Source organism: Rhineura floridana, chromosome 9 (genome assembly GCF_030035675.1).
Source record: "Rhineura floridana isolate rRhiFlo1 chromosome 9, rRhiFlo1.hap2, whole genome shotgun sequence".
NCBI classification, from domain to species: Eukaryota; Metazoa; Chordata; class Lepidosauria; order Squamata; family Rhineuridae; genus Rhineura; species Rhineura floridana.
Window position 1 is genome coordinate 55,995,192 of NC_084488.1, and position 1,153,433 is coordinate 57,148,624.

A 1,153,433-nucleotide genomic window follows, 5' to 3' on the forward strand; every position below is an offset into this window, starting at 1 on the left:
TTACATGGTAGTGTGATGCCCCCAATAGACCTTTAAGAGCTGAAATAGCTTCAGGCATAGGATTCCTGAGCCAGAGCCTGGGTCTCAGTTTCATTGCCGGCCCACACAGTTGCAGTTTCGCTCTAGCCAGAGCCAGAATAGCTAAAATTTTGCAATCTATTGCTATCCTCTTGGGAGTATAAACCATTGCTATGTTCCACCACTTTATTTACCCTGTATAGAGTAGGAACTCTTGTTCCTCTAGACTAGGCATTTGAATGTGTCAGGATATTCATTTAAATGCACCCATGATTAAATTAGTGCACCACACTAATCAATGTATTGTTAAAATACCTTTTATTTCTTTGTAAAAAATTATTTGAGGAATAGTTTGGTATGAGAGCACATTTCTGGGTATAGGATAATTTAGAGCAGCACATGGTTGACTCCAGCAAAAAATCCCACCTCTCAGGAAAATGTGTTTTAGGAGTAATGTGAGTGTTGGGAACACATGGAGATACTGATCGACATGTGTAGCAAGCCAAGCTTGTGCCTTTAACAGAGGGCATTTAAAAGATCAATGTATGGAGGAGGGTTTACTTTGGTCATCTAATCAGGGTTCTAATTTGCTTGTTAGCAAACCAGTGAGGCAGGGAGTAAGTATGAGCAGAGATAAAGACTGCAGACTCAAGACTGTAACTGAAACAAATAACTCTGTTGATAGGTGGACAAAGTTTCATTTAAGGCATCTTATTCATATGAAAGATAGTTATATAATGATCTTTAAAGAAAAACAGAGCAGTATAAAGCAATATAATACTTAGGAAATCATGTGAACTAAGGATGGCATGAGATTATCACTGTAATTGCGTTGACAAAGCCTCTGTCTAACATCTAACTGCTGAACAGAATTTCTAAATTCCCTAGCATGATTCTAACATGAGACTTGGAAGAGAGTTCATAGCTACCCAACCCAGAGCATGTGCAAAAGAGCTGAATAGGCAGCAGCACCAAGAAAGGGAGACAGAGATGAGGGATAGATAGATAAATTATTCTGTGAACACCTTTTATATTAATAGGGTCACCATAAGTCGTAATCGACTTGAAGGCACATAACAACAACAACAACAAGATCAGGGGGATAGGATTTTCCACTTTTTACATCTATTTCATTACCTATGTGAATTGTAGACTATGGGTATTCATCAGCTATTTGGTGAGAAAGTATAACTGGGACCTCTGCTTTTCCAGCATTTCTAAAATCATAGTCACTTCCAGCACATTCCATTTTCAATACGGCTATGCAGTAGAAGCTAGTGCTGATCAGGACTGATGGGGCAGAAGGCAGAGAGGCCAACAGTAGGTAATGAGGCAATGGCAGGCAGAGTCAGCTAATTCTAGTTTTGCCCTCATCTTCTTCCTTGTTGAGTTCTACAGAGGCAACACTCAGACTAAGGAGGAGGAAGCTGAGAGCCAGGGCCATCAGATGGACTGAATAAAAAGAAGGCAGGGAGGTGGGAGCTGGCTGAGGTTGGTAGGGCAGTGCCCCCTTTGTCCTAATGGACCAGCCTTCACTGCTGCTATAATTCTACATTTGCTGAGGCAACATTATTGTTTTCTATGTGTTCTTTAGCATCTTATTGTGTTGATGTTACAATGTCTTCCAAGATGCGAGAGTCTCACACTACTGAGAGTCAGCAGAGAAGTCCAAGCAGCCTACACGAAGTGCCACAGAGTTGAACTTGTCATCCATTTTAGTCCATCATGGCTGCTCTGCTGTTTGCTGAAGCTTGTTGAAGATGATGGTGCCTTGGGCCTAGCAGGACTCAGATTAACACAGATGAACACAATCTGCTTTCATATATATGGGTGATGCTGTTCTCCGCTTGCTCTTATCATGACTGGCAATTCAAATTTGGAGACAGAGAGAGAGATGTTCATATGTGATTGATGCATTCCTAGTCTCAGATGATTTACACAGAAGAATTTATGGGACAAGATAACCACACTCAAAGTTAATATTAACCTCTGGCATATATTTTAAGAGTTCCAATCCTGGAAAAACTTTTTCTTTAAAATATTTCTTGGAAACAATGATCTAATCATAGGATATTAAAAATGCAGTTTCCCCTAGATAATGTAGGCCTGCTTTGAGAATATTTCATATCACTTGCTTACTACCAAGCGTGGAGCACTGAAGTGTATATATTCCCCCCCCTTTCTTCTGCATGGTCAAATCAGGAATTAGGCTGCACTCCTAACCACGTCTATTCAGAACTAAGTCCTATCAAATTCAGTTGGGCTTATTACTAGATAAGTGGGCTAGGAATGCAGTATTAGTACAGTTACTTCCTTTTTATGGTTGAACAGCACTAGGCTCATACTGCCTAACTTAGGAACATAGGTAGTTGCCCTTATACTGAGCCAGACCATTAGTCCAACCACTTCAGGATTGTGTCTATAGGCTGTGGCTCTCACGGCTTCAGATATGAGTATTTTCTTACACCACCTGGAAATGCCAGTGATTGAACCTGGGACTTTCTGCATGCAAAGCATGTGAGCTATCACTGTGATATCCCTGGTAGATATAATTCTACCACAATATATGCAAATTAGCTTCATTTTGATCCATTGTTGCATGCAGATCCAAACTTATGTGTGTGGGGGGGTGACTTTTGCATCACCTGAAGATATATCGGAGGGGAAATAGACTGATATGTGATATTTTAAGTTTGCCTCAGTTATCCCTAATGAGGAGTTCTGCTCATTCATTGATTTACAGTGGGTCTAAGTATTACCAGAAATGGACAAAATTTAGTATAATCAGATGCAGTTGTATTATTTCACACATTTAGCCTTGATCTGTTCGCAGCTTTGGAACCTCCAGAATACATAATCTCTTTAAAGTCTCACCCTTTCTCCTGAGCTTGGCAGTAACGTTATGTAAATTCTTTCATTTCCAATGACCTCAAACCTGACATGGATTATATGAGAGTGAAATGGATTCAAAATTGAAGGGAAAACCACAATAGAGAGTTGCACTTCATCGTGTCGAACTACAAGTATGCCTAAATCTATACCATGCTCACTGGTACCTTAAAGAACTTTTTTGTATGCATTTCTTAAAATGCTACCCACAAGAAAACTACACTACAACATGGAACTTGCAATATTTGAATATGCAACGTGCAATTTAGAAGAATCTTAATCTCCCTATGCTCCAAATTGTGCAGAGAGACACAGTCCATGGGTATGACTACAAAAATGGTGATGGGGACATGCAGGAGGAAGTTGGGCCAACTGATTTGTCCCTGCTCTTCCCCTCACGCAATGCAAATTACATGGGAGTTGGGAATGAGTGTATAGGTCTTATTTTTACAGTTAAAGTCTTGGTTTCTACATGTAACTTGATTTCTTGTTAGCTCAACTCAGGCATTTGGTACCTGGGGGGAAGGGAGAAGAAAGAGAAATAGCCTGGTGGGCTGCTACCATCCAGCTCCCCCATCTTGCTTTGAGGGGAGTGGACAAAAAATAGTTATGGGGGAGGGAACCTCAGGCTGTGGGGAGGATCTGCTCCTACAGGCCTCTTTATCTGGTCCTCAGAGCTCTCCCCAGGCTACTTCTCTCTCATGTTTTGGCCTGGTTGTAATGTTTTGAACTTTGATAATGACTTTTGTTTGCTGGATGGAGGATGGAATGTGTGTGTGTGTGTGTGTGTGTAGAAACTAGGCTGTGTACAAAGGTGACATTTACATTTCTTGCTCTGGCCACTTTCTCCTCTGGCTCCACCCATCATTGGCATGTGGGCCCCAGAACGTTATCTATAAGGGAATGTGGCCCTTTGTCTGAAAAAAGGTTTCCCACCCTTGTTTTCAACCCGTCTTTCAAATTTATTCTTTTATTTTATCAATGCTTGTTCAATCTTTTGGAAACCACTTTGTACAGTCCATCTGAAAAGTGGTACGTATATATCCTAAATAAATAAATAACTAGACTGAAGCACTTCTAGATCTGTCCATTAATTGTTTACCTCAGGAGGGATAAATAAGAGAAATTCAATGCAAGTTTTGCTGTCTTTTCTATAAATATTCTGCAATTAAGCATAAGTTTAATTCCCACCCAGGCACAAAAAGGCTTTCTTGTTTTATATTATTTCCACTGTTTCTTTTTTTAAAAAATCAGTTGAGTTCAGGGATGTTTATTGGGTTAGGATTTTTTAAAGGGGGATCTGTGCTAACTCAGGAGATGTCAAAACTGTTTTATTATTCTTTTCTGACTATACTGTGAAAAGTGAGTTAATCACAATAGAACATTAATAACAAGAAGAAGCAGAATGAGTCAGAAAGCAGCACTGAATAAGCTTCAGGAAAGAATAACAACATATAATCTGCATGTAAGTTCTAAGATGATACATTAGGAAAATGGTCCCATTTCCTGCCAGAGAAAATTAAAAACAGGTCCTTTTAAAGTACTCATTTTAAAAATTGTGAAAGCGATCACACACTGGCAGAATGGAGATTAAGCGGTATCTGCACTGCAGTCCTGAAATCTATTATTTTCTTTTGTGGAGAGGCAGAGATAACCTTTTGCATACATAGACCTGAAAGAATAAAATGTGATTTCTGTGTTAGTTTTAGCAATGGATTTCATTAATCCATAAGCGCTGCTAGAGATCCAAATCCTAATAATTACATTAAAATAAATGAAATATTTTTGATAATTAGCCATAGATAATTGAGAACTGTACACACTTGACCTCCATACGATTTTACAGAATAAAAATATCTCTGGGTGTTGGTATAGTGTAAGGTTTTGTTCCTCAGTGGATGACTAGCAGAGAACTGATTTGTTCATTCAGCAAGCAATCTGTGGGGGCCCATTCATGTAACATATAAATCAGTGCTGGCTACGTAGTGATTTTGGTGTGCCTTGCAATATGGAATTGGGGAAAATATGAACCCTCTAAAACTGAGAAGCTTCACCCAAGTATGACCCATTCAGATGCCTCTAAATTCCAAGTGGGGTTTGCCCACACTGCTAGGCAATCCTCCCTGAAAGTTCCTGACAAACCATTCTCAAGTAAAAAACAAAACAAAACAAAACACCCTTACCTCTGAGAGGAAGGGTGTAACTCAGGGGGAGGGTCACTATAGGAGAGGCCTTACTGACTTCTTCTCAACCAGAAATTATACTCTGGATCACGGCCAGAAATATCATTTCCTGCCAGTGAATATGGGATTTGTTTTACCATCTGCTCCCTGAATTGAACTGGGACCCAGAGCAAACGGCACATTCCATGCTGCCCAGACATCATTTCTTAATAGCAATTATAGTTTGAAGGTGGGGGGAAGGGGAATTCCCTGACAAGAAATGTTTTATTTATATTATCTTACAAATTTATAAACCACTTCCCAGCCTGAAGCCATTGAAGTTACAAAACAAAAATGGAATTAAGAAAATGAAAAATACAAAAAGTGCAAGTTCTTTTTAAAAAATACACATCATAAAACCATTTCTACAAACTCTAAAACAATAAACGTATTCCTACAAAGTCTAAAAAGAATAAAACCATTTCTAGAATATATAATTAATGTTCTAGAAACGACTGAGTCACACATCAGGGAAATCCTTCTTAAACAAAAAAATTCTTCTTAACCAAAAAAATGAGTCATGACACTATGCACTTGTCTAATTTCAGCTAATAATCCCTCTGGGCATTACCAGGGCTGTCTTTTCCAATTAAGGAGAGGCTGGCAAGGTCTCTCTGTCTCCGGCAAGCCCTCCTCCCAACTGCTGTTTCCTTGCTTCCTTCTTCCTAGATTCTTCATCCACTGTCTCTCTCCAAGCTTCGTTTGAAGTCAAATGGACTTCGAGGAGTGTTAAGAGAAGTTTGCTTATCACTTATTATAATTGGCTTGGTGATTGCATTGCTATTTTACTGCTCTGACATGTGAAGCCAGTTTTCCACCAGTAAGGTTCATAGCATAAGTAAATACATTAACTGTAGACCAACCAGGATGACCACATAGCTGCATGTTGAACTTCTTACAGTCTAACAAGATCTGAGCACTAGTTACCTGAGCTAAATGCCATTGCCAAGAGCACGACTGCTGGATCTCACAATGGGAATGCCCTTTGACACTCCCATTGTATTTAATTATTGAAGACATCACTGCAGACTGATTCTAAATGAGCACCTCTCCAAGGAATGGGGGCAGGAGAGGGCAGATAAGGTCTTCCTGGAAGCCCAAGGGGATGCCATCCTGTGCATGCAACTCTGAATATCGGAAGGATATTTTTTTACATCTTGCCTAGTGCTTTTTATTTCAGCCATCATGAAACTGACCACAGCTAGAACTGTGTTCATAGAGGTAAAGCAGACAATTACTGACCGCTAAACTAATTTGAGGATTTTAACATTGTCTTTCTTCAGATACCCTTCCCACATCAACTTGGCTTTTGTGTGACTCCTGTGTATTTGCCATGGAACCCAATATGTTGCAGAGGATTATGGATGGCATTCTATCATCCACTCTCAGCTGATACTGGGTGCCATGGAAACAAATTATTAAACCTCATCATTCCTGGAAAATGCCCCCAAAGAGTTCCCTCTTTTAAAAATAATTGCAAACTGAAACCACTCAAATGTATCATTATCAGTGATCCTGGACAATGACATCTATATTACACAGGTAGCTCAGGATAATACTTCATATGCAATAATAATTGTGTTAGTCTTAATGTGCCACAAGACCTCTTGCTCTTTTTTTAAACTGTTCTGTCCCCATGCCTGAATAGCAGTCTCAAATGCAAACATAAAGCCTGAGTAACAACTTTTAGACCTCCTCAGTGTTCCCTCTCCTTCCCCTTCCTGGTTTTACATACTTCAGGTTTTTTTCTTTTGCCTCTTGTGTGTTTGTTTGTTGTTGGGGAAAAGTATGTATGTGTGTCTGAACAATGCCAGCCTTTCCCAATCAGGTGCCCTCCAGATGTTCTGGACAACAATTCCTGTCGGCATCAGTCATCGCAGGTTGGGGCTGATGGGAGTTGTTATCCAAAACATCAGAGGGTACCAGGCTGGGGAAGGCTGAGCTACATGCTGTAACTGCTAGTTGCTGATAAATAGGTAGAGTTATCTGTCAAGGGTGAGGGAGGACTAATTTTAGGGAGCTATGGGTGCGCTGGCAAGCTTGATTTGATGCTATTTCTCTGTATTACAAAATTTAATACACTTTAAAGAAAATGAGCCCTACTGGAGATCTTCTGGCAAGGAAGTGAAGTCATGTGATAAATTTCATCTCCTTAATTTCTTATCAGGGAGGGATGAAATAGGGCAATCACAAACACACACACGCAAGCAACCAGCTTCCTCCCTTCCCTTGTTTGGACCCCTATGGTTACTTAAGGAAAGGCTTTCTTCACAGACACTGAATCATAAACTGGACATTAAAATAAACATGCTCCGTTGAAAGTGAGCACCATCACTACAGGTTTACCATTAATGTGAAATATGCCATGATACCTTTTTCTGAAATACAACATGTGGGACAAAGCACACATGCCACCACCTCAAAAATGCACTTTGCATCTTTTGAATCCAGTGCTTGGGCCTCATTCGTACCCAAAGAATAATCCAGAAGTGTAGCTGTTTGCTACACCATTAAGCTTACACTGTGTTGTAGCATAATTGCCAGCTGAAACCACTCCAATGTATCATCATCAGTGATCCTGGACAATGACATATATATTACAAAAGTAGCTCAGGATAATACTTCATATCCAATAATAATTGTGTTAGTCTTAATGTGCCACAAGACCTCTTGCTCTTTTTTTAAACTGGCGGAATTCTTTCAGAATTAAAGCACACATTCCAGCCAAGGAGGGTGCAAAGCCAGGCCAGTTGTGACCTGAGGGGGAGGAATGTGACTGAGGAGAGTCCCAAGGGCCACACAGAAAGACCTGAAGGACCACATTTGATCCCCTGGCCTGAGATTCCCCACCCATGGGATAAATCTTAAAAACAAACATGTAAATATGGTTGATAAAGAGCTTTCTGCAGTTTGAATCTACATATTATTATTATTATTATTATTATTATTATCTAAAATTTATTCGACGCCTATCTGGCAGGACAACCTGTCACTCTAGGCGACATACAAAGGAATAAAAATACAAAAACAACATCAAAATAAAAATCAACAGGTACATAATAAAAATACTGTTCACATAAGACCCCAAAAATCAGACCACCCCCTTAGCCACCTAACTGTGGCATGTTCATTCATCTGACTGTACAAAAAGCCATGTCTTCAACTGCCTCCGAAAACCCAAAAGTGAAGGGGCTAAGCGAGTATCAACTGGTAAGGTGTTCCATAGCGTGGGAGCTACAATGGAGAAGGCTTTAGATCTAGTACCACTTAATCTGGCTGCTCTGATAGATGGAACCACAAAAAGTCTAGCGGCTGAGGACCTCGTACGCCCATCTGCTCCAAGAAGAGAGAGTTTGTTCTTGGACCAGCATCAAAAAAGGACTTATAAGTTAAAGCTAGTATTTTAAACTTCACCCGCAACACTATCAGGAGCCAATGAAGTTCTCGAAGGATTGGGGTGATGTGTTCTCTCCTGTGGCAGCCCTTAATGAGTCGTGCCGCTGCATTCTGGACAAGCTGAAGCCTATGCAAAGTTCCCAAAGGGAGACCAGCATATAAAACATTACAGTAGTCCAGACGGGAGAGAACCAAGGCACTGACTACAGTTGGTAAAAGATGCTTTGGGAGGTAGGGGCAGATTTTGCGAATGAGGGACAGGTGGTAGAGTGCAGTCCAACAAACTGCCGCTATCTGAGCCTCCATCGTCAGTTGGGAGTCCAAGATGACACCCAAACTATGGACTTGGTCACTCAAGGGAACAGAAACTTGGTTGAAAGTCACTTGAGTTATTCCTAGTTTGGACCGATCCCCTACCAAGAGGATCTCAGTTTTATCAGAATTTAGCTGCAGTTTATTCTTACATAAAAGTTCTATGAAGAAATTTGTTCATTTGAGAGGGGAGGCTTATAATCACGATGGCAGAACCTGCCTTCTCCATGCACAGTGCTCAGTTTTTGATTGGTGTACAATCAAAAGATTTTGACTGGTGGCCTCTGAGCACAGGGTACACAGTGCATATTTTCCAACCAATATGGATGCTGGACATGCAGAGGAGGCAGTATGAGCTTCTCCCGTTGTAATATTTCCTTTTTCCCACCCCCCAGCATACAAGATGAACTCAAATACATTGATTTGTCTCTTATTATAACACTTTTTCCATGAAATTGGAGGAATTGCCCATAAAATGCCCAAATAGTCTTATAATGCATAGTTTGTCATGCATTTTCTTGAAGGACCTTGTACTTCACTTGCACCTGGGTTCTAATTGTCCCTTGTTGTGGCACGCTAATTGATTCTTTTAATATCAGCTTTGGAGGAAGTGGCTGTTTTATCTTCATGGTAATTAATAGAAAGTCTAGAGCTTTATCTTCCAGGAGAACAGAGGGGGGGGACCACCAATATTGACTTAGAATTCTAAATGCTCTCTTTACATTTGGGGGTGGGAAGTGGGCTGGTTGCAACCTGTAACTCTTTCCTTCCTGGTGGATGAAAAGAGCACATTCTCATTGCCATGCACATTTTGGATGATAGTCCTTGTTTGTACAGAGTCCTGAAGTGATGCTGAGGTAAGAGGTTTCTGTGATGCAATCCCATGGACCTGTAGTACATGTATGAGCACTTGGGTGGATCCTATCCTGGGATCTGAGAATCCACGTGATTATCAGCCCCACCTACCTCACAGCAGGGTTTATTCTAAGCTTTCCCCCCCTACTGCACATCAGCCAGCACACTGCCCAACCCTGAACTAGTCAAGTAATTAGTTCCATAATATACTATTATCATAAGGTTATGAAGTTTTGGAAGGAACTTATCTTCATTTTCTGTTTCCTTTTATCTATTCTCATCTATTTCATTTTTGGAAACTATCTAGCTCCTTATTAAATCCTATATGCCCAACTGCACAAAAATTTATTTCGAACTGCAGATTTTTTTTTTACAGTAAACTAAATGTGTCTGGCTGCACATTAGAATAAAACCTGCCCCACAAGATTGTTGTGAGGATAAAATGGGGGAGGGATGGGAGCCATGCATGCTTCCCAGAGTTCCTTGCAAGAAAGATGGGATATAAATTTAATAAGAAAGTGGAAAAGAACAGTTCTGCCAGTAACATGGTTGTTGATAAGCCAAACTATTCATTAAATGATTGTCTAGGCTCACAAGATGACTCCCAATTTTATGCTAATCTTCAGATTGTCTCTTGGAACATCACAGTCCTTTGATATTATTCCTACCCAAGAAATATGGTTAATTCTATCTTTGTTGAGGGTTACAAATATTAGAAGCACCAGCAACTAAAACCTTGAAATTTGGTCAGGGCAGTGGTGGTGGTGGTTGCATTATTTTTTCAATTGAATTAAATATTGATGAATTATAAGGGAATTGTTTCATTTTATTGTATATTTCTTGAGGTGCACTCGTTAACTAATTGACTATTTAATTTTGTTTTGTAACTTAGGGCTGGTTCACACAGAGATTTAATGTGAGATGCGTGCCACCTGCACCCCCGTTTAATTTGCACAGTTTACATGACATTGCAGACAAAGGGAAGGCGTGTTGCTGCTTTTCCCTTTAAATCCGAATCGAAGCAACCCGCTGAAAATGTAGTAAGTGAGGGAAAAATCATCTCCACTTCACTGCACTCCTCCCACGTAGACTGTTTCCTTCGATTTTTTTTACTGGGGGGTGGATTGTCACTTCAGATACTCCCCTTTCTCCACCCACTAAACTCTCCATGAATTCCATTTTACTTCCTGTGGCTCAAGAAGCAACTTCTGACTGGCTGCTCCCAAACTGCTGCAGCCCTCCTTTCTTTTGCCCCTTAATCATCCAGTAAACTGCCTTCCTTCACTCCTGTTCTTTCAGTCTTTCCACCCAAACTCCCTCAGGTTTTGCAAAAGCGAAGATGAACTACTTCAGCAACTTTCCCACACAGTGGGGGCAATGGTGATGGTGGCGGCTACATTGCAGCAGCATCTCTCTCTCTCTCTCTCTCTCTCTCTCTCTCTCTCTCTCTCTCACACACACACACACACACACACACACACACTAAAAAAAACCCTGTCTCTGACTACCTAATTTTAAAAAAGAAAAAGGAAGAAAGGGTTTACTAGGAATAGAAGGGGAGGTCTAGTCAGTGTCATGTCAATTTCAACTGAAGAGCTCTCCTGGCTTCAGCCTTTAAGCCTGAACAGTCATGGGAATTGCACCCCCCTCTCCATTCTGAGTTCCATACGCCCAATTACCAATGTGACAGAAGGCGCATGCGCACGTGCACACACACACACTTCCACTAAAAATTGCATTTCATAAGTACTTAATAAAAAAGTGGTTTTGCTATAAATATGTCAGGAGGAAATGAAACTGACAAAATAAAGTTTTTTGTGTAAATTGCACCCCCATGATCTCTCGGCTTCAGCAAACCCCCTCCCCTTCTCCATTAGTAATACTCCGGAGGGAGCAAAGATGTAAATTTGGGGGCAGGGCCACAAGATAACAGCAATACTTAAATGTGAATGGAAAACAGTGGATTGGAAGGTAGTGGAAAACAGCTGATTTGAAGAGTGTGTGAACAACCAGTTGAGAAAAAACCCAACATAAATGGTCTCACCCAAGTAGTTCTAGTCAGTGGTGGCTGGTGCCCATTGGGACTGGTGGGGCAGAAGGCAGAGAACCCAAACAGTAGGTGGAACCAGAGTCAATGAAAAGTAGAGCCAACTAATTCTAGTTTTGTCCCTATTCTCCTCCCTGCTAAGTTCTACAAAGGCAAAACTGAGACAGAGGAGGAAAAGAAATCTGACAGCCAGAGCCACACCCCTGAACTGGTTGTAAGTAGGCAGGCAGGCAGATAGAGGCTGCCTGAGGGCAGTGTCCTATTAGCTCCAATGAACCAACCTCCACTTGTTCCAGTATTCACTTGCATATCACAGCTTTGTGGCATTTTGCTGTGGGAAGATATTTCCATGTGGTGGTAGAGTGTGGAGTTTATGGGAAAGGGATTCTGATAGTGACAGACATTTCCTGATTTGGCCTTCAAGCTAAATTTCCACGAGCATTTGTGACACTTAAGCCAATCTACAAAATGCATTTGCTGCAATGTCAAATGATGAAATCATTATAGTAAGAGTATTTGCTTGTGTGAACCGATGAATATCCTCTTATGCAGACAAGCAATCGTTTAGAGTGTTGGTTGGGTTTTGTGCATTACTAAATCTAAGACTGTACTGTCTTACATATCTCATGCAGGAACCATTGAGATCTTTTCTCATTTATTATTTATTTGTTCATGTTTATTCAATTTGTTAGTTACTCTTCATTGGATATGACACCAAGGTGCTGTATAAAAATATAGTTAAAACAATACATTTGATAATTCCATTTAAAAGCTTAATCAGTACTTTAAAGAATAATTGAACCATCACCTGAATGCAATCAGGAACAGCACCAATCCATCTGACCTAGAACAGTTTAAACTCTCTTGAAGGCCTGAGTAAATAGAGACATCTTAAGACTCTTATCAGAAATTCAGGGAAGATGACAATTGAATCTCCTGGGGGAAGGTATTCCACAAGTGTCACCACTAGGAAGGCCCTGGCTCTACACAATAAGCTTCTCTTATTCATGGGGCTGTGACCAGGACACCCCAACAGATCCAGTAGTGTAGTGGCAAATTCAGCTGTGCAAGGTCCCTTCATGATAGTCACCATGCCCCGTTACAGCCACACCCCATGTTCAATTTTCCCTTGCTCTCCCTGTCCTCTTGCAAGTCCATAATCCACTGCAACAGACATCCTGGGAAGTCAATCAGCATGAAAGGGGGGCTGTGGGTTAGCTACTGAGAAGGGTCTTCTCAGTGACTGACTCACCTCCTTTCACTATGGTTGGTTCCAATCAGCACAAAAGTACAAGGACTCTTCTCTGTGGCTAACACACTCCTTTTCATGCTGAAACATACCTAGGGACCTGGCTGGGACCCTGCTGCCCCTAAAAAATGGGTCTATGATCACCTATGACCCTGGACGACTACACCACTGAATAGATTTCAAAACCCAGGCCAGCAGGAACTAGAAGAGGTGGTCCTTCACACATTTGGGACCTGAGTTATATAGGGTTTTATATATTAACATCAAAGTTTTGCATGGGGCCTGGTAGTCGGTAGCCAGCACAGCTCCCAGAGAATTGGTATTATATGATTCCAGTTGGATACTCATTTATCAACTCACCCTAAAGAATCCTTTTTGGGAGACCATAATTAAAAATGCAAATGAAATTTCTGCTATCAGAACTAAGTTTTCCCCTAACCTAGGCTCTATCGCTTTCCAACTTGGCTTCAAAATGTCAGTACGGGAAATTTTCTGCTTCCATGCCATTTTCATCAATTTTATCAAACTGCTTAGGTGAAAATGGTCCAGTTTCTTACTATGCTAGTTATATGTTGTCCAGGTTTCACAATCATAAAGAAGGGAAGTCAATACCATGCTTACCCCTGTCTTCTCCCAAAAGCACTCATAAAGTCTGTCTACACTTCTTTTGGCCATTTGATTTGCGATTTCATCATCAATATTTGATTCACGAGACAAGGTACTTTCCAAGTATGTGAATATATCCCCCAGCTGGTCTCCAATGGTAATTTCTGGTGGAACATAAATCTTAACTTGAGTTGTTTGATATAAAACCTCTTTTTCAGGCTAATGATTAGCTCAAAAGAAAAGTGTACATGCTGCTGAAAAATGATCCATCACTACTTGTATATTCTCTTGAGAATTATTTACTAAGGCCCAATCATCTACAAACAACACTTCGTCAACCATTTCTTCAAGCACCTAAGGTCTCCTCTATGTATATGTTTAGCCAAATTGTGTTTCCATGTCACTCCAAGGAAAATATCAAATTTCTATCAATATAGTTGGACTTCTTTGTGTCTGTGAAATGCCAGCTATCTGGCATCTTTGTAAACATGAGGTGTGTCCAGGCATTTGCCTGAACACAAGAATGCGCAAAGTGTGGATGGAAACAGAAGAGTGCGCTAAGCTTTGTCTTCAACATAATTGTACTAATTTTGCTCCCCCTCATCCCTGACCTTTGTCTTGTTGCACAGGGAAGGTCTGCAGAGAAATTCTATTTATGTTCATTTGAATGTGAGTAGAACACTCTGTATGATCAGGAATCTTGATAAAGCAGAGTCCCTGATCACACAAAAGAGTCTACTCATGTTCAAGCAAACATGAGTGGACATAGCCTGCAGTCCTTCCTCATTATGTTATATTTTATTTCTATGCTGCCTTTTGGCCAAAAAGGCCCCCAAGGAGGCTCGCAAAGAATACACGCAAATATAAAATACAAGTAAGAAAAGAACAATACAATTTACAAAAATTTAAGACAATAAAATCATAACATTTTAAAAAAGCAACAACTAAAAGTCAAATACATTCATCTTCCTGGTAAAGGCCAGTAAGATGTCAACAAGAGGAAGGTGAAGGGGAAAGGCAGTGAGAAACACTTGCCCCTTGATGGTCCCAGCACAGTCTCACTCCTGCAGCAGTAACGTGTTCAACATGGGAGGGTTGTAGACTGAAGGGTGTGTAGTATGCACAGTGATATTGGGGGCAGGGCTTGCATGCTTGCCTCTAGTCCCATCCACACTGTGAGCATTCCCAAGGAAGGTGTGCATGAAAAAACATATACTGGTGAAAATAATAATAATAATAATAATAATAATAATAATAATAATAATAATAATAATATAAATTTTATTTCTGAGTCGCCTATCTGGCCGAGTCAACAGCCACTCTAGGCGACGTACATAAATAGAATGAATACAACATATAACCAACTTTAGTCAATAAATAATCTAAAAAACCATCCAACTATAACAAGATAAAACTAGTCCCCGGAAATCCTGTAGGCCTGCCTGAATAGCCAGGTCTTTAAGGCTCAGCGGAAACCTACCAGGGAGGGGGCATGGCGAAGATCATATGGCAGGGAATTCCAGAGGGTGGGAGCCACAATCGAAAAAGCCCTCTCTCTGGTCCGCACCTCTCTAGCTGTTTTAACTGGTGGGACCGAGAGGAGGTCTTGTGTGGCTGATCTTGTCAGGCGGAGTACTTGGTGATGCTGTAGGCGCTCCTTCAGATAAACTGGGCCGAAACCATATAGGGCTTTAAAGGTTAACACCAACACCTTGAATTGGGCCCGGTAAACAACTGGTAGCCAGTGTAGTTCTCCTAACACAAGAGTGATATGATCATAGCAACGGCTGTTCTTGATCAAACGTGCCGCCGCATTCTGTACCAGTTGTAATTTCCGGACCGTTTTCAAGGGTAGCCCAACGTAGAGCGCATTACAGTAGTCTAAGCGAGAGGAGACCAGGGCATGTACCACCCGTGGGAGCAGATGGACAGGAAGGTAGGGTCGCAACCTCTGTATTAGATGCAATTGATACCAAGCTGCCTGGCTCACTGCCAAAACCTGAGCCTCCATGGACAGCTGGGAGTCAAGAATGACCCCGAGGCTGCAGACCTGGTCCTTCAGGGGCAATCTTACCCCATTAAACACCAGGTCTATATCTCCTAACCTTCTCTTATCGCCCACGAGCAGCACCTCGGTCTTGTCGGGGTTCAGTTTCAGCCTATTTCCTCCCATCCATTCACTTACAGACCTCAGGCACTTGGAAATGGTATCCACAGCCAACTCTGGTGAGGACTTAAACGAGAGATAGAGCTGAGTGTCATCCGCATATTGGTGGCACTGCAACCCAAATCTCCTGATGATGGCCCCCAGCGGCTTTACATAGATGTTAAATAGCATGGGGGAGAGGATAGAACCCTGTGGCACTCCACAATTGAGAGGCCGAGGGTCTGAAACCTCATCCCCCAATGCTACCCGTTGATGCCTGTCTGAGAGATAGAAACGGAACTACCGTAAAACAGTGCCCCCTCTTCCCATTCCCCCCAGGCGATCCAAAAGGATACCGTGGTCGACGGTATCAAAAGCCGCTGAGAGATCCAGGAGGACGAGGAATTTATTTATTTATTTATTTATTTATTCAGCTTGTATACCGCCCGACTAGCAATAGCCCTCTGGGCGGTGAACAAAGTACAATGTATATTCTCCCCTCTCCAACACCCTCCTCATATCATCCACCAGGGCGACCAAGGCTGTTTCAGTTCCATGTCCAGTCCTGAAGCCTGATTGGAATGGATCGAGATAATCTGCTTCATCCAAGTGCGTCTGTAACTGTTTGGCCACCACTCGCTCAATCACCTTGCCCAAGAATGGTAAATTAGAGACTGGGCGGAAGTTATTCAACTCTTGGGGATCCAAGGAGGACTTCTTCAAGATGGGATTTATTACTGCCTCCTTGAGGGCTAATGGCATTGCACCCTCTTCCAAGGAAGCATTCACCACTGCCTTGATCCCTTCGCTCAGTCTCTCTTTGCAGCCCAAAATGAGCCACGAAGGGCAAGGATCAAACAGACAGGTGGTTGGCTTCACAGTAGAGAGCACCTTGTCCACTTCCTCAGAGGGAAGAGGCTAAAACCAATCCCACTGGACTGGAATGCAACTGGCCGACTCTGGCCCACTTCCTGTATCCACGGCGTACGGAATCGTGCTCTTCAGGCGCTCAATTTTATCGGCAAAGTGTTTGGCAAATGTGTCACAGGAGGCTTTAGAATGTTCCATGGGTTCCTGCGCAACTGCACCAACCAGGCTCCGGACCACTTGGAACAACCTCCTGGGACAACACTCTGCGGATGCAATAGAGGCAGCAAAAAAATCCCTCTTTGTTGCCTTTGTTGCCACCTGGTAGGCGGCTATTGCTGCTCTAACCAGTGTCCGATCGTCTTTGGAGTGAGATTTCCGCCACCGGCGCTCTAGTCATCTCACCTCCTGTCTCAGACCGCACAACCGTGGTGTGTACCAGGGTGCAATCTGAGTTCTATTCAGGGGGAGAGGCGCATCGTATCGTGCCGATGGTAGCGCGGTCTCTCCCCTCCCCTCCCCTCCCCGCGGACAAGCTGCCGAGGGATAAGACAGGCCGTGCGGCAACGTCCAGGCCCGCCACTCCATACTCTCAGCTGCTCCACGACCCCAGTCAGCCAGCTCCTGCACTCGGGCAAAATGCGCCCCGAGCCACCAGGGAAACGCCGCAGCAGGATGCGGGGGATGCCACTGGAAGGCACGGGTCAGGGCACGCTGGAAGGCACGGGTCAGGGCGGGACGCTCACCCGATCCACGCGAGCCCCTCATCGCCGCAGGCCGCGCTCGATCTCCAGACTCAGCCTCCGCAGTGCTCTCCCAGCGACCGCTGCCCTCGTCGCAATCGCCGCTCTCGCTGCAACGCCGCGTCAAGGCACAGGGAAAGGTAGGCCGCATCAATCCGGGAAGGAGTCTACACAGAGTCAAAACCAAAAATCTGGCGGCGAACAGGATCAGCCTGAAGACCTGGAAAGGGATGCCAAGTTTGCTCATGGTCGCGGCGCGGGAGGGGGCAGCAGAACTTGTCAGAAGTCCTCCCGCAGAGGAGCCGCCAGCTTCTGAAGCTTCGTGCACTGCAGGGCTGCTAGGGGCTCTAGCATTTTTTATAACATACAAAATGCATTATATTAAGTAGAATTGCTTACAAAAAGTGCATATTGGGAGAAATGTGTACTTAAAAAACTAATGAATTTTCATGAGGACTTTTCACCTTTTTTTTTTTTTTTGCAAACCCATGCAGAAATGTAATGAACTGAAAACTGGAAAAATGAGCTCAGAAAAAAATGAAATTGACAGATCTGTTCATTGCTTTGCAGATAATTTCAAAGACAAAGCATATCCTTTGTGCACAATATGTGGCACAGCAAAAGAACTGGTTGCTTCTATGCATCCCTTCCAAAGAATACAAGCTTTCATTCAAATGAAAATAAGTTTCTATCTGCCCTTTATAGTTACAGAGACATTTTGAAAATATGCAGGCTTCAATCCAAGAAAAAAAAAATGCAACCACAACCAAAGTCTTCACACAAGTGATGGCTCCTTGTTTTTGGCCAGCCTGCCTAAAGGCCAAACTAACTCCTTTGTGTCTGGATGTTTTATTTTCTGAGGCTAAAAACAGCTTTGAGGTGGTGGTGTTAACTTGGATCAAGATCATGGGGCAGGGAGGAAGGTTTAACCCTTCCTTCCTCCAGCACCAAGTCTGGACTCCACAGGACTGTAACACTGCAGATGACCTATAAGTAGACATGAAGCGATGAACAGAATGAAGCCTTACTGCCTCTTTCCCTTCTCTGCTTCCTACACTCAGCTGGTGAAATCTTTGACACTGCTGAAAATCCATTAGCAGCATGCATGATCATACGCCTCTGCTGGAAAGTAAAACGTTTAGGACAAGACTAAACATAACAATTACCATGTGATTGGCTATTGCACATTAATTTTTGTTTACTAATTAGCAGTCCTGGGGGAGGGGAATGACCCAGGTCAAGACTTGGCATGAGAGAAAAGGGGATTTAAACCTCTGCTGTGGTCCCAATGGTAATAGCTGCCATTGTCACTAGCTTCCCACCAGGGTCAAATAGCAGCCACAATGTAGGGCAGGTGGTTAAGTCCCCTTGCCCCTACACCACAGTCTTGGGTTAGGTTGGGGCCTCTGTGGCTGCTATTTAAAAAAACAAGCATGCAGTGGCTAATCACAGTCTTAACGTGTTTTTAGATGTTCTTCATGGTTTGAAATGTTTTAAATATGTTTTTATTTCATTTTTAATAGTATTGTTTTCTCACTTTGGTGTTTGCCACGCAGGGGTCCTTTGGAAGGAAGGGTGGCACAGAAATTTAATAAATCATCATCAACAGCTTTGGCCCTTTGGAAGTTTCAGAATTATTGTTCGCACCAGTGGAATGACCATATCTTCTTTGGTAGTCACACGTGGTGGATTACTGTAACATCCCTACCCTGAACACTGGCTCACTGCTTTAAGAGAACTGAATAGTGTTTATAATAAATAATAATAATAAAATTTTATTTTTAGGCCGCCTATCTGGCCGAATAAACGGCCACTCTAGGCGGCATACATAATTAAATTAAAATACAACATATATGAATTTATTTAGCTAGAATTTGACCATAAAAATATTAAGCACACAGTATAGAACAGTCTGTTTTGGCTGAAAATCTATCATTTTAATATGCTTTTATTACTTGTTCCAGAAGAATTCTTATGATGATTTGAGTATATTGTGTGTTTTCATTTAAATTTTGGTATTAAAAAAATAAACTAAAAAGCTATCCTACATCTCCAAACCTGGTGAGATATCATGTCAGTTCAAACCTGAAAAGGTTTGTGCTGATGCTGCAATGGTAACTAAAAGTCACCATAAAAACACATCTTAAAAGGGGATAACAGGAAAAATACAGGAATATGGCCATTTAGGGGTAACTTTGGATTAAAATGTGTATCACTGGAAATCCTTGCAGAAAATGTCCATTATTCCATTGTAACCTGCATCATTAGCATAATGTTTGTTGCAGGATTTAAGCACACAATTTTTATTGTTAGAGTAAAAGCATACCTGTCCTATTAAGTTATAGGGGGAGAGCTGGAAACTTCATAGTGTAGATTGCAATTCTGGTTCCTTGCCTCCTTTCTCCCTGTAGGAAGTTACTCGCTCAGCATGAGTGATGGGGTAGAGAATGATGAATTAGAAGGTGAGACTAATATTTCATTCAGCACAACACTCCATCTCAGTATAGTCCCATGGGAAAGGTAAAGGACATCCGGCAAACAAACATGATCCAAAGCAATTATCTGCATATAAGGAATGGAGTAGTAGAGCAGTTTCTATGGGAGTAACCTATTTGGCCTGATGAATCCCTTGTTTGTCATCCTGGCTAAACTCTAGCATTGAACTATAGCCAAGGACAAACATCTGCAGCATCTTTAGAATGATTGCCTTTCTGACTGACATTTTACCTCAAATCTTTTAATAGATCTGATAGGAAGATCTACTACTGTCTGCTGACCTTTCAAAATTTTAATTTTACTTAGATTCTTCCATTCCTATGAACACCTAGACTTCAGAACAGTGTGAGAACAAAGCATTAGTAGCTTGAAGTCAGTGCATCTGTCATGAACCACCCTGTTCAGATCTTGTAAGTTCAGGTCTATGGCTTCCTTTATGGAATCAATCCATCTCTTGTTTGGTCTTCCTCTTTTTCTACTCCCTTCTGGTTTTCCCAGCATTATTCTCTTTTCTAGTGAATCATGTTTTCTCATCCTGTGTCCAAAGTATGATCACCTCAGTTTCATCATTTTAGCTTTTAGTGATAGTTCTGGTTTAATTTGTTCTGACACCCAATCATTTGTCTTTTCCACAGTCCATGGTATCCACAAAGGTCTCCTCCAATGCCACATTTCAAAGGAGTTGATTTTATCCGCTTATTTCACTGTCCAACTTTCACATCCATACATAGAAATCAGGATTACCATGATCTAAATAATCCTGACTTTAGTGTTCAGTGATACATCTTTGCATTTGAGGACCTTTTCTAGTTATCTCATAGCTGCCCTCCCCAGTCCTAGCGGTCTTCTGATTTCTTGACTATTGTCTCCATTTTGGTTAATGACTGTGCCGAGGTATTGATAATCCTTGACAAGTTCAATGTCCTCATTGTCAACTTTAAAGATACATAAATCTTCTGTTGTCATTACTTTAGTCTTCTTGACATTCTGCTGTTGTCCTGCTTTTCTGCTTTCCTCTTTAACTTTCATCAGCATTCGTTTCAAATCATTACTGGTTTCTGCTAGTAGTATGGTATTGTCTGCATATCTTAAATTATTGATATTCCTCCAATTTTCACAATTCATTCATCTTGGTCCAACATTGGCATCTATGATAGCACCTCAGCCACACCCTGGGTCTTGTGCTGTCTTGAGGGGGTAGGAGTTCCCAGCTAAAACAAGAGTGTACCCCTCTGTTCACCCACCCTACCCTTCTGGATCCTCACTGCTGCCACCAGATGAAACTGTTGATTTTTAATCAGGTTGCCTTCTACCAAACTGCCCCCAAACATTTCCCCTTGAGTCTCCCAAAGATCAGCTCAAGTAGTGCAGACTTGGCTGTAAGTGTAAGGGGAGATCATAAGATTATTCATAACACAGGGATAGAAGTTTATTTAAAATGAGTAGTTCTTAGAAAAATAGTATTGCATAGGAATATTCACAGAAATCCAGCATATGTCACCATGGAGCAAAGGAACAAATAAACAGGAGGTAAAAACTCTCCTCTTCCCTGATCTATACAGTCCTTCATGATACAAACTTATGTGAGGGTTCAGTCATTTGTAAGATCTCCAGGTGTGCGTGCGTGCATGCATGCATGCATGCGTGCGTGCTCACCTTCTTGAATTTCTGCCTTAAATCTGACTTGGGGAAAAAAACTGACTTGATCTAGTTTCTGCCTAGGTGCTGTGCTTGATCACAGGCTCCACGAGGTTTGGGTAATTTTAATTCCCAGATCCAGACAATCTATGTGCCAACCTTCATATCCTCAATGATTTTTCTGCTTCCCATTTGAGCCTCAGGGAAGGTGTAACAAGTTAACCCTATAATCCCCAAACAGACAAGCAAGTGTGTACATGTTTATATAATACAAAACAGTCAATAAAAAGCAAGGTCCACTCCGTATAAACAGCCCATATCAGCAGTCCATATCCTTCACAGCATCAGCTAGTCAGACTCAACTAGCCCTCTAATTAATGAGGTGGAATAGTCCACCATTAATCCAGGGGTTCTTAAACTTTGGTCCTTGAACCCCCTTAGGGCTTCAGGGGGGTCCATTAGCCAGACAAAAAAGAAATCAATTTCTAATGCAATAAAATAAATTTTATTTGTTTGTTCATTCATTTATGGAGTCCATAGCTTTCATCAGAATCTTAAAGGGGTCTATGGCCCAAACCAGGTTAAGAGCCACTGCATTAATCTAAGATATGAGGATACCATGTGTGTTCCTGTGTGTGTGAGACAGAGGAGGGATAGGAATCATGGAATATTAGCAAAATGGCTTATAATCTGCAGTCCTTCTTGCCATTTGTTTAAAGATGGTTGCATTGATGTTTTAATTAATTTGGTTTTGATTAGTTGTACATCACTTTCAACGTGAGATCTATAAATAACTTTTTTTTAAAAAAAGAAATTAATATTGGTATCAATGGGTGTTTACATCCATGTAATGCAATTGCAGCAATGTAAAGTGCCAGTAGTTTGTACCACTATGTAGTGAATTTTACTTCACCTTTGCAATTGATAAAAACGGTGTGGGATTCCTGCTAGGTGGTGTTCGCCTGTCTACATGGCTGAATGCTACAGAAGACCAATACCACAGGATTTAACATGCTGTGGATTTCTGAGCACCACAATGTAAAACAATAATCAAATTAACTGAATAAGAAAAGAGAATATGTTTAGTAGAAGAGAGGAAAGATTTTAAAAAAACTGGCAGAAAGGCAAGATGAAGGAAGTCCCACTGCAGATTTAGGAAAAATAAGGGGGAGGGGAGGAGAGAGAGAAGGAATGAGGACCCATAAAAATGAAGAGAAGTGGAAGTATCTCTGAATGTAATCCAGGTGTCTGGTAGTTAAGATGCAACATTGCCTCCTAGGCAAATTTCTTTTCAAGAAATGAAAGCAATTTCTAAGCAGGTTTACATGGATGTTAGTTCCACTGGTTTCAGTACAACTTGCCCCTAGTAAAATGCTCAAGATTACAGTCTTAGGCTGCAATCCAATACATACTTAACTGGGAGTAAGTCCCATTGAACCCAATGGAGCTTACTTCTGAGTAAACATGTATTGGTTTGCAGCCTTAGTCTGCAACCTGAATTACAGTTACCTGGGAGTGAACCACATGAACTCAATGGGGCTTACTTTGGAGTAGGCATGCACAGGATTTATTTATTTATTTATAATCTATTGATTAAAGTATTTATATACCACACGGGATTTATTTATTTATTTATAATTTCTTGATAAAAAGTATTTGTATACCATTCTCACAAAACATCAGGACAGTGTACAGCAACATAAAAAAGAAACTTTGAAAGCAGTACAGAACAATCATTAAAATGATTGGCTACTCAAGAACATTTTAAACTGCATCGTGCAATTATTTAATTATCTCACTTGGCAGAAGAACCATATCTCAGTAGCTCAGGGCATACAGGAAGATCCAAGGTTCAACTCCTGGGATCTTCAACTGGAAAGATTAGATATTAGCTGATGATAAAAACTTCTGCCTGAGAGACCAGAGAACCACTCCAGAGGACTGGAGTCAGAATAGACAACACTGAGCTGAATGAACAGATAGTCTGATGTAGTATGAGACAGTTTACTAGGTATTAAATTTAATTTTGAGTTAAAATAAAACTAGAGGGAGTTCTTCCTTATGGTGTATAGAATGTGGAGTACCATATCTGATGAACGTTTGATGCTAGGATTGAAGGTGGGATATATGAAAATGAGAAGTAAGGATAGTGATGGAGTGAATGACTGCTGTTATCAGAAGCAGCAACAGAGTATCTGCTGTTGTATTTTATTATAAAAGTAAAGGGTAAAATCCTACATTAGTATTCTGATGTAAGAACATTAATAGAGAAGTCAGAATATATTATATATATTATTAGTTTATGAAGCATGAAATAGGAGCTTAAATTAATTAGTTGATTCATTCTACAGACATTTTTCTTTCCTGTGCAATACTAAGATTTGCCAATAGATGCCCTAAGAGATCTCTCTTGAATCGAACTAGCTGGTATTGAAATAATATCAAAAGGGTAACCTCAGCTTTTTGTTTATAAACCTATTAAGTGTATTTCTATACATACTTAAAGTCATATAATCCTTTGTATTTCATAGCTATATTAACCCTCAAGTCGGATCCATATTATTAGTTTACATATTTAGCAATATTTTTCCAAGTCTCATTTTCAATAACAATTTAAAGATTTTAAGCATGTGATCTCATTGCTACTTAATCAGTTTAGTTTTACTTGTTCAAATACTTAATAGATGCAACTGTATATAGTAATTTATCCATATCACTTCTAAGTTTACTTCAGGCTCCAAGAAAACCAGACAGCTTTAACTAGAAAGAATAGAGAAGATTGCTGCCAGTATAAAATTATATTAAGTTCTCCTTACTGAATTTAACATGACTACATTTTTGTGACTTTTTTATGTGCATGTTAGATGCATAACTATGCATTACATACTCCCAATACTATTATGGTTGTTTCTTGCATTAAGTCTTGCTTTGATCTCTTTCTCTTTGGATGCAAGCTAGTCCCTTTGACAAGAGGCACTGTTTGTGTGAATTCATTTTATTTTATTTTTCATCCTGCAACCCTTTCTCCAAGAAGCTCATGGTAGCATACATGGTTCTTTGCCCTGCCCCCTTTTCTCCTCTCAACATTCCTAAGCAATAGGTGAAGCTGAGACATACTGACACGCAATGACCTTTGTGGCTAAGTATGATTTGAACTTAGGTCTTGCCAGTCCCAGAGTAAGGTCACATCCACGTCCACACTCTTGTGCCAATTTAACAGTCATGGCTTTCCCCAAAGAATCCTGGGAACTGTAGCTTGCTGAGGGTGCTGAGGGTTGTTAGGAGACCCCTCACAGAGCTATAATTCCCAGTACCCTTAAGAAACTAGGATTCTATGGGGAGGAAGCCATGACTGTTAGTATAAAAGTGATTTAAATATATGCCTGGCCATGATGTTAGCAGGAGCCTGGTGAGTTCTTGAAGTGTTCATCTGAAGGCATTCAACTAAAACTGGTTTGGGGAATCTGCAGTGCTTGGCATAGTTTCATGAAGGTGAGGGGGGTCCAGAAGGAGAAGAGAGCAGCAGCGTGGGTGTGTTGTATCTCCCCTTGCCGAAACCCACTTTTCAGGAGGAAAGAGTTATTTTTTCTTTAGCTTTTCTTATTCCACACACTACCAGAATCCCCATATCCATGCTCTGCCTGGTGCAAGTAGAGATCTTAATTCCACAAACTGAATTAAACAAAGCTGTTGCTAGGGTCCTTGCTTTCTCCCCCCCTCCAGTCTTTGCTTACAAACAGCCTAGGGCAGCCTTTCCCAACTAGTGGGCCACCAGATGTTGTTGGACCACAACACCCATCAGCCTCAGCCAGCATTGCCAATGGTCAGGAAAGATGGGAATTGTGGTCCAACAACATCTGGTGGCCCACTAGTTGGGAAAGGCTGGCCTAGGCAAAGAAAGCCAAAACCCCTCTGGATACTTTATAGCCTCTAAAGATCCCTCTAAAGCTATGGGTTGTTCTTCTGCTACCTGTAACTGCTTCTCTCTACTAGGAATCTCCACAAATAACCATTTCTGCTATTATTTTCCTTATGTTAGTCTACTGTGTAGCTTTGTCACTAGTCACAGTTAAACTTGTTCTATTTGGTAACTAGGCCAAGAATCAGGTGTGTGTTACAAATAAATGAATTTTATTTAACAGATGTAAGAAATATAAACAAATTTATTCTATATTCAGGTTCCGGAAGCATGTGGTTACAAGGTAAAGATTACTGGTTTCATTTATCTTGCTCTTTGCAAAATTTCCTCAGAGAATAAAAATACAAGCCTGCCTTTCCTATCCATCTAACCACCACCCTCCTCAATCTTCCTCCCAGATATATTCATCATTCCCCATTAATTCTGCCAATCAGCACATAACATTCCTCAACATTCTAACTCACTTGCTCACCCTCCTCTCTCCCCATATTACTCTAATATAGACCCCTTCCAAACTTTACCTATTTAACTGATTGTAACTAACCGTGAAAAGTGAAATATCACAAAATGGAAGGAGCAATGGAAGAAGGCAAGAGAAGTCCTGGGGAAGTGATCAGTTAGACCTCTGGCAATAGGATTTATCCCTACCCTGGTCACTTGCTAGATGTAGAGGAATAGAGACTGGCAGAAATAGAGAATAGAGGAGTGGAAAAATAAGAGCTAGAAAAACTGTGGCAGACAGAAAAAGATGGTTTACCCACTTTGGGCTCTGGTCCCACCCATTACTGGCTTCAGCCTTACCCATTATAGGTATGTGGTCCTGCAAACTGCAAGGGAATTTGACAGAAAAAAAGCTCCCCATCTCTAATCTAATGTAAACTGTCACCATCCAACTTAGGCCAATATAGCTATGCTATAGAACTGATTCATGTGATCCTTTTTTGTTTGGCAAGATGTAGGGTATAGGGCAAGTGTTGGTGTTTGACTTCATATTCACTCAATTGTTTTATTACAAGCACGGGCTGCCTACTAGACCACAAATACCATGGGTTGGTTGACAATCTTTGTTCATGATGCAGCAATCAAACGTACACTTGTAAAGTGATTAAAAGATGAACATAACTTGAAGAACCCATATTCTGCCATGTTATAAAAAGTGATGTGAATTATACTGTCATCTTAATGTTTTTAGTCTTTAGCTGATACAAAACGTTTCCCGACCAGATGACTAACATGCCTTCAACGTTTTCAGATATAAAAACTTTGTAGCATTCTTCACTTCTTAATCAAATCAGAAAACTTGCATTATTTCAGTTGTAGTGGATGACAAAAAGAAATAACCTGGAAAATATAAGCTCTTCAAAAAATAAGCCTAGAAGGGAAAGTAGTATGCACCTGATCCTTCATTTGCCAGAGCACACTGTGGTTAACTCATTCAATCACATTTCCTGTGTGAAAACTACAGCTATTATATATGAAAACTTGATTATGTGAAATCACAGCCACAGGGACTATCACAGACACAGCCTTCATATCAATCAAGTAGGCATGCTTACCATGATAATTATTACCTCAAAGGTAGAGATGGATCTGTCAATTTCAGTTCTCTCAGTTTCTCATTTTTCCATTTTTAAATTCAGTCCTCCACATTTCTGCAGTAATTTGCAATTCTTCAGCATTTTAGTGTGATATTCTCCCAATAAATACATTTTTGTATGCAATTTTGACTGATGTACACATTTTTGCAAGCAATTTTCCTAATATAATGCATGTTTGTATATGCATTTTTATGCACAATTTCCCCTAGTATATGCATTTTTGTAAACATTGGTTGGTTGGAGAACTACATCACAAAATTCAGATAAATACAAAATTTGAAGGATTGCTGTGTTATACTGTTGTTCTCATATTATTTCAGTAAGTGCAAATTTGATTGATTTGGCTTCAAATGCAAACTGAATCAAATTTCTCCTGCATCTGTAGCCAGAGGTGAGCTATACATTCAACAAAATTATGAGGTAAACATCTTCCTGGAGGTGCTATGCCAACCCTAAGGAAGGGGGTTGCAGTTTTGAATTGTCAGCCCTTTGGTCTAACTGCAAACATAACCTTTACTGTGCCAGGATGTGGGTTTCCAAAGGTTCAAATGAACTGCAATAGCCAGAGTCAACAAGTACATCCTCCATCTCTTAAGGCATGAGGAATGTAACATGTTTAAGTAAGACATCACACGTGGAGGGATTAGCTGTTTTGGAAGCAAATTTATTTTGAAGCTAAGCAAGAGGAGGAAAACCAGTGATATCTCTATAGGTACTATCTGCTTCTCTATGCATTGGAAGGCCAGGCGTGTTTTCTTTCAAATTAAGAAAGGGTTAGATGATTACTCCATGTTTGCTCACTGAATTCAGTAGGGAGAATCAGGCTGTATGGTGATTAAGCAATACAAATAAGTTATCTTGGGAAAAGGCCTATGGAAGGTAACATTTTTAGAATCATAGGATACTGCCTTGTACAAGGTTAGATTATTTGTCCATCAAGCCAAGTAACTGACTGGCGGAGGCTCGAAACAAGAGGTCTTTCCCAGTCCTGTAACCTAAAATCCTCTTAACTGAACTTCTGCAATGAAGTTAGTGCTTTACCATTAAGCTATGGCCCATACCCCTATGTGACAGAGCTAGGTTCTATTCTGTCATTCTCATTCATGTCAAGTTTCAGTTTACCAGCAATTCCTCCATGGAATTTTTATCTTAAATATTTGTAAAAGCAGTGACTGAGGACCAGTGTCTTACTGTCAGCACAGTCGAGAATCCTAGGCTGAACTTTTCTCCCTGGTATGCTACTTTTTTACATACTGGAATGTTGGGGAGGGGGCAGGGAGAGAGACAGAATGAAAGAGACTGAAAGTGTTTAAACTGGTCATCATCAGAAGCACATTGTGAAACTTCTTGTGACTCCAGATAAAATGGCATCAGGGAATTGTTAGAGCTCTTGAGAAGTCTTTCATTCAGTGCTAAGAAGTATTTCTTGTCAGAGTTGTTTCCCTGGAGCTCAGTTGATATTCAGAGGACTATTAAGCAAAGCAGAATACCTTTACATCTTACTGCTTCCTATATCTTCACAATAGACAAGTGGGGCAGAGGGAGTAGATGGTAGACAGGATAGCTACAATTCCCTTTGCCAGCTTGCCTAGAGCAAAGGCCTCCCTTGAGCAGAGGAAACTATCTGCTCGCAGTCCTCTGCTTTCCATCTATTTTGTGCAATTTGAGCAATGCACTGAAAATGCAATGGAGCAAGGAATATTGCTGCTTGAGTAAGGATGGCAGAGCCTGCTCTGAACAGTAGGTCAATGTGGAATACTTTTATTATAAATTATGGTGATTAAGGAAAAGGATTAGGTATGAAGGCTGTCACTCTAACGCAGCCATTTATACTCACCATGAACAGGAGTGGGAGGATCAGGCAATCAATGTTTCCTCATGTTCTTTTCCCCTGCTGATTGATCACAGCATCAGAGAGCCAAGAAAGGAGCCCAGATGTTAGGTTCATACAGATGCAGAGGAAAAGGAAAGGAGACTTTGATCAAGAGATCTGCTGATATGAACATACACACTTGGGTCTCTTGCACACAGTATTTCTCAGTTCATTTCAGTGGAGAGAATATGTTTTCCCTGTGCAAAGGGATGCACACACCTATCTGGTTCTTCCTTTGAGATGAATGGGGAAAACTTTATAGATGGGGAACACTGTGGCCCTCCAGATGTTTTTGGACTACAGCTCTGGTCAGCCTTAGCCAGAATGGCCAATGGGCAGGGATGATGGGAGTTATAGTCCAAGAACATCTGGAAAGCAACAAGTTCCCCATCCAGGCCTCGTGCAATACAAAGATCCCATAACTCAGACTTCTAGCATGGAACATTTGTTTTTTTCCCCTTCCTTTGGTATGATTTCCAAGAGCACAAAATAGATTCCTCCACTGCCATGACTGAAATAGCAGCAGACCTCCCAAACAGAAAAATACTTTAAATATTTGCCAAACGAGAGAAGGAGGGAGAGCAAATATTTCACTTTAACGTTCTTTGCACTTTTCAGCCAAATTAATTTTCAGTGATTTTATATCACCAGTGACTTACTGCTTCTTAAATCCTTCAAATGACAAATCTTTTTAAATATAATGTTAAGAATGTCATCTTTTTGTGCAAGCAGAGTGGAGCAGTAAAATCCCTCTAAAATTCATTATAATGTATCACAAAACCCTTTAATGAAAAAGACAGGATGCATCCATCCAGCTATTGCACAGCACCAGTAAGTGCTTTGAATACAACTATTAAGGCTACAGAATGAAAACAAAGCAAACATGAACAGCCAGGCAGCATGCATTAGGGACTGTTAAATAAAACAAATGGTAAAGAATATTGCAAAATTACACTGCATCTGGCAAGATACTGTCAAATGCTATCCAAATTAAAGAGCCCTGGAAAGCAAAAACATGAAACTAAGCACTAGGAATTCCTTCTTCCTAGCAGCTAATTATGAAATACTGTGTATGTTCACCATAAAGAAGATTGTACATGGCTACATTAGAACAAGGTACAAATAAATAATCAAGAGAAAGTTAGTGTTGTAATGCAGCTGGGCCCTGTTGGACCTCCAGATACAGCTAGTAGCAGTAATAATGGTACAAGCTAGTCCTTAATTTACAAAATAACCAAAGCACCAAGTAATTAATTTGCATAAAGATTTTCTTCCCAGTCTCACTTTTGTGGAATGTGCCACAAGAAAAAAAATGGTACATTAGGGCTGCCCAGAGTATCATTCAGAGTCATTTTCTCCCAAATAAGCCTGTTTTGCCCCTACCAGCAGTAAATGTTGTTATAATAACCAATGCATAGAGAGGAAAGAATTAACAAAGTTTTTGTACAACAAATGAACAGAAATAATTATAATTAAATGAGAGCTTGTAAAATTAGATGTCACAGTAGGAGTCCAAAAACAGAAAAGAAACAACAGGAACATGATTAGTAGATAAATATAATTCATTATACATACAGGGGAAATGGAGAATGAGATTTTCTAATTCATGCGTATTGCATTCTCTTGTGTATATATTTAGTGTCTAAATGATAAAATTGCTGCGGACATGCAATTTAAGAACTAGAATATTTTCATACAGTTCTATTGCTGTCTTTAAAACCAGCATTCTATTGACATGACATACTATCAATGGCTACTGGTAAAGCTGGTCAAAGGATATAGAATACATGAAAGAGGCAGTGAAACCCTGGACTAATGGAAACTGGAAATGCTCAGAGGCAGTATTTTAAACCAGCTGCAATCTGAGATAGGATGTTTGCCACCCTGGGATCCTGCTGGGAGGAAGGGCGGGATATAAATCAAACAATAAATAAATAAATAAATCCAAGCAGACTATTAAACTATAAGCAATTCTTATAAACACTGCTGTATATCCAATGATGGCTTTGCCTTTGCAGAGTTGGGGCACTCATTTTTTGCTGATCCTGTCCCACCCCCACCCCCACCCCACAAAGCTACTCCTGAGGGTTGGAGGACCCTCCAGAACAGAATGGCATGCAATGTAGAGAACTGCAGAAGGTAAATAGGTCTGGCAAAAATAAGATGCCTTGATTTGTGCTAGCAGAAGCCTTTTCTTCTAAGGCAAAGTCACAATTGGATGCAATCAGTTGTGAGAAAAGTCCTGACACTTATTCAAGACAATATGAGTCTTTCCAATGCAACTTAAAGGACACATAATTGTCCCTGTCTCCCTCTTTCTCTCTCACATGCAAACACAACTTACCAATACCAGGATGTTTGTGTGGTCCTCAAAACTGCTTTGTGAATGGCCCACTGTGCTTACTACATACATTATGCTTTAACATATCTATCTATCTATCTATCTATCTATCTATCTATCTATCTATCTATCTATCTATCTATCTATCTATCTATCTATCTATCTATCTATCTATCTGTCTGTCTGTCTGTCTGTCTGTCTGTCTGTCTGTCTGTCTGTCTGTCTGTCTGTCTGTGCCATCTATCTATCTATCTATCTATCTATCTATCTATCTATCTATCTATCTATCTATCTATCTATCTATCTATCTATCTATCTATCTATCTATCTATCTATCTATGGTTCATTTTCCCTCCAATCTCATAGTTTGTTTTTCTCTCTACAACCACATATATCCTGCCAAATTAGGATAACATCTCATGTATTTGATGAAGTGGACTCTAGTCCAAATTTAAGTCACAATAAATGTATGACAGACAAACAGACAGACAGACACACACACACACATTCTATCTATCTGTATACACACAGTTTCATGTAAGATAATATATGCTGCTGATAGCTTCACCATGCAACGTATCCAGAAAATTCTGGTTCATTAAAGATTCATGCTGGTTTTTAACATTAAGCCCATGAGATCTCCAGGGAAGTCAAAGGGACACCTTAAACATTTGGAGTTAAATACATCATTTGATTTTACAGGGTGATGCTGAACTGGGATACCCAACATGATAGAGATAATAAGTATTAGCGCTATAGACTGCTAAAATGCTTTCCGGTGTATTTGATCATTCAGTTTGCCAATTGATGTTTTAGAGCTAATTAAAATTTCATAATTACTGTTTCACTTTGAAAATGGAAGCACAATATAATCTGAGTTCAAGATGGGAACTATTTGCTATTTTGTGATAATTGCACTTTTAAAAAGTGGGGAATTTGTCCAAAGGCTGAATCTTGCAGAAAAATCTATGGTGGGTTTGTTGTCCATTTATTTAAGAACTCCAAATATATCAGGTTACTTCATCACGGAAACAAAGTTAATGGCTCAAACACTAAGGTAAGAATAACATCTTACTCCTTTCAATAAAAGCATGTTACATTGTACACATATAATCTGAGCTTAGTAGATCAATTCTGAGCATCTTAGATGATTTCTGGGTACAAGGTTGGATCCAAACTTATTCTTCCATGAAGGATTCTTTCCATTTGTGGAAGGGCTTGAGATCCACTGGAAACTTCCATGGAGAAAGGGGGGATAAGATTTTCACCCATTCTCCCTTCCCCTTCAGCTCCCAGTGCGACTTGCCCTGCTGTTCTGGAGGGGCCCCATACTCTCCAGAGCAGATTTTCTTGTGGCAATGGGAGAAGGAAGAATTGGCCCCTAAAAAACAAAACACCACCATTCCCATCCCCCAGCAGGAGTATCCTGTGAGCAGAAAGTCTTTCACTCGTGGAAAGTCTATATCCTACCCCTTGGAGATAACATATTTTTATTTTTTTAAAGCATATTCTGCAGTAATAACTTGTGTATCAAAATCTGTACTACTCTGGTCATCACTCATATATTTTGCTATTACTGTGCAATCATTTGAACTCAGAAAGCTTTGCAGCACTTACTGATATTTCTGCCACTATCTGGGACAGCAATTTGCCGCAGAGTACTGGCAGAAGCACTAAAGGGCAGAGGATACCAATCAGAGCAAAAAGTGTAGATAGTAATAATATATAAGACAAAGTGAAGCTTAGTACAATTTTATTCTGCTATTCCTTGTGAGTTCAAGTCTAGCAAGTGAGACCACCTAAAACGTAATTTTTAGGTATGGTCCAGAAGCTGCAGTTGGTCTGGAAGCTGGAGCTGGTACAAAATGCATTGGCGCGACTGCACTGGGGCAGTGTATCACCAACATGTCACCTGCTGCTGAAAGAATTGAACTGGCTGCCCATTAGCTCCTGGGCCAAGTTCAATGTTCTACTTTTGGTGTTTTGTTGTTCTTGTTGTTATGTGCCTTCAAGTCGATTACAACTTATGGCGACTCTATCAATCAGTGACCTCCAAGAGCATCTGTCTTGAACCACCCTGTTCAGATCTTGTAAGTTCAGGTCTGTGGCTTCCTTTATGGAATCAATCCATCTCTTGTTTGGCCTTCCTCTTTTTCTACTCCCTGCTGTTTTTCCTAGCATTATTGTCTTTTCTAATAAATAATAATAATAAAATAATAATAATAAAATAATAATATAATATAATAATAATAATAATAATAATAATAATAATAATAATAATTTAATTTTTGTGTTGCCTATCTGGCCGAAGCCACTCTAGGCGACGTACACGTTAAAATACAATAAATACAATATAAATACAATATAAAATACAATGCAGTCAACAATAACCATTTTAAATAGCAGCAGTATAAACAATGTAGGGCAATCAATAGACAATTTTAAACAATTTTAGCCCATCCTGGAGATCCCAAAGGCCTGTCCAAAGAGCCAAGTTTTTAAGGCTCGGCAAAATATATCCAGGGAAGGGGCATGGCGAAGATCGAACGGGAGGGAGTTCCACAGAGTGGGGGCTGCCACTGAAAATGCCCTCTCTCTAGTCCCTACCAACCTAGCTGTTTTCGTCGGTGGGACTGAGAGAAGGCCCTGCGTGGCTGATCTAGTCTAGTGAATCGTGTCTTCTCATTATGTGCCCAAAGTATGATAACCTCAGTTTCATCATTTTAGCTTCTAGTGACAGTTCTGGTTTAATTTGTTCTAACACCCAACTATTTGTCTTTTTCGCAGTCCATGGTATGCACAAAGCTTTCCTGCAACACCACATTTCAAAGGAGTTGATTTTTTCTCTTACCCACTTTTTTCACTGGCCAACTTTCACATCCATACATAGATATCGGAAATACCATGGTCTGAATGATCCTGACTTTGGTGTTCAGTGATATATCTTTGCATTTGAGGACCTTTTCTAGTTATCTCATAGCTGCCCTCCCCAGTCCTAGCCTTCTTCTGATTTCTTGACTAGTGTCTCCAGTTTGGTTAATGACTGTGCCAAAGTATTGATAATCCTTGACAAGTTCAATGTCCACATTGTCAGCTTTAAAGTTACATAAATCTTCTGTTGTCATTACTTTAGTCTTCTTGACATTCAGCTGTAGTCCTGCTTTTGTGCTTTCCTCTTTAACTTTCATCAGTATTCTTTTCAAATCATTACTGGTTTCTGCTAATAGTATGGTATCATCTGCATATCTTAAATTATTGATATTTCTCCCTCCAATTTTCACACCTCCTTCATCTTGGTCCAATCCCGCTTTCCGTATCATATGTTCTGCGTACAGATTAAACAAATAGGGTGATAAAATACACCCCTGTCTCACACGCTTTTCTATTGGGAACCAATCGGTTTCTCCATATTCTGTCATTACAGTAGCCTCTTGTCCAGAGTATAGGGTGTCTTCTTCTATTTCTATACAGTAACTATTGTAATAGTTTTCTTTGTCTCTACATATTAGTCGCTGTATTGTTACATTTAGGGTTCTGACCGTGTTTCTATCACCTTTTGCTTTTGCTTTCCTTCTCTCTTTAACCATTTTAAGAGTTTCTTCAGTCATCCATTGAGGTCTTTCTCTCTTTTTAACTAGAGGTATTGTCTTTTTGCATTCTTCCCTGATCATGTCTCTGACTTCAGTCCATAATTCTTCTGGTTTCCTGTCAACTAAGTTTAAAGCCTCAAATCTGTTCCTTATTTGATCTTTATATTCTTCTGGGATGTTATTTAAATTGTATTTTTGCACTATGATTGCTTTGTTGTTCTTCTTTAGCTTTACTCTGATTTTCGATACGATCAGTTCATGATCTGTACCGCAGTCTGCTCCTGGTCTTGTTTTTTGCAGAAAGTATGGAACTTCTCCATCTTCTGTTTCCAATTATATAGTCAATTTGATTCCTATATTGACCATTTGGTGATATCCACGTGTACAGTCATCTTTTCGGTTGCTCAAAAAATGTTTTTGCAAGAAACAAATTACTGGCTTCACAGAATTCAATAAGTCTTTCTCCTGCTTCATTTCTGTCTCCTAAGCCCCATTTTCCCACAATTCCTAGTTCTTCTCTGTTCCCTACTTTTGCATTCCAGTCCCCCATAATTATCATCACATATTGTTTTGGTGTGTAATCAATTTCCTCCTGTACTTCTGTGTAAAATCTCTCCAATTCTTCTTCTGAGTTTGCCATTGGAGCATAGACTTGGATGATGGTTATGTTAATAGGTTTTCCATTAAATCTCATTGATATCACTCGCTCAGACCTTGCGTTGTAGCTCCTAATTGCTTTTGCTACATCACTTCTCACTATTAAAGTAACCCAGTTCCTTCTTAATTTCTCATCTCCTGCATAAAATATTATGTACTTGCTTGATTGAAAATGTGCCATTCCTGTCCATTTTAATTCACTTACACCAAGTATTGTAATGTTCATACATTCCATTTCTTGCTTGACACTTTTTAACTTTTCCTGGTTTATGCTTCTCACATTCCATGTTCCTACTGTGTGCATCGTATGACTCTCCTTTCGCATCTGTGCACATCTGCATCTGGGCTTCCTTTCGGCTTTGACCCAGCTGCGTCATTAGTCACCGCACTACTCGTACTTGTCCTTTGTTCTTCCCCAGTAGCTCAGTGAGTGCCTTCTGACCTGGGGGTCTCATCTTCCAGCACTATCTTGTGTTGCATTTTGGATACTCTGTTCATAGAGTTTTCATGGTAAGAGGTATTCAGAGGTGGTTTACCATTGCCTTCCTCTGAGCTTGGATGCATCTTAGTCTGGTGTCTCAGCTTTGACCATTCCACCTTGGGTGTCCCTGCTAGGAGTCTAGCCTCTTGGTCTAGACTCGTGACAGCATTGCTCTCAGCTTCTTCAACACTCTCAAACCCCCTCACCACAGTAACGTGTGCATCCTAAAGCCCAAAACAGCTGGGGACGTAAATAAATGTAAATGTACTGCCTTCAAGTTGATTCCAACGTATAGCGACCCTGTGAATAGGGTTTTCATGAGGCTGAGAGGCAGTGACTCACCCAAGGTCACCCAGTGAGCTTCATGGCTATGTGGGGATTTGAACCCTGGTCTTCCAGGTTGTAGTCCAACACCTTAACCACTACATCACATACCTGAAAAATCGTCTTACCCTTTATATACATGGTCAATCACTACGTTCTGCAGATGAGGGCATCTTGCAGATACCATCTGATCAGGAGGTCAGTTCTGCACAACATAGTAAGTGGACCTTTAGTGTAGTAGCACCTACCCTTTGGAATTCCCTCCCCTTAAATATTAGGTGCCAACTCTGTTACCTTTTGGGCGCCTACCGAAGACCTTCCTCTTTCAACAAACCTTTTAAGTCTGCATCTGTGTTGGAATTGTTTTTAAAGATTTACTTACTTATTAAATTTACTGTATACCCTGCCGTTCCTCCTGGTAGAAGCCCAGGGCAGCAAACAAAAACTATAAAACACTCTAAAACTTGGCTGAGTAGCTAATGGGCTGCAGTGCAATTCTTTCAGCAGTGGTGGGACATGCTGGCAATGCCCTACCCCAGTGCGCAGTTGCGCTGCTGCATTTTGCTCCAGCTGCACCTTCCGGAACAATCTGAAGGCAGCCCCACATAGAGCACATTACAGTAGTCCAGTCTAGACATTACCTGTGCATGAACAACAGTGGTCAGGCTATCCTGGTACAGAAACAGCCGCAGCTGTCTTAGCAGCCAAAGCTGGTAAAAGACACTCCTAGCCACTGAGATCACCTGGGCCTCTAGTGGCAAAGATGGCTCCAGGAGCACCCCCAGACTACAGACCTGCTCTTTCAGAGGGAGTATGACCACATCCAAAACAGCCAACTGACAAATTATCCGAACTCGGGAACCACCAACCCACAGCATCTCCATCTTGTGAGGATTCAGACTGAGTTTACTGGACCTCGTCCAGGCATCGTTCCAGGGCTTGCATGGCCTCTTCCGATTCAGATGTTACAGAGAAATAAAATTAGGTATATCAGCATACTGCTGACTCCTCGCCCAAATCTCCGTTTGATGACCGCTTCCAAGGACTTCATATAGATGTTGAACAGCATCAGGGACAAGATGGTACTCTGCAGCACTCCAAAGCACAACTGCCAGGGGGCCAAAAGACTATCCCCCAATTCCATTCTCTGAAAATGACCCTGGAGAGAGGATCAGAACCACTGTAAAACACTAGTACCCATGATACAACATCAGCCCAGAAGGATACCATGGTCAATAATATCAAAAGCCACCAAGAGATCAAGTAAGACTAACAGGGTCGCACTCCCCCATCCTTCTCCCAATAAAGATCATCCCTCAGGGTGATGAAGGCTGATTCAGTCCCAGAACCAGGCCTGAACTCAGATTGGAATGGGTCAAGATAATTTGTTTCATCCAAGAGTACTTGCAATTTTTGGGCTATAACCTCTTGATCACCTTCCCTAAAAAGAGGGCATTTGCAACCAGGCAGTAGTTTTCACAAAACAATGGGTCTGGGGTGGGCTTTTTCATGAGCAGTCAAATCACTGTGTCTTTCAGGGTGGCTGGGACCACTCCCTCTCACATCTATGCATCGACCACACCCTGGATCCACTTGGTCATGCCCCCTCAGCAAGCCATAATAAGCCAAGAAGGGCAAGGGTCGAGAAGACACATCAACTGAAACCGTTCCCAAGAAGTTGCAGCAGATGTTGCACTGGACACCACACTGGGGACTACAGTAGATGTGGATGGGGCATCACCCCAAAACATCAAGATATTTTGTTTTAATGTTTTTAAAAATGTTTTGTTTTAATATATTTTAAAGTCTGTTTTTAAGATGTTTTAGTGTTTTTGTTTGCCACCCTGTGCTCTTACTGGGAGGAAGGTTGGGATATAAATTTAATCAATTGATCAGTTAATCATCATCATCATCATCATCATCAAGATGTTTTTAAAGATGCTTTGTTTTAATATGTTTTTGTTTTGTTTTAATATATTCAGCCTCTTACTCAGAACTACATGTATTTACCATCCTTGATTCTCTGTTGGAATCACTTGATGACTTTCAGCTATCTGAATATTGTCCATTATAAAATATTGTATTTGATCTGAAATTGTATGGTATGAAAGCTCTGTCTTTAATCTTTAATCTGTGATACCTGATCCATGCAATTAAAAAATAATACACTAGCTATCAGATACTTTTGTACTAAGTCTATTACCTTACGCTCCAATTCTATATCCAGTTACCAAAGAGTAAGCCCCACTGAACTCAATAGGTTTTACTTTTGAGTAGACAAGTTGAAGGCTATGATGTAAATATCTAAGTTTTGTACCTAAACTTAGAACTAAGTTCCTGAATATTTTGTAAAAGTTCTTAATAATTCTTACTAGTGAAAAACTGAGTTCATGTCATTTATTGGTGGAAAATAATGAACTGTATTAGTACAATAATACATTTTTAAAAGTTGACATATATTCCATGTTTGTTGATTGCGGGGGGAGGTCATTTGCTTCTGAGCCTAATGGTATAGTATAGATTTTATTTATTTATTGTATTTATATACCGCCCCATAGCTGAAGCTCTCTGGGCGGTTTACAATAACTAAAATAATTAAAAACAAATATACAAATTTAAAAACTCATCTTTTAAAAACAATTTAAAACACAATTTAAAACACATGCTAAAATGCCTGGGAGAAGAGGAAAGTCTTGACCTGGCACCGAAAAGATAACAGTGTTGGCGTCAGGTGCACCTCGTCAAGAAGTTCATTCCATAATTTGGGGGCCACCACTGAGAAGGCCCTCTCCCTTGTTGCCACACTCCCAGCTTCCCTCGGAGGAGGCACCCAGAGGAGGACCTTGGATGTTGAGCATAGTGTACAGGTGGGTTCGTATTGCGAGAGGTGTTCCATCAGGTACTGTGGTCCCAAGCCATGTAAGGCTTTATAGGTTAAAACCAGCACCTTGAATTGAGCTCGGAAACATATAGGCAGTCAATGCAAGCGGGCCAGAATCGGTTTTATATGTTTGGACTGTCTGGTCCCTGTTACCAATCTGGCCACTGCATTTTGCACAAGCTGCAGTTTCTGAACCGTCTTCAAAGGCAGCCCCACATAGAGTGCATTGCAGTAATCTAATTTGGAGGTTACCAGAGCATGGACAACTGAAGCCAGGTTATCCCTGTCCAGATATGGGTGTAGCTAGGCCACCAACCAAAGTTGGTAGAAGGCACTCCATGCCACTGAGGCTACCTGAGTCTCAAGTGACAGAGATGGTTGTAGAAGAACCCCCAAGCTACAAACCTCCTCCTTCAGGGGGAGTGCAACCCCATCCAGGACAGGTTGGACATCCACCATCCGGTCAGAAGAACCACCCACTAGCAGCATCTCAGTCTTGTCTGGATTGAGCCTGCTTATTAGCCCTCATCCAGTCCATTGTCGCAGCCAGGCACCGGTTCAGTACATTGGCAGCCTCACCTAAAGAAGATGAAAAGGAGAAATAGAGCTGCATGTCATCAGCATACTGATGGCAACGCACTCCAAAGCTCCAGATGACCGCACCCAACAGTTTCATGTAAATGTTGAACAGCATGGGGGACAGAACTGACCCCTGCGGAACCCCATACTGAAGAGTCCAGGGTGCCGAGCAATGTTCCCCAAGCACCACCTTCTGGAGCCAACCCACCAAGTAGGAGCAGAACCACCACCATGCAGTCCCTCCCACTCCCAACTCAGCCAGTCTTCCCAGGATTCCATGGTTGATGGTATCAAAAGCCGCTGAGAGATCAAGGAGAATCAACAGAGTCACACTCCCTCTGTCTCTCTCCTGACAGAGGTCATCATACAGGGCGACCAAGGCTGTTTCTGTGCCAAAACCAGGCCTGAAACCTGACTGAAATGGATCCAGATAATCGGTCTCATCCAAGATTGTCTGGTGCTGGCCCGCAACCACTCATTCAAGGACCTTGGCTAGGAATGGAACATTTGCCACCGGCCTATAGTTATTAAGATTTTCTGGGTCCAGGGAGGGTCTCTTCAGGAGTGGTCTCACTACCGCCTCTTTCAGGCAGCCAGGGACCACCTCCTCTTGCAGAGAGGCATTAATCACTCCCCTGGCCCAGCCAGCTGTTCCATCCCTGCTAGCTTTCATTAGCCAAGAAGGGCAAGGATCCAGCACAGAAGTGGTTGCACGAACCTGTCTAAGCACCTTGTCAACATCCTCAAGCTGTACCAACTGAAACTCATTCAAGAAATTGGGACAAGGCTGTGCTCTGGATACCTCGCTTGATTCACCTGCTATAACACTGGTAAGTCCTGGCAGATGCTAGAGATTTTATCCTGGAAGTGCCTAGCAAATTCATTACAGAGGGCTTCAGATGGTTCTACCATGTCCCTGGGGCCAGACTGTAATAGCCCCCAGACAATTCTGAAGAGCTCCACTGGGAGGCAGATTGACGATTTGATAGTGGCAGCAAGATATTGTTTTTTTGTTGCCCTCACTGCCCCTAAATACAGCTTACCATAGGCACTTACCAGTGTATAATTGCACCCACTAGGAGTTCGTCTCCATCTGCATTCAAGCTGTCTCCTATATTGTTTCATTGCTCTCAGCTCTGGGGTACACCATGGAGCCATATGAGCTCTACACAGGAGAGAGAGCTCAGGAGCAATCATGTCAACCACCTAGGTCATTTCTGTATTCCACAGTTCAACCAGGGTTTTGACAGGAGCGCCAGCCCTAACAGCCGGAAAAATCCTGAGAGCCCTTTGGAAACCATCTGGATCCATTAGTTTCTGGGGGTGGACCAACTTAATAGGTCCCTCACCCTTGCAGAGGGGAAAAGCCACTATAAGTCTAAACTTCAGCAAGCAGTGATCTGTCCATGACAGAGGGACTGATGTAAGGCCCCCCACATTCAGATCACCAACTCCATGTCCAGATGCAAAAACCAAATCTAGAGTATGCCCTGCTACATGTGTTGGGCCAATGGCATATTGGGACAGTCCCATGGTCATCATGGAGACCATGAAATCCTGAGCCGCATCCCCCAGAACCAACAGTCTGGGGGATCTCAACAGTACACCCGAGACCACCTCCATCAGCTCAGCTAGGGAGTCTGTTGCGCAGCGAGGTGGGTGGTATGCCAGCAGAATCCCCAGTCTGTCCTGCTGACCCAGCATAAGGTGCAAACACTCCAGACCAGTAGTCACATGGACAGGGTGCTTGTAGAGGGAGATCAAGCTCTTATAGACCACAGCAAACCCCCTCCCTGACCTTCAGGTCTACCCTGATGCTGAACCAGGTAAACAGAGGTAGTTGGGATTCTAAGTGCCTAAATGATCCTGTCAGCAACCTCTGAATTTGGTAATGCATCTCAGTCCAGAAACCTCCAAATAGGGATCAAAGATGGTAGGAGACTCTGACCTCATCCAGCCAAATGTACTAACTTGATTGTCCTATAAAGGATGAAGGAACAGTGGGGATAAAATGTTGTCATGACAATTTCCTTGTGTTGGAATCTATTCTAGGAAGAGGAAATAAGAAAGATTCATAATCAATTGATTAATTTTGATAATGATTCATGCAGCAAAATGTTCTACTTCCCTTTTGTGGATAACAGGAAAGGTGACAATGTGAGCTAATTCTGATTTGGGTGCCTTTTAGCATTTTTTATGTCTTGTGTAGAACATGAGGTTTGGTGAATTGTTTCACTGTCATTGTAGACATCTAAAAAGAAAGGCCAGTTCTGGTGCATGGAAATTGCACATTTCACATTGATCGATGCTGTGAGTTGCATGCTACATATGCCTTATGTAACATTACATAAGAATTCTGCACTGCACTACCTTATACTAAAGCTGTCCTATACAAACTTACCTGGGACTTGGGAGTAAGTTCCATCGAAGTCAATGGGTCTTACTTCTAAGATGGCGTGTATATGATTGCAATGCACATACCTGTATATGCCCAAAAACTTTCAGCACACAAGTGCTATCAGGGAGGCTAACGGAATATAAAAACAATACAACAAATAAATAACAATTTGTAAAACAACAAAGAGAGCCAATTAAAAATTATAGTGGCTTACACATTTTGAAAAGGTGTAAAAACATTGGTGAACACATAGATCTTTGGATAGCACCAAAACATGCCAGGCCAGCCTCCTTGGGGTCCTGTTTGTGATGGCAGGTGGGGTGGGTCATATCTGAAGTGCTTCAGGTAAACAGCTATCTATATGAAAAAAAAACTTACCACATTGAGAAAAGTCTACACTACTTTCTCCCTAATGTGCTAGTTTATTCCATGCAGGCTAGTTTTTGTTATTGTTTTGTTTGTTTCTAATGTAGGAAACCATTTGTTTAATAGAATAGGGCAAGCCCCCTACCTGCAGTTTGAAGTGGTACAGTCCAAAATTCTGCTACATCAGTATCTACCATTTTATAATGTACACTGTGACCCCCTTTCTCACATTATCTTTGTGGCCCAGGATCCACAACAGTGTGACTCCTTTCTGCATTGCAAAAGTACTGCCAGGAGCCCCAGAAGTGAGGAACTGGCATGCATAGGGGCTATATCATGGCTTCCTTCCACCATGTTTTTTTTTAAAGTCTTCCAATGTTACCTTTGTGGGTTGGGAAGGAGCCACACTCTAGTAGCACCACCTCATGACACAAAGATAGCAAGAGAAGACATCCTGTGTAGAATGGATTGCATGAGTAGCAGCAACCACATGGCAGGCCAGTTTAAAAGCAGCTGCAGTGTCAGATCTTTGATGCCTGGAAATGTCATGTTCCAGAATTTCGGGTTCTGAATGGAGCCCTGCCACAGTGATTAGTCCCACAACTGCTTCCTTGACTCCCTTTTCACTAACAAGTCTCCTCTTGACAGTAGGCAGCTAAAAAGCTAAATGTTAGAGCAGGCTACATCCCTCAGGCCGAAAAAGACCCCCGATCTCCTGCTATCGCCAGTTTCAAAAGGAGCAGGTGATGATGGGAAACAAACGGCTGCGCCAGTCAGACTAGACGAAACTGAGTGAGACAGCCAAATAGTCTGACTCAGTAGACCGTTCTGTGGAATTTTTTTGCATAAACTTCTGTAGGCAAGTCTACGTGTCGTCCTCGCCGGCGCGCAACGTCATCTTGCACGCTTCTTGCCAAAGTCTCCTTGGCTTCCCTTTTCTTGTTTTGTCCCTTCTGCGGGGTGAGGAGCGGGAGGGAGGAGGAAAAGGACCGCTCGGATTCTGACAGAGCCTCCTTCCCTACTCGCATTGTGCCGGCTTCCCTTTCGCCCTCCCTTTCCCGCGAGCCTAAGCGCCGACGACCCGCTTGCTGGCAAAGGCGCGCTTTTTGGTCACGCTCTGAGCTCTCGCGGCGGCGGCTGCTACCAGTTGCAGAACCTGACGGCGGCAATTCGCCGTCATTACAACGCCGTCTGCTCCCGGGGCCGTCTGCGGCTGCCCCCTTTTTCTCGGCTTCCATGCAAATGAGGGAAGCGCTTGGGCTGACGTGAAGCTGGGGCGGGCGAAGAGAGGCGGGACCCGCTGGGGCTGAGCGGCGGTGCCGGGGAGGGAGGGGAGAGCCGAGGAGAGTTGCCGGCTGCAGTGCCTGAGACGAGCGAGGAGGGGAAGGAGCTGGCGCTGTCCGCGGAGTCGCTGGTGCTGAACCTGGAAATCCCGCCTGCTCGTCAGCCCTCTTGGCTCCGCCCGACCGGGAAGGCGTCCCCTCCCCCTTTCCCTCCACTCCGCCCCCAGAAGCAACTTGGCCAAGGAGCTTATCGGACGTAAAGGAGATTCTCTCTCTGCTGTGCTCCTTGATACCCTACTAAACGTGGGAATTTCTTCGGAGTTTTAGCCCAGATTATCGGGATCCTCCCCTCGCCTTCCCCCTCCTGTTCAACATTTTACATTTTGGTATTTTCTTCTTCTGAAAGCAAAACATAAAAAAAGAAGGTATATATACTCGATCCTTGCAGCACACCGACCAAAAGGACGTAACCTTCCTCCAGCCACCCACCCTTCGGGGTCTTCAGTGACTCTTGGAGCAGGTAAGAAAGAAGACGACTCGGGCTTGAAAAAGACAAGCGCGGATTTTCATTGTTATTTCTGAAGAAGCGGGTAGAGTTTGGGGACGTTACAAAGGGACGGGGGAAAGTTGCGAGCTGGTTAGCTCTCCGATTAATGTAGGGGACAACCCTCCCGGGAAAGATTTCAGCACCAGGATCATCGTGGGCTTTGTAAACAAGAGATGAATGCAGAATGAAGCGAGGGAGTCAGATGAGGTGGGTTGAGGGTGTTGTTTGTTGCAAAGTTTGCCACACACGCGCCTTCTGCTCCTGGTCTCGGGGCTTTAAAAAATGTTATTTCACCTTGTCAAAGAAGGTTGAGAAGTGTAAACAAGAAGATTGATTTTTCTTATGGATTTTAATTAAAATGCATTAAAGGAGCTCCTCCAAATAAAGGACAGCGTGTGAGGGCGAAGAAATCTCTAATTGATTCCGGCGGGAGGGGGGCAGAGGGGGAGGGAGTATGTAAGGTCAGTCTGGAAAACAGCGAGCAAAGCAGGACTTAGAGAGGATTTGTGAAAGAAATGCCTGATGTGTGCCGTGCTGTTTGTATGCGTGTGTGCATCAGAGAGAGAGACTGAGAGATCAGGAGTGATACTTAGAGGTTCTGGAGGATGAGGGAGCCAACAAAAGTCTGCCTGATATGAAACTTATGAAAATCAGTTTTATTAAGGGGTTGCCCCCTCCGTTCCCAAGGTCAGCCCCCAGGACTGAAAGTTCCCTGTGGTTTCATAATATTGTTTGGGTCAATGTCAGGCCTTGGCTTCAGGCTAGAAGTGGATCTAAATGGGGAGCTCCAGTTTAATAACATAGTACAGTATTAGTTCTCATGTTATAGAGCCACTCCTGTTTGGTAAAGAACTGGGAAACATAGGCAGATGAAAATGTCTCACTTTGCCACCCAAATTGGACCTTTCACAAGCTGTACTCCATTCAAGGGGTTTGCTACCGAAGAGGAAGGTTGGTTGCCAGTCTCTGTCCTATACATAGATGAGAAGAAGCTGGGATATTTTCTATGTGAGTTGAACATTAATTCCAGAGTGCAAATTTTATAGCCAGTTGGCAGAGAGATGACTGAACTCAACAGGGAAGCAAATTAGGTTTCAGTTGGTATTGCATCATGTTGCGGATCACTCAATTATCTGATAAGAGTTTTTTTCCCTTATATTCTAGACCACATGATACCAAAACAGTTTGTATAATTTCTGTGGTCCAGCATTTCCTCTATAAATATCTGTCTCATTTTTTTAAAAAAAACCCCACACATTTGGGCTAGAAAGATTGAAACATCAATGGCAGCTATATGCCAAAGCAACATGATAACTTTTTTGCTTTAATATTCTTTATTTTAAGTTGAACTGTGGTGCTATAGTGAACATCTGCTAAAATAATAATGCAAAGTTTGTCAGTGATTCAGAAACATTAGGAAGTAAGACTGACAACTACTTACTTCAGTGGGAAAAGTTTTGAATGCTAAATTCTAGGGTTATGTTCACTTGATATTGAAATTTCAGCTTAGAAGAAAATGAATTTCGTTTCTCCCCACACAACAAACAAAGTATTAAGGTTTACAGTCTAATGTCTGCAAATAGGTCTATTTCCTGGTTTTTATATATTTTCAGATTAATTTAAAAATTAAATTAGCAATAACGAAGTATCCTTTCCGTTTAGAGATAAAGGAGCAGGATATAAAATGTCAGGATGCTTGTTTTCAAAATTGGTAAAAAAATCTATTATTAGTTACTATGGAAATGAAGAAAAGAATATGAGCCAGTTACCTTGCAATGCCATCATAGGCATGCAGAGGGCCAGAGCCTGTAAACATGATTTAAATTATGATTGCTCTCATGCAGATATCCTAGTTAAATGTTTTCTGTGAATATACACAACTGTGGGTGAATATATCTTTTACTGTTTATATAGTGCAGAAAATGCTTTATATAATAGAAAGTTGCAGATATCCAGCTCCGAAAGAGAACTTAATCTACTGAATTCTAGAAGGAACTAACTTACTTTTCTGGCCTTTGTTCCAAGTTCATCCCAATGAGAAAATGGTTTTACAGATGGGAGTACTTAACTCAAACAGTTAAGTAGTTGGGATAGAAATGCATACCTAGATTGTCCTTCCAGTCTCAGACAGAAATGCATAGCAAAGTGGTTGGGGGACAAAATGAATTGGAGAAAAGGCATATTCGTCTTTCTGCTGACAAGCCAGACTCAAGGGATCATATTTGATCTAGCCAGCTTCCTAGTTGCAGTTCTATCTACCTAATTGAAGTTCTGTTTATGAAAAAGGAATGGGTCAACTCTCATATGGATGACTGCAAGCGTTACTCAGAACAATGAAAGTGGGCAGGGAGGGAGGAGCCAGATAACAGGTAGTTTCTAATTTTGGGTTAAAGTCCCAAGTTAAGTTATGAATATTATAAATATATAGTATGTAGTAGTTCATGTTTTGGTAACATGCTATTGTTTATTAGTACTGTCATAGCGTAGAATGTCAGATGTGATGTTTTATTTTTATCATGCTCTGCGTTATTTATGTTTTGTACAACTGTTGCCCTTTGCCTAACTTAGACTTTACTCTTCTTTCTAAAGGGCTTGTTGGCAAGTTTACTAACATTCAACAGGCATAAGAAAGGAAGAAGAAAAAGTTCCAGGGCAGATTTTGAAAGGAACTTGCACAGATACAAACAAAACATGCACAAAACTGAAGACCTTCTACCAGTCTAGATTAAGTACTGTTGAACCCAGAATTAGAGTCCTGTGAACATACCCTATACATCTTCCTCTTTGTTTCCAGCTGTAAAGATGACCCAAGACATTTTGGTGCCTGAGGCAAAATATCCACAAGGTGTAATAAACATGTAATAACAATTCACTATAATTTGCTACCCATTAATAGTGTCTCCTCAGCTTGCCTAATTGCAGAGCCAGCCCTGACCAGCTGTGATTTTATTTTAAATGAAATTTATGCAGCCAATTATTAGAAGCTGTGACAAAGTACAATGGCTCTGCTAACTTCAGTTATTTATATTTCTCTACATTCTGAAATAATACCACCATTAGTTCTCAAATTGATGTAGCACTTAGGGCCAATTCACACCAAATTCCCTAAAGATGCCTCTGGCGTGTGTATCCCCACAATCATTTGGTGTTAAACCTGTGCAAAATGGAAGCACATCATCTATTGTATTGCAGTCATTTCTGCAATTTCAAAAGAGTGTTTTGGATGCACTCAGAAGTTGGGAATTAGTGAAAACTTGTGTCAGTGTGTTCTTTAGATTCATATAGACCATCTACAGATGGATGTGGGCACTAATATATCAGAAAGTGATTGTGTAGAGAGAGTCATAACTGCTACTCCATGTGTGAACTTGGTCTTAGTGCAGAAGGCTGTTTTTTTTTACTTTTATGTATTTTATTTATTCCACTCATATCACACTTTTCCTCCAATGAGCTCATTGCAGCACACATCTCTCCCTGCCTCCCATTTTGTGCTTGGTTGGTTAGGCTGAGAGAGATTTGCTGGTCTGAGATCACACAAAGAATTGACTGAGTGGGGATTTGAACACTGGCTCTTTTTAGACATACATTCTTGTCTACATAGCTATTTTAGACTTAGCACTGAATAAAACTATTTTTGGGCTGCAGCCTGGTATGACTAGGAAATGTTTACATTCAATATAACTGATTTTTCTTCCAATAGACCTACAATAGTCCTGCATAGTTGTCAATTATCTGATTAAAATTATGTTTACCCATTCCAATGTCTGATTAATTAATATCAAATTAATACAGGGCTGTTGTTAATTCATGTTGCCCTTCTTAAGAAGTCACAACAAACCTATTGTTCTTGTGCACTACCAAATTATAAAAGGCCACATTGTTCATCCCTCTCCCCAGATATGCTTGAAATAAGCAATTATACGCCACACTACAAAACAGACATTAGTAATGATGCCAGGGTTGAGACTGTGTTTGTCCGTCTTGGGATTCTGGAAAATGGTGATACAAAAGAGCCGGCAAAGTAAATTATTCAGTGCAAGAATAAGAGGGATTCAGGAATTGTTCCTCAAAGCTAGTTGTTTATTCTGTCATTGAAAAGCCTTAGGGCTGGTTCTCACATGCATTTGATAGTTGCAACATCAGGTTATGAGTTGCATGTGTAAACAGGCCAGATATAATACAATAATGTAACTTGAATTTTGTATCACATCATCTCAAACATGATGCTTTTCAATAGTCAGTTCACATCTGCCAATCATCATGTACAGCAATCAAGTGATGGGTAATCCAGGCCCCAGTGCTAAACTAATTTAACTGGAATTTAATCCTTGTGATTAATATGGCATTTGTGTGTTTAGGACTGCAGGCCTTGTTAAGATGGCAGTTTTAGGATCCTAGCTGGATCTAAGATCATATGCATCTCATGAATGATTGACTACATGTGATGCTAAATGCAGTATTTAATCCCATGATTGGGATTCTTCTTCAGTAATTAATTACAATGTGAGTACCAAAAGGCAATGCAAATACAAAGGGGCTGTGTGTGTTTGAGTGCCTTTAGCCTCATTGTTGCATGTCTCTTTCCTGATTCCCACCTATTCAGGGCAAACATATAATCTTCCAGAATTCTTATTGTGTGGAAAGCCCATGTTAGTAGAGGAGGATCTCTGCTACAGAAGTTCTCTTCCCAACACATGAAAAGTGATAGAGCCAGTGATGGGGATATGATGGAGATGTCAGGGCCACCAGGGTTGTCCCTCCTCTCCCCCTCATTCTATGAGGCTTGAATGCCTAAAGATAGCTTGATGCACATTGGATCCATGCCATAGGGAGACTGGGGAGAGGGTGTAAAATCACCACTTCCAAACCTTTCTATTTGCTGCTAAAGCTGCTAACAGTAGCAAATAAAAGTTTGGGAGGAAACTGTTGTGGGGAAAGGGGTTTAACTTCTTTCCAACTGGGCTGCTGTTACAATCTGGATCCCTCACCAGCAGCTGCTTTTTGTAAAAACAAAAAAACAAAAAACTGGAAGGACAATCCTAATCATATGATTCAAAGATGCATTTAGCATCACATTAGTTTGATCCTACTGCATATTTGTTGTCACTGATGGTTCAGCTCTGGCACTCTTGAATGAGAATATCTAGACCCATTTCAATCCAGATTCATGCCAGCCAGGGTTTAGCACTAAAACAGCCTTGGTTGCCTGGATGGATGGCCTCTGTTAGGAGGGACAGAAGAGGAGTGTGACTGTGTTCTCCTTGACATCTCAGTAGCTTTTGCTACCATTGATCATGGCTTCCTATTGGACCATCTCTGGTAATATAGGGTAATAATGATAGAGTAGTTCACTTGTACTCCCAGGATGGCATGGACCAAGACCAAGTTTTCTCAGAAGAAGGGTCCTATGGCAATTGCAGCCTTGAAGAGGAGATGGATCCACTCCCTGGACTATCCCACATGGATCCACAGACACCAGCGCTTCCTCTGAGGCCTGAGGAGACACCTCTGCCATTGAATTCTGTTGGCAAATTCACAGACCATTCAGGGGATCAAGAGAGCCCTGAGGAGGGATCCCCACACTTGGAAAACACATTACTGCAAAGGAGCCAATAGCTGCAGCAGAAGGCACTGTCCCTTTAACTAGCCAGGAGGCAGCTTGTAGTGGGTAGGGCCTCCAGTCAATGACTATATAGCCCTGTTATAAAGCTCAACCAGTTGCTTTAAGTCTGGTATGAGGAATCTTTAGCCTTCCAGATGTTGCTGAATTACAACTCCCATCATCCCTGGCTATTGGCCAAGCTTCTTCTCTTCTTCTTCATCATCCTTTTTATTTGTATGCTGCCTTTCCCCCCAAAAATGTGCTGAAAGTGGCTTACAACAAAGTAAACAATTACAAAACAATTTCATAACAAAATAATAAAGCAGAAATAAAACAGTAACATAACAAATATCACAGCAAACACAAACACCTTTTCAACACTATGAATATAACAATACATCAATTAGCAGACAACATTACACTAAACAATATAGCAGAAATAAAAGGAAATTAGTTTCAGCTTTGCTCCTAGAGGCACCCCACCCATAATGTTAATCACAGTTCCACTCCTAACACCCATTTTTACAAGCCCTCCAAAGGCAGGGAGTGGTGGGGTAGCTGGAAACATACCACCCATGATGGTATTTAGAGTCCCACTCATGCTTGATAGGGTTGATGGGAGTTGTAATTTAGCAACATATGAAGAACCAAATGTTTCTCCACTCCTGGTCTAAGACCTTGCTGAGACAACTTGAATGTTTGGCTTCAGCTGCAGGAGCACTATCTGTTGTCTTGAAACCATACTTTGGACTCCCTCCAAGATGCCTCTGCTACCAGAAACCTCTGACTCCCCCTTCCCTAGGCCATCACCCATCCTTGGTGGTTGGCATCTCTTTGGATCACAATACCAAACTGGTTGCAGATGGCAGTATCTGAGGGTTTCCACTTGACCCAAGGCACTTGTGCTGTGTGGTCACACAAAGTTCCATTTTATTCCCCATAATCTTTATTATTATTATTATTATTACTACTACTACTATTACCTGCCCTTCTCCAGCAGGTCCCAAGACAGGTTACAACGATTTAAAATTCTGTATTAAAAACAGTTAAGACAAAGCACAGTCACAGGAATAGGGTGGGAATATGAAGCCAATGGGTAAAGTCATTATGCTGTTGACACTCAACTTTGCTTCTCTCTGTCATAAGAATCAGGTGAGGCTGTGCACTAAATCAGTGTCTGTACTTGGTACTGAGCTGGATGAGGGCCAATCAATTAAACCTGAATCTTAACAAGATGGAGGCAATAAGTGGAGTGGTTTGGGGGGGCTGGGGACTGTTTGTTCTGGAGAGCATTGCATTCTCTCTGAAAGTGCAGATTCACAGATTGGGGGTATTAATTGATCCAGCATTAGCACTTGCCATGTGGCCTCAGTGACTTGGAGTATATTTTACCAGCTTTGGCCTTATCACTAGCTGACCTGTTCCTGAGCATGGTAACCTCTCTGCTGGTTTACTGTAATGCAGTATACACAGAGCTGCCCTTGAAGATGAACTGGAAACTTCAGTTAGTGTAGAACTTAACTGTAAGAATTTAAATGCGTACAGCTAGAATATTACTCCTATTTTGAAAAATCTACATTGGCTACCTATTTGCTTCTGAATCCAACTCAAGGTTGCTGGTGCTTACCTTTACAGTCCTAACGTGCTTTGGATCCAAATACCTGAAGGAATTTATCTTGCCACACCAGCCTGCCTATGGCCTAACATCTTCAGAAGAGACCCTGCTTCAGTTAGACCTATCCAAGTGTTTGGGATCTGCAGATGATACCCTAGTGCAGTTCCCCCACCCTCTGAAGTCTGTATGGGTGCAGGAGAGTGCCTTCTCTGAGGTGGTCCCCAGGTTGTGGCGTGCTCTCTGCTCTGAGATGCACCTGGTCTCATCACTGTATACATTTCATCATTAAGTCAAGATGTACCTTTTTGCACAGGCCTTTGGGAGTGGAAGGTGACATCAGAATAACTCTCCCATTGCAGTGTTGTTGTAGTTTCTCATTGCTGTTGATTTGATTTAATTTATGGTCTAGCAATGTTTATGTGCTACATGGTTTACTTGTATTGAGCTGTATGTAACCTGCCCTGTACTGTGCTTTCTTTATTATAAGTATATTACATTGCTGCAAAGGAGAGGCCCTTTTCTTTGGTGATACCAAGGTGAAGACCTTCCTATTTGCTCAGGCATTTTAGATTGTAGATGAATTTTGGAATTGTGTTCTATTCTGGTTTTTTAGCTTTTGTTTTGTCTTGCCATATTTTATGCTTAGTTGTTGGTATTGAACGGTATTTATATTTTGTGTGAATTAATTTTATTCATGCTTTAGTTCATCACCCTGGAATCTTTTTATGAAGGTGGTTAAGAAATATTTTGAATGAATGAGTGCTAAAGATCATAGGTATCTGCATTGTCAGAGTAACACCAAGGCTTTTGATACTATACTATTGCAGTGATAAACTCCCACCTGGCACAGCAAGCTACAGGACTGGGATATTCATACAAGTTGTGATGAGAATATTTTTTATTGCTATAGAAAGTCAGCCATTAAGAACATTTCATTTTGTTCTCTTGACCATGTTTAATCATATCTAATTAGAAGTGTGGTGCCTTGTTCTTATAATTCATGGAAGTACTACGTTTAAAGAGTTACACATGAAGCTCAGCTGGCAATAGTGATTGCTTGAAGTGAGTTAAAGTTTAGTTTATTTGCATTTGAATTAATAGAGTGTGGTGTCCAGCAGGGTTTTATAGAAGGAGCATTGAAAGTGTTTGGCATGTGGTGAAGGACTTGAGAAGTACTTGAACATATTAAATTGAATATCATTCAAAGTTGTTTGTTATAACAACTGAAAATTCCTTTTTATAATGTGGTTGTTTCATTGGACAGGGTGTATCAAAATGAATTGTATGGGTATGTATGTGATAATTGTGTGTGTGTGTTTGGATATATACAGGAAACTGTCATGTTTTCATTGTTGCTGAACTCTCATGATCTCTGTAATGAATAAAGAATATAAGTATTGACAATTTACCTAGGAAACCACATTAAAAATGAAAGATGTTGGAATATTTTGATGCGGAAATCAACGCCACCATAATTTCCAGCAAAACCCGTAAAGTGCCCTGTTTTTCTACATGGTAGCTGATTTGAATAATCAAGGCTAATTGCAAAGGTTTCATTATATTATATCTAAAATTCTTTGCTCTGTGTCATTTGGGGTGGTTCCACAGTTTGTGGCAGATAGAATTGGTGCAGATTTGCCAGTGTTTCGTTCCCTAGCTTGCCAGTGGGTGAACTGGAATACTGTGTACATTTCTGGTAATCTCACATCAAAAAGGATATTGCAGCGTTGGCAAAGGTTCAGAAAAGGACAACCAAATGATCAAGGGGATGGAGCTGGCTAGTAGGCCAAGCCAAAATTTGTAGACCCCCAGTTACCCAGTGTTTCTTCCAGCCAACACATAAAGTGTGGCTTGACATCCTTGTGCATATGACTAGTTACTCTGATTGGTTTGGAGCTCCCTGATGCATGCATGCAAATAATAGATTAATAAATTATTTATTTATTAAGAACATTTTAGCCTGACCTTTATCAAATGATCCCCAGGCATGGTTACATTTTTTCAAAACAACAACAAGCCACCCCAAATAAGAGCAAGTGAAATATACATTTTTAGAAAACAACATAACAGTGCAACCAACACAGATGCAAATTGGTATCCTGTAAATAACCAGGTAAACAGACATGTTTTAACCTGGTATTGGAATGTCAACAATGTTGCCATTTATCATACTTCCGAGGAGGGCATTCCACAATTGGGTCATCTCTAAGATCCTATCCGTTACTGTCACATGATGTACTTCCCCTGGTGGTGGGACAATGAGAAGGGACTCTCCTCCAGATTTAAGGGCACTGGCAGGCTGATACATGATTATGTTTTTCCTGTGTAATGCCACTGTACCTGCAGCAATAATGCCTGCTGTATGAAGTTTAGGTCCTCCCATACTTATAGTCAGGCTAATCCAGGGACCACATGTAATACATGTGTATGATGCATGCACAGAATCCATGTACATTCCCACTGTCCTATTGTTCTGGGACTCAATGGCACCTCTTCAGGCAAGACAAAACAAATCAGGAATCTGGACAGCTACCAGTAGGCCATGCTGGCAGAGCTTTGTAAGGTGCTGTCTTAGCAAAGGACCAGGATCACTGGATGGCCTAAGAAGGCTGACAAGGCCTTCCCTTCCAGTGGTTCTTCTCCACAAAGGAGAGCTTTCAGCAATCCTTAAAGGGCCTATAACTTATTCCACAGCTGCATGGTTCTGTATCTGTGGAGCAAGAGAAATTATCTGAAGCTGGAGGAAGAGCCACAGGCTAAGATGTTGTAGAAGGGATGCTAAGGGCTCCCCCAAAGTAAGGATGGGCGAGAATTTGATTCAGTTCACATTTCAAGATGAATCTAACAAGTTCACACTTTCTAAAACCATATGAGAACCAAAACACAACCATCCTCTGAAATTCGCAGTCAAATTTTGTGATGTAGTTTGCCAGTCAATGTTTACAAATGCTTATATTAGGGGAAAGTGTGCATAAAAATGAATATATGAGTGAAAATCGCAGGCAAAAATGCATTATATGATCAGAAATGGCTTGCAGAAGTGTGTACATTAGTCAAAAACTGCCTACAAAATGTATTTATTAGGAGAATAAATTATTTCGTATTGAAATGCTGGAGAATTTTCATGAGGATTTTTTTTAAAAAAAATAGCAAATTGGTGCAGAAATGTGGAGAACTGAATATAAAACTGGAAAAATGAGATGCTGAGAGAACCAGAACTGATAGATACTTCCATCCCTACCCCAGAGTGAAGTGATGTGCGAGTCATCTGAATGAGTCCTCCTCAGGTCAACAATGAGACCCAGATGTAGGGGGCATGACACCAGCGTTCATTCATTTTATTGGAATGAGCACTTCCAGGCACACATTCCTTGTAACAATAAGCTGTCCTTTTCACCGTATTGAACGGGTAAGATCCAGGTACTTATTGGAGCCCCTGGACCTACAAAGGACCTTTGGATCAGTATATTTATTTTTATTTATGAATTTATGTGAAGCCATATTTCTCCACATTAGTTTTTTAAAAGATAGTTTGCCTTCAGGAGAAGCCATCTGAGTGGAAAACAACATGCTTACCATGGCAGTTGTCAGTGATATATACATATACAGAATTGACATCAATTGTCAGTGATGTATAAATGTGAAGAATTGACATCACTGTAAGAAAGTCTGTGTATAAAACAGCCATTAAGCTGATGACAGTCCATCCCCGGGGTCATGAATGGACCAATACGCATTCACCAGAATCCACTGAACACTATCTAATTTATACTAAGAAATCATTGTCTTGTTAGTTATTTTTTTCTTATCAAGGCCTTACTGTCAGTCCAGTTGTTGAAGAGCTGAAAGCATAACCATAAAAACCAAAATATGCCAAAATATGAATATTAAAAACAAAGTTTAAAAGAACAGTGTTTAGCTCAGTAGAAGTATGCATATGAAGTTGCGGATTCAAGCTGAGTTGCATTTTCATTGGACATATGGTGGCAACTTGAAAATTTGCTTGGAATCTCTGCCCCTTTACACAAAGGTAAGTAAGTAAGAAAGAAAGACATCTCTATGCCCAGGTTTTCACATTAAGCATTCTACTATGCAGTTTAAGCACTGACAACCTTTAGATTGTTTACATAAAATATGCAGAAAATAAATCTTCTGCATGGTAGCACCTTCATATGTTTCACATAGCAATTACTGACAGGCTTCCAGTACATAAGGCATAAATTTGATAGTCTTGTGATTTAATCCTCTGTCTCCGGTAGTATCTCCAGTGAAAAGATCAAATTCCTGGGCAGGGAAATGTCTTTGACTGAGATCTGGGAAAAGTGTGGTTGAATGCCTTCTTTCTACTGTCAGTAAAGGACAGCTGTACTGGCTATGGGCAAAATAGTCCATTGGTCTGACTACGCATAAGAGCACTGTTCCTACTTCAAGGAAGGGATAAATAAGATAGTAAAGTATTGCCAAATGTATGAGCACCATAAAATGTGCCATTCATTTCTTTCCATTTGCCCTTCTCACATTACATTCAACTCAATTTAAAAGCAATGCATTTTAAAACCGAGCATGTACTTTTTATGCAACCTATAATTAACTGTGAGCCTTTATTGCCATTTGATTCTATTGAAAATAATTACTTAGCAGGACTGAATCATGAACAAAGCAAAGGTGGGGTTTAAAATTTTTAAACACATTTATGCAAAAATAGAAACAGTCCTGGGCTGAGAAATAATAATTCATTACTGAGGATGTTTGTGGACACCTACTCTTCCCTCTCCCCTGCCTTGGCACAGTTACTTTTACAATCACTGAGTAGAGCAGGGGTAACCAATTTTGTATCTTTCAGATGTTGCTGAACTACAGTTCCTATCATCCCAGACCACTAGTCAGGATTGGGACTGATGGGAGTTGGAGTCCAACAGCATCTGGAGGGCACCACATTGGCTCTCCCTAGCTGAGAAGGACAGTCCAAAGGACAATACACTTTTCTACAAAGTGAGAAAAATAAGTTTATGAATGGGTAGTGATGGTGGAGTCTTTCCTGTATTGTTCTACTTCAGGGAACCCCGTTTCATGGGCACTGTAAATACTCTTGCATAATGGGGAGAAATATCTGATCACCTGAAACTACCCTAGAGTTGGGGGGGGGACTTCATTTTTAGATTAGTTATTCCACTTTTTTTTTGCACTACACATATCCATCCCTATTTTTTAAATCATTCTGTAATGTAATGTAAAAGTCAGTGTAATGTATTGCTTGCATACTGGGTTTGACAGGCCAAGCTAGCATGAAGTTCTTGTGAATCAGAATGTATGCCTAGTATATGTTATGGTTATTCAACACATGTGTATGTTTTGTGCAGATATTTGAGTTCAGCCATTTTGTGAATTGTTCTTCAAGAGGGTGAGCTCACTATTTAAATCATGTATGCAGAAAGTGCAAAAAATGCAAGTAAGGTATCAGTACAGTTTTTTTAAGGGCATGATCCCTGAAAGCTGTGCATACCTGAGGCTCCTTAGAACAGTGGCATACAGGTGAGAGGTGAGCAATGTAGAAGATGCTGACTCGCTGCCATAGAAATGGGAGGAAAATTTTCTCTGCAAGCTGCTGCAGCTTCTCAAGAGTGTGTTTTTATGGAGAGGAGCACTTGGTAGTGATACATGTGGAAATTAGAGATTTTACCATGGTTGTCTAACAAGGACTACTGCCCTTTCTTTTTGGGTGTTGCAATTTTTATTTTTGCATCCCACTATTTGTTTTTGTTTTTCAGTTATTTTTACTGGCTTGTTATTTATTTTTAATTTTTGAGGCACTTACTTAAGAGACAGACTCTCATAGATCCCTACAGAATATGTCCCAGGCGATTCCCTTGTTTTCATGAATGATGATGTAATTTTAACCCCAGAGATCAAAGTCAGACAAAACAGAGATATTTTGGGGAGGAAAAGCTGTATCTTCTCTTATGGGAGGATACGGGGGGGTGCAAATTACAATTTCTAGGCTCTATAGACTTCTGCAGGCCTTTGCTTGAGGGGCTTCCTACCTCAGTATCTTCACCTGTCCGGAATGAATGCAAAGAGGGCTCAGGATGTTCCAAAAGAGGCATCAGAAATTAGAGGTCTTTCCCACCTTTCCTGTCTTCATTACTCAGAATGGATTTCTGGAACCCTATATTCTTCTCAGGGGCAGCTCAGGCAAGATCAATCTGTGGTTCCCCTTAACTAGAAAAGGATAGGAGAGCAGGGGATGTTCAAGGAAGAGGCCTAATGCACATACTCTTTCTCTATATTTGCCTAGTGCTCTGCAATACACTGAGGAATTTTGTTATCTCACACTGAGTCTGACTTTCCAAGGGGATTAGCATGGCATGAAAACTGTGAGGCAGTCAGCATGGTGGGCCCTTTCTTGACTTCGTAGCTTTATCACTTGCCCAACCTAGCAGATCTCTGGTGCCAGCCATGCTTTTCCTTGGCCTCAAAAGCCATAGTGTCTTGAATTGACCTCGATCTTCATTCTACCACTTCCTTATCCACTATTGCAGGTCCATTTGCACCCCTTGCATAATTTTCTCAAAAAGGTATTCAGTCTTTGAAGTCCATCCAGGTAGGCAGTGTTATAATCATATACTTTGTTTGTCCCCTTGTGTCCTCCACCTTCTCTGAACACTGGAATGTGAACATACCCATGCATCTATTTGCTTACTGCTTTGTATTTTGTAAAGCAGGACAGAAGGTCTCTGCTGGGCCCTTCTAAAGGGTATTTAGGAGTGGCATGATCTTTCTTATCTTATCTTATCTTCCACTCACCCTTGTGCAAGAATGATCTCGGGGCCCTCAGATTTTGCCACTGCTATTGTGGGTGGCATACTGATTTGCAGAAACCAGTTTTAGATTAGGTTGTAACAAATAACCTAAAAGTGAAAAATTCTTTATTCCTGCACTAATCTCCCAACTCATTACGTCCCAACCAATTGTTTTTTTAAAAACAATAACACTTAAAACAATCCGCAGTATATTTGCAAATAGGTCATACAGACTAACATTGTATCCTTTTAAGGACTTCATCAACTACAATGGAATTTTGAAATATTAATCCTTAGACTTTTGGCCTTCCACTGTTCCCGTAACCCATTAGAATTAAAATTCTTGATAAATTTGATGACTCTGCAAGTGGTAATCTGGTGGTTACTATCAAAGGAAAGTTTTGTCATGTCTGGTTTTCTTATTGCTAGTTTTCATAGACAATTTGTGCATGTTTTATTATTGCTAGTTTTGATAGCCAATCTGTTTCAGTAAATGGTATATTTAATGTTAATGGGTTAGGTGATTTATTTATTTACCTGGGACATTAGGAGCTGAATATTATAAATTATGTGTAATCTTTGTATTACGCTTTGCAGCGCCTGGACTGGTGACATTGTCTCCAGTGATTTTGTTGTTTGCTGTGTTAGGTCTTCCCTAGCTCCCTACTAGGATGTAATTCAGAGAATTATTACCAGGGAGAAATAATTGAGTGTCTTGTATTTTCATGATCCTTTTGCCTTCAGCAGGGAGAGGTGGTGGTATTATCGGCACCTTACAGCTTACATATAAAACTTTAGCTGAGTTCTTTATGCTTCTGAAATTAAAAAGTGGCCATGAAGCCCATGCGTTAATATATTTGTGCCCTTTTACATATTTTTATTTCTTGCTCTTTATTACCCACTGCTCAGGGCTTTTAGCTAGCAACTTTCATTGTGCATAAGGACACTTTTTTAAAAAAGAAGGAAGACTATATACTTACATCTACTTGGTTCATATGATGTATTTAAACAACAGCAACATTTTTTTACTGTGTTGTGATCTCTCTCTTTCCCTGTACTAATATTCTTGGATTTTGAAAACTTATAGCACCATGGAGAAGTGGCTCACCAAGTGGGATGAAGCCGCTATGCTAGCTTCCTGGCAGCTGGGTTGCCATTGCTTATCAGGAGGGATAGGGGAGGAGCAAAGTGGTGGGACAGCTGGCACTGTGCAAATGAACTGGCGGAGCCAATGCGGCACTCCTGCCAGTGTATTTGTTGTGTGCCAACCTCCCACCTGAGAAAGTAGCATAGCAGCTGCACTCCACCTGACAAGCTCCTTCTGGCACCATATATTGTGGAGTTATAGGCATTTATGCAGTAATGTGACATGTGCAATGCACACATGGCAGTAGTGTGTGAGCATCTGCATTGCCCATTCAGTTTCTTGTGCACTAGTTTATATGCTGGTGAAGGGCAGGCAATGATGATGAAGATGCTGTGCTCCCAGTCCAGAGTACTTTGTGTACTCAGATGGAACTCCTCAGCCAGTGACTTTCCTTTCAGTTCAGTGAAGGAGACAGCTCCACATCTGCACCCTTCAAACTCGTATGCCAAATTTCTAGAAACCCAAAATGACTGTGCCCTAGAACAATTGGTCATGAAACTGACCAGAGGGATGCGACCTTGGATGTAATCTTAAGTGGTGCCCAGGACCTGGTGCAAGATGCAAGTGTCAAACTGATTGGGAGCAATGACCATGGTGCTATTAAATTAAATATACATGTAAACGGACAATTGCCAAGAAAATCCAATACAGACACATTTGATTTCAAAACAGGAAACTTCCCCAAAATGAGGGGATTGGTAAAAAGGAAGTTGAAGGCAAAGTCAAGAGGGTCAAATCACTCCAAAATGCTTGGGAACTGTTCAAAAACACAACTGGAGTGAATACCACAGATCAGGAAAGATACCCAGGATCAAGAGTATGCCAGTGTGGTTAATGAGGAGAGTCAAAGATGTTATTAGAGGTAAGAAGGCTTCTGTCAAAACGTGGAAATCTTGTCCAAATGAGGAGAATGAAAAAGAACATGAACTCTGGCAAAAGAAATGTAAGAAGACAAAAAGGGATGCTAAAAATTTTTTTGAGGAGCATATTGCTAAAATGGTAAAGACCAACAACAAAAATTCTTGAAATAAATTAAAAGCAGCGGACCTTTTAGGGAGGTGATTGGATCTTTAGTTGACAAGGGAGGCAAAGGTGTGCTAAAGCAGGTTAAGGAGATTGCAGAGAAACTAAATGAATTCTTTGCAACTGTCTTCACAATGGAGGATATAGGGTAGATCCCTGTGTGTGAACTAACTTTTGCAGGAAGAGAGTCTGAGGAACTGAGGCAAATAGTGGTGATGAGAGATTAAGTTCTAGGTGTAATAGACAAAATAAAAACTGACAAATTGCTGGATCCAGATGGATCCACCTGAGAGTTCTCAAAGAGCTCAAATGTGAAATTGCTGATCTTCTAACAAAAATATGTAACTTGTCCCTTAGATCTGCCTCCATACCTGGGGATTGGAAAGTGGTTCATGTAATACCAATCTTTAAAAAGGGATCCACAGGGAATCCCTTAGTGCTCGTTAGTGTAATGTCTGTCCCAATAAAACTGGTGGCAAGTATTGTTAAAGATAAAATAATCAGCATACAGAATAAGTAGCCTTGCTGAAACAGAAGCAGCATGGCATGTGCAAGCGTAAGTCCTGTCTCACTAGTTCTTTGAGAGTGTCAACTAGCATATAGATGTGAGCCAATTGCAGAGCTTGGAAAAGTTACTTTTTTCAACTACAACTCCCATCAGCCCCAGCCAGCATGGCCACTGGATTGGGCTGATGGGAGTTGTAGTTCAAAAAAGTAACTTTTCCAAGCTCTGGCCAATTGATATAGTGTTTTTGGACTTTCAAAAAGCTTTCAACAAGGAACCTCACCAAAGACTCCTGAGTAAGCTTAGCAGTCATGGAATAAGAGGAAAGGTCCTCTTGTGGATCAGGAATTGGCTAGGAAATAGAAAGCAGAGAGTAGGAATAGATGGACAGTTCTCCCAATGGAGGCATATAGAAAGTGGAGTTCCCCAAGGATCGGTACTGGGACCTGTGCTTTTTAACTTGTTCATAAATGATCTAGAGTTAGGGGAGAGTAGTGAGGTGGCCAAGTTTGCTGATGATACTAAATTGTTCAAGGTTGTTAAAACAAAACAGGATTGCAGAGAGCTCCAAAAGGTCTTCTCCAAACTGAGTAAATGGGTGATAAAATGGCAAATGCAATTCAGTGTAAACAAGTGTAAAGTGATGCATGTCAGGGCAAAAAAACTTAATTTCATGTATATGTGATCTGAACTGGTGATGACTGATTAGGGATGAGACCATGGTATCATAGTGGATAGCTCAATGAAGATGTCAACCAAGTGTGCTACAGCTGTGAAAAAGACAAACTCCTTGCTAAGAAAATTCCATGTAAATTCTATCATTAGGAAAAGTATTAAAAATAAAACTGCCAATATCATCATGCCATTACAGAAATCTGTGGTGCTGCTGCATTTGGAATGCTGTGTGCAGTTTTGGTTGCCTTGTCTCAAAAAGAATATTGTAGAGTTGGAAAAGGTTCAGAAAGGAGCAACCAGAATGATCAAGGGGATGGTGAGACTCCCCTATGAGGAAATCTTGCAGCATTTGAAGCTTTTTACTTTTGAGAAAAGGCAAGTAAGATATGAAATGATAGAAGGATATAAAATTATGCATGGCATGGAGAAAGTGGATAGAGAAAGGTTATTCTTCTTTTCTCCTAATACTGGAACTCTTGGATATCCAATGAAGCTGAATTTTGGAAGATTCAGGACAAACAAAGGAAAACACTTTACATAGCGCATTATTAAAGTATGGGTTTCACTCCCACAAGAAGCAGTGATGGCCACCAACTTGGATGGCTTTAGAAGAGAATTAGACAAATTTGTGGTGGTTAAGGCTATCAGTGGCTACTAGCCATGATGGCTACGCTCTATCTCTGCAGTTAGAGGCAGGTCCTTGTTGTGGGCTTCCCATGAGCATCTGATTGGCCACTATGAGAGCCCACAGGCCCTTCTTATGGTCTTATGTGGGAATTCCGTGCTCACTGGATTTTCCATGCTCACAAGAAATTACTGGATTGGGGCAAATAATTTTTCAAAATATTTCAAACTGCTATTCGGTAAACAATGTAAAATTCAGATCTAAATTTGATCATCCTTGGCATTTAAAGTGGATGGCAGTGATGTGATTAAAACTATTTTGGTATGGGCATCGTGGTCATGTAGCATCTAAAAATCAGTAATGTAGCATCTAAAAATCAGTAATGAGTTAAGACGAAATACTATCTCACTTAGTAGAATCTCATATAGGCAGATGCACTAGGTCCACTAACACTATACAGTATCAGCACAATCACTCTGCTGTGCTTTGCCATTCATAATTGCTCTTCTCCTAAAGATACAAGATCAGTCTCAGGCCCTGAACCTGGCAACCCTAGTGGGGTAGGATGTCAACAAGGTCTACTCTGAGGACAACTTAGTTGGATATCACCCAAAGAGGATCAGGGTCAGCTGTCACCACCTGTACCTGGCCCACGGCCATACCACCCTGACCACCATGGGCGTGGAGGCATGCGGGCCCAGCCCTCGGGTGCTGACTTTCTGAGACGCGGAGGAGGCCGAGCTGCTGGGCGCTGACACCCAGGGCTCTGAGTCTGAGTTTGAATTTACTGACTTCACCCTGCCCAGCTATACTCGGATGCTGCCCGAAGCGGGGGGCGACATGGGCAGCAACAGCGGAGGAGGAGGAGGAAGTTCCGTGCAAGGCACCCCTGGAGTCCCCGGAGGGGCAGTGGGGTTGCCCTCTGTCGCCTCACCTGGGCAGCTGGATGCCCAAGAAAATCAGGACATTCCCCTCCCAACAACAAACATAAGAAACTATAGACCTAGTTGCAAATGCAGTTCAGCTGGCTTTGAGGAGACTGGAATTTAACAAAGAAAATGCAGTTACTTGTACCACGGATAAAGCCACCATTAAGAGCTACTATGTGTATTGTTATTTAACTTTTGCTGATTGTATTTTGTATTTGGTATTGTTTTATTGATGCATTTTTATATTGTATTTTATATTTGTGCTTTTTGTAAGCTGCCTTGAGGGCCTTTGGCCAAAAGGCGGGGTATAAATAAACTAATAATAAACTAATAACAATAATTTAACAGTTGTTCAATGTAATTAGAATTCAAAACTGGATAGCATTAAGGTCAACACTTGTTATATAAGAGAAATAGAGTATGCTTATTCATTATTAATTCATTATGAATTTTTAACAAATTAGTTTATTAATCCAACCAGTGGAACTCAAATTTGCCAAGAGCAATACTCCAGCCTCCCAACTCTGTGTTTATATGGCTTAAAAGTGATGTTAATATTATGGAGAAATTTTGAGCATTGAAAAGTTGGGCTTATATTGTGAGTTTAAATCTGGAATTGTTTTAATAAATTTCTTTCTTCAAAGCAAGTAAGAATTATGGCTGAGATCCAAAGTGCTGCTTTATGCATGCCATGAAATTCTTGCATTTTTTCTTTCTTTTAACAGGAAGCCCACATGTTATATCACAGCTTGCTTTTCAAATATCCCTCAATTTGAAAAGCCTGCCATGTCACTGTGGGAGGTCACTCTTCAAAAAGCCCAAGCCCACCCTTTGTTGATGCAGGATTAGCCGCTCCGTTGTGTGGTTTCTATTTTAAAATACAAACAAAATACAAATTAAGTTTCTTTCCTTTTTTAATGTCTATTATGAAGACTTTTAAAAATACCAGTTTTTGCTTCAAATCTGTTTTCACATTATGTTTATTTTTAATCCCCAGGAGAGTCCTTCTTGTGTACCTGCCTAGAACATTTTATGCTCATCAATAGACTAGTATGTGTTTCCCTTACAGTATTAACTTTAACAGGCCCACACTTTGGTTGCCCTGTTTATTCATAGGAAGAAAGTATGCAAAGTCAAACCATTTTTCATCCTCTTCAAAGAGATGACACAATCTACAAAGCACTGTTGCAGTGCTACCTGTGTTCAGATCAGTGTAGCTTGCACTTGGTGGAATCCCGCTTGGTGGATAGGTCCAGTAGAATTTCCATGTAGGAAAACATTAGATAGCTCCTGCTATGAAGTCCATATAATCTTCATGGATGCAGGATTTCATTAACTTTATTTAGTTATTACATTTATTTGTCACTTACTACATAAATTGTCTTGAAGTGACTAACAGTGGTAAAACACACACACCATACAAATACAAAAGTTCAAAACATCAAAAGAATAAAACTACATTGTTTACTACAAGTGCTCATTCTGCAATATGATAAAAAGGATGAATGTCCCCCCTGCTAAAGATGAACACCACAACAGGCTCCCAATTAAAAACCAAATGGTAAACAGGTAAACAGGAAGGCCTTTGCCTGGCACCTAAATGTTGATAATGATGGTGCCAGGTATATCTCCTTGGGGAGAGCATTTTATTATATCAGGCTGTGTGTATTTAGTAACAATTAAGTCCTCAGAATATTTATCTGCCTTGAATACTATGCCTGTTGGTTAACAATCTTCATGAATTTTTCATTGCTTTTGACAAGCATCTAAGATGTTGCATGAGATTTGCAGTTTTACTATATCTCAAGTATCTTGATAGCACCTTGATATTAAAGGACTTGGCTTTCTTTACTCCTGGCATAGCCCCTGCCAATCAACTAATCAGATGTTAGTTTTTCCACTAGTTTTCTAGCCTTTTTATATTATTCATACAATTTGCTTAAATTGATATATTTGGAAATTGGTTTATTCTTGAGCTTATGGGTTGCAGCTGATGCACATAAGTTTACATAAATTATTCCATCTTTCCATGCAGCTCTATCTCTCATTTAAATCCTCACCAGAGTTGGCTGTGGATACCTTGTCCAATTGCCTGGAGTCCGTAAGTGGATGGATGGGAGAGAACAGGCGGAAGCTGAATCCTGACAAGACCGAGGTGTTGCTAGTGGGGGATAAGAGAAGGTTGGGAAATTTAGACTTGGTGCTTAATGGGGTGAGATTACCCCTGAAGGACCAAGTCCGCAGCCTAGGGGTCATATTGGACTCCCAGCTGTCTATGGAGGCTCAGGTTTCGGCAGTGAGCCGGGCAGCTTGGTACCAACTTCATCTGGTACAGAGGCTGCTACCCTACCTTCCTATACATCGGCTCCCATGAGTAATACATGCCCTGGTCTCCTCTCGATTAGACTATTGTAATGCGCTCTATGTGGGGTTACCCTTGAAGATGGTCCGGAAACTGCAGCTGGTACAGAATGCGGCGGCACGCTTAATAAAGCAGAGCCGTCGCCGGGACCATGTCACCCCAGTGTTGATCGAACTACACTGGTTGCCAGTTGTGTACCGGGCCCAATTCAAGGTGTTGGTACTCACCTTTAAAACCCTATACGGTTTTGGCCCAGTTTATCTTAAGGAACGCCTCCAGTATCACCAAATATGCCGCCTAACAAGATCAGCCTCACAAGACCTTCTCTCGGTCCCACTGATGAAAACAGCTAGGTTGGTGCGGACCAGAGAGAGGGCTTTCTCGATCGTGGCCCCCACCCTCTGGAACTTGCTTCCATTTGACCTGCCTCCTCCCTGATGGTTTTTCGCCGAGCTTTAAAGACCTGGCTATTCAGGCAGGCCTATGGGATTTCTGGGGTGGGTTAAGTTTTTATACTGTATTATTGAGGGGATGGTCTTAGATAATGTGATGTTAATATTGTGACTGTTGATTGTATGTGTTTTTATTGTATTTTGTATTTTATATTGTTGTACGTCGCCCAGAGTGTCCGTTAATTTGGACAGATGGGTGACTAACAAATAAAATTTATTATTATTATTATTATTGTTTGTTTATTTATTTATTTATTTATTTATTTATTTATTATTTGATTTATATCCCACCCTTCCTCCCAGCAGGAGCCCAGGGCGGCAATTATATCTCTTTGACACTCCTAGTCAACATTTTTTATTTTTATATATTATTTATTATAAATATTTCTACCCTATCTTTCAATCTATTTCCAGCTTACAACATATTAAAACCATAGACATAAATAATATTCATAGTAACAGAGGAGGGAAAGAGTGCATGTTGCCAGCAGACCACCATTCAACTCAGGAATTTTGGAAAACTACAATGCCCACTGGTGCTGTTGCAGTCTTGTAGGTGCCCCAATGGTTAGAGAGATCCTTTCGCCATTGCTGCTGCCCCTGCCTCCTGGTGAGTTGTGGAGAAGGGAAGGCAGTGAGCAGTGGGCAGGAGTGGCTCACTGAGTGGACTGAGCCATAGCAGTAGCCTTACAGCAGGGGTGTCACATAGTGGCAAAGTTGGTGCTGCATGTGCATGCTAAATTGTGGCAATGCCTGGTGATGATGAAGATGATGAGTATTTCTAGTTCACCCTTTCTTCCAAAGGAAACCAGGGCAGTTAAAAGTTAAAACATTACAATTTAAAATTAAATAAAAACATATTTAAAACATTTAAAAACAATTTCAAAACCAACTAAAAACATTTCAGAACACTTTAAAAGCCATCTAAAGCAATTTAAAAAACAACTAAGATATTTCTAAACGTTTTGAGCATCTGAAAACATTTAAAAACAATTATACTTCCTTCACCAGTTGGCTCCACTGGTGCATCTGCACAACACTGACTTTACTGCCAACTGATCACTCCCAGTAAGTGGCAGTGATGCTGCTATCAGGAGGCTATTGCTGCAACTCTGCCCCACTGGGCAAGCCGCTCCATGCATTGGGGGCTTTAGAGGTTCAGGGCAGCGGAGGGGAAATACAACAGAGTTTCAAAATCTGGAATTTGAAAATGAACTGCCACACCCAATTCTGAAAACACCAGGGAAGTTCACCCACCACTACAGATCACGAGAAATGAAAAACAAAACATTTATGGTAAGTTATGGAAACAAAAAGATTGCCCTAACAACATTCTGTGAACATAAATAAAAGTGTTCAGTATCAAATTAGGGGTGTCCAAATGTTTTGGCTTCTCTATTGAGTATGGGAAATGGGTCCTGGCAACAGGTCTTTTGTTTCAGGAAGTATCAGCTGTATCCATAAGGGTTGAGGAACCTCTGGCTGAGGGTGATCTGGAGCCCCCAGAAAATGATAGCACTCAGGAACAGCCCAACACAATGGTCGAGGAGCATCTGTGACCTTGGAGGAGATTGACCAGGGTCCCTTATCACAGAAAGGGAGCTTGGCTTCTGAAGCAAAGGCAGAACAATCCCTGAGCCCCCAAGAACTATGGTGCCTCAAAAGGCAGACCAAGATTTTCAGTCAGAAGTGCTTGATTGCAAAGGGGGACTTTTTGTGAGTAAAGGACTGTTGGCTTGGGAAGAATTTGTTGACAAACAACATCCTTTACATGTGCAGCTATTCATACAGCTAGAGAAGTGCTTGCAGAAGACTGCTTCCGTGTCCATAATGTTCATAGAAGGCTTGGTGTACTCAGTCTGCCATGCCTAAGCCATTTGTAAGCATAATCACTCATAAGCCCAGATAATGCTGTGAGGAAACCTTGAAATTTGGCATTGGATATACATTTGCTGGAAAACCATATGCTAAGGATGAAAGAAAAAAAATTAAAAGTACAACAATATGAAAATAGGCTGGGGCAGAGATGGACATGGATGTTCCATAGCACCCTGAGATAAGACTTGCAAAAGACTTATAAAACATATAAAACTGAGAGGGGTTAAGGATAACCTGAGGGAATTCTCATGATAACCATAATGGATTCCAGCCAATGGCTGTGCAAGGGGGAAGGTGCTTTGCTGACACAAGATCCCTCCATCTGTTTTCCACCCACCCACCCAAGCACACAAAGTAGACCCATAGGCCCCACTGATTGGGGGTCTGCCCTCTGGCAAAAGGATTTAGGGGATACAAGGGACTATGGGGAGGAGGAGGGGTAGAGAAAAATTGGTTGTTTGAAATGCTTCCCACTCATGCAACTGTAACTCTATTTGTTTCACTTGATGTCCAACCATTTAATAGCATCCACATTGTGACAGATGTTAAAGTATTTCATTAAGGAGAACAATTAAGGAACACTTGATTACTCAAGAGTGTGTTTGTCCACATCCAGGGTTGATTCACATGACTGTATTTTTCATAGAGTGGCTTGAACTAAAGAACTATGACTTCATTTGCAATCCAAGGATACGTTTTCAGGCAAGTTAATCAGTAAATGTTGAAACTAGACAACGTTGAAATAGTTCACATTAGGAAGCTTATTATACTCATTTTCAGATAATAAGCCAAATGAACTAATATACTTGAGAACAAACAGTGGTATTGCTTGCTTGTTCCCAGGCTACATTTATTGTGCCAAGCTATTTATTTTCAAATTCAAGGGAAATGTTTCAATCTACCTCAATCCATCATTTTGAAGTAGATGGCAAACATAATTGGGAAGAATATAAATTATATCTGAGTTAATATTAAGAATAGCTACCCAAGCTAGCTGAAAACATTAAAAGGTTAGTGCTATTCATCCAGTCCGTTACAACATCCTAACCATCAATAAGATGCTGTGGTACATGACTAAGATGAAAGGGCTTAGCTTGAAATTAGCCAAAATAGAAAATAATAATTTCACCATGGGCAATCAGAATATGTACTTTGGCTGCACTGCTACCTACTCTTTCATGTGTAGGTTGCATTAACTTCCAGCACTTTACATTTCAGTGACTCAGGGATGGGGAATCAGTGGCCCTCTAGATGTTGGTGGATCCCAACTCTCATTAGCCCCAGACAGCATAGCAATGATCAGGGATGGTGGGAGTTGGAGTCCAGCAACATCTGGAGGGCCACAGATGAATACATTACACATATAATTGTAAATTTAGGGAACATGTATTTCATCATGCATTCATTTTCTAAGGTTATTTAAGGCACCAGTATTATTTATTTTTCAAAAAGCTCTGCGTACAAAAAATATTCCTTTCAATCCCAATATGATTACAGTTTATATTCCAGTAAAATGAAGTCCATGTTTCTTAACATTCGACTCAGGTACTGAATACATTCCCTCTTTAAAAATTTTCAGTTTGTTTGTCCATTTTGTTGATCTCTAGGACTTTGTTTAACAATTCCATAATTGTTGCCATTATAGGCTTTTTATAGTATCAAAAGGTACAATCATAGTTGGTAACATAATCATAAGAAGCCTTAGAGCAGATAGATCATTGTCATCCAATGCAGTTATCAGATCAAAATGCAGAACCTGGTTATTTGAACAATGGCCTTAATAATTGTTGGAACCAGTGAGTCCACATACACCCCAAGTGTAAAAAGTGCCATCAAAGTTTATTAAGATATTGGGGGGCTCTACCCCCCTGCTCACACACCAGGCATTCCCAAATACACACACACCACAGGCACCCCCTAACACACACACACACACACAAATGTGCCCCCAGGCACTCACAAACACCCTCCTAGATACCCCGCTCCCCTTACCAACCCGCATCACAATTCCCCCTAGTGCCTCCAGGTGTTGGTGTACGTTGCCCATGATGGGCCTGCTAATACTCCTTACCTGTTCCTGCACTGAATCATTGCCCCACCACTGCCTTGCACTTCCCCCTTGACCAATGGCACTGCCATGCAGCACATTTGGCTGCCTCCCCACCTAGGGCATTTAACTGTGTCCCACCCAGGCTGCTGCTGCTGCCACCACTTGTTCCCTGGCCACTAACCTGCTTGCTCCATGCCCGCCCACTCACCTCACATCACTCATCTGCCCACCTGCAGTTGCCTGCTGGCCCTACACCTGACCACCCCACTCGCTCAATCTCCTGCCGTCCTGCCAGTCATCCTTGATTCACTTATGCCCTCACCTCACTTGCTGCCCTGCTGCTGCACCACGCACCACCTCCACGTGATGCTGTGTGATGACTTAGGAAAATATTATATGGTTAGAAAAGTGCATTGTAATTCTATGCAATATAAGTAAGTCTTATTATATTTATTGGAGCTTACTCCCTAGGAATTGTGTTTGAAATTTCATCCTAAGAAAAGCAAACCATAACTTACATGGAAGTCAATAGCACTAAGGGCTGGTTCACATTCAAATATGCAATCCACATCTGCAGACCAGATTACTAAGGTTGTGTCTACTGATTTATAAATTTACTCTCCCTCTTTTAAGTTTAAAGCAGCAGTTTTCAGGGGCAAAATGAGCTTAAATTTCTACATTGAGTAATTAAAAAAAACCACAATTGATGTGGGGCACTTTTGGTGGTTCTCCATGCCCCTGGGTTTCGGTTGGCCTCCACTAGAGACTGAGCCTTTAGTGTGGCAGGCCCTGCCCTGTGGAACTCCCAACCAATAGAGGTTTAGCAGGGACCATCTCTTCTTTCTTTCAGGTGTCTCTTGAAAACTGAACTTTTTAGACAGGCCTTTTAACATTATTTTCCCCCAGCCACTGCAGTATTTGTTGAGGCTTTTATTAATTGTCTTTAATGAGGTTTTTATTGGTTTTTAATTTTATCATGTCTTTGTATGTTGTAAGCTGCCTTGATGTACTTTTATGAAAAGTGTGGTTTGTATATACTTAAATAAATAAATGTTCTTACGAATTGCTTTAGTAAATTACCAACAAAGAGAAAACTGTCCTTTATATACAAAGAGTCTGCTGATTTGGACAGGATTTCTGCTTATGTACTGCATAATCTGATTTAACTGACATTCCCTCATATCAGGATCACAGAGAAGAACTCAAAATATGTCATTGTTGCTATGACAATCTAATTGAATGTTTATGTTTTTCTCTAATACTACTTTCCAATAAATCAGAGAAATCTAGTTTTTCATTTGAATCTTTCCAAATTCATGTTCCATTTTCCTCCTAATAGGTTTTAAAATTAAAGGAACAGTCTTACTGACACTCTGCATATTTATTATCTAGTCACTATCAAATAGATATTGGAAAAGAATTAGTTTCATCTTTGTACTGGAGATAAATAGTTCCCTCCTTATTGATAGCTAATCTCAGGACCTTTTTAAAGGAATTGTTACTGGGTGTCCATTTTTGCATCCAAATGCCTTGCATGTGGAAGCCTCTCTACCATGTACAAACCCTGACATTTGGACTGAGGTGAGGAAAAAGAAAACAAGGAGTAAATACAGCCTTGCAAATGCATTTACTCATGTTACTAGCATAGCAAAAGTCTTACTAGCCTGCCTACCCACCAGTAAATACATGGATTGAAATGAAATCAAAGTTTAAAACTGCTGTTTATGATCCATGCCCTGCTGTCGCAGAATTCTTCCACAAAAAACAAAAACTAGAACGAAGATACAGAGTACCAGACACCATGGTGTACAGGGAGAGAGATTTTGTTAAGAGGTTTTTCAGATAGACTGGTGGTTTGTAAGAACCTAAGAATTATTGTGTAATGTGCCCCTAGGTTCTACTGTTTCTGTTCAATATCACTAAAATGTTATACCTCTAGGCAGTGTTTGAGTGCCTTTGAAGCAGAATTTGTGCCCTTGGTTCATTGATTATACATTTCAGGTGTCTGCTAGGACTGGATGTCCATTTGGACACACACCTATTACTTTAAAAACACCGTCAGCCTGATCCATAAGCTCTATATTGACAGAATAGTTTGAAAATTGGTGTGCTGCTGCGAGGTAATGAATAGCTCAGTTCTGGGAGTATTTGCAAATACATCTTGTTGTTTTCAATTTATTTATTTATTGTATTTATATACTGCCCCATAGCCAAAGCTCTCTGGGCACTTTACAGTATCTAAAAACATTAAAAACAAATATACAAATTTAAAACACATCTTTTAAAAACAATTTAAAACACAATTAAAAATATTAAACAATTTAAAAACACATGCTAAAATGTGCTTCCAAATATGCTTAGTAGCACAGACTGATTTTGAATCCTAAAACTGTCAGATTCATTGAGTTGGAATGGTACTAGCAGACAATGTAATCTGAACCCTTTTCACCCTGTGAAAGGGTAAACTTGTGACCCTCCAGATGTTATTGGACTTTAGCTCCCATCATCTCTTATCATTGGCTATGACTGATGAGAATTGGAGAGTTGGAGACAACATAGAGAGAGCCACAGGTTCCCCATTCCTGACTTAAATTATTCCTAATATAAGGAATCATGTTATATTTGTGGTTTTTGGAGGTAACATCTATATATTTGTATTTATTTTGAAATATATTTGAGTTTTGCAATGAAGTCTAATCAGAGCAAAGTTAACAATTAAAAATAAGAATATTGTAAAAATATGCAGCCTGTTAATTGGTTGCCACTTGGCACCTGTGCCCATGCACATAATCTAATTTCATATCATATGCCATTACAAGATATCACTTAGCATTAACCTCCAGCTCATAGTGTGTTTTCATATTTCTTTAGTATTGAAATATTTGCCCATGTCCGCAATGTAAAGTTATTGGCAAAGTTAACCTTATCATATGTAAGAAGCTTGACAACATATTCTTTGTTTTATGACTAGACTTTGATACATAACCCTTAAAACTTGCTGGGAATATATTGGTTAGCTATGAAGTTTCTGATTACAGTGATTCAGAGCAGACAATTATAAGAATAAATTCTTCCATGGCATCCCCAACATTCTTGCACAAGAAAAATAAAAGTGAATTTATTTATTTATTTGTTTGTTTATTAGGTTTATATCCTGCCCTCCCAGTAGGAACCCAGGGCAGCATTGTATTAATTTACATTGTTCTAAATTACAATAGTACAATTAAATGCAAGCACAGGCTGTACAATTGCATTCAATTTATAATGGTGGACTGACAAAATGCTAAAAGAGTTCTAGCATGATTATACCCTAATCCTAAAACCTTTACCTGGAAACCAATCAAACGGACAATAATTCATGCTAATATATAGAAATATGCTTAGGATTTGCAATCTTCGAACTTGTTCCTAACATAACAGCAAAGCAGCATCTGACATGAATAAAATAATCACAGTTACAATTCTTATGGGACTACCCCCATATTTTAAGATGTCCCAGGACACAAAACTACCATCAAGGAAATAGTTGGCCACTGTGTGAGAAGGATATTGGACTAGATGGGCCACCGACCTTATTCAGCAAGCTCTTCTTATGCTCTTATGTTCTTATGTAGTCCACAGAAACAACGAATGTCATCTGGTTGAGCACATCAGTAATTTTTCTTTTTTCTTTTTCTTTTTGGAATGAAGCAGCTAATCATCATAGGAAGAGGCGGAGTTTGGGATGTGGCAGGGAAGGGAGCAGAACAGAGGTGACTCAACTATCTGCATTCTGAAACCATTTTTGCTTACCACGGCATCATTTGTACTGCATGGATTTACCAATTTACTTTGCATAGGGTGTCCCTGTATTTGCTGCATCGATGCAAGCCGTTCTGTGCTTTGTTGCAACACAGTGACATTTAAGATTGGCTTTTCTACATCCGTGTTAGGAATTAAAAATAGAAACATTCTGTCAAAGGTTCCACTGCTTTGCCTGAGTGGGTAGGAAGCTATCACTTGTAGCCAAAGCAAACCCCCAAAATAGGTTGTTTTGGGGGCATTATGATGCAGGGTGCTAGAGACTATGAATCTGTAGGAACCAAAACTTTGCAGATCATCTGAGACCCCTGGAGGTGGTGCAGCAAAAATGTACAATACCCCACCCTTCACCTTCCAATCTGATCTGCAGGAGTCGGCAGGATTCTGAATGTATCATTTGTTCCACTGCTCCAATCTTACCCAACCTCACTTAGGATTCCTGTAATAAGTAGTTGTTTTTCATATTATCTTCACCTTCCATGAGAAGAAACCAGAAAAAGCATGCAGATTCATTTGTACCTGAAGGTTGCTTTCCTCCAAATGCCTTCCCATTCCTTTCCCCAAAAACTGAAATGCTGGTAGAGAGCTGTGCTCTTCTTCAGCTGACAGATCTAAGGGACCAACTGAATATATTACATTAATGTAGTAGCTCAAGCCTCTTTCAAGACTTGACAGAACAAGTGAAATTTCCTGCAGTTATTTCATACTATCAGGGCCAGTGCCAGGCATGCCGGGGCCCTTGGGCACCAGCCTGCCCTGGGCTCCGGCACCTGTACACATGCTCCACCTACCTTTCCCTTGAAGTGAATGCTGCCCGCATTGTGTGCACATGCCTGCCATCAACCAAGAAGGTGGCAGGGCCATCAGCCCCTTAAGGAAGCTTCAGCCACCATCTTGGTTGATGGCAGGCATGTGCCCGCAGTGTGGCCAACATTTACTTCAAGGTAAAGGTAGATGGAGCATGCAGACGGGCATTGTGGGCCTGCGAGGTAGTGAGGGAGCTCCCTGTCTGCGATCCATGGCAAGGTCAGGAGCCGAAACTGTCATGGATCACAGAAGGGAGTGCTACCCACCCACCCTAAGGAGGGGCCCTTCAGTGGTTCCTCAGGCCCCAGGGGCCCTCAGCCAGGGCCCAACCTGGCTGCCCTCTAGCGCTGGCCCTGCGTACTATGTTACATTATGGCTTATCAAAAAGTTGACTTTTATGGCTTCAAAGTAAATCTCTTTCTTCAAAGCAGGAATGTTTTGGGAAAAAATATTCAAGTAATTAAAATATAAAACTCAGCACAAATGTCAATATTTATCCTTTTTTGAAGTGAGCTCCTTAATTTTTGTGAAAGAGGGTTATCACTTTTTTAGAGGTACAACAATGTTTTATTTCTTGTCTGAATCCCCCACTTGTGTGGAAATAGAAAGGGACCTTCATAATATATGAAAGTTCTAGTCCTGCTGGATCAGGCCAAAGGCCCATCTAATCCAGGATCCTGTTTTCACATTGGCCAACAAGATGCCTCTGGGAAACACACAAGGAGGACATGAAAGCAACAGCACTCTCCCCACTTGTGATTCCCAGCAATTGGTACTCAGCAACATATCATCTCCAACATTAGAGGTAGAGCAAAGCCATCATGACTACTAGCCACTGATAGCCTTTATCCTCCATGATTTTGTCTAATCGTTTTTTCAATCCATCCAGCACCACAAGGTAGCAAATTCCATAGTTTAACTATGCACCATGTAAAGCCATTAGCTGATCCTTTCTTTCCTTTGTCCCTTTGTCCTTTTCCTGTTGCAGTAGCCCACTTAGGAATGTGTTCCCATCTACTCTTTTTAAGTAACTTTCTTTAACTAGTTCCCTGGTTTCTGTTTGGTGAAGTATCCTGTTTTCCATCCCAAGTTCGATACACACTAGGGATGGGTGAGAATTTCAATTCAGTTTGCATTTCATGCAGAATTTATCAAATTCTCACTTTCCGAAACAATATGAGAATTGAAACTCAGCCATCCTTTGAAATTCGCATTTATTAGAATTTTGAGATGCAGTTCACCAACTAAACAATATTTGTAAAAATGCATATATTAGGGGAAAGTGTGCATAAACATGAATATATGAGGGAAAATAACATGCAAAAATGCATTAGATAACAATAAATGGCTTGCAAAAATATGTGCCTTGTCAAATCTGCCTACAAAAATGTGTTGATTTGGAGAAATTCGTACTAAAATGATGGAGAATTTTCATGAGGATTTTTTTTAAAAAAATTGCAGATTGCTGCAGAAATGTAGAGAACGGAATTTAACATTAGAAAAGTGAGAAACTGAGAGAACCAAAATTGACAGATCTTTCCATCCCTAATATACACTAATTAACCATTTCTCTGATTGGTTACTCACTTCTGACATTTCACTTTAGTATCTCCTGCTAGCCATTTCCTTGTTCATCCCAAGTGACAGCATAGAAAGCTGATCTGTCATAGTTCTAGATTCCTGCCTCCATCCTTCCTGTCCCTACTGATTTCTTCCTGTCCAGCTCCCACGTGTCATGCATGCTCCAGAATATGACCTTAAATGCTTAAAATTGGAGACATTATGTTTCTAGAGTGCTTTCTTTCCCCCCAGAAATATGATTTTCTCCAGGCCTTACATTTTTTTGGTCTGTTTGTATTACTAGCTTTGTTGCTCACCACCAAGAAGTTGTGTTGGGTGAACTCTCCTAGGCTTAAGTTGGAAATGGTTCAGTATAAATATTCTGACTGAGGGCAAACCTAGCTATGGGTGTAAGTGTGTGTATATGTGTGCATGCGCAAACATACACCTGTGCATGTGCAAACATACACCTGCGCACACACACAACCTGTGTCGGAGGGAGCTGGATTAGGACCATGGCATGGGGAGAGGGGTTTCAATGCTTTGCCCAGTTGGAGTCCCAAATGGAATTGGAGACCACTACCTGGTTTTGGCAATAAGAGGAAATCTCTCATTGGTAATGTACTACATCAGCCAAGGGCCATGTAGCCCGGCTCACATTCTTCTTTCAATAGTTGTCAGCCAGATGCCTTTGGAAGCCCATGAATAGGGTATGAAGGTTCTGCCCTTCTCCTCTTTGTGTTCCTTGAACTGGCATTTAGAGGTATATATGAAAGCTAAGGGTAACCATAATTCAAAATATGAAGATTAGACAAATTCATGGAGGACAGGGCTATCAATGGCTGCTAGCTGTGATGGCTGTGCTCTGCCACCCTAGTCAGAGGCAGCATGCTTCTGAAAACCAGTTGCCGGAAGCCTCAGGAGGGGACAGTGTTCTTGCACTCGGGTCCTGCTTGCGGGCTTCCCCCAGGCACCTGGTTGGCCACTGTGAGAACAGGATGCTGGACTAGATGGGCCACTGGCCTGATCCAGCAGGCTCTTCTTATGTTCTTATGTTCTTACATATGCACACACAAAGCATCATAGATGCTAAAAATACAATTCCTTCCACCAAAACTGCCCAAATACTTTTGAAACACAAGAATGACAGAATTCTTATCGAATATGATATCTCTCATAATATTTGTGTTACAGGCTCATAGTGTACAGTTGTGGATAATTTCCCCCAGTATGCCATCAAGATGTCCACAAATTCCATAGGCAATTGAGGAAGTAGCAAATAAGAAGAATCCCGGTTTAGAAGAGAACAAAGGAGTCTCATGGGCTGTGACTATATAGGTTCTACCCAGTAGACCTGATAACAAATATCAATGCTGGTAAATACTACAGTTTCATGAGATTGAGCTGTAGAGCTTTATGGGGAAACGAGATCAACAGACACAAGTCAATTCTATTAAAAAGACTCCTCTGAGGCCTCTGAAGGATAATACCTTTATCGTGTTTCTTTCCCTACAGCATTGCAAAATGACTGTGAGATTACCATCTCAACAGTGTAATGAGAAGGGGTTAAGTCTGTAGTGTTTCCCATTTCATTACACTCCATTTAAATCTGTGTCATAGGAACTAAAGAAGCTGGGGTGAAATCATTGTGCCATTTAAGCCAATTCATGTTTTAAGATAGAAATCAATGCAATCGGGTTGTAGCCTTGACATCATTTGGTGTTTTGTTTTTTTAATTTTCTTGCATGAAAATAGATGCACAGCTTAGTTCAGCTTTCATTGGATTTATATTAAATCCGAGTATTTAGCAGCTAAATTTTAGCTCCTAGCAAATCATTTCGCTCAGAGCAACAATGGACAAAAAGGTATCACATATGCTGGACTATCCCCTGGATGTTTGGGGTAAAACAACAACAACCCATAGCTATATCCAGTATGATGGCATCTGAATCTCTGATTCACTGAGTAAATGGTGGCTGGTTGTAATTCTGGTCCTTTCTTACTGTCAATCAAAAGAGCTGATGTGTCACAATTGCTGGATGTTTCCAAACACATTTTCATTTTTGATCTAATTTATTTCACATATTAGGGCCATTACACATACTTTTTTTCAGTTATGGTAGATGTAGGACTGATGAATATCTGTTCATATGTAATAAACACAACCTGCTATCTCACCTACCATCTTATTCATGTTCTAGAATGGATTGTGGGCGAGACCCATATCATAGTAAAATCTGTATCCATCATGCCAAAAAACAGAAATAAGTCATGTTAGTCAAGTATGCTGTGGTCCCAGAAACTGCTTAGCCACAGGGGTATTTTGTCTGAGGTCATTGGTGTGTCTTGCTCCCCTTTAATTCCTCTATGAAGGCAAAATTTCCCAGAATGCATTTCTCTGGATTTTGGTGTTGTGCATTGTCTGGTTTGGATTGAGGGAAAGTTCTGGTGCAGCATGTGCATCCAAATTATGAACCTGTGTAGTACTTTCAAGGACACAATGGAAATCACATAAACTGAATTTTGGGTGAAGTTATTTTAGTAGCTCACTGTAACAAATCTAATCAGCTTGACTCTCTTATTTAGAAACATTGTCCTTAAGGAGAAGCAGCATTAATATTCTACCCATGTTGTGCACAATAAAGCTATAATAAAAGTCAGATATTGTTTCAGGAAGAGCTGAATTCCCTTCCAATGACTTTTTAAGGAACAAATAATCACCCAGGCAATCAAATTATGCAATACATTTAAGAAACATTTTGTATGACTTTGACAAAATATTAAATAATTTTTCCTAGAGCAACAAACAGGAGCTGCAGAAACCATACGTCTGGGATTTTAGGCAGCCTTGGTCCTAACAAGAAAGATCTTTAATTTACATTTTAAGTGCTCATCAAGGTAACAGGCAATGAAGTTAGAAGACTGAGTGTAATAATTTTATTTTCTCTTGGACCAACATAGATGGAGAAACCCTTCAAGGTCAGATAATTTAAAAAGTTCTAATGGCTTTATGCTTGAATATGCAACTAAAATATATGCCATGTACAAAAGAGAGTTGAATTCTATGACTGTCCTGGCTCTTTACGTAATGTTACTGTTCTTCAGTTTCTATTCTTAGCACAACTGTGACATTTCTCTATTGTATGTGAAAGTATCATTTTGGCTAGTGGGTGAGTGGTGGTGTTAACCTCCAAGGCTAAGATCCAAAGCACCTCTTAACTCAAGCACAAATGCTTCCACTAGAGGTTCACCCCCACCCCCACCAACACTTGCAGTTCCTTGAGCTGCACTACCTCTTCTCCCAAAGAACGTTTCTTTATCTTATCCTGTCTCCTAAAAAAAGGCTACTTTGTACAATTTTCTCTGAATATTCTCCACCGTGTATTCCCTCTCCCTTCATGATGCCCTACAACAACACTAGGTCTAGGTTATTGTGAAAGATGCAAAATTGGTAAAGAACCCTTTTGGATCAGGCCAAGGGCCAATCTAGTCCAGCATTCTGTTCTCAGTAGCTAACATGAGTAGATGTGCATGGGAAGTCTGCAAGCAGACCCTGAGCACAACAGCATTCTCCTCACTTGCATTTCCTAGTAACTGGTATTCAGAGGCTGTATGCAGAGGCAGTGGGGTAGACCATAGCCATTGTGGGTAGTATTCATTGATAGCTTATCCTCTATGAATTTGTCTTCCTCTTTTAAAGGTGGTGCCCATCACTGTGAAGGGAATTCCAGTTTAACTATGTTCTGTCCTGAATCTTCCGACATTCTGCTTTGTTGGACGTCCCCAAGTTCTAGTATTAAAGAGAGAAAAAGGCTTGTCCCTATCCACTTTCTCCACACAATGCATAATCTTATAACCTCTATTATATTTAAATTCATACTTCTGGGCTAGAGTCACATTCAAGACCCAATTCAAGGTACTGTTTCTCACAACTAAAGGCCTCCATGGGCCAACAGCACAATCCTATAAATGTTCCATTGGAATTAAGTCCCACTATGTTCAGTGTTGCCAGAGCCGGCTCCAGGAATGCCGGGGCCCTTGGGCATCAGCTTGCCCTGGGCCCCGGCATGTGTGCGCATTCGCGTTTGTGTTCACGCGTGCGTGCAGCCCCCCCACCTGTCTGCTGTCTTTTACCGTTGCCCTTAACGAAGATGGCAGCTGCGGTTTCCCTAAGGGGATGAAGCCTCCGCCACCATCTTTGTTGATGGCACGCATCAACATGCTCATCATCAACAGCTACATGCTCGCATCTCTGCCATCAACTAAGATGGTGGCAGGGGCTTCAGTACCTTAGGGAAACCGCGGCCGCCATCTTCATTAAGGGCAACATTAAAAGACAGCAGACAAGTAAGTGGGGAGACGTGGGGGGATGTGGGGGGCACAGATCACAGAAGGGGAGTGGAGGGGCAGCTGAGGGCCCCCCTGTAGCTCCAGGGGCCGTCGGGCCAGTGCCCAACCTTGCCGCCCTTTAGAACCGGCCCTGAATGTTGCTTATAATAAATTTATTTAGGATTGCAGCATAAGATTTGCATACTGCATAAGCTCCTTTTCTCTACAAGTTTTCATTTGCCCCCATGCTCTACTGTGGGTGGTTTATTTTTTTAATGTATTTGTTACCACACTTGCTTGGGGCATGCACCTGTATACATGGCTGCAGATGTCTGCATGTTCAAAGAATTAACCACTGTAGAACATAAAGGACTAGGAAATTTAGCTCAGATATGCTAGTGTAAACATTGCTCACTGTGGTCCTGCTTTCATTCTGCCAGAGTTTAGGGATGCAGAGGTTCAAGAGTGGGCATCCAGCCAGCAGGTCCAGAGCTTGGGTAGGCAGTGTGGCTACCTGAATAACTAACAGAGGAGGTTTGGGAGGCTTGTGGGGAACTCAGTGGACTCCCTGAGCTCAGGATTCTAAAAACATTCACAGGTTTTAGTGACTGAAAAAATCACAGAAGAATAGGGTATCCTGGAAGCGTGATTTCCAGGTAAACAAAAGAGGAATATATGTCTTGTTTCTGCTTAACCAAGGAAGGGGTGGTTCTAGGCTTAAGGTGGAATTTAAAATACTTCTTGTAAAGGACACTTGAAATCTCTAGGTTCTCTGTAACCAATTGGTAGGTGATACTATGTTTCAGGGTCAGCCCTATTATTAGTCAGAATAAGGCAGTTACCTCAACTAGCAAATGGTACACTCAGGGAGTGGCAGTGAGGTGTTGGAGGATCAGGTAGGAAGCTGTGAAACTGAGGAGGAGTGCTGGTCTTCAGGCCAGAGGTTTGGCTCTTTAAGAATCCTATAGTTATCCACAAGGGAGTGGAGCCTAGGAGAGGTTGTCTGGAGGCAGAGGCTTAAGCCACATTCTGATCTCAAACTCTGTCAGAGCCAGTTGCTCTCTTGGAACTATATGTGGTCCTGCAACTTCTGACTTGCGGGTTCCAGCGTCAGACCTGAACATGACAGAAAGTGACTTTGAGGCATTCTAGTCTGTTTCTTTTCTCTGTCTATGAATGCCTCCTCTTTAGGGTCTGTTCAACTTCCAAGTGCCCAAAATCAAGCTAGTGGTCAATACATGCTTCACTTTTCCTTTGCTTGCGCTTTCTCTATGTGCAAGTTTCGTTTGCTGTTTATTGTGTGAAAAAGCAGATCAGTTTCTTTACCTCTGCTTAAGCTAGCTGACTCCAAAGTCTGGTCTCCTGCTGTTTCTCCATGCCATTACATGCATACTACAGAATGGATATTTTGGCATTATAAGCTTGATTGACAAGCCCAAGTGTGGCTTGGTGGATTCAACATAGTACTTTCACTGGTGTTTTGTTACATCTGCCATTTCTACTTGCCAAAGGCAAATAAGAGTCTATACCTTTGACTGCAGTGTGATATAATTCCGAGAGTGGTGGACTTTGAATGGGAAGACTTGCTTGTTTATTTCTCCAGATGGTCATGAAGCTCACTGGGTAACTATAAGCAAAGCATTATCTCAGCCTAACCTGTTTCATAGATGGTAAGGATAAAATGGAATGGCTGTATATTATTGAAGAACACAAGTGCCCTGCTGGATCATGTCAGTGGCCCATGTAATCCAGCACCCTGTTCTCACAGTGGTCAACCAGATGTCTATGGGAAGCCTGAAAGCAGGACCTGAGTGCAATAGCACTTCCTCCAGTTGGTTCCTAGCAGTATAGTATTCAGCAGTATAGTGCTTCTGTCAGTGGAGGTAGAATACAACCATCAGGGTTAGTAGCCATTGATAACCATTTATTTCTTCATTTGTTTTTTATATTATCACCCACTTTTCTACTTAAAAATATTCAAAGCTGATAACATAAACAAACATGACAGTCTAAACTCCATTTTTCAACATTTGAAAATGTATACCCTTAATTTTCAACTGAATGCGTCTCAAAGTGCCTCTGAAAAACATTGACATATAAATTATTTTTTATTTAATTAATTTGTTAGTGGCCTCATATCCATTGGTCTCTAAGCAACTTAACAATACATTTTAAAAGCATAAAATGAATTTAAATACATATAATAGACAAAATATAAAACCCAAACAAAAAGGACTAAGATAACAAACCAAATGGGATAGACATTCTTGTTTGTTTCCTACAGGATACCATAAATTAGACCATAAAACTGGAATACATATATTTAACTGTACCAGAAAGTAGAATGAAACTGGAATACATAGTAGAAAACATTTTAAAATACAGAAGGGTTTGTAGCTAAGAGAGAGGCATTTCTCAAACGAAAGACTTTGTGTCCTCTGTATGGGATACAGACGTTTTAATGTCATTCCTAGTACTGTCACAGATCTCTGATTCTTCTAAACATTACTGAAAGATGCTTTTTTTTACTACTTTTTCCTGTTGAATGCATTTAATGATACTTTCCTTTCTTGTGGGAGTGTGGCAAAGATGCATTATCTGAGATGAACAGATAGGAGAATGAGCTGAGCCTAAATAGAATTTTCTAGAAATCTTATGCAAATTGCTTTCGTGGATGTATATCTATTTCTGTGTTATCCTTAAGTAGCAAGAAACAAGGCAGTTATTGATTATTGTAGCTCCAACTGTCTGAATCCACATTTCATGGCATCTGCCTTAATTGTGCAATATGTCAAATATGATTTAGAAACAGGGCAAATTCACAAAAATCGCATTCTCCGAAACATGGGATATCCATGCTTCTAATCATCAGTAAATCACAACTACAAGAGATTATGAGAACTTTCTTGAATAGAGCTCTTCAGTTTGCCTAAATATCAGTGCTTTTGTCACTACCTCACAAGCTCCCTCTTTCTAGGAACCAGTTGGATTTTAAAATGCCAACATTTCACAGCTGAAAAAATATAAGGTTCAGGAGAAAAATTCTGACTGTGTCTCAGGACAAGATCTGGAATATTCTAAGCTTGCAATCCCTGGGAGAATGGCATGTCAGTGGGAAGGTATCACCAGAACTCTAGGAAGCACTGAATCTCCCTCTCTGAGGGTGCAGAGAGGTCTAACCTTAGAGATAAAAATGTAATATCTGATGCCTCCCTGCTGCAACAGAAACCTCCATAGTCCTTGCCTTACTGACATCAGAGCTCTGGCATCCCGAGGGCCAAATAAGAGGCATGACAGGGAAAGGATCACGGTCCTCTGCCCCCCATACCAGGAAGGAAATTACTTCACATCTGGAGAAGGCATAGTGAATTTCCCTCCCATTGGGAGATAAATCACTTAAGCAAAATTTCAAAAATCCAGAAAAGAACAGAGGAGTGCAAGTCTGCTGCTCTGCCCTCATTTCTGCCTGCTGGTGAGATCCCTGCAAGGCTTTGGATATTGCTGTTCAACTATCTTTGGTCCTCCCTTCCTGCTGCCCTTTAGTATTGCAGCCTCAGAGTAATAAGAGACCAATCCTGAGGATGAATCATTCTGTCATTTTCCTTAGAACTCTCTTCATTATAACGATCAAATCCATATTTGATGAGTGTCGGCTTTCTGCATCAAATATGGGAAGGCAAAATACTATATTTAATCCAAAGGGGCATTGGTGGATACTATTCTCTGCATGCTTTCTGATAATGTTCAAAGCTAAGCAAGAAGCTCCCTCAAGCCAACAGGGCCATACGTGGGCAAAATGCAGATGAGTGAGAAAACAACGAGGAAACCTTGTTTCATATTCCAAGGAAATCTCTGGTCAACACCTGTATGGGTCATTGATTCCATAATTGGATGGTTAATAGATGAAATGCAGCTGAAAGTGGGTTTGCTTCCGGGGGCTGTGCTTCTTCCACTCCTTCTTTGCTAGGCATCTGGAAGTTGGGGTGCAGGAAATTGATTTGTACATCAGCCCTACTCAAGCCAGCTCGAGCTATTTTGCTGCTCTAGGCAAAATTATTATTTTTTCCTGCTGTTTGCTCTTTGTTGCATGCAACCAGGGAAGATAACAATTGCATCTTGACTTGAAGGGTCTTCCCAATTGTAGCCCATTTCCCCTACATCATGCAGGGGGAAACTCTGGAAAGTTGTTTCCCCAATCATGGTTTTACCAATTCTGCTGCTTGAGGGAGTCACTAGTACTTTCTAGTGGGCTGGCCTGGTCCTGAACTGCATTACAATAGGGTAGATTAACATATCCCCATGTGTACCTTATGTGTATCTCTTAATGGTTTCCCATTCTATAATGGTTTCTCTCTCCCTACAATCATCACCTTCCTTTCAACTAGAAATCCTATGTATCAATGAGATCTTTTATGGAAATGAGATAATTGATTCCAATTCAACCATGGTTTGGCAGTCTACCACTTCCAGTGCTTTGTAATGCCAAGGTAGAGAGGAGCCTAGACCAAAACACTTGAAGACAAAAATAATTAGCTTCCTCCCACAACTGAACTTTTAAAATACAAGAGTTACAAACTAAAGCAAACTTATTTCCAGTTTAAACAGGTATGCATTTCCAGCTATGCCAGTCTGACTAGCTGTGCAGACCAAAGATTATTTGGAGCTTGATTTATATGGCTAAACTGGTGCCCTCTGGCTGTTATTCATCTTAATGAATCGGGATGGGGAGGGAATTCAATTCAGTTTGCATTAAAGGCACATTTACCTAAATTCACACTTTCTGAAACAATGCACAAACTGAAACACAGCCATCTTTAGAAATGCACTCTTCTCTGTATTCTACAATGCAAGCAAGTCCATAAAGTGTACATATTAGTGAAAATAACATTAAAAATGCATCATGATAGGGGAAGTTGCTTTGCAGAAAATGTGTATATTAGGCAAAATTGCAGACAAGCATGTGTATTTTGAGAAATTCACTGACAAATTTGGACTTTAAAAAATAATAATTTGCAAACTGGTGTGGAAATGTGGAGAACTGAACATAAGATCAGAAAAATGAGAACGTGAAATAAACTGAAATGGACAGATTCACCCATCCCTACCTTCCATAGAAGATGAGAACAGAGTTTCTGCCTTCCCCATTTAGTCCTCTCTCCATTAGTACAGTTAGCTGGATTTTTTTTTAAATAATCAGGGTGCAAACCATTTCTGCCTTCCCACTCAAAAAAGGAAAATGTAATAACCCTAATCATTGCTCTGGATCAGAGGGGATACTGTGATCTCTGCATGAGTGATGAGAAGGTACAGTATGTCAAGGGAAAACAGAAACGGGAGTGGAAATTGCTGATGTTCACTTATTTGTACCATGTCCAAAATGGAAATCAGTCCAGTGAATATAATCTATATTTGCTGTTGTTTTCAATCCACAAACAATATGTCAGTGATTATGATTCCCCTCCCCTTTTGGCACTTTGTTTCCTTTGCATTGAAATGAATAGGATAGAATAATGTAATGACAACATAATTTGCATAATTAATTCTGTAAATTATTTAAGCTATGTATTTTTGCCACAGCAGACCATAGTTTCTGCACTGAAACAGAAATAGTGCTGCCTGCTATGATTACAGGGCAGTATGGACAATGTTGTCTTCTTACAGTGCTAGTTAAGAGCAGTGCCTAATTACAGTTTACTTTGACAGAGGAGGAGTTGGCTATAATCTAAATGGTATCAATGACATCTCAATATATTGGAAACAATCTCTGGTAGACATGTTTTGTTTGACTTGCATGGTTGCCCGTGTTGTGTTGTTAACAAGCTTCCAATTATCTATGTGAACAGCTGTCTCTCTATGCAGAGTTGTAAACGCTCATTATGACACCTTTTAATGAAAAGATGCTACAACAAACTTTTGGCCAATGAAATTATTCTCAGGTTATAATAGTTTGCTGGCTTGCTATATTATAGGAAGAAAAAGCTTTAGGTGAACTTTAGGTTCAAAGGGAACTGTTTTGCCTTGCTTTTTTCCCAATTATTCCTCCAGATGAAGCATGCTAGCTAAATATCATTAGCTGAAATGAAATTTTATTTTTGCAATCAAGAAAACAGGCTATCTAGTGGCCTGTGAAATCCATTTTACACCTTGATCCTAAAGTTATGCATAGAGAGACTTGCACAATAGAACTGCATTAGAATCCCGAATGCTAGGCAAATCTGTTCTGCTGTGTTTTCCTGTTCATTTCTATTGAAGTTCTGTATATGAAAAGCCATCACACAGTAATGATATCATCTGTCTTGAGAACAACTTGGAATCATTAAGGCTCCCATTTTACAGATGGAGAACTGGGGCTAAGAGAGGGTAGCTTGTCTACTTCCTATCTGTGAATAGGAAGGCAAGCCTACATCTCCCTAAATCTTAATCCAACACTTTTCACATGGTATTACAGAGACTATTCTGCTATTGCTAATCAGGCAAAGCTCCATGGTTTGTTGCTTGCATACACCATGGTAGTCATGCATTGCCAAAAAAAAGGGAGACAGACTCTGTTTGTCATCGAGGAGGGCTATTTCCACCTGCCTTGCCCCACCCTCCAGCCCTGGAAGCCTTCAAACACAGCTTCTTTCAGAAGACTTTCTGGTCCTTTGGGTTGAGCCATAAGGGTCAAGAGGATAGAAGAGATTTTTAAATATTTTTCCTTTAGCTTTATTGTTGAACTTTATGCTCAATTATACTTTGATATATATATTTAATGTTGTAGTGATTATACTTTTTATTATGTATTGTTTTGTTACAGCATTTGGACTGTTTGTGTGGACCGCTTTGAGCACATATGTATTTGTGGGAAATGTGGTGTATAAATAAATATGTATTTGTGGAAAATGTGGTATATAAAACAACAACAACAACAACAACAACAACAATAATAATAATAACAACACATTGGCATAAAATTGGCACATGATAATTTAGATATATAGACATAAATTTAGAAATAATTTTACTAGCATTGCACCATGTTTTTATGAGATTTAATTTTTAACATGAAAAATCAGCTTTCGAGAGGTTCAAAAGGAAACCCACAAGCTTGTCTGCATTAGTGCTCTTTCACATTTTGACCCAGCTGTTCACAGCCCCAATATGCTGCTGCTATTTTTTATTTTTATTTTTAGGGCTTCCTTGCTACAAGATCCAGCCAGTCAGACATCACTGAGTGAACACGGTGATATTACTATGCGGACAAGCAAATAGCAAGATTATGCAAATGACACCCTCCCTCTAACTAAGGAGGGGAGTAAATACACCTCCATTGCTCAGACAACTCTCTGATGTCCCCTGGTTTGCCTCACTGGGTGGCAGCAGTTTCATTGCCCATCAGCATTGTGAAGCACTGTGAATCAAACTCACAAGGGGGTGCAAACAACAACAACAACAATGATAATAAATAGGAAACCATGCTTATGTTTTGTATTTGTGTGTGTGTTTGAGAGGGGGGATGTGTCCTGTTTTGGCTCGGAACCCATTCCTGTTACCTGTTAAGGAGAGCATATCTTTGCCAGGAGGACTTGTATTGGCAAGCTTGCTGTACTCCGTGAGTGCTCTCCCTTGCCACAGTCTCATAGCAGCAGCTTGCTTTGAAACGTGCCATATCTTCTATTCCTTGTTGAGCATACACTAATGTACTCATTTTCTTTATTGGTTTCCTCATTAGTAATGTAGGCAGATTTTCAAAAAGGAATGTGTTTGTAAGCAAAAAAGGTTAGATGCTCTTATCTACAGTATTTTCTTTGTCTCTTAGTGTTTTTAAAGGAGCCTTTTCCTTTGCAGTGCATTCCTCTTATGTTTCTTTCCTTTCATGATTTTATTGGTTTATTTTTTTTGCTGATCATGATAGGCTATGGATTCTGAATGTTGATTAGAAAGTATTTAGTTACGTCCAAAACATCCATATTAGCTCCTGATTCCATCTTATACTTAGTGGCTATAAGGGATGGTGTTAATTTTCCATTGCTTGTTCAAGTCCACATATTAAATTCAAACACCTGGCATATTTATGGAACTTTAACAAATCAATTATATTTCTGATTCTGGCAATAACACTTTCCTCTCTTTTTCTCTGGTTTAGGCAGAAGTTCTTGGAAAGATGTTTATGTGGTGGACAATTGTTTCTTTCCTTGGATGCATTTTCCTGGGTGCAGAAGGATGGCCACCAAAAGAAGGATATGATTTCAAACCCTACCAGCCTCTTGTACGATTACGCCACAAGGTACTGTTCTGATCTGCCAATACTGTCTGCTTTTATATTCTAAGTTTTATTCCCAGGAATAAATTATTATTCCCAGGAATTGCTTTCATTAACATACTCTTTGGAAACAAAGCTTTTTCATTCATTGTATTTTTAAAGATTGTTGAGATTGGTAGAGAGGGCCCTCTTGGTAGTTCCAGTGTCCACGGAAGTGCAGTGGTAGTGGTCTGGGACATTCTTTGTGGCAGCCCCCAGATTGTGGGATTCCTACTCTAGTGTCCTCATTGTACAGCATATGCTGAAGACACACCTCTTTGCCACCACACCCACAAAGAAGACTCAGACATGATATTGGTGAAATGTTACATTTATTCAAATATAACAATCCTCCTTTGGAGGAACTGCAGCCACATTGTCCTAATGAAGGCAATTAAACCAAATCAAACCAATTCAAAGCCCCTACCTTATTTAACCTCTTTCTTAATGACTTGAAACATTGCTGTTCTTCTCCAAATTTCCACTCCCCTAAACTGGCTGGATCTGATTGTCCCCTCCTTCTATATGCGGACGACGCTGTTTTAATGTCCCTATCAAATGTGGGGTTAAAACACCTTTTAAGTGCCTTTATGAACTATTGTTCTGAGAACTTGTTAACTATTAATTTTAACAAGTCTAAGATTCTAGTTTTTTCTCGTCGACGGTCTGTCCATCCATGGAAGATTAAGGGTCAGACAATCGAACAAGTCAAGCAGTTTAGATATCTGGGGGTGTTATTCCAGTCAACCCTTTCTTGGGCCTCTCATATTTGCTCTGCGATCCAATCTGCTCTCAATTCAGTTAAGGCAATAATCCGTTTTTTCTTTACTAAGGGCGGGCAATACGTACCTGCCGCGATCCAAGTGTTTAAACTTAAAACTCCCAACTTCTCTATGGGGTCCCGTTATGGGCCCCGAGCTTTAATGCCAAGGTTGAATCTGTTCTTTCTTCTTTCCTCAGAACAATCTTTGGCATGCCTCGCTGCGCATCCGCTGCAGGCCTCCGTTTGGAGACTGGGCTTTGCTCAATTGAATGCACTGCTTGGCTACTGGCCTTTAGATTCTGGCTTAAAGTGGCCTATGCCAATCCTGACATGGGCTACTTACATCTACTATGGAAAGACTCATATATTAGCTCATGGTCAAAGAGTTTCCAGGACAAACTAAAGCTGCTTGGCCTTTCAATAGCCTTAGTGTCATCACTAGACGCCAGTTCAGCAAATCACATTATTGAGCAACGTATTAATGATATTGATGCTCAATATTCCAGATCTAGGGCTCGCAATACTTGCTCCCCTATGTTTTTTTATCTCCAATTCTCATTTCCTGCCCGTGCATCCTATTTAATAAATCTATCTATTCCAAAATATCGTATACTCTTTTCAAGAACGAGATTCAACTGTTTCCCCCCCCCCGCGATTTTAGTTGGCCATTTTAAAGGCATTCCCTATGCAAACCGCATCTGCCCATGCTCAAACTCTGAAGTCGAATTATTGGTTCACACTTTTCTTTTTTGCAACCTTTATTATGCTGAACGGCTTAGATTTATTTCTCCCATAATTAATCGCTTTCCTGGAAGATCAAATAACTGGTATGTCCAACTCCTCTTATCCGATGCTGATAAGCTATGGACAGAAATGGTTGCCAAATTCTTAAACTTAATCCAGTTAAGACGAAATAATTATTGCTTTTAAACTGTGTTTTTATAGGATTATACTGTTATATTAATATATTATGTTTTTATTTTTTATGTATTTTGTTGTATTTTTTGTACGACAGGTCTGTGACTGTATAATAAAATTCATTCATTCATTCACCAATTCAAACCAAGTTCAAACCGCTTGGGCAGGTGAGGGCTAAACTCCATCTGGTAGGGCAGAATCCCTCCAGTTCCCTGGGCATGTCAGCAGCCATCGGTTGTGGCTCCCCATCCAAGGATGGGGAAGCAATTCTGTCCCTCCACCCCACCTCCACATTGTGGCCCCACCATCCTGACGTTCACCCCAATGCGCAAGTGAGTTCAGAAGGGCACCCCCAGGTCCCCCCATGCAACAAGCAGTGGATGTCCCCTATAAGGTGCCCTTCGCCCAATAATATCTCAGTATATCTGTTGTTTACTCCCAGGTCTTCCTCACCTGCCTGAACTCCATGCCAATAAGGCAAGCTGACCTCACCACTCCTAAAGCCAAATGAAATAAATCCCCGCAGTATGAAGTAGGCAAAATGGAAGGGAGCTGAAATCAGAATCCCACCAAAAAGTCCTACTCAGCCCCAATATGGTGACTGGCAAAGCCCATACAGCAGGGAGGGAGGGTGGCTGCAACAAAGCAAAGAGGATGGGTTAGGGGTGGAACTGACTTATAAGCCTCTCTCATCTCCCATCCTGATTGGCCCGGAGGCCTCACATCATGATCCCTGCTAATCCCTCTTTCTTAGGAGATTCTTCCTAAAACGTCTTCTTCAGACAACAGGGGGTGGAGGCAAATTTGCCCCCGCCAAATGGCAGGAACGCCATTGCCCTAAGCTTTAACAGCTGAAATACACTTTTAGGACCTGCCTTTATTATCTGGTTAAATTGTATTTTTAGTGTTGTATTAAAATTTAAAATTATATCATTTAAGTTGTTTTGTTGTAACCTGCACTGGACCTTATGGTAAAGGGTGGGTAAGAAAGGAAGAATACATAATTATACAGCCACGAGAGTAGCTGTATACTACACCCAGCGTGGATTTGTCACATTCCGCAATGATAAATTGAAAACACCCCATGCCATTCTGATGCTTCCCATGAGCTCATTTCAAAACAAAACCTTGCAAACCTTATATTTTTATTTATTTATTTAATTAAGCTTATATACCGCCCGACTAGCAACAGCTCTCTGGGCGGTGAACATTAAAAATACAATAAAAATAACACAATACAGTATATCACAATACAAAACTGTACAAAAACTGTACAGTCTAAAATCAAAATATAATAATTTAGAATTAACAGGAATTAAAATGCCTCAGAGAAGAGAAAGGTTTTAACCTGGCGCCGAAAAGATGATAGTGTCGGCGCCAGGCGCACCTCCTTGTGGAGACCATTCCATAGTTCGGGGGCCACCACTGAGAAGGCCCTAGATCTTGTCACCACTCTCCGGGCTTCCCTATGAGTCGGAACCCGGAGGAGGGCCTTCGTAGTAGACCGTAGCGTACGGGCCGGTTCATATCGGGAGAGGCGTTCCGACAGATATCGTGGTCCCGCGCCGTATAAGGCTTTATAGGTAAGTACCAACACTTTGAATCTGGCCCGGAAGCATATTGGAAGCCAGTGCAAACGGGCTAGCACAGGTGTTATATGCTCAGACCGCTTAGTTCTTGTTAGCAGTCTGGCTGCCGCATTTTGCACTAGCTGTAGCTTCTGAATCATCTTCAAAGGTAGCCCTACGTAAAGTGCATTGCAGTAGTCCAGACGCGAGGTTACCATAGCATGTACCACTGATGTGAGGTCCTCACATCACATTATAGTCCTGAACTCAGAAATACTTGCTTAAGAAACCTTTAAATTACACAAAACAGTCAAAGAGAATTGACAGTTCAAAGTGAAAAAAGAGAGAAAAACCAGACCCCTTTTGGTCTTTTTTCTGTCAGAGTTCTCATAATTTGTTGAAATTAATTAAAAATCAGCCATGTTCACAGATTACCTGTAATCCTATTACTGACCTTGCCCCATACTCTGACCTTCATCTTCGGCAGTTTAAAAGCTTAAAAATGCCTGGCTGATTTTTAATTAATTTAAGAAATTTAGCATTGAACTCAATGGGGCCGGGCATGCTCAGTAAGAACCAACTAATAAGGGGGCCAAACCCACACTAGGCCTTTATTTCACTTTAGACAGCCATGGCTTCCCCTAAAGAATCCTGGGAATTGTGGTTTGTGAAGGGTGCTGAGAGGAGACTCCTCTTCCCCTGACAGAGCTCCAGTGGCCAGACTGGTTTAACAGTCAGCTGCTCTTATTGAAGCTCTGTGAGGGGAACAGGGCATCTCCAAGCAACTTTTTGTACACCGCTTAGATATATTTTTATATATTAAGCGGTATAGAAATAGTCTAAATAAATAAAATAAATAAATAAATTCTTCCTCCTCCCCTGCCCACTCCATGCCTCTCTCTCCATGGTCAGTTTTACCTATCCTAAACATGATAATCCCACTGAACTGAATAAACATGCAAATGATCAAACCTGCCCTCCTCCTCCCACTCCTGCCTGCTCCCATCCCCCTCCTCACCTCCCCATCCCCTGTGTTCAGTTTCACCTATCCTAAACATGATTGCAGGGGAGTAAATCCCATTGGACTCAATAAGCATGCCAATGATAAATCCATTCTCAGCAAACCTGTACAGGATCCTATTTCTTACCTCCCAGATTAAAAAGCAGAGGCACATGTTACCAAATTCTTCCAAGCTACACAGGAAGTGGATTGGACTGTGAAAGACCAACCCAAATTGTATTGGCATTTTCACAAATTTATAGGGCAGTACACTATCTCAGAGAAGAGGTCAGGTCTTCTGCTACCCTGCTGCATTCACTATAGCTGCCCAATTTCCCTGCTTTTAAAAGTTTGATAGAAATATCTGTTGGCTATAGGTACGTCCTTAACAGCAAGGTTTTTTGCCTATTAGTGAATATAATATAGTATTGACCTGATTGGTTGATGATGAAAGGAAAATGGACTGCCTTCAAGTTGATTCCGACTTATGGCAACCCTATGAATAGGGTTTTCATGGTAAGCGGTATTCAGAGGTGGTTTACCATTGCCTTCCTCTGAGGCTGAAAGGGAGTGACTGGCCCAAGGTCACCCAGTGAGTTTCATGGCTGTGTGGGGATTCAAACCCTGGTTTCCCAGGTCCTAGTCCAATTTTCTAACCACTACACCACACTGGCTCTCCAGTTGATGATACTGCTTACAAAATACTAGCCTACCCATTTGTTAAGATATTTCACTGAGGTCCTACTCCAAGTCCCTGCTTTATCAGATGTGTATAATGTAATCACAGAAGAAAGGGCTTTCTTAGTGGTGGTGTCCTGGTGTTGGAATGCCCTCTTTAAAGAAGTATACCTGGCATCTACTTTATAGTCTTTTGGCGAGTAGATTAAAGACATTTTACATATCCAGCTATTTTAATCTGTTGCAAACCTTAGTTGGCTTTCAAGGATTTTATTTGCTGCCCTTATTATGCCCTAGTTATGTTAGTGTTTTATTGTAACGGTTTAGATTTTAATTAATTTATTATCTATATTGTTATACATTTCCCTGGGATCTATTTTGATGAAGAGCAGTATAGGAATGTTTTAAGTAAACCTTTGACATTGCAAAAACTGTTTGCTGCTTAGAAGACCAAGACTGGAGTGTGTTGTGTCTCAGGTCACATACGTACATATTATATACAGCCCAAACCTATGGTACGAGCACTGGAATTAGTTATGTAAGAGCTGGCAGGAAGGGGGGGACTGTTTCTTAAAAATAGTAAATTGACCAGATGGAGTTGTAAAGATGCATTACCTTTCTGGCTAAAGACCCTTTTCTTTTGTACTGTGAGCAGTAAATATCAAGCACTGAAGCCTGTAGTTCATTACAACTGAAAAATGGTGAGCCCAGAATATAACTTCTACTGTCCTCCACTTGTTGCCAGAGTGATGGTTGATTTGCCCCATCCTTTATGAGTGAAGGCACAAGGCTGGGGTATTCAGATTCAAGAAGCTGGAACCTGATCCATCGTACATCTCTGGTTCACCAGTGAAATACTGATGAGAAGACTGGAATGCCATGTTTAAATATATTTATTTTTTTCCTTTAAATATACACAGCTCTAACTTTTTTAAAAAGAAGGAAGGATCTTTAAGCTCTGCACGTAACCATAATTAAAAACAGAGGACATACAAGAAAATATGACTGAGAGGAAAATACATCTTTGCAACCAGCTAACAGAACTGGATGTTTGTTATTTCTAAAAGTTGCTACATCTTGACAAACCCATGAAAGATAATTATAATTTTCATGAATAGAAACTAGCATTAATGTACAAGAAATAAAGATAAGGTAAACCTCTAAAACTTGTGGATTTAAAAATCAATTCCTATATGGATTCACATAGAGTATTCCTATAATAATTTTGTGCATTGTTTGATATGCGCTGTGATAATCTTTGTAATTTAATCTACAGCCATCAATAATTCCATATTTTCCTGTGTTTCATGAGATAAAATTTTGCAGTATCACTTATAAGAAGAAAAGATCCTGCACATAAATCAAGCACTGAGACTTATTACTATTTTGTGCTTTGCTTCCTGATGCAAAGAAAGGACACAGTTATGGGCTGGCTACTTGTAGCTCAGTGGGCCATATGATTTGAACAGAATTAAAGTAACAAATTGTTTATCATTTATCCCTCACTTCTGATTTACAGGCAATCAAGCTGAGTGATAAAGGTGCCAATGCACTCCACTTGTATGATTTATTTTTTATTCTTATTTAAACATATGTGATCTTAAAAATAAATTTCAAAAGTGTACCTTTCTGTTTGTATGGACTTTGAATATCAGGGTTACTTTTGTGTCATTCTACACATTCCTCATGTTTACTGGTGTGTGTATGTGCTAATTTCCAATCATGTGGATGTGCTGTGTGGTTTAAGAAATAGAGTTCTGAGATTGTCACATATGAGCAATCTGTATTACCACTTAGGGTCAGAATGATGGTTAATTCCACAGCAGACAACCTAATTGACTGAGGCTTCAGTTCAGTATGACCCCTTGAATTCAATGGAGATTACTTTTGAGCAGACATGTATAGGATTACACTGTAAAACTACGATCCCATGAAGATTTAGGGAGCAATCCAACTACCAGGCAGCCAGCGTAGGGGGGCCGGTGACAGAGGAGCCAGCGGAAAGCTCCATGGGATCCTCATCCCATTTGGGAGCCACCACCCCGGCTGAACACCAGCTCCATTGCAAGCCACATGCATGAGCCAGCCAGAAAGCACCGGCTCTGGCCAACACGCCTCCCGGGGAGTAAGCACTCTCTGTAGGCCTGAATGGGATTTAATTTTTAAAAAAAAAATCAAAGAGGGATTGGGACCCAGGGGACGGGTCTGAACGTGAGAAAAATCTTGTGTACATCCCCCTGCAGCTCCTCCCTGCCACACCTAGAACACCCCATTTTCAGGCCTTCCATCAGCTTCTGCAGGGCATCCACCTGCCAGGCTGGTTGTTCCTGGCGGACCCTCCCAACAGCATCGGGAGGATCCTAGTGGAGACACATCTCCACTGAAACAGAGGCTGCTGATGGAGGCTGGTGGAGCCCGGCACAGCCAGGAGACTCCTGGCACTGCTGGGGGTCTATGGCATCCAACTTATTTAGAAATACACTCCATCGAACAAAGTGTATAAATGTGCTTAAGATCTGGCTGCAAAAGATGTAAAATTCCTTTAGCAAGGATTTAAAAAAATGAATACGAAGTACAGAATGGCACATATAGCCAATTTTGGTATGAAACTGCTGCATTTTTATGGTAGACAGAGGTATACTGATAAATCTGTGTGCCTCTTGCTCTTTCTGTTTAAATGTAATTTTTTAAACATACTTCCCATTGTTAAAAAGGCATTTTTTCACCAGTTGGCAAATTTAACATTGTGAGTGAGGAAGAATATGTATTGTTCTGGAATGTGACACAATTTACACCAATGGTGAGCAGAAGGTAGATTGGGATCTATTGGAACGTCTTGAGCTGATTAATTAGAAGATCAGAAATGGTTTCGGATTCCCAACTCTTTAACAATAACTTTCCCCACCTTAATTAGGTTACTGAAATAAAAAAAAAAAGCTATCCAGTAGTAAACCTTTATGTCAAAGGATTTTGAGTTCACTTCAGTTGTGGCACTGAAAACAAATCCATAGGTCCAGAATGTGCTCAGATACACCCTGTTCTTTAATTTTAAGTCTGGTTGTTTGGTAGTTCTTGGGGTTCTACTTTTTAAAAAAATCAACTTGAGCTTCTCCCCCCCACAGATTGCCAGAGGCAACCCTATACACACACCAGTATTGAGCATTATTTATTAGAATATGTGAATGGTATTTGCAAAGAAAGAGAACTAAACTTTGTAGAGTACTTTAGATTTGACTCAACTTTAAATGTGTCTTCCTTTTAAATACCTTTTGAAAAATTCAATAAAAATCTTTTCTCTATGATAAACAAGTTTTTATCGATAGATTGCTTTTCTTTTAATATCAGGATATCAGATAGGTCTCCCATTTTCAGGCTAGATGATTTTGCCTCTATTCTCACCAGAAAGGAGAAACCAGACTTTTAGAAGTTTGTTTTCATTTGCATGTAAGTGTTTATGAGAGAGGAAAGAGGGGTCTCATGAGAGTCTCTCATGCCAATGGTATTATAGTTGCACAAAGCTATCCTAGGAAAAGATAACTTTAGTAAGCTTTGAAATGGAATGAATTTGTTTCATTCTTTTTTTAATGTCCAGTTTACTTCTTGTTGAATTAGGATGTAGATTTAATCCTATGCACGCCCACACAGACGTAAGCCCCATTTAATTTAATGGGATTTACTTCAAGGTAAGTGTGTATAGGATTGCAGCTAAGGCTCGGGGTAGAGTTACACATCTTGCCTTCTCAATCTAGGTTAAGAAATGTGGAGCGCCCCATGGGCTGCCTTCATTTTTCAGCCACAACAATAGCTCTACTCAGACATTTCTCTTCACATGATTCCAAAGAAGTGAAGAGGGAGAGCAGAGATAAAAAGTCCTTATCCCATCTGTTGCATCACTATTGTTGACCCAGCAGCTCTCCATGTATTGGGGATGAATTTTTCAGACTCCCCACACAATTTAAAAATCTAAAAGATCAAGGCTCTTGGTGAGTAGAAAAGCCTCCCTGCTGCAGAAATTCAGCCCTCGACACATGGTGGACTTCAGAGGCAGCAGTGGTGGGTACAGAAGGACCTGTCTCAGCCAAAACATCCTCACCTGGTGGCTGAATGTCCTCACCATAAATTTATTTATTTGTTAAACTTATCTTCCACCCTTGCTCCCAGAAGAAGCCCAGGGTGGCATATATGGATGGGTGGGGTGAATCTTGGAAGACAAGTGAAGTGATGAGTCCCATAATCTGGGTGCTGCCATAGAAGAGGCCTCTTTGGAGGGAATTGCACTGCATATTGCCAGCCATTTCTCTGCCAGGTGCAGAAGCCCGAGAAATTCTTGAAAGTGATCTAGTAACTTTTTAGTCACCCCTATTTAAAAGTGCAAAATTAATGAACTTTTACAATAGCTTGTATAATTGATTGAATTGTCTGAATACCTTCCTTTTTGGCATTGTTCTCCTAATCAGTCAATGGTAATGCTTCTAAAAAGATCTATTTAATATTTATGTAGGCAACATTATAAACTGTGATGGCACATCAGTTAAAATTATTTGTGCAGAACATAGAAACCTTCATTTCTTGTGCACTGCAGCAATATTAAACTTTATTGACTATTTGCCCATTTTCTTTGTAGTGCAAAATACTATGTCAGAGAACTTTCTGATAACCTTGAATCAAGTCCTTCAAGTTTCTTTTAAAACTTTGGCACACATTTGCACTGGTTTATTCAAGTTGAAGAAAAAGGGAAGAATACTGCATACTTTGGCAGTGGTCCATACACTTCTGCAGAACATCGGATTGGCCTGTCAGCTTCTGGCTGGTTGCATTTGTGTGCCATATTTTGTATATTTAGCAGAATACTGTCCCAAGGTGTATCCATGACAATATGTGGATTTTGCTGTGCTCAGACTACTTCATGGTATTTGTTGATTATAGGTGCTGCATGTGCTGTTTGCTAAGTAATCAGATTTTTGAAAGCAATTGTCAGTAGGCTGGATTCAGAGGGCCCATCTGTGAAGAGAAGGGTTCCTTCTATTCATGAAAGGTACCAAGATCCAATGGAAGCTACTGTTGGAGGAAGTGGGCAAGGAGCAGGTTTCTATCAATTCTATTTTCCCTGCAGCTCTGCATGCTTCCTCTCAAGCCACTCCAAGGATCCCACAACCCTTTTCAGGGTGCTTTAGGATGGGGTAATTGGTAAAAATTGCCTGCATGTCCCCTTTCTCCAAGATGAGCAGAACTTTGCTTAGTACAAATCTGGATTCAACTCATTGATTTCTTGCTCAGGGACCTATTGAAACAAAGAACAAAAGGAGACCAATTTCTTGCTGTTTGTTTTCACAGTGTAGGTCAGAAGGATCTAATATAGACACATAGGTGATGTCCAAATTGTTGCTATTTTGGGGTGGGATTAAATCACATACCAGCAAATTCAGATTGCACAATTATTGTTTATTTGCCACTCTTATGCAACAAACTGCTCCCTCCCCACCTGGTCTTTTTTCCAATAAGAAAAGTGACAGAAAATGCACTGGGAAGTGTGAGATAGCAATTGCTTGACACAAAATCGGAAAGTGTGGAGTAATCAACAATTGTTTGATGCATTGGAAAGTGTGTGGGGTAACAATTGCCTCCCCACAAACAAATCAGAATGAATGCTCAATAAAGAGGTGATGTCATCTAACAGTCCCCTGAAACTTTGTGCAAACAAATTAGGATGAATACTCAATAAACAGGCTATTTGGAAGCAACTATATACACAAAAAATTGACATCTAAAAGATTATACCAACTGCAATTTATATTGGCAATTACAACAAAAGGAAGCTAATGATACTTACAGATTAGACTCTTCTCTAACTGTGGAATCTAAGTTGGATTGAATCGGAATGATTTTATCTGAAAAACGCATTGTAGAATGTCACCATGGGCATTAACCCCAGGTTGACTGGGCCTGAATATAGTAACCAATTTGACCAGCTAAGCTGAATGAGACTCTGCAAATGCAAGGATGGTGAAGGAAAATTCCTTGATTGCAGCCATCACCATCCTAGAATAGATCTTGAAATGGGCTCTGTATCTTGGTAATCAACATTAGGCTACAATCCTATACATTAAACTCTCTGGGACTGACTTCCAAGTAAAGATGCATAGGAATGGGCTTCATATCTTGCAATTTTTGAGATGTTAGGAAAAAAGCAGAACTCTTTAAGATCTACGTTACGTTGTATGTTAGAGCTAATGTGCCTAAACCTGTTAACTCAGATATAAAAGTCTTGCATACAGACTGTTGACTGAAGCTGTTACTCAAAAGGGAGCTCTTTACAGTATTTTCTTCCCTACTGGTCCTCCTAAGCCTAAAGTGTAGGTAGATAGGTAGGGATTCTGTGCAGTGGGAAACAAACATCTATTCTGCACCCCAAAGAAATGCCATAATTTGCTATGTTATATAGGTGGCATGCCCTTTCTAGCACAGGGAATAGCATTTGGCCCAGAGTTTCTCTCTCATTTCTGGGAGAAGAGTAAAAACATGCCAAATAACAGCATTGTTTTTGGAGGACTTGCTGAAAAGACATGGTGCATAATGACATCATTTTCAGGTGAGTTACCAGTGGAGGCATCATCATCATCATCATTATTAATAATTAGATTAATAATAATGCAGCAGCCAGATTGGTATCAGGGACCAGACGGTTCAAACATATAAAACCAATTCTGGCCCGCTTGCATTGGCTGCCTGTATGTTTCCGAGCTTGATTCAGGGTGCTGGTTTTAACCTATAAAGCCTTACATGGCTTGGGACCACAATACCTGATGGAACGCCTCTCCCGACACAAACCTGCAGGTACAATATGCTCAACTTCCAAGGCCCTCCTCCGGGTGTCTCCGAGGGAAGCTGGGAGTGTGGCAACAAGGGAGAGGGCCTTCTCAGTGGTGGCCCCCCAAATTATGGAATGATCTCCTTGATGAGGTGCACCTGGCGCAAACACTTATCTTTTTGGCACCAGGTCAAGACTTTCCTCTTCTCCCAGGCATTTTAGCATATGTTTTTAAATTGCTTTTTTTTAAAAAAAGTATTTTAAAATTGGTATATTTGTTCTTAATGTTTTTAATTGTTGTAAACTGCCCAGAGAGCTTCGGCTATGGGCCAGTATACAAATGCAATAAATAAATAAATAAATAAATAGAGGGAAAATGTTCTCTTTTGAAAATGGGCTTTTTCCAGCCCTCCCATCTGAACAAAGCAATGTTTTCTTATGAAGCAGAGTACGGTATAAGATAAGACATCTAGGCAACCAGCCAACATTCTGGCTGTTTAAGAGGAAGTTCCTTATATGATAACATTAAGCCAACTAGTTGTTGACACTGGTCATTCTTGCCGTCTCTAGGAGAAGTCACAGAGAGGCAGCTAGTGCTGCTTCTAGCAGGTAGCCTAATTGATAAAGCCATGGGGACAAGCCTTCTCTTTGATAAGAAAGTGTATAAAAGGCCAGGTTTTATAGCATTCATTACCCCTCAGCTCTGCTGGAGGGGAGTGTTGAAGAAAACAAGAACCCTTGACCCTGTGCGTTCACTGGCAAGGGGCCCATTTTGCCGGTATCAGCTGGAAACTTTACAATTATACCTCAAAAGTAATAAAATTATTCTTCATTCTGTTACAATCAAAATGTAAAGAAATTATCCATTTGTTCTTCAAAAAAGTAATACATTGCAAGTAATTCATTTTTCCTAATGGATTACTTCCAAGCTCTAAGCAAAATAATAGCCCCCATACAGCCACAAAAAGCTTTGGCAGCACACTAATCCAAACACCATAATCTTAAATGTCTAGGGGAAAAAAAAGATAAATCTTTACCTGACACCTGTTGTTCTGTTGCCATATGAATCTTGTTTTAGTTAACCCCCCCTAAAAGATAGATTCCTCTGCCACCTCTCTGCCCTGATCAAAATGTTTAGAATTCACCACTGCTCAACCCCCACGGAAGTGATAAAAATCCCCCTCCCCCTTTGCAGGGGTACAAATGGTCACATTCATCCCAGCTTTTCTAAATAGCACATGTTTGGGTTTGGCTTTTATCCATCATTTTGCCTAGCCCTTAAGTCAGATGTGGGAAACCTTTGGCCATCCAGATGTTGCTGAAGTACAACTCCCATCATCCTTGGTCATATGGCCATGCTTGATGGGACCAATGGGAGCTGTAGTTTAACAACATCTGGAGAGCCAAAGACTCCACAGCTGCCTTAAATTAAACACATTTCATGTTTACATTTGTATTATAAAATTCTTTATTGTTTATCTCTATAAAATAGAACCATCCCCAGCCCACTCTTCTCTTCCTTTCAGTTGCTTTAAAGTCCCATTGCAAAGATTCGTCTTCATACTTCATTTATTTCCTTTTGTGATGAAAGTGGCTGCATAGGAATCTAGTTCTTTGCAGATGTCAGGTAGTGATGTTGATAACTTCTTTTATCTCCCATTGTCAATTTGAGACCTCTGTGGGGGTTAGTATTATCCCTCAATATATACTAGATTATTGAGCCTCAAGTATTAATTGATGCAGAAATTCAAATTAAACCCTATCTGGACCACTTGGATCCCCAAACAAATGTATATCTGCATAGCATGGATTTCCAAAAAAATAAAATTAATGGTTTGCTTTATTTGGTTGCTCTTAACATTCTGCTGTAAGTTTAGCTATTTTTATTCTCAGCTCCACAAACTCTCTCCCAACCAGAACTAGCAGCTGGTCACTTTGATTCATGTGGGGTTTTAGTATGAAAAGTAAACCCTGCTGACTAGCTTGTATCTCTTGACATCTTGCTGGGGAATCAAATTTAACACCAAATGCCTTTCCGTAAGAATTAGGTATTGTTCTTGCTGGCACTCATAAAAATAGTATATTAAAAGGAACTCTTTCCTTTGACGGAGCAAACCCATTTACTGTGTCTTTTTGTGCTTGAAGAATATTGTAGTGTGTAGGTGCAACAATATAGCAGTTTTCAGAAAGCAATCCAGAAATAAGGTTCTTGTCTTAATCAGTCTTTTTTTTCTTGTTTCACTTTCTTCTTGTCAACTAGGTTTTATTGAATGAAGAAAATAGTTTTATATTGGACAATGACTCCAACGTAGAATTTATATTATTCTTCAATACTGTTGGGTTTTATAGATTGTTATGACTGAAAACTGGACAACTCTGGGTGCAATTCTAATTGTCCTGGCCAAACAAGAGCAGGCAGGATTTTGGATGTCATGGTGGTCCCACCACTCTGATCCTTCTGGGCCATTCATTAGGATTGCTTTGCTGTCAAGTTCCTTTCCTATATTTAGGCCGCTAACTGAAACTGTTTTTGGCTTATTCATATTTTATAATAAGTAGAAAACTTCCTAAAAACCAAGTTTTTTACCACATTTTGGAAGTCTGAATGTTCATCTCAAACTTCAATCCCTTCTGCCCTTACTTTCAAAAATATTTGTTGTGAGGAAAAAGGACTTCTGGAGACATCAAAGAACATCATAAAGCACACTTTCAAAAACAAATGAAAAGCGAGACTGTGCTGTTTTAAGACCCTATTAGTGGTTTAATTTTGTCATTCCTACAAAATTGAAATTGCTGTTGAGAACAACCAATGGGTTATAATGAGCATTAGTAATCAGTGACCTATTTTCATAATTAACACTGAGCCAGATCTTTTGGGGTAAAATTGAAAATGGCTATCACTTGACAATGCTTATGTCTTATTTGTGTTTTATTATAAGTGGAAAATGTACTTATGAACTAAGTCTGACCATATTTTTGAAGTTAAAATTGTGCATCTCAAACACACTTCAATCACTTCCACCTTTGGTTTCAAAAATATTTGTTTTGGTGTGGGGAAAGGACTTCTGGAGACATCAAAGAACATCATAAAGTACACTTTAAAAAAGGAAGGAAAAATAAGCATTCATGAAGGCTTTTTTTGTTTTGAAAAACAGGCTATAATTTCCTAAATAAAATTATGAACCAGTGCATGTTTCACTGTAGAATGTACACAAAAGTAGACTGACAATATAGTCCTTCTAGCCACTTACATTTACAGCTTTCTTTCTGTACACAAAAAGCACATGGGAGAAAAGATGTCCCAAGAAAACCAACTGAATGTGGGAGACTTTTTTTATGTTTGTCCCAGTCCATATAATGTGCTGGGGTAAAATGTTTCCAACAAAAACTGATACAGTGAGGCAGGTTTTAATGACCAGACAGAAATTTCTTTTGGAAAACCAAAAAGAGGCTGGGATTGCTAAGAAATTGATTTTTGCTATTGGGGTGCTTTTACGTCCCAGCCATAATGGATTTTTTTAAAGAAAGTCCCAGTATGATCCAGAGAAGCAGACTACTTCTGACACCACAGCCTTGGTTTAATTTTTGGACATTTTTGACAGTAATATTAAAACATGATGAAAATTTGGGGATATTTTACTACTCCAAGATACACTGGGATGTAGCTTGAGGTAGAAAAACTATCCCAAAGAACAGACAAAATGTTCCTTTTTTTATAGATACCCATGATTACACTGTAGTCACAATAAGCTCTTTCATACCTTACTGTTTTGCTCCACAGCAAAAAGTGGTGACTCTGGTTGCATGGCTGCCTGCATAACATCCAATATCACACAATGACTGTCTCTTGGATTTGGCAGCAGCTTCCCCTCCCCCTCAATATAGCAGGTGTATAGAGGCAGGTTAGAGAGAGTCCTTTAGACAAGAGTATTTTTCCATACTGTAACACAGCACATTAAAAAGCACAGGCTGCTGCTGAATCCACTGTGGGTAGGATAACCTAGAGGCAACCAGCAACTTTTATAATGGGATGGATTATAAAATTAGGGTTGGATTAAAACCCTTATATAAATGGATTCTTTGCACTCAAAGTGTCTCAGTTTAACAACCCAGGGACAACAACCTTTGAAACTTGATTATATAAAAGGGCTTCATGTTGTTCACTCTAACCATTGCTTCCAAATGGCTTTAGACTGAAAGGAACTAAACTCATTCTTGCTGCTGCTTAGTTTTAATCATTACAGCTATGGACTTTGTAGATTTAGTTAATCAAATATAATGGAAATAAATTATTGATATAATTGTTAAGGTGATATCAAAACAAGCATACTGATGTGTTAGCTGTTATTTTGAGCTGATAATTACAGTTTTTATACCTGAATTCATGTTCCCAATTCATTAAAACAAAATAATAACAAAAGGTATAGGAATAAAATCTGTATGCAGTCAAGATAAGAAGAATTAATGTCATACCAGTAGATATACTATGGAGAAATGACCCATAATGAAAGTGGTAATTTTTATAAATAAATTTTGGCATTTTATCAATGCTTTAACTGTCTCAAATAAATCTTTCTGTCACAATGCTTCATTACTGCTACAGTACAAAACATTTTCAGTTCCTAAAACTGAGTTCTATAAGCTGGAATTATAGAACTCTGGAATTCATGCATTTTTAAAAATAACTTCTTTTGAGATCAATATTGTGGAGTCATCTTAAGAGTGATTTGATATTTGGAGTCACATGTTCATTAAAAATTATCATTTAAAAATAAATAAACCCTGTACTTGTCTTGAACTGAGTTTTTGCTAAACAGTAACTAACAATTGGGGGGGGGGAACCCCTAATAAGGTTTTAGGTTTATATCCACTTACCTGGGAGCAAGCTCCATTGAACTCAATGGTACTTACATATGATTGTGTATATATAAGGTTGCACTGTTTACTTTTTAAAGCCTTAAATCAACCACTACAGCAATCTCATTGAAATTTAAATGACAACTCCAGAGTAAATGGTTTGCTAGCCAATGTTATCCAATATATCTAGTACTGGTCATGGTGGATATTGCGCTTTCCTATTGGTGCAATGTATTACAGGATAATGTTGTGTTCAAGAGAAGCAAAAAGGTATTGGAATAGTCAGAACATAGATCTCACCAGCGGGTGCAGATTTCTTCTATAAATTTTAGTTTTGTAATATGGGAGACTTGGGACAGCTAGTGAAAGCAGACTGAAGCATGCAAAATGTCAATAGAGCAGGTGCCAACTGTTTTGATAGTCTCCTATAAATTTCTAAATATCTTTCATTTTTATCATGCTGTGTGCTTGCTCTCTGATATGAGTGTTGCTGGAGCTGTTCAAAACAGGAGGGAAATATACCACAACTATACTCAAGGGCTCAATTTGGAAGGGTTAAAAACTGCAAGATGAGTTTCCAAGGCATCAGAAAATTCCCAGTGCACAAATTAAACAGAGAATGGAAAAAAAATACATGACAGAGGATCAACAAAACAAAGACACCATTGGTAACAATGTGGATGCGTTGGGAATCTAAAATCAATACAGTAGTAATCACTACAGGAAATGCAGCAGGTGTGACAGATATTCTGATATTTTCTGGAAAAGACATGAACATGATTATTAAATAGATAAGAAATACACAAGTGGTTATGATTTACTTATCATGTATGTATCCTGCTCATTCTGAAGAAGCTTAGGATAATTGATGTAGGCTTGCTTCATTTTATGCACAACATTCTTGGTAGGTTAGGCTGAGGGCCAGTCAGTCAAAGCAGCTGGGTTCTTACAAGACTATCATCACTGCAAATAGATAAAATGAAATTTAACTAGAATTGCTTCCATTATGAAAAAAGCAAAATGCATGTGAGCAGCTACATGTTTAAGAACATCTAGACACTATGTACATTTTTACAGCTTGTGACATTCCTTTCAATAAAATTTGTTCTGAGGTTTCCGTGCAGCAATAGCAAATCTTTCAACTCTTAATGGCATCTGTTTTCCTCAGTTAGATAGAAGGTGAATAGTTTTAGCTAAGTTGTCAAAATCGGCCAAACTTTTGAACAGTAATTTAGTGAATTTCCTCCTGGGTTCAATATTATGCAGCCACGAGAGTGGCGGTATACTATAGCCATCATTGATTTTTTACATTCCACCATGTTAAATTGAAAATACCCCCTGCCATTCTGCTGCTTCCTATAAGTTCATTTCAAAACAAAATAGACAAAATTTATAGTCCTGAACTCAGAAACGCTTGCTTAACCCTCTAAGTTTTCATGATGATACACAAAACACTCGGAGAATTCAAAGTCTTAAACAAGAGGAAAAAATCCAGACCCCTGTTGGACTTTTTTTTCTGTCAGTGGTCTCATAATCTGTTGAAATTTATTAAAAATCAGCCATGTTCACAGAGTAACTGTAATCCTATTACTGACCTTGCCCTATACTCTGACCTTCATCTTCTGCAGTTTAAATGTTTTTTTAAAAATGCATGGCTGATTTTTAATTGATTTAAGAAACTTAACATTGGAGTCTGTGATAGTGCAGGCATGCTAAGTAAGAACCAACTGTCAGTGTTCTAAAAGTCAGGAGAACAGCTGTTTGGCTTGGCTAATCAGGTGGCCACACTTATGCCAGACATTGATTTAATTTTGAACCATAACGACTTTCCCCAAAGAATCCTGGGAAGTGTAGTTTGTGAAGGGCACTGAGAGTTATTAGGAGACTATTCCCCTTACAGAGCTTGAGTGGCCAGAGTGGCTTAACAGACAGCCCCTCTTCCCAGAGAATTCTGAGGATTGTAGCTCTGTGAGGGGAATGGGGGTCTTTAACAACTTCTAGCACTCTTCACAAACTACACTGCCCAGGAGTGAAATAATTTTTTCTAAGTTAGATTCTCTGTAGAAACAGCAGTAACACAGGAAAGAAGCAAAATAAGAATACTAACCAACATACAAAAATGTAATTCTCTATCTTTGGAGATGCAGTGCTGATTGCAGGTCTTGCCACCACTCACCATATGCTCAGTGGCATATGTTATCAAATTATTCCAAGCTACACAGGAAGTGGATTGGACTGTGAAAGACCAAACAAAATTGTGTTTGCATTTTTACAAATATGTAGGGAAGTATAATATCTCAGAGAGCAGGTCAGGTCTCTTGTTCCCCTGGTACATTCGCTATAGCTGCCCAATTTCCCTGTTGTTTAAAGTTTGATAGAAATGTTTGTTGGTTATAGATATGTTCTTAAAGAGCAAGGGGTTTTTTTGCCTATTAGTGAATAAATATAAAAATTGCTGCGTAGTGGAAGCATTCTCAATCACCCAAACACCACATATTGGTCCAAATGCATATTTCAACAGTGTCCCTCAAGATATTGCATGGTATCCAGTGGTAGCATCTACTTGCGCATGTCAGGATACATTATTTTTACCAGTCCTCCTTGGATTAGGCAGGATACCTAATTTTACCTTCCCTCCTTCCTACTGCCGACCTCTGTGCCATATCTCATCCTGTTCCCTAGAGACCCCAGCTGTTAAAAACACTTTTTCAGGGCTGCAGCATCAATAACAACAACAAAAATGGGTATGTAGCCTTGCATGAGGTGCTTTCTGCCAGCTGCATGCCGCTACTGGATACATCCCAGTGAGGGTGCATAGTTTAGAGTCTGGGTGTGAAAAGGGCCTCACACAACAAGGCAATGGATATTAAGTCACAAAAGTAGATTTCAGGAGTATTGCATGAAATGGAGGAAAGAAACACTATATGAAGAATGTATATTCTTGAAATATTGGGAATAAATATTAAATCTGGACATTTTCATTGAGATATCCAGTCATTTCTGATTTGAATTCTGTAATGTTTCCTAGTAGTATATTGACATCCATTTTTGGAAGCTTAAAGTAATAGGTTAGGGCACTGTTCTTCAACCTTGGGTCCCCAGATGTTGTTGAATTACAACTCCCATCATCCTTGGCCATTGGTTAAGCTTGCTGGGGTTGATGGGAGTTGTAGTCCAACAACAGCTGGGGATCAAAGGTTGAAGAACAGTGGGTTAGGGTGAGAGGGAATGTCATACACGAAGCTAGCTACTACTCTTTATATATGAGCATCAATTGAAATTAAATTCCCAAGAACCAAATCCAGCACTTTATCTGCTGCACAACCACACTGACATGGATGCTTACCACACTGACAAACCAATCTTGCAGTGCTACTACTTTGAGTTGGCCTACTACTGCAGTTGACGTTGAAGTGGCTTTATTAGGCAAATAGGACAGAATTCTCCAACTCATTCCATTTGCCTTTTAAAAGACCAAATTCTCCCATTGCTGATGTAAATTGCAGACATTTTATATATCAGGGTTTGGAAGTCAGTACTTTTCAGCAGTCCTTAAGGTGTGCTGCAAAAGGTTATTAACAATGCCCAGCACAGGGACATCTCTGCAGTTCTAATACCAGAGAACTGTATGTCCATTGCTATAGTAGTTCAGTGAGTGGGGCAGAATAACAGGAATAAGGTGCCCATTTGCACTGAGACCCTAGTATATCCAGCACAGGCAGAAAGTTTCACTTGCAGTTTGCAGTGAATGGATTCGGAGACTTAAAGGCTGATTAGCTGAACATATGATCAGGCTGTTAGCATGGCATAAATATCAGGTACATTTTGATTCATGATGGTGGCGAACCTAAAAAGAACTGATTAGAGGGAAAAGGGGAGAAGAGATAATGCAGATGATGCAGAGTAGAGTTGTTAACCTATGTCTGTTGGAACCCACGGCCAGGTTTATAACCCTTTACTAATTAATTAAAAGTTTAAAAATAAACCTGAGGGTCTTATGATTCTGAAAAAAACTGTATTTCATGCTGGGTTGTGCAATTTTGATCATGTAGGTACAGAGTTTTATTTTTGATGAGTTAGTATGCAGCCTTCACACATGAAATAAATCTGAAAGGCTTCAACTTCATAAAATGATACCACCTTAATTTTGTATTCTAGTTTCTGAAATGTCACACAGTGGGCAGTATAATACTGTAATATAATCTCTCATCAAATCTCATATTTGAATGTGCCTTTGTCCTGTTGAGATTTTATTCAGTGCTTTACCAAAGGACAGAGACAAATGATTAACATTTATAACATTTCCATCTGTTTTTCTCACAAGTACACTACTACCTTATCTGCCCTTTTAAAATGAATGATGTAAACAACAATTTGTCCCTAGAAAATGTTGAAGCCCCTTCTTTGTTAATCATTGTAGGTGGGTAGACATATGATTACATCATTCCATTATTTTAGGAAGCCGCTCCAACTTACGTAACTAATTTGTGGGACCAACATTGCTAATGAAGCTTCGATATCGTTGGAATTTATTTTTCTGATTGTTCTCCTTCTCTTAGATTTATTCTGTCAAGCATTTTTATATACAATTTTTGCAGTGAGCTAAGAACAATTTACTTCATTTGACTTGATAAGATCTGGTAGGTCCTTGTAGAAGCAGATAAAAGAAAGGCAGCACAAATTATGTGACTTAAAAGGGAAAAAATGCCACAAAATGCTGTCTCTCAAAGCAGGATTTTAGGCAAATAACTCACATTTATAACTTGGTAGCTACTAGTTACCCAGTAGGAATTGTGTGGATGCCAGCTTCTGCCTGTGTGAGTAGGGGGATGGGAGAATAAACAGTATGTGAACCAGGAAATGATGTCCCCTTTTGAGACTTTGGAATTTCCCCCCCTAGTCTTCTTTGGGCAAGGGGGCAGGAGCGGCTTGCCCAGTGTGGTGGAGTTTTAGCAATGGTCTCCTGGCAAGGCCATTACTCGCTGCCACCCTGTCCCTCCTGGTAAGTGCTAGCGATGTAACTTCTATTACTATGGCTCTGCCTCACCAGGTGAGACTTTCCTGGGTGTATGCGTGTGTAAACTTCAGCCTAATTATGTTTACACAGAAATCGGCCTCACTGAGTTAAATGGATACAATCCTATGCATACTTACCTGGGAGTAAGCTGATGACAGATTGATTTTTACTAAGACGTGGTCTTTTAGGACCACGTCCTCTCAAGGTGGCTTCCAATAAAACACAATGCATCACTGAAGTCAAGACCTATTAAAATATTGTAAAATGTCATTTAATTATAACACACACCATAAAACAAAGCAAAACAAATGCTCAATAACAATAGCGACCCAGCATCAGGCAGAGCTTGGAAGATTCCTTTTAAAAAGTAATAAATTACAGTTACATGGCCCTCAAAAAGTAGTAAGTACCGTTACAATTACAATTGCTCTGAAAGTAACTGATTACTTTTTCTCAAAAGTAATCACTACAGTTACATTTCAGTTACTTTTTTAAAAAAATGCCTACAAGGTGCTGGCCTTGACTGCTGCACATCTAAGTAGCCTAAAACAACATTAAAAATAAACACACACACACACACACACAAGGCAGTAGAATATTTTTTTTAACCATATGATTAACAGAATGGCATAACACAATCTCACCTCCCCCCCCTGGCAATGATGATACCCCAACACTTGAAATCAAAATTTAAACTTGAAATGCTGCTTTTACAATACATTTCTGTTATGTCTCAAAAGAACAAGATGCTCAAACAGCACGTCAGACAAGGAATCCAGACATGTGTCCACTGCTGACTTCTTGCCCTGGGAATGAATGTTAAAGAAGTCATTTTCCAAATCATCTCCTTCCTGGTCTTTGTCTGAAGACTGATCACTGTCCTCATTAAGTGCACCCATCTTTATTTCAGTTTTCAACAAGGCTTCCATTATGTTTCTAAGAAAGAGAGGATATGTTAACACATATATGTTAGGAAACCCCCATCTGCTCTTGATTACCTGATGCTTGTCATGTCCCCTGGTTCAGGGTCCAACTGTCAGCCTGAGCCTGTGGATGATGATATGGAAGGCAGGAAGGTGACCAAGTCACCACACACATGGGGCAGCACAGCAGTCCCTTAAGGATTACCTGCAGCACCCAAGGTTGTGATGAGGAGCCCCAGGAAGAAAAGGCCCAGCCCCTGCCTACCACCTTAATCCCCTTGAGACAACATTTCCTTTGGAGTAATCCACCCAAAGGGCTTCCCTAATGTTCTTACTTGTTGGTATGGGTTGTTGCCTGGCATGATTCCAGCCATTCTAGTTTGAAGCAAGGGTGTAGGGAGGCTACCAGAAGAAGCCTTGTCCTCCCAGATAGCTGCTTTCCTAGGGCTTTGCGCACACCTCTCAACAGCTGCAAACAGTATGTGTACCTCACAGGTTTGTTTTCCAGCCCTTCTAACTTGTGGTCCAGATTGTAGAGCGTTGGTAGCAAATACCCCATGAACATGCCATTCTCCCGTTGCAGGATGTCTAGGGACTGGGTTAGTGGCCCCATAATCTCTGTGTATTCCTGTACCACTGCAGTCTCAGGAACTGCGATCCTGGACAAGGAGCAGTGGTCCATTATGGCATGCATTTTTAGCAGCACAGTTGACAGGGACATGTAGTTGCGTCAATGCATCAAAGGTGGAATTCCACCTGTTCTTATTCAGTACCTTCAGATACACACCAAGTTGCACATGGATGTACTCAGCCATCTGTACTGACTGGTTCTGTTTGTCCAACAACTTGCTACACTTTCCCATCAAGGAACGAAAGTGTTACTTGAAAGAACCAAGAAGACTACTTTTGGAAGAGTCAAAAAGCATGGCCTCTATGTCTTGTGTTGCCACGATGTTGAGGGTGTGGCTAGCACATCTCTGGTGTGGTGGTAAAACAAAATCTCTTGAGTCTGCAGCTTCTTTCTCTGCCTCAGGTCCTGTATCCAAGATCTCACAGATGGGCACAAACTCCACCTCAGCCTCCTCCTCCTGGTTATCACCGTCATCGTCATTTGCACTGGTGTCTGCAGCTTCTGCTGGTTCTTTGGCAATGAAAACTTGGAATGCTTTCACAAAGTTGGAGCCATTGTCTGTAGTAGTGCACATAACTTTGTTGTGGATCCTGTACTGCACTTACACATCTTGCAGTGCTTTTGCAAGGACATCATATGTATGGCGTCCCTTCAGATGCTTGCAAACCAAGGCCCCAACCTCACGTTTCAGGGTAGTTAGGTTGATCTAGTGGGCTGTTACCCCAAAGTAACTCTTCTTGCCATTGGTCCAACAATCTGCAATGGTTGCTATATATGCCACAGCACCCATTCAGTTTGCAAGAATTTCTCTCTTCTCAATTCTGTCTCTCAGAGTCTTGGCACATATGATGGTGAGATCTTTTGGGAGTCCAATGCAAACCAGACTAATGAATGATGGTTTGTCCACAGTCTGAAGTGGTAATGCCTCCTCTTCAATTAAATTAATTATTTTCCTGTCGAGATTGCTCTGGGTGACAGACTCCCTGCCAGATCCCCACCTCTCAAGGGTTGTCTGCTGCTGCTTCAGCATTTTGGAAGGAGGGGCGTCATGCATTGGTTCAGGATGGCCAGGTCTCCTTGCCTTTGTTGCTTCCTCAATTGCTCTCAGCTTCTCAGGGTGTATCCTCTGAGGAAGAAGAACAAAGCATGAATCCAAGAAAAAAAGAGGCACTTCACAATTTAAACATAAATAGACAATGGACACGCTTTGAGGACCAGCATGACAAAGGCTCGCCTCGAAATGTTTCTTCACATTGGATGAGGAGAAAATAGCTGATCTCGAGTTTTGATCCTTGGAAGGCAGTAATTGCATCTTACAACGACATTTCTCCCACTCTGGCTCACAAATGTACAAACTTTCTCAAACCCAAACCTTGGTACTTGCTATTCTGCAGATGTGGCTGTTGGCAGCTGGCACTGCATGCTGTCCTCCTCCTCATGCACAGGGCCTCCTTTCTGAACTTCACTTTCTAGTTTTGCCTCCTCAAGCTGTGACAAATGCCCTTTATCCTATATGTCTATATCTATAATTAGTAATGAAGCTGAATTATATATGTAAAGCATTTTTTCTCTTTCCCTTTTCTGTTTTATTATTATTTTAGTACTACTGCTAAAGTTCTGATGAAAGAATAAAGCATTCATTAGCCAAATTCACTGTCTAGATCATGAAAAACTATGGAATGCTTTAAAAGCAATGGGGGTGCCACAGCATCTGATTGTCCTGATGTGCAACCTATACTCTGGACAAGAGGCTACGGTAAGGACAGAATATGGAGAATATGGAGAGGGAAAGACATCTATATCAGTCACTGCCATGCTCACTCACAAAGAGAAGCTATTTGCACCTCTCCTTGGTTCAGAATGGATGGGAGGGTTGGTGTCCAACCCTGGCATTCAATGATATGTGAGGCTATTTAAGGGGAGAGGCTAAACCAGTGCCAACAGGAACTGAGTAGCAGCAGCAAACAGTCCCTTGAGGGGGTATATACTGAGACCTTTCATGGGTGCCAAAGAGAGAACGGAGGGACTATGGTCTTGGTTCCCATGCAAATGGAACAGGAAGTTTAAAAGCTAAACAAAAGGAGCAGGAAACGCTTTGCTCAGCTACCTCAAATGGTCAAAGTTCAGCAGGTAATGTCTACTGGCATTCTGACCTAACAACTGAGGTTGTATAGTTTGGCAGTACTGTTATTCCCATTACCTCTCATCTTCAACCTCTTACCCAGGAATTGTGGACTTGTGGTCTGTAAATCAGAGTTGGCCCCCAACGCAAGTTATTCAGCCCATGGTGACCCTACCTCATTTTCATCCATCAAGGCATGATAACAGGTTTGCCCAGAGTTTCATTCTTAAGGGAAAGAAAGACAATGTCTGGAGATGTTTTACACTTCATCTTACATCTCTCTCTTGGATTTTCTATTTAGCAACCTGCCTATGCCTGAGCATAACTGTGAAGCTTTTTGACTTCCCAAATATCCATTTTTTCAGAAATTTCTTTTTCTCTCTCTCTCCACGACCGTCTGGCTTTCCTCCCTCGTGGCCTCCTAACACAGAGCATGAGGGAAGATCAATCCTGCGCAGAAGCCCAGTGTGAGGCACATGTCTTTCGTCCACTAATCACAGGAGCAGAAGACTTCCTCTGCTTCCCACACCTAGTAACGTCCATAAGTAACACCAGAAATGTTACAGTTGCAGCTGAAAAGTAATGAAATTACCACTCATCTGTTAAAAGCAAAATGTAACAAAGGTACCCACTCTTTACTCAAAAAAGTAATAAATTACAAGTAACTCATTATTTGTAATGAGTTACTTCCAAGCTCTAGTATTAGGATAGTTAAAAATGGTTAGATATTACAGACAAAGTATAACCAATTTAGAACAAACCCAGGAATCCAGCCCCCAACCTGCCTCTCATTAATTTCAGATAGCCTGCCACCATTCCTTAATATTCTGATTCCCCAACCAGGAAAAAAAACCCTGTGAGGGCAGAATTCAATTGGCAAGCTTGCTAGTCTACTCAGTCCTCACTGGGCACTGCCTGCCTCTTTGCCTCCCCCTTTATGGTGCTCAGTGGAATGGGCAAGCACATGAGGGAAATGAAGCTAGAATTGGATGTGTTCTAAAAAAGAAAGACCCAGGAAGCCCCCAGTCTACCTCATAAGTTATTCACAAATGCATTTACAATGTGTGTTTCAGGCAGATATTTATTTGATTCCATTTATGAATCACTTCCCATAAAAAATCTCAAAGCAATTTCACAGCAAAAACAGCAAAAATAAAAACAATTAAAAACAATTCTGTTTGTAAAAAAAACACTTTCAAATACAATACAGATACAAACTGGGATGAAGTAGGTTCTAGTTTTGGTCTATACAGCTCAGGACCAGGATACCTGAAGGACCGTATTACCCCTTATATACCCAGTCGATCACTGCGCTCTGCAGGTGAGGGCCTCCTGCAGATACCATCTTATCAGGAGGTTCGTTCTGCACAATATAGGAAACAGACCTTTAGTGTGGCAGCACCTACCCTGTGGAATTCCCTCCCCCTTGAATATTAGTCAGGCGCCATCTCTGCTATCTTTTCGGCGCCTTTTGAAGATTTTCCTCTTTCAACAAGCCTTTTAAGTTGAGACCTATCCCAGTCTGCGTCTGTGTTAGAATTGCTTGTTAATATGTTTTTTAATAATGTTTTTAACCCTTTTTAAAAAAGATGTTTTTAAAGCTTTTAAAAAAATGTTTTTAACATTGTTTTGTTTTTAATGTATTTTAAGGCAGAGCTTGGAAAAGTTACTTTTTTGAACTACAACTCCCATCAGCCCCAGCCAGCATGGCCACTGGATTGGGCTGATGGAAGTTGTAGTTCAAAAAAGTAACTTTTCCAAGCTCTGTTTTAAGGTCTGTTTTAAAGTGTTTTTAGCGCTTCTGTTTGCTGCCCTGGGCTCCTGCTGGGAGGAAGGGCGGGATATAAACCAAATAAAATAATAAATAAATAAAGATCACCTCTTAAAAGGCTTGTTGAAAAAGGAAGATCTTCAATAGGTGCCAAAAAGACAGTAAAGATGTTGCCTCTCTGATATCAGAGCTTGGAAGATTACTTTTAAAAAGTAATAAATTACAGTTACAATTACATGGCCCAAAAGTAGTAAATACTGTTACGATTGCAATTGCTCTGAAAGTAACTGATTACTTTTTCTCAAAAGTAATCACTGCAATTACGTTTCAGTTACTTTTTAAAAAAAACACCTACAAGGTGCTGGCCTTGGCTGCTGCACATCTAAGTAGCCTAAAACAACATTAAAAATAAACACACATAAAGAGGTAGTAGAATAAATCTTTTTATCCATAAGATAGCAATGGTGGTCTCTCCACTGGTAAGGGAGATGGGGAGGGAGGCAGAGGCCACTGCTCAGATCTTTGTACATCAAACCAAGTGCCACCCCCCCAGTCAGTAAGCATAATCTCTCTCACTTAACCACCTTCCAGACCCTGCCCTGCCACCAACTAAGGGACACTCACCCAAGCAAACATTTCCCATGAGATGCAAAAAAGTTAAAATACTGCAAATGCAGCACAGTAGCCAGAGAGGGTGGTAGAGGCCACTTTGTGTGCCAAGTGCAAGTGTCTTTCACCTCCACAGTTCTTTATCTCCATTCTGCTACTGCCTCCTTCTCCTCCTTCATCCGTGTTCTTGCCCTCCGGCTCCTTTTTCCCTCCACTCAATTCTTCACCACCACCATCCATTTTTTTAAACAATTGTTTTCTCCACTCCACCCTGTCTCACTCTCCACCTCCTCCCTCGTCATCTCCTACCCACCCACAGAGCCCGAGGGAAGAGCAATGCTGCACAGAATCCCAGTTTGAGGCACATGATTTTCATCCACGAATCAGAGGAACAGAAGACTTCCCCTGCTCCCCCCCCATGCCCAAAAGTAAGGTCGGAAACATTACAATTACTCCTCAAAAGTAATACAATTATTCCTAGTTCTATTACAATCCAAATGTAAAGGAATTATCCACTTGTTCCTCAAAGAAGTAATGAATTACAAGTCATTCTTGTAACAAACTACTTCCAAGCTCTGTCTGATATGTAATGGGAGGGTGTCCTCAGCCCCAGGGTAGATACAACCACACTAAAGCTCTGCTTCCTACATGGGCCTCCTGATGAGATAATATCTGCCAATTATGTATTTTCCCTTAAAAATACACCAGAAAAAAGGGATGGAATTAGTCCTAACCCCTCTGAGAACTGAGATGGGCCAGACTTCACTGGGTCCATCTGTTCCTAGTACAGAGTAGAGATGATGGGGAGCTGGACAGGGGTAAAAGAGAGATGTGAGGCATGAAGCTGATGAGGAAACAGGGGACAGAGTGTTGCTGGGATCCTGTAGAATGAATCTATTGAAGCAGGTGGCAGAGGTTGGAGACTGAGTAATAAAGCTTGAGCTACAAGGGACAGATCATTTGTTAGGAGCAGGGGATATGGCAGCCTCCAATGGAGAGGATCAGTGTAAAAATATCTCATTGTAACTTCTTGGCAACACCAGGGCAAGAAACAGGATGTAGCTAATACAGAGAACCAAAGAGGCAACATATTGCATACATAATTAGCAAAGTATCAAATATTGAAGGGGAGCTCTTTCTTTATTGTAGAAAGCTATTTACATCTTTTTGGTTCAAATTCTCATCCCAGATTACATAATAAGACTGTGACTTTGCACTTGTCACAATACTGAATCACTTTCCATGGCTCCTATGGAAAATTAGAATTTGTGATTCATTACAAGGTCAGCGGCTCCTTTCTGTATTTAACTAAGCCATTCAGAACAGTGAGCTAGTTAAGTGTGTAACAAAGCCACTTATGAAGCTGCTTTAGATAAAGGGCTTGCTGAGGTCAGACTGTTAGCCAAATGAGTTTTTTTTTACTTCTGCACTAAATCAGAGGCAACTGTGTGACAATGAAATCAATGCACACATTCCAAAGGACACTGTAAGTTTGGACAAGTATATTCTCATGGTGAAATTATATCAGAGTATTAGCATGGGGTGTTTGTGTGTGTCACTTGTGTGTATCATGTTATTGTTTGCTGCTGCAGTAAAATATAGTGAATGCCAATAGTATTCCTAGATTTTTTAAAATAAACAATATGTTCCATTATTATTGAAATGAAATATTTGCATTAAATATAATATATACCATTTGAGTGTTAGGCACGGACCTTGGGGCCAAGGTTTAGAATCCCATAGCCCCTGTTTTTTGTGGGGGACAAAGATCCTAGGCTTTATTTAGTTATTAAATTTATATTCTGCTCTTCCTCCCAGAAAGAGCCCAGTGCTGCAAACAAAAACACTAAAAACACTTTAAAACATCTTAAAAACAAATGACTTTAAAAAATATTAAAACAAAATATCTCAAGAAATCTTTAAAAACAACTTTAAAAACATCTTAAAAAGCAATTCCAACACCAATGTAGACTGGGATAAGGTCTCTACTTAAAAGGCTTGTTGAAAGAGAAAGGTCTTTAGTAGGCGCTGAGAAGATAACAGAGATGGCCTGTCTAGTATTTAAGGGGAAGGAATTTCAAAGGGTAGGTACCACAACCTTAAAGGCCTACTTCCTATATTTGTGGAAGTGAGATGGTATCTGCAGGAGGCCCTCACCTGCAGGGCGCAGAGATTGAGTGGGTATGTACGGGGTAAGACAATCTTTCAGGTATCCTGGTCCCAAGCTGTATAGGGCTTTGTACATCAAAACCAGAACCTTGAACATGGCCCAGTAGGTAATGGGCAGCCATTATCTACTTCCTTCCCAGCCCAGGGGTTTGATGTACAATATAAATATTATACATAGTTTTACAGTAATAAGAGTAATTGTAATACTTGCTCCAGGTTATTAAAACCCAGTGGCTGCCTGCTGTGATTGTTGGCCCACCAGAGGGCACTTTGCCATGAACTAGAGCTGCTCTGGATTAATATAAATATAATATAAATATAACAATACCTAAGCCTTTCAAGAATTCATCATGGTGTCCATCCTTTTGAGGTACCCGATACAATATACAGAGGTACGTGCTCAGGAATCAGAATGAGAAATGTGTGTATCATCAAGTGAAATGATTTCTTAGATTTTAAAAGACAGGATAAAAATAGAAAATTCTGGCAGCTGCTTTTAACCATGGTGCTAATCAGAGCAAATTATTCTAACTGCAGCTGGAATATGTAATTCCTGCAGGAGTGACTTGAAACCTGCTGCTCATTAGGTCTCTTCACCTTAGGCAGCAATTTTAGAGGAAATGCTTTTTCAAGTATCATCAACTAGGTGTGTGTCTGCATGAATGTGTAAGCTTAGTGGTAGTAAGTAGTTGTTTTTAAAGCATATTTGTCTTCCTTATTATTTTCTCTTAAATTGTTCCTGTTGTGCACTGCTATCAGTGGAGTTTGAATTTTGATAGAAAAAAAGCAAGGCTGCTTTTACCAGATTCCTTTTACCAGGATGCAGAAACTCTAGCTAAAATGAAAAGGGGGGGGGGGGAGAAGGACAGTGTCCAGTAAAAGCAAATGAGTTCCTCCTATGGTAAAGTAAAGGGGTATTGCATTCTCCTAACCATTGTCTCTTATCAGGAGGAAAGCAGGATATGTTCAATTTCTCACTCTTACTAGCCAGCTTATTCTATTATAGTACCATCCCAGTCCAAGGCTAATTTTAGATGGGTATCTGTAGCTCTTTTCTGCTGTGCACTTTCTGGCTGTCATTGCACATGGCAGGTATGTTCAGCTTAAATTGTTGGAAGAGCTAACCATGATGTTTGATTAACCACTTTAGTCTCACGGAAATGTCCTTTCACGTTATGCTCTAACTTCCTCAGGATCTGGAGGCTTAAGGCCATTTTCACATCTGAGGCTTCCCCTTACACCAGTCCGTAGTGCAAATGTAAAATCCCACATTGGCTGCAGTGTACATCTGATGTCTCTTCTGCATTCTGTCTGACATTAACAGCATTACCAAGTGTGGCATGAAGTAGGTTCAAAAGGACTTTTAAACTTCACCAGTGAAAATGCTCTAAAAGAAGAGGTATGTATTGGGAACATATGCATTCACGTCTGCATTGCAAGTCTGTTTCCTAACTGAGCAGAGCAGAGGGAGCTGTGTCAGCTGGTCCAGAGGAGATACAGGTGAGCCAGCTCTCAGGGAGTGAGTGAACAGGGAGAGCAAACAGGAGTTTGGCAGAGGTGTAGGGAGGAAGAGACTGACAAAGACAAAGAGGGCTCAACTTCTGACCGTGTGCTCTGAAGGGCTCCATAGCAACTTGATTGGAAGGGGCATGGAGTCATAACTGCTGGCTGAAGGGGTGAGACCTGATAGCTGCTGAGTGCAACTAGTAGCAGCTGTGTGTGCTGGGAGTTTTCATTTTGTTTCCTGACTACTAAATGATCAGAGCAGAGGGAGCTGTGTCAGCTGGTCCAGAGGAGATGCAAGCTCTCAGAGAACAAGCAAACAGGGAGAAACAACAGGAGTTTGGTGGTGGAGGTCCCTAATTTTTTCCCCTTTGTACAGAGCACCACATATCAGTGGGGCTCTCCTATTTAACCTGAAGGAGGACAGGACAACCCACAGGCCATTCCAATACAAAAGGCAGTAGAGACTATGGATGGGAAGGACACTCTAGTGGTGGTGACCTGCAAGGTGTGTGCAATGTTTGTTTTCTTGCCTGAGGATAACATGGCATACATGTGCAACAAGTGCAAGCTGGTGGCATTGTTGGAAGTAAAAGTGAAGGGTCTGGAATGGCAGAGGCTCTGGAATACAAAATTCTCCAACAGGTGGCCACACTGGAGAGTATAAGAGAAGATGAAGGGTTTTTAGATAGAATACTGGAACAGCAGCAGCAAAGAGAAGTACAGTAGGTAGAAGAACATCAGTATGTTGAAACAGAAGAGGAGACTGTTGTGGAGCACAACAACAAAGTGGAGGAAGCTCCATGGAGAAGTGTGACAGGAGCAGAAGAGCGAGGAGACACCCATCACCAGTGGAACTATGGAACTGCTTCCAGGCACTTGAGGATGAGACTAGAGGACAGTCTGCAGGGAAAGCATTACAGGATGCCCCACATGACAGTGAGCAAGAGGCTGAAGCTCAGTCAGGCAGAGGCAATCCACACCCCACGACAAGAAGAGAAGAGTAGTAGTGGTGGGAGACTCCCTGCTGTGTGGGATTGAAACCCAAGTACGCCCAGAAGATCCATGGACTTGCCAGGTATGCTGCCTCTCTGGAGGATGAATTACAGATGTGACAAAAGGGTTGCTATCACTCATAAAGCCCACTGACAGTTATCCCTTTCTTCTCATCCATGTGAGAAGAAATGATACCGCCAAGGAGAGCTACAAAGAAATCATGTCAGGGTTTGAAGCTCTGGGAAGGAAATTCAAGAACTTTGGGGCCAAGATAGTTTCCTTGTCCATCCTTTTGGTACTTAGAAGATGAGTGGAAAGGGAAGGAAAAATACTTCAGATGAATGACTGGCTGCAAATGTGTTGCTGAACAAGAGATTTGGATTCTGGGACCACGGGCTATGTTTCCTGGAAGATGGACTGCTGGAAAGTGATGGGTTGCACCTCACAAGGACTGGGAAGAATGTGTTTGGCCATAGCATGGAGAAATTCATCTGGAGAACTTTAAACTGAATCCTAAGGGGAAGGGAGATGTAAACTTGGCAGTAACGACTAACAAAGGCTTGTGCACAGTAAGAGGAACTGAGGGAATGGCTGTAATGGGGCCCAGTAATAGTTTTCATAAAAATATAGGAAGGAAGTTAGGCTGTAAATCACATGGTCTTTGATGTCTGAATACTAATGCCCACAGTATGGGAAAAAGCCAGGATGAACTTGAACTTTTTAATATAGGAGAATAAATATGACTTTGGTGGGATGACTCCCATGACTGGAATACAGTGATTGAAGGATATAACTTGTTCAGAAATAAGAGAAGGAAAAGAAAGGGAGGCAGGGTCATGCTATATGTTAAAAAAATATATATATCCCTGCACAGAAATACAGGAGGATGGGCTTGGTAGCTCCACCAAGAATATCTGGATTAAAATTAATGGGGCAAGGAATAAAAGGAATATGGTAGATGAAGTCTACTACTGACCACCTAATCAAAGAGAAGACGAAGATGAAACTTTTGCAAAGCAAATTGTCAATGTTTCAAGGATGCATCATGTAGTAGTAATGGGGGACTTCAGTTACCGCAATATCTGTTGGGAGACAAATTCTGCCAAACACGGCCCCTCCAAGAAATTCCTGATTTGTGTTGGAGATAACTGTCTCCTACAGAAAGTGGAGGAAGCACCTAGAGGATCAGCTATCCTTGACTTGATTCTAACCAACAAAGGTGACTTGGTGGATGAAGTGGCAGTTATGGGAACTCTGGGAAAGTGACCATGCTATACTAGAGTTCTTGATTTTAAAGGAAGCAAAAGCTGAGAGTAGCCATACACATACCCTGGACTTCAGGAAAGCTGATTTTAATAAACTCAGAACAATGGTAAGTAAGGGTCCATGGTAAGTGACCCTAATGAGAAAAGGAGTCCAAGATGGGTGGGAGTTTCTAAAACAGGAAATTCTAAAGGCACAATGGCACACAATTCTGTCAAGGAAAAAGGGGGGAAGACAGCTGAAGAAGCCAATGTGGCTTCACAGAAGGCTTAAGAGATTACCTGAAAACAAAAAAGACACATACAAGAAGTGGAAGGAAGACCAGACCACCAAGGAAGAATATAGAGAGGTAGCACGGAATTGCAGGGATGGGGTCAGGAAGGCTAAATATGAGAATGAACTGAGGTTAGTGAGAGATGCCATAAGCAACAAAAAAGCTTTCTTCGAGTATACCCATAGTAAAATACAGAGAAAAGAAATGGTGGTACAGCTACTCCATAAGGATGGCAAAATGATAACAGATGTCAAAATAAAGGCAGAAGTGCTGAGTTCCTACTTTGGCTCAGTCTTCTCCCAAAAGAAGGTCTATGAACCTTCTGGGAAATGTGAAATTGAAGGGGCAGGATTGCAGTTTGAAACTGATAGACAAATGGTCAAGCAATACCTAATCACTTTGAATGAATTCAAATCTCCAGGGCCCGATGAACTGCATCTTAGAGTATTGAAGGAACTGGCTGAAGAACTCTTGGAACCACTGTCTATTTTCTTTGCAAAATCGTGGAGAATGGGCGAAGTGCTGGATGATTGGAGGAGGGCTAATGTTGTCTCTATCTTCAATAAGTGCACACCACACTTTAAGAAGGATTCAGACAAACTGGAATGGGTTCAGAGGAGAGCAACAAGGATAATCAGGGGACTAGAAACAAAACTCTGTGAGGAGAGACTAAAAAAACTTGGCATGTTTAGCCTGGAGAAGGGAGGACTGAGGTGAGATATGATAGCACTCTTCAAGTACTTGAAAGGTTGCCACACAGATGTGGGCCAGGATATCTTCTCAGTCATCCCAGAGTGCAGGACACGGAATAATGGGCTCAGGTTACAGGAAGTCAGATTTCAACTGAACATAAGGAAAAACGTCCGAACTGTCAGAGCAGTAGGACAATGGAATCAATTACTTAGGGAGCTTGTGGGATCTCCAACACTGGAGACATTCAACAGGCAGCTGGACAGCCACCTGTCAGGTATGCTTTAATTTGAATTCCGGCACTGAGCAGGGGGTTGGACTCAATGGGCTTATAGGCCCCGTCCAACTCTATGATTCTATGTACATCTATACCCTGCAGCATCAGTAAGGATTACATTAAATGTATCTCCTACAGCAGAGGTGGAGAACCTCAAGCCCAGGGGCTGAATGTAGCCCTCTGGGCCTTTCTATCTGGCCATCAGAACTCTCCCCAGCCTACACCCCACTGGCCTTGCTTCACACCCCAAGTGCTTTTACCTGGCTGGAATATGTTCTTGAATTCTGATAACCCTTCTTCCCTGTCTGGATGGAGGATAGGGAGGGGTAGGCGAGTGTGTATAGAAGCTACCCTACTGTACAAAGATCAAATTTACATGCATTGCTGCATCCATTGTTGCTTCTGGGCCCACTTGTCTCTGGCAGTGTGGGTATTGGAATGTTGCCCAGAAGCCTTCAGGCTGTAAAGGGTCCCTACCCCTGTCCTAGAACATTCAGTAAAAGTTCAGTACTTCAGATTCCAGTGTGAATGTGCTACTTGAATTCTTAATGTATATAGATTTTACATTATGAGACTTGGGTTGGAAGTGACTGCAGAAGTAATCATCCATCTTTAGGAGTTTATGTTCATGATTCATTACCAGTTGGAAGTTGTGAACACACTAGTCACCTGCAACAAAGAGTTCCATTAGCCACATCTGGAGGGGGAAGAGGTTGATCTGCCGGTTAGTTGTGAAATATCTTTAATGCTGAATTAAAACACAACACTCAAGCTGATCCCACCAGGATTTACAGTAAAAAAGGAGTGGTGTTTGACTAGCATTTTCAGAAGAGAGAGAGGTGGAGATGCATTGGAACTGGCAGAACAATGAGAGTATTTCTACTCTAAATCTCACCCAGATTACTCTGCTGACTGAATCTAATTTGCTTTTGTGTTCTGTGTGCTAGAGATCCCTTTCTCTCATACACTACTGAGTCTTCTGGCATCACTTTGTAATTACAACACCCTCTCCCTTCTTCTCTCATAACTGTGTGTTATCACACACACACACACACACACACACACACACACACAAAATACAAAGAGGAGGGGTTAATAAAAAAAAACATGAAAACTAGTCCTGGGTAAATGTTGCAAAATGGAATTATGAGACTGATAGAGGTGTAAAGACAGCCAAGAGTGACAGAAAGGAGGATCTGAGTATTCAAAAACAGTTCCCTCTGCACTATACTCGTCCATCATATGGTTCTTCTTTCTTAAATTTAACTAAAAACATTCAAATCATGACAGACAGTGGTGGTGGTGAAGGACCTCCAGACAGTAGCACAGTAAAAAAGAGAAGGTGTTTGTGTAGTTTTAATGATGAATGGTGCAAGAAAGATGCATTCAAAAATTAGCATCACAAAGTCAACACAGTTACAGCAGAATGCATTTTATGCCATCTAGGGTTTTCAGCTAAGTACGAGGGAAGAAAAGCAGAGAGAAGCCATGCTGAAAGCATAAAATAAGGAATTAGAGAAGCAACAGAAAAGAATGCCACAAATTTCATCAAATTTTTTACCAAAAGAGACCCCACCCCCAGAAAATCAGGTTGGTAGTTGAATTAGGACAGGTTTACCACAGTATTTAGCACCATTTCAGTCACACAAGCCAAAATACTTCCAACAATATTGCCTAATTCTGAAATTGAAAAAAAAAAGCTTGTAGATGGACAAAGGCAACCAGCATAGCATACAATATTTTTGCACCAAAATTACTACAACTTTTGCCTAAAGACTTTGATAATGCACAGGTTTTTTTTTTTCAGTTGGGTCACACACCAACAAGGGAAACAGAAAATTCTTCCCATTAACTGTATATTATTTTTCTGTGACAGAGGGAATTAAGCATGGCTTGCTTGGTTTTTACAATGACAATGATGAAACAACTGAGGTAGTTGTGACATGGATCTCCAGTATTCTACAGAAGAATAGTCTCAGTATTAACAATGTGTCTTCTTATGTGGCTGACAGTGCCTCTGTAAATTTTGGAAAACTCATCAGCGTATCAGAAATTAAAACAGTTTAATGACCACTTGATACAAATGGGGTGAAAATATCATATAATCCACAGTTGCCTCCAACATGGGATGAAGTCTTTGAATTTTTATATAGAAACACTTATTTTCAAGTATACGTGAGGTATACTGAGTTTAGCTCAGAGTCTCTTTTGTCCTTTTTTTGAGTTTGTAGAAACGGAACATTTTTGCTTCAGCATATACCAACAAGTTGGCTACCACTTCTGTCTGCTTTTGAACACATGCTACAATGTTGGCCTGCGTTGAGGGCATCCTTTTTTTCAGAGGGGGAAGAATGTGTGAAGATACTCTGGGCAGCTTTCAGTGAGGAAGATCACAAAACTCTCCCTCTTCGTTATGTTTACTTTTTCCACAATCTGACTGTAATCTTATAAAATGTTGGGAAGAATCTAGAATGTTACAATGTCAGCTCTAAAGAACTCCATGGTGTCATGGAAGGCTTCCATTCAAAACTGAACAGAAGAAGAGAGGACAAATTTTATGAAAGATTAGCCCACATCATTTTACACAATGTCTTTCCAGCTGACAGCAAAAAATTCAGAGAGGAAGCCTAAAAGACACTGACACCGTGCATTGAATACCTGGAAAAATTGTATGATGTTGAAACAATCAGTTTTTTAAAAAACAAATGCCAGTGCTCTCATTTCACGATGATATGAAATGAGAGCAGTCCACACTGAGATTGGCATTGGCAAGCTGTATGACAACTACTGTGTTTTATAGCAAATAAGGGAAGTTATTGTCTCCAAGGAGCAGAACATAAATGAGAGATGAGTGGAGGTTTTCAAATACCAGAGAGTAGTGGCAGCCAAATGAAGAAACTGGTCTCTTTTGCACTTTCCATCACTGTGTCTAATACATACTGTGAGAGAGTTTTCAGTTTAATGAGACAACTGTGGACCAAGGTCAGAAACAGACTGAGTAACAGTGTTGTGAAGGCTGAGCTGCAGGTGAAACTGAACATTAGCATGACTTGTGCAGAGTTTCTAGACTTCTTAAAAAAGAACTTGGATCAACTAAAAAGAGCAAGAGGCCAGCTCAAATATAAATGTAAAAAGCAGGAAGCTGAGATCAAGCCAGCCCAGCTTTAAGGAAAAAAAACACCACATTACATTTCAAGTATTTTAGTATAAAGGTGTCATGCTGGCTACCTAGCTGTAGAAAGAGAAGATAGAACAAGCTTAAGGGGGTGACAGAAATGGCCTCCACTAGTGGTTGTTTTTGGAGACTCTCCCCAAGGTTTACTGGGTCTTTTAAAATACACTATTTTAAACGGGTTTTTGTATTTTGTACAGAATGACAAGATGACATCCAGAAAGAAAACAGTACACTGAGAGAAGAAAACCCCAAAATGATATAAAATAAATAAAAGGGGGGTGTACTTTGACCTCTAAAGGTCTGGTTTTCCAAATATGTGTTTAAACAATAAAGATGAATTAAAGAAGTGAAATTCGGTCCTTGAATTTAGGCAAGTAAAGCAACATGTAGAAATTCGATAGTTTGGGGAAAAAAATCTCCATGAATTTGCTCAGCCAATGTTGGCAATCCTGTGTGGATCTTTACAAAAGTATATATGTATATGGTAATGTAAATTCTGTTTATAGGATAAGCATAAAATGTATTGAGCATAAAAAATCATTTTCTGCATCTTAACTACATCATACAGTATAGCTCATGACTACCTTTCATTATCAAAAGTATGTTAAACAAATGGGTTTGTATACCCTTTTCTTCCCAACTTTCTTTAATTAGTAATTTATGTTCGTAACAGGCTAATAATTCATCTGCATGTGAAAAAAAAGATGAGTGGGTGCTAGACTTACTCATACTGTTCCTGTTGTAAGGTGCATAGATCACACTATTTTATTTTAGTAAAAAAGATGTAGTCAGGGTTAGATTTTGTGGGAGGAACTGGAAACAGTTTCTTCTTTTTAACTAGAGTGAAGAAGGCTACAGTGTTTACTACTAATGTAGAAAACTAATAAATTTATTCAGTGTGTGTGTGTGTGTGTGTGTGTTTAGTGCAGTTTTTATTTTCACAGCCTTTGCTAAAATAATACAGCCTTAGATTCCAATCATTATTTCAATGAAATTTTTCCATTGCATCACTCCACCCCTCCTCCCTTCATGTACTGGCCTTCGGTACTAAAATCCTCGTGTGTACCTTATCCTGCACATTGGTGTTCTCTGTTATATCCCAAATGGGGGACTCTGTTTCATGTTAGGTCAAACAACAACCCATGCATTTTTCCTAGTTTAGGCTCCTGGTAAATAAACTGACATTAAAGGAGCAGGGTTCACCATATTGGACTTAATGGGAAACTGCTCATCTGCTCACCTTGCCCTCTTCCTCTGGATGGCTGGACAGACTGAGCCCAAAGGGAGAGGACAAGCAAGCAATCGGAGACAGCATTGAAGAAAAGGTGAGTTCATTCAGGGAGGGGGCCCACTGAGGGCCTCTTGTCCAACAGTACCCCCCAAATTTGGACTCAGCTCTTTAGGAAGTAACCATTCTTACAGGGACAGGGTCACTTCTGCATTCTGGGCCAACAGATCTCCTGAATACCCTACTCCCCCAGTATAGCTACTGATATGCTCCTGAACTTTCCATCTTATATGGAGGCTAGGTTTGAACCAAAGTCTTCTCCATTTTAGCCTCAAATGCTTTGGAATGCTCTCTTGTAGAAGAGGCATTTGGCTCCCACTTCCTGACTTTTTGGAGGCAACGTAAGACCTTTTGTTTTCTGGACTGTTTCATTTGTGCTTGTTTCATTGTTTTCTTTTAGTTGATTTTGAATGGTTTGCAGTTTTTTGTACACTGCTTTGAAATGCTATTGCACAAGCACTCTATGATGTGTTAATAAATAAATAAACAGGATAGCCAAACAATTTCTTCAGTGTGGTTTACTGTGAAAATATAGTCAGCAACCATGTAACCAAAGCCCAGGATTCACTGAGTGGTGCACTGTTTGCTTAGTTTCTAAGTATGTTGCTGTATCGAATGCTATAGGTTGCCCTGTTGCCAGAATAGGAAGATGGGAAGCTGACATGTACTGAGTAATACCATTGATCCATGTCCATCTAGTTCAGTATTGTGTGCTTCAGCCTTTCCTAACATTGTGCCCTTCAGATGCTGTTGGACACCAACTCCCATCAGTCCCAGCCAAGCATGGCCAGTGGTCAAGAATGGTGGGAGCTGTAGTCAAAATATCTGGAGGGCAACAGATTGGGGAAGCTTGGCCTGCGCTGCCTGGCAGTGGCTTTCCAGGGTTTCAGCTAGAAGTCTCTCCCAGTACTAGTTGAAGATGCCAGACACCAAACCTGGAGCCTGCTACATGCAAAGCAAATGCTTTACCACCAAATACGTTTGTTTTCATAATGGTTCTTCCTGGAAGGATGTATAGAAAAAGCATCCTTTGAACTGGTAACAGAATAACTGCAGTATTCAATCTGTATACTTTTTAATCTGTGGACATGTTGTTATAGTGTGCACTATAGACTAGAGAAACTGGTATGCTTCAACCTATCTATACCCTCAATGGGCCTAGGGTTGCCCACCATCAGAAATTTAGCAGCTGAATCTAAGGAAAAATGTTTTGAATGAGCTGCAATGTGATCATGATTTCACTTCAGATCAGGTTCTTGTGGATTCATTATGGAACTATGTCTTCTAACATTTGTCACTCTCATTGTGATTTCCTTTGCTATGCAAGATGTTACAGCCAGCAGACCATCCTTACCAAATAGCAATTTCAAGCCATGCCTGTGGTTGATAATGTCAGTATATCTAACTCATCCTAAAAAAGGATTGAGCTTATCTTTATATGGAGACTGTCACCCTGATCCTAATCCTGGAAAGTGAATCCCCTTGATTTTTATGTAACTTATTTTCAAGTAGGTGTGCTCTGGATTGCTTCTTATAGCAACTGGAATAAGGAAAGATTATATTTTTTACTCATGCTAAAACATTTCAATGCACTTAAATCAGTTTTTAAAAAAACAAAAAACAATGCCAGGTAAGATATACTGCAAGTAGCTTTAAACTCATAATAGGCAGAATAGCAATTTGTGTGGTCAGCCATCCAGAATCTCTTCTCGTCACAAACCCAGTGGAAAATTTTCTCCCCTTTTCATCTGCTGTATATTGAAAAGACTGGATTGAATGCAGCCTGCCTGACACAAAAGAGAGGCTTTTCAGTTCTGGTGTGCTGTGCATTGATACACCTCACTGGTTTGGGCTGACATAAGATGATGAAACATAACATGATGCAACACAGTGCAACTCCTCTGGAATTAGTTTGGCTGTTTCATTCTGAGTTCCAATGTGTTTTATACATTTAAGCAAACAGGAATTCTGGATAGCAGAATCATTTGTACTTTTTATAAAGTATCTGCTGCAGTCTGTGATGCATTATTAAAAATAATAATTAATGACAGCTTGTTATGTATATTACACCTCTAGAGAGTTTAATAATTGGTAGAATGACTGTTACTATTCAGTGAGCTATTCAGAGAACATATGGACAGCCAGATAAATTCAGTAATAATTACAATACTTCTGTTTAATTACCCTTCAACACTGACAGTGTGCTAGGCAATGTAGAGCTGAACACTGCAGTTCTGAATCCTGGTCTGAGAATTCTGATAGCAATTCCTGTATCTCTGGCACCACATGTTTAAATCACTCTCATACCACTTTAACAGTCATGGCTTCCCCCAAAGAATCCTGTAATTGTAGTTTATTAGGGGTGCTAAGAGTTCTTAGGAGACCCTTCTTCCCCTCATAGAGTTCCAATTCCCAGAGTTCCTTAGGAAGGAGGGGTTGATTGTTAAACTACTCTGGGAATTGGAGCTCTGTGAGGAAAATAGGGGTCTCTTAATTCTCAGCACCCTTAAAAATCTACAGTTCCCAGAATTCTTTGGGAGAAGTGCTTAAAATGTACAGTGCAGATGGACTTCTGTGCATTTGACAAATCTGTTTATACGGCACATTATATGGTTAATCAGTGCAGAAAAAAATCAGATTTTTTTAGACTTCATCTGAAACAGCACAATAATACAAATAGCTTACAGCTATTGCCTTGCATATGTTTACTATGTGCATAGTAACTTGTCCCAGCTGGTTCTGATCTGGCATCAGGGACCTTTCAAACACACAGCTTTGTGATGGTATAAACAGTACCACTTTAGGCTGCAGATATGGGACAGCACTTTTCATCATCTCATCATCATTTTATTTGTATGCTGCCTTTCCACATAAAATTGTGCTCAAGGCGGCTTACAACAAGGTGAACAAAAATACATCTCGAAAACAATTGCAAAAACAATTTCCTAATAACAAAAAATAATAAAACAGTGACATAACAAATATAATAAGGAAAAACAACTTTTCAACATTATGAGCATAATAAAACAATATTTAAAAACAAAGAAGTAACCATTAACACTCCAAGCCCCTAAAGAAAACCATTTACTATATATCCTACAAGACTTCATTATTCAGAGTGGAGGCTTGTTTTGTATCAGCACAGTCTCTTTGTAAGCAGAGGTGTGGACTCCTCCCCTTCAACACAGGTGTAGGCTCCCAAAGTCACAGAAGAGGCAGGGCAGGTGGTCTCCCAGGCTGGCAGAGCTTCTGCAGAGAACTCCTTACTCCTTACTTCTGAATGTCCCCTCCCTCCCCCCACCAGAAAAAGTCCTTGTAAGTAAACAAGTAGCACATTGGGAAGAAAGGTCTAGACTAGCCCTTTAGCTGTTATACTAGTTTTCTATATGCAGCAAGGTGGAGGTTCTATAGAAGGATGCATTCAGAAATGTAATATTTCTTCCTGTAGTCTGAAGTAATAAGGCCCATTCCACCACCTCAGGACACTGCTATCTCATATAGTAGTACTTTTATTGTTCATAGCCATTGCCCGCCACAATATACATAAAAAAATTACGTATAAATGAAATTCAATATCAAAAATAGTGATGTACTTAATATATAACATTAGACTGGACAACAGAGTTAAAACAAACTAAAAATTAGAACCATAGATATTAAATCATTTAAACACTACGTAGATAAAATTTAAGATGGATTTTTATGCAATCTAGCTCTGATTTTGCCTGCCACCAGGGCAAATTTTGCTACTTGAGTGGTTAGATAAATATCAACCCCAGCAAGAAGTATACAAATTTGCTCCAGGGTAGATCTGTTTGACAATGATATAAGAATAGAAGAGAGAAAATTGAGTCTTGTTTTGTGGTTAATGGATTTTAACTGGATTTATTTCTTGTTGTGAGCTGCATTGGTTTTCAACCCTACCTCACAGTGTTGTTGGAAAGATTCCACATACACACACACTGGAGATATAAAAATACATACACCCCATATAATAGTTTATTGTCAAAATAATTGATCATCGCAGAACATTTTTAAAAAATCAATATTAGTTTCCTACCAAATAAAAGCAGTTATGCCTAAGTAAGCTCTGCCTAATTGCTTAAAAAGAGGATTGGAGGGTAGAGAAAGATTTAGAACACAATCTTTTGCTATGTTCATTCAAAGGTCCAATTTTTTTATGGCACAGTCCTAACCTTGTCTACTCAAAAATAAGTGCTTCTGAATTCAATGGAGTTTACTCCCAGGTATGTGGTATCAGCACTGCAGCTTTACTCCCAGAGAAGTGAGCATATAATTAAAGCTTTACATTGGGAAGGTTTTCAAAACAGTTTATGAAGAAGACAAATTGCCCTCTTCAACAGCCCAAGAAAATTTAAACATGTTTGTTTATTTATTTATTTAGTTATTACATTTATATACCGCCCCATAGCCGAAGCTCTCTGGGTGGTTTACAGCAATTAAAAACGTTAAAAACAAATATACAAATTTTAAAACACAAAAAGCAATTTAAAAACACAATTTATTTTTTTAAAGAACACATGCTAAATGCCTGGGAGAAGAGGAAAGTCTTGACCTGGCGCTGAAAAGATAACTGTTGGTGCCAGGCACACCTTGTCAAGGAGATCATTCCATAATTTGGAGGCCACCTCTGAGAAGGTTTCCGTCTCTTCCTTTTTGATTCTTTCTTAATGGGGTTTTACGAAAGTAGGCTTTCTAGTTCTGCCTTTTGTTTTCTTTTTCCTCTCCAGATTCTGGTTGTTTTTCCTTTTGTGAATTCATTTGGCTTCTATAAGACCGTTTGATGGTCTATTGAATGCAGGGAGGGGACTCCTTATAGTTGCAGCATGTACACTTTGTAAATTTTCTGTTCAAAAATTATTTGAAAGATAAAATATATAATATGCTTTTTTTCAGTAATTAAAAAACCTGCATTTACACTTTTATTATAATCATAACTGAAATTGTTTACTGTGCATGCCTACTAAGATCCTGCTGTGATCTTCTGTTTTAGTGCAATCCTATGTATGTTTATTCAGAATCATGTCCCAATGTATTCAGATTTCCTGCACAGAGAAAGTACTTTTGATGTTGATGAAAGCTATAATTTTTCTCATTTCTTGATGTGCAGACAAGCAGCAAAAGGAAACTATTTTCAGAACTTGCAATGGGTTTTAGCTATTGCCTGAAGGTCAACAAATCCCTTTTCAATCACAACCCTAACTTCACTTACTGGCTAAAAACCTGAAAGGGTGGGGATTAGAGCAGCCAGTACTAACAGAAGTTGCGGGGCTGGGGGTGTTGGCTGACATTTTGTCGTATATCTTTTGAACCAGACCACCTAGACTCTGGAGAGGACTCCCAAAAAAACAGAGTGTCTGGGCAAAAACTGGAGACCTGGCAACCCTACTCATGTTAGCTCAGTGTGATGCTGTTAAATTTAGGAATTTCCATTCATTAGGCAGAGCTTGATTGGCAGTGGACTGTAATTTGTTCTCCTTCTTCCACTAATTTAAATCTCAAGCAGAATTTAACTAAAGAGATACAAATGTGAAACAGAGCAAAGTGTGTTCTCCAGACCTAGGTAGGAATGTGGGAAACTGCAATATGAAGTTAATCTGGGGCTTTGATGGACCATTTCTGATTTCATTAACACTGGGTTGAACCTTCAATTAACTCTGATGATGCAAGACGACCTGCACCTTTATTCCGGAAAGTAGCTCAGTGTCTAATAACTGCACAACAGGCGGGGGGCGGGGAAAACCTACCTTCTGTGCAGCTGTTAAAAGCAATGAGCCTGTGACAAAAATAAAAATAAAATTACAAGTCAGTCCCACTCCAAAACTCTTGTAATATGTTTTCACTCCTCTTTCTCATCTCCGGTGAGGCTTGATACATACATGCAGACATTCCTTAGAGTGTATTGGCTAAGAGACCTATAATCAGAAAACTTATTTTGTAATAATGGAAATAGACAAACTTGGCACAAAAACGTATATATGCAAGATATAATTGAAGGGCCTTTGCTTGTTAATTCAGATACATAAGAAGCTGCCTTCTACCATATTAGAACACTTTCCCATTTAGCTTGTTATTGTTTATACTAGCCTTTCCCAACTAGTGGGCCACTCCCATCAGCCTCAGCCAGCATTGCCAATGGTCAGGAAAGATGGGAATTGTGGTCCAACAACATCTGGTGGCCCACTAGTTGGGAAAGGCTGGTTTACACTGATTGGCAGCAGCTCTCTAGGGTTTCAGGCAGGGGATATTCCTAATGGAGATGAAGTTGGATTGAACCTGGGACCTTCTGCATGCAAATCAGAACCTCCACCAATGAGTTATGGCTCTTTCCTGTAGTAACCCCCCACACACAATGAAATAAAAAGAAAAAATGATGAAACATAAAGCTGTCTGTGGAAAGAACTGTATGGCTGAGGCTGCCCTGAGTTCCTGACCCAGATACTGTTATTTACTTTCATCCCAGATTTGAGTAGTAGAGACATTTCCAGGGAAGAGTTCCTCTTTATTTCATTGCCAAAGCCAGAACTGCCACTGACATCTAACTCTATCAGGCCTCCTCCCATGATGAGAGTTGTAAGTATCATTGACCCAGCTCCTGTAAAAGAACTGCTTATTGTATAAACGGTAGCAGGGTGTGAAGGTGGGCTGTCATTGCATATCTGGCTTCTGGATGCCAAGGGTCACTGCCACTGACCTTTAGCATGCCACTACTGCCTTTAATACACTCTATCCAGTCACTCAGATGGGATGACCGATGGGAGTTGTTGTCACCACCACTGTTCCTTCCAGGTGTTTTTGGTGGTGGTGGGGATGGCTGGTGGGGTGAAGTATCAGAGGGGTGTATTTACTGAGCTATTCAGATAGCCTTGTAAGTATTCCCAAGGTTTTCCTGATTTTCTTGGGTGATTTCCATGGGGGATAAATCTCAATTTCTGAGGAAAGCCCATCCATAGTTGGAAACATAATGAACATTAGGTGCAACTTATGTTTCTACTGCACGTGGAAAGATCTGTCAATTTTGGTTCTCTCATTTTCTCATTTTTCCAATCTTAAATTCAGTTCTCCAATTTGCTATTTTTTTGGGGGGGGGAATCCTCATGAAAATTTTCTAGCATTTTAGTGCAAATTTCTCCTAATAAATACATTTTTGTAGGCAGTTTTGACTAACGCATATTTTTTGCAAGCCACTTCTCACCACAGAATTCATTTTTGCATGTTATTTTCACTCATATATTCATTTTTATGCACACTTTCCCCTAATATATGCATTTTTGTAAACACTGGTTAGTGGTGAAGTCAAATAAAAAAAAACTGAGTAAGTGTGTATTTCAAAGGATGGCTGTGTTTTGGTTCTCATATTGTTTCATATTGTTGAAAGTGTGGGGATGGAGAATTTCATTTAATTAAATAAGTAATTGACAAGTGTGGCTTTTGGGTAAGATGCTTGAACTAGGCTGAAGAACACACTGTTTTGATATACCTGTATTAGTATGTAAAAACACTAAAATTGTCTTTTGTAGTGGTGTTATACTCCACAGGAAGAAGCTGGTTAGCAAATGCCAAAATAAAATCGAATTATCATTAGCTTTGTATACAGCTGAAATTCAGGTAGATACCAGCAGGATAATCTGCTTCTAATTTATTTTCTCCTCTTCCCTGCTGTTGCAACTGCAGTGACTATAATGATCAGTGCAACTGCAAATGGCTAAAATACTTTTGATATTAATATTATAATGGTGTACAGAGCTTATTCACATACTCACTTAGGCTGCAATCCTATACTATATGCACTTACCTGTCATTGAACTTAGTGGGGTGAAAAGTATTATGAAGAAAAAGGCCACACAGAGGATCTACAACAACAAAAACTTTACTAACTAATGATATGAAGAGAACGAGGCCACAACATGGTGCTGCTTGTAAGGCAGGAGTGGAAATTGAAACTGCCACAGTCTGGGGCTGACTCAGCAGTTCCTGGTATGACAAGCCTGGAGGTCCAATGCACTACATGGGGTACTTCTGAGTAGACATGTGTGGGCTTGCAATGTTAATAGATTAGTGTATCCTGAACAAAGGCTGTTGATTGCCCTGCTCCTGTACCACACACATTGGTAAGCAGAAATTTAGCAGGACAACCCTTTCCCAGAATTCAGCTGAAATTATGCAAAACACCTCATCTGCTAAAATTGTGCCTGTTAAGTGGCTCTTAAAAATCACAGGAACAAAGTCAGTGGCCCTGTCGTGAACACATTTTATTTATTACTTGTTGAAACAAAAAAGTTAAAATCTGGGATAAAAAAAATGGACAGTATTCACTTTCCCAAGAGTATTTTGTCAAGTATTACAATCCAGGCCCGACAACAGCCTTGCATGACTTTTGGTGCTTTCTTGGAACTACAAAAGCAAGGGGAATTGTCAAGAACCTAGTAGGCCACAGTCCATTGCTACATTTTCCCTGGTGCATTATAAATTGTGCAGTCTATTTTAACTTGTACCAATACTTGTGAAGAAGGTAATAACGGGTGGCATAGCTGTTCGGAAAGAACAGTCCTAGCATCCCAAATGTTTGCACATTCTTTAAAAGGGTTCAATTTCAAAATCTTGCTGCAAAAATTCATATTTCTCTTGTGATAACAGAAAAATAGTTCTTGTTTTTGTTTGGAAACTTGAATATATGCTTCAGTAATAATATAAGACGTTTGGTGTTGTTTATTTTATTGCCGCCACACACTTGCAACACAACAAAATATGATAAAGAATGTCTTTCAAGAAAGGTTTGCTGTGAACAAAAATAATAAGTTGTTGCAATAGGTGCTGAACCAAAAGAGAGGATTTGAAAGATTGGGCCCCATTTTCCAAAAATCTCAAACCAACTTTGCAACTATTCTTCATTGCTTTATTTAAAACATTTAGATTCTGATTTTCCAATATGTTCAAATCAGCTTACAATATAATAGAAGGAAATTTATTTATAACCAGTCAATTGCTTATCAAAAAGCAGTAATTGTGCACCATCTTATGTGTGTTTAAGCCAACTGAGCTCAGTATGAATTCAACTGGATACAGAGTTATAATGCAATCCTCTGTGTGTTTGCTCAGAAGAAGAACTTAGTCTTAGGTAAGTGTGAATAGGACTGCAGGCATAGTTCTTAACTGGGGGGGGAACAAGGGGCAGTAAAATATGGAGGTGGAAGTTGGTGCATCTAACAGTTGCTCAGAACTTTGAATGAATTACATATGTACTTCCATATTCTTACGTTATAACGACATCACTATTTTTATAGAATTGACTTGTCAATCAAAATGAAATATGCATAGAAATTAAACTAGAAGAATGCAATATGATGTCAGTTAATGCTTGAATGAGAAATAATACTCTCATGGTTGCCTGGAGACAAATAAGATGTGTGTCGTAGAGGAAGGCAAATGTAAATGGATGAACAAATGAGTTGTCATCTTTAGTTTTCTACTCTGATAAAGGCAAGGGGAACTGCTTGTAAGATGGATGGCTTGTAAGATTCACCAGTGTATGTCTTTGGACAGTCAGTCATACTTTTCTGATTGATTTTGAATCATATAGGGTTTTTTATTTTCTAGTCCTTCATTATTAAGGCTCAGGGTGGTTTACAACATAAACTTTCACAATAAAACACCAAGTTAAATGAAGCCTAGTGAATGCTAATTTCTATTTAAGAAGTCAGTGCAAATTGATTTTTTTTATTGCTTCTACAGGGGATCAGAGCTTAGCCTTTGGCAAGTCTAGTTAAAAGGAGTTCCTTGGGGCAATGACTGTGAACATTTGCTACAGTTCTTTGTTTTTAAAGTCTTTTTACCTTTCTGTCAATGACCCTTAATGACTAACTCACAATAACAAACATTAAAACAAACAATCAACAACGACAACAAACTTTATTGCATATAGCCAAAGGCCTTTGCAAAGTACAGAAAGTATAAAAACAGATAAATACAAATAAACGTTGAGGAGACTAAAGGTAGTTCCAGTTTAGATAATCATAAAACATTATAAATCTTAATATGGCTCGCCCGTAGCTTCCTAGCGGCCAAGGTGAAGTTGGCCACTGCAACTGTTGTTTGTTTACAGTTGTCGGCTAAAAGTTCGCCTACCAGGTCCTGGGAATTTTTCCCAGCGTGGATATACATACAGATGTAATGGGCTAGAAATTTCTTTCTAGGGTCCTCATACAAGGGGCAGTGTAACAAATAATGGGCGATGTCCTCAATCTGGTTACACCCATAGACACATCTCCAGTCCTTGGTCAGGATTCCCAGGTATCTCCCATCCAGATGAGCTGAAGGCATCATTTGGAACCTGAGTTCCGTGAACGCCCGGCGCAGGGGAACAAACAATCAATAAAAAGAGAATATTGTTTTAAAAATGAGCAGCCGCAAAACCCAGAGATAAAATAGCCAAAAATGTATAAGATGGCAGACAAATTTTGAGGCCAAAATTTGAGCCAAAAAAGTGTAATTTTGAGGTTGCCTAAAAGTCAAGGGAGCACATACCTGGTGTTTTAATTGAGAAATGTTTACCCAGGGCCGGCTCCAGGCATGCGGGTCCCTTGGGCATCAGCTTGCCCTGGCCCCCCGGTTGGTGTGTGTGTGTGTGTGCGCCTCCGACGGCCCGCCTACCTGTCTAGTCTTTACCATTGCCCTTAATGAAGATGGCGACCGTGGTTTCCTAAGGGGAATGAAGCCTCCGCCACCATCTTTGTTGACGGCATACGTGCGTGCTACGTGCGCACATCTCTGCCATCAACTAAGATAGCGGCAGCGGCTTCAGTACCTTAGGGAAGCTGCGGCTGCCATCTTCATTAAGGGCAATGCTAAAAAGCCGGCCAACAGGTAAGTTGGGGCGTGGGGGGGCGCGGATCGCAGAAGGGGAGCGGAGGGCCCCTCAGGGGCCCCTTGGGCTCCTGTAGCTCTGGGGCCTTCGGGCCAGTGCCCAACGTGGCCGCCTTTTAGAAGCGGCCCTGTGTCTACCCTGCATCCTCACCTGCTGTATTTCAGATGACACAGGGTCAATCAGCAGATGTTGAGTGAAGTTCCTGAGCAGGCAGCCCTTGAGATTTCCTGGTCCCAGATAATTGTAACATAGAGATCTTATTCTTGGAAGTCAATGTGAGATTCTGAAGTACTGGTGTTAAGAGTGTAGTCAATAATTTACTATTCCAAGAGGTAGGCTACAGCCCTTAGCAAAAGTTGAAGCTTCTGGAGACCTCAGTCAGTCAAGCTACTACTATAGTTCTGTCTTTTCTCAAAGTGATGCTGATGAAAAGCACAGAGCACCTCAAGCCCTAATTCTTACTGTGCAAATGATTTATAGTATATTTTATATATAAAAATAATTTATATTATCCTTTCTCAAATGGGGCAAACTATATGTCACCTCAGCAAATGCATGATTCCAATCCTACAGATGTTGAGATAATGGGGAATGAGGAGAGATTCTTGTACTTGGTGATGTTCTTCTGCAAGTGATCCCTAAGACTGGTTATATTCCAGTCATGCTCAAGTTTGATTCAGAGCCCAGCTGGGGGGAAAGAACTTGAAAAACCTTACAGCACAATCCTGTGCATGATGACTCAGAAGTGAGGTTGACTGTCTTCAGTGGTGCTTATTCCCTAGCAGGTGTGGAAAGATCTGTCAATTTAGGTTTCCTCCATTTCTCATTTTTCCATTCTCAAATTTAGTTCTCCAGGTTTCTACAGCAATTAGTCATTAAAAAAAAATCCTTATGAAAATTCTTCATCATTTTAATGCAAATCTCTCCAGATAAATACATTTTCACCTGCAATTTTGATTAGTATACACATTTTTGCAAGCAATTTCTCACAGTGCATTTTTGTGTGTTATTTTCACTAATATATTCATTTTATACACATTTTCCCTTAATATATGCATTGGCTGGAGAATTACATCATAAAATTATAGTGCAAATTTTAAAGGATGGCTATTTCTTGGTTCTCATATTTCAGAAAATGTGAATTTGACGAACTTGGCTTTAAATGAGAACTGAACTGAATTTCTCCCCCATTCCTGCTTCCTAGTGTGTTTAGAATTGCAGCTTAAGAAGGTTATTTGGATATGCATTATGTTCTGCTTGTCTGAATTAATCCTGGTAAATTCAGTGGAACTTTCCTTATGATAAAGGAACAATTGTTCCACATATATTTATCAGTGCTGTATAAAAAGGCTCCCTGCCATTGACCTGTATGCAATAAACTTTTTATTGTCCTCTAAACAATATAGATGAAGTAATTATTGCTTTTCTTTTTGTTTAAATTACAGCAGGAAAAGAATCCTGAGAATTCAAGAAACAAAGGTACGTTGCTTCTGTGGTATATATTTATTTACAGTATTTATAAATAATGCAATTATAAGCCACTATTCTAGACAACGTTTACCCAAGGTGCTGAACAAAATATAGGCTTTAAAAAATACAGGCTTTATTGTTTATAACTGGAACCTAATTATTATGCTTCCTAATATAATGATCCCACCACATTTTATCTGCTTTTCAACTCAGGGCCTGTCTGCACTGTACATTTAAAACAGTATCATACCACTTTAACCAGTCATGGCTTCCCCCAAACAATACTGGGAACTATAGCTTGTTAAGGGTACTGAGAGGAGTAAGCAGAGCTTGGAACAGTTACTTTTTTGAACTACAACTCCCATCAGCCCCAGCCAGCATGGCTACTGGATTGGGCTGATGGGAGTTGTAGTTAAAAAAAATAACTTTTCCAAGCTCTGGGAATAAGGCCAAACAACCCTGGGAATGGAGAGCTGTTAGGAGCAGGGCTGGCATCAGATTGCAGTGGACCCTCAAAGGCAGTGGCATGGCAGCATTACCACTGCTGCCGTTGGGGCTTAAATAGGCCCAGCCACATCAGTGCATTAGTGTGCTGTGTGTACATACCTGCCATTACCCATCTTGGGTAATGACAAGCATGTGTACACAGTGCACTGACACAGTGACATGGGAAGCAGGGGGTGTTGCCTGGGAGGGTGGCTCCCACTCTGCGATCTGCACCAGGATTGGGTCATGGGGTGCATGCTCCATGATCCAATGCTAGTGTGGATTGCGGAGTGGGAGCTACACCCACCCAGCCCCAGTCACAAGCCCCCCTGTCAGCTGCAGGGGCCGTCAGCCAGTGCCTAACTTGTCTGCTTGCTGATGCTAGGCTTGGTTAGGTGACCCCTATTCCCATCATAAAGCTATGATTCCCAGAGTGGTTTAACAATCTGGGAATTGTAGCATTATAAGGGGAATAGGGGTCTTCCTAATAAATGTATAGTGCAGATGGCATCTTAAAATGGAATGAACATCAAAATATGGGATATCAAGTTCTGTCAAAGTTTTCTAGCACTGCCTTTCTACTCACGGTCTAGAGCTAATGCTAGTTTTACTTATAAGCAAGGCTTTTTTGGTGACAGTCCTCCGTGGCGCAGAGAGGTAAGCGGCGGTAACGCAGCCGAAGTTCTGCTCACGGCCAGAGTTTGATTCCAACGAAAGAAGGAAGTCGAATCTCCGGTAACAGGGGTCGAGGTCCCCTCAGCCTTCCATCCATCTGTGGTCAGTAAAATGAGTACCCGGCATATGCTGGGGGGTAAAGAAAGGCCGGGGAAGGAACGGGCAATCCCACCCCATATAAACGGTCTGCCTAGTAAACGTCGCAAGACGTCACCCTAAGAGTCGGAAACAACTCGCACTATAAGTGCGGGGACACCTTTACCTTTACTCAGTGGTATGGAGTACTGACACTTTTTTGTTTTGTTTTTTGCTGATCATGGCAGCCATTATGCGTTGGCACCCACAGCAGTTTTATCAATATTTGAGTACCGGCACCTTATTTTTATAACAACAACAAAAAAAGCACTGCCTATAAGTGTATGGAGATAGCGATAGAATTTCCTTTAGGAGATAAGGACACATTGCACTTCTGTATTTCAGTAATTCCTACACATTTTGTTCTTAAAACATGCTTTGATTGGCTTATGCTGTGTAAGGAACACCAAGAAATTATACAGCCGTATATTTTATGGAAATGCATGAGTCTTATTAGCAGCAAATCCTAAAATGCTAGTAAGCATCATAATGGGCATTTAGTATGAGGTGTGCTTGGGTGGCAGTACTCACCTGACCTCTTGTCAGCCAAACCGCTGCTGTTACCGGGAGGGGCAAGTCCGTGCATATGGAATTAAAGCAGTACTCATGGTTGGACAAGGAATATTGCCAGAGCAAATGAGCTTTGCCCAGAAATCTGTGATGCAAAATAAGTAAGATGAAATAATTTATTGAGTAAGCTTTTCTTGGTGTACTGTATGCAAAGTGTTTGAGTTTCACAGATCTTGTCACGCTCATTAAGACTTCTTTATTTGAAGTTATACAGATTTCTGTAATGTTTACACGTAGTTTGGTGTTTTGTAACAAAGTTAAGTAAAAGTTGCATTATCCAGAACAGATAGTGTGTGTGTAGCCCATAGGGGGTGGGAGGAGCCAGGAAATGCGCTGTTTACATCTAGCGTGTTTCAAGAGCTGAGCTGAATTTGGGTTGAAGAATATTTTATTTTTAGCAATTCAGAGCAAATTCTGCTCTTCTGTATATTGATCATGATATGACCTATGTTGATGCTGTGATGAGAGCTCTCAAACATGCTTAGCTTAAACTAGTATCTTGTTATTTGTTTGTTTGTTTTATATCCCACCCTTCCTTCCAGCAGGAGCCCAGGGTGGCAAACAATAGCACTAAAAACACTCTAAACCATCATAAAAACAGACTTTAAAATGTATTACAAGAAAACATCCTTAAAAACATATTCAAACAAAACATCTTTAAAAACATTTTTTTTAAAAAAGCTTTAAAAAGAAACTTTACTAGCCTGCTCCAGGCACTCAGTATGAAGTGTGTTTTAGGTGGCAGCACTCAACGGATCTCCCAACAGCCTCAATGCTGCTGTTTACCAGGAGAGACAAGGCAGTGGCAAGGTTGGCACAGCACAAACACATCAGCAGAGCCAATCTGCTGCTCCTGCTAATGTGCTTGCACCACACTGGCCTTGCCACTTCCTTGCCACTCTACTTCCTGGTTAGCAGCAGTGATGTGGCTGACTAGGGGTCAGGTGAGTTCCCCCACCACATGCCATCCACTACTGAGGTTGAATGAACATTCAAGGTGGGGCCATGGGAGTGAGCATGCTAGTTCTGCCCTTCCTGTGCTCATTCCGATCACTGTCCATGAGTTGGAGACTCATAGAATTGTAGACTCTGAAGTGAGTAGCCTACTGTAATTGGAAATAATTGAGAAAGTCCTGAAAAATCAGAGTTCCAAAATGCATGGAGAGCCTCCATACAGACAGAAGTATCCCCACTTTAAACAGTTGCCCTCCAACCTATGGAGAGTGGCAAGAACATGAATGACAGGTGGTGCTGGAGTTAGAGTGCTTATTGCAACAGTTCCCTTCATGTGTTTACTTAAAGCTCATATTGAACAACTGAAGAGGACTGTTGTCTAGCTTGCATCTTTCCCTTCTCTTCCTGTATAGGAACATTTGAACTTATTGTGACCCAGGTTGGGAGGGGAGGCATCGATGAGGGCGACACCAACTTTGAGGACTGGGGCAATGAGCTGAGGGAGGGGTCAAGCAGCGAGGAGAGCTCACAGCGCATCCAGACCCCTGTCACTGTCAGTTCAACTCCCCGCGATCCTGCACCCCCCCGCTGGAGCGCAACTTGAACTGTCAGAGACTGCTCCATTAGACATGCCCCCCTCACCCGTGCTGGAGGAGCCACCTTGTCAAGTTGGAGGGGGAAGCTGAGATCCGGACCCCATTGCTCCGTGCTCAGAGGCTTCAGAGGCAGAGAGTTCAATGGATGGAGGAGCTGTCATTTATACGCGAAAGCCAAGCCTACTTAAGTTGACTCAGGAGAGGGGTTAGTTGCTCAGTCAATGTCTGGGAGCCACAAAGACATGCTTAGTCATAGTTCAGGGCAAAAGTTCCTAGAAAGCATAGAGAGATTAATGAGCCGCAAAGCTTTTGATGTATCTATAACTTTAATAAAAAGAGAGAAAATTACAGGCACGACTGCGACTGGGTCTTTCGACTTCAGGCAGGATACTTATATAGATTCTCTATAGGAACTTATACCAAGACTAGAGGGGCTCTGCCCCCCACCTACCCTGCTCAATATCCCCATGCCCACCCTGCTCACCAGCCTTTTGCCCAACCCCACCCCATGCCACCCGCAGGCAACCCCACTCCTCTCACCTTTATACTTGCCTTGTCTGTTCCTCCACTGCTGCTGCCCCGCGCCGCCACTGCCCACTGCTGCCACACAGTCACCACACAGCGCACCTACGCTGCACACCAGATTCCCACCCATCCACCCAGGCGGCCACCACCACTACCCCCTGCTACCACCTCCACTCAAGAAACTCCACCATCATCAGCGATGCCGCCCAACAAGATCAGCCTCAAAATACTTTCTCTCCATCGCACCAGTTAAAACAGCTAGACTGGTGAGGACTAGGGAGAAGGCTTTTTCAATTCTGGCCCCCACCCTGTGGAACTCCCTCCCAAATGATCTCCGCCATGCCCCTTCTATGATGAGTTTCCGCCGAGCCTTGAAGACCTGGCTCTTTAGGCAGGCTTTTGGGGTGGGCTAGGTTTTACTATTATTGCTTCAGATTTTTAATGTTTAATGTATTTGTACCTTTTATTTTGTACGTCGCCCAGAGTGGTTGGATAACCAGCCAGATGGGTAACTAATAAATTTAATAATAATAATAATTGTATAGACCACTAGCAACCAGCTTCCTGCCGGCCACGGCTATCCAACCAGGCTGCAGCCATGGCCACTGTGTAGCTGCCTGTTTGCTCACCAAGGCTGCCACCACCTCTGCCTTGCCTGCTTGCTGAGGCGGGTGGTGACAGGCAGTGTGAGCAGCAAGCAGGTGGGGCAACCATTCATGCTGCAATTTGCAGTGCAGCAAACTGTGTGTGGTGCTGTGAACTGCAATGTTGGGCACTTATATTTTTATGTATATAGAAAAGCAAAGCAATGAGCCATGTGTCAGGATAGCAGCAATTATACATCCATGAATATGTATATGAGGTACATTGCAAAAAAAAAAAAATCCTAATCAAGAGTTCCCATCTAGAGCTGTGGGAGCTCTGATATATCTGTCATTTGAAAGCAAGAACTTCCCCATTAATTTCAATACAGGGCTGCTTAATCTGTTCACCTCTTTGCACATGCAAAGCCTTTCCCTTCATTGAAGTTAATGGAAGCTGTTGCCAGTACATATGCTCACCAGAGCACTGATGCCTACAAGGAATTAATGGATGAGAGTTCAAAAGAAAATTGAGAATTTGTGTGCATCATCTTGTCCCTCCCCCACCGAAATCAAATCCTGTCCTTCAGAACTCATTGTGAAGCTTGCTCCAAACAATTTCACTTGCTTTGTGGGTTTAAGGAGGTGTTAGAAGTAAAATGTTCATAGATCTGTAAATGCTTAAGTTCATGCCTATTGTATCACTCTGTGAGCTACCTTACACATGTTGTCTTCCTCTTTTACAGCATCAAATTATGTAGAACGATTTTTTTTTTGCACAGCAGCAGCTGCTAAGCAAGCTCTTAAGAATGATTTCTGAGTTTGCTGCTTCTATGCAGTGCAGAATATGTTAAGGGAGGTCACCAACACTCTCCATGTTGGCAGGACCCAGGATGCTCAGAGGTTCATTAGGTCTTCAATTTAAGAGACTAACCAAGTATACAGTTGTCGAAGACCTGTAAAATATTTCCAACAATATCCATTAAAGTCTGCCAATTCTAGTTTGAGGATGAATCTATAATCCTCAAGCAGCCATATAAAGCACTGTTTTGCTGCAATGGAGTGTTCATGCTGTGATACCTAGAATCACATCTGATTTTTCGCATGAATTTTTCCCACATGCTCTCTGCATGTCTTTACTTGAAACATGAAGATTTACTTGAGTAGGTGAGACACTGAAAGATAAAGATACTTGTAAAAAAAGGATCCACTTTTCCACACATTGTTTGTAATCTATGTTTAGAAAAAGATATTGCTTGTGGTTTTGTATCACTGTTTTTCTGTTAGTTACTTTAGGGAACAATGTAGGCATAATGCTTCTATTCTATTATCAAACTTCAAATCCTGGTTTCAAATAGTGCTGTGCCAAAACTGACCTCCAGTTTCTTGGAAGCTTTGTTCCCCTGCTAAAGAGGTTTCAATTTTTCTGCTTCATTTGCAGGGCACTTCAGATTTATTTATTTTTAGAATTTCAGCAGAGCTTACGATATCAGTACAAGGTGGTGAGTGTGTATTTCTTCCCCCTGCCCCTCCCATGAAACTTTCTTCTAGCACTCTGCTGCCTCCCTGTGCTTCCTGTTTTGAAAAAGACCCATAGAGAAGATGCTTCAGGACATCTTTCCTTGGGCTTTAATTGAAGAGTGGAAAGCTGGGGAGACTAGCTACCAAGTGCATGAGATCAGTTTGCTTGCTGTTTTTCTTTTTTGAGAAAAGACCTCTTGGGTCTTCTGTATCTTTAAAAGTTGTACAGGGGGAAGGGAGAATTCCACCTTGTGGTTTTTCCCATTACAATGTTGCAAGAACACCTGCACTTGGCTGACTTTCTCTTCTCCTAAAGATATAGGATCAGTCTCAGGCCCTGTGCCCGGCAACCATAATCAGAACAGTACAGAGGGCTGCAGTTCAGTGGCAGAGCACCTGCCTTGCATGAAAGGTTCCAGGTTCAATCCTCAGCTTTAGGCAGGGCTGGGGAAAATGCCTTGTCTGAAACCCTGGAGAGCCACTGTGTCATTTTAGACAATACTAAGCTAGACAAACTCAGTATAAGGCAGTTTCCTATGTTCCTAGAGTAGGTGGGGGGAAATTCTAAACCCCTGAAGGCAACTGGCTAATCCTGCACTGCTCAAAGGGGGTGGGCAGGTTATTGTCTGATCTTAAATGGAAAAGGGAGAGGAGGGCAGAGCCTCCTTTTATAGGAGACAGCCACCTGCCTCCCATAGGCCACCTAAGGTCGTGTGGTGAGTGGCCTAGCCCCCCTCTTACCCAAGGGAAGCCCCACAAGTCTTCCTCTTTCCCAGTGGTAAAGCTGTCAATAAGTGCTCTCAATAAGTGCTGGAGGAGCCAAATGCTTACAGGTAAGAGTATTTCCATGATTGGACTCATTGGTGGGGCCAATTTTGTCGCAATGCAAACTGGCATTCCTACTCTTCAGTTTGCAATCCTATAGCCACTTACCAGGAGTAAGTCATTTAAATCAATTTGAATTATAGGTAGTCATATATAGGATAGTGCTTTCAATACCTATCATATTACTGTGAGTTGTCTTCTATATAATTCTATTCAATTTGCAAAGCTGTACCAAAAAATTTGATTCACATATTGTAATAATGTATACTGCTAAGCGTAATTTGATGTTGGACTGTTGCTACTTGCAGGGCTCCTTCATATGCTTACAGCTTGGTCATTTCAATTTAATTATTTTGGGTAGAGCTTTATTTATGGCAGTGCTGGAAGAAATGTTTGTTTGTTTATCCCACCCTTCCTCCCAGAAAGATCCCAGGACAGCAAACAAAAACACTAAAAACACTCTAAAACATCTTAAAAACCGACTTTAAAATAAATTAAAACAAAACATCTTTTTAAAAAAGCTTTAAAAACATATAAAAAAAATTCCAACACAGATACAGACTGGGGTAAGGTCTCAACTTAAAAGGTGTTGAAAGAGGAAGGTCTTCAGTAGGCACCTAAAAGATAACAGAGATGGTGCCTGTCTAATATTTAAGGGGAGGGAATTCCAAGGGTAGGTGCCACAACACTAAAGGTCTGCTTCCTGTGTTGTGTGGAACACACCTCCTGATAAGATGGTATCTGTAGAGTGCCATGATCAACTGGGTATATAAGGGGTAAGATGAACTTTCAGGTATCCTCATCCCAAGCTGTAATGGGCTTTGTACACCAAAACCAGAACCTTAAACTTGGCTCGGTGGCACACACATAGCAAACATGCACACCACACTCAGATAGATTTTCTTCATGGCTACATAGCTGTTTACGAATCAGCTGAATAGTGGTGGTGGCGACATTGCAGGGATGGTATGTTTTAAAACTCTCTTACCTGTGATCCCACCAATGGAGGTGAGCAACAGCAACCGGGGGGGGGTGCCCCTTTGGAACTGCCAATTCAAGGTGCTCCAGGTGCCTTGTGGTGGTGGCTTCCAGCATATAGGCTTTCCTTGCCTTTCATGAATAAATGAAAAAGATTACATTGTATATATATTTCCCCATTAAGTGATTATATAACTATATAAAAAGGATCACTTTAAAATAGTCCAATAATGGATTAGATAAGGAACCCCCATCTATTATTTTATGTATTTCCGCCCCCAGAAGAAAAAGTTTAATGTTATAACCATGTTCTGTCTACTGGGATTCAGCAACAAGCGCAGTGGCAGATGGATGCCCAAGGGATGTTAACATAAGATGTTGTACCCAGATATATTTAGGAATAGAGCTTGAAATGTAATTAATCTTAAAGTAGTAAGATTATAGTCTTCTATACTATACTGGCAGAGGCCATCTCAGCCGTGGTATTGGAGGAGCCCAGAACGATAGTCCTGGGTGATCTCAGTGTCCATGCTGAGGCTGCCTCTAGGTTTCCATCGCGGGACTTCATGGCCTCCATGACGACCACGGGGCTGTCTCAAGTTGTCACTGGCCCAATGCATAGGGCAGGGCACACCCTCGACTTGGTTTTTGCTTCAGATGGAGGAAGGGGTGGTCTGGAGATAGGGGGGTGAATGTCACCCCACTGTCATGGTCAGACCACCTCCTGGTGAAGTTTAGACTTATGGCTCCAATCCTTCCTTTTAGGGGTGGTGGACAGATTAAGATGGTCCACCCCTGGAGATTAATGGAATCCACTGGATTCCTGAATGCCCCGGAGGAGTTCCCAGTAGATAGAGCAGGTGACCCTGTTGAAGCCTTTGTCACACTGTGGAACAGTGAGGCGCATCGGGCTCTTGACACAGTTGCCCCCGGGGGCCCTCTTCAGCATTGTGGAGCCTGGTTTGCACCTTGGTACACCAGGGAGCTAAGGGCAATGAAACAGGCTGGACGATGGCTAGAGTGAAAGTGGCGAAAGTTGTGCTGTGAGTCTGATCGGGCATGAGTAAAACCTCATAACTGTGCCTACTGTATGGCAGTGAGGGTGGTGAAGAAGGCCTACTTCTCTGCCCCCATCGCATCTTCAAGTAGCTGTCCAGTGGAGCGTTTCTGTATTGTCGGGTCTGTTGACATCAACTCCAGGAAATGGAGTCTTAGACCCTTCGGAGGCCCACTGTGAATTGTTTGCAAGGCACTTTGAGGGTAAAGTTGCTCACCTCCGTAGCAGTGTTGATGCTTCCTCCACATCTGCAGCAGTCCCCAATGAGGTATCCAGTGCAGCATCTGCTGCAACTCCTTGGGAACCATTTCAGTTGATGCGGCCTGCTGATGTAGACAAGGTGATTGCGATGATGAATCCAAGGTGTGGTCAATGCATCATTGCAGGAGGGAGTGGTTCCAGCCGCCCTGAAAGAGGTGGTGATTCAACTGCTCCTGAAAAAGCCCACCCTGGACCCATTGGTCTGTGACAATTACCGACCAGTCACAAATACCCCCTTCTTAGGGAAGGTGATTGAGAGGGTTGTTGTGCAGCAATTGCAAGTACTCTTGGATGAAACAGACTAACTTGACCCATTCCAGTCTGCGTTCAGACCTGGTTACAAAAGACAATTTAAAAAATTTAAAAACAATTAAAAAACATGCTAAAGTGCCTGGGAGGAGTCTTGATCTGGTGCTGAAAAGATAACAGTGTTGGCACCAGTCACACCTCATCAGGAAAATCATTCCATAATTTGGGGGCCACCACTAGAGGTCCTGGTGATCTCAGTGGCTAGGAGTGCCTTTTCCCAGCTTCGGCTGGTAAAACAGCTGTGGCCATTTACCTGACCACTGCGGTCCATGCACTGGTAACCTCCAGGCTGGATTACTGTAATGTGTTCTATGTGGGGGTGCCCTTGGGGTTGGTCTGGAAGCTGCAGTTGGTGTAAAATGTGGCAGCAAGACTGTTCACTGGTGCAGGGTATCACCAGCATGTCACCCCGCTGCTGAAAGAACTGCACTGGCTGCCCATTTGCTACTTGGACAAGTTCAAGGTTTGGTTTACAAAGCTCTATACAGCTTGGGACCAGGATACCTGAAAGACTGTCTTATCCCTTATATAACCAGTCGATCACTACACTCTGCAGGTGAGGGCCTCCTGCGGATACCATCTTATCAGGAGGTCCATTCTGCACAACATAGAAAACAGACCTTAAGTGTGGCAGCACCTACCCCGTGGAATTCCCTCTCCTTAAATATTAGACAGGCGCCATCTGTGTTATCTTTTCGGTGCCTGTTGAAGACCTTACTCTTTCAATAAGCCTTTTAAGTTGAGACCTTGTCCCAGTCTGTGTCTGTGTTGGAATTGCTTTTTAATATGCTTGTAAACCTTTTTTAAAACAACATTTTTAACCTTTTTCCCCTTTTTTCTTCATTCTGATGTCTTCAAAGCTTTTTAAGAAAATGTTTTTAAAGATGTTTTGTTATAATGTAATTTAAAGTCTGTTTTTATGATGTTCTAAAGTGTTTTTAGTGCTTTTGTTTGCTGCTCTTGGGCTCTTGCTGTGAGAAAGTGTGGGATATAAATTAAATAATAAATAAATGTACTGTTAGCTTTCCTTTGTTATACAGTAGGTGCCACTACACTAAAGGTCCGCTTCCTAAGTTGTGCAGAACAGACCTTCCGATAAGATGGTACCTGCAGGAGGCCTGTCATGGTCTTGACTCCCACGGGTGCCAGACTCATGCTTCAGACCCAATTCTCTACCCTGAGCAATTGATCCGGAACCCAATTCCCCTTGCCAAGGCTGTGCAAACCAACACCAACCCTGCAAGGTAGAAGATAGGCTGCCACCACCCCTTCTACTGGTTCACACTCTGAGTCAGGGGAAACCCAGAGCCCAGATATAGGTACACTAAGGATTTCTAAGGACAAGAGCCAAAAAGGCACTCCTCATCCAGAAGCCCTCTGGTAAAGCCAAAACACACTCTTGGTAGTTTGTGGTCAGTGGTCAAGGTGCCAGATCCAGGACCAAAGGTATTCTCACTCAATGAACACACATGGGTAATAAGAAGTAGCTTTATTAATAAAAAATATAAGTGCACAATTCATAGCAGCAAAACAATTCCTAAACCAACATCCAACCAGGGATTCAGGTAGACATATAAGAGAGTTCAGACACAAGCAAAAATAACAAAACTAACTAACCTATTCTACTTACTTGAAGAGGTAGTTGTAAATCTCACCCCTCCTAAGAGAGGCATCAGTAGGGTAGTGGAGGCAGTGGAACCCCACGCAGGTAACCACCCGTCCAGATGGAACCCAGGGGAACCAAGACTATAGGTGTCACCCCCTATACTTAAAGAAAAAACCCTAGCAACAATTCACAGTGATTCAGCCAATCAGGGGGCTTTCTAATGAAGTAATTTTCCCGAAGCTTCTTCACTTTTCGTGCCCTAGCCAGTCCCCGTCCCTTCCTGATCTCAACTCTTCTCAGGCCCGCTTGGCCTTGAGTACCAGGCTCTCAGCAGATAACAGAGATAACCAGGTGCTGCTTCTCTAACTCTTAATTAGTGGCAGCTGAGAAACGAAACTTAAAAGTTTTCCACTCACACATAGGCCCATCTCCTCCCAAGATGAAATCCCCACAATTCTCTGCATCTGAGCCATGTTGCAAAAACCATTTTAAACCGTGTTACAATTTCATGACAAGGCCCTCACCTGCAGGGTCCAGTGATCAAGTGAGTATATAAGGGGAATGATCTTTCAGGTATCCTTGTCCCAAGCTGCATAGGGCTTTGTACACCAAAACCAGAACCTTGCTTGGTCTGGAATAGACTGAACTAAACTATGTCTGCATGGTTTTAGCTGCTCTCTGCCCTCCATGCATACATTGGCAGAAATGTGGCATATAGGTGTAATATAAATAAGTTATAGTGGGTCATTTTGGGAAAGGCCATAGCTCAGTGATAGAGCATCTGCCTTACATGTAGAAAGTCCCAAATTCAGTCCCTGGCATCTCCAGGAAGGGTTGGGAGAGACTCCTGCCTGAAACTTTGGACAGCCACTGCCGGTCAATGTAGACAAACTGAGGTACATGAACTAATGTTTTGACTCAGTATAAGGCAAATTCATATATTCCTAGATCCAGATGACATAGCAATCCTAACCCACAGATCTGCTGTCTGAAGGGGGTTTGGATGGGGTGGAATTTGAGACTCCACTAGTGAAGAAGAGATGTGCTGGTGCAGCGCCATGTCTTCCATGAAGGCCCCTGCCATGCCCACAATTAGCTCCACAGGTGTAGATCTACCACTAGCAGTTCTTACGCCAGCAGTAGCTGACTTTAGGCCCCAAAATGGGGCATGGCGAGTGAGGCTGGGTAAGACAGAGGTTGGCTTAACTATTCCCCCCTCCAGGAATAATGGGAGTAATATAAATCAATAGGGAGAACAAAACAAAAAAAAGATTTGCACAGGGGAAAGGTAAGTCTACCTCTGAGACAGCACAGGCTGTAACAGGCTGACAAGCAATCCAGCTGACATCCCCTTCTTGTTAATTTCTTCTTTTTAGTTTCACCACCACCAGATAGGTGTCTCCCCCCCCCGCCTTGGCTGCTTCCACTAAACATCCTTTGAACCTTTTGGACTCTGATTGGCCCAACATATTCCCAGTTTGGCACTTAGGGTGTTAAGGATGGGGTGAATTACAAGGCCTCTGACTATTTTTTCCCAAAACAAACTATGCTTTTCTCAAAGTTTTTGTAAGGCAAATAGTTAAACAGTTTCTGAGAAAATGATGGAGGGAGGGGGACCTAATGTTACAGTTAGTTACCCATAAGAACAAATAAAAATAAGCAGAAATTGTGCTAGACTTACTCTAAACTGTTTCCCTAACCAGGCCAATAAGTATCAATTTGCATCACTCAGTCCAGCTTTTGAGATCCATTGTGGACTTCTTCTGACTTCTTCCTGCTGTGATGTCTCCACCATGCTCTCTGTAGCATGTCCAGTAGTGTTTCAGCTTCCTCTCTGTCTTGCACCTCTGAAATGTTTCCACCAACTAGCTATCCTATTTTCTAGCTTGACTTGTATACAGTATTTTCACTCCCCCTTCCATTCAGGAGAAGAGTGCACTGGGTAAGGTTCTAGTTCTCCTTAATTGCCAGGTTCCTAGGCGAATTCTTTGACTCTCCTGTGCAAGGCTTACTTTATTGAACTTTTGATCATCCTGTGAACTTTTCACCCTTCTACTCAGAACAGCCCCCAAAACAAAAAGCAACCAGTTTATAAGAACAAAACAGAACAAAAAATGGTGGCACTTTCATGGCATCATAGCCTCCCATATCTCTTGCTCTGGTCTATGCAAGCTGCCAGAATTTTAGAAATAGTGGTTGATCTGCCAGTTCAACCCCCCCTCCAAATCCCATTTTGAATTGCACTATGACTTAGATCCATTTAACCCCTATTGAAATCAATGCTGTGTAAGTTATGACTAACTTGTCCAGTTGATTTCAATGGAATTTAATGCAATTTAGTCTGGATTAAACCCAGTGTATGTTAGCTTTTATCCTAAGTAAACTCTCAATCTATCAGTAAAGTATAAAAAAGACATACAATTTTAGTCATTCTGTAGTCAATACTTAAGTATCTTATGAATCAAATTTTACCATATATACGGAACTTTTTTAAAAAAAATCCTAGCTAAGGAATCTTGCTGTATATATTCTGGAAGGTGCTTCTGAGATAATACTATTCTAATCTGCCTGCCTCCAACAAGCCCTAATAGATGCCATTAATATTACCTTTAAGGCTATAATTGCTAAAGGTACTAATGCGAATTGAATTACTGTTGGTATCATTTAGAAAGAGAATAGATGGGCGAGTGGAATGAATACAGAAAACTCAAAACATTTATGAGTTTATCTGATATCTTGATGGTAAGTTTCCTTTAGTATATTTGAAAAGTTCTTTTATTTCAGCTTTAATAGCTTGGAACAGTACAAGATCCACCGTTGCAAATAGTAATTAAAGATATCTTTGATTCCTTTAACATATTTGTAGAGAGTTTTTTTTAATGGGGGCTTTGCACAGTTTGTGTTTCTATTTATATTCAGACCTCTGCTATTTGTATTTTGTTTTGAATTTCCAAATGGTTATTCATGTTTGGTTATCCAAATGAAATATAGGCAATATCATTTATTTATTAGTATTAATATTACATTTATGACCCATCCTTCCTCACAAAAGGAACCTAGGGCACCAAACAGTGTCTTAAAAACATCTTAAAAACAATTCTGGTACAGATGCAGACTGGAATAAATGTCTCTACTTAAAAGGCTTGTTGGAAGAGGAAGATCTTCAGTAGGTGCCAAAAAGATATCAGAGATGGCATCTGTCTGATATTAAAGGGGAGGAAATGCCAAAAGGTGTGTTCCGCAACACTAAAGGCCTGATTCCTATATTGTGCAGAATGGACTTGCAGATAAGATGGTATCTTCAGAAGGTCCCCATCTGTAGAGCACAGTGGGTATATAAAACGTAAGATGATATTTCAGGTAGGCTGGTCCCAAACTGCATAGAACTTCATACACCAAAACAGCACCCTGAACTTAACCTGGCAGCTAAATGGCAACTAGTGCAGTTCTTTCAGCAGCAGTGTAGCATGTTGACAAAATTCTTCCCTAGTGAGCAGTCCAGCTGCCGCATTTTGCACCAACTGCAGCTTTCACCCTCAAGGGCAGCCCCACATAGAGCCCCACAATAGGGCCAGGAACCTGTCCCTATGAACCATTGCAATCTCTTGCCCCTGTACATTTGTCCCCAATAACTGCAACACCTGCTACCAATGTATGTTATGTATTCAGAATGCTTAGTGAACCACTCAAAAGTTGGACAATTCCAGATTTATGGTTTAACTTTATGGGCTTTTTTCTGTTAAATATGAACTGCTTCAATAATTTCCGTATTATGAACTGGTAGCAATGTCAGCAATGTAGTTGAGACAAAAATGCGGGGGGGAGAGGACACTGCTTTTTTGCAAACACTTTTTAAAGAAAAACATTAATAAAACATTTGTTTGTGAAAAATGTCACCCTTTCATGGATTAGGGTGTGTGTATGAAATGTTTTTCTCTCACTTTGAATTGTGACTGAGGGTTGAAATAAGACACGGACACAGCAAGCTGGGTTGAACAAAGAGTCACTTTATTAAACTATAACAAACCCCTTAAATTAACCTGCAGAGGGGAAACATAGATGCAGGAACTGTCTATAAGCAAGCAGCTGCAATACAGCTTTCGGGCGACCCACACCTGCTGGGGCAAGGGGAAGCCATTCTGCTCACCCCTTACCCCCGCCACACAATGTAGGTGAGCAGGGAGGCCTTCCCATGTCAACCCCCCAGGGTCCTACAGCTCCGGGTAGATGAGGTAAGTTGGCCCCCAAAGCAGCCCATATCCTGCTCTGACAGACAGGCCTCTGGAGCCACCAGTCACCTCCAAAGGTGCCTAAGGGGGGCATCTAGCTGTCCTTACCTACTTCCCTTCCTCCACTTTGCTGCCACAAATGGGGGACAAATCTCTATTTAGTCCCCCTTCACCCCACTGCTGAGAACCACGTCTTGCATACACGTCTGCAGGTCATCTACAAAGATGTCGTTCCCTGCATCTGTCAGGTGAACTTCATCAGCCCTATAAAGCTCAACCCCAGAGAGCTGTATATGGGGGTAATGTATAACCAATCCACCCTGTGCAAGAAGAGCCAACCTAATCTGCTGGTTGACTTTCTTATGCACCCTATCCAAACCCTTTGGGTCTCCCAAACAATGCCAGACTCTGCAAGGGAATATGTCTGACCATATCAGACAAACCATAGGCCAATGTTGCCTCACAAACTGCATGTCCTCATATGCCAGCAAACTGAGAGCCTTGCCCATAAGTAAGCCACGGTCATTCCCCCTCAGGTGAATAACCACAACCTGCAGAACAGTCCACACCAAACCTTGCTGGAATGACATGGGTAGGAGCCCATCCCAGCGCATCCCTCGCCAGCCAAGCCACTGGACCCTGGCCCACTGACTGAGGCCCAGGTGAGAAGTAAAATGTGACTTCGTGGCCCTATGGCCCACTCAGAAGACCATGCTATGGCCACAGATTAGGATGTGCATTCACTCTGTCCCCATCCAGCAACCTACCAAAAACAAAATAATTGCAAATGGTTAGGCTTCCGGACCTCCAGGATCGCCAAAGGGGAAAATATAACTCTTATACGCACCAGATTTCCACCTTTCAATAACCTGCAGCCTTGCCTGTGAAAACCTAAGACCCGTGGAGGCAGCTCCAATCCTAAAAGAGTGGGTCCTAATCCCTAAGGGGTCCACTTCAAGGCCCCAAAGTGCTTATTAAGTGCCCAAACCTGAAACTTCGTGCGGGGAGACCTCCCTCTTGAATAAACAAATATATTGGCCCTACGTCCTTGGTCTCCAAAAAAACATCATAATGCCCTCACAGGGCAGATGTCTGGTGCTGGGGAAGGGGACAAAACCACGGTCCGACCCTTGCACCTTTGGTTCATCTTGGACCATCATAACTTGTTATTAGCACAACCCCCCTCAAAACTAACATCGGACCACAGGAAGGCACGTAGAGGAGAGTCCATCTTGGACTTGGCAACCACCTCCCTTATCAGGAAAGCTCCAAAAAACAGTGTGAGGGCCACTGCGTGAAACAGCTGGACCTTGTAATGTGATAAGCACATGGCCACCTATTGGCCCAACAGACTCATCAAGAGGTTAGATGAAAAAGGGCGCAGGGATCAGGGGTAGCAGGGTGCTCTCAAGCCCACTCAACCAGCATACGGTGGACCCTAAAGTCCTCTGAATGGTCCTGAAAGCCCTCAGCCTTGGCCATGAAGGAAAGCCCCACCAACTTACCTCGCAGCCTCCTGACCGATAGGCGCTTCCTCCTGCCTTCCACCAGGAATTCCAGCAGGTGACTCACCAGAATAGGCTACCCTGGCATGTAGCCCCTGCTGGCCCTGAACTCCTGGAGCTCCCTACCTGCTCTCTGATAGCTGGTGAGCATGCTAGGGCAATGGATAGGCTTATGGCCCTCTCCGACTCTGCTCTCCAATCTCCCAAAGCGCAGGTGGCATGGAATCTGGCTGATCCCTGGCCAGCAGTGCCAGCTGTCGAAACCTCTCCATCTGATTCTGTGATGGAGCATCAGCAACACAATTGTCAATGCCCAGAACGTGCTGTGTCCGAAAGAGAACATTAAAATGTAGGCACTGGAGAACAAAGGCCCGGACAAGGCCCATAACCCTAGGGTTCCTGGATGTCAAGGAGTTGATAATCTGGAGAGCGGCCACGTTATCACACCAAAAATGGATGGTAGAGTTCTGCAGCCTCTCTGCCCATTAATAGACTGCCACCACAATAGGAAAGAATTCCAGAAAGGTTAGATCCCCGGTTAACCCCTCTTTAACGCAGGTCTGCGGCCAGCACCCATTACACCAGGAAGACCCCAAAACCACACCAAATCCAAAAGCTTCTGATGCATCAGATTGAACTTGCAGTTCTGCCTCCAGGAGCCAGTCCTGCCTCCAAAAGGATACCCCATTGAAATCCTGTAGGAAAGAGGACTACACAGACAGGTCTGGATGGGGGGCTCGAGACTGCCATCGCTGCTTGAAGAGGATTAACTAATTTTTAATGTTGTTTGTTGGGGTGTGTGTGTGGGTTAAATGTGGGGTGAATGTTTTGTATGTTTGCTTGTCTGTGTGGATTTGTGTATTTTTAACATGTGCCTGGGAGAAAAGATTCCATCCTTCGTGGGGGGGCTTTCGGGGGCCCCAATTAACGTAGTGACGGGTAATGGGAGGTATGGTGTTAGGAGGAGAACAGGCCAGGTAAGGGGAACTCGTCCCAGACAAATTGTGTCTGTGCCTTGTTCCGGTTCTCCTCATATCCACAGGATTGCTGGTTGTCCTATCAGCCAGCTCTCGGATCTCCAAGTGCTGCTTTTGAATGCCAGGTCGGTACATAATAAATCCTCACTTGTCCATGATTTAATCCTGGAGGAGGGTGCCGACCTGGCATGTATAACCGAGACCTGGGTGGCTGATCAGGGAGGAGTTGCTCTTTCCCAGCTTTGTCCACCCGGGTATTTGGTTCAGCACTGTGGTAGATCTGAGGGCCGGGGAGGGGGGGTCGCCGTGGTCTATAGGAGTTCTTTTCCTCTCACCAAGCACCCTGTCCAGACGGCAACTGGTCTGGAATGTCTCCACCTTGTATTGGGCCAGGGAGACAGACTAGGAATACTGTTGGTGTACCGTCCACCTTGCTGCCCAACAGCTTCCTTAGCTGAGCTGACAGAGATAGTCTCGGAGGTGCTGTTGAGATCCCCTAGACTTTTGGTACTGGGGGATTTCAACGTCCATGCCGAGGCTGTCTTATCTGGCGCAGCTCAGGACTTCATTGCCTCCATGACAACAATGGGGCTGTCTCAATTTTCTACTGGCCCAACGCATGTGTCGGGACATACTCTTGATCTGATCTTCGCCACTGGACATGGAGATGGTGATCTGGTGGTGGGGTGTTTTTCATCTACCCCATTGTCATGGACAGATCACCGCTTGTTGAGATTTAGACTCACAGCGGCTCTTTCCCTCTGCAAAGGTGGAGGATCTATTAAGTTGATCCGCTCCCGGAGCCGGATGGATCCTGTAGGTTTTCAGAGGGCTCTGGGAGATTTTCCGGCTGATAGGACCGGTGCTCCTGTCGAGGCCCTGGTCGCACTGTGGAATACGGAAATGACCCGGGCTATTGACATGATCGCTCCCGCGCGCCCCCTCCGGTGTAGAGCTCATACCGCTCCGTGGTATACTCCGGAGCTGAGAGCGATGAAACAAGAGAGGAGGAGGCTGGAGTGCAGATGGAGGAAAACTCCCAGTGGATACAACTATGCTTTGGTAAGTGCCACCAATAAGTTGTATACAAAAGCGGTAAGGACAGCAAAGAAGCTCTATTTTGCTGCCTCTATTAGATCATCTTTATGCCGCCCAGCGGAGCTTTTTAAAGTCGTGCGAGGGCTCTTACACTCTGGCCCCCACGATACTATGGAAACATCTGAGACCCGCTGCAACGAAATTGCTGGACACTTTCAAGATAAGATCGCATGTATCCGCAGGGACCTTGACTCTGATGTTGTGACAGATGAATCCATTGAAGTGTCCGGAGCACGGCCTTGTCCTTCTTTATTGGATGAGTTTCAGTTGGTGCAGCTCGAGGAAGTGGACAAGGTGCTTGGAATGGTTCGGGCAACCACGTCTGTTCTGGATCCTTGCCCATCTTGGCTAGTGAAAGCTAGCAGGGCTGGGACCACCGGTTGGGCCAAGGAAGTGGTTAACGCCTCCTTGAGGGAGGGAGTAGTCCCTGGTAGCCTCAAGGAGGCAGTAGTGAGACCTCTTTTAGAGAAACCCTCCTTGGACCCAGATAATCTGAATAACTATAGACCAGTGGCGAATGTCCCTTTTTTGGGCAAGGCTTTGGAGCGGGTGGTTGCCAGCCAACTCCAGGCGCTCTTGGATGAAACCGATTATCTAGATCCATTTCAATCCGGTTTCAGGCCCGGTTTTGGCACCAAAACAGCCTTGGTCGCCCTGTATGATGACCTTTGTCGGGAGAGGGACAGGGGGAGTGTGACTCTGTTGATTCTCCTTGATCTCTCAGCGGCGTTTGATACCATCGACCATGGTATCCTTCTGGGGAGACTCGCGGAGTTGGGTGTCGGGGGCACTGCTTGGCAGTGGTTCCGCTCCTACTTCGCGGATCGTCACCAGAAGGTAGTGCTTGGGGAACATCACTCGACACCATGGACTCTCCATTGTGGAGTCCCCCAGGGATCAGTCTTGTCCCCCATGCTTTTCAACATCTACATGCAGCCGCTGGGTGCGGTCATCAGGAGTTTTGGAGTGCGTTGCCATCAGTACGCTGATGACACGCAGCTCTATTTCTCCTTTTCATCTTCCTCAGGTGAGTCTGTTGATGTGCTGAACTGTTGCCTGACTGCGATAATGGACTGGATGAGAGCTAATAAACTGAGACTCAATCCAGACAAGACCGAGACATTGTTGGTGAACGCCTTCCCTGCTCAGATGGTGGATGCTTACCCTGTTCTGGATGGGGTTACACTCCCCCTGAAAGAACAGGTACGTAGTTTGGGGGTTCTTCTCGACTCTTCCTTGTCTCTCGAGGCCCAAGTGGCCTCGGTGGCACGGAATGCGTTTTACCATCTTCGTCTGGTAGCCCAACTACGCCCCTATCTGGACAGGGACGACCTCGCCTCCGTTGTCCACGCTCTGGTAACTTCAAGATTGGATTACTGTAATGCGCTCTACGTAGGGCTGCCCTTGAAGACAGTTCAGAAGCTTCAGCTGGTGCAGAACGCAGCTGCCAGATTAGTGACGAGGACCAGTCTGTCTTCGCATATAACACCTGTCCTGGCGCGTCTGCACTGGCTTCCTATTTGCTTCCGGGCGAGATTCAAGGTGCTGGTTTTGACCTATAAAGCCTTACACGGCGTGGGACCTCAATACCTTGTGGAACGCCTCTCTCGGTATGAACCTACCCGTTCACTTCGTTCAGAATCTAAGGCCCTCCTCCGGGTACCAACCCATCGGGAAGCCCGGAGGGTGGTTACGAGATCTAGGGCCTTTTCTGTGGTGGCCCCTGAGTTGTGGAACAGCCTCCCTGAAGAGGTACGCCTGGCGCCTACACTTCCATCTTTTCGGCGCCAGGTAAAGACCTTTTTATGCTCCCAGGCATTTTAATCTTCTTAACTTTTTTAATCTTTTAATCTGTATTTTAATTTTTGTAGTATTTATTTTGTTTTTGCTGTGCTTTTCGTTGTTTGTTTGTATATGTTTTGTATTTTTATTATGATATATTGTATTTTATTTTGTTTGTTCACTGCCCTGAGAGCCATTTCGCTAAGGGCGGCATATAAATTGAAATAATAAATAAATAAATCCCACCGTAACCCTAAACCTGTGGTATGGCTGTGAAAGCCCCACCATGGCATCATAAACCCACCTTAAAAACTCCCTGTCTGTTGCAATAACCCTGCAGGCGAAGTTCAAATGCCCTGCCAGCTTCTGGAGGGCAGAAAGGGAAACCTTCCTGGTCCCTGAAACCTCCCTAATCTTGATCTGCAAAAGGTTGAGCTTTACCCTGGGCAGCCTGCAGTACTGAGCCCCAGAGCCAGTCTCGATACCCAGGAAGGTTTAAACAGGCTGGAGCCTCCATCTTTTCCATAGCCAAGGGAACTCCTAGTTCCCTAGCCAGCCCATAAAACTGTGACATCAGGTGCTGGCATTCACCTGAACCCACCCTACCTACCCGCAAACAGGAAGTCATCCAGATAGTGCACCACGGCATCCAAGCCTGCTAGTCTCCTGACTGCCCACTCCCAAAAGGAGCTGAAGTGCTCAAATACCACACAAGAAATAGAGCAGCCCATAGGTAATGCTCTATCCACATAGAATTGGCCTAAAAAGGCAAAACCTAGCAGCTCAAAATCCGCCGGATGCACATGCAGAAGACAAAAAGCAGACTTATTGTCACACTTGCCCATAAGGGCACCTCCGCCACAGGCATGCACCATGCACACCGCAGCATCAAATGAGGTGTAGCATACTGTGCACAGACTATCTGGAATGAAGTCATTCACTGACTGACCTCGTGGGTATGACAGGTGGTGAATCAGGTGAAATTCCCCAGCTGCCTTTTTGGGAACTATGTCAAGGGGAGACACAATGAGTGTTGATGTAGGGGGTGAGGGGAAGGGGCCAAGAACCCTTCCTGCCTGCACCTCCTTATCAATCTCCCCTTGAACAATTTCCTCCATGCCCAGGACAGATTTAAGGTTGTGGGCCATGAAGGCAGACCGTGGTCCAGTATACGGGATCCAAAAGCCAGAAGAAAAACCCTGCAACAAAAAACGTGCCTTCCTAGCTGCTGGGTAACCAGCAAGCAGGGTCTGCAAAACCTCCAACTTAACTGGGGAGGGTCCCTTTTCCTTCAGCAGCTCCTGGTGAGGGCTGCTTCTTACCACCTTGGTGGTCCCTGGTTCCACCCCTAAATGGCCTGCCCCGAGGGCAGTTAGTGCACAAGTGTGTGGCGCCACATATCAAGCACTCATGCCTGAAACGGCAGGGATTGCAGGCACAGAAGCCCCAGGAGCTAAATTCCCAGCATAGCAGCTGGTGTTGAACCCCCTGCCCCATGCTTGAGCAGGAAAGGTAGCAGTCAACTGCCTGCTCAATAAATGCCCACTGTTGCTCCTGTCCCCAGTTCTGGCCCGGGCAGAGCTTGGAAGACTACTTTTAAAAAGTAATAAATTACAGTTACAGTTACATGGCCCAAACAAGTAGTAATTACCGTTACTTGCAATTGCTCTGAAAGTAACTGATTACTTTATTTTTCCTCCAAACTAATCACTACAATTACATTTCAGTTACTTTAAAAAAAATGCCTACAAGGTGCTGGCCTTGGCTGCTGCACATCTTAAGTAGCCTAAAACAACATTAAAAATAAAAACACACATCCAGAGGTAGTAGAATAATTCTTTTTATTCATAAGATAGCAATGGTGGTTTCTCCGCTGGTAAGGGTGGTGGGGAGGGAGGCTGAGGCCACTACTCAGATCTTTGCACATCAAACAAAGTGCAACACCCCCCCGACTCAGCCAGCTAGCATAATCTCTCTCACTTAACCACCTCCCAGACCCTGCCCTGCCACCAACTAAGGGACACTCACTCAGGCAAACTGAGATGCAAAAAAGTTAAAATACTGCAAATGCAGCAAAGTAGCCTGGGAGGGTGGTGGAGGCCACTTTGTGTGCCAAGTGCAAACACATCATACACACACACACACACACACACACACACACACACATTGTCATCTTTCACCTCCATAGTTCTTTATCTCCATTCTGCTGCTGCCTGCTTCTCCTCCTTTATCCATGTTCTTGACCTCTGGATCCTTTTCCCCTTCACTCCATTCTTCACCACCACTATCTGTTTTTTTAAATAATTGTTTTCTCCACTTCACCCCGTCTCACTCACTGCCTCCTCCCTCGTCGCCTCCTGCCCATCCACAGACCATGAGGAAAAAGCGACACTGCACAGAAGCCCAGTTTGAGGCACATGGTTTTCATCCACAAACTAGAGGAGCAGAAGACTTCCCCTGCTCCCCCCCAAGTAATGCCCAAAAGTAATTCTGGAAATGTTCCAATTACTCCACAAAAGTAGTAAAATTACTCCTAGTTCTATTACAATCAAAATGTAAAGGAATTACCCATTCATTACTCAAAAAAGTAATGAATTACAAGTAATTCGTTACTTGTAACTAGTTACTTCCAAGCTCTGGGCCCGGGCAGCTGCCATAAACTGCAGCCACAACTCTGGCTCTTTTTTGTCCCATGACAGGGCTTTATCAAATGCCACCAGCTTATGGAAGGCCTTATCTTATGATAGCCATGCCAGGCCCACAAACTCAGTATAACTCCTGTATGTTATATCTAAGTATTTCAGGAGCAGCTGCCCCCTCTGTGGTTGTTTTTCCAGTATGATAAATCAGGAAGGTTGGCAACCAGCTGGCCCATGCCTGCTCAACTTTCTTGCACCTAGGCCTATGCTGACCCTTCTCTTCTCCTTTCTCCTTATCCCTTTTAGGTGGTTCCCAATAAAGGAGGGGAAACAGGTCCATGTACTCCCTGCACTGAATCTTCTCCTTTGTTTCAGGGAGCAGATGAGAGCCTAGAGTGACCGATGTTTCCCCAAAGGGGATGACACCAGCAGCAATTGACCCCAGTGGATCTTCCGCTGCTGCCAGAACCGCTGCTGAGGAGGGCTGCTCAGCCGCCCCTTCAGCCACTGCAGATGCCTGGTGCCTCAGCTGCCAAAGGCCTTGACCCTCGCAGACATGGCACCAGAAAATGGTACCCAACCCTTCACAAAATGGCAGTGCTGCCACTGCTCCTAGTCACCACGCTCTGCTTCATCTCGTCACACACCAAGAGGAGGACTAATGGGGCAGTGCAGGCTTAAATAAGCCCCAACGCTCTGCTCCCCATGCAGTATGCTGTATGCGCACTTTGGGAGCGACCACTGCCCTCACTTAACATAGTGGCCAGTGCTTCAACTCCTGGCCGCAACTGTGCCTCCCCACCCAGGCTGTGCTCGGGCAAGCGAAGTAGGACTTGGCTTTATGATGCTACAACATAATCAAATTTTTATTTGTATGTATAAGGATTTATATTCTGGTCTTCTAATTCATGGACATCACTCAGGACAACAATTGAAACCATAATTTAATAATACATAAAAGATAAAACAGAGATAGGGTTAGCAGATAAAGCAAAAACTTCAAATAGAAATCTTATCAGCCAGTGAAGTGAAATCCTGCAGAACAGAAAAGTTGTTCCTATCCGGTGAAAAACAAGCAAAATTGGGGCCACCAAAGTCTAAGGGTAAAAAATTCCATAGTTTGGGTATAAACAATGAAAAGTGCCTTATTCTTGTCCCAGCCAATCAAACTCACTATTGGTGGAAAGGTTTCACAACCAATTCTTAGGAAGTAGGTAGACTGATATGAGAGATTGATATGCTCAACTTCATGGTTTTGTGATGGCATTCCATTCACTACATGATCCCTGATTGGGTGGGATCACTTCTGTGAGGAGGGTAGCCAGAGAAAAATGACAATGAAGTAGCAGCAGAAAGAGAAAAAATGACTGCAGAATAAAGAAAGAAGAAAAGGAGAGGGGAAGGGGACAGTGAAAATACATTGGAAGGTTCTCTCAAGCCCTCTTTTTTGCCCCCAAATATTCTGAGGTGAATTTTCATCATAGCCCTGACCTTTTATTCTTTACACTTTTCCCAAGATTAGGATTGTGACTCTGGCATCATATTATGAATTTATTGAAAGACATTTATTAGAGGAAGAGTAGTAGTAGTTGTTATTATTTATTTATTTTGCTCCTCTGGCTGAGGCTATATGTCAAGGATGGGGAACCTGTGGTCTTGCAAATGTTGTCGGATTTCAACATCAGTCATCCCTGACCACTGGTCATGCTGGCTGGGGTTGATGAGCAGCATCTGCAGGGCCAGAACATCCTACTCCTGCCATAGTTGAAATCAGAGTTTTTTGTCTACCATCTCATTTTCTCTGATGTCTATCAAATTCACAGTGCCCTGTTGTGGAATATACCTGAAAACTCTGTGATATTTTAAAATAGAATCAGATGTCATGACAATGCAATCCTTGTTAGTAGAGCTTATTTATTTTACATAGAACATCTATGCAGGTTTACTTAGAGGTCCCAGTACACTAAATAGGATTGACTCCCTTATTGTGTGTTTAGCATTGCAGCCTTAATGATCCGAATTCCAATACTGACAAATAACTATTATGACTACACTGCCTCCATAGTATTTTACTAGCATCATAGTATCCATTCCATTCACAGGTTCCTGAGTATCTGAGTCACTGCATACAGTACCGAAAAGATGTGTCCTCTGAATAGATGTGATCTTTTCCTTTGGTAAATCTGCATTAAATTCATTTCAAGGAATTGTGATTTGCCATGGCCCCTGATGAAACAAAACATATGCATGTGTGCATTACATATTTTCTGATTCAGAAATGTCCTTTAAACATTAAAGAAAGGATACAGTCAACCATGAGGGAAATGTGAGGCCCATATTGCACCTTAATGCAAGGGTAGAGAACTTGTGGTCCTCCAGAGGTAGCTGGGCTTCAACTCCCATGAAATATAAAATTCAGTTTACATTTACAGTTATATAATCTGCACTACCCCACCACCTTATTTTCTAATCATTTTAACTGCTTTGTGGACAATGTCTCTAAAAGTATATAAATTTAGGTTCTGCAGTTCCTCACTAGACTGCTTTGCCATTCATAGGCAAAACTCAACAGAGCAGTAGAATATTGACAGGCAGCTCTTTAATTACGCTATGAGTTTCTTGACTATTCGATCCCCTTTCATTTTATGCTTACCTCTAACATTCACAATACAAAGTGATTGTTGGCTTGCAGATCTGTTTAACAAATGCAGTTCTCTATTATAAAGAACATATTGCCTACCTTTTCTGATTTCATTAACAAACATCTGTTCCTTTACTGATCTTTATCTACCAGGAGTAAAGAGGAGGCCATATGGGAATAACTTGCTGCATATCTATCATTCATTTAAATTTCTGAAAACAATGTAAGGCACCTGCACAGTGTTCAAAGCTCTAAAGCCATACCTCCTTGGAAAGTCAGATTGACACTGTAGTTGGTTTCATAGAGTTGTCAGAGGTTGAGCTTTTTTAATTATTATTTTTACACATACAAAACAAAAGTATAGCAATAAGAGTAGGAAATAACAGAAGGATTTATATGTCTTTAAACAAATCATGGTACAGAGTTGAAATGAACCTTCACCTGATTCTCTGATTCATTGTTAAAAATTGCCAGAGTGGACTTGGATGACTTTAAATGCTGATGAATGAGTTGTAATTGTAAAAATATTATAATGGTGAGTAGCACAGCATTCTCTGATGTTTTGTTTGGTATTGGACAAAAGTTTCTGCATTGTAATGTAAAATATGTTTTTTAGCTGCTTTTAAATTGTTTGTAAGTGTTTTATTTTTATGTACACCGCCCAGAGAGCTTGCTATGGGCGGTATAAAAGTTCAATCAAATCAAATAAATAAATAAATAAATCTTTGTACAATAAAAACATAGTTCATATTATCATATAGAATAACTTGTTTATTGTTTGGTATATTCTAAATGGAGTGTCATCAGCACTGTGGAGCCTGAGGAGTCCTGTGGTTACCTGGGGAGCTCCAACCAGTGAAACAGGTCCAGAATCAGTTGAAACACAAGTAGAAGTCTCTTACGCAACAGAACATGCATAAGAGCACAATGCAGTAGCCATCCTGCAGAGCTTTTCCAAGTGGTACTTTCATCTACCTCTGTTAACCTAGTTTTGGAGCCCTTTGACACCTGCTGTGATAACTGTGGAAGGCATTTTGAAGACAAAATCACTCTCTTCCACACAGACTTTAGAGTCACCATTGTTACAATGTCTGTTGGGATGTCCAATGGACAATCTTTTCTGATTTTATGGGATCTGTTTCAGTTATTGATACCTGAGGATGTAAACAGAACACTTATAGCTGTGTGCCCTGATACCTGCTCTCTTGAATCAGGCCCATCCTAGCTGATTCATGTGAGCTGTGGAGGGTGTGGTTAATGCTTTGCTGCCTTGAAGGAGATGGTGGTGAAGCCACTCCTGAAAAAACCAATCCTGGGTGCAGAGGTTTATGCCAACTATTGCCTGGTCACCAATATACCTTTTTTTGGAAGGGTGATCAAGAGGGAGTGTAGCTGCATGTACTCCTGGATGAAAGTTATGACCTTGACTCATTCTAGTCCAAGTTCAGGCCCAGTTTTGGAGCAAAATTGCCTTTTGTTGTCCTGTTGGATCACCTTCTTTGGGAGATGGAAAGGGGGAATGTGATCCTGTTGATTCTTCTGGATCTCTCAGCAAATGTTGATACTATTGACCATGGTATCCTACAAGAGTATATCTGTGAGTTGGGGGCACCATTTTATGGTGTTGGCACTCCTACTTATGGGATCAGTTCCATAGAGTAGTAGTAGGTGACTGTGCCCTGCCCCCCTGACATTTGATTTGTGGGGTGCCACAGGGCACTTTTCATTCCTAACACTATTGAATAGCTATATGAAGCCACTGAGGACATTCATTAGGAGATTTGTGGCAAAGTGTCAACAGTGTGTTAATGACACCCAGCTCTATTTCTCTGTGGCTTGTGAATCAGGAGTGGCCATGCATGTCCTAAACCAGTGTCTGTATGCAGTCAAGGGCTGGACAAGGGCTAGTAAAGTACGAGTGATTTCTTTTGGTTTTGTACTGAATTTTGATAAGATAGAGTACCTATGGATGGACTTTTCCCAGGTCTAGGAACTGGGGTTATACTTCCTCTGGAGAAGCAGATACATAGTTTGGTCCTCCAGTTGCTGCTGAACTACAACTCCCATCAGCCCTAGCAAGCATGGCAAATGACCAAGAATGATGAGATATGTAGTTCAGGAACATTGGGAGGACCAAAGGTTCCTCACACCTGCCCTAGATCCATTGCTGTCACTAGAACACAGTCATTGCCATTGCCAACTTTAGTTGGTGCACCAACTACAACCATTCCTTTACAGGGATAACCATGCTATGGTGGCCCATACACGGTAGCCTCACAATTAGACTACTATAATACACTGTACATGGGGCTACACCTGCACTTGGTTTGGAAGGTGCAGCTAGTACAAACTGCGGTTGCTAGGGTGCTCAATGGGACACCCAGCTTTATGCATTTTACAACCAGGTTGAAAGATCTGCACTGGCTGCCTGTTAGCTACAGAGCCAAGTTCAAGGTTTTGTTGTTGACATTTAAAGCCCTAAACAATTTGGAACCCAGATACCTAGAAGGCTGCCACCCCCAGTACAAATCAAGCTGATTTTTAATATCTTCTCAGGAGAGCCTGCTGCCTTCTTGGTGATACATCCACCCTTCGGAATGCCCTCCCTCAGGTGATTCATGAGACAGAGGAAGGAATGACCTTTATGTGCCTCTTTAAAACCTATAGGTTTTCCTGGAGTTTGGCTCTTTAATTTGTTTTCTTTTGTATACTGCTTAGTTTTATCTGCAATATATTGTTGCATTTCATATTTATCTGGCTTTTAATTTTTTTTTATTGAATGTGGTATTTTTATTGTTTTTATGGGAGCCACTTAGGTATTTTTCTTGAAAATTGCTGAGGGTCTTGGACTACAATGATTTTTTTTGTGTGTGTGCTGTGCTTGGTGCTGTATTATTTTTAATTATTTTTTCACAGACCCATCACAGACCACCTGAATGAAGCTTGCAGACCACTGTGGACCACAGCTGGGGAACCAGTTATATTTTATATTTTTTAATAAAATAAATATTTTGAGGTAGCTTCATATATAACACTGGAGCCTTTGAATAGTTTTAACATATTAGGTTTTGATAATGGTGTTGAGTTTTCTAATGAACTTTGTGGGAAATATATGAACAACAATAGTGTTTTTGAAGTTTGATTAACAGCAACCATTCATTTGAAAAGGGAATGTTCTTTTAATGATACCTTCAAATTTAGGTCAGCTGGCAAAGCACTCTTGGGGTTAGCTGGAATGCATAAAACATAGTCCAATTACATCTTGCCCTGGTAAATTTAAAAGTGTCCCCTGCATACAGAGACAATGTGAAGGCAACAAGCATGCCAATTCTATCTCTGTATGACAATCTGCCTTCCACATTTTAACACAGAAATGAATGATATTCAAATGCAACTGTTTGGATATAATTATCTCCCTAAGATTCTTGGGAGGCGGCTTTGGCTTGTATGATTCCTCCCCTTCCTATCCTTTACTCACTCCCCTCATGGTGAGGAGCGGTGAATGTCTGAACTGAGAAATCCCATTGTTTTCCACATGGAAATAACGGATCACTCTCTGAGTACAGGAAGTTAGCTCTTCCCACAGAGAGGAGAGTATAGGAACTTCACTTTTCTTTGGAAATATTGTAGCTGCTTTTCTCTTGTGCCAAGCTCATATTTCAGTTTCATTTCACATCCTTTATTTTGGCTTGATCAGATGGCATGGTCCTGCCATCTGCCTACTGAGAGCTACAATCTCATTTGTTAACAAAAACATCATTGTGAAGTCAGTGGTATTGTAACATCCAGAGTTTTATTCATTTCATTCATTGGAATATTTTATTCAGCAGCCACTAGAGCTCTGCAGATATTGTCCAAACTATTTTTAAGTGGGTTTAGGATAAAATCTAGAGCAGTGATTCCTAAACATTTTCCCCACAGATCACTTGAAAATTGCTGACCTCTGAATGATTTTATCTGGCTGTTGTAGCAATTGCAATACACTGTGCTAGATGTTGTATGATTTTGAGCTTTGCTTTATTGCTTCTTATATTGTGTTGCAATTTGAAATCCATAGAATTTAAATTATATGTTCTCTTCAAAGGCACACTGTGGACCACCTGAATCAAACTTGTGGATCACTGGTGGTCCATAAGAATACAGCTTGGAAACTCCTGATCTAGAGTTTCTCCAAAAGTGTGCCACATTGTAGACAAATGGGCCTAAGCACATTTAAAGTTAATTTTTGGGGAAGAGTATCTTCATCTGTGAGAGCTCAATCCCTGCAGTGTCCAACCAACAGCCTGTATCAGGAATCGCAGATGAGAATCTGCAGTAGAAATCCAAAGCACCCAGAGCTACCTACAGGACCTTGGAAAGCTCTTCGGGTCCTGCTGTTGTCTCTGCAAGCACCTAGATCCAACTGAAGTGTTATATATGTTGAGTGGCCTGTAGTGTAGTATGCCTCACTGCTCCAAAGTTACTGGCTGTTAAAGGACCTTCACCTTTTTTGGGGGGGGCAGTCTTTGGCACCTGCAGTGCTGGGGAGACAGGAGTACTGTGGGAGACCTCTCCTCTGAATCAGAGGGTTTGCCAAATTTTGATCCTTGGTCAGACACAAATCAAATTAGTTCAAAATTTCAAAAGGCAATGAACACGCTGGTGGTGAAGAAGTTAACTGATTTATTAAGCAAAGCTTAAGCAAAGCTATGTACATTGAGCTGTTTGTTTGCTTGAAATGCTACTTTCTTGACCTCTTGAGGCTTACTTTGAGGCTTTCTTTGATATCAGTCTGGATGGTGCTTTGAGGCTTGTTGAGAATCCTTGAGGTTCCTTGAGGCTTAATCTCCCTGATCTAGGGATCATTTATTTATACCCAAAAGACCCTCTGGGGGGCACTTTATACCTATGAAATCATTATCTTCCCATCACCTAGATGCTGGATTCTCACACAAGTGGCTTTTGTTTACCCTGAATCTGCTACAATCTGGCCTTGGAAATACAGCTGTGTCGTTTATTCCCAGGTTTTGTTCATGCCCTCCCTTAATGAGCTCATGGGCATAACTGCTTCATTTTGACTACCAAGAGTCTTCCTCTGACTCTTGTTTACATAAGCAGGGTGAGAACATTTACAAACCAATTAAGCTCACTGTCCCTTCAGAGCTTGGGAAAGCCATACACAAGCCTACCTGGCTGAGCAGGGGTGTGAAACAAGGTGATTGTTTTGGTTAACTGAACAACTTTCCCAAGTGTTGCTTTTGAAGCCAGACAGAATGAAACATTTATTAGTTTATTATCAGAAAGACTGTATTTTAAGCTCTTTAGACACTAATGTTATGACAGTATACAAAAAGCAATAAGCACCCCAATAAATCCGGGGTATGAGACATGAATTATGGAACAGAGGGGGAATGGGGCATGCCATACTAAACCTCCTCGATTTACGTCTAGATTCTTCCAGAAATATGTGGCACTATAGATGGCAGGGTGATGCCCTTTGACCTGGAGGGTCCTGAAGAAAGTCCTGGCAGTTCTTCCTCTAAGAATAGAGCTATATTATTTATTTATTTAATTTAATTTATATACCGCCCTAAGCCCAAGGGCTCTCTGGGCGGTGTACATAACAATAAAACAATCAGAAAATATATAAATACAATAATACAATGGAATCAAACCAAACAGACGTAAACAAAAATCAAAACAGCAGCAAAATACATCAATAAATATTAATAGTACACATTAAAATGCCTGGGAATATAAAAAGGTTTTCACCTGGCGCCGAAAAGATAGCAGTGTTGGCGCCAGGCGCACCTCATCAGGGAGACCATTCCACAGTTCGGGGGCCACAACCGAAAAGGCCCTATTTCTAGTCACCACCCTCCGAGCTTCTCGATGGGATGGTACTCGGAGGAGGGCCTTAGATGTTGAGCGCAGTGTACAGGTAGTTAGTGGGTTGTTTTGGTGGGTTTAAGAGAGGAGATTGTGTGGAGAGTTGGTGGATGTGAGGAGAGGGTGGAGTTCGGATTAATACTAAGACCAGTACCTCAGGAATAAATGTAACCATATGCTTAAGTGCCTTTTAAAGTAATCTTGTTATCTTTGTTATTTAATAAATACTTTTGGTTTACCAAAGGCCTGATCCTTGGCTGGGGTTTCACAGACCAGAAGGGAGGGTAAGGTAATGACCAAGGCTGAAGGGAAACAGTAACAATTGGTGGCAGCAGTGAAGGGAAGAATATAACACCACAAGTATCCAGAGCAACCCAGAATTCTCATCAGCCTCCCTCCTCAATCTCTCAGTTTCCAACTCATGCTCCCATCTTAACTTCTCTCTCAAATACTCTATATAAGCGGGATTGCTTAAGTATCCTTCTGGGGTCTCTTCCCTGACAGGTTGTTTTTGCTGGGCAGTTGCAAATCCTATAAGTGCTACCCTCAGTTCATCTACTCCTTTACCCTCGTGAGGTAAATTGAATGTTATGCATTTCTCCACCAGCTCCTCTCTTTTCATCTTTATATATTCAGCCATGGTGTTTGAGTTCACTCACTCTTTGCCACACACTCTTTGCCAGTCACTCTCACAAGTAATCTTGTTTTGTTATTTCTGTTTGCCACACCACTGTTAGGGATTCTCTAGTATTCGTACCACTGCTACAGCCAACACCTGTGACGTAGTCTCCTTTGTTCGTATCCCACCGCTACTGCCACCATGTGTGACGCCCTTCCCTGGCTCTCCCTGTCAGGTTCCTACCTGCTCGTGGTTACTGCCTGTCACTAGGCACCACCAGGGACTCCACCAGTCCGGACTGTCCTTTTTTATGGTTTCTCTCCCCGCTCTAGCACAGATCTCAACAGATCCCCCTGCTAGGCAGCACCACCAGTCACGTCCTATAACCAGTATTCCCAGAGACTCTGCCTGAGTCTCTCTATCAGGTTACCTCTGTGACTGCGTGCTTAAGCTGTCCCAATCCCTTTGTATCAATGCTGATAATTCTGGTTTGCTCTGAATACTTGTGGTGTTATATTTCCCTTCACCGCTGCCACCAATTGTTACAGTTCAGCCTTGGTATTTACCTTACCCTCCCTTCTGGTCTGTGAAACCCCAGCCAAGGATCAGGCCTTTGGTAAACCAAAAGTATTTATTAAATAACAAAGATAACAAGATTTCTTTATAAGGCACTTAAGCATATGGTTACATCTATTCCTGAGGTACTGGTCTTAGTATTAATCTGAACTCCACCCTCTCCTCACATCCACCAACTCTCCACACAATCTCCTCTCAAAACCCACCAAAACAACCCTCTCAAGTCCACCAACGTCCACCCCACATCCACCAACTCTCCACACAATCTCCTCTCAAAACCCACCAAAACAACCCACTAACATCCACGCAGATTTACCTGATATCCTTCCATTTATACTGTTAGCCATTTTAAACATTCAGCCAATCATCCAGCATTCTACTGCCCATTCACTTCCCCTTCCTCTTTCATTCCACTTACCATGTATCTCCTATACAAACAGCACTTACCATATATACACTAATAGAGTCTCATCCTCTGTGCCCTCCATTTTACAGTGTACAGATTCTGGGTCAAGGCCTATGACAGGGAGAATTAAAATGTATTTGCTTCCCTTCCCTGTGGTATTGTGGGCAGCTAAGAAAAAAAGTGTCATAATATCAGAAACATGGGTACTATGGCTAGGGAGTTACAATGAATGAAAAAATCAATTATTTTGGATATTTTGGTCCAACTGTTGTTGTCAATGCAAGCATACATCAAGACTTCTAGTCATCTAAAAATAAATGAATTTAGAAAAAAAAGCAGCTTCAGGCTTGGGTTCTGCTTAATTAGCACCACAAGACACAGGAGCTAAGTGTAAAGCTGATTTGACAGGAGTGAGTTTGTGTGCATGTGGCACAGAGGCAGAAAGACTTGAATGTCCTTCATGTTCCAAGCTAGTACCACTAGAAGAATCAGCAAATAGTACAGAACAAACAAGAACAAGGTGATACATTACTTCAACATCCCTTCCCCAAAGCACTGTGATTGAAGAGCCCTGGTAAAATCATTCTCTCTTAGTAGAATATAGACCTGTTGTCTATCTGTTAGGGCTTAAAGTTCTCACACAGCTAGAGCTCAAATACCTACAAGATTAAAGCAGAGTAGAAGTTTTACACCCCTGGAGGTGGGACCTCTTATCAGGATTGTGAAGAGAAGACTCCCATTATGCCCCCTGCACCTTATTAAATATCCTTTCCAATTGCCTATGCCAAACCCACTGTAGCATCACCAATGAGGTAAATTTCAAGCTATCTTACTGGTCCAGCAAAAATACAAAGTGTTCTAGACAGCAACCATCTTGTAATTAAGTGGTTCCCCTTTTCCTCAGGTCCTAGTATGACAACTCATTTTCCACTCATCCCTGTGCCAGCTTTAGTCCGTGTCTTTCCACTCTAAGAGGCTCTCAGGCCAAGAGGCTGCTAGATGTCTAATTTATTCTGAGTGCTTCGTCCCTTTTCACTTCTCCTTTTTAAGCCTAGAAGCAATACTTTAGCAAAAACTCTGACTTTTGCAAACAAACATTTCTACCCATAATCCTTTGGTTAATTAAACAATTTGATCAGACATATATTTATATTCCCTATACCTTTATCAAAACATAAAATCCACGATCCCAAAAACCCCAAATTCCAAAAAATCCTAACACTGTCAGTCACAAAAGAGTTCTCCTTTCCCCCTCTCCCTACCCTAGCATTTTCCTTGTATGGTGTTTGGTGAGATATGTTTCATATTTTGCAGACACACTGTCTGTAGCTTTTTAAAAAACTGAACTCTCTGAATACTCCAAAGTGCTTTGGAGATTCCCATTAATTTGGGGGCATTTGGGGGAGATACTGCTTTCATTTAGACAAGCCCTGAATCTGTCTGAAGTGGCCCTTCTTTGGTTCTTGATCTGAGATTTGTCTAAATCTTTTGCATACCTTTAATATGGCGTAACACTATCCTGTAATTAAGAGCATAAGATCAGTTTGTCATTTAGAACACTTTTGCTGGACCACAAAAGGCAGAATACCAAAGATTAGCCTTTGAACAGATTGACAGAGAAAGTTTAGTTGTCAGAAAAGAGAAAAGAGGTAGGTAATGAAATACATTGTAGATTATGCCCAAATGCTATAAGGGCATCAGAGTAATCATCAAGTTAGATGCGTAGTCATGTAAGAGACAGTCTGCCCACAGAGTAGAGAAATATAGAAATTCTTTATAACTATCATCTTACTAATTCTTTGAAAGAAGGAAGAGCCCAGCAGTTCCAGGAGATTTGAACACCTTGTCTCTGCTCAGTAGATTATGTTCTAATTTGCACATGTTGGTTGAAACCTACAGACCAAAAATGTCTTCTCATCACTTCTTACAGCATTTACAGTACAGCTGGAATTGGTGACTGCAGAATTATAGATGTAGTTTCACCTGTATGCTTACAAAGATATAAAGTTATCTTTGAGATACAACATTACCTGTAACTTTATGTCAATCAGTAACTTGTCCCTGTTCAGATTGTTCATTTGTTCCCAGCCCAATAACTGCTGCATGAAAGATGCTTAACTTTCTGATGGTGAATGACCTGCAAGACCTTGACGTTTTAAAACTAGACCAGCCCTCCATTAATAATGAAAGGAAGGCTTTTGGTCTGTTAGCAGAATCATAGATTTTACTATGTATAACAGCTGAACTGCTGTGAATGTTCCCAGTAGATGGCAGTGCTGTACTCGGTACATTAGCCAGTCGATTACATAATCAAAAGCCCTTCTTTAATTGCAATTTTTCCTTGAACCCCCCCATCTAATGTGTGCCTTTTTAATACAAAAGATTTAGTCTTAGCCTCTTTTGACAAGCTTCCCTTCCTCGTGTACATACCCTGAACAACAGTGCAGTGGAATTCAAGACACTAACTGAAGAGTTAATCGCTGACAGCTTTGTGGACTTTTGAAGAGTGAGGTGTTACATCACCCTTTGCAGTTAGGTGCACCATCCAATCATCAATATGCAACACAAGGATGGAATTTGTTTCCTGCCTGCCTTTAATATACTACAGGAAGATTTCTCCCAGGGAAAACAGAATACTCAGAGTAAGAGGCTAGCTCACGGGAAAATTTCACTATAACAATATACAACTGTGTTTATGCACCTACATACATAGATAGTGTAAACGTTTATTAGCCACTTTCAAAATTCAGTAGAACTTTTTAGATTCCTTCCTTCTTTCAAAGAATCACTAAGTGCCTTAATAAGCTAAATATATAAGACTTTGATGCCATTTTTAAAAACAAGATTATGTGATTGACCTCAAGGGTATTAAGAGGTCTGTAGAGGATAGTGCAGATGCAAAACAGTCTCTCTCTTTTCTGCTGTAGTGCAATTGACCTTTAATTTTATAGCTCCTTGAACTCAAAGTCAAAATAAGGTAATCTACAGCAAAGTCACATAACAAAGAAGGAAATATGCAGCACCAAAGCCTTCTGAAGCCCCTCAGAGCTTTCCAAAGCACCACAAAATAAAAATGGAAAAGCTGTCTTATAAAGTCATTATTTATGGTGCTATCGTGCACATATCTATGCAATGGGTTCAGTGGCACTTATTTCCCGTAAGTCGACATAGCCTTAGTATAAGAGAAACTTAATACATTTTCTTGACATTAGTTATAGCTGGAAGTCATGATTTGATCTATCAACCTTTACAATTGTATTCCATTCTGAGTTTTATATTGGGCCAAACTAGATGTGATGATGGAACCTGGGATCAGATATCCTATCTGTTATTTAAAGAAGCTGCAGGGGATCTGATTGGATTGAGTCCATAGTGCTGGGGGAAGGGATAAAGCCTTGCCCACTGTGCCATTTTCCAATGGAAATCATCCCCATCAGCTACTATTGGTTCCACTAAAGAAAGATAGGAGAGAGTAATTTTAACTGTGAAACAGCTCTTAGGCTCAGGTGGGCTTCCCATAGGCATCCGGTTGGCTGCTGTGAGAACAGGATGCTAGACTCCATGGGCCTTTGGCCTGTTTGAGAAGGCTTTTCTTATGTTCTTAGATACAAGCTGGGATAAAGATCTCTATGTTCTTTGTTTCCAACCCAAATCTCTGCCCTTAGCAGCTGCTTCTGCAAAAAAAATAAAAATCTTTATTATTATTTGATTTATATCCCACTCTTCTTCCCAGCAGGAGCCCAGGGAGGCAAACAAAAGCACCAAAACCAATTCAAAATATCATAAAAACAGACATTAAAATACATTAAAACATCTTTTAAAATCTTTTTTTAAAAAAAGCTTTCAAGACATCTTTTAAAAGGTTGAAAACATATTGTGTTTTTTTTAATAAAAAAAAGTTTAAAAACATATTAAAAAGCAATTCCAGCAGACTGGGATAAGGTCTCAACTTAAAAGGCTTGTTGAAAGGGGAAGGTCTTCAATAGGTGCCCAAAAGATAACACAGATGGCGTCTGTCTAATATTTAAGAGGAGGGAATTCCACAGGGCAGGTGCTGCCACACTAAAGGTACATTCCTTATGTTGTGAGGAACGGACCTCCTGATAAGATGGTATCTGCAGGAAGCCCTCACCTGCAGAGCACAGTAATTGACTAGGTATATAAGAGATAAGACGGTCTTTCAGGAATCCTGGTCCCAAGCTGTATAGGGCTTTGTACACCAAAACTAGAACCTTGAACTTATTTATTTATTTAAAATATTTCTATCCTGCCCTTCTACCCTAGGGAGTGATACTAAAGGGGACTACAAGGGTAAAATTTAAGGTAGAAGGCATAAAATAATAAAATCACTGTCAGGCTCTACCTTCAGTAGTCACTTGACCCGGTAGCAAATGGGCAGCCACTGCAATTCTTTCAGCAGCCAGGTGCCACGTTGGCGATACCCTGCTCCAGTGAGCAGTCTTGCCACTGCATTTTGCACCAGCTGCAGCTTCCGGACCAACCTCAAGGGCAGCCCCACATAGAGCACATTACAGTAATCCAGCCTGGAGGTTACCAGTGCGTGGACAACAGTGGTCAGGCTATCCCGGTCCAGAAATGGCTACAGCTGTCTTACCAGCCAAAGCTGATAAAAGGCACTCCTAGCCACTGAGGTCACCTGGGCCTCTAGTGACAAAGATGGATCCAGGAGCACCTCAGGAGGGAGGGGTGTAAGCAGGCAACTGACCAATTATCTGAACTCAGGAACCACCAACTCACAGCTCCTCTGACTAGCTAGGATTCAGATTCAGTTTATTGGCCCTCATCCAGCCCACCACCGAGTCCAGGCAGTGGTCCAGGGCTTGCACGGCCTCTCTCGATTCACATGTTACAGAGAAATAGAGCTGGTTATCATCAGTGTACTGCTGACACCTCATCTCAAAACTCATGATGACTGCTCCCAAGGGCTTCATATAGATGCTAAACATCATGGGGGACAAGATGGTACCCTGGGGCACCTCAGAGCACAACTGCCAGAGGGTCGAAAGATAATCACCCAATGTTGTTCTCTGAAAACAACCTTAGAGATAGAATCAGAACTACTGTAAAACAATGCCTCCAATATCCATCTCACCAAGTCGGCCCAAAAGGATATCATAGTCAATGATATCAAAAGCTGCTGAGAGATTAAGTAAGAGTAACAGGGTCACACTCCCCCTGTCCTTCTCCTGATAAAGGTCATCCATCAGGGCGACCAAGGCCAATTCAGTCCATAACCAGGCCTGAACCCAGTCTAGAAAGGATCAAGATAATCTGTTCCATCCAAGACTACTTGCAATTGCTGTGCCACAACCCTCTCAATCATCTTCCCTAAGTATGTGCGACCTGTCGGTAATTGTCGCAGACCAATGGGTCCAGGCTGGGCTTTTTCAGCAGCAGTCGAATCACCACCTCTTTCAGGGTGGCTGGAACCACTCCCTTCCACAATGATGTGTTGACCACACCCTGGATCCACTTGGTCCAAGCCCCTTGGCAAGCTTTAAAAAGCCAAGAAGGGCAACGGTCAAGAGGACACTTGCTGGCCGCATCATTGCAAGCACCTTGTGTATGTCATCAGGACAACTGGAGATAGCCCCATGGTTGTCATGGAGGCCATGAAGTCCCAAGCCAGAACACTAGAGGCAGCCCCAGAATGGACATTGAAATCACCCAGGACTATTGTTCTGGGCTCCTCCAATACTACAGCCAAGATGGCCTCCGCCAGCTCAGTCAGAGAAGCTGCCGGGCAGCAGGGTGGACTGTACACCAGCAGCAACCCTAATTTACTCTCTCCTTGGCCTGACACCAGGCGCAGGCCCTCACAGCCAGCTCCAAGACAGAGTGGTTTCCTGGTGAGAGAGAGATAAGTTTTGTAGAACACAGCAACTCCTTCCCCCCGTCCCTGCAGCCTGTGCTGGTGTTGCACTGAGTATCCAGGTGGGAAAAGCTGGGTCAGATCAACTCCTCCCAGCTCACACCAAATCGGCACCTTCATCCATGATCAAATCATGGATGAGTGTGGTCTTATTGTGTATCGATCTGGCGTTAAACAATAATACACACAGGCCAGTGGGCACAGCAGATGAGCAATGAGGAACCCATCCATGAGAGGAGTGGCAGCAAGGAACAAGGCCTAGATAGCCCTGCCCTCATCTTCTATGTTAATTCACCACCTCCCCATGACTATACTTCCCTCTACACATGTTCACTGAAATTAGGGTGGCATCACCCATGCCCCACCTTACTAACACTCCTCCTAAACACCTGATATGGATCCAACAAGAGCCCACCAACAAAACCTACCTGAGCCAATTATCCCAGTAGGCCTCTGCGAGAATTAGGAACAGTCAGATCCACTCAATATTTTTCACACAGGGCACATCTACTCCTCCTCTGTCTCACACCCAGGGAGGGCCAGCCTTCTGCCAGTTACAGACTCTCATTCTGAAGGCATCTGATGACTTTCTCTGATCATTCAGTTTACTGCACAGGCTCTCACTCTGCATAGGAACTACACATGAGTCACACGGGCCCTCCCCACTACCAATCTTCTTCCGATTGGTTAGAAAAAAGAAATAGAAGAGGGTAGCACCCTCACCCTCGGGACTCCCTAAGGGGCTCACCAAGGTGCTACCCCAATGTAAAATGTAGAGGTCCAATCATGGATCCCAATAATCCCATCTAGGTTGGAGTAAACACTGTATTTTGGGTAATTACCAATCAGAAAGTAAGTAGAAAGAAGTTATTAGTGTGGACATTTTATATACAGTAGGGCCCCACTGTATGTTATGTTCCAGACCCCTGCCGAAAAGTGAAACCCGCCCAAAAGCGGAACTCCATCAATAAAATGGTGCCCAACGCCCAAAAAACGCAGTAAAAGCGGAACAAGCGTCATATGAATGGGGCCTTACTCTAATTGAAAGCCGCCATATTACCAGAACGCCGAAAAGCAGGCCACCGAAAAGCGGGGCCCTACTGAATTCTCAATTGTTCTTATACACGTATATCTAGAGATGGCTAACAATGCAAACCTATACATGTCACCTGAGAAATAAGCCCCACTGAGTTCACTGAGCTTGCTCTCAGGTAAAGGTGTCAGTCTATGTGTATTCTATCTTTGTTACTAACTGCATTGTCATTTTGTGTGGTGAACATCAAGAAGTTCATAGCCACAACATTCCTGGTTCTATGAATAGTTATGTTTATGTGGAACTTTGCAATTTATAATGTATTTATTAGATGTGGGACTTTTGTGATTTAATTATTTGCTAAGAGTAATTTTCACTTAGGCATGTTTTATGTTCTTCATTGAAGGTATATGATTGGTTTGGCTATAATTTGTAGTTAGAATGACATTTCAGGTATTCCTGGCAGGTCATGTTTGCCCCCGTCAGATAAAAGAACAAAGAAATACAAAGCCAACCTCCTAAGATGAACAACAATACAAAAATGGGTTTGTATGTCTATCTATGAAATATTTATTTATTTATTATTTGATTTATATCCTGCTCTTTCACCCAGCAGGAGCCCAGAAATATGATATCTAAAGTAATTAATTGAACAATAATTTCCAACTTTAATTTCCTCAGACAAATGGTATATATATAAAAAGATACAAAAACAAAACATATCAATGAATAAAATATCTAAAAGCCCATTATATCAACATATATATATAATTGTATTCAAATACTAGATGATATAGCCAGCTCTAGTGTGACAAACCAAGACTTCTATAACAAGCAATTATATTGTTGACATTGTAGCTGTAGATGTTTGCCCCCATCCCTGCTTAGAAGGAAGAGCAAGTCCTGCCTCTGAGATTCGCATGGGCAGAAGGACCTAGCAGCCAACCAGAGGGCATTCTGTGTTGCCCTATTTAAGACACCACCACCTCTTTTGGCTAGCGCAGCAGCGCTCCCATCCTTCCCTTAAGTAGTAGGGGATTAACAAGTTGGTGTTGAGTAGGATTTTTTTGGGTGTCACTTAATTGACCTTTTGGGGCACCTTTTTGCCTATTCCATACTTCTTTTTATCTTGGGATGTTGTGTTATTAATTTAACTAATTGGCTTTTTGTCATACCTGTTTGGCAAATAGTGTGGACTGGAATGGTAATAGCATTCATCCTTGGTCAGCACTTTTGGGTGAAAGGCATTCTGTCAGTCTTCCACTCATTGCCAGCCAGTCTAAGGAGTAGGTGTTGGTGGAATTCTCCTCAGGCACCAGAGGGTCCAGCCATCCTATTGTCAGCCAGCAGGGGTGGGATCGTCACTTCTCATCTCACCTTCCATGTGAGTTGGCAATGAGGCTCACACCTACCATTCATGGGTGCTGAGCCTTGAGCCAGAGTGGAGTCATCCAGATGAGGAAGCTGAGGGTATTTTCCTCATTCCTCCACATTAGGTTTAGGGGCTGCTTTGTTTCTTCATGGCTGCAGATCTTCTAAAAGTTTCATTGAATAAAGTTGTGGCCCTTGTTTACACAGCATGCTTCTTGTGTGGGGTCAATTGTTTTTATTTGTGCTTTTATTTTTGTGAGTGTAGATACTCTATATGTCTTGAACTGATGAATATTTTCTATAGAGTATTTTGAAATATGGTTGATTATTTCTTTCAGTGCCCACAAGGAAGGTGTAAACTGAAACATATTGGCCAATTTATATATCTGATCAATTTCCTGTATATCTTAGCTCTACTTTCAAGCTTTCCCTCTTTTTGTTTCTTACTTTGATAAAACTCACAACAGTCATCTAGATCAAGCTGAGAATCTGAGAAAAATAGTATGAATAGTTAAACTTTGAAATTCAGAGCATGGGGCACAGAGGGTGCCTGTGAGGAAAGCAGTTTCAGGTGACTCAAGTAAGCAAGTCAAGTCACACTTTCTAAGAAAAGGCAAAATGTCTTCTGGTCACTAGTCAATTTGACAATTTGGCAAAGGTTGACATTTTAGTGCCATAATGAACGAAACAGTGATTTTTAAGATGATAGCTAAATGTATGATGAATTCTAAATTTTTGCACAGAATTATGATCTTTGTTTTTTCCTGTTCTTTTCTCTTTGAGAACTAAGATAAGTTAGGTCTTTCTGATCTTCTTGTTCTGATTTCATGTTTTAATATAAGATGGATCTTTTGATGATAGCCAAGTCTGCTCTTTGTATATAAGGCACTAACTACATATTACATGCAAATACATGTATCAGAATACCAATATGATTAAAAGAAAGAAAGAAAGAAAGACAGACAGAAAGACAGAAAGACAGACAGACAACTTGCATGGGGGGGAAATAAAAGCAACAAAGGAAAAGGCTCTTTAACTCTTTCCCTACCACACTGTTGTTCTGTTCAAATGCACCCCCCTGCTTACATTGGAGTGATATAATATGTTCGTACATAATATTAAAACATAGTTCACTGTTTCATGCACAAGCCTTGGACTCACGTATCCCCTCTTCTCTCTTCCTTTGGTACATTCACAGGGAGGAGACGGAAGACTGTTTCTATTTTAAACTAACAGTATTTTATTCAAACCTGGACAAACTATTGTTCGTGTAAATGACAGATTGTCCAAATATGCTGGCTTTTTCATGTCAACTATTGTTAAACTCGCCAAAGTTCCCATTCAGGCAAAATGATAAACTCTAGTTAGTTTTTTAAAAAATAGAGGATGCTGCTAATCTCTTTGCAGCTGTGCCAAGGGCCAAAGGAGAGATGGGAGGAGGGAACATCCTCATGCACACAACACTAAACTATGGTTTAGTGTTACATTAAGAAGCTCCTCCTCCCTGCTACTTCTCCACTCCCAGTTAACTTTCACCTCTGACTGTCATTCATAAAATATGTTGCAAATTGGTTTAAATTTTAATAATTATTATTTTAAGAGATGGAATGAGATATAGCTGGAGTCTTAATGCTTACATCATAACTTGGAGCAGATATTAAAGTGAAATGCAGATTAAAGACTGCTAAAGTGCTGCTGCTAACAATTACGGTGGGGCACCATTATATTTCTCATTTCTTTCCAAAGGTCAGATTAATAAAGCTTCATGGCACATTAGCATAAAAAGTGGACCTGGATGTCTGTTTTTATTATGCTTAAAGCCTGGTGTTTCTAAAGAGACTTTTTAAGGACTGGGTGCATCCTTTATCAATGTAGCAATTTAAGCAAGTCTTATTGAGATCCCTTTTCAGAAAGGACACTAATCGGACAACTGCTGTCAGTCAAATCCTTCTTGGCTTTTTCAATATATCAGTACTAAAGAAGCCCATCTCTTTTCTGTTAGTGGAAAGAAAATAAAAAATGTGTTTAATTTTTATTTAAACTGCTCATACAGCTATTACTCTCCTTAAAGTGTTACTTTTGTACCTGAACATACATAAGAAGTTCCCTACCAACTCCTTATCACAGCAATTAAAAAGTGGCCTTTCAAATATGGAGCTCAATATGCAAATGACATTAGCCCAGTTCATGTGGTACGCTTGAACGGGGAATTCCAGTTACAAGCAGGAGTTGTGCATGCCCCTAATGTCCCTTCACATGTTAGTCCTGTCCATTCTGTTCTGAGCTTCCTGCAATGAGTGGGAAGGTCTGAAGGGATACTGTAAGCACATGCAGCTGATGACCCAACCCTGTGTGGGGATGCTGGGCATGGGGTTGGGATTTGCATGCCCAATGCCCTCTTCAGTTGTATGTAGCAAACATTAAAGAGGGCTACTGTCACTGTTGTTAAAATTCTGTGAGGATTGCTATTGTAGCTGCGATAGCCATCACCCAGGCACCCTGGGTCCTGAGCCACCTGGGGAAACTGGCCACAACAGAGTGTATCCCAATCTTGCAGCTCTCTTTCCCTGCTGAGGTACTTGCCACCACCAGATAATGGCTCAAATACGTTCAGAGAGCTGCTCATTCAAATTTCCCTGGGGTCTCTCTGTTTTATGGCTTGGGGTGTAAGGGTGTTTAAAATAAGCAGAGGCCACACTAGTCTTATGGAACAAGTTCTAAAGTTAATGAACTGAAAGGAAAATATTGAGGAAAGATATGGATTACAGAAACAATGACAGAAAATCATTGCCACCCTGGGTTCCTTCTGGCAGGAAGGACAGGATATAAATTTTATAAATATTTTTTTCCCTTTGGAGCAAATTGGCAAAATGAACCCGAGTAAATATGCAACAGTCCATAAAAAGCATACTGCATAGTTACAGTCCAGGATAGCAAAGTCCAATTTCTTCATAGTGACGAAATTGGAAAACTTCAAAACTATTAGATATATCTCAGTGGTATAATAAAATCTGGGAAATAGTTTTCTTAACTAAACTTACTACAAAAGACAAAGAGAAGGATGATCACATAACAAGTGCATAGAAAGATGGAGTCTTTGGAACACACTATAAAGGAAGCCACAGACTGAACTTACAAGATCTGAACAGGGTGGTTCATGACAGATGCTCTTGGAGGTCACTGATTCATAGGGTCGCCATAAATCGTAATCAACTTGAAGGCACAAAACAACAACAATTCTAAGGTAATATCCAAATAATATATTAATGTTTCTTCTATAAGTCTAAAAGACTAGTTTTTATGAATTCTTCGTAAAATTAAGATATAAGAAATAGATAACATATTTCCTTTAAGCAATCTAGATTTATATCTATGTGAAATGTTACCAGTATTTTGCTTCTATATGATTTTTTATTACTCAGGACAGTATCCAACTGAGTGCTTCCGCTAGCGCAAATACTTTTTGGCTGCACAATGGAACTCCCTCTCCCTCCCCTAAATCCGTTCCCTAAATCTCTAGAGCACATTTGAGGAAGGTGAGGAGCCATATGGGGAGAGAAGAGGGAGGCGCTTCATTGGATACCGCCCTCAGTTTTCACTTCTTTCTCCTTTCTTACCAACAGTTTTCATTAGTTTAGCTAAAGAAAATAAGATTTGAAACAAAAAGTTATTTAATTTTCTGTGTAATTTTCATATTACCTGTATAATCTGTTCAGTCTATTCAAGGTCAGTCTGATCACAGGAACATGGCAGTACAAGGCTTTGTAAAAGTGTACATAATTAAAGTACAAGGCTTTGTAAAAGTGTACATTTTTAAGCTTACACTTTATAGCACTGTTGAATCACAGTGGTTATAAGAGCTGAGCTATGAGTTAGAAGTCTCCCAGTTCAAATCTCATTGTGGCCATGAACTAACTTCTCAGAACTACCCCGCCGTCTGCAATATATATTGGGATAATAACACAGGCTTCCCATATGCTCTTGTGATAAGGATTACTGAGATGTGAAGTGCTCACAGGAGGAAAAGCACTATGTAAGTATTATATATTATTATTTATTACTAGGAGAAATATTAAAATAATATTTTTGAACTGCCTTTGTGCCATCTCTAGTGCCCGTGGTGATGCATTTAGTAAAATAAGTACAGGTAAAATTCTCTTTTTGTCTTTTTTGTCTAGTAAGTTCTGCACTGCTTCAATAAAAATAGTGCACAATAGCATTCAAGTTGAAGTACTTTGAGTTTGAACATTTTTATTTTATAAATAATGCCATCAGTTTATTTAGTTCAAGTGTTTTAAAGTACACTTTCCCCTAATATGTCATTATGGTACACAGATTTGGTTTTAAGAACTATCACTAAATTTGAAGATGTGCAAATTTCAAAGGATAGTTGTATTTCAGTTTGTGTATTGCTCCGGGAAGTACAAATTAGATAAATTCACATTAAAGTTCAAACTGGTTTTCTCCCCCATCGTTAATTGTGCTGTCTCATTTGTTTCCATTGAGAAATGAATGAGTTTTAAAAGTCCTTCCCTCTGGCTCAGTTGTGAACAACTGATTTTATTCTTCTTACTATGCAGCATCAGTTCTAGACTAGACCCTAAATTTGGCTGTCTAATCATAACCAATAACTTCTTGTCCTGTATAAGGAAGGTTTTGCAAAAAGGTTGTAATAACCTGATTATATGCATGTTTAGCTGAAAGTCCACCTGAATTCAATGGTCGTTATTCCCAAGAATGTGTGCCGAGTGGGATTACAAAGCCTGCTGACTTTGGGTTCAATCAAAGTTGTGTCAATGGAATGTCCGGTAAAGTTTAAAGGTTACTTGAGAAATATTGTTTATACAGAACATCATAGTAACATAATCTGACAGTAAGCTGTATTTGGAGTGTAAAAAAGAAGGTAATCCAGAAAGAAGGTATACATCCTGCTGGCCTCTCGTCTGCCCACTACCACCATATTTTGGATCCTACTGCTGCCCAGCTGGTAGCAAGGCAGTCAGTGGCTGCAATACTTGCACCAATAAAGGTAGTGTCTGGTAGCCAGCTGAAGCAAAGGGTCACAGGAGAGGCAGTTATCTTTTCCCTGACAGCCAGCCAAGGCAAAATAGCTTGTATGTATTTCAGGGCTAGTCTATACAGAAATGGTCTAATTAAAAAATTAGTGAAATGGACTGGAATGGTGAGACTCATAGAGCCAGTGATATGTTCGCTCCTGAGGTCCCTCTCTGGTGCCATGGAGCCTGCTTTGCTCCTTGGTATACTGAGGAGCTGTGGTTGAAGAAATGAACCGGACGAAGGCTAGATCACAAGTGGCATAGATCTCACTCCAGAGCAGACTAAACATGTCTTCAGGCTCACAATTGGGCCTACCATATGGGGGGGCAGCAAAGAGATCCTACTTTGCACTGCCTCCATTGCGTCCTTGAGGAACCACCCATCTGAGTTGTTCCGTGGGTCTGGAGGTTGGTCACTCCTGAGCAGGGGGTGGACCACCGGAGCACAAGGTGTCCAGCTGTAACCATCTGGCTAAATATTTTGAGGACAAAGTTTCTCATCTCTGCAGTGATTTAGATGCTACTATTGTGGCAGTGCTAGCCGAGGTGTTCAATGCAACGTCGAACCCAGTGTTGTAGGATCAGTTCCAGTTAATGCAGCCTGATTATGCAGACAAGATGCTTGCAGTGATGCACCCGACTGCCTGTCAGATCCTCATCCATCCTGGCTTATTAAAACTAGCTGGAGTGGGGTGACTTGATGGGTCACAGGTGTAGTAAACACATCTTTGCATGATGTTGTGATGCCCACTGCCCCTAAAGGGGCAGTGGCATGTCCTTAAAAAACCTACACTGGACCCAACTATAACAACTATAGACCAATGACCAGCACCCCTTTCATAGCAAAGGTGGTAGAGAAGGTGGATGCAGAGCAATTGCAGGTATTCCTGGACGAAACTGATTACCTAGATCCATCACAATCTGGATTTAGAACTGGTTTTGGAACAGAATCAGCCTTGGTCACCCTGATGGATGACTTTTATTGTGAGAAAGATAGAAGGAGTGTGACCCTGTTACTTCTACTTGAACTCTCAGTAGCATTTGATGCCTTTGAGCATGGTATCCTCCTGGACTGACCCAGTGGGATGGGTATTGGAGGCACTGCATTACAAGGGTTCTGCTCTTACCGCCAGGGTCGCATCCAGAGAGTAACACTTGGTGAGTGTTCCTCGGCCCCCTGGCACAAGTGCCTGGGGGTTCTGCAGGGTACTATTCTCTCCCCTGTGCTATTCAACATCTATATGAAGCCGTTGGGAGCAGTCATTAGGAGTTCTGGAGCAAAGTGTCAGCAATATGCTGATGACACGCATCTCCATAACATCTGAATCAGGAGAGGCCGTGAACACTCTGGATCAGTGTCTGAATGCTGTAGTGGATTGGATGAGTCCTCTTTGGGTAGGTGATTCCCATGTCTGGGAGATAGGGACTTTACCTGTTCTGGATGGGGTCATGCTTCCTTTGAAGGAGCAGGTCTGTAGCTTAGGGATACTCCTAGATTCATCTTTGTCACTAGAAGCCCAAATATCCTCTGTGGTTAGGAGTGCCTTTTACCAGCTTTGTCTAGTTCATCAGCTATGGCCGTTCCTGGACAGCGATAGCCTGACCTCTGTAGTCTATGCGTTGATAACCACGAGGCTGGATTACTGCAATGCACTCTATGTAGGGCTGCCCTTGGTCCTGGTTCGGAAGCTCTAGCTGGTGCAAAATGCAGTGGCCAGAATGCTGATGGAAGCACATGGCCGACAACATGTGACACCACTTTTAAAACTGGCTGCCCATCTGCTACCGAGCCAGGTTCAAGGTCCTTGTGTTAATTTACAATGCTGTAAACAACTTAGGTCCAGGGTATTTTATATCCCAGCTTGATCACTGAGATCTTCTGCAACAGCGGCTCTGGTTGTCCCCCGAGTTGGTGAGGCTCATTTAACATCAACACAAAATTGAGCCTTCATTCTCATCAGCCCAGTTCTCTGGAATGCTCTGCCAACAGAGATTCAGAAGGCGCCTTCTGTTTTAACTTTAAAGTGCCTGCTGAAAACCTTTCTGTTTCACCAGGCTTATGCAGGTAATTAAGAAGATGCTTTTCCCCCCCAAACAATTGACCTGTGTTTTTATTGCATTTTAATGTTTTTTAAATTCTATAGTTGTTGTTTTAAACATGTTGTAAACCACTTTTATGTTTTTAATGAAATAGCAGTATACAAATATTTTTATGAATAAATAAATAAAAGAGACTATTTCACCAATCCCTACATTGCCAGCATAGGTTCTGACCAGATTTTCACAGACCATTTCAAGAATGTCAAGGTTTTCTAAACAGTCAAACTGTTAGGTGTCCTACCATTGCAGCTGTATTTATAAATTCTGGAAATGCAAGGTGCTAAAGGAAATGCAAAAGCTTTGCTCTGTGAGCATGGTAGGATGGATTGGAACTGCTGAATTTGAGGAAGGATGCTTGTAGAGATGCATTAATTTCTCTAGGTAGTCAGCACAAGGCTAAATATTATCAGTATGAAACTGGAATCTTAGCTGTGTCCTCTCTCCTTAGACATTCACCCTTGGAAAAAGGATCAGAGTCCTCCTTTTTGGGGTCTCTGCAAAGTAATTAACCTCCCAACTTCCCTGCCATGAAGTGAAAAGTGCACTGTGTGGTGCAGGCTGGTGAAGTAAAGAGGGTGATTATTGTACAAGTCCAAATGGCTCGTCTCATTGGCTTGCAGCACCAAGCAGCTGGATAAGGGCTGACAAAGTGCAATTCTTAGGGCCTGTGCAGCTGGTTTTCTTTATTCTGCTTTTCAGTTGCATGCACTACAGGGAGCGCACTGCCCAACTTGATAGGTTGGGGTGAGTCCAGCCACTCGCCCTGCATTGCTGTCTCCAGGACAGCTCACCAGCAATCTTCACTACATGCAAACTTCCTTTGACCCTTGCTGAAGAAACAAAACCTATCTCTATGGATGCCATCAAAACTTTGATGCATATTGAGCTTTCTTGAATTAACCAACACCTTATATTTCACTGGCGTCCTCTCAGAGGGATTCCCCAGGGTGGTCCCATCCCCTTCAGGCAATTGCCGAGTGGTGGAGCACATGCTTTGCCTGAATTCCTGGCATCTCCAGATAGAGCTAGGAAAGAGCCCTGTCTGAAATCCTGGAGAGCCACTGCCGGTGCAGTAGACAATATTGAGGTATATGGATTATTGGTTTGACTCTGAATGAGACAGTTCCCCATGTTCCACTTCTGTACAATATCTTCCAGCTCAGACAACAACCCAGCAATCTCTCTCACTCTTTAAACACTGTACAGAAGACTTTGACTAACTACCTGCAGATGAGATGGCCTAATTGAGCTTCCCTGAGAGGAAGTTCAAAAGAGAAGGCACTGTGAGGAGCTAGCTGTTTAAAGAGCCAGCTGTTTAATAAGGAATTCACTATCTTGACCTTAGGCAATTTGGCTGAGTGATAATCTCTCTGGTTTACAGACCTAAGCAGTAGCAGCTCTTATGCTATGTAACACATCAGTAGTAATGTAATAAGACTTTCTGTACTCTCTGTATTGTACTGAACATTACAGGCACTGATGATGAAAAATATCCTGATTCTGGAATATGGGAGGATAACGGTAAAAGGAATCCACATAAAGAGGGCATTTATTTATTGCCTAATATGATACTGTGAATGTTTTAGATGGCTCCCATATGTGGCATACGGTAGTGATGAAACTGAGTTTCATAGGATATACAAAGGAAGAGGCTTACATCTTTTAAGAAAACAAATGGCACACAAACAAAAAATCCCTTCCCTACAACATATGTTAAGGAGGATCTAATTAGTATACACATTGATTTTCTCCCCATTAAATGTGTGGCTGTGGTTTCATAGCTTTAAGGATAATTGGCCACTAAAATGCGCTACAAATGGGGAAAACCTATAAAAACAATATTCTGCTATCGTAATTTTGATCCCTAGAGGTTCATTTTTGCAACTTGCAGTATGATCTAATTAGCAATTTGTTGACCTTCTCCCCTCACAAACAGTGAAGATTGCCTGCTACTGCTTAAAAATAAGCCATCAAACACCTTAAAGTAAAAGAGGTATCCATAGCTAAAATTACAAGAATGTAAATAAAATTGACAGAACTGGTATAGAACCATAAAATCTGAAGGGAATATGGTTAAGTGTTTCTAATGAAATCTCCCTTAAACATATTCACTAGAGCTTTTTTAGCACACTTTAATTCCACTACAGAAATGAGACTTCTAATAGTTTTCAGTAGATGGAAAGGATAGTAAATTGAATGTGGTATTAACTTAGTCTCCCTTTATAAATGATAAGCAGTATTATATTTAGTTTGCTTTATAGTGTTGTTCTAGTACAAATGAACTTCATTGCTTTAACTGGGAAAATATTAATAAACATTCTTAAAATTTTCCCATGTTTTAGTGGATTTATTGTCTTGTATTCTCTCCTTGCAAGCTCCAATTATTTTCGTAGATTGATAATATAACAACCCATAATTTGTGTGGATAGTGAGCCATAAGGAAATATAATGAAAGATATTTCATTTTTATAATAGAAACTCCTGCAATATTTCATGGGAGAAGATGCTTAAATAATTGAATTTAAAACTGCTGCTGGGTGTTTGTTATACAGCCTTTAAAAAAAGAGAAAATGTATTGTGTTCAAGGCCTTTGCAGTTATGATACTTTATAGCAATACAGCACCTCAGTTACAAACATATTTTTCCTGATTCAGAGCCATGACATTCAGAGCCATGACATTCAGAGCCATGACATTTGCCCATATAGTGGGGAAATGCCAGTGCCAGGCATGACTGGGACCTTGGGCGCCAGCCTGCCCCAGGCACATGGCTCCTGCCTATTCCACCTATCTCTCTCCTGTCTTCTGCTACTGCGCGCGCTGTGTGTGCAGAGCTGCCGTCAACCAAGATGGTGGCAGAAGCGTGTCTAAGGGGCTGATGCCCCCATCACCATCTTGGTTGATTTCAGGCATGCACAGTATGCTATGTGTGCACACATGCTTGCCATCAACCAAGATGGTGGTAGAGGCATCAGCTCCCTAAAGAAGTCTCCACTGCCATCTTGGTTGATGGCAGCCCTGTGTGCGCAGTGCTTACAAATAGCAGGAAGTAGGTGGAGTAAGCAATGGGCAGCCTGGAAGCTCCCTCCCTCCGATCTGTGGCAGGGAAATGCTACTCTCCCACCCTAATGAGGGCCCCTTCGGGGGCCCCTCTGGGCTGCAGGGACCCTTGACTAGGGCCTGACCTGGCCACCCTTTGATGCCAGCCCTGTAGTGGGGTCATCCATTTCAGAGGAGGCAAAGACACATGTGGACAGTTAGTGATGGATGAACTCTTGACTTGATCGCCCCCCCAAAAAACCCCTTTGGCATAGAATGTAAAAACAACAAAAAGGGAATGAGAGAAGACTATACTCTCTCTCTCCCAGTCTACCTACACTGTCCAAGGTTTGGGGGGAGAGGCTTAACTGAGAGAAGAAGAGGCAATTCATCCTTAATTATCAATGAAGTGCTTCAGTGTCATTTCTTGCCAGATACTGTGGGACTGTAGTTTCATCTATGCCTGAATTGAATTGGGAGGCAGAGGAAATCACAGATCTCAAGCTCCCCATTCATTATTTTCTTCTGTATTTTTCTCCGACTCCAAAATTGAACCTGTTATGAGCGAGACCCAAAATTTGGAAGGATCTGGGTTTGGCTCTTACTTTGGTGAGGCTTCCAAACTCAGATAAGTCTTATCTGAACTCCCCTGTTCTGAATTCACCCCCTCTTCCTAGTGCAAATGTAGATCTTATTCTTCTGTTAAAAAATAATATGGGAACAAGGGAGTTCATTGGAATGGGGAGAGAATCCCATTTATTTCAATCAAAATTATTTATAGGTCAGGATGTTAAGCTGGTCATTGTCACTAACTTTAATTCCTTACCAGAGCTTGGAAAATTACTTTTTTGAACTACAAATCCCATCAGCCAAATCCAGTGGCCATGCTGGCTGGGGCTGATGAGAGTTGTAGTTTTAAAAAGTAACTTTTCCAAGCTCCGTTCCCTACAATGTCCATTTGAAGCAAAGTTCTAGGTCACCACAGCTTCGTAGCCATGTGTGAAGTTTCAAGGCAAAATATCAAGGCAGCTGTTAAAAGGAGCAGAACCCCAATTCTTCTAGGAAGCTGCTTCTTTAGTACCCCTACTGGCACAGATGCAAATATGGTTTGCCCCAATCTAAAATCACATATATTTATAAGATAGTGTCGACACATACAACTCTTCCAAGCCCAAGCACTGCCATTACATTATTTTGGCGTCCACTTTGCAGCTCAAGCTGATCTAGGAGTTAATCTGGCCCTGTCACCAAGAGTATTCCAGTATCATATTTTCCCTAATCCGCTGCAAAAGATGAAGAAAGCTTTCCAGTGTTGCTACTGAGATATCAGTGCTATAAATCTTATGCTTTGTCAGCATGTCATAGAAAGCATTCCACCTCTCCTACTGCCAGGATTTTTCAGTGTTCAGTGATCATAAGTATCCAGAAGTGTCCCATAAATTTTGCTGAAAACAATTTATTGTGGTACAGTTTCTTGGGAAGATGCTCCAGTATTTATAGTTCAGATCTCAGAAAAGGATCTAAGAGCTGAGGAAATTGCTTATGTCATATTTGTAGCTTACAAATTTAGAATGGGTATTAGGGAGATATTATATGGCTAGACCAAGTCTTGAAACAGTCCTAAAATGTGTTTTGCCTATATGTTCAAGTTGTGCTTGCAGTGGCAAGTGGTGGGGGGCGGGAATAGATGATGGGAATTACACACTGAACGTGCCTGAAAACAGGACACATTTTATAGCTGATAGCCTTGCTGTTGACAGGGGAAGATGAACCAGCCCACCTGGTAATAAACCGGAGGAAGAGTAGGCTAGGACAGCAATAGTGTAACATAGACATGCTGCTTTTCATGGCTAAACCTCCATCACCCACCAATTAACTGGAATAGACAGCAAAGGCAAGTCAATCCATAATAGTGGATTATGGAAAGCAAACTGCCTACTGCCCTTCTCCCTTAGATGCAGCCTGCAGCAGATGAGTCTCCATTCTGTTCAGCCCCAGTAGTCCTTCCCCTCATCTAACTGGCACAAAGCATCCTTAGGAGGCAGTGTGGCCAGCAACAAGCCTTTGGTTGAGCCACTTCAGACTCATTCACCACCCTTTCTATCTTGTCACTCCGGAACTGGGCACAAATGGGTGCCCCTGCCAGGAATAGGAAACTGTGGATAGTCAGACTTGGCAAAATCACAGCCAGTTTTGATACCCACAGAACTTTCAACCATCCTACTCTGCACAACTATGTGTGTTGTGACATTTGTTTTCTTCCATTTATATCCAACTTTTCTTCCATCATGTGTGACCCAAGTTGGCACATGTGGTTCCCAGAGGGTCACCCATCTAGCCCTGCTTAGCTTCAGCTTTGGTAGGGTAGTGTCCTCATTTGCTTTCATATCATATCATGGGTATTTATTTGTCCAATTTCCATACCGACCATCAGTTAAGTATTCCGGGCAGTTCCTTTGGACAATAGCCCTCCCAAAGAACATTTCCCTTTCTCACAAATATTAAATTTTGTGCACCACCCCAGTCTCCCAGTGGTGAGAGATCTCCAGGGGTCCCTGAGCTTGCCAAGGGTTTGGATTACCCTGGAAAGAAGGTCAGCGGAATCTATGGTGTCTTTATGAAATATGGTTTATTTACACACATCCACAGCCTGAGCATAAGATGGAGGAGTTCAAAGCATTAGCAGTCCAATAGATCTTGCTTTTCCATCAGGCTTACAGGGAGCATCCTGAAGCCATCCTGCAGGGAGCAGGCCTCTCTATGTCTCTCCAGCCCCCAGCCTTTCCTCAGAGAATCTAAAAACACAAGCCTCTGTTTGTCCCCAGAAGGAGTGGGGGCTCTCCTGAAGCGTTTCAGTAACAATAGGATCTCCCTGGCTCATTCGCCAGTTAATGGGCACCTGAGACACCCATTAGCCCATCTGTCAGATCAACAAAGCAGACTCATCTGACCAGCTGAGCAGGTTTCTCAGCTGCAGAGCCTATCTCGAGGTGTAGGTTTCCAAATCGGAGGCTGGAAGGGGCCTCACAGAAATCATCTATCTCAGCCCCCCAAACCCACAACATAAACGTGAAAGCAGGATCATATTAATTTCTCATTTTGATCAACAAAACAGCTGTACTTTGAATAGTCTAATATAGTAGAATCCCAAACATCTTTTAGATTCAAAATACTAATTTAGGCGGCTACCTAAATTACTGCTTACCCGGAGTAAGTCCTGCTGAACTCAGTGGGACTTACTTATGAGTATATTGCATAACTAATAAGAACAATTATATGCTTAGAGGGATAAAAAATGGAAACACTGTGATTAAATTTCAAGTCCTAATGTAGTGTTCAAGATCTGGCACTAAAACCTGGGTATTGGGTACAGGTGTTCTCAGACATAGAAAAAATTCTGTCCATCCCATTCACTTCATTGATGAAGTTGTCCCTTCTGTTGGACTGAACGGGTAAGCCTGCATGTTCAGAAACTCATTGTACTCTTTGCAGTATTATATGGATTTGGACTGGGCTAACGATCTTGCATTTATCAGGGAAGTATTAGAAATTCAAGGAATAAAAATTCTTACCCACATTTCAGACTAGTATGCAAAAATGTCAGCATTCCTTTGAAACACATATTTTCCTCTAACCACTGTAAGGTTATAAATAATGGAAAATCTCTACCTGCATCCTTTTGTTTGTGAATATTGGATAAGGCAGGCTTTGGAAAAATACAGTAAATGCACTTCTGAGCTGACTCAGATTTCTCTAGATAGGCCATTGATAGCTTTAAAATCTTTTCCTTCATAACAGCTGCAATACTGTAGTTCCATCTTTGTGAAACACGCTGTAAGAGAGGAAATGGCATACAGATTTCGTTAGTCACTATTTAGAATGTTAAATGATTGAATATATTTCCGTGAACCACTATATTTGCTCTCTATATCAGATCAATGAGTATATACTTTGGTGACCTTTGAATCATCATCATCTTTATTTACTCTGAAAGAAGAAAGTTCTCTGGTGTTGGCTTCCTGTTCTGAGCAGCCAGTTGCAACCTGCCGTTCTCCCTAGCTTTGCATCTCTGGAGAGACATTATGAGACATGAAGTCTGTTTACTTTCTTTCAAGCCTTTTCTTGTACTGACAGAGTCTGCCCTTTTCCAGATGTCTACTTCATTCTTCCCATTGCGGCAACTGCTTAAAGGTTAGGAGAATCATAAATGCAAGCAGACTACATGCTAGCCACACAGGGCATGAAGGTCAGTACTTTTCCCCACAAGGGATCACATTCTCCCATCAGACAAGTTTACAGTCTGATTGGATTCCTACAAGAAAAGTCAATATTTGCATTCTGCTGAATATGCATGCACCTATCAGTAGTATTTGGGGGGAAATTGGCTACTTGATATCTGCACTTGATGATTATCTTGTTTGCATTCATGAGATACTGTCTGCAAATCCTCTAATGACCCAAAGACAACAGTGTATGAGGTTATTTTATTATAAGAATTAACTGAATTAAAAAGGCTCAGGTGTTTCTGTTTCTGAATTTTTGCTAGCATAGCTGTTAGAGCAATGCAAAGGGAAAGTGTTTTATTCAAAGGGGAAGGAACCACGCAGATGCTATTCATTTTCTTCAAAGGAGGCTCATTTGTAGAACTTGTAGACGGGTGACCCTGGTACTCAGCAGCAGCAGGTGGGTAGGTGGAAATACTGGTACCTTTATACCTGATGAAATTCTCTATAAAAGTTCATTCCACATCCACATCAAGCTCATTTAAAGGAAGGCACAGCAGTGTTTGGACTCTCAAAAGACTTGTCTAGTCTAGCCTCTGCCCCTTCTATCAGCTAATGCCATAGAAACAGCCTACCAAATACATTCCTCAAAGTTACTAACACACACAGGGCTGGCTCCAAAGGGCGGCCAGGTGGGGCCCTGGCTGAGGGCCCCTAGGGCTACAGGGGCCCCTCCACTCTCCTTCTGCAATTCGCGGCAGGATTGCTGCCATGGATCGCTGAGCGTGCTACAGTTTCAGCCCCTTAGGGAAACCTTGGCCACCATCTTGGTTAAGGGTAGCCCTGTGTATGCTGTGCGCACAGCCACAAAATACAGCCAAGAAAGGTAGGTTGAACGAGGGAATGGCAGGGGCTCCAAAGCTCCCACTCTGCAATCTGCAGCAGCAATCCTGCTGTGAATCACAGAAGGGGAGCAGAGGGGCACGGGGCAGAGTGGTGCCCAAGGGCCCTGGCATGCCTGGGGCTGGCCCTGCATGCACACACACACATGCACACAAAAATACTACCCCACCTATCCACACATTAAGAACATAACAAAAGACTTGATAGACCAAAGCAAAAGTTGCATTTAGTCTAGTCTTGATTCTCACTGTGCCCAGGCACAGACACAAGTAAGGTGCAAAGACAATGGTTCTCCCCTACTGTTACTTTCCAGCAACTGGCAATCAGTGGCATACTGCTTTTGACATGGATATGTCATATAGCTATCAGGGCTAATAGCCAGGTGGACCTATCATCCATGAAATTTGTATAATCTTTTACAGCCGTCTGAGCTGCTGGTGGTTATCATTGCATCTTTTGGCAGTGAATTCCTACGTTATTTTTCTGTACTATTAAGAAGTTTTGACTGTTGTGAATCTAGTTATACATAAAGGAAGGTGCTGTAATTTGAGTCATCCCATTGGTCCATCTAGCTCAATACTGTTGACTCTAGTTGGCAGTCATTTTCATTGGATAACCTAGTTCACTAAGTGACCGTCTCCTAAATTTCTTTAGGAAAAAACCATGCCTCTCTATCCCATTTCTCCACATCTTGCTTAATTTTATAAATTTCTATCATCCCCCTTCTTTTTTCTAACATTACTATGTTGGCAGCTTAGGGTGCACCTATGCCTGGAAAAAGATCCAATTCAATTAATAAAACACATCTTTTTTATACTTGGCCCTGAGAACTGAATATTTACGTGACGTGATGCAACACAATACAGGTTACACATGAGTTTTGGGCACTTTATTAACAGGAACAGTTTCCTCACATGACCAGTATAATTTCTGAGTGAAGAGCTCATTGATCACAGCTGTGCAGCTTCTCATAATTTGGGAAATAATTGTGCTCCTACAGAAATCTTGATGCAAGATGCTCAGAAAATCTTGGTTATGGAGAAGTTTTGAAAAAACATAGACAAATACCTAAAATTACAGGAGGTAGGGTGAATGATGGGTGGGCTTCACCCATACATTTTGCTCCTTCAGAAATCTTGATGCAAGATGCTCAGAGAACTTTGGTTATGGGGTGGCATTGAAAAATGACAGAAGTTACGGTGAATGATGGGTGGGCTTCATACATCACACAATCAATCATTCAATCTTGTAACAGTGAAGAGAGTGGCAATATTTAATATAGGAGTTGGCTGACTCAGCTAATTAAAAATCCCCCCTCTCAATGAGTGATTCTTTTGTCTGTGTCTTCTTCATACACCCTTTTTAAAAAACCCAACAAACTTTATTCAAGAAAATCAATGTGAGTAGGCAGGTATTTTAAAATTATATAACTAATAATAGTTTAGGGACCATAAATTATTTAATTTTAGGTGAACCTTCCTGTCCACACAGAAGCCCTTTAAATGAAGTGTTGTCATGCATAGATAGGTTCAATCTAGGGCAGGCTTTCTCAACCTCTGGATCCCCAGAAATTGTTGGACTAAAATTCCCATAATTCCTGACCATTGGCTATGCTGGCTGCGGCTGATGGGAGTTGTAAGCCAACAACATTTGGGTACCCAAAAGTAGGAAAAGGCTGCTCTAGGGCATACCCAGGCACTTCATTTTTTATTTTTTATTTTTTTGTCCACAAGCCAAACCCTCCTTGTAGTAAAAAGCCTTCATTACTCAACTTTCATTTGGATAGCTTTTGACAAGGCCCACTTAAGAAAAATCCACACATATTACAATTATCAAAAATAAATCATGGAAATTCAGAAGAAATAGATCCCACACATTTGCAAGACTGATCATGTATAATTTGGACACTAATAAATGAAAACCAGACATTTCAAAACATGCAGCTTTTTTCCCCACTGCTTCACTTAACAAACATATCCTTGCTTTCCAAATTACATTGTGTAGCATGACATGGTGGAGCTAGACAACACCCACTGAGCTGTTTGTGTTTAATGGTTTCAAGATCTGAAGCAGAGAATATTCTTGAAGTAAATAATGCTATTATTCATAAAGCAGATGTGTATTTTCAGGATTATGTTGAATTTCTTGCTATCAAAGGAGGAGTTTAACTGTTCACCTTGGTATTTGTACCTCTTTCCAGAATAACTGTCAAAATTCTATTTTGTTTTGTTTGGGGCTAAGCTGGCATGATCCCTATATCCAGCGGTGATTTGGAGATAGAGTTGGAGGCTACATGGGCACCAGATGGGAAACCGAGTCACATTCAGGGCTTAGAGCTAACTGCTGAACACAGGGAGACCATTCTACTTGAGGCTGTTGGACAGGAGCCCCCAAAGCCTATGGGCCCAGAGCCCAGACCCTCATGGGCATTTTCCCCTGATCCTGAAGAACCAGATGTGTTCCACTGCACATCACCAGACTGGCACTGCAGGGAGAACATCAAGAGGGAGGCTATAGAACGGAGGAGGAGTGCCTGTCCTCAGGCCAGCGGGTTGGCCCTTTAAGGCTCTGAAGTTAATATACATGACTAATTTAGGTTCTTGAATTTCAGTGAGTGTACTCTGCGTAGGACTTAGTTGACCGAATACAACCATATCAGTGCAGCAAACAAACTAACTGGGCGGGATCTAGTGATAATAGGAGACCCAAGCTCATAGAGTAAGGCTCCCAAGCTCATAGAATAAAGGCTCATCAGCCCTTGATACCCTGGGTTCTGAAAATCATTGGGACATAAATGTGTGTGTGTGAGAGTAGATCAACTCTGACATCATGGTTTGCCTTGGTGTTACATGCAAACCGGGACTGGATGTTAAAGAAAACATCTTATGCTCTACACCAAAATACAATTATAGATAATTGACACCCACCTATAAAACATTTGTGATTATTTTAGTTACCATTTTAAATGTGCAATCATGACACATTGCTAATTTAAATAATTGTTCAGATTTAATATTATCACAAGATGTGATGCAAAATAGCTCTGCCCTAAGGCCTGCAATATTCCTTTCATAAGGCAGTTACAATACCTTTATGGGTGATGGGGGGGTAGAGCAGCAAGATCAGGAGTTGCAGGGTTGTATCTGAAGCAGAGTTCAAAAGTATATATTCATTTATCCCTACTAGCATAGCTGGTCTAGTGAATAATCTGAGCTGTTTCAGATTCTGTCTTGCTAGACTACACTGGCACTTTGGCACTAGCGTCTTTTCTAGGAGTCAAAACCGCCATCATGCATTTACATTATTTTGTTGTTATGTGCCTTCAAGTCGACTTTGACTTATGGCGACCCTATGAATCAGCGATTTCCAATAGCATCTGTCATGAACCACCCTGTTCAGATCTTGTAAGTTCAGGTCTGTGGCTTCCTTTATGGAATCAATCCATCTCTTGTTTGGCCTTCCTCTTTTTCTACTGCCTTCTGTTTTCCCCAGCATTATTGTCTTTTCTAGTGAATCATGTCTTCTCATGATGTGTCCAAAGTATGATAACCTCCGTTTCATCGTTTTAGCTTCTAGTGATAGTTCTGGTTTAATCTGTTCTAACACCCAATTATTTGTCTTTTTTGCAGTCCATGGTATCCACAATGCTCTCCTCCAACACCACATTTCAAATGAGTTGATTTTTCTCTTATCTGCTTTTTTCACTGTCCAATTTTCACATCCATACATAGAAATCGGGAATACCATGGTTTGAATGATCCTGACTTTAGTGTTCAGTAATACATCTTTGCATTTCAGAACCTTTTCTAGTTCTGTCATAGCTGCCCTCCCCAGTCCTAGCCTTTTTCTGATTTCTTGACTATTATCTCCATTTTGGTTAATGACTGAACGTCAAGGATTATCAATAACTTGGCACAATGTCCTCATTGTCAACTTTAAAGTTACAGAAATCTTCTGTTATTATTACTTTAGTCTTCTTGACGTTCAGCTGTAGTGCTGCTTTTGTGCTTTCCTTTTTAACTTTCAACAGCATTCATTTCAAATCATTACTGGTTTCTGCTAGTAGTATGGTATCGTCTGCATATCTTAAATTATTGATATTTCTCCCTCCAGTTTTCACACCTCCTTCATGGTCCAATCCTGCTTTCCTTATGATATGTTCTGCGTATAGATTAAACAGACAGAGTGATAAAATACATCCCTGTCTCACACCCTTTCTGATGAGGAACCAGTCAGTTTCTCAATATTCTGTCCTTAGAGTAGCCTCTTGTCCAGAGTATAAGTTGCACATCTGGACAATCAGATGCTGTGGCACCCCCATTTCTTTTAAAGCATTCCATAGTTTTTCATGATTTACACAATCACATTATTTACCAAATGTTAATTTAACATACCACCAGAGGAGATGTAGTTATTGTTATCTTCTGCCTTCTTGGTGAGGAAATCTATTTTTCCTGTTTTCTGATTGAGTGTAGATGGGTAGTAATATATTCTATACCAGCTGGCAATATACCTTAGATTACCAAGTCTACCGCATTTGCTGTATTCCCATTTTAGTCAGTTGTCACTTAGTACATAGTTGTCTGTATTCACACATTGTAAAACAGTTTTATCAATGAAACATGTTTCACTTACATGCCCAATGTTTATCATGAATACTGATTACATTTGTAGATCTAAATAGGAATCAGAAAAATATCAGCAGCTGCCAGTCTAGAACCTTAATCTCTTTGGGCTGCTGTCTCATCTAGTGTGCCACCAGGGCTCTGAAGTGACTTCTGCAGTGGAACGCTCCATTCTATTGGTGGCTCTTGATGTGGAAGGACTATAAACAGTTACATCAAGAAGAGCCCTGCTGGGTCAGACCAATGTTCCATCTAGTCTAGCATTCTGTTATCACAGTGGTGAACCAGATGCCTGGTTGCCTTGACAGTTCCACATCAAGCTGTAATTTTCCTGAGAAACAAAATATCTCATCCCAGGCTTCCTCACATGTTTGAATGCCTAAAGAAGAGAGAAGAGTCAGTTTCAGAAATGTTGTTGGGGGGAGGAGGGGCTGGGAGTTACCTCTTGACACATGTATTGTGGGGTTTTACGAGGTGCCATATTATCCCCTCCTACTTTTTAACAACTATATGAAGTGGCTGGGTGAAGTCATCAGATAGGCTGGAGTGAAGTGTCACCAATATGCTGCTGTTACCCAGCTTTATTTCTCTCTGCTATCAGAGTCAGGTGAGACTGTACAGGTGCTAAATCAGTGATGAGGGCCAAAAAAGCCCCAATCTGAATTCTGAGAAGACAGAGACATTGTGGGTAGGTGGGTCTCATGTCTGGAAAGTGGATGTGCAACCTGTTCTAGACTGTGCTGCATGCCCCTGGGAATACAGTTTGGAGGTACACCTTAGTTACTGGGTGACAAATAAATATGGTAAGTGAATAAATAATTCTTCTTGATCCTTTATTGTCACTTGAGACCCAGTTGGCATCAATGGTGTGGAGTGTCTTTTAACAGCTTAGACTGGTTCACCAGTTACAATAATTCCTGGACAAGGCTAGTCTGCCCCAAGGAGAACTTTTGGCAAGACTGAAAGGATGAAGAGTGGGTTACATATGTCACAGAGCGGACTGGAGATAACATGAGAGAAACGTTTCCAGAAATCTCTATTAGCTCTGAATCTTGATGAATCAAATGGTGCACATCCATAACCCCCTTGTGCCTAAGACACAAAGAAAGGAAGATAAAACTTAATGAACAGCCTAGAGTCTTCCAGAAGGAGCAAAGGGAAAGTATTACATCAGAGTTAGAGATTACGCTTCCACCAAGGTCAAGTAGATTAGATAAGAGACATCAACAGTTAAAGAAAATGTTCTCTGCTTCTAGGAAAAGCTCTTGCTGCTGGAAGAATTGCACTGGCTGTCCAATAGCTACTGGGCCAAGTTCAAGGCTCTAGTTTTGGTGTACAAAGCTTCATGCAGCTTGTGACCAGGACACCTGAAATATTGTCTTACCCCTTATATACCCAGTCAATTACTGCACTCTGCAGGAGAGGGCCTCCTACAGATACCATCTTATCAGGAGGTCCATTCCGCACAACTTAGGAAGTGGACCTTTAGTGTAGTGGTACCTACTCTTTGGAATTCTCTCCACTTAAATATTAGGCATAATCTCTCTTATCTTTTTATCACCTATTGAAGACCTTCCTCTTTCAACAAGCCTTTTAAGTAGAGACTTTATACCAGTCTGGGTCTGTGTTGGAATTGCTTTTTAAGATGCTTTTAAAGTTTTTTAAAATATGTTTTTAAGATGTTTGGTTTCAATGTTTTAAAGTCTTTTGTTTTTAAGATGTTTTAAAGGGCTTTTAGTGTTTTTGTTTGCCATCCTGGGAGGAAGGGCAGGATATAAATTAAATAAACGAATGAATAAGTAAATAAATAAAGGGAAAGTTCTGGAGAATGCTTAGATAAGTGATATGCCTGCCGATCTCTCTTATATTTAGGATAGCTGGACAAGATTAGGTTGTTGCACGAACAGTCTGCTGATGCCTCCATGTATCTAGTTAAATATCCTGAGATATACAGTCTGCCATTACCTCCACATGCTTAGTTTGTATCCTGAGATACGCATTCTACTGTTGCATCAAGAGAGATGTGTAGCCTGTTTCAGACATATGCCTAGTTGGTTGGTGTTCTGCATCCTTAATTATGCCTAGTATGCCTGATGCTACATTCCTGTATTGACTTCTGAAATAGAGCTTTGTGTCCTTGGTGACTGAAACCTAGTCACCAAGTGATGAGTCTGCTTCTCTGGTTGGGAGCCAGGACATAGTCTGGCCACAGTGATCCATGCTTTAGCAGCCTCCCAATTGTGTAACAGTAATGTGTTATACATGGGGGTGGCCTTGAAGATAATACAGAAATTACACAAAATTGGTAGAGACATATTGCAGCCATTCCGAAAGAGCTGTACTTGCAGGAGCACCTTTTTCTCTACCTGCCTGCCTACATCTTAAGATCTTCAGGTGAGGCTCTTGTATGCCCAGCGTACAGGAAGTAAGTAAATGACAACAAGAGAGAGTGTTTTTTTTCCTGTGGTGACACTTTAATGGTGGAATACCCGCTTTGTAGTGGTATGACTGGCACTGACATTACAACCTTTTTGCCTCCAGGTCAAAACGTTTTTATATAACCAGGCATTTAAAGATGTTTATATTGGTTTGCTCTATTGTTTTAGCAGCCTTATATTGTTTTTAGGAAGGTTCTTTCTTATTGTTTTGTGATGTTATGTTTTTGGTGTGATTAATTTTAATCTTGCTTGTTGTATAGCACCCTGGGATTTGTGGTCTAAAACTATTTTCATAATAAATATCTAAGTAATGGCCTCGATGTTGTTGCTTTTTAAAAATCTATTTAAAGCCTATCAAACTTCAGGTAGTACTTTTTGAATTATTGTTATTTTTTGCATTGGTATCATAATGGTAAATCATAGGAGGCATCAGAGCAGAGTATGTCGTGCTCAAACTCTAGCACATTTGGGTTTATCCCTCTCCAACACTTTTCATGTAGTTTCAACTCAAAGTTTTTCAGTTGCAAGACTTATGTTATTTTGGCTGCCCCCCTCTTCTCCCAGTTCAATCATAGGTCTGAAGTAGGAATGGACAAATCTGTCAATTTTGGTTTCTCTCAGTTTCTCATTTTTCCATTGGTAAGGTCAATTTGCTGTATTTCCAGATCACTTTGCCATTTTTTCCCTAAAAAAGACCCCACACAAATTCATCAGCATTTTAGTGCACATTTCTCCTAATATATACATTTTATAAGGAATTTTGCTAAAAATTAACTAATATGCATTTTAAAGCACACTTTCCCCTCAGATGCACATTTTTTGGGTGAGAACAACATTGCAAAATTTGGAAATGTGTGAATTTTGAAGGATAGCTTTGTTTTCGGTTTGTCTATTATGTTTGGGTCTATGACCGTAATAAAGTTGTATTGTATTGTATTGGTTTGTCTATTATTTGGGGAAGTGCAAATTAGATAGATTTGCCTTAAACTGTGATCCAACCTGAATTTCTCCCTTGTCCCTAGTCCGGAGGGGATATCTTTGAATCAGTGTTATAACTCCACTGACTTGCTCCCATGAATGCTGCTATACATTCAGTGTGTCACTGGTGATTTTTATTAACCAAAGTTTGGAAGAATATGTCTTGTATGAAAATGTGAAATACTAATATATTGGAAAAAATGAAAGAAGAACTGAAAACCATACTCCTAAAGCCCTTAGTGCAAAGTCTGTAGTTTGCATAGACTTCCATGAGATCAACAGCCTGGCTGTAGGGCAATTTTCCAAGCATCAGAAGAAGATATTCAGAAATAGATAATTATGCTTCATTTCTGGAAGAAGGCTGACAAGCTTGTCTGCATTTTGTATGTACTGGTTTTGTTAAAAGATGTGCAGTACTATTTCCAATGTAAAGATACAGTTATCCCTTGTATACCTCCCATTATATACCCCCTATACCTAAATAGCTTGGGGGTACAGATCAAGCTCTTGCCAAGTCTTAGGGCAATGCCTAAGGCACAACAGTCACAAGGAGCAACACAGTTTTGTTGCATTTATAGCAATTAGGGCTTACCACATGGCCATTGGTAACCTCTTCCAGGTCTGGCTTGTTACTTTTTTCAGCTGGAGCTTTCTTGGTAGTGCTTAGGGTAAATCCATGAGTGGAATTCTTAGGTTACAGGTTCAAGGACAGGAAAAGTGAGAAATAAATGATCAGTGGTAGGAATAAAGAGACAATGGAGCAGAAGCTACAGTGGAGCAGAAGCTACGGTGAAGCTAGGTTTTATTAAAGAAGCAGATTTCAGGAAGTCACTGCATGTGAGGAGAAGGAAACAATGTAAAGCAGTGGTGGGGAACCTTTTTGGCTCCATGGGCCAGATCCTTATCAGGATTGACATGGCGGGTCAAACTTGGCATGTGGGTGGGACCGTCCACCTGTCAATCATGTGATATCCTTATGATATCATATGGTTGGTAGGTGGATTGCCCTGCTCACCTGTCAAAATCCCTTGGTGGTTCCAAAACTCCCACAGCAATAGAGGGGGAGGGGAATGAAGAGTAGACTTCCTCCTTTTCATTGTCCCTGCCTTTCACCTCGTCTGCCTGCCACCTCCCCCTGGCAGCGGATCCAACCCCCTGCCAGCTTGCTAAAGGCAGAAGTGCAAAGGGCTTTAATTCCCGCTCATCATCCTTTGGGTGATTTCTGTTGCTCCAGAAGCACAAGTCCAAAGTAGTTTTGGGTGTGGAATGAGGTAGTTTGTTAGACTCCACCTCCAAATAATGTTCGCTACTAAAATAATTTCAATATTGATTCAGGACATACATTTTTGACCATAAATTTAAATGAAGAAAGTAGAAACGAAGGGATTTGTAATTGCAATATGTTTTCAAATTTTAAGAGCAGAACCATTGAAATTGTACACAATTTCCTGTTGAAATGTCTCAGCATGTAAGATTAAAGGAGTGCTGTTTGATATGTTTATTTTTGCAACAAACACTTTAAAAAACAAACAAACATTTGACTAGAAGACTTTAAAAACATTTGAACAGCAGGGCACACATCTTCCAAGAAGCAATTCTTAACAAAACAACAAACATAGACATGATCTCAGTCCACTGACTTGATTGTGGATTTGGCTTTTGTTAAAATGTCCACATTACAATGCCAAGTGGATAATTTAAATAATCTGATACTGTTTGGAAATTTGAATCCAATTCTCTTTATAGGTGAATATCCCTTCAAGGGGAATGGTTGCAAAAAATGGCTTTGGTGTTGGAAAGACACTGACTGACAATGTAGGACCTTTAAAATGTTATTATTTTAATTTAGTTAGTTGGATTTTATGCAGAGATGAGTCCTCCAGCAGACTAAGAACATGCCATATGAAAAACGGTATTAGATTCCCACATCCCCTGTGTGGAGATTAGTTACACACCTCATGAAATTTTGATTTCAAAGGTTTTGCAATTTAATGTCAAACTAGCATGCTGAAGCCAGAATCTTTTATTCATGAGGTCAGCTTTGTCTTTAGCCTATAGGTTTCCCTATATTTTTATGTTGGTGAGTTTAGGCAGTGGGGTGTCCTGTATGATGGGTGCTCTTGAGTTGCATGATTGTGGCAATATTGTTATTTATTAGATTTCTTACCTACAGTTTACTGTGAGATCCCATGGCAGGTAAGAACACTTTTAAAATACAAGATTAAAACATTTAAAATAGATGACAATCATGAGAAGAGGATGGGTCCTAAAATGCCAGGGTAAAGAGATGCATCTTTAGCATCTGACAAGAACTACATAATGAAGGTGCCAGGGAGGGAGTTACACAACTTAGGGCCTGCCACAGAAGGCCCTCTCTCAGGTCACTACGCCCCAACTTCTGAGGGTGGCAGAACTACCAAGCGGGCACCTTCTGCTGATCTTAACACCCAAGAGTGTCTGTAGATAAGGAGGAGGCCTTTCAGATATTAGCGGTTGGGCAGAGCAATTCAAACTATAGGAAGCCAGCATACTTTATGCCAGGGTATAATTAATGTCAGTGTAACTGACCCCTGTTCCAAGCTCCATTTGAGAGTGGGGCTACTGTTGGCTGAGCTGGCCTGAGCTTGCCAGAGGGAATCCCTTTAAAATAGAGTTTGACTTACACCACCCTTTTTGCCAGTGTAACTTCTGCTGGTTTGCTAGCTCACATGACCAAGCTGAACAGATTTTGGAATAGGGGTAAGGCTTCCCCTGTCCTGCCACATCAAGAACCTCCCCTTTCTGGGACTTATCCCAGCCTCAGCAAAGCCCTGCTTGAGCCAGGATGGAGGATTTATGCTTGTCTCTGGCTGAGTCAGGATGAAGGACTTCAGATGGCATAGCTCTGGCTGAGCTCGGGCTCAGCTGGAGATAACAGCTATTCTGAACTCTGATCATCCCAGTGGATCTTGGGTTTGGATTCTTTCTAAGTCATCTAGGGCTTTAAATACTAATGTGAGCACCTTGAATGGGGCCTAGAAGTGAACTAAGAACCAAAGAAACTCTTTTACTGCTCATCCCATACTTCTGGATGTGGAACTCTGGCTCACGGCAAAGCTAATATTCCTGGGAAGACGGTACAGTACATGTGCCACATCTGTTGAACAAGACGTAAAACATTCTCAGTATGGCAATAAGATTCTTTCATTAAAATGTTGTTGTAGAAACTCTGGCACAAAGTACTTCTGGTGTTCTAGGAAGGAAATTTATTTTTGTATTTTGAATATATTTGTACAGCTTTTCTATCATTTATATTTTAAGTATTTAGCAAATTGGTCTGAAACTCCCATCAAAATTAATAAAACCACACAATTAAAACACACACTGAGTGTTATTGTGTACATTTTATATCAGTTTGAAAGTTCAAATGCAGCAGCCATTAAAAATCAAAGAGCTGTTGAAACTAATGAAAACATAAGATTTCCCCAAGAAATTCATTCCATAATTTAGGTATAAAGACAGAAGAGGCCCTAGACCCCTTCAGAACTACCCGTGACACACTGTATCAACACTTGAATGGAAGCGGGGCACTACCGCTAAGTAGTCCCACCCCACAGTCACACCATTTCATTTGCCCCACTCCCTGGCATCCATGTGTACAGTGTGGGGCTAATTGGCATGTTGACACTTTTGTGAGTTCGACCTCGAAAGAGGGTTTGCCTCTCATGTTCCTGCCTGTTGTTTCTTTAGTGGTTACAGCACACAGATTAGGACCTCTGAAGCCAATCTTAACGATCAAGCAGATTCATATGAGAGAAGGTATTTCTTAAATTATTCTGTGTCAGCGCAGATGTTAACACAAACAGTGTGATTTGAGCTGGGAATCAAATAAGTAACCAATGAAAAAGATGTAAAAGTTGTATGAGCTCCTCTCTGAGACCAAGTAATGATCCTCGTGACTGCATTTTGAACCAATTTAAGTTTTTAGACAGCCTTTACAAGAATCATGAGCTGGCACATCATAAAGGAATAGGGTGAGAGACAGCAGTTCATTCAAGGCCCTGATGTTTAGCTTCACATTGTGGGATTAATTTATTACCTTTGACAACAATTGCCACAAAACAGTTAAACGTCTTACTTGTTTTATTTTGTCTTATAAACAGATCCCACAAATGTCTTCAACTTTATTTTAGAACTGAACAGAGTTTATAAGCTTCTTCTGACCATCATATACTATTTCTTTCAATCTTCAGAATTCAGTTATTAACAGTTCAAATCTCTGAGTTACTTGATAGTGGAAATGCTGCTTCCTACATATTCAGAAGAAGATGAATAACTATATATGACCTTCATTGTGTATTGTATAAATTATATTATTCCTTTTTTATATTATGGTAGGGGGCTACTTTGAAATATGACTGGCTTACACAGGATAAACAGATTGCTTGGATTTCTCAGGTGCTGGGATAAATGCAGTAGTGGTTACTAGTGATTAGTGGGGTGACACTGTTGCCCTGACCTCTTGCCATCAGCATTGCTGCAGCTTACCAAGAGTGAGAGTGAGAGGGTCAGGTGCAAACCCACTGGAGGACCCAAACCAAAGCTCCCAAAAGTGCATTTGCACTGCACCAACCTTGCCATCACGTCGCCCGTCCCCCTCTTGGTAAGCCTCAGTGACAACAGAGATGGGAAGTCAGGTAACCATTGCTGCCCGTTACTGTAAAAGCATGCTGTCATGTCATTGAGATATATAGTGCTTAAAATGTAGCACAAGAAACATGAAGGGCAAACCAGCCTTCTTCTTAAGTTATGTTATCCAAATCTACGTTGAATGTACATTTTTGCTTTTTAAGAACAATTCCAAGTCAAAAGGGGGTTGAGAAGTAAAAGAGTTACTGTTCTCATATGTGTAAATTTCAATGCTCTTGAGCAAGATGGTGAGATTTGTACTGACTAAAGGCCACATTATGTATTAGATGTCATTGATAGATTTGGAATATTTGTTTTGTTCAAGAATAAGACATTGGCTACTTATATATATGTTAACTGTTGACCAGAGCCCATTTTCATAAACATCGCAATGCAGTACAGCTTCATGTGCTTATTTCACTTTATTTCATTGTGGGTTAAGCACATATAACTGCTAATTGAATTGCGGTCTAACTCGTTATTAGAGCAAGAACCAAGCAGAAGCACAATAGAATCCTAAATACAAACTGAATTTGTGTTCAGACTTGCCACCTGCTCATACTGTGAAAAGAATGTGAAAGGTGGCTGTTGAGAACAGTTCTATTTTACACACTCCTTTGTGTCTCATAGTCCACATCTTTTATAAATCTATGTAGTATTTTTCTGGATGGATACATTAAATGTTTTTGAGCAGGTTGTTTTTTTTAAAGTACTTATATAGTGAAGTAATGGTGTGGTAGGAACATTATTTCCCAGTCAGCTTCAGTCAAATTTCTGGCCATTTGCTTGATTCTATGCATCAACATGTATTTACTGTGTGTTCTAAACAACTTTGGTGACCCTGAAAATTGTTTAATAATATATAAAGCATTTGAAATTGAACTGTCTTTTATTGTACTCTGGCAAGGGTCCCTAGGATTCTATTTCAGTCTATCAATCATGTAATCTAAGCAGACTCTGAGTCAGAGTTCTCCAGAAGGAAATGTTGTCTGTATTCATTAGTCCACTGATATGCTTTATCCTTTAAATTAATACATAATTCACTGTGCTCTTTGCTGGATTTCAAATTGCAAGGTTTGCATAAGCTTGGTAACAAGAGGGTCTTAATAAAATAACATCATTATGTTGATTTGTGGCATTTTGATATCTAGGCTTCCTGATTCGTGAAAAGGAATCTGGTTGGGGGTTTTCCTTATGACAATTTAGCTTGTCAGCACAGACACAGATGCATGTTGGAATGTTCATCCAAGTGCAGATCTTATCAATCCATGCTATATTGCGCTCAGTGTGATATGTGGGGGATGTGCATTCAAGGGCACATCCCTATCATCATTCTGACACTAGTTAAGTGCTAATGCTGGATTTATTTTTGCATGCAGTTAGAACTGGATTGGGACACCTGGGTTTTTCATATTTATGGATTTTAATATTGCCAGTATAGTCTTATTCAAAGGGGAAAATAATATCTGAAGAAGGAACTATCAGAATACACTGAATACATAGATAATTAAGTGTAGCTTCCCTTGTGTGTGATCTAAACATCTGCAAACTGAATGCTTCACAGAGTTTGTGTCAGGTAATTTCTTATAGGTATGAGCCTCTAAACTCTTGTAAAAGTACTATGGAATAAATTTCCAGTATGAAAGGATGTAGCGTTTGTTTGTGTCTACAGTCTATATGTAACTGTGGGAACCTAAGAATAGCTTACTGGATCAGGCCAGTGGCCCATCTAGTTCCTGTTCACACAGTGGCCAACCAGATGCCTGTGGGAAGTCTGCAAGTAGGACCTGAGTGCAAGAGCACACTCCCCTCCTGCAGTTTCCAGTAACTGGTACTGCCTCTGACTATGGAGGCAGAGCTTAGCTATCATGTATAGAAGCCATCGATAGCCTTATCTTCCCTGAATTTGTCTAATCCTCTTTTAAAGCCATCCAGTGGAACATTGGTATATATTGTTACATAGTACTCATAGCTATCCTATCGAACTGTTTCCAAAAAATAGATTATTGTGTATTCTAATGTAAAACTTTGCAACAACATTCACTACCGTTTAGGAATATAGGAAGATGCCTTATACCAAGTCAGACTATTCGTCTAGTCTAGTATTGTGGACTTTGTGACAGGTCTCAGGCAGAGGTCTTTCACATCACCTGCTATTCATTAAAAAAAAAAACACTAGAGATAACAGGGATTGGACCTGGAAAATTGGGCATGCAACTTATGTGCTCTACCATAGAACTATGGTCCATTCCCTAACAATCTTGCATTTGTCTATTCACGTTCAAGATTGTTTCTCTATGTTAAAAACAAGTCTATATAATCATCAGCATAGCTGTATAATTAGGATCAAAAACAAGTGCTGAAGATACGTCAATCTTAGCAACCTCTGTACTAGCCCTGCTGGGTTCTAGCAATCACACTAATGCATAGCTAACAGCAAAACAGGGTTTAATAGGGTAGGTAAACAGAGAAGCTTGACGACACCCAGAGAATGGTACAAAAGAACTGGATCCAAAATGCAACAGCTTTGGCTTCTGTGTTTGCCAGTTTGATGGTAGGCCTACACAGCTTCAGTACTCATTTAGGCCTTCCTTTTGCAGGGCTTTCCCCACACATTGGTGTAGCAACAATCCCAGAGTTACTTTAGTATGCAGACTGCTAACCAGGAGGTTTACTCTGCCACTGAATTCCCCACTGGTGTTTCACTACCCCTCACAGAGCTGATGTTACGCTGCAGTCCTTTCTCAGACTCTACTTTTTCTTTTCTTCCAGAAGCCAATACTCCTCTCTAAGCCGGAGACATTAGTCACAGCAGGGGCAGTTGGGAAAAGTAGTCCAAAGTCACCCCATCTTTCTACAATAGGAAAAGAAATCAAACATAGGAATAAAAGAAATCAAAGGCAGGAGTTGGGAACCTCCGTCCTCAACAAATTCTGCATTCTTTTGGGGGTAAACTGGGGGAGGGAGAATGCATGCTAGTGGTAGGTGGGACCAGAGCTAAAAGGGGTGTGGCCAAACAAAGCCACTCCCCGCCTAACAACCCATTCACACACACTGGCATGTATCCCATTCATCCATTACTTCTCTTTTCCTCCAATCACTTATTTATTTAAAATGTTCACAACAGCCCTTCATCAAAAGATTTCAGAGTGGTATACAATAGTGGAAATAAAATTAATTCATGCAGTGTTAAGCATCCCATGTTATCTGCCTTCAGTCAGTCTGTTTCCCTTTCAAATGAAACATCCCACCCAAATCAAATATCCCCTTTAATCTATGAGACAGGGATCTACAAATAGGGTGATGTTTTTATCATCTGCAGTAAATAAATAAGGTAGTTTGTGGTCTTTTTGTGCTGTATTTTATTTATTTATTTAAATTTATATCCCACCTTTCCTCCCAGAAGGAGCCCAGAGCAGCAAACAAAAACACTAAAAGCATTCTAAAACATCTTAAAACAAAAAAACCAACCCTTTAAAACATCTTTAAAAACATATTAAAACAACACATGTTAAAAATATCCTTTAAAAAAAAAAGAACAGCTTTAAAAACATTTTAATAAGCATGTGGGATAAGGTCTGTACTTAAAAGGCTTGTTGAAAGAGGAAGGTATTTAGTAGGCGCAGAAAAAATAACAGAGATGACGCCCGTCTAATATTTAAGGGTAGGGAATTCCAGAGTGTTGGTGCCCCAATACTAAAGGTCGCTTCCTATTTTGTGCAGAACAGACGTCCTAATAAGATGGTATGTGCAGGAGGCCCTCACCTGCAGAGTGCAGTGATCAACTGGGTATATAAGCAATAAGACAATCTTTCAGGTATCCTGGTCCCAAGCTGCATAGGGCTTTGAACACCAAAACAAGAACCTTGAACTTGGCCTAGTAGCTAATGGGCAGCCAGTGCAGTTCTTTCAGCAGCAGGGTAACATTTAAGTGATATCCTGCCCCAGTGAGCAGTTGCGCTGCCGCATTTTGCTCCAGCAACCTCAAGAATTTGCCTCCCTGGGCTCCTCCTGGGAAGAAGGGTGGGATATAAATCAAATAATAAACAAACAAGGGTAGTCCCAAATAGAGCACATTACAGTAATCCAGCCTGGAGCCAGTGCATGGATAACAGTGGTCAGGCTATCTTGGTCCAGAAACGTCTGCAGCTGTCTTATCAGCCCAAAATGGCCTCAGACCCAGCATCCCCAGACAATGAATGTGCTCTTTCAAAGGGAGTACAATGCCATCCAAAGCAGGCAGTTGACCAATTATCCGAACTCAGGACCCACCAACCCACAGCACCCCCATCTTGCTAGGAGTCAGATTCAGTTTATTGGCCCTCATCCAGATCACCACCCGAGTCCACGCACTGGTCCACGGCTTGCACAGCCTCTCCTGATTCAGATGTTGCAGAGAATTAAAGCTGGGTGTCATCAGCGTACTGCTGACACCTTGCCCCAATTCTCCTGATGACCACTCCCAAGGGCTTCATATAGATGCTTAACAGCACTGGGGACAAGATGCTGCCCTGCAGCACCCCACAGCTCAACTGTCAGGGGGCCAAAAGACAATCATCCAACGCTGTTATCTGAAAATGACCCTGGAGCTAGGATTGAAACCTTTGTAAAACAGTGCTGCCCATCTCACCAAGTTGACTCAGAAGGATAGTATTGTCAATTGAATCCATTTTAACCTTTAATCACCTGCTGAAAACCTTTCTGTTCTGCCAGGTTTATGCAGGCAATTGAAAAAATGCTCTTTGTTTTTCTTCTATTTTTGGTGGTTTTTATTCTCTGTGTTTTTTAAACCTGTTGTAAACCTCTTTGATGTTTTTTAATGAAATAGCAGTACATAAATATTTGTATAAATAAATAGACAAATATGTTTTGACTGATTTTGATTGTTTTATTATCATTTTAAATGTTACAATGTAATATGTAACATATAGTATATAATATAAACAGTATAAAAAGCCGCTGAGAGAACAGGTAAGAATAAAAGGGTCACACTCCTCCTGTCCTTCTCCCGATAAAGGTCATCCATTAGGAAGACCAAGGCCAATTCAGTCCCATAACCAGGCGGCCCTGTAGACAGCCTTCTTTGTTACGTGGGGCAGCCACATTTCTAGATGGGGCATTGGGGGGGAGGTGCATAGCGCCAGCCAATCCCACCCCCCTCACTGGTGGAGAGGATGTGAGGGCCAGGCCAGAGGAAGGGAAAAGCAGTGACCTTCCACCTCACTCCTTTTCCATCCAGAGTGTGTGTTAATTTACATGAATCAACTTTAATCTGTTGAATTGGCTCACCCTTTTTTGAGAGATCCCCAGGATTACCAGATAAAAACCTTCTTTGCCTATAGCAACAGTCCCCTTTCACCTGTGGTCTATCCCTCTGTTCTGATTCTCCATGAACTGAACTACTTGGGTAAAGACAGTGAGCTCCTGAGCTTGACTTTGATGCTGTTCTAGGTATCTCAGCTTTAGATTCCACCTGAAAAACAAACTTGTCCATACTGCAGGTTTAGAGAAAGGCAGAGAGAAAGCAAATACTATAGGGTGTGTTTGTTAACTCCACCTTGAGAGACCCTCCTTCTTGTCTTGCTCCTGGCCTTTAGATTCTCCTTCCTGTTGGGCAATCAAGGGAAAACATTTTAACGGTATGCTATATATATATTGATCTAAGCAATTGAAAACTAATTGTGGAAAGCAATTGGATTTTTTTTTTACTGGTTGCCGGGCTGAGCTACACATATTAGGAAAATCAGAAATTAGGCCTGAGTTACAGCCTAGGTGTCCAGCCAGCTAGCTAGCTAACTGTAGTGCACACAACAATATTTTTATGCCTCTAGGACTATTTTCATCCTTTGCATCAATTAATAAAGAGAAACAAAAAATAGCTAGTATGATTATGAGTATAGTGAGTGCTTTAAAAGAGTAAAGGGTAGCCATTTTTTCAGATCACAGTAAGTTGTTTCACCCTTTAGCAATAAGCACCCAATCCTGCTCTCCTCATGACTGCAAAATAAACAAACTCTTTCTTCTTATTGCAAATAAACAAACATACTACTTTATTGATGGCTGGATAGAGGACACAACTGAAACTGAAAAGCAAGGCAAAGTCCTAGGGGTGGAGTCTAACTCTAACCCATAACACAATGTCTTAATTTTTAACTGTTCAAGAGTCATGTTCCTGTACAGGCTGTTTTTTCAGGATACTTAAGTACTTACAGGGTGATTGTGATCATGAATAGTTAACCGTCAGTCAAGGAAAGTCTTGAGTGAGCAGATTTTGGGGGGCTCTTCCAGATGAGACTTTTGTTGTGCACTAGCCCGGCCTTATTCACTTAAGTTTTCACAGAGTCCTGTTTTTAAATTGTTTCTGTAGTTAAAACAAGCTGTCATTCTTTAAATGAAGGTTGTCATTGTCTCATGTCACAAATTAAAAAGAACACTATTTCCCCAAAAAATCATGGGGAAGGGGTGAAGCACAGCTCTGGGGGGCCAACCCCATCCCCCCATTACAGGCCTGTAACCAGGTCTGAACCCAGATTGGGATGCGTCAAGATAGAGAGCTACAGATGAAAAGAGTTCCCTGGGAAGAGGGAATGGTTGTTAAACCACCCTGAAAGCTCTGTGAGAGGAAGAGGAGTCTCCTCACAACTCTCAACTCCCTTAACTAACTACAGTTCCCAGGATTCTTTGGGGGAAGTAATGAAGTTTAAAGTGGTATGATACGGCTTTAAATGTATAATTCAGATTGGGCCAAGGGATTAGCTGTGACTAGGGCCGGTGCCAAAGGGCGGCCAGCTCAGGCCCTGGCCAAGGGCCCCGAGACCCACAGGGCCCCTGAAGGGGCCCTCAATAGGGTGGGGGAGTAGTGCTCCTCTTCCATGATTCATGGCAAGCTGCCTGCCACAGATCGCAGGGAGGGAGCTTCCAGGCTGCCTGTCCGTTCGCTCACTCCACCTACCTCTCTTGCCTTTTGCTGCTGTTTGCGCTGTGCGCACAGGGTTGCCATCAATCAAGATGATGGTGGAGGCTTCTTTAAGGGGCTGATGCCCCTACTGCCATCTTGGTTGATGGCAGGCATGTGTGTGTGCATAGTGTACTGCGCATGCGTGCCATCAACCAAGATGGCAGCGGGGACACCAGTCCCGTAGAGAAGCCTCTGCTGCACGCCCAGCATCAAGAGACGAGAGAGGCAGGTGGAACAAGCAGGAGCCACGTGCCTGGGGCACGATGGTGCCCAAGGGCCCAGTCATGCCTGGCACCAGCCCTGACTGGGACAATGGTAGGTAATTAGTAGCTTTCACAGAAACATCTTAGTTGTGTAAAAAAATTGCTGAAAATATGTAATACCAAAATGTGAGCAGCAAAATGACAAAACAACTTGACAAATGCAACATATTCTATGTGAAATAAATGTCAGAGAGGTAAACATGAAAGATAACTTGATTCCATGGCAATGCTTATTATGCCAGGGTGTTGCTACCCTAACTTATTTCACAAACCCACAAAAACGGCAAAGTTGAAACAATTTTTTGTGTAATGTTTTAACAAATCATAAAAGTCATTGTCACAATAATCATTGACTCTTTCAAGACAGATTCAAAGTCATGTTCATCTTGTTACAAATGGGGTATGTGGCATATTGCAAACCATTCTTCATAGAGGTATGTGTGAGTTCTGCACAACACTGCTTACACCTGCAGGATAATGGTTCCAACACTGACTCTGGTGCTGGTTTTCCAGAGATCTACTATATATCCCTCAAACAGACTTGCATACAAAAAAATCATTACTGATGGCAAGTTCGAATTATAGTTTGGAATGAAAAAAAGGGTAAATTAATATGCATAAGTCTGCAGAAGCCATTTTCCAAAATGGCTACTGTCCATCCTCCTGTAACACTTATCTCATGAATCAGGAGACCAGCAGTTCTCCATTTCTAATCTAGATGGTTGGGGAGTATTTGATGATGGGGAACCTTCTTCCATGACAATTCTTGCCATATATTAGAACATCACTTTGCTGATGAAATGGGAGCTCATGATCATTTGTACATGATGCTGTTGTGAGGCTGCATGACCAGAATGGACAGCTGTCCCTGATTTTAAATCCTCAGCTGATAATACATCACCCTGTGACAAGTGTGGTGTTTTGTCTTAGACAGCAAGGTTGGAAACTGGTCTGGATTTTTCCCAAGAATTTGCTGGAGTCCAGCTGCTCTTGCAGCTGTACTACTGCGACCTTTTCAATTACATTTTCTAAAAACTGTCTGAGGCCATGTCATAATTGGCAAGCATTCCCTGATCAAAAAATGCTTTCTTGAAAGAGCCAGACTTTAGCATATTTGACAGGCATCCTTCCCACTTAGATTCTCTTGGCCTTGCCTCCACTCCCTGTGTTCTCACTTTGCAAAAAACAAAAAAAGCATAGAATTTAATTTACTATTTTAGGTACAAAAAGCTAGATATATGGGTTGATTTCAGGTTCACAGGATCTACCAACTGGTAACAGGTGCAAAATAGTGGCTAGGGTAAGGAGACATTGTGATGTTCCTGCTTATATTGTAAATATGGTAAGTGCTGTTTATATAGAAGACATATGGTAAGTGTTGTGAAAGAGGAGGGAGGAGTACATGAGCAGTAGAATGCTGGATGATTGGCTGAGCGTTTGAATGGCTGGGAGTATAAATGGAAGAATGACAGTTGAATCTGGAGGGTGTTTAGGAGGTGGTGTTTGAGAGGTTGAGAGAGAGGTTGGAGGTTTGGAGGTTTGGTGGTGTGGAGAGCGAGTCGGAGTTCTGAGGAAATTAGTAAGAAGTTAAGTACCTAACAGAATATAGATGAAACCATACACTTGTGAAACATTCCTTAAGTAATCTTGTTATTTCTGATATTTAATAAATTCTTATTTGGTTTACCAAAGGCCTGATCCTTGGCTGGGGGAATATACAGACCAGAAGGGAGGGCAAGGTAATTACCAATGCTGAACAGAAACTGTATCTAATGGTGGCAGCGGTGAAGGGAGAGATTGTAACAAGTCAAGTATCCAGAGCAACCCAGAGTTGTATGCTTTAAATATAAAGATACAAGGGGGTTGGGAACAGCATAGGCACACAGTCACAAAGTAACAAGCTATAGAGAGACTTCGGCAAAGTCTCTGGGAGTTTGGGTTACAGAAAGTGACTGGTGGTGCTGCCTAGCAGTGGGATCTAGGGAGATCTGTGCTAGAGCTGTAAAGGGTAAGAATAAACCTGACGTTCCTGTCTGCTGGTAGCCCCAAGTGAGAGCTTCACAGGTGGTGCTGGGGAAGGACGTCACAGACATACACTAAAAATTAAGGAAAATAGGGTGCCTTTGATCAAATGCTCAGCCCAGGAAATTGTGATCACTACAAGAACCAAGCATCATTCTTACAGCATCCTTTTTTTGGGTGGGGGAGGATAATTTCCTCCATGGGCCTAATGCCACTAGTTTTGTTTTCTTCTGGGGATAGCATATTCAGAAGTCAGACCTACTATAATAATAATAATGGACTGCCTTCAAGTCGATCCTGACTTAAGACGACCCTATGAATAGGGTTTTCATGGTAAGCAGTATTCAGAGGGGGTTTACTATTGCCTTCCTCTGAGGCTGAGAAGCAGTGACTAGCCCAAGGTCACCCAGCAAGCTTCATGGCTGTGTGGGGATTTGAACCCTGGTCTCCCAAGTCATAGTCTGACACCTTAACCACTTTGCCACACTGGCTCTATAGGACCAAATTATTGTTGCACACCTCCCCAATCTCCGAACGGTGAGATCTCAGGGGTCCCTGTGCTCATCCAGGGTTTGGTTTCCTTTGGGAAGAAGGTCAGCGGAGACTGCGGTGTCTTTATGAAATATAGTCTATTTATTTACACACATTCCAACCTGAGCTTAGGATGGAGGGATTCAAGGCCGCAGCAGTCCAAAATCCAGCTTTTCCATCTGGGTTGCAGGAGGCATCCTAAAGCCATGGTGCAGATGGATAGCCTCTCCGCCTGTCTCCAGTCACCAGCCTTTGTCTAGATACTTCTCAAAACACTCAAAGCACAAACCTCTGCTAGCGGCCAGGAAGGGAGGGGGAAGGTCTCCTGAAGAGTTTCAATGACAAAAGGATCTCCCTGGCCCATTTCATCAGTTGCTGGGCAACTGATAGACCCATTATCCTACCTGGCCACTCTATTTGTTTAACAAAAGAAATTCATCTGGCCTGCAGAGCCAGCTCCAAGGCACAGGATTCCAAATCAGAGGCTGGAAAGGGGACCCACAGGAATCATCCATTCCAACCCCCATGCTCATAACACTATGCTTGAGACTATGAGCTGGATATTTATTTTTACCTTTTAAAGGTAATAGCCAGGGGGGAGTTGTGATCACTTTAATGAAGTCCATGGGAGACGGGAGTTTAATCCGTGCATCCCTGCATCCCCCCCCATTTCATAATCACTATTCCTCCAATATTACTATTTGCCCCATAAGGGAAAACATACAGGGTAAATATCAACAATGGAGGCTCAATTTTTATATCAGGGAAAAGCCCAGGGAGAATGGATGAACTCTCCAGTGTCACAGTCTGAATCTGACAGACAATCTCTATAAATTGAGATCTCTTCCATTTGGTTCTTATTCTGTACTAGATGTGGTTAGGGTGCAGCCACACACTCCATTTCCTTGCCTTATGCCATACAGCTAACATTACTATTGTTATGAGCATGGGGGGGAGCTGGAATGGATGATTTCTGTGGGTCACCTTTCCAGCCTCTGATTTGGAATCCTATGCCTGGGAGGCTGGCTCTGCTAGCCAGATGAATCTCCTTTGTTAATCAAATAGAGTGGCCAGGTAGTTAATGGGCCTGTTTAATTGCCCTGGCAACTGGTGAAAGGGCTAGGAAGATCCTTTTGTCATTTTAAACTCTACTGGAGGAGAGTCTCTCCCCCCCACTCCTGGGCGGGCAGAAGTGTGTTTGTAGTTGGTAGTGTGTGTTCGGGACAGAACTAGGGCTGCAGGCATGCGGAGAGGCTGGCTCCCTGCATCGTGGCGATAGGATGCCCCTGCACCTAGATGGAAAAGCTGGATATTAGACTGCTGATGCCTTGAACCCCTCCATCCTAAGCTCAGGTTGGAATGTGTGTAAATAAACAAACCATATTTCATAAAGACACCGCAGTCTCCACTGACCTTCTTCCCAAAGGAAACCAAACCCTGGATGGGCGCAGGGACCCCCTGAAATCTCACCGCTCGGAGATTGGGGGAGGCGCGCAACACTATTCATATTCATTGCTGCTTTGCCTTAAAAAAAACCCAAATGAAGGACTCAACAGTTGCCTTAAATTGAATCTTCTACTCATAAGGTCATTTGATACTGTCAGTGAATGGCCTTCCTCTCTTATAAACAGTTTTATAAAAAGAGAGCATAGGACTAAAGATTAAAATGTTTAAGGTGGTAGACAATGATGGTTCTAGTCAGAGTGGACCCAATGAAATTAAATGACATTATTAACTTAGATTCATTAATTTCAGTGGGTCTACTCAACACAATCACTCCTGAGTGCTCTCACCATCGCTATGGAACACATAGGTCATCTTGGTACTCCAGTGATCTGTGTGCAGTGAAACAGGAAGGACATGGCTGGAGCAGAGGTGGTGTAAATCTTGGTACGAACCTGACTGAACATGGGTAAGGTTGCACCATCGTGCCTGCTACATGGCAGTGGTGGCTGTGAAAAAAGCTTACTTCTCCATCACCATTGCATCTGTTAAGTAGCCATTCTGCAGAGCTTTTCCATGTGGTGAATGGGCTTTGTCATGTGGCTAAGAGAGCATTGCTCTGACCCCCTCAGACACCTGCTGTAACAACTTTGAGAGGCACTTGAGGGGCAAAATAATTCAGATTTGGACAGAGTTGGATGCCACAGGTAGAGCAAGTCCAATGGAGGTGTCCAGAGTACTGCCTGTTCCAGCTATACTGGATCAGTTTTGATTATTGCGGCCTGAGGATGCGGACAATTTACTTGTGGCTGACCACCTGTTCCCTGGACCTTTGCCCATCTTGGCTTCTGAAGGAGTGAGCAAAGAGCTGTTTCTGTGAAAGGGCGGAGAACTAACAGCTAAGCTATCCCTTCTAAGACAGTGATAAGCTGACTTCAGTTTGTCACAGATGACCTTCAGTGCCATGACACAGAATTGACTGCCTAAATTCTCCCATGCATGCAAAACAATAAAAAAGCAGGAGAAGTTTATATTCACCTATTACTGAAACTATTTCTCAACAGAGAATAAAGAATCAAGGGGAGGAATCTCGTTGGTTATATACGGACGTATAACCCTTACTCCCTTCTAAAAGTAACTATGTGTAACTGAATGATAATATGTCTTTTCTGTTTATCCTCGCCTCTTCCTCCCCTTTATTACCTCCCCTGTGTTGATAAGTTCTGCAGGCAGCAGCCTTTCTTTCTCATATCACTCTGTAAAAGTGCTGGGGGGAAAATATGATTGTGTTATATGAGTACATTACATAATTAATTACTATTGCAAACAGATGACACAACTAGTTGCATACGATCGGTGACTGCACACAGCCTTAACAGCTTGTTCAGATGGCAATAAGCAGAACTATACCAAAGTACAATACACAAATATATGGGTAAGAGTATGAGGAAGGTCCAGCCTAGGGCCCTGAGAGGCACGGATTGTGGAAACATCATTTTGCCAATCTTGGAGTGATTGCTGTTAATGTATTGGTGATGTATTCTCCCATTGCCTTAAAAAAAAAAGCCTTCTATGCCATTATTGTTGAAATATGGCCTTTTCTTCTATGGACTTTTATCCTGCTTGCGCAGCTCTAAGTTTCACACTAAAACCCCTCATCTTATTGTCTGCTGGCTATTCCTAATTCAGACTGGGCCGTACACTGATGTCTTAGTTCTATTTAGCCAGCAAAGTGGACTGTGGCAGCTTTGGAAAAGAAGCAGGAGGTTTTCTGATTGACTATGAAGCTTGGTAGAAATGGAGCACATTTCTTGTGGATGACTGAAGAAGGCTCCAACAAGGTCATAGTGAGTTTCCTTTAAGTAAGGTGGGAAAAACCTGCTAAATTGAGCTAGTGTGAAACAAGCTAGTTTGGTGGAATTTTTGTTTTATGTTTTATTGCTTCATATGATCGCAGGTGTGCTTTTGGGATCCAGAAGAAAGACAGAAGGAGAGTAAAAGCCTTGAAAAATAAGTTTGCACCCTGTAATCCCCACAGAACTGCCAATGAAGCAGTGTGATGGTACATAACACAAAAACTAAGCTTTTTGATAGAGTTTGCCTCTCTCATTACTACGTGTGCTTGAAGATGATTTGATCTGCAGCACATGGACTAATGTGCAGATCAGAATGTAGTTTTCTTTTGGATTTCATACTTCTCCAAACTTTGCAATACTATTCTGAGTTCAGAAAAATCTACCAAATGTGCTGAGTTGCATATTTTAGGATAACAGTTATTTGGAAATGCATATATTGAGTGGTATTCAGTGCTAGCCCTACTCAGAATAGACCCATGTAAGTTAATAGACATTAGTAACAAGTTCATTAATTTCAGTATGTCTACTCTGAGTAAGACTTAGTTGAATGCAACCCATTGACAGAACATATATATATATATTTAAAACATGTATTTAGATATGTATATATCATTATGTGAAGTTTTTAAATATATGTAGATAGATGAATGCAGAAATAGTATGAAGAATTGACAGGCTGGAAAGAGGCTTATCCATCCATCCCTACTCATAACACATTTCCTTTTCTCACTTTTGTAACAATGAGGTCTGGGAATTGATATACTTTTACAGTAAATCCCATTTCATCTGAATGCTCCCATGGGTAGTATATGAATATATTTTAGGAGCAGACAGAATGTAGATTGGGATTTTTGCAGGTGATCACCAAAGGTTTCTCTCTACCAATACTTTAATAACAATAATCCTTGAACTAGGCTGCTTAAATGAAGAAAGCATGGGGGGAAAGCATGGGCAATATCTCAGTGTTCCCCAGTGTAAAATGAGGCTTTAAGAGTGTTAACACAGCTATTTTCTTTAATAATTGATCAAAGAAATGTAACTTCTTGTCCTTAAAAGTCAGAATTTAAAAACAATTATTGGCATTGCTGATCTTGTGCTCATGGCTTATCTCTCAGCCTCAAAGCTCCTTGCCTGCAAAACAGGAATATTAATTGTCTTTGACTAGGTCTTTGTGAAGCTCTGCTGGCTAGTACGGATTCCAGAGAATTCTGATGAAAACAAAAACAGGAGTGTAAATTATTGATGTTTGCTGCTTTGTCTCATGTCCATAATGTAAATCAATCCAATGAATGCTATGATTGGTATTCATGTTGTTGTTGCTTTCAGTTCATAAATGATATGCAACAGATTACTCTCCCCCCATTGTGTTGCATTTCCTTTACACTGAAATGAAGGGGGTGGAATAATAATCAGTGGCAATGTAAGTTACGCAATTTCACCACAGTGAGCGGCATTTTTTGTAATTTTTTGGTGGTGGACAAACTGCAGCAAGATGGAAACAGAACTACATGTGACAAATACAGGGTGGAATGGAAAATGATGCCTTCTTACATCCCTGCTGGCTAGATTTAGAGTTTTGTATTTCATGTAGATTTGAAGTTGTATAGGTAGGCTATCCCAGTGTACAGCTGATTTGGTGCAGCAGATTATTAATTTCACCTCCTATTCTGTGTCTGGTTCCACCCCGCAGCCACACTTTACACCTGGCTGAGGGTGATGAAACTCAGACTTCTTGTAATAAAAACAAAAATAGTTCTTGCAAGCCTGAGATCCTCTTAGCCTTGGTTTATTTGACAGCATAGCATTTAATCCACTGCCTGGGCTCCTGCTGGGAGGAAGGGTGAGATATAAATCAAATAATAAATAAATAAATAAAAAATATCCCAGCAGATGACCAATAGAGATGATTTAACGGATGAAGTGGCAATTACGGGAACTCTGGGGGAAGTGACCATGTTACACTTGAGTTCTTGATTTTTAAGAAAACAAAAGCTGAGGGTAGCCATATGCATACCCTGGACTTCAGGAAAGCCGATTTCAATGAACTCAGAACAATAAGTCCCATGGCAAGTGACCCTAATGAAAAAAGAAGCCCATGGTGGGTAAGAGTTTGTAAAAGAAGAAACTCTAAAGGCACAGTTGTAAGTGATTCTGTTAAGCAAAAAAGGGGGAAGATAGCAGAAGAAGCCAATGTGGCTTCACAAAAAGCTTAGTGATTACTTGAAAACAAAAAAGGGACACATATTGGAAATGGAAGGAAGGCCAGGCTACAAAGAAGAAGTACAGACAGGTAGCACAGAATTGCAGGGATGGCATCAGGAAGGCTAAAGCTGAGAATGAGCTGAGGTTGGCAAGGGATGCTAAAACGAAGAAAAAAACTTTATTCAGGTGCATCCATATAAAAGACAGAGAAAATAGATGGTGGTTCAGCTACTCAATGAGGATGGCAAACGAAGAGATGACAAAGAAAAGGCAGAAGTGCTCAATTCCTAGATTGGCTCAGTCTTCTTCCAAAAGAGGCCCTATGATCCTAATGGCAAATGTGAAGTTGAAGTGACGGAATTGCAGCTTGAGACTGATAGACAAAAGCATCTTGACAACAATGCAGTAATTACTAGAAGCTGTTATGGTAAAATAGCCAACATGGATTTTTCAAGAAGAAATCCTGCCAGACTAATCTTATCTCATTTTTTGATCGAGTAACTTCCCTGGTAGACTGTGAAAATGCTGTGGACATAATATATGTTGACTAGCAAAGCTTTAGGAAGCTAGCTAAATGAGAGCTGGATGGAACAACCATCAGGTAGATCCACAGTTAGCTAGGAAATCATACTCAAATAGTGATTATCAATGCTTCTCAAACTGGGGGGAGGTAATGAGTGGGGTACCACAGGGCTCAGTCCTGGGCCCAGTTCTCTTCAATATTTTTATTCTTGATTTGGATAAGGAGGTGCAGTGAATGCTTAGCAAATTTTGCAGATGATACAAAACTGGGTGGGATTAGGGTTGCCAGGTCAGAAGCATCCCAAACCCTGAGATTTTGGGGTCAGGCCTGAGTGATGTCATGGGGTGGGTCCAAGTGATGTTATGGGCCAGATTCAAGTGATGTCATTAAGCATGATACATTAAGCATCAACCACAGTTGCTTGGCTCATAAAATTCATACAAAAACATTTATCTGATTGGAAATTAAGATAGAAATCTTAGCTAAAAGATGGAGCCTGGGTAGGGAACATTTAATCTAACCAATTTGCTTCTGGCAAAAAGGGTTCAAGAGCCCTCAGGCCATGCCAGGCCAGTCACCAGAAGGCCATTGTAGGAAGAAAGGAGCCTAGTGTTATGGAGATGTTAGATGGGAGCACTCAGGAGTAAAGATGGATGTCCCCAAGAGCTGCAATTCTAAACACACTTACTAAGGGACTAAGCCTCATAGAACTCAATAGGACTTACTTCTCAGTAGATATGGTTTGGATTGTGTTGTTGGTAAAGCTTGACTAGGGATCCTCTGCAAATATATCCATATCCAAGTAGGGTTGGCAACCCCCTGCCTGGAATGCCCTGCCCCTATCTTTTAACATCCAAATTTCTTCACAGATTTGACCGTTCACTTCAGAAAGAGGCCTGAGTAATGATTAAGAAGATTCTTCACCCTTTTCTGTCTCACCTGTGAGCTGCTATAAACACACTTTATCAGCCAACCTAATTCCAGTGAATATAATTGACAGAGAGAAAACACAAATGATTTGGTCTACCTTCATAGGCAGCAACTTGGGAACAACAACAATTGCAGCCACGCTGCCAAGTATGTGAATTCTCTTTAACCACTATTGGACAAGAAACAAACAACAATGTGCATCATCAGTGGGTTTAAGAAGGTTGAACGTAGCTCATGGAACCACTGTTGTTGCTTCTATGGGTGAAATGGAGTGAGGGATAAAGGTAAATGAAATGCAAATAGAAAAAGAAGAAGAAAAGACAATGATGATTTCTTAAATGCAATACTATACCAACCACAACAAGATTTCTACGAGTAAGGCAGAAAACTAAGCATCTCACATCCAGTCAGGATTCCTAACCAAAAACATGAAAAACGAAGAATTATTTGTATAAGCATGACTATCAAATATATTTATTATTTACACAACTTGTAAAAATGTTTATAGTGCAATCCTACGTTTATTTATTCAGAAGCAGGTCCCAATGTATTCAGTGGGGCTTACTCAAACAGAGACAGAACTGGAACCTCAAGTGATAATCAAATTCATTCACACAAAATTCCAAATCATGCCACTTTACGCTGTTTTGCAACTGTTTATACTTGTTTTTATGGTTATTGGATTTTAAAGGGATTTATTTCTTATTGTGAGCTGCCTTGGTTTCCAGACTGCAACCCTACCTCACAGGGTTGTTGGAAAGATTCCCATACACACACTGGAGATGTAAAAATACATACACCTCATATAAAAGTTTATTGTCAAAACCAGTTGATTGCAGAACATTAAAAAAATAAAATAAAATCACTATTAGTTTCCATCATAATAAAAACAGTGATAACTAAGTAAGGCCTGCCTAATTGCTTTAAAAATAGGATTGGAAGGGGAGAGAAAGATATACAACACAAACACAATTCTTTCCTATGTTCACTCAAAAGTCCAATCAATTTACATCACAATCCTAACCATGTCTACTCAAAAGGAAGTCCTATTGAATTCAATGGGATTTACTCTGGGTATGTTTATTCTGGAAAAGCAAGTACTCAATGAATTTGGGGTTTGCAAAACACTGCCCTCTTCAAAATTTAAACCTGTCTGACTCCTACACACAAGAGAGAAAAAGACTGAAAGCTTACTTATTCAATCTGTGAGCAGAAAAGCAGGAAAAAGCACGTTTCTGAGCCTTCGGCCAGTCACTACCTCTCAGCCTCAGAGGGAGGCAATGGTAAACCCCCTCTGAATACCGCCTACCATGAAAACGCTTTTCATAGGGTCACCATAAGTCGGAATCGACTTGAAGGCAGACAGTTCAATTTGACTCTACATTTTGGCTCTATAATTCCTTGTCAGTTACAACCCTGATTTCTTATTGGCTAAAAATCTGAAAGGGCAGGGATTAGAGCAGAATTTAGAGCAACTAAAAAGTTGTGGGGGGTGGCTGACATTTTGGTGTATATCTCGGGAACCAGACCACCTAGAAACTTAATTTTGTTTAAAATGAAAGCTGAAAGTCTGGAGGTTAAGGTGAGGCACCCGGAGACCCGGAGGAGACACCCCCAAAAACAGAGTCTCCGGCTGAAAAACGGAGATCTGTAACCCTAGGTGGGATAGGTAATACCCGGGTAGACACAAACAAAAGTGATCTTGATAGCAGTGGACTGAAAACAAAAGAATGAAACTTAACAGGAATAAGTGCAACATTCCACACCAAAGAAAAAGAAACCAAATTCAGTTATAAAGTGGGAGATACTTAGTTTAGCAATACTAAATGTGAGAAGAATCTTGGGATTGTTGTTGATCAGAAGCTGAATATGAGCTAACAGTGTGATGTGGTTGCAAAAAAGGCAAATGCTATTTTAGGCTGCATTAACAGAAGCATAGTTTCCAAATTGCATTGAGAATTAGTTCCCCTCTATTCAGCACTGGCTAGGCCTCATCTTGAGCACTGCATCCAGTTCTGGACACCACACTTTAAGAAGGATGTAGACAAATTGCAACGAGTTCAGAGGAGGGCAACAAGGATGGTCAGGGGACTAGAAACAAATCCCTATGAGCAGGGACTGAAAGAACTGGGCATGTTTAGCCTGGAGAAGAGAAGACTGAGGGGGAAATATGATAGCACTGTGTAAGTACTTGAAACGTTTCCACACAGAGGAGGACCAGGATCTCTTCTCAATCATCACAAGAGTGCAGGACCAGGGGTGTAGTCATCCAGGGTCTTGGGATCTTAAGGGTCTTAGACCCTTTACTTTTTTGGGAGCAGGGCTCCTATGACTCCAGCATCCTGTGAGGCAATCATCATGAAAGGGGAGTGTGTTAGCCTCTGAGAAGGGTCTTCTAACATGCTTCCTTGTCCTCTCCTGCTTATTGGAGCCAGAGTCAAAGCAGGTGAGTCAGCCACTTAGAAGACTCTTCTCAGTAGCTATCACTCTCCCTTTTGATGCTTACTGGCTTCTAGAGATGTCTGTTGCTGTGGGAGAAGGCATTAACAAGGATCTCCTCAACTCAGCAGCAAAAAAGGGAGAGAGGGCATGGCTGTGACTAACATGAAGGGATCCTGCACTACTGAAGCAGCCACTACACTACTGTGCATGACACGGAACTGGAACGGGTTCACAGAAGGGCAACAAGGATGATCAGGGGACTGGAAACAAAGTTATACGAGGAGAGACTGAAAGAACTGGGCACATTTAGCCTTGAGAAGGGACTGAGCACTCTATGATAGCACTCTTCAAGTACTTGAAAGATTGTCACACAGAGGGCCAGGATCTCATCTTGATTATTCCAGAGTACAGGACATGGAAAAATGGGCTCAAGTTACAGGAAGCCAGATTTTGGATGGACATCAGGAAAAACTTCCTAACTACAGTAGGGCCCCGCTCATATGGCAGGTTCTGTTCCGGACCCCCGCTGTAAAGCGAAACCCATTGACGATAATGGGATGTGTCGCACGAAAATGACGTCAAAATGGTGCGCGACGGGAAAAAACCGCCATAAAAACAGAACAAGTGCCTTAATGTGGGGACTTTCCCTAATTGAAAGCCGCCGCGTTAGCGAATCGCTGTAAAGCGAAGCGCCGTAAAGCAGGGCCCTACTGTATTAGAGCAGTATGACATTGGAACCAAATACCTAGGGAGATGGTGGGCTCTCCAACCCTGGAGGCATTCAAGAGGCAGCTGGGCAACCACTTGTCGGGTCTTCTTTAGCATGGATTCCAGCATTGATCAGGGGGTTGGACTCGATGGCCTTATAGGCCCCTTCCAACTCTGTTATTATTTTATCCAGGCAATGAAGCTGCATTATTAGCATATTTATTTATTTTTTATTTATTTTATTAAATTTCTATACCACCTCATAGCCGAAGCTCTCTGGGCGGTGTACAGACTAAAACTCCCATCTACAATTAAAACACATATTTAAACAATTTTAAAACTACATCCAAATTTCAAAATTGTAAACATTTAAGACAGACAAAAACACATATTAAAATACTAAATACTAAAATACTAAGATGCTAAAAATGCCTGGGAGAAGAGGAAAGTTTTAACCTGGCGCCGAAAGGATAGCAGTGTTGGCGCCAGGCGTGCCTCGTCAGGAAGATCATTCCACAATTCGGAATGTACCAGATGTCAGCAGTAGAATATTTCTGCATATCTTCATGAAATTGCAGGATGTAAATATGATTTAATGCAAAAAAGAAAAAAACACACAAGAAGAAGAAAAACATTTTTTTAAAAAACAAAGTACTACTAGTCTTGGCTTGGTTAGTATTCACTTTGATCCCTTAAACTGTGGTGGGCTGAAATCATTGGCCAATGCTTTACAAACATGATACACACCCAGTGCTGCTTGCAATAGCTTCAGAGTCTAAAGGGGCTTTGAATTTTTACTATCAGTTTGGTGGTAGGAGTATGATTCCAGAAACTGCAAAGCCGTATCTCTTTCCACAGGTTATTGTGCCTTGAAATGCACACATTGATTATCTTCCAAGCAATGGAGAGTTAGGGACTCTAGCCCAGAGTCTGATGTCTATTGCATTAAGAGTGCACTCAATAGTGTGGACATAGCTCATACTCTGAGTCATTATATCTAGATCCAGTTGGGTTCCCTTCTGATTCTAGTTGTTCTGCACAGTTGTAGTAATTGGTTGCATGGTGTAAAAGAGTCTGCAGGTGGCCCTGTGTTCATTTTACTTGGGGAGGGGCTTGCTCTTTCCTTGAGTGTTCCTTGACAGAACACACTATTAGCATGGAATATTGTAACACAAAAGGTGACGATGGTCATTCTTAAGTGCACTTATAAAAGGATTTCTTCAGTGAAGCAAGACAGTGCTGTGCTATTTTGGTACCTCTGGATCCAATGAAATGTCTTGGGTTGCTTTTCTCTATTTCGCGTTCCAGCGCTATCCGTTTTGTTTTGTTTTTTATATGAAGGATGTTCTGATCATATATTACACAGTTCATACTGAATAAAACTGGAGTACCAGTGATAGCCATAATTTGGAAAAAGAATTGTTGCCAATTTATCTTAATATATATATATATTTTGCTAACAGTTACTACTGAGCCATCATATAACGACAGTTAACATGCTGCTCACAAAAGCCTTGATAACTGGCACATCTCCTCCTCCTCCGTTTAGTATTTTTGGGGATTCTGGTCAGACCCAGTGTATTTTCCCCCCGTATGCTTTATGGATATTTTGTGTAAAAGCCAATGGGGCGGGGGGCGGGGGAAGGAACTGAGTTTACTTCCAAGAACTTAATATGTCAAACAAATGTTTTCGATGGTAGTTTTCTAGATGAGTATTCACCTGTATGAGTGTCAATGCTGAATTTACATTGTCTCATTAACAAAATGTACAGCAATTCATAATATTTGCTCAGGTTTTGTTTCAACTCATCAACTGAGGCCAGTGTGATTTTCCAGCAAGTCTTGATTGATTTTTAAATTTTCCATAACCACAAGCACTACCTTGGGACTCTTCATGAGTTGAGAGATAGGGTAGAAATGGAACATTAAAAGTATATTTTAGATTTGTCATGAAAAGCACTACCTTTTTGTAAAAACCCCAAAGTGGCAATCTGTAAATTATGTGTGATTGTCTTTAATAATTAGAAAATGAGGAGAGAACAATGTTTTTTCCAGTTATTCTTCTTTGTGGTCTGTAGCATAATATCCTTATAATTAAGAGTTTTTCCAATTATAATATTTTATTTTATTTTATTGGCAGAGGGACAGGAGGGTAGAGAAACAAATTGACTGTTGCCTTAAAGGCTCTAGATTTTTTTCCTTTCAGGGAGGATGCCTGCTTTGTCAAGAGTTCCAGTAATATGATTGTTAGCAATGGTAAATATATGTGTTAAATAATAATCTTCATTAAATCTTTTCAGTCATTACCTTTACGCAGCACCCTTGCATGTTAACATGCCAACCATTAATTCACATGAATGTGTTACGTTTCTTATAGGGAAGCATATAGATCAGGAATTTCAGGCCTGGGGGCCAAAAGTGGCCCTCCAGTCTCCTCAAGTTGGCCCCTGGAGCTCTCCCTAGGCCACAACTCCTCCCCAGCCACATCCTTTCCCCCCCAGGCCACTTGCCTTACCAACATGGCTTCATATCTTCCTTTAGTGTTTTTGCTAGGATAGACGGTGTCCTTGAACTCTTTTCCTTGCATGGATATAGGATAGTGTTGTGTGTTTGTGTGTTTAGTAACTAGCCTACTGTACAAACATAAAATTTATATTCATTGCTCCATCTATCTTTGCCCCCTCACCACCTATCACTGGCATGTGGCCCCCTGGAGGCTGCCCAGAAGAGAATGTGGCCCTTGGACTCAAAAAGGTTCCCCACCCCTGCCATACAGTGATCAGCTTGTTCACTATGCCTTTTAGGGTCAAATTATACATCCTTATGGCACCCTAATTATTACCTTGGGTGTATATGAGACAACTGACAAGGCTCAACGCTAGGGTGATTTTGGCTAGAGGTGCAAATCAGTGCCTCCATCTGGATGCTGTACATTGAGATTGTCAAGTTGGTGGTAGCTCCACAAGCTGTTCTGTCATTGAAGGGACTGTGTCAGTCAGTATTCATGTATATAAAAAAATCAAGTGAGAACTGGCTCTCAGTTATCAGTTGTACCTAATGCTCCAGGCACTGTGACAAAAAAAGACAACAGAGGCCTGCCTGCAGATTTAAAAATGCAAATAAATCAACATTCAGTGAAAAGACAGGTATAATGGAAGACAAAGGAGGAAAAGATCTTACAGTCATCTCAACATTTTTCATTGCCCCAATGTTGATTTATTTTTTTGCTTGGATTTATAAACAGGACAAATTTCTATATACCCTAAATGACTGTGACCTAGAACAGTTGGTCAACCAGAGGGGCAGTAATTCTGGATTTAATCTTGAGTGGCACCCAGGATCTGGTGGGAGATGTTAGTGTTGTTGAACAAAGTGGGAACAGTGACCATAGTGCTATTAAATTAAATGTACATATAAATAAACAATTGCCAAGACTTCAAAAGAGGAAACCTCCCCAAAATGTGGTGATTGGTAAAAAAGAAGTTGAAAGATAAGATCAAGAGTTCCAAATCTCTCTAAAATGCTTGGGAGTTGTTTAAAACCACAATATTAGAAGCTTAGCTTGTATACCACAGGTCAAGAAAGGTACTAGCCAGGGCAAGAGGATTCCTGCGTAGTTAACAAACAGAGTCAACAAAGCAATTAGAGACAAGAAGGCTTCTTTTAGGAAAATGGAAGTTTTATCCAAATGAGGATACCAAAAAGAAAACAAAATTTGGCAAATTAAATGCAAGCAGATAATAAGGGATGCTTAAAAGTTTGAGGAGCACATTCCTAAAAACATAAAAACCATCACCAACAAAAAATATTCAAATACATTAGTAGCGGGTGACCAGCTAGGGAGGTGGTTGGACCTTTGGATGATAAGGGAGTCAAAGTTGTCCTAAAGGGAGATAAGGAGATTTGGGAGAAGCTGAATTAATTATTTGCATCTGTCATCACAGCTGAAGATATAGGACAGATCTCTGTGCCTGAACTAACTTAACACAGGAAGGAAGTCTGAGGAACTGCTGCAAACAGTGGTGACAAAAGACAAAGTTCTTATTGACAAGGTCTTGTTGACAAAATAAAAAACTGACAAATTGCCAGATCCAGATGGCATCCACCCAAGAATTAGAGAATACATGTGAAATTGCTGATCTTTTACAAAAATATGTAACTTTTCCCTAAAAGCAGACCCCATACTGGATTACTGGAAAGTGGCTAAAGTTACACCATTTTTAAATATAGATTCAGGGGGAACCTATAAGTCAGTATGCTTAACGTCTGTACAGAGAAAAGTAGTGGAAAGCATTGACAAGGATAAAATTACCAAGCATATAGAAGAACAAGTCTTGCTGAAGCAGAATCAGTATGGCTTCTGTAAGAGTAAGTCCTGTCTTACTAACCTATCAAAATTCTTAGAGGTTGTCAACAAGTATATAGATAGAGGTGATCCAGTTGACATTGTGTACTTGGACTTTGAACAAGTTTTTGACAAAGCACTTCATCAAAGATTTCTGAGTAAGCTTATCAGTCACAGAATAAGAGATTTTTGTGAATTGGTAACTGGTTAAGAAACAGGAGAGTACAAATAAATGGACAATTTTCCCAATGGAGGGATGGAGAAAGTGGAGTCCCCCAGGGATTGATATTGGGACCTATGTGTTTTAACTTGCTCATAAATGATTTTGACTTGGAGTGAGCAGTGGGTAGCCAAGTTTGCTAATGAGACCAAATTGTTTGGGGAGGTTAAAACAAAAAGGGACTGTTAAGAACTCTGAAATGATCTCTCCAAACTGAGTGAGTGGGCAGTAAAATGCAAAATACAGTTCAGTGTAAATAAATGTAAAGTGATGCACATTGGGAAGGGGATCTTAATTTCACATATGTGCTCATAGGGTCTGAACTGGCAGTGACAGACCAGGAATAAGATCTTGGGCTCATAGTGGTTAGCTTATGAAGATGTTGACCCAGTGTGCAGCAGCTGTGAAAAGGGGAAGTATGTGTCTGAATGCCAGTTGCGGGGAATCACAAATGGGGACAGTGCTGTTGCACTCAGGTTCTGCTTTTTGGGCTTCCCATATGCATCGGGTTGGCTGCTGTGAGAACAAAATCCTGAACTAGATAGGCCATTGACCTGATCCCGCAGATTCTTTTTATGTTCTTATGATTTAAAGGGAGGAGGTGATTGGGGCCTAGTTGGGAGAGAGCGGTGTGAGTAAATTCTGAATTTGGACTGACTCAGAAAACAAGTCAAATTATTCATGATTTTTAGAGATGTAGTTTGGCTCATCTCAGAGGAATCTGATGTAAGATGGGGGAATAGCTTGCCCATCTTGACCACCTTTGCAGCTCATGTTTATACTACTGTAAAGAATTCAGGATCAATACAGAGAGTGCACCTATTGCAGGTCACTGATTGATAGGGTCGCCATAAGTCGTAATCGACTTGAAGGCATATAGCAACAAAACAAAGAGTGAACATATGTATATATTCAGACTTAAATTCTAAATGCACATTTGTTGTGTGATTATTTACCCTTAAAAATACTGCCTCATATCTATTGCATTTTAACAAATTTTGTGTTGAAAGCACATTTTTGTGTTTTCGACATCCACACCAAATGCATCAGTAGTGCAAATGTTAGTTGCCCAGAGTGCTGGAAGCTGAATTTGTATACAGATGTTTCTCAAGAAGTATTGCACATTGCCTGAAATATGGTTAGAATGGGTCCCCCACTTCTCTCCATAACTGATGTCTCCTATTCACTGTTCAAATATTGTGTAAAAAGATTGGAATGCTAGTAATGCCCAGATTTCTAGACAATATTGTAGCCTAGTTCTCTATATAACCCATTACTGCATTGGGAGGTTAGAGGATTTGGGATCTCAATAAGAGAAAGGCCTCTTTCCTGAGCCAAAAGGTAGTTTGGACTGAAGTGACTTGAGAATTTATGTGCATCCTTTTCCTTGGGTTCAAGCTCGACCCCTGATGTGAAAGGGTCATATCTGAGACAGGAGGGTGAATTTGGTATGGAAAGCTTGATACTGACATCTGTCTAGGTGTCAGTGACTCATCTAGTTCTGGTCTTGTTTAGGGGTTGGTGCTGGGAGTAACAGTTACTTTTGGGGGAAATATGCTATTTTTATTTTTTGTATTTTTATTGGTAGACCTTAGTGTGAGTGGATTGTTTAAATCTTAGTACAACCTTGGATTTATTAATATGAGATGTTTTGAAATGTATGTTGTTGAAATGATTCTATGTTTATTTAAATGTTGCTGGTATGGCTTATGATTTCTAATGAATGATTATTCTATTCTGACATTGTGAGCCAGTGATAATTCAGACAAACCATGATAATCATGTAGATAATACTTTATCTAATGTAGAAGTCCTAAAAGTTGGGATGTTAAAAGTATTCAACATTATAGTTCAATAATATAAGTCATGATACAAAGAGTGTAGATGGAAAAAGGAAGAGCTTTGGTAAATGTTACATTAAGATTATACCCTCAGGCATCTCATGTGTAAAGTAGCCTAAAGCTAATTCTTTAATAAAACCTTTTTATTTGGCATTTAGTTTTCTAAATGTTAAACCACATTGCAGCACCCTATTTTTCAGGATATGTGCAAAAGAAAAAAAGAAAGAAAGAAAGAAAGAAAGAAAGACTGGAACTGAGGTTCAAACACTGTACATTTAGGCTCTGTAATACTTGTGAAAGCCAAATGTATGTTATTACAGTGTGGAATAATCCTGCAAATATTTTAAACTAATTAAAAATGGAATGAATGTTCTGAGTCAGAACTTTAATGCAACCAGTGGTCTTTTGTTAAAATACCCATGACACCTCCAATAGTATTCCACGGGCCTTATGTTGTTCATCCTTGGCCAATGGCCTATAATCGCTACTACTTTAAAAAGCCAGGTTCTGGAAACTGGCTTTTCCCTAAAAAAAATGTCCTCTGTGTAAACTTTAGAAATAATAACTGGGTTCAGAAGGTCTCTTTTCCAAAATGTCAAGACACACAAATGCACTAATGCTGCCAAGTTTTGTTCTTAGGTGTCTTCTGGGAATAGATTGCCTTCTTTTAAAAATACAAAGTAGGTCAGTTGTCATGAGTACTTCTAAATTTGAACTTGTTTCTTCCAAAAGTTTGAGTCTAGGATGAAGAGGACCTGTTTTGATCAATAAACAACAAGAAAAAATTGATTCTTTTTAATTGCCTCTGGGAAAGTGCTGGATAGCATTCACATTTGCTAGCAGATTAAATAGAGCACATCTGTGTGTCTTTCTCAGCAAGATAATGTGTTGTAGATATATTTCTAATTTATTAGATCTATGAACATAATATATCACACAGGTTGTCCTTCCAGCATATTATTGTTTAAATTCATACACTAATGTTAAATTACATTTTAAAGCAGTTCAAATCAACCTGCTATGGACCTGTAATGGGCTGAAATTAAATTATGGAAGGGAAGGGGACGGAATTTTCTACAGTGTCAAATTAGAAAACAAAGCTTTTTCCAATATAACATAGTATCAATATAGTGCTTGCTGAAGCATGAGAAAATTAGGGGGTCTAAAGATTCCTTTTCTCCACTAGAAAGTATCATTCTCTGATTGGAGGAAAGAAACCTTTGGATGCAACTCAGAGTAATCAAAACTTGCTGTGTAAACTTTCCATTTAATATTTCTAGTCAACATAATGAAAATGTCTGGATAGTTGTGTACTTTCCTAACAAAGATGACTCAGAGCACAATCCTAAACCTTCTGCTGGCCTCCAGTGGTGAAAAGGAGTGCCACTGGTGTGGGTGTGAGTTTGGCTCTGCCACAGCAAAGGCCTCAAGTTTTGTCCTGGCACTCAGATTCCTTCTGTCCTGGCTGGCACAAGCAGGAGGGCTTTGGATGCAGCAATGAATTTGCTGCTCCATTATTCCTGGGGGTTTGGATTGTTCTTCCCAGCTGCAATCCTACAGCCACTTCCCAAGGAGTACACCAACTGAACTCAATAGGAATTCTTGGTAGATGTGTAGGATTGCACTGTAAATATGTTTGATTTTTCTCCTTGGGATCTTTTGCTGGGGATCCTTGAATAAATTGGAAGACACAGGCTTGGAGCAAAAAGTAGGTCTTTATTTTCTACAAGCATATGCAGGGTCAGCCCCCCAGAAATATCCAGGACAGACTGTACTGAGACACTGTGTGCAAGTTCTTTTGTAGAGTACAGTTACAGCGTGTAACAGTGATTCACCAATCTCATGTGTTCCTGCCCACCCAACATCACAGTTCCTCCTCTCTACAACCATTTCCAAACCAATCAGAAAACATTAGGCAACTCCATGCTGATTCCAAAATTCTGTCCATCTCATTAATGTTACCATTGTTCTACTGTCCACCTTGACTAATGAATCTTTAGGCCAGTACCATTGTGAAGGTGCCTTCAAGCATACTCAGTACATTCCATATGCCATTGTTCCTGATCAGTCAGGCTGACCCAGGTACACCTGGAGATATTTGGACAAGTTCCTTGAGTTAAGTTTGCCTCAACTTAGGGTATTTGGAAATGTATGAGCACCCCCAGTTCTATTCCTTTGCCATAGGAGTTCTTATGCCCTTATACTTTCTCAGAAATCCCATTTTCTTACTTATAAAATACATAGCTCAAGAGAGGGGATTATATTTAAATACACCGAGCTTCATTTTAAAACCACACAGACTCAGGAAAAGATTGGGTGACTCTGGCTAACTAGCATCTTTCAGCCTCAGAGATATAGAGGAGGCAGGCCACCCTGAAGTATATTTTTCTTAATGAAAACACACTTATAAAGTTATAAATATAATACAACACGCTGGGTTATTTTAAAATCATTATTAAATCTCACTATTTCTCTTCATTAAACATTTAATACTTATTACAGATTTTTCCTCTAGAGGGCATTATTGCTTTACTCAAGAATCAAATATTAGCAATTTCTACTTATTACATCAATCACAACTTTTCTCACAGATTAAACGCTCCTTGATTCCAAACAATAGGGTAATCAATATCTGTTAGTGATGCATCGGCCGAGTCTTGGCAAAGAAACAGAAGGTCCCTGTGACTGCTGCCGTTGCAACAGGTTTTGCTTACAGATCTGGTAGAGGCCTATGGAAATTTAGGGTTCTCTGTGAGCCTGAATTTCAGGTCTTCATAGGCCTACAAGCCTATGCTTAACTCCTTATGATTATAAAACATATACCTTCTTAATAGCTATGATCATATATGTATGGATATATAAAATTCCCCATTATGTTAAAGGGGTACTTAACAACAGGGAAATATCTTTTGGTGTTTAGAATGATAGGAATATCAAAGCCTTACCTAGAGAGATCAGACATGGCCTCAGTCATATACACCTTTTTAAACATCCAGATTATATTACTGTTATGTGTCCTCTTTTCAGGATTGGCTGGAAATTTTAATTGGTTCAAAATGCAGACCATATAACAATTGCTACCAGATTGTTTCTGCACTCCATTGAAAATGCTAGTTTTGACCTTTAAAGCTCTATTTCATCTGGGACTTGGATCCCTTGAGAAGCACCTTAAGACAGACATCTGTGTCCCAGTTGTATGGTGGACAGGCACCAGACAGAGGGCATTGTCTGTATTAGAATCTAAGCTATAGAAATCTCTCCTTGGGAACATCCACCTGACTCCCTTTCTTCTGTAGGGCAATTAAGAAGACTCATATATTATGTTTTTGCTTATTTTTATATATGTTTGAATATGCTTTTTTGGCTATGTGTCCTCCTCCTCATAATCTTGTACACCACTTTCAGTACTCTGTAGAAAAACAGGGGGAAAAGTATCAACATAAACAGAATGTATTTGCTGCTGTATTTTGAATCTTTCTCTAATGATAAGACTATAAATCATTGTTCCTCCATAGCTTCAAACTTTCATGACACTCTCTAGCTATCAGTGTTGTATTCATCCAGTTGCTTTGGAGCATCTGTGCATGACTAGATACATCCACTGAGTTCAATGGTTCCCAGATAACCATCCTGTGCATTTAGTCATCGGTACATCTGCATGAGTTGCATAGCCCTTTTGAGGAAGAGTTGTAGCACAGGGAATACAGCACATACTTTGCATGCAGGAGGTCCCATCCCTGGAAATCCCTGACATTTCCAAGTAGGGCTGGGAAAGGCTCCTACCTGAAAACTTTGAAGAGCTTTTGCCGGTCAGTGTTGAAGATACAACGCTAGATGTACTAATGGTTTGACTTGGTAAGACAGCTTCCAATGATTACCATGCTGAATCAGGATGTTTGTGTTTTGGTTTCCAGCAGATGGAGAACAGGACATTTTATGTTTCTTCCCATAGGGCTGAGATCCTACTATATGACAGTTTTATTTGGGATTGTATTGCCACATTTGAGTGTCCTAGGTTTACTCTTGCTGTTTTCTAAAATCAATTTTCTTTCATAATTCCACTGGCTCTAAAGAAAAAAAAACAGTTTAAATGCTCTACATTTCTTACTATCCATCTGTCTCCATTAAAGTTTCACTTGGATTCTCTTTCTACTCTACTTTTTTCTAGAAAGTTGCATTAATATTTAAAACTTGTGGGTGATGGACTGATACCTTTCTAGCTTTTTTAATGATTAATGGAAATAATTGGGTGCATTAACTCAGCAGCAACTAAAACCTTTGGGCTGCAATCCCACCCACATTACATGTAAGTCCCATTGATTGCAGTGGGAGTTATACTTGTTTATCTGTGTGCCAGATTACAGACTTTAGTAATTCGATAATAGATTCAGAGATCTCAGCAAATGACTCAATAGGAAATGCAATATCTACTGTGACTACAAATATTTGTCTTCGTAACCATGCTATTATTTGAATAGCTGTGAATTGTCTGCTATTTATTTCTGTCTGAAGTGTTTTGTCTAACTCAAAACCTTGCATCCTTCCTATGCCAACTGTAGTTGGCCCAATAAAAGATGACCAGATTTATGTTAAAAATAATTGCACTGTGAGACCCGTTATTTATTTATTTTATTTATTATTTTATTTATATCCTGCCCTTCCTCCCAGCAGGAGCCCAGGGTGGCAAACAGAAATGCTAAAAACACTTTAAAAAATCATAAAAACAGACCTTAAAGTACATTAAAACAAAACATTAAAAACATTTTTAAACACACTTTAAAAACATATTTTAAAAAAGGGTTAAAACATATTATTAAAAAAACATTAGGTATTATTACCTTTATAAAATTATTTGCAGTTAGACCACCAGCAGTGTACACAGTGCTCTGCTGGGTTTCATCAGCATAAAATGACAGGTCCCTGCTCTCAAGGAGCTTACAATCTAAAACTGATAGCAAGAAGAGAACTTGTGCTGCTAGATTGAAGCCTGGGTTAAACAGTTTAAAACTCAGGTGCTCTTTGTAGAGATTAGTGTTAATGTAGATGTTACAAATACCAATCCATGAATCTTTAAGAAAGGCTATACCAAGGGTAGCCAACATTATATTCTGCAGATGTTGTTGAGACATGCTGACTGGGGCTGAGGGGAGTAGGAATTTAGCAACATCTGCAGCATTGGCTAACCTTGGTCTATACTGTGCGCTGAAACGAAAGATTAAAATGCAAAGATGCCGAGTCATTTGTTTGGGATTTATTGCACTGCATCAGTGAAAGACTGTTGCAACTACACAATTTTCTCATATGTTTATCTTCAGCCCAGATGCTCCATGTGCATGATAAGGTTAATGTTGGAGTGCAGTGTTTGGCTTAGAAAAGTCAGCATTTGTCAGTATTTATACACAGATATGCCAATATTTTTCAAGTCAGTTCTTAGTCTGTATCTCACCTGTCCTCAATGCATGAAAGAGGATATGAAAATTGCAATGCAGTTACCTGGGTCCTTTTGGAACTTTGATTCTTCTTAGTGCTCTTTGTGCAGTCACATAAATGGGCTCTATAGAGCCTGTGCAGAGCAGCAATTTGGAAAGATCTAGAGCATGGATGGGCCACAGACTAAGTTTGAAAGGTCAGTGGGGCTGCTCAGGGGTTAGTCACCTGACATCACAGTGGTGAGCTAATTTTGCCCGCGGGGTTTGAAACTGTACACCCTCATATGAAAGCCTCGTGCACCATATTTTGCAAGCCCTGAGGAGCAGCTGGTTGTCACACAGCACTATCCACAGGGCTTTATAAGTGCTTGCAAACCCCCTTTTGGCTCAGCTATGTCTTTATCTGTCCTATACCTAATGCCATATATGACATTCTGTGTATTACAGATGGGAGTGGCTTGGATGAAATGGCCTTGCAGGCCAAAAGAGAAGGCCTGGAACACCTGTTTAGGTCCATGGGCCAGAGGTTGTCCACCATTTATCTAACCTTTAGGTAGTTCTAGCATTTGACCTCAAGCTAGGAAATCCAATACTAAATAGTAATGGGGAATTTTATATATCCATACATATATGATCATCGCTATTAAGAAGGTATTTGTTTTATCAACATAAGGAGTTAAGCATAGGCTTGTAGGCCTGTTAAGACCTGAAATTCAGACTCAGAGAGCACCCTAAATTTCCATAGGCCTCTATCAGATCTGTAAGCAAAATCTGTTGCAACGGCAGCAGTCACAGGGACATTCTGTTTCTTTGCCAAGATCCGGCCGATGCTTGACTAACAAATATTGATTACCCTATTGTTTGGAATCAAGGAGCGTTTAATCTATGAGAAAAGTTGTGATTGATGTAATAAGTAGAAATTGCTGATAATTGATTACTCTATTGTTTGGAATCAAGGAGTGTTTAAATTGTGAGAGAAGCTGTGATTGATGTAATAAGTAGGAATTGCCAATATTTGATTCTTGAATATAGCAATAATGCCATCTAGAGAAAAAAAAAGCTTTACAGCATAATCAAAGGGTTTAATGAAGAGAAATAGTGAGATTTTATAATGATTTTATATCATATTTATAACTTTATAAGCGTGTTTTCATTTAGGAAAAATGTGGTATTTTCATTAAGAAAAAGGGGTGGCCTGCCTCCTCTATATATTTCTGAGGCTGAAAGATACTACTTAGCCAGAGTCACCCAGTTTTCCTTTGTCTATGTGGTTTCACAATGTAGCTCAGGGATTTAAACAAAATCCTCTATGAGTTGTGTATTTTATAAGTAAGGAAATGGGATTTCTGAGAAAGTGTAAGGACATAAGAACCCCTATGGCAAAGGGATAGAACTGGGGATGCTCATACATTTCCAAATACCCTAAGTTGAGGCAAACTTAACTCAGGGAACTTGTCCAAATATTTCCAGGTGTACCTGGGTCAGCCTGACTGATCAGAAACAATGCAACAATGGATGTACCAGGTATGCTTGAAAGCATACTTACAATAGTAACTGTTCCAACTAGTCCCAAAATTCATTAGTCTTGAAAAGACAGTAGGACAATGGAGACATTAATGATATTGATAGAATATTGGAATCACCACTGGAGTTAGCTAATACTTTCTGATTGGTTTGGAACGATTGTAAAGAGGAGGAACTGTGATGTTGGGTGGGCAGGAACTCATGAGATTGGTGAATCACTGTCACATGCTGTAACTGTACTCTATAAAAGAACTTGCACACAGTGTCTCAGTGCAATCTGTCCTGGATATTTCTGGGGGGCTGACCCTTCATATGCTTGTAGAAAATAAAGGCCTACCTTTTGCTCCAAGCCTGTGTCTTCCAATTTATTCAAGGACCCCCAGCAAAACATTCCAAGGAGAAGAATGCTCCAACTATAGAAAGTAATTTTTATGCACTACAGAGTTAGAACGGGGAATGAGAGAAAAGAAAGGTTCAGGTCAATCATAAAGAGTTCAACAATTTAATTGCTGTAAACTGCCCAGAGAGCTTCGGCATGGGGCGGTATATAAATGTAATAAATAAATAAATAAATTCATTAATTTTGAATGGTATGCTAAAAATAACAAAATTATTTATGTGTCTGTATTTTCAGTATATGTATATACTAAAAATCTGTGGAGTATTAATTTCCAATTTGTTAGAAAGTTCACAGGAAAAAATAGTAATATAACTCAATTAAAAGTCCAAAGTTGTCTAATTCAAATAGAGAATATATAAGAAAAGTCTTCAAATTATTAATTATTAGCCCTTCTTGATAGCATATTGCCCTGCCCAGAGCCCGACACAGGAAACTGAGGTGAGATTGGCAATAATTCTTGCTTTATTGGAGTCATGGTTACATCAAAAGCAGTCCGCATCATAGACCTATCTAGGCTGGCTCACTATTGATGCTAACTATGCTATCTAAGCATTCTCTGTAGCATGTGGAGTAAGTTGACTCAGCACCTCAATCAGGGGGGCGCCGCCTTAGGTATGGAAGGTCTTCTCCCGTAATCTCTGACTCCTGCGTGGTGCCACCCTCTGACTGCCCCGCTTCTTGCGTCGTCTCATGTGTGGTGAGGGGGGGCGAGCCTCCATCTGCTCATCAGACAGTAAAGGCTTGCTTGGTGCCGGCTTGACTGCAGGAGGCAGGGAGCAAGTTGGCGGGGAAACATTTGAAAGTCCAGGTGGGGAGTCCTAGGGGGGTGGAGTTGGCGCACGTGCGAGATCGCTCCCCAACAGCTCTGGCAGAGCGCTTGCAGGTGGTGAGGCACCTTCAGGTGGAGCGGGGTCTAACTCACCTGGGGGATTGTCCAGAGAAACTGGAGGGCTGCTAGCGCTCCCCCCTCCCTCAAGGCTCTCAAAAGTCTCTTCCTTCTCTGCCTACTCTCCCTGATGAGCTTGAGATAGCTGGGGCTCAACACAGATCATCAGGATAAATAAAAGCACAGATTTTTTTCCAGGTTATAAATATTAGGCATGTGTATCAGCCACAAGATTTGCCTTTTATCTGTCACTTTGGGAAGCAGTCCAATATGTTTAGGAGCCACTCTGTGTCTTTCAAAATCAACTTGTTATTCAGGACTGAATTAGAACTGTTAAAACACTCTGTCTCTCCCCCCCCCCATAATGGCGAATCTAAAAAATGACTATATATATATTTCACAGAAATTGATGAAATTTAGAGGCATAGCAGCTCTTTAAGAGTGCATTAAGCCTGCCAAATTGTAGGCAGAAATATCCAGAGTTTTTGTGCAGGGAACCTTTTTTTTAAAAAAGAAAGAAAAATCTATAACTTTTATTTTTCTGCCAGAATTGGATGCAGACATGATCATTCTGAGAAGATCAAGCTTGCTAAATTTCAGAATTACAGCCACAGTAGTTCTCCTACAACGGCAAGATTTACTATTTTGGTAATCATAAGAATCATGACAGGGTGAAGCTGGTGTAAAAAAGAGCATGGATCCTCAAGGACAGTGGAGGAAATGTCAAACCCCCCCCCCCAAACAAAGACCCTGTTATCCCTCAGCATTCTTGCTGAGTTATAGGCTTCTGCTCCTATCACCACCTTTTGGGGATACAGCTTCTCTTCTCTGGGAGAGAATCCTCTCCATTGACTTGCATAGAGAAATGGGTGGTGGGAAAATACCATTAATCCCTAGAAAAGACTAGGATATGAGAAAACCCTGGAAAAGGCCCTGTTTACCCCAAGTGTAAGCACGAGTGGTAAGTTTGTGTCCCTCATCACAACTTCTTGAGGATGTAGCTTCTTCTCTCTGAGAGAGAAGTCTTTCACTAGGTTTGCATAGGGGAAGGAAGTGGTGGAAACAGTAGCATAAATCCTCAGGAAACACTGGGGTGGGGAAAATGTCACTCTCCCAGATAGAACCCGGTTACCCCAAGTGTCATTAGTGGGGGAAGGAACATCTGCCCTTCCATTGATTTTTGGGGATACAATGGAGGTTTCTCCAGTGACTTGCATAGGGAAAGTCATAGATCCATGTGTAAAACATTGTTTTGTGATGAGAGTGGGAAAACAATTAATTAAAAGCTGGATTTGTTCATCAAAATAAAAGATCTCCTCCCTCCCCCTCTTGAGCTCTAGATGTCTCGCCAGTCAGCTTGGTTTTGGTTCTCAGAAAGAAAGAAAAAAATAATGGTGAATTTTTTGGACAGCCAAGGCCACAGAGTGACCCAGAAGGTTAGGGAATCCCTGATCCATCCTGAGATACCTTGCTAGTGGGACAATTTGATTAAGAAACATGAGAACCCTCTTGAATCATAATTAACCGTATGATGTGGGTGAACAGAGCCGATACACTCTGCTAATAAATAGTAACCAAATATTGTTGATAGGGAGCTAATTAAAATGTTTGTTGACTAGTAAGTGGTAGCTTACATCAAATTATTTGCAATTTATTTATTTATTTAATTTTTATCCCACTCTACAGCTGAAAGGCTCCCAGAGCGGCTCACAACGATCAATAAGATGGTCCTTGATCTCAGTTTTACATTCTAAAAGGAGTGAGATGCAAAATTAAGGGATTGGGAGGGACGAGCAAAAAAAGCCAACTCAGGTGCTACTTCTTAGCTATACCTTATGTGTTCTTTCTAGCAGGGAGAGGTGAAGTGAGTCCCCTGCAGCTCCTTCTCCTTTGGTTGTCCTGTTTAATTTAATTTAATCTGTTATTCAGTTCTATGTCCGTTCATGTCTCCCTGCCATTTCTTCTCTGAAGACTGTAGGTGCAGTTTGCGTCAACATTCTTCAGTAAGAATATTTTGTCTGAAAAATAAATGCATAACCTTTCAGTATAATGAGAATGACATGTGTTGGTCCCCCTAGACGATCTGGGCTTCTGATGTTCATCTTAAAGTAATACCCCAATATATGGGTGCCCTTTAAAAAATTGGCAGGTGCTTCATGTTAGAAATGTATAACAATTAGGAGCAAACACTCCCATGTCATTGACAGAATGCCCGCTTTTCACCTTAGAGGAAGAAGGAAGCTACACCCTGAAAGCTAGCTAAAATTAGACAATGCACTAATAGAGCTTTAGCTGTGCTGTTTGACATTATTTTACAAAGCCCAAGAATATCCAAGGGATAGAAGGACAACAGCTGATTTGCAAAGGAAATGCATTTTGAAACAGGAGAAAAGAAATGGAACAAATACTGGCAAGCTTTAGGAAGTGCTATACAACCACTAGCAAGGAACTGAAACGGAGACTTCCCTTTTAAGGTTTTAAGGATATTTATACAATATGTCTGTTTATCTTATTGTATTTTAATGATTTTGATTGCATTATTTATAAAACATGAGTTTTTCAACATAAGACATTTAAATGGGACTATGCCCTTTTAATTTTCAATCCTGCTGAAAATGTCAATTACATGGCCATTTTTATAGCTTTGTTTTTGTAATATCAAGCCCTTCTTTGGACAGCTCAATTACTTAATAGTGTTCAGGCTTATGGAAAGCAGCATAATACTTGTATTACAGGCCTTTCTTTGTTCGTCCTGCAAAATTATTTCTTTGTAAGAAGCTTTCCTTGACAGTAATCCCCAAATGTTTATGTATTTGGCTATCAGGATAATCCAAACTGCTGTTTAGATATCTAAGATTTAGGAGTCTGTTGTTTCTAGAGCAGTGCTCTCAAACACGCTGCAGTGATTTGTCAAGGTAGCAATTAAATATCCATCACTTAGTATAGGTAGGCAGTAGGGAACAGTCAATTTATTCAACAACATTTGCTCGAGACTCTTTGCAGACTCTTGCCTATACATTTTTTAAAAATAGTTGCTTAGTTTGAGTTGGCCATTTCAAAATTATGTTAAAATTAGGGCTGCATGCATTACTTAGTGTAATTAATCATTTAAGTTTTGTCTTTTGCAGCTACCATCTCTCTCTCTCCCCACCCTTTCTACACACACATCTTGTTCTTACCACTGCTGTGATGATCAAGGCACCAAGGTTCTTGAACTGGACTTTTGGCAGTACTACCTGGGTGCTTTACTGTCTGTCGCATGGGTAGCTTTCCAGAGTATAGCATTCCAAGAATAGTAGCCTGCTGTCTGCTGTGCTCCATCAGTATCACTACAGCTGGACAGTTGGTGATATAGCAGCGACAACCTCAGCAATGGCACAAGGGGTCAGTAGGGTTTCACCTAGTCTGAAAGAGGTGGGCCCTAGTGATGTCATGGGGTGGGCTCTAGTGATGTCACAGGGTGGGCCCTAGTGACATCATAAAGCATGATACATTAAGTATCAACCACAGTTGCTTGGAGCATACCATTAAAAAAAAATGCTTTTCCTGTCCAAAACACCTTCTCTCGACTTCTGTGCAAGAACTCAGTGAATTCTTTGCAAACTTCAAGAGATGGACACCTAGGGATATTGGGAGGGGTGTGTGGAGAGAGAGAGAGAGGTTCTCTCAAGGACAGATCTGTCCTGTTTACTTGCCACCCTGTGCTCCTGCTGGGAGGAAGGTTGGGATATAACAACAACAACAACAGCAGCAGCAGCAGCAGCAATAATATAATAATAATAAATGAACATTAACACTAGCTCCACCAAATAATATAAATTAATGAATTATTTAAATCACTCATTGCATCTTAGAGGAATTCAGGAGCATGAAATATGGTCTATCCAGATAATAAATCCAATCTCTTGCACAAATACCTAGAAGTTCAGATTTGATGAAGATCAAAGTACTGCAGGAATTATTTTAGGTAACTGTGATAATCCTTAGGAGAAATAGTTCTTCCACTATACACACCATGTTGTACATTCCCATTACCCTCTGCTTAAGCCAATAACATTTTTCTAAATCCTGTGATGTTAAAATCTAAAGCTCTCCTCCTTCTAGTCTAGCACCGGAAGCACACCAGGGCAGTTGTTCCACAGAGTCTACAAACCTATTATAATTATAGATATGCCATGCATTAATTAGTGCATGGTGTATGCACGTCACTGTGATGTTCCTATATTAATGTATATATGGTAAGTGTTGTTGTTTAGAAGATACATGGTAAGTGGAGTGAAAGAGGAGGGGGAGTGAATGGGCTGTAGAATGCTAGATGATTGGCTGAGTGTTTAAAATGGCTGAACGTATAAAAGGAAGAGTGAGAGTGGGGGTGGATGAGGTGAAACTGAGTGGGTTGCTTGGTGGGGTTTAGAGAGTTGTTTGCCAGGAGAGAGTGGAGAAGAAGGGGGGTGGAGTTCGGATTAGTATTGAGTAAAACCATATGCTTATGTGCCTTAAGAAGAAATCTTGTTAATCTTGTTAGCTTTGTTATCTTTAATAAATACTTAATTTGGTTTACCAAAGGCCTGATCCTTGGCTGGGGTTTCACAGACCAGAAGGGAGGGTAAGGTAATGACCAAGGCTGAAGGGAAACTGTAACAAATGGTGGCATTAGTGGAGAGAATAACAATACCAGTATTCAGAGTCTCTGGGAATACTAGTATTAGGACGTGACTGGTGGTTGCCTAGCAGGGGGATCTGTTGAGGTCTGTGCTAGAGCGGGGAGAGAAACAATAAAAAAGGACAGTCCGGACTGGTGGAGTGCCTAGTGACAGGCAGTAGCCACGCGCAGGTAGGAACCTGACAGGGAGAGCCAGGGAAGGGCGTCACAGTCACCAGCGGCATCTTAAGGCAAAAGGAGGGGCCATGTACCTGAGCCTCAATGTATGAGATGCAGTCAATGAAGGGGGGGCATAGGGAGCTGCCTGCCACCAAGTCAAACCAGTGGGTACATCTATCTCTGTACTGCCTACACTGACTGGCAGCAGCTCTCCTGCGTTTCAGGCAGGGAGTCTTCCTAAGCCCCACCTGGAGATGAACCTGGGACCTTCTACATGCGAAGCAGGTGCTCTGCCCACTCAGCCACAGTCCTTCTCTAGGGAGTGTGCGGAGTTCCAGAGGGGGGAGAGGATGCCGGGGGTTGCTCAAGGCATGTTTGAGGGAGAAGGGAAACTGGGGGAAGGGGGGCTCTTTTGGCAGGAGCCCAAACTGAAGTCAACCTGCAAGAAGGTGTGGCATGAGGGGGTGCCCACCTGCATTTACCCAAGTGTGCGAGGAGGGTTTAGTTTAGTTTTGTTTTTTGGGATGGGGGCGGCGGGAGACTATCAGAGGGTGGTTAATCCAGGCAGCGCCCTATCAGTCCTGGGGAGGGAGCAGCACCAGGGATCAAGGGTGGCTCTCTAGTCCTCATGGAGGATGGTGGGTTAAGAACCTAAGAAGAGCCCTGCAGTGCTGGATCAGGCCAACATGGGCTCATCCAGTCCAGCACATCCTCTTCTCACAGTGGCTGACCAGCTGCGGAGCCCCTGCGCTCCCCTTCCGCAATCTGTGGCAGGATAGCAGGGCAGAAGCTTCAGAGCTGCCCACCATTCTCCCACTTCACCTACCTTTCTCTCTGCTTTTTGCAGCGCGCACAGGTTTGCCATCAATTAAGATGGCGGCCGAGGTTTCCCTAAGGGGCTGAAGCCTCTGCTGCCATCTTGGTTGATGGCAGCAATACGAGCGTGTAGCACACATGCATGCCATCAACCAAGATGGTAGCAGAGGCTTCAGCCCCTTAGGGAAACCTTGGCCGCCATCTTGATTGACGGCAAACCTGTGTGTGCTGCAAAAAACACCAAAGAGAAAGGTAAGTAGAGTGGGGGAATGGCGGGGGGCTTGGGATCTCCTGCCCTGTGGCCAGCCCTGCTGGGTGCCCATGCCACACCATGCCAAAAACCGGAGATCCAGGGACAGGGGGTGTGGTCTGGCCGGGGAGCCAGAAAACACCCCCGAAGCCGGAGACTCCGGCCAAAAAGCAGAGATCTGGTAACTCTAGTTGAGTTCTGTGGTGATGTCTTTGTCAAGAAGTCTGTATGTTGTTTCATCCTTTAGTTGTCTTTGACCTTCTGCTATGTAGTCAGTAGTGTTAAGTACCACGACAGCACCACCCTTATCTGCAGGCTTGATGACAACATCCCTTCTCAACTGAAGGTTCCTTAGGGCTATTCTTTCTTCTTTTGAAAGGTTGTTGTGAGTAGGAGTTGGTGTGTGGTTGTTAATGACTCTGTTTATTGATAAGAGAAAGGTTTCTAGGACTGGATTCCTATTAATGTTTGGTGTCCAAGTTTTAGGTTGCAGAAACTGTAGCAAACAATCTCTGTTGTAGAGGTCTATGTTGTTCTTAGAGTCTTCACAAAAAATCCAGCCAATCTGCATCTCCTTTCAAATGCTTTGATGTCACATTTCATTTGTGCTATATTGCGAAGTATTGCATCAGAGACAATATGACATTTGTTATTGTATTGTTATTGAAATATGTTGCTGTTGCTTTTTTAACAATATTAATATTTTTATTTAAATTTTTGTAAACTGTATTGTTCTTTTCTGATGTGTATTTTTTATTTGTGTTTATTTTTTGTTAGCCGCCTTGAGGGCCTTTTTGGCCAAAAGACGGCATAGAAATAAACTATAACATAACATAACATAACATAACATAACATAACATAACATAACATAACATAACATAACATAACATAACATAACATAACATAACATATGACATTGTGCTCTCTAGGTGTCACTTGAGGCCTTTGGATAGAAGCCTAATTTAATTAGGTGACATTTTGCCTGCAGTGAGATCTATTATTGGTGTGGAGTCATTTCTGTAAGTTATGTCTTGTTATACATGTGGAAGTTTTTGGAGTAAATGTTTTGAATTTCCTATTTTTCTTTTTCTTGTTGTTAGCTTTTATTCTTGTAGCAGAGGAAAATATTTCTTTATAAATAGAACCCTGTGTTGTTAAATTGGATGGAATAAGGGGTAGACGATATCTTAGAATATCCCTTTTGAGATTTCTCTTTTTGGTGGCATGGACATAGGTAAAAGTTGTCTGTTCTGTTTTGTGGAGCAGATACAGGAGGTTCATAGTCTTATGGTGTTGGATTTCCTTGAAACATTAATTCCTGCTGTAGTGCTTGTTTCAAGGTCTTGATTTTCAGAAGATTCTGCTTAATAATCGTAGAAATAAGGAATATGCTCAGCTGATGTTTCTCTATGTGACAATTTAGACATAAAGGGATACTTTCCGAAATAGAAATTGATCCAAAGATCTCAAGGCTTTGTGGGACAATGTTTAATGTCTTATATACTTTAAGATGATCTATAGTAAGTTGGCATTTTGTAATTTCCTCTTGTAAAAACATTGCATACCTTGGGTTGTTGTTGCACATGATGGAATACTTGAATGAAGAAGACTGGATCCTCGTAGGATGCGAGTTGCTTTAGTATACAGACAGTTTTGAAAGCAACAAGCAGAACTTCACCCAAGCTTGCCCTGGATCCCTATAAGAATTCTGTTCATCACCTAAAAATATATGAATGTAATTGTGATTAACAAAACAGAGGTTTTTATTGTTCTACCAAAATGTTTCAGCTTCTGCCTTCATCAGCTGCTAACATACAAATGCTGTTACCAAGGTGGCAGTTATAGAGCTTTGAGGATGGAATGCTCAGAGGGGCTTCATTGGCAGAAGCTAAGTAATGCTGGTACTGTTCTCCAGGTTCAGGCCATGTGGTGACATTGTGTCCAGAGAATATATCCAAAAGTTCTCCCTCTCAGTCAGTGCTGCTGGATCTGTTGGCATCTCTATAGCTGTTATAGAAAAGTCCCACAGACTGTGGCCCTCAGTGTTGAAATGTTTTGCAACCAGTTGCTCCACTTTTTTTGTCAAGACTGCTGATTTGTGGTTTCTGAAGCATGTGCATAGGTCAGTTGTAGTTTTTCCTACGTATTGGATATGACATCCTGGTCTTTTGCAATCGATGACATAAATTATATTGCAATACCTGCAGGTAATGTTAAGATTACACAATATTCTGAGGTCCAATTACTGTCTTTCCTGGATTAGCCTTTTCCTCTTCAGATTCTATGAGATGCAATAATTCTGAACACATGCCAGCCTATGGTCTACTGTGTGCCTTCCAGTCCAGACATAGTAATGATCTGTAAAGTTTGGACTCAGACTTTAACAATTCCATGCCAAAGAGGGAATTTAATAATTTGTGCTGTATATACAATCATCTGTATCCAGTGATGTCTCTCAGCTCAAGGTAAGACTTCTGTCAGTGGAACGAGAAGGAAATTTTTTTTTGGCAATTTCCCCTTCTCTCCCAAAATGTGCTCCAGAGGGTTAGGGGAATCTCCAGACCAGATTAGGAGGGCATGGGGGACTTCAGGTAGAGGGGGAATCATTGAAAATTACTTCCCATTTCACTGATGGAATCCTTAGGGTCAGCTGAGCAACACCACTAGATACAACCCATACAGCTCTTTCATAAAACACACTTTTTTGGAAAAAAATCAGGAAAAAAAGATGCATATTTCATGGTGTATTTCCTGGATGAAGAATGTCAGGCTTTGGAGTCAAATGTGGCCCCCCAGGCCACTCTATCTGGCTCTCAGAACTCTCCCAAGATCACACCTTCTCTCCCCCAGTCACCCACCACCAGGGTCGGCACTAAAGGGTGACCAAGTTGGGGCCCTGGTTGAGGGCCCCTGGGGCTCCAAGAAGCCCCTCGATAGGGTGGGGGAGGAGTAGTGCTCCCCTTCCACAATCTGTGGCAGATCACAGGGAGAGAGCTTCCCAGCTGCCTGCCCGTTCACTGGCTCCACCCACCTGTCTCTCCTGTCTTTTGTGGCTATGCGGGCTGCGTGCTCAGGGCTGCCATTAACCTAGATGGCGGCCAAGGTTTCTGTAAGGTGCTGATGCCCCTGCTGCCATCTTGGTTGATGGCAGGGATGCACACACGTAGCACACATGTGTGCTGTCAACCAAGATGGTGGTGGAGGCTTCAGCCCCTTAGGGAAACCTCAGTCACCATCTTGGTTAATGGCAGCCCAGTGCGCATAGCCGCAAAAGACAGGAGAGACAGGTAGGTGGGGTGCATGCACGCGTGTGCATATGGGCACCAGGGCCTGGGGCAAGCTGGTGCCCAAGGGACCCGACATACCTGGTGCCGGCCTTGCCCACCACACTGGCCCTGCTTCACACACACCAAGTATTTCTGTTTCGCAGATATGTGTCATTGAACTCTGATAATGCCTCTTCTTGTCTGAAGGAGGAGAGAGGGATGTATGTGTGTGCATATATAGAAACCAGTTTACTATACAAATGTAAAATTTACTTTTGTTGCTCATATGAATGGCCTCGCACACCATTCATATGTGTCCCTTCGAACATTGCCCATAAGAGAATGCAGCTGTTCATTGTTAGACTGCTAAATCTATGCCAGATAAAATATTGCTGTCATGTACTTTAAATGCCAATAAATTTGGCACTTGGATAATAGAAAACCTTCTATTACTACTCCCCACAAAAAAAGGTTAATTGATTATTATAATTGATTAACTGATTACAGCTTGTTGTCATGTGCATATTTATTGTACATGACCTATTTCACTGCTGTTTGTATCATCCTCACCTGTTGGCGTGTCACCTAATTTTATCCGTTTGGAAGTATCCTTAAAATGGACGTGATGTTCCTGCTTTTTCCTTTCTTGTTCTCATGCAAGGGACCATCTGGTGAAGCAACTAGGAAAATGCAGAACAAATACATACATCTGACCTCAGGATCAAAAGAATGTATTTGCAAAATTAATATTGGAATGAAGTGGGGGAGGGCATACTATTGAAAATACCATTTTAAGATAGACTCATGCTCATTGGTTACAATAAAGCCCCATATCATAAGGACATTTGGAAGAAAGAATAGGATCAAGAAAGTCCTAAGCACATCAAGAGGGCAGTTCAGAGCCCAGATTGGGCCCAGTTCATAATGGATTTTTTCTCTCGCACACATGGGTGTTCTTCCCCACTACTGTGTTTATTGAAGCAGTGTAACTCACATGGTAGCCCCCTTCACATGTTTCTCATGAGAAGGGGCTCCATGTTATTAAAGGGGTGACTCTCCTCATGAGTAACGTGCAAAGGGTTGGCCATTCAAGTCCCATTGCTCCAATAAACACAGGTATGGGAAAGTCTTCATGACTTCTGTCTTCTTGAAAACTAATTTCTTGAACTGCATTATACTTTACAACAGCTTAGTGATATGTGTAATAAAAATAACCTGGCATCAGTCACATGTCCCAAAATATGTGTCCCAGTGTGTCAGTGAATTTGATACCAGGTGTAGCGAGGAGATAGTCATTTGCAGGACATGGCTTTGCAGGCTGGCTATAGATTACTTACTGTCATGATGTCAGTAGACATTTTTAGTAAGAGTATCCTCAAGCAGTAAAACAGAATTCAAACCACGTGTGCCCTCCATAATGTTAAGTCAGAATGCTTTGGAGTAAAAACAATTTTTCCCAAATTTTTTTAAATTTTGTAAGCTGCTGATTGTGAATTATCTAGTGTATAGTATAAGTGAATGTATATGCAGCCATGATTACTAGACAAAATTGATTTAATCTGCCTGTACATTGCTTACTGTTCGTTGTTTACCATTAGTTAACCATGTGGTCCTTCTGTTTGTTTGCACGATACCATAATTTTTCTGGTCCTTGTACAAATGAATTATACTTGGTTTAATTGCACCAAAGGTACTTTAGAAGGTGTATTTGCATGTGTTATGAACTACACTATTAACTACTGATTAATAGCTGGTTTCTGGTTTTAATTGCTGGCTGTCTGCACTGGATATTGTATTGCAAGTGTTTCATGCATATCATGCTATGTCACTGCTCAGCTCTGTGGTAGCTACCTGAAAGCATCAGTGTTTCTTTGTTTTGTTTTTCAAGAGAATGGCTTTCCCGCCATTTGGCAGGGGCGAATTTGCCTCCACCCCCTCTTTCTGAAGAAGTCATTCTGGGAGGAGTCTCCTGGGAAGGAGTGATTGGCAGGGTGGTCATGCAGCGAGGCCATCTGGCCAATCAGGAGGAGGGTTGAGAGAGGCATATAAGCCAGCTCTACCCATAAATCAGCCTCTTTGCTTCTCTGCTCCCATCCTCCCTTCTTGCCATATGGGCTTTGCCAGTTGCCATATTGGGGCTGAGTAGGAATTTTTTGGTGGGATTCTAATCTCAGCTCCCTCCCGTTTTGCCTACTTCATACTGCAGGGATTTGTTTCATTTGGCTTTAGGAGTGGTGAGGTCAGCTTGCCTTATTGGCGTGCAGTTTGGGCAGGTGAGGAAGATGGAGGGGTAAACAAAATGTATACTGAGGCATTATTGGGCGAAGGGCACCTTTTAGGAAACCACCACTGCTTGTTGCATGGGAGGGACCTGGGGGTGCCCTTGTGAACTCACTTGAGCATTGGGGTGAACGCCAGGATGGCGGGGCCACAGTGCGGAGGTGGGTTGCCCACCCAAGGCTCAGCCAGCAAGGAGGGACGGAATTGCTTCCCCATCCTTGGCTGGGGAGCCACAGCCGAAAGCTGCTGACATGCCCAGGGGACTGGAGGGATTTCGCCCTACCAGATGGAGTTTAGCCCTCGCCTGCCCAAGCAGTTTGAATTTATTATTATTATTATTATTTATTAAACTTATATACCGCCCGACTAGCAATAGCTCTCTGGCTGGTTAACATAAAATACAATAAAATTACAGAATCTAATACAACAAGCATATAAAAACTACACAATCTAAAATCAAATTACAAACATTTAACTAAAATTAAAATGCCTCAGAGAAGAGAAAGGTTTTAACTTGGCGCCAAAAAGATGATAGTGTTGGCGCCAAGCGCACCTCCTCGGGGAGACTGTTCCACAATTCGGGGGCCGCCACTGAGAAGGCCCTAGATCTCGTCACCACCCTCCGGGCCTCCCTATGCGTCGGGACCTGGAGGAGGGCCTTCGTAGTAGACCGTAGTGTACGAGCCGGTTCGTATCGGGAGAGGCGTTCCGACAGATATCGCTGCCTCTGTCGTCGGGTCCCGCTCTCTGTCTCGTGTGGCTTGGATCGCCTTGTTGCTTGCCGGGGCTGTGGCTGAGCATTGCTGGGCGGCGGGTTTCCTCCCATTGTCGTTGCCATGGCTGTTGTCTTTCCATCGTGGGCGTGGCTGTGCTCTTTGCTGCTGCTGCTGCTGCGCTTCTTTCTGTGGTGGCTTGTACTCTGTCGCCGCCGTGGCTGCCGTTCTTCCTGCCGTTGCGTGTTTCCAGCTCTGCTGCTGCGGTTTGCGTTCTGCCTTGGCGGCCCACGCCTCCTCATCATCATTGTCATCTGGATTTTTCGAGGATGGTGTTCTTCGTGGAAGAAGAGAGGTCCAGAGTTGGCGTTCGTCCGTACAGAGTGCGGGACTATGTTTGCTGTGCGGACTTGAATTGGATGTGTGGGTGTTTCTATGAATGTATGTTATGAGTGAGTGTGTATTTTTAAGTATATGAGTTTTTGCATTTATAGTTTACAATGTGCCTGGGGAAGAGGTTTTTCCATCAAGCGGGGAGACTTGAGGGGGCCCCAATTGCTGTAGTGACAGGCAGAGGGAGGTATGGTGTTATGAGAAGGACGTGCCAGGTAAGGGGAACACGGCCCAGACATATAGTGGCTGTATCTTGTTCCGGTCCTTCTCATATCTGCAGGGTTGTTGGTTGTCCTCTCAGCCAACTCTCAGATCTCCAGTTGCTGCTATTGAATGCCAGATTGGTACATAATAAAACCTACCTCGTCCATCATTTGATTATGGACGAGGCAGCCGATCTGGCATGCGTAACTGAGACCTGGGTGGGCGAACAGGGAGGAGTTAGTCTCTCCCAGCTCTGCCCACCGGGGTACTTGGTTCAGCATCATGGTAGATCTGAGGGTCGGGGAGGCGGGGTTGCTGTGGTCTATAAGAGTTCCATCTCACTCACCAAGCACAATGTCCATGCAGTTACTGGTCTGGAGTGTTTGCACCTTGTGTTGGGCCAGAGGGACAGACTGGGAATCCTTTTGGTGTACCGCCCACCTTGCTGCCCAATGGCTTCCCTAACTGAGCTGACGGAAGTGGTCTCGGAGGTATTGTTGAGATCCCCCAGACTATTAGTATTGGGGGATGTCAACATTCATGCCGAGGCTACTTTGTCCGGGGTGGCTCAGGACTTCATGGACGCCATGACAACCATGGGGCTGTCTCAATATGTTAGTGGCCCAACACATACATGGGGGCATACTCTCAACCTTATCTTTGCTACTGGACATGGGGATAGTAATCTGGATGTGGGGAGTTTTACATCTCTCCCTTTGTCATGGACAAAGTGCTTGCTGAAGTTTAGACTTTCAGTGGCCTTTTCCCTCTGCAAGGGTGGGGGACCTATTAAATTGGTCCGCCCCCGGAGACTAATGAATCCTGAAGGTTTTCAAAGGGCTCTGGGGGATTTTCTGGCTGATAGGACTGGCGCTCCTGTCGAAGCCCTGGCTAATCTGTGGAATACGGAGATGACCCGGGCTGTGGACACGATCGCTCCTGTGCGCCCTCTCCTCTGTAGAGCTCATTCAGCTACTTGGTATACTCCAGAGCTGAGAGCGATGAAACAAGACAGGAGGCGGCTTGAGCGGAGATGGAGACGAACTCCTGACGAATGCAACTATGCGCTGGTTCGTACGTCCACTAAGCTGTATGTAGGAGTGGTGAGGGCGGCGAAAAAACAACATTTCGCCGCCACTGTTAAGTCATCTCTCTCCCGCCCAGCGGAGCTTTTTAGAGTTGTCCGAGGGCTACTCCATCTAGGCCTACAGGACACGGTAGATACATTTGGTTTGAATTGGTTTGATTTGGCTTAATCTCCTTCATTTGGACAATCTGACTGCAGTTCCTGCAAAGAAGGATTGTTATATTTGAATAAATATAACAGTTCACCAATATCATGTATCTGAGTCTTCTTTGCAGGTGTGGTAGCAATGTCTGCTGCCACTTGTTGACATGTTTCAGCATGCTCTTCAGCAGCACAGAGCTGATAGGCCTTCTGTTAATGGGCACGAAGGAGAACGGTCTTGATCTGATAGCTTGTGCAAATCATTGTATGGATTTCATGGAGAAGCTTAGAATCTATAGTGAAGAAAAACAGTTCCCAGAAAATGAGAGCAGGCATCCCCTAATTTTCTTTTCCATGCCCAGTTATGCCTCTTCCTGGAGTATGAAAAGTCATTCTTTCTCTGTACAGCATGTCTATGTAGGCCCTGTATGTTGTCATTGAATGCAATGTAGTGTTACCCCCACAGAATGGGAAAACTGGGCATTAACTGGACCAAATAGTTATTTGTTTTGGATTCATACAAGTCTTCCGAAAGCTGAGATGGCACAGCAAGAGCAAATATGAACATAAGAACATAAGAAGAGCCTGCTGGATCAGGCCAGTGGCCCATATAGTCCAGCATCCTGTTCTCACAGTGGCCAACCAGGTGCCTGGGGGAAGCCCACAAGCAGGACCCGAGTTCAAGAACTCTCTCCCCTCCTGGGGCTTCCGGCAGCTGGTTTTCAGAAGCATGCTGCCTCTGACTAGGGTGGCAGAGCACAGCCATCATAGCTAGTAGCCATTGATAACCCTGTCCTCCATGAATTTGTCTAATCTTCTTTTAAAGCCATCCAAGCTGGTGGCCATTACTGCATCTTGTGGGAGCAAATTCCATAGTTTGACTATGCGCTGAGTAAAGAAGTACTTCCTTTTGTCTGTCCTGAATCTTCCAACATTCAGCTTCTTTGAATGTCCACGAGTTCTAGTATTACGAGAGAGGGAGAAGAACTTTTCTCTATCCACTTTCTCGATGCCATGCATAATTTTATACACTTCTATCATGTCTCCTCTGACCCGCCTTTTCTCTAAACTAAAAAGCCCCAAATGCTGCAACCTTTCCTCGTAAGGGAGTCGCTCCGTCCCCTTGATCATTCTGGTTGCCCTCTTCTGAACCTTTTTCAACTCTATAATATCCTTTTTGAGATGAGGCGACCAAAACTGTACACAGTATTCCAAATGCGGCCGCACCATAGATTTATACAACGGCATTATGATATCGGCTGTTTTATTTTCAATACCTTTCCTAATTATCCCTAGCATGGAATTTGCCTTTTTCACAGCTGCTGCACACTGGGTTGACATTTTCATCGTGCTGTCCACTACAACCCCAAGGTCTCTCTCCTGGTTGGTCACCGCCAGTTCAGACCCCATGAGCGTATATGTGAAATTCAGATTTTTTGCTCCAATATGCATAATTTTACACTTATTTATATTGAATTGCATTTGCCATTTTCCCGCCCATTCACTCAGTTTGGAGAGGTCTTTTTGGAGCTCTTCGCAATCCCTTTTTGTTTTAACAACCCTGAACAATTTAGTGTCATCAGCAAACTTGGCCACTTAATTTTGGTAATAATGGTAAAGGATTTGTACCAGGAAGTCTGTCCCTTGCCATCAAGTTGGTCTATAAAATAAAACAGCTTGCCATTCTTTGTCCTTCATGTGATCCTATGATTTGCAGGGACACTCTTTCTATGTGCATAGGAGATTCCCAGCCAAAGGCATCTGTTGAGGCAGTCTGCCATGCTGCTTGGCAAGACTGCTGGGAGCAATAGCAGTCTGATGAAGCGGGGAGGGACCTTCAGGCTCTTACTCTTCAGTACTGGAAGGTGGTGCTGCGACAGGCATGGTGGACGTGCATGGTTACTGAGTGGATGGTTGCCCCTGCTAAAATCAGCAGCCTACCGAACCTTCTACTCAGCAAACATGCACTTGTACAGTGCTGGCTGTTGCACTCCACCTGCATTGCTGCTTCCCAGAGCCAACTGGTAAGAGTGTGAAGGACCCTCCTTTTTGTTGCCATGCTGTGGCTGCTTCACCTAGCCAAGCAGTTCAACAGATGACACTGAAAGCAGCTAAAGGCTTGGGGCTCTTTATACCCATAGGTGAGAGGAAGAAGACAGAGGGATCTCCTACAAGTATAAGAAGTATGTTGTCAGCACTATATCAATAACTTCAGAGCAGGTGGGAACAAGAATGTAGGGCAAGGTAGTAGGGCAGTCCAGTAGCCAGCCTTCCTAGTTAGGTGGGGCAGCCACATTTCTAGGTGGCGCATTTATGGGGAAGGTGCAAAACACTAGCTAATACCCTCCCTTCACATATACATACTGATGGAGAGGTTGTGAGGGCCAAGCCAGGGAAATGGGAAAGGCAGTGACCTTCCCCCTCGCTCCTTTTCCATGCAGAGTATGTTAACTTACATAATGAGCTATGGAAAGGTGAAATTAACAGAAAATTAAGTATGTACACCAGGAATTAAATGACTGGCATGTTTTTTTTGTTTCATAAGAAAAAAAGGACGTTAAGGATTCAGTGAACAAGAGGATACCAAAAGGCGTAAAACAAACAAAATAGTGTATGCTATAAGAAGTTAAAAACCAATATAGAGCTTAGCATTCTCTAACCATTCATATTTCTGGAACCATTCATATCAGAAATTATGGCTCTCACTGTTCTTTGGGTATGATTGAAATTTATTGTGTTGAATTGTCTCACCTTTTTTTTGAGAGAGAGAGATCCCCAGGAATACCAGACTTTGCTTATAACTACAGTCCTCTTTCACCTATGGTCTGTCCCTGTGTTCTGATTCTTCATGAATTGAACTACTTTGATAATGACAGTGAGCTCCTGAGCTTGCCTTTGATGCTGCATTAGGTATCTCAGTTTTAGATTCCACCCGAAAAACAAACATGTCCATACTACAAGCTTAGGGAAAGGCAGAGATAAATTAAATACTTTAGGGTGTGTTTGTTAACTCCTCCTTGATGGTCCTTCTTTCTAGATTTTAATTTCTGTTGGACAATCAAGAGAAAACTCTTTAACTGATTGATATATAAAGGACTAACTAAGCAATTGGAACTTAACTGTAGAAAGCAGTTTGATTTTTTTTTTTACTGATTGCTGGGTTGATTTTTCTGCCTGTCCAGAAACCCTGAAAAGGCCTTATGTGGAGCTGCACATAGGCCTAAGTTACAGCCTAAGTGGCTCACCAGCTAGCTAACTGTAGTGTGCACAGCAGTGTTTCTTTTCCTCTGAGGCTGTTTTCATCCTTTGCCATCAAGTACTCAAGAAAAAGAAGACACAATAGCCACTGTGATTGTGAGCATAGCGAGTGCTTTACCAAGAGTAAAAGGTAACAGGATAGATATTTTTTCTGATCACTTTAAGTTACCTCTTTATTCCACCCTTTATCAATAAGTGCCTGATTGTGCTCTACTCATCATCATAATAAAGCTCTTACTTCTTATTATAGGCAAACAAACATACTTCTTTGTTACTGGCTCAGTAGACAGCACAACTGAAACTGAAACTGAAAAGCAGATCAGAGGAAAGTCCAAGGGGTGGAGCCTAACTCTAGCCCATAATACAGGCTTTTTTTCCCGGGATCACTTAAATAATTATAGGGTGACAGTGATCATAAAAAATCCACCCCCAGTCAGGGAAATTCTTGAGACAGCAGACTTTGGGGGGCTCTTCCAGATGAGGCTTTTGTTGTGCACTCACTCTGCCTTATTCACTGAAATTTTCAGAGGGTTCTGTTCTTAAATTGCCCCTGTTCTTAAAACAAACTGTCATTCTTTAATTTGTCTGTCATGTCACAAGTTAAAAAGACAATTTCCAATCAATCAATCAATCAATAAATCCATCTATCCATCCTGGGGGGCTGAAGCACAGCTCTGGGGGAGGGGTGATGCACCCATTTGCTCCACCCTAGCTACAGAGCTGTAGTAGAGGGGCCTTAATAGTCAGCTGTTCACTGGATGTTCAGAACTGGTGCTTTGGAGGAATAATTCAGGCAATATAGAAAGCTGAGAGTGTTGGTGGAATCAAGATAAGTATGACAGTGTCAAATTTCTGTTGGCCATTAATGGTTCAGTGCAGGGCCTTGCAAAGTAAATCTAAGATCTCTATTAGGCCATTTAAATGTCATATATATGAGGTAATTGAAATCAGATACATACTACTAATTTGTATTAGGAATTTATAAGGGCAGGTTTGTTTATTATTTATTTATTTGTTGACCTGGGCTCCTGCTGGAAGGAAGGGTGAGAAATAAATAAATAAATAAATAAATAAATTGTTTATTTATTTGATTTATATCCCACCCTTTCTCCCAGTAGGAATTTAGTGGAGGGTTTATCTGGAGCACAAAACTATTACAACAAAACTTCACATTTAGACATAATTTCATCTGGAAAATAACAACTCCAGCACAATTAATCTGGATGTACTATTGAAAGTATGTAACAGAAAAACTATTAAAGTTAGCAGTTAAAAAAACCTCACAACCTCCTCTCTGTCTCTTAGTTTTAGTTGTTACAGTGGTCAGGGCCCACCCCTGGTATGCCGGGAACCTTGGGCACCAGCTTGCCCCGGGTCCCAGCATGTGCGCACCCCCCACCTACCTGTCTCATGTCTTTTGCAGCTATGTGGGCTGCATGTGCAGCACTACCATTAACCAAGATGGCGGCCAAGGATTCCCTAAGGTGTTGAAGCCTCTGCCACCATCTTGGTTTATGGCACTCGTGTGCTACGTGCACACATCTCTGCCATCAACCAAGATGGCAGAAGGGGAATCAGCACCTTAGGGAAACCTCGGCCACCATCTTGGTTAATGGCAGCCGCAAAACAAGTCAGCAGAAAAAGGTAGGTGGAGCGAGGGAATGGCGGGTGGCTCAGGAGCTCCATGGATCGTGGAAGGGGAGTGGAGGAGCCCCTCAGGGGCATTGTAGCCCCAGGGCCCCTCAGCCAGGGCCCCACCTAGCCACCCTTTTGAACTGGCCCTGACAGTGGTCAGTGGAGCATGGGATGTTAATGTTTTCTTTTAAATTTTGAATTAATGTATTAGTGTCTGCTATCTCCATGTTTATGGTAGCAATTTAATAATTCTGGGGATCCTTTACACATGGTGGAGAAGTGAGTGTTCAAACATGCACTACACATGCAGAGTAAAGTGTCATAAACCAATATACATACACATTCATATTCACAGTTTCCTAATTTGTGTGATCTTTCCCCTGGAGATCAGATCATGCAGTATGGACATATATGTCCAAACTGTTCACTTCTCATCTTACCTAATACATGCATATAGGATCCCTGGCCAATGGCTGTGAAATGTGTCCTAGAGTTCAGTTGTTCAGGGAAATCAAACAGAAACACAGCCATAGAACAAAATATTGCCAGGGAATTTGAAGATATGCTTTTGCCTTTGTCATGGCTCTTGAAATAATTGATAGTGCTGTACTGTTTTCTTAAATGACTACAAATAGAATTTATAGTTATAGTACACTGAACAGAATAACTGCATCTGCAGTATATCATCATCTTTCCTTGTGCCATACCATGCAATTTACAGTGTATAATTCCACTAGGCCTTTCTTAGCTCTCTGCTAGATGGTGTATTGAGGGTTCATTAATTCATACTGATCTATTCGGTAGATAGTCTTTCACACACAGCTTCCAGTAATGTAGTCTCTCCATCCCCAACACTTAAAAAAAAAATCTGGCAAACAAGAGACTTTCAAAACTCCCTGGGTTCTAGGATGAATTTAAACTGTTTATCAGCTTGCACAAATGAGCCGCACAGAGAGCTACAGTAAGGGAGAATAAACAGAAAATGCAGTGTGTTGCACATGCAAATTCAGACTCTCTGGATCACAGCTGATATTCGACTAGTGTCTTTCAGACCTAAGAATAACTTTCTGGGAATGAGGGCTGAACTGAGCTCGACAGAAGGCTTTTAATCTCCTATAAGTATGCTTATTGACTGCTTTGCCTTAACTAATCTGAGCTAATTAACCTTGAATAAAATAGCATGTAGGCTAGCATTCAAAAGTCTCAAAGATTGTAATTGGTTGCATGATATGTCTCCCCTAGCTTTCCTCAGCAGAATGAGAACCCCTCCAGATGGTTATTATTCTTTCTTTTTTTTGCAAATGTATTCTACAACATGTCATTGATGCAAAAATAGTGCATTACAAGTAGATTTATACTGGGATGTCCACACATCATTCCACTTTTATGAGTTGTTCCGTAACAACTATTTTATTAGTTGTTCTGTAATGCTTCCCCAATGTTACCACATTATTGCCATCTGGAGGGACACTCTTGCACTGCAGCACAATAAAAACAAGACAAAAAAAAAGTTACATGATTTCAGCAGGAAGCTAAGGGACAAGCGGTATGTTTGCCCCACAACATTTGCAGGTGGAAACAGTAGTGAAAGCAGGATCAGGTATAACTGCCCCAATACTCTGAAATGCATTCACAATGAGCATAAATCATAATGAATGCACAATAAAAAGAGGTCTTCTGGAGGGGTCCCAAGTTACAAGGCCTATTAATACTTAAATAAGGTGTGCACATTACTTGTACAGGTGCTGTTGTGTTGTTTCCAATGGTTGAATTAAAAAAAAAATCAAATACATGGGGAAGAGCCTGGAATGAAGCTCAAGGTGAGGCCAACGGAAAATGCTCTCCTTGAAGGTATCCACAGCTAGGTACTGCCTGTGTTTACATGTCCCAGTTCTTTTATCTCAATGCCAGGGCCCCCTATTAGGGGTGGGTGAGAATTTCGATACAGTTCACATTTTAAGCAGAATTTATCAAATTCAAACTTTTCAAATCAGTATGAGAACAAAAACACAGCCTTAGAAATTCGCATTTATTAGAATTTTGTGATGCAGTTTGCCAACTAAACAATATTTAGAAAAATACATATATGAGGGCAAAGTGTGCATAAAAATGAATCTATGAGTGAAACTAACATGCAAAAGTGCAGTAGATAATGAGAAGTGGCTTGCAAAAAATGTGTACCTTTGTTAAAACTGCTTACAAAAATGTGTGTGTTAGGAGAAATTCACACTAAAATGTTAGAGAATTTTCATGAGGATTTTTTTAAAATGTAAATTGCTGCAGAAATGGGAGAACTGAATTTAAGATTGGAAAAATGAGAAACTGAGAGAACCGAAATTGAAAGATCTTTCAGTCCCTATGCTCTATTTCTGTCAGTCACAAGAAAAACTAGTCTGCAGCCAGCCTGGTCAGTCACACAAAAGAAAGAGGCTTGGTAGCATCACGTTACTTAGGGTGACTGGGCAGAGTGGAACATGTGCATTGTGTGTGTGTGTGTGTGTGTGTGTGTGTGTGTGTGAGAGAGAGAGAGAGAGAGAGAGAGAGAGAAAGAGAGAGAAAGAGAGAGATGATGAAAATCAGTTCTCCCATCTACCCAGTTTGAACAGCCTGGCAGTAAGGAGGAGGGTTTAATCCTTCAGCTGTGCTATGTCCCTAAAGAAAATATTTTTCTCACACACAACAGCTATTTGGTCCATTTAGCAGCTTGAAGAGGAGAGAGATTTAGACCAGGGAAACTGTGTGGGCTGAACAGTTAACTTTCGTCCCCCAATACCATAGTCACCTTAAATAAATAAATACATTTCAGCTGCTGTATGTGGACCCCAGCCTCAGCCAACCTGCTCAACTTTTTAATAATAATAATAATAATAATCCCCCTCGAGGATGCACACCTTAACATGGTGAGGGGGTTTGAGAGAGTTTATGTAACTTTAAAGTTGACAATGAGGACATTGGACTTGTTAAAGACTATCAGTACCTTGGCACACTCATTAACCAAAATGGAGACAATCGAAGATAGAGCCCTGCAGTGCTGGATCAGGCCAATGTGGGCTTATCCACTCCAGCACATCTTCTTCTCACAGTGGCTGACCAGCTAATGGGGCCCTGCACTCCCCTTCTGCAATCTGTGGCAGGATAGCAGGGCAGAAGCTTCAGAGCAGCCCACCATTCTCCCGCTTCACCTACCTTTCTCTCTGTTGTTTTTTGCAGCGCGCGCAGGTTTGCTATCAATTAAGATGGTGGCTGAGGTTTCCCTAAGGGGCGTGTAGCACACGTGCATGCCATCAACCAAGATGGTAGCAGAGGCTTCAGCCCCTTAGGGAAACCTTGGCCGCCATCTTGATTGAAGGCAAACCTGTGCATGCTGCAAAAAACAGCAGAGAAAGGTAAGTAGAGCGGGGGAATGGTGGGGGGGCTTGGGATCTCCTGCCCTGTGGCCAGCCCTGCTGGGTGCCCATGCCACACCATGGCAAAAACCGGAGATCCAGGGACAGGCGGTGTGGTCTGGCCAGGGAGCCAGAAAACACCCCCGAAGCCAGAGACTCCGGCCGAAAACTGGAGACTTGTAACTCTAATGGGAGTGCAAGGAAACAGGAGTCGACAAAAGTAATCCCCTCTTCTTCCTGGTAGCTCCACTCTCAGCCTCCTTTGGCATCTGCCACATGTTTTATAGGCAGATGCCTGCCCTCGGCATGCCTGAAAGACGCTCTGCCACTTCAGCAAAAGTCCTCCTCTCTCATTTGGAGCAAGGGGGAGGTGTTGTTTGCAGTGGCAGTGAGGAGCAGACAGCATCCAGGGAATGAAGACTTTTTAAAAATAAAGAAAGAAATAATTCATTTCTTTACTGCTTGCAGCCCCCCTGAATTACTTCACGGTTCCCCTAGGGGTCCTGGCCCCCCAGGTTGAGAACCACTGCTCTATCACATGGGATACAGGTCCTTATGATACAAATCTGGCTTCTGTTGGTTGCTCCCTTGCTGGTAGGCTTGGGTAGCAGAATGAGTGGTCTCATGCCAACCCTCTGCTAAATCTACCACAACCACCATCTCAGTCACAGAATGAGAAAGCATAGGCAGGAATAGTCACCAAGACTAGGCAGAAGCCCATAACTCTGTCAGTTGCTACCATCAACATCACCATAGCCTCCTTCTCCATCCCAGGCTGGGCTGAGCTGACCTGATACAATATTATTTCCTTATATTTATATGTTCCATAATACTTAAGACTGCATCCAGTTATATATCCTACTCAAATGAAGTGAATGGCCTTTCGTATTAAATCAGGTGTTTGGTGTTTGGTATTTCATGCCAGTGACAACTCACATAAATTACTGGGTCGTTATACTGCCTTGGTGGACATTTTGTGTCTAAGACTATATTGTTTTCCAGTGTGAACCACAGGAATGCACTTTTAATCTGCTAGTAAGTTTGTAGGAGACAAATTAGTACAACGGAAACTGCAGGGTTAACTTCTGGGACCAAATATGGCTTCCTAGGTGACTTCACACACAACACTTTGTGGCCACTGCAGTCGGAAAATGAAAGAGTATAAAATATGGAGGAACTCATTATTAATAGCACTATCAAATTACAAGTGAATCTTTAAACGGATCCTTTAAACATGGTTGAGTCCTTTTTCATTCTGTTATTTTAGGACATATACTTCAGTCATGTTTTCGAAATTTCCCCTACTTCCAGAGTATTGGAATTTTGTGCAAAAATTTATATCAAGAGATTTCTATGCAAGAAAAATTATGTTAAGTGTCACATGTTGAGTAAGTCTGCCTTCTGACACAATGTATTACAAACTCCAGGTGTACAGCATGCTATTCTATTTTTTTTAAAAAAAAATCCCATGGAGCAGTGCATGATCCTTCAAAAGAATATATCCGTTTAGAGAAGATTATTTGTTTTCATTTTTCATTTTTTATTTCTGAGGCACTCTGTGTATGACAGTAATCATAAGGTGATGGCATACAATGTGACAGTATTTTCTTATTTTTCTCTTCAGGATATGTGAATCATGATGCTCCCCTTGGATCGTGTGAAAATAAGTACTGTGGTTTGGGTAGGCACTGTGTTGTTAACAGAGGAACAGGGCAAGCTGAGTGTGTCTGCATGGAACACTGCAAACCTCACTACAAGCCTGTGTGCGGTTCTGATGGCGAATTCTATGAAAATCATTGTGAAGTGCACCGAGCTGCCTGCCTGAAAAAGCAAAAGATTACCATTGTTCACAATGAAGACTGCTTCTTCAAAGGTAAGTGCATTTGGACAATACTTTGAAGACTCTAATCAGCTACATATGTTGATATGTTCATTCAATTAAAGTGTCAGGAAAAGTGGCATGGTGTATAGTGAAGAAATGGTGGTGGAACTTAATTTGACAAAACTTTCTTCCCTAGAGATTGTTGGCTTGTGTGCGTTGTTGTGTGAAACAGCATACATTATGTTGGAGTTAAGTTGAGCAAGAAGCTTCTTCAGAGCATGTTAAGAGGCTTTATTGAAAGACATTAAGGCCAGAGGCTTAAGAGTAAATACATGTAGAGATTCTTCAGTCACCCCCCTTCTGGTACATCTCTCTCCATAGATAAACACAAAAGACAGCCTCTCAGCTCAGAGACATAATTCAGAAGACCGACAACACATAGACTCTGTTAGAACTTTCCCAGTCGCTATCAGATGGCTACCATAGCAACGGCCCTGGCAGTCCGTTCCCAGACAGGGCATAGACATAACTCCCCCTTAACCACAGTTACGTCTTCAAACTTGCAGGCTTCATGGAAAACAACTAGAGACAGTAATGCCTACTGGTCACCAGCCCAACAGTTTCCCCTTTTTCCATTAAGACTGTAAAATACACATGACATACATCTCCATAATACATAGTCATACAGTAATACATTTCTACAATACCTCTTGCAATACATTTCAGTACATTACATCATACATTTTCAGTATGCAGGTCTGATTGTCTTCATATACAGTAATTGGAAATTGCATATCAATGCCTATCTCCTGCATGAGCATTGCGAACCACTGTAGCTCATTACAGGCCTGTGACAGGGCCACATACTCGGCTTCTGCACTTGATGTTGCAACCACATTTTGTTTCTTGCTGCTCCAGTCAATGCATGACCCGTGCCACATCACAACTATGCCAGAGGTTGACTTACGACTGCTCAGCTCCCCTGCATGATCTGCATCCACAAAACATTCAAGACCTCCTGTCTTTGCTCCTGACAAAACCAGACCCTTTGTCTTCGTGCCTTTCAGATAACGCACTATCCTTTTAATCCCTTGCCAGTCAGCCTCTGAAGGATGCTCTACCTTCTGGCTTAAAATACTGACTGCATTACATATGTCTGGGCGAGACACCTTCACCAAATATTGCAATTTCCCTATTATGCGCCTGTACTTCTCAGGATCTGTACAAGGCGTCTCCTGCACATTCTGTTGGAAAGCCACAACCATTGGAGTCTTCACAACATTGCATTCTGTCATGTTGCATTCTTCTATGATCTGATTTATTTTACTTTCCTGACTCAATGTTATGCTTCCGTCTTCTGCACGCACAATATCCGTGCCTAAATAGTGTGTGACAGGCCCCAAATTCTTTGTGTCCACCTGCCTGCCCAGTTGCTCATTAAATTCTTGTTCCTCTTGCTGCTCATGCTAAAAATACATTATGTCATCAACGTAAACTGCACAGAACGTGGTTTTCATCCCCTGTCTCTTTATATACACACATGGATCTGCCTTGCATCTTTGGAATCCCATTCCATGCAACACTCTGTCCAATTTCTCATTCCAGCAGCGTGCACTTTGCCGCAGTCCATATGTTGATTTATGCAGTTTACACACGAACCCTTCCTTTGACACAGAACCCGGAGGCAGTTCCATATATATCTCCTCTCTTAAATCACCATGTAGGAATGCCGTCCCTATATCGTAGTGATTTACACTCATGTTCTGCATCGCTGCCAGCTTCAGCAGCACACGAATGGACTCATGTTTCACGACCGGGGCGAAAACAGCATCATAATCTGTCCCATGCTGCTGGGTGAATCCCTTGGCAACCAAACGTGCCCTGTACCTCTGTACTTCCCCGGAACTTGCTTTCTTCTTCTTAAACACCCATCTGCAACCTATGGCCTTTTTACCCATGGGTAACTTTACTAATGTCCACGTGCCATTCTTTTGCATGGCTTGTAATTCTTCCTGCATGGCCTGCTGCCATTTGTGCTGCTCTGCCTCAGGCATCAGCCTGATTGCTTGAAATGATGCTGGCTCTTCTAGTTCTCTGTGAACGTCCTCCATCTGGGCAGTGAATACTGACGGCATGCCTTTTATGGCTGTCTGTTTACAGCCCTGACCGTCATTCCCTTTCCGCCCCATTGAACTCAAGGCATCAGCACACTTCACACCCATGGACATTTTAAACTGTGAATCATTAAGGCTTCCCTGCAAACACACTTGATCTCCCCTCATTACAAAACATTGGTATTTGTGAAACAAAATTGAATAATTACAACTCACCAGTTTTCTAACTGATAAAATATTATGAGCCAATTCCGGAACAAACAAACAGTCTGTCATTATTCCAAGCTTGTCAAATTTCACCAGACCTTTAGCTTTTACGGATTTCCGTGATCCATCAGCAAGTAAAACAAAGTCCTGCTCATCTGTAGACGTGTAAAACAGACTCCTGTCTTTGATTAATATATGGCTTGCTCCGCTGTCAAGAATAAAGTTAATTTGTTCCAAGTCTTTAGACTTCTGTTTACAAACAAAGTTCACACTTCCCTGCTTCAAGCCTCCGTCCCTGGAGTTGCGCTTGATTGCACAATCTTTACGGAGATGCCCACGGGCCCCACAGGCAAAACAAGACTTCAGCCGCTGCTGCTCCCGCTTGTTTTCCTGTCTGCTTTCGAGAGCCTGCTCCGGTTCGGCACATTTCTCCTCCTTGCTTCTGACAGCCTCCACCGGCTGGGCTCTCTGTGCCTCCTGGCTCCACTGCCATTCCTGGGACAAATCCTGCAACGCGTCCCACGTCTGTTTAGCCGACGGCTCATCTCTCACACACATCAGTTGAGAATCCGATAGAGCCAAGATTATAAACGCCTGCGCCCTCTGGTCTCAACGCTTCCAGGCCGCAGTCGGTACCGCCGGGGTTTTTTCCTTAATCACGTCCCATAAATCTTCTGTTATCAGCAAAGCCCGCATCCTCGGCTTCCAGCTGCCATAATTCTTTTCATTAAGCCGTTCCATCGGCAAGCCTCCCCCAGACAGGTTTACAGCCATGTTGCTCACCTCCATCTGGTTCAATCAATCAAGCTGCCCTCTCTGGAACTCCGTCTGCCGTTCAGACCAGCAACTTACTCCCGTGTAATGTGCTGTGGAGCGCAACCATCCTCTGCTACCACTGTTGGCTTGTGTGCGTTGTTGTGTGAAACAGCATACATTACGTTGGAGTTAAGTTGAGCAAGAAACTTCTTCAGAGCATGTTAAGAGTCTTTACTGAAAGACATTAAGGCCAGAGGCTTAAGAGTAAATACATGTAGAGATTCTTCAGTCACCCCCCTTCTGGTACATCTCTCTCCATAGATAAACACAAAAGACAGCCTCTCAGCTCAGAGACATAATTCAGAAGACCGACAACACATAGACTCTGTTAGAACTTTCCCAGTCGCTATCAGATGGCTACCATAGCAACGGCCCTGGCAGTCCGTTCCCAGACAGGGCATAGACATAACTCCCCCTTAACCACAGTTACGTCTTCAAACTTGCAGGCTTCATGGAAAACAACTAGAGACAGTAATGCCTACTGGTCACCAGCCCAACAGAGATATGTCCCAGCTATGTTCAGCTTTCTCAATATTTCTTCTGAAAAGTCTTGAGTATAGATCAGGTGCGGCTTTTGACATCATTGTAACCAAGATACCTATTACATTGGTCTGAAAAGGTGACCACAGTGAATAATATGGTGTCATAGTAACACAGTTCCAAATGTTAATGGACAAGTATGTAAACACTGGAGAGGTCGCCTGTATGTGGCTTACTACTAAAGGCCTAACTTTTAAGTTGCGGTTGTATCTTATCCTGTCGTCTCAAGGTTTTCCATTATTTTAAGAACCTTATCTAGTTTTTAATCAGCTGGTATCTTGTTGCTGCTGTTTGATTCTGCTTTTCACGCTTTTATCTGTTGGGGCATTTACTAATGTTTATTTTGATATTTTTACATTTTTGTTTTATGTGGATTGTGGGAAGGCTTGAGGACTTTTAAAGTAAGCTGGTGAAACAGAGATGACTTAACAAAATTAATGGGGGGCTGAAAATTCAAAAGGTGAGACCCTCTGACAGTTTTACAATGGCATGACATAATTTTGGACATTGCTCTCACAGAAAATTTGGAACATACATAACGTTTACTACATTTTGGTTGATTTGGAGCTTGCCTAATGTTGACTACATCTTGCTGTAAAGTCCTAATTTACATGCAACTTTTACAACATGGTTGCTGTTCTTCTGTAGTTGGCTCTCATATGGCACCAGTATTTCAACTCCAATACTGCATCTGTTCCACTGATGCTGATTTGAGAAGTACTTATGAAATCCAAGCAAGCATGTGATGCAGAAATTTCTGACTTCCACAGGGAGCCTATTTCAAATAACTCATAAAACTAACCTCTCTATGCATACAAACTTTACCTAAAATAAAATATTGCCTGTTAAAATGTTTTCAAGAATTATAATAAATTGATTTCCCTTTGATCAAATGCATATGGAGTTACTGGTTAGATTTTGCATGCGTCTTAAAAGGTCCATTGATCTATGACTTTCTAGTTCATTTTTTGCCATCCTCAGTCTGGAAGTGGTCTATCTATCTCAACAGCTCTGTTAAGAGATGTGTTCTCTATAGGCCATCAAGTTTAATTTTAGACAGGATCCTGCACTTTAATTGCATTTTAAGCCAGTGGACATTTCAGTGCATATCCACTGGGGTGAGAGAGAGAGAGACGTTGTGATTGTCAAGTTCCTCCAAACTGAGCACAGAGAAGTGATTTATCTAACAATAGCTGAATGTGGGGCTGAATGACCTACAAAAGATATTCTCTTTTTGAAAAGAGAGAGAGATAAGGTAAGGCACTGTTTTTACAAGCAGACACAAGGGCAGGAGCATTTCATACTGTACGTGAGGCAGTGCATTATATTCATTTTATTTCTGGCAAGCTTATCACCAAGGAAGAAGTTAAAGTTATGGATACAATTTCAGTTCTGTTAGTACATAATAGAACCTTTTAAATTTGAAGGCTTCCAGAAATTTTATAAATAGCATAAAACAGCCTGTTTGCCTAGAAATAACATCCAGCTTACAATTTTAATATGAATGCAACACAAATATAGACTTGTCTTGTCTTGTTGTCTCCTCTCTGCAGTGTAGGAGAAATACAGTGACCACTACACTGCATTTTTTCCATACCATAACTGCTACCCTGCTAATAACTCTTTACATTGTGGAATTTATAGTAATTCAGTTTAAAAGTTTAGCATAACGGTTGACTGTCAACTTGTGGAAGTGAGTGAACATAAAATGTGAAGGCAATGCTAGTAGGATGGCCTTTTAGGAATGTCCAAGTATTGGAAGGATGGAAGGTGTGGAAGCTGGAATTCCACTAGCATTTCTGCACTATCATGAGAGGCGTTCTCATATATGACACATGGAACACGTTAAACTCAAGAACACTTGTATATGTTATTAATGTGAATTTACAATCGGCTCTATGTAGGCTTTAATTTAATTCCTTTGCTGTAAGTTGCTAAGATTCACATACCTGATTCATCTTATTTTCTGTAGGAACCTAAGAGGAGCCCTACTGTATCAGACCAAAACCCTGTCTAGTTTAGCATCTTGTTTCCACAATGGCCAACCAGATGTCCACAAGCAAGATGTTGCCTATGATACTGGAGGAAGGATACAACCATCATGACTAGGAGCCACTTTATCCTCTAAGGAATGTGCCCCCCCCGCCATTGACCTATCAGGATTTATGCCAGTAGTTTGGTTTGTTTGCTATGAGCTGTGGCTACTAATGGACACTTGTCAGAAAACTAATTATACCAATGGAATTTTGCATCCTTGAGATCTTAATTGAACATTCATCCTGATTTGCTTGTGGAGTGCTTATATGTCTTCCTGTTAATCATTCACACATTCCACATTTTTCAGTGCATTTCCCCATCACGTTCCTAACTGCAAAAAGTCCATTTTTGAAAAAGTGGATTTCTTGTGCTAGGACAACAGAGCATTTTACTCCACTTTAATTGCACAAACCTACATTTTTGGTTTGCACTGGAATCCCTTCAGAAAAATAGTGACACACTGGGGGCACCGTAAGGGAAAACAGCCTCTCCTTTTGTTGTTTGGTGGCATTCACCCAAGTTATTTGTACATCTCAGGTGGAATCTCAAAAATAACAGGTTATCAGCTTAGTTATTCAAAGAATGTTTATTATGCCTGTAATAATAAACAAAATGTTTATTATTAAAGCACTGCATTTGCTTTAAGGGCGCTTGAGGGGAAATCTGATGTGGATTGTGATATTTTGCAGCACTGTTGTGTGTGACTGGGTTATAATATCTGAAGTATAAAAAGACACATAACTTAAATGTTATGGCAGTATCCAACAAAGAAGCTCTGTTAGTTGAAGGACTTCTGGCTGTGTAACAGAACTTCCCCGACCCCATGTCTTCTGGTGCACCCCCTATGCACCCCTTAAATCTGTTCTGGAGTTTTCTTCTAACCCCTTGGAATTGATTTGGGAAGGGTTTGGGGGCAAATAGGGAGAAGAGAGGGACGGGAAGTTTTGTTGTACAAACAAACAGAAAACCTTGTGCTAATGTAATGTAATCACATCATTGTGACACACTACCAAAAAGCAAATGATTTGTCAGGAGTCATACTGTATCTTATGAAACTGTGTAAAGACTAGTTTTCAGAGACTTCCATATTTCTAGTTATTTGACAGAGAACTTTAGCCAAACCTTTCTCCCTGACAGGAAAGCACTTTTTCATTGGCCCCATGGCAGGACATCAGTCAGGCTTAATGAAGTAAATAAAAGAGAAGCAAAAATTGTCTGGCATCTGTTCCTGTGTTTGTTAAAGAATGCACAGACATGACCATAGGGAAACTTGTCTGGAATCTTGCTTCCTCCACAATCTTCCACTCCCCCATCCAGAAATAAAGGAAGTCTTGTGGCTCTTCCCCCCACTAGGTAAAGCACACAAATTATAAGTCTGAGGCAGGAAAAAAAGATCAATTACTTCCCCGTCTTTCCTTGGTGTCAGACTTAGAATCATAGAATAGTAGAGTTGGAAGGGGCCTATAAGGCCATCAAGTCCAACCCCCTGCTCAATGCAGGAATCCAAATCAAAGGATTCCCAACAGATGGCTGTCCAGCTGCCTCTTGAATGCCTCCAGAGCTCACTACCTCTCTAGGTAATTGGTTCCATTGTCGTATAACAGTTAGGAAGTTTTTCCTGATGTCCAGTCGAAATCTGGCTTCCTGCAATTTGAGCCCATTATTCCATGCCCTGCACTCTGGGATGATTGAGAAGACACCCTTTCATGTACTTGAAGAGTGCTATCATATCTCCCCTCAGTCTTCTCTTCTCCAGGCTAAACATGCCCAGTTCTTTCAGTCTCTCCTCATAGGGCTTGGTTTCTAGTCCCCTGATCATCCTTGTTGCCCTCCTCTGAACCTGTTCCAGTTTGTCTGCATCCTTCTTGAAGTGTGGAGACCAGAACTGGACACAGTATTCAAGATGAGGCCTAACCAGTGCTGAATAGAGGGGGACTAATACTTCACACGATTTGGAGACTATACTTCTGTTAATGCAGCCTAATATAGCGTTTGCCTTTTTTGCAGCCACATCACACTGTTGACTCATATTCAGCTTGTGATCAACGACAATTCCAAGATCCTTCTCACATGTCGTGTGGCTGAGCCAAGTATCCCCCATCTTATAACTGTGCATTTGGTTTCTTTTTCCTAAGTGTAGAACTTTGCATTTATCCCTGGGTCCCTTTGAATTTTGTTTCTGTCTTCCAAGGTATTAGCTATGCCCCCCAATTTTGTATCATCTGCAAATTTGATAAGCATGCTCTGTACCTCCTCATTCAAGTCATTAATAAAAATGTTGAAGAGCACTGGGCCCAGGACTGAGCCCTGTGGTACCCCACTCGTTACTTCCACCCAGTTTGAGAAGGAACCACTGATAAGCACTCTTTGAGTACAATTCTGGAGCCAGCTGTGGATCCACCTGATAGATGTTCCATCCAGCCCAAATTTAGCTAGCTTGCTAATCAGAATATCATGGGGCACTTTGTCAAAAGCTTTGCTGAAGTCGAGATATATTATGTCCACAGCATTCCCACAGTCTACAAGGTTACCCGATCAAAAAATGAGATAAGATTAGTTTGGCAGGATTTGTTCTTCATAAATCCTTGTTGGCTCCTAGTAATCACTGCATTGTTTCAAGGTGCTTACAGACTGACTACTTTATAATCTGCTCCAGAGTTTTTCCAGGGATTGATGTTAGGCTGACTGGTCTGTAGTTCCCCGGTTCCTCCTTTCTGCCCCTTTTGAAGATAGGGACAACATTAGCTCTCCTCCAGTCATCCGGCACTTCATCAGTCCTCCACAATTTTGCAAAGATAATAGACAGAGGTTCTGAGAGTTCTTCAGCCAGTTTCTTCAATGCTCTAGGATGCAGTTTATCGGGCCCTGCCGATTTGAACTCATTCAAAGTGATTAGATATTCCTTGACCGTTTGTCTGTCAAGCTCCAAGCTCTAATCCTGCCCCTTCTAGTTCATGTTTCCCGGGAGGGTCATAGACCCTTTTTTGGGAGAAGACTGAGCCAAAGTAGGAATTGAGCACTACTGCCTTTTCTTTGTCATCTGTTGTCATTTTGCCTTCCCCATTGAGTAGCTGTGCCACCATTTCTTTTCTCTGTCTTTTACTATGGATGTACCTGAAGAAAGCTTTTTTGTTGCTTTTAGCATCCCTCGCTAACCTCATCTCATTCTCAGCTTTAGCCTTCCTGACATCATCCCTGAAATTCCGTGATACCTGCCTGTACTCTTCCTTTGTGGCCTGGCATTCTTTCCACTTCCTGTATGTGTCTTTTTTTGTTTTCAGGTCATCTCTAAGCTTTTGTGAAGCCACATTGGTTTCTTCTGCTGTTTCCCCCCTTTTTTCCTTGTTGGAATTGCTTGCCATTGCGCTTTTAGAATTTCCTTTTTTAGAAACTTTAATTCTTCCTCTGCAAATTCAACTCAGTGAGGAACACAGACTGCATTCATCAAGATGAGGGAGATTCTGAACCAACTAGATCTTTGCTGTTGTACAGCAGAATTTTTAATCAACCTTTTTTCTGGCTTGTAGAACAATTGGACATGAACCATGAGCCAATCTAATTATTATTTTGTTAGAAGCTGTCAACCAAATGTGTATATTTGAATATATTGTCCTGTTTCATTCCATGGTGGAAAGCTGTTCCTGAAAAAATAAATTACACAAAATACATAAAAACACAATCTTCATATCTCAGATAAGAGAGTTGAAGAGTTTCAACCCACTTAGTGCTCTCTCATTCTACCCATCCACTTGATACTGCAGGTACATTTATCTGTATGGTTTTTGTTTTGTGATAGCTTACTTACTGTCAGCATTTTAATTGCTGTTATCAAATGACGTGTGAACTAAATTCAGGAAAATGGGCTGTGTGTGTGTGAGCATTTAGTAACTGAAGAGCAGAAACAGGTGTCTGCGCTTTCCTCATATTCAAGTAAGAACATAAGAACATAAAAGAGTCTGCTCACTCAGGCCAATGGCCCATCTAGGCCAGCATCCTGTTCTCACAGTGGCCAACCAGATGCCTATGGGAAGCCCAACAGTAGGACCTGAACACAATGGCACTTGATCCACTGGCATTCTGACGCATACTGCCTCCGACAATGGAGGTAGAACAAAGCCATTGTGGCTAGTAGCCATTGATAGCCTTATCCTCCATGAATTTGTCTAATTCTCTCTTAAAGCCATCCAAATTGGTGTAAGCCATCCAAGCTAACCAAGAGAACAGAAGTTCAGGGGATCCTGCCTTGATATTTTTGTACCTGCTTGTCACTGCTTCAGTATGGTAGGCATATTGTATTTCCCTGGTGTCTTCCAATGGAGAAATGAAAGGGGATGCTGTTCTCATTGACCCTTGGGGGTTAGCTCATTGTGCCTAAAATGGATCTCCATACGATTTTATTTATTTATTGCATGTATGTCCCACATTTCCCGTAAGGAACTCAGGGTGGTGTACATGGTTCACGTCCCAATTTTTTTCCTCGCAACAACCTTGTGAGGTAGCTTCAGCTCAGAGATAGTGGCTGGCCAAAGTTCACCCAGTGAGGCTCCTGGCCAGATGACGATTTGAGCCCTGTTGTCTCATTTCAAGTCCAACAATCTAACCACTACACCACGCCGGTAGATTGTAGAGAAGATGGATGGATGGATGGATGGATGGATGGATGGATGGATGGATGGATGGATGGATGGATCACAAAACTTCTGCATTTCTGTTATACATAGTTAACTGACAAGACAGATCCTGAGTGTGTTTAGAAGCGACCCTGGCCATTGCCTCAGATGGTTTTCATCCATGTACTTGTGCCCAGTTCTATTGCTGGCTGGTCAAGAGAGAGAACACACAAGTGTTTGATGACAAAATATGACAAATGCTGTTGATTGGTGCCAATGGGCCATTAACAACCCACTGTGTGTGCCAATTTCAAATGATTTAAAAAATGTTCCACTCTGATTTTGACAATGTCCTTAAGTGTATGTTCTGTCAGCATGAACTGATGGCTGGCTTCCATATTCAGAAGTTCAGAATCACTTTTTTTCTTGGGAGCTGAACTTCCTTTTGTGTGACAATAAACCGTGAAAGGGGGCAGTGATGTCATCAAGCGTTGCACTCCATAAACATTGTGCAGTACCTATGAGGAAATTCATGGTTGGCAGTTAAAGAGACTTCAGCATGTTGTCACTCAAGGTATGTGTGCTGCACAGTCTATAGCCTTGCTGATTCACATCTTTATTGTGGACATTTTTTTGCCAGCTGTCTGGGGCTTGTACCTCTGAAGTAGTGTTAGAGACACAAATGATCAATGGGCTTCATATGCTGTTCTTTGCTGCAGATGCTACGCTATGCTATGACAAAGATTTTCTAATAAATAGCCTTATATGATTTGCTTTTCCCTTGCAGAGTTTACATATGAAGATAGATAGGAAGAACTGAAAGAGTAATTAAAGTATTTCACAGAAAATAGAAATAGGGATGGATTAGGATTGCCAGGTCTGAAGCATCCCAAACCCTAGTGATGTCACGGGGTGGGCCCTAGTGATGTTACTAAGCATCACCCACAGTTGCTTGGAGCATACAATTTAAATAAAAAAAAATCTGATTGGAAGTTAAGATAGAAACCTTAGCTAAAAGAGGAGGTTTCCAGGTCCTTCTGAAGTGATGGGATCATTCCTTCTCATCTGTTTAGGGAGCCTGGGTAGGGAACATTTAATCTAGCCTACTACCTTCTGGCAAGAAGGGTTTAAGAGCTCTCAGGCCAGTCCAGTCACCAGAAGGCCACTGTAGGAAGAAGGGAGCCTAGTGTTGTGGAGAGGTTAGATGGGAGCACTCAGGAGTAAAGATGGATGCCCCTGAAGGCTGCACCTCTAAATACAGTTGCTAAGAGACTAAGCCCCATAGAACTCAAAGCACATGCCCTACCATTGAGCTAAAACCCTTCCCCTGTTTAAAAAATATCTTTTAAAGTTCTTTTCAATTCATTAATGAATGCATAGCATACCAAGAACAGATCTGCACCATTCATTTAAAGAACATTCAACACACATTTGAAGCACATGAATCACACTACAGAATCCTGGGAACTAAAGTTTGTTAAGGGTGGTGGGAACTATAATTGTGAGGGGGAAACTACACTTCCTAGGATCATTTGGGGGAAGTCATGTGCTTTAAATGCGAGTTGGATGTGCTTTAAATGTATTGTGTGGATCTGCATTACTTCATAAGCTTTGCCTGCGTATAAATCATTTTAAACAATTAGGATGCACATTTTAACATGGTAAAGGGGTTTGAGAGTGTCAAAGAAGCTGAAAACAATGCTGTCAGGACTCTAGACCAAGCGGATAGACTCCTAGCAGGGTCACCCAAGGCGGAATGGTCAAAGGTGAGACACCAGACTAAGATACATCCAGGCTCAGAGGATGGGAATGGTAAACCACCTCTGAATACCTCTTACCATGAAAACCCTATAAACAGCGTATCCAAAATGCAACATGAGATAGTGCTTGAATATGAGACCCCCAGGCCAGATAGCACTTAGCAAGCTACTGGGGAAGAACAATTGAGAACTACGAGTGGCGCTGTGACTAATGATGCCACTGGATCAAAGCCGAATGGAAGTCCAGAGGCTGATGTGAACAGATGCGAAAGGAGAGTCCGGCATTGTATGACGTACATAATAGGAATGTGAGAATCATGAACGAGGGAAAGTTAGAAGTTGTAAAGCAAGAAATGGAACACATCAACATTGGAATACTTGGCATGAGTGAATTAAAACGGACAGGAATGGGACATTTTCAATAGGGCAACTACAAAGTATTTTATGCAGGAAATGAGAAATTAAGAAGGAACGGGGTTGCTTTAATAGTGAGAACTGATGTAGCAAAAGCAATTAGGAGCTATAACGCAAGGTCTGAGCGAGTGATATCTATAAGATTTAATGGGAAACCTATTAACCATCATCCAAACCTAAGGTACAACGGCAAACACAGAAGAAGAGGAATTGAAGAGATTTTATGCAGAAGTGCAGGAACAAATAGATCACACACCAAAAGAAGATATTCTGATGATCATGGGAGACAGGAATGCAAAAGTAGGGAACAGAGAAGAACTAGAAATTGTGGGAAAATGGGGTTTAGGAGATAGATAATACAATACAATACAGTTTATTATGGTCATGGACCAGCAAATAGTAAAACATTTATACAGACAGCAATTGGCATTAAAAGTTAACTTTAAAATGAAAGTTAGAATTTCTTTAAAATACATCATGAACAGTATTACTAATAAAACTTTGAAATCATTATCTCGCCCAGAACTATTTGTATAACAAGAGGAGATGTTTTATTATGTCTTTGGGGTTGGTTTTAGAACAAAGTTCTTCAGCGGCTTAGGCGGACTATACCCTGAATATGAATGGGTCTTATGTAGGTTAGGGTAGGAGATATATATGAAGCAGGAGAAAGACTTATTGAATTCTGTGAAGCCAATAATTTGTTTCTTCAAAAATACATTTTTTGAGCAACCGAAAAGACAACTGTACATGCGGACATCACCAAATGGTCAATATAGGAATCAAATTGATTAAATAATTGGTAGCAGAAGATGGAGAAGTTCCATAATTTCTGGGCAAACCAGACCAGGAGCAGACTGCACTACAGATCCTGAACTGGTCATATCGAAAATCAGAGTAAAGTTAAAGAAGAACAACAAAGCAATCATTATGCCATAATACAATTTAAATAATGTCCCAGAAGTATATAAAGATCAAATAAGGAACAGATTTGAGGCTTTAAACTTAGTTGATACAGAACCAGAAGAACTCTGGAGTGAAGTTAGAGACTATCAGGGATGAATGCAAAAAGACAATACCTCTAGCTAAAAAGAAAGAAAGACCTCAGTGGATGACTGATGAAACTCTTAAAATGGTTAAAGAGAGAAGGAAAGCAAAAGGAGACAAAAACACTGCCAGAACCCTAAATGTATTAATACAGTGACTAGTATGTAGGGACCAAGAGAGCTATTACAATAGTTATTGTATAGAAATAGAAGAGAACAACAAAAAAGGTAGAAAAAGAGCCCTATTCCAAATGATTAGAGAAATTAAAGGGAAATTTAAACCAAGAGTAGGGATATTGAATAATCAATAGGGGAACACATTGACTGACTGAGATGAAATAAAAGAAAGATGGAAGCAATATACTTAAGAACTCTATAAAAGAGATACAAGGATGACAGATTTATTCACGGAGGAACTGTATGATGAAGAACCAGAAATTTTAGAATGTGAGGTGAAAGCTGCTCTTAAAATACTTGGAAGAAACAAATCACCAGGAATAGATGGCATACCAGTAGAGTTGCTACAAGTTACTGAGACTGAATCTGTCCAAATTTTGACAAAGATTTGTCAAGAAATATAGAAAAGAAACAATGGCCCACAGACTGGAAGCGTTCAATATACATCCCAATTCCAAAGAAAGGAGATCCCAGGGAATGCAGTAATTATTGAACTATTCCCATGCAAGTAAAGTAATGCTCAAGTGTTCCTTTCTTGGGCAAAATGATTAAAGGTGTTTATTGTACATGCATGTTCCTCATGTGTGCATGATTTGTGCAGTGTCTGCATGACATCATTGACATACAAATGCCAGCCCACATCTCCCCCCCCCATTTCTCCCTGTTTAATCTGGATTTACCCTTTCCAGGGGAAATTTGTCTTGGAATTTCAACTGAGGTGTCATCAGTATGCTGATGATACCCAGCTCCATCTCTCCATTTCGTCTGAATCAGGAGAAGCTGTTCAGGTGCTGGACTAGTGTCTGGAGGCAGTGATGGACTGGATGAGGGCCAATAAGCTGAATCCTGATAAGATGGAGATATTGTGGATAGGTGATTCTTGAGACCAGGAATTAGGGGATGGACTTTTGTGGACAGGGCTGCATTTTCTCTGAAGCATCAGGTAGGTAACTTGGAGGTGATCCCATCCTGTCGCTAAAAGCCATTGCTTTCATCAGTAGCAAGGAGTGCTTACTTTCAGTTACAGCTGCTTTGCCAGCTATGGCCATTCCTGCACCAGTACAGCCTACTTTCAGTAATCCTTCCCCTAATAACCTTTTGATGTCTATGTGGGATTGTCCTTGAAAACAGTCCAGAAGCTGCAGCTAATGCAGAATATGTCTGAGTGGCTTTTAAACATGGCAACAAAATGGGATCACTTGACAAAGATCCTGAAAGCACCACACTGGATGGCTGTGAGCTAAGAGGCCCAGTTTAAGGTGTTGAAAACCAAATACTTGCAAGAGTGCCTCCTCTCATACTTGCCAATTTAAGAATCCTTAAAATCTGCTGGGGAGGCCCTGCTCACCATCCCACTAGTGGGCATCTCCTGTTTGGCAGTGATACAAGATAGGGCCTTCTCCATGAACAACAATGAAACTCCCTTCCCATAGTCTTGCATCTGTTCACCATTGGCATAATTTTGCTGAAACTTACAGACCTGCTTGTTTGCCTGGGCCTTTGGGGAAAGGGGACTGGGCCCGTGACCTGTTATTCCTTGCATGCTGCAGGTTTACTGGGGGTATTTCTATATGGCCGTTTAAAATGTTTTAATTCAGTGATTCTGAGCTTGTCATTGTTTGGAAGGAAATCACATTCAGACATTGCTATCTCTAATTCCATCCCACCCATAAAACAAACAAATATTAGGTCATCAGAATCTAACAACTGAATTACAAAACAATGCTTGTGTCTTGAGTCACTAGGATTAGAACAAATCCAAGCAGCAAAATGAAAGGAGATCAGACATGTTGGAAATAAGTATTTTTCTCTTGTTTTCTTCAGCTATATCCTGTCACATATAGCAAATGAGAACTTACAATGTAGTGAAAGTAATTTTCATGCCTCATTTCATTGCCTTCAAGATTCTGTAATGATTTAAAGAGGATGCCTGAGTAGGAAAAGTACAAACATGGCAGTGGAAATCTTCAGGGCTGATAAGTGACAGGGAGCGTGGAAACAGTCAGCTGTACAATGTAGCAGGTGCCAGGGAAGTGGACAGGGAACAGGATGGATGGCAATACTTAGGCCCCATCTGCACTATATGTTTAAAGCAGTATCTTCCCACTTTAAACAATCATGGCTTCCCCCAGAGCATCCTGGGAACTATAGTTTGTTAAGAGTGCTGAGAGTTGTAAGGAGACCCCTATTGCTCTTCCAGAACTACAATTCCCAGAGTTCCATGGGAAGAGGGCTTGATTGTTAAACCATTCTGGGTTTAAAGTGGTATGACACTGCTTTAAATGTATAGTGCAGATAGGTTCTTATAGGGTGGCAAAATGTCTGGCTATATTAATACTCACCTCTGTGTAATCATGTTGCATAGTGAAGCAAAAGTAACTAATCATAGGGTGAATGTTCATATGTGCAGTCCCACTTTTTTGTTAAATGCAGCTGTCATCAGTTTCTTAACAACAGAAATCTGGGTCACATAATTATAGTGATATGTGGTTATGTAAGTATATGTATACATTGTACCTAATTTATGCACTAACGTTCTCTTTTTTCCTTTTAAATTTATATCCCTCCCTTAAATGCAGTAGGAGCCCAAGGCAGCAAAGAAAAACATTCTAAAACATTTATTTATTTTATTATTTGATTTATATCCTGCCCTTCCTCCAAGCAGGAGCCCATCGTAAAAATAGACATTAAAATATATTAAAACAAAGCATCTTTATCTTTTTTTAAAAGCTTTAAAAAAACCTTAAAAAGCAATTCCAACACAGATGCAGACTGGGATAAGCTCTCTACTTAAAAGGCTTGTTGAAAGAGGAAGGTCTTTAGTAGGTACTGAAAAGATGACAGAGATGGTGCCTGCCTAATATTTAAGGGGAGGGAATTCCAAAGGTAGGTGCCACTACGCTAAAAGTCCGCTTCCTATGTTGTGTGGAATGGACCTCCTAATAAGATGGTATCTGCAGGAGGCCCTCGCCTGCAGAGTGTAGTGATAGACTGGGTATATAAGGGGAAAGACGATCTTTCAGGTATCCTGGACCCAAGCTGTGTAGGGCTTTGTACACCAAAACTAGAACCTTGAACTTGGCCCAGTAGCTAATGGGCAGCCAGTGCAATTTTTTCAGCAGTGGGGTGACATGTTGGCAATACCCTGCTCCAGAGAGCAGTCATGCCACCACATTTTGCACAAATTGCAACTTTCAGACCATCTTAAAGGACAGCCCCACATAGAGCACATTACAGTAATCCAGCCTGGAGGTTACCAGTGCATGGACAACAGTGGTCAGGCTATTCCAGTCCAGACACGGCCTCAGCTGTCTTACCAGCCAAAGCTTGTAAAAGTCACTCCTAGACACTGAGATCACCTCGGTCTCTAGTGACAAAGATGGATCCAGGAGCACCCCCAGACTACAAACCTGCTCTTTCAGAGGGAGTACAACCCCATTCAAAGCAGGCAACTGACCAATTATCCAAACTTGGGAATCACCAACCTAGTACCTCCATCTTGATAGGATTCAGACTCAGTTTACTGGCCCTCATCCAGCCCACCACCAAGTCCAGGCAGAGGTCCAGGTCTTGCATGGCGTCTCCCAATTCAGATGTTACAGAGAAATAGAGCTGGGTATCATGAGCGTACTGCTGAAACCTCACCCCAAATCTTCTGATGACCCCTTCCAACAGCATTGGGGACAAAATGGTACCCTGCAGCACCCCAAAGCTCAACTGCCGAGGGCTGAAAGACAATAATCCAGTGCTATTCTCTGAAAACCACCCTGTAGGTAGGTTTAGGACCACTATACAACAGTGCCTCCAATACGCATCTCAGCAAGTCGGCTTAGAAGGATAACATGGTCAATAGTATCAAAACTCGCTGAGGGATGAAGTAAGAATAACAGGTCACACTCCCCCTGTCCTTCTCCCAATAAAGGTCACCCATGAGGGCGATCAAGACTGATTCATTCCCATAACCAGGCCTGACCTCAGATTGGAATGGCTCTAGATAATCTGTTTCATCCAAGAATACTTGCAATTTCTGCACCACAACCCTCTCAGTCACTTTCTCTTAAAAGGGGGTATTTGTGACCGGGTGGTAGTTGCCACAAACCAATGGGTCCAGAGTGGGTTTTTTCAGGAGTGGTTGGATCACTGCCTCTTTCAGAGCGGCTGGAACCACTCCCTCCCACAACAACACATTGACCACAGCCTGGATCCACTTGGACAAATCCCCTCAGCATGCTTTATAATAAAGCAAGGGTTAAGAGGACACATTGCTGGCCGCATCATCACAAGCACCTTGTCCACATCATCAGGCTGCATCAACTGAAACCGTTCCCAAGAAGTTGCAGCAGATGTTGCACTGGAGACGTCATTGGAGACTACAGTAGATGTGGGTAGGGCATCAAGATTGCGAGCAACTTTATTCTCAGAGTGTCTTGCAAACAATTCACAGTGGGCCTCTGAAGGGTCTATAACTCCATTTCCTGGAGTTGATGTCAACAGACCTCTGAAAATACAGAAAAGCTCCACTGGATGGCTACTTGAGGATGCAATGGTGGCAGAGAAGTGGCCCTTCTTCGCTGCCCTCACCACCACACAGTAAGCATGGTTATGATGTTTTACTCATGCCCAATCAGCCTCACAGCATTTATTTTGCCACTTGTGCTCTAGCCGTCACCCAGCCTGTTTCATTGCCCTTAGCTCACTGGTGTACCAAAGTGCAAACCACACTCCACAATGATGGAGAGGGCGGTCAGGAGCAATCATGTTAAGAGCCCAACACACCTCATTGTTCTACAGCGTGACAAGGTCTTCAACAGGATCACCTGCTTTATCTACTATGAACTTCCCCAGGGCATTCAGGAATCCAGTGGATTCCATTGGTCTCCGGGGATGGACCATCTTAATCCATCCACCACCCTCAGGCAAGGATCCCAGCCATAAGTCTAAACTTCACCAGGAAGTGGTCTGACCATGACAATGGGGTGACATCCATCCCCCCATCTCCAGACCATCCCTTCCTCCATCTGGAGCAAAAAGCAAGTCAAGGATTTGCCCTGTCCTATGCATTGTGCCTGTGACAACTTGAGACAGTCCCGAGCCGGCACACTAAAGGCAGCCTTAGCATGGACATTTAAATCACCCAGGACTATCATTCTGGGCTCCTCGAACACCATAGGTGATATGGCCTCTGCCAGTTCAGACAGAGAAGCTGCTGAGCAGCAGGGGGAATGGTACATTCTCAGCAACCCTAGCTGGCCTGATACCAGGTGCAGGCTCTCACAGCCAGCTCCAAGACAGAGTGGTTTCCTGGTGACAGATGGAAGGCCTGTAGACCACAGCAACACCTCCCCCTGCCCCTGTAGCCTGTGCTGGTGTTCCACCAATATCCAGGTGGACAAACTGGGTCAGATGAACTCCTAGCTCACCTGCCCAGGTCTCGGTAATGCACATCAAATCAGCACCCTCATCCATGATCAAATCATGGATGAGTGTGGTCTTATTGTGTACTGATTTGGCTTTGAACAACAGCACACACAGGCCAGTGGGCACAGCAGATGAGCAACGAGGAACCTGTCCATGGGAGGAGTGGAAATTAGGAACAAGGCATAGATAGCCTTGCCTTCAACATCTATGGTAGCTCACCACCTGCCCATGACTATAGGTCCCTCTACCCATGATCACTGAAATTGGTGTGGCATCATCCATGTCCCTTCTTACTAAGAGTCCTTCTAAACACCTGAAATGGACCCAACAAAAGCCCACCAACAAAGTCTACCTGAATCAGTTATCCAAGTAGACCTCTGAGAGAATTGGGAACAGTCATACCTGTTCAATATCTTTCACACCAGGCACAACTACTCCCTCCCAGCTCATACCCAGGGAGGGCCAGCCTTCTGCCAGTTACAGACTTTCACTCTGAAGGCATCTGACAACTTTCTCATATCATTTAGTTCACAGTAGAGGCTGTCACCCTTCTTCAGATGGTGCTTTAAAATAGTTTGAAATACGGGAATATTCATGTTGCTCTCCTAGTAGACATACAACCTAAAATATCAGAAAGCAGCAAGTAGGGGCTGTATTTCTTTTATTATTATTATTTGTTTATGCCATCAGGTCTTTGGCAAGGATTCTTATCTCTTTTACATACCAGAAAAGAGGCCCACAAGTAGTTGTTGCTGAGGGTATAAACTCTAGATTAGTATGCAGACAATATATGAAGCTACAAAACAGATCACACAATGCAAGATTGTCTCAAATATAATGAATAGGAAAGGAACAACATCCTTACAGAAATCTGAGTATTTCCAAAAGTAATCTTAACAGTGGCTGGTAAGAAATATTTGTACAATAATAAATAGCAAAGATGCTCAGTTCTTTGTACTAAGATGTTACTTCTGTAGCTAAGAAAGGATAATGTTGTGTTGTGACCTTTAATGTCTCAGAATTTTAAAGAGACCAAAATGAATTTAGTTTGTGATTGAACATTGATTTCCATGTAGAATCTAGATTTCCATGGGTGGAGTTCCACACAAAACAAAGAACTCTTGGATTTTAGACCCTGGTCCCCTCTGCAACACCAAAATCTTCTCTAGAACATTGACAGCCCTCTGAAACACAATCTCCAGAGACTGCAGAACAAGGGGAATTGTAAAATATCACCTCCCCCACTTTAATTCATAGAAGCCTCTGCAGGATCCAAGCTTAATATTAATAGAACAGGGCCTTCCATATGCAAATGGGCACCTTTGAATTCATATTATAGGTGTCAAGAAAGACTCCAAACTAGGGACTTATCCACACGGGAGCATTACTTTGTAATAATAATAAATAATAATAAAATTTTATTTATGAGTCGCCTATCTGGCCAAGTTAACGACCACTCTAGGCGACGTACATTGCACAATAAAATACAATATAAAAGAACCACAATCAATGAATAGTCTAAAACCCCCCTCAATGCTAGCTACAAACACAATGTTTTCTATTCACACTGAGGGGAAGGATCAATCATTCCATTTTCTAATGACCACACCTTATTTAACATTTCTGCTCCCTCTGGTTGCTTGGTGACTGAGCATGCTCAGTTTGTTCTATCAGTTGCAGTAGGTTCCATTTTTAAAAATAAAACCCCAGAAGTGTGATTATTTGTATTTTCACTGGTATGATACAGCTGAAATACCAATCTTTCTTTGAGCAGTACTATGCTTTTGTACACAAATTAGAGGGAAAAGAAAAATAATGGCACAGTTTGCAGCAACATAAAAAAGGCCAGCAGAACAGAGGAGAACAACTGGAAGTTGCTTCTCAGTCCACAGGAAACAAAATGAAAGAAGGGAGGAGGAGATAGTGGGCATGGAGAGGGGAACGATTGACACACTCATCTAAAAGCATTGGATCAAAGCATCTGCAAGCACGAGAGAAATGAAGTAAAGAGGGTTTTTCCTTCCCTTTTCATATTATCAGTGGATTGAGTTAGTATGGATTTATAGGGTGGAAACTGTGTGATAGATTCTGTTTACCGGTAAAATCATGTGAACCATGCAAATTAAAACAAATTAATCCGTGGATTACTGGAGTCAGGGAATGAGAGTCCCAACCCAGTCAACACTCTTAATGTTATAGCAAAACGGGATGGGGACCACTAGGTGAAAATATTGGGTAACTTAAGCTTGTTACGCATACTGCACTCCACATAAATAAAGATGCTTTCAGCCAGTGTGGTGTAGTGGTTAAGATGTTGGACTATGACCTGGGAGACCAGGGTTCGAATCCCCACACAGCCATGAAGCTCACTGGCTGACCATGGGCCAGTCACTGCCTCTCAGCCTCAGAAGGAGGCAATGGTAAATCACCTCTGAATACCGCTTACCATGAAAACCCTGTTCATAGGATCTCCATAAGTCAGAATCGACTTGAAGGCAGTACATTGCTTTGATCTCACTCAGCAAGGGTGTCAAAATTGTTAAACTAAAGACCGAAAACAGAAAGATGGTACTCAGTTGACCCAAACAGATATGTTGCTTATTGGAAAACCTGAAAGCCGGTAATTATTGTGCTTAAAGTCTAGGATATGAAGTCTAGCACAAAATAGCAACTTAGAAGCCAAGTCAAGTTATGCATATAATAAAATGGATGAGTGTGGGAGTTTTATCTCTGTCTTCAAACTCTTAGCAGAGAAAATTATTATCACTATAATGATCAGTTGTAAATTATTTTGAAGTGGCACTCAGAAAGTAAGCCTAAAAATTGGGCAAAAACCATGAGAAACAAAAGAGTGGTGGGTAAAATTCTTCACACAGCTTCCACATCCTCTCATTGGGGTTTGGGGGGAGAGATGCAGTAGCAGCTGGGACTTGTCTCAAGTATTGTAGAGTTAATGCTTTATTTATTAGTAGTGTAATAATTCCACAAACACCTGGTAAAATAGAAATTGGCTTCTTTTGGTTCCTGCTTGAACATAACCAATTTCTTGTATAAAAGCCCCCGAGGAAGGCCTGTTCTGGCTGAAACATGTTGGGCATTAATTAAAAGTGCATTACTCTTCAGCCTCTTCAGATTTATTCTCACTTTTTGTCTTTGAGCAGACAGAACATTAAACTAAACTAAATGCATCCTTTGCTTCTCAGTTGTTGGTCCCTGAAGTTTGGAATAGGGACAGAAAAGATTGGGCATGCATTTCTTTGTTAAGTCCAATCCTATTTGGGCCCCAGTGAAGAAGTATTAGTCCTATTTATAATTTAATCCATTTTTGTTTGTACTTCTCAAGAAAACTTCAACGGTGTTTCACAACAACAAGCAGGAGAAGACCTTGTGAGGAGGGAGGGGGGAAAGGTGCCCTTTATGCCTTCTCCTCTCTGGATACCCGCCACCCCGAGAGGCCTCAACAACATTATGCAGCTCCTGTTTCATGAATACTTGAACTGTGAACAGGAACACTCTTCTTACAATATAATATTTTGTGGCAAGCTCCATCTCTAAACTGTGTAGTAATAAAAGATACTAAAAGTAAATCACTCCTCCTCCTCCTCCTCTAATTTCAGTGCTTCTAGTCAGTGATGGGCAAACTGACCCCATTGTAAGGCATAGTTTGTTCACCGAGTTACAGATCTAATGGTATAAACTCAAATGAATGTTCATGGCTTTTACAAAATTTTAAAGTATCTTCAGTTTTTGTGTACATGCTTATCACCAGGATGCATCTTGGCAATGTCACATGAGTAACATGGTGGGTTTTTTCCCTGCTCCATATGTCACAGCATAAAGCATCCTTCTGCATATTCTATGATTAACTGTTATCACATGCACTTTGTTTACAATAGTAGATTGGTATGGAGTGGGAGCTATGAGCAGAGACAGTGGCTGCAGGAGCAAGCCAAGCACCAAAAATACCTCCTGCCATCAGCACTACATCGAGTCTTCACAGGACTTCAGTGTTGCTGATGGCAAGAGACTAAAGAGTTAAACTGAAATTATTCTAAGTGTTAATGGTACATTTTAAAGGGTTACAGTAACAGGCAATTGAGCATCACTATCTATACCATATTCATTTCATTGCTTCTAGCGTCACAATATCTTAAATCATTTATTTAAGATTTGGAGATGCTAAAAGCATTGAGATGGATATCATGAGCTTCCTGTAAACCACTTGATATTCCCTTCCTTATCTTCTGTCTCCCCCCATCCCACTCTTCATTCCATTGTACAATGGGACTTACTATACAGCATGGCATGTTTCAGTCCCGTGAGGGTGCTGTGCCCCGTCTGGAGGAATCCCATAGGCTAATAGTGACCTGTTTTCTACTTGTTCACTCCACTTGAGCTTCAGAGACTTGCATTGGAATTGGGGGGGGAGAGCTGAAGATAATGATATGGGCATTGCACCATCTGTGGACTGGATTGTGCCCCATCAATTTATTATATTATGTGTGGGTTCCAAGAAACTCTTAGTGGAAGAAAAATAACTATTAGCAGTCTTCTGCACATTCTTCAAGAGTTTCCACTGTGCTGGAATGGGTAGGTCCTATAGCCTCATTATTCAGCTTGTGCAAGTGACACAAGTTCTTGTGCAAACAGAACATAGTTCAATTTTCCTGCACAATGCTATAGCACATGATGTGCCATAGACCTTTTGCAAGCGGAAGACTTTCTGCCTGCTCAAGTACACATTTGGATCTTAGAACTATATAAGCTTGTAACAAAGGTCTCCAAAACACTTGTACAGTAGGGCCCCGCTTTACAGCGTTCCACTAATACAGCAGTTGTGAATTGTAGAAAGGCCCCACCTTACAGCACTTGTTCCGCTTTTACGGCGGTTTTTTGCCGTCGGGTGCCATTTTGGTCAATGTAAGTCAATGGGATCCGCTTTACAGCGGTTTTTGCTTTACAGTGGGGGTCCGGAACGTAATCCGCTGTATGAGTGGGGCCCTACTGTACATTTTTCCATGGTTCTATTAGAATTCTACACATACTTTCAAGCCTATTGCTCACTGTATATTTGAAAGCATAGGAATGCTCCTGTTGTTTAATTGCATTGAAGGTAACAGGATTGAACCAGTTTAAATAACTCTGATTTAACTGGAGTTTGAATGCTAAGATCATAAAGGGCAAGAATCTGATATCTCTTTGGATTTATGGCCCTTTGTCTTATATGACGAATAAAAATGAGATGCCATCTCACTGCAAATCAGTCATGCTTCTCTTTTATTAATCTTCATTTCAATTTCATCTGTTGTTGAAGACGAGGAAAACATTTCTCCAGATAATGTTCCTTGCAAATATGCCCCAGACTTTTCTCTTGAAGTTTGTATTTAATGAAATTGATAACAAATTGGGCCAATAAGGAGAACTAATTAGATCTACAGGCTTTCTTTTCTTCTATAATGATAGCATTGATTTAATTTGAAGCTGTTGAAAGCACATAAGAGAAACAGATAAAAAAAGAAATATTGCACTGTAACCTGATTTTTCAAAAATGCCCCAGGAAATAAAATTGATTCAGGCAGGACTTTGCAAAACCTTTATTCACTACGTATAGTGTGGGACTGGAAATATTTTTCTATTCATCTTTATTAACTTGCTTGCAATTAAGTTTCAAACTGTATATTTGCTAAAAAGTTTGTTTCCCTGAAGGATAGAGCAGGTGGCAGAAATATTTAGAGACTAGAATTTTGATTGTCTAGAGGGTGAAAACGCACACACATTTAGTGTGTGAAAATCTGCTGATGTCAGCCTAAAGCAGCAGGATACTTGTTTCCGATCTGTTAAGAGCTTATGGTGTGTCTGCATTTGTTCTTGAATGTGAATGTTGTTGAAAATGTTAATGGGTGGGGGGAAATAATGAATAACGGTGCACAGAATGCTTATATTTCTACACATGTAATAGGTTTAATACCTTCTCCCCACCACCACCACTGTGCTTGCTGGTGTGAATCTAAATTGTACCTAATAGAGTTGTATTATACAGCCACGAGAGTGGCTGTATACTATAGCCAGCGTGGATTTTTCACATTCCGCAATGTTAAATTGAAAATACTCCCCATGCCATTCTGATGCTTCCCGTAAGCTCATTTCAAAACAAAACCTTACAAAACATATAGTCCTGAATTCAGAAACGCTTGCTTAACAACCCTCTCAATGTTCATGGCAATACACAAAACAGTCAGAGAGAACAGAGAGTTCAAAGTCTAAAAAGAGAGAAAAAAAACCTTTTGGACTTTTTCCCCTGAGAGTTCTCATAATCTGTTGAAATTCATTAAAAATCAGCAATGTTCACAGAGTACCTGTAATCCTAATACTGACCTTGCCCCATACTCTGACCTTCATCTTCTGCAGTTTAAAAGTTAAAAAAATGCCTGGCTGATTTTTAATTAATTTAAGACTTTTTGGCTGGAAGCCAATGATAAGGGTGGACATGCTCAATAAGAACCAACTGTCAGTGTTCTAAAAGCCTCACAGCTGCTTGGCTTGGCTAATCAGGGGGCCACACCCACACCAGACTTTGATTTCACTTGAGACAGTCATGGCTTCCCTCAGAGAATCCTGGGAAGTGTAGTTTGTGAAGGGTGCTGAGAGGAGACTCCTGTTCCACTGAGAGAGCTCCAGTGGCCAGACTGGTTTAACAGTCAGCAACTCTGATTGAAGGTCTGTGAGAGGAACAGGGCGTCTCCTAGCAACTCTCAGCACCCTTCACTAACTACACTTCCCAGGATTCTTTGAGACAAGCCATGACTGTCCAAAGTGAAATAAAGGCCTGCTGTGGATGTGGCCAGGGAAAGCTTTGGTTTAAATTTGGGTGGGAGGCTACATGTGGTTACCGTAGAATAAAAAGTTGGGGGAAACGCTGAAAAGCAATGATACTGTTCATAGTGTTTTCCTTTTGGAAAGGAAAGGGGCTTCCCTTCTGCCCAGTGCCCACCCACCCAATCTCCTCCCCTGCTCCTCCCCTCCCTGCCCCTCCCCCAGGTCAGTGTTGGACTACGACCTGGGAGACCAGGGTTTGAATCCCCGCACAGCCATGAAGCTTGCTGGGTGACCTTGGGCCAGTCACTGCCCCTCAGCCTCAGAGGAAGGCAATGGTGAAACCACCTCTGAATACCGTTTACTATGAAAACCCTATTCAAAGGGTTGCCATAGGTGGGGATTGACTTGAAGGCAGTCCATTTCCATTTTTGAACATGATTGCATAGAAATAAATCCCATTGAACTCAAAAAGTATGCAAATGATCAAACCCTCCCTTCCTTCTCCTTCCTCCTATCCCCTCCCTCTTGCCCCTTCCCTCCCCCTTCCTTTGTCCCTCGCCCCCATCCCCATCCCCTTCCAATCTCCTCCTTCCACTTCCCCCTCCTCTTCCTCTTCCCCTTCCCCATGGTCAGATTTACCTATCTTAAGCATGATTGCACGGACGTAAATACCATTGAACTTTATAAGCATGCAACCTGCCCTGCCCTCCCCCTTCTTTTGCCCCCCTCCAATAAGCTTCTTCTCCTTCCCACTCCCACTCCTCCTCCCCAAGGTTAGTTTTTCCTATCCTAACCAGGATTGCATAGGAGTAAGTCCCACTGAACTCAATAAGCATGCAAATGATCAGACCTGCTTTCCCCCTCCTTCCTTTCTTCTCTCCCTTCCTCCTCCCATTCCCTCTTCCTCCTCCCCTGCCCACTCCAGCCCTCCCTCCTTCCCCCCAGTCATTTTTACCTATCCTAAGCATGATTGCATGGGAGTAAATCACACTGAATTCAATAAACATGCAAATGATCAAACCTGTCTTTCACCTCTCCCACTCCTGCCTGCTCCCCTCCCAGTTCTCCACTCGTGCGTTTCCTCCCCTCCCTCCTCCTCCCCATCCTCTGTGGTCAGTTTCACCAATCCTAAGCATGATTGCAAGGGAGTAAATCCCATTGAACTCAATAAGCATGCAAATGATCAATGCATTCTCAGCAAACTTGATGAGGATCCCATTTCTTACCTCCCGGATTAAAAAGCAGGGAAATTCACTAATAGGCAAAAAAACCCTTGCAGTTTAAGAACGTAGCTATAGCCCACAGCTATATCTATCAAACTTTAAAAAGCAGGGAAATTGGGCAGCTCTATCTCTCGTTTAAGTCCTCACCAGAGTTGGCTGTGGATACCATCTCCAAGTGCCTGGAATCCGTAAGTGGATGGATGGGAAGGAATAGGCTGAAACTAAATCCCGACAAGACCGAGGTGTTGCTTGTGGGAGACAGGGACAGGCTGGGGGATATAGACCTGGTGTTCAATGGGGTAAGATTGCCCCTAAAAGACCAGCAGCCTCGGGGTCATTCTTGACTCCCAGCTGTCCATGGAGGCTCAGATCTCGGCAGTGAGCCGGGCAGCTTGGTATCAATTACATCTGATTAGGAGGTTGCAACCCTACCTGCCTGCCCATCTGCTCCCAGGGGTAATACAGGCCCTGGTCTTCTCTCGCCTAGACTACTGTAATGCGCTCTATGTGGGGTTACCCTTGAAAACGGTCCGGAAATTGCAACTGATACAGAATGCGGCGGCACATTTGATTAAGAACAGCCGCCGCCGTGATCATATCACTTTGGTGTTGATAGATCTACACTGGCTACCAGTTGTTTACCGGGCCCAATTCAAGGTGTTGGTATTGACCTTTAAAGCCCTATACGGTTTCGGCCCAGTTTATCTGAAGGAGCGCCTCCAGCATCACCAATTATGCCGCCTGACGAGATCAGCCGCGCAAGACCTTCTCTTGGTCCCACCAGTTAGGACAGTGAGGCTGGTGTGGACCAGAGAGAGGGCATTTTCGACTGTGGCCCCCACCCTCTGGAATTCCCTTCCTTTCGATCTTCGCCATGCCCCTTCCCTGATAGGTTTCCGCCGGGCCTTGAAAACCTGGCTGTTCAGGCAGGCCTACGGGACCTCTGGGGTGGTTTAGTTTTAAGACTGATATTATTAATTATTATTATGATTTTTATGGTTTTATTGTATTTATTGATGGAATTGTATGTCGCCTAGAGTGGCCGTTGATTCGGCCAGATAGGCGACTCAGAAATAAAATTTATTATTATTATTTATTATATAGTGAATGCACCAAGGGAGCAGGAGACCTCACCTCCTCTCTGAGATATTGGACTGCCCTACAAATTGCTCAAAATGCAAACACCATTTGGGTTGGTCTTTCACAGTCCAATCTACTTCCTGTGTAGCTTGGAAGAATTTGGTAACATGTACCTCTGAGCATATAGTAAGTGGTGGCAACACCTGCAATCAGCCCAAATAATAGAAAGAAGACATGTGCTGTGCTGATCTTGTTTTAGCAGGGAGGAAGCAACATTATTAAGACAGTTGATATAGTTCAGATGGTCACTTTGAATATGTCTGATTTCCTTTGCAATTTTAGTGAAGTTTCCTATAGGAAATCATTTTCTTTTATTCTATTTCTGTGAATATGTGAAGTACAGCAACACTTTGCAAAATGTATACTAAAAAAACTCCAAACATAATTGTGGAATAATGGCACTGACTTCTGCAGAATAGTCTCCAGTGGACCTCAGGAGTGTCTCAATTTGCACAAGATAAAACAGTGGGAGGTGAAATATACTCTAGCAAAATGCTAGGTGTGCTCTATGTTTTTAATTGACTGTGCCCACCTTGCCTTAAATGAAGTGGTTTAAACATAGCAGGCTGAAAACATGCATCCTCTTTTTTCCAACAGCTGGAGTCATTGCTGAAGTAGCAACATATTGGAATCAGTCTGATTTTACATCAAACTGCAGTTTCAGATTCCACTGTTAATGCACCCAAAAAAGAAACAGAACATAACCTCCAATTTGAAACACAAAAGGCTGTCTTCACCATCATATGACACTGACGGATAAAAAGGCTTTGAAATTAAAAATAAAATTGACACAGATTTCTAGGGTGAATAATGAGGGAAATAAACTTTTCTAGTTTAGATTCTCTGTAGAAACATTAGTAACACAGGAAGTAAGAAGAACACCAACAAACTTACAAAAATATCATTCTCTATCTTTGGAGATGGCAGGTGTTGCCACCACTCACCATATGCTCAGAGGCACATGTTACCAAATTCTTCCAAGCTACACAGGAAGTGGATTGGACTGTGAAAGACCAACCCAAATGGTGTTTGCATTTTGACCAATTTGTAGGGCAGTCCAATATCTCAGAGAGGAGTTCAGGTCTCCTGCTCCCCTGGTGCATTCACTATAGCTGCCCAATTTCCCTGCTCTTTAAAGTTTGATAGATATAGTGTGGGCTATAGGTACGTTCTTCAACCGTAAGGTTTTTTGCCTATTAGTGAATACCATCAAAACATAGTTATACCTATTAAGTTTGCAGAGCACCAGCATTCTTGGTTGTAAAGCCTTAATATAGAATTTGGTAAATATGAAAATTACATTATTTGGTAGCACTTTGTGTGATGCACAGAAAACTAGACATATAAAATACTATGAGAATCTTTCTCTCTCTCTCTGTGTATATATACAGTGTATATGTATATGTAATAGGATAACATATGATGGTTTCCAAAAAAAGATTAGGAGCCCATATCAGCCAGCATCACTTCATTCATTTTCATTTATTGGCGATCACTACTATGCCCATGGGTGGGGGATTTTTTTTTTCAAGCTGTGGGCCACATTACTCCAGTGACAAACTGTTAGGGCCTGCACTACAATCCTGTAGTTGACAATGCCAGATCTAACAGTGGGTAGAGCCAGGTCCACACACATTATTTTCACACATTATTTTCATGGAAATAGCAGCATACTGTATATTTAATTCTAAGCAACTCTGCTGAATTTTCTCCATTTTCATTTTCCCCTTAGATTTTTACCAAGTTTTAAAAATGCTTATCCAACATTTGTCCATGTGTCTTGACAGTGCAAAAGGAAAAAAAGAGCTCAGTAATCTCAGAAGAATGCAAATAATTTCAGTGCACAGCTTATCTGCAAGCCCTGCCTTACAACTATGCAAAGCCTCAAACTTGAGAATGCAGTTCCTTCCCAAAGATGGCATGGATGCAATTTCAAAATGCATGAACACTTTTTGCATATTTGTAAGGAACACAAGTCTACCTCTTTGCTAAAATATTGTCCCCTCTGCTTTGATGTTCTTGCATATTTTGCACAACATCAAAGCCCTTTCCCCTCTCAGTTATACCCTAATGAAGAGCTGATGGATGGGAGGAAACCCAGAGGACCAGATGAAATCCAATTGGAATGGTACTTTCCTATACCTGCACTATATACTATATGCTATGCACTCAACGTGGGACTGCCTTTGAAGTGTCAGGAAACTTCACTTCATGCAAATTGTAGCAGCCAGAGCTGGTGTTTGCTTTTCGGAGCATTTTACTCCAATGTATTTGTTTCTAATATGTACTGGTGGCCAGTTCATTTCTGGACCCAGTTTAAAGTTGTTATTATTACCTATAAGCAGGCCCAGCGCTAGCACATGGCCAGGTAGGGCACTGGCCTGAGGGCCCAGGATCTCACACAGGGAGCCCTCCTGGGATAAGTGCAGGCCAGCAGCAGAGAAGGGAATCAGCGGGTGGTGGCACAGGCAAGCCCCACCAGCTCTACAGCAACAGAGATTGCCCTGCTCACCAGTGCTGCTGCAGGGGAAGAGAAATACCAGGACAGTTGGTAAGGAGCTACCCAGCCTGTCATGAGTTTCAGCCATGGGAGGAGAGGCGGAGCTTACTGGCCTGTAGCAGCAGAAGCGAGGCAATGCTGAGGGGAGGAAGGGGCTGAAAAAGACCCTAACTGTGTCTATTCCGATGTCTGCTGAGAAGTAAGCCCTGCTGAATTCAGAAGAGCTTCCTCCCAGGTAAATATAGCTAATTGCAAGGATGTGGAGCTCGGAAGGAAGGTAAGTCGGCTTTCCTGGTTTTCTTAGGCTGCAATCCAATAATGTCTACTCAGAAGTAAGCTCTATTGGGTTCAATGGGACTTACTCCCAGGTAAATGCATTGGATTGCAGCTAATTACATCGCAGTCATTGCCTCCCCACCCTCTCATTCCCTTTGCCCCTGATCTAATAGTGTGTGTGTGAGAGCTTCCCTCTCCTTTTACAGGGAATCTCCCATTGTTCAGGTGTAGTCTGGCTTTTGTATATGGATTCCCTCTTTCCCCCCCCTTGCCCTGCCCCCCCATTGTAGCTGGGAAGTTCCTATTGTTATTTTCATTTATATTTTGCTTTTCCTATAAGGAACTCAAAGATGGTACTTCCCCTCCCCATTTTATCCTCTCAACACCCTTGTAAGGTAGGTTAGACTGAGAGACAGTTACTGGCCCAAGGTCACCCAGGGAGCTTCACAGCTGAGCAGGGATTTGAAACCAGGTCTGGCAGGAGGTCCTAGTTATCATGTGTCTCTTTAACTTGGAAACTTGTACATTTATGCTGCCTGGTGGTAACACGGCATGTTCAGAGACTAATGGTTTGTCCCTAGAAAGGCCCTTTTTTCAATCCTTCATACAAAGTGCTATATTAGTAATACTAATAGCATTAAATCTTCACCAGTGCTGTGTGCTTAATCTGCACTAGACTTTTGTTAAGATTCTTCTTATTAGACATTTTTATGAGGGTTTCTGATGGACTGAGGCACTTTGGAGTATTGTGTTGTATCTGTATTTATATGGGTCTACAATATCTGAAGGTTCCTCTGCATGTAAGCCCTGTGATGTGGAGGTATCCCTTAGTGTCATTTTTGTACACTATACACACTTCTTATCAAATAGGTGAATTAAGGTGGATTGTTGCTGAATTATTATGAATGCCTTTTTTTTCTTGAGAAATGACATTTTAACTTTTAAAAAATACTATTTGCTTAAAAGGGCAGCCTTTCATGTAAGTGTTCTGTCCTTGGCTTGCCCTGGTGCTCTGGCAATAAGGGGTTCTAAGATTAATTCTAGAATGCCTCCTAATATCTCAGCACAGTTGAGTAAGTTGTGAGTGTAGGGAAAGGGTCATTGCAGCATCTGCCATGTATGCAGAAGGTCCCTTGGGTTCAGTCCCCAAGCGCATCTCCAGGTAGGAGAGGTGCCATCAGGGACTGAACCTGAGAGACCTTCTGGGAGAGACTCCTGCATGAAGCTCTGGAGAGCTGCTGCCAGTCAGTGTAGACAGTACTGGGCTAGATGGACCAATGATCCAACTCAGTATAAGGCAGCTTCCTATGTGAGTAGAAAATCCCGGTGGTGAACTGAAATGTTTACTTGAAGTGTTTTTTTCAAAGATCTTTGCAAATGACAGGAAAGGATGGATTCAACCCCCCGCCACATATTTTTTTGTCTGTGAAAACATTAGAGAAGCCAACAGAAACAGTGAAATATGAGAATTATTTCTTAGTACATTTTGTGGAAGATCCCAGACTCTGATACTATTCATATAATCTGTCTATCATTTACATGGTAAACCAGAATAAATTCTTAGTAGCTGTGGACTACAAAATAGGAACATTTACCCCAACAAATTAAAATAAATCAAAATTTTGTATTTTTATTTTATAAGAGGGGGTTGCAATATTGGTGAAGATTTGTTTTCTTTGAAAGGAGTGGAGCCGCAAGGGAGGAGGAATGTGGTTTAAGGGGGGAAAGGGGAGACAAGGACCCTCTGATACCCTTTGCCCAAGGGCCCCCAGAAACCTAGAGCCAGCCTTGCCTACAAGGTCCCAAATAACTTGTGGTGAGGTTACTTGAAGGACTGCCTTCTTCCCCATGAACCTATCAACATGTAAAATGTATCACCTCAGGCCTTGCTCTGTGTTCGAAACACTTTTAGAGGTTTGTTTGGCAGAGACAGATGATAGGACCTTTTCAAATGTGGCATTTAAATTGCAGAACTCCATTCCCAGAGATGCCTTCTTTGTTCTTTCCTTAATGATCTTCTGACAGATTGCAAAAATATGTTTATTTCACAAAGCCTGACTTGTGTTATTTGTTCCTCCCACTATGACTATATTTCAATACTGGTTGTAAGAATTTTTTAACTCTGTTTTTATTGTTAAAATGTATTTTGTATTTGACTTTTTTAATATTGTGCTTGGAGGCTTATGTGGACTGGAATGAATAATAACAAATATTTAGAAAGAATAAATAAATATTTTTAATCTAACTTTTAAATCTCTTGATTATGTCTCCGCCCCCCTTTTTAAAAATAAATCAGTTTTCTGTATACCTTCCATTCTTTTTGGTATAATAATACTGTAACCCTCTTGATGAAAGGGCTTTTCAGTCATTATATGTGCAAATAATGAATGTGTGTAAGAAGGCAGCATCACATTAATTTGAATTAGGTGTATCAGATTGTTAGCCTGTGGGTAGGGAACGTTAGCTACAGTGTTATCTGTAGCACTTAGATAATATGAGGCACTTAATATTTCTATTAACAATAACAACAAGAACATTTAGTTGTTGTTTTTGTCCTGTTCCAAGTTGTTGTGCTGCAGTATCATAATCATTATTATATTCATTCTGGTGGACCTCCTTTTGAGGATCAGGGCATTCTAACTATATAATCATCTGTGTAGGCTATACTAGATATGACTCTAGTAGAAATGTAGTAAAATAGTGAAAAATCACTAAACTCCCTTTTGTAGTGACTATAGCATGTGATCTTATTTAATTAACCTTTCTAAATTTGCATCAACTGCTAAATGGATCGTTTCTTTATTTGCCCATTCCACTGTATCTTCAACAAAGGTCCTTGCCATCCAAATGGAACATAAAATTTTACAGCTCCCTAATGATGTAGGCTACAGCTGTAGAATCATCATTTTGAAATCTGAGTACTCTTTGCTCTTAGATCTGCCACTTAATTGCACTCATGGAAGCATCTTTAAGTGTATTTGCTTAAGCAGATGGTGAATGACTCCATCCATCGTCTTTACCGTATGATGGAGTTTTAAAGCAGATGTTTCCATGATGATAGAAGGAAAACACAGATTTGTATGATCAATTTTGGTGCGTTTTCCCCCTCCCTGCTAGGCTAGTCTTCTGGGGTTTCTCTTCCCAGTGGGGATGGGAGATGCTTTCTCCCTGCATGGGTGAGTTTGTCTCTACGCATTGGTGCCCCTCAGTGGGGGAAAATCGAGACACAATATAAGACTGCTCTTTAGGCTGTGAGGTCTGTAGCCCTTCTGCAGACCATGTTCTTGGAGCAGGCTGTCCAATCTGCACAGAGCTTCCTGACCTCTCCATATGCTGTGGCCTCTACCTTTGACCGGGTACCCATCTCCACTTATACCAACTTCTCCCAGAACTTCAGATTTGGGGAGTGGACTTTCAATCGGCAGTGTGCCCACATCTATGCCACACGCCTCATTCAGATGAGACCATTATTGGTGGAGAGATCCAGGCGCAAATGGGGGAACAACATTACAGTGAAAAAGCTGTGTGAACTGCAGATAGCAGAGAAATGCTGTGCGGTGGAGACATTCTTCAAGTCTATGCAGCTTCAGCTCTCTATCCTGCGAGAAATCAACGAAGAGCACAAACTGCTGCCACTGCCTCCCCGAGCCAAATACATCCACCAAGCTGATGAGCTGATCGTGGAAGACAAGCTGCAGCGAATCAAACTGGAGGGAGCCATACAAATCAACAAGCTGGTGACGGGAACCATACTTGCTGTCTACGGTTCAGAGAGGGATGAGGGCAAGTTCCTTGTTGAGGACCACTGCTTTGCAGATATGCCCACCCAGCTGCCCATGATGGGGCCTAGCATAGACAGGTTTGTCTTGCTGGTGTCTGGCCTTGGACTTGGAGGCAAGAGCGGAGAGTCTTCTGGGCATGCAGCTGCTGGTGGACATGGTGACTGGGCAGCTGGGCGCTGAGGGAGAGCAGTGCAGTGCAGCCCTCATCTCCAGAGACATTCTGGTGGGCAGTTTGCTCAGCCAGAATACTCAGAGCAGATACACCATTAACAAGGCAAAGTACCTAACCAAGAAGACTCAGGCTGCCAGTGTGGAGGCTGTGAAAATGCTGGATGAAATCCTGCTGCAATTGAGCATGTCTGTGCATGAAGATGTGATGCCTGGTGAGTTTGATCCCACCAACTACACTTTGCCCCAGCAGCTGCTACATCGCTGCATGTTTCCCCTGTTGAGCTCCTACTCCACACTGCAGCTGGTTACCAACCCTTACCAGGCTAACATTGATGGTGTCAGGTAACGGCAGCTTTTCTAGCTTCTTAAGATGCAGCAGTAGCGCTGCCCTGTCATTTCCAGAGTGCTTTCAGTGGTTCAAAGCAGACCATGGAACGGATGTTTCCAGCTTCTCCACCACCCCCTGCCTTTGAAAGCCTTATAAGAAGTTGCTACCAGACTGGGACTCTGAGCAACATCATGGGATTTCTAGTGGGTTACTTGGAGCCAAGTGAAACTGTCAAAATTCTCTTCTTATTTTTGCTATTGCCAGAAAGTGTAACGTTGCCTGCCAAGAGATATAATGTCGCTGTGTTCATGATATTGAAAAGTTGTTTTTGTTTGCTGTTATATTTACTGTTACATTACTGTTTTATTATTTTTTGTTATTAGGAAATTGTTTTTGCAATTGTTTTTGAGATGTACTTCTGTTCACCTCATTGTAAGCCACTTTGAGCACAATGTTTTTGTGGGAAGGTGGCATAGAAATAAAATGAATGAATGAATGAATTTTATACAAAGAACCAGCATTAAATCTAGCACCTCTAATGTCACAAGATCAATATCTATCTATCTAGGATTTGTCACATACAGCTTTATCTATTTAATATATGGATGCTTAATCTAATGTTATTTTCCTTAATAGTTTTTTTCAGGGGGACAAACAAGCCTCTGTTAACAACACACATACAAACTCCATTTAATAAAACCAAGCTAGCAATTAGGTTTTGTCGAAATGGCTTAAGGCAGCTCATGCTTGAGAGTCCTTTTTATTTCTTCATCTTTCTTCACAGTAGCTCACTTTACATTTCTACTTAGTAGGAAGTCATCCAAAGGAAATTTTTGCAAAGTTTACACAAGCACCCTAATGCCCAAATACACATAGAACATTTAAAAGGAAAACCGGGAGCACATTGGTTTGTACAAATATATGTGCAGATCTGCTGCTTCTGTTTGAATGAATGAGGAGGCCACTGCTGGCTCCCAGTGTCATAGGTCTCACCTTCATTCAGATGTCCATTTCATTTTTTAAAAAAAGTTGTCTCACTGCATTTTTCCTCAGTAAGCTTTACTATACACTGCTCTATGCCAGCACTAATGAGTTCAAGCAGTTTTGCAGCACTGGGATTTAGTTACTGTTTTCAAGCAGTAGTTGCTGTTGCATGATCATATCAAACAGGCGGTGAGCTAGGCCCAAAGACAAGCTGAGATAAATATTTGGTAATTTCATCATTCTAATATGTATAACAGTACTGTTTCAAGAGCTCATTACATGTCCCCTCAAAAAACCCCTCTGCCTCACCAGCAAAAACTCTGATTCATACGTTGGGCATCTATCACCTAGACGCCTGCAGTCTTTTCCTGTCATTTGTTTTCTCATCTTGGTCCCCTCTATCCAGCACTCTGTCACTAAAATCAATCACTTCTCTTATTACTCTGAGCATGTGACACCCTTACTTAACACTCTGGCTTCCTGTCCATTTATGGATCCAGCACAAAATCCTTGTCCTTCAAAGGTCTCAATGGCCTTGCTCTCTCTCTCTCTCTCTCTCTCTCTCTCTCTCTCAGTTCTTATATTCTGCTGCATCTCTGCCTGTGATCTTCGCTCCTCCAGTTCCACCACTCTCAGCTGTTGAAAGGTCTCCTACTCCCTCAAAAGACTCTGCCCTTTGCAGATGATAAGGAAGATGTAGGCACTAGTACTGAGAGGAACTTGTCACAATTGTCAGTTAGGCTAAGAGCAGTTCCCATCACCAGTAGCTGCTCAGATCAACTGTCCATTCATCGTTTATTGCCCTGCACAATTGCCCAGGAGAGACATCTCCCTGGCCCCAGGGAAGCCTCTCCTGTTCCTGTGTTCAAGCATTAGGACAAGATCATAACTTCCCACCCCTGGGCCTTATCCCTTCCTCTTACTGTTCTATCTGTCACAGTAACAGGTCAGTTTTGTCTGGCTCCCTTCCAACCTTCCTCGGTTAGAGGCCATGTCATTTGCAATAACGGTAAAATCTTCATGAAAATTCATCAGTATTTTAGTGTGAATTTATCTTAATAAATACATTTTTGCATGCAGTTTTGACTAATTCACACATTTTTGCAAGCAATTTCCCCTATTATAATGTATTTGTATAAGTTATTTTCACTAATGTATCATTTTATGCACATCCCCCCTAATTTGTTTTGCATTTTTTTTTACATATTTAGTTGGAGAACTGCATTGCAACATTTGGAAAAGTGAATTCTTACAATAACTATGTTTTGCTTTGAGATGTGCAAACTAGGTAGTTTCTCATTAAAATGCAAACCAAATTTCTCCTCCATCCCTGGTCACTACTGGCCCTCCTATTTAGCATTCAGTTCCCAATATACTTCGGTGTTGGATTCTTTGCCCTGCACATTTATCCTCTCAGGCTCTCCCACCATCAGCATATAATGACTGTGGACCTTCCAACCAGCATTACCTATCTGTAGAGCATATCTGTGTTGATGGCAGAGTGGGGGAACTTGTTTAGCCCCATCATTACACTTTCTTTCTGCGCATGATTGTCTCTAGGGAAATTCAAATGCTTGAGTCTGTTCTTGCATGTAGCGGCTGTGTACAAATGGGACACCCACAACATGTGAGTAGATGCTTGTGCGTTTTGATTTATCAGCAGATAACTGTGTGCAACATGTGGCTGTCGCAGAGAAAAGACTAAATGGTAGGGAAAGGGTAAAAACATGGCTGTGCTTTGCTTTCAACATGTACAGTACCCTACAAATAAGTAACACTATTGCATCCTACCAAGTTTAGAGTGCAACTTTCTCAAGGCCCTCACTACTGGCCCTCCTATTTAGCATTCAGTTCCCAATATACTTCGGTGTTGGATTCTTTGCCCTGCACATTTATCCTCTCAGGCTCTCCCACCATCAGCATATAATGACTGTGGACCTTCCAACCAGCATTACCTATCTGTAGAGCATATCTGTGTTGATGGCAGAGTGGGGGAACTTGTTTAGCCCCATCATTACACTTTCTTTCTGCGCATGATTGTCTCTAGGGAAATTCAAATGCTTGAGTCTGTTCTTGCATGTAGCGGCTGTGTACAAATGGGACACCCACAACATGTGAGTAGATGCTTGTGCGTTTTGATTTATCAGCAGATAACTGTGTGCAACATGTGGCTGTCGCAGAGAAAAGACTAAATGGTAGGGAAAGGGTAAAAACATGGCTGTGCTTTGCTGTCAACATGTACAGTACCCTACAAATAAGTAACACTATTGCATCCTACCAAGTTTAGAGTGCAACTTTCTCAAGGCAAGGACAAGGTCTTGCCCTCTTGCATTCTGTAAAGTGCCATGTGTGTGTGTGTGTGCGCGCACACACACTCATGCACACACACACAGAGTTTACACAGAAGTAAATATATGCAATAAAAGTGCTGTCACAGTAAAACTGAATTTTCCAGAAAACATACAACTTTGTGATGTTGCGGCACACTTTTTACTTAAGAAACAGGTTCAAATCTTTTAGGTGCAGGCACAAGATAACAAGGCCTGAAACTTTCTTACAGTTGTTTTGTAGCAAATAAATACTTTCTAGCTAAGCACTGATTATTACAATGGTATAAAAATTAATTACGTGTACAGAGAAATCAAAGAAATAAAATGCATACTCAGAGAGTTCATTTTTTAAAAAAATGGCAGGATTGTGTGCAACTTACAAATTAGATGGCACAGCCCAGTAATGAATATTTTATTTACTACTTAGAAGTATTGAAATGTAAAACATATGGATTGGCATCCAAATCACAGGATCTACCACACATGGACATGGAATTTCCAGCTTCTGCCATCACATAGCAGCCTTCAATGTGCATGAAGAAGTGCTTTAGGGAGCTTCACAAGCTTTCCGGATCTTAGCTGCTTTCAGGCAGGCTTTGGGAAAAAAGAATCTAATTCTTTCTCTGCTTATAAAACCTCAGGAAGTAGAACAAACTGATTATCTAATAATAGTTAAAACCTTCAGATTATTTAACAATTTAGGTTTTGCACTAGTTCGGAAAGCTAAACTCGACCACTTACATATGCCTCTACAATTGTGAGGTTTTTATGCTGAGTCTTCTTGTATAGCAAAAATATTTTCCCTTGGGTATGAAAACAATTTTAGTGGCTGTTGAATTATCTTAGATGTTTCGATCTTAAATATCATTGCTTTTATACACGCATAGTCTTTATCTTAATTCAGCTCAGATTTGTAAGTGCAAATTATTACTCCGCTTAACTTGCATAGACATCCCATTTTTATGCCTTGAATTAGTCTTCAGATCAATTCAGTTCAAAAGTTACTTCCTGTGTGTGCAGTAACAAGGAGTTAGCAAGGAGCCTTTAAAGAATTTGCTTGCTCTCACTCTAGGTAATTCTTAGGAATATATATGTATGTATTATGTATTGTTGTTGTTGTTATTGTTATTATTACTATTTAAATTTGTATGCAGCTTTTCCATATAAATATGTTCAAAGTGCCTAACAATTGAACAAAAATGCAAATCACTACATCAATAACAATAAAATGTTAAAGGTTTCAATTGCAGCCATAGTCGGGTAATGAAGAGGCGAGACAAGATTAAGTGTGGGTAAATCAAGGGTCATGTTTATTTAAATAAAGCAAATCAAATGTGTGATTGCATGCAAAAATGACCTGCAGAGGAAAGTGCAGGACCTAAATCTTACCCAATTGGGCGAGGACACCCTGCCATGGAAAAGGGGGTGGTCCAAGCCCAAGCCCATTCTCCGGGCCCCATCCCCACAGGGTGGTTAGGGAGGCCTTCCTGCTCCACCCCCACTCAGGGGCGCAAAATTCTGAGTGGGTATTACAGGTTAGCCCCAAAGGTGAGCCTTATCCTACCAACAGGCCTCACAACCCAGAAGGCAAGCCTCAGATCCCACCTGTCACCTTAAAGGGTGCCTAAGGGTGCTCACCCAACCATACCCTGTGAAATTCCCACACATGCCTGCCACAAAAGAGGACATGCCTCGGCTTAGTCCCTCTTTCCCCACCTGCGGCTGATAATTACATACAGGGCACACTGCAGATCAGTCAGAAACAGATCATTACCCAAGTCAGACATATGAAGACCATCTGGCTGGTAAAGATCAGCCCTGCCACACTTCACCTCCAGATGATGTATTACCTCGCCCTGCATATCAGCAACAGCAAGTCAGACTTCTCTATTTACTTTCTTACGACCCTTGTCCAGGCTCCTGGGGTCAATTCCCCTCCTCCAAATCCTCCTGGGGAGGATATTGAACCAAACAATCATGGTCCCAGGACACCTTCTATGTAGGGTCTCAAAGTCCAGGCAAGCCTGAATGATAAGGGCTTTCCCCTTCAACATTCCCAGGTTGTTGCCTCCCAAATGGATAACCAAAACCTGTGGAGGGTGCTGCACCAATGAATCACCAAAAAGTGTTGATAGGAGGCGTTCCCACAGCATGCCACGCCTACCCAGCCACTGGACCGAAGCGCAATGGCTGAGCCCCAACTGGGTTCCGTGCCTGGTCTGCGATGCCCTCCTCTTGGCCACAAATGAGTCCCTTGACTCTCTCCAGCACCCTCCAACCTGTTAAAACAGAAAGAACAATTAACACACGCTCCCTAGTGTAACAGTCTGTGTGGGCCCTTGATTGGCCTGACATATGCACAGAAAGCATCTGATTGCCAGTGCTGTGCTCCCAAATCTCAAAGTAGCTGCCGTGGAAGCCGCGCCACTCCTGAAAGAGTGCTCACCAAACAGCCCAGGGTCCAGACCTAAAATGACAAGGCCTGTCTGGTGATGAACCAAAACTGGAACTTAGCCAAAGACTGACTATTCTTGTGCCAAATAGGAGACCCTCATAATACCCCTAAGTCCCAGAAACGAATCCAAGGTCTGGACTGGATGCAGCCCATCAACAAGGTAAGGGGCCAAGGTGACAATGGTTCCTTGCCCTCTCTGGTTGGTCTTCAACTTGCGCAGTCGAATCCGCACTGTCAAACTCCCTACCTGCTCTTTAATGGGAGTTTCTCGTGCCGGTGGCAAGGGACATTATTATGGCTTTCTCAGCTTCAAACTGCCAAGTTCCCACAGTGCCACCAGCATTGGCTCTGGTTGAGGCCTGGCCAAAGAGTCCAACTGAAAATGTGAATCTGATGTCAAGAGAGGGCATCAGCCACACTGTTGTCCAGACCAGGAACATGGTGAGCAAGAAAGAATATTAAATTTAAGGCACTGAGTTACAAAAGCACATACCAAAACCATCACTCTAGAATTCTTAGAAATAAGAGAGTTGATAACACGCACCATGGCCTGGTTGTTACACCAAAAATACACCACAGAGTTAGCCAAATCTGCTGCCCACAGATGTTCAGCAACGACTATAGAAAAAACTCCAAAAAGCTCAGATCCCTGGTGATGCCAGCCTCAGCCCATGCCACTGGCCATGCCTCTGCATACCAGCCATCCCAAAAAATAACCCCAAAACCTAAAGCCCCAGAGGCATCAGAGTGAATTTGCAACTCAGCCACCAATAATAAATCCCTACTCCAGAAAGAAACCTCATTAAACTGATCCAAAAATTGGGACCAAACTAGCAAATCATCCCTCATATCCCTGGTTATTCTAAACCTACAGTGGGGCCTGCTGAGGCCCTTCATCAGGTTAGAAATCCTGCATAAAGACACCCTACAAATTCCTGAAGTTTCCTGAGGGTCACCTTCTTGGCAGCCCTCATGCTATCCACCCTGTGTTTCAAGTCTCTTGACTTAACTGCCAGTAAATGGCAAGCCTGTGCTACTGAGTCAAGCTCAATACCCAAAACGGTGAGCAGAAGCAAAGGGCCCTCAGTTTTCTCCCTGGCCAAAAGCACCCCTAAGTCCTCCGCCACCTGTCCAAATGCTGACATCAGCTGACTACATTGCTGCGGCAAAAAAGGAAATCATTGAGATAATGCACTACAGCATTAGAGCTGGCTCGCCTCCTGAGAGCCCACTCAAGGAGTGTACTAAAGCACTCAAAAGCTGAACACGAAATAGAACATCCCATGGGCAGAGCTCAATTCATGTAAAAGAAACCCTGAAATGAAAACCCCAGAAGATCAAAGCCCAAAGGGTGGACTGGCAGGAGGCGGAAAGCTGACTTGATATCACATTTACCCATGAAAGCACCTGAGCCAATTGCGCTATCAAAGGAAGCATAATGCACAATTGCGCTATCAAAGGAAGCATAATGCACCGAACACAAATGCTCAGGAATAGCATCATTCACTGCCCCCTAGGGTGATGAATGAGGCAATATTGTCCAGGATCTTTTTTAAGAACAATGCCCAGAGGGGATACCCTTAAAGTGGGCAAAGGAGGGTAACGAAATGGACCCAGTACCCTTCCTTCAGCTACTTCCTTATCTATTTTCTCCTGCACCACTAGCTCCATTCCAACTACCGACTTCAGATTCCCTGACATGTAGGGCCTATGCTCCCCACAACTGGAATCCTAAAACCAAAACAACAACCTTCCTCCAAGTAAACTGCATCCTCCTGCTTAGGATATAGATGGAGCAAAGGCAAAGGTCACCGGATATTAATCGGGGTGGGACCCCTTACTTGAAGGCTGTCCTCCAGATCCAGGCTTTTTTTTTCTTTTTTCCCCCCTTCTGAAAACCCCTAAATCCCCAAGCTCTAAAACAACTGGTAAAGGGCTAGGAGCCAGCACAGATGGGGCACTCTTGTCTAATTTTACATGGGCTCATGTTGTAGAAGCCCTTAGCACTGAACTCCCAACAGTGCAGGTTGGGTTGAACCTGTGAACCCATGGGAAGGCACCACAGTGGCAGACTTACCTGGTAAATGCCCCCTATCTGCCCTATCACCCTGCACAGGTCGAGGTGCAGCAATGAACACCAGGATTACAGGAGGCACCCTAAAGACATGGTGCAGAGAGCCAGTCTCTCTGCCTGCCTCCAGTTCCCAGCCTTTCTCAGACACACTGACTACACAAGCCTCTCCTCGGCCCCAGGAGGAGGGGGGGAGGCTCTCCTGAAGAGTTTCAATGACAAAAGGATCTCCCTGGCCCATTCACCAGTTGATGGGCACTTGATATTAACCCACTTGGCCACTCTATTAGATTAACAAAAGAAACTCATCTGACCAGCAGAGTGGGTTTCTCACCCCCAGGCACAGGATCCCACAGGACTCAGAGAAATTATCCATCTCAACTCCAAACCCATAACACTACCCCCTTCCCTGACAAAGGTCTGTCCCAGACCTGCAAACAAACAACAGAATAACAGCTTTTCCTACAAAGAAAAAACAGATACAGGTTAGTAAGACCTTGAAATATACATAAGTAAAAGCATAGTCATAGAAATGTGGTCACATTTCCACACAAGTACAAAAACAGTCCATCCCTTTACAGCAAATTGTCAATCAATTACTCTCTCTTTAGGCTTCCTCTTCTTTCTTGGAGCTCCCAGTCACAGTTCTGCATCCAAACCGCTTACCCAGTCCTCATACTTGGCAGTGGCCAAGACAGTGAGTTCCCGACATGTTTAAGCCATATTACAGCCTCAGTACTGGAGCTCCTTTGTCCTGCCTTGTGCCACTGGAGCACAGCAGCCCCCAACCACATGCACATTTTCCTTGCTCCCCCAAACAGTTGTACACACCACCACAATCTAACAGACATAGAATAGTAAATCTTAAACATTAAAATCTTACTGCAAAAACCTATCAGTGTAATGACTAAAAATCATTAAACAGCTCATATCCCTGCAAGAGTGCAAAAAGCAACATTTCAAAAGGCAATACCATCAGAAGAATTCCTACAGCAAATCAGTACACAGTCCCACAAGCACAACCCCCACTCCCAAACCATGCAGTTGCCCACTTGGCCCTTTGTCTTGGGGCTTCATGGAGTTCCCGGTCCAAGTTGATCCCTGCTGCTGCCTGCAGGGTCTTGGGACTCCTCTCCAGGAACAGATTTGTTTCCTTGTCAGCACACGGCAGACTGTAGCCATTTTCCTTCCACTCTCCACTCTGGGAAAAGTCTTTAAGCCAGTCCACTTCATCTCCTGCCCCAAACTCCAAATCAAAGTCCTGCCACAAACCTTTATCTGGGGGCATTTTCTTAATGACTAGCTGCCCTAGCCCGCCCAGATTAGCAGAAAGAAATCTCTGTTCTCCCTCACCATCTCCAATGTAAATCATGGGCCCAAACAGAGGCAGGTAACCCTCCTAGTCAGTGGTGTCACTAGGGTTGGTGTCACCCGGTGCGGTAACTCATGGTGTCACCCCCATGGACCTCCTCCCGTACCAGACCATACAGAATCCTTACTAATGTTTTTTGTACTAATGTTACTCGTAAATCGTAATTCCCGTATATCACTGAATAGTAGTGACATAAACAACTAGCAAAATTAAAATTACACCTTTAAATTACAATATCATACGCACAGCCTAAATGTATTTACATTTATACATAGTCTCATGTGGTTAAAGTGAAAATTCGGTAAGAAAACAATAGAATTCAAAGTAAAAATGTTTAAGAACTACATCAAAATTATGTTCATTTTAACATTAAACTTTACTGTTACATGAGATACATTAATGGATTAGGTTTGCATAATCAATAACTGCCCAAATACTGTAGAAGTTGTAGACAAATGCATATGGAAATATACTCATAAATGAAATAATACCAAAAAAATAAACAGGAACAAATACACAAACATTTCAGCACTTAGTGAACATCTCGACTAAATCAGAACTTTCCTTTCCTGGCCTTCAAAGCTGCGAACTTGTGAATCACTTCATCAAAATCAATGCCTTTCGCCAACTCACTTTGAATGGATAATATTGCAAGATCGAAAAGCCTTGACTGTTCCATGGTAGATTGCAAATAGTTCTTTATAAGTTTCAGCTTTGAAAAGCTCCTCTCACATGAAGCCACAGACACACAAATTGTCAGAAGTAATTGAAAGGCTTGTTGAAAGATGGTCTTCAGTAGGTGCTGAAAAGATAACAGATGGCGCCTGTCTAATATTTAAGGTAAGGGGAGGGAATTCCAAAGGGGAGGTGCCACTACACTGAAGGTCCATTATACTGCATCCTGCCCAGAGGAGCCAATGGCCAGCCTAGGTGGAGCTGGTCTGTAAGGTTCTTCCTTGAGAAGCTGCGGTGACACAGATCACCGCATAGGGCAATGGTCAGCACAGTTCCTCCCAGAAGGTCACAGTCCATAGTTTGAGAATCTCTGGATTAAATTTGTTAAAAACATTTTGATTGACTGAAAAAGTGCCCCGATTAATCAATTGATTAATTGATTGATTTAGAACATTTATATACCGCTTAATTATTAAGTAGACCACAGCATGCAAATGGAAACCTGAAGTAGAGTGCTGTTTTCCTTGGGCAAAAGATGGAGAGAGCAAAGAGTTAAAAGCGGTGTTGTGGGGCAGGGAAGGAAAATCTCCTTTTCAGCATCTGAGGGCTTCTTCATGCAGCCCAATGCAAAGAGGGCACCCAGACTCCGCAGTCCCCGTTGCAGGAATCTCCGCGAACCTCCTAGTGAGGGAATTTGGGAGGAGGGGAGAAGTCGATCAGAACTCGTCTCTCACCTTTGCATGGATGGCCAGGTTCATTTGGGAACCTGAAGTGTCAGAAGTCTTAGCAAGAGGCCAAATCTCCCATCTAGGTGTGCAATGGAGGTTTCTTCTTTGGATCCTGCATTGAGAGCGACATGGGAGAGATGAGGGTTCCTGCAGCTCCCAGCACCCTTAACAAATTGCAGTCCCTGGGATTTCCCCCCCCGAGGATGGGGGGGATGCACTTTAAAGGCATGCTGTGTACGAACCAGAGACCAAAGGAGTGTTGAGCCAGAGCTGCCCCACTCCCCAAATTGGACATAGTAGAGTCTACTATGGCTTTTAAAAAAAATCAAGTGGGATGGAGTAAATGGTGGATGTGGCCTTGCCAGCAGCAGGGGGCCAAACGAGCGCAACGTACCTTTTCCATCTCGCAGAAGTGGCTGCGCTTCAACTTACCCAGGCTCAGCGGAGTCGGCAGCAGCAGCTCGTGCAGGCTTCCTTCTCCGAGTCCTTTGATGATCCCTCCGGTGACCCAAATTGCGAGAGCGCCGCTGGCTTCCAGCCGCAATTACTGGAGTCTCTCTCAAGAAAGAAAGGAAAGGAAGGCTTGGCGGGCATCACAGGACTCTGCAGCGCGTGGGACTGAGAGCCAACAGTGAGGTGAGCGAGCCGCCGTGCCACGCCTTCCACGTCTTAGTGCGGGGTGGGAGCAGGGCAGCTCTCTGCCTGTTAGCTTCCTGCTCTTCCCTGGCCCGCCCCACGCCTTCCACGGCTGCGCGGGCTTCCTGCTCTTCTCCCGTGTGCCACCACCGCCACCGCTGCCGCCTTCCACATGTTAGCACGGGCAGGGCAGCTCTCTGCCTGCCTGCCTGCCTGCCCGCTTCCCGGCGGTGCCTGGGGGGGCGGCTCTGGGTGTCACCCCCATCTCGTGGTGTTGCCTGGTGCGGCCTGCACCTGCCACACTGCCCTAGTGACACCCCTGCTCCCAGTTTCTCTTGCCCTTAAAACTCACAGGGTGCTGGGTGCCTCTCACTGCTGGAATTTGCTCAGGGACTGCACCCATCATAGGAGCTGCATCCCACCCTATAAGACCATTATGGGGCATCCAAGGGGCAAAGTCACTTGGGGATTTTATTGTTGGCTTGTGTGCATTGTTGTGTGAAACAGCATACATTACGTTGGAGTTAAGTTGAGCAAGAAACTTCTTCAGAGCATGTTAAGAGTCTTTATTGAAAGACATTAAGGCCAGAGGCTTAAGAGTAAATACATGTAGAGATTCCTCAGTCACCCCCCTTCTGGTACATCTCTCTCCATAGTTAAACACAAAAGACAGCCTCTCAGCTCAGAGGCATAATTCAGAAGACGATAACACATAGACTCTGTTAGAACTTTTCCAGTCGCTATCAGATGGCTACCATAGCAACGGCCCTGGCAGTCCGTTCCCAGACAGGGCAAAGACATAACTCTCCCTTAACCACAGTTACGTCTTCAAACTTGCAGGCTTCATGGAAAACAACTAGAGACAGTAATGCCTACTGGTCACCAGCCCAACAGTTTCCCCTTTTCCCATTAAGACTGCAAAATACACATGACATACATCTCCATAATACATAGTCATACAGTAATACATTTCTACAATACCTCTTGCAATACATTTCAGTACATTGCATCATTCATTTTCAGTTCAGTTCAGTACAGTTCAGAATTACATCTCAGTACAGTTCAGAAACTTTATTCACTCACATTTTGGTTCATTCCAAGCCTTGTCACCAGTTTGCCAAATTTCTCCTCACACAAAGGCTTGGTCATTATGTCAGCCACCATGTTGTTAGTGTCACAAAATGTTAGGTTAACAAACCCCTGCTGCACACAATCCCTTACGTGAAAGTATCTGACACTAATATGTTTTGTTCTCTTGGTAGGAGCTTCTGATGTGGCTATCTTAATGCAGGTCTGATTGTCTTCATATACAGTAATCGGAAATTGCATATCAATGCCTATCTCCTGCATGAGCATTGCGAACCACTGTAGCTCATTACAGGCCTGTGACAGGGCCACATACTCGGCTTCTGCACTTGATGTTGCAACCACATTTTGTTTCTTGCTGCTCCAGTCAATGCATGACCCGTGCCACATCACAACTATGCCAGAGGTTGACTTACGACTGCTCAGCTCCCCTGCATGATCTGCATCCACAAAACATTCAAGACCTCCTGTCTTTGCTCCTGACAAAACCAGACCCTTTGTCTTCGTGCCTTTCAGATAACGCACTATCCTTTTAATCCCTTGCCAGTCAGCCTCTGAAGGATGCTCTACCTTCCGGCTTAAAATACTGACTGCATTACATATGTCTGGGCGAGACACCTTCACCAAATATTGCAATTTCCCTATTATGCGCCTGTACTTCTCAGGATCTGTACAAGGCGTCTCCTGCACATTCTGTTGGAAAGCCACAACCATTGGAGTCTTCACAACATTGCATTCTGTCATGTTGCATTCTTCTATGATCTGATTTATTTTACTTTCCTGACTCAATGTTATGCTTCCGTCTTCTGCACGCACAATATCCGTGCCTAAATAGTGTGTGACAGGCCCCAAATTCTTTGTGTCTACCTGCCTGCCTTGTTGCTCATTAAATTCTTGTTCCTCTTGCTGCTCATGCTAAAAATACATGATGTCATCAACGTAAACTTCACAGAACGTGGTTTTCATCCCCTGTCTCTTTATATACACACATGGATCTGCCTTGCATCTTTGGAATCCCATTCCATGCAATACTCTGTCCAATTTCTCATTCCAGCAGCGTGCACTTTGCCGCAGTCCATATATTGATTTATGCAGTTTACACACGAACCCTTCCTTTGACACAGAACCTGGAGGCAGTTCCATATATATCTCCTCTCTTAAATCACCATGTAGGAATGCCGTCCCTATATCGTAGTGATTTACACTCATGTTCTGCATCGCTGCCAGCTTCAGCAGCACACGAATGGACTCATGTTTCACGACCGGGGCGAAAACAGCATCATAATCTGTCCCATGCTGCTGGGTGAATCCCTTGGCAACCAAACGTGCCCTGTACCTCTGTACTTCCCCGGAACTTGCTTTCTTCTTCTTAAACACCCATCTGCAACCTATGGCCTTTTTACCCATGGGTAACTTTACTAATGTCCACGTGCCATTCTTTTGCATGGCTTGTAATTCTTCCTGCATGGCCTGCTGCCATTTGTGCTGCTCTGCCTCAGGCATCAGCCTGATTGCTTGAAATGATGCTGGCTCTTCTAGTTCTCTGTGAACTTCCTCCATCTGGGCAGTGAATACCGATGGCATGCCTTCTACGGCTGTCTGTTTACAGCCCTGACCGTCATTCCCTTTCCGCCCCATTGAACTCAAGGCATCAGCACACTTCACACTCATGGACATTTTAAACTGTGAATCATTAAGGCTTCGCTGCAAACACACTTGATCTCCCCTCATTACAAAATATTGATCTTTGTGGAACAAAATTGAATAATTACAACTCACCAGTTTTCTAACTGATAAAATATTATGAGCCAATTCCGGAACAAACAAACAGTCTGACATTATTCCAAGCTTGTCAAATTTCACTAGACCTTTAGCTTTTACGGATTTCCGTGATCCATCAGCAAGTAAAACAAAGTCCTGCTCATCTGTAGACGTGTAAAACAGACTCCTGTCTTTGATTAATATATGGCTTGCTCCGCTGTCAAGAATAAAGTTAATTTGTTCCAAGTCTTTAGACTTCCGTTTACAAACAAAGTTCACACTTCCTTGCTTCAAGCCTCTGTCCCTGGAGTTTTGCTTGATTGCACAATCTTTACGGAGATGCCCACGGGCCCCACAGGCAAAACAAGACTTCAGCCGCTGCTGCTCCCGCTTGTTTTCCTGTCTGCTTTCGAGAGCCTGCTCCGGTTCGGCACATTTCTCCTCCTTGCTTCTGACAGCTTCCACCGGCTGGGCTCTCTGTGCCTCCTGGCTCTGCTGCCATTCCTGGGACAAATCCTGCAACCCGTCCCACATCTGTTTAGCCGACGGCTCATCTCTCACACACATCAGTTGAGAATCCGATAGAGCCAAGATTATAAACGCCTGCGCCCTCTGGTCTCAACGCTTCCAGGCCGGGAAGTACCGCCGGGGTTTTTTCCTTAATCACGTCCCATAAATCTTCTGTTATCAGCAAAGCCCGCATCCTCGGCTTCCAGCTGCCATAATTCTTGTCATTAAGTCGTTCCATCGGCAAGCCTCCCCCAGACAGGTTTACAGCCATGTTGCTCACCTCCATCTGGTTCAATCAATCAAGCTGCCCTCTCTGGAACTCCGTCTGCCGTTCAGACCAGCAACTTACTCCCGTGTAATGCGCTGTGGAGCGCAACCATTCTCTGCTACCACTGTTGGCTTGTGTGCGTTGTTGTGTGAAACAGCATACATTACGTTGGAGTTAAGTTGAGCAACAAACTTCTTCAGAGCATGTTAAGAGTCTTTATTGAAAGACATTAAGGCCAGAGGCTTAAGAGTAAATACATGTAGAGATTCCTCAGTCACCCCCGTTCTGGTACATCTCTCTCCATAGTTAAACACAAAAGACAGCCTCTCAGCTCAGAGGCATAATTCAGAAGACGACAACACATAGACTCTGTTAGAACTTTCCCAGTCGCTATCAGATGGCTACCATAGCAACGGCCCTGGCAGTCCGTTCCCAGACAGGGCAAAGACATAACTCCCCCTTAACCACAGTTACGTCTTCAAACTTGCAGGCTTCATGGAAAACAACTAGAGACAGTAATGCCTACTGGTCACCAGCCCAACATTTATCTCACCCATCTCTCCAGGCGCTGGGAGCTCCTCTTGGGCTTGCACTCCCACCTCAGGCTTCTCCTCCTGCACTTTTTCTTGCACAGCCATTTCTCCAGGCTCTGGCAGCTCCTCTCGCACACAAGCCTCCAACTTTTCCTCCTGCACTTTCTCTTCTACAGCTGGCACACATGGGGTGAAGAAATTTATCAACAGCTGCTCTTCTCCAGCCTGTAGTCCAGCTTCCTCTAAGGCCTTTTCTTCCTCCTACATTACTTCTTTAACAGCAGGCACACATGGAACGGAGAAATCTATCAGCAGCATCTCTTGTCCAGCTTCTACCCCACTTTCCCCTGAGGCATCTTCCTCTTCATTTTCCAGCCTGTCCTCCTTCAAATCTTGGGGCTTTACTTCCTGCTTCCTGGCGTCTTCCCTCCTGGCAGGCTCCTGGACAATCAAAACCTCTTCTTCTTCCTCCGCTACTGACTGCAACTCCTTACAGTCCAATTCCTCCAGCTGCCCATCCACTTTCTGGATCTCTTTAGCCACCCCAGTCTGGGTGCTCTGCAGCTGGACTCCCGGGTCACTCTCAACCCCTTGTAGCGGCTGATGGGGCAGGGCTCTCACCTCCTCACATGGGGTCTCCTTTTTCTCTCCAAAGATGCTTTCAAAAATCTCCCCCATTCATTGCCAGTGCTCCTGGCGCTCTCATTGCCTTTGCTGCTGGTCCTCTTGGTGCTCTCATTGCCTTTGTTGCCAGTCCTCCTGCCTATGCTGCTGGATCATCAATTTCATCTTTTCCAGGAGGGTTGCTGTTTCTCTTTCCATTGTAACTCAGGCACACCTTGCTCCCAATGCTTCTTACAGGAAACTCAATCCCACTTCTAATGCCAGAGTTGCATGCCACCCCAACCTCCAAGCAGTGAGATTTTCAGGGGTCCCTGCACTTGCCCAGGATTTGGTTTCCTTAGGAAGAAGGTCAGCGGAGACTGTGGTGTCTTTATGAAATATGGTTTATTTATTTACACACATTCCAACCTGATCTTGAGAGCCAGTGTGGTATAGTGGTTAAGGTGTTGGACTACGACCTGGGAGACCAGGGTTCGAATCCCCACAAGCCATGAAGCTCACTGGGTGACCTTGGGCCAGTCACTGCTTCTCAGCCTCAGAGGAAGGCAATGGTAAACCCCTCCTGATTACTGCTTACTATGAAAACCCTGTTCATAGGGTTGTCATAAGGTGGAATCGACTTGAAGGCAGTCCATTCAATTTCATTTCATTTTTCAACCTGAGCTTAGGATGGAGGGGTTCAAGGCATCAGTAGTCCAATATCCAGCTTTTCTGTCAGGATTACAGGAGGCAACCCAAAGCCATGGTGCAGAGAGCCAGTCTCTCTGCCTGCCTCCAGTTCCCAGCCTTTCTTGAACACACTGATTACACAAGCCTCTCCTAGGCCCCAGGAGGAGGGGAGGCTCTCCTGAAGAGTTTCAGTAACAGAAGGATCTCCCTGGCCCATTCACCAGTTGATGGGCACCTGATAGACCCATTAACCCACCTGGCCACTCTATTAGATTAACAAAAGAAACTCATCTGACCAGCAAAGTGGGTTTCTTACCCCCAGGCACAGGATCCCAAATCAGAGACTGGAAGGAGACTCAGAGAAATTATCCATCTCAACTCCAAACCCATAACAATACAAAAGATCCGGAAAGTATATCACTCCAGAGTGTAGGTTGCAGGTGATGGTAGTGGTGGTGGTCACATGTATAGGCTGATGAATCTGTCCATTTTGCTTTCTCTTGGTTTCTCATTTTTTCAGTTGTAGATTCAGTTCCCCACATTTCACAAAAAAAATTGCCAGCATTTTAGTGTTGATTTCTCCTGATATACAGATTTTTGCAAGCAATTTCCCTAATATAATGCATTTTCATGTTATTTTCACTATATGTATTTTAAAGCCCACATTCACCTAATAAACACATTTTGGTAAATGATTTTTTGTTTAAGAACTGCATTACAAAATTCAGATTTGTGAATATTGAAGGATAGCTGTGTTTTGGTTTGCATATTATTTTGGGAAGTGCAAATTAAGGGGAAAGTGAACCAAACTAAAGTTCTCCCCCATCCCTCGTCACATTTTCAAATTTTGCTTCATGTTAACATCTCCCAGCACATGGAAAGCTACAATGGTGGGGAAAGTTGGGGCCCCTTTGTTTTCACTTATCTAAAATAAATAAATTAATTAATTAGTGTGAGTATTCAAACATGTAGTCTCCAGCCTATATTCTGGAGTGGTGCAGTCCTAGGCTGTGGACACATGAGTCGCTTGGAAAGCAGCTAGAATGTTTTTTTTCTGACTGTGTTTTGAAGAGACTCTGCCCTCTGCTGGCAACACCTCCCTTCCCCACTGCTGACTTCAGGCCTTTCAGGACCACCCACAGCAAAGTGTTGGGCCAATCATTGTCTTTGCCTGAGCCTGCAGCAAATCATTTCCATTGGCCATACTTGGAAAATAAACGGATTGATCTACCAATCAGTTGAAAAACGTTCCTGAAGCTGAATTTTAAAATAAAATGTACTTAAGCTGATCCGACCAGGGTTTTAGAGTAAAAAGGGGTTGAGTTTGACTAGTGTCATGTGCCCTGTTTTCAGAAAAAAGAGATGGAGATGCACTGGAACTGGCACAACAGTAAGTGTGTCTCTACCTCTAGATAGTCTGTGCCTTGTGCTGTTTTTGAGCATGTGTATTTGAATCGTGAGATGAAAAGAATATTACAAATTCTTAATAATGTGGTGGACTGGTGATAGTAGTGGTTTAGTAATTGTCGTTTAGGTTGGAATCAATGATTTCAGAAAGAAAATATAGCGTATTTAGTGACAAAATAGAGAGCTCAAAATGTGAAATTATGGCTTGCATAGATGTGGTATTGGGAAGAAATATTCCCTTGGATAGAAATAGTTCTTGAATTCTTACGTTTCTGTTGGTTTCGAGAGGGATTTCACTTATACTTTGCAGTTTGCACTGACAGCTCAATATTCTACACTTTGAAATGCATAGGTTGATCTGTTGAGGACTAGTGGATGGGTGGTCTGTCTTTTGGTTAGGTCCGTGGTTCTCTAAATGTTTTCCAGTGGAAGAACCTTCACATTCAACAAAACTTTTGTGGAATCCTTGCAGTATTTTTTAAAAAGTGATTTTCTTTTAAAAGGGGGGAGGAGAGTTGATTATTGGGGGAGGAAGCAAAGAAGAAGTAGCCAGAGTGGCAACTTATAAAAGCAGCACCTTTGAGACTTTGAAAAACTTTGTTGTCAGTCTCCTTTAATGGGAGAAGCCTTTGTTTTGTTTGTCATCTTTAAGGCTTTGGCTGTTATCAGAGAATTCTTATCTTTCCATCAACATTAAAGGAGCAGCATCTTTAACCCTTGCTGCCAGGTTGTGGCTCAATGGAGGGTGCCAAAATGGGGATGAGGGATTCCATGAGAAATGTTTGAACAGAACATTTAACCCAGTAGTGGGATGGGATCGCAGGGGAGCACTGCTTACTTGGTGTCCCAACACCGCATGCCATTGCCAGTTACCGAGAGGGGTTAGGCAGCAGGAAGTGGCAGAAGCAGTGGATTGGCTCCGGTGCTGCACATGCACCATGCTGCGCTCCCCTCAGCCTTGCAGGAAATGGCAGTGATGTGCAGTATTGGGAAAGCCCATTAAGCCACACCACCAGCACCACCCCAGCAGCCACTACTGAAATGTATCCCTTGGAAAGCACAGCAAGGAAAGAAACAAAGGGGCAGGGATTCCCAGGACAATTGCATGAGTAGTCCATTTAACCCCCATGGCTACAGCTCAACACAAATCGCATGTTGTGCATGCTTGTTCACCACTGCAACTTTTTTCTTTGCGGAACTCCTTGGAGTGCTTCATGGAACCCCAGGGTTCCATGGAACACAGTTTAAGAAATGCTGGGGGAGGTGATTGGGCTGTGTGGCTGTGGGCAACACAGTGCCACTTGGAAAAGCTTTTTTGTTAAAGAACAAACCAAGAAAAGACAAGGAAAAAAACTGAAACAATGCTAGCTAAGAATAGTTTTAGAATTGCTCATTAAAATGCTCTCACTACTGTTAGTTTTTTTTATATAGTAATGGATTAACATGGTACTGTGAACTATTACAGTTGACAGTAAATACCAGATTATTTGTTGATGTTGTGCTATAAATTGTTGCCATATCTCAACCGTACTCCAAGGCAGACTTTTATCATAATCTGTCTAATTTCCAATGCAGATTTTTTAAAATCTTGATCTAGCTAATTCAAATTTGTTCATGTTTCTTGATCTAGTGTTGATCTCAATGAGCTGTGAATATGGGCAGAAGGGGAGTGTATCTATTTATATATTTGGAATAATTTCATTTCTTGACATGTACTTTTAAAAAGGTGTTGTATAGGTTTTGCAATCTAATATATCAGGACATAATTTCATTTCTTGACATGTAGGTTTTAAAAGGTGTATAGCTTTTGCAATCTAATATATATAAGAATTGAACCAATAAGGTGTGTGTATACACAACTTATCAGTTCAATTCCGTTTATAATTCTAGCTATACACTTCTCTTCTTAGCTTATTGGAGCAATGGTAACGTGTGCCTCTTTTTCACTCTTGTAAAATTGCTTCCTATATCAAATTTTATTTCATGTAGTGGGATACCATGTGGCACTCTGAAGATAAGATTGCACAGAATTATGATCTTTCAAGTGAGCCTTGCTGAATATGATTTTAAAATTTAATATGTGTATTAAAGAACTCTTGGTGAAATTTTCCTGCTTGATTTGTCCACAAAGCATGAGGTTTTTCTGCTATGTTCAGCAAGGCAGACTCCCAGTGTGCATGGAAGTACAGCCCTAAATATTTGGATGCACAATGAAGGTCTTTTACAACAGTATTTATTTTGTTTAATAATGTAAATTACAACATCAATAAGTGCAGGGACATTCACCTTCCAGTCTTATGCATGCCTATTTGGAAGCACATTTTCCATTGTAATGGTGCTGACTGCCAAAAATGTCTACATAAGATTGCAGCATTAAAAGGGGAGCATTGTTGTACAACCAAATTAACTTGTGAAAAATGTTTATAAAAACCAATACAAAAATGCTAGATTATATAACATTTATTTACTTATTTATTTGACAAAATTTATATGCCACTTAACTGACAAAACCTCTAAGTAGTTTACAATGCCTTAATTCGTGCTGGGGGACATGCTGAAAGTGGTAATCCAAAATGCTGAACTAAACTGTTCTGTTCCAGTGTTTGTTAGACATCTGGGAAAATAAATCTTTTCTGTAAGAACCACTGCTAAGTCTGCTTAAAATGTAAAAAGGATTTTTTTTAAAAAAAGTTAATTATATATTATCGAAACTGACACACAGGGTTAACAGGGAGGGACTACAAACTTCTGTAAAATTTGCAGGTTGAGTAGCTACGCATTTACAATCTGCTGGACATATGTTCAGACTACAGTGACTGGAGAAGCTAAGCAGATGTGGTAGTGATTGGTGGGAAGATAATACAGCTAAATCTGTGGTCTGGCTTGTTAAAAATGTGATATCCTAGATGGGAATTTTAGACAGCCATATGAACTGGCAGTGGAGAAGCATGCTTTTTCATTTAGAGCCAGCTTGCCTGTTCAGCTGTGTACTGTCCCTTGTCCTTTCTGAGGGTTTCCATGTGTTAGCTTGTTTTAATCATAGTAAAATAACACCTTCAGAAAATAATAAACCATAAATTCCATTTAATCTCCTGGATAGATCAAAAGGTTGTTGTCTTCAGAGTTGCTAATTGTCATCTTTTCTCCCTCCTACCAACTGATATAAATAATTTTGTTTTATTTTATTTGGAGAGACACATTTCTGTAGTGCTGTACTGAAACCTTTCCTCTAGTTTCTTGAAAGTTTTCTTTCCTCTGTGATAGAGGCTTTCATTTTTCTGCCTCATTCTCAGAGCACTTGAGAATTTCTTTAAAAGTTTTGTCACTGCTAGGTTTTTATTTATTTATTTATTTGTTTGTTTCATTTTTAAACCGCCCATAGCGAGTAGCTCTCTGGGCGGTGAACAAAACAGGATTAAAATACAATATACAATAAAATCAGTGATGAACAACAGCAAATTAAACAAGAACATTAGATGGAACATATTGACATTAAAATTGAACATTATAATAACATTAAAATGCCTGGGAGTATAGCCAGGTCTTAACCTGGCACCTAAAAGAAAGTACCGTAGGTGCCAGGCGTATCTCCTCAGGTAGGCTGTTCCATAGTTCGGGGGCCACCACAGAAAAGGCCCTAGATCTAATAACAATCCTCCGGGCATCCTGGTAAGGTTTTGACCTTACCTTATCATTGTGAGGTGGCCAGTGATGATGGGTGTGCTTTTCTTTCCAGTAAACATTGCTCCAGCACTCTGCAGCCTCCCTCACTCCCTACACTTCCTGATCTGAAAAAGCCCCATGGGAAGAATTATCCTGGGCTTAATTGAAGTGTGGGCAGCTGGGAAAGTTGCAGAGTGCAGACCAATGGTAAGATTATTTATAGACAGAATGAAATAGCACTCACAACCTCCCTCAGCCATCTCTAAGATAAGTGCCTCAAAGCCTTGCACCCCACCCATGAGAATTTCACTGAAAGTTTCTCTCCCCTTTGATTGTTTTTGATCCCATTTCTTTTTTCATTAATTGATGCAGAACAGTAAAACCAAAAAGGTGCGAAACAACCAACTGCCTCAGCTTTACTCTCCCATTGCACTGTTCCAGAAGAACAGCAAAACCAGCAAAGAGTTCTATCCTATGGCACTGTAAAGATTAACATATTCATTGTGATGGGCCAGAATCCACTTAGTCCAATTGTTTGTCAGATAAATGATCATTTTCATCAGTCGGCATATAAAAAGTTGATGTATGCTGACAAAAGCATATGCCATAGTAAATATGTTACTTTTAAAGATATTGCAGGACTCATTTTTTGTTTCAGCTGCTTTATGGAATAATAACACAAAGTAGTACTCAACTTAGTTTAAAGAACACTGAGACAATGGATTAGATCTAGTGGTGCCTTCTGAGTATAGAAGTAATTGCAGTTAATGGATGAAATAAAACACAGAGACATCAGCTTGGGTTGAACAAGGGCCACTTTATTAAATTACAGCAAGAAAAAACCCAATTTAAAGTGACCTGCAGAGGGAAGCCTAGGTGCGGGAACTGTCTATGAGCAAGTAGCTTGCCAAACAGCTCTCAGGCGACCAGTCCCTGTTGGGGTAAGGGCAAGCCCATCTGCTTACCCCTTACCCTGACCACACCTTGTAGGTGAGTAGGGGGGCCTTCCCACGTCATCCCCACCTGGGGCCGAATAACCCCTGGGTAGATGAGATGAGTTGGCCCCAAAGGCAGTCCATATCCTGTCCTCGAGCCGCATAGCCGTGACAGACAGGCCTCCAGAACCGCCAATCACCTCCAAAGGTGCCTAAGGGGGCCACCTAGCTGTCCTTAACTATTCCCTTCCCGCACCTTCCCGCTACCAGTGCTATAACGAACTGTCCTGAGAGGGCATTAACCTTTCTTAATGTCAAGTAGCCAATTAGCCAAAACCACCTATTAATAACAATGCCCCATAACCTGATTCCCTCCTCCTCCCATAGTGTGGAGCAGGCAAAAAACCTGCCCGCCAACAAGGGTGGGCAGGATAAAAATTCCTACTCGGCCCCGAAGCGACCCCTAGGCACACCATAAAAGAGGGAGGGCAGGGTGGGCGTCGCAGCTGCAAGAGGAAGGTAGGAGGGGTGGCTTGGCTTAAATAAGCACAGCAGCTCCATCCCTAAGCTGCGTCGTGCTCGCATCATAGACACGACGTGCGACTTTGCCTTCATTCAAGATGGAGGCAGCAGCTTCGTCCCAACCTGCAATTGTGCCGAGCCTGCCAGCTGCGCGGCAAGCAGGGCGTTATTTCTTCAATGAGTGCAAGGGCGTTCAATTCAGTAGAGGCTCCTATGAATAGAAGGGGGAAGCAGATCCTCCTGCAGCCTCTGCATTATACACCAACTGTTCCTGAGGATCCCCAATTTCCTGAAACAGATTTTTTTTGGGGGGGGAGGAGAGGCTGTAGGTGGAAGAGACAACTGGTGAAAAATCACTTCTCTCCTTCCAGAGCTTCCACTAGATCAAAAGCCATTTTGTGAACCCCTAGTGTGTAAAACACTTTGAGAAGTAATATTCTTCTGTCCCAAGGGAGGTGTAGATGATGAATTGCTGAAGTCTGCTACATAAACCCTATACCATACAGCCTTGTATATATGTTATGTAAGTAATTAAAATGCTATTTAGCAGCATTTCCCCCTTTCTATGATAATTATACAAAACCTGTGCTCTGATATATATTTTTCTTTCAGTACTGGTATCTTATTAGACTACATTCTTTCCATTTTCTGCCTCATGAATGGCTTATGTTTATTAACTGTAATGAATTACTTCATAGTGCCTCATAAGGCAGATGTTATTTGCAGGCTGGAAACTGAGGTATGATGTGGTAAAGCACAATTTGAAACAGCTATAGTTTCACAATTAAAATTCAACTTTTTGGGGATACCTTTGCTGTGTTTTACCGAGGAACATGTTTATCCTTTGTGTGTCTTAAGCTAACTCAATAATGAAGATTTCTGGAATTCTCAGAGCAGAAGTATATTGGGAATCTAGTAGAGATTATTTTTGTGTCAACCGCTGTCTTGTTTGTGACCATGATTGATCTGGAAACCTTTAGGGCTAAAACATTAGATTTTCCAGTTGGAAGCATTAGATTTTCTAGTTGGAAGTAAATTACTTTATTCCCAGAGTTGAGTCCTGCTAGAGGCTCCAGTATTGTGAAATGGGCACAAAAGGCACATGTTAACTCATAGAACATCAGATCACATTCACTTCCCTCAAGAAGTGAGGGATAGCAAAGAATTTCATCTCAAGATGCCAGTCACCATTAATTATCTCATCCACCCACAATGTATAATCACTGTTTTTTCCTTCTCAGGTTGCTGTCAACTGTAAGCAAGTTTAATTGCTGAATCCACATCTGGCTTAATGTCTATCTGTTTTTAATTGCTATCCTGTTTTCCCCCGTTTCCCACTTTTTGTGCAGCTTTACAATCATTCATGTGCACATGCACAAACACACACAAGTATGCACACATTTCTGTTGCAGCACAATATGAAATAATTTGTAAGGAAGAAAATCCTGTAATATATATCTTCATTTAATTAGTGCACCATTTTGACCAAAATGACCAAACGTTTGTACACTGAGGATCCTAGGCAACCCCAGAGAATATGGGTGTCAATGCTAGATCATATGCAGACTACACAATATTCAAGAATAATCAGGAAGACTTATGAAAAAGGATCACATGCAGGAACATCAATTAGGGCATGATGCCAACTAGTGTTACTTAAAATAATAATTTATTGTAAAAAGCAGGTCATCCTAAAAGGCATAACCACATGATATATTCAGATATTTTATAAATAGAAATGTGTGAAACTTCTCTGACAAATGTCTGTCGTATTATGGAAACAATTCTTCTTCAAAATTCCTCAGACGTTTTGCCTGAGGAGGAAGCCCCATATTTGCTTCAAATATTGATTTAGGCAAAATCCAGTAACAGTTAGGGTGTGAGTAATTTTTGTTCAGATACAAATAATTGGGTGTTAGAACAAATTAAACCAGAACTGTCACTAGCATCTAAAATGATGAAACTGAGATTATCATACTTTGGACACATAATGAGAAGACCTGATTCACTAGAAAAGACAATAATGCTGGGAAAAATAGAAGGGAGTAGAAAAAGAGGAAGGCTAAACAAGAGATGGATGGATTCCATAAAGGAAGCCACAGACCTGAACTTCCAAGATCTAACAGGGTGGTTCACGACAGATGCTCTTGGAGGTCACTTATTCATAGGATCACCATAAGTCGTAATCGACTTGAAGGCACATAACAACAACAACCCTTCATAATGAACCTCATTTGTCTTCCCTTGAGGTTCCTCAAATGTCGTGCCTGAGGAGAACCCCTACTCCTCACACCAATTAACTTTGAATTTCACTTATTTTTTCTTTACAGACACAAACACATACAGCACACACTCTTCTTCATATGCATATACAATATCACAGATATCAAACCTTTGTTTTATTTTTGTTACACAACCTACACCCCCATGTAAGCTCAAAGAAGGTAACTCTTTTAAAACAGTTCCCTCCCCTGTGAAGTCACTCTGAGACCGAGTAAATAAGCCCAGTCTTTAGCAAGTCTTCAGAATGAAGACAGTGTGGCAGTCGCTGAAATATTATTCTTACATATGTTTTTTTTTTCCCCTGAATGTGCTACACAGATGGTTTTGTTAAGAGGGCACCCTTGGTTAATCTGAGATGTTACTATGTAACATAAGAGCAGCTTTTTAATTGGATCTAAGCCTTTCAGTACTTCGGAGTGTTTGAAGCTTTATCTATAAAATGTATAAATTACATGCTGCAACTATAACTGTTTATTTGATTTTGATTTCTAAACCCACCCTCTCCAGAATGGAAATAGAATATACTTTATCTCAGGCTCTATCATTTGAAAGATTATAAATGCTAATTCTTTAATATTCATAACATTTCCCTGGAGAAGTTTGTATGTGCAGAGGAAACTGATATAGAGGCTTGGGAAGGTACCCATTAAGACTGCTGTTTTGTAAAGTAGGATATATAACACCCAACAGACATTAAACATGCCATACATATCCCAGTTCCCTTTGCAACTAGATATTAACAAAACGTTTACTGATTCATGCACAAAGAACATTTGTGTTCTTCTGTGTATTTTACGCTGACAAATAATAAAGTAACAACAACCTCATTATATGGATTGTCAATGGAACCTAATTAAAATGGGCATCCCAACATCCCTGGCACATAAGAACAATTTGAATGTTCTGTGATATAGCACTAATATTTTCCCCCCAAAAAGCTATGTTTAAAAGTAGTCAATATCATTCTCTGTTGAGCTCTAATGTATTGTGGAAACTATTTTTCAGTATAAGGTTGGATTCCCCCAGAACTGTTATATTAGACAGCGTTGGTAATAAAGAGGCTTGTGGAATCTTAAACCAAGTCGACAGACACAATCGAGTCAAAGGCCCTGTTCACACCTTACGTTCAACAAGTGTACAGTTAAACAATTTTGCACAGTAAGCCTTTTACGTAATCATGGCTGCTGAGAAAATCGCACCACAGTTAAGAGGTTAGCTGCCATATCAGATTGTAGACCCTACTTCATATTCACATCACTTCATGCTAGCATTCAGGGAAAGGCTGTAGAGTTCAGTGACTTTTTTTTAAAAAAAAAGTCAGGTAGCAAGTGATGGGGAAGTCCTCTGCTTGAGACCCTGAGGGAACCACTACCAATCAGAGTAGACAATACTAGTCTGACCTGGTATGAGATAGCTCCCCTGTTATCAAATAATAGTTCCAGCAGGCATTTTTATTAGAGTTTTTGGTAGATATATATTGCAGCAAAGTGCAAAAATAACTGGCCTGGTAGTTGAAAGGATAAATAAATTTAATAGAAATTTAATAGAATAACTACAAAAAAGTAAAGCCATACATACAGGAGCAGCCATGCAACTTCCACTTAGGGAGCCATTACTAACAAACTGAGAACAAGGACAGGAAGAGAAGGGAAGAAGGGGAGGAGCAATGCCTGCAAAAACAACCAACACTTTAGAGGAGAAATCAGCAGAGGGAAGAATAGTTTGCCTTTCTGTCTATAGCTACCCTCCCACCCCCAGTTCAGGATGCTTGTTACGTGCATTAGTGCTTTACTCCCAACAATTTAAAGGCAGTGTTTGGTTTTATTATGATTTTATTGTGTTACTTTTTATTTTATGTATGGCTTGTTTTATGTATACCACTTAGAAATGCAAATGATTAAGCCAGGTATAAATACTTTAAATAAGTAAATAATAAATGCCACACAGGGAGTTCAGTCATCACAAACTTTGCATGCAGAAAGTTCCAGGTTCAGGCTCTGGCATCTCTAGATAGGGCTGGAAAAGACTCCTGGTTGAAACCTTGAGGAGCCGTGTAGACAGTACTGTAGATGGACCAATGGTCTGATTCAGTGGTAAGGAAGCTTCCTATCTCACACATAGTTGCACATGGGAAACGTTTATTATCATTATCATTTATTTATTTATTACATTTATACCCCACCTTCCTTTTCATGATAGAAACCCAAGGGGGCTTACATATGGTTCCCAGGCAGTCTCCCATCCAGGCACTGACCAGACCTGACCCTGCTTAACTTCAGCAGGGTGCTGGCCTCATGTGGTTTCAGACCATAGCCTGGGAGTGTGTGTGAGTTGTGTGAACCAAACCTGTGGTGTAATGTAATTTATTCTAGAATTTGTTTTCCTTTTTTCTGAATATTTTAAGCTGATTTTTATTGTTTTGCAATGAACAATAATATAAAACACTATATAATAATATAAAACACTAAGAAGCAATGTACTCCCACATGATGCTATATATCCCACAAAATACAATATCCATCATATAATGCAACCATGACAATATTCCACCCTCCCCATCAATATGTTCTCCCCTTCTAATTATGGAAGCAAGTATTTATGAGTCAGCTTGACCCGCCTGAATGACAAACTTTAAATGCAAACCTTAGACATCATACATCTGTAGTCCTACTACTCTCCTCATCACTATAATTCCATACTGAAGGGAACTGAAAGTTAATTTGTCAAAGTGATGAATTCACTGGGATCTAAAAACTTTTAGTCCAAGTAGCTGACAGTTAGGAACCCTTCAAAGTCAAATGAACATGCGGTCAAAGAGTGAATATTCACCAACCTTGAGTAAGTGCTCTTGCTAGCTGAACCTGTCATGTAATTCTGGGAAGTCCTTTCAAAGCTGTGATTGTCCAGTTTTAGGGTTTTAAGAGTAGTCATCTCTTTGAAGTGGTGCAATGGTAATATCTAGCTTTCAAGAAGTTCTTTATATTTCAGAGAAAAAGCGTAGTGTACAAAAAATTAATGTAACTTGTCTAATGGACTCTTTTCTCCCTACGTGACATTGGACAATTATTATGCACATTTTGCTGAAGAGTGAGGAAAGAATTCATCACTAGGGTATAAAGCTAATAGATAAGTGAATTATGCAATTTCTGGTCTCCTGGAGATGAAGTTGAGAAAAATGACTAATCTTTTTGCATGGATTATTAATACAAACAAGAAAGGGTTGAACGTGAAAGATGTTAGTATTGTGTGAAGCTTTTAAGTTATAGCCATCTCCTACCACTATTTCTCTTTAACCTTGAATAGAGCTATGCTGTACTAAAGAGATATGAAAGTCTGTGCAAGCCTAATGTTAATTTGCATCCCATTTCAAAAGGGCAATTCATATCACAGATAATTTAACTTCATCCTCTCTTTTTTTCATTGTCGTCTAAGCTATTTAGATATCTAAAGAACTAACAGTGAGAACATCATGGCCAGCTTTCTTTTCATCTACTCAAAATATCTGATTGCAGTGCTAGTATGGTTAATCTTTGACTGTTGCTTAACAGTAGGCTTCTAACCTGCTTTTCTCTAAATTGATCAGAGCTTTTCTGGTACACTTAGGTTACAACAGCAACTGAAAATACAATTGCAAGAAATGTGGATAGATTATGAATTCACATTTTGTTTACTTTTTAAAATGTAGTATGAATACACCGACCATCCAACTTCTTGCTACAAAATAAAAGAAGGATGGTGCAAATAGGTGCATGTACCATATCTGATTTCTTTTTAGTACCTACTGAACACCTTCCTCTTCCAACAAACCTTTTAAGTAAAGATCTTTTCCAGTCTACATTGGAATTGTTTTTAGATATTTTTAGATGTTTTATCGTTTGTGTGTTTGCTGCTTTGAGCTCCTTTGGAAGGAAAGGTGGGATATAAATTTAAAATCATCATCATCCAGAGCATGGGAAGCACAGGAGCACCTCTGGTACAGATACCTAGGGCATAGACACTCCAAGACAATGATGGAGCTTGTAAACAAGCACCTCACAATAGGTTTGGTAATACCAGCAAGCCCCACACAGGGTAAAGGATGGTCAGTTTCTTTAATTATATAGCACAAGAGTGGCTGTATACTATAGCCAGCAAGGATTTTTCACATTCCAGCATGTTAAATTGAATATCCCCATTTCATGCAGGGTCACCCAAGGCGGAATGGGTCAAAGCTGAGACACCAGACTAAGATGCATCCAGATTCAGAGGAAGGCAATGGTAAACCACCTCTGAATACCTTTGACCATGAAAACCCTATGAATAGACTATCCAAAATGCAACTATGCATAATGCTGGAAGATGAGACCCCAGGTCAGATGGCACTCATCGAGTTCCTGAGGAAGAACAACGGACACGTACGAGTAGCGCTGTGATTAATGACACAACTGGGTGAAAGCTGAAAGGAAGCCCAGAGGCTGAAATGCACAGATGTGAAAGGAGAGTCCAGAGTTGTACGACGTAGACAATAGGAACATGGAATGAAGCTTACTGGGTGGCATTGAGCTGGTCACAGTCTCTTAGCCTAACCATGCAAATGTAATAATAAAAAAATAAATAAATAATAATAAAGATTTTTTTTAAAAAAAGTTAGAGGATTTGATATACCTAAGTGGTATAGAAGTACACACTGTTGATGTGTGAGCGTTGTTGCGTGACAGCACACATTACTTTGGAGTTAAGTTGAGCAAGAAACTTCACAGAGGCTTGAGAAAGTTTTAAGAGTCTTTACTAAGACATTACGGCCAAAGGCTTAAGAGAATAGATACAAGTAGAATTCTCCCCCCCCCTTCAAGGAGAAGCTCTCAGTTCAGAGACAAGACACAGACAGACAAAAAAAAAAAACCAACAGCAGGCTGTTACAACTTTCCCAGCTGTTATCTCCCATTACCATGACAACCTGTCTGGCCTTGGATGTCTGCTCTCTCAGGCCAGGCATAGCTGATAACACAGCTCCTCTCCCATACATCTTGAAACATTTCAGACTTGATGAAAAAACACATTGGTAGTACGGCCTAGTAAGCCAACATTTCCCCCTTTCATCATGTCTGTAAATCCATTACAACAATAACAATAACAGTAATACATTTCTACAATACATAATAATGCATTTCAATACAGTGCATCATACATTTCCAGTTCAGTACATTACAGGACATCTCAGTACATTTTCAAAACTTTATCAATCAAATTTCGGTTGCACACAAGTCAGATACAGTGTCTCAGGGTCCATCTCAACCTCTTTGTGCATCCCTGGACTGGTTATTAATCCCACCGTAAATCTTTCTGGCGGTTTTCCAATGTTAGATCTCTCAGAACGTCTCAAAGGCACTAGAGCTTCTGCTCTCTCAGCCCCCCCATTTGAGCTGGTGCTTAGTACAGCCTGCGCAGGACATTCCATTTCCTCAGCCTTGCGTTTCTTTGATCTCCGTTTCCCACAAATGAGTTCATTTAATGCATCCCTAAGTGGAATTTGTGTGCCTTCCACTTTTATGTCAAGGTTTGGTTTAAATGCCAATGCCGCCTTGTGTGTCATCTGACCCTGTGAGAATGACTGTTTGCCTTTGATCCCAAGGCTTTTCTGCAACTTTAATGCTTCTGCTCAGAATTAATTGCTGTGTTTCTGGTATCCAAACTCTGCAATATGCATTCTGAAACCCCAGAACAAATCCCTGTTGTGCTCTGGGTGCAAGTTTGCCCCTTCTTTTTCCCTGTGGAATGTGGACCCAGCATCTAGCTCCAAATTTCTGAATGTGTTGCACTTTCGGCTTTCTCCCAGTGAGTTTCTCATAAGGTGACATTCCAAGTGCACTGTGTAACACCCTGTTGTGAATGTAATTCGCATACATGATTGCCTCTCCCCAGAAAGAATTCCCTAAACTGGAATCCATTAGCATGGCTCTCATTGCTTCCTGTTTTTTCTCTCAGCAGTCCCGTTAGAAAACGGGCTAAACGGAGCTGTGAAATTCTGGTTTATTCTCTTACTCTCAAGGAAGTCACTCAATGCTTTGCTCGTGAATTCCCCTCCCTGGTCTGAGCGTATAGCCCCCACCGTGGTGCCATGTTGAGTTTCGATTCTCTTAATGAACAGTTTCAGCTTCTGCTCAGCTTCACTTTTATGCTTGAGCAAATAAAGATGAGTGTATCTCGAAAAATCATCTACTATGACCAGAAAATACTTAGCACCTCCTCATGAAGTGTTTATTGGCCCTGATAAATCAACATGAATGAGTTCATAGGGAGCTGATGTGGTCCTTTCAGCCTCCTGGTTTATGGGTGGAATTGTCATTTTCGCTTTATGGCAAGCATCACAATCCATCATTAACTGCCCACAGTCTTTCAAACGCATGTTTTCACTATGCATTGGGGTTTTCTTTATCGTGTCAAAGTTTGCATGCCCCAGCCTCTGATGCCATTCATGGACGCAGCCTTGATGTGTCTGTGCCTCAGCGTTTAACACAGCACACCCTGCTTGACTGCTCTTTATTACAAACTGGGAATCATTCAGGCTTCCCTGCAAGCACACTTGATCACCCCTCATTACATAACATTTGTCTCTGTCAAACAACACTGAAAACCCACAACTGGTCAGATTTCTCACAGACAGCATGTTATGAGATAGTTCTGTTACAAACAACCAATCTCACAGTATTCCAAGCTTATCAAATCTCACCAGTCCTTGAACCTCCACATTTTTCTGCGATCCATCCGCTAGTTGAACAAAGTCCTGCTCATCTGTAGACGTATAAAACAAACTCCTGTCTGTAATTAATATATGGCTCGCACCACTGTCAAGAATCCAGTCAACAGGTCCTAAATCTTGAGACTTCTGTTTACAAACAAAGTTCACACTTCCCTGCTTCCAGCCTCCGTCTCTGGAGTTGCGCCTGACTGCACAGTTTCTCTGGAGATGTCCACGAGCTCCGCAGACATAACAAGCCTTTAGCCGCTGCTGCTCCTCCTTGTAATCCTGCTTGCTTCCGACTGCCTCCTTCGGCACGGCACTTCGCCTCTTGTCTCCGCTGCCATTCCTGGCTCAATTTTTCCTCAATAAATGCAACATTGAGCCCCCCCATCGGGCATGGCTTCAATTCCCATAACAAAATTATTCCAACTCCCATCGAGTGAAGCCAGGATCAAGTAGGTCTTCTGAAGTTCACTGTGTTCGACGCCTCGGTCCGTCAGCTCTGCAAACAAGCGTCTGAATTCCGTGAGATGCTCACTCATTTTGCACTCACCCGTGAAGCGTATCTGGTACAGCTTCCGTGCCAAACACAATCTAGATCCCGCGGTCTGTTGCACATGAAGGGCCTCCAACACGTCCCACATCTGTTTGGCGTTTGTAACATCTCTCACGTGTAGCAGTTGAGAGTCTGATAGAGCCAGAGTAATAAAAGCCTGCGCCCTCTCATCATTCCGTACCCAGGCCGCTGTAAGGGGTGCAGGGGGTGTTCCTTCAATAGCTTCCCATAAATCCTCTTTTATTAGGAAAGCACGCATCCTTGGCTTCCAACTGCCATAATTCTTTTCATTAAGTCGTTCCATCGGCAAGCCTCCAGACAAGTTTACAGCCATGTTCGCTCACCTCTGTCTGGCACAATCAATCAAGCTTCCCTCTGGATCTCCGTCTGCCATTCAGACCAGCCACTTACTCCTGTGTAACGCGCTGTGGATCTGGGCCCATAACCCTGTTGATGTGTGAGCGTTGTTGCATGACAGCGCACGTTACTTTGGAGTTAAGTTGAGCAAGAAACTTCACAGAAGCTTGAGAAAGTTTTAAGAGTCTTTACTAAGACATTACGGCCAAAGGCTTAAAAGAATAGATACAAGTAGAATTCTCCCCCCCCTTCAAGGAGAAGCTCTCAGTTCAGAGACAAGACACAGACAGACAAAAAAAAACCAACAGCAGGCTGTTACAACTTTCCCAGCTGTTATCTCCCGTTACCATGACAACCTGTCTGGCCTTGGATGTCTGCTCTCTCAGGCCAGGCATAGCTGATAACACAGCTCCTCTCCCATACATCTTGAAACATCTCAGACTTGATGAAAAAACACATTGGTAGTATGGCCTAGTAAGCCAACACACACAAGTTAACAAATATTGACCTGAAATTCTATATGTAGGTGGTTGGATCTGCCCATGTATTGTATTTCAGTTTGATGGTGAACGTTCAGCAAAATGTACAAAAAGAGAGCTTCAGCTTGATCCCCTCCTCTACTTATTTTTGTGTGTGCTGTAAGCTACTATTGCGTACCAGACTTGTCCTATTTGTCTATGCCTTGTTCTGTGATGCATGGATATTGTGGGTTAATTATGGTGTTTCACATTTTTTCTCCTATGGTTGTTACATTTTCTCATTAACTCTTAAAAACATTTGTAAGACTAGAAATAATATAAGTAAAAAACAGCCCAGTCCATTGCAGTTTAGATTTCCATAGGGTGAAACCTTAACTTTTCACACCCCAAAGCTCAATGACACCCACCCCCAACCTCAGCTCAGCAATCTTGTGTATCATGTAATGCTCAGTCAAAATAGCATCTATTTTCTCTGGACAATTGTCCTAACCCTCTAGAAATAATGACATGCAAAATACAAGCTCCAATTTTTAAAAGAGGCAGTCCGTTTTAGGACTTCCTGTGTAGCTTGGAAGAATTTGGCAACATCTACCTCTGAGCATATAGTGAGTGGTGGCAACACCTGCCATCTCCAAAGATGGAGAATTATGTTTTTGTATGTTTGTTGGTGTTCTTCTTACTTTGCTTCTTTCCTGTGTTACTAATGTTTCTACAGAGAATCTAAACTAGAAAAGTTTATTTCCCTCATTATTCATCCCAGAAATCTGTGTCAAATTTATTTTTATTAATTTCAAAGCCTTTTTATTGGTCAGTGTCATATGATGGTGAAGACAGCCTTTTGTGTTTCAAATTGGAGGCTATGTTCTATTTCTATTTTAGGTGCATTAACAGTAGAATCTGAAACTGCAGTTTGATGTAGAATCAGACTGATTACACTATGTTGCTACTTCAGCAATGACTCCAGCTGTTGGAAAAAAGAGGATGCATGTTTTCAGCCTGCTATGTTTAAACCACTTCATTTCAGGCAAGGTGGGCACAGTCAATTAAAAACATAGAGCACACCTAGAATTTTGCTAGAATATATTTTGCCTCCCACTGTTTTATCTTGTGCAAATTGAGACACTCCTGAGGTCAACTGGAGACTATTCTGCAGAATAGTCAGTGCCATTATTCCACAATTATTTTTGGAGGTTTTTTTAGTGTAAATTTTGCAAAGTGATGCTGTAAGAACATAAGAACATAAGAAGAGCCTGCTGGATCAGGCCAGTGGCCCATCTAGTCCAGCATCCTGTTCTCACAGTGGCCAACCAGGTGCCTGGGGGAAGCCCACAAGCAGGACCCGAGTGCAAAAACACTCTCCCCTCTTGAGGCTTCCGGCAACTAGTTTTCAGAAGCCTGCTGCCTCTGACTATGGCGGCAGAGCACAGCCATCATGGCTAGTAGCCATTGATAGCCCTGTTCTCCATGAATTTGTCTAATCTTCTTTTAAAGCCATCCAAGCTGGTGGCCATTACTGCATCTTGTGGGAGCAAATTCCATAGTTTAACTATGTGCTGAGTAAAGAAGTACTTCCTTTTGTCTGTCCTGAATCTTCCAACATTCAGCTTCTTTGAATGTCCACGAGTTCTAGTATTATGAGAGAGGGAGAAGACTTTTCTCTATCCACTTTCTCAATGCCATGCATAATTTTATACACTTTTATCATGTCTCCTCTGACCCGCCTTTTCTCTAAACTAAAAAGCCCCAAATGCTGCAACCTTTCCTCGTAAGGGAGTCGCTCCATCCCCTTGATCATTCTGGTTGCCCTCTTCTGAACCTTTTCCAACTCTATAAAATCCTTTTTGAGATATTTCACATATTCAGAGAAATAGCAACAAAAGAAAATGATTTCCTATAGGAAACCTCACTAAAATAGAAAAGTAAATCAGACATATTTAAAGTGACGATCTGAACTATATCAACTGTCTTAATAATGTTGCTTCCTCCCTGCTAAAACAAGATCAGCACAGCACATGTCTTCTTTCTATTATTTGGGCTGATTACAGGTGTTGCCACCACTCACCATATGCTCAGAGGCACATGTTACCAAATTCTGCCAAGCTACATAGCAAGTGGATTGGACTGTGAAAGACCAACCCAAATGGTGTTTGCATTTTGACCAATTTGTAGGGCAGTCCAATATCTCAGAGAGGAGGTGAGGTCTCCTGCTCCCCTGGTCCGTTCAATACAGGAATACCTCGCATTAACGTACTCAATGGGACCAGAGCGAGTACGTAAACCGAAAATGTCCTTAAAGTGAAGCACTACTTTTTTGAACTTTTTTTACCTCTCCTTCATGCGGAGCCTCAAAGCCCCGTGCTGAAGCCTCTGCTGCTGCGCTGCTGCACTGCCGCACCTCTCAGCTGATCGGGATCGCGCCTCCCAGCTGATTTGCGGTGACGTTATTGCGTCTATTTCCACCCCCACGCACGGTTAAGTGTCCGTAAGTGTGAAGCAAGCGTACGTAAACGGGCATGGTGGAGTATGGATTATGTCCGTAAAAGCGAGTGTACGTTAAGTGAAGGTCCGTATAGCGGGGTATTCCTGTATAGCAGTCCAATGCCCCTGCTTTTTAAAGTTTGATAGAAATATCTGTGGGCTATAGGTACGTTCTTAAACCACAAGGTTTTTTTTGCCTATTAGTGAATTTCTCTGTTTTTTAATCCTGGAGGTAAGAAATGGGATCCTGTGCAAGCTTGCTGAAAATGGATTGATCATTTGTATGCTTATTGAGTTCAGTGGGATTTACTTCCCTGCAATTATGGTTAGGATAGGTGAAACTGACCACAGGGGAAAGGGAGAGGAGGGGGGCGGGAAGGAAGGGCAGAGGGGAGGAGGGGGATGGGAGCAGGCAGGAGGGGGAGGGTAGGAGAAAGACAGGTTTGATCATTTGCATGTTTATTGAGTTCAGTGGGATTTACTCATGTGCAATCATGTCTAGGATAGGTAAAACTGACCGGGGGGGAGGGAGGGAGGGCTGGAGTGGGCAGGGAAGGAAGAAGGAAGGAGAGGGGAGGAGGATTGGCAAGGAGAGGGAAAGGAGGGGAAGGCAGGTCATCATTTGCATGCTTATTGAGTTCAGTGGGATTTACTCCTATGTGATCATGGGTAGGATAGGAAAAACTGACCATGGGGGAGGAGGAGGGGGAAGGGGAAGGAGCGTATTGGAAGGGGTCAAAGGAGGAGGAGGGGAGGGCAGATTTGATCATTTGCATGCTTATAGAGTTCAATGGTATTTACTCCTGTTCAATCATGCTTAGGATAGGTGAAATTGACCTGGGGGAGGGAGGGAGGGGAGGGGGAGGGGTGGAGACTGGATGGGTTAACACTGGGCAGAGTAGAAGCCCCTTTCCTTTCCAAAAGAAAAACATTAGGAGCCTTATCGTTGCTTTTCAGCATTTCCCCCACCTTTTTATTCTACAGCAGGCACAGGTAGCCTCCACCCAAATTTAAACCAAAGCTGTCATGGGCCACATCCACACCAGGCCTTTATTTCACTTTGGACAGTCATGCTTCTCCCAAAGAATCCTGGGAAGTGTAGTTAGTGAAGGGTGCTGAGAGTTGCTAGGAGACGCCCTGTTCCTCTCACAGATCTTCAGTCAGAGGGGCTGACTGTTAAACCAGTCTGGCCACTGGAGCTCTGTAAGTGGAATAGGAGTCTTATCTCAGCACCCTTCACAAACTACACTTCCAAGGATTCTGTGAGGGAAGCCATGACTGTCTCAAGTGAAATCAAAGTCTGGTGTGGGTGTGACCCCCTGATTAGCCAAGCCCAGCAGCTGTGAGTCTGGCTTTTAGAACACTGACAGTTGGTTCTAACTGAGCATGCCTGACACTATCATTCAGTTCAATGCAAAATTTCTTAAATTGATTAAAAATCAGCCAGGCATTTTTTAAACTTTTAAACTGCAGAAGATGAAGGTCAGAGTATGGGGCAAGGTCAGTAATAGAATTCCAGGTATTCTGTGAACATTGCTGATTTTTAATGAATTTCAACAGAGGAGAACTCTGACAGAAAAAAGGCCAAAAGGGCTCTGGGGTATTTTTCTCTGTGTTTAGGCTTTGAACTCTCTATTCTCTCTGACTGTTTTGTGTATCACCATGAACATTTAGAGGGTTGTTAAGCAAGCGTTTCTGAGTTCAGGACTATAAGTTTTGTAAGGTTTTGTTTTGAAACGTGCTTATGGAAAGCATCAGAATGGCATGGGGGTTATTTTTTGCAATTTAACATTGCGGAATGTGAAAAATCCACGCTGGCTATATAATTAAGTTTCTCAAATCATACAGCTTTAAAACAAAACCACTACTTGTCTGTTTAAAACTATAGCACTGTGTTGTTTGTGGTTATATGTAAGTCTCAGATAATTTTATATGACTGAAGATCTCTGTGAATGTTCTTGCCAGGGTTCAGGGGAAACCTTTTCAGTCAAAAGCTTTTATTTCCCTATGGAAGTTCTAGGCCTCCATTGACATGCATTGTTTTAAAATACAACTGTACAGAATGTTATTGTGCCCTCTTTGAATGGAATGACCAAGTCAGTGGGGATCTAAATCTATTTGGCAAATAAATCTGAATTGCTGTGGCCAGTCCTTGGTCAAGCTGCCTGGCAATGTACTTGTTCTTGGCCTTGTTTTAATGCAACATATCATGCTGTATTGAAGGTGCAGTTCCCCCCTATCCCTCCTGATCTATCTTGATACTGTTTATATTTATTATGAATGGATGATCAAAAGAAGTAGAAAGACTGCAATTGTGAGTTTATTTTTGGCGTTGTCATTAGGTTTTGCAAAAACAGGTGGCAGAATCGCAGTCCAGGGTGGTAACCATTATGTTAGTTTGTTTTTGCTATACAGTAAGGACAGTTGTTAAGTATATGGCAACATGTATGTTTATGTTCCAGTAGCCTGCTTTTAGGAACCACTCCCCTAGCCAGGGCCGGATTATCCATTAGGCTTAGTAGGCTGAAGCCTAGGGCCCTGGAGCTCTTGGGGGGCCGTGCATAAGCTAAAAAAATTAGCGCAGGACAAGAGCTTCTGAACCACCCGCCATCCCCCCGCTTCACTTACCTTTTACACGCGCGCATTGCTGCCATCAACCAAGATGGCGGCAGAGGCTTCAGCCCCTTAGGGAAACCTCAGCCGCCATCTTGATTGATGGCAAACCTGTGCAAAAAAAGGAGAAAGGTAGGGAGAAGGCCCCCCCAAACACCAATCAGCCTAGGGGCCCTCCTCAGCTTAGTCCGGCCCTGCCCCTAGCCAAATATGTTCTGTTCTGACATGTGCAACCCATTCTTGATTTCATGATGCAGAACCAAATAACATGGTTTGTATTTTACTATTCTTTAAAAAATGCAAAATTTGTGTTTTTCACCAAATGTTTCTATTAAGATTTCATTTTACTGTGCTTGTGCTCAGCAACACCTGTCTTGGTCTGTATGAATAGCTCAGTGCAACATATGGCTGAAGAGGGAAAATGTGCTCATGTTTGCCAACAATGATGGCTGTATTTTGAATAGTGGGTAATTACCATGATGTCCCAGTATGTACCTTGTAGTAGGGCTTGTTGTAAGCCAACTGAGAAAAGGTTACCTAGAGCTTGAGTACACTGTCACATGACTGAAAATTGCTTAGTTATCATCCATAACAGTCATCTGTAACAACACAGTTCTCAATTCTACTTGAAGAGAAGTAGATTATTCTCCTCAGTGTGGTGTTCTGCGCTTTTCTTCCTTTTTTTTTTTAAAAAAATACTCCCATGGAGAGAGGAAGGGCACTTTAAGCAGGAGCTGTTTTTGTTTTCAGATGAAATTAGCTTTCAAATCATCTCTCAGATGTGGCTGAATTGGGAATATGAAAAGAAATAATTTCTGCTTGCATCACCCAGAGACAAAGAACCCCCAACATGAGTTCTGATTTCCAGAGGATTCTAAGAGTTGCTTCTGGAACCTCACCAAACCACTGGTAATTTTTATTAGTTTTCCTCCATAATGCCTTGAGGAAAGGGCAGGAAACTTACCACAAAAATGATATTTATGTGTCTTGCAGAATTAGACTATATGGACAGTGCAATGGGTTATAAACATTCTTAAGTGCATGGCCGTGGACTGTATGATACACAGCCACAGCATTTTCCAAAGCATAATGTTTATCCTTTTTTCCAAGGATAATGTGATTGCCAGTTTTTGTAAAGGCTGGTCAAAGTGGAATATATCACCTCTGAATTTATAGCATCACATCAGCTGCTTGGACTGTAGCACTCCCACTGAACAAGTAGAACAGTCCACTGTAATGCTTTGAAAGGAAATTAAAGTCTTTCTGATTTTACAAACACTGAAAAAATATCAGTGTGTGTATCAAAATGCAAATAATATTTTTGCTAAAAGTATAATATCTTTGAAATGTCTTGATGAAGTGAAAAACAAATACAGGAAGCTTCGAATTACTTCTATAAATCTGTAACAAAAACCCTGCACTCGGTCCAAGATTGTTAGCAATACAAAAAGTAAAAATTCCAGAGATTTTGAGGACTACTACCTAAAAATAGGAAAGGTGACCTTGGTACTTGGTAAGTTTCCTGTTGTCTGCTGTATAAGTTATTTGGCATGATGAAATAAGGTTTGTTGTCAGAAATACTTTGCTTTCTAGTCAGTCTGTGCAGTACATTGAATCACTTGCTTTAAAGAGGACAAGATTGGCACCTGCAACCTAGTTTTGTATTGTATTCATCTGTAATGTTGGTGTAATTGGTGATGATGACATACCTGTATCCAGCCTGCCTTCACATTTAAAGATCAATAATGTGAAATCTAATTGGCACTAGATTCAACTGACCTTGCTGTTCTTAGGATATAACCTCTTTTGGTTGCTTCCTTGGAAAGAGAGTCAGTAGAAAATCCATCATCTGGAAGCTACAGTCAGAATCAATAAGGAATCTAATCACTTAACGTTATTCCTTGAAGACTTACCAAAATCAGTTTCCTTATGTGTTTTTTGATGTGGCTTTTACATAACTTTGCAGCCATTCACAACTTCATGCTAAGTTTAATGACTTCCTACAAGAGAAAACATTGTGTTAACAGAAAAACAAGGAAGAATTCAGAGAAATCATTTCTTAGACTTGTATTCAGTCTTTTTAAAAAATATTATTTTCCAAGCTATTATCTGTCGAATTATTTAGAGGCCCTAATATCCTTATTGTACACTGCTGCTCATTGAAATGCATAAGCCAGTTATCAGCCCGCAACTCTAATATGTCCCAGACATAAAAGCCAATGATCAGCCCATAACTCTAATATGTATTTGGTTTAATTTTTAAATTGTCCCATCAACATTTTAGCAGGAAGGAAGGAACCACATAAGTTCCCCTTCTTTCTCTGTTATGTGGAACACACCTTGTCTCATAGACTATGTGTCCCCTGTACTTGGTTGGCAGTGTGGACAAAATTCTCAGTGTCAGGTGGTAATAAGACAAGTTGAATGACACATTCTGCAACTGAGGGGGAACATATCATGGGGCTGCTATTTTTGGTGGCACACACACACACAGCCTTTTTAGAACTTGAGTTCTGCCTTTACACTGATACTGAAATCACATCAGTCTTGAAGTTGCTTTCATAGAAGTAAACAAAATTAATTATGGGCAACAACTCCTCAGCACATTTTGGAATTATACAATTAGAGGGACCTTGAACATCATCTAGTTTCTCAAAGCTGGATCTACAATGCAGATCTGTACAACTACAGAATCCCATACAGATGGCCATCCAGGTTACCTAAAGTATTTCCAGTGAGGATGTACAATGGAGTCCAAAACCTTTGCTCCTTATAAGATCACCAAACCTCCTAGCAAACCTCTGAACCCTTTCCTTTACCATGTATGAAATTACCATTTCCTTTGCCATGTATGAAATTATACAGATAAACAATATTGTTGCTCTCCTCCCCAATCACGAGGGGTGAGATTTCTGGGGTCCCTGTGCTCCTCCAGGGTTTGGTTTCCTTTGGGAAGAAGGTCAGTGGAGACTGCGGTGTCTTTATGAAATATGGTTTATTTATTTACACACATTCCAACCTGAGCTTAAGATGGAGGGGGTTCAAGGCATCAGCAGTCCAATATCCAGCTTTTCCATCAGTGTTACAGGAGGCATCCTTTAGTCATGATGCAGAGAACCAGCCTCTCTGCCTGCCTCCAGTCCCCAGCATTCTCCAGACCCAACTAAAACTACAAGCCTCTGCTGGGCTCCAGGAAGGGGGGGGATGCTCTCCTGAAGAGTTTCAATGACAAAAGAGTCTTCCTGGCCCATTCAACAGCTGCTGGGCAACCAATAATCCCATTCAGTGCCATAACTAGCTTTTCGTGTGCCCTGTGCAAGGTTTTATTTTGGGGCCCCTTAATTTTTTTGGGGGGGGGAAATAATAATAAAACAAATACGATATAAAAATTGTTTATAAATAATTTTTGTGTACACAAGAAATATACAAGATCATTCACATGTATTTATAAATGAAAATAATTATTTAATTATTTTAATCTCAATGTATTTTTGCGATTTTTATTATTTAAAAAAGCTTACCTACCTGTTTTCACAATAACACATAAACGCAAAAACAAAGTAATTCGTTCGTTATCGAATCACAAGTCGAAGTCAGACTAGTTAACAAACAGCGTCAACAATATTTTCAGCTGTGGTTGTTGGGTAAAAAGTGGCATAAACCACAACATAAACTTAAACATTCGCTCCTGTTGCGCGAGTGATACGTCGATCAGTCCTGCGATTCAGTCATTCAGATGTTGGTGAGCAGAGTGAGTCGAGGGCGTCCAGGGAGTGAGCGACGCAATGACCAATCGCTAAACCGCTAAATAACGCAATGGGCTGCCTGGGCCCACTCAACGCACTTGGTTCACCGACATCTGAACCACACAGCAGAGCATGGCGGCGAAATTTAAAATTTGAAAATATTATTATATTTGACCTTTTTTTTTGTCAGTTCCATTTCAGGGCCCCCTTTGTCCTAGGCCCTGTGCCTGTGCACTTGCTGCACCTGCCTAGTTACGGCACTGATCCCATTATCCTACCTGGCCACTCTATTTGTTTAACAAAGGAAATTCATCTGGCCAGCAGAGCCAGCCCCAAGGCATGGGATTCCAAATCAGAGGCTGGAAAGGGGACCCACAGGAATCATCCATCCCAACCCCCATGCTCATAACAATATGGAATGTATTTATGACAACTAAAAGAACACAGCTTCAGTTAACACCTATATTCCATTTTATTAAATATATGGCCAAGATGATATTTTCATTAAGATATTTTTATTTCCAGCTGTGAAGGAACAACTGTTTCAGCTACTTTGTATTTTGTTTTCTGGTTGTAAAATAGTTGCTTTCTTTTTGTAGAGGCTGTTCTGATCAGAAGCTTTAAAAGATCATGGTCAAAAGTTCAGCCAAGGAGCCTAAGGGGAAAATGAAAAGGAACAACTTAAGGTGGAAAAGAGAAACAAATTATGGAAAATGGAAATCTAAGCAGAACTCTATTGCCCTATGACTAGCCAAAAGTAGGGGGAAAATATAGGCAAATAGTGTGAGTTAAGAGTCAGAGTAAGAGATGAAGAAGAAGAATGAAAAAGCTGAAACCAGAAGGAGCCAGAGGGCTACAGTGAATCCGGACTCCAGAAGTTGAACTGTGAGGTTTGGAAACTGCTTTGTTGCAAAGTATTCTGCTCCCTCCGGCTATGTGACATGGCTGACTGTGGGGAAAGGAGATGCTGGTGGCACCAGGATATGTATGCATGTTAGCTTTGAGGAATATGGTGGTGGGGCTTATTATCCCCAATAACTGTTTAAATTGCTTCCTAAAAACAAAACAAAACAAATCCCTTCAATAAAAACTAAGTTTGCTTTAGTTTAACTTTCTCTGAGGCCTTGTCATTCCCCATTACCAATGTCACTGTCACCACACTACCAGTACATTGTTTTATTTTTAAGTGCATATTTTGTATTTAATACAATAAACGGTAATAATATATATATAGGGTTGCCAGGTCAGAAGCATCCCAAAACCTGAGATTTTAGGGGCGGGCCCAAGTGATGTCACGGGGCAGGCCTGAGTGATGTCATGGGGCAGGCCTGAGTGATGTCACAGGGTGGGCCCAAGTGATGTCATTAAGCATGATACATTAAGCATCAATCACAGTTGCTTGGAGTGTACAATTAAAAAAAATCTGACTGGAAATTAAGCTAGACATTTTAGCTAAAAGATGGAGCCTGGGTAAGGACCATTTAATCTAGCCTACTTGCTTTCGGCAAGAAGGGTTTAAGTGCCTTCAGGCCAGTCCAGTCACCAGAAGGTCACTGTAGGAAGAAAGGAGCCTAGTGTTGTGGAGATGTTAGATGGGAGCATTTGGGAGTAAAGATGGATGCCCCTGAAGGCTGCAATTGTAAACACGCATACTAAGGGACTAAGCCCCCATAGAACTCAACAGGACTTACTTCTGAGTAGATATAGTTTGGATTGTGCTGTTGGTAAAGCTTGACTAGGGATCCTCTGCAAAGACATCCATATCCAAGCAGGGTTGGCAACCCCCTGCCTGGAATGCCCTGCCCTTATCTTTTAATGTGGCTGCTCCAAACTTCTTTACAAATTTGACCCTTCACTTCAGAAAGAGGTCTGAGAAATGAGTAAGTAGATTCTCTACCCTTTCTGTCTGCATAGATGCCCTCATCCTTCCCCTGCGCCCAATTACTTACTTTTCCTGTATGTGTTTTTCTGCTTTGATTTTGCATAGATGCCCTTTTCCGTGCCCTGTGCCCAGCAGAAGCTCTGGGCCAGGAGGGACGCAGTGGCATCTCGTAGAGGACACCCTCCCCTTTCATGGGGTGTATGATTTGTCCTGGTCCAGAGGAGAGTTTGGGGTGGGCACCCCCAGTTACTTATTTTTTTCTACGTGTTTTTGTCCATTTTGATTTTGCATAGATGCCCTCCGTGCCCTGCGCCCAGCAGAAGCTCTGGGCCAGGTGGGATGCAGTGGCATCTCATAGAGGACACCCTCTCCTTTCCTGGGGTATATGATTTGTCCTGTCCCAGAGCAGATTTTGGGGTGGGCACCCCCAGTTACTTATTTTTTTATGATTTTATGACATCATTATGTATTTATGATAATATCAGAAGCCTGATGATTTTGATTGCATAAATGTATTGTTATTCTTGATGGGGAGAGTCCCCCGATTACAGTGATATATCATACAGAGTACCCCAACATGTAGGGATCCAGAGCAAGCTTGAGTGAAGTTTCGTTTGTTGCTTTCAAAACTGTCCTATATAAAGGAGCTCTTATATGTAATTGACATGTTCACATTTCTGGCAATTCTTACCTTTCCCCCCCAAAAATGTTAAATTTCTTCTTACATTTTTTAAATAAATGCCATTAATGTATCATAAATCAGGATAGTTAATCTCTCCATAAAGATGCATGGATTAGCGATGGATTGCCAGTACAGAGAGTTGGCTGAGCCAATAAATAAGGTCCAAGTGATAAATGGCTATTAAGTGGAGGCAAAACATATCATTGGTGGCAGGACCTCAAAAGGAGTGGAGTTACCTAGTTTAAATTTTCCACACTTCCTCAGCTTCTTACAGTGCACACTACAGCTCATGCCATTCTACTTGTACAAAAAGAAACATATAAATCTGTTTCTTCTTTCTATATATTGCAAGAGAACTAGACAAAATGAGTCATGCACAGTTTATGGTACCACTACAGAAGTAACCACAGATCCACACGTACACAACAGCTCAGGTTTCATATCTGAGGCCATAAATAACTCTGACTGGGGGATGCAGCTTTCAGAAGTCCTATTTGGAAGGACTTCCTCCTTGGAAGTTTACAAGACATTTTAATGTTCATTAAAAGTTTAATAAACATTTTGTCTTTTTCCTTGCTGTGTTATTTAAGAGGGTAGTTATTAATAGAGCCTAAACAATGTAGATTCATTTGAGCAGGAAATGAATTGTGGAAATACTATCTAGAACCATTTAGCAAAGCCACTTATTTAACCATGTGTTACAAAACAGAGGAGAAGTTCATTTATTCAATTTCCAGTCCCTGGGTTGGGAAATAACTGTCTTCCATCATGTTGGAAGGAATCACAATTAAATATTCTCTAGCTACAGTTTAAATAAACACATTCAACAAATTGCTTCTCAATATGGCAGTTATATATTTATGTGGGAACAAGCATAGGACGTAAAATGTCTTTTATTTGAGTACTAAAAGTGGAAATTACAATTACTAGTGCACAATCAATTATCAATTGTATTTACTGATTTTCAAGGGCAATGAATCTATTGTAGTCTTCATGTAGTTCTGTAAGTTTCATGTGTTTGGCTTTGTTTGGGAGATTTTGTAAAAGCATTGAAAACACATAGAAGTACCTGTGGAATACTGATCAAGACACAGTGAGTTGGAATAAAACAGACTATGATGTTTACTCAATAGGCAAACAAAAAAGTTATCAGTTGTTGTATCAGTTCTACACAGAATGACTTTTAATGTTCTAAAGTGTCAAACTTGTTATGTTTTAAAGTGTTGGGTCTCAGAAGCTCATTGTATATTATGTAGCCATGAGAGTGGCCGTATACTATAGCCAGCATGGATTTTTGGCATTCTGCCATGTTAAATTGAAAAGAACCCCATGCAATTCTGCTGCTTCCCATAAGCTCATTTCAAAACAAAATCTTACAAAACATACAGTCCTGAACTCAAAAATGCTTGCTTAACAACCCTCTACATTTTCATGATGATACGCAAAACACTCAGAGAAAGTGTAAAACAAGAGGGGAAAAAATCCAGACCCCTTTTTTTCTGTCAATGGTCTCATAATTTGTTGAAATTAATTAAACATCAGCCATGTTCACATAGTACCTGCAATCCTGTTACTGACTTGCCCCAACCCCTTACTTTATCCTCTGCAGTTTAATAGTTAAAAAATCCCTGGCTGATTTTTAATTAATTTAAGAAATTTAACATTGGAGTCTATGATAGCACAGCATGCTCAGTAAGAACCAACACTCAGTGTTCTAAAAGCCAGGCTCACAGCTGTTTTGATTGGTTAATCAGGAGGCCACAACCATGCCAAACATTTATTCCACTTTAAAATTGTAGGGCAGTACAATATCTCAGAGAGGAGTTCAGGTCTCCTGCTCCCCTGGTGCATTCACTATAGCTGCCCAATTTCTCTGCTTTTTAAAGTTTGATAGAAATATCTGTTGGCTATAGGTACATTCTTAAACCGCAAGTGGTTGGTTTTTTTGCCCATTAATGAATTAATATGAATATGAATACATTGGTATAATAATACTAATACTAACAAAATAATAAAACATTTGTATACCACTTTAAAGGATTTAGAGTGTTTCAGATGCATTATTTTGTGATAGTGTAAGGCAGGAGTAGGGAGTTTGTTCACCCGATACGCGTTACATAAGGTAAGCATGTATTACAGATGTGCTGCAGATGGGAGGCTGAGAGAGGCAGTTGCTTGCCTAAGACTACCTAATGAGATTTAAACATCTTGATTCAGAGTTTAGTCTCTATGTTTCACCAACTTTCTGTTTTATATCCAGACAGTGGCATGGATAGTAAGCTTTTTGTTGTTGTTGTTTTGCTCCTTTTGCATTGTTTACTGTACAGGTTTTTCTAGAACCATAAATCTCTGTTGTTAAAGGACTGACATATGTGACCTGTATTTTGCAGGAGGTTAGTTGACATCAACTGAATTCAAACTTCCTCTAAGAAACCTTCAATACTCCTATTTTTCTTCGTTTTTCAACTTAATCACCCTGTCTATGTGCATCTCTAGAAATTATACAACAATGCGTACTGGACTTAAGGATGGTAGCCAAAATAAATAAGAGATCAACTTAGTTCCTGGATGCTGTCTAGACAGCTAGAAACAGTTAAGTGCAAATTTTAAAAGACATTTGTAAGAATAAAATGTTCAGTTACAATAATTCAAATTTAATTTTCCTGTCTAGTTTCCAAAGAATTATATTGAAATGGCCAGCTGGTAAAGAACTCATCCATGAAATTACAAGACAACTTAAAACTTTTCTTTAAGAATGCAAGAGATGCCATATTGGGTCAAGTAATAGCCTTATCTGGTCCACTGTCCTAGTCATGCATCCATAGACATATTTCGTGTGCAAGAGCCAAAAGATTTGGTTCAGTTCCTGATACAGCACTTAGGAAAATAGCCTGGCTTGGTCGAAGGTGCTTCATAGGATTCAGCCCAGGGTCTATCAAATGTGCTTCATTCTCACCTCCCACCATTTACTGTGGGGAGATTAAAACCCAAACCCTAACTATAATATTTTGCCATTTTAAAAGAAATGGGTTACATTTGCAGGCATACTAGCTCCTCTAGAGTGGAGGACAAATTACAAACAAATAGGTCCAGGGGCTTTTGAGCTGAACACCTTTAAAAATTGGTTTTTGTTGTTTTTAAAAGGAAACAACTTTACGGTTTTCATTTGCAGGTGGAACCGGGTTGAATGCCAGAAGGATGCTTTACTGGTTTTCCTGTAAGGACAGCCCTTACAGTTTTAGGGTGGGTACAAATGGAATCACTCCCTTTGTGTGTTAAGGGCAATTGGTCTGAAAACCACAGTTATGAGAGAAGTGTCCTCGGGTAAGGAATCTATGAAACTGCAGAGGAACCAATCCAGGGCTTTGGTTCTAGGCACTTTTATAGTTGATTTTGGGTTTGGAAAAGCTAAAATAAATTTGTTTTCTGGTTAAAATAATTACTTCTGATTACAAGCTTGACCTGTCAATCACAACATAATTCCCACTCTGGTGTTTGCTCTCCCTTCCTCCATCAGCCCAGCCTGGTGGTGTGTCATGATAGTAAGCATAGAGACATTATGTTTGCTTGCAGCAGACACTTGTATACAACATTCTTTTGTTCTCTGGATTGCTGGGGCACCACAAAACACTCAAGGGGTCCCTGCGTCAACTCGTGTCAGCTCATACAGATTCTGTTTTGTCTATGACAAACAAACAAAAATCCACCCAAGAGACCCCACTTTGGTTGGCATTTGGGGTTTGTCCAGATCCAGTAAATATTTAGGGTGATAGCTCTATTTTCATTCCAGTGACTCCCATTCCCAAACATTTAAATCATGTTTATACTTTGGTGATTTTCCAAATCAATAGGAGGCTAATAGATAGTGTAGAAAAAGAGAGGTATAAATGGCAGGTCTGCACCACCTTAGTTATCAAAGATGGAAAGGCAGGATATATATATTTTTATAAGTGAACAAATAGTGTCATTGCTATCTCTTTCATATATACTATTGGCTTCTAGAATATGCTTTTTTTGTTTGTTTAACAATGGCTTTTTAAATGTGCGGAAATCCACATTGCAAGAAACTACGTCTCTGTAGTGCAGTGGGCAGTCAATGTAGTGCCCTCCAAGTGTTTGCCGAAACAACCTATTAAACAAGGACACCCTCTAACTCCATTCCATCCCGTTACCACAGTGTGGAGTAGGCAAAAAAACTGCCCACCGACATGGGTGAGCAGGGCAAAAATTAGTACTAAGGTATGCCTAAGCAAGTATTTTCTGAGCTGCCACTTAATTGCACAATGTCATGTGGATATATTTGTTCAATTTATAATTTGGTGCTTTATACTTTGAATTTGGTCAAACAATTTTTCATTTGCTATGGCTTGTTTTGTTAATTTACAACATTATGCTATGTGTATGCGTTACATTTCAAACTGGGGTAGTCTCCCATCTAACACACCCACCCCTTGAAGTTCCTCAGAATGCCAGGCCACTCTTGCTTCAGAGTAGACTTGTCGACTCCTTTGTTCTCAGAACTCAGGAGCCTCGTCACAAGACCCTCCTATAGGCTTCTTCTACCTTTTTATTCCCAGGTTCCTCTCCCTTTCTTCACCTAGGCTGGCCCCTGTTCACAATTAAAACAGTTAATGCTGCTACTGCTTTCCTCACCATAGTAACCTTCCCTTTAACTCCCTAGAGATTGAGATTGCCATCCTCCTGCTAGACTGTCAGCATTGGGGCAAAGAAAGCCATCCTCTTCCTTGCCTCTCCATGTGTGACTGTGTTCCTATAGGGAGCACCAAGTGCCTGGGCCTTTTCTTGCAGCCACATCTTCAGCTGTTCTCTTCCCCTCAAGCCCACACCTCCATCCCAGCATTTCTGTTTTTATCTCTCTACACTGAGAGAGTGGGTGTTGTCCTCCAGGCTGACCTTGGTTGCCATGACAACTTCCTGCAAATATTCACAACAGCATGAGCCAGTGGCAGGTGTCTCCTCCCAATATGTTTTTCAGCAGTTTGCATTTGTGTGTGTGTATGTATGATGAAGTGTTATCTTAATGAATTATTGTTAGTTGCCCAAAGAACCTTGTTGAAGCAAAAGTTGACTAGCAAACTTTCTAAGAAAGTAAATAAATGCACAATTTGTTTGAGGATATCCAGTGTCTAGCTGAAAACTTACCAACTCCACTCTAATTAATATAATGGTGTGTGAGTTTTTTTTCCTATAGTACAGTCTGTCTAGTAGATAGTTCTAGTACATAGTGCAAGTCTATTATATAGTTCAGTGGAGGGAGGCAGCTAGAGGGTGGATTCATTCTCATGTGAACTGTCATGACCCCAGAATCTAGCAGTACTCCAGATACAGAGTTGGAGGCTGCAGTGACACCAGCTAAGGAGTCAGATCAAGTTCAGGGCTCTGAACCAGCGGCTAGAGATCAGGAGACCACTGCAGCTGAGGCTCTCAGAGAAGAGCTCCCAGAAGAACCTGCTGTACTACCAGGGCTTGTAAGTCCAGAGCCAAGATTCTCACAGATGCCTTCCCCTGAGCCTGAGGAACCCATTGCCTTTCACAGAACTTCACTGGTGCAGCAGTGCAGGGCATATACCACATTGAAGGCTATGGAACATAGCAGGAGTTTCCACCTTAAGGCCAGAGGATTGTGAATCTTACGTTCTCCACAAGGGGGTGGAGCCTAAAAGGCAGTCTGGAGTCTGAGGCTTAAAAGGCCTTAATCTCAGTCACTGTTGAACTGAGTTGCTTACTAGGAACTATCTGTGGTCCACAACTCCTGGCTTGTCTTGCTGCCTTCTCCATGGGAACCCACACCAGACCTTTGTGCAAGCTCCAGGGAAGACAGTGCTGGCATGGGAAGGAATCATGCAATTCACACTAGTAGTATTCAATAAGTAGAAAAATAGGGAAGTGTCTTATGCTAAGTCAGATCATTGACTCATCTAGCTCATTATTGTTTACCCTGATTAGCAGTAGTTTTCCAAGCTTTCAGATGGGAACTTTCCCCAGCCCTCTGTGGAGATGCCAGGAATTGAATCTGTTATTTATTTATTTTGTATGTAAAGCATATGGACTACCAGTGATCTACAGTCCCTCCTGTCCATGCATAACATTACTGGAATAGTGTAAGATGACATCAAAAGGAAGTAGCTCCTTTTCTGTTCTGGTGATAGAACCATCTTTTTAAGCTATTCGCACCCATATTTTCTGTAGAATAATTATGCTTCATTTTTTTTTGTTCACCTGCCCCTTAGTGAAGGCATTGTAGGATCCATCTCTGGCACTGCTAGTGCTGAGGTTATGAGGCCGGGTAAATTTTATTTCATTTATTAACTCCATAGTAAAGGGGTGTGTGTGTTGCTCCACGGCTACATAGTTTCTGTTGCATCTTATTGTGTCTCTCCACTCGCAGAAAGCTCTTCAATCCAGCAAAGGCTTCTGTGAAGGAAAGTAGGAAAGACAACACCACCTTCCTTCTGCAACTCCTTGTACCTCCCTATAATCTGTTTCAGAGGGTTGCCAGATTGTTTGGAACAGCTTGGGAGCTGAAGGAGAAAGAGAAATTTTCAAAAAACAAATATCTCCTTTTACTTTCTATTCACGGAAGCTTCTGCTACAGCAAAGAGTTGAGGGACAACATTGGATTATAGCCCACTATTCATTACCTGACATAAGTGGGAGGGATCATACCTTCAATCCTACTTTGGTTACAATAGTTAACACAATACTCAATGGATACTCAAGAAGTGAAATGAAATGAACTGCCTTCAAGTCGATCCCGACTTATGGCTACCCTATGAATAGGGTTTTCATGGTAAGCGGTATTCAGAGGGGGTTTACCATTGCCTCCCTCTGAGGCTAGTCCTCCCCAGCTGGCTAGGGCCTGCTCAGCTTGCCACAGCTGCACAAGCCAGTCACTTCCTTGTCTGCAACTGGCAGCTGGAGGGCAACTGGGCTTCTTGGGACTGTGCAGCTTGCCCACGGCTGCACAGGTGGCAGGACACATAACCCCTGAGCCACTCACTGTGGGGGTGATCTTTAGCTGGCCCTTTACACCCAGGAGACACGAGTGGGGATTTGAACTCACAGACTCTGGATTCCCAGCACGGCTCTCCTCCCCACTGTGCTACCCCAGCTCTGCTCACGAAGTAAAAGCTAATAAATATAAAAGAAATGAAAGAAGTACAGAATGGCGAAGTTGCATCAGGTAAGTTGTAAATTCAGTTACGTGTGTATAATACCGAGCAGAAGCGTGATGCTGCATCAGGTTTAATAATGTTCTTCAAATGAATTATACAGCCACTCTTGTGGCTGTATACTATAGCCAGCGTAGATTTTTCATATTCCACAATGTTAAATTGAAAATACCCCTCCATGCCATTCTTATGCTTCCCATAAGCTCATTTCAAAACAAAACCTTACAAAAACTTATAGTTCTGAACGCAGAAACACTTGCTTAACAACCCTGTAAATTTTCATGGTGATACACAAAACAGTCAGAGAGAATAGAGAGTTCAAAGTCTAAAAAGAGAGAGAAAACCGAGAGCCCTTTTGGACTTTTTTCTCTCAGAGTTCGCATAATCTGTTGAAATTCATTAAAAATCAACCATGTTCACAGAGTACCTGTAATCCTATTACTGACCTTGCCCCAAACTCTGACCTTCATCTTCTGCAGCTTAAAAGTTAAAAAAATGTCTGGCTGATTTTTAATTAATTTAAGAAATTTTGGCTGGCACCCTATGATAACTCGGGGCATGCTCAGTAAGAACCAACTGTCAGAGTTCTAAAAGCCAGACTCACAGCTGCTTGGCTTGGCTAATCAGGGGGCCACACCCACATCAGACTTTCATTTCATGTGATACAGTCATGGCTTCCCTCAGAGAATGATGGGAAGTGTCAGGGCCGGATTAAGCTGAAGAGGGCCCCTAGGCTGATTGGTGTTTAGGACCCCCCTTCTCCTCTTAGGCAGATCCACGGAAACAGCCGCAGGAGGGATCGCAGGCCAGTAGCTTCTGAGCCGCCCGCCATCCTGTCCCATCCCATCCCATCCTCCCGCTTCATCTACCTTTCTGCTTTTTTTTGTGGCTGCGCACACTGCGTGCACAGGCTTGCCATCAATCAGGATGGTGGCCAAGGTTTCCCTAAGGGGCTGAAGCCTCTGCCGCCATCTTGGTTGATGGCAGCAATGCACGCATGTAGCACGCATGCGTTGCCATCAACCAAGATGGTGGCAGAGGCTTCAGCCCCTTAGGGAAACCTCGGCCGCCATGTTGATTGATGGCAAACCACAAAAAACAGCGGAGAAAAAGGTAAGTGAAGGGGGGGATGGCGAGCGGTTCGGAAGCTCTTGCATGGGCCCCCAAGAGCTCCGGACCCCTAGGCTTCAGCCTACTAAGCTAATCAGGGGGTCACACCCATATCAGATTTTGATTTCACTTGAGACAGTCATAGCTTCCCCCAAAGAATCCTCGGAAGTGTAGTTTGTGAAGGGTGCTGAGAGGAGACTCCTACTCCTTTTAAAGAGCTCCAGTGGCCAGAGTGGTTTAACAGTCAGCCACTCTGATTGAAGGTCTATGAGGGGACCAGGATGTCTCCTAGCAACTCTCAGCACCCTTCACTAACTACACTTCCCAGGATTCTATGAGAGAAGCCATTACTGTCCAAAGTGAAATAAAGGGCTGGTGTGGATGTGGCCAGGGACAGCTTTGGTTTAAATGAGGATGGGAGGCTACATGTGCCTGCTGTAGAATAAAAAAGTGGGGGATATACTGAAAAGCAGTGATACTCTTCACAATGTTTTCCTTTTGAAAAAGAAAGGGACTTCTCCTCTGCCCAGTGGCAACCCACCCAATCTCATACCCTGTCTCCTTCCTCCAACTGTCCCTGCCCCTCCCCCAGGTCAGTGTTGGACTACGACCTGGGAGACCAGGGTTCAAATTCCCACACAGCCATGAAGCTCACTGGGTGACCTTGGGCCAGTCAGCCTCAGAGGAAGGCAATGGTAAACCACCTCTGAATACTGCTTACTATGGCCTTGTTCACACATTAGTCGAGTGTACAGTCCGTGTACCCGGGTACACAAGTAGTTGGGCTGTACACTCGTACAGTTATTCACATGTAGCGTTCAACGAGTGTAGTCTCCATTATATACACATTTGCTGCCAGGGAAAGAAAATGGTTTCAGTGACACTTATTAAATGCACCATTGAAGCAATTCCCGTTTACTGGCAAGAAGGCAAGGCATGCTGGGTCTGTTATACTTCCTGAAACTGTTTCGCATCATGGGGTACATTCAATAGAAAGAGTTTTGGCAGAAATGGGAATGTAGTTTTACTCTTTTCATTTTTCCTGCAGATTCTTACATTTTTAAAATCAAAACACCAACTATTTAAAAGAAAATACCGGCCTGTAACTATCATAATTATAGCTATTAAAATATTGCATTTTTCATTGCCTGTTCTTAGAGTATGTATGATTTTTGATGTAGGCTTTCATGGAACAATCCTATACATGTCTATAGAGTCCTATAGAGATCAACAGGACTTACTCATAGATAAATCTGTGAAAGTGCAGACTTAAATATATTGAATATTTATATATGAAAATATTTTGAGATCGGGGCTGCAACAAAAACAAGCTGCTTAAAAGAGTATGAACTAAAAAGATTCTTCCAACATAGTACACCTGATTCTTTCTTGAGGACATCATGCGTTTTAATACACAAAAGTACATTCAAAATATAAATGTGGGGGAAATTATTTATCAGTTGGGCTTTCCAGCCTGCTGCTCCCACTGTAGCATACTCTGTCCCCTGGAAAGCCTTTCCTGGTATTTGGAAAGCTCTGTGCTGTGGTTGTTACGGCTTTTCAGTGGAACATTTTGTAGCTTAGGAAGAAGCAGCATTATTAAGACAGTTAACATAGTTGAGATAGTCACGTTAAATATGTCTGATTTACTTTGCAATTTCAGTGAAGTTTCCTATAGGAAATCATTTTCTTTTGCTTCTATTTCTGTGAATATGTGAAGTACAGTAACACTTTGCAAAATTTACACTAAAAAAACTCCAAAAATAATTGTGGAATAATTGTGGGCGTCGCTCGTTGAAAGAGGAGGTAGGAGGGGCGGCCTGGGCTTAAATAGGCCCATGGCCCCTCCCCTCCCTGCCGCACATCATGCACACATAACGCTGCGACACACGACATTGACCTTAATGAAGATGGCCGCGGCAGCATCGCTCCCTCCTCGCAACTATGCCCCGCTTATCCATGCTGCACAGGTAAGTGGGGCTTCATTTGCGAGTGAAGGGGCAAAATAAGACAAGGACACATCAGCTTGGGTTGAACAAGGGCCACTTTATTAAACTATACAAAAACACCTTTCAAAGTGACCTGCAGAGGGAAACCTAGGTGCGGAACGATCTATAAGCAAGCATCTTGCTATACAGCTCACGGGCAACTAGCCCCTGCTTGGGACAAGGGCAAGCCCCATCTGCTTACCCCTTCCACCAGCCACACCCAGTAGGTGAGTAGGGGGGCCTTCTCAGGTCACCACCCCCCAGGGCCGCACAACCCTCGGGTGGATTAGTTAAGTTGGCCCCAAAAGCAGCCCATATCCTGCCCTCAAGCCGCAAAGCTCTGACAGACAGGCCTCTGGAACCGCCAATCACCTCCAAAGGTGCCTAAGGGGGCCACCGAGCTGTCCTTACCTATTTCCCTTTCCGCACCTTCCTGCCACAAAAAGGGGACAAATCTCTATTTAGTCCCCTTTTACCCACTGTCGAGAAGCACCTCTCACAGACACCCCTGCAGGTCTGCCAAAAAGACGTTACCTGCGTCAGACAGGTGAATGCCATCGGCCCTGTACAGTTCACCCATCCAATGCTGAATGCAGGGTGTGAAATAGCCAAACCCCCCTGCCCCAGAATAGCCAACCGAATTTGCCGGTTGACCTTCTTTCGCGCTTGGTCCATCCCTATCGGGCTCCAGACACCACGCCAAACCCTTCGCGGGAGTATGTCTGACCAAAGCAGACGTACCCAAGGCCAACATTGCCTTATTAACTGCATGCCATGCATGCCTGCCAAACTGAGGGCCATACCCTTTTGTTGCAACTGAGGGCCATGCCCTTAAGTAACCAAGGCCATCATTGCCTCCTGAACTGCATGTCCACACATGCCTGCCAAACTGAGGGCCATGCCCTTCCGTTGCCTCCTGAACTGCATGTCCGCACATGCCTGCCAAACTGAGGGCCATGCCCTTCCGTTGCCTCGCCAACTGCATGTCCGCACATGCCTGCCAAACTGAGGGCCATGCCCTTAAGTAACCGAGGCCATCGTTGCCTCCTGAACTGCATGTCCGCACATGCCTGCCAAACTGAGGGCCATGCCCTTAAGTAACCGAGGCCATCGTTGCCTCCTGAACTGCATATCTGCACATGCCTGCCAAACTGAGGGCCATGCCCTTCTGTTGCCTCCTGAACTGCATGTCCGCACATGCCTGCCAAACTGAGGGCCATGCCCTTCCATTGCCTCCTGAACTGCATGTCCGCACATGCCTGCCAAACTGAGGGCCATGCCCTTCCGTTGCCTCCTGAACTGCATGTCTGCACATGCCTGCCAAACTGAGGGCCATGCCCTTCCGTTGCCTCCTGAACTGCATGTCCGCACATGCCTGCCAAACTGAGGACCATGCCCTTCCGTTGCCTCCTGAACTGCATGTCCGCACATGCCTGCCAAACTGAGGGTCATGCCCTTCCGTTGCCTCGCCAACTGCATGTCCACACATGCCTGCCAAACTGAGGACCATGCCCTTAGGTAACCGAGGCCATCGTTGCGTCCCGAACTGCATGTCTGCACATGCCCGCAACCTGAGGGCCTTGCCTCAAATACTGAGTTGGGAACGACCACCACATGCGGAGATGTCTGCACTGAACCAAGCTGGGACAAAGTGGGTAGGAGCCCATCCCAAAGTATTCCTCGCCAGCCAAGCCACCACACTGCAGCCCATTGACTGAGGCCTAACTGTAAGCCCAGAATAGGGTGCGCAGCTGCTCCATCCCTGTCCAGCATAGAATTGACTGAAAAGGCAAAAACCCAGCAGCTATAAATCCCCTTGTATCCCCACAGTAGATGAAAAAACAGATTAGATGTCATACTTTCCCATAGGCAGTGCATTAACTAACTGGTAGGAAGCCATTACTGATTGCCATTGCGTCTATGCCCAAGACAAATTTAAGAGTGCAGTCCCTTAAGGCAAGCCCTGAGACTACAATATGGGATCCAGAAACTGAAAGAAAACCCCGTAACAAAACAAACCTCCCAGGAACTGGGCAGTCTGCAAGCAAGGTCCCAGTACCTCGAGCTTAACAGGGGAGGAACGCTTTCCTTGAGCAGCTACTGCTGGGTGCTTCTCCTCATCACTGTGAGGGTCGCTGGCCTCATATTTCCCTGTTTCACATAAAGAAAGGAAATAATTTATGAGTAAGCACACTTTCCCAGCCACCATTTTAGTGCAGCTAACCCAGTTCCCCAAAGCACAGATACTGGAGATATGGCGCTGCCACCCATATTTGGCCGACTGCAGCGGCCTCCCCATTGTAGGCTTCCAAACACCTATCATAATAGATGTCCAAAATGCAAAATTAGCATCCTATATCCCTTTCTAGTAAATGATATCATAAATCCAAGAGCAGCAGATGCTGAGGATGTGTTGCTGTCACCAATATGTGGCTGCACTATAGCAGGTTTTCCATCACATATCTAAATAGATGAGCCAATGCAACAGTTGCACGCTATATGTAATTCCAGGTAATGATATCAGAAGTCCTAACTAAAATGTAATTTCAGGTAATGATGTTTCGTTGTTGGTGCCACAATCCTCAGTAAAGGGGGGAAGAGTCTGCTTGGACCTTAAAAGGCAGCCCTATGTCAATAAGAGTCTAAGATCCTGTAATATGAGGGATCTCTATTAGGCAAATCGGGCTTTCCTCTTTATTCCCATTCCCCAATCAATATGATTACCATCTGCTAAACTTTCCATTCCTAACTAAATTCAGGTAAATGCCTCTTCTGTCTCAGAGTGAACAAATAGCCTGAAATTAACACTTGGAATGCAAAAGGACCGCTCACTTAAGATACAGCGATTTAGACATTTTCTAGCAAACTGTTATCTCCACCCTTATTATCATATAACTATGAAAGGCCCAAAGGCTAAAAAGGCTCACTAGGCCCCACCAATATACTAGTATGTAGTATAATAATCATATAATTAAGTACTTCAAACCTCATACATGCCCGGGCCTAGCAAGAAGTTGTACCTATGCCTGGGCCTAGCAAGAAGTCATAAGCCTCATGAAAGGGCTCTGCCATCACATCACGCATCCACCCTATAATAATATAATAAAGAACCAACCTGCGTATATCATCGGGGGGGCTAAGCTGGATAACCTGTGGGGGTGGGCAATCCTCCCCCTATGTCTGGGCCTAGCAAGAAGTCATAAGCCTCACAAAAGGGCTCTGCCATCACATCATGCATCCACCCTGTAATAATATAATAAAGAACCAACCTGTGTATATCATCAGGGGGGGCTAAGCTGAACCTGTTGGGGGGAGAGTGCTCAGAGGGAACTTAAACTAGAAGGATTAGACACAATTTCTTTTGTTCGTCCCTTTTATTCTGATTTATTTTTAATTTCCCTTTATGTGCATGAGTCTGTCTTTAACCAGTGTATTAGCATGACTATATTTAATTTTGTTTGTATATCCTGTATAGTCTCATTTATTTTTAAACTTCCTGTGTCTTTCTTTTAAACAGCAGCAGCACTAACATTGCACTGCTTAATAAAAGGCCTCAATCAACCTCTCCACAACTGCTAGGTGGGGGGGTATCGGACGTGCCGCTGCTAGGCCCCACTACGAGGCCCACTGGTCAGGTCCCTTTACGAGGCCTGCCCCAGTCGCAGCCACGCCGCAACGCTACCACCCACAGCTGTTGGGGCTCCCAAAACCCCCTCTGGGGGTAACCAATTAGGCCTAATAGGCCCAACCAACGCCAACTGTCCTGCAGCTTTCTCTGCTATGTCCCTGATCGTCCTCTCGTCGCTCGTTGAAAGAGGAGGTAGGAGGGGCGGCCTGGCCTTAAATTTTATTTATTTTTATTTATTTTATTAAATTTATATACCGCCCTATAGCCAAAGCTCTCTGGGCGGTTCACAACAGTCATACATCAATACAATAAACCACATATTTAGACAATTTAAAACAACTTTAAAAAAATTTCTTTAAAAAGTTAAAAAACAATTTTAACACATACTAAAATGCTAAAATGCCTGGGAGAAGAGGAGAGTTTTAACCTGGCGCCGAAAAGATAATGTTGGTGCCAGGCGTACCTCATCAGGAAGATTGTTCCATAATTCGGGGGCCACCACTGAAAAGCCCCTTTTTCTTGTTGATACCCTCCGAGCTTCCCTATGAGTAGGCACCCGGAGGAGGGTCTTGGATGTTGAGCGTAGTATACGGGTAGGTTCATATCGGGAGAGGCGTTCCATCAGGTATTGTGGTCCCGAACCGTATAAGGCTTTATAGGTTAACACCAGGACTTTGAACCGGGCCCGGAAACATATAGGCAGCCAATGCAAGCGGGCCCATGGCCCCTCCCCTCCCTGCCGCACGTCACGCACACATAACGCTGCGACACACGATGTTGCCCTTAACGAAGATGGCCGCGGCAGCATCGCTCCCTCCTCGCAACTATGCCCCGCTTATCCATGCTGCGCAGGTAAGTGGGGCTTCATTTTCTTTTGCTTCTATTTCTGTGAATATGTGAAGTACAGTAACACTTTGCAAAATTTACACTAAAAAAACTCCAAAAATAATTGTGGAATAATGGCACTGGCTATTCTGCAGAATAGTCTCCAGTGGACATCAGGAGTGTCTCAGTTTGCACAAGATAAAACAGTGGGAGGTGAAATATATTCTAGGTGTGCTCTATGTTTTTAATTGACTGTGCCCACCTTGACTTAAATGAAGTGGTTTAAACATAGCAGCCTGAAAACATGCATCTTGAGCAGGCTAAGTTTGTTTTTTCCAACAGCTATAGTCATTCCTGAAGTAGCAACATATTGTAATCAGTCTGATTTTACATCAAACTGCAGTTTCAGATTCAACTGTTAATGCACCCAAAATAGAAATAGAACATAAGCTCCAGTTTGAAACCCAAAAGTCTGTCTTCACCATCATATGACACTGACCAATAAAAAGGCTTTGAAATTAACAAAAATAGATTTGATACAGATTTCTAGGATGAATAATGAGAGAAATAACATTTTCTAGATTAGATTCTCTGTGGAAACAATAGTAACACAAGAATGAAGCAAAGTAAGAACACCAACAAACATACGAAAATGTAATTCTCCACCTTTGGAGATGGCAGGTATTGCCACCACTCACCATATGCTCAGAGGCACACGTTACCAAATTCTTCCAAGCTGCACAGCAAGTGGATTGAACTGTGAAAGACCAACCCAAATTGTGTTTGCATTTTGACCAATTTGTAGGGCAGTCCAATATCTCAGAGAGGAGGTCAGGTATCTTGCTCCCCTGGTGCATTAAGTATAGTTGCCCAATTTCCCTGCTTTTTAAAGTTTGATAGAAATATCTGTTGGCTATTGGTACGTTCTTAAACTGCAAGGTTTTTTGCCTGTTAGTGAATTGAACATAACAGCAATTATGTACAAAACAACACTGAGTATCAGGTTGCATACTGAAGTCTGCCTTATCTTTTTGACAGTGATATCAGACTGAATATGTGAAACTAATGTTTTTTGGGGTCTCTGTTGGTGCAAGACCAGCCAAAATTATTAAGTTTGCTCATGTACTGTGAGTTGGCCATTTGTGATTTATTTGTTTTTTAAAAAATGTCTGAAATGATCATTGATTGCCAATCTATATAAAAACCAAGGCCTCATATTCACATGATTTCATTATATTTCATTATCTGAGAAATGAATGTCAGTCAAGCAGCAGATCATTTAATTTTATTTAACTGCCTTCTGGAATTATTTTATAATAATTTGTACATAAGAACTCTGTCTTACCTTTCTATGCCATCCTTCTATTAATGGGAGGGTTCTGGTTTTCAGTTACAGCAACTGTTATCTTAACTATCCATAGTGATAGCTATCCTGATAAGTGTATAATGTTTCTCCCCCCCACACACACATTTATTATGCCTTTTGTTTTTCCTGGCTAAGGGAGTCCAGAAGTAATGATCTATTTCCTGAGAGATTTTCAAACATCACCCCCCCAAAACCTTTACTTTTTCTAAAGGTCCACCAAAAGTGTTTGATCCATCTTTATTACTTCTCCAGCAAGTATTCTTCATTGCTCCATATAACCTTTGTATTTTACAGTAGTATAATACCAGTGATACTTCATTTTACATATGTGATTTTAAAAAAACTAGATTCTGTGTGAGGAAATCATGTTCCATACTATGCCTTTGTCTGTTTCTTTGCTCTCCATTTAATTGATTTTTAGACAATATATTGAAGTTGATGATGATTAAAGGTAGTTTCTTTAACTACACCAGGTGTAAGGAACTTGGTGCCCTCCAGGTGTTGTAGAATTACAACTCCTGTCATCCCTGATGATTGAACATGCTGGCTGAGGTTAATGGGAGTTGCAGTCCAACAGCTTCTGCAGGATACCCTGTTGGCTATCCCTGAACTGCTCTTTATTTTGGAGCAATTTGGCTGGGGCTTTTCAACCTCATAGAATCACTCTTTCTTCCTTGAACTACGTCTTGCATTTCTTTCTTTTTTGTGAGATACAAGAGTACAGAAATGGAGGCATTCCTGAGAAAAGAAAATATTTTCTAATATGTGACTGTGACAAAATAGCTGACTTCCAAAAGTGCTGCCCTAAACAGCCACTCACCCAAGTTTGCTTACTGGAAATGAGAATAAAAGAACTCATTTTGTGACAGTTGCCCGCCGTGGTCTATGGGCTCATCCAAACGGAGCAGGATAATCCATGTTTTTCATATCTGGTTTGCCATCTGACAGTCCTCACTGTCTTTCCCCCCCGCTTTTTTTCGATTTAAAAAATACGCGTTTTTTGCGCCTGCACATGCTGCGGGAAGACCCGTACATCCTTTTCGCTTTTTCCAAGCCCCACCTGTAAAACCACCCCCATCAGCCAATTGGTTCACAAAAAAATGATGTGTGCTCCCCTCCTTTGCAACGCACAATATCGCACATGCGCTTGAACGTTAGAGCGCAAAAGTTTGAATTTTCCTGTGGCTGTAAAGGAGTTCCTTGCTGCTTGCTACTTACAGGTCTCTCTGTGGCGCAATCAGTTAGCGCTTTCGGCTGTTAACCGAAAGGTTGGTGGTTCGAGCCCACACAAGGACAATTCATGTTTTCTTCTCTTATTACCCATCACAATTATAACTCATTTTATCTGGGTTAGAACCAATCAGGGAGCAGGAGAGGGGATGTGAAGGGACAAAACTGCTGTCTCCCTTCTTTTGGTTGCCTTCCAAAAGCAGCTCCTCAAGGAGGGGCCCCCAAAGGGGGTTTCTTGCTCCCTGCTTTTCTACCTTTATACATATTAAGAGCATCTGCCTGGCATGCATACGGTCCCAAATTCAGTCTACAGCATCTCCAGGATGGGCTTCAGTGCAGCGGGGCTGTTTGCCAGCATTCCCTGCTCGATGCAAGAGCTGCTCCCTGCACCAACCAGCCACACTTCAGTGAGACCAACCAGGAAAAGGGGGGCTTTACACACAACCACAATTGCAGATCTTACCCAGAGCAGCCACCCAGTTTGCAGGCTGGCTAAAAATAAACTTGGAATTTTGCATCTGCGAAGTAGTTGCAGAGCCCCCCCAACACCCCACCATTGTGATGATTGGTTCAATTTTCCCAGGCTTCTCCCCCCCAATATTCACACACATGCGCAAAAGTGCAGATATGTGATTGGCTGGAATGAGGAGAAGGGGCACGGGGAAACGCCCAAGAACCGCCCATCAGCTGTAAAGTCCACCGTATTGTGTCCTAGCTCCTGAAGGCACAGCGGATGATTCCTGATTTTAAAAGGCAAATATTTTTTGCGGTATTGCCAGGAGCAGATTTAACCCGTGAAAAAGTGCAACAGCGCACAATGTCATATGGATGACCGAAAAATAATGAAAACACAAAGCAATCGTGTATCACTTTTTGCAGTCGTCTGGATGAGCCCTCTAACTCAGTTGCTTCTTTACGGGATTACTGTAAGAACTGCATTGCTGGACCACAGCAAAAGTCCAGTCTGCCACTCTGTTGTATCAGCTTATAAACAAAGCCCTATTCCACCTTCAAACTCTGTTCATTGAATGTTTTGAGGAAGTGAGATCTTGCTATTGGCCCTACCCTCTGTGTGTTGGGTAGAGCTTTCTCCATATATCACACTATGCATGAAGCTCTCCACTTATAGCTTGTGATCCTGGTTGTACAAGGATCCTAAGTGTGCAGAGGACTCTACATATGCATGCACACAGCGGCATCACTAGCGGGAGTGTGGGGGGGTGCGGACCAGGTGCATGGATGGGGTGGCTGGCCTTGCATGTGTGCACATGTGCACGTGCACACTCACCACGTGCTCCAGGCTGATGGTGGAAGGCCCATCCCGGCTTCACCGCCAGTGAGCGGGCGCCTGCTTTTGGTCTCGCCCATCCGCCTCTGAGGAGGAGTTGGCTGCACCGACCCAGAGTGCTTCTCGGCTCCTTTGCCGGGCAACGGTGCAGGGTGGGGCGGCTCTGGGTGTCACCCCCCTCATGGTGTCACCGGGGTGCAGTCCGCACCCTCTGCACCCCGCTAGTGACACCCCTGCATGCACACAGAGTCCTGTTGACACACCTGCCACTGACTATGTAGAGATTTGGGGTAGAGGCAGTGGACATAATCTCATTCACCTTCTCCACTCTGTGAAAGTAGTTTGAAGGTGGCAGTAGCGCTCAAGTCACTACAGAGATAAGCCCTGTTGTTTGTGCCCATCATCTGTAGGCTACCTCTGAACAAGAGTTCCCAGTTTTAGCACTAGACTGCAGGCAATTTCGGTCTTTTTATTCTTGCATAGAAGCTAGTTTTCTTTTCAGGTTATGGTTGTTCCTGGAATTTATGTTTTGAGTAAGTGTTTTACAGTGACCCAGTGATCTTTCCTGGGCAGTTTCAGCCAATTTAGATCCAATTAATGAATATGTGCAAATACTTTTTTTGTCCCATATCAATATAACTTTGCATTTACCTACATTGCTTTATATCTGCTGTGTTGTTGCCTGTTTATCCAGTTTGGAATTGCATGGATTTCATTTTGGAATTGTTTATTTCTGTTTAGCATTTTATCAGCCTAAAAATGCTGGAGGCCATCTGCAAACTTGGCTGCCTCATTAGTCACCCTTAACACCAAAACATATAAAAAAGTAAAACAATATTAGACCCAATACAGCTCTGCATATCCAGCCATTGTTCACATCTTTCCATAGTAGCAAAAAGTAGTTAAATGGATGCAAGAAATAGTCTTTATTGATACATATTTTGACTACTAATGGCTCATCATCAAAGCAACATTACCTCATATTTAAGTTTCCCTGGGAGGAGAAAGAGCATATTTTTGTCCTTCAAAAACACATATATAATAGTACTTTTTAGTAATTTTCATGAGAATAAAAGTTCTATCCTGTTATCCTTTTTTTTTTTTGCCAGGGTGCGGTGTGATTCTGAAAGTTATCCATGTGTTCCCACCCTCTGCTTATTGTGCTTTAGACAGTGGTTGGCAGATAAGAGGATCTGAGGTCATACGCTTATTTTCCCCTGAGGAACTGTTCATGAGGAATTTTGCTATTTTTCTATAATTCCATAGAACAGAATGTGTGTCCTATGTTTGGAGCTATCCAACCTTTATATTTATCCAAAGAAGAGACACTGTGCCAATTTAACTCACAGCTCTTGTATGAGAGTTTATATAGAACAAAACTTTAATATTGTAGAAAATAGCCACAAATAAGTTTGTGTTTTCAAAATAGCCCAGTACTATATAAATGTGTGACTTGTAAATGCATATGGCATCACAGTGGTCAATTTACAGGCATATGTTGTACCTGTGAAGAATACCCTAGGGCACTCTTCTTCAACCTTGGGTCCTCAGATGTTGTTGGACTGCAACTCCCATCATCCTTGGCCATTGGCTAAGTGGGCTGGGGTTGGTGGGAGTTGTAGTCTAATAACATCTGGGGATGCATGGTTGAAAAACAGTGCCCTTGGAATTAATTTGAGCTAACCACTAACCAGGTGCCACTTGTGATTTTAAAATTGGCAAAAACATGACATATGGTATTACAGTCAATGTCATATTAACTATAGTTTTGTGATTGCTCCTGTCCTGCCCAAGCCAGCTGAAGTCAGATGAAGACACGAAGGTGTGCTTTTCTTTAATAGATTTAATGGAAAATTTCATTTCAGAGCACTCCATGAATCAGCTTACACATCACATAGGATTCAGCATCTCTTCACAGCATAACTAGGCACGACTACACAGAGCTAAGACTTGGCACAGCAATTAGACACACCCTTGTACAACCCTTAAGTAAGTATGGGTGGGCTCATTGTAGTTGTGTGAGGAAGGTGTCACGGAACAGGACCACACATGCACTCCTCCTTAGTGGGAAAGTGGGAACCCTTTGAGCCTGCCAGCGCAGTTGCCTACATGTCTGCAGCGAGGGCGGGTGGGACACTTCTGTAAGGTCCTCCTCCTTGGAAGTAGGGGTGTGTGACGCTGGCAGCATGAGCAAATAAGGAGAGTGTAGGGAAGGTGAAAGGGCATTCTGCTGACTGAGCAGCATCTTGTCAGTTGTAACTGTAACTATGGGGGCAGAGCTATCACTGTCAATGGCCCTGAAGCCTTCAGTCTCAACATCCTCTGACTGCAAGTCACTAGGACCCTCCCCCAAGTCCCATTCCATCTCCTCCTCTACTTCTGCATCACTCCAAGCCCATTCCACGAGGCTCATGACACCTATAGAAATCACAAAAAATAGGAGTGTTTCAAAATCATTCATATTTGACATGTGTTAGTAGGCATAAGACTGTTTATTAGTGGTTTGGTCTAGACTCTAGATTCCTTAAAATGGGGTCCATTGCTTTAATATAAACAGTCGGTACAATATTAAGGACTGTGAGTCTGACGTTAATTTGAACACTACAGCTGATCTAAAACCAGACCAGCATGCCTAGATGCAAGTTCTGAGTAATGTTACATCTGGATTAGCCCTCAGGAACTTTATGAAGCAATTGTCATTGCTCCAAGGGGTATGCACTGGGAGTTATCCCAGGACCTGACTGTTCCTAGAACCTGGGTATTTGTTAACTCTGCTCTGCTTGTGCCACAGGTGAGGCTCCTTTATGCCTTGTTCAGCACTTTGCAAGTTCACCGTTTTACAAGAACAGGGCAGTACAGATGCTTACTCATTTATCCCTAGGTACGTGCGTGCGTGCGTGCGTGCATGCGTGTGTGTGTGTGTGTGAGAGAGAGAGAGAGAGAGAGAGAGACCTAGATGGTGTGCAGTTTCGGGGGCTGATGGAAGTTATGAGTCCAACAACATCTGGAAGACCACAGGTTCCCCATCTCTGGTGTACATGGAATAGCTTTTCATGAGTGCATTATATTATACTGGAAAGGTTTAAGAATAATAAAACACTAATGTTTAAGAAGCAAGACTGTGCTGTGTTTCTGTCATATGTTATATAACAGCAAAGCACTGACTATATCTGGTATGTTGATACAAGAAGTTAAGATAAAATAGTGTGTTCTCTTCTGACATTTAATCAAGCAAAAAGTTCCTAATGTAATGCAGAACTAACCTTTTGTCCACAGCAAGAGGGTGTGCTCACTTTTGCTGTAAATTAGACCGGTCGCACTTCTACAAAATCCTCCAGCCATCTGCCATTGCTCGGTAAATCCTATTTTATATTTCCATTAATTTTTATTTGAAAGATTGAAGTAATCCACCCAGCTGCTTGACTTGGCTGCTGGTCTAAGAGGAGAGCTAGAGGAGATGCTGAGGTGATGCTGAATAATTTTAATTAAGTGTGAAAATATATATTTACAGGTGTCTATTTTTAATGATTGAGTCAGAAAGCAGTTTGAAGGACTGCAATTCAAACAAACCAGGAAAAGGAAATATCTGCATTTAATTATGGGGCTTATCTACCAGAAATACAGAAGAGTTCTTTGTAGCCAGCAGTGTCAAACATGGACTGGAACTAACCCATGTGAAACTGTATCTTGCTACCTGCAGTTTCTTGGTGAGAAGACCTGATGAAAGCCTGTTAGATACAGCTGGGATCAGACCATATATAACCTTAATGGTGTCTGCAGCCGCTCAAAAAGGGCCACAGGATTTTGCACTGTCACTGGCTGTATGTATGGATCCTGTGTGGCAGATGTAGCCAACCGGGTGCCCTTCAGATATTGTTGAATCAAACGCTCACTAGCCCCAGCCACCATAGACAATGGTCAAAGATGATGGAAGATGTGATCCAACAACATCTGGAGGGTGCCTCATTGGTTACCTTTGCTGTATGGAGTTACTGGTTCATCAAACCAAGATTTATAACCTCCTGGGATGTGACAAAAATGTTGCTCCCATGTGCTCTTGTGCCTGATCACTTAGGGCCCCACTGAGTGAGCACATTGCCAGCCCTATAAATTAGTGATTATTTGAGATGATACCTGTAAGGTGAGAGCTGACCTAGAGAAGGGTCACACAAATGAATCTTTTAGAGCGAGATAAATCTGAGATACAACCAAAGCAATCTCTCCATTTTTGAAAAGATTGGTATATAGGATATCTTACCACTTGCATGTTTCTTCTGAAAGACATTACAGTTACTAAAAGTGGTGGAAAGCTGAGAAGCCACCATTGAACAGGAAAAGAAAATACTGAAAAGCAAACAATTTGTCAGCCTTCTCCTAATCTTGTGACTAGGTATAGATTAAAATCTTTTTTATCAAATCCTTTTGGATTAAACCACAAATGAAGAATAAATTTAAGAGACTGGAGAGGCAACCTGTAGAATTCCAGGTTTAGCTACTAGCTCAACAGCCTACTTTGTAGATTTTACTGATAAATCTTTGGCTGAGAGATTTGTTCCATCATAACAAAGGCAGAATAAAATGGTTAAGCTACCCTCTAAAGATAATGTTTTTATCACATTCTGTTTTAAGGAAAGTGTGATCTAGATCTTGTTGCTCCTGTAAACATTCTCATGTGTATCTTGCCATAAGGCATGAAATCAAAAGTGTTGGATGCTGAAATTCTATACATGTCTCCTCATAAATAAATCCATGTTAGTTCAATGGGCTTACTCACAGGTAAGTAAGCAAAGTGTTGCAGTCTAAGGCTGCAATCCAGTACATGTCTATTTAGAAGTAAGTGTGTATTGGATTGCAGCCTAAGTTTACTTTTCTAAAGACACTTATTAGGAAGGAAGCCCCATTAATTATAGTGGATCATTTTACTGAGTAAACATGCATAACTAAGAACTATACTCCTTTCACTTTTTTTCACCATTATTGATACTAATAAGGCCCCAATTTGGTGGCATTGGGAAAGAGTTTGGATCATTTCTTTGCTGGGGTGGAGTTGCCACTGGTGGACACTGGTGCCACTGCAACTAATTTGGATGAGACTTGCATGTGTTGTTGTTGTTGTTTATTTCTAACCTGCTTTTCAGCCAAAAGGGCCTCAAGGCGGCTATCCAAAAAACACAAATATAAAAATACATCAATACATCAATAAAATACATCAATACATCAAAATACTTCAAAATACATCAATAAAACAATACAATTTACAGTAGCCAAAACATAAATAAATAAATGTGGGTGAGAAGAAGGATGGGCACAGGAGAAGTCCAAAGAAATGGATCTTGAGGGAAAGACCTGGAGGAGAGATCCTTTCTCCATGGCGACTGAGATGATGGGTTAGCGACGCCATGCTACTCAGAGTGGATTTTAGTCCAGCCACCACCGACTACCCCAACCCAGATGATCAAATGGCACCAGTCTCTTCACTCTGGGCTCACTCCTCAGTGGCTGCGGCTGCTGCTGCTGCGGCTTCCCCTCTGGCTCCTGTGCCTCCTCCTGCCCCTGGCTTGGGCGGGCCTGGTGTGGGCCTCGAGGGCCTCGCAGAACTGCTCGAGGCTGATGGCATGCTCCCAGTGGTGCAGGCTGGCCTCCAGCCAGCACACCAGGGCAGTGTGATGCCGAGAGAAGAGCGGCTCAGCCAGGGGAGCCTTGCGCAGGTAGGCCGCCTCCTCCTCCTCCTGCAGCCAGGCTTGGTGACATCTGCGAGGAAAGTGAGGAGGAGGAAGGCAAGGTCGAAGATGCCTCCATGGCCTCCATGGTGCCTGGCGGAAAAGCCTTGGTGGTGGTGGTGCTACTTTGGGCTGCTCCTTTTCCCCTCTCACTCCAGATATCAGAGGCCCTACAGATGTTGCTGGACTTCATGGCGCAGCCGGTGGAACCTCTTTCCCTCCTCCTTCATTTGAATATACGTGCTTGTGGAGCCAGTCTTCTTTCATTATTGCAACTTCATTCATAGTGACACAGGGGCCCTTGAGCTAGCAATGGAAGTCAGACATTTGCTTGCAACACTGCACAGAAAGTAGTTCTCCCCGTGTTCCATTGCTGTGTATAATTCATTCTTTCATGTGTCAGGGCAGTGGCAAGGTCGGGACTGTGCAGTGCACCAGTGGAGCTACACCAGCACTCCTACTGGTGCATCCACCCAGCCCCAACGTCACCACCTTCCTTCCCCATTTCACCCCTATTTAGGTAAGCTGCAGTGACACTGGCAAGAGAAAGAGGACCCTCCCAAAGAAAAAAAGTTTAAGGAGGCAGAAATCATTGTTACGAAGTAGCACTAAGGATGGGATCCATGGGCTGGTGCCACTTTGAAAGCATTCTCCCGACCTAACAGGGAGTATCAATTCCACCTTGTTCTTTGTCTGCTAGCTGCTGCTTTTACTGATCTGTTTTTCACCCTTGAAAAAATACTGATATTAATATCAATATTTTCTTTCAAAATATTGAGAAATGAAATAAAATATCAATATTTTGAAAGAAAATAGTGATATTTTATTTCATTTATTGGTTTTTGAAATAACATTAATATCAATATTTTTGAAGGGGGGAAACAAATTGGGTGGGGGGCACCAACATAAAAAAATGACCAGCCTCAGTCACAACGGAGGAGGAGGTAGCAGAGCTGCTTTCCTTTTCTGTATCAATACTGTCTTTCAGATTTTGAAAGAAAATATTGATAATTTGAAAGAAAAAAGTGATAAGATAGACTGGACTCTAGCAAGGAGCTCCTGAGTTGAGAGTGAGGGAGGTGTGAGGAGGATTGATGCAGAAGCCCAGTTCAGTAAGGATGCTTGAGGGGTGAAGTGGGCTGAGGAAATTGAAAAGGGGGAGGGTCCAGGTATGAGGGCAAGGAGAGGGGAAGAAACCCCATTCTTTTATCCTCCCTCCTCCCTATACCCCCAGCACACACACACACACACACACACCATTGATCAATAGTTAGTGGTCCTGCTGACTGACCAGCCTCCCTTCTTTGCTTTACTGTGTGAAACTGACAAGCCTGCTGTGATGTTCCTGCTTATATAGTAAATATGGTAAGTGCTGGTTATATAGAAGACATATGGTAAGTGGAGTGAAAGAGGAGGGGGGAGTACATGAGCAGCAGAATGCTGGATGATTGGCTGAGTGTTTGAATGGCTGGGAGTATAAATGGAAGAATGACAGTTGATCTGGGAGGTGGTGTTAGGTGGTGTCTGGAGGTGAATTGTGAGGTGCAGGTTGGAGAGGTGGATGTTGGAGGGTCGGTGTTGTTGTTTAGAGTGAGTCGGAGTTCTGAGGCAATTAGTAAGAAGTCAAGTACATGTCAGAACATATATGAAACTATACGCTTGTGAAACATTCCTTAAGTAATCTTGTTATTTCTAGTTCTTAATAAATATTTCTTGGTTAAACATAAGCCTGATTCCTTCAGCTGGGAAACATACCAGGGGGAATAGCAAAGTAACCAAGGCTGAACAGTTGTATCGAATGGTGGCAGTGGCGGATCGGAGGAAAGAGTATCCAGTCCCACAGAGAAACCCAGGGCTGTATGCTTCAGAGCCAAGAGGCTGCAGGGGGGTTTGGGAATTACCTATACCCATAGACACAAGGTATCGAGATAGCCTGGCAGGGACTAAGGCACAGTCTAAAGGTTATAAGAGATGCAGAGTGTGGGGTAGTAAGGCCTAGCAGGGGGATTTGGTGAAATCTGTGCTAGAGCTGTAAAGGGTAAGAAGAAAACCTGCCGTTCCTGTCTGCTGGTAGCCACAAGTGAGAGCTTCACAGGTGGTGCCGGGGGAGGACGTCACACCTGCTATTTGCTTTGGGTTGGAGGGGGAGAATAAGATAGAAGGAGGATGCTGTTTGGCAGAGGGAAAAGAGTAAAATGTTTTGCTGGGTGTAGCCTGGCCTCGCAGCTGCTGGAAGAAAAGAAAAGAAAAAGCAAGTCTCCACAGGACAGGATTGGGGCTTCATTGTACTGGGCTGCCGGTTTGGTTAAAAATACAGCAGCCCCTCCTTCTTTCAGATGGGCAGAAGGTATTAGATCAGGATGCTGCTGCAGTTTTAACTACTGGTATTTGATTCTCCCCCCACCCCAGGAAAGCAGGCTTGTCAGTTTTGCAAAGAAGAGAGGCTGGTCAGTCAGTTTTTTCTGTCCTTTGCAGTTTAACATCTAGTGTCGGGAAAAGCTGCAGAAGCTCATAGCATTCTGTACCATTCCACAGAGATTTCGAATATGTGAATTGTTGTGGAGTCTGGTTTTATTTTCAATTCCAGTGAAATCCTTGCCCATCCCTAAGTAGTACCCATCACACTGGTTGCTACTGGCAGAGGGTTGGCAGGGCCAAATAATACATCCATATACACCACCTTCTCACACATCTACATGCCACATTCAGATACACAAATGCCCATATGATACTATATGAATGTACAAAGAGAGAGCACTCACTCTGTTTCCATACTGCACACTCTCAGCATGCAGCAGGGAAGTAAAACAAAATGTCCATGGAAGAAGACATCACTCTTTTGCTCCATGGTCAGCTTTCTTCCTGCACTTTGAAAAAGGGGCTTCCTTTCTGAACACAAAGCAGTGAAACAAAACCTGTCTATCTGCCTCTCAGTCAGCATCTCATTTCCTTGAGAGAGTAAAAAATGCTGATCTGGAGTCAGGAAAGCATCAGGATGCTGCACTGCATGGTTGGTTCTCCCACAGTTTCCTTCCTGCCTGCCTCCCAGTCAGTGTCTCTGTTTCCCTTACTGGAACAGGAGAGACCGAAACAGTGTCTGGGAGGCAGGCAAAGATTAGAAAGCCAGCCATGGAGTGGTGTCAGGCAGAGGTGTGGCCTGGGGATACAAGGATATATCTGCTGTCTGGATTCTGAGGCTACAGTGTCCAGATCTGGACTACAGTCTGTGGGTTCCCACCCCTTCCTTAAAGGATTGTTTTTCTTTTCCCTGCTTTGAAGAATTCCCTCCAAAATAATAGGGTTCCACTTAAATATAAATCTTTACCGGAATGAAACCAATCAACATCAGATTCTGTGGTCCTTCCAGATTCCCAGAAGTGTATCTGGAATATTCTATAAGTAATTAAAATTAATATATATGTATCTGACCCATTTCCCAAAATAATATGTGTATATGTTATAAAAAGGTCCCAGAAGCAGCTTTCTAGATGCTTCTTTTTAAAAATACAGAACATAATTTGAAGAAAAAAAGACATTGAAAGAATAAAAAGGTGATCTCGTATCAGGACATAAACTGGTGCCTGCCATTTTGGAAAGGAATAATTCTGTAATTATGGTCCTTTACTGATTGGTATTCACACCCTGCTTTGTGTGAACAATTTATGTCTGAGAGGGAGATGGCCCCAAACCCTATAAACCTCAGAGATCTAAGCAAACCTATATGGCAGTCTTCAGTATGATTTTATTTAACCGTTCAGTATTTTGGAACATACAACTCTTTTTTCCCCCTTCCATGTTGTCTGTCTGAATAAATAGTGACAGGTAAAAATCGTCTCTGTCCCATGGGAGAAGAACTGACAGCAATAGCTTGGCTGACTCCACTGCAAAGGAAAATGCAGAACTGATCTGAACTCTTGTCTTGACCTTCACTTTCAACAATAATGTGCTTGGGGATGGGCTGCCTTTTATATTTCTCATTTTATCCCATCTTAATAAACGCCTTGAGTGGAAGGTATGGAGAATGCTAGGTTAAGTTATTCCATTTAAACTTGCTTGAAATTGTTAAAATATGGGAAACAAAGTGAATACAGCTTCATTAGTGAATAATGGAATTCATTAGTAATTAATGGAGCTAATTTAATCTTCATCAGGCCAAAAGGACTGGCTGTTTGTGTGCATATGTGGCCTGAACAGTGGTCTAAATGCAATTACACATGATAGGCCTTGCTGCCTTACATGCTCATTAACACTCCTTACATTCTGCGGCAGCTTGAAATAATACATTCATGTGGCTCACTCACTATCTGTAACATACTTGTATATGTTGTTCTATATGAACAGTTTAAATTCTAGAAGGCAGTTTCTGGATTTGATTTTGGATGGAGATTTTGGTTTTTGTTTTTTAAAAAAAATATTCCCAAAAGTGAAATTGAAGAGTTCTTCCAGTCATACCCAGTAGTGCAAACAACAACATGATCTGCAGGTCTGTGTAATGATGTCTTCTTTTTTTGTGAAAAAAAATCGAGATAGTGCAATAATGCTTATGACTGTTATACAGAAGATGCCTTTCCTATCTTTTGCTAGAAAAAAGGGGTCTACTGAAAATTGTGATTATTGGCTAAACCTGATCAAGAAGCAATGCGAAACAAATTAGCAAATACCCAGCTGCCCATTATCACACCAAAAAGATGCATTTGACACTCTTTACACACACATTCACACACTTTTTTGCATTCATCACACACTGTGGGAAAACCAAATCATGCTAGCAATGTACATTCCTTCTCCTTTGTTTTAGTAAAGACTTTATGAAGAATCTCCAGCTAGACTGAATATTTTTCCTTAATCTTTCTGCATTTTTCCTTTGGCTTTTTCTTTCCCACATTTTAGTCTGTTTTTGTACCTGTTTCAGATAGGCTCCTGAAGAGCCTGTGGCTTGTCAGTGCTTATGTTCTACCATCATAGACTTCATCCTGAAGAGTTTTTCATCATATGGGGCTCAAGAAGAACCAAAGAGCTTACCTATGCCCTTGCTTCTCCATCACAATATTTTCTCTGGATGTTTGTCAAAAACGTAGTGTTGAAAGTCAATATATGGCCATCATATTCAGTTGTCTAGCCTTAAGGTAGACTATTGAGAAATTACATACCCCACTTCTGCTCACTGGTGACGATGGCAGCCTGTCCTAACAGTGCACCTTTGCACCTTTTTAGGTGGGAAAGCCTACCTACACGCAATCACCTTAATTATCCATGCCTTCTCTCCCTTCTTTCTGACTTTTCACTTCCCACCTGCCTAACCTGCCAGGAAACTATCCATGCCACCAACAAGGTATTATTTAGATTTTGGATCATTCACTTAACCTAACTCAATCTCTTGTCTATCTCACTTCTTTTTATTCCTTATTTGGCATACTTGGAACTTCTTTTCAGGTCTTTCTTTCTTTTTTACTCTCCACTTGACCTTTCCCTGCCCTCCTGCCCATTCTTCCCAAATGCTTGTTTTCTCTGTAGCCTTAACTCAGGGGTAGTCAACATAGTATCATTCAGATCTTGTTGGACTACAGTTGCCATCATCCGCTGAACATTGACCATACTGGCTAAGCATGATGGGAGTTAGAATCCAGCAATATCTGAAGGGTGCCATGTTGGTGACCCTTGCTTTAACCCAATCACTACCAGTTAAGTTTTGTATGCGATACAACTGTTTTACCTTCTCTTTGGTTCCCTGTGACTTTAAAGATTCTACCACGTCTTTTGAGTACATGTTTAGCTGTATTCACATGTAGACAAAAGGCATGTGGTAACACACTTTACATTTTACTGTGGGAAACACTAGTGCAACGTTGATTGGTCTTACCTCTTTCAGGACCATGCTATTGATCAAGTGCCTCTGTCGGAATGTATCTGTTCTGTCTTACATTGGCTATATATTGATGCAGTCTTCATTTCAATACAGTAATTGCTTATGTCTCTCTGTGTTCTAAAAAAAAGGGGGGAACTTTCAATTAAAACACATGCCCATATTGAGATATTTACCAAAGCCAAAGAGTTGATCCTACTTATAGTAGATCCATTAAAATTAATGAACCTAAGTTGTTACACCTATTAACTTTAATGGGGCTACTTGGAGTAGGACTCCTATTGAATACTACCCAGTGATCATAAGTGGGGGGAAAGTTCTTGAGTGCTTGCAAAAGTAATATTCCACATTTTGCTTTTAATCTACAAAGTCTTTGAGTCTTAGAGTAACTGTTATGCTTACCAAAGGATGTATAATCTTGTAGCTATTAGTTTCTCAAGACAGCCTTCCTATTCATTTTGTGTATACTTCCTTGACAATGTGCCAACTTCTGAGTTGTATTTGGATTGTATTGTTCAAAAAGGAATAATGTAGTAGCTTCCATCAGGAGTATGAATGAGATAAATGTTTTGAAATTCTAATGTCAATCTTTTAATGTCAGTTTAATTCAGCCCTGGTAAGTGTTTATCTTCATGGGCACACTATATTATTTAAGTGAGAATAAATATTTTTTTAAGGCATTAAAGATTTGACTATAAGCAGACAGTGGAAGCCATAGCAGTGTGTGTCATACTGATTCTTAACTGAAGAAAATAGCATTGGACTCGAGGTGGTGGTGATGGAAGAGAGCTTATGTAAATCAAATTCAGATTGGAGTTGGTGGTTTGAAGTTATAAGCCTAAAATCCTTTCATGTTAAATTTCAAAAGCATGACATGTCATTTTTTAGTTAGATATCTCATATATTTCAAAGTAACATAGTCCAGAAACCAGTTTAGGTATGTGTAGATTGGACCTGGACACAATACCCCAGTATGAATATTCACTATTACCCACTTTCCCCGCTTACCTTGATGTCGCAGAAAAGTGGGTCATGGTAGGTCCCACAGTGGGGTTGGTTTTGGGGCCATGTGCTCTGTAGGTATGTGTGGCAACATAATGAATCAGAACCAGGAAATACTGCTGCAAGCATGTATAGCAGCATGTAGAGGTGCCAAGAATGCAAGGAAACATAGTTCCCACATTTACTAATATCCCTGAACACTTCTGTCTACATGGCAGCTTCTGGGGATCTTCAGAACTGTGGAAACTGCATTGTCATGTGTCCTGATGGTCCTAATTGCCATCACACATGCTTGCCTCAGCTTCAGGACCTAAAAGAGACCCTATTGCTAATGGAGCCCTCCTTGCCACTCCTCATCATCACCTGGAAAATAAAAAGGGCAGCAGTGTGTGTGTGGGGGGGAGGGGTAGGTGGCACGGATCAGTGTTTGTTCAACATGGATGGTAGAGAGTCTGTGCCTGAATCTCAGTGGGTCTGAGTCTGGTCCCACTCTGATTTTCAGTTCCTGCTCCCTTACCAGCCTGTTCTTGTAGTAAGTGGTGTGGCCTGTCTCTTTAAGATACACACCTGGTCTGTAACAGAAACTCCCCTCTCCTCTCTGGATGTGGTTCCTTCCATAGTTAAGTAGGAATTAGTTGGTACTTTGGTCTTGCCTGTGTGCGAGTCATAGCTGCTATGCTGAGTTGTTGATCTGTTGTTCACAAATAAACACATCTATTGAAGTTTTCCTGGCTCCTGCTGTTTCCTGGTATTAGGGCAAACCTATTGTAAGGTTTCCTCTCCACAGTAAGTTCTCTTCCCGAATCCATGTAATACTAATCAGTCATAAGTAAACCAGTAGTTGTGGAAATTCACTGTGTGTAAATAGATTTTTGTACTGGGAGTTTTTTCTTAGTATATGGACATGATTACAAAACTCCTGGGAAAATGTTCCTGATCTGATAATACTTATTTACTATTTGTATGCTGCTTTCAATTGTAATTTCTAAGCAGTTTATACGAAACAAAGAAACAAATAAACAAAATATACAAGATGCTTAGATTTACTCAAAGGGCCATTCTGTATTTTTCAACTTGTGGGGTAAAGTATAAACATGAGCGTATCCATGCTTCTTTTTGCTGCATTGTGTACTGTGCATAAGTTGTACATCATGGTAGAAATTACAATGTCCACATATACATGTGGAATGTCCCAAGAGTTTATTTTACGTTTTATTTATTGGCAGTCCATCGGTAATGATCCAAGGGCATCATACAATAGTTACGTAACCAATACTATAATTATATACAAAGTGCAATCTGACTATAATCATAAATATCAAAACATTAAAATCCCCCAATAGTATTTAAACCATATTATCAGAGTCTTCTGCTTATCTTCCTGGCTACCTCTGAGTTTAATAACTCCTCATCTTGATTCAGAATCAGCTTGGTAACTGCAAAGTTTCTTAGTGGGATTTTTATTTTGTTGTTGTTGGTGGTGGTTACCTGTATTCCAAGAGTTCTCTTCTGGGTGATAAATTTGGTTGATGCAAACTGTTGATGCTACATTCATGTATTCTAATCATATATTGTCCCTAAGGAATTGTACTTCCAGCAACCAGACATGGCAAAGAGACATTTGAAAACTGTCAGGACAAACACTCTCAAAGTAAGAGAGGATTTTAGGTTGGGGTGGAGAACAATCATATTTACAAGTAATAAATGACAACATTGGCTCAAATAGTCGACCAACAAAATGCTGCTTGGTCATGTTGTTCATAGTAGTCAATGAGAATTTCATCAAAGGCAAAGGGGTTAACAAACGTCTACAAAGCTAACGTTGGGATGAATTCCCTTGCTCCTATTTTCCTGAAAATATTACAACCCTGCAAAACTCTCTCTCTCTGTGTGTGTGTGTGTGTGTGTGTGTGTGTGTGTGTGTGTGTGTGTGTGACTTTCTGCTGATTTTATGGTGGTGGAGAACTGGTTTAGTTTTATCTCTTGTTTAATTCATCCTATTTGTGGGTGGGTTTTTAAAGGAAAAATCTTTTTTAAAATCTGCCTACTTCAAGAAAAAAATATGAAGTGGCCCAACAGCTGCCTGTTTCTTCTTTTAACCTTTTAAACACTTGAAGCTGGCCATGTGATAAGAAGTCCCTTTTAAAATGTTTCCAGGAAGTGACTACATCAGAATGAGCAGTTCCTTCCCAGGTAACTGAAGGGAGAAAGTATGGCTGCCCCCTTAGGTACAGTACAGGCCACTGTGCAGTTTGGTCTGATGATTATGCAGCTTATAATGTTTGATCCATGCATGGGTCCAAGGCATGTGAAGTGGGAAGGTTTGCTCCAAAATACAGAGTGAAATTGCAAAGCAAACCAGAATCCTCCCTAACCCTACCTGTTGACCACACTTTCTGGAGTGCCTTGGGAATAATGTGACGTCCCACAGACACCTTTATAAGTTTAAGTAATTAAAACAAACAGAAATCCCCCACCCTGATCTGTCAGGAGAGTTTCATTTTGCTCCCAGTCACCCAAGGAAAGGTTAAAAAAATGTTTTTGAAATGTTTAGCACAGCACTATACAAAGTTGCCTGGTTTGTCAACCAGTGACCACACATGTTCAAAAATCTTTTTTCGTTCCAAGTTGGAGATGAACTTCTTAAAGTAAGAAAATTCTATATTCAAAATATGTTTAATTACAAACTGAGTTGCTTCATAATCCAAACTAGTTAATTATGAATTTCAGCAACATAGCTGTATTTCTTGCCCATTCTGTTCCAGTCTGTATACTTGTCTTCCCCCATTTCTCATCTCTTTTATTTTTCAACTCAGTGGTGGCTCCATGTCAGTGGGGTAGTGGAATTCACTCTGTGCCTTGGACAGTTCCTTGAAGTTCAGACTAAAACCCAGAGCCACCAGCTGCTACTGTTTCAACTGTAGTAGTATATGCTGGTATAAAATAGAAGATAATATAGAAATATTTTCCAGGGCTGGCATCAGAGGGTACCCAGGTCGGGCCCTGGCTGAGGGTCCCTGAAGGGCCCCTCCTTAGGGTGGGTGGGTAGTGCTCCCTTCTGTGATCGGCTTCTGACTCTGCTGTGGATCACAGAGAGGCAGCTCCCAGGCACCCCCCTACTACTTTGCAGGCCCACAATGCCCATCTGCATGCCCTACCTACCTTTTCCTTGAAGTAAATGCTGGCTGCACTGCGGGCGCATGCTTGCCATCAGTCAAGATGGTGGCCGAGGTTTCCCTAAGGGGCTAATGCCCCGCTGCCATCCGCGCACATAGCACACATGCGTGCCATCAACCAATATGGCGGCGGAGGCATCAGCCCCTTAAGGAAGCCTCAGCCGCTATCTTGGTTGATGGCACGCATTCGTGCACAGTGCAGGCAGCATTCACTTCAAGGGAAAGGTAGGTGGGGCGTGCGTGCGGGTGCCGGGGCCTGGGGCAGGCTGGTGCCCAAGGGCCCCGGCATGCCTGGAGCCAGCCCTAGCAAGATACTCCAAAATGCACACAAGGGAATTCTAGTATCCAGATTTCAAACAGTGCCACTTCTCAGGTACTCCTTTCTTTTTATTATTATTGTTATTGTTGTTGTTGTTATTATTATTATTAATTACATTTGTATACCGCCCCATAGCCGAAGCTCTCTGATTAATCTATGTAATATATTTATTCACAATAATGAAAATGTTAGTATATTATTCAGTTCATACTTTTTTCATAATTAATGCCTAATGTATTTAACCTTAATAACAGAGTATATTGTTTAACATTTGCTTGTGTATAACTAATTAGTTTGAAGTCCACGTATGAAACAAAAAAACACTTTGAATATTTACCCTACAGGTATTTCCATAGTATCTGTCACCACAAAGAAGCAGTGGCTTATGGAACATAAGGGAACAATTATACTCCATCATGTTTGTATTATGATAAAAGAGCACCAGGTTTGAATAATCACTTCATATATGGAATAAGGGTAAAATGACACTCTTGTTGGTTCAGTGTCATAACTTTGTTTTTGCATATGTATGAGGGGGAAAAGTGGATTTATTATTTCAACCCCTTATTTGAAGCCAATAAAAAAAGTATGACATAAATCACAAGTATTGGAAAAAAAATGATGGCATAGATGGAAAAAAATAAAACACAAATTGCCTGAAGCCATGAATCATTTGAAGGATCCTCTGAAAATTATTCAAAAAAGAATACACAATAGAAAGGTAGCAGTAGTGTTATCTTCCTTTAGGAGTTTCACTTAACTACCCAGTCATTTATTCATTTATTCATTATAGTTTAGTTTTCAGTAGAAAATGGAACTATTTTTAAATAACTTGGTGGGGGGGTTTTCAACAGCAATGTAGGATGATGTTCAAATGATGACACTGAAATATACTGAGTAGAGATAACAACAGCTTTAAATCCTAGAGAAGCCATATTGTTCACTATCAAGATCACTTTCACCTGCACTGACATATGTCCCATCACCTGCTAAGGGTAGTTTTTTCTTGGTAATGGATGCTGAACAGAATAGTCTCTATGTAAGTGAGGCTGAATGGGCAACAACTGACTATTAAAAGTGGCAACACAGGGTAGTGAGGAAGCATTTTGTTCCCTCTCAGTATGCTATATCTAGCTGTAAAATCGCTATATTTGAACAGTTGCCTCAGCGTCAGGAATATTTTCAAGGCAAAGGGAGTGGGATTCAAAATTACCACTACTTTATTAATGAACAGTGCAGAGTGGAGATCCTTCAACTAAGCACATAATTGGCTTCTTCAAAGGAGGACTTGCAAAAGCATGATCTCTGAACGGGATTTTTTTTTTTAAAAAAACCTTCTGTATGTCATTTTACATTATGACTAACCTGGAGCTACCCAGTACTGCGCTGCTATCCCCACTTGCAGCCACAGTTTGTTTTCCTTAACACATAGCACTGTGTGCTGCAAAGATGCTGGCTAGCCCTGAGGAATGTGGTGCTTCATAACCTTGCCTTACATTCTTATCTTGATTTAAACTGTAGTTATGCTTTGTACCTCTCTGTCGTCTGTCTCTGCACAAATCCTTTGCAACTGAATGCAGTGATGGCACAGACATTTAAGAAAGAATCCACTGAGTAAATATATAGATTATATTTATACTTCATAATCTCTTACTGTGTAATCATTTTCTTGTAGTTTCCAAAATGCGTGAAGTACTAGTTCCCCTCTATTCAGCACTGGTTAGGCCTCATCTTGAAGAAGGATGCAGACAAACTGGAACGGGTTCAGAGGAGGGCAACAAAGATGATCAGGGGACTGGAAACAAAGCCCTATGAGGAGAGACTGAAAGAACTAGGCATGTTTAGCCTGGAGAAGGGAAGACTGAGGGGAGATATGATAGCACTCTTCAAGTACATGAAAGGTTGTCACATAGAGGAGGGCCAGGATCTCTTCTCAATCGTCCCAGAGTGCAGGACACGGAATAATGGGCTCAAGTTACAGGAAGCCAGATTTCGACTGGACATCAGGAAAAATTTCCTAACTGTTAGAGCCATACAACAATGGAACCAATTACCTAGAGAGGTAGTGGGCTCTCCGTCACTGGAGGCGTTCAAGAAGGAGCTGGACAGCCATCTGTTGGGAATGCTTTGATTTGGATTCCTGCATTGAGCAGGGGGTTGGACTCAATGGCCTTGTAGGCCCCTTCCAACTTTACTATTCTATGATTCTATGATTAGTGTTGTAATTTTTGTTCTAGTATTGTAGTTACATAATTTACCCTGTGCTTTAATGACTGCGGCCCTTTCAGGTGCTCTGTAGACAGTCTCTTGGTCATCTGGGAGCTGCTTGTCCATGAGCATCTCTCATGCAACTGGCAGAGAATTTAAACAGCCCAGTCAAGTTAGAAGGGTGATGATTCTATGGGAAATACCCACACGATTGGCACCATCCGTGTGGGTAAGTTATTTAAACATTTTCCAACCTCTGTGGGAGCTCCTCTTGGATAAGTGGTACCCATGGAACTGGAAGATTTTTGAAAGGGCACCTCATATTCAGTCAACAAAAACTTTATATTTTACTGTAATCTCCCTTGTTTCTTTCTATAGTGCTATAAAATGCAGGGGACTATGAGAGACTTGAAAGAGGAAAATTAAGATTACAGTTCTAAATGAAATTCCAAGGGCGTTAGAGGTGAATTAGGCACACGTGTAATAAACAGAACTGCCACCATCACAGAAGAGACAACAGTAGCAGAAGGGGCACATCAAGTACATTCTAATTATATGGTAATTCTACAGATTAAAAACAGGCACATACTAAGTCCAAATTGCATTCCATCATTATTTAATGTAGTTCATTTGTGCTGTTATTATTTTACTAACTATGCATAGCTTAGATAGCACAGTGAAGTTATGATGATTTGAAATGTGCATGTTAGAACTCTCTCCTAAGCCATTCCTGTTCCTGTATAACAGAGATAGGAAACTGCAGGCCCAGGGGCCAAATGTGAGTGACTGTAGAAACTAGTCTACTGTACAAAGTAACATTTACATTCATTGCTTGACCACTTCTGCCCCTGGCTCTGCCAACCACTGGCATGTGGCCCCTGCTGTGTAGCCCAGAAGGGAATGTGGCTCTGAGACTGAAAAAAAAAATCCCATACCTGCTGTATAACTCAGGTGTTAGTGGATAACCTCACCAAGTGAAATGAGATTAGTAGTGAAAAGGAAAAGTCCTCTTTGGTGATGACACCTCAGCTTCAGAAAAGCCTCCCCTAATGTCTTAAATCTAGGATATACATATTTTTAATCCATCTCTTTTGTAAGTCAGGTTTTTCTTGTCTATTATTGTGTGTCTGTATATATAAATAATAGTTTAATTATTATATATTGTGTTTTAATTATTATTATTATTTTTAAAGCCTTTATGAATCACTTAATAAATGATTATTTGATTATTAAAAATAGTCTAGGGCAGGGAGGGGAACCTGTGGCCTTCAGATGTTGTTGGACTACAGCTCCCAGCCAACAAAGCAATGGTCAGGGATAATGGATTGGACTCCAACAGCTTCTGGATGGCCACAGGTTCTCTGTCCCTTTTCTAGGGCAAAGTTCTGCCTGTCAGATTTAACAAAAACAGAAATTAGAAGAACTTTGTATAATATAACCATACTTTGGAGGTAAGCATATTACTGTATTTGTAGTTTCCAATGATTCATTCGTATTAAAGAATAACTGTAGTATTTCTGTTCCGTAGTATTAAATTATATTACTTTAAGCCTGGATATGATATAAAATATTCAGTAACATAGATTTATTAGTATCTATCTATATATTAAAGTATATTTGCATATACTTACAAAATATATTTTTAAGTATATTTTGGAATACTAATAATTGAATCTCAGCCCTCATGCAATGATTTCTCAATAATGGGTTATGCACATGAGAGGAGTATTTCTGGATCAAATCACAGATATTTTGAGTCTAGAATTTGCTACCAGCATTGTCCAACTAGATGTTTCTGGGAAGCTTGAAAGGAAAGTATGAAAGTGACTTCCTTGTTCCATTGCTGCCCACGGGCAATTGATATTATTCACAGGCATAATACCTCTGAATATGATGGTACTATATACTGTACTTGCTAACAGTAATTGACAGATTTATCTTTCATGAAGTTGTCCGATTCCCATTTAAAGCCACCTAAGCCAGTGACCATCAAAACATTTTCTGGCTGTGGATTCCATTAATTAGTTTTATGCATTGTGTGGAGGAGGAGTTCCTTCTATCTGTCATGGATCTACTGCCAATTAACCATTCTCTGCTGTCTGCATACTATTCATGATCCTCCTAGTTTTGTTTTTGTTTTGTCTAAAATACAGAAGATGCTCTAACCTCTTGATCATTTTGGTTTCCCCTTTTTGGAACTTTCTCAGCTCGATATCCTATTTTAGAGGCAACCAGAACTGTTAATATCCAGTAGTATCCAATGCTGGAAACAATATGCTAATAACATTGTGTTAAGAATAAATTAGAGGTTTAGTGTACTTTCCTACAATCTTATCTATTGAGCCAGGTCAAACTATAAATTGACCTGCTTGCCTCTCAGGTCCAGATTAAACATGATAAGAGGCAGACATGTTTGTTTATATGTCTGCTTTGATCACATACAAAAATGAGAGCAGGCGGTCTAAAGAGTGTGTGGGTGAGGTGAGGTGAATCATCCCCATCATACCTCCTCACCTGTTTGTCCCTCTTAATATTAAAGTGTTCTCTCTCTCAATACAGTTTTTATCTCCTTTTCCTCCAAGAATCTCTGTGAGGCACACTGTTTTTACCCCACAACAATCCTCTGAGGTAGATAAGACTGAAAGAGAGTGACTGACCCAAGATCACACAGCAGCCTTTACAGCTGAATGTTAATTTGAACCCACATGTCCTTTGTCATAGCCCAACACTCTGATAACTGCACAACACTGGCTCTTTAATCCTGCTTTATATGTGAACTGATTAGGCACATGTGTAATAAACATTACTGCCACAGTCACAGCTAGGCCACATTCACACTATGCATTCATTCCACTATTATTATACTTTAAACAGCCGGGGTTCCCCCAAGGAATCCTGGGAAGTGTAGTTTGTGAAGGGTGGTGAGAGTTGTTAGGAGACCACTATCCCCAGAGTTCTATGGGCAGAGGAACCGACTGTTAAACCAGTCAGGCAATTGTAGTTCTCTGGGGAGAATCCATGTCTACTAACAACTTCCAGACCCTTCACAAACTACCCTTCTTTGGGGGAAGCCATGACTGTTTCTCAAGTGGCATAATAGTGAAATAAGTGTATGGTGTGAATATGGCCTATTCCAATAATATTTAAGCAAAGAAGTTTATGGATTGCATTCATTCTCTTTTCTACAAATAAAGGTGTGTGGGTGTGTACTGTTGCGCACCACCCCAACCTCCAAGTGGTGAGAGATCTCCAGGGGTCCCTGCACTTACCCAAGGTTTGCTTCCCTTGGAAAGAACGTCAGCAGAGACTGTGGGGTCTTTTAGGAAATATGGTTTTTATTTACACACATTCCAACCTGAGCTTAAGATGGAATGGTTCAAAGCCTCAGCAATTCAATAGATCTTGCTTTTCCATCAGGCTTACAGGAGGCATCCTAAAGCCGTGGTGCAGGGAGCCAACCTCTCTGTGTGTCCCTAGTTTCCAGCCTTTCCTCAGACTCAACTAAAAACACAAGCCTCTGTTAGGCCCCAGGAGGGGGAGGACAATCCTGAAGAGTTTCAATAACAAAAGGATCTCCCTGGCCCATTCACCAGTTAATGGGCACTTGGCAGACCCATGCTCCCACCTGGCCATTCTGTTAGATTAACAAAAGAGACTCATCTGACCAGCTGAGCATGTTTCACACCTGCAGAGCCTACCTCCAGGTGCAGGTTTCCAAATCAGAGGCTGGAAAGGGGACTCATAGAAATATCTATCTCAACCCTCAAACTCATAAGAATGTATAAACCAGAAAATTCAGTCCATCCCTCTCCCTGAATTATGCTTCTAAACCTATATTCATTAATTTTGGTTAGTTTGTCATCTGGGCACAGACCAAAATAATACAGCTTTTATGGAGACTTCTTTTCAAACCTCTGTGAAACTGTACAATTGTTGTCTCCCAAATGGGTTCGTTGCCCGGTGCGCAGTACAGCCAAAAGACCACACCCAGGTTGAAGGGTCCAACAAGCTTTATTTCATTCTGGCCAGAAGAGGTGCAAGGCGATAATTCGCAAAACAAGCACACCCCTTATGGGGGGGTGCTACACTTTTATACAAGGTGTTGGTTTTAACCTATAAAGCCTTACATGGCATGGGACCACAATACCTGTTGGAACGCCTCTCCCGATATGAACCTACCCGTACACTTTGGTCAACATCGAAGGCCCTCCTTCGGGCGCCTACTCAGAGAGAAGCTCGGAGAGTAGCGACAAGAAAAAGGGCCTTCTCAGTGGTGTCCCCCGAGTTATGGAACGATCTCCCCCTTGAAATACGCCTGGCGCCAACGTTAATATCTTTTCGGCGCCAGGTTAAAACGTACCTCTTCTCCCAGTCATTTTAAGCACGTTTTAATTACGTTAATCTTTTTAATCAGTTAATCTTTTTTACATCATAACATCTTGTATTTACACGTCATACTTATAGTATTTTAGTATATTAACAGTTCACCGTTGTATTTTTTTGAGTCTTTTTAATTTTATATGTGGTTTTAAATTGTATATTGGTTGTTTTATTCTGTTGTGAACCGCCCAGAGAGCTTCGGCTATGGGGCGGTATAGAAATTCAATAAATAAATAAATAAATAAATAAATACAATGCAAGCAAAAATTCATGACACGTTTTAATTGGCCCCCTAATGCCATCCTGCCACCTTTCCATTGGTTCATCTTCTAACTTATGCATGCCCATCATTTCTTATGCACCCAGCACATTAATTTCTCCACCCATATCTGCATTCCAAGCTAGCCATCACACAACAGCTTCCCAGCATGTATTCTTACTGATAAGCTTCAGCAGGGCATGTAACTTCTCTAGGCCTTGTAACATTTAGTTTCTCTTCTGTGCGTTTTTCTTAAAAACGCTGGCTCTTGAGTCATCACAATTACTATGAGTGGGTATGTAAGCTCTTTCCCTGGTGAACCTGTGAATGTCATTTCCACGCTATACAAGTGAGGTGCAGAAAGAAAGAGAAAAAAGTAACATCACTTGGGGTCAAAGGAGTAGAGACATATCTGTGGGAAATAGCTGAAAATGAGAGCATCTTAATTAGGATTGCTACCTGACTTTTGAAAATGGAAAATGAAATTGTATGTGTATAGGTTGCAGATGATCTAGCTCAAAACTTCTCCCCTTATACTAAACTATCACCATTATTGTGCATTATGAGAGGAATGACAGACTTTCAGGCAAGCTGTTTAAATATTGACTTGATTTGTATAGGTTTCTGACTGAAACCTATAGAAATGGGAAACATTTTGGATGGCTTCTTTACTAACATGACTAGAATGGTAATTCCAAAGCAGGGTGTTGTGCAGAGTGAACAGGTACTCGCTGAAGGAAATTACTGCTATTATCATGTTGGAGCGCTCCATCAAAATAGTATGCTTAAATGTTGCTAGCATGTCTAATATATTTCCTAAAAGATGCCATCTAGATATATAATGAATTGCATCCAGAGAAGCTGGATAGAGTAACATCAGAATGTTAAAAGGCCTAAAAAAACAACAAAACAAAACAGCACCTGAAATATAGGTGTGTCAGCCCCAAGTGCGCCATTCTGTGGTGACAATTCCACCAATGAGGAGCCACAGCTGGGAAAACACTCTCTCCTCTTCCTTACCTTACAATGTAGTTGGTTTTTTGGGCAACAGCCTTTTTTGATCAATGGTATACATTGCGCCCGTAACCAGGAAATAAAGAGGCATGACAGTTGAAGTTGGGTGAAAACTTGGGCCACATTGATTAAACTTATTAAAATTAATAAACTTTAATAAACTTTGATAAACTTTATTCAAACTAACCAACCATTTGCTGTGTGACCATGCAGGAATCTAAATCCTTGGGCGAGACCCACCCTGTTGCATGAAAAGGGGGTGGCCTTAACTCCATCCCTTTCCCTCAGCACCACCCAAGAGGGTGATTAGGGAGACCTTCCTGACTCCCCCCTCCTAGTGCCCCACAACTTCGAGTGGGTAGCCCAGGTTAGCCCCAAAGGTGAACCCTATGTATCCCACAAGTCCCCACAAACTCGCAGGCCATTTTCAGCTGGAGATCTGATGCAAGGCATGACTGGGCCCATGGGCACCAGTCTGCCCCAGGTGCGTGGCTCGTGCCTGTTCCACATACCTGTCTCCTGTCTTTACTGCTGTGCAGCCTGCGCACACAGGGCTGCCATCAACCAAGATGGCAGCAGAGGCTTCTTTAAGGGGCTAATGCCCCTACTTCCATCTTGGTTGAAGGCAGGCATGTGCACACATGTAGCATACCGGGCATGTGTGCCATACACCAATATGGTGGTAGGGGCATGAGCCACTTAAAGAAGCCTCCGCAGCCATCTTCGTTGATGGCAGACCTGGGCACGCAGCACATGCAGCAGCGAGGACAGGAGAGAGGTAGGTGGAGTGAGCGAACGGACTAGCGGCCTGGAAGCTCCCTTCCTGCGATGGATCGCAGAATGGGAGCGCTACTCTCCCAACTTAACGAGGGCCCCCTCTGGGCTGCAGGAGCCCACAGTCAGGGCCCAACCTGGCTGCCTTTTGGTGCCAGCCCTGGTCAGGTGTCACCTTTTACCTTAAAGGTGCCTATGGGTTCTCACCAATACCCTTACCTGTGCCAGTTCCCACACAAACCCACCTAAACGTGACCAACTGAAGCTATTTACAAAAAAAGAATATCCAAACTGAATCAGAGCCAGATTAAACAAGGCAAAATAGAGGGCCAAATGAGCCAGATTGGAAAGACACAATGCAGAGTAGGCGAAACGAACCAGTCACCAAGGTGACCAACCGGCAAAAAACTTCTACTCGGCCTCTTACAGGCAACCAGTTAAACTTCCACTGCTCATAGGGAGGGAGGGAGGGAGGGTGGGTGCCAAGAGACGAAAGAGGCCGGAAATGGGGCGGAGCGGACTTAAAAGGCCAGCAACCCATTCCCGCCCCCCCAAGTGATGCAGTGTTTGTGCTAAGCATGCTATGTGGCTAAAGCCATGCCAGCTTTTATCCTGAACCAACTGCAAAGCCCCCTGCTCCCTGGAGCTCTTTCAGACCCTGGGGGCTGAATGGGGATTCTGTAGGCTAATACATTTTAAATATATTTTCTTTCATTGCAAAATAGAGCAACCTTCAGGGAGGGCTCAACCAGTAGTCAGAATGAGGCAGTCACCTCAGGTGGCAAAGCTAAGGAGGCAAGGAATGGCAGTCAGATACTGGCGTATGGAGCTGTACATGCTTCACAGCCTGCCATGCATGGGCCCCAGCTGCCCTTTATATTTATCCCAGTCCACATCGGTGTTGGAATTGTTTTTAAGATGTTTGTAAAGATTTTTTTAAAAGAAGATGTATTTTAAAGATGTTTTGTTTTTAAGATTTTTAAAAGATATTTTATTATTTTAAAGATGTTTTGTTTTTATGATGTTTTATAAATACTTTTAGTGTTTTGTCATTTGTTTGCCATCCTGGAACCTTATGGGAGGAAGAATGGGATATAAATTTAATAAATAAAAAAAATAAAAAAAATTAAAGCAATATTATACCACTTTAAACAGTTATGGCTTCTTCTAAAGAATTCTAGGAACTGTAGCTTGTTAAGAATGCTGTTAAGTTATTTTATTATTTTTTTGGTTGTTGTTATTTGCCTTCAAGTCGATTGCAACCTATGGCAACCCTATGAATCAGTGACCTCCAATAGCATCTGTTGTAAACCACCCTGTTTAGATCTTGTAAGTTCAGGTCTGTGGCTTCCTTTATGGAATCAATCCATCTCTTGTTTGGTCTTCCTCTTTTTCTACTCCTACTGTTTTTCCCAGCATTATAGCCTTTTCTAGTGACTCATGTCTTCTCATGATGTGTCCAAAGTATGATAACCTCAGTTTCATCATTTTAGCTCCTAGTGATAGTTCTGGTTTAATTTGTTCTAACACCCAATTATTGGTCTTTTTCGCGGTCCATGGTATCTGCAAAGCTCTCCTCCAACACCACATTTCAAAGGAGTTGATTTTTCTCTTACCCACTTTTTTCACTGTCCAACTTTCACATCTGCCCATAGGAATCGGGAATACCATGGTCTGAATGGTCTTTAGTGTTGAGTGATACATCTTTGCATTTGAAGACATAAGAACATAAGAAGAGCCTGCTGGATCAGGCCAGTGGCCCATCTAGTCCAGCATCCTGTTCTCACAGTGGCCAACCAGGTGCCTGGGGGAAGCCCGCAAGCAGGACCCAAGTGCAAGAACACTCTCCCCTCCTGAGGCTTCCGGCAACTGGTTTTCAGAAGCATGCTGCCTCTGACTAGGGTGGCAGAGCACAGCCATCACGGCTAGTAGCCATTGATAGCCCTGTCCTCCATGAATTTGTCTAATCTTCTTTTAAAGCCGTCCAAGCTGGTGGCCATTACTGCATCTTGTGGGAGCAAATTCCATAGTTTAACTGTGCGCTGAGTAAAGAAGTACTTCCTTTTGTCTGTCCTGAATCTTCCAACATTCAGCTTCTTTGAATGTGCACGAGTTCTAGTATTATGAGAGAGGGAGAAGAACTTTTCTCTATCCACTTTCTCAATGCCATGCATAATTTTATACACTTCTATCATGTCTCCTCTGACCCGCCTTTTCTCTAAACTAAAAAGCCCCAAATGCTGCAACCTTTCCTCATAAGGGAGTCGCTCCATCCCCTTGATCATTCTGGTTGCCCTCTTCTGAACCTTTTCCAACTCTAGAATATCCTTTTTGAGATGAGGCGACCAGAACTGTACACAGTATTCCAAATGCAGCCGCACCATAGATTTATACAACGGCATTATGATATCGGCTGTTTTATTTTCAATACCTTTCCTAATTATCGCTAGCATGGAATTTGCCTTTTTCACAGCTGCCGCACACTGGGTCGACATTTTCATCGTGCTGTCCACTACAACCCCGAGGTCTCTCTCCTGGTCGGTCACCGCCAGTTCAGACCCCATGAGCGTATATGTGAAATTAAGATTTTTTGCTCCAATATGCATAATTTTACACTTGTTTATATTGAATTGCATTTGCCATTTTTCTGCCCATTCACTCAGTTTGGAGACGTCTTTTTGGAGCTCTTCGCAATCCCTTTTTGTTTTAACAACCCTGAACAATTTAGTGTCCTCAGCAAACTTGGCCACTTCACTGCTCACTCCTAATTCTAGGTCATTAATGAACAAGTTGAAAAGTACAGGTCCCAATACCGATCCTTGAGGGACTCCACTTTCTACAGCCCTCCATTGGGAGAACTGTCCGTTTATTCCTACTCTCTGCTTTCTGCTTCTTAACCAATTTCTTATCCACAAGAGGACCTCTCCTCTTATTCCATGACTGCTAAGCTTCCTCAGAAGCCTTTGGTGAGGTACCTTGTCAAACGCTTTTTGAAAGTCTAAGTACACTATGTCCACTGGATCACCTCTATCTATATGCTTGTTGACACTCTCAAAGAATTCTAATAGGTTACTGAGACAGGACTTTCCCTTGCAGAAGCCATGCTGGCTCTGCTTCAGCAAGGCTTGTTCTTCTATGTGCTTAGTTAATCTAGCTTTAATCATACTTTCTACCAGTTTTCCAGGGACAGAAGTTAAGCTAACTGGCCTGTAATTTCCGGGATCCCCTCTGGATCCCTTTTTGAAGATTGGCGTTACATTGGCCACTTTCCAGTCCTCAGGCACGGAGGAGGACCCAAGGGACAAGTTACATATTTTAGTTAGCAGATCAGCAATTTCACATTTGAGTTCTTTGAGAACTCTCGGGTGGATGCCATCCGGGCCCGGTGATTTGTCAGTTTTTATATTGTCCATTAAGCTTAGAACTTCCTCTCTCGTTACCACTATTTGTCTCAGTTCCTCAGAATCCCTTCCTGCAAATGTTAGTTCAGGTTCAGGGATCTGCCCTATATCTTCCACTGTGAAGACAGATGCAAAGAATTCATTTAGCTTCTCTGCAATCTCCTTATCGTTCTTTAGTACACCTTTGACTCCCTTATCATCCAAGGGTCCAATTGTCTCCCTAGATGGTCTCCTGCTTTGAATGTATTTATAGAATTTTTTGTTGTTGGTTTTTATGTTCTTAGCAATGTGCTCCTCAAATTCTTTTTTAGCATCCCTTATTGTCTTCTTGCATTTCTTTTGCCAGAGTTTGTGTTCTTTTTTATTTTCTTCATTTGGACAAGACTTCCATTTTCTGAAGGAAGACTTTTTGCCTCTAAGAGCTTCCTTGACTTTGCTCGTTAACCATGCTGGCATCTTCTTGGCCCTGGCGGTACCTTTTCTGGTCTGCGGTATGCACTCCAGTGGAGCTTCTAATATAGTGTTTTTAAACAACTTCCAAGCATTTTCGAGTGATGTGACCCTCTGGACTTTGTTTTTCAGCTTTCTTTTTACCAATCCCCTCATTTTTGTGAAGTTTCCTCTTTTGAAGTCAAATGTGACCGTGTTGGATTTTCTTGGCAATTGGCCAGTTACATGTATGTTTAATTTAATAGCACTGTGGTCACTGCTCCCAATCGGTTCAACAACACTTACGTCTCGCACCAGGTCCCGGTCCCCACTGAGGATTAAGTCCAGGGTTGCTGTCCCTCTGGTCGGTTCCATGACCAACTGGTCTAGGGAATAGTCATTTAGAATATCTAGAAACTTTGCTTCTTTGTCATGACTGGAACACATATGCAGCCAGTCTATGTCCGGGTAGTTGAAGTCACCCATTACTACCACATTTCCTAGTTTGGATGCTTCCTCAATTTCATATCTCATCTCCAGGTCTCCCTGAGCATTTTGATCAGGGGGACGATAGATCGTTCCCAGTATTAAGTCCCTCCTGGGGCATGGTATCACCACCCACAACGATTCTGTGGAGGAGTCTGCCTCTTTGGGGGTTTTGAGCTTGCTGGATTCAATGCCTTCTTTCACGTATAGAGCGACTCCGCCACCAATACGTCCTTCCCTGTCCTTCCGATATAGTTTATATCCAGGGATAACCATATCCCACTGGTTTTCTCCATTCCACCAGGTCTCCGTTATGCTCACTATATCAATGCTCTCCTCTAAGACCAAGCATTCCAGTTCTCCCATCTTGGTTCGCAGGCTCCTAGCATTAGCGTACAGGCACTTGTAAGCAGTGTCTCTCTTCAAGTGTCTTTGGCACTTGTGGTTAGGCCTGTGGTAATTTTGCTCTTCTGAATTTATATCCTGTGCCCCTGCTCTCACAATGCCTACTTCTAGGCCTACCCCTTTTAAAATTTCATCATTTCTTTGGTTTTTATCCCAGGGGGGAGGTTTATTCCGAACCGGACCTTTCTCAGCTCCTGTCGGGTTTCCCCCCTCAGTCAGTTTAAAAGCTGCTCTGCCACCTTTTTAATTTTAAGTGCCAGCAGTCTGGTTCCATTCTGGTTCAAGTGGAGCCCGTCCCTTTTGTACAGGCCCGGCTTGTCCCAAAAAGTTCCGCAGTGCCTAACAAATTCAAACCCTTCCACCCGACACCATCGTCTCATCCACGCATTGAGACTGCGAAGCTGGGCCTGTCTGGCTGGTCCTGCGCGTGGAACTGGTAGCATTTCAGAGAAAGCCACCTTGGAGGTCCTGGCTTTCAGCATCCTACCTAGCAACCTAAATTTTGCTTCCAGGACCTCACGGCTGCATTTCCCCATGTCGTTGGTGCCAACGTGCACCACGACCACTGACTCCTTCCCAGCACTGTCTACCAAACTATCTAAACGACGGGCGATATCCGCAACCTTCGCACCAGGCAGGCAAAACACCTTGCGGTCTACACGCCCATCACACACCTCACTGTCTATGTTCCTAATGATCAAATCACCCACTACAAGGATCCCTCCAGCCCCTGGAGATATATCCTCGGCACGAGAGGATAGCTGCTTATCCCCCAAGGAATGGGTCCCTTCTAAGGGATCGTTTCCCTCTTCCTCAGCTGGATGCTCTCCTTCCCCGAGACCATCATTGTCCATGATAGCAGGAGAGCTATCATCGTTGGAGTGGGACACAGCTATAACGTCCCTGAAGGCCTCCTCCACACACCTCTCTGCCTCTCTCAGCTTTTCCAGGTCCGCCACCTTGGCCTCAAGGAAATGAAGTCATTCCCGGAGAGCCAGGAGCTCATTGCACCGAGAGCACACCCACGACTTCTGTCCAACAGGCAGATAGTCGTACATGCTGCAGGCAGTGCAAAACACTGGAAAGCCCCCACACCCCTGCTGGCTTCTTACCTGCATAGTTTTGTTTAAGGTTTATTACGTCAATGGGTTGGAGACTGCGGTTTAGTTGAGGTCAGGGAACAGACGGGCAGAGTGGGGGACCCTGGCCTCCTCGCCCTGCTGCCGAACTCGCTCTGCTGCTTAACTCGCCTTGACGCTTTGTCAGCTGGGGCTCCCTCTAGCTCGTGGAGCAGGCTCCCTCGCTAGGGTGCTCTGACTTTATATGTGTGGCTGGTTCCTCCCAGCTACTGCTGCCAGCCAATGATGTGTTACTTGAGGCTGATGGCTATCAGCTGGGGCTTAACTCTTTAGTATTCTCTCAGGCTTCCTTCCTGAGCGAGGGGCAGGGCTGTTTAAGCTTTTGGCTGCTTTTAATCTCAGCAAGGGGCTGTGCCTTCCAGGCAAGTCTTTTGTGTTTGTTGTTTTCCCACCTAGAACAGCCTGACCTTTCTTTAACCTAGGGAAACAGAGCTTGTGGTTGTGTTTCAGGAAGGCTGAAGCTGCCCTTTTTAGCAAGGACTGAGCTGACTCTCTCCCTGTATGTATCGGTGGAGTTTCCTTTTCCCCCTTCTCTCCGACTGGAATTTAGCCTTGTTTACAGTGTCCCCTGAAGCTTTCCTGCTAGGGCGGTGTTGAAAACTAGCTTTCTATACACTTCCTTCTCCTAGGATCTGTCTCCTAAGATATAGGTTCTTTCAGGATTTGGCTCCTAGCTCAGGGTGACTTTGGGCTGCCTTTATTAGTTATTTCTCTGAGCTGTTTTACTTCAATTTAAATAATGGAATAAATGGGAGCTACTTACCCTCTTTTCGCTCTGCTGCTTAACTCGCCTTGACGCTTTGTCAGCTGGGGCCTTGACGCTTCGTCAGCTGGGACTCCCTCTAGCTCGTGGAGCAGGCTTTTCTAGTTCTCTCATAGCTGCCCTCCCCAGTCCTAGCCTTCTTCTGATTTCTTGATTATTGTCTCCATTTTGGTTAATGAGTGTGCCAAGGTATTGATAATCCTTGACAGAGTTTTTAGGAGACACCTATTCTCCTCACAGAGCTACAGTTCCCAGAGTGATTTAACAGTCAATCCCACTTCCCAGGTAATTCAGGAAATTGCAGCTCTGTGAGGGGAATAAGGATTTCCAACTAACTCTCAGCATCCTTATCAAACTACAGTTCCCAAGCCACAGCTGTTTAAAGTGTCATAATGTTGCTTTAAATGTATAGTGAAGATGCAACCTTAGCCTATTGCCCTTGAGTAGAGGACATAGTCCCATTGCCAGTCTTGAAGTAAGACCAGAACAGTGGGCTTCTGTGTGTGGAAGGAGGGAGGGCACCATTATCCTCTCTCCTTACACATACGGCAGCCTCAGGCAGCAAAATGTTGTGGGCCAGTCCTGGTGACCTAATGCTCACCATTTTACCAAAAGCCCTCAGAGTTGCTGGCTTTGTTTAGCAAGCTCATTTTTTAATAATAATTAGAGATGGGGAAGAATCTTGGTGCAGTTCATATTTTTAATGTAGACCTACTTAATTTGCTCTTCCCAAAACAATACGTTTAGAGCCAGTGTGGTGTAGTGGTTAAGGTGTTGGATTACGACCTGAGTTTGAATTCTCACACAGCCATGAAGCTCACTGGGTGACCTTGGGCCACTCACTGCCTCTCAGCCTCAGAGGAAGGCAATGGTAAACGCCCTCTGAATACCGCTTACCATGAAAACCCTACTCATAGGGTCACCATAAGTCGGAATCGACTTGAAGGCAGTCCATTTCCATTTTCAAAACAATACGCAAACCTAAACACACATGTCCTTTGGAATTCTCACTGAAATCTGAAGATTTTCAAAAATTTCTCTGAATTTTGTGATACAAGTTCTCCAGCAATAAATTGTGTACAAAAACGTATATATTAGAGGAAAGTGCATACAATTCTTTGTTTGTTTATAAAAATATTTGTATACTACCCTCACATAAAACATCAGGACAGTGTACAGCAACATAAATACATCTAAAAGCAATACAAAACAATCAGTATAATAACTGGCTACTCAAAAGACTTTTTAATCAGCTGCATAAGCCTGTTGACACACACACAAATATTACATATATTAGTGAAAATAATATTAAAATGCATTAAGGTAAATTGCTATAAAATGAGTATGTTGGGAGAAATATATACTAAAATGCTGACAAACTTTCACAAGAGCTTTTTTTCTACAAAAAATGCAGAGATGTGGCAAACTGAATTTAGGATTTGAAAAATTAAAATTTAAGAGAAACTAATATTGGTAGATATGTTTGTCCCAATGATAATAATACTTAAGATGTATATACACACTTTCAAATGTTCCAAGAGCCTCACAGGTGCTACCTAGTTATAACCCTTATAACAACCTTGTAAAGTTATTACTACTATCCCCCATAATGCAGATGTGGGGTGGGCTGACTGGGCCTGAGGGACCATAGCTCACCTAAGGCCAACTAATGAGTTCATGTCAGAGAGGCATTTATAGCTCAATCTCTTTGGCCAGTATGCCACACCAGATCTCTTTTGTTGCTGCTCATGCCTCATTCAATGCAAACATGAATTAGTACGAGCATTCCATTGGAAATAATGGAAGGCTTTAAATATTGATACTGCTGTGTGATATAATTTGATTACACTTGGTCACCCTGTGCTTGCCTTTCATTTTGGCATGAGAGGAGCAAAGAAGAGGCATGAAACAACAAGAGTTCTATATCCTTGATAAAGAGGTCAGCACCTATTTCCTGTCACACAACCTTAAAGGCACAGGACTGGAACGCCAACCCTCTAAATCAGCCTTTCCCAACCAGTGTGCCTCCAGATGTTGTTGGACCACAATTCCCATCTTTCCTGACCATTGACAATGCTTGCTGAGGCTGATGGGAGTTGTGGTCCAACAACATCTGGAGGCACACTGGCTGGGAAAGGCTGCTCTAAATTATTTATTTATTTATTTATTTAATTTGTATCCCACCCTTCCTCCCAGCAGGAGCCCAGGGCAGCAAACAAAGCACTAAAACACTTTAAAACATCATAAAAACAGATCTTAAAATACATTAAAACAAAACAGCATTAAAAACATTTTAAAAACAACCCTTAAAAAGGGTTAAAAACATTATTAAAAAACATACTAAACAATTCTGACACAGATGCAGACTGGGATAAGTCTCAACTTAAAAGGCTTGTTGAAAGAGGAAAGTCTTCAAAAGGTGCCGAAAAGATAGCAGAGATGGTTTCTTTTTTAAATTACGTGATGTTTTATACAAGAGAAACTAAATTACACCCTTACGTCTTTAAACATTCAACAGGTAGTGCATCTCTCATCTCTGCATTTTTGTCTATTAAATTTCTGCTTGTCACAAGGCATTTACAAGCCTAGACAACAAACCTGTTAATCCTTCTCTAGCTGCTACTGCTGTTTCTTCTTCTTTTGGCATGATTATCTCAAAACTCTGCAACAAATGGCAGTTTTTCACCCAGCCTTCTTTTATTGAACTTTACATCATTTCTCATGTATTTCCATAACTCTTGGCAAGCTAGAAATCCTAGGAAGCTATTGCAATTTTAGCCCTTGTGCATAAATCTGTTGGGACGAGCAGGGGAAAGACGATTCTAAAGAGAGTTCCTTCATCTTTTATCTTAGAAATAAAAGGCAGGTGCAAGAAAGATAAGGATGTTTGTCTTTGGAATGCCATATGTTTTATTATGCTTCCAAAAAAGAAGTGTAGCAACATGAAATTGCAGAAGAGTTTTCCATCAGTTGCTACACTGAGCTCATCTTGATAGAAGAGGGCGTGGCATGGTAATATCTGTCATGCACACTCTTTCTAAATCACTGGGCATTCCTAAAGCCATACCCCTTGGATGTGCCATGGGTTGGTTTGGCGTTTTTTTTGGGGGGGGGGGTTAGGATGTTGTTGTTTTTTGCAGACTGGGCCTGGAATTGCTCAAGGGATCAGATGTATTGGCTGCTTATAATCCATTTAGGGGAATCAAGTGTGTAAGGTTGCTCCTTCTCTGAATTCACTAATCACTCTGAGTCATTTACTCTAAAGCATGATGCTTTCTCTGTACCAGAATTAATTTGCCATACATTTATCTGTATGAACTTAATTGCTATTTTTAAATAAATAATGGATGTAACAGATGGCTTTTGATTATGATTTTTTCTTCCATATAACATAATTTATGTGAAAGAAGCTTGACATGTCAATGGCGACAGTTTTCTGAATCACCCTTTTACCTCTGTTTAGTGAGCCTTATTAGCTCCTGTAATTGACCCATTCTTCACACTTTAGAGCTGAAATTAATTTCAAAGACATATGAAAAATGTCATCATTAGGAAGTGATTGAATTCTGTGAGTAAAACTCACATGCATAACGATTACCTAGGCAATTGTATTGACATTTTAAAGTAGAAATTGACCTCTTGTTGAACAAGTTAAATGGATCTTTCACTTTCCTCTCAAACTGATTTTCAAGTTATTTTATTTTTTTTATGAATATGCTTTTCATCAACTGAGTTTAAATCCCGCTCCGCTCGCCCACGCGAAGCCTGGGCAGGCAGAGCGTAATTGCGGCTAGAGGGTGAAGCCACAGCCACCATTTGTGGTAAGGGCAGCATTGCGTGTCGCACATAATTGGCACGCACAACATGCTGCTTGGAGGGGCGGAGTGCCAGGGGGCTTATTTAAGCCCATGCTGCACCCTCCTTCCTCCTCTTCGGCTCGTGACGCCCACCCCGCCCTCCCTCTTTTATGGTGTGTTCTTGGTCGCTTCAGGGCTGAGTAGGAATTTTTATCCTGCCCACCCTGGTTGGCAGGCAGGTTTTTTGCCTACTTCACACTATGAGGGTGGGAGGGAATCAGGTTAGGGGGTGTCATGATTAATAGGTGGTTTTGGCTAATTCGGCTAATTTGGTTAGCTAAAATTGATGCCCTGAGTGGGGCAGGATTGGGGTTACTGATGTGGTAAGGTGCGGGAAGGGAAGTAGGTAAGGACAGCTAGGTGGCCCCCTTAGGCACCTTTGGAGGTGACTGGTGGTTCCGGAGGCCTGTCTCTCAGGGTTTTACGGCACAAGGGCAGGATATGGGCTGCTTTTGGGGCCAACTTACCTCATCCACCTGGGGTTGTACGGCCCCGGGGGGTGGTGACATGGGAAGGCCCCCCTACTCACCTACAAAGTGTGGCTGGGGCAAGGGGTAAGCAAAAGGGGGTTGCCCTTTGCCCCAGCAGGGGCTGGTCACCCCTTTAGTTAGTTCCCGCACCTAGGTTTCCCCTCTGCAGGTCACTTTAATGGGTTTGTTATAGGTTAATAAAGTGGTCCTTTGTTCAACCCATAACTGCTATTGTCTGTGTTTTATTTCGCCCATTGGCCGCAAATAGTTTTAATTCCTTATGCTGTTTTATTGTTCTACTAGCTGACATTGTTTATGTCAATTATTGATATTTATGCTATGGACTAATTCCTAAACTGTTCTAGAAAATAACTATTGTCCAGTCAGCACTCAGAGATATCTCATGGCCACATCCACTTTGCATTGTGCATTTCTAAAAGCTTCAGTTAAATTTAGCCATATACTCTTTTCCATTTGCTTGGACTTTTAAAAATATCTGTATTGGTTTTGGCATATTTAGATATGCTTAAGGGTCAGAATTCAATTGTAACAACTGTGCTAACAAAAACTCTAAGCCTCCCTTTCTTAAATACATATAAAAAAACCAATTCTAATAACCTGAAATATGTCCTTATCTTGGCAGGAGATAACTGTAAGTCCATTGACTACAATAAGATGAAAAACTTTCTGCTGGATCTCCAAAACAGAAGATACATTCTACAAACAAGAGAAAGAAGTGTTGAAGATAAAATGGCTTTGAAGAAATTGTTGGTGGACCAGATGTTTAAATATTATGATTCAGACAACAATGGTCTTGTGGACAGCAATGAACTAACACAGGTAAAAGGCTTTCATTACATTTTCATTGGTTCAGATGACAGGTTCTCACCAGGCCTTTTTATATTTGGATAGTACATAAAAGCATAAGAAAAGCCCTGCTAGATCAGGCTCAAGTCCCATCTATTCCAGCATCCTCACAGTGGCCAACCAGATGCCTGTGGGAAGCTTGCAAGCAGGCCCTGAGTACAACAGCAGCACTGCCCCTTCTTGTGATTCCCAGCAACTGGCATTCAAAGGCATACTGCCTCTGACAGCAGAGATAGAACATAGCCACCATGCCTAGTAGTGGCGGATAGCCTTATCCTCCATGAATTTGTCTGATCCTCTTTTGAAGCCGTCCATGTTGTTGTCCATCACTGTATCTTATGGAAGCAAATCCTTATATACTTCCAATTGCCTGTCCTGAATCTTCCAACATTCAGCTTCATTGGAAGACCCTGGTTCTAGTATTATGAGGAAGGGAGAAAAACGTCTCCCAATTTGCTTTCTCCAAACCATACATTTCTACCATGTTCTCTTTTACACTTTCCTGGGAGATGCCCAAGTGATTCCTTCAAAGAGGAAAAAATAGACGGCAAAAGCCAAGATGCTAGAAAAACAGGAATTTATTGTGTGTTTAAACCCGGCACATTTCAGCCTATAGATTTTTAGGCTTTCATCAGGGGCTATAAACAAATAAAACAGCAGGGACAAATTTACTTATATAAACATGTAAAATCATACATATAACATCTCTAAATCAGTCTATGACTTACATTGCAGGCTATCAAGAAATTCAAATTAGCAGACCTCTTACAACAATATAAACACCTCAAAGAACAGAATATTAAGCATGTGTATATATCACAGCAACCAGAAATAAGGTGCAGGTGGAACCACTTGATTATATTTCTCCTGCAATGTAAGTCATAGACTGATTTAGAGATGTTATATGTATGATTTTACATGCTTATATAAGTAAATTTGTCCCTGCTGTTTTATTTGTTTATAGCCCCTGATGAAGGCCTAAATAAGTGGTTTGGATGTTAGCCACTTTCTGTTGTAACTGATTCCTTCCTCAATTAGCCTCTCTTTCACAAAATATTGTGAAAATATTTGATTTCACCCACTACATGAATGAAATTGCAGAAGCCTCAGACTTGTGGGCTTCCCTGTCCCTGTTCCTTTTTGTGCACCAGAGGACAATATTGAAAGCTTCTACTTTGGTTGTAAACTAAACACAGTTCCCCATGATTTCCCAACTCTGGAACTCTGTTTAAAACAAACAAACAAACAAAAAACTTGAGTCTGAAAACGAGCCAGAATCTGAAACGATGGTTTGATCCTGGTTAGTTCACATTAACATGAAATGTGCTACCTTTTGTTACTCTGTTTTAGTTGTTTTTAGCATTCTTGAAGAAAACAGCATGAAATTGGTTTGTTCCTCACCACATATTATTCCAGTTTCTAAAAGATTCAGTTAAAGCTTTGTGGAAATTTAATCAGGGCTCATGTGTCTTTGATCGGAACAAATACCACCTTCACAAATATTCTCTTAACATTAGGAATAAGAAGTCCTGTAGATAGTTAATTCACTCTATTTGTACATCACAGGGACTGGAGAATAAATCCATCTTTATTTCTCAAACAAATGATAGCTAGTCATTTCATCCTAGGTCATGTGTGTACACTACAAATCCAACATACCATTTTCTATGATTGACAGCCTTTATGCAAGCAGACTAGAATAACAGCACTGGAAGTCAAGTGTAAGAAGTATTTGCTGAATGTTGTAGATAAACTTGATTATAGCTGGGTCAAAGCTTTTCGCATCTGTTCAACCTTCTTTATTATGAACACTCATATTATTGATAAACCTTAGTACTGAGATCATATTGCTATATGGGACTATAGTTTGAAATTTGAAAATGTCACTGTTTTATGTTTCATAGCCCCCCTCCTCCTCCTTAGAATAAGTTCAGCACAGATTCCATGGAAAGACACCCTAAGGTTGCCATCCACATGGCTCAATCAAGACAGGGAAAAAGCTGCTGGACCTACAATGGTGCAGCAAAAACACGGACAGAATGGTTTCCTGGTTCTAGATCATCCCATTCAGCACCTGGAGCTGAATGCATAGTTCCTAGTGCTGATTTGGAGACTATTCATGCAGCTTAGATAAGATGGTTGGTGCTACCAGTGATTGAAGGATGCATAATTCTGAAATTCTTATGAGTGTGAAATTGGCATTGATACCATGGCCACTTGATCAGTTGCTGGGTCAGGAAAAACAGCCGTTCACAACTGCATTGTGCATAAAGTCTATATAGCAGAAGTATTCTGTTAGCAATTTGTTTGTGTCATCCCTAGCCTTTCACTCAAAAAGTGTTTTGCTTAACCCTTTATGTCAGGAATGGACAACCTTTTGGGGCCTAAGGACCAACTGCAATAGCGTGTGTGCATGTGGTAAGTCAGGGACCATACACATACACACATATACACACACATACACACAAAATCCCTGTTCCCCCATCCACTCCCATTGGAGGTCAGTAGTGTAGCGGCCAATTCAGAAGTGCAAGGTCCCTTCATGATAGTCATACTGCAACCCTTTTACAGCCATACCCCTTTCCCACTTTCCCTCATGTCCCTTGCTCTCCATGTGGTCTCCAAGTCAGCACTCCGCTTCCAACAGACATCCCTCTGAGCTAATCAGCATGAAAAGGGAGGCTGTGTGTTAGCTACTGAGAAGAGTCTTCTCAGTGGCCGATTCACCTCCTTTTCCTCTAATTGGCTCCAATCAGCATGAAAGGACAAGGACTCTTCTCAGTGGCCAAGGTGCTTCCCTTTCATGATAATTGGCTTGTACATAGGAACCTGGCCAGGACCCTGGTCCCAAAACAGCAAGGGGTCTGCACTGTCCTGCAACCTCCAAAGACTACACTCCTGATGGAGGCTGAAGCCTCTCTCTCTCTCTCTCTCTCTCTCTCTCTCTCTCTCTCTCTCTCTCTCTCTCTCTCATCTCCCTCCTGTCAGCACTCGTTAGCAGCCAAGTTTATGCTGAGGGGAAAAGTTAAACACTCCCAGTGAACAAAAAAATCAATGTTTTTATGCTGTTGTTTTTGGTGCGAGACAGCCATCTTGACTCTTTGGGAACACTGTGGTGCAGCTTAAAGCCTTTCCCTTGCCCCAGCACTCCCAATGCAGCACAGGGACAAAATCTTATATGCACTGCCCAGACGAAAGCTGATTGGCTTTCCAGCAGAGGAAACGGGGTTTGGCTACCTGGGGTTTCTGGCTTTTGATGTGATGTGTGTGCATGAATGTTTATCTACCTTCTCCTCTGAATTTTGGCTACTAATTCCTCTCCAACTCTAAAAATAAAGAAGGTCATACTGCTTCTTATTTCATTTGTAAATTGTTCAGAAACTTGCAGCTGGTAGAGAATGCTGCAGCTTGGCTGATGTGGTACACTGAGGAGGAAACATGCTATTCCAGGCCTCAGATTGCTGCAATGGCTGCTGGTGTGCTGCTGGACTGAAGTCATCGTGTTAGTGCTAATGTACCCACTCACTATTTGAAGGAATGTCTTTCTTAACACCTTGTGTCTTGAACTTTGCAATAAGCGGGAGAGGCTGTGCTCATGGTCCTATCATTTGGAGTAGCGAGACAGATGCCAACAAGAGACAGGGTGTTTTCAGTGCACCCCCCCCCCGGCATTTATAGAACTCCTTCCTGAATACCATCAGGTGCCCCACTTCAGCCATGCTCACAGGAAATGTAAAAACTCCTTTATTTGTCCAGACCTTTTTTTGGGGGGGGGGGATAAGATGTGTTAAGTTTTATCTGCTGTTATCTTTATGATGTTTTATGATGGCTCGTTGATTGTTGTTTTAAAATATTGTTAGCTTGCTGTGTTATTTTATGATGTTAGCTTCCATAGGCTCTCATTTGAGAGGAAGGGCAGGATAAAAGAACAATGAATAAAAGGATAAGTATTTCCAAAAAATTAACTCTGTGATTCATGTATTACATAAACCAGAATATTTGCACAGAGGGATGAGTCATTATACGCAATATGTTGTTATATATAGACTGAGAAGCACAACCAAATCAGCAAACTTGGTCAATAGTTCATTATGTTCCCTGAGCACTCTGGGTTGTAGGTTCTAGCTAATATGATTCATTTTGTCTCCTTTCTGATCTATTGGTGAAATAAAATCCACAAAGCATCTGGTAAAATGAGTGCTTAGTAGGCACTGAGGGCATTTTACAATCCCTGAGAATCTGACGTTAAATATAATAGTCAATCAAGTGATATCTTGCTAAAAGTCCCCCTCATTGTGAGCTGTGAATCTGTAGTGAAGTTAATTTACTTGTGTGTTTTGTATGCCATGAAAGCAATTACAATTTCCTGTATAGTTGTAAATTCATTTTCAATTATTGCAGGTGTCAATGTGACTGCTTAATGCTGAGAGGTGAATATTTGAAGTACCAGTTGTTTTATGGGAAGACACAGTAGTAAAATGTGCTTTACCAGTGATTAATGCATTTGTTTTCTTATAGAGGAAATATATTTTAAGGAAAAGTAAAGCTTATTCACGCATACACAACAGCATGCAGAATGTACATACAGATGCATGATCCCTCTATTCATAGACAGCGACATACACAGGCATGTTGGCTAATAGCAAACGGACACATTTTTATGGACTTGATTATATGGATTCAAAGTGTCAGAACATCTGGACTTTTCAATGTCACCATTCTGGCAGCATCACCTCTGCTCTCCTGAAAAGCTGCCAGCAACACCTAGGAAAAGGGGGGGGAATCAGCCACACTGCATCTTCAGGCAGAAGTGCTTGGAATGTGTGCATGGGCTCCCTAGTTCACATGTGTGTGATGGGGCAGGGTGTGTGTGTGCTATTTTCAGACATAATAGCAAAGCATGGTTTAATGCTACAAGAATGAAGTGCAGCAAGCCACAGGTTTGCACACTCTTTCCTCTTCTCCAGCACAGCCAAGGGAAGGAGACCCAAGTGTCTGCTTCTTTTTTTAGATTATCCATAATTTAACATGCTGTCCAAACTTCAAATTGTGGTTCATTTTAACATCAGTTAAACAGGCAACTTCATAAACTGTGGTCTAAACTAACCATGGTTAGTTGTTTCGACTTGTTCAAGCTAACCATTGTTAAAATTAAACACAGTTTTACCAGGTTCAGCCAACACAGCAAACTGCACTTAATGTAAAAGAAGCAAAAGCTTCCAAATTTTCACAGTTACACCAGAGGAGAAAGGGTAGAAGGAGTGCATGAGCCCAGTATTCACTAAGGATAATTCCTGTAATAATAAAAATACTAAGTACATCCAAAGCAGCCAAGAGAGAGTGAGAGTAGTTTTTAATTATGAAGAGTTGACAGAGAGCTGTATATAGGTCTGAGCTTTCACAAAACACATTTGCTGATGCATGAGTCATAAGGATTGTTGAGTTCACTCACTCCATGTAAAATGATTTTCAATAGGGTTCTTCCACTTCTAGCTATACATGGAAAAGTTGCAGGGCTATCAGAATCTGTAAAGCAGAATAGTTTGGTGTGGAGTGAAAATATTTATAAGTAGATATAGGATTGAGATTAACAAGTTACATAACAAAAGCTTTCATTGGCCAAGAAGCCTCTAGATAGAGGCAAAGAAACAAATAAAAGATATAGGGTTCAAAATTTCCTTTAACCATTAATGTTATTTTTCTTTTTCTTTATGCACATGTATGTATGTTCACTGTGGGGAAATTCTCATGCTATACCTCATGTGGGAGCTTGATGGAAGCATTTCTGTATGGCAGTTCCACCCAGAATGTTGAAATATTTGCAAGCTTCTCTAAGACAGAGAATCTTTATGTCAGCATTGCCCATTTGTGGCCTATTGCCGAAATAAAACACAAACACCATTCATTGGGTTAAATCATGGGCCACTTTATTAAATCAATTAGAATAATGAACCTGCAGAGGGGAAATCAAGTGCGGGAGCATTCTGATGATCCAGGCAAAGCCTGCTTGCAGCCATAGGGCGACTAAACCTTGCCTGAGCCCGGGGCTGCCCTATGCCAGACCCCAGCTCAAGCCACACCCTGAAGATGTGTAGGGGGTCCAACCCGCATCACCGCCCCCCGGAGCCGTGAAACTCCGAGCGGATGAGGCACGTTGGCCCCAAAGGCGGCCCATGTTCTGCCCCCTGGGCCGTATAGCCCTGAGCTGCAGGCCCCCGGACCGCCAATCACCCCCAAAGGTGCCTAAAGGTGTCACCTAGCTGCTCTTTCCCTTTAAACCTTTTCCCGCACTTCTTTGCCACAAGAAGCCTCTGCTTAGTCTCCCTTTACCCCAATTCAAAGGAGGGCGGGAGGCTGGCAGAGCGGCTTTAAATGGCCTTCAGCCGCCCCGCCTCCTTCCTGTGTGTCACGATGGCGCGCCGGCGCGCCGTGTGCACGCCCGATGGCGGCCTGAGCTTCGGCTGTGGCCACAAACTCGCCCCTTTGCCCGGAAGTACCGGGCACGGAACGGGATTCTGGTAGCAATTCTGGCATTTTGTGGATACTTCCATGTGGATTTTTTTCCTGGAAGCTCCCTATGTGCGAGAAGTATAGTATGTGAATATGTATTCGGCTACTTGGCTGAAACAAAAGCTCTCTAAAGAAAAATATCAGCTCACATTTCAGGGATAGGGTAGGCAAAAACAGGGCTTAAATCTCATAGAAAATTTTAAGGGGAGGATTCTAAATAATTTTTGGAGTCAATTTTCCTTTTCCTTTTTTTTAAAGAAATGATGGTTTGCAGCAACAAATGATGACAGAGGAGCTTGCTTGCTGCTTGGGTTGAAAAATGTTCCCCATCCTTGGATTAAACTAGTGTTTCCCAACTTGGTGCTGTCTAAATGTTGTACAAGATCTGAACAGGGTGGTTCACAACAGATGTTATTGGAGGTTGCTGATTCATAGGGTTGCCATAAATTGTGATTGACTTGAAGGCACATAGCAACAACAACAAATGTTGTAGGATTCCAACTCCCATTAGCTGCAGCCAGCATGTCCAATGGTCAGGGTGAGGGAAGTTGTTCAAAACATCCAGAGGGCACAGGCTGGGGAAGCTGGTTTAAGGAAGAAAAATAATACGTCACCACACCAAAAATAATATGACCACCACTGTCTCAAAACGTACATAAAATATTTTCCTGGAGGAAAAAATGGCAAAATATTTCCTCCAAACTCACAGCTTCTTAAGCAGGTGGCAAATGGGGAGTGGGGGGGGAACCTACTGTAATTCTCTCTCTCTCTCTCTCTCTCTCTCTCTCTCTCTCTCTCTCGGCTTTGATAAAACCAGCACCATTTTTGCATGTGCTGAAAATGTTATGGAAATTATTTCCAGAATAACATGGATCCTACAGCTGAAGACTGGTTTTACCCATCTGAACAAAACTAATTTACATAGGAAGTAGTGAATACTAGGAGTTTCATACTCTGCTTTTATCAGGAAACATTTTATATGTAAGACATTTAGAGTCAAAGGGCATAAAATTACCTTCCAAGTGGTCTTTCTGAGCTCCACAAATAAACATTCATTTGCAGAACCAGAACCAGAACAAGCAACTTCTGCCTTCTCATTCCATGCTGGATCATTAAACAAACAAGTCAGTCTCTCAATAGGGTAAATTTATTGAGATGAATAAAAAAACACCTGAAAAGCTGCAATGGAAGCATAATCTTTAAAAAAGGGTGGGGTATTGGCATTCTTTATCACATTGTTTTGACGGACAGCATTTTTAAAACAACAAATGTAAATATGTAATAATTGCTTATTGTGTAAGCAGCTGGCTTTGTTTGAGAGAGACAGACACTGGTAGCACAGATCTGAATGTTCTCCAGCAAACATTTAAGGAAGGGCATGTTCCTATCAGAGCAGGCATTTTCCTTGAAATATAGTTGAAAGGGGAGCTCACCATTAGCATCCTGACTATAGTGAGCAGTGACAGTAATCACTTTCATTCAGTCTTTTTTCTTAGTTTAAGCAATCATCAAGGCACCTACTGTCACAAGGGCTGTAGCTTAGCTTTACATGCCAAAAGTCTCAGGTTCAATCCTCGGCATCTCCAGGTAGCATTAGGAAAGACCCCGTCTGAAATCCTGGAAAACCACTTACCAGCTGGGTTGACAATGCTGAACTAGATCTAAATTCATAATGTGAAAGTACCCCCAGAAATTCTTTCCCCCTCTGACATCTAGAAATATCTTTGTTACTAAATGTCCTATATAGAAAATTCTCAAATTGCCTAATTGTTCCCTGATCCCCATTCTCACATCAGACCACACTGCACATGTTAGGCCTTTCCATAGAGTCTACCAATCTTAGCATAAGCGTGGGGGGGGGGGAAGGGGCTCTCACTTTGGAGGAAGAGGTGGGCAATTTCCCTTACGTTACTCAAGCAGTGTTGGGTGCTACCCATTGATTTTGCATTGGATAGGGACAGAAAGGAAGAGCTTGCTTTCTTCTTCCATTCTTTGTGAGGATGTATTAGACTCTCTCAGTTTTCTGGAACAGCATCTATTAATAAACACAAAACTGATGGTATTGACAAAAAATTGTCTTTCAACAATTCAGAATGCAGTTACCGTTCCATCGTTAACTCTTATTGTATGTCCATGGAATTCCAAACCTAAATGTGCATAGCCAATGGAAATGTATTAACCTCTTTATGAATGACACCATATAATTACAAAGCAACTGGAAATTTCTGGCTTTACATAGTTCTAGTTCATTGCCCTACAGTATCCTTAAAATGATCTAGCAAAGGATATTAGGAATACTTAATTATTCCATTCAACTCTTAGAGCTCTAATGTAATTTCATGGTTATAATTTTCTTGTCAGGTAATAAAACAGGATGAGCTTGGCAAGGATCTGTCTGACTGCTCTCTTTTCGATCTCTTGAAATATGATGATTATAACAGTGACAAACACCTAGGCCTGGAAGAATTCTATAGAGCATTTCGTGAGTACAATTCCTAGCTTTATTCCCAGTTTCTATGTTTTTCTGCCCATATGAATGTATGATATGTTTTTTTAAATGATCATATAACATTTAAATAGAACATAGAATTTATAACTTATGTTGAATTGAAGCCCATTGCAATAAACATCCACCCTTATTTAAAGATAATGGGAATTTTTTAGACTATCTGCTTTCTTTTAAATGATGATGCCAAACCAAGAACAAACAGCATACATGAAGCACGTTTCTGCACCCATTGATCTCACTGTTCATGCAAAGGATGGTTGGTGTAGAGACTGGAGGAGAAGGTTTCTTGTAGCCCAAGTTATAATTTACTACAAGTCCAAAACATCTGGAGGGTGCAAGCTGAACTTCCACTACCACTGACCATTGGCCATACTGGTTAGGGCTGAGAGAAAATTGTAGTCCAAAACATCTGGAGGAGATCAGTTTGGGAAAGACTCGTATCCTGGGTTGGTAGACTGTAGTAAGTAGCTCCTTAACACAATCTCCTTCCTCTGTTCTCTTTTTTGTTCTCTCATAATTCCTAACTTTGGAGAACATGTAAATAACAGATACTCTTCTCTCCTCCCCACTTGCTTGTTCCTTCTCAATACGCTGTGTGACATCTTCCTGTTCTTCTATCTTTCTTCAAGTATATCACTTAGTGTTAATTAATTTGGAGAAGGTAGCTTTATTTGCTTCCAATCAGTACTACTGGATTAGAACTTCCAGTTTATATATAAAAATACAAGGAAAGGAGAGAGAGAGAAAAACATTTTCATCCCTCTGATTGAGGGTACAAAGGGAACTGGATAATCTGTATAAAATTATCTTGATTTACCAAGCCTGTTTAGTTTTGATTCTCCCTTGCCTTAGGGAGGCTTAGTAACAGTGTCTGAAAACTTCTGCCATATGATAATGAACCATAAAAAATAATAGCATGACAAATGTTTGGATATGGGGTCTGTGAAAAAAGTGGGAAGTCTACAACTGAAAACATATGTTTCAATGCAAGAGTTTGGAATTCAGGGTCTTTGGGAATTCAGATCCCTTTTAAGTTTCCTTTCCAAAGTCAGGTAGGCAATTAAATTCTGTTTAAATATGCAGACAGGACAGAAATGTGAAACTGGCATGATTAATTATCACTATTGCTTCATTAGCATATCCTAGAAGGAGATTTTTTTTAGCAGTATAGTTAATTAGAGTCTTGACAGTCATCTAGAGATGGTAAGTTCAGAAACAAACATGACTGGAAATTACTTGATGAGCTTTATGATTTGGCATCTCTAGACCAATATAATAGATTCGGCACTTGAAAAAATAGTTTTATCTAGTTTTTAATGGGACTATGCTGAATGTTGTCTATAGTCAGTGCAAAAGCAAGAGAGGCCCACACGTATGTCCTAAAGTTTACCTTTTTCACGCTGGTTCGCTGTTGTTCTTAGCCCTGATCAGCTTTCTGCTTCTATGCCCTTGTTAATGCCTTCTCCCACAACAGCAGAGGTCCCTAGGAGCCAATGAGCATGAAAGGGGAGTGTGTTAGCTGCTGAGAGGAGTCTTCCCAGCAGCTGGCTCACCTCCTTTCACTCAGGGAGGCCCCAAACAGCAGAAGAGGATGCAGGTGAGAAGACTCTCCTCAGTGGCTAACATACTCCCCTTTCACTCCAAGTGGCCCCAAACAGCAGGAAAGGATGCCTGTGAAAAGACTCTTCTCAGTGGCTAACACACTCCCCTTTCATGCCAATTGGCTTGTGGGATGCTGGAGACGTAGGGGACCCTGTTGGGACCCTGCTCCCCAAAAAGGTAAGGGGGTCTAAGACCCACCAAGACCCGGGAGGACTACACCCCAGTCCCTCCTTCTCTCAACAGCCCCCACTTCACTCCTCCCTCAATCCAGATCTCTTGGCTGATTTCCCTTCCTATGCTGTTAATCTTTCTAGTCCCCATCAGCCTATGTATATATTTCATTGCACCCTTTTTCCATCCCTCCCTCCTATGAATATAAGAGGCAAGGTTGGGGGCCAGTTTTCATTACATGAGCATTGCTCCCTTTTCCCCCAACCACCCCTCTCCAGGCATGGATGTTGTTGCTGAATAGGTCAAAATCAGCTGCTCTGGCTGACCTCTCCCCCCCATCAATCCCCCCTCCTCTCCCGATCTCCCTTCCAGGCAGATCAATAAGATAGCTCCTTCATTTTACAAATGGCCGCACAGATCAATTATCTATAACCAAGGCAAAGCTGAGCATAGGGGAGGGTGAAGAGAGAGCCGCCTCGGATCCGGCGTGGATCCGCTTTCGTGGGTGGAGAGGCCCTTCCGCCTTGATCTGAACTCTAGTTAAAAAGAGAGAAAGACCTCAGTGGATGACTGAAGAAACTCTTGAAATGGTTAAAGAGAAAAGGAAAGCAAAAGCAAAAGGAGATAGAAACACAGTCAGAACCCTAAATGCAACAATACAGCGACTAGTACATAGGGACAAAGAGAACTATTACAATAGGTACTGTATGGAAATAGAAGAGGACAACAAAAAGGGAAGAACAAGAGCCCTATTCCAAATGATTAGAGAAATTAAAGGGAAATTTAAACCAAGAGTAGTGATGTTGAATAATCAACTGGGGAACACACTGACTGACCAAGATGAAATAAAAGGAAGATGGAAGCAATACACTGAAGAACTCTATAAAAGAGATGCCAGGATGACAGATTCATTCATGGAGGAACCGTATGATGAAGAACCAGAAATTTTAGAATGTGAGGTGAAAGCTGCTCTTATAATACTTGGAAGAAGCAAATCACCAGGAACATATCGCATACCAATAGAGTTGCTACAAGCTACTGAAACTGAATCTGCTCAAATTTTGACTAACATTTGTCAAGAAATATGGAAAACTAAACAGTGGCCCACAGACTGGAAGCTTTCCATATACATCCCAATTCCAAAGAAAGGGGATCCCAGGGAATGCAGTAATTATCAAACTATTGCCTTAATATCTCATGCAAGTAAAGTAATGCTCAAGATTCTACAACAAAGGCTCTTACCATATTTGGAGTGAGAAATGCCAGACATCCAAGCTGGATTTAGAAAGGGAAGAGGCAGCAGAGGTCATATCGCAAACATATGTTGGATAATGGAACGGAGCAAGGCATTTCAGAAGAAAATCACCCTGTGCTTTATAGACTGCAGTAAAGCCTTTGACTGTGTATGGACAACTATGGAGTGCTTTAAAAGAAATGGGAGTGCCACAGCATCTGATTGCATCTGATAGCAACCTATACTGTGGACAAGAGGCTACTCTAAGGACAGAATATGGAGAAACCGATTGGTTCCCCATCAGAAAGGGTGTGAGACAGGGGTGTATTTTATTACCCTATTTATTTAATCTATACGCAGATTTGTTGTGTGTGTTCTTTTTAAAGTTGAAATAAAAATATTTTTATCTCCTCAGTAGCATATCTTTATGAAGTAATTAAACATTAAGGCAACGATCTTAGGTATCCCTTCACAGCAGTGTACAAACGTCCTGTGCTTGCAACAATAAATAAGTAGCATTAACTTTTTCTTTTGATCATTTAAACAGATGGAAATACATGTGAAGTCCTTTCACTTTATGGAAGCAGTGGAGAACAGAAAGCCAATAAGTACAGAACTGATTGAATATAGTGAATGCAAATAACAAGGCTTTATCATAAATACTGGAAGTAACTTTCCACATACATCTTTGTAAAGTGGAGAAAAATCACTAGCATGACTTGAACTGTGAGGCATCCATTGGATAAAAGACAGAAGTGCTTTTGAGGCACCTTGTGAAATAAAACCATATTTATTTGGAACAAATAGCCAGTAGTGACTTGGTTCTTAAATGCTGCAGAATATTCAAGGAACAAGGCTTATAATTCACTACACACAAATACTTATAAAGTCATAACGTTTTTTTTTATTTTGTAAGCTGTTTTGGGACCAAGATGGTGAAAAGCAGCGTTTAATTTTTTAAATAAATAAATATCATAAATAATGGTGTGTCCTTTTTCACTAGCATGAGTGTCCAAGCTGGAAGGAAAGTTCTAGTTCTAGTGTCCTGCCCTAGTGCATGCTACCAGCTATTTAACTTGACTTCATCCTTAGTACTATTATGTAGTATGGGGAGAATGTTAGAATGAACAAGGGGCCACACATCAGAAATGTCTGCCTGATTCAGTGAATAAATTAATAAAACAATCCAGATTGGGGTGGGGAGTGGGAAATGGCGGTGGCACTGTGCTTTCCAGGACAGGGACTGAGATGTAAGATTGGATCTAAATTCTCAGTCCGCTGGTGTTGCCAGATGATTATGTTGTGCTCTTATTGTTGATAAATATATAATTTTATTGATAGCTGAGCCACCTCCAAGTGTCTGGAGGGCAGATAAAATGTATTAATTTAAAATGTCCAGTCATAATAGGTGCAGTAAATAAGAATTAACCTAAATTTTGCTGGAAATGTAAAAGAGTCCGGATTTTATTTCCTGTGTGGTGGTCTTGTTTGTATGCTCAAAAACATTGGAAAATGATTCTTAAATAATTTCAAGAGCATTACAACATCATACACCATTAGATCCCTTATTGTTATTTTTAAAGTATAAAATACAGTCAATAAACAAAGAACATATAGAACTTCTCCTTTATATGATCACAGCAGCAAGGATGATGTTTGCTACAAAGTGGAAAGGTTTAATATTACCACATGGTAGGGATGGAGAAGAAATTCAATCCAGATCACATTTAAAGCTGAATTTATCAAATGGAGTTCCTACCTTAATGTTGAGGCGGGTTTGCCTTCACCCCAAATGGGTAGAGAAGGCTCGGGAGGTCTACTCCTGATTGGGTGAGGGAGTAGGGTGAGGCCACGTCATGCCTCAGGGGAGGGAAGAGGGGAGCGATAGTATTTAATACCGCTCCGCCTCCCTAACTCTTGTCATCATGTTTGTTCATGCCCTCCCTCCTTCCCTATGGCAGTATGGGCTTTGCCGGTTGCCAATGGGGCCAAGTAGGAATTTTTTGGTTGGGCCCCGCTTTTAGGAGCCCTTCACGTTTTGCCTACTTTGTACTGTGGGGACAATTTGTTTGGCTTTTAGGGGAGTGATGTGGTGACGGCCAGTTTTGGCATTGGGTTTGGGCAGGTGAGGAATTTGGTGGAGGGAGAGGTAGGTATTCTTAGGCATTTTGGGTAAGGACGCTCCCTCAGGAATCTTGCAGGACTCTGGTCTGCAGATAACTGGCGGGTGCCTGTGTGGATTGTCATGTGCATTGGGGTGAACGTGTGTACAACAGGGACAGAATGTGTATGCCAAACTGTTCCCAAGGTTTACTGGGCAAGGAGGGAGTCTTGGCCCATATCCTTGCATCAGAAACCACAGCTATCAGCTGTGATACATGCCCAGGAGACTGGGGGGATTCCATCCCCACCAGAATAGTGCAATTCCTCACCTGCCCGTGGGTTATAAGCAGTTATTAATTACGATTGGATATGTTTGAATTCTGATTCGGATTATGTTATATTTATTAAATATAACATTTAAACCAATGGCACATCTCACGAGTCTTCTTTGGCGGGTGTGGGGGCAATTAGCTCTTTCCAAAAAATATGAGAACCAAAACACAACCAACTTTTGCCAAAGAAATTATTGCCTTCCAAAAGTGCAAGATAGTCTTCACCTGTTTAAGCAAAACTGTTTACACTTGATGTGTATTCTCAGAATGTAACTATTTTAAAATTTTGTTAATTTAATTGTTTAATTTAAGCATAACTACAGAATCATATAGATGTATAAGTTAATTGCATATTGAAAGGGCAATCCTAAACATAGAAAGCTGTCAGAACTTGCACCACAATTGTACATTCAAAGCATAATTCTAAACAGAACTTATGCCACCTTAATTTAAGCTGACATCAGTTACCCCTATTCCAAATTCCATCAAGCAGTGGGGCTACTGCCAGCTGACTTGTGCCAAAAAGGAAAGAAACCCAACCTAAACAAACCTGGAAGAAGTCAATTGGGCTAGTACTAGCCCAACTGACTTTTTCCAGGCTGCTGCCAGCTGAGCCCCAGCCCAAGCACAGCAAGGGGAAAACAAACCTTTAAAATAGTGTTTGACTTACACCACCCTTCTTGTGGCATAAGTTCATTTGGGTTGCCAGGTCATGTGACTGAACTGAAATAGGTTTGGAATAGATGTGTCTCCTTGCCCCACCCTCGCCACATCCCCAGAATGTCCCTTTTGGAGACTCAGTCTGTGTTAGAATTGTTTTTAATATGTTTTCTTTATGTTTTTAACCTTTTTTTTAAAGATGTTTTTAAAGCTTTTAAAAATGTTTATAATGTTGTTTTGTTTTAATGTATTTTGGGGTCTTTTTATGATGTTTTAAAGTGTTTTTATCATTTCTGTTTGCCGCCCTGGGCTCCTGCTGGGAGGAAGGGCAGGGTATAAATCAAATAATAAATAAATAAATAATAAATTGTGGCTTAGCCAACACAGCCCCAGCCCAACTGGGTTGAGGGATTTCCACTGGCATATCCCTGGCTGAGCTAGGATGAGGGCTTAGCCCAAGATCCTCCTATTCCAAACTCACTCATGCCAGTGGATCTTGTGTTTGGATAGCACTGTTAGTTGATGTACTTTCTATGTATTGTTATGCACTCTATTTTTATTTATTTATTTTAAAATATTTCTGTCCCACCCTTCTACCCTATAATAGGGCACTCAAGGCGGCTTACAAAAATAAAATCAAACATGTACATAATAAAATTGTATACAGTAAAATCACAAAAACATTAAAATAAATTAAAATACATAAAATACAATTAAAATACATTATACACACATATACATATATATATATATAGGGAGTGGTACTAAAGGGACTACAAAGGTAAAATTTAATGTAAAAGGCATAAAATCAGTGTCAGGCTCTACTATTTTAATGTTAATCTGAAATTTGTTTAACATTTAAATTACAACAATAAAAAATGCTTGCTACATTAAGACTGCCCAGTGACAATTGTAAAAAAAAAAAAAGTTATTTGCTAATCAAGCATGTTGAGTTGTGGCAGAGATTACTACCATTTGGGAAGTTATATGCATTTTTAATCTGATGATTTGGCTGAGAGTACAAGGTCATGAGGTCAATAAAAAAAATCCTGCTTGGCACTATGTGTCAGTCACTGTGCATTTCAGATCAAAATAAGTCTTAAATGAACACTGTCTTAAATAACTTTCCCACAATGGGTAGTGACACACTTGAAGTTGTGCCAGCTTCAGTGCTTCTCCACCTTCATTTTCTGAACGCAGGAACGTATGATACAAGTCAAACTATGCCCTCTTTAACTATCTTTTCGGCACCAGGTCAAGACTTTCCACTTCTCCCAGTCATTTTAACAGCAGTTGACTAACATGTGTTTTTACCTTGCTTATCAGTTTTTATGGGCTTTCATGGTTTAAATTTGTATACTTGTTTTTAATGTTCTTAATTGTTGTAAACCGCCCAGAGAGCTTTGGCTATGGGGCAGTATATAAATGCAATAAATATATAAATAAATAAATAAAACCTCAGAAGTTGCAGCTCAGGCATGTTTTACCTTGAAGTCAGCTTCACACAGACTTCAGATCTGATTGGCCATCAACCCCAGTTGAGCTGGGGCTATGTTGGCTAAACCAGTGTTCTTCAATGTTTGTGTCCAATAAAATGTGTGTGTCCAGGTGTGTCTAATGAAAACTCTTTGTTGTAGGCTCAGGCAGACACAGTGACTGGCCCAGCCAATTAGAGGGAAACATTTTGAGCATACATCTGAACACTGAAAGCTCCCTCTATGCTGATGCCTGTGCTGTACATGTGGATGGAAAGGCTTGCTGCAAACCACAGAGCATCATGATGGGAGCAGGTGACACAGAGCAGTCTTGCTTACATGTTAGATTCAGTGCATGAGTAGTATTAGTTACGACTAGGGCTATAGACATAAAAAAGAGAGACTAGCAGTGCAGTCTAAACTATAGTAAGCTGGTGTAATTTCTACCAGCCTAAATTAAGCTAGAGTAGCTTAATTAGCCCTGTCTAAACTTTGTTCAGGAGCCAGGCTACAGTCCCCAAGCAAGGCAGAAGAAAAACAAGCCTTTAAAGCAGAGTTTGATTTACACCATGGTTTTTGCTAGAGTAACATCCGCTGGGTTGCTAGGACATGGGGCCATCAAGGGGCAAGCTTTTCCACTCCACCCCTCTGCCTGGACCCTTATAAGAAAGAGCCATTGTTTAAGAGGTACTGTTGCAGGGGTAAGACTGTGCTGGGACCATCAAGGGGCAAGCTTTTCCACCCACCTTTTACCCTTCACTCAGCCTCTTTTTGACATCTTTGTGGCCTTTACCAGGAAGATGAATATAGTTGGCTTTTACTTCTTGTTGTTGTTGCTTTTTAAAAATGTTATGATTTTGTTGTCTTAAGTTTTTGTTAATTGTATTCTGTTCTTACTTGTATTTTGTATTTCTGTGTATCCTTTATAAGCTGCCTTTGGGGCCTTTATGGCCAAAAAGGTGGCATAGAAATAAACTGAAAGGAAAAAAAGACATTTAGGATAGGAGTAAGCCTCCCTTGCCCTGTCCTACCCCACGTATCCCCAGAAGGACCTTTGTTCACAACTTATCCCACCTTTGGCTGAGCCGGCTTCAGCTAAACTGGATGAGCCCCAGATGAGCTGGGATGGAAGACTTCAGCTGGTGTAGCCCCATTCAGCTGGCTCAGCTACAGATCCGCCTATTCCAAAAACCCCTTATTCCAGCAGATATTGGGCTTGGATTGTTCCTAAACTTTTAGTATCAGAATAAGGAATCAGGATTTTTGAAGATCCTTTTTTAAAAAAACCTACTTAATAATCACATTTTGATGCATTTGGAATGCATCATAGGAAAGGAATCATTTGAACATCTGTTTTTGAAATAGTAAAATACTTTGGACACTAAAATCAATTTCATTGAATGACCTTTATGTGAAAATATAATGCAAATGAATGCAGTATGCTGATTGCCATAATGTAAATGCCTTCTCTGGAGGAATTCTAGTTGGTTTCCTTCTGTAGTTGAAAGAATACTATTATAAAGGGGGAAAAGTACAATTTTAGGTGATTCCACTATAAAGTTCATTTCCAAAAGTAATAAGCACATTTAAGTATTACTATAGTATTCCTGTGTAACTCTTGACCTGTCTCTTTATTCTGTCTCTCATGTTGAGCTTCTATAATGTGCTTTCTATTGTGTGTCATTTTTGTCTTGTTCGCTTTCCATCTACTTCAAAGACCTCAAAAGATACTGTTGGTGACCAGGTGAAATAAAAATGTAATGCAGGCATTTAGAAAGATCTTGAGGAAAATAATGTGGATGAAAAGCTATAGCCATGATAGTGCTCAAGAGTTAGAAGCAAGTATCATTAAAAGAAAAGAGAACATCAACTTTCAATAAACTTTTAGCTTTATTTTATTTTCATGTATATCACACTTTTCTTCCATGGAAGTTAAAGTAGCATACATTTATTTGTTTGTTACATTTATACCCCACCTTTCTTTCATCATGGAACCCAAGGCGGCATATATGTGGTTCCCAGGAGGTCTGATCTATGAATAAGGTTTTCATGGGAAGAGGTATTCAGAGGGGGTTTACCATTGCCTCCCTCTGAGGCTGAGAGGCAGTGACTGGCCCAAGGTCACCCAGTGAGCTTCATGGCTGTGTGGAGATTTGAACCCTGGTGTCCCAGGTCATAGTCCAGCACCTTAACCTCTACACCACACTGGCTCTTTTAATAGAGATAACGTATCTCAGTTTACTGAGATAATGTACATGTTCTTTGAACACTTGAGGAGGCTGATATTAGAAACTCTTATTGGACCAAATACTGTGCCAAGTCACACATAGTAGCCATGCCTTAGCATTTCAAAGCACAAGATCAAATTATCATTTTTTGTTCAAAAGAAAATTCTCTGTCTTGAAAATCATCAAGGAGTCCCAGTAAAGCAGTGTATAGTAAAGCTAGTTGTCAAGAGCTTTATTTGAGTGTGTTGATAACTTCAATCAGGCAAGGTGCCTGACTAAAAAGCTTCCATTGCTTTTTAGCAAATGGCTGATTACTTTGGAGTTCTTGATAGATTTTGGAAAGTCTACACTAAACATGAAAAATCATGTCTCACAATCCTGTTTGTTATAGATGTAGAATATATCTTTCATTGACTATACCTTGAGAGTACTACAAAAAAGTACAAACATGTCTCTAGGAATCGAATTCTTTCAGTATGTGTTAATACTGAAACACTCAAGATAAGTTTCTTTTCCCTCTTTTTTAAAGTAAGATCTTTTGCCGACCATATTTACATGCTAGTATATTTTAGGTTGTTGTAGTAGACCTTTAAAGGCACAATATATTTACAGTGACTGTAAACTTGGACATGTTCAACCATTGTGCTGGGCAGTGTGAACTGTCAACCTATTCACTATAATTAGAACAGAATGTCTTTTTCTAAGGGCTCATCCAGACGACCGCAAAATGTGTGACATGTGCGCTATGTGTGTTTATTATTTTTCGGTCGTCCAAATGACGTCGCGCTGTGTCACGCATTTTCGTGGGTTAAATCCGCTCCTTCCAATACCGGCAAAAATGCGATTTGCTATTTGAAATCGGGAATCTCGCTGGCAAATGAAAAAAGCGTTTTTTCCATTGGGAAACAGCGGGGAGAAAAGGCAAAGTGAGGACTATCAGCTGACAACCCGAATAGGAAACAGTGGATTATCCCGCTCCATTTGGATAAGCCCTAAGAGTAGTTTGTGATACAATTTAGAGTCTTTTAGGCAAACTAAAGGAACAAGGGGAAAGGGGGCAAATATAAAAATGTCAGTACCTAAGATCACTGGTTCCAGGGAAACAAATGGTTCAAAAATCCTGCAAAATGTAATCTTGCAAGCAAATTTGAGTTGGTTTAAAGACACAATTCTGATTTGAAATTGGTTATATTTGTAACCAGTATAAACCAAGTAAGAATTGTGATATACTCAGATGGACAAGTGTGTGGAATTCATGCCAATCCCTCTGAAGCTCACCATTTCAATTGTCCTGATTTTTGTCAAAGTTTCCTACAAAGCCTCCAAACTGAGAGTTCTATGCTATCTGATAACAAAATGCTGTTGTGGACTATAGCTGGGTTAGCAACAGATGCAGACAGCTTCACAAGAGGCTAACAGCCTAAAACAGTGGTTCCCAAACTTTTTCCCCCATGGACCACTTGAAAATTACTGAAGGTCTTGACAGACCACTAAATGATTTGTCTGCCTGTTGTAGCAATTGTAATGCACTGTGCTAGAGGCTGTATGATTTTAATTGCATTTTTAAAAATGCACCGTGGACCTTCTGAATGAAGCTCATGGACTACCAGTGGTCCATGGACCACAATTTGGGAACCTCTGGCCTATAGCATGGTCTGATGCTACCTTGGTGAAGCTAAGCAGGTTTAGGTGTGGTCAATGTCTGGATGGGAGACCAGGTGGGAACCCTTTCATACCATCTTGAGTTCTATGCTATAACAATTGCAGATTGTAAAAGTTTTAAAATAAAAATAAATAACTCCAGTGAGGGGTGCTAAATTTAAATAGCTTGTTGGTTAGCCCTTTCAGAAGCATTGATGGTGAATGCTGAAATAGTAAGTAGTTGTGGTAATGTAGCTTTGATGTTCAAAGGGAAGCAAGAGATGCTAAATGATTAATATATGCAGTGTTTTCCCCTCCATTGTATAATTAAACATCCCTGTTTTAAAACCATGGGGTATTAGGAGTGTTGGCTGTTCTCCTAAACTTCCTATTTCATTATTGATTGGGTTTAGAGACACCTTGTAGGCTCAATGCTTCCTTTTAAATGTTTCATGTTAGTTAAGTGCAACTATGCCATATTGATGTTTGGTTTTGATATTCTTTATAAACATAAGCATTAACTTGGGATCTATACGGTTGTAAAAGGAACTAGGAAAAGGTGCCTATGGTAAACTTCTGACATTTAAATGAAATGATTTTGCCAGAGCTACCCATGTGCAAACACAACAAACATATACTGAAATTGATTTTTGCATAAATTCACTTTCCCAGTTGGATAAATGCATGAAAAATATACAATACATTCAGTTGTAGATTGTTAGCCTTTAAAACCAATTATTGCTATTTATTATTTGAGCTGACATTTAAATGTGGCATAAATACAGGACTATGGCCTCTGTAAAGTCTGTAAAATCAATTTTCAAATGGAAATTAATCAGGAGCTTTAACATTCTGTCAGAATACTGATGTGTGTTTGCATCTTCCAAAGTCTAATAATATTTCATGCTGCCTCAATAACTGAGGATGATCTCACACCTTATGCTTGGATCCTAAAATAAGTTAACTTAAGCAAGTTCTTAAAGGAAAGTCTTAAGCTGCTTAACTAAAATATTGTAAGTGTACACCTAAAAATGTTAAGTAACAAATGCACAATTGAAAACACATGTACTGTAGGTACATTTGTCAGGAACTCAGGATTGACTGACTCAGTGGCATACCATGCCTACATAACAAGTAAAATGACTCTTAAGGTAAAACTGTACTTATGTGTGTGTGTGTTGGGTGTTATAATGATAAAATACAATGGGCTTCATCCAGTCCACCATGGATGGCTGTTCACATAAGAATCCACATTTCCTGCTTGTCGCCGGGAGAAATGTGCTTCTGTGGCAGCAGGCCTTTGCAGCCGTGCCTTAAAGGGAGGCATCACTGGAGCCGCGCTGTGTGCAAGTGCATGCCAAGCTGGAACCGGGGGATGGAGCTTGCCAGGTGCCATTTAAGTGTGGCATGCCCCTCTCTCCAGCCCCTTCAGTGTTGAGTGCAGGTTTATCTGGTTGCCTTTAGGGGGGCCAAGTAGGATGTTTTTTTCCTGATCTACATTTTAGCTGATTGGTTGTTTTGCCTACTCTGTACTGCTTTCTCCCAGTTTGGATTTATTTGGCTTATCTGGCTATTAAATAGGTTGTCACATTTTGGTGGGTATATCTGGAATTTGGTCTGGTTAGGGTTTTGGTGAGCACCCTTTGGCACCTTTAAGATGATTGGTGAGACCTGCCTTCCAGGTGTGTTTGGCCTGTTGGTAGGGTACAGCTCACCTTATGGAACTAACCTGTGACACCCATCCAGAGTTGTGGGGGCCTGGGAGGGGGGTGGAGCTGGAAAGCCTCCCAAATTACTCTTTAGGGGTCGGCTGAGGAGAGGGGATAGGGTTTTATCCCCCCTCCTTTTACTAGGCAGGGTGGTCCTCGCCCATGTTGTTAGGATCCATTTTCCCGCATATCCACACTGCAGATAATTGGCTTTAGTCCAAAATAAATGTGGCTCATGCTTCACCCAAACCTCACCTGTGTCATGCCTTGGTATTTCATGGTTGTGATCACAAAGGGCATTGCAGAGCCCTGCCACTCCCTCTGAAAAGCAGGCAGGCACACATTAGATTGTTACAGAGAATGGGAGGCCTGTGCATGCTTCCAATATCTCCATCAGGCTGCTTTCTTAGTTTTGTCTAGGAATGTGAGATTAGAAAATAAGTGTATTATTCAGTTGTGATGTTAAAACACCCTACTTCTCCAAGTGCTGAGAAGCTCAAGGGGCACAGTGTTTGCTTGGTTGTCTTTTGAAGAAAGTCACTGGAGGCTTATTGCCATTTTGTAATATTTGCACTTATTAAAATATACAGGTTGAGCATAGGTGGAATGATAGCTTAAGCACTGCAGCAGACACACACTGTCCAATGCTCCCACATCAGGTCAGACCCTAAGAAGCGTCCAGAGCCCCAAATGCAGCCTCTGTGTCTCTCCAACACTCAAACTGCAGTTTCTCTTTACACAGGGACAATTAGATTACAATATGCTTAGCTGGGAGTGGGGAGGTCTACTTTCTTGTCTGATAGTTCTTCCTATTCAGAACATTCCCCCACACACATTCCTGTATCAAAAAAGCAACTATTTTGAATTTTATTTAACTATGTCCTACTCAGAGGAGACACTGAAATTAATGACGCAATGTTTATCATGTCTGTTAATTTCAATGAGTAGGACCAGCACTGACTACTGTACTATAGTTCCAATGGCAACATATGAGCTGCATTAGCCTAAAAGAAAGATGTCCCAGGCCACACCTGTCTATCAGATTTGCTCAATTTTAAACAGTCCTTCTGCTTCATTAACATTTTTCTCTTCAAGCCCCCAAGCTTAGCAACAATATGTTAGAAGTGTCATGATAATTCTCCATGATCATATAATACAACTATGGCTATCATCTTATCTTGGGACACTGCCATGGATATCAAGAATATGGTTCCTGTATATTCCAAAAGACTGCAAAATGTGATGCCAGTTCAGAGAGTGTTAAGTGTGAATAAATCTCGCTGAAATTCCTTGCATATCTATCATAAATAACAAATCAATAACATATCTATAATTCTTTATGTGTGTGCTTAAATTCCATTGGTTCCAATGTGCTTTAAGCACACATAACTTACTCTGTGCATGTACATAATTCTCATCCATCTGAAAAAGGCTTCAATCACAGAAGCGTCAAATAAATTATGTAAATCTTATTTGTTATCATTGAGGTTGCCTGCTGTGTCCTAAATCTTTATTGACTGGGAATTAAATCTCAGCTTTTAAGATTGCTTGGCATAGGAATATTATTAGAATTTTACATTCGGTCAGAATGTAATGGGAAATGATCTAACTTCTAAACTTAGGAAGTGTCAAAACATTTTCTTCTGTAATGAAGTCAGTGTTCAGTTAGAAAGTGAGGACAACTGTGTATAAGTGTCAAAAAACTAAACTTCGGGGTCAAAGAACACTCTTTTTGCATTGCACTGGTATAATAATACAGCAGTAATGCAGCAGGGTAGGATGACCCCACTACAGTGGGAACTCTGAGTGACATTTTAAGGGAACTTGATTAGTTGGACATGCCTCACTTTCAAAAACAGTTGTGATTTTGAGCTTTCCTAGAAAATGATTGAAATCATTTGTGGTAGTTTTGCTCCTTGAATACTCTCAAGAAAAGCTAAAAAAAAAAAAATCAAGCAAGTCAAGCCTACCTTTTCTCCTTCCATCTTCCCCCAAACTACTTTCCAAGAAAAAAAGTGTCCCCCTCCATCTTCTTGCTCAGAGGCACATGTTACCAAATTCTTCCAAGCTACACAGCAAGTGGATTGGACTGTGAAAGACCAACCCAAATGGTGTTTGCATTTTGACCAATTTGTAGGGCAGTACAATATCTGCGAGAGAGGAGTTCAGGTCTTCTGCTCCCCTGGTGCATTCACTATGCTGCCCAATTTCCCTGCTTTTTAAAGTTTGATAGAAATATCTGTGGGCTATAGGTACATTCTTAAACCTCAAGGTTTTTTGCCTATTAGTGAGTATATATTGATACATAGAGAAAGCTAAGTTACTGGACTGCTTCCTATTTTGTCTCCTTCATTCAAAGAGAAAGTTAAACATGGTGAGGGAGAGTGACACAGCCCTGCAACATTAGTAGGTGTGACATAGTACTTGTACACAAGTATGCAACAATGCATGAGAAGTACATCCTCTGCACAAAATGAATTATAACTGTTCCAGCAGAATGCGTTTTAGATTGACAAATAGTGTGGGATAGGGATAAAATGGGGATGACATCATGTGTACAGTACCCTGAAAAGGTACTTGCATCAAGCACTGAATGCATATTACCATGCAGTGTGTGCATGCCCCTAGTGCTTAACTGGAATTGATGGTCCACAGTATGTTGTAGAACTTCATTTCTTAGTGGAGAGAATTAGAACTGTAATTTTTCTGCTAAGATTGAGAAGCACAGCTTGAAAACAATGCTTTGGCTTAACTATTTTATCTTTCAGTTCTTCTGGATTCACCCTCTTGTTGTTTTCAGAATGAAGGGAAAACTACCAGCCCATGTTCTCAGAGCATGCGCAGGAGCATCCATTCCAGCTAGGGAAGGAAATAATTTCCATGGTGCTGAACCTATTTTGGGAACAGGCTTCAGCACCTTGGACAGCTCCTTGAAAGTTTTAAACCCAGTGCAGATTCACTGTCCCACTGACATCGGAGCCACCAATCTCCACTGGTTAAGGGTGTTATTTTTTACCTTTTGTAATATGGAGAGTGGCAGGGTAACTGGGTTGTATTGCAGGCAGAGCCCCATTTTGAGCTGAATCCAGATTTGAAGACCTCTGATCCTGACTTGAAATGGGATGAGGGTTTTGGTACTTGAAGGTTTCATACTTTGAATTTCCCCAGTTTTTCATTTCCCCCCTTTCTGGACCTCATAATATAGATATACAAGTTGTGATTGTATTTTGAGTGGAGAGGGAGCTGCTCTTTCCCCCACCCCCAGTTGCTGTGGCTTGCTCATAGAACCATGGTTGGCTATTACAATGGTCGAAGGGTTATGAGCATCTGTCCCACCCACTGGTTCATGTCCAAATAAACCAAGACATGGACAAAGTTGGCCTTTAAGCTCTTCTTCTCAGAGTTAATAGCCACAGTAGTTTTGCCAGAGTTGTTCTTTTATACCCCACAGCTGCTCATTACCATTTGTTGTCACCCAGGTCACACCTGAATGCATAGCTGAGCAGAACTCTGTAGAATCTCTATTGCTCTTCACATTGGGTGGCCATGAGCATTAATGTGCCTTTTGTACTAATATGCTCAGGAGAAAGAGGTTATCTTGTTTCATTGTGGATAGTTTTTGTGGAAACCTTTTCAATGTAAAATATACTTAAAGCAGTTTACACATTGTTCTTATAAGAATAGCCATTCTGTCCTCTAGCTCTGCACACTGCTGTGATTACCTACAAGTCCAATTTGGTAAAAAAAACAAAACTGTGGGATTTCTTATTTTCCCTGTATTTTCCATGTTTAAATTATTAGTAAAAAAGAAAAAAGAAACTGATGTGCAAACCAGACAGGGTATTTATGAAGAGTCTTCTCTACATAAAGAAGATTTTAAACCAAAATGTCTGTAGCATTAGTCATTCTCAGAGTAGAGTAGACCCTCTGAAATCAATAGACTAATGTTGGATATCACCGTAAGAATTTTTGTATTGGATTATTTTACTTATGTATTTATGTGTTTATCTTTTGTGCCTTTATATATAAAAATATGATTTTGAACTATTTCAGTAGTAATTTATACTGAAACCTCCCTTTCTCCAACTGGAGGTGTGTCAAGGACTATTACAGATTCCATGGGGATGGTCTCTTTCCATAGCATCACTTCTATTTGCCCAAGGGAACATGAGCCCATAGAGTTGAATTTGATTGCCTGGATCTGTTTGTGATTTTGTGATCACATTACATACACACAAAAATTGGTATAGAGGAAGCAGAAGTCAACATCCTAATTACTTCATCTTTCATTTAAAAGAAATGGAGACTTGGACAACATGTATGGACAATGCCTAGTGTCATTTCAGGAGGTGGAAGAAATGTTAAATATTGCAGTATAAAAGAGTCCGCCAAAGTTGCTGTAGGGAGGCTCATCTCATGGGCAACTAATGATAAAGACAGTAGTACAGAATGTTTCTTGAGCATATCTTTCAAACGTATTGCAGTCTGTAAAGTATTGCAGCTCAGGGTTCGACTCTCCAACAAAGGCCCTATTTTACTATCAATATTTTATGTGTATGTTGTTTTTGAAAATTGCTTGTATGGCCCATATAAGTCATTTTACATTGCAAAAAGTACTGAACATCCATAAAGCAGAGAATAATCACATTAAGCAAGAATTAATTAGATAGAAGTAAAGCTTGAGGCATGATTAGGAGAAGGAAGCGCAAAAGCTGCTACATCTAAAAATCATTAAATAAGGTGAAGTATAAAAAATGCATGTGAAACAATGCTAATTGGACTGTAAAAATTATTCTGTTCTACCGAAATCATATTTGGGCATGGCAATATTCATGTTAAAACTGAGATGTGAGGCGCTGACAATTTCTCTTTATCTTAGAAGCTGACAAAGTCACTCTGGTGCTGCATTCAGACAGAAATTTATTCCATATGCCCAATGTTTCCTTATATGATAATTTCTGCATTTTATTTGATCTTTCACATGACGTAAAGCCATTTCTGGAAATCTAGCAGAATATAGGGTAAGGTTATCATTCATTAATTGCTTCCAGAAAAAAAATCCATTTGCAACCCCATTAACCCAGAAAATGGTGAGAATAAAATGTCAAAATTTGGGACAATATGCAGGCATACAGTTCTTTCCCACCGTTTTCATGGGAGAACAGAAGTTTGTATGTGCAGAAATCATGAGAGACTAGTGTCATGCCCAGTGACATTCATTGTTGGGTCACACCATACCCACTGGTGTGAATGAAATTTAATGTGGCATGGTGGTATATCGGTCAAAAAGCCACAGTTCCATAATGCAACAGATACTGCAATGTGACAGGAATATTAGAACTCATGACAGAAGCACTACTATTGTAATCAGTAAAACTAACACAATAAGCCCCATGTTTGAAAGGAGCATGGATCAGACCAAAGATCCATCTAGTCCAGCATCTTGTTTCCCCTACAGCCAAGATGCCCCCAGGAAGAGCACAAGCAGGACATAAAGAGAATAGCCCCCCCCGTTGCTTCCCATCAGCATCCCATCTTGTGACACACTATCTCTGAATACAGACATTCTATATAACCATCACTATAATTATTCTATAGAACCAGAAGTCAGGCATGCTGTGGAACACTCTTCCAGCTGAGATTCAGCAGGCATCCTCGCTTCTGACTTTCAGGCATCTCTTGAAAACGTATTATTTATTATTTGATTTATATCCCACCCCTCCTCCCAGCAGGAGCCCAGGGCAGTAAACAAAAGCACTAAAAACACTTTAAAACATCATAACATCATACATTAAAACAAAAAATCTTTAAAAACATTTTTTTAAAAAACCTTTGAAGACATCTTTTAAAAAAAGGTTAAAAACATATTGTGTTTTTTAAAAAAAGATTTTAAAAACATATTAAAAAGCAATTCCAGCACAGATGAAGACTGGGATAAGGTCTCAACTTAAAAGGCTTGTTGAAAGAGGAAGGTCTTCAATAGGCGCCAAAAAGATAACAGAGATGGTGCCTGCCTGTCTAATATGTAAGGGGAGGGAATTCCACAGGGTAGGTGCCACCACACTAAAGGTCCGTTTCCTATGTTGTGCAGAATGGATCTCCTGATAAGATGGTATCTCCAGGAGGCCCTCACCTGCAGAGCTCAGTGATCGACTGGGTATATAAGGGATAAGACGGTCTTTCAGGTATCCTGGTCCAAGCTGTATAGGACTTTGTACACCAAAACTAGAACCTTGAACTTGGCTTGGTAGCAAATGGGCAGCCAGTGCAGTTATTTCAGCAGTGGGGTGACATGTTGGCGATACCCTGTTCCAGTGAGCAGTCTCGCTGCCACATTTTGCACCAGCTGCAGCTTCCGGAGCAACCACAAGGGCAGTCCCACATAGAGGGCATTACAGTAATCCAGCCTGAAGGTTACCAGTGCATGGACAACAGTGGTCAGGCTATCCCGGTCCAGAAACAGCTGCAGCTGTCTTACCAGCCAAAGCTGGTAAAAGGCAGTCCTAGAGGTCACTTGGGCCTCTAGCAACAAGATGGATCCAGGAGCACCCCCAGACTACAGACCTGCTCTTTCAGAGGGAGTACAACCCCATCCAAAGCAAGAAACTAGCCAATTATCTGTACTTGGGAACCACCAACACACAGCACCTCCATCTTGCTAGGATTCAGGCGCAGGTTATTGGCCCTCATCCAGCCCACCACCTAGTCCAGAAAGCGGTCCAGAGCTTGCATGGCCTCTTACGATTCAGATGTTACAGAGAAATAGAACTGGGTATCATCAGCGTACTGCTGACACCTCACCCCAAATCTCCTGATGACTGCTCCCAAGGGCTTCATATAGATGTTAAATAGCATGGAGACAAGATGGTACCCTGTGGCACCCCACAGCACAACTGCCAGGGGGGTGTAAGACAATCACCCAATGCTATTTCCTGAAAAGAACCTTGGAGGTAGGATCAGAACCTCTCTAAAACTGTGCCTCCAATACCCATCTCACCAAGTCGGTCCAGAAGGATACCATGGTCCATGGTATCAAAAGCCGCTGAGAGATCAAGTAAGAGTAATAGGATCGCACTCCCCCTGTTGTTCTCTTGATAAAGGTCATCCATCAGGACGACCAAGGCCGATTCAGTCCCATAACCAAGCCTGAACCCAGACTGGAATGGGTCAGGATAATCTCTTTCATCCAAGAGTACTTGTAGTTGCTGCGCCACAACCCTCTCAATCACCTTTCCTAAGAAGAGGGTATTTGTGACTAGTTGGTAATTGTCGCAGACCAGTGGGTCCAGATTGGGCTTTTTCAGGAATGGTCAGATCACTGCCTCTTTCAGGGCAGCCGGAACCACTCCCTCCTGCAATGATGCATTGACCACACCCTGGATTCTCTTGGTCAAACCCCCTCGGCAAGCTTTAATAAGCCAAGAACTTGTTTTATGCCAACAGGCCTATGCAGCTATCTTAACATTTTCTTGAACAGCCAGTCATTTTAATGATTGTTTTGTATTGCTTCTAAAGGTTTTTTATGTTGCTATGTACCACCCTAATTTTTGTGAGAGGGCAGTATATACGTACTTTTATAAGTAAAATAAAATAAAGTAGTGCAGGTATTGGGAACCTGTGGCCCTCCATCAAGAGTGCATTTAACCTGTCATCTTCCAATGTGATGTATGCTATCATTTACCAGCAAAATTTACCCTCTGCATTCAACATAGGATAAGTAAGCCAGTTTCTGTGCAAAATAATAAATTAAGAACGGGTGACCTGTGGCACTCTAGACGTTGTTGGACTCAACTGCCATTAGTCAAGCCAGCATGACCAATGATGAGGGATAATGGGAACTGTAGTCCAGAAACATATGGAAGTCCACAACCTGCCCATCTCTGCAGTAGTAGTAGGGGTGTCACAAGTATTCTATCAAAAATAATTTCCCCATAGGCCTGGGAGTGTCTGAAGTTTGCACTACAACCTTTCCCCTATCCCAGAATAAGAGTCTGGGGGATCATGGGAAGATGGTGGGTGCACAGTAGACTATTTGTGAGCATTCAGACCTTTTTTCAGAGTTTGCTTGGAATGATTACAAAGGTTTAGGCACTGTAGGAGATGAGCAGAGGGATGCTTCTGCACTCCTAACATGAATGGAAAGGTGAGGAAAGCAATTTTAACAAATCCATCATTTTCTCCTGTGACCCCCCATGCCCCCCATGCTGCTGGATCAAAATGCCTTCTGTGAATGAAGGTACACAATTGGATGTGGCTACCTGAATTTGTCCAATCTCCTTTAAAACTATCAATGCTAATAAGAACATACATTCAGGTTATATTCATGTACATAAATTCTGAGCCACATTTGTTCTAACTTCTATTGGATTTTAAAATTTCCAGACAGATTTCTGCTTCCAAGTTTGGTATCTCTAAAGCATGCTAGTCATGTTTTTGGGAGTTTTTTTTTTTTTTTAAGTGGGGCATCCTTTGTAGAAACTTTGAGAGAAAACATTTTGCTTTTTGAAGTGCAACAGATTACATCAAATTATGAGTAGTTTCAAAACATTTCCCAGGGAAGAATGCTTCTGGCCTTCTTCAAGAGCCTCCTCCCCCAACTCTCCTGGCAAATCACTGCTTTGATGGACAATTCAAACGGTATTGCTTGTGGCTGAAACACCTGGTAGTTTCTACTGTAGAAGTTGCACCTTAACCTAATTGTAACCAGTCTCTCTTTTTCTCTTTAGTATCTCACTTAAATAGCCCATGAACCATTTCCTATTGCCCTGTCAGCAATATTTCCAGTCACAGACAAGTGATAGGATGCAGCACCACTTTTGATGCACTATACAACTTTTTCTATAAACAATTGTTTCTCCCTCTTTTCATTTAGCTCTCCTCTTTTTGGTCTCCCAGTTCCCTCAGTTTCTCTTTACATTTTTTTCTATTTCTTCATACCATTAGTCCCAATTCTGTTTATAAATTGACTAGAGTTATCACATGATTAAAATTTGCCTTTTCAGTTCTAATGCTAAGTATTAATATGGTAGTAAAACACTTCCTGTTGTTACACACAAACGGTTTAAAATTGAGTTTGTTTTGTTTAATTAATACTGACACAGAGATTAATATGGTGCCACCTTCCCCCCTCCAATCCTCTTGGTGTTTGTCACACTACAATAATGCATGCATATTTTGCATTAAAATTCTAAATGTCACATAATTGTGCCAACATAATTATCTCTTTAGGTTTTCCATCGCATATGCTAATTTGGTTGGTTCTCCCCTTTGTTTCATTTTGTTTAAGCTTAATTCAATTAATTATGTGAAAGTCAGTACACAGGTTTTTTTCTACAAGTTTTTAATGTATCTGTTGACTGGTGGATGATCTGCCTTCATCTTTTTATAGCCCAAGTTATTTGCATGATTTCTGCAGCTATCACCTGGTAGTCTGAATGTGGTAATCAGTCTTCACATCATGTCTTATTGCCTCATTCAAACATCTGAAAATGGGAAGCAAATTCAGGATATATAATTTGCTCATACATAATGCAAAGATATAATGGCTCAGCATTGACAGACATATTACTTTGACTCCATTGGGTCAAACTAAGTACTGTTTGGTGTTAATATTTTGCACTCTGTGGGTGGTATTCAATGTTAATCCTACTCAGAGTAGACACATTAAATATAATAGACCTGACTTACTTGGATCCATTAATTTCAATAGGTCTATCACACTACCCTACCACAAAGTGTTCTTCAAAAAAAAATGAATATCATGATTTATTTAACAAATAAAAATGTAAACATGATTTTATAGAAGACAATTATATAAGCCCTTGCATAATTAATTTAGTCTTTCTCTATCAAGTTTTCATTACAGAATCAGCATGACTTTCCGTTCCAAACTTCAAATAACCCTGAATTAAACCAGCACTTTGTCTGTAGCTTAAAACTGCCCAGTAATAAAAGCTTTGGGTTGTATTCAATGAATTTGCTCTGCTTGCACAAACACTTCCACTTGTGCGGCAGAACTTCTCCTCTCTCTCCTCTTCCAATATGTTCCCCAATATGCTCCAGATGCTGGGGAAAAACCCCAGAACAGATTTGGTGGAGGGCATGGGGGGGGAAGAGAAGGAGATGAAGTTCCATTGTGCAAGTGGAAGTCCTTGTACAAACGGAACTACTTTGTTAGATGAAACCCATGCAGTCCATCAATGACTAACCACAAGCATTGTATGTGAAGCCTAGTCCATCTTCAGAAAGAAGTGGCAGAGGCAGCAGAAAGATCCCAGCAGGGATGTTGAAGAGCTGCTCCATATCATAAGAGGTGTTCTTAGGCAAAGAATAGGTGACCTGTTGAATATCTGGCAGTGGTACAATTAAAATGGAAGGCATGTTCAACATAGCCAAAACTGGCACCCCCTGAATGAGCACAGAGCATTCCACTTAGAAGGTGAAGCTGGAGTTCATTTAGGATAGCTGTTGTTATGTGCCTTCAAGTCAGTTGCTACTTATGGCGACCCTATGAATCAGCAACCTCCAACATCATCTGTTATAAACCACCCTGTTCAGATCTTGTAAGTTCAGGTCTGTGGCTTCCTTTATGGAATCAATCAATCTCTTGTTTGGTCTTCCTCTTTTTCTACTCCCTGTTGTTTTTCCCAGCATTGTTAACTTATCTAGTGAACCATGTCTTCTCATTATTTGTCCTAAGTATGATAATCTCAGTTTCATCATTTTAGCTTCTAATGATAGTTCTGGTTTAATTTGTTCTTTGTCTTTTTCGCAGTCCATGGTATCTGCAAAGCTCTCCCCCAAAACCACATTTCAAATGAGTTGATTTTTTCTCTTACTCACTTTTTTCACTGTCCAACCTTCACATCCATACACAGAGATCGGGAATACCATGGTCTGAATGATCCTGACTCTAGTGTTCAGTGATACATCTTTGCATTTGAGACCTTTTCTAGTTCTCTCATAGCTGCCCTCCCCAGTCCTAGCCTTCTTCTGATTTCTTGACTATTGTCTCCATTTTGGTTAATGATTGTGCCAAGATATTGATAATCCTTGACAAGTTCAATGTTCTTATTGTCAACTATAAAGTTGCATAAATCTTCTGTTGTCATTACTTTAGTCTTTTTGACGTTCAGCTATAGTTCTGCTTTTGTGCTTTCCTCTTTAACTTTCATCAGCATTCGTTTCACATAATTACTGGTTTCTGCTAGTAGTATGGTATCGTCTGCATATCTTAAATTATTGATATTTCTCTCTCCAATTTTCACACCTCCTTCATCTTGATCCAATCCCGCTTTCTGTATGATATGTTCTGCATATAGATTAAACAAATAGGGTGATAAAATGCACCCCTGTCTCACACCCTTTCTGATATGGTTTCTCCATATTCTGGCCTTCTAGTAGCCTCTTGTCCAGAATATAGATTGTGTATCAGGACAATCAGATGCTGTGGCACCCCCATTTCTTTGAAAGCGTTCCATAGTTTTTCATCATCATCATCATCATCATCATTATTGTTGTTTTTCGTTGTTGTTATTGTTGTTGTTGTTGTTGTTATTATTATTATTATTATTGTTGTCTTTATTTATACCATGCCATCCTTCCAAAACTGGAACTCGCAGCGGCTTCCAGATAAAAAACACATATGATTAAAACATACAGAGTCTAGATTAAAATAAAATTAAACTAATTCCAATATTAAAACAATTCATACTTATAGCTAAAAGAGAATAAAAAAAACAGTTTAAAAATGGAGGAATTGGGCATTAGCAATGCAGTTCCCATCAAGCCCTATCTTTAGCAGCCGTCAATACCAAAGGCTTGTTGGAATAGAAAGGTCTTTGCTTGACGCCAGAAGGACTGCAAGGAGGGGGTCATTCTTACATCCCTAGGAAGGGAATTCCAAAGCCTAGGAGCAGCCACCTTTGATTTACACAATCAAAGGCTTTGCTGTAATCTATAAATAGGGTTGCTATATTGCCCGGTTAGCTGGATTTTACCCAGATTCTTTGCATGCCACCTGGCGTCCGTTTAGCTCCTTAGGTGGCCCGGATTCTCAGCTTTAATTTAAAAAAACAATTAAGTTTCTAGGTGGTCCGGTTCTCGAGATATACATAAAAACATCAGCTGCCCCCGACTGTTAAATCTTTCTTTAAACAGTACTGTATAGCACTTCATAGCTTTAACCCTGCCCATTCAGGATTGCAGCCAATCAGTGAAGCCAGGGTTGTGCTTCAGTTTGGTTGACCTCAGGCAGTGTCTAGAAAACCTCATTGCAAGGCCAGAAAATGGTGGTTTCTCCCCTCCCCCATTTATCTGAAAATCTCATAAATTGGGTAAGTATATACATTTCCATTTTTTTTCTTCTTGTGTGCAGGAGTCAGATCCTGGGCAGTGTTTTGAAAACCTTCCCAATACTTGCTTTTGTAAAACCAGTGCTAATCCCATATGCCCAGAGTAAATCCCACTGAATTCAATAGGACTTACTTTTGAGTAGACATGGTTATGAATGTGCTGAAAATCAATGGGACTTTGGAGTAAATGTAAAAAAGAATTGTGTTTGTGTTCTAACTCTTTCTGTCCCCTCCCCTCCAGTCCTATTTTAAAGCAAGTAGGCAGGGTTTACTTAGGTATTACAGTTTTTATTCTGTAGGAAACTAATACTGATTTTGTAAAAACTAATACAGATTTTTCTGCAACGACCAACTGGTTTGACAATAAACTATTATATGGGCTGTATGTATTTATACATCTGCAGTGTGTGCGTGCGTGTATGGAGTGTTTCCAACAACCCTGTGAGTTAGGGTTGGAAACCAAGGCAGCTCACAACAAGAAATAAAGCCATTTAAAATCCAATAACCATAAAAACAAGTATAAACAGTTGCAAAACAGCGTAAAGTGGCATGATTCGGAATTTTGGGTTGTGTGAATGAAGTTGCTTATCACTTGAGGTTGCATTTCTGTCCCTGTTTGAGTAAGCCCCACTGAATACACTGGGACTTGCTTCTGAATAAATAAACCTAGGATTGCACTATAAATATCTTTACAGTTTCTGTAAATAATAAATATATTTGATAGTCATGCTTATATAAATATTTTTGGTTTTTGGTTAGGAATCCTGACTGGTTGTAAGATGCTTAGTTTTCTGCCTTATTCATAGGAATCTTGTTGTGGTTGGTATGGTATTACATTTAGGAAAGTGTTACTGCCTTTTGTGTTGTTTTTTTCCTACTTGCATTTCACTTATCTTTAACCTCACTCCGTTACAGCCATAGAAGCAACAGCAGTATATGCAAGATAATTAACTCCCATTAGTGATAAGAACAAGAATTTATAATTATTATTTTAATTAAAACAAGAGGCTTATCAGTACTTTGAAGAGGACCAGATATTTATTTTCTTTCTGAGCCCAGGACTGGGTTGTTCATGATGCCCGGGGGGGGGGGGACAGGAGAGTAGTTGATAAGACAGACATCCTGGCATTGGTAATCTAATTAGCAAGGCATGTGTGGGGTTGTTGCACACTTCCAGGCCCAGTTTCATTTTGAGTATGGAGGTGGAACTAGTGTAGATGTGGTTGATCAAAGGGAGAAGAAATTTTGAGTTAAGCAAAGCTCTGCTTTCATAAAACCTGAGAAACATCCAGATACTTTGAATGTCTGAGTGCCTGCACCAGTGGAATACTGGAGGAACTTGTAAAACTTGCTGCAACAGTATTTAGAACTGAACATGTGGTGTGAAAGACTCCTTTTCCTAACATTTTGGCTTCTTGTTTTTCTCCACCCACCACATCTGAAATATATCGTATATGTAATGGTTAACCGTACTGCTGCCCTGACTTACTTTGTTTGTTGCTGTTTTGTGTTTTTATTATGTTTTTATATTGATTGTGTATTTTTATTGTTTTTATTATATTTGTAAGCTGTCCTGAGCTCTGTTTTTAACAGCAGAAGGGCAGGATATAAATCCTCTTAATCAATCAATAAATATTCCATAGTGTTGGAAACTAGAGTCTAGGCATTTAAGGCTGAAAATGTTGCTTTTAAAAAAAAGATTTCTCACATCTTTCCCCAATTTTTGGTGGTAATTCCTAGGCACAAAAACAAAACAACTGGACAATCAAAATATTAATATGCAAATAATTAGCATAATATGCAAATAATATGCAAATTAGCCTGCCCGGATTTGTAGAACTGGAATATGGCAACCCTATCTATAAAGCACAGGGTGCTTTTCTTCTGAATTCCTTGGTCCGTTCCATTATCCAACATATGTTTGCAATAAGTTCTCTGATACCTCTTCCTTTTCTAAATTCAGCTTGGACATCTGGCATTTCTCGCTCCAAATATGGTAAGAGCCGTTGTTGTAGAATCTTGAGCATTACTTTACTTGCATAGGATATTAAGGCAATAGTTTGATAATTACTAAAATAAAATATTATCATAAAATAATAATTACAGAACAGCTGTCTTCATATAATACATCAAATGTGCTTTGGGCAATGTGGAAGATGGAGTTACTTGATCTTGTGTTTGATCTTGATCTTGTATTTGTGATCAGATAAAGAGAATTGGCACTTCAGAAGTGCTTCATTCCTGTATATTGAACTACAAAATGATGTGGGAGCTAGAAGGAAGTGTTGGGCTGGTGACCAGTAGGCATTACTGTCTCTAGTAGTTTTCCATGAAGCCTGCAAGTTTGAAGACATAACTGTGGTTAAGGGGTGAGTTATGGCTATGCCAGTCTGGGAACGGACAGTGAAGGTCGTTGCTATGGTAGCCATCTGATAACAGCTGGGAAAGTTGTAACAGAGTCTATGTGAGTTGTTGTTCTTCTGAATTATGCCTCTGAGCTGAGAGGCTGTGTTTTTGTGTTTATCAATGGAGAGAGATGTACCAGAAGGGGGGTGACTGAAGAATCTCTACATGTATTTACTCTTAAGCCTCTGGCCTTAATGTCTTTCAATAAAGACTCTTACATGATTTAAATGCTCTGAAGACGTCTTCTTGCTCAACTTAACTCCAACGTAATGTATGCTGTTTCACACAACAACGCACACAAGCCAACAGTGGTAGCAGAGGATGGTTACGCTCCACAGCGCATTACACGGGAGTAAGTTGCTGGTCTGAAAGGCAGACGGAGTTCCAGAGAGGGCAGCTTGATTGATTGAACCAGACGGAGGTGAGCAACATGGCTGTAAACCTGTCTGGGGGAGGCTTGCCGATGGAATGACTTAATGAGAAGAATTTTGCCAGCTGGAAGCCGAGGATGCGGGCTTTGCTGATAACAGAGGATTTATGGGACGTGATTGAGGAAAAAACCCCGGCGGTACCGACCGAGGCCTGGAACCGTCGAGACCAGAGGGCGCAGGCGTTTATAATCTTGGCTCTATCGGATTCTCAACTGATGTGTGTGAGAGATGAGCCGTCGGCTACAAAGATGTGGGACGCGTTGCAGGAATTGTCCCAGGAATGGCAGCGGAGGCAGGAGGTGCTGAGAGCCCAGCCGGTGGGAGCTGTCAGAAGCAAGGAGGAGAAATGTGCCCAGCCGGAGCAGGCTGCTGAAAGCAGACAGGAAAACAAGCGGGAGCAGCAGCGGCTGAAGTCTTGTTTTGCCTGTGGGGCCCGTGGGCATCTCCGTAAAGGTTGTCCAGTCAAGCGAAACTCCAGGGACGGAGGCTTGAAGCAGGGCAGTGTGAACTTTGTTTGTAAACAGAAGTCTAAAGACTTGGAACAAATTAACTTTATTGTCGACAGCGGAGCAAGCCATATACTAATTAAAGACAGGAGTCTGTTTTACATGTCTACAGATGAGCAGGACTTTGTTTTACTTGCTGATGGATCACGGAAATCTGTGCAAGCTAAAGGTCTGATTAAATTTGACAAGCTTGGAATTATGTCAAACTGTTTGTTCGTTCCGGATTTGGCTCATAATATTTTATCAGTGGGCAAACTGGTGAGTTGTCAATTTTCAGTCTGGTTTGATAAAGGAAAATGTTGGGTGCAAAGAGGAGAAAATGTTGTCTGTCAGGGTTTCATGACACAAGGGCAGTTTAAAATGACAGTGGGTGTGAAGTGTGCTGATGCCTTGAGTTTAATGGGGCGGAAAGGGAATGACCGCCAGAGCTGTAAGAAGACAGCTGTTAAAAGCACACAGCCACAGTATTCATGTAATGCAGTCAGGCTGATGCCTGAAAGAGTGCATCGCAGCCGAGTTTACAAGCCACAGGGTAAGAGACGTGGCAATCGTGCACCTAGAGCACAAGAGGATGCATATTTCAGAGTTTGGTGTCCAGAAACACAGCAGTTAATTCTGAGCAGAAGCATTAAAGTCTCAGAGGAGCCTTAGGCTCAGGGGGAGACGGTCCTTCTTACAGGAACAAATGACACACAAACACGAACACAGTTTGGGCCAGATGTTGACATTACAGTGGAGGGTGCGCAAATGCCTCTCAGAGATGCTTTGCATGAGCTCATTTGTGGAAAATGCAGATCGAAGAAATGAAAAGCTGAGGAAATGGAAGCTCCTGTGCAGGTTGTGCCAAGCACAGGCACAAATGGGGGGGCAGAGAGAGCCGAGGCTCTGGTTCCTTTAAGACGCCCCACGAGAGCGAATTTAGGCAAACCGCCTGAGAGATTTACTGTGGGATTAATAACAAGTCCTGGAATGAATAAAGTTGTGAACGTGGATCCTGAGACACTTTATTTGACATGTGTTGAACCAAAGTTTGATTGAACAACATTTTAGCTACATGTACAGAGAGTTTCTGAAATGTACTGCTATGTACTGAGATGTAAGTTTGAACTGTACTGAACTGAAAATGCAATGTACTGAAATGTATTGCAAGAGGTATTGTAGAAATGTATGACTGTATGACTATGTATTATGGAGATGTATTTCATGTGTATTTTGCAGTCTTAATGGAAAAAAGGGAAGCTGTTGGGCTGGTGACCAGTAGGCATTACTGTCTCTAGTAGTTTTCCATGAAGCCTGCAAGTTTGAAGACGTAACTGTGGTTAAGGGGTGAGTTATGGCTATGCCAGTCTGGGAACGGACAGTGAAGGTCGTTGCTATGGTAGCCATCTGATAACAGCTGGGAAAGTTGTAACAGGGTCTATGTGAGTTGTTGTTCTTCTGAATTATGCCTCTGAGCTGAGAGGCTGTGTTTTTGTGTTTATCAATGGAGAGAGATGTACCAGAAGGGGGGTGACTGAAGAATCTCTACATGTATTTACTCTTAAGCCTCTGGCCTTAATGTCTTTCAATAAAGACTCTTACATGATTTAAATGCTCTGAAGACGTCTTCTTGCTCAACTTAACTCCAACGTAATGTATGCTGTTTCACACAACAACGCACACAAGCCAACAGGAAGATCTGTACTTTATGCTGCCCTCCTGATCAATTAATAAAGGATTGAGCCTACGTACCCAGAATACATTGAGTTCCTTTACACTCCATTTCATGTCCATTTGGCTATAGAAAACTCTCTGTGTTGACTTAATGGGTTGCTTTCTCTGTACAGACTGCCCAACTTTGTCTTTTCCTTTAAAAAACACCCTGATGTTGGAACAGTTTCTGCTTGCTGTGAGATAAATGCATTGAACATTTTGCAAGTTGAGATGTTTAGATTGTTGCAAAACTACATGTGACTACTGCTAAAATGAAACTTGTTCTGCTATAGTTTTACTTGTGTGCCCACAGCAAGTGACACAAAGCTCATGACTGCGGCTATATGTTCCTGTATGCTTCTGTTGTCCCTTGGGGTGGGGGTTCCTGTCCCTGCTTAGTCCTATTTTGCCTTTTGGAGAGAGATTGGGGATGCCTTTTAAAAAGTATTACTGTTTGTACACATGCACTACAGTAGTTCTTTAAGTAGTTTAAGTACTCTTTCCCAAGTGTCTAAAAGCAATCCTATGCATGTGTACTCAGAAATAAGCACCATTAAGTTCAATAGGACATGCTGCTGGTGCTCGGTAAGATTGCAGCCTAAATCCCTGAATGATAAATGGATTCTGGTGTGAATGCATGTAAGTGTATTTGGGTGTATAAGATGTGTAAGTCTCTTAAGTCTCAGTAAGAGAGATGCTGTATAATACAAGCTGGTTTTCCACTGGCACCTAACTCCTGTTTGATTAAACTGGATGTTTTCAACAACTAGATTTAAATACTGGAAATGCAACACCCCTTACTTCATGTGCGATGGAAATGAAAACATATTGAAACTTATTGGAGACAAATTTTGGTTATAGCATCGCAAATCGTTTGTGCTTTGCTTTTCCTACCCAATATTCCTAAACCAATTTCCCAATATTTCCCCTAAATCTAATCAAGTCTTGTCCTAAAATCTTTATCATTTGCAAAAATCCAGTTGTAGTTTTATTTGTTCAACTAAGTCCTACTCAGAAGAGAACCATTGAAATTAATGAACTGAAGTTAGTCGTGTCTGTTAGCTTCAGTAGATCTATTCTGAGTAGAATTGGCATGGAATATCATCCAGTACTTTTAATTTATTCTTGCTGAGATTTTGTTGTTGTGAGTAGTAATAGCTGTATATGCAATGTAACTTCTCTTTAATCCTACCACCAAACACACACTCAGACACACACACACACACACACACAGTTTGATCTTTGAGTAACTGAATATCTTAATACTTTATTTTCTTCTTGTGTTATCTTCCTTTTTGTCTCTCTCTGTAGGATACCAACTGTATAATGTAGAGAAGCACTTTATTAATTACATATTACTGTGAATAAACTGTTACACAACATTACTAAGGCAGCTTCCTATTTTCCTGTGGCTTTGGTGTCATTTAAGCAGAACACATTAAAGCCTGAAGATTCCTACCCCAGTCTGTATGTCTGTCCTTATGAAATTTTGCACATTATTTCAGTAAGGGCTCCTCTACAGTATATGTTATTGTACTGTTGTGCAAGTTAAAAAGTGTTTAGTACAAAAACCCCTGCACCCACCTTTCTGAAATTTGGCAGGTTCTTACCAAAGGGCATCTCTATAAAGTGTGCTATTTTCATTCAAATTGTCCACAATACAATAGGACAGATGAACAATCCAGCCCCCCCACACCACCCCCACTCCATGTTAAGGATGCCCTTGCAGGAATCTATCTACATTTATCCTTCTGACAGTATTTGGCAATATTATTCCCTTTAGAAGGGGATTCCACTCAGAAATCAATGAAATTTTGCATTTGTAGTGTTTTTTGTTTTGTTTTGTCCCAGCGGGAATTTCCAAGAAAAAAACTGTTCCAGGAAAGCATACTTAAGTACCCATACAGAATTTTCTTTTGTATGAAATATCTCAAGAAATCAACTGATTTTTGCTTTTGGACCAATTTTTTTTGTCCCAACTAGTGGAACATGTTGGGTAAAAACTACCCTGTGGTGATTTTTTTTTTAACTGATGCAGAGAAGCAGACGTAACTGCCCTTCTTCTGGTGCCACACACATGGATTTGTTTTAGGACATTCTACTACACTGTGATACATTGGAATTTGCCTGGGATAGTAAAATGTCCAAACATACACACACAAACCTCCCATGCATGCAAGTTTCTTTACCCCTACTTAAGAGGATATTAAAATAAAGACTATTAGAGGATTACATACACACACTTGGAATAGGAGTTTGAACAATGTGGTTGTCCTGACTGAAATGGGATATTTTGCAGGGGGGGGGGATTTATATTTCCAGCTTCTTGGATGGAGGAGGAAGACAGTTGGCTCAGTAGGATATTCAAACAAGGAAGAATGCTATTTGAAAAAGTCTTTCCAGGGATATTAGCTTTGGATAATGACCATGTTAATATTTTCTGGAATACAGCCAAAATGTTCAAAGTTTTGATTGGAATTGTTTTGTTGTCTTTATGTATGGTTGATCTTTTTGTTTTGTTTTTAAAACACAGTTATTGCCTGCAATAATCAAGTGGATTTGCACTTGAATTCTGAATCCCTTATAAAACAACGTTACCAATTTTTCTGATTTGAAATAATTGTTTGCTGGCTGTTTGTGATTCCGAGAATTGCATTGGCCTCTAGCAATGGTAGCAATTTGAATTCTCTGTAGTCAGTCTCTATAATAATTTATTTAGCTTTAATGCATTCAAACGAAAGAGTTTCTCTCTTGCTTGCTTTTTTAAAACATATTTGCAGAAGTATGTGGCGTTGTTCTTTCCAGTATTATACGTTAGAAGCATTTTGTTCCACCAATTCTTACAATTTCATTCCAAAGTAAAATATATGGAAATCAGTCATGAATTACTGCTAATCTTATGCTGATCATGATCATTTGTGACAAGAAGAAATCTGGGAGTGGGGTGAGGGAAATCATAGGGGATGTTTTAAAGTTGTGGGGAAGGAGGTTAGAGCTTCTAGTCAATAGGCTGCTGCACTCCTTGTTAAATTTGCTGGAATCTGTCCATCCCTTTCTTACAGTTTTTGGGAAGAAGTGCATAAATCTTCCAGGCACCATCTGAGATCCTCATATTACTGTTAAGTCAATTTAAATATATAGTAAACATATTTAAACATAGCCTTTCCTTCCTGTTGTCCAAATGGTTACAATCATACTTCTCTCTCAACTTAGAACTCCTAGCTTTTCTTCAGCTGAGTATGCTCAACATTCATATATTTCCCCCAATAAACTGATAGCAGAGTCATGTAAATTATTTGTCCTTAAAGAGGAACCTTTTGGAGATTGTGGGGGACAAGTCTATAGGCTGGCATATTCATCATTAGGGAAATGATTTGTGGTACAGTATGTGGTAAAGAAGCTCTTAATTTTTTAGAAACAGATTTAACTATCTCTACAGATTTTGAGAGATGTCATGCCCACAGGTTACAGATCTTGATATTATGACTAAGTTCAGAGCATAAGAACATAAGAAGAGCCTGCTGGATAAGGCCAGTGGCCCATCTAGTCCAGCATCCTGTTCTCACAGTGGCCAACCAGGTGCCTGGGGGAAGCCCGCAAGCAGGACCTGAGTGCAAGAACATTCTCCCCTCCTGAGGCTTCCGGCAACTGATTTTCAGAAACATACTGCCTCTGACTAGGGTGGCAGAGCACAGCCATCATGGCTAGTAGCTATTGATAGCCCTGTCCTCCATGAATTTGTCTAATCTTCTTTTAAAGCCATCCAATCTGGTGGCCATCACTGCGTCTTGTGGGAGCAAATTCCATAGTTTAACTGTGCGCTGAGTAAAGAAGTACTTCCTTTTGTCTGTCCTGAATCTTCCAACATTCAGCTTCTTTGAATGTCCACGAGTTCTAGTATTATAAGAGAGGGAGAAAAACTTTTCTCTATCCACTTTCTCAATGCCATGCATAATTTTATACACTTCTATCATGTCTCCTCTGACCCGCTTTTTCTCTAAACTAAAAAGCCCCAAATGCTGCAACCTTTCCTCATAAGGGAGTCACTCCATCCCCTTGATCATTCTGGTTGCCCTCTTCTGAACCTTTTCCAACTCTATAATATCCTTTTTGAGATGAGGTGACCAGAACTGTACACAGTATTCCAAATGCAGCCGCACCATAGATTTATACAATGGCATTATGATATCGGCTGTTTTATTTTCAATACCTTTCCTAATTATCGCTAGCATGGAATTTACCTTTTTCACAGCTGCCGCACACTGGGTTGACATTTTCATCATGCTGTCCACTACAACCCCGAGGTCTCTCTCCTGGTCGGTCACCGCCAGTTCAGACCCCATGAGCGTATATGTAAAATTAAGATTTTTTTGCTCCAACATGCATAATTTTACACTTGTTTATATTGAATTGCATTTGCCATTTTTCTGCCCATTCACTCAGTTTGGAGACGTCTTTTTGGAGCTCTTCGCAATCCCTTTTTGTTTTAACAACCCTGAACAATTTAGTATCATCAGCAAACTTGGCCACTTCACTGCTCACTCCTGATTCTAGGTCATTAATGAACAAGTTGAAAAGTACAGGTCCCAATACCGATCCTTGAGGGACTCCACTTTCTACAGCCCTCCATTGGGAGAACTGTCCATTTATTCCTACCCTCTGCTTTCTGCTTTTTAACCAATTCCTTATCCACGAGAGGACCTCTCCTCTTATTCCATGACTGCTAAGCTTCCTCAGAAGTCTTTGGTGAGGTACGTTGTCAAAAGCTTTTTGAAAGTCTAAGTACACTATAAGTTCTTCTTATACTGACAGAAAACTTTTATTCCCATTTTAAATATGTCATAGTTCCATTGGGAAAGTCAACGACAGTTGGACATTTGCACTATCAACGTAATATCCTCATGTCCTAGGTAAGCCTTCCCCAGCCTGGTGCTCTCCAGATATTTTGGTCTCCAGCTCCCATCAGCCTCAGCTAGCATGGGCAGTGGCCAGGGATGATGGAAGCTGTAGTCCAAAATATCTGGAAGGCAGTAGGTGGGGGAAGGCTTCCATAGGGCATGACATTCCTCATCTATACTAGGCTATGTAACATTTAAAGGTATTGGAAGACAGTGCTGAATGGATTGTAATTTGCACCTGAAATTTGTTATGAATCCCATAATACTAAAATTTATATTTCCAATGTAAATTGAGTCTCGGTTTTATTATTTCAGTTAAAAGTGCTCATGTTAGAGGAAGGAATTTGTTGTCATGAGCTTTGTGATTGACAAGCTACATAAGCTTGTCCCAAATGAGAATCTTGGCACATGCTATGCACATCTATTTCTGTCTAGCTGTGTCCACTGCCTCTCTTGACAGGAACCTGAGACTTCCATCTTCTCCCTATTGACATTTCACTGAAAGAACTACTGCTTTACCATCAGCCTTTTGTCTGGAGACTGCTGTCTGGACAAGTCTCTCTTAAGAGCCCATCTTTGAAGTTTTGTAGTAAGTCAGGAGGTCAATATTGATTGATGGAAAGTAGTTGTTCAGGTCCCATCAGTGACTGAAATATATTGCCTCTGCAGATGTTCCTATCTTTTAACATGCCAAAAAAAAAGGAAAAAAAGAAACTGTAGAGCAGTACTAGCTAAGCCTGTGTTGCTGATTAAACAATACTATATAACTGGGGCCTGGCCATTGTTTATGCATGATTCTTGGTTCAATTCAAATACGAAGCTTAACAAGAAATCCTGTTAACATTGTGAAGTATTTAGCCAACCATTGTTTGTTTCATAAAAAAGCTATCATTCTATGCAGGGATTTAGCATAGCTCATGGTCTAGAATGAACAGATTAAAAGTAGCTTTATTTGTATATCCTTTTGTTGTAAGATTACAGTGCTGGGAGGGAGAAAGAGAAAAGGAGTCCCTTCTTCCATAAAACTTATTTCTGTCATTTGTTGTTTCTCCTAATACAACAATGGTAAGGAAGCATTTTGCCTTGGATCTTAAAATGAGCTAACTTAAGGATATTCACGGGAAGAAAGTCTCCCATCCCTTTCTTCCTCCTGCAACTACCCACAACCCCTAGGGAGCAAGAGGCTGCTGGAGGCAGGTACAGGTCTCTGCCCTTCTGTCCTTATTTTAAGATGAAAGCCTGATTTTCAGTGATTACCTTCTCCTCCTGAAACCCCCTGCACCTCTTCCCTGAACCACTTAAGAACATTCACTGCTGTCTGAAACATCATCAAAATGACCTTGCAATTGGATAATATTGGGGGGGGGGGAGAACTTCTCAGCATCTTTAGACAAGTCTGATCTCTTCAGATACTGTTCACACTTCCCTTTTACTATGGTCGAACCCAGGAATGGGGAACCTGAGGACCTCCAGATGTTCTTGGATTCCAACTCCCACCTGGCATGGCCAGTAGTCAGGGATGAAGTGAGATGAAGTCCATCAACATCTGGAGGGCCACAGGTTCCTCATCCTGGTCTAACCTGTTCAAACAATTTTGCATGTATCCAGTGTCTCCATGAACTTACTACTCTCGTTCTTCAATTTGGGTTTAGTACAGATTAGGGATGGATTGGATGTGTCAATTTTGGTTCTTGCAGTTTCTCATATTTCCTTTCTTCTCAGTTCTCCACATTTCTGCAGTGATTTGTGATTTGTGATTTTTTAAAAAAATCATTAAAATTCTTCATTTTAGGACAAATTTCTCCTAATGAACACATTTTTGTAGGCAGTTTTGACTAACGTATACGTTTTTGCAAGCAATTTTTCTTAATGTAACACATTTTGTATGTTATTTTTACTCATCTGTTCATTTTAATGCACATTCCCCTAATATATGCATTTTTGTAAACATTGGTTGGAGAACTGTATTGGAAAATTCAGATAAATGCAACTTTTGAAGAATGGCTGTGTTTCATTTGTTATCTTGTTTCAGAAAGTGCAAATTAGATAGATTCCGCTTTAAACGTTAACTGAATAGAATGCATTGGATTGCAATGGGGTGCAATCCCCAAACTTGCTGGTGCTGGGGGATTTCAACGTACATGCTGAGGCCATCCTCACAAGGGCACCTTGGGATTTCATGGAAACCATGGCTTCCTGGGAGCTGCACCTTTTTCCCATGGGGCCCACCCATGTAGCTGGTCATGCACTTGACCTTGTATTTGTCTCGGGAGAGGAGGGGAGTGATCTGAAAATGGGGGCTACATCTCTTACCCCCTTGTCATGGTCAGATCACTACTTGGTGAGAGTAGACCTTTCGATGCCACACACCCTCCGCAGGGGTAAAGGACCCATTAGGATGGTCTGCCCCAGGCTCTTGATGGAACCTGATGGATTCCTGAATGTGCTTGGGGACTTCATGGAGCCTGCAAACAGGCAGTCGTTCGAGACCTGGTGGAGGAGTGGAATAAGGCGATCACCGGGGCATTAGACCGGGTGGCTCCGAAATGCCCTCTCCCCCTGAATAGAGCTCAGACAGCACCGTGGTATACTCAGTGGTTGTGAACTCTGAGGCAGGAGGTGAGGCGGCTAGAGCACCGGTGGCGGAAATCTCACTCTGATGACGATCGGACACGGGTTAGAGTGGCTGCAGCCGCCTACCATGTGGCGATAAGGGCAGCAAAAAAGGATTTTTATGCTGCCTCTATTGCGTCCGCAGAGTGCTGTCCCAGAAGGCTGTTCCAAGTGGTCCGAAGCCTGGTCAGTCCAGTTGCTTCGGAACCTATGGAACATTCTAAGACCTCCTGTGATGAGTTTGCAAAGCACTTTGCAGATAAAATCGATCGTCTAAAGAGTGCAATTCCGCACGCTATGGATACAGTGAGCAAGCCAGAGTCAGCCAATGGTTCTCCGGTGGTGTGGGATCGGTTCCAGCTTCTTCCTTCTGATGAAGTGGACAAGGTGCTTTCAACTTTAAGGCCAACCACCTGCTTACTCGACCCTTGCCCGTCGTGGCTCATTATGAGCTGCAAGGACAGTCTGGGTGAGGGGATCAAGGTGGTGGTAAATGCGTCCTTGAAAGAGGGAGGCGGTAATAAAACCAATTTTAAAGAAGCCCTCCTTGGATCCCCAAGATTTGAACAACTTTCGCCCAATCTCAAACTTACCATTCTTGGGCAAGGCTGTTGAGCTGGTGGTGGCGAAGCATTTGCAAGCGCAATTGGAGGAAACGGATTATCTGGATCCATTTCAGTCGGGTTTCAGGCCTGGACACGGGACTGAAACAGCCTTGGTCGCCTTGGTGGATGATATGAGGAGAGTGTTGGATAGGGGTGAGTGCACCTTCCTTGTCCTCCTGGACCTTTCAGCAGCTTTTGATACCATTGACCACGGTATCCTTCTGGATCACCTGGAGGGGTTAGGCATAGGGGGCACTGTATTGCAGTGGTTCCATTCCTTCCTCTCTGATAGGCACCAAAGAGTAGCATTGGGGGATGAGGTTTCAGACCCTTGGCCTCTCACTTGTGGGGTGCCACAGGGCTTCATCCTCTCCCCGATGCTATTTAACATCTATATAAAGCCACTGGGGACTATCATCAGATTTGGGCTGCAGTGTCACCAATATGCGGATGACACGCAGCTCTATCTCTCATTTAAATCTTCACCGAGGTTGGCTGTAGAAACCCTATCCAAGTGCCTGGAACTGGTGAGTGGCTGGATGGGAAGGAATAAGCTGAAGCTGAACCCTGACAAAACCGAGGTACTGTTCGTGGGAGACAAGGGAAGGTTAGGGGATTTGGACCTGGTGCTCAATGGGGTACAATTGCCCCTGAAAGACCAGGTCCATAGCTTTGGGGTCATTCTTGACTCCCAACTGTCCATGGAAGCTCAGGTTTGGGCTGTGAGCCGGGCAGCGCTGTATCAACTTGATCTGATACGGAGGCTACGCCCCTACCTTCCCAATCATCTGCTCCCATCGGTGGTACATGCCCTGGTCTCCTCTCGCCTAGACTACTGTAATGCACTCTACGTGGGGCTACCCTTGAAAACAGTCCAGAAGCTGCAACTGGTACAGAACGTGGCGGCACACCTGATAAAAGGCAGCTGCCAGCAAGATCATATCACTCCAGTGCTAAAAGAGTTGCACTGGTTACCAGTTGCTTACCAGGCCCAATTCAAGGTGTTGGTTTTGACCTTTAAATCCCTATACGGTTTCGGTCCAGTCTGTCTAAAGGAGCACCTCCACCATCATCAGCTATGCCGCCCAACAAGGTCAGCCTCAAAAGACCTTCTCTCCATCCCATCAGTCAAAATAGCCAAACTGGTGAGGACTAGAGAGAGGGCTTCTTCAGTTGTGGCCCCCACCCTGTGGAATTCCCTCCCAAGTGATCTCCACCATGCCCCTTCCATGATGACTTTCCTCCAGGCCTTGAGGACCTGGCTCTTCAGGCAGGCTTTTGGGGTTGGCTAGATTTTATCTTTGTTGTTTTTAGATTTTTAATGTCTAGGTATTGTATAATAATAATAAAATAAAATAATAAAATTTTATTTGTTAGTCGCCTATCTGTCCGAATTAACGGACACTCTAGGCGACTTACAGCACCAAGATAAAATACAATAACAATCCAAAACACAATTATCAATTAAAACTAACATCAAAAACATCAAGTAATACAACAAGCTAAGCTACCCCAAAATTCCTATAGGCCTGCCTGAATAGCCGGGTCTTAAGAGCTCGGCGAAAATCCATCAGGGAGGAGGCATGTCGAAGATCATAAGGGAGAGAATTCCAGAGGGTGGGGGCCATAACCGAGAACGCCCTCTCCCTGGTCCGCACCAGCCTAGCTGTTTTGACCGGTGGGACCAACAGGAGGTCCTGTGTGGCTGATCTTGTAATGCGGCCTGATTGGTGATACTGGAGGCGGTCCTTCAGATAAACTGGGCTGAAACCATATAGGGTTTTAAAGGTCAATACCAACACCTTGAATTGGGCCCGGTAAACCACTGGTAACCAGTGCAGATCTACTAACACTGGGGTGATGTGATCCCGGCGACGGCTATGCTTAATCAAGCGTGCCGCCGTATTCTGTACCAGCTGCAATTTCCGGACCGTTTTCAAGGGTAACCCCACGTAGAGCGCATTACAGTAGTCTAAGCAAGAGGAGACCAGGGCATGTATCACTCGTGGAAGCAGATGCAAAGGAAGGTAGGGCCGCAGCCTCTGTATCAGGTGTAGTTGATACCAAGCTGCCCGGCTCACCGCTGAAACCTGAGCCTCCATGGACAGCTGGGAGTCAAGAATGACCCCAAGGCTGCGGACCTGGTCCTTGAGGGGTAATCTCACCCCATTAAGCACCAAGTTGATGTCTCCCAACCTTCTCTTGTCACCCACGAGCAACACCTCAGTCTTGTCGAGGTTTAGCTTCAGCCTGTTCTCGCCCATCCATCCACTTACGGACTCCAGGCACTTGGACATGGTCTGAACAGCCAACTCTGGTGAGGACTTAAATGAGAGATAGAGCTGAGTGTCATCCGCATATTGGTGACACTGCAGCCCAAAACTCCTGATGATGGCTCCCAGCGGCTTCACATAGATGTTAAATAGCATGGGGGAGAGGATAGAACCCTGTGGTACTCCACAATTGAGAGGCCAAGGGTCTGAAACCTCATCCCCCAATGCCACCCGTTGGTACCTGCCTGAGAGATAGGAATGGAACCACCGTAAAACAGTGCCTATTTTGTATGCCTATTTTGTACATTGCCCAGAGTGGCTGGACAGCCAGCCAGATGGGCGACTAATAAATTCAATAAATAAATAAAATAAAATAAAAATTTCTCCCCTATTCCTAGTACAAAAACATCTGGTAGTTGGAAAGGCAGTATATTCTATCCTCACTAAGGACACAGACAAACGGTCTGAATCACTCTCTTGTTTTTATTGGGCTTAGAAAGTAGCAGTAACAACTTCATAGGGGTTTTCAAGAAAAAAGCTGGACAAACATCTGACAGGGATGTATAAGGTGTCCTACCATAAGGTGAGAAGGTTAGAACAGGTAAACTTTAAGAGAGTTTTTTGAAGCTCAATTTCTGTTTATTCCAGGAAGGAGTTCCCAACTTTTGACTCCCAGTACTGTTTCTGACAGACTGTATAACAGCAGGAAGCATGCTTATGTCTTCTCTGCTACACAAACACTGATAAAAATGCCTGTCTCTGTCCCATGAGACTGGTGTGTATGTGGTGGGATTACGAATCACTTCACTGTAGGTTGAGTCTGGAAATGTGCTACATTACACTATCATATCCTTTTCTGTATTGGCCCAGGTTTTTTTATCACACTTACTGGGAAGAGGAGCTACAGGAGCTACCTGCAATCAGTGTTGTTCATTTTTTCCTCCAGACAGCTGGCTCAGAGATGTCTACCTTTCTGACAAAAACAGCTTAATTTTCAAAAAAGTAGCTGTTTAGGTCTGACACCTAGAAAACAACAATCCTTCTCAAAGGCAAGTCTGCCACTTCTCCTGTTTCCATTGAGCATGAGGGTAATTTACACAAACAACCAAAGTTATACAGCTACAAGAGCAGAGCTTGGAAAAGTTACTTTTTTGAACTACAACTCCCATCAGCCCCAGCCAGCATGGCCACTAGATTGGGCTGATGGGAGCTGTAGTTCAAAAAAGTAACTTTTCCAAGCTCTGCACAAGAGTGACTGTATACTATAGCCAGCATGGATTTTTTGCATTCTGCCATGTTAAATTGAAAATACCCCCATGCCATTCTGCTGTTTCTCATAAGCTTATTTCAAACAAAACATTATAAAACTTATAGTCCTGAACTCAGTAATTCTTGCTTAGCAATCCTTTAAATTTTCATGTCAATACACAAAACACTGCGTTCAAAGTATAAACTAAAAGAAAAAAATCCAGACCCCTGTTGGACTTTTTTTTCTGTCAGTGTCTCATAACGTGTTGAAATTAATTAAAAATCACCTATGTTCACAGAGTACCTATAATTTTAGTGGTGACCTTGCCCCATACTCTGACCTTCATTTTCTGCAGTTGAAAAGTTGAAAAGTGTATGGCTGATTTTTAACATGTAAGAAATTTAACATTGCAGGCATGATGAGTAAGAACCAATTGTCAGTGTTCTAAAAGCCAGACTCACAGTAGTTTGGCTTGGCTAATCAGATGGCCACAGCCATACCAGACATTTATTCCATTTTAAAAAGTCATAATTTATCCCAAATAATTCTGGGAAGTATAGTTTATGAAGGGTGCTTAGAGTTGTTAGGAGATTCCTATTCCCCTGACAGAGCTCCAGTGGCCAGAGGGATTTAACAGTCAGCCCCTCTTCTGGGGATTGTATCTTTGTGAGGGGTATAGGTGTCTCCTTGCAATTCTCAGCACCTTTCACAAACTACACTTCTCAGGACTCTTTGGGGGACTGTTTAAAGTGGAATAAAGGTCTGGTGTGGATGCAGCCAGTGATAGCTTTGGTTTAAATTTGGGTGGGAGACTACATGTGCCTGTTGTAGAATAAAAAGGTGGGGGAAACCCCCCAAAATAATGATACTTTCCTTTTGGAAAGGAAAGGGGTTTTCCCTCTGCCCAGTGCCCACCTACTCAATCTCCTCTCCTCCCTCCCTGTCTTTGTCCCCTCCCTCTCCCCTCCCCTTTCTTCCCTATCCCTTTCCTTCCTATCCCTTTCCTCCCTCCCCTTAACTTCCCTTTCCTCCCCCTCCCACAGGTCAGTTTCACTTATCCTAAGCATGATTGCACAGGAGTAAATCCCATTGAACTTAAAAAGCATGCAAATGATCAAACCTGCCCTCCCCTTCTTCTCCCTCCTATCCCCTCCCTCTTGCCCATTCCCTTCCCTGTCTTTCACCCCTCCTGTCCCCTCCCCTTTTAATCCCTTCTCCCTTCTCCTCCTACCCCATGGTCAGTTTTACCTATCCTAAGCCTGATTGCACAGGAGTAAATCCCATTGAAATCAATAAGATCAAACCTGTTAGCAACACTTTGCATAATTTACACTAAAAAAAAAAACTCCAGAAACAATTGTGGAATAATGGCACTGACTATTCTGCAAAGTAGTTTCCAATGGACATGAGGAGTGCCTCAGTTTGCACAAGATAAAACAGTAGGAGGGAAAATATATTCTAGGAAATTTCTAGGTGTGCTATATATTTTTAATTGACCATGTCAACTTTTCCTTAAGTGGAGTGGTTTAAGGATAGCAGGCTAAACATATGCATCTTGGGCAGGCCAAGTTTGTTTTTTACCCAACAGCTCAATTCATTGCTTAAGTAGCAACATATTGTAATCAGTTCAATTTTACATTGAACTGCAGTTTCAAATTCAACTGTTAATGCACCCAAAATAGTAATAGAACAGAACCTCCAGCTTGAAACACAAAAGGCTATCTTCACCATCATATCACATTGACCAATAAAAAGGCTTTGAAATCAATACAAATAAATTTGATACAGATTTCTAGGATGCATAATGAGAGAAATAAAATTCTCTGTAATGGTAGAAACAGTAGTAACAAACGAAAGAAGCAAAGTAAGAAGAACACCAACAAGCATGCAAAAGCTGTAATTCTCCATCTCTGGAGATGCAGTCCTGATTACAGGTGTTGCCACCATTCACTATATGCTCAGAGGCACATGTTACCAAATTCTTCCAAGCTATACAGAAAGTGGATTTGACTGTGAAAGACCAACCCAAATTGTGTCGGCATTTTGACAAATTTGTAGGGCAGTACAATATCTCAGAGAGGAGGTCAGATCTCCTGCCCCTCTGGTGCATTCACTATAGCTGCCCAATTTCCCTGCTTTTTATATCTGTTGGATATAAGTACGTTCTTTAACTGCAAGGGCTTTTTTGCCTATTAGTGAATATTTTTTCTAATTTGTAAATAACATCAAAGCTATGTTCATATGTACAAAGCTCCCTGTGCAAACAAAAGGGTACATTCAGAACAAAGACTCTTGTATAAGAAATGCAAACTAAACCTCTTCAAAAATGAGGCAAACAGTGCTCAGTAATATTTTGTATATCTAGTATGAATGTCTGGTGGGGAACCTGTGGCCCTTCTGATATTGCTGGACTACATCTCCCATCATCCCTGACCATTCACCATGCTGCCTAAGGCTGATGGGAGTTGCGAGTCCAATAACTTCTGGGGGGCCACATGTTCCCCACCAACATACAGATGTAAAAAAAGGTTTGTTGCCCTGTATTACACATGGATGTGGTTTCTGTCTCCAAAAACAAACTAGATAAAATTTTCATAGTGCAGATAAACAATATTTTCCAGCCTATTTATGTCCTTTAGGCTTTGTTCCAGGTTTTGACAAGTTTTTTTTTTAATTGACACTGTAGAAATATATATATCTAAAATTCATTTTAACAATGCAATTCTATACATGACTACTTGGAAGTAAGCCCCATTGTGCTGAGTGGGGCTTATTCTGTGGTAAGTGGATATATATAATTGCAGCCTAAAACAGGTTTACTAAAGCTGTATTCCCTAAATATTTTGATTTATATTTGAGTTCAACTCATGGCAGAATATTAAATTTCATCTGTTCTTTTCTACGTATGTTAAAAAGATGTTAAGTTTCTCCTTAGCTGAATCTGAACAAAATGATAGTGGAAAGTGAAACTGACATTATACCCTAAAGAAGGAGCAATAAAAGGAAATAAAAATCATATGCAATAACACTGTACCTTTCTCACAAATATATAAAATGATACTAAAACCACATAAGAGCAAAAGGTAAAAATTATCCCATCACGGTACTCTTTTTTTAAAAAGAGTTTTATGGTCTTCTCGTTAAGAGATTGAAATTTGCTGTAGATTATATTCAAAGGATGGTTCTATGTGAGGAGGTGATTGCTTTTAAATTACATTCTAAATAGGCAAACAAAATGAATACAGCCTTAATGTAGTCTTAATTCTATCTAGCGAGCTCCAGTCTGGATAACGTTCGTTAGTTTAGGCTCAAAGGGGTGTTTTGTGGCTGCAAGTGAATAAATAAGTAACTGAATGTGGAGGCTCAAAATGTACAGTTAATTAAAAAAGCATATTTGCCATTATGCATTCTGTGGAATATGTTTCTGTTTAAATATTTTATCATTTGAAATGTAGTATATACAAATGTTCATATATTCACTTTTTTCTTTCTCATATTTTTTCCAAAATGTTTATTCCGCTTTTTCTTTTCTCTACTTGTTGGGTAAGTAATGAAGTCTTGAAGAACTGGAATTATATCATGCTATTTTCCCTGCCATATCCACTTTTGTGCAATTGAACCTTTAGAAAATACTGAGTATGGATTCAAACATCTGTTGTTGTCACTTCTTCTCTTTCTCCTTCTCCTTCTCCTTCTCCTCCTCTAGTCCTGGAGGAAACCTTAGCCTTAGCGAGGTCTAAAGGGGGAAGGGTGGGGTGAAATGGATAAAGCCCTAGACAGGTCTAAAGGGGGTGGGGGTGGGGAAATGGAGGAAGCCTTCACCAGGTCTAAAAGAGGTTTGGTGGGTGGGGAAATGGAGGGAGACTTAGCCAGGTCTATGGGGTTTGGTGGGAGGGTGGCTTAGCCAGGTCTACCTGCCCCAACTATTTTTTGCTCTCACCCTATGTGCCAACTTTGACAGGTAGGTGGGGCAACCCTCCTGTCAAATCCTGTGACATCATGTGACACCACATCAAAAGTGAAGATGTGAAAGTGGATCCCATGTTACAGATTGGGAGTCAGAGTTGGGTCTTGAGCGTGGACCAGTTGAAGATCACTGATATAATGGTTTTGTGAATAGTATGATTCATTTTATTTATTTATTTTTTAAATTTATATGCCATCCTTCCTCCCAGTGGGAGCTCAGGGCAGCACATTTTGAGATCACAGCCACTCATGACTTTAGCAAGTTTCCCTAAGCAGACATTTAGCTACGCATGGAAAGCAAACATGGAGCTGCTGACAATATTTCAGAAAGTAATTTAAATATTTGAGCTAGGTATCTTCCTTCCACCTTTTCTCTGTTGCAGTAGTTGATGTCTTCATATCTACCACATAGGGACTGACCCACTCATCTTGGGAAAGTTTTTCTCAAATGTAACATAGACTCCAAACTGATATCTCACTGAAATTAGAGGCTCAGTGAAGTCCCAAGGCAACTTAATGATCTGATGGATTGTGCCCTCAGAAATGTCATAAACCCAGCCTTGGTAATAAAAAGTACAATGCACACTTCTTCCTGCTACATCTTGGGCTCACATGAACAATGGCTCAGTGCTGATGTCTGGCTCAATGTCCTTGTCAAAGACAGATCTGGTCTACTATAATCTTTAAAAGTTCCCCAGCTCACTCAGGGCCACCATAGACAGTTGTTATGTCCTACTTTTGACAAAGGGAATTAGTCAGTGCTGAAATTGCAGGGCTGCCAGAGGACACCTCCTTAGTGACTGTTTTTTGGGAGTATGGTTTGGTAAAAACTGCAGAGATAAACTTATTTATTTTATTTATTTATTATCATTATTTTTACCCCACTCTTTTTCCAAAACTGGAACTCACGGCAGCTTCCAGATAAAAGAACACATATAATTAAAAACATGCAAAGGTCTAGATTAAAATACAACTTACATCTCCCCTCCCCCCTAACTTCAGCACTAGAGTTAGTTGCTGATTTGGGACACACATCTTTTGCTTTGTTTTTGTACTTAAAAAAAATACTTCACAAGAGAGGCACATGGGAGTTTCATGCTGATATATAACTAAAATCTTGTCCTTTTCCTTGCCAAAAAAGTGCTTTTAAAATATTCAATTATTTAGCTTTCACTGATGCAACAAAGCTTCCCACCCCCAGAGCTAGTGAAATGTTTGTTTGATGCTTTCTTCTGGAAACACATTAGATAAATGTGCTATCTCTTTAATTGTACTAATTACAAAGTGCTCTCTTAATTTGGCTAAAAAGAGCCAGTTAAGGATCTTTGCATGTTCATAGATGGATGTTCTACCCCCAATTGAAAGATTAATGCCTGTCTTACTTGAGACTAATTTATTATTTGAGCAATAATGAAGTAACTCAAAGCTCTTTGTGGCTCCTTTAGGCCACTTGTCACACAACATTTATTGCAGAACATTTCCCTTAAGTATAGTAGGGCTACTCTAATATGGATCACTATCTTTGTTATTTGGGTGGCTCAGTCTACTGAATGTTCAGCACTTTTGAATTCAGTCCCACTGATTTCAGTGGGAAGGGACACCCTGTGTTGATCTATTGAGGCAACTTGCAAACTATGCTTTGCAAAGTTATAGGTTCTCATGCATCTTATCCCTCCCTGTCATGTATGAATCCCACTTTCCTTCTATGGTTTTCTTTAACCATGCTTTAGTGTTATAGTGACATTGGTATGGTCATGGTTAAAGCTAGCTAGGATTCCTTTGTAACCATGGTTTGAAATTGATTACTATTACCAAAGAAGAATTATGAAGGGCCTCTGGTTAGTTTTATCCATATTTGCAATAATATCAAAGTAACATTAAAACATGATTAAATCACACAGTGGAAGAGAAGGGAAATTCCCATGCAAGAAGGAAGTGGGGAGCAAGCACAAGTCTGTGGCTCTTATGTCTGAATTGGGTCAAAGTGTTAAGCATATGATTACATCTATTAAAAATAAGTGGAAATCAAATTATATACCATTGATTTAGGGCTCTTGTAGAATACCTTCGTCTCAAAATAACCACCCAATTAGAAGGGGTTAAATTGGGGAGGGCATTTTGCCAATTTTCATTTGGTCAATATTCAGAGTGGTTGAGAAGGGAGGCAAGGTTGCGCGTGTTCCATAGAGGTATGATTTGAGCCAGCTTCCTATTTCCCCTCTTCTATTTCCTATTTCCCTTGCTTGTGGAAGGGAGCACACTGTAGCTTGTCTAACCAGCCAACAAGAGTTCTTCCAGCTGTTGGCTGCTAGGCACCCAGCAGCTAAGCAGCCACCATTTCCAATTGCCAGGAAAATGCTTGACATACGGGTTAGAGGATGGGATGAGGGTAAGGCAATATTTGGCTTCTAGTTGTTGATCTGAGTTATTTTTAAATATAATATACCTCTCTCAAATAAACAGTAAAAAAGCAAACTAAAACCAGCACAAATTATTCTTAACACTGTTTGTCTTTGCTGTTGTGAACAGTCCATCTCTCATCATATTTGGTTATAGTTACTGTCAGTTTTACAAATCTTTTACATACTGCCCAGAAGATTAGACGTATCAGCTATTGACTGGTAGGAGCATAGCCCTATCGTCTGTTGGTTTTCACAATCAAGCTACAACTCATTTGCAGCAGATCAGTCCATAAATGATGGCCAAACTCTGAGCCAGTTCAAATGTTTGCAGAAGCACATTGTACAACCATACATTCCGCAGTGTCATATTAGCAAACTTGCACATCATGAGAAAGGTTTCTAGCTTATTTTTCTCTTTGACAAACAACTTTTTGTGTCCAGGAAAAATCTGATACAGAGAGACTTTCAAAAAAGCAACCCTATCCCTGTGCGACATGAATTTTCAGATGGTGCAGTTCTGTCAGAAGATTGAACAGCATGCCCCACTGAACACACTACTCATCTTTTAATATCAAGAGACTGAAACAGAGAAACATATGGCAACATATTGTAGAATAGATGTAGTGGACAAGGGTGAAGTCACAATGGGAGAATGTTAAATACATTAAATACGTTAAATACATTAAACTATACTTGCCTTCATTTCTGCAAACCTGTTTTTTTGGGGGGAAGGGATAGAATTATATTGCATCACAATGGGATCTGGCTTTTGCAATGAGATCTAAACTTAAGTACTGTGAAATAAGTTCCATTAATACCAAAGGGCTTATTGCCAAATAAATGTGTTTAGGATCAGGTTTGAGGTGTTTTAGAATCAATTTTCAGATTATCAAATAATAAATGACAGAGGTGGATATAACTGAAAGTTTTAAGGGTAGATCCACAATGGATGTGTTAACTAGGGGTATAATGATGGCACCAATGTTTATTGTTTATAGTCTGGCCTATCAAGTATAAAGTAGGGGATGGGGCAGGTCTAATATTAATATCAAAAGATCCTTGCAGGTCAGGAGAACTAAACCCTCTGGCACCTTACCTCCTTGCAGCCCATTGTCTTTCTTGAACTACCCCATCCCACCAAGCCAAGCTCTAACACTGGATGTAAACCAGGCTGAAAGAAAAGTTCCTAGGCTCCAGAGTGATGGACCACCAAGAAGTAAGATGGAGGGAGATCCTAGCATCCTAGTTATGTGCTCCTTTTGATTTAAAAATGGACTTCCTGACCCTGCTTTATGTACGAATGGGAAAGAATCTTGAACAAACCACATGGTTGTCATCATCATGTAATGGAGAATTTTATATATACATACATGTATAGCTAATGGGGAATTCAATATACATAAATAATAAGCAAAATATATTCTTTTATAAAGATATAAAGGTTCATAACATTTTAATAGTTTACTAGGAAGCCAGGCCCTTTTCTCTTTGGAGCTGTCTCCCCTGACTATGCTTGTTTGTTTGGAATTACTTGTACTCAAAGCAATTGATAACACTGTGCGGAACATCCCGTATCCCTAAGACTGAAAGAATTGCAGTAATAAAATGTGTAGCTAAATTGCTTTGCTCATTAGCTGGAGGACCCAGCTCACTGTGAAAATGTACTTTGATGTGAAGTACCGAACATTGCCAAATTCACTAGAACATGATGAAGAAAGTACAATATACCTGTACAAATGCCTGTGTAATACTGTCATGCCTATGTCAGTGTCTATGTCATTCTGATGTGTTAAATCCTGATTGGTAGATACCAAAATCTTTGTACTAAAATGTATAAAAACCCCAGGCAAACAGTGCCTCAGAGCAGTCCCTCTTGGATACTTCCTGGACGTGTCCTGGGGGACTGACCTTGCATATGCTTGTTTTATTTTTTTAATAAAAGCCTACCCTTTTGCTTCAAGCCTGTCTCAGAGATTATTATTTAAGGGACCCCCATTAAAGAACCCACAGGAGAAATACAAAATTCTCCAACACATGTCTAATTTGACCAGAAAGAATTATCTAGAAAAGTGTCCCCCTTATCAAGAAAAGTGTCCCCCTAAAACACAGACACACACACAAACACACTATGTATGTGTTGATTCAAAAGGACACTGCAATAATATTGACAGGGTGATCAAACATTTGACAATATATTTAATCTACTGTTGAAGTTAGAGTGCCATGTTCCTTTCTTTTAAAATCTTTTCATGTTAAAAGTCTCTCCTCTTACACAGCAAATACTTGTCAGTCAATCTAATTGAAATGTCATGCTGACCTTTTATTTGGAACAGTTATACTTCCTGCCTTCATTTGGAAATTATTTTGCCTTTGATTCAAATTAAAACCTTAAAGCTACCAGGGTATAGAAACCCTGCATGCTACTTAACTTTAAATGCAACGTATCTTTTACAGAAGTAATTCAACTGAGTCTGCCAGAAGATCAGAAAATAAGCATCACTTCAGCAACAGTAGGACAAAGTGCAGTTCTAAGTTGCGCCATTCAGGGGACCTTGAGACCTCCCATCATCTGGAAGCGGAACAATGTCGCTCTGAACAACTTAGATTTGGAAGACATCAATGTGAGTGATAAAGGACCCTCAAGTTACTTAATAGAGTCATTATAAAACCTTTGCCATACAAACCAGAGCAGTAGCATTTGTCAAACTGACAACTGTTCCTCATTATTGTTCCTCTTTATACCCAGGAGTGACTTCTTGTTCAGGTCAAAGGGTCACACTGGAAATGTCTCTTGAACTTAAAAAAAAGTTTCTATTTGCAGATAGAATATAAAAATGCAAAATATAAATTCTAGCCCATTGGCAATAGAGATGTTGCATTTCTGATTTAAAAAAATGGAAGGGAAGACATAAAGAATCAAGGGTAAAGAAACAAATGGATTCACCTCATAGGATCAAGTAACAACTTGTGCAGTTTGAGAGCTGGCCTGGCTGTATTCTTCCTGTTACTTTGTCTTTCTGCTTTGTATGGTTTTTCACTGTGTGGATGTTATTCTTGTCAAGTGAAGAAGCATATCTTTATTTTAATCTGGGTATTGTTAACTCTAAATCATTCTTCATCTAGTTATAAAGATGAAATGGTCAAAGAAATCACAAGATTTGACAAAATAATAAAGAACTCATTGTTACTTGTGATCAGGACTCCTGATGAGGCCATACTCCATCAGGGTGGCTCTCTGCTATTCTCTGAAGACTCCTGCTCTTCATCCTCTTTGCTGTCACTGCCTGTGTTCACCTTTCATCTCTGAGCGTGCACACAATATCAAGAGTGGAGAAATACAGCAGCACCCTCCACTTGTGTTCTCTCTCTGGGTGACTGTATGGAATGGCCCTGGATAGAAAAGGGTAAGCAAGTGGGCAGTAGTTCCTGGAGAGAAGGAGGTTACACAGAGGGCACTTTCCCCACCCCCAAAAAAGCTTGAATAGCTACTGCTTTTGATGGTAACAGCAATTCTCAGCTCTGTGTGGTGCTCCTTCCAGGCTCCACTCCCCAGTTTGGGGTTCCCTTACTTTACCCTAGGAGAGTTGGGATCAATGGCTCGAAACTTCCTGCTGCTGATCTTTCATAAGTCATGTAGCACAGGGTGGTTCACTACCATAGTCAGGCTTCAATATAAATGTTCTCCAGCCTCTCAAGTCCATGCATAGATTTTTCAGGGGTGGTGGTTAGAGCTCTTCTAGTCTCACCACACCTTACTCTGGCCATCTCTACTGCATTTGTGGCTCTTTTCTGTATATTCAAAAGTTTTCACACCAGGTTTTATGACTTTTCTACCCCTGCTGCATCACTGAGCATTCTAGCCTAGCATCAGTTGTGAATCATCTGGGACATGCGTAGCTGATTACATCTCTAATGCAACCTCTCCTAGTTGGGAGTCATTGCAGGAAGGAAGTGTGCATGTGTAGACGTCATGACCTCCCACTCAGCAGAATGTTTGTAACCTGTGTTCATTAGCATCATTTTTGGTCTCTCATAGTGGCCAGCACTGTGTAGTTCTGTCTTGTCAAGAAAGAAACTATTTAACTGACCTTGCCCACAAAGAAAATAAAATTCTAGTTTAATAGCACGTGTACTGAACAACTCATAAAGAGACTATAACAAGAAGAGAAAGTGGTACATTTGCTTTTGTTTGCTTTAAATTATAACCACCCTGACTTTTTTTTCTTCAAACATATTCTTCCTGCATTGCACATATAAAGACTTCCTTTATAAGGAAGTGTGCTTGGATGGTTTTTTCTCACGCATCTACCCCATATGGTGGGGGTATCTGAATCCTGCCAAATTTTAGAAGGGGACTTAACAACTTCCCGCAAATGCAGCCTTTATGCTGTTGAGGTGAGTAAAAAAAGAAATTAATTTTAAGAGATTAATCACTTAATCTCCTTGTGTGTTTTGTGGGCAATTGGTCTGAAAATAGCAGAGATGATAGAGGTTCACCTAGGTAAGAAACCTGCCAAATTTCAGGAAACAAATCTCTTACTCTTTCCTGAGCAAGAAGGACTGGTGCTCTCTCTGGACCTGCAGAGATGATGAGGCTACTGGTGTATTGTGGGACATTTGGCTCCTTACAAAACTGCCATGTCCACTGTGTGACATTTCACAAAATTGCTGCCATGGGGGCATGGCATAAACAAAATTAGAGTGAGTACAGTTATTGTGGCCACATTGTACCCACTTACCTGGGAGTAAGCCCCACTAAACACAACACTTACACACTCATTGAACACAGTGGGACAAACTTCTGAGTAGACATGCATGTGATTGCCTTGTCATAGTCACAATAATTACAGAGTAGAAAGGTGGATTTCAATGCACTCTTAGTAGCTGAGAGGATTTTAATCTGCTTTAAAGTTTGTGAACAGATGACAAAGGGAAGTTAGTTGATCAGGATGTATTAAACTGGACTGGTGTTATATATAGGATCTAGCTGTGATGATGTTGAGGTGTGTGCAGCCGTGGTGTCTCTTTTGCATGTGGTTATAGCCGGTGCTGCTGTTTTGTAGTAAATTAAATACTCTGCTAAATTTTTGACACCTATTAAAATTTCAAGCTTCAGAGTCTTACACATGTGGCTGTGATGAAGTTATTGCTTCCCCCCCAAACAGAAATTAGGGCCCGAGAGAGGAGCAGAGTAATTGGATAGGTCCACTGAGGAGAATTGTGCTTCTAAATTGCACTGTGGAACATGAATGTAGCACTTAAAGATACGGAACTTCAAATAAATGCATTCAGAGAGAATGCAGTGCACTGTCGTTTATGTAGCATTTTAAATACCAATTCATTTGTTGTACTTACTAAGGCAATTTCAGCACTCAAAAAGCCTCAGCGCTGATACAATTTCTTCTGTCTCCAGAGGTGGTGTTCTTTGTTCTCACCTCTAGCTATATTATGAGCTATGGTGTGTTTGTTTAGCAGTGAGAGCTGACTTTGAATCACAGTATACAAAATAAAAACCAAATGTTTTTCAGGTATAGAAAGTCAGAGGTGGAATACTTACAGTAATCATGTCATGACAAATGATCAGGGAGAATTAGATGAAGATGACTTGCTAATGGATACAGGGCCGGCACCAGACATGACTTCGCCTTGGGCATCAGCCTTCCCCAGGCCTGCAGCACATGCCTACGTGTGCCACCTATTCCACTGCAGTGAATGCTGGCCACTGTGCATGCATGCCATAAACCAAGATGGTGGTGGAGGTTTCCCTAAGGAGTGGATGCCTCGGCTGCCATCTTGGTTGATGGCATATATGTGTGCTATGCACACGCACATGCCTGCCCTCAGCCAAGATGGTGGCAGAGGCATCAGCCCCTTAGGGAAGCCTCGGCTGCCTTCTTAGTTGATGGTAGGTATGCACGTGCAGCATGCACAGCACTCACCACAATTGGAGAGGTAGGTGGAGCATTCAGGTGGGCATCACGGGCCTGTGCTGTTGTATAGGCTAGGAGATCCCTCTCTGTGATCCATTACAGTGTTGGGAGCCAACGCTGCAGTAGATTGCGGAATGGGAACACTATCCTCTTACCCTAAGGAGGGGCCCTTCAGGGGCCCTCAGCCAGAGCCCGAACTGGACACATTCTGGTGCCAGCCATGACTGGAGACAATAGGGTTATATGAAAATGACTCCATCATCAGCAAGAGTGTACGTGTTAGAGAAGAATGATTTCATTTTTTAAAAAATACAGCAATAGCACTAGTGAACAACTTTCATGATCCATTAAAAGTAAATGGAGTGTTGTCATTTACTAAAAAAGATTCTTGTTTTGGCCACTCCAGAAGTGAGGTAGGAGGTGTAAAAGTCCCATATTCACTTGTCAAACCCTTCTGTAGTGTTGGGCCATAAATCCTAAAAATGGCTTAATCTTTTATGTGCTATCATGAGTTTAAAGACAGCTGAGTAGTCTTAAAGATCAGTTGAGGGAGCCTTCGAACACAAGAATAGGGAACCTGTAGCCCTCCCAATGTTACCAGACTCCAGCTCTCATAATCCCTGACCATTGTTATTCTGGCTGGGACTGAATTGTAATCCAACAATTTCTGAAGAGGCACAATTTCTCCATCCCTGCTCTAACATATGCCAGCCATGTGATGCAGTTACAAAAAAATCAGAGTTCCTGGTGGTTGTATCCTAGCTGTACATGTGCAGCTCTCTTTATCCTCTCAAAGCCTGTGCACTACCACTTGAGTAAACAGCCAGGTCATGAGTTAATTTAGTACGTTTATACAATGTGTGAGTTGTTTATAATATATTGATATTAGATTGTGGGGAGTGGGTTTGGATGATATCTGTGAGACCCCTTCCAGCTTATAATTGTGTGCCTGTAAGAGATACATCTGCAAAAGAAGAAACCTGCTCCACTGGTCAGACTAGTTTCCTTTGCATAAGCTAATAGTTTATCCAAGTCAGCCTGCGAGTTAATGGGCTTATTGAGTGGTAAGTCTATATATCCAAAGGGATGTGGCCAAGAGATATCCTATCGTTATTGGAACTCTTTTCAGGAAAGAGGCCCTCTGCCCCTCCCCCATTCTGGAGTCAAGGAGAGGCTTGTGTTTTGTTGCGCATCTTGGGGTGAAACTGAGAGAGGCCTTTTCTCTGTGTCTGAACCCCCAAAGGTATGGCCAATGGTGTGAATCCCTACATCTTAAGCTCTGGCTGTATATATGTATAAATAAAAACCATATCTCCTACAACACACCTGTCTCCACTGACCTTCACTCCAAGGAAACAAACCTTGAGTAAGCGCTGGATCCCCTGAAAGTCTTGTGCCACTCTGAGATTGGGGTGTGTGCAACAATATCATTTGAAATTATTTCATACCTGTATTGGTTCTGTATGATTGTTAACAAACCTAAGCCTTGGAAGCCAGGGCAAGTCCCATTTTTTTCAGTCTGCCAACAGTACTCCATAAAACTAAATTGGGCCCAATAAATTTGAGTCCATAACTTTCTGTAAAGTCTCTTCCTTTTCTTAATCACTCCTTTCATCTGCATAGCCATACCTTGGATTCCAGTTCTTAGAGATGGAAGACTGTGACTTGCAGCCCAGTGTCAACTTGCATGTAAGCCCCACAGTAGGACTTACTCACGGTCAAAATGTGCATAAGATTGCAGCTGAACAGTACAATCATATGCATATTTACTCAGAAGAAAATCCTATTGAATTCAATGTGGCCCAAGAAGATTGCAGTCTAAGAGTTTGAAAAGAACAGAGATTGTGTGTTATGCCTTATTCATTCCTTCTTGAACCTGTGTTCATGCTAATATTGTTTATTATTTGAAACAAGAAGGAAGGCCCTGGAGATAACAATGACTGCTTATCTTATCCCAATATTTGAACTAATATGAATCTTCTGGATTAACAAAACTTTCCCTATCAAATACAGAAGTTTCTGGCTGTATTTCTAAGCCTGTGGTTTATTTCTCTGAAGTGCCAACCTTTCTTTTATCTTTCCTGTGTTGCCTCTCCACCCTCCCCTCTGTTTTGTTTAAAAATAGTTTCTGATACTGTAGGCAATTATAAAGCTAATTTTGTCCTTTTCTTAAACAAAGCAAAAGCTGCCTCCTGATTCTGCACATTTGTTGTTGATAGTTCTCTACACAATTATGCCTTACTTTGATGCCTGTTCCCTTTGTTCTATTTTTAAGTTCTGTAGAGTCAATAGCAATTGACTGTTCTTGCCTCTGTAGAGATGTGTGGCATTTCAAGAAAAAGGAAGCTAGAGAACCCATCAAGGATTGTTTCTTCTTTTTAGAAGACAGTTTGTATTCCCAGAGCTACACTTTTCCCAAATTATTCTTTGGAAAAACTGTTCATTATTTATTTCTATTACCACAGTAGCTTTTTTGTGTCTTTCCCCAGAGAGTCTACAGCACCTCTTTCATTTGTGGAGGCCAGCATGTTCTGGGTACATGACCATAATTCTTATATAAGGCTTTAGTTCCTCAAAATGGGCAGCTTAAAAAGAAAAAGACCCCCAATTTTGTTTAAAAAGCCCTTTTCCTATACTTTTTCCCCTTGTTTAGTGGTCAAGAACCTCTTAAATAGCCTGTATCACACAAGGGTTGGCCCACATTTGTGTGTCCATCACTTGATTCCTCATTATTTGATTATGCTTGGCAGCTGAGTATATGAGTACCATTGTGTTTGAGATGGTGCATGTTTTAAGTGAGGGAGCAATCCTATACTTACATGGAAGTTGGCTGAATAGCCTTAGAAATAGGTGTTATGTGCTGCTCTGCCAGGGAGAAAACACTTATGTCTCCAAAAGTCCCTCAGTACACAGGAAGAAAGCTCCATTAGTGCTCTGCCTGTGGGGGAGGGAGGGAATGGGGCATGTCAGGGCCAGGTATGGATATGCCACTTCCAAAGTACTATAATTTGTGTGGCACAGCCACAGAATTGGTGAAGGTCCCAGTGGCATAGATAATTCTGAAGAGAAATGTGTGGTCCATCTCTCAACTTGCCCACAATGAAACAGCAGGGCTATGGTTTATCAGCAGCTGTACCAGTGAATGTCTTTGCTCCCCTGTGATCAATAGGATTGCTTTGCCCATTGCTTTCTCTATTGTATTGCATGATCAGAGTGGCATTTTATCTAGGTGGTAACTTGATTCACTGCCCACTCTCCTTGCATTGTATTTAAGATTTAGGAAGCTGCCTTATATTGGCTGCATACACATCATGCATTTGAAACACATTAATTCCTCCAAAGAATTTTGGGAACCATAGTTTAAATGTGCTGGGAATTATAGCTCTGTGAGGGTTAATTACAGTTCCCAGGATTCTTTAAGGGAGGCAGTGTGCTTTAAATGTATGGTGTTTATGCAGCCACTGAGTCAGATCATTGGCTTATCTAGCTCAATCTTGTCTATACTGACAGGTAGCAGCTCCCAGAGCTCTCAGATTGGAGTCTTTCTTAGTTTTACCTGAATTTGCCAGGGATTGGACTTTGGATCTTCTGCTTGCAAAGCACATGCAGTGAGTTGAGGCTCTTGTGAAGCTGTGCCCCTTGGCTATCACACTGGATTATTCTCCAGAAACTGCTGTATCTCTGGTTATTGCTTAAAATAACCATAACAAATGCTTTGTTTTGATACTAACATATCCAGGTGTAGGCTTCTGAATTTTGCTATGAAACCTGTAATAGTGCACTTGGTTCTGGCATGAGTACACAGCCATTTATTGAGCACAGCAACAAGGTGGAAAAAAATTGTAGCTAATATGTCCCATAGCAATGTTGGAATAAGATGTGTGACTAATGTATCCATACAAGTATGTTTACAAAGGCTTTTCATGCTTAGAACCTGGACGGGACCAGCTCCTTCAAAATGGCTCAAATCCACCATGCAATCTGTAGCTACTGTAAGAGGTCAATCATGAAATGTTTCATCCTATCGTTAATTCAGCAGTGAGCCAGGAAGAATATTGCCTCATATAAAATCACTAGCACCAATTCTTGCAGGACTGACATGTGAAACAAATTACTTATCTAGATCAATCCATGCTTAACTTGTGAGTTCTGACAGGATTACAGCTCAAGATGGCATGTCTGCCACACTTTTTAGGAAATGACACTTAACGTTTCTCTAAATTAAACTGCTCGCTGATCTATCTACCCACACTACTAATGCCATATATTCTAGCTACTCTAACTGTTATTAATGATCTCCTTTAGCCTAGCTGATTTCTCTTCCTTCATTCCAAATTCCACAGCATATGTAAATTTTATCAACTTCCTATGTATTCCTTCTTAGTTGTCATTTTTATGCAGCGTTAACATCTATCGAAATACCATAGCACTCATTTTTCATCTTTGCATTCAGAACAATTTCCAATCATAAGCAGAACTTGATTTCAGAATCATATTATTTCATATCTATTCAAATGGCTCCCTGTTCACCAACTTCATATTTTCATGTTCTGGTTAAATGTTTTATACTTGGAGCGGCAGGAGTGGGGTGGGGTGGGTTCCAAACTTTTTGTACATTTTTGACTTCTGATTTCTGTGAATTACAATTTTAATTTGTGTACATAGCACACCTTTTGTGAGGCTGCATTTACATAGCAATATAAAATTACAACTCTTATACATGGAAGTAACCCCAGTGATTTCCATGTAGCATATAATGGTTCAGGTCCCACTCTAAAACAAACAAACAATGGTCCAATGATGTGCTCCACATATTGGTATGCCCAAGGATCTCTGTGGATCCACAAGGATCCACCCAACAACTGGTACCCACAGTTTAAGTTCTGACAGCACTTATTGCTTGCCTGTAGAAGGATAGGAATGGAGAGAGCTAAATTCTGTCGCTAGCTTCCTGTTCCCCACCAAATATACAGTGATGTCAGAACAGACAGTGCTGGACATGTGTGCATGATTCCAGTTCACTGCCAATATCCATGCTCATTACCTCCAAAAGGTACCCTCGCTCTTTTGTATACCTAGCTCCTATTCCATCTAGATTTGGGTGGGTGCAATTAGTTTTGAGGGGTTGGTGCTGAGTCACTCTACCGTTTTTGAAGTGACAGTGAAATTCCTCAAATTTCACATAGTAAAATGGATTTGTGATATTGCTAGGAACATAATTATAAAAACTAGGAAGGAGGGGGAGAGATTAGAATAAAACATAGCTTTACTAAGATGTTCAATTTCTGTATTATCAGGAATCTCTTTGCAACCAAGAGATGAAATGTACTTGCTGCACAACAGTGACACAACCCTTTCAGTGGTGCCCAGGCTATGAAATACATTTGGCACCATCTAACAAAGAAGGAGTTTCAAGTAATGGGGCACTTGTGCCACTGAAATATGTACAATTCCACATTATATACAAAATTGAAGAGATATATGTGACAAACAGAGAATATTTCTATTTCTTTGTACTTCAAAACATTTATATTTCTCTATGAGTGTAATTATGGGCCAGTTCTTTACCATACCTCGTTAATATTGGATAGGGTCTTTGCAGGCCAGATACAAGTTCCTTGAAGGCTGTATCTGCCTCATGGACGACCGGTTATCCATTCCTGTTCTTAAGAGTTACTGAAATACTCCTGTCATTCCGAGACTTTTTTTAGCAGGTGACCTTTCCATTAATATTATTACTAGCACGTGCATAACACAATAGCCCTATTTAGGTGACTCATAGCCCAGGCCCCAGTTTCCAGTGCGCCCGCACTGACAGTCGCAGAAGGAGGGAGGAAGTGCTTAGCGGGGGCTATCGCTGCTCTTGGCTGCACTTGCTGGACTGCAGGAGTTGCTGGCAGGTGGCAGGTCTCTTAAGGCAGGAAAAGACAGGTGCGAAGGAGAGAGGCTTTCGCTTACACACCTAAGGAGAAGGAGGGAAGTGTCGCTGCTGCCTTGCACATCTTGAGTGAGTGAGTGACATGAAACGAAGGGGATGGACACTTGCTCATGCTGTGGCAGGGAGCAGCTGCAGCACCACTTCCTTCTCCTCAATAGACTCTCCTGGCTTTCAGAGAAGAATTTTCCCCAGACCTTCCTGGATATGCCAGGGATTGAGCCTGAGTCCTGAATATAAGGCACAGGAGAAGGAAGAGGTGCCAGTGCTGCTGCCACTGCCTAGCACAGTGTGAATGAGCAAGGGCTCACCATGGAGAGGCATGCAGGGAAGGGGCCCCTAGAGGGATTTGTGAGAGCAGTGGGGGAGAAGGGAGAAAGGTGTGAAGGTGAGGGAAAAGAGAGGCATGCCGGGGCAGGAGGGTTAGGGATAGTAGAAAGGGGTGGAGAGAGAAAGAAAAAGGCCACTAGAGTATGGTGGCATAATTACTTTTCTCTGACAACTTTGGGACTTGCTAAGGCTCAAACTGGCAACAAATTAAGGCAATTGGATTACATTTTATTGGAATTCAAATCAGGATGCTGGTGGGAGATCAGGAGTTGCAAGCAAAAATCCCGAGGCTCAAGAACAGAGAGGTAACTTCATGAGGACTCCTCAGGCTTACCAGATGTTGGAGCTTCAGTCAATATGATATGGGGTAGATCAAAAACCCCGAAAGGTACGGAACTGCCTAATCGAGCCAATGAGGCCTCTGAAACTGACACATTCGTGTTGGCTGTTCTTTGGCCATTAGAGACTGTTAGAGACAGTGTCTGATTGTATTGCGGATATCACCAAGATGGCTGATGAAACTTTTACAATCGGCCAAGGCAATCAGGCAGAGTTGAAGCTACTCAGAATGGCAGTTTCTGATCTTAAATTAAGGGAATCAGAGCAATTGGATCTGGGCCACCAGAAGAATTTTCACCATCAGGGGATCCTGGAGAAGTGGGGGACATGATTTCTTTTCTGATGGATTGGTTTAACAGTCTTCATCTTGGGCTCTCCCTGAGTCTCTCTGATATAGAAAGGGCTCACAAGAGTAGTGGGCCTACAGAACCACCAGTCTGATCTCCCTTGTGACACAGTAATTCACTTTGAAATATATTGTGCTAAGGAGACACTCTTCAAGGCTCTGTGCAACATTAGGGAACCGAAATATGGTGAGGCCACGATCTGGATATTTCAGGTTATTTGCCTGGAGACATATAGACATTGCCACTCTTTTCAGCCATACATGATAGCTGGATTTCCCTACCACTGGGACTTCCCATTTAAACTGATTGTGCAAGCCCATGTGGCTAGTGTTGAAAGGCAAGTGGAGATCATACTGCAGGAATTAGGTATCCAACCTCTGGACTGCTCCAGCTGTGGGAGGGGGTCCAGGTGGAGATGGGCATCTTCAATGGACTCAGAAGAAAAGACGGGAAGAGGCGGAGTCTAAACTGAAAAAGAGAGGGGCTTTTCTTCACTCTATTGCTCCTTTATTTGCTTTGCAAGTCACCCCTGTGCTGTTGTTTCTATTTTGTTTTTGTATTGCTAAGTCCCAGTGGGGAAGAGTTTGAAATGTCATGGTTGACCTTGGTTTACCCTCATCCTCCAATATGACTTGAGGTGTAGTCGTTCAGAACCTCATGATGCCCAGATGCTCTCTGGGCACTTTCATATTAGGAGTTGTGTTTTTTGTATGGTTGAGCTTTGTGACTATTCATCCCTTTTCATTATAAGCCACAAGTAGTACAAATTATAAAGGAATGTTGGCTCAAGACACCAACCCATGAGAAGAGCAGCAATTATTGCTTTTCAATTATTGCTTCTGATATAGCCAGCCTCAGGATAGTCTCCCTCAATGTTACAGCGTTCAGCTCAGTAGTCAAGTGGATGTGAGTGGAAGCTACTCTGCAATAAATCCACCCGGACGTCATGATGTTGCAGGAGACACACCAGAGGAAGAAACCTGCCCATCGACTACGTGAGGGCTCCAATTGGGGCCCAGTTTTATGCTCCTCGGAGATCTAAATCAAGAGGCATTGCCATTTTGCTTGCTTGGTCCTGCCCTCTGTCGATAGAGGATACTCTGGTTGACACTGGAGATACCTGTTTGTTTTTGGATTCCTGAGGGGGCATGATATCACTTTGGGGATGGTTTATGCTCTGAACTCTGACCAGCAAGCATTTCTCCAGCATGCTTTGAAAGTCCTGCAAACTGTCAGGAAAGGTTCATTGCTTCTGGGAGGGGACCTCAATGATTGTCTCAATGCTAAGTTGGATAAAAGAGCTTAAAAGGTGGTATATGACTCTCAGGGGTCTGGGATGGCAGCTGTTCTGGGGGATTGTGAGTTGTGGACATTTGGAGGGAACAGAACCCCACTGAGAGGGAGTTCATTTATTTCTCCCTTTAGTTTCAGTCTCACTCAAAGAAAGAGTTCGTAATGAGGGATCTGTGACCTGAAATGTTACTGTCTGAGATTGGTCAAGGGGATTGCCTGAAACCTCTGATGTCCTATGAGCACCTATCCACCCAACCTACTTTGCACATAAAAGGATTACCAACCTTTATTTATGGTTTACTTGTTGATAAGGAAATGGGCAACTCAGCTGAGTTGTGGCTCGCTTGGGAGGAGGGTCTTGGCATCAGCATAGAGGATGATACATGGGTGAGAGTCTGGACCAGACTCTCTCTTGAAATGATCTCAGCCAATATTCAGGAGGCAAACCTGAAGGTTCTGCTAAGATGGCACTGGACGCTGGTTAGACTCTTGCACATGCTTCAATTTGCCACCTCCTTCTTTTGGAGGAACTGTGTAGACAGGGGCATGCACTTATGATGGAATTACAGCAAAAATTGGCCTGTTTTGGGATTGGGTATTTGACCTGATCTCAGCTATTACCTCACAATCCAAATGGCTAGATCCCACGTTGGCCCTCTTGTCGCTGGAGAGCAAGGTGAATCCCGTAGACTGCCATAAAGAATTAACTGCATTTATTCTTGACTGTTGCCAGAATGGAAGTGGCTAGGAGGTAGAAGGATGAAAAAATGGAAATGCACTGCCTTCAAGTCGATTCCGACTTATGACGATCCTATGAATAAGGTTTTCATGGTAAGTGGTATTCAGAGGGGGTTTACCATTGCCTTCCTCTGAGGCTAAGAGGAAGTGACTGGCCCAAGGTCACCCAGTGAGCTTCATGGCTGTGTGGGGATTTGAACCCTGGTCCCCCAGGTTGTAGTCCAACACTCTAACCGCTACGCCACACTGGCTGTCGGAAGGATGAAAAGGAACTCTCAAAAGAAGGCTGGTAGGCTTGGGTCTGAGACACTGCATTTTCAGAACACATCATATATCACTAAAGGGTGGTTTATGAAGAGGAAAGAACCAACAGATTTGTTTGGGTCTGGTTCCCATTTATGAGTGTTGTGAACATTAACAGCTCACTAAACCAAAAAGAAATGGAGGTATGGGGCAGGAGGGGCTGGTGAAAGAGAAATAAAACTGGTATGGGGCAGGAGGGGTTGGGACCAGGGATAATGGAGGGGTAGGGCTCAGGAGGGCTGAGGAGCTGGTGAGAGAGAGAGGGAAATAAAATGGGGATCTGGGGTAGGAGAGGTGGGGGGAAATGCAGAGGGAAGGAAGGGCTGTGAGTGAGAGGAGGAGAAAAACAAAAATGGGGGCATGAGATGGCAGGTTGTGAGGAAAGGGACAGATATGAGTGTGGGAGAGGCTGGTGCGTGAGTTAGAAAGAAAAATGGGGGTATGGGCCACGGCAGCTGGTATGAAGAAAAACAGGAGGGATAGGGGATAGGAGTGGCTGGTGAGTGTGTGTATGAGAGAATAAATGGAAATTCTTACCGTGAATTTCTCTTCCTGGGAGTTCCTGGGGGGCATTCAGATTCTCGGGATGGCACCTCCCCTCAGCGTGACAGGCAGGGTCCTATCTTCTAATTACCTCACCCAGGGGGAGAAGCCATCCCATCCTCCAGACCAACTGGAAGAGCAAGGACAGCCCCTCGACCCTCAGTGGAAAAACTCTGTGTGTCCAAACTTATTAAAAAAAAAAACACTGTGGAACTATGCAGAGAAAAATGACAGAATGTTAGTAAAAAGATAGATTAGATAATGTCATGAAATCCCCAGGGAGGTCCTAACTACCTCTTCCACATGTGGGGTGCTGGCGGAAGCCACTATGAACTAGCTTGAGTAGACTAATGGCACCAAAATGAAGAGGTGGGGGAATGCCCTCCAGGAACCCCTGGGAAGAGAAATTAATGGTAAGAATTTCCATTTATTCCCCAGTGGTTCCTGGAGGGCATTCAGATTCTCGGGATGTACCAGAGCCCAATGACCTCCTGGGTGGGATTCCAGGTGCTAACAAGTCATGCACGAACTACCAGTTGCAACACCCTCCTCCCGAAGGGTGCGTCCGCCGAAGGTCAGGAATTGATTTTATAGTGTTTGGAGAACGTATGCAGTGAGGCCCATGTGGCTGCTCTACATATGTCTTCAACTGGGAAACTCCCCTTAAAGGCAGTGGAAATGGAAGTCCCCCTCAATGAATGGGCTGTGAGTTCCTCTGGTGGCTATTTTCCCAGAGTGTGGTAGACCTGAACAATTGCCTCCTTGAGCCACCTGGAGATGGAAGGAGATGAAACCTTCTTTCCCCTGATAACCCCGCCAAAAGAAATGAACAGAGCCTCTGTTTTCCTGAACTCAGAAGTCCTATCTAAGTAAAAATGGAGGGCTCTGCGCACATCCAGAGAATCTCAGGCCCTTTCCTTGGAAGAAATGGGATTAGGACAGAATGATGGGAGAACCACCTCCTGCACCCTATGAAAAATGGAGTTAACCTTAGGAATAAAAGATGGATCTGGCTTCAGGACAACCTTGTCCTAATGAAAAATACATAGCTGTGGATCGGACGACAGGGCTCCCAGTTCTGAGACCCTGTGCGCTGATGTGATAGCCACTAGAAAAACTGTCCTGAGTGTCAGGAACTGCTCCTTGCATGTAGCCAGTGGCTCAAAAGGGTGTCCCATCAAGGCAGAGAGTACCCAGTTCAGGTTCCATGTAGGAAACCTGTGAATCACTGGAGGATTCCTCTGCCCCACACCTCTGAGGAAACATTGACACAAGGGATGTGTGGATAAGGAAGGATCTCCCTTGCAACCCAAGATACTGCTAATGGCAGCCGCTTGCTGTTTCAAAGTATTGGAGCTGAGCCCTTTGTCCAACCTTGTCTGTAAGAAACCCAGTATGCCCACCCCTTTCCTAGAGGCTGGGTCCCTCGCATTGGCTCTACACCACTCCATGAACTTTTTCCATGTGAAGCCATAAGTTTTATAGGTGGAAGCTTTCCTAGAGGCCAGAAGAGTATTTAGAATCGCCCCCAAAAGCCCCAACTCTTCTAGCCAACTCTGCTCAGCTTCCACACAGTAAAGTGAAAGAGCCCTGGATGTGGATGAAGAACTAGTCCCCGCCTTAGTAGGTCTGGTCTGATAGGAAGATGCCATGGTTCCTGAACAGACGGGTGGAGAAGCTCCAGAAACCAGGGTCTCCTTGGCCAATATGGTGCTACTAAGCTCACCTTGGCCTGCAACTGTTGGATGTGTCTTACAGTCTGTAGCAGTAGAGGAAAGGGAGGAAAGGCATAAAGTAACTTCCTCAGCCAAACTGTTGTCAGAACATCCCATCCCTGCACCTCCAGATGCTGAAAACATGAGAAGAACTTTGCAAGTTGGGAGTTCTGGTATGTTGCAAAAAGATCCACTTGTAGGGCCCCAAAACGTCTGATGACCTGGTGCAATACTTGGGGGTGAAGTTGCCACTCCGCTTCCAGGAGTGATGTCCTGCTCAGCCAGTCTGCTGTCACGTTTTGTATTCCAGCTACGTGTTCCACCTTCAGTGAGCTGAGGTGAGACTCTGCCCACTGGAACAGAAGGTGAGCTTCCTTTGTCAGGGTCCTCAACTTTGTTCCTCCTTGATGGTTGATGTATGCCTTCTCTGCCACGTCATCAGCCCGCACCAGGACATGGGCCCCTATGACGTGTGGAACAAACTTCAGTAGCCCCAGTCTCACTGCTCAGAGCTCCAACCAGTTGAGGCTCTGGTCCAGTTCCCTGGCCTTCCACACACCCTGAGCCACATGTTACTCCAGGTGGCCCCCTAGCTGTAAAAGCTGGCATCTGTTGTGAGTATCTTCCTTACCAGCATCTCCAGGCTCACTCCCCTGAGTAGCCTCTGAGGAGACTGCCACCACCTCAGTTCTTGGCGCAGAGATGAGCTGATTGGAACCTGCATCCTGTGGGATTGAGCAATTTGGTCCTGGAAGGTTATGAGTGCTTGCAGCAGGGGTCGAGAATGAAAATGGGCCCAGCTGACTAGATCCTGGCAGGATACCAGCATCCCCTGGAGTTTTGCCAGTTCCATCAGCTCTACCGCCCTGGATGAGGTCAACTTTAATGTGTCCCAGATCTTGGCCACCCGCTCCTTAGTGAGCCTCATGCGGTAATGGACTGAGTCTATTTGCACCCCCAGATGGGTAATGTTCTGTGTGGGCTCCAGGGCACTCTCTTTGAAGTTCACCACAAAGCCATGGCTGGTAAGGCAGGACAGAGTAGTCTGAACATCCCTCCTGCTCTGGTCTCTCAATGGGGCTTGGCAAGAATATTGTTGAGATACGGATGAACCCGCACCCCCAGGGTCCTCAGATGAGCCATCAGTGTCACTAGGACCTTGGTGAAAACCCTAGGGGCAGATGTCAGCCCAAATGGAAGAGCCCTCTATTGGTAATGCTTGTTGGCATAACAGAAATGAAGGAATTTTCTGTGCTCCTGTCGTATTGGAACATGGAGGTATGCCTCTGACAGGTCTATGGAGGCCATCCAATCACCTTGGTTGATGGCCTCTGAGATGGATTTCAAGGTTTCCATTTTGAATTTCTTGTAGGCCATTCTCCGGTTGAGCCATTTGAGGTCTAAAATAGCCCTTGTCTGTCCATTCTTTTTCAAGACGAGAAAGAAAATTGAGTAGACTTCCCTGTTCCTTTCCCAAGCTGGTGCTGGTTCCACTGCGCTGATGTTCAGTAGATGTTGTATGGCCATGAAGAAGGCCCTGTGTTTGTCTGACTTGGTCAACTTCAGGGTTCTGATGAATTTCTCTCTGGGGCACCTTGAAAATTCCAAGGAGTACCCGGAGGAAACTGTTGCCAGGACCCAGCGATTGGACGTTGTTGCGGTCCAGACTGTCTTGAAGTCGAGCAGGTGTCCTGCTATGGCTCCCTGGGGTGCCAACAATTTGGTGTCAGGATGATTGTTCCTTCTTGGCTCTCTTCTGGAACTTAGATTGGGAGGGATGAGGAGGTGGATAGGATCTTGACTGGTTGGAACTTGTGTATCTATCTTGTCTCCCCCACTGGGCCTTGTATCCTGATGACGTGTTTTGGCGATGGAAAGGCTTTGAGCTCCGAAAGGACTGCATCTGTTTAGACTTACATACATCCTTCTTTGCCCCTGGCAGCACCTTCTGCTTATCCCTAGTTTCAACAAGGACCTTTTCCAGTGGTTCCCCAAAAAGCTTGCCCCCCCACGAATGGAGAGTTGGCCAGACACCCCTGGGATCCTGGGTCCACATTCCAATGACATAGCCATAGGTTATGTCTCGCCACTGTGCTGGAGGCCATTGCCCTGGAATTAAACATCATAGCGTCCCATGTGGCATCTGCTTGGAAAGCTGCTGCCAGAGAAATCTTCTTCAGATCATCTTTGATGCTCTTGTGAACATCCTGTCTGCTGTCCAGCTTGTCCACCCACATCATGTTTGCTCTGGCTAACACTGACACAGCTGCTGAGGCTCTGAAAGCGGCTTCTTGCACAGTGCTACCTCAACCCTCTTATCACAAGCATCCTTAGGCCCCCCTTCACCCTCTGTTGGAAGAACCGCAGAGGAAGAGTGAGCAACCACTGGCTGATCCACTGCTGGCGTTCTAAGCTGTTCTATCACCACAGGGGCAAAGGAGTAATGCTTGCTAACCAGCTTGTGCAGTGGTTTATGTTTACCTGGAGTTGCCTGCTCTGCTGACCACAGCTCCTGGAAAGAGACCTGGAAAGGGAGAGTAGCTATTCTGGGGTGGCCTTCTGGAAAGGCTGATTTAGACCCCTTGGAGGAAGTAGAAGCAGCTGGATCAGCTTCCTTAGGTTGCTATTTAGGTAATTCCAGGATCCGCCTAGTTTTGGCAAGAATTGCAGGAAAAACCTCTGCTAGGAAGAGTCTCCCCCTTGGGGGAGGGGCTTCCAATTTCTCCTCAGCTAGTTCCCCTTCCTCCCTGTCTGATGAGGATGAGGAGTGCCCCGAACCTGATATAAGCCCCAGAACAGTGGCAGCCTTATTACTAAATCTCATTTTGGCCCCATGTCTCCCCTTCTGACCATGGGAAGAATGGGCCCTCTTATGCCTATGCCTGCCGTTCTGGTTCCTCCTATAAACTGGTGAGGAAGAAAAGGCAGATGAAATGGATAAGGAGGAGAGAGATGAGGAGGATGGTGTGGGGAGGGCGACTGTCCGCCTCCTCTTTTTGTGCCCCTTGTGGGGGTGATTGTGACACCCTTCCCTGGCTCTCCCTGTCAGGTTCCCACCTGCTTGTGGCTACTGCCTTTCACTCGGCACCACCAGGGACACCACCAGTCCGGACCGTCCTTTATATGGTTTCTCACTCCGCTCTAGCACAGATCTCACTAGATCCCACTGCTAGGCAACACCACCAGTCACGTCCTATAACCAATACTCCCAGAGACTTTGCCTGAGTCTCTCTCTAGCTGGTTACTTTTGTGACTGCGTGCTTATGCTGTTCCCCACCCCCTTGTATCTTTATATATAAAGCATACAACTCTGGGTTGCTCTGGATACTTGACTTGTTACTATTTCTCCCTTCACCGCTGCCACCATTAGATACTGCTTCTGTTCAGCCTTGGTAATTACCTTGCCCTCCCTTCTGGTCTGTATATTCCCCAGCCAAGGATCAGGCCTTTGGTAAACCAAAGAAGTATTTATTTACTAATAACAGGAAATAACAAGACTACTTTAGGAATGTTTCACAAGCGTATGGTTTCATATATGGTCACTCTTTATGTTTCTGTTTATATATATACTCTTTAAATATCAGCCAAATCCAATCCAAACTTCCCTCAGAACTCTGCCAACCAACTCAACAACCTCTCTCTAACCGACTCTCTCTCCCACCTTCCAACCGACCCCCCTCTCATCACTCACAAACCTCCATTTATACCTTCAGCCAGTCAGCCACTCAGCCAGTCATCATCCAGCACACTTCAGCTTCTCACCCATGTACTCATAAGAACATAAGAACATAAGAAGAGCCTGCTGGATCAGGCCAGTGGCCCATCTAGTCCAGCATCCTGTTCTCACAGTGGCCAACCAGGTGACTGGGGGAAGCCCGCAAGCAGGACCCGAGTGCAAGAACACTCTCCCCTCCTGAGGCTTCTGGCAACTGGTTTTCAGAAGCATGCTGCCTCTGACTAGGGTGGCAGAGCACAGCCATCATGGCTAGTAGCCATTGATAGCCCTGTCCTCCATGAATTTGTCTAATCTTCTTTTAAAGCTGTCCAAGCTGGTAGCCATTACTGCATCTTGTGGGAGCAAATTCCATAGTTTAACTATGCGCTGAGTAAAGAAGTACTTCCTTTTGTCTGTCCTGAATCTTCCAACATTCAGCTTCTTTGAATGTCCACGAGTTCTAGTATTATGAGAGAGGGAGAAAAACTTTTCTCTATCCACTTTCTCAGTGCCATGCATAATTTTATACACTTCTATCATGTCTCCTCTGACCCGCCTTTTCTCTAAACTAAAAAGCCCCAAATGCTGCAACCTTTCCTCATAAGGGAGTCGCTCCATCCCCTTGATCATTCTGGTTGCCCTCTTCTGAACCTTTTCCAACTCTATAATATCCTTTTTGAGATGAGGGGACCAGAACTGTACACAGTATTCCAAATGCGGCCGCACCATAGATTTATACAATGGCATTATGATATCGGCTGTTTTATTTTCAATACCTTTCCTAATTATCGCTAGCATGGAATTTGCCTTTTTCACAGCTGCCGCACACTGGGTCGACATTTTCATCGTGCTGTCCACTACAACCCCGAGGTCTCTCTCCTGGTCGGTCACCACCAGTTCAGACCCCATGAGCGTATATGTGAAATTAAGATTTTTTGCTCCAATATGCATAATTTTACACTTGTTTATATTGAATTGCATTTGCCATTTTTCTGCCCATTCACTCAGTTTGGAGAGGTCTTTTTGGAGCTCTTCGCAATCCCTTTTTGTTTTTTTCATATGTTTGTTTTTGTATTGTATTTCTTCACTCACTTAATGTTTCTTAGAGATCCTAGGTTTTTTTTTTAATATCCCTTTCTGGGAGCAGCAAAACTTTTGGAGGCGCTGACATTATTTTACAGCAAAAGGGCCTCTTCGGGGACTAAGGTCCTTTGTTTTCTGGGCTGTACTGTGTTACATTGTTCATTTAGATTCTCTTCTGTATCTGCTTTCCTTCTGTTCTGGAGCTTAATTCTGCATCCCATATGCATAAGATACTTCTTAAAAACCCCTTGTTTCTATCATTTTTATTCTTATCTCGGGTGATATGGAAGAGCTGACAGCATTTCTAGTGTTGTTTCTCATTCTCATTCCTTCCCTTTTTGGTATGCCCATGGGCAACATTATCCTGCTGCTTATTTATCCTTATGACTGTACTGCCTTGTTAATAATGCATGTCCTTTAATGTTGCACGTTCCATCATATCTCTGAATATGTGTCTATAATGAGTTTGCTCGAAAATACTTTTTCTGCTCAGAACATTTAGGGCATTTCATTGCAACTTATGCATTGCAACCAGGTTCCTCTGTGTCTGCCCAAACTGCAAACCTGAAGGAAACCCCAGATTCATATAAAGTGTTTATTTAGAGATTCAGTATCTAAGAACATAAGAACATAAGAAGAGCCTGCTGGATCAGGCCAGTGGCCCATCTAGTCCAGCATCCTGTTCTCACAGTGGCCAACCAGGTGCCTGGGGGAAGCCCGCAAGCAGGACCCGAGTGCAAGAACACTCTCCCCTCCTGAGGCTTCTGGCAACTGGTTTTCAGAAGCGTGCTGCCTCTGACTAGGCTGCCTCATTCATTTCAGGTGAGTTGCCATGTTAGCCTTGCTGCAGAAAAACAACAACCAAAACTCTTATAGCACCTTAAAGACTAACATATTTATTATAGCTTAAGCTTTCATGGATTAGTGTTCACTTCATCAGACATTATTGCCCTCATGACCTACATGTGAGCTTCCCATATGGTTGGCTTTTATTATGTATGATGCCTCTGATGAAATAGGCTCTAATACCCAAAACCTTTTGCCATTATATTTTATCCCAACTTTAAGGTGCTACAAGACTCTTGAGAGTCCATTAATTTTCTGGTTTAGCACCTTAAATATTCAGTCCTCACCCTTTACAACCATAACACAGTATAGCAATCATACCGTATGGTCTCAACAATCTCAACACTGGTACCTATCTATTTGCCATTTCTTTCTTTCTTTCTTTCTTTCTTTCTTTCTTTCTTTCTTTCTTTCTTTCTTTCTTTCTTTCTTTCTTTCTTTCTTTCTTTCTTTCTTTCTTTCTTCTCACATGCTTTTTTAACCTTCTGTTTTCTCTATTAACCCCTTTCCCACCTTGCCTCCTGACCTCCTTTTTTCCTCACTAGCTTTTTGCAAGACTGTAATTTTCAGATAACTGAATCATTTTAAGACTCTTGTCCTAAAGCGATTTGCATGTGCATCAGAGGTCTATGCATTTGCTGGTCTGTTGGGGCCGAAAGCCAAATGCTGTTAGCATTTAAGTATCAATGTTTTAAAAACTGTAAGATTAAAAACTAGGCTCTCGAAACCAATTTTCCTACTATATGATTTCACTTTACCAAAGGTCTTGTTGCTGTAATGAGTTATATGACCTGTCAGAAACTGTTGATGATATGAATATAATTAGAGTTAGATATAATTGAAATGAGAGGATAGCAAATGGCTTCTAGAACAGAAATGAAATGTCTACATATTGCCTTGCAAGTGACTATTAGGCTAAACTTGTGCCTAAAATGTTGCTTTCCCTATGTTTCAGTAATCCATCCCTATATTTACCCATATATTTGTTCACTAATAATGATTCTGTATTTAGTAACAGGGAAGTTGGGAAGGCAACTAACAAAAATAAAAATGTTGAGCTGATATTGATTGATTGGGTTCAGATGTAATGCTAAACCATAGTTTCGTTTAGCTTACCTCTGGCTTATTTGCACATCTGAACCTCATCAGGTTCACTTATTATGTTTTGGAGGCCAAAATACCAGTATCTGAAACCACATTTTCAAGTTGGTTATTAATCATGATTTAAGTGGTGTTTTGTCATTATGCCCAAATTGAGTATCCTAGTTTAATCCTGTTTTTTGCTCCACCCTCGCTGCCAGCCTGGCTACAGAGATGCAAGCAAAGAGCAGGAAGGAATAAAAGAAGGCTTTCTATTCCAGCTAAGCTTTCCTTGGGCAACAAGGTCTTCTTAAATTCTGTGAGCTCTTGTTTCATTGGTTGTTCTTCAGTCCTGATTTGAACATACTCCTGAATTTATCCTCCTGGTGTCAGATTTACTCTTTGGTCCTGACTTATGGTTTGTGCTCCACATTTTGTTGCTGATGCCACTTTTAATGTCAGTGTCATAATTTGGGTGCTTTATAAGGCTGTCTAGACTTCCTAATCAGATGTGGAGACATGCATAGTAGGGAAGCATCCACTCATACTTGCTGGACTTGCTCTCCTCAGTATGTGAATATAGAATAACTTCTGCAACAGCCTACATGTATACTAACTGCATGTGTATAAGCTCTATTTTATTTATTTTTTTATTTTATTCGATTTCTATACCGCCCACAGCCCGAAGGCTCTCTCTGGGACATTTCAATGCTATTTCTTTGATCACACATGCAGAGCCAATGCACATTCAGTATGCATGTAGGATCTTTCAGAAATCATGATAAACACACATACAGAGTGGGCAGGGGCATTCGTTGCAATCTATTTATCTTTTTACCCATGTTCAGAGTACATAATTAGAACATGTGCACAGTCATAATTAGAACATTTTCACATTTGTTATATATATGTAATTTGATTTCATATACAATCATATGAGCTAGTTTTCTTCCAGTCATACATATTTGGAAAATATTCTCAATGATTACTGAATACACTGTAGCAACAATTCTTTCCCTCCCAAAGAATCCTGGGATTTGTATTTACTCCTCACAGAGCTATAATTCCCAGCATCTCTAACAAACTACAGGTCCCAGGATTCTTTGGGGAAAAATAATGCACTTTCAAAGTGCTTTCGAGGTGTGGTGCGCACATAGCCAAAGACTGAGAAAACAGATGCCGTAGCTGATTAAACCATTGCAGTTGGGCGGTAAAATGGTGTATTGTGCAGTAAGTTAGGCAGTGGCAACATTTATGTTGTTCTAATCTAAAGATCCATGTTAAACATATATATTTAGCACCCTAACATTTTAATGGGTAGAATTCATTATTCATAATAATTTTATATTACAATTGCACTGTTCTTCCTGCTAATGTCAATTACTTAATTCACATTGAATAGCCTTAAGCCGCTTAGCCTTTGCTAAGAAGAAAGTTATAATGAGTGTCAGGTTTGGATAAGCCTTGACTGTAATTAAGTAGTTTAGGCAACTGTACAATTTTTACAAGTTTCTGTTTTTTGCGCCAAGCAAGAAGTTAAGAATGATGGTGGAAGCAACATTTCTCATATGAGTGTGTGGATGGTTAATAGGATCAATACTTAGTAGAATTTAAGCATAATTTTTCTACAATATCTTTATACACATTGTCTTATTTTGTGGGGCTTTTTGTAATATAAAATATACTGAACTGTTACAAAACTGGAATTTATGCTTAATGCAGATTAGGTGCTTCCACATGGCGGTACTGTGGGCTTAGTGCTGCTCATACACGCATGTTTTTCACAGCCTCCACACAGTCTCATCAAAATGCCATCCCATATTTTTTCCTCATTTAACCCAGATTTACCATTCCTGCAGGGGTGGGGTAATGGTCGTTACTTATAGGGTTTTCTGCAGAAACATTAAATGAGAAAATAACATAGAATAGCATTTTGTTGAGGATGATGTTGTGTTGATACAAAACCTGAATGCATAAGCAGCATCAAGTCCACAATAAACTGCAGTGTGGAAGCTCCCAAAGTTGCAGTTAATGTGGGAACTATTCCATCACTTGTAGATTAAATCTGATTGCTCCATAATTATTTACAATATAAGAATGGAAATCACTAAAAAACAACAACTCCCAAGCACTCACTTGAGTTAAAGTAGGACCTGTTGTTGTTGTTGTTATGTGTCTCCAAGTCGACTACGACTTATGGTGACCCTATGAATCAGTGACCTCCAAGAGCATCTGTCATGAACCACCCTGTTCAGATCTTATAAGTTCAGGTCTGTGGCTTCCTTTATGGAATCAATCCATCTCTTGTTGGGTCTTCCTCTTTTTCTACTTCCTTCTGTTTTTCCAAGCATTATTATCTTTTCTAATGAAACATGTCTTCTCATTATGTATCCAAAGTATGATAATCTCAGTTTCATCATATTAGCTTCTAATGATAGTTCTGGTTAAATTTGTTCTAACACCCAATTATTTGTCTTTTTTGCAGTCCATGGTATCCACAAAGCTCTTCTCCACCACCACATTTCAAATGAGTTGATTTTTCTCTTATCAGCTTTTTTTCACTGTCCAACTTTCACATTCATACATAGAGATCGGAAATACCATGGTCTGAATGATCCTGACTTTAGTGTTCAGTGATACATCTTTTCTAGTTCTCTCACAGCTGCCCTCCCCAGTCCTAGCCGCCTTCTGATCTCTTGACTATTGTCTCCATTTTGGTTAATGATTGTGCCAAGATAGTGATAATCCTTGACAAGTTCAATGTCCTCATTGTCAACGGTAAAGTTGCATAAATCTTCTGTTGTCATTACTTTAGTCTTTTTGACGTTCAGCTGTAGTCCTGCTTTTGTGCTTTCCTCTAACTTTCATCAGCATTTGTTTCAAATCATTACTGGTTTCTGCTAGTAGTATGGTATCGTCTGCATATCTTAAATTCTTGATATTTCTCCCTCCAATTTTCACACCTCCTTCTTCTTGGTCCAATCCTGCTTTCCGTATGATATGTTCTGCATATAGATTAAATAAACAGGGTGATAAAATACACCCCTGTCTCACACCCTTTCTGATGGGGAGCCAATCGGTTTCTCCATATTCTGTCCTTACAGTAGCCTCTTGTCCAGAGTATAGGTTGCACATCAGGACAATCAGATGCTGTGGCACCCCCATTTCTTTTAAAGCATTCCATAATTTTTCATGATCTACACAGTCAAAGGCTTTGCTGTAATCTATAAAGCACAGGGTGATTTTCTTCTGAAATTCCTTGCTCTGTTCCATTATCCAACGTATGTTTACAATATGATCTCTGGTGCCTCTTGCCTTTCTAAATCCAGCTTGGATGTCTGGCATTTCTCACTCCATGTATGGCAAGAGCCTCTGTTGTAGAATCTTGAGCATGACTTTACTTGCATTGGGATATTAAGGCAATAGTTCAATAATTATTGCATTCCCTGGGATCCCCTTTCTTTGGAATTGGGATGTATATGGAACGCTTCCAGTCTGTGGGCCATTGTTTAGTTTTCCATATTTCTTGACAGATTTTTGTCAAAATTTGGACTGATTCAGTCTCAGTAGCTTGTAGCAACTCTATTGATATGCCATCTATTCCTGGTGATTTGTTTCTTCCAAGTATTATAAGAGCAGCTTTCACCTCACATTCTAAAATTTCTGGTTCTTCATCATATGGTTCCTCCGTGAATGAATCTGTCATCCTGGTATTAACAATCTGATTCCTTTTTCCTCTAATATCTTTTCATTTTTCCAATCTCCAATTTTTATTTTTTTTATTTTTTCCTTTGCAGGAAATTGTTTATATTATAATTGCTATTTATTCACAAGTCTCCACTGGTATCGATCTTTATTCTGAACTCTGTAATGACTGCCTATTTACATTCTTTTTCAAGTGCACTGCAGACAGATTAAGGAAGATAATCAAGTCAGTGTCTTCCCCCCTGCTGCTTTCTGTCTGTCAGTTACAATCAACACGTCATTGACATCAGTGAAAGGGAATACACATTTGAAGCGTTCACATAGAAAGTAAATCAATAAAAGTATCACTCACAGTATTGATTTCAAAGTGATTTTTCAAAAAACAAAACAAAACAAAGGAAAAAAGAAAAATGAATTGGAAACCAAGTACAGAGAGTTGCTACTTCAAAATTCTCTCTGCATCAGAAATAATAACAACTCGCAAATTAATTACTGCAGAAACGGAGCCCATTACTAGTTCGTAGCTGGCTGCTGTAACCCAGCCCTTTCAGGTTTGTAGCCAATAAGTGAAGTAAGAGTTGAGATTGACGAGGAATATGTTGTCCTCCAGGCAATAGCTAGAACCCATTGTGAGTCCTGAGGGGCAGATTAGGCTGAGAGATTGTGAGTAGCCCATGGTCACACACTACACTTTATAGCTCATTTCCATTTTGAAAAAATAATTAATTAAAAAAATTAATGCGAACAAAGTTTATGTAGTAGATTCACACAATACGTTTAAAGCACATCTAACTTGCATTTAAAGCACATGACTTCCTCCAAAGAATCTTGGGAAGTGTTGTTTCCCCATCACAGTTATAGAACCCACCTGGAATCCTGGAGAGCCAATGCTAGTCCATGTCATCAGTCCCGAGCTAGATGGTAGGAAATGGCCTGTGTTGGTATAAGGCAGATTCCTTTGTTCCTAAAAGACAAAAGAGACCCAAGGGCCACAATGACTCTGAAATTTATTTATGTACTTTATTTACAACATTTATATACTGCTTTATTGTAAAAAACCTCAAAGGGGTTTACAGAAGGGATTAAAACAATAAAATTGTTGGCAGAAACAGTTAAAGACAGGTATTTAAAAACATTCAAAATAATAAAACCAACAATGAGTTAAAAACAGATTTAAAAACATAATAGCCTGGGTAGGTTTGCCTAAACAAAAATGTTTTTAGCAGGTGCCAAAAAGAGTATAATGAAGGGGCTTGCCTATTGTCAATAGGAGGGGAGTTCCAAAGTGTAGGTGCTGCCACACTAAAGGATTGATTTCTTACAAGAGCAAAACAAGTACTATGTGGCACCCGTAACATGGAAATCACACCTTGAACTTGGCCTGGTAGCTAATCGGCAACCAATGCAGATTTCAGAGCAGAGGTAATGTGTGCTGATAGGGCCTCACTCATGTCAGCAATCATGCCACAGCATTCTGCACTAACTGCAGACCCCAGGTCAGGTTGTGCTGCTTGGGGATTTTTGTGACCTTGGCTGACTGGCTGCCAGGATTTTTTTAGTTTTGATTTTTTGGTAAGGAATCCTGACTGGTTGTGGGATGCTGATATCCATAGAAGCAACAACAGTGGTTCCATGCACTCAAAACCACTGATGATGCAGCTTGTTGGTTGCATGACAGTTTGTTTCTTGCTCAGTAGTGGTAAAAGAGAATTCACATACTGAGAAGTGTGGCTACAATTGCTGTCGTTCCCAAGCTACTACCTGTGAAAGTAGGCCAAACCATGTGTGTTTTCTCTCTGTCAATTATTACTCACTGGAATTGGGTTGTCTGTCAAAGTGAGTTTATAGCCACCCACAAGGTAGACAGAAAATGGTAGAGAATCTTCTTATTCTTACTTACTCCTATTCATTTCTCAAACCTCTCTCTGAAGTGAAGGAATTTTTCTAATCAGAGAAATGTTTTTGTTTGAATGGTATATTCCAAGCAACTGCGGTGGGTGTTTAATGCATCATGCTTAATGACATCACTAGGGCCTGCCCCCATGACATCACTAGGACTTGCCCCTGAAATCTCAGAGTTTCGGATGCTTCTGACCTGGCAACCCTAATCTTGAGAAAATCAGAAATTTCAGCCTAGGTGACCAGCCAGCTGGCTAATTGTATACAGCGATATTTCTATTCCTCTAGGGATGTTTTCATCCTTTACCACCAAGTACTCAAGAAAAAGTAGCAGCTATGATTGAGAGTATAGTCAGTGCTTTAAAAGAGTAACAGGTAACTTAGGGTAGCCTTTTTTTGCATATTACTTTAAGTTATCTTTTTTTATATTTTATCCTTTAGCAATAAGCACCCAATCCTGCTCTACTCATAACTGCAGAATAAACAAACTCTTACTTCTTGATGCTTCTGTTTTGCTGATTAGATAGAGAACAAAACTAAAACTGAAAAGCAGAGCAAAGGAAAGTCCATAATGCAAAGTTCTAATATTTAACCCTTCAAGGGTCATATTACTGTACTGGCAATTTTTTTTTTTTTTTTTGCAGGATCACTTAAATGATTATAGGGCTTTTGTGATCAGAAAAAAAGCACCCTCAGTTAGGGAAAGTCTCGAGTTCACAGACTTTGGGGGGCTGTTCCAAATGAGGCTTTTGTTGTGCACTTGCTCTGTCTTATTCACTGAATTTTTCAGAGGGTCTTATTCTTAAATTGTTCCTTTTCTTAAAAAAAGTGATCATTCCTTAAATGAAGGTTGTCATTGTCTGTCATGACACAAATTAAAAAGACGACAATTTCCCCAAAAAAATCCAGTTGGGGAAGCAAGGCTCTAGTGGGCAGCACCCCCATTTGCCCCCCAGCTACAGACCTGCTCTAATGGCTACTGTTTTCTGTTTTTTGTTTTTAAATGAACATCTTTTCCTTCTTGTTAGTATGTGGTAAAAGAAAAAACCCTCCTACGCAGACAATTTTTTTTCAAGTGCAGGGAATTCACATTGTCATAAGTGCCAGACAACGTGCATTTCAACTACTACTACAACAACAAACAGCAAAGTGTTTGCATTCTTAGAGATAGCATAAATGGAGAACATCAAGCCCGCAGGCCTACTTTATCTTACCAGTGGTCCCAATTTGGCCCACAATGCCATTTCCCCCAAGCCCCTCCCACCAGCAACTAAGACCACTTATAGACTGTTGCTATTTGGAGGTGGGATTCAATCACATACTGACAAATTCAGTGTGTGCAACTGAAGATGATTGGTTGCTCTTGTGCAACACCCCACCCCACCCCAACTGGACTTTTTGTAATAAGGAAAGCAATGAGAAAATGTACTGCAAAGTGTAGAATAACGATTGCTTGATGCAACATCATATACCCTTCCCACAGACACTACAGGCCTGATTTCTTCCCCACTGCCACCTTCCCCATTTCTCCAGTAAGTGTGGAAGGTGGTGCTGGGAGCTGCAGATCTTGCTTTGTCCCCTCCACCAGTGAGATCCCTCTGTTGGATCAACAGCCTTCCATGGATGGAAGGAGCCTTTGTCTGTATATCTAACCTGTTGCTAAGACATACCTGGAAATAATATTTCCAGAATAACATCCTCCATGTGTCTTTTGATAGTTGCTAACTATCTGTCGGTATTGTTGCCTGGATCCCATTGCTAACATAGAGTTGCATACAGAAACATTTGCTGTTGGGGTAACCTGTGAGTTTGCTGAAGAATATATAAAAGCACACCAAACTGCAACAATATATAAACATATTTTGGCTAAGAAGATTACTTTGAAAATGACATTTTGATGCATTTTGTATTTGACATAATGCCTTAAGAAGAATGCTATGCCTTTTGGACTATTTTATCATCCCTATGGAAGGCAATATTGTTCCTGGTAATAAAAAGCAGATTTGGTTGAAAGCTTTGTTGCTTGCATAAAGCATATATAGACACATAATGTTTGTGGGGGTTTGCACAATTATGGAAGCACTCCTGGGTAAAACTTACACTGAGATATAGGTTTTAACGCTCAGTGTGTTAACTATTTTGCATGGATGTTTCCAAGTAGACTCCAGGGGTAACAGAATGTGAACATTTCAATTAAAACAAAACAAAAACAGCACATGATTTGGCGGTGGTTAGAGGCAAGAGATATCACAAGTATGCAACTTTGAAAAGATGTTTCAGACACCACAGAACCCTGACATTGTAGCAATCCAAATGGCCATTTAAATTAGATTGCAAATGGCAGGACAAATTTTCCCTATTGATTATGCATATAAAGCTACTTTTTGTTTAGAAAGAAGACAATTAAATTGTGCATGATGTGAAGAAAGTGGATAGAAAGACATTTTTCTCCCTCTCTCATAATACTAAAACTTGAGGTCACTCAATGAAATTTATTGGGAGCGCATTAGGAACAAACAGAAAAAGAACTTTGCTTAAAAGCTCAAAAATACTGGAGAATGGTAACTCATACCTTATCTTTCTTTCAATAATAATAAGTATTCCCATGGATTCTATGTTTTGCTTACTAAATTATGCAGGAGAGACTCCTTGCTGAAATCCTGGAGAGCCACTGTCAGTCAGCGTAGACAATACTGAGCTAGATAGACCAGTGGGACTGACTAGGTATTAGACAGCTTCCTGTGTTCCTAACATACTGCTTATTGCCAGTTCTGCAACAAATTCACCTTGGTAAGAGACATTTAGAAGTCTTTTAATGTCCAGGGCACTTTTGATTGACTTGGTTCACATATTAATCCACAATATTATTAAAATTACAGATTCTTTTTTGGTTAATATCAGGAGGGAATTATAATGAAGACTCTTATGTTACAGTAGGGCCCTGCTTTTTGGCAGCCCATTTTCGGTGTTCTGCTAATACGGCGGCTTTCAATTAGAGTAAGGCCTCACTCATACGGCACTTGTTCTGCTTTTACGGTGCTTTTCGGGCATCAGGCACCATTTTATTGATGGAGTTCTGCTTTTCGGCAGGTTTCGCTTTTAGGCGAGGGTCTGGAACATACCCGCTGTATGAGTGGGACCCTACTGTACCTTAAAGATTAATGAATATATTATGCATACGGTTGTATCCAACTTAGCACTAAGTCAAATGTTGTATCAGGGTAGGGGAGAGGAGAGGAGGAAATCCTCTTGTGCTAGGTGAAGTCATTCCACTAGCACAAGGATTTGGTTGGTGCATGGATTTAGGGAGTGTGCAGGGGGAGGATTGGGGGAGAACATTCTGTTGCACAAGGAAGAATTCTTGCACTGATGGAATTGATTTAGCGCTAAGTTGAATAAAATAGGATAAAAGAGCTTATGGGTGGTATTCAGCTAAATCCTTGTGCTAGTGGAACAACTTCAACTAGTGCAAAGGGATTCCTTCCTCCTCCCCCTGTGTGTGCCCTGCACAATCTCCAAATCTGCTCTGATTTAGTTAAATAGCAAGGATTTAGTTGAATATCATCCACAAGTTTTTGTGGACTAGTCCCACTTCATCAGATGCATGAAGTGTTATCCTAAGTTGGCAGGTGTATATATACACACAGTTGTAGTTAGGTAGCACTATTACAGGATATAAAAATGTCAGCCACAACATCAAGGGTTCATTCACCTGTGCATCTTCTAATATCATATATGCTGCCATCTACCAGCAATAACTTTCTGCATTCAACATAGGTTATACAGCAATACCTCAGTTAAGGAATCCTCCAGAAAAGAAGCTCATTTTAGTGAGGGCTTTTTTAAGGTGAAACTGACCAGCCTGTGGGCTCATCCAAATGGAGCGAGATAATCCACGTTTTCCATATTTGGTTCGTCACCTGACAGTCCTCACTTTGCCTGTTTGTTCGCTCTTTCCCGATTAAAAAAAACACTGTTTTTGCACCCACACATGCAGCGGGAGGACCCGTACTTCTTCTCGCTTTTTCCCAGCTCCGCCCATAACACTCCCCCCTATCAGCCAATTGGTCTGCAAAATATGACTTATGCTCCTCGCCCCTTTGCAATGAAGCACAATATTGTGCATGCGCTTGGCCGTAACAGCACAATAGTTTGAATTTCCTGTGGGTGTAATGGAGTTCCTTGCCGCTGGCCACTCTGGAGCAGCAGGGTGTGTGTGTGCTTATATGCCAATAATTCCTGTATTTCTGTGTGCTTGTATTTGCGATATAATGCAAAAACGAATGTATGTGTTTTTGCCTTTATGCATAGTAAACATTCTGGAGATAGACAGGGCTGGCTGGCAAGTCTCAATCAGCAGAAAGAGCAGAAGGCTGCAGGCAAAAATGAAATCCTGGCCTGGAGCCAAGGGTTCCTAGCCAAAGGATGCTGAATGCACTCTGGAGAGGGGGAAGGGGCGCCGGGGCGCCTGGCATCCCTTCATTGCCTGCTGCCCCTTTTGCTCGGCGCCTTGCCTGGCAGCACTCCCTGCCAGCTGCTGCCGAGCCGCCTGAGCTCTCCTCCCCTTTTTGCCACTCTGGCTGGCTTCTCTCTGATCCACCCCTGGGCTTCCAGGGTGCTCTAGCCCACCACTTCACCATACAAGGAGCTGGAGTGAAGGGGCAGCAAAAACTATCTCCAGCTCTCCCGAGGAGGGGGCCAAGGGCTCCAGGGGCTTCATGGGGGATGGGGCATCCCTCTGAGAGCCCTTGCCACCCCATCTCCCCCTCCTCCCCAACAGCCAGGCTTGCACTGCAACCGCCTGCTTCCTTCCTTTGCTCTCTCTCTCTCTCTGCTCCGGCTGCTCCACGTTAGGCAGCCATTCCCCCCTGCACCATTTAAAGGCCCAGTTGAAGCTGCTGCCACCCCCTATGAGTCGGTGTAGGAACCTATCCCTATTATTTCCATGTTATTCCAATGTCTGGTAACAAAGTTTCTGTTAAAGAAGTAATTTCCAGGAATGCATCTACTTGTTAACTGAGGTATTACTGTACAACTCAAAAGAATAAATCGGGGATGTGGAACCTTTGGCCCTCTGGATGTTATAGAATCATAGAATAGTAGAGTTGGAAGGGGCCTATAAGGCTCAATGCAGGAATCCAAATTAAAGCATACCTGACAAGTGGCTGTTTAGCTGCCTCTTGAATACCTCCAGTGTTGGAGAGACCACCACCTCCCTAGATAATTGGTTCCATTGTCATACCACTGTAACAGTTAGGAAGTTTTTCGTGATATTCAGTTGAAATCTGGATTCTTGTAACTTGAGCCCATTATTTTGTGTCCTGCATTCTGGGACAATTGAGAAGAGAACCAAGCCCTCATATGTGTGGCAACCTTTCAAGTACTTGAACAGTGCTATCATATCTCCCCTCAGACTTTTCTTCTCAAGGCTAAACATGCCCAGTTCTTTCAGTCTCTCATCATAGGGCTTTGTTTCTAGTCCCCTAATCATCCTCATTGCCCTTCTCTAAACTCGTTCCAGTTTATCTGCATCCTTCTTAAAAGTGTGGTGTCTAGAACTGGATGCAGTACTCAAGATGAGGCCAAACCAGTGCTGAATTGAGGGCAACCAATATTTCATGTGATTTGGAAACTATACTTCTGTTAATGCAGCCTAAAATAGCATTTGCCTTTTTTTGCAGCCACATCACACTGTTGGCTCATATTCAGCTTGTGATCAACAACAACCCCAAGATCCTTCTTGCATGTAGGATTACTGAGCCAAGTATCCCCCATCTTGTAACTACTGTGCATTTGGTTCCTGGGTGTAGAACTTTGCACTTATCCCTGTTAAATTTCATTCTGTTGTTTTCAGCTTAATGCTCCAGACTATTGAGATCCCTTTGAATTTTGTTTCTGTCTTCCAAGGTATTAGCTATCCCTCCCAATTTTGCATAATCTGCCAATCTGATAAGCATTCCCTGCACCTCCTCATCCAAGTCATTAATAAAAATGTTGAAGAACACTGAGCCCAGGACCAAGCTCTGCATGTTGTTGGACTCCAACTCCCATCAGCCACAGCCAACATCTCCAGTAGTCAAGGACAATGGGAGTTGTAGTCCAACAGCATCTGGAGGGCCACAGGTTCTCCACCCTGGGAATAAATGGACACAAATCTGACATCAGGCCAGAATTCAGAAACCAGTGGGAAGCATGGTTTCTCCAAGGACATTCTGTTACTGTCCAGGTTAGGGGTGGAAAGATCTGTCTATTTTGGTTGTCTCAGTTTCTCATTTTTAAAATGTAAAATTCAGTTCTCTACATTTCTGCAACGATATGCATTTTTTTTAAAAAAAATTCTCATGAAAATTCTCCACCATTTTAGTATGAATTTCTCCAAATAAACACATGTTTAGAGGCAGTTTTGACAAAGGTACACATTTTTGCAAGTCATTTCTCATAATTTCATGCCTTTTTCATGGTATTTTCACTCATATATTCATTTTTATGAACACTTTCCCCTAATATATGAGAGCTGGTGTGGTGTAGTGGTTAAAATGTTGGACTACGACCTGGGAGACCAGGGTTCAAATCCCCACATAGCTATGAAGCTTACTGGGTAACCTTGGGCCAGTCACTGCCTCTCAGCCTCATGAAAACCATAGGGTCGCCATAAGTCAGAATTGACTTGAAGGCAGTACATTTTCCCCTGTAATATATGCATTTTTGTAAATGTTGTTTAGTTGGTGAATGCATCCCAATATTCTAATAAATGCACATTTTGAAGGATGACTGTGTTTTGGTTCTTATATTGTTTTGGAAATTGCTAATTTGATAAATTCTACTTGAAATGTGAACGGAATTGAAAATTTCTTGACCAAAGGAACTTCAAAGGGTGACTCCAACATGAAACCACTGAAGTATAATTTATGAAGAAGCTGCTAAGTTACAACTTATGAAAATATCAAGAATTTATAGCCCATTGCCTGAATTGAAATAATTGGTTTTATCCCACTACATGTATTAATTTGATCACAAATGCAAGTATCTTTGTGCTATCATCAACACTGCTTTCTCCATGGTCACTGTAATGATTTCATATACATATTTATGCTTTAACCTAATGGTCACAATTTGTACTTTTTGCATTTGGTTCACCTCTGATATCACTTCTACCACCACCACCCCAACTACATGTATATATATCTGCCATTTAGGATACCACCTCTTGCATTTGATGCAATTGACTTCATGTAGGATATGAGGACAATAATGTCCACTTCTGATGAAGTGAATACAGGCATACCCCACTTAACGTCGCTTCACTTAACGTCGCCTCGCTATAATGTACATGCTCCATATGCCTGTATTTCTCCAGAAACACAGCTAGCAAACCACTTACAGGGTTAGGGTTAGGGTTAGGGAGAGGCGTGGTAGCGCAGCAGCAGAGGCTTTAGCACGTAGGGTGGAAATAGATGTGATTGTGCCACCGCAAATCAGCTGGGAGGCACGATTGTGATCAGCTGGGAGGCGCGGCAGTGCAGCATCAGAGGCTTTAGTGCATAGGGGTGGAAATAGATGCAATCGTGCCACCGCAAATCAGCTGGGAGGCACGATCGCGATCAGCTGAGAGGAGCAGCAGCGCAGCAGCAGAGGCTTTAGCACAGGGCTTTGAGGCTCCGCATGAAGGAGAGGGAAAAAAAGTTTTAAAAGGTAGTGCTTCACTTTAAGGACATTTTCGGTTTATGTACTCGCTCTGGTCCCATTGAGTATGTTAATGCGAGGTATTACTGTACTAGTCCATGAAATCTTATACCATAATACATTCGTTAATCTTCAGGGTGCCACAAGACTCTTTGTTAGGAATCCCTTCAGATATTAATCAAAAGATTAGAAATTTAAATAACACTATCAATATTTAATATGGATCAATAATGAGGAAATAATTATGAAACAACAAAGTTTCTTGAAAAAGGTGGGAGAGGCCTTTGAAATACTGTAACAAGTAGCATGCTGATGATAGTCTGGATGGAATACTACTTTACATCTCTCCCACACACATACTGATTATTATTTCCACTATTCATATTGAACATGTCTTTATATTCCAACCAATTTTTCCTACACTTTATGAAGACTGTAATTATTACAGAGGAATGTCAAAACAATGCACAGCTAAGCATAAAACCATCTAATGTGGAGGAAAATGTACTAGCACTCTACAGTTGAATTGCTAAATAGCTTTCACCCACTGCATACAGAAATACACTCTGATCAGAAAAAAAATACCTTGCAAACTGAAAATAAGACATTTTGCTTCATGAAAGAAGAATGAATTTGGGAGAATGCCTAGTCAATGTAATCTCAAACATGAAATTTTCCATTTCTTCTGATAATAATTTTATAAACTGTGATCTATATGCATATTAATCTGGGGATTTATCTCTGTGAGCTTCTTATGGATAATTCACGTGACCGTTTTAGTGTTGGAATAGGTCTGACAGGACAATTCATGCATGTAGGGATTCAAAGACTATTGGAGATGTGGGTATGAAAGCAGCCTGCAGTTATTTATTTATGAAAGAGGATTAAAAGAAAATGTCGTACTTTGTTATTGGGATAAAGTGGGATTGCTCAGGTCAGATGGTAATGATTATCTTGGGATGCGTTAGTAGTTCAGTGGGACTGTAAAACATGGTAAAGTTGGTGAATTTGTGGTGTAAATTGTAAGAAAGTATATGGTGGAAGCAACAATAAAAGCAATCCTGGTGAAAAAGCCTTGACATAGCCAGTTAAAGAATCTGCAGCCGTTGAACTTGAAATTCCGTTATAGAGGTACTTGATCTTCTTTCTGCCATAGAACACTGTGCACTCCAGTGTATTGGTGGATATTAAAGGGCTAATGCATATATGAACCTACCTCATGATTGTGGGTTGCACTAGATACTGTTTTGGTCTCTTCTAATTTTATGGTTCTATAAAGATAGATCTAAGACAGTGAGATCAGTAAAGGTCAACAAGGTGAGTGTCTGAATTATATCTTTTCCCCCCAAACCTTGATGTATCATACAGAAGCTTCTTTTCAGGTACCTAAAAGAAGTTTGCAGTAGGGGTGTTGTTAGGTGGTAGCCTACAGGACCTGAGCCCCAAGTCTTAAGTTCTGGGCACCAGAACTCCTGCTCTCCCCATCCCAACATTTTTTTAAAAAAATTAAAATGTTACTTTGCTTATATACTTAGCCGGGCATGCTGCAAAGCACATTGCCAGTGAGACCCCAGCCACACACCATCTTAAATGTCTGAGCTTTAAACTTGCAATTATGGATAAAATTAGCTTATGCACATTTTATGCAAATTTGTGTTACGGGCCTGTTCCCTGATTCTTTTTCTAGTAGTGAACTGGCAGGCTGTTTAGGATGTGTGTGTATGTCTTAGGAATCAGGATTAACTTGATAAGGCAAATGCAACGTAGTCAATACAGGGTGATATGGCATATTTTCAGGAAGTACTGTAAGAGGAAGCACAACTGAATTAGTCCTTTTTTGTGTCTCTAGATCTTGGGTAACATGCAAAAGGGCAATGCGCATCTCAGTCCTAGGGAAATGCCCACATTGGGAGCATACATGTGTTCTGGTTGATTTACTTCTATACTGGAAATGGAAAAGAGGCAGCCCAATTAACTTTTGGATTATTATTGTTGTTGTTGTTGTTGTTATTGTGCTTGGGAAATAATTAGCTGGCTCATAAAGCAATGATCTCCCTGTAACATATTCCTGCATCAAAATACATCTGCCTCTTTCTATCTAGCATCTTACACTACTATCTCCAATTATGCTCAAAGTGTTTTATAAAAACAATAAACTGTCAGTAAACATACTTTAAAATAGCTTTAAAAACAGCAGCAGTAGCAAACACCATATAAAGAACAACTTTCAGTAGTGCACTGAAAAAATCTGAATCACTCTCTAGAACAAGCCAGTCCTACATTGTCTCTTAAACAGTCAGAGATGTGCACTCGCATAACTCAGCAGGGTTTATCATCTTCCTGTTCCCACTTGCATTAAGTACCAACTGGCATATGAGATGCTGCTATCTGCACAAGATGCTTTAAAAGCCAGACTGCATGACTGTAGCATATAAATAATAATACACACATGACAGGAATGAGCTTCATCATTGAGAATGGGTGTGTATGTGGAATGATCTGATATAATGGAGATTACAAATTGGCTTCCAGCTTTGCTCTGTCCCAGAACTCTCAGTCCTTGTTAGAAACCCACACTGTGAACTCTAAATACCTCCTATTTACAGTCATGTGGGTCCCTGCAAATGGGCAATTTGCACAATTTTAGGTTATCATCATCATCTTATCTGCATGTAGTCATGATGTGCAATGGATGTTCCTACCTTCCATTTCTGGTTCAAGCTTGCACTTGCAGAAATGAAGAAGTGAGCATGAAGGTTTAGGCTGGGTGGGTGACATGGTACTTCTCTGGGATGTACCACTTTGTATTGCAGGTGGGGATTCTCATGTTCTCTCTGCACAAAGAAAACTAGATAAAAATTTTAGCCTAGGCATCTCCCTGACATCTAATTTTCTATGTGAGGATTTATTTGTTTTAGGAAAATTCAATTGTGTGATTCTGTCTGAAGGGGTAAGCTCAGACACAAGCATATCACCTCTGTGAGAATAAGATCATAGGCGGTCAAAGCAACTGCTATAAGAAGCTACTGTAATGTAAGCACGGGAAAGTAGCAGGCCTAGTTCATTAGTCCAACCCCACTCCTCATTCGCATTTCCATAGCTTGCATAGAAGATTGCAAGAGGAGTAGGGGAGCAATCTCTTCTCCCAGTCCCTCCCTGTTTTATCTACCTTACTGTCTTTATTGCTGATATATGAACACAGGGTGCAGACTCACTAGGCCGAGCCCCAACCAATCCCTTGCTCACATAGGGGCAATCATTGCATAAAGAGTAGGGTTTGGATGAGGGTCTCCAAGATAATGAGGGCAGGATAACGCTCTCCTCACCAGCTTGCAGCCTTTTGTTCAAAGATATCAGTTGTTGCGTCTTTTGATGCCATCGTTATGTTGTAAGTAGGGACTGGACCTCAACCCAACCTCAACCCTCACTTGCATTGCATCAGTGCTGCATGAAGATTATTCATCTAGCCATAAGCCCTGCTTTTTTTAATGCATACATAAACAATAGTGCTGTGATGAACATTTCTCCTATTTTTAAACCATTTCCCATCAATTAATGAGAAAAGAATTTGCATTCAAAAATTATCAAAAGAGAGATAAGATTTTGGTGAAATTTTCATGGGTGGAGTGGAGAGTTTTTGTCATACCTTTTCAGGTGGCTGAGCAGCGTTTTTGTGTATCCTTTCATTATACAAATCATATTTCTGGTGGTTTGTATGGTATCTCCTTTATGTTGTTGTTTTTCAGAATGTGGGCAGCCAGGGAGGCTGCTGAATGGTAGATAAATATTTACAGGGTGGGGATGCATCACCCTTGGCCACCCAACAATAATTACATAAGCTCAAACCCTCACACCCACTGAAAATTACAAGAGCCCTGAGAATGACAAAGAAAAAGAAAAACCTCTTTTGCAGAGGGAAAACAATTGCAGGACAGATTTTGATTCAGCACTAATAAAGTATGTATTGTAACACACCTCTAGATCCTCTGCCACATTTCTCTATGCTTGTTGACACCTAAGGAGTATGGGTAGATAAAGGTAGGGAGCAAGCAGCTCACCTCCCATATGCTGGCTCACATCCACATGAAATTCTTGATCCTTCTCTTTTAAGGAAACTTTGCATAGTACTAGTATTTAATCACAGTAGTAACAACAAGATCTCTCGCTGGTCAACACTAATTTTATTGCCAATGTTTGACTGATTTTAGGGTAACTTTGTGTCGCTGATTCCAAATATGGCATCGGTTTTGCTAGATTGGCTCAATTTTTTGAGATAATGGATGCCCCCATTGAAAAACATAACAAATTCAAAAAATTTAATGGTCAGGCATAGCCTACCCACAAATGACATGGAAACTGTCTCAAATCATACAAAAGTAAACACATGAAATACCTAATGGCATTGTATTCAGTACAATAACATTAAAACAAAGTAAGCTGATTCAGATAATCACAATTAATGCATAGAAAAACGTGTGTACGATTTCCTTTTATGTGGGGCATCAGGACAATCACGTTGGAGGCTCCAGCAGTAGTCTGCCATCATGTGTCTGTCCCATCTGCCTTGATACCTTTCCTCCATCACCTGATGGAACCTCTCCCCTTGTTCCTCACTAAAATCACCAAGATTATCCAGAAATCTGTCTAAGTGGCTATGGAGATAGTGTACCTTTATGCTCATATTAGTACCCAAATGTTTAAAGTTAGTGAGCATGTTTTGCACCAATTCTTCATAATTGTCTGCTTTGTGGTTACCCAAGAAGTTCTTGACAACTGAGACATAACTGCACCAGGCAGAATCTTCAACATCATAAATTTAGTGAAATTCAAATCATTGATGAGTTTACAAATCTTAGGACCATCAAAGATTCCTGCTTTTAGTTTTTCCATAGTCAGTCCAAGGAACGATCTACAAATGTATTTGAAGCAATCACCATCTTTGTCCAAGGCCTTAACAAATTGCTTCATCAGTCCAAGCTTGATACGGAGTGGTGGGAGAATGATTTTTTCTCTGTCAACCAATGGCTTGTTAATGATGTTCGCTGCACCTACAGTTATGTGTTCCCTTGAAGGCCATGTCACTTTTTTCCAATGATCTCGCTTTGCCCTACTATCCCACAAGCAGATGAAACAAGGGTACTTCGTGTATCCACTTTGCTGCCCAAGCAAGAAGTTCACCATCTTTAGATCAACACAAATAGACCACTGGTGCTCATGATAGCAGAGCTTCTGCAAGACCATTTTGATATTTTCATATTCTTCTTTAAGTTTTGTTGAGTGAGCAATTGGAAGAGATGCATAGCGGTTACCATTGTGCAATAAAACACATTTCAAGCTTCTGGTGAAGCTGTCTATAAAAAGCCGCCAATCTTCTGGTCAATATTCCAGTAGTCCCATTTGGAGAAGAAGTCCAGGAATGTTATTGCACCATACAAGTTCTTCATCTTGGCTGAAGTATGGAAGAAGTTCCTCCTCTCTTGTCTGATAAGCTATTATGTTAGCTTCCGGCTGTAGACAGTTATTTTCCATTAGCCTGGATGCTAAAAGTTCAGATGCTTGCTTTGACAGACTGAGGTCTCGTATCAGATCATCGAGTTCTTTTTGGGAGAACTGCTCAGGTGTTGAAAAGCTTTCTTCATATCCACTTCCAGGGCTACCACCTGTGCTACACTCCACGTCCAGCATTTCTTCAACATCTGAGAATGGAAGGTCAGGCAGTGAGGTAAACACTGGTATGGGAACGTCTTCACTGTGTGGCACAGGTCGCCTTGCTGAGTCCAAATCAGGATACTCCCACTTATGTTTCTTGTAGCGATTGAAGCCTTTCACATTCACAACACAAAAATAACAATCATAGTGATGGTTTGCAGCTCTCTCCACACCATAGGCACACCAAAGTTTAAACATTTCCTTTCTCCATTTTTCCACTGTCGTAGGCACTCTACACAGGTTTTGCAAACCTTATGGGGAGCCCAAGACTTATCTTGATCTCCAAGCTTCACTCCAAAATAAGCAAGATATGCTTGTTTTACAAAGTCAGTGATGTTTTTTCTTTGTTTTTGCAGAGTGTATTCGCCACAAATGTAGCAGAATGCATTAGGATTGTTTAAGCAGCCTCTTCGTGACGAACTCATATTCCTCTTCAAAAAAATAAAAAAGAAGTATCAATATGATATTATATGCAATGGATAAACTTGCAAAACAATGTTCAAGAGTAAAAAGACAGAGCAAACCCTGCTGCATATGTCAGCAGCTACAGGTCATATTGGGGTACAATCGTCATTTGAGGGGTATCCATTATCTCAAAAACTAGAGCCAATTCGCCAAAACTAATGTCATTTTTGGATTTAGCACCCCCAAAATACCCTGAAGTCATTCAAACATCCTTGGCAACTAAAAAAAATTTTTTTTTGTTGGACTTACCTAACTATGGAGTAGCATTTTTCTTTGATTAGTTGTCCTGGGACTTACTTTTGTTTTATTGCCTGCTTCTGATTTCTCTGTGGGGTTGTATACAGGGCTGGTTCCAAAGGGCGGCCAGGTTGGGCACTGGTCCAAGGGCCCCGCAGCTACAGAAGCCCCTGGAGGGCCCCTGAGGGGCCCTCTGCTCCCCTTCTGTGATCCGTGGCACGAGCCGCACCACAGATAGCAAGACAAGAGTTTCCAAGCCACCCGCTGCCACCGCCACCCTCCACCATCCCCACCACTTCATCTACCTTTCTCTACTGTTCTTTGCGGCTGCGCGCACTGTGCACACAGGGTTGCCATCAATCAAGATGGCAGCCGAGGTTTCCGTAAGGGACTGAAGCCTCTGCCACCATCTTGGTTGTTGGGGACCCTGTGCGCACAGTGCGCACAGCCGCAAAGAACAGCAGAGAAAGGTAGGTGAAGCAGTGGGGATGGTGGCGGGGGGGTGGCGGGCGGCGGCGGCAGCGGCGGGTGGCTCGGAAGCTCTTTTCTTGCAATCCATGGTGCAGCTCATGCCACGGATCATGGAAGGGGAGTGGAGGGGCCCGGGGCAGGCGAATGCCCAAGGGCCCCCGCATTCCTGGAGCCAGCCCTGGTTGTATATAACTTCCTTGTATTTTAAGTGTACTTTTAGTGCTGCTCTGCAGTGTAGCATTCAGAGAATAATCATGATTATTATTTTCCTGTGTTTATAATTGCTTAGCATTTTCATAACTTAAATAAAAAAGCTGCTAGGATGAATTGCTTGCTTTTTAAAAAAAGTGTTCATGTGGTTCTGAATCTGAGCTGTCGCCAAGTTATACTGCATGCAATTTCAGTCTCCTGCTAAGAAATTGCTGATGTGGAGCTGAAGCCAATCCATTTTCTGATGACTGCCCATCAGAATTGAATGCATTGTGTGAAACTGATAATCCCATGAGTGTCTGTTCAACCAAGTGTAAAGAAAACAAACTTACTGCATCAGAGAACTTATCTTGAATGCCAGAGAAAATATTAACAGAATTTGAGGTCATATTGGGTGGCTGCAGTGGATAATTTGCCAAGAATTGAACCTGCAGCATATTTTAATCTGGTGATCTGAGGGATGGCATGGGGAACATGAACTAAGGCTGTATATGTGGCATCAGGAGGAGATTTGGTCTATACATAGGGAATCCTTCACCAACCTTGTGTCTTCCAGATGTTTTAGACATCAACTTGCATCAACCCTAGCCAGCACAACTGTGTTGGCTGGGGCTCATGGTAGTTGTAGACCAAAACATCTGGAGGGCATCAGGTTAGGACCAGAGTATAGCATGGATAGGAGATTTGGCCTGTAAAATATGGCATGGGAAGTGGATTTGGTGTATGTAAGCGGCATGGGATTGGGTTTAGCCTGTGTACATGAGGGGTAGGGGTTAGCCTCTGGACTACTACCTGGTTGTGGTCAAAGATGTGAACTGCAAGGACCCTTACCACACCAGCCAGGCAAGTTTCTTTGCACCAATAAGTCAGAGTGGGAAACAAATGATGTTTGAGATGCCCTGTCCTATAAAGGTTTCTGGGTCAAGGATCCTTGTTGGTCTTGGCAGTGAAGAGAGCTGCTTTTGCTCCAGTCACTTTTCCCTTCCCTTTGCTCTTTCTCTGCCTTTGCCCCATTCTAAACCTGACTGGGAAGGAGCTGTGTCTGACACTTTTAACCAAGTGACAACTTATGATGGTGAGCTTGCAACCATATGAGAAGCCAATAGTCTAAAATATCCTGCCAACTGATTAGAAGGCTTTGACCACACACCCAGACCTCATCAGGATGTAGAGAGAGCAGTATATTTTTCTTTTTCTTTTCTTTTTTGCTACTTGAGAGAATGTTACAGGCAAGAGGGTCACAAAATGGTTATATGTACACTGTGATAAGCTACCAAAGGAGTCAATAGTTGGTTATTAGGGACAGTGGTGGAATCCACATCAGCTGGATTCCACAACAGATTTGGCAGTTGCATACTTCTGGAATCATTTTGGAGATTTTGTGGGCTGGAATCTGGTTGGATTCTGGAGGAGTGCTTCAGATTTTTGGGGGGGGATGAACTGCTAGAATTATGAAATAATTTCCCCTCCCCCAAATGTTAGCAATTCAATTTTCCTCAATTATTTTGTTTCTTGTTTTAAAATTATGCAGTAGCTGCATTGATAACATTTCACTACTGCATAATTTTACATGCACACAAAAGTTGCAGGGGATTAAAAGAAACTTTGCTTTCACAGATTTCATGAAAAGCCAAACTCACCAAATAAAGCCCTTCCTGTTAAGAAATAGCAGAAGACCAAATGATAAAAATGAATATTTGCACATTGTTACCAGTTTGCAATTGCATGACAGTTTTTAAAATAAAAATGGGGGGCACCATTCAAATCCATAAAAACAACCAATCATCAACAACCCATCACATGGTTTTGTACATTAGGCACTTCACATCTTACTCTCTATCTGCCCCATAACAAACACCACATGGCTTCTCCCCTTCACGTTTGTCAGATGTCCGTGCATATCCATAACTTTTACATAGAGCCAATGTGCATAAAAATCCACTGTATCGGTCACAAAATGTTTAGTTGTTAGCTGCATAGAATCATAGAGATTATGGTGTGGTGAGACCAACATGCATTGTTTGATAGTTAAATATTTCATCCATTCATGGATATTTGGTAAGGCAAGGGTGCCTTGTATCAAGGAGCAGTTTCATTTCTTCACCATAGCCTTTCTCCATCCAGAAGCTTGCCTGAATCAGGGCAATATGCCACTGCTTTGAGAATAGTGTCATTTTACCTTATATAGCTTCCCAGTTTGAACTCTCCATATCTGAAGGAATTAAGGACAGATAGGAAAACAATGTGCTTTGCTGTGTTGCTGTATTATTTAATTCAGTTATGTGCTCAATTTTTAGTGTTGCATTAAATATTGTAAAACAGAAGTTATATCTCATATTACTGTATACTTTCAATGGGACTCCATATGCTACTAGCTAACAGGTTGTTCCAATTAACTTACTGCAGTTTTATGAAAATATACTGCATAATTATATAAATGAAACACCAACTTGGTGCCTGAAAACATTAACAGTGTTGAAACATAAAAGCCAAAATAAAAATTAAAAAGAAACTACTAACAGCAAATGTAATAGCCTAATTAAATCATAGTTGATAATCATGCAGAACTATTGAAGATTGGATCTCTGAACAAAATAGCTTGGAATGTATAGACACAGAACTTGATGTACAGCTGGGCTTAGCTTGCTTTTTTGTTCTGGTTGCAATATCTCAGCGCTTGAAAAGATGCAATAGTACCTTGTTTTTAATCTTATCAAAATCTGTGAAAAGATTCATTCATGTTTTATAAAACTACAAGTTTCTGAAAAAATGAAAAATGTAAGAGGAAGAAGCAGTGTCAGTCACTGCTTAAAAACAAAAGTACTGGGAGCTTTCATATCCTATTATATATTCTGTTTATTCTGTTATATATTTCTAATGTTTAATGTGTGCTCTGGACCTTGTTGGAGCACATCAAGGTCTAACAAACAAAGACTTCCTAGCCAGGAGGTGAATAATCAGAATCTCATGATTTAAGGCAGGCCTGAACAACTTGTGACTAGGGTTGCCAGGTTAGAAGCATTCCAAGCCCTGAGATTTCAGGGACAGGCCCTAATGATGTCATGGGGAGGCACCTAGTGATGTCATTAAGCATGATACATTAAGCATCAACCACAGTTACTTGGAACATCCCATTCAAACAAAAAGATTTCTTTGATTGGGACTTAAGATACAAATTGTAGCTGAAAGAGGGTGTTCGCAGGTCCAGCCAAAGTGACGGGATCACTCCTCATCATTTGCTTAGGGAGCCTGGTTCAGGAACATTTAATCTAGCCTACTTGCTTCTGGCAAGAAGGATTTATTTATTTTTATTTATTTATTTGCCAATTTGTAACCCACTTTCGTTCACAGAATTCAAAGCGGCGAACAACAGTATAGTCTCATACAATGTAAATAAACTCATAAAATCAGTTAACATATCCATTAAAAGTCAATTAAAATGAACATTAAATGAAATAGTGCCATTTACATATTAAAAGCCTGGCGAAATAAAAACGTTTTAACATGTCGACGAAAATCTAAGAGGGAGTTAGAAAGCCGTATCTCAAGTGGAAGGGCATTCCACATACTAGGGGCTATCACTGAAAAGGCTCTATTCCTGGTGCTCGCTTGACAGATGGTAAAAGCTGAAGGAATAGTTAAAGTGCATTCAGCAATGGATCTCAGTGGGCGGTGGGATGTATATTTACAAATGCGATTGGATAAGTAAAGTGGCGCCAAATTATGTAGAGCTTTAAAAGTTTGAACTAACAATTTAAATTGGTTACGAAATATAATAGGAAGCCAGTGCAGATGGTATAAAAGTGGTGTGGTGTGCACTCGAGGGCCAGCTCCTGTAAGCATCCGCGCTGCCGCTCTCTGCACCAGCCTAAGCGGCCGGAGGGTTCTGACAGGAAGACCGACATAGAGGGAATTACAATAATCCAGTCGTGATGTTACAAGGGCTTGTGTTACTTTCCGTAAATCGGATAATCCCAAGAAAGGACAAAGTTGTCTGACTAATTTTAATTGTGCAAAAGCGCTTCGTGAGACTGCTGCGACCTGAGATTCCAAGGTTAGGGATGAATCCAAAATCATGCCTAGGCTACGGACTTGCGTCTTCAGAGGAAGTAAGATCCCATCTAATATGGGAAGATTTTTATTTTCTTGAATAGAGTCTCGTCTGATTAGGAGAACCTCTGTTTTATCTGGGTTGAGTTTTAATTTATTTCTATTCATCCAATTCTGTACTGCTGCCAAGCATTGGTTCAGAGGATGAACAGCCTCTTTGGCGTCTGGTGGAAATGAACAATAGAGTTGTGTATCATCTGCGTATTGATGGTAAGAAATTCCAAATTTACGAATAATACGACCTAAAGGTTTTACATATATATTGAACAGCATTGGGGAAAGAACAGAGCCCTGGGGAACACCATATTGGAATGGCCAGGGCTCTGAGAGAAAATCCCCAAGAGCAACTCTCTGGGTTCTACCTTCTAGGAAAGAGCGGAGCCACTGTATTACAGTGCCTCGTAGCCCCATCTCGAAAAGGCGATCCAAAAGGATGTCATGGTCAGTAGTATCAAATGCGGCTGACAAGTCCAATAGGACTAGTAAGGTCACATTACCTTTATCTAGTTCTAGCCGTAAATCGTCGACCAACGCCACTAAGGCTGTTTCTGTTCCATGATTTGGTCTAAAGCCTGATTGAAAGGTATCATAATGGGCATTGGTGTCTATGAAACTTTGTAGCTGTGTCACCACAACTCGTTCGATAACCTTGCTTAGGAACGGCAGATTGGATACAGGGCGAAAGCTGTCACAGAGAGTGGCATTAAGGGACGGTTTTTTAAGTAAAGGTGTTATAATTGCTTGTTTCAGATAATCAGGTAGGTGGCCTTGTTGGAGTGATGAGTTGACTATCATGCATAGCCAATTTGCCAATTCAACTCTAGATGTTTTTATAAGCCAGGAGGGACATGGATCGAATAGACATGTCGTAAGGTTCATTCCATTAAGGAATTTAGGGATATCCTCTGGTTGGATCGGTTGAAAGGTTGTATAAAGAGAAGAATAAACCGTGTCAAACATGGGATCACTAGAACCTGTTACTTTATTGGCGTCTAATGAGAGACGAATCTGATTAACCTTGTTCTCAAAAAATGTGGCAAATTCTTGACAACAAGCCTGTGAGGGAAGTATACCAGAATCAGGCTGTGTCGGATGGAGTAACCCATTAACTATCCTATAAAGCTCTTTTGAATGATTCCCGGCTGAGGTGATAGCAGCCGAATAAGTGTCCTCAGGCCAGGCCAGTCACCAAAAGGCCATTATAGGAAGAAAGGAGCCTAACATTGTGGAGACATTAGATGGGAGCACTCAAGAGTAAAGATGGATGCCCCTGAAGGCTGTAATTCTAAACACACTTACTAAGGGCCTAAGTTACGCAGAACTCAATATGACTTGCTTCTGAGTAGACATGGTTAGGATTGTGCTGTTGGTAAGGCTTGACCAAGGATCCTCTGCAGAGATATCCAGATGAAAGCAGGGTTGGCAACCCCCTGCCTGGAATGTCCTTTCCATGCCTTTTAATGTGGCTGCTCCAAACTTGTTTACAGACTTGACACTTAACTGCAGAGGGACTTTTGAGAATTGAGTAAGAGTAAGATTATCTACCCTTTAATGCCTACTCTGTGGGCTGTTATAGACTCATTTCCAGTCAACCCAATTCCAGTGAGTAATAATTAACAGAGAGAAAACACACATGATCTGGTCTACCTTCATAGATTTGGTCTACCTTGGGAATAACAGCAATTGCAGCCACACTTCCCAGTATATGAATTCTTTTACCACAAACTGTCATGCAGCCAACAAAGTGCATCATCAGTGGGTTAAGAGGGCTGAGCTGAGTTCATGGAACCACTGTTTTGCTTCTATGGATGTAAGACACTGAGGTCAGAAGTAAATGAAATGCAAATAGAAAAAGAAAAGACAGTGATGAATTCCTAAATGTAATACCATACCAACCATAACACATAATACCTCTGCTCAGAAATCTGCACTGGTTGCCAAATTCAAGGTGTGCTTTTCAGTTATGGGTGCCACATAGTATTTGTTCTGTTCTTGTAAGATGCCTTTAGTGTGGCATCACTTACACTTTGGAACTCTCTGCCTATTGACATTGGAAGGCCATTATACTCTTTTTGGCACCTGCTGAAAGCATTTTTATTTAGGCAAGCCTACCCAGGCATGTAGAAGCTATCATGTTTTATCTGTTTTTAATTCTTTGTTGGTTCTGTTATTTTAAGGTTTTTAAATAACTGTCTTTAATTGTTTTTGCCAATAACATTTTTGTTTTAAATCCTTCTGCAAACTGCTTTGAGGTTGTTTATAATAAAGCAGTATAGAAATGCTGTTAAGTAAAATACATAAATTTCAGAGTCACTGTGGCCCTTGGGTCTCTTTCTTCTTTTTGGAACAAAGGAATTTGCATTATACCAACTAAAACCATTTGCTATCATCCAGCTCAGTATTGATGATATGGACTAGCATTGGCTCTCCAGGATTCCAGGCAATAGTCTTTTACAGAGATTGGATTTTGGACCTTTGCATGCAAAGTATGTGCCCTACCATTGAGATACAGCCCTTATCCTGTTTAAAAATTATCTTTTAAAATTGTACTCTTCAGTTCAGTAATGAATGTACAGCATCCCTAGGGCAGATACACACTATCCATTTAAAGCACATTCAACACACATTTAAAAGACATGAATTCCACCACAGAGTCATGGGAACTAGTTTGTTAAGGGTGGTGGGAACTATAACTGTGAGGGGAAAAACTACACTTCCCAGGATTCTTTGGGGGGAAGTCATGTGTTTTAAATGCAAATTGGCTGTGCTTTAAATATATTATGTGGATCTGCATTACTTCATAAGCTTTGCCTGCAAATAAATTGTTTTGATTTTTTTAATGAAAATGAGCTACAAAGTACTGGGTGACCATGGACCACTCACCATCTCTCAGCCTAACCTGCCCCTCAGGATGAAAACAATAGAGGGGAACCATGACCACCCCAAGGAAGAAGAGCACACTTAAAATGTAGAGGAAATAATAATGTACAACCATAATGTGAAATCAGATATATATGGAGACACAGTATGAAGAAATATTTATATAAACATGTCTGTCAAAGATGTTACACAACCCATAATCCTATGCGTGTTTACTCCGAAGCAAATCCCAATATATTCAGTGGGACTAACTCAAACAGGGAAGTGTGCACAGTACTGCAACCCCAAGTGATAAAGAACTTCACTCACCCAACCAAAAATTCAGAACCATGCTACTTTAAGTTGTTTGCAATGGTTTTATACTTGTTTTTATGGTTATTGAATTTTAAATTGATTTATTTCTTGTTGTGAGCTGCCTTGGTTTCCAGTCGGCATCCCTACCTCACAGGGTGGTTGGAAAGATTCCATACACAAACACACTGGAGATGTAAAACTACATACACCCCATATAATAGTTTATTGTCAAAAACAATTAGCCATTGCAAAACAGTTTTTTTTAAAAAGTCAGTAGTAGTTTCCTACCAAATAAAAATAGTGACACCTAAGCAAGTCCTGCCTGTACACTTTTGCAAGTAATTAAAAAACCCTGCATGAACACTTTTTTATCTTAACTGAAATTGTTTACTGTGCATGCCCACCAAGATCCTGGTATGATCTTCTGTTCCAGATCTCCTACTAGATTATGCAGAGAGAAAGGCACTCTTGCTGCTGCTGAAAGCTATAAACTTACTCAACTCGTGATATGCAGACAAGCAGGAAAAGGCAGCTATTTTCAGGACTTGCAATGGGTTCTATTTATTGCCTGAAGGTCAACAGATCCCTTTTCAATGACAACCCTGACTTCACTTACTGACTAAAAACCTGAAAGTACAGGGATTAGAGAAAATGGCTACTAGCTCATTTAACAGACATTGGGAGGGCTGACATTTTGGTGTATATCTCTTGAACCAGACCACCTAGGAACTTATTTTTTTTAATGAAAACTAAGTCCAGAGATTGGGGTGACTCACCCAGAGATCCAGAGAGGATCCCCAAAAAACCAGAATATCCAGGTAAAATCCAGAGACCTGGCAATCCTGCTTGGGACCCATCAAATTGAACACAGATCATCAAGCATTCATGAAGATCCACCAGAAACTCAATGAATTAATGTCCTGATTTTGCTAGCCTGGCTGGGATTGCAAAAATAGGGGGGGTCTCATCTGGCAGACTATATTGAACAGCTGATGGGCTGAGTTGTGCTTGGCTTGGTAGGTCACAAATTTTGCAGGCCTGATCTAAAACTAGGTCATGACTTCAAGGTGTTGAAATTTTGGGGAAATGCCAGGACTCATGGAGTATAATGCTACCCCCTTTATTTGATAGGTGGGGGTGGGGGTGGGATGGCTCATAAGTTCTGCTCCTTTTGTCTCCACTGATTGATAGGAATATTGCTGGGGGGGCTTCTCCGTGGCATGAGCTATAGGCAGTGACTGGTAAACTACCACTGGTGGTAAAGTGTGCAAAACCCTGAAAAAGGGCATTTTGCAGGAGGTCAGGTTACTGACAGTTTTGGATCTGCTAGATCAGAACCCACATGGATCACCCAAGGGGCTCAATCGCAGTTATGCCAGCCTAAAAACTGGGGGGAAGGCCTCACCTCACCTTCCTCCGTGGACAGTGTCATCCAGCAAGGCTTTGGATGCAGAGGTAGATCTTCCACTCTGCACCTCACTGACCCTTCATGATGTTTGCTATACCTATCACTTCAGCAGGCCCAAAGACTCATTTGCTGAAGCAGAATTTGCTCTCTGCCTCCACCATGTTAATGCACATTGTTTTAATCATATGCCAGTTGCAAATTAATTGGTTTCTGTGTGGCTTTGATACATTTCCAGTGCTGTTTTGCTATTGTGTAGGTTGTTGGCCCTGTAATATTATAATATTTATACTAGAGAGATTATAAACTCTTTAAACTTCTTGGTATTTATATCCTAGTTGGCCTTCTAAAGTGAATTAAGCCGCTGATATACTTTTTATCCAGGTACGATCACCTTATTCTTCATTCCCTTTAGGATTTTGGCGATGATGGGTCCCTGTACATTACTAAGATTACTACAACTCACATGGGAAATTACAGCTGCTATGCAGATGGTTATGATAAACTTTATCAGACTCATATTCTTCAAGTAAATGGTAAGGAAAAAGGTTTGAATTACCATGCCGTGGCATAGCCTTTAGATTCAATTCAGTAGACTGTCTTGGTTTCTTAATTGCTATATGGAAAGCAAAAAGCAAAACCAAACATGGATGATAAGTTTTCATTAATATTTTCTCTTCTATAAACAAACTCACAGGAAAATAAGATTTAATAACAGCATGTAGCAATCCTAAATAATTAATTATATTGAAAAGGATAAGGACAACTCAGTTTATTTACTCTGTACTTTGAGCTCTTAGTACAGTTAAACAATATGCATTCTTAGTATTTTGTCTGTAAAATAATAGGCATTTATGAAAAATATGGCTTAGAATAACAAAATCATGTTATTGCATAGACTGGTAATCCATTTGTAGGTTTTCAATAGCATGCTTTCCAAATAAAAAGCTGCCCTCATATTAAAGAAAAATAAAATGCTGAGCAACCTACTGGTTCCAATAAGCCATCACAGACCTACTGGAACTCAGTAGCAACCATTTTCTCTGTTTAGTGGCTTAAAATGGTGGCTAGTATTTTAAAGTTCTTTCCCAAGAGATCAAATTATCAAATCTACATTTTGGTTTCTTGGTCTTCCTAACTATTTATTAGAAGTGTACCAATCACTATCACTTCCCATATAGGAGTCAAGACTTGCTAGGTGGTTGATACTCCATCAAATTCCAAAGGAATGCAAAGAAAAGGAGGCAAATAGTTCTCCTCAGGTCAAAGAATCAAACCAATTGCTTATCTTTTCTCTATCACCTTTAAAACAGGTGGAGTTGTTGAAGAACAAGAAGGGCTTGAAAAAACATATTGATTTTTGAATTTGCAGGACTATAAGATCCCCCATGGTTCCTTCAAGGATACATCTATGTGTAGTTAATGTAATCCCCGTGACCATGATTTTATAGAATTCCTGAAGTTATATTTTTGACTTTACTCTTTTCTTAAATCAGGATTTGTACACTGGAGCTAAATTGGGTCAAAATATAAAGCTTAAGGAATTGGTCAGATGAAGCAGCAATTTAATGGATTATGTTTGTAGATCTAACCATTGCGTTCCTAAACATTTGAAAAGAAATTAGCACTTCTAGTCCCAGAAAATGATTAATTAATGTAATGGCACTTGTATAACAGAAGAGTCAAAACAAGGTTAATGAGATAATGAAGCTTAGTTGATCTCTAAGATTTAATGTGAGAATGCTTCAAAATTGTTTAATTAGATTTTAAACACTTTTACAATATGTGTATTTTCATTCATATGAATCAGTAATTTTTATCACTCATTTTCTCACCATTTTAACAGTTTTATCAGTCAAAATTCCTTTCGTTTTTCCTTGCTTTTTTCCCTGAACTAAGCTCTATGTTTTCTTTTCCGTCTCAATTTGGATTTTTTTTACTTCTTTACTTAGATTTATATCCTGAGTTGTCCTGAGGACAAATCAACATACTGAGTAAAAAAATAACTTTCTAAGCAAGTATTCATTTGAACAATGATACATGCACAATAAAGAAAAAAAAGCAAGCACAGGATTAATGTAATTATGTATCAGCATTAACTGTTGACAGACATGAAAGCAATCATATTGATCCATAGTCCTGCATGTGCTGCAATGTATGTACAAAGGTAATGGCAATGAATGAGAGCTTATGGGAGAGAATCTGCCCATTGATTTTTCATCACTAAAGCCCTTTGCTTATGCCTTAATCATATTGACAATAAAAGTGGGGGCAAGATGGAAGTGGCATATTGAGAGCATTGAAGGGTGGGTGTTCTTATAACTGAGACTAAAGGGAAGAGAATCGGGCCAGCAAACCTGTCAGACTCATGGCCCCTGAGCAATATGGCACATCAGCCATGACTTGTGCCCCTCCAGATTCTTAATAACCTCCCTGATAATATGGCTCCAGGAGGGAGTGAACATGTATGGAAGCAGTATCTCCAGAGAACCTTATCCCCTCTGGATAGAAGTAGACATACAGTAGTTCTTTATGTTGACTGATAGACAGACACTTGGCTAATCTGCAATGAAAAGAATTTCCATAGCTTCAGAATAGTAAGGCACTTAACCTTATTGATTTCATTGAATTTAGTGTATGAGTTTCCATTCTCTACTGCAGGCAAGAACAACTACTTCCAGAGAGAATAAGGACATTTGTATTATCTATTACAATTATAACCTGCCCTTTCCCCAACTAACTCAAGAGTGTACCTAATCCCTCTTAAAAAAAAATATTCACAAGGTAGGTCAATCTGAAAGAGTATGTGGCCAAGGTCACCTTTTGTGATCTTGTGGCTGAGTGGGGTTTTTAATCTTCATTTCCCCATTTTTAGTCAAACATTCTAACTACTTCACCACACTGGTTCTGCTTCGCCATGATGGACAAGGAGCAAATCAAATATTAATGCCTTGTCATGGCAAGGATGAACACATGATAGAATCTGGGGGAAGAAAGTTGAGCAGGGGTTCAGAGGAGGGAGCAATAAAAAGGGACCAGTGCCCAAGTTGGATTTAGAAAAGGAAGAGGTACTGGAGATCATATTGCAAACATACATTGGATAATGGAACGGACCAAGGAATTTAAGAAGAAAATCACCCTGCACTTTATAGATTACAGCAAAGCCTTTGATTGTGTAGTTCATGAAAAACTATGGAGTGATTTAAAAGAAATGGGGGTGCCACCACATTTGATTGTTCTGATGCACAACTTACACTTTGGATAAGAGGCTGCTGTAAGGACAGAATATGGAGGAAGTGATTGGTTCCCAGTCGGAAAGGGTGTGAGACAGGGGTGTATTTTATCACCCAATTTGTTTAATCTATATGCAGAACATATCAAACAGAAAGTGGGATTGTACCAAGATGAAGGACGTGTGAAAATTGGAGGTAGAAATATCAATAACTTAAGGTATGCAGACAATACCATACTACTAGCAGAAACCAGTAATGATTTGAAAAGAATGATATTGAAAGTTAAAGAGGAAAGCACAAAAGCAGGACTGCAGGTGAACGTCAAGAAGACTAAAGTAACGACAACAGAAGATGTAACTTTAAAGTTGACAATGAGGACACTGAACTTGTCAAGAATTATCAATACCTTGTCACAGTCCTTAACCAAAATGGAGACAATAATCAAGAAATTAGAAGAAGGCTAGGACTGGGGAGGGCAGCTATGAGAGATCTAGAAAAGGTCCTCAAATTCAAAGATGTATCACTGAACACTAAAGTTAGGATCATTCAGACCATGGTATTCCCAATCTCTATGTATGGATGTGAAAGTTGGACAGTGAAAAAAGTGGATAAGAGAAAAATCCACTCAGTTGAAATGTGGCGTTGGAGGGGAGCTTTTCAAATACCATGGACCACGAAAAAGACAAATAATTTGGTGTTAGAAAAAATTAAACCAGAACTATCATTAGAAGCTAAAATGATGAAACAGAGATTATCATACTTTGGACACATCATGAGAAGATATGATTCACTAGAAAAGACAATAATGCTGGGGAAAACAGAAGGGAGTAGTAAAAGAGGAAGACCAAATAAGCGATGGATTGACTCCGTAAAGAAAACCATAGACCTGAACTTACAAGATCTGAACAGGGTGGTTTATAACAGATGGTACTGAAGGTTGCTGATTCATAGGGTTGCCATAAGTCGTAATTGACATGAAGGCACATAGCAACAAAGGTAGACTGTTGAAGCACTTAAAAGTTCAAGAACCAGAGGCATGGAATAAGAGTGGTCAAATCAGGTCCTTCAGAACAGCTCCCGGGAAAATGTACAACTTGTCCTGACAATGGTTGATTGATAACTAAGGGCATACTTAAATAGTCACTCATCCTGACTGCCCCTTCCATGAACCATTCCCTTGTTGGAGAATGAAGATCCTTAAAGTGATAGCCTTCTGGCTTGAAGCTTGGCAGTCTGTTATCTCTCTGCTTACTGTTGTTGCATACTCTGATTGCAGTCACACACAAATTCAGTGGAACGTGACACCAGCGGGAGCAAAGATATTAGCCCCTCAGTGGCATCCAGCTCAGGGGCTATAATCACTTGAGTTCCTGCTTTGGGGATCTGAGGTTGGGAAGATCTCTGGTTCATAGAATCATAGAGTTGGAAGGGGCCTGTAAGGCCATCAAGTCCAACCCCCTGACTTGGTTGTTAGATTCTGGCTCAGTGGTGTCAAGGTCCAGATCCAGTGCCTCTGAGGGATGTGGTACCTGATTTCAATGGCCCCTCTCCCTCCAAATCCCTGCTGAACATGTGGTCATGACAGCTGATGCACCTGCCTATGACAGCTGATGCACCTGCCTAACTGGTCTTCTTGTTTTTCAATATGATTTATTTCCAAATAAATAAAGTTATAATCAAAATAAATGCTGCTATTCTTATGAAATTTTCCTGGAAGCGAGATTCTATAAATTCAGTGAGATTTAATTGTAAGTCCATGTTATTAATCAAAGTGCAAATCAAATATTTGAACCAAACTAGTTTATAGATCAGGTTGTAAATTGCACCTTTTGATGTAGATCTCTCTTCTTTTCTGTTTCCAACACTTTTATTGTTGGCTAGGTTATTTTAAAGAAATAGATATTATTTTATTTATAAATGCTTATGTTAACCAGTGTGATGTAGTGGTTAAGGTGTTGGACTACGACCTGGGAGACCAGGGTTCAAATCCCCACATAGCCATGAAGCGCACTGGGTGACTTTGGGCCAGTCACAGCCTCATGAAAACCCTATTCATAGGGTCGCCATAAGTCGGAATCGACTTGAAGGCAGTACATTTACATTTTTTTATGTTAACTTTTGAGTTGATATGAATCAGTGTGGAAACAGAATGAATGAGGTAGGGCAGTGACAGGGAGCAATTGATGTTTTTAATAATGTCATAGACGAGGGATTTGCTCTTTTACTGACTTATACATAATTTATAGAATCAGTCTATAATTTTTCATTTAAACTTTCTTTTATTGTCAAAGAAGCATAAGGAGCATAAGCATAAGCAAATAAAACAACACAAGTCCAATAGCAGCTTTTCATGTTAAGTAGAGGCTTAGGTTTTTTCTATTATTATTATTATTATTATTATTATTGCTTTCCTGTAGCCATTTGAGGAATAGTAACTGCCTGAATAAAACAAAGAGACAAAATTCAGAAGCAGAGAGAACAGATACATACATACATAAATATATTGAAAAATGGACAAGGATTTGTAAGATTTTATTTTAAATCAATTCCTCAGCTGTATTCAGATTTACAGGCAGAGAGAATATGTGACAGGGAAGCAGGGCCACACCACATAGCCCTTCACCCTACCATCCAAACATGTCTGAAGGGAGGGGGGCATCATGCATACAAGCTTCCACACAATCCAGAACCCTTAGCTAAATCCAAATCAGCCCAAATTCATTTAGGTGATCTAAATCAGCCCATGTCACCAACCTACCAGCAAGTAACATGGTCAGCCCTTGCTACCATAACCCCAATTTCCCAAACTTGGTGAAAGGAAACAATGGTGAGGAAGTTTAACCATAATACTAAGACTCAATCCAGACCTGGGCACAGCCATTACCGAGTTCAAAGTAGTCAGTGGGAAGCACTGGGAGCTACATTTCCTATGGTTCCTGTTGCCAATTGGTTGCTGCTGTACATGCATATAGCAAAGTCCAGGAATGACGCCCCATCAGAACTATACATTTAAAGTGGTTTCATACATCTTTAAATAGTCAAGGACTCCCTGAGAAGAAGGGCCTCCTAACAACTCTCACAGAGCTACGGTTCCCTGAGTGGCTTAACAACCTATCCCTCTTCCCAGCAAAGTCTGAAAATTAAAATTCTGTGAGCGGAACAGGGATCTCCTAACCAGAGCCGCCCCTAGGCACCGGGAAGTGGGGCAGTTGCCCCGGGCCCCACACTTTGGGGGGCCCCCATGCTTGGCGATCTGAGAAGCTGGGCTCTGGTGGGGTTTTTCCTCTCTCTTCAGCAGTGCAGCGGTCGTCTCACCAGCCACTTCCCGAGCTGATTTTAGGCTGGAGGTTTGAATCCCCTGCCTGCTCTTCGGCTGCGTGCCTGAGTCAGTGGCTTCCATGTGCTGCCACCGCTCATCAGCTGTGAAAATCTAGATTTTGACAAGTTGATTAATGAACTCTCTACACACTTAACATACTACAGTTTGCAGGATCCTCAGGGGAAAGCCATGACTCTTTAAAGTGGTATGATGATGCTTTAAATGTATAGTGCAAATGAGTCTGAGACCTTATATCTTTCACCAAGAGGGGGGAATAAAAGCATGATGAATGGCAGCAGGATTTGATGGTGAGTGTAGTGAAATGTGCCTTTAGGTTAGATGCCCAGCAAAGAAAGAGTTAACTTTCTGTAGCGGGTATTACACACCCTAGGGAGAGATAGACTGATTTAGGTACTGGAGTTAGTCAGTGTTGTGTGTGCTAGGTGAGGCCTAGCACAGAACAAGCTCAGATGTTTTACTGTTTAAGAATTATTAAATAAAGAAGCTCTTATTTTATCCTTGGTCACATCCTGATCAATATAACATGGTGTCAGAAGTTAAGAAATCCTCATAGTGTCTCCAAAGTAGCTAAGTGCCTGAGACAACTGAAAAAACAAAAACAAAGGAAAGCAAAGTTTTCCCCACCAGAGGCCTTTGATTTCACCAGGCCTGCAGCATGGCCAGATTGGAAGCAGAGGTTTTCCAGATACTGTATTGCTACAAAACTGAATGAAGAGAAGGAAGAAATTCAGGTATGCTCCTTGATTTACGCCATGGCCAGCAAGCAGAGCAGATATTTAAATCATTTGAGTTTGCTACTGCAGAGGACCAGGATGACTATTTCCTAGTCCTGAGGAAATTTGATGAATATTTTGTGCCAAAGAAAAATCTTATTCATGAGAGGGCATGCTTTCACCAGAGACATCAGAAACCAGGGGAATCTGCAGAGGCCTACATAAAGATAGCTGCATAAGAAAGTTGATGAATGTGCTTTTGGGGACACCAGGAGTGAAATGCTCAGAGACCGATTGATAGTGGGAATTTTGGATAAAGACCTGTCCCAGAAGCTGCAGATGGCATCCAGTGTCACTTTGGAGAGGGCTGTGGAGATGATAAGAAACTCAGAGCTTATAAAAGGCCAGATCCAAGACCAGGGTGCTTTAAAAGGGCTGCAAGAAATAGCCAAGAAATCCCTACAGCAATGGAAACTGCAAACTCCAAAATACCTGAAACAAATATACAGCCAAACATCTAATGCTCAAATAAAAGCCCCTAGATGCACAAGATGTGGGAACAGGCATACACAAACAGCAGTCTGTCTGGCAAAGGCTGCAGAATGCCACAAATGTAAGAAGATAGGTCATTTTGCCGCTGTGTGCCACATTAGAATGGTGAGTGAAACTGTGGAGCAGCAGAAAAGTCAAGAACAATTTTTTTCTGGGTCCAGTCACACGCGTGGAAAATTCCACAGATCCTTGGGAAGTATCACTACAAATCAGTGGGCTCTCGATAAAGGTTAAAATAGACACTGTTGCAGATGTCAGCATAATTTCTGAGTCTGTTTACAAGGCTTTTTCTAACCCACCTAGTCTCCAGCAAACAACAGCAATTTTAACTGGTCCTGGAAGACAGAACCTAAATTGCATGCAATACTTCATAGCAATAACCTGCTATAGAGACAATGACTATAACTTTAAAGTCTATGTGATCTGTGCAAAGACTAATAACCTCCTAAGCTGAGATGTTGCAACTATGATGGGGTTGGTGCAACATTTGGATGAGCTTTCCACAGAAATTCCTGACACAGTTGGAACTTTGAAAACACCACCAGTACAGATAAGGCTCAAAGAAGGGGCTGTACCTTATGCTATTCACACTGCCAGAACAATATCAGTTCCACTGCTACCCAAAATAAAGGCAGAACTTGATAGAATGGTTCACTGTAGAGTCATAGAAACTATCACAGAACCTACTGATTGGTGCGTGCCAATGGTTCCAGTACCAAAAAGTACACATATGTGTGGATCTAAAACAACTAAATAAAACTGTCAAACGGGAAAGTATATTCTTTCTACTATGGATTATATCCTGCCACAGTTAGCTGGTGCCCGTGTATTTTCATGGCTTGATGCTGCAAGTGGATTCTGGCAGATCCACCTAGCTGCCGACACTGCTAAATTGACTACATTCATCACTCCTTTGGGGAGATAGTTCTTCAAGAGATTGCCATTTGGAATTTCAAGTGCACCTGAGCTGTTTCAGAGAGAAATGTTGGCACTGTTACAACACTTGGAAGGTGTTTCCATGTACATGAACGATGCATTGGTTTATGGTACCACAGTGGCAGAACATGATGAAAGATTAGCCAAAGTCTTAGCAATGGTAAAGGCAGCAGGGTTAATACTCAACAACAGCAAATGCATCTTATGCCAGAAAGACCTTACAAATCTTGGACATTGCATAAATGAGCATGGTGTGAGTCCAGATCCTAAGAAAGTAGAAGACATTTCTACAATCAAACCTCCAGACTCCATCACAGGACTGAAAAGATTTTTAGGCATGGTACATTATTTAGGACCCTTCTTGCCAAATTTGGTAGAGGAACTACACCCATTAAATACACTTTTGAAAGCAGACAGCACATGGTGCTGGGGTCCAAGCCAAGAAAATGGTTTCTCAACAGTGAAAAAACTCTTAACAGAGGCTCCAGTACTTGCTTACTATGAAGTTAACCAGCAGTCCGCAGTGAGTGCTGATTCCAGCAGTTATGGCCTGGGAGGAGTACTACTCCAAATTCATGACGGAGAGTTGAAACCAGTGGCCTATTGCTGAGACCCAATACATTCAGATAGAAAAGGAATGTCTAGCTGCTGTTTGGCCTTGTCAATTCTCAGAATATCTCTATAAGCTAGAATTATTTACACTGTACAGACCGCAAACCCTTGGTACCACTGATAAATTGTAAAGACTTACAATTTGAGTACCAATACGATGTCAGTGACTCCTTTTATGCATGATGAGGTACAGTCGTCAAGCAGAATACTGGCAAGGCAAAACTCTTGTTGTAGCAGACACACTGTCAAGAAATCCACTGGAAACTCCAGGTCTTGAAACAACCCAGTTAGTTGAGGAAATCAAAATCTATGTAAATCTTCTACAAGCTTCTAAACCAGTATCTACCACACTTCTTCAACACATTCCAATCAGCTACTAGCACTGACCCCGACCTTTCAACGGTGCTGAAATTTGTCAGAACTGGTTGGCCATTGTCCATGTCTGAAGTGACAACTAACCTTAAACCTTTCTTTGCAGAAAAGGGAAGCCTTACAGAGTTGGAAGGGACAGCCCTATTTGGTGATAGAATTGCCATTCCTGCTATAATGTGACAGGAAATGTTGGAAAAACTCCATGAAGGTCATCAAGGAATCACTAAGTGCAGAGAATGTGCAAGATTGACTGTTTGGTGGCCATGAATAGGGCAAGAGCTCCAGTCAATAATAGCAAACTATGAGTTTTGCCAGACAAATAAACCTTCACAATGGAAGGAACTACTCATTACCACTCCATTGCCAGATAGACCATGGAAGAGAGTGGGAGCAAGCATCTGTGAGTTACAAGGACAAAGGTACTTACTTACAATAGACTATTTCTCCAGATACATAAGGACATGCCTCTCTCACTCAATTCTCATTTATCTGTGTTCCATTGATTTACAACTGTACTAGAAGAATCATAATTATCCATAAAACCATAATCCTAAAATAGGTTGTCAACAGTTCAGGATATATCCGAGCAGCTACATTATGTAAAAAAGCACTGCATGGTTCCTTAGCGCTCACACATATGCATTTATATACATGAGAACCAGAAACAAAGTATACATGCCCCACACTCTGAGATTTAACTTCTAGATACAAAAAAAAAAGTGATTGTCCCTGATAAATAGGAACAGCTGGAGCGAATGATAAAATCAAGATTAAAGTTAGTTATTTCTAATTTCCTCTTTCAAAAACTATTCAGTGCTTCTCATTTTGTGTATGATTATTACTGAGGCGCAAAATACATCAAAGTCATTTCGTTCTTACCACCAAAATTATAATGGGGTATCATGCTGAGCCATTTCCTACAAACAGTTGGGTTACATCTGAAAACACATAATCCCATTTCATAATAGTCAAAATTAATTACTTATCTTTTATCATTCATATTTTCACATGTCAACAACTGTGTCTCAGAAATGTACTGGAGTGTTTGGGTTTTTTAAAGTGAAAAATCTAAAGGGATTGGAAAGTGTATTCTTTGTGCAATTGATTTTTCTTTCTTAAATAATCTCAGCTCTTTGCAAAAGTAAATGTCCCCAGGTTTTTGGAGGAATATGTAAGCTATTTACAACAGTCTGTGACAATTCAGTCTCCATCAGCACTATATACTTAAAGCAGTATCATGCCACATTAAAGAGTCATGTCTTCCCCCAAAGCATCTTGGGAACTCTAGTTTGTTAAATGTGCTGAGACTTCTTTGGAGAGTCCTGTACCTCTAAGACAGCAATGATTCCCAAAGTTCCCTAAGAAGAGGGATTTATTGTTAGACCACTCAGAGAATTGTTTACTGGGGACCCCCCCCCAATGATCTTTTGTTTTATCCCCAAAATAGTTGAGTGTTCTGCTCTGTAGCCTCTCCAGATTCCTGTAGTTCCAGGAAAGCTCCGGGGAGTACATTACATTATGACATCCTCCCATGAGTTTTTCAGAGAGTAGGGGAAGCCACAGAGGTTGCATGCAGAATGCCTGTGAGCAGCACTTGTGTTTTTCTTGACTTATGAGAAGGAAATGAATTGTGTGAAAAAATCTAGATATACAGATATATAGAGAAACCATTTAGAGGATGAACCAGTCCTCAATGCATCTTTCCTTCCTCACATGTTTCCCTGCTCTTAATTTCCTCATGCATTGGACCTATCCCGTGCATGCAGAGTGGTGCATGTGCATTTTGACTCATAGGAGATAAACTGGATCTCCTTAGATTGTGAACTTGATCACTGGAAGTTGTCCTGTGTAACATGTATGGCAACATTGACTTTGGTGTCTGCATTTATCTCTGGAATATCAGTTGTTTTCTTTCTCTGTCTGCAAAGAATTAGCACAATATCATATGGTGCAAGTATTAAAATTTAATTAATAGGGATCTATTGCACTCACAATAGAAATAAATAACCTGAAGAGATAGGAGTAAGCAATCCATTTTAATTAGAGAGCCTTATTATTAATGCAGAGGTACATTTGTGTATGACAAGTCATATATTACAATTACATCACATAATAGCTTTGTTTTACAGCATAAATCCCAGATGATGTAACAGTATAGTCATAAATGACTAAATATAATCCTCTGATTGTCACTCAGCCATGAAATGTGGTTTCCTTCACTAATTATATATTGATTTTGACTCTTCCACTTTAATTTTCTCAAACAAAAACAATCTTCCTGTTATATCTACTGTAAAGAAAACACCAAGAAAACCAACGTTTGCTTTTTAAAAAATTGAGACCTATCTTTACCAGTGCCAAAACTCCAGAGCTTAAGCAGTTTAATTGATCAGAAATGGAGTGCTGTATGGGAATAAAGGAAGTGTGCGCACCTCTCCAAGTTCCCAACTGCCTAGGTGTGTGTACTTAGGGAGAGAGGAGAAAAAAGAGGGCCCTGCTAAGTCCTATGGGCATTGTGTCACAGGTGGGTGTTTTGCTTGTGTAGGGAATGATTAGGCCTACAGTGTTCCTTTAGATTGCATTTAGGCCAAAGGAAGATACAGTTCTTTTAATTAATACATTTAAAACCCAGTATCTTTCCTTGAAGCTATTTATTTATTTATTATTACTTATTTCTTTCATTTTTCCTCCAAGCAGCTCAAGGTGGTGTACATGGTTCTCCCCTCCCCATTTTATCCTAACAACAACCTTGTGATGTAGGTTAGGCTGAGAATGATTGGCCCAAGGTCACCCAGTGAGCTTCATGGCTGAGTGGAGATTTGAACCCTGGTCTCCCAGGTCATAGTCCAACACCCTGACCTACACCACACTGGCTATCTTTAATGGTGCAGAAGAATTTATTTGGGTTCTACCTGCTTCCTTACAACAAGCTGCTTATGGAAGGATGCAAGACGCAAGAGAGACTTAAGACAGTGAGAGAGCAGGAAAGTGGGCTTGCTCTTGGAAGTTGCTATAGCTAATTTAATATTGCCTATTTTTTTCTATAGCATAGGAGGCTGTCTAATGTTATTAGAGATAGTCAAATCAATCAATTTTCAGTCTGTGTCACTTTCACATGTGTTCAATCATAAGCCTGTTCTTTCTTGATTCTATGTTAATCTGTAAATTTTTAAGAAAATGAATACACACAATTAACAAATGCACCCTTGGACAAGAAGTCCCCCCCCCCAAAAAAAAGTGATGCACAAACACAAACGTCTAATATATTTTCTCTATTTGATACATCTTTTGAGTTAAGAACATTTTGGAAATGTGAAAGGCAAGATGTGCAGATCAGGTTTGCATTAGAATTGTTCTTTGGATCAAAGAATAAGAAGATGCACAGAGCATTCCTAAGGTGGTGGTGGGAAGTGGCAAAAGGTGTGTTTGTGTGGCGGGAATTTTTCTTCTTTTCATGCAATGAATTGTTAAAAAAAATTGCCTATTGACCAAAATTGGGAGGGGGGAATACAGTGTGCCAGATCCAGGGCTGTTGTAGCTTTATGACTGGTTTGGAACTATGTTGGAGGAAAGAGGAGGCTTAGAACCTTGCACATCCGCAAGGTCCTCTGACACAAGTCCCATTTTGCCATCACACCAGAGCACACAAGGACATGTCTGTATGCTTCAGACAGTGCAATCCACAGAATCCAAGAGTCCCTCTGTTACCTTTTCAGGGAGCTTAGGGTTGCCACCTAAATTACTAAAATACAGTTCAAAAGTTCTGAGAAACTGCCCTTCCCTTTGGAAAACCCTTGTTGCTGCTGTTGGAAAGAACATTTTTGTGGAATGGAAATAGCCCATAAAAGGTTTGAGCTTATTTAAGGACTTAACCAAAATTCAACTGGATTTTGGCTTTGGTTTTGTTTTGTTTTTAATGATCAGTATTTCTGAACAATAGAGTTAATTTCTGATACCCCTACAATTCCAAAACCTGGCAATATAACTAGTTAGAACTTATACAAGTCAGAGATTTTTCTCCATGGTTGTCCCAGTGTTATAGCATGGAGTGGATTAAAAAGAGGAAACATTTGCGGTGCTTGAAATAAGATTTATTCCAGTCCCAGCACATTTCAGAATAAAGCCTTCCTGGGGACATAGCTTTAGCAGCAATCAACAAATGCACTCTTAAACTAGAAGCTCCCCCCCCCCCGGTGATGCTTTCCTGGTTTTGTGATTGGTTTTCTGCCAGTATTACAATATGATCCCCTTCAGGGCATGTCTTTATGTTTCTCTTTCATGTAAGACCTTTGGCAGTTGGAAAATAGAGCAGTGGGAAGGCTGCCTACTACAGTAAAAATGTGATGCAACTTGTGCAGCTTCTAGTTATTTTTATTTTTATGATCTTGATGTATAGTGTGTTTTAAAATACATTTGTGAGACAACTTGGAAAGGAAGATTAAATATATTTTCAGTAAATAAATATTTATCTACTCACTTGCTGAACCTGGAGTAGTTGGTATTTGTCCCTGGATATGCAGACAAGTGGCAAATGGCACTGCAGGTCCACCCTTCCATAGCACAGGAAATTGCTTTATACAGAGTCCGACCACTAGTCCATCTAGCTCAGAATTGTCTACACTGACTGGCAGAAGTTCTCTAGAATTTCAGACAGGGAGTCTCTCACAGCTCCATCTGGAGACACTGGAGATTGAACCTGGGATCTTCTGCATACAAAGCACGTGCTCTGTCACTGAGCTATGTCCCTTCTCCAGTTTTATGACAGAACTACATATCTGTTAAGAAACAGTCAGGTGCAATATCACATTTGGGCTTGGCCATGATATACGACTCTGTGGTTATTATCATTGATTAGTTTAAAATTTATTGCTGTTTTTAATAATTTGCATTCCATTCTATTTATTATGCTTTTTTCTCTATTCAGTTCCACCGGTCATAAGAGTGTTTCCTGAAAGCCAAGCACGGGAGCCAGGTGTCACAGCTAGCCTTCAGTGCCATGCTGAGGGTATCCCCAATCCAGTGCTTGGCTGGTTGAAGAACGGGATTGATATAACTCCAAAGTTATCTAAACAGTTAACACTTCAAGGTAAAGAAACACATTTTATAATTTTTACAAAGACATATGTATGCCTTTTTTAAAAAATCTGCACTACAAAGACTTCAGAGAGCAGTGCAAACTTATAACCTAGGGTAATTTATTTATCATGCCTTCAGGCTGAGCCTTGAGCAACAGGTATGACGTGTTAACATCACTGCCTCAGAAGTAAAGCTGACAGTTTTGAGATCTGCAAATAACCCACTGTTTCTCCTCACTTCTCTGACCATAGCTATTTTCAGTTCACCTTAGTGTACTGTGTGAAAGTATCAAATAACCTTTTAGGAATGGTTACCATAGTAAAATATTTTCCCATTTGAAATGGTTAAAATGGCCCAAGCAGATTAAATATCTTCAAATGGGGTATGTCCCAAAACTGAGGCACCCTAAACCATTTCTTACCTGTGCGACTGACCTAGCATCTCTTTGAGGTTTGACTGCTATTGATATTAAGTTTCTGTCAATGGGACCTGTAATAAAATGTTGCACTGTATCCTCACCCCTAATCCTACAGGATGTCTTCCTACAGGATGGATGTGTGTATGTGTGTGTAATATTTTCTCTTAATGGCATAGACATTTCTGCAAATAAATAAATTCCATAAAGGGCACATTCAAGCCAGCCAATTCACTCTTCCCTGCCTCTACTACATATTCTGTGGTCCCTGGAAGCCACTGAGTATGTTTGGTCCCCATTGGGCTGTTTATATTTTCTATGTGTGGTGGGGAAACTTTGAGTACATTTTGTATTTCTGCATATCTCAAGGTTCCTCTTCTTCTTTCTCAGTAACTTCACTTTGGTTCCAATCCTGTCAGACACAACCATCGTTAGAAGGAATAATAGAAGGAATATTCCTTTTCCTCCACAAGACATATTTTGGATTCCTTTGCATAGCACCTGGTCTGGAGGCTGAAGTCAGAGCAGGAGCTGAGCTAGGAATTTTTGGAGCTGAGCAAAGATATCTTGAAGCTGAGCAGCATTCAAAACAACATTGGTCTGGGGAGCAATGCTTTGCCGTTACCCCTCTCACACACATACTTTAGTGTGTGTGTGAAACTATAAAGGCAAATTAGCAATTTGGATTTTTTCCCCAAACCTTGGCCTCTCTACTGTGGTTTATAATCACAAAATTTGCTAGAGCAGAAGCTAAATTAAATTGTGTCCAGAGAGCAATTCCTTAAGGCAGAAAGGAGAGAACAGGAAAAGGTGAGGATGGGAAAGATTGTTTAACTATTTAATGGTGGAGTGCTCCTCAACACATTAGCAGGCAACAAAGCCACTATAATATACAGCTATATCTGCATTACATTAATATGCTCAAATTGAAATGGTTGACTTTCTTATCCGTGTCCTAGTTACTTACCAGGAGTTCTAACTGTTTATTGTTGCCTTAAGCTGCTGCTAAATGCCAGATCGATGCATAAGATCTCCCTCATTCACGATTTAATTGTGGATGAGGCAGCCGATCTGGCATGTATAACCGAGACTTGGGTGGGTGAGCATGGGGGAGTCAGTCTTTCCCAGCTATGTCCACCAGGGTACCTGGTCCAGCATCAGGGTAGACCTGAGGGTCGGAGAGGGGGGTTGCTCCATCTTCCTCTGCAGGCACCCTGTCCATGTGACTACTGGTCTGGACTGTTTGCACCTTATGTTGGGTCAGCAGGACAGACTGGAGATTCTGTTGGTGTACCGCCCACCCCGCTGCCCAACAGAGTCCCTAGCTGAGCTGACGGAGGTGGTCTCGGGTGTACTGTTGAGATCCCCCAGACTGTTGGTTCTGGGGGATGTCAACAGCCATGCTGAGGCCACCTTATCCGGGGTGGCTCAGGATTTCATGGCCTCCATGACAACCATGGGACTGTCCCAATATGCCATTGGCCCAATACATGTATCAGGGCATACTCTAGATTTGGTTTTTGCATCTGGACATGGAGTTGGTGATCTGATGGTGGGGGGCCTTACATCAGTCCCTCTGTCATGGACAGATCACTGCTTGCTGAAGTTTAGACTTACAGTGGCTTTTCCCCTCTGCAGGGGTGGGGGACCTATTAAGTTGGTCTGCCCCCAGAGACTAATGGATCAGGATGGTTTCTTAAGGGTTCTGGGGAGTTTTCCGGCTATTAGGGCTGGTGCTCCTGTCAAAACCCTGGTTGAACTGTGGAATACAGAAATGACCCGGGCGGTTGACATGATTGCTCCTGAGCGCCCTCTCCTGTGTAGAGCTTTTATGGCTCCATGGTATACCCCAGAGCTGAGAGCGATGAAACAAAATAGGAGACAGCTTGAGTGCAGATGGAGGCGAACTCCTAGTGGATGCAATTATACACTGGTAAGTGCCTATGGTAAGCTGTATTTAGGGGCAGTGAGGGCAGCAAAAATACAATATTTTGCTGCCACTATCAAATCATCAATCTGCCGCCCAGCAGAGCTCTTCATAATTGTCCGGGGGCTATTACACCCTGGCCCCAAGGACATGGTAGAACCATATGAGGCCTGCTGTAATGAATTTACATTACATGAATACATTAATTCATGAATTAATGAATTTAATGTGTTTACGTGTAAAGATAAAATCTTTAGCATCCGCCAGGACTTAGACTCCAGTGTTATAGCAGGTGAATCAAGCAAGGTATCCAGAGCACAGCCTTGTCCCAATTTCTTGGATGAGTTTCAGTTGGTACAGCTTAAGGACATTGACAAGGTGCTTGGACAGGTTCGTGCAACCACTTGTGTGGTGGATCCTTGCCCTTCTTGGCTAATAAAAGCTAGCAGGGATGGAACAGCCGTCTGGGCCAGGGAAGTGATTAATGCCTCTCTGCGAGAGGGGGTGGTCCCTGGCTGCCTGAAAGAGGCAGTAGTGAGACCACTCCTGAAGAGGCCCTCCCTGGACCCAGAAAATCTTAATAATTATAGGCCGGTAGCAAATGTTCCATTCCTGGGCAAGGTCCTGGAACGACTGGTTGCAGGCCAGCTCCAGACACTCTTGGATGAGACCGATTATCTGGATCCATTTCATTTGGGTTTCAGGCCTGGTTTTGGCATGGAAACAGCCTTGGTCGCCCTGTATGATGACCTCTGTCGGGAGAGAGACAGGGGGAGTGTGACTCTGTTGATTCTCCTTGATCTCTCAGCGGCTTTCGATACCATCAACCATGGTATCTTTCTGGGGAGACTAGCTGAGTTGGGAGTGGGAGGTACTGCATTGCGGTGGTTCCACTCCTACTTGGCAAGTCGCCTCCAGAAGGTGGTGCTTGGGAAACATTGCTCGGCACCCTGGACTCTCCAGTATGGGGTTCCGCAGGGGTCAGTTCTGTCCCCCATGCTGTTCAACATCTACATGAAACCGTTGGGTGCAGTCATCCAGAGCTTTGGAGTGCGCTGCCATCAGTATGCTGATGACACGCAGCTCTATTTCTCCTTTTCATCTTCTTCAGGTGAGGCTGTCAATGTGCTAAACCGGTACCTGGCTGCGACAGTGGACTGGATGAGGGCTAATAAACTAGGCTCAATCCAGACAAGACTGAGATGCTGCTAGTGGGTGGTTCTTCTGACCAGATGGTGGATGTCCAACCTGTTCTGGATGGGGTTGCACTCCCCCTGAAGGAGCAGGTTCGTAGCGTGGGGGTTCTCCTAGAATCATCTCTGTCACTTGAGGCTCAGGTAGCCTCGGTGGCACGGAGTGCCTTCTACCAACTTCGGTTGGTGGCCCAACTACGTCCCTATCTGGACAGGGATAACCTGGCTTCAGTTGTCCATGCTCTGGTAACCTCCAAATTAGATTACTGCAATGCACTCTACGTGGGGCTGCCTTTAAAGACGGTTCAGAAAATGCAGCTTGTGCAAAATGCAGCGGCCAGATTGGTAACAGGGACCAGATGGTCCGAACATATAAAACCGATTCTGGCCCGCTTGCGTTGGCTGCCTGTATGTTTCCGAGCTCAATTCAAGGTGCTGGTTTTGACCTATAAAGCCTTACATGGCTTGGGACCACAATACCTGATGGAACGCCTCTCCCAATACGAACCCACCCATACACTATGGTCAAGATCAAAGGCCCTCCTCCGGGTGCCTACTCCAAGGGAAGCTCGGAGGGTGGCAACAAGGGAGAGGGCCTTCTCAGTGGTGACCCCCAAATTATGGAATGATTTCCCTGACGAGGTGCACTTGGCGCCAACACTGTTATCTTTTCGGCACCAGGTCAAGACTTTCCTCTTCTCCCAGGCATTTTAGCATGTGTTTTAAATTGTTTTTATATTGTTTTAAATTTTAAAATTGTGTTTTAAATTGTTTTTAAAATATGTGTTTTAAATTGTATATTTGTTTTAATGTTTTTGATTGCTGCAAACCACCCAGAGAGCTTCAGCTATGGGGCGGTATACAAGTGCAATCAATCAATCAATCAATCAATCAATCAATCAATCAATCAATAACAGATTTTTTATTTCAGCAATAACCTCTTGGCAGCCAAACAGGCATGCCTTCAGTGACTCTGGGCTACCAAATGGAGCTAGTGCTGCCTTCAAGGATCAATGTGGGGTTCAGGATGTGGTCAGAGGGGTTGTTGGGGGGCACAGGCAAGGTAATCCCAAGATTGGGCACTTCAAACTGCCTTTGGACTACTGGTTCCTCCAGCTCTTCAGTTGTAGTTGACTTCTCCATGTGGCCCCAAGCGTCTCCGGGGTCTGGCTTGGATGGGATTCTGACAGAGACACAGAATGTAGCATGGCATTAGGTTGTTGTTCTTTAAAAATAATAAATCAATGCAATATTAGCATATAGAAGAGATCCAGTATATCATGGCTTCTAGCACACCGTGATTTATTTTGAAATGAATTGTACTTCATTGAAACTAAAAGATAGGATGGTTTTATTATGCTGGTTTTTCCAGCTAACATATCTTCCCCTTTAATCAGTAAATTTCCATTTTATTAAGCCTTTTATAAGCTATATCCCAATGCCCCACTTTATATAAGTGTACACCTACTTTAAAGTTTGCACATTTATTAATTGAATTGTGATGAAATGTGAATACGTTGATGCTGAAACAGGAAAAATACACTCCTTTGCCATCCCTCTCCTGATGGCAAGGAAAAGGGATTGTATTATTAACCAACCACGCATTTGTGGACAAAATTTATAAGCCCAAAGGTAGGGGGACACAAATAGTTAGGAAGGGCAAATAGTTTAAATGGGCTGCGCTAAATAAAATGCTACTTGTTTCATCTTGAGAGCAAAGTAAAACAACTAAAACCATAGCTCATGTATTGCTTTTTTATTCTGTACACAGCAAATGGCAGTGAGGTCCACATTAGCAATGTACGTTACGAAGATACAGGAGCATACACCTGTATTGCAAAGAATGAAGCAGGAGTAGATGAAGACATCTCTTCACTTTTTGTGGAGGATTCTGCTCGAAAGACACGTATGTACCATTTATTTCATTTCACATCTAAAGAAGAAAAGCCATTGATCATTGCTAGTAAATAGTAAGAACCTGTACTGGATACATATGTAAGAAAAGTTTTATTCTCCCATAATATATTTTAAGACGTCTCTTGGAATGTTCTGATGGAGACTAAATCTTCAAACATGTCATGTTCATATAACTAGAAAGGATCCAGAGCTCTGTAGCTTACTAGTTTTCCCAAATTATTCTGTGGAAGGATTGCCTTAGCATACATTTAATTACCACAGGTATAGCAGTCCCTCAGAAGTGGGACTGGTGAAAAGAAACAACTATGTGTTAAGAGCGAACAAATAATTTATTTATTTAGACAATTTATATACCACTTAACTACAATAGTCTCTAAGCTGTGTACAAGGAATACAAATAAAAACCAATTAAAACTATAAAATCAGAGTTCAGTGAAAATGCTTGCTGGAATTTAAAAAAGCCTCCAATAGACACTGGAGGGAGGGGGCCTGTCTGACCTCAACTGGAAGGGAGTTCCATAAAATTGACCCTACATTACTGAACACATAGCTTCTGCTTGATGTGAGCCAAGCCATGGGGTACCACTAACAGTGACTGTTCCGAAGACCTCAGTGATTGAGCAGGAATATAAAGAATTGGGTTGTCCTTGAAGTATCCTGAAGTGAAGGTTTTAAGTAGTTTATGGGCAGCCAGGGCAAACGTTTGAGCACTGGAGTGATGTGCTGGCAGTATCAACAGCCTAACTGCAGCATGTTGCACCAGCTGGAGCCTCTGGCCCAGCCCAAGGGTTGTCCCACATAGAGCACATTGCAATAATCAAGTCTTGAGGTTACAATGAATGAATCACTGTGGCCAGAGTATCCTTATCCAAGAATGGCTGTAGTTGGTATACCAGCCATAGTTGGTAAAAGGCATTCCTAGCCGCTGAAGCTACTTGAGCTTCCAGCAACAAAGATGGACCCAGGAGCACCCCCAAACTCAGAAACTGTTCTTATAGACGGAGTACAACCCCCTCCAGAACAGGCAACTGGCCAGTCTCCCAGACATTGGAACCATCAGCCCACAGTTCCCCCCTCTTCCCAGGGTTGAAGCTCAATTTATTGGCCCTTATCCACCTCAGCACCTAGTCAATGGTCCAGATCATGCACAGCCTCTCCTGATTCAGATGTTACAGAGAGGTAGAGCTGTGTGTCATCAGCAATTCAAAACCCCTAATGGCTTTGTCTAGATGTTAAACAGCATTGGGGACAAAATTGTACCCAATGGTACACCATAGTGCAAGAACCATGGAGCTGAAACACAGTCTCCAATGTTACTCTTTGGACATGAACCTACAGATAGGAGTGGAACCACTGTCAGTGTCCCCAATATCCATCCCACATAGCCAGTCCAGGATGATACCATGGTCAATGATATTGAAAGCCAACAAGAGTTGAGAAGCAGAAGTAGAGTTGCGCTCCCCCTTGTCCCCCTCTTGATACAAGTAATCCACTAGGGTGGTCAAGATTGTATCTTTATTTTCCTTTAGTCTTGTCTTTCATCCCATACCCCTCCCCTGCACACATGATTGTAACCAAAGTGAGCACTGGAGATTTGTTGCAGGTTCAGTCAGGCTGTTTGGCCAACTACTTGCACCCCATGGTGATGGAAAAGCTGTTTGAAATTATATCTGAAAACTCACAGGTTTGGGGCTTTCATGCTGCAACCCCCTGAACCCTCTGAAAAGCTGCTCTTGAGCAATGGAGGACCATCCAAAATGGTGTTTGATTGGTATGGGGAGAATCTGAAGAAATCAGGGTCCTTTCATATGCGAGTGGGTGTGCTTTCCATTCTTGTTAGGGTAATATCAGATTTAAACTATGAACAATACCTAAGATCTAAGATGGGAGGCAATACAGTAACTATTGCTTACTTTATTATCTGGGAATGTGTTGGATCATAATAAAAGGAAACCTATAGAGTGACAATAAGTGACTTCAGAGAGTCGGCACAAATGTCAGCACGTATTTTACTGATCAGCTCAGCACTGAATTTACTGTAAGTGTTTCATGGAATAAGTTGATGTAATAGCCATCAGCTTTAGGTTCCAGATGACAGAACAAAACTACATTTCCCAGTGCTCTGGTTCATTGTCATAGGTGGCATCAGGATGGGATAAGAGACCTCCCTCCTGCATTTGCAGCATATACAATATAAAAACAGGATGGTGGTAGGTGTAAGTAGGTGAGAGGAGGGTTGAATGCAGGGGCAAATGTGGATAGGAAATAGAGAGAGAGAGATTTCTATGGCTAACACTTTAGAGGAATTATATAAATGTTTTCTCAGAAGAAAGTCCCACTGATTAAGGTTTTTTCCCTAGTAAGTATGCATTAGGATTGCAGCCTTAGTGACCTCTCTAGTACTAAGGACATAAATTGGCTCCTCACTGCAATATTTCATTTGTTTGACCCATGGTTCTTGTAGAACCCTGAGAATTTTTCCCTATTTTATAGTAGGTTTCTAACCCTAATGATTGGAGATAGAAATGGTATTTCTAAGTGTGAATTTTGGTGCCGAGTAAATTCCCACTAGCCCATGTCTTCAAATGTTGTTCCACCCTTCTGCTACTTCATCTCTTCCTAGCTAGACTGACACTAAAATTGTTGTACATATATGTAAGGAAGCCCAATTATAGTTGTAGTCATAGGCTCCCTCAGTACATTAATTCTAAGAATACTTCATAGCATTGGATGCTATTCAGTAATTCAGTTATCTGGCTGAAGAATAAAATACCACTTGATAAATTTAGTAATCTCTTACAAGTTTGTCATAAGTGCTATCTCTCTTCAAATGACAGCCCCTATCTCTCTGCAAATGACAGCCCCTAGACAGTTGTCCAGGTAAGAAAGTGAAACTGAATGAAATTAACAGTCTCTAGTGAGGCTGTTTACTACCTGGTTGCAGTAATTCTTATGGAGTAAAAATGCACCATCACCATACCCGCTAATATCTTGTCATTACAAACAAAATCTTGACTCCTATCCCTGCATAATGCATATTCCTAGAAGCTGTCCAACGGGTTTCATCCATACAATCTTTTGCTCAGTCCGATTGAAATCACTAGAATAAATATACTCATGTGAATATGAATACTGTTTCCAAACAAATTTATCTTTTAAGAAAATCATTGGCCATCTATCATAATGTGAACTATGCAGGCAGCCTGACTATTAATACAAGCAAAACTCTATACCCAGTCTGAAAGCCATTCCTGCCACTGGAGAACTATGAACAAGATCTCTCACTGTCTTTTGTTTGTTTTTGCAAAACCTGCTGAGTTACAGATGCCTGATTAAAATTATTTTATTTCAGGAGGTCTTTGCACCATGGCTGTTTCTCTGACGTTTTGCGTTTTTTTCAAAAGTCCTTTGTTTTAAATTTCTGAGGTTTTACATTTCTAAGGTTTAATTAATGTTTTAAGCTTGTATATGGCATATTTTATTGTTGTAAGCCACTTTGATATCTAGATGGTGAAAAGCGGGATATAATTTTTTTAAAAGAAATAAATCCTAATTAGCAATCCCATGGGGCAAAGGAAGTGATATTGGGGAGCTGAAGGAGGGTATCACCCTCCATACACAAACACACACACACACCCCTTTCTCCCTGATCTTCAATGAAACCAAGCGTGTGTGTGGGGGGGTTAATTATATTTTTAAAAATGGTGTGAGATCTTGTGTCATGTTTCACTTGGCCTTGAAATTAACATGGAAAGGGGTTTCAGATTCATAATCAGATGTATGTCCAATGCCTCTATCCTACAGTTTTCCCTGCAGTTTTCTTGCACAACACCTGAATCTACAGAGTGCTTTTGGTTCCCCTGCCTGGACTTATTTATGTATATAAGTTATATATATCCTCTTTCTGGCTCATTCACAAAATCAGTATCTTCAGGCTGAACATTCTCTGCCAAACCTCTGCAAAGCAGCAAATGGGAGAATTCAAGTAGAGAAGATTGGTGTGTGGAAGAGGAGTTCAGCACTCTTTTCCTCTGTTGCCTGCTCCCCTTCTTATATTCACAACCACTTCACAGTTCTACTATGCAACCGACATTCTACGACAGGATGTTAGTGGTGTAAGAAGTTGCCTTATACTAAGTCAGGCAACTTTTCTATCTAAACCCATGTTGTCCACTCTGATTGATAGAAGCTGTCCAGGGTCTCAGGCAGAATGCTTTCCATCTACTGCTACCTGTTCTGTTTAACAAGGGGTGTGAAGAATGAAAGCTGAGACATTTTGCATGCAAAGCATGTGGTCTACCACCAAGCTCTGATTTCTTCCAATTATGTTTGGCTTCTTTCCAATGGTACGATCAGTGGTTCTTTCCAAATATTCCACCAATAGTTCTGTCCTAATATCCTGCCATCAACTCTCTGTTCCTTTCTTCTTTATATACTATTTCCTCATCTCAATGCTCATGATCTCTTGAGCACTACCTTTTTTTCTCGTCTCTCTCTCTCTCTGTGATTTTTTTAAAATACTGATCACCATGCCTGATGTTGCAGCTGCCAGTTTTCTGTAAGTTGACAAAAGCCTGAAGTCCTGTCCTTTATGTACGTTCTGGGGCAGCAGTTCCTGCTTTTATATCCTTATTATCAGTGGTCACAGCACTGAAGAAATTGCAAGAAAGTTACAGAGCACACGTCCCTTTGCAATAAATTGCTCAAAATATGTTCCCCTGGGAACTCATGCCTTGTGATCCAATAAAATATGTACTGGATGAACAGAGTGAATGAGGATTCTAAATCCCACTTGCACAAGTTACCCTATCGACCTCAGTTTGCATTTGAAAAATTATTCCTGACCCACTTCACAGGGTTGTTTTGGTTGAATGAAATAAATATATTGGAACACTTTGTTTCTTTAAAGCACCATATAAAAGGTAAATAATGAATGCTATGGTTGTAAAACATGGAAAAATATTATTTCAGGAATTAATTCCATGAACCTGGCTAGTAAAAAAAAATAGTGATATCATAGGTAAGGAGATGTTTTCGTTCTTATTTTCTTGTTGTAAAATAAACATAAAATCTGGATTTATAAGCCATCCATCAAGTTCCACCAACCATAAAAATTGAGGCAGGTGAAATGTTCTTCATCAAAGCCCAGAAAACACAGCACAAAACACAAAAGAATTTTTTTTGCACTTCTGTCTCTCAGTCTCTTCCTTCCCATCTGTCACACTAATTTGGAACTTCACCAACTAGCACATGAGAACATAAATCACCTGTAAGGACCTCCCTATGGTAGGTCTATTTTAGTGCAAAGCTCAATCCTGATAATTCCAGTATTTTCCTTATCACCATGTTTTAGTTTGCAAAAGAACACAACAGACATTTGATGTGAACTTCAGATTTGATTGATTTCTGGAGTTTTCCTTGTAGAAACTAGAACTGAAGTGGCGAAAGGATTAAACCAAGAATTGTAAATCTGTAACATGATATTGATTTCAGCAATAATAATTGTGCCAAGCCTCTTAGCTGCTTATTTATTCTGTTCTCTCTGAACCAGATAGCAGACTTTCCAATTTTATTGTAATATAAGATCCAATCAAGCCTAAGTTGAGCACTTTGAACTAACTCCCATTGATTTCAATGAGCAAACTGAAGTTCTTGTTTAATTCTTTACCAATTAAATCTATGGGACTTAAGATGCTTAACTTTTTCTAGATAATTTTCATGGTGGATAAATACAGTAAATTTCATTATTATTTTCACACAAAAGAAAGAATATGGCTCCCTCAGTCCCACCTAACATTTTTCATAATGACGCCCCCATGTCAGAGTTCTCCTTCAGTGCCCATGTTTCAATTCTTTAATAACCTAGATGATGTAATTTGCAACCGAACCTGTCAGCTGGAATTCACAATGTGCATATCAAATTTAATAGTCGCAATTGAAGGTTGGAAGTAGCATGATGATAGTGGCAAAGGGGAGAAAACATGAAAGTTCAAAAGTGGTTGATATTAAGGTGGAGCATTATACAGAAGCAACTTACTGCTGCCTTTCCCCTCCCTGCCTGTAAGGAATGGCAATCCACCTGCCAGAAAGCTAGCATAGTGGCTCCATCCCATCTGGTGAGCCACTTCTGATATTAGAAGAGAGAGAATGGGGAGCTTTGGCAGGCTGTCTCCTATTGTCCCTCTCGACATTCTCACCATCTTAATTGCTGTGACAGCAGGTGGGTCAGTATCAAGATTAACCTGTACTGCCAGCATACAGTACTTCTTCCATTTTTCTCAGCCAACATGATATATATCACTGCTCCATTAGTCTTAGCTTGTACTTTTGGCAAAATAACTATTCAGATCCCTCACAGAACACTTGCACATCAGGTTCCTTGTTTTTTCTGGCTTTTATAGGAACTGGGTAAAAAAGAAAGTACCCTAGTTTAGTTAAATTCTTTCTCCTGCTATAGGGAGATTGCTGCATGTAGTCTAACCTTAAAGCCAACCCTGCTCTATGTTGTATGTTTATATAATTTTTAAGAATTAATACAGATGAAAGGTTTTGGTCATAGGCCTTGGAATCTTTCTTCTACTAAAAAATGTGCAGTAAATTCATAGTAAAAACGTTTCACAAGATAAAGCCCAGGCTTGACATGCCTTCTCATCACAGCCGTTTAGAGCTTATGCACCATCTACTAGCCTTTAAAGAGGATCTTAGGAGGGCTGGATTTTGTTGAGTACAGTAAAGTTTCTTATATCTCACTGGGCTGTACAGAAGAAAAGACAGGAAGCATCAATTCCTCTTCCCCTGGATTTCTTCAACAACAACAACCAACAACAAATCAGAAACTCAAATTTACTGGTGTGAAGTTGTTAACTTGAAACAAATCTTCAAAGCATTCATGTTACAGTTACACTTTAAATTTTGAGATTAGATTTCTAAGATTTAATAACATACAGAGTGGCTTGTTGGGATATTGATGTACCATGTTTCGTAGCAGGCAGGAAAACAGAGTGATAGATACCACTTTTAGTGGTCTGTGCGATGCCTGTTTCTGTTAGCAAGAATAAGAGAAAATAAATAGTTTGAGCTTTGGCTTTGGTTGAAGTTGAAGGATGTAATTTTATTTTTAAGTTTCTTGTAGATAGCACACTTTTGTCACATTTCTGTTCCCAAGAGAAGGCAGTACTCCTAAAATGATAATGATTCATCATCAAAATGTAAATATAAGATTAAAGTCAACGAAAAATACTGTAAAAGCATTTTATCATGCAATTGTTGCATTTACGTCTCCAAGAAGCAATGAGTTAAGCTTCTTTGACAATTTGGTGCAATTTTAACAAAATATAGTAATCTGGTAAACTCTCTTGACACTCCTAGAACAACTTAATACATCTTTCAAAACTATGTATACACATAACTTGCCTCTTTGCTTAGCTCTGGGTAGAATATAAACATACACATACACACTTATTTTTATGTATTGTGTTGTAGCATAATTTCAGAAGCATAATAATTAACCACGTAAGAGATTTCCATGTAATCTCCAAACTTCAGAAGTCACAAACATAGAATTGAAATTTGATTTTGAACTAACAGCACATCTCAGCCCACAAAACAATGTAGTGCCCTTGTAAACCCCTAAACCAAAAGATAAGAACATAACAGAAGAAGAGCCCTGCTTGATCAGGCCAAAGGCCCATCTAGTTCAGCATTCTAGTCTTGCAGTGGTCAGTCATATATCTTTTGGGAGCCTACAAGCAGGATCTGAGCGCAACAGGGCTCTCCCCAGTAACTGGTATTCAAAGACATACTGCCTCCAACAGTGGAGGTATAACATAGCCATCATGGATAATAGCCACTGATCGCCTTATTCTCCATGAATTTGTCTAATCCTCTTTTAAAGTCATCCACGCTGGGTGGCCACCAATACATGTTGTTGAATGATGTACAACAGTATTATCTGTGATTGAAGGCCTTAATATTTAGAGGGTGAGTTAAACAATAAAAGGTCAATTATTTGTAGAGCTCAGGTGAAATGTTATTTTTTCAATTTATTTTTATTATCTTCCTAAAGGTCAAGCAGAGCAATCCTAATCCCTGATCCATGCTGTTAGCAGAATTTAGGATTTAATGAAGGTGTCCCTCTGCTGGGCACAAACAGAGCTCGGACAGCACTTGCTCAGCTGGATCCAAAGCAAGCCCAGTTCTGGGGAGGTGTCTTAACATGTTGTGCCAGTCTAGAGTTGGCATAGCAAAATAGGTGCAGAAACTTCCCACCCCACCTTTCTCCCTAGCCAGTGGGAAGACTGCAGATGTGGGAAAATTCAGCCCAAGTTAAGATTGGTCTCTTAGACTCAGTTGATGGGGATCCTGTAGGGCATAATAGACCCCTGTTCCTTCATCCCATGGCATGTGTACACAGACACTCAGTATGCCATATCATGATAGGAAATGGAGTCTTGTGTGTCCCTTCCATATACCCATCCAACTCTCCTCAAGGAATGTAAAGTTTGAGTCTACAATCCTAATCTCATTTACCTGGGAGTCAGCACTGTTGAATACAGTAGGATTTACTTCTAAAATTGCCACCTGAATTGCTAAGGGGAAAAGAGGGCTCTATGATGTCCTAGAGAAGATTCCTCTGTGCATGGGCACTGTGCCTGTGGTAGACTGAATTGCACCTGTGGTAGACTGATGGAGCTACTGCTACTTTAGTGTCTTATATCTGTAGTTTTCCTCTATTTCATAACGTTCACACATGATTAATGACATATACCGTGATGGTGTATTTGTATAAATTCCTTTAACCACAAAATGGAAATATACTCCCAGGATATACTATAGAGATAAATAAATAAGTTTAAGGTGACAAGACGTTCAACTAAAGCAACCACAGATGAATTGTGAGTAATTCATGCTTCTTCCATCACTTATAGGTCTGTTGAGAAGATATGTTTAACTCCATGTTCTCAGACACTTTCCCAGAAAGTGTCAATTTCACAGAAGTAGCAATGGTGACCTATCTGAAGTCATGTGAACATCTGAGGTCATGCTTAATATTGTGATTGATAAGCTCTCAAGGATACCCTGTGAATGTATTTCAAATTTAACTCCTTGTTCCTTGATGGTCCCATAGCCACATTTCAAAAAGTGACTTCATTTATGTTTCAAAAAGAAGAAGAATCATGTACTTATCCCCACCTAGGAGTCCCTTTCTTGGTGTGACACTTGTGATAGAATCAGAATGGGCTGTAATATGTGTCAAGCATTATTATTGTCATTACGCTGTAATAGGATAATATAGGAGCTGTCTGTGCTTCTATCACACCAATTCCGGAGTCACGTTTATATCAGATATAATATAGGTTTTAGCTCGACTGGGAATGACTATTTTGCAAATAAACAGAATTGATTTTTTTTTAAATCCTATGGATATTTTGATGATTATGATAATTTTCAGAAGCTTACTTTTAACAATAAATGTAGGATTTTAATTTCCTCTAGAATATTTTTAACAGAATGTTTTTTCTGTACAGGCATTTACCTGTTAACCTAGTGAGAGGAAAGTTTGCCATCCAATGATTTTGCAGTCATTTACAGATGCCCAATTAATATTTTATCCTGCATTTTTTATTCTTTAACATCCATTACAGGTCCCCATGTTACCCAGTTTCGCAGCTGTGACTCTGTCACATTCTATGAAGCAACTTCTATAAATCCTTTCATCTGTTCACCAACAGCAAGCCGGAAATTATCTGCTTCCTGCATTTTGTGTCTAGAGGCTATGTTTAAAAAATAATAGCATTTTCACTGCCATTAAACAGATCGATTTCTAACATCAGGGCCTTTTTTGCATGTCAGAGCCTTATCACCTAAGAAGAGGTTATGTGTTCTGAATGCTACTCACTTTCTAGGTTCATGGCCATCCTCTGCTGTCAAGCATTTCTGTTGCCTATGGAGCAGCACAAGGCTAAAAGCTTTTTTGACTCTGATTTATTGTCTGTATTTCTTCCACAGGGTATTATGCACCTTTAATGAAAAGTCTCGGTTGCATCTCATACTCAACAATGTCTGTTTACTGCATTTCTTTAGGAATATGTTATGCAGGGATTTTATGTTGTGCCTTTCTATGCACAGCTAAACAAAGGCTATGCATTGTTGAAAAATTTCACCACAACCAGGGACTCCATTAGGGATGTAGTTTGCCATATGTTTTTGTCTCACGTGCTCACCAACATATTGTTTATGTTTCCCAATCCGTGGCTGATCGCAGTCTGCAAAGCTACATCTTTACTGTCCCACCGAGTTATAGTATCAGAATTTAATGTTACTGCTGATGACTTGTCTAACAATAGTTTAATGGTCTCTTACACAGCCAATGTCATAACTTCCAATACTGGTGATGTTCTCCATAAGTTTTGTAATTGTTTCTGTTCACAAATCAATGAACCAGCTAATCGCCTATCAAGTAGCCGTCTGTCTGTAGGGTTATTGTCTGTCTGGAACACGAATGGTGAAAGGACACAAACAACATGGTTGGGGTCTTTGTCTGTCTGTCTCTTGTCTATCTTCTCTGTCTCTCTCATACACGTGTGCGCACACATACTCATGATGATGAAATGATGCAACTTGCTGAGCTGTTTTTTCAGTGGTGAAATTGAACACATTTGCTACCTCATAGGTTTGTAGTGATGGTGAAAACGGGACAGATGGAAAGATTACTCCAACTTGATTAACATCAGCAGCAGTGCCATAGCAAATTGTTGCAGCCAAGGGTCGAAATAAGACATGGACACAGCAAGCTGGGTTGAACAAGGGGCCACTTTATTAAACTATTACAAACCCCATAAACTAACCTACAAAGAGGAAACATAGGTGTGGGAACTATCTATAATCAAGCAGTTGCCATACAGCTCTCGGGCGACCCGCCCCTGCTGGGGCAAGGGCAAGCCTTTCTGCTTACCCCCACCACACTCTGTGGGTGAGCAGGGGGGCCTTCCCATGTGACCCCCCCAGGGCCCTACAACTCCAGGTAGATGAGGTAAGTTGGTGCCAAAAGCAGCCCATATCCTGCCCTCAGGCCGTAAAGCCCTGACAGACATGCCTCCAGAGCCACCAATCACCTCCAAAGGTCTCTAAGGGAGCACCTAGCTGTCCTTACCTACTTCCCTTCCCACACCTTGCTGCCCCAAAGGGGTCAACTCTATTTAGTCCCCCTTCACCCCACTGCTGAGAAGCACATCTCGCAGACACCTCTGAGGGTCATCTGGAAAGATACTGTTATCTGTATCTGTCAGGTGAACACCATCAGCCCTATAAAGCTCAACCCTAGAGTGCTGAATATGGGGGGTGATGTAAGGCCAGCCCCCAGTGTGCCAGAAGTGCAAACCAAATCTGCCAGTTGACCTTCTTATGTCCCTTATCAGTCCCCCTCAGGTCCCCCAAACAACGCCAGACCCTGCGAGGGAGTATGTCTGACCTTAACAGACGAACTATAGGCAAAGTTGCCTCACAAACTGCATGTCCTCACATGCCTGTAAACTGAGAGCCCTGCCCTTAAACAAACCAAGGTCATTCCCACAGGTGAATGACTACAACCTGTGAAACCATCTGCTCCAAACCTTGCTGCAATAACATGGGTAGGAGACCATGCCAGCGCATCCCGAGTTGGCCAAGTCACTGAACTGTGGCCCACTGCTGAGGCCCAGCTGAGAACCACAATGTGACTTTGTGGCCCTATGGCTGACCCAGAAAACCATGCTATGGCCACAGGTTAGGATGCGCATCTGCTCCGTCCCTGTCCAGCAACCTGCCAAAAACAAAATAATTTCAGACAGTTAGGCTCCCAGATCTCCAGACTCACTGAAAGGGCAGATATACTCACCAGATTTCCACCTTCCAATGGCCTGCAGCCTGGCCTGTGAAAACCCAAGACTGGCTGCCATGGAAGCAGCTCCAATCCTAAAAGATTGGGTCCCAAATCCCAAGGGGTCCACTCCTAAGCCCTGAAGTGCTAGCTTAGTAAGCAGCCAAAACTGGAACTTTGTGAGGGGAGACCCCCCTTCATGAATAAACAAATAACCTGGACTTAAGCCCCTGACTTCCAAAAAACATTGCAACGCCCTTACAGGGCAAATGCCCGATGGTGGGGAAGTGAATAAAACCACAGTCTGACCCTTGTGCCTTTGGTCAGTCTGGGACCATCGTAACCTGATCCTAGCACCACCCCCCATAACAATAACATCTGACAGCAGGAGGGCACATGAAAAAGAGTCCAGCTTGGGCTCGACAACCACCTCCCCTTTCTGGAAGGCTCCAAAAAACAGTGCGAGGGCCACTGCATGAAACAGCTGGACCTCGTACTGTAACGCACATGTCAACCCATCAGCCTACAGGCCCATCAAGAGGTCCGGAGAAAAGGGGCGGCAGGGATCGGGGTAGCAGGGCACTTTCTAGCCTACCCAGCCAGCATGCGGTGGACACTGAAAGTGGTCCTGAAAGCCCCCAGCCTTGGCCATAAAGGAAAGCCCCACCAGCTTACCTCACAGTGTCCTGACCAAGTGGCCCTTCCTCCTGCCTTCCACCAGGAATTCCAGCAGGTGACTCAGCAGAATAGGCCACCCTGACGTGTAGCCCCTGCTGGCCCTGAACTCCTGGAGCTCCCTACCTGCTGTCTGATAGCTGGCAAGCGTGCTGGGGGCAATGGATAGGCTTATGGCCCTCTCCAACTCTGCTCTCCAATCTCCCAAAACATGGGGGCATGGCACCCAGCTGAGCCCTGGCCAGCTGCGCCAGCTGTCGAAACCTGATTCCATGACAGAGCATTAGCAACACAATTGTCAATGCCTGGTACATGCCATGCCCAAAAAAGAACATTAAAACGTAGGCACTGAAGAACAAAGGCCCAGACAAGGCCCATAACCCTAGGGTTCCTGGATGTAAGGGAGTTGAGAACCTGGGCAGTGGCCATGTTATCACACCAAAAATGGACTTTAGAGTTCTGCAGCCTCTCTGCCCACAAATAGACCACCACAACAATCGGAAATAATTCTAGAAAGGTTAAATCCCTGGTTAACCCCTCTTGAACCCAGGTCTGCGGCCAGCACCCATTACACCAGGAAGACTCCAAAACCACACCAAATCCAAAAGCCCCCAATGCATCAGAGTGAATTTGCAGCTCTGCCTCCAGGAGCCGGTCCTGCCTCCAAAAGGATACCCCATTGAAATCTTGTAGGAAAGAGGACCACACAGCCAGGTCGGCGTGTAATGCCGCCATCACCCTGAACCTGTGGTAGGGCCATGAAAGCCCCACCATGGTATTGTAAACCCGCCTTTAAAATGCACAGCCTGGTGCAATAACCCTGCACGCGAAGTTCAAATGCCCTTCCAGCTCCTGTAGGGCAGAAAGGGAAACCTTCCTGGCCCCAGAAACCTCCCTAATCTTGATGTGCAAAAGGTTGAGCTTTACTCTGGGCAGCCTGCAGCACTGAGCCCCACAGTCAATTTTGATACCCAGAAGGTTAAAATGGGCTGGACCCTCCGTCTTTCCTGTAGTTGAGGGAACTCCCAGGTCCCCAGCCAGTCCATAAAATTGTGACATCAGGTGCTGGCATTGACCCAACCCACCCAACCCGCAAACAGGAAGTCATCCAGGTAGTGCACCATGATATCCAAGCCTGCCTGTCTCCTGACTGCCCACTCCAAAAAGGAGCTGAAGTGCTCAAATACTGCAAAAGAAATGTAGCAACCCTTAGGTAATGCTCTATCCACATAGAATTGGCCTAAAAAGGCAAAACCCAGCAGCTCAAAATCCACTGGATGCACATGCAGGAGATGAAAAGTAGACTTGATGTCACACTTGCCCATAAGGGTGTGTCTCCTGCAGGTGCGCACCATGCTCACCGTGTGTCAAATGATGTGTAACGTACTGTGCACAGACTATCCAGAATGAAGTCATTCACTGACTGATCTCACGGGTATGACAGGTGGTAATTCAGGTGAAATTCCCCAGCTGCCTTTTACAGAACTATGCCAAGGGGGGGACATACTGAGCGTTGATGTAGGGGGTGAGGGGAAGGGGCCAAGAACCCTTCCTACCTGCACCTACTTATCAATCTTCCCCTGAATAATCACCTCCATGCCCAGCACAGATTTAAGGTTGCGGACCCTGAAGGCAGACCATGGTCCACTGTAAGGGATCCAAAAGCCAAAAGAAAAACCCTGCAATAAAAAAATGTGTCTCCTCAGCTGCCAGGTAACCAGCAAGTAGGGTCTGCAAAACCTCCAACTTAACCGAGGAGGGACCCTTTTCCTTCAGCAGGTCCTGGTGAGGGCTGCTTCCACCTCTAAATGGCCTGTCCTGAGGGCAGTTGGCGCATGAGTGCGAGGCACCACATATTGAGCACTCATGCCTGAAACAGCAGGGATTGCAGGCATAGAAGCCCTGGGAGCTAAATTCCCAGCATAGCAGCTGGTGTTGAACCCTCTGCCCTGTGCTCAAGCGGGTAAAGGTAGCAGTCAACTGCCTGCTGAATAAATGCCCACTGTCGCTCCTATCTCCAGTTATAGCCCAGGCCACTGCCATAAACTTCAGCAATAAGTCTGGCTCCTTCTTGCCCCCATGGCAAGGCTTTATCAAATGCCACCCGTATACAAAACACCTCATCATAAGATAGCCAGGCCAGGCTAGCAAACTCAGTGTAACCCCTGTACACCATATCCAAATATTTTAAAAGCAGCAGTCCCCTTTGTGGCTGTTTCTCTATGATGACCCCTGCATAACTCAGGTAGGCCGGCAACCAGTTAGCCCATGTCCGCTCCACCTTCTTACGCCTAGGCCTATCCTGATCCCTGTCCTTCCCTTTTTCCTTATCCTTCTTTGGTGTTTCCCGATAAAGGAGGGAAAACAAGTCCATCTACTCCCCACGCCGAATTTTCCCTTTGTTGCTGGAAGCCCAGTGTGGCTGACATTTCCCCAAAGGGGATGGCACCCGCAGCAATTGAATCCAACTGGTCCTCCGTTGCTGCTGTAAATGCTGCTGGGGAGGACTGCCCAGCTGTTCCTTCAGCTGCTGCTGAAGCTGTGGACTGATCCACAGTTGCGGCTGCAGCTACTGCCTCTGTGGCCCCCTCACCAGCCCCAAGGGGCTGCCAAACTTGGTTGCACACTGCCAGAAGCAGAAGCTGTTGACTGCGCAGGGAGCCAACAGGGAGCCAAAACTGGCCAACTCTGTCCTGGAGCCCATGGCCCCCAAGGTGACATTCCCCAACCTGGCCACCCACTACACTGAGTGGGCAATACGGACTCATCAGTCACCAGAGACACCGCCGACTCTCCTTCAGGTGCAGACGCTGCCACCTTCCTCACAGATGCTGCCGGCGGGGCCGAGCTAGGGCCTGCCTCCAGAGCATCCAGCCAGGCTAGAATTAAAGCAACTGCACTCTGATTAACACTTTTCTGATTAGCACTCATACCCCCCCTTGATCCAGCCTTAGCATGCTTAGGCCTAGCCAATATCTCCATTGGAGTTGTAGGCCCAGCCGAAGTCTCAGCTGGAGTCACTGGATGCATCATGTTCTGCCCAGCTGAGCAGGCCCATCACTGTTCTAAGGCATCCAAGCTGGCTAAAATAGCAGCCAAGAGAGGTGCCACGTCTTCATCCAATGTCACCGGAGTGGATGCTTGGGAGGGGGCCTGAGGGCCTTACCTTTTTCCTTCACCTCCCTCTCCTTTTCTTAGGGGGCATGTCACCAGATCAGGAAGCAAAGTAGGAACTGACAACAAACAGTAAATAAAACAATAGCCTAGGGCTGTCTATCCACAGGCCTCAATGCCTAGCCCCGTAACAGGCCTAATGAAGGAACAAAGCCCCCACCCGCATCCAAGCAAGGCCTGGGGGGTAGGGAGCAATTCAAAGTCCTAATAGCAAGTAGGTGGGAGCAATTGAAAAGGCCCAAAAGGCCTGGCCAAAATTTAAATGGTGGATGCTAGGCCACCCAACCACCAGGCCTGGATCACGACATATGGAAAACAAAGGCTGAAGGGCCCGCACTGCCATGCTACACAAAATGGTGCCACCATGAGCGCCAACAAAATGACTGCCGCTCCTCCCTTGTAGGCCCAGTCACAAACCCCAAAGTAAGGCCTGAAAGTCAGCTGCCTCGACCCCCGCAGCACCCAGGCAGTGATCCCCAAAGGAGGCCTAGAAGGTCAGTCCAAGATCCCCCTGGAGGGTGAACACCACCAATGCTGCAGTCTGCCACAGTCCAAAATGTGGCTTGCAAAATGGCCGCCTCTCCCATGGCTCCACCATCCGCTGCTGTCTGTTCCTCCCCGCCCATGCCCATGGCCTCACTGCCTGATGGAAGCCTAAGGGAAGGGGCTGAAAGATTACCAGGCCTGCCCCAGCAGTAAAATGTGGCCCACTCCCTGCCTTCACTGAACTTCCGCCCTCAGCGCCTTACAAAATGGCGCTGTCCATGGTTGCTTTCACACATGGGGCTGATTGTGTTAGTTTAACAGATTAAAAAGATAGCACTTCTGTCCTGATTTCTAAAATCCCTTTCACACTGCAGTACCTCTTGAGTTAAGGAACAGCAGCTTTTTCAGCCGATATACCAGCATTTTGCGCAACGGTCTTTCACACGGCTTGTTTTCATCCCTCACCCATGCCCACTGTTCCCCACTGTGTTGGAGGTCTAAGATCTCGTCCCATCGCCATGCAAGCCCTCTCCCTTTAGGATCTGACTTTTTAAATTGTTTTAGTTGTATCAAGACGGCTATGTGTGGGAAATGCTGCTGCTATCTGCACCGATGCCGGAATACCCGTACAACGTTCATCAGGCAAAAAACAAACAAACCTGTTTGACTAAAGGGCAGAAACACACTGCATGCTGGGCTGCTTGTCATGTGAGCAGCTGCAGCTAAGCAAAAAACTCCAGCTTTCTTCTGGGTTCCCAGCCTAGCTAACTGATTATTTCTGGTATCATTTATCATGGAAATTTGTGGTAATCTTGCACTACATTCCACTACAATTCTGGAGCTAGCTTGTGCGTCGCGTGAAAGATCAAATATAATGTGCAAATTACCAGGTAAGACTTTGTCAGAATAATGGAATAAAGTGCAGTGTGAAAGCACACCTTGTGTGGCCAAACAAACTGGCCACTGCTACTACTCCTGTCTTGCAGTGCTCCTCCTCCTCTCTGAACCGTCACACACCAAGAGGAGGACTACAGGGTGGCATGGGCTTAAATAGGTCCTTATGCCCTGCCCCAGACACAGCATGTTGTGTGTGTACTTTGTGTGCGACACGTAACCGCTGCCCTTGCCTTCAATGGTGACCAGGGCTTCACCCCCTGGCCACACCTGTGCCCCGCCCACCCAGGCTGCACTCAGGCGAGTGGAATGGGACTTCCATAGTGGTTTTTCTGTTTTTCTTAAATACATTCTTCAGTGCTTGGATTGCAACCCATTCACTGTGTACTTCTGACCTGACTCTTAAAATGTGAATAAATTCCTCATGCATCAGACTGTGATTGGGTAACACACTCACTAGTCCTCAAGCTAGCTACAACACATCATTCACAACAACCCTGTGGGGTAGCATGACACACTTCACTTTTTTAATCATCACAAGGTCATACTTTGAACCTCATGGTTGCGTGTGCATTTATACTGCCGTATCCAACAACAGCTATGGTTCCATATTATACATTGATTTGAATTTATTATATCATAAATAAACATTATCTAGAACAGGAGTTCATCCCCCAAAATGTAAAAAAACAATTGTTCTTGTGTTGTGAACAGTCATCTAATGTGGTGATGGCCAGTAGAATAAAAAAAGCAATTTAGACTGCAATCCTATGTAGACTTACCTGGGAATAAGTGCAATTGAACACAGTGGGGATTACTTCTGAGTAAACATAAACAGTATTGCCATGTTAGCCATTCTGGAAAAGTAGGCTTGTCTGCTAACCAGAATTGTAATCCTATGTTAAAATCCTATGTTGGCATTAAGCATTTAATAGTGATAATTCTTAAAACCTCAAGAAATCTATACTGAGGCTGAATGCAATCCACTAGCACAGATGAACGTTTCATTAACTTTGATACTTCAGCTTCTCTCATTCCAGTTATGTGATCGCTTGACCCCCACCCCCACCCCCCCCACACATCTCATTCTGTGTGCTCAGACTCTTTTGCTTCAGGCATCATGGTGCACCTGGCACCAACACTGTTATCTTTTCAGCGCCAGGTCAAGACTTTCCTGTTCTCCCAGGCATTTTAGCATGTGTTTTTAAATTGCTTTTTAAAAAATGTGTTTTTAAATTTGTATATTTGTTTTTAATGTTTTTAATTGTTGTAAACCGCCCAGAGAGCTTCGGCTATGGGGCGGTATACAAATGCAATAAATAAATAAATCAGACTTTTAAACAACATTCTTCTTTTGCCATTTCATTGATTTGCCAAAGTGACTATGTGACAGACACCCAGAGAAGTTAACATAACTTAATAAAGTTAATATTAAAACTGACCTCATTTCATTAATGATGCCATGAAGTTTCCCAATCTTTTTTTAAAAAAAAAATTGGTATCAATTAAAACTGTTGACGTTTATGAGAAAGGCATCCAGTCTTCACACAAGGTGAATGTTGAACAGTGGCAGAACCTGTGAGTGAGTTTGATTGAAGCAGATTCCTCTTCCATCCCTACATCTCAAAGAGGGTTTAAAAAAAAAAAACACCTTTGGGGTCAACTTTGCTTCCAAAGCCCATAAAGCATTTGTAGATTGCCAAGGGTTTATTTATACAAAATTTAGCAGTTTTTATCTCAGGGGTTATTGCTCCATACTTCTTGCCTTGAGATTAAAATCCTGTCTACAGAGTTTTCAGAGAAAAGAAATTTTAGCCATACTTACTAGCAGGGTATATTTCAGGAATTCATGAGCAGTGTAGCACTTGATGGTTTCCTTAGGTAAAACACATAGTATTAATTATATTTGACTTGGATTCAAACCTGCCATTCTGTGAATGGAAGGACTCGTCCGTTTGCAGAAGTAAAATGGATCCAGCAGACATTCTCACAGATATAACCCATCCCAGTAGCGCCCCCAGCTCCATCCAAAAGTGCTGAAGGTGTCCCATTAAAAAAATGTGCAAGAGAGAATGCCTTTAAGTTTGGTAAATATTTGACTTGAAAGATAACAGAAGTAGGGTAAATGCCAAATGACAAAGACAAGCAGGTCTTTTTGGCTAATGAAAGTTGTTTTTTAAAAGGTGTATCTTTGATACACTGAATAATACAAAATCTAGACTTGTCAAGGGCCATATGAGAACAAGTATGTGATGGAAAGTAACCCCCAACATAAATGCAAATATAACTTTTGATGCCAAGAATGTACATGCTGTCATTTTCTCTGACAGTAAACTTGAGTGGTTGAATGTGTATCAATTTGGTCATGCGATTACCAATACATAATAGAAGGATTTTGTCTTAAGCTTGCCAGCCCAATGATCCAGAAGTAACTCTGGAAAGCTTTTGGATTTTTGACAGAGGGAATAAGATGGCTGTGCATGGCAGAGACAAAATAAGTGTTAATTTTCTGCTTGTTCTGAACATTATAAAGAAAAATATTAGCATATTGTATAATATTGAATTCTTTGATGTTTCCTTCTCCCGTGAGTTCTCTGTTTTTGAAATATCTTCAGAACGTTGATCTTGCATCTTAAATGGATTATATCTGTTTGTCAATTTATTTCATTATTGTATCTGAATCTGCTTAGCTATGCTTCTAAAATATGTAAAAGGTGATATAGGTTGGATAATTAGGGCTTGGGGGTCTATTTTATTTTGTTTTGCTGTTGTAAATGTTGAAACCCAAACTCCTTGAACTGGACTTCAAATCTCAATAATAATTTCATGTAAATATACTAGAAAGTCTCTTTTGTTTTGCTACAGAAAAGTATTTCCTTCAGCTTTGCCTGTTGGAGCCACTAAGAAACAACCCATTAGCTTCAAAGAGCAGAACAGTTCTGAAGTGTTATTTCAATGCCCCACTCATAGATTTTTTTTAATGTTTCACCTCTTGAGATACAATGAAATGTTCCTTTTTCAAATCCATTGTTCATTCTAAACATATTAGCATAATAAGTAGAATGGCTGAAGTATCCCTATTGTCTATACTTGCACTTTTTTATTTTAAAAAAGCTGTTGTTCACATTAGATAATACACTCTTCACTGAAAGATGCAAATGCCAGTAATAAATAGCAAGTAAGTATATGTGGAGGAGTCAACTTAAACAATCTGAATAAAATGATGTGTGTTGGATGGGTGATGCACGTGAATCAAACTTACATCATATTCATAATTTTAGAAACTGATGTGTCATTGCATGTGATTTTCATACTCATTTTGTGTCTTCTGTTCTTTCCTTCTTACATGCTGCAGTTGCAAACATACTGTGGAGAGAGGAAGGTACTAATATCAATTTTTCCCCATCTTGTAGTAATTTACTTGTTTCATGTACATATTAAATTTCTAGTTAGGCAATAGTTATAACAATTATATTTTAATTATTCATTCTCATTTTCACAAATTGTTCTTTACATTTGATTCTCTTAGGTAGCATGTCATTGTCAATAATGAAAGAACCTGTAATCATTATTTAGGTTTTTGTTTTGTGGGATAGGGAAATACTTGGTTGTAATATCTAAAGTTTGTTCTTTTCTTTCACTGTTTGTACCTAAGGACAGCCCTTGTTTCTAAAGGGCTTATGGGCATATCTGAGTTACATCTAAAACTCCCTATGGGGACTCTGCCTTTAACTTGTCCTGTTGCTGTCATAAATCATTCAGCCAATCATCTTAACTTCAGTCAGAATATTGACCCAATGATGTGAATCATACTTATTTTGCCAAGAGTGCTATCTAGCGAATCTCCCAGAATAACAGAGGAATGTTGTTATCTGACTACTTGGTGAGGCAAAGCTTCAGAGTTTAAAACCTGGAAAGTTTGAGTGTGGGAAAGGAAAAGTTGGAGAGCTCACTGGCTTTTACTAGAACTTACTGCTTGTGATATATAAGATTACAGTAAGGAGTATACATTTTAGTTATTTATTAAATTTATGTCCCACCTTTCCACCCAAATTAGCCCAAAATGATCAGATAATTCTTATTTTCTAAAATAAATCCATTAACAGGTTATTTTCTAAACAGAGGAACAGAGCACATTGGGTTGAATCCAGAGAAGAAAAAGCAGAACTCCACTTTCACCAATGGGGCTTTCCTGACTCCTGCCCCACTACAGTGTCCTGCTCCCAGCAAAAGCCACTACTAAAAGTCAAGGGACCTTCTTGAACACCATGGGGCAGGGCCCAAGGGACTGTAGCTGGATTGGGAAATTGGAAGAATTCAGTGGGACTACCTTGCACAAGCAGATTTCCAGTCCACTCACACAAAATTCCTTTGGATCGCTGTATTAGGATCAGGCCACTTCTGAATCTCAACAGAACAGAAGGGCAGCTTAAACACACAGCACGATCAAGCATGAGAGGGAAACGGAAACCTTCTCTTAACCAAGTTCTCTTTCATAAATCAATTCATTTCAGAATCACCTTGGTATTTATTTACGAGCTGGCTTTCAGAGAGTTATCTTACAGCTTGCAATCTTGGCACAGGCTTTTAACAGAGCAATACAAATTATAGGAAGCTAGCATAATTTACGTTGTAAGTGCTGGGGTGCAACTCAGCTTACACTGAAGGTTGATGTGTCTGCATGAGTAAGAGTAGACAGAAAGAGGAACTTCCATGCTTCCTAGACTGTTCTTTCCCTTCTAACCCGTGTTGATCTACCTTCCAGTGCTAGACTGATACTCATAGGGTTGTTGACCTCATTTCCTACTTTCTCTCTTCCACTCCACTTACTCTTACTCTTCCACTCCTCCCTTGGAGAGGAGACCTTTAGATCTCTCTTCTGTTGAGATGCAAGAATAAGCATGCTTTGTTGCATTTCCACCTTAGGTAGCTAGAACAAGTTATTGTTCTTATCAAACATATATTTCCTTTCATAAATGCCAGCTTATTGTTTTTTTAAAGCCAGATTCTCAGTGTGATTGTATCAAGGGTAAAGTGTGTTTCTTCAACAGGGTGCTTCTTACAGTTCAACTTGCGGCCAAGGGTTGTAATAAGACACAGACACAGCAAGCTGGGTTAAACAAGGGGCCACTTTATTAAACTATAATAAACCCCTTACACTATCCTGCAGAGGGGAACCTAAGTGTGGGACCTGTCTATAAGCAAGTGTTTGCACTACAGCTCTCGGGTGACCAGCCCCTGCTGGGGCAAGGGCAAGCCATTCTGCTTTCCCCTGCCACACCATGTAGGTGAGCTGGAGGGCCTTCCCAAATCATCCCCCCAGGGCCCTTCAACTCTGGGTGGATGAGGTAAGTTGGTCCCAAAAGTAGCCCATATCCTGCCCTTGGGCCGTAAAGCCCTGATAGACAGGCCTCTGGAGCCACAAATCACCTCCAAAGGTGCCTAAGGGCTGTCCTTACCTACTTCCCTTCCCACACTTTACCACCACCAAAGGGGGACAAATCTCTATTTAGTCTCCCTTTACCCCACTGCCGAGAAGCACCTCTCACAGACACCTCTTCAGATCTTCTAAAAAAATGTCAGTACCTGCATCCTACAAGTCAACCCCATTGGCCCTATGAAGCCTCAACCCTAGAATGCTGAATATGGGGGTGATGTAAAGCCCACCCTCCGTGTGCCAGAATAGCCAACCAAATTTACCGGTTGACCTATTTACGTGCTGTATCTATCCCACTCAGGTCCCCCAAACAATGCCAGACCCAAAGTGGTAGAATGTCTGACTAAATCAGACACACCATAGGCCACTGCTGCCTCACAAACTGCATGTCCTCACATGATTGTGTACTAAGGGCTTTGCCCTTAAGCAAACCAAGGTCATTCCCACCCAGGTGAATGACCACAATATGCGGAACTGTCCACACCAAACCTTGCTGGAACAACATGGGTAGGAGGCCATGCCAACACATCCCTCACCCGCCAAGCCACTGAACCAGAGCCCACTGACTGAGACCCAGCTGAGAACCACAACGGGACTTTGCAGCCCTATGGCCCACCCAGAAGAACATGCTATGGCCGCAAATTAGGATGCGCATCCGCTCTGTCCCCGTCCAGCAACCTGCCAAAACAAAATAATTTCAAACAGGCTTCCAGAACTCCGGACTCTCCCAAAGGGCGAATATAACTCTTATACGCCCCCGATTTCCACCTTCCAATGGCCCGCACCCTTACCTGCAAAAACCCAAGACCTGCTGCTGTGGAAGCAGCTCTGTTCCTAAAAGAGTGGGTCCCAAAGCCTGAAGGGTCTACCCCGAAGCCCTGCAGTGCTAGCTTAGTAAGTGCTCAAAACTGAAGCTTCGTGAGGGGAGACCCCCCTCATGAATAAACAAATAACCTGGGCTCGAGCCCCTGGCCTCCAGAAATCATTGTAATGCACACACCAGGCAGATGTCTGGTGCTGGGGAAGGGAACAAAGTCACAGTCCTACCCTTATGCCTTTGGTCAGTCTTGGACCATCGTAACCCGATCTTAACACCTCTACCCCTTAAAACTAACATCCAACTGCAAGTGGGGGCAGAAGGAAGAGTCCTGTTTAGACCCAGCAACCACCTCTCAGTTCATAATACTGTACATCTGAGCATTATATGCTGCACAAATTTATTTTCCAAATAGGTAATTACGAACTTTCAATGGAAAGGTTCAGCCTGCCCATGTTGCTGCTTAAATCTTCTCCCTGCTTCCTGTGCTTTATTGGGATTTTGTGCAATTTAGTTTAGTCAGTCACTGTCACTTCTAGTTTCACCCTGAATTAAGGAAAATGTACAAATGTTATAATTCCTCAGTTATTACACCAAACAAAAATGAGTGTTAACATTTAAATTATCCAGGTTTTTTTAAAAAAACATTTGCACACATCTGAAAATGAAGTGATGATTAACAAACTGTTTTCTATAGGGGTTCAAAAATGGTTCAGAAAAAAATCAAGTCATAATTCTATGGGTTGTCTCTGACTTCTACTCAGAGTAGACCCGTTACTTTCATTGGGTCTACTCTGAGCGTGACTAATGTTGGATGCAACCCTATATCATTTTAAGAATCAACAGTCATATTTAAGTGTGAATGAGCGTAGCAAAACAGTAAGTGAGCTTTTTGATCCTATGCCAGAAATAAGGTGAAAGATGACAAGTAGGATTAGAGATAGAAAAATCAACAGATGGAATTCATATACTAGACAGAACCTTTGCAACAAAATTAGAATGTTTTATTGTAAGCATTGTTTGCATGTTCTTAACTTAATTGGAGAGGTTTGAAATTTCTAAATGTCATATTTTATTCATTGCATTTCTTAGCAAGGCAGAAATAGAGTTGCCAACTGTCTACCGGCACCTGCTCCTGTGTCTTCAAGTGCATCTGCAGGCATTAGGTGACAATGTGCCATGCTGTCAAAAGATTGACTTGCTGATTTCTGCAATCAAGCTGCTGTCAAATACAGAGAAGCTGCTTACGTTGTTTAGACATACATTTGTCTAAAGTGGCTCTTTACATTCAGTGCAGGATTTGAGGCATACCAGTATCAGAGAAAGCCCATTGAAATATACTTGTTTCTTCTGAATGCCCATAGGAATGCATTGCATTTCTGAATAGCTACTGAAATGCATTGGAATGGGTCAAAGTGCTGCACCTTGATCTATAAGGGTCAGAATAAAGCTATGAAAAGGCTTGCCACTTGCTGAAGACATTAATGTGTTTAGGAAGGCCTTTGGCCTTTTTTATCTCCCTCTTTGCTGGTTTCTCTCCTTTTTTATGATTTGCTGTGTTTTATCTGCAATATATTATTTTTGTTGTATTTTAGTGCTTTTGTTTTTTGTTGTTCGATTTTTGAGCTAGAAAGATTCTAGACAGAAAGAGTAGGCTGGCTATTCTAGATGACCACAATAAGGAATTGCTTTGTTCCTCCAAAAAGGCATGGCTGTCTCCTGGGTCAGTCAGCTGAGTTTCTTAACGGCCATGGAAATTAACTGATGTGGGTCAGATTCTGTTGAATGTCTTCCCCACCCTTCATTCCATCTTCATCTGCATAAGAAAAAATTGAATTTCTGAATGACCGTAGAAATGCATTGAGATAGATGCATTTCTTTAGGTTTTGCTGCCTGCCAGTTCAACGAACTGAGTTTGCATCCAAGTGGCTGTGAGAAACTGAACATTTCTCTCTCTAAAACAACCCAGTACTTCTCCCTGTACAACCTAGTACTTCTCCCTGTCACCATTTTATACCATGTAACATGCGTTATCTCAATAAGATCCCATGACAAACCTTGTATTTGAACTGAGAAGCACTCACTAGCAATTCCAACACCATGTTAAAAAGATTTCATCCCTAGCCATCTGTAGGAAATGGGAAACACTGGATCATTTAGACAAAATAACCTGGGGATAAAAAAGGGAGGCAAACCATGCAGGAAGTGATTGCCTTGCTTCTAGTCCTGTATCCAACTTAAAAGAATGATGCTGTTTTCTGTGCAGTACAATGACAGATATAATGCAGGGTTCCATGAACATTTGTGCAACAAAATGCTTTCTCTGTAGTGCTAGAAAATAAAGAGTCATATCCAAACACTTCTAATCACACAAGCCAGAATACTCTGTTTTCACTGATCCACTTGCCCACTGAACCACATCCCAATCTTTTCCAGCAGATTGCTCAACATTCAGAAGCAGCTTTTTTGAAGGGACAGGGGAATAAGCAGAAGCACACGTTGCTAAGGCAAAGCCACATTGGGTAAAAACCATAAAATAAATTTGCATATGATACACTAAAAAAAAAAATAGAAACCCAAACACTCCAGAATTCTATAATGAAACTCTACTTCACCTCTTCCTGCCCTCACAAATGGCACAATGAGAAAATGTAAAGAATGTATTATTTCTATTTGATCCTAACCTAATAATAAATTCCTTACATTCTGTTTTGTCACAGGTATTTTCAAAGCATGGTGTATGCTTCCAGACTGGAATTTGTAAAGTCAATTTGCTTGTCATGGGAGTTCTTATGTGAAATCTTGTATCACATTAAAGTTTCATTTCAAGTCTACAATAGTTAAAAATCCCATAGGATTAGTTTAATTAATTTTATGCACGTGAACAAATTGGTATCTGGCCACAAAACAGTCAAGACTCTGATATAAGAATTTTTTTCCTGGGTGGTTTAATTTTGTAATTTTAAACGTGTTTTTGTTCCTAAGGTCTGGGAATTGGGAATATGTTCTATGTATTTTATGAAGATGGAATCAAAGTGATACAACCAGTAGAGTGTGAATTCCAGAGACATATTAAGCCTAGTGAAAAGCTTCTTGGATTTCAGGCAAGTATTCTGAAACACTTAGTTACTGTTTTTCCCTCATGCTTGATATTGGAAATGGTCTACATTCTGATGAAGCAACTAATGACAAAAGTCTCCTGCTCTATTCTGCCAATGGGCCTCCACTCCAATAGAAGATCATGGTTTGTTGGCTCCAAAGAACCATGAGCTGAAGGAGAAAATATGAGTGCTATTCCATAGACTCTTGCTCAAGCACTTGCAGAAGACTTGTCTCAGTGCAATATGACACTAGTTGGGTTGAGAGCCATAACAAATAAGGAAGATGCAGATGGTAGCAACTAAACTGTAGTTGACCATAGAAAGGTCTTGGGAATGAGCTCATGCAAAGTATAAACTTTGTGATCACTTTGCTCATGTGGTGCTTTCCAGTTCAGTCAGAAGTAATCCTTCCATGAGCAGAAGAGCTTTTCTGACTTAGTGGATCCAAAAGCATCTCTAGTTTAGTCTTTATAAAAATGGAACCTGGATTCAGTATTAATATTTGTGTTATTATTAAACACCTAGGCTTTTTCTAAACATGATACAGACATTAACATATATCTAAAAATATGATACAAAAGGAAAAAGAGAGAGGAGAGAGGGAAGCTGGGAGTTCATCAGCTTCTCCTTCACTGGCCAATGTTTTCCCAACTGTAGCTCTGGCAAAGAATCCTACTCTGAACACTCTGGTAGCCATACTGAAATCTGCCATTTTGCATGTGTGTATGAGAGAGAGAGAGAGAACACCTATAATCCCTGCAGCCTGAAACAGGAAGTTTTCATTGTTATCACAAATTGTAGTGATAACGAATTGTTCTCACAATTTACTACAAGATGGTTAATCAACAAGTGATTAATAGGTCACTCTGATCTTATATTGGATATATTTGGATTCTGAGTAAGAAAGTGACAGGTTCTCTGATTGCCTTTGAGATCCACTTTTTTACAAACTTTAATTCTCTGCACCCATGTATGTGTGCCTGTGAATGAAGATTAAATAGCTGGGGGGAGGGTAGATAACAATGGTTGGATGGATAGATAGATGTATAAATACATATATACATACATGCACACACCTGACAACTATTGGTAGTGGATAATGAATCTGAATAAGTGGGCCTTCATCCATAAAATCTTGTGCCACAGTAACTTTGTTAGTGTTTAAGGTTCAACTGGAGTTTCCTACAACAGACTAATACAGCCATCCCTGTAGCGTTCACTTGATACTATACATGGCATCCATAAAAAAACCCCAAACCTGTGGATTACCTACATTCCCACTCTGGATTTTCCTTCATGCTCCCCTCCAACATTCCTACTGTTCTAAAATTCATTCAAAACAAAACAAAACTCTTTGGCGGGATTTGCTTCTGTAACGATCATTGCCAAAGGTAAAAAAAAATATACATATATATGCAGTACACAACAGCAAGACAAAATTTTAGTGCACATAATTATACTTTCAGTAGCTAATCAAGCTTTGATTTGTGCTGCTAAACTAAAATTAGTTCAACATCACTAAAAATAAGTCAAAGACTATCTTTCTTATGGATAGCTAATTTAAAACCTGATTATTTCAGAAGTATCTGAGAATTTTACCAGCTGAAAGTGAAAATGAGAACAGCCTGAAATGTAAAAGTATCCTATGTAGCATTTAAGAATTAATGGTAAGTTGAGTGATGAACAGTGAAAAGAAGTAGATGTAATGTAAAATATATTCTGTTTCTTTTTCATCTTTAAAGCCTCTTCCTGATAGCAGAGAGAAATTTTAGGAGAGAAAAAGCTTTTGTTCACAAAGCAAGCAAATGTGTAGGTGTGTGCAAAATACATACCTAGAACTGTATTGTTATTCCATTTTACTTTAGAAAATCCTCTGCCTGATTTGATCTTTGCTATGCCATTCCTTCAATATCAGATTCTCACTTCAGTGAAAGGACCCTGGTTTTTGTGTGTGTGTGTTTTTACCATCTGTGTTTCTCTCATGGTCACATTGTGGCATGGGTTTTGTAGTATTTTTCCCACATTGCTTCCATTCATGAAGTTAAAAAAATATATATCAGAAGGACACCTAAGGCTTGGTCATGTAAGAATGAGCAAATCTTAATCATTTTTATCGAGATCAGCATATTTTGCAGTAGCCAGGAAAACCTTTGGATCAAGATATACAATATTTGACAGAAATTTCAAATATATATTTTTATCCAATTTATGCATTATGTTTAATATAGCTTTTTTCCAACACAAGTAATGGAAAACTTTTAGTCCTTTTTTTTACAGCCCCTCTTTTTAAGTGAGGACTAAAGCTTGAAAGTTGGATTCAGAGTGTTCCATCCTCAAACGGAAGGCTTCCTTCTGTTAACCGGGGGAGAGATTCACTGGAGGCTCCTACCAAAGGAAGGGACTTAACTATTTTTGTGGTTTACTCCTTTCTCATGCAGCCTTCTATGCCTGCCCATGCAACCTTGCACACTCTCCTTGAGGGGGCTACAAGAGGAAGGAGGAATCAGTAAAAATTTCTCTCCCTTTCTCTGGTGGGAGCATTCTTAAGTTGAATTCCACTTACAGGACCGTGGATCCAATCATGAATAAAAATGGCAACCTTAAAAGTTGCATCAATGTTACTGTAAACATGTGTTTTTTGAAAGGTGGTCCAATGGCCACAGTTCTCCAGTATACGTAGGAGATATTTTCTGCTCACACTTTGTGATAGTGAAAAACTAAATGAATAGGTTATTATCATCTAACAGATGCAAGGCTAACATATGGGATCTTCCCAAATCTGCCCTTTATGGAAGATAGCATTGGTTTGGCCTAACCAGTATAATATTAAAAAAGGGAGTATCCCTAGATTTTTCTAGGAGATGCCATATCATTTTGAATTAAAAACATCTTGGAGACTAACTTCAGATTCCATCCTTGCAGCCTCCTGGTTACATTGGAGGAAACAGAACTGGGGGAAAAGCCAAATCTCTCCCCCAGTAAACCAGGGTCTAATTTGTGTCACCACCAATAGTATTATACTGTCCCAAGCAGCACATTTTTGTAATCTTGCCTCCAGCAGATAGATGCCAGTAATTAAAAAAATCTTGATAAGATCTCATAAATACTAAGAAGACCACTGTTTGTACAGTAAGAATAATGAACGGATATATCTAGGCATACCTAGGAGTAAATTATACTATATGCAATTCAGACTCATTATAGTATGAAATCAACATTTATCTGCACCAAATTATTGTTACAAATTTGAGTTTCAAAATGTTCAGAATGGTCATATCTGCATTTTTTCCTATTATTTACCAAAATTTCAAAATACCACAATAGTCCTCTCTGTTTTAAGTTTAGCCACGTGTGGATTCCATGAGTAACAACTGGAAAAAAAATGGTAGGTAATGAAAACGTTTGGATTGTTCTGTAACAGAGTTGGGAACCTTTTTTGGGCCAAGAATCTCATTAAAAGCTATTAGGGACCACACTCCAGTAGAGGGCTTTTTTTTTTTTGCACTGTTATCTTATATCAGGGCTCTTCGAATCACTGAGAAGAGCATTTACATGTGGCCACTCCAGGGATGATTCACAAAGCCACTTTCCTACTTTAGGACAGTCAGCTCTTGGCTGAGATTGGCATGAAACCCATTCATGTGACTGGGATGATCATATAGACTCCATAACATCAAAGGAAGAAGAAGAAAAAAACCTTCCAGATACATGGCAGTAATATTCATGATGAAATCTCCCTTTAGGGATTCCATTTAAATGCACAACAGGACAAGTAAGTACATTTGGGTGAGCCCCACCCCCTTGATGTCCCACTAGACATACACCCCAACCAATGTGTGATCAGCATTAATCTGCCTTACCAACATAGGGGTGGAAATACTGATTGACCATCAAGGAGCAGGGCTCACCCATGTGTTCCTACTTTCCCTTTGCATGTTTAGACTGAACACCTGAATAGGGATAAACTTGACCAGATGGCATTCAGACACCTACCATAAGTAGTATGCCAAATGTTTCCTTGCAATGGGAAAACAGTCATGCAAATAATAAAAGTAAATGTACTGCCTTCAAGTCGATTCTGACTTATGGCGACCCTATGAATAGGGTTTTCATGGTAAGTGGTTTTCAGAGGTGGTTTACCATTGCCTCCCTCTGAGGCTGAGAGGCAGTGACTGGCCCAAGGTCACCCAGTGAGCTTCATGCCTATGTGGGGATTCGAATCCTGGTCTCCCAGGTTGTAGTCCAACACCTTAACCACTACACCATGATAAACCACCTCTGAATATTGCTTATTCATAGGGTCGCCATAAGTCTTGATCGACTTGAAGGCACATTTCCATGCAAATAAGCCCTCATTTATTCTTTTTTTGTCATGCAACTTTACTGGTTAGGATTTTATTTTTACACCTTCCTGCATAGTGCCTATAAATCTGCTGTTGCTTCATTACTTGAATTACATAGCAAGGGAAAAATATTTTCTACTCATTGCTGTGAATACAACATGCCTTCAGGCAACTATGCTTTATTTTTTTTAAAAAAAAATCTCAGTAGAATTCTGTTCATGGGGAAGGAAAATATGTTCCCAGCTGATTGAATTATGCATTATTTTAATATGTATATTTCTGATGCATAGTCTGGCTCCTGAGTGCAGATTTCAAGCTGTTTTGAGCTAAATATCTGTTACTACATAGTACATTAGATGCATGGTGTTTTGAAGTAGTTTGCTCAGATGCAAGTGCTGAAAAGCATTCACCCTTTCACTGCTCTCAGGCTATTTAGAGTCCACGTTCTTACAAATTCAGTTGATCAGTGTGTTTATGACATCTCCTGCTCTAGAGATTCTTGCCTATTAAGAACATTGGGTTGGATCCAAAGAATTGTGTGAGCACAAGTAAAGGAACTACTGACAATATTTGACAAGTGCTTACACAAGAGTTAGTATAAAGTACAGTGCTCCAATAGCATGTTCTACACCAGCAAGAAATTGCATGTACTTTTGTGAAATCTGTTGCACAAGTGGAAGAACATATTTGGAATTCGTTTCACTTTTGTCATGCAGTGCTGTAGCATAAAGTGTAAAACAGCCTTTTTATGAGTTGAAGGTGCATTCTATGTGCAGAAGCCCACCTTTGGATCTAACTTATTGGCCCTTTACAGGCATAATGCTAAAATATTGCTTAGAACTAAGCTCCCCTTCCCCTCTTTTCACAAGGACAGCAGAAGCATCTGCTTCTACTTTTGAACTAGAGTTCCTCATTACAAAGACGGTTAATTTAAACAGTGGTTTTTTAACCTGCCATGATCATAAATCGGGTTCAAGAAGAATTCTGGTTGTTTTGAAAGCAGAAATGGAACTTCCAATATTATCACAGTTGTGTCCATTTCCATTTCCATTTTGTGTCCGTGGAGGAGGGGAGGAGAGTGTGTGCAAGCCCAAGGCTTGCTGAGGCTCGTTCCTTTAGCACGAAACTGTGGTTAACCTTTACATGTGAGTATTACAAAGGCTTGTTGATTGATGTAGGAACCAGACACTATACATTAGGTTTTAGCATATTTGGAAACCTAGCTGTTCATTTCCAGTTCTGCATAGGGATGCTCTGCGGAACTAAGTCAGAAGCATAAACTTTTAAAAGAGAAAATATGTAAGTAAGCATATAACATTTGTTCAGTTGTTAACATGTTGGTGCAGATCTCAAAAATTAGTAGCAGTCTTTGCTCAGCTTCTAAGGTTACTGGATATCCTTGGCCAATTCTGTTTTCTCTCTTCCTAACCTACTTCATATTATTTAGAAACTAAACATACAAAGCTTCTTGCTAGCAGAGGCTGCTGCACCTTTTTCAATGTTATAATGCTTTCATAAGCAGATCAATCATGTAACAAGTTATTTGAGCTAATTGATAACATATGGATTGGCTCATGGTCTATTGAATTTAGGAACTTTTATACTGACTTCAGATAGCTCGAATAAAAACCAAAAGAATTGCATCCAGCTGAATTTTGTGAATCAATTTTCTCTGTAGATCTCTTTTTATCTCAGAAACAACACTCAAGAAACACAAAATATTTTGATTTTTCCCATCTACTGGTTTGAATTAGACCAAATTACTTTCTGCTTAAGAAAGTGTCAAAAAGCAGTGAAATAAATTAACATTTTTGTTGGGTATTATCAGATGTTTCTCTTATGAAGAACCTAAACTGGAAAAAGGTGTATCAATCACTTTTTAATTAAAAACAGAATTTGTTTCTATATTTAAGAGAAAATGGTTCTATCCCATTTTCTGTCCACTGGGGAATTTTTATTGCGGCCTTATACTTAATGGTGAAAAAGAGAATGTTAAGCTTAACCTTATCATTTGTTTTTTTAACATTTTTTAAAAAAACAGAAACTACTTTATTTTATATTCTATTGCCATCGATCAAACTATTTCTGGCATCAGCCACGGTCAGATTAATGGGTCTCATAGCTAAATGTAAATAAGAAAAAAAAACTTTGCTAGGAGTGGAAGTGTCATTTAGCTAAGTCAACATATAGTGATGGATATATTATACAGCCACGAGAGTGACTATATACTATAGTCAGCATGGATTTTTTGCATTCTGCAATGTTAATGCAAAAATACCCCCCATGCAATTCTGATGCTTCCCATAAGCTCATTTCAAAACAAAACCTTACAAAACTTATAGTTCTGAACTCAGAAACACTTGCTTAATGACCCTCTAAATTTTCATGGTGATACACAAAACAGTCAGAGAGAATCAAGAGTTCCAAGTGTAATAAGAGGGGGGGAAACACTCCTTTTGGACTTTTTTCTTTCAGAGTTCTCATAATCTGTTGAAAGTAAAACTCAGCCATGTTCACAGAATACCTGTTATCCTATTACTGACCTTGCCCCATACTCTGACCTTCATCTTATGCTGTTTAAAAGTTTAAAAAATGCCTGGCTGATTTTTAGTTAATTTAAGAATTTTAGCATTGAACTCAATGATAATATCGGGTATGCTCAGTAAGAACCAACTGTCAGTGTTCTAAAAGCCAGACTCACAGCTGCTTGGCTTGGCTAATCAGGAGGCCACACCCACACCAGACCTTGATTTCACTTGAGACAGTCATGACTTCCCTCAAAGAATTCTGGAAAGTATAGTTTGTGAAGGGTGCTGAGAGGAGACTCCTATTCCCCTGACAGAGCTCCAGTGGCCACACTGGTTTAACAGTCAGCTGCTCTGACTGAAGCTCTGTGAGGGCAACAGGGCCCCTTCTACCAACTCTCAGCATCCTTCACTAACTACACTTCCCATGACTCTTTGGGAGAAGCCATGACTATCTAAAGAGAAATAAAGGTCTGGTGTGGATGTGGCCAGGGAAAGCTTTGGTTTAAATTTCAGTGGGAGGCCACATTTGCCTGCTGTAGTATAAAAGTTGGGGAAACCCTGAAAAAGAATGATACTGTTCACAGTGTTTTCCTTTTGGAAAGGAAAGGGGCTTCCCTTCTGCCCAGTGCCCACCCATCTAATCTCCTCTCCTCCCCCTTTCTCCCTCCCTCCCCCTCTTCTTCCTGCCCTCCTCCTCCCCTTCCTCCCCCTCCCCCAGGTCAGTTTCACTATCCTAAGCATCATTGTACAGGAATAAATCCTACTAAACTCAAAAAGCATGCAGGTGGCCAAACCTGCCCTCCCCTCCTCCTCCGTCCTATCCCCTCCCTCTCCCTCCTGCCCCTTTCCTCCCTTCCCCTCCCCATCCCCTTCCAATCCCCTCCCCATCCCCTTCCAATCCCCTCCCCCATTCCCTTCCAATCCCCTCCTCCCCCTTCCTCCTCCCCCTTCCATCCTCCTCCTCCCCCATGGTCAGTTTTACCTATACAACATGGGAGACTAAGGTTCAAATCCCCACACAGCCATGGAGCTTACTGAGACAGTCATTACCTCTCAGCTTCAAAGGAAAGCAATGGTAAACCACCTCTGAATATCGCTTACCATGAAAACCCTATTCATAGGGTCACCATGAGTGGGAATTGACTTGAAGGCAGTCCATTTCATTTTCAAGCATGATTCCCCGGAGTAAATCCCATTGAACTCAATAAGCAAGCAAATGATCAAACCCTCCATCCCCTCCTCCTATTACCTCCCTTTTGTCCCTTCCCTCCCCCTTCCTTCATCCCTCACCCTCCCCTTCCAATCCCCTCCTCCCTCCTTTCTGCTCCCTTCTTCCCCCTTCCTCTACTCTCCCCTCCCTCTCCTCCTCCCCCATGGTCAGTTTTACCTATCCTAGCCATGATTGCATGGGGATAAATCCCAAAAGTACAATGTATCAGAGAGGAGGTCAGGTCTCCTGCTCCCCTGGTGCATTCACTATAGCTGCCCAATTCCCCTGCTTTTTAAAGTTTGATAGAAATATTTGTTGGCTATAGGTACTTTCTTAAACTGCAAGGTTTTTTGATGTGCAAAAGAATATATGTGCATTAAAATATTTTGGGGTTTAGCATAAGCCAGAAGTTTATGCAAATAACAACATAATGCACACAATACAGTTTTCCAGCATTTGCCCCAGCTGAAGCTATAGTGAGGTATGTATCTTCAGTGACTAAAGTTTGAGTGTAGTAATAGGTTATCTCCCCAGTTTATCAATGGATTTTCTTCATTTTTTATTTGTTTGGCTTTTCAAGGGAATGTTACAACAATAACAACAAACTCCTGTAGCTTTGGGATGGATGAGGTCAAACAAGTTGAAACTTGATCCAGATAAGACGAAGGTACTGTGGGTTGGGAATCCTGGTGAACTGGATGAAGGTTTGCATCCAGCTATCGATGGGGTTGTATTCCCCCTAAAAAATCATGGACATTATCCTGGACTTTGTACTGTCCATGGTGGTACAGGTGGCTTTGACAGCTATAATCCTGCCTAGAGACAGTTGTCTCAGATATATATGCATTAGTTCTATCAAAATTATTGTGGTGCTATTGTGACGCATTCTACATAAGACTCCCTTTGAAGACAGTTCAGAAACTTCAGCTGATACAGAGCTCAGCTAGTTGGATGCTTGTAGGGCTAAGTGATTTGAGCATATAATACATACACTGTGGTTGGTGTAGGTGTTATACATTGGCTACCTGTTTGTTTCCAGGCTGAATTTAAAGTGCTGGTGGGATTGCATTGTTTCAAAGACCACCTGTACCCATACCAGCTTGCCCAGACTTTAACATCAAAAATAAATGCTCTTGGGCTTACACAGTTAGATCTATTAGATTGGTGGGTACAAGAGACAGGGTGTTTTCAGTGGTGACCTCATATATGTCAATTCCCCCCCTAACGAGATATATATTACCCCCACTTTAATTGATTTTTAAAATGACCATTAAGGAGCTTATTCAATGCTGCTGTTAATTAATATGTGTGGTTCTTTGTATTAATATCCTTACTTTTAGAAAAGGTAGAATCTACTTGCTCTTGAAGGCCCAAATCATGCATTTATTGAAGAACAAGCAAAAAGAGAGCCAAGTAGGATAACGTCTAGCCTTTAGCTTTCAGTTCAATTGACAACTGAAAATCTAACCCTATCATTTCCCCATTACTATGCTCTAACATTTTTTAAACTGCTGTTCTTTTAATACTTGGACGTTTTAGTATTTCTCTTTTAGTCTTAATTATGTCTTTGTCAATGTGATTTTTTTAAAGTATTCTTTTATTTTGATGTGAACCACATTGGGGAGCTTTCCTTGAAACAATAAATATATCTAATTAAATTGGGGGGGGCTGAGAAACCTGGGGAAGGCAGAGGACAAATGGGAGAAGTGTCAGCTTTCCATGCCATCCCCCCTCCTCTCCAAAGCAAAACAAACAAAAGCAAGTGAAAAGGGTGAGGAGGAAACTGGGAAAGGGAGAGCTTGCCTGAAGCAGGATAAGCCTATTTCCAAGCCATATTCCTGTAAATGAAGCTCCTAAGAATGTCCAGGGCCATCACTCACTTCCAGGAGCATAGGACTCAAGGTTTCCTCAGACTCCTGAATTTCACTCTCACTAGCTGTGTTTGCTTTTGTGGTTTTCAGGCTGCAGTAGCTATACTACCTTTCGTTGTTGTTCTGTGCATACATCCTCGGAACATAGAAAGCTGTCTCTTACCAGGTTGCACTATTTGTCTGTCTAGCCCAGTACTGCCTGCTCTGATTAGCTGTGGCTCTCCAGGTCTCGGCCATTGCCTTTTTCCTGGTCCTTTTACATGGAGATGCCAGATTGCCAAGGATTGAACTAGGGACCTTATGCATAAAAAGCATGTGCTCCAGCACTTTCATACACAGAAAGAGTCCAAAGAAGAATTTTCAGTCCAGTAGCTTATAACATAAGGACAAATCATCTCTTCGGTTGTCTACATTCTGCAACCTTCCTGGGTGCCTGTAAATAAACTCCATGATGTTCTCAGCTGAGATTTCATGTAAGCAGAAGAAGGTGGGAAGGCTACCTACTGTGTGCACCTGACATCTATTCATTGTGGTTGGTTTTTTAAGTGAATTCTTTTTTTTACTTTTAAAGACATAAATGTGGAAAGATTATTTTTAAGGCAAAAGGAAGAGCTTCCCTTAAAAACAAAACCACTGAGTACGCTAGTTTTAGAGGCTCAGTAGCCACCCTCCTAGCTTCCTACACTTCAGCTTTTGTGAGGAAGATGTTACAAGGTAACACCGCCATGGGGCTTTTTCATATCAGCAAGCACAGACAGCTGGGGATGCTGCGGAACACTGGACAAACAAACGTTAAACAGAAAGAAAAACACACATAGCACCCATGGCCAATTTAGAATGATAACGTAAACTCAATCCCACACTCACTGAAATTATAAAGAAATTCTAAAATTCTGTGAGTAAGAGGCAGATAAATGAAAAGCTGTTTCACAGGAGAAGAAAACCTCTGAGAAACTGGAGGACAAGTTTTGGCACAGCACTAATTGAATTATATTCAACAGTAGTAGGAAATTGAACCTTAATTTCAATGTTGGTAAGTGCTTTTTTGCCTACCATTTGTGAAGAGGAAATCTTTGTGTGTGTGTGTCCCAAAGTACTATAGAGTGCTTTCTAACAGACACCTCTTCCATTGATATTTAAGACATTTAGAGCAACAAGTACTGACTGCTAACCTTCTTTGTAAGCAGATACAGTCTAAGCAGGGCTCAGAAATTGATTTCTATTTCACTTTGACATGTGAAGATTGAGACTGTGCCTATACTGTGTGCTAAAGCAAAAGCATCAAACACAGATGCCACAAAAGGCTCAGATAAATTATATCTTGTGCTTAAAAATGTGCTTCCTAGTATTCAATCCTTCTGCATGTCGCAGGTGGGTTTTTCCCTCTCTTTTTCATTTCAAAGAATCCTCTCCACAAGGAAACAAGATATTTGTTTAACAGCTCATCAGTGCTTGCTGTTTATTCTTCACTTGAAGTCATCATCCTATGACACATCGTAAGTATGAGTACAGCATCCTGCTATGATGTGTCAAATAGAAGATAATTAGGTCAGGAATAAGCATCAGATGTACGCTAAAATCTTGTTTTGATGAGCTGTCCCTAGTAATAAGATGAAGAAAAGATGAAGAGAAATCTTGGCACATGTGACACATTTCTAAGCCAAGCGATTTTCAAAACTAGAGTATGAAGATTTTTCAAGCCTGCTTTGAAGTCTTAGAATGCTTTGCACACAGTTAATTTAGTTGTAGTGGTAGATTTACTTCATATCTACTGATAAATGGCACTCTGGAATATTTGCATGCTATCTATTCATACATGGCGGTTGGTCATTTGTTTTTGCATTGTTATGGCTACATGATGCTTTTGAACTATTAGAAGACATTGCAGTCCACACATGAACTGCCAGATAATATCCCTGTATGCATATGAGTCCTTAGATGCATGCAGAAGAGACCATAGGTACTTTCACAACAGACAAATGGTTCAGTTTTGGGATTTCTTATTCTCTGTATAACAATTGTAAATCAACATTGATTTATGGAGCAGGAACCAGCAGAGCGACAAATCCACTTTCACATCCCATCCCGTTCTGCTGGCTCATGCTGGCCAGGGCAGAAGGTGTGTGGGCAGTTCTGACATCTTTTTTGTCGCTGAAGGTCTTTGGGGGATCTCTGGGATTTAGGATCGAGTGGATCCAAAATTGCTGGTGCTGTGCCTGAAAACACCTCGTCATGGGTTTTTGGCTTCCTACTGCCAGAGAGAAATGCAGCATTCTGTCCACCTGGGTGCAGCTGGGGTCTCTGCCACTGCAGGTTTTCTCCGCAACTGGTGGCTTCCTCTCCAGTGACAGAGGCCGGGGGAGAGGAGTTTATGTACAATTCCTTATCTGTCCTAGCCATCAACATGGAAGAGTGGAATTGCAATGTAAAACTTAAAAATAGCCCATCTGTCAAATGGCTCCTTTCTGCTTTCCATTCCTATGTTTACAAAATTCAGAAGTAATGCATGCATGATGAAAAAGTATTCCTAGTATCACTTGTGCAATGCCACAAAGGTGACTATATATTTTGGAATGTGTATACATTCTAGCTTGATCTCATAGTTGATCTAAAATAATGTTATTGTTGGTAATGTTTTTCCTTAATTTTTTGAATAACTGTCTACAACCTATAAAATTAGTTACTGAGATGTAGAATATCACAGGAATGGCTCGCCCAAACAGTGGGACAGCCACAGCAATTGCCTTTTCGAAGCAGCACTGTTGCTTGCCAGGAAAGGTTGGGTGGCAGTGAGGTCAAGACTGCATGTACATACCAACAGAATTAATCTGGTGCTTCCACCAGTGCATCTGCACAGCTCCCCACTGTCTCCCCATCTTGATAAGTGGCAGCAGCCTGCTACCAGGAGGCTATTGCTGCAGCTCTGACCCACTAGGTGAGCTGTTCCTGGACTATCACAGGTGTGTGATATTCTCTGCCGTGGGTTCCACAGATTAAAGCGGCAAGATTATAAAAAATGCATTGCATGCCATGTACAGTATCATGTTGATCCCTGGAACATAGGAAGTCACTATATATCATGTCACACAATTTGTCTGTTTAGCCCAATGTTGTCTATTCCAACTAGCATCAGCTCTCCAGAGTCTCAGATAGATATCTTTTTACCTGTCACCTTTTCTTTTCTTTTCTTTGAGCGGGGGTCAAACAGAAAACTGGATCTGTCGGGGACTAAATCTAATAGCATCTGTGTGTAAATGACATCATAAATACTTTAGAGATTGTACAACTAGTACATACTCCATTATGCTAGACAGGCATATATTTTAACCAACATTAGACAATTGACTTGAGGAGACAAGCTAAATTGGGGGAGGTGGCTGAATGCTCTTGCCTGAAACTGAATTCACAAATTGAAGCTGGCACAGTTAGTTCCTGAAATGGATCCTGGCAGAATCTGAGCTTATTTCCTTTGCAGTTGTCATGCAGAAATGTGGCAGAGTTATGAACACCCTTTAGAAGGATAGTAGTCTTAGAGTGATTTGTAATCTTCCTTTCTTCTGAATTCTAGGATGAAGTTTGCCCTAAAGCTGAAGGGGATGAAGTCCAACGGTGTGTCTGGGCATCTGCTGTTAATGTAAAAGACAAATTTATATATGTAACTCAGCCCACCTTAGACCGAGTGCTGATTGTTGATGTGCAATCACAAAAGGTTGTGCAAGTAAGTGTTGTTGCTAAGTAAGGTACTCTTTTCTTTCTGCTACTGTATAGAAAAGAGGAAAATGTTGGGTTGAGGACTATTGCTTATGCTTTCTCTTAACATGCTGTGATTTAAGAAGTATATCATCTCACAATCACTACTTCAGTTCAAAGTATGTGAAAATAATTGCTATGGGATATTCTATCAGCCATGGATATCTAGGTTTTAAAAAGGAAATACTTCTCTTAGCGGCTATTAGGAAAGATAGAAAGAAACTGCAGCCTGATAGTTATCAGATTACCGTTGAGAGAGGAGCATAGGGAGTTGCCTTATACCAAGTCAGACCATTATTCCATCCAGCTCAGTATTGTCTACTCTGACTGGCAGCACCTCTCCTGGTTTCAGGTGAATCTTTTCCAGGTTTACCTGGAGATGTGCACGATTGAACTTAGGGCCTTCTGCTATTGTCATTTTCCCATTATATGAACTTACAAGAACCTTATATGTGCCTTGGGATGTTACTGTTACCTTTCAGTGGTAAGCTCCAGCCAACAGTAGTATTATTGCATAATGTTTTGCAGAGTGTGTCAACTGGGTTCTGAAAGTGTCTGTTTGGCATTCTCTAATGGGAGGGGCTCCACTGCCACAGATTTCCCTGCTGCTGCCATGGAAAGAAAGGTAGATTGAATGGCACTGCCAGCAGTATTTCTGCCTGTGGTGGTCAGCAAACAGTTCTAAAATGAGATGTTGCAGGGATGGAGTAGGGATGGCCATGGATCCACTGGATACTAGCAGATCCAGATCCAGCAGTAGGTGAGGTGAGGTGCTGGCCAAGGGCCCAGGAGCTCAGGGGGGCCTCTTGCTGGCCCCAGCCCAACCGATCAGCCCAGTTTATGGATGTTGCTATAATCTATCCTACTATATTATATTTTTGTAAGTATCACACCAACTGTGAACATTTTTGGGCAACACAAGGGAAGCCGTGGAGGCAAGAGGGGCAGTGGTGGTGGTGAGAGGGGTCGCGGGTGGTAAGAAGGGGGACGGAGGGGGGAGAGGGGGCAACCAGCCCTCAGAGCAAGCCAACTGGGCCTCAGAGCAGGCTGGACAGCAGGAATTGGGAGCTTCAGTGACCTGTCATGGTAAGGGGATAGCTTTGGAGACCTTTAAGGGGAAGGGGAAGATCCTCCGTGGCGCAGAGTGGTAAGCGGCGAAGCTCTGCTCACGGCCGGAGTTCGATTCCAATGGAAGAAGGAAGTAGAATCTCCGGTAACAGGGGTCAAGGTCCACTCAGCCTTCCATCCATCCGTGGTTGGTAAAATGAGCACCCGGCATATGCTGGGGGTAAAGAAAGACTGGGGAAGGAACTGGCAATCCCACCCCATATATGCGGTCTGCCTAGTAAACATCGCAAGACGTCACCCTAAGAGTCGGAAACGACTCGCACTATAAGTGCAGGGACACCTTTACCTTTACGGGGAAGGGGGGAGCTTCAGCAACCTGCAGAGGGAAAAGGGGGAACTTTGGCCACCCACAGGGGGAGGGGGAGGAGCTTTGACAACCTGTGGAGGGAGAGGAAGGAGGGAGCTTCAGTGACAGTTGGTGGGGTTGGCAAGCAAAGCAAGCAGGACAGAGCTCCTAGTACATACAATAAAAATGTAAGCATCACACTATGTAGTTTCCCCCCTCACCTGCACACCACTCACTCTGGCCGGCCACCAGCCACCTTGGCAAGCAGGCAAGGCAGTGGTGACAGCCTTAGCAGGGAGGCAAGCAGCCTAGGCGAGGTGGTGCCTACACGGCAGGAAGGCCCATGGCAGCTGATGCGTGCCAATGTCTGGAGGCCCTGGAGGGTATTGTGAGGGAGGTTGGCAAAAGGAATGGAGTGCTTGGTGGGATTGGGAGCACTCGGGGATTTGGGAGTGCCAGGATGGGGATGGGGTGCAAAGCGCACAGGGCAAAGCCCTTAGGCAATATTTGTTTTACTTTAAAAGGGTGGAGTCAAGAGGGAGGAGGAGTGTGATATGAAGAGGAAAGCAAGGGAACAAGAGGTCCACTGAAACCTGGAGCTGGCCCTGGGTATTAGGTTGTTCCATTTCCCTGAAAGGGGCCCAATATGGACACCTATGCAGTGCCACCCTGGAGATGGCAAAGCAAAAAAGTTTGCCACAGACAGACAGACCTTCCACCCTGGCTAGCTAGAGTTGGCAGAGCTTCTCTAGGCATCTGACCAAGCACTTCTATTCACCCCACTATGCTAGTCCCAGTCAGGTCTTAAAATTGCTCTGCCCAGCATCATTCCTATACCCATTTAGTTACATTCCTTTGAGCTCTGAATCAGTATGTGTAGAACTGCACTGTTAATTATTTTAGTTAACAAATATCTTTCTTGGCATTACTGAAATTGCTCAAAGCACCACCTTATCATTGCAGGTCTGGATTGTGAGAAATTGTGAGAAATGTTGAGTACTGCAGTAAAAAAAAGGAAAAAATAAAAACAAGTACAAATAAATTGCAGTAGAAGGGAAGAATAAAGTTATCAAGATTTAGATTTTAAAAACTGACATCTTTATTAATCAAAAAGTAAAGTGTTCCTCTAAGGCCCTAGTTTGATCATTCTTTTTCTGTGGATGAGGTATACTGCAGCGCATAGCCGGGAAATGAAGAGGCAAGACAAGATGAGGTGTGGGTAAATCAAGGGCCACGTTTATTGGAATAAAGCCAATTACATGCTTGGTTGCATAGTAGAATGATCTCCAGAGACAAGTGTGGAACTTATTTCATCCCCCATCAGGCGAGGGCATCCTGCCATGGGAAAAGGGGGTGGGCCAAGCCCAAGCCCTCTTCTGGGCCCCATCCCTGCAGGGTGGTTAGGGAGGCCTTCCTGATCCACCCCCCCTCAGGGCCGCACAACCTCTGAGTGGGTGTTACAGGTTAGCCCCAAAGGTGAGCCTTATCCTGCCAACTGGCTGCACAACCTGGAAGGCAGGCCTCAAAACCCAACGATCACCTTAAAGGGTGCCTATGGGTGGTCACCAAACCCTGCCTTGTGAAATTCCATACCTATCTCCCAAACGTGACCAAATAACCTATTTACAGATTAAACTATACGGCCGGGCAACAAATCAGCCAAATCAAATTAAGCCAAATAAAGTTCAGCAAATCAGCCAAATTAGGAGAACAGTACAGGGTAGGCAAAAAACTTGCCAACAAACGAAGGGTGGCCAGCTAAAAATTTCTGCCTGGCCCCGAAGCGACTAGTTACACTTGTACTGCCCTGAAGGGACGGCAGGTGGCTGTAGTGTGAGGCCAAAAAGAGGCCAGGGGCAGACAGAGCAGGGCTTAAATAGCCACCCTGCTCCGCCCCTTATGCAACCAGCATGCATGGCCACGTTGCGCCAAAGGTATGGGGATTTTGAAGCCATGCCAGGTCTTCCCTGGCATGGCTGCAAAGGCCCACCATTGCCAGAGTCCTTGGACTGACGTGGTGGGAATAAGTGACTACATTTGAGTGTTTGTACATGCAATATACACATGTAGAGACATGAACATACATGTGGACACATATATGTGTATACATTATATGTCATAACCTTGTATGTCAAAGCAAACAAAATTATATTTTCAACAATTGACTATGAAGTTCATTTTAAGTTTTAGAGACTTTTCATCTGTGAAAAAGGTCAACCAATCACAGACGTTCAAACAGGAATTTGCACCATTCTCTGGAGAGCAAAGTCATGTTAACACTATATTTAGAATTCATTTCAGAATCATGAAATTTGCACTTTCTAAAATATAAATGTAACTTTTCTGCAAGCAGCTGTACTTTCAGTTCATGAATAGGCATTATAAAGTTGCTAAGAAATCTGCTGTCATCTTCATAAAAAGAAATGAAATTTGAAACTGATTGAAAGCGTCAGGCACTGCTGCTAATTAAAATTTTAATCCTTGCCGATATTCCCAGTGCCCTAAACTTCTTTATAACATCACAGATGCATAATGTATAGCAAATGCTTGTACATGGTTTTTTTTTTATCAAGTATTAATATTACAGGTTAAAATAAAGATAACTGTAATTTATTATAACACAGTCCTAGAACCTAGTCATCATAGCATTCAACAAAACACAAAAGAAAGGTTCTCTTCATTTTGAAGCACAGAATCAGAGTTTTGGAAGGAGCTGAAGACTGTCTGTCCAGCTACATTTATCAGAATGTAATGTAACTAATCATTAATAATAGTTATTTGTTTGTCACATTTGTATCTTGTCAAATCCAAGCCAGACAAGAATTTGGCAAATGCAATTTTTACATGGTATTCAAGGTGAATACTATGAGTTTTATTGACATCTCCACAACAGAGACACTTTGGGGAAACCTTTCAGCCCAAGGGCCACATTCCCTAGAGGGCCATTTTCCAGGGGCCACATGCCAGTGGATGGTGGGGCAAGAGACAAAAGAGTGATTGTAGCAATGAATATGAGTCTTACCTTTGTACAGGAAGCTAAAATCCAGCCACACAAAGGTAAAAATCTGCATCTTCCCATACACATACCTCCACAGCCTTCATCCCGGCAAGCAAGAGACATTTTCACAGTTGAAGGACACATTCCAGCCATGCAAAAGCACTAGAGGAAGATGTGGACCAGGGCCAGGGAGGAGTGTGGCCTAAGAAGGAGTCCCAAGGACCAGATAGAGCTGGAGAACTGCATTCAGCTCCCTGGCCTGTTGTGCACCATTCCTGGCCTATCTGAATGAAGCATCATACTTCTGCAAGCTCCCATATGTAGTTACAGCTACTTTGGATGGCTGTTATAATGAGTTGTACCCAATAGTTGCTTTGCCTTAGTGGAAAATGTTTGTGATTGGGCAAGTCAATCCCTACTACTTATTTAAGTCTCTCTCCCAAAAGTTGTTTCTGAGGGATAGGGGGTCTCTCTGGAACAGAATGGGGTGTGATGTAGGCAGGGTAGTGTGCCCTGTGGTGTGACCAGGACCACTTTCCACTACATCAAATATCTCAGAAATATAACCCTATTATCCCATCATTATAGCTAAGTTTATTCTCATTTAAAGAACCCCATCGCCACCACCATTTTTTATTCTCACACATTTCTGTAAGAAGGAAAGAACTTAATGAATGAAGTAAAACATTAAAATATCTTGCATTTTTGTTGCCCTTGATACAATCCTGTAGGAAAATTGGAAAAGCCTAGAGTATTTTTTAGCCAAGGTGACAAAATGTAATGTAGATGTCTCTGCATAAAGTTGCCAGTCATGGAGAAAATATCAATTTATCTCTGCCATTTTACAGTACAGATTTCCACATTGAAGTATAACAAATATGAAGTACTTTAGCAGTTTTTAGTGAAAGAGTTGGCTCAGCAATGCTTGTAATATCATAGAAACAATCCTTCTCTGTTATCATGTAATGATATGCTACTGTATTTTTTTTTGCAAGTCCCAGGAGTTTTTCCTTACATTTAGATATAAAACTTTAAATATGTATAACCTGTATATGAAGCATTTAGATTCTCAGCCAGTCCAGATTGATGAAACTATTTATTTTTTATTTCCACATCACTAAGATGTCTTAGCATAGGAAAGTACAAGAAGTCAAATATGCACATTATTCAGAAGGTGATCTTCTGCTCTCTATTTACTCAAGAAAAATTGCATGCCTGCATTGGAAAACAACTCTAGATGGTGCCACAAGAGGTGATCTTGTCAAGCTATAATTGCATACATTGAAAAGCAGGATACACAACTATACCTGAATGTTCCATAACCTTCCCTGAGCTGACCCTAAGGAAGTGGCCAATGGCAACACATGAAATGGACTCAGCAAGTATGCCAAGCTGATCATGTTTGCTAACCACTAGGGATGAATGCAACTGTCAGTTTTAATTTCTCTCAGTTTTTCATCTTTCCAGTTTTAAGTCCATTTGCCACAATTCTACATACACTTGCATTTTTTAAAGAAACCTTCACAAAAATTCAACAGAATTTGGTGTAAAGTTTTTTTTCCTAATACTCACATTTTTTGTCGTATACATTAGATACATATATTAGGGGAAATGCCTTGTAAAAAGGTATACATTTTTACAAGCCATTTCCCCTAATATAATGTCTTTGGTGTGTAATTTTCACTTGTATGCAATTTTCTGCACACTTCAGTATGCACATTTTGTAAACATTTTTTGTTGAAGAACTACATCACAAAATTCGGCAAAGTGCAAATTTCAAAGGATAACTTATGTTTCAGTTTGTGCATTGTTTCAGGAAGTGCAAATTATCTGGGTTCGCATTAAAATGTAAACAAAAGTGAGTTTCTCCTCCATCTCTACTAACCAGTGAAATGGCCAAACTCTTCGCCAGCCAAGGATGGAAAAGTTGAGAAAATAGCCATCGAGTCTCCTTCATCCAATTCTGCAGTTTGCCTTTATCAACTTGGAGACTATTGCCTGCAGGAAGACAAGCCAAATTTACATATTTTGTTTGCACAACAACTTTATTACCCAGGCTACTAACACCTTTTTGCCAAGTCCAGAAATTGCCTCAGGGTGGCTAAGTGCTGATGTAAAAACTTACCATTAGCAGCATGCTGCAAGGATGCACATTTCTGGAGACTTTTAATAAAGAACCAATTGGGTGGGATCATCTGGGATGTGCAGGAAGAGAACTGTCTTCTACTCTGCTGCTCTTAATGGCACCCATACCCATCAATTTGTACCTATTTGAGTCCAATAAAATATATCTGAATATGGAAAAATATGGGGAGATGATTGAAATAGGCCCCACCTTTTTTCCTCCCTTCCTAGTGTGCCTTTAGTTGCTGCAAGAGAGACAGACATTCAACTGAGAGCGTTCCAGCCTTTCTCCTGTGAAAAACCATTTCCCCAGTTTTTTATTTTTATTTTTTTATTATTATTTAATTTATATCCCCCCCTTCCTCCCAGTAGGAGCCCAAGGCCAGTTGGCTTTGCCCCAGGCCATGAAGGTGGAAGAGCCATTGTACACTGTTAGGGTTGACACACCTTTACCAGGGGTGTACTGGAAGCCAGCATCTCGCTCCTGCCTCCTCCGTTCCAGACAGCTGTGTCAACATACAACTGCACTGTCAAGCTGATGTAACCCCAGAAGGAGGAAAGGAGACACTTGCAGAGTGGGAGATTATTTCTTCTCTACAGTGTATGTGTGTGGAAAGGCACCTTTTAAAATTACTTTTCTGGGTGAGATGCTGGAGGCCGAGAAGACTGATGTAATTAAGAGATACTGGGGCTCAAGTTTTTGCAGAGTTCTCTATCTGGATGTGGTAGAAGAGCACTCTGCTCAGGAACAGTCTTCAGGCAATTTTCAAAGAAAAGACTCCACTAATGTGCATTTTAGAGAGGAAAACAGACAGACATAGAGAGAGATTGCAGTTTGAAGCACATTGAGGTGATCAGGGCCAGTCCCAAAGGGCAGCAAGGTTGGGCCCTGGCCGAGGGCCCCTGGAGCCACAGAGACCCCTGAGGGGCCTCGATAGGGTGGGGGCGGAGTAGCATTCCTTTTCCACAATCTGCAGCAGCGTAGCTGCCATGGATCGCAGGAAGGGAGCTTCTTCCACCTGCCCGTTCGCTGGCTCCACCTGCCTGTCTCTCCTGTCTTTTGCAGTTGCGCGGGCTGCAAGTCCAGGACTGCTATTAACCAAGATGGTGACCGAGGTTTCCCTAAGGGGCTGAAGCCTCTGCTGCCATCTTGGTTGATGTCAGCAATGCGCAAGCATAGCAGCCTGCGCAGCCGCAAAAGACAGGAGAGACGGAGCCAGTGAACCGGTGAGTGGAAGAAGCTCCCTCCCTGCAAGAGACAGGTAGGTATGCACACATGTGTGCACGCATGCGTGTGTGTGCATGCATCGGGGCCTGGGGCAAGCTGGTGCCAAGGCCCCCGGCATGTCTGTCATCAGCCCTGGAGGTGATTCACATTACCAAGTCAGATTGCACTGTTAACAGTGGTCAATAGGGAGTCCATCCAGATAGCTCTGTTGCCTCTGTTTCTCTAAAAAATTAAACACTTGGCTCCCCCCCCACTTTCTTCTGTTTTGTTTTTTGAAACACAAAACCAAGCTTCCTGGGGAAATGCCTGGAATTGAGAAGGGAGAGGTGGACAGGACGAGGAAGAGGTGGGAAGGTGAAGGTATGTTTTGTTTTGATGGATAGGTCTGTTTTTTAATCACAGTAGATTAAACAGCCATGAGAGCATGGATTTTTTGCATTCCACAATGTTAAATTGAAAATACCCCTATGCCATTCTAATGCTTCCCATAAGCTCATTTCAAAATAAAACCTTCCAAAACTTATAGACCTGAACTCAGAAACACTTGCTTAACAACCCTCTAAATTTTCATGGTGATACACAAAACAGTCCGACAGAACTGAGAGTTCAAAGTGTAGAAAGAGAGAGAGAAAAAACACTCCTTTTGGACTTTTTTCTGTCAGTGTTCTCATAATCTGTTGAAATTCATTAAAAATCAGCCATGTTCACAGAGTACCTGTAATCCTATTACTGACCTTGCCCCATACTCTGACCTTCATCTTCTGTAGTTTAAAAGTTTAAAAATGCCTGCTGATTTTTAATTAATTTAAGAAATTTAGCATTGAACTGAATGATAAGGCCGGGCATGCTCAGTAAGAACCAACTGTCAGTGTTCTAAAAGCCAGACTCACTGTTGCTTGGCTTGCCTTATTTATTTATTTATTTACTATTTGATTTATATCCCGCCCTTTCTCATAGCAGGAGCCCAGGGGGCCACACCCACTCCAGACCTTTATTTCACTTTAGACAGTCATGGCTTTCCCCAGAGAATCCTGGGAAGTGTAGTTCGTGAAGGCTGCTGTGAGAAGACTCCTATTCCCTTGCCAGAACTCCAGTGACCAGAGTGGTTTAACAGTCAGCTGCTCTGATTGAAGCTCTGTGACAGGAACAGGACGTTTCCTAGCAACTCTCAGCACCCTTCATTAACTACACTTCCCAGGATTCTTTGGGAGAAGCCATGACTATCCAAAGTGAAATAAAGGTCTAGTGTGGATGTGGCCAGGAACAGCTTTGGTTTGAATTTGGGTGGGAGGCTATATGTGCCTGCTGTAAAATAAAAAAGTGGGGGAAACCCTGAAAAAGAATGATACTGTTCACACTGTTTTCCTTTTGGAAAGGAAAGGGGCTTCCCTCTGCCCAGTGCCCACCCATCCAATCTTCTCCCCTCCATCTCCCCTCTTCCCTCCTCTTCCTGCCCTCCTCCTCCCCTCCCTGACCCTCCCCCAGGTTAGTTTCACCTATCTGAAGCATCATTGTACAGGAGTAAAACCCATGTTACCAAATTCTTCCAAGCTACACAGGAAGTGGATTGGACTGTGAAAGACCAACCCAAATTGTGTTTGCATTTTTACAAATTTGTAAAGCAGTACAATATCTCTGATTGGAGGGGAGGTGGCAAGAAAAAACTTACTTTTCCAGGTTTTTTAATGACAAAATTGCCTAGCATAATAGCTCCTGGACCTATTTATCTGAACTGTGATGGATTTCATCTCCTTACAAAGGATGGCCGTGCCTACAACTTACATCTCATTATTGCAAAATTTAAAAAGACTTTTTTCCTTTTAAAAAAAAAAACTGTCAAGGTTCCATACACAAAACTCCATGGATGGATCTGCCTGAAATTTGACAGGCTTAATGCACCCACTTCTTTGACACAGGAAAAAAGTTATAATCCTTTTTAGATTTTCCATCATAGGCAATGGGGGGGGGGGAGAGAGAGAGCACTTTGCGTTTAACAGATCAGATTTGGACCCGCATAACAAATCGAATTGGAATGGCACAGAGCAGTTCCAAAAAAGATTGGGTTACTTCCAAATGCTACAGATACAAGGCAAATATTTTGGGTGCTGCATAACCATAAAAACTGTATTACAAAATTCAGAAAAATGCAGAAAAAAGTTAATTGCATTCCAAACTGTGTGTTAGTTCAGGTTCGTTCACTTAAAAATGTGGACCAAACAAAATCCTTGAACATCCCTATTTCTGCATCTGATCTGTCATTACATCTTTAAGGTGAGGAACTCTCATGTGAAGTTACTTGCAGACTAGGTAGGGGCAGCAGCAGCCAGTGGGGCAGTGTGGGTGGGGCTCTGCCACTCTCCCAGCTTCCCAAAACTGTGGGTCACTGCCGTTAACCGAGAGGGGGAGGTGCAAGGTGCAAGAAGCTTGATGAATAGCGGCTCTTGGCAGCAGTGCCAATCTGACATTTCTACCTCCATACATGAAGCTCCTTGTGCCTCACTCCTCCCCCTCTCGATCAGCAGCAGTTACCCAAGATGTTGGGAAGCCAGGAGAGCAATGGAGCCCCATCCATGCTACCTCACCAGCCACTACTGGATAGGGAAAATTTTAAGCATGCCAGTACAATCACCATAGTTATCGTCAGTGATTTTCCATCTTACATGGAAGAATTTTTATACCCATGGCACCCACACACTTAAGATCCCATGTAATGTAACATCTTAAGAGCAAGTACATTTGAGAAATAATGTGAGAATCAGGCCGAGGACACAGATTGATAGAAGAATGGTGCTTTAAGTGGACGGATTTAGATACCCATTTTCAGGTTCAGTAGGCCTGATCCAAGTCACCTAGTTTAATTCTGTTTGATTTCTCTGCAGTAGCATTGTTTCAAACTTGTATAGTTTGCAATAGCACTACAGTTGACTCAGGCATGGAAGACTATTACAGGTGTTATCTGACAGCATTAGAAAGAAAGAAAGAAAGAAAGAAAGAAAGAAAGAAAGAAAGAAAGAAAGAAAGAAAGAAAGATCAGTAGTAAACACTGGCCTGGAGTTTGTCTGTTCAAGAAGAAAAACAGTTTTTGCTTTACAGGAAGCAGAGGCTTTTTGTAACACCTCAGGAGTATAGTTAAGCATCACCAGTGGTCTCAGCCAGCCATTATTACATTATCTTGAGGATCTACATCATTACTTTAAATTAGATTCACTTAATTAGCCAGCTGGTACTCTTCTTGTCAAACTGATAAACAAGCTGTGCTTCACAGTTTCATAATAGTAAGACGAACAAAACAAAGGAAAACAAAAAGATAGACGGCTCCTTTTAAACTAAAAACAAAACAAAAATAGTCCTGATAGATGTTATACTTGAGTGAGTTCATTGACAACGATGGAGGAATTACAGTGGAGGAGACGCACAACATCCAAAAGAGAAATTACTAAAGTGTACTCTACCAGGTCTCTTCTCAGTGAACATCTACTAAAGCAGATACGGAAAGTTTCCTGCCATAATAAAAAATGTGAAATCTGTTTTCAGTATTATTTCATGTATTTTGGGGTTTATATGCTCCAAAGGCAAATTAAAATAAATCAATATAATGCATCATTATAATTTCAAGATTTAAATATTACAATTTCAAGATTTAAAATAGCAGTAAAAATGATTAGCAACATTCAAATAACAATAGATAAAAGAGTTCTTAAACATAGGGTCAGTGTGGTGTAGTGGTTAGAGTGTTGGACTAGGACCTGGAAGACCAGGGTTCATATCCCCATCCAGCCATGGAGCTTGCTGGGTGACCTTGGGCTAGTTGTAGTGTCTCCATCTACGCTATCTCACAGGGTTGTTGTGAGGATAAAATGGAGAGCGGAGGAGAACCATGTATGCCACCTTGAGCTCCTTAGAGGAAAGGTGGGATATAAATGTGATAATAAATAAATAAAACAAAAAAACCCAAAATCATTTGCATGCAGAGGGGTGGGAAGTATTTTGGGTTTTTCCTAAAGGCTAGCAGAGAAGATACCATATGAATTTCCTTGAGAGAGACAAGAGATATGGGGCTACCACAGAGAAGGCTCTGCCTCAGATGCTGATCTTAAAGCTCAGGCAGGTATACATGTCTGCTGCTGGTTCTTTAGATAGCCTGTTCCAAAATGTTTAGGGCTTTAAAGGCCAATACCAGCATTTTATATTAGGCCCAGAAGTGAATAAGCAGCCAGTTTAACTACAACAGAATAAGTATGACATGAGCAGAAAACCTGGCTCCTAGTGCTGCTGCTGTTGCATTCTGCCCCAATTGAAGCTTCTGGGCCATCTTTAAGGACAGCCACATATAGTGCATTACAATAATCTAGCTTGGATGTAACAGCACATGTGTCACTGTCACTTCTCCAGATGTGGCTGTAGTTGGCATACCAGCTGAAACTGGTAAAAAGCACTCTTGGCCATTGATGGTATCTGTGCCTCCATCGAAAATGCAATTCCAGGAGTGTTTCCACATGGCATATGTGACCCTTTACACCATGCTTTTGGGGGCTGATGGGAGTTACAGTTCAGCAGAATCTGGTGGGCCACACCGGTTTTAGGGGGAGTGCAAACACTATTACTCCATTTTTATCAACCTGCTTTGTCCATTTCTAGAATCTTGAACACTTAATGAAGACCTTTTTACTTGTCCTGCCTCTCTCAGAGTGTATTTTGGAGCACAAAAAAAGAGAAACAATTTTAATGAACTATTATAATGAATTATTTTAATAAAGTATATTTTGTTTTGGTTTACTAAGTTGAAGTAAATGAAAACTATTATCAAGTAATATACACATAAAACTATCACAGCATGAACAGAATTGTGTAAGTTTTCTTTGGTCATAGTGAATTCTTCAGTGTGCTGTTAAAAAGGAAATCATCACATCCCAATGAATCCATGGTCAATGCATTCCACGTTTTTCTGTTCACTTATATCTTAGACAAAAGCAAAAGATGTTTGCAGATTAATCAAGAAGCATACAAGAAGGGTCAATAAACAGTTTGTTGCTGTACCACTTTTGTCTCAAGCATTTCAATAGCTTTGCTGTGGCATACAATTTAATTAGGTGGAAACTGAACATATATCCATGTCACATTGTTCAAATAATGACCAAATGTTCAAGCAGGAGTCCTCTAGCTTCAAATTAATCAGAATGACATCAACAGTTGTCAGCAATCTAATTCTAAAGCATGAAGATTTCATTTAAGCCTAATTTTTACTCTGAATATCTACAATATTTACATTATTTTAAAATTAAAGTAAAATCTAATTATTTCCTTGTTTCTTCTTATTCTTTAGGCAGTAAGTACAGATCCAGTGCCAGTCAAACTTCACTATGACAAATCACATGATCAAGTATGGGTGCTCAGCTGGGGAAGCTTTGATAAGAATTCTCCTACGCTGCAGGTGAGTATTTTTATTACATTGATTTAGATATGTTTCAAGCTCATTGTAGAGTCCTATGTAGAAGCAATGACTTAGAAGGATGCCAATACTGCATACATAAAGCTATCCTGCCAGGAAGAAAGCTCAGTGAGAAGTTTTGTTCTTCATGTGTGAACCCTCAACATGTAGAAAACTTCCAGTGGCGGTACTAAACATGTTCTCATGTGTATTCTGAGTTGGCACTGTCCCACAGGAGACGCATACCATCATTTTGAATTAGATCTAAATAAACACTGAATTTTAAAAAATACATCTGTTTAAGTAGTATTGGGCTGCATTTCTTTTACTTTCACAGTAAGGTGCAGAAGTGTTTAAGTAGTGATTCCTAACGAGCTGGCCCATCACAGTAACATTAATATCAGCTGCCATCTCTCACTGAGATGTAACAATGCTGTGCAAAGTTGTTAGTGGCAAAGGAATAGGTGGGGAAGAGAAAACAAGACAGAACTACATTTTTCCCTTCTTCAAGTGCTTGGGTTAAAATGTTACTGACTATTGTGGTACAGCCTGACACAATGTGAAAATAACATATGAAATGTATTATATTAGGGAAAACTGTATACAAAAATGTGCATATTTGGGGGGAAATGCACTAAAATGCTCATGCATTTTCGTGAGGACTTTCATAATTAAAAAAAGGCACAAACTAATACAGAAATGCGGGAACATATTTAAAGTGACTATCTGAACTATACCAACTGTTTTAATATTGTTACTTCCTCCCTGCTAAAACAAGATAAGTACAGTACATGTCTTGTTTCTGTTATTTGGGCTGATTGCAGGTGTTGCCACCACTCACCATATGCTCAGAGGCACATGTTACCAAATTCTTCCAAGCTACACAGGAAGTGGATTGGACTGTGAAAGACCAACCCAATTTTTTTTTCATTTTGACAAATTTGTAGGGCAGTCCAGTATCTCAGAGAGGAGGCCAGGTCTCCTTCTTCCCTGGTGCATTCTCTATAGCTGCCCAATTTCCCTGCTTTTTAAAGTTTGATAGAAATATCTGTGGGCTATAGGTAAGTTCTTAAACCGCAAGGTTTTTTGCCTATTAGTGAATTTATATGGAGTTTAATGCAAAATGGGCAAGTAGATCACTTCCCTCATGTCAAATGCTTGTTTTACTTTAGATACAGCCGTTTTAATTGCTAACCTGGCAACCAAAGCCTTGGATTGGTCTGCAGGAATTGTTATATTAGTGTAATGCCAGAGTGTCTGAGGTTGTGCTAATATAATGAACTGGCCCAGCACAGTGACAATAATATCAGCCACCATCTCTGATTGAGATGTAACAGTGCTGTGCAAAGCTGTTAGGGTTAAAGGAATAGGTGGAGAAGAGAGGACAGGAGAGTACTACCTTTTCCCCCTCCAATTCCTTGGGTAAAATGGAATTGACTATTGTGGTTTAGCCCCCCACAATGTATATATTACATCAAACTGTTATAATAGGATTATAATGACCTAGAGATTATATTGGGACCAATATACTTGACTTGAGCTAAGTATGTATAACCACTCAGTATATCATTGTTCCTACACAGATTTATAGGACTGTAATCAGTTACTTGCTTACTTCAGTGGAAACGGTTGGATTTAGTTATAAGCACCTATATTTAAATTTTGATTGTTCGTATCAAAATGTAGGGCTTGCTCATATATTTCCCTGTTTGTATACCACTAATCCCAGCTTCTCCAGGCATACATTCACTTGAACAAATATAAAGGGTCAGCCCTTTATTTTGATAGTCATAGGAGCTAGAAAACCTGCTACCAGCATTTCAGAAATGTGTCTGTTTAGTTTGTCCACGTGAGCAACTACCCAGGGATAAATCCTTTCATCTTATTTTATTATTATTATTATTATTGTCTTTATTTATACCCCACGATTTTTCCAAAACTGTAACTCATGGCGGCTTCCAGATAAAAAATACATATAATTAAAAACATACAAAGTCTACATTAAAATAAGATTAAACTATTTCCAATATTAAAACCATACACACATATAGATAAAAGAGTTCAAACTAGTTTAAAAATAATATAATAGACATTAGCAATGCAGCACCCTTCACACCCTATCCTTAGCCTTCAATTCCAAAGGCTTGTTGGAATAAGAAGGTCTTTGCTTGTCGGAGGAAGGACTGCAAGGAGGGGGTCATTCTTACCTCCCTAGGAAGGGAATTCCAAAGCCTAGGGGCAGCCACCGAGAAGGCCCTCTCACGTGTCCCCACTAGTCGTACTTGAGAAGATGTGGGTATTGAGAGAAGGGTCTCTCCTGAAGTTCTCAGGGCCCGGGCAGGCTCATACAGGGAGATACGGTCTGATAAATAGCCTGGACCTAAGCCGTATAGGGCTTTATAGGTCAGCACCAGCACTTTGAATTGTGTCCGGAAACAGACTGGCAACCAGTGGAGCTTTTTTAACGGGGGTAGTACGGTCCCTGTAACCAGCCCCAGTTAGCATTCTGGCTGCAGCACGTTGTACCAACTGAAGTTTCCGAACAGTCTTCAGAGGCAGCCCCACGTAGAGCGCGTTACAGTAGTCTAAGCGGGATGTAACTAAGGCATGTGTCACTGTGGCCAGATCAGACAGCTCAAGGAACGGGCGCAGTTGGCGCACTAATCTTAACTGTGCAAAAGCACTCCTAGCCACTGCAGAAACCTGGGACTCCAAATTTAACGCTGAGTCCAGGAGCACACCCAAACTGCGAACCTGTGTCTTCAGGGGGAGTGTAAGCCCATCCAGCACAGGCTGTATCCCTATTCCCTGATTCGCCTTACGACTGACCAGGAGCACCTCTGTCTTGTCTGGATTAAGCTTCAATTTGTTCACCCTCATCCTGTCCACCACTGACACCAGACACTGGTTTAAAACCGAGACAGCTTCCTTGGAATTAGGTGAAAAGGAGAAATAGAGTTGGGTGTCATCAGCATACTGATGGCACCGAACCCCAAACCCCCGGACAACCTCTCCCAGCAGTTTCATGTAGATGTTAAATAGCATGGGGGACAAAACTGAGCCCTGAGGGCCAACGACCAAGGGGTCGAACAGGAATCCCCCAGCACCACTTTCTGGGTTTGTCCCTCCAGGAAGGAATGGAGCCACTGCAAAACAGTGCCCCCAAGTCCCATCCCAGCAAGACGGCCCAGAAGAATACCATGGTCGATGGTATCAACAGCCGCTGAGAGGTCCAGCAGAACCAACAGGGACACACTCCCCCTGTTCAGTTCTCTGCGTAGGTTGTCCACCAAGGCGACCAAAGCAGTCTCCATCCCATAACCAGGCCTGAAACCAGATTGAAATGGATCCAGATAATCTGTTTCATCGAAGAATCCCTGGAGCTGGGAGGCCACCACACACTCTATTACCTTACCCCAAAATGGAATATTGGACACTGGCCGGTAATTATCCATTATGGAGGGGTCCAGGGAGGGCTTTTTTAACAAAGGCCTTACAACTGCCTCCTTTAGGCAACCTGGAACTCTGCCTTGGTGTAAGGAGGCATTACCCACTCCCTTCACCCACTCAGCCAGTCCCTCTCTGGCACTTTTTATAAGCCAGGAAGGGCAAGGATCTAGCAGACTTGTGGTGGCTTTCACCTCCCCAAGGATCTTGTCCACATCCTCGGGCTGTACAAATTGAAAAGAATCCATCATTATTGGACAGACAGGAGCCAAAGTTACATCCCCTGAGACTGTTTCAATTATAGCGTCTAAGTCGGAACGAATCTGAGCGTCTTTATCTGCAAAGTGCTGTGCAAACTCTTGACAGTGGGCTGTTGAGTGATCTATATTACCCTCTCGGGGGCCAGAATGTAAAAGACCCCTGACCACTCAAAACAGCTCCACTGGACGGCTCCCCACAGATGCAGTGGTGGCAGAAAAGAATGATTTCTTTGCTGCCTGCACTGCCACACAGTAGACCTTCAAATAGGCTCTAGCCCGTGTTCGGTCAGACTCGCTCCGAGTCTTCCACCAATGTCGCTCTAATCTCCGTCTCATTTGTTTCATCATCGCCAGCTCCTTGGTAAACCAAGGGGCTGGTTTGGCTCCACTTCATCAGAGGGGACACTCAGGAGCGATTGTGTCCACCGCCCTGGCCATTTCCCCATTCCAGAGGTCAACCAGAGCTTCGACAGAATCGCCTGCCGAGGTGGCAGGAAAATCCCCAAGAGCCATCAGGAAACCATCCGGATCCATCAGCCTCCTGGGGCAGACCATCCTAATCGGTTCCCCACCCCTGCAGAGGTTCCGAGTCCCAATGAGTCAAAACCCCACCAGGTAGTGATCTGTCCATGACAAAGGAACTACAGAAAGTTCCTCCACACCAAGATCATCATCATCCCCCTCCACACAGAAAACAAGGTCCAGGATGCGGCCAGCAACATGAGTGGGGCCGGATACTACTTGGGACAGACCCATGGTTGTCATGGAGGCCATGAAGTCCTGAGACAGGGTGGCCTCGGCATGGATGTTGAAGTCCCCCAGCACCACAAGCCGAGGGGACTCCAACATCAGCCCCGAGACCACTATTTTGCAGCTCTCTGTAATGTCTTAAAAGCCATAATAATATTGTTGCTGGATTGTAGGCTCTAATTTAATTTTATTATCAGAGGTTTCATATATTTGTCCTGACAAAAAGGTTGCAACAAAAATATTGAGTAGACTTGACAGTGAATATCACCAAACGTAAAATTTCAGTGTGAATTTGAATGCTTGATATAGCCATCTGAAAAACGTTGAGGGCAGAAAAAAGTGGGTAAGGCTTTTAAAATTCCTCAGAGTGGGTTGAACTATAGTTAAAAAGCTGAAGATATTTTCATCTCCTAGAATTTTCTGATGTACAACCCACTTATGTTATTCTTATTTCTAACTGCGGGGTTTAACCTTATACCAAAGAACAACGTCAACAACAAAACAGGTATATAGAATCAAATACTTTTAACTTACACAACTACAACAACAGCTCTACTTGTCCATTACAATAGCTTTGTTTAGGCCAAGTGTCAGAATAAGGTGGACATGGCTTTACCCTTAACATAATTTAATCAAGTGTAATTGATTCAAATGATTAATTAGATGTTAAAGAAAAGTTGAGTAATTATCCTCCATAATATGTCCTCCAGGTGATCACTCAGGCCAGTGGGAGTATTTCTCATCATACTATTCATACTCAACCTGTGGGGAAGCAGTTTGATAGAGTGGATGACTTTTTCATTCCATATACAACCCTCCTCATCAGTCACATAAGGTAAGTGGCAAACACAGTAGTTGTTTATTATATGTTTTCTTATTCCCATTTCTTTGGAAGGCCATTTGGGGCTAGGCCAGCTGTGTCCTAGCTCCCATCCCAAGACATGACGGCAGAGGCTTTTACTTGAAAGTAAGAGAAAACTTTATTCAAGCAAGCAACAATGCAACTTCAGCTGCAGGCACAGGATACAAGGAACCCAATACAAGAATTGGATCAGAAGTTCAGGGTTAGACAGAAGCAAGCTGTTGGGCCCCTCTTGCCAAGCTTTTAAAGGCAAGGCTGGGTACATTGACTTGCAAGACTCTCCCCTTATAAGAATGGTGCACTTGCAGATGTGTGCTTCTCCAGTGTGTGTGCGTGCTGGTGCCCAGTAGATCTGGTAGAGCTACTTTGGGGGCATGGCCAAGTTCTGGTTTTCTCCCCAGCTTCCTTCCTTGCAAAAATACTGAAGACACTTAAGCACCACAATTTTACAAATACCACCTAACTAAAGGGGGTTACTTTGATTTAGAAGGGATCCCTGCTGTAACAGTTGCTTCTCTGATGGGGGAACAGTTGTGTGGCCTCCAACTGTTCTGGTTCTTTTCCTAAGTGGACACTTAAACATTTGCAGTTTTAATAATATTTAGCACCTAACAGATCTTTAACCCTATGCTTGCACTCGTGAGTAAGCCCCACAGAACACATTAGGGCTTGTGAAGATGAAGAGGATTGTGTTAGTAACCAGCAGTGCTTGGAAAGTTCATTTTAAAAAGGAAGAAAATAGTCCAGTTCAAGTGAACACAGTGAGGCTACCTTCACAGTAAAATGAATGGGATTATGTTAGTTACCACAGCTAAATCATATCTCCTCCTTGGTATAGTTAACCATTACATACTGTATATGGCTGTAATTAATCCAGAAGCTGAACAATGAACTTCGAGATATATTGCTGATTTCAAATACTGGTAGGCTTCCAAAAAGAGGGAAAAGTAACTCAGCCTCAGAGAAGAGTAACAAGTAGCTTGCAAATGCATGCATCTGATGGGTCAGATTGAAATGCATGCCTCTGAGTGATTGGGGAGGCTTGTCTCTGTTCTGCACTATTGCTATAGAACCTTCAGTGCATTTCTGAGGGACTCCTGATTGGCTAGAGTTTATTCCAAGGAAAATAAACTCAAAATGGAGGGTAGAGGGGTCCCCCGCCCTCCCTAAACCATCCCTACTGGAATGTATTATTTTTTAAAAAAAAAAATAATCTCTGGAGACAGGGTTGTGACTACAGGGATGATTGTGATTATCTGTGCTGTACAGAGATTGATTGGCCAGTACAGGAGATGGACAGAAATAAGTTCAGAGTGTCTTTAAATGTGAGGTAATTTATTGAGTATGAATGTAAGGAACAGAGAAGAGACTAGGTTATAGCTTTGGGGAGATTGGGGGTTTAAGGTGGGCAGTACCCCACTTACACTTAATGAGAGGCCTACACTGGAGAATCTGTTCCTATCAATGTAGGTGGCAAGGGGTTCTTGGCAATAGGGCAGTGTTCTCTCCCCCCCCCCCAGCTCCAGCTCCATGGCTGTTCCTGCCAAAAAGCACAGGCCCTTGCCTCCAATGCCAGCAGTTCCTGTCTCAGAGGCCTCCCTTACAACAGTACCACATCAAAGTTAGCAGCAAAGGAGGTGATTGCCAACCCCACCACCACCACAAGATCAGGGGGTGCTTTGGCATTTACCAAAGTGCCAGGCAGGGTGGCTAGTAGGATCTTAACTATTTTGCATCCCCTACATTGGGACCCCTTAACACTCAAGGGCTGTGTTCAAGGGGAGAGACCAGCCAGGGCCTATGTTGTTCTCCTTACACCAGCTCGGCTACCCACAGTTTTTACCCAGTTACTGCCTCTGTCAAATCATCTGGCCACATCTCCTGCTCAGCCGCAGGCTCTGGTGGATTCTCTCTGGGTATGTCTCTCCCAATCTACATGATGTCCAAAGGGGGAGAGCAAAGAGTCTCAGAGTCCAGCACCCAGCTAAGGATTCGGTTGCTGAGCTGGAGGATCTAGAGTGATTTAATTGTTCTAGATGAGGAGGAGTGGAGCAGAGCTTATGAATCTGAAGAGAAAAGATCTACTCATCTATTTCAGGATGCCCATTTTCTTCCCTTACTATGCAAGATTATGGAATCTTTAGACCTAACCCCTAAGGATGATCTGCCTGCCCCCTCTTCTTCAAGGGTGGTTTCTGTATGTCCAGACCCTCAGACAAAATCCAGAGTGGTAAAGCTGCCTTACCCACTGCCCAAGATCAAGCAATCTTGCATTCTCAAGCCCTCTTCAATGCAAAAAATAAAACGTTTCTACAGTGAATAAGTATTATGTCCTGGAGTGGAGTTTGATAGATCAGTTGAAGGTTCCCCTCATATATGCTCCTCTTGTGGGACTGATGAATCATTCTATGAATCCCAAGAACTCTTGACACACAGTTCAAGGACACCTTGGATTACAAGGTAGAGTTGGGATTGCACAGAGTTCACAAGACTATTGCACTGCCACTGTGGACTGGAGCGTCTGTTTTTGCAATGCTCTTGCCATTTTCACCAGTCAATTCTGTATCAATGCTCATAACAAGTTGGCTACAGATCCTTTGTAGTGGGCAAACTTTTGGGGAATTTTGACATTAAAAAAGATGTTAGTTGTGTCCAAAGACAAGAAGAAGATTTTGCCCTCTTCCAGAAAGTAGGAGGAGGAACATGGTCCTTTTGGAGGCTTTTTCATCCATATTCATCCAACCAGTCCTTTCGGGGCTCCAGAATCACAGGAAGGGGATGGGATTTTCAGTCCTCTTGTCCCTTCTGGAATAGGACAAGAGCAAGTGGCAGAAGTCAACAGCAGTTATCCCACAAGTTGGCCACCAGCACCCCATCAAGGGGCAACCAACACTAATTCTGACACCATTCCTCTGGTTGGGGGTCATCTGCAGTCCTTTGTGGATGCATGAACAAACATAACCTCAGACCACTGGGTGCTGCAGAACCTAAACTAAGCCTTTGCCTGGAGTTTGTATCAACCCCTCCCCACACTTTTCTTCCCTTTCCTGAATCTTCCAACCCAGTCAAGAGAACCAGGGCGCAGGAAGTAATTCATTATCTCCTACAAATCTCAGCGATAGAGGCAGTTCCACCAGGGGAGAGGTTCAATCTTCTTTACAGTGTCCAAGAAAGATAGTTCATTCTAGGCTGTACTGGATTTGAAACATCTCAAACACTTTGTTCAGTATCACAGATTCAGGATGGAGAGCCTTCTATCCATCAAGGAGGCTCTGAGGAAAGGAACTTCCTATCTTCCATCCTTCTCAAGGAAGCCTACTTGCATGTTCCTGTATTTTGCCCACACAGGCAATACCTGAGGTTCGCAATCGGAGGTCTACAGTATCAGTACAAAGCTATGTCTTTCAGCCTGTCATCAGGCCCCAGGATGTTCACAAAGATCACAGTCATCCTGGTGGCTTATCTTAGGTTGCAGGGATCCTTGTTTCTTCCTATTTAGATGAACTATTACTTTGATTACCTCTCTCACAAGGGCTTTGGAGGATCTTCATGTGATGTTAGTCTGCCTAAAGGGCTATGGCTTCCTAATCAACCAGAAGAAAAGCCATAGTTATCCTGCTCAACAACTCCAACACCTCGGACTGATATTGGACATGGAAGAAGGATGTATATCCCTACCCCCAGAGCAGATAATCAATATTCAGATGTCTATTAGGTCCCTGCTAATGTGTTCTCAGGTGGACCTCATGGATCTGGTGACTGCCTTAGTCCTCATGATCTTGGCAATCCAAATTACCCCATGGGCGAGGCACCACTCCCTCCCTCTGCAGTGGGCATTACTGCCTTTCCAGAATGACAGTGCAGCCAGACACCACCTGCAAGTCTCTGTATCCCACACCATTCATCATTCCCTACTCTGATGGTTGCAGGAGGACAACCTTTGGAAAAGGATGCCTCTGCAGGATCCACCTCAAACAGTAGTTACTTCAGACTCCAGCCTCTCAGGCTAGGGGGCCGTATGCGAAGGTCGGATAGCTCAGGAGCCATGGACTCCAGAAGCTCCTCTTCTTCCCATCAACCTTCTTGAATTTCGAGCAATCCATCTAGCGCTGCAACACTTTGCCAGCTTCAGTCTTCTCACACAGACCTAGGGCTTATCCAAACGGAGCAGGATAACCCACAGTTTCCATATTTGGTTTGTCATCTGATAGTCCTCACTTTGCCTTTTAGTTCACTCTTCCCCAATAAAAAAAATGCTTTTTTGCACCCGCACACACAGCGGTAAGACCCCTACATTCTTTTCACTTTTTCCAAGCTCCACCTCTAAAACCTCCCCCTATCAACCAATTGGTCAGCAAAAAAATTACGTATGCTCCTCTCCCCCTTTGCAATGAAGCACAATATGGCTGTAAAGGAGTTCTCGCCTCGGAAGGAAAGGCTGCTGGTCGGTTTCACGCCTGCCTTGTTTGTATTTGTGATATTATGCTTAAATGGATGTATGCTTTTCTGCCTTTATTGATATTTAAGGAGATACACACGCTGGCAATTGCACTGATTTCTCCAAAAAAGCAAGAAACGTGTCACACACACCCCTCCTTCTCCCTTTCCTTCCCACGGAGAATGAAATTAACAAAGCATTCTGGAGCAGGCTTGAAACCGACCAGCAAACCTTTTCTTGTTTGTATTTGCGATATTACACTTAAACAAATGTATGCTTTTCTGATTTGAAGCAAAAACCCCAGCAAGTAGAATGAAATTGACAAAGCTTTCCGGAGGCAGGCTGAAACCGACCATCCCCCCTTTCTTGCTTGCTGTGCATTGCAGATCTCACCCAGAGTGGCCACACAGTTTGCAGGCTGGCAAAAAATAAAATGCATCTGCGCAGTAGTTGCAGATCCCCCCCAACACCCCACCGTTGTGATGATTGGTTCAATTTTCCCGGGCTTATTCTCGCACATGCGCAAAAGTGCAGATACGTGATTGGCTGGAATAAGGAGAAGGGGCAAGGGGAAATGCCCAAGAACCACCCATCAGCTGTAAAGTCCACGGTATTGCATCCTAACTCCTGAAGGCACAGCGGATGATTCCCAATTTTAAACAGCAAATCGCATTTTTGCCGGTATTGCAAGGAGCGGATTTAACCCGTGAAAATGCGTAACAGCGCGAGACATCATTTGGACGACTGAAAAATAATGAACACACATAGCGGGCATGTCACACATTTTACAGTCGTCTGGATGAGCCCCTAGTCAGGATAGACAACATAACAACCAAACCCCTCATGAATCAGCAGGGAGGACATGAGATTGGTGTGCTTTCAGGAGGAGACATTTCAGGAGGAGGGCAGAGGGACACCTAGACTTCCTCATGATCGAATATACAAAAGGCAAACACAATGTCCAGGTGGACTGGCTCAGTCAGGAACAAGTTCACCAAGGGGAATGGAAACTGCACCCAGACATGTTTCAGAGCATCAGATCCCTCTATGGGAGGGTTCAGGTGCTTCTCATCAGAACCACCAGATCAAGAGGTACCTTTTGCAGAAGCACTAGACTCTTTCACTTCACCTTGGCTGCAGAGGCTTATATATGGCTTTCTCCCATTTTCATTACTGTCCAGGGTGCTCCACAAGTTCAGAGATGAACTAACAATCTCTAAAAGTAACTTGCATGATATTCAGATTTTCCACCCTGAAAATATTTTACTGGTATGGTAGATGAGACTTTCAGCTGCACAACTAGGAATATTTAATTTTGAATAGGAAGAAAATAAACGATATGTGAAGATATAGGCAAAAGATGTTCATAAATACTGACTTCAATGTACTTTGATCCAAATGAAAATAAAAATTGCTGCTTTAATAATAGGAAATTTAATTATATATATATTGCAAAACATTTCAACATTGAGGGTCACAACCTGTTGGACTGTTCTATAACAGCTACAGAGATGCCAACAGATGCAGCAGCATTGACTAAAAGAGAGAACTTTTGGATATACTCTCTGGACACATTGGCACCACATGGCCTGAACCTGGAGGACAGTACAAACATTACTTAGCTTCTGCAAATGAAGTCCCTCTGAGCATTCCATCCTCAAACTGCCACCTTGGTAACAGCATGTGTATGTTAGCAGCTGATGAAGGCGGAAGCCAAAACGTTTTGGTAATACTATAAAAACCTCTCTTTTGTTAATCACAATTATGTGTGTGTATATATATTCACTAATAGGCAAAAAACCTTGCGGTTTAAGAATGTACCTATAGCCCACAGATATTTCTGTGAAACGTTAAAAATCAGGGAAATTGGGCAGCTATAGTGAGTGCATCAGGGGAGCAGGAGACCTGACCTCCTCTCTGAGATATTGGACTGCCCTACAAATTTGGCAAAATGCAAACACAATTTGGGTTGGTCTTTCACAGTCCAATCCACTTCCTGTGTAGCTTGGAAGAATTTGGTAACATGTGCCTCTGAGCATATGGTGAATGGTGGCAACACCTGCCATCTCCAAAGATGGAGAATTATATTTTTGTATGTTTGTTGGTGTTCTTCTTACTTTGCTTCTTTTCTGTGTTACTAATGCTTCTACAGAGAATCTAATCTAGAAAAAATTATTTCCCTCATTATTCATCCTAGAAAACTGTGTCAAACTGATTTTTATTAATTTCAAAGCCTTTTATTGGTCAGTGTCATATGATGGTGAAGACAGCCTTTTCTGTTTCAAATTGGAGGTTATGTTCTGTTTCTATTTTGGGTGCATTAACAGTGGAATATGAAACTGCAGTTTGATGTAAAATCAGACTGATTACAATATGTTGCTACTTCAGCAATGACTTTAGCTGTTGGAAAAGAGAGGATTCATGTTTTCAGCCTGCTATGTTTAAACCACTTCATTTCAGGCAAGGTGGGCACGGTGAATTAAAAACACAGAGCACACCTAGAATTTTGCTAGAATATATTTCACCTCCCACTGTTTTATCTTGTGCAAACTGAGACACTCCTTTAAGCAGCCTTCACAAACTACACTTCCCAGATTCTGTGAGGGAAGCCATGACTGTTTGAAGTGAAATCAAGGTCTGGTGTGGGTGTGACCCCCTGATTAGGCAAGCCCAGTAGCTGAGAGTCTGGCTTTTAGAACACTGGCAGTTGGTTCTTATTGAGCATGCCTGACACTATAATAGACTTCAATGTTAAATTTCTTAAATTAATTAAAAATCAGCCAGGCATTTTTTTAACTTTTAAATTGCAGAATATGAAGGTCAGAGTATGGGGCAAGATCAGTATTAGGATTACAGGTACTGTGTGAACATGGCTGATGTTGAATGAATTTCAACAGATTATGAGTTGTTGTTGTTATGTTCCTTCAAGTCGATTACGACTTATGGCGACCCTATGAATCAGCGACCTCCAAGAGATTATGAGTACTATGATAGAAAAAAGTCCAAAAGGGCTCTCGGATTTTTTTCTCTCTTTTTATAATTTGAACTCTCGATTCTCTCTGACTGTTTTGTGTATCACCATGAAAATTTAGAGTGTTGTTAAGCAAGCGTTTCTGAGTTCACAACTATAAGCGTTGTAAGGTTTTGTTTTGAAATGAGCTTATGGGAAGCATCAGAATGGCATGGGGGTATTTTCAATTTAACATTGCGGAATGTGAAAAATCCATGCTGGCTATAGTATACAGCCACTCTTGTGGCTGTATAATATACATTTGTTTTGCTATGTGTGCACAAGTTGAGGCAACTCTGTGTATTCATCCCTTTTAGTGCATGGAATTGCTGCTATAGTGCAGTGACTGAATCTTTGCAGGAAGTCATTGTTATGTTGAGATGGAAGCTCAGCTAAATGCTGAGTTGGAAAGTCAATTAAAAAGCCAGCTGAAGAGCCATAGCATAGTGACAGAATTCAAGTTCTGCTCAAGAAAAGGCCCCAGATTCAATCCCTGACAACTTCAAATGGGACTGAGAAAGACCTGTCTGAAAGCCCGGAGAGCCTTTGCCAGTCAGTGTAGTAGACAACACTTGTCTGGGTGATCTGACTTAGTATAGCACAGCTTCCTATGTTCCTAACATAAGAATGGTAATATTCTGGCTTTGTACAGTTTAGTACTTGCTCCTTTGAGAAACTAAGTATGCTTATTCCCATCAACCAGTGTTTGCACCAGCCATGCTTTATTGTGGCTTGGTCTCATGATACTACTATCAGTTGTGCTCCAACTAGTGGTTGGTCTGGGAAGTGTTAGACATACCATTTGTTTTCATATGGCCATTCTAAGCAAAGTGCTGAGTCAAAACAGATGAAAAGCATCTCCCCTTTTTAGGAACTTGTTGGCAGTTCTCTGAAAGGGGGTGAAAGTGTTTGCCCATTCAAAGTAAGAACACTGTGGATCCAGGAAGCAAAGCCCTCAGCCTTAATTGCATTTGTGGCATTGTTGCCTACCGAAACATGACTAAATATTCACATTTATTAAGGGATCCCTTGATGCTAGGATTACCCATGTTTCCAAGAAGAAGACAGCTCTTGCAAATTGCCCCAGTGCAGCAGATGAGGGAAACAGTGCAGTGAACAGGAAATTAGAAAATGGAATATTCATATAATTGGGGAGGGGATTTGTACTACTTACAGCTTGCAAAACGAAAGGACCAAACATTCAGCACAGGTCTTTTTAAGAACAAAAAAATTGCTTAAGGCCAGAAACAGGACTAGCTAAAAAAATTAATAAAACAGTGATTGCCCTCTTGCCAAACTAGGAACACCCCATCCCTATAGCACTACAGAGAACCAGCAGCATATGACTTACAGGCCTGGTTAATCACTAGCCTTAGAGATGCTTCTATGTACTCTGGTGTGCTTCTGATGTTAAGAACAGCTAGCAGTAAAGGCACTTTTGTCCCTAACTCTTGGACTATGCAAAGTCACTGAAAGAAAACTGGATGATCGTAACTCCTTCTTTAACCTAGAGATTCTAGTGATTATGAAGATCATTACTTTTTTCTCCCTTCTGAAAGTTAATTCAAATACATGAGCTCCATTTTCATTTCTGTCAGGTATATTCTTCTGACCTTGGCCTTATCTTTACACAGAAATGTCTTCTCCCAACTAATTTATTTGAACAGTATAAGGAATTTTGTTTTTAGATATTTTACTAGCCCTTAACAGCATATTTAAAATGAACCATGAATTAAATTATGAAACTGTACAGACCTGTCCCCTCACCTCACACCATCTAGAGAAATATAGTTTTTAATTTGCCCACTAAGGAATTCAATTTTAACAAATTGTACCTTAGTTTGAAAACTTGCACAGCTGGTTTAAAAATGAAAACATCTGAGTAGTGTGTCAGGCACAAGGAACTGTGGATGGACTGCAATTTGGCAGGTTTCTTTTCCAGGGCATTTCCAATTTTCAGGCTGCTTCCCCAAGCCACCCCAAAACTGGACGATTGCAACTATCCTGAACTTGGTAGAGTTCAAGCCCTCAGGAAAAAATTACAGCCTTTTTTGCTTTTACTGAAGTTGGGAAACACAGCAGATTCCAAAACTCCTTGTGGAAAATTGTGGAAAATTCGCTGCAGCTGTCATTCTAACATTTGGCAGCCTTCATGCCTTTGGACCACAGCTGCACATTTAATCCAATTCTCCCTGAAAATGTAGTATATCTACTTATGTCAAAAGGGGGGGGGAGTTATAGCCATTTTTAATTCCCCATAATAGTGAATGGTAGTAAACAGAAGGTCATTTCCAATTAAGTTATACTGAGAATAGACCCATTGAAATTAATTAACCTAATAAGTTAATGGATGGGTTAAAGGCACTGAATAGGAACTAGAATTGGAACAGAGTTTATTAAACTTTATCAAGATAATGAAACATCTCTAACTTCAATCTCCATTTTATCTTGGTGGCAGTAATACATTTAGTTCAATAAATCTTTTATCAAAGCAGGCAACAATAGGGTCCTTAATGGTTCCCACAGGTGTCTATGGACATGCATTTAATTTCTGTATGAAATAAGGGAAAGAAGAATGCTCAAAGATATTTTAGAAGTCTAAGGAGCTGAAGGGCTTTTCATTTTACCTCCACAGTTCATAAAATTAAATAAAGTAAGATAATTGGAATAAATTAAAGGCTCTAATTATAATATTATACAATGTTTAAAAGCAATGTTAAATTAAGTGATTGTAAAATATTCATTCCAATCTCTGGCTGCTTTAATCTTTCTAGCAGGTGTTATGAACACCACACAGTACCTACCTTCACATGTGCAAGTATAAACAATCAACCTACTAGTGTGATAGCCTAAAATTTAAATTGAACTAAGTATTGTATTTTAGAAATAGCTCTCTTTGTTTGAAGTGCTAGTGGTCATAGAAGAAATACTCAATCAGAAACTATTCTGCTTTTAATTCTTTCAAGCATCGTCAAAGTCTTTCTTTAAACATGACAAATAAGAGACATTGGGACATAGGAAGCTGTCTGTGAATGTCAGGGCTGTACAGAGTAGCAGAGCCACCACCACATCAGAAACCCTGCTGCTCATATTAGTGAGGGCAGAAGGTAGAGGGGCGATTTCATCGTATTTTTTCTGCACCAGCTTCAGGTTGGCACAGCAGAGGGTCCTGGGCTGAGCCATGACAGCTCAGGGGTTTGGACTGCACTGTAAGTGTTCTAATAAGTTTGTTGTATTATTTCCATTAGGACTGAAGAGAATGAGAATGAGCACTATGTTTCCTTTTTATTTCTCTCTTGGGCACTAGTTCTCCAACCTTTGTGCTCAAGATTAGTCCACATGTGGATGCAGAGTATCTCATTTAACTTTAAATTCTAGATTATCTTTATAGCATTTGTACAAAAGAAAAAAAATTAGGCTGGATCCAGAGAAAGTTAGACATGCTTTAATCCTTTACCCCTTATATACCTAGTCGATCATTACACTCTGCAGGTGAGGGCCTCCTGCAGATGTCATCTTATCAGAAGGTCCATTCTGCACAACATAGGAAGCAGACCTTTACTGTAGTGGCACCTACCCTTTGGAATTCCCTCCCCTTAAATATTAGGCAGGCGCCATCTCTGTTATCTTTTCGGTGCCTACTGAAGACCTTCCTCTTTCAACAAGCCTTTTAAGAAGAGACCTTATCCTAGTCTGCATCTGTATTGGAATTGCTTTTTAAGATGTTTTTGAAGATGTTTTGTTTTAATATGTTTTCAATTCTGTTTTTAAGATGTTTTAGAGTGTTTTTAGTGTTTTTGTTTGCCGCCCTGGGCTCCTACTGGGAGAAAGGGCGGGATATGAATTTAATAAATAAAAAAATTTAAATCAAGGGACCTAAGTTAATCATGACTATTAAGTGTGTCAAAATGAAATATTCAGAATGATCATAGGTTTGGACTGACATTTAATTTCTGCTATGTAGATAATCATAAAATGATAAAAGTTCAAACCTGTTCCACATTATTTAAAAATTAAAAATTAACATTACCTTACAGACTGAATATTTATCTGACAGAGAGAGTCTTCATAAGTTAACCTTCAACTCATAGCTGAATATAGAAATGATCTCATTGTGGTGCATTCATATGAAAGTTTCACCACACACACAAAATGACATAAAATAATCATTTCTGAAGCCGAGGATGGTATGCCCCTCTTCATGAGAGTTGGAATGGGGGAGGAATTGGTTTGGTCCACTTTTGACAGTGGACACTCCTGAAACAACACTCCCAAACTTACTTGTGGATTAGAATTCAGTTGTGTGTTAGTCCGATCCCTGTTTGCAAGGGCTGGATTTTCTGAATGGCTATCTTGCAGGTTATTTCAATTCCTAGTTGTATAGTTCTCCACCTTAAAAGCACAGAGATCTGGCCTCATTGTTCATGTTTTCTCCATTCAACAGCACACTCTTGGGCTTAATTGTACGTCGTGCTTCATTTAGAAGTGATGAATAGGTAGTCTTGTATTTTTATCCAGCTTTTGAAGAAGAGCATATAAACATTATGGCTTGTATACCCAGTATTAGTCATACTTAAGAGTAGAAACATTGAAAGTAATGGACCTGTCTAACTTAGATTCATCAATTTCAATAGGTCTACTCTGAGTATAACTCAGTTGGATACAACCCTATGTATCTTTATAAAAATGGGAAGTTACCCATCTTCCTTGTTATCTTTTTTTAAAAAATAACTGTACCAGGGAAAAGGAAATAATTACTTCATTGTGCCTGGTTCCTTATCCTGAAGCACAAAACTTCCTATTACCCACATACTCCTAGAAAAAGACACAAGACACCAAAAGTTAGTTTAAACTTGGACCAAACTTTATTAAACAATATACCATAGCCATTAGGAGCAATGTCTTTCTGGGCCCAAAAGGCAGCTCCCCTTCTTGAGCTAGTAGGCTATGGCGTTTGGTGAGCCTCCTCTCTCATTCTGATGTCTCAAGGTGCTTAGTTGTTTTATATTTCTCTACTGCTCCAGCAAGTTGGGACCTACTTAGTGGCAGTGCTACCTTATTTTACATAGAAAATCCCCCAACACTGCGTGTAGAGTAGACTAAGGAAAACAAACAAACAAAACCCATGCAGCATGTTTAGGAAATAATTGACCTGTTAAAGTGTGCCGCAGTAAAGGATAGACCAGTTATGCCAGAAATTGGATTGGTGGTTGGGTTACACAGACCTTTTAAATATCTCTGTGTTGCTCCTCCAGTTGGCTTTGCTGCTGGAGCAGCATTTCCAACAAGTCCCCATGCCTCATTTTCTCTAAGGGACAGAAGCAAATCCACCCATCATACTCAGCAAGTGGTAGAGCAGTGTTTCCCATTCAAATGAATAGAACATGCTGTTGTACATCCTTCTCAGTATAAGATAACATTGTGCCATGGTGCATATGTCCCCAAGCAAAGGAATACGCCAGGTTAATGTGCATCCATCCCCATTCAATGAAATAGGCTTATAATTACTCCCCCCCCCAATTCTTTTCAGATTTGCAATACATTTTTATGGGAATTCATTGCATTCTTTACTACATGTATCTGAGGATTTTCCCAGAAAGGTAGAATTTACATTTATGCATAGGGTTACAAGTAAATAACTGTGAACATGTCATTTTCACTCTCCAAAAAAGAAAATCATGAGTAACCTTAGCATCCTAGTTTGGAACACTAAAGGGAACAACTGTGATGCCCAATTAATTTTTTTTGTATTTCCCACTGCCATAGAGGATATGGTCTTTACCGATTGGTTGTGAGGTATTATGACAGGTCCTCATAGTCCTCGCCTATAGATTCCTTGATGGGAGAACCAGAGATAATATTATACAACTAAATGCACAGTTTATTTTTCTTTCTCCTTACAATGATTTTAAATAATGATTAGGAACCCAAAGCCTCTTAGGACTTTGTGTGCTTGCATCTTTCAACTTTGTTCCTGTGTTCTAGACCTTGGGGAATGAACGCCAAGGCTCAGAAAATATGGGACAGATCTCTAGGGATGGTATAGCACACCCTGATTCCTGTATCCCAGATAGAGATGGGATCTGTTCGCCGATGCCAGGTCAAAAACATTCCATCGACCTAACAGGCCGGTATCAATTCGGATCTACTAACTGCTGCTTTTACCAATCTGTTTTTTCCCCTCACAAAAAAACCTTGATATTATCAATATCCTTCAATCATTTTGAAAGAAATATCAATACAATTGTTGTTCTTAATATCAACTTTTTTAGAGGCGGCATTTTTTTTAAAAAAAATTAATCCATTTTCAAAAATAGCCGTGGAAAATCACTAAATAAAAATTTGATCTGCTACAGAGAATAAGCAAGTTTATTTATTTATTTATTTATTTTATATTCTTCCCTTCCTCCCAGCAGGAGCCCAGGGCGGAATTAATGGGAAATTGTGTACCAAATGTGAATTGGGAGGGATTCTAGCACATCCATAATCCCAGAGGCTTGAAAGCCATGACCAAGAAACTCAGATTAATTGATGGGAAGATATTGCCTTATATTCTGTTGTTTCTGATTCTCATTCAGTATTCCTACACTATCCTTTTATAGCTGTTGGACTGAAGTTTTATGTTCATGAGATTAGATGCAACACATCTGATGCTGCTAACTCCATTATATGCTACCTTCTGCATTGTTTTTCTTGCTGCTACCTTATTACTGCCAGATTACCATACTTTCTGCAGGTGTTTTTGCTAGAAAACTGTTGGTAAAACAATCTGGGCTCCTTTGCGAGGAAGGGTGGGATACAAATTTAATAAATATTAATAATAAATAATAAGATTCAAAATACCTGTATATCAAACTCAAGTGAGTCATATTTTGAATGGTTGTACTGGTGTGCTTTCTAAATATAGATTATTTAAGGAAAATGATATTTTCCACATATTCTTTGATTTCAGAAGCTGGGGATGGACAGTAGCCATTGTCTCCATACCCTTCCCAAGGCATCTGGCTGGCTGCTGTGGGAAAGAGAAGGTTAAACTAGATGGCTTATTTGGTCTCAATCCAGTTTTTATATGTTTGTAAATCAGTGCATTACCATAAAATGGTTCCAATAAATGCACCTGCGTGTATATGATAATCTGGCTAAGACCCATGGCATTTCTGCTGCTCCCTTGAGCAATTAAGGAAAAGAAATTACTTCAAGTTTACAATTGTCCCAACATACTAAAATGAATTGGGAGCTACACTTAAAATTTTCCATTGACTATCTTTTATATTTGTCACATGTTGGAAACAGAGGATATTTGCTGACACGGAACCAATTTATCACTCTCAGGAGACATTTCCTCCCTCAGTTTGGACTGCTAAAACATTGGATAGCTACAGTTGTGCTTTCTAAAAGTGGGAATTGCTGTCATAAGAGATACAAAGAGATACCATTGCTCTACTTTTCTTTGCTCATTCCTCTTAGCATTTACTATAGCAAAATACATGTATCAAATGATCATGCAATGTATCTCCTACGCTTGCTTTGCATCATTGGCTAGGGAGGGCAGGGAAATGCATGACACAATCACATCACATCGTGTGTTGCACTGTAGTCCATGTCAAGAAGTAGATGAAACAAAGAGACACAGATCAGCAACAGCAGCTCTGTAGCTCTTGTAACATCTAAATGATGCCGAGGAGGGCTAACCAGGGAAAGGTGTTCAGCATTTGGTAGAATGGTTTGCTCCTCAACTGGTGATGATCACAGTCTTTAAAAGACCTTAGCTACATCCTTCCAAGTCACAGTTCTAATATGTTTTGATGGTATGAGGCTTTGGAGATTTAGGCTATGTCTCTTCTTAAATTTGTACAGAACATGCTCAGTCTAATTTGTGTGTGTTGTCATTCCTTGTGCTATGAGTGGATCATTGATCATCCTCTGGTCCAGCAGATATGGAATGCAGTGGCAATTCCCAAAGTTGGAAATTCAAGTGGTGGCTGAGTCTGAGAGATAGCAGTGATTTAGCTAAGATGCTATCACACTATTTTCTGTGAAAATATTGCAATGATGCAATTAGTTTATATTGTAATGGGGATTTTCTATGCACTATCAGTGAACTATATCCCATTATTCCAAATCAATAAATGCATCACCTGCCTCACTTCTCTATTCCTGAGAAAGCTTAATGCTTAATTGTGTCAAGATAATCATACAGTATGATAAGTCTCAACATGCATTCAGCTGTGGTATAGAACTACCCACAAGGCAACACATTACCCATGCTATCCAGAAATCAGCAGGCATCTTGCATTTAATACTGTTCTAATTAATCATTAATCATAGATGTGTCAGATACATCGCAAAATGAAACTCCAGTATTGATGCTGAAATTTAATATAGTTTAGCATTATGTTATCAATATATATGCTACTGAAAGCCCAAACAACAATTATAGTACTTAACATAGGATTTGAAAATAAATTTATAATAGTCATAGTGTAATTCCTAAAATATGATGCCATGGTAATTTCTTTTCTCAAAACCAAGAACGATGAATGTATTAACGGTATTTGTAGGACTTTTGCTAAGCAAATGTACTTTCAATTTCTACAAGGGGACTCGCTCTCTCCACACTTTGGTTTTTACTGATGAAATCACCACTCATTTGCATATACATTAGCTGGAGAATAATCAGACCCAAAGCTGTTCATAATCTTTATCAAACAAGAAAAAAATGTGGCAAAATGGGAATTTTAATCTTCCTAATTTTAAAATCACTGTAAGTTAAAACTGCCTTACAAAATTTGACTTAGCTTAGCTGCATAAATCACCCACAGTATAAAGAAGAACAGGTTAGGATCTAGCCATTTTGTTTGATAATCCTAGTGTTTAAAAATTGTGGGTGTTGTCATGCCCCCCAGACCCTCAAGGTACTGGGTTCATGCATCAGGCTCAGACCCCCACCCTTAGGGAAATGAGACTGGAACCAAAAAGCTATTACTTCACCCTTGCCAAGGCTGTGTATGCTCACAACAACCCTGCAAGGTAGAAGGTAGGCTGCCACCACCCCTGTATACTGGTCCACTCAGAGCCAGGGGATCTCTGAGCCCAGAAGATATATAAAACCAAGGTCCTAAAAGGCAAGAGTCACAGTTACACTCCTTGCCAGGCACCTCTGGTTTAACACTTAAAATCCAAGCCTTCAACTTCTTAACCCTCTTTGGTAGTGAGTGACTGAGATGGGTCAAAGTACTGAATTCAGAACCACCCCTTCTCTCAAATGAACACACCAGGTTAAATAGAAGTAGCTTTATTAAGAAATATAAGTGCACATATCATATAGCAGCAAGTAATCCTTTAAGACCATTCACCCAACAGGGGTTTAGGTTCTTACAAGAGAATTCATACACACAACAAGAAAATAACAAACTAACTCACCTAACTACTTACTCAGGAGGTAGTTGGTTGCGTGGCACCTCTCCTAAGAGAGATGGATGTTCAACATAAAGCAATGGAACCAGACATAGGTTGCCTTCCCATAAGCAACCCCTGGAACCATAAGGCAGAAAGGTTTGGAACTCTGGTGCCAGTCAGCATAGGCAGAGAACAAAGGCTATGGGTCTCTAGCCCTATACTTAAGGGAAAAGGATCCTAACGGTCCAAGATTAATTGACCAATCAGGAATTGGCTGATGTAACTTTCTTCTCGATGTTTCTCACATTTTCGCGCCTTCAGGGCCCCCTCCCAACTGTGTTTTCCAACTGTACAGGCCGAGGATGACCTTGGGTACCAGGCACTTGCTAATCAGCAAAGATAAACAGGTGCAGCTTGTTAAGGCTTCTCTAACCGTCTTCAGCTGGGAAGTGAAACTCAAATTTGCAAATTGGCAAAGGCTTGTCTTTTCTAACTGTAACCGTCTCCCAGAGTTCCTTACTGGAGCCAAAGTATTATTATTAGATTTTTAATAACTCATGACCATTACAGGTTCATGACAGGTGTCATCTCACAATTACAGTTCTACAAAGGGAAGAAAGTGCTCCCTAATTATTGGCACAGTTACTTCATTGCATCTTTATTGAAATGAAATCAATCAGCATTCTCGGGCCAGTGCCTTAGTTGCATGATATAATCCATCGTTTGTCAAATACAGCCACAAGTAACTTCAAGTGATCATCCAGAACTTGCAGTGTTACCAGTGCAGCATGGAGGTGGAAACGGGAGCAGATAAGAAAGAAAAAGAGATGGAGCAAAGAGATAGGAACTGACGAGGCAGCAAGAATAATGGAGAACAGCTTCAGCAGAAGCAACAAAGAATGAGAGAGCAGAAACTGGGTGGAACCAGAGCTTGGAAGATTACTTTTAAAAAGTAATAAATTACAGTTACAATTACTTGGCCAAAAAGTAGTAATTCCAGTTACAATTACAATTGCTCTGAAAGTAACTGATTACTTTTTCTCAAAAGTAATCACTACAATTACATTTCAGTTACTTTTTAAAAAAATGCCTACAAGGTGCTGGCTTTGGCTGCTGCACATCTAAGTAGCCTAAAACAATATTAAAACTAAACACACACACACAGCGGGTAGTAGAGGGGTTCAAATCCCCACATAGCCATGAAGCTCACTGGGTGACCTTGGGCCAGTCACTGCCTCTCATGAAAACCCTATTCATAGGGTCACCATAAATCGGAATCAACTTGAAAGCAGTACATTTATTTTTTATTTTGAAGATGATGATTATGATAATGCAGCATTTCAAATTAATTCTGTATGAGAAGCATTCCATGCCAAGCTTGGAAAACCAAGGAGGAGGTATAAAATGTAGACAAAAATACTTTTGACAAAATGCTGTTTATCCTTTATATCTATATCTATAATTAACAATACAGCTGAATGATGTATGTAAAGTATTTTTTCTCTTTCCCTTTTTTATTAGTATTTTAGTACTACTGCTAAAGTTCTGATGAAAGAATAAAGCATTCATTAGCCAAATTCAAATGATTAGAACACATCACATAAATTCCACTGAAGTTGGAGTTTTTGCCATAGAAAAGGTAAAAAACACATACCCTATGATAGCCCAATAGACAATCAGAACTAATATAAAACCCTATTGCTTCTCATTTGCAAATGTTGCAAGATCTAAAGTAACTCTAGATCATGTGAGTTCAGGTGATGCATGTTATGTAAATTTGTATAGATATTAGCAGAGATTGTCAACAGTCAGATGTGTGTGTGCCAATGTGTGCGTTTACCTAAGAGGCAGGCTTTTACCCTGCACTGAGATCACTGAGACTTAAGACTTAGTAAAATAAGAAAGCTATTTTATTTATAGAAATACTTAGTAGATAGGAAAGGCATACCTAGTTCTAACTAACTTGGAGGCACAACACTCAGGTTTGGGAGTTGCCCTCCTGGCTCAGGAGAGAGAGAGCAGAGACAAAGGTGTCTCCTCTCTCTTGGATTACTTTATTGCTTAACTGCATTCTGTGTTTGCCTCTGTAATTCTCACTTTTTTTTACCCACTGTTTGAATGTCTTTTGGGAATGCCTACTGATTATTTGTTATCATTTTGGGCTGATTACCTTCAGCTATTATCTCACCAAAGTTGCATACACATGACAGATTTAAAGCACATTTCCACCACCACCCCAAAAAAGAATCCTGGGAACTGTAGTTTGTTACGGGTGCTGGGAATTGTAGCTCTGTGAGGAGTAAACTACAGTCCCCAAGATTCTTGGGGAAAAGCCATGTGCTTACATGTATGGTGTCTACTGGGAGACTCTTACGGATTGATTCTATACTCCCAGAAGTAAATCCTATTTACTGCTATGGAAATTACTTCCAAGTAAGTATGCTTGGAATTGCAGCTTTTAGGTCATGCTTAATAGCCACCTTGTATCAAATTGAACAGTTTCCAATCAGATTTAAATACTAACCACTTAAACTGGTCAGAGTGTTATTCCCTCTATTTCTGAAGCTCAGGCTGGAAGTGTTGTTGCTTATGTAGCCGTGGTATCACCATCCATACCACACATAATAAGGAGTATTAGTGGGCAAGAGGGAACCCCAAGTGTTGCAGAATATAAAAAAGTGAGAGAGAAAACAGAAAGGGGATGACTCCCAAAACAGCCCAAATGAGTACTGAGCATGCTCTGTAATGGAATGCTCAGTGGCTGAGTGAGTGAGTGAGAGAGAGAGAGAGATGTCTCAGCTAACAGAAAATTATAGAACAGTATAGTTGGAAGGGACCTTTAAGGTCATCGAGTCCACACCCCTGCTCAATGCAGGAATCCAAGTTAAAGCACACCTGCCAGGTGGCTGTCCAGCTGCCTCTTGAATGCTTCCAGTGTTGGAGAGCCCACCACTTCCCTAGGTAATTGGTTCCATTGTCATACTGCTCTAATGACTGACAGTCCTTTTTTGAGTGTTGAAAGGTGTTTCAAATAAAATTCTAACTTTTATAATAGTCCAGATTTTTTTAATGTCCATATGATTGATGGGCAGGCTGGAAAGAAAAATGACTCACTAAGGCTACATCCACACCAGACATTTATTCCACTTTAAACAGTCATGATCTCAGAATCCTGGGAAGTGTAATTTGTGAAGGGTCCTGAGAGTTGTTAGGAGACCCCAATTCCCCCCACAGAACTCCAGTCACAGAATTGTCTGAGAAGAGGGGCTGACTGTTAAACCACTCTGGACATTGGAGCTCTGTCGGGAGAATAGGAGTCTCCTAATAACACTCAGCACCCATCACAAACTACACTTACCAGGATTCTTTGGGGGAAGTCATGACTGTTTAAAGTGGCATAAATGTCTGGCGTGGGTGTGGCCAGAAGGTCATCCAGCGAGTTCATGGCTGTGGTAAGATATGAACTCAGAATGTCCCAGCTGCACCCAGCAGAGAACTACACTTTCAGCAGCAAATACCAGAAAACCAACTAAATGTGTGCTGTCAATGTGCAAAGTATTTGCTGGGGTGCATTTGGGTAGGTGAAGCAGGAGATAGATGGAAGAGGCTGTTTTCCATGCCTGCCACTTTACCAGTGCAATGCCCCATATTTTTCCTTATTGACCTCCATCAGCTAGGGGAAAGTGACCAGGGAAGGGGTTGCAGATAAAAAGTTTCAGCAGCAAATTACCTCCTCTCATCACTTCTCCCTAACAAAATGCGCCCCACATCAGTAGCAGACACCAGCAGGGAAGTTCTTTTTTGAGTTGTAATTCAGCTCTCATTCTGTTAATTCCCAAACTACACCAGTTGCCATTTTGACCTACATGCATAGGGAGAAAGACAGTGTAAAGGGTGTGCACAAGGGGGAGGGGATGACAAAGGATTTAGGACTTAAAGATTTAATATTCCATGAGTAGAAAAAATACCCTATGCAAATGTCTATATTATTGCAGAAAAGTTCAGTTCTACATATGTTTGCCATCTTTTCCTCAAGCACAACTGTTTTTGAGATAACAGTCTTATTCTCTCTTGCCCTTCACCAAAAAGCCATGTTAGTTGTCCAGTATGTGAAATGACTGCAAGCAGGTGCAGCCCAAGACACTTTGCTACTTGAAGCAGAAGAGCAAATGGTGCCCTGCCCCCAAGTCAAGGTCATAGTACCATAGCTTGAAAAGTTATGTTGGCATTTGAGGCAGAAAATCTCACAAGTACCTCTTCCTGACAGTAAATATACAACAACCAAAAATTAAAATAGCTAATAATTTGTTGCATGGTGCCCCAAATTAGTTGCTTGGAGTAGTCATCTCTTGCTGCCTAGTGAGAGTCGCTCTATGAGAGGCACATAACTGAAGCAAAACACACAAACAGAAGTATGAGACTGCACCTACCTCCTAGTCTCTTGCCAGTTCCCAGTTTTCACCCTCTCTGGAGGGGTGCAAGGACAAGCGGAGGGGATGCAAAGAGGGTGCAAGGACAAGCTGAGGGGATGCAGAGAGGGTGCAAGAACAAGCAGAGGAGATGCAAAGAGGGTGCAAGGACAAGTGGAGGGGATACAAAGAGGGTGCAAGGACAAGCGGTGGGGATGCAAAGAGGGTGCAAGGACAAGCGGAGGAGATGCAAAGAGGGTGCAAGGACAAGCGGAGGGGATGCAAAGGGTGCAAGGACAAGCGGAGGGGATGCAAAGAGGGTGCAAGGACAAGCGGAGGGGATGCAAAGAGGGTGCAAGGACAAGAGGAGGGAATGCAAAGAGGGTGCAAGGACAAGTGGAGGGGATGCAAAGAGGGTGCAAGGACAAGCAGAGGGGATGCAAAGAGGGTGCAAGGACAAGCGGAGGGGATGCAAAGAGGGTGCAAGGACAAGCGGAGGGGGTGCAGAGAGGGTGGAAGGACAAGCGGAGGGGGTGAAAAGAGGGTGCAAGGACAAGCGGAGGGGATGCAAAGAGGGTGCAAGGACAAGCGGAGGGGATGCAAAGAGGGTGCAAGGACAAGCGGAGGACATGCAAAGAGGGTGCAAGGACAAGCGGAGGGGATGCAAAGGGTGCAAGGACAAGCGGAGGAGATGCAAAGAGGGTGCAAGGACAAGCGGAGGGGATGCAAAGAGGGTGCAAGGACAAGAGGAGGGGATGCAAAGAGGGTGCACGGACAAGCGGAGGGGATGCAAAGAGGGTGCAAGGACAAGCGGAGGGGATGCAAAGAGGGTGCAAGGACAAGCGGAGGGGATGCAAAGAGGGTGCAAGGACAAGCGGAGGGGATGCAAAGAGGGTGCAAGGACAAGCGGAGGGGGTGCAGAGAGGGTGGAAGGACAAGCGGAGGGGGTACAAAGAGGGTGCAAGGACAAGCGGAGGGGATGCAAAGAGGGTGCAAGGACAAGCGGAGGGGGTGCAAGGACAAGCAGAGGAGATGCGAGGACAAGTAGGGGGTGCAGGAAGAGCAGAGGGGGCGGGCGAGCAGGCTGAGGGAGGCAGGACGAGCGGGGGGGGCAGGGAGAGTAGGCTGGAAAGGGTAACACATACACTTAACTCCACAGTTCTTCACTTCCATTCTGGTGCTTCTGCCTTCTACTCCTCCTTGTCCTCCAGCGCTGTCTGACTCTCCACTTCCTCCCTCATGCCTCCATAGAGCACGAGGGAAGAGCTCAACAGTGCAGAAGCCCAGTTTGAGGCACATATCTTTCCTCCACCATTCCACCAATCACAGCAGCAGATGATTTCCCCTGCTTTCCCCCCCAGTAACGTCCAAATGTAACGCAAAAAAGTTACATTTGCAGCTCAAAAGTAATGAAATTACCACTTTCTGTTACATACAAAATGTAACGAAGTTACCCACTCGTTATGCAAAATAGTAACAAATTACAAGTAACTTGTTATTTCTAACGAGTTACTTCCAAGCTCTGGGTGGAACATTGTTGACTTGGGAGGCAAATACTGTTGATGTGTGCGGTATTTGCGTTGTTAGCGCTGTTACACTAGAGTATAAGTGGTCAAGAAATCCAAGAACACAACATAGTGTTAAGAGTCCATTTACTCAGGACATTAAGGCTTTACAAGCAGTTTCGTTTTTCCCTCATAGCAAGAGCTCACACAGAAAGCTGCTTCTCCTTCAAGAACAAAACCCCACACACAGAAACACAGAGAAGCTGGCTGCTCTGCTCCAGCCCTTATCTCCCGTTGCCTAGGAACCAGCAACCTTGATGGCCTGCAAAGACATAACAAAACTCTTCCTTGCTCTAGGCTTTCAGACTTGATGAAAATAACCAGAGGTAGTATAGCCTAAGGGTCAACAGTTCCCACCTTTTCATCAAGCCTGCACAATACAAGTACATTTCAACAGTACATTTCTACAATACAATACATATACATAGGCATCCAGTAATACATATCAGTACATTGCAGCATACATTACATTTCCAGTTTAATCAAACTTTGGTTGTACGCAAGTCAGGTATAACGTTTCTGCATCCATCTCCACGACTTGGTGCATACCTGGGCTGCTGACTACACCTACAGTAAATCTGTCAGGAGGTTTCCCAATGTTAGCTGTCTCAGAGCGCCTTAAAAGAACTGGAGCTTCGGCTCCCACTGCACCCCCTGAACTTGTTCCTGGCATGGCTTGCTCAGAATACATCATATCGTCAGCTTTACGTTTCTTTGTTTTACGTTTGCCCCATATCAGTTCATTTAATGCATCCTTCAGTGGAATATCTGTTCCTTCCACTTTCAACCCTTGTGTAGGTGTAGGTGTTGATGTTGGAGTTTCATCTGAACCATTGAGAATAACTGTTTGCTTTTGATCCCAAGGCTTGTCTGAGACTTTAATGCTTCTGCTCAGAACAACCTGCTGTGTTTGTGGAATCCACACTCTGTAATATGCATTCTGGAAACCCAGCACAAATCCTTCCTGTGCTCTGGGTGCTAGTTTGCCACGTCTTTTTCCCTGTGGAATGTGAACCCAACATCTGGCTCCGAACCTTTCAATGTGCTGCACCCTCGGCTTTCTCCCAGTGAGTTTCTCGTATGGTGACATCCCAAGTGCACTGTGCAACACCCTGTTGTGTATGTAATTCGCATACAGAATACATTCTCTCCAGAAAGAGTGTGTGAGACTAGAATCCTCCAACATGGCTCTCAAAGCTTCTTGAAGCACTCTGTTTTTCTCTCCACTATCCCATTAGAAAATACAGAAAATGGAGCTGTTAAATGTTGTTCTATACCTTCACTTTCAAGGTATGCATGTAATGCTTTGCTTGTAAACTCCCCCCCCTGGTCTGATCGTATCGCCCTCACAGTGACATTATGCTGCGTTTGAATTTTCTTGAGGAACAGACGCAACTTCTGCTCTGCCTCATCTTTCCTTTTCAGCAAATAAACATGAGTGAATGTCGAGAAGTCATCTGCTATGACCATAAAATACCTTGCACCTCCTCGTGAACTGTTTATTGGCCCTGATAAATCAACATGAATGAGCTGGTAAGGAGCGGTTGTCGAGCTTTCCGCCTCCCGGTTTATTGGTGCAATAGTCATTTTAGCTTTATGGCAGGCATCACAATCCATTATTTGACCACAATCCATCAGTTTCATGTTTTCACTCAGACTTGGGGTTTTCTTAATTGTTTCGTAGTTTGCATGCCCCAGCCTCTTGTCCAATCATGCACACAGCCTTTATGTGTTCCAGCATTTAACATAGCACACCCTGCTTGAGGGCTCTTTATTATGAACTGTAAGTCCTTCAGGCTCCCTTGCATGCACACTTCACCCCCTCTTTTCACAAAACATTTGTCTCTTTCAAACACCACCGTAAACCCAATATTCAACAATTTTCGGACAGACATGATATTATTCGACAATTCAGGGACATACAATACATCAGAAATTATGCCAATCTTATCCAATCTCACCGTTCCTCGCACCTTGACAATTCGTCTCGATCCATCAGCCAGTAAAACAGAGTCCTGCACTTCTTTTGATGTATGGAATAAACTCAAGTCTTTAACGAGCGGATGGGACGCTCCACTATCCAAAATCCAGTCTGTATCAACTCGAGGCTTTTCTGCGCTGACAAAGTTCACACTGCTCTGTTTCCAGCCTCCGTCCCTGGTGTTTCGCTTGACTGCATAGTCTCTTTGAATGTGTCCACGCGCTCCGCAAAAATAACAAGTTTTCAGCCGTTGCTGCTCATGGTAGTTTGCCTGCTTGCTTCTGACAGCTTCCTTCAGTTCGGCCTTTTGCGCCTCCTGTCTCCGCTGCCACTCCTGGGTCAATTTTTCCTCAATAAAACCCACGTTCAGGCCCCCATCTGGCATTGCTTCCATAGCCATCACAAAATTATTCCAGCTTCCATCGAGTGAAGCCAGGATAATATACGTTTTCTGAAGGATACTGTGTTCCACGCCTCGGTCTTCTAATTCAGCAAATAGGCACCTAAATTCAGTAAGATGCTCACTCATGGTGCACTCATCCGTGAAATGCATCTGGTACAGCTTCCTTGCCAGACACAGCTTGGATCCCGCTGTCTCATGAACAGCCTGCAACATGTCCCACATACATCTGCCTGTGGGTTCATCTCTTACGTGCAGCAGTTGAGAGTCAGATAGAGCCAAGGTAATAAAAGCCTGCGCCTTCTCATCTTTGCGCTTCCAGGCCATTGTTGGTGGTACCTGTGGGGTCCCTTCAATCACATCAAATAAATCCTCTTTTATCAGGAAAGCCCGCATTCTCATTTTCCAGCTGGCGTAATTATTTTCCATAAGTCTTTCCATGGGCATGCCTCCAGACATGTTTACAGCCATCTTCGCTCACCTCTGTCTGACACAATCAATCACGCTGCTCTCTGGAACTCAGTCTGCAGCTCAGACCACTTACTCTGTTGTAACGCGCGCTGGATCTGGGCCCATAACCCTGTTGATGTGTGCGGTATTTGCGTTGTAAGCGCTGTTACACTAGAGTATAAGTGGTCAAGAAATCCAAGAACACAACATAGTGTTAAGAGTCCATTTAAGACTCAGGACATTAAGGCTTTACAAGCAGTTTCATTTTTCCCTCATAGCAAGAGCTCACACAGAAAGCTGCTTCTCCTTCAAGAACAAAAACCCCCACACAGAAACACAGAGAAGCTGGCTGCCCTGCTCCAGCCCTTATCTCCCGTTGCCTAGGAACCAGCAACCTTGACGGCCTGCAAAGACATAACAAAACTCTTCCTTGCTCTAGGCTTTCAGACTTGATGAAAATAACCAGAGGTAGTATAGCCTAAGGGTCAACAAACACTGCCCTGCAAAGGGGTAATTGTTCCTCTCTTGTCTCTGTGGTTACAGACTATTCACATTCCCCGCCCCCGCATATGAGTAAATAGAGAAGAGTTTGTGAACAGAACAACAAGAGAAGGGGTGACACACCCATGGCTATCATACTTGTTTTATGGCCATATTTGTGAGCACAGATAAAGACAAGATGCTCTGTTGATGGGGAAACTATTCAGTTGGTGGATATAAGCTTGAGCTGAAATACCTTATTCATGTATACTGTGAGGACTGGATATGTTGAATCAGAGCACAAATTTCCCTAAATAAGGGTCATGTGGATGTGCCCAGAAAGATTAGGATAGAAATGCATTAAAATTACTTGAGCTGAGAATCAGAGACAGAATACTAATAGAAACCTTACCAAAACCGTTTCATCATTCTGTAATGTCATATACAACAAAAAGGAAGAGAAATCACAAATATTAAAAATCAGAGGCAATAATAGCACCCAAAATAGCTTTTATTCTGGTAATCCATAGTCACAAAACACAATCTACTAACCTGTCTCTGATTTAGGATTGCAGAAATTAGAGTGAGCTCATCTTGTTTTCTACAAAATTCACATTTAAAGAAATTCCTAAGTCTAAACTTGTTTCTGGGTATGCCACACAATATTGTTGTGTTCCACATTATTTTGTATTAACTCTCTCCTATTTTAGGGACTCTTCTACTGCAGAAAAGCTATCTCATACTCTCAGAAGTGTATATTTACTTTTTAAAAATTCTTGTCTCCCAGATAAAATAAGCTGGCCTAGCCATGTCGCTACTCCTCGGCACCCACCGGGCACAACTTGTACTTATAAATGTCTATTTGCCCCCACTCTGTCCAAAAAATTTGGTAAAAGCCATCAGCCACAAACTCGAGTGTTATATCACCACCTTGACCTCGCTATTCCCAGAAGCAGTGATACTGATTGCTGGTGATTTCAATGCCAGATTAGGCGCAAATGACAGGGTGTTATATGCCCATTTCCATGAAATCCCCCCTCTTACTGATGAGGTGCTCCACCTAACTGACAGACAGTTCAAAGATTCAGGTTGCAATTATGCTGGCTACTTTTTGCTCCAAATGCTTCACAGACTGAACCTGACTTTGCTGAATGGATCGGTGGATGGCGACCGAAGTGGTGAGTTCACCTACTTCTCCGGATTTGGCGCATCTGTCATAGATTTATAGTCTCAGCTGATCTACTAAACTCAATATCTAGTTGTACTGTTGGCAACCGCACAGAGAGTGACCATCTCCCATTGATCTTATCTCTTTGCTGCGAGTCTGTGTTCACGCATGATGGCCGGTTATCGGTCACGGAACCAGAGCAACAAGTAAGAACTGTCTGGACTAAATGGTCAACTCATTCCAAGTTGGCCATTAAAGGATTACTACACTCAACTAGAGGCTTGCGCCTATGCGAGACCATCTTGACAGCGACCCCTGCGGAAACCATACTCGCGTTGTTCCAAGAGTTGATTGAGGATCTGCAAAACTGTTTAATCCCAGAGCGTGCAATTAGGCCCCATTCCTTCTTCCACAAATCTAAACCCTGGTACGATCAAGAATGCCACGCCTTGAAAAAACTCTTAATCGCAAATTATAAAGCCTACAGAAATATGGACCTCCCCTCACTGCCCTTAGAATACCTAGCATTGAAGGAGGAATATAAGCTAATGATTAAGGCAAAAAAAGGTCAGCACAGATCCAGCAATGGGCCTCCTTAATCCAGGCATCCAGGGCTAATGATGCGGCCACCTTTTGGCGGCTTGTAGCCAAGGGCTGGCCGAAACCACCCTCCAATATGGACTACCATATTTCTGTCCAATCTTGGGAGACGTACTTTTACAATATCTACCCGAGGGGACAGAAGCGAAGTAAACATACAGCGGATCCACCAAGTGATCTTCCCGACTGGCCCCCGGTTTCAGTCAAGGAAATGTCATCTCTTATCACAAAGCTGAAATCGGGCAAAGCACCAGGGCTGGATAACATCCCTCCCGAAACATTTAAGTTTAATATCGAGTGGTGGGCACCAGTCCTCGCTGCACTCTTCATGAGTATTGACCGCACGGCCCGTATCCAGGAAGACTGGGGTTTAGCTACCATCATCCCAATCTACAAGAAAGGCACCCACTCTGATCCAGCCAACTATAGGCCAATCAGCTTACTAAACATTGTTAGTAAACTATATGCTACTCACTTGCTCGTCAAATTACAAACTTGGCTGGATCAGGATAACATTTTGGTGGAGGAACAAGCTGGGTTTAGAATGGAGCGCTCCACCTTGGACCATGTACTAGTTCTTCAACATCTGGTAGAGAAATATTCATCAAAAAAGGGGGGGCCTTTACACGGCTTTTATAGATTTCAAAATAGCTTTTGATCTCATTCCCAGAGATAAACTCTGGGAAAAATTCGAGACCACAAGTATTGACAGACGCCTTCTAACCCTCATTCGTTGCCTTTACGAGAACACCAAATTACGTGTTAGGTGTAACAACGCCAGCCAATTGACCAAGCCAATCTCCACCTTTAAGGGCGTCAAACAGGGCTGCGGCTTAGCCCCCACTCTATTCAACTTCTACATAAATTCCCTGGTAGGAGCGCTGGAGCAGGTTCCTTCCCATCCCCCTACTCTTGCCAACAGACCTCTATCTATATTACTCTATGCGGACGACACAGTCTTGCTCTCGCTAACAAGTATCAGCCTGCGTCTCCTCCTTCAGGCACTTGCTGATCACTGCTCTAGGGAATCACTGATCATCAACCACACCAAGACAAAGGTACTAGTGTTTACCAGGAAAAAGGAGAAACATAATTGGCACCTAAACGGACTTTCCATCGAGCAGGTTTCTGCATATCGCTATCTGGGAGTGACTTTCCACTCTTCTGGTGCATGGCATTTGCATGCCAAGAATGCCGTCACCACCGCCTCAAGGAATTCGAAGGCCCTACTGTCGTTCTTTTACAACAAGGGAGGGCAACATGTCCCTTCCATTATCCAAGTCTTTGTAGCAAAAGTCATCTCACAAGTGCTATATGGCTCCCAGGTGACAGTCTACTCCAGATCTTCTTCTTTTGAACCAGTCCAAACGAAATTCTTGAGAGCCATACTGGGAATTCCAACTTGTGTCTCCAATAATTCCCTGAGACTTGAAGCAGGTTTAACTTCCATAGAGGCTCGCATTTGGTCGCTTAAAGTGAGGTTTCGGTTAAAACTATGGTTTCCCCCGGTGGGATTGGCCCCTCTTGTACTTTTTGATTCATACCAATCTAATTGGCATAAATTACTAATCAGGAAATTTTCTAGTCTAGGCTTTTCCCTTTCTGCCATCTCCCGGCTCGGCTTCCACAAAGCGAGCCAAGATATCCACCAACGAATCCTGGATGTAGAGCGCAATATCTAAGCTCTCTCATCTCCCGTAGGCTTAGAAAGGCATTCATCTTGGCGAAGTTTAACGTACTTCCGTCAGCTCTCCTAGATGGCAGATATCACAAGACTCCCTTGGATGAGCGCCTTTGCCCCTGTGGTGTGGGCAGAGTGGAATCTGTTGCACACGTTCTTTTAGACTGCCCTTTTTACCAGGATCTTCACCTCTTAATTATATCTCCAATCATCCAATCAATCCTGGGCAGGATTATGCTACCTATCTTTTATCAGACCAGCACCCCCAAACAACAAACAGGGTTGCGAGATTCTGCGCCGCAGCAATTGCCCACCATACAGCACTGCTAGCTTAATTGCCCGCACAACCTTGAGAGCTGGTCTTTTAATTTTCTTTGATTTTACTCCTGCAAATGATTGTTGTTTTAAATTGTTTAGTATTAATTGTGTATTTTGTGGCTTTGTACTGGTCTCAGACCATAAATAAATGAACTTTGAATAGATAAAATAAGGACAGACTAAGTACTTTTCCTCACAAGCAGGTGTGTATTCACAACAGGGTGCCTTAAGACATAGTCCCATTTCTTTTTTTGCACGTGGCCCCCTCCCAGCCCCCTTGTAGAGTCCCTCTGTCTCTATAGTCAATAAGTTGCGCAATTCCCAAGTGCCAAGCCTGCACATTTAAAAGCTATGTCCTTTCCTGGTTGCCTTGGGAGAGACAGGCATTGAATCCAGAGAGATGAGCAGTCACTACAGCCAATAAGCAGTCAGCATGGATCCCCCTTGCATACTGATTGGCTCCCACAATTTGTTGTTGTGGGAAGAGAGAGTCCCAAGGACCTGAGAGATAGAAGTTTGCAGACAGGAGGGTGGACAGCCAAGCCCAGGTACTTACTTTCTTATGATCACTGCAAGCTCAGGCTTCCAGCCAGCAGAAAGGTTTAGGGAAATGATTGGCACTTGCTTTTAAAAAATAAGTTGTGAAGGGAAGTATGAAGCAGTATATGGGTCCCTGCATGCTGAAAATGCTGTTGTCTGCCTTCCTTTGCTCCAGGGAGGAGTTTTCTGAAGGGAAGGTTGTTCAAGGTGTGTGTGTGTGTGTGTGTGTGTGTGTGTGTGTGTGTGTGTGTGTGTGTGTGTGAGAGAGAGAGAGAGAGAGAGAGAGAGAGAGAGAGAGAGAGAGAGAGGGAGGGAGGGAGGGAGGGAGGGAGGGAGAGAGCTCCACTCTAAAGCAGTAACTAGAAACCTCCGATTGGTACCTTACTCTTTTGGAGCAGAGAGAGAGAAAGTATATTGCTAACTCTCTCTCTCTCATTTAAAAAGAAGCAACAAAAGGGGGGATGTGTGGTTTTGTTCCAGCCGAAAGCCAGGAGTTAGGGAGGGAAAGAGAGAGAGAAAGTTGGGGGAGGAGGGATGTGTGTGTATGTGCATGAATATGTGCACGCTAACCTTACACTGGTAATGCTATATTCAGTGGAGGATGAGGCATTGTATTTCAGATGGAGGGGTGAAAGTGATTTAAGATTTATAATAATTCTGTTTAGATGCACATGCTGGGATAAATTCAAGATTTAAATAATTAAAATCAAGCACTGATTCATTTGTTGTGGTTATTTATTAATACTTCATAATAACTACCACATTTTTTCTCTTTCATTTTTGAGCAAAAAGGTTTTGAAATCCTCACTTGGCCATGAAGCTCATTTGGTACCCTTGGCTTGTTGTAACGATATAGAAGGAGATGTAAAATGGCTGCAAAGGGAGACTTAATGCTTGTATCACAGGCATCAAATTTTGCTTCCTTTAACCAAAATGATGCATCTTTCTAAAGGAAGGACATTTTTTTCTCCACTCCCTACCCCCTTAGTACATCTCCAGATTTCAATTAATCTGGCATGATTATTGTGTGTTTAGATGCATGCCTAACTCCCAATTGTATTCAGTTGTATTCCCAGGTTGGTGCGCACAAGGGACCTTCTCATCATGAACCCTCCTCTGCCCCTTCCTCACAGGAAATCCTAGGCTATAATCCTCTACACACTTACTGAACATAAAGAAACTTGCTTCTCTGAGTAGACATGTATACCATGAGATTTTTTTAACATCCACCCACACTTACTGTGTAGTGGAATCTCCAGAAAATAATTTATAAGGAGTACCTGATCTCAAATGGAGATTACAAGGAGACCGGAGCCACTAACTAAGTGCAGGGGAAGGGAAAACAGCAGCTCTTTAGGACCTCAGGGATTCCTGGTGTCCAAACAACTCACATATCAATCACAGAGACTGAAAGCTTATTTTTATTGAATAAAATACATTTTTTATTGCCACCCTCTGCTCCTTCGGGAGGAAGGGCAGGATATAAATGCAATAAATAAATCTTAGAAGGTTGCATAATCTTAGATGTGGAGGTGCCTGTGAGGGGCGACAGGAGATGAGGTATGACTATCATGAAGGGACCCAGCACTTCTAAATTTGCCACTATACTGCTGCTCACAAATATGCCTAAAGTAAAAGAGTGTAAAAAGTTAACTTTAATTGTTTTTGAGCAAGCAAGGTAGGCAGAGCAATCCAAACTATAGCAAGCCAGCGTAATTTACAGTGGGGTAAATTATGCCAGTGTAATTTACCCTGTTCAAAACTCTATTCAGGAGGGGGCTACTGCTGCCTGAGCTGGCCTCCAAGCCTGACAAAGGGAAAAAAGCTTTTAAAATAGAGTTTGACTTACCCTACCCTTTTTGCCATTGTAAGTTCCACTGGGTTGCTAGGATACATGACCAAGCAGAACTGAGCCTGAACTAGGGGTAAGTCTCTCCCTGCCCCATCACGCCTCCACCACACCCGTTTTTAGGATTTATCCCAGCCTCATAGGTAACCAGGCACCTGGTTGGCCACTGTGAAAACAGGATGCTGGACTAGATGGGCCACTGGCCTGATCCAGCAGGCTCTTCTTATGTTCTTATATTGTAGAGTTCATCAGGAAACAATCAAATGTTCGTTGGCATTTCTTCAGAAACTGAGAGGCAATCTTGTTTTCTATTTTTTTTATTGTCATCTTTAAATCTAAGGAAATACATGGGGAAATGTCATAATTAACTGCTTTCTAGTGGCAGGGTTCCCCAGCTGTGGCCCATAGACCACTAGTTGTTCTCGAGGTTCATTCAGGTGGTCCATGGTGTGTCTGTAAAAACAAAGTTAAAAATCATACAGCATCTAGCATGCTACACAACAGGTAGAAAGATCATTAAGTGGTCCACCAAGACCCTCAGCAATTTTCAAGTGTCCATGGGGAAAAAAAGTTTGGCAGCCACTGTACTATGGTACAGTATATCCCAATATAACCAAATTCTGTAGTTTAAAAAGTCATCTGCAAACCAGGCTGAGTAAAGGATTTATCTTGGCAGTCTCTTTCCATTTTGCCTGCAGTTCTTTGCAGGACATTGAGTTCTGAGGAGAAAGTGTAAATATGTGAGACTCACTACCCCCACCCCAGAAGGAGAGAGATGCTAGCAGAATTGGGCCTTGGTACTATGGCCATGAGCCTTAGAAGATCATTAGAAATGTGAGCAAGAAACAGAGCTTTCATTTATTTTTTAAAGTGAATGTCTAGCCCAAAGCACACAGCCTTGAACATGTCTTTAGAATGTCAGTATAGTCCCTGCACCAGGTTTTGAAAATTGATTTTTGCTAAAACCGCAAGTTATTGATGACAAAACTTCACAAGATAGCCCTTTGTAGTTTGTGAAAAGTCTTGGTCACCAGGTGTTGTATGTTTGGAAAACTTCTCATAATTTTGGTACTCTGTTCAATTTTGTGTCTAATATAAAACTTTCCAATACAATTGTCTCTATGTTTGTAACCAAAATTGAATTATTTATATCCTCCTTGAAGTGTGCTGATGATCCCTCTGCTATAATGACTACTGCCACAGTTGTTTCTACAACCAAATGTCATTGGTTTTATTCACTCATGTTAATGGTCCTTATAGGCTAGTCATGGAAGAAACACCGATTTATAAGAGTTGATAAGGGAATGTTATGAGTAGAAATGATGGAGAATTTCACAATACTCAAACATGAATGCAAGCTTTGCAGCAGTTTGCTTGTTTGCCTACAAAGCAAGACGGAATACTACATATCATTATTGATACTTTTTTTAAAAAAATCCAATAAAATTAATGACATAGTTTTCCAACCAAGGACATATTTAACTATGATTTCTTATACTATTGTTACTGTTCGTTGCCATTGTTTTGTAGTTAGTGTCCAATCAGATTGTTTTGGAGTTAGTGTCCAATCAGATTAGCTGAAATGTGTGTTCCATTGAACTATTTTATTGCGATGATGATGGTAGCTATTAACATTCATTGTTATGTAATAGCACTAGCATTAGGAATGGCAGGCAGTGCTACTGAGTTTCAGAAGAGCAAAAAATACATTTTTAAAAAAAAATATTGTTGTGGCAAGAGGCTGTCTTTCATGGATACACTCTCCACGCAGGCACAGACATGATTTTAACTGAACCAATCTCAGATACCTAAGAAAAAGATTTAGGTGTCCATCTCATCAGGAGGGATGGGGGGCATTCAAACAATAAAAGTCAAAAAACTTTCTGATACCACTAAGCTGCTTGCTCAGAATCAATTTACAATACAGTGATTAACAAATTAGTACTCAGCCTTCAGTCTTCCCTAACTGAAACTCAATCCCTCTGGGAGAGTTTAATCCCCCTCCACAACTTTACCCTTTCAGACATTCCCATACACACTCACTCAGTTTAAACACCTCACCACTGTCAAGAGAATAAAATAACAATAGTATTGTATTTGCAATTTAACAAATTTAACAAAATGCAAACTGCAACAGACCAAGTTTGGGTAACAATCACACAATGAAAAGACAAACAAGTACAGAACAGCAAACCTCATCCCTAATTAGGAGTTAATTGGTGAGTCCAGAGTGATGTCAAAAAAAATTGACCCAGAGGAACAGGAAGTGGCTTAAAACCAGCTTTCCCGGTACATTAAAAAAAGTAAATCAAAGTATGAGCCACTTTGTCTGGATATTTACTAATCACCAGCCAGAAATGAGTGAAGCAGCACTTACTGTCAACCTACTTAAAATGCACTAAGGAAGACAAAACCTCTCTGTTTATTTTTCCTCAAATTATACACTGTTTTTGTTCAGTTTGTTCAGTAAAATGTTTTGAGGACTTTTTTTCTCTGGACATCTGCATTATTTAAGTGACTTTGTTAACAATGGTGACTATAGCCCTACACTTACCACAGGACTGTGCTTTTTTTTCATCAACATTGTGTTTGTTTGGGTTATTCACTGGATTGCAGCTATTTTATTGTTTCTGACCTGGCACACATAAGCACAAACAAAAAGGCAAGAGATACCTTAGCCTGCAATCCTAATCATGACTACTCAGAAGTAAATTTCACTTATATCAGTGGGGATTCATCCCAGATAAATGGGATTAAGATTGTAGTTTTAAGAGTATGGTTAAGGCTAACCTACATTGAGAAAACAGGCATGTGGTGCAACCATCCTATGACTGTACTGCTTCAGAATACAAGTGAACTAGGAAGTGACTGTCTGATTCAGACAATGAGATGGTTCTTTCTACCCTCTTAATATCTATGTTTCTCTTCCTTTGTCCTTTTTCTCCAGGATGTTCCATTCCAGTATCCCTACTCCCTGGCCACATGCTTAGTCCTCAATGGACCAATTTTGGGGGGGTGTGTGTCTCCCATATGTTTTTATTCTCCATTTGTTTTTGTACTTCAGCAAGTTTTAAGGCTCCCCTGAGTCTGGCAATCTCTCTTTCTTGTGCATGGGTGGTGCTGTCTTGGCTTCATAAGCAATGGCATTTCCCCTTGAAGAATGGAATTAGTATATGTAATAAATAAACAAAAAAGATAGTCACTGAACTAAAGGTGGGCACGGTGAATTAAAAACATAGAACATACGCAGTATTTTGCTAGAATATATTTCATCTACCACTGTTTTATCTTGTGCAAACTGAGACACTCCTCATGTCCACTGGAGACTATTCCGCAGAATAGTCAGTGCCATTATCCCACCATTATTTTTGGAGTTTTTTAGTGTAAATTTTGCAAAGGGTTGCTGTACTTCACATATTCATAGAAACAGGAACAAAAGAAAATGATTTCCTATAGGAAACTTCACTAAAATTGCAAAGTAAATTAGACATATTTAAAGTGATTATCTGAACTATATCAACTGTCTTACGTTGGTTCCTCCCTGCTAAAACACGATCAGCACAGCACATGTCTTCTTTCTATTATAGAAATAGACCATAACCTCCAGTTTGAAACAGAAAAGGCTATCTTCACCATCATATGACATTGACCAATAAAAAGGCTTTGAAATTAATAAAAATAAATTTGACATAGATTTCTAGGATGAATAATGAGGGAAATAAATGTTTTATCTGTAGAAACATTAGTAATACAGGAAAAAAGCAAAGTAAGAAGAACACCAACAAACATACAAAAATATAATTCTCCATCTTTGGAGATGGTAGGTGTTGCCACCACTCACCATATGCTCAGAGGCACATGTTACCAAATTCTTCCCAGCTACACAGGAAGTGGATTGGACTGTGAAAGGCCAACCCAAATTGTGTTTGTATTTTGACAAATTTGTAGGGCAGTCCAATATCTCAGAGAGGAGGTCAGGTCTCCTTCTCCCCTGGTGCATTCACTATAGCTGCCCAATTTCCCTGCTTTTTAAAGCTTGATAGAAATATCTGTGGGCTATAGGTACATTCTTAAACCGCAAGGTTTTTTGTCTATTAGTGAATATATATATATATATATATATATATATATATATATATATATATATATATATATATATATATATATATATAAAACACTGTATATTGGGGTGAAGAATTCTTTTCAGCCCAAGGACCACATTCTTCTCTGAACAGCTCTCTGGGGCACGCAAGAGCAATTGATGTGAATGTTTTTTTTGTTTTGTACAGTAGGCTACATTCAAGCCATGCAAAAGAAATTTCTACAGACCCATACATATCTCCATTCTCCATCCAGGCAAGAAACTGGCATTATCAGAGTTCAAGGGCACATTCTAGCCAGGCAAAAGCATTCATGGCCAGTGAGGAATGTGGGGATGTTGGGAAGAGTCCCAATGGCCAGAGAGAGAAACCTCAGGGGTCACATCTGCTCCTGTGTTGTATATTATTCAGTGCAGTTGCAACATTTGATTGTCCTTTAGGCAGGTCAGCACTTTGCACACACAGTAGCATTTTCATATGTATTTAGTTAGATGTTTAGCAGGCGTAATGTAGACTGAACCAATTAACTGCCTACAGCCTACCAAGGTTTAACCTATTTAGCGTAATACAGTGTTGTTGTTGTTGTTTCAAAAAACTAATTCCCACTGTCACTTTTTGAATGGCTGAAAGAAGGACCAGGATGCACTTGGACAAAATCATATTGACGATTCAAAGCCAGCCACTATGCATGATATGATTGCACAGGGGAGGCATGAAGGTTAGAAGTCTCATAAATATTAATCAGGGATTAATGAACAGTGGGATGCCTCTGCATATCAATCTGCATGAAAGGGAAGTTTGCATTAAACATGGCACTTCTTACCTATAAATCACTGGGGGAAACTAAAGGCACTCTGATGTATCACTTGTTGTTCTACGAGAGCCCCACTCATAAAACAGGTTTACAGTACATAAGCCAGAAGCTTAATTTTATGGCACAATTATAAGTCACTGCAGGTTTTTTCCCCTAATCTTAAAAATTAAATGCTTATGAAAGGTGTCAGATTAATGACTCTGAAAATTTGAAGCCTTTTGTTCAACCTACAGTCTGAAGATTGGGCAGCCTCAAACACACTTTCTTATAGAACCAAATATAACTTCCTTTGATTGCAATAGAGTTAACAGTGAAGAACAGTGAAACCTCTACTGGTTCAATCACTGACTGCACTGTTTAAGATTGGGTTCATGAAGGGTACAATTTAAGATTCACCTTTGTGTGGTAGATATTTTTTTCTGAAGGAGTAAGAATCAATACATATTTTACAGGTTGCTTAGATGCCAGCCAATGGCAATAATGTTTGCTCACTAATGACCTAGCTCAAATTCTAAAGGTCACTTTCTAAGGAAACTTATAGAACATATGGCTAGTTTCTAATCTATGAACATAGCACTGGTATTTCTTCACTGACAAATTCTCAGCATTAAGAAACACAGTGCTCTGAGAAGAGATTGCTCTACCTTATATTAAAGAAAGGCTTAATTTGGTGGGGGGGAGGGATGGCACACAGTCATTTATATGCAAAAAATGCATACAAATGTTCAGCTTGATCAACTGAAATAACTTCATCATAAAAGATAAAAACTGAAGTGTCTTCTTCCACCCACCAACCCATCCATCCACCATTCGTCCCATGCCAATATTTATCTTAAGAAGACGTTTTGATCCGCCACTTCTCTCCCAGAAGAGATAACAAGCTCTGACGACCCATTAGATTGAAATGTCTTTGGTGTTTGGCTCCACATAATATTCTAACAAACCATCCAGAAAAATGTCACCTCTTTTCTTCATCACTGTGTTAGCACTGTCAAACCTTGGTCTTCTCTTGTTGAATACAGTGAATTCAGATACTGCTCACAGTCTGTTGCATTAAGATTCCATGATATGATGTATAGAACCATAATATATAAACTGATTGGGACCAGGACACCCAGAACAGTGTTCTTCAATCGTAGGTCTCCACATGTTGTTGGACTACAGCTCCCATCATCCCCAGCCGCCTTAGTCAGTGGTCAGGGTGGATGATGGGAACTGTAGTCCAACAACATCTGGGGATCCAAGGTTGAAGAACACTGACCTAGAAAACTACTTTCTCCTATATTTACCTGCCTGAACCTTAAGATCCTTTTCAGAGTTACCCCTCCAGTTAAAGTAAGGCGAGTAACCACCAGGGAAAGGGTCTTTTCAGAAGTGACACCTGGTTATGGAACAACCTTCCCAGGGAGGCTGACTTGGCATCATCTTCATAGTTCTTTGTGGCACCAGGTGAAGACTTTCCTGCTTTCCCCAGTGCCTCTAAGCAACCTCTGTAGTCTGGGTCTCTCAGGTTTTAAATCTGTGTTCTTTTAACTAGGGACTGTTGTTTACCCTGCTTTATTCATTTAGGGTTTTTATTTTATTTTTATTTTAAAAGAGCTGTTAATGTTTTGTTTCATATTTACATTGGGGTTTTTTATTGTAAGCTGCCAGAAAACTTTGTAGGATAGCATATAAATGCTCAAAAGAAATAAAGACATAAAATAAATACTTAAGTTATATGCTGAAATTTTAAAATTTATTGTGGACTTTTAAAGTATTAGCTGATTTGTAGGAGAATTCATTTATGAGTTAGCTAACAATATATATATAATAAATAAATATGTGTATAGGAGAACCAGATCTTGGAAAAGTTACTTTTTTTAACTACAACTCCCATCAGCCCAATCCAGTGGCCATGCTGGCTGGGGCTGATGGGAGTTATGGTACAAAAAAGTAACTTTTCCAAGCTCTGCTTACATGGAACTCTTCATGGAGATCTTTAAGCAGTTGCTATACTTTATTGTATATATTATACTATGACTATTTGTGTTTGATTTTGTTTTTTGTCTTTTATTTTAGGTTTGGATTTATTCTTCACAAAGATGAGCCTGTGCTTCAGAAAATTGATCTTGAAACTATGTCATACATCAAGACAATTAGTTTAAAGGATTACAATTGTGTTCCAAAGTCTCTGGCTTACACACATCTTGGAGGATATTACTTTATAAACTGTAAGCCTGACACTACAGGAGCTGTTCCACCGCAGCTAATAGTGGACAGTGTTACAGACTCCATTATGGGATATAATGGTGATGTAACAGGAACTCCATATATCTCTCCAGATGGTCACTACCTAGTCAGCATTGATGATATGAAAGGTCTCATGAGGGTCCAGACCATTACAGTTAGAGGAGAAATACAGGATGCCTTCGACATCCACACCAACTTGCACATATCTGATGTGGCTTTTCAAGCATCATTTACTGAAGCCCATCAATATAATGTCTTTGGTAGCTCTAGCACACAAACTGATGTGCTCTTTGTAGAATTGTCTTCTGGCAAGGTGAAGATGGTGAAGAGTCTTAAGGAACCTCTTAAGCCAGATGAATGGCCTTGGAACAGTAAGAATCGGTTAATTGAGGGCAGTGGGCTTTTTGGCCAGTACCTGATGACACCTTCCAAGGAATCCTTGTTTATTCTAGATGGACGGCTGAACAAGCTGAATTGTGAAATCACTGAAGTTGAGAGAGGAAACACAGTAATTTGGGTTGGAGAAGCATAAGGAACCATATTAGATAACAGCTGAGTGAATAGTTTTACAGTACATTGCACTTAACTTCATCCTCTAAATTGTCACTGTTTTGTTTTGTTTATTTTTTAAAAAAAGTTAGACCCTTCCGTACATGTTGTGCGGTTGACTGAAATGCAATTTTGGTGGCATAAAACATGCTGAAATTGTGAGTAAACATTCTATGTACTATTGATGACCTCTTTAGGGTGGATTGGCCAATTGGTGAGAATATTAAATATATATGTACCCTCAATATGTGAGCCATGTGTTGACATAATGATGCCACATTTTAAAATGAAGGTTTTTGTTTTAAAGGGGGGAAATCATGTTGATTTAATCCTATTCATCTAATTGTTAGGGTATGCTCTGTGCATAACTTTAGGATTCTTAAACTGAAATATTCTGTCTTGCCCTGTCCACTATTTAATATTTTCGTGCCTTGAAGGGAAATATCTCACAAGGAAAGAGAAGCCTAGGAAACATGTAATTGTATTTCCATTGTGGCTACAGGCTTTCGTTTTCCCTGAAAAGAAGCTTTTGATATCTCAAGTTTTTCCATCAGGTTGTAAAACATGTTTTTTTAAGACAAAGAAAAAGTATATTTGCAACATCTCTTGCATTATCATTTTTTATTACTGCAATTTGAGGTTATTATTTTTATTTGCAGGTTTCAGTTGAAATTCTTTTAACTGCTCATAGAACTTTGACCCTTTTTTGTGGCAGAGTTAGGCGATTATCTCCTCACCTCCAAAACAGTTGCATCAACAGGGAGTTTCGGTTCTACTAAAGAGAAATATCATGTGTATCTGCTTAGGAAAAGACATATTTTGTCACAATACCAAGAAGTTTCATTTACACTGGCAAGAAAACTGTTATTTTTTGAAACCAACAATTTCTTACTAGAGGTGCATTTTTAGGGAATCTGTGTAGCAATGGAACTAAAAAAGATGGAAATTAACAGCATAATCCTGTGCATGTCTACTCAACAGTAAGGCCCACTGAGTTCAGTGGTCCTTACTCCCCAATGTGTATACGGTTGAAGCCTCAGAACATGTTCCTAAGCTTCTTAATGGAAGTAAAAGGTCTATTGAAATTAATTACTAACCTCTAAGTAACTATGTTTAAGATTACTTTGCTAGGTACTAGAGCCTCTGTGTGTACATTGTCTGTCAAATACCTGCTTTTCCTCAACACTTTTAATAAACCTTAGTAATTTTTTCTATCCTACTCCTACCATTAGATAACTATTGCAAGATGTTGTCTTTCTATATTGTTTCTTTTAGTTTAATGAATTACTGCTCTAGTTTCGGACATTCCTTCTACATCTATACAAGGATAATAAAGGTTCTAAAATTTAGAATCATTGTAGCCGCTAGAATGAAAAAAAAAAAATCTGCACTCAGAGTTAACAGTTAAACTTTTTCTTCAATTTTTCAGTAACAATCTAGTAGGTGGTTCTGATTATTTTTAAAGTGTTTATTTAACTAAAACAGGCTTTTCAACTGACCACTGTTTATTCAATGCAATCAGAAATTTACTCTAATTTTACCCTAACATGTAAAGCTGCTTAAAATTTTGAAATTTTCTAGCATTGTATTTTCTTGTGTGTAATTAGCATCTTGCGCTGTGATACAGTAGAATTCTCTTTAGCTTAAGAAAACTGGCAGATTTAACTGAATAAAATGACTTACATTTCTAGCTACTGAATCCTTTTAACAGTTTTTCCCATTGTGAGCAAAACAAAAACAAACAACCCACCACCACCATGTAAACTCTGTTATTCAATTATTTACAGTAGTCTATTTCTTCTACATTTTTTCTTTTCTATCTTACATCATGTGGATGATCTGTATGTAGAAAATGCTTAAGAAGAATAAATCCCTTACATTTTAAATGTACTTGCCTTCAGTTGATATGCCAGCAAAGATATATTTTTCTCTTGTATGTACCACAGCAGATTGAAATGAAAGTCTGTGATGGGGAAAGGGGGGTGGAGATTCACCTTTCCAACAGTGACATTAGCAATCTTCATCTCTCTTTTTGATTGGACTACTAGCTTCATTTATCTTGATTTCAGCAAAACAACTGACAAAATTTTCCAAGATATTTTGGTTACCGAATAGATTAAATGTGGGCTACTCAGCTGGACTCACAGCTGGTTGGAAAACTGTACCCAAAGAATGTTCATCAATGGTCCTTATCAAGCCAGATGGGAGTTTTCAAATGGTGTACTGTTCTGTTCAACATTATTATCAGTGACCTAGATGAAGTGGTGGAGGGAATCCTAATCAAACCTGGAATGTCATTGTTAACACCTCAGAAGTCAGGAATAAAATTCAGAATATCCTCAATAGAATGGGAAATGAGGCTAAAACTAACAGTGAAATTCAGCAATGACAAATGGGATGTTCCACTTTTAGACACACACACACACACAAGGCATAGACATAGGATAGGATATAGCATGTGAAAAGAAACTTGGGATTGCAGTTGGTCATAAGCTGAACATGAGTTAGCAACATGATGTGGCCATTGCATTAACAGAACCATATTTTCAGAGTCACAAGAAGTAATAGTTACACTTCATTTTTCACTAGCCAGACCCTGATGCCACACTTTAAGAAGGATGAATACAAACTGGAACAGGTTCAGTGGAGGGGAATGAATATGGTCAGGGATATGGAAAACAAATTCTATGCATAAAGGCTAGAGGAACTGGATATATTCTTCCTGGAACAGAGAAGAGAAGACTGATGGGGAAATGTGACAACACTCTACAAATACCTGAAGGGCTGTTACTCATAGGACAGTAGATTTTAGTGGAAAAGTAAAAGAAATGTCTTGATGGTAAGAGCAGTTGGATGATGGAACCAGTTATGGGGGGAACTTTCCCTTACAGGAGGTCTTCGAGCAGAGACTGAAAATCATCTGTTAACATCTGCTAGGTCTGGATTTCCTGCATCGAGCAGAGAAGTGATAGCCTATGAGACTCCCTTCAACTCTACCATTCTGTGAATATTTTAAAGTCCTCCCCCCCCAAAAAAGGAGTAAAAACATTTAAAGGAATGCAAGTACTGTTGGTGTTTGCGGATGTTTGCGTGATCAGCACAGCTTACACTTGGGAATGAGATGGTCAAGAAACTCCAGAGGCAAGAGATAGTTTAAGAGTCCTTTACTTGGACATTAAGGCATGCACGCTTACAAAGTAGTTTCACTTTCCTCCTAGCAAGAAAACACTCAATAACAGAACTCCACAGAAATCAAACCCCCACAGAAAACTGGCAAAAGCTTCTCCAGCCTTTATCTGACCGGTTGCCTTGGTAGCAGCAGGTGTTGGCCTTGAGGCCGTGCCAGGCCTCTGCCAAGGCTCTCCAAGGACCTTCAAGAAACTTAACTCATGCTCCAGGCTTTCAGGCTTGATGGAAAATCACCAGAGGTAGTATTGCCTATGGGTCAACAGTTCCCACCTTTTCCATCAAGACTGCAACCTACATTTATATTTCAGCAGTACATTTCTACAGTACATTTTTACATACATATGCATCCAGTAATACATTTCAGTCTCCAGTTACATTTCAGTACATTGCATACATTACATTTTTCAATTTACAGTTCACACAGCTCAAACTTTATTAATCATTGTACATCAGACCACTCCAAGCCTTGTCACCAGCTTGTCGAACTTCTCTTCACACAAAGGCTTGGTCATGATGTCAGCAACCATGTTGTTAGTATCACAAAATGGCAAATTAATAAACCCTTTTTGCACGTGGTCCCTTACATGACAGTACCTGACACTGATGTGTTTCGTTCGTTTCGTATGAGCTTCTGAAGTGGCTATGTTAATACAGGTCTGATTGTCCTCATATACAGTGATTGGTAGTTGTATGTCTATGCCTATATCATGCATGAGCATTGTGAACCATTGCAGTTCATTGCAGGCATGGGAAAAAGCAACATACACTGCTTCTGCGCTTGATGTGGCAACCACTGTTTGTTTTCTGCTGCTCCAGTCAATGCAAGATCCATGCCACATCACAACTATGCCTGAGGTTGACTTACGGCTGCTCAGCTCACCAGCATGATCTGCATCCACGAAACATTCTAGATCCCCTACCTTTGCTCCTGACAAAACCAGACTCTTTGTTTTCGTGCCTTTGAGATAACGTACTACCCTTTTAACTCCCTGCCAGTCAGCCTCTGATGGGTGCTGTACCTTCCGGCTTAAAATGCTGACAGCATTACAGATGCCTGTGCGAGACACCTTCACCAAATATTGTAATTTCCCTATTATGCGCCTGTATGTTTCAGGTTCTGCACAAGGTGTCTCTTGTACGTTCTGTTGGAACGTCACAACCATGGGAGTCTTAACAGCATTGCATTCCGTCATGTTGCATTCCTCTAGGAGCTGATTTATCTTTCCTTCTTGACTCAGTGTTATGCTCCCGTCTGCTTCACGCACAATATCTGTGCCTAAATAACGAGTGACAGGCCCCAAATTCTTTGTGTCTACCTGCCTGCCCAGTTGCTCACTGAATTTTCATTCCTCCTGCTCCGCATGATATATGTACATGATGTCGTCCACATAAACTGCACAGAACGTGGTTTTCGTTCCCTTTCTTTGTATGTACACGCATGGATCTGCCTTGCATCTTTGGAATCCCATCTCCTGCAACACTCTGTCTAATTTATCATTCCAGCAGTGTGCACTTTGCCGCAATCCATATATAGACTTATGCAGTTTACACACAAACCCTTCCTGTGACACAGAACCCGGAGGCAGCTCCATATATATCTCCTCTCTTAAATCACCATGCAGGAATGCTGTCCCTATATCGTAGTGATTTACGCTCATGTTCTGCATCGCTGCTAGCTTCAACAGAACGCGAATGGACTCGTGTTTCACAACCGGGGTGAATACAGCATCAAAATCCGTCCCATGCTGCTGGGTGAATCCCTTGGCTACCAAACATGCCCTGTACCTCTGTACTTCCCCTGAACTTGCTTTGTTCTTCTTAAACACCCATCTGCAACCTATGGCCTTTTTACCCATGGGAAGCATAACTACCGTCCACGTGCCGTTCTGTTCCATAGCTTTCAATTCCTCCTGCATGGCCTGCTGCCATTTGTTCTGTTCTGCCTCAGGCATTAGCCTTATTTCATTAAATGAGGATGGCTCCTCCAGCTCCTCCATTTGGGCAGTAAACACCGACGGTGGGCTTTCAACGGCAGTCTTCTTGCAGCCCTGACCGTCATTCCCTTTCCGCCCCATTGAACACAAGTCATTAGCACACTTCACACCCATGGTCATTCTAAACAACCCCTGCTTCATAAATCCCCTGCAGGTGACCTCGCCTCCTTTTGTCACAAAACATTTGTCCTTTTCAAACACCACATTAAACCCAATACTGGTTAATTTTCTGACTGACAGGATATTGTTGGACAATTCAGGGACATACAAAACATCTGTAATAATGCCAATCTTATGTAATTTCAACGTCCCTCTTGCCTTCACTGTTCTTTTGGAACCATCTGCTAATAGAACAGAGTCCCGCACAGCTGTAGATGTGTGAAACAAACTTATGTCCTTAACGAGTGTATGGGACGCACCACTGTCAATCACCCAGTCTGTCTCAACTTGAGGCTTTTCTGTGCTAACAAAGTTCACGCTGCTCTGCTTCCAGCCTCCGTCTCTGGTTTTTCGCTTGACTGCACAGTACCTTTGAATGTGCCCACGCGCTCCACAAAAATAACACGTTTTAGTGCCCTGCTGCTCTTTGAAGCTTGTCTGCTTACTTTTGACAGCTTGCAGCTCAGTCTTTTTCTTCTCTTGTCGTCTCTGCCATTCCTGGGTCAATTTTTCTTCAATAAAGTCCAAATTTAATCCGCCATCTGGCATTGCCTCCATAGCCATGACAAGATTGTTCCAACTTTCATCCAGTGAAGCCAAAACGATATAAACTTTTTGAAGAATACTATGTTCCATCCCTCTATCCTCCAACTCAGCGAATAAGCGCCGGAATTCTGTGAGATGCTCAGTCATAGTGCACTCATCCGTTAAGCGCATCTGGTACAGCCGTCTTGCCAGACACAACTTGGACCCCGCTGTCTGTTGCACATGAAGGGCCTGCAACACGTCCCACATCCGTCTGGCTGAGGGTTCATCTCTCACGTACAAAAGTTGAGAATCGGATAGAGCCAGGGTAATAAACGCCTGCGCCTTCTCATCTTTGCGCCTCCAGGCCGCTTGAGGTGCCGCTGGCGGGGCCGCTTCTATCACCTCAAATAAATCCTCTTTTATCAGGAAAGCTCTCATCCTCAGCTTCCAGCTGGCGTAATTAGATTCTGTAAGCCTTTCCATCGGCATGCCTCCAGACATGTTGACAGCCATCTCCGCTCACCTCTGTCTGGCATGATCAATCAAGCTGCCCTCTGGAACACTGCCTTCAGTTCAGACCAGCCTCTTACTCTCATGTAGCATGCGCTGGATCTGGGCCCATAACCCTGTTGGTGTTTGCGGATGTTTGCGTGATCAGCGCAGCTTACACTTGAGAATGAGACGGTCAAGAAACTCCAGAGGCAAGAGATAGTTTAAGAGTCCTTTACTTGGACATTAAGGCATGCACGCTTACAAAGTAGTTTCACTTTCCTCCTAGCAAGAAAACACTCAATAACAGAACTCCACAGAAATCAAACCCCCACAGAAAACTGGCAAAAGCTTCTCCAGCCTTTATCTGACCGGTTGCCTTGGTAGCAGCAGGTGTTGGCCTTGAGGCCGTGCCAGGCCTCTGCCAAGGCTCTCCAACGACCTTCAAGAAACTTAACTCATGCTCCAGGCTTTCAGGCTTGATGGAAAATCACCAGAGGTAGTATTGCCTATGGGTCAACAAGTACAACTACACAACTACTTTGCTATGTTTTCATTGACATTGTCTCCATATAACAAATAAGTTGACTTTAGAACACCAGTATTGGCTTTCGCTCAAATGTACAACTCCAGGGACAACTCCACAACATTCTTTTTCAATTTAATGGCTGTTGGCTTTGTAACTACTTACATAAGCAGGTAAGTGAATCTAATAACAGCCATAGTAAGCACAATTGCACACTAAGAAAAAAAATATTAAATTCTGTGTGAGTATGTAGTAGAAAAGAACATGTATGCTTTGCAAATACCTACATCCTGAAATTATTCATACATTTACAAGCACTTTTGAAGTTTTGTTCCAGCTATGGTTCAGAAAGTCACTCCATAAAAATTGATTGGGAAAGGTTTGTTGCCATGGGTGATTCTTCAACTGTAGCAATGCTGTAGGCTATAAAGAAAAGTGAGGATCATGATCTGAATTCTGTAAGGATCCCACCAGACATGGAGCTCCAGCTGAGCTGGCTGTTCTCTTTAATGTCAATTAAAGATCCCTGTTTTGTACATGGAGAATTCCACAACATTGTGCAGAATTGGGGAGACCATGTGGGACCCTCTGTGTACATTGCTCAAAGATTATATTAGTATAATATCTAAATTTCCTTTGTTTTGTCCCTGGTGTAATGTGCTTGGGCACTTGAGTCAGGAAGGAGAGTTGGGGTGGATTATACAGCTGATTTTTAGGGCTTGAACTCTGCACAGCTGCCAGTTGGGGCTTCAAACCTCCCTAGTGCAGCTGAGAAGGCTAGAGCAGCGATTCCCAAACTTCTTTTGGCCGTGGACCACTTGAAAATTGCTAAGGGTCTTGGCTGACGACTTAATGATTTTTCTGCCTGTTGTAGCAATTGTAATGTGCTGTGCTAGATGCTATATGATTTTAATTGTATTTTTACAGACATGCTATGGAACCCTTGAATGAAGCTCACAGACCACTGGTGGTCGGTCCGTGGACCACAGTTTGAGAACCCATAGATAGACTAAAGGAAGCAGCTTGGATTCAAAGTTCTGGAAGACGTGCTTTGCAATTACACTGCTTTCTCTGCAGAAAGGAAATGATCCTTTCCTAACATTTTCCCCCTATGCAGAAACTTCAAAGGGCTCTTACTCTTCTTTTCTGGTCAGACTTCATTTTGCTTGCTCTCTAATCCACTTTCGTCGCAGCCTATGTAAGGTCCTTTCTTCTGTTCCTTCACTGCGTCCTGCTATTCCTTGTACTTCTTGGTCTCTCTCCTTCCTCCTCCTCTGCTGATGTTTCCCTTAGCATTTTCACCTTCTCTACTTTCACCATTCTTGTCTTCTCCTAGCTCTCCACACCACTCTTTTGACAGTCAGGGTTTAAATGTCCCTTGGCTGACAGTTGGCCATACCCCACTTGCATCTCCCCCACTTCCAGGACAGCTGGCAGCCTTCTGGTGCTTGCATCAATATAACATATGTCTGCCTGGGCCCACAGCCAGTACCAGTGACACCAGGGAAATGAGGACAGAACACACTGGACTGTGATGACCACTGACAGTAGTACACTATCTTTATAGACAACTCTTCTCATGTGATTTTCTCAGGCTTGGCTTCCTCGGAAAATCTCCCAGGCATTATTGATCCTCCCGTTCTCTTTTCATTCTGCTTATTGATTTTCATTTTAAGTAGGTTGGCAGCAAGTGCTGCTTCACTCATTTCTGGCTGGTGATTAGTAATATATATCCAGACAAAGGGATATCATTACTGGATTTTGTAGGGCTAATCTGTAAACACAAAGCAGCTTATGAGACTCAAATAAAAGGAGAGGGAGGACATGTGGCAACCAAGAAACTATTTCACACACAAATGGGCAAGTGAGAAATGTGAGTCGAGTGGTTCTGTATGAATTTCTGTATATTACAATCATATGGTTGTATCATCATCCAATCAGCTTGCAGTTCAGCTTATATTTATCATAGGGAAAGTTCAGGCATAAATGGGATGGGTTTCAGGTTTGGCAAGTGAGGGAACCATCACATGATCTTGTTAACTCTGGATCATTCATACTTGATGCTCTACACAAAATTACCCTTCAGTATTAAAATACATAGAAACTCTCTCTCACACACATTCTGCAGAATTTTCCATAAATGTGGTCTTATAAGGTCACAGTCATGCCCCTAATTTAAGGGTGCATTGGCTGAATTGCATTCTGCCTTTTATAATGAGAAATTGGGGAAATAGGTTTATAGTTGGAAAATGGTTCAATGGACTTATTTGAAACTTGATGGTGTAAGTGAGGAATATTTGAGGATGGTCTGTACCAAATTTGGCATAAAGGATAATAAAATACTTATTTTAAACACATTAAATGTTTGACAAGATATTTTAGCCTGTTGACAAGTGGTATGTGTTTTTCTTTCATACATTTTTCCTTAGTGTTTTTTCCAGAAACATTTCTCAATTTGTATTGTGTCTTTTAGAAAACAAGTTATTGTTTTAGGTCAAGGGGAGCATGTGCTTTTACCTATGAATAACATGTTTGTAGTTTTATTAAAAAGACATTTTCTGGCCAATTTTAGTCTAGGAATTACTTATTCTGCTGTTGCTTGTCAATGGTTTCAGGTCAATCTTATCCTTTAGAAGTATAGAAGCTTACTGTTGCTAGACAAGTTTCTCAAAAACAAGGCCTGAGCCTTGAGGAGTTTACAGTTTAGGTAGGCCAAAAGGTTAGAAGTTAGGTGTGAAGGGCGACGGGGAGATGAAGTCACAGGAGATTAGTAAAAATAGTTTGAGAAACATGGGGGGAATATTCTGAGGTACACAGTAGCTGAGCTTATGGTGGGCAGCTTTTGAAGACACAGTAGAGCCTTCAGAAAAAAAGGGAGTGGAAGATTTAAGGGACAACAAAATGTGGCATAGAAGTATTTTTTACATTTTAATACAAGTGTTAAGCATAAGAAATGACAGAGGGCATGCCCTTGTTGATTAGCCAATTATTTGGGGGACAAGGCCACTGTGAGAAGGAATGAAGGGGCATCAAGAACCACTGCAGCCTGCAAATACCTGTATCAGCCAATTCCATTGCCTCAGCCAACAATTCCTCCACATATTTTCCTTATTTCTGGGTTAGCAATTGGCAGCCCAACTGCTATTTCACAGAGGAATAGATTAAGTGCCAGGTCTCCAGTTGCTGATCCTGTCTATTTTGAAAAATAAACATACAACAGACCAATAGATGTAACCTATTGTGCAGTGATTTGGGATAGCGTCCAAAGGAACCCTTGTGGCACTCTGGCTATTGGATTCCCTCCCCTTGAAGGTACAACTGGTACCGTTTTTATTGGGTTTTCAGTGCTGGTTGAAGGTGTACCTCTTTACCTAGGCCTTTGGGAAAGGTTGGTCGTTAAGACTAGCTGTAATTGATGGATATATTTTCTTTTGATATGATATGGTTCAATTTTAACTTGGATTAATTTGTTATGTTACATATAGTTTTAATGTATAGGTTCTTATGCCTATAAATTGCCCTGGGATCATATCTGGTGAAGGGCAATTTAAAAACTGAATAAATAAATAAACAGCTCCTTCCTACTAGCAAAAAGCAGGACTGAAAAGTATCACACATTTCATTATTCATACTGAATACATCATTCTTACACAACTCGTAGCCAGTACCTTCACATTTGTTTCTATCTATCATATTTAAGATGCCCATTTTACTAGTAAAATTGCAACCCCTGAACTGTTGATTGCATCAGTGCTTTTAAAAATAGGGGTGAAATGATTCCCACACAAGCACATCCAGCTGAGCTGCACTTAACGGTGCCTAGCAAATGTGGTTCTTAACAGAATCCTGAAGTGAACTTAAATTGACTTAGTATATTTAGAACAAGCATGTGAAAAACTGTGCCTTTCCCCGGAATATTAATTTTTTTTCTTCTTTTAATCTTCTTGATGGGGGAAACCTCTTGCTATTAGATAGTTAATATTCTTTTTTTAAATCTTCCTGGTGGCCATATCTGGCATATCCTGGTGCTCCTGAATGGCCCAGAGATTGCTCACTGTTGGCTCAGCTTCCTTCTAAATTCTCCCTTCATAATTAAATCCCAGGTAATGCTTCCCTTTTTAATTAAATGCTCACTGAATGTGTAATGGAAAGCAATGTATTTTTCTGTTGAAGGCTCTTCAGAGGGATTTCTTTTCTTTTTTTACAAAATGAAAATCCAATTGCTGCACCAAAGGAAAATTAACTGTAATCTTCAGCAATAAGTGCAATGACTTGGGAACAATGAACAGCAGTGCAGTGAAGTGAAAAATAGTCATGCCTAGGGACACAGATGAATCAGGAATGATAGAAACACTGGAGTAAGCATAGCAAAAATCATACCACTTAAAAATACTGGCTGGCTTTACTAACAAAAGGCAGCAGGCATGCAGGGCAATGGATTTAAAATTACATGTAGCAGCTGACTCAAGAGGTGAGGCACCAGAAGCTGTAAATGACAAAAATCCAGCAAGTTGACTCACAAATGAGTACAACAGCTGGACAATGGCTAGAGTTCATGTGACAAAAGGCATGCTGTGAGGCCAACAGGGCAAGAGTAAAACATAACCATGCCTACTGTGTGGCAGTGAGGGTGATGAAGAAGGCCCACTCCTCTGCCTCTATCACATCTGAAGTAGCTTCCAGTGGAGCTTTTTTGTATTGTCCAGGATCTGTTAACATCTACTTCAGGAAACTGAGTTGTAGATACTTTGGAAGCCCACTGTGAATTGTTTGCAAAGCAACAGGGTAAAGTTTTAGGGTAAGTTTTGCCTCCATAGCAATCTTGATGCCACATCCACGTTTACTGTAGTGTCCTTTCATGGGTCCAGTGCAATGTCTGCTGCAACTTCTTGGTATCCATTTCAGTTGATGAGGCCTGATGATGTGGACAAGGTGCTTGCAAGATGCAACCAGCAACATGTCTTTTGACCTTTGTCCTTCTTAGTTTATTAAAGTTTGCCAAGGGGATATGACTGAGTTGATCCAGGGTGTGGTCAATACATCTTTGTGGAAAAGAGTGGTCCCAGCCACCCTGAAAGAGGCAGTGATCTTACTACTCCTGAAAAAGCCCACCCTGGACCCACCTGTTTGTGACAATTATCACCTGGTTGCAAATACACCCCTTTTAGGGAAAGTGATCAAAAGGGTTGTGGTTCATCAATGACAGGTACTCTTGGATGAAACATTATCTTGACCCATTTCAATCTAGGTTCAGGCCTGGTTATGGGACTGAATCAGCCTTGATGAATGACCTTTGTCAGGAGAAGGACAGGGGGAGTGTGACCCTGTTATACTTATTTGATTGCTCAGTAGCTTTTGATATCTTTGACCATTATATCCTTTTGAGCCAACTTGATAAGATGGATATTGGAGGCAATGTTACACAGTGGTTCTGATCATATCTCCAGGATTGGTTGCAGAAAACAGCATTGGGAGCCCTGGCAGTTGTGTGGTGGGGTGCCGCAGGGTACCATCTTGTCCCCAGTGCTGTTTAACCTCTATGTGAAGCCATCGGGAGTGGTCATTAAGAGATTTGGGACAAGGTGTCAGCAGTATGCTGATGCTACCCAGCTCTACTCCTTGGTGACATCAGAATGTGAAAGCCCTGGACCTATGCCTGAATGTGGTGGTGGGTTTGATGAGGGCCAACAAACTGACTCTAAATCCTAGCAAGTGGGAGGCACTGTGAATAGGTGGTTCCCAAGTCTGGATAATTGGTCAATTGCCTGCTTTTGATGGGGTTGTACTCCTTCTGAAAGAGCAGGTTCATAGTCTAGGGGTGCTCCTGGATTCATCTTTGTTGCTAGAGGCTGAGGTGACCTCAGTGGCTTGGAGTGTCTTTTGCCATCTTCGGCTGGTAAGACAGCTGCAGCTGTTCCTGAACTGGGATAGTATGTCCACTGTCATTCATGCACTGGTAAGCTCCAGGCTGAATTATTGTAATGTGCTCTATGTGAAGCTGCCCTTAAGGTTGGTCCAGAAGCTGCAGCTGGTGCAAAATGCTGGCATAACTGCTCACTGAGGCAGTATATTGACAACATGTTACCCCACTGCTGAAATAATTGCACTGGCTGCCAATTACTTACTGGACAAAGTTCAAGATGCTGGTTTTGATATACAAAGCTTTATACATCTTGGGACCAGAATACTTGAAAGATTGGCTCGCCCCTTATATACCCAGTTGATCACTGCACTTTGCAGGTGAGGCTTCCTGCTGACGCCATCTCATCAGGAGGTCTGTTCCACACAATATAGGCACCATCTCTGTTGTCTTGTTTGCGATGACTGAAGACCTTCCTCTTTCAACAAGCCTTTTAAGTAGATGCCTTATCCCAGTCTGCATCTGTATTGGAATTGTTTTTAAGATGTTTTTCAAGAAGCTTTTAGTGTTTTATCACTTATTGTTTGCCAACCTGGGCTCCCCTTGGGAAGAGGAAGGGTGGGGTATACAATCAATCAATCAATGTAGGTGTGTCTAATTTATGACAGTATGGAATTAAATGAAGATTCATTTTATGTTCATTAGCGAAAAATTCATAAGCAGTTTACCAAGACATTCTAAAGTAAAGATTATTATTAAGAATTCACTCAGAAGTTGTACATGAGATCTGGCAAATTCTCCACAAGTGTAGATATGCCACACAAATCTATAATCTGGAATATGGTGTACTTGGAATGAACTATTTCAAAAATCTCTGAACTACCCAAGAACAGCTAAAGGTGAATTAAACTCATTTTGTGATAGAACCTTGAAAGGTTTCTCATTCATTCTCTTCCCCTTGGCACCTTGGGGACATTCATAATTGTTACCAAAGCACTCAGCCTTGCTGTTGCTGTTGTTTAAGTATGCCACTTAGCTCGTTAATTCTTAAAAGTTTGTTTTGTTTTCATATGACTGTGCCGAGCAAGAGCTTCTGCTAGCACAACATAGGAAGTGAGCAGTTGTGTACACTGTCATCCCCTCCTTAGATTGTCCTTAATTGCCTATGAGGGGTCAGAAGCCTGGATATATGCAGGTGCAGAACAGAACAGAAGCACCTTTCTGAAAAGGGCTGTCCCTCCAATAAGGTGATCAAATAGTCATTAGCACTAGTAAAGGTTTAGATGCCTAGGTAATTTCTGTAGTAATTCCGAGACATTGTTCTGCTGCAGGAATTACACAGTACTCACTTTACTTTTTCACTCAGTCCTACGTGCTCCTGCAGTAGGAAAACTTTGTTCCTATATCATCCCCTTCTTAGATTGTCTACCTTTTCTCTAGGTAAACATTCACTTTAGGAAGCAGAACCTTACAGAGTTCTCCCCTATGGAAACACATTGTTCAATTTTCGTAAACTATCATGGGACCTCATCTAGGTTGCTCCAGCTCTTGTCAGCTTCCCTTCCCTATCTATTCTTCCCTGGCATCCTTGTCGCCTCTCCATGTTTATAATTTTCTTCAGTCCAATCAGGAGCCTAAAGGAGACAAGCAACCTTTAAACTAAGGCCCTATCTGCACTATACATTCAACGCATACCACTTTAAATAGTCATGGCTTCCCTCAAAGAATCCTGGGAAATGTAGTTTGTTACGGGTGCCGAGAGTTGTTAGGAGACCCCCTATTCCCCTCACAGAACTACAGTTCTAAGAATGGTTAAACTATCAATCGCTCTTCCCAGGGAACTGTGGGAGCGAATTTGATAGCCCTCAGAGCACTAAGATGGAAGACCTGGATTCAGCATTTCTCTTCACTGGGTGGTTCAGAAAACAACACTAGCCCATTTCCTCACCTGTATATATGAATAATGACTGCCATGGCCTAGCTGATTCACAGGATCATTCTGAAAATTAGCATGATACTGATGGGGGAACATTATTAGAATCATGTTCAAATGATGCATAATTCTCTCTCTCAGTATATGTTATTCTGGAACATTGCTCCTGCTTTCTATTCCACTGTGGATATGTGTAAGAGGGAGCTCCAATAGGTGCTCCCTGAGTCTTCTTTAAGCCTGCTTTAAGCCTTCATTTCAATAAATATGAACACTTTCCAAGGATTATTTTAATAGCTTAAAAAAAACAGCTAATTTTCTAATCTCCAAATTAAAGTCTTCTAAATTAGCTCTATCCTCATTTCAATTAAGCTGCTCCTTTGAGCCAGAGACCAAGCAAACATTTTTTGGTCAGAGATTTATTTCTTGATTATTGGTTTTTATGAACAGATGGAAATTTTGCTTTGTTTTCCAAGGATTACCTTCAATCTGTTGTTTCTTGTGTGTTTTCATATCCATTTCACTAGCCATCAAAGACTGGTCAGCGCAAGAGGGGACGTATGGCTTTCCCCCTCACGGAGGCACGAAATTTGCCATGTAACAGCATTGGCTAAGTTCTTAACAGTCCGTGGACAACAGCCAGGATACTTATTTGTTCATAAGGATGGCCTCCCCCTTTCTAGATTTCAGTTTTGGGCGGTTACTAGGTTAGCCCTTGGGCATATGGGACTCGATCTCAACAAGTTTGGGACACATTCTTTTCATATTGGCGCAGCGTCTACGGCTGCCTGCTTGGGTTTTTCCCAAGGCCAGTTACAGTCCCTGGGCAGATGGCGTTCTACAGCCTATAGGTCCTATATTCGGCCTTTTCGAGGGATTCCAAAAACCAGTTTGTGACTTGTTTCTGTCACTGTTATGAGTTTCCATTGTTTGTTTTGACAGGCCGCTGGAAGGGAGACGAAAGAGTGCGCATCCTCCTCTGCGGCCATAGTATGGTCTTTTGGGCAGGCCGCAGGGCGGCAAAGTCGTGTGTGGGCAAGCAGCTTGGGCTTAGCCGGTGGGCTAACGTGCAATGGCTGGGCCGCCGTGGGATGCGCTGGGACGTGCTCCTTCCAGCGCTCTTCCAGATGGCAGTAGTTCAGAATGCGCCACAGTTTTTGGTCATTCACCTGGGAGGGAATGACCTTGGCATGTTGAAGGGCAGAGCCCTTATTGAACAGGCGACTGCTGACGGCAGTAGTTCGGAATGCGCCACAGTTTTTGGTCATTCACCTGGGAGGGAATGACCTTGGCATGTTGAAGGGCAGAGCCCTTATTGAACAGGCGACTGCTGACTTCCAGGCCATTATGCAGCGTTGGCCGGGGGTACACTTGATTTGGTCCAATATTTTACCCTGTAGACACTAGAACTGTATGGGTGACCCTAGGGGGATAAATAGGACCCGCAAAAAAGTAAATAGGCAGCTCCGTCTTGCTCTATTGGACTCTGGTGGTTTTGTCATTCACCATCCAGAGATAAGGCGCAGTAAGGTTGAGCTGTATCGGTCAGATGGCGTTCATATGACCGATGTAGGTAATGAGATCCTTTTAGAAGACCTGCAGAGGGGCTTGAAGGACATCTTGTCGGAGTGTGGGGTAAAGGGTGACTAAACAGAGGTTTGTCCCCTTTCTGTGGCGAGGAAGTGCGGGAAAGGTTGAAGGTGAAGGGAAGCTAGGTGACACCTTTAGGCACCTTTGGAGGTGATAGGCGGTTCCGGAGGCCTGCAGCTCCGGGTTTTACGGCCTGAGGGCAGGATACGGGTCGCCTTTGGGGCCAACAGGTCTCATCCACCCGGAGTTTCACGGCACCGGGGGGCGGTGACACAGGTTGGCCTCCCTACGCACAATTGGAGTGTGGTCAGGGCAAGGGGTTGACAGATTGCACCCCTTTGCCCGACAGGGGTTTGGGTCGCCCGAATAGCTGCAAGCAGGCTTTGCCTGACTCACCAGTTGAATCCCGCACTTATGTTCCCCTTTGCAGGTTCATTGTCATAATATGAATTTGGTTTAATAAAGTGGCCCGTTATTTAACCCATCATATTGTGTCTGCGTCTTATTTCACCCCTGGGTCGCAAAGCTTTCCTGTTGAAAAAAAAACAGTCCTGTGGTAAGTGTAGGGCTATAGTCACCATTGTTAACAAAGTCACTTTAGCGCATAAACATTCCAAACCATGTGATGGCAAACTCTTTACAGCCTTCATAGACCTGAAGTCTGCTTTTGATTCCATTTCTCGCGATCGATTATGGAGCAAATTAGAATCCTTGTCCATAGAGAAAAGGCTACTGTTTTTGATATCCGCTTTATATTACAATACTTCTATCCAAGTTTGATGCAGTAATCGCGGTCACCTCTCAAGGAAGATTCACTCTTCACTAGGCGTTAGACAAGGGTGTGTTCTCGCCTCCACTCTATTCAACTTATATTTGGCTGACCTTCCCCCTGCTCTGAGAAGGATACAATCCCATCCACCCAAACTTGGGCTTACAAAAGTACTCATTCTGCTTTATGCAGATGATGAGGTCCTAATCTCTCAAACTCAGCTGGGCCTAAAAAGATTACTGACAGGATTTGTGGATTATTGTAAAGGCAACTACCTAAAAATTAACCATGCCAAATCCACAGTAATTGTGTTCTCCAGGAGAAAAGTTAGGTTCCCCTGGTCCATGGAATCTGTAAGAATAGAACAGGTTAACTCTTATAAGTACCTGGGGATCTAGTTTCACGAATCATTTAACTGGAGACCCCAAGCCAATTATGTCAAAGCCAAAGCTGAGAAAAATCTGGGTGCAGTAACCCGCTTCTTTTTCTCTAAGGGTGGGAAATTCGTCCCAGCAGCTGTCTGTGTTGCAAGAACCAAAACAGCCCTTCCCCAAAGGGGAAGAAGGTAAGAGCCTACTGAATATGCAAAGACCCTTGGACATGCCTAAAGTTGTTCTCTCCTGACCAAGGTACATGCACCAAAAAAAAAAAAAGACAAAATATTTAGATCCAGGGCAGGATCTCCACCACATAGCGCATCAGCTCACCTCAGATTAACATGCTGAATTCTGTCCCCAGTGTGATGCAAACCAAAATCAGCATCAAAACAGCTGTACTCCAAAATGGTGCCTATAAAACCAGTGAGTTTGTCAGTAGAGAGAAGCAGACTGGACTCAAATGTCATATATGATCCAAGTGAAATGCAATCAGATGGGAAATTAAGAGGCATTGTCAATGTTTCATAGATCCTGGTGGTCTCTTGTCCGTGGTGCCCCCATTTGTATTCTTAAGAGCCAAACGTCATACTACTTAAAGATGTTCTTGAGGAGACAAGGGTGTTTAGGCTATTTGATGAAGATAGCCAGGGACAAATAAAGACTTCCACCTGGCAGCGGAAAGGTTGCGGAAAGGACAGGGAAACAAGAGGGGAACTCTCTGTTTAGTCTGGTCTCCCTTCCTCTTGTTGGGCCAGGGTGTAGTTCAGACCCGCAGCAATTGATGTTGTTATATGCCTTCAAGTCAGTTATGACTTATGGCGACCCTATGAATCAGCGACCTTCAGTAGTATCTGTTACAAACCACCCTGTTCAGATCTTGTAAGTTCAGATCTGTGGCTTCCTTTATGCAATCAATCCATCTCTTGTTTTGTCTTTCTCTTGTTCTACTCCCTTCTGTTTTTCCCAGCATTATTGTCTTTTCTAATGAATCATGTCTTCTCATTATGTGTCCAAAGTATGATAACCTCAGTTTCATCATTTTAGCTTCTAGTGACAGTTCTGGTTTAATTTGTTCTGACACCCAATTATTTGTCTTTTCCACAGTCAATGGTATCCGCAAAGGTCTCCTCCAACACCACATTTCAAATGAGTTGATTTTTCTCTTACCTGCTTTTTATTACTGTCCAACTTTCACATCCATACATAGAGATTGGGAATACCATGGTCAGAATGATTCTGACTTTAGTGTTCAGTGATACATCTTTGCATTTGAGGACCTTTTCTAGTTCTCTCATAGCTGCCCTCCCCATTCCTAGCCTTCTTCTGATTTCTTGACTCTCCATTTTGGTTAATGACTGTGCCAAGGTATTGATAATCCTTGACAAGTTCAATGTCCTCATTGTCAACTTTAAAGTTACATAAATCTTCTGTTGTCATTACTTTAGTCTCCTTGACGTTCAGCTGTAGTCCTGCTTTTGTGCTTTCCTCTTTAACTTTCAATAGCATTCTTTTCAAATCATTACTGGTTTCTACTAGTAGTATGGTATCGCCTGCATATCTTAAATTATTGATATTTCTCCCTCCAATTTTCACACCTCCTTCATCTTGGTACAATCCCACTTTCTGTTTGATATGTTCTGCATATAGATTGAAGAAATAGGGTGATAAAATACACCCCACTCACACTCTTTCCAACTGGGAACCAATCAGTTTCTCCATATTCTGTCATTAACCCACAGCAATACACAGTCTGAAATGCAGCAATTCTTAAAAATTAGCACTTTTACAAATATTGTGACACATTTCTCCAATCAAAAAATGTGTACACAAATGCAGTATATTATGGGGAAATCCCTTGCAAAAATGTGTGTATTGTGCAAAATATACTAGGAGAGGGTCTCCCATCAGCAGAAAGATCAAGTACTCTATTCTTTGAGATATTTTTTTCTGTTACTCCTTATCTCATGAATAAACCCTGTTAACTAGCAGAGCTGGTGTTAAATTTCATTGCTTACCTGGATCCATTTAAAAGAACATTTGCCCCTTTGGCAAAACAGCTGTTGTGTCCTAGTTTAGAGCTCCTCAGTATTGCATACTATGACTTTAAGATGCTGTCTTTTCCTCTTCTATGATGGCCCAAAATAAGACTGCAAAGCCTCTTTCTTAGAAGCTTTTGCAGTCTGTGCTCATGCTGAGCCATCATAAATGTGCACCTGCTCATTTGGCTTTGAGGGTTTCAAGTTCTGTGAGCCATTGCCATGGCATTGTTTATATTTCATACGCACTGTCAGAAGTGTACTTCAGCCTACCCCACTTCTGGCACCATGTGTTATTCCCACTATTATGAAGCAACGCTGGAAACTGTTATATATTAATAATAAACACTGTATTGTAGTTTAGCACACTTGAACTTAAAGGTATCTACTCAGAAATAAGCCTCATTGAGTTAAATGGAGATTACTCCCAGGTTAAATGGGGATAGGGTTGTAGCCTTATCTAACTTTCCAGCTTGCTCTCCACCACTTCCTGTTTCTACTTCTGCATTTATAATATATCACGTCTAATATATTTGTGGTTGATCCTAACTAACCAACTATTATAGGAGCCTTGCCCTCATATAAGATATCACAAACATTGATAATGTTGTGTGCGATTACAGGTCTGATGTTAAGGGTATTCACAGATTGGGTTCAATGAGTATACAGTTTGTGTATCTGTGACCACAAATAATTGAGCTGTACACTCTTACAGTAATCACATGTAATGCTCAAAGAGTGTACAGTCTATGTATCTGTACATGCAATAGTTGAGCTATACAAATGAACAAGCAAACACTTTCACACAAACTCTTGTACTTATGTAGAGACAGCTTATACCTGTGTTCAGTGTAATGTGTGAGCAACTCTACTATCATGCTCACATGAGCAAACCCCGGAACTATAGCCAACCTCCCCTTCCACCACACACACAAGGGTGTATCAGAACAAACTCAGCCATAACTGTAACCTTAAACTCCTTGGAGGAAAGGTGGGATATAAATGTAATAATGAAACAATAAATAAATAACCCAGTGAAGTGAAGTCTCCTGGATTTTGGACACACTGGTGTGTTTTTCTCAATTATATTTAATGTGAAATCTCAGCCTGAAGTGTTTCATAGATCACCTTACAGGTTACACAGGACTCTGCATCGCACAGCATGATTAGGCATGATTATTCAAGCTAAGACACTTTTGCAACAATTGGACATGCCCCTTGAAACCCTTTACGTAAACTCAGGGATGGCCTTCTATTCGCGTGGGGAAGTTTTCTCTGAATGGGAATGGGTTAGCAAGTGGGCACTCCTACAAACAGGTTGAAATGCAGGTGCTCATGCCTGCACATCTACCAGCACATTCTTGGCAATGGGGGTGGAGGCACTTCAGCCACTTCTTCTTCTGACACTGCCTTTGATTGAGCCTCCGATTCCTCCTCCTCTGGAGGAGGTGCAAGTGACAGCTTGAGTGACAAGTAGGGCTGAGAAGCAGGACTGGGACCGGCTCATTGTCAGACAGTGCTTCTTCAGCAGTAACTGGGGCTGCTTTCACACTGCACTTTATTCTGTTATTCTGATAATTTCTTATCTGGTAATTTTTGCATTATATTTGATCTTTCACATGACGTACAAGCTAGCTCTGGACTTCTAGAGGAATGTAGTGCAAGTTTAGCGCAAATATCTATGATAGATGATACCAGAAGCAATCTGTTAGCAAGGCTGGGGACCCAGAAAATTGTGGGAGATTTTAGCTAGCTGCAGCTGCTCACGTGACAGGCATCCCAGCATGCAGTGTGTTCCTGCCCTTTAGTCATGTGGGGTTTTTTTGCCTGACTAAAATTGTACCGGTATTCCAGCATCAGCGCAGATGTGTGTTATGTGCCTTCAAGTCAATTGCGACTTATGGTGACCCTATGAATCAGCGACCTCCAATAGCATTTGTTATAAATCACCCTGTTCAGATCTTGTAAATTCAAGTCTGGGGCTTCCTTTATGGAATCAATCCATCTCTTGTTTGGTCTTCCTCTTTTTCTACTCCCTTCTGTTTTTCCCAGATAGCAGCAGCATTTTCCACACATACACCTGTGTCGATACAACTAAAAAAAAATTAAAAGTCAGACCCTAAAGGGAGAGGTCTTGCATGGTGATGGGACAAGATCTTAGACCTCCTACACAGTGGGGAACAGTGCACATGTGTATAATCGGTAAGGGATGAAAATAAGCCATGTGAAAAACAGTTGTGCAAAATGCTGCTATATCAGCTAAAAAAACCTGCTGTTCCTTAACACAATAGGTACTGCAATATGAAAGGGGTTTTAGAACAGAAGCACTATTTTTTAATCCATTAAATTAACACAATAAGCCCCATGTGTGAAAGCAGCCTGGAGTTGAGGAGGGGGAGCTATCATTGTCTAAACTGCTAAAACCATATCCTGTATGAGCCCCCTCCCATTGCAGCCTACTGGGTTCCTCCCCAGGATCCCAGTCCTCCCCCTCCTGATCACTCCACCAAGACCTCTGCATGAGGCCCATGACACTGGGGATGCCTGGAGAGGAACCCTGTTGGGCCCTATGGTGCTGCATAATGGACTGAAGATTCTGAGAGAATTGGTGAAGAGATTGTGGGAAGACAAACTGAAGGCTGAAGAGAGTAAAAGAGACTGTTAAGGCAACAGAAAGAATGAATAAAAAGACAGCAAGAGAGAAAAGCAGACTTTTCCAGCATCAGCTCCGCAACCACTGAGCAACAGATACTGAGGCCCACAGCTGCATCCTAGCCCAGGACTGTGTAGCCTGATTCAGGGCAGAAAGACTTGCATTTGCTCACCGTACTGGACTCCATCCCTCCTCCCTAGTTCAAGAAACTTGGATCTAGTGGGGCAGAGGTAGACCAGCTGCTTTTGGGTCCTTTCATCCATCTCACTACAGGTCTGAAAAGAGCCCAGGCCCTATAGTTGTCACCACAACAGGGGGCTGATAGTAGGGAAAGTGGGGTGACATAAGGTAAACATTCTGACAAAAGTTCAAAGAGTTTTCAATGTGAAATAAATGAATAAAATAGTCATGGTAGTAGTAATATAATACAAAACAAATATTGTTTGTTTTAAAGTTGAATTGATTTTATCTTTTTTAAAATGATGGTTTTATGTATATTTGTTTGTCATTGGTTTGTGGATTTTATTTGTGTTTTATCTTTAATTGTGTTTGTACTCTGCTTGGAGTGTTTTTTATCAGCACTTTATACGTTTTCCAAATTATTATTATTATTATTATTATTATTATTATTATTATTATTATTATCAATAAGATGGCAATAATATCATCTTCTGCAAAATGTACCCAGAGCAGTGAACAGTTTAATAATAACATCATACAATATAACGATATGAAAGCAAGTGCAAAATAATGTTTTGAAGTAGTCGCTGTTGGAATCCTCGAGTATAAATTCTGTAAAACTTAGAGAGACATATCAGGATTTAGGCCAATTAAAAGCGGCTGGTGTTGGGAAAGGGGGTTGTGATGTTCCTGTATTAATGTATATATGGTAAGTGCTGTTTGTATAGGAGATACATGGTAAGTGGAATGAAAGAGGAGGGGGGAGTAAATGGGCAGTAGAACGCTGGATGATTGGCTGAGTGTTTAGAATGGCTGAGAGTATAAATGGAAGGATGACAGTTAAATCTGGGTGGACGTGAGTGGGTTGTTTTGGTGGGTTTTTGAGAGGAGATTGTGTGGAGAGTTGGTGGATGTGAGGAGAGTGTGGAGTTCGGATTAATACTAAGACAAGTACCAGAAATAGATGAAACCATATGCTTATGTGCCTTTATAAAGTAATCTTGTTATCTCTGTTATTTAATAAAAACTATATTTGGTTTACCGAAGGCCTGATCCTTGGCTGGGGTTATACAGACCAGAAGGGAGGGCAAGGTGCTTACCAAGGCTGAAGGGAAACTGTAACAATTGGTGGCAGCGGTGAAGGGAAGAATATAACACCACAAGTATTCAGAGCAAACCAGGATCATATGCTTTATATATAAAGATCAAAGGGATTGGGGACAGCTTAAGCACTCAGTCACAGAGGTAACCTGATAGAGAGACTCAGGCAGAGTCTCTGGGAATACTGGTTATAGGACGTGACTGGTGGTGCTGCCTAGCAGGGGGATCTGTTGAGATCTGTGCTAGAGCGGGGAGAGAAACCATAAAAAAGGACAGTCCGGACTGGTGGAGTCCCTGGTGGTGCCTAGTGACAGGCAGTAACCATGAGCAGGTAGGAATCTGACAGGGAGAGCCAGGGAAGGGCATCACAGGTGGTGGCAGTAGCGGTGGGATACGAACAAAGGAGAATACGTCAGAGGTGTTGGCTGTAGCGGTGGTACGAATACTAGAGAATCCCTAACAGTGGTGTGGCAAACAGAAATAACAAAAAAAAGATTACTTGTGAGAGTGACTGGCAAAGAGTGTGTGGCAAAGAGTGTGTGAACTCCAACAAAATGGCTGAATACATAAAGATGAAAAGAGAGGAGCTGGTGGAGAAGTGCATAACATTCAATTTACCTCACGAGGGTAAAGGGGTAGATGAATTGAGGGTGGCACTAATAGGATTTACAACTGTCTAGCACAAACAACCTGTCAGGGAAGAGACCCCAGAAGGATACTTAAGCAATCCTGCTTATATAGAGTATTTGAGAGAGAAGTTAAGATGGGAGGCTGAGGAAAAAGATAAACAGCGAGAGTTAGAAACTGAGAAGTTGAGGATGGAAGGTGCAGAGAAGGAAAAACAGCGGGAGTTGGAAATTGAGAGATTGAGGAGTGAGGCGGATGAGAAAGAAAAGCAGAGGGAGTTGGAATTTGAGAGAATGAGAGTGGATGCTGAATTACAGGTAGAAAAGTTAAAATTTGAAAGAGAGAAGTTTCATTCTGATGAAACAAGAAAGGACAGAAATGAAATAAAGATAAAGGTTACACCAAAAGACTTTGCAGTGTTTGAGCCCGGACAGGATCCACAAATTTACCTCAGTACTTTTGAAAAGGCAGCTCAATTGTGGGGGCTACCAGAGGATAAATATATGCAATATTTATCAAACCTGATCAAAGGGGAATTGGCTGAGGTATACCAATATTTCCCCTGAGACAAGCCCGTCACTTATGCTGAGTTTAAAGAGGCAGTATACAAAAGATTCAGACTGGGACCTGACTACTTTAGAAAATTATTCCGAAACTGTCAGCTCCAAGCAGGGAGGTCTTTTGTTGAACTCTAGCTAAGTTGATGGATATATTTGGAAAGTGGATGAGTAGTGCCAAAGCTCAGTCAGTGGAAGAGGTGAAAAGCCTCATGATACTGGATCAATTATTCCATCAGTTACCACCAGAAATAAGGCTCCTTGTCAAAGACCGTTCCCCTACATCGATGCAGGAGGCCACGGAGATGGTGGATCACTTTGCCTCCAATAGAACTGGCTGGGTGGGGAAAACATCAAGAGAGTTTAAACCCAGACCATATAATGGTGGCAGAAAGGATGTGGTACCACAGCAAGTGAGTCCTCCAGTAAAATCTGAAGGGCACGGGACACCCCAGAGTGGATCTGTGTACCATAAAACAGAGGAGAAATTATGCTATAAATGTGGTAGACCGGGACACCTACGTTTTCAATGTGAGGTTGCCAACCCCATTAGTAATCCTGCTCAGGCAAGGGCAGTAAAAACAGAACCAAAAGATCTAACAACGAAAAAGGTTCAGTTCTGCCAGATAAACTGGACAGAAGTAAAAGACTTGGATTCAAGTCTAAGAGAAGAAGTGTGTGTTCAAGGGGCAAATTATTGGGCATTGCTTGATACTGGTGCCGCTCAGACATTACTGAGGCCAGATTTAATAAAATCTGAGGAAATATTACTTCAGGAAACTGTGACTATTCAAGGAGTGAGGGGTAGACCAGAGAGCTTGCCGATGGCCCTAGTGAAAATGGAGTGGAGAGGCCAAGAGGGCAAATATAAAGTAGGTATTAATGCCCAAAAACAAGAACCAGTGATACTGGGAAGAGATGTTATGGGGGCACAAGGGAAAATATATGTGGTGACCAGACAGCAACTTGGCAAAGAAACAGAAGCCATGTTAACACAGGCTGAAGAAAACAGGGTGGAATCTGTTTTCGAGCCTAGGGTCACCATAGCAACCCCTAGCAAGCCTGCTGAAAGAGACAAATTGTATCAAGTGGTCTCTAGTGAAGAGACAGAGCAGTTCAGGGAAGAACTGAAGAAAGATACAAGTTTGAGGCAAATAAAGGAGCAAGCCCTGACCCAACAGATTCCTTTCACTGACAAACTGAGGAATCAAATTGTGTGTGAGAATGGGATTTTATATAGACTGTGGATGCCTGCTGAGAGAAAGGATGAATGTGAACCAGTGAAGCAATTAATAGTACCTAGCAAATACAGAACCAGATTGCTAGAGGTAGCCCACGATGTCCCATGTGCAGGACAGCTGGGAATAAAAAAGACCAAGAGGAGATTGGCTGCACACTATTATTGGCCAAATATCTCCAAAGATGTAAAACAACATTGTCTATCTTGTGGTATATGCCAAAAGGTGGGAAAAAGTGAAGTAAAGACTAAGGCACCCTTAAAGCCCCTTCCTATAATTGGACAACCCTTTTATAGAGTGGGAGTAGATTTGGTGGGCCCTTTTTCCAAACCCACAAGGCATGGCAAGAAATATCTATTGGTGGTGGTGGATTTTGCCACCAGGTACCCAGACGCGGAAGCATTAAGATCCGTGGAAGCCCCTGTAGTGGCAGAGGCTTTGTTAAAAATCTTTATGAGGCTGGGTTTCCCTCATGAAGTGCTGACGGATCAAGGCAGTGTATTCATGGGAGACGTGATGCAATGTATGTGGAAGTGTTGTGGTTTAAAACATCTAAAGACCACCACTTACCATCCAGCCACTAACGGATTGACTGAGAGATTTAATGGAGTTCTGAAGGGCATGATCAGAAGCTATGTTCAAGATCACCCACAAGACTGGGATGAACGTTTGGGGTGCTTCTTATTCGCGTACAGAGAAGTCCCTCAGGAGTCAACAGGCTTCTCACCCTTTGAACTCATGTTCACTAGAAAAGTGAGGGGACCTTTGGAACTGTTAAAAAATTCATGGGAAGGAACCCTGGGAGAGTACAAAACATCTGTAGTAGATTTTGTATTGGAATTACGCAATAAATTAACATCAATGATGGAAGTAGTGAAAGAGAATTTGAGTCAAGCACAGGAGAAGCAAAGTTACTGGTATGACAGAACAGCCAGGGAACGTGTGTATGATGTGGGAGATATGGTTATGGCATTCATACCCAGGAAACATGACAAATTACAGGCTAACTGGGAAGGACCATATACCATAAGAGAAAGGCTTGACACAGTGACGTATGTAATCACCACAGACCAATTAAACTAAAGCAAAGTGGTTCATGTAAATATGTTAAAGCCTTACCATACCAGGGATGCAAAGGTGTTGCAAGTTGCCTTATTCCCTGAGGGAAGTGGGCCTGAACTTCCAGATTTGGTACAGGAAAGCAAAGACAAGGAGGGGTAGATCAATTGGAATGGTCAGAGGAGGTGCAGGAGGAAGTAAGAGAAGAGATTCTGAGAGTTTTGACAAACTATGGGGATCTCTTTAGCAATAAACCTGGCCGAACCTGTATAGCCAAACATTCCATTGATACTGGAGATCATGCCCCAATCAGATCTGTTCCGTACCGTGTGAATGGGAAAGTTTTGAGTGAGATCAAAAAGGAGGTCGAAGATATGCTGGAACTAGGAGTGATCAGGGAATCCATCAGTCCCTGGGCCTCAAGTATTGTCCTGGTTCCGAAAAAAGATGGAACGACAAGATTTTGCATTGATTATCAGCTAATCAATAAAATTACTGTCCCAGATGCGTATCCTATGCCTATGTTGAAGCCCTGGTTAATCTGTGGAATGCGGAGATGGCCCTGGCTGTCGACACGATCGCTCCTGCGCGCCCTCTCCTTTGCAGAGCTCATTCAGCTCCTTGGTATACTCCAGAGTTGAGGGCGATGAAGCAAGATAGGAGGCGGCTTGAGCGGAGATGGAGACGAACTCCTGATGAATGCAACTATACGCTGGTTTGTGCTTTCACCAAGCGGTATATAGGAGCGGTGAGGGCGGCGAAAAAACAATATTTCGCCACCACTATTAAGGCATCTCTCTCCCGCCCAGCGGAGCTTTTTAGAGTTGTCCGAGGGCTACTCCATCTAGGCCTTCATTTCACTGTAGATACTTCGGTGGCCCGCTGCAATGAGTTTGCTGAGCACTTCCAGCATAAGATCTTACGCATTCGTCGGGACCTAGACTCTTATTTTATAGCAGTTAACCCTAGTGAGGTGTCTGGTGCACAGTCTTATCATGTTTTGTTGGATGAGTTTCAGTCGGTTCAGTTCGAGGACGTGGACAAGGTGCTTGGACAGGTACGTGCAACCACTTCGGTACTAGATCCTTGCCCCTCTTGGCTAATAAAAACTGGCAAGGAGGGAACAGTTGGCTGGGCCAGGGAAGTGATAAATGCCTCCTTGCGAGAGGGAGTGGTCCCTGGCTGTCTGAAGGAGGCAGCAGTGAGACCACTCCTGAAAAAGCCTTCCCTGGACCCAGAGGATTTCAGCAGCTACAGACCAGCGGCAAATGTTCCATATCTCGGCAAGATCTTGGAACGAGTGGTTGCTGACCAGCTCCAGGCGCTATTGGATGAAACCGATTATCTAGATCCATTTCAATTGGGTTTCAGGCCCGGTTTCGGCACTGAGACGGCCTTGGTCGCCCTGTTTGATGATCTATGTCGGGAGAGAGACAGAGGGAGTGTAACTCTGTTGATTCTCCTTGATCTCTCAGCGGCTTTTGATACCATCGACCATGGTATCCTTCTGGAGAGGTTTGCAGAGTTGGGAGTTGGAGGCACTGCGTGGCAGTGGTTCCGCTCCTACTTGGCAGGCCATCTCCAGAAGATAGTGCTTGGGGAACATTGCTCGACACCGTGGGTACTCCAATGTGGGGTCCCGCAGGGTTCGGTTTTGTCTCCCATGCTTTTTAACATCTATATGAAGCCGTTGGGTGTGGTCATCAGGAGTTTTGGAGTGCGTTGTCACCAGTACGCTGATGACACGCAGCTCTACTTCTCCTTTTCATCTTCCTCAGGTGAGGCGGTCAATGTGCTGAACCGTTGCCTGGACGCGACAATGGACTGGATGAGAACTAACAAACTGAGACTCAATCCTGATAAGAGTGAGATGCTGTTGGTGGATGATTTTTCCAATCAGATGGTGGATACATATCCTGTCCTGGATGGGGTTACACTCCCCCTAAAGGAACAGGTGTGTAGTCTGGGAGTCCTTCTAGACTCTTCCCTGTCACTTGAGGCTCATGTAGCCTCGGTGGCACAGAATGCGTTCTACCAACTTCGATTGGTAGCCCAGCTACGTCCCTACCTGAGTAAGGAGGATCTTACATCAGTAGTACATGCTCTGGTAACCTCACGTTTGGATTACTGTAATGCGCTCTACGTAGGGCTACCTCTGAAGACGGTTCGGAAGCTACAGCTGGTGCAAAATGCGGTGGCCAGACTGCTAACAAGAACGAAGCGGTCTGACCAAATAACACCTGTTTTGGCCCGCTTGCACTGGCTTCCAATACACTTCCGGGCCAAATTCAAAGTGTTGGTATTAACCTATAAAGCCTTATACGGCGCGGGACCTCGATATCTGTGGGAACGCCTCTCCTGCTATGAACCGGCTCATACACTACGGTCTGCTACGAAGGCCCTCCTCCAGGTCCCGACTCATAGGGAGGCCCGGAGGGCAGTGACAAGATCAAGGGCCTTCTCAGTGGTGGCCCCCGAACTATGGAATAGTCTCCCCGAAGAGGTTCGCCTGGCGCCGACACTATCATCCTTTCGGCGCCAGGTTAAAACCTTTCTCTATTCCGAGGCATTTTAATTTTTTGTTAATGATTGTAATGTTTGTAATTTGATTTTAGCCTTTGCTGTTTTTAGATTGTGAAATTTGATTTTAGACTGATGTTTTTGTATTATATTGTATTTTATTGTATCTATGATCACTGCCCAGAGAGCTATTGCTAGTCGGGCGGTATATGAGTTTTACAAATAAAATAATAAATAATAAATCTCTACAATAGATCTCTGTAAGGGATTTTGGCAAATGGAACTAGACGAGCAATCCAGAGCCAAAACTGCCTTCAGTACACCAGATGGGTTATATGAGTTTGTGACCTTACCCATGGGACTAAGGAACTCACCAAGTTCATTTCAGAGGCTAATCAATACTGTGTTGCGAGGCATGTCAGATTTTGCAGTGGCCTATATCGATGACGTGGCCATTTTTAGCAAGTTGGTGCCTGAGCATGTCCAACACCTGACCACAGTATTAGAGGCATTAAAAAAGGCAGGCCTCACAATAAAAGCTAAGAAATGCTAGTTTGGGCTAAAGGAAGTAATCTATTTAGGACATAAGGTGGGGAGTGGGAAAATCACCCCCTTGTGGAGCAAGGTGGAGGCAATACAGGCGTGGCCTATCCCCTTAACCAAAAAACAAGTTAGGGCATTTCTAGGTGTGGCTGGTTTTTATAGGAAGTTTGTGAAAAATTTTGGGGAAATCGCAACCCCCTTGCATGAATTGACAAAGAAAAAGTGTTCTGAGCATGTGGTATGGACGGATAAATGTCAGAAGGCTTTTGATCTGCTGAAGCAAGCCTTGTGCCAAGGACCTATATTAATAGCACCAGACTATGAGCAACCATTCATCGTGGCTACGGATGCGTCAGACCTCGCGCTGGGAGTCGTCTTGCTGCAGGAGAGAGAAGGCACCAGACATCCAGTGGCGTATCTGAGTCGCAAGCTGACGCCGAGGGAGAAAAACTATTTGTCGGTCCAAAAGGAGTGCCTAGCGGTGGTGTGGGGACTGAATAAGTTGCGCCCATACGTGTGGGGACGAAGATTCACAGTAACAACGGATCATCGGGCCTTGTTATGGTTACAGACTATGAAAAACCATAATACTATGCTGCAGAGGTGGTCCTGGGCCCTACAAGACTATCAAGTGGACTTCCAGTTCATCAAAGGCAAGGACAATGTATTGGCCGATGGACTGTCAAGGCAGGTGGCTGGGACTGCAGTGACGTGACCAGACGGAGGAACAAAGAAAGACATTTTCCCCAGAGAGACTTGTTTTATTTGTTAACGCGGCGTATGAATCCTGGAACAGGAATAATACTCTGCCGTTATTTTAAGGGGGGGGAAATGTGATGTTCCTGTATTAATGTATATATGGTAAGTGCTGTTTGTATAGAAGATATGTGGTAGGTGGAGTGAAAGAGGAGGGGGGAGTACATGAGCAGTAGAATGCTGGATGATTGGCTGAGTGTTTAGAATGGCTGAGAGTATCAATGGAAGGATGACAGTTAAATCTGGGTGGACGTGAGTGGGTTGTTTTGGTGGGTTTTTGAGAGGAGATTGTGTGGAGAGTTGGTGGATGTGAGGAGAGTGTGGAGTTCGGATTAATACTAAGACAAGTACCAGAAATAGATGAAACCATATGCTTATGTGCCTTTATAAAGTAATCTTGTTATCTCTGTTATTTAATAAAAACTATATTTGGTTTACTGAAGGCCTGATCCTTGGCTGGGGTTATACAGACCAGAAGGGAGGGCAAGGTGCTTACCAAGGCTGAAGGGAAACTGTAACAATTGGTGGCAGCGGTGAAGGGAAGAATATAACACCACAAGTATTCAGAGCAAACCAGGATCGTATGCTTTATATATAAAGATCAAAGGGATTGGGGGCAGCTTAAGCACTCAGTCACAGAGGTAACCTGATAGAGAGACTCAGGCAGAGTCTCTGGGAATACTGGTTATAGGACGTGACTGGTGGTGCTGCCTAGCAGGGGGATCTGTTGAGATCTGTGCTAGAGCGGGGAGAGAAACCATAAAAAAGGACAGTCCGGACAGGTGGAGTCCCTGGTGGTGCCTAGTGACAGGCAGTAACCACGAGCAGGTAGGAACCTGACAGGGAGAGCCAAGGAAGGGCGTCACAGGGGTCAACAAGCGTTTTCATTTTTGTTTCCTTTTTCAATATGAAAAAAGAAAGAAAGAAAGAAAGAAAGAAAGAAAGAAAGAAAGAAAGAAAGAAAGAAAGAAAGAAAGAAAGAAAGAAAGAAAGAAAGAAAGAAAGAAAGAAAGAAAGAAAGGGCAGTCTTACATCTCTGAGATCTCTCTACCATCTAAAGCAATGGAACCTATGTGCTTTTTTTTATTCAAGAAATTATTTGGCAATTTAAGCAGACTGTGTTCTAGTGTGCTGCTGAGGATTGCTTGTCAAAGTATGTGGTAACTTCTACTTCTTAGTTCTCATCTCTGTAAAGATTTTGAAAAACAACCCTAGTAAATTAAGGAAAATAGGCTGCCTATATTTTCATTTATTCATGCTGCTCAGTTTCCATTTCAGTATGTGATATAAAAATCTGCTACTAAGGATATTTTGTCTTGTAAAAACAGAAGGATTGTAAATAAGGCATTTACCCCTGTAATGTCCTCTACTATCCTAATGGACAAAGTTAAATGAATGGAAATCTTGGAGATGGACAATGACCTCTCAAAAAGCACATCTTTCTTCAAGGTGACTGACCTACACTTGCAACTCAGAATTAGGGATGCCATTTAGGGAAAGAAGGAAACATTGCCTCCCCCCCATGTGTTTTACACCACATGCAATTACTCATCTCCTCTATTTCTAGCCAACTCACTCCTCTCCTCTATTTCTAGCCAACTTCGACATACTGGATAACTACTATTACAACCAAATAGTCCTTCCCTATGTGGGCACAATATCCATGCATGGAGGGGATCCCCATAGGACTCTGTTTTTCTGCTCACCCTCTGCTCACCAACGTTCCAGGGCAGTCTAAGATGGGTTCCCTTCACTGTGATCCACAGGCCACCAGTGGTCTACAAGCTTCATTCCGGTAGTCTGTGGCGCGTCTGTGGGTTTGTAATTGAAGGTAGGAGGTGGCACATCCATCTCACTAAATATTCATATTGATTTTAAACTATTTTTATTGTTTGTGTCTTATATTGTATTTCATGGTATTATTTCAATTTTGTGGAATACATATAAGAAATAAAAGAATGCAATTAATACCACTAAAAATGTTACAGCATCTAGCATAATGCAGTACAACCACTACAACAGGCAGAAACATCACTAAATGGTCTGCCAAGACCCTCTGCAATTTTCAGGTGGTCCATGGGGAAAGAAAAGTTTGGGAACCGCTGGTCTAGAAAATGGGAGCTCTGGACATGGCATCCAGTCAAGTGACTTGAGTTTCCAAATAATATGTAACTTAACCAAGTGGAGAGTTTGGGATCTGTACATAGACTACCTATTCCCTACACTGCCCTGGTGAACTGGATGTGTGCCATTGAATATACTGGCACTGCAACAAGGAGAAAAATACAGTTATATTCAAGTCAGTCCTACTCAGAATAGACCCACTGAAATTAATGAATCTAAGTTAGTCATGACGATAAACTTCAACAAGTCTGCTCTGAGGACTAGCATTGCACACCATCCATAGGTCAGTAGTTCTGCAAGCCAAAAACAGAAAACTCTTTGTTTAAGATAAATTCTGGGTGACTATGTTGGTAATACTGTTATAGTCATTATGAAGTGTATATTAAAAAATACAGCAAACATTCGTCAAATACTTTTTGCAGTTTCATTCTTAACATATCCACAGGTGGGCTTTTAACATGGTTGCAAATTTCATCTTCTCCCTTTGAAATGGTATCCTGACTCACAATGAGAAAAAACAGTTTATTTGGATTCTTTAATAAAAAGATATTCAAACAATAGGGTGGAAAGCAAGGATCATTGTGGTGCGTCCTTCCCTGGCTCTCCCTGTCAGGTTCCTACCTGCTCGTGGCTACTGCCTGTCACTAGGCACCACCAGGGACTCCACCAGTCCGGACCGCTCTCTCTTATGGTTTCTCTCCCCGCTCTAGCACAGATCTCAACAGATCCCCCTGCTAGGCAACCACCAGTAACGTCCCAATACTAGTATTCCCAGAGACTCTGAATACTGGTATTGTTATTCTCTTCACCGCTGCCACCATTTGTTACAGTTCCCCTTCAGCCTTGGTCATTACCTTACCCTCCCTTCTGGTCTGTGAAACCCCAGCCAAGGATCAGGCCTTTGGTAAACCAAATTAAGTATTTATTACAGATAACAAAGCTAACAAGATTAACAAGATTTCTTCTTAAGGCACATAAGCATATGGTTTTACTCAATACTAATCCGAACTCCACCTCCCTCCTGGTGAACAACTCTCTAAACCCCACCAAGCAACCCACTCAGTTCTCCTCTCCCCCCCAGATTCCACTCTCACTCTTCCTTTTATACATTCAGCCATTTTAAACACTCAGCCAACCATCTAGCATTCTACTGCCCATTCACTCCCCCTCTTTCACTCCACTTACCATGTATCTTCTAAACAACCAACACTTACCATATATACATTAATATAGGAACATCACATTTCCCCCCCCTTAAACAACGGCAGAGTATTATTCCTGTTCCAGGATTTATACGTCGCGTTAACAAATAAAAGTCTGTATGGGGAAAATGTCTTTCTTTGTTCCTCTGTCTGGTCACGTCACTGCAGTCCTAGCCACTTGCCTGGAAAGTCCATCGGCCAGTACATTGTCCTTGCCTTTTATGAACTGGAACTCCACTTGATAGTCCTGTAGGGCCCAGGACCACCTCTGCAGCATAGTGTTATGGTTTTTCATAGTCTGCAACCATAACAAGGCCCGATGATCTGTAGTCACTGTGAATCTTCGTCCCCACATGTATGGGCGCAACTTGTTCAGTCCCCACACGACCGCTAGGCACTCCTTCTGGACCAACAAATAGTTTTTCTCCCTCGGCGTCAGCTTGCGACTCAGGTACGCCACTGAATGTCTGGTGCCTTCTCTCTCCTGTAGCAAGATGACTCCCAGCGCCAGGTCTGACGCATCTGTAGCCACGATGAATGGTTTCTCATAGTCTGGTGCTATTAATATGGGTCCTTGGCACAAGGCTTGCTTCAGTAGATCAAAAGCCTTCTGACATTTATCCGTCCATACCACACGCTCAGAACACTTCTTCTTTGTTACTTCATGCAAGGGGGTTGCTATTTCCCCAAAATTTCTCACAAACTTCCTATAAAATCCAGCCACACCCAGAAATGCCCTTACTTGTTTTTTGGTTAAGGGGATCGGCCACGCTTGTATTGCCTCCACCTTGCTCCATAAGGGGGTGATTTTCCCACTCCCCACCTTATGTCCTGAATAGATTACTTCCTTTAGTCCAAACTGGCATTTCTTAGCTTTTATTGTGAGGCCTGCTTTTCTTAAGGCCTCCAATACTGTTGTCAGGTGTTGGACATGCTCAGGCACCGACTTGCTAAAAATGCCCACGTCATCGATATAGGCCACTGCAAAATCTGACATGCCTCGCAACACAGTATTGATTAGCCTCAGAAATGAACTTGGTGAGTTCCTTAGTCCCATGGGTAAGGTCACAAACTCATATAACCCATCTGGTGTACTGAAGGCAGTTTTGGCTCTGGATTGCTCGTCTAGTTCCATTTGCCAAAATCCTTTACAGAGATCTAGTGTAGAGATAATGGTTGCTGCCCCCAATAACTCTAACATTGCGTCTACCCTAGGCATAGGATACGCATCTGGGACAGTAATTTTATTGATTAGCCGATAATCAATGCAAAACCTTGTCATTCCATCTTTTTTCGGAACCAGGACAATACTTGAGGCCCAGGGACTGATGGATTCCCTGATCACTCCTAATTCCAGCATATCTTCCACCTCCTTTTTGATCTCATTCAAAACTTTCCCATTCACACGGTACGGAACAGACCTGATTGGGGCATGATCTCCAGTATCAATGGAATGTATTACGGGTTCGGCCAGGTTTGTTGCTAAAGAGATTCCTATAGGTTTTCAAAACTCTCAGAATCTCCTCTTTTACTTCCTCCTTCACCTCCTCTGACCATTCCACTTGATCTACCCCTCCTTTGTCTTTGCTTTCCTGTACCAAATCTGGAAGTTCAGGCCCACTTCCCTCAGGGAATAAGGTAACTTGCAACACCTGTGCATTCCTGGTATGGTAAGGCTTTAACATATTTACATGAACCACTTTGCTTTTGTTTAATTGGTCTGTGGTAATTACATACGTCACTGTGTCAAGCCTTTCTCTGATGGTGTATGGTCCTTCCCAGTTAGCCTGTAATTTGTCATGTTTCCTGGGTATGAACGCCATAACCATATCTCCCACATCATACACACGTTCCCTGGCTGTTCTGTCATACCAGTAACTTTGCTTCTCCTGTGCTTGACTCAAATTCTTTTCCACCACCTCCATCATTGATGTTAATTTATTGGGGAATTCCAATACAAAATCTACTACAGATGTTTTGTACTCTCCCAGGGTTCCTTCCCATGAATTTTTTAATAGTTCCAAAGGTCCCCTCACTTTTCTAGTGAACATGAGTTCAAAGGGTGAGAAGCCTGTTGACTCCTGAGGGACTTCTCTGTATGCAAATAAGAAGCATCCCAACCGTTCATCCCAGTCTTGTGGGTGATCTTGAACATAGCTTCTGATCATGCCCTTCAAAACGCCATTGAATCTCTCTGTTAACCCATTAGTGGCGGGATGGTAAGTAGTGGTCTTTAGATGTTTTAGACCACAACATTTCCACATACATTGCATCACTTCTCCCATGAATACACTGCCTTGATCCGTCAGCACTTCATGAGGGAAACCCAGCCTCATAAAATTTTTTAATAAAGCCTCTGCCACTACAGGGGCTTCCACGGATCTTAGTGCTTCTGCGTCTGGGTACCTGGCGGCAAAATCCACCACCACCAATAGATATTTCTTGCCATGCCTTGTGGGTTTGGAAAAAGGGCCCACCAAATCTATTCCCACTCTATAAAAGGCTTGTCCAATTATAGGAAGGGGCTTTAAGGGTGCCTTAGTCTTTACTCCACTTTTTCCCACCTTTTGGCATATTCCACAAGATAGACAATGTTGTTTTACATCTTTGGAGATGTTTGACCAATAATAGTGTGCTGCCAATCTCCTCTTGGTCTTTTTTATTCCCAGCTGTCCTGCACATGGGACATCGTGGGCTACCTCTAGCAATCTGGTTCTGTATTTGCTAGGTACTATTAATTGCTTCACTGGTTCACATTCATCCTTTCTCTCAGCAGGCATCCACAGTCTATATAAAATCCCATTCTCACACACAATTTGATTCCTCAGTTTGTCAGTGAAAGGAATCTGTTGGGTCAGAGCTTGTTCCTTTATCTGCTTCAAACTTATATCTTTTTGCAGCTCTTCCCTGAATTGATCTGCCTCATCATTATCAGAGACCACTTGATACAGTTTGTCTCCTTCAGCAGGCCTGCTAGTGGTTGCTATGGTGACCTGAGGCTGGTTAACAGATTCCACCCTGTTTGTTTCAGCCCCCCTTAATATGGCTTCTTTTTCTCTGCCAATTTGCTGTCTGGTCACTACATAGATCTTTCCTTGGGCGCCCATTACATCCCTTCCCAGTATTACTGGTTCTTGTTGCTGGGCATTAATGCCTACTTTATATCGGCCCTCTCGGCCTCTCCAAGTCATATCCACCAGGGCCACAGGCAAACTTTCTGGTTGACCCCTCACTCCTTGGATAGTCACAGTTTCCTGAGGTAATATTACCTCAGATTTTATTAAATCTGGCCTCAGTAATGTCTGAGCGGCACCAGTATCAAGCAATGCCCAACAATTTGCCCCTTGTACACTCACTTCCTCTCTCAGACTTGAATCAAGGTCTGTTACTTCTGTCCAGTTTATCTGGCAGAACTGAACCTTTTTCGCTGTTTCTAAAGCCTTGGGCTCTGTTTTCACTGTCCTTGTCTGAGCAGGATTACTAATGGGGTTGGCAACCTCACATTGAAAACGTAGGTGCCCCGGTCTACCACATTTGTAGCATAATTTCTCCTCACTTTTAGGGTACACAGATCCACTCTGGGGTGTCCTGTGCCCTTCAGATTTTACTGGAGGACTCACTCTCTGTGGTACCACATCCCTTCTGCCAGCATTATATGGTCTGGGTTTAAAATCTCTTGATGTTTTCCCCACCCAGCCAGTTCTGTTGGAGGCGAAGTGATCCGCCATCTCCGCGGCCTCCTGCACCGATGTAGGGGAACGGTCTTTGACCAGGAGCCTTATTTCTGGTGGTAACTGATGGTATAATTGATCCAATATCATGAGGTTTTTCACCTCCTCCACAGACTGAGCTTTTGCACTTGTCAGCCATTTCCCAAATATGTCCATCAGTTTTGCCCCCAGCTCCACGAAAGACCTCCCTGTCTGTATCTGGCAGTTTCTGAAAAGCTTTCTAAAATAATCAGGCCCCAGTATGAATCTTTTAAACACTGCTTCTTTGAATTCAGCATAGGTGACGGGCCTGTCTGAGGGGAAATATTGGTATACCTCAGCCAATTCCCCTTTAATCAGGTTTGATAAATACTGCATGTATTTATCTTCAGGTAGCCCCCACAACTGAGCTGCTTTTTCAAAGGTGCTGAGGTAAATTTGAGGATCTTGACCAGGCTCATAGACAGCAACGTCCTTTGGAGTAATTTTTATTTTTGCTCCATCTCTGTCCTTTCTTGTTTCATCAGAATGAAACTTCTCTCTTTCAAATTTTAACTTTTCTACTTGTAATTCGGCATCCACTGCTCGTTGCTTCTCCCTCTCCTCAAACCCCATTCTCATTCTCTCAGTTTCCATCTTCAACTTCTCAGCTTCCATCCTCAATCTCTCAGCTTCCAACTCCCTCTGCTTGTCTTTTTCCTCAGCCTCCCATCTTAACTTTCTCAAGTACTCTATATAAGCGGGATTGCTGAAATATCCTTCTGGGGTCTCTACTCTGACAGGTTGTTTTTGCTGGGCAGTTGCAAATCCTATAAGTGCTACCCTCAATTCATCTACCCCTTTACCCTCGTGAGGTAAATTGAATGTTATGCACTTCTCCACCAGCTCCTCTCTTTTCATTTTTATGTATTCAGCCATGGTGTTTGAGTTCACTCACTCTTTGCCACACACTCTTTGCCAGTCACTCTCACAAGTAATCTTGTTTTGTTATTTCTGTTTGCCACACAACTATTAGGGATTGTCTAGTATTCGTATCTCACTGCTACAGCCAACACCTGTGACATAGTCTCCTTTGTCACCACGTGTCTTTGGGACTCTCTTTGGTTCGTATCTGGATTCTCTGTTGTTCGTATCCCACCACTACTGCCACCACATGTGATGCGTCCTTCCCTGGCTCTCCCTGTCAGGTTCCTACCTGCTCGTGGCTACTGCCTGTCACTAGGCACCACCAGGGACTCCACCAGTCCGGACCGCTCTCTCTTATGGTTTCTCTCCCCGCTCTAGCACAGATCTCAACAGATCCCCCTGCTAGGCAACCACCAGTAATGTCCCAATACTAGTATTCCCAGAGACTCTGAATACTGGTATTGTTATTCTCTTCACCGCTGCCACCATTTGTTACAGTTCCCCTTCAGCCTTGGTCATTACCTTACCCTCCCTTCTGGTCTGTGAAACCCCAGCCAAGGATCAGGCCTTTGGTAAACCAAATTAAGTATTTATTACAGATAACAAAGCTAACAAGATTAACAAGATTTCTTCTTAAGGCACATAAGCATATGGTTTTACTCAATACTAATCCGAACTCCACCTCCCTCCTGGTGAACAACTCTCTAAACCCCACCAAGCAACCCACTCAGTTCTCTTCTCCCCCCCAGATTCCACTCTCACTCTTCCTTTTATACATTCAGCCATTTTAAACACTCAGCCAATCATCTCGCATTCTACTGCCCATTCACTCCCCCTCTTTCACTCCACTTACCATGTATCTTCTAAACAACCAACACTTACCATATATACATTAATATAGGAACATCACAATCACTTTTTTACATGTGGAAAGTATATTGACTTCAAGTGTTTATGTAGAAACTCAGTACAAGCCGAGCTAACAGTCAAACAGACTTTATTTCTGATGAGACCTGGGAGCCTGCATAGAGTAATAACCAGCTTCTCCGGCCAGGCCAACCTTTCCGGGTGTTATCCTCCTGGATCACAGCTGGTTTTATTAAAGGGGCCACATGCCAGATATTTAGTTGATAATGCATAGATCTCTCTTTCTCGCTCACTCACTCACTCACTCACTCACTCACTCACTCACACACGTAAGGGTTACGTGAAGATATCCCTAGATGTTTTCAGCGGCGCAGCAGGTATAGGGCTGAACATTACTTATGCTATGTGACATAGTCCTTCCACTCTTGGGGTTTGAATTTTCTTCCATACCTTGAGTGGGTGTTGCTCATACTTGCTGGTGATAGTAGTTCTTCTGTCTGTGGTTCTTATACCATGACCTCTCCCTGGCTTTTGGATGGCCTTGCTGGGATGTCCAATATGGTTATGGTTGCCTCCCTTTCAGCTGTTTCCTTGTCTGTAGTTTTACCATTTGTACTCTGTACAACCTGGGATATCCTAAGGTATCCATAACGGTTCCAGGTGTTTTTTCCTATCCTGTCTTTGTATCAATCATTACACTTGCATTTCTGGGGAGTGGTCTCATTATTTTGGCTCTTTAATCATGGTGGAAATTCTGTTTTTCTTTTCTATCTATCCAGCTTTGTTTCACCCAGTGATGATCTGTTGCTCTTGGGTTCAGGAGGGAGTCTTTGGTAGAGATCCCGGATTTGAGGCTTGTGCTCATTAACATTTGAGCAGGGAGTATTCTGATTCCATGGGTGTGTTGTGGGAGTTCAGTAACCCAACATGGATTTGGACTGAAGGTGGATCTTGTCCATCTTCTTTGGCCTCAGTCAGTATCTGCTTTGCTATTTGTACATATTTCTCTCCTGAACCATTGGATTGTGGGTAGTATGAACTGCTGGTGGTGTGAGTAAAAGCCCCGTCTTTTGCAAATATGCAGAATTCTTCAGATGTATTTTGGGGTCCATTGTCTGAGAATAATTCATCACAAATGCCATGTTGTGAGAATGCTGCCCTCATCTGGTTTATTACAGCATTGGAGAAGGTGTTTTTCAATTCAGTTAATTCAAAGTAGCAGCTGTAATTTTCAGCTTTTAGCAAGTAATGTTTTCCTTCCAGTTCAAATAGATCTGTAGCCAGTTGCTGCCAAGCTCTGCTGGGCACCTCCCTAGTTATCATGGGTACTCTGCAGCTCTGTTTTTGGTGTTTTACACAAGTGCTGAAGTTTCTGACCATCTCTTCTATTTGTGCATTCATGATAGGCCAGTAGAGAGTTTCTTGCCCTCCTCTTGCACAATAACATCCCAAGGTGCCCTTCATGGACTCTTTCCAGCATCTCTAGACACATTGCCTTTGAGATCACCATCCTCTCACCTTTCAAAACCGGACCATTTTCTACTATTGGTTCTGTCTTATCTTTCCAGAATTCTCTTATGGCCAATGGAATTTGATGCCTGTACTTTTATTTCCTTTTAAGACAGACATTATCTCATCTCACTCTGTTTTCTGTATGACTTCTTCCAGTTTGTGGTTGCAGGGAGGTATTGCAATATCATGTGCACTTACTCTTCTAAATCTTTCTCCTCTTTGGCATTTTGTCCTTCTAGACATAGTTTCATGTAACTATGACAGCAGATCAGCTATGGGGATGCTTTTCCGTGCTTATAAATTACTTTTAAATTGTAGCATTGGAGTCTTGGAATCATGCTCTGAAATCTTGATGCAGCAGAAGTTAGATGTTTCTCTAGTATGCTTTCCAGGGGTTTGTGATCAGTTTCTACAGTTACAAAGAATCCATAAATGTACTGATGAAAGTTCTGACAACCGGCAACAATAGCAAATAGCTCTTTTTCAATCTGGGCATAATTCTGCTGAGTAGCTATTAGTGCTCTTGAAGCGTATGCCATAGGGTGCCCTTCCTGAAATGAAGCTGCCCCAACTGTGACCTGTGAGACATCAGCCTGCAGTGTTAAGTATTACAAAGAAAATAAAGAATTAAGTTTTGCTTCTTGGGTGATAGCTTCTTTTATGTTTTCAAGTGTCTTTGTTGAGATATCACAGTATCATTCAGTGTATTTGTTCTTTAGGTCTTTTTAGGGGTGTGTGGTTTCTGCAACTCTCAGAATGAACTTTGACATCATCCCAAGAATGGCATCCAGTTCTTTTAGGGATTTTGGTGCTCTCAGCTGTTTATGGCTTCCATTTTGCTCAGGTCTGGCCAGATGCCTCCCTTTTTAAGAATGTGACCAAAATAGCTTACTTGCTCGACTCAGATTTGCAGTTTGCGGTGGTTTAATCTTAGGTTCCTCTCTATGTACAACATGAGTACTGCTATGAGGTTTACATTGTGTTCCTCTCTGGTGTTTCCATAGAACAGAATGTCATCAGTGATACCTTCCACCCCTTTTTGGTCTTTCAGGGCTTCATGGACCTTTAAAAAAAAAATCCCGTACTGATGAGATACAAAATGGCATTCTCTTGAAGCGCCATCTTCCAAATGGAGTATTGACGGTGGTGAGCTTGATGCTGTCTTCATCCAATCGGATCTGCCAATATCCTGACCAGGCATCTAATACACTGAATACCCTGGCATCTTAGAGTTTGTGAGTTATATCATCTAGCCGAGGTAGGCTACAGTGTCCCCCCATGATTACTTTATTCAAGTCTTGTGGTCTATGCATATCCTTATTACACCAGTGTTCTTTTTTTCTTCAGCCACCATTGAACAGACCCACTCAGCTGGTTCTTCTACCTGTTCAACTGTCACTAACTGTTCTACTTTAGGCTTCATTGTTAGAGGGAGACTGCATGGTGCATAAATCATTGGCCTTGCATTTTCTGATAGCTTAATCCTACAGTAGCCTGGTAGACATCCCACGCTTTCCAATACATTTGGAAATATTTTCTCAGCCCCTTTTGCTGTGAGAAATCCATTTACTGACTCCACTGTCATTAGGATTTTTATTAGTTTTAAGGAGTGCAAAGCCTTCAAGTGCAAAGCAGAGGTGTTTATCACAAAGGTCCGAATGCTGGCACCTGTCTTGGTATGTGGTTTTATCAGAGAATTTTCCTGTTATGCTAAGTGGATGTTCTCTATAGCTTGCCAAGTGTTCTGGTCCAGCTGATATCAGTGTAACATAGTGGGCTAGATGTTTCCTGTATTTTCTAGTAGGCATGCAATTCACTTGTGCTTCTTTGTAAATTTTAAATGTTATGGGTATGCTCTCTGGGCCTATCAGGATGGTTGCATAGGCTTCATCCTTTTCTTTTTCTTTGCCCAGAATAGTTTGCCAGAAACACTGTTAACACTGCTGAATTCTTATACTTGCATGTGTTCTGCAGTTGTGTGCATTGTGCTTCCTTTGCTTCTTTATGCAGTTGCATGGCATGCTTGTGCAAAGTGGCTTGCTTTGTGGTAATGCATATTTGTCCTATGGCTGGACATTTGTCCCCCTTGGAATATTGCAATGCACATCTTCTGCAGGCCTGAGAGGTTTGTTTTCTTGCTGTGTGTTTTTTTTCTTTTGCTACAGTTTGTGCAGTTGCACTCTTGCTTCTCTGTTGGAGCACATCCACATTTTGGCTACTGTTAAGCATTTTCATTTTTGCTTTAGATGTTTCATGTACTCTGGCTATTCTTAAGGCTTTTTCCAATGTAATCCCCCCTTTTTCCCATCATGTCTGTAATTCATTACAACAATTACAATAATACATTTCTAAAATACATCTTGCAATACAGCTTACATTTCAGTACAGTTCAGAACATCTCTGCACATTTAGCTAAAACTTTATTCAATCAAACTTTGGCTGTACACATGTCAAATACAAAGTGTCAGGATCCATGTCCACCAGTTTATGCATTCCAGGACTGGTAATTACCCCCACAGTATATCTTTCTGGCGGTTTCCCTATGTTTACTCTTGTAGAACGTCTTAATGGCACTAGGGCTTCTGCTCTCTCTGCCCCCCCATCTGTGCTTGTGCTTGGCACAGCCTGCGCAGGAGATTCCATTTCCTCAGCCTTACGTTTCTTTGATCTTCGTTTCCCACAAATGAGCTCATTTAACGCATCTCTGAGAGGAATATGTGTGCCCTCCACCTTTATGTCTGGATTTGGCTTAAATGTTTGTGATTGTGTGTCATCTGTGTTTGTAGTTTCAAAACCCATGGGTGGCAACTTCTTATATTACTATCTGTGAAGGCCACAGTCCTTTAAATTTCTGGCACCATGTGTGAATTCAAGTGTTGATATAGAACTTCATTACAAGCTGAGTGAATGGTCAAAACTTTATTTCTGATGTGGCATGGGAGCCTGCATAGAGCAATAACCAACTTCTCCAGCCAGGCCACACCACTGAGTTAGCTCTCCGGAAGCTAGTCTCCTGGATCATAGCTGTTTCTCATAAAGGTACCATGTGCCAGATATTTAATTCATAATGCATACATTACAGAGAGTGAGAAGTAAAGAAGTAGAAGAGTTCTGTTCCTTGACTTCCAACCATTACTCTTGGAATAGTGTTCATCAGTACTCAAATATTATATTGGTATTTGAATATCTGTGCCTTTTATTATTGTTGTTATTATTCACCCATGTTAAATATCTGTGCCTTTTATTATTATTTTTATTAAATTTATTACCTATCCTTCACCAGCAGGTCCCAAGGTAGGTTACAACAGTTTTAAAATTTAAACTGCTAGGCTCTTAGGCTACATAGAGTCCTGTGTGGGACTTCATGGGAATAAGCCCCATTGAACACAGTGGAACTTACTTTTGAGTAAACAAGTTTAGGATTGCACGGTTAATTATTTGAACTCCTTTTGTTTTAAAGAATTAGAGCATTCCTAAATTACTAATTTAGGCTGTATTCTAAGGGTATAAAATGATTATATTCTACACCTAACAGGGCTTTAAAAAGAAATGACTACTTCAGTTGGTTCAGAAATTTTCAAGGTTATATCCTTTGAATAAATGATGCATGTAGTCTTGTGAGACCTTTTAGATTACAGGGAGTAGCTATTTTGAATTCATCCACCTCACTGTGAAGCTCTCTAAAGATTCTTTTCCATGTTAGAATGGTCAGTAACAGAAGTGAGTTGGCAAGTTACTCTCTTGACAGAATTATAATGTGGAAAGGGATTATACATATATACAAGCTCAGGAACAGGCATGCCAAACTGTTCTCAGAGTCCCAATTTAGACATCTTGGGGCTTTGTGTGATGTGTATTTGTATTTTGTGTAAGCAAATGGCAGGCCTCATCTCCAGCTAGGAAAGCAACCTAATCCATGAAGTCTACTAATACTGTCCACGACTTGCACCTGCTAGCTAGGCAGAGATAAGATTGCTCCAAAGTCTTCTTGCATCAAAGGTATGTTAGTGTAGCACCTCAGTTGAGTGCCATCAGTCTCTTCTTCCACTGACACTCCTATACTGGACAAATGCTGTCAGTGCAATGGAGAAGACTGGGTAGAGTATTGATTGTTGCAAGGAGAAATGGAAGTTATTTATTTATGTTCTGCCCTTCATCATAAAACTATGTCACAATAATAAATCAGCAATAAATAAAAACCAAACTATTCACTTTCCCCCCCAAAACCAATGTAGCTAACCCTTCATCAGAATACAATTAATACATGGCCGTGTACACACTTCAGAAAGCTGGTTGGATAAAAAAATCATTTTAAGGTGCTGATGAAACCTGGGTAATGTAGGTTCCAGTCTAAGCTGAGGGAGACAAGCGATCCACAGCAGTGGCTCAACCACTAGGAAGACCCTCTCACAAGTCCTGGTAGACCAGGCTTTGTTTGCTGATGATACAAACCAAAAGGGCTTCCCTGGCAGACCTCTAAGCATTGGCAGAGCATTGGTGGGAAACAGACTTTTTCATGTACCTGAATTCTGACAGTTAGAATCTTCTGCTTGCTCAAGGATCAGTCCCACTTCTGATATGATGCAATGTTAAACCTGCAAAAGAGGTAGCACGCATTAAAACATACCCAATCAATGGAGAATCGAAAGTGCCTGAAAACAAGCGGCACCCAAGTGCTAACTTTTTGATAGGAACGTTGGTGATGGAGCATTTAGACAAAAAGAGCACTTTGCACAAACTCCATGCAATCAGGAAAAACAAAATGAAACGAGCAGATTAATAACTATTGTCCTCCTAGACATATTGCCTCAGAAGTCAGGCATGAACACTCAAGATGGTACACCACTCTGCCTATTGCCCCTGCTGGCTGAATGCGCTTGACTCATTTTTCCTGGCAGGATATTAGTCTGGGCAAATGAAACTAAATAAAGGAGTAACTTCAGACAGGCCCAATGCAACTCTAGTCAATCAGTATGTTGGTATTGCTACAATGACATTGCCTTCCCTAATCAGTAGATTCCAATTACAGATGCCAGGAGGTTATCACTGGAAGAATGCAGAAGTAGTCTGGAATTGTTGGACCCTCAGTTGGATTCAGATCCTTCTCCTCAGATGCTTCTGGAATTTAACATATGAACTGCCCAGCCACTGAGTCTATTCTCAGAAGTATTTTTCTGCCTTATATTTGGAAGCATGTGGATAGTAGTGTGATTTTCATCAGTTCTTGGGAATATAATTGGGCCTTGTGTGTAGAAGTGGTGAGGATGATATGTTTACATCAAGGTTGGGGACAGACCTGGGGGGGATGGAGGCACCCCTCAGAGCTGTACATTGCCCCTCCAGATTTTTTGGAGGGGAATTGTCTTTTTAATTTGTGACATGACAGACAATGACAACCACCATTAAAGAATGATAGCTTGTTTTAAGAACAGGAACAATTTAAGAGTAGGACTCTGTAAAAAAAAATAAGTGAATAAGGCAGGGTGAGTGCACAACAAAAGCCTTATATGGAAGACCCTCCAAAAGTCTACTCACTCAAGACTTTCCCTGACTGAGGGTGGATTTTTCATTATCACAGTCACCCTCTAATTACTTAAGTGATCCTGGAAAAAAACAGCCTGAATAGAAACATGACCCTTGAAGATTAAATATTAGAACTTTGTATTATCGGCTAGAGTTAGATTCCACCGCTTGGACTTTCCTTTGTTCTGCTTTTCAGTTTCAGTTGTGTTCTCTACTAAGCCAGCAATAAAGATGCATATTTGATTCCCTGCAGTAAGAAGTAAGAGTCTGTATATTCTGTAGTTATTATAATGAGTAGAGCAGGACTTGGTGCTTACTACAAAAAGGTGAGATAAACAGATTATTTACATGAAAAATGGCTACCCTCATTAATCCTTTAAAGCACTCATGATATAATCATAGTGGCTATTTTTCTTCTTTTTCTTGAGTACTTGGTAGCAAAGGATGAAAACAGCCCTAGAAGAATACAAATTTTTGCTGTGTACACTATAGTTAGCTAGCTGGCTAGCTAGCTAACTGGCCACCTAGACTGTTACTCAGACCTAATTTCTTATTTTCCCAATATGTACAGCTCAGCATGAGGCCTTTTCAGGGTTTCTGGACAGAAAAATCAACTCATCCAGTTTTTTGTTTTTTAAACCCAATTGCTTTCCACAATTAGTTTCCACCTAGTTAGTCCTTTATGTAGCAGCCAGTTAAATAGTTTTTCCTTGATTGTCCAACAGGAAGGAAAATCTTCTAGTCTTGTTCCTGACTCTCAAGGAGGAGTTAACAAAAACACCCAGAAGTATTTATTTTCTCCTTGCCCTTCCCTAAATTTGTAGTATGGACAAGTTTGTTTTCAGGTGGAATCTAAAACTGAGATACCTAATGCAACATCAAAGCCAAGCTCAGGAGCCCACTATCATTACCAAATTAGTTCAGTTCATGAAGAATCAGAAAACAGTGACAGACCACAGGTGAAAGAGGGCTGTAGCTATAGGCAGTCAAGCTTTTGAGCCTGCTATTCCTGGGGATCTCTCAGGAAAAGGTGAGGTAATTCAACAGATTAAATTTCATTCATGAAAGTTAACACACTCTCTGGATGGAGGAGAGGTGAGGGGCATGTTCCCTGCTTTCTCCTCCACTGGCCTGGCCCTCACACCCTCTCCACCAATGAGGGGGATTGGCTGGCACTATGTACCTCTCCCCCCCACCTAGGAATGTGGCTGCCCCATCTAACAAGGAAGGCTGGCTACAGGTAACCTTTCTTAGCCTGGGGGCTGTATTCCCTCATAGGCAACCTTCTGGGGGCTTTGTGACAGTGGTAAGTAGGGTCCAAGGCAAAAGTGGGCAGAGCAACAGATGTGCTTTTACCTTTGTACTGTAGGCTATGTTCTATTAGAAATTTCTATGCATACTTCCATGCACACATCTTGCCTTTCAGTCAAGCAAGAGGCTTTATCAGTTTAAGAATATGCTAAAGCACTTGAGAAAGATGTGGAGCAGGGCCAGCAAGAGATGTGGCCCTGGGAGGGGGCATGGCCTCTGTAGAAAGGCCAGGAGAGCTGCATTTGGTCCCTGTGCCTGAGCTTCCCCACCCATATCTTGACTTGGGGAGTAGTGGTGGGGGTTCCAGGTGTGAGTGTGTTATTGTGCTGTTTGACTCTGCAGTTAGTTGAGCATACTGGATAGTAACTTTAGTTTGCTGCTGTAAGTCATATAGTAATAGCTGCTGGCATAGTAGAACCACAGGATTACTGTTGCCATCCAGTCATTGTAGAAAAGTCAATTCAGTGTACTGTCATCATGATTAGGGATGGGCAAAAAGTTTGATTTAGTTTTCATTTCAAGCTGAATCGATCAAATTCACATTTTTCAAAACATCATGAGAACCAAAACACAGCCATCCTTCAAAATTTGCACTTATTCGAATTTTTCAGTGCAACTTGCCAACCAAACAATGTTTACCAAATACATATATTGGGGGAACCTAATGAATATATGAGTGTAAATAATATACAAAAATGCATTCTATTACAAGAAATTGCTTGCAAAAATGTGTACATTAGTCAAAACTGCCTACAAAATGTATTTATTAGGAGAAATTCACACTAAGATGCTGAAGAATTTTAATGAGGATTAAAAAAGCAAACCCAAATTGCTGCAGAAATGTTGAGAACTGAATTGAAGATTAGAAAAAAATGAGAAGCGAAGAGACTGGAAATTGACAGATCTTTCCATCCCTATTCCAGATTATAACCTAGATATCTGGAAAAGGCATCAAGGGCATAAAAGAAGAAGAGATGCCTCACAATGTGGGAAGGTCTGAAATAGAGCCAATGTGTGGAGACAATTGGAAGCTGGGCTAGCCTGAACAACCTACCACCTCCTCAGTTTTACCTCTCACACTTTCACCTCAAAAGTCTAGAGAGGGCTAATGTCACAATGTAGTGTCATTTCTGGGCATTTTTGGCTGGTGAGGTAGATGGAATTGGCAGCCACAAGGAGGCAGCTGCATTATGAGGACTTCTATTGTTGCTTCTGCTACCCATGAGGGCAACCACCAAAGCGTAAGCTCCAACTGGGAGCCACCAACTAGTAAGCTATCCCTCCATCCTGAAACTTCTGGAAACCTTCACCCCTCAAAAAAGTCACCAAAATGACCCTTCTTGATTCATTGCCTAAAGGGGCCATCTTTTTCATTCAGCTTTAATGTATTGTAGTATACTAAGGCAATTTCATACTTTTGACAGGAACTGTGCTACATCTATCAAAAGTCTGGCCACTACTGATTTAATATTTTAGATTGATTCCAAAGTGATATGTGGTTGTGGTTGTTTTCTTCCATTGAAGAGTGCCCATCCAAAACCATGGGAGAATCCATTATCTACGTTGACTTTGCCAAAAAAGATGATGCAAACGATGAACTAGAATCCAGATCCACTCCACTTTCTTGAAAAATCCATGCAGATTTTGTATTTTGTTTTCAACCAACATCCAGTAAGCTAAATACTGTAAAATTTCAAACACAATAAGCCCTAGCAGTATTGACTCTCTGCCCACACCTTCACACTTTTATCTGCCACCATTAGATGAAGTGTACAAAACTGATATGTATACCAATAAGAGTAGACAAAGCTCAGTAGATGAACAAATGGTCTCATAGGGTATAAGGCAGCTACTGGTGCTCATTCCAATACTGAATAAGCAATATCCAGTTTCCAATAAATATATGTTCCTGTTGTTATCCAGGGCCGGCTCCAAAGGGCGGCTAGGTGAGGCCCTGGCTGAGGGCCCCTGGGGCTACAAGGGCCCCTGAGGAGCCTTGCCACTCCCCTTCCATGATCCGCAGAGCTTCCGAGCTGCCCCCCATTCCCTTGCTCCATCTACCTTTCTCTGCTGACTTCTTTTGCAGCTGCCATTAACTAAGATGGCAGCTGAGGTTTCCCTAAGGTGCTGATGCCCCACCGCTATCTTGGTTGATGGCAGAGTTGCGTGTGCATAGCATGCATGAGTGCCATCAACCAACATGGCAGCAGAGCCTTCAGTCCCTTAGGGAAAATTTGGCCTCCATCATGGTTAATGGTAGTGCTGCGTGCACAGTCTACATAGCTGCAAAAGACAGGAGACAGGTAGATGGGGCATGCATATGGCTGTGCATGCATGTGTGCGCACGGGCGCACACATGCCAATGCCTGGGGCAAGTTGGTGCCCAAGGGCCTCGGCATGCCTGGGGCTGGTCCTGTTCTTATCCATTACTTATTCTAACATAATTAGTTAGCTTTACCATTTCTGTTCTTTGCAGTTTTTAAAAGACATTTATTAAAGGAGCTTCGTCATTACCCTTCAATTTTGCTGCTATATGCAGTGCATTGATTGGTAACAAATTCTTCATCATATGCTTCAGTTCTACTGTACAGAAAATTCAAATGTAAGACCACTGGATCCCTTGGCAAATCATATCCCAATATTTCTCTCTTTTATTTTGTAACTTTTCTCCAGTATGTTTGATTTTCATTTAGTTTTTGCAATGCTATCATATATGCATAAAATCTGCTGGCTCTTTTTTAAACTTCCTTTTCCAAAGCTTTGCATTATCTAAATTAGGGTTTTGTTGCTGAAATTATATGGTGTCAAGTACCGCTGAAATATTTCTTGAGATACATTTTCCTTCAGGATTATGCATATCAGTTTTTAGGAGATGCGATACTAAGTCAATTTGCACACATTTGCAATGTAGCAGAATTCCAAATCTTCCTCCCATTTAGTCTGATAGGGGCAAATTGCCAGGAAATCCTGTCATCATTTGTTCAATACCTTAATAGATTGCTTAATATTCTTGTAACAAAAGTTTCTCACACATTGGTCTAGCATGACATGTTTTATGATTAATGTGATAGCTATCTGTTTTTCAAAATAATGGCAGAAAGGAAGTCTTACCATTTTTATATTGATGATCCCTTCTTGACACAAAAGTACTTGATCATTATATATCAGATTCTTGATGATATTATGGGTGAAATCCAAAGGTGTCTGTCCACCTGTGCATCAGACACTGTGGAGTGGATTGCTGCTACCCCTCCTCGCAACCCTCCAGATGCCCCAGAATTCTGCTCCAGATGGTTCAGGATCCTCCAGAGCATATTTGGAGTGTGTTGTTGCTACGAGGAGAAAAAGGAAGTGTTTTCCAGATTTGTGTATCATCTAAAAAGTCTAGACTTGCAAATTTCTCTTTATGAAATATTGATGTTAGAGGCAGAAGCCCAGTTTTGATCTGTACTGTTCTCAGCTTTCATCGTTAATTTAGTTTTGTCTTTCTAAAAAAACCACCATCACCACCACACTGGGTTGGATCCAAACTCTGTGAGAAGAGTTCTCATAGAAAGGGCATGTCTGATTACCGCTAATGGAAGGGGGAGGCATTTTTTCCAGCTCTGCCTATTCCCTGCAGTCCCTCTTGTCCCATCTACTCTGCAGAGCCTGGAACCCTCTTGAACAGCAAGCAAGTGGAGCAAGGGTGGGTCTGTAGTAGAAGCCTATTGAATCGAAGGCAGTACTGCAAATAGAAGGACTCCATCTCTTTACAGAAGGGCACTTTAGGGTCCAACCTACTTAAAATCTGGAACCATAAGTATACAAAGGAGTTCTTACATTTGCTTACTCAAATACCAATGTCCTGGAATCCACAATCTACTGAGCTACTGTTTACCTAGCTCTATCACAACACACTATTACTGCCAGTAGGTTTTCCCACTTTAATTGTAATAGGCAAACAAGGTGTATAATATGCATATTCCTCAGCATACTGACTATGCTCTGCTTTTCTAAATATGCACACTTTTAAAAGGCCTGCTCCAGGCAAATTGCAGGCACGTAAATAATGATATTAATAATGAAGAAGACACAAAGATAATCTTTCTGACCTCACCAGAGACTATTGGATTTCTTTCATTTTCTTGAAAACAAATTTATTTCTGCTGTGCATTTCACCAAAAAAGACACGGATTTTATTCTTTGCCACATGAAACAGGTTGGTCTTTTTGTAATTGAAGCATTGATCAATATAAAAGGTTTTATTTAAAGCATCTCCAATTGATGTTGGATAAAATGTTTGTCATTTGGATACAGTCAAACACTACTTTTCATCATCTTATTAAAAGGATTGCTGTTTATGACTCCCTAAAAATGGAATTATTAGCCTCTAGCTTTGAATGTTCAACAAAGAAGCTGCTAGGCAGATAGTCCCCAGAAGCTTTTGAAGAGAAATATTTTTAACTTTTATAACATCATCTTTTACCTTAATGCTCTGCTCCTTTCCAGATTAATAGTTTAAGGTTTTATTTATTTTTTAATTAAAATTTAAGTATGGTCTATGCCAGCCTTCACCAACCTGGTGCCCTCCAGATGTTTCGGACTGCAACTCTCATCAGTTGTGATGGCTGAGGCTGATGGAAGATGCAATCCAAAACTTCTGGACAGCACCAGGTTGGTGAAGTCTGGTGCACATACACCAAAATAAGACTAAATGGCAGAACAGAGCCTACCACTTCAGTCTGAAGTACGAGATACATTTTAAAAGAAATGTTTGCTCATATAAAAGTTCCCTGCACTAAGAAAACTAGCACAGCAGAAAAAAGGTTCAAAACTAATCCTTCTTCCTGCTCTGCTCATTTTCTACTTACAGGGAAGGTGTGTGTTTGTTTGAAAGGGAGTATCCCCACCTGCAATCTGACGTTGTTCAGTCTACCTCCTCAGCGTTCTGCTTCCTTATTTCCAACTCATTTTGCAGTTGTATTTTCACCCAGCCTCCCACTCTAGCTGCTTTCACACATGGGGCTGATTGTGTTCGTTTAACGGATGAAAAAGGTAGCACTTCTGTCCTGATTTCTAAAATCCCTTTCACACTGCAGTACTTGTCGCTTTAAGGAACAGCAACTTTTTCAGCCAATATAGTGGCATTTTGCACAACTGTCACATGGCTTGTTTTCATCATTCACCCATGCACACTGTTCCCCACTGTGCAGGAGATCTAAGATCTCGTCCCGTCACCATGCAAGCTCTCTCCCTTCAGGATTTTTTATAAATATTGTATGGTTTATATATATATTAACTTTGGTATCCATATTTTCTATATCTGGATAACCTAACCCACTTTTGTATTGCTATCCATTTGAGTTGGTTTGGTTTATATTTCCTTGTTTTTTCATCTCATGGTTGAAGAACTGCATCACAAAATTCAGATATGTGCAGATCTTGAAGGATGGATGTGTTTTGGTCCTCATATTGTTTCAAACTGTGTAGAATCTTTCCCTCCACCCCTACTGGCTAACCAGCGCTCTGCCTGAAGAAGGACCAGCATGCTCCTGCTTCTCTTGCCACTTCACCCCACTTGAAAGTGAAGTGAAAGGATAGCATTTTTTGGGGGGTGGAGGTAGCTCAGGCTGCTAGAGGTGAGGGTGGGAGCCAGGCACTCTCTTCCGGCTTGTGTTTTGCCTGAGCCCAAAGAAAGCTTGCAGACATGCTAAATCCTTTCTCCTTTGAGGAGGCCTTTAATGAGCCCACAAGGTCTGTTTCCAGGCCTCTAGTCTTTATATGCTTGTATGTGTTTATGTGCATGAAGGTTTTTTATGTGTTATTTTACTATAGCACCTATATACACAAGAGAAATGGTAAAGCACCACACAAAAAGAATGTTGATGTAATCATATGTATGATCAGTTGCTTTTTGTTTTTTGTAGTGTTTTATAAAACCGAAGAGGAAAAACTCACAAATGAATGGAAGGAACTCAAAGATGCAGCAAAGTCTGCATGTGTTGCACTCGATACAAATTTCAGAAATAAAAAAAAATGGAACAATGAAGGATTCCTAATGCATCGGTTCCACTATGCAAACAAGATTAGATAATTCAAAACTGCAGGGAGACTTCTGGATGAGAAGAATTTTGAAAGCATCCCTAGTTAGAAACAGCCACTCTTGCCAAAGTGTCATAAGTCAAAGTGTTCATAATATAAAACTGTTCTTGTCTATAAGGGCTCTTTTGTAAGTCAGAGTAGTTATTCATACAAATTCCCTGGAGAAATTTTAAGGCACCAAGAGAGAAAGTAAACAAGTAAGTATTCTAGGTTTATTCTGAGTCCTCTAGCTGGTTTAGATGGGTTTTTCTCTCCCTCCAGAGTAGACAAAATCAGCAGTTGGTTGCTTCTGAAGTTAGAAACGTAGGTATATTCAGTATTCAGAGAAGGAAAAGCATGGAGAGAGGATGTAACGCAGCTGACAAGGAGGGAATCTGTTTTTGCAGAAGCTGCCAGAGACTTTAAAAAGAACTTTTGGACACCAGAAAGAATGTCTCATGCTGGGCTTTCACATCATTAATCATGCTAGAGGTGCCTATCGGTAATGACAAGCTGCAAATCTGTTCTGCTGATTATTCTTCTATCTCAAAGTTTTAAAAGTGGGGTTTGACTGACATTCATAATAGCCTCTCCTCCTCACTCATAGACGGTGCTTTAGTCTCTGGTACTAAGCACTCTATTTTTGGCCTCCTTAATCCTAATTTCCATTTTTCTCCATCTGCCTCAAAATACACTAACTGAAGACCAGCGATTTTTACAGAGGGAGTGAAAGGCACCTCTTGCCCAATGAATGCATGAATTGGTTGGCTCTCTGAGCTGGCTATAACTACTTTGGCAGTGAGAGACAATGTTCTACATAACTGCACAAGCAGGAAAGTGAATAATGAAACCCAGAGCTTTTATGATAGGCTCAAGGACAGAGATAGGATTCCCCCCCCATCTTCATTCCAGATGAACTATCAGTTTATGGAGTTAATATGGTAAAATCTGTAATTATTTAATTGCTCGTAAGACTACAGAAGCCATTTGGCTCAGATTTTGCTTTGAATTAGCTCAGTGTTAAGGCCTGTTACTTGCCGTTGCCTGCCTGGCACCTCTTGTCATTCTCTGCATTTCTAAATAAATAGAACAGGGGTAAGGATTATTTTTCAACTTGAGGGCCACATTTCCTTCTGAGCAAATGTCCAGTGCCCACATGCCAGTGGTGGACAGGGCTAGAGGCAAAAGTGGGAAGAACAACTTCACTTTGGTACAGTAGGCTAGTTTCTACACATGCTCACACACCCTTCTCTTCATCCAGGTGAGCAAGAGGCATTATCAGAGCTCAAGGACCCATTACAGCCAGGCAAAAACAGTCAATGAGAGTCCAAAGCAGGGCCAGCATGTGGCGCAGCTGGGGAGGGGTCTGGCTGGAGAGAGCCCTACGTACCAGAGCGATAGTCTTGCAGAGCCACATTTGGCTACCAAGCCTGAGGTTTGACAACCTGACATAGCAGGTGCCGCTGAAGCTTCTAGAAAAAGAGTAGGTCTACTGTTCACCTCTTCTGTCTCCCAGTAGCGGTGATGGCTTTTCTGCTTACCCAAATGCTTGGCTGGACAGAAAAGCATCTGCTGCCACTGCTGGAGAACCGGCTCCCAAAAGCAAGGGACTTTTTGTTTTGTTTTTTTTAGAAAGCAAGGCACTGTATCATTAGAATTCTCTCATTCAAAAGTAAGGAAGGCCTATATTTCCCACTGCTTGGGGAGAAGAAAGAAAAGCCATATTCAAAATCCTCTCAAGGTAATGACAGCTGTCACGCAATGTGAGAAACACCTTGCTTAGTAATGAACTTTAGTCTCCAGAAAGACTGTCCCAAGCTTTCAAATGCCTTCTACAATCTGAACGTCCATCTTTTCAGCTCACCCATTGTAAACTTTTCAACTTCTTTTATTTACAATTTTATTGTTTTATGCAAACTGCTTAGATGTTTTATTTACAATCAAGTGGTATATAAATGTTAATAAAACACAGTTGATTGAATGGCAGTTTTTGTAGAGCTTTCAAAAAATCAGTCTATTTTTAGCCAGTCTCGGACACTACCTGGAGCAAGTCCTCTATCAGTTTTAGTCAAGTGGGGTATACTTTAATTTATTTACCATTATTAATGTTATTTTCTTTGGGGGTGGGCATCTCTGTAACTGAAGGAGCTTGCCTCAAGTCAAATTTAGGGAGATTTTTAAAAATACACACACATACCCATGTGAGTTTAGAAGGGTTGACATCTGAACTTGAAATCGATTTTCAGTTCTGAGTGAGATTACAGAAGCAGCTGTTAGGAATAACAACTTCATCCTTAAAAGCAGCAACATATTTGATGCACGTTCTTCACACCTAAAAGGAGCAACATATTTGAGGCACATTCATTACACACTGTTCCACTATGACACTTTCCTCCTTCTGTTTTAAGGTGAGGTTTTGTTTTAAGTGCCCATCTTGTAAATTTGTTGACTCTTTCTAACACCCCACTACCACACACACACACAAACTATCCATTATTTTTGGTAGTCTTGGATAAAGCTATGGTCTTCCTGACAAGTGATCATTTTGGCTCAAAATGCAGAGAGCTCTTTCCTTCAGATGCTAAAAATTCTCTTTTAAAAATCACTTGCCTCAAGCCAAGAATCAGCAAAGAAAGAAATCTGGGTTTCTTTTTATTGTGCTTCTTCCCTTGAAAGACTCTGAATAGCCTGTATTGAAATATATTCTATTGAAACTATTTAGGTTTTCATGGTGGAAGTGTTCACTCACTCTCCTCCACAGAATATTGATAGTCTTTTGCTCTTTTTATTCTGTGAAAGGGAGGCAGCAACTAAATAATATATTTCACTTTCCCAGATGGAATACATAATTTCAAAAGATTTCTTGTGGCAGTTTTCTCTCTGGTATGTGCAGCACTCTTTTTAAAGTTTTGATTAAGGGGCACACCTTTTCCAGCAGGAGGCAAAATGTATAGTTGAGAAACTACAGCTTTCGAATTGCACTCAGAAAGAAAGGGCAACTAAGAAGAATGAATTAAACTCCGTTTAAAGTATAGCTTGTGTTGGAATGCTACCTATCTAAAGACCAGTCTACATGTTTCAGTGACTACACAGAGGTTCCTAGAAACAACCGCCAAGTAGCTGCCCCATGCAGCACTCAGAAGACACAGAACAGCTCACTGTGTGGATGACTCTCATTGAGTGGAAAGATCCTATTTACCACCAGTTGCTTCCGGTGACTGACAGTGGCATGGAACAATCCATGAGAAGAGCATATCTATGCACTGTGGCTGGGGGTATAAGAAGGCATGGTTTTCCATTCCACCCTTTATTTATTGTACGATTTATTTGATTTTTATCCAACCCTTCCTCCCAGAAGAACCCTAGCATGCAGCACTATTTCCATTCCTCTGCAGTTTGTCATCCACCAAAATCAATGTTATTCATCTCGCTATCTGCTGTAGCAAAATTATGTAACTTACGTGATTTACACAATTATTTAGATACAATATTGTCCTGGTTCCCAACCAAAGAAACAGACTCAGGACTAGAAAACTGGATTTTTCTGCATTCAGGAAGTCAATACAGGAATACACTCTAGGCATGAATCAGAATACTGGAACATCTCTCAGGATACCAAACAGTATAGGATTATCTCAGGGACAAAGTGTGGAGGCGACAGCAAGGATTTGCCACAACAGTGCTAAACAGGCATTGCCAGACTTTTATATCAGAGACAGATGGGAACTTATTTCTATGGGTTAATTCTAGGCCTTTCTTCTGCTATCAGGCAAAGGCTCTTTCTAAGAGCTGAAAGTATCTTCTGAAGCCATCACTTACCTAATCTCCCTGACCTTGACGAAACCATACACTCTGGCTCAGACTGATTACTTTCACTTTGCTCTCTCAATGGTTCATTGAGTTTTAACTGTTCCACAACTAAATCTGGGCTGGGTGCAAGGGCAGATTCATCACTAGATGGTTCAGGAGAGAGGAGGAGGGGTTTTTCTCAGTAATTCTATTAGCAACCCCAGACACTTCTAAAGACCTCTTCTTTGTGCCTCCTTCATTCCTTTCCTCAGTACTGGCAACCCCTTCCTCAAAATCTATACGCCACTCATCATCCACTCTTGCCAAATGTTATCTTTGGGGCCCATGACAACTATGTAATTGTATTATTGTTATGATAACATTCTTCAAGTGCTTGAAAGGTTGTCACACAGAGAAGGGTCAGGATCTCTTCTCGATCATCCCAGAGTGTAGGACACAGAATAATGGGCTCAACTGACAGGTAGCCAGATTTTGGCTGAACTTCAGGAAAAACTTCCTAACTGTTAGAACAGTACAACAGTGGAACCACTTTCCTAGGCAGGTGGTGGGTTCTCCAACACTGGAGGCATTCAAGAGGCAACTGGTCAGCCACCTGCTGGGTATGCTTTAATGTGGATTCCTGCATTGAGGGGGGGTGGACTCGATGGCCTTATAGGTCCCTTCCAACTTGACTATTCTATGATTCTATTGTTATTCCACCCCATTTATTTCAGTGCAAAGGAAATGCAATACAAAAAGGGAAAAATGCAATCAATTATGTAACGTTCGTGGACTGAAAGCAAAAACAATGAAGAATACAATTGTATTTGCTGGATTGATTTTTGTTCCAGATAAGGGATGAATAAGCAAACATTGGTAGTTTCCACTCCTGTTTCCTTTTTTGTGGGAATTCTGTGACATCCTTAACAATGGCCACTATATAATACATCAGGCAGTGAAAACCTTTTTTGAGCTGAGGGCTACATTACTTTAATGGAAAGCAGTTAGGGAGCATTACACACCCGTGACCAGTGGAGGGTGGGAAGTTCCGGCACCCCATGTGGTGGTGGTGGGAAGCACTGGCAACCAGGTGGGGGTAGGGGACAGGAAGCTATGGCAACCCATGGGGACAGGAAGGGGGACTCTGGCAACCTGTGGGGGCAGGAAGAGGGTTCCGGTGACCCATGGAGTGCAAGAAGGGGTGGCTTTGACAAGGGGGAGGGCTCTAGCAGCCCATGGGGTAAGGAGGCCAGTGGAGGGCTTTGACAACCTATGGAGGAGGGAGAGCATTGCCAACCCGTAGGCTGGAAGGAGGGCACTTTAACAATCCATGGGGCAAATGGGGAGCTTTGATGATGGTATGCAGGGTTGGTGAGTGAAATGAGCAGGGGCAGCAGCCCTCTCTCTCTGTGTGTGTGTTTAAAAAAGCTGCCTAAACTCAAATATTAAAATGCTATTGCTTCCCCAAGATTGTGTTCTTGTAATTGTAGAAGTCATGGACATTGTTTGCATATTTGAAAGAACACAAGCCTACTTCTCTGCTGAGACATTTTCCTGTTCTGCTTTGATCTTCCTGTAGCAGATCTGCTTGCAAAGGACGGAGCTGCAATTACACACTCTGTGCAACATGTGGAGAGTTCCATTATACAGCCACAAGAGGGGCTGCATACTATAGCCAGCTTGGATTTTTCACATTCCACACTGTTAAAGTCAAAATACCCCCCATGCCATTCTGCTGCTTCCCATAAGCACTTTTCAAAACAAAACCTTACAAAACATATAGTCCTGGAAACAGAAATGATTGCTTAACTCTCTACATTTTCATGGTGATACACACAACAGTCAGAGAGAATTCAGATTTCAAACTGTAAAACAAGAGGGAAAAATCCAGACCCGTGTTGGACCTTTTTCTATCAGTGGTCTCATAATTTGTTGAAATTAATTAAACATCAGCCTTGTAATCCTATTACTGACCTTGCTCCATAGTCTGACCTTCATCTTCTGCAGTTTAAAAGTTTAAAAAATGCATGTCTGATTTTTAATAAATTTAATAAATGTAACATTGCAGTCAATGATAAGCGCGGGCATGCTCAGTAAGACTCAGCTGTCAGTGTTCTAAAAGCCAGACTCACAGTGTTTGGCTTGGCTAATCAGGAGGCCACACCCACACCAGACATTTATTTCATTTTAGACAGTCATGGCTTCCCCCAAAGAATCCTGGGAAGAGTATGTTGTGAAGGATGCTGACAGTTGTTAGGAGACTCCTATTCCACTGACAGAGCTCCAGTGGCCAGTGTGGTTTAACAGTCACACCCTCTTCTGGGGATTGTAGCACCCTTCACAAACTACAGTTCCCAGGATTTTTTGGGAGAAGCCATGACTGTCTAAAGTGAAAGAAAGGTCTGTATGGATGTGGCCAGTGATTTGGGTGGGAGACTACATGTGCCTGCTGTAGAATAAAAAGGTGGAGGAAACCCTGAAAAAGAATGATACCGTTCACAATGTCTTCCTTTGGAAAGGAAAGGGGTTTCCCTTCTCCCCAGTGCCCACCCACCCAATCTCCTCTCCCCCTCTCCCCTTCCCCTTCTTCCTCTTCCCCCTCCTGCCCCTCCCCCAAGTCAGTTTCACCTATCCTAAGCATGATCGTACAGGAGTAAATCCCATTAAACTCAATAGCATGCAAATAATGAAACCCGCCCTTCCCTCCTCCTCCTCCCTCCCCCTTACTTCACCCCTCCCCCTCCCCATCCCATTCCAATCCCCTAACTAAACCATATGAACTATCTTAATAATGTTGCTTCCTGACTGATAAAACAAGATCAGCACAGCACATATTTTGTTTCTGTTATTTGGGCTGATTGCAGGTGCTGCCACCATTCACCATATGTGATGTGGCACATGTTACCAAATTCTTCCAAGCTACACAGGAAGTGGATTGGACTGTGAAAGACCAACCCAAATTGTATTTGCATTCTGACAAATCTGTCGGGCAGTACAATATCTCCAAGAGGAGGTTGTCTCCTGCTCCCCTGGTGCATTCACTATAGCTGCCCAATTTCCCTGTTTTTTAAAGTTATCTGTGGGCTATAAATACATTCTTAAACAGCAAGGGGTTTGTTTTGGCTATTAGTGAATATTAGAGCTTAAATATTGGACCTCAATAACATCTCATGAAGATTGTTTTCCGTGCCTTCTGTATTGCTACCATGTCATAAGAAAGGTCCAATTCTGATAACACTTGGAGGGAGGAAAAAAGTAACCGAGTTTTCTCCTTCATGCCTCTTGACCCTCTACAGCACTGTAAAGCACCCACACTTGCTTAGAATCTAGTCAGAGCCTTTTGCCCTTATTCCTGATGTGCTGTGATGAGAGGATCTTGCATTTGGAACAAAGGAGGCTTGGTCTTTCAATTTTTTCCCCCTGTGAGGAATATTTCACTACTTCCAAAATATAATGCTTTATGGCATTTATTTATCATTGTGGAACACTCTAGAAAAAAAAAGTCTATCAGCCTGACATCCTGATCTTCTGGGTTGGATTCAACTGCAAAGGCACAGATTGTGGTTTTCATTACTGAGGCTGACCATATGAAGCTGCTTTATACTGAATGGGACCATTGGTCCATAGCATCCTGACTGGCAGGGTTTCTCTTGGGTCTTACATAGAGGTCCTTCTCAGCCCGCCTAATCTGAGATCTTTTAACAGGGCAATTCCAGACCTTGAATCTGAATCTTTTACATGCAAAGGGTATGCTTTACCACCAAACTATGCCCCACCTTCCAGCAGGATACAATCTGGTGACTGCAACACTAAAGAGTGGGAAAGAGACTGGCTTAAGCCCCGCCAAAGATGCTCTTTTGAAGTGCAATCCTATGTGAAGCAAATGTAGCAAGTGTTCATCCTGCTTTTCATCTCTCCCTTCTCTAATTACTTGATGTGTTTAAGCTATGTAAAGGCTTCTGTAACTCATTTTAGGGGTTATCCACATAGGAGCATTACTTCGTACTAAAGATGCTGTTTTTACCTCTGTTTTCTATTTGCACCATCCACAGTAAGGGCTCAATGCCAGCTGCAAACACAGTGTTTTCTATTCACACTGAGGGGAAGGATCAATCACACAATTTCCTAATGACCACGGCCTCTAATTTAACATTTCCACTCCCTCTAGTTACTTGGCAACCAAGCATGCTCAGTTTGTTCTGCCAGTTAGTTTCATTTAAAACAACAACAACAACCCGGACGTGCAATTGTTTGTATTTTCACTGGTACAATACTGCTGAAATACAAATTTTTGAGCAGTGTTATGCTTTTGCACACAAATTAGGGGGGAAAGAAAAATAAGGCACCATTTGCAGCAACATAAAAAAAGCTTGCAGAATGGGGGAGAGCAGTTATTAGCCCACAGGAAAAGAAATGAAAGAAGGGAGGAGGAGATAGTGGGAGTGGAGAGGGGAACCATTGACATACCTACCTAAAACCATCGGAGCTAAGTATCTGCAAGCACCAGAGATACATGTTTTTTTCCTTCTCCTTTTGTATTACCAGAGGATTGGGTTAGTACAGATTTACAGGGGGAAAACTGGGTGATAGCTTCTATTTGCCAGTAATGTCATGTGAACCATGTGAATTAAAAGGGGAAGTGCGTAGCACCAAACGCACACTAAACCATCATGTAGATGAGCCCTCAGTCTCATAAAATAGAACAATACATGTGGCACAAGGAAATCCACAGTGACTCTGTTCTACCACCACCATCACCCATGATGCAATGGCCTGTCCGTGGTTCAGGGTTGGGATCTGCATATGGTGCATATGAAATCCATTGAAATGGGTGTCATTACCAACTCATCACTGATTAATATCTGCTACTTGCTATAATTGCCTATCTGTGCTTTTTTTTGTCAGCAAAATTACTGATAGTTCTATCAGTCTTAGCATGAGTATTTAACGATGTTTATTTATTTATTTATTTGTTTGTTATTTGATTTACATCCCGCCCTTCCTCCTCCTGTTTCCTACTCTTTCTATGAATGGTGTTTTTACATCAGTATTCACATGTAAATGAAGTGCATAATTGCCCGGCAAGCCTTCTATTGCCTCAAGCTTACTGTTTGACAGTCCACAACCCCAGCCCCAACCCCAGCCCACAATTAAAGGAGGCTTCTGTTCATTTGAATTTATATGTGATGCTATTTTGAAAGTTTAGAGTAAAAAAGCACACCACAGAACAACATTTACATTAATATTATTTAACATTAATATTTCTCTCTCTAACAACATTGATGACAGTTTGAGCAGCACCAAGAGAGAACCAGCAATATCCAAAGGAGTGCAACAGCAGTTAATTTTGAACATTTGTTTTTGAGAGGCGAAAGACTCAGTAAGTGACACATTAAGGGACAATAGTGAAATGAGCCACACTGGCTTGGCTATGTCTTCTCTTAGGCTGGTAATTAGGAGATAATAAATTGAAGCCACGTTTGTACTTCACCAGGATATCCTACCTCAAAGGGCTGTTGTGCCCATCAATCAAAATAAAAATTGACTTGAAAAAAATCTGCTTCAAGAGTGGTTTATGTGCGGAGGGGGGGGAAACTGGCTAGCTAGTGCTTGCAGTTATAAAAACTCTCCTTTTTTATTGGCTGAAAGGAAGAACATTGTATCAATGAAATGGCTCTTTGGCACGGTTGGTCCCTGGTTTCTGCCTTGACTTCCAATAACCCTCCATACAATATGGATGAATGGATGGGGGAAAGTCTCATATACTGTAAGCACTAGTCCGCCCTGCTACACACTACTGAAATGGCTCTCTAGCACATGGGAGGGTGCTATGTGCAGGAGTGCTTGCTAACCTGTTCTGGATGGGGTTGCACTCCCCCTGAAGGAGCAGGTTTGTAGCTTGGGGGTTCTCCTAGAACCATCTCTGTCACTTGAGGCTCAGGTAGCCTCGGTGGTACGGAGTGCCTTCTACCAACTTCGGTTGGTGGCCCAACTACGTCCCTATCTGGACAGGGATAACCTGGCTTCAGTTGTCCATGCTCTGGTAACCTCCAAATTAGATTACTGCAATGCACTCTACGTGGGGCTGCCTTTGAAGATGGTTCGGAAACTGCAGCTTGTGCAAAATGCAGCGGCCAGATTGGTAACAGGGACCAGAGGGTCTGAACATATAAAACCGATTCTGGCCCGCTTGCATTGGCTGCCTGTATGTTTCTGAGCTCAATTCAAGGTGCTGGTTTTAACCTATAAAGCCTTACACGGCTTGGGACCACAATACCTGATGGAACATCTCTCCCGATACGAACCCACCCATACACTACGTTCAACATCAAAGGCCCTCCTCCGGATGCCTACTCCAAGGGAAGCTCGGAAGGTAGCAACAAGGGAGAGGGCCTTCTCAGTGGTGGCCCCCAAATTATGGAATGATTCTTGTGATGAGGTGCGCCTGGCGCCAACACTGTTATCCTTTTGGCGCCAGGTCAAGACTTTCCTCTTCTCCCAGGCATTTTAGCATGTGTCTGAAATTTTTATATTGTTTTAAATTTTAAAATTGTGTTTTAAATTGTTTTTAAAATATGTGTTTTAAATTGTATATTTGTTTTAATGTTTTTAGTTACTGTAAACCGCCCAGAGAGCTTCGGCTATGGGGCGGTATACAAGTGCAATAAATAAATAATAAATAAATAAATAAACCAGTGCTTGCAGTTATCGAAACACTCCCTTTTTATTGGTGGAGGAAGCACTTTGCATCAAAAAAATGGCCCTCTAGCACAGCTGGTGGGGGGTCTCTACAAGTTCCAAAGGCACCATCATCAAGAAGCAAACACTTGACCTATTAAATGTTCACCTTATTTTAATAACTGCCCTACTCCATCATGTGGTAACAGAAACTATGTTCTACCAGCTAGGGTTGTTGTAAAAAAAACCACCCTTATAAAAATGGTGTAATGGCTGGTGTCTGGTGAATCTATGAATGTGTTTGGGGGGCTACTTATGAGTGCTTTCAGTACCATACAGAAGTACATTTGCTAGTGTTTTTAATGGGAGAGGGAGTAAACCACAAATATCAGTCAGAGATCTCATCCAACCAAGCGTGCAGCAGTCATCCACTAACACAAATCTCAATTTCAGTTCTTTTCCTCTCCCCTCCCTCTCAGCTCTTAAAGCTCTTCACCTCCTCCAGTCTCCTTCAGGTCCAAGCACAATTTGATTGTCTCTGTCACGTGGTGTGCAAAACTTAACCTGTTGTTTTTTTTTTAAAAAAAATACCAGTAAGAAATGCAATGAGTTCCAGTATCTGTCCTCTATTTTTTTTATTGGGGTGGGGAAGAACCCTATCTCCCTTCAATCTATCCAGCCACCCATGCAGGGATGTTGTGTGCCTGTGAAACAATATTAAAAATGCCAAATATTTAAATATCAATATCATATTAATATCACTATATTAAGGAGATATTAAGGAGAGGAGAACAGGAAACAGAAGGAAAATTAGGAACACGGACCATGGCACAACATAATAGAACACAGCGATCCAAGCAATAACTGATGATCTAAATAAAAAGTAAAATGTTAGATAAGATCCAAACTGAACTGCTCCCATTGAAATCATAAACTTAAATCACTTAATAAACTTAAATCAATGAGTTCTAATAAACTGTTGTGTAGTGGCAAATTCGGAAGTGCAGGGTCCCTTCATAATCACAGCCATGCCCATCCTCCCTTTTATGCTGCCGGGTTGAGAATGAAATCCTTTTTAATGACTTCTCCCACAACAACAGATGTCCCTAGCAGCCAATCACCATGAAAGAGGAGAGTGTTAACTACTGAAAAGAGTCTTCTCTTTTGGCTCCAATCAGCAGGAAAGGAGAAGGAAGCATCTTAGAAGAGTCTTCTCAGTGGCTAGCAACTCCACATTCATGCTAATTGGCTCAAAGTATGCTGGAGACATAGGGTACCCTGTTGGAACCCTGCTCCCTAAAAAGTATGGGGTCTAAGACCCCATGAGACTCCAGACAACCACACCCCTGCTAATAAAGTTCCTGACAAAGTACAAAATGGGGACCGAGAAGATGAATGGAGTTTAGAATTGGCAACTCAGTTCCACACTTGGCTTAATGGGGTCTGAATATTACTGATTGATTCACCATTTTAAAAAAAGTATTTCTGTAATTCACAGAAAGCACTAATGCCCCCCCCCAGAACATTCCTATATACAACACCCCTGGTGCCACCATTTGTAAAGATCATTTCCCCCCCAATAACAAAAAGTACAAAATGAGGATCAAGAAGATAACATGAAGTTTATGTGACATCTCACCAACACAGGACAGATTTAGCAAACCATTCTAATTATTATTACAGGTACTTGTCAGGTATAATATAATGTTGATGATGATAAGTCCATGAATGAACCCAGATAAACTAAGAAGCATAGATAGTTTAAAAATTATTTATTTATTTCTAACAATTTTTTTTGTAGTATTGGGTTAAAAGTACTTTACTAGAAAGTGATTGGACTGTGAAAGACCAACCCAAATTATGTTTGCATTTTGACAAATTTGTAGGGCAGTCCAATATCTCAGAGAGGAGTTCAGGTCTCCTGCTCCCCTGGTGCATTCACTGTAGCTGCCCAATTTCCCTGCTTTTTAAAGTTTGATAGAAATATTTGTTTGCTTTAGGTAAGTCCTTAAACCGCAACTTTTTTTGCCTATTCGTGAATTTCTCTGTTTTTTAATCCAGGAAGTAAGAAATGAGATCCTGTGCAAATTTGCTGAGAATGGATTGATCATTTGCATGCTTATTGAATTCAGTGGGATTTACTCCCCTGCTATCATGCTTAGGATAGGGGAAATTGACCACAGAGGGATGAGAAAGGGAGGAAGGGCAGAGGAGAGGAGGGGGATGGGAGGAGAAGGGCAGGTTTGATCATTTGCATGTTTTTGAGTTCAGTGAGATTTACTCCCGTGCAATCATGCCTAGGATAGGTAAAACTGACCGGGGGAGAGGAGGGCTGGAGTGGGCAGGGAGGAGGAAGAAGGAAGAGGGGAGGGGAGGAGGAAGGGAGAGGAGAGGGGAAGGAGGGAAAAGGCAGGTCTGATCATTTGCATGCTTATTGAGTTCAATAGCATTTACTCCTCATGGTTAGGACAGGTAAAACTGACCATGCGGGAGGAGGAGGTGGAGGGGAGAGGAAAAGGAAAGAGGGGGAGGGGAGGAGGGGATTGGAAGGGGAGGGGCAAAGGAAGAGGGAGGGAAGAGGTAAAAGGGAGGTGATGGGAGGAAAGAGGAGGGGAGGGCAGATTTGATTATTTGCATCCTTGTAGAGTTTAATGGTATTTACTTCTGTGCAATCATGCCTAAGATAGGTAAAACTGATCATGGGAAGGAGGAAGGGGAGGAGGGGATTAGAAGGGGAAGAGGATGGGGAGGGAGGGGCAAAAGAAAGGGAAGGGGCAAGAGAAAGGGGATAGGAAGGAGGAGAAGGGAGGGTGGGTTTGATCCTTTGCATACTTTTTGAGTTCAATGGGATTTATTTCGGTGCAATCACATTTAGGAAAGGTGAAACTGACTTGGGGAGGGGCAGGGAGGGGAAGAGGAGGGGTAGGGGTAGAGATCTGGTGGCTGGGCACTGGGCAGAGGAGAAGCCCCTTTTCTTTCTAAATGGAAAAACAATATCATTGCTTTTCAGGGTTTCCCTCACCTTTTTATTCTACAGCAGGCGCATGTAGTCTCCCACATAAATTTAAACCAAAGCTGTCCCTGGTCACATCCACACCAGACCTTTATTTCATTTTAGACAGTCATGGCTTCTCTCAAATAATCCTGGGAAGTGTAGTTAATGAAGGGTGCTGAGAGTTGCTAGGAGAGACCCTGTTCCTCTCTGGTCACTGGAACTTTGTCAGGGGAATAGGAGCCTCCTTTCAGTACTCTTCACAAACTACACTTCCAAAGATTCTTTGGGGGAAACCATAACTGTCTCAAGTGAAATCAAGGTCTGGTGTGGGTGTGGCCCCTTGATTAGCCAAGCCAAGCAGCTGTGAGTCTGGCTTTTAGAACACTGACAGTTGGTTCTTACAGAGCATGCCTGATGTTATCATGGAGTCCAATGTAGAATTTCTTAAATTAATTAAAAATCAGCCATGCATTTTTTAACTTTTAAACTACAGAAGATGAAGGTCAGAGTATGGGGCAAGGTCAGTAATAGGATTACAGGCACTCTGCGAACACAGCTGATTTTTAATTAATTTCAACAGATTATGAGAGCTCTGACAGAAAAAAGTTCAAAAGGAGTCTGGGTTTTTTCCCTCTCTTTTTACACTTTGAATTCTCGATTCTCTCTGACTGTTTTGTGTATTGCCATGAAAATTTAGACAGTTGTTAAGCACACGTTTCAGGACTATAAGTTTTGTAAGGTTTTGTTTTGGCATGAGCTTATGGGAAGCATCAGAGTGGCATGAGGGGGTATTTTCAATTTAACATTGTGGAATGCGAAAAATCCAGGTTGGCTGTAGTATACAGCCAATCTTGTGGCTGTATAATTTGTAAGGTGTGTGTGTTATTGTTTTTTTTTTTTTTTAAATCAGTTTCTTAAAATAGGCATGAAAAGTTGCCATTTCAAAAGCCTATCCACCATGGGAAAAATATTCTAAATAATGGATAATTCAATGTGAAATCCACCGTCTGTGGAATTCTAGCCCATCCTAGGGCTGCCAAAGTAAAGAATCTGTTATGTCTCTTGTGCTCTGAGTTAAGAGTTGCCACCAAAGTATGCTGACAGGAGAAAAAAAACTGATGCAATTTTCATGGGTCCTGCCAAGCCTTCAGCTGAGGCAAAGCACTATAGGAATTTAAACCTGGAGAAATTTTGCAGTAGTGTGTGTGGCCATTTTGAAGTTGAAAAATTATTCTCAGGTAGAACACTTGTAAGGAGTTTGAGGAAAGTCTTAAACCAGGGTAGCCAGAGTGGTGCCCTTCAGATGTCAAACTCTGACCATTGGCTATGCTGGCTCGGACTGATGAGAATAAGAACCCAATAACATCTGGAAGGCACCTGTTGGCTACCTAGTCTAAACTCTTTTGAGAAGATTAGTGAAATTTCTCTGTAAGGCTTTTCACATCATTTTGCTGCCTCATAGGATCGGCTGGTTAAGTGCAGCAGTTTTTAGGGATGACCTATAAGCTACTTAGTAAGAAATAAATTAATAGTAAGAAATAAATTAATAGTAAGAAATAAATTATAAGAAAATAAGATATACTTCCAGGTTAATGCCTTTAAGATGAATGTGTAAAGTTGAAATCCTAACCCTACATACCTGGGAGTAAACCCCATTGAATTCAACAGACATGGTTAGGATTGCAGCCCAAGTCTGAAGATGTCTGAATTTCAGGAGAGATCTGAAATGTGATTGATACATTGTCTTCCAGTCAAATGACTCTGCTGGCAATGGTTTCTTCCCAATGGTTTCTATAAAGCTACATGTTTTTGTTTAATGTTTTTAAAAATGAGAAAACTGTTTTTTTTAAAAAGAGAGAGTGGGGAGTGGAGGTGGCGAAGACTTCCCCAGTGCACAGAGAAATCTCATTGCCAGCCACTGGGGATCTACCTAATCGTACTCTCTGTGCAAAGAAACAATAGCAATGAAAGAACAGACTCTGTTACAGGGGATATAATAATACAATGTGATTTATATGTAAATGCCAGTGACCTTATTTTCTTCTTGGAATAAACTATATAGGTTTTGGGTGGGTGTGTTTCTTTTCCAAACAGAGCCAATAATTAGAGATTATGAAATTCTGAGGCATATATTAGGCTAAAATATCATCTAGTGACAACTAATGGTTTTACTTGAAGGCACATGAAGTTATATATTTGAATCAAAGTTGAAGTTTAACTTGGGGTCCATACTCCTAGGATTGAGAAACTCCACTGAGAGCTTTTTTCTTTGATCTGTTTCATCTTGCCATCTTTGAAGCTTTCATCACAGAGAGACCAGGAGGAAAGGAAAGGACTAGTCTCTTGGCAGATCCTGTCTTCTGTATTCAGTCAGAGGGCTTACATGAGTCAAGAGGTATTCTGTCTCCATAACAAGTTAAGTGAGTTGTCATTCCTGACCCCTGCTGACTGGGGAATGAGAGACTAACATCAGAATCCTACAAGAGAGTTTTATTTCTGACATGTTTGATGTAAGAAAGAGATTCATTAGAACAAAAATCCTTTTCCCAGAAGCTCTTACCTCAAGCAGGTACTGTTATTGCCTAGTACATATTTGCTTGTGCTCCCTCTTGGCATAACTTGTCCAACATTTAAAAAGTAATAATAATAATGACTTATAAGTAAGATAAGTATGTATTTTGAAAGATGGGTGTGTTTTGGTTCTCATGTTGTTTCAGAAAGTGCAAATACAATAAATGCCTTATTAAGTTCTCCTCTTCCCCCTTCCCTTTGTGTTTGTGGCTGATTCCTCTCTGTCTTTCACACACACACACCACTGTCTATTACTGCTATTGTTTGTCCAAGCACACACTGCTGTGAGCAGCAAAGCATCATCATCATCATCATTATCATATTATTATTATTAATAATGATAATAATAATATTTTATTATTATTATTATTATTAACAACAACAACAACAACAACAACAAATCACATAGTCATGACCCTGTTGTGTCTAAAGGTGCCCCCGAGGGCATAGGTGGGGTTAATAGCAGAGGTGGCAGTAGTACCAGGTGTCTGTGTTTCTGCTGACCAAACTCAAATACACCTTCATTGTTACAATCAGAAGCAGTGATCTATATCAGATCTGTGTGGCACTTTCTGAGAAAAGCATTATTTCATGTCTTGTGGATCCTGAAGTGATGTGCCCACACTACACAGGAAGGTCCCTTAAGATAAAAATCAGCCTGGCCGTTTAATGACTGTAGTTTTTGTTGATGTCTAAAAAAAAATCTCAGGGGTTTATTTCTTGTGTTGACACCTAAATGTTATCTAAGTTATGATGGGCACTCTTAAATACTCTATGGAGCCATCTACTTAACTCCCTTTAAACATAGTACTTTATCATGGTCCTATAATATATTGATTTGTTGCAGCTGAAGAACCCTACATTAATTACTCTACATAGCTTTTAAATCCAAATATTTTTTCTGAATCACCTGGTAATCAAGGCTCATAAGCTTCACTGTCCTACATTACAAAAGTTGCCAGCTCCCTGTTATGGAAGAAGAGATTGCATTTAGTCCCTTCATTCCTGAACAGACAAATGGTGTTGTCCATCTGGTCAGGACTGCACAGATGGTGTCCTATCCAGCCACAAGAGCTATATGTATAGGCACAGATAGTTGCAAATATGACCAAACACAAGGGATTACACGCATAGCACCTCTTGACCACATGGTTCCTGATCCAGCAGAGTATATGCATGAGAAAACGTGGGCAGCATACGCTGTTGGAGGACATGTGTGCCAGAGTCTGTGACACACCTCATGGGGATGGAGGACATTTCTGTGGGGACATGCCATGGATGCAGCCCTATAAAGCCCCCATAAGCCAGATCAAGGCAGCTGGAACCTTTGCTACAGCCACTTTGACAGTATAGACTCTGCTATTTTATGACTGAAATGGCCCATCTTCAAAGGGGAACAAACAAAAAAAACAAGGAAAGAATCGGATAGAAGGACCCTAAGCTTCCTCACTCAGGAGGACGAAAGTTTACTTTGCCTATGCTAGTCTGAGATTCCTTTCCACAAAGTAGAATTGCAGGAGTGTCTGAGGTCAGCATCTTCAGCCCTGCTGGGTTTGATAATGTTTGCAATGTGTCATGTCTTAACTCCACTGGAAACTGCTGTATGTTGGTGCCTTGCTTCTGTGGTGCAGCTTTTCTATTTCCCTTGCCTGGCATATCTGCTGGTGGAGGTGAGCCCCAATCCCAGTTAGACCAAGTTCAAAAGGGATGTTATACAGTTTGAATCAGGACCAGGTTATTAGAGTAATGGCAATTTTCACCAGATGCCAGTGCCATTTTGTCTATTTTGGTTGTACATAGATGCCCATATCGATGTAGTGAGCCCACCAGAAGCTCTGGGTCAGGTGGGAAGTACTGGCATCTTGTAGAGGACACCATCCCCTTTCATGGGGTGTATGATTTGTCCTGGCCCATAACAGATCTTGGGGTATGAACCCCCAATTACTTTTTATGATAGAGATAGACTGCCTCTGTAGTCTGCAACAAAGCCATGTATACTGTGAAGTAAGTCCTATTAAATTTAATGGGGCTTACTCCCCTGTACGAGTTGGTTGCTTGCATTATTGGCTTAAGTGTGGGCTGAATTCTTTTTCAGTTCAGGAGGTATGACAAAATGTGGTTGGGAACTTCAATCTCTCTCTCTCTCTCTCACTCAGCTTATAGAGACAATTGCATAAAAATCACCAGTTCATACGAAGACCTGTTTTAGTCTATGACTACTACACTTACTCAGGTGCCTTTGGTGATGCACTTTGTCAAAAGCTTTTTGGAAGTCCAAGTATAATAAGTACTTTTCCTCCAAGAATGGGAAATTTCATGATCTTGTGATGACTGATGCCTGGTTAAGGAATAAAGACAGGTATTATAAATTATTTATTTGTGCCATCATTCTAATAATATTGTACACATTTTAAAAAGAAATCATGATTAAACTGAACTTTTTACACAGTCTAATAAAATCAAAGCTGTTAAATCTCTTAGCTTTATGACTTCTTGATAAATGTAGGCAGTCTTTTGGGTAATGTTTTCCTCCCCTCTTGCCTGAAATAAATTAATTCCAAGGCTAGGGTTGCAGATCAATTCTATGATATTTAGCTTTCAGAAAATACTCTTTTTGTCAGATGGAAAAGGTTTGACTCTTGCTATGACAAGCAGTTAAAACTAAATGTAAAAAATATGATTCCCTGTTAGTTCCAAGGTGCCATAAATCAAAACATACAGCCTAAAACACTGCAGTCATGTGTAAACATCTATTAGAACAACAGGACATTATTGCAAATTATTTAAGAAAAATGAAAGCATTACAAGGCTTTTAAGTCTGGCATTAGAAAGTTTTGTCCATGCCAACAGTTATGGATAGTTAAACTGCGAAATCTGGAGAAGTAGAGGGTGTAGTAATGCCACCACAAGGGATGTTTTTAAACAGTGGCTATAGAATATCTGATGCCATTTCCACCTTTACAGTTAAATACTCTTATATTGATTAAGGAATATTGCACTGCAACAGAGCATGTCATTTGGCCATGAATAAATAAATAAATCTGATTGACTGAAAGAACAATTTTGGGACAGTATGTGATTATCAGAGGATTAGTTTACACATGTTTGTGTAATGTGTACACTATGGGATCTTTATGATGCACATTGGAAGAGTGTAATCTGGGATGTCACAATCATGGAAATGTTTGCAGGCCACTGCATTTTATGACCATTTATAGACTTGTTTGTAATGGAGGGTTCTCTGTGCAATCCCATGCACTGGAGGAGTCACATATTTTATGTATACAGACATTACCAGAGTTGCATGCAATAGAGTAATGAGATCCCATCATGCCTTTCTGTTGTAGTGAGCCTTAAGGTGATACAGTTTCCACATGAATATTCTATCACTTCAGTTCCTCATGTCTGACTTGGCCCAAAATTATGAACATATGATGGTGGACTCTTCATAGTTTGCTGAGTGATTTAGAGTCCAATCCTATATATGTCTAGTTGTATATAAACCTCATTGAATTCAACAGAACTTTCTCTAAGTTAATATACTGCTACTGCATAAGAGGACACCCCACTGTTTACACATCCTTCCAGCTACTGATGTAAGCAACAAACAGACATGGTCAACACACAGGATGATTCCTCTAGCAATTTTTTTTTCAAGTCAGTCTTCTCTTCATGAAAACCATGAAGTTGTCTCTTAGCCTGTCATGTAGCCAGATTTTTTTGTGGTAATGTAACCAATGGAAAATGAAGTAACACAAAGCAGAGGAATTGCTATCACTCTGTAGCTTTATTTATCCTCAGTGATGTCATAATATATGAATCTTACTAACAGATTTCTTTTCCTCAAAAAATTGGGGACCAATTAAAATAAATGGTGCAAATCAGGGCAATGAAGAACCTTATTTGGAAGCACTGCCACATGAAAGAATCATGACTACTGCCCAAATGGTACAAGGAAGAAGCAGATGTTGCTTGGGAGAGTCTTATGCTGGGTTGGGCCACTGGTCAGATGTGGAAGCAGCTTTTCGGATGTGTTTGTGGGATGAAAGCATTGTTCCCTTTCAAGCCCCTATTCAGTCATTGATAAAAAGGTGGATGCAATTTGCAGGGGATAGAGTTCACAAAATGAGTCTTCCTTTTGGTTTAGTTCAGGGCAAACTGCCTCACAATGGGGCAGATGACACAATAGACCTATGATGGCAGTTGATCTTGAACCCAAAGTGTCGTTAGAGCACCCTTGCCCCTGCTTGCATTTGTTTTTACCCCATGTCCCAGGACTTTTGTATCCCTTCCTTAAGCACAAAAGTTGGTACGTAAAATGTCTCTCCTGGTGCCAAGAAAATCTAAGACTTTTTCCCTTTAACAATTGGGGCTACTGTTTAATAATGTAAAATGGATATAAAAGAAATCACCCTGAAAAGCAGGAAGTGTACACAAAGATGCTGTTCACTTGAGACTCTAAAGAATGATAAGCTTTGGTATAAACTATGGCTGACCAAAGCAAGTCTGTGAATGTCTCACTGTGCAGAAACAACAAGCTGCTGAGGGAGGAGGGAGGAAATTCAATAAAGGAATGGAGCACCTTCTAGCAGCAAATAAGTGATGATTTGATTCTTCATGAAATGTTTCAGGAAACCTGTTTTTGTAGCGTTCTACAGACTTGCATTTCTTTTGCTAACAGTCAGTGGGTGAACTTTACCGTTGAATCTGTCAAGTCTACTGTTATTTTGTAAAGTAAATATCTTTATATAGAGCCAAGGGCAAGATGTGAGAAGTTAAATGGATAATATCTTTCTGTGCCATAGAATCAAACCCATTTGCATGGCAACAAAGATCATCCTGGTCTTTGTGTGTGTGTGTGGGGGGTTTGTGGTGGTGGTGGTTTCTAATTCCTACTCCTTCAATTCAATAATGCACAACTAAAGAGGATATATGCGTATCAAATACTGTACAGAAAAAGAGCACCATCTTCAAATGGAAGGTACTAGCAGTGCTCTGCTGTTGAATATGTATCAATCTCTTATGCTGCAAGAAGCTTTATGTATCCCTGCACTTCAAGAGAGAGATCAGAAGCTGCACACGGTACAAGAAAATATATAGAATGTTTTTAGGTGTTTAATTTACAGATCATATCACATCAACTTGTACTGGCTTAATATTCATTTCCTTGCCTAAATCAAGATGCTGGTTAATACTTATAAATTAGTGTGGACCAGGGTATCACAGCCAGAGGCCTCAAAGGAGAAGACAGTGGCACCTTCCAAATAAAGTGTGCAACCAACCTCCCTTCATTGGCCACCAAAGTGGGATAACTTCCCCACTTAACACTCTCCAAAAGGGAGGAAGTGTTCCTCCATGCCAGTGGGATGGGGCAAACTTGCCCCCATGCAAATGGCGGTGGAATGGTCTCCTTCATTTAGGGTTTCTAGGCAGGAAAGTCATGACATTTTATTTTGCTAGACTGTTAATGAATTTTGCTTACAGATTAAATTTGCTAGCTGTTCCCCCCCCCCTTTTATAGTGGCTTTACAGTTTCTATTGTATCAGTATTGTGTTTTATTGTGAGCCACCTTGGAACACCTTGAGGATGCAGTGGAGACAGCAAATGAAGAGCTTTTGGGTGAGTGATGATATCCATGATTATTTCACCACTTACTATTGCATCCATGTAGTAAATTCACATATGCACCACTCATTGCTTGAAAGTTCAAGTGATGACTTAGCATGTATGAAAAAATGCACCATGAATGAAATACCACCAATGTGTATTTTGTTCTGTTAATCCAAACATATCATCTTAATGAAGGCAATTCATATATTCATCTGTGAGATATTGGGTTAAGTGTTATCTAATGGTATATGTGAATCATCCTTATATCCCCTGTTATTTGTCTTCATAGCCCATGTTGTTTGTCTGATGAAGATTCTATGAGTGCAAGGTTCTGTTCTTGTGACTCACCTATGTCTGGTGCCACCCAATTCTTGCTCATACTGTTGATGTTGCAATTCTTGGTCCCATTTATACAAATGATTCTGGAATTAGATTATCAGATCTTCTGGAAATATTTACATATGGCTTTTCTAGAGATCTGATGTAGTTGGCCAGGACAATCTGGGGAGAGGAGGGAAGAAAACAGAGTTGTTCCATGGTAATTTAATACATGGCAGCTCATTTTCTCTGTATTCTTTGTTAATAGATTTAAAATCCTTGCCATCCTTTTGGATTTCTCAACCTGAAAAATAAAATAATGATAATTTCATATGTAAGGGATAAATTAAATATTTTGGCTAAATGCCCTAACAATTATCTATCCATGTAATAAAAAAACTCCTTCACCCTGATTTACCTCAAGCTAATGTTGCTGAAGGTGAAATAATTTCAGGCAAGTTTTAAAGTTACTGGTTGGGCAAAACATCGAAGAAATCCCAACAGAAGCAAAAACAGTTTTGACAAAGTCTAGCAAAGTTTCTTAGGGGGAGGGGGTTCTGCAGATTCCCACATCAAACATTCTTCTCCATGGCATACCACCACCTGGTTGTAAAGCTTTCACAGTAGTATAGCATTTTATGGCAGGTTTAAGATGCGTGGCGCACCATCTCCCCACTGGAGATTTAGTGACCTACTTCACTGCAGTATATATGATAGCACAGTACTTCAGAGCCATCCTGTCACAGCTGCCAAGGCTCCACTGCCTACATAGTGGTGGGAGGGACACTCCTGTCAAGGTCACCCATTGCTGGGTGAGGAATCTGCGTTCCTCAGGGAATTCCTTACACCAGCATCCTGGGGCTGTATAATGCATGAAGATGTAATGGCAAATGGAAACTGCTGTTAGCTTGGCAAAAACTGAACCAGACTCCATTGAAATAACTTCCATGCGTTCTCACCCTCTCTAAAACATCAAAGTATTAGGAACAGATGGACTGTAAGAAAGAGAAATCCTTTTGGATAAACAGTCCCAAAACATGCGATAATTAGTAAAAGCATCAGGGGAAATTATTAACACAAGAAAAGTAAATGGATCAACTTTTTTTAAAGATTGTGGATTAGTGCAATGTGACATTCCTAATTTAAATTCATTTCAGCCCCCCAATCCCCAAAACTAAACATTGCAAACTACCATCTGACAAAATATCAACAATAAGAGAGCAAACTGGCATTCTGCTTTCAACCTTTCTAAATCAAGAAAGTTTCCCCCCTATTTTGTTTATGTTTCTTCTAAATTATAGAAGTGCCCTGCATTTCCAAACACCAGCCAGGACTGCACAGTACTGAAGGTCAAATACAGTGTGAAATAGAGTGAAAATGTGTATTCTCTTTGTTAATGAGGAGAGGAGAAGCAAGTTTATTTTGATTATTATTATTATTATTTATTACATTTGTATACCGCCCGCACTCTGGACGGTTTACAATTGATGGGATCAATTTTGCCTTTACTAGCGCAAGAGCTGTTGCAGTGCGTCTGCATGACAAGTAATGTCATAAGACTTAGACCTCATGGGGAAAATCCAAAATAAATCTCCTTTACATGTTGGCCAAGTGATCAAATTCCTGTTGTCTGATGGTAGAAACACAGTCACTGTTCTGCCAGATCCATTGTGTCTCCACCTCACTCTTATGAAAATGGGGGCATACGATGCTAGTCAAATCCCATGCCTTTTTACTGCAAAACCTGGTGGGATCAGCTTGAGTGTTTGTTTCTTTTTTAATTCTGCTTCATAGAGATTTTGCAACTGATCGGCAGAGCAACCTGTTCCCCCTGAGGTGTGGCTAATGGAAACTCTTTGTTCTGGCGACTACTGTGTTCACAGCTCCACACTGATGTCCACTGACGGTTTTGCAATGTTTCTTCACAAGCACTTGGGCAAAAAACCTAAAGTCTTTTCAAGAGCTTGCAGGGAAAGATTGTGGAACAGCCAGTGGATTAGGTGATGAAAATAAATTCACTAATAGTCAGCTCCCTTTTGGTTAAAGAACTTACCTATAGCCAACAGATATTTCTATCAAACTTTAAAAAGCAGGGAAATTGGGCAGCTATAGTGAATATACCAGGGGAGCAGGAGACCTGACCTCCTCTCTGAGATATTGTAAAAATGTAAATGTACTGCCTTCAAGTCGATTCTGACTTATGGCGACGCTATGAATAGGGTTTTCGTGAGGCTGAGAGGTAGTGACTGGACAAAGTCACCCAGTGAGCTTCATGGCTATGTGGGGATTCAAACCCTGGTCTCCCAGGTCATACTGCCCTAAAAATTTGTAAAAATGCAAACACAATTTGAGTTGCTCTTTCACAGTCCAATCCACTTCCTGTGTAGCTTGGAAGAATTTGGTAACATGTGCCTCTGAGTATATGGTGATCACTGGCCACATCCATACCACACCTTTATTTCACTTTAGACAGTCATGGCTTCCCTCAAAGAATCCTGGGAAATGTAGTTTGTGATGGGTGTTTAGAGTTTCTAGGAGAGACCTTATTTCCCTCACAGAGCTACAATCCCTAGAAGAGGGGCTGGCTGTTGAACCACTCTGGCCACTGGAGCTCTGTCAGGGAAATATGAATCTTCTAACAACTCTCAGCAACCTTCACAAATGCTTCCCAGGATTCTTTGGAGGAAGACATGACTGTCTAAAGTGAAAGATAGGTCTGGCATAGGTTTGGCCACTGTGATTCAGGCTTTTAGAACACTGACATGCCCAACACTATAGTAGACTTCAATGTTAAATTTCTTAAATTAATTAAGAATCAGCAGGCATTTTTTTTAACTTTTAAATTGCAGAATATGAAGGTCAGAGTATGGGGCAAGGTCAGTAATAGGATTACAGGTACTCTGAACATGGCTGATTTTTAATTAATTTCAACAAATTATGAGAACTGACAGAAAAGAGTCCAATAGGGTCTGTTTCTCTCTCTCTCTTTTTACATGTTGAACGCTCAATTTTCTCTGACTGTTGTGTATATCACCATGAAAACTAAGAGGGTTGTTAAGCAAGTGTTTCAGGACTATAAGTTTTGTAAGATTTTGTTTTGAAGTGAGCTTGTGGGAAGCATCAGAATGGCATTGAGGGTACTTTCAATTTAACATTGCGGAATGTGAAAAATCCACGCTGGCTATAGTACACAGCTGCTCTAGCGGCTATATAATAAATGGATTAATAGATGTAAAAAACAAACAAGCAAAATGTTCCTGTGGTCAGTTCAGGGTGCCTCTAGACTATGACTATTTTGTGGAAGGAATTCCAGTGTGTACTGGAAATTTAGGTTTGCTCCATTAAAGTGGACTACAGCACTCTGTCATCCTAGCACAACAAATCCATGTTAAAAACCAATCAGACTTCTTATGGTTAGGAAAGTGATAGGGAAATGCACTGAGAAGTGTGGCATGAATGATTAATGGGGTGATGTATAAACATGCTACAAGCAAATAAAGAAGAATGCTCGTTGCCATATAACTAGGGGTGTAGTCATCCAGGGACTTGGAAGGTCGTAGACCCCTTACTTGTTTAGGAGCAGGGTCCCAGCCAGATCCCTATGTATGAGCCAAAGCCAATCAGCATGAAAAGGGTGCATGTTAGCCACTGAAAAGAGGCCTTGTTCTTTCATGCTGATTGGAACAAATCAGAATGAAAGGAGGTGAGCCAGCCACTCAGAAGAGTCATTTCAGTAGCCAACACACACTCTCTACTTTCATGCTGATTGGCTCACCAGAGGACAGGGAGAGCAAGGGAGATGAGGGAAAGTGGAAAAGGGGGTGTGGCTGTGAGGGATATGTGGCATGACTATCATGAAGGAATCCTGCACTTCTGAATTTCCCACTACACTACTGCATATAATCTAACTGCAAACAAATCAGAACAAATGCTCAATAAAGACTGGGCAGATCCTAACCACTGCGTAAGGTTTGTGCAAGCAAATAGAGATGAACGCTAATAAACAGGGCATCTGGAAAAGCCCTCAGAGGAGGATTCCATAGATAAAGGGTGATATCCACTGTTAGTCCATTTGATATCATTCATAAGGCTTTTTATTATTATAGGCATATCAAACCACTCCTCCAAGAGCACAGGGCAGCTAACAAAGAGTTAATTCATTGTATACATGATATTTTTCCAGAAAGGATCTATGTGCATAATCCCCTTGGATTCCTCTTGGGTTATGTTCATGTATTTGGTTATGCATGAACAATTCTTCTGACTTCTGCATAGAGATGCACTTATTGTATTGCTTGAAAGAAGTGAAAGAATCAGCCCTAATCCACCAAATATATTGGTGGTTAATGATGTCTAATGATGCAGATTAGTTTATTAAAGATAGGTGCCTCTTATGAGTATGTACAATACATAAGGAGTGTTATCTATCACAATGACTTTAAGCAACAATCAATGGCAATCCTATCTATTACAATCAATAGAACCATATTCCTTGCAACTTTCCCCAAGACAAAAAAAAAAAAAATCACAAAGAAAGCAACTGACTGGGAGAAGGATACACTATGGTGAATTGATTTCTCTGCAAAAGCTGGTGAGGAAAGCCAAGTCCAAATCAACTCACATACAACTCTAACAGCATTCATACTGTGCTTGATTTATCTAATCAACAACATTGTACACCCTCTGGACATAAATGTGACTCAGACTGCTCCTAGGTAAGCATGACCTACAGAGTTCTCCAGATAGATCTCCTAATGAGTTTAGAGCAAATAATCATGAAAAGCTAACCAGAAGAGAAGGTACTGGTGCAAAGGGCATGGTCAATAAAATGTTCACAGAGCTACACAAATAATGTGATTTTTTTCTTCCCCAACTTAACCTAAAGACTAGTGTGAAGGGAAGTTTAGTTTAATGTGTGCCTGATTTACTTTTGACCTTTCTTTTAAAAAGTAATACAAAATGAACTGGATGGCTAAACGGGAGGAACAATAAATAATCCTATATAGTCGATTTACTCATTTGCAGTTAAGAAAATAAAAGTCAGATAGCCAGGTGCTACTTTTCTTTCTTTCTCTTTTGTGGACGCATGTCGTGGGAACAAATAATGACATACTTATTTTTGTGTCTTGGTTTAGCCAATTTCAGATGCTTCACTCCGTAGCTGACATGTGAGATCACAGCTTCACAAATTAAAAAGACGCATAAAGACAACTGGGTACCAAATGTGTACTTCTATCATTCAAGTTCTGCAGAATAAGAGAAATGTCTTATGCACAGAACTGTTGTGACCTAATTGCAATGCAAAAATTAAATAAATATTCCCATTGTCATTTATGTGCACACAAAGCCACTAATTCAAGTAATCTTAAGAAATGACTTTAAAAACATGATCCTTAGCCTAAAGTGGGGATGGGGAGGCCATGGGCCCTTCAGATGTCTGGTCTCTGCACTTCAAGAAGGATGCAGACAAACTGGAACAGGTTCAGAGGAGGGCAACAAAGATGATCAGGGGACTGGAAACAAAGCCCTGTGAGGAGAGACTGAAAGGACTGGGCATGTTTAGCCTGGAGAAGAGAAGACTGAGGGGAGATATGATAGCACTCTTCAAGTACATGAAAGGTTGTCACACAGAGGAGGGCCAGGATCTCTTCTCAATCGTCCCAGAGTGCAGGACACAGAATAATGGGCTCAAGTTGCAGGAAGGCAGATTTCGACTGGACATCAGGAAAAACTTCCTGTTAGAGCCACACGACAATGGAACCAATTACCTAGAGAGGTAGTGGGCTCTCCGACACTGGAGGCGTTCAAGAAAGAGATTGACAGCCATCTATCGGGAATGCTTTGATTTGGATTCCTGCATTGAGCAGGGGGTGGACTTGATGACCTTTTAGGCCCCTTTCAACCCTGCTATTCTATGATTCTATGATGTTGTTGGACTACAACTCCCATCATCTCTGACCTTTGGCCATGCTGAGTGAGTAATGGGAGTTGGAGTCCAACAACACCTGGAATTCCCCAGAGAACTGTTCCATGAACTACATTCACTGTATGGATCAGCATCCCCGTTGAGTTTCCTGTCTCCATTTCAAGCCATCTCATTTAGTACGTCAGGGGGAATCAAACAGTGTGAAAAATCAAACAGTTTACCTGATGGAACAATCGGCACAAAACAAGAGACACACCTTCAAGAAGAGAAAGCAATACATGGCATATTAGGTTGTTGTGAGTACAATTAAATTTAGTTTGTTTTATATAGCTTTGTTGTTGTTGTCTACTCAGCCCAATTTGAGTTGACTGGTGAGTCGGGGGGGGTTCTGCCTCCATCGATTCCTGGAGTCCAACAATATCAGGCAGGTGAGATCAGCCTCTAGAACACTCCATATCCAAGATTTGAGTTTTCTTTCTTTGGGGAGGTATCTGTGGAGAAAATAAAGCTAGGGGGGGAATTAAAGGAGAAATAAATTTGGGGAAATCTGTTTGAGAAAATAATGTTAGGTGTGGGGGGTTTGCTTGGGAAATGAATCTGTAAAGAGACAAAATATATTCACTACAAGGGTGGCATAAAAATGGCAATTCAGGGATTGCTGTTTGCATTAGAAGATTCCAACTAGATTGCACCAACGCCCATATTGACTTGTTCCTAACAGTGGCCAGTCAGATCCTTCTGGAAGCTGATAAGCAGGGCATCAAGATGTTGGCCATCTTTTGTCCATTGTCCCATGAATAATCTGTTCTTCAGAAGCATACTGTTTTGAACATAGAGGTGTTATTGAGCTTCTCCCAACTGCTATCCAGCTGATTAGCCAGATTCTGGGTCATCGCTACAAGTCTGCCTTATGTATTTTCTTGTCCGACCTGCCCCTAGACAGACTATCTTTCTCTTGGTTGAATAGGCTTCCATTTTATCTATTCTGAGGGAGTCTAAGGCTGGCCAATAATATGTTTATATTACCCAATTCCAACATAAATATGTACCACCATCTGTCTTATCTATTTACCTATATTAATTCTTGATTTTGATGGAATAAAATTTTCATGATAGGGGACTCCTCTGCTGTTGCCAAATGGCATTTGTCAGAGTCACATTCATATTGCATGTGTGTTAGACATTCCTCCCATCACTAAACCTGAACTTGTATTACCAATTTTGACTTGATACATATAAAATGTCCAAATAGAATACAATATTAAAGGCATTTATTTCTATTGAATCTACAATCTTGCCCTTTCTCATTAACATTGTGATTTAGCTTAGCTTTTTGATTTGGCATTTTAATATAATCATTTAAAAGCCTCATCTGAAAACTTTTCTTGTTCAAAATAGGTACCTGCTTGGCAGATTTAAAAGAAGAGAAGTAAGATGGACTCCTCACTAACAGGCTTAATTTTCAGTTCTTATCTGACATTTTTTCAGTTTTGTCTGTTGAGGCAGCAGTGGTGTTGTCTCCTTTATATTATCACACATTTCCTGCTGCAAAAGGAAATGCATTTGAAAACTGATTCAGTGCTAGGATACAGGATTTGGAATATATTTGATGTTGGTATTCAAAATAGGAATCTGGTTATAGGTCATAAGTTTTCCTCTGTGCCTCTGTTTTTATCGAAGACAAAAGGATCCCATTTCAAGAAACTACAGCTGAACTTTCATAGTACATAGGATGGCTAGAAAATTTCCAGTACAAGTGTGCACTCCAGAAGGCTTTTTGTCAGGGGTGGAGAACTTGTGACCCTGAATATGTAGTTGGAACTTAACTCCCATCAGACCTACCTAGCATGGCCCATGGTCAATGATGATGGGGGTTGTAGACCAGAAAGGACCTGAAGAGCCACAGGTTCATCAGCCCTGCTCTATGTCAAATCATAGGGTGCCATGTCACTCTGATTTATATATATATCATACTATGTTGACTACAGAGACGTATGTAAATACATTTCTCAGTAGTACTTGCCAAGATGATTGGATTTCTCAGTGCCTCTATTTCTGTAAAACAATGGTACAGAGAATTTCAATGGCCACCACTGGCTTCTCACCAGCCAACATGGCTAATGAGAATGAAACCAGGCCCTGGGGTGTTGCAGCTTGCATGGCTGGCTTTCCACATTGGCCATATGTTTGGGTCACGGACTAGTTCCTTCTATGCCACAATGTAGCTAGACTCCTACATAAGGGGTAGCCAATGTGGTGTACTCCATATGTTGTTTGAACTCCAACTCCCATCAGCCCCAGTCAGCATGGCCAATAGTTAGGGATGATTGGGGTTGGAGTCCAGCAACATCTGGAGGGCACCATATTGTCTATTCCTGTCCTCCACTCTTAAATGGGAATGGCCCTAGTCTTTGGGGGCAATAAAACAACTTTCACATGAAGAATGCATAAATTACCAGTACTGGAGCAGCTCACTGCTAAAGCACACATTCCCATCCCACAGTTATAGAAGTATCTCCTGGGACAGTTCCCTCATCTCACTTAGGTACTACACTGAAGCAGGCACCCTTCCCCCATCCCATTAATCCTACATACAGCATTTGTTGCTATGTAAGAAAGATCACAATTTTGTTCCTAGTGCTCTCAAATCCAGCACTATTTTAAATTTCCCAGACTTGGAAATGGGTCTAGTCCACACACCCCAGAATGAGGATACAGAATGAGAAGGAAATGTGGTGAAAAAAAGGTCACTATAGATAAATAATTCAGGATCTGCAGCAATACTTAAACATCAACTGTGGGCCTCTTATCTGAAGAGACAAAGGTGTCTCTTTCCCTGGGCAACTCCACCCTGGCTTAAGGCCCAGCACCAGTTCTTGGTGGTATGAACCTTTCGTTGCCAACTCACCATGATGATGAGCTGAGGGAGCACTCATTTTCCCCACTGAGTAGGCAGCCAGGTTGAGCATGGTCTTGAGGGCCCCTGTGGCCCAGAAGGGGCCCTCCTTAGGCTGGGCCTGGGAAAGTGGAATTCCTGTTCCATGATCTGCAGCTGTGTCAGGTAACGGGCTGTGATTTAGGGCCAAGCCAATGCTGCTGCACAGCAGGAGCTCCACCCTTCTAGGCAACACCCCCTGGCACAGGCTTAAATAGTCCCGGCAGCCCCGCCTCCTAAGTCATTATATCATTGTGATAGCACATGCCTACCATTATCCCACTGATGGCCCCACCACCATCTTGGTTGATGGTAGCCATGTGTGCTCTAGCACGATAATGCAGGGATGCACGGGGTGGGGCTGCCATGCCTACTTAAGCCCACACTGGCTGCTTGGGCAGGGGAGGGGAGGGGAGAACCACAACAAGCTGGCCTCGCAGCAGTTTGGTACTCAAGGACCCAGTTATTCCAGCATTCAGCAGGGTGGGTCTTTCAGTTTCCAGGAGAATCAGACCAACATAATACCTTGAGCTGGTCAGCAATGCAAGGTGATTGATAAGATGCCACTCACTCTGAATGCCTTGAGGTAGCTATGGGACACAACATTCCAACCCTCACTACATGCCACTGTTGTGACAATGAATAAGCAGTCAATCTAACCACAATCAGCTGAACTGCCAACATAAGACTCAGGAAACATGAGCAGTATGGAACAGGCAGAAAAGGGTGTCCTGCAAGCCAATCAGGGACAACCCCAAAATTACTTGTTATCCCTTTGGTAGGTGATTAACAAACCCCATACAAGGCAGGTGGATGCAATGCTGCAAAAGTGACAGAGGAACTAACAGGGTGGTGCTGCCCTAACAGAGTGGACACCTGCCTTACTCTGATTGGCCAGGAATGTCCTTGATGTTTTTGGCCTTCCCATCTTCCTCTGAAAGAAAGTCTCATTAGGCTTCCCCTGCTATAGGGATGGGGCAACCTTGCTTTGGTCTGAAGGATGTAGGAGTGGCGTTGTCATGTGATGGAAATGTAGAGATGACAGATGGCTGGTGCAGAGTGTGACGAGCAGTAGGACCCTCAAGGAACTGGATGACACAGTGCTGCCTTGGTACAGAAGCTACTCTCCCCAGCTGGTGCAATTGTGGGGAAAAGAAAGAATGGCCAAGATTCTTCCCTAACCTGAGGAGTGGTAAGGCCCATGCTTGTGAGCCCTGTAGATGGATGACACTGGGTACAATTGATGTTATAGGAAGAACAGGGGGAGCAATTTCCCTATCTGGAATTTATACAAGGTATTGGATACATGTGAGCTTTCTGTAATTGCCATGGAGCATTTCAGAAGGTGTAGGACATCTTTGCTGCAGGCAAAGCACAAATATTAATTTGGAGGCACAATTGAATTTTGTTCTGCAGCATAATTGGCAGAATAACAAGTCCATCCTTGCTGATTCCTTTTATTTAAAACAACAACCAGTTTAAACAGCTTCAGAGAAAACAAATTTAAGACATTTATACCCCACATTTCTTTACAAATAACAACTCAAATTGGGCTGAGTAGACAACAACAACAAAGCTATATAAAACAAACTAAATTTAATTGTACTCACAACAACCTAATATGCCATGTATTGCTTTCTCTTCTTGAAGGTGTGTCTCTTGTTTTGTGCCGATTGTCCCCCACCCTTAAAATTATTTTGAAGTCCTTCATTTTCATGGTGGAAAAACAAAGCAAAAGGTGAGCAAACCAGGGTGACAGAAAATGCTTCCCAGAATCTATAAAAACCTTAATTTATGTCCTTGTATTGCAAAGCACACACAGCTTTAATAATCTCTTTGGTTGTCTTCTTCAATGCAGTTTTCACATTTGTGACTGATGATAAATTGTTCTTGAAGATGCTTTTGTTATTTATAGAAAGGAATGACGTTTTGCAGTGAACATTCTGATTGCAAAACTGCTCTCTGATTTCCTGCAAATGGCCCGTTGACCCTGTTTTATTCTTAAATGAATACAGCATACAACCTGCTTTCATCATCCAGTTTTGAAGCTATATGCTAAACTCGATGTGGGTTATTATTTGTTCATAATGAAAACAAACCTCTTACACAGCAATGCAGTGAATTTCTATTTTGTGTGTATTATAGTCTATTATTTTTATTCTGCAGTCCATTTTGCTAGTACAAGGAAGGGAAACCTGTGTCTCTCCAGATGTTGTTGGACTTCAACTCCCCTGAGGCCCAGCCAGCAAAGTCAATAGTAGGGATGATGGAAGCTGTAGTCAGTAGTAGCTGGCAGGATGGTTGGGATTGCGTTGTTAACCTGGCTTCCCAACAATGCACATCACTACCAGTAACTGAGGGGAAAAGAGGGAAGGGCAAGGCAGCAGAGAGCTTGCCACAGTGCAGGTGCAGCAGTGAAGCCTATCTGATACTCCTGTCACTGTGCCCACACTGTGCTGAGATCTCCGTTGCTTTGCCCCTCTCCCTCTTGGTAATATGCAGCACTGGAAAGCTAGATGGGCAATGCTACCCCAGCTGCCAGCCACTACTGGCTGTAGTTCAGGGATGGGGTACCTTTTCAGTATGAGGGCTACATTATATTGTAGACAACCTTCTGGTATCCATATGTCAATGTTTCACAGATCCAGAGGCAAAAAGTGGGTGGTCGACTGATGCAAATAACTTTGTACAGTAGGCTACGTTCCAGCCACACAAAAACCAGAGATTGCTACACACACATTTCTCCATCCCTCATGCAATCAAGTAAGTAAGAGGCATTCACAATTCAAGACTCTCAATGAGGGTCTGGATCAGGGCCAGGAAGGGCTGTAGCCTGGGAAGGAGGTGTGGTCCAGAAAGAACCCCGAGGTCCAGATGCAAGGCCTAGAAGGCCACATTTAGCCCCCAGGACTGAGGTTCCCAGCCCTGCTTATAGTCCAACAATCTGGAGAGCTACATGTTCTCCACCCCTGTACTAGTATGGCATGAGAATTTGTAACCACAGTTTAAACTAGGGATGGAAAGTTCTGTCAGTTTTGGTTCTCGTTTTTCTAATCACCTTCTTATTTTTCTAATCTTTAATTCAGTTCTCCACATTTCTGCAACAATTTGTAAAATTTCTTTTTTAAAAAAATCCTCATGAAAATTCTGAAGCATTTAAGTGCACATTTCTCCTAATAAACACATTTTTAGGCAGTTTTAACTAATGTATACATTTTTGCAAGCAATTTCTCATCATATAATGCATTTTTGCATGTTATTTTCACTCATATATTCATTTTTATGCACACTTTCCCCTAACATACATATTTTTGTAGACGCTGACCAGTAAAGTGCATTACAAAATTCAAATAAGTGCAAATTTTGAAGGAAGGTTGTGTTTCAGTTCAGCTTTAAATGTGAACTGAATTGAATTTCTCACCAATCTATAGTTTAAACTATATGCCAGAGATGCTTTGACTAGTTTATGTTTCTGAGACAAATTAATATAAGATGACTGAGAATGCAGCTTTTCTCTTTTCTGCATTTTGTTTAAAAGGAAACACTTTAGTAGTGCATGAGGTGTCCTATTGTGGTACTTATTGAACACTTACTATTTGAGATAACTGATCAAAGCTGAGATCCTGCCTTCCTAGTGTGCAGAACAAGTAAACACAATAACAGTGTTAACTCTGATTACAAAAGGATTATATTCATACTAGCCAAGATCACATGATCTAGGTGATGGTTTTGGTTTTGATTTAGATTAGAGGGTTGCCATAAAGATGGCACATGTTGCTTAGCTCCAGCTGAGTTGCTTGGGTCAGTTCAAAAGATGATTTTCAGATGTGATTTTGTGCTTTTTCATGTACTTGTGTGACCGCTAGCTGTTTAACAAGCAGCCTTTTTATTGCTTTCTTGCTTTTGATTTGAAGTTGATAGTTGAGTCGATACCTCCTCCTGCTCACTGCTTTCTGGTAACGGAACCCTTTTCCACTTGACCATTTTAGACTATTGCAGCTTCAATGGTTGATTTTTAAAATTATTATTTACATAGTGCCATCCACATACAAGAGGACAATCTCTGCCTGGGAGAGAGAGGAGGAGCTTGCAATCTAAGGATGGCGCAGGGGAAACAACAGAGGAAGGGAAACAGGAAGGCAGGGTGAACAGGGAAGAAATATGTGGTTGTTTCAATTACACATGCTTAGGCTTAGTTACAGGTCCATTTGCTATGGGGCATGGAAACCAGGGTTGAGCTAAAGGCTTCTTTGAAAAGGTGGGCTTCAAGGAAGGCTTTGATGGAAGCAAGAAAGGTGGCATGTTGCAGGTGTTCTGGGAAGCAGTTCCAAATACATGGGGCAGCAAGAGAGAAAGGGTAGAGTCTTTTGATGAAACAGGAGATAATAGGCAGGGCTGTATTGGAAAAGAGCAGGGAAATCATGGGAGACAATTAATAGTACCATTTTAGTTGTCGTAAGCGTAGAGCTTTTAATTTTAGAATATATATTCCCACAAAAATAGAAAGAGAAAATCTATCTCCACTAGGGATGCTTGAGGATTTTGTTCAGTCTGCATTTTTAATTTAAGCAAAGCAACTTGGTTTGCACTTCTCAAACTAATGCACAGGTCAGAATATAGTTATCCTTTCTTTTTTGCACTTTTCCACATATTTTCTAAAACATTTCTCAGCTTAAGTGCATGCAGATATGTGTATTTTAGGATAAAACATGTACACATTTTTTTTTAAAAAAAATGCAGATTGATCTGGAAATGGGATGGAATGAATAACCAGGTGTGAAACTGATACAGACTGGAAATAGATCCATCCAACCCTACCCACATTTCTGCTGTTCCATTCTCCAGAATTTCAGTTGCTTCAGGAATGGAGCTTAATCACTGCAGTTTTGATCCCATTTGTTCTCCTTTTCTGACTATTCCAATACTTTTTTATATTGTCTACCCTACAAGCTGGACATTTATTTTGACTGCTTTCTCAAGTTTTGAATGCAACAAGAGTAATAATAAAATACTCTATTGCTAATATATTAAAATGTTCTTTCACAAAGTCACTGCTTCCCTCTCTTCCCCCACCAGAGACATCTTCACTTTTATTTTGTTCTTTCGACTTCGTTCTACCTACCAATTGCTTATGTGAAATAGGAACAGGACTGTTTGCACAGGTGAAACATAGTTGCGGGGTGACTAAAGCTAATGATTTTATGGGAGACTTGCCATTTTAACAGTATGTCTGTTATTTGCACAGTGCAATGAAGAATCAAACCAGCACAATACTGGTACAAGATACTGGAAAATTGGATTGAAAAACTGAAATGAAAGCCTTGGGGGCAAAGTTCCATTTGCAGAGTGTTTGATAGGTGTCTGCTTTCATTTCTAACAGGACAAATAGATTACACTTTTGCAACAACTGGATGATGGAATCTAGAGTAAGAAATACTGTGGACATGTATTTTGGAACCTATCTAGGTATGCTGAAAGAGATCCAATTAGATGTGTCTCAGAGTATAATCTATTACTATAGCTATTTATTTATTAATAATATTTTATGCTTTTTTATGAGCTCAAAATGTCTCACAAAAATCAAACACTAAAAAGCAAAAACAAAACAAGAATGGTTAAACATTAAACTGAGACATAGTTACTACAACTGCTAAAGACTCTAATCTAGAGATAAGCAGATTTGCCTGTTTCTGAATATTCTACCATTGTTTTATGACTTGGTTCCAATTTTGGTTCCCCAATCGTCTGGGGGGGGGGTGGAGGGGAAAGGAAAATTTGGAATATTGCTAATGGATTTGGTGTGTGCTCAAAAGAATAATGATCCCACAATTTTTTTTATTCCTTTGAGTTATTTTACATGTGTTTGTTGCCTTTCTGCAGGAATGTACCAGGTGTGATCTGATATACCATGAGAGTTGATATGCTGTATCAGATACGAGGAGAGCCCCCTTTAAGTGCAAGGATCCCAAGATTGAGGATTTAAAATGAACATTTGAAGGTTCATCATGAATGGATGAAATAGCACAGAACAAATCTATATCACCTACAGCTTTATAAAAAGAGATCAAATACGATTTCTCAGTATGGCTATATGAATGACTTTGCTTGAGCCTCTGGCACTCCTCAACCAGCACAGCATGAGCAGGAGACTGGGAATAACTGCTTCTCATTTACTATTAACAATGGCTTATTATGATGTCCCAAAAAAGGACTGTGGTTGCAAGCTATGGCTTGTTTGGACAAGCCGGAATCAAATCATGGTTTATAATCCTGGCTTATTAATGAATCATAGTCTGCAGTCTGTTGTTTTTGGATATAACAATAAACTATAGTTATTGTTAAACAGGGAGTGGATTGTTCAGAGCTCATCCTTGTGGTTATAGCAGGGGAGGGGAATGTGGATGTGAAATCTAGCTGGTTAAAAGCAAATTCAGTAGTTTGCTGCTTTTATCTTGATAGCAGGATGTGTAGTAGCAAAATCCTGTAAATCTTGTATGTCTCAGAAGGAAAAAAAAAACCCTCATATACAATTTGAGACATACACTGTTGGACAAACAATGATGATTGTGTGTAACAGGCATCTGTTAGTGTAGGGAAACAAGAAAGATTTATACATGAGTCAGAATGGGACAGCAGTGTTCATTAAATAGCAAACACAAAAAGCTTACATGTTTACATGTTTAAGCCCATGGATTCTGTTTTGATTAGTTTGAATGGCAATTTAAGATCATGTCAGCAATGCAATAGCAAGTGATACACAGGGGGAACAAGCATCTGCCTCAAGAAACTCTCTTTTTAGAAAGAGATAGGACAGAACAAAAAACAATTATTTGGGAAAATAAAATAATTAGCATACACAGTTGCTGCTGCCTGTGTAAGAAATAAAACAGAACCCAGACACAATGAGCATATCATCCTGTATTAGATCAGTTCCTGTTGTTCTTCATATCCACAGAATTCACAGTAGATAATGATTATATCTAGAGGGGAAGGGTTATACCTAGATCTTCAAACTTATTTTTTTTCTTGTGCTCTACCCTATTTAGGTACATAAAGCAGGTCCCTTGAGAGAGATGTTTTTTATTTTATTTATTTATTTAACAAAAATTATATACTGGTTGAATGTAAAGACCTCTATAACGGTCTAGAAAAACATTAGAATTATCAGTAAAACAGTTAAAAACAAGTAATTAAAAAGATATTTAAAACAAAACAGCTACTAACGAAAAAGATTAAATTAGATCAATATCTATGCATCTGGAAACACTTGCCTGAACAGAAAAATTTTAAGCAGGTGCCGAAAGGAATATGACTTAACTTTATTGTTATTGTGTTTAGCCAATGGCCATTACAATATAGGTAACAATATGGAAAATATACAATAAAACATATTTATAAAACATTTATAAAACCTTAGATTTCTATCCAATGGCATGTGAATAAAACCCTGGGCTTGCAAAAGCTAATAAAAGCAGTGATAGAAATGATAAGATTTGCTACATTTATTTAGATTAGGAGTGTATTCAAGTGGTCCCCCTTTTACTGTTGGGGCTAATGCGTTTCAGAAAGGCCATTCTGATCTTCGCTGCAGCTAATGCGAACAGGGCTACCCTGTAAGTAACAAATTTATCTGTGCCTGCCAGCAGCCATCTGATCTTGAATTCATCTGACTGGCCTTCTAACGAAGTCTGAAAGGTGCCAAAAGGAATATAGCAAAGGCACTTGCCTGATGTCAATTGGCAGGGAGTTCCATAGAATAGATGCTGCCACGCTAAAAGAACAATTTCTTACAAGTGCAGAATGAGTATTACATGGCACCTGTAACAATGCCAGTTCCGCAGGGCAGAATGCTTGAGTGGGCATATGGGGTAAGGCGGTCTCGCAAGTAAACTGGTCCCAAGCTGTTAAGGGCTTTATGTCTTAGCGGTAACATCTTGAACTTGGCCCAGTAACAGATTGGTAACTAGTGAAGATCTCTGAGCAGAGGTTTTACCTGCTGACATGGTCTCATTCCCGTCACCAATCTGACTGCAGCATTCTGCACTAATTGCGGCTTCTGGGTCAACTACAAGGGAAGCCTCACATAGACTGCCTTGCAGTAATCCAGTCTTGAGGTTACCAGTTCCTGAACCACTGTGGCCAAGCTCTGCTATTCTAGTTGCCATAGTTATCTCACCAGATGCAGCTGATAAAAGGCATTTCTTGCCACTGACACTACCTGAGCCTCCAGTGACAGCTGGATCCTGAAGCAAACTTGTTCCTTCAGGGAAGTGCAACCCTGCCCAGGGCAGCTCATTGGCCAATTTATCTGACACAGGAACCACTCTTCCACAGTGCCTCCATCTTGCCAGGATTCAAGCTCAGATTATTTTCCTTATTTAAAAGAGGATTAGACAAATTCATGGAGGAAAAGACTATCAGTGCTGCTAGCCGTGATAACTATGCTCTGCTTACATAGGCAGAGGCAGTAGGCTTTCAAATATCAATTGCTAGAAACTGCAGGAGAAGAGAGTGCTCTTTGCACTCATGTCCTGCCTGTGGGTTTTCCATGGGCAACTGGCTGGCCACTGTGAGAACAGGATGCTAGACTAGATGAGCCATTGGCCTGATCCAGCAGACTCTTTTTATGTTCTTATGTTACGTTACTTCATCCATCCTACCATAGTGTCCAGGCACTGGTCCAAGGCCAGCACAACCTGTCCTGATTCAGATGTCATAGAGAAGTTGAACTGAGTATCATCATCATACTGATGACACCTTGCCCCAAACCTCTTAATGACCACTCCCAGTGGCTTCATAGAGATATTAAATAGCATGGGATGAGATGGTACCCTGTGGCACTCCATAGCACAAGTGCCAGGATGCCAAAAAATCCAACACTACTGTCTGGACTCAGTCCTGTAAGTAGGACTGGACCCACCAAAACACAGTGCCCCAGTTCCCATTACACGGAGCCAGGCCAGGAGGATACTGTGGTCAATGGCGTCAAAAGCTGCAGACAGATCAAGAAGCAGGAGCAAGATTGAATTCCCCCTGTCCCACTCTCTATATAGGCCATCCATCAGGGCAAACAAGGCTAATTCAGTCCCATGGCCAAGCTTGAGCTCAGATTGGAATGAATCTAGATAAACTATGTCAACCAAGAATGCCTGCAGCTGCCCACCACTACTCTCTCCACCCCAAGAAGAGGGCATCTGTGACTGGTTGATAGTTATATCAGTCCAAGGGGTCCAGGGCTGTCTTTTTTTGGAGTGGCTTCACCACTGACTCTTTCAAGGCCACAAGGACCACCCCCTCATGCAGTGAAGCATTAACCACACTCTGGACCCAACCAGTCAAACTCCTTCTGCTAGATTTAATAAGTCAGGAAGGACACGGGTCAAGGGGGCACATGGTTGGACTTGTAGCTGTCAATCCTTCACATGAGCTGAAGGGCAAGAATGAAATGACTGTTGTCCTGTGGCTCTTTGCCTATGGTATGGAGACTGTGGCAAATAACCAAGACACATAGAATACAGAGATACTGAGATTTGCAGTTTTTTGGACAAGGACCCATAGGACAGTTTTGTATGCATCTGGTCAGGGCTTTCTTACTGTGGCTGTAGCTTCTGTTGTTCGACCTTCTCTATCCTTCCTAAAGAAAACCTGCATAGAAGAGCAAAAAAAGGACTTCACTGAAATACTTTGGCATGCGTTCTTTGTTGCTGCAGTTGTATGCACAGAGATAGTCTGTCTTAAGCTTAGCTTCATCTGAAGTTTCTACAGGAATGATGTTTGGCAGTTTGAATTGCAGCAGGTGAATTGGATGATGCCCTCTGTGTTGTGTTCCCTGAATTCCATTTGTTGGTAAGGTTCTTCTTTCTTGAACACTTGTTTTAATTTAAAATTATTTATAATCTCTAGCTGACCTTAGCTAGAATATTTTAAGTATTATTTTACATTACCATTTAAAATATTTTATTCCAGATATATTTATTTTATATTTTAAATGGGTATTATTTTTTAAAAAATGTTTTTGGAGTCTGGTTATATTTGCAACACAACCTAAGGGCAAATAATTTTAAACAGATACAATTTATAGGCAGAACTCGCTTTAACAATACCAGGCTCCAACAGATTTTATCTCATAGACGAGGATGAGATACAAGGTTCTCCAGAAAACTTGAGATCTCCAAGCTTAGAGGGAATCTCTTAGGCAATAATAAAGATTTGAAACAAAAGGAAATAGGTTTTGATATACTTGCTGATCAATGCTTTCTTATTGCAAAAACAGTACATGAGGTTATAGTCAACTAAAATTGATAATAGCTAAATTGGATGCTCTCTCAGCTGCTCCAATTCAGAAAGAAAATATGAGTCATAATTTCCCAGATAAATAGGTAGACAACATCAGTGTGTACCAGCCAAAAATGATACAGTATTTGTATCTGTGTCTGTCACTCAGTTTGTTCTAAGTCTTTCTGGGTTCTGTCTGGTTTGGGCCCGACCCTCTGAAGCCACGGAAAATGAATTTGCTTCATCGTCTATGTGATCACCCTTAAAATATTTGAAGATGGGTATCATATTGTATATATTAATAATCTCTTCCCAAGGCTAGGCATACTCAATTCCTACAACTTTTCTTTACAGAATGGTCTCCAGGCCCCTCACCATCTTTGTCCCAGTTTGTTGTTATCCTTCTTAAATTGTGATGCCCACAACTGGACATAGTACACCAGGTGACCAAAGCAGAATTATCATTATTTGTCATGACCTGGGGACTATAATTCTGTTGATACAACCTAGACTTGCATTAACCCTTTTTGCTGCCACATTGCACTGCTGAGCTTGTGACCTACTAAAATTCCTAAATCCCTTAGACGTGTATTATTGTCAAGGGAGATAATGATGATTTCTTACCTGCCCTTCACCATAAGGTCCTTGGGTGGTTTACAGCAATTTCAAATTCAATATTAAAAACAGTTTAAAACAAACTATAGTCACAGGAGTAGGGTGGGTCCTGAAAATGAATTTTCTTAGGCATCAAAGGCCAGTGTAAAGAGACGTGCCGTCAGCATACAACAGAAACTATATAATTAAGGTGCTAGACACAGATCTGTGTGGAGGGACTTCCACAACTTACCAGCCACCACAGAAGATGCCCCCTCCCAGGCCACTCCCCCCAAAAGAAATTTCTGAGTGTGTGGTGAAAAAGGAATTTATAACTCATTGATTATTGATCTGCCTATAATATTTACAATAATCAGTGTGGCTACCATATTAAACCAGCTTAAAAGAGGAAGCAGCTAGAAACTGAACAAGGATAGGGAAAACAAGAAGTTGTGGTCAGCAAAGAATGTCACAAGAAATGTAGGTTTAAATGCCAGGCCGCAGGCAGCTGGTATGAACTGGCTTTTAGGTTAGGGAAGGGTACCAGTTACCTGGCACATGGATGGGCAGAACAACAATGTGAAAACAAGGGTATAAGATATTGCTATACATGGTTATAAGATATGCTGAATGCTATGACATGTATTACAACGTATCTTCGCTTTATACAGCTATGTATTGGCATATTAGGGGAGAGACGGTTCCTTTTGTGGCCCCTCTCCCAATGGCCATGGATATATGCATCTCTTGGCATTTAATAAACTCTGTCCCTTTGGAGCACTACTAAATGTCGGAGGAGTTTTCCTTCAACAGTGGAATTACCAAGTGGGCCCCCCTGCTGGTTCTCTAAGGCAGGAGGTAGAATTTTAGACCTATGACACCTATATTTGTGCATCTGATTCTTCCTACCTACATGCACAACTTTACATTAATCTCAGTTGAAATCAATTTTCTTAGTTTTTCTCACAGTAATCCAGCTGTCAAAATCATGTTGATTCCTGCTTTGGTCTTCTAAGGTATTAGCTACCACACTCAGTTTGGTATCATCTGCACATTTTATGAGCATCCCTTCTACTCCTTCCAAATCATTTCTAAAGATGTTAAACAACATCAGAGCCAGGACAGAACTTGCCACTTCTCTGGTTGATGAGGAGTCATTTATTATCATTCTTGGGGTATGATCTATCAACCCCACTATAAATCCATGTATCAGTAGCATCACCCTTAGCCCACAGTTTAGCAGCATGCTAGCAAAGAATATCATGGGGTCCTTTTCAAAAGCATTGCTGAAATCAAGGCTGAACACACTAGTCACCAGATCAAAGTGTTTCCGTTAGCCACACCCAGAGGGGGAACGGGTTTATTTGATGATCAGTTGCAAAATCTCTTAGAAGAGGTTTAAAAAGAAAAGAAAAGTACTCAAGCAGCTCCCACCAGGTTTTACAGGAAAAAGGGGTGGGGTTTAAGTAGTGTTGTGTGCCCCAGTTTTCAGAAAAGAGAGGAAGAGTTGCTCTGCAACCAAAAGAACAGTGAGTGTGTTTCTACCCTAAGATATATAGACTGGTATCCAATGCTAGTCCTAGTCAGAGTAGATCCATCAGAGTTAATAGACATTACTCAGGTTCATTCATTCCAGGTGGTCTACTCAGAGTAGGATTTAGTTGAAGACAACCCACTATGGCCATAGTGTTCCCTTTATACGTTTTTTACTTGATCAAAAAAGGAGATAGGGTTAGTCTGGATTGAGTTGTTCTTAAGAAACCCATGCTAGCTTTTCATAATCACAGCATTTATTCCCAAATGCTCACAGACAGCACAGTGACTACTTAAAGAACAATACATAACGCAAATAGCAAAGGAGGCTGGAACTCTGCCTTCAGATTATAGGGTGGTATTTCCTATGTAACCAAATAGAAAGTTGTTGGGGGTTGGAACAGGTGTTCAGGGCATACTACTTAATACAACTGACTGTCATGCTGGATGCATAATGCAGCTGATGTGAGTTAGAGATAGGCATTCTGGCAATAGAACAGAAAGGAATTTAGGTATTGGGTGTAAGTTATTCAGTCTGACATTTTTGATTTTTAACATCCTGGTTATCTTCTCTGGATATATTGATCTTCTTTTCCTACTTACTGGTTGGACAGAGGTCATTCATTACAAAGAACAACATGATCACATTCTACTTTGGCAGAGCCAAACAAAAGAATCCCTCACAGGTAATAATGTTTTCAGCATAAAGATATTTTCTGCAGAGCATTTCTAGGATGCTCCCCAAAGTACTTTAAATACTAATCTCCCAGAGAAAAGCAAGCTATGCAATGGCTTTTAGAGTTGTTGTAATAAAGCACTTGCCAGCTGTTCAGCTCATTTGCATTGCTCCAGGGTTTGCTCCTTCTTGGGTTGTTGATGCAATCTGAAGTTGATTTGGATTTTCATAAGAGCAGTGAGATGCATACCGCCAAGAGCAGTGGGGCAAAGGGGTGTAATTTTCATTCTGAACTCGAAAGCTAAACTTCCAAAGGACATAGGGTTAAATCCTTCTTAGCGTATCCTTAAGTCAGTTTGGAGAAAGTTCAGTGCTTTTTTGTATTCAGGTAACATTTTATACAGCGTAATATTTTCTAGCCCACAGGTGGAGAATCTGTTGTTGGAATACAACTTCCATCAGGCCCAGTCAATGGCCAATGATTAGACATGATGGGAGTTGTAGGTCAACCACATCTGGAGGGCTACAGGTTCCCTTTCCCTGGCCTAGCCAAATCAAACCATTGGTTCCTCTGTCCTAATGCCCTAAGAATTTAAGTCTTCAAGAGCCTACAGATTGTTTTTCCCCCATGCCAGATTACATACCACTATATTTTAAAGCATGTGGAGCAACTCTGGCTTGGGTATGTGTGTCAGATGCTGGTCCGCTTAAAAATGTAGTCAAAAAAGTCCTGGGATATAGCTTTTATAGCAGTTTAGGAATGCAAACAAAACATTTTTAAAAACCACTATTAACTCCCCCACACACAGTGTCTCAACAAGAGAACTGGAAGCACTATAGCTTACACCTCAGGTCACCAGTGTAGTAACTGATGGAACAATGACACAACTGAGAACTTCCGCTGGTGCTCTGCAAACCCTCTGAGGACCCTTTCTCATTGCCCCCTTTATCATGAGGTGGTATGGATGCTTACCTTCCCCACTTGAAATGTTTCTAGAACTGAAGAAGGAAGTTGGAAAAGTAATGCTCTTTTCCACTTCCTCTAGCTCAGATTTGAGCTCATGGCTCAGATTGGCACCTGAGTAGCTGTCTGAAGAGAAAGAGGAGTTTCCAAGAGGGTGAGAGGGAAAGAGGAGGGATATGGGATACTGATTGGAGGACAGGAAACCAGAACAACCCGGGGGTGGGAGAGAAAGTGGTCTTCTACAGGAGTAAGGAGACAGAGGGGGGTGGCTGCCAAACGGTTAACATCATTCCTAGCTGCTCTATCCGCCACTTCAGTAAATGCCAAAGCACCCCCGCTTGATCTATTGGGGGAGTTGACAATCACCTCTGTTTGCTGCTCGCTTTGATGTGGTACTTCTGCAAGGGAGGTCTCTGAGGAACTGCTGGTGTTGGAGGTGAGGACCCGTGCTTTTTGGTGGGAACAGCCTTTTTTCTTTGGATTTTCCCATGGTAATGGACCTGAACGCTAAACTAAAAAGAGCCTGGTGGGGCTTATGGGGGCTGAAAAGTGTCTACCCTCTTGCAGCAAATAAAAACCTTCTTTTTCTTCTACATAAGCGGAGAGGGGAGAGCGGCGTAGAAATGGCGACGAAGAAAAATTGAGCATAGAAGCTGACGATGAGGCAAGGGGGAAGAGAGAGGAAGAAGTTCATGAGCCCACATGTGATTTACACACACACAGTAAACAGGATCTATAACTCTGTGTTGTTGTTTTTAATAAACTTTTCAGAGTTTACAGTTAACGTAGCTAATTAAAAGTCAGAAATCATTTAATCATATTATATTTGAGGATGGAAAGCACCCCCTGATAATCTATAGAAAAAGTGAGAGAAACGTAAAAAATTGGACCATGACACATTGTGACAAAAACTTTGATTGATATGAAATCTTTCTCTGGGTTATGGTGTTAGTCAAATCTGGTGGCTTTCTAACAGGTTTGAAATATTTTTGTTTTAATATTTTTGGGTTTTTCCCTCTTTTCATTGATTGTTATAAAGTGAATTTAAAAATAAACATTAAGCATTCAAGCTAAAGGGGGAAATATGATTATTCCAAGGCTATTTCCTTTGCTTTTATTTCACAGTCCACAGAAAGAACTGCAGAAACTACAGTGTTCTTTTTGTTTCTGGGGATTTTACCAAGCTTTCTATTTTTTATAGTTCCTCACTCCCTGCTCTGTATGCTACTCCTCTGACTCCTATTTATCATCTTATTTACGTGTTGTGGCTCCGTCTCAAAGATGGTAATTATTATTTAATGAGCAAATGCCCACTTTCAGTTCCAGCTATTTGCTGGGTATTGCAGTTGATATGTGTTGACTTGGAAACCTGTTTTTCAGCTATCCCAACTTTCTTTTTTCCACGTATCTCTGTAACCCATATTACCCCTTTCCCATGTTGTAGCCCATTGCAGACTGTTTATTTCTATACTAGCAGAGCTCAATTCACCCCTTTTTCTTCCTATAGACGCTCTGTATGTTTCTGTGCATGTTGTGTGCTCTGTTTGTATCTACCCGTTTGATTCCTCTGCATGGAATGGAGCAGCAACACCAAGCAATTCTCACACAGAGGAAAAATCAGAAATAGGTTGGCTGTGCAACATTGTTATAAGATTTTAACAGGCTGGGAGGGAAGTGGTCATCAATCCCAACACACATCTCTGAATCCAGAAAGGAGGAGCAATGCAGGAATTTCTTCCTTCTGTACCCATTTTGAGGAGGTCAGAGTGGTCCTGAGATATTGCCATAAATGTAATTATATAAATACATAAAATTGAATTATTGATATTGGGCTAATACGCACAGGGCACTCCACCCCCAGGTTTTGCAGTAGTAATGGATGCTTCTGATCTAACTATTATCAGTAGAATCTAGGAGTGTCTAGACCAGGAATGGGGAACCTGTAGCCCTCCAGATGTTGCTGGACTAAAACTCCACTCACCCCTGACAATTGACCAAACTGGATGGGGCAGATGGGTGTTAGAATCCCACAACATCTGGCATTGCTGAAGACCTCTACACCAGCTCTCTCTGCCACTGTCCAGACTCTTTCTTTGGGAAGCTGAGGATGGGACCAATACCAGAGTGTTGGTGGAGTGTCCTGGCACCTGCGTGAGTTATCAGAGGCAAAAAAATATGAATGAGATGAAGAAACTGAAGGTTGCTACAAAGCTGTGTATCTACAGTACACTGTACAAAAACAAAAATGGAAAGAACAATGGAAAATCCCTATAGCTTCGGTCGCATTTCAAAAAGAAGACCAGGGAATTAAGAACTCCAAACTCTGTGGAGGAATTCACACAAGGAGAATTTTGAAAGCATCCCCCAATAACACTTCAGCAGCAGGAGCAGCAGCTGGTCAGTAAAACAGAATGATGACCTTGAAACATTGTGTTATTTGCAGGTATCTCTAATTGCACATTACTGAAGAGGAGTGTATATATTGTGCCCTGTCTCTTTAAGATCAGCCACTCAAGGCTAGCAAGAGAAGTAAGGCGACATCCATTACAATCGGAGGTGCTCACGTGGATTTGAAGTTTAGATCAAGCCAATAGGACATTATAGCAATAATAGCACCTTTTAGAATGTTTCAAGAGCTTCACATACATAATTTGAAGTAATCCCTGTAGCAAAGGTAGGTCAGGGTTATTATCCCCATGCTGCAGATGAGAAGGCTGAGGCTGAGAGGACAGAAGTTTCCCTAAGGACATCTGGTCTGTTCTTGGCAAAGGTGAGATTGAAGAAATAACTCCTGGGGCCTTGCTTTAATGTCATAGCTATTGTTGGACACTCAGGCTGCAAGAGTGGCATCATATGTTACAAAAAGAGGCAACAGGCAACATGCTCTGTGCTTCCAGTGTAGTGCACGAAAGGAACTTGCGCTTCTCCCTTTGCAGTAAGATGTATTTGAACTGTATCTGGCAATAGGGCTGTTCCTTACTGCTTCTAAGCTACACATGAAGGGAGTGGGTCAAACAGCTCTCGGATAACTGAGGGGTTAATGTCCAAAAGGTGTTAGACTATTGTAGGGAGATATAAAGTCAGTTATCTCTGTTAAGTCGATGGATTTTGATATCCAGCAGAGCTAGGAATTATAGTTCTAGGCCATTCTTTGGAAGGTATAAAGATTTCTTTTTGAGGAGGAAAAAGAAAAGGATTGAGTGATCAGAAATAGAGTACTTCTATTTGACTGATTCACTCAGAGATGTTATATTCACAACTGTAGACATTTATATGTGAATTAATTGGTGATTCTAGGGATTGTTTAGCTTCAGCAGCTTAGTTACTCACAAAAGCATGTTATGCATTGAGATGAATGAGCATCTGAATCTATTTTAAAATGCTTACTTAATGAGTAATAAGTGCACTTGTGTGCAATAATCTTGCTGAATGGAAAACAAAAATAAGAGCAACTGGTTTGGGCTGTTGTGCTAAATTGATACATGAATATTCTTCAAGCATTATTGCATAAATGCTTAGAACAACCTTATAAAAATGGCCAGTATTATAATCCCCATGTTACCAACAGAGTAGTGAGAGGACCTGGACTACTGAAGGCCTCTTGATAAGTGTAAGCCACCGAAAGGGCTACACCAAAGGGAATAGCCCCTTGGGGAGTCCCGAGGCGGAGGCCATCTCAGCTGTGGTTTGGAGGAGCCCAGAAAGATAGTCCTGGGTGATTTCAGTGTCCATGCTGAGGCTGCCTCTAGTGTTCTGGCCTGCGATCCGACTGCTCCTGAAAATGCCCACCATGGACCCATTGGTCTGTGACAATTACCGACAGGTCGCAACTACCCCCTTCTTAGGGAAGGTGATTGAGAGGGTTGTGGCGCAGGAATTGCAAATATTCTTGGATGAAGCAGATTATCTTGACCTGTTTCAGTCTGGGTTCAGGCCTGGTTATGGGACTGAATCTGCCTTGGTTGCCCTGATTGATGGCCTTTATCGGGAGGACAGGGGAGTACAACCCTGTTACTTGATCTCTCAGCGGCTTTTGATACCATTGACCATGGTATCCTTCTGGGCCAAACTTGGTGATATGGGTATCGGAGGCACTTTTTTACAGTGGTTCCAATCCTATCTCCAAGGTCATTTTCAGAGAATAGCATTGGATGATTGTCTTTTGGCCCCCTGGCACTTGTGCTGTGGGGTGCAGCAGGGTACCATCTTGTCCCCTATGCTGTTTAAAATATATATGAAGCCCCTGGGAGTGATCATCAAGAGATTTGGGGTGAGGTGTCAGCAGTATGTTGGCGAAACCCGGCTCTATTTCTGTGTAACATCTGAATCAGGAGAGGCCATGCTGGACTGCTGCCTGGACTCGGTGGTGGGCTGGATGAGGGCCAATAAACTGAGTCTGAATCCGGCAAGACAGAGGCACTGTGGGTTGGTGGTTCCTGAGTTCAGATAAATGGTCAATTGCCTGCTTTGGATGGAGTTGTGCTACCTGTGCAAGTGCAGATCCATAGTCTGGGAGTGCTCCTTGATTCATCTTTATTGCTAGAGGCCCAGATGATCTCAGTGGCTAGGAGTGTCTTTTACCAGCTTCGGCTGGTAAGACAGCTGTGGCCATTTCTGGACCGGGATAGCCTGACCACTGTTTTCCATGCCCTGGTAACCTCCAGGCTGGATTACTGCAATATACTCTATGTGGGACTGCCCTTGAGGTTGGTCTGGAAGTTGCAGCTGGTGCAAAATGCAGCAGTGAGATTGCTCACTGTGGCAGGGTATCATCAATATGTCACCCTGCTGCTGAAGGAATTGCACTGGCTGCCCATTCGCTGCCAGGCCAAGCTCAAGGTTCTATTTTTGGTATACAAAGCCCTATATAGCTCAGGACCAGGATACCTGAAAGACCGTCTTATCCTTTATATACCCAGTGGGGGCCTCCTGCAGATACCATCTTATCAGGAGATCCATCCTGCACAACATAGCAAATGGACCTTTAGTGTGGCGGCACCTACTCCGTGGAATTCCTTACCTTTAAATATTAGACAGGCACCATCTCTGTTATCTTTTTGGCACCTATTGAAGACCTTCCTCTTTCAACAAGCCTTTTAAGTTGAGACCTTCTTGCAGTCTGCGTCTGTGTTGGAATTGCTTTTAATATGTTTGTAAACTTTTTAAAAAAAACAAAACAATGTTTTTAACCTTTTTTTCTTTTTTAAGATCTGTTCAAAGATTTTTTAAAACATGTTTTTAAAGATGTTTTGTTTTAATGTATTTTAAAGTCTGTTTTTATGATGCTTTAAAGTGTTTTAGTGCTTTTGTTTGCTGCCCTGGGCTCCTGCTGGGAGGAACAGTGGGTAATAATAATAATAATAATAATAATAAATGGATGAGAAACCTGTGGCCCCCCAGAAGTTGTTGGACTACAGGTCCCATCATCCCTGACCATTTGCCATGCTCTGTGGGGATGCTGGGAGTTGGATTCCAACAACATTGGTGGGGGGGACACAGGTTCTCCATATCTCAGGTCATGCTGTTCCAGTGCAATCCTATGCACATCTGGGCAGAACTAACTGAACTCAATGGGGCTTCTGAGTAGACATGTATAGTATCGAACTGTTAGTCTCTGTGTCCAAAACAGGTATACTGCACTTATGCTAGCTTATTCCCATTGAACTAGTTGATCATAAAATGCCTTAAATACAAGTATCCACTATCTTTAGTTATTTGTGGAGCACAGTCTTGAATTTGGTTGTCTTTCCATCCTTCTCCGAAGTGGCATGAACTTTAAGCACCATAATGGAAGAAAGCCTCCAACCATTTCCATATGTTGTGTCAGGTTTTCCTTGATCTCAGATTGCCTAGATCTCCCTGGATCTGAGAGGTTTGGGTCATTTAAAGCATTGCCTTACTTTTCAGAGGAAACATGATGACCACTCAAATCATTCTCAAAAGTCCAGTTTACTCAATTTACAATTCTCATTTGATGCATTGTTCTCATTCATGCAGGGAATGTATTGTATTGTATTGTTAGAACCATAAAGCTGCTGCGTCTTGGCAGCAATTTCCTTTATTGCTGCTGCAATCTCAGAAACAGCCCGCCCTAGCATGGCAGTTGTATTAAAGAGAACCTAGTTTATGGGTACATTATGGGTAGATGGGTCCTTGGGGACATCTGGAGAACACTGTGTGGAGACAAAATAAAATCACAGGATCATAGATTTGTAAGATACCTCAAAGATCATCTAGTCCACCTGCCAATGTAGGAAATTGTTGGTAGCAAACTCTGTGAATGTGTTGTGAGCATTAGGTTTGGCCATGTTGTGCTAAACAATAATAAAGGTAAAATCTTGTGTTATTCTGATGATGTTGAAGACAATAGGTGTCTAATCTCTCATTCAGTATTTTATCAGAAATACATGCACACGCTGTCTATTGAGACATGGCTCTTCCAATCTGATTTCTAATCAGAAGGTAGAAGGTTGCTTAATTTCTTGAATACAAAAAACCTCCTAAATACTCAAGTTTAGCAATAAATTCAAACATAGGAACATAAAAGGTGTGTTATACTGAGTCGGACCATTGGTCTATCTTGCTCAGTATTGTCTACACTGACTGTCTAGGACTTCAGACAAGGGTCTCTCTCAGCCCTATCTGGAGATGCCAGATTGGACCTGGAACTTTTTGCAAGCAAAGCAGATGCTCTACCACTGAGCTGAAGCCCTTCCCTGTTAATTCTTTTTATATTTACTTTTTTACATTTACATTTCACTCATCCTGAATTCTGGTTTACTTAGGAGAATATCTAAAATTAATTCTGAAATTAGTACATTCAGCATTTGCCTCTTCATTCAGTCCACTCATTTAATGTGTTCCTTTTCCTGTACTATATTAGTAATGCAGGTTGATAAAACACTGCAAAAAAATCAATGGGATTGTTCAGATGATTTCATTAATATTATTTTTTCCACTTCACTTCCTGGTGAAGTTTAGACGTACGGCTCCGATCCTCCCCTGCAGGGGTGGTGGACAGATTAAGATGGTCTGCCCCTGGAGACTAATGGAATTCACAGGATTCCTGAATACCCTGGGGGAGTTCCCAGAAGATAGTGCAGGTGACCGTGCTGAAGCCCTTGTCATGCTGTGGAACAGCGAGGTGCGTTGAGTTCTTGTCGGTTGCCCCTGAGCACCCATGTACTGGTAAGCTGGCTGGATTGTGGGGCTACCCTTGAGGTTGGTCCAGAAGCTGCAGCTGGTGCAAAATGTGGTGGTGAGATTGCTCACTGGGGCAGTGTATCACCTACATGTCACCCTGCTGCTGAAAGAATTGCACTGGTTACCTATTAGCTACTGGACTAAGTTCAAGGTTCTAGTTTTGATGTACAAAGCCCTATACAGCTGGGACCAGGATACCTGAAAGACCCAGTCAATCACTGCACTCTGCACATGAGGGCCTCCTGCAGATACCATCTTAGCAGGAGTTCCATTCCGCACAACATAGGAAACAGACCTTTAGTGCAGTGGTACCTACCCTTTGGAATTCCCTCCCTTTAAATATTGGACAGGCAACCATTTCTGTTATCTTTTTGATGCTTACTGAAGACCTTCCTTCTTCAACAAGCCTTTTAACAAACCTTATCCCAGTCTGCATTTGTGTTGGAATTGCTTTTGAATATGTTTTTAAACCTTTTCTTTTTTTTAAAGATGTTTCTAAAGCTTTTAAAAAAATGTTTTAAAAGATGTTTTGTTTTAATATATTTTAAAGTCTGTTTGTATGATGTTTTAAAATGTTTTTAGTGCTTTTGTTTGCCGCCCTGGGCTCCTACTGGGAGGAAGGGTGGGATATAATATTGTTGCAGTTGAATCTAATGAGGTGTCCGGAGCACAGTCCTGTCCTGTTCTATTGGATGAGTTTCAGTTGGTACAGCTCGAGGATGTGGACAAAGTGCTTGGACAGGTGCGGGCAACCACTTCTGCTCTGGATCCTTGCCCCTCGTGGCTAATAAAAGCTAGCAGAAATGGAACAGCTGGCTGGGCCAAGGAGGTGATTAATGCCTCTTTACGAGAGGGAGTGGTCGCACTCTGCCTAAAGCAGGCGGTGGTGAGACCGTTCCTAAAAAAACCCTCCTTGGACCCCGACAATCTTGACAACTATAGACCGGTAGCAAATGTTCCTTTTCCGGGCAAGGTCCTAGAGCGTGTGGTCGCTCGCCAGCTCCAGGCTCTTTTGGATGAAACTGATTATCTGGAACCATTTCAATCGGGCTTTCGGCTGGGGTTTGGTACAGAAACTGCCTTGGTCACCCTGTATGATGACCTCTGTTGGGAGAAGGACAGAGGGAGTGTAACTCTGTTGGTTCTCCTTGATCTCTCAGTGGCTTTTGATACCATCGACCATGGTATCCTTCTGGGGCGACTTGCAGATTTAGGAGTTGGAGGCACTGCTTGGAAGTGGCTGTGCTCCTACCTCGAGAATCGTCTCCAGAAGGTGGTGCTTGGGGAGCATTACTCGAGGCCCTGGGTACTCCAATATGGGGTCCCGCAGGGCTCAGTTCTGTCCCCCATGCTCTTTAATATCTATATGAAGCCGCTGGGCGAGGTCATTAGGAGTTTTGGAGTGCGTTTTCAGCAATATGCTGATGATACGCAGCTCTACTTCTCCTTTTCATCTTCTTCAGGTGAGACTGTTGATGTACTAAACCACTGCCTGGTCGTGATAATGGTCTGGATGAGAGCTAATAAACTGAGACTCAATCCTGACAAGACTGAGATGCTGTTGGTGGGGGGACCCTCTGCCCAGATGGTTGATGTCAGACCTACCCTAGATGGGGTTACACTCCCCCTAAAGGGGCAGGTCCGTAGTTTGGGGATCTTATTAGATCCACTCCTGTCTCTGGAGGCTCAGGTAGCCTCGGTGGCACGGAATGCGTTCTACCAGCTTCGGCTGGTAGCCCAACTACGACCCTATCTGGACAGGGAGAACCTTGCCTCAGTTATCCATGCTCTGGTAACCTCTAGATTGGATTACTGTAATGCACTCTACGTAGGGTTACCTTTGAAGACAGTTCGGAAACTTCAGCTGGTGCAGAATGCTGCGGCCAGAGTTCTTACTCGGACTAAAAGATCTGATCATATAACACCTGTCCTGGCCCAGCTGCACTGGCTACCAATACGTTTCCGGGCCAGATTCAAAGTGTTGGTTCTTACCTATAAAGCCCTTAACGGCACCGGACCGCAATCCCTGATGGAACGCCTCTCCCACTATGAACCTACCCGTTCGCTACGCTCGACGTCAAAGGCCCTTCTCCGGGTTCCAACTCACAAGGAGGCCCGGAGAGCAATAACGAGATCTAGGGCCTTCTCGGTGGTGGCCCCCGAATTATGGAATGCCCTCCCTGACGAGATACGCCTGGCGCCTTCTTTTATATCTTTTTGGCGCCAGGTAAAGACCTACCTCTTTGCCCAGGCATTTTAGTTTTGTTTTAATTTTAATGTTATAGTTAATTAATTGTAATTTTTATTAATTTTGTCTTAATCTGTTTTTAATGTGTTTTATATTTATATGTTGTATTCACATTCGCTGGTTTTAAATGTGTTTTTATCCTGTTGTACACCGCCCTGAGAGCCTGTTGCTATAGGGCGGTCTAAAAGTGCAATAAATAATAAATAATAATAATATAAATCAAATAATAAATAAATATATATATATTTGGCAGTGTTTTCCTAATCCACATGTGCTCTTTCTCTACTAGCAAAATGCTACATAAAGAATCTTGATGCAACTAATTATCACATCACTACTGCTTTCCTCCCCCCGAGAGGGATTGATTATTAAACCAATCTGACAATTGTAGCTCTGTGAGAGGAATAGGGGTCGCCTACCAACTCTGTAGCTACATGATCAAGACCAAGTAGTTTGGATTTTGGAGTTCCAAGCAGAAATTTGGAAGAGGTTAATTTCAGATGCATTCCTAATATCTCTTTCTTTCTCTCTTTCTCTCTTTCTTTCTTTTTCTGATACCTGATATTCCTGCTAACTTTTCATCTGCACTTCTATGTTGTACGGGAACTTATATAAACCTTCACTTATCTCGTTCTACTTGAATGTTAGGGAGCAATCCAAATCCAAGATCTGCCAGGATGAGTCAATTAGGATTTGGCAGATCTCTGGCTCAGCTGGCCGAGCCGCAGTTGAGCCAGGGCTACACTCACATAAGCCCCTACCATAGCTCAGTTGGAGATATGCTAGCTCAGCCGGGGCTCAGTGTTATGTAAAAGTCATGTACTGAGGTTTATAAATTCAGAACATTTCACAGTTCTGTCAACCAGTTACATAGACTGTTGATTCTATAGTTTCACCATACTGGAGTAATGCTCATTTATAAAAGGATGGTGCATTTTTAGTGTTATTACTAGTGATGAGGAGAACTTCCCCAATAAGTCTCAGCACTGGCATGACAGATAATGAGCTCTTTTAATGGCTTGTTTCCCCTCTGCCAGGTTTGGGCTGGCTCAGCTGGCAGTAGCCTCGCTCTTGAATTGGGTTTGGATCTGGCATATTTTATGCTGTTTCCCCATAGTTAGGATTGTTCCCTTACAGAACTAACCAACTCATGGGAAGCCGGCAGAAGGGGTGCTGGCAGAGGAGGAACCCTCAGAAAGCTTCATGGCATCCATTTTCTGATTGGAAGCTGCTGGGCTGGCTGAACATCAGCTCTGCCAGGAGCTGCGTGCACGAACGGAGAAGAAAAATGCACCTCTCAAAAATACCCTTACTGGTGAGTAAGTGCTCCCCATCAACTTCCATTAGAATAATTTTCTTAGACTGACCTTTTTCTTGGTGTAACTTTGGCCTGGATTGGGTCCCACAGGAGCTCTCAAAATGGGAGTTGGATATTGCGTAAATCCTCCCCCTGGCTCCTCCTCCAACACATCCCTAGAACGCCCCTTTTTGGGGGCTTCCACTGACTTCTGCTGCACCCCCTTCACTAGGCTTCTCGGGCAGACCCCCAGCTGAGTCAGCAGGGTCTCAGCTCTGCCACAGCAGAGGGACTTCTGCCAATGGACCTGGGGGTCCGCCATATTGAACTCTCCTCAACCCAGCATAAATAAGAGTTAGATTGTGCCCTTAATCTTTTATATCCCATTTTTCAAAGGCACCAATAAAATGCTCCAACTGAAACATCATCACTTGGCAGCCATAATTGTAGGTATAGACAAATCCATGGAAGATATACCTATTGGTGGCATATCCATGTTCAGAGGCAGTTACTTCCGAATACCAGCTGCTGGGGACAAAAAAAGAAAAGAAAACAGAGAACCTCTTGGAGGCCATCCAGTTGGCTACAGAGGAAAACAGGTTGCTGGATGCAGAGAAGCCTTGGTCTAAGCTAGAAAGGCTGTGCTAATGTTCTTGTGATTTTATGCTTTTGCTGACAATAAAATAAAAAAAACATTCATACAATTAATTGCCAATGACCATATTCATAAAGACTTTTAGTACCTGCACAAATATTGATTGGTTTAGGTTTATTTTCTCCCATAAACACCTGTTTCATTATTTTTCCATTATACAGTTCATCTTCTCCTTTTTGCTTAAGTATAGCAATGCTACATCTGTTTACCTCAGTTTAGTTTTTGTCAGCTGGGCAATTTGCAGAGTAAATTCCCAAAGAACCAGAAAATAACAATAAACATTAGCTAAATTCAGTCTTTGATTTCTACTCCCAAACCTTGTACTCAAATAATTACAGAGTTTCTAATAAGAATTACATTTTCTCTCTTACATCCAATAATGTAAAAGTCATTTACTGAGCTTTATAAATTCAGAACATTTCACAAGAATTCTGTAATCCAGTTACCTAGACTGTTGATTCTATAGTTTCACCATATTGAAGTAATGCTCATTTATAAAACTATGGTCCATTTTTAGTATTACTAGTGATGAGAAGTTCCCCAGTCAGGCTCAGCACTAGTATGGAAAATAAGGAATTGTTCCCCTCCAAACTCAGAAGGTAGCTGAGTTTATTCTGGCCTCAGTTCCAAGCTCAAATTAGACATTATTTTAAGTTGTCTGATCCTTCCTTTAACCTTCCAATGGGCATTTTTTTTGTAACTTTATTCATCTTTTGTTATTAAAGATCTTATTCATTTTGTTCTCCATTCATTAAATTCAAATTTGTTTCAGTATACACATTCGTTTTAGTTTTCATTTTTTCTTCTAAACATTTGGGTTTGCTGCTGGTTGTGGTAGTTTGCAGCCTTGGAAAGCATTTCTGCAGCTCCTCCCAAAGGCTACCATTTATTTCCCAAGAATACTCTAGATTTTGCATCATTCTGAGGCATCCCAAGGGAAAAACTAGCAGCTGCCACAAAAAAAATAGCTGACCATTTGGCAACCACCATTTTTCATAATAGATGTCCCTTCCCTTCCACCTCCCACAGTTTCCCATAATGCCACACAACAAGCATTCTTGGAAAATTAAATGGTGGCTGTATGGAGACAGCCAAGAGAATAACTGCTGTTGTAATCCCATTCACATCTGAATGAGCAGTTAATGGGTACAAATGGGGGGAATAAGAAAAAATGAATTCCATACATAATCTTGGTTTTCATTTTGTGACAAATGAAAATTGAATTTAATGTGACCCATTCAGTTCGATTTTTATTCGTTAAGAAATAAATGCACACCACTACTGCAGAATACAGAAAATTACATGTCTATAAAATCTAGTTTGACAGAATGCACCTACATTGCAAAGTATCAGAAATCCACTGGACATTTATTTCCATAGGAATTCTGACTCACCAAACCCATTTGGAATAGTTTCCATTTTTCCTACCTGTAAATTATAAAAGTTTATGACATAGATCTTTCAAATCCTTACGTTACTTGATCTCTCAGTGATGGTATCCTTCTGGGCTGACTTGGTGAGATGGGTATCAGAGGCATTGTTTTACAGTGGTTCCGATCCTATCTCCAGGGTCATATTCAGAGAATAGCATTGAGTGACTGTCTTTCGGGGCCCTGGCAGTTGTGCTGTGGGGTGCCACAAGGTACCAACTTGTCCCCCATGTGGTCATCGGGATTTGGGGTGAGGTGTCAGCAGTACACTGACAATATCCAGCTCTATTTCTCCATAACATCTGAATTGGGAGAGGCTGTGCAAGCTCTGGACCACTGCCTGGACTCAGTGGTGGACTGGATGAGGGCCAGTAAACTGAGTCTAAATCCTAGCAAGATGGAGGCACTGTGGGTTGGTGGCTCCTGAGTTCGGATAATTGGTCAGTTGCCTGCTTTGGATGGGGTCGTACTCCCTCTGAAAGAGCAGGTTCGTAGTTTGGGGATGCTCCTGGATCCATCTTTGTCACTAGAGGCCCAGGTGACCTCAGTGGCTAGGAGTGCCTTTTACCAGCTTCAGCTGGTAAGACAGCTACAGCCGTTTCTGGACCGGGATAGCCTGACCACTGTTGTCCATGCACTGGTAACCTCCAGGCTGGATTACTGTAATGCACTCAATGTGGGGCTACCCTTGAGGTTGGGCCAGAAGTTGCAGCTGGTGCAAAATGTGGCCGTGCGACTGCTCGCTGTAGCAGGGTATCACCAACATGTTACCACGCTGCTGAAAGAATTGCACTGGCTGTCCATTTGCTAGCAGGCCAAGTTCAAGGTTCTAGTTTTGGTGTACCATGACCTATACAGCTTGGGACCAGGATACCTGAAAGACCGTCTTACCCCTTATATACCCAGTCGATCACTGCGCTCTGCAGGTGAGGGCCTCCTGCAGATATCTTATCAGGAGGTCTATTCTGCACAACATAGGAAATGGACCTTTAGTGTGGTGGCACCTACCCTATGGAATTCCCTCCTCTTAAATATAAGGCAGGTGTCATCTCTGTTATCTTTTCGGTGCCTTTTGAAGATCTTCCTCTTTCAACAAGCATTTTAAGTTGGGACCTACCCCAGTCTGTGGCTGTGTTGGAATTGCTTTTTAAGATGTTCTTAAACCTTTAAAAAATGTTTTTAATCTTAGAAGATCTTTTGAAAGCTTTTTTTTAAGAAACATTTTAAAGATGTTTTGTTTTAATGTATTTTAAAGTTTATTTTTATGATGTTGTAAAGTTTTTAGTGCTTTTGTTTGCCGCCCTGGGCGCCTGCTGGGAGGAGAGGCAGGATATAAATCAAATAATAAATAAATAAATCAAAGACCAGGAATATTAAGGAAATATTCCATTGTTTTCTGGACACATCAGGCCAAGAGGAAAGTCTTTTGTGCACAGAAAAGGTATTTTACAAAGAAACCCTGCCTTTTGAACCTTCTAGTTGTCCTCAGTAAATCCTACACTCTTCATTTCATAGGCAGCCTGCTACTTTGCCTCACACTGAAGCCTAGGGATGGGGGAACAGGCTGACAATTCTTTATCACCATGACACTTGTGACATGAGACAAATCCATGCCATCTCGTGCCTACTCCCCTAAGAGGAGGAACAAAGCCATCTCCAAGTAGTGGGCAGAGGAGGAATGACAATAAATTGGTAAGATGGAGACATTATGTGAGCCACATTGTCATGTATAGGAGATAAAGAGATGGCTTGTTCTGGATGGGGATGCACTCCCCTGGGAGGAACAGGTATGTAGTTTGAAGTACTCCTTGATTCATCATTGTTGCTTGCCTATTTCCAGCTCTGGCAGGTACACCAGCTGTGACCCCTTCTGAACAGTAATGACTTGACCATCTTATTCCATGCTCTGATAACCTCCAGATTATATTTAATTAATTTATTTATTTATTTATTTATTTATATCCCGCCCTTCCTTCCAGCAGGAGCCCAGGGCGGCAAACAGAAACACTAAAAACACTTTAAAACATCATAAAATGACCTTAAAATACATTAAAACAAAACGTTAAAGACATTAAAAAAACTTTAAAAACATCTTTTTAAAAAGGGTTAAAGATATTAAAAGACAAATTAAAAGCAATTCTAACACAGACGCAGACTGGGATAGGTCTCAACTTAAAAGGCTTGTTGGAATAGTATAGCCTTATACTATTGCAATGTGCTCTACATGGGGCTGCCCTTGAAGATGGCCCAAATGCTGCAACTAGAGCAGAATCTGGCAGTCCTGGTGTCTGCTGTGACATGTGTCAGAATGAGCATAATACTTGTTCTGAAGCAGCTGCAGCAGTTGCCTACTTGCTTCTGAGCCCAATTCAGGGTGCTTACCTTTGTGTTTAAAGCCCTAAATGGCTTGACCCCCCAAACAACTGCAGGAGATGCCTTCTCCTTCGGAGGTGCAGGAGATGATAGCCCACAGAAGACAGTCTTCTCCATTATGTCACCCAAACTGTGGAACTCCCACCGCATAGAGGTGCATCAGGTGCCATCCCTTTACAGGTTTAGGCAGTCATTGAAGACACACCTCTTCTCCTTGGTCTTTGACAACTGTCAAACTATTGCTTGTCAGTTGGGGTGGGAAGATATGTCAGTTTCGGTTCTCTCCGTTTCTCATTTTTCCAGTGTTAAATTCTCTGCATTTCTACAGTAATCTGTGATTTAAAAAAAAAATCCTCATGAAAATTCTCCACCATTTTGGTGCGAATTTCTCCAAATAAACACATTTTTGCAGGCAGTTTTGTCAAAGGTACAGATTTTTGCAATAAAAAAAGGGGGGCAAAAACCAAGATGCTAGAAAAATAGGAATTTCTTGTATGTTTAAACCCAACGTGTTTCAGCCTGTTGATTTTCAGTCCTTCATCAGGGGAATGCAGGCTAATGAGAAGTTCAAATGCGCTTTAGAGGCGTTTATACTGTTGTAAGTGGTCTGCTCATTTCAACTTCTTGTTAGCCTGCATTCCCTCGATGAAGGCCTTAAAATCAACAGGCTGAAACGCGTTGGGTTTAAACATACAAGAAATTCCCACTTTTCTAGCATCTTGGTTTTTGCCCCCCTTTTTTTCTTGGTTTGGATGCTAGCCACTTCCTATTGTTGTTACACATTTTTGCAAGCCATTTCTCATCATTTCATGCCATTTTTCATGTTATTTTCACTCATGTATTCATTTTTATGCACACTTTCCCCTAACAAATGCATTTTTGTAAATGTTGTTTAGTTGGTGAACTGCATCCTACAATTCTAATAAATGTGAATTTCAAAGGACGGCTGTTTCGGTTCTCACATTGTTTCGGATATTGTGAATTTGATAAATTCCTCTTGAAGTGTGAACTGAATCAAAATTTTCACCCATCCCTACTCTATACCATCTGTTTTTCCTGATTTGTATGGTATTTTTGAGATAGGGCTGTTTTCATGTATTTGGCTGAATGCTGAGTATGGATGATGTGTGGATTGGATGTGTTATTAGCTGACTGGAACAGCAGAAGTAGCCTAATGTGTGTTGAGGCCAGAATATAAAGTAACTGCCTAGGACATTACAAGATGGTGGTGAAATCTGTCTTTTTGTTTATGCTTGGTTAGAATAGTTGATGCGGTGCATAAATCAGAGTAACTGGCCATTGGATATAACCAAGGGATGTAAATTTGAAGGGAACTGTGTTATCATTGTATTCATTACTGTAATAACAAATAAGTTATGTTCCACAAGACTGTTATTGTTATATGTTCTATCTTGTTTTTTTTTCAATTAATTTTTATTCCAATTTTCAAAACCAAAACAATACAAAAAGAAAACAACACAAATCAATAACTAGTACAATACAAAAAGAAAAAAATATATACATATATAAAAAAGAAAGAATATTGACTTCCGATTTGTCATAGTTCAGCTATAAATCTATAATATATAACAAACCTATCTCTTAATAGATTATAAAATCACCTTCCTCCAACGGTTATCTTAGTTGGTTTCAAATCTCATTAATATCATATCATTTTAATCTTCCACAAAAAGTCAAAGAGAAGTTTCCAATCCTTGAGATATATGTCAATCCATTTTTTTTCTGAATAAACATGCCAATTAATCCAACTGATCAAATCTACTAAGTCCAGTAATTTTAAATCGCTCTTCTGTCATTATCCATATTGGGTCCATCTTGCATCTTCCATCTTTACACACCCAAAAATCTTGCTGTCATAGTCATATAATAAAAGTCTGATAGGAATTTCCTCCATCACAGATATTTTCTTGCCACCAAATCCAAACGTATCACTGAAGTATTGTTGCAAAGCCGCATCTCTGTTCCTCTTTTCCACATGATACACTAGTACATCTCTTGAAGGTTTTTCCATTGACACAAAACAGGGATTAATTCTGTTAACTTTCTCCATTTCAAGTTCCATCAAATCCTTCCAGTCCAAGAATTTTTTTGAACCGATAATATCTTTATCTCCAATCTCTTCAATTCCTTCAGGGACAGCGCTGAATTCCAAACTGTAATATTTGTCTCCAGGATCCATCACAGCCAGGAAATCCAAATCTTTTTTCCATGTCCATAATTAAGCCAATCTCCATAGTTTGAACCTTGCCTTTAATTTCTCTTTCATCCTTTTTTTGTTTTCCAGATCTATCTTTATTCTCCTTTCTCATAGAATCCTGAGTTTCTTTCAGCTCCTGTCTCATTTCGTGAAATTCAATTCTCCACGCTTGTCTATTATTTCTCAGTTCTTGTTTTATTGAGTTAATCCCATTCATTATTTTCTGAAACATGTCTAGAGATAAAGTCCCTTCTTGTACATCCATGATCTTCTTAATTGTCATTCTTAAAGCCAAAGGAACAAAACTCCTTCAATTTTCAATGTCCCAAACAAAGAGCAGCTTATTTCTTTAACCAGTTACAAAGGAGTTAATCTTTCCAACAAACTAACGTCACACGCTAGACAGCCCTTATCTCTTATCTGCCCGGAAGTGTAAGAACAGCTTTAGTTCACAGCGTCGAAATAGCTAGTAGCAGAGAGAATGAGCAGATTCGTCAAAAAAAAAAAAAAAGTAGACCAGGAAAAATAGTCCCAGCCGTAGATCAAAAAGATTTCTTATCTCTCCCAATCAAAAATCTCTCGTCCGTTGTAATCTTTAAAAAGCTATTTTCCATGTCAGCTTTTTGCAATAAAAAAAAGATAAGCTATTTATATTTTCTTCCCCCTTAGTTCTGTGAATAAAAAAAAGGAAAGTCTTACCTCACCTAGGTTATCTCAATTGCTGTTACTTTGACAAATCTCTTTAGCTGTATAGATAAGAAAATGATGAATGTAGACAGGAGGATGTTTGCCTGTTAATCCGTATAAAAAAACAGGTCACTTATCCAGCTGAGCTAGCATAAAAATCCTCGCTCTGTCTGAGCTGCTGGAAGACAGACAATTCTGATGAATTCCAGACTCCAACAATCAAAACAAAGCTATGTGGGAAATCTCACGTTTCTTCTTTAACCGGAAGAAATTATTCCCAGTCAGAAAAGAGCCTTCTGACTGAATTTAACCTGGATAAGTTTCATCCAAGACGGAGTTCGTCTCGGAGGCTGCACAGGCGTAGGGATCCTCCTGGGAAGTCTATTGTTATATGTTCTATCCATGGAATTGGATCTTCCATGGTAGAGAAATATATTTTGGTAATCTCATATATGAAGTTGCTGACAACAAAAATAGAAAAAAGATGAGATAACTTTTTAAAAATTCTGTATGTAGTCTGTCGTAAATATCTTCTTTAACTTGAATAATAAAGTCTTAACATTTTGATGTCAAATACAACTTTTTTAAAAAAAGGTATCACATGCATTCTTACCTTTTTTCCTGATGAGGGGAAAATGACGTTGACACAAGGTACTGTGAGAAGGAAGCAGCAGGGAGGAGCCTTAAATGAACATTCTGCCCAAGGTCTCTCAGTGTCTTAAAAAGTGTCTTTAAAAGGGTGCAACCATGAAAGTTGAGAGTACTGCCCAAATGTGTCCTTATGCTTGGCAACAGCCCTGTAGAAGAATAGATGCACCCCACCTACAGCTGTCCTCTCCTCCCTGATTTGTTTTGGGAAATTGTCTTTTTAATTTGTGACATCGCAGATTATGACTGTTTAAAGAATGACAGCTTGTTTTAAGGCCAGGTGCAATTTAAGAATAGGACCCTCTGAAAAATTCAGTGAATAAGGCAGATCAAGGACACTAAAAGTCTGGTCACTCAGGATTTTTCCTGACAGAAGGTAGATTTTTCATTATCACAATCAGCCTATAATTACATAAGTGATCCTGAAGAAAATAGTCAGTATAGTAACATGACCCTTGAAGAATTAAATTTTAGAACTTTGTATTGTGGGCTAGACTTAGACTCCACCCCTTGGACTTTCCTTTGCTCTGCTTTTGTTTTTTTCATTTTCAGTTACATTCTCTACGTAGCCAGCAATAAAGAAGCATGTTTGTTTTCCTGCACTAAGAAGTAAGAGTTTGTTTCCTCTGCAGTTATTATTATGATTAGAGCAGGATTGGGTGCTTATTCCTAAAGGATGAAATAAAGAGATAACTTAAAGCGATCTGAACAAAACAGCTACCCTAACCTACCCTTTACTCTTTTAAAGCACTCACTATAATCCCAATCATAGTGGCTATTTTTTTTTCATGAGTACGTGATGGCAAAAGATGAAAACAGCCCTAGGAGAATAGAAACACTGCTGTGCACACTACAGTTTGCTGGCTGGCTGTCCACCTAGGCTGTAACATAGGCCTAATTTCTGATTTTCCCAATCTGTGCAGCTCAACATGAGGCCTTTTCAGGGTTCAGTGACACACAAACATTTAGCAAAGCTGGGTTTTCTTGTATTTGAAAAAGAAAGGATAAATAACCTTAATTTTGGTAAAAAAAAATTACATTACATTAGTTTAATTCTTTTTTTTTAAATAATTTTTATTCAAATTTTTCCAAAAACAAACAAAACAAAGTCAAAAAGACATAACAATACATCAACAAAAAATGAAAATAAAATAGTTGACTTCCGATTTGTCGCAGATCAGCTATAAGTATATAATATACATCAAACCTGTCCCTTAATGTATACATACAGAGTCCCTTTTCTCCATAGGCTGTCTTAATTAATCGTCAAATCCCAGTATCATCATTTTATTTTGATCTTTCAACAAAAAGTCTAAGAGAGGTTTCCATTCCTTAAGAAATGTATCTGTCGATTTTTCTCTAAGTAAACATGTCAATTTATCCATTTCTACTAAGTCCATTAATTTCAATAACCATTCTTCCATTGTTGGTGTTGATTCCATTTTCCACTTTTGTGCATATAATAATCTTGCTGCCGTAATCATATATAATATTATTCTTCCATATTTCTTTTCTATTTGTTTATCCATAAAACCCAATAAAAAAAAATTCTGGTTTTGACTGAATATTTATCTTTAGAATTTTTTGCATCTTCCTACCTATCTGTGCCCAAAATGATTTTGCCTTTTTACATAACCACCACATATGATAAAATGATCCTTCTTGTTGTTTACATTTCCAACAAACATTAGAAACATTACTATACATTTTTGACAACTTTTCTGGAGTCATGTACCAACGGTACATCATTTTATAAAAATTTTCTTTAAGATTATAGCATAGTGTAAATTTCAAACCTTTTTTCCACATATTTTCCCATTGATCCATTTGTATGTTATGACCAAAATTTTTTGCCCACTTTACCATACACTCTTTTACTTGTTCTTCCTCCATATCCATTTTCAATAAGAGTTTATACATTTTCGCAATTATATTTTCATCATTTGTACACAATCCTATTTCAAAATCAGATTTACTTATTTCAAACCCATACATTTTCTTGTCCATTTTATATCTTTCTAACAATTGTAAATAGGCAAACCATTGAAAACTATATCCTTCCTTTGTCAGTTGTTCTCTCTCTTTCACTGTATATTCTCCATGTACATTTTCTAATAGTTCTTGATAAGTTAACCATTTCTCTTTTCCAGCCATTTCTCTTCTATAAAACGCTTCTTGACTTGAGACACATAATGGTATTTTTGAATAAAACCTTGGTTTATATCTATTCCATATTTTCAACAGAGGACGTCTTATGAAATGATTGTTAAAGTCTACATTTACTTTTACTTTGTCATACCATAGATATCCATGCCATCCCCACTTCAAATTATGGCCCTCTAAATCCAATAGTCTTTTATTCCTCAATAAAATCCATTCCTTTATCCAGACTAGACAGCAGGCAGCAAAATAAAGTCTCAGATTTGGTAATCCCAGTCCTCCTCTTTCTTTGGCATCTTGTAGTAGTTTAAATTTAACTCTTGGTTTTTTTCCTTGCCATACAAATTTAGAGATATCTTTTTGCCATTGTTTAAAAGGTAAATCAGAGGATATTACAGGTATTGTTTGAAACAAAAACATCATTCTCGGTAATACATTCATTTTTATCACAGATATTCTACCCATTAATGACAATTGTAGTTTATCCCATTTTAGCAAATCTTTCTTAATCTCTGTCCATAATTTTTCATAATTATTATGAAACAACTTTGAATTTTTATTTGTCATAATGATACCTAAATATTTCAACTTTTTCTCTATTGTAAAATCTGTCTTGTCCATTAACTCTTTCTGTTCCCTTAAAGTTAAATTTTTCACCAACATCTTTGTTTTTTGATTGTTGATCTTAAATCCTGCTAACGGTCCAAATTCTTTTAATTTGTCCATCAATACATTAATTCCTTCCAAAGGATTTTCTAGTACAATTATCAAATCATCAGCAAATGCTCTCAATTTATATTCTTCTTTTTTTATCTTTAATCCCGAAATTCTTTTATCTTGCCTTATATCTCTAAGCAGCACTTCTAAGACCAGAATAAATAAAAGGGGAGATAATGGACATCCCTGTCTTGTACCCTTTTGTATTTCACATGAATCCGTTAAATCTCCGTTAACAATTATCTGAGCCTTCTGAGATGTATAAATCAATCTAATCCATTTTATAAAATTGTCTCCAAAATCCATTTGCTCCAAAACCTGAAACATAAATTTCCAATTCAAATTATCAAATGCTTTTTCAGCATCTAAAAAAATCAAAGCTGCTTGTTTATCATTTCGTTGTTCTAAATATTCCAAGACATTCAAGACATTCCTGACGTTGTCACGTAATTGTCTTTTAGGTAAAAACCCTGATTGATCTTCCTGAATAAATTGTTGCAATATTATTTTCAATCATTCTGCCAAGATCATTGTAAAAATTTTATAGTCATTATTCAATAGAGATATTGGTCGATAATTTTTTGTTTTAGTTAAATCTTGCTCCTCTTTAGGTATTAATGTTATATTAGCATTTTTCCAACTATCCGGTATCTTTCCCTCTTGCAGAATAAGATTCATTGTAGACTGTAAAGGTAGTAAGAGTTCTTCCTCCAAACATTTATAATACATTGCAGATAACCCATCTGGTCCTGGTGCCTTTCCTAATTTAATTTTGTTTATAGCTTCAGATATCTCTCTTGACGTAATAGGACCATTAATAGCTTGTCTCTGAAAGTCTGTAATTCTAGGCAAATTCTGTTTAGATATATACTCTTCTATTTTTTCAGATGGAATTTCCTGACATTTGTACAATGTTGAATAATATTGATGAAAAATCTTTTTAATTTTTACATTATCTGTCAACGTCTCATCTCCTTTTTGCATCTTTAAAATGATATTTTTTTGGCGTTCTTTTCTTAATTTATATGCTAACCATTTCCCAGGTTTATTTGCAAATTCAAAAGTCCTTTGTTTAGCAAAATTTAGTTTTCTTTCAATTTCTCTAACTGTCAGCATTGATACTTGCTTCTGTAACATTTTGATTTCATTTACAATAGAAACTTTAGTTGGATTCTTTTTCAATTCTTCCTCTTTTTGTTTTATTTCTTCCAAGATTAATTGCATTTTGTGTTGTTTCTTTTTTTTTAATTCAGAGTTACATTTAATAAGATATCCCCTCATAAATGCCTTACTTGTATCCCAAACAATATTTTCACTTGTTCCTTTATGTAAATTATGTTCAAAAAACTCTTTTAATTTCTTCTTACATTCTTGTACTACTTTGTCATTCTGTAATAAAGATTCATTTAGTCTCCATCTAAATCCAAGATTTTTCTTTTTTAAAGTTAATATCACAGGGTTATGATCCGAAAAAGTTTTTGGTAATATATCCATTTTAAAAGTGTCCTTCGCTAAAATTTTAGACATCCAAATCATATCAATCCTCGAGAATGTTTTGTGTCTTTCTGAAAAATAAGTAAATTCCTTTGCGTTATCATTTATATATCTCCAGGTATCCACCAATTCTAGATGTTCCATCAGTTCAGAGCAAATCTTCGGTAATTTACCCTGTGTCTCTTTGATATTTTTTTCAGAAAGCCTATCAATTTTTGGTGAGATTACCCCATTCCAATCACCCATAACGCACCAATGGTCATATGAAAACTCTGACAATTTTTCCATAAGTCCTGTGTAAAACCTTGTTTTATCTTCATTGGGGGCATAGATACCCACTATCAAAATGTTTGTACCCTGTAGAGTAATTTCGACCCCCACAAATCTACCACTATCATCCAGTAATACCAATTTAGGAAGCAATTGTGGGTTAATGTAGAGAACAACTCCATTTTTTTTTTTGGTCCAGCCGAAATAAATTCTTCACCCAAATTTTTACAAATCAAATATTTGGAATCTTTCTTCTTAATATGAGTTTCTTGTAAACAAATTATATCCAATTTTAATTTTTTCAGATAATGAAACACTTTCTTTCTCTTCTGCGCCGTATTGGCTCCATTTATATTCCAAGTTAGATATTTGTAATCCATCTTTAAGAGTGTATTTTAAAATGTGCCTGATGCTCCTTTTAGTCCATCATCTTCCTTCCCTTCCTCTGCATATTTTGTTGACTTTGTTCCCCAGGAATTATATCCATATCTTTGAGTTTATCTTCATCCATATCTTTTGAAGCTTTTCTCAAGAAGTCCCTTGCTTTTTGAACAGTATTCAATCTATATTTCTGTTGTCTGAATGTAAAGATCACTCCTTCTGGAACATCCCATCTAAATTGAATTTTGCGTTGCTTAAGTTTCTCTGTAAAGAAAGCATATTCTTTTCTCTTACGTAAAAGTCTAATAGGAATTTCTTTCATCACCAGTATTTCCTTACCATCAATTTTAAAGGTATTTTTAAAGTGTTGCTGTAATACCATATCTCTGGTCGTCTTCTTTATAAAATGAACAAGCACATCTCTTGGAATTTTTTTCATTGTTGCATATCTGGAATTAATTCTATACACTTTATCTATTTCAAATTCCATCTGATCTTCATTCAAATCCAGAAATTTTACTAGAGCATTAACAATTTTATCTCTGATGTCTTCACCTGTTTCCTCAGGAATTGCACGGAATCTCAAACAATGTTCTTTATTTTTCATTTCAGTCACAGCCATATAGTCCAAGTTTTTTTCTAATTCCAGATTTAATATATCTGTTCTATTCTCCAAGCTTTGTACCTTTTCTTTAGTGTTTTTTGCATCCTCCTTTATTTGCCCAATTGTCCCTTTAATCTCATCCACTTGTATTTTAATATAGTCTTTTATATCTGTCAATTCAGTTTTCATTTCCTGTTTTATATCATTAATCCCTTCCATTATTTTTTGAAACATATCTGTGGGTATAACCCCTTCCTGTGGATCAGTAGAACTTCTTCTTCACTCCTGGGTCTTAGTTGCTTTTTTAGTTGTCATTTTCAAGAAAAGCCTTTAATTTCTGATATTAATCACTATTCCAAAACCTAGAGGCAGTCTATTTCTTTTTTTTTCCTCCACCAACAAAAAAGTTAATATTCCAGGCCTGTTATTGAAGTCCAGCCAGCACAGCACAGTTCTTATCTACATCCAAGAATGCAAAACAATTCTGGTTGCCAACACCAAACAATTAGTAACATATACGAGCAGCAGATTCGTCCAAAAAGAAATAGTCCAAAGAGAAAAATAGTCCAAAATATAATAATTACCTCTCATCCGTTTTTAAACTTTAAAACTCCAAATTCAGGCCAGCTTTTTGTTGTAAAAAAAGTATATAAGTTGTTTACATTTTCTTTCTTCCTTAATTATATTTAAAAGAGAAAAAGTATGACTCACCCAGGTTTCTCAGTTGCTGATTCGTAAACAAATCCCTTTTATTGTAGTAATTTAAGCCAAATGATAAGATTTAGACAGAAGTAGGCTCGCTGGTTAAGAACGTTTTTTTTTTTGGAGAAAAAAAAGAACGCTTCGCTTTTTTCCAGTACAGCTTGCGTGGAAATCCTGACTCCGTCTTCAGCCGATCGGCATGCCTTCTTATCTCAGGAATTTCCTGATCAATTCCAGCCGCCGACAGCTCAACGAAGTCTTGTGGAAAATCTGATCGGTTCTCCTATACCTTGGAGAACATTTAAGCCAGTCCAAGATTCCTCTTGGCTGGCTTTTAACCTGAAAAAAGCTTCCTCTGAGGCAGAGCTCCCTCAGAGACAACCACCAGCCAGCACTCCTTCCGGGAAGTACATTAGTTTAATTCTAGGAAAAAACTGAGAGCTGCAACTGTTCTGAAGTATAATTTTTAAGTGCTGTGCATTTTCTTTCTCTCCAAAAAAGTGTATTGTGAACCTACCATTCAGAAAGCTTTCTTTCATATTTATCAAGTATTTTTAAAAGTTTATGAAATGAAGTCTATTATGCAGTAAATATTGTACAAAGTTAAGGACTCAGTCTGATTGACTTCAACAAGAAAGTTTTGCATATTGTTCCCTGCCACTCTCTCTAAATGCTTGCCTATGGTTGCATCGTAATATGCTCTTACTCTCTTTCTAAACCTGTTTTTTTATTAGTATTGTTGTGATACAAGATTCAAACTGATTTTTTAAAGCAAGCAAGCTCCACAATAGTTTTTAACTTCTTAGTCATAGCATAAGCTATTTTTTTACATCTCCTGGTATCCCCTTGTTCACTGTATTCTTAACATCCTTTTTTCTTATGACACACAAAATATGCTAGTCATTTAATTCCTTATGTTCATACTACATTTTCTGCTAACGACCTTTAAATAGCCTATTATGTAAGTTAACACCAGGTGTGTAGTCATGCAGGGCCTCGGGGGATCTTAGACCCTTTACTTTTTGGGGAACAAGGTCTCAGCAGGGTCCCTATGTCTCCAGCATCCTACAAGCCAATCAGCATGAAAGAGGGGTGTATTAGCCACTGAGAAGAGTCTTCTAACATCCTTCCTTGTATTTTCCTGCTGATTGGAGCCAATCAGAGTGAAAGGAGGTGAGTCAGCCACCGAGAAGACTTCTCAGTGCTAACACTCGACTCTCCTCTTTCATACTTTTTGGTTCCTGGGCATTAACAAGGATCTCATTCTCAACCCCACAGCAAAAAAAGTGAGGAAGGGGCATGGCTGTGATTAACATGAAGAGATCCTGCACTTCTGAATTTGGCACTACGCTACTGGTTAGCACACTCTCTACATGGAGCAAGAATGACGTGAAAGATCACTGCCTTTCCTTCCCCTGGCCCTCACACTATTTCCACCAGTAAGTATGTGTGCATTGATTGGAGCTACTCCTCCCACTTAAAAAAATGCCCCACCTAGAAATGTGGCTGTCCCACCTAACAGGGAAGGCTGGCTACAGGGCTGCTTGGCAATCAAGGAAGATATTTGGGACCAGCTGTAACTCATGTTGTAACCATTATATCTTGCTCCAGTGAACAAATTCCAATGTCTTACAGTATGCACCTTGTTTATGTGCTTTTTTGCAACCCCTACATCACCCTATATATCAAGGTAACAAAAGTATGGCAGATGTTGGCTGTTCCTGCAGTACTCTGACATTCTTTAATAAGTAGTCTATAGAAATTAATCAGTCCTCAACTGTTGATTATATTGTAGGAAGTTTTATTTCTTGAAATGCACTCATACTTTACTGTAGTAGCAATGCTTATGCGGGGAAAATGTCACTGATACAAAAGAAATATGAATATGAAGTGTTTTGTATGAAAGGTCATTAAAAACCCAGAGCTAAATGAAAGCCTATTTAAATTATATTTTATGCATATATGAGTGGCAAGAATGTACCTAGTTAGAGGACAAAATGAAGATGATATATTAAGACAGCAAGCTACCTAACTTATGAACAGAAGTAAGCCTTCTAAGACAAAGTTCTACTGTCCATGATAGAAGTTAATAACCATAAGCATGATCCAGTAAGTCTTTTTTAAAAGTCAAGAGATGAAAGGTTAATGTAGTAATTAAAAGCCAAAAGAGATGGATTCTAGTGACTTTTGAAAGCAGAACCATTAAAAGTCAACAATCGCCTACAGTTCATACTCTAGGGTACCATTGCATCTTCTAAGAACATCCCCCTTGGAGTTTAATGAAGCTACAGATTGCTCTCTTGGGGTGTACTGCTTTGATGAGTAGGTATTCCTCCCTGGGCATATTGCTAAGTTCCATGTGCTTTTCCATCCCTTGCATGGCCATTACTGGAAGTCTAACTCCACTAGCAAATGTGAGCTGATTTGAACATGCATACATATCTTGATAGCTCATTGACCAATGTGTTAGAACTATATAACAGGGTAAAAATAACTCTGTTCAGACATTTGCTTGAATACCTGTGGATGGGGCAGGGTGCACACAAGCCCCACTCCCTACATCCCCAAGCACTTGGGCTGCTCTTCATATCTTCATGTGATTAGCACAAAGTTCTGAAGAGAGTTTTTAAGTGCATTCAACTAAATGCACTTAGAAACACTCCTTGTTATCAGAAACCCTGGTGGGCACCCCTACCCCATTCATAATTTTACCCTTTGTGTGCAAATGCCTGAACACTGCTTATGTGTGCTGTGTTCAAGGAGACACTCATACAATAATTGACAAAACTGGGCCTTTATTCAGCTTAAAGAGGTCATGCTTATTTCTTCATTCTAGAACTGAAGTCTACAGCTGACTGAGTATCCTGTGCACCAATGGTTTGGCATTTATTTATTTAAGTCCTCCCTCCTTCTGAAGTCTGAATATCCTAATCTGAGGGGGAGTTCTATAATATTGGAATGCCTGTTTTTAGCACTATAAAACTAGTTAACTGAGAGAACAGTATTGTGCACAGTTCAGAGAAGAAAGAGTAGATGATGAGATATGGCAAAAACAAAACAATGCGCTGTAGTAATTGACAGATATGTAACATTTGGGAGCTGGCCCTAGACTGCTGGCAGAGGGCCCTGTGATGCAGCCCAGTTGGCCCATACCTTAATTTATCCTTGAACCTGATTTGTTCTTTGGTCCTGACTTCTGTCTTGTTTCGTGATACTGACTCCTGGTTAATCTTTTGTTTTTGACTTACTCTTCAGTCCTGACTACTAGTGTCATCCCATTTCTCCTGGCCAAGGCTGGCATCAACGGTTGGCACAGTCAGGCCTCTGCCAAGGATCTACATTCTATCAAGGGGGGGCACTAACAAGAACCCCCTGGAGCTGCTGCAGTGAGGAGGTAGAACAGGGGTCACCAACATGGTGTCCAGGGGTACTGCTGTGCCCATCAGTTCATCTTATGGCACTTGTGAAAGGTCTCAGTAAATATCCATTCTGTGTTATGCCATGCCACCATGGCATCTATTCTGTGTTATGCCATGCCCCCTTGGCATCCATTTTGTGACTGGTGCCCACTTAACATTTTCAAACATTTGTCCACTGGCCAAAAAGGTTTGGCTACTCCTGAGGCAGACTCACTGAGGAAGATATCAATGGAGACTGCCTTGCTCAAGGGCCCTCCAAATCCTGGAGCTGACACTCCTTCTGGCTTACCTCAGTCTGCTAGCTACCACCCAGTCTTGACAATCAATTGAAAGGCCGTCAGGCTTCATGGACCTTTACTTAAAAAAATCCAGAAATTCATGTATGACAACAGATATCTGGAACAGAGCTGGAGGGACACAAGACAGTGTAAGTTCAGAATAGGGACCCATGCAACACTGCTTATTGGAAGAGGTCTTGCTACTGCCATTTCTGTGGTGGCTTCTGCACAGCTTCTGGTGATGTTTACCCCTTCTGCCCATGTGGTTAGATCTACTTATGTAGTTGCATACCACATGAGCTGCCACTGCTCCAAATAATGAAGCCTGATAATTCTTCTCTTGTGATTAAAAAAAAAGCATAGTGCAGACATTTAACTGCTCTAATCTTAGATTGTGACAGTATAGCATCTGACAACCTCAAGCCTTCAGATACGGACCATTAAGTAGGCTTTAGTGTGTTTTGTGATACATAAAGCTTTCAGCTACAGGAATCATCTGTGCTCATGTGGAATGAAATATATACTCTTTTCATAAGGGACTTGCATGGATAGATCCATGTTTCAAAAAAGTATGAGTTCTCACCACTGGTAGATATTATCCTTGGAAAAAACCTTAAAACAATGACTCCACCAGGGATATACCATACTGTGGATTTTCCTCCCTTTCATTTTTATGAACTATCCATCTAAACCAATATAGATGCTACACACTGTCTCTCTTTTCAGATGAAATGTATTGTACTTTGGTGATAAATGAAGCATATATTTTAAGTTATATGAAATATATAGCTGGGAACTGAGAATATTTGCAGTTTAGAAAACAACCCATTATAGGGTGATATTCCATACTAGTCAGAGTAGACACATTGAAATTAACAGACATGGCTAACTGAGGTTCATTAATTTTATGGGTCTATCCTGAGTAGGACTTAGGTGAATACAACACATAGAGTCTTTTGTAACTGTTGCATAAATTTAATTTTTCATTGAACCTGTATATTGTATTTTCTGCGTCGTCTGGATTTCTGTCTAAGGTTTGTTATGCGCCTTCACGTTGATGATGATTTATGGCGACCCTATGAATCAGTGACCTTCAATAGCATCTGTCATGAACCACCCTGTTCAGATCTTGTAAGTTCAAGGTCTGTGGCTTCCTTTATGGAATCAATACATCTCTTGTTTGGCCTTCCTCTTTTTCTACTCCCTTCTATTTTTCCCAGCATCATTGTCTTTTCTAGTGAATCATGTCTTTTCATAATGTGTCCAAAGTAGGATAACCTCAGTTTCATCATTTTCACTTCTAGTGATAGTTCTGGTTTGTCTAAGGTAGTAGGACCTAATCTCAACCAGTCACAGACAGGCTGAAATCAGATGTGCATTCTAAAGTGTTTCATTTATTACATGTGAATCTTTCCCAGTTTCAGGTGATGCACAGGATCATTGTTCAGAGTTATGTTTTCCCCACTTCTGCAGTGCAATCCTGTGCAAGTCTACTCAGAAGTAAGATGTATTAAAAAGTTCAGTGGGACTTACTCTCGGTAAGTGTGTGTACCATTGCAGCTTAAATGTTGCTACACACCCCTCCAGCTGGTGTAGCAGAAGACACTATCTCATCTACCTATCTTGGGTACTGGCTTATACTGTCCTGTAATGAAACTCTCATGCAATCCCACAGGTGTAGTTCTACAATATAATTTTATTTACTATACATTTTATCCCACCCTTCCTCCAAGAAGACCAGGATGGTGTATATGTTTCTCCCCTCACATTTTATTCTTCACAATAGGTCTATGGGGTAGATTAGGCAATAGTGACAGGCCCAAGGATACCCAGTAAACTTCATGGCTGAGTGAAGATTGAACCTGCATCTCCGCACTACTTGTCTAGCACTGACTCCTGACTACTGGTGATATTTTCAGGATGCATCTAAGTCCTGTGGAGAGCACTTGTTTGGTTATTATTACAGACATTCTTTATGACCAGAGCTTATGAAAACTAGAGAGCATTTGTTTGGTTATTATTACAGACATTCTTTATGAGAAAAGATTGTGAAAACTAGAGTGTTACACTGCTGAAAGGATTCTGAAAGCAAAGAACACCAGTGTTGAAACAATGATCCTCCAACATCAACTTCGCTGGACCGGCCATGTTGTTCGAATGCCTGATCACCATCTTCCAAAACAGCTACTTTACTCCCAACTTAAGGATGGAAAATGGAATATCGGTGGACAGCAAAAGAAGTTTAAAGATGTTCTCAAAGCTAATCTAAAAAAATGTAACATAAGCATCAAGAACTGGGAAGCCTTGGCCCATGAGCGTCCCAATTGGAGGTCGGCCATTATCAAAGGTGCTATGGACTTTGAAGAAGCACGAGTAAAGGGCGAAAGGGACAAACGAGCTAAGCGGAAGGCACGTCAAACAAATCCTCATCATGACCATCTTCCATCTGAAAACCTATGTCCTCACTGTGGGAGGCTGTATGGATCCAGAATTGGCCTCCACAGTCACTTACGGACCCACTGTTAAAGACTTTACCCTGGAAGACAATCTTACTCGGCCACGAGTGATTGCCAATGAATGACACTGCTGAAAGGATTCAATTTTTTTAGATTATTTATTGACGAAAGTTGGTTATATGTTGTATTCATTCTATTTATGTACGTCGCCTAGAGTGGCCGTTGACTCGGCCAGATAGGCGACTCAGAAATAAAATTTATTATTATTATATTATTATATAGACCACTGGGATGCATCTGTCTCCTACAGCCAGCTAGCTAAACAACAGAAACGATCAGCCATTGAGTTAGGCATCACTCTAGTAAGTAAGGTATATAGTATTCCGCTTAACCCAACCTGCTGCTGAAAGAATTGCACTGGCTGCCCATTTGCTACCGGGCCAAGTTCAAGGTTCTAGTTTTGGTGTACAAAGCCCTATACAGCTTGGGAACAGGATACCTGAAAGACCGTCTTACCCCTTATATGCCCAGTCGATCACTGCGCTCTGCAGGTGAAGGCTTCCTGCAGATACCATCTTATCAGGAGGTTCGTTCTGCACAATATAGGAAGCAGACCTTTAGTGTGGAATTCCCTCCCTTTGAATATTAGGCAGGTGCCATCTCTGCTATCTTTTCGGCGCCTTTTGAAGACTTTCCTCTTTCAACAAGCCTTTTAGATTGACACCTATCCCAGTCTGCATCTGTGTTAGAATTGCTTAATATGTTTTTTAATAACGTTTTAACTCTTTTTTAAAGTTGTTTTTTTTAATGTTTTTAATGCTGTTTTGTTTTAATGTATTTTAAGATCTGTTTTTATGAAGTTTTAAAGTGCTTTTAGCGCTCTGTTGCCACCCTGGGCTCCTGCTGGGAGGAAGGGCAGGATACAAATTAAATAATAAATAAATAAATAAAACATTCAGATTTGAGTTGATTATTTTTTAAAAAAAAAACAGATTAGACATAATTATCTTCAAATGGGCCTGTGCTAGTGCAAGAAGCAGACTTCACAGCAGGCATGGGAACCTGTGGCCCTCCATTCCTAGCCAGCCAATAGTAAGGGATTATGGGGGTTGTAGTCCAACAACATCTGGAGAGTTTCCTACTCATGATTTAAATCCAGGACAGTTATTTTGTTGTCATATTGCTCTTTAAAAAGTCAAATTCTTTCCATCTCTGAAAATATTTTCAATGTCTAATATGCACGCATAAGAAACAGGATCTTCACAGGTAATTATGATCACTGTGCAGCAGACAGTGGGATTGTCAACCTGGAGATCTATGCCGATATCCTCATGTCCCACAGTCTGCTGCACAGCAATCATAATTGGCTGTGAAGATCCAGAGGACATCGGCATAGATCTCCAGACTGACATCTGGCAATTCAACTCCATAAGGAGTATCAACTCCAGCTTTGAAAACAATGTTTGTATATTTATCAAGTTAATTTGGAACATTATTCTATCCATTAGCTAAACCATGCTTGTACTTTCACAATGATCAACTCCAAAATATAGCTAAGGCTACAATCCTAACCCTCACTCCCTGCTGCTGATGGGCCACTGCTCCATCTGCAGCCTGGCCACTCATGGTGGTGGAAGCTTGGAGGTGGGCAGGATGATCAGTGCTCATGCCTGCACCAGCAGATCCTGGGCCGGCTCAGCTCTGACACCCCCCATATCCTCAGAACACTTATTTTTGGAGATTTCTACTGGTCTTTGCTAGCAGGTATACTACCAGTAGACCTCCTGCCCACCTGCACATTAAGTGGGCAGAAGTGAAGCTCAATGCCGATGTAGTGATGCTTGTGACAGAGCTGAGCAGAGGGACATTTCTGCTCAAACCAAACCTCCAACAGCCTGGCATAAAGGGGGATGGGTTACTCTGCAAATGATGCTCTTACAACTGAACCGACAATAATGGTGAAAATCTTGACCTGAGAGTCTGCATGTCTTTCTTAAGGGCATCTAATTAAATTCAATAGAAATGTAGCCAAATGTAGAGCAGCTTGTGCTGTGATGCTTCTATACTTTCTAGATTAAATGATATAATGGAAATATAACAGTGAATGGTTCAAAAATTGAGTATGCAAAAATGGCATGACTTCATCCAAGCTGAAACAAAGGTTATTCTCAATATAAAATCATATCTGCTGAAAACTGTAATGAGGGCATATATATTTTGTGCAAAACAGCGAACATGCTGCTAAAAGTAATACTTGTGTTACAAAACATAACTTGCGTTATGAAAAATGTGTGTTATGTACATTATAAGAAAATCTCCATTTTATATATATATAAAACACTCAAAACCTGAAAGGCAATCCTAATGCTTATTGTTTAAAAATACTCCTCCAATGGGAAGAAAATTGAAATAGGCATTGTGGTCTCAGTTGAGGATCAGTTAGATAGTTGCATGAATAAATCCCCTTGTCTGCTTTGGCACAGAGCTCTGTCTTTGCTAAGGTGAGCAAAGGGACTCAGTTACTCTGTTTTCCCTAGAAAAGATGCCTTTTTCAGGTCAGGACAGGGGCATGATGGTGCAAGGAATATCTGCTAATGGAATAATAAAGGGTTTCTTCTCCCCTCTCCCTTTTGGCTAATGAAACTTTCCAAGTCTGAATACCTGGCATTCAAATGCGCAATTTTGAATGGAAAAGAACTATTAGTAGGCATGGCAAATATATTCTCTCTCTCTCCTGTCCCCCAAATGTTCAGAAGCTAGGGAGCTAATTCCTTACCCTTTGCTGCATCTGTGCTTTGAAAACTGCAGTGTGAATTCAAATAGCTGTTCAAATGCCTAAATGGCTACAAACTATTTCCAGCTGTGGATCTACTTTGTCTAAAATAACTTTTAGCTTATATGCTCTGTCCCATTGTTCAGTTCCCTTTAGGTAATTAAACTCAATTTTAGATAGCATTAGAACTAAATTATGTTGGTAATTATAGTACAATGATAAAACCCCAGGCTATTGATCCTAGTGATATTTGTACTTATATTTTATTCAGTGCACTGTTTGAAAATGATTTATGACTGCCTTGGGTCACAGTTAGCGAAACAAAAGCTCTGGATTTAGACTATCTATTAATACCCATTGGGGATCCAAAAGGCTCTGTCTTCTATCTTTGCCCTAAGATCATAGTTACATATGTGATTGAATGGAGTAGGAAAGATGCTTTAGCTCCAATTTTTAACAAATAACCAAGGTGTCATCATATTCTTTTTATGCACCATCTGTGCAGTTACAAAATTAGCAACTCCAGACTGTAAAGAAAGAAAGCTATTTAAAATGGTCACTAGCATTCTCTGTAATTACATTTATTTCAGTTAGTCTGGTCGTGACATGCACCTTTGCTATAGCTGCAATTCAACATTCTGAGGGCTTTTGAAACACCAGCAGAGCTTTGCACGAGCAGAGGATTCAGTGTTAGGAAGGAATGCTACACATGTGTATCTTCATTGTGCGCTTAGAGGGATGTTCAAACAAGCATCCCTCATTCATGGAAGGGGAGAGAGGGAGCACAGACCCTGGCCCCCTCACTGCTGACTCACACGCTGGCCACACACCCCAATTGCTGCACTGGTGAGCATGAAATGAGAGCCTGTGCATGTATCAATGCATTTTGTGGTTTTGCTATTTTATATTGTTTTGATTCATTTCTTGTGCTTTCTTTGTACTTTTTTCGTTTGTATTGGGATATGTTTTTATTTATTAATGTTCTGTTACCGTTGTGAGCTGCTCTGAGCTCAACTTGGTTGCTGGAAAAGTGGCATGCAAATGTTACATTAAAATCAGTCAAATCAATGTACATTGTAGAGCTCCTCCATGCAAGGGGAATTCTGGTCAAATATGGACGGTGTGCAGATTGGCTGTGGGAGGCATTGCTGCTGGGCTTAGAGACAGAGGGCAGGACTAGCCCACAGCACCCTTCACGTGTTCCTTTTAATGTGTGACTAGGGATTTGTGAATCTCACAGTTCTGGGTTCTCTGTGTTGCTTATTTTTCCAGTGTTGAGTTCATTTCTCTATATTTCCACATTAGTTTGGGATTATTATTTTTTTTTTAAAAAAAAGTCCATGTGAAAATTTGTTCTTATATGCAATTTTGCCTAAAAACACATTTTTGGAGAGCAATTTTCCCCAGGATAATGCATCTTTGTATGTTATTTTTATTAATGTATGCATTTTTCTCACATGACTTGTCTGGAAAAGTTCATTGCAAAATTCAGAGAATTTTGAATTTTGAAGTATCACTGTGTATCAGTTCTCATATTGTTTTGCTAAGTGTGAATTAAGTGGATTTGCCTTTATATGCAAACTGAATCATATTCTCCACAATTCCTATGTGACACATTCATCTGACACACACACCCTTCCTTATTCCCTTATGTTGAAGAAAATGATATAGTCCTTGTTTCTATGGAGTTCTCCCACCGTACTGGAGTTCCTACATGTGCACTAGGTGTACCTCATTAAAAAGTGTCAATTTCTAGTGATACCAAAAGTTATAAATCTTCAGAATAAACAAGGCAAAGTCTTGATACCACACATAGTTTATGGAACTCACTACCAAAATATATGGTAATGACTACTGGCTTAGATAGCTCTAAAAGAGCATCAGATACTTTTAGATGTTGGTTTAGGAAAACCACCATCTGAGTCAGGCAAGTACAGGAAGATGGATCCTTATCCTCCTTGTCCTGTTTGTGCATTTCCCACAGGCATCTACCTGGCCAATGTGGGAAATGGGATGTTGGATAGAAGGACCCTTGGTCTGATGCAGCAGGACTCATGTTGCCATTCAGGAAAAAAATGGGTACATTATCAATATTTCTCTGTTTGAAAACAAAAATCAGTTTTCCCTCATGGTAAGTAGGAGGTATTGATACATTTTGGCTAAAGTCTCCAAAACCCAGTAAATTCCTTTTCAGCTTGAAAAATATTCAAGAAATATTTTGGCACAAATCAGATCAAAAATTTTGCTGAAGTCAAGCAGACATCGAAATGCACTGATGATTCATATTTACATACAACATATTATATTTCATGGGGGTGCAATAGCAGCTGAGGACAGGAAATATGTTTCCCATTGTAGCAGAAACAAGAAGAGACAGCATGGGAGACTTAGGAATATGGAAACTGCCTTTTTCTGAGTCAGACCATGGGTCCATCTAACTCAGTATTGCCGACAGGGGCATATGATTGGCCACTGTGAGAAAAGGATGCTGGACCAGATAGGCTATTGGTCTGATCTCTCTTATGTTCTTATGATACTGTCAGTGGCTCTCCAAAATTTCAGACAGGCATGTTTCCCAGCCCTATCTGGAGATGCCAGGCTTTGAGCCTGGGGCCTTTTGCATACAGTAAGTGGCTTACCACTGAGCTGCAACCCCTCCCTCATTAGAATAGTTACTGTGGAAAACTCCAAGAACAGGCAGAGGAGGGCCTCCCCTACAAGGCCATGGGCTGGCTGACCTGTAACACCGAGCACCCAGGGCACAGAACCACAATTACTATGGAAACTGATCTATGTCCTCTTACCTGTGTGTGTAGGTGCAGGATTCCAAGATCTGCAAATAAACAAAACAAGGTGTGCTGAAATATATTAAGATCAGCCCAAATGAGTGATCCCTTCTTTAAAATTAGCCTAATCAGCATAGCAATGGCTTCATAACATTTGAAAACATATGTTACTCAATGGAAACACAGTAGGCATTTAATTGGGTAATGGCTGTCATTGGCACTTGATGGATCTTGAATACTACACTTATTACCCCAGTTTACTACTGTCAAGGCTAGGCTACCTATCACCACTTGATAAAAAAAATTCAGATCAGTTCTATAATCCTATTCTCTCCTTGCTATTGGAAGGTGAGCCTGAGTATAATGTTGAAAGCTCTAGCTGCTCACTTATTAACAATCATCTTTTTCATAGCCTCCTTTGATTTGCTGAAGGATGCCTTCTTATACACACTTTGGCTGAAATCATAACTCCACTTACCTGGGAGTAAGGCACACTGAATTCAGTAGGAGTTACTTCTAAGTAGACATGAACTGTAAGGCTCCAGTCCTATACCCACTGACCTGGGAGCAATTATTTATTTATTTGATTCAATTTCTATACCGCCCATAGCAAGCTCTCTGGGTGGTGCACATCAAGTAAAAACACAGCAAATACAATTTTTAAAAAATGACCTGGTCATGAGATTACAATTTAACTGTCTGTTAGAACATTAAGTACAAAATACTAAAATATTAAAAATGTTAAAAAATGTTAACATGTTAAAATGCCTGAGCAAAGAGGAAGGTTTTCACTTGGCGCCGAAAGGATAGTAGTGTAGGCGCCAGGCGAACCTCGTCAGGAAGGGTGTTCCAAAGTTCGGGGGCCATCACTGAGAAGGCCCTCTTTCTTGTAATCGCCTTCCGGGCGTCTCTATAAGTAGGCATCCGGAGGAGGGCCTTCGCTGTTGAGCGCAGTGTACGGGTAGGTTCATATCGGGAGAGACGTTTCATCAGGTATTGCGGGCCCATGCCGTGTAAGGCTTTATAGGTTAAAACCAGCACTTTGAATTAAATTGAAATCAGCAGGACTCACATTTGAGCTGACATACCTTAACAAACTATGTCATATGTGGGGGGCAGGATAGCTACCCAATCATGACAGGGAGAGCAGAACTTAAAGAGGCAAGGCAGAGAACCCATAGCAACAACAGCAAAGCATTGCCAGTTCCTCAATTAGCAGATTTTGCTGGTAAGGGCTGACATGACTGGAGCCAAAATCGGGTCACTAAGAAACAGGATGCTTGGGGCAACACCAAGTTTGCAACAGTACAAAAATATACTCAGTTGCCACAGAATGTGTGTGCGCGCATGTGTAAAAATTGGTGGAGAGAAAGTGGAATGGGATATCCTTGAAGAGACACAGCTGGCTGATTTGGACACTGAATAGGAGCACGCCACACTACAACATTCTGTTGCAGGTCCTATGTTGTTTTATTCCTGGATGTTAGGCATCCAGCATGAAGACTATGCTAAACAGTGTGAGACGGTCATTATCTATAAGATCAATACCACTGTCTAGCAATAATAGGGAGAACTTTATTTAATTATACATGTCATAAAGTGTTAGTGAATTCAGAACAAGATGTTTTGAATTTTTCCCTGTCTTATGATCAAATTTCTTGGCTGACTGCAAGCAAGGGGGCTGTCATAGTAGACCAGACCTGAATCTTTAATGTAGTTTTCTCAAATAATCATAAGTATTTTGGGCTTTCTTGTTATATCTGCTAGTTTCCTTTACACAGCCTCCTCATTTTAGGCTGTTGAAATCCCAGGAAACAACCTTTCATTAGAGAAGCTTCAGTGTTAAGGAATATTTTCATTAATTTAAGACTACAGAAGCGCTCCGTTACCACAGTAGTCAGTTAATGAAGAGAGTTGATGGTAAGTAAGCATACATTTTATAGATATTTGCTCAGCTTTGGGGCTCAGCTTCAGAATGAAATTGATGACATACTTTTTGTGACAAGTCGGTGGATATATTTTATTGGTCCTTTCTGACAGCTGTGCTGGATATGAGAAAAATTAAAAATATCTCCAGGAGTTTTAATGGAGCCTGATCTGTGCATTACCAACACACTATTCCTAAGGCTAGCCTTTGGCTTCCGACTATCTATATCAGGAAGACGTTTAATTAGTTAGCTACATTATACAGCCATAGGGTTTAAACAACCACCACCACCAAAAACACTCATATAATTTTACTGAATCAAGAACATCTACATTATTTTGAAAATTACACACTTGATTTTATTACATTTATTTTAGAATATTGAAGAATACTTTAAAACATGATGCGAAACATTGCTTGGTAGTATGTTGGATACAGTAACAACACTTTAAAATATGTTGTCAGTATTTTCAACATACAGAGGATTATTTAAGATGCAGAAGTAGACAAGAGGGAAAAGGTCTTCTCTGTGGTCTGCTCATTAGGCCCCACCCCAGGGAGCTCCCAGGATGAGACCTGTCCAGAACATCTTGCCACCAGGCAATGCCACCTTTGTAAATGCTGGGCCCTGTTGGGCCCAGCTAGAGCCCTGCTCTCTCCCATTCACCACAACTTATTGACAAAGATAGTTACTCTTTTGTGGTCTTTATATTTTCCAGCAAAAATTAAAATGCGCATATATTTCCCTTTAAAAGCTTTCCACATTGGTAAATTGCTTTTTTAAATTTCCTTTGTTGCTTTTAATCACACCAAATATGTTAGGTTATTATTAGGTGAATATTTCTCTTCCATATTTTGCATCTAGCATATTTTGGCTAGTGTTAGTATTGCAGATACTAGGATGTTGCTAATTAGCAGGAGTTGTCTTAGCAGAAACTGTTTCCTATTCAAGGTTCACTTGTGCTGTCTTTACCAGCAGCGTGGAGGAAGAGTGTGATAAGGGAAACCCGCACTTAGCATCTGGGGTGTAAGCTTGGTGTGCCTGCCAAAGATTTTACAGCATCTTGAGTTTTGTCATTACAGAAGAACCAAGACAGGAGGAATATTGCATTGCGCTTGCAGAGGTGGTGCTGATAGTGTCGTCAGATACTGTTGCTGTTGTTATTTTTGAGTCCTGCCTGTAGCATGAGTTTTCAGGATGGTGTTCAAAGGATATAATAAAATATAACATAAAATCAACAGTAAAATCATAAAAGTATCCAAATTTTTATTACTTCTCCTAACACGACCATTACTTCTGGATTTGGTAGTGACCTGGCGTAATTCTAGGAACATAGGACGTCAACTTACACTGACTCAGACTGTTGGTCCATCTGGCTGAGGATTGCCTCTACAGCATGGGTAAGGAACCTCAGCTCAGGGATCAGACCTTCCAAACCTCTCTGTCAGATCCTTGGGGCTCTACTCATGCCACAACCCTTCTCCAGCCACACCCCCTCTCCCAACCCCTACCCCTTACTGTCCCTGCTTTGCATCCTCCTTGAGTGTTTTTGCCCAGCTGGGATGCATCCTTGAACTCTGATCAAGCCTTTGGACAGAATGGTGTCCGAGGGTGTGTAGAAACTAGCCTACTGTACGCAAGGTAAAATTTACATTTTTGCTCCACCCCCTTTTCTCTATGGCTCCACCCACCACCAGTATGTGGCCTCTGGAAGGGCGCCCAAAAGGGAGTGTGGCTGTCACAATGAAAAAAGCTCCTCCTCTCCATTGAGTGGCAGCAACTCTCCAGAGTTTCAGACAGGGGTCTCTCCTTGCCCTACCTGGAGATACCAGGATTCAATCTGGAACTTTTGCATGCAAAGCAATGCAAAACTCTACAACCAAGCCATGGGCCTTCATCATAATGACAATAAATTGGCTAGATCAGGATGAGAAATCTTTTTCAGCTTGAGGGCCACGTTCCCTTCTTGTCAACCTTCTAGGGGCCACATGCCAGGGGTGGGCAGGGTGGAGCAGTTGGCTGTAAATTTTACCTTTGTACGGTAGGCTAGATTCTACTCACACTCACACATCCCTGTTTGTTCTCAGTCCAAGCAAGCAAGAGGCACTAACAGAGTTCAAGAACGCATTTGAGCCAGGCAAAAATACTCAAGGAGGGAGCAATATAGGGTCAATGATGACTTGGCCTGGGGAGGGCAGGAAGGAGAGAGTCCAAAGTGCCAGAGAGAGAGGCTTGGCTGCATTTGGCCCTGCAGCTCCCCACCCCTGGGCTAGATGGGATGCATTCTTTTTAGCTCCTCGATTCTGCTGTTTCATTGCATAAGCTTCCAGTGAGATGCATCTTGCTTTTCATGGCAGAACACCAGGCAAGTGTTTGTTCTGAAAGGAAAGGGAGAGTCCAGGCCCTCTGTCTATAGGTATGATTGGATTTGCTGCAGTTTTTGAGAAAAGGAATGTAGTTTAGGAGAGAGAGAAAATGCCTTAGGGAAGAGTGTCTTTTTGCCCACTCACTGCTACAGATGTTTCAGTTGCTTTCTGTGGAATTCCATTCAGAGGGCTGAAACTGATCACTGCTCCCTGCAATGTACTATGGCTCCATAGGTTCTCTTCAGACCCTTCTCTGTTGGAATGTAATACAATGTAATGTAACACATTGAATGGCAGGCCCTTTTTAGCAAGGGAACGGTGGGCAATTTCCTCACACATGGTGGGGGTCACATCAACACTGGCAATGCTACATTGTTGCAACTCTTCCTCCCCGAATCTCACTCTTCCATAAACCTAACCAAAAATGCACATACAAAACAAACTCCGTCAGATAAATGGGACATGGAGAAAGTGGTCAAGAAGGTTGTGTGTCATCTGAAGCATGAGACCATCACATTCATAGACATGTTCTACTTATCAACCAGTGTTGAGTTACTGTAATACCTATCCTCTACCCCACTTTGCTCATTTTTCTGCTGTTACCATTTCAGAAAGGATTGTACAACTAGGATTACTAGAAAACTCAGGCTACAATCCTACATCTAATTACCTGGGAATAAGCCCATTGAACTAAGTGGGACTTATTTCTCAATAGACAGGTATAGGATTGCATTGTCGGTGGATGATTTGCAATTTTTCTCTGGCAACAACCAGAGATTATTGTTCCTAATAATCAGTTTTGTGTTTGACTGCTGAACCTGCCCTTCCTCTACACTCCAGGCTAAAAAGAATGCAAAGAGGTAGCACTTAGAAGCAAAATTATCAGAAGTGGGTCCGTATGTTATCTACAAATGAATTATGAATATTTATCTCCAACATTATGAAGTCATCAGTATTTTCCCAGTAATTTATGCACATGATATGTACTTGGATAAAGCACTCTTGGAGAGAGCACACTAAACTCTAGAATGGTTTTTTAAATTTTATTTTACAGGCATATGTTGTATAATGAAGTTCATATAACACCTTGGTGATTAAATAACTTTATTCCTTTTTTTCACCTCATTAAGCATTTTCAGCTGCAGCTAATGCGAGAAAATAATCAATAATTCCTAGACAATTGAAATGGACTCTTAAGTACTGGTCATAGATTGAATCTACAAATTCAGTCTACATTCAAATGATAATTTACATTTTCCCTGACATCAAGACGTATATAGCATGTTCAACACTTTAGCATAGCTGTAATAAAGATTTAACAAATAACTTCATTAGAGCACATCCAGACCACACTAAAAATGTACTGTATTTTCATCTGCTGTGAATTTCAGACAGAAACAGAATGTTTTGAACAAGAAGAAATACACTGGCTCTCTAAGATTGCTCATTTCTCCTACCAGAGGCTGGCCGCAAAAGCTTTAAAGGGCTTTTTGGAGGAGCAGAAAGGGAGGATCTACATTTGTTGGGCAGTTTTGGACTGGAGATCATCATAGCAGCCCTCCCAGCACCATTGGAATGGGCTGTGCATCTTCTGACATCTGTAATTGGAGATGTGGTGATCTATTGATAAATGGTGCTCCAACTGCTCAAATACTCTCCGCAGTTATAGGTTATGGGTGGCATCCAATATACCCTCTGCTGTCTGAATGCATCCATCAGAGGAATGGGAAGAGAGGCAATTTCCAGCTTTTCCTTCTCCTTCCTGCAGCCCCTGTCCTGCCCTGACTCAAAGAACTCAGACTCAGACACAGCTGTGGTCTTTTCTTGTATTGCAGTGTGCTTCATGAATCTACCTATGGCTTACTCAGTACTCAGCATCTTTCTAGGACTAACTGTTTTGTGGCATTAAGACATTGACTCAGCAACTATTCCCTCCTCCCAACTCGGCTTGAGTAAGTCTTGGAGGGTCCCCCTGCTTTCATGTGCCAAGTGTCACTGTTGGGAGCACGCCCGTAGGTGAAGACTCCACCTCAACTATGTCTGTGGAATTTCCTGCCTCATCTGCCTCCTGGTGCGAGGTGAGGGCAGGGCCAGATCTCTGTTCCATCTTCTCCCTCTGAAGGAGGGGGGGCGCTTGCTGGTGGCATGGGCATGGGGAGAGGGGAAGCATCTGGCTGGGAGCCAACTGGGATGTCTGGAGCTGCAGGGGTTGAGCTGTCAAAGCCTGGAGCCGGGGAGCCCCCAAGTCCAATCTCCCCCTTGGCCCCTCCCAGGCTTCAACAATCCACTCTGCATCCTCCCCCTCCTCTTCTTCGTCCTCATCCATCCACCCCCTCCCACCAGGTGCCATGACATCATCCCCCCTCCCTGTTGAGCCTCCCCCCACCCTGGAGGCTAGGGTTTGCCCAGGCATCCTTCATGGAACTTTCTCACCAACTCTGGTGCATGGACATCTGACACCACCTCCCAGGATCTTTTCTCTGGTCCAAAATCCCTTCAGTGGATCAAATATCTCAACTTTCTTTGTCCCCGGTGAGTCAAGGATATGCTGCACCTCATATTCCTCTTGCCTGTCAACTATTACCAGCACCAGTGGGCCTTAGTGGGTGCCCAGTAGGGATTTGATGGCTCCTCAGGGGTTAGCAATAAATGGTGGAACACTGGGTGAATCTTCATGGAGGCAGGCAAGTGTAAACGGAATACTACCAGGTTGATCTGTGTCTCTCCTTTGAAGGGCCCCACCCTCCTAGCGTCTAGTTTGTGGCAAGGCGCCTTCATTGTTAAATAATGTGTAGATAGTCAAACCTTATCTCCCACCTGTATCTCGGGGCCAAGCTGGAGGTGCTGATTGGCAACATGCTTATAAGTGGCTTTAGCCCTTGTCAGTTGCTCTTGTAACAGCTGCTGCATAGCCTGCAACTCATGCACAAATTCTGGTGCTACAGGAACAGCCAGGGTGGAGTTAGGAGTGGGGAAAGCATGAGAGTGGTAGCCAAAACTGGCAAAAAATGGAGTCTGCTGGGTAGAGGCATGCACATAATTATTGTAGGCAAACTCAGCCAGGAGCAATAAAGACACCCAATTATCCTGCTGGTAGTTGACATAAGATACTGCGAAGATACTGCTCCAGGGTGGCATTCACTTTCTCTGTCTGCCCATGAGTCTGGAGATGGTGGGATGAAGCAAGTCTTAATTCAATCTGTAGCAGCTGCAACAGGTCATGCCAGAACCGGGCTGTGAACTGGGGACCCTGATCCGAAACCAGGCTGGTTGGGAACCTGTGCACCCGGAAAATGTACCAAATAAACAACTGCATAGTCTCTTGGGCTGTCAGTATGCTGGCACATCAAATAAAGTGGGCCATCTTGCTGAAGGCATCCACAACTACCGGAACAGTAGTTTTTCTCTGAGAGGTGGGTAAAATGTAAATGTACTGCCTTCAAGTCAATTCCGACTTACGATGACCCTATGAATAGGGTTTTCATGAGACTGAGAGGCAGTGACTGGCCCAAGGTCACCCAGTGTGCTTCATGGCTATGTGGGGATTTGAACCCTGGTCTCCCAGGTCATAGTCCAATACCTTAACCACTACACCACACATCACACACACACATCACATGAAGGGTGACATCTAATTATATACATCCAGGAGCAGAACATACTTGAGTTCATGAAACAGAACTTCTCCTTTATGCCCTCCCCACTTTGGACCCCTGCACACCCCCCAACCTATCAGGATAGGCTGCCGCCAGCAGTTTATCCAGAGGTATGATGTGGTGTAGTGGGGGCTCAGGCCAGTTTTCATTGTACTCAGGTTTGTGTGAAAGTGCATTGGCCCTGTGATTTTGAGCCTGGGGAACGTAGTTGATGTGGAAATGGAACCTAGCAAAGAACCGAGCCCAGTGCACTTGTTGCTGGTTCAACTTCCGGGCCGTTTGTAGGCTCTTGAGGTTCTGATGGTCTGTGTGGGCCTCCACCTCCACCCCTTCCAAGAGATGTCACCAGGTCTTGAATACATTGTGGATGGCTAGTAGGTCGTTCTCCCAGACTGTATAGTTTTGCACCAAAGTAGTCAGCTTTTGGGAGAAGTAGGTGCAGGGGAGCAGCCCTCCCCATTTTTCAGCAGGTTGTAACAGCACCACTTCGATGGCTATGTCCGAGGCATCCATTTCTACCATGAAAGGTTGGTGGGGGTCAGCATGCTGTAGTATCGGTTCCGAGGAGAACCACAACTTTAGTTGCTCAAAAGCCTGTTGGGCTGCGTTGGTCCAGCAAAAGGGGCTGCTCTCTTTTAGGCAGTCTGTAAGTGGGGCAGTCATGTTGGAGAAGGCAGCAATGAAGCATCTGTAGTAGCTGGCAAACCCCAGGAATCTCTGTAGGTCCTTTATGGTTTAGGGGAGGTGCTAGGACTCACACAGCACACCTATTTTGGATCCATCTCTAGCCCTATGGGGGTAATACGGTATCCCAGAAAGTCCAGGATGGTTAGGTCAAATCCGCAGTTCTCCAACTTGGCATACAGGTGATGCTCTGCCAGTCTCTGCATCACAGCCCTCACATGAGCCTCATGCTGTTCTGGGGAGTCAGAGTAAATAAGGATGTCATCTTAATAGACTTTCATAAAGTGATCTAAGTAGTCCTGAAAGATGTCATTCATAAAATTTTGAAGACAGCTGGCACATTCGATAGACCAAAAGGCATGACCAGGTACTCAAAGTGGCCATACCGAGTCTTGAAGGCAGTTTTCCACTCATCTGCTTCCCTGATCTGGACAAGGTTGTAGGCTCTGTGCAGGTCTAGTTTAGTGTAGATCTTTGCTGTTTGCAGTTGCTCCAGCATCTTGTTGATAAGGGGAAGTGGGTAGCTGTTGGGGATGGTGATTTTATTCAGCTCCCAGTAGTCATGGCAGGGGCATAGCTCCCCGCTTTTCTTTTTGACAAATAGTAGAGGAGCCCCGGCTGGAGACTTGGAGTGCTGAATGAACCTCCATTGCAGGTTAGCATCTGCCAAAGTGAGGGCTCAAATCAAATCCTATTTGGACTTGGGAAGACAATAATTCTTGTGGCAAAATTGTATAAATGGAGATTAGGGATGGAAGTATCTGTCAATTTCAGTTCTCATTTTCCAGTCTTAAATTCAGTTCTCCACATTTCTGCAGCAATTTGTGGGGTTTGTTTTTTTTAAATCCTTACAAAAACTCTCCAGCATTTCAGTGCGAATTTCTCCTAATAAACACATTTTTAGGCAGGTTTGACTAATGTACACATTTTTGCAAGCCATTTCTCATCATATAATGCATTGTTTGCATGTTATTTTCACTCATATATTCATTTTTATGCACACTTTCCCCTAATATATGCCTTTTTAAAAACATTGGTTGGCAAACTGCATCACAACAGTCAAATAAGTACAAATTTCAAAGGCTGGCTGTGTTTCAGTTCTCATATTGTTTTGGAAAGTGTGAATTTGATAGGTTTGGCTTGAAATGTGAACTGAATCAAAAGTCTCACCCATCCCTAATGGTGACATCTTTCTCAAAATCTATTCCTTCTGTCACCTGATGCTCTTAAACCAGAGAGCAATCCTAACTATGGGAAAATGGAAATGGACTGCGTTCAAGACAGTGTAATTTAAGCCATCTTAACCAAAACTGGTGTAAAGTACACCAGATTCAAACCCCATTTATGAGCGAGGCTATTGCTGCCTCAGCCAGCCCAAGCTTTACAGAGGAAAAACAAGCTTTCAAACAAGCCATGACTGAGCTGAATGGAGTTAGGATCCAGGGTAAATCCCCTCTGCCAGGTCCCACCCCCAACATCCCCTGGAACACTCCTTTTGTTGGGCTTATGCTGGCCTCAGCTGAGCTGGCTTAAGTTGAGGCCTGGCTGAGCCAGCCAAGACCAGCATGAGCTGGGATGAGGGATTTATGTTGCTGTATTTCCAGCTGAGCTAGGGCTGGGGACTTACACCAGTGTAGGCCAGATCCTAATGCATTTACCCTGGCAAATCTTATGTTTGGATTGCTCCCGAAAATGTATATTTAGCCATCAAAGCAAAGTCCCATATTTTATTAAATCAATCTTTCCATTGAGGTAGTACTAACATTTTCCAATTGAGATGCTGCTAGTGGGTGGTTCTTCTGACCAGATGGTGGATGTCCAACCTGTCCTGGATGGGGTTGCACTCCCCCTGAAAGAGCAGGTTCGTAGTGTGGGGGTTCTCCTAGAATCATCTCTGTCACTTGAGGCTCAGGTAGCCTCGGTGGTACGGAGTGCCTTCCACCAACTTTGGTTGGTTGCCCAACTACATCCCTATCTGGACAGGGATAACCTGGCTTCAGTTGTCCATGCTCTGGTAACCTCCAAATTAGATTACTGCAATGCACTCTACGTGGGGCTGCCTTTGAAGACGGTTCGGAAACTGCAGCTTGTGCAAAATGCAGCGGCCAGATTGGTAACAGGGACCAGAGGGTCTGAACATATAAAACCAATTCTGGCCCACTTGCACTGGCTGCCTGTATGTTTCCGAGCTCAATTCAAGGTGCTGGTTTTAACCTATAAAGCCCTACATGGCTTGGGACCACAATACCTGATGGAACGCCTCTCCCGATACAAACCCACCCATATACTACATTCAAGATCAAAGGCTCTCCTCCGGGTGCCTACTCCAAGGGAAGCTGGGAGTGTGGCAACAAGGGAGAGGGCCTTCTCAGTGGTGGCCCCCAAATTATGGAATGATTTTTGTGACGAGGTGCGCCTGGCGCCAACACTGTTATCTTTTCGGCACCAGGTCAAGACTTTCCTCTTCTCCCAGGCATTTTAGCATGTGTTTTATACTGTTTAAATTTTTTAATTGTGTTTTAAATTGTTTTCATAAGATCTGTTTTAAATTGTATTTGTTTTAATGTTTTTAGTTACTGTAAACTGCCCAGAGAGCTTCGGCTATGGGGCGGTATACAAGTAAAATAAAATAAATAAATAAACAAAATAAATTTGGGGCAAACAACATTCTTGCAGCTGTTATGATATAAGAGGAAAGTTCTTGATGTTCATCTTTTATGGGATATGATGTATGATTCAATAAAGGGTCTAGTGGTACATCATAATTCAAGTTTCTAGTCATAATTTTAACAATCTTCAAATATTTTTGTGCATACAAAAAAGTATACCACATATGAAAATATGTTAAACGTGCTTTTATCATCACACATTTAGGAGAATTTATTATCCATTGCACCAATAATTGCAGGAGTTAAGTACCATCTTCTCATCACTTTAAAGCAATTATTTCTATGTTCACATTTAGCTTTTCCTTAGGGATATTACTCCCAATAACTTGTACTCACTTTATCATGTACTCCTTCACCTGTTCTTGTTTACAGTCATATTTTAACAAAAGATGATACATTTTAAATAGTTGATGTCTACTTTTCTCTATGATTATTTTCTCAAATTCTGTTAACTCTGTTAATGTCTGGTTTTCCCTTATAAAATTCAGAACTATTTTCCTTACTTGAAAATATTCAAAGCATTGCAGTCTTCCAGAACTGAAAAGTATTTCTACCATTGAGAATTCAATCATGTTTCCATTTCTTACTAGATCCTTGTACCTAAAACAAATTATTTATTCTCCACTCTAGTTTTCAAAGCTGTAATCTGATTGCAACTCATCTAATACCAATTGTAGAGAAAAGATAGTTGGGCTTACCAGACATTTATACCCATCCCATATCTTTAGCCAACTGAACACTACAAAGAATGTTTTAACTTCTGTTATTCAATGAACTCTGTCCCTCCATTTTGCAATGGTTTCTTCAATATTTTTCTCATATTGTAGGGTGTTTTTTTAATCCAGTTCATTTGTTAACAATTTGAGTGAACATTTGATTTGTTCTGAGGGAAAAAAACAATATCTTTTTGGACAGCTAAGTGTTAATTTCTGTGTACAGTGTTCACTATGGCATTGTAATTTAGTTGGATAGTCTGTAAATTGTTGATTGTGTAGCCCGTATTGCTTTATGGAATATTGGTACTTAAAGTCTAAATGGAGCAATTCTGTAAAATGTGAACTTTGACAGACCCACAAATTCAATTTTTTTTTAAATTCAAATATGCCTGAGCTGAAGTCACACATTTGAGACTAGGCATTTTAAAGCAATCTAGTTTTATGGGCTAGATAAGAGTACAAATCTTCAAAGGGAAGAGAGGTTTTCTAAGGAATGCTGGCAAATGACAGTTCAGCTTTCGGGGCATTTACAGCATGTTATATGCTGTAGCATGTTATATAGGAGACTGACCTTTTGCATAACAAGAGGCACTAAAATTGATGATCATAGTCTGAGGAGCTGTAATGTGTGTAAGTTTTGTGTTTCATTATACAGCCATGAGAGTGGCTATATGCTATAGCCAGCGTGGATTTTTCACATTCCACCATGTTAAACTGAAAATACCCCCCTGCCATTCTGTTACTTTACATAAGCTCATTTCAAAACAAAACCTCACAAAACTTATAGTCCTGAACTCAGAAACGCTTGCTTAACAACGCTTTTAATTTTCATGGTGATACACAAAACAGTCAGAAAGGATCAAGAGTTCAAAGTCTAAAAAGAAAGGAAAAAAACCTCAGAGCCCTTTTGGACTTTTTTCTGTCAGACTTCTCATAAACTGGTGAAATTCATTAAAAATCAGCCATGTACACAGAGTACCTGTAATCCTATTACTGACCTTGCCCCATAAGCTGAATTTCATCTTCTGCAGTTTAAAAGTTTTTAAAAAATGTCTGGCTGATTTTTAATTAAAGAAATTTTGCATTGAACCGAATGATAGTGTCGGGCGTGATCAGTAAGATCCAACTGTCAGAATTCTAAAAGCCAGACTCACAGCTGTTGAACTTGACTAATCAGGGGGCCACACCCACACCAGACTTTGATTTCACTTGAGACAGTCATAGCTTCCCCCAAAGAATCCTGGGAAGTGTAGTTTGTGAAGGGTGCTGAGAGGAGACTCCTATTCCACTGACAGAGCTCCAGTGGCCAGACTGGTTTAACAGTCAGCCACTCTGATTGAAGGTCTGTGAGGGGAACAGGGCATCTCAGCAATTCTCAGCACCCTCCAATAACTACGCTTCCCAGGATTCTTTGAGAGAAACCATGACTGTCCAAACTGAAATAAAAGCCTGGTGTGGATGTGGCCAGGGACAACTTTGGTTTAAATTTGTGTGGGAGGCTACATGTGCCTGCTTTAGAATAAAAAGTTAGGGGAAACGCTGAAAATCAATGATATTGTTCACAATGTTTTCCTTTTAGAAAAGAAAGAGGCTTCCCCCTGCCCAGTGTCCACCCACCCAATCCCCTCCTCTCCCCCCTCCTCCCCTCCCTGCCCCTCCCCCGGGTCAGTGTTGGACTATGACCTGGGAGACCAGGGTTTGGATCCCCACAAAGACAAGAAGCTGACTTTGTGACCTTGGGCCAGTCACTGCCTCTCAGCCTCAGAGGAAGGCAATGGTAAAACCATTTCTGAATACCGTTTACCATGAAAACCCTATTCATAGGGTCGCCATAAGTCGGGATCAGCTTGAAGGCAGTCCATATGCCATTTCCAAACATGATTGCACAGAAATAAATCCCACTGAACTCAAAAAGTATACCTTCCCTTCTCCTCCCTCCTATCCCCTCGCTATTGCCCCTTCCCTCCCCTTCCTTTGCCCCTTCATCCCTATCCCCATCCCCTTCCAATCCCCTCCTTCCCCTTCCCCCTTCTCTCCATCATCAGTTTTACTTATCTGAAGCATGATTGCATGGGAGTAAATACCATTGAACTCTATAATCATGCAAATGATCAAACTTTCCCTTTCCTCCCACTTCCTTTGACCCCCTCTAGTCCACTCCTTCCCCCTCTGCTCCTCCTCCCGTATGGTCAGTTTTACCTATCCTAACCATGATTGCATAGGAGTAAATCCCACTGAACTCAATAAGCATGCAAATGATGACCTACCTTTCCCCTCCTTCCCCTTCCTCCTCCCCTCACTGCTTCCTCCTCCCCTGCTAACTACAGCCCTCCCTCCCTCCTCCCAGTCAGTTTTACCTATCCTAAGCACGATTGCACGGGAGTAAATCCCACTGAACTCAATAAACATGCAAATGATCAAACCTGTCCTCCTCACCTCCCCCTCCTGCCTGTTCCCATCCCCCTCCTCCCCTCTGCTCTTCTTCATCTCCATCCTCCTCCTCCTCCTCCCCTCTCCATCCCCTGTGGTCAGTTTCACCTATCGTAAGCATGATTGCAAGGGAGTAAATCCCACTGAACTCAATAAGCATGTACATGATCAATCCATTCTCAGCAAACTTGCACAGGATCCCATTTCTTACCTCCCGGATTAGAAAGCAGAGAAATTCACCAACAGATTAAAAAAAAACCCTTGCGGTTTAAGAACTTACCTATAGCCCACAGCTGTTTCTATCAAACTTTAAAAAGCAGGGAAATTGGGCAGCTATAGTGAATGCACCAGGGGAGCAGGAGACCTGACCTCCTCTCTGAGATCAATATCTGCCCTACAAATTTGTCAAAATGCAAACACCATTTGGGTTGGTCTTTCACAGTCCAATCCACTTGCTATGTAGCTTGGAAGAATTTGGTAACGTGCCTACAGATGTACCATACACCCTCGCTACCAATCTCCTCTAGATTGGTTAAAAATAATTGAAGGGGGTAGCACCCTTGCCCTCGGGACTCCCTAAGGGGCTCCCCAGGTGGTGATCCCGAAGGACAGCCAGGCTTTTATGCCCCTGACATAGCCAGGAGCTGATGCAAGAGGCTGCAAAATTGACTGTAGCCTCTCTTTGGAGCCAGGGTCAGGCAGGGGGTCCCAGGCCTTGCAGCACTTACCAGGAACTTCAGCTGTCTCAAGAAACAGCAACAACTGTCTCAAGAGCAAGCAAGCAAGCACCCAGATGTTCAGATAGTCAATCCCAGGGTAGGTCTCCTCCAGTCCCCCAGTGCTGCAGCTGGTCCCCCAATAAAAGCATTGGTCAGCTTTCTTCAAGGAACCTGTTTTCAATGCAAGATACAACAATATAAAATATTAATACAATTAGAACAAAGCAAAGTATGACAAACTATAATTATTTAAAATATTAAAATATAGAAACAAACACAAAACCAGAACCGCACAAACATTTAAATTAGCCAGACTTTGAGAAGCCTTACAAAAAAAACACACCCCTTCATCAACCTATGCATTGGATAAATGTCAGAGATGGCTCTTACTGTATTTCTCTGGGAACCTTCCAGAAGGCAGATATTACCATAAAAAGACACCTTATAAAATATACCTTATAGGAAAAGGTGTACAATCTGCTGCACAGTGTTGATCAGTCTCCATGTGCAAGATCTTTCATGTGACATGGCCCTCATGTGTAGTTCTCTGGATCATGGCGCCTGTCTGTGGGTGGCAATAAAAATGAATTGTTTTCATTTCCTAAGCTTATAATCTTGGACAATTGGGGATATTGGTGATAAAAAGGTATCTTGCTTTTATTTATTTGAAATATTTTTGTAGTGCTTTTTAAGCATAACCTTCACATAGTGGTTTACAGTTTATGCCATTGAGTAAATCAGAATATAATTTTAAAACCCAATAAAAGCATATACTATTAATTTACACAGACAAAATATTACTAAAACAAACATTAAATAAGCAAAATATCCAACATAGCATAGTAAACCATCACAGTTTTGCTTTCTTTCTTACATGCCATGAGTATATATAATAAAATTTAAATCCTACCAAATGACACAGAGCCAAAGAGATATTTCACTCATCATCAGGCAACTGATTAAATTCAGAGCTGGAAATTAAAGAATCTTTCTCCACAAATGTTTTTTTAATGAATTAAGTGCCATAGAAATTCTCTGTTGTGTAATGAGACTCGAACTTTTTTTCTTTAAGACCATGCACTGTTATGGTTTCTCTCCCATGTGCATTCTCACTTGCCCAATAAGTCCTGAGTTAGAAACAAAGTTCTTCCCACAATCTGCTGCCTCATTGTTTTTGTCATCAGTGAGGCTCGAACTTGGGACTGACTATTTCCCAATACAGTAAGCATGTATATGGTCTCTGAGTAATGAAGACACTGATCTGTAAAGATATTCTTGTTGCCTGAAGCTTCAGCCACATTTAGTGCAGTTTTCCTATGTAGATCCTCATGTTCAAAAGCTCTCAAATCCTTGCTGGGCTGGTTATGTAGATCTGGAGTCAAATGGAACTTTACCACAGTCTATGCACAAAAACTGGTTTTTCTTATGCATGAATTTCTCATGGATAGTAAGATTGAAACTATGCCAATGCTTTCCCCATAAACTGAGCACTGAAATGGCTTTTTCCAGGATGGATTCTGCATGGATATTACTGGGCAAATGATTAAAAAATAAACATATTTTATGCAAGTCTGTATAGCCACAAATACCTTTCACAAGTGATGTGGTGGAAATGGAATTCAGGCTGTGCTGTATTTGTTCATATTTATTTTGGCTAAAGAGTTGAAGGGGAGAATTTTCTTTCAAGAGTGCTAGTCAAAAGATCAACAGAGTCGGAATTTCAATTTACAGTTTTTTCCCCAGCTCTAGAAATCTCTGATCACAAAGGGATGTTATATGGTATTTTCTTGTACATTAAAAAAAGGCATTTAAAATATACAACACTGAGGTTTGGGGCAAATTGTTTAGACCATCTTTTGCACACCACATGACTGAGCTTCTAAAACTACATTTAATCTTTGTTTTAAAGGAACAAGTACCTTGTCATTTTTTCCCCATTTACAACTCAAGGCATAGTTCAACCAACTCGTGACATGGAAAAAATTGCATTGTATCCATGCAACCTAAGGCTGAACTGTAGGCGTTTTTTATATTTTTTAAAAAAAATATTGGACTGGGAAACATACATCTCTCTCTCTCTTAATTCAAGAGGTGTATTTGTGTTGTTTTTGCTTTTTCAGGCAGATTTCCATTATTGATTCAAAGGGGGGAATTTTTCATTTATTTATATAATGGCTGTAGAGAGGTGATTTCAAGTGTCTTGGGACAAGTGTGTTCAAGATTTATCAGCATAGGACCTCTCTGTGCAATCCACCTCTTTTTTTCTTCTGGAAGATGGACTGCATGAGCAGGGGGCCTACACATGTACATTTATAAGCCCGATTTCATAAGAACTGTTCCATTATGCGATGTGCTGATGTTTTGGGCCCAAGATGTGTTCCCATACCAATGTAGAACAAGGTTGAAAATCCACCTGAAAAAAATTGCTTCAAGATGTTTTCAGGGGGTTGTCTGCCTTACCAGTGGCTTGAGAGACATCTTCTGCCTGGTGTCCAGTTTTCCAATCCATATTTATCTTTTAAATCAATCAATCGATGCTTTTGCATGTGGTCACTATGCATGCTGAGCAGCAGCAGTTACAGTGAAAGTCTCTGTGTGTCCCAGCATGCATGCATTTCTAGCCAGTAAATGCACCACAGAGGAATCTGCTTGGCTGCATGTTCAATAAGCCTGCCCTCACAAGGGCAGTGAGTGGTAGGAGGTGCCAGGGATTCATCAGTCACAGTAGGGTACGAGGTGAAAGAAGGAACAGGCAGGCAGTGAGCAAAACCTTGCATGCATTGGCTGACTCATTCCATAGATGTGTTGTCTGTCACTTCACTGACAATTAGAGACTCCAGTGGCAGTCTAGCCCACACAATAATCCAAGATCAACCCATCACGTCCATCTACCCCTCCAATGCCTTCTCTGTTTGGCTGCTCAGTGCCTACCTTGGATTGGGAATATAACTGGCAAGGAACATCACTCAGCATAGCACATCAAGTACATGGAGAAACCATTACCCAGGTTGTCTCATTCCCCCACCTCTCTCTGTCTCTCTGTGTGTGTAAGAGAGAGAGAACTATGGCTTCTCCAGTATGTGTGCATGTCATATGGCAAGAGTGAAAGTCTTCGGATGCTTCTTATGGGCTTACTCTATGACTTTATAGGGAACCTCCAGCCTGTGGACCTAATTAAGTTCCCCAGGTCTTGGAGGCTGGCTTGCCAGGCTATTTTGAGCAAACCACACCCACCTTTTCCAGGTCTGACTTCAAGCTGTGGCTAAAAGGAAAAAGAATCCAGAGCATTCCCTTTGCATCAAAAAGTCAGTGCTTTTAAAATTTGGCACCTTTTCCTGCTGCCCTGCAGGGGAATTTAAAAAATTGTCTCTGGCTTGAGCAGCATCTGCACAGGAAGATTGTTCCTTTGTAGTTATGGCTTGACTTCAACCTAGGGATGCAAAAATTTTTTCCCCTTTTACAGCCACTTCTTGAACTCAAGCTGGGCTGCAAAGGAAGAAGAATTTTCCTTTGCATCGCTGACTTGGATTCAAGCAATGCAGTTTTCCTTTACATGGTTTGAATTCAAGCTAGCTGCAAAGAAAGAAAAGAAGACTGGTAGTGCATTGTAGAGAATTCTTGTTCGGGCTGAGACTTTGTATGGACGAAAATACCCTTTCCAGCGCTAGTTCTTGGCTTGTTCTCTTTTTCTGATCCCGCTCCAGCTCTCACCCCATCCTTAGCTCTGACCCTTCAGTCTCACTCAGTGGCTGCCTATGGCTAAACTATGGCACCTATGCTATCCATCTCTGCAATCAATCTGAAGGGTTCAGGTCCTTTTACCTTAAAACTCTAAGCCAGGGTAGGGCTGAGCTGAAATTTCTCAGAAGATCCCACCCCACCCCAGTTCTTTCCTTTGATGGTAAACCAACTGTCATTATGGTGATGTTATGAGATTGGCAGATAAGCAGCCCCACTTGCCTGTCAAAGTGGCCCGTGACAGTGGGGCAGCTCAGGATCTATCTCATCCCTGATACAGACTATAAAAAAACTTACTTGACTTTTACTTTACAGCTAAACTTGCTCACTTTTTAAAGCAGATCTGTTCTATCTGTGTTTAGAGTTCTCTCCATGAACCACAACTAGTCTCCTATCTGTGGGTGGCTAAAGGTACAAGAGTGTTAGCCTAAAGGGAAGGTTTTCCCTCTTCCCCCTTCACATGCCAGGCCCTTGGCAAACAGTTGTCCAAAAACTTGCGATCAATGACTGGGAGTGGTTGTGGGGTGGTTGGTAAAAACAGCAAAGGATAAAACTTATAAGGTGCACTGAACATCTGTAATGTATTGGCCCAAAATTAAATTAAAAGAGCAAAGAATCCAAAATGTAATACTCCTAATGAAAATTCTTAACTCTAGAAACCTTAAAGTTAAGCTAATAAAACCCATTTTTCCCTCATGCCTTGGAGACTTCTTCCTCTGTTGCTTGGGTTGGTGTCCTACCTCCTTCTCTTCCTTAGGGGAGATCATGTACATAAAACATCCCCTCTTCAGCTCAGCACCATTTCATCACTTTGTAAAGACTCTGGCTTTGTTTGTCTTACTATAAGACTTTCCTGGCTCACAATTTCTACAAAATTAACCCCCCCACACACACACATGACACAGTCACACATTTAGGCAGATGATCAAATGCATACTAGGGAGGCATCTACATAATGTGGTTAAATGCTCCATAATGCATCTGAGCCCTGTTGTGACTAGGGATGGGGAAATATTTGATTCAGTTCATGTGTAAAGGTGAACCTATCTAATTTGCACTTTCTGAAAAAATAAGCAAACTGAAACATAGCCATCCTTTGAAATTCATACTTCTCTGAATTTTGCAGTGAAGTTCTCCATCCAAGCAATGTGTACAAAAATGCAAATGCCAGGGTAAACTGTATATTTTGTTAGTTGTTATGTGCCTCCAAGTCAATTATGACTTATGGTGACCTTATGAATCAATGACCTCCAAGAGCATCTGTCATGAACCACCCTGTTCAGATCTTGTAACTTCAGGTCTGTGGCTTCCATGATGGAATCAATCCATCTCTTGTTTGGCCTTCCTCTTTTTCTACTCCCTGCTGTTTTTCCCTGCATTATTGTCTCTTCTAATGAATCATGTCTTCTCATTATGTGTCCAAAGTATGATCACCTCAGTTTCATCATTTTAGCTTCTAGTGATAGTTCTGGTTTAATTTGTTCTAACAGCCAATTATTTGTCTTTTTCGCAGTCCATGGTATGCACAAAGCTCTCCTCCAATACCACATTTCAAATGAGTTGATTTTTCTCTTATCCACTTTTTTCATTGTCCAACTTTCACATCCATGCATAGAGATTGGAAATACCATGGTCTGAATGATCCTGACTTTAGTGTTCAGTGATACATCTTTGCATTTGAGGACCTTTTCTAGTTCTCTCACAGCTGCCCTCCCCATTCCTAGCCTCCTTCTGATTTCTTGACTATTGTCTCCATTTTGGTTAATGACTGTGCCAAGGTATTGATAATCCTTGACAAGGTCAATGTCCTCAAACTGTATATAGCAATGCACATATTACTGAAAATAATATACAAAAATGCATTATATTAGCATTTCACTTTGCAAAAATGTGCATATTAACCAAAATATACAAAAATGTGTATACTAGGAAAAATCACACTAAATGCTAATGAATTTTCATGACAATTTTTTTTAAAAGCAGACTGATATGGAAATGTGGAGAAACTATTGGAAGATTGGAAAAATGAGGAACAAAGAAACTGAAATAGATTGCCTGCCCCTAGTTGTGACCTCAGAGGATTTCATCAAGCACTGACCCCCTTCCCATCCTTATGAGAAATGGTGTCCAATCTGAGTCCCCTGTGAACTATAGGTTTTGAATCAGAAGTATTGGGAATGTATATTGGGGAAGTGTATCCCAAGGAACAGAGAGCCAGTGTGGTGTAGTGGTTAGAGTGTTGGACTACTACCTGGAAGACCAGGGTTTGAATCCCCACACAGCCATGAAGCTCACTGGGTGACCTTGGGCCAGTCACTACCTCTCAGCCTCAGAGGAAGGCAATGGTAAACCACCTCTGAATACCGCTTACCATGAAAACCCTATTCATAGGGTCACCATAAGTTGGGATCGACTTGAAGGCACTCCATTTTCATCCCAAGGAACATGGGCCTGTCTTTTCTTAAAAACATTCCTCATGTTTTTAATTTAGCAGAAAAGTATCTTGGAGCATCCTTTAGTGTAAGGCAGGTTCTTATGTATCTGATATCGCCTCAGAAATTAAAACTTTAATGCAGCGTTTTGCCAACCTGGTGCCCTGCAGATATTTTGACATCAGCTGATAGGAGTTATAGTCCAAAACATCTGGAGGACACCAGGTTGGCAAACGCTGCTGCAATGAGTCTAGCCTGCAGGCTAAAGGGACACTTAAAACATATATTTTGTGTTCTTTCACTTTATCATGCTCTGCATTAACTGTTCTGCTGAAACTGGTTTTCTGCTCACCCTGGAGAAATTTGGTGAAATCCCCCTTGCCCCAATTTCTCACTCAAATAGGGTAGAAAATTTCAAGAGGCCTTTGTGTTCAGCTCTAGGTGTTGGTTGTATCTGGTCACAAGCTAAACCCTGCAAAGATTTAGAGAAGAATTATTCCTCATTTCAACCTTGATAAAGAGTTGCACCCTCAAACGTTAAGGTCAGCAGCCATTTCTTTCACAAAATAACACATTTTTGTTGGGAAGTTGCATGTAAGTATCATAAATCCATCACTGGCTAAGAAATGTGCCCTTCATCAGCCTATTCTGAGGACCTCATCTTTGGATAAGTACAAGCACTAGGGTACTTGCAACATCATACCCTTCTCCATTTGTAGAGAATCAGATTTTCATCTCCAGCAATACAAAAACCTTTTCTGATCTTATGATGGAGAGCTCCTTACAGCTTTATAAATCACTAATAACACACCAAGTCAGGCAGCCCCCACACACCTTCTTCCATGTAGCTACTAGACCACTGCAGAAGGACTGGCTGCATCAATCTTCAAAATGTACAAAAGTGTACAATTCCTACCGCTTACTCATCCACTGTCTCTAAACTTTTTTTGCAATATACGAGAGGCAATGCACTCGAAGGGAAAATTGTTCGGCCAGCTAATAAATTCCTTACTCGTATCTAGAAAGGTTTGTGCTTCAGCAGTTTGCAGTCAAATACAAAGCTTTTGTTCACTCTGATAAGTTAAATGTAACTTGCAGTCTACACTGTTGAGTAATTTTTTAAACTTAAATACCTTTGCTTGAGTCAAGCGTTCTACTATTTCTCTCTTAAAGAGATTGCTTGAGTGCAAACTGTCATCCCAATGTTTGTGCATAATGTAGAATATTCTGCTGACATTTTCTCTGTCATGACTAAATATTGTAAGTCTTTTTAAGTGGGTTTTGTGCCCTACTGCTGAAATAGAGCACAAACACCATTAGTTGGATTGAATCATGGGCCACTTTATTAACAGAATCCAATTAGAATAATGAACTTGCAGAGCAAAATTAAGTGTGGGAGCATCCTGATGATCCAGGCAAAGCCTGCTTGCAGCTATAGGGCAACCAACCCCTGCCTGAGCCAGGGGCTGCCCTGTGCCAGGCCCCAGCTCAGGCCACACCCTGATGATGTGTAGAGGGTCCAACCCATGTCACTGCCCCTCGGGGCCCTGAGACCCCAAGCAGATGAGGCACATTGTCCCAAAGATGGCCCACATTCTGCCCCCAGGCTGTATAGCCCTGAGCTGCAGGCCTCTGGACCGCCTATCACCCCCAAAGGTGCCTAAAGGTGTCACCTAGCTGCCCTTCCCTTTAACCTTTTCCCTGCACTTCTTCACCACAGAAGGGCGACAAGCCTCTGCTTAGTCTCCCTTCACCCCACACCTAATAAGAAGCTTATGCAGGCCCCTCTGCAGGTCCATCAGAAGGATATTGTTGGCCATGTCTGTCAAATGCACGCTGTCTGGCTGAAACAGCTCCACCCTGTCATGTCTAATCTCTGGGTGATGAATGACCGAACCCCCAGAGTCCATCAGGGCCCTCTGGATTTGCCTGTTCACCTTTTTGCTGGCCCTATCCATCCCCTGTGGGTCACCAGTGCTGTTCCATCTCCTGCGCGGCAGAATGTCAGACCATACCACATGCACCCCCGGCCAACGATGTGCAATGGCCCAGAGGTCACCAGGTGCACTATTTGCTCAATCAAGGCCTTGCCCTTCAACAAGCCCAAATTGTTACCCCCCAGGTGGATGACCAGCAACTGGGGTACCGCCCGCTCCACAGCTGGCTGGAACAAAGTGGGAAGGAGCCCGTCCCAATGCATCCCTCGGCAACCGAGCCACTGCACTGAGGCCCATTGACTGAGCCTCAGCTGCGTCCCAAAGTGAGAGCTTGCCACCCTGCGGCCAGCCCAGAAAACCATGCTGTGGCCACAGAGTAGGATGCGCGCCTGCTCCATTCCCTTCCTGCAGCCTGTCAAAATAACAGCAACGAACATTAGGAGGAAGGGTGATAATTAACAGCCACCTTCTGTGACTCTGCCAGCAGCCTAACATAGGTCTTATATACATCTGAATGCCACCTGACCATTGCCTGTAGCCTTTCTTTTGAGAAACCCAGGTGCGCAGCAGTGGAGGCTGCTCCTGTCCTGAAGGATTGTGTCCCGAACATATGAGAGTCCACACCTAAGTTGTGCAGTGCGGCCTTAGCCACTGTCCAGAACTGATACTTGGTGAGAGGGTGAGCATCCCTGTGTATGAATAGATACCCAGACTGCAGCCCACGAACCTCCACAAAGTGCCGCAGGGCTGTTACTGGGCAGAGCTCCTCCTGCTGACAGGGGGCCAACATGAACAGGCATCCCTTACCACACTGGTCAGTCTTAGACCACCTGAGGCGCAGGAGGGCACCCTCCGCCTTCCAACTGAGGTCTGAAACCAAGAGGGCCCACCAGGAGTTGTCCATCTTAGAGCTCACCACCACCTCTCCAATTCTAAAGGCCCCAAAAAATAGGGTGAGGGCGGTCGCATGAAATAGCAGCACCTCAAAAGGGGAAGAGCATAGATCCCTCCACTGCCCCTGTAGGCTGAACAGTAGCTCTGGGGAAAGGGGGAGGTGGGCATCCGGGGTGCGTGGGCACTCTTGGGACCAGCTCTCTAGCATGCAGTGGACCCTAAACTCACCGGTGTGGTCCTAATAGCCCCGGGCGTTTGCCAGGAAAGGAAGTCCTGAGAGCTTACCTCTGATGGTCCTAACTGTGAGGCCCTTCCTTTTGCCCTCCCTGCAGAACTCCATGAGATGCACCACGAGAATGGAACACTCCTGTTCATAGCCTCTGGCCTCCCTGAAATATGAAAGCTCCCTACCTGCTCCCTGGTAGCTGGCCATGGTGCTGGGTGCCACGGACAGGCTTATGGCACTTCCCGCTTTGCTCCTCCAATCTTCCATAGTGCTGGGGGGACCACATCCAGCTGAGCCCTTGTCCACGGTGCCAGCTGACAAAACCTCTCCATCTGGTTCCGTGATAGAGCATCGGCAATACTGTTATCAATACCTGGTAATGGCAGTGGTAAGTATGACCTCAGGTTGGCAGCTCTCACTAACAAGATTACATCTGAAGCCCATGTTAATTACGACAATAATTTGTTTTGCTATGAATCCCTCACAGACATGCCAAGTGGTATCACTTATCAATGAATCATGGCTTCACTGCCATTCTCCCTCTACCTTCTACAAGATCATAAACACCTTGACGATATCCAAAAGGTCAAAATGAAATGCACATAATGCTTGTGGCATCCTCCTGGAATTTGCTATTGATCTGTCTGCTTTTGCCACCAGAAGTGAAAACAAACGAGCACCCTTCACTCATGACTCATCTGAACCTGAACAGAATGAACAGGATGTTTTACAATGTAAAATCTGATAAATACAAGTGTTTCTCTACAGATAGTGTAATTACTCTCTTTTTATTCCCTTTAAATGTGTCTGCATGATAGCAGGTGGGTGCTCTAGCTAACATTGCATTCCATTTCCTTTTAAAGCAAATAGCTTATTTATACCCTACATTCTTCCATCATCTCAAGATATGCTTTGAAAATCAGAATACATGCACTGTTCAGCTGGCTAAACCTTTTACATATTTTTGAACAACTTCTAGTTATAAAACAGTGATGTTGACTCCTGGATGATTGCCCAAGCCCTGCTGATTTTATTTTAATGACCCTTTTATGGATATATAATAGGGTTATGGAAAAAGATCAACGATTGCACACTGTTGTTTCACAATGAGAGGAAGATTTGGGGAGAAAATCATAATAAAATGTTCATTGGTTCTAAAAAATGTAAATTGCTTTTAGATTCAAACAGACAACTTGATAACATGATATAAATACAAAGAGAGGGAAATAAGATGGCAAAATAAATATAGAGATTGTGATCTACCATTCAACCTTTGCTCATGTAGATAATGAGGTTTCAGAGCTGCCTCTTAGCAGAAAAGTATTTCGCTCTTCAGCCTCCTTTATAGATTTCAGATTTGAGAATCAAATACATAACTTTGTCAATGACAGATATTCAGCTGTGGACATCTCTTAAGAACTTTGACAAAATAAGTTTGTGTCGACACATTTTGACTATTTGTAGTTCTTGCATTTCAAATGTACCGTATTTCTGTACCGCCTTTCAATAACCAAGGTTCAAAGTGGCTTGCACTATATTATATAACATAAAACCAAGCACAGCACAGTCATCCTTTCATTTCCCAATATCTCACTCCTTCCCTGGTGGGAAGGGGGCCGACTATTACACTATCATCATTCTGCTGTGGCCTGTACTTCTCTGCAGTGCAGAGGACTTGTTATGGTCCACAGTACTCTCAGCAGTGTCAGTGGCCACATTTTGAAGTCTCATAACTTGTTTCTGTATCAGCTGTGTCTGAGGATGGCTTGGCTTGTGTAAGGGTTTGCTTTCCTCTCAATTTCTCTGTTCACTTTAGAGAGGCCACTTGGGGGTTTGTTCAACGCCCTATTAGTCTTATTGAGGGATTGGAGTGCCTGAGTAGGACTAGTCTTGAGAGGGATTCCTGAATTCTCAGGGAGGCCCATTCCTATTTTTGTCCTGGTGCTTTGCTTGGGCTGTCTTGGTGGTTTCCCCACCTCCTACTCTTCTTTTCAGGTGGGTCACTCCACTCCAAAACAGATTAATGGTTACACCTGCCTGGCTCCCAGGTACTTGGTCATAGGTCTGCTGGTACTTGGGATGGGGCTGATTTAGGCCACATTCACAACATACATTTATTCCACTAGTATCCTCCTTTAAATAGTCATGGCTTCCCTCAAAGAATCCTGGGAAATATAGTTTGTTGATGGTGGTGAAATTTCTTAGGAGACCCCTATTTCCCTCACAGAGCTACAATTCCCAGAGTGGTTTAACAGTCAGTCCCTCTTCCCAGAGAACTCTGGGAATTATAGCTCCATGAAGATTGAAGGCTTATTAATAAACCACCTCAATTGCATGAGAGGTTGTGGAGACACTTGAACAACTGGACAATTTTACAATGACAAATCAGAGTTGGATAATACTTTCACACATGTCATCACTTTTTATTACACATATTAACAATCAAAGATCTGAACGTGCAATGCAGTTCTGCTATTTATGTTTTGTACATGTTGTTTTTAATGCTTGTTAAAACAGTATACAATTAGTGAGATGTGTGTCAACACCTTCACACACAATAACATATTGATTTATGTCCAACTCAGCTGACTTTTTCAAGTTCAGCCTTTGGGGTTAGTTTAGGAAATGCTTAATCATATAGTTATATATTTTCCTTGGAAATGTCCCTTTAGGGCTGCGTTCACACATGGAGTTGACACATGGGGCCGATTGCATTAGTTTAATGGATTAAAAAGGTATTGCTTCTGTCCCGATTTCTAAAATTCCTTTCACACTGCACTACCTGTTCTTTAACAGTAGCTTTTTCAGCTGAGGTACCGGCATTTCATGCAACTGTCTTTCACACAGCTGCAATGAACAATGTCTTGTTTTTGTTCCTCACCCATTAAAACACATGTGCGCTGTAGTTCCCTCATAATTCACTGCTTGAGTTAGTGTCCGGACACAGGGAATGTGTGTGGGAAAAGAAGGAAAGCCAATGCTTCTACCTATGTCTACACCGGAATACGGGTACAATTTTCATCAGGCAAAAAAAAAGTGCGTGCCTAAGCAGCGGGAATGCACTGCATGCTCGGATGCCTGTCACATGAGCGGCTGCAGTTACTGCAAAACTCCTGCAATCTTCTGGGTTCCCAGCCTTGCAAACATATTATTTCTGGTATTATTTATCACAGAAATTAGCACTAAACTTGCACTATATTCCACTAGAATTCTGGAACTAGCTTGTATGTCGTGTGAAAGGTCAAACATAATGCACAAATTACCAGGTAAGAAATCATCAGCATAACAGAATAAAGTGCAGTGTGAAAGCAGCCTGGGACAGGAGTAAGGAACCATGGCCCTCCCGATGTTAACTACTACAACAATATGTGTTGGACTTAACTCCCACCATCCTTGACCATTGCCTATGCTAAGTGTGGGTTGATGGTGTGTGGTTAGTTCTTGAGTCAAGGGGAAGTACTTTAGAGGAGGGGGGAGGAGCCAGAGGAAAATAGGGGAATGAATCAGCTTGGCTCCCTGTGCACCGATACATAAATAAAGCTGTTCTAGTCTGGGTTTACCTGAAGTGCTTGGAGTTGTTTCTAAGAAAGGCAGCCTTACTAGGAAACAACACAGATGGAATACCAACAGCGACAGGAGGGCCACAAATTCCAATACCAGGTTTAGGGCTTATACAGGTACTTAATGGCTGGTAGTATATTCAGCTGACCCCTAATAAGTAGTTTAGGGATTTTATTTTTGTAAAACAGCTTACCTCATCAAAATGACAATGTTCAATATGAACATTAAATCCCATGCAATTTTTCTGTCTAGGGGGATTTGAAACAGGTCAAAATAAATATAAAGCAAAAATCAAGTACAAATGCAGAATAAAATTCCTACTGGAATATCAAATATAACCAAATGAAATTGCTTCACACAAACCTTCCAGAACTTTTTAAAGCTGTCCAAACTTACTTAAACATCCAAGAAAAGGGTGTTGGCTAATGGATAGTGGAAAGATCATGACAGGATATAAGGGAGGAATCAGTTTCTAAACAGATACTTTGCCCCAAGTGTCAAAGAAAATGACAGAAAATGTTAAAATTACAGGGCAAAGGGCAAAAGCAAGACTGAGCAATTGAAGCACTGCCACCGGACTTTGCTATCAGCAAAAGTATGCTCCATGAAAGCTAAGCTGCAAGAGGAGTGGTTTCAAAGAACACTTTTGCCTTCTTTCAGCAATTGTCTGGTGGAGGCAACTGGGCTGACACTCCCTGCCTTGAAAGTACACTGAAGATGCCTCAGTAATGTGATCCCCCACCCTTCCCCACACCAGTTTTAGAGTAAGGACAAAGCTTCCCAGATGATGGTTGGATGCAAAAGTCCATTCGCTTCCTGCTGATTTCTTACTCCTTGCAGGTTAAACAAAATGTGAAAAATGGCTGAGACACATGCAAGCCTTGTAACAGAGCTTTAATAAAGCTTATGCTGATTGTACACAAGTGATAAATTTGTCCTAAAATACATCGGCTGCCTGTATGTCTCCGAGCTCGATTCAAGGTGCTGGTTTTAACCTATAAAGCCTTACATGGCTTAGGACCACAATACCTGATGGAAAGCCTCTCCCGACATGAACCCACCCGTACACTACGCTCAACATCCAAGGCCCTCCTCCGGGTGCCTACTCCGAGGGAAGCTGGGAGTCTGGCAACAAGGGAGAGGGCCTTCTCAGTGGTGGCCCCCAAATTATGGAATGATTTCCCTGACAAGGTGTGCACGGCGCCAACACTGTTATCTTTTTGCTGCCAGGTCAAGACTTTCCTGTTCTCCCGGGCATTTTAGCATGTGTTTTTAAATTGTTTTTTTGTGTTTTAAAATTTGTATATTAATTTGTATTTTAATGTTTTTAATTGCTGTAAACCGCCCAGAGAGCTTCGGCTATGGGGTGGTATATAAATGTAATAAATAAATAAATAAAATGTTATGTGGATAGCTATATAAGGCAAGATTATCAGTAATTCAGAATCTGTAAAGTATGTCTAAAATGTTGATAGCTTCTAAATGGGGCTCTCTAATAGCTTCAGAACATTAGGAAGACTGCAGAAATGTCAAAATTAACAGAGATCATACAAATAAGTGATGGAAGAGAAATGTTTTAATTAATTTTGTTAACTTTTATTAAATTTGTCAATCCATAAATCTATAAATAGAAGGAATATGTAGATGCGTTGGCAGCTTTACCGTCAGCCACCCCTGAGTCCATCTGCAACTCCTTCTGCCCATTCTCTCTCTAGGGAAGAGCCTGACATATACACACATGAATACATCCCTAATTGCAGAGCTTGGAAAAGTTACTTTTTTGAACTACAACTCGCATCAGCCCAATCCAGTGGCCATGCTGGCTGGGGCTGATAGTTCAAAAAAGTAACTTTTCCAAGCTCTGCCTAATTGTATTTTTGTGTGGCTTTTAATTGTAAGCTGTTATAGAGAATTGGCTCTCTATATTGAGAATTGGCTGAGCGTGCAGATATCTATGTATGCATGAATAAAAAACAGTGCTACAGCTTTCTTTTTAACAAACATAGCTGCTTTACAATAGCTGAAAATACAGTCTATACCTGTCTACTTAGAAGTAAGCCAGTGGAACTTAACTCTAGGTAAGTTGCTATAGGATTGCAGCCACTTCTAATTGCAGTTTACTTCTAACTGAGTATATTATTCAGGTGTGGGGAACCTTTGGCTCTCCAGATGTTGCTGAATGTCCGCTCTACACTGCGTCAGCAGTGCCGGTGGGGGACTGGAAATTCCTGGGTGGTTGGCAGGGAAGCAAAGTCCTTAGCCGGCAGTCTGGTCATAAATCTGCCAGGTCTAGGAGGAGGGGAGCTGATAAGGGCCAGGCTTGTCCGAAGCATACTTGCCGAGTCAGGAGTCCAGAAGTGAGGTCAGTAGAGGTCCGGGATCAAGTGCCAAGGGGTCAGTCCAAAAGAGGGTGCCAGGAAACTAGGAACACACAAGCCACGCCTGACGTTGCAGTCAGCAACAAGCTGCAGCCAAGGTGTGCCTTATAAAGAGCAAGGTTGACAGCAGGTGTGACCCCTCAGCATTTGGGCCTTAAGGAGACAGGCCTGCCTCTCTTCTGCCTGACCTTCTGCTGTCTATGTTCTGCAGGTGAGGGGGGAGTATCCTGTTCACTGTCTGTGTCTGGCTGCAGGGCCTCTGCTGTAACTGAGGTGCTCTGCAGCTGAGGGGGAGAAGGAGCTGGATTCTGAGGAGGCTCCTCCATGTCTCCTTCTGAGTCTGCTGCTCATGGGTCTGCTGCTGTAACTCCAGAGTTGTCCTCATCTGAGGAGTCCTCTGACGGGGCCATGACACCATCCCCCGCCCCACAACCAACCCTCTGCCTTCCACCGGGGCCCGGCTTATCCGGGTAGCGCTGGTGGAAGCGCCGGACCAGACGAGGGGCATGCACCTGCGTCGCCTCTTCCCATGAACGTTCCTCAGGGCCGTACCCCTGCCAGTCTATGAGGTACTGGAGGCAGCCCCGATGCCTCCGGGAGTCCAGGATCTGTGTCACTTCGAATTCCTTTCCCCGTTGACTTGTATTGGTGGTGGGGGCCGTGGTTTACTACTCAAGGGGTGAGGCGGGAGAGCAGGAGTCAGCAGTGATCTGTGGAAGACAGGGTGAATGCGGAAGGAGACAGGGAGTTGGAGCCGGAACGCCACCGGGTTAATTTGCTGGGTGATCCGGAAGGGACCTGCATTCCGAGCCTCCAGCTTGTGAGACGGCCATTGCGAACGCAGGAATTTGGTCGAGAGCCATACCCAATCCCCTACCTTCAGCGGCGGGCCTGGTTGATGGTGGCGATCAGCAAAGCGCTTATACGCGTCCTTGGCCTGCTCCAGCTGCTCCTTCAGGACTGTCTGCAGGGCCTGCAACTCCTGCAGCATGACATCCACAGTGGGGACCGGCGACGGGGGTCACACTGAGGGGAAGAATCGGGGGTGGTAGCCGTAGGAGGCAAAGAACGGGGTCTGGCACGTGGAGGCATGCACGGAGTTATTATACGTGAACTCCGCCAGCGGTAACAGATCCACCCAATTGTCCTGTTGGAAGCAGGTGTAACACCACAGGTATTGTTCGACGGTGGCGTTGGTCCGTTCTGTTTGTCCATCTGATTGAGGGTGGTGGGCGGAGGACAAGTGGATCTGGACATGCAGGGCCCGAAACAGGGCCTGCCAGAACCGGGCGGTGAACTGGGCTCCTCGGTCAGAGATCAGGTGGTCGGGGAGGCCGTGCAACCGGAAAACCTGGATCAAAAACAGTTGCGCAGTTTCTGGGGCAGAGGGTAGGCCGGCACAGGGGAGGAAATGGGCCATCTTGGTGAACAGGTCTACGACTACGAGGATGGCGGTCATTCCCCGGGAGGCTGGTAAGTCCGTGATAAAATCCAGGGAGACCGAGCGCCAGGGCCCTGGGGGGGTAGGCAGTGGGAGCAGGAGTCCCGGGGGCTTCCGGGGTGACTCTTGGCTCGCTGGCAGGTATCACAGGCCGCTACATAGTCCTTGACGTCCACTTGGACCCGGGGCCACCAGAAATCCCGTAGGACCAGGTGGAGGGTTTTATATGTTCCAAAATGCCCTGCAGGCTGGCTGTCATGGCAGAGGTGGAGCACCTCTCCCTGCAGAGCTCCCGGAGGAATGTACAACCGGTTCCGGTGGTACAAGAGGCCCTGATTCAAGGAAAAGGGGCTGTCCCGGGCGGCCGTCCCGGACTGGAGCTCTCGCTGCTGGGCCAGGGCATAAGGGTCCTTTTGCTGCTGCTCCTGCACCCGGTCCAGGAGGGATTGTTTTTGGTGTGTAGCGGCGAAGTTCTCTGGGCGGAGGATTGGGCGAAGGGGGCGATCGACCTGCTCGGCTCGGTATTCCGGCTTGCGAGAGAGCGCGTCTGCTAGGGTGTTTTGGCAGCCAGGGAGGTAGGTGACCATGAACTGGAACCGGGAGAAAAACAGGGACCACCAGATCTGGCGTTGGTTCAGCCGTCGGGCGCTTTGCAGGTGCTCCAGGTTTCGGTGGTCCGTTCGTACCTGGACCGGATGGCGTGCCCCTTCCAGGAGATGACGCCAGGTCTCGAAAGCTACTTTGATGGCCAGTAACTCCTTCTCCCAAATGGTGTAGTTCTGTTCCGAAGCGTTGAGTTTCCGGGAATGGAATGCACAGGGGAGCAGGGACTGCTTGCTCCCCACCGGCTGAAGTAGGACCGCTGCCACTGCCTTATCAGATGCATCCGCCTCCACTATGTAAGGTCGGGTAGGGTCGGGTTGCTGGAGGATGGGTTCAGATGTAAAGGCGTGTTGGATGCGCCGGAAGGCCTGTTGAGCGGCCTCCGTCCAAACAAACTTCTCTTTGCCTCGAAGCAGGTCTGAGATGGGCGTGGTGAGTTCGGAGAAGTGGGAGATGAACCGGCGGTAATAGTTGGCGAAGCCCAAGAAGCGCTGCACATCTTTGGGGCTTCGCGGAGCTGCCCAGTGGAGGATGGTCTCAATTTTGGCGGGGTCCATCTGGATACCCGAGGGCGAGATCCGATGGCCTAGGAAATCCACGGTCGTGAGGTCAAAGGCGCATTTTTTGAGCTTGGCGAAGAGGCGGTGCTCCCGCAGGCGCTGCAGCACCGCTCGAACGTGCTCCTTATGTTCCGAGGGGTTCTGCGAGTAGATCAGGATGTCATCCAAGTAGATCACCAGGAAGCGGTCTAGGAGGTCCCGGAAGATGTCGTTCATGAAGTGCTGGAAGACAGGGGCGTTGCACAAGCCAAACGGCATCATGGTGTACTCAAAGTGCCCATAACGGGTGTGGAAGGCCATCTTCCACTCATCGCCCTCCCGCATACGCAACAGGTTGTAGGCCCCTCGCAGGTCTAGTTTGGTGAAAATGCGAGTGCCCCGCAGCCGCTCTAACAGTTCTGGGATCAGGGGCAAAGGGTAGCAATTCCAAACTGTAATCTGGTTGAGGGCGCGGTAGTCATTGCACAGCCGGAGTTCCCCACATTTCTTTTTGACAATGAGGACAGGGGCGGCTGCAGGGGACGTGGAAGGGCGAATGAACCCTCGGCGCAGGTTCTTGTCTAGGAACTCTCTGAGGGCTGCCAGTTCGGGTTCTGACAGGGAGTAAAGCCGGCCCACGGGAATCTTGGCTCCGGGTAGCAGATCAATGGGACAGTCGTAAGGACGATGGGGCGGCAACTGGTCTGCCTCTTGCTTCCCAAACACATCCGCGAACTCCCGGTACTGCTCCGGTAAGGGCTCGAGCGCGGAACTTGCCTCCCGGGTCATCAGGATGCGCTCCTTTGGCCTCCAGCAGTTGGCTTGGCAATAGGGGGATCCGAGGGTCAGCCGGCCCGTGGACCACTGGATGATGGGGTCATGCCGCTGGAGCCACGCCAGGCCCAGCACGACCGGGAAGTGGGGTGCGGCAGCCAGGTAGAACTGGAGGCTTTCCTGGTGCTCCCCCAGGGCCACGTCGAGCGGCACTGTCTCCTGTACTACAGGGCCCGAGGCGAGAAGCCGGCCATCAATAGTCTCCACCAGGAGGGGCGGTGAATGGTTGACTAGGAACCCGGTGGAGCTTGGCAAAGGACACATCCATAAAATTGCTGGTGGATCCCGAGTCCAGCATGGCGGGTACGTGTAGGGTCCCCCTTCCGGGGACTGTCAGTGCGATCAACATGGTCAGATGCTTGGGCGGTGAGGAACTGAGATGGCAGGCCCCTTGAACCACGAGGTTGCCCTGGCTCAGGGGCCTGTGAAGGTCAGGGCATGGACATTTCCCGAGGCAGGGGCTGTGGGTCGTTTTGCGGAACACTGGGCTGCAAAATGTCCCGGGGTCCCGCAATACAGGCAGAGGCCCTGTTGCCGGTGTCAGCAGCTTTTTGGCCGCAGAGAGATGTGGCCGAGCCCCTCCCAGCTGCATCAGTTCTGCCGGGGGTGTAGGGTCCTTGCCGACGGGCTCCGAGGGTGCAGCCACTGGGGCTGATGCTCTGTAGACTGGCCGGGGTCGGTTGGCAGCACGCCTGCTTTCCAGCCTCCCGTCAATCTGGAGACACAGGCGTATGAGGGCGTGCAGGGTTCCAGGGCGCTCCACCCTAGCTAGCTCATCCAGAAGCTCATCCGACAACCCCTCCTGAAATTGGTCCATGAGAGCTGCTTCGTTCCAGCCCAGGTTTTGTTGTAATAAATGAAAGTCTGTTTATTTATTTATTTATTTATTTCATTTCTAGACCGCCCATAGCTAGTAGCTCTCTGGGCGGTGTACAAAACGGGATTAAAATACAATATATAATAAAATCTGAGACCAACACAGCAACAATAACAAAGCAAGCACATTGCTGAGCTGTTTTAGGCACAATAACACGAGGCAGCAGCTGATTTTTTGTTTTTCTTTGTGTAAAGCAATGGGGTGTTTTTTTTGCTATGCTCTAATGCAGCATAATTACATAAATATATTTCTTTGACTGCTATTCCCACCAGCCTCAACCAGTGCAGCCAATGGTCAAGGATTATGGGAGTTGTAGTCAACAATATCAGGAGGGCCAACAGGGAACCTGTTCTTGGGTGATTTGTTTGAGATGCAGTTGGATGTACGTATTGCGATTTTACAAAGAAGAGTGGCTAAATAAGTATGAGAAAATTGTCAATATTTCATAACATTTCTATTGCATATCTTTTACTATGCTGACTACCAGAATATGTTACATATTCCCCCAAGGGGCGTCAGCCTTGCCGCAGCCGGCATATGCGGCGGTCGGCTGTAGCTGATTGGACTGGGTCCTCGAACATAGCCTTCAGTTCTCTGGTGAAGGCAGCTAAGTCGTTGAGCACGGGGATCCGCTCGAGGAGTAGGGGCGTGGCCCATCTAGCTGTGGCCCCGGTGCACAGGTTAATCAAGAATCCCACCCGGGTCTTATCATCTGGGAAGGCCTCTGGTCGTAACTCCATGAAGAGCTGGGCCTGGGCCAAGAAGGTTGGGAGCTGGTCGGAAGCCCCAGTAAATTTCTCTGGGAGAGTCACAGGGCACTTGGCTCTCCCTGTAGGGAGAGATGGTGGGGCTGCTGCTAGCTGGGTTTGCAAGCCTTGGACGGCCAACAACAGCTGGTCTACTTGTGAGCGCAGGAGCAAGTTTTCCTGCTGGAGTTGCTCCATGGTCAGCACTTCCCCCACTCCCTCGTTTGCCTGCTTTGTTTAGGCTGACTGCAAACTGTCCACTCTACACTGCGTCAGCAGTGCCGGTGGGGGGCTGGAAATTCCTGGGTGGTTGGCAGGGAAACAAAGTCCTTAGCTGTCAGTCTGGTCATAAATCTGCCAGGTCTAGGAGGAGGGGAGCTGATAAGGGCCAGGCTTGTCCGAAGCGTACTTGCCAAGTCAGGAGTCCAGAAGTGAGGTCAGTAGAGGTCCGGGATCAAGTGCCAAGGGGTCAGTCCAAAAGAGGGTGCCAGGAAACTAGGAACACACAAGCCACGCCTGACGTTGCAGTCAGCAACAAGCTGCACCCAAGGTGTGCCTTATAAAGAGCAAGGTTGACAGCAGGTGTGAGTCCTCAGCGTTTAGGCCTTAAGAAGACAGGCCTGCCTCTCTTCTGCCTGACCTTCTGCTGTCTACGTTCTGCAGGTGAGGGGGGAGTATCCTGTTCACTGTCTGTGTCTGGCTGCAGGGCCTCTGCTGTAACTGGGGTGCTCTGCAGCTGAGGGGGAGAAGGAGCTGGATTCTCAGGAGGCTCCTCCGCGTGTCCTTCTGAGTCTGCTGCTCCTGGGTCTGCTGCTGTTACTCCCGAGTTGTCCTCATCTGAGGAGTCCTCTGACGGGGCCATGACACCGAATTACAACTCCTATCATCCCTGGCCATTGGCCATGCTTGCTGGGACTGATGGGAACTGTAGTTCAACAACACCTGGAGGGCCACAGGTTCCCCACACCTGATATAGTTTATTTCTATTTAGTAATATATTATTCATGTTGTGTGTGTAATTATGCATACATTAATTGTAATATTTAATTTAAAAACATGTGAACAATGCTCATAGCCTACTTGCCTTAGTAATGGGGATATTGCCACCATTCACACAATTTAAAGTGAGGGGAAAGCATTGGTTTTATATTCCCTCATTGATGACATAGTCAAATCTTCTTGGCTATGTGCTGAAGTGACATCATTTTGTTCTGTGTACATGATGCGCATTAGATCACTTGGGAAAGAAGAAAGCCTGGTGGAAAACAAATGTGTCAAAAGATCAGTCATGTATTTTTTTTAAAAAATGATGAGTTTACGTTCATCTATTTACTATATCAGTCTTTTGTGGGATGGACTTTTGGTGTATGTTTTGTTCCAAACAATATACATTCTTGGCTTTACCTGGAGTCAGCAATTCATGTAGAGATCAGGGTGCAGATTGCCTCTTTTGAAGTTACAACTGCCATTTTAAAGGAGGCAAACATTTTCCAAAAGACAGCAGAAGGGGAATGACTTTGCTTAATTGGTGAGTGGGGCGAGAATAATTTGGTGCTAATATTTGCACGTCAAATAGGGATACATTCTTCCTGTCAACTGACTGTGCCTGAAATATAATAGTTTTCTGTCAAGGAAGTCCACACATACAGCTGCCAAGATACCAAGAATCAAGATATATATAGTTTTTGTGGGTACATGCATGAATCACCTTTAATGTAGAGGTTGTATTCAAATTAATGAATATACATTAGTCATGTCTGTTCACTTCAGTGGGTCTACTCTGAGTAGGAATAGCTAAATACTAAATACCACCCTAGGTGTTTAGGCTTGTTCACAAATCACAGTGAATACAGGTACAAGCTGTCTCTACACATGTACAAATGTTTGTGTGAGAGTGTGCACTTGTTGATTTGTACAGTTCAACTAGTGTGTACACAGGCAGACAGACTGCACACCTGTTGAGCACTACATGTGAAAAACTGTACATGTATATCTTAACAGATTGTACACTCATCAAGAATGCCCCTTGTGATCTGAGAGGTAAGACATGTATTGTCCCCAAAGACTCTGCTCTGTATTAGCTTCCCCCCCTTATTTCCTTTTTTCAAACCTTATTTTCCTTTTTTCCCCAGGAACTCCATGGATTCTCTCAGGAAAACTGGATAATCTGTCTGCTAACAGGATCATCCCCCATCCGCTTACTCCTTTCCCCCCTTCTGCTATTAACAGTCTGTTTTACAGTGCTGAACCTTCAGTCAAACACACTGTTCAAAATCCTAATGTTATGCAGACTCCCAAGACTTAAACTCTATTGCAGCATACGTTGGAGGTATAATCCATTTCTTATTTTAGCTCCTATGATAGCATGCTTTCTCATTAAAGCAGCACATCATTCTTTCTGTCAGTCATGCATTTTAACAGTTTTCGTACAATGTGAAAACACTTTGCAAGAAATCAGACAATTTTTAAAAACAGAGTTTTTAATTTGAACATAATAGACACTGGTGGCTAGTTTGGATTTTTTTTTTTTATAGTCTGCAAAATCTGCAAATACACATTTTCTCCTCAACTATTTACTGGGTAATTTCCCCATGGGCAGATAATGAAAATACTATCTATGGGAGAAAATCTAGCTTGAATTTCCCTACAAAATGTATTGATTTATTTCATGTGTTGGCAGCTGCAGTAGCCTACGAAGAAAACCGTCAATTTAAGGAGGGATGTTTCACGGCCATTCTGATACCCTCTTGCCCTCTGATACCTGACATCCCGCTCATTAAACATTAGTCTGATGATGGGGAAGCTTGGGCCATCAGCTTCTACACAAGCACTAGCTCTATTTCTGTTTTTGCTGGAGTTTGACCTTTTAGCAGTTAGGTTTCCAATAGGTAACTTTGGAATAAAGTGATATGCTAACTGATGCCTCCATTCCTGCGCTCCTGGCACTGTGAGTACTAACTGAGAGCAACATCTCAAAGCAACTTGCCTGACAAATATATGGACAAACATGTACCACTAAAAACAGGCATATTGAAGCCTACAATTTAAATAATCACTAGAAGTTGCGGAACCCTACAAAAACATTTCAGATGACAATGAACAATTGCCTTTTATCTGTTTAAGGCAGGGGTGGAGAACCCCAGTGGACCAGAACTTTCTCTCCCCCCCCACCTCACGGGCCAACTTTGACAGATGGGAGGAAGCACTCACATGTCAATCATCAGACATCATAATGATGCCAAGTGATTGACAGGTGGCGCCTCTCTCGCATACCTGAACCAAGTAGAATTGAACTTCCCACACATCAGCTAATGGGGGTGGGGTTTCATTCCTGCTTTATGCAAGGTTCGAGTGCATTACAGAGGTCTCTATTAGGAGGAATAATTAAATCCTCATTTATTAATCTTGCCCCAAATAATCTCATTCTCTGTGCCCATTTTAGGCTTTGAAGAAAGAGACCTGTGAGCATTGAATGCTCTGTTTATACAATAAATGGCAATGGTAATCACTTTTGTATCTGGGACGTTGGATCACAGACACTCATGCAGATCCACTGAAGTCTTGCAGACATGAGGGCTCCAACACACACAGAGCTGACCAATCACAAAAGCATAGGCCTTCAAATATACACAGTATTTACAAAACAAACAGGCCTTCAAACATACAAATTAATTATTGTGAATAGATCAGGTTGGCCATTTATTTATTTGTTTTATCCTGCCTTTCTTTTTGCATAGACATGTGGTTCCCAGGAAGCCACCAATCCAGGAATGGACCAGACCCAGACATGTTTAGCTGCAGGAAGCAGTGGCATACCTAGCATATTTGACACCTGGAGCAGATCATTTTTTAACACTCCTCTCCTCTTAGTACTCCCCTCCCACCAAGACCCTCTGAAATTTTGAAGTGGTCCTTGAGGGGAAAGGTTTGGGAACCCCTGCTCTAGATTCCCCCCCCATGAACTACAAACAGACATGTTTAAAAGTGGAAACATTTGACTCCTCTCTACTGGCATTCCCACAGTAATAACCTCAGTGTGATTCCTGCTGCCGACCTCAAAACTGTCTTGGAAATTTATTTAACAAGCTCCCATCCCGCTTAAACCATGTGTGGGGAGGGCTATTTTATTTGCTTATATGATGGCATCACAGTGCCTAGTGCTTTACAGGGTACAAGAAGAGAGGTCCCTGCCCCCAGGAGGTTCCAATCTAAAACTTCCATGGGGCGGGGGAAGCAGAAGGCAGCCAGCGGAGGGTTACTTACAGCAGGGCATGGAAACTTGTGGGGAGGGGAGATTGGCAAACTGTGAAGACTGAAAGCACTCTGCATTTGCTCAGCCTCAGAGGTACCTCTTTCAAATGGGAGGGCGCTCACTGGCATTCTTGATGAGAAGAAGCCGCTGGAGCCGGCCAGCCCCACCACAGAGCTCCTACCCGGCCTGAGCACGCGCTGCAGCCCCTCGTCCGAGGCCAGGTCAGCAGGCAGGCTCTGCACGTGCAGCACTGGGCAGGCAGCATGCAGCTTGCCCTCCAACTCATCCAGGGCACCAGCCGAGTGTGCCACCAGCAGCAGGACCAAGCCGGGCACCAGCCGTGGGGCCAGCAGGCATGCCAGGCTCCAGCCCAAGCCGCACTAGGCGCCCCTCACAATGCACACGGCTTGGCCTAGGCCACCACCACCTGGCTAGGCCTCCATAGCTGCACGTCCAGCTTCATAATGAACACTCCATCTTGCACCCCCTTATTGACTGCACCCGGGGTGGGCTGCCCCCTGCCTCCCCCTTGGTACGCTACTGGCAGGAAGGTGGTGGTATAATGTGTCTTCAGACTATATCTTGAACCAAACAAAATTTTGTCATATAGATTAGAGCCTAATTCAAACCATAAATGCCTTAAAAGATCATGGCCATTTCACTGACCTGGTCCAAGTGAAGTAATATTTTTATTTAGCATAATTAAATTTTCTTCAGTGGTACTAGCTATTTAATCAGGTTATTTAAATCATCAAAGAGAATTCTTAGCAATGAATTGTGGAACAGTCTCCCCGAGGAGGTACGCCTGGCGCCTACGCTGCTATCCTTTCGGCGCCAGGCTAAAACCTTCCTATTCTCCCAGGCATTTTAATATATTTCTATGTATTTTACTGTTTTAATGTTTTAGCTATGCTAATATCATTTAGTGTTATTATGAATTTGTATTTTTATCTGTGATTTTGTTCATTTATTGTATTATTGTATGTTGTACACCGCCCAGGGAGCCATTGGCTATGGGCGGTTTATAAATGAAATTAAATAAATAATAAAATAAATAATAAATAATAATTTCCCCTTTCTGTTATGTAATTTTAAAATATCCTGATTAGAAAAAATAGATCAGTCAAAAACAAATTATAGTATGTTTTCAGAAGGTTCATTACAAGTTTGACATTTTAATGATTTTATTCAAAATGATGAATGTCCCTATATCAAACCTCAAGGTAGAGAATACTAAATTAAATGGGTAAATCACATTTAAATATTATTCATAGGCTATGTCTACATTATGTTGCCAAAAAACTGCCCTGGATGCAGCTTGTGAATTAGGCTACTTAAGCATTTAGATCAAGTAGGTTTTAATACATATTTATTATGTTTAAACTAGGCAAGGGGTTTGTTTTTGCACAAGCAACCTATTAAAGGGAAAGATTAGTCAATTGAGCAATTGTATTTCACTTATGTTTGTAAAAAGTAGCCAATACTTGTTACTATTTTCTGATCCAAGCCAATTGCACTCATTTAAATATGAATCAAGAGAGAGTGGCAATTGTGGTTGACCATGAGCAATTTTTGTTGGATCAGCAACCAGTGCTGAGTCTGTGGTGGATTATGCATACATAGCAGCTTTAGGGTTTGCCCTGGTGAACCCAAGAATTCTCAGTCACACCTGGGGTGTGCAAGTGTTTGTCCTCCCTTTCTAAATTCTCTCAAATAAATGGTGGCTGCTAGTGAGGGCTGCCATTTTTTATTTTGGTGGTTGTAGCCATCTCTTATTATAATTACAACACTGGGTGTTATCCAATGTTAGTCATACTTGGAATACACCCTTTGAAATCAATGGACTTAAGTACTTTGTCCATTAATCTGGACATCATCCAATCTTTTCCCAGGACATTAGGGGAGGAAATGGCAGCAACCACTTAACTACCTTAAGGAAGCTCAGCTGCTCCATTACCTTATTAAGTTCCAGCACAAACAGAGGGAGAGAGATGGTGGTGGGGAGTAGGAATGGAATGATCTGTCAATTTCACTTCTCTCAATTTCTCCTTTTTCCAATCTTAAATTCATTTTTCCACATTTCTGCAGCAATTTGTGATTTTTTTAAAAAAGTCCTCCAACTTTCTCCAAAATGTTAATGTGAATTTATTTTAATAAAAACATTTTTGAAGGCAGTTTCCCACTTATCTCCTTCCCTGATCCGGACAAGGTTGTAGGCTCCATGCAGGTCTAGTTTAGTGTAGATATTTGCTGTTTGCAGTTGCTCCAGCATCTTGTTGATAAGGGGAAGTGGGCAGCTGTTGGGGATGATGATTTTATTCAGCTCCCAGTAGTCATGGCAGGGGCATAGCTCCCCACTTTTCTTTTTGACGAATAGTAGAGGAGCCCCGGCTGGAGACTTGGAGGGCTGAATGAACCCCCATTGCAGGTTGGCATCCGTCAAAGTGAGGGCTCAAATCAAATCCTATTTGGACTTGGGAAGACAATAATTCTTGTGGCAAAATTGTATAAATGGAGATTAGGGATGGAAGTATCTGTCAGTTTCAGTTCTCATTTTCCAATCTTAAATTCAGTTCTCCACATTTCTGCAGCAATTTGTGGGTTTTTTTTTAAACCCTTATGAAAACTCTCCAGCATTTCAGTGTGAATTTCTCGTAATAAACACAGGTTTGACTAATGTACACATTTTTGCAAGCCATTTCTCATCATATAATGTATTTTTGCATGTTATTTTCACTCATATATTATTTTATACGCAGGCTTTCCCCTAATATATGATATTTTTTTTGTAAACATTGTTTGGTTGGCAAACTGCATCACAAAAATCGAATTTTGAAGGATGGCTATATTTGAGTTCACATATTGTTCCGGAAAGAGCAAATTTGATAGGTTTCACTTGAAATGTGAACCAAATAAAAATTCTCAACCATACCTAGGTGGTGGTGATCATAAGAGAGAAATGGATGTTCATTGGAGATTGAAACCTACACCAAGTCCTTTGAATATAATTAGGGCCAAACTAGATGATACATCAACTCCTGATCTGAGCTATTGTGCAGGGTCCCCCCCCCAATTGCCAGTGCAGGGGACCCAATCCAAGTTGGTGGTCTAGCATGGAAATAGGGAAACTTTAACCATTGCACCCCGTTGCTATAGTCCCAAATCTGATTAAGCTCCTCACACTAGCAACCCTGCACTTATGTTGCACAGATATGGAGCAAATGTATTGCTTTTAACCAGTATATGTACATCAGATCTAGCATTAGCCGAACAGGAGGCAGAGGTAGACCACTGTTTAGTAGGGGGGAAATCCAGATATGTTTATAGGCAATCCTTTTAAAATCACCTTCCCTTTTAAAACATGAGATGAAAGAGGGAGATCCTATATGTATTTTGGACAAAAGGGTTATTTTATGTTATCTTTTGGGAGGGAGTTTCATTTTCCTTTCAGCAGCTTTGCTAAGGAACTTTTAAAAGAGCTATTCCTAGGAAAACTGGAGTTATGAGCCAAAAGCCCACCCCCACAGGGAACCCTTGGAGTAAGAGTACTGTGAAATATACAATTCAATTTTTTATTTTGGTTCATTTATTTATTATTTATTTTAAATATTTGTTAGCCACCCTTCATCAAAAGTGTGAATAAATGTGAATAGTAACTACTTCACACAAAAATGTAAATTTAAGGATAAAAAATAAATCTTACAAAATACGAGACCAAAATAAATAGTGCTGAACAAGAAAATTGGAGTAAACAAAAATTCATGTGAACAAACAAAAATCTTTAATTATTGTTATTGTTTTTCTAGTGGAAAGTTTCCCAGTGGAAAGTTGCTATTACAACAATAAAAAATTAAATCTTTTCCACCTTTGTCATTTTAAAGTGTCTTTGGGTCCAATTTAACATCAGATGAGAGCCAACTTAGCTTTAAAATACTGAGATTGTTTTGAAGCACTGTGGTGAAGGGAAACAAGTGGAACATATTATTTACTGATTTTAGAATTCTACCATTCCAGTAGTCCAGGGGCAAAAGGCATGCTGTGAGGCTGCCAGGGCATGAGTGAAACAACATAATCTTGCCTACTGTGTGGCAGTGAGGTCAGCAAAGAAGGCCCACTTCTCTGCCTCCATCGCATCTTCAAGTACCCATCCAGTGGAGCTTTTGCATGTTGTCCAGGGTCTGTTAACTTCTACCATAGGAAACAGTTTTAAATCCTTTGGAAGCCCTATGAATTGTTTGCAAGGCACTTTGAGGGTAAAGTCGCTTGCCTCCATAGCAATCTTGACACCACATCCACATTCACTGAAGTCTCTTGTGATGTGTCCAGGACAATGTCTGCTGCAACTTCTTGGGATCAGTTTCAGTTGATTCAGTCTTATGATGTGGAAAAGGTTCTTGTGACAATGCAGCCAGCAACATGTCTTTTGAACTTTGTCCTTCTTGGTTTATTAAAGCTTGCCAAGGGGGTATGACGAAGTTGATCCAGGGTATGGTCAATATGACTTTGCGGAGTGGTCCCAGCCACCCTGAAAGAGGTAGTGACCCGACCACTCCTGAAAAAGCCCTCCTAGACTCTGCTTTGTAACAACTATTGTCTGGTCACAAATAACCCCCTTTTGGGGAAGGTGATTGAGAAGGTTGTGGTGCAGCAATTGCAAGTATTCTTGGATGAAACAGATTATCTTGACCCATTCCAATCTTGGTTCAGGCCTGGTTAAGGGACTGAATCAGCCTTGGTCACCTTGATGGATGACCTTTATTGGGAGGCCAGGGGGAGTGTGACCTTGTTATTCTTGATCTCTCAGCGGCTTTTGACATAATTGACCATGGTATCCTTCTGAGCCTACTTGGTGAGATGGGTACCGGAGGTACTGTTTTACAGTGGTTCCAATCCTATCTTCGGGATCAGTTTCAGATAATAGTACTGTGTTAGATTATTGTCTTTCAGCCCCTGACAATTGTGCTTTGGGGTGTCTCAGGGTACCATCTTGTCCCCCATGCTGTTTAGCATCTATATGAAGCCATTAGAAGCAGGCATCCAGTTTGGGGTGACGCATCAGCAGTATGCTGATGATATCCAGCTCCTTTTCTCTTTAACATCTGAACCTGAAACATCTGGACTGGTGCCTGGACTTGGTGGTGGGCTGGATAAGGGCCAATAAACTGACTTTGAATTCTACCAAGATAGAGGCACTATGGGTAGGTGGTCCCTGAGTCTATGGACAATTGGTCAATTGCCTGGTTTGGATGGGGTCATACTACCTCTTTGTCACTAGAGGCCCAGGTGACCTCAGTGGGTAGGAGTGCCTTTAACCAGCTTCTGCTAGTAAGGCAGCTGCGGATGTTTCTGTATTGGGATAGCCTGACCACTGTTATCCATGCACTGGTAACTTCCAGGGTGGATTACTGTAATGTGCTTTATGTGGGGTTGCCCTTGCGGTTGGTTCAGAAGCTGCAGCTAGTGCAAAATGTGGTACGACTGCTCAGAGGGGCAGGATATCACTAATATGTTACCCCGCTGCTGAAAAATTGCACTGGCTGTTGTTTAGCTGCCGGACTAAGTTCAAGGTTCTGGTTTTGGTGTACATAGTTGGACCAGAATACCTGAAAGATCATCTTACCCCTGATATATCCAGTTGATCACTGCACTTTGCAGGTTGGGGCCTCCTGCAGATGCCATCTTATCAACAGCTCTGTTTGGCACAACATAGGAAGCAGATGTTCAGTGTTGTGGCACCCACCTTATGGAAATCCCTCCTCTTACATTAGGCACCATCTCTGTTATCTTTTTAATGCATACTGAAGACCTTCCTCTTTCAACAAGCATTTTGAGTGGGACCGTATCCCAGTCTGTGTCTCTTTTGGAATTGCTTTTTAAGTTGTTTTTAAATATTTTTAAAGATGTTTTATTTTAAAGGTTTTTTCTAGATGTTTTAACTTTTTTAGTGTTTTGTCTCTTGTTTGCTGTCCTGGGTTCCTTTTGGGAGGAAGGGTGGAATAGAAATGTAATAAATAAATAAATGCTCAAGCAGGGCTCCAAGTGAGTGGGAGATTACCATTTGGTTCAACACCTTGAAATGCTATGAATCTGATGGGCATGGGGTGCAAATGAGGGAGGTTCTGCAGTCATGAAGAGAATGGGGCACCTCTACTTGAATGGAGCTCTCAATGCATATTGGAACATTCAAAATGATTTTGTTTCATCCAAACTTTAAAAAGTTTTAAATATAGTTATTTCAAATATATTTTAAATACAGTTATAATTATACACTGAGAAAACATGGTTTATGTTCACATGGTGAATATAATTCAGGCAGGAATCTTTCTGTTGTCCTCTATTATTCATATTTTCAGATGAGCCTCGCTCTTTGAATTCAGGTTGTCAGAACATATCTTTGCCGTGCCAGATTACCTTATCTCAAAAGACATGCAAACTTACTTTGATATCAAAAAGCACACAGCCCATGGCAAATTATTTCTACTTATTCTATTTTCAATACTAATATGATCATAAAAGTGAAATAGTGAATTAATATATGTGTGGGATACTGATCTATTTGCCTATGGATAAAAGTTATTTCAAAGTCATATCTTGTTTATCTTTGACTGTTTTGACTGAAGTCTTGCATATTCAACAACTAAAAATATATATTAGAATCACATCAAATGTGATTGTGTGCCTGGGCTACTCATAGAAATAAATTTCTGGTCAAGAGAAGAAAGCTGCAATCATATGAGGGGCAGTGGAACTGCCTTATGCAATTCCCTGCTTGGCTCTTACTGGAAGGGCAGAAGTGAAGTCAAAGGAGTCTTCTCGTACTCCTCCACTCACAAATATTTTAATACAAGGAAGGTTTGTATGTATTGGAGAGGGGGAACTGAGATGGCATTGGATCGCTGTCCTCCACTAGAATGCCCTGAAGTACCTTCAGCATATACATTTGGCCCTATCAACATCAGACCTTTGTCACTGGTTGAGCTAGAGCATCAGAGGTTTCCACAATAGTTGGGAGGAGAGATCTGACGTTGATTCTCTCCAACATCAGCGCTCTCTAACATCAGAGAGGTAGATCCTATATTTCCTATGTCTTCTGGAATACCCTCTCAGGGATAATATCATCCATTGCAACCAAAGTCAGTTTGTCAATAGGAATTCTATCCAGGAAGCTAGACAGGGAGGGAGAAGGTTTTATGACAGGATAGATTCAAGTTTTAATGTACTCTTTTGAACCTTTACACTTATGCACCAGGTATCTAATTGAGTCTGTTGCTGGCTGTTGATCTCTCTCTGACAGCAAAATCTGCAAAAAATGTGTCCATGAAATGTATTTGTTACAGATTTCTCCAAGTTTTTCTTGCAGAATAAAATTATGTTGGAGCTTTTCCATCATATCTATTCATGTGACCTATATTCTAATTGCAATAGTCACATTAAAAAAAATAGCTGGATAAATCACCCTTATGGTAGCTTCCGTTGGACACTTGGTAGATTCAGATGGCCATTTTCAAGATAGTGTTGCCACAAGGTTTCGAGTGTCTTATCTATCACTATTTGTACATTACAACATTCTTGCAAGTGCATCCATCGTTTGTATTATTCATAGTGATTGTCATTCTTACCATGAACTATATGAATGCTTGTTTCGGCATGGGACAAAACCTCAGTCATACAGCCATACTTTGCATGCAGAAGGCCTCAGATTCAGTCCCTGGTATCTCCAGCTTAATAGGATCAGAGAGTGGGTGATGTGAAAGACCTCTGTCTGAGACCCTGAAGAACTTTAATTATGGATAACATTGGACCAGATGGACAAATAATCTGACCTTGCATAAAGATGTCTATGGTTGTGGTATTTTTCACATTGTGGTAATTAGTATTTTACTATATTCACATCACAACATTGACAGGAAGGAAACCTTGATATGATTTATCTCCAACTTTGTGTTCTACAGATCATCCCTTTTAAACTCCATGTTGGCTTTAGATGCTCTGCTTTCGTAATGTAAGGACTATGGTCTTGGTTATCTGAATTGCCTGGGAGATATCAATATACAGACAGCAGGGAAAATGTCTAAATAGAAGTGGCATAAACATTCTGTATATTTAACATTTCACATTTGTGTCTATGAAGTTATTTCTGTTAATGCAACATTTGTGCAACTGTTGCTTGGAAAGTGGTGGCTCTATTTTTTTTAAAATTTTTGAAGCTGAACTATTTTGGCGAAAAAATGTCTCAGCTGAGGATATTTGTAACTATACACACCTGTTTCCCATCCATTTATTGAGAATGTAATATATTTAAAATGTCTTTAGTAGTGATTCTGAATTTCATGCCCTTGACATAAAATTAAATCTTGACATGTGGATCTGATGCCAAGCATTTCAAGCAGAATTATCTCCCTTACTTCACAGCAGGTTACTAATAGCTACTGATCAGAATGCTGATTTTAGTCAAACTGCGCACACACTCACTTAAGCGTTACATATTTAACAGTGCCCTTAATTTCTCTGCTTACTATTGCTGCATGCTGTTTCAAACTGTTTTTATTTAATTAACTGATAAATGAACACAACTAGATTGCTCCAACCTACAAAATTTATGTGCATACGTTACACATTGACAGTAGCCCCCAGTGAGGCAAATGCCCTTGGCTCATTATATAGAACATGTACACAAGATTTTGCAAGTTTAGACCTTAACACTGATACTCATTTTGTTCAATTACTGCTAGAATAATTACACAGATGGTGCAATTCTGTATTCCTAGCTGCATGTATAGTGCCTAAAATGTGAAAATATAAAAATTAGCAGCAATAATAAATAGAAAAAAATAACTGAAAAATGTAAGTTTTTAATATAAAAGTCTAAAGAAATATTAATTTCATTAAATTAATATTAAAGTCTTCACATTCTTTCTGGGTGTTGTTTGTCCTGTTTGTCCTGTTAATACATGAGCATTGCTAGCCTTTTCAGTCATTTAATATTCACAGATAATAAATATTTGTTGGCTTTATCCCCTGGCCTATATGAATTTATTAGAACAGGGTGGGGGAATCTGTAACCTTCCAGATGTTCTTGGACTACCATTATCCCTGTACCATTGGCCATATCTGTCTGGGACTGGTAGCAGCTGAAATCCAATATCTGTAGGTCCATAGGTTCCCCACTCTTACATTAGAATATTCATAGAAGAGCTCCAGCTACATGCATAGAGGTCTCTACAGATGTTTAAATGAACTGTCCATGTTAGGGTGAATATAGAATAACTGGTAAGAGGACCATCCACTCTCTGCCTCTCTAATTTGACCAGGGCTTCAGACATCCCAACAGCATCTAGGGTTGCTGAAAAACTCTGATACCTGGGAAGTTTTCTGGAGGAAGAGAATAAACCTTAGAGCCTTGTGATTTTTGACATGTCCAGAAGTGATGTTCAGTGGTTGGAGGCAGGCCTAGGGGCTGAGCACAGTGTCAAATCTCAGTCACCTAAGATCTATGGCTTTAAAAATGGTTAAAACTAGTGCTGAACCAAAAGTTCTCATGTATGGACTTTCAACTTGAATTTTGCCATCAGGTGAAAAGTGGGAGAAATTCCCAACAAATTGGAATGGGGGGATTTGCAGCAGCTGAAATTCAGTTCTATTGCAGGAGTTCCTCTCCTGGTCACTGCAAGCTGATTCTCACCATTCGCTCTCCACCTTCTCCAAGTCCCTGACGGAACAATGTTGTATCATCATGTAGTATCCCTAGGGGGAAAATTGGTGGTCCGCATCTGGCAGCCACAGGAGAACAGCAGAGCTCTCATGGCAGTAGAGGGCTTTCTATATTACCACCTCTGAATTCCTCTTTCCCTTCCTCTGAGCAACCACTTTGGTTCAGCTCTAAGGAAAAATATCTTGTCCTTTACTTTTCTATCAACGAATCCCCGGAGGGGGGGGGGGTTAACATGTCCAGAGACCAGTTTTCTTTTAGCCAGTTGGCAATCTGATATCAAGTGAACATTTGGGAGGCTCCAGTGTCACATAAACTTAGCATGTGAATAAATTAATGATGTGCTGAAATTTTATCCTGCATTTTCCCCATCTATTCTTTATTGATATATAAAACAAAATTGCATTCAAAAATTATAAAAAGGGAAATAAAAGTTTGGTAAATTCTGTGATGTGGTGCAGGATTTTTGTTGCACTTTCATTTCAACGTGGCCAAGAGGTATTTGTGAGTGTCCTTTCTTTCATTTTTTAAAAAATATCTGCAGTGCTCTATCCTTTTCAGCCTTCTTGGGTGTCTCTATTCCCTGAAACCCTCACAGTGACTTCATATGGGCTTTCTTGTAAGCACAGGAAGGTGAGAAAGCTGCCTGCTGCGGATCTGACAGTTCATCCTTTTTTAAAATGGAGTTTTTTTTACTCTTCAAGAAATCTGTGTGTAATGATTTAATAATAATAATAATTTTAAAAAGCTAAAGGGATGGACTTCCCTTAAACACAAAATCACCTAATGCATTGATCTCAGGTACTTGGCAGCAAGCATTCATGACTTCCCATCCTTCAATTAAAGATGAGATGAAGACATTTATTGTTTTTATTTTCATTTTTTTCTAAATCCCAGTGAAAGCTCATGGCAAGTCCCTGGAGACATGGCTTGGTATGTGGACATAGTAAGCCTCTGGAGATGTGAACTGTAGACATTTGATCATCTTTTATTATGTCAAAATAGATTACCTAGTCACTTTATTATGTGAGGCCAATGAAACAAAGTTGCTGCAGCACCATCATGAGAAAACAAAGATTTGTTCATTTCGTTTTCAGTTCTGTGTATATTTGTGTCCGGAACTACAATCCATGTTTATAATCTCAATTTGCATACAGACTGCCATTGGCTAGTATTGCAAAATCATCTGTTCTCATTTTGACTGGGGGGAAATGTAAGATTATTTTTGTTGAACTGAATGTTCATTTAGCTCATATGCTAGTTAATAAAACATATACTTTTGGCAGATTGTGAGTGACTGATTGGTACAGTTTATTTTCATGTTTCACTTGAACTAGAATCCTGAACTCTGGTCCTCCCCATTCATTGGGAAAGTTGAATTATGCTCTGCATAAAATGGATTAGGTAGCAGCTGGGTAGGTAGCAGCTGATTTTCACATTTAAAGTTTAGACAGACCTTTCTAAACTAATAATTCAATATACCATATGTGCTTAATCAGAGGCTAAGAGCTATTGAAAAATTGTTTTCAAGATTTAATCTAAGCCCCTGATTTAGGCCTGGAATGTATTGTTGGTGTTTCAGATACTAGTTCTTAAATGTATTTATTTAAGGCATTTTTATCCCATTCACCAGCAGGAATAATGGTTCCAAGAGCATTTTACAAATACCATCAATAAGACATATATGTTTGTGTGTGCGTTTGTGTGCACGTGTGCATGCACGCACACACACACCTGAAATATCTTTGGGCATGTTCACGGTGTTTTTCTATGACTATTGAGAAACTGCAGCCAAACTTCAAACATCTAAGAAGCAGATTCCAGAAGGTGTGGTTTCCAGGCAGATGTTAACCCCAGCACTACTTTTTGGCAGAGAAATCCTTTGTGGGGGCAGAAGAGGAAAACAAGCTGTGGGAACTGTGTGCTTTCCTGTGCATTGCCTGCTTGTGTTGCCCTGGCAGGGCAAGTATGTGCTGCTTTTTTCACCTTTTTTATTTGGTCTTTTATGGTTATTTTCCAGAAAAATAGTTTCCTCCCATTTGTGTCAGGGGAATGGGATCGTGACAGTTCACACACCTGGCACAGCCCCAGCATGCCTCTTTTTATCCTCTCCAGCTCTGAAGTTCTAATGTCAAAAAAGTACTGGCTGTAAACGTTTCTGCAGCCATAAGTAGGAGCTTGTATGGATCCACCCTTCTGCAAGGGTGGACATTTCTCTCTACATCCTCAGAGAGAGGGATTCAAAAATATCTTAAGGCTCCTGAGCTATCCTCCCAGGGACCTTAGGATTGTACCCTCAAGAAATTAAACAAATCTAAATTTGTTTGAAAGTGATTGTATGTCAAAATTTCAGAGAGATCATAAGGGCCTAGTAATCCAGTTGCACAGAACAGACAGTATTGGTGTCCTCCACTTAGCCACTGTAAATCGTCACATAGAAGGACATTCTGTGCCCAAAGTCATTAATGTAGACTTTTGGAGCTTGAGGTCATCTTGTTTTTTTTTTTTAAATAATTTTTATTCAAATTTTTCAAAAGACAAACAAAACAAAGTCAAAAAACATAACGATACAACAAAAAAATAAAAATAAAATAGTTGACTTCCGATTTGTCGCAGATCAGCTATAAGTATATAATATACATCAAACCTGTCCCTTAATGTATACATACAGGATCACTTTTCTCCATAGGCTGTCTTAGTTAATCGTCAAATCCCAATATCATCATTTTATTTTGATCTTTCAACAAAAAGTCTAAGAGAGGCTTCCATTCCTTAAGAAATGTATCTGTCGATTTTTCTCTAAGTAGACATGTCAATTTATCCATTTCTACTAAGTCCATTAATTTCAATAGCCATTCTTCCGTTGTTGGTGTTGATTCCATTTTCCACTTTTGTGCATATAATAATCTTGCTGCCGTAATCATATATAATATTATTCTTCCATATTTCTTTTCTATTTGTTTATCCATAAAACCCAATAAAAAAAATTCTGGTTTTGACTGAATATTTATCTTTAGAATTTTTTGCATCTTCCTACCTATCTGTGCCCAAAATGATTTTGCCTTTTTACACAGCCACCACATATGATAAAATGATCCTTCTTGTTGTTTACATTTCCAACAAACATTAGAAACATTACTATACATTTTTGACAACTTTTCTGGAGTCATGTACCAACGGTACATCATTTTATAGAAATTTTCTTTAAGATTATAGCATAGTGTAAATCTCAAGCCTTTTTTCCACATATTTTCCCATTGATCCATTTGTATGTTATAACCAAAATTTTTTGCCCACTTTACCATACACTCTTTTATTTGTTCTTCCTCCATATCCATTTTCAGTAAGAGTTTATACATTTTCGCAATTATATTTTCATCATTTGTACACAATCCTATTTCAAAATCAGATTTACTTATTTCAAACCCATACATTTTCTTGTCCATTTTATATCTTTCTAACAATTGTAAATAGGCAAACCATTGAAAACTATATCCTTCCTTTGTCAGTTGTTCTCTCTCTTTCATTATATATTCTCCATGTACATTTTCTAATAGTTCTTGATAAGTTAACCATTTCTCTTTTCCAGCCATTTCTCTTCTGTAAAACGCTTCTTGACTTGAGACACATAATGGTATTTTCGAATAAAACCTTGGTTTATATCTATTCCATATTTTCAACAGAGGACGTCTTATAAAATGATTGTTAAAGTCTACATTTACTTTTACTTTGTCATACCATAGATATCCATGCCATCCCCACTTCAAATTATGGCCCTCCAAATCCAATAGTCTTTTATTCCTCAATAAGATCCATTCCTTTATCCAGACTAGACAGCAGGCAGCAAAATAAAGTCTCAGATTTGGTAATCCCAGTCCTCCTCTTTCTTTGGCATCTTGTAGTAGTTTAAATTTAACTCTTGGTTTTTTTCCTTGCCATACAAATTTAGAGATATCTTTTTGCCATTGTTTAAAAGGTAAATCAGAGGATATTACAGGTATTGTTTGAAACAAAAACATCATTCTCGGTAATACATTCATTTTTATCACAGATATTCTACCCATTAATGACAATTGTAGTTTATCCCATCTTAGCAAATCTTTCTTAATCTCTGTCCATAATTTTTCATAATTATTATGAAACAACTTTGAATTTTTATTTGTCATAATGATACCTAAATATTTCAACTTTTTCTCTATTGTAAAATCTGTCTTGTCCATTAACTCTTTCTGTTCCCTTAAAGTTAAATTTTTCACCAACATCTTTGTTTTTTGATTGTTGATCTTAAATCCTGCTAACGGTCCAAATTCTTTTAATTTGTCCATCAATACATTAATTCCTTCCAAAGGGTTTTCTAGTACAATTATCAAATCATCAGCAAATGCTCTCAATTTATATTCTTCTTTTTTTATCTTTAATCCCGAAATCCTTTTATCTTGCCTTATATCTCTAAGCAGCACTTCTAAGACCAGAATAAATAAAAGGGGAGATAATGGACATCCCTGTCTTGTACCCTTTTGTATTTCACATGAATCCGTTAAATCTCCGTTAACAATTATCTGAGCCTTCTGAGATGTATAAATCAATCTAATCCATTTTATAAAATTGTCTCCAAAATCCATTTGCTCCAAAACCTGAAACATAAATTTCCAATTCAAATTATCAAATGCTTTTTCAGCATCTAAAAAAATCAAAGCTGCTTGTTTATCGTTTCGTTGTTCTAAATATTCCAAGACATTCAAGACATTCCTGACGTTGTCACGTAATTGTCTTTTAGGTAAAAACCCTGATTGATCTTCCTGGATAAATTGTTGCAATATTATTTTCAATCTTTCTGCCAAGATCATTGTAAAAATTTTATAGTCATTATTCAATAGAGATATTGGTCGATAATTTTTTGTTTTAGTTAAATCTTGCTCCTCTTTAGGTATTAATGTTATATTAGCATTTTTCCAACTATCCGGTATCTTTCCCTCTTGCAGAATAAAATTCATTGTAGACTGTAAAGGTAGCAAGAGTTCTTCCTCCAAACATTTATAATACATTGCAGATAACCCATCTGGTCCTGGCACCTTTCCTAATTTAATTTTGTTTATAGCTTCAGATATCTCTCTTGACGTAATAGGGCCATTAATAGCTTGTCTCTGAAAGTCTGTAATTTTAGGCAAATTCTGTTTAGATATATACTCTTCTATTTTTTCAGATGGAATTTCCTGACACTTGTACAATGTTGAATAATATTGATGAAAAATCTTTTTGATTTTTACATTATCTGTCAGCGTCTCATCTCCTTCTTGTATCTTTAAAATAATATTTTTTGGCGTTCTTTTCTTAATTTATATGCTAACCATTTCCCTGGTTTATTTGCAAATTCAAAAGTCCTTTGTTTAGCAAAATTTAGTTTCCTTTCAATTTCTCTAACTGTCAGCATTGATACTTGCTTCTGTAACATTTTAATTTGATTTACAATAGAAACTTTAGTTGGATTCTTTTTCAATTCTTCCTCTTTTTGTTTTATTTCTTCCAAAATTAATTGCATTTTCTGTTGTTTCTTTTTTTTAAATTCAGAGTTACATTTAATAAAATATCCCCTCATAAATGCCTTACTTGTATCCCAAATGATATTTTCATTTGTTCCTTTATGTAAATTATGTTCAAAAAACTCTTTTAATTTCTTCTTACATTCTTGTACTACTTTGTCATTCTGTAATAAAGATTCATTTAGTCTCCATCTAAATCCAAGATTTTTTTTTTAAAGTTAATATCACAGGATTGTGGTCCGAAAAAGTTTTTGGTAATATATCCATTTTAAAAATATCCTTTGCTAGAATTTTAGACATCCAAATCATATCAATCCTCGAGAATGTTTTGTGTCTTTCTGAAAAATAAGTAAATTCCTTTGCGTTATCATTTATATATCTCCAGGTATCCACCAATTCTAAATGTTCCATCAGTTCAAAGCAAATCTTCGGTAATTTACCCTGTGTCTCTTTAATATTTTTTTCAGAAAGTCTATCAATTTTTGGTGAGATTACCCCATTCCAATCACCCATGACGCACCAATGATCATATGAAAACTCTGACAATTTTTCCATAAGTCCTGTGTAAAACCTTGTTTTATCTTCATTGGGGGCATAAATACCCACCATCAAAATGTTTGTACCCTGTAAAGTAATTTCAACCCCCACAAATCTACCACTATCATCCAGTAATACCAATTTAGGAAGCAATTGTGGGTTAATGTAAAGAACAACTCCATTTTTTTTTGATCCAGCCGAAATAAATTCTTCACCCAAATTTTTACAAATCAAATATTTAGAATCTTTCTTCTTAATATGAGTTTCTTGTAAACAAATTATATCCAATTTTAATTTTTTCAAATAATGAAACACTTTCTTTCTCTTCTGCGCCGTGTTGGCTCCATTTATATTCCAAGTTAGATATTTGTAATCCATCTTTAAGCGTGTATTTTAAAATGTGCCTGATGCTCCTTTTAATCCATCATCTTCCTTCCCCTCCTCTGCATGTTCTTGTTGACTTTGTTTCCCAGGAATTATATCCATATCTTTGAGTTTATCTTCTTCCATGTCTTTTGAAGCTTTTCTCAAGAAGTCCCTTGCTTTTTGAACAGTATTCAATCTATATTTCTGTTGTCTGAATGTAAAGATCACTCCTTCTGGAACATCCCATCTAAATTGAATTTTGCATTGCTTAAGTTTTTCTGTAAAGAAAGCATATTCTTTTCTCTTACGTAAAAGTCTAATAGGAATTTCTTTCATCACCAGTATTTCCTTACCATCAATTTTAAAGGTATTTTTAAAGTGTTGCTGTAATACCATATCTCTGGTCGTCTTCTTTATAAAGTGAACAAGCACATCTCTTGGAATTTTTTTCATTGTTGCATATCTGGAATTAATTCTATAAACTTTGTCTATTTCAAATTTCATCCGATCTTCATTCAAATCCAGAAATTTTACTAAAGCATTAACAATTTTATCTCTGATGTCTTCACCTGTTTCCTCAGGGATTGCACGGAATCTCAAACAATGTTCTTTATTTCTCATTTCAGTCACAGCCATATAGTCCAAGTTTTTTTCTAATTCCAGATTTAATATATCTGTTCTATTCTCCAAGATTTGTACCTTTTCTTTAGTATTTTTTGCATCCTCCTTTATTTGCCCAATTGTCCCTTTAATCTCATCCACTTGTGTTTTAATATAGTCTTTTATATCTATCAATTCAGTTTTCATTTCCTGTTTTATATCATTAATCCCTTCCATTATTTTTTGAAACATATCTGGGGGTATAGCCCCTTCCTGTGGGTCAATTGAACCTCTTCGCTCCTGAGCCTTAGTTGCTTTTTTAGTTGTCATTCTCGAAAGAAGCCTTTAATTTCTGATATTAACCACTGTTCCAAAACCTAGAGGCAATCTATTTCTTTTTTTTTCCTCCACCAACAAAAGAGTTAATATTCCAGGCCTGTTATTATAGTCCGGCCAGCACAGCACAGTTCTTATCTACGTCCAGGAATGCAAAACAATTCTGGTTCACAACACCAAGCGATTAGTAACATATACGAACAGCAGATTCGTCCAAAAAGAAATAGTCCAAGGAGAAAAATAGTCCAAAATATATTTCCATCAAATAATAATTACCTCTCATCCATTTTTAAACTTTAAAACTCCAAATTCAGGCCAGCTTTTTGTCGTAAAAAATATATATATAAGTTGTTTACATTTTCTTTCTTCCTTAATTATATTTAAAAGAGAAAAAGTATGACTCACCCAGATTTCTCAGTTGCTGATTCGTAAACAAATCCCTTTTATTGTAGTAATTTAAGCCAAATGATAAGATTTAGACAGAAGTAGGCTCGCTGGTTAAGGACGTTTTTTTAAGAAGAAAAAAAAACGATTAGCTTTTTTCCAGTACAGCTTGCTGGAAGTCCTGACTCCATCTTCAGCCGATCGGCATGCCTTCTTATCTCAGGGATTTCCTGATCAATTCCAGCAGCCGACAGCTCAACGAAGTCCTGTGGAAAATCTGATCGGTTCTCCTATACCTTGGAGAACATTTAAGCCAGTCAAAGTTTCCTCTTGGCTGACTTTTAAACTGAAAAAAGCTTCCTCTGAGGCAGAGATCTCTCAGAGACAGTCACCAGCTGAGCACTCACTTCCGGGAAGTCGAGCTTGAGGTCATCTTGGAATGTGCTAAGTAATTATCTCACAGTGGAATGCAGGATGAGTGTTTACTCTTTAAATAAAAGAATTGAGCCCTGCCTTTTAACCACAGAAACCACCATCCCCTCCCTGGCAAAAGAAATTGGTACAGTAGGGAATTCTAGGAAGTGCAGAGTTTTCAGGAGCATGGTAAGCTCCGAGAATTTTATTCATCATAATGAAAATACCTTTGGCTTTCCTCAAAATTCCTCAGATATTTCACCTAAGGAGGAATGGCCAAATTCACCTAGAATATCACTTTAGGAAAATTTGTGCAGTAACCTGACTACTGGTGAATTGAACTTCTCAGTTGCAGGAATCCTCCAGTTTCTTTTCAAATCTTTCTTTTACCCTTGAGTATTCACAGAGGAAGGGAGCAACTTGCACATAGCTTCTGAATCTTAATTTTCCAGCATGCTTCTTCAGGTCTGCTTGTCATGATTCCTTGGATTGTTCCTAACAAGGCAACTTTTCCTAGTATTAATGTTAGCGCCTGTTACCCAAGACATCTTAGAGAATATTACATTTGTCAAACATAGGTGCTGTTGGGGGAAGAGGTAAGTGGACACAGAAGGGCAGAGTATGCAGTTAGAGGAAGAAACATAAAGTTTGATTGTCTAGTATTACACAAAGGACCAACAACTAAATGTGTGGATCCTTGAGACCAGGCTGTTGCTACTCTAATTTCTTTTTCTGCATTATAGCAATATAATTAACACATGTGTTTCACAGGTCCCTTTTTCTCATGTCCACAGCTTACCTCATTGTCAAAATGAAAATGCTGAACATTTGTGCTAATTCTATTAACAGGATTATTTTGTGCTGCTGAAACGGCATTCCAATTTAAACTAGTGTTGGGTCATTTGAGGTTATTGTGACCTTTAATTGACTTTGCAAAATGAAACTTGGTATGCACATACTGATCAAATACCCTTCTGCTCAGGAAAAATACTTGCCCTTCCTTTTCATATTAAGGGATGGTTTGAATTCTTTGCAGTTATTTACAGGCCTGTAAATGTATTTGCTTGTGTACTGAATTTTTATCTGGTTCACATTTTAAACTCCTGTTTGCATTCATGTCATTTAAACAGTGATGATGCACATTATACGGAGTGATGAGAAGTTAATGCATATGCATATGCTTCACAGCCTGTCCCAACCATTGGGTCCCTAGATGTTGCTGGACTACAGTTCCCATAATTCCTGATCATTGGTCGTGCTGGATGGGACTGATGGGGGTTGTAGTCCAGTAACATCTGGGGACCCAAAGGTTGGGAAAGGCTGTTCAGATTAATGAGGAAGACGTGATTTCCCTTAGAAACCTTGTGCATTGCAGATAAGGATGTATTTTGTACATCTTCCCATGATATCTTTTTTTGCAAGTTACCCTGAGCTCAAAAAGCAAATGTGTCAATAAATATTATACAATTGCTTAAAGCAGAGCCACTGTGAGAGAAAAATGTGTAGAGAAGGGTACACAGAGCTTCTGGCCTACAGGAGCTTTCAACTAAGGACCACTGGTTCACTGAGATATTTTGTACTAAGTTACCGATTAGGAACATAGGAAGCTGCTTCATACTGTGTCAGACCATTGGTCCATCTAGCTCAGTATTTCCAGCAGTGGCTCTCCAGGGTTTCAGACAGGGAATCTCTCCTGGCCCTACGTGGAGATTCCAAGGATTGAACCCGAGACCTTCTGCATGCAAAGCAGACGCTCTGCCACAAAGCTACATCCCTTCCAATATTTTTATTCTCATATAAAAATACATGGAGCAGGGTCTAAATCATTTCTGACTTCCATAAGTAAGCCCAACCTTTATGAACCTATCATTTTGACAATCAGGGTGCTGGCACATGGAAATGAAAACAATAGGTAAGACTGGCCACTGCTGCCTTCACCCCATAAGTTGCCACTTGAGGCAGCTACTTCACTCTGCCTAATGATAAGGACAGCTCTGGCAGGGGTATCTGAAGAAAGGCCTCAGTATACAGGCAAGTTGATACTGGACTAGACATTCCTTCAGGTACTGGGACCCTAACTTACAGAGGAATCTACATGCAAGCATCAGCACTTTGAATTGTGCTTGGAAATGGATTGAAGCTAGTTCAGTTCTTTCAGTACAAGTGAGATATGTTCCCACCAACTGCTCCCAGTCAACAGCAGTTTCCAAACAGTCTTCAAAGGCAGGCCCACATAAATTGCAATTAGAGTAGTCATGCATTACACTACACCCACATGTTAATTTCATCCTGCAAAAACTCAGCAGTCCTGCTACCTTGGAACATGCAGTCCCAGCATGAGCAAGGATTGCCCCTCAGTATTTTCTGCAAGGTGAAGAAAGGGCAGAAAGGTTAATATTTCTAACACAACTCTTCCTCCCATCAGCACAGGGCCAGTCAGCACTTTTTGTTGGCCCTGTCGCAGGATGTGAGTCCCAGCAGACGCCTGGTCATGCTGACAATGAAGTTGGGCCAAGCCTAAAAGGTTTCTTACCTAAGCCAAGAAGGTTTATCCATCTGACGTTCTTACAAGAGAATTACTGAATTACTCAAAACTAACACCCCTGTTTTGACAGCAGTGTTTTAAATTGCTTGTTCAGTTGTTTGTTTTCCAGATTCTGTTACATCAAGATGAATGTGCTTCTGCCTAGTCCTATTGCTGTTAGACAGCTTTCCTCTGGCTTATATACAAAACAAATGTATGTTTTCCATTTTCACATTGTTCATGAGTCATTACTGAAACTAAGCTTTTCTTCCCAACCCCTCTGTCCTCTTCCAAGCTATTTTCTTGGGTAGCAAAATCCTCATCCATCGTCACTAACAAAGAAAAAAAATGCATATCAATTTTTACCAATACTGCATGTGTTCCTAATGTTCAGGAATGACATACATTCTATTGGGTGACAAACACATCAGGAATGTTCTGCTCTTTCTAAGCATGTTGAAGGACTTTATTTCCTTGCATTTTGATTATATTTAAATCACATCTGCCACCTTGTTTTGATGTATTTGTGTGCTAACATTTTACTGATCACAACCACTTGACGCTGCATTGTTTGGTCCTGACATACTGCATTAGACTACATCATGTTGCCACTCTGTAGCTGCATTTCCTCAGATGAATGGCATGATTAAAAAGGAAAAGGAAGGTGATGCCTACTTTCACTTTCCAAAGACTATGCTACACTTAAGAGTAGTAATGCCAGGTATTGTTCACATACCCAAACTGAAATTACAGAGACCACGACAATCTGTTTTTCAAGCAGTATTATTTTCCTGGCAGGTTTTTATTACAGAAAATAGTCTGCCTGCTTGCTAACTTGTCCTAGACTTGTTAGACCATAGGATCTTTTACAATTGAATTCTGTTGGTAGGTTCTTCCACCTATACAGGCCCCATCTTTCAACTGTGTTCTAATCTGTGATGAGAATTGTGAACCAGAAGAATTAAACAGAGATAACATATGCAAACACTGAATAAAAATAAGCAAACACTAGATAATAAAGATTAAAGCCAGATCACTCAGGGATGAAAAATCTTCTTCCTCAAATATATGCTACATGTATATTATAATTCCCATTCTTTTCTTTAGGTGCATTCATACAAAACTGACAGTTGAAAGGGAGCATATTGGGTCATATAGAAGACAGTTAAATTGCTAATTCCTTGCTAAATGATCGTAAAAGGCAGAGCTTACAGGATTCAACCTTATATAAGAATAGTAAGCTGATCCCTATGTATGTTTAGATCTCATTTAAGCATTTCTATTAAGATGAAATATAAGCTTAAATGTGGGGTGGTAGTGGTAGTATGCTTTCTGTCAGATCTTGCAACTGCACAAAATAAATTAAGGGATGAAATTGAGTCACTCTGGGCTACCAGCTGTGTCCGTTCGTGGAAGCAATTGACTTGGCCACAGTGATACATGCATTGGTGACATCGAGGCTTGACTACACTCTATGAGGGGCTGCCTTTGAAAATGGTTCAGAAATTACAATTGGTTCAAAATGCAGCAGCCAGAATGTTAATTGGAGCACGGCGCAGGGAGCATATCACCCCTATAATAATAAATAAAATTTTATTTGTTAGTTGCCCATCTGTCTGAATTAACAGACACTCTGGGTGACATACAACAATATAAAATACAATATAAAACATATACAATCACCAATCACAATATTAACATCAATTCATCTAAAACCATCCTTCAATTAATACAGTATAAAAACCTAACCCGCCCCAGAAATCCCATAGGCCTGCCTGAATAGCCAGGTCTTTAAGGCTCGGCGAAAAGCCATCAGGGAGGAGGCATGTCGGAGGTCAAACGGAAGCAAGTTCCAGAGGGTGGGGGCCACGATCAAAAACGCCCTCTCTCTGGTCCATACCAGCCTAGATGTTTTCACCGGTGGGACCGAGAGAAGGTCTTGTGAGGCTGATCTTGTTTGGCGGCATATTTGGTGATACTGGAGGCGTTCCTTCAGATAAACTGGGCCGAAACCGTATAGGGTTTTAAAGGTTAGTACCAACACCTTGAATTGGGCCCAGTATACAACTGGCAACCCTGTGCTTTATTGACTCCAATAGTCCCAATTTGTTTCCAGGCCCAATTCAAAGTGCTAGTTCTGACCTGTAAAACCCTAAATGGCCTTTGACCAATGTACCTGAGGGACCTCTTATGCCCATATGTACCTGCCCGGGATTTAAGACGTGCCTGGAATGAAAGATGTTAGACTCATAGGCACGTGAGAGAGCCTTTTCAGCTGTGGCCATACCCTACCCCAAGAAGCCCGCTCTGCTTCCTCCCTGATGGTTTTCCAGAGACTTTTGAAAACCATCTTGTTCCAGAGAGCCTTTGGGAGGGACTGATGGGGGAGCCTGAGACTGTTCTTACACTTTTTATTTTACCTTTTTAATATATGTGTGTGTGCGCGCGTGTGCATATGTAACCCCTATGGGTTATTGGTTTGGTCCAGTGGGTGGAGAAACCTTAAGGAAGGATCGTACTTGGGAGTTTTAGAACAGTAAACGTGAGGGCTGAAGAGAAAAGGAGCTGTTATTGCCAGGGAGTAAGGATTAGGCCCTTGTCACCTTGAATTAGGGCTTTAAGATTTTGCATGGGAAACTTCTGAACTTTCTCTCCTGGACCTTCTGCAAGCAACTTCTTCATTGATGCCTTGCTGGATGCATAGGACTTTGGGGATTATTATGTTATGAAGACATATGATACATTCTGTTGGCATATATTGTGTTATGTTCCTTTTCAATTATTACTTAATATATATATATAAAACATTTGTAATTGTGTTTGCAGTATTCGTTTCAAAGAGCCCCATAGGACCCAAGAAAGAGGTACACATATACATACACACATATTGTATTTTATGTATTTAATTAACTTTAATGTATTTCTGTTCTTTATTGTATACAATTTTATTATGTATGTGTGCGATTTTATTGTAAGTGACCCTGAGTGCCGTATTATAGGGTAGAAGGGCAGGATAGAAATATGTTAAATAAATAAATAAATATTTTTGCTCTAATTTATTTTAATTACTGATTTATTCCAATTACTTTATATTATATCACTGCTCTTATACAATATTAAATGTGTGTGTGATCTTGTTTAACTGGCTAGCAATAGCCCTAAGGCGGCGTTGCTGGAGGACACTGAGTGCCCACCCCCCCAACCAAGGGGGAGGGGTTTCCACACCATTCGGCCCAGCAAGCCCTTAATAAAAGACCCGCTCCAGCCACCGCCACTCCTCCAGGCTCATGACCGCCTGCCTCCCCAAACTACCTCCACCAAGGAAAATAACTGAGGCCTAATCAGCCCACTAACATGGCCTAACTGGCCTGTAAATGCGGCCTGTGCCGCTGCAAACAAGCGCCTCCGAAATGGCACCAACCACGCGGCCGAGCCAGAATGGCCGCTGCTGCTCTTCTCCTTGCTCTGCTTTGGCCCTCGTCGTCCTTCAATGTCACGCTGGCAAAGAGAAAGGTAGGAGGGGCGGCTGGACTTAAATAAGCCCCAAAGCCCCGCCCCTCCACACTGCACGTCGCACGCACACAATAGGTGTGCGACGCGTGACTTTGCCCCAAACAAAGATGGAGGCGGCAGCTTCGCCCCCATCTGCAACCTTGCCCCACTCGTCAGCTGCGCGGCGAGCGGGGCATCATTTCTTCCTAGAGGTGAATGATGAATTGTCCTTCTGGTTAATTCTACACAGCTGCTCACAGCCTGCTTTCCGACAAATTTTACATTCTCCTATCATTCTTAAAGAGTGGGAGTGTTGCAGACACTCCTACCTTTTACCATCTAACCACCTAATGGAACATAATTAATGAACAAGGCACATAATATGCTTGAGCCAGGAAGTCTGGAAAGCTTTCTAAACTTCGCTAGTGGTTCTGCTCTTTATAAATTATTGACTCTTCCTTCATACGTGAGCAAAACATCATTTATACTGTGACATTTCTGTATGAATACAAGAAGAGGCCATCACATGTACCTCTTTGCAAGAATATATAAAGAATGAAATAATTCCTGTGCAGTGCTGAAAAAAAGAGGCCTTTTCACAAACAGTCAATGAGCAAAGGGAAAGTTCAGTACCGCCTTAAGGCATTCTGGTTAATCTGCAAATCATTTGTATCCAGCCATATCTTGCAATCTGTTAGAGCTCTATGTTTTTGTGGGAAAGAAATCCAGCCATTAATTTATACTTCTTATAAGAGCCTGTTGATTTCTAGAGCATGCATCCTCTGTGTACATTTGCCTTCCATTTGGCTGGAGATATTCAGTAGATATTCTGAATATATGAATGAGTCAGTGACAGTATAATGATGCATATTATATCAGAGTTCTAGGAGACAAACACATTATAGAAAAAAATAGATTAGAACAGACACAACAGCACAGACACAGCAGCATTTTATGAATATTCACAGTTTATATTGCTTTATTTATATTCTTTTTATTGCTGGCCATGTTCCTGGTCTGGACAAAGGTGTGGCTGATGCCGTCTCTCACCATCAGATGTCATGTTCTGGGGAGTTGGCCCCTTTGGCCAGGCGTCAACCAGAGCCAATGCCAGTGGCACTCTGGGATCTTGGCAGTTTGAAGCTGAGAAGGCCATACTGGTAAACTCCAATTTAAGAACAGGCAGGGGATCTGACAGCTTTTGTCTGTTGTCGTTGTTATGTGCCTTCAAGCCGACTATGACTTATGGTGATCCTATGAATCAGTGACCTCCAACAGCATCTGTCGTGAACCACCCTCTTCAGATCTTGTAAGTTCAGGTCTGTGGCTTCCTTTATGGAATCAATCCATCTCTTGTTTGGCCTTTCTCTTTTTCTACTCCCTTCTGTTTTTCCAACCATTATTGTCTTTTCTAGTGAATCATGTCTTCTCATGATGTGTCCAAAGTATGATAACCTCAGTTTCATCATTTTAGCTTCTAATGGTAGTTCTGGTTTAATTTGTTCTAACACCCAATTATTGGTCTTTTTCGCAGTCCATGGTATGTGCAAAGCTCTCCTCCAATACCACATTTCAAATGAGTTGATTTTCTCTTATCCACTTTTTTCACTGTCCAGCTTTCACATCCATACATAGAGATTGGGAATACCATGGTCTGAATGATATAGATTGTAGTGTTCAGTGATACATCTTTGCATTTGAGGACCTTCTCTAATTCTCTCATAGCTGCCCTCAGCAGTCCTAGCCGCCTTCTGATTTCTTGACTATTGTCTCCATTTTGGTTAATGACTGTGCCAAGGTATTGATAATCCTTGACAAGTTCAATGTCCTCATTGTCAACTTTAAAGTTACATAAATCTTCTGTTGTCATTACTTTAGTCTTCTTGACATTCAGCTGTAGTCCTGCTGTTGTGCTTTCCTCTTTAACTTTCATCAGCATTTGTTTCAAACTGTTACTGGTTTCTGCTAGTAGTATGGTATTGTCTGCATATGTTATTGATATTTCTCCCTCCAATTTTCACACCTCCTTCATCTTGGTCCAATCTTGCTTTCCGTATGATATGTTCTGCATAAAGATTAAACAAATAGGGTGATAAAATACACCCGTCTCACACCCTTGCCGATTGGGAACCAATCAGTTTCTCCATATTGTGTCCTTTCAATAACCTCTTGTCCAGAGTATAGGTTGCACATCAGGACAATCAGATGCTGTGGCACCCCCATTTCTTTTAAAGCATTCCATAGTTTTTCATAATCTACACAGTCAAAGGCTTTGCTGTAATCTATAAAGCACAGGGTGATTTTCTTCTGAATTCCTTGGTCCGTTCCATTATCCAACTTATGTTTGCAATAAGATCTCTGGTACCTCTTCCCTTTTTAATCCAGTTTGGACATCTGGCATTTCTCACTCCATGTATGGTAAGACCCTTTGTTGCAGAATCTTCAGCATTACTTTACTTGCATGGGATATTAAGGCAATAGTTCGATAATTACTGCATCCCCTGGGATCCCCTTTCTTTGGAATTGGGATATAAATTGAACACTTCCAGTATGTGGGCCATTGTTTAGTTTTCCATATTTCTTGACAAATTTTTGTCAAAATTTAGACAGATTCAGTCTCAGTAGCTTGAAGCAACTCTATTGGTATGCCATCTGTTCCTGGTGATTTGTTTCTTCCCAGTATTTTAAGAGCAGTTTTCACCTCACATTCTAAAATTTCTGGTTCTTCATCATACGGTTCCTCTATGACTGAATTTGTCATCCTGTCATCTCTTTTATATAGTTCTTCAGTGTATTGCTTTCATCTTCCTTTTATTTCATCTCAGTTAGTCAGTGTGTTCCCCTGTTGATTATTCAACATCCCTACTCTTGGTTTAAATTTCCCTTTCATTTCTCTAATCTTTTGGAATAAGGCTCTTATTTGTTCTCCTCTATTTCTATACAATAACTTCTGTAATAGTTCTCTTTGTCCTTACTTACTAGTTGCTGTATTGTTGCATTCAGGGTTCTGACTGTGTTTCTGTCTCATTTTAGCTTTCCTTCTCTCTTTAACCATTTTAAGAGTTTCTTCAGTCATCCATTGAGGTCTTTCTCTCTTTTTAACTAGAGGTATTGTCATTTTGCATTCTTCCCTGATAATGTCTCTGACTTCAGTCCATAGTTCTTCTGGTTCTCTGTCAACTAAGTTTAATGCCTCAGATTTGTTCCTTATTTGATCTTTATATTCTCCTGGGATGTTATTTAAATTGTATTTTGGCATTATGATTGCTTTGTTTTTCTTCTTTAGCTTTACTCTGATTTTCGATACGACCATTTCATGATCTGTACCGCAGTCTGCTCCTGGTCTTGTTTTCGCAGAAAGTATGGAACTTCTCCATCTTCTGCTACCAATTATATAATCAATTTGATTCCTATATTGACCATTTGGTGATGTCCACGTGTACAGTCATCTTTTCAATTGCTCAAAAAATGTGTTCGCAAGAAACAAATTATTGGCTTCACAGAATTCAATAAGTCTTCCTCTTGCTTCATTTCTGTCTCCTAACCCCCATTTCCCCACCATTCCTAATTCTTCTCTGTTCCCTACTTTTGCATTCCAGCCCCCCATGATTATAATCACATCTTGTTTTGGAGTGTGATCAATTTCTTCCTGTACTTCTGCATAAAATCTCTCCAATTCTTCTTCTTCTGAGTTTGCCATTGGAGCATAGACTTGGATGATGGTTATGTTAATAGGTTTCCCATTTAATCTCATTGATATCACTCTCTCAGACCTTGCACTGTAGCTCCTAATTGCTTTTGCTACATCACTTCTCACTATTAAAGCAACCCCATTTCTTCTTAATTTCTCATTTCCTGCATTAAATATTTTGTAGTTGCCAGATTGAAAATGTCCCATTTCCATCCATTTTAATTCACTCATGCCAAGTATTGTAATGTTGATATGTTCCATTTCTTGCTTGACAATTTCTAACTTTCCCTGGTTCATGCTTCTCACATTCCATGTTCCTATGGTGTGCATCGTACAACTCCAGACTCTTCTTTCGCATCTGTGCACATCAGCCTCTGGGCTTCCTTTCGGCTTTGACCCAGTTGTCACAGCGCTACTCGTACTTGTCCTTTGTTCTTCCCCAGTGCCTTCTGACCTGGGGGTCTCATCTTCCAGCACTATCTAGTGTTGCATTGTGGATACTCTGTTCATAGGATTTTTATGGTAAGAGGTATTCAGAGGTGGTTTACCACTGCCTTCCTCTGAGTTTGGATGCATCTTAGTCTGGTGTCTCAGCTTTGACCATTCCACATGGGGTGCCCCTGCTAGAATGTTTTTAGCAGGTGCTGAAAATAGTAGAATGAAGGTGTCTGCCTAATGTCAATAGGCAGGGAGTTCCAAAGCAAAGGTGCTGCCACATTAAAGGATCGATTTCTTACAAGAACAGAACAAGTACTATGTGGCACCCATAGCATGGAAAGCACACCTTGAACTTGGCCTGGTAGCAAATTGGCAACCAGTGCAGATTTTGGAGCAGAGGTATTATGTGCTGATAGGGTCTCACTCTTGTCAGCATTCGTGCCACAGCATTATGCATTAACTGCATCCCCCGGGTCAGGTTGTTCTGTATAGGGATTTGTATGATCTTGGCTGACTGGCTGCCAGGATTTTTTAGGTTTGGTTTTTGGTTAGGAATCCTGACTGGTTGTGGGATGCTCAGTTTTCTGCCTTATTCATAGGAATTTTGTTGTTGTTGGTATGGTATGGTATTGAATTTAGGAAAACATCACTGTCTTTTATTTTTATTTTTCTGTTTGTGTTTCATTTACCTTTAACCTCACTCCATTACACTCATAGAAGCAACAACAGTGGTTCCATGCACTCAGCTCAACACCCGTAAATCCACTGATGATGTACCTTGTTGATTGAATGATTATTTGTTCCTTTCCCAATAGTGGCAAAAGAGAATTCACATACTGGGAAGTGTGGCTGCAATTGTTGTTCCTAAGCTGTTGTCTGTGAAGGTAGATCAAACCATGTGTGTTTTCTCTCTGTCAGTTATTACTCACTTGAATTGGATTGGCTGTCAAAGTGTGTTTATAGCAGCCCACAAGGTAGACAGAAAAAGGTTGAGAATCTTCTTACTCTTATTCATTTCTTAGACCTCTTTCTGAAGTGAAGAAGTTTGGAGAAGCCATGTTGAAAGGTATGGGCAGGGCATTGCAGGCAGGGGGTTGCCAACCCTACTTGGATATGGATATCTTTGCAGAGGATCCCTACTCAAGCTTTACCAACAGCACAATCCAAACCCTATCTATTCAGATGTAAATCCTATTGGGTTCTATGGAGATTAGTAAGTGTGTTTACAATTGCAGCCTTCAGGGGCATCCATCTTTAATCCTGAGTGCTCCTGTCTAACATCTCCACAACACTAGGCTCCTTTCTTCCTACAATGGCCTTCTGGTGACTGGCCTGGCCTGAGGGCACTTAAATCCTTCTTGCCAGAATCAAGTAGGCTAGATTAAATGTTCCCTGCTTAGGCTCTATCTTTCAGGTAAGATTTCTATCTTCATTTCCAATCAGAGGCATGTTTTTGTTTGAATTGTATGCTCCAAGCAACTGTGGTTGATGCTTAATGTATCATGCTTAATGACATCTCTTAGGCCCACCCCTGTGACATCACTATGACCTGCCCCGTGACATTATGACCTGCCCTGCGACATTACTAGTGCCCACCCCTGAAATCTCAGGCTTTGGGATGCTTCTGATCTGGCAACCCTAGTTATGATTGCAGCCTTAGTCTGGATCTGACTGATTAAGCTTTGAAGTGAAGTAACAATGACCAAGAAAACAAATAGTTTGGAAGAATCTGGTCCTAAAACCAAGAACTAAGGCTGGTGTGCCCAACATGGTGCCCAAGGGTGTAATGACACCCATAAAGGCGTCTCTGAGCACCCACAACTTCTCTGATTTCCTCCCCCTCTCCCTTTGTCAGGAGTTACTTTTTCTCCTTCCCTGTTTATAAGTGGAAAAGGAGTGATCTCTGCCTGTCAACAGAGGAAGTGATAGGTGTGCTGCTCCTTCCCATTTCCTCACTCATTTTTCTGTTTTTCCAGGCTGAAATTTGCACCCAGATCAAAGCAACTGGTAAAGAAGAACGGAAACATTTTCTGAAATTTTTTAAAAGGTGAGATGGGAAGGAGGGAGAGAATACTGTGTATATGTATGTTTTCTTAGGCTGCTTTCACACATGGGGCTTATTTTGCAGATAAAATAGTAGCACTTCTGTCCTGATTTCTAAAATTCCTTTCACACTGCAGTGCCTGTTGCATTAAGGAACTATGGCTTTTTCGGCTGATATACCGGCATTTCACACAAATGTCTTTCATACTGCTTCAATGATCAAAATCTTGTTTTGGTCCCTAACCCATTAGACATATATGCACTGTAGTTCCCCATTGTGTAGGAGAACATAAGAACATAAGAAGAGCCTGCTGGATCAGGCCAGTGGCCCATCTAGTCCAGCATCCTGTTCTCACAGTGGCCAACCAGGTGCCTGGGGGAAGACCGCAAGCAGGACCCGAGTGCAAGAACACTCTCCCCTCCTGAGGCTTCCGGCAACTGGTTTTCAGAAGCATGCTGCCTCTGACTAGGGTGGCACAGCTCAGTCATCGTGGCTAGTAGCCATTGATAGCCCTGTCCTCCATGAATTTGTCTAATCTTCTTTTAAAGCCATCCAAGCTGATGGCCATTACTGCATCTTGTGGGAGCAAATTCCATAGTTTAACTATGCGCTGAGTAAAGAAGTACTTCCTTTTGTCTGTCCTGAATCTTCCAACATTCAGCTTCTTTGAATGTCCATGAGTTCTAGTATTATGAGAGGGAGAAGAACTTTTCTCTATCCACTTTCTCAATGCCATGCATAATTTTATACACTTCTATCATGTCTCCTCTGACCCGCCTTTTCTCTAAACTAAAAAGCCCCAAATGCTGCAACCTTTCCTTGTAAGGGAGTTGCTCCATCCCCTTGATCATTCTGGTTGCTCTCTTCTGAACCTTTTCCAACTCTATAATATCCTTTTTGAGATGAGGTGACCAGAACTGTACGCAGTATTCCAAATGCGGCCGCACCATAGATTTATACAACGGCATTATGATATCGGCTGCTTTATTTTCAATACCTTTCCTAATTATCCCTAGCATGGAATTTGCCTTTTTCACAGCTGCCGCACACTAGGTTGACATTTTCATCGTGCTGTCCACTACAACCCCAAGGTTTCTATCCTGGTCGGTCACCGCCAGTTCAGACCCCATGAGCGTATATGTGAAATTCAGATTTTTTGCTCCAATATGCATAATTTTACACTTGTTTATATTGAATTGCATTTGCCATTTTCCCGCCCATTCACTCAGTTTGGAGAGGTCTTTTTGGAGCTCTTCGCAATCCCTTTTTGTTTTAACAACCCTGAACAATTTAGTGTCGTCAGCAAACTTGGCCACTTCACAGCTCACTCCTAATTCTAGGTCATTAATGAACAAGTTGAAAAGTACAGGTCCCAATACCGATCCTTGAGGAACTCCACTTTCTCCAGCCCTCCATTGGGAGAACTGTCCATTTATTCCTACTCTCTGCTTTCTGTTTCTTAACCAATTCCTTATCCACAAGAGGACCTCTCCTCTTATTCCATGACTGCTAAGCTTCCTCAGAAGTCTTTGGTGAGGTACCTTGTCAAACGCTTTTTGAAAGTCTAAGTACACTATGTCCACTGGATCACCTCTATCTATATGCTTGTTGACACTCTCAAAGAATTCTAATAGGTTACTGAGACAGGACTTTCCCTTGCAGAAGCCATGCTGGCTCTGCTTCAGCAAGGCGTCTTCTTCTAGGTGCTTAGTCAATCTAGCTTTAATAATACTTTCTACCAGTTTTCCAGGGACAGAAGTTAAGCTAACTGGCCTGTAAATTCCAGGATCCCCTCTGGATCCCTTTTTGAATATTGGCGTTACATTTGCACTTTCCAGTCCTCAGGCACGGAGGAGGACCCAAGGGACAAGTTACATATTTTAGTTAGCAGATCAGCAATTTCACATTTGAGTTCTCTGAGAACTCTCGGGTGGATGCCATCCGGGCCCGGTGATTTGTCAGTTTTTATATTGTCCATTAAGCCTAGAACTTCCTCTCTCGTTACCACTATTTGTCTCAGTTCCTCAGAATCTCTTCCTGCAAATGTTAGTTCAGGTTCAGGGATCTGCCCTATATCTTCCACTGTGAAGACAGATGCAAAGAATTCATTTAGCTTCTCTGCAATCTCCTTATCATTCTTTAGTACACCTTTGACTCCCTTATCATCCAAGGGTCCAATCGCCTCCCTAGATGGTCTCCTGCTTTGAATGTATTTATAGACTTTTTTATTGTTGGTTTTTATGTTCTTAGCAATGTGCTCAAATTCTTTTTTAGCATCCCTTATTGTCTTCTTGCATTTATTTTGCCAGAGTTTGTGTTCTTTTTTATTTTCTTCATTTGGACAAGACTTCCATTTTCTGAAGGAAGACTTTTTGCCTCTAAGAGCTTCCTTGACTTTGCTTGTTAACCATGCTGGCATCTTCTTGGCCCTGGCGGTACCTTTTCTGATCTGCGATGTGCACTCCAGTTGAGCTTCTAATATAGTGTTTTTAAACAACTTCCAAGCATTTTCAAGTGATGTGACCCTCTGGACTTTGTTTTTCAGCTTTCTTTTTACCAATCTCCTCATTTTTGTGAAGTTTCCTCTTTTGAAGTCAAATGTGACCGTGTTGGATTTTCTTGGCAATTGGCCAGTTACATGTATGTTTAATTTAATAGCACTATGGTCACTGCTCCCAGTCGGTTCCACAACACTTACATCTCGCACCAGGTCCCGGTCCCCACTGAGGATTAAGTCCAGGGTTGCCATCCCTCTGGTCGGTTCCATGACCAACTGGTCTAGGGAATAGTCATTTAGAATATCTAGAAACTTTGCTTCTTTGTCATGACTGGAACACATATGCGGCCACTCTATGTCCGGGTAGTTGAAGTCACCCATTACTACCACATTTCCTAGTTTGGATGCTTCCTCAATTTCATATCTCATCTCAAGGTCTCCCTGAGCATTTTGATCAGGGGGACGATAGATCGTTCCCAGTATTAAATCCCTCCTGGGGCATGGTATCACCACCCACAATGATTCTGTGGAGGAGTCCGCCTCTTGTGGGGTTTCGAGCTTGCTGGATTCAATGCCTTCTTTCACATATAGAGCGACTCTGCCACCAATATGTCCTTCCCTGTCCTTCCGATATAGTTTATATCCAGGGATAACCATATCCCACTGGTTTTCTCCATTCCACCAGGTCTCCGTTATGCTCACTATATCAATGCTCTTCTCTAAGACCAAGCACTCCAGTTCTCCCATTTTGGTTCGGAGGCTCCTAGCATTAGCGTACAGACACTTGTAAGCAGTGTCTCTCTTCAAGTGTCTTTGGCACTTGTGGTTTGGCCTGTGGTAATTTTGCCCTCCTGAATTTATATCTTGTGCCCCTGCTCTCACAATGCCTACTTCTAGGCCTACCCCTTTTAAAATTTCATCATTCCTTTGGTCTCTATCCCAGGCGGGAGGTTTATTCCGAACCGGATCTTCATCAGCTACTGTCGGGTTTCCCCCCTCAGTCAATTTAAAAGCTGCTCTGCCACCTTTTTAATTTTAAGTGCCAGGAGGTCTAAGATCTTGTTCTGTTGTCATGCGACCCCTCTCCCTTTAGCATCTGACATTATTTGGGGGCGGGGGAAAGGAAATGGGGAAGCTGCTACTCATGCCTAGGTTGGAATACCAGTACAATTTTCATCAGGCAAAAAAAATTGATGTGTGTCTAAAGGGTGGAAACACATTGCATGCTGGGATTCCTGTCACATGAGTGGCTGCAGCTAGTGCAAAACTCCCACAATTTTCCATGTTCCCACGCTTGAAAATGGATTATTTCTGGTATCATTTATCATGGAAATGAGTCCTAAACTCCAGCTATATTCCACTAGATTCCCAGAACCAGCTTTTATGTTGTGTGAAAGATGAAATAAAATGCACAAATTACTAGGCAAGAAATTGTCAGAAAAGCAGAATAAAGTACAGTTTGAAAGCAGCCCTCTTATAATAATAATAATAATAATAATAATAATAATAATAATAATAATAACCTCTTGGCTGGTCTGGGTGGTTTTTTTGTTCCTGTCTTGTCTCTGGGGGATCTGTGTTTGTTTAATCCCCCTTTACTCCAAGTGTGCGCTCGTGTGTGTGTTTTCCTCTCTTCTCTGTGGGTGGGTGTGTTTTGGTCCCCCTTCCCCCATCTGTGATGTTTTGGCTTTTCCCCTCTCTGCTCTGGATGACTGATTTTTTTGTGTTCTTTCCTTCTCCTCCTTCCTGGGAGTCTTTTGGTCTGCTTCTTTGCTTGCTTCTCTCCCTGCCTTCCTCCCCACATTTTTATTTCTAGGGGTCTGTGAGGCTCCCTCCCCCATTCTCCTTCTCTGGAGGTCTGTGATATGTTGGATTTTTTCCTCCACTCTGGAATTGGTGGTGGGTTTGGGGGGGGTTCCCTTCCTCTTCTCTCTAGGGATCTGTTTACTTGCTTTCCTTTCCCTACCTTCCTCTCAGTGTGTGTGTGTGTTTCATTGTTCCCTCTCCTGGCCAGCCTACCTCCGTCTTAGAATCCAAGGAACACTCAGAGTGTAAGCAAGCAGGGGATGTTCCAATCAATTTTAATTGGGCATGCCTTCAATAGACCATGGCAGCCATTTTGTAAGTCGCAAAGCCGCCACCCCACCATCAATTTTATGACAGCACACCCCAAAATTCAAAATGGACCCAGAATGGCGGGGGACTTCTGACCTAAGGACAACATAGGTGTTGAGTTCAGGACAGAGAAGTAAGAAAGAAATGCTGAAAGTCAGAGCTATTCTACAGGTTACTTTTTAGGGCTGAACTGAACTTGGGGGTGGGGGTGGATGGAATAGTTTGCTCCTATGAATTGGGGCCTCATTTTAGCAAAGCTTGGGTACATGTGAGAATAGGACAAAAATGCAACTGCCATTTTAAAGGGGAAATGAGAAAATATAGAAACAAATAGAAGACATTAATGGAACCCCTTTCATCCCCCCCATATGTTTCTCCTGGGAGGGATTCCTGAAACTGACAAGACTGCACCCCATTGCTTAGCAAACTGATACAAGTTCTTACATCCAGGTGGGAGGATTTTGGAAGTCCCCAAAAGTGACAAGACTGGGGAACAGTCCAATCTGAAGCATAAGTCAACTAGAAGCTTAGAGGATGCCACCCCTTTTTAATGTCTTATCAAATGTGGACATTAAAAAAATGACACGACCAATGTGGGAATGTTTTTTTCTTTGCCTTTGAAAGCTGAAACAAAGTGAGCCACAATGACTCTCTTCAAGCCTCCATGATGCTTGCCACTTCCTCCCTGCCACTTCTGGATCCTGGGACAAAATGGAGAGAGAATTGCAGAGACCATGACACATTTTTAAGCATTAAAAAAGAAACAAGACACTTGGGGTTCATGTGCGCACTCACTCCCAACTTTAAGTCCATACATGAGGGCTCAAATTGGGTAGGTCTTCAGCTATAGCTAGAAGAGGGCTCTAGCTATAACAAATGCCATGACAAACTGAGGAAGATAATTCAGAGCACAGGTGAGATTTTTTTTAAACTTCCCAATGTACATGGTTTTCTGAATGTGATAAACTACCGCATGAGGTTGAGGGAAACATTATATTACATGTTTGTTTTTGATGTGTTGTTTTACTATGCAAGTAAACATAGGAGAGGATTAAACACATCTACGGCACTCCCACTGCAGTTTGAAATGGCACAGTCCAGAAAACCACCTCTGCCTGCCATTGCATTCTGTGTTATGGGTAACTGATATGTGCAAAGAAGTAGCAAAAGAAACTGCCATGTTTTAAAAGGAACAGTGAAAAGAACAGCTTGGTTTCCAATACAAAGCTTTAAAAAAAACCAAAAAAGCCCTCTTGTTTAATTTGCCTTGACCTTCACATTACAAAGCAAAGACATTTATCAACTAGCCTAGTTTCCTGATTTTTTTCCCATTGCAGAAGTCTGTAATTAGAAAAACCTGAACCAGAAATGACATGAGTCAGGTAACTATAGAGGGATTTAACATGAAACAGGTTTTCAAGCCCTTTGGGGAATACTACCTTTCAGCCTCATCTTAGTATTAAAGAGCAATTATTTTATGCCCTGAATGATTTTGACAATACAAGAGAGTAGGGAGCACAGAGAGGGATAAATCTACTGAAATATATATAAAAAATTGATATTAGAGAATCTTGGAGAAGTACAGATTCAGAGGGAAATCTGCACTTGTATGAAGCTGCAAGGCTTCTCCACAACTGTCAATTTCTGAACTCTCTCCCTTCATGTCACTCTCACCCTGTCCCTGAATATTAAGTGCATTCTTTTTTGGAGAAGACTTTAACCCTCTGGTATCATCTAAATGCACATCCTTACTTTGAATAAACTCATATTGACATACCTCAATCCAGGAGTGTAAAGGAGTATGAAATCACTGAATTTATATCAGAGAGTGATTTGTCATTCATTTGTTCACTTAAAATATTTATACCCAATCTTCCTATGCATTCTCCAAGGTAGCTTAGCAACAATATAAAATAATAAACGTAAAAGCATAATAGAGCATCTACATCATTAAAGTGACAGTAATAAATATCAACAAGGTTGCACTTTCCCTATGCATGTTTGGTAGGTACCAGCACAACCAGAGGAGTCTTAGTTCCATAAGTAGATAGAAAACCAGATTGATGAGAATCTAGATGATTAGGGTCTACCAGGAAAGCCTACAGGTGGATCACCATGACATGCTTCAGCACTTTCCCTAATAATTGTAAGTTTGCCATTGACCAAATAGCTGGATATATCAGTGATACCCCTGCTACAACTGCCTGAAGCATGGTAGCACTAGGGCTGCTTCTTTGCTATTCCATGCCTCACCATCACAAGATGTGGACATGGCCACTAACTTAGATGACTTTTAAAGGGTTAGACAAAATCATGGAGGATATTGTTCAATGGCTATTATTAGCCATGATAGCTACATAGAAGGTACATTGTTAGTCAGTATACCTTTGAATACTTAATCTGAAGACAGAAAAATAAGGATGGTGCCTTCAAGCCCTGCTTGTGAAATTCCCAGATGAATTTGGTTGGCCACAGTTGGAGACAGAATAGTAGACAAGCCTTTGTTCTGATAGAGCAGAGCTGTTTTTATGTGTATAGTCACATGTATGTGTCCTTATCCTGAGTTCTCTGCGCTCCCTGTTTGTTTCAATTTATTTTATTATTATTATTACATTTATTTTCCACCAAGGAGCTCAAGATGGTATTATACAGCCACGGGAGTGGCTGTATATGATAGCCAGCATGGGTCTTTCACATTCCGCAATGTTAAATTGCAAAAAATACCCCCATGCCATTCTGATGATTCCCATAAGCTCATTTCAAAACAAAACCTTACAAATCTTATAGTCCTGAACTCAGAAACGGTTGCTTAACAACCCTGTCAATTTTCATGGCGATACACAAAACAGTCGGAGAGAATAGAGAGTTCAAAGTCTAAAAAGAGAGAGAGAAAAACCCAGAGCCCTTTTGGACTTGTTTCTCTGAGAGTTATCATAATCTGTTGAAATTCATTAAAAATCAGCCATATTCACAGAGTACCTGCAATCCTATTACTGACCTTGCCCCATACTCTGACCTTCATCTTCAGCAGTTTAAAAGTTTTTAAAAAATACCTGGCTGATTTTTAATTAATTTAATATATTTTGGCTGGCAGCCTTTGATAACGCATGCTCAGTAAGAACCAACTGTCAGAATTCTAAACGCCAGACTCACAGCTGCTGGGCTTGCCTAATCAAGGGGCCACACCCACACCAGACTTTGATTTCACTTGAGACAGTCATAGCTTCCCTCAGAGAATCCTGGGAAGTGTAGTTTGTGAAGGGTGCTGAGAGGAGACTCCTGTTCCACTGAGAGAGCTCCAGCGGCCAGACTGGTTTAACAGTCAGCCACTGTGATTGAAGGTCTGTGAGGGGAACAGGGCATCTCCTAGCAACTCTCAGCACCCTTCATTAACTACACTTCCCAGGATTCTTTGGGAGAAGCCATGACTGTCCAAAGTGAAATAAAGGCCTGGTGTGGATGTGGCCAGCGACAGCTTTGGTTTAAATTTGGGTGGGAGGCTACATGTGCCTGCTGTAGAATAAAAAGGTGGGGGAAAGCCTGAAAAAGAATGATACTGTTCACAATGTTTTCCTTTTGGAAAGGAAAGGGGCTTCCCTTCTGCCCAGTGCTCACCCACACAATGTCCTCCCCCTCTCCTACCTGCCCCTTCCCTGGGTCAGTGTTGGACTATGACCTGGGAGACTAGGGTTCGAATCCCCACACAGCCATGAAGCTGACTGGGTGACCTTGGGCCAGTCACTGCCTCTCAGCCTCAGAGGAAGGCAATGGTGAAACCACCTCAGAATACCGTTTACCATGAAAACTCTATTCAAAGGGTTGCCATAGGTGGGGATCAACTTGAAGGCAGTCCATTTCCATTTTCAAACATGACTGCATAGAAATAAATCCCATTGAACTCAAAACTGCCAGTTGAACACTGGCTGCCAGTTGCTTACCAGGCCCAATTCAAGGTGTTGGTGATGACCTTTAAATCCCTATACGGTCTCGGTCCAGCTTATCTGAAGGAGCGCCTCCAGTATCACCAATTATGCCGCCAAACAAGATCAGCCACACAGGGCCTTCTCTCAGTTCCATCAGCTAAATCAGCTCGGCTGGTGAGGACTAGAGAGAGGGCATTTTCGGTGGCGGCCCCCACTCTCTGGAACTCCCTCTCGTTCGATCTTCGTCATGCCCCTTCCCTGAATGTTTTTCGCTGGGCCTTAAAGACCTGGCTCTTCAGGCAGGCCTATGGGATTTCTGTGGCGAGTTAGTTTTGCTGCTGCTGTTAATTATAGTTCTTGGTTTTAACCTATTAATTATTGTGTTTAATTATTGTTATATTGTATTTTATTAATGGATTGTACGTCACCTAGAGTGACCGTTTTTTGGCCAGATAGGCGACTCAGAAATAAAATTTTATTATTATTATTAAAAAGTATGCAAATTATAAAATCCACCCTCCCTTCTCCTCCCTCCTATCCCCTCCCTGTTGCCCCTTCCCTCCCCCTTCCTTTGCCCCTCCCTCCCCATCCCCATCCCCTTCCAATCCCCTCCTTCCTCTTCCCCCTCCTCTTCCTGTTCCCCATGGTCAGTTTTACCTATCTTAAGCATGATTGCACGGAAGTAAATACCACTGAACTCTATAAGCATGCAAATAATCAAACCGGCCCTCCCCTCCCCCTTCCTTTGCCCCCCTCCAATACGCTCCTTTCCCTTCCCACTCCCACTCCTCCTTCCCCATGGTCAGTTTTTCCTATCCTGACCAAGATTGCATAGGAGTAAATTCTATTGAACTCAATAAGCATGCAAATGATCAGACCTGCTTTCCCCATCCTTCCCCTCTCCTCTCCCTTCCTCCCCCGCTCCCCTCTTCTTTCTTCCTCCTCCCCTGCCCACTCCAGCCCTCTCTTCCTTCTCCCCCAGTCAGTTTTACTTATCCTAAGCATGATTGCACGGGAGTATATTGCACTGAATTCAATAAACATGCAAATGATCAAACCTGTTCTCCACCCCTCCCCCTCCTGCCTGCTCCCCTCCCAGTCCTCCCCTCTGCATTTCTTCCCCTCCCTCCCCCCATCCTCTGTAGTCAGTTTCACCTATCCTAAACATGATTGCAAGGGAGTAAATCCCATTGAACTCAATAAGCATGCAAATAATCAATCAATTCTCAGCAAACTTGCACAGGATCCCATTTCTTACCTCCTGGATTAAAAAGCTGGGAAATTCACTAATAGGCAAAAAACCTTGCAGTTAAGAACGTACCTTCCTGCTCCCCTGGTGCATTCACTATAGCTGCCCAATTTCCCTGCTTTTTAAAGTTTGATAGAAATAGCTGTGGGCTATAGGTAGATTCTTAAACCGCAAAGTTTTTTGCCTATTAGTGAATACAAACATGGTTCCTCCCCTTCTGATTTTATCCTCACAACAACCCTGTGAGGATAGGTTAGGTTGAGAGACTGTGACTGGCCCAAAGTCACCCAGTGAACTTCATGACTGAGCAGGGATTTGAAACCTGATCTCCCAGGTCCCAGTCTGTCGCTCTAACCACTAAACAACTCTGGCTCTTTCAATTACCAGCATGGTTTATGCACAAACAAGGAATGTGCACATGGATCAGATTGCTTTATTGCAGGAGTTGGAAACATGGCACCTCCAGATGTTGTAGAGTAGAATTCCCATCACCACTGGACATACTAGGCGGGGTAGATGGGAATTGGAATCTAACAACATCTATAGGCATCATATTCTCTACCCCTGTTTTATTGTAAGGAAGCAAAAGTTGTGGAAACACATCAGGACTTCTGCACCTATAGGCAATTTCCAGATCAGACAGAAGGACTTTTGGTAAATACCACTGATACTTGTTTAATAAGAATGCTTGGGCGCGATGGCCTTATAGGCCCCTTCTAGCTCTACTATTCTGTGATTCTATGTATCCTAGTGATTCATTCTTTTTGGACTCATTCTTTTGAAAGAAACCCAGGTAAAAGCATCTCATAATGTTAAACTATGCAAGAAAATATAAATTGTTTTTCCCTTGTCCAAGACATTGTAAGTGGCAATATGTACCCAGGGAATATGATAGCCTTTATGACAATCTAATGAGTATCAGAAGCTTAGAGAAGAGACTGATGGGTGATGCTAATGACTAGTCTCCAGGAGCATGAGATCAGCTAGCAACTCATTTTATACACATCTCTTTTCCAGGTAATATGAGACAAGTGCTTCCATTTTAAAACATGTCACTCCTGGGTAATTGTTTTCCAGTGCCTAAAATAAGGCATTTAACAAGGGTGTATTTCACTCTAGGTGATGGGCGATAATGAAACGAAGCTATTAACTGTAGATTGTCTATCACGTTTACACTAGTTTTAAAGGAAAGAAGATAATTTTTAATTGGCTTCTTTTTGACAGGTGTAGATTCCATGACAAACATCCATGTATATTTCCCCAGATAAAAAAATGAGACAATATTTGCTTTTGCTTTTCCGTTTCTAGTCAAGCTGCGTTGACAGCTACAGGATATTGGGCTGCTTCAAGCCAGGGAAACTGATACGGTGGTTGTACAACAGGAAAATATAACAATGCAGCAAATTTACTCCCAAAGCTTTTCCTAGCTAGAAGCTGTCAAGGAAAAAACACCAGTTTTCAAGAGAACTAAAGCAATATTCCTTTGTATAAAAAAGTTAAAGAGAAAGTGCACATATCCTAGAAGTTGGTTTTATTGCTAAGATTTCAGCTGTTCCTCTCCTGCAGTTCATCCCACTGATTCTCATCATCTTGCTCCTGCTAAAAGTATCAAAAGTGAAATATACTTTTTAATTGTATGGTACTTTAAACTCTCTCTACATTCACAAAACATAACCATTGGGTTCTTTCCCCCTCCCCTGAAATACATAATATGAAGAGTGATGTGCATATCCTGCAAAGGATTTAATTAGTTTGAGTTTGAGTTTATCAACCGGAAAAATAAGCACTAAAATATTATTAGTCATGTTGCTGGCTTCTCACAGGCTTGGTACAATTGGCCTCCATATTGATGAAATATTCTTAAAGAACAACACAGGCTGGGTCTCACACAAAGGAAATAGAAATAAATTAGCCCAAAGCAACTATCGATCTGTCCCAGTATCCTTCCAACAATAACTAGAGAATTGATCAGGGAAAATGGATAGAGAATTTTGAGCCAATATTTATTCTTTTCTGTTGAGTATAGGAGCTGGTTTGGACTTTTGTTTTGCACTAGTAATTCTTTTTTAAAAAATAAGTATTATGTATTAAGTATTATAGTTGTAACTTGGGCACAATCCACCTAGCACTGTTGGCTTTACAACTTCCATTAATTTCTGTTATATCTTCACACCACTAGTACTTAGTGGATGCTTCCATTAACGATTTGTGAATGTGCACTTTTAAGCAATAATTTTCAGCATGATACATGTTGATTTGGCTGTTACTCTCACCGTGTTCGGTGGGTGTGCACAGGGCTGGAGGCTAAAAAATGGAAAGAAGAGAACACCATCACTCCTGAAACAATGAATGACACCATTAGAAAATAAAATATTTTATTAACATGATACGAGCTTTTTAAAATATATGATTGGATTTTGCTAGAAAAACCAGCTATCTGCTAGTCCTTAGAATCCTTGCATTGTTAAATATCATCAGATTAATGAGGAAGGTATGGACAACGGTGAACAGTTACAAAAACATAAAGACATTTTTTTGCAGCATCCACCAACACCAACATCAAAATATATATGAAAAAAAACCTTTAATCAGGATTTACCTTTTCTGTGGAGAATCCAATGACCTGTTTGTGGAATCCAAATGACCCATTTACATTATTAAGTCCCCAACTGGAGGCACCCTTTAGGACCATTGGTGCATTCATAATAGGCAGTGAAAGTCAGGCATAGGTTAGGGCAAAATCTGTGAAATATGACTATGCAGAACAATTGTAGGAAAAATATATATTATCTTAGTGCTTTCTTTTTGTGAAATGTGTGTACACTGGAAAAAACCAAGATGACATCTTTTTCTGTAATACTAGAGATCAAAATCATTCACATAAAGTATTTGAATGTATTCATCTTACTATTGGGTGTGTTTGGAAGGACTCTGTCTGCTGCCCACAACTTTGCCATATTCTTTTCTTCTGCTCCAGGTATATAAAGGGGAGGGGCTGCCTAAGGCAGCACTTCAGCGCCCACCTCGGCATGGCACAAAGTGCAATGCTAAGTGCACACTTAGCGGCACACTTGGAGTTGTCTTGGGGTCTGGAATCCATCACCCACCAAGAAAAATCCATCTGTAAGTGCTAGAGAGAGAAGGCACACCAACAAGCTGTTGTGATTGAAAGCCTGCTCTTTTTTAGGGTGAATATTTGATACGTGAATAGTTTTTGTTCCTCAGTTGAGAGATGAGGGAAGTGTTATTGCCTACTATGTTGGAAAAAGTGGTTTCTAAACCTCCGGGTGAGAGCCTGGTGTGCATAGTCTCTGCCCCCTTGAGTGAGAGACAAGGGGGAGCGTTTGGTATGAGTGTTTGGTATGAATGTTGTACTTAGAATCTGTGTGTGCATTATTTGGCTGTATGTAGATTTGAATGGTTGTCATGGTGATGTTCATGGTATGTACATGTGAGTATGCTGTTTTTAGGATGTGAGGTTGAATTATGGGGCTGTCTCAAGTTGTCTATGGCACGACACATAGGGCAGGGCACACCCTCGACTTGGTTTTTGCTCCAGATGGAGGAAGGGGTGGTCTGGGAATGGGGGGGTGGATGTCACCCTTGTCACGGTCAGAGCATTTCTTGATGAAGTTTAGACTTATGGCTCTGATCCTTCCTTTCAGGGGTGATGGACAGATTAAGATGGTCTGCCCCCAGAGACTAATGGAATCCACAGGATTCCTGAATGCCCTGGGGGAGTTCCCAGTAGATAGAGCAGGTGACCCTGTTGAAGCCCTTGTCACGCTGTGGAACAGTGAGGCACATCAGGCTCTTGACACGGTTGCCCCCGAGCTCCCTCTCCGGTACTGTGGAGCCCAGTTTGCCCCTTGGTACACCAGTGAGCTAAGGGCAATGAAACAGGCTGGACGATGGCTAGAGCGCAAGTGGCAAAAGACGTGCTGTGAGGCTGATTGGGCATGAGTAAAACATCATAATTGTGCCTACTGTGTGGCGGTGAGGGCGGTGAAGAAGGCCCACTTCTCTGCCTCCATCACATCCTCAAGTAGCCGTCCAGTGGAGCTTTTCCATATTGTCAGGGGTCTGTTGACATCAGCTTCAGGAAATGGAGTTTTAGACCCTTCAGAAGCCCACTGTTGTTTGCAAGGCACTTTGAGGGTAAAGTTGCTTGCCTACGTAGCAGTCTTGATGTCCCCTCTACATCTACCGTAGTTCCCAATGAGGGTCCAGTGCAATGTCTGCTGCAACTTCTTGGGAACAGTTTCAGTTGATGCGGCCTGATGACATAGACAAGATGCTTGCGATGATACGGCCAGCAACGTCTCCTCTTGACCCTTGCCCTTCTTGGCTTATTAAAGATTGCCGAGGGGGTTTGACCGAGTGGATCCAGGGTGTGGTCAATGCATCATTGCAGGAGGGAGTGGTTCCAGCTGCCGTGAAAGAGGTGGTGATCTGACCACTCCTGAAAAAGCCCACCCTGGACCCATTGGTTTGTGACAACTACTGACCGGTCACAAATACCCCTTTTTAGGGAAAGTGATTGAGAGGGTTGTGGTGCAGCAGTTGTGGGTACTCTTGGATGAAACAGATTGTCTTGACCTATCCCAGTATAGGTTCAGGCCTGGTTATGGGACTGAATTGGCCTTGGTTGCCCTGATGGATGACCTTTATCGGGAGAAGGACGGGGGGAGTGCCACTCTGTTATTCTTACTTGATCTCTCAGAGACTTTTGATACCATTGACCATGATATCCTTCTGGGCTGACTTGGTGAGCTGGGTATTGGAGGCACTGTTTTACATTGGTTCCAATCCTATCTCTAGGGTCGCTCTCAGAGAATAGCATTGAGTGGCTGTCTTTTGGGCCCCTGGCAGTTGTGCTGTGGGGTGCCGCAGGGTACCATCTTGTCCCCTCATGCTGTTTAACATCTATATGAAGCCCTTGGGAGCGGTCATCAGGAGCTTTGGGGCAAGGTGTCAGCAGTATGCTGACTATACCCAGCTCTATTTCTCTGTAACATCTGAATCGGGAGAGGCCGTGCAAGCCCTGGACTGCTGCCTAGATTCAGTGGTGGGCTAGATGAGGGCCAATAAACTGAGTCTGAATCCTAATAAGATGGAGGCACTATGGGTTGGTGATTCCCAAGTTCGGATAATTGGTCAGTTGCCTGCTTTGGATAGGGTAGTACTCCCTCTGAAAGAGCAGGTCCATAGCCTGGGAGTGCTCCTGGATCCATTTTTGTCGCTAGAGGCCCAGGTGACCTCAGTGGCTAGGAGTGCCTTTTACCTGCTTCAGCAGGTAAGACAGCTGTGGCCATTTCTGGACTGGGATAGCCTGACCACTATTGTCCATGCACTGGTAACCTCCAGGCTGGATTGCTATAATGCACTCTATGTGGGGCTGTCCTTGAGGTTGGTCTGGAAGCTGCAGCTGTTGCAAAATGTCGCTGTGAGACTGCTCTCTGGGGCAGGGTATCACCAGCATGTCACACAGCTACTGAAAGAATTGCACTGGCTGTCCATCTGCTACTGGGCCAAGATCAAGGTTCTAGTTTTGGTGTACAAAGCCCTATACAGCTTGGGACCAGGATACCTGAAAGACCGTCTTACCCCTTATATACCCAGTTGATCACTGCACTCTGAAGATGAGGGGCTCCTGCAAATGCCATCTTATCAGGAGGTCTGTTCTGCACAACATAGGAAGTGGACCTTTAGTGTGGTGGCATCTACCCTGTGGAATTCCCTCCCCTTAAATATTAGGCAGGCGTCATCTCTGTTATCTTTTCGGCACCTTTTGAAAACTTTCCTCGTTCAACAAGCCTTTTAATTTGAGACCTATCCCAGTCTGCAACTGTGTTGGAATTGCTTTTTAATATGTTTTTTTAAAAACAATATTTTTAACCCTTTTTAAAAGATATTTTAAAAGCTTTTTTAAAAATGTTTTTAAAGTTGTTTTGTTTTGGTGTATTTTAGGGTCTGGTTTTATGATGTTTTGATGTGATTTTAGCACTTCTGTTTGCCACCCTGGGCTCCTGCTGGGAGAAAGGGAATGAATGAATGAATGAATAGATAGATAAATAAATAAATAAATAAAATATGTGAGTGCTTGTAGAGTGTGATTTGAGGTATGTGTGAGTGTGTTGGTTTAGAATGTTGATATGTTTAAATAAGAATGTGCTGATCTTGTAAGACTGTGTTTGAGTAAACTAAATGTTTTTTTTTCTTTTTCCAATGGTTGTAAGACAAAATTCTGTTAAAATGAGTGCAATTCTAAGCAACTTTACTTGGCAGTAAGACAACAGTCTTCACTGTATCTTGCACCCTTAAGATTTAGTCTTAAGGTCTAAGGCCTGCAGTACGGTGACCACATTCTGTAGACTGCTAGAGACTGTACGACTTCAGATTGGTGGTGGGAGAATCTCATTTTTTTAAATGGATGTTTGTTGAACAACTTCTGCTTGCTCAGTGTAACTCCCCTTCCCTCTCCTCCCCCTGCATACTCCCTGCATTGCCCCAAAATGTTTTAGAATGTTTGATGAAAACCCAGAGAAGATTTGGGGAAGCATGCAGAGGAAGGGGAAGTTGCACTGCATCAGCAAAACTGGTTCTGCTTGTGTTGTCCAGGCCTTTTATAAGGTATACAAAGATGATATTTGCCACAACATTAAAAAAATTTTTTTTAAGTCTAAGACCCTGATCCATTTTTTAGAACAGCAGGAATAGCTGCTTTAAGAAGATTGATGTGAATAACAAACAACAGACAAGATCTTGCTCTAATATTTGTTTTTTATTTATTTATTTATTGTATGCTTCAAGCAGTGATTTTTTATCCAACTGCAAACACATTCCACCCTAGGAAGATATATTTTATCGATCAGCTTCTTTCTCTGCCTCTCTTCTGTGGTGCTCAGTAAGTCATTTAAAAAAAAAACTCTTCTGTAACCAAATGCAGACAAGAAACACCAAAAGACCAAAGATGAGTTTGTGCTGCTGGAAAGCTGTTCACAGCAACTTTGTTTTTCTCCTCCCTGCCATTCTTTTTTGGCTGAAGGGCACTGACACAGGTTATTCTAAATTCAACAGACAGCTTGGCATTACTTGCCATGAATTAAGATGTCTAAGCCAGACCATACATCATTGTACAGCCAGATGCGAGAAAAAGTGTCACCATATAAGTTACTGAGAGTTTTATGAAGGTATTTATAGAGGTGCCAGTAGAGAATTATAGTCTTGACCAGTTGGACAATGGTATAACATTTCAGTGTTTTATAAATGTTTGAAATTCTGAAATTATGTGTTGGAAGTTTCTATATAAATAAAACTGTAGCCCTGAATCTGTCACACTGTAGTTTGCAGCCCAACTGCCAGATGGCTCTGCCACCTACTGCTTGAGGACCTGGATAGTGGAGAGTGAGTGAGCAGGAAGCAGTGGCTGCTGGCCTGGGCAACAAGGCCTCACCAAACTAGGTAGTTTGGCAACTCATGTGGGGTGGGTGGGGAGCTTGGAGACTCATGTGGGGTGGGATGTTTGGAGACCTATGTGGGATGGGAGTAGCTTGGAGAACCATGTGGGATGGGGGGAGCCTGGAGACCCATTTGGGAGGTGTGATGGGGAACTTGGAGACCTGTTCGGGGTGTGTGGCAGGATTTTGGAGATCCATTTGGTGGGGGGAGGATCTTGGAGAACCATGAGGGGAGGATCTTGGAGACCTGTGGGGGTGTGAAGGGCAGTTTGGAGATCCCTTTGAGGTGTGGGGTGGGAACTTAGTACCTCCTTTGGGATGAGGGGTGGGAGCTTGGTGACCCCTTTGAGGTATGAGGAAGATCTTAGAGACCATTTGGGATGCTGGGAAGGAGCTTGGAGATCTGTGGGGGGAGCAGCTTGGAGACCTGTGGGGGGAGGAGCTTGGAGACCCATGTGGAGTGTGAGGGGAAGTTTGGAGACCCAGGTGGGGTGGGGTGGAGTTTTCCAACCCCTCTGGGTATGAGGTAGGAGCTTGGTGACCTATTTGAGGTGGAGGGGGGATGTGGAGACCTGTTTGGGGTGGGGGGCTTGGAGCCCCATTTGAGGTGGAGTGGGGAGTTTGGAGACCCATTGGGGGTGAGATGGATGAGAGCACCACAGTGAGAGAAGGAACAGTGAGGCCTGTATTTGGTGATCCATTGGGGGAAGGGAGGAGAAGAGGAAGCTTCAGCATGCACCAGCACCTGGAAGCACTGGAGGAATTGTGAGGGGGAGAGTTGACTATGGGAGCGGGGTGCCTGTGGGGTTTTTGGGAGGGCCTGTGTGTGTGTTGTTATTTGGGGTTGGCATGCAAAGTGCACAGAGGCAAAGCCCCTAGTTATACATTTTTGGAGAGCTATTAAGATATGGTTGAGATATTATGCTTATTATGAATTGTAAGGGTATTGTTTCAATTTATTATATATTTCTTAATGATGTTTTCTTTAACTTACTGTTTGGCTGTTTGAATTTTGTTTTGCAACTGATTGAATTATGTAACCTTTTTTCATGGTGTTAGGCACCTTGAGCATAGATTCTTATGGAAAGGCGGCATACAAATAAACCATGATGATGATGATATATTTTGTAAATGGTTTATTTTATAGTATTGATTTGTTTGCTACATTTATAAGCATATAATAAATATATTCTTTAAATTGTTTTGACCTGACATCAGAAATGAAGCAAATCTGGCAAACTTCTCTTTGGAGGAAGTCCATAGATGAGGCATCACCACAGAAAATGCTCTTCGTAAGTTAATATTTCCAAAGACGGAAACATTTGGAGAAGGACTTGACCATCTCAGCATCCAGGCAAGCTTGTATGGGCATAGAAAGGATTTAGATACCCACGTAGTGAACTACCACTATCCTGCAGAGGATAAAGGCAGCACAGAGTTCAAAACTGATCACATAGTGATCTGTCCATGACACTGGAATCACTACTGGCTCCCCTATCCACACATCGCTATCTCCCACTTCAGTACAGAAGATCATCTCCATTGTATGTCCTGCCTTATGCATTCGGTCAGGTATAACTGGTCATAAATATCCCCTTTTTAGGGAAGGTAATTGAGAAAGTTGTGGCACAGCAATTGTAAATTGGATGAAACAGATTCCAATCTGGGTTCAGGCCTGGTTATGGAACTGAATCGGCCTTTGTCGCCCTGATAGATGACCTTTATCAGGAGAAGGATGGGGAAGTGCAACCCTGTTATTCTTACTTGATCTCTCAGTTGCTTTTGATATCATTGACCATGGTATCCTTCATGGCTGACTTGTTGAAAAGGATATTGGAGGCACTGTTTTGCAGTGGTTCCAATCCTATCTCCAGGGCCCATGGTTTAAGCAGGCCTGGACTTCTTTTTTAAGGGCAGAAATGTCTCTCTCTGCCTCGACTCTGCCATGTGAGAATCAGAAATGCCGACATGGCTTCAGTTACTTAATTTTGCTTTTATTGCATAGCTCAATTTTTAATGGTGGGAATGTACTTGTTTGGGGCTTTCTGGAGTCCATTTTTTTCTTTTTCTTTTTTTGCCATAAGAGATTTCTTGTTTTGAGTATGTCCATTCTTCAGCTTTTGAAGCTGCTTCTGGTCATTTTCTTTCGGAGCCATTTTTGGATTGGATGTTTGGCTCATTAACAATTTCAAACAACTGCAGTTCATTTTATACCCCTACCCCTATTTATTTCCCTCACTATTCCAGTTTTAACAATTTCTCTGTTTTTACGTGAACTAATTTCCATTTAGATCATTCTGGCTCCTACACACTAGTTGTAAGCAAACACAACTTGTGAGACTGTACAAAGTCTTTACAGCTCACAATGAATGACATGGAAGTTAAGACAATTTTAACTTACAATTTCCCTTTCTTTCTTTCTTTCTTTCTTTCTTTCTTTCTTTCTTTCTTTCTTTCTTTCTTTCTTTCTTTCTTTCTTTCTTTCTTTCTTTCTTTCTTTCTTTCTTTCTTTCTTTCTTTCTTTCTTGTGCATGACTAAATTTAGGAGTCTTTTTTAAAAAAGAAAAGAAATTGCAGAATTTGCTGTAGTTTCATTTCACTTTACTGTTGTACAAAGAACCTTCCATCATATCTTGCAAAGTAATGCCCACAGTGCCTCTGGAGTTTTGGCAACCTGACCATAATCTACAAGTGCACATTCAAAGCCATTTCCCTGCATTTCAGAAACATTTGTTACCAACTCCCGTCACCATGTTGAAGGCATAAATGTCAGTTGAGAATTCCACAACAGCTTGTTGCCATGGATAACTTCAACAAGAATGTCACACCAAATGACAAGAAATAAAATAAATCTGAATTGTGACATTTCTACCTTTAAGATCCTGGCTTCAGTGTATGTTACAGACACTTTGATCTTCACACCCTCACCTACTTTGAACAGATCATTGTGAAAATTCCAAAACTGCACTATAGTGTGGATGACACACTCTTTTTTCCTGGTATTAATAGAGTACATTTTCAAGTAGCTGAAATGTCATGTTTGCTTGTTTTATTGGATTCTCTGATAGAAGATGAAGACAGGAAAAAATGCTGTCAATCATCTAGAATAAAGTACACAATGTGGTTAATCAATGTGAGTGTCACCAACATACATACATAATCACCAAGAAAACTTTCAGAGTTGTAGAGCAAGCGATTCTGAATCCACCAGTATAAGACTTGTAAGTTTTTGTTTTGAATCGGGACTATACAAAGCACCAGAAAGGGGTGTGTGTGTGTATTTTCATTTAACATGGTAGAACGCGAAAAATCCCTACTGGCTATAATATACAGCCACTCTTGTGGCTGTATAATATATGTATACATGCACACATGTATATGACTTACAAACACTGGGACTCTATAACATGGAAAAGTGTTGGAACAATTAGAATATAGTGTTATCATTTGTGTTTGTATATCCAATCAATTCCATGCAAAGCAGGGAGACAAAATAACAACGACAGCAATACTTTGGGTGCAATCCTATGGTCGCCAGGAGGGTGTCCCAGAGGCCGTAGGGTTTATCAGATCCTTCCTCCTCACCTTTTATTTTTATTTATTTTATTTATTTTGACAATTTATATATTGCTTAATTAGTAGTCTCTAAGTAGTGTACAAAAAAATCAATATGATGAAAATAAGAATGAGTTAAAATTATAAAATCAGAATTTAGTTAAAATGCCTACGGAAATTTTTTAAAAAGTCTTCAGTAGGCACTGGAATTCACCTCAAATGGAAGGTAATTCCATAAAATTCCATAAAATTCTTTATGAATGGTGGTTACCAGCTGGGCATCCGAGCCCTGAAGACCTCAGTGTCTGGGTAGGGATATAAGAAATCAGGCAGTCCCTGAGATATCCTGGAGCTTACTTGTTAAGAACCATGTAAATTTATGCAAGAACCTTGAATCTAGCCTGATAGTGTTTGGGCAGCCAGTACAATGTTTTTAACACCTGAGTTATGTGCTGACAATTGTCTGTCCCCATCAGTGTCTAGCTGCAGCATTTACACCAGCTGGACCCTCCAGACTTGACCCCAGGGTAGCCCCACTTAGAGTGCATAGCAGTAATTGATTCTTGAGGTCACCGTGGTCAGACTATCCCTGTCCAAGAACAGCTGTAGTTGGCATACCAGCCTGGCTGGTAAAAGGCACTTCTAGCCAATGAAGCTATTAGTAGTAGTAGTAGTAGCAGTAGCAGTAGCAGTAGCAGTAGCAGTAGTAGTAGTAGCAGCAGTAGCAGCAGCAGCAGCAGCAGCCCAGGACGGCAACGTCAGGATTTTCTCACCCATTTTGAGGCCCTGGAGAAGATTGCTGCCTACATGAGCTTTAGCCACTTTATGAAGACTCCCGTTAAAAACAAGATGGCCAAATGGGGTAACAAGAAAGAGTAGTAGAAGAAGAAAAAGATTCTTGTTGCTGCTCATTGACAAGATTTATTTTTTGACTTGGCTGGAGTTGATTTGATAGACTAAACATAGTTTTCTCTAGAATTTGGTGGTCTCTTTCTGTAGGATGGTTGTTGGAAGCTTTTTGTATTTTAAAGGCTGCAGTATCTAAGTTACTAATAGGCAAAAAAACTTGCGGTTTAAGAACATACCTATAGCCAACAGATAATTCTATCAAACTTTAAAGAGCAGGGAAATTGGGCAGCTATAGTGAATGCACCAGGGGAGTAGGAGACCTGACCTCCTTTCTAAGATACTATACTGCCCTACAAATTTGTCAAAATGCAAGCACAATTTGGCTTGGTCTTTCACAGTCCAATCCACTTCCTGTGTAGCTTGGAAGAATTTGATAATGTGCCTCTGAGCATATGGTGAGGAGGGGGGGAGGGAGAAGGAGGGGATTGGAAGGGGATGGGATGGGAAGGGAGGGGCAAAGGAAGGGGGAGGGGAGGGGCAAGAGGGAGGAAATAGGAGGGAGAAGAAGGGAGTTTAGGTTTGATCATTTGCATATTTTGAGTTCAGTGGAATTTTTTCTATGCAATCATGTTTAGGATAGGTGAAACTGATCTGGGGGAGGGACAGGGACAGGAGGAGGAGGATAGGGTAGGAGATTGGGTGGGTGCACACTGTGCAGATGGGAAGTCCCTTTCTTTTCCAAAAAGAAAACATTGTGAACAGTATCATTGATTTTCAGTGTTTCCCCCAACTTTTTATTCTACAGCAGGCACATGTAGCCTCCCACCCAAATTTAAACCAAAGCTGTCACAGGCCACATCCACACCAGACCTTTACATCACTTTAGACAGGCATGGCTTCTCCCAAAGAATCCTGGGAAGTGTAGTTAGTGAAGGGTGCTGAAAGTTACTAGGAGACACTCCTCACAGGGCTTCAATCAGAGCAGCTGACTGTTCAACCACTCTGGCCATTGGAGCTCTATCAGGGGAATAGGAGTCTCCTCTCAGCACCCTTCACAAGCTACACTTCCCAGGATTCTTTGAGGACAGCCATGACTGTCGCAAGTGAAATAAAAGTATGGTGTGGGTGTGCCCCCCTGATTAGCCAACCCCAACAGCTGTGAGTCTAGCTTTTAGAACACTGACAGTTGGTTCTTACGGAGCATGCTTGACGTTATCATTGAGTTCAATGTAAAATTTCTTCCATTAATTAAAAATCAGGCAGGCATTTTTTAAACTTTTAAACTGCAGAAGATGAAGGTCAGAGTATGGGGCAAGGTCATTAATAGGATTATAGGTACTCAGTGAACATGGCTGATTTTTAATTAATTTCAACAAATTATGAGAACTCTGACAGAAAAAAGTCCAAAAGGGCTCTGGGTTTCCCCCCTCTCTTTTTACACTTTGAACTCTCAATTCTCTCTGTTTTGTGTATCACCATGAAAATTTAGAGAGTTGTTAAGCAAGTGTTTCTGAGTTTAGAACTATAAGTTTTGTAAGGTTTTGTTTTGAAATGAGCTTATGGAAAGCATCAGAATGGCATGGGGGGTATTTTCAATTTAACATTGTGGAATGCAAAAAATCAATGCTGGCTATAGTATACAGCCATTCTCGTGGCTGTATAATAAAACCATCCTGGAATAATAATAAATTTTAAAAAGCTACCCGAGTCTCCAGCAAAATAGATGGATCCAGGAGCACCTCAAACTCCAAACCTCTTCTTTCAGATGGAGTGCAATCCCACCCAGAACAGACAACTAGCCAATCTCCTGGACATGGTAATTATCAACCCCCAGTGCCTCTGTCTTCCTAGAATTCAAGCTCAGCTTATTGGCCCTCATCCAGTCCACCAGCTGACATTGGAGCTCCATCATCACTTGGTCCAGAAAGAGGGAGCGTTGGCAGCTTGCCAGAGAAGGACTGGAAGCAGCTTGGATGTGAATGGCCCAAAGCCATCTCATGCCTCCAAACTGGACAGATAGGTGGGCTCAGGAGCTTGTCTCTATCCCTCCAATCAAGTTTCCCACTCATTGTTTCCAGTGGGAGGGAATCCAATGTTCAGAGACTGGTTTGCTCTCACTTTCACCCTTATTTCTTCACCTACATTCATTACATATACTTTTTGCTGTTTCAACTTAACAGAACAAAGAGGTTTCATGCTTAACTTATGTGGATTTGAGGAGACTTTCCAATATTGATTTCAAAATCTTTTTAGAGTATATCCAAGTCTGAAATGATCACAAATCAATACTTTTACTTAGGTTTTGAAGGCTGTTTTGAATAGTATATTAAACCTGTATGCACCAGTTCCCAATGCAGATTCATTGAGGACTGGGGACTGAGGAACAGGGTGGCATATGCTGTATTATGCTAAATTGTTTTAGGAATTCTTTAGTAGTTAACTAAATAAAATGAGAATTGGGCAAGGTTTGGTCACATAGAGTTGTAATATCAGTAATTCTGTACGTCAGGAGTGGGGATCCTGTGGCCCTCCAGATGTTCCTGAACAACATCCATAAAACAAATGTTTGGTGAAATAAAACCACAACTTTATTTTTGTTAACGAAGAGTAATTTTGACATAGGCATGAGGCATGGATCCATTAATCAAGCAACATGTCTGCTGATCGATGTGCTACACCTGAGTCCATTGCTGGGTTTATCAGACAATGGGCATCAGCCAGATGTATCTGGGGTCAACAACAGCATGGACCAATTCAGTTGGTCCCCATCTGGCTACCTGTGGGGGAGTGTAACGAAATCAGAATTATTTATACGTTTAAAACTTTTGAAATTGAGTTCAGTTAAGAAAGTAGCATGTTACTAGGTGCAGATGAGGTATGACTGACAAGTGGGATGGGGTATGTGAGTGAGAATTCCAAGGGGAGCTTTAAAGAGAAAAAACATTGGGATTTGACAGTTAGAAGGATTAGGGATCCAGAAGAGAACACCTTGTTAGAACGGCTGTGGGTTTGGGGGAGGATTTCATTGGGATTTGTGAGGTAGGATAAGCAGGTAGGAAGGGACAACAATTCATTTACTATCACATTTAATATTTGTACATAATAAAGTTTATTTGTTTGGTTCAAAATCACACATGTCAGCTTGGTCAATTGTGCTACCATACTAAGGTCCTATTCTGTACCTATACCTATACCAGGTTTACAGACAGATTACACCAGTGGTCACCTTTTGGGGAAAAGGTGGTGGGACTGAAGCTTGTGGTTTAGAGGGCATATCTGATCCAGGCTGAGGTGGCCTTCTTGGGGATTTCCTGTTCCAGGCTTTGGGGGATCACAAGGTGGTAATCCCAGAGACATAGGAATGTCACAGGGAGCTGTAGTCCGTCAGTCACTGAGCTGCGCTTCTGGAGAGAAAGTGGCTCCTTCTAAAATGCCTTAAGGTGATCGCTATACAGCAGGTGTGGGGAATATTTCACCTGCCAGATGTTGCTGAAATACAATCCCATTGCAATGCTTGCTAGGGCTGATTAAAGTTGTAGTTCGGCAAAACATGGAGGACCAAAGGTGCCCCTCCCCTGCCTATCCCTTCTAGATACCCAGCTGAAAGCTTCTGCCACCATATTTAGTAGTGACAAGGAAATGCAAATATTAAAAACATCCCCTCCTGTTATTGCTATGAGAACGGTGAAAGCCCCACAGGACCGGAACCAATTCACCTGTGGGTAAAATTCCTCCCCAGATCTGAGGACCAGTGACCAACTAACATCCACAGCATGAAATCAATCCCACCCTGTAAGAAAAGCCAAACAACTTACAATTATGTACACCCTGCTAAAGGGTGGGTGGGTAAATAATCAACGAACTGGGGTGAGGAGATGGACTGGCCCTCCTTTCATGCTCTGGGGACACATCAGACCAAAAGGAGTCTTCAGTCTGGTCTGCTCCTAGGCCCTGCCCCCAGGGAGCCAAACACTGACCTCCGATGGGCTCCCAGAGTGAGGGACTGCCCACTATCTCCCACACACTGGCTGGGATACACCCAGATGTGCCATGCCCATCCAGGAGAATGACCATGCTCCCTTCTTTTCTCCTCCCATGCAATGCCACAAATCAAGCTCCCTGGTAAGTCTGGGAACTGGGACTTGGGCTACCTAGAGATTATCAGTGTTTCAACAACAACGTATCAGGTGGGCTGCTAATTCAAAAACTATGGTACTCAGGCAGGATCAGGGATGGCATCTTTCTGAGGTTGAAAGCAGAAGCTAGTAAAGTAGGATGCATAGAGTGGGTTCATGGCAGGAGAGAGCTAGTAATTCCTGTTGATAAAGCCCATAGAAATGTCAAGTGAACCACTGCCAAGAGCATGAACTAATAATGTATATACCAGAGGTAACCAACAGGACACCTGTGGGCAGCACAAAGCCTGTCAGTTCCTCCAGTGGTGCCCACAAAAGATATCAGTAAATGTCCCTTCAAAAATCCACAATGCATGACAGAGTGTTGGCTTTTCCTAATCAGTTCTTATTTGTACTGGCTGATCCTCTCCTACATTGAACACAACCTTTTAAACATGCCCTGCTTCGTTGTATGCTAAGATGGGATGCCCACCCTCCCTTCCATTCTGAACAGAGGATACATGGAAGGAGTTGGCATGGTGGTGGTTGATGTGGTTGCCTTTTTCTGTTGATGGGAGGGGCATTTATGGGCAGGTCTCATTTTCTGCAGCCATTTCATGTTGTGCCACACTCCACAGCAGCTATTCTGTATTAAGACACACTATCATGGAAGCCATCCTACTTGTACCAATAGCACATTATCAAAATTCCAAATGTGCCCACTGACCCAAAAAGGTTGACAACCATTGATATATACAAAGTAGATACCTCCATGTGACACAACAAAGTGAACTAAACCATGGACCACAGAAAAATGCATCACACACATACATGTAGCATACTGGGTAGGCAACTAAGCATTATCCTACTTACAAATGTCACCCAATACTGTGTCTCTTTCTAAAGTTCCATTAGCAAACTCTCCCATCCTTCATTATTGTCATATAGATATAGATATATTCACCAGTTTTTAAATTACAAGATTAGCCTTTGTGTTGGATGAATAAAATATGAGACTAATTCTGTGACATGTGGAAATAAAAATCTTTTACAGTCATAACACTGACTGTAGCATAAATTGAAATAAAAAAGTTTCACTTGGATTTTAAACTATACCCATGGTACTTCAGGTGATTGTTTTCTTACTGACTTTAGATTGTGAATCGCTAGGGGTCTGCAGGTTTGATTTGATGAAGCAGATCCCTCCAGGTCCAATTACAAAGGGTGACATTCAATCAACCACTGCTGGTTTGCTTAGAATTGTTGTTTTTCTAAGACTGATGTGGATAAGAGGAAAAAAATTAAGCAGAGTGCTCAGAACATAGAAATGCCTCTTTTAGTTAAAGTAGCCAAAAAGTATAGCAAAATATCTCTGTGAAATCAGTTAAAAATTTTTTTTAATAATTTTTATTCAAATTTTTCCAAAAACAAACAAAACAAAGTCAAAAAAACATAACAATACATCAACAAAAAATGAAAATAAAATAGTTGACTTCCGATTTGTGGCAGATCAGCTATAAGTATATAATATACATCAAACCTGTCCCTTAATGTATACATACAGAGTCCCTTTTCTCCATAGGCTGTCTTAATTAATCGTCAAATCCCAGTATCATCATTTTATTTTGATCTTTCAACAAAAAGTCTAAGAGAGGTTTCCATTCCTTAAGAAATGTATCTGTCAATTTTTCTCTAAGTAAACATGTCAATTTATCCATTTCTACTAAGTCCATTAATTTCAATAACCATTCTTCCATTGTTGGTGTTGATTCCATTTTCCACTTTTGTGCATATAATAATCTTGCTGCCGTAATCATATATAATATTATTCTTCCATATTTCTTTTCTATTTGTTTATCCATAAAACCCAATAAAAAAAATTCTGGTTTTGACTGAATATTTATCTTTAGAATTTTTTGCATCTTCCTACCTATCTGTGCCCAAAATGATTTTGCCTTTTTACATAACCACCACATATGATAAAATGATCCTTCTTGTTGTTTACATTTCCAACAAACATTAGAAACATTACTATACATTTTTGACAACTTTTCTGGAGTCATGTACCAACGGTACATCATTTTATAAAAATTTTCTTTAAGATTATAGCATAGTGTAAATTTCAAACCTTTTTTCCACATATTTTCCCATTGATCCATTTGTATGTTATGACCAAAATTTTTTGCCCACTTTACCATACACTCTTTTACTTGTTCTTCCTCCATATCCATTTTCAATAAGAGTTTATACATTTTCGCAATTATATTTTCATCATTTGTACACAATCCTATTTCAAAATCAGATTTACTTATTTCAAACCCATACATTTTCTTGTCCATTTTATATCTTTCTAACAATTGTAAATAGGCAAACCATTGAAAACTATATCCTTCCTTTGTCAGTTGTTCTCTCTCTTTCATTGTATATTCTCCATGTACATTTTCTAATAGTTCTTGATAAGTTAACCATTTCTCTTTTCCAGCCATTTCTCTTCTATAAAACGCTTCTTGACTTGAGACACATAATGGTATTTTCGAATAAAACCTTGGTTTATATCTATTCCATATTTTCAACAGAGGACGTCTTATGAAATGATTGTTAAAGTCTACATTTACTTTTACTTTGTCATACCATAGATATCCATGCCATCCCCACTTCAAATTATGGCCCTCCAAATCCAATAGTCTTTTATTCCTCAATAAAATCCGTGAAATCAGTTAAATTTTAAAGATTTTTTGCAATATGCCCCAAAGTTTTATCCTTTATATCAACTTTAAATACAAATCCAAAAGTAGGCACCCGCATCGCGTCAACTTCCTTTCTACCTTACTAACTTATTTATTTATAAAATGTAACATCATTGTCTTTAATACAGTTAGAAACATCAGAAAATTCTGAAGTAAAAGTAGAAAGCAAATAGTAAAAACAAATTAAGGGTGCTTTCTTATGATCCCTGGGATATCAGAGATGGAGTTCTGATGCCAGAGAAGGTGATCCAACATCAGAGCCACCCTCTCCTCTGCTTTTTGGTTGCACTGAAGGTCTGGCCCAACCAGGGTTGGTAGGACTAAAAAGGGATTTGCGTCTCCAGAACATTCTGGGAAGTGGCTTGGATCCAAAGCTGCCCTAGTCCCCTGACACACATCCAAAGCAGGGGGAAATGTAGACATGCTGCCATTGTTTCTAATGGGAGGGAATACGTATTTACATTTTTAAAAAATAGGTAACACAAGAGCATTCCTACATCTCAGTTCTGCCCTGCCAACTCAAGATAAGGCAATAGAACTGACTTCATATACCCACTGTGCATAGACATACAGCTGCAAGATACAATACAGTGAAAAAGCAGGAGCAGTGGAGTTATTATTATTATTATCATCATCATTATTTTTACCCCACCCTTTTTCCAGAGCTGGAACTCAGGGCGGCTTACAAGTAAAAACGAATACATATAATAAAAACATACAAAAACCTGCAATTAAAATTAAATTAAACTATATACGACATTAAAACCTTTAAACATACACTTAAAATAGTTAAAACAGTTTACAGCAGTAAAACAATACCGTACACCTCTTAAATGCTATCCTTAAACATCTTCTACTCCAAAGGCCTGTCGGAATAAAAAGGTCTTTACCTGCTGACGAAAGGACAGTAGGGAGAGGGCCATTCTTGCCTTCCTTGGAAGGGAGTTCCAAAGCCTGGGGGCAGCCACAGAAAAGGCCCTATCCCGCGTCCCCACCAGTGCTTGTGAAGATTTTGGGACTGAGAGAAGGGCCCCTCCTGAGGATCTCAGGGCCCGGGCTGGCTCATATAGGGAGATACAGTCTGACAAATAGCCTGGACCTAGGCCGTATAGGGCTTTAAAGGTCATAACCAGCACTTTGAATTGTGCCCGGAAGCAAACTGGGAGCCAGTGGAGCTGTTGTAACAGGGGTTGTATGATCCCTGTAACCAGCCCCAGTTAGCACTCTGGCTGCAGCTCATTGTACCAATTGAAGCTTCCAAGCAGTCTTCAAAGGCAGCCCCACGTAGAGCGTGTTACAGTAATCTAAACGGGATGTAACTAAGGCATGTGTCACTGTAGCCAGATCAGGCGTCTCCAGGAACAGGCGCAGTTGGCGTACTAGTCTTAGCTGCGCAAAAGCAGAGTCCAGGAGCACACCCAAACTGCGAACCTGTGTCTTCAGGGGGAGTGTAACCCCATCCAGCACAGGCTGAATCCCTATTCCCTGATCTGCCTTTTGAATGACCAGGAGCACCTCTGTCTTCTCTGGATTAAGCTTCAGTTTGCCGCTGAGAGGTCCAAAAGAACCAACAAGGACACACTCTCCCTGTCCAGTTCTCTGCGTAGGTCATCCACCAAGGTGACCAAAGCCATCTCTGTCCCATAACCAGGCCTGAAACCAGACTGAAATGGATCCAGATAATCCATTTCATCCAGGAATCTCTGGAGCTGGGAGGCCACCACATGCTCTGTTACCTTGCCCAGAAATGGAATGTTGGACACTGGCTGATAATTATCCATTATAGAGGGATCCAGGGAGGGCTTTTTCAGCAACGGCCTTACAACAGCCTCCTTTAGGCACATTGGAACTCTGCCTTGTTGTAGGGAGTCATTGACCACTCCCCTCACCCACTCAACCAGTCCCCCTCTGGCACTTTTAATGAGCCAGAAGGGGCAAGGGTCTAGCAGGCATGTGGTTGCTCTCACTTCTCCAAGGGTCCTGTCCACATCCTCGGGCTGTACAAATTGAAAAGAATCCATTATTATTGGGCAAGCAGGAGCCAGAGTTACATCCCCTGAGACTGTATAAACTATAGCGTCCAAGTCTGAGCGAATCTGGGCAATTTTATCTGTAAAGTGCTGTGAAAATTCTTGACAGCGTGCTGTTGAGTGGTCTGTATTACCCTCTTGGGAGCCAGAATGTAAAAGACCTCTGACCACTCAAAACAGCTCTGCTGGGCGGCTCCCTGCAGATACAATGGTGGCAGAAAAGAATAATTTCTTTGCTGTCCACACTGCCTTGGAGTAGGCCTTGATATAGGCTCTAGCTCGTGTTCGGTCAGACTCGCTCTGAGTCTTCTGCCAATGTCGCTCTAGTCCCCATCTTATACGTTTTATCACCACCAGCTCCCCGGTAAACCAGGGCTGGTTTGGCTCCACTCCGTGAGGGGGAACACTCAGGAGTGATCGTGTCCACTGCCCTGGCCATTTCCCCATTCCAGAGGTCAACCAGGGTTTTGACAGAATCGCCTGTCGAGGTGACAGGAGAATCCCCAAGAGCCATCAGGAAACCATCCTGATCCGTCAGCCTCCTGGGGCGGACCATCCTAATTGGTCCCCAACCCCTGCAGAGGTCCTGAGTCCCAGTGAGTCTAAACCCAACCAGGTAGTAATCTGTCCATGACAACAGAACTATAAAAGTTTCTCCACACCAAGGTCACCATCATCCCATCCAGCAATGAAAACAAGGTCCAGAGTGTGGCCAGCAGCATGAGTGGGACCAGATAGTACTTGGGACAGACCCATGGTTGTCATGGAGACCATGAAATCCTGAGCCACTCCCGACAGAGCAGTCTCGGCATGGATGTTGAAGTCCCCCAGTACCACAAGCCAAGAGGACTCCAACCCCAACCCCGAGACTACCCTGGCTAGCTCGGGAAGGGAGACTGTTGAGCAGCAGGGTGGACGGTACACTATTATTATTATTATTATTATTATTATCTTTATTTATACCCCGCCCTTTTTCCAAACTGGAACTCAAGGTGGCTTACAGATAAAAGTAGGTACATATCATTAAGAACATATAAACATATAAACATAAAAATCAGCATTAAAACAGAATTAAACTATTGTTAAAACCAATAGGCCATACACTTAAAACACTGCAATGCAGTTTAAGATCATACAAGTAAAACAATAACTAACAGAATCCCTATTCTGTCCCGGCCACCCAACTTCAGATACACACACTCAAACCCCAAAGACTGTGGGAGGGGGCACCTGGTCAAGGGGATGGTATCACAAAAGACTACTGCAACTCCACCTCCCCGTCCCCCAGGTCTCGCCTGTTGCTGCACAGAGAAAACTGGTGGGCAAAGCTGAGAGAGATTAACCCCCCCAGCTTCATCCAACCAGGTCTCTGTGATACAAGCCAGATCGGCGCGCTCATTCAGGATCAAGTCCTGAATGTCCATTATTTTACCATTCACCGACCTGGCATTCACAAGCAGTATTTTCAACCCAGGGGAACTGTCACCAAGGCTATCCAGACTATTTGAACCATTTGAATGGGGAGACAGTTTGGGGGCAACCAACACCCTGTTGCACTTCCATCTTCCCTGATGACATAACTGCCTCTCCACTCCGTATCTCCCTCTGCCCTCTACAACACTAATGGCAGCCCCTTGGTTCCCTTTCCCTACCCATTTGTGTTGAAAACACATCCTTCCTTTATAAGGCAGGCACAAGCCTTGCTCTTAAAGCCAACACACTATTCTGACAGGCAGGCATAAAAACCAGTAAAAAACCCTCCCTCCCTCCTGGCTTACAAAGGGCTAAGCCCTCACCCTCATACACCCCCAAAATAGCTCCCCCAGGCAACCCTCCTTTGGTGTCGCCCCCTTCGGCGATGGACAGCCCAGCCGGATGGACACACAAACAGCTGTTTCCAGGCCTTGGTCCCAGTCCTGCAAAGAGTAAGGGGTCCCAGTGGAGAAGCCGAGGTCCAAGGCAGCAGCAGCACAATCACCACCAACCTCCCCCCAGTCTCTGGATACCATCTGTGGTCCTCCCTCTCTTCACACAATGCTGTAGCCGTACAATCCCCAGGCGCACCAGCTTCCCGAAGCGGCGGATGACGGTCCAAGTATCGCAGTGAATAAAGAAATGTTCTTAAAGCTGGCAGAAACACTGTTCATAGGAGTTTGCTAAACACGCAATTGCTGGAGTCGTTACACAGCTAAACCAGCTTGTGAATCAACACTAGGTGGCAGGCTCACTGAGGTACTGCAAAGGCGTGGATCTGAGTTTGCAAAAAGTAAGACTCACACTGAAATTCAAGGAAGGAATCAACAGCAGCTACACAACAGTAATATCAGCTAGAAAAAATTAAAATTGGATATAATTTGTTTACAAGAAACTCATATTAAGAACAAAGACTCCAAATATTTAATCTGTAAAAATTTGGGCAAAGAATTTATTTCGGCAGGATCAAAAAAAAAAAATGGTGTGGTCCTTTACATTAATTCACAATTGTCCCCTAAATTGATATTATTGGATGATAGTGGCAGATTTGTGGGAGTTGAAATTACCATACAGAGTACAAAAATTTTGATAGTGGGCATTTATGCTCCCAATGAAGATAAAACAAGGTTCTATACTGGACTTATGGAAAAATTATCAGAGTTTGTATATGATCATTGGTGTGTCATGGGTGATTGGAATGGGGTAATTTCACCAAAAATGGATAGACTTTCTGAGAAAAACATTAAAGAGACACAGGGCAAATTGCCGAAGATTTGTTTTGAATTGATGGAAAATTTGGAATTGGTGGATGCTTGGAGACATATAAATAATAATGCAAAGGAATTTACTTATTTTTCAGAAAGGCATAAAACATTTTTGAGGATTGATATGATTTGGATGTCTAAAAGTTTAGTGAAAGATATTTCCAAGATGGATGTATTACCAAAAACTTTTTCGGATCACAATCCAGTGATATTGACTTTAAAAAAAAAAATCTTGGATTTAAATGGAGACTAAATGAATCTTTATTACAGAATGATAAAATAGTGCAGGAATGTAAGAAGAAATTAAAAGAGTTTTTTGAACACAATTTATATAAAGGAACAGATGAAAATATTGTTTGAGACACAAGTAAAGCATTTATGAGGGGATATTTTATTAAATGTAACTCTGAATTTAAAAAGAAGAAACAACAGAAAATGCAATTAATCTTGGAAGAAATAAAACAAAAAGAGGAAGAATTGAAAAAGAATCCAACCAAAGCTTCTACTGTAAATCAAATTAAAATGTTACAGAAACAAGTGTCAATGTTGACAGTTAGAGAAATTGAAAGGAAATTAAACTTTTGAATTTGCAAATAAACCGGGGAAATTGTTAGCATATAAATTAAGAAAAGAACGACAAAAAAATCTTATTTTAAAGATACAAGAAGGAGATGAGATGTTGGCAGACAATGTAAAAATCCAAGGGGTTTTTCATCAATATTATTCAACTTTGTACAAGTGTCAGGAAATTCCCTCTGAAAAAATAGAAGAATATATATCAAAACAGAATTTGCCTAAAATTACAGATTTTCAGAGACAAGCTATTAATGGTCCTATTACGTCAAGAGAAATATCTGAGGCTATAAGTAAAATTAAATTAGGAAAGGCGCCAGGACCGGATGGACTATCAGCAATGTATTACAAATGCTTGGAGGAGGAACTTCTATTACCTTTACAGTACACAATGAATTCTATTTTGCAAGAAGGGAAGATACCGGATAGTTGGAAAAATGCCAATATAACATTAATACCTAAAGAAGAGCAGGATCTAACTAAAACAAAAAATTATCGACCAATATCTTTATTGAATAATGATTATAAAATTTTTACAACGATTTTGGCAGAAAGAATGAAAATAATATTGCAACAATTTATTCAGGAAGATCAAGTGGGGTTTTTACCTAAGAGACAATTACGTGATAACGTCAGGAATGTTTTGAATGTGTTGGAGTATCTTGAACAACGAAATATACAAGCAGCCTTGATTTTTCTGGACGCTGAGAAAGCATTCAATAATTTGAATTGGAAATTTATGTTTAAGGTTCTAGAGCAAATGGACTTTGGAGATAATTTTATAAAATGGATCACATCGATTTATACATCACAGAAGGCACAGATAATTGTCAATGGGGATTTAACGGACTCATGTGAAATACAAAAGGGCACAAGACAGGGATGTCCACTGTCCCTTCTTTTATTTATTTTGGTTCTAGAAGTGCTGCTTAGAGACATAAGGCAAGACAAAAGGATTTCGGGAATAAAGATAAAAAAGAGGAATATAAATTGAGAGCATTTGCTGACGACTTGATAATTGTATTAGAAAATCCCTTGGAAGGAATCAAAATATTGATGGACAAATTAGAAGAATTTGGACCATTAGCAGGATTTAAGATCAATAATCAAAAAACGAAGATGCTGGTGAAAAATTTATCTTTAAGAGATCAAAAAGAGTTAATGGAGAAGATAGATTTTAAAATAGAAGAAAAGGTGAAATATTTAGGTATCATTATGACAAATAAAAATTCAAAGTTGTTTCATAACAATTATGAAAAATTATGGTCAGAGATTAAGAAAGATTTGTTAAAATGGGATAAATTACAGTTGTCATTAATGGGCAGAATATCTGTAATAAAAATGAATGTATTGCCGAGAATGATGTTTCTGTTTCAAACAATACCTGTCATATCCTCTGATTTACCTTTTAAACAATGGCAAAAAGATATTTCTAAATTTGTTTGGCAGGGGAAAAAACCAAGAATTAAATTTAAATTACTACAAGACGCCAAAGAAAGAGGAGGTCTGGGATTACCAAATTTGAGACTTTACTTTGCTGCTTGTTGCTTAGTCTGGATAAAAGAATGGATTATATTGAGGAACAAAAGATTATTAGATTTGGAGGATCATAACCTGAAGTGGGGATGGCATGGATATCTATGGTATGATAAAGTAAAAGTTAATGTGGATTTTAACAATCATTTTATAAGACGTCCTTTGTTGAAAATATGGAATAAATACAAAACAAGATTCTTTTCAAAAACACCACTATGTGTTTCAAGTCAAGAAGCATTTTATAGAAGAGAAACGGCTGGAAAAGAGAAATGGTTAACTTACCAAGAATTATTAGAAAATGTACATGGAGAATATATAATGAAAGAGAGAGAACAACTAATAAAGGAAGGATATAGTTCTCAATGGTTTGCCTACTTACAATTGTTAGAAAGATACAAAATGGATAAAAAACGGTATGGGTTTGAAATAAATAAATCTGATTTTGAAGTAGATTTGTGTACAAATGATGAATGTATAATTGCAAAAATGTATAAATTTTTATTGAAAATGGATATGGAAGAAGAACAAGTAAAAGAGTGTATGGTCAAGTGGGCAAAAAATTTTGGCTATAATATACAAATGGATCAATGGGAAAATATGTGGAAAAAAGGTTTGAAATTTACATTATGTTATAATCTTAAAGAAAATTTTTATAAAATGATGTATCGTTGGTATATGACTCCAGAAAAGTTGTCAAAAATGTATAGTAATGTTTCTAATGTATGTTGGAAATGTAAACAACAAGAAGGATCTTTCTACCATATGTGGTGGTCGTGTAAACAGGCAAAATCATTCTAGGCACAGATAGGTAGGATGATGCAAAAAATCTTGAAGATAAATATTCAGTCAAAGCCAGAATTTTTTCTATTGGGCTTTATGGGTAAACAAAAAGAAAAGAAATATGGAAGAATAATATTATATATGATTACGGCAGCAAGATTATTATATGCACAAAAGTGGAAAATGGAATTAATACCAACAATGGAAGAATGGCTATTGAAACTAATGGACTTAGTCGAGATGGACAAATTGACATGCCTTCTCAGAGAAAAAACGACAGATACATTTCTTAAGGAATGGAAGCCTCTTTTGGACTTTTTGTTGAAAGAAAAAAATGAAATGATGATAATGGGATTTGATGATTAATCAAGATAGACTATGGAAAAAAGTGAACTTTGTATGTTTTAGGGGTCAAGTTTGATATATATTATGTACCTATAGCTGATCTGTAACAAATCGGAAGTCAAGTTTTTTCTTTTTATTTTTGCTGTATTGTTTTTGTTGTTTGATTTTGTTGTGTCTGTTTTATAAAAAATTGAATAATAAAAATTATTACAAAAAAAACAAGAAAAAAGTCCCAAAGTGCTCTGATTTTTTCCTTTCTCTTTTTACACTTTGAACTCTCAATTCTCTCTGACTGTTTTGTGTATCACCATTTAGAGAGTTGTTAAGCAAGTGTTTCTGAGTTCAGGACTGCAAGTTTTGTAAGGTTTTGTTTTGAAATGAGCTTATGGAAAGCATCAGAATGGCACGGGGGTATTGTCAATTCAACATTGCGGAATGTGAAAAAATCCATGCGGCTATAGTATACAGCAACTCTCATGGCTGTATAATACAATAGCAGTGTACTCCTTTGGGAATGTAATAAATTGGCTTTCTTCTAGATTACTTTGATAGTTTTACTGCCTTGGGGAGATGGGGCTGCTGCCACATATTACATGATGGATATGGTAAATGGGGGAACAATGGAATACAGCATTCATGCATGAATTCCTGGTATTAGTCATTCAAGGAAGAAATAGTCATACCTGATTTTTATAAAATGCTTATACCTGGGAGTTTATGAAAGAAGCTGATGCTAATTAAATTGAAACTAATTCCTTAATTTAATCAAAAGGATTGCTAGTGTCAAATTATGTTTCTAGGTTTCTTCACATTATATATCTTTTTAAATAAACATAGAGTTCTTTTGTTTATTGTTCACACAAGATTTTCCACTGGCTAAAGTCCAGATTATTCCGAACGTAAGTGGTGTGTGCGAGATAGGGATGGGGAGAAATTTGTTGGTTCACATCTTAATGCAATCCTACTTAATTTGTAGTTCCTGAAATAATAAACAAAGCAGAACACATTATCCTTCAAAATTTGCACTTCCCCAAATTTTGTGATGCAGTACTCCAACCAAAAACAGTGTACAAAAATGATTAATTTACAAAAATTGCTTACCAAAATGTATAGATTAAGGAAAATTGCATGCAAAAATGTGTATATTAGAAGATACAGTAATGCACAAAAATACACATAAAATATACAAAAATGTGTATGTTAGGAGAAAAATGCATATTAGAATGCTGACAAATTTTCATGCTGTTTTTTTTTAATGCAAACTGATGCAGAAATCTGGCAAACTGAATTTAAGTCTGCAAAACTGAAAAACTGAGAGGAACTGACAGATTTGTCCATCCCGAGTGAGTAAGTGGGTATGTGAGTATACTCACTATACTCATGCACAAATGCAGAAATTGATAAACATAGTGTAGTTACAGTACACTATAATTAGCTTTCTCAGATGGATCTATCAGGATGGAATCATTTGAAGCCTTTTGGGAGCACTTCTACAAGATGTCTAAGTTGCCTAACACATACATGCACCCATTTCTGCTTTTTTAGCCTCAGAAAAAAATTGAGGATATTATGGCCCATGTGGAACTTACTTTGTGCGTTAGTTTTTAAAATGTTTTTTTACAATAATGTAGTGGTTATTTCTTAAAACAAAAATCACAAAAGACAATGATGTAGCATGAGATGGGAAGTGCACTGCTCTGTGGACCAAAATAAAAAAAGGTAAGAGAAAGATGATGACTGATTTGCCTTCTGAAGAAATTTGTATGCTGTGCAATTGAAGAAGAGAAGTCACAATTACTGGTGATGTAGGCTGTGGAATTAGCTTTTAACTGCCAAGTAATTAGTAGCTGGCAGGCAGCTACAAAAAAAATATTGTGAGGACACAAACTGAAAGGGGTTTTTCAAATCCTCTCTGTACTGATTCATTTTCCAGATCTGTTCTAGATATGGGAACTCCACTGAGCCCACAGTGGCTCTCCGTTCATTTTAATAGAAACAGGAAGTCCAATTCCATCCCCCTGTGGCACTTGCTTGGCACAAGTCTGGGCAATAGATACATGATGGAGGCATTGGGGCTAAGAATGGGCTAAAATATGTACACACATTTTGTAGACCAAAAATGTATTGCAAAATCCAGAGAAGTGCATAATCCGACTGGGAGTTGCTTTCCAATATGCAGGGAAGTTCAGGAGTGTCAGATTGGATTGGTTGGCTGCATAGTTGGGGTCAGTGTGCGTGGCCCCAGGCTTCCCCTCAATTCAGTAGCATTGCATGAGGTTTCAATGCCCAAATGGGGCTTTTGAAATGAAGGGTGCAACCCCAGTCATAAGTATCCCTGAAGTCTGGCTGCTGTGCTGAAATGGCAGAATCTAGATGGAGCAGCTCCAGAGTAATCAGTTCAGCCAAATGAGAGTTCCCTGGTTAAGACAGTATAGTATAGTCATAAAAACCAATAGCTTACCGGATATAAAACAACAACTGGGATTAACTGTCATCATCATCATCATCATCATCAATAAAATAAAATAATAAAATAATATCCTGTCCTTCTTCCCAAAGAGTGATGTACATATCCAAAAGTGCCTTGTATCAGGATATGTGTATATGTAGTCATTATATTATTCCTTGTAACAATGAACACAGGTAGTGAGAGGCAAAAGATAAACAGCCAAAACAGAACGATGGATATCAAAAGGAAATATGCTCTTGCTGTTAAATGATACTCTGTAAAAATCACACATTTTATTATCAATAAAACACCTTATCACTATATGAGAATTTGACAAACTAGCTCTGGAAAGCAAACAGGACACAGGGTCAGAAAACCTGGGATCTATCACAAAGAAGGTCTATTGATATCTTCTGAGACATTCAGCAAGAGACCTAACATATTTGACTCTTTTCCCCCCATTTGTAACATGAGCATCTCAGTCACAGAGCCTTGTGTTTGAAAGCTCTAAAAGATCCAGAGATGAAACATACAAGGTATTATTTCTGTTGTTATAAAACTTGTCTGATTAAGCTATTGGGACCTTTTTATTGAAATAATAACAAAAGCATGCAGGCAGTATTAAGCTGCTTTGATTTCAAAAGGAGTTTGAGGCAGCCTCATACAATAGAAAAGATTAACAAATAAGGGATAAAAACCCACCATCTTTGAATAAATAAAACAGATTAAATGGCTAAGCACAGCTTGTGATAGCAAATATTTTACTAGACTATTAGGACAGATGAAAATAGAGTATCACTGGATTTTTGCCACTTATTCAAGGTTTTTCAATCCACAAATGTATATGCAGAGAGGAAATGGTATACAGGAAAATGTTTTCTCCTTCTGTATGAACACAGGATAAACCAGCAACAAGAGTAAACTGAATACACCAGCACTGATTAGGCTGCACATCAAACCATGACTGATGTAAAGTTTTTGAGCTGAAGTCTAAGAATCAGAGCCATTCAGCTAATGGCCTTGACGGGCAGTTTCAGTATTCATAGCAGTTCTACTGTCTGGCCTTGGATTTAGAGGATGAAAAGATATTTAAGAGAAGAAGGGGAAAAATTGCTTGTGCTGAGCTGAAACAGGCAGGTAGATTTAGTGGTCATTTTGATCATCTTTTGGTGAGTTTTGAACACCTTAAAACTCTATGAAACTGTTTACAAGGGGGAGGGAGGAAATGCTTCTCTGCCCCTATCAAGGCAGCCTGGCCAGAATATGAACAGGAATGTACTTTGGATGCACATCCAAATACAATGCAGTTTACATAGACCTCTGAATGTAGATGTTCATCTGCACTACATTACATTTAATGGTGTGTTCATCAAAATCCTTATCTCCATCTACGTTCTGCCCCAACTGGGCATGTGTAAGGGCCCATCCATTCCTAACCGCAAAACCTGCATTTTCCATATGCGGTTGGTGGCCTTGAGATCCATACATGTCCTGTTTGTGGTTGGATTATTGTGAAAACCCAATTATCAAGCACCCATACGTGTGGGCTTTTTTTTTTTGGTCTCAGTTGCTTTAGCATTGGCTATTCCCCAAGTCTACCCCTTTTCAGTGATTAGTCCATAATGGTCATTTGCTTTTCACATGCTTTCTCGGAAGACAGCAGAATCATATATCTTTTTTTTTAATTCCCATGCATGCGCAGGTTTGTGGATGTGCTATTGGGTGGGAAGGAGACAGGGGTCTTGGCATATGACAGAGTAATGTCCATGGACCGCCTATTGCAGGTAAGTCCATGGCATTGCATCCAAGCACATGGACATTAATATGATTGATTATCGGTTTAGGAAAGTATATCGGTTTTTGGTGGTATTTCTAATGTGGATTTGTGCATGCGAAAATCTGTACTAGCTTGCAGTGAATGGTGAGTTAATGGATGATGGTGAATTAATGAGGACACAAAGCTATAACACTGCAGATTATACAGTCATATGGATGGGCCCTAACTGTTCAAATAGAAATGGGATTAAGCAAAAGTATTGCTAGCACACTATGGCAAGATAAAGGACCATGGGCCAGCTGCTTGGATAATAGAGATGAATTCACTGTCCCACCTACCACCACCCCTTTAAGAGTTACAGCATTGTCATGGCTTTGTTTGCTCTCAGTGATGTTATTACACAGGGCTAGGGATGGGGGATAAATTTGATTCAGTGTGCATTTAAAGCCAAATTGATCAAATTCACACTTTCTGAAACAATATGAGAACTGAAGCACAGCCAGATTTCAAAATTTGCACTTAATTTGAATTTTGCAATGCGGTTCTCCAACCAAAGAATTTCTACAAAAATACATATATTTGGTGAAAATGTGTATAAAAATCAACATATTGCTGAAAATAACTTACAGAATGCATTATAATTAGGAAAAATTGCTGCTCACATCCTAAAAGTTTTCCAAAAGAAAGTCACATCTGTGCCATACATTTAAAGCATTATGATATCACTTTAACAGTCATGGCTTCCCCTAAAGAATCCTGGGGACTCTAATTTGTTAATAGTGCTGAGAGTTGTTAGGAGACTCCCATTCTCCTCATAGAGCTACAATTTTTCAGTTCTCTGGGGAAAGGAATTGATTGTTAAAGCACTAACAGTGCAATCCCATACATGTCTACTCAGAAGTAAGCTCCATTGGGTTCAATTGGGTAATTGCTATGGAGGAGAGCAACTTTTCCCTCAAAGTGCCTTGCTGTCCTGCCCAGAGAAAGACCCACGAGACGGAGACGAGACTGGAATTAATTCCTGTTTTATTAAAGTAACATCGAGGCAATGTGTTTCATAGGCATGCTATGCTAACTCACTACCATCCCTAACTAAGCTACTTAAGCATACTCTGAGGCATGTAAGGAGAGTTGACTCAGCACCCAGATCCAGGGGATACAATCTTAAATAGGAAAGGTCTTCGCTCATAATCTCTGACTCCTTCGCAGGCCCTCCCTCTGACTGAAGCGCTTCTCACGGCATCTGGCACGGGGCACAAGGGGGCGTGCCTCCGCTGGCTCATTGGACAACACAGTCTCGAAAGGTGTCTGCTTGGCTTCAGGAGGCGGGGAAATGCTTGATGTGCCATGAGGGAGGCTCAGGGGGGGTGGAGTTGGTGCACGCACCAAGACATAGTTCTGGGCTCCTTCAACACCACAGCTCAGTTAGATAAGCTGCCGGGCAGCAGGGTGGATGGTACACCAGCAGCAACCCTAGTTTACTGTCTCCTCGGCCCAACACCAGGTGCAGGTCCTTGCAGCCAGCTCCAAGACAAAGTGGTTTCCTGGTGACAGAGATGGAAGTTCTGTAGACCACAGAAATTCCTTCCCCCCCATTCCTGCAGCCTGTGCTGGTGCTGCACCGAGTATCCAGATGGGCAAAGTTGGGTTAGATCAACTCCTCCAAGCTCACCCACCCAGGTCTTGGTAATGCACACCAAATTGGCACCTTCATCCACAATCAAGTCATGGATGAGAGTGGTCTTATTATGTACCAATCTGATATTAAACAACAACACACACAGGCCAGTGGGCACAGCAGATGAGCAATGAGGAACCCATCCATGAGAGGAGTGGCAGCAAGGAACAAGGCACAGATAGCCTTACCTTTGCCTTCTATGGTAATTCACCACATCCCCATGGCTATATTTCCCTCTGCCCGTAATCACTAAAATTGGGGTGGCATCACCCTCTGTACTAAGACTCCTCCTAAACACCTAATATGGGCCCAACACGAGCCCACCAACAAATCCTGCCAGAGCAAATTATCCCAGTAGGCCTCTGTGAGGATTGGGAACAGTCACAACCCATTCAAACTTTTTCACACAGGGCACATCTACTCCCCCTCCTGTCTCACACCCAGGGAGGGCCAGCCTTCTGCCAGTTACAGACTCTCACTCTGAAGGCATCTGGCGACTTTCTCCTCTCATTCAGTTCACTGCACAGGCTCCCTTCCTGTGCAGGAGCTACACATGCACCACACGCCCTCCCCACCACCAGTCTCCTTTAGACTGGTTTAACAGAGAACACATTAAAAAATAAGAAAAAGTAATAGAAGGGGGGTAGTGCCCTCAGGACTCCCTAAGCCTCTTCATTTCAGATAGTTCACTGAATGTTTAAATATGTGCACTTGTATGTTTGTTTTGATACAAGAATTAGGTTTCATCATATTACTAAATAGCATTGCATGGAGGAATGCAGTCTGCTGAAGTAAACAGGTGCAGTGGAGTAAATGACACAGTCTCCCATGCCAAGTGTGAACTCAGTCCATTGACTTTCCATGTCTGAGTGGAGTACCAAATGATGCTGACTTGCCTCTTACATGGTCAGCCAGTTTATCCTCCCCCCCTTTTAAGAGTTTCAGGATGAAAATTGCATTCCTTTGGCAGAATGTCTTTTTGCTTGGCAAAGCACTGGACACAATTTGTGGCATGACAAGCTTTTTCTAGTTTGTGTATTTTGAAAAAAGTACAAATAACCTGAAATTAGCTGATTTCCCTCCTCTGTGATCCTTATTTGTCCTTTTTCTCACCTTATTTAGACAAGGAAGGAAAGGTATGTGTGTACTCCAAGAGCAAATAAAGAATGGAAAGGCAAAAGCATTTTGTTTTTTGTTTGCAGTTTTCCTAACATCCAAATGCATCCTGATTTCCATCCACAGCAATATAACAAACAGGACGTTGCCTTAACAACAGCTGTAAGGAGCTGTATTTGGCTAGCCGGTGCTTGTCATATTGGTTTCTTTTCTATTCTGTTTCCCATTGTCTTTTCTATGCAATATTTTACCCCTTTCTCATGTTCACATCCGGCTGCACCACTCTCAAGCTGACAGGAAACTAAAATCTGATGAAAGGAGAATCACGATTGCACATTTCACTTGGGACTGCTCACACACATCCCAGACTGACAGAATCCTTGTCAGCTGAGGTGCATGTATCTTTAGTATGCTTGAAACATGACTGTGGTATAGTTATCCACAAAAATAGGAGACTCCATTCTGCAGTTGGTATAAATTAGTTATACTGAAAGCATGGTACTCATTTGCATTGGTTCAATTTTAAGCTGAGGACAGTAACCCACCAAGGAGTTCTCCTGTGCAATGAACGGTGCTTTGCAAGTGCATGAGAGTTGGAATCAGAGGTGGAATTCTAACCCAAGAGGGAGATAGCTTCCCCTGTCTATAGATGATATGAGACACCCAACACATTACATGTGACACCCAGGTCCAAAAGCAATCAAAACATATGACACACAAAAAACAGAGGTGTTCTGGAGCCTTCTGTAGTAATATGCATGTATCAAGAAGTCTGTCTGGTTTTGTAATGAAAGAAAAAAAATCCCCTTATGAAATGCCACTATTTTAGGCTGCAGTCCTATGCAGAGTGCAGCCAGTTCCAGCAAAGTTCTGTTTTCGGTTCTACTAACAACATTGCTCAGGTAATGTGTGACAAAATACTCAAGAAAGCTAGGGATGCTGTTTGTTTCCTGATATAAAGACTTTTTTCTTAAGGCTGCAGTCCTATACCTATCTATCTAGGAGTAAGCTCCATTGAACTCGATGGGACTTACTTCTTAGTCTATGTATTATCTGCTTCTATCTTTGATTCATGCCCCATACCATTTTCCTGGAGAATAAAACAAGAAATAATGCAAACATGTGGACTTTATAGTTGATGTAGAACATTCAGCGTGTTTGTTTTAAATGCAGTGCTGATAAACATGTGCAATAAGCTACTTTGAGTGAGTGAGCCTATATTATTTAACCTACAGCAACATATCACAAGATAGAAAGTGACACCACTTTTGTACTAAGGAAAATAGCTTAACAATTGCCTCGCTGGATCGGAATAAAGGCCCATCTATCCTAGCACAGGGCAAAAGCAGCTGGGGTGGAAAGTTCACTTGAATGTGTATTGTTTGAGTCCAGAAATTGGTAGTACACTGCATCTAATCATGGTTCCGTTTTGCCTTATAAGGGCTAACATTCATGACTATATCTCATCAATCTTCTATTTAAAACGATCTGCTCTGGACCTTGGGATAGGAGAGAATTTTGATTCAATTCCCATTTCAAGCCAAATTTATCAAATTCGACCTTTCAGAAACAATATGAGAACTGAAATGCAGCTATCTTCCAAAATTTGCACTTATCCAAATTTTGCAAAGCAGTTCTCCAACCAAACAATGCTTGCAAAAAAACATTTTTAGGAGAAAATGTGCATAAAAATAAATATTTTCACATGCAAAAACCATGCATTATATTAAGGAGAAATTGCTTTCAAAAATGTGTGCATTACTCAAAACTGCATATGAAAATGGAAAAATTTGCATTAAAATGCTGAAGAATTTTCATGAGGTTTAAAAAAATTGCAAATTGCTGCAGAAATGTGGAAAAATGAATTTAAGATTGGAAAATGAGAAACGAAAATTGACAGAAATTTCCATCCCCATCTGGACCTCACCATGTATTGAATACACTGAATATACAAAAAAAGGTGTAATCTCATAAATACTTACCTAGGTGGTAAGTCTCACTGGATTCAGCATGACTTCCTTCTGAATAGATATGCATGTTAGATAAGGGTATACATTTCAAGAAGACACTGTTGGTTTTACATTAGAAAGTATAAAAAGAATAATAAAGGGGTGGGGAACATGTGGCTCTGCAGATGCTGCTGGACTCCTATCTGGGAAGAAGGTGGAATCTATTATACATGCATTCATACGTGGAATTTGGTGGTGCTGGCCAAACAAATTTTGCTCGCATTGGAATGCCTCATGCATTGATCACCTGCTAGGTTTAAACTGCTTGTGCATTGTTGGTGTGTTTTTAATGCCCAACTAATTTTATGCAAAAATTATACACAAAACAGATGGACAACAACAGTGGATCCTGTGACACCTTATGGTTGCAAAGAGACTTTTATGGCAAAGTTGGAAGGAAACAGCCACCTCCCACTACTTAGTGGTTTAAAGATCTCACTTTCCTTTTATGCAGTTGAATATATGAGTTATAAATGTCATTTACATAGAAATTTCTGCATATGGACTTCCTATATTAATTTATACATTTAATTTAGTTAGGATTGATGGAATATTCTTATTGTTATCTAATAATGATGCTTCTATCTTTTTGGGAGGGGGTTATATTTGAAATTTAAAAATTAAAATTTAAAAAGTATACACAAAAATATTCTATGTATGTATAATACTTGATCTCTTGGCTGCTTTTGATACTATTGACCATGGTATCCTTCTGAACCGACTTGGTGAGATGGGTATCAGAGGCATTGTTTTACAGTGGTTCTGATCTGACCTCCAGGGTCGTTTTCAGAGAATAACATTGAGTGATTGTGTCTCGGCTCCCTGGCAGTTGTGCTATGGGGTACCATCTTGTTCCCCATGCTGTTTAGCATCTATATGAATTCCTTGGGAGCGGTCATCAGGAGATTTGGGGCAAGGTGTCAGTAGTATGTTGATGATACCCAGCTTGATTTCTCTGTAACTTTTGAATTGGGAGAGGCCATGCAAGGCCTGGACTGCTGCCTGGACTTGGTGGTGGGGTGGATGAAGGCCAATAAACTGAGTCTGAATCGTAGCAAGATGGAGGTGCTGTGGGTTGGTGGTTCCCAAGTTCAGATAATTGGCCAGTTGCCTGCTTTGGATAGGGTCATACTCCCTCTGAAAGAGCAGGTTCATAGTCTGGGGTGCTCCTAGATTCATCTTTATTACTAGAGGCCCAGGTGACCTCAGTGGTTAGGAGGGCCTTTTATCACTTTCAGCTGGTAAGACAGCTGTGGCCATTTCTGTACCAGGATAGCCTGACCACTGTTTTCCATGCACTGGTAACCTCCAGGCTGGATTACTCTAATGCACTGTATGTGGGGCTGTCCTTGAGGTTGGTACAGAAGCTGCAGCTGGTGCAAAATGTGATGGCACAACTGCTCATAGGGGCAACATATTGCCAACATGTCACCCCACTGCTGAAAGAATTGCACTGGCTGCCCATTAGCCACTGGGCTAAGTTCAAGGTTCTGGTTTTGGTGTACAAAGCCCTGTACAGCTTGGGACCAGGATACCTAAAACATTGTCTTACCCCATATATACCCAGTCAATCACTGCACTCTGCAGGTGAGGGCCTCCTGCAGATACCATCTTATCAGGGGGTTCATTCCACCCAACATAGGAAGCGGACCTTTAGTGTAGTGGCACCTACCCTTTGGAATTCCCTTCTCTTAAATATTAGACAGATGCCATCTCTGTTATCTTTTTGGCATCTACTGAAGATCTTGCTTTTTCAACAAGCCTTTTAAGTAGAGACCTTATCCCAGTCTGCATCTATGTTGGAATTGCTTTTTAAGATGTTTTTAAAGATGATTTATTTTATTATGCTTTTAAAATGTTTTATTTTAATATATTTTAATGTTTGTTTTTATGATGTTTTCAAGTGTTTTTAGTGCTTTTGTTTGCCACCCTGGGCTCCTACTGGGAGGATATAAATTTAATTACTACTACTACTACTACTACTACTACTACTACTACTACTAACAACAACAACAACAACAACATATGGATATGTGTATGCAGGGCCAGTTCTAAAGGGCATCCAGGTGGGGCACTAGCCCAAGGGCCCCTGGAGCTACAGGGCCCTCCGCTCGCCGGACAGGAGTTTCCGAGCCACCCTCCATCCCCCTGGTTCACCTACCTTTCTGCTGTTTTTTGCAGTTTGCCATCAATCAAGATGGCAGCTGAGGTTTCCCTAAGGGGCTGAAGCCTCTGCCGCCATCTTGGTTGATGGCACGCATGCATGCTAAAAGGCACACATTGCTGCCATCAATGAAGATGGCGGCAGAGGCTTCAGCTTCTTAGGGAAACCTCAGCCGCCACCTTGATTGATGGCAAACCTGCGCACGCAGTGAGTGCAGCTGCAAAAAACAGCTGAGAGAAAGGTAGGTAAAGTGGGGGATGGTGGGCGGCTTGGAAGCTCCTGTGCGGTGAGCCATAGCTGCTTCCGTGGATCATGGAAGGGGAGCGGGGCCCCCAGGGCAGGCTGGTGTCCAAGGGCCCTGGTATGCCTGGGGCCGGCCCTGTGTGTATGTATATGTATAAAAGAGTCAAATGCCATGCAGTACTATATTTCTGCAGCACACTTTTACATAAGTATGTTTATACAGGTTATATGCATTCTCCATTTACTATAGAATAGTTATGAGTCTAATATTCTAAGTAGAATGTGTACAATATGCAAGATTTGTGTGTGGGGAGCGTAGCTGAAATTGTGGGAAAAAAACTCAGTTCTAACTGAGATCAAAGAGTGAGATGGGAATTAGGAAAAAAAATCCTTGCAGATAAGCTCTACATTGAGATTTTCAGAAAATTTTACCCACATGTCCATCATCCCTGACAATTGGCCATACTGGCTGGGACTGATGATAGTTGGAATCCAACGGCCACAGGTTCCCCATTCTTGTTTTAAAACATTAAATTTAGCAAAAACGGTAGCTTTTTTTGTGTGTTTGAGGGACTGTGTTTTCTCCTATTAAAAATGTGTGGGTTTCTCTTCTGTCTACTCTCTATTTTTATGCAGTAGCCAATAATCATTCAATGATTTCTGAAATTAGAGAGAAATAAACAATAAACATGTCTTATGGCACATAACTCAGTGACCAATGCCAAATCAGTTCTCATCAAGCTATGGAATAAGAGAACCAATCGATAGCTAGTGAAAATCTGCAATAAGCTCTCAGTCATTTATACCATAGCTGAGATTCTGGCACACTATGTTCACTAGATATCTACTTAATATGGATTAATTCCAGATAAGTAATAAATTCTTCAGCATGATTAAAATGGAAACACTGACAAAGTCTTAACTACCCTTGTACTGATGGATGTTGCTATAACGGAACAGTAGAAATCTTCAGCAGTACTTGATGTCTTTAATTTCCAAGATGCATCCTCTCTCATCTTAAACACCTGCTCACAAACAAACATGATTGAACATGTTCTCTCTGAGCATCTGTCTCTAGCTTAACACTCTCTGTGCTTAGCCATATATTGTGCACATTATGATAGGGCAGAAAATGCTTTTTTTAAATGTTTGTGAGCTTGTTGTGCTCTTTGACCAATCATCATTCTGTTTTCTATCAGCTCAACTGAAAAGCTGATCATATTAAACTGATTTTATATGTTGGCTTGTTGGTTATTCCAGCTAATGCAACTCCTCTTGTTGGCGTGTGTGTATTTTTTGGACGCTATGCAGTTTGTTTTTTGGCATCTTGAGCCCTAAAGCATCCAAATGTACTAATATATCCAATTTCACATCCTCTTACCACTTTGCAATACGATATATTTCAACATAAGCCTTTGCAATCTTCCATTAATGCCTGGTGTGCCACCCGATAAGTGCTTAGGAGGATGAGCCATACTGGCAGCTTGTCACAGCATGACTGAGAGATGGTCTCTTTAACTACAGTGTTGGGTTTTTTTGCTTGAGAATGAGTTTATTACACATTATTGTCCAGTACACAAACCCCAGGCTATTGTTTCAGCTGACACCAAGTCGAGCAAAGCCACTTCTAAATCATTGGTACCTTGACACCCAGCCTTTTAAAGACAATTATTCACTAATAAGCAAAAACACCTTGCAGTTTAAGAACATACATATAGCCAACAGAGATTTCTATCTAACTTTTAAAAGCAGGGAAATTGGGCAGCTATAGTGAATGCACCAGGGGAGCAGGCGACCTGACCTCCTGTCCAAGATATTGGACTGCCCTACAAATTTGTCAAAATGCAAACACAATTTGGGTTGGTCTTTCACAGTCTAATCCACTTCCTGTGTAGCTTGGAAGAATTTGGTAACATGGGTAAAGGAAGGAGAAAGGAAGGGGCAAAAGGGAGGGGATAGAAAGGAGGAAGAAAGGAGGGCAGGTTTGATCTTTTGCATTCTTTTTGAGTTCAATGGGATTTACTCTTGTACAATCATGCTGAGGGTAGGTGAAACTGACTTGGGGGAGGGGCAGGGAGGAGGGAGGGGAGAGGGAGGGGAAGGGGAAGGGGAGAAGATTGAATGGGGTGGCACTGGACAGAGGGAAAGCCCCTTTCCTTTCCAAAAGGAAAGCATTGCGAACAGTATCATTGTTTTTCAGGGTTTTCCGCACCTTCTTATTCTACACAGCAGGCACATGTAGTCTCCCACCAAAATTCCCACCCATGTAATCTCCCACCCAAAGCTGCCACTGGCCACATCCACACCAGACCTTTATTTCACTTTAGACAGTCATGGCTTCCCCCAAAGAATCCTGCGAAGTGTAGTTTGTGAAGGGTACTGAGTTACTAGGAGAGGTCCTATTCACCTCACAGAGCTATAATCCTCAGAAGAGGGACTGACTGTTAAACCCCTCTGGCTACTGCAGCTCCATCAGGGGAATAGAAATTAAAGTAAAATTTAAACCAAGAGTAGATATGTTGAATAATCACTGACTGACTGAGATGAAAGAAAAGGAAGATGGAAGTAATGCACTGAAGAACTCTACAAAAGAGATGCCCGGATGACAGATTCATTCACGGAGGAACCGTATGATGAAAAACCAGAAATTTTAGAATGTGAGGTGAAAGCTGCTCTTAAAATACTGGGAAGAAACAAATCACCAGGAACAGATGGCATACCAACAGAGTTGCTACAAGTTACTGAGACTGAATCTGTCCAAATTTTGACAAAAAATTGTCAAGAAATATGGAAAATAAAACAATAGCCCACAGACTGGGAACATTCAATATACATCCCAGTTCCAAAGAAAGGGGATCCCAGGGAATGCAGTAATTACTGAACCATTGCCTTAATATCCCATGCAAGTAAAGTAATGCTCAAGATTCTACAACAAAGGCTCTTACCATACATAGAGTGAGAAATGTCAGATATCCAAGCTGGATTTAGAAAAGGAAGAGCCACCAGAGATCATATCGCAAACCAAGGAATTTCAGAAGAAAATCACTCTGTGCTTTATAGATTACAGCAAAGCCTTTGATTGTGTAGATCATTAAAAATGATGGAATGGTTTAAAAGAAATGGGGGTGCCACACCATCTAACTGTTCTGATGCTCAACCTATACTCTGGACACAAGGCTACTGTAAGGACAGAATTTGAAAAAATGATTGGTTCCCTATTGGAAAGGGTGTGATACAGGTGTATTTTATCACCCTATTTCTTTGATCTATATGCAGAACATATACGGAAAGCTGGATTGCACCAAGATGATGGAGGTGTAAAAACTGGAGGGAGAAATATCAATAATTTAAGATATGCAGACGATACCATACTACTAGCAGAAACCAGTAATGATTTGAAATGAATGCTGATGAAAGTTAGAGGAAAGCACAAAAGCAGGACTACAGCTGAATGTCAAGAAGACTAAAGTAATGACAACAGATGATTTGTGTAACTTCTGAACTGAAGTTGACAATGAGGACATTGAACTTGTCAATGATTATCAGTACCTTGGCACAGTCATTAATGGAGACAATAGTCAAGAAATCAGAAGAAGGCTAGGACTGGGGAGGGCAGCTATGAGAGAACTAGAAAAGGTCCTCAAATGCAAAGATGTATCACTGAACACTAAAGTCAGGATCATTCAGATCATAGTATTCCCAATATCTTTGTATGGATGTGAAAGTTGGACAGTGAAAAACGTGGATAAGGGAAAAATCCACTCATTTGAAATGTGGTGTTGGAGGAGAGCTTTGCACATACCATGGACTGCGAAAAAGACAAATAATTGGATGTTAAAACAAATTAAACCAGAACTATCATTAGAAGCTAAGATGATGAAACTGAGGTTATCATACTTTGGACACATCATGAGAAGACATGATTCACTAGAAAAGTCAATAATACTGGGGAAAACAGAAGGGAGTAGAAAAAGAGGAAGGCCAAACAAGAGATGGATTGATTCCATAAAGGAAGTCACAGACCCGAACTTACAAGATCTGAACAGGGTGGTTCATGACAAATGCTGTTGGAGGTTGCTGATTCATAGGGTTGCCATAAGTCGTAATCGACTTGAACTATATAACAACAAGATGTGCAGCAGCCAAGGCCAGCTCCTTGTAGGCATTTTTTTTAAAAAGTAACTGAAATGTGATTGTAGCGATTAGTTTTGAGAAAAAGTAATCATTTACTTTCAGAGCAATTGTAATTGTAACAGTAATTACTACTTTTTGGGCCATGTATTTGTAACTGTAATTTATTACTTTTCAAAAGTCATCTTCCAAACTCTGGTTATTCCACATGTTTGATAGAATAGATGATCTTCTAATGCAAAGCCTGTCAAGGATTCATATTTTAACATTCCTCCACTCCCATTTTAGGCTGTAATCCACTGCAATCTAATTTGGGAGTAAGTCATATTGAACACAGCAGGATTTATTCCAGGCAGAGATGGAACGATCTGTCAATTTCAGTTCTCTCACTTTCTCATTTTTCCAGTCTTAAATTCAGTTCTCCATATCTGTGCAGAAATTTGTGGGTTTTTTTTTAAAAAAAAACATCCTGAAAATTCTTCAGCTTTATTTCTCCTAATAAACACAGTGTATGCAGTTCTAACTAATGTACACATTTTTGCAAGCTCTTTCTCATAATATAATGCATTGTTGTATGTTATTTTCATAAATGCATTCATTTGTATGCACACTTTCCCCTAATATATGCATTTTTGGAAATATTGCTTAATTGGAGAACGACATCACAACATTCGGATAAGTGTGAATGTCAAAGGATGACTGTATTTCAGTTCTCATTTTGTTTTGGAAAATGAATTTAATAAATTTGGCTTAGAATACGGTCAATCAAATTTATTCCCCATCCCTTCTTCCAGGTAAACATACATAAGACTGTTCCCTTAAAGTTCATGCCTTTGAAAACCTTTGCCACCAGGGCTATTTTTGGTGATACAAATTTATGGAAATATCTTTACCTTTTGGGGAGCCAGGTCCCAGCAGGTCCCTATGTCTCCAGCATCCTACTAGCTACTCAGCATGAAAAGGCAGTGTGTTAGCCACAGAGAAGAGTCCCAATCAGTGTCAATTGCAAGCAAGCCTTTATTAGTTCCAACTTCAAAAAATCAAGACAAGTTGTGGAGAATGAGAATGCTGTAACTGGAGAAGACACTGTGAATCCTGATGATAGCATCCCATCTACACCATCAAGCAGTTTGGTAATAGCAGGAGAAAAACATGTAGACACTGAATCCAGTAATTCAAGCAATATTTCTGACAGTGAGAATAGACAGTCAAATGGTGACAGTGATAGGAAAACAGAAAGCAGTATTCAAGTCCGGCCAGATTATTCTATAATTTTATAAAGTTGTATAATCTTAGAAGGGTGTGTGGCTGTGACTATCATGAAGGAATGATGCACTTTTTAATTTACCTTTGCACTACTGCATTTAAATGATCCTTTCAGTCTGGTTATCAAAAATCCAAATTCTGTTCTTACTTATTCAGAGTTTATCCAATGTACTGGAGAGAGCATTTGTTCTGAACAGTTTTCCTGGGATGTCTTATTTGGTATGTGTCATGTTATGCTCCAAATACTCACATTCAATGCACATTTCAGTTTTTCCATATAATAGCATAATGGCCATCTGTTAGGCCGGCAGGATGCCTAATCATAAATTTGTTAATCAAGTATAAACAATGCATACAAGAATTGTTGATAGAACATGTTGCATGTCTTTGGCAGAGCTTGGAAAAGTTACTTTTTTGAACTACAACTCCCATCAGCTCAATCCAGTGGCCATGCTGGCTGGGGCTGATGGGAGTTGCAGTTCAAAAAAGTAACTTTTCCAAGCTCTGGTGTTTGGTCAGAAGGCTCCTTGTGTGTGCAGCTTGCACTGACACACTCTTTTCTATTTAATCTGTTTTTTTCTCTTTTCCCAGTGTGATTTGAACAACTGAAAGGCAGCACATGGAGAATGAGACTTTCCTGTGTTTCAAGTCTGAGTCACAATACTGTTGCAAAGTGGTGGGCTAAGTATTTGTGAAGTTTGGACAGGTCTGTGTTTGGAATTTTTTAAAATATTTTAAAAGCAATGAAGATAAAGGACGAGGAAGAGCAAACAAATTCCTTACAACATCCCTTAATGTAAATCAAGAGGCAACCATCTTGACAACAGATATACAGAAGAGACCTGCATCCTGATCCAGCAAATTGATCCAAGGTAGTCATGAAGTGACCCTTTCCTAATTTTAATTTGAGGAAATTGATGTGTGCAATCCCTTGTGGTTTCACATGCTGAAATAAATAGGGAGCTCTGAAGAGGAAATGAGTTGTGTGAGCATCCACTAACTGGACAGATTTTCAACATACTGAGGGTTGGTTTGTCTTTTAGCAGCACACCCCAAATACCCTCATACCGCAAATAAATATAACTGGCTTGCACTATGGGCCACAACTTTGTTAGGATCCAACCCCAATTTGAGGAGACTCTCCCTTTCCCTATTCCACATTGTTCATGAGGAAACCCCTCAGAAAGGCTTTCTGATGGCCACAGTGGCTGAGAGGAGGGGGGAGGGGGAAGTTTCCTTCCATGAGCTTTCCTAAGTTAACAGATCTTAAGATCCAGCCCAGTATCTGTTTGGCTGTTTCTGAAACAGGGATATATTGGAGACAGGTTTTTTTCTCTCAAATTCTAGTTAAAAAATGCATAGGAAACTGTCTTTATACCAAGTCCTCCTAGTGGTCAATCTAGCTCAGTATTGTCTACACTGACTGGCAGCAACTCTCCAGGATTTCAGAGAAGAGTCTCTCCCAACCCTACCTGGAGATGTTGGGGACTGAACTTGGGACCTTCTGCATGCAAAGCAGATGCCCCATCACTGAGCTACAGGGTAGTTCTATGAAAACTAGGGAAAGCATTATTGTTGGACACAGAAATATATTATTTTTCATTTATTTCAAACTTTTCAAAGAGAATTTGGAATGTATGCCTTTAAGCCTGCCACTCTTGAGGGAAAACCCCCTATATTTTTATGTGTCTATAATGAGAATGTGTAGATGGGGGCACTGCAAACCCCGAAGGGGAAACATTTATCATATGCATATAAATTAGAAAGATGTCAAGTTTTGAATCCAAAATGGATGTATGAACTAGGTTTCTTAAGCTTAGCTCCTGACTGAAACGGATTTTAAGTCTTCAGGTTCAATTTTGAAGTGAATGTTGCACTCATATCTCTGTGCTTTACACAATACATTTTTGCAACAATAGGAAGCAAGCTGAATTCAGCATTCAGATAGCTTGTGCAGTTATCAGCAACAAAGCCTTCATCATGACTTTCTCCCGTTTATCTAACCTCTTCTGGTTCAGGCTGCCGAATACACTGACAGCTTCCTTTCGAATATTGTAGCTATAACAATATTTGTGGAGAGAACTCTGGACTGCATCTGTTTCACATTAAGCTATTAAGCTTTGATATTTCTCTAGATCCTCCTTCATATATTCTAGTTTGTAAGAGGCAGTACAGGAAAACGTGAGCAAAGAGTTTATGTTTTGAACGGATTTGTGCAGAACAGTGGCTATTAATTCTGCCCATTACAAAGACATCAATCCAAACACCTTATTTGACAGGTAGGGAACCTGTGGCTCTCTAGATGTCATTGGATTCTAACTTCCATCAGGCCTAGCCAGCATAGTCAATGGTCAAGGATTGCCAGCATTGTAGTCCTGCACCTTCTGGAGGGACACAGGTGCCCCACCCCTGCCTTATCTAAACTTAAGATTTGCAGGGCCAGGGTGGTGGATCTACAGAATTATGTCTTAGAAAGCTGGACCCTGAAGCCTGTCTGACTTCCCAAAAGCTGAGGAGACGGTTCTTCATACATAGCCATTTCTCAAAGCAAGTGATGGTTGCAGGGACTGACTTTCTGGGGTTGAGAGACAAACTCAGTAGAACGCTGGAAAAGGCAGGCGGGCTCCGCCATCCCTTTTCCATTCAAAATGTTTGCTAGTTTGCAAGATTCCTGGCCCACATTTCAGTGACTTCCCCCATTGTTCCGAACATTGCAAACATGACCAAGTGAGAGAAGTTCTAATGAGTAAACATTTGGTCTTCTGATAAGGCTATTTTCTTTAATGAAGTATTCAGTGTGTGAGGTACAATTAGAAAATAGGAGGAGAATGTGTGTGTTTGTGTGTGTGTGTGTGTGTGTGAAAGAGAGATGTACTATATCTTCTATATTGTAACAAAAAGAGGGGAGAAAAAGGATTCCACACAGCATATCAAAATCATGGAGCAGGCTACAAGCTCAATGACAGAGCATATGTGTTGCATGCAAAATGTTCCATGTTCGATCCCCAACATCGCCAGGTAGGGCTGGTAAAATCTGAAACCTGAGACAGCTGCTGTCAATCAATGCAGATAACACTGGACTAGAGGGACAAATTATTTGACTCCATATAAGGCAGTTTCCTGGTTCATATGAAGAGTAGAGCCATACATCACTGTTGCATAGGATATGCTGCACAGACACCCTTTAAAGGGTCCTGCTCCATGTACTAGCCGATATGTGTAAAGTGGTCCACAGTTTCGGGACTATGGTTATGCTGTTCATGACAAGCATATTTTCCATGTAGTGGGTGGCCGTAAACTGAGCTAGAATTTGCTCTTTTTATGAATGATAGGAGTCATTGCATAACAGAGGACCACGTCAAGATGGGAGCTTTATGTAATCTTGGTGCTGTGGCACATCATTGTGAGCATGGTAAGAGTCCCAAGGAAAGGAAGATAACTTTTTCTTCTGGAACACTTTTCTGTCCATCACAAAGGATCCATCATTCAGACTGCTCAGCCTCTGCTTTTCACATTCTAGTCGGTGTCAGATGTGTGAACCAGGAGATGAATGGTACAGGGTGTGACAGTACATGTAACTGTCAATATTAGAATTGGATCGATACTCCCTAGGAGGCCAGCTTAAAAATATACACACAGCCACTCTTTAGGATTCACGTCTGATGTTACATAAAATATTTAATTATTAGTTGTATTCAAGTAATACTCCGACTGTCAGGACGTGGTTTTTGCTTTCATGTTGACTTCTGTTCATAGTTTGGCAGCTTCAGGCAATGAAACAAACAGTGCTAGAGAAAACATCCATCACTTCCCTTTTTGTGCATCCTTTGTAATGTGCATACTAAAGGATTTGCTCATTCGCTTCTCCTGCAGCGAGAAGTATGAGCTCCACATGCATCTGGAAGTCAGGTGTCCACATATTTACTGCCTTCTTAGTCCACTCCCTGTATTTGATGAAGTGGGCTTGTGGTTTTGAAATCTTATTCTACAACAAAATAAAACGTTCGAATACCATATCCTGTAAAAGAAAAATCTCCCTTCACATCAACTGATGGGACAGCTTTGATCTCTCCCCATCACAGAAGTAGACAGGGATGCCATAATGTAAGGGGGGGTTGTATGTTGATTGAAACACTGGGACGCTAATACGGGTGCTACAACTCTTATTAATGTTGCTTATTTGTTTGCCCAGTCCCCCTGGTAATTTTTTTCCTTGCTTCCTGTAATTAAAAAAGAAAGGAAAAGAAAAGAAGAAACCTTATGGAATCTGCAATTGTAGAAAGGGTTCTTATTTCAGAAGGAATGGCATACACATAATTCTTGCCTAGATGTTATTTTCAAAAAACTAGTCAAAGTACTCGAACCAGAAAAATGCTATTGACAAAAGTTTATTATCTACAAATCCAGTATTATTTGCTGTTCCCTCTATGCAGGAAAAGACAGCAAGTGCTAAGCAGTCCACCAGAGAATGACTGTATTAATGAAAAAGGTATATTTTGGTTGACTTGTGATTTCTTGGGAATATTACTAGAGCCATATATTAAAAGGAAATAAAGACAATCTGTCTGATCTTTGTAGCTGGATTATGCAGTGTTGGAGAAGAGTTTAGCAGCAAGCCAAGAAAATAAATGATTAGAAAGTATAAAATATAATTTTAATTTAGAAGTAACATGTTACCAAGAATTTATTTTGCACTTGGTTAATTGCCATTTTCCATCACCTGTGAGCTACCCCACTATGAAATTATCTTTGTTTCATTACTTGGACCAGTGGTTCAGTCAGATGCAAAAGATCTAGCCGTGGATATCACCTCTTTTATTTAAATTCATTGTGCAAGAAGGAGATCAAAGCAACAATGTATCAGAAGAGACTTTAGCTGCATGAATGCTTCCACAGGACACTCAAATGGTATTGCTCCTGGAAATCAAAGTAAAGCCATAGACTTTGTAGTACTTGTGATTTGTATGTTTTGACATTTCAAGGACACCTGTATTATTTAGTGTGTGTGTGTGTGTGTGTGTGTGTGTGTGTATGGCTAGCAAATCAAAGGAAGGAGAGCAAACAGGTAGTTACAAATGATTAAAGCTAGTTAAGGAAAAGGTAAGACAAAGGGTAAAGCATCAAATCCCACTGTAATGGTTCCACATTCCTCTATATCTTATTGGGAGGAAGGAAGGGATATAAATACATACATACATACAAATATACATACATAATTTTTTAACATCACTACCAACTAATAATCTTTACTTGTGTTTGTGAAATGAAGGAGCATGGATGAAAGTAGATGTCATGGACAACTTTGGCCTAAAATGCATCCCCATGTCTAGGTTCCCGCATTCCCTTTGTAACATTTGTGTGTGTGCATGCGTGTGTGGATTTTTCAGCATGATTCCTCATGGACAACCTTCTGGGGACTGCATGGCTGGTGATGGGTTTGGCCGGGAGGGAATCCCATGGGCCATATACAGAGGCCTGGAGGGACATATTCAGCTCCTGAGCCCAGGGTCCCCCGCCTCATATCTGCTGAAACACATTGTCTGATGGGACATCACCACCATGTGAATATTCCCACTATAGAAAGTGGGGGATGGAAAAGTCATAATGTGATGACAGCGTGGCAAATGGTTAATTTCCCTAGACAATAGAGGATTGGGGAGAACTAGATGCAGTGATGCTATTTTCAATACAAGTCCCTTGTCCATTATTGGCTTCTTCGTAATACAGACCACCCAAGTGACTGCTTGGGGACTTATGCTCAAAGGGTGCTATCATTGCCATATACATTACTGCTGCTCACTAACCAACACTCCCCATGCCTCTATAAATAGTGCCAAGTCCATAAGAAACTGTGTACCTGTCTTATCTGAATTAGAATTTGGCTTGTTTGCCCTCATTCGTCCCCAAACTGCTTCCCGACACCTGTTTGAGACTTCCACAGCCTCCATGAAACTAGGAGATGGAAATGAGAGACAAAGTTGTTTGTCATCTGCATATTGATGATACTTTAGCCAAAACATCTTGATGACTTCTCTCTGCAGCTACATGTAAATATTAAAAAGCATAATGAATGAGATGTTAATTGGGCAGATGGCCATAGGCAATGGCCATAGGACAGAAGAGGAGTCCCCCAGGACCATGTTCTGAGTTTATCCCTCCAAAAGGTACTGGAGCCATCATAACACCAAGTGGTTCTCCACTCCCACTCTGGCTAGGCAATTTAGAAAGATCTGGCTGAAGGTATTGAATGTCATTCCAAGGCACAAGAGAATTTACAGAGTCACACATTCCCCCCCCACACACACACATTTCTCAATGTAAATAATCCACCAGGATGACCAACCAGGGTTTTTATCCAAACACCAGGCCAGAAACCAGATTTGACTGGTTCACTATCCAAGACATTTTACCATCCTTCAGTTGAAAATCTTCAGGACAGTATGTCATAAAATAGTAAAACAGTAATAGTCAATAAATAGTTCACTTCTTAATTTAATTAACAGAGACTTCTCAATGCAGTCCTTTTAGGGGATGTAGGAAGGAAATGCAGAATGGCCAGTGGAAGCTTTAAAATAGCCACTGGGTTATTTATTTTCTGAACCAACTTTATATTGTTAAGAAGGTGGGGAGGAAGGAAGGAGAGAGCAAATTTTGTTTTACATAAAGTGGAAAAAATCCTGTCCTCTTCCATATAATTTCTGGTTCTCCACTAGTTTCTGCAGCATTTCTGGGAGGCTTTACTTATTGACATCATTGTGGGAGTTGCTGCCATATGGTTCTTCCATACACACAGCTTGCTGGAGGATAGTGTTTGTACAGGAAGGAAACTATGTCATAGGCCTTGTCCATGTTGTTCCTTAACCTATATGCTGTTAGGGGAGCATGAGAAGGAGTAGAGCCCACCCTGCCATTGGGCCTTAGGGTAAAAAGGCCATATCAGGCAGCAGTAGGGTTGCCAGATCTCCTGTTTTCACCCAGAGACTTCAGATTTTGGGGGTCCTCTCCAAGTCTCCAGGTGAGTCACCCCAATCTCTGGACTCTCAGCTTTCATTTTTTAAAAAAAGTTTCTATATATTCAAGAGAAATGTCAGCCACTCCCCTGCATCTTCTCTTAAATGAGCTCATAGCTGGCTGCTCTAACCTACCCTTTCAGGTTTGTCAGCAATAAGTGAAGTCAGGGGTGTGATTGACAAGGGATTTTTTGACCTCCAGGCAATAGCTAGAACCCATTGCAAGTTCAGAAAATTGTTGTCTTTTCCTGTTTTCTGAAAATCTCATATAATTGAGTAAGTATATAGCTTTCAGCAGTAGCAAAATCCCTTTCTCTGTGCACATGTGAGATGTAGAACAAAAAATCAAAGCAGGATCTTGGTAGGCAATTGTTTACTATAAACAGTTTCAGCTATGATTATATTAAACATGTACATGCAGGGTTTTAAAAATTATTTGCAAAAGTAGCATATTGTATATTTTATCTTTCAAATAATTTTTGAACAGAAATTTAAAAGAAGTGTACATGCAGCTTATGATTACAATGTGTAATACTTTTCTAATTATGAGTCAAACAAGTTTACATTTTCCTGGAATGTTGAAGAGGGCAGTTTATTAGTCTAATTCATAGCCTGTTTTGAAAATCTTCCCAGTATGAAGCTTTAATCCTGTACTCACTTTTCTGGGAGTAAAGCAGCAATGTGAATCCCGCATACAAGGAATAAACCCCATTGAATTCAATAGGACTTAATTTTGTGTAGATATGGTTAGGATAGTGTTGTAAATCAATGGGACTTGAGTGACCATAGAAAATGAATGTTTGTGTTGTAAATCATTCTCTCACCCTCCAATCCTATTTTAAAGGAATTAGTCAAGGCTTACCTAGGTGTTACTACTTTTATTTCATAGGAAACTAATACCAATTTTATTTTTTTTAAAAATATATGTTCTGCAGTGACCAACTGGTTTTTCTCAATAAACTATTATATGGGGTGTATATATTTTTACATCTGCAGTGTGTGTGTGTGCATGTGTGTGTGTATGGAGTCTTTCCAACAGCCTGTGAGTTAGGGTTGCTGATTGAAAACTAAGGCAGTTCACAACAAGAAATAAATCCATTAAAATCCAATAACCATAAAACAAGTATAAAACAGTGGCAAAACAGCATAAAGTGGCATGATTCTGAATGTTGGGTTAGTTGAGTAAAGTTCCTTATCACTTGAGGCTACCCTCTTTGAGTAAGCCTTATTGAATACATTGGGCCATGCTCCCGAGTAAACATTCATAGGATTGCACTATAAATATCTTTACAGGTTGTGTAAATAATAAACATTTTTGACAGTCATGCATATATAAATATTACTTCATATTATGTCCCGATAAGTATCTGATTTTACACTATGGTTGTACGTTATTGTTTCCTCTACATTTTAAGTGTGCTCTTATTCCTTGGGTTGGTCATGATCCCCTCTGTTTTTTCCATTCTGAGGGACAGATTGGGCTGGGAGATGGTGAGTAGCCTATAGTCACCCAGTAAATTTTTGTAGCTCATTTCAATTTTTAAAAATTAATTAAAATGATTTACACGGAGGCAAAGTTTATGAAGTAGATCCACACAATACATCCAACTTACATTTAAAGCATATGACTTTCCCAAAGAATCCTGTGTAGTTCCCCCCTCACAAACTACAGTTCCCATGATTTTGTGATGGAATTCATGTGGTTCAGATTTTGAATGTGCTTTAAATGATGGTGATCTGAATGTGGGGGGGGCTTACATCAGTCCCTCTGTCATAGACAGATCACTGCTTGCTGAAGTTTAGACTTACAGTGACTTTTCAACTCTGCAAGGGTGGAGGACCTATTAAGCTGGTTCACCCCCAGAGACTAATGGATCCGGATGGTTTCCAAAGGGCTCTGGGGAGTTTTCTGGCTGATAGGGCTGGCGCTCCTGTTGAAACCCTGGTTGAACTGTGGAATACAGAAATGACCCGAGCGGTTGACACAATTGCTCCTGAGTGCCCTCTCCTGTGTAGAGCTCGTACAGCTCCATGGTGTACCCCAGAGCTGAGAGTGATGAAACAATATAGGAGATGGCTTGAGTGCAGATGGAGACAAACTCCTGGTGGATGCAGTTACACACTGGTAAATGCCTATGGTAAGCTGTATTTAGGGGCAGTGAGGGCAGCAAAAAAACAATAATTTGCTGCCACTATCAAATCATCAATCTGCCGCCCAGCGGAGCTCTGCATTTATTTATTTATTTATTTATTTTATTTAATTTATATACTGCCCTAAGCCAAAAAGGCTCTCTGGGCGGTGTACATAGAGGATAAAACAAGAAAAATATATGAATAGAACAAATATAAGAAAATCAAAAAGCAAAACAAACAAAGAACAAAAACCAAACAACGTCAGAATATACCAGTAATGAAATACTGTTTTAAAATACACTATAAAACAATTTTTTAAAAAATAGAATATTTAAAATTTTTAAATGCCTGGGAGTATAAAAAGGTTTTCACCTGGCGCCGAAAAGATAGCAGCGTCGGCGCCAGGCGTACCTCATTGGGGAGACTATTCCACAATTCGGGGGCCACCACCGAAAAGGCCCTGGTTCTAGTCACCGCCCTCCGAGCTTCTCGATGTGATGGCACTCGGAGGAGGGCCTTAGATGTCGAGCGCAGTGTACGGGTAGTTTCGTATTGGGAGAGGCGTTCCACCAGGTATTGCGGTCCCATGCTGTGTAGGGCTTTATAGGTCAAAACCAGCACTTTGAATTTAGCCCGGAAACAAATAGGAAGCCAGTGCAGATGGGCCAGAACAGGTGTTATATGAGCGGACCGTCTGGTCCGCGTCAATAGTCTGGCTGCTGCATTCTGGACTAACTGTAGTTTCCAAACTATCTTCAAGGGCAGCCCAACGTAGAGCGCATTGCAGTAGTCCAACCTAGAAGTTACCAGAGCATGAACAACTGAGGCGAGGTCATCACTGTCCAGATAGGGACGTAGCTGGGCTACCAATCAAAGATGGTAGAAAGCGTTCCATGCCACCGAGGCCACCTGGGCCTCGAGAGACAAGGAAGAATCGAAAAGAACTCCCAAGCTACGAACCTGTTCCTTCAAGGGGAGTGTAACCCCATCAAGAACAGGATGAACATCCTCCATCTGGGCAGTGAAGGCACTCACCATCAGCGTCTTGGTCTTGTCTGGATTGAGCTTCAGTTTATTAGCCCCCATCCAGTCCATTATCGCGGTCAGGCAACGGTTTAGTACGTTAACAGCCTCACCTGAGGAAGATGCAAAGGAGAAATAGAGTTGTGTGTCATCAGCGTACTGGTGACAACGCACCCCAAAACTCCTGATGACCGTACCCAGCGGCTGCATGTAGATGTTGAAAAGCATGGGGAACAGTACCGATCCCTGCGGGACTCCACAATGGAGAGTCCAGGGTGTCGAGCAGTGTTCCCCAAGCACTACCTTCTGGTGACGACCCATCAAGTAGGAGCGGAGCCACTGCCAAGCAGTACCCCCGACTCCCAACTCCGTGAGTCTCCCCAGAAGGATACCATGGTCGATGGTATCAAAAGCAGCTGAGAGATCAAGGAGAATCAACAGAGTCACACTCCCCCTGTCCCTCTCCCGACAGAGGTCATCATACAGGGCGACCAAGGCTGTTTCGGTGCCAAAACCGGGCCTAAAACCAGATTGAAATGGATCAAGATAATCAGTGTCATCCAAGAGCCCCTGGAGCTGGCCGGCAACCACCCATTCCAGGACCTTGCCCAGGAACGGAACATTCGCCACAGGTCTATAGTTGTTCAGGTTATCTGGGTCCAAGGAGGGTTTCTTCAGGAGTGGTCTCACCACCGCCTCTTTTAGGCAGTCAGGGACCACTCCCTCTCTTAAAGAGGCATTTATTACCTCCTTGGGCCAGCCGGCGGTTCCGGACCTGCTAGCTTTCACCATCCAAGAGGGGCAAGGATCCAGAACAGACGTGGTCGACCGCACCAGTCCAAGAATCTTGTCAACATCCTCGAGCTGCACCGACTGGAACTCATCCAATAAATGGGGACAAGACCGTGCTCTGGATGCTTCATTAGGACCAACTGCTATAATATTGGAGTCTAAGTCCCGACGAATGCAAGCGATCTTATCTTGAAAATGCCTGGCAAATTCATCACAGCGGGCTACAGATGAATCTATAATGTCCCAAGGGCCAGAATGTAAAAGCCCTCGTACAATTTTAAAAAGCTCCGCTGGGCGGGAGAGTGATGACTTAATAATATCAGCAAAATATCTCTTTTTTGCTACCCTCACCGCTACTATATACTGTTTTGAACAGGCACTTACCAAGGCATAATTACATTCATCGGGAGTCTGCCTCCATCTGCACTCAAGCCTTCTCCGCTCTTGCTTCATCGCTCTCAGCTCCAAGGTATACCATGGAGCTGTATGAGCTCTGCAAGGGAGAGGGCGCATGGGAGCAATCGTGTCAACCGCCCAGGTCATTTCCATATTCCACAAATCAACCAGGGCTTCAACAGGAGCGCCAGTCTTCTCAGTCGGAAAAAACCCCAGAGCCCTTTGGAAACCCTCAGGATCCATTAGTCTCTGGGGGCAGACCATTTTAACAGGTCCCCCGCCCTTGCGGAGGGAAAGGGTCGCTGTGAGCCTAAACCTCAGCAAGCGGTGATCTGTCTATGACAATGGTATAGATGATAACTCCCCAACCTCCAGATCACCATCTCCGTGTCCAGTGGCGAAGATCAAATCAAGGGTATGTCCCGACACATGTGTCGGGCCAGTAACAAATTGAGACAGCCCCATGGTCATCATGGAAACCATGAAGTCCTGAGCTGCCCCAGATAAAGCAGTCCCGGCATGGATGTTGAAGTCCCCCAGTACCAGTAGTCTAGGGGACTGCAACAGTACCTCCGAGACTACCTCTGTCAGCTCAGTTAGGGAATTTGTTGAGCAGCAAGGCGGGCGGTACACCAACAAAATTCCCAGTCTGTCTCTCTGGCCCAACACAAGGTGGAGACATTCCAAGCCAGTCGTCACTTGGACAGGGTGCTTGGTGAGTGAGCAAGAACTCCTATAGACCACAGCAACCCCGCCTCCCCGACCTTCGGTTCTACCACAATGCTGAACCATATACCCAGGTGGGCAAATCTGGGAAAGAGCAACTCCTCCCTGGTCACCCAGCCAGGTCTCAGTTATGCAGGCCAGGTCGGCAGCTTCTTCCACAATCAAATCGTGAACAAGAGAGATCTTATGACATACTGACCTGGCCTTTAATAACAGCATGTGGAGATCCGAAGGCTGACTGACAAAACAACCAGCAGTCCTGGGGATGTGAGGAGAACCGGAACAAGTCACAGGCACTATTTGTCTGGGACGAGTTCCCCTTACCTGGCACGTTCTCTTCACAACACCATACCTCCCATTACCCGTCACTACACTAATTGGGGCCCCCGAAAGTCTCCCCGAACGATGTATAATACTCTCCCCCAAGCACATATTAAATAACTAAAACTCACAAATACACACACACTGGGTAACATTCGCACCAGACAATACGTATTAACACAATACACGCAAAAATTCATACACACACACACACACACATCATTAACTCAGGCAATAAAATTCACACAATACAGCCAATCAATTAATTACATAACGGCAAAACAACAAAACTTCCAAATAAAAACATAAATACCAACCAACTCAATCATTCATACAAACACCATACACATTCAACCATTAATTACATCCAGGTGGCAACAGTGAGTTAAAATGTTGCAATCTCAAAGACCGCAGCTAAGTTGGCAACAGTAGCCGCACTTAAAGAAACAGCAACAACAAAATAATGGCAAGACAGCGATGAGACAAAAACGAAAGCCGCGACAGCATCCCAAAGCAATAAATGCGTCGCTCAACGCCTCGAGGACAAGCAGCCTCCGATGGTAACGACGGGCAGACTGGTAAAAAAACAGCGATGGTAAAACAGCGTCCAAGTAACCTACAGCGACGTTGGAGAGTGCAGCAAGGCAGGAGAGCAAGACGAACGGCAGCAGGGCAAAGCGCAAGCGGCAACAACAGCACCCACGACGCCAGCGAGCCAGGAGCAGCGTGGCCACCGCAACCAAAGTCGAAGGTCCGAAGAAGAGCAGTGACAACAGCGGCGGAGGCACTCCCGCAGCGGCAGCAAGCAGCAACAAGCAGCAAGCGGCAAACAACAGCAGCGCACAATCCGCCGGAGCGCGGCACAGCAACCCGGAACACAGACACAACGGCAGTAGGACCAACGCAACTGGAGACCGCGGCGCCACGGAGACGAAGGCCACAACGATGACAAACCAAACCGCACCCAGTCACACTCGGCCCGTGACCCTCCGCCAAAGCAACAGCGGTCAACCCGGATGCATCCAAATCTGTCCCGTGTCCTGGGGCAATGGGTAAGTTGGTAACATTGAGGTGTTAAAATCATTAAGAGGCTAGGTTAAAAAGCCAAATGCGGAGCTCTAAAGTGAGCATCCGCCTCAATCGCCATCATATGCCAGTACTCCGGCTGCAGAATTGTGGGGGGGCTATTACACACTGGCCCCAAGGACATTGCAGAACCATCTCAGGCCTGCTGTAATGAATTTGCTAGGCACTTCCAAGACAAAATCTTAGGCATCCACCAGGACTTAGACTCCAGTGTTATAGCAGGTGAATCAAGCAGGGTGTCCAGAGCACAGCCTTGTCCCTATTTCTTCAATGAGTTTCAGTTGGTGCATCTTGAGAACATTGACAAGGTGCTTGGACAGGTTCGTGCAACCACTTCTGTGCTGGATCCTTTCCCTTCTTGGCTAATAAAAGCTAGCAGAGATGGAACAGTCGGCTGGGCTAGAGAAGTGATTAATGCCTGTTTGTGAGAGGGGGTAGTCCCTGGCTCCCTGAAAGAGGCGGTAGTGAGACCACTCCTGAAGAGACCCTCCCTGTACCCAGAAAATCTTAATAACTATAGGCCGGTAGCAAATATGCCATTCCTGGGCAAGATCCTTGAACGAGTGGTGGCAGGTCAGCTCCAGACACTCTTGGATGAGACCGATTATCTGGATCCCTTTCAGTCGGGTTTCAGGCCAATGCTAGTACATGTCATCAGTACTGAGATAGATGGTACCAAATCGTGTGTATGGGTATAAGGTAGATTCCTTTGTTCCTTAAAGAGGAAGGAGACCCAAGGGCCACAGTGACTCTGAAATTTATTTATGTATTTTATTTATAACATTTGTATACCACTTTATTGTAAAAACCTCAAAGCAGTTTAGGGAAGGAATTAAAACAATAAAATTATTGGCAAAACCAGTTAAATACAGGTATTTAAAAATATTGACAAGAATAAAACCAACAGTGAGTTAAAAACAGATAAAAAACATAATAGCTTGTCCATGAAAATGGAAATGGACTGCCTTCAAGTTGAATAGGGTTTTCATGGAAAGCGGTACTTAGGGGTGGTTTACCATTGCCTTCCTCTGAGGCTGAGAGGCAGTGACTGGCTCAAGGTCATCCAGTGAACTTCATGGCTTTCGAACTCTGGTCTCCCAGGTTGTAGTCCAACACTCTAACCACTACACCACACTGGCTGTCAGCCTGCCTAATGTCAATAGGCAGGGAGTTCCAAAGCATAGGAGTTACCACACTAAAGGATTGATTTCTTGCAAGAGCAGATCAAGTACTATGTGGCACCCATAACATAGAAAGCACACCTTGAACTTAGCCTGGTAGCAAATCGGCAACCAGTACAGATTTCAGAGCAGAGGTATTTTCTGCTGATAGGGTCTCATGTCAGCAATCATGCCACTGCATTCTGCACTAACTGCAGCCCCCAGATCAGGTTGTGCTGCATTGGGATTTCTGTGACTTTGGCTGACTGGCTGCCAGGTTTTTTTTTAGTTTTGGATAAGAACCCTGACTGGTTGAGGGTTGCTGAATTTTTTGCCTAACTCATAGAAATCTTGTTGTGGTTGGTATGATTTTGCATTTAGAAAATTTCTTTTTCTATTTGCATTTTGTTTACCTCCAACCTTACTCCCTTACATCCATAGAACCAACAGCAGTGGTACCATGTGCTCACCAACAGCTCCCTAAAGCCCAATGATGATGCACCTTGTTGGTTGCATGATGGATTGTTTCTTGCCCAATAGTGGTAAAAGAGAATTCACATACTGGGAAGTGTGGCTTCAGTTGCTATTGTTCCTGAGCTACTGCCTGTGAAGGTAGACCAAACCATGTGTGTTTTCTCTCTGTCAGTTATTACTCACTGGAATTGGGTTGGCTGTCGAAGTGAGTTTATAGCAGCCCACAGGATAGGCAGGAAAGGGTAGAGAATATTCTTAACACTTACTCATTTCTCAAACCTCTCTCTGCAGTGAAGGTTTAAGTCTGTAAAGTAGTTTGGAGCAGCCACATTAAAAGGCAGGTAGGGCATTCCAGGTAGGGGGTTGCCAACCCTGTTTTGATATTGATATCACTGCAGAGGTTCCCCAATCAAGCCTTTTCAACAGCACAATCCTAACCATATCTACTCAGAAGTAAGTCCTGTTGGGTTCTATGGGGCTTAGGCCCTTAGTAATTGTGCTTACGATTGCAGCCTTCAGGGGCAGCCATCTTTAGTCCTGAGTCTAACATCTCCACAATAGTGGACAATAGTCCATCTAACACAATACTACTCCACAACACTCCATCTAACGTCCCCACAATACTAGGCTCCCTTCTTCCTCTAATGGCCTTCTGGTGACTGGGCTGGCCTGAGGGCACTTAAACCCTTCTTGCCAGAAACAAGTAGAACATAACATAAGAAGAGCCTGCTGGATCAGGCCAGTGGCCCATCTAGTCCAGCATCCTGTTCTCACAGTGGCCAACCAGGTGCCTGGGGGAAGACCGCAAGCAGGACCCGAGTGCAAGAACACTCTCCCCTCCTGAGGCTTCCGGCAACTGGTTTTCAGAAGCATGCTGCCTCTGACTAGGGTGGCACAGCACAGCCATCACGGCTAGTAGCCATTGATAGCACTGTCCTCCATGAATTTGTCTAATCTTCTTTTAAAGCCGTCCAAGCTGGTGGCCATTACTGCATCTTGTGGGAGCAAATTCCATAGTTTAACTATGCGCTGAGTAAAGAACTACTTCCTTTTGTCTGTCCTGAATCTTCCAACATTCAGCTTCTTTGAATGTCCACGAGTTCTAGTATTATGAGAGAGGGAGAAGAACTTTTCTCTATCCACTTTCTCTTTTTTTTTTTTTTTTTTAATAATTTTTATTCAAATTTTTCCAAAAACAAACAAAACAAAGTCAAAAAGACATAACAATACATCAACAAAAAAATGAAAATAAAATAGTTGACTTCCGATTTGTCGCAGATCAGCTATAAATATATAATATACATCAAACCTGTCCCTTAATGTATACATACAGAGTCCCTTTTCTCCATAGGCTGTCTTAATTAATCGTCAAATCCCAGTATCATCATTTTATTTTGATCTTTCAACAAAAAGTCTAAGAGAGGTTTCCATTCCTTAAGAAATGTATCTGTCGATTTTTCTCTAAGTAAACATGTCAATTTATCCATTTCTACTAAGTCCATTAATTTCAATAACCATTCTTCCATTGTTGGTGTTGATTCCATTTTCCACTTTTGTGCATATAATAATCTTGCTGCCGTAATCATATATAATATTATTCTTCCATATTTCTTTTCTATTTGTTTATCCATAAAACCCAATAAGAAAAATTCTGGTTTTGACCGAATATTTATCTTTAGAATTTTTTGCATCTTCCTACCTATCTGTGCCCAAAATAATTTCGCCTTTTTACATGACCACCACATATGATAAAAAGATCCTTCTTGTTGTTTACATTTCCAACAAACATTAGAGACATTACTATACATTTTTGACAGCTTTTCTGGAGTCATGTACCAACGGTACATCATTTTATAAAAATTTTCTTTAAGATTATAACATAATGTAAATTTCAAGCCTTTTTTCCACATATTTTCCCATTGATCCATTTGTATGTTATGACCAAAATTTTTTGCCCACTTTACCATGCACTCTTTTACTTGTTCTTCCTCCATATCCATTTTCAATAAAAGTTTATACATTTTTGCAATTATGTTTTCATCATTTGTACACAAACCTATTTCAAAATCAGATTTATTTATTTCAAACCCATACATTTTCTTGTCCATTTTATATCTTTCTAACAATTGTAAATAGGCAAACCAATGAAAACTATATCCTTCCTTTATCAATTGTTCTCTCTCTTTCATTATGTATTCTCCATGTACATTTTCTAATAGTTCTTGATAAGTTAACCATTTCTCTTTTCCAGACATTTCTCTTCTATAAAAAGCTTCTTGACTTGAGACACATAATGGTATTTTCGAATAAAACCTTGGTTTGTATCTATTCCATATTTTCAACAGAGGACGTCTTATAAAATGATTATTAAAGTCTACATTTACTTTTACTTTGTCATACCATAGATATCCATGCCATCCCCACTTCAGATTGTGGCCCTCCAAATCCAATAGTCTTTTATTCCTCAATAAGATCCATTCCTTTATCCAGACTAAACAGCAGGCAGCAAAATAAAGTCTCAAATTTGGTAATCCCAGTCCTCCTCTTTCTTTAGCGTCTTGAAGTAATTTAAATTTAACTCTTGGTTTTTTTCCTTGCCATACAAATTTAGAAATATCTTTTTGCCATTGTTTAAAAGGTAAATCAGAGGATATTACAGGTATTGTTTGAAACAAAAACATCATTCTCGGTAATACATTCATTTTTATCACAGATATTCTACCCATTAATGACAGTTGTAGTTTATCCCATCTTAGCAAGTCTTTCTTAATCTCTGTCCATAATTTTTCGTAATTATTGTGAAACAACTTTGAGTTTTTATTTGTCATGATGATGCCTAGATATTTCAACTTTTTTTCTATTGTAAAATCTGTCTTGTCCATTAACTCTTTCTGTTCCCTTAAAGTTAAATTTTTCACCAACATCTTTGTTTTTTGATTGTTGATCTTAAATCCTGCTAAAGGTCCAAATTCTTTTAATTTGTCCATCAGTATATGAATTCCTTCCAAAGGGTTTTCTAGTACAATTATCAAATCATCAGCAAATGCTCTCAATTTATATTCTTCTTTTTTTATTTTTAATCCCGAAATCCTTTTATCTTGCCTTATATCTCTAAGCAACACTTCTAAAACCAAAATAAATAAAAGGGGAGATAATGGACATCCCTGTCTTGTACCCTTTTGTATTTCACATGAGTCCGTTAAGTCTCCATTAACAATTATCTGGGCCTTCTGTGATGTATAAATCGATCTAATCCATTTTATAAAGTTGTCTCCAAAATCCATTTGCTCCAAAACCTGGAACATAAATTTCCAATTCAAATTATCAAATGCTTTTTCAGCATCTAAAAAAATCAGAGCTGCTTGTTTATCATTTCGTTGTTCTAAATATTCCAACACATTCAAAACATTCCTGACGTTGTCACGTAATTGTCTTTTAGGTAAAAACCCTGATTGATCTTCCTGAATAAATTGTTGCAATATTATTTTCAATCTTTCAGCCAAAATCATTGTAAAAATTTTATAGTCATTGTTCAGTAGAGATATTGGCCGATAATTTTTTGTTTTAGTTAAATCTTGGTCCTCTTTAGGTATTAATGTTATATTAGCATTTTTCCAACTATCCGGTATCTTTCCCTCTTGCAAAATAGAATTCATTGTAGACTGTAAAGGTAGCAGGAGTTCTTCCTCCAAACATTTATAATACATTGCAGATAGCCCATCTGGTCCTGGTGCCTTTCCTAATTTAATTTTATTTATAGCTTCAGATATCTCTCTTGACGTAATAGGGCCATTAATAACTTGTCTCTGAAAATCTGTAATTTTAGGCAAATTCTGTTTAAATAAATACTCTTCTATTTTTTCAGATGGAATTTCTTGACACTTATACAATGTTGAGTAATATTGATGAAAAATCTTTTTAATTTTTACATTGTCTGTCAGCGTCTCATCTCCTTCTTGTATCTTTAAAATAATATTTTTTTGACGTTCTTTTCTTAATTTATATGCTAACCATTTCCCAGGTTTATTTGCAAATTCAAAAGTCCTTTGTTTAGCAAAATTTAATTTCCTTTCAATTTCTCTAACTGTCAACATTGATACTTGCTTCTGTAACATTTTAATTTGATTTACAATAGAAACTTTAGCTGGATTCTTTTTCAATTCTTCCTCTTTTTGTTTTATTTCTTCCAAAATTAATTGCATTTTCTGTTTTTTCTTTTTTTTTAATTCAGAATTACATTTAATAAAGTATCCCCTCATAAATGCCTTACTTGTATCCCAAACAATATTTTCACTTGTTCCTTTATGTAAATTATATTCAAAGAACTCCTTTAATTTCTTCTTACATTCTTGTACTACTTTATCATTCTGTAATAAAGATTCATTTAGTCTCCATCTAAATCCAAGATTTTTTTTTTTTAAAGTTAATATCACAGGGTTATGGTCCGAAAAAGTTTTTGGTAATATATCCATTTTAAAAATATCCTTCGCTAAAATTTTTGACATCCAAATCATATCAATCCTCGAAAATGTTTTATGTCTTTCTGAAAAATAAGTAAATTCCTTTGCATTATCATTTATATATCTCCAGGTATCCACCAATTCTAGATGTTCCATGAGTTCAAAACAAATCTTCGGTAATTTACCTTGTGTCTCTTTGATATTTTTTTCAGAAAGCCTATCAATTTTTGGTGAGATTACCCCATTCCAGTCACCCATGACACACCAATGCTCATATGAAAACTCTGACAATTTTTCCATAAGTCCTGTATAAAACCTTGTTTTATCTTCATTGGGGGCATAAATACCCACTATCAAAATGTTTGTACCTTGTAAAGTAATTTCAACCCCCACAAATCTACCACTATCGTCCAATAATACCAATTTAGGAAGCAATTGTGGGTTAATATAGAGAACAACTCCATTTTTTTTTTTTGGTCCAGCTGAAATAAATTCTTCACCCAAATTTTTACAAATCAAATATTTAGAATCTTTCTTCTGAATATGAGTTTCTTGTAGACAAATTATATCCAATTTTAATTTTTTCAAATAATGAAACACTTTCTTTCTCTTCTGCGCCGTGTTGGCTCCATTTATATTCCAAGTTAGGTATTTGTAATCCATCGTTAAGCGTGTATTTTAAAATTTGCCTGATGCTCCTTTTGATCCATCATCTTCCTTCCCCTCCTCTGCGTATCCTTGTTGACTTTGTTTCCCAGGAACTGTATCCATATCTTTGAGTTTATCTTCTTCCATATCTTTTGAAGCTTTTCTCAAGAAGTCCCTTGCTTTTTGAACAGTATTCAATCTATATTTCTGTTGTCTGAATGTAAAAATCACTCCTTCTGGAACGTCCCACCTAAATTGAACTTTGCATTGCTTAAGTTTTTCTGTAAGGAAAGCATATTCTTTTCTCTTACGTAAAAGTCTAATAGGAATTTCCTTCATCACCAGTATTTCCTTACCATCAATTTTAAAGGTATATTTAAAGTGTTGCTGTAAAACCATATCTCTGGTCGTTTTCTTTACGAAGTGAACAAGCACATCTCTTGGAATTTTTTTCATTGTTGCATATCTGGAGTTAATTCTATAAACTTTGTCTATTTCAAATTCCATCCTATCTTCATTCAAGTCCAGAAATTTTACTAAAGCATTAACAATTTTGTCTCTAATGTCTTCACCTGTTTCCTCAGGGATTGCACGGAATCTCAAACAATGCTCTTTATTTCTCATTTCAGTCATAGCTAAATAGTCCAAATTTTTTTCTAGTTCCAGATTTAGTATATCTGTTCTATTCTCCAAGGTTTGTACCTTTTCTTTAGTATTTTTTGCATCCTCCTTTATTTGCCCAATTGTCCCTTTAATCTCATCCACTTGTGTTTTAATATAGTCTTTTATATCTGTCAATTCAATTTTCATTTCCTGTTTAATTTCCTGTTTTATAGCATTAATCCCTTCCATTATTTTTTGAAACATTTCTGGGGGTATATCCTCTTCCTGTGTATCAATAGAACCTCTTCGCCCCTGGGCCTTAGTTGTTTTTTTAGTTGTCATTTTCAAAAAGCGGCCTTTAATTTCTAAAATTAATCACTGTTTCAGAACCTAAGGGCAGTCTATTTCTTCTTTTTTTCCCTCCACCAAAAAGAAGAGTTAATATTCCAGGCCTGTAATTGGAATCCAGCCAGCACAACACAGTCCTTATCTGCATCCAAGAATGCAAAACAATTCTGGTTGCCAAGACTAAACAATTAGTAGCATATACGAGCAGCGGATTCATCCAACAAGAAATAGTCCAAAGAGAAAAATAGTCCAAAATATAATAATTACCTCTCATCCGTTTTTAAACTTTAAAAGTCCAAATTCAAGCCAGCTTTTTGTCGTAGAAAAGTAAATAAGTTGTTTATATTTTCTTTCTTCCTTAATTATATTTAAAAGAGAAAAAGTATGACTCACCCAGGTTTCTCAATTGCTGATTCATAAACAAATCCCTTTTATTGCAGTAATTTAAGCCAAATGATAAGGTTTAGGCAGAAGTGGGCTCGCTGGTTAAGAACGTTTTTTTTTTTAAGAAAAGAAAAAACGCTTCGCTTCATTCCAGTCCAGCTTGCGTGAAAATCCTGACTCCGTCTTCAGCCGTTCTAGTATTATGAGAGGGAGAAGAACTTTTCTCTATCCACTTTCTCAATGCCATGCATAATTTTATACACTTCTATCATGTCTCCTCTGACCCGCCTTTTCTCTAAACTAAAAGTCCCAAATGCTGCAACCTTTTCTCGTAAGGGAGTCGCTCCATCCCCTTGATCATTCTGGTTGCCCTCTTCTGAACCTTTTCCAACTCTATAATATCCTTTTTGAGATGAGGCGACCAGAACTGTACACAGTATTCCAAATGCGGCCGCACCATAGATTTATACAACGGCATTATGATATCGGCTGTTTTATTTTCAATACCTTTCCTAATTATCGCTAGCATGGAATTTGCCTTTTTCACAGCTGCCTCACACTGGGTCGACATTTTCATCGTGCTGTCCACTACAACCCCAAGGTCTCTCTCCTGGTCGGTCACCGCCAGTTCAGACCCCATGAGCGTATATGTGAAATTCAGATTTTTTGCTTCAATATGCATAATTTTACACTTGTTTATATTGAATTGCATTTGCCATTTTTCCGCCCATTCACTCAGTTTGGAGAGATCTTTTTGGAGCTCTTCGCAATCCCTTTTTGTTTTAACAACCCTGAACAATTTAGTGTCGTCAGCAAACTTGGCCATTTCACTGCTCACTCCTAATTCTAGGTCATTAATGAACTAGTTGAAAAATACAGGTCCCAATACCGATCCTTGAGGGATTCCACTTTCTACAGCCCTCCATTGGGAGAACTGTCCGTTTATTCCTACTCTCTGCTTTCTGCTTCTTAACCAATTCCTTATCCACAAGAGGACCTCTCCTCTTATTCCATGACTGCTAAGCTTCCTCAGAAGTCTTTGATGAGGTACCTTGTCAAATGCTTTTTGAAAGTCTAAGTACACTATGTCCACTGGATCACCTCTATATGCTTGTTGACACTCTCAAAGAATTCTAATAGGTTACTGAGACAGGACTTTCCCTTGCAGAAGCCATGCTGGCTCTGCTTCAGCAAGGCTTGTTCTTCTATGTGCTTAGTTAATCTAGCTTTAATAATACTTTCTACCAGTTTTCCAGGGTAGGCTAGATTTAATATTCCCTACCCAGGCTGCCTAAGCAGGTGAGAAGAAATGACCTTGTCACTTCAACTGGACCCAGAAACACCCTCATTTAGCTAAGATTTCTGTCTTAATTCCCAATCAGAAAATGTGTTTTGTTTGAGTAATATGCTCCAAGGAACTGTGGTTGATGTTTAATGTATCATGCTTAATGACACCATTAGGGCCCATGCCCATGACATCATTAGGGGCCGCCCCTGAAATCTCAGGGTTTGGGTTAGTTCTGACTTGGCAACCCTAGGTAGCAGGATTTTTAATGTTTTTAAAAAAAATAATGTTATAAATGAGAATGCATAAAACATTTAGAGTACAATTAACAGAATAACAATGTTATCAGAAAATGAATGTAAACTTAAATGTAAAGGTGTCCCCGCACTTATAGTGTGAGTCGTTTCCGACTCTTAGGGTGACGTCTTGCGACGTTTACTAGGCAGACCGTATATATGGGGTGGGATTGTCAGTTCCTTCCCTGGCCTTTCTTTACCCCCCAGCATATGCCCGGTACTCATTTTACCGACCATGGATGGCTGGAAGGCTGAGTGGACCTCGACCCCTTTTACCGGAGATTCGACTTCCTCCTTCTGTTGGAATCAAACTCCGGCCATGAGCAGAGCTTCGGCTGCGTTACCGCCACTTACCACTCTGCACCACGGAGGGGTCTCTGAATGTAAACTTAGTACAGAAAAAATTGTATTGGGTGTTTTATTATATAAAAATGAAAGTTTCAAATACTGTTTTTCTTAACATAAGTGCACCTCAAACTAAGTTTGAGGCTGGGTGTGTGTGGATGGGTCAAAGACCATTTGTCCATTTATTTATATGACAGTTATGGGAATCATATTTCTATAAATTGATCTTGCTATAAGTTGAGTTCAGGGAAGGGGACACCATTTACTGCTCCCCATCAGGCAGCAAAACATCTTGAGGTGGTTCTGGGAGCCATAGGAATGTAACTTTGATGCTACTGTGGTAACATATAAACTAGCCCTATTAAAAGTCTATAAAGGGGACACACATATATATACTTTTGTTCCAATTGTACCTATATAATAAGAAAATAAGAATTGTGCCTACCTTTTTACCATATGTGTCTATGGCATGTACTAGATCTGTGCCTACTATGATTAGCACTTACTTGCTAGTGGTACATATGTGGCTGGTATACTTCTGTCTCTTGTAATCACCATGAATTTGGTAATGTTTCTTTTGGGGGGGGAATGTGAAATGCTTCACATTTTGGAAGCGAGGTTTGAGTTAATAATACAAAATGACATACTGAAGTGTGTGTGTGTGTGTGTGTGTGTGTGTGTGTGTGTGTGTGTGTGTGTGTGTGTGTGTGTGAGAGAGAGAGAGAGAGAGAGAGAGAGAGAGAGAGAGAGAGAGAGAGAGAATCTATATTTAACCACAAAATCCAAGTTTTCCATATTCGGTCGGTGACATCGAAATCGATACCTGTCCTGTTTGTGGTTGGATTATTGTGAAAACCCGATTATCAAACATCCATACGTGTAGGCTTTTTTTTTTGGTCTAAATTCGTTTCACATTAGCCACTCCCCTAAGTCTACTCCTTTTCAGTGATAGGTCCATGACAGTAGTTTGCTTTTCCAGTGCTTTTTTGGAAGAGCGTAGAATCGTATTTTTTTTAATTCCCACGCATGTGTGGGTTTGTGGATGTGCTATTGGGTGGGAAGGAGATGGGGGCATGGCATATGATAGAGGAATGCCCATGGAGTCCCTATTGCAGGAATGTCTGTGCAGGAAAGTTGTGTACGAGCACACGGACGTTAATTCAATTGATCATTGGTTTAGGAAAGCATATCGGATTTTTGGTGGTATTTCTAATGTGGATTTGTGAATGTGAAAATCCATACTAGCTTGCAACGATATATAAAACGATGAATTAAAGAGGGCACATCTGTCAGAGTAATTATCTCATTACTATATTATACACCTTTAGAAATTTAATGTAAAATGTACCTGTTTTTCCTCGGTCAAATGCTGGAGATTAGGGAGCTTGGATTAGTTGTTATTGCCAACTTAATTTGATAATTTGAGTAAATTTTGGACTTTCAAAATGTGATTTAATGGGTGATCTAGCTGTACACTAAGTGCATTGAGATATCTCCTTTATATTGTTAGCATTCATTCCCTTTTAATTAGCATCATTTTAAGCAGCATCAGTGCTTTCTAAATTGAATCTTTTCCCAGTCCAGGCTTGTAAAATGTTTTATAATAAAAATAAATATTTTTTAAAATGTTTCTTGCATGCCAATGGTATCCATATATCACAGTCTAATTAGAGTCAAAAGTTTTTTTTTCTCCTCTCCACTTGGAAATGATGGTTGAGAGTGTGGGGTGGAATGTCGGGGAAGTCCATCTTCATCTGCCAGATCGACTGTGGACCCACCCCTCTCTCTGATTAAAAGTCTCCTGTGGTCAGCAACTGTTATGCTTATGCTGGGAAATACAGTCCCTGACAACCAGTAGCAGACTATGCCTCAGTTAGTCATTTGCTTTAATGATATAAAATATTACCATATTATGATTAGTAGTCTTAAGTAATACATAGCACAGTTCATCATAAATCATCCAATAATTCCTTCATCTAGCAAACTGCTTACTGAACAAGAAATGAAAATGTTCTGCATTGCATTGACGCACCACTCATTGAAACCTGCCACTGTCTGGCATTGGTCGTCTTATGTGGCCTGTTTGCTATCTTGTTGAGCAATTGTTTGTGAGGGTGGGCCAGCCATCAGAGTCCATATTTATAATGCTTTTGTCCCTGTCTTTCCTGCAGGTATTCCTTTGGTTGTGTGCTCCCCAGAGAATTCCAGATGGGGAGAAAGCCTGCTACCACAGTGCTTTATTTGATTTTAAATCAATCTCTTGAATTCAAAAGCTAGATGCAACAGCTTCAATATCTGTTGCAGAAATTAAGATTTCTCCTTTCCAGGATGTCAAAGTGTTTTACTAGATTAAAGGGTAAATGGCATATCACTGTTGGTACAATCATATAATGTTACCACACTCATACAGTAGAAATGGAGCGCAAGATTCTAGAAGGTTGGAAGTTCTTAGGCCTTGCCATATGTTTAGTGGAAGGTTGGGTGAGAGATTAAAGAGGTGTGGTCAGGGCTGGTTCCAGATTTGAGCAATAAACCATTAATTCCAGAATTAATGCCCCCCTTGGCATCACTGGTGGGCTTCCCAGCAGCAGCAAACTCATGATCTATGGTGCACAGCTGCAAGCTGGTTGCCATTTTAATTACCCAGCACTCTCTCTGCTTCACTCATGCAGTCCCGACTTTGCTTAGGTAAGCTGCAGCTATACTGGTGTTGGGAGGGCAGCCCTGTGGTTTTACCCACACTCACACACACACACAGGCTGCTACTGAAATAGACAAAAAAATGATATTAGCACCACTCATATTTAAAATTCAGCTATACAAAGTGTCTTCTGCTAAGCTTTTCCGGTATCTTTGCATTTCAATAGGGTTTTTTTTTTATTCACACTAAACATTTCTATATAAATTGAGAGCAAGAAAGTACTCTGCATCTGCATTGTTAGATGGTGGTGCTCCAAGATACCAGTTCTCATATAGAAGGCTTTACAATGTACAACTGCCTTTAAAATTCTTCATTACATATGCTGAGAAATATAAATCCCATGCAGACCCACTTTATCAGTGCAAAATTCTTGCAATTTACCTTTCCACAATCATAAATTACTGCAGTGCTATATGTGTCCCTTAAATCTCTGACTGCGGTGTTAACAACCATGACTACAAGTTTACACTTCATGGGTTTTCTTTTGAGCAGGCAACAATGCATTAAGTTACCTATAATGGAAGGAATTTGGCAGCAGCATAAAGCCTCAGCAAACAACTCATTTAATTGTGTCTGAGTGCAGGAAACCTGTGTTAGTGATATGAAGAACCAAGGTAGTATGACTTATTTGTGAAAAAGTAATAGGCCAGATCTGATGCCATTTATATTGCATCAAATCTGATATAACACCACTGATTCCAGAATCTCATTCAGTATTGGTGCTGAAATGTGCCACTTTTCCCCTCAGTTTGTGAATACTATTCACACTTTAAGCCCTTTCCAAAAAAACATTATGTTCATTGTTAGCTTCTTAATCCCCCCTTGCTCATTTCTTCTTATCTCAGATCAGACTTTAAACCAGGGGGCAGCACCAATAAAAGAGCATTCCTGTTGCTAATGGTATGGGTGGCAGCAGACAGTGGGGATGAAAAGTGTCTGCTACCTATATTGTCTTTTTTTTAAAAAAAATGGAAAATATTTCAACTTTCCCTTGGCTTCCTTGTTTCTTTTTTTCTGAAGAAGAAATCTGAGTATTACTAACATTAAATTTAGAGTGCAATAGGAAAAATGGGCTTTCTGATGGGTGCAACCATGTAGCACTAGGCTAGGGGTGGTCTCCAATGTTGTTGGACTTCAGCTCCCATCAGCACAGCCAGTGGTCAGAGATTATGGAATCTGTAGTAAAACAACATCTGAAGGGCACGGAAACAGTACTAGTGTGACTGCAGTAATGGGAGAACTTCAGTGTTATTGGGCAGGGCCATTAAGACAAAGGGACCTCCTCCTGCTTGATGCCGCCTCTCTGGAGTCAGCAGGCTCTCTAATTCCATTGTTAGAATTAGGGATGATTACAAATTTCTACCAATCCAAATTTCTCTCCAGATATATATTCCTTCAACATTTCATCAGACAGGGAATACTTCCATAAAAACATATGGAAGAACATAAGAGCCCTGCTAGATCAAGCCAAAGGCTCCGTACCTTGTTCTCACAGTGGCCAACCAGATGCATCTTCTGGGAAGCCAGCAAGCAGGACCTGAGCACAACTGCACTCTCCCCACTTGCACTTCCCAACAACTGGTGTTCAGAGGCACGCTGACAGTGGAAGTAAAACATATCAGTCATGTCTAATAGTTATTACTATCCTTCTCTTCCACGAATTTGTCTAACCTCCTTTGAAAGCCATCCAGGTTGACCTTCTGTTGAGCATCTTTCAAATAACATGAAGCCAAATTTGAATTTTGGTATGTTTGTGATTAATTTCTAATTAAAATAAGTGACTAAACTTTTAGTCAGTTTTGAGAACATAAGAAGAGCCCTGCTGGATCAGACTGAGGCCTATCTACTCCAGTATTCTGTTCTCATAGTGCCCAACTAGACAGCTATGGGTAGCCCACCGGCAGGATAGGAGGGCAATAGCACTGTTTCATTTGTGCTCCATAGTAACTGGTATTCAAAGGCATGTTGCTTCTGAACACGAAAGCCATATAGAACCACCATGTCTAGCAGCTATTAAGAGCCTTTTTAAAGCCATCCAAGTTGGAACCCATCACCACATCTTTAGATAGTAAATTCTGTAGCTTAAATATACATTGTGTGAAGTAGTTCCTTTTGTCTGTCCTGAATCTAGTATGTTACTAATTCTTGGATGGATAATGAACTCTAACTTTAATAGTCTGAACTTTAATATGTTTCATAATTCAAACTAAGGTTATGATTTAATTTATATTTCTCTGTCTATGTGGTCTGTGTAGACTGCATGACTAAAACAGCCAAACTCCACCATCTTTCTTCATGTTGGTTGCTATAATGCTTTAGTTTCCAAAGGAAATGAAAAGATCCTATTTACAATACACATGTGAAATATTTAAATATTTAGCTACACTTGAAATATTTAGCTACTCTTTCCCAAGCGAACCAATCCATATAACAGTGTGAATATGAAACCATACAACAGCTGCTTTCAGACACGGGGCTTATTGCGTTAGTTTAAAGGATTTCAATGGTAGTGCTTCTGTCCTGATTTCTTACACACTGTAGTATCTGTTGCATTAAGGAACAGTAGCTTTTTCAGCCAATATATTCTGTACAACTGACCTTCACATGGTTGCAATAAATGTCTTGTTTCCATCCCTCACCCAATATACACATGTGCACTGTAGTTCCCCACTGTATAGATCTAAAATTTTGTCCCATCGCCATGCAACCCCTCTCCCTTTAGCATCTGACTTTTTATTATTTTAGTTATATAGACACAGATGTATGTGTGCGAAGTGCTGCTGCTCTCTGCGGCTATGCCAGAATACCAGTACAATTTTTGTCAGGCCAAAAAAAACAAGTGTGCCTAAAGGGTGGGAATGCACTGCATGCTGGGATGCCTATCACGTGAGCAGCTGCAGTTAATGAAAAACTACAATTTTCCAAGTTCCCAGGCATATAAACAAATTATTTCTGGTATTATTTATAATGAAAATTAGCACTAAACTTGCACTATATTCCTCCAGACCTACCTTGTACATATTCTGAAAGATCAAATATAATGCACAAATTACCATGTAAGAAATCATCAGAATAATGGAATAAAGTGCAATATGAAAGCATCTAACAATAAAACACATTGGAAGAAACTGTCATGTCGATTTGTGTTCACCCCTTGTTCAATAGGCAGTCATTTCTCCTTCAGCTAGCCAACTTATGGCAAACATTTTTCTTGAATTTGTTGTTATTTGCCTTCAAGTCAATTTTGACTTATGGCAACCCTATGAATCAGTGACCTCAATGGCATCTGTCAGGAACCACCCTGTTCAGATCTTGTAAGTTCAGGTCTGTGGCTTCTTTTATGGAATCAATCCATCTCTTGTTTGGTCGTCCTCTTTTTCTACTCCCTTCTGTTTTTCCCAGCATTATTGACTTTTTTAGTGAATCATATCTTCTCATAATGTGTCCAAAGTATGATAACCTCAGTTTCATCATTTTAGCTTCTAGTGACAGTTCTGGTTTAATTTGTTCTAACCCCCAATTATTTGTCTTTTTCGCAGTCCATGGTATGCACAAAGCTCTCCTCCAACACCACATTTCAAAGGAGTTGATTTTTCTCTTATCCACTCTTTTCACTGTCCAACTTTCACATCCATACATAGAGATCGGAAATGCCACAGTCTGAATGATCCTGATTGTAGTGTGCAGTGATACATCTTTGCATTTGAGGACCTTTTCTAGTTCTCTCATAGCTGCCCTCCCCAGTCCTAGCCTTCTTCTGATTTCTTGACTATTGTCTCCATTTTGGTTAATGACTGTGCCAAGGTATGGATAATCCTTGACAAGTTCAGTGTCCTTGTTGTCAACTTTAACTTTAAAGTTACATAAATTTTCTAATTTTTACCCTAAAGCCCAATGGTAGGGCGGGCTCTACTTCTTCTCATGCTCCCGAAATAGCATATAGGTTAAGGAACAACATGGCATATTTCTTTTTAAAGTAATCCATAGTTTTTTATGATCTACAAAATCAAAGGCTTTGCTGCAATGTATAATGCAGAGGGTGATTTCCTTCTGAAATGCCATGGTCCGTTCCATTAGCCAACGTATGTTGGTGATATGATCTCTTGTGCCTCTTTCCTTTCTAAATCTGGCTTGGATATCTGTCATTTCTTGCTCCATGAATGAATCTGTCATCCTTGCATCCCATTAATTTCAGTTTATTGGTTCCATCTTCCTTTTATTTCATCTCGGTCAGTCAGTGTGTTCCCCTGTTGATTATTCAACACCTATGCTCTTGGTTTAAATTTCCCCTTAATTTCTCTAATCTTTTGGGATATGGCTCTTTTTCTTCCTTTTTTCGGTCCTCTTCTATTTCTATACAATAACTATTGTAACAGTTGTCTTTGCGCCTACATACTAGTCACTGTATTGTTGCCTTCAGAGTTCTGACCGTGTTTCTATCTCCTTTTGCTTTTGCTTTCCTTCTCTCTTTAAACATTTAAATAGTTTCTTCAGTCATCCATTGAGGTCTTTCTCTCTTTTTAACTAGAGGTATTGTCTGTTTCCATTCTTCCCTGATAATGTCTCTGACACCAGAGTTCTTCTGGTTCTCTATCAACTAAGTTTAACGCCTCAAATATGTTCTTTATTTGATCTTTATATTCTTCTGGGATGTTATTTAAATTGTATTTTGGCATTATGATTGCTTTGTTCTTCTTCTTTAGCTTTACTCTGATTTTCAATATGACCAGTTCATGATCTGTACCGCAGTCTGCTCCTGGTCTGGTTTTCGCAGAAAGTATGGAACTTCTCCATCTTCCGCTACCAATTATATAATCACTTTGATTCCTATATAGACCATTTGGTGATGTCCACGTGTATAGTCTTTTCGGTTGCTCAAAATATGTGTTCACAAGGAACAAATTACTGGCTTCACAGAATTCAGTAAGTCTTTCTCCTGCTTCATTTCTGTCTCCTAAGCCCCATTTCCACACAATTCCTAGTTCTCTGTTCCCTACTTTTGCATTCCAGTCCCCCATGATTATCATCACATCTTGTTTTGGTGTGTGATCAATTTCCTCCTGTACTTCTGCATAACCCCCTCCCCCAAATTCTTCTTCTTCTGCGTTTGCCGTTGGAGCGTAGAGTTGGATGATGGTTATGTTTATAGGTTTCCCGTTTAATCTCATTGATATCACTCGCTCAGACTTTGCATTATAGCTCCTAATTGCTTTTAACATAAGAACATAAGAAGAGCCTGCTGGATCAGGCCAGTGGCCCATCTAGTCCAGAATCCTCACAGTGGCCAGCCAGGTGCCTGGGGGAAGCCTGCAAGCAGGACCCAAGTGCAAGAACACTCTCCCCTTCTGAGGCTTCCGGCAACTGGTTTTCAGAAGCATACTGCCTCTGACTAGGGTGGCAGAGCACAGCCATCATGGCTAGTAGCCATTGATAGCACTGTCCTCCATGAATTTGTCTAATCTTCTTTTAAAGCCATCCAAACTGGTGGCCGTTACTGCATCTTGTGGGAGCAAATTCCATAGTTTAACTATGCGCTGAGTAAAGAAGTACTTCCTTTTGTCTGTCCTGAATCTTCCAACATTCAGCTTCTTTGAATGTCCACGAGTTTGCTACATCACTTCTCACTATTAAAGCAACCCCATTTCTTCTTAATTCCTTATTTCCTGCATAAAATATTTTGTAGTTGCCTGATTGAAAATGTCCCATTCCTGTCAATTTTAATTCACTCATGCCAAGTATTGTAATGTTGATAAGTTCCATTTCTTGCTGGACAATTTCTAATTTCCCTGGTTCATGCTTCTCACATTCCATGTTCCTATTGTGTGCATCGTACAACTCCGGACTCTCCTTTCGCGTCTGTGCACATCAGCCTCTGGGCTTCCTTTCGGCTTTGACCCAGCTGCATCATTAGTCACAGCACTACTCGTCCTTTGTTCTTCCCCAGTAGCTCGGTGAGTGCCTTCTGACCTGGAGGTCTCATCTTCCAGCACTATCTTGTGTTGCATTTTGCATACTCTGTTCATAAGGTTTTTGTGGTAAGAGGTATTCACAGGTGGTTTACCATTGCCTTCCTCTTACTCTGGATGCATCTTAGTTTGGTGTCTCAGCTTTGACCATTCCACCTTGGGTGCCCCTACTAGGAGTCTAGCCTCTTGGTCTAGACTCCTGACAGCATTGCTCTCAGCTTCTTCAACACTTGCAAACCCCCTTACCATGTTAAGGTGTGCATCCTAGAGGGGGTTTTCTTGAGTATAAAATAGTAAAAGGTTTGTTGTTTGCTTTTGTTTTTTGGGGTGGTAGTGGTAAGAGTTTTGGCTTGGTAATGCATGGCACTTGGGAGGACATAGGAAAGGCAAAGTTTTCTCCATGCTGTATATTGAACTTGTGCGTCACAGGACTGAATGGCACTGTGTGCTGGTGGAGTTGCTTCCTCTTGCTTGCACATACTCCTGGACTATCAGTGGATGTGGGGAATGGATTTGATGCATAGGGATGGTTCATGTGGTGTGTGTGTGTGGGGGGAAGGGCTCACTTCTTTTCTTGTCCTTAGTGGCATTGTGTTTGTTGCTGCTTCTGCTTTTTCTCCTTGCACCGGAGCCACAGGCTCCATTTGCAGTGGCTTCATATTGAACAACTATTGTAAACCCATCACATGCTATAACAGCCAGTCAGCAAAGAATCCATCATTATGTATGATGTCATGAGGCATGAAGTGGGAAAAGAATGACATGTTGCATAAGCCATTTTCCCAAGATGCACTTTGGTGATGTGCATTCACAAAAAAATTGAAGATACTTAGAATCTCATCACACTGGATAATTTTTGCCCAGGTTCATAATGTTGGATTCATACCTCAGCTACAAAATTATGAAATGTAAAAGGATCAGATCATCCATCACTCATTCAAATCATGTGTCTAGAATGAACTGGGTTGTGGGGGGGGGGTTATTGCAACAACAGAAGGGATATCTATAACATTTCAGTAATGAGATGCCTGGATAGAGAAAAGCATTAATATAAATGGACCAGGGGTCTTATGGTGATCAGGGGCTTGCACATGCCATGGCATTTTTTCTAGTACTTCTCCAAGCAGCAAATAAAACAAGGAAGAAAGTACATTCTTAGAAGGCAGGCCCTAAACAAGAAGGATCCCACAGAAATGAACATATAAGCGCTAAATGTATTTAAGTACAAAATGTGTAACACACAAAAATGCAAGATAGTCCTGTTGTGCATGATTTATTTCACTTGCATATATTGCATGTGTAGACATTCTAATCTTCATATTTATTTATTTATTATTATTTGATTTATACCCTGCCCTTCCTCCCAACAGGAGTCCAGGGTGGTTTGTGGACTCCCCCTTCTTGTTTCAGTGCCTTTTGTTGTTGTTACCCTGAACCTTCCCCATGACCTTCCCCATGGAATAGCACAAGATGCTTTTAAAATGGCATGACAAAGTGTTTTAAAAACTGCATGACATCAGAGGCTGCAGTTTGAGAAACAAGGCCTACAGTCCACTGAACTTACCTAACTTGCTGAATGGTACTTTGAGTCCTGGCCTAAATATACATAACTACTTTTGAATTATTATGTTCCTTTGGTATTCAAGCATTTTCTGCTGCCTTTGATCCACAATGAGTCTCTGGCATGTCTAATAAAAGAAGGGAACATTTCTACTAAATTCCATCACTATCTATAGAGTTAATTGTTTTGTATCTTAACTAAAAATGTCTAAATTAAATTTAAAACAAGGAATGAAACCTATTACAGAGAGTTACTTTCCCACTCATAAAATTGCTGTAATCCTGGAAGGTCTTTAGTTGAAAGCCATTTAAGTTGCCTTTCTTGCCAGTTGATAACTTTGCTCCACGTGGTAAGACATTGTTCCATACTTTGTTGAAGAGCATCTACTTTGCATATAGGAACACTTCCGCTTAGAAATATTTATTGTTCCAAAAGAGTAATGCTGTTGAATTTTATGAACATATCGGAACTCCACAGTGCTTTGGTTGCTTGTCTTTGGCCCAAGCCATCTGTTACCATCTAATATAGCTGAGTGTAGTGCAACTTGCCTCACCTGGAAATGGATATCATTGTACCATGGTTTGGTTAATTAAATGTATTATTGCTTTTCCATGTGTGTTTCCGTGTGTGTTGCAGCCATTTCCAGAGGACAACCACCAGGTGGAATGGAATAAACACCATTATCGCTGCTGCTTTATACATTTGTGCTGCTCCAGTGGAGCAAATCTGGATCCATATCTGGGAATCTGAATATTATTTATGGTTTTCATTCATATTCATGTTTTATGAAGATTTTCATTAGTCTGTATTGTAGTATTCCATTTTATTCAATCACATTTCCAGAGCTGAAAATAACATAATATACAGAGAACTGCCTCACAGTTACAGTGGGCAGATTTATTAGATTCAAATTCATTCATATTATAAAAAGTGATTTATACGTGCTGTGTATTTTAAGATGTGACATATCATTTATAAAATCTCCCACAAAATTAAATGTTATTTTATTTGCCATATTATTATTATATATGGTACATTTGACCATACTTTCTTGTTCAGTTGTACTGCTAACATCCTGGCCCGATATGCTGCTGTGCAATTGTGGCAGTGTATCAGATCGAGCACAAGGTCCCTGTTGTTATGATAACACTTTAGTGTATCGGATAGTATTGAGGAAGGTCTATAGCTCCGTAGTAGAGCATCTGCTTTATACGCAGAAAGTCCCAGGTTCAGTTCCCCGCTCCTCCAGTTAGGGCTGGGAATGTTCCTTGTCTGAAGCCCTGGAGAGTCTCTGCCAGTCAGTGTAGACAGTACTAAGAAGGCAGGTTCCTATGTTCCTAATAATTTGTGGTTCTCCTTATGAGGGCTTCATTTGTTTACTCTGGAAGATTGCAAAGGGGAAAGTATTGTAAAGCCCAGGAGGGCTGGAGTCAGAATCATTCTCATTTGACTAAGGTGCAAGCTGTGGGGAACCCATTTAGACTTGGGATTGTTTATGAAGCAGGACGAAAAAGGTGTGACTTTCCCAATATAGATATAGAAACACAAAGAGATTAAGATAGGGGTCCAACATAAGAGGGGAAGGCAAAGCAACACAATCTAATCAAGGCATTTCCCCATGTCATTTAATTCTAGCACATTTGGTCCTGCAAGGATTTGAGCATACTTTTAGTCCCCCAACTTTGGCATAATGATGCTGCATTAACTATGCATAAAGTTTTCTGTTTGTCTGTACTGTAGCTGCAAAGGTTGTGTGCCAGACAAGGAGTATCCGAGGCCTCACAAAACCATTCATTCATTCATTCATTCATTCAATTTATATCCCGCCTTCCTCCCAGAAGGAGCCCAGGGTGGCAAACAAAAACACTAAAAACACTCTAAAACATCTTGAAAACAAAAGACTTTAAAACATATTAAAACAAAACATCTTTAAAAACTTTAAAAAAATTTTTTAGAAATACCTAAAAAAGTCATTCTAACATGGACACGGACTGGGATAAGGTCCCTTTTTAAAAGGCTTGCTGAAAGAGGAAAGTCTTCAGTAGGCACCAAAAAAAAAAAAAAACAGAGATTTTGACTGTCCAATATTTAAGGGGAGGAAATTCCAAAGGTAGGTGTCACAACACTAAAAGTCCACTTCCTGTGTTGTCCGGAATGGACGTCTTGATAAAATGGTATCTGCAGAAGGCCCTTGCTTGCAGAGCACAGTAACTGACACAGTATTTAAGGGGTAAGATTATTTTTCAGATATCCTGGTCCCAAGCTGCATAGGGCTTTGCATACTAAAACCAGAACCTTGAACTTGGGCTGGTAGCTAATGAGCAGTCACTGCAACTCTTTCAGCAGCAGAGTGACATGTTGGCAATACCCTGGCCTAGCAAGCAGTCGCGTCACCACATTTTGCACCAGCTACAGCTTCTGGACCAAGCTCAAGGGCAGCTCTACGTAGAGCGCATTACAGTAATCCAGCCAAATTATCAGTTTGACCTTAGTACTGCCCTCCAGGCTAACAGTTTAACATACTTGCAATGAAGGGTACTTTGGGGGGTAGAAGGTAATGAACAGGAATTCCATGAGAATGGATTCAATTACTCTTGAGCTAGTTTCCAATCTAATTTGCTTCCAGATCATTGCATCATTGCTTCTAGGATTATGGTGGATTCATGAGAATATCTGTTTCCAGGGGACAAATTGTTAATATGGATAGACATCAGAAAAAAGGTTGTGGGGTAGGGAGGCAAGGGATTAATGATTCATTCAACATTGTGCAGTGGTGATTGTGGCCTATTGCCGAAATAAAACACAAACACCATTCATTGGGTTGAATCATGGGCCACTTTATTAAATCAATTAGAATAATGAACCTGCAGAGGGGAAATCAAGTGCGGGAGCATTCTGATGATCCAGGCAAAGCCTGCTTGCAGCCATAGGGCGACTAAACCTTGCCTGAGCCCGGGGCTGCCCTATGCCAGACCCCAGCTCAAGCCACACCCTGAAGATGTGTAGGGGGTCCAACCCACATCACTGCCCCCCGGAGCCGTGAAACTCCGAGCCGATGAGGCACGTTGGCCCCAAAGGCGGCCCGTGTTCTGCCCCCTGGGCCGTATAGCCCTGAGCTGCAGGCCCCCGGACCGCCAATCGCCCCCAAAGGTGGCTAAAGGTGTCACCTGGCTGCCCCTTCCCTTTAAACCTTTTCCCGCACTTCTTTGCCACAAAAGGGGGACAAGCCTCTGCTTAGTCTCCCTTTACCGCACACCCGATAAGAATCTCGTGCAGACCCCTCTGCAGGTCCATCTGGAAGATGCCATCATTGCCCCACGAACTGCATGTCCACGCATGCCTACTACTGAGGGCCTTGCCCTCCATGTCTGACCACAGCAGACGACCCAAGGCTACCGAGGCCTCAACTGCATGTCCTCACATGCCTGCCACTGAGGGCCTTGCCCTCCATGTCTGACCACAGCAGATGACCCGAGGCTACCGAGGCCTCAACTGCATGTCCTCACATGCCTGCCACTGGGGGCCTTGCCCTCCATGTCTGACCACAGCAGACGACCCGAGGCTACCGAGGCCTCAACTGCATGTCCTCACATGCCTGCCACTGAGGGCCTTGCCCTCCATGTCTGACCACAGCAGACGAACAGATGCTATTGTGGCCTCAACTGCATGTCCTCACATGTCTTGCCCTTCAGTAACCAAGGTAATTCCCACCCAGGGGAATGACCACCACCTGCAGAACCTTCCGCCCTGAACCCTGCTGGAACAACATGGGTAGGAGACCATTCCAGTGCATACTCTGTCGACCCAGCCACCAAACTGTGGCCCACCATCCGAGGCCCAGCTGTGAACCAATGTGCGTTTGCGGCCCCAAGGCCAGCCTATGAGATCATGCCATGGCTGCAGAGTAGGCTGCGCGTCTGCTCCATCCCCATCCAGCAACCTGCCAAAACAGAAACAATCGTGAACAGTTGGGTCGCGGACCTTCAGACTCACCCCCAGGATGAATGTATTCCATGCGCCCCCTACTTCCACCTCCTAATGGCGTGCACCTGCATATACCAAAACCAAATGGACCGTCCCAGGTAGGCAATTCCACTGCCGGGTAGGCAAACCCCATTCCGGAGGAGCATGTCCCTCAAACCCCCATGGGTCTGCTCCCAGGCACTGCGACACTAGACTGAAACTTTATAAGGGAAGATCCCTCTCCCTGAATATCAGGCAACCAGGCCTGTAGCTTCAGGCCAAAAACACTATGACGCCGTCATGGGGAAATGTCCAGTCCAGGGGGAGGGTAAAATAATGTGGACTAACTCTTGCACCCCTGGTCTGCCTGGAAGTCTGACCTGGCCCCCAAACACCCTCGCCCCCCATCCGGAAGGCTCCAAATTAAGTGTGAGGGCCGCTACCTGCAACTGCTGAGCTTTGAAGCATGATGGTCTCAGGGCACCTCCCTGATCAACCATCCCTGGCGGGTCAGGTGAACATGGAGGATGAGGATAAGGGGTATGGGGGTGTGCATGGGCCAGCTGGCCAGAACCTGACATATCCCAAGACATCTGAATGGTCCTAAAGGCCCCCTGCCAGCCTACCTTGCGACACACTGACAGACAAGCTACACTCCTACCATGTGATGAATTCCAGCACGTGATTCATAGGAATAGGCCACACTTTGCATAGCCCCTGCCAGCCCCTAACTCCCAGGAATCCCCTCCTGCCCTCTGATAGCTGGTGAGCATGCTGGGGCAGCAGATAGGCATATGGCCATCTCTGACTCCCTTCCCCTATCTCCCAGTATGTGGTATGGGACTAGCTGAGTCGGTCCTTCCTCTAACTGAAACACCATTGATGCGCTGCAGGAAAGGAGGGGGCCACCAGAGGTTGGCGCACAAGGCAGCCAAAAACTTTGAACTTGTGGTAAGGCTGTGAAATCCCTGTTATGGCACCATCACCCCCACCGTAGAAGGCCCCCAACACCTGAAGGGGAGGAAGCAAACACCTTCCCCAGCCCCTGAAAACTGCAGGATCTTGATCTGCAACAGTTCAAGCTTTTCCAGGGGAGCCTGCAGCCCTGGGTCCAAAAGTCAGTCTTCATACCCTGGAAGGTGAACACTGGGGCAGGATCTTCCCTTTCCCCAGCTGCCAAAGGAACCCCCCAGCTCATAGCTACGCTATAAACTGTGCCATCAGGTGCTAATATGCACCCAAAGTCTGCCCTACCCGTAAACTGTAAATCATGAAAGTAGTGCCCCACTGCTTCTGAGCCCTCTCGTCTCCAAGAAGGGGCTGAAGTGCTCCATGCAAGAATACAGCAGCCCCTAGGTAATGCTCTGCTGCATAGTTGACTTAACAGGCAAAACTCAGCAGCTCAAAATCCACCGTGTGTAACGGCCGGCAAAGCAGGCAGATTAGCTGCCACACTTGCCCATAAGGCATCACTGAGTGACCCCACTTGTATGACAGATGGTGAATCAGGTAGACGTTGCCCACTGCCACTGTGGGCACTATACGGGGGGGGCACTGAGAGAGCAGAGGTAGGGGATGATGGCCTTCAGCCGCCCCGCCTCCTTCCTGGGTGTCACGATGGCGCGCCAGCGTGCCGCGTGCACACCCGATGGCGGCCTGAGCTTCGGCTGTGGCCACAAACTCGCCCCTTTGCCTGGAAGTACCGGGCACGGAACGGGATTGGTGCCCATTGGAACTGGTAGGGTGAAAGGCAGGGAACCAATAGTTGGTGGAACCAGAGCCAGTGTCAGAGCTAATGACAAGCATAGTCAACTAATTATACTTTTGTCCCCATTCCCCTCCATGCTAAGTTCTGCAAGGACAACACTGAGACTAAGCTGACAGTCAGGGCCACCGCCTGGACTGGTTATAAATAAGGAGATAGGCAAGTATGGTCTGGTTGAGGGCAGACTTAGGTTGGTGGGATTGTGTCCCATTTCTGCTAATGGACCAGCCTCTACTGATGTTGTGACAGGTATGGAGAGACAGTCAAGTAGCAACAAGTCAAATGAGGTTGTGATTGGTTTATCAATCTAGTAATGCATAGATGATGTCCAAAATAGAATATTTCAAAATCAATTACTCAAGGTAATGATGTATTTTCTTACTAATGTCTCTCAGCGGCTATAAAATGAAAATGTACATATTTTCCATGACACAAAATATAATAACTTTGACTTGTAGTTTTCACTGCAATCTGATTTCATACCAATCACAGCAAATATTAGTAAACACTACACACGTAGAGAGGCGAAGAGGGTTAATGGTTTATAGATTTTTTTCCTTCTAAGAACATTGAAAGAACCAATAGTATTTATTCTGTTTAATGAAACTCTGTACCCCTGTTAAATGTAATTGTTCTTGTCAGTCTTCTGTTTGAAATTGCACTACTGTTCTTAAGTGGAAAAAAACTGTCTATGAACATAATAGTACTAATGTGTACAGCTTTTATATTGTTCATTTCTAGCATTGTGAGTGTCTCTAAAGGGCTGTTCAGAAGGAAACAGAATAGCTGTGAGCAGAAGAATTAAGTTGTCACTCAAATTTGAATTATTTGTTGCTTAGAAAAAAAATATAAGGCACAAACCCAAATGTAGGGCACCAATATTGGTTTCTTTAAAGCAGAAATTGCTTCCTTTTGGGGAAAGTGGATGGGTATTTACAGGTGTAATTCAGAGTAATATAATATCTTGGACATTTGAAATCAGATTCACCAGGTCCTCAATCTAGGGATGGGCAGATCATCTATTTCTAGCCCAATTTATTTCTATAATTCCATTTCATTCCATTTCTGCATTAATTTCCTATTCTGTATTTGCCTAAAAATGTCATCACTCTGGAGGGGCAGGCCTCATCTCCATGGAAACATGGAGGGGGAGGAGCAAAGTGGAGATGTGGCCTCTAAACTATGTCTGTGTATACTCTAACAATATTGAGATCTTTTTATGCCCCGGTGAATCAGTGATGATAGAGAGGGATAGTGAGAAGGGGAAAGTTGTGTTGTAAAACAGGAGAGGTCTGAATAAATTGGAGAGGAAGGGACACTAAGGAGTTTAAGTTTTAACAAGGAGAAATAGTGCGGATGGGATCAGCACAGATTATCACTCCAAAAAGCTAACACAGACTGAGCCTTTCCCAACTCCCTTGTTGCTGTATTTAAACCTCTCCTGTTGTTTGAAACCAACACTTTACCCCTCAGTGTTCCTCCATCCCTGCTTTATTCAGACATTTCCCATTGTTTGAAATGTAGTGTGTGTGCAAAAGGGGGGCTGCAGAATAGGAGGGAGATTTATTTATTTATTTTATTGAATTTATTAGTCGCCTATCTGGCTGGTTATCCAGCCACTCATTTACATATGCTTAAGATTTGCTTAGAATATGCCTAATGTTTACTGAAGTGTTTATAAAGTCTGCTTGATGCACAAAAGCCTAAAAGGAAGAAAAGATTAGTTTAAAACTGCCCCCCTTTTCCTGTGTCTCCTGACTAAAGCTGTAATTTCCCTAAGAAATCAACTGGAACAGACACAGAGATAAGATCTCTGGGCAGAGAGCCAATGTATTATGTTAACTATCAAAATTAAGTAAGAGGAAGCTTATTATATGGCATGGCTGATACTTACAGACAGGGCAAAGCAGACTTTCTAGGGAGTTGAAACTAGAAGTCCTACCAGGAACATGTGACTAATGACCTGATGGAGAGCCTGATGAGGTTGCAAAGAGAGAATGTTGGAATCTAGAAGACTGGAAACTTTAAAGGTCCATAACAAGGCTCTTTGGGGAACTCTGGTTTGACATGAGAGAGTTAGTAAAACTCACCCCCTTAGTAAGATTTGTAAGAGATAGTCATTGTTGTTAATGCTGTTTTGTTTTAATGTATTTTAAAATCTGTTTTATGATGTTTTAAAGTGTTTTAGCTCTTTGTTTGCCACCCTGGGCTCCTGCTGGGAGGAAAGGCGGGATACAAATTAAATAATAAATAAATAAATAAATGTTGGGAAAATGGTCACAAAACCACATGGCATCATGTGTTCACCACAAGAACAGGAAACTAGCATAGTACGGTTCAACCACAAGAACAGGACAACAGAACCAATTGTCTGAAGTATGTGTCATAAACAGGTTCTTATGATCAAGGCGAATGTGAGCTTTGCTCCTGTCTATGTCAGTAGTGTATAATCTGAAATATAAAAGTTTCTACATTTTCATATATTACATTCAAGAGGGTCTCCAGGAGGGTGAACAGCTTGAGATATATTAGAAGATTAAGTGTTAGCTAGATAGTTAAGTGTGATCTATTTCATTTTAATGATAAAGTAGTTGGGTGATAGTAGATTTTCGTTTAAAAGAACTCTATAAAAGACATGCCAGGATGACAGATTCATTCACGGAGGAACTGTATGATGAAGAACCAGAAATATTAGAATGTGAGGTGAAAGCTGCTCTTAAAATACTGGGAAGAAACAAATCACCAGGAACAGATGGCATACCAATAGAGTTGCTACAAGCTACTGAGACAATCTGTCCAAATTTTGACTAAAATCTGTCAAGAAATATGGAAAACTAAACAATGGCCCAGAGACTGGAAGCGTTCAATATACATCCCAATTCCAAAGAAAGGGGATCCCAGGGAATGCAGTAATTATCAAACTATTGCCTTAATATCTCATGCAAGTAAAGTAATGCTCAAGATTCTACAACAAAGGCTCTTACCATATATGGAGCGAGAAATGCCAGACATCCAAGCTGGATTTAGAAATGGAAGAGGCACCAGGGATCATATCTCAAACATAAGTTGGATAATGTACCAAGGAATTTCAGAAGAAAATCACCCTGTGCTTTATTAATTACAGCAAAGCCTTTGACTCTGTAGATCATGGAAAACTATGGAATGCTTTAAAAGAAATGGGGGTGCCACAGCATCTGATTGTCCTGATGTGCAACCTATACCTTGGACAAGAGGCTACTGTAAGGACAGAAAATGGAGAAACCGATTGGTTCCCCATCGGAAAGGGTGTGAGCCGGGTGTATTTTACACCCTATTTGTTTAATCTATATGCAGAGCATATCATATGGAAAGCAAGATTAGACTAAGATGAAGGAGGTGTGAAAATTGGAGGGAGAAATATCAATAATTTAAGATATGCCGACAATACCATACTGCTAGCAGAAACCAGTAATGATTTAAAATGAATGCTGATGAACGTAAAAAAGGAAAGCATAAAAGCAGGACTACAACTGAACGTCAAAAAGACTAAAGTAATGTCAACAGAAGATTTATGCAACTTTACAGTTGACAATGAGGACAATGAACTTGTCAAGGATTATCAATACCTTGGCACAGTCATTAACCTAAATGGGGCAATAGTCAAGAAATCAGAAGAAGGCTAGGACTGGGGAGGGCAGCTATGAGAGAACTAGAAAAGTTCCTCAAATGCAAAGATGTATCACTGAACACTAAAGTCAGGATCATTCAGACCATGGTATTTCGGATCTCCATGTATGAATGTGAAAGTTGGACAGTGAAAAGAGTGGATAAGAGAAAAATCAACTCCTTTGAAATGTGGTGTTGGAGGAGAGCTTTGTGCATACCATGGACTGCGAAAAAGACAAATAATTGGGTGTTAGAACAAATTAAACCAGAACTACCATTAGAAGCTAAAATGATGAAACTGAGGTTATCATACTTTGGACACATCATGAGAAGACATGATTCACTAGAAAAGACAATAATGCTGGGAAAAACAGAAGGGAGTAGAAAAAGAGGAAGGCCAAACAAAAGATGGATTGATTCCATCAAGAAAGCCATAGACCTGAACTTACAAGACCTGAAGAGGGTGATTCACGACAGATGCTGTTGGAGGTCACTGATTCATAGGGTCACCATAAGTTGTAGTTGACTTGAAAGCACATAACAACAACAGATTTTAGTTTAAATATTTTAGAGCGGAGATCAGAGATTGTGGGTATTTGCAAATAAAGCATAAGGAAGAGCCTTCAGTTAATTAAAAGAGATTGTGGGGACCATGGAACATTTAATAAAGACCAACAGAAGAGAAATATTAACTTTCTGTGTATCTTTGGAAGATTGCAAAGAACATCCTGTTGTCTCTAGCAAGCTAAAATGAATGATAAGGGCTATAAAATGCCAAAAGTAAAGATAATATAAGCTATAGTTTAGATAAAATCATTGATATAAGGTTTATATAGGTATAGATTATATAACCATAATAAGATAATAGATCTAATTCAGATAAGGCTTTCATAAAGAAGGTCACCTTGGGGACAGCAATGATTGACAGTATGGTCAGAAGAAGCTCCTGAAAAGGAGAAGTGAGAGAAAGTAAAAACCACAAGATTCATCACAAGAAGAGAAACATTGGTGCAGTTTGGGATAAACAATCTACGTAGACAGGGGCAGATCCTTATCGGACAAGAAGTATGTTCTAAGGAGAATAAGACCCAATCAATGTAGAAAGATTAGCATGAAATTAATGGTTAATTAGCAGGGCAGGGGTTTACTGGAAATGGAGGGGAGAGTATTTAAGTGGAAACCTGGGGACAGCTCAGGGCCATTAGCCTACTCTGAGACCCAGAGACGTGTGTTGTCCAGTCGGGGAAGGAGAGGTGGCCCAAGGATCCTTCCTTGTTGTGTTTTAGTATTTGTGAGTATTAAGGTTACTTTGCTTGCTGAATAGTGTGGAGAGTGTTTGCTTCTATTTCTTTTTATCAATAAAATTCTTCTTTTGAATGATCAGCCTTGCTTCGGATTCCTACTTTTGCTGGGTTTTAAGGAGGAAGGATATTTGTATATGGAGTAGATGCAGGGTAGGTAGTAGGAGTGTAAGGGGACCCTCAGTATTATAATCCCTATAGTCCCTACTACTGGAACCAAATACAGGGACTGGGCTTGTAGGCATAAAAATCATTCTATCGGTATCCTTCTTTCTATTGGTATCCTTGTGCTTGGAAGATTCCCCCCCCCCGAACTTTGCAACAAGAAGATAGAAGGAGACAGCAAGGAGGCAGCTAGTGCTGCTTCTAATAGGCAGTAGCTGTTAAGGTCATGGGAACATGCCTTCCCTTAGATAAGAAAGTGTATAAAAATCCAGGTTGTATAGCATTCAGGGCCCCTCAGCTCTGCTGGAGTGGGGGGTCAAAGAAAGCAGGAGAACCATCCATCTATTCCATCTATGACATCTGATGGATGATGTATCATGACATGTGTTTCCATGTACTTGTACTTTGGCTCTGTGATATGACTTGGAGTTTAACTCAGTCCTTAATCTATTGTAACTTGTTTTAACTAAGATGTGCCTTCAGAGTCTTATACTTTGATGTTAAATGGATATCCAGAAATTTCTTTCATGATGATATATATTTCTGTTCTGTTTCTGCAATGATGGCCAAGGCCACCTAGAATGCATTATTAGTTGTAGTGTGCAAGTTACGAATAAATAGAATATATTACAAAGACTGTTCCGTTGTCTGAAGTCTGATTTCCAAATAGAACATTTCTGGTACCTTCCAAGACTCAAGAATTCTTGAGTGTTGTCTCCTCTATTCTCCGCCTACACCAGATGACTGCTTTTGACAACCTGTGAGCTTGGGTAAACTAATGTTTGACATAAATGTAATGTAATGTTTTATTTCTAGGCCGCCTTTCGGCCAAATAGGCCCCCAAGGCGGCTTACACACAAAAAAAAATACAAATACAAAATACAAATAAAAACAATACAATTTACAAAAAAAAAAAATCAAACTAACAAAGTCCTAACATCTCTAAAAAAACAGGAGCAGAAAACCAAAAGCATTCATCTTCCTGGTAAAGGGCAGTCCCCAGAAAAATGTCACTAAGAGCAGGGGTGGGGGGCAAGGCAGGTGGAAAAGCATGCCCCTTGATGGTCCCAGCACAGTCTCATCCCTGCAGCAACATGACTCAGCCTGCAGCTCCTCCTGATAAGGCCCAGGCAGAGGGGTGGGGCAAGGCAGGTGGAAATGCTTACCCCTTGATGGTCGCAGCACAGTCTCATCCCTGCAGCAGCACAACTCAGCCTGCAGCTCCTCCTGATAAGGCCCAGGCAGAGGGGTGGGGCAAGACAGATAGAAATGTTTGCCCTTTGATGGTCCCAGCACAGTCTCATCCCTGCAGCAGCACAACTCAGCCTGCAGCTCCTCCTGATAAGGCCCAGGCAGAGGGGTGGGGCAAGGCAGGTGGAAATGCTTGCCCCTTGATGGTCCCAGCACAGTCTCATCCCTGCAGCAGCACGACTCAGCCTGCAGCTCCTCCTGATAAGGCCCAGGCAGAGGGGTGGGGCAAGGCAGGTGGAAATGGTTGCCCCTTGATGGTCTCAGCACAGTCTCATGCCTATGTCTATGTAGACACAAGGAAAGGAGAAAGCAAGAACCCTCAGCCCTGTGCATTCACAGGCAAGGAGCTGGTCTTGCCAATATCACATGGAAATGGGGGTGCTCTGTGTACAAGGGGGAGTTAAGAAAAGGGGTGAAGGTGAAAACAGAGTGTGTGTGCAAAGGAAGGCTGTAGAATAGGAGGGAGGCGGTGGCATGGCAATGGAGATGGTCTGTTTGCAAGGGGGAGTAGAGAAAAAAGGAGGGGAGAAAAAGGGGTGAAGGTGAAAACAGTGGACAAAGAGGGTTGCAAAAAAGGAGGGAGTAGGAGGCATGGGAAGGGGGGTGAAGATGCAAATGGGTACAAAAGGGGCTGAAGAATAGTGGTGGCTTCATAATTGGGCAGAAGGTGACAAAGATGCTTAGTAGTTGCAATGTGTGAGAGGAGGAAGATGCAGGAGGTTACTGTGCAGGTGGTTTGTGTGCAAGGAGGATTCATGTACATTTATTTATTTATTTACATCCTACCCTTCCTCCCAGTAAGAGCCCAGGGTGGCTCTTAATGGGACATGGAAGTGAAAACAGTGCAAAGTGGGGCTGCAGAACAGAAGAGATAGGTGGCTTCAGAAATGGGGTTGTGAAGATGAAAAGAGCATAGGGTGGGAAGGGGGAGCTCTAGGGGGTTGTCATGTTGAAGGTTGATGAGTGGAATGGGCAGGGGAGCAGCCCCTAGTTTAAAAAATCTATGCAAACATTTGATTTAAATGCACATTTAAATACAATTTTTATCACAAAATGCTATTTAAATACTTATTTAATGTCCATGTGTACATTGCCATTTTATGGTGGTGTGCACTAAGTAGAAGATTGAGTTCAGACTCTGATTCAGCACTTTGGAAAACAGTCTAGTTCAGTTCAAGTCACCAATTTCTGATTCAGTTTAAGGTTCATCCAGTCTGCTTCAACCCCTCTCCCCATTCACTTTTTTTTTAAAAGACTGTATTTTTTTCTTTTTACAGAAGTGGATGAAATTTGCAGGCATGCTAGCTCCTCCAGAATGGGAAAAGCTTGCTAAATTATGGACAAATATGTTCAGGGGCTTTCTTCCTGGACATCTTTTAAAGATTTTTTTTACATTTGGGGGCAGAATTTGATAAAATTTGCAGCATGCTTGTCCCTTCTGAGAGCATGGATCTCACCAATTCTCAGAAGGATAGCTACAGTGGTTTTCCCATAAGGGTAGCCATTACAGGGGGGGGGGTTTGAATGGGTAAGAAAGGTATCACTCACATCTAGAGCTTTGTGAGCAATTGGTCAGAAAATTGCAGGCATGTGACAGGTTCCCCTGGTTGAGGAACCTGCCAAATTGCAGACAAATAGGTCCATGATCTTTTGTGCTAGACATCATTAAAGTGGATTTTGAGGTTGGAAGAACTAGAAGGGGTTCACATTTTGGGTAAAACCATTTCCTTTGATTAAAGTCAGTGACAATGGTGCTCTCTTACCCTCTAGTGTTTGCACTCTCATCTTTCATCACCCCACACTGGTGTGATTCTTCATATGTTAAGCTAAAAATATTTTACTTTTACTTGATGCTTTTCTGTTGCATTTTTTTTTAAATGTTTCGTTTGCCAGGCTACCACAAAACATATCAGGGATCCTCCTCTAACTACACAGGTCCCATTTCATGTCTAAAAACCCACAAATGCCTCCAAGGGATTTTACTTCAGCTTGGTTTTTAGGATTCATCCAATTTTTTTAGGATTCATCCAAATACTCCTAACATTTTATCATAAAATATACATGATTTTAGCACATGTTGATGAGCATTTATAGCTGCAAACTGTATTGCCTGAAGGATAATTATGTTCTGATTCACACATTAGTCTGAGAAATGCAATTCAGAACCATTCACATTGGAACCCAGAGAGAAAGAATTCCCCAAGTATCCCTACTTCAGCCTAGTACTTTTCTGTGTGGGTGCGGCTCCACACGTATCCTTTCATGCACATTGAGCTATTCTCTCCATTTAAATCAATGGGATAACCCATGTGAGTGTGGAACCTCCTTGTACACAGATTTCATGCACCCAAAGATTTCTGAATTGAACCACACTCTGATTCAATGTCCAAAATTTACCTGCAAAGATGAGATCTCTGCATATAGTAAAGGATGAAGATAAGTAAATTGGGTAAGTCAGCAACACATTACTTGGAATACACATTTATTGAATGATAGCCACTGTGAATTGCTATTAGGATATATTTTATCCTCCGCTGCATATTTTGATCAGTTGAAAGAGGAAGTGTGGATATTTTTATACAGAAAATCCATAGTAAGCAAAGTACTGTGCAAACAGAATCTCTGTGTCTGCATTTTTACTGACAGAGCACAATTTAGAGATGCTTGATGCAGTTCCAGAAATCTATGGTAGATAAAGAGAAACTGAAGGTAATTCACAATTTCATGGACAACTCAAAAGTTTCAACAGAAAACTTTGAAAGAGATTTCAAAGAATCTATCAGATGCCCTTGATACTCAATTCAGTCAACTAAAGGGAGCTTGTGCGTGGTGGACACACAGTTCTCAAGCAAGCAAATGATTTCTTGATAGCATTAGCAGATACAAGAAAGAAAATGTTATGAAGTTTAAGTATGGGTATTGTACTGCACCAGGGGACAGGATTAATGTTCTTGAGACTTGAGTGGAAGCTTTTAAATTATGTGAGACTTAATTGAACAAAGTACATTTTAACCGGACAATTAAGTAATAAATTAATACGACTAGAAGATAACAAGAGAGTATAAATTACAAACACAGCTTGGAAAAGTTACTTTTTTGAACTACAACTCCCATCAGCCTCAGCCAGCATGGCCACTGGATTGGGCTGATGGGAGTTGTAGTTCAAAAAAGTAACTTTTCCAAGTTCTGATTACAAATTGTAGTTAACTCATGGATGGGGTGCTGGATTTTGTTGTGCTTTCCTGGCCAAAGAGTTTCCTTTCATGCTACAAATCATTAGTTTGATTCTGCAGCCTTCCTGGGTCCTCATGCTTCCTGAAAACTCCATGGCAACTTCAGCTGGGCTTTCCTCTACATGTGGGAAGCCAGGGAAGCTGTCTACCATGCTCCTGACAGCTGCTCACTTCTTCTAGAAACATTTTTACATCAGGAAACATGGAAGCCAGAAAGGCTAGAAAGTACTGGGGAAATATTTAACAAAAAGAAAAATACACTCATCACCCTTGGCTACTTCATAACTACAAGATAAACTCCACCCTCACCTTGCCAAAACTATAAAGGAATTCCAAAGTGTCCTGCAAATGAGGCAGAAAACAGAAGCCACTTTCATGGGGGAAGAAATATTTTGAGAACCTGAAGGACAGGCTTCAGCAAAACACTACTCTAAACCATCTGAAGCATATGAGCTATAAATGTCTCCTGTGTCTGCTGATGACAACACAATATTGATTTCCTTGTGACAACTTTTGTTTTCTCACCTATTGCTTCAACATTTTCTTCTTGATTTCAAGTGCTGTTATCCTGTAATGTGTTGAACATATTGTGTGTGGGGATTTGTTTTTGGGAGGGAGGACATAAAGGAATGCTTGAAAATTCAGAATAAAAATGATTGGTGAATGTTTGATGAATTGCATTGGCTGAATATAAATAACTCTACAGTTGCTCCTGTCTGCTTGGAAATTATTTACGCTTCACTTTATCCCAGGGTTGTGTTGTTGTTTTTAAATGTGCTGCAGCTTACATTAAAAAAAAGGATGATGGGGGATAATCTATGTGGATCTGTTGGCCTTTTTCAAAAGATTATCAACCATATTCACAGAGAGGCCACTTTATGTACAAGAGGCATTGGGGCTGCACTCCTGGCCTATCCCCCAACATTGCATACACCAGTCAGCACTCCTCCCCTAAATACCTGCTCATTGGGCACGTATATCCGAAGAGGAAAACCAATGTGTGAACAGTAGAGTCCTGACTGTGTGCAGCACTTAAGAATGAGCAACTGCTCACACATAGGGCTCCTCCAGAGGACCTGTTTATTGAGCATTAATCCTGATTTTCTTGCACAAAGCATACATGGAGGTTAGACTTTGTCCAGGCCAGATTGGGCACAGGCTTAGGGCCCCTGAGGGTGAGAGGGGTCCCTGCAGCTGGGGCTGAGAGGGTGGAGCTCCCGCTCTGCAATCCATGCCTGCATTGGGTCTCAGGGCATAATCTCAAATCACACCTCATGACCTGACACCATCCCAGGCAACTCCTCCCTCATGCAGCCAGCATGGGCTTTAATAGGCCCGGCCATGTGACCTCCTGCATTGCTCCACCCGCCATCTTGGGTGATATCAATTGTGTGCATGCATTCAGTGCACATATGTGGCAATGTGGGAGGTGGCAGGGGTCTTCAATAGGTCCAGCTGCACAGCTCCCATAGCCTCATCAGCAAGCTATGTGCGCATGCCACCCATCACCCAAGATGATGACAGTGCCATGTTGACTAGCACACTGACACAGTGATGGGGAGGTTGTGGGGCTGGGCCTATTTAAGCCTGTGCTGGCTGCATGTATGTGAGGGTGCACAAGGGCCTGCTGCATCTGATGCTGGCCCTGACTTTGTCAGATCTTCATTGAGCATAGAATAAATTGTTTGCAGGGCACTTATTCAACAATTATCATTCATCATGAGTTGCTTGTTGCAGTGGTTACGTTTTCCTGTTAAATAATCATTCATCCCAAACTTTTCAGTGCATTTCCTCACCACTTTTCTAATTGCAAAAAGACCTTTAAAATAACGGATTTATTGCACCAGGTTGACAAAGCATTTTAATCCATTTTAATTACAAACTTACATTTCTGGAATGTGCTTGAGTCCTTTCCCCAAAATACTGAGTCTGGAAGTGTCCATAGACTTCCCTCATCAGATGTCCACATTGACACATGGATATCAGGAGAGGGCTAGCTGGAGCATGTGATGTCATGGGTGAGACCAGAGATATAGCCTCACCCCCTCTTGTACATAGGAACATTGGAAGCTGCCTTAAACTGAATCAGACCATGGATCCATCTAGCTTAGTACTGTCTCCACTGACTGGCAGTGGCTCTCTAGGATTTTCAGACAGGGGACACTCCCAGCTCTACCTAATGATGCCAGGGATTCAACCTCGGACCTTCTCCATGCAGAGCAGATGCTCTGCCACTGAACAGTGGTCCTTCCTTCATGTGGATGCACACAAGAGTGCCTTCAACATTCATGAAGAAGACACACCACCCATTTCAGTTGATTCACTCCAGCTCCCTCTTCCCCACCCCACATTGTTCAGATGGGCACCTGTGGGTGACACAGGTGGCTGTAGGGACAAAGAGTGAACTTAAGGCTTGGTGTTGTGGTGGAAAAAGATGAAAACAGTTCATCCATCTTACCCAGTACCCTGCCCAGCTCTTTTTGGTGTTGTTTAAAATACATTCTTCTCCTATTGTTCTCAAGGGGAGGAAAATAAATGGGAAAAACTACACCAACTCCTGGCCTGGCATACTTTAATCCCTAGTTTGGTGGCATGTCAGGGGACTTGGAAGTCATCTCCCAGGACACCCTCAAACCATCCCCAGCATGTCCCCCTTTCTTCCCTACTGATGTTCGTGAGTTGGTGATGGTCATGATAGTTGCAAGGAGGAAAAACCCAACATCAAATCTCCCTCTCTGAGGTTGGAATTCTCTATCCCCCCATGGACAGAGGGATCTGATACTTCCTATGCCCCCTGAGATGTACCCAGAGTAAGCTTACTTATCTTAGGATCCAAGCCACCTATATTAACTACAGCTTTTCCTTTCAGGTTTACAAAGTTTCAGATTCACAAAGAATCATTTAAATATTAATACAATTGTGTGTTGTTGCTTTGAGTCCTGCAGTATGGATTACAAGTAACTGACTGAGCTCTTAAAAGCTTCTGCAATGCTGTCATAGGACCACACTTTCTGAAGTTTTGCTGGTGATAGCAATAACACCCCCTATCAGTGGTTATTTCCTGCTGAATATTTGATAACACTCAGTCAAACCGTTGTGCCACATTTCCAGTTTTTGGTACCACATTTAAAGATGCACCTCAACACCTAGGGGACATCAAGAAGAGAGAAATCAGAAATATGAAATGTTCATGTACGTGAAATGTACATTTTCAGTTGTGAAATGGAAATTTTTATTTATTTATTTATTTAGTTTAATTTATATATTCAAATGTGCTTTTGAATATTTACAAGGATGGGATAGTAGAGCAAACTTCATAGAATCATAGAATAGTAGAGTTGGAAGGGGGCTATAAGGCCATTGAGTCCAACCCCCTGCTCAATGCAGGAATCCAAATCAAAGCATTCCTGACTTTAAAATATTTTGTATTTTTATATAAATATTTATAAGGGTAGAAAGTTGAGGAGGTTTTGCTATGTTGGTACCAAACAACAGGATGCATAGAACACATTTTGATTGGGCCATGTTTTGTCACTTTACAATATGCAGTTTAGGCTTCTTTGCATGCTGCACAGAATACAGATACAAGTTGTCTGTACACATGTGCAAGCATTTGTGTGAAGAAGTATATACTTGTTGGTTTGTACATTTCAGCTGTTTTGTACACTGACTCTACAGTCACTGAACATTACATATGAAGAACTGTTCGTTGTAATATACCTTCGATTATGACTTATGGCGACCCATGGAATCCTTTTGGATATATGCATAGGGGTTTCATGGTAACAGGTATTCAGAGGTGGCTTCCCATTGCCTTCCTCTAAGCCACCCTTTCCCAACCAGTGTGCCTCCAGATGTTGTTGGACCACAACTCCCATCAGCCTCAGCCAGCATTGCCAATGGTCAGGAAAGATGAGAATTGTGGTCCAACAACATCTGGAGGCACACTGGTTGGGAAAGGCTGCTCTAAGCCTATGGCACCCAGTATTCCCAGGCTTTCTCCTGTCCAAGTACTAACCTGGCCTGACCCTGCTTAGCTTCTGAGATCAGATGAGATTGAGCTTATTCAGGGTAGTATAGCTGTAATGAAGAACTGTACGAGTGTATCATTCCATTGTTGTGTACACAGGTACCCAGATTTTACACTTATTGGCTGTACAACCCTTTTCTCATGCAAAATAAAATCACATGGGCTGTGGATGGCTACGCAGCCAAATGTTGTGTGTGTCTGTGTCTCTGTGTGTTTGCAAGTGTGATGAGACACAGCAAGGTTCAGTTCATTGGATTTCAGTTCAGTTATGCTGACACAATGATATATTTCCAAAATTTAGGAGTAACTTTCCATGCTTACATATTTCCAAGGGAAATATCTAACTGAATGGCCCTGATGGTCAGCTGAGATCATAAATCAGCAGACAAAAGCCTTCACTGCATGGGTAGATAGAATGATGTTGACAGCAGCCAACATCTCAGAGGGACTTGCCCCAAGAACAACCAATTCAGGCTATGTGTCACAAATCAGAAAGGTAGGATCTAGCAAATGACACAATTCCCAGTTAAGCTAAGCATGTTGTTGTTGTTGTTGCTGCTGCTGAGCTAAGTGTGTTGTTGGTGTCATTATCATTATTATTATTGCCATCCATGTGCATGTATATGTGTACATGAGGACAGGCCCTTGACCCAATAATAAGAAGACAGGCCCTTGCCCCAAGGAGCTTCCAGGCTAAAACTTGGAGAAGACAGAAAAAAAGGGAAGGAGTCAAAGGCAAGGGTAGAAACATGACAAATATGCATTTAGTTCACTTATGTTTACTTAGGCTTAGGTGCAGTAGGGTATTGGGACCAAGGGGTTATGCCAAAGGCTTCATTTTAAAAAAGGTGAGTTTAAAGGTCAATTAGAAGGACTAAGCAAGGTAATCCAGACCTAGCCTGGATAATTCCTGGGACTTTTCAACCAAACCTCAAAGGACAGGTGAACTTTTAAGATCATGTTCACAAACCTCAAACTGTTCTCTGACTTGGATCAATATTCAGACTGGGCAAGGACTCCCATCACCACCTTCCAAGAGCCCTCCCTTTTACCTATCTGGGGTGAGCAGAGAGGAAGATATGCTCTCTCATTTCCATTCCCTTCCCTCTCAATCATCCAGATTGATTTAAGAAATTAACCGAATTTTCTCCCTTCTCAAAGAAAAAAATAATTCTTTTCTGAGTCAGTCCAGGGGGAGATTGGACACATTCATTCATCACTATTTTACACAACTATGTGCTTTGCTTAAGTGCACAATGGGAAGATAAGTAATTGTTCATTGTGACCATGTACAACTACAAGACACTGCTTTGACTGCTCCAAAATTGGAAGACTTGTTAAGCAAATTTATGTGGAGTGGCTAATTGTTTTTACTTGGGATAAATTATATGGCAGCTCCATTTTCACAGTAACTCCTACAGATAATCAACATATCAAGTTTCTGAGAAAATAGCAAGAATAGTCTTCTTTTTTATCACATTATTTTCACAAATCAAAAAGTGGTGAAAGCTTCTTACAAGGGTATTTCCTCCCCCTAAAAATTATGGGAAAATGGACCTCCCCATATTGTCATTCTTTGAAGCAACCCTATATATTATGTTCATAATCTTCTGAGTGTATCCTCTGGAAAAGAAGGAATATGACCCCCTTTAAACAACCTGTGTGTGGCTGGAAAATGCCAAAGTCCGGATCAAAAAGTGGTAATATCCTTCCTACGTCTTTTTCATGCCTGCCACCTACTCATTACGACCATATGAAGGTTAAGCCTGTGGTCATATTTCTATGTTGCCTTTCCCATCACATAGAACAAGACAGTTCACAAGTAATTGTGATATTAGACAGGCGCCATCTGTGTTATCTTTTCGGCCCCAATTGAAGACCTTCCTCTTTCAACAAGCCTTTTAAGTTGAGACCTTATCCCAGTCTGTGTTGGAATTGCTTTTTAACATGTTTTTAAACCTTTTTTTAAATAATAATAATAATAATTTGTTTTTAACGGGGTTTTTTTTTTTACAAAAGATGCCTTGAAAGCATAAAAAAATGTTTTAAGATGTTTTGTCTTAATGTATTTTAAAGCCTGTTTTTATTATGTTTTAACATGTTTTTAGTGCTTTTGTTTGCTGCCCTGGACTCCTGCTGGGTGGAAGGGCGGGATATAAATCAATCAATCAAACAAACAAACAATAAATAATGTAAATGCCTAGTTAATAACTTATTCTGATGGAGGCCACTTTGTGAAGGGACAGGCCAAGTCTCTAACTTGCATTCACCAAAAGTGACCTGCCATTAAGAATTGCCATTCTGAAAACACTGGTCCCTCCATCTCTCTCCTTCACTTTGGGCTAGTGATGAGAGGACCAATTGGCAACCACTGTGGCAAATGTGCATGTGTGTGTGGGACAAGGTACATTTAGTCTTGAGGTTACCAGTGTCCAGGTCCCACCCCCACAGTGAGTGGCTCAGGGGTTATATGCCCTGCCACCTGTGCAGCCGTGGGCAAGCTGCATAGTCCCAAGGAGCCCAGTTGCCTCTCAGCTGGCAGTTGCGGACAAGGAAGGGGCTGGCTTGTGTAGCTGTGGCAAACTGAGCAGGCCCTAGTCAGCTGGGAAGGACTAGCCTCAGAGGAAGGCAATGGTAAACCCCCTCTGAATACCACTTACCATGAAATCCCAATTCATAGGGTCACCATAAGTCGAGATCGACTTGAAGACAGTCCATTTCCATTTTCATTTTATTCAGATATTTTTTAGACTGCAATCCTAGACACATGTGTCTTTGGTTAAGTCCCATTGAACTCAGAGGAACTTACCTCTGAGTAGACATGTATAAGTTTGTACGGTATCTGATTTTGAAAGGATAGCCCTTGGGCTTCCCTTGCTATGCTGCCTTCTCGGTGCTTCACTTTAGTGGGACCAGCTTCTTGGCATCCCTCCAATATCTTCAGTGACTGAGTTCCATGGATGGAATTACTCCTGCTTTTCATTATTGTAACGTAAATGTTAGAAAGATGCAGCTCACTAAAGTAGAGCCTAAGCCAAATCAGCAGGTGCACCTGTAATGATAGTTTAATGGAGACTCAAGCTGGTAGTGGAATGCAGATGCATTTCCATTTCCCTTTATTCCATTCACTTACAATTTCCCCTTTTGATAATAGCCTGCACAGTTTATCCCTCAGAGGGGGTGCTACGTGAGGAAAGAAATTGTAGCTCTGCCACTTGCCATGTATTAAGCTATGTCCTCCTGACTCTAAAATATTTAGAAAAACAGTCTTGCTGTGACCAGCATTGTATTTCCTCATCCTGACGGCAGCATTAGGAGTTGACGACCACAAGTACTGCATTAGAAATCGTCCCCATAGTGAGTCATCTTGCTGCTAACTAAAATGGTTTAATCTTCTGCCACAGTGCTTTTCTGTACCATTTGTATTGTCACCTATTATATAAATTAGCTGCAGAGCTCTGTTATACTTTGCTGAGTGATAATACACCCCTTTCTGAGACATAATTGGCATTACCGCAGTACCAAGCTAAAGCATGAAAGGCTTTTATTTGTTATAAGTGGTGACTTCCTCAAGTTTTCTCCCTAAAAAATAAATAAATAAACCTGTTTTTCCATTTATACAAAGCTCATAACAACCAATTAAAATTTTTGTTCAGAAGCAATAGGTTGAACATAACTAAGGCTCTGATATTAAATCCACTCACATGCAAAGAGATTCCACTGAAAGCCATGGGATGGAAATCCAGGCAGAAATTGTTTTAAGCTTGCAGAGTTAAGGATAATGGCTTCATTTGCTTTTATCACAACTGACAATCAAAGAGACATTTCTTAGCAAAACTGTGCTTTCCCCACATTTTTTCAAATTATCAGAAGGCTTGCATATGTTTTGCCACTGTGGCTGAGCAAATCGGGACTGTGCTGCCTGCTAACACAATTCTGTGTGTGATTAGAGAAATCACATCAAAGGACCTCAGGAAAGGAATCTCTGGGGAGAACTGCTAAGGATACAAGCCGTTCTTGTGGTATCTCTCTCAGGAATGCACTCCTTACTCTAGCTTCTACTTCTCCTCAGGAACCTGCTGGTGATGTCTCTTTCTGAATAGCAGGGACAGGGCTTGTGAGCAAATTCCATTGTTATTCACACTATTAAAAATTATGCTCACAGTTGCCTCCATTATATTTGAAAGTGGAATTTGGCCCTAAGAAAGCATCCCTTTTGTGATACATTGATGGATACATTGTGATACATAAGGAATCAATTTTTTTTTAAAAAGTATAAAAGGCAATCAGCCTACAGCTTTACTGCTGCTGTAGTGATTCTAGTAGTACACAGTTCAATCAGGATGTGTAAGAGTGTGTGTGTGTGTGTGTGTGTGTGTGTGTGTGAGAGAGAGAGAGAGAGAGAGAGAGAGAGAGAGAGAGAGAGATGCTGGATGACGCCAATGACAATCTGGCTATATAAAATTTAGGATTTCCCCCTCCATGTTAGCAACAGGAAAATATCACCAGAGGGAGTCTAAGTTTACTTAATTCAATATATTATACAAGGCTGGTATCAACAGAAGATTATGAAAATAGACTCCAACTATTGAGAATGTTGCATTGGGTTATTATTGGATAATTAACACTTCAGAAGACTCAGAGTTACAATGTTGGAACATCACACAGTACATAAACTGAAGGGCTGTTTAAGATACAAGAGCATGCCTTAATCTCAATATGCTTACCTCGGCAGCTGTGCATTGTTCTCCCAATAATATAATGACAACATAACAGGAGGAACTCCGAACATACTAGATTGGAGGAGTAAAGGTGGCAAATGATTTAATCCATGCCATATAGGGCCTTAATGTACTGAAAGCTGGGGGGGAGATGAGTGGGATAGCAGGAAATATTTATTGGAAGTGCAGTCCCCTCTGCCTCTCACTTAGAGTTATCCTTGTAGCATAACAAACCAGGGTAATGCTAGTGCAAGGCTTTAGAATTTATGATCCACCATACCAATCATAGCCTGTTCTGTGGCTAGTTGAGAATATACTTGAGAACTCCCTTGTTTTGGTATTTCTGGATGAGGTAGAACAACTAGGGCATAATTGGTACAATGCAAAATGTATATTAAGAAAAAATCTCTCAGTCTTTGGGCTTCAGCCACCTTGGACATATATGTCTGAAATGGCCAAGATGAGTAGTGGTGTTCCACTACCAGGTGACATGTGGCAATGTGGCAAGGTTTCTTCTCAATGGTGATGTTCCACATTTGGAATGCCTCCCTATAGATGTATGGTTGGTGCCATCACTCTGTTCATTCCATTGTGAACTGTTTCCTCTGGATTTTGCTGCTCATTGCTTGTGATGTAATTAAATACTATAGCCACGTGTATGAGATATTTAGTGTGCAGTACCAGTATCAAAATTGTGATTCAATTGTTTTATTGTTGTCATCATCATGATAGCATGGGTCCAGCGTATGATCTGAAAGAATGTGAGGTCACCACCTAGCTGAAGCTAAAGGTGTCTGCACATGGTCAGTGCCTGGATGGGTGACCATCTGGTGACCACGTGTTCATCATATTGGGTTCCATGGTGGAAGAAAGGTGGGATAAAAAGGCATGCAAATAAATAAATAAATAAAATGTTTATATTGTAGAATACTGAATTATTGTTTTTTTAATATGGATGTGCCCTGTCCTGAGCAGGCTAAAAATGTTTTAAATAAATCAATAATAAACAACATCATAATTTTGTATAATACAATATATATATTTAAAAAACATAGCCATTGGCTTTTTTGCCTGCCAAATCAAATTTTAAATTTATGGTTCTACTATGAAAAATGAACACTCTATTAATTGAGTTTTTAGATTCTTAGGATAGTGCAGTCAATAGCAGACATTTCTCAATGAATAAACAGTGCAATCATATATATGTCTACTCAGAAGGATTTTTTTTTGCCTAGGATCCAAAGACAAAATAAATTCAGAAAGTTCATGGAAGAAAAGTTTGACATTGCCTTCTGTCCCCTGCAGCCTCCTGTCATACCCCTCCCCAATAAAACCTTCCCAGAGAGTGATTCCTTCCTCTCTCAGCAGACCCCTGCAACCCACCTCACATTGTTCAGGAGGGTCTTCCTGACTCCAGGGAAGCTTTGTGCGCATAGTACTATCTGCTGTAGCTATGCATGAGCAAATCTGTCAGTTTCAGTTTCTCATTTTCCCAATCTCATGTTTAGTTCTTTACATTTCCATATCAGTTTATGATGTTTTTAAAGAAGTCCTCATGAAAATTTATCAGTAGTGCAAATTTCTCCTAATATACACATTTTTGTATGCAATTTTGCCTAATAAACACATTTTTGCAAAGCAATTTTCCTTAATATAATGCATTTAATATATTATTTTCACTAATATATGCATTTTTATGCATGCTTTATCCTAGTGTATGCATTTTTTTATACATTATTTGGCTGGAGAACTACATTGCAAAATTCAGAGAAGTACAAATTTTGAAGGATAGCTGCAGTTTAGTTCTCAGATTGTTTTGTAAAGTGCAAATTAGTTAGGTTTGCCATTAAATGTGAACGAAATCAAATTTCTCCCCCATCCCTAGCTGAAGGTAAGACAGAACATAAAGCTTTCTTCCATGAATGGCCTTAAATTTAGCTTATCTTAGGATCTAAGCCATGGTTTACAGTAGTGCCTACTCCCAGGTAGGTATGTACAGAATTGTAGGATAAGTGACTGGTAAGTCTTTTGATAACATATATGCATCATCTGAATTTTCTGAACTAGTGAGAGTCTTGAGTTTTTCACTGGCTCACTGTTTTAGCTTTTTTAAAAAAAGCTGTTACCTCCTGCGGTGTCTATCAGACAGGTCCACTAAGTCTTGCAATAAAACTAAACGTAAAGAATAAAATGTTCCATTTCCTTCACTCCGTCAAATACAACACATGCAATGGAATACCAGATCTCCCATTTGAGCTTTGTTCATGCTTAATCATACTGGCTGAGCCCTGCAGCTCTTTACCTTCCAAAATTACTGTGGTTCTTTGTTATTTGAACTACATCTTTTAAGCAGTTCCCTAGCAATTTTACCAATGAGTTTTCAGATTTCTATTCTCCTTTGGGGCCCAGCTGTTCTCTCTGCTGTTTCATTCACTCCACCCTGGGTTTTTTTTTATCTTAGTTCCATTCCACACAGGTCTCAGTAAAATCAGGTCCCACAGACAGATGCTCAATATGATCACCTCATGCTTCCAAATTCAACCTGTACAGCCAACCCTTTCACATTTGAAATTAACTTTTAATTTGAACTTATAGTGGGATCCCATTATAATAAACCCATGTGCCATTATATGAGTGAATGGTGCACAGAGGAGTTAACTCTATCTTAGCAGAATAAAAACATCACACCAAACTTAGACTTGCAGGCTGCTGAGAATGAAATTGTTCAATAAGAATTCATAGTGAATGGTAAAACAAATGCACTTTGGTATTCCTAAGTTTAATACAAGCCTTAGTATTCCTGTGTGTGATATATTTTTCTGGAATATAAGCAAAGTTACTTAAAATACACTGGTGCTTTTCATTTTTTGCTATGAATTACTATTGGGGGCAGGTGTGTGGAGGTTTGCTAAGAAATATTTTAAGTCTTTCGCTATTATTAAGACCATCAAGAGATATTTGATTCTGGCATAATTAATAGCTGGTCCCACCAACATTTCTGCTGGAATAAAACATCTATTTCTGCATATTTCAACTGCAGTCACGAGCTAATTTTCATTATGGCTCTCAGTTACTTATCATTGTTGATATAATATGAAAGGAAGCCAGTTTATCAGCTCAAACTTACAGAGTTTATCAAATTATATTTTTTCTCAATAACTGATCACCATCTAAGACAGCGTATCCCAACTAGTGGGCCACCAGATGTTGTTGGACCACAATTCCCATCTTTCCTGACCATTGGCCATGCTGGCTGAGGCTGATGGGAGTTGTGGTCCAACAACATCTGGAGGCACACTGGTTGGGAAAGGCTGATCTAAGAGGTGGAAAATGTGATATCTATATTAATAGAATGGTTCTGTCTTGAGGACAGATATGTAGCTCTTCAGTTAATGTGCTACAAATGGTTCTGTAATGTGTCTGTATTTTTAAGAGGGACCCACACTGTCTCTCATCCCACCTACTCAGGTAGAGCCCATATTTGCACCTAACATGTAAAGCAGTATTATACTACTTTAACAGTCATGGCTTCTAAAAACAAACCCTGAGTTGTTAGGACAGCTCTTTTCCGCTCATAGAGCTAAAATTCCCAGAGTTCCCTGGGAAGAGGGATTGATTGTTAGACCACTCTGGGAATTACAGGTGTGTGAGGGGAATAGGGGTCCTCTAACAATCCTCAGCACTCTTCACAAATTACACTTCCCAGCATTCTTTGCAGGAAGCCATGACTGTTAAAGTGGTATAATACTGGTTTAAATATAAGGTGGAGATGTGACCAACTGTAGATTAAGAGTGGCAAATTTTAAGCCTGAGAACCACATTTCTTCATTGGGAACCTTGTAGGGGCCACATGCCAGTGGTGGATGGGGCCAAAGGCAAAAACAGTTGGAAAAATGGATGTGACTCTTATCCTTATATCCTTATACAATAGTGTCAGGAGCTCTTCTCAATCATCCCACAGTGCAGGACATGGAATAATGGGCTCAAATTACAGGAAGCCAGATTTCAACTGCACATCAGGAAAAACATCCTAATTGTTAGTAGAGCAGTACAACAATGGAACTAATTATCTAGGGAGGTGGTGGGTTCTCCAAGACTGGGGGCATTCAAGAGGCAGCCGGACAGCCATCTATCGACTATGCTTTAACTTGGATTCCCACATTTAGCAGTGGATTGGACTCTGGCCTTAATGGCCCCTTCTAATTCTACTATCCTATGATAAGCTTCTACACAAATCTTTTCATCCTCCATCAAAGCAAGCAAGCAAGAAGCATTATCACAGTTCAATGACACATTTTATCAGGGGAAAGGACTCAAGGAGGGTGCAGAGTAGCACTGGTGAAGCATGTGACCTGAGGAGAGGGCATGGCCAGGGAGGATATTGAGGGCTGGATAGAGAGCCCTGAGTGGCCACATTGGACCTCTAACCCTGATGTTCCCTACCCATGTTCTAGATGTTTTATTACCACTAATATGCAGTGTAATCCTATACATATCTATTCAAAATTAAGCCGCATTGAGTCCCGTGGGACTTAGTCCCTGGTAGGTAGGTATAAGATTGCAGCCATAGTCTTCATAAAACAGGTGTGGGGAAACTTTGGCCCTCCAGATGTTGCTGAACTAGAACTGTCATCAGCCCCAGCAAGCATGGCCAATGCCCACCTATCTGCCAGAATATTTATTTGTAAATTGTGGTAACCCACCCTGGGACCTTAGGGTGAAGGGTGGGTAAAATAATACTAATAATTAATAATGATTATGGCAATACTAACTGTGAGGACAGGCATCTTGGAAATGCAACTGTTTAGTCCTGTGAACTTTTAATTTGTTAAGAATGACCTATAACCAGTTGAAAAGGCCCCCGAGAGCTGGAGCAGATCTCAGTGAGTTCCATGTTTCTGAGAAAAAGCTTAGCCCATTTAGTTTATTTAACAAAGATGAAGTGGTGACTTGATTGCACTGAATAAGCACCTTTACATGGGAAAAGTAATGGGGTAGTAAAGGACTCTAATTTAGCAGGAGAAGGCATAATAAGAACTAATGGCTGGAAGTTAATGCTGGACAAATTTGAATTAGAAAGAAGTCTCAGATTTTTAACAGTGAGGATGATTAACTATTGGAACTAAATACCCAGTGAAAAGGCACATCACTGGTGCATTTTGTATCAGTTATAGCTTTCTAAGTCAGGACTAACCAACTTCCCCACAAAAATGAGCATCAGGAAAACAGCTTAGTGAGCTTAGTTTATAAATTCAATTTCCCTGCAATGCAGAGGTGATTGCGCCAGGGAATATCCGTGAATGATTTGTTCTTAAAATCTGCAAGTTCTTCAGACTGTTTCATTAAAGTTATAAGAGTGGAAATTTTATTTATTTATTTATTGCATTTGTATACCTCCCCATAGCCGAAGCTCTCTGGGCGGTTTACAACATGTTACTAAATGGTATGACATCTAGATTTTTATTAACCAACGTGAGGGCTCCAAATTGACATAAAGCATTTTTGTACTTAAGTTCCACCAGAATCAATGGGACTTTACTTTCAGCTAACCTGTGACATTCACAACAATGGGAGATATATTAATTTTCTCTGGCTTGGAGAGTAGGAGTTGAAGTTGACAGCCCCCTATACCTGCTTTGAGAACAATAATGGGAAATTGCTATGCTACGAAGACAGTGTAGCAATGCTTCCTAGACTGTTGTGTGGCAAAGAGGTAAACTAGCCAAGGTCCTCAGCAGATTATCTATGCCTACCTTACAGCTTGAGCTATTTGTCACATATTAAATATTTCTATTTAATATTTGGGATTAAACTATGAAATTTGTTTGCTCAAAGTTTAGTGATGGCCACCAACTTAGATGACTTTAAAAGAGGATTAGACAAATTCATGGAGGATAAGGTTATCTATGGCCACTAGTCATGATTTATTTCTTCATTAATAACATTTCTTGTCTGCCCTTCACCATAAGATCCCAGGGCAACATACAACAATATATGCATTTATAAAAACAGATAAAACACCTACAATTATAAAAACAAATAAAAGCATTCAAGCCAGAACAGGACAGTATAAACTCAGCGAAAGAGGTGGGTCCCATGTAACAAAATGCATAAACTGTCAAAGGCCAGGGTAAAGAGGTACATCTTCAGCATATAGCAACACATCTCTGTGGGAAGGAGTTGCATAATTTAGGGGCTGCCACAGAGAAAGTCCTCTCTTAGACCACCATTCCCTAAACTTCTGAGGATGATGGAACTACCAAGAGAGCTTCCTCTTGTGTCATGTGGTTTTATGTGCATGGTAGAAGGGAGATGCATGCACACATGCTAGAAGAGACATACAAGCATGCATCTTCACATTGCTAACAGGTGTAACAGACAAGAGAATGAAAAGACTGGCCTTAAATCAGGAGTACGCAGATTTCAGGCTTGAATGATCTACTATGCCTTTTTCTTTTTTTAGTAGAGCCCCAATAGCCACTAATCAGAGTCAGGTGCAAAATAGCGACCATGCGGTATGGCAAAGGTACCCTAAGAATAAAGGAACATGGTGCCTCTGAGTACATGTTCAGCCCAGAAATTGATTTTCAGTATCAGAACTGAGCTCCCAGTCTTGACACACAAAACTCCACTCCTACTTTCCACCCCACCCCATACATTCTTCATCTCAACAGCTAAACATGGGCTGAACATGTACTCAGAGGCCCCATGTTCCTTTATTCTTCCTCTTTCAACAAGCCTTTTAAGTAGAGACTTTATTCCAGTCTGCATCTGTATTGGAATTGTTTTTTAAGATGTATTTAAAACTTTTCTTAAAATATGTTTTTAAAGATGTTTTGTTTTAATCTGTTTTTAAAGATGTTTTGTTTTAATATATTTTAATCTATGTTTTTATGATGTTTTAGAGTGTTTTTTTGTTTGCCCCCGTCCTGGGCTCCTACTGGGAGGAAGGGCGGGATATTGTTGTTGTTGTTGTTGTTGTTGTTGTTTAGAAGAGGTGTGTGTGTTTTCTATTGTTAAGCAATTGCTGATCTTTTGCAAATCACTCAGAGATCTGCCAGTAGATCCTAAACTATCTTCTATCTACCCCTGCCCCTAAATGATGCACACACATGTGAACCCTGTCATTCTAAATTGGTAGATGTTCAGCTACCCACAGTTATTAAGCAGCTCTTAAACTCATTTAATGGCAGCAGCCATTTTACATTGTTCACAGAATAGCATTGCTAGATGACTAACCGCACAATCCTGTGCACATCTACTCTGGCCTGTTCAAGTTAATGGAATTTACTCCTAGTTAAGTGTGTATCAGACTTCAGCCAAAGAAAAATGGTTCAGTATGAGGGTTCATTTTTCATATTGTGTGGAAATAGTCTTTGTTCCTGAAGAGATCTGAGCGTTCATTTCTCGATTTTTTAAAAAATGCTACAGCACTTCCAGAGATTGACACATCAGAAGAAAGAGCTTCTGCAAGAGACTGATAAATTAAACATCATCAGGTGGCATGCATCCAAGAGTATGAAAATGAATATAAGGATGAAGTGCCTATGCTGCTAATATAGCTAGCAAAAGCTTTTCATAAAAATCACGTTATACCAGAGGGTTTAAATGATCCTGTGGCAACTAAATGGTATTGAACTTCTGATATTAGGTAAGATGATTAAGCCACCAATTAACAGCTTTTCTTCAATGAAACACCATGGGGTTAATTGCCCTGGCTATGATGTTGTTAAGGCACTTAATTGAATTTGGCTATTTCAAGAACAAGGTAATAATTGCATAAATTACGCTGGTCACTGATGCTCACCTCCTGCTGCCTCTTATCTAAACAAGCTAGCATTATATGCCACTGTCCCAAAGTTACATTTGTCATTTACAAGCTAGTTAATAGGCAAATGGACAATAGGACAGTAGCTACTGTTTTTCAGCTTCAGGCAGAAGTTTGGTAACTTTGTATCTTTAGGTCCAAACTGAAAGCAGCATTTCTGAGATTGATCAACTACATGAAAGGCATCCAAATAAATGAAAGAGGTTGCAAGCCACAATGGTTAGGTTCTACCTTCACTGACAGAGGCAGGTGCAGAGCTTGAGGGTACTTCTTGATTCATTTATGTTGCCTGAGACCCTTGGGGGCTAGAAGTGACTATTTCCAGCTCCAACACGTTCACCAGCTATCAGTCTTCCAGGACAGGGGTATTTGGCCACAGTGATCCATGCGCTGGTAACTTCCAGTTGGGATTATGGCAAATATCTCTATGTGGGGCTGCCCTTCAAGAAAGTTAAGAAGCTACAGCTAGTGCAGTATGCAACAGTGAGGCTGCAGGTGGATGTCTCTGGTTGGAGACTTATTACATTGGTCATGAAAGATCTGCACAGCTTTCCAATTTGCTACTTAGCCTAATTTAGAAAATGGAAATGGAGTGCCTTCAAGTCGATCCTGACTTATGACGACCCTATGAATAGGGTTTTCATGGTAAGCGGTATTCAGAGGGGGGTTACCATTGCCTCCCTCTGAGGCTAGCCCTCCCCAGCTGGCTAGGGCCTGCTCAGCTTGCCACAGCTGCACAAGCCAGCCCCTTCCTTGTCTGCAACTGCCAGCTGAGGGGCAACTGGGCTCCTTGGGACTATGCAGCTTGCCCACGGCTGCACAGGTGGCAGGGCACGTAACCCCTGAGCCACTCACTGTGGGGGTGATTTTTAGCTGGCCCTTGACACCCAGCTGGCCTTTGACTCAAGCAGTGGTGATGCATGAGAGAGCGTTCTCTGTGGCGGCCCTCAGACTGTGGAATGACTTCTTCTCTGAGGTATGACTTACACCACCATTGTATGCTTTTCAATAATTGAGTCAAGATACACCACTTTACCCAGGCCTTTCGCTAAACAGATGTCTTCCTACCTGCTGTGATGCTGTGCACTGCTGTCCTGTGCTGCTGCTGTTTTGTGACTTTGTCATTGGCTATTTTGTGGCTTTATGTTATTATTTTAATGTACATTAAACTTGCTTTAATTGTGACATTTTTGTAGTTTGCCCTGGAACCATTTGGTGAAATGCAGACTATAATTACAATAAATGAATAAATGTATCCAAATTCAGTAAATGCCAGGTGTGGATTAGCAATCTACCATGAAACTCTTGAAGTGCGGCCACCACCCTAGCTGCGTCAGGGCATTAATTATGCCTCAAAGGCTCTTATCCCCCCCTCCCCAGTATGTTGTTAGCAGAGCTTGGAAGTAACTAGTTACAAGTAACAAATTACTTGTAATTTATTACTTATTTGAGTAATGAGTGGGTAACTTCATTACATTTTGCTGGTAATAGAACAAGTAGTAACTTCATTACTTTTGAGGAGTAATTGTAATGTTTCCAGCATTACTTTTGTGCATTACTTGGGGGGGAGCAGGGGAAGTCTTCTGCTCCTTTGATTTGTGAATAAAAATCATGTGCTTCAAATTGGGCTTCTGTGCAGCGTTGTTCTTCCTTCATGCTCTGTGGGTGCTTAGGAGGCAACGAGGGAGGAGGTGGAGAGTGAGATGGGGTGGAGAAAACAATTGTTTAAAAATTGACAGGAGTGGAAGGAGAAAAGAGCTATGTGTGTTGGGGTATGGGGTGGGATAAGGGGATGTGAGATTCTGTTATGCCATTCTGTTAATCTAACGGATAAAAAAACTATTCTACTACTCTTTGTGTGGTGTGTGCTTATTTTTAATGTTATTTTAGGCTACTTAGATGTGCATCAGCCAAGGCCAGCACCTTGTAGGCAATTTCTTTTTTAAAAAAGTAACTAAAATGTAATTGTAGCCATTACTTTTGCGTAAAAGTAAAGTAATCAGTTACTTTCAGAGCAATTGTAATTGTAATGGTAATTACTACTTTTGGGGGGTCATGTAACTGTAACTGTAATGTATTACTTTTTAAAAGTAATCTTCCAAGCTCTGGTTGTTAGTAGCAAAGAGCACAACCATAGTAGTGAAATACGAATGAGGTTAAAGTACAGATCCATGGCACTCTAATGCAGTAAAAAAGGAGAATGTGTTTTTTATTGGCAAGAAGTGACAGCATACATGGCATTTGAAAAGAATAAAAAAGCTTTTCAAAATCTGACTAGAAGCAGTCTTTCTTTACCGTACCATGTGGATGGAAAAGAGAATAAAGTATATAGCCTAATTCAGAGGTAGCCAATGTGATGCCCTCCAGATAATGTTGGACTCCTTGTTGGACTCCAACTCCCATCTGTCTCAGTCAGGATAGCCAATAGCCAGGGATGATAAGAGCTGCAGTCCAGCAACATCTGGAGGGCACCACGTTTGCTACCCTTGGCTTAATTACCTAGTTAAAGTCCATTTCTAATATAGACAGATAAGAAAGAAGAGATTGGCTTCCATGGTTGCCCACAGGGACACAGGGATCCAAGAACAAAGAGATAAAAAAGAAAAGGCATGTCTGTTCAGCAACAAGATTAACATAAAGATTTCAACTGGAGAGGGTGTGTTTCAAATAGGGTTCAATCATTTCTTAGTTGACTGACAGCAGCTCCTGATAACCGAACAGAGTTCTTGATAATAAATTTAATGCATGGGCTGGTCTGTCCTCACCTTTGATAGAAGGAAGAAGGAGTGCCTAGCTCCTCCACCCCTCAATATGTGTTCACTCCAGCATCTATGATCAGCTGTATCCTCATATCAGATAGAAGGTAAATGATGGGGCTGCCTGTCATTGCCCAGCAGCAAGACAGAGTAGTTCTTGCACATCTTTCTCATTAAGCAGCAGCACAAGCCTGCAGTGCAATGTGCCAAGAAGGGTGGTGGTGCCAAGGGAGTATGTGGGACCTCGCCACTGTTCTCCTGCTAGACAGGGCTTTCAGTAGGCAACTGCTCATATATGAGGAGTGGTTGGTGGGAAAGCAAACATTTGATGTTAAAGATGGATTGGGTAGAATCCATTTTGAAATGTTTCAAAGTTTCAAAGAAACTTGAAGCCTAACAATCCTGCCCACATTTTATTCCGGAATCCTTTTTAAAAAAAAGTTACTGTGCAATCTCCCACCTCCAACACTTAAATTCAGTACAGAAAGAGGGTGTGCCCTAGAGGAAGCTGTTGATACACCTGAGCTCCCAAAGAGAGCATCTGCTTTGGCTTTCTAGGTAACCTTGATCTATCCTATTACTTCTGATAAATATTTTATATTTTACTTTTTCCCAATGTTGACAGAATAAAATGATTTATTTATAGGGTTAACCTCTATACAGTGCCAAATGCAGCACATTTGATATGTTCAAGGGTTTGGGAAATGAGGAAACAACATTCATTTCCATATCGACAGGTGCTGTTGATCTACACAAGCTGAGCATATCTGATTTTCCATTGCTCCACTGCATATGTACGAAACTAATATTAAGTGTCAGTACAGAAAGTATCTTCAGAAGTCCTAAGTTTTCCAAGATTTCACATATCTAAAATTAGAATTCTGTAAAAAGCATGCCAGTCTCAAAATCAACTATAAAGGAGTAATTATATAGCAGATCAATTATGATTATCCTACAAGCACCAGCAAAAGACATGGCATTTTAAAGCCTGCATATTGATTGTATTTCCAGCATCTGTTTATGGTGACATTTGGATAATATCAGGCTTATATATAATGCTACAATGCCAGAAGCAAATCAAGACATGTCATTACTTTAGGCTGATGATTTAGAAGAACAAGATGATTATTATAAATGGAGTATCAAATAAAGGAGACCTTAAGTCAAAATAAAAGCCGTCTCTAACATTTCAGAAACTTTTTCTAGAAGTTGGGCATAATGTTCCCTATAAATAAATGAAGCATACATTTAGCAAGTCTTTTTAAACATACTCCCTGTAACAGAAAGATATGCTCACACAATTTTTGTGAGGCAGCATAAGATGAGAGTCATTTCCTTCTTAAATCAGTCACTGCTACCACCACAACATCTCTCCTAATTCTGGACGCATGAAATCCCAATCTGCAGGATTTACTTAAAGAGAAGAGCACAGACCTATTAGCAGATTGCCTTTAATTTTCCTTAGAAATGTGGATCATGGACAAGGGAGTGAGACAGATCCAGGTTTAACGAAGTCCTTAGTCACTTCCACAGGTCTAATTCAACTCTTTAATAAAAGATTCAAGGTAGAGCAAAGGACAAAAATAATAGGTTGCATTAAAAGAAGAACAGTAATTTCTAACAACCTAAACTGATACAATCTCTGAGGAACATTCAGTAATTCATAAGCAGAGTATCTTTAGCTGACGTGCAACCAGCAGAGGACTTTGACATCTTGTAATCTTCACAGCACGTAGAGACAAACGACATCTAATAGCACCTAATTTTGTGTTGCGTTTGTTAGGCATGTCCTTTTCAAACTTATTTTCTGGGTTCCGGGGTGCTGTACAAAAGGAGCAGGTCCACTTATAGTGAATCAACGTTTGGTTTCCAGAAGCCATGATTATCATAATGTAAATGTACTGCCTTCAAGTCGATTCCGACTTATGGAAACCCTATGTATAGGGTTTTCATGAGGCTGAGAGGCAGTGACTGGCCCAAGGTCACCCTGTGAGCTTCATGGCTATGTGGGGATTCTGTTGACCATTGAACTGTACTGTCACTGAGTTTATTTTCCATCAAGTCTGCAAGTCTGGAAATCTGTAGCTAGAAGGAGTTATGTCTTTGCCCAGTCTGGGAACGGACAGCCAAGGCCGTTGCCATGGTAGCATCAAGATAGACTGGGAGAGTTCTAGCAGCTATCTGTGTTGAGCTGAGTCTTCTGTGTCATGTCTTTGAACTGAGAACTTCTCTCCTGGGGGGGAGCAACTCTACATGTAATCTTAAAGCCTTAAGCCATAGTGTCTTGTAGTAAAGACTCTTAACCTGATCTAATGCCTCTGTGATGTTTCTTGCTCAACTTAACTCCAATGTAACGTATGCTGTTTCATGCAACAACGCACACACGTCAACAGATTCGAACCCTGGTCTCCCAGGTAGTAGTCCAACTCCTTAACCACTACACCCATGCCTAGGCCAAAAGCTGGAGAAGCCAAAAAGATGCTGGCCAAGTACCACTGAAGACGCGGATCATTCTTCCTACCATACAGACTTTGAGATAAACACAACTGTAGGCCCTGGATCTTCCTTTGAAGATGGGTGTCTGAATGGTTGACAGCTCTCTGACAGCGGCAGCAAAGGAACCCCTAGATGAGTAAATTCTGGTTACTCCCTATGCTAATTAAAAACAAGAAAAGAAGAGACCTTGGTCACATCTGCACCATACATTTAATGCACCCTTATACAGTGCATTAAATAATTTTATTTATTTGTTTGTTTATTATTTGATTTATATCCTGCCCTTCCTCCTAGTAGGAGCCCAGGGTGGCAAACAAAAGTGCTAAAAACACTTTAAAACATCATAAAAACAGAATTTAAAATATATTAAAACAAAACATATTTAAAAACATTTTAAAATGTTTAAAAACATCTTTTTAAAAAAGGTTTAAAAACATATATTTTTTTAAAAAGGTTTAAAAACATATATTTTTTAAAAAAGGTTTAATAATAATAATAATAAAATTTTATTTATTAGTCGCCCATCTGTCCGACTTAACGGACACTCTGGGTGACGTACACAATATAAAATACAATATCAACATATTCATAACAATCACAGTATTAATATCATATCATCTAAAAAACCATCCTACACTGATACAGTATAAAACCTAACCCACCCCAGAGATCCCATAGGCCTGCCTGAAAAGCCAGGTTTTTAAGGCGTGGCGAAAGGTCATCAGGGAGGGGGCATGCCGAAGGTCAAAGGGAAGCAAGTTCCAGAGGGTGGGGGCTGTGATGATCCTGTATTAGTGTAAATAGGGTAAGTGCTGTTTGTTTAGAAGATACATGGTAAGTGGAGTGAAAGAGGAGGGGGAGTGAATGGGCAGTAGAATGCTGGATGATTGGCTGGATGTGTAAAATGGCTGATAGTATAAAAGGAAGAATGTCAGGTAAATCTGGGTGGATGTGGTGTGGACGTGTGTGGACGTTGGTGGACTTGAGAGGGTTGTTTTGGTGGGTTTTGAGAGGAGAGGGTGGAGTTCAGATTAATACTAAGACCAGTACCTCAGGAATAGATGTAACCATATACTTAAGTGCCTTTTAAAGAAATCTTGTTATCTCTGTTATATAATAAAATACTTATTTGGTTTACCAAAGGCCTGATCCTTGGCTGGGGTTTCACAGACCAGAAGGGAGGGTGAGGTAAATAACCAAGGCTGAAGAGTGACAAATGGTGGCAGCGGGTGAAGGGAAGAATATAACACCACAAGTATTCAGAGCAAACCAGAATTATAAGCAGTCTGAGTAAATCAAAGGGATTGGGACAGCTTTGGCACTCAGTCACAGAGGTAACCAGATAGAGAGACTCAGGCAGAGTCTCTGGGACTACTGGTTATAGGACGTGACTGGTGGTGCTGCCTAGCAGGGGGATCTGTTGAGATCTGTGCTAGAGCGGGGAGAGAAACCATATAAAAGGACAGTCTGGACTGGTGGAGTCCCTGGTGGTGCCTAGAGACAGGCAGTAACCACGAGCAGGTAGGAACCTGACAGGGAGAGCCAGGGAAGGGCGTCACAGGGGCCACGATCAAAAAAGCCCTCTCCCTGGTCTGCACCAGCCTAGCTGTTTTCACCGGTGGGACCGAGAGAAGGTCTTGTGAGGCTGATCTCGTTTGGCGGCATATTTGGTGATACTGGAGGCGTTCCTTCAGATAAACTGGGCTGGAACCGTATAGGGTTTTAAAGGTTAATACCAACACCTTGAATTGGGCCCGGTATACAACTGGCAACCAGTGTAACTCAACCAGCACTGGGGTGATATGGTCCCGGCGACGGGTCTGCTGTATTAAGCGTGCTGCTGCATTTTGTACCAGCTGGAGTTTCCGGACCGTCTTCAAGGGTAACCCCACGTAGAGCGCATTACAGTAGTCTAATCGAGAGGAGACCAGGGCATGTATTACTCGTGGGAGCAGATGTATAGGAAGATAGGGTCGCAGCCTCTGTACCAGATGAAGTTGGTACCAGGCTGCCCGGCTCACTGCAGAAATCTGCGCCTCCATAGACAGCTGGGAGTCCAAAATTAAAATTAAAAAGCAATTTGAACACAGATGCAGACTGGGATAAGGTCTCAACTTAAAAGGCTAGTTGAAAGAGGAAGGTGTTTTGTAGGCGCCGAAAAGATAACAGAGATAATCATGGCTTCTCCCTAAAAATCTGGGAACTGTAGTTTGCTTAGGGTGCTGAGAGTTGTTAGGAGACCCCTATACTAGGGTTGCTATATTGCCTGGTTAGCCGGGTTTTACCTGGATTCTATCCATGCCACCCAGTGCCCGCTTAGTCCATTGGGTGGCCCGGATTCTCAGCTTTCATTTAAAATAAAAGCTAGTCTCTAGCCCTTGTGGATCTAGAGCTACAAGGGAAAATATGGAGGCAGTTTTCTGTCCATTTTGCCCAGCCTTCCAATGCAAAGTATTTAGAGGTTTCACCATAGAGATGATCAGGGTTTTAGAGTGATCCCAGTCTCCATCCATAAAGTCCAGAAGCCTATGTCGCTTCCTTGCTTTTTCTTTTAGAGCTTTGGTGGGGGCCCGTGCTGCCCGTGAGTAATTTTTTGTTGTTACCGCAGCTGCCCTTTGCTTGGTCAGATTGCTATGGTGAGTCCAGGGGATGGTGCTTCTCGCACATGAGCCGAGTTGTGTAGCTGGCCCTTGGGGGGGGGAAGACTGGCAGCTCCTGAGTTCAGCTCAAAGGGATCAATGTAAGAGCATACTTAATCATAGAGGAGGTCCTGCTAATCTCTTGTCTAGTCTACAAAATCAAGTCTAAAATACTTTCACAATTTCTGTAAAAGATTTAAAACATTTTATCTTGGGTAACTCTAATATCACACCAATGCTCTACATAGACTTTGATTTGTAGTTTATAATAACATTCTCCTGTGTAGTACAAACTGCATTGATCACATATTACAGCCATTCTGCCCGTGTTATCCTATAGGCTTTTTAAAACTGAGCTAAAAAGATGAGGAGTAAATATTAAATGTAGAGGGACAAAATATGTCTTTTTAGAGAAACAGAATAAATGTGTTGATTACTGTAGTAGCATATATAGTCAGATTGTCTCTTTAGATGTACTTGTAAATGTACTTTAGATGTGCTTTTTGAGAGTAGTAAACTTGTATCATTTACAGTGCAATCCAATACATGTCTACTCAAGTAAGCTCCATTGGGTTCAATGAGATTTACTCCCACGTAAGTGTGTATTGGATTGCAAACTTAATTATTTTTTATGTTTGTTAGATTTTCTATGTATATATATATATATTAAAAAGAGATATGTAGAGTAATTCAAATAGATTTTGTTCATTTTCTTTCACTACCTCATACTGAGGATATGATCAGAATTTCCTATAGCCCTGGAATATATTATTGTTCCCAGTTAAGGCTATTCTGCCTGCCTCATTTAGCATAGATGTTCAGTGTAAAGTTTCACAAGTCATTGAGAGATATTTCATATATTTTACTGTCTTCTGTACAGACCAACATCACGGTATTGCAATACAGAATTAGTAAGCCACAACAGATGTTAAGGAACTATAAGGAACAAAATCAGCAGGGAAATATTATTTACAAAGTTGGACCAGTAGCACAATGGATTTAGATCTAGAACTTATAGTATTCCTAAAATTATCTGAATTTTGACTTGTTTTTAACAGTGGAAGGGCAGGACATAGATCCTTTTAATAAATAAATATTCCATAGTATTGGAAACTAAAGTCTAGGCAGTTAAGGCTGAAAATGTAAGAGTTTTCTTTTTTTAAGATTCCTCATATCCTCCCCCAGTTTTTGGTGGTAATTACTAGGCACAAAAACAAAACAACTGGACAATGCAACCATTAATATACTTAATTTACCTAACTGCACAATATGCAAATTAGCCTGCCCGGATTTGTGGAACTGGAATATGGCAACCCCACCCTATACCACTCATAGAGCTACAATTCCCTGGGAAGAAGGATTTATTGTTAAACCACTCTGGGAAGCAGCTATTCAAGGAAGAACACCCCAATTATAAATGGTAGAAGATGGGGTAAAAGAAAGGGGTTCATAATATATGTATGAACTGAGCACTTCAAGGTTGTAGTGAATGATGTCTTCCTGTGATACCCAGGTGTGGACCTTTATTTCAAGTCAAGTGTGGAGATTTATCTCTAAGAATGCCCTAGTTGCTCATGAGACAAAGTAAATCACTATAAATTAATACATAGATGAAAGTTAATGTAGATCCTAATGTGTTTTAAGCTAAAAGTATATAGTATATCTTTGTTTTCCCATGTTTTATTCTTATGGAAACCTGGAAAGCCACATTGTGTTTGACACATTAGAGAATTAATTTTATTGTAAACAATATCACTTCCCTGTTTAGAGACAGAAGCCTTTGCTTCGGGCAACTGGTTTGAAAATGAGAGGGTAGCTTTATTGTAGGAGGTACAATCTCTCTTCCAGCCAAAAAACGAAAGGTGTCAAGGTTCTTCTTCCCGACTTGGGCAGAAGTTATAACTTAGTTCGGTAAGGAAAGCTGAAAGACTCAGGATTGCAATTAAAGGAAGGGGAACAAAGAAGGCTCAGAACTCAAGTTTCTAAAGCAGGCATTAAAATATCAATATTTCCAAAGCTGTATGCAGGTTAAATAACTTATTCCAAAAATCCATAAAGCAATTCCTATTCTAATAAGCATGGAACTGCACAAACAGTAGCTTTTAATTTAGAAAGAATAAAAAGCCTACTCTAACCTAAGCTGACAAAGTGAACATGTTAGTTCTATTGCCATCATTCTTGGATGCATTTCCTCATCCATATCAGTTTAGGATAATGTCCGTGTCAGAAGTTAAATGCATTGCATTTAAAAGATATAGTGCTTTCCAAAGATACAGTGATTAAATCACAGCAGTATCTTCACCATGTGGTTGACTTATTCAGACTTGGTAGAGAAGAGTATTTGTACTCTCCTCACATATGATGACAGATAGAAGTGTAAAGAAGTAATCGCTGGAATAAACTACATTTGCTCCAAGAGTGCTGTTTAACAAGTTGCCATTTTCCAAGTAATTATGAGCAAAGAATTTAGGCAGTCATCTATTTGTTCCCATGAGAATGCTTGTAATTAAGAACCTGCCCCTGCAATCTCTGAGCTGTGTGAGACTTCCAGGGGTTCCTGTGCTTACCCAGGGTTTGGTTTCCTTAGAAAGAAGGCCAGTGGAGACTGTGGTGTCTTTATGATATATGGTTTATTTACACATAATCATAGCCTGAGCATAAGATGGCAGGCTTCTCAGTATTATCAGTCCAACAGATCTTGCTTTTTCATCAGGCTTGTAAGGAGGCACATGGTGCAGAGAACAAGCCTCTCTCTTTGTCTTTCTAGTTCCCAGCTTCTCCCAGCCTAGACTAAAAACACAAGCCTCTCTTTGGCTCCAGGATGGGGTGGGGAAGGAGATCCTCTCTCCAAAAAGAGTTCCATTAGAAACAGAATTTCCCTGTGCTATATTCTTACATATGCTGATAGTGGCCACTTGGCAAACCCATTAGCTTACAGACTAGTTTAACAAAGGAAACTTTCCACTACAAATGCCACTTTCAGGTTACAGGCTTGAAGGGACCCAGAGAGATAATCTATTTTAACTACCAATTCCATAAAATTATGGAATTTTTCTGCCCTGCCTTGAGAAAGGCCTGTCCCAGACCTGCAAACAAACAACAGATTAACAGCTTTTCCTGTAGAGAAATAACAGAAACATGTTAATAAAGGAATTGAAATATACATCATCAAAGGACAATCATACCACAGTTCCTGCCATCGACAGACCCCACGGGCTCTGGGGATGACAGGCCTTTGCAGCCATGTCGGGAGGACCTGGCATGACTTCAAAGCCCCTCCCTCTCGATGGCGGCATGGCCACACATGCCGCGTCGCACAAGGGGCAGGGCAGGGCGGCTATTTAAGCCCTGCTCTGCCCTCCCTCAGCCTCTTTCTGGCCTTATGAGGGATGATTTGCTAGTTTGGTCGCAATTTTTGGATCAATTTAATGGGTTTCTTTTTGGCTTAGGGATTTGTTATTGGAGGCAGAATTGCAAGTTCACTCTGATGTCTCTGGGGCTTTAGGTTTCAGAGTTATTTTCTGGGAACGCTGGTGTGCAGAGGCATGGCTGGTGGCTTGGGCTGAGGCTGGCATCACTAGGGATCTGACCTTTTTGGAATTTTTTCCTATAGTGGTTGCTTTGTATCTGTAGGCAGCTGAGTTGGCTAACTCTGTGGTGCATCTTTTGTGTGATAACCAGGCCACGGGGCACGTTATCAACTCTCTTACTTCTAGGAATACTAGAGTGATGGTTTTGGTACGTGCTTTTGTAACTCAGTGCCTTAAATTCAATATTCTTTTTCTGGCTCACCATGTTCCTGGTCTGGACAAAGGTGTGGCTGATGTGGTGTGGCTCTTGCCACCAGATGTCATGTTTTGGGGAGTTGACCCCTTTGGCCAGGCTTCGACCAGAGCCAATGCCAGTGGCACTGTGGGAACTTGGCAGTTTGAAGCTGAGAAGGCCATAATGTTCTCCCTTGCCATCAGCACAAGGAACTCCTATTTGAGAGCAGGTAGGGAATTTGACAGTTTTCGTTTGAGCAGGGGATATTCTCTCCTTTGGCCTATCCCAGTGGATTGGTTAGTGGAGTTTTATGTGGTTCTTCACCGGCAGGGACTTTCAGTGAAGACCATTAGGGGTAAGTTAGTGGGAATTGGGTTTCTAGCCAAAGTTAGGGGTGTTCCTGATTTGTCCGGGTGTTTTAGGATATGGAAGATCCTTGAAGGGTGGACTAGGGCCAGACACCCATTGTCCTATCTCACCAGATATTTTGCTGTGATTTAATGGGCTTTGGGTGTCTTTATGTAGTTCCAGCTATGAGGCAGGTTTATTTCAGGCAGTTGCTATTATAGTGTTTTCGAGGGCTTTTCACATGGGAGAATTGCTGGCCTCTTCGAGAAATGACAGGTCCAGTCGGGCTTTGGAAGTAGGTGATGTGTTGGTGGATGGCAGCGGAGTGTGCATTCGGCTGTGCAAGTCAAAGACTGACCAGAAAGGGCAAGGAGCGGTTATCACCTTGGCTGCTTCCTCTGTCAATGGGCTGTGTCCAGTGCGGGCCTTGGGTTTGTTTTTAACTTAGGGGTATGTCTGGGGGCTTCCTGTTTTGTCACCAGAATGGTCAACCTTTGAGTAAGTTCCCATCACCAGATGGGCTTTGTCATGTTTGGGTCTGGATCCTGGGCTGTTTGGTACACACAGTTTCAGGATTGGTGAGGCTTCCACGGCACCTACCCTGGGATTTGGGAGCACAGTGATTCAGGCAGTGGGGCACTGGCGATCGGGAGCTTTTCATGCTTACGTTAGGCCAATTAAGGGCCCAAATTCACTGTTGCACTAATGAGTGTATTGTTAATTGCTGTTCTTTTCTTAACAGGATGGAGGGTGCTGGAGAGAGTCAAGGTACTCATTTGTGGCCACAGCATGGTGTTCTGGGCCAAGAGGAGGGTGTCGCAGACCAGGCACAGAACCCAGTTGGGGATCAGCCATTGTGCTTCAGTCCAGTGGCTGGGTAGAGGTGGCATGCTGTGGGCATGCCTCCTGCCAATGCTTTTTGATGCTTCACAGGTTTTGGTTATTCATTTAGGAGGCAATGACCTGGGAATGTTGAAGGGAAAAGCCCTTATCATTCCGGCTTGCCTGGACTTGATGCCATACATAGAAGGTGGCCTGGGACCATGATTGTTTGGTCTGATATCCTCCCCAGGAGGATTTGGAGGGGTGAGATTGACTCCAGGAGTCTGAACAAGGCTAATCAAAAAGTAAATAGGGAAGTCCGGTATGCCCTTGCTGATCGGCGGGGTTAGGTAATGCATCATCCGGAGGTGAAGTGTGGCAGGGCTGATCTTTACCCGCCAGGCAGTGTACATATGTCTGACTTGGGTAATGATCTGTTTCTGACTGATCTGCAGAGTGCCCTCTGTGTAATTATTTGCCACAGGTGGGGAAAGAGGGGCTAAGCTGAGGCTTGTCCTCTTCTGTGGCAGGTATGTGCAGGAATTTCACAGGGTAGGGTTTGGTGAGCACCCTTAGGCACCCTTTAAGGTGATAGGTGGGCTATGAGGCCTGCCTTCTGGGTTTTGTGGCCTGTTGGCAGGATAAGGCTCACCTTTGGGGCAAACGTGTAACGCCAACTCAGAATTGTGCAGCGCTGAGGGTACGTGGAGCAGGAAGGCCTCCCTGACCACCCTGTGGAGATGGGGCCCAGAGAAGGGGATTGGGCTTGGACCAACCCCTTTTCCATGGCAGGGTGTCCTCGCCCCATTGGGTAAGATTTAGGTCCCACACTTTCCTCTGCAGGTCATTTTTGTATGCAAATAAGTAGGCCCCAATTAATGTAGTGACGGGTAGAGGGAGATATGGCATTGTGAGGAGGACTTGCCAGGTAAGGGGAATGCGGCCCAGGCAGTTAATGGCTGTGCCTTGTTCCAGTCCTCCCCACACCCGCAGGTTTGTTGGTTGCCCTATCAGCCAGCTCTCAGGCCTCCGGATGCTGCTGCTAAATGCCAGATCAGTGTGTAATAAGATCTCCCTCATTCATGATTTAATTGTGGATGAGGCAGCCAATCTGGCATGCATAACCGAGATGTGGGTGGGTGAGCAGGGAGGAGTCAGTCTCTCCCAGCTATGTCCACCAGGGTAGCTGGACCAGCATCAGGGTAGACCTGAGGGTCGGGGAGGGGGATTTGCTGTGGTCTATAGGAGCTCCATCTTCCTCTGCAAGCACCCTGTCCATGTGACTACTGGTTTGGAGTGTTTACACCTTATGTTGGGTCTGCGGGACAGACTGGGGATTCTGTTGGTATATCGCCCACCCCGCTGCCCAACAGACTCCCAAGCTGAGCTGCCAGAGGTGGTCTCGGGTGTACTGTTGAGATCCCCCAGACTGTTGGTTCTGGGGGAAGTCAACATCCATGCCGAAGCCACCTTACATGGGACTGTCCCAATATGCCATTGGCCGAACACATGTAGCAGGGCATACTCTTGGTTTTTGCAACTGGACATGGAGATGGTGATCTGAATGTGGAGGGCCTTACATCAGTCCCTCTGTCATGGACAGATCACTGCTTGCTGAAGTTTAGACTTACAGAGGCTTTTCCCCTCTGCAAGGGTGGGGGACCTATTAAGTTGGTCCACCCCCAGAGACTAATGGATCCGGATGGTTTCCAAAGGGCTCTGGGGAGTTTTCCGGCTGATAGGGCTGGCGCTCCTATTGAAACCCTGGTTGAACTGTGGAATACAGAAATGACCCGTGCAGTTGACATGATTGCTCCTGAGCGCCCTCTCCTGTGTAGAGCTCATACGGCTCCATGGTATACCCCAGAGCTGAGAGCGATGAAACAATATAGGAGACGGCTTGAGTGCAGATGGAGGCGAACTCCTAGTGGATGCAATTATAGGTAAATGCCTATGGTAAGCTGTATTTAGGGGCAGTGAGGGCAGCAAAACGATAATATTTTGCTGCCACTATCAAATCATCAATCTGATGCCAAGTGGAGCTCTTCAGAATTGTCCGGGGGCTATTACACTCTGGCCCCAAGGACATGGTAGAACCATATGAGGCCCGCTGTAATGAATTTGCTAGGCACTTCCAGGACAAAATCTTTAGCATCCGCCAGGACTTAGACTCCAGTGTTATAGCAGGTGAATCAAGCGAGGTATCCAGAGCACAGCCTTGTCCCGATTTCTTGGATGAGTTTCCGCTGGTGCAGCTTGAGGACATTGACAAGGTGCTTGGACATGTTCGTGCAACCACTTCTGTGCCGGATCCTTGTCCTTCTTGGCTAATAAAAGCTAGCAGGGCTGGAACAGCTGGCTGGGCCAGGGAAGTGATTAATGCCTCTCTGCGAGAGGAGGTGGTCACTGGCTGCCTGAAAGAGGCGGTAGTGAGACCACTCCTGAAAAGGCCCTCCCTGGACCCAGAAAATCTTAATAATTATAGGCCGGTAGCAAATGTTCCATTCCTGGGCAAGGTCCTGGAACGAGTGGTGGCAGGCCAGCTCCAGACACTCTTGGATGAGACTGATTATCTGGATCCATTTCAGTCGGGTTTCAGGCCTGGTTCTGGCATGGAAACAGCCTTGGTCGCCCTGTATGATGACCTTTGTCAGGAGAGAGACAGGGGAAGTGTGACTCTGTTGATTCTCCTTGATCTCTCAGCGGCTTTCGATACCATCGACCATGGTATCCTTCTGGGATGACTGGCTGAGTTGGGAGTGGGAGGTACTGCATTGCAGTGGTTCCACTCCTACTTGGCAGGTCGCCTCCAGAAGGTGGTGTTTGGGGAACATTGCTCGGCACCCTGGACTGTCCAGTATGCGGTTCCGCAGGGGTCAATTCTGTCCCCCATGCTGTTCAACATCTACATGAAACCGTTGGGTGAGGTCATCCGGAGCTTTGGAGTGCGTTGCCATCAGTATGCTGATGACACGCAGCTCTATTTCTCCTTTTCATCTTCTGAGGCTGTTAATGTGCTGAACCAGTGCTTGGCTGAGACAATGGACTGGATGAGGGCTAATAAACTGAGGCTCAATCCAGACAAGACTAAGATGTTGCTAGTGGGTGGTTCTTCTGACCAGATGGTGGATGTCCAACCTGTCCTGGATGGGGTTGCACTCCCCCTGAAGGAGCAGGTTCATAGTTTGGGGGTTCTCCTAGAACCATCTTTGTCACTTGAGGCTCAGGTAGCCTCGTGGCATGGAGTGCCTTCTACCAACTTCAGTTGGTTGCCCAACTACGTCCCTATCTGGACAGAGATAACCTGGCTTCAGTTGTCCATGCTCTGGTAACCTCCAAATTAGATTACTGCAATGCACTCTACATGGGGCTGCCTTTGAAGACGGTTCAGAAACTGCAGCTTGTGCAAAATGCAGTGGCCAGATTGGTAACAGGGACCAGACGGCCCGAACATATAAAACCGATTCTGGCCCGCTTGCGTTGGCTGCCTGTATGTTTCTGAGCTCGATTCAAGATGCTGGTTTTGATCTATATAGCCTTACACAGCTTGGGACCATAATACCTGATGGAACGCCTCTCCAGATACGAACCCACACGTACACTACGTTCAAGATCAAAGGCCCTCCTCCGGGTGCCTACTCCAAGGGAAGCTGGGAGTGTGGCAACAAGGGAGAGGGCCTTCTCAGTGGTGGCCCCCAAATTATGGAATGATTTCTCTGATGAGGTGCGCCTGGCGCCAACACTGTTATCTTTTCGGCACCAGGTCAAGACTTTCCTCTTCTCCCAGTCATTTTAGCATGTGTTTGAAATTGTTTCTATATTGTTTTAAATTTTAAAATTGTGTTTTAAATTGTTTTTAGAATCATAAAAGTTTGTGTACAAACATGAACGACACAGCCAGAAACACCTTGGAACAGATCACCTCGGACTATGAGGCTCTGGGTAGGAAGGTCAAGGATTTGGGGGTGCAGGTGGTCTTCTCGTCAATTCTTCCCATGAAGGATAGAGGACTACAAAGGGAAAGGAAGATACTGCAGGTCAACGACTGGTTACACAGATGTTGTTGACGGGAGAGGTTTGGATTCTGGGACCATGGTCTAAGCTTCTTGGAGGGGGGACTGTTGGCAAGAGATGGGCTGCACCTCACGAGGACTGGGAAGAATCTCTTTGGCAGAAGTATGGCAAAACTCAACAAGAGGGCTTTAAACTAAAGCCTCTGGGGGATGGAGATGATAGCTTAACTACCGATCCACAAACAGCGGGTTGTAAACGCAATGATTTGAAGGGTACAGCAGACACTGGGAGAGAGAAAGGGATGCACGGCAAAGCTCATGGTATATTAACGGAGGAATCCAATCAGGACAAAAGAGACTTCTGGTGTCTATATACCAACGAGCGGAGCTTGGGAAACAAGCAAGGGGAGCTTGAAGTCTTAGTGCATCAAGGCAAATATGACATCATAGGAATAACAGAAACTTGGTGGGATGACTCCCATGATTGGAATATAGCCATTCAAGGATATAAACTCTACAGAAAGAATAGAAGCAACAGAAAAGGAGGGGGAGTAGCGTTATACGTCAAAGACAAATACACCTCTATGGAAATCCAAGAGAGCGAACAAAGGGGTCCGGTAGAGACCATGTGGGTAAAAATAAATGGAGAAACAAATAAAACCGACATGGTAGTAGGTGTCTACTACAGACCCCCTGGCCAAGAAGAGGTGGTAGAAGAGGCCTTTCTCAAACAAATCTCTGAAATCTCAAGGAGGCAAGAAGTAGTAGTGATGGGGGACTTCAACTACCCAGATATCTGCTGGGAGACAAACTCTGCAAAGCACAAAGCCTCCAACAAATTCCTGATGGGCCTTGCTGATCATTTCCTCTTTCAAAAAGTAGAAGAAGGAACATGGGAATCAGCAATCCTGGACCTGATCTTAACTAACACGGACGAATTGGTCATGGGAATTAAAGCAGTCGGTACCTTGGGGGAAAGTGACCACGTAATGCTGGAATTCGCAATTCTGGGGAAAGCCAAAGAAGAATATTGTCAAACATGGACCTTGGATTTCAGGAAAGCCGATTTTAGCAAGCTCAGGGAAATGATGGGTAGGATCCCATGGCTAGATAGACTAAAGAAAAAAGGAGCCCAAGAAGCGTGGGAGTTCATGAAGAACATATTATAAAAAGCGCAATCACAAACAATTCCAAAGAGGAAGAAAAATGGAAGACATCGGAAAAAGCCAATGTGGCTACACGGAAGACTGGTGGAGGAGGTAGAAGTAAAAAAGAGCATGTATAAAGAATGGAAGGAAGGACGCATCACGAGCGGCTTGGGCTTGCAGGAATAGCGTAAGGAAAGCTAAAACCCAGAATGAGCTGAGGCTGGCGAGGGAAGCGAAGAACAACAAAAAGGGGTTTTTCAGATATGTTCGAAGCAAGAGAAAGACCAAGGAAATGGTGGGACTGCTGCTCAATGAGGATGGCAAAATGTTGACAGATAACAAGGAAAAAGCAGAACTGCTCAATGCCTATTTTGCCTCCGTTTTCTCCCAAAAAGGGAACAGTGTGCAACCTTGCATCGGTAGCAATCTCAGTAAGGGGTCGGGATTGCAGTTCGAGATTGATAAGGAGATAGTCAGGAAATACCTAGTTAACCTAAATGAGTTCAAATCTCCAGGGCCTGATGAACTGCATCCCAGAGTATTGAAGGAACTAGCGGATGTACTCTCGGAACCTCTTGCCATCATCTTTGAGAAATCCTGGAGAACAGGAGAGGTGCCGGAGGATTGGAGATGGGCAAACGTCATCCCGCTCTTTAAAAAGGGTAAAAAAGAAGATCTGGGGAATTACAGGCCGGTCAGTCTGACTTCAATACCGGGAAAGATATTAGAACGGATAATAAAAGAGTCCATTGGCAACTATCTAGATGACAATGCTGTGATTAGTAGGAGCCAGCATGAGTTTGTCAAGAAAAAATCCTGTCAAACTAATCTCATCTCTTTTTTGGATCGGGTCACTAGCTTAGTAGATGGCGGAAATGCTGTAGATGTCATCTATCTAGATTTCAGCAAGGCGTTTGACAAAGTCCCCCCACGACCTTTTGATTAGCAAACTCGTCAAATGCGGACTACATGGAAATACTGTCAGGTGGATTCACAACTGGTTGGAAAACCGTACTCAAAGAGTGGTTGTCGGTGGCTCTGCTTCGGACTGGAAGGAGGTTTCGAGTGGAGTGCCACAGGGTTCTGTCCTGGGGCCGATACTCTTCAACATTTTTATCAATGACTTAGATGATGGGGTGGAGGGAAGCCTTATGAAGTATGCGGATGATATGAAACTGGGAGGGATAGCTAACACAATGGAAGACAGGAATAAAATCCAAAGGGACCTGGATAGACTAGAAAATTGGGCTGAAATTAATAAAATGACATTCAATAAAGACAAATGCAGGATTCTGCATTTAGGCCACAAAAACAAAATGCACGGGTACAGGATGGGAAATACCCGGCTTAGCAGTAGTGCGTGTGAGAAGGACCTTGGAATTGTAGTGGATCGCAAGTTGAACATGACCCAGCAGTGTGATGCTGCGGCAAAAAAGGCAAATGCGGTTTTGGGCTGCATAAACAGAGCTATAGTTTCCAGGTCGAGGGAAGTAATAGTCCCACTATATTCTGCATTAGTCAGGCCTCATCTGGAATACTGCGTTCAGTTCTGGGCGCCTCATTTTAAGAAAGATATAGACAAGTTAGAGCGGGTTCAGAAGAGGGCGACGAGGATGATAGCCGGTATGGAGAACAAGTCTTATGAGGAAAGGTTGAAGGAACTTGGCATGTTCAGTCTGATGAAGAGAAGGCTGAGGGGTGACATGATTGCACTCTTTAAGTACCTGAAGGGCTGTTACATAGAGGAGGGTACAGATTTGTTCACTGCTGCCCCAGAGGGTAGGACTAGGTCTAATGGTTTTAAGTTGCAGGAGCGTAGATTCAGATTGGACATTAGAAGGAACTTCTTGACAGTAAGGGCAGTTTGGCAATGGAACCGACTGCCTAGGGAGGTGGTGGGATCCCCTTCGCTGGATGTCTTCAAGCAGAGGCTGGACAGCTATCTGCGGGAGATGCTCTAGCCGTGGATTTCCTGCTGTGAGCAGGGGGTTGGACTCGATGGCCTACAAGGCCCCTTCCAACTCTATGATTCTATGATTCTATGATTAATTGGCTTTATCTGAATAAATGTGGCCCTTGATTTACCCACACTTCATCTTGTCTTGCCTCTTCATTTCCTGGCTATGTGCTGCAATTACACTTTAACATTACACAAGTACAAAAACAGGCCATTCCTTCAAAGCAAATTATAACTCATTACAGTTTCTTCAGCCCTTTCCTCTCCTCCCTTGGTGCTACCAGTCATAGTTCTGGATCCAGCCACTTACCTAGTCCTCATACTTGGCATGCCCCAAGATAGTGAGTGTGTGACATGTTTAAGCCAGATTGCAGCCTTGGTACTGGAACTTCTTTGGCAGAAAGTAATCTTCCTCTCTGTTCTCCCTCAACATTTCCAGTGTAAATCATGGGCACAGAGGCAGGTAACCCTTCAAGGGACTCTTGCCCTCAAAACTCTCAGGACCCTGGATGATCTTTGCTGCTGGAGCTTGCTTAAGGGCTTCACCCACTTCAGGAGCTTGACCCCACCCTGTTTGGCCATCACGGGGCACCCACATTGCAACGTCACTCAAGGATTTGATCTCAAGGATTTTAATTCACCCATTTCTCCAGGTGCTGACTGCTCCTCTTGGACTTGCACACATGCCTCCAAATTTCCTTCTGCGCTTTCTCTTGCACAGCCATTTCTCCAGGTGCTGGCAGCTCTTCTTGCACACATGGTTCCTCTTGCACTTTCTCTTCCACAGCTGGCACACATGGAGTGAAGAAATCCATCAGCAGTAGCTCTTCTTCAGCCTGTAGTTCTCCCTTCTCCAAGGCCCTTTCTCCCTCCTGCACTTTTTCCTCAATAGCAGGCACACATGGAGCAAAGAGATCTATAAGCAGCAGCTCCTTTCCAGCCTATACCTCACTTTTCTCTGAGGCACCTTCTTCTTCATTTTCCAGCCTTTCCTGCTGCAATTCCTCCGGCTTCACCTCCATCTTTCTGGCATCTTCCCCGCTGGCAGGCTCCTGAATATTCAAAGCCTCTTCCTCCTCCGCCACCTCTGACTACAACTCCTCACAGTCCAAGCTGTTCAGCTGCCCAGCCACTTCCTGTTCTCTTTAGCCACCCCGGTCTGTGTGCTGGGCTTCAGGGTCAATCTCAACCGTTGTAATGGTTGTTCAGGCAGTGCTCTCCCCAGTTCACACAGGGCCTACATTTTCTCTTCCAAGATGCTTTCAGGCTCCTCCAGCTGCTGAAGCTTCAGTAGGGAAACCTCCATTATCTCTTTGAGACCCGTCTTCAACTGCTCCAGCTCCTGGGTGAGCTGCTCCCTTTGCCACTGGTTCTCCTGGCGCTCACATTGCCTTTGCTGTTCCTGCTGCTGGAACATCAATTTCATCTGTTCCAGGAATGTTGCTGTTTCTCTCTCCATTTTGACTCAGACGGACCTTGCTCCTGATTCTTCCTCCAGGAAACTCAATCCCACTTCTAACACCAGTGTTGTGCACCATCTCTATCTCCGAGTGGTGGGAGACTTCCAGGGGTTCCTGCACTTACCCAGGGTTTGGTTTCCTTGGAAAGAAGGTTAGCGGAAACTGAGGGGTCTTTTTGAGATGTGGTTTATTTACACATATACACAAGCTGAGCTTAAGATGGAGGAGTTCTCAACATTAATACTCCATCAGTTCTTACTTTTCCATCAGGCTTATAGGGAGGCACTCCAAAGCTATGGTGCAGAGAGCAGGCCTCTCTGCCTGTCTTTCCAGCTTCACTCCCAAGGCCAGACTAAAAGACACAAGCCTGTCTTTGGCTCCAGGATGGGGGGGAGAGGAGGGTCTCTCTCCAGAAAGAGTTCCAATAGCAACAAAATATCTCTGTGCTGTGTTCTTACATATGCTAACGGTGGCCACTTGACAAATCCATTGGCTTACAGGCTAGCTTGACAAAGGAAACTTTCCACTGCAAATGCCACATCCACATTCAAGGTTACAGGCTTGAAGGGGACCCAGATTGAGTATCTATCTCAATACTACTAACAATACTACTACTCTGGCCTGTTTTTTTTTTAACTGATAATTTACTAGAGTACTCACATTTTTACAATGACATTGCCCTCCCCACTCCCCTTTCTTTTAAGGTCGTCTTTTCACTTCTGATGTTTGGATACTTGTTCATTTGCATGCAGGTTCAGTATGTACTCAGCTGTTAAGTAAATGTTAGGATGATTATATTACAGCATCATATTGAGCCTGGCCTGGTGTCACTATTTGCTGAGGGCTACACTACATCACAGGACTATGCACTCCTGTCATCTTGACTGCCTTTTTCATTGCATCTCCCAGCATGTAGCTGCTTCCCAGATTCTGCTAAACACACTGAGAGCTGCTGTTCATCTCAGATGAGAATTAATGTACCACTTGGTTCCAAAGGTTGTCTGGCAGTGGTTGTTGTGATGAGCCAACCATGCAGAATCCATTACTGTTTATCATCACTCCAATTTTTAAATTTGTGCCCAAGGCAACTCCAACTCATTATTTCTCAGTCTTTAACATAACAACAGAGTTGTATGTACATGTGTTACTTATCTATTTTATTTATTTGTTGCCGCTTCTCTGAGCAGCATACAAAAAAGCTGAACTGTAAGGGACCATCACTTAGTGGAGGGTCAGGTTATTACTGAGCCACTGGGGTGTTGGGTTTAGAGCAGACAAGGGCAGACATCATGGACAAACTTGTGAAACCTCCTTTGGTTTTGTACCAGCTCCACCAACCAGAATCAGGTGCAAAATAGATGTGGGAAGGGAGAAGCCAAGTACAAAATGGTGGCTTAGGTGGCGTATGAACCATATAGCAGGGTGCCATACATATACAAATACAAACCTACATCTGAACTGTGATAGACCAAGGATTTTAACTCAAAACTAAACTGAATGTATAACTTTTCCATAATTTTATTATGTCTACTTGTTTTATTAAAAAATGTTTTAAATCTATATTTTATACATTTTATGTCTACTTGTTTTTCAAGTTTGATTATATTGGTATTTTCTCATGAATATTTTAAATTGCTTGTATATATGGAATTATTATATGCATGGAATTGTTTTTAATTGTTTTAATGGTTGATTTTTTTAAAAGGTATTATAATTACTGCGTTTCTGGGCCTAAGATCCTTTAGGAGGAAGAATGGAATATTAAATAAATAAATAACATTTTCTATTGTTTTATGTACACTGCTTAGAGGTTTTTCTGATTAGGCAGTATATAAGTCTTGTTAAATAAATAAAATAAATGAATAAATAATGTCCATATTTTAAAGGTGAGGACACTGAGACTGCGAGATAAGTGATTTATTGTTGTTGTTGGTAGTATTAGTATTAGTATTAATAATAATAAAATGTATATACCACCCTTCCTCCCAGAAGGAGCCCAGGATGGCAAACAAAAACACTAAAATACTCTAAAACATCATAAAGACAGACATTAAACTATATTAAAACAAAACATCTTTAAAAAACATTTTTTTAAAAAAAAGCTTTAAAAACACCTTAAAAAGCAATTCCAGCACAGACGCAGACTGGGATAAGGTCTCTGCTTAAAAGGGTTGTTGAAAGAGGAAGGTCTTCACTAGGTGGCAGATTTTTTACTTGCAATTTTTTACTTGCAATTTTATTTGCTATTGTTCAATAACTGGGAATCAGGAACCTTTGCAGATCCACAGTAAATCACCGACAGATTATCAGTATATCTCAATCTACTTTCTGCCCACTCCAGTTTTGAATGTCAGACTAGGACTGGAGAGACCCTGGTTCCAATCTCTACTCTACCATGAAGTTCACTGAGTGAGCTTACTTCACTACCTCAAAGATTTCTGAGGATAAAAAGGAAGAAGCCACATATACCACCTTGAGCTTCTTTAAGGAAAAGCAGGATATAAATATAAAAAATAAATGTGTAAATAAATTGTGAGTCATTCTCATAACTGAGCATTGAATCCAGACTAAATTAGCAATGGTTTTGCCCCATTGAAATCAACGGATTTAAGTTAGTCATAATTAGCTTGTTCTTTTTGTTTCAATGGGCCTAAAGTGTGACTAGCTTGGTCTGGATTAAGCCCAGTGAGCTTGTAAAGGAAAGCAAGATAGGAGAGAACAATGTAGGGATGAGGGAGGCATTTGTTCCGTTCCCATTTTAATGTGTACCTACCTAATTCATACTTAGCGAACCGATATGCCAACCGAAATCCTTAAAAATTTGCACTTCTTGGAATTTTCAAGTGCTGTTCTCCAATCAAATAATGTGTAGATCATCCGGTTCCGGCTCTGACGAAGCAGGGTGAGATTCTTTCTGTGTCTTGGACTTTTTACTCCCTTTTACTCCCTTTTAACAAATAACCTCCAACTAGTAATAATAGCTTATTATCATCATGCTCTTAACATTATAGACACTAATCAAGCTGTTAGATGTTTACAGCTTACTGCTGGTAATGTCCTTGAAAACTCTGGAAACCGCAGAAACTATCAGCTAGATTAACAACAAACAATCTCACTGCAAACACTACTGAACGTCTTGAGCCAGATGGTGTTAACTAGGAAAGAGAGGAAAACTTTAGAATTTCCTCCCCCATTAGAGAGCCTACCTAATAAAAAAGGAAAAAGGGGAAAAAAGAGAAGACGAGATCCTCAACAGTCGGAATTGCCGTTAACATCTGGGCAGATTGAAAGCCCACTTAAAGATATCAAAGGGCAGCTGAAAATAACGAACGTTTTTTCCCCACTAACACATCAATGTGATGAATGGGATTCTCGACAAGCTGCCTCTACCCCACTGGAGTGGTCCCTCCCTATAAAGGCTTACCAACATAGCCTTAGGAATGATCCCCAGGAGATGGACCTGGCTACTGAATTAACATTGGCAGGTTACCAAAATCTACCTCACCTCCCATCTTCAAAAAGTCCCGACAATCAGGGGGCAGTGCAAGTCCAACAAGAAGCTTTATTGGATAATCATCTTCCTGAGACTTCTAACTTGCTTTTTAGATCCTCCCTGGAGCAAAACACTCAAACGTTTGAGCCCCCAGTGGTGAGTCTTAATACAGAAAATTCCTTGACTGAAACAAGAAAATCTGCTCAGGTTGAAGGCGTTCATGCACACCTGTCTAGAGATGAGTCTTTATTCGGTCTGATTTCTATGCTGGCGACAGATTTGGAGCATATTAAAACCTTCCTAACTGAATGCAACCTCCTTCTATCAACTCTAGTTGCCTTACATCACAATATTCAAACTCTGCAACCAACCTATACTCAGACTCTTCCGACAATCCCTTCAAAAACTTCTAAAACTCTCAACCAAAAGAAAAGATGTAACAAGAAAAAAAGACCTCTGATCATTCAACAAAAAAAGTCAAAAAATATAAAGTCCTCTAAGTATACCCCGAAATCCAGGATGAACTTTAAAAGACTCTTTCATTTATTGGACAATATAACAAAGCAGGGAGATAAAAAGACCAGCTCGATAAAAGGAAATAATACAAAGAAGGGAAATACCACAGTAGCCACCGATGTTGGAATATCCTCCTCTTTTCCTCGACCTACTGCCAAGGAAATTAATACAACTCACCTTATGAGCCCTATAAGAAATATTCCTTTCCAGGACCCGTGGCAGGATGTACTTGTGGGTATACATCCATCACAAAACTCACAATCCTTAGCATTAACGAATAAGTGGAATCTAATACTGGAAAGATGTAAATTGGTATTCGGAAATTTTCCAAAACCGTGGGGTCATATTTTTCCATCACATAGGAAACAACATTTTATTGACACCATAAATAAAGCTTTGGCATTCCCCTTAGTCCCAGGTCAAATACAACACGTGGAATGTCTTTACTATAATAATATCAAAGCTCGTGCGGTGGTCACATTTTGTTCCCTGGATGTAACGAAACAGGTGTGGTTACATAAGGACTCTTTGGCTAGGGCGGGTATTTTTATTTCAAGACTCTTTGAAAACTCAGCCCCTCCTATGAGTCTAGCCCCCTCCATCTCATACAGAACTGATTATCCCTCTCTTTTGCTAAATAACAAATCTTTGATAGAGCTAGACTCTCAAGACCACTTAAGAAGAGACCCTCCTGTAGTCCATGAACTCCTGGATCCGATGATTACTTTCAGTAATAATCCTAATCCTAAATCTGGTTTAACAATTACTAAGCCCTTTATTAATATGAACAACCCATTGTGTTGTCAGAATTCGAATAGGACCCCTTTTTTCACTTCAGAGGATGACTACATTTTAAGTCCCCCCCCCTTGTGTCAGGTCCACTCATCGGCTGGAGATGAAAATTGCCATGAACCCTGGAAGCTAGATTTGCCACTGGAGGAGGAACAAGCTCTATTGCAGTCCTTCAATCTTCTGCCAGCCCCTGAAAGGAACAAAATCATTGACAGATTTCTGCAACTTATTTTGAGACTCTCTACTTCTCATGAACAATTAATCAGAGACTTTCCTCCCGACAAAGTCGAAATCCAAGAGGAGAATACTGATTCAAACTTCCCTCTTCCAAAAGTCCAGCCTACCTACCAAATGAGGTCAATTCCTCAATTATCGATCGACCTTCCTACAGTCCCGCCGAGGATGTCTCCAACTACATTAAGCCGGAATCGTCATAGTAACCTCCGCCTTGATTCGGAAGTAATGAACTCTAACTGACAGTTGCAGCTTTTGTCATGGAATATAATGGGCTGGTTTAACAAATTTGCAGAGGACGATCCCTCTCTCTTCCTCCAGCAATTTAAGATTATATGTCTGCAGGAAACCTGGACGACATCAGATTCTCTAGTCTTTTTAAATGGTTATCGAGTTTTTACTCTTCCAGCGGCCAAAGTCAATAATAGAGGGAGAGGTAGTGGGGGTCTTTGTATTTTTGTTTCTGTTGATCTCCCGGTTGATATACAGGTTCTCAATCCAAACTGTGGTCACTATATTCAAGGCATTCGATTACATGGCCCCATTTTGGGGGATCTTATTGTTATAAATGTTTATTTTCCCCCTCATATGGCCAAAAGGTTAGATTCAGGTTGTGTCTGGGATCATCTCTCGGAATACATAACATCGCTAGAACTTTGATTCCCCTCTCATAGAATTATACTATGTGGGGATTTCAATGCTAGACTGGGTTCTGGTCTTGTAGAAGGGCTTGAATCTAATCATGGTCAATTATTACTACCTGCTCAAATGGCCAGGGTCTCCCAAGATAAGGTTATTAACAAACAAGGTAGGAGACTTATTGAGCTCTCCCATAAACACCTCTTGGATTGCCTACATGGTTCAGTTATTGACCAATCAAATGGAGCATATACTTACCTCTCCTCTAGGGAGCCAGTGTGATAGACTACACACTGGTTTCAAGTACTTTAACTAAAGAGGTATGTAGATTCAACGTCTTAGATAGAATTGATAGTGACCATTTTCCTACCTCAACGACTTTGAATTTGCGCTCCCCCCTCCTTTCTCCTGTACTCCCTGATATGGATGGTCTCCAAATTGCAGACCGTAGAATATGATGGACCCCAAACTTACAAACGGAACTAATGCAATTATTAAACAACAGTACCTTGCATTCTATTAATAATATTAATTATGAGATTGATGCACTTAATGCATATCAGAATATTATCTCTTTCTTTAAACCCTTGCTGTCTCGGAAGAATTCTTCTAAGTCTGCTCGATTAAGATCTAAGAGGTGGTATGATTATGAATGCAAAGCAGCTAAGAGAGTATTAGTAAATTATGCCCGCAGATCTAGTAGGGGATCATCTGCATTCTGTCATGAACATCTAGTACATCTTCGTTCTTCATACAAATCCATGTTGAGGCAAAAAAAGGACAGGTTTGCGAGAGCTCAATGGGAACGACTCAGTCAAGCGCTACATGAGGGTAATGAACGATTATTTTGGGATTTGGTTGCTGGTGGTACGGGTGCGAACAGGTACCCTATTAACAACCAAATTTCTGCCAGGATATGGTATGAACACTTCTCTAAACTTTATGCAGCCCCATCTATAAGTTCTGTGCTTCGGCCTATTAAAGAGTTAGATTGCCCCCCTGGCCCCCAGTTACAAAAACCCAAATTAAGTCCCTCATCTCCTCGTTAAAAAGGGGTAAGGCGCCAGGGGATGATATGATCCCACCTGAACTTTTTATCAACTTTCCAGATTGGTGGGCCCCCATTCTGGCTAATCTGTTTACTCAGATTAATGAAACGGGCATTATGCCCGAGGGATGGAAACAAAGCACTGTCATCCCCATTTTTAAAAAAGGAGAGAGACAAGATCCTAATAATTATCGGCCCATTAGTTTACTTAATGTAGGTGCCAAATTATATAGCAAATTTCTCCTGCTCAAGTTAGAGGAGTGGGAAGCGGACAACCTACTCATTCACCCAGAACAAGCGGGTTTTCGGAAAGGGCAGAGCACTATCGATCATTGCGCCACTCTACATTTTATAGCTAGGCAGTCAATGATAGGCCCCACAAAACATCTTTATGCCGCCTTTATTGATCTGGCGGCAGCTTTTTACTCTATCGACAGAGACCGTCTATGGGCCAAGCTCGCTAACACCAATATAGACAAACGTCTATTACACCTAATCAGAGAAATCTACTCTGATAATTTCCTTCAAATTAGAATGGGTAACAATTTGTCGGATCCAATTATGGCAAATAAGGGTGTAAAGCAGGGTTGCCCTTTGGCTCTTGCTTTATTTAATCTGTATCTAAATGACATAGTTGTTGAACTGATGGGACCAAAATTTTTTCCACCTTCAATAGGTGGGAGAAAACTCTCAATCCTATTATATGCGGATGACATGATTCTCATGTCTCTTACTCCCATAGGCCTAAGGAGGCTTTTGTCCAAGCTGGACGATTTCTGTAAAAAAGAATCACTACAGATCAATTACCATAAAACAAAGACAATGGTCTTCGGGGAAAGATCTATTAAACATAGATGGGCCATAGGAGAACATCCAATAGCCCAGTGTCGCTCGTTTAAGTATTTAGGGATTTTATTCCAAGATTCTCTCTCTTGGAAAGAACATATTGCGGCCGTTAAACTTACAGCTTTAAAATCCCTTGGGATGATTCTTAGATTTTATAGAACTGAGGGGGGTCATCTGATTGCTCCTGCCCTAAAAATATTCCAGAATAAAGTTCTTTCACAGATTACATATGGGGCTGCCATTTGGGGTTGGTCGATCCCTCTTTTCTCCACATTAGAAGCGGTCCAAAATAACTTTTCAAGACGGCTCTTGAGTTTACCTCCTGGCACTCCTTCAGCATTGATGAGAGCAGAAGTGGGCTTACTCCCTGTTAGCGCCCGTATACATGAAACTCTGCTGATATACTGGTCCTCCCTAACTAACGCAACTTCTAGGATACTAGTCAAGGCGTGCCATGAAATTGCTGTTAAGGATAGGTTTTGGAGCTCAAAACTTCGAGCGATTCAGCTCCATTATCATATCTCTAATCAGTCAAATTTACTACTAGATAAGTCTGAACTTCGTAAACAGATACAAAACCACTGTATATGGATGGATAACCTGACAATTTTGAATTCCAACTTTTCATCATGGTTTGGGGTATATAAAAAAGACCACTCCATTGCAAATTATCTCTTACTCCCCCTTCCGGTCCATTTACGACATGCATTCACATCTCTGAGATTTCAGACGATGCCAAATGCCTTTATGTTTGGCCGTTGTCTTCAGATTCCGAGAGATCAGAGGAAATGTGTATGCTGCTCCCAAAAGGTGGAAGATCTCTTGCATTACATATTGGATTGCCCCATTTATGCTCAACCAAGATCCCAGTTTCTTAATCCCCTTCCCAATTTCCAAGGGCCTGACCGGGCATCCCAAACTATTTTTTATCGTTTGTCCGATATGGACTATAGGGTTACTTACAGGGTGGCTCACTTTGCCCTCGCGGCTCAAAAAATGAGGGCTAAATATATTATTGACCAAGGTTTTTAAATCTTATATAGGCTCTATCGAAGAACGTATATTTAGTTTTATTATAGTTATATTGACTAAAGCTTTTAAATTTTGTATAGGCTCTCTCACTGAATGTTTTTCTTTCCTCCTTTTAACTTTTGTTTTAATTGGTCTTACATGATTTTATACTTTGTTATTATATATGTATGTTGTGATGGCCTATGGCCTGGCAATAAATTCTTGGATCTTGAAAAAAATAATGTGTACAAAAAAAGCACATATTAAGGAAAAGTGTGCACAAAAATGTGTATATTAGCAATAATCATGTTAAAAATGCATTATATTGGGCTCAATTGCTTTTTAAAATATGTATGTTAGGAGAAATGCACAGATGTACACATTTTCATGTGAACTTTTTTAAAACAAAGGTTTGTTAACTGATGCAGAAATTGGGCAAACTGAAGTTATGACTGGGTAAATGAGAAACTGAGAGAAACCAAAATGGAGAGATTTTGTCCATCCTTATTCAAATGCTTGCCTATCACAATTTTGTTGAGCAATTCAGTGAATAGTAATTCCTCCCTATCATTTTGTATTCTGGCATTCAGTTGCCTTAAAATACTTTGGGGGGCTGTTGTAAAACCTCAAGAGCATTTTATTAAGGGTAACACTTGTCAAGGTTCTTGAATAAGTTACTCTCCTTCACAAACCACCATGACAGTCTAAAAATACCCTAGATAGAGTAAGAGAGACAAATAAATCTCTGCAAGCAGTCCAGTGATTCTTTCCAACATTGTGAGTCAATAGTTTCAAAAATTCTTTTTTTCCTGATAGCATAAGGAAGTAAACTTCCTTACACTTAGGGTTGCCAGGTGTGAAGCATCCGAAACCCTGAGATTTCAGGGGTGGGCCCTAGTGATGTCATGGGAGTGGGCCCTTTCTAAAACCTCAAGTGATAAGGAACTTCACTCACCCAATCCAAAATTCAGAATCATGCCACTTTAAACTGTTTTGCAAGTGTTTTATACTTGTATTTATGGTTATTGGATTTTAAAGGTATTTATTTCTTGTTGTGAGCTGCCTTGATTTCCCATTGGCAATCCTACCTCACAGAGATGTTTGAAAGACTCTGTGTACACACATGTTAGAGATGTAAAATGCATACACCCCATATAATAATTTATTGTCAAACCAACTGGTCATTGCAGAACTTTAAAAAAAAAAACACACAAAACCATATTAGTGTCCTACATAATAAAACAGTGACACCATAGTAAGCCCTGCCTAATTGCTTTTAAAAATAGGATTGGAGGATGAGAGAAAGATTTACAACACAAACATAATCCTTTGCTATGTTCACTCAAAAGTCCCACTGATTTACATCACAATCCTAACCATGTCTACTCAAAAGTAAGTCCTATTGAATTCAATGGGGTTTACTCCCAATATATGGGATTAGCACTGCAACTTTATTCCCAGAAAAGCGAGTATAGGATTAAAGCTTCATATTGGGAAGGTTTTCATAACACTGCCCTCTTCAACAGCCCAGGAAAATTTAAACTTATTTGAGTCCTCATAATTAAAAAAGTATAACACATTATGATGGCATTTAGATCTCCTGTACTCAGAAGAGAAAGAGACTTTGCTACTACTGAAACCTATAAACTTACTCAGTTTATGAGATATTAATCTAATAATAATAATAAGACAAGCACAAAAAAGCAACAGTTTTCTGAACTTGCAATGGGTGCTAGCTATTGCTTGGAGGTCAACAAATCCCTTGTCAATCACAACCCTGACTTTACTTACTGGCTACAAACCTGAAAACGTGAGGTTAGAGCAGTCAGCTATGAGCTCATGTAACAGAAGTTGCAGGGGCAGCAGCTGATGTTTTTGTGTATATCTCTTGAACCAGACCACTTAGAACCTTAATTTTTTATTTTTTAAAAAAGAAAGCTTAGAGTCCAGAGATTGAGGTGACTCACCTGGAGAATCCAGAGTTTCCGGGCAAAAAACAGAGATCTAGCAAGCCTACTTACACTATACCTTCCTCCCTGCTCTGCACAGATGCAAATCTTTCTTTCATTCTACACAGAATATGCTGCAGCAGGTGAAGGCTTCTAGTTCAGGGCACTGTGTTATTTTTGTGGTCTTAGAAATCTGTGAATTTAAAACTTGACTTCTGACAGCATGTCTTGGAAGGCTTGGAGGGCACACCAGTCAAAAAGCTAGAAAATAATTGCATTGCCTCTCATAAACATGCACAGATCAGTAAGAGGAAATGCCTGACTCCCCCCAGATACAAATGAGTCCAAAGTTTAATAGATACTAAACTTTTTAGTGAACAGTAGTGTAGTGGCATATTCAGAAGTTCAGGATCCCCTCATGAATTGATAATCATGCTACACTCCGTCACAGCCACATACCCTCACTTGCATGCTATCTATCATCCTCTCCACACTCTTTAGTCCTTCCCCTCGAGCCTTATCCCACAACAACAGACATCCCTAGGAGCCAATCAGTAGGAAAGTGGAGTGTGTTAGCTACTGAGAACAGTCTTTTCACTGTGATTGGCTCCAATCAGAAGGCAAGGACAAGGAAGCATATTAGAAGAATCTTCTCAGTGGCTAACACACTCCCCTTTCATGCTCATAAGACACTGGATGCTTTGGCTCATAAGACGCTGGAGACATAGAGACCTGGCTGGGACCCTGCTCCCAAAAAAGTAAGGGGTTTAAGCTCCCCTGAGACCTTAGACAACTACACCCCTGACATGATCCTCATGGAGAGTAAGAATGTGGGCCACCACATATATTCTGTTCATTCCAAGGCCATATCTAATTTTACTTATTTATTTACTTGATATTCTTGTATACAGCTTTCATCAGTTATGACCTCACCCAAGCAGCCTTTCTATAATTGTCTCCTAGTTGCTATTAATGGCTTCTTTGAAAGTCTATCCAATAACACTGGAGAATGAGGAGCTCTTGACAGCACAATCCTGTGTTTGCTCACTCAAAAGTAAATACCAGTGAGGCTTGCTCCCAGATAAGTATGCATAGGGCCCCAGAGTGTTGAAATGATTAATTCCTCTTCCCAGGGAACTCTGGGAATTTTGGCTCTGTAAGAGGAATAGGGACTTCCTAATGACTCTTGACACCCTTAGCAAATTACAGTTACCATGATGCTTTGGGGGAAGCCATGACTGTTTACAATGGTAAGATTCTTCTGTAAATGTATAGTGCCAATGAGGTCTAAGTTGCAGCCATAAAAGGAATTTTATTTCTGACAGATAAGTCCACCTTTTTTTATGATGGTGATGACTCGACCACTCTGCCAAGACCAATGAAAACACTTAAAATGGCTTTATAAATACTAACATGTTTGTTCTGAGGGTGTCCTTTGGAGTGATCTACATGAAACTGGTGCACTGATTTCCTAGTGTGACAGAAAATAGTAAGCAAAAGTTCAACCAATTAAATCATTCTAATTTGATGAAGTACGATAAAAGAAAACATAGCATGACTTCTCTGCCCTAACTTGTATTTTTCATCAAAATTAAGAAAATTAATTAAATTGTAACTTTTGTTAAAACTTTCTCTTTCCCTTGAAACCTTGCTGTCCAATTAAATTCCTGGAGTTTATACTGTCATATAACTGTGCCACAGAGCATCTATCAGCTCTATATAATTCTAACACTTCAACACAATTAGCGGTTCTGTTTAATATTTGATATTCATAATTCTGACCTGGACAACCATCGTTTCCTAATTAACAACTTATATAATATTTGCAATCCAAATTTGTAGCATATCTGCCCTTTCTATATTTATAGCAGTGATGCAGATGCGATCACAAGTTGGAAGAAAAACATACAAAGTTGAAAAATGCTGCAGACTATGCTGCAGACTAAAGTTAAGTACATAAGAAGATCCCTGCTGGATCAAACCAAAGCTGTTTTAAGCTAGAATTCTGTTTTTTACAGTGGCCAACCAGATGTCCATGGGAAGACCACAAAAAGGACATGAGCACAATAGCCCTTTCCCATGGTTGCTCCTAAGTGATTAGTCTTGGAGGTAGTATACACATATTGGCCAACAGACATTAATTAATTGTTCTAATCCCATTTTAAACTCATCTAAGTTGGTGGCCATCACCGCATCTTGTGGCAGCGAGTGCCATAGCATAATCATGAGCTATGTGAAATTGTACACTGACTTTTATTTTCCAGTGAAACAGCCACACCTGGACATATCAAGTTGCATTTATTATGGCTGGTGCTAATTTAGATCTCTTTTACCAATATTCTACATTGTATTTGTACAGCTAATTTATGTATCTTTTATCAATATTCTACAACTTTATACTAAGGTCACCTGTCAAATCATGGTTTAAAAGAAATAAAGAAATGCATTGATTGTAAAAAGGCAAGCAGGCTATCCACAGGAGGGTTATTTTCCTTCCATAGAAAAACTGGCATTTTCTGTTGCGGTGATTGGTACATGGCCTTGTTAATAGTAAAATGTATTTCCAGCACTTCTAATAACTAGGGTTGCAATCCTATACACATTTACCTTGGAGCTGAACCCAATATGACTTACTTTGGAATAGATATAGAACAGTGTAAAACTACCATTCTATATGTGTTTACTTGGAAGTAAGCCCCATGATACTCAATAGAGCTTATTTCCAGGAAAGTGTGCATAGGACTGCAATCAAAATGGCGTGGAACACTAAGCCATCAAATATGTAGTTCTCAAGCAAATGTAATAGTGACTACTAACACCATTATATATGTTTAAGTATTAATATATTTGGGCTTCACTCATTAATTCACTCACTAACAGGAGTAACGGGATTACTGGGGCACTTTCACAACAACAAAAAGTGTTCAGCTTTGGTGCATACATGGTCCAAGAGATCTTCAGTGCTGGGAAAATTTTGAAAATAGGACAATTTCACATCTAGCTATCAAAGCACATGACATAAAGCTGCATGCATAATAGCAGCCAACACAAAATAAACCCTTTTGAAGGAATAGAGGCAAAAAGTGTTTCACTTCCACATACTTATGCCAGCTTTGAATATGGAGAAGTGGCAGCCATCCATGCAAATGACACATGACAAAATGGGAGGTGTGGGAGTTCTTCCCAGACACCTCTGTAATTCTGGGTTTGGGAGAGGCAGGACCTGAAGTGGCAGGCAGGAATGTGTCTATGCTTGCCAAATGCAAACACTATCTACTAAAAAACAGGATCATGTCATCAGAAGGCCAGAATGGCATGCTGTGTGAATTGATACTACTGCAGCTGGAAAAGCTGTGAGAGATTGCTGAGTTTCACATTGTGGCTTTCAGTTTAAAAAGAAGTAGCAACCTACTACTAGCCACTGTTCCTTTTATAATTATTAGTATTTGTAGATGTTATAGAAGGCTTTAACCAAAACTATTTCCCTACAATCTAACCTATAACCTAATTGGAGGCATAAACCTTTTCCAAAACACTGATGTTCATAATAATCAAGAACAGGGAAATATAAGCTCAATGCAGATTTTATTACAAATTTATTAATGAGAACTTTGCCATTCAACTACCAATGATATTTATTTAATTTACATACTTTATATGTCACTTGATTGTAATAAAACCTCAAAGTGGTTTACAAAAAGCATAAGTTAAAACATTAAAATTATCAATAAAAGAGATAAAACAGGTATTTGAAAACATTCAAAAATTAAGTAAAATCAACTCTAAGCAAAAAAGAGATTAATACGCGTAACTTTCTACATGTCTGAATAAGCTTGCCTAAACAAAAAAGTTTTAAGCAAGCACCGGAAAGAGTACAGTGAAGGTGGCAACTGATGTCAGTAGGCAGAGAGTTCCAAAGTGTAGGTGGCAACACACTAAAAGCTGGATTACTTATGAGTGTAAAATTAGTAATATGTGGCACCTGAAACAGTGCACTTCCACAGATCAAAGTGGCTGAGTGGCCATATATGGGGTAAGGCAATCCCACAGATAAATTGGTCCCAACCTGTTAAGGGCTTTATATACTAATAGTCAGACCTTGGAAAAGTTACTTTTTTGAACTACAGCTCCCATCAGCCTAATCCAGTGGCCATGTTGCCTACGGCTGATGGGAGTTGTAGTTCAAAAAAGTAACTTTTCCAAGATCTGCTAATAGTAACACCTTGAACTTGGCCTGGTAGCAAATTGGCAAACAGTGCAGATCTCTAGACAGTGATCTAATATGTTGCCAAGGTCTCACTCCTGTCAGCAGCCATTGCTACAGCAGTATGCATTAATTGGAACATCTGGATCAAAGACAAGGGAAGCCCCACATAGTGTGATAAAGAGGATATTATTCACAAACTCACCTCTTGATATTGCTCTATATAGAAGCCCTATGCAGGTGTTACAGTTAGGGCAATATAAACATGTGAGGAGGCCAGAGAAGACACTGTGCTAGCTCCGCCCCTTCATTGTCTTTGTGGAAGGCAACTGTCTGAAGTCGGGGGCCTAGTGGAAGCTTCTTGCATGTTTTAGAACCATGAAACAATGATGGAGGGGACAGAGGTAGCATGCTAATCGTCAACGTCTCTTCTCACATGTTTGCACTGCCCTAATTTTAACACTTGCGTCAAGCCAAAGATGCCTCATTCATCTATCATAATTGATCTCTAGTTTCTGAATGCTGGGCTCATCACAGAAAGTATTGGAATTCTTCTCTGAAGTTATTTAATTATTATAAATCAATGAATTGCCTGTTTCCAGTCCCTAACAAGGACTCCAGTTCTGGGGATGTGCCAAGAGAAATGTTTGAATTGGGTAGAGGACATAAGCCCTTATTTCTCACCTGAATAATCTCTTCTTTTGCTAGCAGACAATTTTTTTAAAAATCCCACACAATTTTATCTTATTTTAAAAGAAATTATCATTGCTGGCATTTCAGCATTTTAGTGATAATTGTGCTCATTCCTTCTTCCAGCCTCTGAGGAATGAATGCATGCCCTATTTTAAGAGGGGATTTGGTTAGTAATAAACTTGTAATAAAACCTGATGTTTAAACCTCTTTACCAGTAGTTTAGAATGTGGTTGGGCAGTAGCTGAGTCAGTGCTACTTACTGGGGAGGAGAGGGTGTGTGTGGTGGCAGGGGTGTGGTGGTCACTGTGGTGCAAATGCACCAGCAAGAGCTCTGGATTGCCTCCACCGGTGTATTTGCATTTGCACTAATCTCCCCACTGTCTCACCCTTCCCCCTCTCCTTTCTGGTAGACAGCAGGTACTCAGCTGTCAGGGGATCTGGTGACTACATGCCATCCATTACTGCTTTCCTGGCAAAGGTCTCCTCTCAGTCCTGTTTCCCAGGGCATTTTGTTCCCTCCATCAAAGGACAAGATAGCACCCCCTCCCCATTCCATGTACAGAAACCAACCACCATAATTATTATAATTTATTTATATGCTACCTTTCCATAGTTAAACCATGCTCAAGGTGGCTTACAACAGCAATAATTCACTCTAGGAGTTGCAAAAAGATAACAAAACATACATAGTCATAAACAATGAACTAATGAAAACATCTCAATAAACATGCAATAAAACAAGCAATTCCCATTTGTGGAATGCTCTTCCCACTGAGGTGTGTCTGTCTCCAATATTACTGGCTTTTAGGAGGAATTTGAAATCATTCCTGTTTACCCAGACATTTGATGGATGAAAGAGGCTGTTCCTTGCAACCCAGATACCACTGAATAGAATGTGTTTATTTGCTATTGTTTTTAGAATGTTTTTATCTGTGGCTGTTTTTTAGAATGTTTTAACTATGTTTTTAGACATTTTAAAAATTGTTTTTAGATTTTAAAAAAAAATGTTCTGTTTACCGCCCCATGCTCTTTCGAGAGGAAGGATGGGATATATATTTAATACATAATAATACTACTTCATAAGAAGCTTTAACATTAAAAATGCAAAGTCATAATCCCAGTAGCAGCAAAAATAATGCATCTCTAAAATTAAATCCTGATCCCAACAAGAACTCCTAAACAATATCCGACCCTGATAGTCACTAGACATCTTCAGCAGCAAGTATGTCTGAACTAGGAGCATGAGTGGTAGGTGAATCTTACTTCAATAATGGTGGCATCCTCCACTGTACCTGTGGGCAACAGATGATCACAGGCCAGAATGAATTATGCCCATAGTGCTCCCTGCTCCCTACCCTCCACTAGCTGGTGCCTGAAACATCCACCTTACTCTCCCTAATGGAAGGACCAACTTGTATCATCATTATTATCATATTCTTGCTAGCCCTTAATTTCTACTGTTTCAGAGAAAAAAAGAGACTGATGGGAAAATGGTTCAATGAATGTAGCCGCACCACTATTTCTCACTTCTTGAAACATCCAAGGTGCAGACATAATGTCTGGATTAAACTCTAGCAACTCTAATGGATATATGATAGCCTTTATCCTCCCCCCCCACCATTTTTCTTCTCTACCGAAGAAAAATAGGATCAGTTTTATCCTGATTGAACTCATTGTGCCACAGTACAGAACTGAGACATTTTGGTGCTATAAGGGGAGAAGTAAACTGCTGGTCTTTGAAAAGTTAGGTAGGTATAAATTCACCCTCTTACCATACAACCTCAAAGGACTAACTTAAAGCAAGGTAGCCAGCCAGCACTTTTAGCAACAGTACGCAAATACAAACAGTCCTAAGTGGGTATGTCCTGTGACTCATAAAATCAGCTGGAAACTTATCTCAGTGGCAGCTGCAGGTTTATTTAATCTTTATTATGTTCCCCCCTTTTTTTGCAGTCTCACAGTATCTATCACTGAGGCTGCTTTTATTACCAAAATACACCTGGGTAACATTTGCTTAATGTCTGGAGAAGTGTCGCTTTCCCACCCCAGCCATCACCTTCTTCCCAATGTATTTGAATTATTAATATTATTTTTAAAGTGTTGTAATACCGAGCTGCAGTTTTCTTTTATTTTGATGATATTAAAAGTCACATTTTCTTCCTTTCTTCAGATCAAACATGGATAAATTGAAATAATAGGATTCCTCCAAGCCCGTGCAAGAAAATAACATAGACAGCCAAATATAATGATGCCTATTTCAATAACACATGTGGTCAGAAAGGTAGTGTTGTTGACTGAAACCCTTATGGTTTATTATAAAAACACTAAAATTGCTTTTTGCTAATATTATCTAGATGTTTGTACAGTTATTGTCTTTTTGGTCCGTATATTATAGCAGATATTTGTTCCAAGTGTTTTCAGTGTATGCATGTGGGTGGGGTAGAATACTTTTATTCATGGTCCCTAATTACTAGGGCACATCACAGCCTCTGACAGGCAACTTACCTGAATCCTAGGTGGTCACAACCCCCCCTCCTGCAGACGCTAAGGCATCACAAATAAATATATACCCAACTGCGTCTTCATTCCCCATGACTGTTTGGAATGTTACAGCACAATCCTAACTCAGAACTCTATGGACTTCCACATGGTTTATTCCCCGATAAGTGTGGTTAGGACTGCAACCTTTTTCTGCTGTATCTTCCAAGTAGTAATACTAGACCACCTCACGTCAAACAGCAACGCCACGCCCCTTTTGAGTTTGATGGGTGATGTCAGCGGAAGTCCCACTGGAAGGCCCACCCCGGAAGGCCCACCCGCCATTTCTGTTTCCCCTGATGACCTCACCGGATATCCTGTCCCCCAGAAGCCCCAGCCCTCGTGCCTCACCCCAGAAACAGTAGCCCTGTGACCCCCAGGAGCACGTGGTCCTCGCTGGACCAATGGGTGTATTTTTACTCAAAACGGGGTCCCGGATTGGTCCCTATAGGGGCATGTGACCCCTCTATGAGCGCGTGGTCTCCAGGGGACCAATCTGAAGAGGTTTAAAACCCCAAAGGTGAAAGCAGGGTGTCAGAAATGCACCCCAAAGGGGTGCATTTCCGCCCTCCTCTCTGGACCGCACCTATAGGGGCATGTGACCCCTCTATGAGCACATGGATGCCTGGGGACCAATCTGAAGAGGTTTAAAACTCCTAGGTGAAACTAGGGTGCCGGAAATGGACCACAAAGGGGTCCATTTCCACCCCTCCTCTCCAGAACAGCCCATTAGGGATAAGTAACCCCTCTACAGCTACGTCACCCATTAGGGGGAGGTTTTGAATCCCTAACCAATCAGGAGAGGGGACGGAGAGACCTGGTACAGAGGTGCATTTTGCATGCCCAGACATGCTCTGAGGATCGAACATGGAACCTGTGTGCGAATCAGCATTTGGGCTAGGAGGTTTTTCCTATCCTCTAGCTCCTTTGAAAATGCGCTCAAAAAGGCGGGTAAAGCCTAGGAGATTATCGTTTCCACCAGCGAGTATAAAAATTAGCAGTGGAAAGGAAGAACCAGAACATTTTAGAAAAAAAGGTTCTGTTTCAACAACAAACTTACCTGTGGAGGTGTTCACTGCCGGCCAATATCCAGACCCTGAAACCTCCTTCCAGGCAAATACTAGTGAAACCATGTCCGACACAGAGTGTGATTGTGGGTGTGATCTGAAGGCTCATTTCCTGAAGGAAGAACAACTTATGAAGTTTGCAGAGGTTGTGGATGGAAGTGTACTTTTTAAACCCATGGTGGAAATGGAGGCTGAAGAAAACGAGTGGCTGGAAGATTTAAATGAAGGCATGGAGCAAGGGTGTCTACAGGTAGGTGCTTCTGAGCTGTATTTTTATTAGTGTGTTGTTTTTCCCAGTTTGGTGCAACCCCAATGCTAAAGTGCCTCTCTTTTTTTTTCTATAGGAAGATGTGATGCATGATGGTGATATGGAAAATCTACACATTGAGAGTTCACAGGCTGTTAATATTTCCTGCATTTCATGTGTCTGTCCCAAGCCTGAACCCTGAAAGCTTGAAGCAGGAGGCTTTTTTTTGTACCAATAAAAATAGTTTACTTTAGCCATCGGTGTCCATACCTGTATCAACCAGCAATATGGGAGAGCATGATGAAATTCTAAAAACCACATATTACACATCTGAGGAGGCTGGGAGCTTTGGGGGAGTGAACCATCTATTTCAGGAGGCAAAAAAGCACAGTAAAACACTAAGAAGGAAACATGTTATGACATGGCTTTCAGACCAAGATGCTTACACATTGCATAAGCCAGCCAGAATCCATTTTAAAAGAAACAAGACTATTGTGTCTGATATCGATGCTCAATGGCAGGCTGACTTAGTAGATATGCAACAATTTTCTAAGCACAACAAGAACTATAGGTACATTTTAACAGTCATAGATATTCTGTCTAAGTATGCATGGGCATTGCCTTTAAAAGACAAGACAGGCAAAGAGGTCTCTAAAGCTTTTAACATTATATTCAGTCAGAGTGGAAGAAAGCCCCAAAAGCTCCAAACGGACCAAGGCAAAGAGTTTCTAAACAGAGTTGTAAACGGCTTGTTAAAGCAGCATGGAGTTCACCACTTCGTCAGCAATAATGAAGTAAAAGCTGCTATTGTTGAAAGATTTAACCGTACTCTGAAATCAAAAATGTGGAGGTATTTTACAGCTAACAATACCTATAGTTATATCGATATCCTGCCACAACTCTTAAAAAGTTATAATCATAGTTTTCATAGAACTATCAGAGCAAGGCCTATTGATATTAACCATTCTAACGCCCTGGTGGTATGGAAAACCATTTATGGAGACTGTATTTACAGAAAAGAGGTATCAACGCTGTTCAGGAAAGGAGACCACGTGAGGATTTCTGAAAGCAAGGGGGTATTTGTTAAGGGGTATGAACAAAATTTCACCACAGAGCTGTTTATAGTGGATCAGGTCATCAGAAGAGGAAGGAAACCTGTCTTCCTGTTAAAAGATTATGCTGGGGACCCTGTAATTGGTTCTTTCTATTCTGAAGAGTTGCAGAAGGTTAATGACAAACAGGACAAGTTGTACAGGATTGAATCAATTCTATCAACAAAAGGCAGGGGTAGGAAAAAGTATCATTTAGTGAAATGGTTAGGCTGGCCCAGTAAGTTCAACAGTTGGGTACCTGCTTCGGATCTTTGTGAACCTGCACAGAAGAATGGGGGATAGCGGTTTTTACATTACTCTGACTAGCAATGCCTGTGTAACTGTTTTTCCACAGAATGCTAGCTCAGCTTTTACTATTCGGCTAGCAAGGCCCCTGGATCTACCAGGGGCGTGGGAAGTAGGTCTGGTTGAGATACAGTACCCACACAGCTGGAACAATCTAACATCTGATTCCCGATTTGAAATTGGTAATGGAGAAAAAACATGGTCCTATCGTCTGCGACGGGGTTATTACTCAAGCATCCCTGAACTGTTGAAAAACATGAACAGCCTTATACTAGATCAGAGCAGCGAGCACCCCGATATGGTCCTACACTATGACCAAGTGACTAGAATGGTTAGACTTAAATCAGATGATGGTTGCACATTTAAAAGCAGTGAAGAACTAGCCCACATATTAGGGTTGTTTCCCAACATCCATGTACAACAGCTGCCTTTTACAGCAGACATTACAGGAGGCTTCAACACTTTATACATTTACACCGACATCGTAGAGCACCAGATAGTTGGGGACTTCTATGTACCCTTATTGCGCTCTGTACCAGTGCGTGGACAGAATAACGAATGTGTCAACATTGTTTATGACAAACCACACTATATTCCGGTGAGTAAGCATCATATTGACACCATCAATGTTGAAATAAAGACGGATCAGAACAAAAATGTGCCATTTCGTTTTGGAAAGGTGATTGTGAAGGTACACTTTCGCCCACGCAGAGGTTTGCCATTTTAAAAATGGTGATACTGAAAACCTATGGTGACCCAACCCTTTACCGGAATTATTACAGGGCCCAGGCTGGAAATGCTCTTCCGGGTACCATGGTACGCCTGTTATGTATGGGGCAGGAATCAGGGGGATATTCAGGGGCCTTTTTCGAAAAGCCGTACCACTTTTGAGAAGAGGCCTAGAGATTATTAAGCCACATGCTAAAACAGCTGCTAGGAATATCGCTAAAGATGTGGTAGGGCAGGTTACTCAGGCAGTTTTGAATAGAGTTAATCCACAACCCCGACAAGAGGGTTCAGGGCTGATGTATATTAAAAGGAGAAAGGCCTTCAAAAGAAAAGCATCAAGGGTACAATTAACAGGCCCTCCTCGACCTTTTAAAAGAGCATTGCCATTGAGGAAAAAGCCTCAGAAGCAGAAAACTTCAAGAAAGAAGAGGCATACAGTACCGGCCCGAAAAAGAGATATATTTTAAACCAGCATGGCCTTCATCCATTGCAGTTCTGAGGAATGCACTAAATCTGAATTAGATCTATTTCAGATTGGGCCTACCCAGACCAGTATTGAGAGAAGCCTATTTATCGAGGTCCCTCCCTTGGCAGCGCTAACGGAAACTGCACCACTAGAATTCTACATTGCTGGAAATGGTGAAGATTATATGGATTTAAACAATACAATGCTATATGTGTGCTGCAAAATTGTGAACCATGATGGAACAAACCTGGCCAGAGATGCTAATGTGGGTTTAGTGAATTATCCGCTGGCCTCCATGTTTAGTCAACTGGATGTGACCCTGGGAGACCGACTCATCAGTCAGAGCAATAACTGCTACCCTTATAGAGTCTTCCTAGAATCTGTGCTGAACTACAGTGATGATACGCTAGCCACACAATTCTCTGCAGGGCTATTTTACAAAGACACACCTGGAGAACACAAAACAGCAACCCTGGATGGGGATAATTTAGGATTTGTTAGAAGGGCTGCACTGACAGCTGAAAGCCAGAAAATAGACCTCCTAGGACATCTCTATGCTGATCTGTTTTTTCAAGAAAAATTGCTTTTAAACGGTGTGGATGTGAAAATTAAACTGACACGCAACAAAGACGCTTTCTGCCCGATGACAAATGATGCAAACAGCCGCCACAAATTGCAAATTTTATCAGCTTCACTATTTGTAAAGAAGGTGAGAGTGGCGCCAGGTGTCCGGTTAGGACATGTAGAGGCATTGTTGATATCCAATGCCAAATACTCAGTGGATCGTGTCAGCATGAAAGTGTTTAGCATCCCTGGAGGAAGCCGTGTCAGCAATCAGGAGAATCTGTTTTTGGGCCAGCTACCCAAGCAAGTAGTTATAGGGTTGGTGGATAATGATTCCTTCAGTGGAATATACAATAAAAACCCTTTTAACTTTAAGCATTATGACATCAGTTTTGTATCTCTGTACATCGATGGTTTCCAAATTCCCACAAAGCCTCATCAGCCAGAATTTTAAACCGGGAACTGTGTTCGAGAATACATGAGCCTGGTGCAAACTGCTGGCAAACATATGAAAGATAGGGCTCTTTTAATTAACCGCAAGGAGTTTGCAAGAGGCTACACTCTTTTTGCTTTTGACCTGTCTCCAGACCAGGAATGCAGGGATCACTATTCTTTAATCAAAACAGGGAATCTGAGAGCAGAAGTTCGATTTGCTAGGGCTCTACCAGCTACAGTCAACATGATAGTGTATGGAGTTTTTGACAGCACGATAGAGATAAATCACAGAAGAAATGTATTGTATGACTATATGTAAACATGGACAGCGTGCAGTTAATACGCATCCTCTCTTCAAACCCCTACATGCGAAAACCTTTCTACGGTGTGTTTCCCTGTGACAGACTCCCCAAAGAGAGATTACTACAAAGACCTGTGGGGCTAGTAGTCAATACCCATCCAAACAACATGCCTGGAGAACACTGGCTAGCCATCTACCTGACAGAAGATAACAGTGGTGAATTTTTTTATTCCTATGGACATCCTCCAGACCACCCGCTGATTCCCAAGACCATTATAAAATTTCTAAGGAAAAATACCTCTAGGATTGCTTTTCAACCCCGACAATTACAAGCCCCAGATTCTGTCGCCTGTGGCTACCACTGCGTATTTTTTCTACAACAGCATTGTAAGGTTTTAACATTTAATCAGGTTCAAGAACTGTATTCTTATGATTTAGAGAGAAATGATCAGATGGTGGAACAGATTGTAAACAAGAGAAATATGCCCAGACCTTCCTCATCTGTGTTTCAACCATTCCAGAGCTGTATATCCTGCAATGATTTTCATAGCCGTGTTTCCCAATAAAGCACCCCTAAGGGTTTAAATAATTTATACTGTTGTGGTGGTTTTTTATACCTGTAAAACAATCAGACACAGTCAGCATATAAGGTTAAGCACACATTTGAAAGTTTTATTTCTTTATAAAACATTCAGCAGAGATACTATAGGTCGAGCCATGCAGCAACATGTTTTTTAGAAGAGATAGAGGGGTTCTTTAACATGTCTAAAGATTCCCTGTTGGCAGCATTGCCCACAACAGATGTAGGAATGTTTAGTTCAGCTAGGGCTGTCATAAAAACATCCCAACCTATGGGGTTGTTTTACAGAGAGGGCGCGGGACTGCGTGATTCCTTTAATCATGTCCAATATATTGGATCCATCTATAGCTTTGCCCTTATACACAAAGACGCCGTTGTCATTCCACATGGAAACACTCTTGTTCTGTAGCATTTTGTTTAACAACAACCTAGCATGATTCTTACATCTAGCAGGCAGACTGTCCAGTATTTCTTGAATGATTGTATCAGAATTTACAGGGGTTTCTGCAGAGGCCTGTTGGGGCTGTGGTAGAAACAGGTTTAGTTTTTCTTTCTCTGCCTCCCTATGTCTTACATGAATTAGGTATCTCTGAAGCAGGGCATCATAACGTCTGGCTTTTTCATACTGAGATAAATCCGACCTGTGAAGAATCTCCTTCATTTCAGTATCGAGTGAATATATTGTGGCTTTTCTGATGTCTTCCTCCTTAGGAGGGGTTCCTTTCAATTGTTCTAATTGATGGCTGGGAACCAGGTACATCTTTTCAGCATACTCCATCACTGTTTAGTTAACAGTCCTGTTATTAGAGGGATGGCAAAACTTAGTAGCGGTGCGAGAAAAACCCCAGACTGTTTCACTATTTGTTTCTTCCTTCTTATTGAGACTCTTTGGTTGCTGAGGCTTTTGATAAGGCTGCATTTTTTTCTTAATATACGCACCTGGCAGGGAGACAGAGGAATATTGCCTTTTAAAGTGTTGAGGGCTATCTCTGAGATTGCAGCAATGAGATCATCTGATGCTGCACATAAAATGGCTTTCCTCTGATGTGGAGGAGCCTTAATAAGAAGATTTAAGAGAGGGAGGTTTCTTTTTATGCGGCTGGACATGTTGACCAACTGGCTAACCAGACTCAAAGAACACAGAGTGGTTAAGCTACCGCCTTTTGTAACCACGAGTGGCCTTTTTCATAGTGTATACAACAGGCCAGTCTGGAGGGAAAAGCCCTGATCTTAATCTGTAAGTTTCAGGTGTGGATGCATTTAAATCAACAACCAGGTAACCATAAGGTTTTTGTGCTGCATCTGCAAAAGCTTCCATGAAGAACTGGGCATTTCTGGGATACATCTGCCGTGCTAAAGTTGCAATCTATAATTTATCTTTGGGGTTCTTAAACAATACCATATATTTAGCGTTTAGGCTGATGGTGCGGTTGCTTTTTCCCTTGCAGAAAATATTCTGCGTAATGAAAAAAATACTCAGATTTCTATGATGTACGTACTGTGTAAAAGCTTTTTCCACTTCTTGATCCTGTGACGCACAATTCATCAGATCATCAATAATAACATAATTTGTTTTATTAGGAGGCAGCAAATTGTCATCATCAAATTTCTCTGGCAAGTCCTTCACAAAATTAATAAAAGGGTATTTACATAGTAATTCCTGATACAACGGTTGCCAGACATTGTAAAACCATACAACATTATCAGGCATAGCTGCAAGTACGCTGTGAGCATTGTCCATCATGTTTTTTATAAACAAACTTTTACCGCAGTTACTAGGACCTGCTAGAATGGCCGAGAAGGGGTGGTGCCACCGTGTATCCATTTTAAAACCCGTAAGGAATGGTTTTAAACCCTTTGGTAATCACTCTCTTGTCATAGACAACTTTCTGGGTTTTCTTGAGAGTTTTAGTTTCAAGAGTCCAGCACCTTTTGTTTCGAACAATACCCTGTTGCTGCACTACTATCTCATGCTGTGGCAACTCTTTACTGTCTGAGACGTGGGCAAAACCTAAGTCCTTCAGACAGTTGAAATTAATTTTGTACAGTTATCAGCTGTCAAGGTTATTCCTTTGACCTTCAGGCATGCAGTCCCTCCTGACAATTTGTAACCATACATTTTAGGACCTGCTGAGACATACTCTGTGATATATTGACCTGCAGGGATTTCACTTGTGAGTTCCCCTAAAAAATCACCTAGAGGTGGAACCCATTGTCCCTTCTGACTCACAAATATAACAGAGTCTGTGTCATGATACAAACAACGCTCCTGCAACTTGTCAAGCAGGCTGTAGAGCTCCAGGCGAGCATAGGCAGTTGTAAAACATGCTATGAACACATTCTTCCCACCTGAGACTGTCATGTGATCTTTTGAATGTTTCCATGTCACACAGGCAGCATCATCATCAATAAATTCACACATCGAAACCTCAAAAGCATGAGAAAACAGAATGTTAAACAAGTCATCAGGATCTCTCAACACCTGGGTGTTAGCCAGATTGGGTTTCTGAGCAAATTTCCCCCACAAAGAATTTAAAAACAGTTTGGCAATATTACGCTTTGCTTTGTTTTCAGAGATCAGTTCATGGCGCAAGAACACCCCCTCTTTTTTGAGAAAGTCATCTACATATTTCTGTTTATCGTCTCCACTGACAAACCATTCAGGGTACCCTGATGCCTCCTGTTTCTGACGCAGGTGCGTGTCTATATATTCTGAAAACAGCTGCGTGGATGTCCTTTCAAAATGCCACACTTCATAGATTTCTGTCACCCTGTATCCCTTCTCTATAGCAACGTCCAGCTCCACTGTACACCACGTTCCTATCAGAGCCCGCTCCTCATCAGAATGGTTGCATGCTTCCTTGTGTGCTTTTGCACAGGTTGCACAGAGGGGAAACATGAGTTTTCCATTCATCTTAACATGTAGTACAGGGAAGAAAAGACCCCTGGGAGGGTACACCTTTACCTTCGCAATCCCAAAATAATTAGAGATGGGTTCAAAATTCTCATATATTACCTCTGGATGTGCTAAGGGATATTCTTTATTTTTAAGGACAAACGGATACAAACTGCAGACGTCAAAATATTCTAAATGTTCTTCAGCATTTGGTTTATAATAAAGACTGATAGCATTAGTGCGTCCACCATAGAGAGCATCTCTAGGTTCTAGAGGCTCAGGAAACTGCGCTGAAGTCAGAAAGTTTTTAAGCTCCTCATCTGATTTCAACATTTGCTTCCATTCATGCTCCCATATGCTCCTGACCTCATACCCTGACCCTCTAAGTTCAGCAGTTTTTTTCTCTGTAGAGTTGTAAAGAGACTCGTAAGATTTACCCATCAAAGGATTCCTATTTTCTGGAGGATAACATAGGACACAGCCATGCCAAAAACACCCATTAAATTCAAAAGCCGTTTTCTTATTGTCTATGACTGCATAGCCATCAAGAAAATAATCACCAGCTTTGAATTCACCACCCTTTAGGGCATGCTGAATCTGAATATTTTCTTTATGTTCTAAGTATGATAGCCATTGTACTGAAGAGGTAGAGAATCTCTTACACTGTCTGTGATAGTTGTCTGGGTGGGGTAGGGCTATGGTGTCCTCCTTCAGAAACTTAAACCGGAACATTGCTAGACTCACACTAGCCAGTGTGAGGTATTGGAATGGATCTATAGCGCGCCATTCAGTGCCAGACTTTGCTGCTTTCTGAGCCTTGGTCATTTCTATGATTTCATGTCTGTACTTGGTACAGCCTTGCACCAAAATTGCTACATCCTGCTTGCAATAAAATGCCAACTCTTTCTGCATGCCAAAAATGTTTGATTTGTTCTTCTCATACCAAATTAAAAATTTCTCCCTTTCCTCAGGCATCATCTGATGCACACCATAGTCCTCGACTCTGGGCATTGGTCCCACATAATTCCAATTCTCTGGAGTATTAATATAATGGGGAAAATAGCCCTTACAACCCTCAAAACCCAAAGCAGATGGAAATTTAGAGAGGCCATGGGTAAATGACTAAGGGAATCAATGAATTTGATACCTAGCCTGTTTACTGTCACACAGAGCAGTTTCCCCCTTGAGCAACAATATCTACATCCAATTTTTCCTTGATCAGTTGACTAATTATAAAATAACAGTCATAACCTTTAGAGTTGTGAGCTATAAATGTGCAGTTGCTGAACTGGCTATCCTTAGTGAAGGTGTTTATAAACTCAGCAAGGCATGACTCACCCTTAAACTCCCAAGATTTGCCTGCAGGGGGCCACTCATTCTTTTTCTGGCTTGGCTTCTTCCTCGGTTTCTTCCCCCCTTTCTTTTTGCAATCCTTGCGCCTATCCTTAAAACATTCCACAGTTTCCCCTGCAAACGCTTGTGCAAAACAATAATTTGGAATGTGAACGCCTGTTGACTGATGACACTCAAAATCATAAAACACATATTTTACAGACACTTTAGGTTGCTTAATAGGTTCCATGTAACACTGATGATTCTTGTCCAATGTGATAAACCCCCAGCAAACACTACATTGTCTTCCTTTACATTTTTGGTCATCATGCCCTGGATTCTGGAGAGAGGAACACTTTACACAGTAGATTCTGTGCTCACATTTTACACCTTTCTTAGAGGCCAGTTGTCTGTGTCTAAATAAGCAGGATGCAGATCTGCAAACCATCTTACAATTATTGCATCTCTGCAGTGTACCAACATTACTAGCACATTCTGTACTCAGACAAAGCCTGCAGCGATACATACAATTATGCATGTGTGTGTATAACGTATTGCAATACTCACAATAGTTTTTAGATCCAAAAACAGCTTTTACATTGTGTACTCCATAATAATGTTCATCATGGAGAAGCATAGTATAGGTTTTGGAGTATTTTGGTCCTATTGTGTGATACAGATTCCATCCCTTTTTTTTATTGAAGTGGCCTACTTGGATGTTGACCTTTAAAAGGTCTTCAAAAAAGGAAACATCATTAAGGGCAACTTTCTTTTGACCACTCCAGCCTAGTTCCTTATGCAACTCCCCTGCTGCTGTCAACAATTCGATATCTGTACGGGTCTTCTCAGCCATAACAGCTAAGAGCCCCCCAGCAAAACAGAGATTGTTACCCATGGAGTTTAAATCTACCAGATATTGTCCTTTTTTACTGATGATTGCACGGCCTCCACCATTTGGAGGCCTCACAATTGTAACAACCAAATGCAGAGAGACATCTGCAAGTATTTGTGCATTGCTCTGCAAGAGGTTGCTCATGTGCGTTAGAAAGTCCTCAGCATTCAGGGCATCCCTATTCCTTCTGACTGAAAATAGTGGATCTGATAGACCCCCACCCTCTAACCTTATTTGAACATAATCCTCAGGAGTGATTCTACTATTAATATCTTGTAGAACCATCTGGATGGCATTGTATAATTCAGATACAGCGTGGGCATATGATCTGATACGGTCTAGATTAATAAACCGGAATACCTCAGTAAAGCACAATGCTTGGAAGCCTTCAAAATGTCTCTGGTATGTTGCAACACGTTCTACACATACCAGTCCCTCATGATCACTGGGTGCACATTCACCATCACTATCTGGGGGTGGTGTAGATGAATGCGAGACAGTCCCTATAGGCTCCACATCCTGAGCTTGTGTAGACATGTGTGAGCCTGAAGACCCTGCATCCTGTGGTGTTTGGAAATGTTTTAGAACAGCTGTGCCTAGAGGTGGAGTATTTTTACAGCCTTTTTTACCTGAACGCTTATGGCTTTTAGAGGCTGAGAGTGTTTTTTTAGCCATGCACAGAATTTTTTTAATCCTCCTTCTCCAGTACAGCTGGGACTGGGTTGGTTTGGTTTTCCCAAACCTTTTTTTGGGTTTACCACCACCCCTTTGTACATGCTTAGCAATACTATTAGCACTGCAGTGATACTGTTGTTGTTTTTTAATCTCTTTAAGAAGTGTTGTCAGGGCTGGTGAATCAATACAGCCCCCTCTACAAAACTGATTTGCAGATGTTTGATACTGTTTGGCATTCATCATCATCATGCTAGCTTTTTAAAACATATTCTTAGCTTTTTTAACCATGTTCTCAATAGCTTCATATGTATTTGATACCAGTCTATACTGCTCAACACAATTATGTAGATCTTGCTCCTCAGGCCCCTGTGTGGGAATCCATAATTTTAGGGATCCTTGTGATGAATGTAGAGGGCTGTCACACCTTCTCTGTATAGGTTCTGGATCAGGAACAGCCTGGATCTCTATGTCTGTAACTTCTGCTGTTGGTGGTGGTTTGTTGCTGATGTACACTGTGAGGAATAACAAACATATTAGCTCTTCTGATGGTTTCCTTATTGAACTTAAATGACCACTACAACTTGAAATATCTTATTTACCTATACCATCTGAGGTCTGCGGTACTTCTATGTGGTGCATTTTCTTTGTTTTTTTAAGGGACGGTCCTGCCACCTCAATTTCCTGAACCCTGTTACCTATAGCCAGAAAACATATCCGCGTTACACGCTTGAGAATTTTACTGAAATTAGAAATTGTTTCTTTTCATAGTCCCTTTACCATACCATTAATGTCATTATTAATTGAGATCCTGGAAGGGGTGGTGCTTATCTTTCTCTTCAGTTTAGAAACATGTCGAAAGCTTGGACCTGGAGATTCTGAAGATAAGGAATACATGTTGAGACCTGCCCCCTTGGAACCAATACATAGCATAACTAGGGTTTAGCAGCACATTCAGAAAAGATGGAGAATCATACATTCATCATGGTTCAAAGCTCCTTAAATTTTGTTTGTGGGAGAACAGTACCTAAGATACAACAATTCAAACCGGTTCTAGTTTTTGAAAATATTGCCCGCCCAATTCAAGATGAGATTGAAGAAAAAATAGCCCCATTTTTGAACTCTCTTGAAATTAAATCTACAGAGGCAGCATGCAATACTTTTGGCAGAGTGGCAGAATCAGTATTTGCTGATGGAAAATCAAATTGGGGTCGTCTTTTAACAACCCTTCTGTTTGGCGGTATTATCGCTAAAAAATTACAGATGTGTGGAGTTCCTCTGACACAAAGCAATGAGGATCAGCTTATACATTACATCACAGCATACATCACAAGTACAAAATCAGAATGGATCTTGGAAAATGGAGGATGGGTGAGTATGACAAAAATATATTGTTCTTAAGTTTGAGAAATTAGCTGCATTCAGCCATAACAATAAATACTCTCTATCTTTATTGCAGGAATACAGTTTTGTTAAGCATTTTGAGAGACCTTTCCACAATGTGAAGATCAGAATCATGGACTTATTCAAGAATTACTATAGCATGTTTTGGTTAATATACCCTGTTTAATATACCCTGTATAATTTCTAGCTGAGAAATAAATGTACAAGCCCCATAACATTATGAAGGTCTCGTATAATTTATGCACCGGTCTTTAGACCTTGTGTCTGATTTCTTTATATAAACAAGCAATAATTACTTTCAAACAGATTGGATAAATTTTGCTGCATTGTCTTTGATGCTTTCCCACCCTGAAGAACAGAATCTGTGGAAAAAAGGGGGAATTCTTCACATGGGACCAGAAATAAACTATATGTTGCAAACTTGACAAGAAAAAAAAAAGAGCTTACTTGCAGACATTCTCTTATGATGCTGGGGGCTTTTTCTATACTATTTTTAAAAAGAAAAATAAATTTAAACCATGTTATCGCAGCAGAGCGCTAACAGCCACACGGCCTCAAACTTTTTAAATCGTGCTAGGAAACTGTACATACTTCCAATTAATAGCTAGGGACTATTCTATACTATGTTTAAACTATGTATCATATTAATGAAATAAAACTATGTATCACAATAATGAAATAAACAAGTGTCTTCTAGAAGCTCAGAGAGTGTTTACTGAGAGAAATAGCCCAGTGGGGAAAAAAGGTATTTTAACAAGAATTTTAAAAAGGGCTAGAAACAGCCACATGGCCTCAAACTTATTAAATCGTGCTAGGAAAAAATGTACATCCTTGCAAATAATTGTTGTGGACTTTTCTATACTATGTTTAAACTATGCATCACATTGATGAAATAAACAATTTACCTTCTAGAAGCTCAGAGAGTGCTTGCAGACTGCAGGGGGAAAAGAATTTTAAAAAGAATTTTAAAAAGTGCTAGGGAAAAATGCATCCTTGCAAATAATTGCTGTGGGCTAATCTATACTATGTTTAAACCATGCACCACATTAATGAAATAAACAATTACCATCTAGAAGATTAGAGTGTGTTTGCAGACTGTGGGGGGAACAGAATTCTAAAAAGAATTTTAAAAAGTGCTGGGGAAAAAATGCATCCTTGCAAATAATTGCTGTGGGCTAAACTATACTATGTTTAAACCATGCACCACATTAATGAAATAAACAATTACCTTCTAGAAGATTAGAGGGTGTTTGCAGACTGCGGGGGGAAAAGAATTTTAAAAAGTGTTGGGGGAAAATGCATCCTTGCAAATAATTGCTGTGGGCTAAACTATACTATGTTTAAACCATGCATCGCATTAATGAAATAAACAATTTACCTTCTAGAAGATTAGGGTGTGCTTGCAGAGAGAAGCAGACTGCGGGGGGGGGAAGAATTTTAAAAAGAATTTTAAAAAGTGTTAGGGAAAATGTACATACTTGCAAATAATTGCTGTGGGCTAAACTATACTATGTTTAAACCATGCACCGCATTAATGAAATAAACAATTACCTTCTAGAAGATTAGAGTGTGTTTGCAGACTGCAGGGGGAAAAAGAATTTTAAAAAGAATTGTAAAAAGTGCTAGAAACAGCCACATGACCTCAAACTTATTAAATCATGTTAGAAAAACAATAGAGGGTACTCACCAATGCCTGGTAAAAGAGAGAGAGATCCTGGGCTGTGTAGGCTCTTTTATACCATCCCACCTAATGTATGCAGGCCTTGACTTTGTGATTGGTTTACACTACACCCTAGAAAGCTGCTATTTTTTTTACCTATAGAGAGAGCGTCCTGTATTGGCCATTCCTATACCATGTGATCTCCTCTAGAATCATATGACCATACCGTGTGGTCGCAGCCATTTTTTTTCTCCTGGTCCATGTGGTCACTACCATTTTTTTTCTTCTGATCCATGTGGTCACAGCCATTTTTCCCAGGACCTTACACTGTATGGCTGGCTAGTTTCTAGGGTGCCATGCAAAAACCACGTGTTTTACAAAAATAACCATGGATAACTGCATCCTGAAAAAATTGGGTATCTTTGATCTGTGATTGGTTCCACAATATTACAGGTATGTTGCGAAGTGGTCCCTTTTTGTTGTTGTGGGGGTTGCTATAGCTCTCTGGTAAGCCTGAATTTAACACAGTTCATTCAGATTATACAGTATAAAAACCCTACATCTTACAAGCATGCTGCATGCAGGGGCAGCTTCTTTAGCTCACAGGTAACCCTATATTTTAGTTTTCAGAGATTTACCTAGAGGGATATAAAAAACAGATCCTGTACATTTATTCTGTTTAAACAGTAATCTCCACAGTTTGAATTAAGACCTAGGAGAAGCTGACCATATAGGATTAAATCCTAGGAAGCTGCTCATGGTCAGCATCCTATATATGTATTTACTTTTGGCATTAAAACAGAAATGGTGAGGATGATTAACTCACCACCGTGAGCCCTGTCATAATTTAATCATTCATGTGTTCCACAGGAGGAGTCATGTATTTACATCTTTATTTTTAAAAAAGAAAGAAAAACACACTATGTTTCCAAAAGAGTGTTTTATTCAGAAGATTCATTGAGAGATGTAAGAAAAGTTTTGTAACTTCTGTTCTTAATAACATTTAAAATGTGGCTTAGATATGACTGGTCAGTGTCTCTCAGTATCTTTTCAACAACTTTGACAGACTTCTGGGAACGGCCTACTCTGGTAACAAGGCTTAATACTTCATCAACAGTTGCTTGTGTTAGAACAAGACAATTCAGACTGTATGCTGTTAAGATAACAACATGGAGCACACTTTTAAAACAGATCTTTCCACATATAATTCTCAACATTCTAGAAAGGACAGGATTTGTCCAGTTCAGACATGGATGTGATTTCTGAGCTGGGGCCTGAATTAGGCAGCCCTCACAAGCATCATACATATTTTGCATTAAACAGTGCTTCAAAATGGCATACACTGCTGCTCTGACAATGCATTGCATTGCTGTCTTCCATTTTCTTGGTAAAATATTGTCTGTTTCATGGGTTTGAATGCCAAGAATGCTTCTAAGGATGATATGCCTGGGATGATTTCTTGTCAGATCTGCAGAGTTCTAAAAAGAAAAGAATTTTTTTTAGAAAAAATCAAACACATGCCTTTGTTTGTTTTTATAATACACATGCAAATAATCACTCTACAAACCTGCATGTGAATGTTTTCTGTTGATACCGTCTTCCACAGGGGTGTTGGACGTGGATGGGAACTCGCTGCAGCAGAGTTTTCAGTTACTGAAGATCCCTAGAAAAGTAAGGACATGTTTTCACATTTTTTACCCCCCTCCTATATTTTGCAGATCTCCATGCATGTAGTTTACACTTAAATCTTACCGGCATTACAGCGTTATCTGTTGCAATGGCCTCCAGCATGCTGTTCCACATTTGGCTGTTCTCTTCCTCTTTTAGCAGTTTAGTTGGTGAAAAACATTCATCTTCATTAGAATTTGTGCTAATAAAATGCTTTCGAGGGTTAGGTCTTTCTGCGGGTGGCGGCATAGTTAATTCCGTAGGACTCGCAAGGGTACTGGCTGGTTCCATGTTCGATCCTCAGTGCATGTCTGGGCTTGCAAAATGCACTTCTGTATCAGGTCTCTCCGTCCCCTTTCCTGATTGGTTAGGGATTCAAAACCTCCCCCCTTGGGTGACGTAGCTGTAGAGGGGTTACTTATCCCTATTGGGCTGTTCTGGAGAGGAGGGGTGGAAATGGACCCCTTTGGGGTCCATTTCTGGCACCCTAATTTCACCTAGGAGTTTTAAACCTCTTCAGATTGGTCCCCAGGCATCCACGTGCTCGTAGAGGGGTCACATGCCCCTATAGGGGCGGTCCAGAGAGGGGGCGGAAATGTACCCCTTTGGGGTGCATTTCCAGCACCCTGCTTTCACCTTTGGGGTTTTAAACCTCTTCAGATTGGTCGCCTGGAGACCACGCGCTCATAGAGGGGTCACATGCCCCTATAGGGACAAATCTGGGACCCCATTTTGAGTAAAAATATGCCCATTGGTCCAGCGAGGACCACATGCTCCTGGGAGTCACAGGGCTACCATTTCTGGGGTGGGGCACGAGGGCTGGGGCTTCTGGGGGACAGGATATCCAGTGAGGTCATCAGGGGAAACGGAAATGGCGGGTGGGCCTTCTGGGGTGGGCCTTCCAGTGGGACTTCCGCTGACGTCACCCGTCAAACTCAAAAGGGGCATGGCGTAGCAGTTTGATGTGAGGTGGTCTAGTATTACTACTCTTCCACCCTCATGATGGAAGCACTGCTGGTTTAGGCTGAAAAGTAGAACATCCAAACTTAATTGATGGCACTTGATCAGAGAGCTAGACACACATTTGCCTCCACATATACACGAAATATGTGGATGTTGCACACATACCTTCAATGTCACTGCATTTGGCATTATGTTTGAAAAATAAAGTCTATGGACATGATTGAGAACACAGCACAGAGTTATTGTTGTTGTTATTGTTATTATTATTAATTACTTTATACCCAAAGGTCCCCAAGCAGCTTACACAATGTTAAAACAAAACAAATAAAACACTACAAAAACATAAGAATAAACAACAACTAAACAATAATAATACCATCCCCACACAACCACAGGAAGGTCTGGCAACAATTTAAAACAACATGTACTTGAACACATGAATATATGAAAGCCTGCATGTGTAGGCTTGGATTTTCAGACATTGTACCAAAGGGATGGGACAAGCAAGCCACAGCACCACAAGCATGGCTCTGCACTCTCCCTTCCATGAGCCTACACATGGAGGCAAATCACTCCATAGTTCTCTGGTCATTCTCAGAGAAGTGAAAAATGATTAGGCTGTTTATATATATTCTCCTTAGACTACAGGTCCAAATGAACAGTGACATTAAGATGTGTCATCTACAATAGGGCATGCTCTTGGATGGTGTAGCAGGAGCCAAAATATGACCTATGCCTGCTAGGTTCGGTCCTGAGAGACCCTAATAAAATGTCTCAAGACACAGGATTGGCACTATAATTAGTAATTTTTATTATGGCAAGCAATTGCTTGGGGAACCAACACTCAGACAAAGTTCTAGTGCAAGCCCCCCGATGCACTCCACACAGGGAATTTATATACGCTTGCAATGACGTAAATTGATTACACACCTGTTACACAATTAAACATGTCCAAATTAGAGTTACCAGATCTCCGGTTTTTGGCTGGAGTCTCCGGCTTTGGGGGTGTTTTCTGGCTCCCCGGCCAGACCACACCCCCTGACCCTGGATCTCCGGTTTTTGGTGTGGTGTGGTGTGGCATGGCCACCCAGCAGGGCTGGCCACAGGGCAGGAGATCCCAAGCTCCCCACCATTCCCCCGCTCTACTTACCTTTCTCTTTGCTGTTTTTTGCAGCACGCACAGGTTTGCCATCAATCAAGATGGTGGCCGAGGTTTCCCTAAGGGGCTGAAGCCTCTGCCGCCATCTTGGTTGATGACATGCATGTGTGCTACACGCTCGTATTGCTGTGCTGCAAAAAACAGCAGAGAGAAAAATAGGTGAAGCGGGAGAATGGTGGGCGGCTCTGAAGCTTCTGCCCTGCTATACTGCCGCGGATTGTGGAAGGGAGCACAGGGGCCCCGCAGCTGGTCAGCCACTGTGAGAAGAGGATGTGCTGGAGTGGATGAGCCCATGTTGGCCTGATCCAGCACTGCACGGCTCTTCTTAGGTTCTTAACCCACCATCCTCCATGAGGACTAGACAGCCACCCTTGATCCCTGGTGCTGCTCCCTCCCCAGGACTGATAGGGCGCTGCCTGGATTAACCACCCTCTAATAGTCTCCTGCCTCCCCCGTCCCAAAAAACAAAACTGAACCAAACCCTCCTCGTACACTTGGGTCAATGCAGGTGGCCACCCCCTCATGCCACACCTTCTTGCAGGTTGACTTCAGTTTGGGCTCCTGCCAAAAGAGCCTCCCTTCCCCCAGTTTCCCTTCTCCCTCAAACATACCTTGAGCCACACCTGGCATCCTCTCCCCCCTCCGGAACTCCCCGCACTCTCTGGGGAAGGACTGTGGTTGAGTGGGCAGAGCACCTGCTTCACATGTAGAAGGTTCCAGGTTCATCTCCAGGTGGGGCTTGGGAAGACTCCCTGCCTGAAACACAGGAGAGCTGCTGCCAGTTAGTGTAGGCAGTACAGAGATAGATGTACCCAATGGTTTGACTTGGTGGCAGGCAACTCCCTATGCCCCCCCTTCATTGACTGCACCTCATACACTGAGGCTCAGGTACATGGCCCCACCTTTTGCCTTAAGATGCCACTGGTGACGTGCATACACCATGCACTAATTAATGCATGGCATATCTATAATCTGTGGAACAACTGCCCTGGTGTGCTTTCCAGTGCTAGACTAGAAGAGATGTGTTCCATTCTTGGGTTTAGGCCTCTAGTGCTTGGAGCACTCCAGGACAACACATTTTAAAATAAGAAGCATGTGTGGGAGAGTGACTAAAGCTAGAAAATGTAAAAAGTGGAGGGGTTTTTAAATGAGACTAACTAGCGCTTCCAGCATAAGGAAAATATATTTCAGAAGTTCTGTAATTAATCTATAATATATCATTTATAAAATTTAAAATTTATAGGAGAGCTTTAGATTTTAACATCACAGGATTTAGAAAAATGTTATTGGCTTAAGCAGGGGGTAATGGGAATGTACAACATGGTGTGTATAGTGGAAGAACTATTTCTCCTAAGGATTATCACAGTTACCTAAAATAATTCCTGCAGTACTTTGATCTTCATCAAATCTGAACTTCTAGGTATTTGTGCAAGAGATTGGATTTATTATCTGGATAGACCATATTTCATGCTCCTGAATTCCTCTAAGATGCAATGAGTGATTTAAATAATTCATTAATTTATATTATTTGGTGGAGCTAGTGTTAATGTTCATTTATTATTATTATTATTATTATTATTATTATTATTATTATATCCCACCCTTCCTCCCAGCAGGAGCCCAGGGCGGCAAGTAAACAGGACAGATCTGTCCTTGAGAGAACCCCCCCTCTCTCTCCACACACCCCTTCCAATATCCCTAGGTGTCCATCTCTTGAAGTTTGAAAATAATTTACTGGGTTCTTGCACAGAAGTCGAGAGAAGGTGTTTTGGACAGGAAAGGCATTTTTTTTTTTTTGGATGGTATGCTTCAAGCAACTGTGGTTGATACTTAATGCTTTATGATGTCCCTAGGGCCCACCCCATAATGTCCCTAGGGCCCACCCCATAATGTCCCTAGGGCCCACCCCATGACATCACTATTTATTTAAACTATTATAACCTGATTTTAGACTGTACAGGTTTTTTTGTACAGTTTTGTATTGTATTATATTATATTGTGTTATCTTTTATTGTATTTTTAATGTTCACCGCCCTGAGAGCTGTTGCTAGTCGGGCGGTATATAAGCTTAATAAAATAAAATAAATAAATAAAATCACTAGGGCCCACCCTGTGACATCACTAGGGCCCACCTCGTGACATCACTAGGCCCCACCCCATTACATCACTAGGGCCCACCCCGTGACATCACTTGGGCCCACCCTGTGACATCACTAGGGCCCACCCCATGACATCACTAGGGCCTGCCCCATGACATCTCAGGTTTTGGGATGCTTCCGACCTGGCAACCCTAGTCCAAATATACTTATGTCAAAAGTAACTTTTGTTCCTTTTCCCACAAAGTAAATGTCTACACCCCTTCCCTAATTGCAACTTGGCAAGCATTGTAGTTACTCCCTCTGTAAGCCTTGCATCAGCATTTCCAGCAATTGTCCTTTTAATAATCATGTTATTTTGCAAGGCCTGCGGACTAGCCAGTTTGAGGCTCAGAGAAGCCTGAACCAAAGATTTCGCTAACAATGGCTATGTAATCCTTTTAAGGTATGCAGTCTCTTTGGTTGTGCATATGTTATTGATAGAGCCCAAAGTGGTTAGAGAGAGGCTTGTCATCCTGAAACAAACGTTATTCTGTCAAGCAAGTGGATGTGAAAAATAAAATGTGTGCAGCTGTCATCCTCCAATAGCATGGAGATCATATTACAGATAGTCCCCCTTTCACCACCTCTTTACTACATGCTATATGCATCTTTGACAACTTCCCCTCTTTAATTATCTGCTGGAGCCCTTCTTCAAGTGCCTCTCTGAAGAGAGGTGAGAAGGAAGCCAACAAGATAAAGGGCTTTTCTTTTCTTTTCTGGCTGTGATGCCCAACTTATGGAAACCAGCTGGATGCCTACATTGTTATCATTCAGGTGATATTCACATTTTTATTCACCCAGGCACTTTAAACGGTGTGGGTTGCTGTTAATCTGCTTCGGATGCCAGGTGGTACAGAAATGTTTTACATAAATGAATACATCTTAGTGTAGACATATCATTTGATGCTGTAAGCCACCCAAAGAACGTTATTGGACAGCAGAGCCAAGAACAAGATGGCACCTCCATTCCATGTACAAAAGCTGACTGGGTTGGCAGCCTGAATCTTATTTCAGCACTGGTGTGTCTGCCACTGCACCTGAGGGCAACATCCTGTTTATTAAGTGCAGCACACTCTATGTAGCACATACAGCTCTGTCTGCCAGCACATCACTACCACTTCCTGCCCCCAAGTCATCTGGTGCTTAAGTGAGCTGCATCACTATGCCTAATGGCAGGGCTGGTCCCTTTCACCATCTTTCAAAGCAGTAAATAAAATAAATGAAAACTGAATGATGGGATACTATGGAAGAAAAGACTCTGTCCCTGAATCTAGTTAAAATGTCATATAGATCACTGATGTAGGGTATGGCATTTTAAACCATCAGCTTATGAATTACTTATTCATTTATTTGATTATATTGTGCCATCAGTGTGCAGAGTACAAAAGGACAGGCCCCTGCCCTGGGGAGCTTACAATCTAAAATTTGACACAGTCAAACAACAGAGAAAGAGGAGGCAATGCTCCAAAAGATCAACACAACAAGAACACCCATACAATACATTTAAATTATAATATAGATGAACACTACAGTGTATAGTAATGTGGTTGTGTATTGCACCCTACATTAGCACCACTAATGTTGTTTTGTAATTGGGACTTGCAATAGTTAACTATTGTTTCTGGTGTGTGATTCAGAATCAGATTTGTTATTCTGCCTTTGTTGTTCAATACTGTTTAATATAAAATAGCACAAAATTATTATAATGCTTGGAATTAAATAATGTGTTGCATGTGGAATTAACATTTTAAGTCTACACCAGCTGTCCCCAACCTGGTGCCCTCCAGAAGTAGGTCCCATCAGCCCTGATCACTGACTACTGTCTGGGGCTGATGGGAGCTGAAGTCCATCAACATACCAAATTGGTACCAAATTGGGAAAGGCTTATTTACAGATTTTGTCCACCCAATTTTCATCAACTGTTTTGTTTCCCCCAAAGATTAAACTTATTCCTGCATCCCAAGCCCTCTGGTGAAACAAGACTCAGTAAAGCCCATTCTGTCACGAGAACTAAAAAATAGTGCTCCTGTGCATGTTGGTCCTGTGGATTTCAAGTGTACCTTACAGAACTTTTACCATGCCATTGCTGCATCGTCTGAGGGACTGTGGATCTTCAACAGAAGTCTCCATGTTGTATAAAATTCTGGAACATATCCTACTATGCATTTTTTTTAGTATAGTATATTGGCCATCCTGCTTGGCCCATTATATTACTGTGCAACGGCCTAGAATGAGCACAACATTCTCTTGGGGCCAGCATTGGAGGGGAAATCACTTTATTCTTCCAAGGGACCATAGAAGGGCCATAGTTCAGTGGTAGAGCATCTACTTTGCATGCAGAGGGTCCCAGGCTCAATCCCTGTCTGAAATCCTGGACAGCCACTGCCAGTCAGTGTAGACAATATTGAGCTAGATGGGCCAATAGTCTAGTTCAGTATAAGGCCGATATCTATGTTCATTAGGGTTACCAGGTCTCAATTTTTTGGTCGGAGTCTCCAGTTTTTTGGGGGCCCCTCTGGCTCTCCGGCTAGCACTCCTTAATCTCCGGACTCTCAGCTTCATTTTTTTTTAAAAAAAGTTTCTGGGTGGTCTGGTTCCCGAGATATACACCCAAACGTCAGCTGCTGCCCCCGCGACTGTTTAATCTATTTAACTGATACAACACTGAAGTTGTTTCCTAGTTCCCAGTTCCTTATTTGCTTGAAAGTTCAAAACACTAAGAAAGGAGAAAAGTTCACAGCTACAGCAACTTCAAACCAAACTTAACATGTCTCTGAACCCCAAAATATATGTTGGGGTACCCTGTATGATATATCACTGTGATCCGGGGACTCTTCCCGTCAAGAATAACAATACAATGCAATCAAAATCATCAGGCTTCTGAAATTATCATAAATACATAATGATGTCATAAAATCATAAAAAATAGGTAACTGGGGGTGCCCACCCCAAACTCTGCTCTGGGACAGGACAAATCATATACCCCAGGAAAGGGGAGGGTGTCCTCTATGAGATGCCACTGCGTCCTGCCCAGCCCAGAGCCTCTGCTGGGCGCATGGTGCGGAGGAGGGCATCTATGCAAAATCAAAGCAGACAAAAACATACAGGCAAAATAAGTAAGTGGGGGTGCCAACCCCAAAATCTGCTCTGGGACAGGACAAATCATACACCCCATGAAAGGGGAGGGTGTCCTCTATGAGATTCCACTGCGTCCCGCCTGGCCCAGAGCTTCTGTTGGGTGCAGGGCATGGATGAGGGCATCTATGCAAAACCAAATCAGAGGAAAAAACAGGAAAAAATAAGTAACTGGGGGTGCCCACCCCAAACTCTGCTCTGGACCAGGACAAATCATACACCCCATGAAAGGGGAGGGTATCCTCGATGTGATGCCACTGCGTTCCACCTGGCCTAGAGCTTCTGTTGGGTGCACGGCATGGATGAGGGCATCTATGCAAAACCAAAGCAGAGGGGAAAAAAATAAGTAACTGGGGATGCCCACCCAAAAAAAAGTGCTCTGGGCCAGGACAAATCATATACCCCAGGAAAGGGGAGGGTGTCCTCTACGAGATGCCACTGTGTCCCACCTGGCCCAGAGCTTCTGCTGGGTGCAGGGGAAGAATGAGGGCATCTATGCAAAATCAAATCAGACCAAAACATACAGGAAACATTAAGTAACTGCGGGTGCGCACCCCAAAATCTGCTCTGGGTCAGGACAAATCATATACCCCAGGAAAGGGTAGGGTGTCCTCTATGAGATGCCAGTGCATCCCATCCGGCCCAGAGCTTTTGCTGGGCACCGGGCACGTACGGGTGCATCAATGCAAAATCAAAATGGACAAAAACACGTAGAAAAAAATAAGTAACTGGGGGTACCCAGCCCGAAATCTGCTCTGGGACAGGACAAATCATATATCCCAGGAAAGGGGAGGGTGTCCTCTGTGAGATGCCACTGCGTCCCACCTGGCCCAGAGCTTCTGCTGAGTGCAGGGCACAGAGGAGGGCATCTATACAAAATCAAAACAGGAAAAGACATACAGGAAAAATAAGTAACTGGGGGTGCCCACCCCAAAATCTGCTCTGGGTCAGGACAAATCATACACCCCATGAAAGGGGAGGGTGTCCTCTATGAGATGCCACTGCATCCCACCTGGGCCAGAGCTTCTGCTGGGTGCAGGGGAAGGATGAGAGCATCTATGCAGACAGAAAGGGTAGAGAATCTTCTTACTCTTACTAATTTCTCAGACCTCTTTCTGAAGTGAAGGGTCAAATCTGTAAAGAAGTTTGGAGCACCACATTAAAAGATAAGGGCAGGGCATTCCAGGCAGGGGGTTGCCAACCCTGCTTGGATATGGATGTCTTTGCAGAGAATCCTTAGTCAAGCTTTACCAACAGCACAATCCAAACTATATCTACTCAGAAGTAAGTCCTGTTGAGTTCTATGGGGGCTTCGTCCCGTAGTACTTGTGTTTAGAATTGCAGCCTTCAGGGGCATCCATCTTTACTCCCGAATGCTCTCATCTAACATCTCCACAACACTAGGCTCCTTTCTTCCTACCGTGGCCTTCTGGTGACTGGCCTGGCCTGAAGGCACTTAAACCCTTCTTGCTGAAAGCAAGTAGGCTAGATTAAATGTTTCCTACCCAGGCTCCATCTTTTAGCTAAGATGTCTAGCTTAATTTCCAGTCAGATTTTTTTTTAATTGTAGGCTGCAAGCAACTGTGATTGATGCTTCATGCTTAATGACATCACTCGGGCCCACCCCATGACATCACTTGCCCCCCCCTAAAATCTCAGGTTTTGGGATGCTTCTGACCTGGCAACCCTAATGTTCCTACAGGGTTCATATGAACACAATTCAGTTTTTTTGTTTGCTTTTAGTCATGAGGATTCTTCTAAGTGTTTATATTGTTGCAGATGCAATCCTTTTTTTTCTTTCCAAAATAGCTTCTCAATTAAATTAGCACCTAGTATCTCTCTACTGCTTCAGTTGGTTCATGCTCAGTCATATAATCTTGGCAGAGTGATAAGTTATGATTGCTGATTCAGAACTCATATAGTTCTAGGGCTTATTCCCCCTCACCATATATTATTAATGAAGTTGTGTGGGTTTTTAACTTGACTCTTGATAACATTAATGACTCTCTGTGGATCATAGAGTTACTGTGTGTGTTTTAGGTCACTTTGATGCATAGCTGATATTACAAAGTGAACAGTGTTGGAGGCTTTTATGCCAATAAAAGGCTTTATAAGACCTTTTAAAAGACATATTTCCAGTGATTTTCATGGGGTTTGGAAAAGGACTCTGAATTTTAATCGTGTTTCTTAAATTGACTGTTTTTAGCTCAGGGACATATTCCTCTGATCTTCTACAGATGAAACAAAATTGATTATCCCATGATGAAGTATTTGCTGTTCACACAACCTGTCGGTGATACAGGAAGCTTGGAAACTGATAACCGAAAGTCAAGTATAAATTGTGGTAGCAAAGCTAGTCACCTGAGGAACTGAACAGGTGTATTCAGTGTGGTGCTCTCCAGTTGTTGGACTTCAGCTCCTAACATGCCTGATCATGGACCATGCTGACTGGGAGTAGGAGTCCAACAACCCATGGAGGGTGCCTCATTGGCTACTTCTGGATTAGAGAGTTTTACAGGACCAGGTACCCTGAATAACATCCCCACCACCACCAAATGGTTATATCCTTGAATTTAATAAAATAATTTAAGGATAAATAAGACAAACTCAGAGTAAACAAAAGGTCCTTTTACTATGCAATCCTACACATGTCTACTCATTGGAGACTTACTCTTGGGTAAATGTGTATAGGATTGCAGCCTCTTACTTGCGGGCAAGTCCTACTGAACTCCATTGAGCTAACCTCTGAGTGTGTGTGTATATGTGTGTGTGTGGGGTTAGGCTATGAGTAATTTCTGTTGTTTCAGGTTGAATGACTATAATAAACAATATTACATTCAGTATCAAGATACTAAAAGGAAGTGAAGTGAGTAGAGAATTGTTTCTTTGTCAGAAGAGATAATATTACTTTTAATGTCATGACTTCGGGCAAGAATGGGGAACTTCAGGCCCCAGGGGAGGCACATCCAGCCCTCCAGGGCTCTCTTTCTGGACATATTTATTTTATTTATTTACTAAAATATTTATCGTCTGCACTTTCATGAAATTAGAGGAAGGCAATATACAGCATACAAAATTACAATGAGGTCAGTAAAAACATCAATATATACTGGTTGGTGAACAGAAAATCTCATTGCAAAGGTCTGTCTGAAGAACACAGATTTTATTAGGTAACATCTAAAAGAAGGCAGGAATGATTCCTGCTGAACCTCCACTGTCAGGGAGTTCACACAGGGTGGGGTCTGCCATACTAAACGCTTGGTCCCTAGTCAAAGCCAGCTGAAACTCAGGAGTGTTGGGAACTACCAGAAGTGCCCCATCAGGAGATCTCAGTGACTGAGGGAGAGCATAAGGAATCAGATTGTCTTTAAGGTACTTTGGGCCCAAGTTGTTCAGGGCTTTGTGAATTAACCCAAGAATGTTGCACCTGGCCTGGTACCAAATTGGCAACCAGTGCCACTCTCTCAGCAGAGGAGTAAGATGTTGTCAGTAGCCTGTTCCTGTGAGTATGATGCTTCCCAAGCCACAACCCTCACTGGCCCTGCTTCACACACCCCTTGAGTGTTTTTGCCTGGCTGGAATGTGCCCTTGAACTCTAATAATGCCTCTTGCTTCCTTGGACGTAGGATTAAGAAGGGTGTGCAAATACTGTATGTGTAAAAACTAGCCTATTGTAGAAAGAAAATCTACATGTTTTGCTCCACACAATTTTGCCTCTGGGCCCTCTCACCACTGTCACATGGACCCTTGGTCTGAAGGAGATTTGCCACCCCTGACGTTGGGTATAGTAGAGGACATGAGGGTCCCACAACAAAATGGAGCTGGCTTATTTCAGTCCCTTTTCTTCCCCTCCCATTGTTCCCAAAGGGGAGCAAAGAGAAAAGGAGGGAAGTGTGCCTACAGTTTCTCTTCCGCCCTGCCAGTGAGAACCTAGCAGGGCATCATTTGGGCAGTTCCTGCCTTTAGTTCCTCCCATCCTCTGCCATGGGATTTCAGTCTTAGTGATTTTTGTTTGCTTGTTTTAAATAGAAGTTAAGAGGAATAATTGCTCTTTGATTTGCCACCCTACATTAGAAATTGTTTGCTTTTCAGAGGTTACATGAGGAATGTTGGAAGGAGTGCACAGAATTTTAAGTGAATCTTAAGGGCAAAAGACAACATTTTACATGGCTTTAATTAAGTACACTATCAATATAGGGCACAAATAACATTTCTCAGCAGATGAGTTTATTTTTGTTTATTTTAAACTATATTTCAGTGCTATAAGTGATTAAAAGGTACAAGCTGCTGCAAATTATTTTTCTGAAAGATTATTTAACTTCATAACGTTAAGCATTTAAACAATGTTCACAACTGAGTGATGAGATAGGTTTGATTACTGAGGAAATTGTGTGCGCGTATGTACTTTCCTCACAGACATTTTGCTTCTGTCCAAATGGACCCAAGGCTAATTCATGGAACCATTTTGATGTGATTAGATGTTTGGTAAATGCTTACCCTTTTCAACATACATCCATACACCCTGCTTTGTTTGTTTCTTTAAATTTCCTGACCCCAAAATAGCCAGCCAGGCTAGCCCATCTTGAAGTGAGGAACTCACTGTGTTCTAGACAGGTACCCAAGTGGCAACCCAGTCTGTTGAAAGCACCAGCAAAGGGCATATTTCCCCGGCATGAGACGTTGACAAGGATCACACACACATGTACACAAATAGTCATAGGCACATAGGCAGCTGCCTTATATTGAGTCAGACCATTGGTCCATCTAGTTCCTTGGTGTCCCACATAGTCACCACTCACCACATGTGGTGAAATGGCTATTGATCTGTGGCAAACTGGTATATTACTTCTACCACCTATTTTTTAAAATAAATTTGTAAATAACATTTTATACATGTACCAGTTCAAAAAAAGATAGTGGGATCTTGGATTGCAGCAGTTGCACTGAATTCCAAAGCACAACTCAACTACAGGGAAGAAATATTTATAGACAGCTGAACATTACCAAATATCATCACCATGTATAACAACAATAACATGCAATTAATGGAAACACATTTTCCCCCCCAAAGAGGAATCTGATACTGCCTGGATTCATCTTTCTGGGAAAACCTGTTGATGTATGACAGTTTAGTATCCGACAAAAAGTGCAATATGTCAAAGCCTGTCTGACTTCGATGGAGCGTGGTATGGATGAGGGAGAAATTCTATTCAGCTCACACATAAAGCAGAATCTTATCAAATTCACATTTTCTGAAACATTACGAGAACTGAAACACAGCTGTCTTTCAAAATTTACAAAATGACATATTTAAGGGGAAAGTGTACATACAAATGAATATATTAGTGAAAATAATAAACAAAAATGCATTACATTGGGAGAATTTGTTTGCAAAAATGTGCTCATTAGTCAAAAGTACATACACAAATGTGTTTATTAGGAGAAATTCACACTAAAATTCTGAAGAATTTTCACATTTTTTAAAAAATGCAAATTGCTGCAGAACTGAATTTAAGATTGGAAAAATGAGAAATTGAGAAAACTGAAACTGACAGATTCTTTCATCCTTAGGCATTGGGTTCTATAAGGCAGGTGCATAATAGGATTATATATTCTAGGTCTACCTGGGTGTGATAATATAATACAATGATACATACCAGGGTCATGAACAGACACAAGCACTGGGGCCAATCACAAGCATGAGCCAAACAGAGAGAACTGAACAGAACTTGTGATTTTAGAGCTAAAACATAAAATGAACACAGCCATAACAGAACCTGCAGACAGTTCAGGTGCATTTCTATTTTTGTTGTTGTTGTTGCAGTGTATAATTGCAAAGGCCATAAAGCTGATCTTTGTGTCAATGCCATGGAAACCTGGCAATATTTCATTTTTACTTGGTAACACAATAAATGATAAACAAACATCTCGGCTGCAATTCTCAGACCACTATTTTATTATTTTGCAATCCTCTTCTAGAGTACTTCCTGTCTTTTCGCTATGAATCACACTGGAGAAAGTTCTCTGAACATTAGGATTCCATTCCTGATGATCTTCATGGCAAATGTAGTCCAAGCAGCATTTATTTCAATTCAGAGCTTGACAGATTCACCTCACAATCAAATTAAAAGGGAGTATTCCCCCCACTCAGTTGTACAGTATAAATGAGGGATGGGGAACCTGTGGCCCTCCAGATGTTGTTGGACTCCAGCTCCCATCAGCACTATCCAGTATGGTCTATGGTCAGGGGCGATGGGAGTTATTGTCCAGCAACACCTAGACACCTACTGGTTCCCCATCCATGGTGTGAATAGAAACCCAACATGAGTATGCATTTTCTGTGCCCATCATGCAGGGTCCTAAATCATGCTGGGAGCCAAAATGAGCAGAGCAGGCTCCCTACTGCAGGTGTTTTGCTTAGACTTGTGTGACATCAAGAAAGCAATCGTTTGATTAAGTTGGATTCCTGCATTGAGTAGGGGGTTGGACTCAATGGCCTTATAGGCCGCTTCCAACTCTACTCTTCTATGATTCTATGATAGAGGGGGTGGGGCTAATGAGTGCATCTACTCTCTTCCATCTCACATCCAAACAGAGATATTGTTAACTGACAATTTATATGTTTTGTACTCATTTAGTTGATAGGTTTTAAATCAAGGGTAGCCGATATGGTGACCACGAGATATTTTAAACTACAATTCCCATCAGCCCCAGCCACCATGGTCAACAGTCAGGGGTGATGGGAGTTGGCAGTCCAAGAAACATCTGGAAGACACTACATGAGCTACCCCTGTTTTAAATGAACAGTTGAACTGTCAATTAACTATTCATTACAACTGTGTGGTGTCATGGTTAGACTGTTGGAATATGGCCTGGGAGACCAGGGTTCAAATTCCCACTCAGGCATCAAGGGCAGTCATTGTCTTTCAGCCTATCCTAACTTACAGGGATGTTGTGAACATATAATGGGGAGGGGAGATTAATGTAATAATAATTAATAAATAAAGAGTTGGCATGTATTGGGATTTTTAATGGCTTTTATATTTGCATTGCCTATTCTGTTAGAAAATTAATAAACTAACTCTGATTATCTGAGCTGCTGAATGGATTGCTTAATATGGGTATGATGTTATAATTGGGACAAAAGATTGTTCATTAATCTGTTAGTATTTTTCCTGATTATTCAGGCTTTTGAAATGATTTAATTGTTGATCAATTGTTGAAGTGTTAATGTTTATTGTAATGTGTTATAATTTTTATTTTGCAATGCAGTTGTGGTTAGCAATATGCACTGTTATTGTATTTAGTTTACTGTCACTTTATTTTTGTATTGTGAGAATTGTGATATAAATGGTGGAGACTGGTGGCTCCAATATCAGTAGGGTAAGGAATCTGCTCTAGGTTTAGTCCAAACTTTCAAGGAGCTTTTGCACCTTAGACATCTCCTTAAAAATTAGACTAAAACCCAGAGCAGATTCATTGCCCTACTGACATCGGAGCCACCAGTCTCCACTGTACATAAACTATCCCTCTTAATTGGGAATGAGCCCCATTGAATTCAATAAGACTTACTTCTGAATAGACACTGTTTGGATTGTGCTGTATGACTATGAAAGGAGGCATAGGATTGATTTTCAGTTATTGCCATTCTGGTGTATGGGACAAAACAAATTAACTTCAGTCTAAGACAAACATCAAGATGGGATTTTGCACCAGCAGCAAGTGCAGGTTTACTTCTCACCACAGTTATATCTTTGAGTGCACTCCTTTACTTTTGTCCATATACGTAAATGCTTACATTTTACCACTATGGAGAAAAGTGAAGTCATGCACTTAAGGACATTGTTGCAATGAGGACAAAACCTGTCCTCCAGTCATGATACAGTGTAGGCTTGTTCCTGCTAAGAGGACCCTGGAGGTGAGTGCAACATACCGGTTGATACTGGTCTATTAGGACACTAGCAGGTCTGGTTCTAAAGGGCTGCCAGGTGGGGCACTGGCCTGAGGGCCCCTGGAGCTACAGAGGCCCCTGAGGGTCCCCTCTGCTCCCCTTCCACGGATCGCAGGACAGGAGGAGCTTCTGAGCCACCCGCCATCCCCCCGCTTCTCCTACCTTTCTCTCTGCTGTCTTTTGCAGTGCACACAGGGTTGCCATCAATCAAGATGGCGGCTGAGGTTTCCGTAAGGGGCTGAAGCCTCTGCCCCCATCTTGGTTGATGGCAGCAATGTGCGCATGTGTGTGCCATCAACCAAGATGGCAGCAGAGGCTTCAGCCCCTTACGGAAACCTCAGCCACCATCTTGATGGCAACCCTGCGTGCGCAGTGCATGCAGCCGCAAAAAACAGCAGAGAAAGGTAGGTGAAGTGGGGGGATGGCGGGTGGCTTGGAAGCTTCTGACCTCCTGTCCTGCAATCTGCACTCCTGCCGCGGATCGCGGAAGGGAGCAGAGGGGCCCAGGGCAGGCTGGTGCCCAAGGGCCCCGGCATGCCTGGAGCCGGCCCTGGACACTAGTTCCCAAACTTTTCCCCCACTGTCTACTTGGAAATTGCTGGGGGTCTTGGTGGACCACTTGATTATTGTTCTGCCTGTTGTAGCAATTGTAATGTGTAGTGCTAGATGCTGTATGATTTCTAATGGTATTTTTTTCAGACATGCCATGGACCACCTGAATGAAGCTCACGGGCCACAGTTTGGGAACCCTTGCATTAGGAAAAGTATGGCTCTGCCTAACCAACCTTAGCCTGCCCTCAACCAGCCCCCACCTGCCTGCCTTCTTACTTATAAGCAGTCCAGGGGGTGGCACTGCCTGTCATTTTCATCCCCCTTAGGCTGATTTCACACTGCACTTTATTCTGCTTTTCTGATTATTTCTTACCTGCACATTATATTTGACCTTTCACATGACGTACAAGCTAGTTCCTGAAATCTAGGCTGCTTTCAGACATGGGTCTTATAGAGTTAGTTTAATGGATAAAAATGGTAGAGCTTCTGTCCCGATTTCTAAAATTCCTTTCACACTGCAGTACCTGTTGCATTAAAGAACAGTAGATTTTTCAGTCGATATACCGGCATTTCACGCAACTGTCTTTCACACCGCTGCAATGAATGTCTTGTTTTTGTTCGCCACTGTGTAGGAGATCTAAGATCTCATCCTGTCACCATGCAACCCTCTCCCTTTAGCATCTGACATAGATAGATAGATAGACAGACAGACAGACAGACAGACAGACAGACAGACACGTGTGTGGGGGGGGAAATGCTTCTGCTACCTGTGCCTATGCTGGAATACCAGTACAATTTTCATCAGGCAAAACAAAAAGCATGCCTAAATGGCAGGAATGCACTGCATGCTGGGATGCATGTTATGTAAGTGGCTGTAGCTAGCAAAAAACTCTTGCAATTTTCCAGGTTCCCAAACTAGCAAACAGATTATTTCTGGTATTATTTATCATGAAAATTAGCACTCAACTTGCATTATATTCCACTATAATTCCAGAACTAGCTTGGACGTCATGTGAAAGATCAAATATAATGCACAGATTACCAGGTAAGAAATCATCAGTGTAACAAAATAAAGTGCAGTGTGCAAGCAGTCCTAGTGGGATGTACTACAAGTTCAGCACTAATTTCCATGATAAATAATACCAGAAATAATCTGTCTGCAAGGCTGGGAACCCAGAAGATTGCAGGAGATTTGCACTAGTACCCTGTCACGTGACAGGCATCCAACCTTTCTCTCAGTAGCTTCGCTATATTTCTATATTTTTAACTCGTTCCTGACTGTGCCTGCTCCCTATTTGCCTTTGTTTGCCTTTGTTGAGTTCTCCTTACATTGTTTTTCTGAGTTTTACCTCTGAGATGTGCCTTGGAAATCCCGTTCCTTCCTACCTCTTCCCCCCTGCCCCCATGGAGCCAGGCAGCTGCTAAAAAATCTAGAAGATCTTACCCCCTTTTCTTGTTTTCTCTATGATCATTTTACTCCAGCTAGTTTCCCCTGGCTGCTTTCAGAGATGAGGCTTATTATGTGTGATAGTTGCTAAGCTGCTTTTCAAGTCATTTTCTACTGACTTTTAAGCCCTCCTTCTCTGTCTTTTTTTAACTGAGCCAGAGCAGCTTGTATTTTTAAAGTGACCACTTTCCCCCCTCTTAGCACATTGTTTCTGGCTCTTTCTTTTTGGAGTTTTTGCTTTCTTGCTGTTTTTCTTGCCTTTGTCACCTGATCCTGGTGTCTCCAATTGCAGCAGTGTGAAAGACATTTGTGCAACATGCTGGTGTATCAGGTACTGCAGTGTGAAAGGAATTTTAGAAATCGGGACAGAAGCCCTATCATTTTAATCCATTAAACTAATGAATGAATGAATGATTTTTATTTTGGTCACAGACCAGCCATTATATCACTAAATCCAATACAAAGAATTGCATCGTACACAAAAGCGTGAAATACATACAGATTAGTATAAAAAACTGAATTTACAATTTAAAATATCTTTAAAAAATACATAGTGGCTAGAATAAAATATTTAACCAAGATCCATTACCATTTTCCTACACTTGATAGCTGCCGCACAAAATCTGGCTACATTGCTAGTGACCCATGGGATTTTATCCGCTAACATAAAGGAGGGATAATCAGATTCCCAAACCAGAGGGAATGCTTATAAGATTGGGGTGACGAAAGCAAGGCGGATGTCCCTGTAAAAGGAACAATGTAAGAGGACATGTCCAATTGACTCCACCTCCCCATTATCATATGGGCAGACTCGATCACCAAGGGGGACTCCATTGTATCTTCCCTCCAGGAGAGCAGAAGGCAAGACATTGTGCCTGGCTAGGGTAAATGCCTTTCTATATTTTACAATAGTTAGACCTGCAAGGTAATTTGCCGGTAGAAATACCCTTCGGGTCAGGCCCGGATTAGGGTATGCCGCCAGCAAACTCAGGTTAGTTTGAAGTTCAATGTCCTTTATCCGTTGAGAGATAAGCAGTTTGGCCTTAGTTAGCCCAAATTTAATAAGCGTCTCCGGAGAGAAACCTAAGGCGTATATTTTCTTATACACCAACCGCTTCCATTTTGACTGGAAGGGATCTTTTAATGTAAGAGGGGCTAGTCCCCCAGGGGTAAAGATCAGCTTTAGCCAATAATTGATCCTGAGGGTCCACACCTGAGACTCTATCAGAGGAAGTCCGACATCTAAACGGCAGGCCACATTAGGAATACAAGGGGGGAGCTCCAAAATGGCTCTAAGAAATTTGGCTTGTATAGCTTCCAAACACCCGAAGTTACTGTAGGCGCAAAATTGTGCTCCATATATCAGTTGTACTATTATATTGGCACTGAATACCTGTAGTGTGGCGGGGATGTATTGTCCCCCTTTGCTATAATAAAAGGAGAGCAATGCCTTTACGCACTCTTGGTAGCGTTGATACACTGAGGCTTCCAGGAACAAGAGGCGTGGAAGACTACTCCCAAATATCTATACACTAGAGCCTGCTGGATCGGGCGATCATTTATTCGCCATTGATGTCTAACCTTTTTCTTTGTAAATATCACCACCTTCGTTTTATCATAGTTTATTTCCAGTCTTTCCTCGGTGCAGAAAGAGGTAAAGGCCCTCAAGAGCCAACGCAAACCAACACAAGTTTGGGACAATAGCGCCGCGTCATCTGCATAAAGCAGTATGGACACAGGTGTGTTTCCCAATTTAGGGGGATGAGAGTTTACTGCTGCTAGATGACGAACGATCGGATTGATGTAAAGGTTAAAAAGGGTTGGTGCAAGAATGCACCCCTGCTTGACCCCATTGTAAGTATGGACGAGTGCTGACAAATGCCCCACTCTATCAGATCTGACCCTGAGGCTGGTGTTTTCGTGGAGGCTTCAGATTAAATATAATAACCTTTTATCCATATTGGTGCTTCCTAATTTGGCCCAGTCTATCCCTGGAGATGGAATCAAATACTGCTTTTAAATCAGTGAAGGCAACATGTAGTTTCCCAGCTGGTGCGGCGCCAAACTAATGTAATAAGACCCATGTGTGAACAGCCTTAGGCTCAGTATTGCACTTTTAGAATGTTACAGGGAGGAGGATGGTGGAATAGAATTAGTGGGTTCTGCTTGTTATTGGCTCTGGCTCCACCTACTGTTGGCCTCCCTGTCTTCTGCCCCCCTACTCCCAAACAGCCTGTACTGTAACACACCCCTGAATTTAATCCCCAGGGGTCCTTGAATATATAGATCATCATCCCACCCATCATAATAACAAATATTTTGCTACCTGTTTCTAGTTGTATCATTTGACTCTTTTAAAAAAAAGCAAAGACAATTAACATTGCTTTGCTTATGTTCTACTTTTTACAAATTCACTCTTCATTTAGATTTTTGACATTTTGAATTTGACGCATCATAACTTCTCGGTGTGTCACCAGTTTTATGGGACAATTTAATGCATAACCTGAAGTTAGCTGAGCACCAGAAACAATGAGTCATGTGTTGTCTTGATTAAAAACCCTCAATCCCCAACCCAAACCTTGCTTTTGGATGGCTTCCATTATTGAATTCAAACACCTAATTATACTTCATTCCTTTAGTCCACCTCACAGATTGCTGCTTGTAAGCAAAAGAGTTTGTCTTCCTTATCCCATCTGGAATTAAATAACATATGTTTCATTCTGTTTCTAAAAAGATGACTGGTTTGGCAGTTCCTTTACTGACATCTGTTACCTGAGGCTATATATGAATTAATTATCCTTCAACAAATGATAACAGCATGCAGCCATCTAATAGTGTCATCTTGAGTAAATTCTCCAGAGATATCCTATACTGAATGAAGGAAAGATGTATTGTATTGTATTGTGTAAAAAAGGCTTTGGACAATATGATGCAGGGACTGGGATGTTGGGAGTAAAGCTCCCATGCTTGTAACAAGTAACATCAATGAGTGGGAAGACAATAGACGGAGAACCTATTCTTCCCTCGCTGATTCCTTCTTTAATGACAACTTGCTGATAATGTAGATGGTTTTTCTCAGGCTTTACTTCCATCCTTCTTCTAGTTAGTTTTTGTGTTAACCCCATAACTCCATAATAAACTTTGAGATTTTTTTGAAAAACAAAGTGGTATACAATAAATAAATAAATAAATAAATAAATGCCACATGTGGCCATTCAGGATGGCTTTATTTCCCAGGAGTAATAAACCTTACATTTCTTTATTCTTTCAACCACCAGTCTAACCAGACTATTCATTTCTTCACTCCACTTCTCTCTCTCTCTCTCTCCCTCTCTCTCCAATATGGGTTCAGAATTGACTTGCACATCTGCTTTTTTACTTCAGTTGTAAATGTCTCTAGAGCTAATACAGCAAGACATATACAGGAATACCTCGCACTAACGTACTCAATGAGTCTATTTCCACCCCCACGCACCGTTAAGTGTCCGTAAGTGTGAAGCAAGTGTACGTAAATGGGCATGGTGGAGTATGGAGTATGTCCGTAAAAGCGAGTGTACGTTAAGTGAAGGTCCGTATAGTGGGGTATTCCTGTATGTGTGCCCACAGAGAGATACATGGATAATAACACAAGCATCCCATGCTCATGTATGCAAAAGCAGGGGTCCCATTGTACAGACAAGGGCTCTTTCCAGATCGTAATCTGAACAAGTGAAAGTGAGATGTGCATGATGCTGCTTCTCCCTCTCTATGCATTTATATAGTATCCAAAAGAGCCTGCGGTTTATTTATGTGCTACCTAATAAAAAAATTGGCTTGCAGCTTACAGCAGGGTTGCAGCCCAATCCTATGCAAATTTACTCAGAATCTGGATATTTTTAGTGGCATGAACCTGTCTTTTTGCTGGTGAAATTTTGCATAATGCCATGCATATTGTTGGAGCTGAATAAATAAAGAGTAAGTTTCACTGCATTCACTGAGGCTTGGTCTCCTATAAAGGGAAGTGTCATAGCTGAGTGGTAGAGCACATAATGTGCTTGAAGATGGTCACAGGTTCAGTCACTGACATCTGCAGATAGTGTTGGGGAAAACTACTGTTCTGACACGCTGGAGAGTTCCTACCAATCAGTGTAGGCAATATTGAGGTAGTTGGAGCAATGACTGATGTGGTATAATGGCTCCTCCAGATGACCCTGTTTATTCAGTATTTATCCTGGTTTGCTGGCATAAAGCTTATGTGGAGGGTAGGCTATGTCCAGTTTTTACTGAGCATGAGTTTGAATTTGTTTTCAAGGAGGTTACCCAACAATGAGCATTCATCCTGATTTGCTTGTGCTGTGCGATGTTTATCCTTCTTCATGTTAATCATATATTCATCCCATAATTTTCAGTGCATTTCCTCATCACTTTCCTTGCTGTAAAAAATGCCTTTTAGAAACAGTTTATATATTATGCTAGGCCAATAGAGCACTTTAATCCACCTTACTTGTGCAAACCTAAATTTCTGGTATGCACTTGAATCCCCTATGCAGAATGCTTACAGTCTGGAAACAACCAAAAGCAGCTTCCTGTGTTCCTATGTTCTATAGTATTACAGCCTAGGTTATAATCCTGAACTCACATACTATGGAGTAAGTTCCACTGGATACTGGGATTTTCTTCTAAGAAAACAACAAGCATAACCTTTCAGCTCTACAGGGCAATCCTATCATTACATTATGTCAGCTGACAAGAATTAGATTACCATTGTAACGTGGCATTACATTGCCATAACTTGGTCAGTGCAAGTAATTATGCAAGTGTAAGGCAGAAGAAATGTGGAGACATGATGCAGGATGACTAGAGGAATGTCCAACTTAGTCCTGCTCCTATGGTGTGGTAGGATCATGTAAACCACCTTGAGGTGCTGGGTAGAAAGGTGGGATAATCTTACTTATACAAGAGTAAACACTTTTGAATCCATTTCTAAATAGACTTGCATAAGATTGCACAGCAGATTTTTGATCATCAAATACTCTCTAAATGAAATGAAAGAAGTGTTCAGAGACACATTGGGAGAATAGTCATATAACTGAAATAATAATAATGTCTTTCTTTTAAAATAAAGGAGATGTTTACTGGAATATTGATAGTTTATTAATCACCTGCTATTTTCTGCCAGCATTGCTCCCTACAGATCATATAAGGTTTTATCATCTGCTTGTTAGATACATGGCCATCTGTTTCTAAACATGCACTGTATTAATTATCTCAAGGCTTGGCTACTTGGCAAATGCATCTATCTTATGCAGTTCATGTAGTTTACAGACTGAGGCTCAGCTACCATATGGGAGATGTGACTGGATTATTTATTTATAAGAGAACACAGACATGTGTACATTCATCCTAATTGTTCAGGATCCCAGTCCCATGGAACGCTTGTGTATGCACAGCCATATGTGCATAGGCTTAACTTGCTGAGTATGCAGACATTGGAGAAGGTTCAGTGGGGTATATGATGTTTGGCGTCAGAAAGTAGGTGTGGTCCCACTTCTCCCTCCCCCCAATATGGTCACTTAGTATATGTGCGATGAACATGAGTATAGTCTTCAGTTTGGTGGCACACATCTAGATCACAACTGTGAGATAACTGGAACAAATATTTCAGAAAATGTGAAATCTATTATTGTAAAATTATAAATTTTATAAAGTATTATAAATTTTACAGTTTTGGACTTCTTGGGCTGTCTCTTTACTGGAAGCAAGAGGATAAGGGCATACTTTCTGATGTTAAAAATAATTGTCTTCACAACCATGCACCCTATTCCTGATCTGATCCATGAAAGAATAATTAAGTCTTATGGCCAGGGACTTGGCAGTATTGTTACTGCTGTCAGGTACTTGTTACTGTTGCTATTACTGTCAATGCTCAAGAAGTAATAAAAGCTTAAATATGCTCCTCCAGGGCAACTGTTTAACTTTTGACCTTTTATATCAGACAGACGGTGAAAATATCCCATGACTGATTCTCAAACCCTATTAAGAATCCCCTACTGAAATTCTGAACACACTAAGGAAGGGCTAATTCACAATCAGTAGACATATAAAGGTTTGTGCTTTTGCCTACCACTACAGAGTATCCTAGATGTGGAATGGTCCTGTAGGTATGCATAATCCTATATGCAATCATTCCTACACTTCAGAAGTTTAACATAAGGATTGTGCTTACAGTATTTCTACATACTACTCACAAGGAGAGAAGAATAGTCGTGCAATATCAAACCAAAGGTCTATCTCGGCCAGCACCTTGTTCCCCACAATGGCCAACCAGATGCCTATGCAAAGCTCACATCAGAACTTGAGGGGAATAACTCTTTCCCACTTTTGTTTCTCAGCAACTCGTATTTAGAGGCATGCTGCCTCTGATCCTAGAAGGAATAGAATCATAGTAGAGTTGGAAGAGGCCTATAAGGCCACTGAGTCCAACCCGCTGCTCAATGCAGGAATCCAAATTAAAGCATACCTGACAGGTGGCTGTCCAGCTGCCTCTTGAATGCCCCCAGTCTTGGAGATCCCACCACCTCCCTAGGTTATTGGTTTTACTGTCATACCGCTGTAACAGTTAGGAGGTTTTCCTGATGTTCAGTCCAAATCTGGCTTCCTGTAACTCGAACCCATTATTCTGTGTCCTGCACTCTAGGATGATAGACAATAGATCCTGGCCCTCCCCTGTGTGACATTTCAAGTCCCAGGCTATGGTCTGAAGGCACATACGGCCAGCTCCCTGCTGAAGCTAAGCAGGGTCAGGTCTGGTCAGTGCCTGGATGGGAGACTGCCTGGGAACCATATGTAAGCCACCTTGGGTTTCATGGACAAAGAAAGGCGGGGTATAAATGTAATAAATAAATAATAAATACTTGAAGAGGGCTATCAATATCCCCTCAGTCTTCTCTTCTCCAGGCTAAACATGCCCAGTTCTTTCAGTCTCTCCTCATAAGGCTTTGTTTCCAGTCCCCTGATCATCCTTGTTGCCCTCCTCTGAACCTGTTCCAGTTTGTCTGCATCCTTCTTGAAGTGTGGTGTCCAGAACTAGAGGAGAACCAGTACTTCACACAATTTGAAAACTATACTTCTGTTAATGCAGCCTGAAATAACATTTGTCTTTTTTGTAGTCACATTGCACCGTTGGCTCATATTCAGCTTGTGATCAACAACAGTTCCAAGATCCTTCTTGCATGTAGCATTGCTGAGCCAAGTATTCCCTATCTGTGCACTAGATTCCTTTTTCCTAGGTGTAGAACTTTGGCCTGACCACTGTTAAATTTCATTATGTTATTTTCAGCTGAATGCTCCAGCCTATCAAGATCACTTTGAATTTTGTTTCTGAACTCCAGGGTATTAGCTATCACTCCCAATTTTGTATCATTGCATATTTAATCATTCCCTGAACCTCATCATCCAAGTCATTAATAAAAATGTTGAAAAGCACTGAGCCCAGAACTGAGACCTGAGGTACTCCACTCGTTATCTCCCCCAATCTGAGAAGGAACCATATATAAGCACTCTTTGAGTACGATTCTGTAGTCAACTGTGGTTCCACCTGATAGTTGTTCCATCCAGCTCACATTTACCTAGCTTGCCAATCAGAATGTCATGGGGCATTTTGTCAAAAGCTTTGCTGAAATCAAAATATATTATTTATTTATTTATTTTATTTAATTTATATACCGCCCTAAGCCCGAAGGCTCTCTGGGTGGTGTACAGAAAGATAAAAATAGCACAATATATGAATACAATGAATCAAAAAACAAAACAAACAAACAATAAAAGAACCAAACAACATCCGGAATACAAAATAATGGTGAAAATGCTGTTAAAACACACTTTAAAATGCCTGGGAGTATAAAAAGGTTTTCACCTGGCGCCGAAAAGATAGTAGTGTCCACAGCATTCCCACAGTCTACCAAGGAGGTTACTCAATCAAAAAATGGAATAAGATTAATCTAGCAGGATTTTTTCTTGATAAATCCATACTGGCTTCTAGTAATCACTGCATTGTTTTCAAGGTGCTTACACATTGACTGCTTTATAATCTGCTCCAGAGATTGATGTCAGGCTGATTGTAATTTCCAGGTTCCTCCTTTTTGGCCTTTCTGAAGATAGAGACAACATTAGCCCTCCTCCAGTCATTCAGCACTTCACCGGTCCTCCATGATTTTGCAAAGATAATAGATAGTGGTTTTGAGAGTTCTTCAGCCAGTTCCTTAATATATCAGGATGCTGTTCATCGGGCCCTGCAGTCCTGGGTACACCTATGGCTACTCTCAGCTTTTGCTTCCTTTAAAATAAAAAAAACCTCAGGTATAGCATGATCACTTTCCCCCAGAGTTCCCATAACTGCCACTTTATCCACTAATTAATCTCTATTGGTTAGACCCAAGTCAATGATAGCTGATCCTCTAGTTCCTTCCTCCACTTCTGTAGGAGAAAATCAGGAATTTATTGGAGGCAGTGGCATACCAAGGGAGGAGCAGTGGGAGCGGTCTGCCCCGGGTGCATGCAATAAGGGGATACATTGTCTGTAGAGAATTTTGGACCAACCACCAGGATAAAAAGCATATGGCTATATGGGTAGAGAGGCCAGAGCACTGTTTTGTAAATCCAGCACCTGCAGACAAATTGAATAGCAGGCACACAACGGGAGGCAGAGCGGCTTTTGGTTCAATGGCTCCACCTCCCGGCCTGCGTCACAGCACCCACCCCACTCTGGGAGAGAGGGAGAGAGGGAGGCAGGCAAAACTGCGGCTCGGAGGGTGCTCCATGCCATTGCCGAGGGGGTTAAGCAGCTGGCTGCTGTGGGGGCCTCCGCTCGGCTCCACTCAACTCCGCACCGCTCTGTTCTGTCTAGAGTCGGGGCTCGCTCTGCCAGTGGGAAGATGGTGATGGAAGGAGCGAGTGCGGAGCCAACTCTAGGAGCCAGGGGGATCCGACAACAGTGATAGGCAAAGCATGGGCACAGGGTGCTCTGTGGTTGCTTGGGAGCTTGCTGTGTGCCTGCTAGGCTAAGCTTCGCTCTCTCTGCTGCGGGCTGGCTTTTGAACAGGGCAGGAGGCAGCGTACGGAGCCTCTGCACCAGCTTCCAAGGCTGGGAAAGCAGAGTGCACGGCCGAGGGAGGAAGCATCGGCTCAGCATGTATTGGGGGAGAGCACAGATATGGCATGCCTTGCATTGCTGGGCTTACTTTAAGGGGGCAGGGGCTGTTCAGCATCTGCGTCTCTGGGGCCAGAGCGCACATACCTGGGCGCAGAAAGACCCGCAGTCCCAAGAGTATCTCTTGGCTCGATCTCAGCCTAATAAAGATATTGGGAGGTGAGTTTGGGGTGCACGGACCCTGGAACCGAATGGAGAGGCAATCAGAGGCACTGTAGCTCTGGTTGGGAGTGGATCGTGCACCCTTGATAGGGATATTAATTTAATTTAATTTTTTTAATTTTTTTTTTACTGGCATGATTATATATACAAAGTTCAATAAAAGAAAATTTTCACTTTCTGCATTTCTTTTCTGGCCATTATTATTATTCATTTCATTTCATGATTATTACTGAAAATAAATTTGTCATATAGAGGAGGGGAGTGTTAAAAATGATCTGCTCCAGGTGTCAAATACGCTGGTACACCACTGCTTGGAGGGCCCGTGTTTGGCAGAATTTGTCTCCCAACAGCTATTGGGGTAATTGAAGTCCCCCATTACTACTACATCATGGCTCCTCAAAAAATTGGCAATTTGCTTTTCAAAAGTTTCAGCCTCGTCTTCTCCTTGAAGCCATCATGATTTGTACCCGTTGATAGACTTATCTTCCATAAATTTATCAAATCCCATTTTAAATCCACCTGTCAGTGGCCTTGCCACTTTTTTGTGGAAGCAAATTTCATAGTTTAATTATGCATGGTGTGAAGAACTACTTCCTTTTGCTTCCCATTTTGCAGTTTCATTGGTTAACCCCCCTTCTAGTATTATGAGAGAGGGATAAAAACTTTTCTACCCACTTCATCACCATGCATAATTTTAAACACTTCTATCATCTCCTACCTTTTTTTAAAGCTAAATTGCTCCTTTCGTTGTAGGGGAATTGTTTCAATCTCTTGATCATTTTGGTTTTCCTTTTCTACAACATTTCCAGCTCTACAATACCTTTTAGGTATATTAAGGTGTGGAAACAAGAATGGTACATAACATGCATAGTACTGTATATTACATTACTATATAGTACTGTATATATACTGTACACCTTGAACCAGTGCCTAGACTTGATGATGGACTGGATAAGGACCAATAAACTGATTCTGAATCCTGGCAAGACAGAGGCACTGTAGGTATGTAGTTCTTGAGTCCAGATAATTGGTCAATTGTCTGTTTTAGATGGGTTTGGAAAATTCCTTAAGGACCAGGTTTGTAGTGTGAGGGTGGCTCCTGGACCCATCTCTGTTGCTACAGGTGGCTAGGAGTGCCTTTTACTAGGAGGACCCCAGTGCCTGGGAGTGTGTTTTACCAGCTTCGGTTAGTAAAATAGCCATGGCATTTTCTGGATTAGGATAGCCTGATTACTGTTGTCCATGCACTGGTAACCTCCATATTGGATTACTGCAATGTGCTCTATGTGGAGCTGCTCTTGAGGCTGACCCAGGAGCTGTAGCTAGTACAAAATGCAGTGGCTCAACTACTCACTGGGGCAGAATATCACCATCATATTATGCCATTGCTAAAAAAATTGCAAAGGCTGCCAATTAGCTACCAGGGTAGGTTCAAGGTGCTGGTATTGGTGTACAAAGCCCTGTACAGCTTGGGACACAAGGAAACTAAAGGATTGCCTTATCCCCTACATGCCCAACTGATCACTGTATTCTCAGCCAAGTATTTTTGTACATTTTGTACAGTAGAATGTACAATGTACAGTTGAATGTACAATGTATATGTATTGTTGAATGTATTTGTACATACATTCTATGAATCTGTTTATGTGCTGGTTACTTTAGGAAACCTGAAATACATATGCATATAATAAGCACATAACATTATATGCATAATCATTTGTATGATAATGTATACAATAAAGCAAATAATATGCAAGAGTTGTTCATATTTTTAGCAGAATTGGTAAAAAAAAAAACCACCCTCGCTTCCTGAAATAAAGGAGTGAGGCATGAATTCGAAAAAAAAATCTGTGTGGATATGTCTGACATGAAGGTTTTGAGAAACTTGCATTCTTAGGCATTACAGTATTGGCAGTTTTATTTTGACTCCCTTTCCTAATGATCCCTAAACATGGAATTTGCTTTTTCCCCATAGCTGTAACACTCTGGCTGATATTTTCATTGAGCCATCCACCATGGCCACAAGTTCCCTTTCCAGGTCAGCCACCATCAGCTCAGACACAGCTTGGGCATTCTGAAAAACTCCTGATGTGCTAATCTCAAAGTTATAACCCAGTGTCTCTTCCAGGTCCTACTTACTTGATTGTTAGCTAGTGGCTACTTGACATAATATTAAGGTTCCACTGGTCATTTTTAATGGACCAAGCACATGTTACTATTCTGTCATGATCTTGGGAATCTTCCTTTTTTTCTCCATTAGAGCCCAACACTATAGAAAAATGTGCATACGAAATAGGTCTCTAACTAGATATGGATCTCTAGATAGATTTTGCAAGGTCTTTAACTGCCACATCTATTTACCACCTGAATATGGAAAAGGCTGGCACAGTTTGAAGCCTTAAAAGTAACTAAAAGCTACAGTTTGCTGCATCTTATTGGAAGCAGTGTGTCAAGGCCCCAGCCATGCATGATGCTGTAACAATTATACCTTTTAATGGGAATGAAATTAACTCCTGCCATTGGTACTGCTGAAAGCTGGGAGACTTCCACACCGCTAATGTAAGTAGAACAGAGAAGGCAATAACCTCTGAAAACAGACAGAATCTAACATTGTTATTAGCTGTACAACAGGTTTCATATAACTACAATGAAACAAAGGAAAAAAGATCAATGAGGTAAACTGCTGAGATGTACCTTGACAGCCAGGGTATAACAAAAGAATTCCTACAATTTAAAGGGAGGGGAAGGAAGGTTTAATATATTAAAGGATTGCTTCTGTGCTTTTCACAGATTTTCAAAAATGCACAAAGACTTAAAATTGGAATCCTGGGGGAAAGGAATATCCAAAAGAACAGGGATGAATGTATGCAATTGAAACTGAAAACCCAGAAATCCATTTGTAAATGAAATCAACTGCACACAGATTTTCCCCATGCGAAAGGAGAGAAATATCGTTTCACAGGTTGGCTTGTTCAAAATGCATGTCTAATTATAAGATCTATTGCTTTGTTTTCCAGAACCTTGTTGTATAGGAAGATCAGTGTCCATGGGTGATGAGGCATAAAGGCCCGAACAACATGTCTCAAATCTTGGCACTCCAATCCATAGGGCAATAATAGGACTATGCACTAGGAATGGGGAGAAATAGTTCACACTTCTTGAACCAATATGCAAACCAAAATGTAGTTATCCTTCAACAGTCATACTTCTCTAAATTTTGCAATGCAATTCTGCAACCCCACCCCAAAAAAGGTATATTAGAGGAAAATGTGCACACAAATTAGTCAACATAACTACAAAAATATATATTAGGGGACATTGCTTACAAAAATGTCTTAGAGAAAACTGCAAAAATGTGTACATTAGGAGAAATATGCACATAAATGTGTACAGATTTATGTGCAAACTAAAAAATAAGATTGGGGTGAACTGGGGTGAACTAAATTGTAAAGATAATAATAATAATAATATAATAAAATTTTATTTATGAGTCGCCTATCTGGCCGAATTAACGGCCACTCTAGGAGACGTACATTGATACAATAAAATACAATACAATATAAAACCATTAAAAACACAGTCAATAATTAAACTAAACACCACTCTTCCAGTTAATCAACAGCAGTGAAAACTAACCCACCCCAGAGATCCTGTAGGCCTGCCTGAACAGCCAGGTCTTCAAGGCTCAGCGGAAACTTATCAGGGAGGGGGCATGGCAAAGGTCAAAAGGATGGGAATTCCAGAGGGTGGGGGCCACAATCAAAAATGCCCTCTCTCTAGTCCGCACCAGCCTAGCTGATTTAACTGGTGGGACTGAGAGAAGGTCTTGTGTGGCTGATCTTGTCAGGCGGCATATTTGGTGATGCTGGAGGCACTCCTTCAGATAAACTGGGCCGAAACCGTATAGGGCTTTAAAGGTCAACACCAGCACCTTGAATTGGGCCTGGTAAACAACTGGCAACCAGTGTAGATCTACTAACACCGGGGTGATATGGTCACGGCGACGGCTGTTCTTAATCAAACGTGCCGCCGCATTCTGTATCAGCTGTAATTTCCGGACCGTTTTCAAGGGCAACCCCACGTAGAGCGCATTACAGTAGTCTAAGCGGGAGGAGACCAGGGCATGTATCACCCGTGGGAGCAGATGGACAGGAAGGTAGGGCTGCAGCCTCCGTATCAGATGTAATTGATGCCACGCTGCCCAGCTCACTGCCGAAACCTGAGCCTCCATGGACAGCTGGGAGTCAAGAATGACCCCAAGGCTGCGGACCTGGTCCTTCAGTGGTAATCTTACCCCATTAAGCACCAGGTCTATATTTCCCAACCTTCTCCTGTCTCCCACAAGCAATACCTTGGTCTTGTCGGGGTTTAGTTTCAGCCTGTTCCTTCCCATCCATCCACTTACGGATTCCAGGCACTTGGACATGGTGTCCACAGCCAACTCTGGTGATGACTTAAATGAGAGATAGAGCTGAGTGTCATCCGCATATTGGTGACACTGCAGCCCAAATCTCCTGATGATGGCCCCCAGCGGCTTTACATAGATGTTGAATAGCATGGGGGAGAGGATAGAACCCTGTGGTACTCCACAATTAAGAGGCCAAAGGTCTGAAACCTCATCCCCCAATGCCACCCGTTGGTGCCTGTCTGAGAGATAGGAATGGAGCCACCACAAAATGGTGCCCCCTATTCATAATCCCACCAGGCGATCTAAAAGGATACCATGGTCGACGGTATCGAAAGCTGCTGAGAGATCCAGGAGGATGAGGAAGGTATGCTCTCCCCTGTCCAACGCCCTCCTCATATCATCCACCAGGGCAACCAAGGCTGTTTCAGTTCCATGTCCAGTCCTGAAGCCCGATTGGAATGGATCTAGATAATCCGCTTCATCCAAGTGTGTCTGTAACTGTTTGGCCACCACTCGTTCAATCACCTTGCCCAAGAATGGTAAATTAGAGACTGGGCGGAAGTTATTTAACTCTTGGGGATCCAAGGAAGACTTTTTCAAGATGGGCTTTATTACTGCTTCCTTGAGGGCTGATGGCATTGCACCCTCTTCCACGGATGCATTTACCACTGCCTTGATCCCTTCGCTCAGCCTCTCTTTGCAGCTCATAATGAGCCATGAAGGGCAAGGGTCCAATAGACAGGTGGTTGGTTTCACAGTAGAGGGCACCTTGTCCACTTCCTCAGAGAGAAGAGGCTGAAACCGATCCCACTGGACCGGAATGCAACTGGCCGACTCTGGAAGATGAGAAACAAAACTGACAGATTGTCCATCCCTGCTATGCGCCAAGAGTATTCACCAACACTGTAGTAAATGGGAGATTTCTAATCACAAGGACCTCCTTCTATACATGGGAGCTCTTTGGATCATAACCTTGGAATCCAAACCTATGGAACTTCTGCTAATTTCAAATATTTGGGTAATCTGGCTAAATAGTCCTCATTTACATCATTCAAATTGCAGGAAATAAAATTTAGTGAATATTCTTTGTTCATGTTTACTTATCTGAACTCTAAATGGAATTAATTGGATAGTCTAAAATACTTATATTCAGCACCCAATTTTATATTCCTGAATGCAATATCAGTAGAAGTTGCTGACTATAGGTTTCCTCTGTGATGCATCTCCATGACAAAAAAAAACATATTTATAATAATATGATTGAGACTGGCTTAAGCTGTTCAGACAATCTTTAATCAGATTTTTGTGAGGGCAGTGTTGGTAATGAAACCTAGAAGTATGCAAGACTTTTTCTTTTGTTCCATTACTACATTCATGTTGTGACAAACCAAAGCCCAATGCTCTGTCCCCTTAAACATCTCTTCTTTATCAGACAGCAACCATCAATGCACATAGGCCAAGTTATGCCTAAGTACACACCAGGAGTGTCTGGCAGGAGGGGCAAAGACACATATTTTCATGTTTACACATCCTAAAAGCACTTCCCTGGGCTAAGGGAGGTGATAAGTACTGTCATCCTGCAGTCATGCTGACCCTAGCACATCTAGGACTCTGTCTGATTGAATGCTTCTCTCCACTCCCCACCTCCCCAATCTGTTCATCATAGCTTGCCTAGAACACACCATAAAATGGCAGCTCTTCAGGGTTTCAGAGCAGGTTCTCTCCCGGCCGTAGCCGGAGATGCTAGGGATTGAACAAGGGGCCTTCTGCATGCACAGCAGATACTCTACCACTGAGTTATGGTTCTGAAAGGATCCAAATCTTTGTCTCCATTGCCTGAGGGAACTCTGCTTGTTCACTTCTCTTAATTTTAGCTTCCGATAGCATTCAGTGGAAGAGTTGGGGATTCTTCTGCCTATAACTTCAAAGTTTTCCAATTTGTATGCCATTTTTAGGCATTTACCACCCCTTCAAACGAACACTCTGGCCAAATTTCAGGCAGCTAGGGGGAAAATAATGGGCTTGAAGATACTTGAAGATCACCTGTCCGAACCCACTGCCTTAAGAAATGATTAGAAAAAGAAAGAAAAAAGAATAAGGATAAGAAAGAAAGAAATCCAAAACTATGAAGTTTTGCAGGAAACAGACTAATATGGAGAAAGACCAGATTATTTATACTAAATGGGGTAGGAGTGTCAGGATGCAGGATTGGGGCCCTGAAGTTTCAGATGATGAGGAGAGGGAGGGGGTCATTTGGACAGAGTCGTGTGAAGGAGAAGCAGAAGAGGGGGAGGGAATCTCAGAGATAGAACTGTCTGGGAGCGAGGACCTTGAATGTCCAACAGACATAGATTCTTACCGTGAGCTTCCCACGCCTCCTCCCACTCCGAGCTTGGAGGAGTTGGAGAAGGAGGGAGGGCAAGGAGGAATCCAAGCCCCTCCTGATCCAGGAAAAAGCAAGGAGAAACAGCCTGATGGTTTAAGCATTGCCCCCCCGCTTTCCCCCATACCTGAGTCAAGATTTCTCAGAAGGGGAGGGGGCGGTGGCACCCCCTTGACCACATACAAGGAGACAGCAAAAGAGGCAGCAAAAGAAGGGGGAGAGGCGGGGTGTGGATGAGGGCACTTTGAGGTGGAGTGAGAGAATTCGCGCTCATTTGCCCCCTTCTTAAGGGACAGGGGGAGTAGTGGTTCCTTGTTCTGTCAACTCTCTTCTCTGTCGCAGGTTATGTTTAGTAGTTAAAGTTCATGAGACGACATAGTCTTTGTCTGGATATCACTTTAATAAAAACTGATTTGCTTTCACCAACTGGTCTGGTTCCTGAGCCTCAACCTGGACACGACGAGGGGGGCATTTCTGCTAATCCTCATATTAAAAGTCTGAAGTCAAAATAATGGGTTATATCCAACAAATTCATCCTATTTGCACAAGGACTTCTGCTTGCAAATGGAACTTCCCCTCCCTATCCTCTCTGTGTGATCCTTTGCACGCACACACCCAAATCTGCTCTGGAGGGTTGAGGAATCCCTAAAACAGACTGGGGAGGGGAAGTTCTGTTACTTAAGTGAAGGTCCTTGCATGAATGGAACAACTTCATTGGATACAACCCTATATCTTTTTTTTAAAAAAAATGTATAATTAAATTAAAAGGATTGTAGAAGGCAGTAATAGCTTTCCTTACACCTTCCTGGAGCAATATTACTTCTCCTGAATTTTCTTCATTTGAGCTGTTCTCTCTGGAACATCTCTCTAGTCAGTTACCTGGCAACCCTGACACATTCAAGCTTTAGCTTCTATCTGTTGTCATTTTTCTCACCTTTAGCAAAAAAAATAAAAAAAGCACAAGCCCCTCAGATATGAGCATAGGCTTATGGTGGGTTTTCTTTCTCCAAATGCAATGACTTAAACCCTATTCAGAAAACAATATTGTCTTGTGTTGTCAAGGCCCAAAAGATTAACCAAGATTCAGATCAGACAATTTTTCTGACAACAGGTTTATAACTGTTTGTCTCACACTGTCAAATTAGGTATTGTTATGAATAATTTTACATCAAATAATTTTCATCTCTCTCCACTGCCAATTGTCATTCTTTTATATCCTATGTTAAGAGTTCTTTATATTTTGTAGCTGTCTGTCAGGAAAAATCAGTGCATGAAGTCACCAGATACAATGGACCATTTATGTCCCAATCCTAAAACCCATGCACCAGCTCATAAGAGATTATAATGGGATGCATCAAAAGTTTTGTCACAGAAATATTGCAAACATATCATTTGTATAGTATTGCAGCCACACCTAGGGATGATTTAGAAATTCTCATCCAAATTTCTCCCCAGATTTTGGCATTCTCAATTACCTGATTATCTTTCCACTATTGAACCAGTGTATTAGAAACTCTCAATTGCTCAAGTTTTTATTCCCTACTTTTGTACAGAGCTCTATGGATGCACTATTTGCCAGTTTTCAGTTTCCTTCAGTTTTCTTTTGTCTCATTCTTTCCCACCACCATTAGCAATACATATATGAGACAAAAAACACTGCCACCCTATTTTCCCAAATTAATGTGATTGCATGTAGGACTGTATCAAGATTCTCCTTGGGCAGGAATATATACAGTATGTGCACAGGTAAATTAGCACACAAAAAGAACCTTACTGCAGTCATGGCATATTATCATATCAATTTTTGCAGTGTTTTTTCATTGCATATGTGTGCATAAGGTAATAGCAGAGGTGGGAAGCCTTTTGAGCCCAAGGGTTACATTCAGGCCTGGCACCAATGGATGGCCAGGTCAGGCACTGGCCCAAGAGCCCAGGAGCTCACAGGGGCCCCTCACCACCAGACCTAGACACCTCCTCTCATCTTCATTGTTGCGGGGAACTGCCATTGTTACTGCCACCCACCTCCTCCTTTGGTATCCATGAGGTGAAGTTTCTCATGACATGGAGACAAGACATGCTTCTGCAGAGGTGACTGCGGAAGGGCTCGCAAAGGAGCATGCGGAGCCTTCAACTGCTGAAGAAATGGGTGAACACTGAGGAGGAGGAGGTAACAGCGCCAGTGGGACCCTGCAGCGACAATGGCAGGTGGCAGGAAGAGGTGAGCAGGCCCAGTGTTGGTGAGGGGCTCACTGTGCCTGAAGACCCCCCAGAATCTTGGAACTGGCCCTGGCTGCATTCTTTTCTTGGCAACCTTCTGAGGGCCACATGCCAGTGGTGGGTCCCAAGGCCAGAGGTAAACACAGGTGGAACAATGCATGTATTTTTTGACCCCTCTGTCCTCCATCTGGACAAGCAAGAGGCATTATCAGACATTCCAGCCAGGCAAAAACACTCAAGGAGGATGATGTGCAGGGGCAGTGTGGAACACGATGCAAATGAAGTGAAAGCATGGATAGCTGTTGCAAACTACACATGCTCAAATGCCAAAATTACATTTAGAAAATCTTATCGTGCAGGGGTTCCCAAAGTGTGGTCCATGATGTGTCTGTGGATTGGTGGTTGAAGATGTCGATCACATTCAACAACGACAACAAATTTATTACGGTCATAGACCAGAAAAGATCACATTCAATATTCAATAGATTTTTAGTTGTATCTTTATTGTGCCTTTTATTTCTTACATAGTATTTTATTGTGTTACCATTGGAAGTCTGTGGAATACAGTAAAATATGTAAGAAATAAAGGAAGTGATAAAAATGCAATTAACAATCATACAACATCTAGCACAGAACATTACAATTGACACAACAGGAAGAACAATTATTGTGTGATCCGTCAAGACACTCAACAATTTTTGAGCAGTTCATGGGAAAAAAAGGTGGGGAACCCCTGTCCTAGTTAAACCAGAGCTCAGAAGGAGTGGAACGCAAATGAATGTGACCAGAGGAACAGTACAGGAATAGTATGGCTATGTTGTACCTCCATTGTCGGAGGTAGTATGCTTCTGAACAGATCTTGGAAAAGTTACTTTTTTGAACTACAACTCCCATCAGCCCCAGCCAGCATGGGCTGATGGGAGTTGTAGTTCAAAAAAGTAACTTTTCCAAGATCTGCTTCTGAATACCAGTTGCTGGAAACCGCAGGAGGGGAGAGTGCTCTTGCACTCAGGTTCTGATTGCAGGCTTCTCATAGGCATCTTGTTGGCCACTGTGAGAACAGGATGCTGGGTCAGATGGCCATTGACCTGATCCGGCAGGCTCTTATGTTCTTCTGACCAGAAAGAGAACAAGAGAAATCATGTCATTCCTAGCCACAACATGGTAGTATTACAGATTTACCTACCAATACAAAGGTTTATAGATGCCACTCAGTATGAGAATGAAATCCTAATGTGAAATTTCACTTGCCATGCAGTCTGAGCAATTCTCCCCACATGTGTACCTTAGAATCAACAATGAAGAGAAGAATTTCAGGATAGGTACCTCACTCTATCAGCTCCTGAAGCCATCACCAATTGCTTGAGATACCGCTGCTTTCTTATCCTTTGCAAGGTTTATTTTTTGGTTTAGGTATTTTAAATTGTCAGTCACAGTATACAAATGCAATAAATAAATAAATAGTCATTGGGTGGGATCCAGACTTGGTTGCCTTGAGGTCCCATTTAAATCAGTGTGAAAAGTTAGTCATGATTTGAGTCCCACTGATTTCAATGGGAACTAAGTACAACTATCCATTCCATGATTTCTCAGTAAAAGAATTGGAACTCCAGCTTCTATTAAAGTTAAGAATTAGTTTTGTTCTGATGTGTTCATGTGTTCATGTCTTTGCAACAAAAATCCACCATAGGTTCATTGCAAATTATACAGATGCATCAATCATTTATGAAAACAGATTTCTATTTAAAATTACTCAAAATATTCTAAATACAGACTGGAGCAATAATAACTATAATCTATATATCTTCATTAATCAAAGTGAACTTGGACCAGACAGATAAAAACTATGGGATGTCTTTTTTTATATTTAACAAAATACGTTTGGTGGGTGGGTGGGATACAATCTGTCCTTTTTCTCATGCAACTTGCCATTTCCTACATCTCTACCGAGAGAAACACAAGCACAAGTTGTCCTTGAGAAACTGTCTCAAGACAGGTAAATAATGTCATTGTAGCACTGAGATGCAAACATTTTATATGAATCTCAACAATTAAGTTTGTTTTGTGGCCTTTTATTTAGGTCTGCTATTGAAATGAGGATAGAATGTCCTACAATATCCACATAACATTGAGAAGATCAAACCATTTTTTGCTTTGCTTCCTGAAGCATGACAGAAAATGGTAATTTACTGACTTTAATTAATACGTCCCTCATAGCCTTTCACATTCCACTGTGTTTACAAAATCTGTAAACTTATATTCAGGTCAATGCCCTGAATTTTCTGGGGCGCAATGTAGCCTTGCACTTAGCAATACAAGGGCACGACTAGGAGAGGAAAACAGTAAATTACATATCTCTGCAAACGGTAACAACTGCCTCTTCATTCCATTCCACTGTTTCACAGCTATAAATTAATATAGCATAATGATGTAGGGCTCCATCTTATACCAAAGATAGGAACGTAGGAAGCTGACTCAGTGTGAGTCAGACCATTGGTCTATCTAGGTCAAGAGAGGAGGAGCACTGACTGGAAGCAGCTCTCCCAAGGTTTCAGGCAGGAGTCTCTCCCAGCCCTAGCTGGACATGCTAGAGACTGAACTTAGGAACTTCTGCATCAAAGGCAGATTGCTCTGTCACTGAGCTATTTGTTGGAAGCTCTGGGCTCATCCAAATGACTGTATAATGTGCGATATGATCACTTGGTGTGTTTGTTAATTTTCCATGGTCCATACAACGTCACCCATTTTCACGGATTTTCTCACGGTTAAATCCGCATATGCAGTAACGCAAAAAATGTGATTTGCTTTTTAAACCGGGAATCATCCGCTTTCCCTTAAGGCGCTCGGATGCAATACTGTAGACTTTAGAGCTGTGGGTGGCCCGTGAGCTGTCCTCGGGCATTTCCCCATACCCCTTCCCCTCATTCCCATCCAATCATGTTTTTTTCACTTTTGAGCATGTCCAGGTAAAAGCCCGGGAAAACTGAACCAATCAGAGCAATAGGGTGGTGTTGGGGGCGCTCTGCAACTTCTACTGCGCAGATGCAAAAATGTGCATTTGCACAGAAGCAGCTACAGACGTTTATTTTTAGCCAGCCTGCGAACTGGACGGCCACTCCGTGTGAAATCTGCAATTGCGGTTGTTTGTAAAGCCCCCGTTTTCCTGGCTGGTCTCACTCAAGTGTGGCTGGTTGGTGCAGAGAGCTAGCTTTGCTCTTTCCTCCTTGCTCAGAGACAGACAGACACGCACGGGCACACATGGTGGAGAAAAGCGAGAGTCTGGCGCTTTGCAAAGGGCCACCGGAAGGAAAGGGAGAAGGAGGGGAGGTGAAGGCAGCGGAGCAAGTTTTGCCCAAAGTGGTTGGGAAGCTGCTGGGGAGGGTGGCTCTTCCCTGATGGTGCCGCCGCCACCGCCGCTGCTCCTGCAGCAGAGCCGCCTGTGCACAGGCAGAGAGAGAGAGAATGCGGAGGAGTTGAGAGCCGCCACCAAGCACTGCACTCTAGAAAAAGCTCTCAGTTCTGGAGAAATATTTGGAATTGCCAGCCGTGTGTATCTCCTCCCTTTTCCAGCCTCTCGCTTCACACACGGCTGAATGTAGCAGTAAAAGTTCTAAAGCAAGGCTTTAAATCGTGAAAAGAGCCGAGCAGAGCCCCCCTTGCCTTTGTCCATCTTCCAAAAGTAGAAGAGCCTGTTTGGCATTTTTTTTAAAAAAAGAGGTAATCGTGGCATTCAGCAAGACTTAACCACAGGGGATCAAGTAGCTGTTTACTGCTGTTGTTCTGGTTAATTCCTGCCCCCCCTCCCATTGGTCAGGTTCATTCTGCGTCTCTTCGGCATCATAAAATGGACAAGGCAGGCTATACTATTAGACTCTGTATCTCAATTGCACACATTAGAGAAATATCGCAAATACAAGCAAACAACAATACAGGAATTAATGGCATATAAGTGGTTTGCTAGAGCGTCTCAGCCACCCACAACCATAGAGACTGGTGGTCTACCTTCCTAGACATGACATGTCATTACTTGCTTGCAGTTCCAGGAGAAATGAGTGGAATTGCCAGCTGTGTGTATCCCCAGAAAGTGTAATATGCATAAAGGCAAAGCCACATACATTCGGTTTAGCGATATATCGCAAATACAAGCAAACAACAATACTGTACAGGAATTAATCTCATATAAGTGGTTTGCTAGAGCGTCTCGGCCACCCACAACCATAGAGACTGGTGGTCTACCTTCCTAGACATGACACGTCGTTACTTGCAGTTCTGGAGAAATAAATGAAATTGCCAGCCCAGTGTATCTCCAGAAACTTTAATATGCATAAAGTCAGAAAAGCATACAGTCGGTTTTGCGAAATATTGCAAATACGAGCAAACAAAAATACAGGAATTATTGGCATATAAGTGGTTTGCATGTTTCTTTTATCAGAGGGAACACCACAAAGCCTCTGCTGGGTGCTTCAGTGCAGATTGACACAGCAGCTCATGGGGATGTTTGCCCGCATTCCCTACCCGTGCCCAGAGCGGCCACCCGCTGGGGGGGGCTGTTTGCTTCCCTCGGGGCAGCATTCCTGCGGTCGAGCCACATGACGCTCCAGGGCTGAATCCTGCAGTGAATGAGCCCAGGAATTATGGGGGGATTTGCCCGGTGATTACAATCACTGATTCCTTGCACAATCCCCCTGGACAGTCAGGGGCACCTAGAGACACACACCCCAGCTGCCCCCACTCCGGAGTGGCGAGCAGCAAGAAAGGCGGCAGCAGCTTCCACAGGGATGCCCTGGGCTTTGCTGGAGGCTCAGTGGGTGGGAAATCGTGGTGTTGGATGGTGTGAGAGGCATCTGCATCCCCCAGCAGTCCAGGGCAACCTGCTGGCAGCCCGCTCCATCCTCAGCCCTGCTGGGGTGGGCGGCATGGGCATGGGCTCGCTGACCGTCAGTCTGCCCCAACTGCAATGAACAGCAAATTCAAATTTCGTGTCCAAGCGCCTGCGCGTTAGTGTGCTTGGGTGCAAGGAGGGAGAGGACACATCATATTTTGTGGACCAATTGCCTCACAGGGGCAGGAGTGAGGTGGGACTTTGGGAAAAACCAAAAATAATGTGTTTAATGTGTGGGCGCAAAAACAGCGGATTTCTTTACATTGAAAAAAGTGGAAAAACAGCAGAAGTGGCGACTATCCAAGCACAACGTGAATAGGGAGAATGTGGATTATCCAGGTGAGTTTGGACGAGCCCTCTGCTATGCTGGTGGCATTCAAGGTGCACTGATGCTAGAGGGATGCAAGATACACAGTGGGGGGTGAAACACTGGTGGAACACCACAGATATGCTAGCAGAGCACTCAACTGGCAGATCTGTTCTGCCAGTGAAGATGCACTTCTGGAATAGCTAAAAGAGGGTGTTGTTGGCAAGATTGGGGTGGCAAGGGGAAGGAGCACATTGATACTATATTCCTTCAGTCCACAACCATATCCACTGCAAATCCTGAAAACAGTTTCCTTTGGCTGCTTGTCTGCACATCACAAGTAAGTTTATAGCTTTCAGCAGCAGCAAGTGCCTATCTTCCTGTGAAAATTTATGTAGCAGTAAATGTAAAATCACAGCAGGATTTTCGTAGGTATGCCCGGTAAACAATTTCAGTTATGATTATAATAAAAGTGTACATGCAGGGTTTTTTTAATTACTTGCAAAAATAGCATATTATACATTTTATCTTTCAAAGGATTTCTGAACAGAAATAAAAAAGTATACATGCATCTTATGATGCCATTACAATGTATTCTAATTATAAGGAGTCAAATAAGTTTAAATTCTCCTGGGCTGTTGAAGAGAGCAGTTTATTTGTCTAATGCAGTGTTTCCCAAACTGTTTTTATTTTTTTGTTGCTAGACTACAGTTCCCATAATTCCTGACCATTGGCCATGCTGGCTGGGGCTGATGGGAGTTGTAGTCCAGCAACAAAAAAATAAAGTGAGTGCCCAGCTGGTGATTGTCTCTGACAGATCTCTGCCTCAGAGAAAGCTTTTTTCAGTTTAAAAGCCAGCCAAGAGGAAACTTTGACTGGCTTAAATGTTCTCCAAGGTATAGGTGAACCAATCAGATTTTCCACAGGACTTCGTTGAGCTGTCGGCTGCTGGAATTGATCAGGAATTCCCTGAGATAAGAAGGCATACCGATCGGCTGAAGACGGAGTCAGGACTTCCAACAAGCTGTACTGAAAAAAAGCGAAGCTTTTTTTTCTTTCTAAAAACGTTCTTAACCAGCGAGCCTCCTTCTGTCTAAATCTTATCATTTGGCTTAAATTACTACAATAAAAGGGATTTGTTTACGAATCAGCAACTGAGAAATCTGGGTGAGTCATACTTTTTCTCTTTTAAATATAATTAAGGAAGAAAGAAAATGTAAACAATTTATATATATTTTTTACGACAAAAAGCTGGCCTGAATTTGGAGTTTTAAAGATTAAAAACAGATGAGAGGTAATTATTATTTGATGGAAATATATTTTGGACTATTTTTCTCCTTGGATTATTTCTTTTTGGACGAATCTGCTGTTCGTATATGTTACTAATCGCTTGGTGTTGTGAACCAGAATTGTTTTGCATTCCTGGACATAGATAAGAACTGTGCTGGCCGGACTATAATAACAGGCCTGGAATATTAACTCTTTTGTTGGTGGAGGGAAAAAAAAGAAATAGACTGCCTCTAGGTTTTGGAACAGTGGTTAATATCAGAAATTAAAGGCTTCTTTTGAGAATGACAACTAAAAAAGCAGCTAAGGCTCAGGAGCGAAGAGGTTCAATTGATCCAAAGGAAGGGGCTATACCCCCAGATATGTTTCAAAAAATAATGGGAGGGATTAGTGATATAAAACAGGAAATGAAAACTGAATTGATAGATATAAAAGACTATATTAAAACACAAGTGGATGAGATTAAAGGGACAATTGGGCAAATAAAGGAGGATGCAAAAAATACTAAAGAAAAGGTACAAATCTTGGAGAATAGAACAGATATATTAAATCTGGAATTAGAAATAAAATTGGACTACATGGCTGTGACTGAAATGAGAAATAAAGAACATTGTTTGAGATTCCGTGCAATCCCTGAGGAAACAGGTGAAGACATCAGAGATAAAATTGTTAATGCTTTAGTAAAATTTCTGGATTTGAATGAAGATCGGATGAAATTTGAAATAGATAAAGTTTATAGAATTAATTCCAGATATGCAACAATGAAAAAAATTCCAAGAGATGTGCTTGTTCACTTTATAAAAAAGACGACCAGAGATATGGTATTACAACAACACTTTAACAATACCTTTAAAATTGATGGTAAGGAAATACTGGTGATGAAAGAAATTCCTATTAGACTTTTACGTAAGAGAAAAGAATATGCTTTCTTTACAGAAAAACTTAAGCAATGCAAAATTCAATTTAGATGGGATGTTCCAGAAGGAGTGATTTTTACATTCAGACAACAGAAATATCGATTGAATACTGTTCAAAAAGCAAGGGATTTCTTGAGAAAAGCTTTAAAAGACATGGAAGAAGATAAACTCAAAGATATGGATATAATTCCTGGGAAACAAAGTCAACAGGAACATGCAGAGGAGGGGAAGGAAGATGATGGATTAAAGGGAGCATCAGGTACATTTTAAAATACACGCTTAAAGATGGATTACAAATATCTAACTTGGAATATAAATGGAGCCAACACGGCGCAGAAGAGAAAGAAAGTGTTTCATTATTTGAAAAAATTAAAATTGGATATAATTTGTTTACAAGAAACTCATATTAAGAAGAAAGATTCCAAATATTTGATTTGTAAAAATTTGGGTGAAGAATTTATTTCGGCTGGATCAAAAAAAAAATGGAGTTGTTCTTTACATTAACCCACAATTGCTTCCTAAATTGATATTACTGAATGATAGTGGTAGATTTGTGGGGGTTGAAATTATTTTACAGGGCATAAAAATTTTGATAGTGGGTATTTATGCCCCCAATGAAGATAAAACAAGGTTTTACACAGGACTTATGGAAAAATTGTCAGAGTTTTCATATGATCATTGGTGTGTCATGGGTGATTGGAATGGGGTAATCTCACCAAAAATTGATAGACTTTCTGAAAAAAATATTAAAGAGACACAGGGTAAATTACCGAAGATTTGCTTTGAACTGATGGAAAATTTAGAATTGGTGGATACCTGGAGATATATAAATGATAACGCAAAGGAATTTACTTATTTTTCAGAAAGACATAAAACATTCTCGAGGATTGATATGATTTGGATGTCTAAAAATCTAGTGAAAGATATTTTTAAAATGGATATACTACCAAAAACTTTTTCGGACCATAATCCTGTGATATTAGCTTTTTTTAAAAAAAAAACTTGGATTTAGATGGAGACTAAATGAATCTTTATTACAGAATGACAAAGTATTACAAGAATGTAAGAAGAAATTAAAAGAGTTTTTTGAATATAATTTACATAAAGGAACAAATGAAAATATTGTTTGGGATACAAGTAAGGCATTTATGAGGAGATATTTTATTAAATGTAACTCTGAATTAAAAAAAAGAAACAACAGAAAATGCAATTAATTTTGGAAGAAATAAAACAAAAAGAGGAAGAATTGAGAAAGAATTCAACTAAAGTTTCTATTGTAAATCAAATTAATATGTTACAGAAGCAAGTATCAATGCTGACAGTTAGAGAAATTGAAAGGAAACTAAATTTTGCTAAACAAAGGACTTTTGAATTTGCAAATAAACCGGGGAAATGGTTAGCATATAAATTAAGAAAAGAACGTCAAAAAAATATTATTTTAAAGATACAAGAAGGAGATGAGATGCTGACAGATAATGTAAAAATCAAAAAGATTTTTCATCAATATTATTCATCATTGTACAAGTGTCAGGAAATCCCATCTGAAAAAATAGAAGAGTATATATCTAAACAGAATTTGCCTAAAATTACAGACTTTCAGAGACAAGCTATTAATGGCCCTATCATGTCAAGAGAGATATCTGAAGCTATAAACAAAATTAAATCAGGAAAAGCGCCAGGACCAGATGGGTTATCTGCAATGTACTATAAATGTTTGGAGGAAGAACTCTTGCTACCTTTACAGTATACAATGAATTCTATTTTGCAAGAGGGAAAGATACCGGATAGTTGGAAAAATGCTAACATAACATTAATACCTAAAGAGGAGCAAGATTTAACTGAAACAAAAAATTATCGGCCGATATCTCTATTGAATAATGACTATGAAATTTTTACAATGATCTTGGCAGAAAGAATGAAAATAATATTGCAACAATTTATCCAGGAAGATCAATCGGGGTTTTTACCTAAAAGACAATTACGTGACAACGTCAGAAATGTCTTGAATGTGTTGGAATATTTAGAACAACGAAATGATAAACAAGCAGCTTTGATTTTCTTAGATGCTGAGAAAGCATTTGATAATTTGAATTGGAAATTTATGTTTCAGGTTTTGGAGCAAATGGATTTTGGAGACAATTTTATAAAATGGATTAGATCGATTTATACATCTCAGAAGGCTCAGATAATTGTTAATGGAGATTTAACGGATTCATGTGAAATACAAAAGGGTACAAGACAGGGATGTCCATTATCTCCCCTTCTATTTATTGTGGTCTTAGAAGTGCTGCTTAGAGATATAAGGCAAGATAAAAGGATTTCAGGATTAAAGATAAAAAAAGAAGAATATAAACTGAGAGCATTTGCTGATGATTTGATAATTGTATTAGAAAACCCTTTGGAAGTATTAATGTATTGATGGACAAATTAAAAGAATTTGGACCGTTAGCAGGATTTAAGATCAACAATCAAAAAACAAAGATGTTGGTGAAAAATTTAACTTTAAGGGAACAGAAAGTTAATGGACAAGACAGATTTTACAATAGAGAAAAAGTTGAAATATTTAGGTATCATTATGACAAATAAAAATTTAAAGTTGTTTGATAATAATAATGAAAAATTATGGACAGAGATTAAGAAAGATCTGCTAACATGGGATAAACTACAATTGTCATTAATGGGTAGAATATCTGTGATAAAAATGAATGTATTACCGAGAATGATGTTTTTGTTTCAAACAATACCTGTAATATCCTCTGACTTACCTTTTAAACAATGGCAAAAAGATATCTCTAAATTTGTATGACAAGGAAAAAAACCAAGAGTTAAATTTAAATTACTACAAGACGCCAAAGAAAGAGGAGGACTGGGATTACCAAATCTGAGACTTTATTTTGCTGCCTGCTGTCTAGTCTGGATAAAGGAATGGATCTTATTGAGGAATAAAAGACTATTGGATTTGGAGGGCCATAACCTGAAGTGGGGATGGCATGGATATCTATGGTATGACAAAGTAAAAGTAAATGTAGACTTTAATAATCATTTTATAAGACGTCCTCTGTTGAAAATATGGAATAGATATAAACCAAGGTTCTATTCGAAAATACCATTATGTGTCTCAAGTCAAGAAGCGTTTTACAGAAGAGAAATGGCTGGAAAAGAGAAATGGTTAACTTATCAAGAACTATTAGAAAATGTACATGGAGAATATATAATGAAAGAGAGAGAACAACTGATAAAGGAAGGATATAGTTCTCAATGGTTTGCCTATTTACAATTGTTAGAAAGATATAAAATGGACAAGAAAATGTATGGGTTTGAAATAAATAAATCTGATTTTGAAATAGGTTTGTGTACAAATGATGAAAATATAATTGCGAAAATGTATAAACTCTTACTGAAAATGGATATGGAAGAAGAACAAGTAAAAGAGTGTATGGTAAAGTGGGCAAAAAAATTTGGTTATAATATACAAATGGATCAATGGGAAAATATGTGGAAAAAAGGCTTGAGATTTACATTATGCTATAATCTTAAAGAAAATTTCTATAAAATGATGTACCATTGGTACATGACTCCAGAAAAGTTGTCAAAAATGTATAGTAATGTTTCTAATGTTTGTTGGAAATGTAAACAACAAGAAGGATCATTTTATCATATGTGGTGGCTGTGTAAAAAGGCAAAATCATTTTGGGCACAGATAGGTAGGATGATGCAAAAAATTCTAAAGATAAATATTCAGTCAAAACCAGAATTTTTTTTATTGGGTTTTATGGATAAACAAATAGAAAAGAAATATGGAAGAATAATATTATATATGATTACGGCAGCAAGATTATTATATGCACAAAAGTGGAAAATGGAATCAACACCAACAACGGAAGAATGGCTATTGAAATTAATGGACTTAGTAGAGATGGATAAATTGACATGTCTACTTAGAGAAAAATCGACAGACACATTTCTTAAGGAATGGAAGCCTCTCTTAGACTTTTTGTTGAAAGATCAAAATAAAATGATGATATTGGGATTTGACGATTAACTAAGATAGCCTATGGAGAAAAGTGATCCTGTATGTATATATTAAGGGACAGGTTTGATGTATATTATATACTTATAGCTGATCTGCGACAAATCGGAAGTCAACTATTTTTTCATTTTTTTTGTTGTATTGTTATGTTTTTTTACTTTGTTTTGTTTGTCTTTTGAAAAATTTGAATAAAAATTATTAAAAAAATAAAAAAAATAAAAACAGTTTGGGAAACACTGGTCTAATTCATAGTTTGTGTTGAAAACCATCCTAATATGCTTTAATCTTGTACTCACTTTTCTGGGAATAAAGCTGCAATGCTAATCCCAAACACCTGGGAGTAAACTTCACTGAATTCAGTAGGACTTACTTTTGAGTAGACATGGTTAGGATTGTGCTGTAAATCAATGGGACTTTTGAGTGAAAATAGCAAAGGATTGTATTGTAAATCTTTCTCTCCCTCTCCAATCCAATTTTCAAGCAATTAGGCAGGGCTTACTTAGGTGGCACTGCTTTTATTTGGTAGGAAACTTAATAGTGATTTTTTTTACAAAAATGTTCTGCAATGACCAACTGGTTTTGACAATAGACTATTATATGGGGTGTATGTATTTTTACATCGCCAGTGTGTGTGTATATATGGAGCCTTTCCAACAACCCTGTGAGGTAAAGTTAGAAACCAAGGCAGCTCACAACAAGTGGTTAAGGTGTTGGACTACAATCTGGGAGACCAGGGTTCGAATTCCCACATAGCCATGAAGCTCACTGGGTGACCTTGGTCACTGCATCTCAGCCTGATTAAAACCCTATTCATAGGGTCGCAATAAGTCGGAATTGACTTGAAGGCAGTACATACATACATAAAATCCAAAAACCATAAAACAGTTTCAAAACAGATTAAAGTGGCATGACTCTGAATTTTGGATTGGGTGAGTGAAGTTCCTTATCACTTGAGGTTGCACTCCTGTGCATTTTTCCCTGTTTGAGTAAGCCCCACTGACTTGGTTCTGAGTAAACATGCATTTGTTGTTATTATATCCCTTCAAGGTGATAATGACTTATGGCAACCCTATGAATCAACAACCTCCAAGAGCATCTATTATAAACCACACTGTCCAGATCTTGTAAGTTCAGGTCTGTGACTTCCTTTATGGAATCAATCCATCTCTTCTTTGGCCTTCCTCTTTTTCTACTCCCTTCTGTTTTCCCCAGTATTTTTGTCTTTTCAAGTAAATCATGTCTTCTCATTATGTGTCCAAAATTTCATCATTTTAGCTTCTAGTGATAGTTCTGCCTGAATTTGTTCTAAAACCCAATTATTGGTCCTTTTCGCAGTCCATAGTATGTGCAACACTCTCCTCCAACACCACATTTCAAATGAGTTGATTTTTCTCTTATCTGCTTTTTTCACTGTCCAACTTTCACATCCATACATAGAGATCAGAAATACTATGGTCTGAATGATCCGGACTTTAGTCTTCAGTGATACATCTTTGCATTTGAGGACCTTTTCTAGTTCTCTTATAGCTGCCCTCGCCAGTCCTAGCCTTCTTCTAATTTCTTGACTATTGTCTCCATTTGGTTAATGACTGTGCCAAGGTATTGATAATCTTTTACAAGTTCAATGTCCTCATTGTCAACTGTGAACTGACATAAATCTTCTGTTCAGCTGCAGTCTTGCTTTGGTGCTTTCCTCTTTAACTTTCATCAGCATTCATTTCAAATCATTACTGGTTTCTGCTAGTAGTATGGTATCATCTGCATATTTTAAATTATTGATATTTCTCCCTCCAATTTTCACACCTCCATCTTGGTCCCATCCCTCTCTCGGTGTGATATGTTCTGCATATAGATTAAACTAATAGGGTGATAAAATACACCACTGTCTCACACCCTTTTCTATTGGGAACCAATCAGTTTCTCCATATCCTGTCCTTATAGTAGCCTCTTGTCCAGAGTATAGGTTGCACATCAGAACAGTTAGATGCTGTGGCACTCCCATTTCTTTTAAAGCATTCCATAGTTTTTCACGATCTACACAGTCAAAGGCTTTTCTGTAATCTATAAAGCACAGGGTGATTTCCTTCTGAAATTCCTCAGTCCATTCCATTATCCAACGTATGTTTGCGATATGATCTCTGGTACCTCTTCTGTTTCCAAATCCAGCTTGGACATCTCGCGTTACTCCATATAGGGTAAGAGCCTTTGCTGTAGAATCTTGAGCGTTACTTTACTTGCATGGGATATTAAGGCAATAGTTCGATAATTACTGCATTCCCTGGGATCCCATTTCTTTAGAATCCTCCAATCTGTGGGCCATTGTTTTCTTTTCCATATTTGTTGACAAAATTTTGTCAACGTTTGGACAGCTTCAGTCTCAGTAGCTTGTAGCAACTCTATTGGTATGCCATCTATTCCTGGTGATTTGTTACTTCCAAGTATTTTCAGAGCAGCTTTCACCTCACATTCTAAAATTTCTGGTTCTGCTTTTCAAAGGGAAGCTATTTCACTATCATGGAACTGTGTGTGTGTGTGTGTGTGTGTGTGATTAATTTTGCTTGTCCCCTTCCACTAGAGAAAATATTAGTTTATTATGTAGAAGCAGAACATTTGTCTTGCCTGCCCCCTCCACCCCTCAAAATCTTCTCAAACCACCACATTTTATGACAGTAAAGAAGGGCTGACATTTGAAATGTTTTCTTGAGAATAGACAAAGCTGATATTCATTGTTAAAGCTCTTTTACAAGTTCACGCCTGTTCTTTGCAATTCAATTTAGTATTCAAATAGAAAGCAGGACATTCTTCAAGATTATTTTCCTTAGTTTTGTATTCCACGTATTAAACAGAAAGCTTCTTATCCTTATAGGTTATTATCATTTTCTTAGAGTGCCACTGATTTATTTAGTTTTTCAAACATCTTCTTCACAGGCAAGTGGCATGTGCAGATGGGTGCCCATCAATTTATTCCAGCCTACCAATTATTCCACAATAGATGTGAAAATTATTTTTTGATTAATTAACCCCTAGCATTTTTTTAAAAAAAACACTGCTTTAAACATGTCCCCTTTGAATCTTTAAGATCATCCTTGAGCATTCAACACCTTTGAAAGAAAGGAGGAAATATATTTGCAGTTCCATATGGTCCCAATTATTAGTAATTTAATCATGTAGACAAGTAGGAATGCAATCTGAAAGTTTTCCTCAGTTCAGCTTGGTGTACATTTTTAGCTTGGTATTCAGTGGGAACATTCTGTTAAGAAAAAGATTGAACATTTTATTATAAAAACATCTTCTAATATTTTTACTATGTGATCGCCAGGAATTGAACCAAGACAGCAATGCATCAGAGTTCAGTGATGTCAGAGGCAAATGTACAATCCGTTCAGACCAGTAGTCAGGTTCCAGGGAGGGTAGGCAGACCATGGGTCAGAGGCAAATGATGTAATCTTAAGACGGGCTAGTTGTCTTAACATTGGCTAAGACAGGGGTAGCCAATATGGTCTGCTCCAGATGTTTTGGACAAGAATTCCCAACCCCAAAATTATGGCATAAGAACGTATGAAGAGCCTCCTGGATCAGGCCAATGGCCCATCTAGTCCAGCATCCTGTTCTCACAGTGGCCATCCAGTTGCCTATGGGAAGCCCACAAGCAGAACCTGACCACAATACCATTCTCCCCTCCTGCAATTTCCAGCAACTGGTATTTAGAAGCATACTACCTCTGACCATGGAAGCAGAGCATAGTCATCATGGCTAGTAGCTTTGTGAGCATAGCCAATGGTCATGGATGATGGGAATTGTAGTTTGGCAACATCTGCAAGACATCAGGTTGGCTATGCCTGGGCTAAGAGTTGCTCAGACTGACAGACCAATTTATGTATTTATTATTAAAATATTTATAAACCACACTTTTCACAAAAGTATATCAAGGCAGCATTACAGTATACAAAAACATGACAGATTTTATACTTTAAGTTGGATTCCTGCATTGAGCAGGGGGTTGGGCTCAATGGCCCTATAGGTCCCTTCCAACTCTCCTATTCTATGATTCTATTAAAAACCAATAAAAACATTTTTTAAAACAGTAATAAAAGCATCAATGGGTACTACATTGGTTGGAAAAGAAAATACAGATTAAAAGGCCTCTTTCAAGCATTCAATTTTCAAGAGACACCCGAAAGAAAGGATGGTTCCTGCTGAATCTCTATTGGTAGGGAGTTCCACAGGGCAGGGCTTTCCACACTAAAGTCTCAGTCCCTGGAGGACACCAACTGAACCTCAGGGGCGTGAGGAGCCACTAAGAGTACCCCAATCCTGGAGCAACAGCTATGTGTATTTCCAGCCTGACTCATATTGGTTCCTCAGGTTACCTAGTCTGGGTGGCTGACAAAGTCATGATACAGACTTTGGCCATTACAGTCTTAGCACTGCAGCAGAAATTGATCTGGAAGACTACCTGAGAGTTGCCCCAGTAGTCCTGCTCCTAGGGTCCCCAGTCCACAAGCCATTATGGTGGATGCCCTAGACGAAAATGTGGAAAAGCCCTCCAGCTGATTTTTAAAATTCCAGGGAACTGTGCAGTCCACTCATCCTGACCCAGCTCTTGAATGTTTCCTTATATGACTGAGCTAAAGCTTGACCAGCATTTCTTTATATACTCCCTTAAGTCTTTACCCAACTCTTGTGAATATGGGAAGGGCTCAGTCACATGGGCTGAGGGAAGGGCTTGCAAACAAAGGAGAAGGGCTGTAGCTTGGTACTAGAGTATCTGCTTTGAATGCAGAAAGTCCCAGGCTCAGTTCCTGGCATCTCCAGGTAGGGTTGGGAGAGAACCCTGTCTGAAATCCTAGAGATCCACTAGCAGTCAGTGTAGATGTAGATAATACTGAGCTAAATAGACCAATAATCTGATTCCGTCTGAAGCAGCTTCCAATATATAAAGGGACTCTGTCTAAGGTGTAACTAAACTGGCAGGGGCCCTTCTCTGTAGCCTTAAAAGTCACCCTTTAGATTCTTTGAGTTGTATTAAATATTTAGGACCTGGACAAACTCTAGAGAAATGCTGCTGATTTTTGTGCAGTTTTCAAGTATTCAACCTTGAACATGAAAATTGAAACTTATTCACTCAGCTGTGTGTATGAGCCTAACGTCAAATTGTGACCCCATGCACTAACTGCCATTTGGTATCCGTGTATGAAACCTGTATAAAAGCTAGGAATGGTACATTAACTGTATGCTGGTTAATCCCATCTGCATTGATATAGTCGCCATGTGTCCCTTAGTATTGAATACATTACTCCTGAAGTCGGTTAACACCAATAATGGCACTGTTTCTTGGGGAAACATAGGTGACCCTGTGCCACACACTAACTTATCACAGCATGTATGTAATCAGTTGGTAAAACAAGTAGTTCCCTTACATCGTTTTGCCAAGTAGTAAGGAATATATTACTAGACCATTGCTTCCCAGGATTTCTGGTTGGTGCATGGGAGTTGTAGTCCAGTAACATCTGGAGGACACCTTACTGCCCTTACCTCATTTAGCATATGGTCCTTTGTACTCACCCATTGCTTCCACATTACAAAGATCAGGATATGAGATGTGGGGGGGGGATACAGAATGAGAGGTAAAAATAACAAAAATATTGTCCTTTCTGGATTTAGACAGAAATATTGTAAGGGTATCACTTATTTTCAAGACCTCAGGGGACCTACCCAGTCTTTTAAGTATCTCCTGGCTGTTGATTTCATTATAATCCCTTGTAGAACTCATGAACCCTTAATAGCAATCACTAAAGCTTGCAATGAGAGGGACACCCTCATTGCCCTTACAACTGTTCACCATTGCTCCTTGAGAACTGAAATCCTTCCAGAAGAAATCTGGCAAGTTAATTATCTAATATTTATTGCTAGAAATAAAAAGAATGCAGTGTAATAAAAGGTAATTGCGGGATTCCCTTTGAGTCAATAATTTTTGCTCAGAATAAAGCATTGCAAAATAGCAAGTACGATAATGAGATTATTCTAGTCCAATCCTTTAACACTATAGTCAGATGCAATTTGGTGATTTATACACTTAAGTAGATGAAAAATTGAATTAAATGCAAATAATGCCGTTATCCCTCATTGAAAAACTAGGATGTGGAGAATTTGTTAGTGGAGGCTGCTCATTGTTTTGAAAAGTGGCAAAAGGGTGAGTGAAACATAAAAACATAGCTGTGGAATTGGGCAGGACCAGTCTTCTGGGTGGTACAGTGAGATATACTATATCCAGGTCTCCATCTTAAAGGGACCCCCAAGCCTTTTACCCTGACTATGCTCATGAGCCACAGGTTACCAGCATTTTTAGAGAACATGATGGCTGGCGGGGGGGGGACATTTCTAGATATGGGCTGGAAAAGAGGCTCAGTAAAAGTGAACAGACAAAAGAAAAGCCCTGCTGTCCATGATCTTGTTTCCTATCTTAGCCAGCCAGATTTTTCAGGAAGTCCACCAGTGGGGCATGTCCATGAAGACAATAGCTCTCCCTTGCTGATACTTCCAAGAACTGGTATTCTATATCTGGTGGTTCTTTACTAACAGCCACTGATAGATCTGTTCTCCATGCAGTTTAATATCCTGTCAAAAATCCTCTAAGTGGCCAACCCCACATCCTATAGTGAATTCCATAAAATTCCATTAACACAAAAGTATCTATTCTGGAGATGCCAGTTTCTATGAACATGATTGCACATAGCCCATGTTTGATTGAAGAGCTCTGGTATAAAGCACATTATACTCCAAAGTCTGTATCAATTGTAGCAAACATAAAGTGCTAAAGTGGGAACTGAAGGACGGCTATGAATAGCCCACAAGTTAGAAGCAATGACATTAGAATATTTGGGGGTGGGGACCATTTTCTTTTATATTTACCATTTAGTGAAAAGCACTACCGTTTAAAAATCCATGGAGTTAGCTTGACTATAATTATGTGACCTTCAGTGTTAACAGAAATTTCTCATGGGTTGTGGATGTGCTTCTGATTAGCTGAATGTAATGTGGATGGTTTCTATGTAATAACATTTACCAACAAAATAAATACAAATGTCACTCCTTAACATATTTTTGATACAAATCTGATAGTGGCTTTCACAAGGCATGTGTACCTCAGTACTGAGCACATTACAGTAGGGTCCCACTCATACAGTGGGTTATGTTCCGGACCCCCGCTATAAAGCAAAAACCACTGTAAAGTGGAACCCATTGAATAGAATGGTGCGCGATGCCCGAAAACCGCTGTAAAAGAGGAATAAGCACCGTAAGAGTGGGGCTTTAGTCTAATTGCATCTAATTGAGACCGCTGTATTAGCAAATCGCTGTAAAGCAAAGTGCCGTAAAGCGGGGCCCTACTGTACTCCTGAATTCTATTCTTGCTGCCACAGAAAAATATTATGGGCTGTTCTAGAGCAGTCAAAATTCATTTTATTGATTTAATATACATTTTATTGTATTAGTCAATCAATATTTTTATTGATTTTTTGTAAATTGCCCAGAGAGCTTCGGCTATGGGGTGGTATACAAATTTAATAAACAAATAAACAAATATGTTTGATATGTTTTTTGAATCAAGAACTGCACTGAAACATTTAGCAAGTACAAAATGTGGTGAATCATCCCATCAGTACATTACTCCAGGATGTGTGGATCAGGTCAGTTTGCATAACAATTCACACACATCTAATTCTTCAAGCATCCCTGGAGGTAACCTCGTGTCTCTTTAACTGATGATGGAAGTTGATAAAGTGAGTCTTATACTGCCTGGCTGTGGCCAACCTTCTCAAATTGTTCTTCCATCTCTACATCAAACATTTCTAAAACTGAATTTAGCAATGATCGCCTATGGCAGTGCATTGAAATGATGACACGTCAGAAAGATATATAGTAAAGCATAAAAATAAAGGAACAAACAGGTAAACAGAATTTGTTTTCTTGACGTCTTTCATTGCAATGATGCAACAAGTTGTATAAATGATCAAATGTGCTGTGCTGTTATTGCATTATAGTAACAGTGATGATGTTTTTTTTCCAACTTGACCAATATACCTTGAAATGCTCTTGTGTTGCATTGTAAACGTTCATTTTCAAAAATGAATGCTGCAACTCTTGAAGTATTGTAGAGAGATTCCAATAACTAGGTCTAGAGCAAACTTCCCCAACCTGGTATCTTCCAGGTGTTTGGATCTGCAACTCCCAGAATTTCTGACCATCGGCCATGATGGCTGAGGCTGATGGAAGTTGTAATCCAAAACATGTGGAGGGCACCAGGTTAGGGAAGGCTGTTCTAGTTTGACTGTATCCAGTTCTACTTTAGACATGCTGAAAATCAGTCCAATATGAGTGGAAGGAAAGGTTGTTTAAATAAAAGAGCCTTAACTGCTTTCTCTTCATAATTTTTTGAAAGGAAGATTATATTCTTTAAGCCTTAGGCAATTAAAATTATTGCTATTTTAAATCATTTTTCTATTATTTTTGATATGGAGTCATCCTTTATATATTGATATATATCGTCATATTCTCTAGAATTTATTCTAATGTCAAATCATAAATCAAAGTTTGCTAGCCTTGGTTCTTAGTTGAGGAACTGTACCTAAGTCTCTCATCCTGAGAAATAGTGCATTATGGGGAAATTCATAATTTTCCACATATATCTTCCAAGTGCCAGTACTCAGACGTTTTAGTTCACTGTTCCATGCCTCCATGCAACTTACTTTCTCTGTTTTGACCTTTCTCTAAACTCATTTAGCATTTGCTTCTTTGGCTTTGCCTGCTCTGCTGCCTTTTGAAAACATCGTACTAAACTACAATCTAAATGTCAGATTTCATGCTGAATTTACTAACATTTCCATGTTTATTTGTTTAGTTCAGTGTGGCTAAACTATCCCTGGCAGGTTCAAACATGCCCAGGTTTACCTGTTGCCATAGAACTGAAAGTTTCTGTGCATTGCTGAACAACTTCAGTTTATCTGGAGTTGACTTTGTGTGAAATTGCTGGTTGGCTGGCAGAAATCTCCATCTCAAGTTCAAGTTCTTTGAGCAAATTTAAAGGCTGCCAAGTGTGATGGAAGTCTTATTGCTTGAGACCACTGGCTACTGTGGTTTCTGTATCTGGGTAATTTCAAGCTTCAGAAAAGACATGTGCCTTGTTTCCCACCCCCACTCCCCACATTTCAACTTAAGAGATAAAAACAAAAACAAAATGTAAGCTAACTGGCAAGTGAGACACACTCCAACAGAGCACAGCCTGCTACATACTGTTGCCTTTCTGCGCCTTTTGCATTTTGGAGTAGTTGACTTACCATTTAAAAAAATGAACTGGACATTGCTTTGAATAGCAAACATCAAGTCATATTAATTCAAGCCTTTAAGTCCAATGGTTGATAAACAGAGATGGAAGAGAAATTTAGTTTACACTGCATTTTAAAGTGACCTTGACTAATTTGCACATCCTAAAACAAGGTATGAACCACAAATGTAGTAATCCATTGAAATTTGCACTTTTCTGAATGTAATTTGCTGATGCAAATCTCAAACCAAAAAATGTGTACAATAATATGTACAAAAACAACCACACACATGCCCTGGCAATTAGATTGTCAATACCAGGATGTCTGTGTTATCAACTACTCTCATGTTCTCCCTATGCTCCCATAATGAAAGATGCAGACCTGGACTCAGAAAAAAATAAACATCTGGTCCTCCCTCTTCTGGGATGAAGGATGGAATATAAATTTAAGGCAGCCTTTCCCAACCAGTGTGCCTCCAGATGTGGTTGGACCACAATTCCCATCTTTTCTGACCATTGGCAATGCTGGCTGAGGCTGATGGGAGTTGTGGTCCAACCACATCTGGAGGCACACTGATTGGGAAAGGCTGATTCATAGGGTCACCATAAGTCGGGATGGACTTGAAGGCAGTACATTGACATTGATATGTTCATGTGGTTGCCCCTTAGTGGCCAAAAAGGTAAAGTGTTTTTTTATCTTATAATAAGTACTACTAAGCTTTTTGTTTTAATTAAAATAATTGTAATAAGTTTTTGCTCTTGTTCCTAATGGGAGTTAATAAGCCCATATCAAATTTTCAGATATTTTAAATAAAAAAAATTAGCAAACAATTCCCAGTCCAGTCCAAAAAGAAACCATACACACACACACACACTGAACTTTCAATGCAGCTTTTAGCTTTTAATTAGAAATGCAAGCAATGTTGCAAAGGTTATTTAAATTGCTAGTGTGGAGGAGGAGCCTCTTTAAATACAAGAAAGGAAGCAGCCAGTCTCTGCTTATTTTCCTCATTCTATGTCTTCCTGTATGTTAATTTGCCACAAGCAAACTTGAAAACCTCATTTTCACCTTATTTACTTGCCAGAGCAAGGGATATCCATTAATTACTTTGGTGTTCTGGCAGATGATGTCAGTGTCCTGGTCTGAAAAAATCCCAGAGCTATACCTCTGTGTTTCCCACCCACTAAACCACTGGTTTTGTCTAAGTTTTTGTTAGAGGGGAATGGTAGTTGGCCACAACTAGTGGTTACAGTAAAGGCATGGGGGAAAGGAATATATTGACAATCACCCTTGTGCCATTATGATGAAGGGAGGAATACTTAGACCAAGCCTCAAACCTGTACTTGAATAGAGACCTCCCACATGTAGGTTTGTTATCAACAAAGGCTGGGTGGCTTGCAGATTTCCTTTCCTTTCCTTTTTAATTTGTATACTGCTTTCTACATTGTGGTACTCAGGGTGGTTTAAAACCATAGATATGACAAAATATACCAACAAATCACACTGTCATGCTATAATAATACAAAATATAACTAAACAATTATTCATATGTATGTATGTATGTTTCCTTTTATTGTTCATAGCCATTGGCCATCACAATGAAATATTAATACAAGAATTAACTAAACAATTAGCAAAATTCAAAAATCAATTTCACATATCATATTGACAAAATATCCACAAATAACAATAAAGCAAAAATTCCTCCATCAATTATAATAAATCATTAGGGCTGCAATCCAACCCCTCAACCCTTATGCTGGGCTGTAGCATCGCAGGGGAGGAGAGGAAATTCTTGGGGGTGAACTGTCCATATTTGGCAGGCATCAGTGTGCGTGTGTGTGTGAATCTGGTTTCTTTTTGGCCTGGACTGAGAATTGTTTATTTATTTTTATTTAAAATATCTGAAACTTTGATATGGGCTTATGTAAGATAATTAACTCCCATTAGGGATAACAGCAAAAACTTATTACAATTATTCTAATTAAAACAATAAGCTTAGTAGTACTTATTATTTATTTATATTTATTTATTTATTAAATTTATATCCCATCCTTCCTCCCAGAAGAGGATCAGATGTTTATTTTCTTTCTGAGTCCAGGTCTGCATCTTTCATTATGGGGGCAAAGGGAGAGGAGGAGAGTAGTTGATAACACAGACATCCTGGCATTGGTAATCCAACTGCCAGGGGATGTGTGTGGTTGTTTCATACTGCCAGCTCTAATTTCACTTTGAGTGGGAAGATGGAACAGTGTCTTGAATTGTGTAGTTAAGAGGATGCGGTTGACCCAAAGGAGAAGGAATTTTGAGTTAAGCAAATCCCTGCTTTTTTGAAATGAAGAAATTGAGATAATTTGTGTAAATGTCTGAGGGCCCACATCAGTGCAGTACTGGAGGAACTGATCATATGGTGTAAAAGACTCTGTTTTCCATAGGAAGTGGGCCATCACTGTGGGAAATAGTTCCACCTATCGTGCGAAGGCAAGAATGTTTTTGAAGTCAAGACTAGGGACGTCATGCCCCTCCCACTCTCCAGTTCATTCTTGCCTTCGTACGAACAAGATTGGAATTTCACGTAGCATTTAGCTAAGTCTCGTATTTGTTTCTCTTTTTCTCTTCAAAACCTTTTTTCTGTTTTTTGTGTCTAGCCTACTGAGGATCCCCTCAGAGACCGCGGCTGCGGCTGTCTTCCCCCTTTCCTCAGGGCTATTTAATTTCTTTTATTCCCTTGATTGGGGTGCTCCCTCTGAGACCGCGGCTGCAGCTCTCTTTATTTTTGCAGTTTCAAGCCCCCTCCCCCCCCCGTAGCCAGGGGGCTCCCTCAGTGACCGCGGCTGCGGTTCTTTTTTTTTTTTTTTTTTTTAAGATCGCTTTTGATCGCTTGTGAGGGAAGGGGAATCCCTCTCCCTCCCCCCCGATCGTTGCCGCAGCTGCGGCTGATCCGATCTCTGCGGGAGCTTGCAGCTGCGGCTCCCGCCGTTACTACCTTACCGCAGATCGCCCTCGCTACGTGGCTTAAATCCCACTGCGAAGGGCTTTACAGACCGAGACGGCGGCTCTCTCTGCGGCGGCTGCCGTGTGTTCCTCTACCTGCTCTTCCAGAGTTTTTTCCAACCGCTACTGCGGCTTTCGGCGAGTCCGTGCTGGCCAGCCCTTCCCCCAGTTCGCTTGCGACGGCCGCCATTGCTCCTTCTCCCTCAGCCCCGTTTTGATCGTTTTTTCCCGCCCGTTTTTTTTCCAGGCGCCATTTTTTGAAATTCAAAATTCCCGCCTTTTTTGTTACCATTTATTTAGCTTCGGATACCTCCCCTGCAGGCTATCTATCTGTATGTTTGTGTATATGTGCTGCTGACAAACTTACACAAGGCTGATTTACACACATTTTTACTGTGGCTGTAATCATAGTGGCTGAATTGTATTATTAAGGCTGGAGCTCCAATCCTAGTGGGCTGGATTGTATTATCAAGGCTGGAGCTTTAATCCTAGTGGCTGGATTACATTATCAAGGCTGGAGTTTTAATCCTAGTGGCTGGATTACATTATCAAGGCTGGAGCTTTAATCCTAGTGGCTGGATTACATTATCAAGGCTGGAGCTTTAATATCAGTGGCTGACTTGTATTAAATCTGATTTACATTACATATCCTGCCCCCTATGGGGCCGTGAACAAGCCAAAAACCCAGCCCACAGCACTAATCTGAGTGTGCCAACTCTAAAACAGCCTATATTATATTAACGTGGATACCTCTGTGCATTCTGCCCCCTCTGTGGCAGTGCATTCGCCATCTGCCAGTGTATCCTACCCCCTCCGTGGTAGTACGCTGTGCCAGTTCAGGTCTTTACATTCTGCCCCCTCCGTGGCAGTGTACTGCACCCAGGTTCATATAAGATGGCAGAACAGCCAGGCATGTCACCATCAACACACATGGTGCCAGATCAGCCAGACATGCCACAATCAGCCAAGCCACAACATACTAACACGTCTAAGACCAGACATGCCAAAGCACTGGCTAAGACAAAACATCTTTCCAGCCATAGTAAACCAAAGCGTCCTCGTTATGTCTCTGTGCCAACAACCACCACAGCACAGACACACATAAGTGATATTTTCCATTCTCCTGCTACTGCCTCTGACGAGGAAGAGTTTGTTGGCTTTCCCCCTCACGGTTCGCCTAACGAACCTACCTCTGGCTTACCGCCTCAGACATCTGTTCCAACAGCCCACCAGGCACATACATCTCACACATCTGGTCTGCAGCTGTCTCCTGATTTCCTCTCCCAACTCCAAGCCATGCTGGCTTATTTCACACAAATGCAGTCACTACCACAGGTTCCTGCCATACCCCCACTCAACATGGACCAACGCGCGTTCCATGCTGCTCATCCTTCCTGCTCGCCAGATCCCTTCGATGTAGCCAGAGGCAGATGTACGGACAAAGCCTCGTATGCGGAGGAGTTAACTTTCACTGACCATGTTGAAGAAGACGACTGGAGCGACTATTCAGATCATGAGGAGGATACATCGTATCGCTTGTTCAATACCTCAGATTACCAACCGCTCGCACGTAGGGTACTTCATACCCTTGGTCTCCAGACTGCGCCCTCAACTTCGTCCGCTCCAACTCTCAAAGGGGCCAAGGTCCTCAAATCCCCTGCACCTACTGAACACTACATCCCGGTGCTGGACCCAATTGCCAAATTAGCTTCCGATGAATGGGCCCACCCGCTCAAAGCTCGACGCTTCAAGAACATGGCTGACAGACTTTACGCCCTAGCCCCAGACTTCGCCACCAAGTTAGAGGTCCCTGGCATAGATGAACCGATCGCTCACCTCGTTTCACGATCTATCTTGCCCAGGGAAGGGGAATCCCACCTAAAAGATACTACTGAACGTCGAATAGACTTCGCCCTCCGCAAGAACCACGAGGCCACTGCCCTAGCCATGCGTGCCTCCGCCTCAGCCTCCATCTTCTCCAGAGCATCTATGATGTGGCTGGATGACCTTCTAGAGGATGATAACCCTGATCCTGTCGCCTTCAAAAGAGCACTATTGAAATTACGTAAGACAGCAGCTTTTGTGGCCGATGCCACTTGGGATGCCACCCAATTAGGGGCACGAGCCATGACGACTCAAATAGTCGCTCGTCGTACCCTCTGGCTTCGCCACTGGCAAGCTGATTCAGCGGCCAGATTGAACCTGTCCAAGGCCCCTTACTCCGGATCTCTACTCTTCGGCGAGGAAGCTCTAAAGGCAGTTCTGGTTGATCCAAAAGACGCCCATAAACCGGTTCTAGCCACAGTCAAGAACATCGACCACAGGCCCTTCAGGCGATTTCCCTCCTTTCGTTCTAACCAGCCTTTTCGAGGAATGCGGCCAGGAGGACGAGGCCGCGATTTCAGACCCTATGATTCCAATGCATTCAGGGGTTCCTGGAACCGACGCTTCCAGGGCAGAGGTCAGTACCAAGGGCGCAGGGGCAACTCATCGTCCTCATATAGGGGAGGTCCTCGCCTACACAAGTAGTATTAACGCCATCCCCATAGGTGGCAGATTACTTAATTTTGGAGATCGATGGCTGCGCCTTACTAAGGTCTCCTGGATCAGGGACCTCTTCACTTATGGCTATACCATAGAGTTCTGGGCAACCCCATCAGACAGATTCCACCCGTCTCCTTGCCCAAGGGCACCAGCCAGGCACAACATCATGCAGACAGCTATACATCACCTCTTGCACATAGCGGCAATAGAGCCAGTTCCCACAACTGAGAGATCGGAAGGGGTGTACTCCCTCCTATTTGCTGTGCCAAAACGAGATTTATCTTGGAGGGCGGTATTGGATCTCAAGTTTGTCAACCGTTTTGTAACATACTGCAAGTTTAAAATGGAATCTCTCCATTCCATTACCGAGAGTCTGCATGAAGGAGACTTCCTGGCTTCTATCGACCTTAAGGAAGCGTATCTCCATGTACCCATTTGCATAGCCCACAGAAAGTTTCTTCGGTTTGCTTTTGGCCACCAACATTTTCAATATAGAGCGATGCCTTTTGGCCTCTCCTCTGCTCCAAGAGTATTTTCCAAGGTGCTACTCATCCTAGTGGCTTACCTTCGGACCCAAGGGGTTCATATCTACCCATATTTGGATGATCTGCTCATACGGGCCAAATCTGAAGAGCTGGCTCATCATCATTTAATGATCACCCTCAATGTTTTGCAGACCTACGGCTGGCTTGTCAACTTCGACAAAAGCCATCTCCAACCAACCCAACGCCTACTACATCTTGGGGCAATGTTGGACACCCTGCAGGCAATGGTCTTCCTGGCTCCAGATCGCATCACTGCCATCACAAGCATCGCAAGGTCCCTGATGCAACAAACATCCGTAGACGTCATGCTTCTCGCCAGAGCGCTCGGGATGTTTATCTCCACAATCCACATTGTGCCCTGGGCTCGGGCTCACACTCAGCCCCTTCAGTGGACTCTGTTGCCTTTTCAAAAAGACATTGCCAGCTCCAACCATCGCAAAGTTCGTTTGAGCCCCGCTCTGCGCCTCTCCTTCCGCTGGTGGACCAAGGTTCAACACCTCTCCAAGGGCACGTCGTTCAGAGAACCCCGCAGAACCGTCGTGACCACAGACGCCAGCCTCATAGGTTGGGGAGCCCACTGCAACTCCCAGTACTTTCAAGGGGTTTGGCCCAACGCAGAGCAATCTTGAAGCATCAACTGGCTGGAACTAAAGGCTGTCCACTTGGCTCTATGTCATTTTCAATCTCTGTTCCCTTTGCATCATGTGCTCATTCGAACAGACAACACGTGCGTAAAATCACATTTGAACAGACAGGGGGGCACCAGGTCTCGTCCTCTGCAGGACTTAGCCTCCCTCATCTTTGTCTGGGCAGAACAACATCTACAATCCCTGAAAGCAGAGCACCTCAGAGGGATTTGGAATGTGACAGCAGACTGGCTCAGCAGACAACAGGTCTTCCCAGGAGAATGGAAACTTCATCCAGCCATTTTCCATCGTCTCCAGTGTCGGTTCAGCGCCCTCTCAGTCGACCTGTTTGCTTCCAGTCACAATTGCCAGCTTCCAAGGTACTTTGCTCGATACCTGGACTCAACAGCAGAAGCAGTGGATGCTCTGACAACACCGTGGCCAGACGGTCTATTGTACGCCTTTCCTCCCATACCATTGTTAGCCAAAACCTTGAGGAAGGCGCGAACCGAAAGGGCACAGCTGGTTCTGATAGCACCATTTTGGCCACGCCGACCGTGGTTCTCAGATCTTCTGGCAATGTCAATGATGGATCCTTGGACACTTCCAGTAACGCCAGACCTCCTATCCCAGGGCCCAGTACTGCACCAGGACCCTACTTGGCTCAATCTAACAGCGTGGCGTTTGAACGGAGACACTTGAGGTCAGCTGGACTGTCTGACGCTGTGATTGATATTATTTTGGCCTCGAGAAGACCATCTACCACTCGCATTTATCAACATACCTGGGTGGCTTTCTCCAAGTGGTGTCAGTCCCACCACCACGATCCATCCCAGGCCAATGTGCACCAGGTGCTCCAATTTCTCCATAGTGGCTTTATGATGGGACTTCGACCCAACACTCTACGTCGACATGCGTCTACTCTGTCATCCATTCTCTCAGTGTCCTCTCCTGGAGATCATATTTCCTCACATCCGTTCATCAAACGTTTTTTGAGGGGAGTCGCCCTACGCTCTCCGGCTGTTGTCCATCGGTTCCCCTCATGGAGTTTGCCGAAAGTTCTGCAGGCTTTGCAACGCCCTCCGTTTGAACCCATCAGGACTGTGCCCCTACGTATACTGTCCTTCAAGGTCCTGTTTCTGATCGCAATCACATCTGCCAGACGCGTTTCGGAGTTGGGCGCATTGTCTTCTGCTAGACACCTCTGCGTCTTCCATAAGGACTCTGTTGTGCTGAAGACTGACCCTTCCTTTCGTCCCAAGGTCGATTCAGTTTTTCATTGCAACCAGGACATTGTTTTGCCTTCCTTTTGCCCGAATCCTACCCATCCTCTCGAGAAGGCTTTGCATTCGTTGGATGTCCGGAGGGCTCTCAAGACCTACCTGTCTAGGACCCAAGAGATTCGACGAACGGAGACTCTGTTTGTATCCTTTCATCCAGGGTCTATGGGGCATAAAGTATCCAATCCTACCTTATCCCGTTGGTTAAGGGCATGCATTACCTTAGCATATGAGTCCCTGAAGCTGCCAGTTCCTGCTAGTATAACAGCTCATTCTACTAGGTCAGCTGCCACTTCGGCTGCTTTTGCTACTAATGCTCCTGTTGCCGATATTTGTAGGGCCGCAGTCTGGTCTTCCCCACACTCGTTTATAAGACATTATAAAATTGATCGTTATGCCTCTGCTGATGCTTCCTTTGGCAGACGAGTGTTGCAACAGGTTCTTAATGAGGATTAACATGTGGGTGGTCCCTCCCTATATGGGTTGCTTTGGTACATCCCACAGTGATGGCACACTTCCTATGGAAAATGTACCATTGGTCTCACCTGAAAGGTGATTTTCATAGGAAGGGGCCATCACGACCCTCCCAGTTGGAGGATGACTAGCGATTTTATCAATGGGTTACATGTTATTGTTTCCATGTTATATTTAAATGTAAGAGTGAAGTCAAGACTTTTAGTTCTGTTATGTTATGAAGTTATGTTAGAGTCATGTTGTTATGCATGTGACTATTATGTTATTTTCCTGGCGGGCCTGTTGGCCTTGTTCTTGTATTTTTAGATATCTCTTTTAGACTCGCTACGAATGAACTGGAGAGTGGGAGGGGCATGACGTCCCTAGTCTTGACTTCAAAAACATTCTTGCCTTCGCACGATAGGTGGAACTATTTTCCACAGTGATGGCCCCTTCCTATGAAAATCACCTTTCAGGTGAGACCAATGGTACATTCTCTAACAGTCTGGCTTCTTGTTTTCCCCACCCAACACATATTTTTCTCTGATCAACAGGACCTTACAGTTTACAAGAATGGTTTTATTTATTTTTTAAAATAAAGTCTTTAAAAATAGCCAATGATTAATATCCATGATGCTTAAATACACTGCTCCAGTTCAAGGAGGGGTTTTTTTCCTGTGTAGCAGGGAATAAGCCAGGTGTGGCTTAACTCAAAACATAATATTTGTGGTTTTTTCCATAAGAGTGATAAATGTATGGGGTGCGGGTACTCATTCCATATAAAAGTACAATGCAAGGAAGCTGCTTGTGAAGAAGCAGTATCCCACAGAATTCCTTCTGGTGCTGTCCCAGTTGCACCCACCAGTTGGTAATCAAGAGAATTCCATACTGAGGGTTGCATGCAGGAAAGCCTCTTCTGAAACAGTAAAAGCAGGAGAGTGGAAAACAAACAAACAAGGTACAGAACTGCCTGCCAGTTTGACAGAATACAACAGAATCAACACCAACAAGACTTTTATGCACTATATCTGCATGCGAGCTACACTGAATAATTTAACCTGGGATCCTGAAGCAACTCCATTGCCTGCTGCTATTTACAGTAGGTCCCCACTCCTACGGCGGGTTATGTTCCAGACCCCTGCTGTAAAGCAAAAACCGCTGTAAAGCAGAACTCATTGAATAGAATGGTGTGCGCTGCCCGAAAACCGCTGTAAAAACAGAACAAGCGCCGTATCAGTGGGGCTTGCGTCTAATTGAGACCGCTGTATTAGCAAAGCACCAATAAGCGGGGCCCTACTGTACTTGAAAGGGTTAGTCCTAGTTCTGAGGCTCAGAGCAAGAACAAAGGGTGACACAGTCAATAGTTAGAAATCCTGGGTTTTACCTTAACTTTATTATGGACTAGAGTAATAAGTTATGTGTGGCCTACCTAGAATTCTAAACATCTTAAGAGGTTCTCAAGTATACATATATAGGAGGAGAATAGTGGGAATTGTGGGAAACATCTGCAAATCCTAAAGCCCTTCCCAAAGACAAAACTTGTGTTTTTTATGAGATTCATTAAGCCCAATTAGGCTGTCATTTGGTAAGATGCCATATGGCATTAATAAATAATTTTTGTGCATTCCTGCTAGCCTTTAATATATATCAAGTACTGGTAATTGAATCCGTTCCATTGTCTGTTGAAATATATCCCTACCAATTAGCCTCCTGGAGTTGACTGGCAATGTCTTCATCTCTTGGCTTATGCTTATGACATCTCAAGGGCACTATTGTCAGGAGACAAGCTGGGGCATTTTGCTAACATAACATAAAATATTTAAAAGAAAGCAGCCTCTGCAATACATGCATCCTCTTCCAGACTACAAAATACTGTGTATTTCCTTTGTCTCAACAAATCACTCTATCAACCTAAATAGCTATTGAATAAAAGTGACCCTTTCTTAAGGGGGGGGTGAGATATAGGAAAATGCCTTCTACTGAGTCTGACCATTGGTCCATCTGACTCAGTATTGTCTACACTGACTGGCAATGGCTCTCCAAAGTTTCAGGCAGGAGTCTTTCCCAGCCCTGCCTGCAGATGCCAGAGACTGAACCTGGAACCTTCTGCGTGCTCCCCTATGGTTTGTTTGAATCTGGCCACTGAACAGTTTTTGATCAAAATTTTAAAAACCTTCTCATTTGTAATTTTATTAGTTTAAGAAAGAGGAACACGAAGTTTCTGTATTTTTCTTACATTTATTAGAGCTATGGTTTTCAAAATTTGTTATCTTTAAAATGACTCATGTAGCTAGTGAACCTTATTTAACATGTCACTTTGTTAGTATTGAAAATGTTTGTATGATTGACCATTCTGCTTACTTCAGTATCCTTTGTAATTTAATTCCCCATTCATAGACACTCCATAGTTTATTAAAAGTTCAAATACTTCAACATGATTTCCTGTGGGTATCACCATTCACCACAGATAATCTGGTTTATTATTTATTTCCTTTTGAACCATTGCCAACCCAAGGACTCAAGGCAACAATATCATAAAATGTGAAGGAATATAATTATATAGCAAAATATTTTGCTGGCCTTTAAATACTTCCACACTCAATAAGATACTGGATTCCCATCAGTAGTGTGGTCTGCATATTTAGTCAGTGTATTATTGTAATATCACCTGCATTCCAACTTTTTACGAGGAGTTACTTGTATAAAGCTATGTACGCTGTTAATTTTCATGATGTAACATTTCTCAAGTCCTCAAATACCTGCATTAGCTGCTTTTTGGTCTACATTATGAAGCACTTAAGGACACTGATTGAAGGGTACTGATTCCTTTAGTGCAATTAGATTGCTTTTAGAGAGTGTACTTATGTCTCAAGAACTACAGTGATAAAACATGTAGTCAAATCAATAGACCATAAGATCTGGCAAGTATTTGTCTTCAATAGCATAAAAGGAGTATCACCTTATTCTCTAAAATATATATATCAAGTAATGCCCATATGCATTAGGTTATTTTTAATGGAACAAGTAGCAGGAGTGGATGGCATCCAAGAAACAGGAGGATGGGAGGGGGGAAAACCCAGGATACCAAAAAAGAAAAAACGTAGATGATGAAGTTCCAAATGGATTTATCAAAAATAGTAAAGAAAATATGCCCAACGCATTTCGGCCAGACAAATCTCGGCCTTCGTCAGCGGCGAATGTAGAATCTGTAAAGTCATTCAATAGTAAGATAATACAAATAAGGCAAATAAACTACAATTCTGCACATAAAAGTGAATCTAGTGATTTGTCTGGCCGAAACGCATTGGGCATATTTTCTTTACTATTTTTAATAAATCCATTTGGTACTTCATCATCTATGTTTTGTCTTTCTGGCATCCTGGGTACCCCCCCATCCTCCTATTTTTAATGGAAGCATACTTTACAGGTTTCAGCTGTACCATGTAATGCTGTAGTGAAAAGAACTGTGGTCTCTCTAATGACCATCCAATAAATCAGTACATATTTAAACAAAGGCCTCATCTACACTATACATTTAAAACAGTTTCATACCACTTTAAACTGTTGTGGCTTCCCCCAAAGAATCCTGGGAAGGGTGCTGAGAGTTGTTATGACATCCCCTATTTGGGTACAATTCCCAAAGTGGTTTATTAATCAATCCCTCTTTCAAGGGAACTCTGGGAACTGTAGTTTTGTAAGGGGAATAGAGGTCTCCTGACAACTCTCAGCACCCTTAACAAACTACATTTCCCAGGATTTTTGTGGGGAAGCCATGATATAATACAACTTTAAATGTATAGTGCAGATGGGGCCGTAGATACAAATAATCAGAATTTCAGTTCAAGCAATATACAATTTGTGACCGGCATTCAACCAAGAAAGCACTAATTCTGTGATGTTGGGATTAATCAAACATGCATATATAAAGGTGAGCAAGGCAACTTGCCTTACAGTTATTAGATCCTATCAGTGGTAATAAAACAATGTCACTTGAAAGATATGCATATCATTTTCTGATAGTCACTTCTGAACACATATACAAGGTAGTTCCACTGGCATTCTAATGCAAGAACATGGTTCAATGAATTACCAAGTAAGAGCAAATAATTGGAATGAGAAACTAGGCATCTTTAACAATATATTTATAACTGAAATATGTGTACACCACCTTTTTGTCCCACCAACAGGACCCGCAATGTGGCTAAAAGGTTATAAAACTCAGAGCAATATAATAAAATCCAACATTCACATAAAAGTCCAGAATGCAGCAGGTAAAAATCCCTTACTTGCCTAAACAAGGAAAAGCAAACATTTAATTGATGCTAAACGAGTATGCTGGAGCAATGTAGTTTGTACAGGATGCTAAAGGCCACCAAGGCTTTTCATTCACACTGAAGGGAAAGGATTGATCTCACAGCTTCCTAATGACCATGCCCTCTTAAGGTCAAAATTTCACTTCCTCTGATTACCTTGGCAACTGAGCATGCTCAGTTTGTTACAGAGTTTCCTAAAGTGATATTATTTGTATTTTCACTGCTACAATCCAGCTGGAATGCAAATATTTGCTTGAATAGTGTTATGGTTCTATGCACAAATTAGGGGAGAAAGAAAACTAAAGCACAGTTTGCAGCAGGCTTGCAGAACGGGAGCCAGCAGCCAAACAGAAAATGAAATGAAAGAAGGGAGGAGGAGGAAGTAGGCATGAAAGGGGAACAATTGACATAGCCACCTAAAGCATCAGAGTAAAGCATCTACAAGCACTCAGAGATACAAACTGAAGCCGTTTTTACCTTCCCTTTTTGGATTAAAAGAGCACTGATATACTACAGATTTAAAGGGGAAAACTGTGATCTAGCTGTTAATTGCATGCAAGTTGTGTGATCCATGCAAATTAAAAGGGGCTGTGAGTAGCACCAGACCCGTACGAAAGCTCTGTGTGAACCAGCCCTTAGTTGACTGCAATGCTATATTTTTGGGAGAGATCAAGGAAGAGCTTGAAGTAATCTGTACGTGCAGATTGTGTTATAAAAGCCAACACAAATGTTTGAAGGCTTAGAGCAAAAGAACTGATCAAAGAAGAGGTTTCCTAAATCGCAAAGTGATTTATAATAAATCACTAGGTCGATTGCTTTTTGTATGTTACTACCTCAAAGAATATATGTCCAGTTATTTACATAGAACTTCAGTTTAGTTACAGCTACTTTATTTTTTTTATTTTTAGAATTTTTATCTAACCCTTCATCACCTGGTCATTGGGTGGGTAATGCATTGCAAAGCATACAATAGGTCAAAATATATAACATAGCGCAGAGCTTGGAAAAGTTACTTTTTTGAACTACAACTCCAAGCTCTGAACATAGGGTGTGAACACACTAGTCGCCTATCCCAAAGCGCTTCCATGGAGGGGGAATGGGTTGATTTGCTGATAGTTACAAAATCACTTTGAAGCTGAATAATAATAATAATAATACTTAAAAACGCACTCAAGCAGCTCTCACCAGGTTTTACAGTAAAATGGGGATGGGTTTCACTAGTGTCATGTGCCCCCATTTTCAGAAGAGAGAGGTGGAGACACATTGGAACCAGCAGAACAGTGAATGTGATTCTACCCTCAATACAACTTGTTGAAATCAACACTGAATCTATTTCAAAATACCTTGCATATCAGAAAGTAAAACAGCCAGTGGTACACATGCACCATTCAAAGGCCCAACAAAACAAAAAACATTATGATAAAATATAATCCTTCCAGTTGCCTATTGAATAAACAAAGCAATTGTGAATAAGATCTCTACTACTCAGCACTAACTCTCCTTGCCTCCGACCTCCACAAAATTGCTCTGCTAGTGTAATATGCTTCTCCCTGTTATATGTAGTTATGATGAATATCACTTATCAGTTTAAAAAAAAAATTTTTTTGACTTGCATCCTCTACAAATGGTTAGTCTTTCCTCTATTTATATTTAAAATTCATTTATCTTTGTAGTTTTATTTTCTTCTCAGTTTAGACTGAAGATTTGACATGGATTTTATTCCAGGTCTTTTAAGATGTGTACTTCTCAAAGTAACTGCAGCAGCCCAGAAAAGGGCAGAGAATTCAAACTGGCATGAAGAAAAACTCTGGCAATCAACAAACCATTTGTAATAACAGGACAGCAGGGGGAGGGAGGAAGCAGGAATCTATAGGAATATGCTGTTTCATGCCATTATTATCAAGAGGTTTTATTGTTCCATGTGAGGCATAGGTGGAGATTATGATTTCTGAGCTAATAAACATTTTAAAAATTCAGATATATTTACTAATGAAAAAAAATCTCATACCATTCTCTCTCTTCTCGGTGTTTTGATTTTCTTGGTCCTATTTATTACATCTGCTGGTCTTTTTCTTCCATTGGGACCAGACAAGAACTGATGTGTTCCCTTTTCAGGGGGATGTCCTCTAACGCTGTGTACACATTAACGTTTACTCTGCATCCAGTGCACTCCCACACTGCAGGTTTTTGAAGCCAAATACATACAATGTTAGCCTCAATCCATATTGATCCTGTTGTTTCTTGAGAAATACTGCTATTTAATGTGTTTTTTCCTCAAACCACTTCAGGCTGACTGGAAACAGTAAGTCGCATTCACTGCACAGTTAAGCCAGATGTGTACATTTCAGACAGCCGTTGTACATGTGCAAATGTGCACGCATGCACAGATGATAGCTTCATGAATAGGAGTTCCAGGGGGATTACAGGGGCAGGGAAACCAAGTAGGTAATGTGCATTGGATGAAGACATCTCCACCACATCTCTGATGTGTACAGCAATGTGCAAATGCGACTTGAAATGCAGTGATGGAAAATGACCTTGCAGTGTTTTGAGCCACTAATGTGTACATGTTGCATGCAGCAGAAAAGCTTTAAGATGGAGGCATCAATTTTGTATTTTGATAGCAATCTAATGTAGGCTATATATTCACCAACCATTTCTGGATATATACAGGAAGAGCACTTGCAAGGATAGTCTTCACACAAAGCATGGTGTCCCCCCCTCCCATATTTCCTATCAAACCTGGGGCTGACGCTTAACATTTGCTGTCTCACAATACAGCCGTTATCCTTACAAGCCCCTAAGTAACCTCTTGGGGCATAACCAATCTTCTTTGCCACAGAAACAGGTTTTGGGATGGGCTCTGGGATTCTAGAAGCTGCTGTGTACCCAGAGCCAAACTGCCAAGAAAACTTTTATTTCTCCCAGGAAGCAACTCAGAATCAAAGGATGTTTTCTGCCAATGCTGCCAGAGTACAGCTTTCTGCCAATACACTGCTGCTAGATTTGAGAAATTAGTACAACCAAGAGCAAGTGAAGACAGGAGAGCTGTCTGCTTAGAGACCTGCTCTACTTTATTATTGCTACTTCACAGATTCTTGGCATTTGAAACAGAGCTGGTCCCTGACTCAAATGAAGCCCAGATTATTTCCCATTTCTAATCATGCTTGGAATTATCTTTCTATGGAGGAAGTCACTATGAAAGTAGTGTTTGAAAACATGTTAATGCAAATAAATGCTTGAGTATCAAAACACCATTAGTATCAGAAAGGCATATTTAAGTACTAAGCTTTTTCAGTATTGCCAAATATACTTTTGAACGAGTCAGACACTGCCACATGTTTTTTTAACAATTTAACATCAGACATTTTTCACATGTTAGGTGAACACATATGTGGATGGTGGAGGGACTGAGACCAGCCTTGCTCAGCCTTCATATATTCATCTGAACAGAACTATGCAGATTCATACCTTCTGGACGAAGATAGCCTTTGCAGTTTTTTTTTTTAAAAAAATATTTACACAAATTTCTATGCCACCAATATTAAAAAGAAAGATGTGAGCAGCATAAAATAAGTGAACAGTATAAAATCAACAATAAAATTGCATGCATAAGGCAAGTACAAAATACATCACAAACCATTAGATCACCTTGATAGGTCAACAACAACCCCACCCAGGAAAAACCTGGGTGAACAGATGAATTTTTGGCAGCAGCCTAAATGCCAATACTGCAGGTGCCTGCCTGATATTCATCGGGAGTGCATTACACACGGCAGGTGCCACAATACTGAAGTCCCTGGTCTTAGTGGATATAAGATGAACCTTAAGAGTATATGGCACTACTAAAAGGGTCTTTCTCAAGGACTGAAGTGACCAGACAGGGGTATGTGAGATAAAACCCTCCTGGTGGTAACCTGGTCCCAAGACAGCAAAACCTTAAACTTGCATATCATAGCATATTGGCAGCTACATGCTTCTTGTACATTTGTAGGCTCTATTCAGTGCATCAGATGAATGCATGGAAGTTGTAAGCTGGCAGAGAGAACACTAAATGTGTGAAATTGGCTATTATTATTAGAAACAATTAAGCCATATGTACAGATTGTTGAGGTGTTGTATTTCTAACACCTTTCTAAGAATGTTCAGCTGAATGTGCTCCCAGGCCCCGTTCATCTCTTCACATTAAAGCTGGGAAAGTTGGTGGAAGAGGGTGTAGAGTGCACATAAACATACTGGCTAGCCTTGTCTTCAGTGCCCTACACACATTTTGCCCTCACATGTTTAGGCAGAACACCTGAACAGGACTTTAGCGTCCCCTTAGAGTGCTTCTTACTATAATACTAAAGGACCATCCAGATAGGGTTATCGAAAGTGGCTATGGGACATAACAAAAACAACAACATACCCTTAAAATGAAACTCATACACAGAAAACAATGGTTCATTTTTTAAAAAATCCAAAATCACCACTAAAATGCAAACATAACATCAAAGAAACAACTTCCTAAACACCAAAACCATTCATATAACAACTCCCTAAAATCATGCCTAAAAGGTATTAAGCAGACTATGCTTCTAACTTAAAGTTCAAACACTTACAATGCAAACACTATCCTGCTGGAAAAATTATTGGCCAGTTCTGATAGTTTATTTGAAACTTTTTGCCACAATATCATCATTAAGTTTTCCCCCATTCAGAATATTACTATGTACAGAATAGTACATAGACAAGTTACACAGGTCTACAGTTTGGATTAACATAAAACTGGCATGCTTGCCTTCTTGTTGGAGTAATATGTTTTTACTCTCTCTTTTTTTCCTGTACAATCCTACATGATCACAGAGCATCATTTCCCAGCAACATTCTTTCCAGACAGATTTTGAAAGTGCACAGTGGGCATCCAACTTCCTAGCCACTTTATTGGATCTTTATCCTTAAAGAAGAAGAAAAAGGATGAAAAGCACTTACACCACTTCATATATGAGCCCACATCATATTACTACAAGATAGCTAGGAAAGTGTCTTCTCCATAACCAAACATCACGTCCCCCAACTTTGCCCCCACTCCCCCATGATACCACGAAATATTCTGTTGTGACGACATTCCATTGCAAGGAGAGTGAATCAATAGAAATTATACATTTGTCATCATTTTCTTGTTGTAATTGTTCCTTTTACAGCAACTGGAATTAAGTTCAGTATGGAGAACTGTGCTGACTTCGTTTTCACACTACATAACAACAGATTTGCGACTGATCTTTAGCAAATGCAGTTTCTCTGGAAACTCCCAAACTTAGGAATATTAAATTATTTTTTATCGATCAAACCTCATATGTCTGCAGAGCACTACACAACTGTTTAACTTTGAGGGGGGAAAACATGCCAGGGATGTCAAAACAGAAATGGCACATGGAAAGGGTGCATTAAAGATGCAAATAAGAAGCATGGAGAAAAGAATTCAAGTGTTGAAATGAGACAAGAGGACAGAACCAGTAATTGGGCTGACAGTTCAGTGTAAACAATAGTTGGAATTTCTTCTGTATTTAATTCTGTCAAAATATTTCACTAACAACATTTCTATCAACTGATCTAATTCAGCTAAAGTTCACAAAATCATAAATGGCTCACAGACAAATGACTGCAGTGGTTTGGAGCATTCTAATAGAGGGTTAGCAAAACAATACCATAATGCCCGAACATTAAATGTTAAGTCCTTTTAGTTCTATTGAGGTCAATACACCTCACATTTACTAAATCTAAATATCTGTCTCTAGCTACACTTGGTCACAAGTTGCTTCCCATACACTTGATTTGAGGGAACAATTGGTAAGGTTAAGTAAATGCATGCACAAACGTGATTCAGCCTGCCAATACTCCAATGAATGAAGAATCACATCCATAAATTCTGTGTGCACATTTCAGTAGGCTTGTTGCTCTCCATAAGCATGTTTACCTTACCTGGATTGTGGATTGGTCTGAGACACAAAGTAGATCATTTCCTTTGATACAAAACTCAGGCAACTGAGCGCTGAGTTTTGTATCAATATAGAGAGACAAAATGAGGCATGCTTGAGGAAACCCTGAGGTCTGCAAAACTACAAAAATATTTTTTTAAAAACTGAAGGAACAAAGCTCCTGGCAAAAAAACCAGTCCAATGCGGACTGAGCATGCTTAGTAACCATGGGTTGTTACATAGAAATGGAAAAGGAGAGCATAGCTGGCTGGTTGGCTGAACCACAGAACACAAGTATTCCTGTTAAAAGCGGAGGATACACTGCAACATTTTATTGTGGAGCTCATTTGTTTTCACTAATTGCAAACTCAGATGGTTGAGTGCCAGCACCACTGGGGCCAAAATGTGGCCAATGAGAAACAAGAGGGAGGTATCAGAATGCTCACATGAACCTGTAGCTATACAAAAGTACAAAACATTTAACACAGAGAGACACACAAACAGCCCAATGAGGACTGAACTTACTCAGTACTCTCTCAACCAAAGAATACTGAGTTTCAGTTGGAAAAGAATAATAGAAAACTGATGTAGAGGTGGCAGGAAGAGTGATTTGGCCGGTTTGAGCCTCTCAGAGCTTATAAAGATTGGCATTGCTGGTACCCAAAAAGGATCGCTCCTGTTTTGGGATGTGAAAACATTGCAACATTTTGCAGACCCAAGTCCTTCGAACAGACATTGGAGTTCACACAAGAGTGACAAGGAAAAAAAATATTCCAGAGTTCAGAAAAGGAGTTGTGCACATTCTCACGGCTGTAGCCCTTTATATCTCCTATAGCAGAGGTTCCCAAATTGTAGTCTGTCCACAGTGTCTCTTCGAAGATCAGCAGCAGTAGCTGCTGTCATCTCAGCTTCCATTTTGAACTGTACAGTTAAGAAATCCTCCAGGAATGAAGCTCCTTTTAGAGAAGGCTTTTTTAAAAGGTGAAACCGACTAGCTGTGCTGTTGCTCTAGTTAAATGTTCACACCTATGCCTTTACTTTAAGGTGAAACTGACCAGTCCCTATCTTTGCTTTGCTCTGGATAAACTTTCAAGCCTGTGCCTTTGCTTTGCTATGGTGAAACTGACAAGACGGTGTGCTGGCTTTGCATTAAAGAGATCTCTTGCTTTCTCCCAGGGCTGGGGAGGGAAGGATCCAATACGATTCAGAGGAGAAGGAAGGGAGGGGGTGAGTGGGTGTCAGGTAGGTACCCTATAAAGCCTTGTTGAAGCTGCCCCGCCCCATCTATGAGTGGGTTTAGGAACCTATCCCTATTCTTTTCATGTTATTCCTACCTCTGGTACCAAAGTTTCTGTTAAAGAAGTAATGTCCAGGAACTCATCTACTTTGTTAACTGCCGTATTACTGTTGATTCCCCTATGGCTAGCAAAGCAACTAGCATTCCCCTTGTGTCTTTCCACATCTTTTACCCAGCCCCAGCAACAGTAGCCAAAGTGCTTTTCAATATTGATGTCAAGTCTGATGGCCCTTCCCACAGGCCTGAGGAGGGGGGGCAGTGGGGCAAAATCTGTGGGGCCCAGATCTCTGGAGGATCTGGACCTCTGGAGGCCCGGACCATGAAAAAACAAATAATACATTACAAAATAATTTTTGGTATCTCAACAGATCAAAGTGGCTATAATGTCTGTCATTAAATCTCAGCATATCAAAGTCTCCTATAAACACCAACATTTATTAATATGATTCAGACATAGCAAACCACAACATACAACTTGAGAGTCTCAAGTTCAGACCAGAACTACTATCAATGCTGTTGATTAATGGACTGATTAACTGGTAGAGTGGTGTTTGGTTAATTATTGATTGTGGTTTTACTGGTTTTATATTGTATTTTATTTTATCACTGTACACCATTAATTTGGCCAGATAGGCGACTCATAAATAAAATTGTATTATTATTATTATTAACTACTAGTAGTTGGTGTCAGTTCATAGAACTATTAGGCCTCAGTAGTAGGCCACAGTTCACAGTGTCATGAGTCCTGCTGGAGGGGGGTGGGCTGACAAGAATGAAGCAGAGGAGGAGGAGTGGAATGTTTGAGCCGGTGAGGGGCTGAGCAGGGAGATGGACTCAGAAGGTCCCTCAGCTCTGAACTTTGACAGCTCAACTCCAGCAGCTCCAGATACCCCTGTGGAGAGTCAACCTGACCATGGATTGTTTCCCAGCCTGATGCTTCCCCTCTCCCTGTGCCCACATCACCCAAAAGCAGCCCTCCTCCCTCTGAGGGGGAAGATGGATTGGTGATGGGGGCTCCACCTCACACCAGGAGGCGAATGCAGGGAGAAATTCAACAGGCATAGTTGAGGTGGAGTCTTCACCTGCACGCACGCTCCCAACAGTGACAGTTAGCAAACACAATCAGGATGCTCGCCCAGGCTGCTTTCACACATGGGGCTAATAGTGCTAGTTTAACAGATTAAAAAGGTAGCACTTCATTCCAGATTTCAAAAATCCCTTTCACACTGCAGTACCTGTTATACCGGCATTTTGCGCAACAGTCTTTCACACAGGTCTTCACCTACCGGTTTGAGGCCTGTTCTTTTGGTCCGTGGGGGGGGGGGTTGAAGGAGGCGTGATCGTGATCAGCAGAGGCACAGCAGCAGAGGCTCTGGTTAAGCAGCAGCAGCATAGGCTGCTCTCCAGGAGCAGCTGGGATCAGTTGGGAGGTGCGGCGGTGGCAGTTGGTAAGGGTGGGAACACACTGCATGGTGGGATGGCTGTCACGTGAGCAGCGGCAGTAGCGCAAAACTCCCGCAATCTTCCAGGTTCCCAGCCTGCTATCGGAATTTTTCAGGTATCATTTATTGCGGAATTTAGTGCTAAACTTCCACTACATTCCACCAGAATTCCAGAGCTACCCGTTATGTCGTGTGAAAGCTCAAATTTTATGTGCAAATTAACAGGAAATAAATCATCAGAATAACGGAATAAAGTGCAGTGTGAAAGCATCCCCAGTCTTACATAAGCCAAGTGAGGGGGGGGAGTAGTTTCTGAGTCAGTGCAGCAAAGTTGTGCCTAGTTAGACCTAGAGAGATACTGAATTCTGAGTAAGCCATAGATTAGATTCATAAAGTGCATTGAGTTGAAATTGTCTCTTACTTCAATAAAAGAAAAAAATCACAGCTGTGTCTGAGTACTTCGAGTTCAGGCAAGACACACAGTATGACTAGGCCCTAGGCCCACACTGTATGACTAGATCCTAATAGTAGGCCCCAGTTGACAATTGCTCAACAAGCATTGCCCATAGTTCTCTTAAAGGAACAGCACACCACAGTGGCAGATAAAAAGGAAGCTAATACATGGGAGTGAGTGTCAGTTCTTGTTATTTGGTCTGTGACTGACTAGACCACAAATCTACATGTGTTTTGACAATTTTTGCAACATAAAATATGCATTTTTCAAGAGTTTTTTTAGGCATAACAGCTTCATGGCTAAGCTATTATGATGAAAGAGGATTAAAGGCTTGCCCTAAGTTAAATCAAAGTCACTTAAAAACTTGTTTAATAAAGAAAATAGTAATATTTTGTTTGTAGGGAGATTTGAGAGAGACCAGATGTTGCCCCCGGCCCAGTGCGACCTCTTAGCAGCCCCACTTCCTGCAATTTTCCTCTCTTTTTTTCTGTCTGTGCACAGGATCTGTCTGGGAATAGAGTCAGACAAGTGAGACTGAGGGCTGGTTCATATGGAGGTTTAGTGTGAGTCTGGTACTACTTGCATCCCTGTTAAATTCACATGGTTCACATGGTGTTGCAGGCAAAGAGAGAAGGTAGGATGCAGTTTTTCCCTTTAAATCAGCATTAAACCAATCTGGGGATCATGCAAAAAGTGAAGGTAAAAAAGTCTCTGCTTCACTGCGTTCCTGCATGTATGTGCTTTGCTTCAACGTTTTTTGCTGGGCGGGTGGATTCTTGCTTTCAGATACTCCCCTTTCTCTGCCCACTAAACTCTCCACAAGTTCCTATTTGCTTCCAGTGGCTTAACTCAGCCACTTCCAGCTACACTCTGTCCTTCCTCATTTGCTATAGCCTTCCTTTCCCCCCCCTCCTTGGCCTGTTAAGTTCCTTCCCTCCCCTCGCTCCTTGAAACCAGCAATGCACTCCATTTTCCAATATTGTTGTATCCCCCAATTACAAGTGATGTGGCAGAAGGCAGTCACACCCTGCGCTCCCATTTCCCTTCATTAGACCCTGGTTTGTCTCACAGTGATTTGCCAAGAGGGAGCAGCTGGCTGGCTGGGATTCACCTCAGCCTCTGTAGTTGGGAAGAAAGGATGGAAGGGAAGAGAAACAAGGGAGGAAGTGTCACACACTTTCCTCTCACCTTCCCTTTGACTTGGGGGGGGGAGACTTTCCTACACAAGAAGCAGGGAAATACATGCACACAAAGTTAAAGGGGGAAGAATGCCTCATTCTTTTGAAGAGGGAACAGGAAAAAGGAGGCTGCGATACAGGAACGTGTCTCCTTAAGTCAATGCGCCACTCTGGGGCAAAAGAGAGGCGGGGAGTGCCAGTCCTCCCTCTCTGTCCCTCATATACACACAGATGAAGAAGATAAGGCCTTTGAAGGGGAAAGTGTGCCCCCTCAGTCCCTATTACCAAGAAAGCAAAGGGGACAGACCTAGTCCCAGCCACTCTAGTCTTCCTTTCCCCCTTTTCCTTCGCTCCTTGAAACCAGCGATGCGCTCCGTTTCCACATAAATTAATGTTAATCCCTGCAGGATGATCAATGTACCCCCCCCAATATTGTTGTATTGCTCAATTATCAGTGATGTGACAGAAGGCGTGCGCGCACACACACACACTATAAACTGCATTTCATACTCAATAAAAAAGGGGTTTTTACTATAAATATGTCAGGAGGAAATGAAACTGACAGAAAAAAGTTTTTCATGTCAATTGCACCCCCACACTTTCCAAGATTCAGCATTCAATTGATAAGTAACAATGAAACAACCCCCCTCCCCTTCTCCATTGGCAATACTCTGGAGGAAATAAACATGTAAATTTGGGGGTGGGGCCACAAGGAAATAATGATACTAAACCTTTCCAGAGGAAAGGCAACTATGTGAATGGAAAACAGCGGATTGGAAGGTAGGAAGTGTGAACCTCGAAAATCCACCGTGATGGTAGAAGCTGCATCTTTAATCCAAACTTTAGCTCCTGTGTGAATGGGGCCTGACAAGCAGAGCTCTCAATTTCTTATAGCAGCTGCTGTTCTCCTCTCACACCCTCCATGCTTCCTTTCTCCTTTTCCCCATTTTGTAGCCCCCTTTAATGCCCCCCTTTGACACCGAAGTCTCTTTTCCTCCTCAACAGCCTGGATGTATGAGTGGTATCACTGGGAGACACCAGAGAAGGATACGTAAAACCAGTAAGAATGTCCAGGCTGCAAGCCATGATGCTTACTTGCCAGTACATGCCATATAGAACACAGGCTTCCTTTTCAGTGCATGGGAACAAATCTCTGCGGCTGCAGTCCTATGCACATCTGCCATTGATCTTGGTGGACCTTATTTGTGAGTAAATATGCATGGGATCAGCTGCATGATGCCCCTTTTAATGCTCCCACCGCCTTTGAAGCAGACAGCTCCTTTTCTCCTCAACAGCCTAGAGGTAACCAATAAAGATTTCCACTATAGTGCAGTTTACTTGGAAGTAAGTGCCATATGAACAGTGCCATATGAATAAGGTGCATGGGATCAATTCTATAACTACAATCCTATGCACATCTACCATTGATCTTGGTGGGGATTACATGTGAGTAAATATGAATGGAATTAGCTGCATGATGAGGTTTGGGGAGAAAAAGAGACAAAACTGATTATGTTTGAGAGGGAAAGGGCAAATGAGAAGATGACAGGTTTTAAGGGATTTTTGAATTCAAATTGTAATACATTGTAACTAAAGGCAATAAAATGCAATTAAAATCATACAACATTATAATAGCTACAACAGGCAGAAAAATAATTAAGTGGTCTACCAAGACCCTCAGCAATTTTCAAGTGGTCCATGGGAAAAGAAATTTAGGAACCATTGTCCAAGAGTATTCATTTCATTTCCTGAAAAATAAAACTCCTGAAAAAAATTATTGGCTCAACAATTGTCTTAACTAATGGATTATGTGTTCATAAACAACCATGTCTTCTCCTTATAGGTTTATGCTTTGATATTAATTTACAGCTTGTTAATCTCACTAACTTTATTGTTTTCTGCTTTTTATTATAGTTCTTTTCATCCTCTTCTAATAACTCCATTTCATGTTTGTTGAAGTCATTAGGCCTGATGGCTCCAGCTCATTCTTTCCACCTACGATAAAACTCACCTTTAATCCTCTTTCATCATCTGCTGTATTCCTGTTCTGCAGAAGGAGAAAGCTACATTGTGTCCTTTTCTCTGCATACACAATAAAATCTCTCTCTCCTTCATTTTGGTAACATAGCTACAACAAAACCAAATGCTTTAGTCTGATGTCTTTTCTAAAAGGTATATTAAAAATAATTAGACACTTTACAGAGAAGAGCTATCTGGCACCGTGTAAAGGCTTCTCCAGTTGATTATAGTCTGACCTTCTAGCTCTTGCACCAAAGCTCTTCAAAGTACCTGTCTGCAAATGGATCCCAGAGGGCCCTTTTTAATGTAATAATTTGTATTGTTGTGTGCCACCCCAATCTCTGAGCAGCGAGAGATTTCCAGGGGTCCCTGTACTTACCCAGGGGATTGGTTTCCTTGGAAAGAAAATCAGTGGAGTCTGTGGTGTCTTTATGAAATATGGTTTACTTATTTACACACATTCCAACCTGAGCTTAAGTTGGAGGGGTTCAAGGCATCAGCAGTCCAGTATCTTGCTTTTCCATCAGGCTTACAGGAGGCACCCTAAAGGCATGGTGCAGAGAGCCAGCCTCTATGCCTGCTTCCAGTTCCCAGCCTTTTCTTAGATCCAACTAAAAAACTCAAGCCTGTCCTTGGCCTCAGGAAGAGCTTCAATTACAATAGGATTTCCCTGGCTCATTCACTAGTTAGTGGGCACTTGATAGACCCATTAACTCACCTGGCCACTCTATTAGACTAATAAAGGGAGATCTGACCAGCAGATCAGCTTTCTCACCTCCAGGTACAGGGTTCCAAATCAGTCTGGAAGGGGACTTATAGAAATCATCTGTCTCAACCCCAAACCCATAACACTACATTACCTGAGCTTTTGATAGCAGTGTTTTGTTGAAAAAATCATTATTACAATATGAAAATCCTTATACAAATAGTTTGTTCTTGTTTTAGGCACTTCAAAATGAATTGTCTTTATCTTTGAGCTCTTGACCAGCATGAAAAAGTACTTCACTCATCACTTCCACATTTGCTGTCCAAACTAGCTGATTTGCTGAAGTTTGCTTAATGGGTTCAAAATACTGTTATGGATCTGATTTTAGCCAATTTAGTTCAATTAACACTAGTGGGGTTGTATTATTATTGCTATTGATTACATAAAAACTCTACCATTCCTCAGGACAACATGCAAGGTTCTTCCCCCTTCGCTTATCGTCACAACAACGGACTTCCAAAATAGTTTAGGCTTGGAATGTGTGATCGACCAATAGATGGAGAATTAAACTCTGTTCTTCCCAGTCCTGATCCAATACTCTAAACCCTGCACTGTACTGACTCTCACAGAATTTTATTTCACTTTACTTGCATTATGTATTAGCCTAGTCATTTGGTATTATTATAGTCATATATGTTCTGAAAATCTGTAGATGGCATAGTTGTTCCATATGGCGTGGTTTTCAAAGCTGATGGACCACAGGCATGCCACAAAGCTCAACTGATAGGCATGACTCATGCTATTTTTGCATTTCACTGTTGTGCACCAGCTTGATCCAGTTTAGTGTTCAGTAGGGATGGAAGGATCTGTCCTGATTCTTTTAGTTTCTCATTTTTCCAATCTTAAATTAAGCTCTCCACATTTCTGCAGAAATTAGCATTTTTTTTAAAAAAATCCTCATCAAACTTCTTTAGTGTTTTAGTGTGAATTTCTCCTAATAAAAACATTTTTGTATGTGCTTTTGACTAATACATATTTTTGCAAGCAATTTTGTATGTTATCTTTGCAAATGTATTCATTTTTATGCACATTTTCCTCTAATATGTGACTTTTGTAAACACTGCTTGGTTGGAGAACTGCACTGCAAAATTTGGATGTGCGAATTTTGAAGGACTGCTATGTTTCAGTTCTCACCTTGTTTTGGAAAGTGCATATTTTATAGATTCAGCTTTAAATGCAAACCGAATATTTTTTTCCCATTCCTACTGTTCTGATCCTGTTCCAGCCACTGATTCATTAAATGAGCTTGGGTGCATTATTACCTCAATCTCAGTTCCTTGAAATAAGAACAGTGAACTGTAAAGGTTTGCTATGAGGCTGATAGTCAGAAAGACATTAAAGTCCTGTGCATATTAAAGATGCTATATAAATGATATTTCTAACTACATAATATTTTTGTAAGCCGTCATGCTGTTATGCATGGGGGCGTCCGTGTGTGTGTGTGTGTATTTGGGAGTCCTTGGGGGGGGTGGCATGAAGCATGCAGGGGAAAAGCCTCTAATATTCAATAATCTTGCTAATATGACCTTGTGTGTAGGTTGGTCATTTTCTCTCTAAGCCTGGTCTAATTTTCTGGATTTAGGTTAATGTCTAAGTTAATGTCCAGGTTCTTGCCCCCTCCCCCAACTTATTTATCTCATCACAGTTCCATTTAAAGTATTGAATATCCTTCCTGGATTCTCATTGCTTAAATAATTAACTTTCATTTATTTTCACTTAATTGCTTTTGCACTCTGCCATCCAGGTCATAAAGATTTTTTTTAAAAAATCTAATGATATTTTGCTTTGTTTGTTCTGCCTCCAAATTTAATATTCTTTGGAAATATCATTTATCAGCTTTGTTTGCAACATTCAGTATCCAGATGATTTGGTTTGCCTAAGAAAGTTTCTCCTCAGGGATCCAGTTTGTTATCCTTTATAGCCATGTTAAATTCAGAGTAATTCAATATATATGTGAAGTGAAGATATACGGCCACCCCATAGAAGAATCCTCCATATATCAAGGTTGCACATTTTACTGACATAATCTCGTCTAAAGAAAGGATCTGTTGCTAAAATCATTCATGGAAGAAATCAAGAGCTATCTGGCACCTAATTCATATTTCTTTTTTAAAAAAACCAGAAAACAGAAATTTAATTACATCTGGTTGGGGAACTAAATGATGAACTTGTTAAGCTGCCATCAAAAGAAATTAACCTTTCCTCCTAGATTTTCTCTATATTGATAGAAGGGGAAGGGCAAGCTTCATGTTTGTGCAATATTCCTCCCAACTACCGCACTCCTTACATGGGGCACTGTTGAGAGTACTATATGCCCCAGAGGTGCGCTTACCCTATACTAGAAACTGGGTTTTTAGTGTTGGTCTCTGGAATCAGACAAGCTCTTAATATGATGGTGTTTGAGTGCCTATTGAAGAAATTTTTGTTTAGATAGTTATGGAATATCAATTTTATATCTGATGAAATTTTGTTCCTTTTGGAGTTTGCATGGGTAGTTTTATTCTTAGAGTTTTTAGATTTTTTTGAATTTATTTTATTGTTTTTAGAGTTCATGTTTGTGTGCTTTATTCTGTTTTTATATGTGAAGTGGTCTATACATCTGAATCGTCATCATCTATTTTATTTATCCTGGGATCCACCAACACAGAGTGAGCTGAAACTAACATACAATCAAAGAATTCTGAGAACTGGCAATTGTTTGCTTTTTTAAGTACCAGAAATGAACAGAGCTCACAGTCCATCCACACAAAAATCTACTCCTGGTTACTTTCCCCTCAGCTTTTATCATTACAGCAGGATAATGCTATTTTTTTGTTAGGGAGTCAGAAATCCTTGACAATGTACTGCAAATCACTCAGAGATCTGCAAGTAGATCCCAATCCACCTTCTGTCCAGCCCTGATCAATGTACTCTCTCTCTCTCTCTCTCTCAGGATCAGGATATTGTGAATCTGGAATTTTCCCAGTATAATTCCCCAAAAGGCAAGTAAGATAAATCTAGGTTGAGGCTGAGTCTCTTATTTCGCAGCTGAAAACTTCAAGACTATTGAATGCTGTCAGTCACTCTGCCATGAAATTCCTCTCCTTCATAGAACTGACAAGCAGTAAGGAAAACAACAAAGAATTAGTAGGAAGAAGACCATGAAGGACAGACATCCTTACATGGCAAGGACCTGCTAAGGGGATGGTAGCAAAGAACAACTAGAGGCAAGAAGACCAAGGCATTCTGGGATACCAGAGACAAGAGAGTGATGCCTGAAACCTTGAAAAGGCAAGGAATAAATGTGAGGTCATTATGTGCCTGTTATCAACTTCAATATATTATTTATTTAAACCATTTTTAAAAATACTGTCTTTAATTAATTAGAATAAATAATTTCAAAATGGTTTACAATAAAGATAAAAACAGTACAATAAAAATGTAATAACATCACAAATGCAGTAACCATTAATACTGGTATCAGAAGCCAGGAAACTCCCAGGCTAATAAATGTGTTTTAATGTGTTATTAACACATTTGTGTATACACCCCAGACATCCTACATGCTGTGCAGAGAATTGTAAACCTCCATACAACCAGATCAATAAAAGGACACAAGAGATATCAGGGCAGTTATATACAAGTAAATATCAATTGTTTAGCTTTAATTTAGCATATAAAAGGTCCTGGATTAAAAATCAGATTAGACTCCCAAAAGACAGTCTCCTGTGTGGTAATGCGCATGCAACAACAGTACTCAGAAACTGTAGAGTTAATAATAGTTGGAGGGCCATTCTGCCTTCCAGAGGCACCTTGGGAAGAAGACTCCTGGTTATGGTATGTTATTGATCAGATGGCTGTGGTTGGAGGCTCTAGGCCAGATGTGGAGATTATTTGTACCTCTAGATCAGCCTTTCCCAACTAGTGGGCCACCAGTTGTTGTTGGACCACAGCTCCCATCAGCCTCAGCCAGCATTGCCAATGGTCAGGAAAGATGGGAATTGTGGTCCAGCAACATCTGGTGGCCCACTGGTTGGGAAAGGCTGCTCGAGATGCTGCTGAATTACAATTCTCACCAGGCCTGGCCAGGGAAGGTAGGAGTTGTAGTTCAGCAACAGCTGGAGGGCCAAAGTTTCTCCATACCTGCTATAGGCCTCAGTTGTGTTTTATATTAAAATAAATGTCAAAACTCCATTACTAAGTAGCAGTATCTGTCCTTACTGGAAGCAGGATGACACCTTTGTTTCTCTCCTTACAACATCCAGCTCCTTTCTTCGGGCCTCAGTTGGGGTAGTCTTGCCTCTCCCCCAAGTGGGTAAGTTTTGGCAAGCTTTTCCAGCATGATGAAAAGGTCTCTGCCTTATGTGCTCATTTTGTATTGTTTTAAAACCTGGGTTGGTTTTGTACTGTTTTTAAAATTATTTCTCATTGCTTTTATGCTATATTTGTAAATCCCCTTGAGACATATGTAAAATTCATGATTAATTTAATGATGATTATGATATTAATAATATTATAATATGGTTCAAACTCAGTCCATTGTCTAAGAAAATTAGAGAGGGGGCCTTTATTATAGTTCTTCTTTGTCTTGATACTAGTTTCTGTTTTTATTTTATTTTTTCTCTCTCCTATATAGAGCTAGGTCTGTGCATATGGTAAAAGCAGTGACTCCTTGGGAGAACATATCTGCCTCTTCTCATCTGTGTTGTATTCAGGATCAAAGAGTTACCCATGCACTAGTCTCTTAGGGCACAATCCAACTCACATTTATTTATTATTTGATTTATATCTGTCGGAAGGCAGAGTTGGGGTCCCGAGGGGTTGGAAGAAGAGGATTCAGACAGATGGCAGGGAGGAGGGGGAGCAACTTCGCCCGAGTGGAGCGAAGACGAAGCAGAGGAAATGCCAGATATAGAGTTGCCTAGCAACGGAGAGCCTGAGAGCTTTGGAGTTTCAGAATCTTCCCTGGACATTCCCACGCCTCCCCTGCTCCAAAGCTCAGAACAGGAGGGGGAAGAGGGAGGGCTGCCCAAGGCAGAAAAGCCGCGAGTCAGTTTACCATCAGCCCCACCATCCCCCATACTGGAATCGGAACCTTCAGAAGAGGAGGGGCTGATGCTTCCCCCTTCGCCACGCACACAAAGACATTTGAAAAGACAAGAGAGAAGGGGGGAAGGCGGGTAGTGCCTGAGGGGCAGTTAAGGAGGAGCGAAAGGTTGCGCGCCCGTTTGGCCCCTTCTTAAAGAACCAGCGGGAAAGCAGCCCCTTGCTCTGTCAACTTTCTCTCAATGCCGCAGGACCTGTATTTCTGTACTGCTTCATGAGAAGACGCAGTCTTTGTTTGGACATTACTCTAATAAAAACTGAATTACTTACAACCCCTGGTCTGGTTCCTGGGCCTGACAGCTTGACAGAGCCACCTCAATCACCCTCAATGCTCTCTTCACTTGACTGGGACAAGATGTCAAAGGGAGCAGAGGGGGGAACGAACCCCACTTCCGAGATGGAAGAAGTGAAACTCTTGAGGACTAAGGTAGCTGATTTGCAGACGGATGTCCAAGCCCTGCTAGCAGCCGTCAAGGCGTTGAAAACGGATAAGCAAGCCTTGAAGACCACGATAGACCAGATGCGAACAGCCCCTCCAGTTGCCGCAGTAAAGGTTCCTATTGGATTGCCCCCAAAATATGCGGGACAGAGTGATCAGTTGGCAACTTTCGTGGCTCAATGTGAATTATATCTGGATGTCAGGCACACAGAATTTCCAGACGATGGGGCTAAAGTTGCCTTCGTGATTAGCCTTCTGGAGGGAGAAGCTGCAAAATGGGTGACTCCATATCTGGTGAGAAAGGATACTGTCTTAAGAAGATACAGAGGATTTATACAGGAGATGACCGAGATGTTTCAAGACCCGCAAAGAGCTGAAACAGTAGCACGGCAGCTAGGCACTCTGAAGCAAGCTAAAGGGACTGTTTCCGGGTACACTAACGCTTTTAAAATTTTGTCCCAGGAAATGGGTTATAATGATGCAGCCTTGATGTTTATGTACCGGAGTGGATTAAATGCTGAAATCCTGGATGAGCTGGCCAGGACCACCCCTCCCACTGACCTGCCAGGGCTAATCCGGCTATGCCTACAGATAGATCACCGGATGGAAGGAAGACACCTGGAAAAGAAGCAGGGGGTCCCAAGATACTCAGCCTCGGCATCCCGCAGCAAGGCCCTTTCCACTGCGGGGACGGCAGGTAATGCAACTGAGGGACAGGGAGGGGCTAGGCCAAGATTGTCAGAAGAAAAAGAAAGACGACATCGAGAACGTTTATGCTTTTATTGTTCAAGACCGGGCCATGTGGCCAAAGACTGTGGACTGAAAGGGGGGAAAGCCGAGACGTTGGGAAACTAGGACACTCAATCCACGTGCAGGCCGGTGGACTGGGGGCCGTGTTGTATAAAGGCCCTCCAACGATCCAACCTCCCTCAAAAGGGGTGTTGGTCTTACCTATTTGGATTATAACTTCCAGAGGAGTGGTGTTTAATTCCACTGCCTTGATTGACAGTGGAGCCTCCACAAATTTTATTGATGCAAAGCTAGCCAAGTGTCATGGAATTTCCCGGTGGAAACTGGACGCTCCCCTAGCTGTGGAGACCATCGATGGGAGACCCCTGAAGTCAGGAGGGGTGACACAAGCCACGGAGGAAGTGAAACTTCAAATCCCTGGGCATGAAGAGTTCATTTCGCTATACGTGTCAGATCTCTCGAACTTTGAGGTGATTCTGGGAATGCCCTGGCTAGCAAAGCATGAACCCAAGATAACTTGGAAGGAGGCGGTGGTGTGGTTCACCTCACAGTATTGTCAGGAGAACTGTCAACCCGAAGGAATCAAGAACACCTTGGCGGCGGCAGCGCAGGAGAACGAGCAAGTGACCCTGCCGCTGAAGTATGAGGAATTCAAAGATGTATTTGATGAAAAAGAGGCAGAGACTCTACCCCCCCACCGCCCTTACGACTGTGCGATTGATCTTGTGCCAGGAGCCAGCATCCCATCGGGGAAAATTTACTCGCTCACAGAGACTGAGAGGGAGGCCCTGAAGGAATTTCTGGATAAAAACCTGAGGTGAGGATTCATATGTCCCTCACAGTCCCCTGCTGGAGTGCCACTATTGTTTGTGAAAAAGAAGGGGGGGACTCAGACCTTGTAACAACTATCGCGCATTGAACCAGATCACCAGCCCTAACAGCTACCCGCTGCCCCTGATTTCAGAGCTGCTAGACCGACTGCGCTCCGCAAAAGTCTTCACAAAGCTGGATTTGAGAGGACTGTACAATCTGATCAGAATGAAGGAGGGAGATGAATGGAAAACGGGATTCTTGACCGCTTATGGTCAGTTTGAGTACCTGGTCATGCCGTTCGGGCTTTGTGGAAGACCAGGAGTTTTTCAAAAGTTCATGAACGACGTGTTTAGAGACCTGTTGGACACGTATGTAATCTGTTACTTAGATGATATCCTGGTGTTCTCAAAGAACCAGGAAGACCATGATCAGCATGTGAAAACGGTGCTGAAGAGACTAAGAGAGAATCACTTGTATGCTAAGTTAGAGAAATGTGGATTTGACCTCAAGTCTTTGGACTTCCTTGGGTACCGAATCTCAGCGGAAGGAGTGGAGATGGACCCAGGGAAAGTAAGTTGTATATTGGACTGGGGCCAACCTGTTACCAAAAAGGATGTACAACGGTTTCTAGGGTTTGCCAATTATTACAGAAAGTTCATTCCAGGGTTTTCCAAATTAACAGCTCCTCTGACTGACTGTTTAAGGGGAAAGAAGAAGTTTCAATGGACAGAGAATGCCACCAAGGCCTTTGAGGAGCTGAAGAGAAGGTTCGTTTCTGAGCCCATTCTGCGCTTTGCTGATCCGACCCGCCCTTTTGTTGTGGAAGCAGATGCTTCGGATTTTGCCATCGGGGGGGTCCTTCTGCAATTAGACCAAGAGGGGAAGGAGCTGCACCCCTGTGCGTACTTCTCTAGGAAGTTAAAGCCAGCAGAGAAGAACTACACAGTTTGGGAGAAGGAGCTGCTGGCCATCAAGGATTCTTTTGAGAACTGGAGACAATACCTAGAGGGGGCCTCTCATCAGATTGAAGTGCGCTCTGACCACAAGAATCTGGAAAGCCTCCAAACAGCCAGAAAGCTGAACCAGAGACAGATAAGATGGTCCCAGTTCTTCACTAGATTTAACTTCAAGATTATTTATCATGCCCAAGCCAAAAACCAGACAGCAGATGCCTTCAGACAGCCACAATTCAAAGAAAGTGAATCAGATGACCAGCCTCAGTACGTGATCCCACCAGAGAAATTAACGTTGGGATCGTGTCAGCCTTCATGGGAAGAGGAACTCAAAAAGGCACAACAAGAAGATGTAGACATGCTAAGATATAGGCAGGAGACGGGACAAGATCAAGACTCAGAAGTAACTTTCCACTGGAGGAATGGACTGTTATGGTTCAAAACAGCCAGATATGTGCCAGAAGGGGAATTATGGTTCAGAATCCTACGCCAGTGCCATGATTCCGTCACAGCGGGACACTTTGGGATTTACAAAACCATTCAGAATGTGGCCAAGGACTTTTGGTGGCCTAAAATGCATCGGGATATTGAAAACTATGTAAAGTCCTGCTTTGTCTGTATGCGGACAAAAACACAAACAGGAAAACCAGCAGGACTGTTACAACCGTTACCTGTCCCACACGAACCCTGGAAGGACCTATCCATGGATTTTATAACTGATTTACCCAAGTCCCAAGGAATGACAGCCATCCTAGTAGTGGTAGATTTACTCACCAAAATGGCGCATTTTCTTCCTTGTGCAGGGGCCTTAGAGGCTAAAGAAACGGCCAAGTTATTCATCAAAGAAGTCTACCGGCTGCATGGGTTGCCAAACAGTGTAGTCTCGGACTGAGGAACTCAGTTCACAGGCAAATTTTGGAGAGCAATGTGGAAACAGCTGCAGACGGAATTAAAACTCTCCTCCGCCCATCACCCCCAGACAGACGGTCAGACGGAATGCTTGAATGCCGTTCTGGAAAGATATTTACGTAGTTATGTGTCCTATCAACAGACTGACTGGGTATCATATTTGCATTTTGCAGAGTTTGCCTACAACAATTCCCTGCACTCCAGCACTCAACAAACCCCGTTCTTCGCTAATTATGGATTCCATCCTAAAGTCTTTCCAAGCAGCTCAGAGGGTATGCTGGTACCGGCCGCAGAGAACTTTCTTAGGGAATTGCAGGCGGCGCAACAGACATTGAAACAACAGTTAAACGAAGCCAAAACGGAGTACAAGCAAGTTGCTGATCTGCACAGGAAGGAGGGCCCCCCCCTGCAGCTGGGAGATCGGGTCTGGCTGTCCACCCGCTTCCTCCAAATGCCAGGTAAATGTAGAAAATTACAAGACAAGAGGGTGGGTCCTTTCGAAATAGAAACTCAAATTAATCCCGTGGCGTACCGACTGAAGCTACCTGACACGTTTAAAATACATCCTGTGTTTCATCAATCCCTGTTAACGAAAGCCACTCCTCCCAGTGAGTTATGGCCGGAGGAGCCTCCCGGAGCTCCGCTCCTGGTAAATGAGCAGACTGAGTTTGAAGTTGGGGAAATCCTAGACTCCAGAATAAGACACCGCAAGTTGCAGTACTTGATTCACTGGAAAGGCTATGGACCAGCTGATAGATCATGGGAAGATGAAGCTGACGTGCATGCTCCAGATTTGGTAAAACTTTTCCATCAACGTTTTCCCCACCGCCCCAAGTCAGCAAAAGGGGGGGCAGCTTGGGAGAGGGGATGATGTCGGGAGGCAGAGTTGGGGTCCCGAGGGGTTGGAAGAAGAGGATTCAGACAGATGGCAGGGAGGAGGGGGAGCAACTTCGCCCGAGTGGAGCGAAGACGAAGCAGAGGAAATGCCAGAGATAGAGTTGCCTAGCAACGGAGAGCCTGAGAGCTTTGGAGTTTCAGAATCTTCCCTGGACATTCCCACGCCTCCCCTGCTCCAAAGCTCAGAACAGGAGGGGGAAGAGGGAGGGCTGCCCAAGGCAGAAAAGCCGCGAGTCAGTTTACCATCAGCCCCACCATCCCCCATACTGGAATCGGAACCTTCAGAAGAGGAGGGGCCGATGCTTCCCCCTTCGCCACGCACACAAAGACATTTGAAAAGACAAGAGAGAAGGGGGGAAGGCGGGTAGTGCCTGAGGGGCAGTTAAGGAGGAGCGAAAGGTTGCGCGCCCGTTTGGCCCCTTCTTAAAGAACCAGCGGGAAAGCAGCCCCTTGCTCTGTCAACTTTCTCTCAATGCCGCAGGACCTGTATTTCTGTACTGCTTCATGAGAAGACGCAGTCTTTGTTTGGACATTACTCTAATAAAAACTGAATTACTTACAACCCCTGGTCTGGTTCCTGAGTCTCATCCTGGGCCTGACAATATCCCACCCTTCCTCTCAGCAGGAGGCCAGGATAGCAAGCAGGAGCCAGAACATTTATGCCAGACTGAGGGGAACTGTATGTGGTGTATCTCCAGCTGGTATCAGCCTCTCAGCCCAGCTGAGTATCGGTTTTTGAGAGAGCAGGCTTTTATTTTCTGGTCCCTGTGTGCAGCTCCCAGCTGAGTTGGTATACAGCCAACCCAGAAGCTCCTGAATGGCAATTGGATGTGGCAGAACATTACGCTGGCTTCTACCTGCACTAGCACCACTTATGCCAGTTTCCCGTGATTTGGATTGCTCTGCCCAGCAAAATCCTTCCTTCTTTCCCTTTCTTGGACTAGGAGCAATTCTGCTGTAGGCCTGTGTTAAAATTCTTCAAAGGGAGCTAATATAGAACCCTGATAGTGATACTGATTAAGTTATCAACACTTGTACAGAGACTGTATTTCATAGTCAAGGTTCAACAGACAATGTATCAGCTACTATAATGATAAATTTTGTATAAGTGATAAAGATCCTAAGAGGGTGAAAGTTGGGTCTTTGAGGATGGTTGGTAGGTAGGCCTAAGGTGGTAGAATATACCATTATCAGGTTCACAAAATAACTCACATTGAATTAAACCATTGATTTTAATACAAACCACAAATGTTTCAAAATGTTGTGAAAAAAATGGAAATGGACTGCCTTCAAGTCAATCCCGACTTATGGTGACTCTGTGAATAGGGTGTTCATGGTAAGCGGTAATCAAAGGGGGTTTACCATTGCCTTCCTCTGAGGCTAGTCCTCCCCAGCTGGCTAGGGCCTGCTCAGCTTGCCACAGCTGCACAAGCCAGCCCCTTCTTTGTGCACAACTGCCAGCTGTGGGGCAATTGAGCTCCTTGGAACTATGCAGCTTGCCCACAGCTGCACAGGTGGCAGGGCACATAACCCCTGAGCCACTCACTGTGGGGTGATCTTTAGCTGGCCCTTTACACCCAGGAGACATGAGCAGGGATTTGAACTCACGGACTCTGGACTCTCAGGCAGGCTGTCCTCCCCACTGTGCTATGTTATAGCCTTTCTCAAAAGCAATGACAGCGAAACTATATCTGAAATAACAATGAGCTCCTAAATCTAATTGTAGCTTCAAGATGATTTAGGGTCAGCTAAGCTCATTTTGGCAAACTGCTTTTAAGATATGATGAAATTTTAGATTAAGGCATTCTACTGACTGTTCAGCATTATAAGAATAAAAGTTCATGAACCGAAGAATTTCTGTCTAACAATCTAAAATGTCAGTTCCATTATCCTGCAGCACCAAAAGTCATCTTCTTCCACAACAAAAAAGTTCTTAGAATAGCAATAATTCTACATTATACAGCCACAACAGTGGCTGTATACTATAGCCAGCATGGATTTTTTGCATTCTGCAGTGTTAAATTGAAAATACCCCCATGCCATTCTGTTCCTTCCCATAAGCTCATTTCAAAACAAATCTTACAAAACTTATAGTCCTGAACTCAGAAACACTTGCTTAACAACCCTCTAAATTTTCATGGTGATACACAAAACAATCAGAGAGAATAGAGTTCAAAGTGTAAAAATAGAGAGAAAGAAACCAGACCCCTTCTGGACCTTTTTTCTGCCAGAGTTCTCATAATCTGTTGAAATTTATTAAAAATCAGCCATGGTCACAGAGTATCTGTAATCCTATTACTGACCTTGCCCTATTCTCTGACCTTCATATTCTGTAGTTTAAAAGTTAACAAAATGCCTGGCTTTTATTTAATTTAAGAAATTTTGGCTTGAACTCAATGATAATGTTGGGCATGCTCAGTAAGAACCAACTGCCAGTGTTCTAAAAGCCAGACTCACAGCTACTTGGCTTGCCTAATCAGGGGGCCACACCCACAACAGATTTTGATTTCACATGAGACAGTCATGGCTTCCCCCAGAGAATCCTGGGAAGTGTAGTTTGTGAGGGGTGCTGAAAGGAGAACAGTCAGCAGCTCTGGTTGAAGATCTGTGAAAGGAACAGGGCATCTCCTAGCAACTCTCAGCACCCTTCACTAACTACATTTTCCAGGATTCTTTGGGAGAAGCCATGCCTGCCTAAAGTGAAATAACAGTATGGTGTGGATGTGGCCAGGGACAGCTTTGGTTTAAATTTGGGTGGGAGGCTATATGTGCCTGCTGTAGAATAAAAAGGTGGGGAAAACTCTGAAAAAGAATGATACTTTTCACAATGTTTTCCTTTTGGACAGGAAAGGGTATTCCTCTCTGCCCAGTGCCCACCCACCTAATCTCCTCCCCTCCCCCTCCCTCATTTGCTAATGCTGATTTAGACTAATCAATGAGATACTCTCAACAGCTATATGTATCAGCATGAGACCTCCACAACACTCAAATGTCGTTCTCTTTCTGCCTGACCTCTAACTTCATTAAGGCTGCAATCCAATACATGCTTAGCTAGGAATAAGTCCTGTTGAACCCAATAGAGCTTACTTCTAAGTAGACATGTATTCGATTGCTGCCTAAGTAATCTGTGGCAAGTCCTAACTCATTCTGTATTAGAACCCTAAAGAAGAAAGCTACATGCCTAAAAACATTACCACCAACCAGTAGGCATATTAGCATCCAATTTTCAATCTGCATTTAATTTACTTGAAAAGGCAATGGTGGGAAAATGTTGAATACCCAGTTGCCTAGAGCATCATCCTTTCCTTGATCCTTCTCTTTTGTTTTGGGTAAACTCCTTAAAACCAGTGTTCAGTCCTTATTGGTTCTCTCTTAGGCTGTGATCACTCTAGTTACCATAACAAAGCATTTCCATCAGCCACACCTGGAGGGGGAATGGATTGATCTGCTAATCAGTTGCAAAATCTCTTTGAGCTGAATTTTTTTAAAAAAATTCAAGCTGATCCCACCAGTTTTTACAGTAAAAAGGGGGTGGGGTTTAACTAGCATTGTGTGTCCCCATTTTCAGAAGAGAGAGGTGAAGATGTGCTAGAACCGCAGAACAGTGAGTGTGTTGCTACCCTTAGGATTGCTCCAACCCTACTACATCTGGTTCCCCTTCTTATCTCCTTTTTCGCCAGGTCTCTTGCCTCCTTTCCATTTTTGTTATTTTCTCCTCTTAGTTACAAAACTAAGAGACCCAAGGGAAAGTACAGCCTCGTGTTTCCCCCTTCCAAGCCTCTCACTCTCAAGAGAACTCCCTCCACAGAAAGACAGTTCAAGTGAGCAGTAGGACTTTGCCTGATTCCCCTTATCCTCGTGGTAAATCACCCAGATAGTTGTGATGGATTGATTCTTAAAGTGAACTACAAACACCTCCATTTCCTCCTTTGCTGTAGGAGAAGTAATATCTGTTCTCTAATCCAGGGTTTGGCAGAAGGTATATCAGGATCTACTGTTAGATATCCGTGTTGTTTGTTTGCAGTAGATTGCCAAGGATTTCTGACTATTATTTGATTTGATTATTTAACAACAGCTATAACAGATTATACTCCTGAAATGATGAAAGCTGCAGGGAGAGTATACAGGACTGGATTTTAATGTGGAAGAACTGGGAGAACAGGTCAGTTCTGGTACTAAAAAAGCCCAAACAAATTCCTTGTATTAGAATTATTTAATCCTTAGTGTATGTCTGTTGCACTTGACTCCATATTGGTGGATCTCAGGATTTGAGTAAAAATAAAGTAGATCTCACATAGCTGAAGTCTGCCATCCCCTGCAAATCTTGTCCTTCCTCTCTGTCTTTCTCCTTCTGAGCAAGTCAAGCCACACCACTTCTTTCTAGCACTGTTTTATTCTAATGTCGCACTCCAATTTGGCTCACCTCATGCATGTCTGCTAGTGTCTATCATCCTTCCCTCACCGTATTTAGTTTCAAGGCCTCCTAAATCTACCACTCCTTTATATTTAATCTCAGGTTCTTAGTCCAATTTCAATGCTGTCTTTATAACCAAACTTTTATTTCCCAACTTGCATACCAATCAATGTCTTTATTTTTGTAAATTCAGTTATTGTAAGCTTTGGCATAATTGGTAATCCCCCTGGTGTAAGTGTAACTAAGGGCCCATCTGCACTATACATTAAAAGCAGTATTGTACCACTTTAAACAGTCATGGCTTTCCCCAAAACTATCCCAGTCTGCGTCTGTGTTAAAATTGCTTTTAATATGTCTTTTAATATATTTAACCCTTTTCTAAAAGATGCTTTAAAAGTTTTTTTAAAATGTTTTTAACATTGTTTTGTTTTAATGTATTTTAAGGTCTTTTTATGGTGTTTTAAAGTGTTTTTAGTGTTTCTGTTTGCCGCCCTGGGCTCCTGTTGGAAGGAAGGGTGGGGTACAAATAAAATAATAAATAAACACTTCAAATGTATAGTGCAGGTGGGGCCTGAGTGTAACTTTCTCTGTGACGTGCCATGACTCTGAGCTCAAGACCCTCAAACACACAGTCCGGTTGGATACACGGTATATATGTATGTATGTACATGTATGTATACATGAATCTGAAGGGAGATTCTAGCCATGTTTCACTGAACACACTAGGAAGTTTCCCTGTGATCAGGAACCCTGATTCTGGGGTGACTTCACCCTTAAAATCCATGGAGCGACTCCCTTACGAGGAAAGGTTGCAGCATTTGGGGCTTTTTAGTTTAGAGAAAAGGCGGGTCAGAGGAGACATGATAGAAGTGTATAAAATTATGCATGGCATTGAGAAAGTGGATAGAGAAAAGTTCTTCTCCCTCTCTCATAATACTAGAACTCGTGGACATTCAAAGAAGCTGAATGTTGGAAGATTCAGGACAGACAAAAGGAAGTACTTCTTTACTCAGCGCATAGTTAAACTATGGAATTTGCTCCCACAAGATGCAGTAATGGCCACCAGCTTGGACGGCTTTAAAAGAAGATTAGACAAATTCATGGAGGACAGGGCTATCAATGGCTACTAGCCATGATGGCTGTGCTCTGCCACCCTAGTTAGGGGCAGCATGCTTCTGAAAACCAGTTGCCGGAAGCCTCAGGAGGGGAGAGTGTTCTTGCACTCGGGTCCTGCTTGCGGGCTTCCCCCAGGCACCTGGTTGGCCACTGTGAGAACAGGATGCTGGACTAGATGGGCCACTGGCCTGATCCAGCAGGCTCTTCTTATGTTCTTATGTTCTTATGTCCAGATGTTCATGTTGAATGCAGGAAGGTCTGCAGTGGAGCCAGAATATCCTGTGATCAGGCTTGCTCACACAGCCCCTGCCTCCTTTAAGGTCACATATATTTACTCCAAATTCACGATTAGTGCTAACATTACCCTGTTATACTAGTTAGTGATTAATACTAAACAACCAAACTAAAAGAAATAAGGTATTACTTTCACTGTAGTTGCTACTTTTTCCTCTTTGCTACTTATCCCTCAAGCTAAGTTCGCAAGACATATTACAAGTGAGTGAAACATTTAAGCTATATGTTTTAGGGGTGTTCTGACAATATGGTTTTCATGTAACCTCAATATATATCTGCCAAAAGTGCTTAAAAACCCCCATTACTGTTGTAGTGGTTTTCTTAATATTATCTGATACCCTGATGAAATGATTCAGAGATCTGCTTACTGCAAAAGGTCTTTTTCATGAAAGTCTCAGAGTATGAAAAATGGAATGGGAGAAAAGAAGTTGAAGTGATTGCTTAACACACTAATGCTTCTGCCTTAGTTCGCTGATCCTCTACCATCTTCAGTGCCATAACTTTGAAATCCCATTGTGGGTTCAGCCTTTGAGACCATGGTGAATTTCTGAATTTATATCATGTTGCCATGGAGGTCATTTTTCTTGGTGATAAGGTGTGTGATTGCTTCTAGAGAGAGAGAAAAGGAAGAAAAGAATCGGTAACACTTTACAGTCTTTGAGTATAGCAGCCCATTACTAACTGAAAAGCTGATATGAACTGAATTTGCTCCTGGGTGAATGTGAAATTATTCCATTTCTACCTTTCTCAGCAGGTGTAGCAACAGGTACATATTGGCAAAAGACAACAGGCGTAACAGCTTCTTGACAGAGCTTGGAAAAGTTACTTTTTAAAACTACAACTCCCATCAGCCCCAGCCAGCATGGCCACTGGATTAGGCTGATGGGAGTTGTAGTTCAAAAAAGTAACTTTTCTAAGCTCTGCTTCTTGACATACAAGAACAAAGATAAGAGAAATAATTAATTAATAATCTCTCTCTTTCTATTAACCTCCAGTTTAGGTTAGCTGCACAGTGCTCGATTAATATGTATCACTACCCTTTGCGTAAGAAGAAATACCCTTTGAGTAAGAAGAAATTAAATAATTTTAAAACAAGATTTTGCTGCAATGTATTATTTTTTACTAGAATAGCTGCAACAACAAATATTTTATCACATTGTTTTTATGTTGTACTGGAGTCCAGTGGTGGCTGGTGCCCACTGAGACATGCAGGGCAGAAGGCAGTGAGACCAGAAGTAGGTTAGGGTTGCCAGGTGTCCGGTTTTCAAGTTACACAAGAAGTGGATTGGACTGTGAAAGACCAACCCAAATTGTCTTTGCATTTTGACAAATTTGTAGGGCAGTACAATATCCAGAGAGGAGGTCAGGTCTCCTGCTCCGCTGCTGCATTCACTATAGCTGCCCAATTTCTCTGCTTTTTAAAGTTTGACAGAAATATATGTGGGCTATAGGTACATTCTTAAACTGCAAGGTTTTCTGCCTATTAGTGAATATCTTTACAGGTTGTGTTGAATGTGCTTTAAATGAATGGTGTGGATCTGCCCTAGGTATGCTGTGCATTCATTAATGAATTGAAAAGAACAATTCTAAAATATTTTTTTAAATAAGGAAAGGGTTGTAGCTCAGTGGTAGTGCATATGTTTTTCATGCAAAGGTCCAAAATTCAATTTCTGGAAAATGCTATTGCCTGGAATCCTGGAGAGCCAATGCTAGTCCATATCAACAGTACTCAGCTAGATGACACCAAATGGCCTGAGTACGTATAAGGCAGATTCCTTTGTTCCTAAAAATGAAAAGAGATGCAAGGGCCACAGTGACTCTAAAATTTATTTATCCATTTTAATTACAACATTTATATACTACTTTATTGTAAAAAATCTCAAAGCAGTTTACAGAAAGAATTAAAACAATAATATTATTGGCAAATATAGTTAAACATAGGTATTTAAAAATATTCAAAATAATAAAACCAACAATGAGATAAAAATAGATAAAAACATAACAGCTTCTACATGCCTGGGTAGACTTGCCTAAACAAAAATGTTTTTAGCATGTGCTGAAAAGAGTACAATGAAGATGTCTGCCTAATGTCAATAGGCATGGAGTTCCGTAGGTGCTGCCACATTAAAGGACTGATTTCTTACAAGAGCAGAACAAGTACTATGTGGCATCCATAACATAGAAAGCACACTTTGAACTGGTAGCAAATCAGCAACCAATGCAGATTTCAGAGCAGAGGTATTATGTTGTAATAGGGTCTCACTCATGTCAGCAATTGTGCCACAGCATTCTGCATTAACTGCAGCTCTCAGGTTAGGTTGTGCTGCATGGGGATTTCTGTGACCCTGGCTCAGTGGCTGACAGATTTTTTTTAAATTTTGGTTTTTGGTTAGGAATCCTGACTGGTTGTCTGATGCCGAGTTTTCTGCCTTACTCATAGGAATCGCGTTGTGGTTGATATGGTATTGCATTTAGGAAATTATCACTGTATTTTGTTTTTCTTTTCTATTTGCATTTCATTTACCTTTATCCTCACTCCCTTTCATCCACAGAAGCAACAATAGTGGTTCCATGTGCTCTGCTCAACCCCCTTAAACCCACTGATGATGCACTTGCATGATGGTTTGTTTCTTGCGCAATAGTGGTAACAGAGAATTCACATACTGTGCAGAATGGCTGCAATTTTTGTTCTCAAGCTGCTGCCTATGAAGGTAGACCAAACCATGTGTGTTTTCTCTCTGTCAGTTATTACTCACTGGAATCGGGTTGGCTGCCAAAGTGAGTTTATAGAAGCCCACAGGGGAGACAGGAAACAGTAGAGAATCTTCTTACTCTTACTCATTTCTCAGACCTCTTTCTGAAGTGAAGGGTTATATCTGTAAAGAAATTTGGAGCAACCATATTAAAATGTAGGGGCAGAGCATTCCAGGCAGGAGGTTGCCAACCCTGCTTGGATATGGATATATTTGCAGTGGATCCCTGGCCAAGCTTTACCAACAACACAATACGAACCATATCTACTGAGAAGTAAGTCCTGTTGAGTTCTATGGGGCTTAGTCCCTTAGTAAGTGTGCTTAGAATTGCAGCCTTTGGGGGCATCCATCTTTATTTCTGAGTGCTCCTATCTAACATCTCCACAACACTAGGCTCCTTTCTTCCTACAGTGGCCTTCTAGTGACTTGTCTGGTCTGAGGGCACTTAAACTCTTTTTGCCAGAAGCAAGTTGGCTAGATTAAATGTTCCCTACCCAGGCTCCATCTTTTAGCTAAGATTTCTATCTTAATTTCCAATCAGTGACGTGTTTTTGTTTGACTTGTATGCTCCAAGCAACTGTGGTTGATGCTTAATGTATCATGCTTAATGACATCACTTGGGCCTACCCCCATGATATTACTCGGGCCTGCCCCCAAAATCACAGGGTTTGAGATGCTTCTAACCTGGCAACCCTACAGCAGGTGGAGCCCAAGTCACTGACAGGGAAAGCCAACTAATTGTAGTTTTGTTATCTTCCTCCCTGCTGAGTTCTACCAGGGCAACACCAAGACTTATGGAGGCGGAAGCTGACAGCCAGTGCCACCCCTCTAGACTGGTTGTAAGTAAGAAGGCAGACAGGTGAAGGCTGACTGAGATTGGTGGGGCAGTGCCCCATTTGCCTAGATGGACCAGCCTCTATTGCTGGAGTCAAAATAAAAGTAAAAAGTAGTCACTGCTGATACAAAACAGCAGCTGGCAAATGGCAGTAATTGCTGGAGAAGGATCAAAGGACCAGGAAGTGCGTGGATGGATTAAGAACACTAATGCAGCTCTGACACCTGATTGGCTGATGAATAGGTGGTGTATGAAGCAAGAGGGATGATCCCATGTCAGGGAACAGGAGGAGAATTCAAAGCAGAGTGCAGATGATAATAGCAAGCAAGAGCCAGAGAGAGAAACCCCAGAATGAATGGGATTGAAAGAGGGAAGAAGTAGTGACTGAATGGAGGATTGTGTGTTGCTGAGAGCCTATCTGAACAGGGAAGTGAGATACTGGAAGAGTGTGTGTATGTGAGAAACTGGCTAAAGTAAGGAAAAAGCCGACCGGAATCCTAAGGCTGACAGTAGAGCAAGGGAACTGGCATACATAGGAAAAAATGGAAATGGACAGCCTTCAAGTCAATTCCGACTTATGACTTATGAATAGGGTTTTCGTGGTAAGCAGTGTTCAGAGGTGGTTTACCATTGCTTTCCTCTGAGGAGTCTAACTGAAATAAGAGGGCAAACAGTGTTTAACCAAAGGTGACACAGGCAGTGAATTTGGGGGGCGGGGGATACTCTACTGGTGGCAAGCCAGTGGTTGTTATTAGGGAGCCAGCACAGGGAGGGCCCTACTTTATACAAGAGAGCCATTATGGAAGAGAAACCTTCACATATATAATCTTAGCATATAGTGTGCCAAGGATAAAAAGAGGCCTGATCTTGTGAAAGTGACTGCTTCCCCAGTTGTTTCTGACTAACGAGACTTGATAGAGTTCTGAAGGCACTGGGGACCCATGAGAGCCAAAGTAAATCCTTCACAACAATTTATTTAGGAATTATAGTAATCCTGAAGCATAGGAACATTAAGAATGCAAGTAAGAGTGGTGGCTTTGTACCCTGGTCACAGTCTGCATCACCCTTCAGGAGATGGAAGGTGCCCATCTGCAGCAGAGAGACCGGTTCTACTTGTGGAGGATCCTGCACAATGTAGAAATCTGATTTTATTGGAATCTACATCACACAGAAGCCTCCATGAGTACAGGAGTCTCCAGACAGTCCACAACACTGTACTCGTTCCCCCTCTCTCCACTCCTGTGTTTGGTTTCTGGATTACTATAGTGCCTAATATGGTCAACAAAATTCTATTAAATGGAAAACTTGGATGGGATCAAAAGAGCTGAGGTGTACCACACATGAGGGATTTTCAGTCTCTCCTTTCAGAAAAACCCTCCCATGCAACACTACCCCCCCCACACACACAAAAGCTGGTCTCCAACAAATTCCATGAGGCATAACTGGATGCTACTAGAGGGAAAAATAATCAAACTACATGCTCACATAAACATGCACTTTCTGTCAGTGTGTTCTGAGCCCTAATAGTCAAGTTACAACATATTTTCTTCCCTCAGCAGGACTCCAGTCAGAAATATCCACATTTTCTGTAGTGACGAATTTTGTGGTTTTTTTCTGTTGTGGATCTAGAATGGAAAGTAGGTCATGCAGAAAGGAACTACTGACTAAGCAGCTGTAAAACAGCAGCAGGGGGAGCAGAAATGGTCATAGATCCTCATTACAAATATTCATTTGTCTTTCCAGTGCTGTTCATTCTCATGTAGGTAATGCACCCACTGACAACTTCATAAGGGAAGACAAAATATTTCTATTGATGAAATCCAGGTAAGGATTTTTTTTTTTTTTTGTAAAAAGGTCTTTGTCATCATCAAAAGGCAATAGAAACCCTGACAAAAGTGAGGGATTTTTTTTAAAAGTATCTTTTGGGGGGACAGAACACAAGGTAGGCATGATGAATATCTGATGATTAGTCAATGGCATGATCTTTTAGAATCTTTACAGATGGATTGTCCAATGTGTCTTATGCAATAACATTTTAATCAAAGCAAAATTTTCAGTGACTTGATCACAAACATCAAAACAAGAGAGGGAAGCACACATGGAGACACATACTCGACCCTTGCCCTTCTTGGCTTATTAAAGCTTACTGATGGAGTTTGACTGAGTGGATCCAGGGTGTGGTCAACACATTGTTGTGGGAGGAAGTGGTTCCAGCCGCCCTGAAACAGGTGGTGATCCGACCACTCCTGAAAAAGCCCACCCTGGACCCATTGGTCTGTGACAACTACCGACCAGCCGCAAATACCCCCTTCTTAGGGAAGGTGATTGACAGGGTTATGGCGCAGCAATTGCAAGTACTCTTGGATGAAACAGATTATCTTGACCCATTCCAGACTGGGTTCAGGCCTGGTTATGGGACTGAATTGGCCTTGGACACCCTGATGGATGACCTTTATCAGGAGAAGGACAGGGGAGTGTGACCCTGTTACTCTTACTTGATCTCTCAGTGGCTTTTGATACCATTGACCTTCTGGGCCAACTTGGTGAAATGGGTATTGGAGGCACAATTTTACAGTGGTCCAATCCTATTTTCAGGGTCATTTTCAGAGAATAGCATTGGGTAATTGTCTTTAGGCCCCCTGGCAGTTGTGCTTTGGGGAGCTGCAGGGTACCATCTTGTCCCCCATGCTGTTTACCATCTATATGATGCCCTTGTGAGTGGTCATCAGGAGATTTGGGGTAAGGTGTCAGCAGTACACTGAAAATACCCAGCTCTATTTCTCTGTAGCATCTGAATCAGGAGAGGCCGTGCAAACCCTGGACTTGGTGGTGGGCTGGATGAGGGTCAGTAAACTGAGTCTGAATCCTAGCAAGATGGAGACGCTGTGGGTTGGTGGTTCCTGAGTTCAGATAATTAGTCAGTTGCCTGCTTTGGATGGGGTTGTACTCCTTCTGAAAGAGCAGGTCCGTAGTCTGGGGGTGTTTTTGGATCCCTCTTTGTCACTAGAGACCCAGGTGACCTCAGTGACTAGGAGTGCCCTTTACCAGCTTTGGCTTGCAGGACAGCTGCTGCCATTTTTGGACCAGGATAGCCTGACCATTATTGTCCATGCACTAGTAACCTCCAGGCTGGATTACTGTAATGCGCTCTATGTGGGGCTGCCCTTGAGGTTGGTCTGGAAGCTACAGCTGTGCAAAATGTGGCAGCAAAACTGCTCACCGGGGCAGGGTATCGCCAACATGTCACCTCACTGCTAAAAGAATTTCACTGGCTACCTATTAGCTACCAGGCTAAGTTCAAGATTCTAGTTTTGGTGTACAAAGCCCTATACAACTTGGCACCAGTATACCTGAAAGGCCGTCTTATCCCTTATATCCAATTCAATTCATTTATTTCAGTCCAAGACCAGCACATTTAAAATAGCAGAATTATATACATTTACAGAGCAGGTACAGTGTAATTACAACAAATATTAAAATGTTTGGGCCAGACACTTTCTGCGTGCCATGGCCGCAACACAGGATCTTGCTACTCTCCCCGTAATAAATGGATCGCAGTCGTCAAGTAAAATCTGTACCTGATTATCTTCGGAAGATCTAAATCTTCTAGAAAGACAGGGGGAGATAAACAGAGTGTGGAGGTCTGTATATAGAAAACAATGCAATATAACATGTTCTACCCCTTCCACCGCTCCAGAGCCACAGAGACAAAATCGGTCCTTGAAAGGCACTTTCTTATATCTCCCCTCTAATACAGCAGAGGGGAGAACATTAAATCTGGCCAAAGAAAATGCCTTTCTATATTTGGGAATGCTCAAAGAAGTTAAATAAGTTTCGAGAGCAGGAGCTTTTATGCTAAACCTGGTATTGGGGAACGCCGACAATTGCCTCATGTTATGCTGTAGTTCAGTGTCTCTGATGCATAACAAGATGAGCTCTTTGGCTTTGAAATATCCCATATGTAATAGTGCTGTCCATGACAAGCCCATAGACAGCAATTTAGAATTCACCGCACATTTCCAGCATGATTGATAAGGGTCAATAAGAGTTAGTGGAGCGAGTTCCAGGGGAAAAAAAATCAGCTTTAGCCACAAGTTTATCCGATAGACACAGTCAATCACTGCGCTCTGCAGGTGAGGACCTCCTACAGATACAGGAGGTCTGTTCTGCACAAAATAGGAAACAGACCTTTAGTGTGGTGGCACCTACCCTTTGGAATTCCCTCTCCTTAAATATTAGACAGGTGCCATCTCTGTTATCTTTTTGGCGCCTACTGAAGACTTTCCTCTTTCAGCAAGCCTTTTAAGTTGAGACATTATCCCAGTCTGCATCAATGTTGGAATTGCTTTTTTAATGTTTTTTTTAATCTTTTCTTTTTATAAAAAGATATTTTAAAGCTTTTTAAAAATGTTTTTAAAGATGTTTGTTTTAATATGTTTTAAAGTCTGTTTTTATGATATTTTAAAGTGTTTTTAGTGCTTTTGTTTGCCACCCTGGGCTCCTACTGGGAGGAAGAGCAGGATATAAATCTAATAATAAGTAAATAAATACTGCACTTTCACAAGTGGCAATAATTTGTTAGAAATAAACTTTTGGTCTTTTGGGAGATCTGTGTAGTAGACCATATTATTTATTTTACTTGTTTAGATCTGTAACACTGCCTTAATGAGTTTCCGATGTGGCCTCCAGGCTTGAGGTTTCCATCGCCTCCCTCCATGAAGTGTGAAGCTAGACTTAAGAAGTTCATTTCTCTCAAAAATCTAACCTGATTTCCTTTGGTTGTTTTACCTTGAATACCCTAACCTAAAGAGGTCAAGGGGAGGTTCCAGGGAAAGCTTAGCTTCCTAGATCTATAATAGCAAGTAGCCTCTTCAGACTTTCCCACCCACATCTCCATGTTGAGTGTAACATCTGTAAAGGGAAATCCTATGTATGTACAAACTTACATGCATAGGCTTCCCCTTAGCAGACACTGTACTTGGTGTATGTGATGTTGTCCTCAGTGTCCAAGGGGTTTGGTAGGGAAGGTCAGTGACAAAGGCAAGAGACATGGTCCCACTTTCCCTCCATGCAACTAGCCCTATGTGCGGACATTTGTTTTATCTGGATGGAAAAGGCAAATTTTGGAAAAAATATTTCTTAAACAGTTCAACAGCTTCACTAGGTTTTCTCACGGTCTCTCTCTCTCCTCTGTCTGTCTGTGTGTGTTTGAGTATTTGTTGGTGTTGAGGTCTTGGACTTGTATTTTTAGTCGTAGCTAGGTGGCATGTCTGCCTTTTTTAACTTGCTTATAAAATGGGAACACTTTTCCTATCTGTCAGATTTGATCTGATACTTCAGTGGAATAGCAGAGTGTCTGAAAATGTCATACAAATGGGATGGAAAGCACCCAAGTTAGAGCTGGGAAAAGAACCCATTGAAATGGGTGGGAAATGAAAATGAATGGGAATGAAGAAAATCACCATGAAATTAATGCCATACAAACAAATGAAAAATTAGTCACATGAAGGGTTACATCTAATTATATACATCCAGGAGCAGAACAGACTTCAGTTCATAAAACAGAACTTCTCCTTTATGCCCTCTCCACTTTGGACCCCTGCACACACCCCAACCTGCTCCAAAGGGCTGGAGGACCCTCCAGAGCAGATCTAAAGGGGGGAATGCAAGGGGGAGGAGAGGAAGTGGAAGTTCCATTGAATGAGCAGAAGTCCATTCACAGCATGTTGCATATTACCCAAAGGCTTTAAGAATGAAAAGTAATGCATTAACATAAAAGAAATACCTTGCACATCCCTAATCTTTGTAAAAGTCCAGTATTTATTTATTTATTTGTTTATTTTATTATACTTGTATACCGCCCCATAGCCAAAGCTCTCTGGGCGGTTTACAGTAACTAAAAACATTAAAACAAATACAATTTAAAACAGATCTTATAAAAACAATTTAAAACACAATTTAATAATTTAAACAGTATAAAATTATTTTTATTTTTATTTGTTAAATTCATATCCTACCCTCCCTCCCAAAGGCACCCAGGGTGACAGTACCTATGTCACTAGTATTGGTTGTAGCTTGTGGAGTCCAGCTTGAAGGCTGAAACAATAGACATTTATCTGGGAGTAAGCCCATTAAACTTAGTGGGACTTCTGGGTAAACTTCCATAGGATTATACTGTTTATGTATTTTCCATTAATATGTTGAGATGCAATTCCTATGAATAAAAAACAACTGATAACAGTTGTTGGAACTGTCAATAAATGGCAGCTGTCACTGAAACAGAAGAATCACAATACTTATGGAAATATTGACCCCTTTCCAGCATCAGACTTGTGGGCTTTCTGAAAACAGTTTGATTGCTTTACTTCTGCAGTTCAAACACATATATCTGAAATAGCTTCAGAAATGGTTTTCATGGGGCAAAATAGTTGTACAACTGTTTCCTTCCTATCAATCACCTTTCCAAGCTGTCTTTTAGAAAACTGTTTAAAGCACTAGGAAACCAAAGGGAGTTGTTTTGTGTGACATTTTGAGAAATGGCTTTCTGCACCCATTTTAGAGCATCTACTTGTTTGAATGTGAAATCAGCAGGACTTTATGTCAGGTAATGTGTGATAAATTGTCAATTGTTTAATGAAAATACTATGAGGTTGTTAGAATATATTTACTGCAGAAGAATCCAGATTTAAAAGTGAAAAGGTCTTCTCCCCAAAGATACGTGGTATCTTAACTTTCAAATATGTATTGTTCTGCAGTAAATATATTCTAATAACCTGATATTAATTTCATTAAATAATTGACAATTTATCTCGTTGAAAGGAAGAAGGTTCAAGGCCTCAAGTATCATAATTACAGCAGCTTTTTTAAAAAACAAAATCCATTTACATCTTAACAGTCAGTTATCATTCCTCTTGGTAAAAAAAGGCTGTAATTTATCATTTATTATGACAGATACAACAGATACTTCTAATAATGGAGAAGTGAAAGTATCACCTTGGACATAATTTTTAAGAAATTCAAAACATTAAGCCATTAAAGATAGCTAGTAGTTTGCAATGTTTAACAAATCATATTTCTTGTGAGGACATAATTCTACATGACCAGGGCTGGCCCTGGCAGAGTGAAGCAGCTGCAGTTGGGTATCATGGATGGGTAGCAAATTGTTAGGTTTCTTTCCCAGGTGGTATCTAAGTCAGATACACAGAAAAACACCATTGAAATCACTGGACTTAAGTTTGTCAATACAGGAATGCCTCGCATTAACATACTCAATGGGACCAGAGCGAGTACGTAAACTGAAAATGTCCTTAAAGTGAAGCACTACCTTTTAAAACTTTTTTACCTCTCCTTCATGCGGAGCCTCAAAGCCCCATACTAAAGCCTCTGCTGCTGCGCTGCCGCGCCTCCCAGCTGATCGCAATCGTGCCTCCCAGCTGATTTGCGGTGGCGCGATCATGTCTATTTCCACCCCCATGCACCGTTAAGCGTCCGTAAGTGTGAAGCAAGTGTATGTAAACAGGGGCATGGTGGAGTATGGAGTATGTCTGTAAAAGTGAGTGTACGTTAAGTGAAGGTCCGTATCGCGGGATATTCCTGTACTAACTTGAGTCCACTGATTTCCCTGGTGCTACTCTGTGTATGATGTAGGGATGTGCTAAATTCTGCCTAATTTGGATTTGGTACTGAATTTTCAGTTTGCTTATCTGATCATTGTGGATCAGATTTTTATGTAGCGATTTTCTACTGCTATTTTTGAAAACATATTTTCCTTTCAAAATATTGATATTAATATCAATATTTTTGTGCAGGGAAAAATGGATTGGTAAAATCAGTGACTAGCAGACAAAGAACAAACTCAAATTGATACTGGCCTGTTAGGTCAATGGAATGCTTTTGAACAGGCACCAGCCAATGGATCCCATCTCTGGTATGATTTATACCACTTATTTTGAAGACATTCATGCTATTTATTCCACTTTAAACAGTATTGGTTTCCCCCAAAGAATCCTGGGAAGTGTAGTTTGTGAAGGCTGCTGAGAGCTGTTAGGAGACCCCTAATCCCCTTACAGAGTGACAGTTCTCAGAGTTCTGTGGGAAGAACTGACTGTTAAACCAGGGGAATTGTAGCTCTGTGAGTAGAATAGAAGTCTCCCAATAGTTTTCAGCACCCTTATAGAATAATAGAATATTAGAGTTGGAAGGGTCTTATAAGACCATCGAGCCCAACCTCCTGCTCAATGCAAGGATCCAACTTAAAACATACCCAACAAGTGCTGTCCAGCTGCCTCTTGAATGCCTCCAGTGTAGGAGAGCCCACCACTTCCCTAGATAATTGGTTCCATTATCATACTGCTCTAACAGGACTTTTTTCCTGATGTTGTCAAAATCTGGTTTCCAGTAACTTGAGCCCATTATTTTGTGCCTTGCACTCTGCAATGGCCAACAAGAGATCCTCTCTGTGACAACCTTTCAAGTACTTGAAGAGTGCTATCATATCTCCCCTCAGATTTTTCTTCTCAAGGCTAAACATGCTGAGTTCTTTCAGTCTCTTCTCATAGGGCTTTGTTTCCAGTCCCTTGATCATCCTCATTGCCCTCCTCTGAACCTGTTCCAGTTTATCTGCATCCTTCTTAAAGCGAGATGTCCAGAATTGGATGCATTCCTCAACATAAGGCCTAAGCAGTGCCGAATAGAGGGGAACTATTATTTCACGTGAGTTGGAAATTAGACTTCTATTAATGCAGCCTAAAATAGCATTTGTCTCTTTTGTAGCCACATCACACTGTTGGCACATATTCAGCTTGTGATCCACAACAATTCCAAGATCCTTCTCACATGTAGTATTGCTAAGTTAAGTGTCCCCCATCTTATAATGCTGCACTTGGTTCCTTTTCGTAGCAAAAGATGGAGAAGTTCCATACTTTCTGCAAAAACCAGACCAGGAGCAGACTGCGGTATAGATCATGAACTAATAATATTGAAAATCATAGTAAAGCTAAAGAAGAAGAACAAAGCAATCATAATGCCAAAATACAATTTAAATAACATCCCAGAAGAATATAAAGATCAAATAAGGAACGGATTTGAGGCTTTAAACTTAGTGGATAGAGAACCAGAAGAACTATGGATTGAAGTCAGAGACGTTATCAGGGAAGAATGCAGAAAGACAATACCTTTTGTTAGAAAGAGAGAAAGACCTCAATGGATGAATGACAAAACTCTTAAAATGGTTAAAGAGAGAAGGAAAGCAAAAGCAAAAGGAGACAGAAAGTCAGTAAGAACCCTAAATGTAATAACACAGCGACTAGTATGTAGGGACAAAGAGAACTATTACAATAATTATTGTATAGAAATAGTGGAGGACAACAAAAAGGGTAGAAAAAGAGCCCTATTCCAAAAGATTAGAGAAATTAAGGGGAAATTTAAACCAACAATATAGGTGTTGAAAAATTAACAGGGGAACACACTGACTGACCGAGATGAAGTAAAAGGAAGATGGAAGCAATACACTGAAATAAAAGAGATGCAAGGATGACAGATTCATTCATGGAGGAACCTCATGATAAAGAACCAGAAATTTTAGAATGTGAGGTGAAAGCTGCTCTTAAAATACTTGGAAGAAACAAATCATCAGGAACAGATGGCATATCAATAGAGCTGCTACAAGCTACTGAGACTGAATCTGTCTAAATGTTGACAAAAATGGAAAATACGGAAAAGAAAACAATGGCCCACAGACTAAAGGTGTTCAATCTACAGTTCCAAAGAAAGGGGATCCCAGGGAATGCAGTAATTATTGAACTATTGCCTTAATATCCCATGCAAGTAAAGTAATGCTTAAGATTCTACAACAAAGGCTCTTATCCTATATGGAGCGAGAAATGCCAGATGTCCAAGATGGATTTAGAAAGGGAAGAGCCACAGAGATCATATCGCAAACATACGTTGGATAATGGGACGGACCAAGGAACTTCAGAAGAAAATCACCCTGTGCTTTATAGATTACAGCAAAGTCTTTGATTGTGTAGATCATGAAAAACTATAGAATGCTTTAAAAGAAATGGGGGTGCCACAGCATCTGATTGTCCTGATGCACAACCTATACTCTGCACAAGAGGCTACTGTAAGGACAGAATATGGAGAAACCGATTGGTTCCCAGTCAGAAAGGGTGTGAGACAGGGTTGTATTTTATCAGGGGTGTATTTCTTTAATCTATATGCATAACATATCATACGGAAAGCGGGATTGGACCAAGATGTAGGAGGTGTGAAAATTGGAGGGAGAAATACCAATAATTTAAGATACGCAGATGATACCATACTACTAGCAGAAACCAGTAATGATTTGAAGCGAATGCAAATGAAAGTTAAAGAGGAAAGCACAAAAGCAGGACTACAGCTGAATGTCAAAAAGACTAAAGTAATGACAACAGAAAATTTATGTAACTTTAAAGTTGACAACAAGGACATTGAACTTTTCAAGGATTAGCAATACCTTGGCACAGTCATTAACCAAATGGAGAAAATAGTCAAGAAATTAGAAGATGGCTAGGACTGGGGAGGGCAGCTATGAGAGAACTAGAAAAGGTCCTCAAATGCAAAGATGTATCACTGAGTACTAAAGTCAGGATCATTCAGACCATGGTATTCCTAATCTTTATTTATGGATGTGAAAGTTGGACAGTGAAAAAAGCAGATAAGAGAAAAATGAACTCATTTGAAATATGGTATCGGAGGAGACCTTTACAGATACCATGGACTGCAAAAAAGACAAATAATTGGGTGTTAGAACAAATTAAACCAGAACTATCATTAGAAGCTAAAATGATGAAACGGAGGTTATCATACTTTAGACACTTAAGAAGACACAATTCACTAGAAAAGACAATAATGCTAGGAAAAACAGAAGGGAGTAGAGAAAGAGAAAGGCCAAACCAGAGATGGATTGATTCCATAAAGGAAGCCACAGACCTGAACTTACAAGATCTGGACAGGGTGGCTTATCACAAATGCTATTGGAGGTCACTGATTGATAGGGTTGCCATAAGTCAAAATCAACTTGAAGGCACATAACAACAACAAGAACTTTGCCCTTCTCCCTGTTAAATTTCATACTGTTGTTTTCAGCCCAGTGCTCCAGCCTTTCAAGATCATTTTGAATTTTGTTTCTGTTCTCCAGGGTATTAGCTATCCCTCCCAATTTTGTATCATCTGCAAATTTGATAAGATTTTCCTGCATCTCCTCATCCAAGTCTAATGAAAATGTTGAAGAGCATTGGGTCCAGGACCGAGCCCTGAGGTACGTTCACAAATTACACTTCCCAGGATTCTTTGTGGGAAGCCCTGACTGTTTAAAGTGGAATAATAATGGAATCACTGTATGATGTGAATGTGACCCTAATGATTGTTGCATTTTTTTATTTTTAGGAAGGGGGAGCAGAGATTTTCTGACTAAAAAAATAACATGACTTACATTTGGTATTATGTAACTTGGCATGAGGAGGAGGATGGCAGCAAAATGTCTTGGGCCAACACTGTACATGGCCTTTAAACATGAGGTCATGTCAAAATGGATGCTCCATCTGAATTGGGAGAGGCAGCTGAGAACATAAGAACATAAGAAGAGCCTGCTGGATCAGGCCAATGGCCCATCTAGTCCAGCATCCTGTTCTCACAGTGGCCAACCAGGTGCCTGGGGGAAGCCCGCAAGCAGGACCCGAGTGCAAGAACACTCTCCCCTCCTGAGGCTTCTGGCAACTGGTTTTCAGAAGCATGCTGCCACTGATTAGGGTGGCAGAGCACAGCCATCACGGCTAGTAGCCATTGATAGCCCTGTCCTCCATGAATTTGTCTAATCTTCTTTTAAAGCCATCCAAGCTGGTGGCCATTACTGCATCTTGTGGGAGCAAATTCCATAGTTTAACTATGCGCTGAGTAAAGAAGTACTTCCTTTTGTCTGTCCTGAATCTTCCAACATTCAGCTTCTTTGAATGTCCACGAGTTCTAGTATTATGAGAGAGGGAGAAAAACTTTTCTCTATCCACTTTCTCAATGCCATGCATAATTTTATACACTTCTATCATGTCTCCTCTGACCCGCCTTTTCTCTAAACAAAAAAGCCCCAAATGCTGCAACCTTTCCTCTTAAGGGAGTTGCTCCATCCCCTTGATCATTCTGGTTGCCCTCTTCTGAACCTTTTCCAACTCTATAATATCCTTTTTGAGATGAGGTGACCAGAACTGTCCACAGTATTCCAAATGCGGCCGCACCATAGATTTATACAACGGCATGATGATATCGGCTGTTTTATTTTCAATACCTTCCCTAATTATCGCTAGCATGGAATTTGCCTTTTTCACAGCTGCCGCACACTGGGTCGACATTTTCATCGTGCTGTCCACTACAACCCCGAGGTCTCTCTCCTGGTCGGTCACCACCAGTTCAGACCCCATGAGCGTATATGTGAAATTCAGATTTTTTGCTCCAATATGCATAATTTTACACTTATTTATATTGAATTGCATTTGCCATTTTTCTGCCCATTCACTCAGTTTGGAGAGGTCTTTTTGGAGCTCTTCGCAATCCCTTTTTGTTTTAACAACCCTGAACAATTTAGTGTCATCAGCAAACTTGGCCACTTCACTGCTCACTCCTAATTCTAGGTCACTAATGAACAAGTTGAAAAGTACAAGTCTCAATACCGATCCTTGAGCGATTCCACTTTCTACAGCCCTCCATTGGGAGAACTGTCCGTTTATTCCTACTCTCTGCTTTCTGCTTCTTAACCAATTCCTTATCCACAAGAGGACCTCTCCTCTTATTCCATGACTGCTAAGCTTCCTCAGAAGTCTTTGGTGAGGTACCTAGTCAAACGCTTTTTGAAAGTCAAAGTACACTATGTTCACTGGATCACTCTCAAAGAATTCTAATAGGTTACTGAGACAGGACTTTCCCTTGCAGAAGCCATGCTGGCTCTGCTTCAGCAAGGCTTGTTCTTCTATGTGCTTAGTTAATCTAGCTTTAATAATACTTTCTACCTGTTTTCCACGGACAGAAGTTAAGCTAACTGGCCTGTAATTTCTGGGATCCCCTCTGGATCCCTTTTTGAATATTGGCATTACATTTGCCACTTTCTAGTCCTCAGGCACGGAGGAGGACCTGAGGGACAAGTTACATATTTTAGTTAGCAGATCAGCAATTTCACCTTTGAGTTCTTTGAGAACTCTTGGGTGGATGCCATCCGGGCCCGGTGATTTGTCAGTTTTTATATTGTCCATTAAGCCTAGAACTTCCTCTCTCGTTACCACTATTTGTCTCAGTTCCTCAGAATCCCTTCCTGCAAATGTTAGTTCAGGTTCAGGGATCTGCCCTATATCTTCCACTGTGAAGACAGATGCAAAGAATTCATTTAGCTTCTCTGCAATCTCCTTATCGTTCTTTAGGACACCTTTGACTCCCTTATCATCCAAGGGTCCAATCGCCTCCCTAGATGGTCTCCTGCTTTGAATGTATTTATAGAATTCTTGGTTGTTGGTTTTTATGTTCTTAGCAATGTGCTCCTCAAATTCTTTTTTAGCATCCCTTATTGTCTTCTTGCATTTATTCTGCCAGAGTTTGTGTTCTTTTTTATTTTCTTCATTCAGACAAGACTTCCATTTTCTGAAGGAAGACTTTTTGCTTCTAAGAGCTTCCTTGACTTTGCTCGTTAACCATGCTGGCATCTTCTTGGCCCTGGCGGTACCTTTTCTGATCTGCGGTATGCACTCCAGTTGAGCTTCTAATATAGTGTTTTTAAACAACTTCCAAGCATTTTCGAGTGATGTGACCCTCTGGACTTTGTTATTCAGCTTTCTTTTTACCAATCCCCTCATTTTTGTGAAGTTTCCTCTTTTGAAGTCAAATGTGACCGTGTTGGATTTTCTTGGCAATTGGCCAGTTACATGTATGTTTAATTTAATAGCACTGTGGTCACTGCTCCCAATCAGTTCAACAACACTTACATCTCGCACCAGGTCCCGGTCCCCACTGAGGATTAAGTCCAGGGTTGCCATCCCTCTGGTCGGTTCCATGACCAACTGGTCTAGGGAATAGTCCTTTAGAATATCTAGAAACTTTGCTTCTTTGTCATGACTGGAACACATATGCAGCCAGTCTATGTCCGGGTAGTTGAAGTCACCCATTATTACCAGATTTCCTAGTTTGGATGCTTCCTCAATTTCATATCTCATCTCAAGGTCTCCCTGAGCATTTTGATCAGGGGGACGATAGATCGTTCCCAGTACTAAGTCCCTCCTGGGGCATGGTATCACCACCCACAATGATTCTGTGGAGGAGTCTGCCTCTTTTGGGGTTTCGAGCTTGCTGGATTCAATGCCTTCTTTCACGTATAGAGCGACTCCACCACCAATACGTCCTTCCCTGTCCTTCCGATATAGTTTATATCCAGGGATAACCATATCCCACTGGTTTTCTCCATTCCACCAGGTCTCCGTTATGCTCACTATATCAATGCTCTCCTCTAAGACCAAGCACTCCAGTTCTCCCATCTTGGTTCGGAGGTTCCTAGCATTGGCGTACAGGCACTTGTAAGCAGTGTCTCTCTTCAAGTGTCTTTGGCACTTGCGGTTTGGCCTGTGGTAATTTTGCTCTTGTGAATTTATATCCTGTGCCCCTGCTCTCACAATGCCTACTTCTAGGCCTACCCCTTTTAAAATTTCATCATTTCTTTGGTTTTTATCCCAGGGGGGAGGTTTATTCCGAACCAGACCTTTCTCAGCTCCTGTCGGGTTTCCCCCCTCAGTCAATTTAAAAGCTGCTCTGCTACCTTTTTAATTTTAAGTGCCAGCAGTCTGGTTCCATTCTGGTTCAAGTGGAGCCCGTCCCTTTTGTACAGGCCCGGCTTGTCCCAAAATGTTCCCCAGTGCCTAACAAATCCGAACCCTTCCACCCGACACCATCGTCTCATCCACGCATTGAGACTGCAAAGCTGGGCCTGTCTGTGGAACCGGTAGCATTTCAGAGAAAGCCACCTTGGAGGTCCTGGCTTTCAGCATCCTACCTAGCAACCTAAATTTTGCTTCCAGGACCTCACGGCTGCATTTCCCCATGTCGTTGGTGCCAATGTGCACCACGACCACTGACTCCTCCCCAGCACTGTCTACCAAACTATCTAAATGACAGGCGATATCCGCAATCTTCGCACCAGGCAGGCAAAACACCTTGCGGTCTACACGCCCATCACACACCCCACTGTCTATGTTCCTAATGATCGAACACCCACTACAAGGATCCCTCCACCCCCTGGAGATATATCCTCGGCACGAGAGGATAGCTGCTCATCCCCCAAGGAATGGGTCCCTTCTAAGGGATCGCTTCCCTCTTCCTCAGCTGGATGCTCTCCTTCCCCGAGACCATCGTTCTCCATGGTAGCAGGAGAGCTATCATAGTTGGAGTGGGACACAGCTACAACGTCCCTGAAGGCCTCTTCCACATACCTCTCCGCCTCTCTCAGCTTTTCCAGGTCCGCCACCTTGGCCTCAAGGAAATGAAGTCGTTCCCGGAGAGCCAGGAGCTCATTGCACCGAGAGGTGCTAGACCGGTGCTTGGAGGCAGTGACTGATGGGCTGGAGGTGAGCCAACAAACTGAAACTGGATTCTGAAAAGACGGGGTGTTATATGTTCCATGTTCTTGAATCCAGGAGGTTGGAAGATGCCCTGTTTAGGACAGAGTTGCACTTCCCTGGAAGGAGTAGGTTTGTAGCTTGAGGGTACTTCTAGAACTAACATTGTCACTGGTAGCCTCGGTGGGTAGGAGTGTTTAAAATCAGTGGAGTTTGGGGTGGTAGAGTGGCCCAGGAGAAGGCATTCTCCATGGCAGCTCCTAGGTTATGGAATTCCCTCCCCACAAAGTTGTGTCTTGCATCTTCATTATATAGTTTCCATCATATGCTGAAGACACAGTTCTTTACCCTGCCCTTTGGCACCTGAGATATATACTTTCAGGATCTACCTCTTCCCATGACTGTAATTTGTTTTAAGCTATTTTTAATATTGAATTTTCAATTGCTGTAACCCTCCCTGGGACCCTATGGTGCAGGACAGATGAGAAATCATTATTATATTAATAATATAGATCCCACCTTCGTAAGGCCTCAGTCATTGTGAGTACTTGGGAAAGTAATCAAAGCTAAACTCAGTGGGGCTTGCTTCCAAGGAAGCATTCATAGGACTGGGCTTCATGATTGTAAGTGTGATGTTTCCAAAGACAATAATTTTCTTCTTAACCATGTTCTTTGCCCTTTTTATCAAATGCCAAGCTTTCCTAGCACCATGTTTGGATTATCAAGCAACACCTTTAAGGCTGTTTGCAGTGTGGGTGGGAGAAAATACTGTGACAGTCAGTTCCAAGGAAAAATACTGTTGAAGTAGCACTTGTTAACAGCAGTTTGTCTCTGCATATATTCATATGCACAGGAGCGTATGCGCCTGCATGTGTTCTTACTGCCTTTTGCTTCAGTTTAATACTGTAGGGTTACTAAAGTTATTAAACCATGCACACAATTAATAGATTTTTAATGTTCTGATGGCACAGCTTATACCAGGACATTAAAAATTGAATGGCAGTTTATTTTATCATTGTAGAGTTTCAGAATTTTAGCTAGGGTAATGTACTGCCAATTACTAAATCACCTCACATGTTCTAGTTCCACCTTTTACATCATGAAACAGTTTTCGCTATATGAAAATTTAAAGAGTGACCTTAGACTGCATCAGACAGCCTACCTAGCCCACCAACTGTCACCTGTCCCAAAACCCATTGCTATATCACATGCTGATGCCAATTACTTGAGAGAATGAGTAAGTGGATGTGTGGGTTGGAATTGAACTTGGGGCCTTACATTTGCAAAACACCAGTGAGCAATTATATAATCAATCCTGGAACTCTGTGTGCTGTCAGAGTTAAGCATAAAAAATTGTTTCATTTAAACATCATGCCTAGTGTAGCACAGTAAAGATTATAGGAAAGGTTTGATTAATCGATACTTCCAAAGTTGAAGAAAATAAGCCAGATCTCCAGCTTTTGTCAATTGACTTTGCAATCTCAAGTGGAGGAAATCTATTGAGTTGAGTGCATCAGTGGCAGAGCATTGCTTTGCTATCTTATTTCCAAATTTTCTGCTTGCTGAAATGTAGTTAGGAACATAGGCATACCGAAAGCTGACTTATACTGAAACCATTGTTTCATCCAGCTCAGTATTGTCTACACTAACTGGCAGCAGCTCTCCAGAATGTCAGGCAGGACTTTTCAACTCTTACCTGGAGATGCCAGAGACTGAACGTGGGACCTTCTACATCAAAGGCAGATGCTCTATCACTGAGCTATAGTATTTAGATTCAAGAACTGGAGTATAGATCTTACTCATAAATTATGCCAGTGGCTGCCATTATACAACAATATAGTCAATAAAATAATCAAATTCTAGTCCTATTCTCCTGTTCTTGGTAACAGATGTATATCCTGCTGCTGCTCCAGTTGCAAAAGATATGTTATTGGGGTCTCTGTAAAAGTTCTAATGTTTCATAATTGAAGCAGAATTAGGCTTGAATTCATTGGTTGCAGGATGCATAAATTGGAATTAAGAATGTGTACTTGCCTTCTTCCTGCTCTGCATTTTTGTCAGAGTGAGGCTGTATATTCCCCCATTTGTTCCCCACAAAAGGGAGAGAGTATTTTTGGCAAGGTTTGGTGTAGCTGAGTAAAATTGAATAATGGAAGGGGGAATGGGCCCTTACTGTTATAAGATCAAGCAGAAGATGGATTCCATTTTTTTCCACAGCAAAGCTTTTGCCACTGTTTCAAGCAGCAGTAGGCCTGCATTCTGCAATTAGTGCCTGTGATGTTCCTGCTTATAGTGTAAATATGGTAAGTGCTGTTTATACAGAAGACATATGGTAAGTGGAGTGAAAGAGGAGGGGGGAGTACATGAGCAGTAGAATGCTGGATGATTGGCTGAGCGTTTGAATGGCTGGGAGTATAAATGGAAGAATGACAGTTGAATCTGGGTGGATGTTGGGAGTGTGGAGAAAGAGGTGTTTGAGGGTGGAGGTCAGGAGTGTGGAGAAAGAGGGAGTTGGAGTTCTGATTAATAATAAGTCAAGTACAAAACAGGAATAGATGAAACCATACGCTTGTGAAACATTCTAAAAACTAATCTTGTTATTTCTGATATTTAATAAATACTTATTTGGTTTACCAAAGGCCTGATTCTTGGCTGGGGGATATACATACCAGAAGGGAGGGCAAGGTAATTACCAAGGCTGAACAGAAACAGTATCTAATGGTGGCAGCGGTGAAGGGAGGAATAATAACAATTCAAGTATCCAGAGCAACCCAGAGTTGTATGTGTTATTGTGACGCCCTTCCCTGGCTCTCCTTGTCAGGTTCCTACCTGCTTGTGGCTACTACCTTTCACTAGGCACCACCAGGGACTCCACCAGTCTGGACTGTCCTTTTTTATGGTTTCTCTCTCCGCTCTAGCACAGATCTCACTAGATCCCTCTGCTAGGCAGCACCACCAGTCACGTCCTATAACAAATGTTCCCAGAGACTTTGCCTGAGCCTCTCTCTATCTGGTTACTTTTGTGACTCCGTGCTTATGCTGTTCCCAACCCCTTTGTATCTATATAGATAACTCATATAACTCTGGGTTGCACTGGATACTTGTAATATTATTCTTCTCTTCACCGCTGCCACCATTCGTTACTGTTTCCCTTCAGCCTTGGTAATTACCTTGCCCTCCCTTCTGGTCTGTGAAAACCCCAGCCAAGGATCAGGCCTTCGGTAAACCAAAATAGTATTTATTAAATATCAGAAATAACAAGATTACTTTTATAATGGTACATAAGCATATGGTTTCATCTATTCCTGTGATACTTGTTGTATTATTAACTGGAACTCCAATTCCCTCTTTCTCCACACTCTCCTAACATCCACCACCAAACACCTTCTTCCTCTCACATCCACCAACTAACACCCACCCAGATTCAACTGTCATTCTTCCATTTATACTCCCAGCCATTCAAACGCTCAGCCAATCCTCCAGCATTCTACTGCTCATCTACTCCCCCCTCCTCTTTCACGCCACTTACCCTATATCTTCTATACAAACAGCACTTACCATATTTACATTAATACAGGAACATCACAGTTATCTATAAAGATACAAGGGGGTGGGGAACAGCATAAGCACGCAGTCACAAAAGTAACCAGCTAGAGAGAGACTCAGGCAAAGTCTCTGGGAGTATTGGTTATAGAATGTGACTGGTGGTGCTGCCTAGCAGGGGGATCTAGTGAGAACTGTGCTAGAGCGGAGTGAGAAACCATATAAAGGACGGTCCGGACTGGTGGTATCCCTGGTGGTGCCTAGTGAAAGGCAGTAGCCACAAGGAGGTGGGAACCTGACAGGGAGAACCAGGGAAGGACATCACAGTGCCCTTCCTAATTTGCAAAAGAATGGCTCAACAGGAACACTGTGAACAATGCACAGTGTGAGGATATCATACCATGTGTTGTACTTACCTAATGTTACAAGACAAAGAAGAAAAGAGACCTAGAGCAGTGGCACCTACAGCGATGTGTCTCTCATTATGTCTAGTTTGGTCAGGGATGAGGAAACTTTTTCAGCCCAAGAGCCACATTCCATTCTGGGCAAATTTCTAGGGTGCTTTATACCAGTTGAGGGTGGGGTCAAGGGCAAATGGTAGGTAGAGTAACAGAGTATCAGGAGGTCCGCTCCATACAACATAAGAAGCGGACCTTTAGCTTAGTGGCACCTGCCTTTTGGAATTCCCTCCCCTTCAATATTAGACAGGCCCCATCTCCATTATCTTTTTGGTGCCTACTGAAGACCTTCCTCTTTCAGCAAGCCTTTTAAGTAGAGACCTTATCCTAGTCTGAGTCTGTGTTGGAATTGCTGTTTAAGATGTTTTTAAAGCTTTTTTAAAAAAGATTTTAAGATGTTTTGTATTAATATGTTTTAAAGTCTGTTTTAGAGTGTTTTTAGTGTTTTTGTTTGCCGCCATGGGCGGAAAGGCTGAATATAAATTTTATTATTTTTATTGTTGCTTCAGATGATCTGATACTGATCCTTGACATTGAACAAGGTTCTGTGACTAATCCTTGGCAAGGCATGTTTCAGATTGTGCTTTCTACAATATTATATATTATATCATGAATTTCCTAGCACTCCACAAATATTTAAGATAGAAAACTACCCTTCTCACCATTTGTATAGTATTGTTGTTGTAAGGCTGGAATCCTATGTACACTCCCCTAAGCCTCACTGAACGTAACAGGACTTGTTTCTGAGTAACATGTACAGCAGCAAACATGGAGTGGGTGATTTCTTAGGGTTTAGAGCAGGAAATTCTTGAGCTGCCTCCCCCAAAATGTCATGAATACCTGTCAGATCTTTGGTCAAGAAAAACAGCATGACACAGGACAGAGAAATGTCCATTGTACATGGATATAGTGATTAAAACTGGATATGGATGAGACTGGGTTGTGTATAAATCCAACCAAGATAGTTTACAGTAAGTCATTGAACCTGTGCAGTTTCTGTGCAATTTCATAAAGGAGGTAGAGTGCACATAAGCCTCACTGACAATCTGCAAATCTCTGAAGATGTTTTCTCTGTTTTGGTAGCTGATTCTGTATTGCTCCAATCAGTGTCATCAGACTGGAATTTTGTTGGGTCTTCCCTTTAAAATTCATAGTGAATACAACAGTATTTATTCTGTCAGTGGTGCCATTTCATCATCGTTGACAAGCCCAGCAGTTAAAAATTCATGGTAAGGAAAGCAGCTCATTAGTGCTTTCCTTTAAACACTAATACATTCCTGTTCAAACAATTCTATCACATAATTGTTCCATCTCACAGCGAGACTCTCAAGCCAGTAATTACAGAATCACCCAATGTCGCTTGTAGCTTTTAAATCTCCCAGAGTGAAGCCAAAAGTTCTTGCACACCATTTAATGCATACTACCATAGTACATTAAAAGAAATATCTATGCAATATGCATATCAGCAGTTGTGTTATTATACACCCTAATCAAAAACTCACTTAAAATGGAATATTTGAATTCAAGACAATTTGATCCAAGTGTCTTCATTGGGACTGTTAAGTTAACAGTGTTTAAAAATCTCTAAGAATTTATGCTTTTCAGATGATCCTTTTTACCCTACAAAACCCTGAGATAAAACTGATCAGGAAAAGCAAGCATAATGAGATGTATAGTGGACACAATTGGATGCATACACTAGATGAGCCAAAGATCCATCAAGAAAGGCCAGAAACATATTTTGAATTAATCGTGGATTATATTAACTAATGATATGGGTAAGATCCCTGAGCACATGTAAGGGGCATTTTTTCCCCACACTAAATCTTCCATATATCTAGAAGCCTATCAGCCTTTCACATGTAAGACTTTCATATCCATCTTCCATACATCTGAGATTAACGTGCAGGTTTTCCAGGGTCTCAGTTATGTATTTCTTGACAGGCTCAAGTCTAGAAGCTTTGTTCTTTCAATGCATGCAACTGAATTCCATGGGTTGGGAAATCCGAGACCCAGGGGACAAATGTGGCCTTCCAAACCCCTCTATCTGGTGGTCAAGACTATTCCCAAACTACACCCCATCCTTAGCCACATCCCCTCTTCCCAGGCCACATCCTTTACCAGCCCTGCTTTGTACTCTTGAGTGTTTTTGCCTGTCTAGAATGTGTGCTTGAATGCTGATAGTGCCTCTTACTTACCTGGATGGAGGATATTTATTTATTTAAAGTATTTCTATCCCGCCCTTCTACCCTATAATAGGGCACTCAGGGCTGCTTGCAAAAATAAAATCAAACACATACCTAATAAAATTGTAAATAATAAAATCACAGAAACATTAAAATACATTAAAATACAATTAAAATACATAAATACTGCACGCGCACACACATACACATATAGGGAGTCATACTAAAGGGGACTACAAGGGTAAAATTTAACGTAGAAGGCATAAAATCAGTGTCAGGCTCTACCTTCAGTCCCTCCCAAAGGTTTTCCGGAACAAGATAGTTTTCAGAAGTCTCTGGAAAACCATCAAGGAGGGAGTAGAGCAGACTTCTTGGGGTAGGGTGTTCCAAAGCTTGGGGGCCACAGCTGAAAAAGCTCTCTCCTGCATGCCTGTCGATCTAACGTCTTTCACTCCAGGCACGCAGAGGAGACCAGAGGCAGATGATCTTAAATCTTGGGCAGGTACATATGGGCATAAGCGGTTCCTCAGGTACATTGGTCCAAGGCTGTTTAGGGCTTTAAAGGTCAGAACCAGCACTTTGAATTGGGCCTGGAAGCAAATTGGGAGCCAGTGGAGTCCATAAAGCACAGGGGTGATATGCTCCCTGCGCCGTGCTCCATTTAACATTCTGGCGGCTGCATTTTGAACCAACTGTAATTTCTGAACCATTTTCAAAGACAGGCCCACATAGAGTACGTTACAGTAATCAAGCCTCGATGTCACCAATGCATGTGTCACTGTGGCCAAGTCAACTGCCTCCAGGAACGGACGCAGCTGGTAGACCAGTCTGAGTTGGCCAAAAGCATTCCTGGCTACCGCAGCCACCTGATATTCAAGCAGCAGGGCAGGATCCAGGAGGATTCCCAAACTGTGGACCTGCTCCTTCAAGGGGAGTGCAACCCCATCCAGAACAGGTTGCAACCCCATCCCTGGTGCAGTTTTCCCCTTGACCAGCAGTACTTCCGTCTTGTCTGGATTAAGTTTCAGTTTGTTAGCCCACATCCAGCCCTTCATAGTTTCCAGGCACCAGTTTAGGATGATCACTCCCTCCCTGCAATCAGGTGGTAGGGATGGGGGGGTTTAAAAACGACCTGATGTACAAACGTAGTTTAGTACTCTCAACACTGACTGGCAGTGGCTGTCCAGGTTTTCAGGCAGGGTTCTCTCCCAGCCCTACCTGGAGTTGCCAGGGATTGAGCCTGGGACCTTCTGCATGCACACCAGATGTTTTACCATTAAGCTATGACCCTTACTTACAGAGAAATGAAAGGTGTGCTGGCTTTCAATAACAAGTGGTTTTTGACCAGAGACTGGAAGCACAGAAAGTACTGGGGTTGTGGCAGAGACTAGGCTCCAAAACTAGACTACAGGTTATTTGGGGATGAGGGAATATGGATGTAAATGTGGGGGAAGACACAAGAATATGGATACTTGAAAGCCCGACAGGGTGCATCTTATGGCATGAGAAAGTTAGGTGATTTGACTGGAAAGCAGTGTCAATCAATGTCTTGTTTCACCTTTGATTTCGTAGCAGGTTGAAAATGTACAAAAGACTTTTAATAAAATAAGAGATATATTTTATTATTCCCAATAAATAAATATTTAGCGGTCACTGTTTATTGTTTTCAGCATTCGGAGGGGGTATCAGCTGCTCAGCATTCTCTTGCAGCTATGCTTTTATATGATTCTCTTGAGATAATTTATTATATATCAGCAGAAAAAGCCCTACTCCAGTTTACTGACACTGAGGTATCTAAACAATTTTATCTCCAGAAGGCTGTTCGCCAGACAGCAATTCCCTTGTTACGTTACTATGTATTACTCACTTCAAAATTTCTTCGGTATACAAAAATATAAGATATAATTTAGCCAGACTTAAACACTTCTGATTAATTAATTTCAGTGGGATATTTAGACACATGCTTGAATCTCACCCAATGCTTGACATTACTGGATTGTGTCAAGCTGTAAATCTCTTAGGTCTGGGCTGAAAGCTTCACTCAGCTAGATTTTGGGGGTAGGGGTGGGGGAAGGACAAAAAAAAGATAGGGAGGGGATGTGGATGTTTGGAAGGGAAGGGCAGAATTTCAGGACCGGTGTGTACATGTGGGATTTATGAGGTGGTTCAAAAGCTTTCTTTTTTCTTGTTTAGCTTTTAAAAAGCCCAGATACTACACACTTGATATGGGGCTACTAATGTCCCCAGGAAGAACACTGTGTGATGATATAGCATCATTTCTAAGAACATTTAATGGTATGGGGCAATATGGCTGTCCCCATGGGGTATCTGCAAGCTATGCTACATCATCATGTAACATCCTTCCCAGGGACATTTGCCTCCCCATTTCAAAGTGTTCTGCAGCTGGCCTGCTGCTACATGTGCACCTTGGATTTTCAAAAGTTATGGCAGAAAAAAAGCCTTTGGGCCACCTCATAAACAAGAGGTAGTTCTATCACCCTCCTGAAGTCCCCCCGAACATCACTTAAGGTCTCACAGATACACACATACTTCCATTCATTAACAAAAAAAGTATGATGAAGATGAGAAGGGACCTTTGCCCTGCCCTTGTTCCTATGTGTTATACACAGGGCCAAAGTACACACAGGTATGGCTAGGAATGGGGGAGAAGTTTGTTTCAGTTTGTATTTAAAGCCGAATTTATCAAATGCACACTTTCCAAAACAACATGAGAACCAAAACACAGCCATCCTTCAAAATTCACACTTATCCAAATTTTGTGATCCAGACCTCCACCTAACCAATGTTTACAAAAATTCATATATTATGGGGTAATGTGCATAAAGATGAATATATTAATGGAAATAACATACATTATTATTAGGAGAAATTGCAAAAATGTGTACATTAGTCAAAACAAAATGTGTTAGGAGAAATTAACACTAAAATACTGAAGAATTTTCCTGAGGATTTTTTTTAAAAAAAATCACAAATTGCTACAGAAATGCAGACAACTGAATTTTGGTTTGAAAAATGAGAAACAGAGAATCAAAACTGATAGATCTTTTCATCCCAAACTGCAATTAGTGCAGACTCCTGCAGCCAGATTGCTTATGCGGGTGAGACCCTGTCAGCATATAAACCTCTGCTCAGAGATCTGCATTGGTTGCCAGTTTGCGACCCAGGGGTGAAATAAGACGCAGACACAATATGATGGGTTAAATAACGGGCCACTTTATTAAACCAAATTCATATTATGACAATGAACCTGCAAAGGGGAACATAAGTGCGGGATTCAACTGGTGAGTCAGGCAAAGCCTGCTTGCAGCTATTTGGGCGACCCAAACCCCTGTCGGGCAAAGGGGTGCAATTTGTCAACCCCTTGCCCTGACCACACTCCAATTGTGTGTAGGGAGGCCAACATGCATCACCGCTCCCCGGTGCCATGAAACTCAGGGTGGATGAGACCTGTTGGCCCCAAAGGCGACCCGTATCCTGCCCTCAGGCCGTAAAACCCGGAGCTGCAGGCCTCCGGAACCGCCTATCACCTCCAAAGGTGCCTAAAGGTGTCACCTAGCTGCCCTTCACCTTTAACCTTTCCCACACTTCCTCGCCACAGAAAGGGGACAAACCTCTGTTTAGTCACCCTTTACCCCACACACCGACAAGATGTCCTTCAAGCCCCTCTGCAGGTCTTCTAAAAGGATCTCATTACCTACATCGGTCATATGAACGCCATCTGACCGATATAGCTCAACCTTACTGCGCCTTATCTCTGGATGGTGAATGACAAAACCACCAGAGTCCAATAGAGCGAGACGGAGCTGCCTATTTACTTTTTTACGGGTCCTATTTATCCCACAAGGGTCACCCATATAATTCCAGTGCCTACGGGGTAAAATATCGGACCAAATCAAATGTACCCCCGGCCACCTCTGCCTGATGGCCCGGAAGTCAGCACACGCCTGCTCAATAAGGGCTCTGCCCTTCAACATACCAAGGTCATTCCCCCCCAGGTGAATGACCAAAAATTGTGGCTCGTCCCGGACCACTGCCGATTGGAAAAGAGCTGGAAGGAGCCCGTCCCAACGCATCCCACGGCGGCCCAACCATTGCATATTAGCCCACTGGCTAAGCCCCAGCTGTGTGCCAAAACGCGACTTCGCCGCCCTGCGGCCTGCCCAAAAGACCATACTATGGCCGCAGAGGAGGATGCGCACTCTTTCGTCTCCCTTCCAGCGGCCTGTCAAAACAAACAATGGAAACTCATAACAGTGACAGAAACAAGTCACAAACTGGTTTTTGGAACCCCTTGAAAAGGCCGAACATAAGACCTATAGGCTGTGGAACGCCATCTGCCCAGGGACTGTAACTGGCCTTGGGAAAAACCCAAGCAGGCAGCCGTGGACGCTGCACCAATACGAAAAGAATGTGTCCCAAACATGTTGGGATCGAGTCCCATATGCCCCAGGGCTAACCTAGTAACTGCCCAAAACTGAAATCTAGAGAGGGGGAGGCCATCCTTGTGCACAAATAAATATCCTGGCTGTTGGCCACGGACTATTAAGAACTTAGCCAATGCTGTTACAGGGCAAATTGCGTGCCGCTGTGAGGGAGAAAGAACCACCATACGTCCCCTCTTGCGCTGATCAGTCTTTGACCAGCGCAGCTGGAGGGTAGCCTGTCCCTCCCTCCAACTAAAATCAGAAAGCAAAAGGGCACGGGAGGATAGGTCAGTCCTGGACCCCGCCAGCACCTCGCTGATCCGAAAAGCTCCGAAGAACAGCGTAAGTGCAGCCGCATGAAAAAGCAGGGCCTCGAAAGGGGACGAACATAAACGTTCAAATTGGGGCAACAGCCCTAGCAAAAGTTCTGGGTGAATAGGGGAGCGAGGATCAGAAGTGGTGGGGTGTTCCCTTGCCCAGCCTTCCAACATCTTACGAAGTCGGAAGTCATCAGAAAAGTCCAGCAAACCTTGAGACTTGGCCAAAAAGGATAGACCCGAGATCTTACCTCGAATAGTCTTAACGGCCAGGCCTTCCTCCTGCCTTCCACGCAAAATTCTATGAGGTGTTCAACCGGGATGGGCCACTGCTGAACGTAACCCCTTTCTACCCTGAAAGCAAATAGCTCCCTACCTGCTCTCTGGTAGCTGGCCATAGTACTGGGCGCAATGGACAGGCTTATCGCTCTCTCCGACTCAAGCTGCCAATCTCCCATAGATCTGGCGGGACCACGTCCGGCTGAGCCTTGGCCCACGGCGCCAGGTGGCGAAACCTCTCCATCTGGTTCCGTGACAGAGCATCAGCAATACTGTTATCAATACCCGGTACGTGGCGCACCAGGAACAGAATGTTGAAGTGGAGACATTGTAAAACAAAGGCGCACACTAGGTGCATAACTCTAGGGTTCTTTGATGACAAGGAGTTAATAACGTGCACCGCGGACAGATTGTCACACCAGAAGTGGACTGTGGAGTCACGTAGCCTGTCCGGCCAAAGATGCGCTGCCGCCACGATGGGAAAAATTTCCAGGAGAGTTAAGTCCCTAGTCCAGCCCTCCTGCACCCAGGTCTGTGGCCAGCTGCCATGGCTCCAAGAGTCGTTAAGGATGACACCGAAACCAAATGCCCCCAAGGCATCGGAGTGCACCTGGAGTTCAGCCTCCAGGAGGCGGTCCCGCCTCCAAAAAGAAATCCCATTGAAGTCCTGTAAGAACTTAGCCCAGACTGACAGATCATCTTTTAGCGCACCTGAGAGCCTAATGTGATGATGAGGGCGTGACAAACCTGACATGGTGTCATATATTCGTCTAAGGAAAGCCCGCCCTGGCGCCACTATCCTGCAGGCAAAGTTCAATGAACCCGCCAGCTCCTGGAGGGTGCGCAGTGTTACACTCCTGGAAGTCCGAACGTGTGATAACTTTTCACGTAGCAGCTGTAATTTAGCCGGTGGGAGCCTACAGGCCTGGGCTAATGTATCTATCTCAATCCCCAGGAATGTGATAATTTGGGCCGGACCCTCCGTTTTTTCCCCTGCCAGTGGGACTCCAAGATCCCTTGACAGCTCCATAAATTGATCCATAAGGTCTTTGCATTCCCCCGTGTGTGCACGTCCAGCAAATAAAAAATCATCTAGATAGTGGACAATAGAACATGATCCAGACCGCCTCCTTGCCGCCCACTCCAGGAAAGAACTAAAAAGCTCAAATACTGTGCACGAGATCGAACAGCCCATGGGCAGTGCGCGATCCACGTAATAATGATCAGCAAAAGCAAAACCCAATAGATCAAAATCACCTGGATGGACGGGAAGGAGGCGGAATGCAGACTTTATATCACACTTCCCCATGAATGCGCCCACACCACACCTCCTAACCATGCTCACTGCACAGTCGAAAGAGGTGTAACGTACCGAACATAAGTGAGGTGGAATAGAGTCGTTGACCGAATGCCCATGTGGATAGGAGAGGTGATGGATGAGGCGGAACTCGCCCGGCGTCTTTTTGGGCACAATACCCAGTGGAGAAACCTGAAGAGACGGGACAGGAGGGGACGTGAAGGGGCCCAAAACTCTGCCAGCTTCCCTTTCTTTGTTAATCTTGTCCAAAACAACCTGTTCCATGCCTAAGACTGACCTCAGGTTCCTAGACCGGAAGGCAGTCCGGGGCCCCAAATAAGGGATCCGAAAACCATTTGAAAAACCCTCTAAGAGGCAACGAGCTTGTTGAGCTAAAGGGTAACTACTCAATAAGCATTGTAAAACAGGTAATTTAATTGGGCTGGGGCCCTTTTCCCTGAGTTGCACCAGGGGGTCCTTGCCTCCGCTGCCCCTGGAAGTCTCTATTGCCCCCTCGGTAAGGTCGATTGCTAGGGCAGGCAGCGGGTGTGTGTTGGCCCCCACAGAGTGTACACTCATGCCTGTACCGGCAAGGGTTCCTACTACAGAAGCCACGGGAGCTAAACTCCCAGCAGAGCAGGCGTGGTTGAACCCCCTGCCCGCTGGCCCGCGGGAAGGAACTTGTGTCAACTGCCTAGCCATGAGGTGGCCACTATCGGTCCTGTCTCCAGCCACCGACTTTGAATGAGACATGAACTGTAGCCACAGCTCCGCATTCTTCTTATCCCATGGCAAGGAGGCATCATATGCCACTCTCATACGAAAAGCCTCATCGTAAGAGAGCCACGCCAACCCCATGAACTCTGTATATGCCCTATATATAATGTCCAGGTATTTAATCAGGACCAAACTACGCTGCGACTGTTTTTGTAGGATCACTCCTATATATGTAAGGTAGGCAGGGAGCCAGTTAGCCCAAGTGCGCTCAATCCGGCGCCTCTTGGGCTGCTCTACCTCCCTCTCTTCACCTTTTTCCCTGTCTCTCTTAATTGGCTCTCTGTATAATAGGGAAAACAGACCAATGTACTCCCCGTTCCAGATGTTATCCTTTGTTGCTGGGAGCAAATGAAAACCCAGAGGGGCAGAAGTCTCGCCGAAAGGGATGGCACCCTCTTTAATATGCCCAAGTGGGTCGCCAACGCCTTGAGGGACCACGGACACATCTGAAGAGACCGTGGGTTGAGGGGAGATGGTTGTTTCAACCCCAGCGCCGGCCCGAGAACATGCCCAGACCTGTTCACAAGCCTCTAATGAAGAGGCGGGTAGTGACTGTGTGTCACCTGTCTGGACAGCCAGAAGAGCAGCCTGGGTGTCAGTCTCCATGTTATGTGGAGAAGAGAAAGGCCAAACCTGGCCGGGCCCCCAATATGGGTACCCCCATGGGGGCCAGCCCCATGCAGGGGCCATTCCTGGGGAGCCCGCCACCTCATACTCACCCGCTTTTCCAGCTGACACCACCTCTATAGTTGGCTGCTCAGCAGTAGTAGCGCCCCGGTCTTGTATGGAAGCTTCTCTTATAGACCCGCTGGGACCCGCCTCAAGGGCATCCAGACGAGCTAGAATTAATTCCAAAATTGATTGGTTGGGAATTGATGAAGGCAATCCCGTAGCCAGGTTGGACTGACTGACCATGGATGAGGCTTGGACTGCACTGGATGCCTTATTAGCCTGCCCCCTAGTGCGTTTCGCCTGGGGCATACTTATCATAGCGGCAGCCTGTTGTTCCGGCTGATACTGATGTGAGGAAGAACCCTCCAGGGCTGCAAGCCTGGCCAGTATAGCAGTCCATGGTGGCTCACTCACTCCCACCCCCAAAACCCCCTGAGGGGGAGGCCCAGTATTTTTTTTAGGGGCCTTCCCTTTTCCTTTAGGCCCACCTTGACCCTTTTTAGGTGCCATGATCAGAGGAAGGTGAAAGACCTCAGATTCCCCCCAAAATAATTATTTCTGTATTATTATTAGTATTAGTATTATTATTAGTATTAATATTTTATGGAATAGATATGTGTGTGTAAGTGTAACCAGAGGCTGTCCTACTGTGTGCCCACTCCCTGATGGCTAAAGCCTCAGAAAAAAGGGGGGGTTGTATCCACCCTTTCCCACCCAAAAGCCCTAGTGCTGAGGCTGTGAAGGAAGAGAGCGGGGGGGGCGAACTGTCAAGCCGCCAAGTTGCAGGCAGCCGTCAAGAGGCCGTTATCACAGCCGCTCAAAAACGTTTCCCCCACCGCGAGACTGCTATGGAAAAAGGGGGGGCGATGTGCCACACCGCAAAGCTGCGTTGAGCCGCAAGACAGCTGGTATTGTGGCCACTCAAAACGCTTCCCCAGCTGCCTCCGAAACCATAAGGTAAAGGGGGGGACGAGCTGTCGAAAACGCCCCGCGGAGGCAAGCCGCTGATCAGCTGGCTCTGAGGCCGCTCAAACACCTCCCAGCCGCCCCCGAGATCGTAAGGGAAAGGGGGGGTGACCTGTCAAAAACAAGCCTAGGCAAGCCAACAATCAGCTGGTACTACGGCCGCTCAAACGCCTCCCCACCGCCTCTGAGATCGTAAGGGAAGGGGGGGGTGAGCTGTCAAAAAACAAGCCGAGGCAAGCTGCCAAGCAGCTGGTATTTGATGTCACCACCGTTTAAGGCTGAAGCTCCGGTGGTTTGATGCTCTTCAAAATGGCGACGTCTCCTCTGTCTCCTGCTCCCTGAAATGGCGCCGCAGGCCACTCCAGAAGCGCAGGTACTCTGCTGCCACAATTAAGAAGAGGGAGAGGGGGCGGATGGCACGAGCCTAAATAAGCTCATATGCCCCGCCCCCTCTAGGAGCGCGCCGTGACTGCGTCACCCCAGCCGGCGCGCTTGCCCTCTCCATGCATGGAGGCTCAGGCTTCACCCGGGCCGCAAACACGCCCCGCAACCGGTAAGTCCCGGGTGCGAAGCGGGGTTGTTACCGGGACAAGTTCAAGGTGTTACTACTAGTATATAAAGCCCTTAGCATCTTTGGACCTATTTATTTGTGAGACCACCTTACCCAATATGTGCTCACTCAAGCACTTTGCTCTGGAAAACAGACACTGTTAGAGGTGCCACTCATTCCACATTTGGCAGCACTTACTCTTCGGAGCTTCTTGGCTATTGATATCAGGCAGGTGACTTTGCTGTATTCCTTTTGGCACCTGCATAAAACTTCTTGGTTTAGGCAAGCCTTTTCAGACACATAGATGTTGATCTGGTTTAATCTTTTTAGTCAGTAGCTGCTTAAAATATGTTTTTAATTATTTGTTTTAAATTGTTTTTTGTAAACCACTTAGAGGTCTTTACATTCAAGTGGTATATAAATTTTGTTACATAAACTAAAAAAAAAATCCCTAGGTATAGCCAATGTGATGCACTTCAGATATTGTTGGACTAGAGTGTAGTATGTGACGTTGAGTGATTCTTCTGTAACCAAAATATACATTGTAGCCTTCTGCAGCTTCTGGGAAATATGTTCTGTGAGTTTTCATAGAAAGGTAATCAAGAAAAAAAATCTGTCATTGGAGTTTCATGAAATTCTAGGCTGTAAGCATGTTAACTGAAGGAGAAAATTCATTTCCATGTAGGAAAATAAAGGTGCCTTATGTAGTACATCTAACAAGAAAGATATCAAGCAAGAACTACTACAAACCAGAATTATATGGGGAAAGTATTTTTTCATAGAATCATGGAAATATTAAATGTCCAATCTTATCCATGTTTATTCATACGTAGGTCCCACCTAGCAAGTGTGTTTAGCATTGCAACCCAAGAAACATTTGTTCCATAATGTGCTGATCTACTACATATCAGTGGCTTCACTGATAAGATCAATCTTTCAGACTCAGAGCAACGTTTAACTTCTGACTTTCTCCTTCCCATCTGCTGCTTTCTTCTTCTTCAAACAGCCTAGCAACAATATGCACATGAACTACTCAATAGCCATTTTTACTTTCTCCCATTCCCTGCTTTATAAGGCTTCCTCCCCCTTTCTATTCCCTTTGCTTTCCCCCTGACAATCAGTGACAAAAAATCCCCTCAAAATAAGAAAAGTACAAGCCTTTTAAAATGATGGTAGGGCCATTAGTCTGCCACATTTTTTTAAGGTCACAATCCACTTGTTGATTCACCACCAGTTGAAGCCCAGCCACCTCATCAAATATGTCCCGTTAACTCTGTATGCCCTACGGCTGTTTACCAAGATTTTGAAAAGACACAGTCAAGGTTTATAGGGTATTGTGTGCAAAATATTACCCCCAGTGCCACAGCCACAGAGGATTTAGACTGCATTAGGGCTGTGATACCTGTCAGAAACACCTTTCATGTGAGCAATGTATAATCTAGTCAAACCTATTTTTGAGATTGAGCCTCCTCTGTAGAATGCAACAAGATAAGAAGGTTTAAAAATGTATTTAAAATGAATCTTCTAACAGGTCTCTAAAAATATCTCAAGAGATTGCTGCCTCCTCCTAAGAGCTTCTCCAAGCAACCTTACTTTTTTCAAAGTTCCAGTGGGAACTTCTTTTCTCTCATGTTCAAAATTCTACATAGCACAACTTTCATCTTTTATCCTGATTATTTTTATCCATAGCTACAAAAACGAAAACGAAAAACAAACACTTTTGGGAAATAAGATTGGCGTTAGATGTTTGTGCCTAACCCTGGGACTAAGAGGTGAAACTCTTGACATTGGGCTAACCGGGGCCACAACTTTATGAACTTTAGAGTTGTAACAAATGCTTTTAATGCATTATTTTGGAGGAGCCTAACCCATTCTTGGGTCAGAAGTAGTGTATTGCATATATCCTCCCCTTCAAGCCAAATCTCTTCAGGTATTGAGGAAGAGCTTCCTAAGACACTAGCCCTACAAGCCTAGATCCTATCCTGCCATTGTGACCAAAACTAAACCCCTATTTATGTGCCCCCAGCACTACTTGCATACCCTTATCTATACCTTGCATGTCCTTATTCAAAGTAAACAGTGTAGAGTATGTGGGGGGTGGGGAATCCTTAAGCAAATCTGGTTGACAGGCAAAAAAATATCCTACTTGGTCCATATGCAACTGGCTGCTATTACACCACAATTCAATTAGTGGGTGCCAAGACTAAGGCACTTCATCTGGGGCCCATTCAAATATGAGAGCACCTCTGTCCATGGTGCTAAAGATTCTGATGAAGGACTTTCTTGAAACAGAGACCCTCCATTTGCTCAGGATGATCAGGCTTACAGGGTGATCTTTGAAGGATTGAAATACTTGCTAGATTGCCTTAAAAGGGTAAGACATTGAGTTCTGGTATTGGATGGGCCATTTTGAGGATCTGCAGGTTGAAACCACATCAGTGGGAGAGGGAGCAGTGTCCCAATAGGAGGGAAGGGTAGCCTCTCATATCCTCTGTCTTGTCCTAAGTGGACAGAGAGCTGGTCTTTATGTGCATGGGGAATCTCACCATGTAGGTTTTCCATGTTAATGCCCTGTAAGAGAGCAGAACTCCTCATGTAAGTCAGGATTAACATAGTTTTCCCACCTTTGCTGTTAGCCGCCATTGATATGGGCTAGGTTTGTGTAACACTTATATATTTGAGTTGGTATGGCCTATATTATGCTTACATCTTTCAAAGAGAAATATCTCCTGTGTTTATTTAAGATTGTAACTTGCCTTAAACCCTAGTGGCAATGTGCTAGATAAATATTGAAATATTATTTTACTTTATTATTAATATATATATATATATGTATATATATGTGTGTGTAGTCTGCTTGAATGAATAAATAGTATGAACATGATTTTTTATTATTATTTTAAATGTTCCCTGTCATGTGGCTGATGACTTTTTATATAGTTTCCAAACACTTAACTTAGAACATAAAATATCAGCAAAGAGAAAAAAAGGGGAGGAGGCAAGAGATCCATCCAAACTTGAATTGCTATGAATTTCAATGATATACTTGTTAAAATTCAGCAATTATTTCAAAAGCACAGATGAAAAGAGAGCAAATTAGATGAAATACTAAAGAAATAAATGTCCTTACTGTCTTTTCTTTAAATCTTTTTAACTGCCAAATTAATGCTCTTTCCACTGCACTAATGTTGTTTAGTCGTGTCTGCTATGCCAGTCAGGGGGTAATTCTAGGTGTCGTGTTCCCTAAGGATATCTCTATTAGGATCTCTTTTCATTTGTAAAGAGAATTGCTTTAATTTACGTACTAATTGCAGAGAGATTGCATGAGCTGCCATCTTTTAAATAGCTTTCAAATCTGTTAAAAAAATTCAAACAAAACTTACTTTGTGGATGTTTCATGATTATAACACCTTGCAATCCCTCCGTAATGTTTCCATTTCTGTTCTCTTTAAAGAGAAAGATGCTAACTTAATGATAAATTAAGGTGTCCAGTTTTCATCTGCACTGTTGTGCTAGTAGAATTATAATGTATGCAAATTAATGAACTGAAATACAACTATGGAATTTAAAACAACAATGACAATGATTAAACCTAAACAGAGCTGTAATGTAGCCCTTGGAATGAGTACATCAGAAATACCAGAGTTATTTCATCCATGGAAATGATTGCTGATTAAAGAACGTGTGTCCCAATGAAAACAACACATATGGCTCTAGATTAGGGTGAATTTGTATAAATGTATTACATAGTCAAGCATGGCTGATTGGTAAATGCATTGCATCACTTCTGTGAAAACCTGTCTTTGTGCAATTTTAAATGTTGCAGTTTCTTGCATACGGACTAGAGGTAGTAGAATGTATAGGAGATGATGATTATCTTTTAATTGAGATATAATTTATACTTACTTGAAATGCAGCAATACTAATATTTTGCAGATAACCCTTAAGTCCCTTTTGAATTGATAGACCATTCCATAAAAAAGGCACAAAATGATGTATAACCACCTTTCAGTCTTTCCATTACAAAACAGCATTCTTCTTTTAGGAAACATATGTGCTGTACATCTGCTATGCATAAAGGCAAGGAAGAAGCCACTTCTAGCTATTCTTTCAAGTCCCTCCTCAAAATCCACAACTTCAATATAAGCATGTGGCGACAGACTTCCATGTAGGTATATTTAATAAAAATACAAATGGGTGTTATGTGCGTTATTCCCTAGCTTACCCATCTTTTACAAGGATGGTTTACTCCTGTCCACTGAGCTGTCAGAAGATTCTGGTTTACTCCTGTTATATCTCCAACATGGAAGGATAGTACTCATCATCCAGAAAGCAACAGAGAAATATGTTGCCATCAGTGCAGGTATTGCTCATCTAAAAGAAACATTTTTTTCTTTTTCATCTTTTGTTTCTAATATTAAATGCATCATTAAGTTTATTTATTTATATGCTGGTTTTCCAAATTATGCTAAAGCAGCTCACAAGTACAGTAAACAAATCTGTATGAAGGTACAATTAAAATATAGTCGTAAATATATCAAACACATTTCATAAGTGCTTGAATCTACATTAGCAAACTAACAAAAACATTACAATTAAAGTTCCTGTAAGAATATGAAAAATAAAGGTGTTTTTTTAATCCTTTCATAAATCCTTGCCTTGTATACTCCTTTCCAGTCCTATGATCTTTGAAGATACAGTCTTAGTAGTGCTGTATGCTCCTGAGGTTTATCTATGGATTCTCTGTTTGTACTGATATATTTCCGTGTATAATGTATGTATATTCTTTTTATGACATTATTCTGTTGTTTTATATGTTTTGTTATGTACATCGCTCAGAGTGGTTGGTAAATACAGCCAGATGGGTGATTAATAAATCGAATAAAATAAAAAATAAATAAAAAATAAATTATCTGGGGTTGTGCAATTTTAGGTGGGATCCTGCCAATTGTTTGTTCAGGCATGGGGGCAGGAGCTGGATTTCCTCTCCCTCTTGGTCACCCAACAGTACATTCTGATGTCTATTTATTTAGGAACATAAACAGCTACCTTAAACCAAGTCAGACCATTGGTCCATCTAGCTCAGTATTCTCTACACTGATTGTCAGTGGTGCTCTAGGTTTTCAGGCAGCAGACTGTCCCGGCCCTACCTGAAGATGCTGGAGAATTGAGCCTGGGACTTTCTGCTCTACCACTGAGCTACTACATCCTCTGTGCATGCTTTATTAGAATAGGGCATCTGCATTTTTAGGTGCATACCTTTTCAGCAATAGAAAATGCTGACTGCAGCTCTCCCGCTAAAGATTTATGGCTTCTTTTTCTCTCTATCATCCCCATGTTGTGTAGGACTTGATTTGAACATTTGCAACATTATAGAAGAGCTTTTTGTGTTTCTTACTATACCTTGTTATATTCTGATTCTTATCTGTCAGCCTGATAGAGTGAACAATTTTCGGGCATAGTTAGGGCAATGTGAAACAGAATATACGTGCTAGGATCTAGATTTTAAGGTGCTATTGCTTATTACAATGCATGCTACAATGTTCTTCTACAATCTCAGAGAGTTTTATTCTTTTCTCAACCCATTCTTGACAGTATAAACCATAAATGAATTCTAGATGACAAGAACTTATGAGTCTCCCCATCGGAACATCAATGAATCACAAACAAATAATTCCATTATTTAATTGAAGTCAAACAGCTCAGAGTAATAAGTAATAAGGGCAGCCCAAGGTCACCCTGAGCTAGGAGCGAAATCCTGAAAGAACCTATATCTTAGGAGACAGATCCTAGGAGAAGGAAGCCCATAGAAAGCTAGTTTTCAACACCACCCTAGCAGGAAAGCTTCAGGGGACACTGTAAACAAGGCTAAATTTCAGTCGGAGAGAAGGGGGAAAAGGAAACTCCACCGATACATACAGGGAGAGAGTCAGCTCAGTCCTTGCTAAAAAGGGCAGCTTCAGCCTTCCTGAAACACAACCACAAGCTCTGTTTCCCTAGGTTAAAGAAAGGTCAGGCTGTTCTAGGTGGGAAAACAACAAACACAAAAGACTTGCCTGGAAGGCGCAGCCCCTTGATTAGATTAAAAGCAGCCAAAAGCTTAAACAGCCCCGCCCCTCGCTCAGGAAGGAAGGAAGCCTGAGAGAATACTAAAGAGTTAAGCCCCAGCTGATAGCCATCAGCCTCAAGTAACACATCATTGGCTGGCAGCAGTAGCTGGGAGGAACCAGCCACACATATAAAGTCAGAGCACCCTAGCGAGGGAGCCTGCTCCACGAGCTAGAGGGAGCCCCAGCTGACGAAGCGTCAAGGCCCCAGCTGACGAAGCGTCAAGGCCCCAGCTGACGAAGCGTCAAGGCCCCAGCTGACGAAGCGTCAAGGCCCCAGCTGACGAAGCGTCAAGGCGAGTTAAGCAGCAGAGCGAGGAGGCCAGGGCCCCCCACTCTGCCCATCTGTTCCCTGACCTCAACTAAACCGCAGTCTCCAACCCACTGACGTAATAAACCTTAAACAAAACTATGCAGGTAAGAAGCCAGCAGGGGTGTGGGGGCTTTCCAGTGTTTTGCACCGCCTGCAGCATGTACGACTATCTGCCTGTTGGACAGAAGTCGTGGGTGTGCTCTCGGTGCAATGAGCTCTTGGCTCTCCGGGAACGACTTCATTTCCTTGAGGCCAAGGTGGCGGACCTGGAAAAGCTGAGAGAGGCAGAGAGGTGTGTGGAGGAGGCCTTCAGGGACATTATAGCTGTGTCCCACTCCAACGATGAT

At 41.5% G+C, this 1,153,433-nt stretch overlaps 1 protein-coding gene and 1 pseudogene across 1 annotated transcript; both read left to right on the plus strand.

The window, feature by feature from the left end:
* The first annotated feature begins 43,986 nt into the window (after positions 1–43,986).
* FSTL5 (follistatin like 5) lies at positions 43,987–635,823 on the plus strand. The gene is made up of 15 exons (XM_061583858.1): positions 43,987–44,294; positions 88,607–88,747; positions 140,393–140,426; positions 268,562–268,810; positions 404,097–404,293; positions 413,192–413,312; positions 464,343–464,509; positions 515,569–515,689; positions 529,836–529,997; positions 535,294–535,428; positions 561,765–561,883; positions 575,401–575,550; positions 588,670–588,777; positions 593,942–594,066; positions 633,357–635,823. Exons 2-15 carry the CDS (start codon positions 88,625–88,627, stop codon positions 634,057–634,059), a joined length of 2,514 nt encoding a protein of 837 aa, XP_061439842.1. The 5' UTR covers positions 43,987–44,294; positions 88,607–88,624; the 3' UTR covers positions 634,060–635,823.
* LOC133364297 (DNA polymerase delta subunit 2-like) lies at positions 303,111–304,152 on the plus strand (annotated as a pseudogene).
* Positions 635,824–1,153,433: the final 517,610 nt, after the last annotated feature.

Excerpts from the sequence above, each read along its gene's own strand:
- FSTL5 (XM_061583858.1), top strand. The coding sequence starts at position 88,625 with ATGTTTATGTGGTGGACAATTGTTTCTTTCCTTGGATGCATTTTCCTG. Across the intron at positions 529,998-535,293 it reads TAAACAGTTAACACTTCAAG|CAAATGGCAGTGAGGTCCAC; the intron begins GTAAAGAAACAC and ends TTCTGTACACAG. Across the intron at positions 588,778-593,941 it reads AGAATTCTCCTACGCTGCAG|GTGATCACTCAGGCCAGTGG; the intron begins GTGAGTATTTTT and ends TATGTCCTCCAG.